This window comes from Ornithodoros turicata, chromosome 5, assembly GCF_037126465.1.
Source record: "Ornithodoros turicata isolate Travis chromosome 5, ASM3712646v1, whole genome shotgun sequence".
Taxonomy (NCBI): Eukaryota; Metazoa; Arthropoda; class Arachnida; order Ixodida; family Argasidae; genus Ornithodoros; species Ornithodoros turicata.
This window is the reverse complement of record NC_088205.1, coordinates 4,411,836-5,565,268: the sequence shown is the minus strand read 5'-3', so window position 1 is coordinate 5,565,268 and position 1,153,433 is coordinate 4,411,836. Positions and strand designations below refer to the sequence as shown.

The window sequence follows — 1,153,433 nt, the reverse complement described above, 5'->3', positions numbered from 1 at the left end:
GTGGTGGTGGCGATAGGGCTTGCCGTTGTCGGCCTCATACAACACATCAACACAAAGGGATCGCGTTGCGTCGTTTATGACCAATGAGCGAAAGAAACCGCAATATTTGTTTTCCCTCTTCCTCCTCTCCTTTTTTTTCGGGGGGGGAGGGAGGGAGGGAATATATCAGGTGACATTTTGGTGTTCTATTTCTTGGTGAAATCTCTCTTTTTACCTCGTGCAGCCCTCTTGAACAACCTTTATCAACTCCTTACGCATTATGACCTTAAGAATGCATATAACGATTTTCATCCAAGTTCTCTGTATCGTTACGAGGTACTTACAGTCTTTGCATACGTAAGTATATGAAATGAAAAAAATAAGCACTAACCCCTGTAGATGGTATGAAGATCCTGTGCTCCATTTCCTGTCGCGTCCACTGGATTGCTCCAGACGCTTTAGTTCTTTCTTGTATTTTCATCCTTCCTTCATCATCTTCACATGCACCTTCACATCCACGTCCAGTGGGGTAGGGTACCGCACCACCGCGGTGAAACACGCCATCTCATCGTCATCAGTTATTGTTGTTGTTGTTGTTGTTGTCCAGACTTGTACAAAATACTGCGCAAAAGTATTTAAAATAAGATACTAAATACTCTACGGAAAAAAGTATTTAAAATAGAGTACAAAATACTCAAAACTGAAAGTAATTTGAGTAGAGTACTGAATACTCTAAGAAGTATTTAAGATACTATTTAAAGTACTTTAGTATTAGCAGTAAGTGAAACGCGTATTCTGAACGTGGCCTTACAAATGAAAGGAATAAACTTCATCCGCCATGCATATCTTTCATTTGCAACGCCTTGGTGTCAAGTAATGTTTGGTGAACTTTGGTGAACCCAAGTAAAGTTTGTTGATATGTTCTGACCCAAAACTTCGTAATCTCTCCTGTATGTCGGTTCGGGTCTTTCAACCTCTAATCCCTACCTAATACCTTGTACCTGGGTACCTAATCCCTTGGTGATTCACATGGCAATATGAATAGGAACGGTTTTCTGACGAAGCTGGCTATTGAGAAGCAAGGCCAGGCTTGGGACAAGCCTACTGTACAAGAGGATAAATGACAGATTCGCGAAGTCCCGAAAAAAGAAAAACAAAGAAAAAAGGGGTTAAATTCCAGTGAGCTGAAAATCTCGGTACGGCGGGAAGCGTGCTGGATATGGCTTGACGAGGAAGAAAAGTATTTTGAGTACTGAGTAGCAAATACCGAAAAACCTATTTTAAATACGTTAAAAATACTTGTCGCAAAAAGTATTGAGTAGAGTACCAAAATACCGGAAAAAAGTATTTAAAATACTGTATTTTGAGTACGTACTCAAGATACGTACAAGTCTGTTAAAATGTTGTCCCTGTAGATGGCGGCCTACAGCCAAGGGATGCTGAGAGTGTTCCATGAGTTCGAGTATATTTTGGGGCTCTGACGTTGCTGTTTCTGTGGTCCAGGTGGCGCGGGTGAGCAGCAACGTCAGCGCGCCAAAATATGCAACGCGCGGTGGTTTTACCAGACGACGTGGCACTTTCAATTGCTTGGTCTCGAAGTGTTCCCACTTGATAAGATGCACCGCTTTTTCTGTGGATTTCCTACAGGTTTTGAAGCTCACCTTGACGCACACCTGAATACGCTCGTCTTGACATACATGAATTACTTTTTCTGGTAATTTGTGATGTAATGCATTACTTTTGACGTTATGTAATCTGTAATGTAATTTAATTACGTTTGGACAGTAATTTTAATGACGTCACTCGTTACTTTTTGCAAAAGAATCGAGTGTGTGTTTTGTGCTGGCACTTGGCAGGAAGAGAGTTGCCGACTGGCGAGTTAAAAGAATTCCAACGCCCACTATGAACGGCGACGCACGCAATACGCACAGAATAAAATATATCTTGTTTTTACAACGTAGTGCCGTCTGACAATGTATTTCCACATCCTCAATATCATTAGGATAAAACTCGCAGTAATGACTTTGTAATGTCATTACTTTCTCGTAGTAATTGTAACGTAATTTCATTACTGTCTCGTAGTAATTGTAACGTAATTTCATTACATTTTAGAAGTCATTTACCCACGTATGCCTACTACTCACTCAATAAGGAGCATTGTTCTTGGTTACTTTTCGATCTGGGAACTACCTGAGAATGAATGCGAGGGTTGCAGGCCGTAACGGAACAGGGCAACAGTACCCTAATTTCACGCGTATAAGCCGCAGGACGCGTTTTTTTGGGACGTTTTGAAAATTTTCTGGCAGATAAGCCGCACCCGCAGATAAGCCGCGGGCAATACGAGACGACTGATTTGTGCGACAAAGGAGACCATAGAGAAGGCCATAAACCCTGTGGTCCATACTCCGGGATCGGCACAGTGTACAACAGAGGAGGTCAGTTCTGGAGTTCTACCAAGATCGGATTGTGCACTTGTCGGGTGTTTTTCGTGGGCTGATGGGTCAGTGATCTTCCAGAAGACGTGAATCACTGTCACCACTTTCCTTAAAGCTGCTTGGGGGAATGCACCAGGAAGATCAATCTACTCGAATGTGGACCCGTCCCTGTTACGCACTGTTCGTGCATCGGCAGGGCAGTGCTGTTCCAGAGACACTGTCGGCCCTTTCGTTAAAATCGGCGTATGGGGAAAATACCAGGAAAAAATAGTCATCAGATAAGCCGCACCGGTGGATAAGCCGCAGGGCGCCCGTGAGAAAAAAAAATCGCGCATAAGCCGCGGCTAATACGCGTGAAAATACGGTAATTAGTGGATACATTACCTCTCTTTTCTCTCCACTCAGAATTTCTTTCACGGCAGATGCAGCGACATAATGTGTTTCACTTATAACCGCAAGGGGGATACGCGGGCCCGGTTTGCCGTCACATTTGAGCCTCTCGTTTCGTGAGCATTCTAATGAATATTCTTCCATGCGCACACCAAATTGCCCAAGTTGCTTTTGTTCCGGCTTGCTTTCGTCTTGGGCTCGCTGGGAATACCACGCCATATATGCTAAGCTATGATTCTAGCTAGATTAGCTGCTCAAGCACACACCCGAATGCGCGGCAACTTCGCTGAATTAGCGAACTTTGCGGCAGTCGGCTAAGTCTGAAGCCGGAACTTGTTAACCGCACGCCGCAATTAATACGTAAAAAAAAATTCAATTTAATTTGTCGCGCGCGTTTTCCAGATTACAAATGTGGCGGAACGAACATGTTTGAAAAGTGCGGGGGAAACGGAAAATGGAGTTTTGTGCGCGCCGAATCTATAAAAGCAAAAAGCGTAATGTTAGTCTGACCTCTGAGTACAGCAAGAGTGGAGAAGGTGCAATGATGATAATAATGATGACGATGAGAGAGGAAAGAGAGAGGGGCACAGAGCAGCGATTGCTCTTTCCGTTAGAAGGCAGCCAAAGCAAAAGTGAGAAGACATCAAAACAATATAATAACAAGGAAAACAAACGACAGAGAAGGGTGTGAATTCTTTTAGGGGCGAATCGACCTATCGATTTTGAGTTTAACTGTGCAGCGAGGTTACGTCTTGTTTTTAAGGCTGCGATGGTGTTCGGGCCATCGCCTTTTGGTTCTTCGATTGCCCGCGCTTTAATTTTTTTATTTTTTCGATTTTGTGCTTCTTTCCTTTTTCTTTCTTTTTTTTTTAGCGCGCTCGGGCCGGTCGTCTAGAGGTTGCATGATATTTCTGTTGGAGAATTCTTCGAGGGGACTGTTATGCGTTATTTACATTTTCACTGGCGTGCAGAAGGCATAAGAAAAAAAAAAACAACGATAAAAAATCCCCGGCGGGCTCCGCGGAAGTGAACAGCGTGTGGGTAGAATGAGAATTGGTAGGAGTGGGAACCAGAAGGGTGGTTGTGCGTGTCTGTGTGTTGATTGTGCATTTGTTATGATCCTGTTTGTAGGAAAGAAAATGCACGCGATAAGGAAATGCAGACAATTGAAAGCTTGCTGTTTTTGAATAACGTCGCGGTCTTGATGTATTGATTTTTCCAGCGCGGTATGTAAAGGGCAGACGAGGAAGGCACCGAGGAGGTTTCGTGAAACGATGCATGTCTTTGCTCCCCGGATACCTTCTTCGCTATGGAAATGGTGCAGTGGTTGCATCCCCATTTATAAGCACCGCGGTGTTTTGTGGTCCGCTGCCTGATGTTTTGTTATCTGCAGCACCGATGGCATTTCGGAAGCGTAAAAAAAATCTTTCGTGGCTAATACACTATCTGTCATGCAACGTATGCGTACATTTTTTTTTTATATAGAAACGGCATTGTCTTCATTGTCTTATGCTCGTGTTTTGTACACTTTTAGTCGGGGCCATGGGGAAAGAGCATACATTGGCTCCTGTGAAGTGGCGTGGGCATTCTTCTACTCGTATGTCTCCTACTAAGAAAAACTTGAGTTTGAAAGTAACTTGACGGCAATTAGGTGAGGAAATCAGCACGCACAACCAGATATATAAGAAGTCGAGAAACAGAAGACGCAAAGGTTGTAGGAAGGCGAAAAGAGCAACAACAACAACGACGAGAATTATAACGGTATTAGCACCGCCAACAACACCTGTATTTAATGACGATGATTGGATGATCTCTCAAAGCTTGCATCACAAATGCCTTTTTGCACACGGCTACTGACGCACACAATAACAATGCTCTGTAATTACCCTCCCCTTTTCTCTCTCTCTCTCTCTCTCCCTGTGAATCCTCGTGTACTTTCTGGTGTACACAGTTCTCAGCACCGCGCATTTCTTATCGCTCTGCAATCTCCTGCCTACTGTAAAACTCTTTACAGGTACCTTTCTGACCGTATACTCTGTCCATAGCGTGGTAGGGTGTCTTTACACGTTTGTGTAGGACCTTTTATTACATCTTAGTTGTTACAACTATAGTTATATAGTAGCAGATATCGTTATTACGTAGCTGTTCATCATCACTGAGCAGTTCTATAGTTGGAGTCACAAAACGAGAAGCGCTAATCTATAGCCTATAGAAACCTCTCTGGATGCTTGCCAGTAAAGAAGTCGCTCACTTTTTTCTTTTTTTGCGTTTGTATTACGTGCGTTTCCGTTCATAATAAGTCACAACATCTAATCTTGGAAGTACCTACTCTTTTTGTATCAATCTACGTTATCGTATAGCTCCATTTCCAACACTCATATCCCGGTTCTCGATGGGGATGCGGAGGGGATACGCTCCAAATGAGGGAGGCACACCCACGGGGTATAAGAACCATCTTCTTCCATCTTGGAAGTGGCACGCGATACAGCGGAGGTCTTGGGGACGATGGCTGAAGCCAAAATATACGACACCCTGGTGAGGGGCCGCTACTGAAGATCGTTAATCGTGGCTTCTAACCCCCCGCGTATCCCATTAATAACGGAGTGACGAGCTGGATGCATTCATCATTGATGCCTCTTCGTGCTCCGAGCCGAGCGCAGAACGGAAGGTTCTTCTAGTTAGGTCCCACCGTTTTGCTTGGCTTGTCCCCCGGCCCACTCGGGGGATGCGCGTTGGGAGATTGCTGCTATTTGTTGTTCTTCCGCCGTTCGTCGTTGCATTCTCTGCGCTGCTTGCGGCTGCTGCGGGCTTTGCGAGTAATATGTACGTCGTCGGTAATATGTGTGTGGGGGGGGGGGGGGAGGGGGGGGGCTCTGCCGGATCGCGCTATTAGTAACCGGTTTGGATACTGTACGTCTCAGGGTTGGGCAAGTAGTGGAATACATTGTATTTAAAATGTAACTATTGAAATATGACAGTAGGTGTGAGACGTAGCAAGAGGTTCATCTATGGCAAAAGAACCGATAGTACAAAAGAAGCCGTTTGCTCGCGCTTCGAACATGATGATGGCGATCGCGTTACAGGTGAGTGCGGATTAGGTTGACAGTACCTCCATCTGCGCGGTATCCATATAAAACCCGCGACCGTACCCGGATCCGGACATTGAGTGTATCCGCGCATCTGGCGGTCATTAGATTTGTTGGCAAATATCTACACGACATAAATGTTGTGTTACAAACATTTTTTAGTTTTCCCAGCGTACAAGCTCTCTCGGGACTCCCGTTTAGACGTCGGCAGAGAGACTCATGCTTATTTGCGGATAAACTGCGGATATGCTCGATTTTATCCGCATTTTGTCCGCGGGGATTTCAAAACCTTATATTTCTATCTACAAACCAGAATGTCACGCGGACCCTCGGCATAACCGCACCCGCGCACGCCTGTAATGATCGTCATGAAAAATTAGGAAAAATCTTTCCAGGGACAGCACTGCAAGCAATGGTGAATGATGAAAAGGGTGCTGATTTCGTATCACCAGATATCGATATATCTTGTGTTTAAATACAATCTAGAAAACTCTATTGACTTTGAAATACTAACTTTGGGCATTCATTTTTCAAATAAATTTAAAAACTGCTATTGAAATCATCATGATGAAAAAAATACTGTCGTTGTGCCATTGCTCTGTAATGGGCTCTTTACACTCCGGTGTAACGTCGTCAACCGACCGCGGGTGAATGCCGTCGGAGTGTTTATAGTCGAGCGGCTCTGGCACGAGCACGCTCCACGACGCTGGGCGACGGTACACAAGCTACGGTGTCTGCCGTTGGAATATAAACTGCCTGCTTGGTTGCTCATAAAAGTAGTAATTCAGTTAATATTGATACTACTTATTTACTCATTCGAGGTATTTTTAAAAGTATTTAGCCTGCATTTACGTGTTCGAGGGGAAGATAAGCACGTGGGCAAACAGTCATCGACTCGTTCCATGGATCACAGTACACGTATATTTTATCACGAGGCCTAAAAGTTCTTTCTCTGCCAGTCCCTTGAGGTGTTATGTGGCCAGTTGAACATTAATTGCGCATCAAATGAGTCAGTTACGCGCTTTTCAAGTGCCCTGCCACGCGGTTTCTGGAGCTGGAGCGCCAGGGAATAAAACCGTAATGCGGAGAAGCATAGGAGAGGGTACCTTAAAGTTTTAATTACAAACGACAAATTACTGCGCTATGTGAGTGAAATTTTGTCAGGGCAATCGCCGAGCCGTACGCGCATGATGCTGCAAAAATTATATAATCGTCTTTTATTAATTTTTTTACAGTATGCGTTCGATATCATTAACCTGCAAGATGGAAAAGATCGAGGCTCGCAACGTGATTAAGTTCCTGAAGTTCCTAAGTTTGAAGGGTTACAGTGCCCGGCAAATCCATGATAAAATGATACTTGTTTATGGTAACGATTGCTCGTCATACGACACTGCTGTGATGTGGGAAAGGAAGGCTTTCAAACTGGCCACATGGCCCTCACAGAGTATCCAAGATATGGGCGGACCTCACTCACAGACGATGCAACCACAGTGAAGAAAGTGCAGGATTTTATCCTGGAAGTCCGACGAGCAACTATGCAAGTGATCATGAATGAAACTGGTCTTAGTTACGGCAGTGTGCTGCCTAGCTACTGTTAGGCACTGCTGAACAAGTTGCGAAATGCTCTGATCAAGAAACGACGCGATATGCTCACCAAAGGCGTCCGTCTCCTTGCCGACGGTTACATCCCATTTCGCCTATTCCCATTTTGCCTAACCCGGATTATCGGATTAAAGAGGCGGGAGGGGTAACAGCCGTTAGGCGAAATGGGACTGCCGTGCAATCTCATTAGGCAAAACGGAACTGTCGGCAAGTGGGCGTTACTTACACGCTCCGACCTGATGATGACGTGTGCAAGAAATGAATGTGCTCGTCGGACAACTACCTTACGTCGTCCGAAAGAAAGACCCTTTACATTTGCAAATATAAGGTGTAAATATAATGTACAAATATAACAAAAACATTTTACAAACATTTTACATAGTGACTCCTGATGGACAGCATGACGAATGAAACAAGGCTTCGAGCCATGTTCAGTGTCACCTGAGCGATGTTAAATATGGAAACTGGTGTCACTATAGTCGTGTTTAATTTAACTCTTTTTTTTTTCTTTCGTGTTAGCGCCGCGAAGCTATGAGCGACGGCGAGGTGGCTATGAGCGAGATGTGGCTATGTGGAGATGAGAGGTGGCTATGAGCGACGTACAGTTGAGAACAGATGGAGAGAGGACAGCAGGAAGGGGTGGGGGGATAGGGTGTTAATATGCGTCTTGGGCAGACTTCAGGGGGAACTGTGCCGGTATTCGTCTCGAAAGCCTTCGGAAAACCCAGGGAAAACCTCAGACAGCACAATCGGTGGTAGGATTCGAACCCACCGCCTCCCAGTTAGCACGACACCACCGAGCGAGACGCCTTAACCCACGTTCAACCTAACTACCGTATTTTCCGGTGTATAACGCGCGCGTTATTCGGTAAAAAGGTGCTCTGAAGAGGGCCTGCGCATTATCTAACGGTGGGAGTTATACACGGAAATATTTTCCGACAGGAATTCCTTTTCTGGTCGGTGTCGTACAAATTCTAGTCTCCTCCAGGGTGTGCTGTGAATTTCTCCCAAATCACTTAGGGTCAGTTGAAAAAGCCGGCGTAGCGTTGGAATTAATAAAAAGTTGTGATGCTACTTAAGAATGTCATTGAGCAGTCAATAATTCAGAATGGCGAACGGGACATGATGTCGTAGCTCGATGCCGTGGAACATCTAATGCATATTGAGTAGAGCTGCAAATTTGGAAGAATTTTGAAGCGCAGAAAACAAAGCTGCCCTTTTAATTTAAAAAAATGTAAATAAAAACTATGTTTTCACTCTTGCACAGTCTATATTTGTGAACCAACAGATGACGGAAGAAACCCTAGTGTAATATGAATTATAAATACAGACCTCATGCTTCAGTGAAACCAACAAGGTTGCATGTAAAGTTATATGAAGATCCGAAATTGACTTTTGGCAGCATGCCAGAGGACCGCCTTCTTTCTTACGTAACACGGATTAGTAGGCGAAGTGGGACTGTCTGCAGTATACATTAGGCCAAATGGGACCCCCTGCAGTTCGAGGTCGGTGAACCTGCTAAGGGATGGCGAGATAATCTGCTAAGAAGCATTAGGCAAAATGGGAAGACACGTTGCCGACAGTGCACCCGCTCACTCAGCTCAAGCTGCGGTTGAGGAAGCAAGGCGATGCGGCTACGAAATTTTGCTGCATCCGCCCTTTTCCCCCGATCATGCCCCAAGCGACTTTTTCTTGTTCCCAAAACTGAAAAACCCATGGCGGGGTCGGCAGTTTGGCAAACACAGAAGACGTCATTCAAGAGTTGGAACAGTGGTTTTCGATGCAATCTATAGATCGAGAAGTTACCCGTCAAAAAGAACTCGTTACAAGTTAAGTTACCGTGTGAAAAATGTAACTAAGTTAGTAACGAAGTTCTTCAGCCCGAAGTATAACTCGTAGTTACGGAGTTACTTATAAAATAGAACGAGTTACTTCACAGTTACTTTTCAACACAAAATCGTTCTATACAGGTGCAGCGCGTGAGCAGTGGAGTTCGACCTTCAGTTGCCTGCGGAGGAGTGCAACACGCTTAGATCGTTTTCGTTTATACCCAACAATTTGAACGCTTTGCATCGCAATTCCTGTGGAAGCACAATGGTTCACCTTCATTCCAATGGCACCCGTTCTTAGTTCCTGAATAGAATACTGTCACTGATTGAATATCACGCTTTATGACATAAAATACAATGAAAGAACTGGAGAGAAAGCATGAAAATAAGTGGACATGAGCGAAAAGCGAATAAAAAGTAACTTGGAACTTAGCTTACGTTACTTTGGCAAAGTCGTCTGAAAAAGAACCGAGTTCCTCTGGAAGTTACCACGGCGCGAAAGCACCGAGTTAAGTTATAAGTTACCAAAAAAAAAAAAAAAAAGGAACTTAGTTGCAGTAATGAGTTACCTCGAACTCTGATGCAATCTTCAGAGTTCTTCAGTGACGGCCTGCGGAAGGTCAAGTAACGCTGGGAGAAATGTGTGACTCTTGACGGTGACCATGTACAGAAACCTTAAGGTTCAGGAACAAAAATAAACTTTTCCTCATTTATTTCATAGTGATAATTACAACCTTACGATACCCCTTCGTATCTATCTCCCATGAAAGCAAGTTGTCTTTTCCTTTTTTTTTTCGCCAAGAGCTAGGGGGAAAAAAATTGATCTCCTTCGTGGGCGAAGAATAGGCTGAGATCGATGCGAGATGACGGTGTCTCTTGTTTCTCAACGAACGCGAAGAGGCTTTCGCAAATAGCCTTTATCAGGAAGCTTTCGCGGGGAAAGATCACGTGACTGATCGGTGTTTCATCCACTGGGTTACTGACGAGCGGACAGGAAAGAGGGGCGGAAACACTGTTGAATATAGGATCGTTCTCATATCTGCTTATCTGCGTGGGGGCTTACATTTTGTCTTGCCTCTGAGCACGGCAAGGGACCGATTGCATTAGTGGCTCTCTATTCTATCAGGGGCGTTGAAAAAAAAATTGCTACACGATCTCTTGTACAGGGTCTCCCGAAAGCCCATGCACCACATTATGATACGCCTGCAAATGGTACATCGTCTCAATACAAAGAGAATGAGCAGTGAAGCACGCTTTACAGGGTTACGTTCGTTCAGGATGTAATTGCTCTGCAGCAGGATAGACGTCAACGACGTCAAGTCAAGACAAAGTCAGACCGGCTACCCCAGACCACTTAGCCGCATTTTGTTGAAAAAAAAAAAACAGGTAGGCTTCGGGGGGGGGGGGGGGGGGGGGAGGAGACAAACATCCCGAACTAGTGGGAACAGTTGTCACAAACGGCTGCCCTACGGGGTCATCAGATACCTTCAGCCCACTCTATCATCTTGTCCAAAGGTGACCGTCGGGCCCTCGTCCGTGATGTCTCTATAGACAAGACGAGATCACAGTGGTTGCATGACATGACACCCTACTCTCTGCTCCACGCAGTGGATCCGTCTCTCTGTCGCTTCCTGATCGCCTTCAGTGACACTACGCATCTCTTCTTCACCGTATGCGGCTGAATGTTGCATTTACCCCAGTTATGAGGCAGCGCCTTGGCCGTGCGCCATCGGTTGCACCAGAAAACTCCAAACTCCGTGCGCCATCGGACTTTTGTGCATCATGCAATGTGCGCGCTGACCTGCACCACCTACTTATGGACTGCCCTGACTACCAGCGGGAGCGCGAGATCTTGCAGCACGGAATGCATGCAATCGACCGCCGCCCCTTTACCGTAAGCAAGGTGCTGGGCCCATGGTCCAGTAGCGTTCATATGCACCAAGGTCTCCGTCACCTTTGGGATTGCCTGTCATCAACAGGCCTCTCCACCCTGCTTTGATCACTTGAACCCTCATCTCCATCACCATCTCTCACTATGTACAAATGGCACTGGGGCAGCGGCCAGCCTGCTGGCCGGCATCAGTCCCATCTCATCATCGTCTCTCTCTCTCTCTCTCTCTCTGTGTGTGTCACAAACGAGGGACCAGAAAGTGTCACAAAATGTCAATCAGATGCGTTTCTTCAAGGAAACGTAGGAGCGCTCTCAATGCAGCCGCTTGATGATTGAATGGCTGAAGACCCAGGAGCTTTACAAGGACAAATGGCCGGGCGTCCAGGCGAGCCAGACCTGCTTCTAGTGTCCTGCGACTGTCGGCATACTTGGAGCACCTGAGGAGGATGTGCTCTGTGTCCTCGACAACATCGCACTCACTGCAGTTTGGAGATGGTGACTTGGCCAGTTTTTAGAGCAACCGACGGCTGTACGGGACATTCAGCCTGAGCCTATGCAGGAGACACACTGCTTGTCGAGGAAACGACGGAGGTACTTGGAAGCGTAGCTCGGGGTCGACCCTGTACAACAGCGAAGAGCGAGCAGATCCTGTCAGATATGAAGAGTTGCACATTTGTTGTCTCAGTTTACATCCTCAGTTCATCCTCTTTGCGTCCCCTATGGCGAAATAAATGGCCTTTATTTGTACGTGACCGTGTTGAAGTGCAGCAGCATCCACAGCCTCGTTACCGGCTATGCTGCTGTGACCAGGAATCCACTGTAAAATGATACCATGCCCCTGTGAGACTGCGGGGTCATATAGGTGCAGCACATCATGAACAACAATGACAAAAGACCATCTGATGAGCATAGAGGCCAATGACTCTACGCCACTTCTTGAGTCGCTGTACATAGACCACTGAGAGCACGTGGGTTGAGAAATGGGTTGAGAGCTTAGTGCCAGATGGATCCTGTGGAGCTCAGCTGCTGAAGCTGAGGTGATGTGTGACGGCCGTGCTGATCTTTCGACACCCATCTCATGAACCACGAACGCACATGATGAGCCAGATGTCGTCGTAGATGCATCGGTGAAAAGTTGAATTCTACACGCCGACCTCTCCGTTAGATCTAGTCTAAGCTGCCGGAGGACATGAGTCGGTACGTGATACATCTTTCCGGCGTGGTAGACCCGGGATATTGACCCTCACTCCAGGTGGTTGCAGGGGCGGCGTTGGAACAACTGGGTACACGTGCTGCTTGTGCTTAGGGAGAATCAACCGTTGTGCCTGGATAACATGAGTGAACGCAGAACTGGAGCGTCGCAATAAGGCTCGAAGCAAAGGATGGCGATGATGACGCGTTGCCAGTCGAGAGAAGTGGCGAAGCGACTCTTGCATCCTGAAAACAGGTACAGGTGGTTCCCGTGCCTTCGGCCATGGCTAACGTGTTGGAAGTTGCTCGAGGAACGCCAAGACATAGCTTACTACTCTTTGCAAGAATAGTTTGTAGGGCTTGCTCCGTCGTGGGTGGGAGGTTGTGAAGCACGGGTATGTGGTACGCTAACAACTGGCGTATGAGGGAGCAGTGAACACCAAGCATTGCTTTCGTCGAGCTACACCATCGAGAGCCGCATAGTTATCTGAGTACGTTGAGTCTGCTCTCCGCTCTTGCTTTTAGGCAATGTATCTCCGATCGAGAGTAACCCCCAGAAATGTGTAATGAGTAACCCCCTGTGATGCGGCGCTCGACATATCTGGAAGCCGCCAATATGCAGTTGAAATTTCTTTAGATGCCGGCGCGTAAAGGAAAGCATCACAGTCACAGGTTCCAGCACAGTCCAGGACGCTCTGAAGGAGACGCTGCGGGGCTGGTCACTGCTTACCGGACAACCATACGCAGATGTCGTCCGCATAAAGACTGATGTGTACACCACGAGGTAACAGAGCGGGCAGCGAAGCCAAAACGACATCAAAAAAGAGTGGACTAAGGACGCCTCTCTGGGGCACACCAGCTGTTAGGTTCTGAGAGCTTGTGTCACCTTCGGATGTCCTCAAGAAAACAGACCTTATTTTAAGATAATCATTAATCCAGCGAAGGACCCACGCCACGATGTGGCCTAGAATCCGTAGGTCATGAAGGACATGGCTGTGGCTTGTTGTATCATAAGCCCTTTTTACATCCAGAAAGCCTGCAACGGTGAGTTCACCATTTGCCCGAGCTTTTTCGATGTGAGAATGCAGTCCACTTAGCAGCGCGCCTTTCTGAAACTTGCCATTTCCCCAGGAAGTAGACGGCGAGATTCCAAGAACCAGTCCACACGATTCAGAATAAGTCTGTCCATGATCTTGCACAGGCAACTCGTGAGTCTGATGGGCCGAAATGATGCAAGCTCTCGAATCGTCTTCCCCAGTTTCAGTACTGGTACAACCTGCGACATCTTCCATGACTCAAGGACAATGCCTTTTCTCCAAGGATCGTTGATAAGGGCAATGGCAGGGGGATAGCTCTGGTTTTGGATAAACGACTGTGTTGTTGCAATGTAGGCTTGCGACAAATATGTAGCCGTACTTGTGGTGTTGGTTTGTGGCCGGATAGTTGTATACTAGCCAAATACTCCCATATCGTACTGCGTGTTCCTAAACCGGCCATTACCGGCCGATACAGGTTAAAGTTGATGGACGACTCGATCAAAGGCGCTCTGCGTATTCGTTCTCCGTGACGTAGCTAGGCAAGCAATGTCACTGAGCATAGCGGGCGAACATCTCCGTCCAGTATTGACTAAAGGTATTACAGCAATGCCACATCATCGACCTCGCCGTTGAAATTCTTGCAGAGTCGATAACGAATAGACCAGTTGTTCCTTCTCGTATCTCCATCTTGTGGTTACGCCCCCGTACCTGTATCTTCAGCATAACGATACTTAAGCTTAGCCTTTCATACAATCCACAATAATATGTACCCTGAATTAATACACCCCCGTATTTCATCAATAATGCATATTCAATTTTTCCTTGCGTGAATACCGTTGCTAGAATCAACGTGTTGAAATTGTCAGAATTGAGCTGGAACCGGAGCCTTATTATCCATTTTACTATGTCGAGCATCATTTATATATAGCCACGAAATCAGCTACAGCAGTAGTCATAGCAGCTTATTCGTAAACAGGTTGTTAGGAAGCGTACTACTATACAACGAGGACCGCCCTTTATTACCATAATGTTCTTATACAAGTTCTTAAACTGATTTAGGCCTGGAAGCGCAACTGCTTCAACTTGCTAATAGGCCTTGCACCGGGGCAGGCAACGCTGGTTATCTCTCCCACAATGTTTGCGGCCCGCGGTCCTGGAAAATTGATAAGGAGCTCGATAGGTAGCGCCTTCTTATCAGCCCTGCAGCACAGATTGAAGCCGTGCGCCAACAATAGGTTGGAGCTCGGTTGATAGGACACAAGAGCGCCCGCATTCTATTGGTTATTTGTCTAAAGCGATCGGACTTTTTTTCTGGGCTGGTGTGCAACCAACAGATAAGCTAATTCCATTTTCTTTCTACCCCCATTTCTTTGTAACCGCTGTGGCATGCTCTCCGTGATCAGGATCTCCGATACCCAAGTGGGACTTGGTCGGGCTTCTCAAGTCTCTTCTTCCTCGTCCCTATTTTAGGTACGGTATTACCCGGGGGATATCTGGCGGATTGTGGCGACAGCCGTAGTGGCGGAGGGCTGAAGATTGTAGAAAAGATAGGACTTTCGCAAAATCGAATCCGGCAGAGAAAAATGGTGCGAAGGGGACTTGAGAACGGTGAGCGTTCGAGCTGGTGTAGAAAGAGGTGTGAGTATAGGTATGGTCTGGCAGGGAAGTGCGTTGATTTTTTTTTTTCTTTTTCGGCTCTCTTCAGTATTAAAAAAGTGGTAAGTTTCGCGAGGACCCAATTTTCGGGAATTTCGCGATCGTCATGTTTGAGCGAATTTAAAGTCCGCGAAAATTTTTTTAACGATGACACGAAGGTACAGAAAACCTGCAGAAAAGGATGAGTAAATAAAATAAAATAATAAAATGCAGCGAGTGAAATTTCACTCAATCGAATTGACCACCCAGCGTATTATAAGCGAGTTTTAGCTAAAAGCTAAAACTATAGCGTATACGATATGTACTAAAGCTCACTATGATTTTAACGCTATATTTTAGTAGAGGTACAGAGGCACACTACAGGTACACACTTTGACAATCGTCTACACTGCTGGACTTCGACTCCAAGTTAATTTGAGCCTAATTTCGTCATTCTACCTTCGTCCTCAACTCGACAATGTGTACTTGATCATCAAAGTCCGTCAAAGTCCGTGATCATCAAAGTCCGTCGGGGAATGGTCTGATTCTACGTGAGTCGGGTGTCACCGAAGCACCGACAATATGTCACGACCCAATCTGAGGAGTGGAGGACCAATACGGTTACAATGCGTGTGTGCGACGCCAACTGTATGCGTGAAGACTGTTTATGGCCAGTCGCTTCAATGAAACTTGTGCTGTGCTGTGAATGACGTTGTTGTTGATGGTTTAAAGCTGGTCGAAACGAAACCTGGTCGAAATGTGGCTCGCCACCCCTGTGAGAGACAAGGTACGGTGCAGTTCTGTTTTTTGTTTCACAATACATGTGATGTGATGTAATATGATGACGGAAGAAAAAAAAAATGGAGACGTATGTCACGACGAAGTCAGACTGGCTACTCCAGACCACTTGGCCACAGTTCGTAAAAAAAAACAAAAAGTAGAAAACCAGTACTTTTTTTTTTTTTTTTTTTTGAGGCGGGGTGGAATCAAACTTCCCGAACCGGTGGGAACACTTGTCATAAACGAGGAACCACAAAGCGTGCATGTGATGTGGTGTGATAGAGAAAGAAAAAAAAAAAAAGGGGGACATGTAAGCTCTCTTCAATTGGCCGTTATCCACTTACTCGCAACAAGTTGATTAAGGCAGGGAGCTCCGCGTTTGAGAAAGGCTTTTCTAAACGCTATGCGTGACCCTCTCCTGTAATCCTCTGTGTGATAAACAACTCACGCTCTTTTTTTTAACCAACACGAAACACTCCTTAGTCAGGCGATACGCTGTCAACCCGACGTGCAGCGTAACTCACACGTCGCTTCCCCGACGACAATCTATCGCGTTGCAACATCCAACGCCAAAAAAATTTACAATCTCTCTTTTCGGCTCGCTAACAAAGATGCTTTTCTGTACAGCGAGGCCTTTCATCCCAAGGAGGATTTATAGACTTCCTTCTCTTTTTTTTTGCGCCAGCAGTCATAATAAACCTTTGTGAAGCACAGGGCCGAAAGAGGAAGATGTGTTGGGCAAATTTTCGACCCTCTGTGCAGCGACGGGAAGACATCGGCTGCCGATCACATAACACGGGCGGTCACGTGGTACCAATAGATGGAAGACGATGAAGTAGAGAAGAAAGAAAGAAAAAGAGCGTAGCGAGTTTTATTTTCAACGCCAGGAAGTTTGCGCGAGAAGATCGCGGAAGAAGAAGATGAAGAATAAAAAAAAAAGAGAGAGACGGGCTTAGAAAATCACCCCTAACAAATGGATATTTGGAGGGCGGGGAGGGGGGAGAGGGGGGGGGGGTCTAGAAGCCTGACGGATGGGACTGAATGAGGCTGCTGATTACGAAGTGATAGATGATTGAAGGGAGCGCTGATATCTTTTTTTTTATCCGCGTTTCTCTTCGTGGGAGTTTTCGCATTCGACCCAGTTCTGAAGAAAGAAAGTTTCCTTTGTTACACGGAGCATGAGGACTTGGGTGCACCTCAAAGAGAGAGAGAGACCTAAGATCAGTGGGATGTACGGCGGAGAGATATTGGCATGGTTGTACTTCGTCTTTGGTATATATATATAGCGGTTGATGTGGGAGGGTGCGTTATGATAGGTTGCGGAGCTCGATCTTGAGAAAGTTGGAATGAACGGAAGAAATTCTAGCGACGCAGTGTATGTGTGTGTGGCCTTGTGTCTGTTTCACACGCAGGGGAAGTCTCGCTTGTTTTTACGTGGGTTGAGCGTTCTGCCTTGAGAGCAGGGTGAAGGAACACGTATATGGGAATTTAACATGTGCGCTTGTTCTGTTATGGGGATGTCTGAAATGAACGAACGGCGAACGGAGGAGAGAAAGTGGTCGCCGGAAGATTGGTGCTTCCATTGTAAAGAAAGGATTCAAACACATTTACACGATCAAACGTGGATAACGACAGCTTGAGTCGCTTTGAGCACCTGTGAGACCTAGGAACTCAACATTTGGGCAGCTTTACAGGTGTAGAGCTGAGGGGATTATGGGAAAAGGGTAACAGTGACATAAACAACAACAACAACAGCTTTATTTTGGCATTTAACATCAGTGACGCGGTGCACTGAGTCCTATTGGCGCATGTCTACAACGCAAGCATCAGCGTGTTTGACAGTTCGGATCCCATAAGAGCGTGCAACGCGCTAATTGTTCAGGAATAGAGAGCGGCGTTTGTAAGAGAGAGAGAGAGAGAGTCTCAGTACAAAGGGCGACGTCAACGAACGCAACAGTATCAAGTTGTTTAACTCAATAGTGGCGCCACCTATGCTGGCGTCTCGGTAGATACATACAAATTGAGAAGGGCGAGCGACAACCTGATTTCCCAGCGAAGCGAAGGAGACAGTTCTACTAATTATGCCCTCACCCAACCTCCTCCACACACGGTCTCGCACACGTTAGGGACTTGAACGGCCCCTGTCGAGAGGAATAGCGCTGGTTTGTGGAAAGGGCAAACCACGAACCTCCACATTGAGGTGATGTGCATGTGCGACAACCAACAAATATAAAGCTGTCGAGGTCCACGGACAGGGAACAACGAATAATTGAACCTCTGTAAGCAATAAAGGGGTCAGTCAACTTATGCCCTGTTATCCCCTTTCTACTATTTTTGCTGCAATGACGTCTACATACCAGTATGTACCTGCCAAATAAAATTTAGGACTGTATTACAATTTATAGGCCCGCTACAGGAGGGTCAGAAACGGGAAATGCATGTGTGTCAATGGGGGATGCACAATCAGATTAGGCACCTTTTCTCGGTTTGGGATTTTTCGACTTATCCCCGAATTGCATACAGAGGTTCAATTATGGGGCCAGAGTGTGAAAATAATTGTTCCACACCTCTACCACCGTGCAACGAAGTAAACACAACATAACTATTACCATGGATTCTTCACGGAGTACTCGAAAGCAACAGCGCAAGTTCCATGTTGTCGAAAGAGATGAAAAAGTTCCAGTGGCTCTGCACGTGCAACTATACTCAGAGGCATGCAGATAGGATGCATGCATTGATGGATACACAGAAATAAAAAATGGTGCTGTAGGTCACGGGTGCAACCAGCTGCTCCATGTCGCTTGCTGTGTGTTAGCACTGATCACTTAGCACTCAGTGTCGAGCTGTGAGCTCGTCTTAGAAGATGGCTTCAACCCGTATGTCGTTGAGGCATCTTGCCAGGTGCACACAGCGTGGGTTGTCGGCGCTCCTCAGGCCAGCTCCCCTGTACCTTCTTGACGCTGAAAGGGCGATGGTCTAGTTTATCGGACTGAAGTCGAAGCGTTGACAGGTGACCAGCACTTACTCCGTGTCCTCCAGGGTCCCGCATGTTGAACAGTTAGGCGAGCGAAGGACACGGTATGCGGGACTGTTGCAGCTAATGGGTCATTGAGTCGTAGGCGATGAATTACGGACTCTAACGGCCGTGGTATCCTATAGATGGGAAGCAATAGGTGCAGTTTAGGTCAGTTCGTGCGAGGAACGCGTGTTGCATGTCGTCACGCAGCCACACGGTCATAGGTAGCCGATTTCGTCTGAGGTGGGCAAACATTTTGCGTCGGATTTGGCGAAGTACATTTTGTGTGTAGGTCTTCTATGGCGTGCATTTCGAGCAGTCTGGTCCGCCTGCTCTTTTCCATCGATACCGCTGTGCTCTGGTATCGTGATGCTGTGGCCCTTTGTTACTGCGGAGTTGTAAGCTGCGGTGGCGCTGGAGACGTCTGGTGCTAGAGGATTTCGTCGCACCTTGGAGTGCTTTGAGGCCAGATTTTGAGTGCAAGAAAACAGCTCATGAAGTCGGGGTTTCTATTGACGCTATGTGCAGGAGAGCATGCTTTCTCGAGCTCTGCAGCAGTTGAAGACGTCCTGCACAGACGGATTGTACGGCGCTCTCCCGAGGACGTTACAACGAATGCACATGTTGCAGGCTGTTGTGTAGTCATCTGTAAATATGTGCTGAAGTTCGGGATATTGTGCAACCATGTCCCGTGCTAGCTGCATTAGAACTGGCCCAGGAGTGACCATCTTTGACTTGAGGCCTGGAACCTCTGCTGATACAGCGGGATGTTTGAACGTCCAGTAGGAACTGGTAGCTGCAGGCAGTGGGCCGAACTGAGGGATTTCCTGGAAGTAGGGCGCAAGAGCTTGGAGAACGCTCGACCCTGACGAATCAAGCGAGCCAGCGCAACACCACTTAGATAGAGAAAGCCTGCATACTCGTCGACGTGACGTATAACTGAGAGTCAGCCAATCAGGATCATGCTTTCAGCAGCCGTAGCCAGTCAAGAACGTGCTTTCAGCGGTCGTAGCAATGGAGGAGACGAGACACCGTCAGCCAGCTGCATGGTGGGGTGGAGTGGGGAATTTATTGGCAGAAAAAGAGGGAAAGGTCAGCCATGTAGCACGCCGGCTTGCTATTTCCTAAACAAAACAAATAGGAAAACAATAAGAAAATAAAAATAAATGAAGAAACCCGGCTCACAGGAAGCCCAGGAGGCCCGTATCACGGAGAAAGCGGAGCATGGCCTTTGTGACACTCCACTGCATAGCTCGCTGCACGGCCAGAGTGTTGCTGAGTGTGCAGAGTGTTGCTGAGTGTGAGTGTGCAGAGTGCTGCACGGCCAAGGAGTGTTGCGAGGGAAACGTCCGTGCACCCTAGCTTTGAGAGGCGTTGCCAGAGCACGGCCCGACGATGAAGGTGACGCTGACAGTGGAGGAGCTGATAGGAGATGTCGCCTTCTACGGCGCAGCATGGGCAAGTGGGAGATTGGACGCGGCCCATTTTGAACAGGAGTGAGCGGGTGAGGGCAACGTTCAGCCGAAGACTATGTAGAAGGGACTCCTCTTCGCGGGTACAGCGGCGACCGATGACAAACTCCAGTGAGGGGTCGATGGACTGCAGGAATGCATGAGGTCGGATAGCGTCTACGAGAAACTGGCAGGTGCCGTCGCCGCAGAGACGCCGTACTATAGCAGGTGACACGCAGACACCGGGAGCGGCAGTAGGGGCACCGGCGTGGCTGCATCAAGCGCGGCACGTCTCGCAGCCGCGTCAGCACAGGTGTTTCCGTGTAGCCCTGTGTGCCCGGGTACCAACTGAAGGCAGATACGGTCGCCGACCGAGGAGAGGTGGGCGTACTCCTGAAGTACCATGGTACGCAGATCACTCACGACGCCCAGGTGCTATGCTGACAGGAGTGCCAAAGACGTCTTGCAGTCAGTGAGAACGACCCACGCATCCGGCACAGATCCTGCGATATGTCGCAGAGCGGCGAGCAGACCCAGCAGCTCCGCATCCGTGGAGGACAGTCTGTGTAGAGACTGTGACTGACTGTGTAGGGAACTGTGTAGGGACGAGGTCACGGTTTTCCTGCGAGACGTAGGAGGCCGCCGCTGATGATTCATTCGCTACCGACCCATCAGTATATATGGCGCGGCTCAGCGGATAGGCCCAACTGAGATGCTCGAGCGGTAGCTGGCGGACTATACTGCCACAGGCACAGCGTTCTTCCTCTGGAGACCAGGGACACTGGCACAGACCTCGGGTCTGACAAGCGTCGACATCGCTGGGGCGTGCAAGGGCAGGGAGAACTGTGCAGGGACGGACCCTCCAAGGCAAACTAATGCACGACCGAAGTCAGAGGCCGGGCAGTTTTCATCGACGTGGCGAAGGTAGTGAAGAGGGTGCCGAGTAAGGTACAGCGCGAGAACGCGGAGAGCTGAGCCGTCCCGCAGGACGTCGATCGGCGGTTCGCGTGCCTCGGCTAAGACAGAGTATGTCTCGGTGGTCGAAGGGACTCCCAGGCAGACGCGGAGGCTCCTGGCTTGGCTAAAGAGGAGATCTCGATTTCTGCTTCGGCTGCGGCCATGCAAGATGGGAAGGCTATACCGGGTAGGACCCAGCACGAGGGATTCGTGGACACGGCGGAGGTCGGAGAAGGACGGGCCCCATCGCGTGGGTAGCAACTGTCGTCTGCGAGTAATGAATGTCACCGCGTACTAGATGGGAAAACAAGAAGCGCGAAACGATACCGTATTTTTCTCAGGGCTCACTTTCTGGAAGGCGACGTTGCACTTTTAATATACAGGTTCAAATTTGCGAAGTTAGCTGGAGTCATTTGCGAGTTCTTGAATTCGCAGAACGCCGAATAGCGGTAACAGACAAATTCTGACTGTATGTGTTCAGGGAGTGAAGGAGGGAGAAAAGGCATTAAGCAGGTTTTCTGTATCTAGGACCAGCGGGGTGCTTGACGTGTGTAATGCCTGAGGGATGCGGTCACTCGCAAAACTGATACAGGTGCCTCTCTAGCTACAAGCAATAGTTTCAAGGGGTGTACTTCGAAATGAAGTTAACCGAAATCCCCGCGGCAAAATAAACTACTGGAAATATACGTTATTCGACTATTCCCGGAGCACAGTCGCAAAATGCACAGTCGCGCGCGGGAAACTGCCAACAGCGAACTTAGACTAGCCTGGACAGCAAAATGCAAACACCAAACTTGGGCTAACGTAATAATAAACTAATCAACGTGATGTTCCGTCGTGTCTGCCCCCGCTAAGCCTAACGCCCGCAAAAATTTGGTTTTTGTTCGCTAAAACGACATTGAAAACCCGTGAATTTGGGTGGTTAAATAGTGATACCGTGTTTGTAAGCACGGCATATATACCATCTTACGAAGCAATTGAGCATTCTCCTTTATTTTCATTGTTTGGAGTACGGCAATTTCCAGATCGGGGATTTCGCAACCGGGAATATCGAGGTTCACCCGTTTCAAGCATGCGGGCGAACTATACGTTGTGAGTCGGGGGCGTCGCGCGCCTTCCTAAGCCGTCCAGAGTCGATTTGTGGAGGGAGTTCCATCGAGGAGTAAACTTGTCCCGAAATATGAACACCTCTCACACTGGGTTCTTAAAGGTACTGTAAAGCAGCACCGATGAAATGCCATTTAGTGTGGCTATTTGATAGTCCAAGCCACCTGGACAAAAATTGCGCAAGTTTCATTCCAATCGACGGTGCGATTAATTAGAAAATTACAATTAAAGATTACGAGCAACACTGTACTAGGTATTCGAAATGAATCCGTACTGCTGCCACATACGGCGGCAACCACATTGCATGCGTATAACACTGGGGCCGCGATCCACATCTGAGGATAAACGGATAAGCGAACTGAAATGAAGTGCTGAGCCGTTGAAAAAAATGTGTCAGACGTTCAAGAAGCCAGACAGCGTCGGGACTTGTTTGTTCACAGAGGTTCACAGAGAGAGTTTGTTCGTTTGAAAGAGGCCGGGAACAGCAGGAGCGCGCAGGCGCAGCAGAGAAGTAGGGAGAGCCTTCATCGAACAGCGGCCAGCGCTGGGTTGCTTCGCAAAAAAACACTGTTAACAGGGGTTTCACAATGAATAGGTAAACAGGGAAACCAATAATATGGTTACTAAAATAACGAAGTTCCGATGTAGTAGTGTGTAATACCAATTTTCAGTGTTGCCCGCTGTACAGGGGGTTGTTTGACACCAGGCGTCGCACCGCTCCATTACGCCACATTTTTCATGGCAAATTAAAAATATTTATAGCGCGTTGTCGGTCGTATGGTTCCGCATATGGTATTTAGAAGCAACAAAGACTCTACAAACATCACCGGCATATCATGCTTGTCTACTGCTTTACAGTGCCTTTAACACTGTGCGCAGCTCGATACGTCCGCAGAGTACTGTAATGAGATGTACCGGTGATTTTTAACGCCCTTGAAGCACTCGAAGACATTCCCTTCTACTATTCACCCACATCGAGTCGTTCGCAGCACGCCACACCACCAGCGCAATATATCACATTTTCCCATTTCACCGGAACATTCAACCAAACTGCATTAAAGGGCAGGGAAACGAAAAACCTCCATTCAACGAGCGAGACGAGCAACTTTCCGAACCGACGCAAATCGCCTTCCAACTCCCAAATTGCGTTTCAAAACCCCAAAACTCCTTTCTCTCCCATATTACATTTTATTTCCGATCCTCCTGATTCCCTCGCAGCCCAATCTCTTACTCGCATCATTTCTCGCACCTGTTTCTTCGTCGCGAGCGCGTAGACTTCGCTGCAGAGTACCGGAGTTTTCCCCCTGCTCGAAAATTAGGCCGTATCCGACCGCAATGGTTCAGTCATCCGGGAGCATGCAACTGAAAGGGCACTAATATGCACGTCACATCGTGACCTTGTCGTCGATATATTATTCGGAGGTCTGTAGTGAAAGTAGATAGCACGAAATTAAATTGTAGATAGCAGTGATGGCCACTAACTACTTCTACAGTAGTTTAATTATAACTACTAACTACTTTGTGATTGAGTAGTTTAACTAGTAGTTCAACTACTTTCCAGGGGAGTAGTTAAAACTACTTTTTTTACTGCAATGTAGTTTAACTACATATATGACTACTTAACATTGTCCACCAACAGCAATCCCTTGTAGGGTTCTTGGACAGCTAAATATGAATCACAAGCAATAATAAACCTTGGCTCAAGCCATTGCTACGATCGTCAAATACAAAGCTTGCGGCGGGATTCTTTCTGTGCCTACGCGATAAACTAAGTTGCAGAATTATTTCGCAGCAAATGAGGCTTCACTAGACAAGCATTAAAAGTGAAGATTTAGTACACATGCACGACACAGTTGCTCTGCACCTCCGTTCTCATCAAACAAGTAGCTCAAGGTGAAAGTCGGAAGCACAATCGTGCCGTAAAGCTTGCGGCAAAATCGGAAGTAGTTGGCGCCTTCAGTAACTTAACTACTGTAGTTAACTACTTAAAGTAGTAGTTTAACTAGTAGTTGCCACTACATTTCTGCAAGTAGTTGATAACTACTTTTTAACTACAATCACGTAGTTTAACTACTGGCCATCACTGGTAGATAGTGGTATAGTAGTAGCAAGACTACTGCAGTGTACCCGCTACTATTTTCGAGGTTGTACCATGTCGGTAACCTTTACACTTCCATACAGGTCTTGGTTTCCCCTGTGTTATTCAGCCGCCACGAAACTACACACAAAATTTTCGTTTTGGCTCATTTAAGCAACAACAACAACAAATAAGTAATGATGATGTACTGTGATGTTTCGCCACTGAGGCCGCACCCTATCCCATTGCTTGATGGTGAGAAGATGGTGAATGATAATGATCGTTCAGAGTTCATTTAAGCAGCAAGAAACGGAGAAGCAGTAAACAGAATTGATAATCAAACTCAAACTCAAACTCAAGAATTGATAACATCCATTTATAACAGACTACCTGGACGCTCCTGCTACTGTTGTTTACAAAAGGCTTCGTAAACCCAGGTTTCTCAACATGACTCAGTCAGTGTCGCCCACCGCATCATCATCCAATGTATGTGTTTGTGTGTGTGTCTTCAAACAGCACCTTTCAACCGTAATGCGAGACTTCGAAACATTGTTTATTAACATAACTGTTTAATACCGATATACACGTAACCGAAATCGACGTCGAATTTAAGAAAGGGCTTAAGCTTAATAGGATAGAATCTATCGCGATTTCGGTAAAGCCATGATACGTTGACCAGGCCTGACTCCAAAAGCTGAACTAGCTCAGCCGTGTTATTTTAACTCTGAAATTCCCTACACGTCGGTTGAGTGACCCCAGTCAGCAAGCACATATCGGCGCCTAGATCAACAGCGGAGAGTCGGGGGTAATTGGCTTCGATGGCGGTCGCGCAGGTTCCATCCAAGCAAACATAAGCAGCAGCGTACACGCACGTTAGACACGTCTCCCTTTAGCCGTCTAGAGTGATTGTGTGTGAGAGTCTGGGGAGATCGCAACAGGTAAAGAAAGAAGCTACGACGTTTGCCTGTCGTTCCCTCAGAATGTGCCTCCGGAGTGCTTTTCAAGCGGTACCGCACGTGGCCTATTTGCGCGTTCCGGAAGTTTACGTTGGGTTTCTTTCTTCTGTCGTTAGTTCATGGGAACGGGTACATCGGGGAAGAATTTCTGCTTAATTCGCAGCCAGGAATTACCCCATGGTGGTGGAAGGATTTCGCGAAATAGGATGTTGTGCTTAGTTTCTGACTTTCTTGGTGGGCTGAAAGAGCAACACCGTGCCTTCATTGTTGAGTGGCAGCGTTAAATTTACTCGAGGGAAAACAAAGATGGCGCCTCTTTTTAGGGCACAACGAAAAAGGTGGCGATGGTCACGTTGCTGTTCCCCGAATTGTTTGAGCTCACAGAGTTTGGGAGCGGCGGGTCATAGTCCTTTTTATTCTTGTTTTTTTTTTTTCCTGCCTCGGGGTATTTGGCATAATCGATCCCTACAAGACACACACCGTTTGACTGACCTTTCCGCTTTTTCCCCCTTTCTTTTTCACTTGTTTCCTGCCATGTTGCTGTTATCCCGCGAATGACCATATACTTGCGCAATCCTCTGCGGCCTTTCCGCACAACTTGACCTGCGGAGAAAGGAGGAAGTCGGTGAAAAGCAGTGATGGCCACTAACTACTTCTGCAGTAGTTTAACTATAACTACTAACTACTTTGCAACTGAGTAGTTTAACTAGTAGTTCAACTACTTTTCAGGGGAGTAGTTAAAACTACTTCTTTAACTACTGCAATGTAGTTTAACTACATCTATAACTACTTAACGTTGTCCATCAACATCAATCCCTCGTAGTGCTCTTGGACACCCAAATATGAATCACAAGCAATGATAAACTTATGCTCAAGCAATTGCTAAGATTGTCAAATAGAAAGCTTGCGGCGGGATTCTTTCTGTGCGTACATGATAAACTAAGTTACAGAATTATTTCACAGCAAATGAGGCTTCACTAGACAAGCATTAAAAGTGAAGATTTAGTACACATGTACGACACAATTGCTCTGCAATCCGTTCTCATCCGTTCTCATCAAACAAGTAGCTCAAGGTAAAAGTCGGAAGCACAATCGTGCCGTAAAGCTTGCGGCAAATTCGGAAGTAGTTCGCGCCTTCAGTAACCTAACTACTCTAGTTAACTACTTAAAATTGTAGTTTAACTAGTAGTTGCCACTACATTTCTGCAAGTAGTTGATAACTACTTTTTAACTACAATCAGGTAGTTTAACTAGTAGTTTAACTACATGTAGTTAACTACTGGCCATCACTGGTGAAAAGGTTAGCCAGCTGCAGGAATCGAATCCACATCTTCGGGATTACGCGAGGACATAACTTTTGGAGAACATAAATTCCCACCTTGACCTGCGGACCGGTGAGGTGGTCTCGCACGCATGCACGCTCAGTCCTTGGTTCTCGAACGAGGCACGACAGGAGGATTCTTTTACGACCCTACTATGTGTTACTCAGACATGTACAAGATACCCCAAAAAGTATTTTAAAAATAAGTTAGCAAATACTGTCACGCAAAAATTGTATTTAAGATAGAGTATAAATAGTCCGAAATTAAAGTAATCAATTTAGAGTAGCAAATACTTACAAAAGTATTTCGGATACACTTAACTTCGGTAGGCGTCGAACGTCTTTCAAACTCACGTTTGAGAATGGAACACGTGAGTTTGATGTCTTCCCGGTCGAAAGCATCTTCTTCTTGAGTAAGCAAAGCTTGCGTTCGACTAAAATAATATTATCGGTTTCCGAAACATATCCCAAAAACGTCAGAAAGTATGGCCAGCGGAGTAAATGCGCCTCTTTCGTTGGCTCCATTCTGCGAACTGACAGCTCGTGCAGTATGACTTCTTTATGTCCTTACCTGCGGCGGTCACTGACCGATCTGTCATATATTACAGAGAGAAAGATTGTAGAAGCTTGCCAAGTAGGTGTGTCCTAGAGCTATAGAAGGAAGAAGCTAGAACAGAGCCAGGGGAGATATTTAGATCAGAACTCTGTTGCAGCTGCGGGGTACACATCATAAAACACTTGTTCTCCCTGGAATGGTACACCTAGCACAAAACTTTGAATTCGGATTTTCCAGAAAGGCCAACGTAGGGGTTCGAATGGACGCGCGAATGAAAAAAAAAAAAAAAAAAAAACTGACCAAATGGAAAACTGAGAGGCGATCCAAAAAGTAGTTGGAGTATCGAGTAGAAAATACCACAAAATGTATTTGAAATAGAGTACAAATACTCCCGCGAAAAAGTATTAAGTAAGATACCGAAATACCTGAAATGGTATTTAAAATACAGTACCTTAAACACAATACTCTAAATACAGCACAACTCTTATGTGCAACGTGTCACCATGTTACACCTTTGCACTTAGCTTGACTCTGAAATGTCAGACGAAGAAGAAATGTCAGAAGGTAGACGGCTCAACGCAGCATAAATATTCTCGGATCTATTGATTGGAGATTTCCTAGCGCTTATCGAGATCAGAATTCTCATGTTGGGCATCTTGATTTGGTGACTGATCATCCCATGCCATCATCACTTCTCCTTCATTTATTGTTGTTGTTGTTACTGATCACACGAAGCACTGAATGTGACTGTTGTCGTCGTCTTTACCCTTTAGGGAAGTTTCTAAGGCCCACGCCGAAAACGTGCGTCGTTAAACTTTAGATATCGTTGAAATGTATCAGACAGGACAAATTTCAGACAAACTAAGCAACAACAGCAGCTATGTGCGTCACGATGAGATGAGAGAGATGGAGCAATTCTTTGCCGTCCTGACGTTATACGCTTTATGAATGAACAAGCCAGCCTCTCCTTTTTTGTCGTCTAAACCCATCCCAGATTATTCGCTCACGAAAATATTATCTTTGCCATTTATTTATTATAATTTATTAAGCCATTTATATATTTTGCCATATTAGCTAAATACAGTGATGGCCACTAACTACTTCTACAGTAGTTTAACTATAACTACTAACTACTTTGCGATGGAGTAGTTTAACTAGTAGTTCAACTACTTTTTAGGGGAGGTACTTAAAACTACTTCTTTAACTACTGCAATGTAGTGTAACTACATCTATAACTACTTAACGTTGTCCACCAACAACAATCCCGTTCTATAGTTTTATTGGACACCTAAATATGAATCACAAGCAGTGATAAAAGTGAAGATTTAGTACACATGCACGGCACAATTGCTTTGGACCTTCGTTCTCATCAAACAACTAGCTCAAGGTAAAAGTCGGAAGCAAAATCGTGCCCTAAAGCTTGCGGCAAAATCGGAAGTAGTTGGCGCCTGCAGTAACCTAACTACTGTAGTTAACTACTCGAAATAGTAGTTTAACTAATAGTTACACACTACATTTCTGCAAGTAGTTCATAACTACTTATAAACTACAATCAGGTAGTTTAACTAGTAGTTTAACTACATGTAGTTAACTACTGGCCATCACTGGCTAAATAAGTGCCATTCCCTTCCCAGGTACCCCATAATTAAAGAAACACGACCTCATTACCGAGATATACCCTCCATCATATCCTTCCCACCTGGGGGAATGAAACGCTTCCCATTTTCTCCCCACCTAATTTCCGTCCCGCTCCCAACGACTTGTTCTTCCTCTTCCTTATTCTTAACGTCATCCTTTATCTTAGAGCACCAAAAAACCGGGTCGTCCATTTTCTTATCACTGCGAGAGACCGAGTTGAGCAGTCGCGGAGCAGGGGAGGTTATCGGCGACGAAATCACCGGCGCGTCTGTTACGAGGATTACATTAATGCCCATCGGAGAAGAACATCGGACTCTCATCACTCGTAGTTCTCGGTCGATGGGAGCCGAGGGCCCTCCTTCGCTTATCGGCCAGGCGGTCGGTCCGTCGGTCGCCCCAATCGCCTACTCTGGGTGGCCCTGCCTGGTCTCGCGCTGAGTAGCTCGGGTCTGGATAAGAGAGGGAGAACTCTCTTTCGATAACGGCAACCTCTGTTGTTTCGGTAATTGCTTTTTGTGCTCGAACTCGCATGCCTCGTTTTTTGCTGTTCTTTCGCTCCGCAAAATTTTGCAGATGTGATGGTTGAGATAAACACGGGCGGGGGGTGGCTGGTTCGTTATTTCTCTTTAGGATGAAGGCGGCGGTCTGCCTCGACAAAGATATGAAAAATGTGTAGATATGAGGCACACCTGAGTGATGTAAAGTAGAGAAGCGGGACCAGAGGGCAATGCATAACCCTTTGTCGTTGGTGCATTGAAGAAAATTCAGAGTAAACCTGGAACCCCGAGTGCTCAGGCAAGTAACAGCGGCTCCGTAAACACGTATTACATTAAACCGATGATATGTACAGTGTAAGCAGTGAATAACAGTGGTATATACAGTGAAACCAGTTAACATACAACGAATAACTGGTATATACAGAGAGACCAGTTGATAACATACAATGAATAACAGTGGTGTACGCAGAGAAACCAGTTAATAACATACAATGAATAACCTAGTAGTAACCTACCGTATAGTAGCCTTCATATGCTCTTCAAGTATAGTCTTGTTAAATAATTCTCACGGTTATCTGTAGCCCTTGATTACTGATTTGTGTTACTGCTAACCAGTTAATGTTAATAATATGTTACTGTGATTGTGTTACTGTAATACTCAATGTAGCATAGGCATCATTAACAGAATATTCGGCACGTATTCCCAGTTTAACGTGTATGCAATTCTTGCCATTTCTACATTTGCGTCACGCTTTCTTGCCAGCCTCTTTCTCCGCCACTCAGGCTCCTCGAGCATCTCCTCGAGCATCTCCTCACGCATTTTCTGAGTGCTCTTAATTGAACGCGGTTAAGAATGCGAAGCCATTCCTGGGTTTTCCACAGAAGGTTCGAGAGGAATGTCGCCATTGTTTCCTTCAGGTTTGAACGATATGACTCGTTTGTATTTGCAGCGCTTAACTTTAGAAGTCACGTTAGGGGTTCTTCACGCTGTTCTCGAGCATCTGGTCCTTTCTGGACGTCCTTCCTTGCCCGCTTCCGACACCTCGTGGCTGCTTGGAAGCCTTTGGATTTCTCCATTTTTGGCCGGTCCTACGTTGCGAACACGTTTTTTGCGTCGCGGGTAAGCTACTACCTGCAAGTGCTCCCGTGCGCTAGAGTCTATGTAAATCGCATTCAGAGGTGCCTGTGCACCTTTATATGGAATTCCGCGTATGAGCCGATGCGTCGTGGCAACCTTTTTAGGCCGATCAAACTGGGTGGCCTAAGTGTGTCTTGCCTGTTTGTCCGGCAACTTGTTTGGCGCTTTTGTTTTGTACGCGAGCAACTGAATCCCTTCCTACAGCATTGTATCGCTGCGATCCTTCGTGACGAAGTCCCTGAAGTCTTTGTGTCCACGGTTTATGACACACCAATGTCTGTCTGGGGCTTCTACAAGGAAGTAGCCGCCTCTTTCCGCTTTCTGTTAGCTCGTTTCTCGAGAGAATATCTGTGCGAGACCACTCGGAAGGGGTTGCATCACGCCATCTTGGACTCACTTTTTCCGCCACCAATGTATCGCACGATGTTTGAACCCCAGCCCGGGGGTGACATCCTTTTACGTGTGAGCCGCATGCCTATTAGCGCAAAAGTGAAAACATTCTTCTTCCGTCTTCACACGGGGACGTTGCCGCTCCGTGCATGGCTTCGTGACAGGGGCTTCTGGGTTCCCTGGAACAATTTCAACTGCCGGCTCTGCCCTGAGGAGGAAAGAATAGAACATGCTTTTCTCGGCTGTAGGGATGCCATCTTCTTCTGGGATGTCTTCCAGCGCACATTCAAGGAATATATTTTCTTGTCTCCCCAATTGTCTGTTCAATTCGCTATCTTCCTGTGCGGAGTGGTAGCGCACTGCCGTGGGATATTTTAATCCTATTCGGATTATATGTGTTGTGGGTCGCACGTAGGATATATGACGCCAATGAACCGCCTGTAGGATCGTGGCCAATATTTCGGCGAATGCTGTTTTCACTGGGAGATTTTTTAATCTGCACGTCTTGTGAGGAGACATCCCAGAAGTGGCTGCACGTGATTGACCTCCTTCGGGCGGGACCCGTTGACTACTGAGACATTTTTGTGTTCTTTTTCCCTTTGTATTGCTCTATCCCTCCCGCCCTTTTGGGTTGTGCTGTATGTTAGATGCCTGTTCGCAGAGTGTCACTGGAGACTATAGTGCTGTAATGTACATAGTGTACATATCTATTGTTCTACACCGCATCTTGTATATACCATTGACACATTAAAATCAGTTCGAAAAAAAAAAGTCAGGGGGATGGCCGAGCGGGTTAAGGCGTTGGTTGTAGCCAAGGTCGTTGTAACTGAAGACTTGGAGGTGGTGGGTTCGAATCCTACCACCGGCAATGCTGTCTGAGGTTTTCCCCGGTTTTTCTCGAAGACTTTCCAAACGAATGTCGGTACAGTTCCTCCTGAAGTCGGCCCAGGGCGCATGATATAACCCCCTGTCCGCCACTCCTTCCTGCTGTCCTCTCTCCATCTGTCCTCATCTGTACGCCGCTCATAGCCACAGTTGCTTCGCGGCGCTAATATAGAATAGAAGAAAAAAACGCGGCACCCCTCAGCTTCTATGGTATTCCGCCCTGGCAGCTTCAAAATCGTATAGCACCGTAAGAAGGTTTGTTTTGTGTGAAACCTCCCCCTCCCAGACGGAAATAAAAAGCCCACGGTTGTCCACACGATGTCCGGAGCCGGACATGCGGATGTCCGTGGGATATCAGCTATTTTCCACAAGACGTCCTAGGGACGTCCGAATGGCCACCTCTCGGACATTTCGAAATACGTCCGTTCCGGGACGAGCCACGGACGTGGCTACTCAGATCTGTCGTGTGTGGTTGGATCGACAAGGATGATGGGCGTATTACCGCCTCAACGTGTTCACTTTAAGGTTCTTGCAGGTGCACTGATTCTATAAGTGTTTTCAAAACTCGAAAAAGAAGAGAAAAAAAAAGATATACCTGAGCATCTAATCCTGTTTACCTTTCGTTTTCTGGTAATCCTCAACTACACCGAATGTCCTCTGGATGTACGAATAATGTCCTAACGAATTCGTACGTCCGATGGATATCCTCAGAATATCCGTCGGACGTACGAATGCGTTGGGACATAATTCGTACATCCCGAGGATATTCGGTGTTGTTGCGGATTTGTCCTTGGTCAGCGGCCTCTCACTGTCACATGTATTTCGAAACGTCGTGCACTGCCATCAGGGCTGACCTTGATCTGACCGCGGCACCATCAGTCAGTCGGGACTGGTCTTAATCTGCCAGATTGCGTAAGCTATTTCGAACGTCCGCAGGATTGCGCTTTGGTTATGTGGCAAAGCGATATCGCGTAGGCTGTTGAAATATACGTCGCGAGTCTTCAATATACATATTAATATATGAGAGAATGGCATACAGAAGCCAGACTTCATTCTTTTAATTTTCTCTCGCGGGTGGTATCGGTTTTCGCTTTGCAGGTTGCTTGGTCGTTTCGTTTGTCTCTTTTTAAGATTCCGCAACACGTACAGCACTTTCATTTCAGGGTTGGAAAGATACATGTTGCGGCTATAAACATTTCACGCTCGGGTATTGCATTCCAATGTGCGCAGACGCCGGGATCGATATGGAAAATTTGTAACCCGATCGTTATGCTTACTTCGAAGCGCGAGGACAAGGCAGATTTTTGTGAGCTGGAATTTTTCAGCGTCGTGTCATTACGTAGCAGACAACCGCGTCATTTACGCATGTTTAGTTCAATTACTGGTTAGGTACTTTAACCGTCGTGGGCCCCGCCCGACCCGTGGTGCTGGCACATCCCGTCGTCCCGGCCCGGGTCGAGGGCTCAGGTCCGTGCAGACCTCTAACACCAGCGTTACGGTTACTCGGTTTCATGCAGCGACCATATTTACTCTCCTCACAGGCGAGTGATCTTACATCATTCACGTATTGTATACAGCAATGATATAATATGATTGATCATCAAAAGCTGCAGTAGACTGCCGCGCAGTTCGTGAAACCAGCCGCTATGTTTGCGATGCAATGTAATTCTTCGCAAAATCCTCTGCTCTGTTACGCCCCCGGCAGAATGCAAATCCCTGTGGCTTGCGCGCTCCGGAAAGGGTTTTCGGTCAGCAGACTTCCCGGCAACCCACAACGTTTAAGGAAAACAAACTGGCAAAAAAATAGAAGCTTTCAAACCGGAACCAGTTACAGAGATTACGTTCGGTTGAGACTACCAGTGAGCTCGCTTCGCCAACGACCTTTCTTTCTCTTTTTTTTTTTTTCTTTTTTGTTGACTTCGTAAAACTTCAAGCTCTAAATCCAGAAGCTCGGACACGGCTTACCCTTGCCGTCATCTTCGGTGGTCATCTGTCCAAGTTTTTTTTCTCTCTCTTTTTTTCTTTTCTTTTTCCTTCATCTTCGGATAGGATTGTTTCTTGTGAGGTTTCTGATGGGGAAAGTTTGATGTGTGTTTGAAAATACGAATTTCAAATAGGAGCCGCAAAGAATGCTGGAAGCTGGTCGGATGACTAATGCCCTTTTGTCATTCTCCTTTATTTCTTCACTGTTTGCCGTTCCAATGCCTGTACGGATTCCTCTTCCATATTTTTTTTTTGCTTCGCTTTATTTCGTTTTGATGTCGGAAGAGCGGCCGAGAGGAGGCTGGAGGAGCATTTGGAGTTTTGATGTATAGCTGCTCCGTTATATAACGCCGGAGCAAAATGGGTCTGGGATCAAATACGAATCTCCCTTCGTTTTTCTTTATATACAGGTTTTGAATCTCCGCAATATGTTGGCCATATAATGGTGTTATCGTGGGGCTTCTGCTGTGCAAGCAGCAGGTTTTGCTTTGACGGAACGCATATGGATGTGCGCATGTGGGTGTGTTTGGAACAGCATTCGAGTTGCGTACTTTAGTTTTATTTCGCGTTAATGGAATCTTTAAAAAAGTTTTAATATTTGGTGTTTTCGCATCGCCTATATTGAACTGGTTTTATTGTCTCACGTGGATGTCGTCTTTCACATCGTACGTCATCAACATCGGCGGAGCTTATGCTCTTTCTGCAGCTCTTTATACTCTTTCTGCAGCAGATATCCCAGGTTCCTCCGCGTGTCATGGTCCGAGGTTGTTCCGTACTTGTCGTCGCCATGTAAATGTTCAGCCTGACACTCGAATACTCTTCTCTTCTCGAATCTTCTCCGCAGGTAATCTTCGCTACTTTTATAGTATCGCACTCTGATATTATCACTCTATAACAGCCGGAATTACCGAGTTCGGTGCTGCTCAAGCTGGTGTTCTTTCAACGGCGGGAGAAAAAGCTGGTGGGCTCCAAGCGTTTGCAGGAATAGTACGTTCGGAAATAATTTCGAAATACGTTCGGAAGTAATTGGGGCCGTGCCGATACGTTAAATAAGCGCGAAAGTTAATCGGCGTCAACTTTTAAAGAAGCAGTTGCTACTTATAGCGTCAGATCTATCTCTATGTGGCACCTGCCTCTCCATCTCTCTAACTGGGCTCTGAAGTCACATCTCCATTGCATGGTCTGCCTGTCGATAAAAATCCATCCTGTCATCATCAATCAATCAATCCTTGGCAAAATCAAATCAATCCTTGGCACTGTACTTGCTGGGCGATTTTTTCCCTATTTTTCGTTGCATACTAGTGCAACATGCATTTCATATGTTACAACCTGTCGATGCGAGTGATCAGAGTTTTATTTTGTTCCTGTTCCGCGTGCTACAGTAAGTTACTGATTGCTCTCCGCAACAGTTGGAACCGTGCATCCGTCGGGAGTGCGTAGCAGACGACAGCACGCCGCATAGCAGACGACATCATCGGCGCTGTCGTCTGCTACGTTGTCGTCTGCTATCTTGTGGCTCAGCCACAGGGTATCCCCTATGGTTAGGAGAGCAGGAGAAGGCATGACGTTTTCTGCATCTTCCGCTCCGGCAGTATTCTAGGGAATGTCGCTCGCGTGATTACGGGCCATGCACCACATTCTCCATGCCTTCCCACGTGTCGGCGACCGATATGAGGCTTGGCTCGCGAAATATCTACGTTCGTGCGTGGATGCGCTTTATGAAACGGCTAAGTTCACAATCCTGAGCGAAGGAAGAAACGCTTAATGCTCCTATCTATACGCGAAGTACTCCGCCGGCAAGGCGAGTATTTGTTGCCACCGTCTTCGCTGTTTATGAGAAACTCGGGATTATGCAGGAATCCTCACGACTCCAATGCTGGCTTTCACAATGAAGAACCAGACGAAAAGGGGATCAAATTCGGAGTCTATACTGCCGCTTTCCGTATATATATATAAAGGGCTTTTTTTATTATCTTCTTCTTTCGCCAAGCGTCTTTTACAGAAATTGGACTCTTTTTACACGAGTAAGAAAAGAGTCTGACGGAGGAGAAGCTTCTTTTAGAGGCGGCTCGACGAAGTGAACGAAGAGAATGCGTTAGGTCTCCTGGGCCCGCTCAGTGGTGTTGGGAGGATGGGAGCGAGGAGGACAGCGAGCGAACTTGATTACTTCTAAAGGACAAGGGAAAGGGAAAGTGTAGTAGGAGAAAATGGGATAAATTTTAGGGCAAAGGGAGTGGGTGTAAACGATGGATTGAGGCAATGTAAGAAAAATGCGGGACTCAGTGGGAAGGTATGATTGGAACGTGAATGTGCTCGAGGTAGCTGTCTTTCGAGGTCACCCGTGGAACTAAGAGATCACAGAAAAAGGGGGGGGGGACATATTTATTAGAACAAAAAAAAAAAAAAAAGAGGAAAGGAAAGGTCAGCAGAAAGGGATCAGTAACGCACGGCAAGTGTACTCGTAAAACGTCTGCAATAGCTAAGATATGTTGCCATTTTAGGCAAATCCAGCAGGCAACTCCATCATCATAATTGGCCTTAGCCGTTGCCCTCTGGCAGCGTGCTACAGAATAGGGCATTCACCTATAGGCAGATCCTTTCTTTTGCGGGAGTTCCGCGTTACGTCACATACTACTGTATGCCACAGGACCTGGCTGACATACCGTGGGGCAGGCCACCACACGGTTTAGCCTTTTGGCACACCGGACACGAGCATAACGCAGAACATCCATGGCATGCATGGCCATGTCGCGACACGACATAACTTGATCTCATAACTGTGGTGGCGCCACTGGTAGCTAACGAAGAAGCGCGAGAGCGCGTACTTCATGTTCTCGTTCTGGACTTGGCTGCGTACTGATCACAGCATGTTCATTCCCTGCATCTCATGTCACAATCATTAAACGGTCATTAAGTCTCGCTGTCGCTTCTATGACCTGCCAATGCACAGCTATGGAAGTAGTCGAGGGTATTCATTCGCGCTCGTGGTGTGCTGCGTGCTACTGCCCAGAAAACGTAGTGCGCGTATGATACCTAAATTAAACGCATTTCTTTTTCAGTTTGAGGCTGTAACTGTTTAGATTTTGAATAGAAGAGGATTCACGTTCATCTAGTCCAATTCCGCATTTGAAATATTTTTTTTTGTTTTTTAGCGTTGGTAATTGCAGGGAGTTTTCACTACCTAAGTTTCAATAATATAACACAAAGAAATGTGCACCTTTTGTACCTGTTTACGGCCCCTTTAACTTTAAATTCAAACATGAATGGTCAGGGAAGGTCGTCATCTTCAGTAGTATGACAATCATGACACGGAAAGTTATGCTGTGTTGCCTATACGGTATAATAAAGCTCACCATAGCTAGAACAGCCTATCGTTTCTTTATTTACTTATATATATATATATATATTTTTTTTTAAATAGAAACGGAATTCGAAACAGAAATAGCTGAGAAAAGAAAACAAACACGAAATATCTACTGCAGGAGCGGAAATGGAAACTGATACCACAATTCGATCGGAAGCGAAAAAGGAAACAATAAGCTGATATCTTCGGGTATCAGAAACAGAAACGAAAACATTATTTTCGGTAGAATCACTGAAATTGTTGTGGGTAGTCGGTACAGTTCCATGACTGCAGAGCTGCCACAATAGGGGAAAGACCAGCTGTTTGTGTTGTTCGTCTCGTTTTTCGTCTAGTGTTATTTTCGGTAACAATCCTTTCATAGTATTACACCTACTTATATTGTTGGGCCAAGTTTTTGATCTTCTTCTGTACTTGCTCTGCAATGTTTGCAACTCACCGGCAATCTGTTGGTATACAGAGGGCTATTGATAGCGCCCTTTGGCCCCCGAGATTCCCGATCTTTCATTCTGATATGTACAGGGTGTGTGCAGAAAAACATGACCCGCATTTTTACATGTAACTCGTTGTCTACTTAGCCGAGGAACTTCCGGTGACGCACGACGGCGTATTTATGCGTGCGAAAGCTACAAAAAAATCCTGGAAGCCATACTCAGTGTAAAAAAATAAACAGAGCGCGAAAACATGGGCTTCCATGCATTAGAATAGGGCGGTCATGACAGTGCATTGTAGTGCATTTCCGTCTCATGAGAGGTATGTGCAGGCACCGCTAGGGGAACTGCTGATGAGCATCCATGTGGGACATCGTTTCGATTTATGCACCGATAGCTCCCCTAGCGGTACTTGAACACAACTCTCCTACATGCACCATGTTGCCCTTTCACATGCACCCTGTTGTCCACCATGTTGCCCTATTCTGATGCACGGAAGCCGACGTTTTCGTTGTTCCGTTTATTTTTTAAGCTGGGTATGGCTTCCACAATTTTTCTACAGATTTCGCACGCATCAATGCGCCATCGTGCGCCACCGGAAGTTCGTTAGTTAGGTAGGCAACAAGCTATGTGCCTAAATGCGGGTCATGTTTTTCTGCACACACCCTGTACTTGCGAACGCTCTAGCCTCCGCTTCCATCGACCAAGCTTTTCCTTCCCACACGTTAAAATTTGGCACTGATCGCTAATAGTGTGCAGCGAAGTTCACACTCTAATTTAGTCTTGCTGCACACCGCTTCTTTGTTGTTTACTTATATTTGCATTTCATTAAAGTAGTTCAAATAATACCAAAGGATCATGCGAAATATTTCGCTAGAATTCCCCTTTTCATTCCTTTTGCTGCGCACGCTGCGTTCAAATTTAAGCTTTCACTAGCACTTTATAAATAGGCGAACAAAAGAAAACTGTTTCAACAGTTGCCGCGTGCGTCAATCCCGTCGTATGAACGTGTGTATGAGTGAGCAAAAATGTAAGAGTGAAAGGAGAATGAGTGAGAGAGAGTGGCTGGTTTGTCCCTTCAGATGACACACCCTGGAAGTCGCTGAGAAGGCGTGTGTTAGCTTAGCTCAATTGGTAGAGCCCTGGACCGGCAATCCAGAAGAGGTGGGTTCGAGTCCTGCAGCTGGCTAACCTTTTCGGTGACTTTCATCTTCCATCAAAAGAAAACTGGCCGCTATTTTTCTGTTCCTTGAGTAAGAAACAGGTGCTACGTAATTAGCAGCACCTGTTTCTTATACAAGTAGCGTAAAGTTATCATCCGGTTTCCTGTCATCGCTGTCTTTGCGTAGCGCTCGTGAAAGCTTAATTTTGAACACCCTGTATTTGTAAAGTGCGGTATGGTGACAGGATCATCTAAACTCTGCCAACTGGTGAGCATGTATGTGTCACCCACTTTCCTCAGCGACAGAATCCCATCGGTTATCCGGACTGGAAAGTGACCTTGGCACAAAAATAACCTTTATTTTTTCTTCTCTTTCAGTTCATGGCAATATAGCGGCAACCCTGACGGGAGCACCACTTGCGCCCTCATTCTTCATGGGCATGACGAGTGCAGTGGCGCCTCTGGCTGGGACACGATTCAGGTTGGCCATGTTCTCTATGTTGTACATGTTCTTCGCGGCAAGTATACGATGGGTGCGGGACGAATTGGATCGGTCAACCGACGGTGTATCGAGACCCACGCCGTAGATTCGGCGCTGCGTCGTCAGCCAGCGCGCGGTGCGCGGTCGAATAGAAGGATAGTGGCGGTTGCCGTCTTCGTCCAAGCCAAAGTACTGCGTGCGGTTGGGCCATAGCTGTATTCAGGAAGAGAGAGCAGTGTGAACAATGATTACAGATCCTGGCAGCGCTTTTAACTTATTTTCACCAACTGCAGAACGCATTGATACCACTGCGTTATTATTTCATTCATGAGATAAACTGATGTTCTGAGGCTGGAACAACATAGAAGGGACAGATACAAACAAAGCCTCAAATTGCCTAAGAAATCAACGATGAAAGATGAAAGAAGATGTGGGTTCGATCCCTACAGCTGGCTAACCTTTTCAGTGACTTTCATCTTTCATCATTTCATTCATGTCCGTTTCCGTTTACTAAGATGGAGCAGGCCCTGGATAAAAAGCTGCTAATCTGCAGCTTGTGTGTGTTCACTAGGTATAACAGTTTAAGAGACTAAAAGTAACCGAAAATAATGAAGTAATAAGTAACCAAAAGTAACGAATGCAATGCTCACCACTCCCAACTCCAGACCCAAAATAATCCGATCTGCATATTACACGGTGAGGCGATTGCACTGGGGTAAACGCGTTATGTCTCTAAAACGTTAATTTAGTTAAACGCCAAAAACCCCAGTGTTTGGGCAACACAGAAAGGACGTACGCGACAAGGCACTGACAGACACACGATGATTTTAATCAAGACGCACTTGCGCTTAAAATACCATCAATCAAACTCCACCCATCCCAAAGACCACCTCATGTACAACCGTTATCTCCTCCAATATCTTTTGTTACAACCGGCACAATAAAACATCCCCCTCGTTTTTTATGCCTCGCAAAAAATAACAAATTTTCGAAACGATTCCGCCTCGCTGTGTAATTTCACTATAACTTAAGGATTAAATCAATCATCGCTATTACATTAAACGATATATTAAAATAACGAGATTATAACCAGCCACGCAAGATCGCTGTCAACCGGCGCAAATAATACCACAGTAAGAAATGACGGAACGCATTCCGAAATGTATTTTATAGTAAGTCACCAATCGTCCTAACTGCCATTGTCCAAGCTTAATGTGCAGCGGGCAAGAAAGAATCGACTCACGCTGCAGTTTCTGAATACGAAAGATTATTGCCGTTACTTTTGCCCTGCCATTTGAAGCACATTTACATATTCGCCGCACAACAGTTTGGAAAGCGACATGCAAATTGCCGCATCTATCCTTTATACCGTACGGCTGCAGGAAAACGCATCTCCGCTGCGGGAGTAAAAGAAAAAGGAAAGAACAACGTCATTTTGTACAGCGTTCCTCCCATTGGAAAGCAGCGACTCGCAACGGGAAAGAGAAAAGCAGCGACGAGTTGTTTGGTTTGAGTGAAACGGGAATCTAGTTCATCTGTTGGTTGCACGGCTTCAGACGCGTGCTTGACGTATCGGCATTTCCTTGTAATACTTGCACGACGTGTTGGCCGTCGTGGCGAATGTTTTCTCTAGGACATAGTTGAGAGTTGCATACAAATAAGGCGCTATTGAACGGCGATGGTTTCCGGTGTTCCCGTTGCTCAGCTAGTTGCGTGGGTGGTGGTGGTGGTGATGGCGATAGGGCTTGCCGTTGTCGGCCTCACGTATGTTGGCAACGTCACGACTGACGCCCTGGGGGAATGTGCGTCCTGGGCCGACTTCTAAGGGAACTGTGCCGACATATGTCTGAAGGCGTCTGAGGAAAACCCAGGAAAAACCCCAGACAGCACAGCCGGCACCGGGATTCGAACCCGGGTACCTCCCAGTCTCTAGTTGCGTGGAAGCTTCTTCTGCACTGTCGCAGGTTTCACCCACTCTGCTCGCAGGAAACATTCATCGCGGGATTGCACCGAAATGTAAACGTGCACGAGGATCGGATAATTCGTGACAGAGTTGAAGCCACGGGATTTAGTCAAGTATTTTGAACACTTGAAAGTGTCCAGCCAGAGGGGGGTCCAGGGGTTCAGAACCCCCGTGAAATCGTGTACTTGGTATAGTACATTTCGGAGAGGGAAAACGTGAGTGGAACCCTCTCTCCGATGTAAAATTTCCATAGAACGCCTCCGGAAATACAAAAGATTTTTAGAATGCCGTAAGCGCCCTCCAATTCCGACTCTATATCGCTGTCAGCCAATCAGAGCGCGGCCTGCCGAGTCGGAGGCTGATACCTCTTACGGGCAAACGACTCCACGTGCATTTCACCTTCATATGCTGCCCTCTCCAAACAACTCCCTAAGCCTGACAGAGAGACCCTTTCCAAATCAGTCTCGTGAAATCAATATGGCTACCCGCCGAGGCTCGACCACTTTTTCTGGAATCTCACGATGCCAAGGGACCTCTGCCAAATTAAGGTGGCTTTTTTACCCCACCAATGTGAAGCGCGTGTCGAATTTACTCAAGTTCATGATAATTGACACGGATATCGACCAACTACTCCATCGGGGAAAAATAGCCGAAGATCATGTGTTTCGGAGCGCGCACGGCCTAGCTCTCGGTCACCTTTTTTTGCGGGTAACATCTCATTACGGCCGAAGTCTCATTACGGCCGAAAATCCTTTAATCCCCAAGTGTCTCGTTACGGCCAAAGTCTCAATACGGCCGAAGGTAGTCTCATTACGGCCGAAAATGTCTCATAACTGCCAAAAAAAAAGTCATAGTCCGACGAAAGAGGGTTGGTAAACCCACACAGGGATATTCGAAAAAGTGAGGGATCTTGAAATGGGGAGAGGGAAGGCATCATCCCCGCGGAAGCCGGATGCGATAAACCATGCCTGTCTAATCTGGTACCGAAGCAAGAAAATAAAAACACTTTTCCTACTAGTCCTGTGTTGTGCGAGTTTAGCAACCTCCTTTCGTCGGACTGAGAGCGACGGCGTACAAAAAGTGGTCGAGCGCTAGGTTGTGGGCGCTCCGAAACGCATGATGTTCTACTATTTTTTTTTTCAATGGGTTAGCTCATCAATATCCGTGTCAGTTATCATGAACTTGAGTAAATTCGGCACGCATTTCACATTGGTGGGATAAAACATCGAACTTTAGTTGGAAAATTTCCTAGTTCAGTTCGTAAAAACTGACATAATAAAACTTCAGTTAGATGACATTCACATCAGAATGTGACAAAAACCTAGTAAGAACAAATGCCGTTGACCGCGTGACTGTAGGTGACGTAGTTCTTTTTACTATAATGTAATGACGCGTTTCCTGAGGCACCCCGTAGATACGCAATACAGTTACATTCGTGACATAAGTCACATCCTGAAAACACAAAACACAATCAACATGCAACGAAAGTGCATGTAAAGCACGGTCAGAAATGGGCCAATAACAGAAACAACGCTTGTAACGGGGACGTACTATATAAGATGCGCTACCATTGCACGACAATCATTTTGCACGCCAGTCTGTCCCCATCCGGCATCGTCGCTCACTTCAATACGATTATGAGTAAAAGACTTTATCATTAATGTAATCCAATGAACACAAGCATCGTACTAACCCTTCCTCTTCCGGAGCGCATGACAATGAGAGAGTCATTTGGCAGAGGCCCATGCTTTGACTCCCACCGTTGAAGATCCCCGATAGAGAGCTGGTAGTCGGAATTATTAGCCGCCTTTGTTTTCACGTCGATAAGAGCGATGGGGATGCCCACTAGCCGCCACAGCGGGATCTGCGAAGCCGTCCAGCCGTTTTTGTCAAAGTGGACGGGGGCATCCAGGTGTGTGCCGCCGTGGGTTGCTGTCGTCAGCACATCCGCCTGGTACCTGCTCAGAGAAAACATGAGAGTTACGAGCACAGCTTCGTCGCGTACGTGATGTACAACCGCGTTTCGAGAAAATGGGCATGGATCGCGTTCAATAAAGTTATAGTTCTCTCCATAACCTTATTGAAAGAAATGTATGTGGTATAGGAGCGTTTGTCTCAACAAACTCTCCTGTAAGACGTTTCGCTCGAAGTCGTTGTATTCCCGGAGTTATCTGGAGGACGAAACTAGAGAGCCTGTCATGCGTTCGCGTCGACTTGTTCGCTTGCCCGAGTTTCACTCTGGGGTGGTCACGTGAGAACGAAGATGACAGCCAGCACGAGACAGAGAGGACGCTGCCTGGGGGCGCGTTCCTCGCCCTTTCGTAGCTTCGCAAGTTCGCCTTTGCTCCGCCTTCGCTTGCGCTGCGTGGGAGGCCGCAGAATGGTCAGGGTCGTGTCCACCGCTAGGTCGCAGATTGGCATGTTTGCGTCGACTCCGCCCATCACCGTAGCAACAGGGAGGCCACGTGATACGCTTTTCAGGGTGAGCGCTAAATAGCCGTTCCCTGCCATATCCCGTGCGCCTATAAACGTCAGCGCTGGGAGACGCGTTGGGAGGAGGTTAGGTGCAGGTAACGCTACGGACACTACCCAAGAACATCCATATAGAGATGAATATCCACATACGTCCATACGGCGTCCCGCTTATTGGTGGTAGCCAAGGTCGCGCTGAAGACTGCGAGGAAATGGGTTCGAATCCTACCACCTGCTGCGCTATATGAGGTTTTCCTTGATTTTTCTGAAGGCTTTCCAGACGAAAGTCAACACAGTTTCCCCTGAAGTCGGCCCACGACGCACACTAACCACCCTTGTCCCCCACTCCTTCCTGCAGTCCTCTCTCCATCTGTCCTCATCCGTACGCCGCTCATAGCCACAGTTGCTTCGCGGCGCTAACACGAAAGTAAAAATAAAAATAATAAATAATGAAATGTGATGAATTCGTGGCATGTGACTATGACGCGGATTTGGTCGATGTTCACAGGCTACACTGACTGGTAATTCCCCGGATTTCTAGGCCTATGCCTTCTTTTCCCGTATTTTTGCCTGTATTTTCTTTCGTGTAGTTCAACAGTGTATTCAATACAAGAGAACGCACCTGTAACTTTTCTACAGTAAGTATTGGCCAACCTCCTATAGAGCGGGTTTAGCTGTATTGGTTTCTTTTGTGCATGAATTTGCAGTTTTCTGTAATGACATTTTTTAACGCTTGAACGGATTTTCGGATCGACTCACAAACCGGTAAAAATCGAAACGTCAAAGCAAAAATATATTGCGTAAAATTTAAATTTTGCATATCTAACATAATGCCAGCTGTGTGTTTATTGTATATTTCGTGCGTTGCGCAGCAATATTTCGCAAGTGTGACGTCTTGTCCTTTCGAGTGTGACGTCTTGTCACAAGTATTGTCCTTCAAACGGTGTGGAGCAGCCGGTATCCACGTTGATGGACCCTTTATCCCTTCCCCCTTTTTTTTCGGAATAGCAAGCCGGCTCTTTGCCTGGCTAACCTTTCCTTTCTTTTTTTCTTAATAAACATATCCCCCCCCCCTTTATCCCATAATTACGTTGCAAACCTCTCCGGCCTCTCTCTTTTACCATTTGAACGGGTTTTTAACTTCTTTCAAGACATTGGCATTTTAACTGCATTGTAGTTTTAGTTATTTGATTTTTATGTCATTTGATACTCTAACTGTAAAGTCTTGTTTTAACTAAATCACTATACTTTTAATTTGTACTTTTCTTACCATTGTCTTGGCGCATTATGGCCTTCGTCGCTTATGCGCCAGGAAAACCTGAATCATCATCATCATCCTCTCCGGCCTCTACGCCACATTTATCTATTTCCGTCCCACACTAGTTCCACATAACGATCTCGTTAGTTGGCAACGAGCATTCTGACGTCAAGTGACGGAAAACCGCAAGCTAACTCCGTTTTCAGCTTACCGACTAATTAGAGAAATTCCTATACCCAGCTCAGCTCCAACGCATTCCGACGCGCAGCCTTTTTTTCTTTCCGCTTAAAGGGGCCTAATTTAATTGGCCCACTGCGACGCCTGAATAAGTAATTTGTTCCATTTATTTCATCCTAACGCAGAAGATCGAAAATACAAGCGCGACAGGTGAATAGCGCGTTCACTCCCGTAACAGGTATTATTAAACACACGTTTTATACTTCATGCATGAAAAGCGAAGTTCTTCCTGTTACATCTTGTTCTTTCTCTGGCTCTCTTTCTTTTTTTTTTTTTCTTTTTCCATCCTTCGTCCATCGCTAATCTTTACATGTGGCGAAGTACGAAACTATGCTTGGAACGCCGCGCCCATTAATTACGTATCGTAATTTCCGATAATGGCTGAGAGATACAGCGTCACGTGGTCTTGAGGGAAGGATAAAAAAGAGCGAGCGAATGAGAAAGAAATTCAAAAGCCGAACAAGCTCGAGTGCAGGAATTTTGACGGCGGAGGAAATTAAAGATCGAAAGAGAAAATAGCGCCGGCTAAAAATCGAAGTCGTTTTTTTCTTCCTCTTTGGCTTGGTTGTTTGTTTACGTGTTTTGTTTCTAAAAGTGGGTGAGTAATCTGAGTTTAATAAGTTTCCTCGTTCGGAATTGAAGTACCGGGTGTGTTTAGGAGTTGTTTTATAAATAACGCCCGGTCGATGATTGGGCTTGCTGCGCGATGGCGCGCCTAGCGATAAGGTTCGTGCGACCACTTGAACTTTGAGTGCAGGTGCTACAGAGACAGGAAATATTGATTCAGATAAATTCCCAAGCAGCACAATGTACTGAAAGTCGAGTGCAATAGGGGTGGACGGTACGTGTCTTATCAATGTTCTTTAGTTTCACGAGTCTGTTCAAGGTCTTTCACTTACCCATCCACCCCTGTTGCACTCGACTTTCAGTACATTGTGCTGCTTGAGTTTGCGCTTTCCAGGAGAGGTAAACATGTGAAAATGAAAGTGCCAGGTTTCATCCACAGAAATCTGTGATGGTCGCATACGACGGTGATAACGTTGTGAATGAGCGTCGTTAGACATTCGAAATCATTCAAAAACGCATGTCAAGTTTCCACAGACTCCTTCCTACCTTCTTCAGCAGTCGTTTGATAACATGAGAAACAGAGTTAACGTGTAATCTTAGAGCGAATTCAGCTGGTAAAAATCACACGACTGCTTCAATCCAATGTGCGTCGTCGCGTTTCACTGGTCCGATAAAATGGCGTAGATAGAGGCTGGCGGTGGACGAACTCCATAATGAAGGTGCCTGGGCAACGGGCAGGAGACAGAGAAAACACAACACGTTGTGTTTTCTCTGTCTTCTGCCCATTCCTCGGGCACCTTCATTATGGATTTCATTGGTCCTTCAGTTTGTTCTTCGTTCGTTTCTAGGCTGAACCCACACTGGCACACCACACAGGTAATCCAGAAGATGTGGGTTCGAGTCCTACAGCTGGCTAACCTTTTCAGTGACTTTCATCTATCATCGTTAATTTCTTAGGCAATTTGAGGCTTTGTATGTATTTGTCCCTTCTATGTTGTCCCAGCCTCAGGACATCAGTTCTTTCATGTTCAACACTACACAGCGCTGCACGAAAATGACCAGCGGAATTCGCTATTAGTTGTTGTTATTGATTTATTTAGAATACGTTAAACACCCAAACGGGTACAACATAACGGAGGAGTTGGGCGACAATAACACCGTCCACCGTGATATATCGAGTGATATAAAATCTTGCGCCATACATTGGGCACAACCTGCGAAGAAAGATGCCCTAACTGTTTCTTACTCTGTGTGGCTGGGAAATTGCTACGTTGGCTGAGTCATACAGCCTTATGCCGTTCAAGTTGACCAAGGGCACATATTTACGTAGACTGTTGCATTCAGGAGACCATTCGCGAAGTTCAGTGACAATTTGCAGTCCTGGGGAGTAAATGTCGGAACTAAATGTCGGGTTACGGGACTGAAACCGGGAGTAATTGCAGACTAGGGGAGTAGAAGCTGCAACTACTCCCCATTTTACTCCTTTAGAGTGTACATGATGAGTACACTCCTACCTCTTAGAGTGTACATGATGAGTACGGTAGGCCTGCCAAGAGGCAACCCGCGCTAAGGAAACCTACTCTGTCGTGCCCGCGCATAATGGCTGGCTAGTACGAGGATCAGGAAGAATTAAGCTCGATCTTTGTACGCCTCGTGAGAAATGAGATGGGCACAAGCGGTAATTACAGAACAGATACTCACCAACCGAAGGACGGATCATCAATCGTGGTGATGTTGAGGCGAAAGCGGTCGTCTTCATTCCAATACAGCGTCTCATTATTGAACGGGTAGGAAAGATCGACGATGCGTCGACTGCAAACGTTTGTCAGAGCACTCAGGTCTCTATCACAGGTGTCAGCAGGTCGCACAGATTGCAACAGCGCGTATCCCGACAGCACACGGAACAGCCACAACGCTCGCGCATGCATTCTTCAAACCTGAAATGAGAAATGTAGCATCCGTGCTCTCTGTAAGAGACTGCACTTCGCAAGACTAACCGTGGCGCTCTCTACTGACTCATTGAGGTGACATGGTACGCTCCTATTTTCCTCGAGGAGATTTTGGGCTTCTCAACAGATAACGTTCATTTATAGGATTACGTATAACAGATAGGCATTCACTGAGGTCGAAAGGGAACAGATGAAAGAAATAAGGATGTCACTGGTTGTGACTGTTGGTCTGCAAGGTCGGAAGCAAGAAGGAGAATAGGGTCAGTTGTCTTCAGAAAGATAAGAGCGAGATTGGGGAAGGTTTTGATTGATGGGAAACCTTGGTTGTGCATGCCGCAGTGTTGTACTCGTTACCGATACTCGTTACTTGAGAAAAAAAGTATCGAAATACCGATATCGATACCCCTTTTTTAAAGTAATGGAGTACTGCTGAAAAAAATCTGTTAGTGTAGGAAAAAAGTTATTGAAAAGAAAGTAACGCGATACTTTTCGCGATACTTTTGTTTGAAATTTGACGATGATGCAACATAGAAATATCGCTTTCGTCAAATGTTTTGCAGTAAAGCTAAAGCATAATTCATATGTAGCTCGGGCACGTTATGCTTTACTTTTATCATGGTTTTGCTAAACTTTTATCACGGTTAGTACGAACCGTGCTTTTATCAATAGCTGGTTCGCGAAGACGTCTTCAGTAATCCTTGCAGGCCGTGATCTCTCCGGCAGCTAACAGAGGCCAGTGTGGCAATATTACGTTAGTGTCAGGCCCACAGGTACCATGGAGTCTAATGCCCAAGGAATCCTATCCGAAGTTAACAATGCCACACTATATGTGGGACATGGTAGCTTATAGTTAGGGCCTGACTTTTTCGGGTTTTATTTTTGGCTAAATTCGGGGGGTAAATATCGGGTGATATTTTTCATTTGAAAATTCGGGTGTATTCGGGTTAAATCCCGTTACGGCATATTCTGTCGTCAGGAATTCGGGTGATTTTTTTTTTGTTTTATAAAAATTTGTCTTAACATGGAACTAATGTTTAGCAATGTTATCAAACTTTATTTTAATGCACGCTTATGAGTGTGCCACGCGACCCGGACGTTTTCGGGTAGATTCGGGTTAAACCCGAATTTTACAGATTTCGTTCGGGGGGTAAATATCGAGCGGATACGGGTTTAACCCTAAAATGTCAGGCCCTACTTATAGTTAGGGAGTGACTTTTTCGGGTTAAATGCTTTTCTCACATTCGGGGGATAAAAATCGGGCGCTATTTTTAAGTCTGTAATTCGAGGAAAAATCGGGCGATAATTGTGCCTTCGCGTGTTACCGGGTGTTTTTGTTTCCTAACCTCTCTTTTCGTTTTCTTTTTTTGGGGGGGATTGTGAGCTTCCAGCGGTAATCCCCGATGACATAGACAGTGTTGATACACATGGGTGTATTTGGGTGTATGCACATGAGTGGGTATTACTGGGAACGTAAGTAACCCATTCTTACATGAGTTACACGTGGCGACCTTTGTTCGTTCTCAGTGGAAACGTCACTTGAGGACTTCATAGTGAATGGAATTCCGGGAGAAATCGGGTTCAACTCGAATTGGTCGGAGGTCAATTCGGGGTGGGGAATAACCGGGCGGAATCGGGTTTAACCCGAAAAAGTCACTCGCTACTTAGAGTGGAATCCAGAGCGCACTGTCAAAGACTTGCCATCTGTTCGTTGATCTCAGTTCTTTTCTTTGACACTGCGTGGTTATTTCCTCCAGTTTCAAAGAAAAACAGTGAACATGGGTTAGGTATAATTCCGGTTGCGGAGGACGTAGGTGTGTCCGCAGGCTTCTTGTCGATGGTTAGGAGGACCATTGACAATGAATAAGAGTGAGAAATATGGTCGGTGAAGAAAGGGCAGGGCACCAAAAAGTTATCTGTATTGGTTAACGATGCAGATATCGCGTTACCATAAATTTGTAACGGAAATACTTTTCAGATACTGATTTTAAAAAAGTATCGCCGATACGCACCCTGATACCGAAAAAGTATCGATTACTGTAACGGGGTTACATGTAACGGCGATACATACAACACTGGCATGCCGTGCCGTATTTGTTCGACAACATGTTCGACACGACACGCTAACAGTGGCATTCTTTCTGACTGAAGTGTATGTTAGAAACGAGCACATGAAACTTCGCCCCCTCCCCCTCCTCCCTCAGTGTTTGTAGCGAATAAGCTACTATTCTTAAACACGTACGGAAATTCCACAGTTTATGGCAGGTATATCGCATCGTTTGCTAACCCGCAGTCGTGCAACAACAGCTAGGGACGGTCGATCTTCTGAGCACATAGGAAATGTCAAAGGCGAACAGGGTTATCTTAAAGTAGCACAGAAGTCATTTTTAACACTCAGTTTTCTTCCTATAAAGCTGTTAAGCAGGCCAGTAAGATGCACCATGCGAAGTAATTTACACCACAGAGTCATAATTATCGCAGAAATTGTATTTAAAATACGCCGCAAAAAGCGACCGTGCGCAACGGTGGTGAAGAGCAGTACCAGCCTGTGATCTGCCTGGAACCTCGCGCTGACGCTATAAGGAGAACGCTCGCTGATTGGCCTAGAGAAATGTTGTCTGCTACTCCGCTGTCGTCTGCTACTCGGCTGTTCGGGGTTCTGATAAAGCCTTTCTCCTTGCCTCGGTAATGCTTCGGCCGCTCCTTCTATCCCCAATTCTCCGGGAAAACTGGCAAAACAGGTTTACGGCGGCAGAGGGACAAGGCGCTGACCCCCACTGACCGGCGAACCAGAACGAGTCTCCTTATGCTTCATCGGTGACGTGTCATCATACCTACCTCCTCATCCTCGTTATAGCTGGAGTGGCGAGTTAAGGGTGAAGGCGCCGAGCTATGTTTATGTGAGTTTTTTTCGGGGAAACAAATTGCACACATCAGAACCTTTCGCGCTATTTGGTATAATGACACACACACTTTCATCAGATGTCTTAATCTGAAAGTTTTTTGGATGGCCCTCTGTACTCCTTTAAAAAGGTTTTGTGTCCACTACATTCTGGTGTAGACAGATGAGAACGTGAGTAACACGGGAAGACTGAACTACCGAGCTCCATCTTGTGAAGGAAAGAGCAAAACGTAAGAGTAAACGTGGTACGCAGTAATGGCACAAATTCATGATGAAATTGCCGTTGCAAGGAGAACGTAATGAGCCTCCCCGAGGTTTGACATAATTATATACAGTTTGTGCGGTGATTATTATGTACAGGTTGTTGATTGAGATGATCGATATGGCTGAGTATATTTAACGTGATCGCCTTGTGGGGAACGCTTAAAATGGAAATTTGGAACGGTGATGGATAGAATGGGTTGCATCTCCTCGTTGGTACCCGAAGAGCGGCAAATAACCTAGCGTTCACTATCATAGTTCAGCGTTCACCCTGTTTTGTATTTGGTGGCACCACTGTCGACTGTCCGCAGAAGTGATTTGTCAATTGAGGTGTCCGCCCATTTGATCGAACGCCGTTTGATCGAAGTTGTTTGATCGAAGGCGTTTGATCGAACGCCGCTTGGTCGAAAGCCGTTTGATCGACGCCGTTTATTCGAAAGACGTTTGTTCGAAGGGAGTTCAAAGCTCGCAGCGTGTCCTTAGTACCTCTTTTTCTGTAACTATTGACTCGAGCATACGGCGAAGGCAATCAGTGTCCTCTGCTTTGTTTTGTTTTTGCTTTTTTTTTTTCAGCTAAAGAGGAGAGACCACTGACTATTTGCACACCTTTGTCATTCAAGAGCAGCACAGCTGAGTAGAACAGTGCGGAAGAAGCCGGCCAACCAGCAGGACACATATTGAAGAAAATGGCCTCACATTGGGAGCAGTCGATAGTCTGTGGTTCTTCTGGGCACCTTTTTCATTGCTGGCGACAAATTTAAAGGGAATGATCTGGAATTGGATAGCCATATGTGCGCGAAAGCCACTCGAAGTCTATGGATGCTAAGAAGGAAATTTCGCCATGGTACAAAATAAAGATATAAAAATTAATAGCGATATAAAACCTTAGTTCAACATTGTTTAGAGTATGCATCTGCGGTCTGAGATCGCTACACATGCACGCTATCAAAAAAAAAAAAAAAAAAATACAAAGGTCTGCTTTATTGTCTAGGTTTCGAATGACTTCTTCGGTTACATGTATGCTGCAAGAACCAAATTTAGATTAGCTTGCACATAGGCGCAAAGTAAATAAACTAAAACTGTTCTTTCTCCAAACCAATGGTCAGTTAACTACAAACATTAATAATACTGTAAAATTTGACCACGTTGGACGCGAATAAATCATTCAAAAATATGATTTATTTATTTGTCAAAAATGTTTATTATTTGACAGTTGACATCAATTATAATTCGACAAAGTGTTGGGGGATTAGGAGTGAAAGGCATGTATGCATTGTTTAGTTACTATCTGTCAGAGCGGAAAAACCTATATCGAGTTGTCGAACGGGTTAGGGTGAACAACTCAGGCCCTTCTGGATGCGAAAAAGTGGGTTAGGGTGAAGAATATGTTTATGGGCAAGCGGATTACACACAGTTAAATATTCCATAGGATAACGGCATTGCATTTAGAACTGAAGCTTTCTTTTGTAGTTTTCTTTTTCTTTTTTTGTTTCATCAACGCTCCAAGCGTACCATTAAAAAATCGATCAAACGGCGTTCGATAAAATGGTTTTCGACCAAACGTCCTGCAGTAGTCGTGCGTTGATTCGTTGGAAGCTTGTCGCTCGATCGTTCCAGTCCTGGGAGGTACCCGGGTTCGAATCCCGGTGCCGACTGTGCTGTCTGGGGTTTTTCCTGGGTTTTCCTCAGACGCTTTCAGACATATGTCGGCACAGTTCCCTTAGAAGTCGGCCCAGGACGCACATTCCCCCAGGGCGTGAGTCGTGACGTTGCCCACATACGTGAGGCCGACAACGGCAAGCCCTATCACCACCACCACCACCACCAGTCCTTGAAAAATCGTATCATCCATTAGAAGAAGAAAAAGAGCTAAGGGAAGACGACAGCAGCTGCCCCAGAGATACATTCCGGGTGCCACACAGAGATATGCCAATATTTGCAGACACTGCCATTTTGGCATACTTTCGGAGAAAGGCTGGTAGGACTGCTGCCCCACACAACATAATCAGGTGACAAAGACATTTGTTCGGTTCCTACGGATCTGTGGCCTTCTGGGTGAACTGTGATCAATTTCGTGTTTGTTTTCCTTTTTGTTTGTTTGTTTTACTTGTTTTTTTTCTTTCTTTCCAGAGAATAGCAAGCCGCCGTAGCGCAGGCTAACCTTTCCCTCCTATTTTTTTTTAAATATAATAAACATAACCCCCCCCCCCCCCCCAGGGGTAGGGATATGACGACGCTGAGCAGGGCAGGTGTCGTATGACTGATGAGTATTTTATAACTGTGAAGGGTGGATAAGATCTCCCTATGTCTCAAGAGTCTGGATAAAGTACTGTGGAGCAAAGCTGCGCGAAGCTGTTCCACATACACGGGCATCCTCTTCCGAAACCTCTCATGGGGCCGACTTGGCCGATTTTTATCGCTACGCTGTGGTGGGTCATTTAGTCAGCAGATTTTCATACAACTCAGTGAAATTTTTACTTCTCGCACGTCCTGCGTTGTCGTCCGGAACAGATCGAATGTCGAACTTTGCATACCCGTTTTCTTTTCCTTGATAGTGTGCGTCGTACACATCGCCTTACCTGTACGAAGGGTATCAATTCAAAATATGCGATCGATATATCCCGTAGTCTCCTCACCCCATAGTAGGGAAGGAACACTTTTGTGACAGTGAGAATAGGTGCCGTCCCTTTACATCAACGTGGTCATGTAATTTTCGGTGCAGGCATCAATAGTACATGAGAGAACTGATGTTCTGAGGCTGGAACAACATAGAAGGACAAATACATACAAGGCCTCAAATTGCCTAAGAAATTAACGACGAAAGATGAAAGTGACTGAAGAGGTTAGCCAGCTATAGGACTCGAACCCACACCTTCTGGATTACCAGTGACTATTTGTGACAGTGTATTTCAGTGTCTTTCATCCATCATCGTTAATTTCTTAGGCTATTTGAGGCCTTGTATGTATTTGTCCTTCTATGTTGTTCCAGCCTCAGAACATCAGTTCTCTCATGTTCAACAGTTGCCGCTTGGGTCGATCCCGTCGTATGAATGTGTAAATGTAAGAGTGAAAGGAGGATAACAGAGAGAGTGGCTGGTTTGTCCCTTCACATGACGCACCCTTTGAAGTCGCTGGGGAGGTGTGTTAGCTTAGCTCAATTGGTAGAGGTCTGGACCGGTAACCCAGAAGATAAGGGTTCGAGTCCTACTGCTGGCTAACCCTTTCAGTGATTTTCATCTTTCTTCATCAATATACCTGCTGTACATATTGAACGGAAGCATTTCGTTGAAATTTTGAAGTGACCATATTCATCCTTACGCGCATTGTCCATTTTTCCTTAGCGCGTCCTCATGTTCTTCAAACTCAGGGAAACGCTGCCTTTGACGCATTTACGTATGTCGCCGTATGAGTCGTTAGTTTCGAACATGCCCCCCCAGTGGACAGATCTAGAAGTTTACACATTAAAGCGAAAGCCTTATGGGACCAACCCCTGTATAGTGTATAGGTCCTGCGTTGCATATAGGGCCACGTCACCTCTCACGCGCCACCAGAACGTGATCGTCAGACTGTCTTTGCGGTGTGCCGGAATTGTGTAACCGCCACAGTAACGCAGAAAAAAGAAAAAAAAAAGGAAAAAAGAACGCTTTTGCTAAACCGAAAAAGGCCTTCAATAAACATTTATTAGCATTTCAAGAAGAGCTTCGCAAAAACGTTTAAGCCATTTAAACGCGTTTGGCACAGTGCCCTAAGACGGAGCCAACCTTTTGTTTTTGGGCTAATCTCCGTACAGGGACTTCTTCAGAAAGCCTATGGAGAGTGTTTGTTCACGGTGGTTCTCGTAAACCTCGCAAAGTTCCTACACGAACAAGTTTCTAATGTTTCTAACAGAAACAGGTACAGGCGTGTTCCTCTCGAGCTTATCTATATAGGTAGGGAGTGACCGTTTCGGGTTAAACCCGATTTCGCCCGGTTATCCCCCCCCCCCCCAACTGACCTCTGACCAATTCGGGTTAAACCCGATTTCTCCCCGAATTCCTGTCACTATGAAATCCTCAAGTGACGTTTCCACTGAAGACGAACAAATGTCGCCACGTGTAACACATATAAGAATGGGTCACTTACTTTCCCAGCAATACACCCATGTGTGTCAACACTGTCTATGCCTTCGGGGATTAGCGCTGGAAGGTCCCGATCCCGCAAAAACAAAAACAAAAAAGAGAGAAAGAGATTAGGAAAGGTCTTAATAGACAAGAGGAGAAACGAAAACACCCGATAGCACCCGAAGGCACAATTATCGCCCGATTTCTCCCCGAATTACAGATTTAAAAATAGCGCCCGATTTTTACCCCCCGAATCTGGGAAAGGCATTTAACCCGAAAAAGTCACTCCCTATATCACACATTTTTGAAGGCCCGAAGCGATTCGCTCATTTTTTGGCGAATGAAAGTTCGTCAAATTTTCAATAGCGCAATTTTTCAATTTTCCCAGGGTGCCGCCATCCCTGGCCCGAAGCGAACGTAGCCAGATCGCATCACCCATATATAGTGCCCAAATTGAAAGCGCAATCGTTTGCGATAGCGCAATAGTTTGCGTCACCGATTGAAGTCGGGGGAAAATGCAAGGGTCATATGGCGCCGAACGGGACAGACGGTGCATGTCTTTTCAGTTCCGCAGTACAGTCAACCGTCAATTTATGAACAATTAAGGTTCTTGGAAAAATCGTCTGTAAATTGAACTACTACTACTACTACATGAATGACGACGGGATCAGGTGATTCACCGCAACAATTGCGTTACCATACCTCAGTACCTCAGTGCATGTGGGTTAATATATGAATGGGATGACGATGAAAAAGATGAGACATACACGCTCGCACGCACACATGACACACGCAAATGAGATATTACACACGCGGGTGCGTCGTAGCTGATGGAGATAGTAGGTCACCCGGTCGGTCACCGGAGAATGTAGTGCTGCGAAGATCACATCTCCGCATTCGTGGCGGAAGCTCCGAGGGCAGTGAAGGGTGGTGGGGTCCGAGGTCTGTGTAAATTTTGAAGTTTGTAGTAAGAAAGAGGATGCGTCTTGTCGCGCAGGGCACCATGATGTGATGATGAAAAGAAAAAGACTGGTATTTAAGTCACGACGACAAAGTCAACAGGGCACCGTTCATATAGCGAGGCAACTCGTAAATCGAGGTTTGCAAGACAAAATCTGATAAGACGGAGAAGTAAGTTAATGGACACCCGTAATCGCAAATAGTTTTGTTTAGTGGTGATCCGCAACGCATTAAAGGTAACATCCTGCATATTGCATCGACCATCGGAAAGACCATTATAGTATAGGTCACGTATGGCTTCTCCGACACACAAATCTACACGACGGGGTTACCTCCTCGATACGCAACCCACGTGATTATCGGTTTTTCGCTCGATGCATGCGTCGATTGTAGACCTTAGTTTTCTTTAATGACTCGTATCCCTTAATAGTTTCTGCCTGAACTTCTCCCCTGATTCCCGCACATACCCTCTCCCATTCCCCCTCTTCCACACCGCATATAGGGCGCTCGTCACCTTATATATCCTGGTGGCGATTTTTGCTTCTATATATATGAGCTGCACCATTTTAATTGAAGTCGTGTACAGCGCGTGTACGCAGACAAGATAACTTTTTTTTTTGTTTCTCCCCAACATCTTTTAACGGTGTTTGTCAATATGGGGTAGCGAGAGAGGGAGGGAGGGTTGGTTTCGAAATTTGCTTAAATTACAGAGCACTATAAGCTAAACGACCCTGTGCTCTCGCAGGATCCCTGTTTGTTTGAGAGCGAGCCTCCCCTGGCACAGACTGCGTATAATTAAACCCTCTGGCAACGGTTCCCGAACGAGAATTCATGTACACGCCCCCTTTAACGTTTAATCGTCTGGGTTCCGGATTATGCATGTTCCTGCAGTGGCAGCGAAGCAGAAGTTGACGTGCGGAACTCTGTGCGACAAGAGAGTGGATTGTGAGCGCCGTTGCGTGGGTAAGGGCTATGAACTAAGGGCTCGGTTGCCCCCCCCCCCCCCCGAGTTGCAATCTCGGCCAAATATGGAGGCCGTTGTGGTGGCAACTTGGCTGGAAGAAGGGCAGGGACAGTGAGCGTGGACTTGTTATATATATATATGCGTGGACAGCGAAGTTCATGACGCTGTCAAATTTGTTGGAGCGCGATATTTTCTGAGGACATGTCAATGCCGAGTATCGTTTAAATGCGTATACAGTCAAACTCCTTTATAGCGAACACCTTTTTAACGAAAATACCACTACAACGATTTTTTTTTGCGGTCCCGCTGGAGCCTATAGGTCCAATGATGGACATCCTTTTTAACGAAAATACCTTTACTGCGAATTTTTTTTGCTGTCCCCTGAGCTTCGTTGTAAAGGAGTTTGACTGTATAAATATATGATATGTAAACGTGTGGATAACGTTGCCATACTCTTCCGAACGTCACCACGATACTACCGACACTGATGCTATTCTTGAAATGTAGGATAGGAGTAGCTGCGGAAAAATATTCATCCCAAAACACTCTGCGGGCAGTCGTTGCCGTATAATTTACTGACTATTGTAAGTGACGTCGAATGCTCGTTTAAAGGTTTTACTTTGACTGTTCCGTGTTATTGCATTATATTGATTGTTCTCCTCGTTGTAAATGTAAGATAATTAACAGGCGAAATATGGGAGAAGTCTGGCACTCGCAAGTGAATAAGATAAGTATTGAAAGAGATTGAACATTTATTTTACTGAAAAGCAAGCTTTCGGACGGAGTCAGTCCTTCATCAGGTGCACCTGATGAAGGATGGACTCCGTCCGAAAGCTTATACTTATCTGAAATGTAAATAAATAACAAATAAATAGAATAAAATAAATAAAAAACAAATAAATACTTATCTTAAATGTAAGATATAATGTTGCGTATCATTAGTAGATCCATTCAGTACTTTGTGACACTGTGCATTGTACAGCTCCCGTCAACCTTAATAATAACACTCGGAAAAAAATTCAGTCTCGTTTCCGAGCGCGATATAGCAGCCACCCTGGTATCACTGGAGGAATATTAAGTGAACAAAATCCTCGCGTTAAACTAACTGATAAATTTTGTTCGATTAAGATTTCCTTATTGCCCCAAGGGCCGCTCTAATTGCGCTTGGAAACGAGATCATATTTTTCCAGTGTTATTATTAAGGTTGACGAGAGGTGTACATACCATAATCGTGTCGTTGACATTATGCGTAACACGTAAATAAATTAGAGATGGGACGAATCCAGAATTTTCCGAATCGGAATCCAAGGGAGGCAGGAAAAAAAATCTTATACTGAAAAGTGCTTTGAAGCAGAATATTATACCTTTGTGTAATGAAAAACAAATTAAATAATAGTTCAATCTCAGGAGAAAATATACCCATACATAGTTCTTCTTATAAACATAATTTATTTAACGTGTTGTTCATCGAATACAAGAAATACATAAATTCTCGAGTCTGAATTATTTTCATAAAACTAAGCAACAATCAAAAGCGAAACTATGTTACTTTTAAACTTGTAACAGTGTCTGCCTCTGTAACTCTTTCAGTCCAGAGCAATGTAAACAAACAAGAAAACACCCGTCGGCCAATGGGGCTTTCGGCGGACTTCGGAGGCGCCAATGTGAAAAAGAAACGAACAAACGTGGTCGGTGGATTCGAAAGATTCGATTCGCCTTGTTAAGGACAGTGGGATTCGGACTCCCGAATCTCGAATCCTTGCCTAGGATTCGCGGATTTGGTTGGCACATCCCTAAAATAAATTACCTCTATGTGATATGCTTTAACATTCGCGAAGCTGGTAATTCTAGCGATGCTTTGAGCATTTCGATGCTCCATATTTTTTCTTTTTTCAATCAATCGATCGATGCTTTGTCTTCAATGTGTATACGTGTGCAGCTGCAACGACCCTAGAAAATCGCACACTGTAGCTTAGAACGATAAGGTATAATGATGATGATACTGAATCGGAGGCCATGCGTCATAACATAGCTCATAACCTACACTCTTAAAAAAAGGGTGTACTTTAACTCCTTTTTTGCCACATATATACCACCCTTTTGGAGAGTACAATTACTCCCAAAACGGTGTTTCTTCACTCCATCAAGGGAGTAGCATATAACACCTTTGAGAGAATGATAAGACACCCTTTTGAGAGTAATTGTACTCTCCAAAAGGGTGTCATATATGTGTCAAGGAAAGGAGTTAAAGTACATCCTTTTTTTAAGAGTTTAGCCAAGCGCACTTAACCTAACCAAACGTAGCTCATCAACCTAACGTATCTAAGCGCGCATGCGAAAAACTTTATCGATGGCCGAAACTGCATCAGAACACATTTTTTTGAGTTGTGCGCGAGACTATACTATAGTGCGGTTTCCTGCGAAGCTTCGAGAACGGCCGAAATATAATCTGGTGGCGATATACTTTATTCACGCCCGAACGGGCGAACCCACGGATATTCGCTCCTCATAGCGACGCGTGAGCCTTCTTATTCAATGACATACGAAAAAAGAAAAGAAAGAAAAAGAAGAAAAGGAAAATCTGAGGAACATGCGGATAGCACTCGTTTTCCCGATACCCGTAGTTCCTTAAAACATGATACGTTCTCTCTCCTTCCTTGCTCGTCGACACGGAAGATGGATGCTATCTCGACGATGTCTTCACGTATAACGCATTATTAGCAACGCGAAGATGGAGCACGTGAATCCTGCCCGTGATGGATAGCGTGTTGAGATGCGGGCTGGGAAGTGGCTATAAGGCCAACCGTGTGCTCCGTATGAAGTGTCCTCCCTTCCCCCCTTTCCTTTCCGCCCGTTATTATGAGCTCAATGTTCCTGGACGGATGGGGCTGTAGTCGAGTATTTCACAGTTATGGATGTGGAGAATATTACGGGTAAAAGTGTTCTTCGAGAAACGAGGGCTTATCTTGGATTCGAGAGGAATTATCTGACAGCCCCGTTCGCTGCTCCTGGGTCGTTTTTACGGATTCCAGATCTGCGCTGCAGTGTGTGGCAACTATGGGACTTCACTGCTTCCTCAGTCCTGTTGTCATTGAAATTCTAGAAGTATACAAGAAAGCAAGCGCACAGGGCCACTCTATCGTCTTCCAGTGGATCCCGGATCATGTGGGCATCAGTGGAAACGAGGGCGCGCACCAGTACACCCGGCGTGTCCCTATCATCTTGTCCCGGGGGGACCGCCGTTACCTCGTCTCAAGCCTCACTGGCCCCATGATGCAGTCTCAATGGCAACGTGACATCGCCACCCACTCTCTGCTTTACTCCGTTGACCCTTACTATCCCCCGCCGAATGCCGCGTTCCGTTACCACAGTCTTCCACCGCATGAGACTTAATGTGGCTTTTACACTGGCTTTCAAACGCCTCCTCGGTGTCGGCGCGTCCGGCCTCTGTTCCACGTGTGGTGTGCGCGGTGACCTCCATCACGTCCTCCTGGTCTGCGGACAGTACGATCGCGAGCGCTCCCTCATGGAAACTGCTCCCCAACGCGTCGATCAACGCCACTTCGACTTAGACAAAATTCTCGGGCCATGGTCTGACCGCTCACATCTGATGCAGGGCCTACGAGCTGTTGCTGAGTTCCTCTCCAGCACTGGACTAATGGACGAACTCTAATAGGACACATTTCCATCATCATCACTTTCTCATCCCTTCCACAAGCGCAATGGGGCAGTGTACCACCATAACGGCGGAGAATGACCCACCACATCATCATCCCATTTATGTGTGTGTGCGTGTGTGAGATATTATGTTCGGTAATACACAGCTATGGTCGTGTTCAACTTACGAAGGAAAAGAAATCTAGTCCGTCATCTACATACGCTGTTGGAGATAAGGAGACACAACCGCGCGCCAGGAGAAATACTGCAGCGCCACCATGGGAAAGAGCTCGCGTAATGTCATGCGGCCAGTCGTAACAGCCAATACGGAAGCAGAGTGAGTGTGATGGGTTACATTATCTGGCGGAGGAGGGAGAGTGACTTCTCTGTGCCCAGCCATCCTATCTGCGGCGCAGTAATCTTTTGAGAGCTGACGGATTTCTTTTTCTTCTTGAGTTGAACACGGCTATAGTTATCCGCAGGTTGTGTAACCATTTCGGGGAAGAGACTAGAAAAGATGAAAAGGAAAGGAAAATTAGCTGCGTCTATCGGAATTGTGCCAAACGCTTGTGAAGTGCCACTACGGAATTAAAGGGGTTCACACTTCTTCTGCGAGTTATTATCCCACGCACAAGCTGTCGGCCCGCTGTGTGATCTACCTTCATGAAAGTATGTATTTATACGGTTATTTACGTAAATGCCATCCTACATAGGATGTCGGACAAGATCAAACAGAGAGCTTGGAAAGCTGATAGCGAGCAGGGAATCACCCTCCGTATCAGTTCATTGGCAGTAACCATACTAAGACAACCATATACGCGACTGGCCAAGCCGTAATGTGCGTTCCTACCTTTTATTGATCGCACTCATGCAGGAAAGTCCGTAGCCTAATCATGACCGAGCTGAAGCGTCCGGCCACAAAATGTTCGTATTGATTGCTCCTGATGAATGTGGGTCTTCTAGGCAGAATGCATGATTTCTGTCCCCGTACCTCCAGCATGGTGAAGTTTATTGAGTTCGGATACGCATTAGTTCCCTACGACGTGTAATGTTTTCCCTTATCACCTCAACGCGGGCAACGTCTACACAGTCGATAGGCCCGTAATAGAATGCAGCAAAGTCGTATAATGGTCTTAGATATAATTCACTAAGTTATTGATGTGGCAGCCGAATAAATAAATAATGCTCGGTGTAATTGATTGATTGACTATACTGAGCCGTATGGGTATTTTCTGGAGCATCTGATTGGCGGTGTACCGGCAGGAATAAACGAGATCGAAATCGCTTACGCGATTCTGTCAGTGTTTGGTGTGGTGTCGCCACCAGAGCGTCGAACCGAAACCGAAAACCGGAATTAACCGTAATTACTAGCGCCATCTTGGAGCTGAACCGGAACCGAACCGATCTAAAAACTTCGGTTACCGGTTCGGTTCGGGTTGGTGTGTGGTGAAGGAGGTGGTGGTGGTGGGGGTGTCCTGTTGGTCGAAAAACAGAAATAAATACATAAAAAACGTAAGTACGAGATCTTGTATAATTTTAGTGACTACCTCTAATTTTGTAGCATATTAGAACCTCGAACCGGTTCCGAACCGGTTTACAGCCGCTGAACCGGTTAATCGAACCGATATATGGGGACTGCGGAGCTGAACCTTTATGGTCGAACCTGACCCCCGAAAGAAACCGAAAAACGCTTCGGTTCGACGCTCTGGTCGCCGCTATGATGCAGGTGTACATGGCGACTGGCATCGTCACCCATAAAGTGTTCTAGAACCCGTTGCGGTCCGAGCAAGACACGACATTTGGGATCCACTTTCACAGGTTTTCAGTCGGAATCGCACGAATGGTATCTGTGCAGCACTATTGTGTCATGCACCCGCAAAATGCTTTTTTCCCTCTCTCTTTCTCTAATTCCAGTAGTTACTACCATTCCGCCTCGTGTAGCACTATTGAGTTTGAGTAACTAACGCTTTCATTACTCATCCGAGAGTCCTTATTAACACTTCTTACGCTACGTTATTATCCTAACAAATTTTCCATTACGGTAACCGCGCTAACTGCATTAATATCGTCCACCATCATTCGTCACGGTTAATGGCTCTCCTCACCGGCTTTCTCTCCTTGAATTACCGCTTCTTGTATTACACTCGAACCAGCCCGCAGGAAGAACCCAAAAACTCGCCCAGGCTATGCATGGAACAGAGTGAGAGAGTAGAGACATTTTACTGCTCCACGCAGTAAACATAGAAGAAGAAGAAAAAAAAAACGTCCCTGAAGTCGTTTAAAGGGTTGGCCCAGTTGGCAGAACCGCTATTGAGTCTGATTAATGGACAAGGTGCCCCGTTCATAAATACGCGCCAGCGAAGAACAGAAGCTTTCCCCTTCTCCAGGCTTAGAGGCAATTAACAACCAGTTCAGCCTGCAGGGTGTCCTAAGGCCCTCGCTGCCTGGTTTAGAACCCCCGCGTTCTTACAGGGGGGGATCGTAAATGAACGTTTACGCTTCCTAAAGAAATAGGCGTTGGACCTCAAGTGAAAGAAGGCTCCGTTAACGAAGCATGCGTCGGGGGCCCGTGCGAGTGTTACATGCAGCTTGCGCGGTTGCTGCTGAAGCGATTTTATTAGGCCACTATAAAACGTTGCTGTACGTTTTCCTCGCCGGTTTTATTGGCGGAAATAGTTGCCGTTTGCCTTTTACGTTTTCCTTTTGCGGTTTGGTGGGTTGCGCGATGGTTCAATAACGTTCCCAAAAGGCTTCTTGGGAGTCGTCATGGGAGATCGGCGATGAACCTCCCCATACGTCATCTTAAAAATAAAGTCGTTGTTATTTGTCATGTGAGATGTTATGTCTTTAAGATAACCTGTGAAACCGTTTTGTTAGGCTTCCTTGCACGTGGTTATATATTTTTTGTCTTTATTTATTTATTTGGACATACTGCAGTCTCACTCGATGCTACTGCAGGAGTGAATTAAAAAAACTGACTTGAAGACATCTCGCGAACAATGCCGTCCTTAGCATTCCACTCGGTAATGTGTAGGAAGCATGGGCATCCGCGGCTCTTTACCGCCCCGGAGCATATCCCGACGGCGCTCAAGGTTCTTGGGGAACAGGGACTCCGATTGACACTACAGTAGGTCCCCGGCCACATTGGCATTCAGCGCAACGAGGAGGCAGGTTTGGCGTCTGCTGTGGCCCACCGTATCTCCAGAGCCGTGCCCATTATCCTCTCCAACGGAGATAGACGCTTCTACTTGTCTGCGTTGGTGTCACGCTTGGCCCGCCAGCAATGGTGCCATGACATCACTCAGTGGTCACTCCTCCATGCAGTGGACCCGTCATTATATCATTTAGCATGCCAGGTGGCTTCCCTCGAAGCGTTACGTCACTTCTGTGTCGTCTGCGACTCGACGTCGCCTTCACCCCTTCGTTCCGGGTTAAGCTGGGTTACAGTAAAACGGCGCTGTGCCCAGCTTTCCACACCCCAGCTACGATCCTCCATATCACCGAGGACTGTGACCGACACATGTGTGAACGCCGGGTGTTTCGACGCCAACTTGAGCTCCTTGACCATTCAGCTTGTCCAAAGTACTTGGCCCGCACGGAGCTCCCGTGCGCATCTGGGCCGTGCTCTTCGCTCCCTCTTTGCTTTCATGGAAGCCACTGGACTCTTCGAAGAGCTCAAACAGAACTCCGACCTGTCGTCGCTTCACGTTCACCATAATTCATCTGTGAAGTGGGGTGGGTCCCTGTGGCTACCACAGGGAAACATCCCATGTCATCATCACTTCTCCCTCATTTGTTGTTGGTGTCGGTAATGCGACGTGGAAAAATTATACTTAAAACACATGCGCACTGTACAATGTTGAAGCTGTGTGCGCTTCTTAAAGAGAAAGCACCAGCAAACGTAAGATATTCATCAAACGGGGGGAGGGGGTGGGGGCTTCATCAAACGGAATCCATATTTGGCGATTCACCATCGAATGAAACATCCTCAACCGGAGAGCCCGCGTATAACACATAATGGAGTGAGTCCTAGCTGTAACAGAACGGTTCTTCGGGAACGGAACGCAGTCATCAACCAGATAAAACCCGTATGACCTTCGCTTTTCGGAGACTGGTCTGAATAGAATGAACAATACAGTATACCAATAATCATTTAAGAAACCAACCATTTTGAGTGTAAGCAAACGGTTTACTATATACGCGCCCTACGAAAAGCTCTCGGTGCGGACATATACTTTGACGGGCACTCCGGGGTTTCACGCGTTTCACTTCCCGGTTCCTGGCGCGAAATCACGAGTAAAGTTACTGTTTCATCGACCACGCGATAACTGCCAAGTAACGGAGAGGATACACACGGATGCATATGTATTTTTACTTTCACTGTCTTCGTGGTCCACGTTATTATTATTATTTATGTCCGTAATTAGTCGTTATCAGACATAGAAGTTGGAAAAGTGACTCGTCACGAAGCAATATTTAACCCAGGCAGCACAATGTGCTGAAAGTCGAGTGCAATAGGGGTGGACGGTATGTGTGTTATCAACGTTCTTTAGCGTCACGAGTCTGTTCAAGGCCTTCCACCTACCCGTCCACCCCTATTGCACTCGACTTTCAGTACATTGTGCTGCCTGGGAAGGCTCGCTGCTGATGTGCACCCAGATACGGAGTCCGATCCGATCGACTCAGTTGTATTTCTCTTCCACTCCTCTTCGCTGCAATTAAGCATTATTGTGAAACCTGAATGGACATTTTGAGGGACGCACTCAAAAAAAAGTTAATGTCACTCAAAACAGGAAAGAAAGAACTACCACAAAGAAGGAATCAATCCGAGACACGTTAGCTATTTGACCTTGCCCCACGCGCAGCGTGGCATTTCTGGTGAGGTCGCATAAAAAGGCCAAAGTCCTCGCGTATACGGATCCTATACAGTACCTCGTTCGGAATTCCACTTACTCCTCCAGGATTCTTCTCCGTCGGAATGCAAGTATGCGGTTCGACCACGAGCTTTCCCAACGAACCATACGGACGACGGCGGGCGTCCGTTTAACGAGGCTACTCATTTCCTTAGTGACTGTCACGTGTCGACCGTTTCGCAATTTTACGCGCCGGCTTTCGAAAAACACTCGTAAACCTGCTTCTAGGCGTTGGTTCCATGAAGGACGAACAAGGTTCGCTGGATTGCAATGTCTCTTTCTGTATGTCTGCATACCGCGCTGTGTGGAAGCCGACGGCGACGCGAAGCTCAAAGTGGAATTGTGCAGGCCGGCTGTTCACTATAGGTGGAACCTTTAACACGAGACTTTGGTTTGCCTCTCATGGCTACAGTTGCCTCGCGGCTCCAACACGGGATATCAAACAAATAAAGGACACGATACTTTGGTTTAGGGCAATGTTTCCCGAAGTGCACGAGAAAACGATAGAATGAAGCAGCAATTTTGCAGACGAACATGCTTACGAGAGAGAAATTGGTGGGGGGGGGGGGGGCGAGGGGGGAGGCTCGCTCCGTTTGAGAAGTCCGCGAGGTATTGGTCGCAGAAAATTTACTTATAATTTGGTTGATTTAATTTAATACATTTTGCCTGCAGGACAGGAGAGCCAGAAGTTCCGCAGTCATGGAGGATATCGGGTACGCGATGTTCTGCCTCGTCAGGCCACGTATTCACTGATGGGATGTGGAAGGCACAAGTAACACTTTTGGTACGGTCGTCAATAGAGCCATCAGTGAATACTAGAGTATGTGAGTGGTAGACGTCAGTTATAAGGTTCTCAGCCGCCGTTCTAGCGACCAGGGGGCTACAGACCCTCTTTTGTTATGAATGCCCGGAACGTAGACCGTTACACCCGGTACAAACTCCCGCCATGGCACCCAAGGTAACCCAGCAGGATGTTGAGGCGATCGCCCACTGTGGGCCAGGGCGCTATAGTGGCGTATTCGCTGGCCAAGCGGCCGAGGGACGTGTGTGACCTTCTTACGAGGGCAGCAAACAGAGAGTGCTTACTTCCAGACTTGTACAAAATACTGCGCAAAAGTATTTAAAATAAGATACTAAATACTCCACCGAAAAAGTATTTAAAATAGAGTACAAAATACTCAAAACTGAAAGTAATTTGAGTAGAGTACTAAATACTCTAAGAAGTATTTAAGATACTATTTAAAGTACTTTAGTATTAGCAGTAAGCGAAACGCGTATTCTGAACGTGGCCCTACAAATGAAAGGAATAAACTTCATCAGCCATGCATATCTTTCATTTGTAACGTCTTGGTGTCAAGTAATGTTTGGTGAACTTTGGTGAACCCAAGTAAACTTTGTTGATATGTTCTGACCCAAAACTTCGTAATCCCTCCTGTATGTCGGTTCGGGTCTTTCAACCTCTGGCACGTGTTTATTGCTTTGATGGCAAAGGAAATAAATGCCGGGATTATCTTGTACCTAATCCCCTGATGATTCATCTGGCAATATGAATGGGAACGGTTTTCTGACGAAGCTGGCTATTGAGAAGCAAGACCAGGCTTGGGACCAGCCTACTGTACAAGAGGATAAATGACAGATTCGCGAATTCCCGAAAATAAAAAAAGCGAAGAAAAAGGGGGTTAAATTCCAGTGAGCTGAAAATCTCGGCACGGCGGGAAGCGTGCTGGATATGGCTTGACGAGGAAGGAAAGTATTTTGAGTACTGAGTAGCAATAACCGAAAAAAGTATTTTAAATACATTAAAAATACTTGTCGCAAAAAAGTATTGAGTAGAGTACCAAAATACCGGAAAAAGTATTTAAAATACTGTATTTTGAGTACGTACTCAAGATACGTACAAGTCTGCTTACTTCGCGACGTGGCCAAGTTCAGGCCGTGTATTGGCCAATGTCTGTTAGTTGTATAGAGTGTACAAAGTTTATCCTGTGCCTGTGTGTTTTTTTTAATTTTTTTTTGCGTGTTCTATATAGTCATTCGAGTCTCTGAAGTTCCCTGTTGTCATCGGTTTAGTTTGTGTTGTGTACAAGTTTGTGTATTACGTACATAATAAATTTTCCCATAACAATTAAGTGAGGTGATAGGGCCAACGTTGGCAGTAAATTTTTGGAGAAACTTTTTTTTTTAAATGCTATTAAAGTTGTATTGAAAGTCGCGCAATTATCGTAAAATCGTATCGTCCTTCCCCCCCCCTTTTTTTTTCTTTATTGCTACTGTGGCGGTGACACAATTTCAGCGTACCGCAAACACAGTCTGGCGATCACGTACTGATGGCACTCATGTAGTGTCATGTAGTCCACTGAGTGACCGATACACGGTGATTTTCCCTGTAAAGATATCGCTTTAGCAGTGGGTAACTAAATCAGCATGGACACACAGATGGCCCCACAAAATTGAATGTCTGTTCTTTCTCGTCCTTCTTCTGTTTCTTCTCTTCCTTCTTCTGTTCTCTTTCTCTCTTCTTTTTCTTTGTGCTGTATGTGGTGACCCGCACCCGGAAATGATTAACGAGCCCTGCATATGTCAGTGCGAGATACGTTTAATCACGTGCCCGAAAAGTCGAGACGAAATCAGCAGATTTATGACTGTTATTATAGATCGCCACTATCGTTATTCCGTCACTAAACTCTCTGTACAATGCGTCACATTATTTCGAAGGCTTATCGTCCAAAGGCAATTTATAAACATGACCGTATGGGGACTAAAGTTTGCCTCCCAATCGGATATCGAGAGGCTGCGTGTTTGTTTGCGAAATTCGATTTCGAGTATACGTACGTTCCTTAGATTGGCATCTGGCTTTTAATGAGCCTCGGAAAGGTTTTCAAATTGCGATACCCTCGGATTCGCTTAATGAAGGCTGATACGATCAGCCTGACTGTGGATTTAGTACTTAGGGTAGCGAAGGACTGCCGATGCAAGTCAAACGGCGGTAAATGCAAAAAAAAAAAAAGAAAAGTGTGGAACGCCATAAGGCGTCTCATTAATCCTGGAAAATGGTGATGTGGTGACGCTGCAGGATGACAAGAGCCATCATACAAGATTGTTTGCTTCTAATAAAATGCATGTCTCGCTGCAAATCGGGAATGATTTTGCTGGGATACGTTACAAGAAAATATCATGGCGACGTTTTTCGGCGTCACTACACCGTTTTACACCGGAAACATAGCTGCCTATCATTACCAACCGATTTTGTTTTCTCTCACATTCGAGTTCGGGAAAAATTAATTGGGCTCGCAGTAAACAATCACAGCTCATACCGGCTCTAACCGGTTTAACTTCGTACATTCTGTGGTTGGTATAGTTCTGCGGGTCTTACCCGAATCCCAGAGCAAGAGGAATTGCACTGGCTTCCCATTCCTGTACCACCATCATCCTTCTTTCTCCCATTTCACCCCTCCCGATTCCCATCACTTTGTTATGCGTAGATCCCCTAGTTCTCAGCATCCTCACCACCTGATGCCCCTTCCCAGAGGACTATAGGGCTGTTGCAGTGAAGTTTTGCACAGAGCCATTTCGGGCCCAAACGGCCACAGATCCCAACAGTAGGTCGTTTCATCAGCGTGTTTTGCATGGTGTTTCAAACGGTATGGTGCCAAAGGAAGCTACAAAACCTGTAGGAAATCCACAGAAAAAGCGGTGCTTCTTGAAAAGTGCGAACAACTCGAGACTGTGTATTTGAAAGTGCCGCGTCGTCTGCTAAACGACTGCGTGTTGCACAATTTGGGGCGCTGACGTTGTTGCTCACTCGCGCCACCTGGCCCAGAGAAACAGGTCTATTGTTCGTTTTATAACCCTGGGATGAATCGTGACACAACGCTCGAACCTGTATTCCCGGGGAGCGTCATATTCAATGAAACATCGCGCGGCCGAAATTATTGAACAAACAGATTTAATTAAATTCAAATGAAGCAGAAGACTCCGGCTGGTTTTTCCACTTGTCGAGATAAAGTCAGCGTTTTTTATTTTTATTCGTACATAAACATGTTGCCGATCACCATAAAGTCCGCCTACATTACCAATTAATAAAAACGAAAAAAACAAAAATGGAGCACTGAGTATACCGTTCCCTCGAGAGAAAACGCGGGAAGAGTCCAAGGAAAAGTGCACTTCCTGCATCCCTTTTCGGACGTAAGCATCGCTCAACCCGGAGCTGAACTTGGTAATCGTATTCAACCCGACGTCGCTGAATAATGCCCCCCCCCCCCCCGCCTCCCCCCGAGTCAGAACTGCAAATGCGTGCTCGCGTTCTGAAATGGTAACGTTAATGAATCGCGAAATATAACAGTAAAAGACAATACGTCCCGTCTGACATTCACATGCCCTGCTCCCGAGGGTAATCAGTCGGCGCCCTAATGATTTTTCGGCCTGTTTCGAATGAACTGCGACGACGACGACGACGACACGGGTTCTCGGCCCGGAGTTTCGTTTTGGGGGAGGGGAAAAAAATGTGAACCCGGGCAATCGAAGGGGACCACTGAGGAAGTGTGTTCGAAACATGGTGGGGGGAGGGGGCTTTTGTAGAAAAACAAAAGAGCTCGTCGTGAAGCTGTCTTTCGGGGGCTGAGATGGGGGTTGCATCGATCGGAAGCTTGTCTAGAGAATAACGGCCGGCTCAAATGAGGTTATCTGCGTGAATTGCTTTCATTGTTAGCGTTATGGGTCTTTTGTCGTTAAGAGAGCGACGGGATTCATGCGATTCTTGTGAAATGGAGGAATTGTCTGTGCGCATATGGTGTTTGATTGCGTGTGTTTATACAGGGTGTTTCACGTAACGTGATAAAAAAATATTATTTAAAAAATCTACTTGACTGAACATAATCGGGTCAAAGTTATTTATCTCGAGGGAGATTTTGCCGTTACCTTTGAGCACTTTGATCAAGTTTAATTCGCGAGAAATTGAATTGTCCCAATTGATCTCCGAAATTTGCCAAGTCAACCTCACGTTTTCTTGACAGAAACGGAAAGCGTACGTTGGATTTACCTCATTGAATTGTAAAATACATTTCCTACCGCTTTTGCAATAACTGAAAAAAATACACACAAAAAGAACACGAAAAACGTCGCTTCGAGGTGCGCAAATTGTCGGCCGAGCTCACTTCTCCGTGAAATTAATGCACGATGCGGCGGAAAGAGGACAGTTGGTAACCCGCCCCTTCCTATATCCTTCTCGCTCTTTTTTCAGATAACTTTGACAGATAACAGGTACATACATGGCCTGCTCGCCTCGCTTCTTTTTGATATCAGGGCGCGGCCGTCAATTTGCCCACCTCGAAACAACGATTTTCGCATCCCCCCCCCCCCCGGCTATTACCACTGTAGTAGTGAATGTGTTCTGCAACAGAATGGGGTACATCCGGCATACCCTTTTTGCTGCCGTAAAAACTAAAAAGTAATAAAGTAAATAAATAAACGTGAGGATAATTTCGCAGATTTGTGAGTTCAATTGGAAAACTTCATATTCTCGCAAATTAAATTTTCTAAAAGTGCTCGAAGGTTAATGGAAAATCTCCTCCGAGATAGAGTGTTGACCCCATAGTGTTTGGACAAGTAGATTTTTTTAATGCGATATTTTTTCACGTTATTTGAAACACCCTGTATATCTATGTATATGTGGATATCAATAACTAAAAGATCAAATGTCGAAAAATTCGTCTCTAGAGCTGTGTGAGAAGTTGTCATAATTTGTTAAATAACTATATCACACATTGGTATGGTATTTCAGAGGACCTTTGAGCAATGGAATGATTAGTTCAACGCAGTGGATAATTCGTGAATGGTAGTACAGCGCAAAGTTAAGCATTTTTTCATAGTTGGAGATTTTATAGTAGGTTGCCATATTGGGCATAGTTTACTCTATACCACTAAGGTGTGGTAAGGTATATATCGGGCAGTCATCAAGGTGCGTTAACACTCGTTTAAAAGAAGATTCAGCTAATATACCTCTATTAGATATAGTACGTTGGGGGCCCACCTATTGACATGTGTAGGATGTGAGGCAGAATTCCACAAAACAAAAATTTTGTTCAGGTATAAAAAACAAGGTAGCCTTCGCTTTCAAGAGGCGTATGAGATAAAAAAAAAAAGCAGGTAGTAACTGCAGCAGTTATCCCTCGATTTATCTTTCCCCAAAAATATCAGCATTCATGTGGGCCACTTAATAGAGAGTTTTAGTACATCGTACGCTATCGCCTTTGCGTACGTAAAGGATAGCGTTGTTGGTTCTGCGCACTGCGCGAAGCTCTCTTTCTGTTGTGGGCGTGAACGCTCTCCCTTCCGTACGTAAAGGGGATAGCGTACGATGTCCTAAAACTCACTAATGATAACGGTTGGGAGTGCAAGATATAGTGATGTAAACACCAGAGCAGCACAATGTACTGAAAGTCGAGTGCAATAGGGGTGGACGGGTAGGTAGAAGGCCTTGAACAGACTCGTGAAACTAAAGAACTTTGATAAGACACATACCGTCCACCCCTATTGCACTCGACTTTTAGTACATTGTGCTGCTTGAAGTCCGGTACGAGAGGGAATAAAGGGGGAGAGGAGGGTTCCTACGTATTTAAGACCTCGTTTCGCGAAATAACAATTATTTGGTTGGCAGTACAGTGCACTGTCCTCGTCTTTTTTCGTGTTCCGTCCTCGCCTTTCGCTCCACTGAGGGTTTTACCCCCTTTCAACATTTATTTTTATTTTTATGTGCGTTCAACGTATGAAAGTTGAAGGGAAAGCGACCCAAGTAATACAGCAATGAAGTCGTGAAGAGCATTACAGTGTCGATGATAAGCAGCGACACACACTTACGCAGAGAACGGGTAGTACACATACTATATGCGTGCGTACAGATTAGCTTCGGAGGAGACACTCAGCTGACACGGGTGAGTCACCTCTCTGAGTTTTTGGTGGTTTCTCGTGCAATTACGAGCGGTCTGAGAGCCAAGCTTCTCGTGGGGTTTTCTTGTATTGCCAACTGGCTTTCTTCAGAGACCGACCGATATCCGCGTCTAAAAGAGTGGCTTTTTCGTGCAAGGATCCAGATAAAAGTGAAAGACAATATACAGGGTCCTTATTCTTAGCCTTTACAGATTTTTTATTTAAAAAAAGCTACGAGAGCAGCATAGATGTTGGTTTCGCAGTTGAGTTCTACACGGCCAGGCGCACATACTCTGGAAGAGAGTATATGAAACTACAAGATGACTAATTACCTGAAATTCATTAACTTTTTAATTAGGGAATTTAGGGAAATACCGATTTATAGCAGATTGAGAGACTATCCTCGTTGAACGCTATTCCACGTTTACAAAAACCTTGAAACACGCACGTGCGTTAAAATATCCATTCCCGGAATTTGATATGCGAATGAGCCGAAAGCGAAAAGAGCGCGGCTGAGGAGAGCAGCACTCTCGCCGACGCAGGCTTATGTGGGCCGGAAACACAGGGGTGACACAAACCCGCCATTGTTGTAACTACCCTCAAGCGGGTGCTTTTGGCAAAACTGCCATCTTCTCCTGGTCGCACGTCATAGAAAACGTCATTTGGAGGTCATGTGACTTTTGTAAATCAGTGTTGTACGTAGCGCCGTTACTAGTAGCGGCGCTACCGTATCCGTTACTTTTTTCGGTAACGGAGTAGAGATCGCGCTACTTTTTTAAACTGGTAACGAAAAAAGTACTTCCGCTACAAATTTGCGGTAGCGCAATCTTTGAGCGCTACCGCTACTTTTCGAGCTGGGGTCCGCGACAACTCGACTTCGACCTATCATCAAGCCTCCACTCTGCCTGCCTTCGATCAAGCTGCCCGATATCACAACTCATTCTGGCAAGACCGGGAAATAGCCGAAAGGAGGGCACAGAGGCCGTTATCTTACAAAGAGGATGTGTCCTCCACGTGTTCCCTATTTGGGATGAACCTTCTTGAAGATTTGGTGCATTGTCGGAGTTGTCTGCCAACTGACGTCACTCCATCTGGAGGCGTCCTGGCTAGCTATGAGTCATGACATTCCACGTGACATTGCACCACGTACGCTTAGGTGCTTGACAGTTGCCATTTCTTGTCCGCTGATATGGAGGGACCATGGCCTGCTACAGTACAAAACAGTAGCGTGGTGTTCAGATGTCTACTATGCGCCTCGGTGGGAAAGCTTTATCTGTGCGTCAAGGAAGTCAACGTCCAATTTGAAAAAGCACACCATGGTATGTTTACTAACTTCTCGTTCCGGGCAATCCGAGTTCTTTTTGTGACAAAGCTGTTGAGCCTTTTATCGGTAGACTTGCTTTGAGCTTTATTTGCTTCAGAGGAAGAGAAAAAGATATGCAGGATACAGAGTAGGCTTTAGTAAATCTGTAAAAAAACGGTTTTCCAAATTTTAGCCTTCAGGCAACCTACGTGTAACCTCCATTGGACGTCGATTTATTATTTTGAGATATTGTTTTATTTTATTATTTATTATTTTAAGACGTTTGAAGTGCGTCATCAACGATACTGTTTGTTTCTTTCCTAAAAAGTAGCGCATGACGTATCGCGTTACTTTTTACGGTTAACGGTAGCGGTATTCCGCTACTTTTAGGTACGTGTAACGATATCAGGATTTCGTTACTTTTTGCTCAGGTAGCGCGTATCGGTATTGCGCTACCTTTTTCGGGTAGCGGGTACAACACTGCAGTTTTGTTACATCTCGTTTTGCCGCTTACCGACATATTTTAGTCGTCATAACGCCAAGAGATGAACGTATTTTGCCGGCATAAAGCGGTACTTCTTCCGTAACATGGTAGCCCATTTCGCCTTGTACATCGCATCGAGCAGTGAGTCTTAAAGCGCGGTCGTCATCACATCTTTGGAAGCCGTCGACGGTACGAGGCTTTATGCGTAAAACTGCACGTTATGCTGCGAGATTATCGGATTAAAATAATTACCGTGACCGGAAGACATCATAAACGGCGTGCAGAAACAATAACCGCATTGTTTACAAAAGGTTTGGCCGCCGATCACGGGCGCCGCCATCATTAAGGTCACGTGTGCCTTGACGTTCGCTGTGACGCGCGACCAGGACCTGTCCAGGATGCATTGCGTTCGCTCAGCACGCTTTCGTCTACGGAGCAATACATCGGATGCCACCCCTGTGGCCGGAAAGCAGTTTATCTGTCCAGCTGAGCGGCACCTACTGCCATCGCCACCGCTCTAAATCACGTGACCCTCTGACGTGAAATGAGCACTATACTCCCCTCGTTCTTGGTCGCCGCGGTTTGGGTTTCAGTTTCGGTTTCAGTTTCGTCTCATTTACATATCAAAACTCGGTGATTGATATTTTATCCCACGTGCGCCTTTCAGGATTTGTTAAACGTGAAACGGCTTGCAACTATAGGATAGTCTCCCAATCTGCCATCTCACTTTTGCCCGAAACCTTTTAATTAAAAAGTTAATTAATGTATTTTAGGTAATTAGTCATCTTGTACGTGTACATACTCTCTTCCAGAGGATGTCCACCTGGCCGTGGAACTGAACTGCAAAAAAAATTATCTATGCTGCTCTCATAGCTTTGTTATAAAAATTATGTAAAGGCTAAAAATAAACAGCCTGTAAGTCGATGACATGTTTCGAATTCGGGTCACATCTCAATCCTGCATATGGAAACCACTTTCCAACGGGAGGCGCTTTTTTTTTTTCTCAGTCGTCTTTGTTACCGCAACTTTCTACTTTACGCAGTTATAAGATACGCAAATTGGAAATTTCCACAGCTACTGCCCTGATGCTGTTGTCGAACCGTCGGTGCTTGCTAGTGGTGAGTGGTCACATGACGCTGGGTGGCTAACGGAAAAGGCTGATCCAGGCGTTGGTAATGGGTGTATATGTTTATTTAGAGAGAGAGAAAAAAAGGAAAGCTGGCAACGTCACGACGAACGCAGGGGGGGGGGAGAATAGTGCGTCCTGGGCCGACTTCACGGGAACTTCTTTCTCATTCTCTTCTTCTTCTTGTTCTGATTCCCTATGTAGGATGACCAACACGAACCCCCATGCACTAAATACCCGACCCTACAGTACCCGTCGCCGAACATGCGGAAGCGAGACGATACGTTTCGTTTACTGTACTGCTCGATATCTTGTACGCATTGTTGATGTACGTTTTCTATTTATGCGTATATAACAAACATTAGTCCCTTTCGGAACTAAATGCAGTGTTCCCCTGCAGTTCTTGCAAAGTTTAGGGACATCTTGCATTGCTGGAGGGCAAATTATAGGGCCAGGCACTAAAATGGGGAGTAACTACAACATAAGGGACATGCTTACTCCCCAATTTACTCCTTTTTCATAGACTGCACGACACACGACAGCCCGCACTGCTTGCATTTCAGGTTGCACGTGTTTACTCGAAGCATGCGCTTACGTACATCATCAGTAACTTAGTATATCCCGCCATGAACAAGAGAGAAACTGATGTTCTGAGGCTGGAACAACATAGAAGGGACAGATACAAACAAAGCCTCAAATTGCCTAAGAAATCAACGATGAAAGATGAAAGTCGCTGAAAAGGTTAGCCAGCTGTAGGGATCGAACCCACATCTTCCGGTAATCCAGAAGATGTGGGTTCGATCCCTACAGCTGGCTAACCTTTTCAGCGACTTTCATATCCCGCCATATTTTCTGCCACGATCACGTCGTGCACTTCGCATATCCTACCTAATATAAATACTTCTTCGTCAAACCGTATACTGAGCAGTTACAAGCTTACTGCGCTACGGTGCTCCAACTGATATACTACTATACTCCTGATAACATATATACTCCTACTAATACATCTGTCCGCCGGGATGCGCAACATCTCCATCTCTCAGCGCAGTGTCGGTCACAAATCTGGGGGAGGCTCATTCGGGATGCACGCAGTGGCATCCATTATGCGGCCAAATGCAGTACAGGCCCCGCGCACTCGACATATATGCAGCGCGTGACACGTGTAATTAGTGCACCAACACAGATGGCTTCGTCGTGGGTGTCGACGGCACGTATCCCTTTCTCCCTCCCCTCCTCCTCCCCCCCCCTTGACGGACGGTCTGCGTAGGGTGGTGCCGTTTCTAATGGAAGCCTGGCGCTTCGAACGACAGGCAGCATTTCGAATCCAGTATGGCGCGACTTTCTTTTTCGAGACGTTTGTAGTATAGGCAGAGTTGTACGTAACGCGTTACTAGTACAGTCAAACTCCTTTATAGCGAACACCTTTTTAAAGAAAATACCACTACAGCGATTTTTTTTGCGGTCCCGCTGGAGCCCTATAGGTCCAATAATGGACATCCTTTTTAGCGAAAATACCTTTACTGCAAATTTTTTTTGCTGTCCCCTGAGTTTCGTTGTAAAGGAGTTTGACTGTAATTGCGTTACTAGTAATCAATTACCTTTTTCAGTAAATTTTAACGTAATCAATTAATTTTGTGAGCAAATAATTTTCCAAGTAATCTGATTACAATTTTCGGTAATCAATTACCGAGTAATCGATTACTTTTTTAACCTTCTGTCAACAATGGCAACACTTTTCAGCAAGCCCGATCTTCGACTGAAGCAATGACGCAGAGGTCACTGTGACGGCCGTCTCTAGTCCTCACGTGTTCCATGCAGACCACAGAAATACGATAATTCCTTACAACCGCGACCTACTGGAACAACAGTAACCATAGTAACAAAACGAAGCGGATGTTTCAACGCCTATACGGCCGTCCTCATCTGGGACAGGAGGTGAGACAATTTAAAAGTAACGGGAAAAGTAACGCGTTACATTTCTAATCGGTAACGTATTACATTTTTGATGAAGTAATTTGTAACGGTAAAGAATTACTTTTCGCGCAGTAGTAACAGTAATTGTCATCAATTACTTTTTTCGAGTAACGTGTACAACTCTGAGTATAGGTAGCGCTTTTTTATACGTAACACTTACGTATCGGCATATATTTCTGTATTTAGCGTTTGTTACACATATTGTTGTAAGTATACAAGCCTGTATTTCTCCATCGCTTCTATGCTTCGGACAGTTTCGAATACTGAGAGACTATCGCAAGATGCCTTAGTGTTAACTTTAGACGTGAACAAAATAAAAAATATATATATAAGAAATAGAAAACGTGGAGATGTGGATGCCGACTACCCGATAGCACTTATAGCTGTGTAGCACAGAAGGAACCCTGGAACATTTTCCTATAAATAGGTTGGAACACGTTGGCAATTTGGCCTTGTTCGTGACAGTTCATTTTAAAAGCGGTAAAACAGTGCTGAACAGTGTGTTATGGTGCCTCGGCTCTTTGTCGTTTTATGCAGTTTAAACACGGTTTTATCGCTTTTAAAATTTTCCTAAATGTAAACCTTTCAAAAATTCCGTCAGGACCAAACGGAAGAGTGCGAGCTGTCGCGTATAGCACACGACAAAGCCGCACGCGCATGTGTGTGACGTCAGACTTTCGTGCAGCGCAGTGTAAAGTACCAGACACGAACGGAAGAGGGAACGGAATGATCAATGCATGAAACGCGACGCACGTTGGATTGAAGCGGCCGCGTATGACATGCACACTCAAGTTAGCGCAACTTTTTCTGCACGAATTCGCTATAAATCAGAAGCAAGTAAACGAATTCCTACTCCGCGCGAGTAAGATGAAAAAGCGCTGTAGCGGTACAGCGAGGGAGAAAGCCGAGGCAATACGAAAACGAAAGGGATGAAGCGGGTGACACGGTTTGCAGTGACATCCTTACAGTTCCAAGTAGAAATGGGAAAAGACAAAGCATTTTCGGAAGGGTCTCGGCAAAGAGTACGTAAAATGGGTACCATTATCCTCGGGCGATGGGGCTCTCAATCAACAAATGGCCCGCAGCAGTGTCATAATGGGAAGCAGAAGGGTCCAATTACGCAGTGGACACGGTCAGCAGCGCAGCGCAGTGTTGCTGCGTTTGATGCAGTGCGCAACGTTGCGATGAAAGCGTCGGGGGTCATGGGACGTAGGCATATACTCGGGACGTGGTTGGTGGTGGTGGTGGTGGTGAAAGGGCTTGCCGTTGTCGGCCTCACGTATGTGGGCAACGTCACGACTGACGCCCTGGGGAAATGTGCGTCCTGGGCCGACTTCTAGGGGAACTGTGCCGACATATGTCTGAAAGCGTCTGAGGAAAACCCAGGAAAAACCCCAGACAGCACAGCCGGCACCGGGATTCGAACCCGGGTACCTCCCAGTCTCGGGACGTGGTTGATCTCGTTTTGCTGACAAAAGGCGCAACCAGTGACGCGAGGACGGGGTTACAATGTATAGTGGTCAACGAGACTGGTTATGGAAAATGGGGTAAATGCAGGTACGCTATATTTAGGGAGTGACTTTTTCGGATTAAACCCGATTCCGCCCGGTTGTTCCCCCCGAACTGACCTCCGACCAATTCAATTTGAACCAGATTTCTCCCCGAACTCCAGTCACTATGAAATCTCCAAGTGATTTTTCCACTGACGACGAACAAAGGTTGCCACGTGTAACACATGTAAGAATGGGTCACTTACGTTCCCAGCAATAAACCCATGTGTGTCAACACTGTCTATGCCTTCGGGGACTGCCGCTGGAAGGTCACGATCCCGCGGAAAAACAAAAAGGAGAGATTAGGAAAGGACTTAATAGACAAGAGAAGAAACAAACACACCCGATAACACCCGAAGGCACAGTTATCGCCCGATTTCTCCCCTAATTACAGATTTAAAAATAGCGCCGGATTTTTACCCCCGAATCTGTGAAAGGCACTTAACCCGAAAAAGTCACTCCCTAGATATATCGTGTTTCCCTCTCAGGTAGTCCACTATAGACTAGTGCCGTACACGGGAGCAGACGGAAGTAGCCTTGAGGTTGGCTTTTCGTTTCTGGGGTATCCTTAGGTATCAGTGCAATCGCACCAACAAAAAAAAAAAAAAAAGAAGAAAAAGGACGCACGAAAATGTGTATTATCGGCAAAAAAAAGTCACAAAAAAGAAAAGAAAAGACGTATATCATAATAAAAGGGATCCCGCAGAATTGAACACCCTTCATAGGGTGGAGTTGGTCCATTCGTCACCAACTTCGCCAGCCATACCCATATTATATGTCGTGACGTCGTTTGCTTTGTATCCCAGCATGGCTACACAGCCAACACCGAGCCAACACCAGCCAACACCAAGGCTCTTGCGGCCGTTCTTAGGCACAATAAACTCATTCATTCATTTATTCATTCATACGTATAAAAGATGACACTTGCTCACATTTCCAGGAACAATTACGGGACTCTTTCCTTTACTTTCTTTTCTTTTTTTTTTTTTTGTAACAACCTGTGTTTTACCTCGTTTGTGAGCTCACTTTAAACGTTATAGCGGCCGCTTTCTTTGGGGTAACCACACGCCACCGTCGTACTACGCCGCATGTGGTCGACTGGACGAACTACTAACCCGGACAGTTGCGACGCCCCCGCATGAGTAGTATCTCATTATGTGTTCTGTCATGTGTGCGTATATGTCTCATCTTTTTCATTGCCATCACACATGCACCGAGGTACGGTATCGCAAGTGTTGCGGTGAAACATCTCATCCCAGCGTCATTCATGTAGTAGTAGTAGTAGTATGTAGTTGTTGTTGTTGTTTGGGGTAACCCTGGGGGCCTTGCGTGTAGTTGTTCAGAAGAAAGTGGTGTGGCCGAAAGCGGAGAGTGTTGAGGATGGGCACCATTCAGCTGTCACATAGCTGCAGCATTTGCACATAGGCACCGTGCCGTACACAACCGAAGGTCGTACTCAACACTTAAAAACAACAACAACAACAACAAGATCGGGGAATGTCCTCTTTCGAACACGCTTGAAATATAAAGGAGAATGATATAAATAAATAAATATATATAAATGAAAAAATAAATATTAAATATTTCTTTCAAATATATATCCTCAGTTTGTGTTTCTAGAAATGTGAATTGCTTGCATGATGAACTAGCACTGGGAACGGGACAGAGAGAAGGGACGACAGTATACAGGTGCTAGACTTCCAATAAAATAATTTATTGGCAACATAATGCTATCTTTCAGTATCACACTCAGACGGCTAATACGTCATCCACGCACTCATCATCCTTCGCGTTGTCCCACATTTTTAGGAATTTTACTTCGTTATCAAACAAAGTGATAGAAGCATGACTTACACACTGTTGCTGCATGATGTAAAACCCCGAGACTAGGAAACACGAAGGGACAGACACAAACACGCACACATGCATCATCTTCACCAGCTCGCTTGCTTCCTAGCCATTTTTTCATTTACACACTGTTTTTTTCTTATTTTGAATGCCTCTATTATTTCTCTGGTACCCTGATCACAAGGAGCACCTTTTATCCTCGTCTCCGAGAATCTTGGAGAACAGCCACACGTGCTACAATGCACAGACAATCGACCAGACGTGGTAACCCTCAGGGTGGCAGTTCCCTTAGCCTAATGTTTAAACACCGCCCCGTCTAGCCAATGTACGATTTACCACAGGTCAGCGGTATTTCATAGACCATATTTACCTTACATAGAAGAAACTTCTTGAGATGCTTTATGTGACATTGACCAATGTTCTTTCTATGACAGGTCATATTGCACAATTTCCCTAATTTTTCAGGAGCGGAGAATGCCGCGGTAATATAATGCCTATTTGCAAGTTTCTTTCAATTATGGGACAACTTATGCACATAAGGCTAGTTCCCAGGTTCCCCCAGTGCTAGTCCATCATGCAAGATCAACACCAACATGCCCGGTTTTTTACTTTGATGTGAATCGCTGTCACATTACGTACATGTCGCCACGTTAGAATACGCAACAAATGGCATAAGAGCATAAAATATGCTTGGCGAGGTCGTATCGGTGAAAAATTATCCGGTGAGTAGTTTTTTTACGCGCCCCTACTAAAAGTAATCATAAATATAAATATTCTCGTGGAATCCTAGATGTAGCGCGGCAGCGAAACATTGCCTGAGCCGACACTCTTGAGCGGAACATATTGTAGGTAAACAAACGGAGTTCCCCCCCCCCCCCTTTGTATTTAATTTTCTCCACGCGGCGACATCTGTGTCCCCGAGGCGCCGACGTGACAAGAGGAAGGCAATGATAAAAAGCCTGAAACACAACTCTCGTTGCAAGAGCGGAGCAAAACCAGCGAGTTTGGCTTCTTCGTGCCTTGCGTATAACCGCCGGAGATTGTCACTCTTTCGGGCATGTTTTTCCTTTTTCCTCTTTTTTTGCGAGAGAGATCGAGTTGCGAAACTTTACGGCGATGTGACCTTTAATCTTGGTCACGCGTCTTTCCGTGAAACGAGTCTGTTGTAGTTTGATGCAGTAGTTTTGATGCAGTATCGCATATTCGGTACCACAGTGAACCCTCGTTAATATGACCCCCGATAATCTGACATACGCGCTTTACGACCATACTCCTGCGGAACAATGCAGTGAAACCTCTGCAAATCCCTCCCGTTAATATGACAATTCCGCGTTATGACCATAATTTTCGGGAACGACCATGGTCATAATAACGAGGGTTCACTGTACTACCCAGTGATGGCCACTAACTACTTCTACAGTAGTCTAACTATAACTACTAACTACTTCGCAATGGAGTAGTTTAACTAGTAGTTCAACTATTATTCAGGTGAGGTAGTTAAAACTACTTCTTTAACTATTGCAATGTAGTTTAACTATATCTCTAACTTACTCAACGTTGTCTATCAACACCAATCCCATTCTATAGTGTTCTCGAACACCTAAACATGAATCACAGGCAGTGATGAAAGTGAAGATTTCGTACGCATGCACGGCACAATTGCTCTGTACCTGTCTGCATCAAAAGTGTAGCTGAAGGTAAAAGGCGGAAGCACAATCGTGCCGTAAAGCTTGCGGCCAAATCGGAACTACGAGTAGTTGGCGCCTGCAGTAACCTAACTACTGTAGTTAACTACCCAAAATAGTAGTTTAACTAGTAGGTGCACACTACATTTCTGCAAGTAGTTGATAACTACTTTTTAACTACAATCAGGTAGTTTAACTAGTAGTTTAACTACATGTAGTTAACTACTGGCCATCACTGCTACTACCAATAATTATAATCGGTGGTTTTCATTATCGAAAGCTGACAATAGAACCCTTCCATCCGCACTTCGAATAGATGCATGAATAGAAATATAGTAGATAATAGATTACATCATAATGTATAAAATAACATGTACATAATATAAAATATAATATCTAGAAATAAAAGTAATGAAGTGAAAGATGAATGAACCAATGCGAAATCAAAATCAATAGTGTTCAAAAACGTATGTAGCTTATCATTCCCCAGTCGCTTGTTCGTGCGTATCGTGCACGCTTCGTGCTCAATGTTGTCTAATAAATCAAATCTAAACATTACATATCTAATACATCGAAGCTTATTTAGGGTAGTGTTTTATGAAGGGGTTGGCTCCCAGACAAGTCTCAAAGGTTGTTGCCTTTTTCTTTTTGTTCGTTTCCTTTCGGATAAATATTAGCGAAGAGAAAAAAGTAAAACAAACAACGAAACGTCCTCGTAAGAAAAGAACGCTGAATGCATCCACAAGGGCTTTTAACAATTACAAGTTATCCTTCTTGCATATGTGCGTAACAAGCTGCGAAGACGAGGTCGGTCTTGCTTTGTTCGGAGTGAACAATAGTCCGCCTTTTCTTTTCCGCATCCAGAAGTACAGATCGCGCCTTACTTTATGGCAGTCATAAAGAGCGCCACTAGTACATTTGCTTTGCCTTTTTTGAAAATCTCCCATTACTTTGGCCATTTTTCTCATGCCACCACAATGCGCTGCGCAATGATTACACCGTGGTTTCAAGAGAGAGAGAGAAAAAAAAAGGGGGGGGGGAGAAATAGAACACGAAAACTGCAAGGCCGTTATTTTAAACATACAGCGGGCGATGTTTCGTCTGACCAAGGGCGGTAAAGGAAATGGTCGTTTGGAAGAGGATTTGGAAGTTCATGGAATATACGTTGATTGTACAGGGGAGTCCAAATGGTCCTGACCGTTACCTGTTCCTGTTTAACAACGCCATGCACCTGTTTTTGAAGGTAAATGTAATGTCGATAATCCTTCGCGGATGTATAATGCAAATGTGGTCAGTTGATGGTCATCAACAAGAGCTGGGACGCTGAATGAAACATAAAGAGCTGAGGTAAGCTCTATCGAGGGACGACACATGGACACACAAATAGCCTCTGAACACTCAATGAAATACAAAATTCGTGTAATTTTATTTTATTCGGAAATTAAAAGGATTATTTCAATGAGGGCAGGAGCTATTGCACTGAAGACAACAACAGCTATATGCGTGTTCCACAGCAGGAATTTGCGATACCCTTCCTCAGTGCATGTTGGGTAATATATGGGTGGGATGGTGATGAAGGAGATGAGACATATATACACGCACACATGACAGAACACAGAGCGGGTCAGATACTGCACGTGCAGAGGCCCCGTAACTGTCGAGGTTAGCAGTTCATCCAGTCGACCACACGTGACGTAGCGCGATGAGGTCCCATAGATCACATTTCCCCACTCACGCAAAAGTCACTGTGGCTAAAGGAGCTCCAGCAGACCTGCGGACATCAAGAACTGGTGAAATGAGTGCAGTCATTGACGTTGCTGCGCAGGGAAAAAAGCGAGGACCTACGATTGAAGCAAGGATGAGCGACTCGCTATATTGATGCGAGTCAGCTGGGATTGCAATATTGCTTAGGTGGCACTTGATGAAGACGTATTGAAGGTTTGCCTCCATTCCGCAGTTGGAACAGGAGCTTGTAGAGCCTGTGCCCTACAAGTGTACTGGATATACGTGAATTGGATTTTTTTTTCGATGTTATGGACAGGAAACACATAGTGCTACACAGATTCTTCTGCACGCGCTGGGAATAAGATATCTCTATTGGATGATCGTGCGCACTATGTCGCTGACGTTAGTGAGTGGGTCACTAGATTCGTCTTGTCTGCTAAGATGTAGGTACGGTGGTGGTAATGGTGCGAACGCATGTATACGCACGTGTAGACTCTAAATGCAAACACTCCCCTGTTTTTAAAATCCAATCCAATCCGAATCCCCAAAAACAGAACCAGGGGCTAGAGCTTCCAGGAATGCTAAAATGTTGTGTTCAAATTTGCCAGTACCCCACGATAAAATTTTTCTACGTTGATTTCTCTAATATCACAAGAGTGACTATCGCGCGATTTCGAAACGGGACGTTTTGAGTTTACCAAGGGGATAGATGGGGGAGGGGGGGGGGATATGTTTAATGCAAAGTAAGAGAAAAAAACGGAAGGGAAAGGTTAGCCAGGGTGCTATTCCCAAAAATCTATCAAGCAAACGAAGGAGGATACAAGCAACTGAGACACAGAAAATTATGAAAAAAAAACACAGAATAAACAGCTCCTTCTCTAATCGTTGCGCATAGGACGTATCAGAGCATGTCCAGGAGTTCAGAATCCCGAAGGAATCGTGTCAGCGCAGACGTGACTTCAGCGTGCTGAGTAGGGCCAAGTATAGCACCGCGATGGAAAGCTCTCGGTAGCCTAGATGAGCAAGGCGGCGCCGGAGACTCGACCGGTGATCTTCGTACCGCTGGCAGTCAAGGAGTATGTGTTAGAGTCACTAAATAAGCTACGCTTCAGAGTATCGACACTGAGGTCCAAGGGAGAGCAGGAACGCCATCTTGTATCCGCACCACACCGGTACGGTTGACGATCAAAGACTGCTAACAAAATGCTCGCTGTGGGATAGAGATGCCTGTATGCTTGTTGTGAGATAATTCATATACTGTCAACCGGAGCGTCCCGGAGTAGTCATGGTGAGCTCAAGGCCGTCAGCCTTGATGAGCTGCTTGCAAATGAAAGGGAACATTTCACCCGCGCACGATAGGGGGCATCGCGCGCTAAAGTGCTCTGAAGTGCGCGTGCGCGTGGGTAGCGTGGCGCGGGAACAAGATGGCGCATCCTCGCTCTTGGAACTCAGTGTCGCTACTCTGAGGCGTAGCTTATTTAGTGACTCTAGTATGTGTGGCACGTCAGCTTCTACTTGGCACGTGGGGCAAAGAGGCGATGGATGCTGACTCATCTTAAAGAGGAGGAGGAGGAGTTTATCAAGCTTTCTCTATCTATCTATATATATCTTTATCGCGTCATCATATTCACAAAGGTATATAAGCGTTCGCAAAGCAAAATCCTTTACTTTTTTACCCGTCCGTGTGTAACTCAATAGTACCTACTTCTCGAATGCAACTTTTGTATAATCAGATAGTGTGCGCGGATCTTGATATTTTCTCTAATTATAGACAATTTAGGTCTGTATGTGTATCGATTATTTGTTAATTCCACAGTATTGTATAACTTGCGCGAATTTTGGCCTTTGCCTATGTATCTGTATTTTGTAATTTTGACTGGTGCACTGCCTAGAAGGCCTCTGGCTGTTGGCAGGTACCGAACAAAAAATAAACTCACTTAAACTTAAACACTTAAAATAGTTTCGCAGTGTCGTCTCGCAATGAGAAAAGGGAGCCATTTTATAAGCGCACTTTAGCCGACACATCCGCATCGCCACTTTGGGAACGGCTTCAATGCAGAGAAACATTCTGCGCTAGGGCACTTTTTGAAGCTTAAATCCCGCTGGGCGCCGTTTGCTTGCCGTACGAAAGATTGCGATACATTTTAATGAAACAAAAGTGAGTAATTACCGAAACGCTGCCGAGTGCAAGTACTGCAAATAAAAGTCACCATTTCGGGAACGCACGAAAAACACTTTTTCCGCATCTTGTTTTTAGCCTTCATTGCTTCGGGCTTTACCTAATTAACGACTGCTCGAAACGAAGAGTGGTTCTGCGTCCCTTTGTATTGTTGCGCGAATGTCTCCTCTGTTTGTAATTAATCGGAGTGTACGAAAGGCCGGCAAATACTCCGGAGAATATTTTCTCGGACGCCGCTATAGTGCTTTTGAGCTGCTCATAACAATGGCCTCGGAAACTGCCTGGTGCTCGTGCATATGCAGCGAGAGGAGTCTCTGCTCGGATATAGTCTGAGCGCTCATGAATATTCAAGCGCAGGAAATGTACTTAATGTTTGGCCGCGTTTAATACGCTTTAAGGCAGCTCAGAGAAAGCTAGCACGGTTCCGGTTTCCAATTCAGAGAAGGCGCTTGTCGCTACACTGCCTGGCGGCACTTCTGTTTCATTTTGGGTTGTGTTCACTGCGTAATTCTGGGCAAACGCGTAATTTAAGTGCTGAAATATGTATCGGGTTTGGAGCGGCGTCAGCTGAGTGAGCAGATATCCGTTTCTTCAAAACATCGGGGCATACATGGTATTTTCGCACTTGAGTCGATATTCTTGTCGAATATTATTCCTATATAAGTCGATATTCCTGTTGAGTCGAATCCTGAGTCGGTATTCCAAAACGCCAGTGTGACATTCCAGAAGATGTTGCAAAACACTTTCAGTAGGATGAGAAAAAGTAGCTCTAATGCGAAATTCGCGGGGGCCGCCACGTTGCCATGCCTATATATGATGGCTTTCGCCCAGCGGAAGCCAGAAGATATGGCCAGATCCGTCCATATCTTCTGACATAACCGGCTGGATGTAACGCTGGCGCGCCGCCTATAAAACGTTATCTGTTTATTTACCCCTGTAGTCGGTATTTGGTTACTTGATGTAAATGCCAGTGAACAAGCCAACGCCACCATGGGTCCTTCGCCAGTCACCGCGACGTACCTTCCCCCGCTGGTCAAATTGAGCACGCCATAGTCCACGAGCAGCAAAAAGTAACCTTGCGTTCAGACAGTAGGCGTTCGGCTGTGCTATGTTCCAGTTCCATTGCTACAGAACGCAAGTTTTACGTTCTTTACGTTAACAAAGCTTTAGTGTAAACACAACTTTCCGTTTCGGCACATCGAATCTGATGGCCTCGGATCTTACTGAGTGTAGCCATGGTTCCAGTCATGCATCATACGTGATTTCATAGCACAGTCGTTGTGTTTCCGAGCGCTACTGCCGAGGCAATTCAATGCTCAATTTCTCGGTAATTACAAGTTATATCTGGACTCTAACTACTCAGACTCCAACAGAAGAACAATTATGTGTTACAAACGAACGAGGTTATTTTGAATGTAATATGTATCAATGAAAGGTCGACGGAACTTCACTCGCTTTTTCTCGAGTGCCATATGCACGTTTCTACACTCGTTTCTTCCTCTTGCTTCATTACCTTCATTAGCATGCAACATGCAGCTACAAGTGCTATGGCGAAGCCTGCGGACATGTTGATGGAGCCTACACGCTTCCATGTTCTTCTTTTCGCCTGTACTGTGCAAGACAAGTTTGGACGACTGTCGCTGTCGGAGACGCCATTTTTGAGACAGTTGCTAAAAGACATTGAACAATAATCCAAACGAACGTCGTATTGGATCGAAGGGGTTCAGCGGGGTTTGTAAGCGGGTCGCAAATAGTAGTTGAAAGCGAGTAAAAAGTTCTGAGTAGATGGGATTTTCCTCGTTACAGTCGCCTTCTATTCGGAAGGCGTTCCAACGTGTCCAATTTGAATTATAATGAGATTCGCGCGAGGTATGATCAGACGCGGATGCTTATGAGCCAGAAAGATATAGGACACACAGAATCATTAAAGGAAAAATCTCGTCGCACTGGCCAACTTACAGACCCTACCGCATACCGGCGCATGAAAGCTTAAAGCAACGCCAGAACTGAGAAGACAGAAGAGAAGAAACGTCGCTGCGAATAAGATTAAAACTCCAAACGCCCAGACAAAATATGTCCTTTGCATCTCAGGTCGAACTAAATATACGTCGTGGAGTTTTTGCGACGCCCTGAAAGAATATTGAACGCATCCTGCTCCATTGTATAAAATACAAACGACAGAAAGACGCCTCTTGGAGAAATGAAGGACTTGGGCCGTCCAGCAGCCTCACTCGAATTTTACCGCACCGGACCAAAGTCGAGGCGACGGAAGGCGTATAGAACACTAGTGAACTTCATGCGGGTGAGAGGGAGAGTCCACTCACGGCGAGGGAGAAATTCCCCCCCCCCCACACACACAACAAAAAAGTAATACGGTGACCAACTGAATGAAAGCAACCAAGATCACAGCCAATCCCATGTGAACACTGTACGGTATACCGAACCCTTCCTTGGGGATTTCCCTTTCCGGTGTTTTAACCCTAATGTAATTACCATGACTGTGTGTAGAATAGAGATTGCTTGATTCCGTGTGTTGTGCGTGTTTAGTTTTCTTTTCATTTTCGTTTCCTGGTCAAACTCACGATTTGATATTTATCACCGCTGCAAACGATGCTAAATAATATCCACGAGGGTTGCGGAATGGGAAAACCCATTCCATTCCAATTCCATTCCGAGGAATGGAGATTTCTGATAATTCCATTCCTTTCAATCCCTCGGAATGAAAAGGTATGGCCAATTCCCACTCCTGGAATGGCTTGGCAACCCCATTCCATTCCTTCAATTCCACCAATAAAAGAAAAGGGACCGGTAACCGCGTACTAGCTAGCCCAGCAGTGTTATAGAGTAGATTGACATTACCCTTCACGGAAAAAGCAAAAAGATAAGCTTATTTAGCCCTTGACCGTGTGGCACCCAGACCAGTCCATCCCAATTCCATTCCGCCTGCGAAAAAAAAAAAGAAAGAAAAAAACTAATTCCATTCCATTCCATTCCAAGGACAGTTTCTGCCATTCCATTCCAATTCCATTCCGAGGAATGGAGATTTCTGATAATTCCATTCCTTTCAATCCCTCGGAATGAAAAGGTATGACCAATTCCCACTCCTGGAATGGCTTGGCAACCCCATTCCATTCCTTCAATTCCACCAATAAAAGAAAAGGGACCGGTAACCGTGCTGAGTAGCCCAGCAGTGCTAGTGGAGATTGACATTACCCTTCACGGAAAAAGCAAAAAGATAAGCTTATTTAGCCCTTGACCGTGTGGCACCCAGACCAGTCCATCCCAATTCCATTCCGCCTGCGAAAAAAAAAAAAGAAAGAAAAAAACTAATTCCATTCCATTCCATTCCAAGGACAGTTTCTGCCATTCCATTCCAATTCCATTCCGAGGAATGGAGATTTCTGATAATTCCATTCCTTTCAATCCCTCGGAATGAAAAGGTATGACCAATTCCCACTCCTGGAATGGCTTGGCAACCCCATTCCATTCCTTCAATTCCACCAATAAAAGAAAAGGGACCGGTAACCGTGCTGAGTAGCCCAGCAGTGCTAGTGGAGATTGACATTACCCATCACGGAAAAAGCAAAAAGACAAGGTTATTTCGCCCTTGACCGTGTGGCACCCAGACCAGTCCATCCCAATTCCATTCCGCCTGCGAAAAAAAAAAAAAAAAAGAAACTAATTCCATTCCATTCCATTCCATTCCAAGGACAGTTTCCGCCATTCCATTCCAATTCCATTCCGGGCTCTGATAAATCTGGAATGATTCCGGAATCATTCCACCCCCGGAGTGGCAACTCCGCAACCCTGGTATCCACAGATACCCCATCCCAAGTTAAACAACAACAACAACTTTATTTTCGGCCTTGGAGAGTGGGGAGTTTCATCGCAACAGGCGATACTCTACCCCAGTGCTTGGTGGAATGGGGGGAATAAAATAACGAGCCCCTTTACAATAACGATCGAAGTCCGATGGTGTCCAGAAATGTCAGAAGAGCTTTGAGCGCAGAGCGTTGCTGGGCTGGATTGAGCCAGGGACCAAGCAATTTCGGTAGGGAGAAAGGGCGAGAGTCCAGCTGACGAAGAGACTCGGAGAGTGTGATTCGGGAAGGTTCGTAGTGAGGGCAATGTACCCAAGTTAAGATAGGTATTTCGCTATAGAAAAATACGTCGCATTCCCCTTCGCACGCAAGGCCACGACAAATTTCCCTCTGTGGGTCAGTACCAAGAAGCTGGAACCTGTATACGTCTCCGTCGATATCCGGTCACGCTCGTTGACTCGGATCTTCGATGGACTCGGTACATTAAGTGCCGCGCAGCGATAGCGCAGCGATGGATTCGCGCTATTCAACACCGCTCTTGACCTGGACGGGGGTGTGGTCAGCGCTCCTTCCATGCGGTTCACAAGTTTTCTACGATTCAAACGGCGGCCTGTGTGCGAGCGACGGCGCTTTACAGCCCTCCAGGCCTCCGCGGAATTGTGACATGTTCGTCGAAGGCTCTGCGAAGCCATCTTTGTTCGTAGCCTTCGTCGTTGCTTGCCCTGGGGTTCCAAGAATGACTGAGACATGGCTGGTTCGGGCAAAAGCCGAATAACTTCCACTTGAGGGGCTACGTGAAAGGGAGACAGCTCGGGACTAACCTTCGCCTATACGTGCACACGATCGTCGTCAACCTCTCCTCATGGAAATCCGATACCGTCCTGAAAGTGGCCTTTAATGACTGGTGCAGATGACAGGCCCGAGTCTCAATGGTTTTGTAACGAAGCATCTTATCTATACATCCTTCGATACAGACCCGTGGTCTACAGCCCCTTCGGTATCTGCAAGTTCCTCCTATTTCCGTCTGTCTCCCGGAACTTGTGGTACGAAAAAAAAGAACCATTCGAGACCATTTTTATACTCAGAGAGAAATTTTCTACTTCTCTCACGGATGCATGGCGCTTCAAGAAAGCGACACGTCTACCTTGACATCTTTAATTCCATACGAGGGCCCATATAGTGCCAGGACGACGCGCTTGCTGTCAAACTTCATCAACGACTGTAGAACATTATGCTGTTCTCTTCTTTCTCCGACACACAGTCGTTCTTGGCCCCCGTGTATGGTCAGCCTCCACCAACTCAGTCTACGCTGCAAGCCATTGAGAACACGAGCGTACGAGGATCGTCCACCCCCTGGTGACGGATGTCCTAGTGGCTTACCGCGAAGTGTACGAAGCAGGCTACAGGCTAATTCACTAGTGTATTGCAGCCCGCTTTGGAGTCATGCCTCATCCTATCGTCACTCATGTAGTTGTTGTTGTTTGGAGTCGTGCGGGTAAGCAGGATTACCGCGCCTCAGAAGCAAGTCTCTTTTTCTAGCAGACGGGAGTATAGCTCTGCCTGAGAAGTGACAGTCGTTCCACTCCTAGACGCTTAATGGAACCCATGGCATTATCGCCTGTGGAACAGTTGATATTTTTTTCCATATCTACGCTTGCGAGATTTGATCCAAATCTCCTTCGCGGAGGCCACGCAAGATCTGTCATTCTGGTAGTCCGGTAGTCCGTCGGATTCGGTAGTCTACGGTAGTAGTACGGTAGTCCGGTAGTCATTCTACGGTAGTCCATCGGATTCGACTCCGTCTCGCTTCCACTGTCGTTTCAATGTCGCTTGTGGTGACTTTGCCAGAATTACCAACCCTCTAGAGGACTACACTTACATTGTCCTTGAATCAGCTTGGCTATCGCGCTCTCACTAAGACTAAATTGCTTGATGCATGGTCAAATCCAACCCACCAACGCTGTGCAATGCTTGCCATTCTGGGCATTGCAAGAATTCATGCTCTCGGCTTAATGTGGGATAGAAATCTGTGCCGTCATATTTATATTGGCCCTCTTCTATACGGTGACTTTTTGCTGCGTACAAGGTGTTCGTCAACATGACTGCAACATGCACCTTACGTCTTCTTGAGTCGAGATGAAACTAACAGGCAAAAAATGGGTGAAGTCTAGCACTCGCAAGTGAATAAAATTAGTATTAAAAGAGATTGAAACATTTATTTTACTGAAAAACAAGCATGAAGGACGGACTCCGTCCGAAAGTTTGTTTTTCATTAAAATAAATGTTACAACCTCTTTAAATACTTATTTGAGTCGAGATGGTGGAAAACACGTGTCGTCTGTAATGGAACGCGAACAATGTCTGCGATGTTTCTGTATAACTGAGAAATGTATAAATGTATATCCCCCCCCCCCCGAGAAGATTTTACTTTTCCTAATCGATTTACCAGCCAGTTTACGTGCTTCGTTTTATTACGTTCTTTTCGTTTTTTTTTTTTCTTTTTCTACAATGAGTTGCTTATACAGGCCACATCTATGGCTTTGAATCTTGAATCTTGGATCTTTAAATAGGAAATCCCTCGCGTGCGAGCTCGAGTATCGCGCAACATAAGCGGCGCACGATTTCTAAGTTAAGCAGTGCGTGCACACTAATCTGCGTTTCCGTTCTATAGGGAGCGGCCCTAAGTGCGTTCCTGCATCAGAGGACGTCGAATTTCTTTTTCTGCCTCATCACTGAGTAAGCGCAACATCAGCATATCTATCACAGATTCTGTTGGCGCATTTTTGTTCTGCGCCTTCTTTTGTGCTGACGCACGTAGGAGTATAGGAAATATTGTGAAGAGGAAAATGTTTGATACGTTTGAGGTGCTGCGCCCCTGGTCCAGTACCGTTCATATGCGCCAAGGTCTCCGACGCCTTTGAGATTTCCTGTCATCAAAAGGCCTCTCCACCCTGCTTTGATCACCTGAATCTTCATCTCCATCATCATCTCTCACTAGGAGTATCTACAAATGGCACTGGGGCAGCGTCCATCCTGCTGGCCGGCATCAGCTCCATCTTATCATCGTTACCTTTTATGTGTGCGTATTTTGATATATTTGTTCTCATAATAGCTGAAGTGGTGTACTTCGCTGCTTCTGACCTTGTGACCAGGAATAGAAACGAAAGCCACGGAAGAGTCGTGGGAACTGTAGTTTCTACTGCGAACGGACGAAACTTTGTCTTGAGTTCCGCATCTGCATAGGCAATGCAGATGTACTCATTGCCTTAAGCAAGTCGCACTATCCGTAGCACGAGAAAAATGGTAGAGGCATATACAGAGCATAGATTCAGTTAGTAACAACGCTGATTCTTTAACCCCCCCCCCCCTCCCCAGGTTCACACTCCCGGTACATACCGGGAGGAGGCTCTGGGAACACTAGTGGTCTAATGGACAGAATGGCATAGATGCAGGCTAGCTGGTGGATGCAAGCATGATAGGCAAGCCTGAGCGATGACCCAGAGTGTGGGCAATTGTATTAGTGTGCCGTCTGTATGTATCCACCCGGCCTTCAAGCGCCTCCTTTGACCTCCTTCAACTCATTTTGTCCTCAATTCCATATTCCCCTCTCTCTGTCTTCCCTCGCACCGTCGACATGTTCATGAAGTTCGTTGTTTCAATTAAACGTCTTGCGGGTTTTGAGCCTTCGTGTTTGTGTTTGTTTACGTGTCCTGCCCATCGCTCAGGCTTGCCTATCATGGTCTAATGGAGTTTCCGAGACTCCATTCCATTCCATTCTTGCCGCTCCACTCCACGTCAGAGACGGAATATGGCTTCGTTAACAGCAATTTTGTGGCGGGAGTTTAGAAAGGTAACTGTGCTTCTCTAGCGCGTCCATCAAAATCAGCGAAGAAAAAGTTGAAGCACAGCATAAAACAGTTCTGTCTCATTTGCATGGCATGACAGCCCACAAAATTCGAACTAGGCTTCCGTGCACCGGACAGAGAACAGGGTAGGTCAGAGCAAAGAATTTAAAACTTAATTTAAAAACAAGCGTGTTAGTTTGAACGATGGTCTGAAGGTGTGTGAAGATTACGGGGCGATATAGAGACATTATGATGGCAATTGATGTTCTGAGGCCGGAACACACATAGAAAGCACAAATACGCACAAAGCCTCAAGTCCTATACAGCTGGCTAACCTTTTCAGTGACTTCCTTTTTTCATCGATATAGATGGCATACGCCCGTGTTGAGCTCGGAAATGAGGAGGTATACTGTCGTAGAGCGTGAAAAAAAAAACAATGTACAAGTTTTCGGCGATGCAGAATCAAAAATAACAAAGACGGTTAAGAGCATCAAATATTTACAATATACATTAAAAAACGAGACTTTCGTGCAGTAGGCTGCACTTCTTCACGTTTGAGGACCTGTTACAAGTGGTGAAGCATACATCAAAAAAACAAATCACGTGGTACAAGAGAAAAGGGTAAGGGTGAAGAGAACTACGAACGCAATGCAAATATAAACAAAAATAAAAACATTGCGTTCGTAGTTTCCTTCACTCTTACCCTTTTCTCTTGTACCATGTGACATTTGTTTTTTTGATACATGCTTCACCACTTGTAACGGGTCCTCAAACCTGAAGAAAGTGCAGCCTACTGCACGAGAGTCTTGTTTTTTATTCTATATAGTAAATAGTTGATGCTCTTAACCGTCTCTGTTATTTTGTAGGTATATACTGTCACACACGTAACATGAAAAACGGTTAGGAGCAACTAATATTTATTCGAACAAGAACTTTCGTGCAAGAGACTGCACTTCTTCAGGTTACACAACTAAGTGCGACACGAGTATATATACCAAGTGAACAGATACAATAAAACAGGTTTCCAGAACTAAGTAAACACAAAACAACCAGACAGTAATACAATGCATCACGTGAGCAACCGTCACATAAGAATCAGGAAAGAGAACGTGTACGGGTAAATGAGACATTCGGAGAATTGGGGTTCAAAAGATTTGGTGGTGAAAGCATTTTCAATTAGATTGCTGGGATAGTTACGCTTCCTGAAATCAGCAGACATTTTTCAGGAAGCGTAACTATCCCAGCAATCTATTTGAAAAAATACGTGTGTGATTCCCTCCTCGCGGGCTCCTTGACAGTGTTTTATTTTTTTTCCCCTTTTCGACGTATATACTGTCCTAAGAAGCAAAAATGATGAATGCTGAAAGATGAAGGTCATCGTTGATTTCTTAGGCAATTTGAGGCTTATTTGTATCTGTCCCTTCTATGTTGTTCCAGCCTCAGAACATCAGTTTCTCTCAGGATAAATGCGGCTCGAAAGCCTTTCTTGCTATATAGTTCCGTGCGTTGTGTTCTTGTGTTTCGGGGCTGTTGGAATTTTTATCGCTTTTAAATTTAATTCCAAAATTCCAAAATGTACGTAGGACACGTACGAGTCACCCCTTGTCCTCACGTTCCCTCTATACTTGTCTTCCAGTCTCCATTCTCTGTGTATCTGTATGCTGGCCACAGACCACGCAGTTGCTTCGCTACCCGAAAATTGAGTTTTCCGCCACTAAACTTTCACGAAAGGGCTCCGCCAGAAGGAAGTAACCTTTACAGTTCTTGCATCAGGCTTCTGCGGTTTTATGACTTCATCCTCGTGCTAGAAATGACCCGTGGCACCGCTGCAGCCGCGGAGGTTTCATCGTTGCTACACTTTAAGAAAGAAAAAAAAAAAAAAGATGTAGAATTTCCTACTCCAGCTGGTAGAACGACAGTTTTTACTCTGTAGTTTGTTTCTACTCTGCAGTTATACTGAAAAGGTAAAATTAATTGGTTTGAATAGAAATGTGGTAGAAGTGTGGTTACAGCTCTATCGAGATGGGTATAGAGGATTCTACCTCTTTTTTTTTTCTTTTTTTTTTTTTGGAATGTGTATAGACGCGATGCTTTTGCGAAAAAAAAAAAAAGGCTGGTCTCGAACTGGGGTCAAGAAACACGTGGGGAACTGAGACACTAGAAGGACATCTATACCTGTTGGGAAAAGGACAATAGGTATTACGGAATCCTGTGGCATATTGTGGTTAGGATGATCGCTTTCCACGCCGAGACCGGGAGGTGACACGGGTTCGAATCCTGTCACCGCCTGTGCTGTCTGAGGTTTTCCCTGGGTTTTTCCGAAGACTTTCCGGACGAATGTCGGCACAGTTCCTCGTGAAGTCTGCCCACGACGCATACTAACCCCCCTGTCCCCCACTCCTTCCTGCTGTCCTCTCTCCCTCTGTCCACGTCTCTACGCCGTTCATAGCCACAGTTGCTTCGCGGAGCTAACACGGAATGAAAAAAAAACAAAAAAAAAACGAGCTATTAGGCTTACTCCTACGTGATCGATTACGTTTCGCCGCCGCCGCACAAAGCATGCTGCTGGTGGGCACCTATCAACCTTATCAGCCTATCAGCCGACACGTTTTTCCCGCTACAATTCAATTTTCAATTCAATTAAATTTTATTATTAGTTACGCCATACACGGTATGCAGTGGGGGCCCCGTAGCATAGCTAGATAGGTGGGGCTTCCTGGAAACAACCTGAATATCATACGTGGCGACAACATCAGAACAAGTCATGAAAAGGATGCACGTTATATGCAAGGTCAAGGGAGTATACCGTCACGGTAAGGGAGAAAGCCCAAGAGGGCAAAAGAAAGAAAAATAAATAGATAAATATAAGAAACAGCAACTGAGAATCAGTAAAAATGTGGCGCTTATGAAGATGAACAGCGTAAGCGCAGAAGCCCATGGGGGAAACAAGATAAATAGAAGAAAAAGCTAATGTGTATGAGCTATGTGTATATGAGAGCTATATGAGATATATAGATATATATATAATGTAATATATTTACTGATCGAGCGTGCCACAATCCCAGCTGTGGACGGCCGTTTCGAGCTTCTTGGCTCTCATCGGCACAGCGTAGGGATGTGACACGCTCTTGGGTCGGCACAAACACTGTGTCTCTGCAAGACATCAATGTTCCAGGGTGTTAGCAACACCTCTGGCGGCCGCAGTGCAAAGCCAGTAAGTACAGATACAAATATAAAAATGAGCAAATGCTCCATGGCTGCACGTGAGGCATATGCTTACTATATATATATATATATATAAGCTATATGTGAGCTATATGACACCTAATGTGTAAGCGTCTTGCACACCACAGCAAAATATAACTTCGAACCGGTCTTCTCGTGACGTCACATGTTTGCAACAACAACAACAGATTAATTAATGGTGATGAATGGGGAAATTCGGCTCATGGGGTGTGGCCCACTACCCCAAGGCACAATGGACAGAATGAGATGCGTCCTGATGATGAGATGATGAATGACGTTGAATATGGGTCGATAGTCAATAGAGTCAGTGAGACAACACCAACAAAAGGCTAGGCAAAAACACAACACACAAACACTGGCTTGAATAGAATATTTATTTCACTTGTCTACGAAATGTTCAAAATATGACAAAACCTGACTGCTGAAAAATGTTGAACTATAGCGTGCCACACGGCCGCCGTCCCTCAGAAACAAAACGATGTCATTGACCTTCTCCAGTCCCAGGGCCGTCCCATTGTCGGGGCACCCCGCATGACAGTGGGAAACGCGGCTTAACTCCAGGAGACGCCCGCTCAGCCGCGTCATGTCATCATCACTTCTCCATCATTTATTATTATTGTTGTTGTTGTTGTTGTTTGAATGCACGTTCACAGCGATGCAAATAACGTGTAATTTAACTTTTATTTGATGAACTGTCGCAAACCTTTTAACCTAACCCTGTAACGACACAAAATGTTCCCCATGTGTGTAGCATTTCAGTTTTTTTTTTCTTTCTTCTTCTTCTTCACCGTCTGCCTGCGTAAATTATAGCGTCTATGAACAAAAATTCCGCAACGGCTTTTAAAACTCACTTTCGTTTGCAGCGTTTGGGAGCGACGCAAAAGTAATTGCGCGCGCGTGCCGTTTATATCAAGCGCAGATAGAACTATATAAAATTATGTGCGAGTTCAAAGCTAGTTAATGGCAGTATCACCCCCTCCGCGTCCGCTCGTTGGTGGTAACCAAGGTCGTGCTAAAGACTGGGAGGTGGTGGGTTCGAATCCTACCGCCGGCTGTGCTGTCTGAGGTTTTCCCTGGGTTTTCCGAAGACTTTCCAGACGAATGTCGGCACAGTTCCCCCTGAAGTCGGCCCAGGACGCATACTAACCCCCCCTGTCCCCCACTCCTTCCTGCTATCCTCTCTCCGTCTGTCCACATCTGTACGTCGCTCATAGCCACAGTTGCTTCGCGGCGCTAACACCCAATAAAAAAAAAAAGTATCACCCCCTCCCCCTATCTCTCTCTCTCTCTCTCTTTCTCTTCATTCTGCAGTTTTATCAATTCCACTCCGTGCGAAGGTACAAAAAAAAAGGAAAATAAAAATAAAAAGCGGAGGGAGAGAGAGAGAGAGAGAACAAAATAAACATGTATTCGGAGGTAATTATCCGGATCTTTATTTCTTTTGAACGGGAATTGCATCTCACCACATCGCCCCGTTCAGCTAATGAACTTTCCACTCGTCGTCGCCATCTTGTTTTGCGTACGAGGGTTCCGCTCTGTTTTGTTCGTTTATTCCTCCTCGCACGCCCGATGACTATACCATTGTGCTTCGGTTGATGTTCCGTAAAAGATAACTGCATCATGCATGGAAATCGAAAGAGCAGTTGATCGCTGATCCTCGGTGTATGCGCAATTTATATGCATTTTTATGCTCCCCCCATCTAATCTATATGTACAGGTTGCGTGAGCTCCTGTGTTAGATAACCCCCGCGTGCTCAATTCTCCTTCTTTCTTTTCTCTTTTTTTTTTTTTTTTTTGTATTTTGCGTCTGGCTGCTGCATGAGGAATTCCACGAAGCCGGCGATTTCCCGTCGGTTATGAAGCTCATTTGTAACCTGGCGAAGTTACACGTCCATATACGCGTTGTTGTTTCTGTTGTAAGTTGCTGCCTGCTCGTCTGTGTTGAAAAGAGACAGAAGCTTGCTGGGTCTGGTTTTTTGATTTTCTTCTTCAACGTTTGGCGTATTACAGAGCGGCATTAATTGGGAAGTAATTAGTGACTGAATTAAGGCATAGTTGGACAAAGAGCGATTGCAAATGATATCGGAGAGAGGGCAATCGACCTTTGTACCTCGGCTCACTTTGCATGAGCGTGAGTTTGGTATGCTAAGCACTAAAAATTCCAGAAATGTGAGTGTATTCGACTGTGCTTTGAGCACTGTCGCCGCTGGAGCGAGGTTTAAATGGAAATTTTTGTGAACGTCCATGTTGTGAATGAGCACCAGTAAAAGGAAAAAATGTTACGCTTGCAAAACATGACAGGAACTCCTTTTTTAATTCTTTTGTTTGCGCCGCGAAACAAATGTGGTTATCAGCGCTGTACAGACGTAGACAGATGGAGAGAGGACAGCAGGAAAGAGTGGGGGGACAGGGGTGTGTGTGTGGGGGGGGGGGGTTAGTATGCGTGCTGGGTCAACTTCATGGGGTACTGTGCCGACAGACGCGAAATAAACATCGCGGTCGGAAACGTAATGAATTTATCTGAAGTCATTAGACTCGTGATATTAACAGAGTAAATGACTTTCAGAATGTGCACGAAGTAATTGCTGTTAAGGAAAACTAAACCTTTTTTTAATGGACTCTTGGGATTTACTGGGCATGTATTAATATTGCTTTCTTGATTTATATGGTTTATTTATGGTTAGATATGGTTTACACTCATATTGGGTCATTATGGTCATATGTTTATGGTTATATGGTTTATATATTATGGTTGGTATGACCTCCAAGAGACTATGCTGCCCAAGACATAACGGTGTCATAGCACGAGTGCTACGAAGCTCACTGCCCACACAACTCTTGTGCGTCCCATTTTAGATTATGATGATGTGATCTGGGACCCACACACAGCAGGCAGCAACGTAGGCAGAATAGAACGTGTCCAGAGAATGGCACTTAATTCCTGTCGCCGTTTGAACCCAGTTACTTCATTGTATGATTTGGCAAATCTTGAACAACTTGATGTCCGGAGAAAAAAATTCACCGTCCGAATTTTTCCTCCACCACCTTATTAAGGGCCACTTGGAGCTTCTGGCCGACCACCTTTTCTCATTCAGTGGTCACTCACAGTCAAGAACGCGCCATAGTCGACATTTATATGTGCCTGCCTCTCGAATCGATGCTCACAAGTATTCATTTATACCTAGGACAATATCTGACTGCAATTATCTCCCGAACTCCTTAGTCACTTCCAGTAATTTTCCATCAGAAATTGAGAAATACAGAGGTACGATGTAATGTCATAGAGTGGTTGATTGTATTGCATTACTATGCACAGTACCGTACAAGGGTACTTGTCTGTGTATCATGTTTTCTTCGTGCACTTTATTGTTGTCATATTGCTTGTATTGTTTGTTTTACATTTCTGTCATTTGCGTATTTTCACCCCCCTCATGTTTGGCTGCCAAAGGGCGGCCAGCATTATGGATAAATAAATAAATAAATAAATAAATATATCGGAAATACGAATGACAAATAGCCTAATTTGGTTGTTATTGATAAACATTTGACGCACTTGCAGCAAGTCGAACCTTTAGCTAACTCAAAGGGTGAGCGGTGAGGTTTTTATCTTCTACGCTATATCAGCGAAGTTTTCTTGCATGCTTACGAAGCTTCGGAAGTTTTCCCAATCGTTGCGATTGCTTCCTGCTTCTGTATGTCTCTGTCTGTCGTTCCAGTACTGTATGTCACCAGTGGTGGTGGTGGTGGTGGTGTTGATAGGGCTTGCCGTTGTCGGCCTCACGTATGTGGGCAACGTCACGACTCACGCCCTGGGGGAATGTGCGTCCTGGGCCGACTTCTAAGGTACTGTGCCGACATATGTCTGAAAGCGTCTGAGGAAAACCCAGGAAAAACCCCAGACAGCACAGCCGGCACCGGGATTCGAACCCGGGTACCTCCCAGTCTCGACGTGACATGGCCAGCACGCTAACCACTGAGCCACGGGAGCTGGTCCAGTAGTGTCTCATGCATCACTAGTTAGTATGCCAATCAGCGTCGACTTGAATGTGACGTCACTCATGATGGACGCAATAATCTGACCACGTGGTTTTTTTGCGGTGTCACAATGCACATGCAGAATCGTAAATTGTTGACATAGGTTGTACAAACATTTTGTTTGACATTTTAGAATTCTACTTTGCACTGCCAAGGCTATATTGAGCATGAGTCTGAGACTCGTACTCAACTTTTATGCAAACGGGGCCCACTGACGCAACCTCAGCTGGCTGCCGCACTACGTCAATGCACGTATAGTCCACCACACTAAAAACATGTCAGCCTTTGACAACAGCTACTTAGCGGTTAGCCACACCGTATTCGCGAATATGAGCTAACTCTGACTCTTTGCTATAGCAAAACTGACCCTGAAGCTGAAGGGACGACGTGGCACAATGGATCCAGGCCGATTCACAGGCATACACAACACATAGAAAAAATAAAAAAATGAAATAGAGCACTGCATTGTTCTGCACTGAATTAGAGCACTGCACTGTTCTCCACTGAAATCGAGCACCGAGTACTACAAATAACTTCGCATAAATTTCCATGCATTTATCCCGAGAAGGTCTATTGATTGTTGTATTGAATAGCTTTTTTTTTCTTTTTCCTTTTTGATAGAGTATATACCATACATACCTTTCGAAATCTGTAACACTGCCTACACTTCCTGTTCTGCAGATTCAACGTGAGCCTGCGTCTCAACGAAGCAAGTCCTCGCGAACACGACTTCAGTTCATGTAGGTAAGCACAGAGTACGCCATAAAGCGGCTTTATTGCTCGCCTATATACGAGCAACTTTAACCGTACTTCGCTGCTGTAGCGGATATTTATGACTCGCAGCCAAATTATGCGCGTGGTGCCATCATCGTAATACTAGATCCGAGACAGGAATACCATCGTACTTTATTGGTGCTTTGAAATCTTCAAAAGCTCGCTCTAGTACAGCGTTCTACGACATAATGAAGTCAACGCACATCAGCTCAACGTCATGGAAATCTGTCGCGGTGTTTTTAAAGCTGGGACTTGTGTTGTCGACAAATGGGCGAGCTTATAGGAGTAACCCTCCATTTCGAGCCTGATCTCGCTGTAAGGAAGCGACGGCTGGAAACTCCTCTCATTTTGTTGACGTCAGCCGGTACTATTTATGAGTACGAAGCGAGAATAAGTAAATCAAAGACAGCAGTTTCATCGCGTGTCCTTCTTTTAACGAGACAGGATCAGAAATATTGTGACGAATCGTGTACAGGAAGGAGTAATCTTTTTAGGAGGATTACAAGGTGGCCGGAGTAGAGGATGAATGTAAACTAGCTTGTAACTTTTCAAGTTAAAGTAACTAAAAGTCACTTGTAAACAGGTAAGATTGAAGAGTAACAACATGCACTTACGCGTTGAGTGGAGCAGAGCGCATACAGGACAAAGACGCTGACACCGCAAAACGCTTTCTTTGTCCCGTGTTCTCATTGCACCCTCTGGCTCAACCAGACTTGTGCCCGTTACTCGAAAAATGTAATTGACTACCGTTACCGTTACTTTTGTGGAAAACGTAATTGATTACCATTACCAATTACTTGACTTCAAATGTAATTGAGTAACGAGTAGAAAAGTAACGCGTTACTTCGATCGTTACTCTGCATTCACGCAAATTATAACCGTCTTTGTGTGCCTCAGAAAAACAAAGGTTCAACAGCGGAACAGCTGAAATAACGAGACAAACAAAAACACGTAGGACAACGAGATCTCACTGTACGCCCGGGAAGACGTTGACCCGATTGTGGAAGAGCATTGCGGGGAACTTCCCCATGACTCACTAAACCCCCAAAGCTTGAGGTACCATCACACTGGTGTAGGAAGAGATTAGGGAGAGAGACTCTGAAATTCCAGAGCGTTATTACAATGACCTCCGCTTGCCCAACAAAGGCTGATGGCACCAGGGGCTTGACTTGGGGCAGAACATCTGAAAGATAAGCTAATCTCTGCCGGAAAAGTAATCAATTACTGAGTAATCGATTACTCAGAAAAGTAATTGATTACTCGGAAAATTACTTCGACACTAAAGTAACTGATTACTCAAATTACTCAAAAAGGTAATTGATTACAAGTAACGCAATTACTAGTAACGCGTTACGCACAAGTCTGGGCTCAACACATTCATTGGCCAAATACCTTGGCCAATGCATAGTCACTTTCCACTGTACCACTGATCACTGAAGAGGATGTCATTTCGCTCAATCACGGTACTTGGTACAATTATATTGGTAGGCAAAGTGCCAAAACCAGTTGGCCAGAGACCCAACAATTTTGATAGAGAGAGAGGGGGGGGGGGCGAGAGTCCAGCTGATTAAGAGAACCGGAGAGTGCGGTTCGTGAACTCACCGTTTAAGAGGGGATACGAGTGAGTGAAGCGGTATCTCCAGTTCACGATTTTTTCGCGCGTAGATGGCGCCACACGAACATACGGGGTCTCAGCCTGGTGAAAGCTGTAACCATTACCCTTGGTACAAGTAACTCACTCCTCCGCGGGATTGTGTAGTCCTATAAACACGTGTGACCGCCTTGACTACTGAGATACAGGGATCTCCCGCCCTGTCATGTTTGGGTTGCCAATATCAACTCAGCAACAGAAACGGGAAGAAGGAGGTCCCGACGAAGGCGAATTCTTCCTTTTTGTCCCTTTGTGGACTGCATCTGGTGACTTTTCGGGTTATGTTAACTTAGCTTGTCTGACTTTCTCGACACCGCCAAAGTCCAAATGTTATACTGTCGACCCGCGTTTATCCGGACTTCATTTATCCTGATCCTGCGCTATCCGGACAAAAAAGCACGGGGACGGATTTCTCCCCATGTATTTCCCCCTCGTTTATCCGGACTTCAGCTTCCGGACTCGGACGAGAATTCCAGGGAACAGAAGTAACTAATACCCAACAATCAGCTTCAGTTATCCGGTCATTGTCCAGGAATGACACTTGGCCCGCACCCATGCGAGGTCGAGAACCCTGGTCGTGGCCTCCTTTTTACTGACACTAAGACGGTGTTGCTAGGAAGAATTTTCTCCCTTTCCGACTTTGGACGTTACACAAAAGTAATCCACTGAGCAGTCTGGTAATTTCAGACTAAAAAGGTCCCCAACGAGGAGCCCTGCGCTGCAATCACGGATGACGACATCGTCAGTGTCGTCGCTTCCGATAGTGTTCAATGAGAATCTGAAGATGAAAGCGTGGATGCATCAGCTGTGACGCTAGAAAATGCGCGGGTGGCACTTACAACATCGCTATTATTTTTTGTGCAACAGAACAATATTTCGCAAGTCAGTGCCATTAGCAAAGGTTTGCAAGAACTGGATGCGTGTATTAGAATGGAACAGATGACAATGGATAGTTTTCTGTGTAATGGTCAATAAAGACGTCCTTTTAGGATCACTCTGGATTTTCGTGTTTCACTTTTCCGGTTCCCCCGCTATCCGGACATCTTCACAGGAAACGAAGCAGTCCGGATAAACGCGGGCCGACTGTATTTTGTTCGTCCGCGCTTATTTATATTGACCTGCTGATTTTTCTTTGGCGTTGAGTTCTCACATTAGAACATTTTGCAAACGGAATGTTTCCATCAAGTGCCAGCATCAGTCCTTCGTCAAACGACATTGGACATGATGTTCAGCACATACGCTGAACATACTGCTATCTACACTGACGGATCCTCTACACTTAAGTTCATCGGCCGCCTTCGTTGTTCCGTCGGTCAAGGTGTTCCACCACGGATGTCGCCTGACACACTGAACATCCTCTACATCCGCGGAGCTCTACGCGGGGAACAGGACATTTCGGTGAACGGACGTTTCGGTGAACGGACACTTCGGTGCACGAGCAACTCGGTTCGCGTCCTTTTCGGCAGGGTACAGCGAAAAGAAAAATTACAGCAGAGACTATTTTTGCCGTTCCTTATTTACCATGCATTCAAAATTTAGCAAATTTTCACTGATGTCTTGCACTGATGCGTGCCTTTATTACAGAAATATCATGTCTTTGTGCCTATGTTACTGTGTTCTTCCGCGCACTTATCTCATTGAAAAACCGCTTCGAACGCAGGGGCGGACAAATGGCCGCCAAGTATTTTACGTGCCTGTTGTTTTCGCAAGTTATGTGTCGTGTCTGGTGACACAATACTATAGACAAATGTTTATCGCAGGTGAACGTACTGTGTTGTGGCTGGGAACATGACTGGTGGGAAACATCAAATTTTCTGCGTCATGTCTCCAACCACGCGCTTGACTGAAGCTCCATAATAGTAAAATGATTCATACACGTGCACAAGCATAGGAGCATGGTAGGACTCACGTGCTCATAGTGGGTTATGTCGCTAAAGGCGGAGCATGAGTGTAATAGTCGAGGGCATTTATTGGTCGTTCATTTACCTCTAAATATATCTTTACTAGTTGCGAAGCAGACTGATTTAACGGGTGAGAAGTTCGCGTGCCCGACAAGTGCAAAAGCATATAAAAATGATGCGTCTACATGCTGCTTTTGCGAAATGCTGTGAGGGTAATATCCGTCTTAGTGCTAGACTAATCCAGCCACAGATTTTAACCCTGACTTCGCGAAATGCAGTGGGCGTGCATATAAGCCCCGTGGTCGTTCCGTGAAAACGTTGGGCCGCGTTCGTACTTTCTATTCTTTTTTTTTTTTTTTTTGTAATAGTATGCTTCAACAGCTAGTATATGATGAGACGCTGGGAAGGTTATTCGTATATTCTGTCGGATGACTCCATAGCGTAGGAATGGAAATTGCCTCCCTTCCAATCCCCTTCCTGTAGGAATTGAAATTCCCTCTTGAACCTCGGAGAGGTATTTTTGTAAGTCATATCTCAGGGAGCAGTCCTGCTTTGTGTATGTGAGGTGGTGTTCTTCCTTCTAGTATTCCCTGTACAGATAACGAGCACTGGAAGGTCTTTGATCCGCCCCCCCCCCATATTTCCCCTTTTTCTGGAAAACCGCAGTAACACACAAACGCCGACTAAATACAACTAAAAAGCGAAAAGTGGACTGCCATTTTTGTAAAAAAACTGCGTTTACTCCGACGTGACAGCATAACTTAAAACAATAAATCATCACCTTCAGCACGTCCTCAGTGTACAATGATAGATAAGTAGGCCGATTTCTGCTCATTGTGTACTGATGATGCCGCGTGTATAGGTAGTGAAGCGCCTACGTCTTATTGCCAGGTGGTTGTTCTTAATATGTCGACCCGAGGTGACAGTAATGCATTTCTGTCGGCGATGATTCAATCGATGGCGGCGCAATGGCGCCAGGACATTACGGACAGGTCCTTGTTGTACTCCGTGGATCCAACTTTGTCGTTTTCACTCCCAGGCCATTTGCCCCGCGGTATCTCCTCCCTTATGCACAGACTTCGCCTCAATGTGGCTTTCACTCCGCAATTCAGACACCGATTACGGTGCACCTCTGCAAGCTCCTGTTCCAACTGCGGCATGGTGACAAACCTTCATCATGTCCTCATCGACTGCCACCTATACAATTAAGAGAGAGAGAGCAATATTGCAACTGACTCGCATCAATAGTAAGCCGCTCAGCTTTGCCGCAATGTTAGGCCCTTGCTCTAACACTGTCCGGCACCGTCAATGTCTGCACTCATGTCATCAGTTCTTGGTCAGTTACACAGGTCTGCTTGATCTCCTTTAGCCTCAGTTACCTTTGCATGAGCGGGGAAATGTCATCTATGGGACTTCATCTGTACTACATCAGGTGTGGTCGACTGGATGAACTGCTAACCCCGACAGTTAAGGCCGGACCGCATGGTGCGTATTTCACGCGTGAAAGCTGCGTTTCTACGCACAGCGCAAAATTTCGTACGCCGCAGCTGCTCGTAGCGCGTGATTCAGTGCGTCAGAGCAGCTTTGATATTTGACGCAGCAGTCAGTTCACGGGCGCCCATAGCAACCAATCAGAGTGCAGAAAGACATTTCTGCCGCTCAGGTCTACCGTCCTAGAAGAAGAAGAAGAAGAAATAGAAGAGGGGACCTACATCCTTTTCAGCAATGGCTGCGCTCACGAAGAAGCTGCAGAAGACGCAGGGAAACGAGAAAATAATTTGATGTGGAGAAGAGACCCATTTTGTCGGATATGCAGCGTTCTGACAACAAAAATGTACATTTGAAGGCCATGCTGTGGGAAGAGGTAGCGGCAGCGGTGGATTGTTCTGGTTACCGTGTATTCACACGGGCGGACATTCCCCAGAATACTACAGCGGAAGATGCGAAGAACGTCATGGCTTTCTGCTTGTCACGTGAGCGCGAGCGCTCAACGTAGCGTCTTCACGTGCACTGCTAACCGCGGGGAATATCCTGCGACACAGCCACAATGTATTCAGTAGCAGACGACAGGAAAAGACGCTGACGGTGTCGTCTGCTAGGTGTCGTCTGCTAAGTGTGCAGTACGCCACTCCCGATATTCCTGCACAGTGTGAATGCTCAACATAACACGGAACGGAACTTCGGCTCTGTGGGCAGAGTTTTCGCTTTTTGTTCCACTAGAATCTTCCATGAGGATGTCGTTCGTGTCAAGACACGGTCAAGTGGCGGAAGCACATAACGCCAAACCCGTTGTGTACGCAGCCGCGGTATCTGCGCCTCGTGCGGTTTGATACGCGTATTTCGGCACGCTGCGTCGTCGGGCAGCATTTTGCGTGCGTCACGTGTAGTACCTCACTTGCTATGTGTTCTGTCACGCGTGCGTGCGTGCGTGTATGTCTCATATCCTTCATCGCCATCCCACTTATATATTAACCCACATTCACCGAGGTAGGGTATCGCAATTTGACACACCTCATGCCATCGCACCAGCTCCGGTGGCGCAGCGGTAACGCGTGCGCTTGGAGACTGGGAGGTCCGCGGTTCGAATCCGCGGGCCGGCTGTGCCGTCTGGGGTTTTTCCTGGGTTTCCCTCAGATGTGTAATAGGCGTATGCCGGCACAGTTCCCTTGAAGTCGGCCCATGGACGCAGCTATCCTCCCCCCGAGCGGATTCCGCTCGGTCTTCCACTTCACCCTTTCCTCTCCTCCTCTCCACCACCTTTCCCTTCCCGAGAAACATGCCGCCTAATCAGGCAGGCAGACTTCTCGGGTTCCTCCCAACGACACTCCTCCTCCTCCATGCCATCGTCATGCAGGTAGCTGTTGTCGTGGATGTTATTATTAGCGACACATGTGTTAATGTCTATTCAAAACAGTATTCCGAATACAATGTGTTTAAGCGTTATCCACCCTTGCTCCAAAATAATGCTACCAAACGTTGTTTTGCTACGCGTCCCAAGAATGTTGTTGTTTCGCTTTGTTTGTCTAAACAAAAGGCAACCGCTTCGCCCTGTTGGAGCTTGTCGCTCCGATGTGGGAGGGAGTAATCTCCTGGTCTATGGAGCAGAAGTAATCCCATATAGCACCAGAGTTCCCACGGCTGTACAAAGAATGGAATTTCCACAACACCGGGTGCTTGTATTGCTGCATCAGTTACAATCGCTCTCCGGCTATAGAGATAACATAAATAGAGAATCCTTTTAGGTGGAATGTTTCCGAATACAGTCGCCGTACTTCCACCGGCTGCTTTCCCATTGTTCGAGCCATTGTCTGGGCTACAGCTGAGGAACGGGTCTCTGACCATAACGATCGAGATGAAGCTCCTTGTCAGTTTCGTCTTCCACGCTTTCTGAGATACTCGAACCTACCTCGACTCGTTCTTTTTTTTTCTTTTTTTTATCCAATACCTTCGATTTTTTTTCTTTTGCCTTTCTTTTTAATATATAGTTTTTGATAAGTCCGCAGTTCGCTTAAAACAACGGAGTGTCATATGAAGTGTTATGTAAGCACGGTCTAATGCGAGGAATCGGAATATAAGTCGAACTTTAAAAAAAAAAAGCAGGAAGTTCACTGAAACAAGTCTCGAATGAGTCTCGCAACAATGGTAATCGAACGTCGCCGTCTTTTTCCTTCTTGTACCGGTGTGGTGGGTCTGTTGCTGGCGCTCTCTTGCTGTGCTATCCTTTTTGCTGCGACAGTCAATCGCTGGCCTATATATTCCGATTTTTTTTTTCTTTTTGCATACCTGGTGTGTATGTCTTGTATGATGTTGCTCCGTGCTGACTATGTCGGCATCCACCGTGTTGGGAATCCCACAAACTCCACCTGTGTATTTTTACAGCGGCAGCTGTTGGTACCCCGTAGAAGTATCCCCACAAAACGTCCTTCGGGGGGGTACTAAGCTTCCAAAGGGGGAGTGGAGGTTATACGTTTATGAAAAGATGTTTTTTGTGTTGAAAAATGGAAGTCACTGAAAAGGTTAGCCAGCTGTAGGACTGGACAGCTGGACAGTTGTAGTCGCTGGGGAGGTGTGTTAGCTTAGCTTACTTGGTAGAGCCCTGGACAGGTAATCCAGAAGATGTGGGTTCGAGTCCTACAGCTGGCAATCCTTTCAGTCACTTCCATCGTTCATCATTAATTTCTTAGGCACTTTGAGGCTTTGTATGTATTTTTCCTTTCTATGTGTTCCAGCCTCAGAACATCAATTTCTCACGTTTTGTGTGTATCATGCATTGATAGCCGAGTTGTAATGGGCAATGTTAGAAAGTTCAGGGGGGTGTACCCCTGGGGGGGGGGGGGAGTAGGGAAATCCCTGGTGCGTCGTTTCTGGAGAACGCGGTGTCGTCCGGAGAAGGAAGGAGTGAGAGGAGGAGAGTGGTAAAGGAGGACAGACGTCGCACCGAGGGGAGACGACCACATCATCGCGCCCTGTTCCATCCTGTGCTTGTCAGAGACGTGGGTGGACCTTAGCGAACGGTAGCAGGTGAAGGGGTTTGAGTATAGCTGGGGCTGTCGATGCGACTGAAAGAACCGCGCGGCTTTAGTGGCTATCTACATGCGAGATGGGGTCAACGGTTCACCCCTAGACCTCTTTGATCTAAAAGCAGTCAGTGCTTCGTCTGTGTTGTCTCTTTGTGTCCCCTGCACCGGGGTTTTATCGCTTTTAGATGTACCACCAAACAGCCCGGTTTTTATCGCTTTTTAACCTCTTTGATCACTGCGAAAAGACGCGGGTGAGGTTGTGTGCGGTGAAATGTGAGAGTGGACTCATCGTCATGGCCGCCTACTTTGCCTCCACCGCAACAGTTCCGCGAGTTGTAACACACCTCACGTACTCCTTAGCAGTCCACATGCCATCGCCGGTACTGGGGGACGCTTGGAGACTTTAACATCCACGCGAAAACCGTTCTGTTAACCACGCATTCACATGGACAAGCTCCAATGTCATATACTTAAGGAGTGACTTTTTCGGGTTAAATGTCTTGCTCAGATTCGGGGGGGGGGGATGGGGGTAAAAATCGGGCGCTATTTTTAAACCTGTAATTCGGGGAGAAATCCGGCGATAATTGTGCCTTCGGGTGTTATCGGGTGTTTTTGTTTCTCCTCTTGTCTATTAAGTCATTTCCTAATCTCTCTCTTTTTTTTTGCGGGATCGTGACCTTCCAGCGGTAATCCCCGAAGGCATAGACAGTGTTGACACACATGGGTGTATTGCTGGGAACGTAAGTGACCCATTCTTACATGCAGTTACACGTGGCGACCGTTGTTCGTCTTCAGTGGAAACATCACTTCAGGATTTCATAGTGACTGGAATTTGGGGAGAAATCGGGTTTAACCCGAATTGGTCTGAGGTCAGTTCGGGAGGGGAATAACCGGGCGGGATCGGGTTTAACCCGAAAAAGTCACTCCCTACAGATATACCGCATTTAATGCGGCGACTGCTCTATGCAATACGTTGGTGAAACCGATCAACAAATGAACAACCGCCTTACCGGACACAGAACCGACGCCTCCAAAAAAAGAGCTCTACAAAGCAGTCGCCGAACAGTATAACGTTCCTGGTCACAATTTTGACAACAAACTATATTCTAGCAACCGGGTTCAAGTCCACACGTGATAGACCTGACATAGGGAGTCTTATCTCATATATAAGTTCAACGCACTTCACCTGTTCGGTACCAACAAATCACAAGGCACCCTCACTTCAAACATTTCACAAATAAAATCCGCCCAGACCTTTTCCCTCCTATTCTATCCCCTTTATCATCTATCGACACTGTCATGTTCTACACGGACCCTTTCTTTCCCCCGGGTTGTTGACCCACAGCTCGCATGAACGTTTAACACGTCATACCCAACCCTTTAAATACCATGTCAGTGATGAGGACGGTGTTGGCATGGACATGGCCAAGGACATCGTCACTCTCTGTTCGAAATGGCGGCGGCTCTCGTATTGAGGCAATTCCCTTGTTGTAATTATGTTGGACCTATACATAAGAGGGGCCGTAACAACCTCGAGGAAGACCTGCATTCATTTCAAAATCGTTTCAAGATAAATCTTTTCAAGAAAATTAGCTTTGGTATTGCTTTTAATACGAAATTTATTCGAGTGAAAACGCGTGTTCTCGCCACCCTCCTCCTCCTCTCACGATGCACACCTTTCTGCTCTGGTGTGCTCCTTGGGCTTAGGCTGAAGAAACGTGCAAGTTCTCCGATGGAGTTCTTTCGGAGGTTACATTATTGGAGTACCATTCCGGCACTATATAGATGCCTTGTTCGTATAGCTTTCGTCCTGCCTTCGATCGAGCTCATTTCTCTCTTACTTTGATCCGAAGTGTCTTCCTTCTAAGTTGAATTGTAGCCTTCAAGCTGCGCGACACAAAAAGGAAGAAGTTGCCCCGAGCAAGATTTCCATCTAAATACGCACGTAGCCTGTCGGCCTCCATTTGTGTGTGGGCCGCCCTCGCCTGTCCCCAATACCGATTCTGGCTGACGCGCACAAGAAAAGAATCTGTTGCTGCATTAAAAAGCTCCCCAGAAGCAACGAAGCCGCGCAATAATAAATACGAACGCAGTAAAAAAAAAAAAAAAATGTGAACAAAGGACGCGCTTCTAGAGGACGAAAAAAAAAAGAATTTTAAGAGAATGAAACAGACAAACAGTCAAAACAGCGACCTGCAGTTTCGATTGCACAGGCGATGTGGCGACGAAAGCAGAATCGACGTGGGAGAGGAGAACGGATGTCTTCTTCCCTTCCTTGTCGCCATTTCTTTCGGCTGGAGCGTGCGCAGTTTGGACCCGGATCGAAACCATGCGAGCCAGGCCTTACGAGTACGGTGTGAGTCGGCCAGTGGCAGCGGTCGCTTCGCCTGTCGCCCTGACACGTTTCTCGTTTCGAGCCTGTGGTTTCGTCGAAAGACGCTTTGCCGAACGTGCTCCGGTGTTCCTTAAGTGATTGGGAGCTTTCCTTCGCCGTATTGCGGTGTGCTTCGTCGTTCGTCGATACGATTGGGGAAGAATGTGAGACTTGAAGACGAGTGTCAGTGATGGTTTTCGCACGGGGAAGCACGCTGTCTGTCGGCAAGTTTGCGCCTCTTGATACGTCGTGCCCGGCCCGTTGTTAAGAGTCGCCTAAGTGCAGCAAAGTGTTGTAGGTCTGTTTGAATTTCGTGTAGGACAATTTTGCAAAAAAAAGTTTCTGATCGGCACGCGGGAGGTACAACAAGTTGCAAAGTGTCTCACTGTTCATTCAAACTTTTTGCTTCAGCACAGTTCGAAAGATGTATCAGGAATCTCTGCTACAGTATCTCCGGTGAATTCGTACGCCGGAGGAATTTTAAAAGAACACTCAAAAGGGAAAAGACTTGAGACATGAGCTCCGATACGTTCAAACAAAGGGCTGGAACGCAATCTTCGTCATCGTGGAGGACTGCCCTCTGAAAGAGCCGAATTCCGTGAAAGGTGGACAGAGAGAAGCGAAAAAACGCAATGTACTGCCCGTTTGTTTCGTCTTGGTCGAGGAGTGCCTTGTCTTGAGGAATGCGCTTGAGTTCGGGTGCTGAGCTTGTGCCACGCCGGCGGCACTTTAGGTCTTGCCTCTCCGTCATGCTGCTACGATTACCCCTCAACATTCTACTTCCTGTCATGTTTCAAGGCGCCCGAGGAATGTTTGGTGAGTTTCGGAATGCCTTTCATTTTCTTCGAGCGCGCGAGAACAAAGTTTGGAAAAGAACGATGAAGTATTTTTGTTCTGTGTTTTTTTTTTTCTTCTTCTCTCTCTCATCCGCGATGAGCAGTACGCGTATGAAAAAGATTGAAAATTTATGCGTTGGTACAGGTACGGATGCTGACGTTGGTTGGGAGTAAAACTTACTGAAATGATGAAAAAGAAAAGAAAAATGAAAGGGGGGTTCTAAGATCTTTGCATTTCTTAATAGCGACCGCGGTGCTGAAACAGGAAACTAGGAGCCATTATTAACTGCCTCGTATAATTGCCCATTTTGGGCACAACATTTAAATGAGGAAGCGACGAACTTGGTTTCTTTGTCGACTAAAAGGGCGAGGTACAGGCGAGGTAATTATAGTTTTACAAACAAGATTTCGAAAGACGACGTGGTTGAGATCTTCCCTATCCTCCAGTCTTCAGACGAAGTAGTAAGATATTAACACCGTTAAATTATTACGAAGAAAAATTTGCTCTCTTTCTTCGTGACTTATCTAATCAGTCAACGTACGATACCAATTTTTAGGTTCCCTGCTGGAAGTCACAATAGATGTCACATTCTTTAACGAAGAAAGGCACAAATGTGCAACTCTATAAGCAGTATGATATCACTGAACTCTCTTCTAGTCGGACGGTCATCACGCTCGTGCGTGTATGTTTTATCGTATATTGATTGTGTTCGCTGCACGCACCGTGCTCTTTGTCGCGCACGATCCAAAAATCAATAGATCAGGTAATCAGTATGAATTTCATGCTGCTAAACAAGATGACAGCACTTAAGAGTATGATGAACGACCTGTCGTCGCACACCTGCACGGCAAGAACGGCACGTAGGGGCACTCTTTACACCCAGCTGTGACCGAGGATATAGCGACGTATCAAGCGGGGTTGGTACTTGCGTTAGAATATGGTGAAATGTCAAGGCGCTATTCCCGCCAGTGACTCCAGTAAAATCTTCAACGATAATTAACCTGTTGAAAGATAGCACTAAGATGACCCCCACCCCCCTCTTTTTTTTCTTCTTCTTCTTTCGCTGAGGCCTGTTCTGCAAGGAATATAAAATGAGCTCCTGCGAAAAAAATAAAAATAAATAAATAAAACACGACGAGTGCAGGTGACCTACAGGGCACGTGCAAACCCTCTGCCCCTCAGACACTTTCAAATATCCTCCAGTCGTGAAAAAAAAACATGTCGTGGAACGAGGGAACCTCGTGACGCAACGTGGTCCCAGCAGAACGTGAAGACAGCAGAATTGCGGGCAATTTGGATCCACCCTCTTTCTTAAAAAGTCGTGTAACGTGCGTGTACTTTGAGTCATAACCCGCCAACACTCATAACCCTCGTATGAGAATGAGGCGAAGCCAGAACTACGCACTTCTCGAGCGCAGAAACGATATTCGCTTCGGCTTACCTGGGCCGGAAAGCGGTCTATCTAGCCAACAGATCAGCGTCTGTTCCAATCAGCTCGATCGCTACAAAACACGTGACCCTCCGACGCGAATGCCCTTTCCCTCTTGTTGCGCTCGAGAAGTCTATAGTTCTGGTTTCGGCTCATTTGCATGCCAAAGTTTGGGGATTTATATCTCGAAGTAAGTAACTCGATGCAGGATATTGAACAAAAAGGATGGATTTACATAACGTCTGACTTCAATTCTGCTATCTCGCATTTCTCTGAAATGATCTAATTAACGAGTTAATTAATGAATTTTAGTTAATTAGTCGTCTAGTAGTTACGTGTTCTTTCCCACAGGTTGTCCACCTGTGAAAACCGCATTTCGGTAGCTCTCATAAAAATTATGTTAAGGATAGAAAACATAACTCCTTGTATAACATACACATACTTACTTTACTTACACTTACACTTTACACTTACTTACACTTTATAACATACTTATGACGTAGCAATACGCATACTACTTCAGCACAGAGTCAGTCTCAGAGTCTGCCATATTGCATCTCCCAATATGCTCACAAGCAGCGCTTCCATTAAAATTACTAAAATCCAGGATTTCTTATTTACAAAGACATTTTTTTTTTGTAAGATAAGGAAGCCATCGTCGGAGTAATACCTAGGATCTAGGTAATCATGGTCTCGGAGAATAAACAAGCGACACCACAGATGATGGTGGTGATAATAGTAGTAGAGAAAAATCCATCCATTCTGATCTAACCGAAGATTGCGTGGAAAAGTTCCTCTTGCGTTCCTTTTTTTTTTTTTTTTTTTTTTGTGTGTGTCTTTCCGTCTGTTTTCTGTACTTTTTTTTTTTTTACTTCCGAACTTTTAGAGCCTTCCCAAGAAAGGCGCCGCCCCAGAGGCAAATAAAATTCATGCAATTGGCGTGCCATTCATATCTTCCGTTCCGCTCATTCTACCGAGCGCATGCATTAAGGGGAGACGCACAGAAATCCGCCTTTTGAAAACAGCTTTCAGTCATCCGTGGTGGAAACCGAAAGTGAGATCGAAGGCTGACGATAAATACGGGCGAGGAGGGCCCATCCCCTTTGCTAGAACGACGAACATTTGATGGACGTTAGCACCGCCACCACCCATTAGTGTCCGAAGCGAAAGCAAATACAAAGCCAACCGAGGGCCAAGACGTACAAAGGAAGCGGATCTGGGGCTCTGTTGAAACAAGGGAGGAAGAGGCACGGGGGGGGAAAGAGCAAAAGGGGAAGCAGCAGAGAAAGTTCGATAGCGGGGAAGCACCTGCAATTACATGAAACAACAAAGGCCCTGGGCTACAAGGGCGTCTTCTAGACGTTGCGTCCAAATGCGGGACAGTAGCTGGTGACCGGAAGTTGTACGGGAGAGGGAAAATGCTTCCGGAAAAAAAAAATAAAAAAAAAGTGGTGTACGACGTCATTTTGCCCTCCCAGAGGGAGGGTGGATGTTGGGAGAATGACCGTAGGTTTGGACTGTGTACTTCTAACGAAGGGAAGCGAATTGTCTTCCGGTATACTACGAAGATAGAGAGGATTTTCTGTAGTGTGTGTGTGTGGCGTTGGGCGTCGGCTACATGCTGCCTTGCGCGAGAATAAGGTTGGTGTTGAACAGCTCGTGACGTAAACAGTTGCGCAATTTTGAATCGACTTCTGGAGATTCAAATGCGAAGAAGTTAACATACCTGAAGTGAGGTATGTAAAGAGATTGAACAGAATGAATTGGCAGAGATATTTATACTAATGTACATCAGAGAAAGGGGACCAAGAAGGTGCCCCTTTCTCTGATGTACATTAGTATAAATATCTCTACCAAGTGTTCAATGTATGGCACCTGATGATGGACGGACTCCGTCCGAAAGCTTGTTTTTCAGTAAAATAAATGTTTCAGTCTCTTTAAATACTTATTTTATTCACTTGCGAGTGCTAGCCTTCTCCCATTTTTTTGCCGGTTAGTTTCCTCAAGTGAGGTACATATATCTAGTTGATTGACTGATTTATAAGCAGAGGAAATGGTACGAAGGGAACCTACGTTAAGTCATTACATTTAGCGGGCTGGTAGCAGTTGAACAAAACGTGCACGTTTTCCTGCGTTTTTATTGCAAATCTGGCATGCTGTAAGCTGAAGCTCCGTTGGGAACAAGAAGGGTCTAATTCAACGAAATGAGCAAACGAAACATTTACAACGAATGAAATCGTCATTGGGAGTGTTGTTCGGCTTCGCCTCATAAAGGGTGTTAGTGCGGCAAAGTACGCTTTGCAGGAGAACAGAGGAATGACCTTTTGCAGAAGAGGCAGTTTGTGTCCGCGTCCATCTGGCTGCAACTTCTAAGAATAGACAGCAGAACACTCTGTTCATTGCATAATACGTAAAACGCGATTTCATGTTGGAAGATTGCTATGGTCATGAGTGACGTCACAGCGGCTGGTCCGTGGCTTAATTTTGCCCACCGTGAGACTCTCTTGTGCGGCCTGGGCTGGACACCTCAGAAGGTCACCTTCGCGAAATAAGTTCCTTTTGGTGTTTCGTCCGAAAAATATACCCGAAAGTATAACAGTCAGTCAGGTAAATAACAGTGACAGTAAACATAACAATAAGACCCATGAATTCAAAATACATACTGCAAGATCTTCACGCAGACGTCGAGTACTTGAAAAATGAAAACACGGTCTAGCCTTAGTTCGAGAGTACTGTCTTCGTATCGCAATTCGTTCGAGGCTACACCACATACAACCTTTACAGATGAAAAGGAGATCGCCGATCTCAGCTTCGCAAAAGGACCGCTTCGTAAAAGGAGATTATCCTGTGCCGTGTGTCACGTCACGCAACGCCTTTCCGTTAGCTGTCCCTTATGTAAAGGAGTTCAAACGTGCCAGTGCGCCATGGGCAGAGTTGTGCCTAACTCGTTACAAGTAACTCGTTACTTGGTAATGGTTACTTTTGTTTTGGTAACGAAGTAACGATTCAGTTACTTTTTAAAAAATTGTAATAGTAACGGAATCAGTTACAAAAATTGGTAACTCGTTACTGACGTTACTCGTTCCTTTTCTTGAGCACGGTGAGCACATTTCGGCATTCCGTGTGGCGCAATGCCTGCAGATTTGACCTGCGTGACGTGTGACTCAAAGTATTATTGCAGTCCCTCACTGGATGTGTTGTTGTCATTTCTCTTGTTTCCGTAATCTCCGACCATCACTCCTTCCCAAGAATGGCCACCAATTGTGCTATGGCTAGAAAAAACGCGTTTCGACTTTTCTTATCTTTGCTAAGCTTCTGAGCGCTCTAAATTATGACGCAGCCCCTCGTCTGTTTTGGGAACCGTTGGTGATCAGTGGCACGAAAAACAGTATTTTTTTATTGTGTTTTCGTAATCCCCGATCACCCCCACTTCGGAAACAAGGGAGAAGGTCCAGGCAAACTGATATAAATTCATGGTAACGGGCCGAGAGGCACGGAACACGAAGGACGGATGACAAATTTCGAGTATCAGCTCCTCCTGAAGTGCAATTCCTCATTAATAAAGAGTTGAAGGCAAGTGACGGCGTGTTTGTTGGCTCTTTTAACTATGCTGCGGTAACGTAAAAGTAACTCGTTACCTGTGAGTAACGAGAACTAGTTACTTTTTTCTGAAGTAACGGGTAACGGTATTTAGTTACTTTTTTCTGAAGTAACGGGTAACGGTATTTAGTTACTTTTTTCTGAAGTAACGGGTAACGGTATTTAGTTCCTTTTTTTCGGTAACGGGCACAAGTCTGGCCATGGGTCATAATGGGTGTTGAGCAACCCAAGTAGCGGCTGTGTAAAAATAAGTGCTCGCGCGGAGTTCTTCTTGTTCAGTCTGTTCTATGAAGTTCTGTGCCTCGTAAGCCGTTGTGCTGTCCTGCAAACATGCCCAATATTGTGGGCCCGTTCGGTAACTGTATAGAGTTTCCTCACATGCATGGAAATGGTGATTTCCTCGTTCACGTTGGCTTATTGGCTCGCGTTGACGCATTCGGTCGTAATCCAAAACAATCCAGACTATCCAGCGAATTGCGCGTATAATAACGGCGTTGTCATGCACCGAGTACACTCCACGCGAATACACAGGTATATATCAAACTTCTGCAGGCTACTGTATGTTGCATCGCGCAAGTGCACTGCATAGTACTCTAGGATTGTGTCATCCTGTCAGTTTCAACGCCTAATTCGAGGGCTGTTGTGTTCTGCATTGCCACATTTCTTCCAGAAGCACTATACAATAGCGACTACAGCCTTGCCTAATGATTTATACGGGGTATTTATTGGACGTTGCTCTCACACGAGAGGCCGGCATTACTACCACTGCCCCTCTAGGCTAATCTACCTAATGACTCTTTATGCACGTCAAACTTAGTTTGCGCCAATGATTACATAATTAGCGATTGTGCAAGGACGCGCACGGTAATTATTTGCTCTTTCATCTGCTCTCCATATTGGAAACGATTCGACGATATCTATAACTCACCTCGTACTGGGTTGGGAAAAAATACGATGCATCCGTGTGATTTAATAATGACCCTCATCATACCGAACAGCAGCCCCAAACAGCGACAACGACGAACCGATCAGTCTACGCCCCCTATCCCACAAAACAACTTCGCGGTGTGCCTCCCATCCCTAACGTGCACGCGTCTTTATTATTAACAACCTGCTTCACCGAACCAGTAGTGGAAACACTGCATATTCATCCGGGCTGGCATACGGAAAGACGTGCCTTCTCATCGGAGCTCATTAAACGAGGTGATCCGTCTTCGATCTTCGTTCCCAGTAATGATGAGTCGATGACATCGCAACACCAACTTGCATATTCCCCATTTCTTCGCAGTGTCCTTTCGTTCTGCTAATGGATATGGATTCTTCCGCTTCGTTTTGCTCCTCCTCATTCTCCATCTGGCTATGGCCCTTTCGTTTGTATTCTTTACCTTCCTATCGTTTCGCTATTGATCACATCTTATGCATGGAGCACGCTATTTTTAGTCGCAATCAAGAAGGATGTGAGAAGGAAGAAAAGAACAAGGGTTGTTTCGCTGCCATACGCTACATAGCTGATCCTCCATCCTCTTACCTGCTGAGCGAAATTAATGAGTTATTATGCTCGCTTCAAAATAAATAAATAAATAAGTAACGCATGTCGCGTCGGAATCATTATTAGTGAGTGGGGCACATGTGTGCTTGAGATTAGTGAAACGAGGTAAGAAGGCAGGGCGAAGAAAAGAGACAAAAATTCAATGAGGATTGAGGTTGTACCGTCATGCACGACTTTATCGCCGTTTAACGCTGACGGGCAAACAGAATGCAAATTCGCGTCCGTTTCAAGAAAGCGTGGGCAATAATATTTGCTGCTTTTTTATATATCGTGGAAAAATCTTTCTTTCTTATTTATTTTTTATTTCTGCTTCATCCAGTGCAGCATTCGGTATCCGAAACGTGGACCGAATATATTCCTGGTGAATCTTTTGTGCGCTTGAAACCACGACCTACTAGATTATAACATCCATGTCATAATGGGCAACCCCCTATGAGGAGCCTGTCCGCACGATCCGCTAGGGGCGCTACTCATCTGCCCGCGAGATCTGCATCATGATTGGACAATGGAAATTTGAATTTTGAACGCGCAGAAGCGGAGCACGACTACCGGAGCAGACGACAGCAACAACTCACACAAAAACGCGTAGAATGATGATGACAATCAACTTTGGAAAGAAGCATCTCCCGTGGGACATGCACCGCTTGTACAAAAATACTAAGGTAAGCTGAAGTACAAAGTATTGCAGAAATTGGGGAAGCAACAGCCGGACCGATGAGTGGCGCCACCGCTAGCTTCCAAATGCGGCGCTGGGAAGGGGTTCGTTTGACATGGTCGTTATAATCTAGTAGGTCGTGCTTGAAACTATAGTAAAGCAATCTTTTCGGCATGTCGGTGAGACGTATGTGAGCGAGAACGACGGCAAACAAAGATAAGGACTTCGGAGACGATCGGCGTTCACTACCAGCTAACTTTAGTGTCAAAGAATTCAAAAGAAAAGAAAGATTGTGTTTGTTTGGACTCCTCCTCGCTCGAAATTAGCGGCACGAATCTCATTTCCATCATCTACTCTTAGCATATAGACAATCCGGTGCTACAAAAACTGCATGTACGTTGGCGGATAACAACAAATCGCGTTCGGAGCGCGTTTTGGGCACAAAGTCGTTTCGAATGACCATAAGCTATATTTTCTGACGGTATTACTTGATGTTAAGCGTACAGGTGTTGTATTGAGACAGCACGGACCTATACACTGCACTGTAACCTGCTTTGTAAGCAGGATACGCGCCGTGTATATAGCGCGAAATGGTACACACTAACTAAGCTACTGTAATTCAACAACACAGGACAGGATAGTGATAATATGACAACATGATAATATGCGGTTGGTTACAATGACAATCGCCATCCAGTCTGTCACTTCAGCAGTTTTAACCACTCGTGCATTTCCCTTCTTTTATTTGTTAATTTCGATTTCCCTTTACATATTTACAGACACAGCCACGACTTCTATATGCATTCACTCGCAGGCCCACAACGAAATAGTATTCTTTGAGTCTCGACGGAGTTACTGTTATATTTCATTTTTACTCATTTTTCATTTTCATTTTTCATTTTTTTTCATTTCATTTTTCATTTTACTTTCATTTCATTTCATTTTTACCGCACTGCGACGGGAACGTCGCTTCTTCTTCTTCTTTTTTTTTTTTATCCTGGCATTTTTGCGTTTTTCGTCTCTCTTACTGTCGTTTTCTAATTTTCCGACAAACTCTCTACAGTTAATAAGGACATCAACAAACGATTTTTTTCTTCTCACTCTTTATTCCACGCCATAATTCCCTCTGTAGCTTTCGCGCACTCCTGTAGTGTTGACAGCGTAACCAACTTTTGTCCATCCCCCTTCGTACATTTCTTTTTCTCTCTTTCTTATCCGCTCTTTTATCTTTATTTTTTATGACACACGAGAATAAAAAAGACGAAACCCTGAGGGGCTTAGGGTTACCGTTGAGCCTGGTGAGCGTACAAGACGCTTTATATATATATATATAAGGCAAAGTCGACAGCTGCAGATATTTTGAGTTGTGCTTTTCGCCACCGTCATTCTATCAGCGTGGTTGTTGAATGCAAACAGACGACCCGACCCCCGTGTTTGTGTTTGCACTTCGGTTTCGAAGAAATGCTTGTTTCCGATTTGCCAGCAACGTCGTGTTTTATATATGTCACTTTTATCCTCCGGCGTTGTGTAGCACATTTGCGGAAGAGCAGAGAAGTGAGAGAAGGTTCAAAGGCAAAAAAAGAGAACAACGACACAGTTCATATTTATTTATTGATTGATTGATTGATGATTGTCACCGTGATATGTATAGTATGCAGGAGAACATGTTGAAGAACTCTTAGAGAAGCTTTTTACGAGTGGTTAGGAGCGTAACGATGCGATCCAGACACTAAAACCTTGACACGACACTATAGTTTAGCATTCGAGTGATAGACATGGGACGTTTGGGAGTGCTTCTTGCGTGGCTTAAGCCATCTGTTCCCTGTTGCATATATTTTTGTTCCCGTTCCTTTTCGCTTCGCTTTCCCGACTGCATGCAATAAGCGACCCCGATTGCCTTCCCTTTCCACGCCCACACAGTAAAGTTTAGAGTCAAATCAAAGGTGGCACGCAATCGGGGAACGGTGGGACGACCCAACGTCCTGTGCATGACCGCGCACTATGATTTTATCACGATGAGTCGGTAGCAACCAGAGCGTTCGAGTAGCAGGCATCGGCTGCGATGTGTGCGGTCATTAGGGAGTTTTAGTTTGCCCTTTTTGGCACTTCCGATAAGTCTCCGGCTCAGTGCCGCCGCGAGTGCGCATGCTCCGGCTGAGTAGGAGAGGCTTTCGTGTACGAAAGGTTATCGCGCTCCCAATCATTCGGGATTAATCGGATGCATTTCGTGTGTGTCTCCGTCAGCCGAAAAGTGTGAAAGCAAGATGGCGGACGTGTGCACGTGCTGTTGTGGCTAAAACAAAAAAGCTCCACCTGTCACCCTTTCCAATGCTAACATTCAGAGCAAAAATGTATTTTTCCTCTAAATCCGTTAATGCCGAAAGAGTAGTCCATCTTGTGTAAAGCTTCACAACAAATTGCGCTCTAGGCCACGCTGGACTGTAATTGTAATCGGGTTTTTACGTCGCGCGACAACTGACATCATGAGCGACGCCACAGAGCTCTGTCTGTGGATTGCTTTTGCCCACCTGAGGGGTCTTTAACGTGCGATGAAAGTTCACCACACGGCATCCCGTGTTTAACGTCCCTCGCGGAAGACGCCGTGTCCAAGCAACTTGTACCCTGCCACCAAGTTGCTGACGTCCTCGGCCTGGTTCGAACCCGCGATCTCGGGATCAGAAGGGGCGAACACGCTATCGACTGAGCCACCGAGGCCGGTACGCTGGACTGAGTCGTGTGTGCTTCATGGGAGGGTTTTCGCGCCGCCAGCTAAACCGCGCAAATGAGGAGTCACCGAAATGCTTCCCGAATGCTCCCTTTTACGGAGCTGTTATAGGGTGGAAAACACGATTCGTTAGGCGCACTAAAGCTCCCTATCAACGGGCTCGTCGAAGACGATAGCGGCTAGCAGATAATGGCGGCATATGTGTGTCGTTCAGCATCGTGATAGTGCTTGGTTGCAAAACACTTCAACAGGAATTTCACACTTCCTGCTAGAGAGCTTCGCTACGAAGCAGAACAGCATACAATACCGACATACTCGTATGCGTTGCAGGTGGAGGTTAAATTTATTCGGGGCACTAAGCATATACTTCGAGCGTGCTGTGCCTAATAACGAGAGGCCGCCTTCTTCACATCTGAATACAATTTAATTTCTATTACTAGTTTATAGGTGCCGGGGATATGAAAGCTTATTAAATAAAAAAGGAAAAGTCAGCCAGACAACGGTAGGCTTGCTATTCAATAAAGAAATAAATAAAAACTAAAAAAGAAATAAATAAGAAACAGGTAATACACGGTGAAAGAGTGTACACAGGGCACTCAGGCAGTCACAGGGTGCTATTTAGGCTTACAAGGCAGGCGTAGTGTAGTCTGTCTTCCAAACGTAACAGATAACTTAAGTAACCATGAAGATACTAACGTTTCCTTTTCCTTTTACGATTCGAGTTTCCGGAACGTGACGACACAACAAGAGTTTTAGGAAAAGAACGTCGCTTTCACTCACTATAGGACTCCGTGTCATGAACGTTAGCACCATCTGATAGTACAAAGAAAATACTCGTTCGGATTTAGAGATTCCGCGAGCGACGAACGTTTTCCAACGTTTTCATGAGGATTTTCGCGCAGTATACTTCACGTAGCAGGTGCGTCGTCGACCGTGAATCTCCTGAGGGATATGCTGCTCATTCCGCGGTAACCTGCGGGATCTCGTTGCTGACGGCCGCGTTACACTCGAAGAAGGTACCCTGAGTCGTACCAAGTACCCAAGTACCCTGAGTCGTAAACGTTAACCCTCCCTGACTCACCCCCGCTACGCTTGGATTGACTCGTGATCATAAGAAGTTCGAGTCGGCGGGAAGTGTGTGGGCTTCCTGAAACTTCCCATAATGTCTTCATTTGATTCACAGTTTAACTCCACGCTGTTGCACGCGTTTATGCCTACCGTCACTCATCCAACAGAAATATTCGCTGCCCTCAGAGAAAGTCATCGCTGGGTGTTGGGAAATCTCAATTCAATGAAGTATGTGGATTACATCACCTCAGCGCAGGGTTGTACCTCACATCCCAAGTCATGTATTTTTGTGTGTGTGTTGTCGCGTGTGTAGGTGTCTTCTTTTCTGTATGTCTATTATTTTAGTCATGCGTAATTCAAGAAATGAAGCAGCCAGACCCCTGATGGGTGCCACCCAGCTCCAGTGTTTGTAAATAAACAGATATTTCCTCCTCCTCCTCCTCCTCAAGGACTAAATGTAAACGAGCTGTGACTCAAATGCAACTGAATGAAGCCCAAAACGTCGTGAACCTTTCGCTTTCAAAATTGCAATGCCGGTGGCCTTCGCACTCGCTTCCTGCGGGACACCAACGGCGACGTGGGTTGCCACCGTTAATTAATATATCGTGGAGCAACGAAGTGCGTTGGGCTGCGCGGAACAGCGCAACGTTCGACGTCGATTTTCTGCTGCAGACATGAGACCAACTTCGACTACGAGAACCACACCAAGCCTATATACCCATGTCATATGGTTATTCGTCTCACATCAGCCCAAATTTCACCGGCAGTGCTCATTATGAGGGGGCCTCGATATTTCCGGTTGCGAAATCCCCGATTTCGAAATTCACGTTCTTTATACAAGGTATGTTGAGGAGAATGAATCATTGCTTCGTAAGATGAGACGGGCCGTGTTTAAAAAAACACGACATCATTATTTAACCGCTCAAATTCGCCTGTTTTCGATGTCTGGCCAAGTCGTTTTAGCGAGTGCAAAACATTCTAACAGCCGTTAGGCTTTGCAGGGAAGACACGACGGAGGAGCACGTTGGTTAGTTTATTATTAGATCAGTCCAAGTCCGATGTTTTCTATATTTATGTCCAGGTTAGTCTAAGTTCGCTGTTGGCAGTTTCCCTCGCGCGACTGTGCGTTCTACAGTCAGAAAATATTTATTTAGAGTAGCTTATTTTGCAAACGAGGATTTCGATCACTTGATTTCTAGGTACGCTCCTCATTACCGTAAGAGCTTCTGCTGCTAGATAATCTCCACATATTTTTTTCTTTTTGTATGTGTGTGATTTTGAGTTAAATCCACTGCTAAATCTGGCGTATATTTTAATTTTAGCAATGAATGCTTCTCACGGGAACTAAACCATTAATTATTCCCGTGATCCAATCATCCTCTGGAAGGAGGGAAAAAGAAAAATAGTAGCAGGATAAAAATTCAGGAGGGGAGGATGATAAAAATCTTTGCGAGTATGACTGCAGAACAGATGTCTTTTAATAAGCTTCCTTCCTCTGGACCAAATTACAGTGGAACAGTTTGCGAAAGACTGCTGTCTCTGAATAGAATTCTAATTTGTTTAATGATAAGCTTTGCTGTAGTTATGGTTGAAATTAATTTCCTTACATTCTTCCATACATATCTGTGTGTACTGCTAGTACTACTAGTAGTATGTTTGTAAGATGTTTTCGTTTTCTTTTGTGTATGTATGACCTGCGGCGGTGTAAGTGTAAATAAATAAGCAAACTACAATTTAAAGACTGTACTAAGAACAATCCGTTAACAATCCAGGTTCCACGTTAGAACCAGCAACACATCGTGGATGTTGAACGTTACGGTCAATATATATATATGTATGTATATATATATATATATATATATATATATATATGCCTGCGTACTGCTGATGAGGTCCAAGAAGGCCGAAACAGCTGTCCAGTACTGGCATGGCGATGTTTGAGTTACAGACATATGCTATACGTGCAGCCAAAGAGCTCCGGGTATTTTTTTCCTATTATACTTCACTGGCTTTGCACTGGGCTTTCAGTGAGTGAGTTATCTCACCCTGACGGGAGGAATCACGTGTTACGTGACCTTCTGACGCCATCCACTCAAACGTTGCCTGCCTGCGTACTGCTGATGAGGTCCAAGAAGGCCGAAACAGCTGTCCAGTACTGGCATGGCGATGTTTGAGTTACAGACATATGCTATACGTGCAGCCAAAGAGCTCCGGGTATTTTTTTCCTATTATACTTCACTGGCTTTGCACTGGGCTTTCAGTGAGTGAGTTATCTCACCCTGACGGGAGGAATCACGTGTTACGTGACCTTCTGACGCCATCCACTCAAACGTTGCCTGCCTGCGTACTGCTGATGAGGTCCAAGAAGGCCGAAACAGCTGTCCAGTACTGGCATGGCGATGTTTGAGTTACAGACATATGCTATACGTGCAGCCAAAGAGCTCCGGGTATTTTTTTCCTATTATACTTCACTGGCTTTGCACTGGGCTTTCAGTGAGTGAGTTATCTCACCCTGACGGGAGGAATCACGTGTTACGTGACCTTCTGACGCCATCCACTCAAACGTTGCCTGCCTGCGTACTGCTGATGAGGTCCAAGAAGGCCGAAACAGCTGTCCAGTACTGGCATGGCGATGTTTGAGTTACAGACATATGCTATACGTGCAGCCAAAGAGCTCCGGGTATTTTTTTCCTATTATACTTCACTGGCTTTGCACTGGGCTTTCAGTGAGTGAGTTATCTCACCCTGACGGGAGGAATCACGTGTTACGTGACCTTCTGACGCCATCCACTCAAACGTTGCCTGCCTGCGTACTGCTGATGAGGTCCAAGAAGGCCGAAACAGCTGTCCAGTACTGGCATGGCGATGTTTGAGTTACAGACATATATATATATATATATATATAGCTGAAATGAAACACAGACTCCGAAGGTACGGGAAGTAAGAAGATAAGGGGATAATTTATTTACATTTAAGATACTTGGAATGCTAAAAGGGTTGTCTACGTTACTGCGGAAGCTCCGCCTTCGTCAGGACAAAAATATGTCAGAGATACACAGAGCTTATAAAGGCATATATATATATATTGTAACGGCTCTGGCGTTACAGTGTAGGAACGGAGCCTCTCATGAACTACGGTGGTGTATGTCGCGGAGTCTTTCAGCTCGGCGAGCTCCTGTCGCTTAAAGACAACATCGAGGGGCAGCACCGGATCAGGTATACATCGTAGATTCTAGTGTCACATCTTTTAAAGAAAAAAAAATAATGGTGCTGTGATCCTACACGTAAGGTTTTTCTGCCTATAGAGTTCTTTGCAGAATTCTTCAGGCTGTTTTTTTTTTTTTCACAGATAAGAAACTGCGTTCCTTCAACATCCGTTTTTTAATCTCCATTGCTTGGCCAGCGATAAGCACTAACCATTACTTCAGCATGCCGCACGGGAGCGTCGTTCTAAACGCAATAAAACCGGCAGCAACCTATGTGAGCTTCGCCAACATTCAGTCTGCTCACGTTCAGTGATTGCCGCAACTTCCCTTTCACGGTTGCCAGAAGTGCGAATTACGCGCAAAAAGGGAGAGAAGAAAACTAAAAGAAGGTAGGTCGACTTGAAAGAAATGCGATTAGGCGGGACAAACGCGGCGCGGACTGCCATTAGAAGCGTGCTTCCTAATCGCGTTAGACAGTCCTTTCCGGACCGATAATGCCGAGTGGCGATGTGTCAACGGACCGCTAAAAATATAAAGGGAAAGCGCCGTGTTCGGGAGCCAGCGACGAATAATCATAACCCCACGTGTTGACTTTCCGCAGATTGGTTTCTTTTGAACAGCTCGCGCGTACGGATAATTGGGAAGATTCAGTCGCCGGCTGCACACATGCTGCCCCTAGTTCGAAGGAAAACGAAAAGAAGAAGAAAGGAGGGGGTATTGCTCGATCACTCGGCGAGAGGAATAATATTTGTTAAACAGACGACTTTTTTTTTAGCTTTCTGTTAACTGGCTTCTTGGGTCGCGTAAAAAGACTCGAAGTGCCTACAGCAAATGGAATTGGTTGGATTGGATGGCTGTGTTGGGCTTTCCAGATAAAGTGTACGACGAAAATGGTCTGTGCGCTGGTGCTCATTGGTATAACGGTCGCGTAGCTACTGCTGTGTTTTTCTTTTAAAGTGTATTGCCTGTGCTTTTTTCCTCGTAGCCGTTGGAGCCAGTCTGTGTGCTTCGTGAAGATGTAATGGGGCGCGACGCCCTTCAGCCTCTGTAGATGCGTCATACATTTTGAAAATCGTATAGCGCATAGACGAATTGTTCATCATCATTCAAATAAAGTTGCGCTGGTGTTTGTCCAATTTGCCTCTACGTCTTCCTCCTATGTCTTGGATGGCAGGTGTCGGTGATTTCTACTGCCTAATGTCTGAAGCCTGGTCCTCACTATTGCGTTTAAATACGTCCGTCCGTCAGCGTTTCCGCGTGACGGACGCATGGGTTTTCGATTAATGTATGCACATTTGCGACGATACTGTACGAGAAACGGCTTACAGCCGACTACCTGAAGTGAAGTAAGAGCAGATAAGAGCACGCGGCGGCATGGTTACCGAGGCAACGACCGGGATTACTTGCGTCGCTCCGTCCAAAAATTGAACTTTGCGAACTCATGCGTCCGTCGCTTTCGAAAGGGCTTGCGTCGGTTCGCAGACGGAAGCAACGCTGACGGACGCATTGAAACGCAACAGTGCGCACCAGGCTTTAGCGAACCTATGCGTCTGTCGCTTTCAAAGGGGCTTGCGTCGGTCGCAGACGGACGCAACGCTGACGGACGCATTGAAACGCAACAGTGCGCACCAGGCTTTAGCGAACCTATGCGTCCGTCGCTTTCGAAGGGACTTGCGTCGGTCGCAGACGGACGCAACGCTGACGGACGCATTGAAACGCAACAGTGCGGACCAGGCTTTAGCGAACCTATGCGTCCGTCGCTTTCGAAGGGGCTTGCGTCGGTCGCAGACGGACGCAACGCTGACGGACGCATTGAAACGCAACAGTGCGCACCAGGCTTTAGCGAACCTATGCGTCTGTCGCTTTCAAAGGGGCTTGCGTCGGTCGCAGACGGACGCAACGCTGACGGACGCATTGAAACGCAACAGTGCGGACCAGGCTTTAGCGAACCTATGCGTCCGTTGCTTTCGAAGGGGCTTGCGTCGGTTCGCAGACGGACGCAACGCTGACGGACGCATTGAAACGCAACAGTGCGGACCAGGCTTTAGCGAACCTATGCGTCCGTTGCTTTCGAAGGGGCTTGCGTCGGTCGCAGACGGACGCAACGCTGACGGACGCATTGAAACGCAACAGTGCGGACCAGGCTTTAGCGAACCTATGCGTCTGTCGCTTTCAAAGGGGCTTGCGTCGGTCGCAGACGGACGCAACGCTGACGGACGCATTGAAACGCAACAGTGCGGACCGGGCTTTAGCGAACCTATGCGTCTGTCGCTTTCAAAGGGGCTTGCGTCGGTTGCAGACGGACGCAACGCTGACGGACGCATTGAAACGCAACAGTGCGGACCAGGCTTTAGCGAACCTATGCGTCCGTCGCTTTTGAAGGGACTTGCGTCGGTCGCAGACGGACGCAGCGCTGAAGGACGCATTGAAACGCAACAGTGCTAATCAGGCTTTAGCGAACCTATGCGACCATCGCTTTCGAAGGGGCTTGCGTCGGTTCGCAGACGGACGCAACGCTGACGGACGTATTGGAACGCAACAGTGCGGACGAGGCTTAATGAGGCTAGATCGTCGGTAGTGCATCTTGAAAATGTCCCACAGCGCAATCGCAGTGCAAACATCGCATTCATTTCGTGCTTATTTCGTGTTTGCGATCATTCACAAAATAAGGATGCCTCAAACGGTAATTCTAATCGCATTAAGCGCTAGAAAAAAAAAAAATGTCTGAACCCGAGAACATGTAAAATAATGGTGCCGTGATGTCACACGTAATGTTTGTCTGCCTGAAAACATGTTACAATATTTCATCTGCGTTGAGCCATCTACCACTTTCGCGATTTCTGTCAGCTACAGTTAGCCGAAAAGACTCGTTATTATTTAAATTCAAACTAGATGCAAGCTGTAACACAGTGACATAAGCGGTACAAGACACGCAATCGAGTCGTATGAGAATCCCCCTGGCATGCATAGACCGCGAAATGAGGTTGGATTTGTCGCCTCCACAATTAATATCGTGTTCGTTCGTGAGCGGCAACATGGTTTTTATTGATGTACTTCAACAATCGTGTCATGTTGTCTACTTTCGATTCGTCCTCTCATGGTAGATATCTTACTCCGACAAGTCTATTCGGTTAAGGTTGTTAACTCATTTCTTGACTCAAACGTCCCATACCAGCTGTTACGACCTTAATGGGCCATCGTCAGCAGTGCGCAGATACGCAGCGTTTGAGTTGGTAGTGTCTGAAGGTCTCATAGAACGTGACGGCGTAGCCCAGTGTTTGACCACCACGGCACTGATGAGCGCCTGCATGGCTCACGCAAAAGAGAGAGAGAGAGAAAAAGTGTCACTACGTCGTTTTCAGCAAACTAAGAAATTTTATGCTGTGCTCAGACGTTTGCTCTTGCCAAACAAAGTCGGCCTGTTTCTCCTCCCGCTTTAATCCCCTAACATTAAAAATAAAGAAGGAAGCCCCACATACGACAGGCTTTTTGTTGCATCGGCTAATAAATATGAAACATGTCGCGTTATCATAAAGAACTCTCTCTCTCTCTTTCTCTCTCACTTCTTGCCGTTCCCAATTAGTTTCCCTTTACCGAAACGATGGAAATTATGAGTTTGGCAGGCTTTTAACGCACAGGGCAGCTTTCTGCTGCTTTCCCCTTTTTCTAAGAAAGTGACGAAAGCCGCATTAACTTGAAAGAGCCGCGATGCCGAGGGGAGCATGCAGACGTCGCTGTTGCTTTTGCTTTTGCGTGATGGGGCCTCTCTTATTAATTTGGCTTTCAGCGACCTCTGGGGGTCATTCATCAAGCGTCCGCAGCGAGGCGCTGTTGTCCGCTGAGCAGCTGGCCCCTTCCTGCCCGCCTGTCAGTTTCGGTTCTTGTTTTCTGCGTTCCGCGTGAGCGACGGATTAGTAACGGATTTGCGGGGCTGACATCTCTGTCGTCCCTGCTTGTCTGTCGAAGATTTTGGCTGTTTATTAGATGTCCACTATAGCGATGAGGGCCTTCATGATGTAGCTTGACGTTGATCGAAATGACGGGTCTCGGACGAGGGCAGCGTAAAGTAATAAGGTGCTAAGTTGTGCTTTGAAAGGGATAATCTTGTTATGCAGAGGTCGGTGCTTTATAACAGTACCATTATTTTTCTGTGTTTGAAAGTTGAGTGGTAAAAACGAAAGTTTAACGCGTTATACATCACGACAGAGTGGTTGGATTCCTGATTTCCTGGTATATTTAGTCGTGGTCATGTCTCAGAAGCGGGTTACATGTAACCGTACGCTCCCATACGAAATAGACACCACAAGGCGTCTATTTGCCATGAGAGGCGTCTATTGCGTGTGGTAGTAGGTCACGATAAATTACATCCCGTGCGAATAGTAGAGCTGATAAAGAAATGCGAATATTTGTCATAAGTATGAATGAGATATAATGTGTAGTGTGACATCATTAACGTTGTCTCATATGTCTCCTCTATCGGATATCAGTCGTAGCTGTTGGCTAACAAGAGGTGTACTTGAAACTCAGAACTACCCCGCTTGTCTACGCCTCTGGAACTGAGAAGACCTATAGTCGTGTTCAACTTAAGAAAAAAAAAAAAGAGAAATCTATTCCGTCAGCTCTCAAAATATTACTGTGCCGCGGATAGGATAGTTGGACACACAGCGGCCGCTTTCCCTCCTTGCGGATTCGCTGCGGTCTGCGGCCGGTTTGCGGTCTGCTTCCGGATTGGCTGTTAAGACTGGCCGCATGACACTACGCTGCAGCAGAAAGCGCGCTCCTCTAGTGATGGCGCATGGTGGCGCTGAAGTATTTCTCCTGGCGCGCTATTGCTTCTCCTTATCGCCAACGGCGTAAGTAGTTGACGGACTAGATTTCTGTTCCTTCTTCAGTTGAACACGACTACAGTAAGGGAAACCGCCTAGTTAGCATATGACGCCTCTCTTTGTGTTTGTTTGTTTGCTTGCTTTATTTAGTTCCATTGCAACCCAACCACCATATGAGGATCACAAGTTCGTCCGTTCTTTCACTATCCCAGTGTTCTTCGTACATTCGCGTTCTTCTAATATCTATACAGGGTGTCCCACCGAAAGAGGGCCAGGGGCTAATGAAAAAACGGAGTGACCTGCACAAATGGAACCAACTGTACGTGCTTGGCAGTTGTGTGGTCTATCCAAAAGTATATTTTTCATCACCCCTTGTCAATTAATTAGCGGTAATTAATTTTCCAACTTTTTAATTATCGGTTTTAGCTCTCAGATGTCAATGAGGAAGTTGTAGTACATGTAGAAAAAGACGCAACTGAAGTTATTCGAGGTTGCTATGGCTTGTGGTTTAGTTTTTTCCCGGGTTTAAAAATTGGTTTCAGAAGCCGCGCGCACCACAGAGCGGCTCCCATAATTCGACGCCCGCGCGCGACGATTGCAGTGCACTCTGATAGGTGTGCCGTGAAACAGGTGAAATATCTTCCTCTTGTGTGACATGGCCCAAGGATGGTCTCCAAGCGCTAATATCAAGGTCAATGTACGCCGGAGGGCGCTGGAATCGTCACGCGCGGGTGCCGGATTGCCGGACTCTTAAACTCGGGAAAAAACGAAACCACAAGCCATAGCGACCTCGAACCACTTCAGTTGTGTCTCTTTCGACATGTACTACAACTTCCTCATTGAAATCTGAGAGCTAAAACCGATAATTAAAAAGTTGGAAAATGAATTACCGCTAATTAATTGACAAGGGGCGATGAAAAAAATATTTTTGGATAGACCACACAACTGCCAAGCACGTACAGTTGGTTCCATTTGTGTAAAGCACTCCGTTTTTTCTTTAGCCCCTGGCCCTTTTTCAGTGGGACACCCTGTATATACCCCGTCCTTCCGCACGTACAGGGTCTGCTGGCCACAGTCTAGGTTCTTCCATATTAAAACCTCCTCCCTTTCTTTGACATCCTCCTCCTCCTCTCATGCAAAAGAGGCAAGCCGCGCGCGAGAGGAAAAGAAAAAAGCGAGGCAATTTTGTTCGTCGTGCTTCTCCGCGTGTCACGTTTTTGCCCCGGCTATATTTGCACGTCGTGTTATCGAAACTTGGATACCAGAAAAGGTTTTGCCCCCCGGCACTCCTCCCGCGAAGTATCCAAGAAGAAATCACGTCTCTCTCTCTTCGTTGGGTACGCGAACAAGTGGCATCGATATGTAACCCGGAGCAAGGAAAGAGGGGAACACAAGGGAAAAATGGGAAGCAATCCCGGAATCGTTGGCTGCTCCGTTTACGCAGACTACACGACAATGAGGTATTGGGGCGAAGGCTCGATACCGTTTTACCTCGAGGGCTCTTCCCCCAGTAAACGTCTTTGAAGTACGACGGTGGCGGCCGCAGGAAATCGGCCACTTTTCTCGCCCCGGCAACGAGTGTTTGCGTTTGACAGGGCCGCGCGCGCGATCTTGACAACCGTTGTGGATGTGAACGATGCCGAACATTTCTGAAAAATTTCATTCCGGACGCGCCTATATCGTTATTGTGAGGAAATTGGGCGATTTTACGCGTAAAACATTTTAATATTCGGAATAATCTTCTGCAAAAAGGTTTCAGACTACACTTCCGTATGTCTGGCGCTTCTGTACTAAACAGCTCCAGGAGTATTCTCCAGTTATTACACTCTATGAAAGAACGTGGTTCACGCTATCCAATTATGAAATTCATTTACAGTGAACCCTCGTTAATATGACCCCCGATAATCTGACATACACGCTTTACGACCATACTCTTGGGGAACAATGCTGTGAAACCTCTGAAAATCCTCCCCGTTAATATGACAATTCCGCATTATGCCCAGAATTTTCGGGAACGACCATGGTCATAATAACGAGGGTTCGTACTTCTAGCGAGCGCCCTTACCACGAAACAATGCCATTCAAAGAGCATAATCCGCCTGAGTCTCTCCTTCCTACTTGGAGAGCACCTACGTCACACGTCTCGCACGTGTAGCAAAGTTGCATTCCAGTCACTGGAGGCGGGGGAAGATTTCGGACTCCTAGCCAATGACGGGCCTCGTTGACACAAACAGCAGCGTGCGGGGAGAACCGGTTGTGAGAACACCGCTGTGACCTCGCGGAGCAATACAGCGCTGAAAACATAGTGCGCCCATGAAATAGGAATATTGTGGGCTTTTGGTATACCTTTTGATCTGGCTACCTTGGGTTTGACAAGTGTAAATATGTTTAGAATTGACCTCACTACCCGATATTAAAACAAAATCAGTGTATAGGCGCCCCGCATTTTGAATGGTTGATGGTGCGCGACGTCAAAATAACGTGTGGCTATTGTCGCCAGGGCATCGCAGGTCGGGGCATGAGCGCGAAAGAGTGCAGTGAATATTCGGTTGATTTGGAGCCATTATTTACTTTTTTGCGACAAAAAATTTTGCTAAACGTCACTGTTGGAAACGAATCACACTGCATTACAAAAAAAGTACACCTTGCATACCTGTTTATTGCCCCTTTGTGACGGTGGAGTTTGTGAATTGAATTGAATTTGAGTTTTTAAAAAAATATTATGGAGGTTGTGGATCCACGAGTGTGGGAGCCTGCTCGCGCCGGCTAATTTGTACGAGTAAAGCGTGGTTAATAGCACGGACCACTTTGTCGTGCTTCTCTTCGGCGTTCGCTCAGTGCTGAGGCTTATTTACGTACCATGGAATTTGTCCACCAGCTTGCAGCATATATGCCGTTTCATCGACTACCAGGGATCGGTGGGACCACGGTGATGACAGCGTAAAGAAAGAAGGAACGAACGAAAAATGATTAAAGTAGTTTAAGGGTCCTTAAATGTAGCTTACTGCGGCTAATTCCCGTTGTTCACGTTGTACTCAAAACTTACTCGTTCGTTTCTGGCAGAATTCAGCTGATTTATCGGGGTCAAATCAAGTGCAGCAATGCACCCCAGGTTTAGGAGAAAGTCAAGGAATGAACACTTTATCTGTTCTAGAGGTGCATATAGCATAAGGATAGTATCACGAACAACAACTGCTACTACTACTACTACTACTACTACTACTACTACTACTACTACTACTACTACTACTACTACTACTACATGACAATGATGACATGAGCTGCTTGGCGAACATCACGTTACATCTGTGTCCTCCGTTTGACTTCCCTTTCGTACGGTGTATACTTCGAATATCGAAATGTTCGAGGTATAAAGCCATGTTCTAAGGTATAAAATGAAGAACGTACTATTCTAGTAACATGTGCTTAGTTTATCTAGTTCTTTTTTTTCTGTTTTTCCGTGTTAGCGCCACGTAGCAACTGTGGCTGTAGGAGCGGCGTAGAGACGTGGACAGATGGAGAGAGGACAGCAGGAAGGAGTGGGGAGGAGGGGGTTAGTGTGCGTCCTGGGCCGACTTCAGGGGGGAACTGTGCCGACATTCGTCTGGAAAGTCTGCGGAAAAGCCACGGAGAACCTCAGACTGCGCAAGCGATGGTAGGACTCGAACCCACCACCTTCCCAGCCTTCAGCACGACCTTGGCTAAATTTTTTTTATCTAGGTTTTATCTAGTTCGTACGGTGTAACCATACTTAGTTTACGTAGAGGGTATTGATAAGTATATGTGAATACGAAACTCTCTTCACAAGTACAGATTCTCCGATAGGTTTTCGCAATAATTATGCTTGTTCAGTCAATATATCGCGGTATGAAAACCGTGACATTGTGTAGCTTCTTTCTGCACCAATCCTCACAACTTCCAGGCAGCTGCCCGAGGCCTCAATCGACACCACCCTTAAAGGAAGATTTCTTCTGTGAATTGTTCCACTGGAGAAACCGTACAGCCGTACGCTCTATATTTGTCGGCACAAGAAAAGAGGACGCACTTGAAAGAGCCTTTCAGTTGGATTTCGTGCTAATGAACTTCCACGCAAGCTGTCTTACGGGGGCGCCGGCACGCTTCTTAATGGCCTACCTTGCTTTCAGTGAAATTCCGTAGTTATTTATCATTACTTTGTGTTACTGCCATGCTCATACTGCCGAGGACGATATGTCTCTCTTACTTCTTTGGCTTCTCTTACTCAAGACAGTCATCAAGAACAGCTAGGAGCGTCCGTTAGTTAATAACGCGACTTTGCTGCGCGAGACTGCACTTCTTCGAGTTACAACACGATTCGTATAGCAGTAATATGCACTAGGAGGAGATACAGGAGAGGAAAAACGAACTGGCATATGCGACAAGTCATACAAAAACAAAGAATAACATACAAGAACGAAAATGCGGACAAGTAACAAACTTGTGTAACCGACTAAGTACGTACGATTTGTCTTCCGTTATTGCGCGGAGCAGCCCAACAGAGTCTACGCAACGCAAACTATAGCCAGAAAACTCTTATAAACAAACGTACAATTCAGAAAATATTTCACATACGCATTATACTTCCGCCTTTCTTTTCTTTTCTTTTTTTTTTGCTTTCTTCTAGCTTTTTCTTTTTTAAAGAAAAAAAAAGAAAAAGCCCGGTACATTCGCGGCGAGGTCTCTCTGCTCCCTCATTTTTGTTCGGGGTTCTTCTCCGTCTTCCCAGCGGAGTACTTTGTGAAATTACAGCTTGATGCGATGGCTTCTGCCGAGGGACGCCAACTTTTCATCATTTGAGGCAGGGATGCGCTCCCTTGTTAGTGTGCCCCGGAAAAAAATCTGCGCTCGCGACTCTTGCGAGCCTCCCGACGATGCGATCGAGTGGAAGGGAACGTGTTCAAGTAGCCGCTTTCAACCGCTGTTCGAGTCCGTGAGAAATCACAGCTGATTGAACAGCGACAACGTTGCCGCTTGCTGTGTAAAGAGTACGAACGCAAACAGACTTTCAATTCCCATGCTACGTGTACTAGGAAGGTAGACTTTCCATTCGGATGCTGCTTGTTTTACTGTTTCGAGAGAGTTGTCGTAACCACGATGCTCTTCGCTCTTTCGAGAAGCGGTAACGTTGATTGGTTGTTGAAGGGTACGCGTTGTATGATGCGTTGGTTGCGAGACTTCGAAAAGCTTTCGTGAACTTCCACCAAGCAACGAAGAGAATGTGGTTTTGTATTTAAAAGGGTGATGAATAGATTCTCGAAAATTTTAAGCTCTCGATGAAGAATGGTTCTCCACGATGACTTTTATCCTAAACGTATGCGATTTTTGCTATTCCATCGCGGGCGTGGGTGCGTGCTGTCGTTGTTCATCTGTATATATGTGTACAGTAAAACCCGCGGATAGCGATATCGCGTATAACGATATCCCTCGTAGAACGATTGTTCATGATTTTACCGTCAAAATATACATTGTTTCTATGGGGAAACAACCCGCGTATAGCGATGGAGATCGCGGTTCCGAGTACTCGTATATGTATGTATATGTAGATATTATATGTATATCTGAGTACTCACGTGTGTGTGTGGCATGGGGGGTGTATGCTACCCGTGTTCATCTGTATATATGTGTTCATGTGTGTGCTCACGTGTGTGTGTGTGGCATGGGTGGTGTATGCGTGTGCGTTGCAGAGTTTATTGCGTCGGATAAATCTTCCCACCACAAAAAAAAAAAAAAAAAAAGTAGCGCCAACCGGCCGCTCAACACATACCAGCGGCCTGACGTCACTTACATTCATTTGCTCATTCCAAGCTAGTCCGCCAGTGGGGGAAGGTCACCTATTTCTGACGTCACGTTTAGTTTCTCCCTCGCGGCGGTCGGGTCGCAGCAGTCGCCTTTTTCGACCGTGGTTTTTACTTAATGAAGCACTCTGGTGACCCCCAAAGTTTTTCTTTTCTGTCTTGAAACTTTCCGCTACGGCGTGTTTTGAAACGAATAAAATGAGCTCCCGAGAAGGTGTGACGAGTGCAGGTGACATACAGAGCGCGCGCGAGGCCTCCGTCCCGCACACCTTTCAAAGCTCATCCACTCGTGAAAAGAGCGTATCGGAGAACGAGGGAGAACGTCGTGACGTAATGCAGCCCCCGGGCACGTGACTGGTGACGTAGACTAGCACAGTGAGCTGAGAAGGGAGAAACAAACAACTTCCCAACGTCACGCGAGGATCGTGTCGCCCATCCGCGGCTGTTTTCTCGGACTGTTTCTCTAAATGTTTCAATGCGCGTTTATAGAAAACCGCAGAACGAAAATATTTTGCATGGTGGCTCCTGATGGACAGCTTGACCAATAAGACAGTGTTTCGTGTCTCGTTAAATGCCACCTCACTGCTCCTTTAATATATCCGTCATTCTAAACCATGTTTGGTTCGTACTCCGCGTAGTGAATGCATTATAGCCGGTCCGGAATACTCGATCTAAAGGTTATGAGGGTCTTTTCATGGGCACTTTAATGTAGTTCGCCGTTTTGTTTTCTGTCCCTTTTTGTGTCTGAATATATCTTTCTTACACAAGGTGTTTTTTTGTTCCGAAGCGTCCGTTTCGCGGTCGAATGAGCACCTTCACTTTTCACGATTCGCCATCGTTCTATGATGTAACTCTTCACTGCCCCGTCCTTCCGCAGTCAACAATCCTTCTGTTGTATTGAAGACATAGGGCGCGTTAAGTAGCTGCTGTCTTACTCCTCCTCGTGCGCCCCGAATTTCGTGCTCCTGGAGCAGCTATTAAACGGCTCTTGGACGCTTGAACACCCTCGCTGTGCTGCTGTTATTCCCTCTCTCTTTTTTCTACGCTCACTGCTCTGCTGCGGCCTGACGTCCTGCATTCTCTTTCTTCGCGTTCGTGGAGAGGAGGGAAGAGGTCACGTGACGGAGCACGGTACTCCTTTTTCGTGCACCCTCCAAAAGGTGGGCCGCGAGAGCGCTCCGGAACAGCCACTTAACGCACCCATAGCCTATGAGCAAACTGTGTCCGAAGTGCAAAACCATGCGCAGAATGGGTGTATTCTTCTTTGGGCCTGACTTTGTCGGGTTAAATGCCTTTCCCGGATTCCGTGGCCGGGGTGGGGTGGGGTGGGGTGGGGAGGGTGGGGGGTGAATCGGGTGGAAATGAAACGTTCGGGTGTGATCGTGTTATTAGGCGTTATTTTTCTGTTCATCTGGTAGCGCATATTAAAATAGTGCATGTATAGTTCAAACGTGCATTCCTCGCGAATTATGGTCGCAAGCACCACACCTTGTTACATCAAATTTGTTCCGCAGAGTTTAGTGTTGCACTCGAATAATATTTTTGTCGTTCATGCACGCAGATTGCTACGCAATAGTGTATGTGATACATGATTGGAATTCACGAACAAAATGGGGTCGAATCCGAATTGGTCTGAAACTGATTCTCGGGAGGGGTTGGTCAGAAGAGTCGGACCCTAATTATACTGCGTCCCGTGCAGTTTGAAATGCCGCAGTCCAATCTGACTGTCTCTGTGCATTCACTTTGAAGTTTCACGCAGTGAATCCAGCTATGCTCCCCTGAATGATTTTTGTAGGCTGTAATCACCATTCAGCAATTGCAACGGCATCCGCGGGTACGATCGTATGGTCTCCTAATGTTGAAATATTCGAGACTCTGATTGGCAAATTTAATCTAAATTTACTTAAGGCAGATAACGACAACTAGGCGACGCGAGCTTCATCTAGGGACAACAATGACACAGAAGCTTAAAAAAAAAAACAATTCGAATAACTCAACCGATCACATCGGCATACCTCCCCCCCCCCCCCCCCACACAAACGAAATTATAATGTCCTTTGTTTGAATGGATGAGTGACTGAGAAATATGTAAAACAGAGTGGATAGACCATGTTTGTCTGACCGTCCTGCTTGTACTTGGGGCACCATAACTAGAATCCCCATGCCTTGTTAATAAAAGAAAAGAAAAAACACTGTAAATACATGCAAGTAAAGCTCCTTTAGCCAGCCCTCAGTGGCTCGAGACTAACATCTTCCTTTTTTTCTTTCTTTTAAAATCAATCAATCAAAGCTCCTTTAAGACTAAAAAGAAACAAACATCGGTGACATCCTTCACCGGAATTCAGAGAGTTGTAGGTTCCAGACCTGGCGACGGCACATTTGCTATTTCCTAATGTATTTCTGTTTATGGTCTCCGTTAAAAGCGCCTGTACGGTAGAGTAGAGACTATGGTATGGAGAGACTACTATAGTAGAGAGTAGGACTATGGCATGGAGGGAACGCAATAAGGCGTATTTTCGAAGCAACTGTAGCTAGGACATAGCAAGTGTGATACACCGCATGCAGCAAGGTGTAGGGATGCATAGCAAAGTAATTTTAAGATACCAGCTTAACATTTAGAAAGTTTACGTCACGCCAATATTCATATACGTATCCCTGCTATCTAGTGTTTCCCCCAAGATCCTTAAAGATAACGGCAAGAAGAAAGCTGCGAAAAAATAGAAAGAGGGACTTTATTTCGGATACCAATTACTCTTTACGTAACAGTCCTCATGCGGCAGCAAATTCCGCTTAACTTTCATAAGCGACCATTGCAGCGAGCGATATGACATTTTCTTATTCAACAGATCAGACTACCTATATAAGCTTCATTGATAATGCACTGTAAAGCAGTATAGAGCTGCAATCTCGGAAAGTTTTTCTACTGGTAGCCTGAGCCCTCAGAACTCTTCCGTCCCAATTTTCGTCCTAATTGCGCTCATGGTCTTTTCTTTTTTTTTTTTGGAACTGAAAATTGAAAATTACGGGCAACATTGCATCAAGTACGGCGGCAAAACCACATTGGATGCGCATAACACTGTGGCTAGACCAAAAGAAGTCTGCTACGTGTTGGCTACGTAGTCATCGTAAGCAACAAGCCATTCGGGGACAGAAATCACTGTTGCTTGACAAGTTGTGGGTTTATTTACCAACAGACGTCGCACCGAGCCACTTTAAGGCAGTTTTACTATCAAATTAAAAATATTTAGCGCTTCCTGTCACATGTCTAATTTGCTATGCTGGGTTTACAAGGCAGCAAGGTATTAAACTACGTCGCCAGCATTACCTGTCTGTATGTATGCTGCTTTACTGCTTTCTTCAATTTGCATGCAGAGCACATTTTTTAAACCCTTCGGCATGCAAAACGGGTGTTTTTGTAAATAAACACCGCTTTTTATTCCGTAGGCTTAATCGAAAGACGGAATAGCAATGTTGAAAAAAAGTTATTGCAAAACATCCATCTGAAAGGTGTCTCGTCCTGAGGCACTTGCCTTCATACAAGTACTCAGAAATGTACTTGATGTTGTACTTCCCATCAGTACCTCACAATGCCCAGTTGTTTCTTCAACTTCTCTCATTCAAGTGAAACTTAAACCACAAAGATGTGTACCATACACGCAGTTATGCAATTTTTGAAATCATGTGACTTTCTCTACACCCTCCGAAGTCGCCGTGTTTCTCAGTTACTGTCTCAAGGATAGAGTACATTGTGCAGTGTGATGAGTGCCATTGGTCTATTTAGTCTACGTTCATCTGAACCCCAATTTAATTTACTGGACTCATTCAACAGGCCCAGACCCTGCTTGTTTTGTTTTTCTTCTTTTTTGATGCACCTTGGTCAACTTGAGTTTGGTTTTGCCTATTTTCTTTTCTATTCACGAGTTCTTGAGTATTCTGACCCCTATCTCATATCTCCGTATTTTTTATATCTCAATCAACCAATCAATCAATCGAGATGTGTGCCATAGGACAAGACATTTACACCCGAAAGGTAACACAAGTGTAGCCAGACTTGCCTTGCGTGTAAATCTGTTCCCGATTTTAGTCATTACAGAGTTTTAGTACATCGTACGCTCGGTAGTCTTTGCGTACGTAAGGGATAGCGTTGGTGGTTCTGCGCACTGCGCCAACACCTCTCTTTGTGTTATGGGCGCGCGCAGAACCTTCAACGCTATCCCTTACGTACGCAAACGCGATAGCGTACGACTCACTAAAACTCTCTATTATACCTGAAGGGGTGTAAACAAAAACTGCATATTCACAAATTTCTTGCAGTCCAGTTCTCCATGAGCGTCGGCCATACAGCTCTCTCCCCCACCCCCCCCTCCCTTTCCACCTCGCATCGACCGTTGCGTTATTTTTTCCTTAAGCTCCTTTCCGCTCTCTTGTGCGGAACATGCTTGAAAATGTAACGATCTCACTTTATTCCCAACTGGGTCCAAAAGAGCGCATAATCCCGGCTGCTATACATACTTACCTCCCTTATAATACGTACATAAAATAGGAGGAGCGCGTGCTGCCTCGACGTTGTTCCTTTTACATCCCTTACAAATACTCTCTATCTGCATTCTGTGTATACACAGCCCCGTTCGGTTCTCTCTTCTAATGCATCCGGTAGATTAAACAACTAGGCGCGCATCTGTCAGTAGAAGCAAAATGTACACGCGAGCGAATAACGAAGTCTAACGGCCCGCAATATTAGAAGATCGCGTTTTAAAACGAGCTGTGCCTCGCAGTAAACGTTTATGGGAGAAGGGCGGTTGTTTTAAGGGTCGCCTTTATGGGCCCTTAAAAAAAATTTCTGGCCTCATCCTGGCACCATAATTTTATTGTATACCATTTATGTTCTGCTTTTTTTTTGTGTGTGTGTGTCTTTTTCTTCTTCTTTTTGTTGGCGTTCTCTTTTAATGGCTCTGGTGTTATATATGAAGTCGGGAAAGTTACTTGCACTCTCATAAGGCGCCCATGTGACTAAGCCGTTGCTTTGCTGTTGCCTGGTCCTACTCGCAGTACCTGATCCGTCATATGAGAATGTTTCTGGTAACCTCGTTCGCAGTGTCGGAGTTTATTTCGCTGAATGGTGGGCTGGGTTTAGGATTTCGTTTAAACTTTTAGCAGGTTAAACGTAACAGGGTGATAGAAAGCAGGCATCTGCTCCGAATGTGCGGTTGTGAGTGCCTAAAAACGGAACTTCACCGTATTACACGCTCAGAACCAACCACAATTCAGAGGGATAACGTTCTCTTTCCTGATTCGTTGAAAATCGGAGGTGTATACGCCTTTTTTGTATCAATTGTGAGGCCGTGCAACGGCGAGCCCTTTGACCATCATCACCACCACCACCACCACCACCACCACCTTTTGTATCAATTAACACAACTGCATGGTAGAAAAGCGCACAGAAGACACGGACAAAAGAAGACGACACCACTTGCGCTTTTGTCCGTGTCTTCTGTGCGCTTTTCTACCATGCAGTATCCTTACCAACTAGCCCAACGTTGTTTGTTGTTGCAATTAACACAAATTGATTGGTGAATAGGTGCTCCCTTCCCATTTTCAACGAATCAGGGAAGGAGTACATTATCATTGCAAATGATGGTTTCCTGCTCTGAGCTTAGGGTGCAGAGGTTGCGCTTGGCAGCCGCAGAAATGAGACATATGTGAAACATTCGGCGTAAAATATATCATTGTCCCTAAGCGTGTACAACTGCGCATTGGATCGACGTGGTCGTGTTTCTATTCATGTCGTACAAACGAGTTATCTTGACGTTAAATGGAGATAAATTTAGTGCGCTAGGCTTCGTCGACATGAAAGTGTAAGTTAATTGAAGTAAAGTTACGCCAAGGTATTGCTGATGTAAGGTAGTGTTACATAAAAGCGTGCCTTATATGTCGCGTCTAGAAAAGGACGTGACAGAGGACAGAATCCCAACATCGGCTGCGCTTTCCTAAGCACGCCCTGGAGCTAGCTGTTGGCTTCTATTCGCTTCGCATAAGCTTCTCATAAGTATTCGAAATGTTATCACTTCGCTCCTTTCTTTTGTGTTAGTGCTCGTTATACAGGGTGTTTTCTTTTATACAGATTTTTCATTAAAAAACTATAAGGGCTATAGACTTGCTGTTTTCACTTCCATCATCTCTGGGCCGGCGGACATTCTTGGCCATATGTTACTCAACCGTCAAATGAATAATTACCTAAAAATAGCTAATTAACTTTTTTAATTATAAAAGCTACGAAGCTGTCTCAGCGAGAACATCTGTTCCTTTCGGTCACCTGATATCGTAGCCGTTTTCAGAACAAAAATCCGTTCGGTAGATCGTCCGCAAAAAATTTGTGAAGGAGCACAGTTTTTTTCTCTTTATTTTGTTCATTGCGCATCTTCGGAGACGCGTCTTTCCTTCACCCCCAATGTGAGAGGGTGACGGAGCCTCATGCGTCAAAGATGAGCTTTAATTTACGGAAACAAAACAAAAACACGTGTATCGGGTGACGCTATCGGAACTGCCCTTATCTTGGGTTGCATTTTCTGTTTTCTTTTAATCTTTTTTCGAGTACGCAAGAGGCGACAGTGTGCTCTTTCACTCTCTCCAGAGATGATAGAAGTGAAAACAGCATGTCTATAGCCCTTACATTTTTTTTAAATAAAAAATCTGTTTCGAAAAAAAAAAAAAAAAACTTGCACACTGAGGGTGCTTTCTTATTGTTGAATTTCCTTTTTCTTTTCTTTTTTTTTTTTTTGTATAAAACTATGAGAGCAGCACAGATACCGTTTTCGCAGGTGGGTTATACGTCCATGAGGACATTCTCTCGAAGACAAAAGAGCCCCGGGTGGTCGAAATGATCCGCAGTTTTATACCCTGCTGCATGTCGCCACACAAACAGGCTGACACACGTTGCGTGTAAATCAACTCAAAATTACCTCCTTCGAAAAGAGCATCTAACTACTGTATGACTAATTACCTAAAATTCATTAATTGCCTCTTTAATTAGGGGCTTTCGGACAAAAGTCAGACAGCAGAATGGGGCAGGTGGTGATGTGATAGAGAAAAAAAAAAAAAAATGGGGACGTGAGTTTCGACGAAGTCGAACTCGCTACCTCAGCGCGCTTACACACAGAAAGTACCAACAGATGAGGGATGATGAACACAGATGATGATGATGGAGTTAACATGTAGTTCAAAAGTTTCGACCAAGCGAGTGCAAAATGTCGGAATCGCTAGGGGGCACACGCGGCACACATTCACCAGAATGGGGGACAGTCCTCGTTGAAAGCCATTCTATATTGTTTAAGTATCCTGAAATGAGCACGTGCGTTGAAATATCGATCGCCGAATGTTGCTACGCAAATCAGCCGAAACCGCTCGCGTCAAAAACACGGAGGACTGCATGCGCTCATTCATGTCAGACGGCCACGTACTTTTCGGAGCGATGAACGTGATCGCAGTGCAATGGATATGGTGCAAGATCAACTGCTTTGCGGCTCATCTCTCTTTGTGTAACGAATTCTCCCATTACATTCACAACGCCCTTCTTCGCGTGAGCGGCTCATCACGCTGAAAAACGCGCGAAAATAATTCTTAACGAGAGATTAATCGGTAAAAGTGTACAAGCCGTGAAGGGGACCAACAATGCCCGCTACTCCCCTGAGATGCTTCCTATACTATAAACTACCGCCGAGGAGATTTTCTTTGGTACCGTTTCCTTTGTAGGTAGGCAGGAGTGTACAGGGCTTTAGGTGCCTTAATTAAACGGAATTAATCAGCTCAAGGCCTCTGACACTTTCTAGGGAAAATTCGTTCAGGCGTGCTAATCTAGTGAAAGAAGGCCGTTGCGAGCGCTTTATTATCTTTTTTTTTTTTTTCCCTGTTCCCATGCTAGCTCGTGCTTTAATAATGGACGGAGCTGTTTTCAGTGTTACGGCTGAGTTGGAAGCGAAATGCGTTTGCAGAAAGTGCCAAATTGGAATTGTCCCCGAGCAAGTGTTTCAAACTGCATTTGAAAGAACTCTAAGCACTTCGGTTCTATTATTTAGTGCAAGCTTTTTCCCCATTCCACGCGTAGAACGAGAAGTAGAGAGAATAGGAAATTAACTGGAATGTTCGCTATGCCGCAATGTGTGTGTGCGTGCATTTGCAACGACGAATGTTCGTCCATTAAATGGACGTCCGTGGAAGAAATAGTCACTGATATAGCGGACCACAACCTTATACTGCCAAAGGATTTGAAAAATTTCTTCGGGCGGGAGCATGCCATCGCTCACCCTCTTGTTTCAGTGTATTATCCCGTGCTGCGCGCTGCATGGCTGACGTTTCAAACCTTACTTTGTTCCACGACTGAGGCTGGAACATACAAAAAATGGACAACACAACACACAATCCTCAAATGCCTAAGGATAAATGAAAGAAGGAAGTCACTGAAAAGGTTAGCGACCTGCAGGACTCGAACCCACATCTTCTGGATTGCCGTTTGTTTGCCGATTGCTGTTCGTCCCTTCAGAATGACGGACCCTTGGAAGTTCCACCCGAGGGTGGGTAACCACCCTCGGTATCACTTGAGAGAATTTTACCTTCTACTTCTGCACCCAGCGCCATTGCTTGGTGATGAGGCTATATCATCCCTTAGAGCAGAATCCTTAATTTCTTGAAGGACATCGGGACTGTCAGTCTTTTTTCCTCTTAGATGGGTAGAAATCCAGCGAACCGGTAGAGATGTAGGAAGGAAGTTGCCTCAGGACAGAAGCCGCCGATATTTCGAACAGAGACTGTTCTTCTTCTTTTTCTTCGACTTTTCCTCTTAGGGTGATGTGCGTGTGTGTGGGCGAGGAGGGGGGGGGGGGGTGCGGAGGACCGACGAAAACTCGCCTCGAACCATCTAGACGAAGAGGGAACCGAGCTCCTCACGACCCTGTCGTACGTCATACCTTTTACACAGCTAGTATCGACCTTCTCTTTTTCTTCTTTTGCGTGGAGTAAGAATTTCCGTGATTTCTGTTTGTTTGTTTGCTTTTTTTTCTTCTACAGCACCTTACCAAAAAACTTACAAAAATCGCTTGCAAAAATTTCTATAAAAATGCACACAAGTGGCTATCAGTCTGCAAAGTTTGGGGCGCAATAAACTCTTCTCGCTTTTACGATACAATCAAAATGTGTAGTAATTGTTGGACTATAACACCGTACGCGGTGCATTACATTATGCACGCATTCTACTGCACGCAATATAGTATGCAGGGAACAAGAATGATTGAATGAAATCAAACAACTCAGGAAAAATGTCTTGACGCCGGGATTCGAAGAGAATTCGACAAGAATTATTTCTTTACGTCTGGTACATGGCGAGATATAAACCGTCGAACACACGTACGCGTCAAGTTTTGACGTGAGAGGAGCGTGAGCCACGACCATTACCATTGGTAGTTGGAAGCACGTGACTTCTCTTGCGCTACCTCACTGGCGGAAACGCTTGCAGTGACGTAGGTTCAATAATGTTAATAGTAATGATAAGTAGTAGTTCTAATACTATTTTGCATAACCTGAGACGAAGTTTCGTAACCCCTTTAAGCATTTCATTAACTCGCAGCTGTGTTTCTACATGCTGTACTGTTGAAACAGAGCTTCATCACATAACACGCCATTGCAGATAATGGTACTGTTGTCGCTCCTGATTCGTGGAAAGGGCGAGACGTACGCCGCCTCGTGACAGCTAACACAACTGCGTAGGTGTCACAAAAGGCTGTACGTCTCCCGTTTTCAACAAATCAAGGAGAGAAAACGGTGTTATTCGGGATGATAGGAGCGTGTTATGCCGTGAAACTGTGGTGGACCCCAGGGTGGACCTCAAACACACAGCTGAAGTCGATTTCGACGCCGGCCTAAACTCGCAGATGCTCTCATGTTGAATTCCAATGGCAGAGTCGGAGCAAGTGGCACACTCCGCAGTGGAGCGGCTTGATCTGGCCTAGAGCATGTGATCCGAATCTGCGACTGGAACACTTGCGCCCAACTTGGAGTTGGCCAATCACTGGCCAATCTTTCTTGGTGGATGGCGGCCAGAGACGGAGGAAGAAGAAGAAGATTGTACTCATGTTCCGATACAACGCCATGTTTTGCAACATCAAGGTCCTCCTAATCTCCTAACGTTGCCCTGGTGATGTCTGGCTTATTGCTTTCTTCAAGAAACAAAATTGCTAACGTACGACGCGAAATACTAGTCACGGCGAAGACGCGTCTGGAAGCGGCCATGTTGCCGAAGCAGAGACAGGAAATAGGTAGCACGAGCGACAAGTGACACGTCACGTAGAGTTCCGGTTGAATCTGCCTATTTTGGCGGAGCAGTCTGGGTTAGAGCCCTGCACGGGCACGGGCCCCGACCCGGCTCGCGGGCCGAGCCGGGCTTGTTATTGGCTGTGTGCTGCGGGCAGGGCCGAGCCCGGGCCGACAAAATACGCCACCACCGCGGGCCGGGCCGGGCCCGGGCCGACAGATATGTTTCCGAGAGTCAGGCCCGGCCGGGCCACGCAGCTAATTCCACACAATGGAGATGCATTAGTTCATATCATCATGCGCTTGTGTCAATCCTGTGCATATTTTGCAAAGACAAGCAAAGGATACAGCATTAGGCATATGATTCGACCCTCTAGAACATTCTGAAAGCCACTTTACACTGCTCCTCACTCCTCACGTATTTCACAATCACTTGGCATAGCTTGGTGAGAGGGGTATGGACTGGGAGAAGGAGTTTGTCGACAGCATTCTAAATCTGCAAAATCTTGACAGTGTAACTGTAACGCCCATGCCTGCGTACGTTCTGGATTTAATTTGGTCTGGTGCGGTTATGGTGTTAAACCGCCATCACTTCTATGTTTGTCTTGTCTCCTTATAAATTTACTGATAAATTTGGTTGATAATCGCCAGACACGCGTACGTCGCGGCTGGAAATACTATGCCGGAATCTACTCGCCGGGTCACCGGGCCGAGCCGGGCTCTATTTGCTTAGATTCCGGGTCGGGCCGGGCTTTATCACCGGGCCGGGCCGGGTCGGGACGCATAAAAATATGAAGGTCCGGGCCCGGGTCGGGCCGGGCCATTTTTCGATGCGCCAAGGCCGGGTCGGGCCCGGAAAAGTCGGCCCGTGCAGGGCTCTAGTCTGGGTTGCTCCATGGAGCGACCTTGGCTCGAATGCCGCTCCGAAGCTCCCATTGGAAGACTCCAGAACTGTTCCGAATCTGCCAATCGAACAGACTTGCTCTCGGCGGAGCAACAAAACTTGCTCTGGAAACGCTCCGAATCTGCCATTGGAATTCAACATCAGGGTTACAGTCCAAGGCCGTGATCCATCCCTTTTCAAGTTTTGCTTCATTCTTCTCGATGCAACGGCTGAAATAAACTTCACGAAACTTCACTTGAAAATAAGGTTCACCCATCTTTGAATACTGAACACGCTTCCTTGCATCGTGAGTCACATCGGACATTCGCCGCCATCCTTGTTTGCGTCTCTAGGGCGAGGGAGAAGAAGTCCATCGCACATCATCGCTTTCGCGAACCAATACGCGGAGCTATAGAGAAGTCCCGGGTCGCTGTATTAAAGCGTCAGCACAAGCTGCGGCGCGTGTCGCGTTTGGTCGTGACATATCCTACCCGAATGAAAATAGCGTCTCTTCCTCGCTTCACCTACGCGGGCCGTACTTGTCATCGCTTATAAAAGTTGCACGCTCGTCATATTTCTTGGCGGTTTGATTCCTCAGACGTTGGCGAAAAAACAAAAAAAAAAAGATAGCCAAACGCCTTCTGGTTGAGACGCGAGTTTCCGCCCGCGTGCCTGCTCCGACTTGTGCGTAGGCGCCACACTGATCTCAGGGCGATGTTTTTTTTAATAGATATATGCTTTCTTTCATGGTCGGCAGGACGTAAATTTGGTGTAGGCGTTTGCTGGGTTTGCTGTTTATCTATGGGGGCTATGCGGTTCGATGCACTCGTTGAACTGGCGTTGCGGTGTATTCTTGGTTAAATTCACGCAGTTTTCTTTTACCATTACGCTATAGGCACGGTATTTTGTGGTAGATTTCGGTAAATCACAATTCGCATTTTGGTTCTGAAAAAAAAAAGAACGAAAAGTTTGCGTGAGTTAGTCCGCGTTCACACGCAGCAACTCGGTAGCTCCACCCACAAGCAACCTTATGGCGACCGGACAATGTGGGTTCGAATCGAACTGGTGGAATCTTTTCTTTAGCTGCTGTTTATCAAATTTCAGTCAGTTTTATTGCCCCAATAGATCATTATTACCTTCCAGAAGTGGCAACTGATATGTTTCCGTGAAATTCGTAAAAAAAGAAAAAGTTAGTTTTCAGCTGCACCTGCAGGATTTGAACCCATGAACCCACGAATGAAATCCACAACGCCATCGGGAGTCACGTGGCAATGCTTCCCTCTCTGATTGGCCGATGCACGAGCAACTTCTCAAGTTTTCGGTCGGGGAGCGATTCGCAGCAACTCTGAGCAACTCGAGTTGCTGGAGGTTGCCGGCTGACAGCAACTCCAAAGTTCTCATAGTTGCTGCAAAAAGTTGCCCCGTGTGAACGCTGCCTTAGCGTACACGTTGAGTTTGCAAAGGGTTCTAGTGAGAAAATTCCATTTATCGCGAGTGAAAACTTATCAAGGTGCTCGTAAGTCATGGCAAAAGTTCACCGAAGTACGGTTGACCCCGCAGTTTTTTGTCTTTTTTTTCAGAAAAGTCGGTTTTTAAAGGGTCTGTAAAGTGAAACCTAACCGCAATATTTTAAGATATCATCACGTTGAACTTGGCTGTGTGATGACGCGTACGAGTCATCGCCCCTCAGTTCTTCATACTTTTCGAACTAATTAATTTTGAACACCTCTAGAAACTGCACGGTGGCGACCTTCTACGTTCCCCCGAGAAAACACCCGCCTCAGAGTGGCGGGCATGTATCATGTGATATTGAAGTACTCCGTAACGCATTTGCGACAGGTTGCTATTTTTTTTTGTTTTTTACGCGTTCTGAAGTATAACAGCAACTTTTGAGAAGTTCGGTTTAAACTGTTGTAACGTGTAAGAAATATCTGCGCGATGTGTGCCATCTGTTGGCCTTTCTCTATCTCTCACCGTGTCGTCTGCTCCTCCTGCTCTGTGCCTTTTCGTCCGGGCGATTTTACGTTCTAGTATCACGGGAATCAACAACCGTTCACATTCGACGACGAAGCGCACATTGCAACGGGCCACAACCTGCCAGATGGCTAGCCTAGCCTATAGTTGCTCGCGTTTTCAATAGATGGCGCGCGAGTCGCCTCAGGGTTGCCGCGTGTTGGATTCCGCAGTTTTACATGGCGCAGCAATCTTTGAAATTAGATTGCTAAAAAATGTTGTAAAATGTAAGCAAATGTTGCAAAATGTAAAAAAGTACAGCAGGGCTGTTGTGCGTATCTGACGCGGCCAGGTTGCAAGCTTTCAGAAAAGCACACAGTTTCTATACCTTTACCATATTCACTTTACAGTCCCTTTCAATAGAATTTTATGATACGTTAGGCGAAGCGTCTTCCTCTCTATATTGATATCTGCACTCCGCAGTATCCATGCTTGTAAAGTGCTTGTACTGTACACCTGTAGTCCTCCCTGTATACCACCACAGGGGTGACACAAACCCGCCATTGTTGTAACAACCCTCAAGCGGGTGCTTTTTGGCAAAACTGCCATCTTATCCTGGTCGCAGCTCGTAAAAAACTTCATTTTGAGGTCATGTGACTTTGTTTACATGTCGTTTTGCCGCTTACCGACATATTTCCGTCGTCATAACGCCAAGAGATGAACGTATTTAGCCAGCGTAAACTACGCGGTGCTTCTTCCGCAACATGGTAGCCGCCATTTCTCCTTAGTTTGAGTACATCGCATCGGCTCAGAGAGTGTTAACGCGCGGTCGTCATCACATCTTCGGAAATCGTCAACAGTACGAGGACTCATGCGCAAAACTGCGCGTTTTACTGCGAGATTATCGGATAAAAATAACTACCGTGATCGAAAGACATCCAAAACGTTGCGCAGAAACAACAACCGCATTTGTTTACAAACGGTTTGGCCGCCGATCACGGGCGCCGCCATCTTTAAGGTCACGTGTGCCTTGACGTTTATCGTGACGTGCGACCAGGACCCGTCCATGATGCATTGCGTTCGCCCAGCACGCTTTCGTCTACGGAGCAATACATTGGATGCCACCTCTGTGTATGACACATTCGACGCACGTTTATTTTGGCGTATTGTACGTCTGAAGTTTTTTTAAAACAAATTAGAGATGAACCCGTGTCTTTTTTTTTGTGTATGTAATTTAAAGTGGCCTAATGAGATTCTTAATCACAGGGAGCAGTATACGAATTAGCTTCCGACAAGAGCTCGAAAGTACTACTCTAGTACATCTTAATTAGTATGTTTTTCGAGCAAACCACATACATTTCATTAAGGGTGGCGCAATAGACTGCCGCGCCACTGAAGACGCACGACTTTGTTTTCTTTCCCGTCTGTGTCAGGGCGAGGTTTTCTCGATTGCTCCCCAAGTCTGTCACATTTCTTGATCATCTGCCTCTGCAGTGTACTCGACGCGATGTGACGCCAAAAACAAAGAAAGGATAAATGAACGTTATGGGGGGGTTGTGAGGAGCTTCTTGGCCTATTCCAGGTCAATATTGACGTCGTAAACGGAGGGAGCGCTGTGTCAGGGAACCCACTGGAATGGATTTATGCCGCCCGCATGGGTGACGACTAGCCCGTAATATGTTTTGTTTTGCCTTCCCTCGTCTTTATTGCTCGATTTGTTTTCGTACTGGCTCACGAAAACGCTTCATTAGGAGTTCAACGATAACGTAACTGCGATATGTCAGGTAACCTCGTACCAGCCACAGCGCCATGATTTTGACCTAAAGGTCGCAGAACTTCGGGGAGGCGAGAAGGTCCGTGAGGTGCGACGACAGATGCACACTTGCAGGATTGACGGGGAGAAGCGATGAATGGACCGGTTCTTCACGGCGTTTTGCAGCAGGTTTGGGACCCGAGCGACGGAGGACTGACCAAAGAGAAGCGAATTCTTTTTCTTGACAACGTTGCCAGTGGGAGCCGCTTTTCGTATATTTCAGAACATCTTTCTGCGTTATTCGAAGGAAATATTGAAGTGTGAAAGCTGTGGAAAGTTTCCCCGAAGCACAGTGAACTATTAGAAAGCTCTTAATTTTGGAGCTGCTTCGAGAGTCTACCTTTATTTATGTGGTTGCGGTGGCATCTGAGTAGGGCCGATGGGGTGTTAGATAAAAACTTTCGAATTGGTTGAAATTTGGTGCTGGATTAAATAACGAAATTAAGTTTCGGTTAGGCTAATTGAGATTAATTAGATTTTTTTTCAAAAGTAACCTTGATACGCGGAAGTATTTTTTTGTTCTGACAATTTATGCTGCGCTGAGGTTTAAACCTCATTACACGTCTTCGGACACCGCGCTGAACGGTCGCTCTGTTCGCGAGCGTCAGCGAAGTATGGATCAGGCTCTGCCACACTGCGATAGCGCCCACTCGAGATTGGTGAAAGGAGGTATACCCAATTCTGTCCTTCGATCGGCAGTTCGTGTTTACTCCAGCCACAGGAAGCATTCTTGCCCGAAGTTGGGATATTAGCAGCACCAAGATCCAAGGGGAAAAGTAAAAGAGAGGTTGAAAAAAATAAGCGAGTGAAAGAGTTCAAAGACGGATGGGAAAGGAGAAGACGTGTGACAGTATATGTCACCTTTCAGAAGAGCAAGTGCTAGCATTTTTCGCCTACTAGCACAAGTTCGGGAAATGGGAAGTAACTCGAGCGAGCGATACATAGCAAGCCTTGAAGTGTTACGCGGTTGGGCAAATACCCCAACGAACGTTTCGATATCGGCAAAGTACTCGGTGACCACTCAGCCGCAGATTGGCAAGCTGCGTCCCGCTCTGTGAATTTCTTCCTCAGGACTCTCGCGGAACACACATGCTTCTAGAAATCTGATAGCGCCATCCTAATAGCGTGCCGGAGTCAGAGTATAGGGCCAACTTCTCCATCTTATTATTATTTCTGAAACCAAATCAAAGCTTGTGCCACTGCAACAAAACGAGCTTACCAGGTTTCAGACGAAATGTATTTACGAAACTGCCATCACCAGACACTGCTTGCGCATCAGCAGACACAGGGCGCCGAACGGCAGGCCCTGGTAGGCTGGTTGGACAGGACAAAGCGGGAACGAAGAAAATTTGAATTTACGATCTCGGCAGTGCAAATAAGCATTTTCATTTCTTTGTTTACAGGGCTTATGACGGCAGTGGGAGAGAGGGGGGCTCTTCAAATTCACTCTGCCCTGGGCGCAAACTTGCCTCGTTATGACTCTAGTCGAAGACACATCGACACATCGCGTGATATGTACTTGCTACCTTAGGAAATGCCACTCACCATATTTAGGGAGTGTAGTTTTTTCGGATTAAATGCCTTTCCGAGATTTTCCGGGAGGGGGGATCCTGTGCTTACTTTAAATCTGGAATTTCGGGAGAGATCACGCGATGATTGTGCCTTTGGGTGTTTTTGTTTCCCCTCTTGTCTATTAAGTCCTTTCGTAATCTTTTTTTTTTCTTTTTTGTGGGTGACCTACCAGCGCTAATCTCCGAAGGCATAGACAGTGCTGACACGCATGGGTGCATTTCTGGGGACGTATGTGACCCATTCTTACATGTGTTACATGTGTGTGCGACCTTTGTTCGTCTTCAGTGGAAACATCAAAAACCCGAAAAAGTTACTCCCTCCCTCCCTAAAAATACTTCCTTTTGGACGCGCACATTTCCTGAGAATATTAGTTACCAAGAGCGCGCCTCTCCCAGCTCCTTCTGGCGACTAGAGACGTCAGATCATCCGAGTACTTTTATTGGCCGGCGAGTCGTCTGCTACGGCACGGGACAAGGGCCACCGGTCGACTGCTCTGCTTCAGCCACGTGATGGGTAACGCCCAATATAACAGCGAAAGAAAAGAAAGTAAGGAGGCGCGCGCGCGTCACTATTGGGCGGATGACATGACGTCACAAACCAGCAGAGGCAATATCTTATTCTTATCTGCTTTTACATGAAATCCCTCTCACCTCTCTTCAAAATGGGTCGGCTAAATTCACCAAACTGCAATGTCTGTGGCGTGGAAGCTGACATCCCACACCAGCTCCTGCATTGTCAGTAGCACCTTCACCATAGGAACACCCTCCGTTGCCGTCTGCTCCAGATTGGCTGGAACGACTTTTCGTTGGTTGCTGTCCTTGGCCTCCGTCCCGCACCCCGACCAGTGGGCTGTCACTGCCGCTGTCCTCAGTTTTCTCAGTCTCAGGACTCGTGAACTGCATGTGACGTTGTTCTATAGTGTCTTTTCTTTCTTTCTTTCTTCCTTTCCTTCCTTCTTTTCCCCATTTTTTCTTCCCTTTTTCCTTTTTTTTTGGAATAGCAAGCCGGCTCTTTGCCTAGCTAACCTTTCCTTTCTGTCTTTCTTAATAAACATATATCAACCCTCTCGTAGGTACTGGGTTCATCACATTACCTTGATGTTTGGCGCATTATAGCCCTAGTAGCTTTTGCGCCAAAAAAACCCAAATCATCATCATCATCAACCTCTCGTAGGTCTTTCGAAAAGCTGATTATCGCCAACTCAAGAGCGGCATTCTAAGCTAAAAGTACCATGTGCATTTTTGTTAATTGAACTCGGACGTAAAGCCTCCAAGGAAAAAGAGCGCAGCGTATGTTACTTTTCGTTAGTCCGGTTGTCGTGGGAATATAATGGATGTTCACACTGGTATACATGTATATATTCGCGCTCTTTCAGCCGTGCCTTTTACAATGGAAGTCCATTTCACGCACAGACGCACGAAAATGTCTTCCGCACACAATAGGCAATCGATTGATGACTTCGAGTTTTTAATCGTTATTTATTTCGCTTTTCTTCTTCTTCTTCTTCTTCTTCTTCTTTTTCTTCGGTACCTCAATAGATCCTCATAGATACCCAAAGCTGCAGCTCGCGCAAAACTGCAGCACATTTTTTCTGGAATCGATTTTCTGCTCAGCAATGGTATGTGCACCTTAATTTCTTTCCATTATCTTCCATAAATTATACGATGCAGGAATATTTGCGAGAAAAACGAAAAAAAAAAAAAGAACAAGAAGAATCCAATTATATTGACGTTATCTTCATCTTTGATTACGCCGTATACACGCGGAACCCCCAACGAGAAAGGAATCTTTAAAGAAAATTTCAACCTTAAATTGTTACGACCGTTTAATTGGTCCGACGCAAAACAATTTGTGCTTTCCTGGAAAATGAAGATAATGACTTTCCGGGCTGCCTTTTTGCATTTTGCATGACGGTCGCCGCGTTCGCCCTTGCATCTTTTCTGAAGTACGCTTTTATGATGTCCGTTCGTGTACGCCTTAACTTGGGAGCCTCTGTCGTGCGATTAAGGATGTTGTACGTTACGTAGTTTTTTTTTTTTTTTTTTTTTTTGTCTTGTCGAGACGTTACAGCATAGAACACATAGAGAAAGATACGCAATATTAGAATAACGGTCAGTGACGTTTCTAGGATTTTTAATTTTTTTTTTCTAATTCTCTGTTGTGGCTATCGACTATGAAGTAGTTCTCACTGTTCTCTTCTGCACGTAGTGGGGATAATCATTTCTTCCGTAACTTGTGAGGAATTATCCGAGTGGGGGAGGGGATATGTTTATTGAGAAAAAAGAAGGGAAATGTCAGCCTGACGGAGGTCGGCTTGCTATTTCAAAAAATAGAAAATGGAAAAGAAAAGGGAAAGAAGAAAAGAAAAGGAAAAGACAAAGAAGAACAGCAAAGGAAGGACACAAAACTAAAACTGAAAAGTCACACTATCCGAATTATCCGAATTTTGTGTAGCATACTTCGCGATGTCTTCAGATGCTCAATCGAGCTCATTATAGCTGTACTTTCCTCATCAGGAAGTTTTAGTATGCTGGAAGTACTCTATTCTTGAGCGATTGTTTTTTGGGCGGGGATTTTTGCGCAGTTGATTCCTTGCCGGGGAATTTTACGCGGTTTATTATAAAACATTGTATTTCGAAAGAGTTTTTCTTAAAGGATTTGTTCTTAAAGATTTATTAGTGTAAGCCCCCCCGTCAAAACCAAGCAGAGCAGCAATGTGATGTCAGACATTTCAGAAGAACAACGTGAATTGACTTATCGCATTTTCGGAACCATTACACTGGACACCCTGCAATCCGCTAAAACTCCTTATTAACCCTTCCCCCGACACTGAGCGGTCGGTGCGAGCTGCGGATGCCATGGAGCCCGACATTTTTTTTTTTTCTTTCTATTTTTATCCGATCCAATCCTATCTAAGCAGCTTTTCTTCTTGCTTTCCGTCACGGTAAGTTTGTTGAATAAAGGTTTCATTCGATTCGATCAATAGGATTACTTGTATTCTACTCCCTGACACGATCGAAAAGGCTGAGGTTAGACAGGCTAAAAGATAAATTGTGGAGTACGTGTTGTAGCCATGATATGCGTGGGATCTGTTATTTTATCAACAGTACAGGGAAAAAACAAAACAAGGAAACATGCATTCTGTCATTCGGTTGTCGATCACCTTAGAAAATACAGTATGTGCCGTGTCTCTACTTGTAAACCTGAAATGGTACATGGATGAGAAATGCATGATCGATCTATCTATTTTTACCTTTTCGTCTTTACAGTTTTCTTTCTCCTTTCATTCATTTCATTTCCTTTGTGGGAGGAGCAGAATTGGTCAAGGGACGAATTCAATATCGTCCGTTTTTTTTTTCTATAATCAAACTCAAATAATCTATGTGAATATATAATATAATGAAAAAAAAAACAAGCTAAGTAATTAAGCATGTTCCCAAGCGCTGCAGGATCACTCTACAAAATAATGGAATGGGAAATAATTATCATAAACACGAAAGTTGTTGGCGACGTAAAACCCTTAGAAACTGACAAACTATTCTCTATTACAATTCGGAGCAACCTCCGAAACAAGTAACGCATAAAAACTTTCAGTAACTGATATTGCAGGTCAGTCGAGGTATGTTTTACCTACTTGTCTACTACAACCAGCAGTACGGTAGAGTATCGTCTCTGGCGATGAACTTCCCAATCATCATCATAAAATAAACTTGTTGTTGTTGTTTTTTTTTTTAAGGACGCTCAAGTTTATGCAACTGTTGTTCCGGGGGTCGCCGATATGTGGCGGTTTATTTGATTCACCACCGAACACACACATGCGCACATCGCGTACTGTTATTTTTTTTTTAATCATCGCTTGGATATTTGTTTCATTATTTTCTTTCTTTCTTTTTTTTTTTTTTTTTCATCGTACCTGCTAAAGTAGGCCGCTGAGGAGCCTTCTTGGAGGCACGAATGGACACGACTTATGTTTCTTTTTTTTTCTTTTTTTTCTGTTTTACGCAGTGTTTGTGTGGTTCGCAATATTGCGATGTGTTACAGTTCATAAGTGCAACGATTTAGTGGCAGTCCACTTTTTCGATTGATTGTTTTAACCTTTTACCGCAATCTAAGTCTTGGTAAACCAAGACTGTCATACTCAGTTACGCAGATTCAATCTCATTTGGAGCTACTTTCACAGCGACATACTGAGCTCAACTGAACTCACCTTCTCTTCATGTAAGTGCTCGGTAGAGTTCATGGTATAAAGCAGAACCACCAGGCAAGCCTATGAACCGGTCCCTCTCCCACAAACATGTCAAAATTTCATACAGCAGAATTTCTTTTGGTGCAAACGAGCAAGCGTACAGCTACGTCGATCTATTGTTAGCACATCATCCACTGCACTGCATCAAGCAAAATTTTTTTCATAAAGCAAAGTGGAACCGTTAGATTCACTGACCCAAAATCGAATAAACAAATTCGTACGACTTACAAGACGCAGGAAATTAGCTTGCGAATACGCGTACGTTTTTTGTCCTTTGTTTCTCGGAACCAAAAAGTTTAATCTCCGAAGCATCCGCGCAGTCTTGCTCACAAAAATGCCTAGAAGCAGCGCCCCAAGCAATAAGTCTTGCGAGACCAGCATCCACTAAAGGAAACAAACGGGGGGAAATGATAAACAAGACATTTTGAGCAAAATAAACGATTGACAAGCGGGGACAAGTAAAGAGAAGTAATCCTCGCTTGACGCAAGTGAGGGAGGGGGGGGGGAGGGGGCGCTACAGGAGTCAAAGTTGAAGAGCCAAAGATAGCGCTGTTGTCACTCCGTCGTTTATTTAAAGCGCGGAAGAAGTTAAACAAAAAAAAAAAAAGAAAAGAAAGGAAGAACGCTTGTGCTACCCAACGTATACAAAAAATGGATGCCTCCGAGTGAACAGCTCCCTGACACATTGTATGCGTTATTCGCCGGCTGTCCTTGCACGAAAGGATATGCGTGCAATTTAAATGAACGCATAAATGTAACTTTAAAGTTGGCTTAAAGTAGGCTTTGATACTCAGTCATTAGCTGAAAGCTGTGCTATGTCCTGTAGACCTAAAACATGTTCCCTGATTAATATTTAAGTGACCTCTGTTTCTCTCTCTCTCTCTCTCTCTTTCTTTCCCTCGTGGGAGGAGGCGCTGGAAGTTCTCGAGACGACATTGTGATTGCCTATGCTGTCTTAACCACGAAGTCCCGGTTTCACCAAACGCTGGTTGACTTTGAAGCGAGATCAAGCGTTGCTAAAACTGGAAGTTAACGCTCAATTCTTTTTTTTTTTTTTTTTTTTTTTTGCGAACGTCGGTGACGTGATGAACGTTTCAGTAACAATTCCCAAGGGGAAAAACAACATCGGCAAAATGCCGGGCCGAAGTGTGCTTCCGACCGAAAAGTCGTTGGGCCGTCCTTGCGAAAAAAAAGTTTGTGCCAAGCTTGGGGTTGACGTTGGCCTTACTCGGCACGACTTAATATTGCCAACCTTGGGCCAGTGTGGGAGACCGATCTATATGACATGGGGCCAACACCGGACTAGGGTAGAACCAAGTCCGGGCAGCAGCCGGCCCTTTGTCGGCTAGATGGCGACCCACCGATTAACGGCAACGATGGGTCAACTATGCCCAAGACACAAACAAAGGTCGGGCAAAGCTTGGCAAAAGCTAGGCTGGCCTACCTGACTTTGGTTGGTGCGTTATCGGCCAACAAGCTTGTTTCTTGATACGGATCTGTACCCTGGCCAATGACTTTGTGCCAATGAAGGAACGAATAACCGAGAGACACGGGACACGAAGACAAACTTGTCTTCCTGTCCCGTGTCTCTCGGTTATTCGTTCCTTCATCGTCACGCACCAGTTAGTCTGCGCCCTATCCCTTTCATCGATCTTTGTGCCAAGTTAGGCCAAAGCAGGCTTCACTCATATTCATACTCGATTATCTCGTGGCGTAGGGTAACGATTTATCATTCTTTGTTTGTTGCTCGTATTTCCTACAACAGACAGTGAGCACGGCATTTTAATGCGCAAAACTTTTTCCACAATAGACACGGCGTTAAAAGTGCAAACAATAGAGAGAAGGAGAATGATAAAAGCTCGCAATGTTCCCGAGACCACTAGGATAAAAATGCGCACAAAGAAAAGCAATTGCATTTCTTTCCTGAGGAACAGATGAGAGATTCCTGAGAACAGACACTATACATAGGTTGTCTCGCGACCTTCCACAAATTCGAGAGTCCTGTTCGCGTGGGAGTCAAAATGAAGAACGTACACAAACAACACTGAAATGAGGAATTTCTTGTAGTACTAGCTCACCATGAAGATAACGTCTCTGTTTCTTACTGCTTTCGGTTTGACACAATCACTCGGCCAATCGAAAATCGAAGTGATACAGTGCTACACCATTCCGCGTTTCGCTCTCCCCAAGGCAGCATACCGAGATTGGACCAAGCTTTGCAAGAGACCAACGTAGCCGTGCTTGGCCAACGAGCTCGTTACTTGGTACAGATCTGCCCCCCGGCCGATGGCTTTCCAAACTTCGCTTTATCTACCACTATGCAACATTGCACCGAATTTGCGTTGGTTATTGCGTTGGCTGACCGAAAGGGTCGTTGGCCCACTGTCATCCAACTTTTTGCCAACCGTCAAAGCGTCTTTTCTTTCTTTTTTGTTTGGAGTAGCAGCTGCATTGTTTTTGGGTTTGTTTGCAGTGCCGGGCCGATATTGGCCCGCCTTCATTCCGCAAAACTCTCAATAGCACGCCCGCAAATCGCCGCACAACGTTCTCGGCCCGTCGTCGTTCGCCAACCACAACTGTGAGCGACATCATACCAATGTCGATCCAAAGTGCAGTGGCCGACTAAGTCGCTTGCCGACCAAAAACCGACCACTGGCCGATCGTTGGCAGTCGGCAATTTCCACTTGCGAATAAATCCCTTTAGTAAAGCAGAGTTAGGCGTTAAATCCAAATTAAGGGACCGTTCATCTCGGTTCAAATGTTAGTCGGTGTTGGTGAAACCGGGCCGTTAAACTGCATTATTTTATCGGATGCGATTCAGCTTGGCTTGGCTTGGCTTGTTGTTGTTGGCTTTTTCAGCTCAGTGGCGTTGCTGCTTGCAGTCACGGGTAACTTATGTCATGGTTCAGCTCGCCTGCAAAAATAGTAACTGAATTACAGTTAGTCGTTATGTAATGCAACTAGTTACAGCTACAGTTGCCACATCGGAGTAACTGAGTTACTTTTTTACAGTTACATTCTAAAAAGCCCAATAGGTGTAACTAAAAAAATATTTTGGCGATTGTACTGTCCAAGCGTCGTTATACCGTGCTTTAAACAGAGGATTTCCCACGGACCAGTGTAAGGCCATGGCAGTTTGTCTTAAGGTCACCCTGAACCGCGTATGAGGTGACTAACTTCGTGGAACTCCTGGTTGTTCAAAAGGACAGGGCATTTTATTGAAACCGAGAAAAAATGACGCGTGCAAAGTATTCCGACACCTCGGTAACATTACTTACCAACTTTAACCAAAAGCGATAACTATGGTTACAGTTACGAGTTACTTTTGTAGTAAAGTAACTAGTTGCAGTTACTTGTATCTTACTTACTAGACAAGTTTCACTACTTCAGTCAAGTTGATTCTCCGAGATGTAGTAACTCCGGTGATTTGAGAAATCTGGAGAACACCGTTTTCCATTGCCCGCTTTCCATTACCAAGCTTCCAAGCCCAATGGGAAAATTCAATTTCTCGCGAATTAAATTTGACAAAAGTGCTCAGGAGTTATGGCAAAATCTCTCCCCGAGATAAATAGTGTTGTCTCCATCATGTTCAGACAAGTGGATCTTTTAAATACGATTTTTATTTTCACGTTAGGTAAAAACACCCTGTACCTGTATATAGAAGTACAATTCAAATTCATATTTTTCAACTGCTCTGTCCCTCGAACAGAAGGTAGTTTTAGTACAACAACGACAACAATAAATCAACGAGAAGTGATGATGACATGGGATGTTTCCCCGTGGTAGCCACAGGACCCTACCCCACTTCACAGAGGATAATATCAGAGCATGAATTATAGTGAACGCGAAGCGACAACAGGTCCGAGTTCTGTTTAGAACTCTTCGAGGAGTTCAATTGCTTGCATAAAAGCAAAAAGGGAGCGAAGAGCCCGGCACTGATGCGCAGGGGAGCTCCATGGACCAACTACTTTGGACAAGCTGAATGGTCCACGGTGAAGGAGCTCAAGTTGGCGTCGAAACGCACGGCGTTCACGCGTGTACAGGTTACGGTACCGGCAGTTTTGAGTGGGTCCGACGCAAACTGTACGAAAACTATACGACAAAGCAAGCTGTCAAATCCAAGCTCGGCATTCAAGCCACTTCAAAGGGTGTCTTGCTTTCGAAACTATTATCTCAAAGACCATACAAAAGCTCCCTATGGAGTAACTAGCTGATCCCGATTTCTATCCACTCCTTTCCCGCTCAACTCGCTCATGTACAGACCCTCGCCGTGCAACAACCGCGACGCATTCGAGCCATGTTTGAGTCTCGCTTCAGTAAACAAGTCTTGCACATTGAGGAAGCTCTGCAGGTGAACGCGGCTACGAGGGCGGTACAGTTCACTAGACTGCCTTATTCAGTAACGCCGCTAAGGTTAGCAGGGGATCGATCCGCTACACGGGCTTCATAATGAATATGCAATAGCACTAGCCGGCACTAACGCGCGATAGATCTGGTTAATGGAATTAGCGCCGCGAGAACCTGATTCATGTTTAACATTTTAAATTTCTGTACGCCGCAGTATTGAATCAGCGACGTGCTCGGGTTTTCACGAGCGCGGAGAGTTTCAGGTACGTGACGGCCTAACGTAATTGTACTTTCCCTGATATTAATCGAATCTGCTCTTACGGTGATGTAGGAGTCGGATGAAAGCCTCCTCGTTTCGAGATTTGTATTACTGACGAAGACTATGTGCGGCGCCGCACGCCTTTATTGCTGAACGTAGGAGGTCAACACCTTTGTGTTGTTCATTGTGATTAAAAAATGGCACATCTCTATCGTATTAACCAATTGGACGCGGGGATAACACAAAGGTACCGCTTGAAGCGAATATTTTAGCAATAACGCAGTGTCACCACCTGGAGCTGGCGCAAAACGAATCTAGTGGCGCTTGAGGAACTCTAACGGAGGAAATGTCTGGACTGCGCCATATGCGCGGGCTCGGCGTGCACCAACAACTTTCGCAAGCGCCGCTATAGAGGGTGGCAAGTATGCTTCGACCAGCTCCCGTAGCCTATAGTGGCTACGATGATGGCGTTCCCACGAACTACTACTATACTAGAGACCTGGACATCCGCCAAGCTCCCAGCACCGGGGTAGTAGTTCTGGCAATCGCCGCTGCGCTATAGGATTTGGCGCTAGTTAGCACTACTCGCTACCACGTGATTTGCCGAAACTGCGGCAATGTACGATGGGCTGCGTTGACAACGACGAAGAGGTACGGAAGAGGGTAGCGCGTGCTTAGCAACAGCCTATAGTAGCCCTGTGTAGCAGACGAACGACGGTGGTAATGATGATAGTACTGCACATGATGTCATTTCCTCTCCCCAATAATGCTATGCTATGTGGCGCTTGCAGCGGCCACTAGCGTAACTTAGCCCATGACCCGGCACTCCCGTTGGCGGTTGCCATTTGTCCAGGTCTCTAGTCCAGAGTAGGTCGTGGGCGCTCCACACCGAGACTGGGAGGTGACCCGGGTTCGAATCCGGCCGTCAGCAGTGCTGTCTTTGCTGTTTCCCCTAAGATTTCTCAGTTCCGCTTGAAGTCGGCCCAGGACGCTTCCCCGCTGCGATAGTCGTGACGTTGCCCGCCTGAGCGTGGCCGGCTGCGGAAAGCGGTTCCATCACTACCGTCCCCAAGAATGCTTCGGGCTGTGCGTGATAGTAGATTTGTTGCGCTGGGTTACGCCTATAAGGACCATCACAAAACACTCACCTAAATTTCGAAAAACGAAAAAAAAAAGGCCCTAGTGCGTCCGGAGAGAACAGGATAAAATAACACTACTCTCCAGCGTCACGAGTAAGCTGTACGGGCCCTAAGCGCATAGACGCACGGAGAATCGTAAGGCACACTTCACCGTAGATCTCAGTGCGGCACGTATCAAGAAGACTCGTGTCCCTCAATGGTGTGGTCAATCCGCGGCTGTCCCAAGTGCGCTTCCAACGATACACGGTCTCACGATTTCGTTGGTGGCCTGTGGCGAGTAAAAGTACGTCGGAAATCTCCACATATGACACTTGGAACACATACACTGTTGAACAACAAGTTTGTCGCCACGCAAGTGTTGGCGAACTTTCCTTACGTGTAATGTACTCCCAGGTTATTATTATTATCATTCCGTCGGTGGGTATGCACAGAGGGGTCTCAGCAAGCGCATAACAGTGCATCTGGCGGCCTTCTTGCCGCCATTTCAGAATTATTGTCAAAGGTGTGTTAAACACCTTGTGACCACATATGAAAACCGCTAAGGTCAAGTCATCGGGCACTTGAAGTTGCGGACTGGCTCAAAGAGACAAGCACGACCATCGCAAGCTGGGAAAACACAGAAACACGTACATCCCCTTCCCCATACTTTGAAGCAAGATCCCCAACTCTTGCAACTCCCAACAAGATCCCAACTCTGTGCACACGAGAGTAGAAAAGAGCAGTGATGTCACATCACAGGATATGGGTGGCAAACTGCGCCTGGAGGTGCATGTAGGACGGAACACGGTCTTCTAGCTTTGCCTCTCGAACATCCCACGAACTCTGCAGCAGGCCTCAACCCCCAAACTCGGCCCTCCTGGGACTACCTGTCTAATCTGTAGATCAACCTCGTTACCATTCAATGTACCCGTATACGTACCCGAAACTAAAAGCACAGAAACCGTTTGCATATTGAGCTGCTCAGTCCTCTTGTACTCTTGCGATATGCTAACGACCTGCGATACTGAGACCTCGCTCGGCACAACCAGATAGCGATGTCATCAACGTACGCCATTAGTGAAACGCACGGTGCAATGCAATGTACCGCCATGCACACTATGGCGATGTTGCTACAGATACTCTGCAGACTTCCTGCAACGTACAGTATACGAGAAACGGAACATTCCTGGCGAACTGCCCCCCCCCCCATTCAACGAGGACAGACGTTGATATGTTGCCGTTCACTATCAGGCGCGGGGCGCGCCTTACGCGTTATCATGCGCCCAAGACGTTGGGTGTTGGTACAAGGCGCTGGTTACACCACCCGACCTTCAATACGCGCGCCTTACTAGCACCCAGCAGGCTAGGTAGCTACTAGCATTCGACGTTTGAAGCGAGTCCCTCGTGTCGGGAGTCGTTGCTTCTGCTAGGTGCCGTCCCTATCACTGGTATTTAAAGTGTCGGGGGATTTCGTGTTGAAGAAGTGTAGCGAGCATTGCGAGTCGGTTCTTGTGCGTACTGGAAAATTCGACCAATGGCTCTATGATTAAGATGAACAACGTTCGTGCTTTACCTTCGTCTTTTGGTGCGTTTTGTTAGGGCGGAGAAGTGGATTAACAGATTGCACCTGAAGGGTTAAGGGTATATTGTGAGTTGCATTTGCGTTTGCGTGAATTTGTTATTTTTGAGTAGTAAGGGCTTGCGATGTAATTAGTAATGAAGTAGCGAGCATGCAGAAAAAAAGGAGGTTAGGAAGGGCTAGAGGAAAGTCTACTTCCATTTTTTATAGCTGTTAGTTACTGTTTTTGGCTGTGAAGTGCTTCTCAAGTTCCTTGCGATTGATTAATGCCAAATGGATGGATAGTATTGAAGTTATGTATAAGAAAGGATTTTCTATTTATTTTTTCGTAAAATCAATCAAGCAATCTACCGGGCCTGTCACGCGTGCACCTGAATTAATTCAATGCATGTCTAGTTTATTATGGTCATACTGCTGGCATGGGATGTTATAATGTCCAGAAACTGCTTTGTGGAGTTTGTTCATCGTGTCCACAGTATCTTGTCCTCTTCAACACACACAGCCGCCGTTGTGCCATGGCTTTGTGCCTTCACAGGAGACCCGGAATAAGAGGTGTTCCTTCAAGGAAAGTCCTAAACGGCTACACATTAGCACCAATCCGGCCATTAGTGTCGGGATGGTCTCAAGAGGTCGTGAATCACGGTGTGCACGTTTGTAGGCGATTATTACCCATTGCTCCCGGCTCCCCACAACAACAATAACCGCGGATCTTTTTCTGCGTCCCTGAGTTTGGATGCGTTCTCTCATTACATCACACGGAACGTTGTGACGTCATAAGTTTCCGGTCCTCCTCCGGGAAAGTGGGGAGACGTGACGGGAAGCGGAAATTAATCCCAAGGAAGAAATACGTAGCGAAAGTGATGTAGCAGCCTGTACGCGGCGCTGTCGCTTACCCTCGTGGCTCAAAATGGGCGTAGGCGATGTCCGACACTTTCTTCTTTCTTCTTTTTTTTCATGTCTAATTTTGTGATAAGAGCAGAAAGATAAGAGGAAGAAGGATGACGGCATTTGTTGGAGAGGGTATTGGTCAGAGATCAATCGATCCGGAGGTTGGTTTCTTTCTGGGCGCAGAGAAATTAATGGGAAACAGCCGGCCGAACAGATTGTACTTGTGGGCGGGACGGAGGAAAGGGTCAGCGGGATGGGAAAGAAAAAACGAGTTTATCGGTCTGGCGAGAGGTTCCAGGAGAGACGGAGAGATTGATAACAGCTAGGTCTCGACTTTATTTTTTCGTGTGTATACCGCTCGTCTTGGGGGTGCAGTGTGTCGCCCTATAATCTGCCGATAATGTTGTTTTGTTTCGTTTCCTCCTCCTCCTCCTTCTTCAGAAGGGATAAAGCCGGGAATGTTACATTTTTGTCTTTTCTGTCTCAAAGGGACAAGTCGTATTCAAGGTATTCTTCCTGTCGACTGCGCGGACAGAACGAAGTAAGCTAGAACTTCACCGCACCCCTGAGTAACATGAAGTTGTACGTGAAATGCTTCGTGGCGTTTGTTGTATAGTTCAAGCGTAATATAGTAATTTAAAGTTATTTGTGCTTCATAAATTATACCCCTGTCACACGGGCATTTCGATCCTTCTCGAATCCGATCTGTATCGAACTTCCCGAGCACGCTCGAGTTTTGACGCTGCTACACGGCCACTTTCAATGCGCATTGAATGGTTGACGGTGTCGAGAATATAGGCAAATGAATAAACGGAACTCATTAATTTCGCGTTTCCTATATAACAGCGATATTAGTGGTTTTATCGTATACCGATGTAAGCATCATTTGCAGCTTCGCGCGCATGTCCGTCTTAAGTTATGACAGTTCACCGGGGTCGGGGATGCAAATGGCGGCCGTCGAGCCGTCTTGAAATTCTCAATCCTGTTATGGGAACTGTCTTGAGTCAAGCAGGATCAAAGTTCGATCCTGCTTGGAAGCGGCCGTGTAGCACCATCCGATCTGCATTGGGTTCAAGCAGATTCGGTCGAGCAGGATCGAAAATGCCCGTGTGACAGGGGTATTACACTTCACTTAGGCGCGAGTATTTTCTTTGCGTGCGGAGAAAGAAGAGAAAGCGGAAAGGGAGGAGGGGGGATATATTTATTAGACGAAAAGGGAAAAAAAAACGGGGGAAAGGTCAACCAAACGGGACGTGGGCTTGCTATTCCGGAAATAAATAAATAAATAAATAAAATTAATAAATAAGAAATAAATAAGAAAAAAAGAAAAGGAATTAGGAAATAAAGGATAAACTAACAAAGGATGAAAGAAGGATGAGGCAGATTAAAGACAAGCGGAAGGGTTTTCGTAGATACTAGGTCGAACCGTATAAGAAAGCGGCGGGCCTACTTCTGTGCACTCATCGTGACCCGAGCGATTGGAGGTTTATTTAAAACGTAATATTTAATATGACCATTGCATAATTCTCTCGTTGCTGGGCATGGCACACCCGAACATGTCAGCTGAAGAGCTCACTGACCTGCCTCAGTGCCACACTTCGATCGTCGTCCCGAACTGTGAAGGTCCCAACGGGACATAGGGGCATCCTCGCGTTGAACACATCAGGGCGTGTAGGAGGAGGGCGGAACGCAAGGCCCGACGAACAGGTCTGCTTCAAGGCATTTCAGCAGCGTGCAGCGTGCAGCCCGGCTCGTCTAGAAGGAACTACAGACTGTTGATGGAGGGCACTGACGCCAGTTCTGCGCCGGTCGCTCGCCTTTCGCTAGTGCTTCCAAGATTTGGCGCGTCACCTGGTGTCTGAAACACTCCCCCCTCACCAAGAAATCCGTTGGATGCGTTCGCTTTGTCTCTCAAAAATCTGAGGCTGACGTGGGACACGGCTTTGGTAAGAGTATCTCTGCAAGGTCTCAGGCAGCACACTTCATGACCATACTTCTGGAATCCAAGAAGCCATTGCTTGTAGGGCCGGTGATAAACGGTGTGTGGGATATGGATTTTTCAGTAGCCGAATTCCGGGCTGTCGTACGTCTCTCACGCGCCAGCTCCTCTCCAGGCGCAGACGGCGTCACCTATCGGGTCCACTAGACCCACATTTCTTGTTGTCTTTCCCTGCCCCTTTACTACGCCATTTTACCTCCCTCCAGCGTTGACTCCGCCTCGATGTAGCTTTCACCCCTCAATACAAACGTATGATCAGGTGTTGTGACACAAGCCTCTGCTCCGGCCGCGGTGTGGTGGGGAACACTCAGCACATTCTTACGGAATGTGAACTCTACGGCCCGCAAAGGCTGGTACTGCGTGATGAACTGTCTCGTATCAGCAAGAGACCACTGACCTTAGCTGCACTCGTTGGCCCCTATGAAGCCCCTGTTCTCCATCGTCGGGTTCGTCACCTGTTCATCGACTTCCTGCCGTCCACTAGGTTGCTTCAGACGCTTTAGCGTGTTTTCGTCAGTCCCATATCATCTTCATATATAATATTCACCATGCAGTGGGGTAGGGTACTGCACCGCAGCGGTGAAACACCCTATCTCATCGTCAGTATCTAGTTGTAGTTCTCTCGTTGGTGGGAACTCCAAAGCCATGCCGAACAATGGGCGGTTGTGGGTTTTGAAATCGTTCCACCGGCTGTGTCGTATGAGGTTTTCGGGGCGCACTTTCGAGCGCGTATGTCAGCATAGTTCCTTCTGAAGTCGGCCCACGACTAACACTAAACCCCCTGTCTCCCACGCCTTCCTGCTGTCCTCTTTCTCCGTTAAAACATTTATCGTACCACGCTTCATTGACCAAACATTCCTTGAATCCTTCAGACTTTGCATTCCTTGCAACAGTTATTCGCTCCAACTTAGTCCTGCCTCTCCCACTTTCTTTTTTCTTCTTTTTCTGTGCGGTTTCTGAACACACACACACACAACGGAACACCACCAACAATCGAACGGTCAACACATCCGCCCTCCAACCCAAAGTTTCCGAACCACTCAACGTCCTGTCATCTGCAGACGACGATATAGTCAGTCGTCCGACAGCTTCGTACACGTCTCTGCCACCGTCTCTCTTCCAACTTCGTCACTCGCCTCTGCTATATACTGCCTATTGTTTGTTATGAGGAGTATATACCAGTTCGGAGAGACTACTTCACTCGTCTCCCTCCTAGTCGACCACACTTCCAACTCTTCCCCTCTACACGCGGCAGCGCAAAGCCCTCCTGGTACGCCCCCCCCCCCCCCCCCTCTCGCGCCTGCGTCTGGCACAAATTTTGTTGCCGCCACCATCCTCAGTTGCGAAGCGAAAGCACTTCCGGACCAGTGCGTTCTTTCTCTCCCCCCATCCAATAAAAGATTTATCGCCGCTATTGGCCCTATTTCGCAGGCTTCTGCTGCGAGCGACATGCCGATCTCGGTGTTGTTGTTGTTCTTGTTGTTGTTGTTGTTGTCGGTCTATTTTCCCCCCCATCCAGATACGTTATTGTGATTATTGCGCCTTTTCTATTCCCCCTTTTCCTATTTTTGTCGCACTCCGTCGCCGAAATCGATGTTTCGCGGTGAGTTCACAAAAGTGAAATGTGTGGGATTTGGCCGTGTGTCTTTTGTGTGTGCGAGGGCTGATGGATGTGGATTTTGTAGCGCATGCGAGTGTACTATGTGTTGAAGGTGGTTTTCGGTTGTCCGCGGAGTGTTCCACGGGAAGGTTGGGAGCGGTGCAATACGTTGAAGTCGGTGAAGCAACGGCTGGAACAGTCCGAGGTAATATCATGCGGCACAACTGGTTCCTGCCTGTTTACTTTCTGATGACGTCGATGGGGCAGTCTGGCCCAGTATTGCGAGTTCATATCGGCTCACTGCAGCAATAGACGCGAACAAAGACTTAGAACATAGAAGAGACAAACCACCTGCAGAAACCGCGGCAGGTGTGGTTTGTCTCTTCTATGTTCTAACTCTTTGTCCGCGTCTATTGCTGCAGTGAGCCGATATGAACTTGTACCAACTACTACCCCGCTTTGTCCCTCTTGTCCAGTATTGCGAGGTTGAGGCTTTGATTTCATCATGACAGACACAGCGGCAGGACGTGATTGTTCTTTATATGATCATTTGCTACATGGTTAGCGAAGATAAAGAACAGGGTATAGCCTAAAGATACAATTAATAGAAAGAGCGTTTGGGAGCTAAACTATCCACTGAAGGACGTACAATCCGCTAGACTTTTACATACAATGGCCACTTGGTCCAGTTTAACTTGGTAAAATTGTGAAACCAGCTCCCGTGATATAGTGGTTAGTATAATCGCTTTCCACGCTGAGACTGGGAGGTGACGCGGGTTCGAATTCCCGCACCGGCTGTGCTCTATGAGGTTTTCTCTGGGTTTTCCGGCAGACTTTCCAGACGAATGTCGGTACAGTTCCCCTCGAAGTCTGCCCTGGACGCATACTATCCTCCACTGTCCCCCACTCCTTCCTGATGTCCTCTCTCCATTTCTCCATATCTGTACCACAGTTGTGTCACGTCGCTAACACAGAATTAAAAAAAAGATGAAAAATGTAAATATTAATAGCCGCTGCTTTCCTCTAGGAGCACAAGGTGAGCCAGGTGATTTTTTTTTTTCGTTTTTTTCCCCCTTGGCTGCGGCGTATTCTGCAACAAATAGAACGGGCTCCTGCGAAAGCATCACGATAGATGACCTGCATCGGCCGCCGGTCGGCTCTTCCGCGCACCTTTCAGAAATCCTTCACTCGTGGAAAGACAGTTTCAGAAAATGAGGAAAGGGGGGAGCGTACCTCGTGACGTGATATACACCCGTGGCCAATGCCCTGGCAGAGCCGATCACGTGACTCGTGACGTAGACCGGCGCAGCTGAAGCGTGTATATATAAGCAGCGCGTGAGCTGAGAAGAAGACAAGGGAAGAAGGCAAGACGCGGGGACTTGCCGGCGTCATGCGAAGGGATCGTGCCGGCCGTTAGAGGGTGCTCTTTCCTAGTCCTTTTGTGAACGCGATTGCGCAGTGACAATACAGCGCACAGCGCAAATATTTTGCATGGCGGCTCCGGAGGGATAACTTGATGAAGAGCCATGTCTATAGTGTCACCTCGTTGCTCGTGTGCCATTTACATTGCCCTACACCGTCTGCTACGCAGATTGTGTATGCGCACTCGCGTAGCTCCGTTGCAGCGTAAACTTTGTCACGACATCTGCTTTGTGACAATCTCGAAGCATAATATGTACTTTTCTTGTACCGCTTATAGTAACGCATTGCAGAAGTAATCGCGAAGGCCCAACGATACTTCAAACGCTCCAGAAGATGCCGAAATGGATTGATGTCGCACTGTTAGTTGGAGTCTTCCTTTAAAGTGTTTGAGGGAAAACCCAAGGGGAAAACCGCAAATTCGATCCCGACATCTCGGAAGATGTCATCGCAACGTTCTCACCCTATCATTCTCTGTTGCGCCAGCGACGGCTCATAATGCTGAGTAACATTTCTCTCCACCGTCGTTTGACTACACATATACTCGTGTACAGTAGGCACGCTTCGCCATACTTACTAGAGTCACTCCTATTTAGTGACTCTAAAGGCCTGTTCCGACATATAGCTGCGCGCTAATATTGCGCTACAAAACAGCACACAAAAACAGCGCTCACTGTTATCGGACGGTTCACACTTGCAAAGCGGCGCAAGCGCTATAATTTAGTGGAAGTTATCGTTTCCGGTCTCTCCCAGCATGACGCCTCCAGAGTTCGACAGCGACGGAAAAATTCGATCAACTGACTGAACACCTTATCAAGAAGGACAATCAGAAAAATTATCAGACATTTGGGATGACACACTCGCCGGTTCCAATGCGGTCGCCATGCCGTGAAATGCGGAAGCAAAACAGCTCCACGACTTTCGCGACGTCACCACTGAAGGGCCTCCTCATTGGCCAACACGAATGTAGTGCTAATATTAGCGCTGAAAAAGTTGACTGAAGCTCAACTCCGGCAAGCACTAATTTTTAGCGTTATCGAGCACTATGAGGAGGAAAATGTCGTCCTATTTTGTAGCGCTATATATCAAATCGCTATATGTCGGAACAGGCCTTAATACTGACTAGGCAGAACTTGACGCTATTCTGCTGTTCGACAACACGGGCTTCAAACAACCGGGATAGGAATCAACATACTACCTTCTCTGCCTTCACTCATTCTGCGTCCAATCCTGTCGCGAACTTCGAAGCCGCCTCGTACAATCAGCTTAACTAATTGCGATAACGGCGTAAGCTTGTCCACATGAGAAGGCATCGGGTGGAATCTCGTTTCGTGCCCTCACCCCGTCGGGGCTGATGCTTTGAAGCAGCGCCGGGTGCTACGGTAATAAGTGTTATAAATAAGGTCGGCGAACTTCCGTCCGAAGAAGGGCGGGCCAATGAGTGGCTGCCGCTCTAATAATGGGCTCGGATCCGGTAAAGCGATTGTGAGAGACGCGTCCTGATTGACGCCTATCTGCAGAGGGCTTGATTAGCGCAGTTGGATGCGCGTTCCCAGAACGGAAGTTACGCGGGGCGTCTCGCCCCTTTGCCTTGAGTGACATGATGTTAGTCCTTGCGGAGACTGTTTTGGAGGGTAGCTTAGGGTTGTACGTGGGACGGGACGTGGCTTTTTCTTTTCTTTTTTCCTTTTTTTTTTCTTTTTCTGTGCCCGTGCTAACGGCCGTACTTCTCTGACCTGTCGCTGTAGCCCGATGTGTGTATCCGAGCAAGCCCGAAGCCACTATGATCACGCTTCATTACAACGGTGCAGCAACAACACGTTACGTCTACAGTTTGACTAGTCGGTACTACAGATTCGTAATTCAACAAAAACGCAAACCGGACATAGCGTTGTTGAGAGCTGAAAACTTTATTAGGCAATAACGTGAAACAACCTTTCGTTGAACCCCTGCACAAGGGAAAACAGGTCGCACATGCTCAAACACCTGCATAGCCACAACCGCGTGGAATTGATAAGAAGCGTTCGTGATGTATGTGTGTGTTTGAGCATCTGTGACCTGATTCCCTTTGTGCATGGGCTCAGCGAAAAGTCGTTTAAAGGACGACACAAGCGAAAATTATTATATTTTATTATATTTTTATTATTATTTTATTTATTTCATATATATATATATGTATTTATAATAAAAATATAATAAATGTAATATAAATACATTTTAACTCGAAAGAACTGAGGCTGCAGGCGCCCTTTGGGCAGCCACCTAGCTCTAATACACCACAACCCAGTTAAATTTATCTTACCTTATCTATGCTGCAAAGCTGTTTACCTCATGTTGCGGTGTGTACCAAAAAAAATGCGGAATTCGACTGATATTTACGTATATTCGGACAAATGCCGCCGTAATCGCGATATAAGATTCGGCCGCGGAGGGCGCTGAGCCCCTGGTGAGTGCCGCCGCGACGCTGTAGCAGACACCGGAAGTGACGCACACTGTTCCTCCTGTTGGGGTTCCTGCCGTTCATTTCGCTGTTGTTTTGCGATCGGAGGTTTATTTCCTCGACACAAAAATTTGTGCATGCTGGTGAAATGTCGCCTGACTGTGCTACAGCCTGTTGCCGACTTCCTTTCGGTAACGAGAGGTCAGGGTATTTCTTGGGCGAACCACATACGGACGGACAGCACAGACACAGCGTCCAACTTCAACTGACGTTTATTACAAAAGACAACCCTATCCGTACACCGTTTGGTCATTTTCATGTGATCGCCATATCTCATTTTTTGTTGTCCTTTATTAACGCTCTCAGTTGTGAGCGGCTCTGTGTCCTCTTCGTTGGTACTGGAGGACACATAACATGTTATCGAGGCCTGCCCCCGACACAGCCCGCCTCGACGATCGACATTGCGCGCTCTTTTCGACTTCCTCACAGCTTCGAACCTGCTTGATACTCTGTGACAACTTCTGTGACACTGTGTTCGCGCGGTCTCTGACATTATGAACCAGTGAGTGTTCCTCTGTGCCTAGCATTTCGCCCTTTTCCTTTCCTTTCCCCCCGTTTTCCTTTATACTTTCTTTTGCTTGACCCACTCTACCTCTCTCCTGTTTGTTTGTTTTTCTCTTTTTTTCTGGCTCTATTTTTCCGCCCACAAACGCGTTTTGGAGTAGGCAGTCCTGACTGGGTCGGGACTAACATCTCCATATTTTTCTCTCATTTCCAATTCCTCTTCAACTTCGTTCGTTTGTCCTTGGTCGGTTCACGCCTGTGTTCAGTTACGCCTGCCGGGAAGATAATCTGATAGGGACAGATTGCTTGGTGGCTTCTCCTGCGTACACTAGGCTAGTGCAGTGAAAACCGGCTGTGCACGGTACCGTCAGGGCCCGTACCCGCATGCGGAACCCGCAGGCGGTTTCCGCAGCTCTCAGGATATCGACGCTGACGACACTGGCAACGTGCTGCAGACTGCGTGGGACGCCCGAAGAAAACAAGAGCGTGACGCAATCTCCGTCGACCACCTGACTGACTGGCCGACGATGCGCGGCATTGTGCTAAAAATCGTACATTGCGCGGCCGAGGAAAAGCGGAACGCGGAGGCGGCATCCTCCCGCCCCACGGCAAGAATTTTCCGCCCCGCATACGCGTCAGGCAAGCTCTCACGCGCCGACGCGACGTCGTGAGCGGGCCCTTACCGGGCGATTTTGCCGCATGTGGGTACGCGGCCACACAGGCAGACGGATGAACGAAAGTCCGTCAGATTTTTTCATCTTTCACCAGGGATGCCTCGAACTGAAATAGTTCACTAAAAACGGGATAGGCCCATAAAGGCGATATATTCAACTAACTCAGGGAAAAGGTGTTGACACGAACATCTTGGCTCAATATTGGCCTAATATTGGACCAATATTGAGCCGGTATTGCCAATATCGGGCCAATATTCGGCCAAGATGTTGTGCTGCCTGGAGAGTAATAGAACCTGGGTCTTCTGATTCCGTCCGGATATGCTATCCGCTACACCACGACAGCTAGAGTGCCTCAAGTGCAAAGGAGACGGACAACCAGTCGCGCTATTCCCCATTGTCTCTTACATCTTTCTCACTCACTCATGTTTGAACCTGACTCATCTGATACACGTTTAAACTCCTTTACACAAAGGACACCTAACGGAAAGGCGTTGCGTGAGGTGACACACGGCACAGAAGGATCTCCTTTTACGAAGCGGTCCTCCGAAGCTGAGATCGGCGATCTCCTTCTCATGGGTAAAGGCACATGGCGTAGCCTCGAACCAAGGAAGATACGGCGACAATACTCTCGAACGAAGGCTAGACGTGTTTTCATTTTTCAAGTCCTCTAAGTCTGCGAGCAGATATTGCATTTGCAGTACGTATTTTAAATTCATTCGTCGTATTGTTATATTTACTGTTACTATATGGTACGCGTAGGCTGGTTGTAATGGAGATATCTAGCGCGACATCTTTTGGTATATTTTTGAAACGAAACACCAAAAGGAGTTCGCTCTTACCGTGTGTCACCGGCACGAACTCGTTTCGCGATGGTGTCCTATGCAGCCCTAATGGAGAAGAGTTCAAAAGTGCGTCACAGGTATTATTCTCGTTTTTTAAAGTAGCACAGAAGTAATTTTTAACACCTAGTTTTCTTCCTATAAAACTGTTAAGTAGCCAGAGGCGCCAGAGTCATAATTATCGCAGAAATTGAATTTAAAATACGCCGCAAAAAGCGACCGTGCGCAACGGTGGTGAAGAGCAGTACCAGCCCGTGATCTGCCTGGAACCTCGCGCTGACGCTATAAGGAGAACGCTCGCTGATTGGCCTAGAGAAATGTTGTCTGCAACTCGGCTGTTCGGGGTTCTGATAAAGCTTTTCTCCTTCCTCGGTAATGCTTCGGCCGCTCCTTCTATCCCCAATTCTCCGGGAAAACAGGCAAAACAGGTTTACGGCGGCAAAGGGACAAGGCGCTGACCCCCACTGACCGGCAAACCAGAACGAGTCTCCTTATGCAGTCATCGGTGACGTGCCATCATACCTCCTCATCCTCGGTATAGCTGGAGTGGCGAGTTAAGGGTGAAGGCGCGGAGCTATGTTTATGTGAGTTTTTTTCTGGGAAACAAATTGCACACATCAATACCTTTCGCGCTATTCGGTATAATGACACACACACTTTCATCAGATGTCTTAATCTGTTTTTTTTTTTTTTTTTTTTTTGATGGCCCCCTGTACTTCTTTAAGTGCGTTCATGCATGGTGTTTCTGCACCACGTTTTAAACGCTCATGTCGCTCGCCATTGCATGTATCATGTACCGCCCTTTTACAGGGCTGTTCCACTTCTACACAGACTTCAATTATTCACTGACGCGCATTGATCCGTATTACTGCAATTAATGCTCTTCTAGTCCATGAACTACAATCCTAGCGTATGAGTTCAACAAAGAAAGTGACGTGGGACTACGATTGCATATTTAGCGTCCGTGCTACGAGAGAGCTCATTTCATGCAAATATAGCGGACTTCTAACCCGATACCAACCCAAGTTGGACGAAAGTTGATAATTAAGTTGGAGGAAAAAAAGTGAGCTTCGCAGTCACAGCCGGTGGCACGCGCGAATAAACCAATCACCATTTTCGCAGCTTGAATCCCCCTTTCCCCGACCCACTCGTTTTTCCTCAACGACGGCGACGACAGGTGTTGCTGTCATTCTAAAATCGTCATCCGAAAAGGCCCTAATGGCTGTGCCCCTCATCATCGGGGTCCCCCAGAAGAACGCAAAACGACGGTAAACAACGAGAACTGGTAATTAGAACGCAGAGCGACTCTGTGTCCCATTGCCCAGTATGTATGTGCTTATCGTGTCCAAACTGCAACGCTGTATCGCTAATGGGGACCGTGACGTCAGCAAAACGCATAATTTTTCCTTCCAACATGAAAGATGCAGGGCGTAGGAGTGAGCTCGCTGGATGACTACTTATTACACCCTTGTGTGCGACTATACGGTTCTTTAGTCAAAGGGTGGCGTCATTAAGCCTAATTTGGCCGTTATGCCCGATGCGTGGCCCACCCTAAGTTTTGGGGGTGATTACGCAGCGCGAATCCTAAGTGGAATGGCTGTACATTTGGCGTGAGGGGGGTCGGCTTACTGATGCCGAGGCACGCCTTGGCAGCATGGAATTTGTAAGGCAGCTGTCGATTGACAGCGTGTAGTATATGTCACGCACAATCAAAGCAATACTTACGTGCAACGCGCGGGCTCTGGCCTCTGACGTGATTTGAGCACCCGATGACGAGACGTGACACCGGTAGGATAAATCAGTATCTGTCTGTAGGGCAGGACGTGCACGGGCGGGAAAGCGGTTCTGGTTCCTCTTCCAATGCAACCTCGTTTTCTTTTCGCACCCGTGTCTAGCTTTTGTCTGTTGTCCCGATTCCTGTTGTGGTGGCGGAGCTGAAAGAGATCGCCACCTGTCGATTCCTGTACATCTGTATACAGTGAACCCTCGTTAATATGACCCCCGATAATCTGACATACGCGCTTTACGACCATGCTCCTGGGGAACAATGCAGTGAAACCTCTGCAAATTCTCCCCCCCCCGTTAATATGACAATTCCGCATTATGACCAAAATTTTCGGGAACGGCCATGGTCATAATAACGAGGGTTCACTGTACGTCCTCCCCTACAAAAAAGAAAAAAAAAAGTGGTTTGTCCAACCCGATTCATATGTCGTCACCAGGTGCTCCTCACCGCGTCAGAGGGCAGGGATGGCGCGGTGCGCGACTTTGGTTGTAGCGTGGGCGTGTTGGGCGTAGCTCGCGTGTCGGCGCACGGCCCTGATAAGGGTCCTATAGCGTTATCGTCCCCGAAATTGCGCGCGGGATTTGATGTAAAGCGGGGTGCAAGTTGCCATGATATGTGGATAAAAGTGAATGGCCCACTACGTGAATAGGGTCATTTGCCTGAACGATTGAAAAAAAAAAAGAAAAAAAGAATCACTTGCTGAATGCGCGGTGGCGTTATAGTTTTGTTGCCGTTGTCATTTTTGTAAGGTGTCCGTATGTCTAGTGCATTCTGATGTTTATTGAATTCAATTCAATTCGAATCAATCGTTTATTGTTTGTTGATGAAAATGAATTCCTTCCTTCGTGATTGTTTATTGATGTTTATTGTATATTTATTGTATTTGGTGCTGTATCCCCTTCTGGCGAGCAAAAGCACTGACGCTGACAGTTCGAAATACTGCTGTCGTTGGAAAGGTCAAAGAGCCTCGGGAGTCGAACTCAAACCTCTTGATTGCAGGTTAAGTGCGCTACAGATAACGCTACATGGGCACAAACTCGCGAAGACTTGCAAAACGCGCCACCTTCTTCACATTGTTGCCTCCACGTAGGAAACATTTTCCTTGAGGATGAGCAGCAGCAGCAAGCAAAACGCACAGGCATTACTCAATGTTGTTAGACGTTATAGATTTTGCTTTTTTGTGTTTGCTTGTTTGTTAACTATAGCCTCGACTTGGGTGATTACCATCACGTTCGCGAGATATCACCCTCCTCGTTCTACGTACGTATGTCTGTGTTTCTTTGAGAAGAAAAAAAAAAAAAAACATGTCGGAGAGAATGAGGAAAAAGGGGTGAGAGCGTCTACTGCCCGTCCGAGAACGGTCCCTTGGCACGTTGTCGGCAAGCCGCGCCAATGTGTGGGGTAATCGGTAACGCATTTAGCCGACCTGCCGCTGCCTGGTCTTCTTGACGGCTTCCCTTTTCAATCAATATTCTTAGACGTTCGATAGTTGTGTTTATCTGTCTGTGTGCCCGCCTCAGCTTGGTAAATTAACCTCATGTTCTACGGACGTTTGCCGGAACAACACATTGCAATTCGACTTCCCTGAAGTGAGTGCATAATAAGAGTCGTTCTCGTTCGACTCCGGTCCCTTTCTCTTCTCTCTATATTGCTTCGTCTTTGAATGCATGTCCTGATTCTGAACTTGAGCTGAACCATCATTGGAACCATCACTGGAACCTTGAAGTATAATCTGGGAAGTTTTTTTACCTGCTCGTTGCTGCACTGTAAACTTTTTCACACCTTTAAAGGTGTGCGCTATGAACATCCAACCTGGTTGCGTAACATTGCATCGCCAGGATGATATTTTACAAAATTTGGAAAGCATCACTAAAGATCGAGTGTCAGTGCAAATCTTGCTTTCATTATGTCTTGGATATCGTAGGTACGAGCTAATGCATATATGCATCGGTATCGATAATCGAGCACGCGCAAGTGTCTACAATACTGTTGAACAATGTTAAGATGTTGCAAGACTGAATTTTTGGAGGACAGACAACACTCGAGTAAAGAAAATTTGTGCGAAACCGTGCTCCATTATGATGTTACCAAAATTACACATAAAAAGGTGTGCGCCATGCACGTTGTTACACCTTTAAAGGTGTGAAAAGATTTAGAGTGTACCCCAGATTAACGGAGCTCAAACCCACGCGGTGTATTTCTATTCACTTTACCATCACACCTGCTCATGATATTCTTACTTCATATACGTTCCCGCACTGCGCAGTTTTGTTTAGCTCTTGCAACAGTTCTGAGTGCTTTAAAAATAATGGATGGACTCGAGTGAATTTGTTCCTTTTTAGTGTTGCGTGTAAGAATCAAAGTTTTGATGTGCTTTTTCGCCTTTAACGTACGAATAGGACTTTAAAAAAAAACATTGAGCGAACGTTCGCGTAAACGCCTCCAAATTGCAGCTACAGGTCACGCAGCAATACTTCCTGAAGGCAAACGTTGCAATCAAACGAAAATTATAGCTGCCGACACGTTAATGCGGACATCGCTCAATATCACTTCTGCAAGATTCGACCGTGCATTGGCTAAGAACGCAAACGGAAGCCCGGAGACACGTCACGAAGTACCCTTATCGACCGTCATCCTACTCACGTATTTCTTTACAGCAGTGCTTTTCGATCGGAATGAGTTCGAAATCGACATTGTGTATTGCAGTTGTGGCTCTATTGCGATCAAGGCAAAACGGAAGCGCGGCTCAAGCTGGCGAAAACTTCTGCATTAATGGTTCTGCCTATGCCGCCAGTTTTAAGACACGTGTGAAGTGCCTCCAGCAGGACTATCTCTGCGTCTGCATTTTGTGATTGTGAAAGTATAGGTGCCGTTTAAAAGTATTTAAAACTAAGGACCGCGCGAATATTCTGATTTTTCGAGTACCGAAGGCAATAATAATACTACTACTACTACTAAATAATAATACTAATACTTTATTATGCGCTCATTTACTCGCACTTTACGTACTGTTTTCTGGTATGGGGAAGTGCAACTAGGTCGGACCTGGATAAGTTACTAGCTCTGCAAAAAAAGTTCATCCGAATCCTAGACAGCCTTCCTTACACCCACACAACAGTAGGACTGTTTAAAAAGCATGGCTTGATACAAATACATAACTTGTACAGATGCAGGCTGCTTTGTTTTTACCAGGGAGCATGTAAAAACTGTATAAGTACCATTTTAGCTTTCTTTAATCTGAATCCCAGCACATCCTACTATAACTGGAGGAACCAAAAAATGTGGGCTGTACCCCGTTGCAGAACACGCTACGGGGAGCAAAGTGTGAGCTACATCTTGCCACGTGTTCTAAACGAATGTTTTTTTTTATCCTGTCTATACATCGCGGAAGTGTATTCGCTATTCTTGTATGTAAATGCCAATGTCAATGCCAATTGTTTTCTTTTCACGGGAGCTGTGAGCTCGTCAAGTCACCAAGGTGACTTTTTTTCACAGTTCCCGCCACATGTTATGCTATGTGGAAATAAATAAATTATTATTATTATTATTATTATTATTATTATTATTATTGTGTATTCTATTTGAATTTCGAAATGAAGCGATCTCTCTTGCAGACCAAATATATTTGGAACAGTTCAGAAGCTGCGCACCTGTAAGCCCAAAAAGGGCCAGAAGAGAAAGGTATAAAACAGCGTGAGTGTTGCATCATACAAAGATCCGTTCTGTTTCCTTTGGATATTATACGTAACTATTCTCTTCTGTTTTATAACTACTATTCTCACGTCCCTATTTAAAACCATTTAAAGTAAGCTTCACCGCGTTGTGCAGAAACTCTGCAGGTCGTGCCGCACATCGACTGTTCAGTTTGGAGCCAGCGCTAAACCACCCTTGATATTTCGATAATTTAGTACTATATATAAGAGAAATAAGTATTTCATACCCACGGCAAAAAAAAAGGAAAAAGACAGAGAGAGAGAAAGAGAGAGAGAGAGAAGAAACAAAGAGGAAAAACTGAGCTTAGGAAAACTATGCGTGGTAAGTACACAGTGTCGAATATACAGGCACATCTCATGTTTCCCAGCCTTAGGGATGTTTTCTGAAGCAGGAAGTCACGCCTGAATAGATCCAGTTGACTACTTGCTTGATTTCCTCGGGGAATCGTAAAGCTCCTCCGGTGTTTCTGCCTGCAGTGCTGACATTCTTGGTTGGCGGACCATACGAAAGCACGGTCCCATGGCATCCCTTCGCTTGCTCGTCCTGGTTTTGAGGCATGCGCCTCTCTCTCTGTGCGATATCCAGGCACTGTACGAATTGTCTAGTCGGTTTTAAAGAGTATGCGGCTGTGCTCATTGTGTTAGTTCCATAATCTGCTTTAAAGGCACTCGGGTGTTTGTGGTGCAGGAAGCGGACAGGTAGATAGGAATAATGTGTGAATTGGAGAGACGAATTTGAGTTTGCCATACTTTGTTTGCGTTCAGGATACACAAAAGGTTATCTCTATAGAAGATCTGGGACTCCTTGAAAGAAACAGAGAAAAATAATTGTATCACAGTATTTCGAACGGACAGTGCACGATACTTTAGTTCAGTATTCACTGTTGCAAACGCGTACGAAGAGAGAAAGGGGGGTTATGTTTATTAAGAAGAAAGAAAGGAAAGGTCAGCCTGACGGAGGTCGGCTTGCTATTCAAAAAAAAAAAAAACGGGGAAGAAAAGAAAAGGAGAAGAAAAAAGGAGAAAAGGGGAAAGAAAAGAAAAGGGTTTATTTCATCTTTACGGTGCTGTTGCGAATTCCCATCGTTTATTATGTTACGTTACTCTTACTTCTGTTCACCAGTCACTGATGCCGCAAAGATTAATTTGCGCAGAAACGTGGCTAACTTCTGCAGAACAAAACTCAAATACATTTGTATAGTTTTCCCTTGCTTCTTTTTTCCCCACCCCCCTTTCCCTTCGTTTGTTTCACATATATAATGCGCCATAAATAACGCGTCCTGGAGTAGCCAGTCGAGAGTAGTTTGGGATTAACGTATCCATTTTTTTTTTCTTTTACCAATCAATCAATGACATCTCAGATCAAAGCCAATTCAATGATAGGAAAAGAGGTAGATGCAGCGAAAAGGAGGAGAGCGCAGTGACGTTGTGCATCTTCGACAGAAATCCACCTAAAACGTAGTCATAGAGAGAGGTCGCGCAAACACGGTGCTTGTCTTTTCACGGCTATAATGGCAGTACGGGAATAAGAGTATACATTTGTAACTGAACGCCCCTCTTTACCCTTTCCCTCTGCAACAAGTTCAGACATACATGAGCACATCCCGTCTAGACGTCCATGCTTTGCACGTTCTGCTCGCACATCACATTTGCTTATCTCGCTCCTCCAGTAATCGAGACCTCGAGTCTTCCCGACTTTTCCAGTCGCAATACAAGCAATGCAAGAGTCGGAGCAAGACGGTAGGCTACATTGTAACCCCCCGCAGTTATTTCAGCGCATTTCGCCTCCCAGTTATGGAGTTCCCGAATAGCGCGGAGAGGAGAATATATCCGGCCGACTCTATATTCCTCGGTCGACGGGGGAAGGGAAAGTGGGGGAAATTTTTATATCCCGTGATGTTTCTACATTCCAACGTTTCCTGGCCACATTTAGCATCAAATGTCCGCCGTCGCGCTCATGTTAGTGCTCTTATTGCAGCACGCTTCGTTGCGCACTGTGGGCTCCTATAACCCATCCTCGCTTCTCAGGTCATGGGAGTGGAAGGGAGAAATGCTGAGCTTTTCCCTCTTCGCTGTTTTTAATTAACGAAGTTGCAAGGGGGAGAATTTTTTTTGTCCGTTGTCTTTCGTGTGTTCCGTGGTACCGTTATTCTGCTGGAGAGATTTTACGAAAATATTACGTCTGAGAGGAGATGTAGATGTAAAAATGTAGAGGATGGTGAAAGAGCATGTGCAGCTTGCGACGTGCTTGTGTTGAATCGACGGCTTGCGGTTTATCCTGTCTGAAGTCTACAGGTTTTTTTGCAAGAATGTTTCTTCCGGATGATAGACACGTACGGCATGCTACCCAGTATGCGTTTATTAGTCGAAACAAACAAGCTTGCAACGTCTGGAGATTCTAGGCCGGATAGACTGCAAGCTGTCGATTCAAGACAAGTATGCCACAAGCTGTACGTCATAGCAAAATGTGGAACTGTGAAAATGTGAGCCGTGAAAAGCTGAGTGCTCACTCGCAAGCCGAAAACGTTGACGTCGCTCAGCGATACAGGTCTTATGCACCGCCTGTAAACTCGAGTCTTGCCATCTCATTCGTCACCCCTCATCCTCATGCACATTACCCTCATCTTTTTTTTAAAGTTATTTTTCTTTAATCTATGTGATCCTTCTTTCACCTTTTGTTCGTTTATCCTTTATTTCCTTATTATTTTCTTCTCTGTTGTTTTTATTTGTTTTCAGAATAGCAAGCCGACATACCGTTTGGCTGACATTTCGTCCTTTTCTTTCCTTTGTTCTAATAAATATATCCCCCCCCCCTGAAAAAAAAAGGAAACGTTTTGCCGTGACAGCAAATAAATTTTTGCTGTCGAATACATGCACTATTGTGCATGTATTCGACAGCAAAAATCATGATGAATGGTGCATGTATGCATAATAGTGCAATCTCAACAATAGTGAAGCGAACCTGGGATTAACACAAAACGATATTTACTACACCACAACTCGTTTGTTCTTTCGAGTGTCATGTGAACGCTACAGAGGACCCCACCTCTTTTTGCTGTCGGAGCTGGCAGCAGTGAATAGCCAGTCTTTTAATGTTCTTAGCTCGTGCTTAAAGGGATGTGCCACCGCAGTCAGGCACCGGCCGGTCGGGGCTGTGGTAAAGGTATTTCCGGGACATCGAAGCGGACAAAAGTTTTTTGAACGCATGGTGTCGGCACGAAACAGTGGACCGTAGCGGTAACCCTAGCTCGGCATTTCGTGCCGCGAAACTCACGATCACAACACCCGATAAGGCATGAGCTCAGCCGCGTGCTACGAACTCACGTGAAGGTCGACATGGCGCGCCATTGAGCTCGATCACCCCGCATATAAGTAGAGATTTCATTTGGTTTGGTTTGGTTTGGTTTGGTTTTATTGTGCCCATTAACAGCCCATTAAAGCGCCTTGTGATGGTACACATACAGGGAAAAAAGGGATCAGGAAAAAAAAAGGGACACATACAGGGAAAAAAGAACATTATTAGAAAAAAGCACTTCGAACAATATGATAAAAGTTCATGTTCATTAATTCGCTTAACATTAATTCATTAACATTAATTCACTCCTGATCACGGGTGAAGACAATAACACACGAGCAACGTAAAACAAATTAGCATTCCTCCGTTGGCGAGAGGGTACGCAAAAAGGTACAGATGAAAGTCTGGACAATCAATAGAACTCTTTAAAATTTTGTGTAAAAACAACACACCATGCATATCTCTGCGACCACTTAAAGAACACAAATCAAGCTTCTTCAGAATCCAGTAGTAATCAAAAATGTCTTCTGTCGAAAAATCTATCAAAAAACGTTCTGATAAATCGTTTCTGTACTGATTCAATCTTAGCTGATAATTTACTATTTAGAAAGTTCAACGCAGCGGACGCGAATTCTAATTTTGACCTTACCAAAGTCCTGTAAAGCGCTAGCACGCTTTGCTTGTTACGAAAATCCCGAATTATACGAAAAATTGCACCTAGCGAGTGTGTTGCCGATGTCACTATACTAGTGACGTGTTCCTCCATATTTAAAGCCGGATCCCAGACTACGCCAAGGTCACGTACAACCTTTACTCTTTTCATATCTGCGCCACCGACCTTATAAACATGCAAAAAATCATCCTTTTTTCGTGTCAAATATATTACTTTGGTTTTCTCTGTGTTCAAGCACAAACCATTGACCCGACACCAGCATTCTATGGCACCAACATCACGCTGCAATTTTATGGCGCCATCTGCGTCATTAACTCAGAGTGCGGGTATGAAAATTGGTACCCGCACCCGCATCCGCAGTAATGTCATTGGCTCAACCAGCATCTGCACCCGCACATCCCGACGCCTATCCGCACACCCGCTGATATACCCGCAGCCCAAAGCGTACGCATGTTTCAGTCATGCCACATTATCGTGACGGCACGAAATGATTTATTGATGCTGAGGACACTGACCGTTAGTGAGCCACTTTTCCAACGCGTACGCTGTGGCCACTGCTGACCTGGTTGCCAGCTTACTAATGCAAAGTGTTCCAGTTTTGGTGTCGAAAGATAGCCAAAGATAACCCTATGTGGTAAAACAACAACTTGGAAGGAAAGTATTTTGGGTCAAATGTTCGCCATGAATCGGGTCATACACCAAAATCCGACGGGTTGGTTTTGCGCCTTACCCGCAACCCGCGATGACACGGAAATGTGTACCCGCAAAGAACAAACTTGCGCGGGTACCCACGGGTATCCGCGGGTATACCCGCACAGCACTCATCTTTTCATATAAGCGCATTCACCGGATAACATCGCACTTGCGACCAGAGCACGGATTGTTTTGTCAATCTCTTGTCACTGGTGTGATGTTATCTGGTGAGTGCGCTGATATGCGGCATGGATCGAGCTCAATGATACGCCATGTCGACCTTCACGTGAGTTCGTAGCACGCGGCTGAGCTCATGCCTTATCAGGTGATTGTGATCGCGAGTTACGCGGTAATCCATCTTGCGCGCAACCATGACCCAAGCAGCACAATGTACTGAAAGTCGAGTGCAATAGGGGTGGGAGGTATGTGTCTTATCAATGTTCTTTAGTTTTACGCGTGTGTTCAAGGCCTTCCACCTACCCGTCCACCCCTATTGCACTCGACTTTCACCTTCTGTGGAGAAAACCGAATGGTGCATTATTTTCTTCCTGGCAAAAGGATCCGTGCAGGTGACAGTTACGCTTACTAGAAAGGAAATGGAAGAGGACAACAAGTCCTTTAAGCCGTGTAGTCGTAACTAGCTTAGGATCCAGTGGCGATTTTTAAAGAAAATCGAGGAAAGAATATTAGCGTTAAAACACTGAGGCAAACACTTCGTTTCCAAGCAAGGTAGTGTATTATCTCTTTTCTTTTCTTTTTGTAAGAGCACTGTAGTGTGCGGTTGAATGACCAATTAAATCATAAAAGTGAATTTAATGGAGCGTTAAATGAATTAAAGCAATCCTGGCGTTACCTCGCAAATTTATATTTGTCACCAGAATTGCGCACGCACGCTCGTTTCTGTCATCTTTCAACGTGTGTGACTCCGTGCTATTGTCACCGACCAAAGTTGTCACCATTAGGAAAATGAGGCACGTAATGGGCTTGTTTCTCCACGCCGTAGCTGACAAAAAAGAAAATATTTTGCGACAGCCATATTGATTGAGGTTCCTGTGCGCTAGTTTCTGCTTGTTCCTGCTTATAGACGTTCAACAACGTGTCACTCTTACTTTAAGACTCCTTAAGTGACATGAAAAGCCCCTCAGTACGCGACAACGAGGTTCTTTACGTGTGTGTGCCGTACGGATCATATTTGCGTCTTCCGCTCGTCGTTAGCGTGACTTGCTTCATAAGCAGCACTTGCTAGCATTTTACGTTGCTGCTAATCCGAACGTAATGGCCATTTCAGTCTACGAGTTTGCTCAACGATCACAGTAGTAGTAAAGATGCAAACACATTGGAATTCTGAATGTCGGTATTCGAGACAGGACATTGATAAACATCAACTGCAATATCGATGCAAAATGTTGATACCTTCTCGATACCTGCGACACTTATCGATATCGACGAGAAAAATGTTTTATCGTTACGTTCTACAAGGATATCAATGCCCGTGAGACAAATATCGATACATCGTCGCCATTCGGTAAAATATCGATGTGTTTAAAATATCGAAAGGTTCATTTGGAAAAATATCGGTCGTATCGATATAAACATCGATATATTTCCATCCTTACCTATATAGTACCCTCGCATTTTTTTTCTGCGTGGCGTACACCCTCCAGCGTAATGCTAAAACATAGGTGGTATTGGAATGGAGTCGTACCGCCGGCTATGCTTTCTGAGCTCTTCCCTGGGATATCGCGGAGACATTCCAGACGAATGTGGCTCAGTTCCCTCGGAAGTGTACCCAGGACGCCACTCTTTGTCTCACTCCTTCCTTGTGTCCTATCTCCGCCACCCGCTCTGTATGCCACTGAAAGCCATAGTTGTTCTGCGGTACTACCACCGAATTAGAAAAAAAAGAAAAAGAGAGACTTGTTTCGTTTGTGGCGTTTTTAGCACCCAGCGCTCACAAAACGCAGTTTCATCTCTCCCACTTACGCCTAAAATGTAAGTTTCGACGCGGTCACGAAGACAATTAGCGCTAAGAGCACTGTCGTAGAGTGTTGAACATGATACGAGCTATTGCTGTTATGTTATCGTTGCGAGTGACCCTTGGTTTCGGCGTATAGGATGCAGAAGATAAACACGCGCTTTAGGGTGACTGTATAAAGCGACGTCGTTAAAACGTCGGCTTTTATTGGTGTTACTTGCCTTAATATTGTCGCGAGCTCTCTTGATGTTCCCGAGTGTATTACTTGCAAGTTAGCTTATTAGCTTATGCGAGGCCTTAGTTCGTGAGTGCTGTCTGGACATCAAGAACAAAAAGTCGTTATCGTCGCCGTCATGGAAACCGCAGCGATATCGAGCTTCAAAGTAGTTCATGATAGTGTACTTTATGGTAGTGGCTTGAACTTTGTGTAGTGCACTCAAATTGACTTCGTGTTTGTACAAAGAAACAACACAGTCATGAAGAAGCGGTTGATAATGTGTCTTTTCTTTAGGGGTTGTTTCCTTTGTCTTTAATGTTTCTTCATGCGTGATCTTTCGATGACTAAAACATTGCAGTACGTGTTGTCGTTTTTGCGCCTTCGGAAAAACAAAACAGCAGCCAGTACAGCCTTGTTAGGAAAGTCTTGTCCTTGCAGGGTACTACAGGGTTTTCCTTTCTTTTTTTCTTACTTCGATGGTCCCACATTTGTTGTACCACATACCTTAAACTTGCGTAGAAAAGTTTTCGAGCAAGATTAAACAGTGTTCCGTTCGACCATGGATCTTCTACACAGACTCTAAGGCTGCCCTCCAGTGTCTGGCAACAATAGGCATTCGTGCGCCTCTAGAGTCAATTGTTGCTGCCGTGCTGGAAGCTTATAAGATGCTTTTTGACATGGGCCATGGCGTAGTGTAACAGTAGTGTAATACACTGTAAACTGGAAACCACCCTTATGGGTGTAAATGGCTTGTCCTATAACTGACACCTCTTTTTACACCGTACATGGTCTGGAACACCCTTTTTAGAGGGTGTATTCCGTGTAAATCACCCCTGGAAAGGGCGCTTTTCTTTGAAAATTCCCTCTTTTGCACCCTTTAAGCACCCTTTTAGGAGGGTGTAAGATCGTTAAACACCCTCCTAAAAGGGCGCTTAAAGGGTGCAAAAGAGGGAATTTTCAAAGAAAAGCACCCTTTCAAAGGGCGTTTTACACGGGATACACCCCCTAAAAAGGGTGTTCCAGACCATACGGTGTAAAAAGAGGAGTCAATTATAGGACAAGCGATTTACACCCATAAGGGTGTTTTTCAGTTTACAGTGTAGAAACTCAGAAACTCTTCGTTGTTCTCAACACTAAAACCGTTTCAGCGCATATTTTCTAAAGACAACCTCTATTCTCTGGCACAAAGTTGCTCTTATCAGTTCCCTTTAAAAGTCACACTTCACATATCATATCTCATTATTTTGGTCCCTTCCCGCCGACGCCGCCGTGCGTCAAAGGCGTCGAACTTCTCGAACGATCCTCATGCTTCGCTTCCTGATTCACTTCTCCGTCTTTCAGCGAGCATTTCATGTGTTTTTACTGCATCCGATCACGTTTCGTTCCAACATAATCTACAACGGCGCGTCTTTCATTGTCTTCCCTTCCAGTATGCGAGCTGTCCAGCCCTCCCTTATTTTCGCGACACATCGACCCTTGCTCGTGTAACTCTGTCGTCGCGTCTCAGAGAGAGAGAGAGGCCTCGCTAGGAGACAGGAAGTCGTTGTCTGGTTTGCGGACCGATTAACGTGACGGGAGCGTTGTGTTGATCCAGCGTGTGCTTGTCGGACGCGCATGCTTTTATAAAGTTTTACCTGAAACGGGGATAAAGCTCCATACAGTGTATGCGTTGTGAGGAAGCCAGCGTGACTTTAAGCTGCTTTCGCTTTCACTTATTGCTCGTTTACACAACGGCCATGAGAGTATATCAACAGGTGGCAACAGGACATCAGGTAGGCGTGCGAGATAGTGAAAGTTATACCCCCTGTCACACGGGCAGTTTTCAATGATCATTGAAACCAATTGCCATTGAACATGCACGTAGCGTCCCCAAGCGTGTAGCGTGTCAACCTGTCAGAGAGCAATGGATTCAATTCTGTTTAGGAAGTTGACAAGTTACACGCTTAGTGGCGCTACGCGCATGTTCAACGGTCATTGGTTTCAATGAACATTGAAAACTGCCCATGTGACAGGGGTATTAGTGGCAGTTTCACGGGGACTTTGACTTCGTCGGGACAGGAGGTAGCGACAAATATTTGTTTATTTTTTCTGTATTTATGTACGTTGGGCTGATACGCCTCTGACACACCCACGCTGAAAGGTCGATCGGCGAGGTGCGTCAACGGCGCGACTCCTAGGCGCGACGATGGTGATTGTAACTTAGAACACGCTTCTAGGATATGTTCCGCGTCCTGTACTACGGTACACTCATGAGCGTATAGGAATGACAAACGCGGTCCTTCGTGGTGGTACTTGTCGCATTCGAAGCCGGGGCTGGAAACGCTGGAGAGAGGCCCATACAATTCCTCTCATATCCAGTAGTCTCGGCGCGCCCGCTTCGGGAGCTCCGACTGTCCATTGAATCAATTGATTGATTCAAGGTATAGTCCTATATATTCCTATATTGAATCCTATATGTCCTATTGAATGTCCTAATTCACTGTCCATATGTCCTAATGTGAGTGTCCTAATTGAATGTCCTAAATGGCATGTCCTAATGTCCTAATTGAATGCCCTAATTGTCCACTTCTATGTCGTAATTGAATTGAAGTCCTATATTGAATATATTCTATTCGAAAAGGGGGAAAAAAAAGAAAAACACTGTCAAGGAGCCCGCGAAGAGGGAATCACACACGTATCATGAAAAACGGTTAGGAGCAACTAAGATTTATTTGAACAAGAACTTTCGTGCAAGAGACTGCACTTCTTCAGGTTACACAACTCAGGTTACACTTAGTTGTGTAACCCGAAGAAGTGCAGTCTCTTGCACGAAAGTTCTTGTTCAAATAAATCTTAGTTGCTCCTAACCGTTTTTCATGATACGTGTGCAATATATAGTCCATTGATTCAATGGTCAATTCGCTCCGACCGTCATTTTCGCGTTGCCTATAGTGAAATAAAAGCATCTTAATTCCATCCTGATGCTGAGCTCGTTGTGCAGCTGCGTCCCTGGGGCACGATCTTAAGCTTGTCGTTATCTCATAACGCGAGTTAAACGCGTCACTTCTGCGCGCGATTCGCGACGAGCTCTTGCGCGGGCCAACCAAAGCGGTTTGGAGCGCGCGAACTTTAAATATAATGATAACGATCGCTATGTGAAAGTTCAACATCGGCGCCCAAGCCTCGCGTTCATGCGTCTATACAGAGCGGAGAGGAACACAATTAAGCTGGAGGAGTCCCTCTGCGGCTGAAAGACTTCTAGTGAACCGGGTAGGTAATATTAAGGGAACAGCCTCAGGATGAGAACTGCCGATATTTCGAACAGAAACTGTCGACCCCTCCCCTGAAGAAGCAGAGTGCCTGTTCGAAATATCGGCGTCTCTCGTCCAGAGGCTTTTCCGTTAACATTAGACTTTAGTACGCTTAGAACGCCGGAGCCTGTTCCTTTGGTGCAACGCAGTGCTTCTAATGCGCCTTTGCAGTCGCTGTCGATGTCAGTTGTCAGTTGGTGCCGTACCTAGAGATACATTAAAATTTCCGGACATTTTGAATCGCTAAAAAAAAAAAAACGTTTTTCTTCGGGTTTTTTTTTTTTTCCGAAAAATTGGAGAAAATGGAAACAAACGCGGTTACTGCTCAGTCGAAGCATTGCCGGCCAAGTCACAGCACACAATGAGCTAGAAACTTTAGTAGTGTTCACCCTCCATGCATAAATGCAGAGCAGAGCATGCCATGAGACTGCTGTCTACTCAGCGATAGGTATAATTGGAACACCCTGTCCACTCCGACCAGAACTCCGACATTATGTGAACGCGATGACGATCGCTTGGAGCAGCTAGACGGAGCTCTAAGTGAGTGGTTGTTGGCGGATTAGAGGCACCTAAGGGGCACTGTTGGCGGGTTGGAACGCATCGAAGGCACGAAAATTTACATTTTTTGAATTTTGTCGCCTGGAAATTTTGAGCAATTTTTCCGGAGACGAGGAAAGAAAAAAACGAAAAAAACTTTTTTTTCGGTGCTTCGCATCTCTAGCCGTACCAGCTCCCGTGGCATAGTGGTTAGTATGACCGCTTTCCACTCCGAGACTGGGAGGTGACGAGGTGGGAGGCTCGAATCCCCCCCCCCCCGGCTTGTGTTGTCTGGGGGTTTCCCTCTCGCCATCTGTACGCCCCTCATGGCCACAGTTGGTTCGCGGCACTAACGTGAAAAATTTAAAGGTTGGCACCGTCTGCTATTAAATGAATTACGCAGCATCCGTAATATAAGAGAAGGCTATTTGCCAAGCGCGGCTGATACTGCTTGTTGCCCGTGCGACAGACATTACAAGCAAACTGCCCTTCCTTTTCGACTTCGTCTTTGTTCCTTCCATCCTTTGTCTCCTTCTCCCTCGACCCTCGCTCTCTCCATTCCCCTCATTCCCCCTCAGTCCTTTAAAAGTCGTCCCCTATAACAGTGGCTTTCCTTTTTCTTCCTCCCTCCCATCTTTCCTCAGTGAAGCAAACTTCAGCAGAATGTCGCCTCACGTGATCTCTGCCATTTGTCTCCATTACAGCGTGCGGGTAAAAACCTAAGCAAACATGGCTGTATCCTTTACATTGCCGGTAACGTGATCACGTTTACCTTTCACTGTCCTTTTTTTAAAATCGCATTTCGACTCCAATGAGCCTCACCAATTTGTTCTACGTCGTTTTGTAAATGCCGAACGTTTCGTAATCAGTATCACCTGTAAGCGCCTTGCGGCAGACATCTTGCGCAACGCTCATTAGCCAGTTATTGCGCAATATTGGAGAGTTTCGAAGACGTCTACGGTAGATTAGTGAAACTTCCAATTAAGAGGACGCAGGGATTTTCAAAGTGTGTTTAAAATATAACCGCTTTAAAACTGTATTTCAACGATACCTTACGTAATATTGCAGTAAATGGACGGGATTATTTCGAAAGAGCATTGCGCCAAGATATTGAGGATTTAGGTTAGCTGCATTGAAATCAGAAGCTACGTGTTATTTAAGTCGAGCATTACTTTATAATTGTGCACTAGCGGCATAGTACCAATTGTGAATAATGTAGTACAGTCAAACTCCTTTATAGCGAACACCTTTTTAACGAAAATACCACTACAGCAAATTTTTTTGCGGTCCCGCTGGAGCCCTATAGGTCCAATAATGGACATCCTTTTTAACGAAACTACCTTTACTGCGAATTTTTTTTTTGCTGTCCCCTGAGTTTCGTTGTAAAGGAGTTTGACTGTATATGCTTCTCAACTATTGCTCGCTGTTTGAGGACTCGATAAGAATCGTAAGGTTGTGGCCGTATCGTCGCCTCTACGCCACGTAACTTGAATCACCATCGTCATCATCATCATCATGAAGAATCGCAAGTGCAGAGGCTAGAAGAAAAGCTGAGGAAGAGAGAGAGAGTAATTGGTGAAGCAAAGGATTTGAAAGAAGCCTGATAGGTAACAGCAATGGCCCTTTAGCGGTTTCAGCTAACACCACCTAGAGACAAAACCCGATCGCTTGAGCGACGTGACGTAACAATTAGAAGTCCGCGAATCTCGGCGTTGCTTTCAGCAGCCGTAGCTGTGTGGTTAACGAGCCGCCGTGAGCCGCATGAGCAGCCAGTGGTAGCCAACAGAAAGCCTGTGTTTCAAAGCCGTCTGCGGCGATTGGCTGATAGCTTGGCTCTCTGCTGCGATTGGCGGGCTTTATGTGTCTACGTGCGAAGGAGTGAGAGGAGGCACTAAGCAGGCCTTCTGTATATCTAGGTGCGTTGCTTTAACGCTGCTCCGCCTCGACATTCCTGTTATCCAATCCAGTCCAAGTCGTATTTGTCTCTGGGCTTCATGTGTCAAAACGCTTTTATCTTGACCGCTATCCACGGGTACGTTGCTTCCTATAGAAACGCGTATTGTACTGTTTAAACCTTCTACTGTAACGTGTGAGAACGACACACAGACCTTGTAAGGGATACTGTTTGTAACACATTAGGGTTACCGTGTCGAGATGTCCCTATTCGCCACTCGCCACCTTGGGGGCTCTACGAGAGTTCCGTGATGGATACATTAAGAAACGAATTAAATAAATAACAATGGTGTGCTTTCGCGCGTTTTTTTTTTTTTTTTCGTTCTCTTATGAAAAGTTCAGGGTGATCTGTTTCGTGATATACGATTAACCGATACGCAAATAAACTCACGGGGAGCATTAAGGCCTGTTCCGACATATAGCAGCGCATTAATATAGCGCTACAAAGTAGCGCACAAAAACAGCGCTCGGTGTCATCGGATGGTTCTCACTTGTAAACCGGCGGTAGCACTATCATTTAGCGGAAGTTGGGTGGTCGTTTCCGTTCTCTCCCATCATGGCGCTTCAAGTATTCAACGGCATGCGGACGAACAAGTTCCATCACTTGACAAAACTGAAAATTGCCATACATTTTGGATGACAAACTCACCGGTTCCAATGCCGTCGCCGTGCCATGAAATGCGGAAGCAAAACAACCCCACGACTTCCGCGACGTCACCTCTGAAGGGCCTTCTCATTGGCCGCACGAATGTAGTGCTAATATTAGCGCTGAAAAAGTTGACAGGAGCTCAACTCCGCCACGCTCTAGTTTTTAACGGTTTGGAGCACTGCGAGGAGGAAAATATCGCGCTATTTTCGAGCGCTATATAGCAAATTGCTATATGTCGGAACAGGCCTTTAAGCGCAAAAAAAAAGAAGGTACATGAAGTGAATCGAACCGCAAGGATAAAGTGGTGCACATGACCGATCGTTACCGGCAGATTAGATTCCTGATTCGGAAGGACACGTCCAGTGGCTGGCTGATGCCTGCCGTCTATACTGATCAATATCCGTGACCCCCGCTTCGATTGGCGTTACTCCAGTTGTCTGAAGCTCCTGTTCGCCAATCTTGCTTAATTTACACCCTCTGCGAGCCTATAGTGCGGGACGGTCGAAAAGTCGGTGTCTGTTTCCTCTTTGTCGATTATCGTTGGCAAGAAATTCCAGTACGTCCGCGTTTGGGAAAAGTTCGCTCCCGAAGTTCTGATGGTATAGGGAAGCGCGTTGGCTTTCTGCATTGTAGGTTCCTGGTTTTTCGGGTTTGTTGTTCGATATTGTTACTTGCTCACTTAGTGTGAGCAAGTTTGTACAGGAAGATCCGGATGTTAACAGGACCGTCGTGCTCCGTTTCTGGATGAGAATGACAAGAGGGTGAAGTGTTGAGGCAATAAATATAAAATAGGATGTAAATGGCACGAAGTTGAAGAAGAAATGTGGAAACATGGCTTTTTGGCTTCGTTACATTGGATTGGCAGACGGCACATTGGCTTTGACCACATGCGCACAGCCGGCACCGGGATTCGAACCCGGGAGGTACCCGGGTTCGAATCCCGGTACCGGCTGTGCTGTCTGGGGTTTTTCCTGGGTTTTCCTCAGACGCTTTCAGACATATGTCGGCACAGTTCCCTTAGAAGTCGGCCCAGGACGCACATTCCCCCAGGGCGTCAGTCGTGACGTTGCCCACATACGTGAGGCCGACAACGGCAAGCCCTATCGCCATCACCACCACCACCACCACCACATGCGCACTCTTGCATTTTATTGTTCACCCTGTGTATTTGCGCTTGTTGTAAAGGCGCCATTTACGGATGTGGGAAAGGTGCCGCGCGAGTCTGAGCCGTTTGAGTTGCAATTAATCGATAGATTTTGTGTAAGATAGATGAAGCATTTTTATACGCGCTCCGAAAATCACGGGTCAACAAGACGTAATTTATTGGCGCTCTTCTGTGCGAGGTGTGTTGAGCCTTGAGTTTGATTCTTAAAAAAAGTTGTTAAAAGTCAATAGAAGTCCAATAAGCCACGTAAAGAATGATTTATTTGTGGTATGTGGTTTCACCATTCCTCAATCTTGCGGCGCAGTTTATATTGGATGAACGAGAAGACGTATTAATGGAGGATTGCGCGAACATTCCAACTGACTAAAAAAAAGTGGCCTTTGAGCAGTCCGATCATGTACAAACTTGAATAATTCCACATTATCAAGATACTCAGTACACCATGCTCCTGGAAGACGGAAGCAATCACCGCAGTTCCACATTGCGTTGGCCACCCTTCTATCACCCTCTCCCCCACCCTTTCCAACTTGTTAGGTATAAAGAACATTCTTCGTAATGCAGTTAATTAAATTTTTGCTTTCCTCGTGGAGGAGTTGTGTACGGTGTGCTTTATATGCGTCGTCCTTCGGTACTTTCTCAGGCTCAAGGTACATTTTTGAGTCGCAATGCAAGACCAGTTAGATTGCGTTATCCTTTTCGATTCAATGACATGTGGGTTTGCCATTGCACAGTAAAATGGCTGCTCAGATTTGAACCATGTTCGGATTCAAGTCCCAACAGTTGAGTTATCATCACCCGACATGTTTTAAGTTGATCATGCCTATTTGCAAGCTGACGTGGATCATGTTCTTGCATCCAGGTATTATTTGCCGTTTATCCCACACTTGCTTCCTCTTGCCTCGTAGACATGCTATTATGCACGTTTCCCGTACTGTTGGTCTTAGCCGTTAGTTAGGCATAGTTGGTCTTAGTTGGTCCCGTACTGTTAGTCTTAGCATGGGCGGAAAGCAGAAGTAAGAGCAATAATGGAAGCGGTAATAAAGGCTTCGACTGTAACTCGAGCCATTTTATTGTATTCCGGGAAACGCACGATTTTATTTAAACATTCCCCGGGTTGCCCATGCCGCTCTCACAACACGCTACGCAGACAAGGCAAAACATTAGACTTCAGCCTGGTCGTTTTCAGCAGACAGATAGCGCATTCAGCGCGAGCACTCTGGATTTGAACCGTCGCCGCCACCGTGTTTTCTTATCCAGACAGATGAGATGCGAGAACGCCGAAAGACTGGACGATAAAAACGTGACGGTCGGCCAGAAACTGGCTCTTGGATCAAAGAAGGCCTTTTCCTTCTTTGGCAGTCGATATACCGAAGGTGGGCGCATTTTTCTTCTTCTTTCTTCCCCGTTACTTTCATTCGATTCATTTTATTTTGTGTACGTGCGAGCCTGTAGATCTTCTTCAATCGAATCTTCACTGAAAGTATCGGCTGAATGTACGGTCCATAACGTTGGAGGTTTCCCAAGGCGAAGACGGGAATGACATTCTTCGCTTTGGACGAGCGGGCATTTCAATGCGTTGCCGTTATATATATACGTACTCTTTGTTTTGTTTTATTTTTGTTCTTCTTGCACTTTGTCTCACCGCTTGGCTTCGTGGGCAAATACAGTATTCGACGAAAAGGCATTCGATTTTGGCTGAAAAGAGAAGAGCCGATGTTGGCTAAAGTGAATGCGAAAAGCGGGGTATTTGCACTTCCGGTAGAAGCTCGCAAGTGACGTCCTGCTGACTTTGGGTATGGATTGACGTGAAGTCTGACTTCTAAGTATGAAGTCTAACGCTTCCGTCGAGACTAGAATTCGAAGGAATCGATCGTCTAGTGTTGCGACCTGTCTCGGCGTGCCGTCTGCAGTCGCTTCATCAGAAGAAATTTTGTGTGTGCCTTTTCCTTTTTTTTTTTTTTTTTTTTTAGAGTTTCGACTTAAATAGGGCCTTTCTTTCTTGCTGCTCTTGCGATGTGCTGTCTCTGGGAAGGTTAGTTGCGTCTAGTTAAAATTAAATTCGCGCTAGCGAGCTTTTGTAGTAAGGTGACCCTGGCGATGAAATTGCCCAGTCATCATCGTCAAATAAAGTTGTTGTTATCGTATACTAAGGTGATGAATGTAGCTGGCTGGTATCGATCACGTCGTTGTGAGTAGCGCTTGTCTCTCTCTCTCTATCTCTCACACACATATACACACTCTACCCACGCTCTCTCACGCGAATCAGAAAAGGAAAAGAAAAAAGGAGCACACTGGGTGTGCAAGAAAGAATCATGTCGCTGGTTAACACAAACATTCTGCACCAGGAACCCTCGTACACATCTCACGTACACAAAAGAAACAAACAAATTTGCCACCTTGTGGCAGCTAAAGTCCTGCACGAAACTTTTCTACGTGTCGTTCGCAGTAGCTTCCACGCATAAATTAGCGTCCAGACCATATATCCCTTTTCGCCAGTATACGCCCGGCAGGGAAAATGTTACTTCCCCGCTGGGCAGGTCATTTCCATAACATTTAAGCCCCTTCCTTATACCTAAGCCGGAGCCGCCTGCGCATCGAGCTGTGGTGCGTTCAACTACAACTTTGCTAAACAGGGATGTCGGTGAAAACGGATGGGGAAGAGGGGGTACACAGCTAATTACCATTTCACGGGATTCCAAACCCGTTCTAGCCTGTCATTACTCACTGTCATTGCAGCCACGGTGGAAAGGAAGCTTATGTTCGTCTCCTAAGATATGTACGTGTTTCTGCGAAGACTCGCGCTGAGCTGTGTTGCGCTTGTTTAGGAGATGGTGACACAGTTGGACGCTTCCTCCTTCGACTGTGATGAATATTCGCGGTCTGCATGAAATCATTGCGCGACACGGAACGAGTTCAGTGGGGAGGACTGAGTTGTCAAGGGATGAGGTGAAGGCCCGGATGGTTCCTGAAGCTATGATCGGTGCATTAAAGACTTACGGTATTACGGAATTACGTGTGGTGTGGCGGTGCAATCTTAGTTTATGCATCGAAATGGTAACACACATCAAAGCAAGCACACGGTTGTCTCCTCGCGAGCCACGAAGCCACGAATTGTTAATTCTTAATCAAAGCAAGGTTTCCAAGCACGCGAAACGGCCGCGGGCAGAGACGCGACGCGGTGTTTACTGATATTTTCGTTAAGTTGTTTTTCTTTTTTTTTTGCTTTTTTCAGATCTGTGGTCTGCACTTTGTCTCTCGAACGGTGCCTTCGTCTCTTATTTTTACTCAAAATAAACATCACGTTCTCTGCCCGACGTCAAACCTTTCGCGGTTTTGTATGGACAATGGTAGATACAAAATTGCTTTAAAGAGTCGTTTTCTGAGGCCTCGGTTGCAAAATCGTCAGAGATGCTATTTATGCGCCGAGGGACGATAACAATATTAGTAAAAAAAAATGATATGGCTAGGAAACACAAAAATCCAAAATAAAAAAGGAAGCAAATATATATAAGTATTTTTTTTTTCGCGGTGTTATTTCTTATCCTTCTTGCACCATATTTGTCCCTCGACATTCGCGACCCTTCTTCGCACATTCTTAGGCGAACAGACAGTATTTTCGCTTAATTACTTCGAAAATAAGTTTGGGAAACTGTGAGTAGCTCATATTAGAGCCGTACAAGCGACGCCTGATTGAGATTAGCGTTGACTTGCCAGAGCCTCGAGATTGAGCCTCGAACACTGTCAACATAAAGGCCCAGTTAAAGGGAAACCAGACATCTACAAGGCACAAGTAAAGTATATCCACGTTTCCGCACGTAATGCATTGCCTACATACCGGACAAACGCACGTATGACGCATATATGCGATCGAAGCCAACGAAAAAAATCGTGGTAAACACTGTGTACAAATTAAAAGCCACGCAAACTTTGCTGCCCGTGCATTTCGAATGGGCTATACCGATGTGAACATGGCGGCCTCCGGAGAATTGCGTGCGGGTACCGCTAGGGGCGTTAACGGCGTCGAAACTGAAATCACAGAAAGGAGCATCCATGTGGGGCTTCGTTTCGGTTTCTGCAAGGGCTGCACCTCTAGCGGCAGCTGGGTGCAACTGTGAAGATTCCGTCACCGCCCCATTCGAAATGCACGGAGAGCAGAGTTTCCGTGGCTATATTTTTGTTACCCAGAATAACCTAACCACGATTTTCTGTTGGTTTTGTTCGCACTAATGCGTCCTCGTGCGCTGGCGGAAGTTCGTCATGTAAGCAGGAAACGTGTTACATGAGCAAAGTCGGGTGTACTTTATGTGCGCACATCCTGTGTACTGCGGCCACTTTTCAGGACCAGTCACCGGAAACCGCCGTTGCAGCACCAACACATTATAGTTCAATAGTTTATTGAAAACATCAAAAACGTACATATAAGCAAATAAAGGACCGAGAGGGCAGGCCCTGTAAATCGGTCCTTATAAATAATCAGTGATGCATAAAATGAACGTGTGGGGAAACATTATTACACGTAAAAATTACATTCATCGTTACATAAGACAGCACTACATGCTACAACATATTATTATACATATTACAATGCTGCTATAAGAAGAAAAAAGGAAATAAAATAGAAAAAAGAAAACATATGTCAGTGTCAGCTAAGGATTAACACAAGGAAATGTGAACAGTAGACGGGACTAGTCTTGTTGTCAGGACCCGTGACGAATGTGCTATGTGTCGCGAAAATACATTTTACAATGGCGTTTTTTACATTTCTCTCTTCCACTGGTCAAAACGGAGCATTCTGATAACAGCTTTGGCAGTTGTTTCTTTCTTCCATCTTCTTTCTACCGCCAGCTCAGAGCGCTCTGTCATAGAGCATTGGCACCGCCGGTGGAATATACCGTAAGTGTGAATACCTGTGTGTTTAGCACTTCTGTGCTCTAACTTATTCGGCTGTACCAAGCACCACGCGTTTTTCATTTACGTGTGCGTACGGTCAGACACCATGTTCTGTAAAGCGTGCTCTACCTTCTTAACGCAGTTAACGTGGAGAAGCCACCTTTACGTATCAAGTCACGCTGCTGTTTTCTACGGATAACTACGCAACGGCTACTTCCCCTTGGGCGTTAATCAAGAAATTGGCTCTACTGAGCAAACGACTAGAGATATTTTCTTTCATTTAACGAAACGCTACGCCTCTTAATGAATGATTGCCTCATTACCAGAACCCGATTAAGACTTCCTCGCGCATGAATGTGTCATTATTGTACGTCACATGCACATGTGCAGAAAAGGTGTCCCACATCAACATTTTAGTATAGCCTTAACCACTAAGCACTTTATACGGTGTACTTTATTCTTCACAAATTTTCGGTACCCATACGGAGTCACTCTTCGGAAAGGACTTAGGCGAAGGTAGTTCATTGAGGCTGATATTTGATTCGTCGAATGGGTATAAAAGCGGAGACTGCGTGACTCTGTAAATGTACTGTTGGGAAAACGGTTAGCTAACATCGCCTGTCGGTATGTCTTGCCGTCCCACATTACCTCGGTTGCGCTTGAAAGAGTTGCGCCAGTATTGTATTTGAAGGTGAACCATGTGCAGCACGCGTTTATTACTCGAAAGAAATGGTCTTGTAACACCTGTAGATTTGATCCTTCCTGCTGCCCTCTCTCCATCTGTCCACGTCTGTACGCCGCTCATAACCACAGTTGCTTCGCGGCGCTAACACGGGATTTAAAAAAACAACAACTGGAGATTGGAGATGCGTTAAACCGCGACGTGCTGATCTTGGACAACCGTGCCCCCTGCAGTAATTACGGGGAGTTGCGTTGTGTTCTTATGGTGCTGAAATAGTCCTGAAACGTTTTGTAAACGTATAGCGGTACATGTCTGGTAATGTTACGTGTAATCGCCAGATTTTGCTTCTCTAATGCTAATCTAATCTAATCTAACCATAGGGTGGTCTCTGTTACTTTTCATTTGTCATTTTCGTGTCATATGTCATTCTTGTGTTTCACTGCGCGACACCTTTGCCTTTCAATTCAAAACGGTAGCATGTTTCTTGTTCACTCACGATATTTTTTCAGTGGTGGTTAGCTTGAAGTTATTTTTTTCTTTTGTGCGTGTTTGTGTTGGAGGCGTCTCCACCGTTGTCAAACCACCATCGCCACATTTTGCTCACAAGCATCCAATCCAATTTAATCTAACCCACCGCCGAAATGAAGTCACGAAAATGCAATAAAAGTATAAAACACAGCGAAGTACGCTTTTAACATGATCCTTCCCCCGTGAGGAAAAGTACACTTTTCAAGAACTGTACCACCTATTAGCACCGTAAACTCGTAAACCCATTGCCATTACTCTGCATCCGTCCTTCACGTGAGAACCGCGAACATTCACCGTCACGCCTTGTTTAGCCTCGAAAAAAAGCAAAGCAAGGCGAGTTCATCCGGGCGAACCGACCGCAGCCTCATAAACCCCATTCTGTGGCTGCGGGTATGAGCTAACTTACCCGATGCGTCGCGGAACGTGAGAATTGTTAATCCACCCGTAAAAGTAACACAAACAGACACCCGAACGTAAAAGCGAGGAACAACCCCTGTGGGGCTCTCAGAAGACGTGACCTAACCTCATTAGTCAAGATCGCATTTGTAAACGCGTTGCTATAGATACCCAACGAACGACCCCGTGTTTTGACGTGCCTCGCCGCTAGGTGCCGTATGAATTACGGATACCGATAATAACCGCTAGCGGCAAAAAAAGCTCACTACGGCGAAGGCTCTAACCTCTCATAGGCAACGCCAAGAGTTCATCATGAACTGCTCACGGTATCCCTAATGTGCTTAATGCCGTATCTGGGAAAATATATACGCTGCACTCAGGGTGCTTTTTTGGCTGTGTTGTTTGTTGTTGTTAGTTTTTGCTTTCGGTTTGAGTCACGTAAGGTGTGAGTCGCTCGTATCGAAGCGCTAAATAGCTTTTCTCTTTTGTGTCTCTGCGCGCGGGAGGAAGGTATATGTTTGGATGCTGTGTGTCACGCGACGTTTTAATTGCATCTGCGAGCTGGGGCGCTCTCTCATTGGAGGATGTAATACAGTGTGTGTCTGTTCCGCAGTCCTGCCTTTTATACTTTTTCTTCTGTGATGAATGAGTGACAGCAGCTGATAGCGTGCTTTCTGTTTCCTTTTTCTTTTATTATTTCTTTCTTTTTTTTTTATACGCGAGAGCGGACGTCTTCAGCAGGGTTTGATGAACAGTGATTGTGCTCATAATCATTGCCGTGTGATAGCCGTCTGATGGGTTTGAGACATCCGATAGATATGCTGCATCGTGCTGGGAGGAAAGAGGCTTGGCTTCGAAATACTAGTGCTGGGAAGTTGGGGGAGGGGGGTATATCACTTAGGTCATTAGTTGCAACTAACCAGGGTTTAGAGTTTTTAGTCGTCTCACGTCCTTACGTCTGAAACATTTTCGGGACCTTGCACGGCCCTCGAACTCGCAACATCGCTCAAGGACAAGGCGGTATATGTGAAACAAATTGTGAAATCTGTTCTGTTCCATAAGTCGGTTTAAAAGTCATCATATTATATCTCGATGAGAAAAAAATACAGTACAGCGCTACAGTCTTTCCAGGGTATTCTTGCATTCCTTTGCATGTCTTCTTAAAATAACTTCTATGCTCCATAGGTGTATGAAGTGTTTGACAAGGCACGGCTGACTTTATTGACACACGCGTGGGGAATTGGACAAGGAGGTGTATGCCATTTTTTACGGCTTCCATTTGTGTTCAGACGTCTCTGATCGCCACATCCGACGGTGAGTTGACGTTAGTTGAGTTTGTGCACGGACCTTGATATACCACACCCTGTAAACTAGTTCTGTTTCGTGTTTTTTCCTATTCGTCTCCTTCTTTGGAATGCCACATCCTGCATTTTTATACGTAAGTGTGGCATTCCAAAAAAAGGAGACAAATAGGAAAAAAAACACGAAACAGAAATGGTTTACAGGGTGTAGTATATCAAGGTCCGTGCACGCACTGAACTAACGTCAACTCACCGTCGTGTAATCTCTGTGCTCTCGCTGCAACACTTCCCTTTGCAACATACTTGACTACCCCACAACGCCATCCCTCCTCCTCCTCCCCGGTCTCCTTATGCAGTCCGAACTCATAACAAGCCACTCCACGCTCCGTATATCGTCGGACTCCTTTTATCTCGCATAGAGGAATCTATGTAGGACGCATTTCGCCATGCCAAATAATTCACTTAATGAGAATTAACGAGAGGCTGCACTCAGGGTGGACATGAAAGCACGTCATACCGGGAATACGAGCAGGACATCGTCGCCCTCTCTCCATCTAGGGCTATCACTGGGTCGGCACCAAGTTGGGTGGGCGACCGAAAAGCGGGGGAGGGGGGGAGGGGGCCTCTCCCAAGTGAGGCCACGAACAAAGGCCCTGATTTACGAGCGCTCATTCATTCTAGTGCAGGGCCCAAAAGGAAGTTTTTATCCCGTACAACCGCGAGGGAGGAGAAAGGGAAGGATGGGGGAGAGGGTTGGCTCCTTGTAATAATTCCGCCGTAGAGCTTTCTTGGCACTTAGGCGTTTCCGGTGGCGGCGGCTTTCGCTGACTGATGAGAACTTTGTATTGGAAACACGGAGGTGAATAATGTGGCCCGTGTTTTTTTTTTTTTTTTGTTCAGCGTGCTGGGGAATGGAATGAGCACGTTGGGGACGCTCACTATGGCTTGCGGGAGCACATCTCTTACAGTTCTTGTTGCAGGACTGTGGGTGGGACGTAGACGAAGAAAGATGCTGGGGATATTTTTCTCGACGGATTTGTTCGGGTTTTCGCTAGAGCGATATTTAAAAATTTGGGATTAAAAGTCAGACCTCAGATGTTCTCAAACGGACTAGATTGGGTTGGATTGAAAAGAAAAAAAACAAGCTGAGGGTCTTAAAGCTGAAACTTTGAGAGCGAAGTGGTTTTTACGTGTCTGGGTTTTTTGTAAAGGAAATTGAGACAAAAGGGCTGATCGACACGTAGAGACAGGAAACCCGATGTTCGCAAAACCATGCATGGATGCCACACTTTTCGTGCTTTTCATCATACTTTTGGTAATTTGCTTAGCACGTTATGTGCGTATATTTTACGAAGAAAATGCTAGCAGTAGATGTCGAGACTCTCCCCTTATTCACAGCACCTCTCTTACGCAATATCTACCGCTCTACGAATTAAAAATTGTGTCCCACATTTCTCCAATACTAATCTACAACCCTCGTTAAATACCCTCCACTGATTCCAGCTTCGAAAAAAACAGAAAGAAAGAAAAGAAAACATAACACTCGAAAGTTCACCAAACTTCCCCGCAGCTCTTTTTTTTTTTTGTGTGTGTGTGTGTCGCTTCCACTACCCACCTTATCGCTGGAAATCCAGTAAAGACCGCTGTCCATCATAAACCACCCCCTTCTTTCCCGGTAGAACATGGCGTGCCGCACCAGACGCAAACCGCAAAACGAGCGCGCGCGACACCTATAGCTGAACGGAATGGGTCCTGTCATTTGCAGGCCATTGCACGCGGCTATCTAACTACAGCGACTGGGCATCAGCAGCACACCTTGCTGCGGGCTTCATCGATCATACACCGCCTTTGTCCCCTTTTATCGTAGTTATGACGCATAGGGGGGGATCTTGTGCACGTTTCACTCCATCCATCATGGTACCACTCGTAATCCTGGAGCGAGTGCTGGGCGGCGACAACGGGTTGAAGATACAGAAAGCACGGGAGTTCTTACACCTGCACAGCGGTTGTTCATTGGCCGTGATGGGTAGATCTGGTTTCCACCTCTGCAGGTCTCTTTCTCTCTCACTCTCTTTTTCATGAGCGTTAATTATGAGGGGCGGAGGGTGTCATTGCAGTGAGTGTCAGACTCGGATAAACAAAAGGAAAAACGGAGCGTGAACATCAACGTAATAGTACGCGTATAAAACGTACATTAATGACTCACGCAAACGTAATATCACATATTCTTTGTACGATTTGATTAACTGACTGATAAATTAGCACTAAGGTCAAAGGCATAAAACTAGGTTAGACATAGGCAAACGAGAAAACACACACACACACACACACACACGCACGCACGCACGCACGCACGCACGCACGCACGCACGCACGCACGCACGCAAAGAATGCAAATGCAACTAAATTGCAGCTCGTTTAGGACAATAAACTATTTTAGAGTATGGACAGTAATATGGCAAGTTCCATACTCTTCTGATTGGTCGTTAATCGTGCAGACCCTTAGGCTGCGACTTGAACACACTCCACCAGACAAGCAGCCGCATATAAGGGCATTAGCGTTATGCCTACAGGAAACACTTCAATAAGCTTACAAGGTCACCTGCTGGAGGATGCGCATTTTTTTTTTTTTTCATTGCTTTATGTGTGTATATGCACGCTCATTTTTAAATGACCTGCGAGCTGAGAACGCTGCTTAGTAATTTTGACCAAGTGACCGTAACATCACTGAATGTAATGAGGATATAATGTATGAAGTGCCGTACATGTGTAATACGTAATGCAGCGCGTAGGTAATGTATATGTGAAGGGTACGGAGCTACAGAACGTTGACGTCACACCACGACGATTTCGAGAAGACCACGGTTTTGTCTCCTGGGAAGTCATCTTAATACGCCAAGTCTTTTTATATCAGTCTTCATCCTGATTGATTGACTATGGAAAAGAAAAGGTTTCATCCTAAGCTAAATGGTTTCGTGATAAACCCACGCTCTTTCCATGCGGAAGACATTGCTTAATGCACGTCTCAGAAGATTTCGCTCTGTTTTTGCCTCAGCGTTCCCTGGCTTCGAAACCTTACTTTAGTCTCTCAATACATCTCGGAACCAATAACATCTTCTTGTCTTCCTTATTCGTATTTCTTCGTCTACTTGTCGCAGAGGAACGCGAAGCCTAACAGCTACCGTGTCTAACCATTACTCCTCGTGCTCCCATTCTTTTTCGGAGGCTGTACTCCGTCGAAGCGAGCGTTCATCCTCTTCCGCTTCCCTGAAATGCCTCGCAGGGACAACACGCTCATGCAGCACGTTGTTTGCGTTTGGCTTCCTCTGCCTGCCCCGAGGGATGCTTTCCAACCATCGACCGACTGAACGCCGCTATCGACTTTGAAAACTGCGCCACACAATACCTCAATGGTGCGGCGTTGCCTATGTGTTTGAAACGCGATATTTAGCAGCATTTTTCCGCTCGCGTCGCGCGCGCGCGCGCTTAACGCACTCGCTGCTTGGCTTCGAAGTCACGCTATACGTATCACGATAAACAACCCGGGGTAAGACACGTACGTTCTCTTTAGGTATAATGTGCGAGCCTCGACCGCTTAATTAATAGTAAGCGTCGTAGTGACGGTAGCGGGGGGGGGGGGAGCTCAAAATTGCTCCACACATCGGCGCGTGCGCTCAAGACCCAAGTGGTACCTCACTGAATGGTTCAGTTGCTCGCCCGTGTTGAAAAGTTACGTAATTGGTGACTGCGCGCCTCAACGCTTGCCAACTTTCTAGAAGCTTCACTCCCATAATTGAAAGGTCACAGGAACTCCAGCGCCATTCACTTCCATACGTAGGAAACTGCAGCACGTGTTTCCAAAAAAAGGTGGCTCTCATTACGTGAGTTCAGTTAATTTTTAAGGTTTCGGGTTTTCTGAATTTTTCGCAAACTGCTGAAAATCACGCGCCGGACGTATTTGGCAAATCCCGATTGTTCCGAATATAAGTTGCGCACTGTATTCCGAGTACGTCGGTACCAGTAGAAACTGTCTTGTCTAAATTGGCAGGAGAGGGAAATACAAATTCGATTCTTCGATTCCGGTCTGTAAACATGGCTCCTGCCCTAATCATCTTATTCTTTTTCTCCGATAACAAACTATGATGACTTCTAGCTCACCTTAAGCAAACAGCGGTGGTTCACGGCCGACCCCGCGTTCTATTGCGGAGAAGATGCTGCTTTTCGCATGGGTCGCTGACCTGCACCTGTATTTTGCTGTTGAAATCATGGATGAAGGAAACAGTGCAGAGAACGACAAGCAAATTTAACCAAACTACGTTTGTTCTGTGCCGCAATGTTACTCTGCGCGCCGAAGGGACAGCCGGTTTGCCTTTCCGCGTTTTCTTCTTTCCGCACATGGAATTCCGCCTACTTTGACGCACCCTCGGAAGACATGGATTGAGCGACTCGAAATCAGCAAACCTGTTACATCAGGAATGGTTGTGTGTGTATGGCAGAGCTCTTGGAGCGGTACTGCCTACATATCTGATGAACGTTCTTATTTTTCTTTTTCTGAAGCACACTTCTATGCAACTCACGTCAGGAATGGAAGCAAAACCTTGTCTAGGCAAAACAGAACTTTTTTTTATATATTTATATATATTATATTTTATATATATTTATAAAGAAAATAAGAAAACAAAGAGAAGGAAAGAAAAGGAAAAGAAAAATGAAGAAAACAAAACCAAAGGTGGAGAATCACACACTCCGGCGGGATCCTATGATGTATGCAGAACTGGTATAGAAATAAGAGGAAAGAAGAACAGAAAAAACAAAAAAAGAGAAAAAACAGAGAGAACGTAAACAGTGAACATGTGCACAACTGAAGGCATTACGCCTTTGAAAACTGAGTGCAAAAAGAACAAAATGTATTGAATCCTCGGTGTTTGACACGAAATGCGCGCAATATCATGAATATGGTCAATGCAATGGAGCAGCGGGAGTTGAACCCGCTCCCAACGGGTATGCGCTCCGAAGACCCTACCGTTATACCTCACTGGCAGCTGCTTGTACCTTTTCGACTGCTTCGTTTCATTGATCTGATTGCTTTGGGCGAAATTCAGGCTATGTGTTGTGTCATCCTCTGTCTTTCTTCGCCTCACCTTCTATATTGATAATTACATAGTATACATACATATAGCGGATACATATTTTACAAATTGCAAGATGCATTCTTGGGTTGGTGCCTCTTCGCTCTTTTGACCCGGGCGCGCCGGGCCCGAAAGGTTGGTGTCAGCCTCTTAGCGGGACTTCCCGGGGGAGGCGGTGCCCCCCCCCCCTAGTTCATGTTCCGCGGGAGGGGGGGGGGGCAAAGGCCACGCTGTTCCGTTGGCAGAATAAGGTCAGGAGTTGAATGTTTCATTGGCGGAGCAGGGGCAGGGGTAGAACATTTGCTCCAGGGAACATTCCGTTTTTGACCCGGCGATTTTCTTGCGGTAAAGCCAGCGGAATACGGCAGATGAGAAGAGGCATGCGCGAGATAATTGGGCGCGTTAGGTTCGTGCTCCGGGAACGTTCCCGCTTTCAGGGGATCACTTAACACCTCAAAGTGACTTAGGGTACATGTTCCCGGGTGCACCATGCGCACCCCTTCTTCGGAGCCGGAGAACGCTGGGGAAGAGCGGGGCCAGTTCCGGAGTACTGACTTTCGAAATGGCGCAAGCGTTGCAACACGTTGCAACCGCCCATGCTCTTTGCGTTTCCGGAATCATCGGATGTCAGCGGTAAATAGTGATACGATGACAGAGGGCGGCTATGTTTACTTGAAAGCAAACGACAGAAGAAAGCTCGATAGGTGGCGCGCGCTCAGCGGCTGTGGCGCTCGGCTTCCGGATAGCCTCACAAACACCATTAAGTAGAGACACCAAGAGTACGTTCCCCTGAGAACCCGGGATATGGCGCTCGGGAGCCTGCCTAACGCGCCCATTGAGGCCGGTGGTGGCGGAGCTTTTACTTCTTCGTCTTCTTTCTCTTCTTCTTCTTCTCGTGTGTTGCGCCGGCTGTCGTGTCTCTCTCAAACAATGTAAACATGGCGTGACCCACTGTGTGTGTGCTTCAAATTATGTGGCGCGATTTCGATGCAGTTTGCTGAACCCCACGTGGCCAAAGTAAACCAGAGGACGCACGCGGGTCACGTACTATGCGCGGAGCGCCCGTCGCACCTTGCACGAGAGCTACCCTTTCGTTGACGAAGCAAGCCCGTACGGCCCCGTCTGGAGCATGCACTTAAACCCCACCCAGCGTGGGGTAAAATTTGTTCTCCCAATGGAATGCGCTCGTATATCTATGTATGTTCTATGTATCAGTCATGCTGTACAAGCATGCTGATAGTGCACTCTTAGAAATGAACTTCACCGCGTAGCATGCATGATATCGTTATCTGCCCTGATTTGTTGCAAACGGGAGGCGTACGCCCCTTTTTGTGAACTTACGCTTTGTGACACTTATAAACACCATAAGTATCACAAAGAGGCGTATATCTTCCGTACGAGCCTGCTCTGCGGTGAAGTTCATTTTTAAGACCTGTGCTATCTGGGGTTTTCCTCAGACGCTTTCAGAGATATGTCGGCACAGTTCCCTTAGAAGTCGGCCCAGGACGCACATTCCCCCAGGGCGGGCGTCAGTCGTGACGTTGCCCACCTCTGAGGCCGACGACGGCGTGCCCTTTGACCATCATCATCGCCATCATTTTTAAGAGTGTAGTACTTCGGTCATACTGCATCACCCAAGTACACTACTATCAGTATACTTCTTTACTAACGACGTAACGTGCCTGCAAGTACGCAACCACGCTCCTCGCTCGAAACATTTTAGCGCTATCCGACAGACACGTAACCTGCGTCTACCTTCCACGATCGTAAAACCTTCGCACAACGCAACAACTCCAGAAAAGCGCTTCCGTGACACGTCAATTTCCTTTTTTTACCACCACCACCTCCTGCTCCCCCCACTCCCATCACTCTCGCTGACATCTCATTACACCCTGCACTTAGCGCCCCCCCATAAAACCGCACCCTCACCTATCTTCCGCTATCAACCTCCTCTCTCGCGAGTCTTTTATCCGTTCCTCCCGAACCCTTCTTAACTTCCAAGTCCATCTCACTAAACAGCTGTCCACAGTCTCGCATTTTAGCCGTGTAACGGACTATCTATCCTTTATCTAACGAAACCACGCTCACCGAATAGCCCCGTTCTTCCTATACATCTTTTTCCTCTTTCGATTTTCTTCCTTCGTCACACATTGGCCTGGGTGTCCGATGCGACGCATTTTCAGTTAAGTGTGCCATATACCGGGCTTGAGGGTGATAAGGCGGGGGATCCCGGTAGAGGGCTCCGGTTATTACACGGAAGAAGATTGCGTAGGAAAATGAAGGTCCTTTGCTTGTTGGTCCTTTTAAGAGACGAAAGGAGAGAGAGAGAAAGAGAGAGAGAGAGGTGTATAGAAGAAAGGTGATGCTTTCGTTGAAATTGAGCGGTGTACTATACGGAGTCCACCTAGCGGAGCGTGAAAGAGGTTTTCGCGTTCTTCGAAGGCGATCACGCGTTTTACGTTGGTTGGAATGCTCGACCCGGTTTCTTGGTGCTGTCTCTCGAGCAAATTTCCTCTTGCTTCTTTTTTCACTCGTTGCTTTTGTGTCAGTGACTTTACTTCTAGTTTCTGTTTGTGAACGAGTAAAGATGGACAGTCACATAATGGACAAAGCTTGGAGAGAAGTAGTTTTACTCATCCTATATGAGAGGCTTAGAAAGTACCTAGTGGCGTTACACACCTCAAAGATAGAAAAGGAGTCGGGGAAGAAAAAAAAAAAAAAAAAGGGAACCGTACGCCTTTTTTGTGACATTTGTGCTGTTCGTAACTGTCACAAAAATGGCGTACGGCTTTGATTGTCCACAAATCATGGCAGATAACGATAGCATTCGTGATGAGGGTTGGCTGGGAGCGTGCTATGCGGTGAAGTTCATTCCTAAGAGAGTAGGCGAAGATAAGATTCCGGTTACCAACTTTCTCGCCCGGGAATCGTACGGCAGTTGTTACATCCCCTGAACAAAAAAAAAACAAAAAAAAAAGAAAGAAAAAAAATCTTGTTTCGTGCCTTCGAACTTTGTAATGATTTCGCGTTAGGATCACTTTTCCTTTCTACTTCGTGAAACGGAAGGCTCAGCATTGTGTGCGCTGAATTTTAAGTGTTAAGGTACATAATTCCTCAATACGACGTGACCTGCGTGTCTACAAAACGCGCCTGAATCGATATTCCGAAGAGCGCTACGAAGCATATAACGTGTAAAAAAAAAAACAAAAAAAAACGTCTTGGTTTTTGACGTCTTTGGTGTCGCGCTGAATTTTTATAGCTTTTCGCGGTGTGTCACGCCGCTGAGCAGTGAAACAATAGCCTTACGTAATGTTCCGTTTCTTTTCAGGAGCGCCGTCTACACTTCCTCTAGGCTTCACGGATGAGCCCCCGGACCATGTTTTCTTTATTAACACCATGGGGGGTTCTGTGCGATGCTCCGGGTACGGGTCTCCGCCACCGATTGTGTCCTGGGTAGAGGCCGACGGCAATGGATCGCGAGGCCTCGCCCCTTCCAGTGCGGGACTACTTCCTCTGGGCGACATGCCGGGCTTACGGCACACCAGCCCCGACGGCACGACCCTCATCTTCCCGCCGTTTAAGGCGGTCGACTTCAGAGCTCACGTCCACGCGGCCGGCTACAGGTGCATTCTCTCCAATCCTCTGGGCAAGATGGCCAGCCGGGTGTCATATGTTCGAGCAGGTTAGTGCACTCGCCGTTGTTTCGGTCACAATGAACGTAATACACTCTGTAAGAAGAAAAAGAGACGCAGAGTAGACGAAATGTAAAAACGCCGTCGAGTCAATCACGAATGAGGTAGTCACAGTAGAGCACAAACGGTTAGCAGCATCTAGTTTTAATGACAAGTTGTCGTGCAGAATCTGTGTGTGCGATGGTGTAGAGGAGAGGAGTACACATGCAAAAAAGCATAGCAACATACAGCAACAAAAAACAGCATACAGCAACAAAAAAGAAGTAAATAGGAAAGCAATTAGAGCTTGTTGTCCGCCAGATTGCAATTACAGCCCCATTTTAGTCCCCTTGCCCTGGAAACTCATGCCCAGCACTGCAAATAGTCCGTGCATTTGGTTCCGTACGGGACTACTGGTTGTGGCAGTGCATCTCGTAAAAAAAGAAGAAAGAAAAGATAGAAGAAGAAAACTAAAATTACTCACGTGAAGGTGAAGTGCAGATTCACCTTGAAACTGGACAGTCGTCTGTATATCTGGGGTTGCTGTATAGGGCTCCCATCAACATCAACATCAAGATGCCTGTTGTATTCTTGCGTTGTGCTCCTGAAGTCGTCGATACCGATCCTGGTAACGGCACCATGTTGATGAACAAGGAGACGTAGGGACAAGAACACTGACTTGTTTATTGTGCGTGAACACACTTAACGAGCGGTTCGAGGGGGGCGTGATCCTAGATCGCTGCCTCCTCTTCATCGTCATAACTAGGTTACAACAGTATGCGCAGCGACTTGTTTGTTTTCCCCGTGTTTGCTGTCTGTCTCGGCTAGGAGTCTTTGTTCTCCTTTCAACCGACCTCACTCTGGAAAGAGCTTATTCTTAGGAAATGTTTGCATATGGTGCGGGCTATAACAGTGGACTTCTCTTAGCCTTTTTCCTTGTTTCATTTGGCGTCTTTCTTTATTTTATTTTTTTTTCTTCTGTGAATTGCGCTTTCGTGATGTGAAACACACGTTGAGAATTAGTTTTAATATCACGTAATTCAGCTCAAATACTGTCAGCACGAGAAATGCCTGAGTCTTCCACTAACAGAGAGTAGTAGAGTGAGAGAGTAGTGGTGGTAGTGGGTTAAGGAATCTTACCCACCCGAAGGATAACGTCTGAACGGATCACACTGCGTTTAACGTCCTTCGCGGAAGACGGCTTCGTGTCCAAGCAGCTTCGACGTATTTTGTAGCGAACGTTGGTTTGTATCGTCGTTTTATTTCGACTGAACGCCCTTCATCTTGTCCTCTACCGGTACCCTCGGTACACAACCGGTGCAAACAGACCTAGCCGGTTATCACGGGTGTTATCTTGCCGAGGGATAGCCAAATGTGGACAGTGTTGTGGCAAAGAGGCTTATCTTGAGTACAGCGCTGTGGCCCGTGGATTAGAGGGATTTGTCCGAGTAAGTCTCCCCCCTACGAATCGGGACTGCTCCTCCGCTCGACTAATTAGAACGTGTCGCCAATTGGTGCAATCCGCTGGGATTTTCTCCGGGTTAGCAGAGCAAATCGAGAAAGAGACGGGCTTGCCCGTCTATTCATTGCAGGCAGGGGTTATAGCTAGGGTAATTGAAAGGTGGTTACGTCGTAAATGGCGCAGCTCATGATAAATCAGTACATGTATGTAGCAGTGGAATCTTCGTATATGCGGAGCTCGAGGCGTCACTATTGGTGAAATAAGAGCAAGTGACAATTAAGTTGATGATCTTTCTCTGTGTACGCAAACGCAGTCCTCCCGCACACACACTCATAAAGAGGCGGTGATGAGATGACCGGCCAGCAGGCTGGGCGCGCTGTCCCAGTGCCAATTGTAGATAATAAAAAAAATGATGAGCGAGATGGCGGTCAGGTCATGAAAACACGGCGGAGAGGCCGGTTGATGACAGAAACTCCCAAAAGTGTCGGAGTCGGCGTGGTAACCTACAAAATACAAAAAAAAGAGAAAAAATCATCACATTTGTCTTGGTATCACATGCATGCCACGTATGCTTCACTATTTTCAATACAACATCAGCATTTCTGAATAATATATTACATAGCACGCCAGAGCGTGAGCACTCCCAGTGAGTACCAGCTGTAGTTGCTTAGAGGGTAGCCTACTCATTAAGCGTTAATAGCGTAATAGACTGACCCTGTGCTTTCTCGCCAGTACTTCGGGGCCCCCGTCATGAAAATTATATATGGCGACTTACTTGCGTTAAACTGTTGTGTTTGATGATGGCCGGATTGGTAACAGAAACAACTTAACGATACAGGAATGGCGGAAAGTGAATCAAGAAATCGTAGTACTGAGTGAAAAGGGCAGCTAGTATTCTCGTTACTGTCTTCGTAGTGATTGCTCCTTGCTTCATTAAGCGTGACACATTGCAAATATTTTTGTCATAGAATGGGTGTGAGAATTTCGGTATCGTCCGGACTCTCCTCGAAATACCACTGTAACAGAGCTCATGCGCCATTTTGGTGTCATTAGGAAATGTAGTGTGATATTTATTGGATCGGATTGGATTGGACATGAAAGAAAAGTATGGAGAGGTTATTCCCGACCCAGTCAGGACTGGCTACTCCAAAACGCGTTTATGGGTGGAACAATAGAGCCAGAAAAAAAGAAAAAACAATAGGAAAGAGGCAGAGTGGATCAAGCAGAAGAAAGCATAAAGGAAAAAGGGGAAGGGGAAAGGGGGAGCCGTTATAGGCACCGTTTCTTCGTTGGGAAGGTTCTCGGCTGTTGGCCTGCCCATCACCAGGTGACGGCACTGCGCGCTCTTGTCGACTTCCTCACCGCTTCGAACCTGCATGACACTCTATGACAGCTTCTGTACAGTCTCTGACATTATGAACCAGTGAGTGTTTCTGATATTTATTCATCCGTCTATTTATCCAGACTTCTAGCGAACACGTAAGCTGCACAGCGTATTATCCGAATATAACCCCAGATATCATTTGGTGGGAAAATGCAAAACACGATCGTAACGCCCCTGTATGCTTACCGCACCTATCTTGCGAGGCCTCCTACCTTGCCTTGCAAACCTTCGTTCGGTGTAACTCAATTTCTGCCGGCTGTATTCCCGGGAGCTTACGTAAAAATGAAATCCGACAGCACGACAAAGTATCACACAATACCTACGTCACGTGCATGGAAAAAACGTTAACGCCGGCTATATTAGTGCGTCCATTCTGAATCACATTCGCAAGCGATTCACTTTGAGCGGCGGCAGTGAAGCGTCTGCCCCGTAGCCGTCAAGCAATCTCCCTTTGCTTTTGAGGCTCGTCGAGAATTTTAATGACTTTCCGACATCGCGCGTACAATGTCTTTGTGAATAGTCATTGCAACGGCATTCCAGAGAAATGTGCAGCTTCCCGTTACGGCAGCCCAGGGACTCGTCCGTATGTTCCCCCTCCCCTCTATCACTCTCTCTCTCTCTCTCTGTCTCTCTCTTTCAGCTTGTTGGTTATGCTATTTCTTTGCGCGAGATTGATTCGTTTCCGGGCAACGCATCTCTAATGGAGATCTGCGCGTCGTGCATGTAAATCGTGTCGTAGGATACCTTGCACATGAAGAGGAAAAGCGTTTGTCCGAAAGATTAATGTTGGCAAGAAGAAGGAGAAAGGAAAGTGTAAGAAAAGAAAGGGATGTTCTTTTGTTCGAAAGTTTCCGAAGGTCGTGCCGCGGACGTCGCTTGGAGCTTTCTTGCTGCGGTCGGAGTGCTGTTTTTGCGTCTGTAAACGGTAAAATCATGTGCGCTTTTTATTTCTCGCGGTTGGAAAGAATAACTGCCGTTATTGATGTAGAGATAGATCTGGTGTTGTGCGTTCGTCGAACAAGGAACTCATCGATTGTGTGACAGACCGTCATGCCACCTGTCGGGTGTCTGTGAGGTTCTGATTCTTGCGTTGTACTTTTGCCTTCGACGCGGCACGTCGGCACCCTTCCTCTGGACGTTGTGTTGTCAGTTCCAGTTGCTGTGACAGCGGAAGCCCGCATCCTATTAATGAACAAATCAGGAGGGTACAAGTGAGCTGCTGGAACGGTGAGAGCCGCAAACTTGAGTCCCGTGTCGTCCACTTTGTTCCTTGTTCCTTCCGTGTTTTGTTCTTGTTCCTTCTGTGGTTTGTCCTTGCTCCTTCTGTGTTCTGTCCTTGCTCATACTCAAGGAAATGTCGCCGTTCTCATCCTATTGATCATCCTCTTCTACGGCCTTGGAGCGCAAATATAAACTAAAACGATTGTATTTATAGGCGTAACACGAAAGCGTAATATGCTCGTTTATCGTTTGAGATTGGTTACTTGGGTACTTATTTGCTTTCCCACGTTCCCTTTCAGCAGATATACATCGCTCTGTCTAAATGTTCTTCACTATAGAAAGGATACACAAAGGTGAGATTGAAGGATTGGTTGAACAAGATTGGGGCTGTTTTACGCTGCAGGAAACTGCAGGTCAAATTTTGTGAACCGTGCGAGCGGCATTTTGTTACATAATTATCTTGTTACATATAAGCTTTGCTTACTTCGAGAGGTTATAGAGTGCGTTTGGCACTATCAGTACCGTACTTCTTCAGAAGTGCAGAAATGGAACGGGAAAGGCACAAAAGTTAGACACATCAACACAACGACAGCTAATATTTTTGGGGAAAATAAAGCGAATCAGTAAGTTAAGGATATAGGGAATAGGCTAAAACGCTAAGGATGATGCTAACTTTGTGACTCACTAATTTTGTGACTCATCTAATCATTCAACAATATATCGTATATTGTATATAGTCAACAATAATATATATAACAATATTACCGATCCCATCCTTCGTTCACACCCGCTTCATCTACCTTTAGGTCGGCGTCCAAATCCACCCCTCGTGTGCAACCAACCGTTAAATAACAACCACAGACTGCGTTTACGCCCCTCCCCTCCCCGCCCCTCTCCTTTTCTACTTCTTTCACCTTCTTCATACACTTAATGAGCGGAGACAATTTCTGCGTTGTTGTGCCTTTCAGAGAACGGCTTTCCTTACAAGCCATGACACGTCGCTGTTTTGTACTTTGTGAACCCCCTGCTTTGCCTAATTACTCCACCCGTCACATAGGCTGTGTCCTCCGGAGAGGCAAGCCCATTGACTCTGCTCCCAGCGCTTACTCAATTATTTACGCGAGTAATTGCACAATGGTGCCATCTTTGAAATCCCCCGTCGCAGTTTGTTAGGTGCCCATCCGACGTTGAATGCGCTCTTTGTTATCGAGCTATCTTTTATTTCTCTCTTTCAATCACTCTCTTTCACGCAATGTATCTCGAGAGGGAAGGTGTGTTTGTAAGCTTATTTAATCAGGAATCTGACGTGAAACAAAATAGTAAACAGAAGAAAGGAGCAGGCGTTAATATTGTGGCTTTCGCCTCTCTTCTTGCCCCCGGCATGTAAAAGTTTGGTTGGAAACTCACAAATAAGGTGCTGCGAAGAACCCTGGATGCCGTCATTGATGACGTAGAAGGAAGTGCACGTGATTGGTTAAAATTTTATCGCGCGGACTCTAACCCCTATGCAGTATGGTGTATCGTAACACTACACGATAGAAAAGAGATAGTCGGGTGTTTATTCTAGTGTAAAATAGTTGGGCATAACAATTACTAAAAAATACGTTGGATTAAAACACATTGACAAGCAATATGTGCAGCTGCTCAGCGGAAAATGAGCTATTTGAAAAAAACAAAAAACAATGGGATATAGCGTAGTGCCCCCTGTCGATGAAACTCCCCACTGATCATCATTGAAATAAAGTTGTTGTTGTTAAGGACACTCAATAATTAAAATGAAATTGACCGCATATGTATACCGGGTGTCTCAGTTAAATCCCCGGGCTAAATAATTCGTGAACCGGTGCACCAATTGAAGAACTTTCTTTTTTACAAGTATCTGTACTATACCGCCTACAACCTCCGCACTGTGTGAATGAGTGGGAGGCGCTCATTATTTAAATAAAAATTCAAATGGGTTTCGTGAAAACACATAACTTCTAAAGCAGGGCACCGTCGGCATTAAAATGGGTACTACCCCTTTTGGGACCTTCAGTGGACACCTTTTGGAGAAAAATCTGCCACCAAAGCGGGTCATCTGTTGCAGTAATTAATTGGTTTCGGTTTACATATTTTTGTCGCGGCTGGTCGCGGTGAAGCGCAATATAAATATAATATAAAATAGGTAATATAAAAAATAAATATAAAAAATAGGTAATAAATGCGGGTTTGACACTTCGACCTCATGACGCTCTTCGATGTGAATTAACCCCACTAGAGAGAGTGTGTGTTTCCATTATTCAGACAACGCGATATTCGTGTGGAACTTCCGACGGTCCACTCGTCTATAGGGTAAGGTAGAGAAGATATAAACGGGGGCTTGCTGACAGCGACGTCGTGTTCCTGCCAGTAAAATTCAATTATGAATAATTGATTTTGAACTGAATTGAAATATTTCGCACGGTGGCTCTCAGCATCGTAAGAATGGCTCGTGTAACGACGTCTGTTTTCGGTTCCGGATACTTTAAAAACTTAAATATCACCGCCGTCTGTACCTAAGCCGTTTTCTATTTCGTAATCTGCACATTGTCGATGCGCCATTAAAACTCCAATCATCATCATCATCATCATACTGTGGACATTACTTTGCGATGGTATCTTCCGTCCAACTTATACTGTCGATAAAGCAGTTGGGTTCCTCTTCTTTCCCCTTGTCATCAATGGCGCTGGGCGTCAAAGTGTATTCATTCGCCGAGGGAAGCCAAATTAATTTGCCGGGGGTTTCTTCTTCTCTTTAATTCGTGTGGGGGCGCGCGAATGTGCAGCTGAAGTGGAACGGCCCTGTCCCCATCGGCAACTAAGCCGTGCGGATGAAAGACTATGAGCTCCTAATGAGACATTGTTTTTGCTGATGAGCGCTTCAGTCATCGGCTCCCTCCCAGTCACTTTCCGGTCCTCTGATTATTTCCCCTTCCTTATATATTTATGTATGTATTCGTCCCCGACGTCATTGAAAGGGCACGACTAAATTGTCACTTTCATTTTACGTCGACAAAAAGATGGCCCTTGATCTGGCCTGATGTCGAGCAATTTGAAAGGCTTTGACATTATATAACGTCTGCCTGCTGAGAATGAAAGCGTACTGGTTTACATAAGCTCCAAAAATAATAATTCGAGGAGTAACGTCAGCAGAATGGTGCGTGCAACCACAACACGCATGGTGAGTTGGGTAGCAGGTAACGTTAATCGAAATATTTTATTATATACGAGGGTTGATCAAAAAGATATCCGACTTATACCCCTATAAAAATGCAACCAGATCATTAATTCAAATTTCTGCCTTATCCCCTTCAAAGTAGTCTCCTTGGGCACCTACACATCGCTCCCAGCGCCGCTCCCATTGTCGGAACGTTCAGCAGATGGCGTCAGAAGGTCACGTGACCTTCTGACGCCATCCGGTCAAACGCTGCCTGCCTGCGTACTGCTGATGAGGCCCAAGAAGGCCGAAACAGCTGTCCAGTACTGGCATGGCGACGTTTGACTTACAAATATGCTATACGTGCAGCCAAAGAGCTCCTGCTATTTTTTCCCATTTATACTAAATGGTGAGGGCATTCGTAAACACGTTTAGGTTTTTTTTAGTAACTACTACTTGATTGGTGCTTTTTCTGCTTCTTTCCAGAGCCTTTCTTTGACAGTTTCTTTTAAGTTACGTTGTTATATTATGCTGTCTTTCCTTATACTTCATTGGATTGTGTATCGCATTCCATTCCCTTAGCGTCGTTGTGCGTGCCTCATTTCATTTCATTCAGACATGTGTTGCCACAGTCCCCTTAGAAGTCTGCCCAGGATGCACGTTCCCCAGGGCGTCAGTCGTGACGTTGCCCACCCCTGTGAGGCCTTTCACCATCACCACCGTTCACCACCAACACCTCGGACCTCCGTTGCTAACGAGCTTGGTCTCTGAGCCGCATGTTTTGCGTTTGTATTTGTTTTTCTGCGGTGTAATGTTTGCTGTACAGAAGTTTTGACGCACTTGCTCTACTTTCATATCTTACTCCCTTCTCATCGCCTGAGCATATCCTCGACTAAATCCGGTAGCGTGGCTCGTCTGAACCGTAATCTCACAACCACATACCTAAAACACGCGGACATGCAGCTGTGCACATCTCTCGAGAGCGGAAATGAAAAAAAAAAAAATGAAGCACGACTCTCTACACGCTCTTACACATACCTCACACGTACACCTTTGCCCCGCTTTGCTTGCTTATACTTGGCGGGCTCCGAGCCGGAAGAAAAGCGTACATCCATCGCCAGGGGAAAAGCTAAGCCTTGCTAACCCTTCGCTTCGCAAATCTCCTGCCATCCATCCATCCATAATGCACAACTTCTTCAGCAAGGAGCCTAGCCTTTTCGCTGGAGGAAGAGAAGAAGAAGAAGAAGAGAATACAAACACAGACGCGCGTATACCCTTTCGAGCGAACCGTGCAACTCCTACGCCACACGTACAGGACGGGGAAGAAGAAGCCCGTGGCAAGTAAACCTCTCAACGAAAACAAGCAGACACCTACATGGACCGCATGCAAGAGCAGGGAAGCACCCGGCCTTCTTTTTTTTTTTTTTGCTCCTGCTTCTGGAACACTTCTTTTCGCGCTTCATCCTATGTGTGTGTCTCTTCGATCTCTTCCTAATCCTCGCAGCAGCCACCGTGTCTGTAATACATGGGCTGGCCACTTCGAACCCTTTTCCCTCTTTCCTCCCCCCCCTCCCCACCCCTTCCCCCGCCTGTCCGTACTCCTTTTCCGCACCTTATACTTCGCCGGATTACAGCCAAAATGAATATGCCTTCCAAACGCTCCACGGATATATTTTCTCCTTCCGCTTCCTGCTTCATCCTTATTTCCTCCCCAGCTTCTTCTTCTTCTATTTTCTTTTTCTTACTTGCTCACTCTCCATCTTTTATACTTCGAGGTTAGCAGCGAAATTTGTAACGCGAGATTCTCGTTGCACGACCCTTATATTTTATTTTATTTTATTTCTTTATTTTGCGTGCATGAAAGTCGGGATTCTTCTTGGAAGGATGCGAAGCGGCAGTCAAAATTGACGTCAATTCATTTCTTTTTTTTTTATTTGCGCTCCAGGGCCTCGTGCAAGATGAGAAGGCTAAAATAGCCAGTCTTTTTCTCTCCTTTGTTTTGTTCTGGGCAAACAGCAGACTCGAAGTAAAGGAGAGGAGGGTTCGAGATACGAGTAATCAAATCAGTCATTGCATGCATTGCTCTCAAAGTCGTTGCGTAGATAAAAGGTACACGACTAGATATATTATTCGAGTGTTTTGTCGGTGATGAATGTAGCCTAGAAATTTCTAGAATGATATCATATTGTTATTATATATAAATATTGTTTCCCGAACGCCTTTTCTCCTGTTTTACACGTGCCGCGGGCAGACCGCGGCTGCTTTTGTTACACAGTTTAAATAGGTTATACGAAGTTACGTTATGCACTGTTCCTTGTCCGTTAGTTGCCATTACGATTTCACGAGGATCTGTTTGGGGCTTCCTGACGGCTTCGACCTAGCCTTTAAGATTGACTCACTCGGTTCTCTAGAACTATCGTTTCTGATTGACTGACTGACTCAGTATCAAATTAAGCAGGTCAGCCATATTCAAGACGCGGCGGCTTGATAAAGCCAAAAAGCGTCAGAGTCATCTTGACAACTCTCTTGCCCCACGTTCCTAGAGCACCAAATATACAGCCAAAGTAAACAAATATCAATGAACATATAAGCCACCACACGCATGTAAATGCACAGAACAAGATTATACGAGTACGTCCATGTGGCTATGAAGCAAACTTCCTGAACAACCATTGTCAGTGTTCTGTACGTGATATAGAAAGGGGACAAAAAAAAAAAACGATAATGATAATTATCCTACCAGATCGCGAAGTTCCTTCTTAGCCATTGACTGTCATTGGTGCCTTTGGAATAGATATCGCCCAAGTGACTTCGATGTGTGTTGACCTCCCATAAAAGGACAAGGGGTGACGTTTCGACTCTAGCTGCAGAGTACAGCCGTAATTCGTGCGTGGCAGAAAGCTGTATCATAATTGGGAATGCTTAAGGTCTTGTAAAGCAACTGCCCTCTTTATTACACAACAACAACAAATGATAGAGAAATGATGATGACATGGGCTGTTTCCCCTTGGTAGCTAAAGGACCCTACCCCACTTTACAGAGGTTAATATGAGAGGAGGAATTAATGGTGAGCACGACGCGAAGACAGGCCGGAGGAAAGGACCGTGTACTATAGTAGTAGGCATAGCATGTTCCTACTTGTCAAGTTGTCCGCGCAACGCATTTCATGCATTTTCTCGCTTCAGATTTTCGCTCTGAATATGGATGCGAGGAGGCGTGGTGTCGTCTCCTTCATTCTGTTGTTCATTAGCGCCCCCCCCCCCTCCCCCGGGAGCATAATACAAGGATAGCATTGTTTCATCACGCTGCGTTGTCTTCCCGGAAGGGGTGTTGTTTCGAAGACATCCTACGTACAAGATGCAACTCAGATGTCAGTTAATGAGCTACTCTTAAGACACTGGATGTCCATTAGGCAGAACACACACACACAAAAAAAAAATGTGACTCCGAGCGGATCAGATTTCTCTATTCACGATTGCGGATGAACAATTCACGTCGAACGAAACAATCGTAAGAAATAATATATTACGGGTTTGAACGAGGCAGCTTGAGACAAAGAAAGCAAGAATGACACTCATGAGGCACGTCAAGAGAAAGTGCATCTAAAGCCCGCTCACAATGGCAGGTGCTCCTGCTAGCCCACCGACTAATCTTGTTGTTGCTTCTGAACTCATTGTGGGTGTTGGGTCTTGGGAGAGCTCTTAAGCGACGCTCAAATTGCCAGCCATCGACCGCAGGCTTGCTTGCGGAACGAGACACTAGCAAAGAAATTAGCCGCGCTCCTTGGGACCGAACTGCTGTCTCCAGGAGAATTAGCCTTGTGGAGCGGGACTTGATTGTTTTCTGATTCGATTTTGTCTGTGCGGTTGTCAGCGTTATGTCCCTCCGCGGTGCGCGAGCGCAGTAGCGATGGCAGCCGTCGCTACAGATTAGGCGGGTTACGTGTGGCAGGTGCTCCGGTGGGATACAAGGTATAGCCCAAGCAGCACAATGTACTGAAAGTCGAGTGCAATAGGGGGTGGACGGGTAGGTGGAAGACCTTGAACAGGCTCGTGAAACTAAAGAACATTGATAACACACATACCGTCCACCCCTATTGCACTCGACTTTTAGTACATTGTGCTGCTTGGGATGTTACTGAGCGTGTTGAACGACGCATGCAAAATCTGAGCGTTCGGGCGACGGTGATTGGCCTGTGTAAATATTGGAATAGTTGGGACACTCTGATACTGTTTTATACGATCTGCTATCATGGCGAGGTAAATTTGTAACGGCGAGTGAGCCCACGTTGGCTAAGATACAACGTGCACAAGACGGTTCTATACTATCTAACACCGTAAATACGGAACTCGCTGCCACTGGAAGTTGTATACATATCTCTTCATCGCCAGCACAGCGGCTTAAATACGTACGTCACGATTTAATTCTCGAAACAGTATCCCCATTTTTTTCTTTCAATCATCATCATCATCATCATCTCGAAACAGTTTTGATATGCACTACTTGGAGGTAATGTTATTTTCAGTTGTTTTTAATGCTGTTTAATGTACCTTAGAAATTGAACGTTATTTACGATATGTCGTAGCGTTACCGAATTCTGGGGAAAGAGAGAGAGAGAGAGAGCTTTTCACAAGAGAGCTCCTCCCTGCTTCTTCAGAAGATTACATCATTACTTTCTCGCACACGCTAACTTGTGAGAATACAAATACACAGCATCTCAGAGAGTTTGTATTTAAAATACAACTTATCAATCAAATTATTGTAATTTGTAAACTCATTATGAAGCATGCACATCGTAGAAGCGTATAATTACATCCAACGTTTCTCTATCTCTTTTATTTTATTTTATTTTCCTATGGGGGTTCACTATATGAAATGTTTATTCTTGTCGAATCACCAAGCAGCGTTTCGAAGCGTACATAGGCTTCCGCTCGCCTGTCGATAATCACTAACGACGAATTCAACTTTTTCTTTCTCATTATGGAACTTTTTTTAAATTTAAACGCAGGTTCCCGTGTGCAGCGTGAGCTCTCTCTGAATAGCCTCCGTGATCGATGAAGGGTGGTTTTAGCTTGTCCTCTTCTATGTTTTTCGTCTAATGACGATCCTGGTTATCTTTGACTGCACGATAATTTCGTGTTCCCGGGACGAACCGTTCCATCAATCTCTACAACGTTCCGGGCTAATCAATGCAAGGTTAGATGGTAAAGAGCAAACTTTTCGTTAGTCTACTTATACATGGTGCCATATATACGACGAAGGAACTTGGTTTATGCATGCATGTCAGGCCATCTTATAGTGACGAGGATGAATACGACTGGTGCAGTCGTGACAAATCATTATGCCCGTCTCTCTCCCTAGTTTGGTATCAGTGCACGAAAGGACATATACTGAGACAATAATTACGGAGCTCAACGCTGACAGCACCATCGTAGTTGGCATTCAACACAATACTATCCGTGACTGCAAAACCCTCTTTCCAGATTTAGTGAATATCAGCGACTTTGACCCACTTCGCGCCTTCGTGTAGTGTGTGTGTGTGCAAGCTTCTTAAAACTTGGATATGACTGTGGTGGCAATGACTGCAATGAAAATGAGGAATGCCCGAGTTTGCACGCACGCGTGCATAACGTACATTCCGACTGCCAATAAGGAATGTGAATATTCAGGTGCTAAACGTTTTTTTTTTTTTTCTGTTTTATCGTTCTTTTTTTTATAGAGTTGGTAGTTGGTGGTTGGTTTGCACTTCGGAGATATACAAACGCTTCCGAGGCAGCATTTCCTGAATCATAATATTTCTGAATATTTTGTGCATATTTAGGCGTTTCGGGCTGCATATTTACGGGCATATTTTGTAAGATTTTGTGCAGAAAGTCCCGGGCGGGCCCTAGTCATCATGGTACGGTCAGTGTGTTGTTACGTTGGCGTGTTGTTTAGCATTATGTATGAGGTCTTTTTTTTTTGCTGCTTATATTGTCTATCTTCTATATTGTATATCTTCTGGCATACCCTTCTGTATTGTACTGTTTGTAAACGGTACTAGAAACAACTAGTTCCCTCCGTTATGTAATACCCCCTATGGGAGGTCTTTAACGTGCAAATAAACGAAATGAAACAGATGGTCCGGGTTTATACGGAACTCTGGCAGCATTTGTCATTAACGGAAGCGGAGCTACGACTCACCGTATATGGAAGTTTGCCATAGCGGAACTTTCCATGCTCTACTGGAATGTCGACGTTCTCCTCTCCAAATTACGTTGCTGCTACTATATACAAGAAAGTCATAATTTGGCACGTTTGATAATAGAGTACCCAATCACTTCGGTGCCCTCTCCTCCAAATAAGAAGTCGTCACTGCTCCTGCCCAGGATGTTTGCACAATGCGCAGTGACAACTCCGATTTCTTTGGGGTCCCAAAGCGCTTGGCCTCCATATTCTGAAGCTGCCTCTTCTCGTACTGCGTCTGCTCCCCTGCGGTACGCAGCGTAGGCGTCTTGTTGTCCTACCACAATTGTTCATCTCCGATGGAATAGGGCGTTAACGAACGCTTCATTCATAACCCTTCAGGGAGGGCCTTTAGTACAGACTGTTTTCCATGGCAACGTGCTAGCATGATTGGGGGTTTGTTTAGTGATGCATTCGCTCACCAGTGACGTCGTTCCGTAGGGGACGGCATATAACTGTAACAACAACTACAGATACAGACGATGAGGTGGGATGTTTCACAGAGACGGTGCGGTACCCTAGCGCCATTGCAAGAGGGATTTTATATGAAGGTGATGGGAGAAGGATGAAAACACGCGAACACACTAAAGCGTCTGAAGCAACCTAGTGGATGACAGGAAGTCCACGAACAAGTGAAGAATCCGAGGATGGAGCACAGGGTCTTCGTAGGGGTCAATGAGTGCAGCTCAGTTGAGTGGTCTCTTGCTGGTACGACCCAGCTCATCACGCAGTATCAGTCTTTGCAGACCGTATAATTCGGATTCCATGGCGGATTCCATGGCGTACCGCAGTGCTCGATCGTGCCACATATTAGCGCACTCACCGGATAACATCACACTTGCAACAAGAGCATGGCTTGTTTCGCCTATATCTCTGGTCACATCAGGTGTCATGTTATCTGTTGGGTGCGCTATTATGCGGCATGGTCGAGCTCAACGATACGCCATGACCTCTTCACGTGAGTTCCGCGACCAGAAATGCTGAGCAATGGACTGTTCGCCACGACACCGCGATTGGTGCAGAGGCTTGTGTCACAGAATCAGATCATACATATCAATTCAGGGGTGAAAGCCGCATTGAGCCAGAGACTACGCATGAGGGAGGTAAAATGGCGTAATAAACGGGCAGGAAAAGAAAACGACGAACCTGGGTCTGCCGAACACATGGGAGATTGATCTGTGATGTCCCGGCGCCATTGCCGAGACCCAGAGGCTGAAACCGCGCAGTTAGTAGGGTCCTCCTGTCCAGGGATCGGAACCGGTATTTTTTTCGGTCCGATTCGGGTTCGGGTTCAGGCATATTGGTTCGGTTTGGGATTAGCTCCGATGAACCGAAATTATCAGCTTGAACCGGTTCAGTTATATCGGTTCGGTTCGGTTCGGGTTCGGCTCAGGGAGAACCCCACCCCCACCCCCGCACATACACAGACAAAAAAAAAATCTGTAAGCGGTCGGGGCATTTACAGGGATTGGAACAGTTACTTTTTTCGGCCTCGGTTTAACCGGTCCACGGGCAGTAATTTTGATGCAAGCAAGCAAGCTTACGGTCACCGTACACGATTGTAAGAGAAAGGTGTGAGATAACTGTTCAGGTGAGCAAAAAAAAAGGTCGGTCAGTAGTACAATTAATTCACCTCTGAACCGATTCCCGAACCGGTAACCGTATCAAATTTTTTTCGGTTCAGTTCCGGTTCGGCTCAGGACATGCAAAAAAATCGTTCGGGTTCGGTTCGGTTCGGGTTCGTCAGAAAATAACGGTTTTTTTCGGTTTTCGGTTCGGGTTCAGTTTCGGTTCTGATCCCTGCTCCTGTCACCCCTCGACAGCACAATGGGCACGGCTGTCGGAGACTCATGGGCAGCCGTTCCTTTTCTGTCGGCCTCCTCATTGCCTTTTAAACCGCGGTGACGGCGAATCGGCTGCAGGGATATACGATGACCTTCATCATGTAGACGTTAAACTTTGTGGAGAATGTTTACTACGACAGGGGCTAACGACCCGCGAAGCGTCATGTTTTCCACGCATTGCAGAGCAGCTGTCGAATTGGTGTGGGACCACACAGACAAGCGGAGAGTCCTGGAATATCTGCCGCAGAAAGAGCAGGATGGCATGCAGTGCCCCTGGCGACGATGACGTGCGATGTGAGAGACGATATCCACGTGAGACTGGGGTGAGAAATGGGGTACAAAAGCGCGGGATGAACACTGCCGTGCTGTCGCTGCGCCATTAAACTCCCAATCACAATTAACACTTCTGGCCCTTCCGTGTCGTCAGCTGACTAAGCAAGAATGGCTCTCCCGCGAGGACCTCCCGTCTCCACCAGGGTGACCCAGAGGTCACCGTTATTCCTGTTACCCTCCCGCCATCGTTTCCGCGGAAGTTTGCCATTTTGTTCTACGGTCTTCGCCTAAAATGTGCCCTATACATCGGACGATTACTACATATAGGCTTATAGAAATGTAGAACTCCCTAACGCCGCATGTGGTGGGTCTGCAGAGGGCGCTGCACATATCATAGAGTCCTGTCGACTATATTAGCAGTAGCGCCAGCATCTCCAGGCAATGTTAGCCTGACTCGACAGCCGACCTCTTGATGCAACGAAGGTCCTGCGGGTCCTCGGAACCTAAAGTAACCTAACCCAACCTAACCTAACCTAACCCAACCCAACCAAAAACATCCAAGCCCGTCAGGCGTTCGTGCAGCTTTTTACAGGCGCTATAAGATGGTGGATATATACTATGACTGTGACTTCATTCTGTTTAACAACGCGACTGCCATTTCATTTTCATTTTTATTCTTTAATTATCATTTGATTTGCCTCACAGCATTTTCAATTGAACTGGACTATAGCCGTCTCTCTTCATGATAGCCACATTATTTTTATTAATTTTATTTTTCCAAACACCAAACCTGGTCGAAACCGTGTAAGCGAACGTCTTCGGGTGCAAGTTAGTGCACGAGACCTATTGGCCAAGTTTGTTTGTTTGTTTGTAAGGGAAAAACAAAACAAAAACAGGAGAAATCGAAATCGTCTCCCGACTTGTTCTGCTGCTCCTAACATAAATAAAATTAGGGCGAGTTAATTAGTTTACTACGTATTCTACTATTGATACCTCCTTACGCGATGAATGACCAGAGATGATCCATTATTACTTTGCCATCGACTTTCTTTTTCTTTTTTGCCTTTTCCTAATGTCATTTTCTGCGAGTCTCTCACGCTTATCACATAATCCCAGCAGCAACGCTCTATTGCCCGCAAAGTAAAACGAAACGTAATAACGCGTGAAAGCCGGTGTAATAGTCACATTTCATCGTTTTTAAACCTGCACTTTAAAAAGAAATCCGAAAAATAACGCGTTGGAAGCGTTTGGATATTCCTAGATATTCCTAGCCCCCGTATCACGTTTCGCTTCTAGTTGTCCAATGAATAATTAATCGTATCGTGAGGCCTGAACTTTATTGAATTCCGAGGCCGTCGGGTTTTAAAGACCAATTACATGGCAGTGCATAGCCGTTAGGCGCTGCCCATGCGTTCCGCCGATTTTAATTGCTATGGCGCTCATTATCACGGCCGTATTTTATTACTCTTTGGCCCGTTTTGAGGGAGCATGTACCCATGTGACTTCTATATGGGCGAAAAAGAGATTGAAAGAGGAATTTCCATCAGCTTTTGTGTGACATTGTTTTTTTTTTCTCTCTCTCTCTCTCTCTTCCGGGCTGTCTCTTCTTTTTCTTTCTTTTTTTTTTGGTAGTGTTATTATTTTTAATTCAAAGTGTTATGTGCAGGTGAGAACTGATCATTCTGGGGACGATTGAATATCGAGCAATTCAGGAGCCCAAATGTGCGCGAAAATACCAAACTTGTTATCAAGAATTCTGTCCCCATTTCTCAGCCTTTCCTGTCTCTTGAACATCGTGAATCTTTGACGCAAGTGTGATTGGTTAATTGGGTCAAACTCAATGGGAACCTCAGTCTAAAAAAAATACAAAAAAGATCTATCATATGTTAGCTGTTGCTACTGACAGCTAAAGTCACCCGAAAAGAGCCGAGTCGGCTCCGAAACGTCGGGACACCCCTTCTGTTTCATTCGTCAGCAACTCGTGTTATCCACGCGTTCCCTCGTTCCTTGATTCACTCGTTCGTTCCTTGGCACTGTTCCTTTTTAGGTGTACTTTTTAGGTGTGTTCACACCATTGCCATCCCAATTGGAGTAGTGTGCGGGTCACCGCTCTGTATAATCAGACTAAACGATTGTCCAAGATGGAACCCAGGGACCAACTGTGCTCAATTCTGCTTTTTTCTTTCTTTCTTTCTTTTTCTCTTGCTTTTGTTTGTATGGTTTTGTTTTTGCAAGCTCTTTAAAAAGGCATCGACAATGCTTGCAATGCAGTCTGTCCACGACCAGACATTGACTTTTCATTTTATTCCCCATTATGTATTATTATTATTTCCCAATGCTATATTTTTTCTGTCTTCGTGATTGACATTTAAGCTTTGCATCGTTGGCATTGCAGTAAGGGGAATACGACTGTACGATGCTGTCGTGTCTTAAAAATGCATAGCTGTTGAAAACAGTAATCCTTTCAGAAACCAACACTAAATTACCGTACACCGTTTTGTTTTAGAACTGAAATGTTATTTGCCAATGTTGAGGCCCTATATATTCTAGTGAACTTTCTTGGCGCCAACTAACTACTAACGCGGAGCAAGAGGAAAATTCAGTACACCCAATATCTCTCTCACTAAAGTCAACGTGCTCGCTCCTTTTTCTCTCCCCCTTTTTCTCTCGCCGTCTGTTGCATATATACTACAAGCTTTCCTTTCGTCGCCATCACAGATAATTACTTCGAGTTCGCAGACGAGAAAATGAGAATTCTGAAGGCGAAGTCCTTCGGAGTGCATAAACGGCACACACACACATATATATCTCAAAGTAAAATCTGCACGAAATGTCTTTTAAGAAGAACCGCGTCTTTGATACGCGCTCTCTCTCTCTCTCTCCCCCTCTCTCCCCCTTCCTCCCTCTCTCACACACACACGCTCTCTCGAGGGGGTGAAGTTAATAACGAAAGAGAAGAGAGGACTGTCGTCAAAAGCGGAAAAGGTCCAGCTGCTAATGTGGGAGCCGTTTCGAAAAACGGTGTGTCCTTTGAAGAGTGTACGTGTGAGATGCTAATGAGGGAGAAGAGATAGTACTTGAGAAGCGCCTGGGTTCTGTCTTGCGCGTCCAGATAACTGGGGCTATACTTTCTCCAGGGGAAATGCCGGTGGGGTTTCATTGGGATAGCGCGGGGAAATATTCTTATTACAGAAATAAGGTGTGGGATGTAATGGGTATATGTATTTCTAAAGTGAAGTTTCGTGTTTGGAACAAGATTGTTTTACGTCATTCTGTACTTTCTTGCCGGAATGGTATAATATAGGTCTGGCGGTGCGGGAACCAAAAGTCAAATGGGCAAATCTGGAACATCTCCTGCTATCTATTCGAATAAGACACTTGCGAGTTGCTAAATGCCAAAAAATTTTCTTCGGTCCCCTTTAGTTGCGAGACTGAACACGATTGGCTTACATGGGCTTAAGGAACGCTGCAGCACAGTAATTTTTTTCTTCATTTCTCTACTTGTTTTTGTAGAGAAACGTTCTTTTTTTATTCCGCAAACATAACTGAAAGGTGTAATAACCTGAGGTGCTGCTCTGAATGTTCCTTTCATCTTCTTTGTGCTTCGAATTTTTGTTTTTTTCCGTCTTTTCTTGTTTCTTTTTGTTTTGGAATAGCAAGCCTACATCAGCCTAGCTGACCTTCCCCCTTTTCTTTTCTTTCTATTAAACATACCCCCCCCCCCCTCCCTGTAATATCAGTCTCGAAAACTGTGTTTGCAAAACACTCGTCTGAGACAGCGTTTTTAATGGAATGAATGATGTTTTCACGATATAATGTTTTAGAAGGGTGTTTTACAAAGCACTCTTCTGTGCACGTGCTTCTGTGTAGTGTGAAACTTACACCTGAAAGGTGGGTGCCATAGAAAAAGAATTTTGAACTCTAAAGGCCTAACAAAAATACTGTTTGTTTCTGGAGTGCCTCAAGAAGTAAAATGCAAAGATGCAATTGTGAGTGTTTCAGAAAGTGTAGCCGATCGGCCAGGGATATGCCGATATCGCCGGCTTAAGATCTACCTTAAAATGAAGAAGAAGAAAAAAAGAACGGAATAACAAATCTCCATCAACGCTGTTCTTCTTATACCCTCAGGAAGGACGATATCGGAAACAGTCAGCCATGCGCGTTTTGCAGCCAAACAATGGAAGTTTGAAGAAAATGGTAGGATATAATGCCCTGAGGACAGCGTCACACTTGTGGAGCGAAGTATGAGAGAAAGATAAACTCTCGCAGGCGCACATTGTGTCATTCTTCTGGGTAGCAGAGCCAACGTGAAATTAAGCCTATAAATGCGTTATGGCATTTTAGGAAAGTAACCTCGTTGCGCTTCAATGATGCCTTTTGAAAAATCTCAAAATTTGAACCTCAGCAGTGTCGGGACAGTGTGCCATAATATTGTCAAAATGGCGTAGGTGCAGCCTGTAGCAGTGTGTTCTGTGTCGTTCGTCTGTCTGCCCAGGCTCATGCTCTTACATTACAGAATCTTGTCGTTCACCCGACTCCAAGAATGAATAAAATAGAATATAGACACGGCTGCTGCAAGGTTTTGTGCACTTCAATAGGAGTACACTCCGGTATACAGTATGATAACGCAAGTGTCATGCCTTTGCGTGCGTTTTACCAGGCTAGTTCTGCGCAGTCGGGATTGAGTTGGCCGAAATTTAAAAGGGGTTGTAATTGATTACGAAACATCGTTTTCTCAATGAACTTTGACAGGTGACGGATGCTGAAGAAGCTTATAGCGAATTCAGCTGAAAAAGAAGCTCAAGAAGCTTTTTGTGCAGCGTGCTGAAGTGTGCCAGTGTGGGTGCAGCCTTGAAACGAACGAAGAGCGAACGCAAGGCGGCGCTATGAAACGCGACGCACGTTCAATACACCATTTTAGGACAGCAAGCGCCACCTGTGGCACGAAAGGGCTCATGGGAACTTTTAGCGCATGAAAGCATTACGAAATGACCAGAGGCGGAGGTAGAAGAAGAACAACATTCAGCAGCAGCAGCGTCAGCCGGGGTAAACCATAACCGAAGCAGACGACGGAGCAGTGTCCCTCAAAGTTCCCGTGCTGCTTTGCGCCACGCGCTAGGCGGCGCGCGCATCTTTTTAAAATCGTCTACTGAAGCGTTCGTGCGACATGCACACTCGAGCCGTTCTGCACTACAACGCGACCAGCTGAGCTCGCTATTCTGTTCTCTAGGATAAGCAGGGTTTTCGGTTTTTACTTTTTTGCGGATTCGGCGTATGTTTTTTTGTGTTTATTGATTTTCACGAAATCGGCGTTTTTGTCGGTGTTTTTCCTGGCGTGCACATGGTTAACACGACTGTCGGTGAATAGAAATCATAACGTGATTTCCGCACGACCTCATTCGACATGGCGTTGTTCGCTGCGGTGGCGTTTTACGGCTAAATGAAAACGTAAACGGACATTTTCCACAACCATCGTGTTTCTGTGTGGTTTTCTGATCTGAATCAACACCTTGCTGGGCATGTGCAGCAATTTATCTCTGTCATCGTTCCTGGAATGTCCCCCTGTATTCGGTGGTTTTCGATTAACGCCGAATGGCGGATAATTTACCCTGTGCATGTTTTTCAGTGTTTCTCTATTCAAACCGAAACCTAGGAACCCTAAGGGTAGGTTTCTTGTCTTTCATCTTCATCTTCATTCTTCTTCATCTTCATTCTTCTTCTTTTCGTTATATTTATTTTATTATTCTTGCTTCATCTTCATTAATTTTCTTTTTGTTGCGGAATAGCACGCCGACGTCCCGTTTGGCTGTCCTTTCCCCGTTTCTTTTCCCCTTTCGTCTAATATATATCCCCCCTCTCCCCCCACTACGGGTAGGTAGGCTTATCCCGTGCAACGTCCTTGACTTTTCGTCTTCATCTTTGCTGCTCGCGTTACCGTCTCCACCAAAACGTTGCCCCTGTGACACCCCGAGCGCCGACCGTGGGTGTTCTCCTTGGGTCTTCCTTAATATTTTAACGTCAGAGGCTTCGCTGCAGACGGAAACCTACCCCGCTTCAGTGCTGACGAACGACAACAGTCTGTCTACTTAACCCTTAACAGTCTGCTTCGTGTGCGCCTTCAGTACTTCTAGAATACGAGATACGAGTATTTTCTTTTCTTTCTTTTTTTTTCTTGCGACATGCCGCACAAAATACTGAGCACACAGCACTCCCCCTTTTTCTTCGCTACTAGACGAGTTGTTTGCATGACCAACATATAAGGCGAATTGGCGCGGACCAATCACAGTACCTAGATTTTTGCCCAATACAATGGGTACGGCTGTCGCGTGGGACAGCCGCAGGCGGGTTAGTGACTGTCTTCTTTTTGCTTCTCAATCTGTATGACCCTTTGACTTTCCCTGCGGCAAACGAAGTTCCATTGAGACGTCATGATTGCTCAAACGTAGCAAACAAGGTCTCGGCCGGCCCACGACGTATAAAGAGGAACAACAGACGCAGTCGAGAGCGATACGCGTTACTCTCTTTACATTCGCCGTCCAAACATGCTAGCGCCGTTTCTTTGAATGCAAAGTACACATGAACCTGCGCCGCTACACGTTTCTTTCCATTTCCCACTTCAGCCTTGTTGAGCGTAACATAGCAGCCCTCCCGCCGGACCTCTCATGTCAAACTTCTTCCAACTCTGGCCATTCTCTCCAGACTTCCCCTTTTATGTTAGCCTTCCTTTCCCGCGTTACTCTAGTATAGGAACCATGCCTACATAAAAAGGAGTTACGCACACAGGTCACAATTTTCTCCTCGGCAATCAGATGACAGTGGCGAGATTGGTCCGACTCGCCAACGTTTCCGTTTCTGCTTCTTCTTCTTCTTCTTCGTCGCAACGTCCTATACGTATAGGGGTCGCCCTCGTTCAAACCGCGGCCCGTAGGGTGCTATTCTCGCCACCTCGCTTCAATTCAATTTGTTCTTGGCCGTTCCTTCGATCTGTGAAACAATACCGCCTTCCTGAGAAAAGCTCGGACGTGACAGGAATCGCTCGAGGGGGGACGACTCGCAAAATCAAAGGGTCCATCCGTCTTTCTCTTCTTCTGATGATGTGTGTTGCTTCCCGTATAAGTTTCTTCCCTCCTTTGTCATTCCTAAAAATAAAAATAAAAAAGGAGGAGAGGCTCCCGTAAAACCAAGGTTTATTTGCGTTGCTTTCTTCCTTCTTGTGGCGGGAGAAGCCTTTTGACCCTCTGACGTTAGGTTCGTCGGTCGTATCCCGTTTCATTTCGACTGCTGCTCGTAAGGGCGACGTTTTACGACCACGGCGTTCTCCGATAGGGGGAGGTCTTTCTCGATGAGTGCGCGAGGGTGAGATCTTCCAAGTGTCCACGTCGTGTCGTAACTAGATATTCGAGACGGGCGTTGGTTTGCGCGTCGGAGAGGCGTGTGCTGAATGCGTTGTGGTGGAGAGGGTCCGCGAGTCGGTCTGCGTGGGGCGCAGGAAGCTGTTTTTGTCTGGGTGATGTTGAATATTGGGTGTCTGTTGCATTGCGGTAATGCAAGTGTGATAAGTACAAAGTACAGTAAGTAGGTAGTAAGTACACAGTAAGTACTTACTACTACTAAGTAGTACTTTGTACTACTAAGTAGTAGTAGTAGTAGTAGTAGTACTAGTAGTAGTAGTAGTACTAGTAAGTACTAGAAGTACTAGTAAGTACTAGTACTACTAAGTAGTAGTAGTAGTACTTAGTACTACTAAGTAGTAAGTAGTACTAAGTAGTACTTACTACTTACAGTAAGTAAGTAGTAAGTACATCGAAGTTACGGTCCTGTTTTCTCCGGCAGCGATGTTTGCTTTGTTTTTCTTCGTTTTGTTTTCTTTTATTTGTCGTTTCATGAACGGGTGGTAGTGTCCACGCTTCATAGAACCTTTACTAACACAGTTTGTCGCCAATGAAGTCGCCGCATTCATGTGCGGATGTGGCCGACCGTGGACAACGGCGAGGATGGATACGCGCCTGGAGCACCCGCTCCCCAGTGCCACCGGCGCGGCCATGGAGATAGGCCACCGATCCTTTACCTTTTGTGTCGAAACGTCTGGCCGTGATAAAGGCTGAGGTTACGCTCGAATGGTTTATGCCACCGCAGGCGCTCCTTATTATTCTGAGATGTCGCTCTATGCGTTGATTCCAGTTTCACGTCTTCTTGCGAAAGACCAGAAAATTAGAGTTATATACTACAGCGCAAGGTCGGAGCTTTGCGTGCGCGAAGAGACAGTGAGTTTTCGTGCACTGTACGCTACCGCCTTTGCGTACGCAAGGGATAGCGTTGGTGGTTCTGCGCGAGGGCGAGGGCAACATAACGAGAGCTTCGCGCAGTGCCCAGAACCACCATCGCTATCCTTAACGTACGCAAAGGCCATAGGGCACGATGCACTAAAACTCACTGGTGAGTGCACACCGCGCACACGTCGAGCGCAACGCCACCTTTACGCGTTGCGTTTGCAGCTACTTTGGAAAGTTTGCGTGCGACGCGCAAAACTCTTTGCGTGGCTTTCGCGGCATCTTTGCTTGCTTGTGCAAAGCAGTACCCGCCGCGTTGTCTCTTCCAGATGCCGCCTACATGGCAGTGTTTTTCGTTTTTCCAATACAATACGGATACCGCTGTAGCCATTTGCCTTTCGTTGAATCAGCTTTGTACGTTGCGTCTCATGGGGTTAACGTCTCTCACAGGTGGGATCAAATTGCGCGGTGTGCACGCTCTCTGCGTGCGGCGTACGCAAGAGGCTCAAACGCAATACTTTATTCTTATCATATCCCTCAAGCGACAACTGATAAACACGGCGAGGAGAAAGAGGTGGGCTAGTACAAGTGAGAACGCCAGTAAAGCAATACGGGAGAAATGCAAAACACCAAGCGTAACTTAGCACATAGCCGCGAAACCGAGAAGAAGCTGGAACAGTTTTCTATTTTTCTATCCGGCCGCTATTCCACAGCCAGCTGACAAAAACTGACAAAAAAAAAATTGAGCGCAACAAAAGTTGGGCCAACCGGAAGAGGTTGCAGCATATAACAAATGTTTCTAAGGAACAACGGTGGTAGGTGCCGGGATATAAGATTTTCCAGGAAAGCAGATGAGCGGATGGTATCCGCGGTGGAGAAATTGAATTGCCAGGTTTGTTCTGCCAGCAACCTCCCGTATAGCGAACGCTCTCTGTTGCCGGCGTTCGGCAACTGTATAGAGAGAGGGGAAGAAACGTCAGCGAATAAACGTCAGCGGTTCTTTGTTGGTCGAAATGAGTGTAGGCGTCTGATATGCGGATGAATTCTTAGCGGAAACAGCATGCAGCCTTACATTTCGTGTTGTATTTATCGAGTTGAGCGAAATTGAGCTCTCCTGCTTGTTTGCAATTTCGTGGCGTGCCTAGTAGAAAGCTGCGTGCAGAAAAGTGGGCCCGTTTTGGTAAAAATAGGTCATATACCGTAATTTCACGCGTATAAGCTGCACCGCAGATAAGCCGCAGGGCGCGTTTTTTGGGACGTTTTGAAAATTTTCTTGCAGATAAGCCGCACCCGCAGATAAGCCGCGTGCAATACGAGACGACTGATTTGTGCGACAAAGGAGACCATAGAGAAGGCCATAAACCCTGTGGTCCATACTCCGGGATCGGCACAGTGTACAACAGAGGAGATCAGTTCTGGAGTTCTACCAAGATCGGATTGCGCCCTTGTCGGGTGTTTTTCGTAAACTCATGAGTCAGTGATCTTCCAGAAGACGTGAATCACTGTCACCACTTTCCTTAAAGCTGCTTGGGGAAATGCACCAGGAGGATCAATCTACTCGAATGTGGACCCGTCCCTGTTACGCACTGTTCGTGCATCGGCAGGGCAGTGCTGTTCCAGAGACACTGCCGGCCCTTTCGTTAAAATCGGCGTATGGGGACAGTGATGGAACTGCTGCGCCATTTGCGCCAAAGTGCGCCATTTGGGATTGCCTGCGCCACCCTGCGCCGAAAAAGCAATTTTCCCTAATTCTGCGCCACAGCTGCGCCGAACAAAGATGCCCCGGTTCGGACGCATGAAAACGAAACAAAAACCGCGAACGATGCTCCCGCGCCCTGTCTATTCTCGTGATGCCTCTGGACAGCAAAGCCGAGTCAGGCCGTGTCGTTTCGGCCGAGCCCGCCAAGTCGACGAAGATTCTTAAACTGCCGGGATGTCACTGCTGAACCGAATATTACGTTGTTGTACTTCAAAGAGAAGTTGTGAACAATAAAGCGCACTGTTAGTGCATCAAGTGTTTGCGTCCTGGACGAAAGCTGGCTGTACAAATTTACCGAACATGTGGGCACGCCACGTGCCTGCGATGAAATATTGGCTCGTTTGCATGGGAGTTGTTTTTAAACAACCGCGTTTTAACTAATGGGAATAACTGACGACGCTGATTCCGGAGTTGCCAGCGCCTGTACTATGGATCGCTCCACGCTTTCCGCTACTACGTAACATCGCGCGTGCTCGCAGAGTGTAGGCGCGTAAGGAGAGCGCGAGAAATTGAGCTTTCAGGACTTAAACCGTACGTGCCGATAATTGTTCCCAGATGTCCTGAACCCCGATATTCGCCATAAAGTGGAGAGTATGCATTGCAAACACGACGTATTGCGGTGGGACGCAGTGGGATACATACGGCGGAGGTGCGCCATTCTGTGAAATTCTGCGCCAAATGCAGCTTTTTTGTGCGCCAGCGCCAGCGCCCGTGGGCTCTGAGGCAGTTCCATCACTGTGGGGAAAATACCAGGAAAAAATAGTCATCAGATAAGCCGCACCGGTGGATAAGCCGCAGGGCGCCCGTGAGAAAAAAAAATCGCACATAAGCCACGGCTAATACGCGTGAAAATACGGTACTCTCCATCAGGACTGTTTAGATGCATGTATCTTGTCTTTAACCTCTCGCACAAGACGGGTCACGTGGTTGCCGAGTTTCGCTTCGTTTATTACTATTCGTTAACGTGCAACTCATCGTTAGTAACGGGACGGCGAAATGCCCCTTCATACATTTTTTTCGCTTTTCGCTGCAGCATGTTGTGCAGCAAATGACTCTAGCTCTTGCGAAGGAATGACCTATGAGCAGCTGATCCGCGTCGCGCACGAGAGGTCTATGATATACACTCCCTTTCGAAACCCTCCTCTCTTTCAAAGAGCGTGCAAGTGAACGAGGGAAGGCGACGACCCTGCGTGATGTTCACAGTCCAGGTGGGAAGGTTGGTCAGGTGACGCGGCCTAAGCGCCGTAGCAGTGTGGCAGAAGAGTTTTCGGTGGGCAGTGAGAGCGTACAGCTGCTCCCCACGCAGGCACGATTCCATGCAGGGTCTGCTGACGTCACACGAGAAGATTGGGCCGGGCCGATGACTGCTTTTTCCGAGTGTTTCTCGTAAATTTCTTTGCGCAGTGACAATGGACCGCACCGCGAAAATACTGTGTAGGGTACGTGGCTCCTGACAGACTGCTTGATGCATGAAGCAGGGTTTCGAGCCACGGTAAATGTCACTTCCTTGCTTCCAATATCGTCAGTTGCCTAGTTATTTTGACTGAGTTCTGGTAGATATCTAACACTTAGCTGCAGCGTATTATACGTATTGTTGCACGCCGTGTCTCACATGATTCAGGATTAAGGATTTTTTATTTATACCCATATACATTACAAAATATAAGGTAGGACTGCTAGGCATAGCCTGAAGGCCTAGCATGCGTAAAGTGAAACTCTCTTCGCCGTTCAATACAATGGAAACAGTAGTTCGACACGTCTCATACTAAAATCCTTTGGTTTTCACAGCCTTCAAGACTAGGCTGTCGCACCGTCCGAAATTATTCAGGTACATTTTAGATTTTTGGCATTACCCGTTTCCGAATGAATTGTTTTGCTGCCGATCTGTGCTCGTCACATTAGGGGTACCTTTGGTGTTTCACATGTTCGCCTTCGTGTTCATGCCAGCTAGCCTCGTATAACGTTCGTCATTGCTGAACCTACGAGCATGATCTCACAGTCCAAAAGCAACTTCAACTCTGTGACAACTTCTGTGACACTGTGTTCGCTCGGTATGTGACATTATGAACCAGTGAGTGTTTCTCTCCCCCTCTCCTCCTCATGTCTCCCCCTTTCCTTCCCCCGTTTTCCATTATGCTTTCTTCTGCTGGACCCACTCTACCTCTTTCCTATTTGTTTGTTTGTCTGTTTCTTCTCTCTTTTTTTTCTGGCTCTGTTTTTCCTCCCACAAAGGCATGTTGGAGTAGCCAGTCCTGACTGGGTCGGGACTAACATCTCCATATTTTTCTTTTCATTTGGCCAATTCAAATTCCAAAAATTATTTTCATTTCCTTCGCTTTACACCGGATAAACATTGACCCGCTGCGTAGAAGGTAGCAAGTCCGCATAATGTAGTTGGCTAAATAGCGTATGACACAAAGGGTAAACATATTCCTCGTCATAGGACTCTGGTTGCAGAAGCAAATGTGTCTTTGCCTCTAAGTTTCTCATTATCTTTGACGAATTCAACCTCTTTCTAGTATCTTGCTTCGTCAACATCAACATCTCATTATCTTCCTCCCTCCTTTCTATAGATACAAATACACACAAGAAATAAGGTTAAAATTTGGGCGGGTTGGTATGACATCTTTTAAAATGGATAAAATACCCCAGTGGCGAAGGTAAAACAATGGGACGAGACGATCACAGAAGTTTTGTATAAAAACAAAAAACAAGGGGCGTTAGTATACTTGGAAGCTTTAACGGTAAAGAAATTGGGGAATTCGTGCATAAGTGTACCATCAGTAATAAATTCTTTTGGTTGCAGTCAGTGCTGTGCGTCGTCCCTTTGTCTGTGATCGTCTCGTCCCATTGTTTTACCTTCGCCACTGGGGTATTTTATCCATTAAAAAAAATACACACAAAAAAAAAAAACACATACTCCATATTTTGCCACAACACGTGAAATCCTGCGAGTTCCCTCCCATCGCAGGACAGCGCCGTGAACGCTACCTTGACCATCCCCACGAAGACAAACAGCTTCCTGCCTAGCTCCTTCTTCTCCGAGTTTCTCCATTTTTCTTACGCGTCTGGCTATCTCATCTGCAGCCTGTTACTCCTCCCTTCCTAATCTTATTTGAAGCTCATCCTTTTTACGTACGTCGGGACGTGCCGCATAACATGGAGCGCGCCACTAGCATCACCTCTATACAACACGTTTCTTCAAATGAACCTGGACGTTATTTACGAATAACCAGTCTTGCTTGTAACGGAAAAAAAAAAAGAAAAGAGGGACAGATCCCGTGTTCCGCGGCCCTATACCTAAGTGAAAGAAGCACACGCCGTAATTCGCGTGCCTTCTTTATGCGCTACGATACTTTGCGAGAAAGAGAGCGATGATCTCGGAGTGTGTGGCGGTGTGGAAATGGTACTTGACGCGTTATTTTCCTGAAGTGCCACTTCGCATTCCATATGCGGCTCTCAGTTGTTGAGCCTCGCTAGGGCTTTGGAGATTGTTGGAAATTGGTTACGAGTGGTTCGCGAGGTTTTTGCAAGTGTCCTGAGCAAAAGCTCGGTTGCTGTGCGAAGCATGGGCGTAATGTGTTGCATGCGGCGAAAGAACCTAGTTTTTTGGATCTCAATCCCTTAAAGGGAGACTCCGGGACAATCCGAAACTATTATAATGGCTGTGTAAATATGTCCGATACATTCTTCCAAAATGAGAAATACAGTTGGTTTGGCAATATGGGACTCATTAGTTGCCAAAAGAGCTGGGAAGCTCAAAACGAAACCGAAACTGCGTGACGTCACCGGTAGTCTCGTGTTGGCCACCGGCTGTTTTTCAGGCACGCGCTTTGTAACTTCTTCGTGTCGCATGGATGACCAGTCGTCTGCTTCTTCGATTTCGTTCTAAAATATTCGCCAGTAGTAAAAGCAAGACCTACAGAAAGCCGTACATCAGGAATACCGGTGAGGTGACGCACAGTGTTGCTTGACTGCTTTTCTGTGGAGGAGCGCCTGAGCACTCGAAGCAAAATATTCATTTTCTAATCATCTGGGCCACTTGGGAATGAGAAATTGTATTCACTGAAATATCATAGGGTACGGATTGATGTCGCACTGTTACTTCAACACGTTTTTGATGCGGAGTTTCCCTTTAAAAAGAAGGAAAATAAAAATAAAAAAAAGGTAGGTCGGGGGAGGAGTGGTTATGAATAGCCTCTACACCCTAAGAAAAAAAAAGAGTAAGTTTACTCCCTTTTGGGGTCTAAATGCATTGCCACAAAAAATAGTTCTTTTCTGGAGTAAATGCACGGGAGTAAATGAATGTCACAGAGTGGAGACTGCATTTCACGCTCTGTTTTAAGAGTCCCAGGTACACAATTGGTGTGCACGCATGAAAATACTTTGAATCAAACCGTCAACCGTGATATGTCGAGTGATATAAAACCTTGCGGAATACATAGGGCACAATTTGCGAAGAAAGACGCGCTAACTGTTTCTTACTCTGTGTGGCTCGAAAATTGCTACGTTGTCTGAGTTACGCAGCCTTGTGCCGTCAAATTGACCAAGAACACATATTTACGTAGAATGTTGCATTCGGAAGACCATTTGCCAAGTTGAGTGACAATTTGCAGTCCTGGGGAGTAAATGTCGGGGTTAGGGGACTAAAATAGGGAGTAATTGGGGGGGGGGCGGTCTACGGGACTAAAAGCTGAAATTACTTCCCGTTTTACTCCTTTTTTTTACTTCTTAGAGTGCATTAGGGACCACGTGTTTGGAGGAGAAGTCAATCAGGATACCTGACACTAAATTAGTTATAAAGTTCACCTTATACGCCTATAACTGATATCGACCCCTCAATCTCGAAGTACAGCAGCAAAACGTGGGATGTAGCAACCTCGGAAGGTGTTTTTTTTTTTTTCTTCGTTGCCTCTTGCTCCTGGAGGCTACACAAAGGCAAAAAAGGCCAACTCAGCAACATCATTGCACTCCCTCGCCATGCTCGCTCGCAGCTCTTGAGCACGAAATCCCAGTGGAGTACATTGCTGCACTTTGGAGTGAATTGGACAGCGTGAATGAAAGTAACAATTGCTCCGTTTTAGCCCCCGCATTCACGAGTAAAAACTGCACATAGTAGGCTCTCCAAGCTCTCCTTATTCTCTTTTCAGTACCATGCCCTTAAGGAAGTTTACATAGCCCTTACAGTATACTTGAGTTTTCTTGCCCTTTCGCTGTTCCCTCGTAAAATCGGGTTATTCTTTGGGGAGCTATTTCCCGCTGTTGCGCGAATATAAAACTAAACAGGTAGAGCTAACAATGTCGGGCATAAAACCCTTTTTTATTCCTCTCAAAACAAGGTCAGTCCTTGCGCGCACTGCAGCCACTCATAGCCAGGGGAGTTGTTTGCTCGAAGGGTATCGTAAATTTGGGAAACACGAGGCGCACGAATGATTCCTTGAACTCGGTGGTAAATAAAGCGGGGTTGTTATAACACCCCACTACCTGCGGCTACCGCGCGGCTGCATTGAAAGCGCTCCTATACGTTTCCTCGAAGAAACGCATCTGATTGACATTTTGTGACACTTTCTGGTCCCTCGTTTGTGACAAGTGTTCCTGCTAGTTCGGGTTGTTTGTCTCCTGCTTCTACTAAAACTACTAGGTTTTCTCTTTTCGTTTTCTTTTTTAGCTAACTGCGGCTAAATGGTCTGGGATAGCCAGTCTGACTTTGTCGTGACTTAAATCCCATTTTTTTTTCTTCTTCAATCACATCACATCACACCACCACTACCTCCTTACCGCTCATCACATTATCATTCTCCGCATGTGCTTCGTGCTTCAAATGAACATGGAAGACACCTCGAATACACATAATTTTACCGCGTCAGATGAACGTACTGACTTCAGGAACTGTCAGGCAAAACATTTCCTTTGAGAAGCGCGCAAGAATGCCATCAAGATGCAGCAGCGAACTCTTCCAGCTCCTTCTGCCGTGCTGTGACGTGATATGATCCGGACACTTTTATTGGCTCGCGAGAGTCGTCTGCTGTAGCGCGGGAGCAAGGCGACCGGTCTACTGCTCTGCGTCAGACGTGGGACGCGCACAGCGCCGAGTCAAACAATGAAGGAGGCCGCGCTTCACTATTCGGTGGATGACATGACGTCACAGACAGGCAGCCAACGGAAGGGAGGGGACATGTTTAATAGAAATAAAAGAAAAGAGGAAATGTCAGCCAGGCTGCTGCCGGCTTGCTGTTCCAAAAGAAGAGGCTTTTCTGCGCGAGCGAGCTTAAAACCTCTCTTGCGCACCAAGATTGCGTACTTTCTGCGCAGGTATGTGTCCTTGAGATTGTAATCCTAATTAGTACTCCCATTCGCATATTTTTGCTCCGGGCCCTCCCATGCTAATCTAAACAGCTCTCCCGAAAGCGGCAAACTTGCTTTTACACGAGCGCCGTAACAGGATATATATTTCATAACTTTATTATAATCGCGCTTCGTATGCGAAATTATCAGGCATGGTCGCGCGAATTATGGTCCCCCCTTCTCAAAACTGCGAACAACGCACGTTGCCTTCCAGTAAGTTACTATAATCGCGCGTCGGGGTTGTTACCAATTTATGCGCGGAGAACGACTCCAGCCTATCCAACAACACAGGCCGATCCATGTTTACACGTTCCGGCTCCCTCCTATAGTTTGCTGCTCTCAACGAATACTTGTTCGCGCGCAACAGGGGAGGTTTACTCGGGAGCAGCGAGCCAGCTAAATTGGTGCAGCGTATATTGCATGTTCGTAATCCTGATCGGCTCTACAAATACGTGGAAGTGAGTATAACTACTGCGAAGCAGCGTCTTTCTATTTTTCTTTTTTTCGTTTCAGGGTTAGGCTGCATGGGGTAAAGTGTAACGCTTTCGTATATAGGGGAAAGTGGAGTGTTAACAGATTGTGAGAAGGGAATAATGTGTGATGATCCTCAAACACATAGGATGGATCTACTTGTTTTCGTCATGTACGAATTTATCGCAATGTTTCCTGTTGGAGATGTGCCATTGGTACTGGTTGTAGTTTTCTTACTGCGGTGAAGACACGCCGGGATGTTGCTTTATGTCGTACGTTGGAGAATACATCTTAATTATACAAGCTTTCGGCACACACGGTAGTTGGCGAGTATGCGAGAATGTTGATTGATTGATTGATTGATTGATTGAAAAATAAAAAAATGTGGAGGTGGAATATGGATTACTCCTGTGTATTCATAGAGCTGGGAGATTGAGCACCAGAAGTGACATTAATGCAAATCACCGATTTCATTTTAGCGAGTAACCACAACGGTGTTCACAAGGCTGTGCTACCGTGGCGAAGCTAATCTATATAGTGATTTTCTTTGAGACGTAGTTGAACCTCTTCATTTTTTTCTTGGTTTTAAATTTCCCTCTTATTTTTGCTTTTGAACTGTTCATGATAACCAACCATACCCTCTGACGTATAGCTTCATAGAGAGTGGATTGCACTCTATCGTTTTGCGTATGCTACGATAAGACGCTACGAGGTCAACGTCCGACGAGCCAAAAAACGCTATGCCTGGAAGATCGTGTACGCTCGCAAGGTGTCCTTCCATACAGTGCCACTGCGCCACACTAGCGAGCTTTAGTGAATCGTACGGTATCACGTTACGTACGCTGTGAGATAGTATTGCCGCCATTGTGTATACGCAGTGGTAGCGTACGCAAGCATGGCTTGCGAGCGTACGCTATTTTTCATGAATAACTTGCGTACGCTAGCAGGTTTTCCGGCAGCATCTCGCAAGGTTCCGTCTAGTGTATCTGCTACTCCAGGCATTTCAGAGAAAAGTATATTCAACGTGCAAAATAGCACAAAATATTACAACCGCATCTCGTTTCGTAACGTTTTGTCACTACATTTCGGCTTTCGTAGTGGTGCGGCATTCAACCGCTTGGTGACTCTTACGTCGGAGCGACAGTGCGCGGAAAGAGCTTGCGGATGGAAGCCCGCTATATTAAAATGTGTGTTTTTGCTTCGTCCGACATCGAACGCATAGTGTCTTTTAGCTACGTACACGAAACAATAGCATACGATCCACTAAAACTTATAGCGTATGCGAAGCGGTTGCGTATACGATCCACTAAAAGTATCAATTCCCAGTATTCCCAGTATCGCACAGCCTCCGTCCTGATGATGCGATTATATCCCGCGATATACGACTTCGAATCCTTTCCTAGCTTTTTTTTCCCTTTTTTTTCCAAACACCGCAATGTCATCATCCCACAACACAGGACGTATTCGTAGAACACGCTCTATATAGGAAAAAGAAACTTGAGAAAAGCGAGACCGAAATCTAGGCCGTGTTGCCGCATTGTATGTCCCCATCTATGCCCCTTTTCTCTCACCATCTGTGATTCCTGCAGTCAATCGACCCGTTATACTGATCAGCAAATCAATGCAGATGCGAGCGTGTTCTGTAGCACGCTGCGTGCTGCTGAAACGAAAAACGAAAGAAAGACAGGAATAGGAGATCGAGGGTCGGATCCGTGTCGCTGCCACCACCCGCGTTGTCTTGTGTTGTTGCCTGCGCGTCACTCCAGCGCAAGTCTGAATCCCTTTCATGTTTAATGCATGCTTCGTGTGACGATATTGATAATGTCCTTCGGTTTCTTTCCCCCCCCCCCTTTCGTATCGTGCCTTCAGTCGGTTCAAGTTATGCAAATGGTCCCGTCTCCCATTGTGTCGGTGTTCGCACATGCGCCCTGCTTGTATACGTCAAGTGCGTCGCGACTGATGCAGGGGGACGGCTTGCGAGGTTGCGATTGGGTGCGTTCGAAGTTTGCTCGTTTTTAATTCGAGGGCCCATTGACGGTCTTTTTCTTTTTTTTGTGAGGCTGGTATTGAGTCCTTTTTTACGTATTTGGTTCAGTGCGGATGTTGTGGATGCGACGTGTTGTCCGGTGGTGGATGGATGCGGGAGAAGAGGGTATAGGGTTTATGCGAAAAGCTCCTTTTCTTTATTTCTCCGTCCTTACGTTTCGGAGTCGTAAAGCTAAAGACCACAAGCTGCAGTGCAAGACAAGCACCTGCTCTTGACGCTGTCGTGATTTGTGTGAGGGCGAAGCCAACTTTAGGGCAACACGGCGTGGCGCGAGGCATAGAAGATGCAAGGGAGCGTGAATTGATAGGTGAATGTGACGTCGGCTGTGTTTAGCGTGTTCTGCTTCGGAAGCGCGGCCGAGCGAACCGTCTATCGAGGTACAGTCGAGTTACAGCTTCTATACAGGAGCCGAGCTTTCTAGAATATGACCCGCTCTTTGTGTTGATGGGAAGTTACATTCCATGTGTTTCCTACTGCGTTCGATACTCGCTATACAGAAAGTGGGGTTAAGGCGTTAACGAAGTTTTACGACTTGTGTTGATGGTTTTAAAAGGGAAACGCGGCTCTCACGCCAAAATGTTCTCGAACTGGAAATTCTCTACAACTAGAAATAATAAGCATGGAGAGAACAGAGTCGTTCTCGGTGTCTTCTGCAGCGGCGTCACTTATGAGTAGAAGTGAGTGCGGGTAAGCAAGCTTGGACCCGCACCCTCACAGTACCCGCGCGTGTGTGACCCGCACCCGCAAGAATTTAATCTGGGCGACCCGCACCCGCAGTGATGTCTGTATACCCGCATTGGGACCCGCAGGGGGAAGTGTTCCTCGTCCACCTTACCGCTGTTTCTATTTTAAAACAATGGAAATTCTGAGTGTTGGCTACGTGTCTCGGACGGCTTCACTCGTACGCCAATAAAACTGCAAATTCAACAGAGAGCCATATATGTCTGCATTAATAATCGAACTCGCCCGCCAGCACTTGCCTGCTGCAGTCTGGCACATGGATTTATACGACCAACGACACAGGGCACTGCTGAGCTCGCGGGTGACAGAGAGGGATCACGGGGTTGGCCATGGGGTGAGGGCTTGCCTATCATGGAGTGAGGGTAATGCGGGTATACCCGCACCCGCGCTCAGCTCAACTTCTGGGTTATTGACTTGTGTCGTCACGATGCACGTATCATCACGCATCTGATTGCTTCGACACGTCGTTGTCGCCAACGCAACCTTTCTCGCTGAATTTTCGGTTTTGGACGTCTTGGTAGAATAACAAAGCTCTGCTCATGTCGCGATGTAAGCGCACGTTTTCGATGCTTTGGGTATCACTCACTCGTCAATCCTAACCTACAAATAGAAAGCCATGGTTGCTAGTCCCTCGCACACGCCTTTTTTTCCCTTATGGATTGCTAACATTGTGAACAAGTTAGCCAAGCTAGTTGTCCCAATGTAAGTTCAGCTCATCAATATTTCCAGGTTGTTACTTACATATAGCACAGGGTTACCCACGATAAACTGCGGTATTTGTAATGAAGATAAATTGAGTGAAATAGGCTTCGGGAGCTAAACGGTATGTTCGAGGATGTATTGTGCGCTCAAATTTCTTCAAAATATCGCAACTTCGTCTAGGTCTTCACCAATAATTCGCAAAAAAAAACTGAACGAAAAGAAAAAGAACGACTTGATTAACTTGACTCGTGACTAGTAACTTGATTAACATATCAAATGGCCTACCCGTCTGCTAAGCCAATTATGTGTGGCAAGTTTGCATAGTTTCGTAGCAGTGGACACTTTTTTACAATATTTATTTGGCCGCGTTTTTCTCCTTCTTTTTTTTTACAATATCTAAGCATAATACACACATCTGCTGCTACACGTCCACTAAATATGCCTTCTTTTATGAATTTTAAAGACTCGCAAAAAGTCCATAAAACTGAACAAAATGGCGGCATAGGGTGCTTTGTTGTTCCCATTTTTCATAATTTACTGAAACCAAATTCGGATGAAAAATTCCTGACACGATTTTTAAACACTCCATATATTGTTGGCTAAAGAACGGCTGTCCGCCTCAGTTTCTGCGATATTTTTCGACGGAGTCAAAGAAATGCCGTACTTTTTCCAGGGTAGCGCTACACATATATCGCGAAAATCCGTAACTATACGTTTCATAGTTTTTCTTGCTTAAAAGAAATACGCATTGGTGCTCACGCACACAGCTGAGTGTTCTTTCGTTCCTTCAATTTATTTATGAACCCTGTTCCCAGGCACGCAATGCGATACGTAGCGTTTATTGAACATGTCTGAGTCTCGCGGTTCCATTTTTATTCTTTCCAAGGTGAACCGAGCGTTCCCGCAGAATTATCCCCATATATCGTCATAAACTACCAGCATATTGTTTATGCTTTATGTTTGAGAAGCAGAGGAGACAGAATCATAATGTATAAGATGTGCCTTTCCACTATAGACTGCAGTATTGCGAAGCAAGATCAACATGCCCATAACGGCAGCCTTTTATCTGCATTTAGGCAGGATAAATTGTATATTACCCGTCGTCGATTTACCTACGCCTCTGCAATCACTTTTAATGAACTTGGTCTTTGTACTCACTATTAATCGTCTCTGATGTTGCTTGGAATAACGAAATAACACTGGACGTACGTAATGAATGCCGTACACACGCGGTGGATGTAGCAAATGATCTTCGTGGCATGCTGGAGCTAAAATGAACGGCAGGCTATTACAAAATGCTCTGAGCAGATTCATTTCGGTTTCTTTTCTCTTTCGGCAAGAATCGACGATTTTAAGTAATTCGTGCTGCGAGATTCTTGCGTGATCGTTTTTTCGCGTGCTCAGCGGATGAATTTGAATTTGTTTAAGAAATTAAAATTGTGATCTTCTAGATACTTATGCTCTAACGAGGCAAATTTCCTTTGCGTTGTTGTCGTCGTCGCTGTTTCTTAACGTCACTGCTCTTTTAAAAGTTCGAGACCAGATGCAAGATTACCGTCGTTATCACGAGAACTGGAATCACGCTCAGCACATGGTTGGAATTTAAAGGCAGCTGCACATCACGCGATATGATGAGAAATCAGAAGAAAAGAAGTTTCACCCGACAAGCTTCTTGAGTATATCTTTTTATTTTTCGTCTGCATTTTGTCTTTTTCTCTCTCTTTCTCTAGAGCGAGTATCGCACACGAAAAACAAATTAACTCCGCTAGGTTCACGTAAAATGTTTAGCAGACACGCCACAAATGTTATGACACAGAGGAAAGAATCTTCTCTTCCCTGCATTAAAACATGCGTGCATGAAACAAATACAGCAAGGGGGAACGGCGAATGTCTGGCACGAAACTCGCCGCAAGTCACGTAACGATCCTTAGTCATGCAGATTGTAGCGCTGTCTTTCACCTTTGTTTTAAAACTCAACTGCCATATCCCAGATATAAACTTTTGACCCTGTTTCATCTTACTGTTTTTTTGTTAAACATATAGCTCTTTCTTCCAACGTTGATTATTCGCGCACGACATCATTTCGTCAGAACAAACACACTGTTCATTTAGGTAGCCCACAATTATTCGCATTACTTTCACTTGTACGTCTTCATCACAAAACAGCCTTTGTCGTATTCGATTCTGGGGCGCGCACACGCAAGGACTACATTTTGTTCTACGCTCCTTTTCTTAGCGGTGCATTACAATGCGGAAAAATATACGCGGAGCGTTATCGTGCACGGAGTATACGAACAAAGGCCTAACGGTACACGCCGGAAGAGAAAGGAACGTCATTGTCTTTCGCAGTCTTTCGTTTCCGCCGCTCCCTAAGTCCTGGAGGTGTCATTATCATCTCTCATTCTCTAATTCTCTCTTGGCGACCCATGAGACGGGGATTTACGTCGTGTGTGTGTGTGTGTGTGCGTGTTGGTAAGTATCCCAGGACGAGGTCCCCTAACACGTGATGAGGTACCGCCTACGATGTGCGCGCAATCATTATCATATCTCAAGCCGGGAAGGATTGGAATTGGTGGCTCGTCGTTGATATAGGCATATACATCATGAGCATCTTGTGGACAACGTACGTCTTCATATTGCATGCGTGCTCTCCAGTAGTCTTGGAGTGAGACTTCGCTTTTGTAATGCATCGATGTCTCCACTGTGTTTCTTTTCATCGAGTGAATGATAGGGGGATAAAAAAAGCGAGAAAGAGAAAGTAGGCGACGTGGATACCGCCTGCTCCGTAGGGCTTAAATCTGCGTGCTCAGGTAAGGATGTAAAAGTAAAATAAAAGCAGTGGCAAGAATACTTGAAAGAAGGCGTATCTGACAAAGTCTGATCAGTCGCAGGGCCGGAAACAAAAGAAGTACTAAACGTAAAAGAACTGGAACGGAACCAAGTCAGAATGGTTTGTCCGTCCTCGGTGTCTGTAATAAATGATATCATAGTATCCAGTGCATGCCGCCCAAAAGAGAGGGGGCCAAGAGCCCAATGCCGCCCTAACATGAAATGGACGACTGCTCCCGGTGCCGTGAGAATGAGCGAATGACTAAGTTGCGTGTAATGGGATAGTTCTGGAAGACGTTTTAGTAATTAATAATCGCCGTTTTATGCATTCGTACCCCTGCGCAAGAAATTGCCGTGCGCTTCTCCGTCGGCGGGTGTAAGAACACCGACCTTAAGGGAAATACGCATGAATTACGTCCCACGACACGAAGACCATGTTTATAGGAGTAGATACTCTTCCACAAATTTACTTGACTAATTGATGCTGCACAGCTTAATTTCTGTGCTTTCAGTCTGTTTGCCGACGAACTGAAAGTCAAAGAACAGAGTTCGTTTCTGCGTTGCTCTTGGCAGCATCGCTATAACCGGGTTAGGAGGCTTCATCTTCTCCGAAAGAGGGGAAACTTATGTCTTCATTGATGGATTACACAGGGACAACGGAGCAGGACGTCGGTTGCTTTAAGTATTTATGTTATCCCCGTAGATTAAGTAGACTTGTAGTAGTAAGACTTGTAAGTAGTAGATATGTAGACTAAGTGCCCTTAGTGTACATTATCGATCTCGTCATTGAGATTTCTGCTGAATGTCGGGATGGACGTATTTCTGACGTATTCATTCTGATGGTTCTGATGGACGTATTGGTTGACTTGAAACGGAAGATGACGCAACCAGATCCTTGACGCACACCTTGAGGTAGACTTCGCCACGGTGCATGAAATATTGACAGTTTTTACCGCCTGGTGTCCTGCAACACCTCGCATAATCGAGCGTTATCCTCCTCACACTCTGTCATGTCGTGTTCAACCTCATCGCAACACTGATCGATCGACCCTGTTATAACTCCGCGCGTAACCGTATCTCAGGAGCGAGTCGTGACCACAGACAATTAGACTGACGTCGCAGTTGTGTCCCGTTACATTATCATTCCTTTTTCATCGTTTTTATATATATATTTTTTATTGCTGGCACTGAAAATATCGACAACAAAAGGGCAAGGAAAGAGACGAGAGTGATACGTTACTGAGGCAGCTCTGACATACGAGTCAATACGCGTTCTGTTCTGCTAGAGTTTCGTTCACATCTAGCTCGCTAGCACTCACCTCCACCTCTATAGGGTTCTTCGCTTTGTGCCACGGCTTCCGACTTGCTGGTGTATCGATGGGCCCACAATAAAACAACAACAATAACTTTGCCTTTATTGGGATGACGACTGGGTTGTTTCGTCGCTACAGGGGACACTCTACACCGTCGCTCGCTGTAATTTCGGGGAAGCCGGTCAAAGACCGTCACAGTAAGGGCCAAAGTCCTGTAAGTGCGAATGTCTTGCTGATTTCAAGACACCGTAAGTGTATAGCCGTTAAAGGCTTGTGGTACAGGCGGTGGAGAAGGATGCGTTCGAGATTTTCCAAGTAATCATAGTGGCGGCAACTTGGTGATTGAACCTGTCGTAAGCGATAACGCAACTCGGCAGTAAGATCAACAGTGAGTCTCATCCGTTGAATTAACGCAGCATCCTGACAAAGAATCTTTCGTGGCGTCCGGAATGTCAACGTTTCATCAACTCTTCCAAGCATGGTCGGTTGCCCACTTGCGCGAGGGCACGGCGTAAGCCATAACAAAGAAGTGCTGTACAATGTAAATACCCCTATCACACTGGCAGGCGTCTTCAGTATTACTGAAAGGGATGGCCGTTGAACCAGTGCCGTGTGAAAGGGAGTCTGGTCGTTAGGAGGAGCCTCGAGGCTCGACCTGTCAATCAAACTTGGGCGCATTTCATTGGTTGCCGTTTTCATGGGGACCGCCATGACCAGGGTGTCGGAGCGAACCGAAAACCGGAACCGAAAACCGAAAAAAACCGTTATTTTGGTGCGAACCGGAACGGAATCGAAACCGTATACATTTTTTTCGCTCAGGAGGGAAACCGAAAAATAATTTAACGGTTTTCGGTCCAAGAAAAAACTTCGCCGGTTTGGACTACGGATAGGCGAATGAGACGTCATGTGCTCTGAAGTCATGTCATGGATACTATACGAGGGTTACGGTTACGATGGAATGTATGTCGGTATAGTATGACCCTTAGGCTCCCTTTGTAATGGTTTATCGCTCGCGCACGCACACAGACTTCGAGGTACATGTGACTCTCTAGCAATGTGCCGTAGTGTTCGTTTTAATTTGATCCCCCCAAACTCTCCTCAACTAAACAACAAGGGGGCTGCATAACAGCTTCTTTATCGGTAATGTCGCGCAACGCGTCCCTTGTTTGAGAGCAGCTAAGTTGAATACATTTACGTATACGCGAGGGCAAGCCCGTGCAAAGTGGCAACTCTTTTGTGGACAGGACACCAAGAAAATAAAACGGAGCCGTCGAGGCGTTTGTGAGTGAAGGTGTTCCTCGATTTGCGTCGTACTCGTGCGGTGGTTCTTGCTGGCTAGACAGTAGCAACAGACATTCGGATGGGACGCAATCGCTCCAACCCAGCAAGAAAGTACTTTATGTATGACATCACGACAAACAAGTCAGTTTGTAGCATGCGCTTCAAGAAATGAGAAAGCCCATTTGAACAGACAGTAACCTACAGGAACCAGGAGCTACCAATTTCACAGCTGTCTATTAATGTTAAATACCATGTATGCTGAATAAACGGGTTTACATTTTGCAACATTGATTTCTTTTGTGGGGATGAGTATTCCCAGCAGAAGCGGAACCGGTTAAAAACCGGTATGAACCGTTATTTTTTTGCTCCAGAGCAGAACCGGTACCGGATCGTTTATGATGTAACCGGAACGAAAACCGGAACGAAAAACGTTTCGGTTCGACACCCTGGCCATGACACCAAAATTTCTCCAAAATGGAGGATGGTGCTTGGAACGGCGAAGCGGGATTTCGTGGCAAAAAAATTTCACGGACTGCATTAATTTCATACTGTGAGTATATATCCGTATGTACGCATCGGCAAAATCAGCAGCAGTGGCAGGATCGGTTCGCCGTTGTTTGCCACACAGATGTGGGCGTCGTCACGACTATAGCGAAAAAAAGAAACAAAAAGAAAACAAGGACGGATGAAGAGTGGAGATGCGTGGAGGGTGCGTGAGTTCGTCGGGTAGTGCAAAGTGTTAGTGTGCGAAGTGTCTGCTACGAAGAAGCGGTTCTACCCCTCTCCTGGCCAATCACTTCTCGCAGCAACTATTTCTGCAATTCTGAGTCTTCCCAACATGCCTCTCTCCATGCAGATGGCGTTGATCAAAGTGGACGCAAAATCCGTCGTTTTGGTGATATCCGTTTCAATCCAATCAATCCAGTTTCTGCAATATGGTGGCACCCAGTAAATAAGGGTGACGTATAAGTATTGGATGGCCTGCAATAACAGGGAAATGTATTTTGCCTCGTGATTGGCCAGAGAGCTCGAAAAAGTGGGTGGAGCTCCAGGTATAGTTAGGTCCCAGTAGTGGCCAGACTGTGGCATACACGGCGCTGCGTTAAACGTACGCGTAGCGCCACCCAGCATGCCACGTATCAACTTCTCAAAGAACATTGTATCCAATGCTCCCTGAGAGGCTGACACATTACACACTTGGTGGCGCCACGCTCATGTTCAATGGCCGTTGGTTCCAATGCTCATTGAAAACTGTCTGACAGGACAGGGGTATTATTGACTGTTCTAGGAGAGGGCTACTTCGAGCACTCTTTGTACTGGTTGACCATCCAAGCATGTACGCACCGAAAAATATCGGAAAACAAAGTAATCTGTGAACTTCTTCAAACGTTATTAAAAGACGAGAAGTACGGCCACGAGCTCGCTCCCAGCGCCCGGTCGATAAGTCCGATAAAGCAATTTGTAATAAGGTTATGCCCTGGAGCCCGCAAGACGACAGAGAATATCGCCTACGTTGCTCTTTTCGAGTGTTCATATCTGCGGCTGTGTGCACTGGCGTGCTTCCTGATTCAGATTTCATTAAATTGAATTCTGTGACACTGATACAAAAACCACAGTAAATGGATTTCTGGTACGAGCGCTTATTATTTCTTAAGGATAGTCCGTGATACTGGAGAGCGCTGCCGTCGTTTCTTTTGAATGTGCTCTTTCATGCACTGAAAGGAGGAAGATAATGAAGTTTTGTGGTTGCAATATGCCTACGAGATGGGGCTGCTCTCTGGGGAGCCACTCCACTGTAAGGGCTGATAGCGGACGTTTGCCGTCGCGTGATATCGTTGTCAATGACCCTAGCCCGTCGAGATAATTACGCTGCTGCTGTTAATGGTAATTACATGGCAGTGATAATTGCGTTTCAGAACCTGACAAATTAGTTATATACAATGTTTCTGCTACTAGTCAACGTATTTATGGTGTGATTCGTCAGGATCACCGTGCAAGAGCTGATTAGAATGATACTTCGCTGATTATTTAATAATTGGGACTACGTTTGCACCTCAGGTGAGTCAGCCTGTGTAGTTTTCACGCTGCCGTGGTACCCGTCTGCAAGTATAAAACACGTAACTGTGAGAAAGGAACGGGATACCTATATCTCGATAATGACAGTAGCAGTTAACTGTATTATGGAGGATACACAAGTAAATATTAAGTAATTAGTGGTAGCAATCCAGTAGCAATTGAACACGATGTTACTGTTGTACCGAACACTATGAACACTGTGCTGCCAAAGGAATCGTACAAGAAAACTTCAAAGTTATGTAATTTAATAAGTGAGATGAAGTGATTAATAAATTTAGTAAAATAAAATTTGTTACTTAGAATGTTTAGCAAAGCGTCCAAGCAAATTCTGGGTCCAAAACATCCCCAACGGAAACTAAATTAGGACTTTTAGACCTTTTCTCTTTTCTTTTTCCTTTTTTGCAGTGCGCGTATATTTCTTTGTTGTAGAAAATATTTACATATAATATAATAGGTGGTAGTGCGCTAAACGCTTCTTTATCTCTATCTAAGGTACAGCGGAGATAGTACTAATTAAACGATAGGCGTCCATTATGTGCTATACCGCGTCAAAACGAATGCAGGAGCTCTTACGTTGCCGCAGGACGATAATCCACCTTACAACGTTCTTACCTTTTGGTTTTCATGACTTTTTTAAACTTTAACTTACCCTGAGGAGCTTAAAATTCGTCGTTCTGTTAACGCTTCTTATTTATACTCGAAGCAACGATAATATGACTGTCCTTCATTTACAAGCAATGCGGCATTGTGACCTTTCTGCTGTTGTGGAACGCCATGTGTGTCTACAAGTGCGTTCTCCTAACGGGGCTGAGACATACCAGGTAACGTAAAAGACGGCTCTTTGCATCGATGCGAACCTGCATTGAAAGTTTCACAGCGAAGGGGTTAATAGGAGCTGAGAAAAGGAGCACCGTGTATACCGAAACTCATACGGCTCTGACGTCACAGCGCTCGCCACCGTCAGTGAGGTAGCGCACGAGGAAATCGCGTGCTTACGGCTGCCAATGGGAGTGGACTTAGCTTTGAGCTTGCTGACGTCTGCGCGTTGCTCTAGAGCAGACTTGTGCCCGTTACCCAAAAAAAGGAACTAAATACCGTTACCCGTTACTTCAGAAAAAAAGTAACTAAATACGTTACTCGTTACCGACATACAAAAGTAACGAGTTCTCGTTACTCACAGGTAACGAGTTACTTTTACGTTACCGCACATGTTAAAGGATCCAACAGACATGCCGCCACACGTGTCAACGTGATTAGTGACCCTTCGTTTTGTCTTGTTGCCCCTCTGCGTCGCGTCTTGGGTATGGGTCATTGTAATAAACCTTTTGCTGAGTCTGATAATGTGTCGTCCGTCCTTCGTGGTCCGTGTCTCTCGGCCCCTTACCATGAGTCTATATCAGCTTGCCTGGGCCCTTTCTTCTTTCTGAAGTGGGGGTGATCGGAGACTATGAAGACACAAGAAAAGACGCCGGTTTTCGTGCCACCGATTACCAACGGTTCCCGAAAACAGACGAGGGGCTGCCTCATAATTTAGGGCGCTCAGAAGCTTAGCAAAGACAAGAAAAGGCTAGAAGTCGAAGCGCGTTTTTTGTAGCCATAACACAATTGGTGCCCATTCTTGGGAAGGAGCGATGGTCGGAGATTACGGAAACAAGAGAAAAGACAACAACACATCCAACCAGGGATTGCAATAATACTTTGAGTCACACGTGGTCGTGGGTCACGCAGGTCAGAGGGTCAGATCCGCACGCATTGCGCCACACGGAGTGCCGAAATGTGCTGCCCCGCGCTGAAGAAAAGGAACGAGTAACGTCAGTAACGAGTTACCAATTTTTGTAACTGATTCCGTTACTATTACCGTATTTTAAAAAGTAACTGAATCGTTACTTCGTTACCGAAAAAAGTAACCGTTACCAAGTAACGAGTTACTTGTAACGAGTAAGGCACAACTATGCTCTAGAGTGTGTTCCAGGGCTTATATCTCGCTAAGTACGGCACGTAGAATAATAATTCGTTTTGCCTCAGTATTCTTGCGTGCAGTACAATGCGTTGAACCACATCTATGAAAGTGGCCCAACCCCATTTAATATTGTTCCTCTTGCACTGAAACAGCCTCTTAGGCCCTTTTTCACAATCGATATTTGTCCCTCGCTTTATTCCTGTGAACCACGCTTCACCGCATTACTTAAATTCACTTCAGGAAATCCTATCGTCTTCAAACTCTCTTGCGGTGGTTTCCCGAACGATTACACATCGTGGATTTCGTCCACCAGATAGCCTACGTTTATGCTATTTCATCACTCACATTCAGTAGCCGTCCAAGCAGCACAACATTTTCGTTGTATTGCCGAATATCGGCAATACAGGCCTGGTATTGGTCCAATATTGGACCAATATTAGGCCGCTATAGCCAATATTCGGCCAATATGGCCTAATATTGGCAATACAGGCATAATATTGGTCCAGTATTGAACCAATATTAAGCCGGTATTGCCAAGATTGGGCAAGATGTTGTGCTGCTTGGTCGTTGCTCCAATCATGCGCCTGAGATGGGAGATGGGACACATGCGACAGGAATATTCGCAAGATCGCGCTACTTACAGAAACAACCCCAGCAACGTCCTCGAATATCCTCTGGATGTACGAATAATGTCCTAACGAATTCGTACGTCCCATGGACGTCCTCAGAATATCCGTCGGACGTACGGATCCGTTAGGACATTATTCTTACATCCAGAGGATAGTCGGAGCTGCAGGGCAAATGTACAGTTTACAGAAAAAAAATGCGGGCAATCACAAGGCACATTTTGAACACTGACGCCCACAAAAAAAAGAAAAAGGAGAACGGTTGGTGGAAAACGGGTAAATGAAACTTCTCCAACCATATTCCCTTCCTCCTTCCCCTCCCCCCCCCCTCCTCAAATTGCGACTTTTACTACTCCATAGAAACCACCAAGAGCTGTTCCCCGCACGCCCGCTTCGCGCACATGCTATATAACATATTATACCATCCGCTCTGGCCATATAACGACAGCATTTTCAATATAATGACTTATAAGACGATCGCCTCCGGGGGACGACTCTCCTAATGCTGGTCATCTTTTTCCGTGAAACCACCCACACGACTTGGTCTGACATGTCATGACGTGATGCCCCGCTTTTTTTTTTTTTTTACGTTTTATTGCAGACTGCGCTTCATTGAGTTTCGGCCTCATTTGATTTGTCTTGCTTCCTGCGCATTAGAGCTGGTTCGTGATCCTCCGTGCAGATCGTTCTTCCGATCCGCTAAGGTCTCCTTTTCGCTGAAATGCCGACATCTTTCTTTCTCTCTCTTTTCAACATCATTTACAGATCGAAAACATGTCCGGTTGAATGGAAACTTAAAACTCTACTATTTGCTGGAAACATAAAAAAAAAAAAAACATGAACGATGTCAGAATGGAACTTTTTCAGATAATAACGGTAGACACCAAAAGAACGCGCCTCACTTTCGAAAATCTCCTAGACAGTGTCACACAGTTGGACGCACCCGACAACGTAGTAGATCAGGCATCGAGCCAATCGGGTGCGATTTCTTTTTTGTGACGTTTGCTTTCTTCGTTCACTGCCGTTACGAGGTCGGCCGGTGACGTTGGCTCTTAATGGAAGGCTGTGTTATCGCCAGGAAATGTTAGTTCCCGAGGTTTATTGTTCCGGCTTAGGCGTGGAGGGTTTTTGAGAGCAAGGGAAGATAACGCGCGGGTTCGGAGTGCAGCCGAGCGCATTGTACGGGCTCTTTTCCTTTTGCGGTAGCTTTTCTGGCCGCTCTTATTCTTTTTTTTTTTTTTCTGGTTTGAGAGTGGTTCAGGATACGAATGGCTCAGGAACATTACTTGAGTTCAAGGAGGTGGACACTAAAGTATGGCTGGTTCGGGTCGTTTCGCGGTGCATCTTCTCCCACTCCCCCTCGTCTTCATGTGCGAGACCAGTATTCTGAACACGATTGAAGATATACTTCAGCTATTTTAGAGAACGGATCATTCCCTTGTCTACATTTCGAAGTTGATATGAAATAATATCTGAAACGTCCTTTGACAAGGACGACGACTTCATCGACATTATGATTACGGAATAGAACCGTCTCTGATAGCTACTACATAGCCACATGTACAGAGCTGTGCACAGAAAGACACATATGGAGAAGCGGATTTTATTATATTTTTTGTTCCATTTACTTTGCTCAGCTGCATTTCAATACAAGAGTGTGTGGACCGTTTTGGTCCTGCTGCTTTTCCATGCAAAGCGCTGTATAGGAACGCAAGAAATAACACAGTTCTCGTATTTGAAACATGACAGAGCAACGCGAAGAGGATAAGGACGAACACGGGGAGCGTAACACTAGCAACTGGTTTCTTCAACACAAACCCCACAGCGACTAGCCAGGCAGGTGCTATAAAGGCAACCTCATGTTTGTACTAGTTTACACTCTAAAGGATAAAAATGAGTCATTTTATTTATTTTTGGGAAAACGTGCATTGGCACAACCGTTAGTTCCTTTCCGATCTAAATCCACGGGAACTTTTTTTTAAATCAAAATCAAATGAAATCATTTTATTTCATTCATACATACAATTAACACATAAACAATTAACGTAGAACTGTAGGAATCAGAGAGAAAATCCCGGGTAAAGGTTCCTTTTTGAAAAGTATCTAAATGTCAATGGAGCACAAGTCAGGAGTTAAGTAAGGCTATAAGGTAGGATAGGACAAAAACAAACAAAACCAGGACAGGTAAATCGAATTCAAGAGACAACAACTAATCGAACCAGATAAATTAAACTGTATTACGATTTAATACATGCCTCACTCGATTTCTAAAAAAAGAAAGAAAGAAAGAAACAACGGATGCTTATAAAAAATAACGGATGCGTATTATATCATGAGACATTTGGTTCCACTCACAGACTCCTCGAAACAAAAATGACAGCCTCCCATAGCTCGTTTTCACCAAAGGTAAGTTCCACCTACCACCCGCTCCAGCTCTCGTGCGTTGGTTCGAACTGACGTGACCAAAATTAATTTTTAGCAAGATAAGATTAAGGTTTAAGATGCGATGCGTCAAGTTGAGTACACTCTAAGAAATTATATCATGAAACCAAACGTGATCCTAACAGCACGGTTTTGTATTACCTGAAGAGCACGAAGCTGCGTTTTATAAGTTAAGCCCCAAACAGGAGCACAGTAAGATAAGTGGGAATGTAGTATAAGTCATAATATAAATCGAGTAAGATAGACGATGGAAAAAGACTTTCGGGTTCTCACAAGAACACTTATACCATATGAAATCCCGTGGATAATATGGCTAATGTGCAATGTAAAACGCAAATGTCTCTGAAACACGACTCCAGAAAATTTGGTTTCATGACGAAATTGTAATGAACTTCCCAGAAGGGGAAGTGGGCGTGACAACATTATGCTTATGAGAATGAAAAAAATCATGAACACTGTTTTATTTGCGTTCAACCGTAATTTATTAGTATGACACCAATAAACGAGATTACCAATGTCTTTATCTCATTTTAACGACTGATCATCCGTATCCTTGTCGGTTAATAGTAACGTAGGGTCGTCTTTTGTAGTTCCGTGTTTGCGCCGCGAAGCAACTGTGGCTATAAGCGGAGTACAGATGTGGACAGATGGAGAGAGGACTGCAGGAAGGAGTGGGGGACAGGGGAGTTAGTATGCGTCCTCCTGGGCCGACTTCAGGGGGAAGTGTGCCGACGTTCCTCTGGAAAGTGTTCGGAAAACCCAGGGGAAACGTCAGACAGCACAACCGGTGGTAGGGTTCGAACCCACCACCTCGCAGTCTTCGGCACGACCTTGGCTACCACGGATGAGCGGGACGCCTTAACCTGCTCGGCCATGCCGCCTGGTTACGGGAACTTACACACAGTTTAGAGTCTAGTTACAGCGTTTATTTCAATTTTATTGAAAATTCGATTCGTTTATTCAGTTTTATTTTTCAAGTTTATTTCATTTGCAGGATCCTCAAATGGGGAATATTTGCAATATACAGTGCTAAATTCTGTAATTCCTTCCCCACTCGTCCTTCTTTCCCCTCTTACACGCTAAGGAAAAAAGGAGTACTTTTACTCCTTTTGGGGACTAAATGCATTGCCACAAAAAAATAGTCCCTTTCGGGAGTAAATGCAGGGGAGTAAATGAATGTCACAGGGTGGAGACTGCATTTCACGCGCCGTTGTAAGAGTCCCAGGTATATAATTGGTGTGCACGCATGAAAATACTTCGAAGCAAACCGTCAACACTGATATATCGAGTGATATAAAATCTTGCGCCATACATAGGGCACAATTTGCGAAGAAAGATGCGCTAACTGTTTCTTACTCTGTGTGGCTGGAAAACTGCTACGTTGTCTGAGTTATACAGCCTTATGTCGTTCAAATTGACCAAGGGCACATATTTACCTAGACTGTTGCATTCAGGAGACCATTCGCGAAGTTTATCTAGTGACAATTTGCAGTCCTGGGGGGAGTAAATGTGGGGACTAAATGTCGGGTTAGGGGACTAAAATGGGGAGTAATTGCAGACTAGGGGAGAAGAAGCTGCAATTACTCCCCGTTTTACTCCTTTTTTTTTTCTTAGAGGGTAGAGTGCGTTGTTATCGCCGCATCTTAACACACGCCCCGCAGCGTGCCCCAAATACACGTTGCTTCTCTGCAGAGAGAAAAAAAAAACAGAACTGAAACAGCTGTCGCCTTAAACGAACCACAGTCGTAACTGCCGACTGAAATTGCTTCTCCCGCAACAATACTTCTCACCGAAGCGAATAAAGCGGAGGAAATACCCCTTATGCAGTCGCATTCATGCACAGCAGTTGAGTTTCGGCGCATCAAATATGGAATACGGTAATCTATTCTGCCGAATAGGATCAGGCTGATATAGGAAAGAGGATACGCCCTAGCGTGATGACGACCATGTTGTACGCAGGTACACTGCGGGAGTTTTGTAAGTCTGTCTGTGAACGCCCGAAAAAAGCTGAGTAGGGATCCTAGCCGGTGTTTAAGGTATCTCGTGCAGAAATAAAAAAAAATATACGTATATTTAAAAAGAAAACAAAAAAAAAACGAAGAGGTACGAAAAAAGCCGTAAGTCTCAATTTCTCTCTGAACACTGCTTTCAAGGAGATTGCGAGCCAGATGTCCCAAGGCGAATCTTTCCTTGTACGTGATTCTTCCGAATGCGGTGTATATAGGGTGGAAGAAAAAGTAAGAGGAGCGCAGTGCATTACGTTTAAGGTTGAATTATTGCTCTCGGGTCTTAGACGAAACACAAAATAATAAAAGGTTCGGTGTAGGGAAGAAAACTATATCGTTGGGAGTGTAGCGGAAGGTAGATGTTACCAATGTTAACTGCGCAGTACATTTGAGGCGTTTACGCGTTCGCGCACGTCTCATTATGATGGGTGCCATTTATAGTTTATTTGCTTTGTTCCACAGCGCTCCTGGTATCTGAATCAGATACGAGCAGTGTTGTGGAAAAAGCAAATAATGGAAATGGCACTCGTCATAATAAGACCTGCGCGAACACGTAAGCGCCATAAGTCTGCTGCGCAGTTAACACAGAAGTGGGTAAATAACATCTCAATCAATTAATCCATACGCCATACAGATATCACGCCAACGTGGAAAAGTAAATACGATGACCCTCGATTGCGATAGCGTGTCAATAAAAGCTGAAAGAGCACGTGCGGGCACTTTATCAAAGGGCAAACCGTTCCAGTCACGATTCACTCGAGGGAAAAAAGGAGGACTTAAAGCAATCGGCCTTACAATGAGGTTCTTTTAACATTATTACGGAGGGAACAGGGCTAGTGGGCAAAGAAATAGATGGTAAAGAAATAGAACCTTTCATATGCTGTACACAATGGTATGATTTGATTTGATTTTAAGAAAAAATAAAATTGAGATTTTTGGGGGGCGATATACGCGTACGTTTATTTCGGAAAGGTCAGCCTGGCCGAAGGTTGGCTTGCTATTCCTAAAACGAAAATATACTACAAAGATGAAGATTTTGGCCTCACTAGTATGAGGCTCGCAACTCCACATGACTTGCACCATGCAGTTACTTTGGTCACTCCTGGAATGATGACCTTTCCCCTTTCTTTCTTATTTTTCTTTTTTTTTCTCTGCCAATAAATTCCCCGTTCCCCCTCTGGAATGATGATGCCAATGAAGAGGATGAATCGAGGTTATTCACTGCTTTGTACAGATATTGGAGACGATGCCTTCCACATATAGTCCGTGGTTGTGGTAGTCCAAGATGGGCACTGAGAATAGTCAGTGAACCAAGACATGTGTTTCTTGACATGATGTCTAACTACAGTGGAAGTGGCTGCACATTTTGTTACGCGCAGGTCGCTCTCTGGGTTCATGGCTGATCTCTAATGACGGACCCGATTGAGATAATAAAGGGATTTAACAGATCTAGATGATTTAAAGATAATAAGGGACAACAAAGACAGCGTGTTACGTAATGTTGTGTCTCATTGCTTCACTTCCGTTACACATTGCGTTGTGTGGCGTGACCATACCCAAGCGAGCATTCGCTCGCTGCGCAATGTACCGAAAATTCAAGTACCCGGTACTCAGTGCGTTGTGCTCCTTGGGTTCCTCCACGCGCTCTCGGGTTTGGTTTCTGTTTAATCACTTTTACTCTTTCTCGCATTCCGCAAGTGACATTCCTCTAGTCGAATCCAATAGGTGTCCACAATGAAGCCACTTTGCGCCTCGTTAAAAGGCCAACACCTAATTTGGAACATTCTTAGCCGTGAGACGAGCCAAGCGGAGCCAAGTCAAATGAGTAGCGATACGTCTTTTACGACATAGCGATTTTCGCGATCCCTTCCTGGTAAGAAGAGAAGAGAACTGGCTTTCATGCAATCGCGGAGGACTTCAATTGAGACTGCCCCAAAATGGCGATACGACAGGGAGAAGCAGACGACTTCAAAAATGAAGACGGATGTCTCGCCTAGGGTCGAACATATTAGGACTAGCCGGGAGAGCCGGTTTTAGTTCGTCGACGAAATTAAGGTCGTTCGTTTCACTTTGGGTTCGTTTTCACGGACAGATCCTTCTTTCTCTCTTTTTTTTTTTTTTTGGCGAGTTGCAAAGAGTTGTGCAAAGACGCCACGGTTCGGTATCTCACTCACCCCCCAATGGCTGGTATTACTTTGTTGGTGGATTAAACTTTCTCGTGTAACCAGTGAAAACGGCTCTATTGAGTTCGGGTAGATTTTCTCTCGATAGAAGTTTTTGATTTTTTTTTTTTACGGTAAAAGCGCTAAAAGAGACAAACACAGACGACAAAACATAAAGCACTATTATGTAGAGTACGTGTTTGCTTTGTTGTCGGAGTGTCGTAACCCCGACTGAACTAGTCTGCGTTATCCTTCTTTTTTTCTTCTACTTGACTGCACGTAACGTGCCGTATCTCATTCTCGGACTTTTATTGATGCTATAATTTATTATTACTATTACCTTATTTATTAACTATTATTATAAAACAGCGACAATAAATGCATGTATAGTGACGACGAGAAAGGGAAGTTCGCCGCTCCATTTCTGGCTCTCTACCCCAGCGCGCACTAGCTAGGATGAGATGACATGATGAGATGATTTTGTGATATGGGAATATATGACACTACATCCTCCGAAGTACTTGGTACGACATGAAGCTCACATGGCCGGAAACGCTGTACACAAAGCTATGAAAGTCATGCCTCTCAAGGCTTGTCGTGGTTGTTCTTACAAAATCTATGTAAGAATCGAAGAAATTGTAAGAAACCCACAGAAGAACGCTCTGAGGATCCATTAAAAGCAACCATTTAGGGCAACACGGAGGATGGTGCCCACATTTTTATTTTATTTTATTTTTCAAAGAAGATTAATTTAAAATAAAAAGACGAGTAGCGATACAGAGGTGAAACTTTCAGGTGGGACGTGCCTGTAGAGCGTGTGGCAGTCGCTCAAATTATTTGTCCACTCATATCGTATAACTTTATTAGAACAAGAGATTGAAAAAGCAAACAAATAAAAAAAAGCGCGGAAAAGCAGCGTCCTACGAGCCCCGATTTAACCCGATCCTTGGTGGAAAGTGCCACTGGGGGGGATATGAATATATTTATACCGGATAAGCTTTCGGCAGCACCGAATACCGTCTCCGCTTCGTGCCGCATTCCACGCACATCCCTCAGTTCATTCCGATTGTGCGGGACCCCTGGTGAGTCAGAGCTTTTTGGGGAAGGGCTGCAGCCATTCATATCCAGCCTTTCTGTTCGTACGCGAAAACTCCTGGCACAATCCTTATGTGGAAAGCCAGCATTTTTCAGCTGCAGTTCGTTCTCCAGTTGCCCTGTCCACAAGATCGGCGTGCCAGAGGTTCAGACAGGACAACTAACAGGTAGGATCCGTCCACCCAGGCCAGCAATCAACTCAGGCCAGGACCACGTGTCCCTTTCTTCTTGCGGAGGCACAGCTCACTGTGGGGCGCCACTGTTGCCCGTTTTCAGTGTCTTACCAAGGATCCGCAACGGGACACTGAACTGTGCAGCAGAATGGAAACGCCATCAAGAAGATAATGTGATGGCTTCCTGCAAGCTCCAGCTGCAAATATCTGCTGCATATAGATGCTATCTGCCTGTACGTGTGAGGTCGTGTCTTTCTTTGAAATCAGGAATCAGCTGCGAGATCCCTCCAAGAAACGAACAACATGATGGAAGAGCACTCGCAACACCTTCAGGGCAGTTTCCCCTGTATCAGGTCCGTGGGCATTTTCCCCTGCAGATAACACGTCTTGTTTCTTTCCTCCGTTTCTCTCTCTTTTTAATAGCAAACCGACGGCCTCTCCTTTTTCTTTTATAAATCCCCCCACTTCAAACTCTTTTTTTTTTCTTCTTCTTTTCGTCAAAGTGCAACCTGAATCACCAACGTTCTCGCAGTTCGAATTGAACAGGCCCAAGTTTGTACAGCCGTGAGAAACAATACACCATCAATCGCGCAAAAAAACAAAGGCCAGACGAGGTTACTCTCAATGTTAATCTTGAGACACAGATACCCCGATTTATTAGTAATGTATTACCCGCTTCGGGTATACATGTTCCGATCTATATTTGCGTTACCTTGGTACGCCGACTTCCAATAATGCGCTCTGTCGTGATCATATATATATATATATCATGCCAGAGAAAACCGTCATGATAGTCCGATTTCATCATGCGTGGTTGGGCCTCGCAGCTTGAATATTTATTCGCCTTTGAGCAGCTCTACATATATTATTGCGTTCGTGGGTACGTGCAGAGGGGGTTGCCTTGAGAGTTGCATATATTCACTGCGTTGCCCTCTTCTGCCATTTACTATTTATTCTCCTGTCTGGGATGAGGACGGTGATGATGGAAGGATTAATATTTGAGTGTTCGGTTGTCCCGTTTCTTGTCCCTGGATGTATAGTGTCACCCCTCGTAAGGCTTTGTGTATATGGAGTGATAGCATATGCAACGCATTTTGCGACAAACGAGCATGTTTCTGCAAACGGAATGTTAAATAGGGTGTGGCATATGTGTCGCTCGATCGGAGAGGAACAGCGAGGTACTACAACAAATAAATCAATCATAAATAAATCAACAAATAAATCGTGACTATGATGATGATTCACCGCTGGAGAGCAGTACGCTATCCATTATACGCGTAACGTTAGATGTGAGATACAGTTACGAGATACAGTTAGCCAGTGATGGCCACTAACTACTTCTACAGTAGTTTAACTATAACTACTAACTACTTCACGATGGAGTAGTTTAACTGGTAGTTCAACTATTTTTCAGGGGAGGTAGTTAAAACCACTTCTTTAACTAGTGCAGTGTATTTTAGCTACATCTCTAACTACTTAACGTTGTCCATCAACACCAATCCCATTCTATAGTGTTCTCGGACACCTAAATATGAATCGCAAGCAGTGATAAAAGTGAAGAATTAGTACACATGGACGGTACAATTGCTCTGCACCTCCGTTCTCATCAAGCAAGTAGCTAAAGGTAAAAGTCGGAAGCACAACCGTGCCGTAAAGCTTGCGGCAAAATCGGAAGTGGTTGGCGCCTGCAGTAACCTAACTAACTACTGTAGTTAACTACTCGAAATAGTAGCTTAACTAGTAGTTGCCACTACATTTCTGCAAGTGGTTGATAACTACATGTAGTTAACTACTGGCAATCACTGCAGTCAACTTTAGCTGTCCCTTGTTTTCTTGTTATCCTGAATAAGATCTGACGCGCGAATTCTCACCACTTACCATTATACAGAACATTTGCTGGTGACCTGCCTTGGTCGCCGAATGTCGCACATATGGATAGAACCTAACCTAACCTAGCCTAACTCGTATCAAAATCTGAGATGGCAAAGAGCAGCGGTAAATTTCTGCTTTAAATTGCGATTTAATTTCACTGGAAGCCTTGTAAGTTAACCTTTAGTACTACCACACTACGCGAAGCCTGCATTAGGTAGTCCGTGAAGTAGAATGATGGGATGTGTCGTGTTTTTGCTTTTCCTTTTATTGTCGAATAAACTGTTTTCGTTTGATGTTTGCCATGAATAGAAAAGAACAGGGCAGGAGCGTAATGAAATGCAGACAACCATTAAAGGTCTAATCGTGAAAGAAAAACATAATGGAAATAAGACAGCGAATGAAGATTAATGAAACTTCAGCTCATGAATATACCGTTAATTATGAGTAGCCGCTTGAAAGTGACCTTACTCGCTTTATCAACTAAAAGCTTCGTCGACTAGTCGCGCAAAAATAAATCGAAGGTTTCGCCGGTGCATTAATGCGGCTCGATGAATATGTTGCTGATATCTCGTGTCCGACCGACAACGTAAGGACAAAGAGAGAGAGAGAGAGAGAGAGACCGAATGGGGGGCGGACACGAAGTGAGCGTAGGACAAAGTAAATGGATGTTGTCTACGAGAGGAAGTCTGATAGTTTAAAACGATTGCCATGTTTGACACAGCTGTTGCCGAATTATCGTAACTGCTGTGCATGCAAAATTAGTATCATGACTCTCCAGTACTATACAAGTCGGTGCTGCGCATTGAATGCTCATTGACAGCATTGCGCGTTCTTGTGGTCTTTCTTACCGCTTCGAACCTGCTTGACACTTTGTGACAACTTCTGTGACACTGCATGTGTTCGCGCGGTCTCTGACATTATGAACCAGTGAGTGTTTCTCGGTACCTAACGTCTCCCCATTTTTTCTTTCCCCCTTTTCCTTCCCCCTTTTCCTTTCCCCTTTTTCCTTTCCCCCTTTTTCCTTTATGCCTTATCCTGCTACACCCACTCTACCCCTCTCCTGTTTTGTTTGCTTGTTTTTGTTCTCTTTTTTTCTAGCTCTGTTTTTTTTTTCACCCACAAACGCGTTTTGGAGTAGCCAGTTCTGACTGGGTCGGGACTAACCTCTCCATATTTTTCTTTATTTTTTCAATCCAATCGAATCCAGACTTCCTGATCATCTCGATTATCATCACCTTATTCGAAAAACGTGAAGATGTAGGCTAAACGAACATCGATACCTGCTACTCCATACTGTTTAGAGCTCCATGCCGAAGTAAAGACTAGCAAGACATTGAACGTGATCTGTTTTAAATAGCGATACGTAGGCAGACTTAGACTCGCCTCTGCTGACACTACCGCGCGTATTCGATTCGCTGACATATCAGAGCTAGTTGTAGAGCATATAGCTCTTCCTCTACTGATCATGTACTCAGGTTGCAAACCACATTGTGCGCGCGCCTACGCAAGGGCAAAAGCATCTTTATCGGTAACCCGCCGTATTACGTTTCGTCTCGTCCGAAGTTTTATTTCATTTTGTCTCTTCCGTACATTTTTTTTCTCTCTCTCTCTTTATGGTACACCTATAACAATATTTGCCAGACGACGCTGCACGCGTGCTTGTGCATCCTCCTCTGACAGTGTATAGTCCACATGTGTGCTCGCGGAAACATGAACTAAAATAAGCGTACTGCCCATTATGGGACTTGGTGCACTGCAGAAAGATTTTTAACTTCTGTCTAATATTGGTCAACTGGAATATTTTCTATTCCCTCAAGAAGGAATTGGAATTTGGAAATGAAAGACACAGCGAAAAAAAAAAAGAAAATATGGAGATGCTAGTCCTGACCCAGTCAAGACTGGCTACTCCAAAACGCGTTCGTGGGTATAAAAATAGAGCCAGAAAAAAAGAGAAAAACAAGCGAATAAACAAACAGGAAAGAGGTAGGGTGGGTCAAGCAGGAGAAAGCAAAAGGAAAACGGGGGAAATGAAGGGGGAAGACGTTAGGCACAGAGCACCCACTGGTTCATAATGTCAGATACCGCGCGAACACACACAGAAGTCGTCACAGAGTGTCACAGAAGTTGTCACAGAGTGCCAAGCAGGTTCGAGGCGGTAAGGAAGCCCACAAGATCGCGCAATGCCATCACCTGGTGATGGGCCTGCCAGCAGCCGAGAACCTTCCCTGCAGGATAGGGCTGTCTGTCTCCAATGGTGCATGACGTCCCTGAAGTGTACTCCTCTGCCGTATCACGGGGACACCACATCCAGTTGCCAGTGGGTCTCTGGCCATTGCGGTGTTCCCGGAAATGAGGCTGTAGATGCAGCTGCAGGGCGAGCCCATCTTGCGCGTGGTGTTCACACGCACCCCGTCTACTTCACAAGAATGGCGTCGATGCGTCCCATCTTCCTCCTTCACGAACTGTAGGGATTTCCTTCCCTCGTCATCCTCTCATATGAACCTCTTTGGAAGGGGGTAGGGTCCTGCACTCAACGCAGGGAAACATCCCACATCATCATCATCCATTCATCTATGTTGTTGTTGTTGTTGTTGTTGTTCCTCACTACTGCACAAAGTGGATCCGGACCTGCAGTAGTTTTTAATGCCCCTAGCGCTGCCCCTGGCCGTTACCTCCATCATTTACCGGCTCCGTCTCAATGTGCTATATACCGGCCGCCTCCTCTTTAAACTTGGGAAGGTTTCCTCACCGAATTGTTCTGGTTGCGCGCTATTGGAGAACACAGAGCATGTTATCGAGGCCTGCCCTCGATACAGAGCGCCTCGTCGTTCCTTTGCGGCGGCACCATTCCGCCTCGACAATCGTTCTCATGAAGGACTTTATACTCGTAGCGAATCAAACCGTTCCTGTGCACCTAACGTAACGTGCAAGCAAATGGGCAGCCCTGTAACTGCTTTGATATTTTTGTTTTTCCGTGCATTCGTGGAATTCAAGTATTTTGCGAACATCCTTTTCGTATCTCTCACTGTTATCTCATCAAAAAGGCGAGACAGTTTCTAAACGAGGGCTGTTACACTCGCTGCGGGTACGCAACAGTAACAATTCTTCCACGGTTTCCCCGGGTGATTCTTTGTTACACCCTAGCCTGAAAGCGGGCTAATTGCAAATTCTCTGCATTCCCCATGCGCTCTAGAAGACTTGTTTCGCGGCTTCAAACGAACCCATATTAGGCGTCCCACTTTGGAGCGCTTATTATATCTTTCCGCCTATTGCCTTCCACGTCTCCTCCTCGTTGGCTCCGCTCCGTGCTCTCATGTGTAATGATGAAATAAGTTGGGAGGGTTTCCTAATGTGTGGTAGAATGTGAGCTGCTCGACTTTTGTGTAGCGCATCATTTCACGTCTGGCAGCTCAGAAATGTTAGCTAGCAAGTAAAAAAAAATGAAAAAAAATACGAAAGGTGGTGCTGATTGATATAGGAATGTGAGTGCGAGGTTTTTCTGTTATTTTTTTTATATCCTTGTTGCATAACTTAGAGGAGGACGATGGACGACCATGCAGGTGCATGGGATTGCGATGAGCGCGCGGCTCCTGGCTCGAGTTGAGATTCTGGGCACTTGTTGATTAAAGCTTGTTGGGGTTAGTCATCTGGAGCCTCGGTCCGTCTGTCTCATTTACGTAATACATTTTGGTGCCGAAACCCGGGATTCGGACCGCGCTCCGGATGTCAAGCGAAGCACTCGACGGCCTTCTGCGTACTCGGGCAGGAACCCGCGACGGGGTCACCCATGCCACCGAACATCTCGCCGTACTTCTGTCTCGACCGGTAAAAGCCAAGGCAGCAATTGAAGCACACCTCCGATGCCTGATTGCCGGGAAGGCAGCCCTTGCGAAGCTGGATGCCCAGGTCATGGGTTTGATAAGTGATGAGAGATTCGATGACGAACTGCAAGATATACTAGAGCAAGAATGGCAAATGGAACTGGCAATTTCGAAAGCGAGAAGCGCACTCCGCCTGGCTCTCTTGCCTACCTTGCCTACTGGGACGTTCACTGTGTGGACCAGCGGAACAGTTCATCTCACTCCAGCTGGTCAGCTCGGAAGTCAAGTCTCGGTCAGCCAGCCTCCTGCTTCTCCAGCTGGCGCAATTGTAGGTCAATCAAATTCGACAGAGAGTGACACAATTCAAGAACGCTCGATGTCACGCCATCCGCACCAGTCGGACCTCACAGCAAACATTGAGGCATCTTTCGAGGAATGGCGATGGCAGCGTACGGACAGCACGAACACAGAACACCAGGAAACCGCTGAGGGTCAGTGTGATGCAAAAGTATTGCCAGAGGACTGCAACCTCAGTAAGCGACCAGGGAAAGACTACACTGACTGTAAGGATTCGCTAGTTCAAACCAGGTTGTCGGAAGGCCTACCTCCCGTCTACAGGAGCAACATGTCACAAAAATCGTCAAAATCTGAATGTGATTCGCACGACGTTGTGCAAAGGCACCAACGATCTTCGCAGATCTTCGCTGAAAGAGAAACAATCCCTCCAGCTCATTTTGAAGCCAGCTCTAAGATAGGGAGAATGTCGGCGAACGTCGGCAGCAGAATCAACGCTCAACCGCAATCGGCGGAGGACCTTGGCAGCGCTTTAGAAGCCACACCTTTGCCCACAGTCGTCCACGTTTGCTCGAGTCAGCAGACAGCTGCATCGGTCTCCTTTATGACACTCAGCGACCCAGCGGCAGCTCCCACAGACCACAGACGCTTCGCCAAGGACGACTGTACAGCACACCACACCCTGTGCCGCGCCGCGACGATGTTTAGGATGTTTTGGGGTCTTCACGTCAGACGACGACGCGGACGATTGAAATATTGCAATTCTTCGTAAACCCAGACCGTGAGGACACCTGCCTTGATCGGCCACGTTCCCACCTGACGTCACTTGGGCACTGCACGGATATGATCGCCGCCAACGCGGTCACCCTGTCGGCGCGGGAGTGTGTTGCATAACTTAGAGGAGGACGATGGGCGACCATGCAGGTGCATGGGATTGCGATGAGCGCGCGGCTCCTGGCTCGAGTTGAGATTCTGGGCACTTGTTGATTAAAGCTTGTTGGGGTTAGTCATCTGGAGCCTCGGTCCGTCTGTCTCATTTACGTAATAATCCTATTTAGATTAGAGTGAGTGAGTGAAAAAGAAAACAATGGAGAAAATTGGCACCACCAACGTGGCAGCCGGCTACTGCATATCACGTAGACAACTCAGAAAACATGCCAATAGTCACACAAAGTCAGAACATTAAAAAAAATGCCCTGGTTGCGCTGCGTGCCTTGATCTCGTTCCTGTATGATATTCGTGCCGACGATAAGCTTTGACTTTTGTGCCTACATTTAGATTAGAAGAAATAAGATAAAGGTTTACTCGTATTACGATTCCGTAATATCGTCCGGTATTTCATCGAAATACGCTGACGTAGTATCGTAAGTCTGCGCAAATATGCGAAATTGTGAAACATGAAAGCAAACTTGATGACAGATCCCACGATGTGGAAAGCCTAAGTCTGGGCGACAACTAGAGGGACAGGACAAACACACGACTCAGCGTATGTGTTTGTCCTGTCCCTCTATAGTTGTTGCGCTGGCCCTATACTTGCAGTCTAGAGTGAGGCACCTGTGGCCATACTCTCATCGACGCTGCCGCCCAGCCCTAATAATCACTGTTAATGAGTCTGTAGCATTAAAGTTGTTGCTCAAGTCTGTTACACGAACTATTTCGCAGAGCGTACATTCTAAGAAACAAAAAGAGTAAATTTAGTCTTTTGGCGGACCATGTGCGTTGCGGTAGTCCTCTGTTTTCTCTGTCCGTGTTTGCGTTTCGCTGATGTGTTTCAAGTACGTACCGCTATAGCCACAGTTGTTCCGTGGTGCTGGCACCGAATCAATCAATCAAGTATGTACTACCCGAAATATCTGCCATCATTAGACGTATTGTCACAAGCATTAGTCTCTGTTAGGGTTGCCACACCAGGCCGGTATTATACCGGCATGGTCGGTTATTTGCTGGCTCTGCCGGTTGCCGGTAGGAAGGTGATACCGGCAGCCTTTTGCCGGTATTTGTGGCTCAATGCCGTTCATAGGGGCTCTTGTGGTAGTTTCTTTTCAACATTTCACTACAGCTTGAATAAATCTCGAGCACAGACCCAACTCCGAAGTCACCAGTCGTCTTCTTAGTTATTCATTATTATTATCATCATCATAATCATCATCATCATTGTTATTCATTAAGTCTTGTGTTCGGAGGGGACAAGATCAGTGGTCGTGCAAAGCTATTGGTGGTTGTGTCGAGCCAGATAGAACTTAGTCCGTACACAACCATCATGAGATCTCCTCCTGCAAAGAAGGGTTTGTGTGCGTCGCTGCGTTTTTCAAAGTAAATAATAGTCCAACCCAGTTGCTCCAATACGATTCAGTGGACCGTTCGTGCCTGTTTATAGCAATTTCTAACATCAATGATCCAGCCACACACAGGAAGTTATGTTTCGTCGTATTGTCTCTCTGTCTCTGTGTGTGCTCATCCACCCCTCAGCCACTTTCTCTTTTCCGCGAGCCTTTCCCCTTTCCCTCTATTCCACCTCCTCTTCCTCAGCCAGTATTTTTCACTAAGAAAGGTGGCAACCCTAGTCTCTGTAGGGAGTAAATGCACGTAGGGCGAAGTTTAAGGAGTACCTGTGGAGTAAATTTTAAAGTCACGGAACTAAAACGGGGAGTAATTATACAATCTAGGAGTTGTAATTGCTCCCCAACTTACGCGTTTTTCTTTTTCTTTCTCAGAGTGTACAATTGAGTTTCACGGTGAACCACTTTTATTTAACGCTTCTTTTGACCCACGTGCACAGTGTATCAGATACGGACTGTGATAACACTTGGTCGAGAGGGATTATCAAGACGCAAACGAAATTCCGGCACAATCCTCCCCCACCTAAAAGCAATTATTTCGGGGGATTAAAAGCGATGACCAAACCAACTTCTACCCCTCAATCCCTTCCTTGCCTCATGCTAACTTGCTTTTTATGCGCAGGCAGCAGAAAACGAGAGTTTCAAAAGAGTAATATCATTTTTACCTTCATCCATCAGAATGAAATTATTTGGACTGGCTCGTACCCACTCGACTGATCCGCAAAATCCCAGGGGGGAAGAGGGAAGGAAGGTTGGACGGTTCGAAATCGCTTCATCAAATTTTCCTATCGAATCTGCGTTCCCTGTGTAATCAACCCACGTAGCCGGGACAATTTATTTAGGAGATATTTCGCCGAGATCGTGCTGGGAGCAGCGGGTGCGCAGCGTCCAGGGTGATTTGATTGTGCACACAACGGGGATAACAGTGGCTGTTCTCTGTCCCTGTTATACTGGTGATTTCGTTCTTTCCTTATTCTCCTTTTTACTTTGTTCCTCATCGTGATCGAGACACGTAATATCATTCGACATCCAAAGCTGGTTACTCGCTTACACGCTTTTATGGTGAATTCCGCTGGTCGTTTTCGTGCAGCGCAGTCTAGTGTCGCTTTGTGTCTTTAATCACCCTGATGAACCCGTCCTTATCGTAAGGAAAAAGGGGGGAAATCCTATCCAAGCAGCCTTCACAATAACCTTAACCTTCACCTTCACCTTAACCTTCACAATAACATGAAGAGAAGAAAAGGTGCGCCTTACCTTCATTTTTCAGCTTTTTTTTTATTTATTTCATTCTTCTTTCTTCAATTTTGTTTTCTTCCGGAATAACAAGCCGATGTCCCGTTTGGCTGACCTTCCCCCCGTTTTTTTTTCTTTTCTTCTAATAAATATATTCCCCTTTTTTCACCGTTTGTTAGTCTATCCTTTATTTCCTAATTTTTTTCTTTCCATTTTATTTATTTTATTCTTCTATTTATTTATTTTTTTGCGGATTAGCGAGCCGACGTCCCGTTTGGCTGACCTTTCCTACAATTTCTTTCTCTTTTGTTCTAATAAATGTACCCCCCCACACACACACGCTTTATGGGTTCAGTGTAGAAACGAACGAAGAGCGAACGTACGACGACCAATCAAACGCAGTGCACGTTGCACTGAAGCGACCATGCAGTGTAACATGCGCACTCAAGCCTGTGTAAGATTTTCTGCGCCGCAACTGTGGATTTCACCGCTAGACATTCAATCAATCAATCAAATAGAGTTTATTGTTGACCAAAACAATATGCATACGTTTAATATACAGATGGAGGTCATATTGTTAAAAACTAGTTTCAGGACCTCCTATTATTATCACAGTTTGAACAGCAAGCAACAGAGGAGAATTTGATGAATGTACAAGAGTATTAAAGAAAATCGGTTTGAAGAAAACATAGTAACGCAGCCCTAAAGGCTGGAAAGTTCGTGATGCTCCTAATACGTAATGGTAATGAGTTCCATGTTTTAGCAGAGTAGTTAGTAATTAATTCATACTATTACAAGACATTATCATTATTAGACATTATCAAGACATTAATTCAAAATATGTTGTAAATTACTCTCTGTCTATTGTGTCCTCCTTTCCACCGTTCAGGTTCAGTGGCTAATGGCATATACAGCTCAGCTTATCACCAAAAGTGGCCATGCAAGAACGCTGCGCGAGGCGCAACGTAACAATTATCTAACACGTAACGTTCTTGACCTTACCAAGGAGGTGCCTACTAGCAGTTACTGACGAAGTAGCCTTACCTTTTCATTATTGAATTCGCCGATTCGATCCTTTACTAATCGAAGAATCAAACTTAGCTATGGGGACCTCATCACGATCAAATCTACGTGCGTCGTAGCACACTGGTGAAACCACAGCCAACGTGGCGGACGAAGATGATCTTCGTTGAGACAATTAATGTTCTGAGGCTGGAACACATATGGAGAGACAAATACATACAAAGCCTCAAATGCCTAAAAATTAACGATGACAGAAGGAAGTCACTGAAAAGGTTAGCCTTTTCAGTGACTTCCTTCTTTCATCGTTTCCTTCTTCTTGCACCGTTTCCGCCTCTGGTTTCAGGACGATATTTTGCGTGCCTGTGCAACAGTGACTATAGCAACCGCCGATATCGTACAGTTTTCTTCTTCTTTTTTTTTATGTGTGTGTGTGTGTGTCCTCCAGTCACTCGATTTCGATCCTGATTTTGATTCTGAATGTGACCTTGCTCATGCATAGATAATCTCTATTGATCATCTCTCTCTCATTAATTCGAAACTAGGGGTAAGTAAATAACATGCTTATCTAGGTGATCCCTAGTAATATGATAAACACATGAAGCGCTTAATGCACGTACTTTATATATGTTGCACAGTGAAGTGAACTCGCATGGACTACTAGGATGATGTAGTGCATAGTCTGTGCAACTCCACGTTGCGTAATGATTAAAAAGGTCCACCGTTCTGCGCGACTATTTTTCCATTGACTGTACCTCAGTGCTGGCTTATTTCTCCGATATTCTCTTCTCTGCGTTTGAGCTTTAATCCACTAGTACCAGAATGCAACGCGGCAGGATGCGAAGCCCTCGTTTTTCCGTTCACTTCGGGAATGCCTGATACGGTAAGCGAGATTAAATCTGCTCTATCCACATAAAATTGCAGTGCTATCTAGCATATATAGTAGCAAAAGCGAAGCTGAAAAGTAGCGAGAAGAAGTTCTGAGAGAATGAAAGAGGTATCCGGCTGAAGAAAGAAAGATGGCGGTAAAATAGAAACGGCTCTACCGTTGCTGACTTGAAGCACTTTTCGAATACCTGGCTGAATGCCATTTCTCCGCCGAAAGTTTGACTTCCTTTCTGTGACGTTTGCTGGGCGATGAAAAAAGAAGAAGAAGAAGAAGAAAAAAAAAGTGTATACCTTCTTCTTTGTTCCTTCAAACACGATGGAAAGCGATTTTCGGAGCGGGTAAAGAGTATAGAGAGAAAATGAAAAAAAAAAAAGAATAGAGAGCTCTTTTGTTTGTCTCCCTAGCCCTTATATTTGGTTTCCTATGTAATACACACGCACAAAAAGAAAGGAGACAGAGTGACGGAGAAAATGGTCGAGGTGGTGGTGGTGCTGCTGCTGCTGTCGAGGATTGGTATGGAAAGAAAAGAAAGGTAGAAAATCGGAAGTCGAATGAAATACTGACATAGCAGACGACGACTGAGATGTTGAGAGTGAGCGCGCGCGCGCGACGCGTTGGGGGAGGAGGAGGGAGGGAGGGGTCAACGAAGCAGACGATATTCTCGGTTCAGTAAATTTCGATTTTCTTTCCGGCAGAATGATGATGCCCCCCGCCGCTACACACACGCCCCGCGCTCCGATTTCTTGGCGTTTTAGTCGCGCCGCGTGTTTCTTTGTTTGACGCGCTCGAACGTGATAAAAGTGCCATGGTTCCTCTTTCTCAGTAAACCGTCGAATGCGAAATTGGTTTTATATAAAAAAAAAAAGCAAGAAGAGATAACTTGTGAATCGTCGTTGGCCTGCGACTGGGCCATCCTTCTGAACCGAAGTACGTATTTATTTCCTGTTACATTTCCCTTTAACTTTTTTTATTGTGAAATTATGTTCGCGTCCGATTGACATAGAGTTCGAAAAATTACTATGGAGATAAGCTGCTGCTGCTGCGAATGAACTTAGACGAAGCCTATACTGCTTACTAAACCTACGCAGAGCCGAAGTAAATCCCGAGTTAATTCTTCGAGAACCGCAACAAACTGATCCAGATTCTTTCTTGCGCATTTTATTTCGATTTATAAAAAAAACGGCTACATACATTCCAGACGCCAGAAGGGAGAGTTTTCCTTACTTCTCGTGTTCTCTGGTGCTAAAAGGAAGAACCTGGAACCGTATTTCCTCTTTTCATATCCCCCCCCCCTCCCCCCTGCAATCAGATGACGAGCCTTTGTCGTCTCTGGCAGGAAGAGTGAAGAGGAAGAGGTCAGGACGAGTAGTACTCGTCATTGCCGATGTTGATGTACGAGCGCTTTAGACGGTTACACCTCGGGAAAACCTTGGGTACGCGTTGGGTCGGCACAGTTCCCTTAGAAGACGGCCCAGGACGCACATTCCCCCAGGGCGTCAGTCGTGACGTTGCCCACATACGTGAGGCCGACAACGGCAAGCCCTATCGCCATCACCACCACCACCACGCGTTGGGTCAAGGGTTAAATGAGTACTGAAGCGCCAAAATTGCTGCTCGCGGAATAAAGGATGTCGTTACCTTGGCAGCAATACTAAAGGAACGGGCTTCATTGCTCGAATATGTCTCTGCACGTCAAAGGAATGGAACGCATAAAATATGTTTTGCGATGTCCGCTGATACAATAGCACTGGCTGTGCTGCAGTCATGGCTAGTTGATGTCACATTGAGCTGGATGGCACAAGGTTGATGCTACATTGAGCTTGTCCTCTTTAGGCGCCCTTGAAACCTGTATCTGCGTCACAGTTTAGGGGCAGACGCACAGCTAACATGCACAAACCTCGAAGTATACGAATACCGCTTATTCTCGCCGCTGCTTGTTTATGTATAGCCTATACATGATTGGCTAAGATGATGCTTGCAGGAACGCGGATGGTCATAGCCGAAAGCTCATGAAACCAATCATACCGATTGAAGTTCTCAGGACGAGGGAGACTGTATGTCACTATTTACGCCTGATCGCTTATCACCGCAGTCACCCATTGGTAGCAAAACTTCATTGGCGCAAGCAGAGCAACCTCTACAAAATCATTGCGGAAGCAAAGCCCGAATTTCCCTCGTTTGTAGTAAAGCCAACAGTGTCTTCGTTTCTCCCGTGATCTCTCTCACCGGGACTCAACCTTTAAAAAAAAAAAAAAAAAAAGAGAGCAACTGCCAACGTCAGTCCTTCGCCAGATGTTACTGGTCATGATGTTAAGCGTATACATTGAGCACACTGCCGTCTACAGCGACGGGTCCTCTGCACCTGTAAGTTCATCGGTCGCCTTTGTTATTCCTTCGGTCCAGGTGTCTCACGGATATCGCATGACACACTGCACTTTCTCTACGTCCGCAGAGGCCGACGGGCCCCTTGGAGCGCCAAAACCACTTAATAAAGCTCTGACATTACAACTTTAAAAGTAACATGGTTTTACGTTTGATTGTTTCTTAGTTTTATAGAAAGAATTCAGAGTCTAGAGTTTATGTATATCCTGTAGTCGAAGAACAACATGTTATACAAATTACATTTCAGAAGTAAGCATGGGTATTTAGGTATATGAGTCTGTTTTCTCCTGAAAGTTAATATATTATTTAATTTATGTTTTATTAATGAAATATATCAAATTCTGCTTCAAAACAATTTTCAGTATAAGTGTTGTTGTTGTGTGTTTTTTTTTTTGGGGGGGGGGTTAAAATCTCTTTTTAAGAAGGGATTCGAAAGATATGAGATTCGTAAGATTTGTGGATGCGCAGAACCTTCCCTGCATTCGGATTCCGATTCGTGAAATTCTGTAATCTTCCCATTGCTAGCATAAATGCTTGCAAACTGGTGGGTAAGCTCCATAGTAAACAAGCTTGAGCCTGGGCAAACGCGAAGAAACAACACACCACAACAGCTCAAATGGAATGGTTTGTGTCAGTCAATAAAGAGACCATTCCCATAGTGAAAAATTTTATTCGGTTCGGTTGTTGCCGTGAATCACCTCATCCCATCGTCGTTCATGTAGCTGTTGTTGTTTCTTCGGTTTCCTTGCCTTCTGATAGCGTCGAACAGCTGCTTCTCAGCTACTGTAGCCCCTCTCTTCATCATCTTACTCCGCGATGGTGGATGTCCTAAGTCCACACTCAGTTGTACCAGCAGCATGGCCGAGTGGGCAAAAGCACATTCTTGCTGGTAGCCAAGGTCTTGCTGAAGATTTGGAGGTGGTGGGTTCGAACCATACCACCTGCTGCGCTGTGAGATTTTCCCTGGGTTTTCCGACAGGCTTTTCAGACGAATATCGCCACAGTTCCCCCTGAAGTCAGCGCAGAGCGCATACTAACCCCTCTGTCCCCCACTCCTTCTTGCTGTCCACTCCTATCCACCGCTCATAGCCACAGTTGCTTCGGAATCACGGAATAAAAAATAAAAATAAAAACATTCAGTATAGGGCGGAGAATATAAAGGTAACGTTATCAGCAAAACTCTGTGCACATCGTTCTCTTTCACGACCTCTTCATCGTTTGGAACTATACCTTCTGAGACCCCTCTTTATTCTTTCGGGGCCGTATGTTTCATTGTATTCACCGCGAGCAATAAAGGATATTGCGGGGAGCGATGGGGCACTGGCCATGATGGATCTTCAGTGCGGGATGACAGGTTGGATGACAGCACAAAGAACGCGCGTTCCTGCAAGTGCAAAAACGGTAAAAACGGGACGCCGGTGACCTGCCTGTCTGTCCCCTTTTGTCCCCAATAGTCTTCGTGGATGATGAACACCAGCCCCCCCGTAGTGTGTCACACAGGATCCAGGCTGCTGTCACTTTTTTATATCTGTTTCCTTGGTCGCAGTCGATTACTTCCCCCGCCGTCTTAGAACGAGTTTCCGCGAACGGCAGTTTGGGGAGTTGAGTGTTGTGTCGTCGGGTTTCGTGACGTGATGATAGTGTGGTGTCTGGTGCCCATGCCTCTCTTTCTGTTTAATCATTCCTCCTGTTCTCCCCCTCAAGCAATGAGGCTCAAGCAACTATATATGTCATCATCACTTATTTGTTGTTGTTGTTGTTTCTAGTAGTTATACTAGCTATACTACCGTAATTTCACGCGTATAAGCCGCACCGGAGATAAGCCGCGGGCAGTACGAGACGACTGATTTGTGCGACAAAGGAGACCATAGAGAAGGCCATAAACCCTGTGGTCCATACTCCGGGATCGGCACAGTGTACAACAGAGGAGGTCAGTTCTGGAGTTCTACCAAGATCGGATTGTGTCCTTGTCGGGTGTTTTTCGTGGGCTGATGGGTCAATGATCTTCCAGAAGACGTAAATCACTGTCACCACTTGCCTTAAAGCTGCTTGGGGGAATGCAGCTGGAAGATCAATCTACTCGAATGTGGACCCGTCCCTGTTACGCACTGTTCGTGCATCGGCAGGGCAGTGCTGTTCCAGAGACACTGTCGGCCCTTTCGTTAAAATCGGCGTATGGGGAAAATACCAGGAAAAAAGTCATCAGATAAGACCCACCGGTGGATAAGCCGCAGGGCGCCCGTGAGAAAAAAAAATCGCGCATAAGCCGCGGCTAATACGCGTGAAAATACGGTACTTATGATAGGATAGAGCGATACTGTTGTTCTTATGTACATATTTATTCGGATATCTGTTGCATCCATAAGTATGCTTTACAGCTGCGAAGATGTATGTGCTCATTGGTAGACTTAAACAGTGACGTAAATGTTATTAACATAACCGGGGATATAGTCAGTGCCAGGCATCGTACCTGGACTTCTTTCTGATATGGTCTGTTGCCAGTTCCGACGTCATCTGTACGGCATTCTGTTCAGCAACTGTTTCTCAACAACAACAACAACAAATAAGTGATGATAATGTAGTGGGATGTTTCGCCGCTGACGCGGCGCCCTATCCCACTGCTTGAGGGGGAGAACATGGTGAATGATGATGAATGTTCAGAGTTTACGCAGGAGCCCTGTCGCTGTTGTTTCTCAAGCAAATTTAGGAAAACCCGCATGCTCTTTACTGGTTGCACCATTTATGTTTGTCGCCCACTCATGCACTACTCGGGACTACATAACAGGCTGCGGCCTCGTAGTCCCACATTTCATCAGTGTACGAGCAATGTGTCAGTAAATAAATAATAATAATAATAATAAAATAATAATGCATCAACGCACGTTAGGTGTCATGTAGTATGACTTTATCGGTCTCAATAAAAAGAATTTCCCGCGACGACAGCACATATGGCAGACACGAGACGCCCCCCGATTCCAGGCATCCGCATTAATTCCAGTTTTCATGAGCCACATTGATTTCATTGACTGCTGCTTGATGGACGCTCTAAGCGTTGCTTCTTCCAGCGTTTCGTTTTCAACGCCGACCATTTGTCTCGATGTAAATACCCATGACCGCACGGCTTGTACAAAATGCCGCTTTAACGTTACAGATTAACATTTGCAGAGTCGAAGTTAAGCCTCCCACATTAAAAATTCATAGTCCATCTGCATTGCGTTGAAGGAAGTTTGTTCTCTTCCTCCGAAGCTGATCGCGGTCTGCTTGAATCCTTGTGCAGGGTCTGCAGCGCCCCCCGCAGTGGCCCTCACCCTCCTAATCCAGCTTGCCTTGCCTATGGGTTGCCAGTTTTGAACACCCTCTTGAATCGTTTGCGATGTACTTTACCATAGAGATGTTCTGAGGAGAAACCCCGATAGAAATATTTCTTTCTTCACCTCCTTTATAAAGACATGATGAAATTTGAATAGAAATATGTTGCATTGAGCAGGATATGATGCGCGTTCCCCGTTGAAATTTCTAATGGGAGACGCTGAATGTAGCCAAAATATTGAACCCGTGGAACACGGAACAGCAAGCGGGCTCCTTTCCTTTTTAATGACCATGTCCTCCCGGTGGACGCTGCGGAACACTGTATTCCGCATCGCGAAGGCAGTAAATGTCCCTGCGTTGCTGACTCTGTATTATTGGGCATTGTACTTTCTCCGTTGTAACTTTTCGCAACCATTGTTCACGACCCCAACAGTCACGGCGCAATACAACACCGCCACCCTCGTCACCAACAGACTTTTTTTTCTCCTCAAAGCACATTGTAAAAGCAATGCACGGCCCACATATCTTCATCAGCCGTCGCGACATAGCAACGTTGACTCCACGAGCGAGAGAAAGGCAAAAAGAAAAATTCCGTTACAAAAATTGCGCCCCGCACCTTGCAATCCGGCACAGCTCCGCATTCCTGCATTTCCCTGCCATAGTTGCCTGGTTTTCTCTTCTTCCCACCAAAACTAGCGCGTTACACTTTCGGCGCACGCTTTCGAGGGGGATATCTCAAACGGCCAAGCTCTCGTCGAGGACACTGAGCGCCGGTCATCGCGCTTTTTCTTACACATACGGTCCATACACCCAACTGGGTCCCGACACTTTTCTTTTTTTTTTGTGTGTGTGTGATTCTACGAGCCGAGCACACTACAATGCTTTTCGAGCGTGTCCCAGGCCTGGATGTCCGGATGGAATACACGTCTTGGAGCTTTGTTTTAGTAAAAAGGTGCTGCAGTCTTTGTGCAAAAGGGGGATTGCAGCTGGTCGTCGGTGCGTGATCGGAGACCTTGATATGATATGTGCGCTCAACTTTCTCGTCGGGGTTCGTTTCGTTCTGTGGATGTCGGTGCGGAAACAGAAAGGCGTGAAGGATGGTGTATGTGTATATGCACGTAGCATAGAGTTTTCGAGAAGGAAAGTGCGCGGCAAGGGCTTTAGAGTTGTTGATCTTGAAGAGTGCATGTGAGAGTCAAGTTCTTTTTTTGTTTTTTCAAGGTTCAAGATTCCTTTATTAGTGCAATGTACGATTACAAAGTACAAGAGGACCGTGAGGGCGAACCCTGTAAAACGGTCCTTATAGCCACGTGCATAATTTTACACAAATGGCTTGCGGGAAGCAGAGAAAACAAAATGCATACATAACCTATTAGATAACATACCTCGAAGGAAAAGAAGAAAAAAGAAAAAAAAAGAGAAGAGACAGAAACTGCAAGAGGTAACGGACATGTACATAACCTATGCATGATTATACATTTTTAAACACAAGGATCAACATAACTGCCTCGAAAATAGGCTCGGCAAGAGTGCTTAAACGCTGCATACTTATCGATGGATTTTTTGTTTTGTTCTGAAGACGCTGAAGTTGCGTTTGCTATTTTCTGTTTTTTGCCCACTTATCACTCACTCACTGACAGAGTTTGGATTCAAGCGAGATTCGTCAGAGGGTCGAGCCCCTGAAAAGTCACGAGATATGCTCGCATATATATAGATATATATTACGTTCCCAAACTGTCTGTTGAATAACTTCTTTATTCCTATGCAGAGCAACATATTTATCATATTTTGCAGATGTCGTACGGCTTTTTTGCTATAGGACTATATATCTCGCAAAGTGATTTTCCGAAGTTCTTTCACGGTTTTCGTTCGCGTCATCGCTCGAATAGAACGTTCGAAAAGTCTGTGTTTGCACATTGGTTGTGCCGAATTGGTATTGGTCCGAAAGGGGTATACATTTGTACCAGCGTGAAAAGGGTGGCGCTTTTGACTGACGCCAATTCGAAATCGACGTACAATTGGAATGCAAATGGTCCCCGCGCGGCTCCCAGAACATTCACCGCAGGTGTGTTTGCGAAAAACTCGTCACGGCTATGCGTGTACGGTGGCTCCACTGCGGCGATAACTATATGATGAGACATCTTTGGGTATCATAAATGTCGAGGGACCAGCGGCATGGCCGAGTGGGCTAAGGCGTCCGCTCGTTGGTGGTAACCAAGGTCGTGCTGTAGACTGGGAGGTGGTGGGTTCGAATCCTACCGCCGGCTGTGCTGTCTGAGGTTTTCCCTGGGTTTTCCGAAGACTTTCCAGTCGAATGTCGGCACAGTTCCCCCTGAAGTCGGCCCAGGACGCATACTAACCCCCTGTCCCCCACTCCTTCCTGCTATCCTCTCTCCGTCTGTCCACATCTGTACGTCGCTCATAGCCACAGTTGCTTCGCGGCGCTAACTCCCAATTAAAAAAAAATCATTTGTTTCTGCGCATTTATTATAATTCTGTATTTACGTTCTGCACGACGAGCCGGCACCTATTCACTTCAAAATGGCTACACTGCAACATAAGTTGTTCACGTCTGACGGGGCTAGGACGTGCCGGGCTGAGAATAAAACGAGGACCACAAATCAGAATACGACACTGTATTTTCCTTTTCTTTTTCTCTTTCTTTTTTAGCGTTACTAGGTTAAATCAAGCTCTACACATAAAAGAACAGAAATGTCGTACTAAAAATATTTGTGCGATTAGGACGGTACGGGGACGGTAGCAATATGTGTGTGTGTGGGGGGGGGGGGGGGGGGTATACATTGCTTCCAGCACTGGAATTTCCGGCACACGTTGAAACGCCTCAGTTGGTCGAAATTACTTATCAACAGTCCTACTCTGCATCACGTGCAGCATGTCTTCGCACAAATGTTCGGCTGACTGACTTTACGCATGAGCCTACTTCTAATTATTATGTCCAGCAGCTGCAGCACAAACACTCGGGCGTTCCAAAAAACGACAGGACCGCGCCCTGTACTTCATACCGTCTATACTCTTTCGCATAGCGCGAGAAATATCTTTCTTTTTTTAATCATTCCTCTTTCTCTCTTCGCCACGTGTTCCACTCCTTCCGTCTGCGCATTTCATTACGACACTGCCGCCCTACGGCATTTTTTTCTTCCTTTTCTTCTTCTTCTTCTGCTTCTTCTACATTACACTCGAACCAGCGCTAGCAACGTTCTGAGTATCATAACAACTTCGGCATTTCGAATTTTCTCTCATAATAACACGCTCCACATGGCTGCATCCCATTTCCATTTGGTCATTATTCGGCCTTCCTTATGTACACGAGAAGTAAATTATACTTCAAAGGCAGACTTGCCGGCCCGCTGGGCGAGCAAATCGTACCCTGCTGCGATGCAATTGTACGCAGCAACTCAGCCGTTTCCCTTTTTCAATTATGCGCGCTACCATGGCTCTGCCGGTGTGCTCTGCGCGTCCGAAAATATTGCTCGTGTTTTGGCGTTTCATTTTCGTAAAGGGCGACCTCTTTTTCGTTAATCACGAAAGGAACATGGCCGCGCGCATATCCAGTAAAGCATTTCGCGGTATATCGTCTCGGAATGCACCATGAAATATTCAGAAAGCGGTCCCCCACTGCTCTGACGTCTTTTCCTCTTTTTCGTCCTAATTCCATTACAGTGTCGCCATGCAATTTCAAAACGGGAGTGTTTGTGTGGGGGATATTTCTTTAAGTTGTTGCGCAAAGGGTCATGTGTGATCCCGCAGTGGTACGCTGCTGTCGTCAAGCTGAATTCCCTATGCGCTGCTTCTGCATGTAAGAGAGGATTCGAGAATCCGAATGCCCATTTTGAATTCAGATGGATTCAAAGCAGCTTCCTGTCTGTCATTGTGGTTGTTGGTTGCAGATGCATTGAGAACGCCGCCCGTTCTTGTATTTTCTTTGTGCATGCTAGTGATACATTTCTTTCTTACGTTGTCGTTGTTCAGGCTCCCAAAATGTCAAAGATGAAGAATCTATGGGGACCTAAAGTAAGCGATACGTCCTCTAAGAAAGCCCATCCCGATGTCATAAAAACTATCGTAAGATGAGTTATTAGGATGATATTTCATAAGGGATGTCTCAGCATCCAATGCTTGACATTTGGGGTTCTAAAGTTAGCGTATTCGCATCGCGTACGCAATCGCTGTAGATGTTAGAAGTGGAAATGTTGTTACCAACAAGAATGGAGTGGGAAACTTCTGAATGAACCGTATTTGAGTAGTTCGTGTGTTATAGCGTCATACTGACTGGAGAGTCCGCTTTTCTTTGAGCCTCGTTGTCCTGTGTTTAGCTCCAAGCCGCAGAGCGCCTCTACTATGGTACTTAACGCTACGTATCCCTTGCATATTATGCAATAACGAGCTCTCCTTTGCATTTGAAAGGAAATATTATATTCGAAAAGCGGTAATACATTAAGCGGGGCTACCATTGAAATCACCAGCTCCCCTGGCATAGTGGTTAGGATGATCGCTTTCCACGCAGAGACTGGGAGGTGACACGGGTTCGAATCCTGTCACCGGCAGTGCTGTCTCAGGTTTTCCCTGGGTTTTCCGGAGATTTTCCAGACGAATGTCGGCACAGTTCCCCCTGAAGTCGGCCCAGGACGCATATCAACCCCTCTGTCCCCCACTCCTTCCTGCTGTCCTCTCTCCCTCTGTCCACGTCTGTACGCCGCTCATAGCCACAGTTGCTTCGCGGCGCCAACACGGAATTAAAAAAAAAAAAACATTGAAATCAATCGACCGAAATACCATCGCGTCCGCCACTGAAATTTACGTTCGCTTCTACGTGTTCTCTGGCAAATTTACGCGCAATAATAGAAAGTTTTACCATACCTCTACCGGAAGCCCGGTAGGCTACCGTGTCTACCGCACCCAATCAACAGATAAGATTCTGAGTCACGCACGCTGTCATTGGTTCCGGTAGGTAAGGTAACATGACGTGGCGTTACCAACAGAAAACTATAACTCGCTAATAGAAATACACTGTAGTTTAATGTAGTCACCTCCGTCCTCCTTTTCATTTTTTAATTTTTTTTACCTGATGGCCTTTACCGCATAGCGCGCTTGTCGTGCAGGCAAAGCACGCTTTACAGACACACTTTAAGTTTGGACTACCGGTTTGCGAGCTTTTCTTACATTTACATCGTATTTACATTTGCATCTACATTGCCCGCCTCGACGAATTAGACACGACTAAATACTGAAAAAAAAATCACTCAACCGCTCAGTTAACTGCATCGTTATTTCTCGCTATCGAATGTTCAGCGTTACAACATAAAGCTAGTGAATGCTTTCCTCGAACGCCAGCCATATTCCCTGTCATAATCTTCAAATCGCGTGTCGTGCGCGCATTATAAAATGTCGGCTTACCGTGCTTTTGCCCATATTACCCGCTTATTTGCCCATTTTGACCACGCTAAGTGCAGTACGATCGACGTCGCGCTGCACGTTTTAGCAACCAGTGATTACGTGCAGTTTCGCTTAGCAACCGTTGTCTTTGCGAAGGATTTGAAGTGCTATTACGCAAACCGTGACGGAGAATACGCGAATGAAGATAAGCACACATTGCTCTTACATGCGTTGAATTTGCAGTGACCTAAAATAAACAGCAACCGACAGGTTAGACCGACTGTCCCAACCGACATGCGTCAAGTTAAAGAGAGAGAGAGAAAGAGACAGAAGTCGGGGCAGTCTGCGCGATTAAATCAAGCTTAGTGTTGTTAGCAGTCATGCATAATTGTCGCCAGTATTTTTACTTGTGCCTCATTCATAAATTAGATAAGATTTATGAGCTATGTTTTAAAATATTGGTTTAAGGGCCCAGGTGGCAATTGGAAAGCCGTAGAGTGCCTCGGGAAACGCCCAATCGATGTATTTCCAACGAGATGCTTCCTCCATGGCTGTTTTACAGACCATAAAAAAGCCGAAAAAAGAAGAAAAAAATACTGACAACTCGGCTATCAACATTAAGTTGGTTTCTATCATTTAAAAAAATCTGGGTGGATCGTAATTGTGACACCTTGTATTAAAAAATTGCAAGACGCTACTCTTCGAGAAAGAGATAACGACTGTGCATATCTAATTGAAACCGGCGTTACCGATACTTTCCACAGCTTACTCACTGCACTCTCCTCTTTCTTGCAATATGAAGTTCTTGCGTAACAGCAGCCGGTTGCTAAGATGTTTGTCATCTTAGTACCACATTCGCTACGTTACGCGCTACCAAAACGCTAGACTCATAGGGTCAACAGCCGTGTAGGTCCGTCCGTAGCGTTCTATGACCACGTGACGGTGATGATCACGTGACCAGACATTTACCGCCAACGACGGCCCTACAAAGCTGCCGCATTCAACGCGTTTGGCGCAGTGCCAGCAAGCTGTGGCCACTTCTTCATGTTGGTCTCACCTTCTCGTTTCAGTTGTTCGCATTCTATACCTGGAGCATACTTACTACAACTACTATCAGTACAACTACTGCGACTTATCCCTGCACACGAATAGCACCTTCTACTCGATGTAGGGAAGTGCATGACGACGATAGCCGCCGATATTTCGAACAGAGACTCTTCTTCTTCTTCTTCTGCGCGAAGAAGTAACCGGATTATGTCTGAAGTCAAGTGAAGTCATCTGAAGTCAAGTGAAGTCATCTGAAGCAAAATGAAATCACCTGAAGTCACCTGAAGTCACCTGAGGTCATCTGAAGTCACATGAAGTCACTCTGAAGTCACTTGAAGTCTCCTGAAGACGTCTGGAGCCAAGTGAAGTAATCTGAAAACGTCTGGAGTCGTGTGAAGTCATATGAAGACGTTTTCAGAAAAAAATATTCTTCGCCCATGAGGAAGAACAGTCTCTGTTCGAAATATCGGCGGCTCTCGTCCTGACGTACTTCCCTTCATCCTTCCTTACCGGTTCGCTGGATTTCTACCCGTCTACCTTCTACTCTCGTGTGCGCTATATTTACACGCCGCAATTTCGATCTCCCTCCTTTGCCGCGTTGCTGTTGCTCTGTTGCCTCGAATACAAATGCGTTCCATCCAATGATCAATGTTGTGTACTTGTTTGGCGTCGATTCAGAATCAGCAGCTGCAGGTGACATCATTGTGTAATATTCCCCCGTGGGGTTTCCGCTTTGATTGATTACCTTACTTCCCCCACGAATGCCTGTCGTCCTGTCGACCCGCTATTTGCCTTCGGAGCACGCTCTGCCGATCAGGCTTTCTTTACTTTTCTTTGCACGTTGTTTTTTTATTATTATTATTTCCGTTCGAGCTCGAACTCAGTCTTGGAGTGTAATTCCAGAAGAAAGAAAATAAATAAAGCGCGAGTCTTGTCCCCATACAATTTGGCACAGCTTGCTGAGCTTCGAAAACGTACCGCAGCAACAAGGTAATCAATTCGGGGCGTTGTAAGTCTTGGGAAAATACCGCTGTTTTTCCCTTCTCTTTCGGACGAGCATCGTAAAATTTGCGCTCGATGACTTTCGGTACGCTTTTTCATCTTAAAAAAAAAGTTTTTCTGTCGTTACTGGTGTGAAGTTATGGTGGATGTACAGGACGAATTCAAGGTGTGCATTGGTATGTTCGTGCTCGTACGTGTGTGTGTGTGTGTTTCCCTCGTGAGATAAGGCGGTGTTTTCGTGTGGTGGGCTACAACGAATAATGTGGATGTTGTCAAATTAAAAGCGTTAATTTTAATTTGTTAGGTATAAGTGTATCTGATTGTGATTTTTGCCAGCGATGGCAACAGAAAATAACCTGGACGTCGCCAACATCTGAACTACATCTCTTCTTCAGTGCGTTCCAGACGTATAGGTTCAAAAACTACAGCAGAGAACAAACGTCACAGGCGGAATATGCATATACTCGATGAAATTTGCCGTCATTCCCGCACGACACGCTAACAAAAAGCACTACGATATGTATCGCGCAAACACGTCAGATATAAAATCTCTCCTGACAGGAATTTTTTCGTTTTTTTTTTTTCTTCCACACCCCGTAACAGGTATCGTTCTTCGACCGAAAAGAAAAAATTTGCTTTGTCTCAAAGTGGAATCGCATTCACATTGCGTCCTCTGTTTCTGACATTGACGGGTGTCTTTGTTATATCACTTAAAGAAAAGGATATTACAATTTCAGATCTTGAGTGCCGAAGCGCGAGCCTTAAAAAAAAAAAAAAAAAGAAACACTCGCTAGAATGAAAATATAACGTTCCCGTTCCGTTTCAAAGTCGCTGCTAAGAAACGAACGTTTGCCTTTCCAGCTTGAAGCCAATCTCCGTAGAAATGCAAGATGTCAGCCGCAGGCTGCATGGAAGCTACAAAACTGCTCACGTCCGACGTCCGGAAAATCTATCTTGCTTGCGCGACTGCATTTGTAACGTTGATGACGCTCCTTCTCTCCCACTTTCTAGTTAAAATAAACACGAGGCGAACGAACGTCGTTTGGCTTTAGCATGAGAAGGCACGGAAGAGGAAAGAAATGGCAGAACGCTTCCTTTCTTATTCTCCGGAAGATGCTATGGGAGGAGGAACGCGGGTTACTTCGCGTGATTTTCAGCTACGTTATTCTTCCTTTCTCGTATTTCTTGTTGACTAGAGAGGCGCGAGAAACGCTGACAAGGGTGCAATGGCGTCGCTGGTAGAGTGATTATGATAACTGATGTCGACAGAAGCGCATGGAGGCTCGCGGCTGGTGCTTTTCTCCGGTGAGGAGGATAATATTCTGGAGGATAATAGCAGGTTTTAGTAGATAGGAAGTTCTCTACGAAAAAGGTACGATAAAGGAGGTTGTCGGAGCGAAGCCAATGTGATGTTCGCCCACTTCGAAGGAATGACTCTATTGGCTTGTCTCGTTTTTGAAAACGCTTTCGTCAACATCAACACTTTTCGACTTACTTAAAACTCGCTAATAAGCTCGGCGTTTGTTTGTTCGTTTCTTTGTTCGTTCGTTCGTTCGTTTGTTCGTTCGTTCGTTGGTTTGTTTGTTTGTTTGTTTATTTGTTTTTCGATTTCATTGTGTTTGCTGACATTTTGAGGTTCCTTGATTGTGTTCTTCTTTAACGTCGTACTTCGAAATTTTGACCAGCGGCTTTGCCGAGCGGATTAAGGCGTCCCGCTCGTTAGGGTTAGCGAAGGTCGTGCTGCGATGCCTGGGAGGTGGCTGGTTCGAATCCTACCACCGGCTGTGCTGTCTGAGGTTTTCCGGAGACATTCCAGACGAATGTCGACTCGGTTCCCTCCGAAGTCGGCCCAGTACGCCTACTAACCCCGCTGTCCCCCACTCCTTCCTGCTGTCCTCTCTCCATCTGTCCACATGTGTACGCCGCTCATATAGCCACAGTCGCTTCCCGGCGCTAACACACGAAAAAAAAAAAAACTTCAAGATTTTGACTTTGACGGTTTCATCCATGACGCAATGCTGAGGGTGTCGGACAAGAAATTTTATCGCGTTTAAATTGCCTCAACTATTCTGAAGGATTACGAAGCAAAGTTAGACGCAATATCGCCCTGATGAGACTGGGGAACACTTTTGATTTCATGCAGATTTACAGCAGTCACACGAAGTGATAGAGGAGAAAGACACACATATCCGTCTACAGTCACCGAAATAAAGTATTGTTGAGCAGAAATAAAAACGAGCATTTGAATGTGAGCTAACGTCTAACCGGTACACTGTCTAACCGCTAATGTAATATTTTGTTCACTCAGCCCCATATGTAATGCGCACCTGTTTCTTGTCTCTGCAGTGATTCAACAGGAATACGAAGTAAGCGTCCACGACGGGTTCGCCACCAGGGGCAGCACAGCGGTGCTCACGTGTCAGATCCAGCCAGTCGCCGTGCGGGATTTCACCAGTGTTCTATCGTGGCTCAGGGACGACAAATACGTCATACGCCGCGGCCAATCGGATGGTAAGCTTCGCTTTTTTATGTTCCCCTGCGCTGGGTTTTAACGCTTTTATCATAGACTGCCAAACAGCTCGGTTCCCTACTCTTTTTAAGCTTGGCTTTTCCTGGTGATGTCTTAACTTACAAGTGAGAAGGCTGACGACTGATATGGTTAAAGCCCTTCCATTTTTTGACGATCGCGCAAGATGTTTGTGGGGAACGTCGGATGATGCGTATTCCTCCCTTCTCCAGCTTTTTCTAGCGTGTATTTACGGTATTTGCGATGTCGTATCTCCTTTTTTTTCTCATTACAGTTGTTCCTTATTACAGTTTCGTTACCTACATGTTTGCTCAGAGGCATGAAAGTCCGTTGCTTTCAAAGTACGTGCGGTGCTAAACTATTTTTCGTAGCCCTACGGCTACTTCTAGTATTTGAGGTGTACTAAGTTCCAGGAGCCCGTGATCACAACACTAAAGCTAAACAGTTTTCTCATTTGCGAGTACAGCGTTCAGTGTTCCTTTTTACAGTTCCATTACCTACACGTTACCTGCACGTTTGAAAGTCCGTTGCTTTGAAGGCTGGGCGAAGTACATGTGGTGCTAAATTATTTTACGTAGTCCTACGGCTACTTTTATGTACTATTTGATGTGTACTAAGTTCCAGGAGCCCGTGATCGCAACGCTAAAGCTAAACAGTTTTCACATTTGCGAGTGCAGCGTTCAGTCTTTCCAAAAAGGAAGAGAAAAGAAATGTTTGAGGTGTTAGGCGAGTTGTCAGACTCAGTCGTTACGCAATTAGCAACTGTGCCAATAAATAAATAAATAAACATAAAATGAAGTATCCCACGCGACGAACTTCTTCCCTGCGACGTTCTCGACAGGAACGTAACGCCGATTTTTGCTAAAGTATTACCCATCCATTGCGGTGCATTCAGTATATACTCGAAATGTATGGTAATCGCAGCGATCGATTAACCTATACGCAACTTGTCTTCCCGAAATATCTCTCAGGGCGCGCATACACGCAAAAAAAAACACAAAAAAAAATAAATAAATAATAGAACAGAATGGAAAGATTCTAACAGATTTGACAGCATGAGTTTGACACGGACAAAAGAAAGGAACAAGTGGGAAATGTCAGATAACAGCGGTATATAAAGAAGCAAAAAAAGGAGGTGCGAAATTGTATTTTATCAGCGCCGCTGTTGCTAATCGTAGCAACCAGTCTAAGCCGATTTGGAGCTCGCAGCTCCGACTGTGAGTCTGGGAAAGTTGAAAGTGAATAAAGCCTCTCCGCTGCCTGTGAGGGTTACTTCCTTTCCGATGTTGCCGTTCATAATTCCATAATCTCGCGATGGTGGCAGAAAGGACTTAAATTGCCCTTTTATTCGATTTCGAGGGCAGGAGAGAGACCGGTTCTCTCTCTCTCTCTCTCTTTCTCTCTGCCATGCTAGTGGTAGCATTCTCACTACTGCCTGTCGGTCCTATAGGAGATGCAAGCTTCTGCCTTGGCGCTCGCAAGAGAACTTCTCTATAGCGTAACGCAAGGCCATTTAGTGTAACTGTGTTCGTAACGGTGTTCGTAGCAATCAAAGACACCGGTGAAAATTCGCTAATAACAGAAAAATGTTACTCACTTGATGGCGTCCCTGACTGGGCGCAACCAACGTGGCAGTTACCTCTTATCGAACTGCAACGACGACAACAGATAAATGATGATTAAGACATGGGGTCTGTTCCACCATTCTGAAACAGTGTCCTGCCCGATTACATGTAGGTCATTAGGTGGGATGTACGAGGATGAAGCGAAACGAGCTAAATACAAGGCGCTTACGGAGCAATTGAGGTGTTCCAATACTAGAACCCTCGGATTGGGAAAGAAACGCAGTTATGGGTTACCGTAACCACCAGCTCGCCTGCTTGTTCGCCCTTTTATCATCGAGGTGTGCTCGGTTTGCAGCAGACTTGTGCGTAACGCGTTACTAGTAATTGCGTTACTTGTAATCAATTACTTTTTTGAGTAATTTTTCGAGTAATCAGTTACTTTAAAGTCAAAGTAATTTTTGGAGTAATCAACTACTTTTCTGAGTAATCGATTACTCAGTAATTGATTACTTTCCCGGTAGAGACTAACTCATCTTTTAGATGTTCTGCCCCAAGTCAAGATCTTCGTGCCGTCAGCCGTTGTTTTGGAATTTCAGGGTCTCTCCCCCTAATCTGTGCCTACACCAGTGTGGTGGTACCTTTGTGGTAGCTTTGGAGGTTTAGTGAGTCATGGGGGAAGTTCCACGCATGATCTTCCACAATCGGGTCAACGTCTTCCCGGGCGATAACTACAGTAGACGTACATATTTTTGGGTTATTTCAGCTGTTCCACTGTTGAACTTTCCTTTTTTCTTCGTTTTTTTTTTCCTGAGGCACACAAAGACGGGTATAATTTGCGTGAATGCAAAGTAACGACCGGAGTAACGCGTTACTTTTCTACTCGTTACTCAATTACATTTGAAGTCCTGTAATTGGTAACGGCAATCAATTACTTTTTCCGTACAAGTAACGGTAACGGTAATCAATTACTTTTTTCGAGTAACGGGCACAAGTCTGGTTTGCAGGGATATGTCGAACAAAAAAAAAAAAGGATGCAGTAAAAAAAAAAAAACATTTAATCGAAACGTTTCACACAGCTTCGATAAAGTAAGTTTTCTGTCTGCTCGTAGGGGTGGGGGAGGGAGGTTTACTACTTGTGTAGGGATGCCCATAGCCAAGTTCGTATCACTTACCGTACGTCCACATACTGAGATCTTAAACGTGGTTGCACCTTTCATAAACGACGTACCACTTAGGCCTCTTCGTACGCTTCGACACATCAGCAGTAAAGCCTGCAGTGCTGAGCAATTGTCACATGCGAAACAATATGAGCACACTGGTTTTATTAACGAAGCAATATGTCTGCGTCATCCTTGCTTTGAATATGTGCAGCACGGAAGACTCAGCCGGTTGCGTGTTAGTATAAGATGTAACACATTACAGTGGAGAGATGAATATAAACAGAAAAAGAGTTTTGTTGAATCTAAAGGAAACGAATACAACCAGGGCATGCATAGAATGTACGCGTGTTGCACGAACAGATAATGTCCATGTCACAATTATACTTAGAAGCGAGAACCTAGGTGAACGAGAGTTTTAGTAACTTTAGTTTCATTAAATAGTAGCATATTTCATCTTATCCGTTCCAAGTGCCGTTGCTCGTCCAAGCACGAGAAGTGCAGTGAAAATGAGAGAAGCAGACTTATATCATACGCGGTCTCAACTTTTGTCAAACAGTATATCCAAAAATAGTGTTCGTTTCGAGGATAAAGTTTGCAATAGCTCGTGGTGCTGGTGAGACGTGACATGGTTCCACGTTCAGAATAATATCAAATCAACATTTCGCAAATTACAAAAACAATACCTACTTATTCGACAGTATAGCACCTCCTTAAGTTTAAGGTATTTATTGAACAACAAATATATCCTGACTATGACTTGGGGTGATTCACCGCTGGAGGGCAGCACTCTACCCCATTACACGGGAAACATTATAGATGCGAGGTATGAGAATGATGTTAGCACAACAATTGGAGCTGTGCTTCGCCAATTAAAAAGATGATGAAAAAACAATAATAATAAACAGGAAAAAAAAATCACCAATGGGAGGTGGTTATTGAGGTGTTTCTGGAGTTGCGTGACATTACTGCGTTCTATATATTTCTCGTACTACTTTATTCGTAAAAGAAAAAAGAAAGAAACATTCAAAAAACCGAACAATACTTTATGGCCAGGCTACACGTGTGATACTGTTCCATGACCTCTTTTTTCCACCTCAACTAAATAACCCGAAAATCAACTCCTAACCCAGCATCCGCTCTCCTGTCTCGGCAACATCAGCGAAGCAACCTCACCAGCCAACCACGCCTAGCGCTCCCATTCAACGCAGCACCGCCATTATCAGGCCGCATCCGCATCGCTGCTCAACATTCTCAACTCTATCCATAACATCACGCTCGCCTACTTCCTTCAATAAGACTCTCACTTGCTTTCCCCCCCATTCACATTGATCCTCCATAACCTTCCATTTGTGGCGGTATACAACAAACTATGTGGTGGATAGAGAGAGAGAGAGAGAGAAAAAAAAACGGCTTCTAAAGAAATAAACAAAAAACAACTGAGAGAGAAGAAACGACGAAGGCATACATCTTTGTCATGATCGATGTAATGTTTATGTATCCTATCATATCTCGACTGTCTTCTACGTCTACACCGTTTTATTTGCTTTCGTCCTGGCTTTTTTTTTTTTTTTTCCCCTTTCGCCCAGTCGACTTTTTGGGACGCACACGACGTTTGTTCACGCACCTCCTCTCTCCTTGACGAATGAGATCTCACGTGAGCTGTCGTTCCGTTTCCCGTTTGACTGATGACGTAACGCTAACATGTTTGTTCGTGTGCTTGTCACGGAACCGCTGCATTTAGATGGAATGGACAACGTCGGAACGATATTGCCGCGTGTGAAATGGTTCACGTGTGAGATGTGCCGCGCTTCGAGATGGTTTGTAATTCCTGTTGGTCTTTCGTGTCTCGGATGAGAATGGCGGGTCTTTCTGTGGCGTGGGATGGGCACGCGTGGGCGTGGCGGGGAAATATTGGGTTTGGATCCGCACATGTAACAGCAGGTGGTGAAGAAGCGGGAGAGAGTTTCGTCGCTTGTTCTCGCTGATTGGTAGACAGTTTCGACGACGTGCGACCGCAGGCACTGCAACGGCTTTCGTGAGGAGTGAATATATTTGCGAAACGTTGAAAGGCTGATTTCTCGTTCAGAGAATGGAGTATAATTAGAGTTGAAGGTGGAACGACACTGAACTCGGAAAATATCATGGACTGTGCTGCTGCTTCTTAGGCAGAATCCCCTTAGATGATGCGTGTGTTAATTAAATTTAATTAAATTTGTAATGACTCCGTTTGATGATACCAATGCTGATGATGTTGATAGGAACAAGAAAGCAACGGGAACGCAATAGTGACATAAGTCGCGATGGGTTAGGACAGGCTACCCCAATTCCCCTACACTCCATTTGCTAATAGGAATTAAATTAGGATAAGACAAATTACAAGAAGTAAGAGGAAAGTAGTACAGAGGAGGTACGTGTAACTTCCCGAATTCGGTAAGGTTCCTTATCGAAAACGCCCACTCTCGCCGTAGCCCATTCATGATGCAGGAACCGAAATCAATCATCCTGACACGCGCACCTTCCATGCTTCTTTCGTACCTGTAATATCTATTAAAATACCTTGCATATTAATCAACGTTCCTCTTTTTTAGTTTTTTTTTTTCTTTTTCTGTTTCACACGCTTCACTAGTTTCAGACACTAGCACGGCATATTTATCTTACGTTCACGAAAAATAATGGATGTTTCATTATTAGGTCCACTGAGAAATAATTTCGAAACCAAGTAAATAAAAGAAAAAAAGGAACACGAGAATGTGCTCGTGAGAGCACAATTTATCGAACACGAGCAGCCTCCCATTTGGGGTGTCCTCATTCATTCCCGTCTTACACTTACGCACTTCTGTCTAATCTCGGCCCCTTTTATTCGAGCCTGCCGTACTAGCGGACGAATACTGAGAAGCAGCGTTCGAAATCACATCTCGCTGCGCACCACAATTAAAACTTGCCCATTTCCGCATACACACACACACACACACTCAGCGCCCCCCCCCCCCCTCCTCCCCCATTTCTCCGAAACGCCGATCCTAAATTAAATGGTCTCTAACAAATGATACTTGCCTAGCGCAGGAACCTCCGCAGTCTCGCATGTATATTAGACGTGAGCGATACACATAAGAGAGAAAAAAAAAAAAAAAAAAAGGCGCGAGAGAAATTTACTCGCGAGCGAAATTTTTAACGAAATAATGTTCCTAACGAAGGACAGCTGCGCTTTGAGACTCCTCCCCCTCCTCCTCCTCTCTTGCTTTGTTCGCTCGGATGAAAAGTCATACCGGAACATTAATCACGGATCTCGAACACTTAGCATTTTGAAACGCAAAATGAATGCAGAGTGCTTCGAGTGAGTTTTCGACTGTGTTGGAGCCTTCTTGACCGTGTGTATATGTTTGCACAAGTTGGAGTGAATTCGTTGCGAATGATCCGCCTGCCTCCAGGGGGTGCAGCTGTGGGTGGAACGCGTGCGTCGATGCTTTATTTATTTCGTTTAAGCTGGTTTTGACACGTGTGAGTCTATGTGCGGTTCGTTTGAAGTAACTAGATGCGAACGATGAGTGCCGCGGAGGATGGGATGGGGGTGTGATTTGATTTGGGGCGGAAGGGAGCTTCGTTAAGGCGCATAGGTTGATTGTAGCGTGTGAGAATGTGATTGTGTCGACTTGAGATCGTTGAGGCGTTCAAGTACCCTTGTAGAATTTGTGGCGAAGTATATGGTAGAAATGTGATGCGCGATAAAAAACGGAGTATGCGGAAGAGAAATGGTGTTGCGAGAATGATTGCGAGACGTTGTAAAGAAAGGCGGAGTAGCCAGTTCTGACTGGGTCGGGACTAACCTCTCCATATTTTTCTTTCTTTTCCAATCCAATCCAATCCAAAGGCGGATCACACGTGAACTGTCCTACAGTGTTGCCTTTGGTGTCAAGTTTTGTGGTGATGTTTTCATCTATTCAAAATTTCAAAGTGTTCTTTGATTTGTGTAGTTTCCCTTTCTTCTTTTCTGAATAACGCGTCCTGGAGTAGCCAGTCCCTAGAGGCTCGGGACTAACATCTCTTTTTTTTTTCTTTTACAAATCAAATCAAATCAAGGGCGGATCATCATTACATTGTCGTACACGTATTTTGACGACTATACTAGAACCATTCTTAGTTAGCGTAGAACAGCTAACCAATACAGGGTACCGGGAAAAATAGCCGAAGCTCTTTGGCTGCACGTAGTGTATGTGTTTGTGAGTGCTCAAACGTCGCCATACCAGCACTGGACAGCTGTTTAGGCCTTTTTAGGCCTCTTCAGCAGTGCGCAGGCAGGCGACGTTTGAGCGAGTGGCCTCAGAAGGACACGATCACTTACCACATTACAAGGGTGTCTTTGTTCGTTTTTGAAGATTCTTTTTCCTTCTCTTTTTCTTTTTTTTTCGAGAACTGTAAGCGACTAGCATAGATGCCGTTTTTGCAGTTGAGTTATGCGGCTAGGCGAAGAAATCGCGCATTTTGGGATCCCGTATCAGGATCTAAGACACGTCCTAACGAGGGCTTTCAACAACAGATCACAGAACTTCTGAGGTACACAAAACAATAACACGCTACATCTTATTCAACACCAGATGGGAAACCTGGCACATCGCCCATCAAGTAGGCTACCTCGTTGGGACATACCATTACTGAACCCACGGATTCTTACTCCGCGGGGAGGAACCACCCCATGCACAAAATGTGGAGAGCAACTTCTCCACCATGCATATTATCATTACATGTCCATGTCGTGAAGGTCATCGTCAACGTTATGTATCTGCGTTTTATGCTGTATTTTATAAGCAGTTTTTGCCTCTTTACCCAATCTTTTTTCTGGGCGATAAGCCCCTCGTGCCCTGTTCCACATGCAATGGGGTAGGGTACCGCACCACCGCGGTGAAACACCCCCATCTCATCGTCATCATCTATTGTTGTTGTTGTTGTTGTTGTGCCCTTCGAACGTGTCTCCAACTTTTTAAAAGACGCTGGCTATCTTAACGATTTGTGGCGTTCTAGCTTTTTTTAACGATTTTCACTATAACGGACTTTTAACTCAGTCCACACACCTTTAACAGATACAGGGTGTTCCACGAGATGATGTCTTCGTAAAAATAGGTTTTACTTCAGAAAAATTGTGAATCTACTTGGAATGCGCTTATACAGACATTTGCCACAGATTGAGGTCGTTTGCATTCGTGTAACGCATTAATTAAGCTAGTTTGCATAATTAAACTCGAAAAGTTGCCGCGCAAGGGCAGCATTTTTTTCATCCTGAGTTCGGAAGCTTATGGTCGTGACACATTACTCCAATCAAAATCACGTGTTTTTGCCACAACGAATTTCTACAAAAATTTGACAGCCCAAAATCAGTCGCTGGGCGAAGCATGCCCCGTAAAATTTGCGTTTGCGCAACTCTTGGCTCCGCATTTATCGAGGTCAAGGGGAGAGGAGCGAAGACAGCTTTATTCCGAAAGAGGGCCCTGTCGCACAGCCCGTCATTATCATTGGCTGGCGGGCGATAACAGACACGTTGATAGAGGCGAAAGGTGTGACTGTGGCGTGTTTTTTCTTTTTTTTTGCACAGCAGGGAAAGTATTTGGACGGGCCCAACAGTTCCGCAAACGTAATATCAGCGAGCGACTGATTTTCGGCTGTCAAGTTTTTGTCCAAACCTTCTGGGGAAAACCCCGTGATTTTGATTGGAATTGTGTGTTATGACCAGAGGCATCCGCATTCAGGAATAAAAATGCTGCCTTTGCTTGGCAATTTTTTTTAAGTTTTATTATGCAAATTAGCTTAATTAATGACACGAATGCAAACGACCTCGACCTGTGGCAAAAGACTGTATGAGTGTATTCCAAGTAGTTTTATAATTTTCGGAGTAAAACCTACTTTTTGTAATTTAATGACATCCTCTCGCGGAACACCCTATATGCGCCTTCGTTATTATTTCACTTTTTAGCTCCGTCAGTCACACATCAACCACAGTGTGGCGCATTATCGCCAGAGTTCCCCTTGCGCCAAAAAGTCCGAAACATCATCATCATCATCGAAGAGAGCATGTAGCTACTAGGTGACTAATTACCTAAAATTCATTTGTTAACTCTTTCATTAGGGGTTTTTGGGAAAAAATGAGGCAGCGAAATGGGAGACAATACTGGTTGAAAGCATTCTTTTTTATTTTTTTATTTTTTATTTATTTATTTATTTTTTTGCATCCTGAGACAAGTACGCGCGTTGAAATTTTAATCGCCGAATTTTGCTATGCAAATTAGCCAAAGACTCATCAGCGCTTGACCTTCGCTGACGGAGGCTTATGTGGGCCGCAAAGCGGTTGATCTGTCCAGCAGATCAGCACATACTCCAATCATGTTCATCCATCCCTCGAAAACACGTGGCCCTCTGGCGTGGAATGAGCGGTGTCCTCGCTGTGCTCCAGGTATGCGTGGTTTCGGCTTTTTTGCATAACAAAATTCGGCGATTTGGTTGAAAGCCCCTAATTATAGAGCTAATTAATGAATTTTAGGTAATTGGTCATACAATAGTTGCAAACTCTCAGAGAGAGTGTCCGCCTGCCGCATAACCCACCTGAAAAAAAAAAAAATAAAACAGTATATATGCTGCGGTCATAGCTTTTTTTATGAACTTAGGTGGTGAAAAACGGATTTCATGACTCGCAAACCGCCGCTGGTAGCCCCAGTTGCTTCGTGGCGTTAACACGGATTTTTTTTTTTTTTATGACTCGCAAACGTTGCTCTACTTTCATCTTGCTACTTACATTTACTTCAGTTTATTTAAAGCCAACAAGAACAGCTGCGCGCTACTCGGTTATTCCTATAACTTTCTAGATTCCAAGGCCCGCACAAAATGAAATGCACCTTCTGAGTCATACGCCATTCACCATGCAAAAGGCCAAACTTCATTTCTTTCACATCAATCGCGCAGTCCCTAAACTGCTCCGAGTTGCGTGCCAGTAAACCTTTCCATATTCCGCGCCGCCGCTCGTACATTACGACAGCCTTTTTTTCGAAAGCTGCGGAAGAAAGTATTTGCTAGAAAATTACGATATTCACGAAAAACAAATAGCGTCGCGCGCACTCATAGCGCTGGAGCGGAGAGCCCGACAGAAGGTTATAGATGGCATCAGGCCTATAGTATATTTCATAAACGTTGCTCATAGATGGCGAGCGACCTGCGATGGCAGTTTGTCTCCTGTGCCGAACTCGCTGTATGAATGCTGCAAAATATAAACGATATTTATACAGCCAAATGATGTTGTTCCGTGCACATTACTCTGATGTGGCGCGTACCGTTTGATGGATGTTTTGAGCCCACGCAACGAGACGGGTCGTCATCTTGCACACAGAGTGGAATTGGCGTAAAATATTCATAGTTTTCGGATGCTCCCGTAGTCCGTCGGGGAACGTTAGCAATATGCGGGATGCAGGGCGAGATGGTGGGCCGGAAAGCTTGACGGCGCCTAACCTGCTTTAGCTACGGGGCAAAGCAAACTGTCCACGTTCTTCATTTTCTTACGGGATAAAAATGTATGATGTCTGAAACGTTATGGTGGCTGAGTGTACGTAAATTACTCATGTCTTTGCTCATCGCCGTTTTTTTTTAGCGTCTTAGATGTCACGTATCATAAATCTGGTCTCCGTTATGACTCATATGACATGCATGTGCGCTTCAAATTTAGCACACTCGAGGCTTCGTTTTTTTTTTGTTTGTTTTTCCGCACGCACTACCTTGGCTAGAAGATCAATTTTTCACACACTCTACGGTGCTGCCATAAAATTCGTCCCAGTTGAAGAATGATTGTTGAACTTTCTGAGGGAAGTTTTCGAAACGAACAACAGTGATCTTGTCCCCGAGAGCCGAATAACGAAGGACAGACACCAAAAATAGCGTTTCCTTCCGGGACTTGCCTGACTTTCTGGTTGACGCTCGGAACGATGCGTGCTTTACATGTCGCCGCTCTCATCACGCAACCAGCTCCGATGCATGTTTCGGAATAAATTGTTGGTTTGGTTTCAAAAAGAATAAGAATATGGAGGGTTTGGCCCAATTCTAAGTTGGGCAGGCTACTCCAGTATACGCTTACCTGGAGCACATCGACGAACTATTTCGTAGCAGACGACAGGGCCGATCGTGTCGTCTGCTATGTTTGTAGATTTCGTAGCAGACGACAGGGGTCATGACAGGGGCGATCGTGTCGTCTGCTATGTTCGTAGATTTCGTAGCAGACGACATGGGCGATCGTGTCGTCTGCTATGTTCGTTGTACGCCACTCCCGATATTTTCCCCAGCTTCCAACCTATAGCTTGCAACTTGGTGCGTAATTCCCCCCAATTAATTACTCAGGAACTCAACGCAAGTACCGAAACGTTTCGGTTGTATTAAATATAACGTGTAGTATGTTCGTTTTGTTGTATTTGCTATGTAAACGGATGCGTTTGTCAGAAATTGCTCCGGGGTACTTCTGTGAAGTGGGGACGAGAGCTGTGTGAGACCCGCAGCCCTGATGTGAGAATCTGTGACCGGAAGTAGCCAGAATCCGTTTTGGTGTGCAGTTTTTTCCTTTTTGTGTGTGTGTGTACCGTAATCGGAGTCGACTCAGACGAGGCCGAAATAGGATGAGAAAATTACGGTAGGCGATCTTTCTTTCCACTCTTTCCCGATTCCGTGCATGTTCTCGTGCAGTATTTCTTGTTGGTTCAGATGCTGATATACAATTGCCTGGTATACAAACTTTTGTTGTGCACAGTAAATTTTTCTACACCTTTTGTCGTGCGAGAGGGACGTTGTTGTAGATAAGCAGCATTCTGATTCCGCAGGTTCAACTGAAAGGTGTGATAGCAGTTTTGAAAACGATGTTTGCAAATACACGTCTGAAACTGTGTCGTAAATGAGACACACCTCTCCGAAGTGGCTTTTTCTATAGAATCTGCTCTCTGAAATTATGTTTTTTGTAGAATACACGATTTAGAAGGACGTTTTACGAAACACCCTCCTGCGTGGCGTGAAACTTACACTGCTAAAGTTATTCAGACCAGAAAAGTGTAAAAAAAAAAAAAAAAAGAGTCTACTTGCTTATAGGCCTGGAAAAGAGGGCTCGAACGCCGTCAAGTAAAGTCTTTTTTTTTTTTTTTTCACTTTGTACACCCCCCAGTTCAGAAATCGAAAAATTACTTTTTTTACTAAGAAGGAAGAAAATTCTGTAACACCGCTTCGATGAGGAATAAATCAAAGAAAAATAGTTGCACTAATGTGGGACCCGCCATTTAATACGGCGACTTTTCCGGACGTCGGGAGTCATTCCTGCCGTGTTCTTCTTGCCACCCCTAACACCGCATGACAGAGTAATTCACGCAAGTGCTTCATCTTCCTTTCCCTCCGACGGTCGCCTCGGAGGGCTCTTCTGGAGCCATCATCGCAGCCTCCCGTAATGAACAGTCGTTTACTTAATGAGCCGGCCGCTTTTTCCCGGTCACAGTTTCGCAGCACCCCTGTCGCGAATCCTCTTCAAGATCGTTATGACGCAACTTATTTTCAGAAGCTCGGGCGAATGTTTCGCGGAGGCGACCGGCAGCCATGTCGTAGAAATAATATGGCACCGCGTCCACGGATAGCAATTTCCATTCGAGGTGTTTCCAGGCCCCGTTTTAATTGGGAGGCGAATAAAATAAGAGGCTAAGCACCTATTACCGTAAAACTGGCAAAGTTAGAGGTTGTTAGGTGTAGGTCTAGGGGAAATGAGCAGAGGGGGCGATTATTCTGTTTAATGAGGAAACGATGTCTTCGCGACAACGAGATTGGACTATCTTTCGACGCGTACTGTGAGCCCCATGCTCCCCATAAGCTATTACGGTGTCGAAAATGACAGCCAGCCCTACGGGCGAAAACTACTTGTCCTAATCACAGACGGATATGCCTCAATGATGAGCCGAGGAGATAACCGATAATGATGGGATAACCGAGAAACAGCTTAATAAGAAATCGCTTTAAACACTTCGGGAAGCACAGGCAAACACAAATGAGCGTTAGCGTTCATCGGCGTTCAAAATTATATTTCAGGGCACTAAGGCTCGCACTCTACCGCTCCCGTGTGTGGGTGGGAGGGTAAACACGCGTCCTTTCTATTGGGAGAGGGGTGTATTACTCCGTGCCCAATCACCAGAGCACCTTAATCTTAGTACCGCGTGTACTGTCCATCGCAAGTTTTCCGCGAACATCTTCACACAAGGAGCAGGAGGGAACGGCTCTTCAATCGAATCACCCTCCGAAAACCTGTTTCTGCATTTCGCTCTACGTTAAGAACGCAATAAGTTTGTTCACCAACACGCTAATATGAGTGACAGCGTGGAAGTATAACACGTCGTTCCACAACACGCCCGCATAATTCTGTGTTCCACTAATCGTCTCCAATTTCGTCCGCACCACGCAATATCCCAGCGCTATTGCAAACCTAATGCACCTGGCCTCCTTCGAACTCATCTCCTTAATCTCAGCCGTCAATTTCGGGTTGTGAATCCTGGCACTCCATAAACTGCTGCCCGTACAGTATTGCACCGTTCCTCCAATTGCGTCGCCTCAGCCCTTTCTCCCGGAATGAAGTTATGCAAATTGGCTTCGTTTCTCTCGAGTCAATGGCACATATAAGCCAGACGTTTTACGGATCTAACTGCTCCCTGGCTTTGCGGATGCGTGCCTAGCAGAGGACGCCTAATTTCCTCCCTTAATAGTCCCTGGGGGCGTGTTCGTGCTCGCGTTTCTGAAAGCAACATAATTCTACCGGCGAAATAGTTCGGTTCAGGGAGCGTGTTCTCGCTGGTTTCCTGTTTGTGTTGTGTGAGAATTTGCACGACAGGGAGCACGAAGGTTTTTTCAGAGAGTTCGCCCATCGTCCTTCACTATGCAATGTCGGGACCGTAACATTTGAAAGCGGTTGTAGCCTTGCATGAGCCATTTCGTCCTGGCATCCGCTGGACTTGTACAAATAGTTCAACTTTGTTCGTTGCGCTCCCTGCTCGTGTTTGTTCATCCCCTATACCGGTTGTTTCACCTAAAGTGAGAAAAAAAATTCTAACTGGCGACGTAAAGGCCGAAGGATTGTGGGACTTTCACCAACTATCACCAATTGTGGGTCTTTCACTTGTGCATCAACACCGAGGCCCTTGTGGCTGTTCTTTGGGCACGAATGAATCAACAAATCAAATAAATCAATTCTTCTTCTGGAAACTTTTGCCTCCATTGAGGAAGGCTTTGGACAATTTTTAATTCCGGAAAATTTATTTTTGTGAGTTGAACTTTGAGAATTGCCAAGCGAACCTCACTTGCTTTATTCTTTTTTTACAGAAATATGAAGTCCTCCACGGATAGCGGCAGACCCAACAACTATGCACAGTATCGCAACAGAAATAGTCGAAAAAAACAAAAAGTCAAAATTACGGTTTAGCCCAGCTTGCTTGATTTTCGCAATTAATTGCGCGTGCGAAATGTGCATCTAGAGGTGGAAGTGCCCCCGCCTTCGTTTGTTTTGCCTTCTTTGTGATAAGACGGTTGTTTTGTTTTCTTTGTGATAAGACGGTTTGTCACCAGCATCAAGGTCAAAGCGGGGGAAAGAAAGGTAAAACAAGAGGCGAGAACACTTCCTCCTCTCCCCGCATCTTCCGTGCGCTCTTCTTTGCGACAATCAAGCAAGCAGGGCTAAAGCGGAACTTTTACTAATTTTTTTCGACAATTTCTGTTGCGATACTGTGCATAGGTTTTGTTGGGTCTGTGGTTATCCGTGAATGACTTCATATTTCTGTAAAAAAAAAAAAAAAAAAGTGAGGTTCGCTTGGCAGTTTTCAAAGTTCAATTGACAAAAATAAATTTCCCGCAATTGAAAATTGCCCAAAGCCTTCCTAAATGGCGGCAAAAAGTTTCCAGAAGGTAATTGCCGGAAGTCCCACACTCCTCCGGCAACTATGTCGCCAGTTAGAAGTTTTTATCACTTCAGGTGAAACCTACCAGTTTGCATGTACTTGTATATGTTTAATCGGGCTAACGGTGCCTATACAGGAATAGCTACATGAATAGCTACTGTTATAGCAGCGCTACAAGATGCTAGTTATGTTACTGACTAGTTACTGCGTCACGTTGATTACGTCTTTGAATGGGATAGAGTGCAATTGAAGGAAACATAAAATGGAGATTATATATGACTCCACAAATGGAACCGGATACTCCAGTGCATTTGTACCGCCAGAATGCAGTTAATATCACATACCACCAGGGGTTGGTGGGGATGATCATGTGATTGCGGCGTAATGAGTGTAGAATTTAAGAAATTCTCAGTAAGATAAGTATGGCAGTCCGTCGGTGTGCTATACGGTCCAAAGATTTTAGCTGATACCACACATCAAAACCGTTTGTCCGTTTCGATGTCGCGGGAAATATTTAACTGATTACGTCTTCTCTGTATGATGCGCTGGTACAAAAGCAATTAATTCGCGTCATCAACCAACAAAGCTCGCGCTCGTATAAGGAGCATGTCTTGCACAGTTGTATGAGCTTCACACAATTCAAATATATGCAATTACAAGAAATTAAATTGTAATTCATTGCTATGCAATTCAAATTAGTCTGTCGACGAACTTTTATTCACAACTAAGAACCCAACACTACAGGGACGACTAGAAGAACGCGCACGTCCCTAGTCTCAGGTATTTTGTTATAGATGTTTGTCACCAGCTCGCTTGCCTTTCGACCATTCTTTCAGAAGTCTTGTCGTCGTTCGGCGTCTCTTCTGGTACGCTTAGGTTTATTGTGTATGTAACGTATCTCGAGCGCAAATGAAATGCATGTCTTTGTTCCTCATCACAATAGACCTCTACCTGTTTGGAAACAAATGACGTCATAATGTTCGACAGCGCCACGAGTTTGGTAGAGTTGAACTACGTTCAACGCTAGTGGCGAACAACGTCGTGCCCGAAAGCCACGGTCTTGAGGGGACTACGATGGTCTCTGAAAAGGACGCGACCTTCGGTCCTACTTTTCTTTCAATAGGAGGCAGCGAACAATTGCCCATTGGCGGAACCCAGCTCTCCCCTCCCGATCTGTTTTGGTTTCGGTGTGTCTGCCAACGTCATGATGACGTTTCTCGGGTAGAGGTTTATTGGTTTGAAAGCCCATGTACTTCCAGCCCATGTGCAGAAGTATTAGCTCCTAGGGTCAGAACAATGAAAGGCAAATGGCAAAGGCAATTTTTCTTCATCAACATCAGGACATCAGGCAAATGAGATAGCGCTCCGATCTCGTCGCACAAAATTACGTCTCTTTCATTCGCTTACAGATTGCGTCCTTTTGAAGCTTTTAATGTCAATTTCGAGTCAAGGAAGCGTGGGACGTAATGAAGGGAATTATGCAGCGATAGTGCTCTCGAGTTCGTCTTGTGTAATCACTGTGTGTTGCTTAACCACGTCTGCTCTTTTGTACCTATTTTTCAGAAAAATATACGGTCTACCCGAGCGGAGAACTGTACATTCATGAGGTGGACGACAGGGACGCGGAGAGATCATACCGGTGCCAAGTGTTGGACCACAGCACGAATTCGACGAGGTCCAGCAACAGAGCAGCCAAGATTATCCTTCAAGGTAAACACATATGCTGGATCATTGCGATGGTTCGGACGTACGTATACCACATGCACAGCGTTGTGGTGAATGGACCTTCATGGCGGTCTGTGCCATAGTCGCTTTCTTGGTTTCGACTGTCATGGTCGCAGCCCACTTTGTCGGGGACGATGCATCTTCGATGTCAAATGCGTACTTCTAGATAAACCGGGAAATTATGAAACGGCGTGAACATGACATTCAACTTCTGTTTTAGACACATACTTTGTGACACCCAATTACGGGTAAAATGTAACGCAAATGCGTTACCCATATTCTCAGGGGAAAAAAGAGTAATTGTAGCATTTTTTGGGGGGGACTAGATGCATTGTTACAGCCATTAGTCCTTTTCTGGACTAGATATATACAAGTGTTTATTTGAAGTTAAAAGACTATTTGCAGTACTGTAGAGTAGATTTCGGGACAGGGAATCAAAAATGGGGACTTATCGGTATCTAAGGAACTAGATGCATATGTAGTTACTCCCAATTTACTCATTTTTTATTTTTTCTCACAGTGAAGGTGTGATATTATATTAATTGATTAATATTGACGAGCGTACATGATGAGTGTGCAAGACCCCCGTTGAGTGCACAAGGTGCCTTCCTGTCGTTTTCTACGTACGCATTTTGTTATTACGACACCCCCTTTGCCACATCTGACGCCACGTTTTAAGTGTACGTCCATATTTTGACGTCACCGAACGCGGACGGTAAGCGCGCACCGCTTGAGGCTGAACGAAAATCACCGTCTGTGTGTTGTCCCCGGGTTTTCCCGAAGACTTTTTCAGACGAATGTCGGCACAGTTCCCCCGGAAGTCGGCCCAGGACGCATACTAACCCCCCCCCTGTCCCCCACTCCTTCCTGCTGTCCTCTCTCCATCTGTCCATGTCTGTACGCCGCTCATAGCCATAGTTGCTTCGCGGCGCAAACACGGAATAAAAGAAAAAAAAACGAAGAAAGAAGCTGAACGAAAACGACACTCTTTTTGCATTTGATATGTGCTTTCACGGCTAATTTACCGCTTCCGCCTTCAGCTCGTGCGTTCCCAAAATTAGCGGCACTCCCTCTCTCCGCGTGGCTAAATTACGATCACTAACTAGCACCTTAACTAATCACTAAGGGGAAAACTGTGGGCTCCTACCCTTCGCTTCCTTCCCGCGCTCTGTTCTACCTCTAATCGCCCACCGCTAATCAGCCACGCGCTTATGAGCCATAAGACTTGCGTAAACAGTCCACCGCCCGCGCCTTCACTGCAAACATCTCTAACTTCCATAATCGGCGGTGAGCCCACGGCACGCAACGTCGATAACACTTACCACACTATTAGCCACGCGCACGAGTACACGGAAACCGTATCGAACGCGCGTAGTACTGTTTCCGACGGCCGCTTCCCGACTCACAAAAGTTTCGCCCGCATTCCATACTTATCGGTATCCTCCTGACCGACCTGATCTCTCTGATGTCTGCATTCTGTATACTGGCGCATTATCGAATCATCGATCGAGATAAAATGGCTTTGTAACGAGGCTCGAATTTCAGCCTCTCACTAATTAATTTTGTGACCCCTCAGCCCTCTCTTATCTACGAGTTTTCAATCGTATTATCTTGCATGAGGCTGCACAGGCTTTGAACACATGGTAAATTAATGACGAGGGTTTTTTTTTTTTTTTATCAGACGCCGGTGGATCAAGGAGACGGATAATTACGAGCTTCCAAAGCGTAGTTTTGATCAGCCGGTGTCGGCTTCTAATAGTGATTATGGAATTATACTGAGTGCGGTATCGTGGGTGAGCGTGCTCCACGCAAATTGCTTTTGCTTGCTCTTCGTTAGAGCTCGGCTTTAATGAATTTGTGAAAGCATTTAATGTTTAACCAACAGGAAACATTTTTGCGAGGGAGTCTTTGGCTTTATTCGAGGAAGAGATTCAAGAGAGCAGCCTGGCAGGCTACGAACTTTCTCTTGATCCGATAACTCGAAAAACTTTGCGCCGTGTACTATGCAATGTCAAAACTTCAGCGACAGAAAAGAAAGAAAGAAAAGAAGTATGTGTGCTGGAACTTTTTGGATGATCATCAGGTGTTACTTTTCCTCATACAGCATATAATGAGCTCCAGTAAAGTTTGGAGACAGCCGAGAAGTAATTTAAAGACATGCGTGTATTCATAATGCGATAGTGTGCTTAAAGCCATTGCTGTGTTAACGCTTCAGATGCACAACGTCAAACAACTTTCCATACGCAGAAAATATTGCATTGGGCGCGTTAAGTGGAGACTCCAGAGTCAAAGGAGTCATGACTCTATCCGCTAAATGGCCAAGCACGCTTCCGGTGCGCATGACTCCGTCTCAGAAACGTTGTAATGGAGTGAAAAGGACGGGGACGAAAGTGTAGTGACGTAATTCCGCCAGCTCACATGTGCTTTGGCGTTTATGGCGTTTTGGCGCGTGGATGGCGTGAATCGTGGTGTGGATGCCTGCCCTGCGCTGTACTAAGACACCTCCACCTCGAATGGCTTGCACAAACGATGCATCGACTCAGCCTTGCGCAGAATCAATTTATTAAACGCTCCTCTTTTAAAAATCGCCCGCCTGCAGTGTCTGGTGTCTGCCAAGCCAAGTACCACGAAGCGGAAATAGACTGTGTGAGCGGAAGCCGATAGGGGGTGTGTGGCTAGCAGGCGAGGATTTGGAGCGTGAAGCAGGGACTCCGTGCGGGGTGAGACGGTCACCCCCTTTGGAGTGCACGAGTCGCTACTTAACGCGCCCATCGTTGCAAATATTTCACTGCATACTACGCATTAAACGTTAGCTGTACAAGCATCGGTATCATCATCGCCTTTGCCCGCGTGCATCGTTCTTCGTGTTTGCTATTCCAGCGACGAATCCCCGCTCCTTCAGTCTCAATCGTGTGAGTGCCCATGCCCAAGAAGACACGGAAATCGTCCAAGAAACGCGGAAGGCATGGCCCGCGTGTTGAGACTTCCGATCCGAGGGATCCACAAGAGTTGGGTGAAATGCCTATTGATGACAAGGAATCGCAAGATCCCGGAAGACAGGAGCAGTTATCCGACCAGAGCCCGCCGAGCCCAGATACTAACGCTGAAAAGAAGGCGCGCAAGAAGAAAAAGTCCCACAAGAAGGGAAGGAGCAAGAAGAAAAGTCGCAGAAGCAAAGCCGTTCCGAAACTCCAGCATCCTTCCGAAGGTGTTAAAGAACAGGACCCTGCTCCAGAAGCTGAGGTACGAGCTGAGATACGTGAACTCGATAATGATTTGCGAACTCTGCATGAACTTGAAGAACTAGCGTCGACAAAAGACTTACAGGCTGAAGCGCAAAACAAGAGAAGCCGGTTTATGGAGGAAGCTGCCTTCGAACGTTCAGCTGTCAACGCTGTCGACGAAAACGGTGGACTTACCAAGATGCCAGATAAGGGACAGCGGATTGTCTTGACATCTGGTACCAGTAGCGAACGTGGTCTCTCTTCTCGAGAAGATATGGGGCATATTTTCCCCCAGAATCCATGGGGGATGCCAGCTGGTAGCAGTTGGGATGCTGGCGAGGTAAAGATCTCTGTACAATACCAGCAGTCATCCACGGAGAACGCAGACTTCGCAGAGGAATACCAGAAACCATCGGACTTAACGCTCGTACGGAGTTCGAATTGTGACCTGTTAGGTCTAGCCGGGATTGCACAAATGTCACAGGCCAGTTCTTGGGAAGGCCGCACTGCAGATAAGAGTTCTGTTCAGCGGTACAAGACGTCCATGAGGAAGCACGAAAGTGTTGGCGTGGATAGCAGGGATCCGGAGAACACAGTTTCTATGACGCCAGAAGTGAGCAGCACTCGCGGGCTACCAACCTCAGCTGACATGAGCCACATATTTCCTAGCCCTCCATGGGTAGTGCAACCGGAAGAGAGTATTAAACCGCAACCCGTCTCATCAACACATTATCCATTCGAGATGGACAGTACCATAACCAAGTCTGAAGAACGGCCGGTACTACTGAGAGGAATGGGTAAGTCGTTTTCGCAAAATTTCCATTCTATTACCCTTTCTCTTTCCCTGAGAAAGACACGATTTACCGCAGCGCTGGAGGGGATTTCCTCTTTACGGAGCGATTCGTGGGAAAATCACCGTCAGGGAATAGCCGCGAGGTTCTTAGGAACTTGGTTTAAGCAGCGTCCTGAAGAACAATTAGTGAGGGAGTGCAGATTGCTCACCGCTCCTGTCATCGTTTTTATTTCTCATTTGCGTATGGTGTTTGACTCTTTGTTGTCCCAATCGCTCGTACATCCACTAATGGTCTTCTGAGTCTGGTAACATTTTAGGCCGCGGGATACGTCGTATCCATAGCAAATGCGTCATTATGTTAGCTGGGATCACTCCGAGGAAAGCTGTTGTGAATCCCACTTTCATAATTTCCGTGCATCAGCCTTCCATCAATAGAGTGTAAAAACAGCATTTCACGGCGTAACACTCCTCTAATTAACTATCATTCGGAATTATATCGTTTTTTCACCCGACTCGTTGGAAATGTGAGGCATTCCCCTTTTTTGTGAAACTCTGCCCTTGTGTTAATGACCCCACAAAATCATAGGGCCTCACTTACTCTTCGAAGAAGTGATAACCGTGTCAGTCCGTGCGGTGTACCTTACCGTACCTACACCTACACCTACACCTACCGTACCTTAACCGTGTACGTAGAAGTTCTGCGTTTAGAGTGTATACTGCAGGTACAAATCCGTATACAGAATCTTCGCTTAACGGCGTGCGTGCCTATTTTCGCAGACGACATCGCTATGGAACGCAAGCAACCTCTTCGTCCGCGTGTCCTTCGATACCTGGCTCTGGCGTCGGTCTCCTGCCTAGCACTCGTCCTTCTCCTCATCCCTGTCTTCTTCAAAATTAGTTCCAGACAACCCAAGGCTTTTCGCAGTATGTGCACCGATGACGAATGTCACAGGTCGACGTCACACATCACCAGCTTCGCCAACAAATCCATCGACGCATGCGACAACTTCTACGAGCGCGTCTGCTATCGATGGACCAGACTGAACGCTAGCGTCGGCTTTGTGGAAGGCGCGGTCACGTCATTTTACGATCGCCTGACGAAGAAGGTGTTGACGACCGCGACGGCAAATCCAGACCGCGAAGGAACGCACGTGTTTCAGCGTCTCTTCCAGAGCTGCTCCCATTTTATGAAGACAACACACTCTGTCAGGGAGCTGATATCAAAGGTGACCCGTCACTTCATTGGTAAGCTCCCGAAGCCGAGTTCTTCGTGGGAAGCAGCGATGGCGTTCGCTGTCAACCTGACCATGCTTCACGGAATCGGAACCGCCTTCGAGATCGGTTGGGAGAGTGGAACATCCCGTAATTATTTCGTGTTGTCTCGCGGCAAGTCCGTCCTGGAAAAGTTTGGTGCGCCGACTTATAAGGCTCTCTACGTAGATTACGTGTCTGAAGCCGTGCACCAGCTTCTAGACAGCAGTTCGAAGGACGTCGTCAATGCGGTATTAAGTTTAGACGAAACTGTGACCAAAATAATATCGTCTCGGCCACATATTCGAGAGATATATGCCTCATTCCGGGTGGTTGAACGAATTTCCAAAAATTTGACAGCCTCTTTTTGGCTTCACGCAATCAACCAACATCTACCGCTGGCTAGCAAGGTTGCTCCGTCGGATATGATACTTACGACGGGATTCGACGCTCTCAAACAAGTTATGTCCGTTATTGAATCGTCGCCAACTACCATAGCAAATGTCTACATAAATATGCTGGTCGTCGCGGAGGTGCTCCGATTTGATTATCACGGCAATATATCGACGCAATCGAATGATTTCATGAAAGTCTGTCTTCGAGCAACGCAGAGGGTTCTCACGCAGACTTGGCCGACCGTCATCTCCACCGTTTCTGGTTACGGGAACCACGTCGTGTCGGATCAACTCGACGACCTCTTTCGTCAAGCGAAAACGGGGTTCCTCGAGGAACTCCGTTTTTCCAAGTGGATGGACCCCGAATCTCACATCGCGGTTCACCACAAGCTGCTAAGGTCTAAAGCTTACACCTTCTCCGAAAAAGACACTTTTCCAGAAGCTGTGGAGTACCTCAGCTTGGACCTGCGAGGAAGAGACTTTGTGTCGGGTTACTTGGCCGCGTTGGCTCACGAAGCTCGCGTTCTGCGACGCGCTACTCCGAGGTTAGAAGAATGCGTTTTCTTCAACGCCGTTCAGCTTGAGGGAACCGTTTACTTTGACGACCGCGATTACATTCTCGTCCTTCCCACACCCTATCTTGCCGCTCCACTGTTCGACTCCTTCGACGGAGAGCAGTTCCACAACTTCGCCACCGTCGGTACGATAAGCGCTGCGTTTCTGGCACGGGCTGTGAGTTCGCCGAAATCGTCGCATCCCCCTTCGGCGGAGAGTCTTCGAGCCTTGAAAGCAGGGACGGAGTGCTTCAGGAACCAATTCGAAAGCAGGTTCGTTAATTCGAAAGTTCCAGAGGATCTCGGTAACAGCGTCTTCGTCTGGACAGCAGCAGTTCGTGCGGCTTACGAAAAGTTGAAGAAGTACAGTGAGGAACACTTGTCTGCGAATGAAATGCAGACTTACTGGACACGGATTCAGCAACAGTTCTTTGAGGGATATTGTCTTTTGAGTTGCACAACAAGGGCAGGAAGTGACGTCTTGTCCCCTCTTCAGCGTTGTGTGATACCATTGCAGAATATGCAGGAGTTCGCTGTGGCCCATTCTTGCGTGAACGGTTCGAGGATGAACCCATCATTCAAATGTCCGCAATTGTAGGCTGATGCTGATTAGGGCGTATTGAGTATATGCCAATTACCTGTACGGAAAATATAGAAAATATTCTTTCAACGTCCCTCCCGTGTTCGCTTTTATACTTCGACGTTCTGTTGCATTCTTGCGGATCTCTCGATGGAGTTATGCTAACAAATGCCAGTCAGTAGTGCGGGATATTCACGACAGTGCGAAAAGCGTCTGTTGGCGTTGGATTTCACGCTGCAACGATTTATTTTGTGGGTATGTTCATGACGCAGTATATCAGTCCTACTGCCCTGTTATCATTGCATTGCTCAAAAAAATTAAATGTGCAGCAAACCATTGGCACTGGGGCGTGTCGGTGAATTTTTGCATCAAAGCATGAGGTAAGATATCGACTCCGCGAACGAAGCCAACCAGTGCCAACCCATTTTCCGTGACAACGCGACACTGCGCGCTGCAACCGCAGCGCCTTCAAGAAAAAGGAAAAAACACGCGTGTTAGTTGGGAAACCCCGCAGAAAGTAAGTACGATGAACAGAATGATTTGAGTAGCTGTTTTGTAGAGTTGGCTGGGACAAGTGTTTGTCGCTAATGTCAGATAAGTACTGTGGCGGATATTTTGATTGTGGTCATTTGCAAAGAGCTTCCCCACCAAACTGATGTTCGATAATCAGATACCCCTTCACTGTCCCCCACTCCTTCCTGGTGTCCTCTCTCCATCTGTCCACGTCTGTACGCCGCTCATAGCCACAGTTGCATCGCGGCGCTAACACGAAATTTAAAAAAAAAGTATGGTAATGTATGGCATATTGTTGTAAATGAGCAGAAGTCGCTGCTAGTCAGCTTTTATTGCTTCAGCATCCATCGCCAAAATAAAGTGTCGTTCTTGTTGATGTTGTTTACACTTGACTGCATAGTTGTTGAAAAAAAAAATTACAGCAGTGCACCGTGTGCCTGTGCTGTGTAACATGAAAAAACTTTAAACGTCAGCCCTTGGAATGTTTAGTGTGGAATTTGCAGAGGATATTCGATTTGGCAAGTCATTAAGGCAAACGCGCTTATTTGTGCGTTTGTGTGCAGGTTAAGGATACCTACGCGACAACTTTAGTGTAATATATATTTTAGTGCAAGTAATATTCTTTGCCTTACTTTTTATCCATGGCTTATGTCCCGCGTGATAACATACATACCGCTGTTACATTTAAAATATTGCATTTTGACTTTCTTCCTATTCCTTCCTATTGCCTGTTTTGGGTTTTATACCATGTGTCTACAAAGTACTACACTATTGCGTGACAACCGGGATGTAATAAGTATTCGCGGATATGAAATATATATATATATATATATATATATATATATATATATATATACTCATTGAACGATGCGACAACACCAGAGGACACGTGTTTCGCCGTGTTTGCGGCTCGTCGGCCCTGGGTAGCTGCCCATCGTTCGGGATTGGCAAACCAGGGGTCACTCAGCGAGCGATATACACCTGGGAGGGTGACTGAGCACTCCTCAATGCCACAGTGCAAGCCAGTGAATTATAAAGAGGGGGAAAAGCCATTAAAAAAATAAGTAAATGATGCTAGACGTGTTTGAAATTCAAACTTACAGATTAAAATGGCTTCTATGGCTGCACGTAGAGAAACAGATACTCATTGAACGATGCGACAACACCAGAGGACACGTGTTTCGCCGTGTTTGCGGCTCGTCGGCCCTGGGTAGCTGCCCATCGTTCGGGATTGGCAAACCAGGGGTCACTCAGCGAGCGATATACACCTGGGAGGGTGACTGAGCACTCCTCAATGCCACAGTGCAAGCCAGTGAATTATAAAGAGGGGGAAAAGCCATTAAAAAAATAAGTAAATGATGCTAGACGTGTTTGAAATTCAAACTTACAGATTAAAATGGCTTCTATGGCTGCACGTAGAGAAACAGATACTCATTGAACGATGCGACAACACCAGAGGACACGTGTTTCGCCGTGTTTGCGGCTCGTCGGCCCTGGGTAGCTGCCCATCGTTCGGGATTGGCAAACCAACCAATGAGTATCTGTTTCTCTACGTGCAGCCATAGAAGCCATTTTAATCTGTAAGTTTGAATTTCAAACACGTCTAGCATCATTTACTTATTTTTTTAATGGCTTTTCCCCCTCTTTATAATTCACTGGCTTGCACTGTGGCATTGAGGAGTGCTCAGTCACCCTCCCAGGTGTATATCGCTCGCTGAGTGACCCCTGGTTTGCCAATCCCGAACGATGGGCAGCTACCCAGGGCCGACGAGCCGCAAACACGGCGAAACACGTGTCCTCTGGTGTTGTCGCATCGTTCAATGAGTATCTGTTTCTCTACGTGCAGCCATAGAAGCCATTTTAATCTGTAAGTTTGAATTTCAAACACGTCTAGCATCATTTACTTATTTTTTTAATGGCTTTTCCCCCTCTTTATAATTCACTGGCTTGCACTGTGGCATTGAGGAGTGCTCAGTCACCCTCCCAGGTGTATATCGCTCGCTGAGTGACCCCTGGTTTGCCAATCCCGAACGATGGGCAGCTACCCAGGGCCGACGAGCCGCAAACACGGCGAAACACGTGTCCTCTGGTGTTGTCGCATCGTTCAATGAGTATCTGTTTCTCTACGTGCAGCCATAGAAGCCATTTTAATCTGTAAGTTTGAATTTCAAACACGTCTAGCATCATTTACTTATTTTTTTAATGGCTTTTTCCCCTCTTTATATATATATATATATATATATATTCTTTTTTTTTTTACTGTAGAAGGCGCAGCGCTATTCTGGGACCCGTTTCATCGACGAGAAACAAAGAATTTTCTACCTACAGCAGCAAAGTCGGTTACAAAAAACAGCTCAACTGCATCCTAGACGACTTAGCAGATCGACGCCTGCTGGCACAAATTAATCGAACTGCGTCTTACGGACCTACTGTGGGGAATCCAGTCCGCATTCCAGGACCCGACAGCAGTTCGTGACGTCACACTTTATTTGTCCTTCTGCAGGTCCTCGTAAGGGCGGCGAGGCACCTAGGGTGACGTCGTGGGTGAAAGAGGTCATCGCCCAAGACGGGGAGATGGCTTCGCTCAGCTGCGCAGCCAGGGGTCAACCTTTGCCTTCGTACCATTGGTTTCGGCAATCTGGTCTCGAACTGCGGCCCGTGCCCGGGGCCATGCATTTTGGCCGAGGTACTCTCATGTTTCGTACCGTTCGCCCCGAAGACTCCGGTCGCTATGTGTGCCTTGTGAACAACACTTACGGCGAAGACCGCGTCTACGTCGTGCTCACAGTTAAAGGTATGGCTGTCCTCTTCTTTTTATTGCCATAGAGATAATGCCCAATGATGATGGTCTGGTCCCAAAGCCTAAGCTAAACGCACGTTGCCACGTATTTTATTATGAGTCTCACAGTCACCCTTTGAAAGTATTCGCAGCCAATTCAGATTGACGTAATTTTTTAACCGGAAGCTTGGCTGCAAGACGTCACCGTTTGTAACTTCCGGTGTCTGTTCTGCAGCGTCTCCCCATTAGATGCTCAGTAGACAAAAGATTCTGGTTTCATTGTTTAACCTAGCTCTGGAACCTGCCTTCCGGCGCCCCCTCCCGAGGGGGCGGCTGCCCCCACCCTCCATCGGAACGGCCCTGCGTTCAAGGTTCAAGGTCGTCATCGTGAAACCGAAACCGGACGTGTGCATGCCGCCGTTCGTTATTCTTGTTTATCTCACGAAGTGGTACACTCTACGGAACTACACTGCGCATACGACGTCTATGCGTATTTTACCGTCCAACCTCTAACGTCAAGCTCAGTACTCTCTAATCCCAACACTGTAATCTCAAAACCAGTCGACAGTTCCGCATTGCCCCTTTGGGAAAACCTTCACGACACAAACAGATAAAGAGGAGGATTTTGATAAGACCTTGTATAATCCCTACAGCACAGCACAGCACAGCACAGCACACCATGCGATGTAATATGCATAAATAATTGAAGGCTCCCCTCTTCCGACATGCAAGATGCCACGTACAAACTGAAAGGCCACGTTGAACCTGTACATGAAGCGTGCATTTAACGAGAGTAACTCAGCTTTAAATATCGCAGCTTATTTAGTCAGTACGTTGCGCAACGCAGTTCCCCTTACCGCTGATGGATCGACTCATCGTTAAAGAACGGCTTAATTGGAAAGCAAAGCCTCGCTTACTACTTAAAGGGACCTTGATGAGAGCCTTAAACCCTCTGCAAGCAACTTTAATGCATTCCTGCGGTATAATACGTTCACTATGTAGAGTATGAACCGAACATACGTTAGAATAACGAGATACTAAAAATGACCCTGTTGAAACAAAGCGACTGCTGCGACCTCATGATGCTTGAGATCCTCATTTGCGGACTGGCTTGCAACGCGCAAATTATTCGAATGACGTCAGCCCGCTTGTAACGGTGTGTCGAGTACACACTACACTGGCTCGGGCTTACCCGAAAGCCCAAGCCCGGCCCACGGGCCGGGCACGGTAATGCTCTCTTTTTACGGGCCTGGGCCGGCATCGGGTGTGACTTCATAGGCCCGGGTCGGCCCCGTGGACTGCCGTTCTTAGATCGGGGTCAAGCCTCTGTTACACCACTGTGAGATAGCCACGGTCAACTTTTACAGCCCGCAACAGTGGGCCGTGTGGTCTAGAAATTGCTCGGGCCGGGCCTGGGACGGGAAATCTGTAAATCGGTCGGGCTTGGGCCGGACCCGGGCCAGGCATGGAGCCGTCAGACTGGACGAGGGCGGGTGAAAAATGAAGGCGGGGCCTGGGCACAAGAATGCGGCCCTTGCAGTGCTCTAGTGTCTGGCGGCCGCTCGCCCTTATATTTGCGGGTGTACTGCGCACGCGCGGAACGCGATATGGCAAAAATTGCACGTGTATAACAATATATATATATATATATCAATATATCTATCTATCTATCTATGTATATCAATATATAAAAATTGTTCTTGACAAGCATTGTCCGCGGAGAACTGAAAATTTTCGAGAATCTCTGCCATGGCCCGCTTAAGGTGACACCTATGCAAGTTTGCCCGTTCATGAGCAAATCGCTGAAACTATTTCTCCTGGTCTCGTGTTGCGCAGGATCTCCAGTAGTGAGCGTCCAACCGACCTATCAGCGGGTTCCATTAGGTTCATCGGTGACTCTGACGTGTAACACGAGTAGCATTCTCGCCAGGGAACTTCGCTGGTATAAAGACCTCGCCCCTGTCCAGCCATCGAGCGCCGATAAGGTTCGCCTCATCAGCTCGTCCGTCCTGCAGTTGGGATCCGTCAAGGCTAACCAGGATGGCATTTATCAGTGTATGGCATTCGGAGCCAAGGAGTCGGCGCAAGCCGTGGCGTTCGTCATTCTTATGGGTGAGTGTTTTCTGCGCGGGGGACTCGGCAATTTCGTCCGCCTTTGTAGTATAAAGTGATCGTGCCCTCAAAGCTCTTTCGACCTTTTTGGACACCATAGGACTTCAGTCCTTATTTTGAAGTGACTCATTATTTCATTCCCCACATCACTACCAGCGATGGGGGTAGAGTATCGCCCCCTGGCGATGAAACTCCACATTCCTCATCCTAAAAAATAAAATTGTTGTTGATCGTTATTTTAAAACCAGCATCCACTTCCTGTTTGAACTGGTCATTGTGGGTGTGCTGTTAAATATCTTAAAACCGATAAGAAATCGTGTGCTTGCAGCGCTATGAGATATTAAGCTGTAATTTAGGTTATTTCGGCGTTGATGAATGAGGATTAACCGTTGGGTCACGCCAACGATCTGTGGCAAGATGAATAATTTGCCGTCGTGCAACAATAAGATCGGGACCAATATGAGGCTAGCTGACAGGTAGACAAACACGAGACAAAGCCGCCTACGCGTGAGGGCACGGAAACAAGGCAGTCTTCGAGAAGCCAGCCCTTGAACCCACACATCTTTATTGTCAGTCAAGTGTGCTAGCCATTACAGTAGGTTGGTAAGAAGACAGTGCAAGATTAGAACCGGTAAGTCTCGATAACACTCGCATTTAATGAAATTAGGAATAAAATTATCGCTGCTGGTTACCTAATAAAATGGAGGTCATTACCATCAACCACGACACTTGCGTTCTTATTTCTCATGCAATAGGTCAATGTACTATGACAAAGACACCTCGAACTGAGTTACACTAACATGATTGGCTTGCTCGCTACTCCAAGTGCTGACTTCCTCCACATAAGTCAGCCAGATAGGAACACCCATTGTCCGACAGCGTACAAAACAACTTCTTCTTCTTCTCCTCAGGAAGATGGTGGCGATCCGCAAGGGAGATTGGCCAGGGCTAACTCATTATGACATGAGTGTGATAGTGACACTAAGGGCTAGAACCGGTTGGAGCCGGCAACGAATGAAATGAGATTATCTGCGATGACGGGATTCCATTTTCCGGTATGGGACGCACCGAACGAGAGTAATGCCTGTAATGAGACGGGCACAGTGCTTTAATGTTTTTTTTTTTTTTTTGTCTTTCTTGCCGTTTATGTGTCGTTTTCGCGTGACAGGTTGTTGCAAGGTTAAACCAATTAATGTAATTCATCTTATATTTAGTACTGTCTTTGCTAATTATTATCAAACTTAATAAACGGAAATAAAATTAATCAGTTGAATTGAATTAAAGGTCAGTAACGTAAGTTACATAACGTAAATTCTACACGTAAAAGGCCTCGTGTAGGCCTCCCCTAATTTTTTCTGTTTAACTTCCAGTAACCAAGCCAGAACTGACGGTAACGTTCGGCGACCAGAACACCTATCCTGGCAGCTTCGTGTCCTTAAAGTGCGCCGCACGAGGCCACCCAATGCCTAGAGTGACCTGGAGGCTCGACGGAGGGCCCGTGCCTTCGTCCAGGCGCGTCCTCAGAGGCGATTTTGTTACGGAAGATCACGTCGTGCACAGTTTCGTCAACTTGACGTCGGCAAACGTCACTCATAGCGGCGAGTACTCGTGTCACGCCGATAACGACGCGGGGCACGTCAGTCATGCCGCATGGCTGAACGTCGTGGGCGCTCCAGTCGCCTTGCCTCCTAGAAACATCACCCTTCTAGCGGGCGAGACGTTCACGTTACCCTGTCCAGTGAAGGGATACCCGTTGGCCTCGTTTGCGTGGTACAAAGGCCTGTTAGGTAAGTGTATTTGGTGTAAATTTCTCCGCTGTACGTGTAATTTTTTACACCCTTCAGGGTGTATTAAGGGTGTAATTCAAAAGTGCGATAACTCGCTTCCTTTAGGGTGTAGTATAACACCCTAAAAGGAGTGAGTTATCGCACTTTTGGATTACACCCTTAATACACCCTAAAGGGTGTAAAAAAATTAAGAGTGTACTACGTGTCAGATAAAACGATTAAGGGGTGAGGGTGGGTAATCACTGGTTGCAAACTGACGTGCACTCTAAGAAAAAAAAGTACATTTACTCCTTTACTACTTTTAAATATACTTTACTTTTACTTTACTTTTAAATATAAAAAAGTACTTTTGGGGGCTAAATGCATCGCCACAAAAAATAGTCCCTTTCGGGAGTAAATGAATGTCACAGAGTGGAGACTGCTTTTCACGCGCTGTTGTAAGGGTCCCAAGGGCATAATGGGTGTGCATGCGTGAAAGTACTTTGAATGAAACCGTCAACCGTGATATATCGAGTGCTATAAAATCTTGCGCCATACATAGGGGACAATTTGCGAAGAAAGATGCGCTAACTGTTCCTTACTCTGTGTGGCTGGAAAATTGCTGCGTTGGCTGTGTTATACAGCCTTGTGCCGTTCAAATTGACCAAGGGCACATATTTACGTAGTCTGTTGCATTCGCGAAGTTCAGTGACAATTTGCCGTCCTGGGGAGTAAATGTCGGGTTATGGGGACTAAAATGGGGAGCAATTGCAGACTAGGGGAGTAGAAGCTGCAATTACACCCCGTTTTACTCTTCTTTTTCTTATTTTTCTTAGAGTGTGGTACTCACTAGGAACTGGAGAGAAATACCGTTCGAAAGGTAACCGTCCAGTGGTGCTTTGCCACATGCATGTCTCTTCGAAAATAATTGGGAAAATGGACATGATGAAAGCGGGGTAAATGAGAAGGATTGGCGTAGTGTCATGTATATGGACCGGCGACAAGGCCAAGTTTGGAGGCCTGGGATTCTCCGGCATTTCCATCTCCAGACACGTACACACACGCCACGTCCTCATTTGTAGTTTGCGTTTTCTCGAACGTCTTTCTGGTTCATTCCGGTGGGGGTCTCGATACGTTATGTATTTATGCGTCACTTGCAGCAGCGGGGCAGGACCACAGTTCGCCTCTATAGCAAATGCGGGTTTTAAAAGGATAGGCCATACATGTGTCTTCTTTAGCCGCCCCGGGCGCCCTCCCCAGTGAAGGCGCCGAATGGCGGGTCCTGGCAGGTTGTTTGTACCACGACCTACTCTATACTAGAGACCTGGACAGCTGGCGCTCCCCTATGGGAGAGACGGGTCATGGGTTAGTTACGTTAGTGACCGCTGCAAGCGCCACATAGCATTATTGGGGAGAGGGAATCACCCTTGCCACCGTCTTTAGTCTGCTAGGGATACACAGGCTGTTGCTAAGCCCGTTGCTAAGCACGCGCTATTCTCTCTCTTATGCTGCTTCGTCGTTGTCAACAGAGCCTACCCTATATCGCCGCGGTTTCGACAAGTCACGTGGTAACAAATAGTGCGAGCTAGCGCCAAATCCTATAGCCAAGCGGCGATTGCCAGAACTACTACCCCGGTGCTGGGAGCATTGCGGACGTCCAGGTCTCTAGTATAGTAGTAGGTCGTGGCTTGTACAATAGAAGGCGGGAATGAAGAGAATTTGAATTTACGATATCGGCAGTGCAAATGAGCATTTTCTTTGAGCACAACATGAATGTTAAAAATCACCGGGGTGGTTGGTTGGCTGAGCACTGTCGGGAATGTGGCTGCGAGCCATTTTTTGGCGAGTGTGCTGGCATTGGAAGGAATCTTGACAGAACTACCCAGGAGATAATTGAGGCGCACGAGATACAGAGACTAGGGCAGGCGTGCGTAAGCGTTCCATCCCATCTATGCCATTATCCGATAAGGAACTAGCGTATCTTGACACGTACTGTAGGAATAACCGGTGGGGTCGAGTTTGTATAAATGCGGGGGTGATTTCCTCAAATAAATAAACGTGTTGGAAGTTAGCGCCCGTGTTGTGTGTGTTCTTTCTCTGTGCCTCGTCTGTTAGCGCTAAGCATTGTTGTTTTCATTGCTTACAGAGCTTCTGACGGCAGCAGAGAGGGGGGGAGGGCTCACGTTTACCCTGGCCCGGGAGAAAACTCGCCTCGCGACGACTTTGTGTAGAGCCCTGGAGAGCTAACTGTCCCTTTAATGTTTGTCTTACTCCTCTTTATTTCTTTCTGGCAGGAAATCGGACATTAGTAGACGGTCAGCGGTACCGCATGGACAAGAAGGGGCGTCTGACCATCCACGACGTGGACAGGAAAGCAGACAATGGGCCCGTCGTATGCGCCGCAACCAGCCCCGAAGGCAGGTCTTCCGAAGGCGTCGTCAACCTGCACGTGGCAGTGCCTCCGTCCATCAACCCGTTCTCGTTTCCTCCTTCTGTTCGCGAAGGCGAGAGGTCGAGCGTCCACTGCTTTGTGTCCGCTGGCGATCGGCCAGTGTCCATCCATTGGCTCAAGGACGGCCACCCCTTGCAGTTGGGATACACGGACGTCAAGCCGCAGCTGATGAACGAATTTCTTTCTGTGCTATATTTCGAGAGTATAGCGGAGTCTCACAACGGAACGTACACCTGTGTGGCGAGCAACCCCTACGCGAGGGCTAATGCGTCTGCACAGATGATCGTTCAAGGTGAGCTTTCGGACGTTCGCGGGATGTCGTTATGGGACGGCCTTGAAGACATCACTATCTGGACGTAAAATTCTGCCACATATATGTTAATCCACGCACATGGGGTGAATAGGAAGGCCGTGACTTGGCATTGACGCATGCGTACCCCAACAGCACCGAATATCCTCTGGATGTACGAAGAATGTCCTAACGAATTCGTACGTCCGATGGATATCCTCAGAATATCCATCGGACATTGCATCGGATTCGTATGTCCGACGGATATCCTCAGAATATCCATCGGACATTGCATCGGATTTGTACGTCCGATGAATATCCTCAGAATATCCATCGGACATTGTATCGGATTCGTACACCCAGAGGATATTCGGTGTTGTCGGGGGACGCATGCGTGAACTGAAGCAGCCTAAAAGAAACACAGTCTCTGATGGACATATGTCGTTGTGTTTTGTGTTTTGTTTGTCGCCACTGCTCTTTTTACTTACTTGGAATAGACGCCAGTTAATTTGCGTTTTTCTTAAGTATTCATTTAAGTATTCATTGAACTTAATTTCATTTGTTCATGGACAAGCGTAAATATAAATAAGCTGTGATCTCTGATGTGGTCACATTTTCCAGTGGCCCCGCGTTGGATTCACGCTCCTGTTGACGCCACTGCCATCAAGGGCGAGACGTCTAGGTTCGATTGTCAAGCGGATGGATTTCCAACGCCCGTGATACGATGGAAGATGACGACAGGTGAGCGTTTCCAGACCAGTTCCTCACGTTTGGCGCATTCGCGCGATACGGCGTTGTGGTAACGCTAGTTGACGGTCTTGCAGGAGGTCTTTCGGAGAGCTTCACCACGATCAGAAGCAACGCGAAGCTCCAAGTACTAGAAAACGGTTCCTTAGTTGTGCAACACGTCGAAGCTTCGGACAGTGGAGTCTATTTGTGTCAAGCAACAAACGGTGTCGGACCAGAGCTAACACACGAAGCACGGCTAACAGTTTCAGGTCGGAAGTGTTTCTCTCATCTACCGCCTAGCCTTTTGACACAGTATGCACTAAAGAGGGGCGTTGAAAAGTGCGGTGAATGCAAAGGGTTATGGCAGACGTCGTCTTTTACCAGAACACGCGGTTTCGTTCTCTTTTTTAAATGCGAGGGTAAAATTTGAAGCACTGAAGGTATTTTCTCTAGTATTTATACTTCAGTCAACAAAGTCTTGTCCTGTGTTGTACATTTGTTTGTTCATCCCTAAGCCTTCAAACACAAACTTTGGGATATCTCGCCCACGTCAAGTTTACACCTGTTCGCTTGCATAGTATTTCGATGCTCAAGGTAGATATGTCATCCGCATTGCAGGAAAGTCCCTCAAACGCATTGAAAATTTGCGCGTTTCCAAAACTTTTACCGTTCTGGAATCGCACAGCATAATATCGATGAAAATCACGTGCCTTATATTTCCCTTCATCCTCTTACGCCATGTAGTGCCTGCGTCCTTTGTGAGCAGTTCCATGTCTGTAACGGCGCGAAGAGGCGAGAAAGTCCACCTACGTTGCGAAGCGATCGGCGACGTTCCACTGACGATAGCTTGGTACAAGAACAAATCTCTATTGGACATGGACCAACATTCTAGGTAATTCTTGCGATTGAGCTGCCACTTTGGCGTTGTCTCTGGATGCGACTTCTTTAGCGTTAAGCAGCACGCGGATTGAGCAAAAATCGAGTCTAAGAACTTTCCCGATTGGCATTTTTACAAAGCACAGATATTCAGTAATGGAGTACGAACGGGACGGTGGATTGGCGTCGCAGTTGCTCGTGCGTGACGTCAAGACCAACGACAGCGCCACCTATACGTGCAAGGTTGCCAACACTCATGGCAGCGACGAGATGTTCATCAAGCTTACGGTGCAAGGTGAGATACGGCTACATTGTCTGTAGTGTATGTAGTGTATGCAAACGTTGATGTTCATTCTCTTCTACGTCCACGCATGCATGCTTTGCGTATCAGTGCGTCCACAACAGGTCGGAACGCCGCTACGGACGAGATCTCATGTTGTCAGGATCCTGCATTATTTACCTCCATGTCTCGCATTGTATTCTCCCAAAATATTTTTCAAAATGACACACGCGGAAGTATTACGACATTAATTTTTAGTTTTTTTGAAGTGCGATGTCACAATATGCGCGATCTTCCACCCGTCTGGCAGTATTGCTCGTCGGACATTCCCTTTCAGTCTCCTTACCACAGCTGCTGAGCAGGCTCCAACGTGAGGAAGAGAGCGGAGATGGGAAGGTGCGGGCGCTGTTGCTAGGAAACAGCTGCCAGAGAACATCGTGACGTCACCTACTCTTGGCGAATTCGAAACTATAACGTTTTGCAGGTTCTTTCGAAAATTCGTATACGTGCGTAATGTTCACTGTCCGCATTTATATTTCGCGTTCTGATGTTTCGAGTGAAGTTAATTTATAATACGAAATAAAATGCAAATAATTTTTTTCCGTCTTGGATGGCACTTTAATGCAAAATGCATTCTAGCCAGCAGTGACTTTGGGGTTCGCGTGGTCTGGCGTGACGTGGCCTCCCTCCCCCCATCAAGCACAAACGGTTCCCTTTCCTACGGCGCTGCACGTTCCCACCCTCTCCACTTTATTTCCAAACTTTAGCTCCCCCTTGTGCCCTCTCGATTACGGGTGTTTATGCCATTGGGCAGACGATCGGTGACGACGTCACAGCACACAGGATGCACGTTTGCGGCGTTCATCTGCGCAGCTTCTTTCAGTCAATCGTCCAACATTCATACCGTGTGGAACTCGTCAGGTCCGTTCGCTTCGAAAAATTCGATTCGACTAAAGCTGGCGAATGGCCGAGGAGAGGGTCAGGTTCAGAGTTCGTCAGGGATGCAAAAAAAGGCTCCGGCTGCAGTAGTTTCTACTGCATATGACGACACGTTGCCCCTTGGTAGAAAAGGCCCTCGAGGGGTTTGGCAATTGTAGGAGTATGCCCCTACAATGCATTCTTCATAGGAGGGTTGTGGTCTTATAATACCGAAGTATAGTCGGTCAACAGTAGGTCGGTAGTTCTATATCTACCTCTACATTAAGACGGGAACGTAGAATTCCAGAGAAAATGTCGCAAGTGAACAGGACGTCCTCAAAAACAACTAGCGCGTTAGAATCAAAGTTTCAGTTTCAGGACAGGGGGACGCGTTGAAACCGGATCCTAGATATGATGCCGGTAGAAATTTACGTAGTCTCGTTATGGAGTATCAACGAGCTCAACCGTCCACTTTGCTAAAATACATTTCTTATTTCTAGTACAACGGGTATTTCAAAGTCGTCCCGCTTGAGTGCTTTAATTAACAGTCAACATAGTTATGGAGTGCCAAGAACCCTCAACGTCCACTTCGTTAAAATACATTTCTAGTACAACGGAACATTTCACAGTCGTGTTACCGCATGTCTTCGTCTCTTCTGTCCGTCGTCGAACACCGAGCATTGTCGGAACATGTCTGTTGCCAGAACACTATACTGGGCGACAACACTGAGAGGAAAGGGGACTCAGGCCACTTTGCTCTGATTCAACGTGTACCCGGATAGGCATAAGATACATACATGTGTGCCTAAGACAAAAAAAAATGATGCCAGCACGTCATGTATCCAGTTTACTTTTTTACAATCGCGCGGAGTGCTGCGAAGCAGATTGGAGATAAAGTCATAGAATCGAAGTAAAAAGCCCGCAGAAGCCTAACTACTGTAGTTAAACTACAGAAAAATGTAGTTTAACTACAGGTTATAATTGCATTCCCGGAGATAGTTTCTAACTACTTGTTAACTTGTAGTTTAACTACATGTAGTTAACTACTCTCCATCACTGGGAATCACATATGCTTTGCACCATCTACAAAATTATTACTTCTAGAAAGCGCGCGTACAGTTATACCACACATATATGAGATCCTCCCCTCCTCGTAATTGGCATCATCCCTCTAACAACTGCTACGAGGCGAATATCGACTGCCTACCAGCATCAAAGTCGTAGACAGCAACGTATACACAGAAATAAATAAAAGCGTGAAGAAGAAGAAGAAGAAGAAGAAGGGAGAAGAGCGAAGTAAGGGCAGTGGGGAGGATGGATGAAAATAAAGTCTGTAAATTTCCGAGCGGCTCCAGATATTGCTATACTCTTTGATATGCGCATGTATTATTGGCAAACACCTTCGCCGCCAAAAAAAAAAAAAAAGAGATGAAGGCGGCTCCTTCATCAGGATGCGCCGCACCATCACCGCTGGCGCCCCCCGCTAACTTTGTTTGGCTCGTTCAGGCGAACGAACACTCACCTCGCTGCAAAGCAGCAGCGGTTTCGACTATATTGAAACGCACGCTGAAGCCCTACTTTTCTGCTGTTTTCCAAGTTCTGCTTAACGTTGAATCTGAAAGTCATGGACTGCGTAAACCTGTATGGCAATCAGTTTGTTCGTGTATATTGGTTTTGTTTCTGTCTTTCTTTCTTCCTTTCGCGATTGTTGATGCCCCTATCGATCGCAGACGTTTCCAATCGACAAGCCGTACCCCGACGAGTGCGGCGATATAAGCAGGAGAATTCGCCCAGCGCGTATTGGGACCTGCCACGCGGCGTGCCTTCCAAAGTTTGCAGGATTATCCTGGTTGGCTCTATTAATTTTTCACTAAGAGTCGGTTCCGTGCTGTGCAGTTTATTGAAATTAAAAAGTTCATTACGACATCTAGTACGGCTCGTGATTTTCGTGGATCCATATTTCGTTTCATTTCGTTTATTTTTTCCACGTACATGGCTGGACAGCAGTGCACAAAGGTTGCCATGGCAACTTGACAAAGGCTCTGCCGCCCACAAAGGCTCGGCAGCAACAATACAACAACGTCATATGAATGAGAGTATCTTGGACAGTGAACAGAGCGATCGTGACCCCAACCATCTGCACATATATGCACAGTAATAAAGGAAACCAACAAAGGAAAATGCAACGATAATATTAAAATAAGATCGGTTATCGGTGGATACCTAATATCAGTTAATATCTAATCAGTAGTCACGCACGGAGAACCACTTCGTGGAAAAAGTGTTGGCTATGCGGCGTATGCCGAAAGAACAAGTATTTAAGGTAAAGTAAGTAAACAAGTACAGCAAAGGCGACGTCATTTTGAAGACAATGAGAAATAGAAGCGTACCTGTTTAAACGGACGCGCGGAAGATTAGTGTAGATGTAGAGGAAACATTTTCTAAGCACAGGTGTTGATATCCGCTATCAGATTGCTCGCGCAAGTACATTGCGATGGGACAACAGCCCTCCTCTGTAGATCAGTCGGTAACGTGTTGACCTGCCGAGCTCAAGTTCGCGGGTTCGATCCGGGCCGAGGGCGGTAGGGCAGTGTGGGGGGAGGTCAACATTGCTCCCACTACCGTGTGTCGGAGATTTCCGGGACAACACCGAAGGCCAGCCCACTGCGCCCGCTTAGCTAAGCGACGGCTACGCTATACAGCAGCCTGCGGTCACTATCGGAGATTTCGTGCCAGCTAACGTTGACTAAGGTCTTCGCCTTTCCAGAAACACCTTCTGCACCGAGTAATGTGCACGTGAGCCACTTGGGCAGTCGAAGCGTTTCAGTCCGATGGTCTCCACCCTTTGATGGAAACTCTCCCGTCACTCAGTACGATCTCAAGTTTCATTCAGCAAGAGGTAAAGTCGCGCACCCTGCCTAAACCTGTCGATTTCGTTGGAGGTATTTAACGTTCCCGCAACAAATCTTGTTTTCAGACGGAACGTCACGTGTTATCCCAATTCCGGGCAACCAGCTCGAAATGACCTTGGACGATCTCAGTCCGAACTCGGCCTACAGAGTGGAGATCGAAGCCGTGAATAACATCGGCACGGGGCCGCCCAGCGAGCCTCTGTTTTTCACTACTGATATCGAAGGTATGTTTGTTCCTACTCAAGCCCATCTGCTGAATAGATTCGTGGTAACGAATGGATGCACTGTGAATGCAGTGTCCGTGGATGGGTAAACACAATAATAACCAAGACTGTTTGCGTCCCCGGAAATTTAGATGCTAATGGTTCTGTAATGCCGAACGCGTTATCGAGGAACACACAGAATGGGCATACATAGTGCTTACCCCCCACTGTGTTTGCTCTACTCTCTGTTTTCGAGTTCCGTAGTTATTGTGAGAATATAACAACCGTAAAGGTCAGCGGTAAAGATAAGAAAAGTCAGTGATCATGGTAAAAAGGGGTAGAGTCGACTTGCTTGACGCAACCGCGTTTTTATGTTGTTTTGTTATTTGTGAATCGTGTGTTTAATATTGTATATGCTTGTGCTAAGTGGCCGATAAGACCTCTGTTGGGTTGAGCGTCTGAGTAGTCAGAGTCTGAGAGTCTGTCTCAGTTAACTACTCTTTTGTCTGTTTATTCCAAGCGCCGTATCTATCATTAGTTTCACGAGTTAATCATGTTAACGTTGCATATTTTCAGCTCCTGCTGCAAAACCTAGAGAGCTTAAAGTGATCCCCATCAACTCAACGAGTCTGAGGGTTACGTGGAAAGTAAGAATTTGTTTTACCATACATTGAGCGCAGAGCTGGATAAGTGCACCTGGTGCACCTATTTTGATATCATTCAATAGGGTATTCGCGTAGTTAATCAGCTTTCATCAGGCCTTGAATGCGCATACAAGTATCTGAATAACACAAGCTACCACGACCAAGGTGTGATCGAATAATTTTTTTTTGTATTTTAGTCTATTAATAGATCAATTTCCCATTGTTGTTGTTTCTCGCATTTTTTCTCCCTCTCATTGTTTAAGCCTATCGCATTCGTTCTCCTTCGCATAGTTCGTAAATTGGGCTATGTAGACGTACACTGACGCTATGCAGGCAAAGCACGCTTTACAGGAGCACAGCGTTTGGGTTATTTCCACATTTTAAGCGGAACTCTTTACGAAGTGATACTCTCTCATGCATCCTTTATTTTGTAGCCGCCTGTGGGAGAAACCAAGATAACAGGTTACTATGTCGGCTACAAGATGGACCCTGAAGACCAGACCGAGTCGTACGTGTACAAGACGGTCGAGGCCACATCGGGAGTCAGCCAAGAGTGTGACGTCAAAGATCTCAGGCCTGGAACAAAGTACGTCGTACTCGTGCAGGCTTACAACGGGAAAGGACCAGGTCCTAGTTCGGATGAGGTTACAGGAGAGACGCCTACTTCAGGTAACTTATTTGGTTTCACCTCTCCAGTTCATTGTCGACAAACACGGCACTCGCCCGTGAACTTTGCATCCGACCTAAAATACACTGCCGGGCCCATCTTGCATTGAGAATTGGGCGTACCTGCGTAGCTTCGTATATTATTGGGAGGCACGAGAGGGTGACAACGTATCTTTGCCCCCTTGTTTTCTGCCACCTTTACACACGAGCCCGAGCACGGCTCTTAGAAACGTCGTCCACTGCGAGGGACTTTATTCTGGGCGTGTTAAAAATAATTAGGTAGGGCAAAATCGCTCTACTGACCAGCATCTGAGGCGTTGTACATCGTCATAGTTGTTTGTGCGCAGTGGCACCGTGTTCAATGAACACGGCATGCGTGCTTGACGTAAGGTCGAACGACAGCTTTCACGACTCAAGTAATACCATTACTGCAATTGCAATATGATTCAATTACAACTGCATTCGTAGGCCCGACGTATTGCTGATTTTTAAAGCGATAGCTTTGTGGGGTCCGCCAAAGTCGACAGCCAAGGAACAGTTGTGGAGGAAGAAGAAAAGAAGAACGAGAAGACGGAATAAGGTACGATAGCACCGAAACGTGTGCGGCCCGATGACCGGGATCGGAAGACGACTCTAAGACGACTCTATGACGCTACGCGATTTAATGCCGTTTGGCAGAATCCAAAAATATGCAACGCATTTTCTTAATACCGCTTTTCCTAAATGTGCAGGAGTATTGGGCTAAAAATAAAATATCTGGCGCGGAACGAAGCTCATCAAAGCAATCCTTCAAGTCGTGGAGATGATTTGGAGAACATTTTCCTTTTATTGCTTTATGCGGCTTCAGGTACCATAACTAAGCAAAAAAAAAAAGGCAAATGAAAAACGCACTGAAATTTCCGACGTCATCCGTCGTCGTCCTTATATCTAACGGCTCGCTCATATTTCCCCTTTCCAGATTTAGCGTCGCTTTTTCGAGTGGCAGTCAACTACACGACATACACGGAAATCCGCATCACCTGGCAAGACGTCTTCGGTTCTAGACACGGTAAAACTTTCACTTGGTAACTTATATATATTGCAGCCTTTCGCCAATGCCCCGCGGTTCATGAATAGATTGCGCGATGGCGGTCGTCCGTGTTCATACGTTAACCATGTGAGTCTGACGTTCTGCGTATCGCACTTATCCCGTTGTAACCTCACGAGAGACACGAAGACAAACGTCATTTTGCTCAGTCTTTGAATTATCAATTCATACTGCCACGCAGACGAGATTTCGAAGACGTGAGAGTATCATTTCCCACGAGGTTGGGCTTAACCAGCGGGATTCTGCGGCATGTGTCGTCCTCCTGTGCCAGTTAAATTCAACGTGCGTAAAAGCGCGGCAGGTCACTGTAAAAGGCTGACGTGTATTCGAAGAGGGGAGTCAAGTCCTGTAGATCACATAAACAAAATACAGAAACTGACACTGAAGATTTTTGTTTAAGTTTAATTTGTACAAGCTTTCGCGTGGAGGTCCACGCTTCCTCAGGTAATGGTACTGGTACCTGAGGAAGCGTGGACCTCCACGCGAAAGCTTGTATAAATTAAACTTAAACAAAAATCTTGAGTGTCGGTTTCTTTATTTTGTTTATGTAAGTGGCTGACTGAAATATTGCATTGTAGCACTTGATATCTTACTATGTCACCTCATTCATGGCTTTCTTTACGTCGCGAGGCACACCAATAAAAGTCGCATCGTGTTCCTCGTTAGTTTCCAGTGTCACATTTGTCTCGTGCGCACGACTGGGTATGCTATGCGTACGACTGGTCCTGTCACTTTATATCGCGTGCCCCCCGACGCATGTGTGACCCGCTTTATCAGATTATGGCATGCCCGCTGCACGGGAGACGCTTTGCATAGTACAACACTTCACATTAGAGCCCTGCACGGGTCCGGGCTCGTGCCCGAGCCCCCGACCCGAGCCGGGCTTGTTATTGGCTGTTTGCTCCGGGCTTGGCCGAGACCGGGCCGACAAAATACGCCAGCACCACGGCCGGGTCGGGCCCGGGCCGACAAACATGTTTCTGAGAGGCAGGCTCGGCCGGGTTACGCAGCTAATTCATCACGTGCTTGCATCATTCCTGTGCATGTATTTGCAAAAAAAGGAAAGGACACTGCATTATGCGTGTGACTGAAAACTCCAGAAGATTCTCAAAGCCACTTCACATTGCTCCTCACGTATTTCGCAATCACGCTCGGAAAGCTTGGTGAGAGGGGTGGAGATTGGGAGAAGGGAGTTTGTCGACAACATCCTGGACCTCCGCAAAAACTTGATAGTGTAACGATAACGCGCTTCCACGCGTGCGTTCTGGATTTAATTTCGTCTCGTGCTGGTGCGGTGTTAAACCGCCAGCACTTGTATGTTTGCGGCCTTGACCTCTGTTCTTATAAACTTACTTATAAATTTGTTTGATAAGCGCTAGAAACGCGTACGTCACGGCTGGAAATACTAGGGCAGGCTTGTACTCGCTGAGTCACCGGCCCGGGCCGTTTTTGTAGGCGCCCGGGCCTGGTCGGACCGGGAAAAGTCGGCTCGTGCAGGGCTCTACTTCACATATTGCACCGACCAGCTACCGTGGCATAGTGGTTAGGGTGATCGCTTTCCACGCCGAGACTGGGAGGTGACACGGGTTCGAACCCTGTCACCGGCTGTGCTGTCTCAGGTTTTCCCTGCGTTTTCCCAAGACTTTCCAGACGAATGTCGGCACAGTTCCCCCTGAAGTCGGCCCAGGACGCATACTAACTCCCCTGACCCCTTCTTCTTCCTGCTGTCCTCTCTCCACCTGTCCACGTCTGTATGCTGCTCATAGCCACAGTAGCATCGCGGCGCTAACACGGACTTTTAAAAAAATGTCTCCTAACTAACACTTTATGTGACACATTATGTCCCCGGCTGCTCTTCAATGAAACTGTCGCGGTGCATCGTATTAGTGTCACATTACGTACGCTTTATATGACACAACATGTCACATTATACCACATACTGCGCTCCAACGAATGTGCACCGTGTTGCGTCATATTATGCCTCATGCACCGCATTATTATCTCTCTTCATAGCACATAATATACTATATAGCGTGTAACGTTCCCATGAATTGGTATCGGAATTTCTTCCCTCTGCTTTCTTGATTAGGATACAAGCTCTTCATACGAGCCAATGGGAGCGACTGGGAATCCTACAAGGTGACCAGCACATCGAACACGTATGCGTTCACGAATCTTCGATGCGGCACGAGATATGAAATCTACGTCGAAGCCTTGAGTGATACGCCAACACGACCACGCACAACTTCTATTGTGATGGCCAGCACTACGGGTTCAGGTACGACCAGCGAAACGACTCTCGGTGTATGTGAGCTTGAGCTGTACTGTCCTGAAACATTCACATTGAGCTATCCAGTCTTGGCGATGTGATAGGGGTCAGGGTCGTCAGGGTATCGATTCGCGTTCAAATGAATTCCTATTGTTTTCCTTTCTGTTTCTTTTCTTGTAGCGATAAAGCGATGCTTGCAGTACGCTGTCGAGGTAGTGCGAGGCACGGACCCAAGCAGCAAAATGTACTGAAAGTCGAGTGCAATAGGGGTGGACGGGTAGGTGGAAGGCCTTGAACAGACTCGTGAAACTAAAGAACATTGATAAGACACATACCGTCCACCCCTATTGCACTCGACTTTCAGTACATTGTGCTGCTTGGGGAAATACAAATGTGGTAAGCTGAGGTAGAGTGCTGCGTAGGTAAAGTCAAAATTACGGTGCAAGTTAGGTTGTATGGTCCCATCATTTGGGATACACATTTTCTGCTGTTCCTATCCCTATTGTGAACTGTATGTTAGTTTCAGTGCTTCAACGCTTCAACTAAACATTTTTTGCACAGTTCTATTAGCACAGTTTCCTACATGCTAGCCAAGTCTTTATACGTTTTAAGCGCCACCAAACAGCACCACAAGCAGCACCACAAACAACCCTCAATACTTCATACTTCACCAGTTCGATCCAGTGTACTTTGGTATCACGGCTTAGTTTTGCGTTTTTCAGTTACGCACCTCAGTACTGTTGCATTCCACATTATGCGTTGGAACCGATCGTAGTGTGCAATTTCTTTGGCATTGCAGCTCCAGTTGCTCCTACACACCAACAGCCTCTCCTTGTAGACAGCGAAAGCGTTCCTTTGGACCTTGAAGCATTCGGAGATGGAGGATGCCCCGTCACCTATTACGTCGTGAAGTACAAAGCGCTGGACGAAAAGGAATGGACGGTGCTTTCCAGAGAACCCCACCAGGCACTGAAGAATGGCAACCATGTGGTGTCTTTAACCAACTTAGAAAGAGGGCGGAGGTACAAGCTCTTGCTTGGAGCCGCGAATGCAGCCGGATATACTGAAGCACTCTACGATGTACATGTGGCTTCAGCGAGCAAAGGTAAACTGGTGCTAATGTTGGAAATGTTGGTTCATGGTTCATAGTACAGTCGACCCCCGTTTATCCGGACTTCATTTATCCGGATCCCGCGGTATCCGGACAAAAGGCACGGGAACGGATTTTCGTCCATGTATTTTGTTCTCGTTTATCCGGACTTCAGCTTCCGGACTCGGACAAGAATTCCACGGAACGAAAGCCGAAAATTCTTGTAATCCAGCTTCAGTTATCCGGACTACAGTGAGTAAGAGGAGACGCTGACCCCGCTTCGTCACCCTTTTCCCTGTGTTGGGGTTATTCCCGTCACACGTCAGGGACCTACATTCCTCCGTAGGGGAGACAACCGTGCACGATGACCCCCTTTTCTATTTGTGTGCGTTGGGTCATGTTGACCAGTCGAGCCATTTGGAAATATCTCGAGCAACTGTCCGGTTCTAGAGGGGAAAACTCCAACCCGAGGGCCTGCTGCTTACGGCCCGTTGGCCGATGAAGACATTCCCCTAGCTGAGCTTCGGTCCCTGATGCAGAGGCTCACTGCGACTGCCGTAGATGATGCTGCGGTTTCTGACTACGTTGACGTTGATGAGGATGATGACGCGTGTGCAGCTATGACTGATGACGATGTGATTGCTGCTGTTGCCTCCGATGATATGCAGCAAGACGGTGCAGATGATGCCAGTGAGAAACAAGGCTCCGACATTGACACTTTGCGTCCGCACTGACATTCTTCGAGCAGCGCAACAGCGTGCCTCAACTCTATGCAATTAGCAAAAGTTTGCAGGGATCGAGTGCCTACACTGTCATTGACGAGATTTCTGTGTTTTGATTAAACCGTGCTCTGTAGGACGTTTCTATTCGGTCGTTTCATTTATCCGGATGCCCCGGTATCCGGACGATTTCGCCGGGAACGGCACCGTCCGGATAAACGGGGGTCGACTGTATTGAATTTTTGAAGTGTTGCTTTCCTCTAAGCTGTTCGAAATCGTCGTAGTTTAAAGCAGCTTCACTTTGGAAATAATCAAATAGCATATCAAATATAGTATAGTAGCATGAACGCTATCGTGAGCACCTCGGAGTATGCGATGTTTCACTATGTACGAGGTCGCTATAAAGGCCTAAACTGCATAGAAATAGAGGAATAGAAAGTGTCTGAAGATAGCACACACAGTTGTCAGTAAGATGGTTTAAGAAGTGCTAACCACGCAGGAACGTCGGAAACGTCAATAGGGACTGCATCTCCTCAAGAAATGCATCGGAAGTTGGCAGTCGTCACATCCGTCGTCTGCTCTGTCGTTGTCCTTATTGTAATAGTTGTGGCTGCTTGTGTGGAGCTCAGCCGAAGGCGTAGGGGAAGGGCAGACGCCGCAGCTTCGGAAGTTTATTGTAAGTATCGGTAAAGTATGAGAAATTACATTTTTATGAATCTAAGTGATACTTTTAATGTCTGTCTCTCGTACTCCTTGTACCACGAACCGGGTAAACAGGGTGCGCAGGCTTTTGGGGCGGTACCTATGTTCACGTTCAACCTAAGAACGACAAGAAATGTAGTCCATCAACCCCAACAGAGTTACCGCGCCGTCAGGTGCCGCCAATAGGGTCATGTACTTTCGGTGTCGGTGCACTACTTGTCGCGGCGTAGAGTGATGCAGCCTAGCTATTGTAGCCAATAGGAACAAGCGTAGTGCGCTGCACCGCTGTGCACCAGCCGCAGGGCCGAGCAGGTAAAAGCGTCCGCTCGTTGGTGGTAGCTAACGTCGAGGTAGCGGGTTCGAATCCTACCACCGGCTGCGCTGTATCAGGTTTTCCCCCGGGGTTTTCCGGCAGACTTTCCAGACGAATGTCAGCACAGTTCCTCTTGAAGTCGGCCTACTAACATGCGTACTAGCCCCACCCCCCTGCCCCCCACTTCTTCATGCTGTCCTCTGTCCATTTGCCCACGTCTGTACGGCTCTCATAGCCACAGTTGCTTCGCGGCGCTAAGACGGAATAAGAAAAAGTTGTTCAACGCGATATTTCTAATGTTCGAATCAGTGAGATGCCTGTCAAAGACGTAAGTCTACGGTACGCTTCCACGCGGCTGCCTGCTCCAGGCTGCAATTCAAACTCTTACGCTAACCCTGTGATGGACATGTCAGAAGATACGCAAGCATCATATTTCATAAAGCTTGCAATATCGCGGAGGAGGTAATCAGCCATGTACCGGTGATATTCTTATCTTCATGGCATCGAGTAGCACCGTCACAACGAAGAACTGACCCAAGCAGCACAATGTACCGAAAGTCGAGTGCAATAGGGGTGGACGGTATGTGTCTTATCAATGTTCTTTAGTTTCACCAGTTCATTCAAGGTCTTCCACCTACCCGTCCACCCCTATTGCACTCGACTTTCAGTACATTGTGCTGCTTGGGGAGCTGGGATAGTTAGGTTGACATGCTTGACAGCCTTATGCTGTCATCCGTTATGCTGTTGGGCTACTCTGTTACCATTAACTTGTCAAAACGCCTGCAAGAGATTATTTTCTAGCCTGTTAAGTAGCACTGTTCCAGTGAAGCTGACGACATCTCTCTATTAACCATAGCCATACGCCCTTAACTGCCAAAAAGTTTCCGCGGCACTACTTTTCGCAGCTCAGGATAAAATAATTTCTCTACTCCCTGGCACTGTAACATAAACGCGTCTGGAGCGAATGCAAACCTCATAAATCCCATCCTGCTGTAAGCCACGTTTCTTAATGTGCGCAGTAAAGCACCTTCTTTCCATCATAGCCGAGCCACGATTAAAGCCTCCCGGGAAATGCGAAGAGATGGCCTTAACGACGTGGGAGAAGCGCAAGGAGTGCGTCGTGGAAAGCGCTACACGGAACGGTGACATTGCGCAGCAGCAACAAGCCCTGTATGCGCCCTGCCCCTATGGGTCTACGTCGGGCCGTATCACTCAGGACAACGCGCCTACGACGCTAGGACGCCGTTCAAGAACGAGGGCGGAGCTAGTCGAAGAATTTTACGATATGCCTCTTCCACCGGTAGGTTTAAAGTTCATCCTTTGGAATCAAGGCTCTGGCGCATTGAAAACACTTGACAGCAGTAAACTTTATGTAAGGCGGGGTGGGTATCAGAGTGATACGGCCGTATTCTTAAACGGTCCTCGACTCAACACCCCGCCTCTACTCCTATGAGTGGATGAAGGGAGCACTTGTCCAATGAAACGCCGATTCCTCCAGCCTGAAGGTCCTCGAGATGTACGCATCCGTGTGTGACACCACATATCCTTTTTCAAGGGCTGATCCAGGCCCTCGGTTGGGGGGTGGGGGGGGGGGGAGAAGGGAAATGCAATGTAAACTGACGTTTTGCGAGGGGGGGCGATCGCCCAACAGCCCCCTCCCCCTGGATCCGCCACTGTCGTTTTCTTATCTGGTGTGGTGACACGCGCATGCTATTATCAGCGGCAGCCGCTAGTGTGATGCTGAGAGGGAAACTTGAGGGTTGGGGTCCCTCCTCGACTGCGAAATGAGGGTGGTCGTCAATTTGTGCGTCTCAACACGACAATTTGATTACTGACGCAATAGGGAATACGTAGTTTAATGCGTTGGGGTATTTCCTACATGGGCTGTCTGTTTCTGCCATAAAAATGTTGCCTTGACTTGGGAAAATTTTGAGATGAATTCAGAAAATCCAACTTCCCGCGAAAGAAAGCTAATTAAAGCAGCCCTAAGTCGTGGCAAAAATTCCCCGAAGATGAATGGTTCTATCTTTTTCGGAGTAGATTTTTTTTACAGGAATTTATAACACGTTCAGTTATACACCCTGCATTATGGGGTAGAAAATGAGCGTAGTAGGTTCCTTTATTTTAGCAATGTACTCTGCACCGTCGTAGGGCAGTTGCTGAACTTGTCGAATAAAGCCGACAAACTCCGCAAGCGACCTCTCGGCCGCCATATCGTATCTGAACTCGAGAAACACTCACAGAAGCACCGGCTACTTCAGAGGTAGCCGGTACCTCACAGTATTCTAGGATAGAATGGAGGATATCCTCCGGTTCATAGGTTCATTCATGTCGAGGTCGACTCATGAAACTCAAAACTGGTCTCGAGGAACAACTCGAATGGAGGGTCGAGTCACCGGGGATCGTTGAAGAATACGACCGATAATTTCGAAGTGTCAGCGTGCCAATGTAAACGTGTGTACTCACATGCTGAAAGGCTGGACTCCAGATCTAGTTTTTAATGTGTGTGGAAGACACAGGGCGTCACTCGCATCGTTTTTACGCAATTACGCTTTGCGGATGCCAGTATACGGACCCATACCCGCTAGCGGACCGCCCTCATATGAGCCCGTATGTACGTATGCGCCCTCCTGTGACGCAGTGTTATGAGTAGGATTACGCGTTTTCGGCACTTAATCATATAGGGAGATTCGGTGGGTGCTTTTCGGCATCTATATGTTTTGTCAGATTCGAATATTTTCGGCATTTTAAAACATTGCGCCAAAAATAGATACCAAAATTCGGCAGCTATAATGACTAATACAAGGAGGCGGCCAGGTTAGTGAACATTGACATTGAGGACGTGAAGAATTTCCTTTCCTTCGTTGGAGGGTTCCACTTGTACTTGAAGCCCCTTCACGCGCCGATAAAAATGTTACAGAGGAAGGTTTTTTCCTGAACTAGAGGTCAGAGGCTCGACAGGGCGGTATTCCCTGCGTTCTGCCTGGAAACAAGGTGAAGGAAAAACCACAATGTGATGCCCCGGAGGACAAAACTGCAATCGGGTACCGGCATTGGAAGTTTTCTGAATATCCCGAATTTCAAAAAAAATATGTTCGTCGGGTGTTTTTCGGCATTTTTCGGCAACTTCCGAAAACGCGGAAGCCTACTTTTCAGCTAAAGCGACTTATTCTAGTATCTGGCGCTGTTATAAATATATTCATGTGTTACTCGCAGCTGTGTTATCGGAGGTGTCTATAGCTGTCATTAGTTATCAAAGTCATGTGGACCTCTCCTAAAGAGCCACTAAAGTGTCATATTTTCTCCTCACCAAATAAAGTAAGATTTTTCAGTATTGAACAAATGCACATTATCGTCATCTAAGTAATCATGATACGGTCGGGTCTAAAAAAGTTCGTACATAAACGCGACGGTGCAACGAATACTATCTTAACACCTGGACAAAACTTCTAGTCGTATGCGGCCTGTTGAATTACTACTTTGTTCCTTTTTGCCTTTAGCCATGAACCGCTAATGAGCTACGACTCTCTCTGTGGGTTAGTGCATTACAAAACCAAATTCACTACAAAATCAATGTGAACGGTTGTGCTTAATTGTATGATGATGTGACAGATAATCTTTTATTTTATTTTGAAATTATATTAAATGAACATTATATTTTTTCACTCTGTCTCTAAATAACGATATTGCGTTGCTTAATATTTTCAGTATGCAGTTCATCGACACTTCATTCGGGTGGACTCCCTACCGCTACCTAACCCTGACAAAGAGTCAGATCTTTAAAGGTTGTGATCGTAGAAAGAAAGGTATAGCCCAAATTTAAAAAGCCTGGCCACAAATCACTACTCGCACCTCGTAGATCACCTAGTCAGCACAGCAACGTCTTTTGCACCCAGTACTAATTGCTCTTATTAGACAGTCACTGTCGCACGCTCTTGTATATTCTCTGTTGACACGTCCATGGCACATATTCTATGCTTGACTACTTAGTTAACGGTGGATTGAATCAGCATACCTTCTGTGCTTGCACTTGTATGCAACCTTGTTGTGGTTTAATAGTGTTCACATCTAACCCAGCACCAAGAGAAAACACAAAAACTACTTTTTGACAATATGTTTCGAATTGCCATGCCATGTTTGCCTCGTGTCACTCATTTCTAGGCTGACGACTGACATCATCGTTAAAGCGCCGCTACGGTCTAAATATTGTCTAAATACGGTCTAAATAATTATGAGGCACTTTGTCTTCTGAATCCCACCATAGTTATGTTACTGAAATCTTGTCTCGCTTCACATTCCTGCAAAATGTTTTGGCTCTACGTGTCGTGAAAGCTAGAGAAAATTAATTTTTATTTTTGTTTTATTTTTGAGAACTGCGATGTCATGTTAGGCTCCGACGGAGCGCCCCGCTAGACTTCGCGTCTTCCCGGGGGCTCACTTTTTGAACTCCGTTAGCGGAGCCCCACGTGACGTATCATCCGACCACTGCGATCTTCGGGAAAACATAAAGGAGGGAGAAGACATCTCTCCCATTTTCCCCTCTTTCGATACGACATGACTTCCCTACCACGTGACCCTCCCTGGACGCTGGCGTCGCTGCTAGGAAGCGAGTGTCCTGTTCAGAACAATGCATCATTGGAGTTTGTGGGCTTATGATTACGTCACTCGCTCGTCGCGTCATCGAAACTTGTGGAGGGTCACAGAAATTCCCAGCGTTCGTAAACAGGATTGAAATTTCCCATATAGAATCCTTGAGGCACCTTCTTTACATGAACTAAATAATATAACGCTGTTTTCCTAGCGGTCCAAAGTATAATTCGCGACGACTTCTAAAATATACAACCACCTCCCTCATTCCGCGACGTCATAAAATGAGGTTCGATGATACTGTATAGCATGTCCGCTAGGTTCGCGGATGTCTGACCTCGTTGCTCGGCAGAGTGGAAATGTGTGCCATTGTCCCATCATTCTAACATTTACATTTCGTGGTGAGCTTTGGTCGTCCCGCGGACTTTTGTATGTTTCGCATATTTCCCTTCTAAATTCTTTTCCGGCGCATTTATCATGGTCAATTTATCATCGTCATCTAACCTTACAGTGCTAACAAAATTGGGCACTTTCCCACCCAGTCTGTGCTCATTTTTCTTGTTATATCCATCCAGTTGTAGATGTGTCATTCCTACAGATAAAAAGCACTCTGATAGAACGTCTATGCAGTGTGCCGTAACCTCTAATGTACGTGCTCCACAACGTAATTGTTGTTGGCTAGCATTTTTGTGTTTATGACTTTGTTATGTTTATGAGACACATATAGAGTTCTTATTTAAGCGGTCTCTAAGTTCACATCATAATCTCATTTAGCATGATTTCGCTTTCGCTGTGAGTTCGCGAATAATATGACTGGCACCTTACTCGAGGGAAAACGACGAGCTTTCCCGCAAGCGACCATCGCAGATGCAGTCGTCCTTCGCAGAAAAAAAAACAAAACAAAAAAACTTCGTTTAACTACACAGCTGCCTGCAACCCGTCTCCAGGGCTCTCCCGTCTCTCTTGCTGAGTACGGAGGGGATTCGGAAACGCCATCACCTCTACAACTTATTCCAGCTCACAACCAGCTCACAAACTGCATATCACGCAGCAACAAAGTGCTAGCCTTGCTCGTGCTAGCCTTGCTCGTGCTAGCCTTGCTCGTGCTAGCATTGCTCGTGCTAGCCTTGCTCGTGCTAGCCTTGCTCGTGCTAGCCTTGCTCGTGCTAGCCTTGCTCGTGCTAGCCTTGCTCACGAACCCTCGGACGTCGGACCGGGACGCAGTGTCACTCACTTACCATTCACTTACCATTCACTTCCCATTCCCGAGGCGGCGTCTCCGCGACCTGGCAGCAGAGCTCTGTACAGACTATAGCCAGAAGTGCAGAGGCCTTGTATTATTACGTGTGTGTGTGTGTGGTTCTTGCCGTGCAACTTGTCGAGATTATAATATTTATTTCCCCGTTGTAGCGTAAGGGAATGTCCTCCGTTATCGTAACTATTCTTGCGGGTGATGACCTGCGCCCACCAATGACAGTGCGCGACATGTACTGCTTGCGACACACTTGTCTGTAATCTCCAGCTCCTGGTGGAACGATCCCCCTTCCGGTTGAGTCGCACACAAGGAGCTATTCCAAGAGCAGACAGTAAAGGCAGTGCGAGCACTGGCGAGCAGACGATGCAAAAATGCCTGTTCCGCTCTGTTCAGGCAAAAACGCCTGCTGGCGCATCGGAAACGAGTTTGGTAGAGCCACTTAACGCGCTTCGCCACCGATAGGGGGACGAACTGAATATTACAAACAAGTGTGTCGCATGCAGAACCTCGGTGTGCCCTGAACTGCAATGCTGTAGTCATCATTGTGCCAGCCAATGTGAACAGCCACTTCAACTTCCACTGTGGTTATCTCTTCTGACAGGGGTTCCGGTGTTAAATCGGCGTTGAACAATCCAGCGCAGGTCCACAACTGGTCCAGAGCTTCGTCCGTACAAGGTCTGCCGCGGCATTGCCTCAGAACAATCGAAGACCGATCCAAACAGGCAAGAACCGCCATGGATTGTGTACTATGCGTACTGCTACCTGCGTACGAGTGCGTGTGTGTGTGTCTGTGTGTGTGTGTGCATGCGCGCGCGCGCCAAGTCTTACAATAACAAAGTACATCGAGGCTGCTATGTGGAGAGAATTTGTGACTCAATGGTGACTGACTGGTTTTGGTAAAGGCACTTTTTCCAACACAGTGGTCTGCCATACAGATCAATGCGGTATGTTCCAAAGTCTAAATGTGCTATCCCAGAATGTTTTACATGTACATAGCGTTATATGTTGCCGTTTTTACTGGTGTACATAAGAGAAATAAAAGGAAGGCTGTTGGGTATAGTTTCAATTCAGTGTTTTAACATTCGCCTACCTCCGTTGAGTGCGGTGAGCATGATTCAGAGCATGGCGGTTTTTCGCATTTCACGTCCGCGTTGCTGGTAACAGGCTGCATCGGTGCCTTTGCATTACAGAGCATGTCTAAATGAAATTCAGCCATGGAAGCACCACGAGAACACCTTCCCGGTCCAATGTATGAGCTCCTAGGCAGTGCTTGAAAAGTCGGTACTACGAACTGACGCTGCACAATGGCTTCACTCCAGACACATAGCGATCCTCGACTCGACGCTCCGGGATTAATATCCTCCGCATATTGGACTCGAGGGAAAAGGGAAAAAGTGAGGTAATGGTTCCTCCACATGAGGAACCATTGGGCGTCAACCAAAAGCCGGGGCTACTCGAAGAAAGCGCGAAGGATTTCCCCGCTTGGGTGCTGTCTCGAATCAAGGCTGATTTTTGAGGTTCAGAGGCTCGAAACCGCGGTCTCAAGGAACAGCTCGCGTGGAAGGTCGAGTCAAGGATCGTTTAAGAATGCGGCCTTAGGTTTGGTTCTCAAACGTGTCCTCCGCAGCATGCAAGAAAACCACCCGCCCCATTGTTTGTGGAATAACAGTCCAGGAGCTCCATTGGAGTTCCGTTCCACATCTCTGCGTTCGTGCGTTTGCGCGTAGCGTTTGGACTCCCGAGCCTTCTGCGAACATTGCGAAGCTGTTAGGTCCTCCGTCGTCCCACAAGGCGCTGAGGGCACTTGACGATTTCCTCCATGCAACGGGGCTTATGGATACTCTATGACTTGCTGTCAGTGTGCTGTCTGTGACCCAATCATTCCGACATTTTACACTCGCTTGGTTGAAACTTTTGAACTACATGTTGAACGCCATCATTTTAAATATCTCATCTGTTTGTACTTTCTGTGTGTAAGCGTACTGGGGTGCAGTAAAGCATACTGGAGTACAGTTCGACTTCGTCGTTAAAGCATACTGGGGTACAGTTCGACTTCGTCGTTAAAGCATACTGGGGTACAGTTCGACCTCGTCGTTAAAGCATACTGGGGTACAGTTCGACCTCGTCGTTAAAGCATACTGGGGTACAGTTCGACCTCGTCGTTAAAGCATACTGGGGTACAGTTCGACTTCGTCGTTAAAGCATACTGGGGTACAGTTCGACCTCGTCGTTAAAGCATACTGGGGTACAGTTCGACTTCGTCGTTAAAGCATACTGGGGTGCAGTTCGACTTCGTCGTTAAAGCATACTGGGGTACAGTTCGACTTCGTCGTTAAAGCATACTGGAGTACAGTTCGACTTCGTCGTGATTCACATGCCTATTTTTCCTTTATCATGTCACCGTCACCATTACCCAACCGAGCTCACCAACCAGATGGCGTTGTATGCAAAAAATCGAACGTCCTTCTTTTCTGCCACCAATTTTACGCTGGAATTAAAGCCCAGGTCTTGCCCAGTGTCCACGCACACTTTTAGCTCGATTGGAGCACTTTTATTTTTTGGGTCGAAAATGGCAAAAAGGGTAAGCCTAACCTCTTGGGGTTTTTTGGGGTCAAAAATCGCAGGTCCTTTTCTGGGACCCATTTTGCGCTGAAGTTAAAGCCCAGGTCTTGTCCGGTGTCCACGCACACTTTTAGCTCGATTGGAGCACTTTTATTTTTTGGGTCGAAAATGGCAAAAAGGGTAAGCCTAACCTCTTGGGGTTTTTTGGGGTCAAAAATCGAAGGTCCTTTTCTGGGACCCATTTTGCGCTGAAGTTAAAGCCCAGGTCTTGTCCGGTGTCCACGCACACTTTTAGCTCGATTGGAGCACTTTTATTTTTTGGGTCGAAAATGGCAAAAAGGGTAAGCCTAACCTCTTGGGGTTTTTTGGGGTCAAAAATCGAAGGTCCTTTTCTGGGACCCATTTTGCGCTGAAGTTAAAGCCCAGGTCTTGTCCGGTGTCCACGCACACTTTTAGCTCGATTGGAGCACTTTTATTTTTTGGGTCGAAAATGGCAAAAAGGGTAAGCCTAACCTCTTGGGGTTTTTTGGGGTCAAAAATCGCAGGTCCTTTTCTGGGACCCATTTTGCGCTGAAGTTAAAGCCCAGGTCTTGTCCGGTGTCCACGCACACTTTTAGCTCGATTGGAGCACTTTTATTTTTTGGGTCGAAAATGGCAAAAAGGGTAAGCCTAACCTCTTGGGGTTTTTTGGGGTCAAAAATCGAAGGTCCTTTTCTGGGACCCATTTTGCGCTGAAGTTAAAGCCCAGGTCTTGTCCGGTGTCCACGCACACTTTTAGCTCGATTGGAGCACTTTTATTTTTTGGGTCGAAAATGGCAAAAAGGGTAAGCCTAACCTCTTGGGGTTTTTTGGGGTCAAAAATCGAAGGTCCTTTTCTGGGACCCATTTTGCGCTGAAGTTAAAGCCCAGGTCTTGTCCGGTGTCCACGCACACTTTTAGCTCGATTGGAGCACTTTTATTTTTTGGGTCGAAAATGGCAAAAAGGGTAAGCCTAACCTCTTGGGGTTTTTTGGGGTCAAAAATCGCAGGTCCTTTTCTGGGACGTATTTTGCGCTGAAGTTAAAGCCCAGGTCTTGCCCAGTATCCACGCACACTTTTAGCTCGATTGGAGCACTTTTATTTTTTGGGTCGAAAATGGCAAAAAGGGTAAGCCTAACCTCTTGGGGTTTTTTGGGGTCAAAAATCGCAGGTCCTTTTCTGGGACGTATTTTGCGCTGAAGTTAAAGCCCAGGTCTTGCCCAGTATCCACGCACACTTTTAGCTCGATTGGAGCACTTTTATTTTTTAGGTCGAAAATGGCAAAAAGGGTAAGCCTAACCTCTTGGGGTTTTTTGGGGTCAAAAATCGCAGGTCCTTTTCTGGGACGTATTTTGCGCTGAATTTAAAGCCCAGGTCCTGTCCGGTGTCCACGCACACTTTTAGCTCGATTGGAGCACTTTTATTTTTTGGGTCGAAAATGGCAAAAAGGGTAAGCCTAACCTCTTGGGGTTTTTTGGGGTCAAAAATCGCAGGTCCTTTTCTGGGACGTATTTTGCGCTGAAGTTAAAGCCCAGGTCTTGCCCAGTATCCACGCACACTTTTAGCTCGATTGGAGCACTTTTATTTTTTGGGTCGAAAATGGCAAAAAGGGTAAGCCTAACCTCTGGGGTGTTTTTGGGGTCAAAAATTGCAGGTCCTTTTCTGGGACGTATTTTGCGCTGAAGTTAAAGCCCAGGTCCTGTCCAGTGTCCACGCACAATTTTAGCTCGATTGGAGCACTTTTATTTTTTGGGTCGAAAATGGGAAAAAGGGTAAGCCTAACCTCTTGGGGTTTTTTGGGGTCAAAAATCGCAGGTCCTTTTCTGGCACCCATTTTACGCTGAAGTTAAAGCCCAGGTCCTGTCCAGTGTCCACGCACAATTTTAGCTCGATTGGAGCACTTTTATTTTTTGGGTCGAAAATGGCAAAAAGGGTAAGCCTAACCTCTTGGGGTTTTTTGGGGTCAAAAATCGAAGGTCCTTTTCTGGGACCCATTTTGCGCTGAAGTTAAAGCCCAGGTCTTGTCCGGTGTCCACGCACACTTTTAGCTCGATTGGAGCACTTTTATTTTTTGGGTCGAAAATGGCAAAAAGGGTAAGCCTAACCTCTTGGGGTTTTTTGGGGTCAAAAATCGAAGGTCCTTTTCTGGGACCCATTTTGCGCTGAAGTTAAAGCCCAGGTCTTGTCCGGTGTCCACGCACACTTTTAGCTCGATTGGAGCACTTTTATTTTTTGGGTCGAAAATGGCAAAAAGGGTAAGCCTAACCTCTTGGGGTTTTTTGGGGTCAAAAATCGCAGGTCCTTTTCTGGGACGTATTTTGCGCTGAATTTAAAGCCCAGGTCCTGTCCGGTGTCCACGCACAATTTTAGCTCGATTGGAGCACTTTTATTTTTTGGGTCGAAAATGGCAAAAAGGGTAAGCCTAACCTCTTGGGGTTTTTTGGGGTCAAAAATCGCAGGTCCTTTTCTGGGACGTATTTTGCGCTGAAGTTAAAGCCCAGGTCTTGCCCAGTATCCACGCACACTTTTAGCTCGATTGGAGCACTTTTATTTTTTGGGTCGAAAATGGCAAAAAGGGTAAGCCTAACCTCTTGGGGTTTTTTGGGGTCAAAAATCGCAGGTCCTTTTCTGGGACGTATTTTGCGCTGAAGTTAAAGCCCAGGTCTTGCCCAGTATCCACGCACACTTTTAGCTCGATTGGAGCACTTTTATTTTTTGGGTCGAAAATGGCAAAAAGGGTAAGCCTAACCTCTTGGGGTTTTTTGGGGTCAAAAATCGCAGGTCCTTTTCTGGGACGTATTTTGCGCTGAATTTAAAGCCCAGGTCCTGTCCGGTGTCCACGCACACTTTTAGCTCGATTGGAGCACTTTTATTTTTTGGGTCGAAAATGGCAAAAAGGGTAAGCCTAACCTCTTGGGGTTTTTTGGGGTCAAAAATCGCAGGTCCTTTTCTGGGACGTATTTTGCGCTGAAGTTAAAGCCCAGGTCTTGCCCAGTATCCACGCACACTTTTAGCTCGATTGGAGCACTTTTATTTTTTGGGTCGAAAATGGCAAAAAGGGTAAGCCTAACCTCTTGGGGTTTTTTGGGGTCAAAAATCGCAGGTCCTTTTCTGGGACGTATTTTGCGCTGAATTTAAAGCCCAGGTCCTGTCCGGTGTCCACGCACACTTTTAGCTCGATTGGAGCACTTTTATTTTTTGGGTCGAAAATGGCAAAAAGGGTAAGCCTAACCTCTTGGGGTTTTTTGGGGTCAAAAATCGCAGGTCCTTTTCTGGGACGTATTTTGCGCTGAAGTTAAAGCCCAGGTCTTGCCCAGTATCCACGCACACTTTTAGCTCGATTGGAGCACTTTTATTTTTTGGGTCGAAAATGGCAAAAAGGGTAAGCCTAACCTCTGGGGTGTTTTTGGGGTCAAAAATTGCAGGTCCTTTTCTGGGACGTATTTTGCGCTGAAGTTAAAGCCCAGGTCCTGTCCAGTGTCCACGCACAATTTTAGCTCGATTGGAGCACTTTTATTTTTTGGGTCGAAAATGGGAAAAAGGGTAAGCCTAACCTCTTGGGGTTTTTTGGGGTCAAAAATCGCAGGTCCTTTTCTGGGACGTATTTTGCGCTGAATTTAAAGCCCAGGTCCTGTCCGGTGTCCACGCACAATTTTAGCTCGATTGGAGCACTTTTATTTTTTGGGTCGAAAATGGCAAAAAGGGTAAGCCTAACCTCTGGGGTGTTTTTGGGGTCAAAAATTGCAGGTCCTTTTCTGGGACGTATTTTGCGCTGAAGTTAAAGCCCAGGTCCTGTCCAGTGTCCACGCACAATTTTAGCTCGATTGGAGCACTTTTATTTTTTGGGTCGAAAATGGGAAAAAGGGTAAGCCTAACCTCTTGGGGTTTTTTGGGGTCAAAAATCGCAGGTCCTTTTCTGGCACCCATTTTACGCTGAAGTTAAAGCCCAGGTCCTGTCCAGTGTCCACGCACAATTTTAGCTCGATTGGAGCACTTTTATTTTTTGGGTCGAAAATGGCAAAAAGGGTAAGCCTAACCTCTTGGGGTTTTTTGGGGTCAAAAATCGCAGGTCCTTTTCTGGGACGTATTTTGCGCTGAATTTAAAGCCCAGGTCCTGTCCAGTGTCCACGCACAATTTTAGCTCGATTGGAGCACTTTTATTTTTTGGGTCGAAAATGGCAAAAAGGGTAAGGCTAACCTCTTGGGGTTTTTTGGGGTCAAAAATCGCAGGTCCTTTTCTGGGACGTATTTTGGGCTGAATTTAAAGCCCAGGTCCTGTCCAGTGTCCACGCACAATTTTAGCTCGATTGGAGCACTTTTATTTTTAGGGTCGAAAATGGCAAAAAGGGTAAGGCTAACCTCTTGGGGTTTTTTGGGGTCAAAAATCGCAGGTCCTTTTCTGGGACGTATTTTGGGCTGAATTTAAAGCCCAGGTCCTGTCCAGTGTCCACGCACAATTTTAGCTCGATTGGAGCACTTTTATTTTTAGGGTCGAAAATGGCAAAAAGGGTAAGCCTAACCTCTTGGGGTTTTTTGTGGTTAAAAAATTACAGGTCCTTTTCTGGGACGTATTTTGCGCTGAAGTTAAAGCCCAGGTCTTGCCCAGTATCCACGCACACTTTTAGCTCGATTGGAGCACTTTTATTTTTAGGGTCGAAAATGGCAAAAAGGGTAAGCCTAACCTCTTGGGGTTTTTTGTGGTCAAAAATTACAGGTCCTTTTCTGGGACGTATTTTGCGCTGAAGTTAAAGCCCAGGTCTTGCCCAGTATCCACGCACACTTTTAGCTCGATTGGAGCACTTTTATTTTTAGGGTCGAAAATGGCAAAAAGGGTAAGCCTAACCTCTTGGGGTTTTTTGTGGTCAAAAATTACAGGTCCTTTTCTGGGACGTATTTTGCGCTGAAGTTAAAGCCCAGGTCCTGTCCAGTATCCACGCACACTTTTAGCTCGATTGGAGCACTTTTATTTTTTGGGTCGAAAATGGGAAAAAGGGTAAGCCTAACCTCTTGGGGTTTTTTGGGGTCAAAAATCGCAGGTCCTTTTCTGGCACCCATTTTACGCTGAAGTTAAAGCCCAGGTCCTGTCCAGTGTCCACGCACAATTTTAGCTCGATTGGAGCACTTTTATTTTTTGGGTCGAAAATGGCAAAAAGGGTAAGCCTAACCTCTTGGGGTTTTTTGGGCTCAAAAATCGCAGGTCCTTTTCTGACACCCATTTTACGCTGAAGTTAAAGCCCAGGTCCTGTCCAGTGTCCACGCACAATTTTAGCTCGATTGGAGCACTTTTATTTTTTGGGTCGAAAATGGCAAAAAGGGTAAGCCTAACCTCTTGGGGTTTTTTGGGGTCAAAAATCGCAGGTCCTTTTCTGGGACGTATTTTGCGCTGAATTTAAAGCCCAGGTCCTGTCCAGTGTCCACGCACAATTTTAGCTCGATTGGAGCACTTTTATTTTTTGGGTCGAAAATGGCAAAAAGGGTAAGCCTAACCTCTTGGGGTTTTTTGGGGTCAAAAATCGCAGGTCCTTTTCTGGGACGTATTTTGCGCTGAATTTAAAGCCCAGGTCCTGTCCAGTGTCCACGCACAATTTTAGCTCGATTGGAGCACTTTTATTTTTAGGGTCGAAAATGGCAAAAAGGGTAAGCCTAACCTCTTGGGGTTTTTTGGGGTCAAAAATTACAGGTCCTTTTCTGGGACGTATTTTGCGCTGAAGTTAAAGCCCAGGTCTTGCCCAGTATCCACGCACACTTTTAGCTCGATTGGAGCACTTTTATTTTTTGGGTCGAAAATGGCAAAAAGGGTAAGCCTAACCTCTGGGGTGTTTTTGGGGTCAAAAATTGCAGGTCCTTTTCTGGGACGTATTTTGCGCTGAAGTTAAAGCCCAGGTCCTGTCCAGTGTCCACGCACAATTTTAGCTCGATTGGAGCACTTTTATTTTTTTGGTCGAAAATGGGAAAAAGGGTAAGCCTAACCTCTTGGGGTTTTTTGGGGTCAAAAATCGCAGGTCCTTTTCTGGCACCCATTTTACGCTGAAGTTAAAGCCCAGGTCCTGTCCAGTGTCCACGCACAATTTTAGCTCGATTGGAGCACTTTTATTTTTTGGGTCGAAAATGGCAAAAAGGGTAAGCCTAACCTCTTGGGGTTTTTTGGGGTCAAAAATCGCAGGTCCTTTTCTGGGACGTATTTTGCGCTGAATTTAAAGCCCAGGTCCTGTCCAGTGTCCACGCACAATTTTAGCTCGATTGGAGCACTTTTATTTTTTGGGTCGAAAATGGCAAAAAGGGTAAGGCTAACCTCTTGGGGTTTTTTGGGGTCAAAAATCGCAGGTCCTTTTCTGGGACGTATTTTGGGCTGAATTTAAAGCCCAGGTCCTGTCCAGTGTCCACGCACACTTTTAGCTCGATTGGAGCACTTTTATTTTTAGGGTCGAAAATGGCAAAAAGGGTAAGCCTAACCTCTTGGGGTTTTTTGTGGTCAAAAATTACAGGTCCTTTTCTGGGACGTATTTTGCGCTGAAGTTAAAGCCCAGGTCTTGCCCAGTATCCACGCACACTTTTAGCTCGATTGGAGCACTTTTATTTTTTGGGTTGAAAATGGCAAAAAGGGTAAGCCTAACCTCTGGGGTGTTTTTGTGGTCAAAAATTGCAGGTCCTTTTCTGGGACGTATTTTGCGCTGAAGTTAAAGCCCAGGTCCTGTCCAGTATCCACGCACACTTTTAGCTCGATTGGAGCACTTTTATTTTTTGGGTCGAAAATGGCAAAAAGGGTAAGCCTAACCTCTTGGGGTTTTTTGGGGTCAAAAATCGCAGGTCCTTTTCTGGGACGTATTTTGCGCTGAATTTAAAGCCCAGGTCCTGTCCAGTGTCCACGCACAATTTTAGCTCGATTGGAGCACTTTTATTTTTTGGGTCGAAAATGGCAAAAAGGGTAAGGCTAACCTCTTGGGGTTTTTTGGGGTCAAAAATCGCAGGTCCTTTTCTGGCACCCATTTTGCGCTGAAGTTAAAGCCCAGGTCCTGTCCAGTGTCCACGCACAATTTTAGCTCGATTGGAGCACTTTTATTTTTAGGGTCGAAAATGGCAAAAAGGGTAAGCCTAACCTCTTGGGGTTTTTTGGGGTCAAAAATCGCAGGTCCTTTTCTGGCACCCATTTTACGCTGAAGTTAAAGCCCAGGTCCTGTCCAGTGTCCACGCACAATTTTAGCTCGATTGGAGCACTTTTATTTTTTGGGTCGAAAATGGCAAAAAGGGTAAGCCTAACCTCTTGGGGTTTTTTGGGGTCAAAAATCGCAGGTCCTTTTCTGGCACCCATTTTACGCTGAAGTTAAAGCCCAGGTCCTGTCCAGTGTCCACGCACAATTTTAGCTCGATTGGAGCACTTTTATTTTTTGGGTCGAAAATGGCAAAAAGGGTAAGCCTAACCTCTTGGGGTTTTTTGGGGTCAAAAATCGCAGGTCCTTTTCTGGCACCCATTTTACGCTGAAGTTAAAGCCCAGGTCCTGTCCAGTATCCACGTACACTTTTAGCTCGATTGGAGCACTTTTATTTTTTGGGTCGAAAATGGCAAAAAGGGTAAGCCTAACCTCTTGGGGTTTTTTGGGGTCAAAAATCGCAGGTCCTTTTCTGGCACGTGTTTTACGCTGAAGTTAAAGCCCAGGTCCTGTCCAGTATCCACGTACACTTTTAGCTCGATTGGAGCACTTTTATTTTTTGGGTCGAAAATGGCAAAAAGGGTAAGCCTAACCTCTTGGGGTTTTTTGGGGTCAAAAATCGCAGGTCCTTTTCTGGCACGTGTTTTACGCTGAAGTTAAAGCCCAGGTCCTGTCCAGTATCCACGTACACTTTTAGCTCGATTGGAGCACTTTTATTTTTTGGGTCGAAAATGGCAAAAAGGGTAAGCCTAACCTCTTGGGGTTTTTTGGGGTCAAAAATCGCAGGTCCTTTTCTGGCACGTGTTTTACGCTGAAGTTAAAGCCCAGGTCCTGCCCAGTATCCACGTACACTTTTAGCTCGATTGGAGCACTTTTATTTTTTGGGTCGAAAATGGCAAAAAGGGTAAGCCTAACCTCTTGGGGTTTTTTGGGGTCAAAAATCGCACGTCCTTTTCTGGCACGTGTTTTACGCTGAAGTTAAAGCCCAGGTCCTGCCCAGTATCCACGTACACTTTTAGCTCGATTGGAGCACTTTTATTTTTTGGGTCGAAAATGGCAAAAAGGGTAAGCCTAACCTCTTGGGGTTTTTTGGGGTCAAAAATCGCACGTCCTTTTCTGGCACGTGTTTTACGCTGAAGTTAAAGCCCAGGTCCTGCCCAGTATCCACGTACACTTTTAGCTCGATTGGAGCACTTTTATTTTTTGGGTCGAAAATGGCAAAAAGGGTAAGCCTAACCTCTTGGGGTTTTTTGGGGTCAAAAATCGCAGGTCCTTTTCTGGCACCCGTTTTACGCTGAAGTTAAAGCCCAGGTCCTGCCCAGTATCCACGTACACTTTTAGCTCGATTGGAGCACTTTTATTTTTTGGGTCGAAAATGGCAAAAAGGGTAAGCCTAACCTCTTGGGGTTTTTTGGGGTCAAAAATCGCACGTCCTTTTCTGGCACGTATTTTACGCTGAAGTTAAAGCCCAGGTCCTGCCCAGTATCCACGTACACTTTTAGCTCGATTGGAGCACTTTTATTTTTTGGGTCGAAAATGGCAAAAAGGGTAAGCCTAACCTCTTGGGGTTTTTTGGGGTCAAAAATCGAAGGTCCCTTTCTGGCACCCATTTTACGCTGAAATTAAAGCCCAGGTCCTGCGCAGTATCCACGCACAATTTTAGCTCCATTTGAGCACTTTTATTTTTTTGGGTCGAAAATGGCAAAAAGGGTAAGCTTAACCTCTTGGGGTTTTTTGGGGTCAAAAATCGCAGGTCCTTTTCTGGCACCCATTTTACGCTGAAGTTAAAGCCCAGGTCCTGTCCAGTATCCACGCACACTTTTAGCTCGATTGGAGCACTTTTATTTTTTGGGTCGAAAATGGCAAAAAGGGTAAGCCTAACCTCTTGGGGTTTTTTGGGGTCAAAAATCGCAGGTCCTTTTCTGGCACCCATTTTACGCCGAAGTTAAAGCCCAGGTCCTGTCCAGTATCCACGCACACTTTTAGCTCGATTGGAGCACTTTTATTTTTTGGGTCGAAAATGGCAAAAAGGGTAAGCCTAACCTCTTGGGGTTTTTTGGGGTCAAAAATCGCAGGTCCTTTTCTGGCACCCATTTTACGCCGAAGTTAAAGCCCAGGTCCTGTCCAGTATCCACGCACACTTTTAGCTCGATTGGAGCACTTTTATTTTTTGCGTCGAAAAATGGCACAAAGGGTAAGCTTAACCTCTTGGGGTTTTTTGTGGTCAAAAATCGAAGGTCCCTTTCTGGCACCCATTTTGCGCCGAAATTAAAGCCCAGGTCCTGCCCAGTGTCCACGCACAATTTTAGCTCGATTTGAGTACTTTTATTTTTTGGGTCGAAAATGGCAAAAAAGGTAAGCCTAACCTCTTGGGGTTTTTTGTGGTCAAAAATCGAAGGTCCCTTTCTGGCACGAATTTTGCGCGGAAATTAAAGCCCAGGTCCTGCCCAGTGTCCACGCACAATTTTAGCTCCATTTGAGCACTTTTATTTTTTGGGTCGAAAATGGCAAAAAAGGTAAGCCTAACCTCTTGGGGTTTTTTGTGGTCAAAAATCGAAGGTCCCTTTCTGGCACCCATTTTGCGCCGAAATTAAAGCCCAGGTCCTGCCCAGTGTCCACGCACAATTTTAGCTCCATTTGAGCACTTTTATTTTTTGGGTCGAAAATGGCAAAAAAGGTAAGCCTAACCTCTTGGGGTTTTTTGTGGTCAAAAATCGAAGGTCCCTTTCTGGCACGAATTTTGCGCGGAAATTAAAGCCCAGGTCCTGCCCAGTGTCCACGCACAATTTTAGCTCCATTTGAGCACTTTTATTTTTTGGGTCGAAAATGGCAAAAAAGGTAAGCCTAACCTCTTGGGGTTTTTTGTGGTCAAAAATCGAAGGTCCCTTTCTGGCACCCATTTTGCGCCGAAATTAAAGCCCAGGTCCTGCCCAGTGTCCACGCACAATTTTAGCTCCATTTGAGCACTTTTATTTTTTGGGTCGAAAATGGCAAAAAAGGTAAGCCTAACCTCTTGGGGTTTTTTGTGGTCAAAAATCGAAGGTCCCTTTCGGGCACCCATTTTATGCGGAAATTAAAGCCCAGGTCCTGCCCAGTGTCCACGCACAATTTTAGCTCCATTTGAGTACTTTTATTTTTTGGGTCGAAAATGGCAAAAAAGGTAAGCCTAACCTCTTGGGGTTTTTTGTGGTCAAAAATCGAAGGTCCCTTTCTGGCACCCATTTTGCGCCGAAATTAAAGCCCAGGTCCTGCCCAGTGTCCACGCACAATTTTAGCTCCATTTGAGCACTTTTATTTTTTGGGTCGAAAATGGCAAAAAAGGTAAGCCTAACCTCTTGGGGTTTTTTGTGGTCAAAAATCGAAGGTCCCTTTCTGGCACGAATTTTGCGCGGAAATTAAAGCCCAGGTCCTGCCCAGTGTCCACGCACAATTTTAGCTCGATTTGAGTACTTTTATTTTTTGGGTCGAAAATGGCAAAAAAGGTAAGCCTAACCTCTTGGGGTTTTTTGTGGTCAAAAATCGAAGGTCCCTTTCTGGCACGAATTTTGCGCGGAAATTAAAGCCCAGGTCCTGCCCAGTGTCCACGCACAATTTTAGCTCCATTTGAGCACTTTTATTTTTTGGGTCGAAAATGGCAAAAAAGGTAAGCCTAACCTCTTGGGGTTTTTTGTGGTCAAAAATCGAAGGTCCCTTTCTGGCACGAATTTTGCGCGGAAATTAAAGCCCAGGTCCTGCCCAGTGTCCACGCACAATTTTAGCTCCATTTGAGCACTTTTATTTTTTGGGTCGAAAATGGCAAAAAAGGTAAGCCTAACCTCTTGGGGTTTTTTGTGGTCAAAAATCGAAGGTCCCTTTCGGGCACCCATTTTATGCGGAAATTAAAGCCCAGGTCCTGCCCAGTGTCCACGCACAATTTTAGCTCCATTTGAGTACTTTTATTTTTTGGGTCGAAAATGGCAAAAAAGGTAAGCCTAACCTCTTGGGGTTTTTTGTGGTCAAAAATCGAAGGTCCCTTTCTGGCACCCATTTTATGCGGAAATTAAAGCCCAGGTCCTGCCCAGTGTCCACGCACAATTTTAGCTCCATTTGAGTACTTTTATTTTTGGGTCGAAAATGGCAAAAAAGGTAAGCCTAACCTCTTGGGGTTTTTTGTGGTCAAAAATTGAAGGTCCCTTTCTGGCACGAATTTTGCGCGGAAATTAAAGCCCAGGTCCTGCCCAGTGTCCACGCACAATTTTAGCTCCATTTGAGTACTTTTATTTTTTGGGTCGAAAATGGCAAAAAAGGTAAGCCTAACCTCTTGGGGTTTTTTGTGGTCAAAAATCGAAGGTCCCTTTCTGGCACCCATTTTATGCGGAAATTAAAGCCCAGGTCCTGCCCAGTGTCCACGCACAATTTTAGCTCCATTTGAGTACTTTTATTTTATGGGTCGAAAATGGCAAAAAAGGTAAGCCTAACCTCTTGGGGGTTTTTTGTGGTCAAAAATCGCAGGTCCCTTTCTGGCACGTATTTTGCGCAGAAATTAAAGCCCAGGTCCTTCCCAGTGTCAATGCACAATTTTAGCTCAATTTGAGTACGTAGTGCTAGTAGTACAAGCAGATTTTTTTGTGTGTGTGGGTTTAAAAAAACAAGAAACATCATACACAGAAACATCATTAGGATCAAGTAATTATTTTATTAGCTCTATCTGTCCAATCTCAGATTTTTCTTTGTACCTGGGAGACAGTCAGTGTGGAAGAACATTGTTGCTAACCTGGTTGTAAAAGTACACTTACAATGTACAAAGTTCAGATAATGATCAAATTAATTTTGTGGTTTGTTCTTGATCATAAATACATGTTGGCCTTGACAATACTTTAGCACTCCCCTACTCTTGGCTCAACTAGGAAGTTTTTTGCAACTGAGTCCATACTTGTTCATGAACACTGCCTCGTTGATTAAATGAAACTGATGTTGTGCTGAGACCTACAGCGAAACATTGAGTTCCAATTGAGTCTGTCCTGTAGCATGAGCTTGTGAAAAAAAACATAGTGTATACACACAATATGTGCCATGATCATCCCAAAGAATATATTTTAGACCAAACATCTGAATTTACTTCCTACTACAAACTGAAACATGAGAATCACAGGACAATGAGAACCCAGTTGTGCTGACAATGCTCAGCAATGTGCTAACACTAAAGGAATTAGTGGAATGAACATGAATGTCATCTGCAGTAGGAAGAATAAAAGTGACAATTCAGTGATGCTGGCTTGCACTGCCGGTCTGGTAAATATTACATGTTGGGCAAAATGCACCACCAACCCTCGGAGCCAATCATTCATAAATATGCAACAACTTTTTTTAAAAAATTATGTTCATGCAACAGTCAACAATTAATAAAGATTTTCACTTCAATGTCCCTTTGTCAAGTTTTGTTCAGTGGTGCTGACCAGATGGCTGAGCATTATGGACTGCATTACTTCCTGCCTGTGGAACTGGAGGATGTGCATTCAGATTCTGAAGTTGAACAAGAAAAAATTATGAGAGATTAGCACATTTTTGAATAACATGGAAAGAGAGACTCGTAGCTGGATCGACGTATGAAAGGCGACTCATTACAGTATGCTAGGCCAAGGGTTTACCGTGGTTCTGAGAAAGTAGACTGATACTGTATCAGGATATATCGTGCAACCTGAAGTTTGGAAAACATGGATTGCAACTGCCGTGTGGTTTGCAGACACATCACTCATACGTCATGCAAGTCAACAGGGATTTTGTCCTCATATAGTATATCCATCTGTTTAGACATGCAATTACACTTGCTGCAGAAAACTGCAGAATTTCTGATTCCCTGCCGCATTCGCGATTTTTTTCAGCAGAAAGACCTTAAGTATGCCGACGAAACATAGTTTGCATTTGTTTATACTTTACACTAAACGGCAAGGAGAAGATCCAAAGCAAATGGAGTCCGTAATTTATGACGTTATGCTGTGACAGCCAGGTACTGATGGCTATATTACAGCAGATCCTGTCTTGATGCTCAGTAATAAGAATTTCCACAAGCACGCACTACATGCATTCCAGTACCTATATGTTCTTACATATACAAGGACCACACAGCAAGAAGATACCTTCACACAGGGCTGGACCCAGACTGAGACAGTGTGTGTGTGTGGGGGGGGGGGGGGGCATTGACCAATTAATATCGACCATAATAATCTTTTCTGGTTGAACTGAAAAATGACCACAGATGCTAAGCAATGAGGTTCATTTCATTGCCATGCACAGTACTACCCACCTGATCCTGTTGCTGCTGCTGTGGCTGCACTGGTGCTGCACTAGACTGTGCAGAACCCTGAGGCTGATGGCTCACTTGAGCACTTCCTTGTGAGGCTCCCTGATGGGGAACAGCTTGTGGTACGGCCTGGGCAGGTGGTACCCCTTGCTGACTACTCTGGGCTCCCTGATGCTGTACACCCTGAGGCACTCCTTGTGGAGCCTGAGGTTGTTGGTGATACTGCTGCTGCCCCTGAGAGGGTACACCTTGGTGCTGTTGGTACTGTGGTTGACCTTGAGGTGGAACACCCTGGTGCTGTTGTTGACCTTGAGGTTGCACCCCTTGATGTTGCTGGAACTGTGGCTGCTGCTGATGCTGAGGGACACCCTGATAAGCCACACCTTGTTGTGGGTGCACGCCTTGTTGAGGATGCCCGCCTTGCTGAGGGGGGTACATTCCCTGCTGAGGGGGGTACATTCCCTGTTGTGGGTGCATTCCCTGTTGAGGGTGCATTCCCTGTTGAGGGTGCATTCCCTGTTGAGGGTGCATTCCCTGTTGAGGGTGCATTCCCTGCTGTGGGTGCATTCCCTGCTGTGGGTGCATTCCCTGCTGTGGGTGCATTCCTTGCTGCGGTGGTACCCCTGCACAAAAGATTAACTGGTGAGCATCACTACGTTATGAAATATACTACATCCTCTTGTAGCGGAGATGATGTTCCTCAACATGAGTCCTGATCGGAGATGATGGAATGTCCCAGAGAGCCAGATGTCCTGCGGAGCTTCCCAACCCATGGCTTCACTCCAGGACATTGCAGATAAAACTCATGTAGAGGAACAACATCTCCACTACATTTGGTGACCTGGACATTGAACATCACAGTCCGGTAAACAACCCTTCAGGACCCTTCAGCTTCCCAAATTTTGTATCGACCTCTCACAACGGTACATTCCATCATTGCTGATGTAGAGGAACACCTCCACACTTATTCACTTTCTCAGTTATCATTCATCAGCTTCTGTGCGTATGGCCACACTGCAATTTGGACTATTGCACACTTATTGAGGTAGTGAGTACCTAGAAGATAGAAGAAACGCGTGGGGACAAATGATACGAAAAGTATTGAGCAAAATGGGGTAAAAATGCCAATAACCATCTCTACAGACGCTAATGCTCGGGGTTAAAACGGCTTCTCTAAAGACGCGTCTTCAACATAATGGAGTTATGTTGCTTCGTGGAGGACTGACGTTGTTTTGCCTCTGGGTCACTGACATATATTGCTCAGTTCACCACAGTCCCTGGCAGAGAAGGCGAACGCAACAATTGAGCAGGAAGTGCGCATAGTGGGAAGACACTGACACAGGTCGCTATATTCCAGCCCAGCTTGGACCCTTCAAAAAGGGCACAGGCCCACCACAGAAAGACCAGTCTACCTGTTGTTTTATATAGTTAGGGTCTGACTTTTTCGGGTTTTATTTTTGGCCAAATTCGGGAGGTAAATATCGTGTGATATTTTTCATTTGAAAATTCGGGTGTATTCGGGTTAAATCCCGTTACGGCATATTCTGTCGTCAGAAATTCGGGTGATTTTTTTTTGTTTAATAAAAATTTGTCTTAACATGGAACTAATGTTTAGCAATGCTATCAAACTTTATTTTAATGCACGCTTACGAGCGTGCCACGCGACCCGGATGTTTTCGGGTAGATTCGGGTTAAACCCCAATTTTACAGATTTCGTTCGGGGGGGGGGGGGGGGGGGTACATATCGGGCGGATACGGGTTTAACCCTAAAAAGTCAGGCCCTATATATAGTGCATTAGGAAGTGCCTTGCGGTGGAATGAGGTTAATACAACGCGGATTTCCATTACATGGCAGATAAATAATTTCCCCAACTTAGCAAACTTCAGGGTTTGCTTTGGGAAATTTCGCTTCTCCAAATTGAAAGATGTGAATCGGCTACTACCCAGTTTCTGCATGATAGATATGCTTTAACAACCAGGTCAACCACTGTCTGGATACTTATGTGCCAAGATATTGCGAACATGCCTGGACACATACAATATACTTGACACTCAGTGCACAAGAACCTAAGCGAGACACCGACCTTGATATTGTACACCTTGTTGGGGATGGTAGCCAGGAGGTACAGGAGCACCATACTGCTGTCCATACTGCTGCTGCATCTGGTGCATCTCAGCAAGACGCTGTCGCTCGTATTCACGGAATTCTTCGTCGGAGAAGGCAGGACGTTCATCCAGTCCCTAGAAATGGTTTCAGCGACTCAATTCCCCCATAAGTCCAGAAGTGGACGACTGTGCACCCCGTCCTTAAAGGTTTAGGCTTACCTGCCACCCGTCATCCTTTTCAAACTCTCGGCTCTGAGTCATGTCCAGGAACTCCTGCTTACTGATAAAGCCGTCCTTGTTCTTATCCCCCTAGGCGTCAAAGAGTGCGTAAGACTACAAATGACAGAAACTATTTGAATCTGTCAATGCCCCTGCGTACAAAGGGAGCTCAAGTGCCGTAGTAGAAGACTGAGCACGATTAGTGTGATCGCAGGATTAATAATAATAGTGGCAGAGTACCACAGAAAAGTGCAACTCTTACAATTTTTCTTTTTTCATCACATATTTAACAAGAAGCAGAAAAAAAAAAAAAAAATTGCACTGCGATGCTGTCATTCTACTCTACAACAGCACAAAATTGGACACGTTGAGCAAGCAGCATGCTTGACATGCTCAAAAGTACAAGGGCTTCCATTGAGGTAGTCTCATAAATACCAAAATTGAGCACTTAACATTTTAGTTAGCACCATGCCATACAACTGTGAGACAGTATGGTGCGACATGTTTTAGCACGCTCGTTTTCAAATGCTCTCACGGATAAGCCCTTAACGAATATAAGTGATGTAAGCAGGAGAAAGCAGGCTGACGTTACCACTACAGGGGAGGCCATGCCACTACATAGGCTTCACTGAAACAGGGGCACTGAAACTAAAAGTGCACGAACTAACCACCTGCATGACGTGTTGCCTCATCCGAGTGATCTCTTCCTGCATCTCCACTGGATCATCTTCCTCATTGTTTGGATCGTACATTTTCTTTACCTATAATGACGCACAATGCAAATGGAGTGAACTGAGCACGCGTGAAAGAGAAGTACAAAGCTGTACAGGTGCAGAGACAGGAGCGCTCGAGAAACTGAAATTTTGCAACTAGCGCATAATGGGGGACGTTATCTATAGTATTTTTTTCACTTCTGTAGTTCGCCATTATAGAATTATAGAATTCACGAAATTTTGTTAACTGGGATAAACCTGTACTCCTATAGATTAAAAATTTTCATACCAGACAAACTGTTTACAAAACATTTGGACATTACAGGTTGTTCATTGGTCTGCTCAACGCGGCAGCGTGGTTGGCTGAGTTTTTATTTTATCCTCACATGCCCGACAGAAGTCTTATAGTTTTATTATAGTAATTTTCTCATTACGCTGCACGGAGACATTATGGTTTGCCAAGGCACCACGTATGCTGGACTGCTTGTGTTGAATTACTAATTTTTGAATTGTGTTTTGAATTACTAGTTTGAACTACATGAATACAACAAAATAATACAACTTATTTGCAGGGATAATTGATCCAGTAGGAAATATATCAAAACAAAAAAGCAATTTTGAACTAATTCAAACTCTATATTATTAGCTACTGACATGACCAATTGCTAATCAAAATTATCTGGGGCATTGATGTTAGGCCTCTTAATTTCAAGAAGATCAACATCCACAAAATGTGAACCTGTACACAAAAAACATCTCATAAATGTACTGAACATTGACATGCATTTGAAGAACAGATTGAAGAACACATTCAACCCAAAACTTTAGTTAGCGACAGGTATCATCTGTTACATACAGAGCACTTTATAGTAGTGCAAAAGTATTTTGGTAAATAGAAATGCAACACAGATGTATCAATTCGAACAGATGTGTTCTTGAAATATGAATGTTTTTCCTCATATCAATACTAAAAAAAGAAAAAGAAAAATTGGACCCAAACCTAACCAAACTTGCTGGTGGACATCTCCCTAGCAAATGCCTCCTTACATTATATGACACTGATGAGATAGAATATGAAACTTTTACCTCATTGGTAACAACTGCAGCAACTTCCTGTTCATCCAAGAGGCCATCTCCGTTCAAATCTGACACGTACAAACAAGACATGTACAAATCTGATGCACATCCACTAGAGAATATACAGTAGCCCCTCGTTAGAACGAAATCGCTTTTTACGAATCATCGCTTATTTCGAAGTTTCACGGGGTCCCGATCGAAATGCATGTATTTCGAGCCGCTGTATTCAAAGTTTACCGCGAGCCAAGTCCGCTTAGTACGAAAACGCAAGACTCGAGAGCGCCTTCAAGCAGCGTCCCGTTGTTTCCAGTACGCTCGAGAACGGAGCAGCGCGAAGGAGAGTGAAAGCGGTACGCGCACGAGTGACCGCCCACCTTTCCGACCACGTAAATGCCGGTGATGCGCCCGTAGCGGTTGGAAGGGAAACTGTTGCTTTGCGTTCCGACGTCTCCACGTGACGCATGTTGCCACCGAAGTCTGTACGGAGGCGTTTTACTTTTGAGAAGAAATTCGGCGGCGGCGGAACCCGACATCGCCAAGGACTTCAATATTCCGGCGTCTATGCTTCGAGAAAAGTTTCTCGAGCAAGAGGATGCAAGTCCCAGACACCCCGATGTGGAGACCGCGCTTCCGGAATGCCCGACCACTGCACCGCGGATGAGAGCTTTGACGACTCGGACCTCTACGGGAGGATTCGTGAACTCGTTGGACAGGGAGCCGACGACGACCTCAGATTCTTCCGCACTCGCGGATGCGGACGTGCCCGTTGTCGGTGCCGCCAAGGATGAAGAAATCGTCGACGTTGCGTTAAGTGCGAAAAGTCAAAACGAAGGCTGAGAGGTCATGTACCACGATAAATTTCGTCGACGGCGGAAACACACAATACACTTCATCTTTTGCGCAACAAAGTTGAATGTGGTGGGGGTGATTACACCCTTATGCAGCGCCTCAAGAAATTGGAAAACGTGCTGTTGCTGCCCAGCAAGACCGCCCAGCAATCTGAGATGACGATCTTTTTCTTGCCACAATAAGGGTTTGTAAGACTGCTTTTCTCGTTGTCTTCCTGAAATTACTTGTTTCACGCGCTCCCACGCAACTTTGGTCAAATTACACCGTATTTACGGTGCTCCCGCTTTTATCGAAATGCCGCTTATATCAAATTTTTTCCGGTCCTGACGACATCGTTATAACGAGGGTCTACTGTACGGTAGAACCTCGTTAAAGCGTAAACACACCCAAGCCAGTCCAACAGCACTCTGAATGTTTCCATCTCTTCAAATACTCATCTTATTCAGCTCAACGCCATCAAAATTGCTATAATCATCCGGAATAGACCTCTACCGGAGAAACATCATGCTGATGACATAATCAAGCTGACGTTGGTAGACAATAGGGTTACCGAAAAGATAGGGCTACCAGTAGAATGGAGCAGAACAAGGCCATACGACAAATAAAATGCAAGGAATTGCACAAAAACCTATACAATATGAAAAACTATATTTAAACGTGGCTCTCTCGTGACTTATTGATTTTTACGCTATAGTAGTACCAGGTTGGCGGCGCTGTTGTACCATCTGACGTCATTTGTTTATAAACAGGGATATGTCTATTTAACTGGATGTTAGGCCTCACATGAATGTTCATAGTTCATTGGCAACCAAGCAACCAACCACTTGGCAATAAGCTGGTATGACATTTAAAAAAAAATTGAATATTCCAAGAAGTTCGAACATGAATTTTCCAATACGAATCGAATATCAGAAATATTCCATTCGTATCCGAAACTTTGAATATTTGCCACCTCAGCTTTTTCTTTACAAAAATAAATAAATAAATAAAAACTGTTGAATTTGTGTTCCAGCCTCTCTAGTACAAAGGTAGGTGCTTATCTTGTATGTTCCGATACACCGCAGTTTGGCTTTGTACATATTTTTGCTGCGTCACCGCCAGGTACGGTCTAATGCGTTTGTTACTGTACTTACATCAAGTTAGAATTGGGGGAAACAAAATAATTTTGACAGCACTTCATTCACAACAATTCATACTGGAAACCCAAATCAGATCCACATGCGCCAGACGTGATAGGAGTGTTATATATCCCGTGCTCAAGCCAATTAAAAAGCAACACTGTTTAAAGTTCTGTTAGTTCTTAAAGCTATCAAGCTATTTAGCTATAAACCTATCAAAAAGATATCAAGGGCATCCCCGAACAGGATGGCCCGAAAGGTTAGGGCTGGCCAGAAAGATTAGTGTGGTGCTTCTGAAGAGAGTTCTTAATTACACTCTGCCTTGAGTATTTTGTATTGTAATTTAAATATATATATACTTTTTTATAGTATCCTGTACACGTGTGAATTATGAGGTTCAGTGTGAGTAGAGCTTCAAGTTTTAGGGTTTAACCTGATTCTTCCCCCGAAATTGCACCCCGAATCGAAGGTTTCCTCTTTAGAGTGAAACCCAATTTTTACCAGGCAAACTGCCCTCACTGAGATGTCTGTAGGAATGCACTAACATACTTGTTTGGCAGCAAATGCAGTGACATCACAGTTTGTACCAAATCAGTACAGTTGGTTTGACTAACGGAGCCTGATTTCTCCCCATACTGGAAGTTTTTCCTCCCGAATTCGCATTAATTTAGAGCACATGTCTATTTACCAGACTTTTACCCCCCTGAAGTTAGAAAAAAAAATTTCCTGAAGACTTCAGGCTCTAATTGTGAGGTCACGCAGCAATACTCACCATGCATGGCAAAGAAAGTATGAGGATTGAAGTCCTCCTTTGCCATGTGGTCTTGTTCTTCCCATACTTGTTCCAGCTGTTGCTTGCTTCCCTAATTGAGGACAACATCTCAGTTACAGAAAACACCCTTTCACATCACTTAGCACTTTCTGTGTCGATTCCTCCACCATCATGTCTCCTGCACTACCATTCATCCTTCAAGGTCAATGTAATGCTCCATAAAGTCATCATGCGAAATAAATTGCCATTTGGCATTACCATGGTGCCATGTTTACCCAGCTTTCAGCAAGAGTTATGCTAAAGCTACTGTAGAAATCACACACAAAGCTGAATTGAAAGATTCCGAAGAAAAACAACGGCCACAAACTGAAGTCATGTTCAATTTATGCCTGTACTTCAGAAAGTCAAATTTTCTGCTACTGGAACAGCGGTTGCATAATGGTTGCATAAAACACAACGAACACTCGATACCTGACTCCAAAAGCTCAAATGAATTCAACATCACAGCTTCAAATATGGCAGCTGTGGAAAAGGCTAGCCAGTTACTTTCCATCATGTTCGCCATCATAGGATTTCCAGTAAGCCTGATCCCATAATATAAATGTTACAAAAAAAAATCCCAAAGAATTTCCAGTAAGCCCGATCCCATAACACAAATGTTACAAAAAAATCTCGTAAAGGATTTCCAGTAAGCCTGATCCCATAATATAAATGTTTAAAAAAAAAAATCTCAAAGAATTTCCAGTAAGCCTGATCCCATAACACAAATGTTAAAAAAAAAAATCTCGTGTGTCACAGAAATGTCAGTTTTGTGAACTCTTTATCACCGCCACTATATTGGATTCCATCGTCTGTATCCGAAACGACCGCTGACGAAGCCAGAACGGTAGCTCCCTCTGTTGGCAAGCATGCTAAAATAAGAACGTAGCGATACGACTACCGTAGCAGACGACAGCAACAGCTCAAATGAAAACACGTTGAATGATGACACGTATGTGGTGCATGGCAGCAGTACCTACTGACCGATTTATTGATATTTTAGTTTAGTGAACTTTTAGATAAGTGAACATTTAGAAACGAAACTAACTACGTAATTCCACCGGAACATAGTTCGAAGTGCCAAATAAACGATCATTCATTTCATTTCATTTCATTTATTTCTGTTTGTGTCAAACACGAAACCAGGTGGTACGCCAAAGAGCAGCAGAAGCCGACATGACATGACCTACTGACACACAACAATGACATACGGATCCTTGTCACTTCAGATCACTCAAATCAATCACCTCAGAAACACAATTGAAGATTAAAAGAGAAACAGTGCTTGGAATTGGAATTGTGCTTCTTCCTGCATTTCCGTAAGAGTGCATTCGAACTACAGGTTTTCCCGGCGCTTTTAATCCAAGTTCCAGCCAAATTAATCCAAGTTCCAGCCAAACTAATCCATGCCCCATAAAGTTTGCATGGCACAGGGATTAATTTAGCTGGCACTTGGATTAAAATCGTCGGGAAAACCTGCAGTAGCACTGAGTACCAGAACATACCTTCCCCCAGCACCCTATGAGGCCCACAAACACCAACTTCTTATTAAACAATCACTGTTTAAAGTAGCTCAAAGGTGACAGAGATTGATCCTCAATCTTAATCACATTATCTTATCATAGGCTTAAGCGAATAACACAGTATTTCTCAGACTTACCGGTTCATGTATCTTGGGGTGCTCCTTGTGCTTCTTGATCATCTCCTCGTGGTGCTTCTGTTCTTTCTGCCTCTCTTCTTCTGTCAGGTTTTTCAAGTGTTCCCTGTACTGTAACTCCTTTTCCATTTCGTAGGTCTTGAATTCCTCGTTCCGCTTTTCATCCAGCTTCTCCAGGTCTTTCGTTGCCTTTAATTCCAGTAGATTAAGGCATCAATCATCTTAGTTAGCCATCCCTTAGATTCTAACGTTAAAGAAACTCACATACAGCAACGAGGAACAACATGCACGTTAGTACCAGAGATGCGCGGCACAGACACTTACCTGGATGATGAGCTTCTTGAGATCGTCAATCTCAAACGTGTGCGGATTTCGGTAGTCTACGTGATTAGGAACCCTCACAGCTTCCCTATCCAGTCCTGATGAAGGCGGAGGGATGATAACAGCATTACATAGAATTCAAAATAAAGCTGGTGAACAAGATTCACAGCACGCATAATGAAAATGCAGTTTGACTATGTAGTATATTTGACTTCGTAATGGTTCATTACACTATGGCTACAGAGAGCTGGGCACCGATATAAGAACTAAAAGTAGCATGTCACACATGAATAAGGCAAAGATGCATAGAAGGACACAGTACAAATTAGTGTTACAAGACTCCTTGTGTGCAAGACAGTCAGAAAAGCCACTTCCTTCAGCTGCCTTCCAAAACAAGAATATTTTGTGCGATGTTTACTGAAGGTAGCATGTTCATATCTAACGGCAAAAAACAGATGTTCCACGCTCTTTTAAAGCTCAATCCTGCAGACCTGTGCAGCTATGGAGGAAGGAAGAACAAAGGAGGGCTCATTGGATAGTTTTGAGAGCAAGCATTACTTCCCATTCCTCCTGCAACTGCTGCTGCTTCTGTCCTTTTTTTTTTTGCATAATCAAGGAACACGGCACAATTTATTTAAATTTATTGGACAGCTTTAAATAAGTCAGTTTTTCATTGCTTCATCATACATTCCTTTGAGCGTAGGGCAGCAACACACCGTGTAAAAAAGGCTGCATATACTTCGAACGTCTCAAAATAAAGGCATGGCTGTCGGCATCCTAAGCTCAACAATGAGTAGCCGCAGATTACCGTTTGTTTACAGGTTATCTGCACAGGAAAGAAGACATTTACATGCTGTTCATTGGTTTTCAGTGGCCGTATCGGTTCCAACAAAAATAAGTGCATTTTCTAAGTTTTTTTCTACGTTTTCCTGAAGATTTAGGGTTTAACCCGATTGTTCCCACGAATTTTCACCCCTAATTGAAGGTTGCCTCTTTAGGGTGAAACCTGATTTTACCCGACAAACTGCCCTCAATGAGACATCTATGGGAATGCACATTAGGTAACTTGTTTGGCAGCAAATGCAGTAACATCCCCACTTGTACCGAACCAGTTCAGTTAGCTTGAGTAATTGAGCCTGATATCTCCCCAAATTTAGCGTACTGGAATTTTTTTTTACTCGAATGTACGGGAGTTTCGAGCGCATGTTCATTTACCCGAGTTTTACTCCGCGAATTTAGAAAAAAATATTTTTCAAAAAATTTCTGCGTAGACTACATGCCTAGAAATGACCTAAGTGACCCAGGGTCCTAAATAACCCACAGGGAGTGGTAGCCAAGTGGCCATAATGCATTTCATTATTTTGATACTCACACTGAAAAAGACAGGAGTAAGCACAGTATTGCCAAATGGCTATGATCAGATGTTGCTAGGCAGTGGGACAATAGTTCCCAAAATACAGTCAACTTTCGACTTATGAACCCTCGATTTATGAAATATGACTCCCGTGCAAAACGATACCGCCCCGATTGATCCCCGATATGCAAACCATGCACACGTTTCAGGGACTAACCTATAAGACCCACCCATTTTTTTACCACAATTTGTGAACGGGGTATGTAGAGACGTCCATCCAGGTCAATAACTGGTCATCAGACGCGAACAAAGCAAAAATGTAGAACATCCTGTATCACACATTCAAAGAGCAACGTGAGAAAATAATGCAATACGGGCACGGGGGTTCACGAAGAAATTGATTGCACACAGTACTAGACTATGTGCCAGGTTAGTACAAATGGTGTGCACTGTGCAACAATAGAGAAAGAGGAGAGAACTGTACAGTGAACCGTCCTAAAACTAAATTGTACCGATTTGTCCACTACAGTCATTTTCTGATTGTCACTACAAATGGTGATTGACTGTAAGCAAGAGCAGTTAGCTTCGGGAAAATGTTAGTGCAAGCAGGCTGGAGTAGAAGGCAGAGCATATGACACGCACTGAAATGGAATTTGCTACGCTTATCAGAGAGCATGGAGCTGAACCATATCTCTCTTCCCTTTCAGTGCAGTTCACAAAACAGGGAGTCACAGACACAGAGTGTATGGGGCCTTGCTGGTACATATCCTTGAGCAAGGCGACAAAAGAAAGGGACACAGACAATGACAACGCTGTCTGTCCTTGTTTCTTTTGTCGCCTTGCTCAAGGACAGGGAGTCAGTTTGTGCAATGAAGAAAGGAGGAAGCCAAGAGCATGGCATTGCTTCACCACCACCACCTGATTTATGGCGGCTTGATGGGGGGATGCTGCGCCAACGGCGGCCATCGCTGTACGCACCCAGCTCTTGTTTCTCCATGGCTTCACGCGTCGCTTTCCGCAGCCTCTCCAGCTCCCACCGCTTGAGCTCGTCCAACTTGCTGCGGACGTTGTGCTTCACAAATTGCAGTTCGTGGGCGACGTCCCCGCTCTGAAATGGCGTCACTCTTCACATCGGATCTTTTTTTAAAAGCGACAAAATAGTTCGGCGCAAACTTGAGGGGGAATCGCTTCTTCAGAAATCTACGGGCAATTTTTCGTTCGCACGAGACACGTGAACGCTCTAAACTATCATTAGAGCCTGAAGTTTTCGGGAAATACTTTTTTCTAAATTCGGGGGTGTAAAAATCGGGTAAATAAACATGCGCACTAAAAAACTTGCATTACGCTAAAATCAGGGAGAAATAGGGCTCAGTTATTCAAACTAACTGTAGCGGTTTGGAACAAACGGTGATGCAACTACATTTTTCTGCCGAACAAGTAAGATGGTGCACACCTACAGGCATCCCAGAGAGGGCAATTTGCTTGGTAAAAATCGGGTTTCACCCTAAAGAGGCAACCTTCAATTCGGAGTGCAAATTCGGGGAAGAATCGGGTAAAACCCTAAACCTTCAGGCTCTAACCATGACACAGCGCTGCACTTTCAAGAACTGATTTATTGGCACGATCGAAGTTTTTTAAACCCTAAACATTCCCGCCGATAAGAAACAGGTTGCACGAGCATCCCACACCTGTCTATCTTCTTCGCTTACCCTCTAAAAAGTGAACCCTGTATCTTATCTCGGTAAAACGTAGAAGCCACGGTTGTCCGTTTTTCACCCAGTCCTAGCCTAACTTACCCAACCTAACCTTGGGATGTGCGGATTTTTGCAAATATATGTGCACAAAATACGTGAGGGACATCAAACAAAAGTCAGCGACAGAATGATGCACTGGGTAGTGAAATTTGGCCGTTACACGAAGCAGCAGAACTCACCTTTATTTTGTCGACATTAACGTTTCGGAGTTTCTCGGCAAAGTCTTTGTCCTCTTCCAGCGTTCGTACTACCTCTTGCAGGTAGCGATCATACTCAAGGCCCTGTATACGTAAAAAAATTTTGGTACGGTAATGCAAAAATTCACTTCCTTCGACCCACCCACACCCTTGCGTTTCATGTAAACCGGCCAATAAGATTCATACGAAAGCTGTTTTGGTGTGAATAGCCTCGAAATAGGGTTTTTCCAGAATACAGTTTACGACGGAATACAGCAACGACGGAATCCAGCAATAACATCTTTTAACGGATTTTGCAATTTTGGACCGTTGCTACTTATCCGAATCGGATTATTCCGTGGGCAGGTTGTGCCGATTCATATTGGGCACAACATAGAAACACAAGGAAACAAACGAAATGTAATGTAACATACTCCAGAAGAGAAAAATACGAGGAGTATTTAGGACTGTGAGCTGTGACTTGAAGGCCGAAGTAGGATTTTTCGAAAGCAATCGGTGCAAACAAGGTCGTGAAGTCTAACACCATGGAAATTTGGTCCCACTCACGTAACAACATCTTACTTACAAAGTCAGCTGGCACATCTTCTTTATGATCGTCATCTTCTTTCTTTTTCTTCTTGTCCACTGGTGGTGCAACTACACCTTGCAGCACAATCAGTATCAGCAAATAACATCCGAATCTCTTCATTTTCTAAAAAAAATAAAGAAATCGGAGTAAACGTGAATACCAATATCAAGATGTCCCTCGAAGGCAAGCGATAACGCGCGGCGATATTGCGAGGAACTGTGTCACGTTCTTTGAGGCTACGCAGGATCGTTTCTAACAATCAGGAACGAAAAGCCCATCCAATCGGTGTTCAATTATGAATCCAAGACAACTCTCTTTACGCATACTCACTTTTCATTCACACCGGCATAACAATGGAGAGGAAGATTAACGCTGTCTGCTGCTATCCAGCATGATTCATGTCTGCCATATGTTTGCAAGCACCGGCCACATGCAAAGCACTACCTGCTCTGTGTGCATTACAATGGAAAGACTACGATGCAGGTGGTATATGACAGCATGTCAATGTTCCGACGAGACGCACATTTCTCCATTCTCTCTCGAAAATTTCGTCTGCAGGGGTCGAAATGAAATTTTCCCTGTGGGAAAACCCAAACGAAATACACAGCAAACACAAGCATGAAGAAGCCATACAGGACCTCGCAATCCTGCTGACAAAAAATGTGTCCGCCTTGCGGGAACTGCAATGGACAGTACACATACAAGATTTCCTAAAGACTCGAATGAGGTGAAATATGACACTGCACGATCACGATTATGAGGTGCTGAAGGTACTGTATTGAGCGAAGTGTGCGAAAGAACAAGAATAATACCTGCACTGTTTTGCTGTTACTGGGGCGAACAGGAGCGATGTAAAGGATCCCAACATGTGATCATATGAAACACTGCCACTAATCTACGTGGAACAAGCAGGTTCTCGGTGGAAAACACAGTCCATGACGTCGCTCCATTCGTTTCGTTTCGGAAGCACAGCGCCATCGATAGGTCAAAGTGTATCACTACAGTTCTCAGAAAATTTTCAAGAAACATCGGGACAATCATTGCCACTATCGTGCAATGCAAAAAATGCGGTCCTGCATTAAAACACAATAAGGCAAGAACACTTTTACCGAAGATTTTTTTTCGAATGGTAGGTGGGTAGATGATATCTATCATTTTAGTCGGCGGCAGCACTCGGATCGGAACGGCGGCGGCCAACGAAAAATGTTTAGCAAAAGCAGGTGACGCGGGTGGCTTTTTTACGTTAGATCTATTTCCCCATTTCACACTACCGTTCTTTTTTTTTTTTTTTCACACATCCGTATGCTTCAAAAATAGAACCGAGAGGCAATCGAGTACCGTAGATTCCAATGGGTCTGATTATGCCTCCGTGAAAAACACGGACCAGAAGTCTGAAATCGGCCTTACTCAAATGCTAGAAAACGATCGACGTAAGGAAGGGAAAACAAACTAGCTGGTGCACAACGAGTAAATAAAGTGTTTGTACGCGCGCTTATGGCTCTAAGCAACTATCGATCATAAGAGTTACTCGTTCAAGTGATCACACTCACATACTGAATCGAAAGATATAAAACAATACGAAAAAGTGTGGCCCATTTCTTATCGTATGCAGAACTAGAGTTGTGCGCCGCCCGTCCCAATGGCAGAAAGTTGGAAGGGCGGCTCCTATGTTTCCTTCCTCCATGCCGCCAATGCCGTTTTTGTCGGCGGCGGCGTTGGGTCCATTTGGGTCCGGCGGCGTCGGCGTCCTCTACTGCCGCGCTTTCCGAAAGTTACATTTTTTGCGAAATACCCGAAATATCGGTAGGCCTCTTTAGGTGCTAAACTATACTTATAAGTGATAGAATGCTTAGAAAGCACTGACTAGTACCATACATCCAGAAAGAACAATCCGAGACTTGTGCCCGTCGTTCTTACGTTGACGTGCGTTCTCACGATTGGAGGCACGCAGCTTCAACGTGAACACCGTCAACACTGCACAGCACGTTTGAAGAGACCGGGAGTCGGATTTAGACTAATTGGAAGTAACGTTAGGACGGAGGTCGACAACCGTAAGTCGAGCTGGACAGGAAGTGGATACTGGAAGCCAAGTATAGACGGGAAGTGGGCAACCGGAACTCAGGTTAGACCTTAAGTGGACAGGACCGGAAGTCAAGTATAGACGGGAAGTGTGGACAAAATGAAGTCAAGTTAGACCTGACGTGGACAACGGGAAGTCGGGCATAGACCGTCAGTGAACACCCAGAAGTCGGGCTTAGACCTGAAAGGGTTCTTAATGCTAACGCATTTCTCTCGTATTTACTGCTAAATCGCCACTGAATTTTTTGTGCTTTTCTCTCTTTTTCTTTTTTGTCTGAAAGGAGGACAAGGCTGCCTTCCTGCCGTCTGGACGAAAGTGCCGCCATATGTCCCTCCAGATCGCGGACATGGACTGACTGATATATAGAGAGAAGGGAGAGGGTGCAGGGAAAGCTGGTATAGACTCATGGTAGGGGATCGAGAGACACGGAACAAGAAGGACGGACAACGAGAATTTGTCGTCCGCCCTTCTTGTTGCGTGTCTCTCGGTTCCCTACCCTGTGAAATATGGCAGCTACCGAGAAAGTGAGACAAGGGTGGGAATCGAACCGCGCACCTCTTCATTTCCAGTCGAATATGCTAACAGCTACCCTACACTGACGCAGGAGAAATTCTTTCCGACATCTTTTTCTCATGTTTCCCCGTTGGAGCGCGCCCTGGAACCAGAACGAGGCAACGGCTTGGGAAGTAACAGTTCTGGTACTGGAACACACAAGGAGACGAAGACGACAGAAGAAGGTGCCCTAAGAACACGAAAGGTTAAAACATATATCATAGTGATCGGAAAAGCCTGAAACAGCAGCAGGAATCAAACCAATCATAAACTCATAAACAATAAACCATAAATAATAAAATCATAAACCAATCAAGCCAGGAAAGGAGCTATGCGGGAAGCCATAAGCGCAAAAAAAAAGAGAGAAAGATGAAAAAGGCAGAACGTTTGGGGTGGTGGTGCGTCAACTGCGCCCGCAACTACATTGTATTGGCTCAGAAACCCTACGTTTAGGAAGCCACGGGGGTGGGGGTGGGAAACTGCCCTCCCCCCCCCGTGACGGTTCCTACGCGTCTAGCTAAATCGTGGAAGGCGCGGTGGCCATCGAGCGACAAATAGCTAGACTAGCGCCCAGCGCCCACAGAAGGTTCCCACTTTCGTTCGTAGGTGGCCTTAGTGCCCGGGAGGTGAATTCGCTTGCAGGACTATGGACTTGCTCAACATCATTTTGGCGGTGTTGCGGGAAACTTGAACCTTATGCAACGTATAGAGACAGATATTTTTCTTGACCTTCTCACGGAGAACAAAGGTAGCAGGTATCTTGCATTGCTCCTTCAACTTTGCGTCCTGTATTTACGTTTCCACTATTCGCCTGAGTGGCCATCTCTATATGTGTGCATGTTTTTCCTTTGGCACGCGTGTGTTTCATAACAAGGATCGGTAGCAGTGAGCCGAGGAGGTGGGGGAGGGTGGGATCATTGCCATAAACAGAAGCGTGTTGTGTGAGGAATGTATTTTCACTACTCTTCGGCTCACTTGTTCAATAAACCTCTACCCGAGAAACGTCATCATGACGTTGGTTGACAGACCGAAACCGAAACAGACCAGACGGGGAGGGCTGGGTTCTACAGATCGGCACTTTGTTCGCTGCCTCCGACTGAAAGAAAAGTAGGACCGAAGGTCGCGTCCCTCTCAGGGATCATCGTTATCCCCTCAAGATCGTGGCTTTCGGGCGCGACCTTGTTCGCCTCTAGCGTCTAGCGTAGTTCAAGTCTACCAAATTGGTGGCGCTGTCGAACACTATGACGTCATTTGTTTACAAACAGGGAGAGGTCTATTGCATAACGTAGCTAAAGAATTTGGTACCAAAGCACTTCCTAGCCCAGCTCATTGAACCAGCATTGTAATTGAGGTATGCTCGTTATACAATATACAATCCCTGTTATATTTCGTGTTAGCGCCGCGAAGCAGCTGTGGCTATGAGTCGCGTACAGACATATGAACGGAAAGAAAGAGAACAGCAGGAAGCAATGGGGAACGGAGGTTAGTATATGGTCAGCCGACTTCAGCGGGAACTGTGCGGTCTGGAAAGACCAGGGAAAATCTCAGACAGCATAGCAGGTGGTAGGATTCAAACCTACTACCTCCCAGTCTTGAGCACGACCTTGAAGGTACCACCAATGAGCAGCCATGCCGGTGGCACAGTTTTCTTTTCCTTTTATCCAGGGTGCATGTTCTGACAGGAACTAGGGTGGGACCTGATTGATTGATTTGTAACAGAAAAAAAAAATGGAGATGTTAGTCCCGAGCCACTCGGGAGTGACTACTCCAGGCCGCGTTCTTCAGAAAAGGAAGAGAAACTACACAAATCTATACACGAATGAAACGGAATGAATGAAAGCATCACCACAAAACTTGGCACCAAAGCCACTGTGCAGGAGCGTCCACGTGCGAAATCTCAATGCACAAAAAACAAAGAGAGTCACAAAGTGTCAAAGTGCATGGTCCGTCGAGACGAGGAATTGCACAAGGGCGCGCATGGCAGGTATGAGCTGACTTCCGGGCCAGCAACCAAGAACCTTTTCGGTGTAGTGTGGCCGATTATGCAGGCGGGCCAACGATGACACAAGGGTACAACGGTGTGCATTGTACCACGGACAGTCTTGGAGTATATGATCCACGTCCTCAACTACATCACACAGGCCGCAGTCGGGGGACGAAACCTTGCCGAGCTTAAACAAAAGACGGCCACTGTATGGCACGTTGATGCGAAGCCCGTAGATGAGCAACGTGATGGGTCGAGGAAGCTCTGACGGCATATAAAAACGGAGATCTGGGTCTACCTTGCGCAGGAACGACGTAGAAGGGACACTTCTCCGCCGGTGTTCACTGCACAGACGCCTCATAAGGGTACCAATTGCTTGCTTCGCGTCCGCTTGGGTGAAATACATAGGGTGCGTCGGTACACCACGTGCCACATGAGCCCGTCTCGCAAGTAGGTCGGCATCCTCATTCCTAGGAACGCCACAGTGGCCTGGGCTCCACTGCAAGGCGATGTTATGTCGCTGTGTGATATAGCAGACGAATACTCCATGAGGACGTCACACACCAGGCCGGTACCTAATTGAGCTGCTTCCGCATGTTTCTTTTGGCCGCAGTGAGGCAGTTGACAGTGAAGTCACTGAGGATGAAGTGAGTGCTGCCATGCCCTCTTGTCTGAGCTGTGGCAAATCTCCAGTGCCTGACGGTCTAGCTGCGGAGTTTTATAAGCTTTTCCGCCCTTCGCCAGTGCCGGTGTTGACGTACGATTCTAGCGAAAGTGCTTGCTAATCGCCTGCAAGAAGTTGTGCAGTCCATCTCTGGGCAGCACAAAACATATGGCCTCCGCCGTAGGTTCATCTTTACTAACGTGCACTGGCTCGTTCCATTGCTGAATACTATTGATTGCTTCATGCTTTACTGCCATGGCTTCAGGCTTTACTGCCTTGAGAATGTCTTTGCTTTGTCTTTGAGAATGACTTTGTTTCTGATTTTGAAGCATGTCAATATCTATCTTTTGTTCAAGTCGAGGGGCAGTATGTCGTGCTATTGCGCACATTAGAAAGCTCTGTGCTGCAGTCGGCGGCGCCACAGTGTCAGCTCGACAAAGTGTTCCGTCGCCTGGATTGGACAGTGGCGGGAAAAGCCCGATAGCCTTGCGGGACTTGCATGGAGAGCAGGGTCCCCCTCTCTACCCATGGGCGTTCCCAGAATGTTTTCCAAGTGGGGGGGGGGGGTGCAAAAAAATAAGGGGCAAGCCTGCAACCCCACTCTCCTACTACCTCTTTTTCTGGAGGTGGACCTTGCGGACTCTGTGGGTATTCAGAGGTTCCTGTTGACATCCGAGTATAATACTTACGACCTATGACTAAAGAGTGCATTATTTTCACAAGCGACCTTCGGGCTCCTGGGGGGGCTCTTGACCCCAACTCGGTACGCCCATGTCTCATACCTTAGTGTTCCCCTTAGCCCTGCTCGTTGTGCAGCTCCCTTCTGGTTGCAGCCTATCTCCAAACTGCGCGTACGTGCGGATCCTGGAAAGCACTGGATCTTTTGGGCTCTTGCCCGAGCTCGAGTTTAAAATATTCATCTGACTGCACGTGTGAGATACTTCTACAAACCCTTCCATATGGTCGGACACAAGCTAAGAATATGCACCGTGTTTTTGCTACCTTCCTTCGGAATTCCTCCGCGATCGACGCAGCAGTCTTTTTCACTGTCATGGAAGTGTAGTGGTCTACACTTTGCCCCTATGTTTGCGAGGCAATTAATGTGGCGCGTCGGTTACCACAACCATGTTGATGACCCGTTTCTCGCTCATTGCATCGTCAACAACAACAACAACAACAACTTTATTTTCGGTCTTGGAGAGTGGGGAGTTTCATCGCAACAGGTGATACTCTACCCCAGTGCTTGGTGGAATGGGGGGAATAAAATAACGAGCCCCTTTACAATAACGATCGAAGTCCGATGGTGTCCAGAAATGTCAGAAGAGCTTTGAGCGCAGAGCGTTGCTGGGCTGGATTGGGCCAGGGACCAAGCAATTTCGGTAGGGAGAAAGGGCGAGAGTCCAGCTGACGAAGAGACTCGGAGAGTGTGGGTCGGGAAGGTACGTAGTGAGGGCAATGAAGAAGAATGTGCTCCAGATCCTCAAGAGCACCACAGTGGCAGCAGGTGGGAGAATCAATTTGTCTCAAGCGGTTTGTTGTTGTTGTTTCTGTAGGACGAGCTTCGTATCACTGTGGCCTCTACAGTGTGCGACACTCCGGTGTTCTCTTGGGGGTTCTACAAAGAAGTAGCTACTGCCTATCATATGTTTTGCTATCCAATTTCCCCCTTGACTCTTTTATACTTCCCGTCGTCGTTTGTACTGGACCATTGCGGACATGGTGTGCCCATATAGCTGGTGTACCGAAGCCTGTTCTCTGCGCTTCCAGGGACGTTCTGGTCCGTGTCTTCCCAATCTGCTGAATGCTTTGGAGGCTGAGGGCGAGCCTAAAGGCTTGTTTAGAGTCCGACGTAGTCTTCGCCCATGGCCGGCGTTCGCTGCGCCACGCTTTCTCATGATGCCAGGATCATAGTCCGACGCGATTCGGCGCAGCCCAACGAAAACAGCACCGGAGATTTTCACATTTCGTGGTGGGAAAGCAGTCATATCTGTACCCGCGTGCTGGAATCCCACTAAAGACAATCCGTGTTCCCATCGTCTGTACTGTTATATGTTTGTACTACTCTAATACGGTTGGTTGGTACCCACAAACATGAACACTGAATTGTATAAGAAAGGTCGGGTATCACGATGAAGTACCAGCTTGTCTGTACCCCAACTCCATAATCTCGCTTGGGTCTTGGCCCTTCTTTCGACGCTACACAGGATCAGTGTCTATAAGTTCCTCTCGTCGCATACCGGTATGATCCGCAATCCCAGTGGTTTACATTTCTCTATATTTGGTAGACAAAACTCCACCAGTTATAAGGTCGCAGCAGCTGCTTTTCCCGCGTGTGGCTAAATTGTTATTTCCCCCTGTCCTTGGTTGGTAAGAGACATATATACAGATGCGACGCACATGCTTAGCGCGCTTAGGTGTTTTACACAATGCACAAATCTTCTCTGTCACGGTCTGTCATAACATTTCCATAGTGTTATGCCTGAAAGCCATTGTTCGCTTGCACGCCCACGAACTTGTTCGCTTGCACACGCGCACACTCGAGGGAAAAATGGCGGAAGTGCTTCTCTTCCAGGAAAAATTACAGAAACGGCTACTCGCGCACTACACACCAAAATGCGTCGAGCAAACGTTGGGTTAAGTATTTCGTCAGGAACACAACGAAAGGAATACGGTACCAAGAAAGGGGATAACAACTTGAGGAAACACACACACACACACACACAAAAACAGGTGGTCAAAAATAACGTTAGCGTTTCGAGCACTTGCTCTTCACCGAAACCGGGGAAAAAATGATGACCCTTGATGAAATGGTGACCCTTTTTTTTTTTCAACGTTTACCTTATTTGTAACCACTTTTCCGTTTCTTTATTATTATTATTATTTTTTTGTCCTCAAGTAGTTCTCTCGTTCCTTGGTACCTTAGTCCTTTCGTTGCGTTCCTTTCGCTTCGTGAGCAAGGCAGCTCGTCAACTTATTCCGTCTGCCCAAGCCCGCACCGTTTTATCGCATCATATCTCACACCATCGTGGAGGCGTCATGATATGCTTTGCCATACATATTGTCGGCGATGGTGCGTTGAGACAGCCTGAACACGAGTAGCAAGGTATATAATTATGGTTAAGTTATCGTAACGCGTTAGGAGGAGGAGGAGGAAAAAAAAAGATTCGCAATCAGGAGAACGAGACCGTGACAAGTTTGCAAGCTATTGAAAAAAAGAACAGACATAGAAATATAGGATTTGAGGGGAAAATTACTAGAGGGAAAAAAAGATCCACTGGTGGGTCTTCTTTCTCTATGGATTTTTATGCTGCATGGATCCCCTTTCCATATGGATGTTTCTTCCGTGTGGATCATCATTCTTGTTTGGATCCTCTTCCCGTTGGATCTTTTTTTCCCTTCCGTCACGGGACCCCGTTAGGATGTTCTTTCCCGATGGATCTTTTTTTCCCGCTGGAACTTACTTCCATAAGCGGCCTCGTAACGAGCACGCTAGCTTCAAAGAAAAGGCTTAACGAGGAGCGTATCCTTTTTTGTGGACCGACATATTTGAAAACCGCGTGTGGAAAAAAACAGTGTGGATAAAAACGTGCACTTAAATAAACGCGTATATCCGAGAACTGATGTTCTGAGGCTGGAACAATATAGAAAGGACAAAAACATACAAAGCCTCAAAATCAAGAAGATGTGGGTTCGAGTCCTACAGCTGGCTAACCTTTTCAGTGACTTCCATCTTTCAGCGTATATCAGTTTTTTTTATTCAGAAGCAAGCATTAGTGTCCCAGTCGACGTCCTCCGGGTAGACAGACATGTACAAGATACTCAAAAATGTATTTAAGATAAGATAATAAATACTAACGTTAGAATGTATAATTAAGATAGAGTACAAATACATGAAAGTTAAAGTAATTAAGATAGAGTACAAAATACTCCAAAAAGTATTTGAAATACAATTAAGATACTATTTATCGTTGAACGCAAAAAGTCACCGGTCACTGGTCAATGCGGCAAGTCGCCGCTATGTCACATGAATCACCGAAACCCCGCGCACTACGCTAGCAGCCGCTGTGTGATAGTAGTCGTCTAAACACAAGTCCCAAAAAGATGGCAAAGAGATACCACATAACTCCACTAAGTATATGTGACCCAGAACACAGCAAACTTCTAGCAGGTCCCTGCTCGGCGAGGTCAGAATTCGGCGTCATCGCGTCAGGGCACACATAATAGAACCCTCACTGGCCAAGGATTAGTACACAGTGGGCAAGATCGCTAAATGGAGACTTCCAAGAAGGGCAAATGTTCGGATCAAGTCCGAGGGACTCAGGAAATTTCTAGAGTTTCCACTGAACAAGCAAGATAATGGAAAGATGAGACACAGAAAATTTGAGAAGGAGATCCAAAATATGTAATTAGAGTATTGAGTAGAAAATACCATAAAATGTATTTTAAATAAAGTACAAATACACAAAACAAAAAGTATTGAGTAGAGTACCAAAATACCGTAAATTGTATTTAAAATACAGTATTTTAAATACAATACTCCAAATACGTACAAGTCTGCGGGTAGATCCTGAATTAGGCGTAGAGCACGCAATTAATCTCAAATGATGGCGACGTGTGCCATCCTTTGCACTGCTGTGCCTTTAACTGCGTTTCATTGGAAACTCTGGATGATATAATGTTTCTGAGTGGATTGCATATGCTGAAAAGCGTTTGTAACACAACAATTTCGTCAAGTGGACTTTTCTCCACAATTACAATGACCGCGGATGTTGGGACAATGTGGCGAGTGTGGATATTATATACCTATGTCTGCTAGCGCGGTTGCGGTTCCGGATCTTACACGCGGATACTGTCAATGTTATCTTCTGCGCTAATTTCTATTGATAAGGTCGCTTGAAACGAGCCAACGATTCGTGAAGCCGACTCATTTCGATTAGTGCCACTAAAGCTTATTTAGTGACTCTAATAGTTTCCATAAGCCTGTCGTGCAAAGCGATTAAGCCCCATGCACGCTAACTGCAATTAACGTAGGAATCTCGTCATGTTGGTGACGACCCAAATACACGTTAATCTCGTACACTGTTAGAACCAGAGAGACAAATGAGTCCGATTTTTGCCTTGTCTTGTTCTTCTTCGCTCCGTGCTTTTAGTGCGTTATTGAATCGTGAAAACATCTTTTTTTTTTTGTTCGAAAATAAGGCAGGATTCGGTCCTCGAGTCTGCAGTGGCAACAAAATGCATTCGAGGAACACATAAACTTCTTTATAAAGACTTTTGCACACATCCTTCCTTTGTACGCTCAGCGATTTCTGCTCTCAAAAACCTCATTTCGCGATTCGTCGCGCTCTCCACCATTTTTCTGTGTCTCTTCCTTACTAATGACCACCACATTCGACGAGATACAAAGAGAGAGAGAGAGAGAGAAAGAGAATGAGGGGAATGTGTTACAACGTGATCTGCAGCAAGGAACGACAAACAGCGTCTTGCGAATTCAGAACACGCAGGAACTGTGGAAAAGAACACTACGCGGCGTGATAGCAACTTAACGATTGCTATTTGTGTAAATCCGGTTCCATAAATTATTCCGTACGACGAAGGCTTATCTCGTATTCTGTTCTGGAGAAAGGAAGAGCGCAAGACGTAAGGTGTACTTCGAAACGCACACTCAAATCTAGAAGACGATAACAAGATAACAAGGCACACGCCTTACTATTTAGTTTATAAACAAATACAACAAATTAAAATCATCGGGAAGACCAAACCAGAAAGTGTTCACCGGGTGTTGGTAAGGCGCCTTGAATCGTTGTTGTAGTAAATGACAATAGTAGCGAGACAGGTGATGACGGTTGGAAGGAGGAGAGTTCTTCTTTAAAGGGACGGTCTCGTACCCCGTACCCCTCTCATAAAGTGTACCATTCGATTGCCCTTTTTTGAAAATGGAATACTGCGAATTTACCCGACAAAACACGCCACAGTTATTAAATAACCGAATTAAATTGATAAAGATTGCGGAGCATGCCGCCATCTGTGTTGGCAACAATAAAAACGGCCACGTCACCCTGCGGGAAAGTCCGTGATAGGATATAGAAATCGTCTGCTTTTGCGCGCGCTAGTGCATCGGCGTGAGCAGACGACTTTCAGAAGTTACTAGGCATCGCGGCAACTCTCGTACATTTTTCTCAGGCGAGAAACGCACACTCTAAGAAGTGGCAATCGTGGTGGTTTAGAACAACTATGTTAATCCTCACAGACAAGTTAAAAGTCGCAGGACCAACCTCACCCACAATCACAAATCTGAAGTCGCTAGCCATCGGCCGTCCCTCTAACCTCAAAGGAACTTCCCAGAAGCAGTCTTGAGTAGTAACTCAGTTACTTTTAACTTGTAACTGTAGCTAGTTACTTTTGGGGGTAACTAGTTACAGCAACTAGTTACATTTCCAGAGAAGTAACTTTTAACTGTAACTAGTTACTCTCTCTGTGAATGTAACTGCAAAATGTAACTAGTTACTCGAATAAATGTCGTTCTTTTTTTTTTCTTTACCCTACCTTCCCCTACTTCCCCTTTACCTCCCCCTTCCATTGGGCTCTCGACCGAGCAGGGTATTCCAGCTTTGCGAACAGAAATTAGTGAAGTTAGTGACCCTCTTTGGTTACTGGAAGCAGTTAGTGGAAGACAATTTTTATCGCACTTCAGTAAACGTAGATAAATGTACGTTTTTAACTATTTTATCACCCTCTCATGGTCATTTTCATAAAAAGTAGCTGTAATGTAACTAAGTTACTTTCTCTCAGTAACTGTAACTGCAACTAGTTACTCGACCGAGAAAGTAACTATAACTGTAACTTAGTTACTATTTTCGGCAGATAAACTGTAACTGTAACTCAGTTACTTTTTAGAAGAAACTTACCCAAGACTGCCCAGAAGTATTCCCAAAACCAAAACGCATCTAAGCCTTGAGCGCAACACCTTATCCTCCCCGGAGGACGTACCCAACGCCGTTGTCTTTCTATCGAAAGCCCACGAGGCGGCGGCGGATTCGAGAGCGAAGATCCTCCTTCTGCAACCTCCTTGGGGGCTCCTGGGAGATCCTCTGTGCTGGACTGCGACCGCAGATCAACATGGGCAAAGGTCAAGAAGGCTTCCTTCGCTAAAGCTCTCTGTAACTATAGATAGAAACGAAAGTCACGGCAAATAGGGCCGCACATTAAGCCTTATTCTTTTTTGCCTGGTCCAAGGAGTCGAGTTGACAAAGCCTCCTTCACCTTGGGAAATATCCGTTTGTATAGTGGAATCGATCCGTATAATGACTCGCTCCAGTCAGCGCTGCGCAACCGTCTGACTGGCCAGTGCTCGTCCCTATGGGAATGTTTCGAATTGGAGTGCATTTGTTCAGCGCTCGAAGTTGTCCAATTAACCTGGAATGTGGCCAGGCACGCGAATTCCGAGCACGCTCAGGTTGTAAGATATTCAATTTTTTTCGTAGACGAGGACGCTAATGAGACGAGATATTTGTGCGGTAATGATTTGTTTACGACGCACGAGGGCGAGTTTATCGGATGAAAAGCGAGAGAATTTCGTAATACACCATAGGCTATTGCAATGGGTTCCCCATATAGGTTATATGGGTTCCTATATATATAATGATGGTTTTTGAACGCTTGGCTCTCACTTATTAGGCGGTGAGCCCCCGGATGCCCTGATATATTGTCTTACACATACTGTCTTACACATACGTAACCTAGTAGTCATACAGTCGGTACGTTCATTTCATCGCTTTCAGATAGTCTTAAAAAACCACCCCATAAATTAGTTCATTTTGATACGCATTAGCTTTTTCACCTATTTGTCTTGTTTCTCCCATGGGCTTTCTTCGATTATCCTACTGGTACTCTTCTATTATTTTTACTTGGAGATGGAGTGGGACAGAACGCTCTGACACATCACGAAAAGGTCACGCGAGCTGACGACGAAGTTATCCGGTTGCTCCTCCCCGTAGTTACTGTGTATTCACACAAGCGATATTTCCCCAGAAGCGGAAGATGCGGAAAACGTCATAGCTTTCTGCTGTCACGTGAGCACGAGCGCTCAGCGTCGTGTCTTCACGTACACTGCTAACCGTGGGGAATATCCTGAGCCACAGCTACAATATATTCCTTAGCAGACGACAGGAAAAGACGCTGACGGCATCGTCTGCTAAGTGTCGTCTGCTAAATGCGCAGTACGCCAATCCCGGTATTCCGCACCGTGTGAATGCTCAACATAACACGGGACAGAACTTCGGCTATGTAATCAGTGTTTTCGCTGTTTCTTCCGCTAGAATCTTCCGTGAGCATATGTCGCCCGTGTGAATATACGGTTACAGTAGTTTACGAAAATACGAAGAAAACTTGAAGTTATATGTCGATTTCGAGCGGAGGGGGCCGCAGGGGTTCGGAGTCAGCTGTTTCCGCCAAACGTATTTATTTGAACGGTGTCAGAGAGTGAAGTTTCCCTTTAAGCAAATCTGGATCACACGTCCCGCTGGTAGACATCCTGCCCAGTCAGAAGCCTCTTACCTCATGACATCAAAACGGCAGCTCAAGTCTTTCTACTGAAGCTGAAGCGTAATTTTCGAGATAGTTCTGTCGAAGGCTCGCGTTTGGTAAAGCGTAGGACGTACGGATTTTCCGCGCGATGTCAGTAAGAGCGACGGTGAAAAGACTACGAGGCGCACACGAACCAATTTGCAAAAAGGAACGACGTAAGAACCTACGTAAGCGTATATAAAACTCGCTCGCAGCTTTCTATCTATTCCTCAGTGTTCATTTCCCTTCCCACCCACCCTCCCTCTGTTTGATGTCGCAAGCGTAAGGGAGGAAATTGAACGTTCGTCCCCTCCCATCGTTTTCACGCTAGCCTTGTGACTTCCGCTTCCGGTTCAGGCCAATTTGCCTGTTACGTTATTCTGCTCTGACTGTCGGCCATCTTTCTTGCTATTTTCGTCAAAGTGCCACTATCTTTCTTTATCTTTTTGGGTGTTTCATTTTAGAATCTTGTCTCCTTCAATCGTGCTAGTGGACCATTCTTTTAGTTGCCCCTTTTTTCTTCTTCTTTTTTTTAAAGCGAATTATAGACCATTTTGGTAGCACGAGAAAAAGAGTAAGAGAGTTATCAGTTGACCTCCCCTAGAATGGTCGTTTTCTATGTCACGGACCGACACCCATGCGGCAAAATAGCTTCTCTCGCTGTCCTGGCTCGTGTCCAAACGCAACATTTTGAAGCGATTGGCATTTCGGGGACCTACAATTTGTCGTCGAATCGTCTAAAAAAAGAACCGAGGAAAGAGAAAAAAGAACATCCCGTCTGGAGAAGTTTGCTTTGCAAGAAGCAATCTCGGCGAATCAGTCCAGTTTTTGTGCCTGTGTATATATGTTCCAACTTGGAAGATGCGATTTGGGGAAAAATGATTTTGCTGATTCGTCTAGTGTATAGGAGATGTTTGGAATGGCGCACAGGGCACAGTCGAAGCGATCAGTGTGGTCTGTATGCCGATATTGGTTTGTCGCGCGTCCTCAAATACCCTGTCCAGTATAATGGGGTATGCAGGGCACAAGGTTTACTCTCCCGCAGATAAATATTTAATCTATTGCCCTTGCGGGGTCATCGCCAATGGGAAGGAGAAGGACGATATGCTTACAAGCACTTGCAATGCCTGATCATTTGAAAATACGTACAATTCAAAGTAATTCCTTGTAATTGCGAGGGCTACACTCTTTGAGTACGGAACGCTTCAGTTTGTACGGGGTACACAAGATTATGATACGAAACAAAGCAAGGACTTGGGCAGGTTGGCGCATTCTTTAAAATCGAGTAATAGAGAATAACTTCCTTGGAAACAGACAAAGGGGCTGAGGGAAGATTTGGTGCACGTGACTTCTGGAATGAACCCGCCACGGGAGAGGGAATACGCTAGAGGGGTATGTAAGGAATACATGTTCGAATAAACTGTCTTGGCTGAAGGTGAGCGCGTTTGTTGTGTCTATTCTGTCACGTCACCTTTGTTGTCTCCGTTTGTATATTCTATCTTTCAGAATTGGGTGGGTGAGTGGGTGGGTGGGTGGGGTGGGGGGTTCACCGCTAAAAAATAACGTACAGCTTCGCTTATAAAGAGGATCAATCATTATTCCGTATCATCGCATCTCAGAACGTCGCCTGACCGTCATACGTGCAAACTCAACACTGAAACTTCTCACCCGCATACACCCACACTTCGCACCCTTCTCTCCAGCATACAAACAACCAGGATGTCTACGAGCACTATACTTTTCTATATATCACGTCGGAAATGGTCTCCGTAGATACCCATGCCTTCGGCCACGTAAATAACAACGTAACGCCACAAATACATATGTTTCGCGAAAAGGCGAATACAGAATAGGCACACCCGAAGGACACGATGACCTCAAAAAAAAAAAAAAAAAAAAAAAAACGATAGAGGAAAGTCTTTTTTTTTTTTTTTTAATTCCGGGATTCTCGTGAAACTTTCTGGTCGAAGCTAGGCTTTCCCGCTGCTGAATGAAATCCGTCTAGCTCTCACGGCGAAAGGCATTCGATTTTTGCGAGTGAAAGGAGAGGAAATACTTTGGTCGCTTCTCCCAAGCCAGAAAATGCGCGAAGCCCAGGCAAAAAGGAATAGTACAACTTTTCCGTCTCGTGACGGTTATAAATTGCTGTCGGCATGAATGAACAATAAATATTGATCAGCGTGGAAGCGGAATCGATTAGTATGACAGGGACAGAAGCGGCGTCTCCAGGAGTGGCATGCGATTTCACTAGCCCAGTGTCCGAGTGAAGGCCATAAATAATAGTGTCGCCCGTGACAGTCAAAGTGAAATAATCGCGGGACATGTTCCAGCGAAGGAAGACATTTTTTTTTTTAGGTATTGGAACGTCAAGAGTATTCAATTATTGAGGTGTCGCTACAGCTCGGCGTGAATGAGGAGACGTCTATGGTATTCCCTTACTATTCTGCAGATGCCCGCAGCACCAGCGGCATGGCTCGTTGGTGGTAGCCAAGGTCGCACTGAACACTGAGAGGTAGTGGGTTCGAGTCCTACCCGCAGCGGTGCTGTCTGAGGTTTTCCCTGGGTTTTCCGAAGACTTTCTAGAAGAATGTCGGCACAGTTCCCTCTGAAGTCGGCCCAGGACGCATACTAACCTCCCCCCCTGTCCCCCACTCCTTCCTGCTATCCTTTCTCCTCCTACGTAGTAGTAAATGCTAAATATAAGTCACGCGGTATAAATTGGAGTCACACTACTATAACATTACAGCTCATGAATGGTTTCCAAAATCATTTTCTTACACGAATGTGGCAAATTACAAAAAAAAAAAAAAAAAGAAAAGGAAAGAAAAGAGAGAAGTATTTCTGCAGTACGTACCACAGAGAAGTGTACTAGCCTCAGCTCGTTCCTAGTGCTTCCAGGGTTAAGGTAAGACTGGGATGTGCACTCGAAAAGGTGAACTTCACCGCATAGCACGCTGTGCGCCAACCATTGCCAGGAATGACAGGGACATAGCAAGGGTCTGTGTTAAGTCTACATCTTCATGTTCTTTTTCTGTTAAATACAATGCAATAGGTACGATAGCAGCTTGTTGAATTCACGGTTTTGAACCTTGCTACTTTCGCATTGCTCGGGTTCCAAAGTGACCGTTATATCGAGACGGCTGGGATCGAGCAGAACTACTGGCAAATTAAAGAATCGGTTTGCCTGCAAGTCGGCTCAACCACATAACTGCTCGATTTGCTGTAGAGCACCCTTTACAGGAAGCTGCCAAAAGATCAATCTAATTCGCAAGCAAGGCGCATCGATGTACATAATGATACTACTTGCTGTTATCTTCTAGTACGACGTTGCTTTCTTTACAAGATATGTAATTTTACTGTAATCGCATTACGGGTATAAAGCTATCCACGCTATATTATTGTTAATTTGAACGTCAACTATGTACATGTCAGAGAAATTCAAATAGCAAGCGGCTATTTTGTGGTAACGAGAGGACCTCTCTAGTATGCAACAGTGCAAGTTACAGTAATCAGTGTAAAAGACGTTAGAACATCTCATCTTGCTTGTATACACAGATGCAACGTTTGAAGGCACACAAAACCCGACATAAAGGAACTCGCAACAACATGAAGATGATCCGCAAGTTTTTTTTTTCTTCTAAATTTAATATCGCTTTCTATTTACATTCAAATTCTGTCTGAAATTTGAAGTTTCGAGACAAATGCTTTTAGGCCAGTTCGTTGCTAAGCCGTGATCTTTACAACAAGTTTACCAGGTCGTGCTTAACCTTCAAGACACAAAGATAATTTTTGCAATATTAAAATTGCAACTCCGAACAAGTATCTATTTCAGTTTCAGTATATATTTAGTTTTTAGCGTACCTCTGAACAGTTCATGGTTGAAACAGTCTAACAGCTACAGCGTTTTCTGCCAAAAATGGTTGTGGGTTCACTACAAATAAAGAATATTTTTCGTTCACATATGATGGGCAAACAGTTATACCTAAATAAATAAATAAATAAATAAACGCATGGGATCAACGTTGCCAGAAAAGCGTCCGCTTTTCTTGTAGGCCAATCGAACGTTCGGTATTGAACGCTTGAACGATCGAAGGTTCGCGACTGACGCCATCTTTTCCGACTTTTTAAACTTCACATAGCCCATATACAGACGCTCGCATGTTATGACCTGCTTATAAACAAAATATTAGACAGGAAAAAAAAATTTTTTAGAACGATGCGAGTTAAAAACTGATTTCCATGATTACGAGCGATGGCGACAACATGCGATGTGGTCACTTCCCTAACACCACCGAGGTAAAGAAAGCCTGCGTAAAGGATCATGGAGAGACTCGAACAAGAATATGTCAGGAAGGGTTGAAATTAGAATTACAAGCCCTGGAACAGACACCCGCAAAAAAAAAACACACGAAAAAACAGACACCTAAAATACAAAAATAAATATAATAAACACAACATAAATAAATAAAAAGAATCAAAATAAATAAATATACAAATAAATAAATATGTACAATAAATACAAAAAATACAAAAATACGAGTGCAGCAAAGTAAACCTGTTGCGCAAGAGAGCTTTCTACTTCGCGGGTCAGGATCAGGAAAGCTCCTTCCCTCCCTCAGCTGCCACTCCATGACGTAACGCCCTATAGAGCGAGGAGCGCGCCTTCTTTTTAATCGTCTTTCTTTTCGCGGTTCTGCTTGGCGCCGCCCGCCACGCGTCTCTGGTCTGAAGCCGAGCAGTCGACCGGTCGCCTTGCTTCCCCGCCGTCGCAGAAGGTCTCTCGGCAGCCAATAAGAGCGCTCGGAGGTTCTGACGTCACAACACACCAGAAGAAGGTGGGAGAGATTTCCGACGCTGCGCTTGGGAGCTAATTTTCTTAGAAAACGCGCGGATACCAAAAGGAAATATTTTGTGTGACAGTTCCTGAAAGTAGTATGTTCATATTACGCTGAAACAAACACGCGTTGCGGGTGCTTTTCATGCTGCTTTAGAGGATCAGTGACGAGACATCCAACATGGCTCGAAACTCATGTCTGTGAGGCCGTCCATCAGGACTCATCTCGCAAAACCTTTTCGCTGTGCGTATTGTCACTGTATTGTCGCTGTATTGTCACTGCGCAATCGAATTTAAAAAAAATAATAGTAGGAGAAAGCAGTCGCGGACGGCCGGCACGATCCTCGCGCGACGTTGATAAATCCCCGTGCCCTTTCTTATTTATTTCTTCTTTCTCACCTCACGCGCTGCTTATACCCGCTTTAGCCGCGCCGGTCTACGTCACAAGCCACGTGTCAGGGGACCGCGTTTCGTCACAACGTTCCCTCATTCTCCTATGCGATCTTTTCACGGGGAGAGAATGTTTGAAAGGTGTGCGCAACAGAGGCCTCCCTCTGTAGATCACCTGTCCACGTCGTTCTTTCGCGGGAGCTCGTTTTTGTTCGTCGTAGAACAACGGTGCTGTCGAGTGCTCCTTTAATGCTTTCTGTTCCTCCGTCGCCACGCAGACATATAAAGTCACGATGTCGTCTGCTTCAATCTACCGCAGCAGACGAATGGGAACACAGGCTTTCTGTGGCTACCAATGACTATCCATGCGGCAGATGACGGCTCCTCCCGATAGTTTCGGCCGCCGTAAGCACGGTTATGATTGGTGGACTCTTAATGACAACGTCACGCAGATCAGACTTTATTTACTCTAGGCGGCGTTGACACAGCACGCGTGCCGCGAGCGCTGAGAGTGTAGTGCTGCAATACACAGCTATACTAGCGACTCGCAAGATCACGTAATCATAGCAGGGACTTTTCCAACCACGAAGAAAAAAAGAAAAAGAAACAAAAAAAAAAGAGGAGAAAGGCACAAAAAAAAAAAAGAAAAAAGATGACGCCCATTCCGCTTAACGGCGTCACGTCAAAGCCATTTTCATTACATATTTACACGATGGATCACGCACAAAAAGCCCGCAACGCAGCCGCTACAATATACGTCTCTTCTAATTCGGGGAAATTTTGATGAGTGTATCTTGCTCGGCCATAAAACGGTACTCTCATCGCCTGTACGCTGCTATATACACTATCTATGTTTGTTCGCAATTTATGGCCAGAATAGCGCGGGGCACGTGCGTTGATCGCCATCGAGTACAAAGTGTAAACACTGTTCAGTGCAGCCGCTGCATATGGGGCTCTCTTTTAAGTAATAACTTTGATGAGGTGATCAGAATCACGGGGCTATACGCTGGAGGAACAAGGTTGCTGCGCTTTTGCAGTAAAATTAAGCGAGGAGTTTCGGAATGAAATAAAAACCGTAAAATGTTCCGCTAATTGATGACATCCACGCAACATATTTCGTTTTATTGATTACGAGGGCTTTATGCAACGTTATCGCGTGGAACCTGTCTAACTCAGGCTAATTAACAATCATGCTGTTATTTTTGAATTAAAATTAGCGATCGATGCCCAAGAACAGCCAAAGCCTTGGTATTGGCGCACGTAGGCAATGCAGTACTTACACATATGTACACATATACATACATACACAGATTAGGCAGAACATAACATATTCAGGACATATTCAGGAACAGGGACATATCGGGAAGATATTCACATTGATACATACAGTACAGACATACAGTACATGGCACTAAAAGGAAAGGAAAAAAAATCTGTACAACTTCACATGTTACTGAGTGAACGCCAGAGGAGAGTTTTGAAAACGTTTGTATGGGAGTTAAAGATATCAAGAGAGGGTTGAACTGCGTCTGTCATTTGTTGAATACGTGCAATCGGGTTTGCAGGCATATGATGGGATAGGTACAATATATTAGTGTGTCTGGTTACATTGACAGGTACGACGATATGAAGCTGATGTAATAAAGATGGTGTATCGAGAAAACTGTTTAAGACCTTATAACAGAGCATAGTATCATGAAAACGGCGTCGCGTTGAGAGTGGTTCCAGGTTAAGAAATGACATTAACTCTCTATAGACGTACATTCTAAAGTGAGGGCTCTTTCTCAAAAATACGCCATGTACAACGTGTAGAAGCTTTTTCTAGACAGATTCAATCCGTGACGAGCCAGTGTAGAAAAGAGAGTTCCACACTGGAGACGCGTATTCCAGTCGCGGTAAAATTAAGGAACGATACAGGTGAAGAAATACAGAGTGCGTGGAAAAGATTTTGCATGTATATATGTGAGCAAGCCAGGAATTTTGAGAGCTGAAGAGCGTACGTAGGAGATATGGTCACGAAAACGTATAGCTGGGAGTCCAAAATGACCCCCAGATCCTTCATCGACACGCTTGCGGCACCGGAACACATGTATGTATTGCATATCATGTTAGTTTTTCTTGAGTAAGTCACATGTTTCGTCTTCATTGGATTAATAGCCATCCCATTTTTAGAGCACCATTCAACCATAGAAGAAACGTCAGTTTGTAGCTTATGAACGTCATTTGGGTCGTGGATAACGTTAAATATCTTCACGTCATCGGCGTACTGAAGAACATGAGAATGACGAATATACCCAGCTAAGTGATTAATAAAGACATTGAAAAGGAGCAGTTCCAAAATTGAGCCTTGAGGAACACCTGAAGGGGGAAAATAAGGAGAAGATAAGGCACCGTGCACCTTTACGACATATGTTACTCAGAAACGAAAGGAAGAAAGCAGTGAGGGCGTTTTCGAGACCAGTCATATGAAGTTTGTGAAGCAAAATAGTATGGTCCATCATGTCAAATGCTTTAGAAATGTCGAAATAAATTGAATCTACTTGTCCTCGTGCTGCCACAGCGGACATAAACGATACAAGATTGGTGACAGTGGACCTGCCTCGCATGAAACCATGTTGTTGCTCACATATCTGCGACTTGAGAAAAGAAAACGTGCGGTCATAGATGATCTGCTCAAACACCTTTGAAAACGCGCACAGTAGACTGACAGGACGATAGTTTGACACATTCAAAGGATCGCCAAACTTGTGGACTGGTACGACAACAGAAGTTTTCCAACAGCTGGGGAACACAGAGTCACGTAGAGACAGGTTGAATTCATAAAGGAAGGCGGGGGCAAGGAGGACAGCGTAGGCTTTAACGAATACTGCAGGAATTTTGTCGACCCCTGGAGTCAAAGTAGGTTTTAGCCTCCGAATAGCCGCGATGACCTCCGCGTAATAATAATTATAATAAAAATAATGGTGCCGTGATGTTACACTACTATTTGCAGTAGAAAGATAAACTACAGTGACCGGTCCTCATTGTTTATTTATTTTTGTCCACCTTAACGTTTTCTAATGTGCGCCAAAAGCTCACGCGCTTGGCACACAGAGCCATTTATAGGGAGAGTTTGGCCATTCTTTGATCTTTTGCCGCCTTATGGGAGGAGCTTATTTTGACGTCAGAGTCGTCGTTGCGCCGCCCAAAAAGCCTGAATCCGAGCGGAATCCCCTTATCAGCCATCTAGTCCGTGCCATATTGATGCTGTCCGTCAGCTGGTCGACAGCTTCGTGGTCGCGTTGAATGTAATCTACAGGAATAACCGGCTTATGACCCACTCGCGCCAGTGATAAGGGGGGCTTTGTGTCCGAACTGAGAGAGTTCAAGGACGAAACGCTTTCCAAGCAAAAGGTACGCACGTGTATTCTCTCTTTGGAATGTAAACAATGATCAGCATCAATATCGCGTCGGCGACCGATTGACGACTGGATAACAATGGAGCACGACGAGGGAGGTCGTTTAGCCGTGACGTCGCATGACGCGCTTTAAGTCAGGCTCCTCCTAATGGCCAAACTCTCTCTATAAACGGCTCTGGGCACACAGTACTGAACGCCCCCTTGTGGGGACGATAGGCCAGCGCAACTTATATACCGTGCCACGAAGTTCCACATCCACGTTTGATCGACCCAAACCCTTGGGATCAGAAGTATGACTTTTTATACCAAGTGATACCAAGTTGAAAGGACAAATACATACAAAGCCTCAAGTGCCCGAGAAATTAATGATGAAAGATATGGAAGCCACTGAAAAGGTTATTCAGCTGTATAGGGCTTGAACATACATCTTCTGGATTCTCGTAGAGCCCTGGACCGGTAATCCACAAGACGTGGGTTCAAGCCCTACAGCTGAATAACCTTTTCAGTGACTTCCATCTTTCATCATTAATTTCTTAGGCACTTGAGGCTTTGTATGTATTTGTCCTTTCTGTGTGTTCCGGCCTCAGAACATCAATTGTCTTACCCTTTCGAGTACCACCTTCCTTCACACGACAAACGACGACTGTCGACTACCGGCTTTCCTAAAGTATCGTATTTTCACGCGTATTAGCCGCGGCTTATGCGCGATTTTTTTTTCTCACGGGCGCCCTGCGGCTTATCCACCGGTGCGGCTTATCTGATGACTATTTTTTCCTGGTATTTTCCCCATACGCCGATTTTAACGAAAGGGCCGACAGTGTCTCTGGAACAGCACTGCCCTGCCGATGCACGAACAGTGCGTAACAGGGACGGGTCCACATTCGAGTAGATTGATCTTCCTGGTGCATTCCCCCAAGCAGCTTTAAGGAAAGTGGTGACAGTGATTCACGTCTTCTGGAAGATCACTGACCCATCAGTCAACGAAAAACACCCGACAAGGGCACAATCCGATCTTGGTAGAACTCCAGAACTGACCTCCTCTGTTGTACACTATGCCGACCCCGGAGTATGGACTAGAGCCCTGCGCGGATGATGTTTTTTGCATCCGCATCCGACCCGCATCCGCGCATACGTTATCCGTATCCGATCCGCATCCGCACCATACACAACAGTTTACATCCGCATCCGATCCGCTGAGCAAAACGCACCATCCGCATCCGATCCGCAAAAATCCGCACGTTTCGAAAGACGCGTAAAGACCGCCGGAAGCATGTTGGTATAATTTCGGATGCCTCCATGCTGTCACGGAAGGACTCAGTCATGACGACAAGCAAAGGTAAACCTTTCAACAAACGCGATATGGAGAGACTTCTGGAACGCGTGGAACGCTACCTCGTCGGCGCTCGCGCGGTTCGAGACGCCTGAATGCCTCCTCTCCCGTCTTGGCGCCGTGCATGGTCAAAGGTGAACCAGAGCATGCGCTCGCTGTCGGCTGTCGGCGCACAATACAAATAAATTGCGGGTGGAAAAATGACAGCACGCGGTATATCCGCATCCGATCCGCTACCGATCCGCTGCCTTCGTATCCGCATCCGATCCGCATCCGACCTCGAGCCATCCGCATCCGATCCGCACACCGCAGAAAGTGCTAAATTTTCATCCGAATCCGCAAGTATATTGTGGATATCCGCGGATATCCGCTTCCATCCGCGGATGGTGCAGGGCTCTAGTATGGACCACAGGGTTTATGGCCTTCTCTATAGTCTCCTTTGTCGCACAAATCAGTCGTCTCGTATTGCCCGCGGCTTATCTGCGGGTGCGGCTTATCTGCCAGAAAATTTTCAAAACGTCCCAAAAAACGCGTCCTGCGGCTTATCTGCGGTGCGGCTTATACGCGTGAAATTACGGTATCCTAAAGGTCTCGCACAGCGCACGAATTCTCTTCAAGGTGGGATAACGAGACTCTCCGAGTTGTAGTTGTAGAGGACGTAGAACATATCCTTTTCAGGTGTCGGAAATACGTTGATGCTCGAAGGGTATTAGAGGCGAGCCTCTCTCGCGTGGACTGCCGAGCCTTCGACATCGCGTAACTATTAAGTCCTCCGTCGTCCGACAAGGCGCAGAAGGCACTACTTACAACCGGGCTTATGGACATTCTATGACTTGCGGAATGTGTGCTGTGCGTGGGCCCCAGAGATTCCGACATTTTAAACCTCACTTGGTTGAAACTTTAGAACTACACGTTGAACTCCATCATTTTAATCCGTTCACATGTTTGTACTTTCTGTGTGTGTAAGCGTACTGGGATAGTCAGTTCGACCTCGTCGTAACTCACATCCCCATTTTTTTTTCTTTATCACATCAACATCACCATCACCATGCCGCGAGGGACATATTCTCTTAACGCGTTTCGTCCGTTATGTATGCTCGAACGAAAACACCAATAACCCACTGGAGCACACTCGGGCTTCGAATATAAATTTACCTGTCGCGCAGAACCACTTCACTTGAAAGACGTGCATCTGTTTTCTTTTTCTCCACTCCCTCTCGTTTTTTTTTCTTTTTTTTTTTGCTGCCTCAAGAGCACTTAAAAAAGAAATTCAAAACGCCCTACTGGAATAACCGCAAGCCGTTCATGCATGATAATAATGTCGTAACCTTTTTTTACCTCAATTTTCGCTCGAGAAAATGTGTCCTTTCGCTCACGGGGGACGTGGTGCGGAGAGAGCTGCGGAGTACTTTGCATTGTCGTTGCGTGGCTTAGTGGGGTCGTTGGTTGTAAAATATTCAACCGTTAAAAGAGGGGATTACTTCGGTTACGACTTTTTATTATTACTGGAGCACTTCAAGAAAGCGCTCTTTGCATTTTTAAAGGGAAGTTGTTGTTTGAGGCAATCGCAGGCTGTCGCCAGGGAACGAGGCCCTTCTTCTGTTCGCCGGCGAAAAGTGAAATGCCTTTGTGCCATCGGAAATTCTTAGTCCAGAATATCCTGTAATACATATGTATATGTTTGAAGCAGTGCGGGCTTGGACAAATAGCTAAAAAAAATGAAAGCGACTGCATAGTTTTAAATAATTTGCTGTCTGTAGAATTCGCCCTCACCTTATCACCTCAATTTTGTTTCGGTTAAAGAGGTGCAACAACAACAACAAATAGGTGATGACGATCACGTGGGGTGTCTCATCACTGGGACGGAGTACATTCAAGGCTAGGTAGCAAATTATGACATATTAAACCACTGAAATTCACACACATAACAAAATAAACACTGCCTTGTGGTTTGCTGCTGTTTTCTATGTCGTCCTTTGAGTAAACGGCAAGCTACACGACACGCTACGTTTTGGAGAGGAAGAAAATGTGTACTTGACTAGGTATATGTTTCCGGGGAACACTCCTTGTGAACTGCTTCGTTGTATAAACAATACGAGAACCCACCGCTCCCGCGCAGGTCTCTGCCACAAAACACTCAGGCATTAGTGTGTGTATCACTCCCAACAGCTTCCGATCGGAAATTGCCGACAGCAGCCGTCGCGAAGCTTTCCAGTATTATAATTCAGGTGGCTTCACACCGCTGCCACCGTCTATGGTATATGGCATTGTCCCGCTAATTCGAGACCGCCATTTTGACTGCAACATCCCTAAGTCATATAACAGTATAGTATTTCTCTAATAGCTGATTTCCTGAATCTTTTATTGTCTCTCTCTCTTAATCTTCTTTCAGTTTGCTGTCGACTTTCCCAAGAACGCATCGGTTAATACCTCACCTCTAGCCGGGAAATGACCTAAAAATAAAGCAAAGAAAAAGAAGAAAGAAAGAAATAGAAATCGCGCCTTAGTTCTATCCGAAAAAGAAAATTCAGTTGCACACTGTGATTTCTATAGCTGTCCTATCTTTTTCCCGAGTTTCGATAACGTCTGCCAAAAATTGGCGTGCAAATTCACGATTATAGAGCTACAGTCAAACTCCTTTACAACAAAACTCAGGGGACAGCAAAAAAAAAAAAAAAAAAAATCGCAGTAAAGGTATTTTTGTTAAAAAGGATGTCCATTATTGGACCTATAGGGCTCCAGCGGGACCGCAAAAAAATTTGCTGTAGTGGTATTTTCGTTAAAAAGGTGTTCGCTATAAAGGAGTTTGACTGTCCTGTAAAACTATGCGTGAATGGCGAAAAACGATGCTCAACGATGCTCATATGGATACACTTCAAATGCCCAGCGTTTCTGGTAATGTAGGACGGATCTCTAAATCAAGAACGGCGGAGCAGCATTATAAATGAGATGTGGCATGTATGACTATGCAAGTCCCGACAGAATATTGTTCGTCATCGCAAACATCTCACCATTGAAAGATAACAAAAATTCCACGATAAAAATCCTAGTGTTGGGGACATAAAAGGGATGAACACAATTCAAGCACTGTTTGCTTCCCTAATTACTCGTACACGTTATTACACCCTCCCCCTCTTCCCAATTCTCTCGTGGCGAATGAGTCCTCCCTTCTCTTCCCTCTTCTGTTTACTTGTTTGTATTCCCGACTCACCGAAGAGTCACCAAAAGATGAGCGTACCTTCTCAACGTTTAGCCCAGTCGGTCACCGAGGTCCCTCATTACGTCGAGGTCAACAGGTGTGCCCAGTTCTATAATATATATATATATATATATATATTTTTTTTTCTGTTGAAGACTACTGGACAGGACGGGTATATTTATTTTTCTTTTTTCTTCTGTTCAGGACTGTACTTATTTTTTTATGCCTTATATATAACGGGATAATATGAATACGCCTATTTTAAACAACATATGGAGGTTGTTATGTACGAGGGGTGTTCAAGTCAAACCGGGACTTTCTGCCTCCTGCGTGTACAAATGGCTCGCGCTACTTCGTTTTCGTCATTTTCACACGCGACAGGCCTCCGCGTTCACCACGTGGTGGTCCAAAGTTTGTGCAAAACAGAAGACACCTGCTGGACAAGATGGCCGACAACAAGGTGAGCGCGCACGTCGAACAGCCAATTGTCATGAAGTTTATCGTGAATGAAGGCGTAAAGTCATCTGAAATTCAGACAAGACTTCAGGCTCAGTATGGCAACGATACACTTAGCCGCAGCGAAGCGTTGTTTCAGTGGTGCAAACGTTTCCTAGACGGCCGTACATCAGTGCAGGACGATCCCGGCCGGGGCGGCTCAGAGCCCAGTGTCAGAGTTCCTGAGAACATCCAACGTTTTTCCACGGTTTTCTGGGACAAGGCTGGCGTTGTTCATGTTGATTTTCTGCCCATTGGTACCACCATCAATAGTGCATATTACTGCCAGGTTCTCAGGGGTGTGCATAAGGCGCTGAAGCAAAAGGGCCTCATCACCAAAGGAGTCCTCCTCCTACAGGGCATTGCACGCCCGCATACCGCGCATCTCACGAGACGCACGTTACAGGAACTTGGCTGGGAGGTTCTGCCACATCCCCCTTACAGTCCAGACCTCGCCCCCAGCGGTTTCCATCTCTTCGGGCCACTGAAGGCGTTTCTTGGGGGCCGCCACTTGATCTGCGACGACGAGGTCAAGAATGTGGTCCGATCATGGCTGCTGGCATCCAAGCCCTCGTGAAACGCTGGGACAAGTGCATTAGTGCAGCTGGAGATTATGTTGAAAATAAAACTAATTTCTCGCCTGTAAGTTCATTTCACTTTTGCGAAAAATGACAAGTCCCGGTTTGACTTGAACGCCCCTCGTATGTACCGTCGTCGTCGTTTGCCTGTGCCAAGGAGACAACGAGGACAGTGAAGAAAGGGCACGAGGGTGGAGTGCCACCCCGGGCAGCACAGCCGACGGGACCGATATCGGTGCGCCAACGGGGAACAGTCTCTTTCGACCGGGGCTCTGCTGGCTTACGGTACTGGCGCGCCGCCGATTTTGCAACACCGTTATCGGGCCGGGCCAGTATTGGCAGTCGGTACCCGTGTCCCATGCCTTCCCGATGCGAATTTGATGCACTTCGGACGTTGGTACTGGCACTACCCACTGTCATTGAGTTGTTTACTTATGTTTATTATATTATGCTCCAATTTTAGCATCCAGTTCTGATAAGCAAGGGATCACTTACAAAAACACATGCTGCATGTTCTACACACTTTATTGATTACAAGTTATCACAGGATGAAAGTCTATTCGCTGCTGGTTTGGCTTGTGTCTTTCTTTTGCGGGCTTCTCGTCCTCCCTCCCGGTCAGGTGCGCCGGCTAAGTACCTCCCAATCCTTTCCACGATGTTGTGTCGTTTCAGTAGTACCTCTACAGGAAACACGTTAAGCAACAGTATCTGACCACATTGTTGTAAAAGTAGAGATAAAGGTGTTTGAAAAGTAAGTGACATACTCCAATGTTAGCATACAGTTCGGATAAGCAAGGAATCAGTTGCAAAAACATTCAGATAAATACAGAAGCAATCAAAGAGAGAAAATTCTCGGCAAGCATCATCGAGGCACAAGGATGTCTGTATGAGAAACAACAATAGAGTAGAAACACTATTGCATAACCTGAACCACAATAGTAAGCAAGCATGTTGAATGCGATATGATACTCACCAGTAATGCAGGAGTAGACTCGCAATGCGGGAAAGTCTTTTTTTTTTTTTCTGTTGTGCCCCCCTTAAGCTGTATTGAAACGCAACGCTGCTCTGTATAAGATTTTTCACCAGGACTCGGGCACTTTCAGTCAGCGAGTTTCCGCCCAGACGAGAGAGCTTTCCAATCTGCAAAAGTTGAACTGTTAAAAAAGGCAATTAGCAGAAGATAGCAACACGATTTCTTTCTAAAACACATATTACCCAGCGCTATCGTGCTTTTTCATCAAATGCAGCATTAAGAGAAATACAAGAGTTAAGTTACACCAGACTAATCATGACTGTACAAGAGTATTATACTACTTACTTGGCAGGAAACTTACCAGGTATACTTTGGCTTGCTCATCTGACAGTGACGTTTCAAGATCAAGTAGCTCACTGCATGTCTGAATTGGGAGTTCGGGAAAGTTTGGCTTTGCAATTCCTTTCTCCTGGGAAATTCTTTCGATGAAACGTTCCACTACTTGCAGTCGTTGATCAAGAGATTTCACTGCCCTCTTTATGTCAACCAGTAGCAATAATATATTGCGGTCACCTCCTAGAGAATGATCAAAAGTGAGGGATCTAATTATCATTTCTCGCAGCTGTTCCCATATTGCACCTCGAACGCAGATGTTCCGAAAGCTACAAAATTTCAATAACTGTGACCAAGAATCACGCATCAACTGTCTGTATCAGCAGTGGCATTAGCACCTCGCATGATTAGCAATTGCAGCAGGCTCTGTTTTTTATAGATATATATATAGACAGAGAGGGTACCATCGCGTGCGTGTTCGCAACGCAATGAAGCAACATAGTGACGTTAAATGACCATGGAACCTTCGCCCCATGTCCCGAATCCTACGGCCTCGACAGCAACCAATATCACATACAGGTTCGTTCCACAATAATGCCACAGATAATAGGAAAATGCAAACGTACCTTTCAGATACTTGCAGACGCACACCGCCGAGGGTCAACCGTCAAACCTACATGGAGGAGTGACGCTGCGCATGCGCGGCACAGCGCACGAGCGGAGCCCTGGCACTGGCACGATGTCGCAGTTCGGCGTAACCCCAACGCTGTCGGTGATGTGTTGGAGAAGCATCGGGGATGGATGCGAACTTTGTCGGCGTTTGGCGTAACCCCAACGCCGTCGGTGATGCGTAGGAAAAGCATCGGGGACGGGTGCGAGCTTTGTCGGCTGCAAGGCGGGGACGGGCTGGTGCGCGACATCCAGTGGGCACCCGCAGATAACCAGTAGCCCCGGGGGGCTCCCGATCGTTTCCCAACCCGCTGTGCTGCCCGGGACGTGATGTCGCCACTGCACTCATTGTTGCAACTTCTTTCAAAGCGAATTACGCTGTTTTTTTGTTTTTTTTAATGTTTAAACTGGCTTGGTCACCACTTGGCACTTGGCCATTGGGCCCTGGAACACAGGCGCGTCACTGTGCAACAAGGCGAGCCTTTTCGCGCAGACAAGAAGATACATATACAGAAAACTTATTTAATTTAGAGGCGATGCACTGTGTGAACAAACGTATGCTGGTATGTGCAATGCTCAGTGGGATGCACGGGCAGTAACGCTCCCGCATTTCGATTGTGTGTCCGGTGCACAGCACTACATGCTGGGTATGCATTTGCGACCTCAGACAATAAGAAGTCCCATCACAATATTAACACCGTTACACTGTTTGGTAAGTATGATCACATTAATCAGCCCTTGGAGGCAATCCTCCGACGCTAGTCGCCTGGGAGACTTGGTGTTTAGGGCTGGGACAATATTCTGTTCTCTGAATTTCACAGAAAAAATAAATTCCCTAAAATCGAATGAAAACGGGTGTCATTCTCTAGATTTTGGTTAAGTAATTTATCTCAATATCTACAGATCATGCAGATTGCCGCTGCCATTTCAGATCACATATGTGCATTTACGTCAAAGTGGGAGCACAACCACGCGGACTGGACAACGCACGACTCCTGACTCCAACTCCTTTTCTTTTTTTATTCCGTGTTATCGCCGCGAAGCAACTGTGGCTATGAGCGGCGTACAGGCGTGGACAGATGGAGAGAGGACAGCAGGAAGGAGTGGGGGACAGGGGGGGGGACTCCAACTCCTGATTACAAGAAGTCACGGCATGTCAAGGATTTATGCACGTACAAGTCGTCGCTATGGAACAGTCCAGAGCTGCGGCAGGATGCAAACAGGGTAACGGCACAACTTCCGGACACACTGGACACACAGTGGACACACAGTGGACATATACGTACCTCGCACATCTTCGAAGAACACCGATGATGTTCGCTAGCTACTTTCGAAATGGACAGCCCCAAGTTCTGATCTTCTCCCTGTGAAGTACTCGGCGAATCCCAGTCCCAATCAGGGTTACGGGAGCTGTCGCTCCGGAGTTGGAATGATTCCGGAATCATTCCAGATTTAGCAGGAATGGAATTGGAGTGGAATGGCGGAAACTGTCCTAGGAATGGGAATGGAATGGAATGGTCTGGGTGCCCCGGTCGCAGTTTTGGTTTCAACGTGCTGGTTTCTGCCCTCGCACCCTTTGTACAGCACCTGCACACGGTCAAGAGCGAAATAACCTCGTCTTTGCGCTTTTTCCGTGCTTGGTAATGTCAATCTCCTCTATAGCACTGCTGGACTTGCCAGTATGGTTACCGGTCCTTTTCTTTTATTGATGGAATTACCGGAATGGGAATTGGGTTGCCAAGCCATTCCAGGAGTGCGAACTGACCATACCTTTTCATTCCGAGGAATTGAAAGCAATGAAATTATCGCAAATCTGCATTCCTTGGAATGGAATTGGAACGGAATGGGAGACTCCATTCCGCAACTCTGATCCCAATTAAATATAACATACTTCTACCACACTTCGCTTGCTGCCACCACGTACTGCTACAAAGCGAGCTATCCATACACCTTTTGATGACTGGAGGATTTATACCTGATAGTTAAAGTATAACGCCAAAAGACAGATAGGGACCGAGTTCGTCCTGTGAAGCAACATAGTTACGGGTAATCACTTACTTACCAATTAACCAGCAACCGTAATTAATAATTTTATCTCAAAGAGCAACTTTCGTGGTGAATACCAATCGGCGACACGTATAGTGAACAAAGATACGAATAGTTTCTGGAACGACAGGGATCTACAGGAAATTCGATACTAACTGTAACAGGACAGCAACTAGTTACAGTTGCTTTAGAATTTCGTGTTTGTCTCTCTAATCTCCGAAACTTGTCGCATCTTTGTTCATTACCTGTCGCCGACTGGTAATCACCATGAAAGCTGCTGTCTCAGAAAGAGTTATTAATTACCGTTACTGATTAATTGCTAACAAGTGATTACTTGTAAACGTGTTAGTTCCCAAGGTGTGTGTTGTGCTGCCAACTGCAGGATGGGACAAGAGCAAGCTTCCGCAATCCGCATATCACATTTCAAAAATAGTACAGCCCTGGCCCTAAAAACGAAGAGCCAGGTTTGTGTGTGTTATCATCAAGACAAATGTGTGTATTGTCATCAAGTATGAGATCTACCTATGGAGGAAGGCCCGTTTACACTGACTCCATCTTACATACCAGCTAACAGCTAACAACGCTCTCAAGGGCGGATTGCTTTTTGTACGTGCCATACCGTGCGAACAACCCTGAAACTCCGGAAAAGTCGCTACGGGGGGGGGGGGGGGGGGCAGGGGTGGGGGCCGTACAGTGCTAGTGTGCCTACTAGAACTTGATATGCCACTCATCTTGATCGTGATCAAAGAGTCGGGCCGAGGTAAGCCAGTGACAGGTCACACAGAATGTTTCCTTACTCATTTACATCCTAATCTTATTAGTTCTTTCGGCTCCTGCTATTGTTGCCACCCCACCACGCAACTTCACTGGTGTGGTGAATTGGTGACCATTGAACACGATCCGGCCAGCGTATTACCTCACGTCGTATTACCGCAAGGTCCCATCCGAACAAGCCATAAAATCGTATTCCTTTTTACGTGTATGTACGTGTGTGGGAAATAGTGCGGGGTAAGCGTAATAATCCCCCAAAACAGTTCTATAAATTTTCCAATCACCCCACGATGCCTCGCGAGTACAACAGTTCTAGAGGTCGTTACGCTGCATCTGCCCCTCAAAAAAGAAATAAAAGCGAAAAAAAAAAAGTCGGAGGGTCGTTTTAAATTACGGTTATTGCTTCGTAATAACAATGACCGTTAGAGGCAGCGAATGACCGCTTTCAGTTTGGAAAAGTCTGAACACGTCCTCTGGGCACTTTGAAGGAATCTTAGGACAAGAGCTCTTGGTTGCTATCTTGAACTTTGCGCCAGCTAACGATACTATGTGGAGAAGTCGTTGCGCGTCTACTCGCTGGTAATGACCACGGGCGGTGCGAACCCGTGACGCGTGTACGTGCGGTGTAACGCGAGCTAAAAGTCATGTTTTGAAGACAAAAAAGTTTGCTTTGGTTCGAAAAAGAAGAGAAGTATGAAGAGTTTAGCAGCTCACGATATACTCCAGCATAGGGTAACTACCTGGACATACGCATATCTCCTCAGCACCGAGGTAGTATAATTCCATTGTTAGCCGCTTCGCGGTGCGATTTGGCGCTAGTTGGCGCTACTGACCATCATTCAATTCTGCGAAGCCGCGGCGACGTTAACGACAACGAAGAGGACTGCGCGTGCATAGTAAGCACCAAATGAGAGCGAATGATGATGATAATGTACATTTCATTTCCTCGCCCTGGCAATATGAAAGCGCACCTGGTGGCTACAATCGTAACTAACCTGTGAACCGGGGTGAAGATAAATTTGTTAAATTCCTTGGTCACCGTTCTGCCGAGTTCCAGACGTTCCAAAGGTTGGCATATTCCATTTTGAAATACCGATCGAGTATCCACACGAGTGACATTCCCCAAAGTATTCTAGCAGAAGGTGCGAAAAACGTCTCAACTTTCTTCTGTCGCGTGAGCGCGAGCGCTCGACGTCATGACTTTTCGTGCTCTTCTGACCGGCGCAGCGCCCCAGCAGTTTTTGCCTCTTTCCCGAATTGCCCGTGGAGCGACCTCATTGGTCCCTCTTCCAAATAAGAGGGCAGCATATCAAGGTGAAGTGAACGTGGTTTCCTCCGTGGACCCATGCCGGTCTACGAATACCTCCTGCTTGCTGCCATGTGAGTGGACAGACACTTCGTCACGTGGCTTCTCCAAATTTTACCCTTTCCCCTGCGCAGCCATAGCAGACGACAGAGCCGATGGTGTCGTCTGCTATGTGCGCAGTGCACCACTCCCGCCCGACATTCTAGCGCCATGACAATGCTCAACGTAAGACGCGGCGGAACTTTCGCCCGGTGAGCACTTAAGGTTGGTTCACACTGCTGCGTTTTACGCTTGCGTCTAAAGCTTGCGTTTACGCGCTTTTCATCGCGGAACGGGTTCATGTTGCCGCGTTCGTAGTCCCCGTTCACATCATTGCGTTAAAGCGTTACGTTCCTCCAATGAACGAACGCTGTTCACAGCGCACCACCTAGGGAGAAAAAGGAAACGCCGCAGCTCCCGTGTGCTCCCCGCGCATACAGTGCGCATGCGCTATATCCTCTCCTCTTATTGGGCACTTGGCTTGCGTCGACAAAGTTGAAGTTGGCTCAACTCCTTGCGTTCCGCTAACGTCCTGCGTTTGCGGAGAGCGGGGCCCTGTTGTCATGGCGGCGATTCACCGCCAGCGCAACCGTAAACGCGACAGTGTAAGCCAGCCTCTACTTGCTTCACCTTCCACGAGAACATTACGGGAAGATGTGGCGTGTTTGAATACACAGATACTGGAAGTGCATGCATGTATTCTTCGTGGCAGCCACAACTTCTACTTTATTCGAAGATCGGAAGAGCTTAAAAATATAGAATCGTTCCGTATGACTAAAGGGCCCGCCAAGTACGTGCTGTTAATATTGACGCGAGCCTGGTTCCGTACTTTTGCTTCCCATACTGTAAGGAACGATAGCGAAAAGTTTTGGCAGATGAGTTCTTTAATCGTACGAGTCTCGTTCGAATGACTGCACAAGCTGCGCTCGACTGATGATGATCACGAGAGGTCTGCGTATTTCTGATTTCTTCCTTTGAGTGAAGGAGGAACATGATGGAGGAACTGGAAAATTCCGATTTTAAAATAGGTTTGTTGCGAGCATTACTAAAAGCTCTTTGCACAGCGACCCTGAGCATCACAATAAAGAGTGTGACAACATTTTTTAAGCTTTTGGGTTGGACTGGAATTGTCCCCTTATTTGACAGATTTATTTTGAGAAATATCCGCAATATATTATGGAAAAATTCGAGTCAAATCATGCGTGGATGAGTTATCCATAAAAGCGCGTAGGGCTTGAGTAATAACTCACGAATACTCTAATAAGACTAATAAATAAGTCTAATAACTGGTTTTTCAGAAGAATTTTCACGTAAAAGGTAAGTATTCGTCCTACATTCACGCAATCAATAGGTCCCATTAATTTTCTTCGTGTTGTCGAACCGGTATCGCCCTCCTCGTTCTATACTCATCACTCCCAAAATACTGTACGTTTACTCCGCTAATTAATAACTTTTCAAACGCGAACGTGACGTTCGCTTCGAAACAGTTCATCCGCGGAATCCTGCGCGCACTCCTTTTACGTCTGGAACCCTTCAAAGAGGGAATCTTCTGAAATCACCATATTGTTTCGAGATGCCGAAACACTTGTTCCGTGCATTTTTAGTGCTGCTCGCTTCCTTAAATACGGAATTAAAGTGGGAGCTCGACTCTAGTCTCGACCTTTTAATGAGCAGGTACGTGCTCCTCTAATGACCCTCATTCCGAGCTCGAAGACAAAATTCGCAAAACACACCAGTGTGTGTGCGTGTGTGTGTTTGTGTGTGTGTGTGCTTTTCATCCCCTGTCGCCCCTTTGAAGACACGCGCTGAGACTGCATAAAGAAATAACAAAGAAGAAAAAGTGTTCGGTCCTATGAAACTTGATGTTGTCGGTTCTTATTATACTGGTTTGTTTATGCGCAGCAATTTCTTTGTTGTCGCGCTAATAAGGTTGTCTTGTCCTCTTCTGACGTGAATGGGAAGACGCGATGAATAGCTTGAAGGAGGTTTTTGTTCGAAACAGGAAAAATACATTCGATGCAGAACGCTAATTCTGTACTGCTGTCTACAGCTCCGTTGCCTGTGCTGGTGTGAGTTTTCGTACCAACAGCACCGATGGGGCCAAATGGCAATGGTGGCGTAAGTGATGTTTTTTTTCTTTTTTTTTTTCCGTTGAACTTACGCATTTCCGATCGCCTATGCGGGCGACACGTTTTTTTTTGTAATTAGTCATCTTGTAGCTACATGCTCCCTTCCAGAGGATGTCCGCCCTGCAGTATAACTCAATTGCAAAAACAACGTCTATGCTGCTTCCATAGCTTTTTAGAAATATTCTGTAAAGGAGAAAAATAAACACCCTGTATACTCTCAAGACGATATGAACTGCGAACATATTTGTTTGATATTAATTGATTGACTATATCGATTGAATGATTTTTTTAACCGCACGCTGCTGCCCCAAAATGTAACCGAAAGCAGCTAGTTCTCCAACACGAGTGAATAAAATGCGGCTCTTAATTCTGCGACCGTGCCCGGTAATAACTTCAGTACAACATTTTTCCTCGTTGTTCTGCATTAGCGCGCACGCAGCATACTGAGTCCAACCTTTTCAACTCAAGTCGTGCCATCTCATTCTGTAGTGCCCCACTCTCATCCTCAACGCATTAACCTCATCTTTTTTTTAGTCACATTCTTCACTGTTTGTTATTCATGTTTTTTTGAAAGTCATCTTTGTCTTTAATGTATCTCATCCTTCATTCACCGTTGGTTAGTTTATCCTTTATTTCCTAATTCTTTTCTTTTTATTTATTTTATTCTTTCATTTATTTTACTTTCTTTTTGTGCGGAATAGCAAGCCGACGACCCGTTTGGCTAACATTTCCTGCTTTTTTTTTCTTTGTTCTAATAAATATATCCCCCCCAAGTTTTTCTGTCATTAATTGTTGCTGGCTAGATGTGGTAACAGTCGAAGCCGATTTGAACGAAAGATCCAAATCTGAACATCCAAACGCAGACGCTCTGTTGGGACTCGAATGCGCTACCTTTATTGTCGAAACCGGATATATGAAGCGCAAGAATTATTACACAGCGCACCCACACAAGCACACATATATAAGACAGAAATAAATTGGAAAAGCGTAACTATACAGCGGGTAAGCAAGAACATGACGACGGTTGGTCATCTCGTTTAATTGTTAGCGAGCTTTGTAATTACCTAAATGCAAATGGATCCGGCTTTTGGTAGCCCGTAACCAGTGAAGCACAAAATAAAAAAAGTCTCATTATACGTGCGTTTTTCTTCTTTTGGGCCAGACGACTGCGCGGAATAACATATATAATGCTGCGTGGCTACCACAGACACTGAACCACAAACAGAAAAAATAAAAATAAAATAAAAATAACGGCAGCAACGGTTGCAGCGCGCAAGGCTGGTCCTACTTCAATTTTTCCTGGGCATGCAACGATGAACGACAACTTCCTCAAAGGAAAAAAGCTCGCTATACGCACTATGGACACGAGTATGCTTTTGGTACGCGACCGTAATCTTTCTTCATAAAAATTGTGCAACAGTATCAAAGGACATCCGAAGTGAACAGAAATAAGACACGGACGGAAGACATTCATTCGCGGCTTTCACACTTTTAACGGGGCAGGCCTCGCCTCATTTGCATGTTTCATTATGCATCAACCAGCAGACAAAAGCGCCAAAGGCGGAACGGGGGCTGATTAATGAAGACGACAACTCGATTCCGGAAACTGAATGTCGTCCCGTTTTAATCTTCCTGCCAGATTCAAATTGTGGCCATTGCAGGCACAGTGCGCGGAGAGCTATACGCGCAATTGGTCTGACCTTGTCTGCAATACGACAGATTTTTTCCCCCCCTCTTCCTATGTCGAGAACGTTGCGAATTTTGAATATGTATCGGAGCGAGGAGCAAAGGTTAGATCATGTCGGCCGCGTTATTCGTTCTTTGAGTCGATGTCGCCGACGTCTAGAACGATGTTTGCGCGTAGTGTGGAGTAAGGAGTGCAATGATTGCTGAGGAGGGCGTTGCATTGTTTTCTTCTTTATTCCAGACGTACCCTACATAGCCCGAAGGCGTATAGTAGGGGCGTTACAAACTTGCAACAAACAAATCAACATTTGCAGAGCACACTTGCGACTGCGACAACCGATTCCACTGCGCAATGGTTTTAACGAAAAAAGAATTTGCATACATGTTGGTTCTTGCATGGATATTCCTAATTTTAAAGTTATGGCCTAGTCGCCGCGATAGATAATGTGGTCTCTCTAAATAAGTATTCCTTGGTATTGGTATGGTGAATTCCTTGGTATCAATTTTGGAACGAGCCACATATTTGCGAAGCCTTTTCGTTTATCTCTGTCGAACGTATTGACGTAGAAAGTGGCAAAGTAACAGCGAAAATCAATAGCTCAGATGCAAAAATAAATACACCAGCTCCCGTGGCATAGCGGTTAGGATGATCGCTTTCCACGGCGAGACTGAGAGGTGGCACGGGTTCGAATCCTGTCGAATCCGGCTGTGCTTTCCGAGGTTTTCCCTGGGTTTTCCGAAGACTTTCCTGACAAATGTTCCCCCTGAAGTCGGCCCAGGACGCATATTTAACCCCCCCTGTCCCCCACTCCTTCCTGCTGTCGTCTCTCCATCTGTCTACGTCTGTACGCCGTTCATAGCCACAGTTGCTTCGCGGCGCTAACGCGGAATTAAATAAATGAAATAAAAATAAATACGCCACGTAAGCTCTAGCCGGCCTCTGTAGCTCACTCAGTAGCGTGATGGTTTGCTGAGCTCAAGATCACGTCTTCGAAGCCGTCCGAGGACGGTGGCCAATGGCCAACGAGGACGGTGGGGCAGGTAAATTGCTTCCAGTACAGTGTGTTGGAGATTTCCGGCTCACGTGACATAATTCCAGGTGGTCGACATTACCCGCAGTCCTACCCTGAGAAACGCGCAGCATGTATCCCCACAAGTGTGGGCGGGCTCACGTTACTTGTAAATCTAGCCCCCTCTCCCAAGCATTATTACACATCTCATTCATTTTACGGAGCTTCATCGTCCATAATGATAAACGGAACGCAGCCAGGGACACGGACGAGGAAGTGCACAAACGAACTGCTAACTCTCAACTAACAGAAGTTTACTTGCAACACACATTTAAATGCAAAAAAACAAGACACAAAGAATGACAACACCTTATCACAACGCAAACACACACACATCACATTTCTACGCTCGTTCTTCTTCGTCCGCCATTATAAAGACACTGTGCAACGTAAAAGTGTCGCGTGTAGCTCTTTTTGCGAAGCTTATGTATATTCGTTCGACGTAGCGCTCTCACCGTAGTGCGACGATGCGGAACGCCGTCCCATTGGTCTGCTGAAAATATTTTGCCCAACCACCGCGAGAGATCGTTAGAGGAGACCAATGGGACGCTGCTCCGCATTGTCACTCTTCTTGAGACTGAGAGGATGATGGAAGGCGTAAATCGGCGGTTTCCTTCGGGCGTATATGATGAATGACACAACCGATAATAACGTGCCTTTCGAATTGGTGACAAGGGAATAGCCTCTGCCATTCTACGAGGATGTCTAGAGTAGCTTGATGGGCTTGTTGGTACATGACTCGGAGAACAAGGAGCAGTCTAAACAAGGACAACGACACAAGAAGACACACAAACAGAGGCTCCACTATCAACAAGTTTTTACTGAACAACACAAGCACATTTATAACCAATGGTAAGGACGGGAAAAGGGGGCAAAACGGAAGACACGTGGGGCCATATACACGAGGAACAATCAGATCTAACTACTCACTTCCAGCCTACAGTCTGCATTCCAAGAACCCAAACTCTTCCCTAGTTAGCGATATTGACGGCTCACTGACACATTTATCAGACCCGTACTTCATTATCAAAAAGGCCTCGAAAATTTCTCTTTCATTCTTGGAGTTAAATCGTCCTCTAATCTTTGTTCTCGGAAACTCCGGAACGCAACCGCAGACCCTGACATGTTCATGCAAGGTACCCCCACCCGTCTTATTTACACAATTCTTATGCTCCATTAAGCGTTCATTTAGGCACCGACCAGATTGGCCCACATAAACCTTATCACACGAAAGTGGGATTTCATAAACAATAGACCTTTTACATTCCACAAGAGGACACCTATGCTTCTTCTCGCACTCTAGTGATACCTGTTCTTGATTCGTTAACCTAACGAGTGAAGATAGCTTCGAAAAAGACTTAAAAACTACAGGTACACCGAACCTTCCTGCCAATTTTTTTAAATGGTGCGACGTTTTATGAATATATGGAATCACACCCGGTCTTCCTTCCATTCTTATATGGGAACTCTTTAGACCATTAACCTCTGTAAGCAACCTGCGGAGGATCATCAGCAGTACCTGCCGAGGAAACCCAGCTTCTTCAAGGCGGTTCAACTGTAGCACTACGCTTTCAGACATGGTACGCACACAAGATTTCTGGAGGGCCTTCCTAACACAGGTCAATCCTATCCCATTTTTTACTACTTTTGAATGGTTCGACCCAAAGGGTACCACAGGTTTTCTGGACCTTTGTTTGTACTGCCAACATATATGTTCCGAACCTTCAGAAATACATAGGTCAAGAAACTGGAGCTTGCCACCTACAGGTTTCTCATGTGTAAATTCCAAACCCTGTCCAAAAGAGTAAAACACATTCAGAACTGCATTCTCTTCCAACTCACTATCAAAAAACAGAAGAAAATCATCTACAAATCTAAAAACCTTCTTTACGCCTAAATTCTGCAAAGATTCATTAATGCTAACATCAAACTGCCCCAAAAAAATATCTGACAGAAGCGGAGCAATGCTGGAACCAATACACACCCCAGATTTCTGAGTATAAATCTGCTCGCCAAAAGAGACCCTTAACGACTTTAGATACAGCATGATTAACTCTACAAAGTCATCAACACTAACGCCACACTCATTTTGAAAGCCGACAACACCACTCTGTTCAATGCAAAGCTTTACACAGTGCTTCAAACCTTCAGTAGGAAGGGAGTAATATAAGTCCTTTACATCAACCGACATAAATTTGAAAGCGACCCCTTCATTTGCCTTCAAAAATTCCACAACTTCCATGGAGTCACGTACTTTAAATGGATCCACAATCTGTAAACTACGTAGGCCTTTCTGAATGTACGCACCTAGCTCTTTCTGCCAGGTTCCTCTTTCAGAGACTATAGGTCTGAACGGAACAAGAGGCTTATGAATCTTAGCAGTGAAAAACACCTCCAAAACATCCTTCTTTACATTTCCAATTCTTTTTGCTAGAGAAAACAACGTTAGGTCCTTGCATCTTTGTATAACGGTTTTTCTAACCCCTTCTTCCTTGGATACTTTAAAGTTTGCTACTAAGGCCTGACCTGCTTTTTCCTGATACATCCCTTTAGTCAATAAGACAAAGCAACCATCCTTATCCGCTTCCAACAATCTCAAGTCGTCTTGCCTCAGCTTATCCGAAATACTTCTGAAGTCCACTTTCATTCCAGTCCTCCTTTTGTCCTCAGTCTTCACTAGGCACGCAACACCCTCTTTAACGAACCTGGTCCTCTCAAGGTCTGGTACCGAGAGGCATAACTCCCTGATCATAGAAACTTTCTTAACAGCCGGCACACTCCGCTGGGGACAAAACTTTGGCCCTAAGTCCAACTGTTCCGCGATGTCAACTGAAACAGACGCTCCTTCCATACATCTAACGCCTACATGCGCAGTTTCCCGCTTCCTTCCGCCTTTTGGAAGATATGGGACCACTTGACCCCACATGATCTCAGTGACACATTTTGTCAACTTGCTTAACTGGGACAGTCTTTTCCGCTTACCATCCTCTGATTCGTTGCTGAGCTGAACCGAAGCCTTTAACCAGTCCTTGAATAGGTTTATTTGGCACCACACCTCACTTCTTAAAATCCTTGTGATCCTGCTAACGTGGCTGGGGGAGGCCACCCCGAGGCCCATTGTGGATCCATTTAAAGTACGTGACTCCATGGAAGTTGTGGAATTTTTGAAGGCAAATGAAGGGGTCGCTTTCAAATTTATGTCGGTTGATGTAAAGGACTTATATTACTCCCTTCCTACTGAAGGTTTGAAGCACTGTGTAAAGCTTTGCATTGAACAGAGTGGTGTTGTCGGCTTTCAAAATGAGTGTGGCGTTAGTGTTGATGACTTTGTAGAGTTAATCATGCTGTATCTAAAGTCGTTAAGGGTCTCTTTTGGCGAGCAGATTTATACTCAGAAATCTGGGGTGTGTATTGGTTCCAGCATTGCTCCGCTTCTGTCAGATATTTTTTGGGGCAGTTTGATGTTAGCATTAATGAATCTTTGCAGAATTTAGGCGTAAAGAAGGTTTTTAGATTTGTAGATGATTTTCTTCTGTTTTTTGATAGTGAGTTGGAAGAGAATGCAGTTCTGAATGTGTTTTACTCTTTTGGACAGGGTTTGGAATTTACACATGAGAAACCTGTAGGTGGCAAGCTCCAGTTTCTTGACCTATGTATTTCTGAAGGTTCAGAACATATATGTTGGCAGTACAAACAAAGGTCCAGAAAACCTGTGGTACCCTTTGGGTCGAACCATTCAAAAGTAGTAAAAAATGGGATAGGATTGACCTGTGTTAGGAAGGCCCTCCAGAAATCTTGTGTGCATACCATGTCTGAAAGCGTAGTGCTACAGTTGAACCGCCTTGAAGAAGCTGGGTTTCCTCGGCAGGTACTGCTGATGATCCTCCGCAGGTTGCTTACAGAGGTTAATGGTCTAAAGAGTTCCCATATAAGAATGGAAGGAAGACCGGGTGTGATTCCATATATTCATAAAACGTCGCACCATTTAAAAAAATTGGCAGGAAGGTTCGGTGTACCTGTAGTTTTTAAGTCTTTTTCGAAGCTATCTTCACTCGTTAGGTTAACGAATCAAGAACAGGTATCACTAGAGTGCGAGAAGAAGCATAGGTGTCCTCTTGTGGAATGTAAAAGGTCTATTGTTTATGAAATCCCACTTTCGTGTGATAAGGTTTATGTGGGCCAATCTGGTCGGTGCCTAAATGAACGCTTAATGGAGCATAAGAATTGTGTAAATAAGACGGGTGGGGGTACCTTGCATGAACATGTCAGGGTCTGCGGTTGCGTTCCGGAGTTTCCGAGAACAAAGATTAGAGGACGATTTAACTCCAAGAATGAAAGAGAAATTTTCGAGGCCTTTTTGATAATGAAGTACGGGTCTGATAAATGTGTCAGTGAGCCGTCAATATCGCTAACTAGGGAAGAGTTTGGGTTCTTGGAATGCAGACTGTAGGCTGGAAGTGAGTAGTTAGATCTGATTGTTCCTCGTGTATATGGCCCCACGTGTCTTCCGTTTTGCCCCCTTTTCCCGTCCTTACCATTGGTTATAAATGTGCTTGTGTTGTTCAGTAAAAACTTGTTGATAGTGGAGCCTCTGTTTGTGTGTCTTCTTGTGTCGTTGTCCTTGTTTAGACTGCTCCTTGTTCTCCGAGAGACTACGAGGATGTATTTTTACTCTAGGTACTACGGGGGTAGTCCACCAACACACGGCCCTGGACAGTAGCACTACTTAAGACGTGCGCACACGCGAACGAACTGGCTCGCTTACTGACAGACGAAAGAAATACGAAAAGGAAACAAGCACAACAACAAAAAAAGTATGATCTATTGGTGGATCCGACAGAAATGCGTCAGCATTAACACTTGAATACCCTTTGGGAACTCCCCTTCAGAACGGTACCCAAGCCTTTAACGACCCTTCACGCGACCCTACACAACGCTAACGCATTCAGCTTGGTGGCGCCGTCTCGCAGTCAGCCATCTTTCGCCGCCGCTCCTCCGCACAGCTCGTGGCGCGCCCACGCAAACACGTCCGAACCTGTCGACCACCACAGCTGTACCTGTACCGCCGGTTGCCCGCGCCTAGCGTCCTCTCCACTCACCGCGCGTGCGCGCCGCGCCGTGGCTACAGACAGACCACGCCGCGATTCTTGCGTACCGAGAGCTCTAACGCTAACGCATTAAAAGAAAACTCAGTGTAGAGCAGAGTAGCAGACCCGTGTAAATGGATTCTGCGTTTTACTTCCACTAATGCGGGAAAATCGCGGAAGCCTAGAACACATTTAAATGCAACAAAAGTGCTGTTGCGGACATACATGAAATATCCCATTACGCTATTAGATTTTATAAAAAGAAGAAGAAAAGAAAACAAAAACCTTGTAACGCTCCGTGAATAGCCGCGTATTAGCTCAGAAAAACAAAGCTTCGCCTCGCGTTGATCAATATTTGTCGCTGTGAGATGAGCCTTTTTTTTATCTCACATCCGTTAATAATGGTGTGTGTTAAGAGTATTAATGCAAATATTTTTTTCTTTTTCTTTCGTAGACAGCTGCTGATGCGCGACAGAGAACGACGACGACGACGAAGAAGAAGAGCACGTCAATAATGGACGATGATGTATTCGAACGGCGGTGCACTAATTAGTATTTGAGATCACCAGAGAATCTCGTGTCACCGCCTGGATGATTTTCGTCCGTGCCATAATGAATCTCTCCTTTCGGAGACGTTGAATTATAATGAAAGAACTACGATTAGTGCTGTTGAATAATTCACTTCGCACGACAGCTTTTAAGCCACTAACGTCGCAATACATTAAGTACGGTATTATACTACGCTATGTCGAAGAGAGGGTATTTATATTATCTTCCGCCTAACGATATTTTCGCAAGAGAAGAAGATTTAATGAAAATGAATGCACGCGTGTCTCTTGCCATTAGTGTGTATATAACCTTGCACGGCTAATGTCAAGTAGCATAATGTGTTACTTTTACGGGAACCTGCTCTGGTTGCTCGAACGAAAAATTATTGTCCGACGTTGCAAGTGTGTACCGAGCCTTTCGTTCAGGGCGTACACATTTCTACTAACGATAAGATGAGTATAGATCGTGTAGGAAAGGAATAGGTAGAAACCGATAAGGAACATAATGAATGATGAAGAAACGCGAAAAAGACACGACAGTAGAGAGGTATAAGATTGTGTCTTATCGTGTACCTACGCTACAAAAGTCTTTATATTTCCATTCAGTTGTGTCATTGTCTTTTCCCACATGTAGTCGTCATGCAGGAACGAAAACAAGAAGCTGTGAAGAAATAGAAGGACTCCGGGTCCACATAGTCTGTGTATTCCGGTGGACTTTCCCCAGCGCTTGTGCCGTGAGAGACGGACCCTCAGAGAAGCTGACAGCATACTTCAATTAACAAGACGTATTCCAGTACATACTTACAAAATACAGCTTAAAGCAGAGCTAACTTGAACTCTCCTCCGACCTGCAGAGCGGGAGGAGAGCCACCCTAGCGGCGCTTAGGAGAAATAGTGCTTCGACGGTCCCACTTGTGCAGCGGGGGTGTCCGCCTTGCCACGAGCTGTTGACTCGGCATTCTGCTCAGGTGTGGTTATCATATCGCCATCTTTGTTTGGGTTTGCGGCGATTTTGTGAAGGTGTATGGCAGTCGATATCGCGCGGATGCGATGCCATTTATCTCAATGATATACGTAACGGCAGCACGCCATCATACACCTTTACATAATCGCCGCATACTCAAAGAAACGTCGCAATGATAACCACAGCTCAGCGGAATGCCAAATGAAACAGCTCGTGGCAAGGCGGACACCCCCGCAGCAAAAGTGGGACCGTCGAAGCACTATTTTCCTTTATTTCTCCTACGCGCCGCTAGGGTGGCTCTCCTCCCGCTCCGCAGATCGGAGGGGCGCTCAAGTTAACTCTGCTGCAAGCTGTACAAGTACAAAGCCTCGTTTCGGCGGCCTAGTACAAGGGATACACAGGAATTTTCAGCAACGCGCTTATACAGGGTGGATTTTTTAAAATTTTTATCCGCAACAGATAAAAATTAAAAAAAAAACATGAGAGCAGCACGGATGCCGTTTTCGCAGTTAAGTTTTACTGCCAGGCAGAAAGGCAGGAAGAAAGTAGGCAACTGCAGTATGTCTAATTATCGAAAATTCTTGAGCTAACTCTAATTAGGGGATCTCTGGCAAAAGTGAGACGGGCGACACTCTTCGTTGAAAGACTTACTATTCTTTAAAAATCCTGAAGAGAGCAGGTGTACGTTGAAATATCTGCAGGCCGAATTTCGCTATGTAAATCAGCCGAAACCGAAACAGTAGAGAGGTATAAAACATAGTGAGTGCTACTTTATTCCACTATCGGTATGGTATGTACATGCACCACATATACGTACGTATGATACATAAACATATACACGTCTTAGGTTCGGTTACATAACTATCCACTTCGCGCTTGGTTCGGGTATCTAGCTATTCGCTTCGTAGTCGCATAACTGTTCGCTTCGTATCCTATTCGTTATGCTTTGTAACGTGTAAAGAAAGTGCGTAAGAAAAAGAAAGAATAGTAGCAGAATTAATTCTCGATAAAAAACAACAACAACAACAATAACTTTATTTTGACTTTGGAGAGTGGGGAGGTTCATCGCCAGAATCGCATCTCGATCAAAGCCACCCATTCGCCCCTATTTTTGTGTTTGCAACCGTCCTATTTTCGCTTCCACCAAAGCGAATATTTCTTCCCAAACAATATATCGCATACCTTACCCTCCGAGAACACGGCGAGACGAAAAGAAATTAAATGCGGTTAAGCGGCAGCCGACCCCAAAGACACAATGTTCCCTTTCAATAAACGAAGTCTGTCTTACTTTATTAACCTTTTATTAACTCTTGGGTCCCCTGCGCGCTGAGGCGTTTCCGGCCTTCCCTGTGAGGGCCTTAAACGCAGCCTTTCGCAACTACCTTCGATCGTAAAATTCGTACGAACACAATTTTACGACTTTGTCTCGGCCAGCAGTAGCAGCAGATTGTGACGCTTAAAGGCGACGCCACCCTAAGTCGCTTAGGGATCGCGCAGTCGTAAAGCGTTTACGGCGAACAATTGTTAGCACGCCGAGTTTTAGGCTGCGTAGCCAACCTTTTTTTTTTCTTTGGCAACTTTCGCAGTAAGGCTGTGGCAAGGTGGAGAAATGGCAGGATAGAGGCGGAGAATAATGGAAGAAGATGCACGTGTTTGACGGTTTCGTGTTCACGTGAGGGTTCTATATACCGTGTATTCACACGAGCGACATCCTCATGGAATATTCTAGTGGAAGAAAAAGCGAAAACACTGCACACAGAGCCGAAGTTTCGTTCCGTGTTATGTTGAGCTTTCACACGGTGCACTATCGGTAGTGGCGTAATGTACACTTGGCAGACGGGGGTTAGCAGACGACATCGTCAGCGTCTTTTCCTGTCGTCTGCTACGGAATATCTTATGGCTGTGTCACATGATATTCACCACGGTTAGCAGTATACGCGAAGACACGGCGTTGAGCGCTCGCATGACAACAGAAAGCGTATTTTTTCGTGTCTTCCGCTGGAATATTCAGGGGAATGTCGCAAGTGTGTGAATACACGGTTAATGACCGGCTGGTTGTGTCTTGGCGAGTGATTGCCGGGCGATCTTACTGCCCTCTAGCTCACGGCGCTGGCTAAGCTCTGACTAGGGCAAGCACTGCAAATGCCATCACGACCACCAGCTGGGCGCTCGAGGGCACACTCATGCGTCTCAAGGATAACGTCGCTCTGGAACGCACGATATCCTTCAGGGTTGGGGTGCCTAGTATTCAGGCGTCCTACTCACGGTATACCATCCATGAGAGAACTGATGTTCTGAGGCTGGAACAACATATAAGGGACAATCACATACAAGGCCTCAAGTTGCCTAAGAAATTAACGATGGAAGATGAAAGTCACTGAAAAGGTTAGCCAGCTGTAGGACTCCAACCCACATCTTCTGGATTACCGGTCCAGGGCTCTACCAATTGAGCTAAGCTAACACACCTTCTCAGCGACTTCCAGGGTGCGTCATCTGAAGGGACAAACCAATCACTCTCTCTCACTAATACTCCTTTCACTCTTACATTTTTTTGCAAACTCATGCACACATTCATACGACAGGGATCGACGCAAGCGGCAAATGTTGAACATGAGAGAACCGGAGTTCTGAGGCTGACACAGCATAGAAGGGACAATCACATACAAGGCCTCAAGTTGCCTATGAAATTAACGAAGATCCCTGCGTCGATTCCTCTCGTATACCATCCATGCACTGCGCGAGGTGGCTTTCCTGCGCGGTGAGCGCAATCACACGCACAGAAGTCCCTTAGAATGTGCTTAATGGTCTCGGGCTGACGACAGTGCTTGCAATTTGCGTCATCCACGAAACCCATTTTAAGGAGCAGTGAGTTGGGGCGCGCTGATAAGATTCGCAAGCTATGGAAGGCTGTCTGGATATTTCTGGAGACACCTGTCACAGTTCAAATGCAAATGACGATTCAACATATTATCCAGGATTCTGAGGTGTCCTGTTTGAAGTAGTTATCTCAGCGGTGGGCGGTAATACAATTTTCACCCTCCTTTTATTATGATAATAGTACATAATACTGGATGAAAATGCGTGTTTAACACTAATACAGTAATACTTTTGAAACTGGGTATTATAATAAATAATACTGTATTCTAATGCACCGGTAATACGGGAAATACATTTAACATGACGAGAACGCTAACAAGAAACAGCGGAGAAACTAGACGGAGCGTGGACATTACTATGCGCCTTGATGTGAACGGCGCGCTCGGTCCTGCGTTGTCGCGGTCGAGACGCTCACCCCGGTGAACTTTTGCGGTGCGCTCGCACATTCTGTGGTGCAATCGTACCGTTTCCTTTCTTTTTTCTTTTCTGCTTTGGGGTGTACCGTCTTTCTTTTTTGGGGGGTAGCAGAATTCGCTTGCGCGAATTCAACCTCCCCTTGTTATTTTACCAACCACCACCACCACCACCCGCTAACAAGAAACACGGAAACAGACAAGAGACTGTTAAACTATAACTATTAAAAGATAAAAGTGATAACTATTATAAATAATAGTTAAATACATGTTATTTTCGAACTTGGCCCACGTGTCCAGTACGCCCCATACTGTGGACGTACCCGTCAATGCTCTGAAGCCGGCCGTAACTGACCACGTAGCGCGAGTCCTTGATGTCGAGTCCACGGGCTACTGCTGCAGCTGCCACTACGGAATGGCACCATCGGGACAAACAATGTACTGTCTTGCGGATGGAGTCGTAGCCGTACTCGTTGGCCACATTCGCAAACTGAATTGCCGGCTCATGTGTCGAAGGCAGGACAACAGCCAAGGGTGCTCGAACTTCGCGGTTCGATGGGTCTTCAAGGTTAGGGTATCTTCCTTTCCGTAACATATATCATGGCATAGCTCTCGTCGGTATCATATATTTGGCACAGCTCTCGTCCGGCATTAGTTAGATGATATAATTATTTTAGCCTCTCCTTTCCATTCCCTAACCGAACTCATGGTGTGTGCTCAAGGGCGTGTCCTGAAGTGGTCTTTAATTCAGAAGACCCCCTCGAAAGGCGAGTCTACGATTCCTACACGCAACCTTCATCACTAGTCAGTCTTTGTGCTGAGAGTATGACCGTACTGACCCGAAACCGCTGCTCTCAAGGTGGTGTTGTCATCCTAAAGCCCTAAAGTCAGATATAATGAAGTCCGGCTTGTGTTCTGCTGTTAAAAACGTCCTGTCCCGACAAATCGGCCGCCTCAAAGAAGCTGGCTTCCAGATGGAAACAATATACAGGGTGTATTTTTTTAGCCGACGCTTCATTCATAAAAAAAGCTATGACAGCAGCATAGATGTCACTTTTGAGTTATTCGGCCAGGCGGACGCCCTCTCGATTTTTACCATAGTTTTTCGCATGTCTTTGGGAAATCAAGTACTTCTGAACCTTTTAAACATCTGAACTGGAGGCCCGTTCAGGTTGTTCTGCAGACCTACGCGGAACCACTTACCAGGTGTATAATCTCCCGCAAAGGCACACTGATAGCAACCACAAAACGTTGTGTGAACCAACCTAGCATTGTCTTCCCAGGAGGTTTGGTCACTCTCCTTAACCCCCTTACCCCCGGATAACATCTCTACTCTCGGCTAATTCGACAGGACAGACTCAAACACCTTTTTTGCTCCATTACCCGGAAAATATTTTCTGAGCTTTATTGTATATTTTTTATTCTTATCTACTGTTATTCGTATTTTTACTGTTTATTATAATTTTTGCATGTAGTTTGTTGCTTCAGAATACCTTTCCGTTCTTTGCACACCACACACTCCCCCTCGTGCAGTTATCTACGCGCATCATATTCACTTACGCCGAGACGCCGAAGTGTACGCTTTCTTTATACATTACCTCTCTACTACTAGTGTAGTACCACGACATAGCCTGTACAAAATAAATGCAGAAAGCTTCAGTGTTCTTATGTTTCGAGCGCTTTTGCGATCACGGACGCGGCTCTCCTTTTGCGCCACTTATACGCGCAACGTTGAACGCCATTTTCTCGATAGAGCTAGCAGTCTCGCGATGTAAAGCCAATAATCGTCACTATTATCATTTTCTCGATAGCAGTTTGGTCTAGACCGGCACAGAAAATATAAAAGGATAAGAACGACCTGGAGAATACACGAGGGAATATATGACGTAATCTCTCCTCACCATTTAGATTACGCAAGCGTTCTTGGTTTCGCACGCGGCCATTTTCTTATATCGTGTTAAGCAACGCTGTGGTGCGTAGCCGTACTCTAATGCGTCTAGAGATATGGCCGCGTGCTATCACCACAATTGTCGTAGGTATTGCTTCGCTGCTTCTCTAAATATAAATTATTGCGTTCGCCTCACTGTTTCCGGGAAATTGGATGATGTCGCACAGCTATTGCGTAACGCATAGTGCACTATCCCGTGGGGGTCCTTTATGGCGTGGCTGCACGCCGGGTATGAAATTCAGTTAATATAACGAAGGAAGGTAGAGGACGTCGTCGACGTAAGGGGGCTCTTGGTCCACGTTTCTGGGATTACGCAAGTATTGTCATGGGTACGGAGACTATGACCATTAGCATGACCGTTGCGCGTATGAGTTGCATAAGCGTCTGAGCAATAACAACTAGAAACATATTATACCCGTATTAGTGCAGGGTGATTCATTCCAGTGATACACACGCTTTGGAAAAATGTAAGATTAACCGAACCAGTCATTGTTTGCTGCTACCAACACTACCACCACCAACAACAACAACAACTTTTTCTGGAGGCGGACGTTGCGGACTATACGGGTGTTTAGAGGTTCCTCTTATGACAACTGAGAATGATCATGACGATCTATGACTAAAAAGCGCACTTTTTCACAAGCGACCTTAGAGCTCCGGGGAGGGGGGCACGGTCCCTCTTGCCCCCTCTCGGTACGCCCATGCTGGGTTGCTCTCGCGTATTTTTTCCTTCAGGCGGCATCCCCACGCGTAAAAAGAGGGGGAAAAAATAAGCAAGAACCGTCATCAGCAGACCCCATATGGCCTGAATCGGGAGAATCCGGCCGCGTGTACATATGTACTCCCATGTCTTAATCGGGTTATGTTTCAGGTAAAGAGAGTAACACAAGAATCCTTCGTACTTAGAACGGGAAGATTGCGCAGCAGAGACAAAGACGCACGGGTAGCGATCAAGGACAAGCACTCGGTATCAACACTTCATTAGGGAAAATTGCTGGAGGTTCCAATGCAATCATAAGATGACTTAAGCCTCCAGCAATTTTCTGTAATAAAGTGTTGATATAGTGAGCGTTTGTCCTTGTTCGTTACCCTTGTGTCCCTGTCTCTGCTGCGCACTCTTCCCGTTCTAAGTAGGTAACGCACCAACAATCCGAAAGACCTGCACTTTATAGCTGTTGGTTGGTTGGTTGGTTTTAAGGAAATATTAAAATGGAAATTTTGGCAACTCCACATCACTTGCACCAGTTACTTTGGTGAAAAACTCCTTGAATGCTGATGCCAATGAAGGTGAGCAGGATGTTGGCGATGATGCTGATGCTGTTGATGATTAGTGGTAGTGGTGGTGGTGGTGATTCCGACAGAAAGCAAGTACACACACTGAGATGTCACAGAACGCGCAAACACGCAACGCGCAAACAGTCGAACAGTAAAACCCACAAAACACACATAGGCTCAAAACTTGTTGTATGCATCAATGTCCCGGAAAAATTTCACTATGGCGGAGAACGCCCGGTGTCTGACACTGTGATTCCAGGGCTCAAGTAATCCCTGCAGTCCATTCGTGTATGAACCATGTCTGCGATTCGGAAAAATATTGGCGAACAAAAACACCTACGCCAAATCATGCGATCCAGAAACCGTTGCACACACACTTTGTTCGCCGACTGCTGCGTTTCATAGAACATTAGTCACATGGATGCGGAAACATGTCACTGGAACAGGTTGCTGAAAACAACAATGCAAGTCGTCATCAGATTTTCCTGTTTAATTTGCGTATGGCGGTAGTTTTCGCAAAAGTACAGAATAAAACTGCGTAAATATGACTTACTATGAAAGATGGAAGTCACTGAAAAGGCTAGCCAGCTGTAGGACTCGAATCCACATCTTCTGGATTACCGGTCCAGGGCTCTACCAATTGAGCTAAGCTAACACGCCTTCTCAGTGACTTCCAGGGTGCGTCATCTGAACGGACAAACCAGTCACTCTCTCTCACTCATCCTCCTTTCACTCTTACATTTTTGCACACACATACACACATTCATACGACAGGGATCGACGCAAGCGGCAATTGTTGAACAAGAGAGGACTGATGTTCTGAAGCTGGAACAACATAGAAGAAACTTGCTGTTTTTTGCAATATTTGAATCCAGCAATAGGCCATTTGCAAAAGTTCCAGGGAGCAGCGCGCGCCCTGGGAGGGCATGCCGGGAAGTGCTGTGCAAAACGACAGCGACGGTGCATGCACCAGTGCGACGACGACGATGACTATCGGAGATGGTGGTGGTGGTGATGATGAAAGGGCTCGCCGTTGTCGGCCTCACAGAGGTGGGCAACGTCACGACTGACGCCCTGGGGAATGTGCGTCCTGGGCCGACTTCTAAGGGAACTGTGCCGACATATGTCTGAAAGCGTCTGAGGAAAACGCAGGAAAAACCCGTAAAATACGTAACTCTTTCCTTTCATTTCCTTCTCTTTCATAATAATCGTCCGATCTACAATACATAATCTACAATCTTGCCTCATCCTCTACGAACGCGGATAGATCAGTTAACAGCAGGCTGCACTCTACCCTTAGTGATGTTAATGATGGCAAGGAAGGTCACTCGATACTAGCCATCATTAACATCACTAAGGGTAGAGTGCAGCCTTCTGTTAACGGATCTATATGCAGGAACGCGAAACTCAACGCTATATATATCATGAACATATAATACAAAAGCAACGTTCGTGCGCATTATCGCGACGAGGAGAATGATCACGAATTAAGTCACGGCATCCCAGAAATTTCGAAACTCAGGAGAGTGCACGCTCCCAGTTTTATATTTCATGGAGCCTTAAATTTTCATCCACGCTCAGCCAACACATGGTATTGCGGGCGTAAGTCAGGAAGCCGGTTTCACAACCGCTCATAATGCCGCGTCCTAGAGGACTCGCAGGAGAGACACTTTCAGTTAGTGGCGCTGTCGCAAAGAGTAAGGACGGAACAGGTAAACAAGTAAAGAAAAGTGGTCCAGTAGGAAGAAGAGACGTCAGGAATCTAGGAATCGATCGAGGGAATCAGATGGACGAACCTTGCTCCTTGGAATCTGCAATCCATGGCGGGCAAATGAGGCAAGGTCTTACCGGCAGCGCAAATCCGCAGTTAATCACGTCTAATGACACGTCGAGTCCGCAATGGAAGGAAGCAATACGAGAACCAAGGTTGCTCAGAGACTTTTTTTTCTTGTAGGGCCATTACTAAACTACTGTGTCCTTTTTCTTTCCTGTGTTTTCAGAATAGCAACTAAATCAATGCGTGCTAGTACACGCGGAGCTATGTACAGCCGTTATCAGACTTGAGAGTATCGCGCCAGCGCAGGGGAGCGTTGGTCGCTGGGTTTGAGACTATGGGTCGCAGCTCGCAAGCAGCCAGCGCCATAGAGATTTGATACAGAAGGCGTGCTTAGAGCCTGCTCTCATTACTTCGCAACGTGTGCATATAAAGTTGGGGATGTCGACTGCTTTGACCAACCGCCGCAGACGATTTCAAATACAGGCTGCCTCCAGCTCCCAGTGGCTGGCTCATGCGGTTGGTCTCCATACCTATGCTCACCGAAAAAGCACGGCCGTGGTTAGTGGACTTCCAATGACTACGCCACGTCCTTTAAGCGGTCACGTTTTGTTTAACTAACTGGCGAGCGTGCGTGACTCAGAATCCTATTCGTTGGGGGCCCGGTAGCCACAGTACTTCAAAGCACGACCTACTAGATTATAGCGAACATGTCATACGGATCCCTTCCCAGAGCCGCATTTCGAGGTTAGCGGTGGCGCTAGTCATCAGCCCGGTTATTGCTTCCTCAATTTCTACAGTACTTTGTACTTTAGCTTACCTTAGTATTTTTGCGCAAGCGGTGGATGTCCCACGAAAGATGCTTCCTTCTAAAGTTGATTATCATCATCATTCTACACGTTTTCATAGGAACTGTTGCTGTCGTCTGCTACGGCAATCGTGCGTCCGCTTCTGCGCGTTCAAAATTCAAATTTCCATCGTCCAATCATGATGCAGGTCTTGCGGGCCGATGAGTAGCGCCCCTAGCGGATCGCGTGGACGGGCTCCTCAATGGGTTTGCCGATTATGACGTGGTCGCTATAATCTAGTAGGTCGGGCTTCAAAGTCACCCACGTTATCAACGCGGTCTGCTAAGACTCTCTGGTGATTGTACAGGAGCAATAAGCGTCCAACCATGCATAACGAGCAGCTGTGGTATAAAGGCTTGTATTTCGTAGCGAAGTTTCTGACCTATACGTGTTTTGCGCAGTCTCAAACCCAACAACGCTCCGTGACGCTGACGTCTCCGTCTAGGCAACGAGCTCGCGTGTTACGATTAAGTGTGACGGTGGCTGTACACGTAGAGGTACGCCGTATATCGTTGCTAATACTATACAATATTTCGTACTGTTTCATACAACGTCCACAGAGTAGTATCATGCTCAAGCTACGTGACACAATTTACAAAATGAAATCCCGTACTTCAAAGAAATGCCACGATCCGGCAATTACTTATCTCAATTCATTGAGCAAACCAGAATTAATGCGTGCCAAAAGAACAAGGGTACCCAGGGTGTTTGAGCACAAGACTGGAAGCCTAAGGGGCCCAGCCACAGACTGCTCCGCAGACACACACGGAAACATACCTCCGAAAAATACAGCCATCTCTAGAAGGAATAATGCCATGTTCCACAGTCTCCTCGGAACATATCTCGATACTGATGTTGACCAGCAACAGGACTCGAAAGGATAAAGTATCATTATCTATCTCAAAGAAGGAACACTTTCCTCTAACTTCTACAGGCGCACGCTTCGTGCATTCTCAGCCGGCCGTTGTCTTTATAGTGGAAGCACGACCAGACAGTGCAAGATTGCCTGCCAACTTTCACCACGACGACTGGACTATAAAGCGAACCGAGAAGCGCTTAGACACTTGCAGCACTTGGTGTACGTAGTCTACTATGCAAGGGGGAAGCGAAGTCTTATTTTATGGGCAGAGAAATCTTACATTCGCAAAAGTTCGCTCCGGCTTTCTTATCATTACAGTTGCGAGAACTTTACGCGTACGCGTCCTTTTCTCGTATGTGGAGGCCGTTTGCAGACGTTGTTCTAAGCGGGAAGCAGAGCTTTGACACTGAGCAGACTACCGGATGTTTTTCGCTACTTATCTTACACATGAGGCACCTCCTACTTTCCGGAGTCCGCGAAGACACAGCTTCTGGTACGCAAAACTTTCGGTGGCATGCGCATAGATTCACTATGCCAACTTTTCTACGCTAAACGTACCTATACCAACCGGTAGATTTGGTCGTGCGAGATTTGTACAAACCAAGCCTGAGAGAATTTCTCCTGACGAGGATATGCCGCGCGATCGTTTAACTGGACGTTAATCCGAACTGCACATGTAATTCTCTTTACATTTATCACTGGTGGGTCGTGGGAGACGAGCAGGCTGGCTGCGCCGCAGAAGGAGTTCTCTGATCTTGTATAGCGTTGCTGAGGAGGCCGTCATTCCAACTTTCGACGCTTAATGACACCCCTTGCTTGCCTCTGGTGGGCAACTGGCACCGTGTGTATGCTTGTAGAAGTTGATCAGATTCCAGCTTGCTCTTCGGATGCCACCAAATATGTCTCGTCAGGACGCCGCATTGATACGTGGGATGCGACTTTATATCGCTTTTGCTGCTCAGTGTCGTTACCCCTCGCGCTTTCCAAGATGTCGTCACTGTGGTGACTTACACGCCTTTCTACATTGCCCGCAATACCAACCTTTCAGGACCACACTTAAGGCCAACATGCATGGGACGTTTTCCAAGTGCCAAAACGTCGCGCGCACGCCGTGGCCTTGTACGCGCGGCGAAGAAACGTCCGCGATTTCGACCGCCCGAAACGCATGGGACGCGTACATGAGACGCGCACGAATGACGCGCACCAATGTTGCCATTTTCGTCGACAACAAGCGTTTGTCGGAATGTGTGTCGATGTTGTTGTCTTCAAGGGTTTCTGCGTTCATTCGTTCCAAGAACTAAGGCATTGTTTAACAGGGAATAGCAAACCGTCCTTTCTGGCTGGCTTTTCCTGTCAAAATAAATAGACCCTGCTGTCCTCTCTCCATCTGTCCATGTCTGTACGCCGCTCATAGCCCCAGTTGCTTCGCGGCGCTAGCACGGAATTAAAAAAAAAGTTGAAAGGAAGAAGTAAATTTAGTGTGGTGGAGACTGTCTAAAGATTGTGTTCATTTTTCACACGCAACTTTGCCTGCCGCACGGTAGGCGACGGCTCTGTCCACTCCTTGGAAAACGCGTCCGGGACGCGCGCGAATATCTGTAGTTGGCAGATATGGGCGCACACCCTCCGCGCGCGTTCGGAAACCGGCTTTTCCGAGATCACACGCACGCCGAGCGCGCGCGCGCGTCGTGAAATCGTCGGGAAAAACGCCCCACGCGTTTCGGCCTTTGCAGTGTCTCCGAATCAGCTAGGTCGCGTTGGTCTTTTGTCCTCTTCCGCAGCTATTTTCCAAACCTTCGAAGCCGAACTCTCGCAACGACGCTGAACTCTCATGTTTCATGTTGTACACGTCTCACGTATAGTGCTGCGATTTAAGTAGTAGAGATGCGTGTTGCTTCAGAGAACGTTCGAACTTCCTAAATAAAGCTCCGTTTTCGTTAACGATATACGCATGCGCGAACGATATCACGTTTTTGCTGAGGAACAAGGGGAGACTCGACGAAGCCCTTAACGTGCGCGGGTCGTATTCGGTCCATTCAGACGCAAAGAGAAACTCGTCGTAAAGTAAAGCTCTTGCGATGTGGCGTTTTAATGAGTCCCTCTGGAGAGGCATCAGGTTATTTCGCGGTAATAAACTTGTAGGCGTCCCCTTCCACGGTGCAGGACATGCTATGTATTCCAGAGAGCTTAAATTGTCAAAACGGCCGTTACTCAGATGTCGTACCTGCCATTATGAGCGCTACAGCTTCTGAGTGACTTGCAGTTTCATGTCCAGGATACAGTTTGACCCTTGACCGGTCTGTGTAGACTTCGACGACTTCGCTTACTTTATAGCCGCTTTGTAGTGGATGCGTGCAGCATACACCCTTGTAGATCGCAGGGCGTTTGAAGACTGCTGCACATTGTTACTCATCTGTGGGTACGGTTCTGGACGCATTACCTGCGCTCTTTTGTCAAATAAGCAGCTCTGCTCGTAACTTGACCTTATATTTACCCTCCAAGAAGTGTCCTCGTCCCCTTGCATCCTGAAGAAGCGCACGCTGCGGTGAACATCATTACCCCGTTCCATAAAGTAGTACCTCACCAATACGGCACCTTCCTCGACAACATGTAGCGGTGAAACCTGAGGCAGCACAGCTGAATGTCATCGCGTCTCCGCGTTGCGCAAGCGCGGACTGTTCGTCGCCACGAACAACAACCCGGCTGAAGGACTTACAAAGCGCCACCTCGAGATACCTCACCTCTGAAACCTTTATGTATACAGTGTGTAGGTTAAGTTAGGTTAGGTTGGGTTGGGTTGGGTTAGGTTAGAGGGTATACACCCTCAAAACAAAACAGCCGGTCAGTACAGTTTAGAACCATAACCGGTACTGTTATCGCTTCCGCCCTAGTGCTACGCCCTTTTGTGGCAATTAATATGTATCCAAATTGCCACAAAAAGGCGGAAGCTTCCCGTTTTCAGCAAATTAGGAAAGAGGACGTGTCGACCTGAACGACAGTTCGTTCGGAGCGGTTATGCGGTGAGGTGCTGTTTTTAAACTGAAGGTGGTTTTTGTGTCGCCTAAGATGTGGCGTGCTGCCACCAGGAACTGCACACACCATCGCAAGACGACAAACATCCCCTCAGTGGCGCCACAATCTGTTCGCTCACAGAAACGACCATCTACTAAACGAGCGACGGTGTCATTACTAGAACTCCGTGAACCTGCGTTGCTTGCGTGATTTCTCGTGATCATGCCGCGCTTGTAATCACGGTTGCTTCCTTTTGTGTTATGGAAGGCGTAATGTCCATCAGCGGTACAGAGATAACTTCTCCGTCTCCCATACTATACTTCCACGAACACTCAAGTTCCTTCGCTTGATATTTGTGGGCCATGCACCTAAAGAACAGCTCGTTCTGTCAGAGGAGGCCGAGTTCTTGATTAGGTGTTCGACAGACATGCGCGGCCACACGCAACATCAGTGCAGTCTTCTTGGAAGGGTGTTTTAGTAACCACTCTGGTTGGTGCTTGTGCATAGGACTATTTTTGTACCAAGTGCGAATCAATTGTACCGAGCTGCTCTTGCAAAACCACCCACACGCGTGCATGTACACAAAGAAAAGGCTCCTGGTCAATGAAATATCATCACTCTATCAAAGAGCATACTACGAACATAGCGTTCCCTAGTGTTTCAGCTTCAGAGTGAAACATGACCCTCGAACCACAGATTTCACCTGCTGCCCCATACATGGTCACATAACGTAAGCATAATACGTAGAGCTTGGGGCAAAAGCTCACGGAACATGGTACTGGCGTATTTCTTTATTGGAGCAGCCTCCTACTAGATATAAGGAAGAGATCGAATAAGAAACAGGTGACTGGCTATTCTATCCATGTCTCAGTATGTGTGTCCGCTCCTGGTTTCTGCCAGGGTGTCGCTCCAGTGAAGAAAGGTGACACCCCGGTGTTCCGTAAACTTTTGTCCCAAGCCGTACCCCTGTTGAGGCCTAACTGTGTCCAACAGCGAACGACTACGACATAGGCTTAGGAAGGCAGATTTCCTTATCTGCCGAACGTATGGGTCCGTAGATGAGAAATAACTTATACAGTCGAGTCCACGATATCACCCGCATCAACATCCCCTGCTCCAGACAACCTGAGCAAGAATGCACAATCGACCATCTTACGCGACGAAGGTTCTTGGTATACGACCTAATACTTCCAAAGCGTGCAGGCGTTTGTGTAGCTTTTTTTTTACAGACACCAATTTGATGGACATAATGGGACGGTACTGCGATCACGGTCATTCAGAGTCTGTGCTGTGCCCGAGCATGTGACATGTGTGACACACGACCGAGTGTACGTTTTCGTTCCTTTATTCATTAATTACCACTTTACTTACTCTCTTTTATCTCTGATTGAACCGGAGTACGAACAAAACAATCTCCATTTTATTTTTCCATGCACCAAACCAACGAATTGCGACTGAATACGAAGGCATAAATCTGGATGGCCAAAACGGAAAGAGAACAATACACAAAAGGATTTGCAGACCATCACATAAGGTGCTGCAATTTGTTTGATTGATTAAAAGTGATAAAACCCCAGTGCCGGGGAGTTTGTTCGTTTGCTTGTGTGCGCGAGTGTGTGCGCGTGTGTTTGTGTGCGTGTGCGTGCGTGTGTGTGAGAGCGTGTACGTGTGTTTGTGCGCGTGTTTGTGTATGTGAACGCGTGTGTATGTGAGCGCGTGTTTGTGCGTGTGTGTGTGTGTGTGTGCGTGTGTTTGCGTGCGTGTGTGACCATGTGTGCGTGTGTGTTTTTGTGTCACAGTTCGTTTTATGCCACGGACACGGCGATCTCCTCATATCTTCCCGTTAACAGATGACGCTGTAAAACGCACTTAACAGTGCAGTAATAGCAAAATTCGTGCGAGACGCAAGTTATTGCTTATAGGGTTTATTCACATGACGTCATCCGCAGGAGCGCGCCACTGTCGCTAGCAGATTTGCCGCCATAATGTACATGCCTCAGGTTTTGACTGCCCTGCAGCTTCACGCACATCGCATTCACCGCACATTTGGTGTTTTGAAGTTACAGTACTGCGTGAATAAGTAATATTTGTACGATATTCAAGTAATTTCCACGATTTCAACGTTGGGAAACCTCTAAATAGCATATGGCAGCGACAGAAAACCGGAACAGAACTTCGAGGGACCCGCATCATGGAAGCGATTTCACTTTTTCGAAGCTGGCGCCCTCTGGAGGGATAGGGTCAGTGAATAAACTCAATCCACGCTGCGAGACACACGAGCAGACAGTGTTGCACCCGGCGACAATGTATGGGAGAGAGAGTGAAAGAGAGAGAGAGAGAGAAATGTTATTCCAGAAGGTAGCGGTGACAGTAACGAAAAAGAGGTCACGCTACACAATGTTCGTAACAGCTTATTCAGTTTGACATGATTGATGACAGCTTTACACGTCAACGTATGTTCAACTTTCGTTGTGCGTGTCGCAGAAACGTGCGATTAGATATGCCCTGCCATCTGATTGAGACGAACGATCCTTATCTTTTTCCAAACACGAGGGGAAGAAAAGTTGCCGCCCCCTAGTCGATGACGATGCCTCGGTCATCCTTTGTTATTTATAGAGCAGGACGCTTATTACTTGTCCATCAGGCCGCGCTATCAAATATTCAATCTGGCGGTCTGCCCTAGCTCTGCTTCATACACAAGGGCTGCTGAATACGCTGTCCTCTGCACAATACACAACCGAAGGCTCGGTCTGGAAGAAATAATAAATTATTCTGCAACGCGCGGTTCTCATAGTCTTCCGCCGTCGCGGTGATCATTATTTATTCACTCACCACACGGTCAGATGCGACACCATATCCCATTTGATGATATGAGAGGAGCACTGATGGTACCGTGCTCTCTGGAAGTAGCAGTGACAGTTAATAAGACCGTACTTGGGACAGTACGTGTACCACGTTATTGCAACATGGGTTTTGGGTATCCGCCACGTTAGAGAACGAACAACTGTACCCAGCCTTACCGGAAAGACGGACGAAAGGCCGGCACAATATCGGACCTAGTCGTACGCACGTAGTAGGACGCTAGTATAAAGCTACACGTATATTTACTTATTAGTTTGTACAGATCATTTGATAACGGTAGATGAGTCTGCCTGAATTGGGAACTGTAGAGTACACCATTGATATTTGATCCTGATGGCTCTCAACTACAAACATGGGTGACTTCTTCAACCGCAGCTGACTTGCTTAACGGGGCTCATCACCGTTCAGCCTCTAAAGAGATTCACAATCGTCGTATAGCGTCACGTGGAATTGTTCAATTTGCGTAAAACTGATCATGAACGTCTTTTGACTCGCAGATTTCCGTGATTTCTGGTGCATAATGTGGTTAGACCTTCGGTATAGGTCTTAGAAGCTTTTTTCTGGTGCTCGTGACAAACAGTAACACTTAATGCTGTCTCTATTTGGTTGGTGAAAGTAAAGATACCTCAAATTGAAATTCTAATCTTTCATTAAGAATGAAAAAATAAAAATAAAAAAATTTCGTCCACGTTGAGCTGTTTACGCGCTATACAATTTTTCTCAGCTATGGTTAGCTGACCGTTGCTCGCTAGCATTTCGGTTTAGAGCTACGTGCAAAATGCAGCATAGTCACGTAACAGGTAACTAGCACACAATACACAAGAGTGTCGTAACATAATGTTCCTGTCGAGCGTGGAACAAGGACGGAGGTTGCACAATTTCCTTATGCTGGCATTTAAATACCAACATAATAATGTACAGCGTAAAGTAATACTAATAGCGAGACCCGCGAGACATGCCACGACGTAACTAAATTTTCAGCCACCGTTCTACGGTTTCTAGGAGATGTGTCGTATGTCCTTGTCACGTTCTGAAATAAAATGAATTAGACGTGCCAAGAAGGGCGCTCTGTTATATGAGTCACGACTATTTGCCTTTCTATTTTTTTTATTTTTTTTTCTGTCGTGTAGCGTAGAGTGAAATGAAGAAGAAGAAACACTGGAGGAGGTAATTCTATCATCATAATGTACAAGTTATACTTAGGGCCTGACTTTTTAGGGTTAAACCCGTATCCGCCCGATATTTACCCCCCGAACGAAATCTGTAAAATTCGGGTTTAACCCGAATCTACCCGAAAACATACGGGTCGCGTGGCACACTCATAAACGTGCATTAAAATAAAGTTTGATAACGTTGCAAAACATTAGTTCCATGTTAAGTCAAATTTTTATTAAACAAAAAAAAATCACCCGAATTTCTGACGACAGAATATGCCATAACGGGATTTAACCCGAATTTTCAAATGAAAAATATCACCCGATATTTACCCCCCGAATTTGGCCAAAAATAAAACCCGAAAAAGTCAGGCCCTATAGTTATACTCCCTATAGAGCTGGTGGCGTTGGGGTTAATTTAATGGTTATACTGTAGGCGGGGGAAATGAAATATATAGTGCACAGATGTTTCAGAGTATAAGGTGTCTCGTCACGTTTCATGAAGTAGACACACAGGTTCCAAGAGCATCGCAAAAGAGTACCAAGACGATAATACTCAATTCGAATCCGTTACTCAACCGTTATGCAACTGCTTTTGATCAAACGCTTTTGTGGTAATCAAGCTACGCGATTACAGCTTTCATTTCAGTTTGTGTTTTGAGTTTTATTTATTTGCAAAAAAAAATTACTATACTCAGGAAGGGAGGCCGAGTAGCAGAGATGGAAAAGGTGCCTCCCAGCATTAGACGCAGTAAACAATGGCCAATACAAATACAATGTGAGGATAGGAAACATAGGAACACGTGAAATGATGGCAGGTGACAACGTACGTTGCAGGCAATAAAAGAAAAAGAACATCACAAAACGCAATGACAGAGTAAGGAATTGTGGGTCTATGTCACGGCAGGATGTGAAATGTCCGAGAACAAATACTTTTTCAGGGAGGAACGAAAATGATGGAATGTCCTTGACGTTTTTTTTTTTTTTTTTCGATGAGGTTATGATGTTTCAAAGCCGTGAAAACGAATGTTTGTTTACCGTAATTAGTGGTCACAGGCGGCAAAATAAGATTACAAAAGTGACAAAACCTAGTCGATGTTGATAGAGAACGTGTAAAAGTGACTTGACTTGAGCTGACGTTACCATGTAAATATTGGAGAGGGAGCAGTAGGACACGGAACTTATATTTTACCCTATTTTTCTGATGTAGGTGTATTACCGCCTGTACTGTTGCAAATAGATGACTAAGCATTGAATGCATATACAGGGTGTTACACCTGACGGGTTAAAAAAATTGTATTACAAATCGACTTGTCTGAAAATTATGGGGTCATCGCTGTTTAGCTCAGGGAAGCTACTATCATGATTTCCAAGCGCTTGTAGCATTCAATTAAGAACATTCAATTACTCGAGACTTAATATTGATAAGTTCTCGGAGGTCATGTCGAAAGCTCCCTCGAGATAAACAGTGTTGACGGCATTATTTTCAAGCAAGAAATTTTTTAATACGATTTTTTAACAAGTTAAGTGAAAGATCTTGTATGTATAGCTACTTAGAGACTGCATCTCTAGTTGTGCCTCGCAATCCCTCTCGTACTCCAGTGTTTGCAATGCATGTATACATAACAAAATTATTTTCCTCTTTTTTATTATTCCCAAAGGAAATGAGGGCCAGGTACAAAAGGGATTACGATCCCTGTCGAGGAACCTGGTCCTAATAGGAAAATTGCTAATTGATTATTTATTTATTATTTATTATCTATTTGTTTGTACATACTGTCAGTCCCTTATGGGATCTAAACAGGAGGGGAAGTAATGACAAAGAAAAGTGATATATACAAGTACATACAGTATATCACACTGTGACAAAGCACTGAAAAATTCAGTGACAGTGTTACATTCAACTACAACAGAAGGTAGTGAATTCCATTTATCCATGGTTTCTGAAAAAAAAACGAGTATTTAAAACAGTCTACTCGTGCTGTTATGGGTCTTACCATTTGGGAGTGTGCATGTCTTAAAGATCGAGACGCAAACCTAGTAATAAATTTGTCCACCTCTCTGTTTAATGACCTATTATACAACAAAAAGAATAATTTTAGTTTGTTTGCTGTTCTACGAGCACGCAGGGGATCTAATTCTAAACCTTGGAGCATCTACGTGACTGAGCTTGTCCTGGAATAGCGTGACAAAATGAAACGAGCGGCAAACCTTTGTACCTTTTTCTATTTTTTCCGTCAGCGTAATTGTGTGCGGGTCCCGTACCTCCGCTGCATACTCTAGGCATGGCCTAACGAGAGACTTACAGGCAGCAAATTTGATATCCCTTGTTGCGAGCTTTAATTTTTGTTAATTATTTGTTCGGCAGTATCGGTACATCCGTTTATACTTTTAGGCCTGCCAGAACGTCGCGAAGAAATGTGAGAGTAGAAAAAAAAAATTGTCGTCTGTGCCACCTTTCTGAGCGAAATACACTCGTGCAACATTAGGCTTATTGGGCTTCAGCATGCAATTCCTATTTTCGAAGCATTTTTTTTTTAACATCTGCAGTTTCCTAATTCCCCTTCCCTTTCTGCTAACGAAGGTGAGGATGTGGAGATTTTTTTTTTCATCGGATTTTTTCCACGGCAGTACTTTCCAACAGTGCACTGATGGGAGGGAGTTTAATCCCTGAGATGCGTGGCGCGATGAGGATAGCGTTGTACGTGCAGTTCCTCTTCCCTTCTTCCCCATTCGCGTCATGAATATCGCGGCAGCACTTTGTCCTTGTCTGGCCGTTATGGGATTAATGCGTGTCAGGAGCGTAAATGTTAGTTCGTCACCGCAGCCGCTGGTAGCCGCTACACCAGTACGGGCACTCTTTGCTGCGACGGCCCTTCAGAAGCGCGCATGCGTTTACACAGAAGACGCTAGCCTTTTCTGCGCGCGTTAGAAGGAATCGTTTTACGGCTGTAGGAATGCCGTAAGGAAGTTGAAACAGTGGCGGCGAGATGAACGAGAAATTGCCCTGGGTCGTATTCTGAGGTTTGCTGCTCCCGTAGTAAAGTAGCGGGTCGGGAATACACCGTCTTCTGCGTGAACGTCGGCGCCACCACGCGGGGTGTTACAACCGCCGTCGTAAGTGCGCCTTATTACTGAGGCGGGCTTTTTATGGGCCTCGAAGTTCAGCGACAAACCGACTCAGTTTGCATCATGCGATGAAATTGTGATGACGCTGCACAACATTCGTTTTATTGCGGTATTTATTGCGCGTCTGTTCCAGCTTTACAGCGTGCGGTATACATGTGGTCATTATCATGATGTTTTGTCCTATCGTTTGACGAGAAGATGTTTTGGCGCGACGCTTGTTGCACTGGGATGTTCCCTAGGAATGCTCCTCTATTGGGAAGAGGTTATAATCAGTTTGAAATAGCGGCGTGCAATATGTTTCATTATTTCAAATAAATGTTTCGAAATACAAAGACGAAAAAAAGTGCAGCTTTCTAACGTGATGAATCCGTTGTCAACTCCCACTCGTTATGGACTTCTCTGTCGTGCATGGGATGGACTAGTAGAACTAGGGAAACGTAGGGAGGAGAGCGTCCTGTAAAGCGTGCTTCACTGCTATAAGAGGCTGTACGAGGCAGAGCAGCCTTGCCGAAAGCTCCGTGACCACGTCATGTTTCCGATTTTATCTTTTCTGTGCTGAATACAAGCTTGATAGGTAGCATACTATTGTCTTGCACCAATATCAAAAAAAAAAAAAAAAAAGGAAAAGAAAGAAATGCATTCAATGTCCTGTATTTGTTTGTTCTGGGGCAAGCATTCACTAGCGTTACTGGGTGTGGTATTTCGTGTCAGTGCTAGACGTCCGGAGATGAGTTTTTTTTTCTGAAGAAAATTCCTCAATTGAATTGTGAGCTTACGACGAGGGCCACGTTAATAAACAATTGTAAAAAATCAGAGCAATTATGCTCATTATGCAACCAACACATTACAAGAAGTAGCTCAAGGGGGTGGACAGCGGGAATGTATCGCATCGAAAAGGCCTGAAAATGAAAGCTTCACGCCTGAAGGCGTAAACGTGTCGCCTGCAAAAGGCCGAAAACACTGGCAACAACAAAGAAATGGTTTGTTTTGCGCTACCAATTATTTTTACCACTAACGATGCAATACGTTTACAAAAAGCCGTTTTTTATTGATACGTTACTTTTTAGCATGCCTGAGTGGTTAGACGCAGCCGCGCTAGAAGTGAGGAACACAAGCGCAACCATCTGCATTATGAAAGCCCTATATTCTATAAGCTGTCTGCGAGGAGAGGCCGCTACATGTACCATAGCGCTTACGTTTTGGGTCTCCCATACTCACGCACCGTGTTTTACAAACTCTCCAATGAACAAGCGAACCAGCAGTCTTCTTACGAGGACATGTTTTCACGTTGGTAAATGATCGAACAGAGAGAGTTCATAGCTAACGCTGATACATTCAAAATACCCCAACGAGCTCAACGGCGTAACTGGCGACACGTGATACTGAACGTCATCGTGCGGTTGTCACTGAAAGCGCAACAATAATTACTCTTCGATACGATTACTGACAGCACTACGCTGGTACATCTTAGTGCATATAGGCGCCAATACGACAGTAGAGAGGGCCACAGTACTACTCTTAAAATATAGACTCGTTACATTTCGCATTCTTCACAAACAACCACAAGAAAGCGTCTGATCATCAACGCGAGCAGCTTCACGTAGGGGTCATAAATTCTCGCGAAGCCTCCGTTGACAGTGTCAACAAGAAGGGTTTCGGAAATGAAAACGGGAACCGTTGCACGTCTGCGTAGCGACGATAAGACGTTCACACACAAGACGCATAATCGTTTTCTCCGCCGCATCTACTATAATGGCCGGCACCGCGATAGGTGCTCCGTCTTTTTATACAAGAATTCCACGGCAGCGTCGGGAGGTGAGGATCTTGACGAAGAATTGCTACGCGAAATAACACATTAACGGGAAGCGAGGCGAAATGAAATGCGGAATGAACGAGGAATGTGGTACAACGTCGGAGATGGTGTTTCTAATCGGTTAAGAAAAAAAAAAAAAAAACGCGGCTGTTCACTTGCAGGAAATGAAAGCACTCGAAGAAGGACGGCGAAGGCGCTGCTTCCATTTATGCAAATATGGTCTCCCATCGTTTTTAACTCTCGCCAGAGGGTGCTCTAATTTCTCCACGTACGAAGGCGTGATTGCAGTCGGCGACGTCGATGGTAAGTAGAAAAGGCTCGGTTTTTCTCTCGTGCATGCCGTTACCATGGAGATATATATATAGTGTGCTAACATTGTTAAATGTCGGTTACGCATTTTTTTTTTTTTTTAAATGACCGTGTTCAAGTTCCACGCGAGTGTTCAGCTCTATAATACGTTGGATCGGCTTCGTTTCGAATATTTTTATGTCATAGCGTAAATATAGCTAGAAATGGGCTGGGCAGTTGCCAGACGCGTAAAAAAAAAGCTGTAGCATTTTTATACTGACATCGCTGTCAGTAAATGCTTGGCGAAGCTCATCGAATTCTATAAGTTTTTGTTGAAAGCCTTTTAATAATTCGCGAAATCGTTTTCTTCTTTTTTTTTTTTGCGTTGTAACTGCGGTTACAGCCGCCGTAACTGCGGTAACAGCCTGGCGATAACACACCGGTGGCACGTCACAGTACCACGTGACAGGTCACGCGATCCTATAAAGCCACGTATGCACGTACACGGTAGTTGACCCTATAAAGACAGAGCCCCATTTTTCATTTCATTTTTATGTTATTTTATCGATTTCCACAAAGTGGTTATGTCAAGGGCAAGACGCTGTTGTCAATACGTGAGATGTGGACAACACATTGTAAACTTCGCCCAAAAAGCCTGCCAAGCAATTTCTGCCGTCAAAAGCAAACGATCCCATTTTTTCCCGTAATTATCTTCAAAAATTATCTTTTTGTTAAGCACCCTACATGTGTTGTTCACATCTCATTAATTTTGTACTTTCATCACTCAGTGGCCGCCCGACCTGTACTCGTTAAGAGATTAGGGAATCTCTTAACGAGTACAGCGGTTTGTATGTTGCGCATCGAGCATCCGATTTATTTCCGTGATTTGAGCGAGTTTGAAGTGAACGACAGGTCGGAACTGGGGTAGTTCGTGCATACTAATGGCGTATTCGACTGGTAGTCCCGATAAACCGAGCTGGGGCGGGTCAGAGCGCATCTCAGTCCAGCTCCGAGCCGGAGCAATTGTGCAGAAGCCGAACGTGGCAGGATTGAGCAGGGGAGCGGAGAGGGAATGTTAACACACGTGACTTCCGGTGTTTCCCTCGTTGTCAAAACGACGACGTCGCAAAACGCAGAACACGGCAGGCATGACGGAACAAATGCACTAGTCAGCGGAAGCTGGCGCAGTCACGTGGCCGGAACCCAAACAGATTGCGCAACCTCTCCGACGGCGTTGGTGAGAGCACTCTAGACCGCTCCGTGTTGGAGGAAAGAGCTCCAAATGAACCAATCGAATGCAATGAGAGTGCTCTGTTTTGACCAATCGAAGATGCAACGTCGCTCCAGAGCGCTCTCGAGCGATCGGAAGCAACCAGTCGAAGACACCGCAAGATTGAGAATAATACGCAGCGCACGCAGCAAAGCACGACACAGAGAACGAAGACGAAATGCTTCGCTGCACTCGCAACTAGAGAAAGCTTTCTCTCACACACACAGGAATGACACAAACCAGCCATTGTTGTAACTACCCTCAAGCGGGTGCTTTTGGCAAAACTGCCATGTTGTCCTGGCAGTACGTCATAGAAAACGTCATTTTGAGGTCATGTGACTTCTGACATGTCGTTCTGCCGCTTACCGACATCTTTCTTTCATTATACATCCAAGTGATGAACGCATTTTGCGAGCGTAAACTATGCGGTGTTTGTTTCGCAACATGGTAGCCCACTTCTCCTTACATTGCATCGGCTCAGTGAATCGTAACGCGCGGTTGTCACCACATCTTTGAAAGGCGTCAACAGTGTGATGCCCCATGTGCAAAACTGCGCGTTTTACTGCGAGATTATTGGATAAAAATAATTACCGTGGTCCAAAGACATCCGCAGAGACAACAACCACATTGTTTACAAACGGTTTGGCCTCCGATCACGGACGCCGCCATCTTTAAGGTCACGTGTGCCTTGACGTTTGCTGTGACGCGCGACCACGACCTGTCCAGGATGCATTGCGTTCGCCCAGCACGCTTTCGTCTACGGAGCAATACAATGGATGCCGCCCCTGTGGACACACATAAGGCATGAGGTTTGTCACGTGCAACGCTATTATTCTCGGTCTATGAAGTGCACGGCTTAGAGTAAAGAAAACCCACGGGTTTGTTGAGAATTGTTGGGCTCATGTGCAAGACGGGTACTGAGTAACAAGAGGGCACATGGTGTCCAGCGACCGAATCATTCTTCAAAGTCTGAAAGGTTTGTGATCACTGTACGATAATTGCGGCACAATGAACCGAGGCTGTTTTGTTAATTAATGGTGCTTCGAGTTGATCCGTTTCTCTTTATTTTTGTATTTTGTACAGCGTATGCTGTGGACGTCCACTGTTTGGTCACTGACCGCTGAATATTTTAAGAAAAGATTAATCCATTAGTACATGAGCGTGATGGATACACGTGATGCTGTGTTCTAAACATCCCTCCAACAGCAAAGTGGCAGCAAGGTGATGTTATGTCTAGTATTTCGATATCGAAAACTAGTATTTGAGCTGTTATATATTATTGTTATTATTATTATCAATCTGATAGCTTTATAGATCAAATAAGGTTAAAAGTTGGCCTGCTCGCTTGTTCATCTTTGAAAGATGTTTTGTGTGCGTGTCATTTATGTGTTGTAGCCATGAAACTGAATTTTTATAGCGGTTTTAAACCTTCATAGAGTCACCCTTGTGTAAGTCCGTCCACAGATTCATATAGGGCCACGTGACAGCAACGGTGTGACCAAAAACATTGCCACCAATGTTGACCCTCTAAAGCTACAGCGTTTGCACGATACTGAAATATTATTCTTGTAATTAAATGAGCATGACGATAAGTGACCCGCATGGCTGCAGTTGCGCACGGTCCATTCCTCCTCGCTTTCTCCTTCTACCGATTTCTCAGGTGCGCCAACAACTACATGTTTGCAGGGAACATCCATCACACAAAGTCTCTTTCTTTCTTTCGCCGCCACATGGAGATCTTGAAAATCCTCAAACCACAACCCCCGAGCCATCATTCTGACTTACGCCCTTTCTACCACTTCATCTTTCCCGCCTCTCCTTCTTATCCTCCTCATCTTTAATGTTTTCTTGCTTGGCCTCGGACGGATCCACGCTGCAGCTTTTATTTTCCGCATTGGCCGCGTAGCCCCTCCTTGTGCCATTGTTGTTTCCAGCCATCTAAGCGGGCGTCAAATATATTATCGTCTCCGGACAAAGCTATCGGCTCTGGCTGACATTTCTCGGACGTTATTTTTAAGCCCGGTCCGTTTTTCTTTTCCGTCTCCCGTTGTGAGGATCTTTGGAGGCACAATCGCTGCCCATCTCGTGATGAAAGACACAGACTGTACGGGATGCCCTTAAAAAGGCGACCCGTTGCTGCGATGCATTGAGCGAGAAAATGAGGTCTTCTGCCCAGCCTGGACCGGCATTGATAGAGCTCGCTCTAATGAGAATAAAGACACGGACATGTTTCATTTTAAGAGACGTCCATCTGTTTCCGTTAGGACAGGATATTTTTTTGGGAAGAGAGTACTCCTATATGAGCACTGCTCACGTACCAAGGTAAGTGGGAAGTGAATTACGTTAAGAGCTGTCGGGGCTGTATTGTGACGTACGTGCTGGAAAACGCTCGCTAGTTTGGGAAGGTTTTCGAAAACTCTGTACAATTTGATAAAGCTGAGTTCGTTTTTTTTTTCTGTTGGGCGTTGACCTTCATTTCTGTGTCATTTGTCATCTGGTGCGGATTTCTTTACATGGAAATTCGAAAGGTTCTTCCATTTTTTTTGGCAAAATACTCAGAGGAGCCATAAAGTTTCAAGTAAGATTTCTAATTTAATCTGACTTTAGGTTAACCACATAATAGGATACTGATTGCTAAGAGCGCAGTTCAACCCAAAGCCAATTGATTAGCCAGCTCTAGTGGACTAGCAATTTCCAGTTGCTAATCCACAATACACAAAAAAAAAATGCTAATCTCCTTATGAGCCCTAAAATATTACAAAAGTGTTGCAAAATGCTCTGTGTTATCTCTCTTATCGACCGACTTATATGAGACTTATCGACTTATATCGACTCTTGACTTGACTTATATGACTTATATATATATGACTTATATGGCGTATATTTGACTTATATGAGACTCTTATCGACTTATATGAGACAAATTTTGGCATAGAGTAACTCAACTTTTATTGCGTCGAAATCTGCTAACGAAAATCCTGCTAGCAACAGCTACAACTGGTCCCTATATAGAATTTCTATGGCAGTCGATGAAACCTTGAATTTTTGAGCAGGCGAAGGAAGCAAAGCTACTCCTTAATGGGCACTCGTTTGTGAGTGAATTCTGACGGATCGAAGAAGAAGATTATTCTTCTGTACGTCCGGGCTTTTATCCTCTCCAGAATAAGGGCTTGTTCGAAGAGAAAGGAAGGTGGGCAGACAACGCGGCAAGAAAAAAAAAAGAAAAGAAAAATAGATAAGTGCAGTGAACACATAGGGAGTTCTTATCCTAGAGCTCGTTACCCCAGATGTGTCGGTTAAATGCTGTCCGCGCAGGGCTTTGCCCGCGATGGTGATGTCGATGGATTACAGAAATGTAGAAAGAGTGACTTCGCAAAGCTGGAAATGTTGTCTTCAATGATTACGCTTATACAATCATTCACAGCGGTTAAGCTGCAAGGAAGTTCGATGAAAGAGAGATAAAGGACAAAGTATCGTCCATCGCATTACGAAATCATCGGCGAGTTATTTAGTTATTTACGATGACACTTGAAGGGTCCTAGTGGGGCGTTAGAAGAGGGGGAGCGAGATGCGCATAAATGATATTCAAACGATGAATACAAACAATATGGTTCGAAGCTAATGTAACATTACTATATACAGGGTGTTTCACCTAAGGTGATAAAAAATAATAACTGGCGACATACTCGCCGAAGGATTGTCGGACTTTCGGCATTTACCTTCTAGAAAGTTTTGTCACCATTGAGGAAGGCTTTGGACAATTTTTAATTGCGGAAAATTTGTTTTTTTTTTCAATTGAACTTCGAAAATTGCCAAGCGAACCTCATTTTTTTTTTTACAGAAATATAATGTCCTCCACAGATAACCGCAGACCGAACAAAAACTATGCACAGTATTGCAACAGAAATAGCCGAAAAAAATTAGTAAAAATTACGCTTAAGCTCCGCCTGCTTGCGCGCGAAATCTGCGTCTAGACGAGAAAGTCTCCCCGCCTTCATTTGTTTTGGCTTCTTTGTGATTAGTCGGTTGTCACCAGCATCAAGGTCAACGCGGCGCAAAGAAAGGTAAAACAGGAGGCGGGAACACTTCCTCTTCTCTCCGCATATACCGTGCGCTTTTCTTTGCGACATTTGTTGGACCTAGTTTGTGTGGTGATACGAATATGTTTTGTTCTATAAAAACGTCAAATGTGTTGCATGTAAACCTGGAACAAGGGCAAAAGCACAACAAGAAAAGCAGGGCGCAAAAGAGTTAGAATATGGAGAGCTGTAGGTTTTAAGTAGGTAACACTTGGCGCAAATTTTCTTCTTTCGCTGTGCCCATCCCAGCTCGTAGACAGGTACACCTAATATGTTAATTAATAAAACTTATAAAATAAATAATAGTGCACAAACTAATAATATTATAAATACGTAATTATATTTCTTAAGTATAAATGAAGATAAAGAAAACCAATTAATGTCTTATACTATAGCATTAACAAAGGTATACCTAATCTCATATATCGCAATACCTCATACAAACACAATAACATTACATTGACGGCACAGTAAAAGAACGCAAAGCTTCTGCCGCTGGCGTCCTGAGGTGTCGAATTTCTCCATTCATCATCATCACCAGCGTATTTGTTGTTGTTGCTGTCGTTGACGTTCCACGTAATTTCGCTTTTTTCTGTAGCTTTCAACATCGAATGTTCCAAAGGCTGGAACTGCTACTTGGACAGCATTCCTTTTCCGTACGATTTGATACAGGTCCCGCACGCAGCGTACATTGCGAGCGCGAGCGCACTCACGCACAAACATGAGGAGTACATGAGAAGCGTTGCGGAAGAAATACGAGTCCAGACAAACACGATTGAAATGGGTGCAGCTGCGATAGGACCGTGCTGGCGCTGCGGAAACGGAATCAGCGGAAAACGATTGTTTGCGCTCTAATGGTAGTATATATAGTGTAGGCGGCTGTAATGGAACGTGTGCTTTATGAAGGAATCGCATCGATATATCAACTAAGAGAACTGGGCTCTGCTTATCGATCGAACAGGAGATGTAAGGCGGTGCGATTACGTTTTCAAGGCATTCCACTCCACCGCAGCATACGAGGGTATCGGGAAAATAATCGTACCGTGGTCATGTTTGCTCGTAAACGCACCACTGCTGGTGGGTTTACCCCGCATTGACGATTGCAGTCTTAGTAACACTGGAATCAAGAGCATCAGAAAGGGGCTCAAGAAAACCGAACGTGTTTGGATAGCTTGTGATGAGTAACACAGCAGTTATTATGCGAAAGCGCGTATTGATGCCTATAAACAGGGTGTTTGTTTTTTTTATAGATGTACACTTTCTTTTTCAACCTGTAAAAACAGCACGGATGCCAAGTTTGTCTGTGGGTTATACGGTCAAGTGTATGACTACCAGATGGCCACTTAACTGAAATTCACAAATCACCTTTTCAATTTTTCATCCAGTCCTAGCGCCGCGTAGTAACTGTGGCTGAATCGCCTTTTTAATTACAAGTTTTAGGGTCAATGTGAAAATGAAACGAGCATGCACTTTGAGAAAAGCTATAAGGCTGAGGAACCGAAATAAGCAAGGACAGCGTCTAGCGGCGCTCCTAGCGTTACAGCGCTAGAGCGTTTGTCCTGGCGCCGCTAGGACATCGCTCATTCCACGTTTGAGTGCCAGGTACTGTGGGACGACTAATGTAACTGCAGTAGGCGTTTATCCGCTGATCCGATAAGCCGCTTAGCAGGCCCGATAAACCGCCGACGCGGATGAAGGTTGTTCATCCTGCGCGTGGATTTGGTATAGAGCACGTGGCTTGTGGTATCTGCTGAATTCCACAGCGAAAAATTGATATTTTCTGTATTTAAAAAGAAAAAATACGTTGGCCCAAAGCAATGATTGCCTCCAATACTGCCATTTCACATTTGCCCGAAAACCTGCAGTTAAAGACTTGAGAAATGAACTTTCTTTAATTAGTAGTCCGGCAGTCATAGCTTCCCTTTATAGAAAATAATGTCTCCACGGCCGTATCACCCAGTTGCAAAGAAAGCATTTATGCTGCCCTTATAGTTTTCGTGAAAAGTATATAGAATAAAAACATCATATGCAGGCGGGTTCCTCCCGTCGCAGAGTGATCAACAATGTTGATGTTGATGTTGAAAATACTAGGGAGAGGTTGAATTCGTCACATGACAAGTTCAGCTACTCCCATAAACAACCCCCCCCCCCCATGAAAATTAAATTAAATACGAAAGAGATCCGCCCCACCCCCACTTTCGCGATAACTATCGGTCAAAGGTCAAAATCCAAAATCACCGGTTCACGTAGTGAATTACCGCACAGTGAATTACATGGTCATCATAGACTGACTCCAACGCACACCTCTGAATAAATGTCACAAGCGCTGACAAGGCAGCATCCCTCTTGTCAGATGGCCAAGGACCAAGCACTTTTACGAGGTCAAAGGTGCGGTTGTCCAGTCGGTCGAGAGCAGATTTCATGGTAGCCCTTTGAGTTGCGTACCTAGAGCAGTGCACGAGAATGTGCTCAATGTCTTCCACGGTTGCACAAAGCGTACAGTTCGCTGAATCTGTCTTCCCAATTTTATGGAGGAATTGGCGCCCATATGGCACGTTCAGACGCAACCTATGCAAGAGCGTCTGGACAGACCGAGGTAACGTAGACGGAACTCTAAATTTCAGATCCGGGTCAACTTGATGGAGCAACGAGGAATTCGCGTCAACTTGTAGCAATTGCTGCCTAGTCATAGTCTGTGTAAGAGACCTCAATATATCTTGCACATCGGCTTTGGAGTACGGCGCCAGATGGTTTGATGAGGACAGATGTGCTAGATCCGCTACTTCATCCGCCGCTGCATTCCCCCGTATGCCTGCGTGTCCAGGAATCCACTGAAGCATGATGTCATGGCCAGCATCCCTGGGTTGCATGTACACTGTCAGAATATCGTGGACTACGGGTACCATACACTCATTACGCAGGAATAATATTACTATTTGTAGTCCAGCCTTTGAATCGCTATACATGATCCATTGCGCTGCAGACGGGTATGGAACCACATATTACCAACAAGAGTAGTCAAGGAGCAACAAGCAAGGAGGAGGAGCAACAAGAAATGTTGTAGGCGCATGCATTGGTGTAAGAGGAAGCCAGAGACCGTGACACAGGCATACACAATCTCTTTATCCCTGTGACACACACACACACACACACATTGGATAATGATGAGGTAGGGGATTCACAGCCGCTGAGGCGGTAAACTGCCCTATTGCACACTGGGAACGGATGAGGGGATGATGATGGGGGGGAGCACTTTCAGAGATCCATCACCAGACCGGTGGAGCGCAGGTACTCCGCAAGAAGACGAGGGCCTTGCATCTAGTGGGAAACGTTCAACCACGGTCCGCGAAGTCCACGGTCGTTCGCGAGGTTGAACGGCCGTTTGTCAGTACGTTGCATAGAAACTTCCATCAGTGCACGCTCGTGGTGATACTGGCCACAAGCCAGGTGACAGAGGTCGCCGTGCACTTTACAAGTGGGGGGCAGAGGGAAGACGAGGTGGAGCCGAGACTGTGTTTAAAGGCAGGTGTAAATACAACGTTGACCTCATGCGGTGGAAGAGTGCAGTAACGGGGAGCGGTATAGTGGCGGAGGAATTTCCAGAGAGGGAGGGTGGTGTGCATCCGAGAGAAGGGAGTGGGCTATGTCGTGTTGCCATTTGAGCCTGCATCTTGGGGGCCGGTGAATGGCCCGTCACAGAAGCTAACGTTAACATTCCATTTTGAATGAGTCGGACAAACTGCAGGTTTTCCTTCACCACCTCAGGCTGTTTGAGCAAATGTCACGGCCGTAAAGGTTTTTGCGATCAGGTGCTCGTTTGCTCGTTTAGAGAAGCTTTGGAACCCTAAAAGCGCTGAACTAAAAGCAAACGGAGAAAAAAAAAAGAAGAAAGAAGCTGTGCACAGACATTCGTTGTATTTTGCGGTAGAAATTCGATGTATCTACATCGTGACCACAGAGTCGCATACGATTTGCGATAAGGCGACTCTTTCGGGCTTATTGGGTCATCGTCAGCAGTGCGCGGATAGGCAACATTTGAGTGGGTTGCGTCTGATGGTCACGTTTTTTTTTTCTTTTTTTTTTAATTCAGTCTTAGCGCCGCGAAGCAACTGTGACTATAAGCGGCGTACACACGTGGACAGGTGGAGAGGAGACAGCAAGAAGGAGGGGGATACAGAGGGGTTGATATGCGTCCTGGGCTGACTTCAAGGGGAAGTGCGCCGACATTCGTCTGGAAAGTATGCCGGAAAACCCAGGGAAAACCTCAGATAGCACCAGGCGGTGACAGGATTCGAACCCACCACCTTAATCCCACCACTCTTAAAAAAAGGGTGTACTTTAACTCCTTTCGTTGCCACATATATAACACCCTTTTGGAGAGTACAATTACTCTCAAAAGCGCGTCTCCTCACTCCCTCAAGGGAGTAGCATAACACCTTTCTCCCTACTGGAGAGTAATATTACTCTCCGTCAGGCAGAAGGTGTTTTGGGAGTTTTCGTTTTGGGAGTAATCGTACTCTCCAAAAGGGTGTTATATATGTGGCAAGGAAAGGAGTTAAAGTACACCCCTTTTTTTTAAGAATGTAGCGTTAATCGCCAATCGCATGCCGTAAATATTCATTATAAAAGCGAGTGCGTCGGGGATATTTGTTTGTGTGCATCTACTTTTGTACCAGCGGCATGGCCGAGTGGGCTAAGGCGTCCGCTCGTTGGTGGTAACCAAGGTCGTGCTGAAGACTGGGAGGTGGTGGGTTCGAATCCTACCGCCGGCTGTGCTGTCTGAGGTTTTCCCTGGGTTTTCCGAAGACTTTCCAGACGAATGTCGGCACAGTTCCCCCTGAAGTCGGCCCAGGACGCATACTAACCCCCCTGTCCCCCACTCCTTCCTGCTATCCTCTCTCCGTCTGTCCACATCTGTACGTCGCTCATAGCCACAGTTGCTTCGCGGCGCTAACACCCAATCAAAAAAACAAAAAAAATCTACTTTTGTCTTTCTATGCTTTCCGAGTGGAATATTGTCAACAACTCCTCTGTGAGACCCCACGCCGTCGTTGTTTGAAAACCACTACTTCGCACTCAGTTCGCACCGCATCGAAAATATTCAAGCCTTCACATGAAAGCTTGATGATGTCAGTGATGACATGATGACAGTCACTCCACTATGATTTATAGACATTTAGAATGCATCCGGTACCGGACTCATAGCGGTAGGATGCATTGCACGATGCACGAGGATCAGGTTCATATATTCACCAGCAGCTCGTCTATTAACAGAAGCGCAGTTCACTTCAGTAGCTGCACGCTATTCGCGTGCTGTAACATAAAATACCGAGCCCGGAACATCACGTCAACTCACCACGACGCAAAGCCAAATCTGGGTCATGTTCCCCGTCCGACCTAACAACCCCGCCAGCTGCAGTCTTCAAGACTCATTAAACGCGGACACCGTATGTCCCTCCTTCACATCGTTTCACTCTAAACCAGTGAAGCAGCTCCAGATACCATTTTCACCGTGGCCAATGTCCTTCGACCTTCAAGTTATCGATCCACTCGTTATCCCAATCCCAAATTATCGAACTCGGCTTCTATGGACGTCCACTAATTCACAAACTAATTACCTCTGTATTATATTTCTCATTAACAAAAGGAAGACGATACTTTAATAACGAAGTTGCTCTCTCTCTCTCTCTCTCTCTTTTTTCTCTCTCCTGGCGTCGTTGCAGACTATGACGTTGTGCGCTCTCGTTGTAGAAATTCGTCGGGAAAAAGAAAGAAACGATCAATATGAGGTCATTATCTCTTTCATTATAAGCTCAGTGCCAGAGTAGGGCGGGTGCGAGCAGAAGGCGATTCCTGGGGGGCAATTTCAATGCGAGGGAAACGTTTGTGAGGAAGTAATTAATGCGAAGACGGCGTTGGGGCTTCGCCACTCGCGTGTCTTTCGCGGTTTGGATGTCAAGGCTAATTTCATTTGTAGTGGGGTTGATCGATGGCTTGTGGCTTAGACAGACAAAACAGGAAGAGAGAGAGACTTAAAAGAGCCCTCTCGCGCAGTTGTGGGTTGGTGTTTACGAAGTGATATTCTATAGCCTGTTCAAGTGCGAATTTAAGCATGACATACCTCATAGGCCGACCTGGCAGGTAGCTCGTGTCCCAGGGAAGAAGCTGTAAAAAACGTATGTCGCTTAGTAAGCTCTCGCTCCTCGAAACATTGCTCTTCCTGTAGGGATGGCCTCCAAAAGAAAAGAAAAAAAGCAAAGATATGGGGAGGGGGGGCAGCAACCAAGATACATAGACCAAAAAGCAGACATGGTGTGAACGTCATAGTAATGGTACATAGCCGCATTAGCGAGATTTAGTGCACCGTACGTGCTTTGCGCGTGCGCCAAGCCACTAACGCTGTGCCCTACGCACGCAAACTCGAGAGCGTACGATGCACTAAGACTCTCTATTGACGGACCCTAATCGGTTACAATAGCCTAGCGAGGCGGTGGATAAAGCCACGTTCCCACTGCCGGGCGTGCGCTCTCGGAGCTGGGAGCGGCGAACGGAGAACGGCGAGAGTGTCCCCATCGAGGTTCGCCGAACTCTCGAGATAGACCGACGAGGGAAGTGAGACTTCAACACGCACGTTACGAGGCAGTCGCTTGGTACGGACCCCAGTCTTGTTCTTCGCTTTGATTGGTTGGTCGCTGCCGTCCGCCGTCGTCAGTCGCGCACGGAGCACGTGCTTGGACGGCGCTAGAGAACGGGCCTCCGGCGACCTCCGAGTGAAGGTTCTGCCGTTGCGGGCGCCGTTCCGGGATCCCGCCCGGCAATGGGAACGCGCCTTAACAGATTCCTTTCTTATCGATATCGCAAGTTCCGCGTGACTGCGGGAAAAAGGCGTATCAATTGCAGACTGCTAAATAAAGTGCGCAATAAGTACTTATGGCCGCGATGCCGTGGTTCCATGTGTCTAATGTGACGTAAATGCAGGGCACTGTGGAGCTCCCTGCCCCCTTTGGCGATCTTACAGACCAACACTTACTTTGGCAACCTACAGAGAACAGGGTAGAGGGGAGGGAATATATATTTATTTGAACAGAGAAAAAAAGGAGGAGGAGGAGAACAGGGGGGGATATGTTTAATGATAAAAAATGTAAGGTAAAGGTTAGCCATGGTGGAGGCTCGCTACTCCCCAAAACAAAGAGAAACAAACAAAAAAAAAAGGAAGAAGAAACAGTTGAGTTGAAGTTGAGTTGCATACAGAGACACAGATAGTTATGGAAAAATTACGGGACGGTTACGATTGTGTGACGCGAATTTCAGCGGTAGCTGTTGTGTGTGGATGTTGACACTTTTATTGCTGATGCATGCACAACTACTTTAGAGTGACGAGAACTTCCTTATGATATGTGAGGTGAGTGGTGATGTGTAGAGCTGGGATTAGCGGGACAAAAATAACTGCTACCGCTCCAAAAACACGGCTCCTTCGCCAATCGTTGTGCATGCAGTCATGTAGGAAGTATCAGAGAGTGCCCAAGAGTTTTGCTTGCTGAAAGGAATCGTATCAGCGCAGACGTACGTGACTTCTTGCTGAAAGAGCTGCAGGCAGTTGGAAATAAAGCGACGGCAGAGACTTCTGCAGAGGCTTCTGTACACGGGCAATGGGCACAGCATATCTACAGCAGTCCAGTACAAACGAAGACAGGAAGAACCAAAGATGTAGTCAAGGGAGAACAAAGATAGAAGAAAATGAAAGGCAGCAATTGCTTTTTTTTTTTTGAAGAATTCCCAGATGAACACCGGAGTGCCGTACACTGTGGAGACCACAATGTTGAGAAGCTCGTCTTTCAGAAAAGTGTCGCTGCAATGCGCGAGAAACGGGTTATCAGCATGTTTGAGGAAACGGACCCGCGACACCAATTGCCTCGCAGACATATGGGTAACGTGTAGACCACCATTTCGACACCAGTGACTGGTGCGTCGAGTGCGCTCGTAGGAGGAATTCCAAACGGAAAGTAGCAAAAACACTGTGCACACTTTTGATTTGTGTCCGACTACATGGAAGAGTTTGCGGGAAGTACTCGTACCCACACGAGGAGCCAGATGAATATTACAAACTCTAGCTCTTGCAAAAGCCGAGAGATCCAGTGCTTTCCATGACCCAACGCACGTACGCTGCGACCAGAAAGTAGCTGCACAACGAACAGAGCTAACGGGAACACAAAGGTAGAGAGGAGGACCTACTGTCCAGGCCAGTCCCGCAAAGCTAACAGGCTTCTCCCGCTGCTGTCCAATCCAGGCGCCGGTGCTTTTAGTTCAGCTAGCACTGGCACTGGATGCGGCACATAACTTTCTAATGCGAGCAATAGCGCAATATATTTCCCCTCGACTTGAACAAAGGATCGAGACATCGTCAACATATACCAATGCATTGGTAGTGTGTTGGGGGGGGGGGAGTGTAATGGCACGGTCGGCTCGCCGTTGTTGGCCATGCAGAAAGTGGTCGTCGTCACGACTATAGAATTTTTTTCACGACTATATTTGTTCTGTAGACAGCACTGCAGATTGTCAAAGGATCCAAGATGATATCAATTCTCTTGTGAAATGGTGTCGCCATAACGGCCTCGTGTTGAACTCGCAGAAATCTCATGTTATGACTTACACAATGAAGCCATCGCCAATTACTTATGCTTACAGTATAGAAACTGTAAACATTCATCGTGAATCTACTGTACGCGATTTAGGTGTGACGTTTGACAGCAGACTTGCGTTTGGTGATCACACTGTTGCTGTTACCAACAAGGCTTACTCTATTTTTGGAGCAATTGCAAGAGTGACGAAAGCTTTTAGCAATCCCAACTGCATTATATCTTTATTCCGGTCACTTGTTCTGCCTATATTGGAGTTCGGGTCAGTGGCCTGGAATTCACTGTCAAAAACCAATGCAGAGAAAATTGAGAAGGTGCAAAAAAGACCCGTGCGCACAGTAGAGTACCGCTTTCCGTGGTTAAGTGACAGCATTTCACTGCCATCCCTTTTGAGCAGACGGGTTTACCGTGATCAGATATTTTTGTATAAGTGTCTACAAAATCGTGTAGATTGTACTAGTGTAATTACGAGTCTAGCTCTCTCCGTCCCAAAGCGCAACACCAGGGCGCTGCGAATGTTCCATGTTTTTGGTAGCTCTACAGAAAAATGTTCCTCATTACGAATACAGATTTCAAGTAACATTAATTCTGCTTGCGTTTACTTGTTTAATAGTAATATGAGAAGTGTCCAATCAGCTCTTCGCCGCGCATGTGAACTCTGATGTTTGTATAAGTATGGCCAATGCGAGCTGCTCTTTCATTGTGCTGTGAACGTTTAATTTTATTGTATTAATACATTCCTGTGTTGTGTGTTTTTATTGTGTACTGCTGGTAAGGCTTTAGGCTGTTAGTAGACACATATAAATAAATAAATAAATAAACAGTAAAAATAATGGATGGAGGATAGAGGATGAAGGGTGGAGATGCATAGAGGGTGCATGAGTTCGTCGGGGAGAGCATAGTGTTAGAGGGGTCGTTGAGAAAGACCCGCCTTCTGCATCAAGAGAACAAGGTTTTATTGCTTTAGCGGAACGTTCGACGCAAGAACCACCGGGTTAGAGGATGTCCGCTAGCGTGCCTGATCTGGAGTGCATAGTATGCGGCCCTCGGACGAAACCTGGCATGAGCCTATCAGCTATGACATACCTAACAAAGCGGTTCGAGATATGCAGAGAAAAGAATGGGTGACATTGGGCAGCCCTGTCGAACCGAGCAAGTGACTGAAAAGGGCCTTGTATGCGTACCGTTCACGAGCAGACGCGACCGGACGCAACATCAGCGTAACACATTTTAATCCATGTCTAGAGCGTGTCGCCTATATTGACACGCTGCGAAATCAGAAAGAGAAAGTCATGGTTATCCTCGTCAAAGGCCTTCTGAAGGTCTACGGCGGGGTGGGGGAGAGGGTGCCTAAATAGCTCGTCGTTGCTGGCCACACACGAGTGGGCATCGTGCACAGTGCACGTTAGTAAAGATGGACCTACGGGGGAGGCCATATGTTTGGCGGTGTCCAACAATGAACAATGGGATGAGGGGATTGCCAACGATGAAAGACACAACCTCTTGTAGGCGACTTGCAAGCACTTTTGCTAGATTCTTATAATCCAAGTTGGCTTAAAATAATAGGCGCGTAGTTTACCAGAGCTACCAGTTTGCTTTTTAAAAGACACCTTTAATAAACAGTATTAGTGCATGTAGACATACACTAGGAACGCGTTATGACAGAGTGTGAAATATATTAACGTAATCAGAGGCGTCGAGAAAGGAAGTGGGTAATAAAAGAGTGACATGATGATGAGTAATGTACAAGTGCATCATGTACAACCCTAAACACGCTAAGCAGGTGCATCGCATCTGTATACACATTTGCGTTTTTCGCTGAAGGTTTCAATCGGTAGAACAGGAGTCCAGAAAGCGCCCGAAGTAAAATTTAAAAGTTAGGAGTTTTATTTAATTAATGAACTTATATGCAAATGCGCCGCTCACTGCTCAGTTCTTGGCCCATGTCTCGGGGATGCTCACTGAAAATAAAACTTTTCGATAGCGCCACCTGTTTACGAATTAATTCGGCCAGGGGAGTTTCGTGAAGCACCCGGTACATGACTGTTACTAAGGGCGGAGCGAAAGAAACAAAAGCGAAAACTATCCACGCACTGGAGAAGTAGTAGACGTGTATACGTCTCTTGTCAACCAAGGATATAGAGAAAAAAGAGAGAGGTGGAGAGAAACCGTAAAACCACATGCGGGTTAAGCAGAACCTACGACGTAATAGTCAGAAGGACCTTTGTGCATCAAACTGAGAAACTGTAAAAACCACTGGGAACTGTAAAAAAATCACACCCGGTCTGTAGAGCTTCGAGAAAAAAATAAGTATCTAAATAAATAAATAAACGGGCCAGGGCCCAATCGGGGGATCGTTGCAAACTCGCATTCGACGCGCTGCACCCACAGGAAATACCGCCCAATCAAGATAAAAGAATCCCATGGAAGGTCTCCCAGCTACCAAAGCTTTGTCAAGCGGTGGTGGTGATGATGATGATAGAACTGACTGCCGTAGTAGGCGACGCTTAGGCGGGCAACGTCACGACTTCCGCAGGGGGGGGGGGACAGTGCCTCCTTGGCCGACTTCATAGGCAACTGTGCTGCATCAACAAGTGCGTTATCATTAACAACTACGTTTACCACAAGCGCGTCTATCAGACGCACACCGACTAATGGCAGTGTACCTGGGCACACAGTACAGGTACACGCGTTAATTCGCATCCCAAATATTTGCAGACTTGGCTCTCTGAAGGGCGCGCGTCAAACACGCGACGCAACAGAAACTGCGTGACAAAAGTTTTATGGCATAAGCTCCATCCCAAAGCCTTTCAGTGTTCGCTTGACAAAGCTGACGAGACACGCATGGCCGGTGGAGGATAGATACCAGATAATGGTGCCCTTAAAAGCAGTCAGCAATCACTGTCAACCGCTTCGAAAACCCGAAAGCAAATATCTCGAGCCCCGCAGGATATAAAGAGCATCCCAAAACCCCCAGATGTAATACATAAAGAAACGATTTCCCAGCATAAAAAAAAAAAAAAAAAAAAAAACAGCCTCGAAACTGGCCTTCGCTAGATTCTTTGCTCTCATAGTGTAAGCGTTAGAATTCATTTTGTACCCAGGAAAGAAGGAAGAGAAACAACATCGCGGACGACACTTTTGCGTCGGCTGTCATACGGCTTAGATAGACGAGCTTTCGAAGTTTCGGTTATGATGTTATGGGCAGAGGAAACAAGAAAAAGAAGAGAAAAGACGTCAGCTTTGATGGTGTTCTAATTACACTCGCCGCGGCAGGCTGCCATCCTTTGTCCAGGGCCATCTGAACGATGGCAAAATTATGCAGCAACCTCGTTCGACATACGATAAGCAATATGTCGCGTAATGAAACCCTGTCCGCGCTAAACAAACGTGAGGTGGCGGTAATGAAAAAGGAGAACAATGCACGTGAGTAATGCGAGCAGCAATTTGGTCCTTCCTTTCTTTTTTGCGGCCTTCTCCTTTCGTTTTTGCGTGGCACAGTGCTGGACAACGGACCACAAAGATTGCCACCGCTGTCTGGCTTTTTCAACGACTAATGATTTCAACAATTATTTCAACTAATTTCAACGACGTGTCGTAAGTAATAGTGCCGTGAAATGTACTTGCACGTGTTATGATCACGTTTAATAAGTTTCCAGGTAACAAGACAAACGAGGCACAGTAAGTACGAGCATATATGTCTGTAGATTCATGGCTCCCAGTTCCGCTACAATTCAAGTACGCAGGGCCCCTAGTGTCTATAGTGGGAATCGAACCTAAAACCGTCCGAATACCCCTCAGAGCTGCTGACCCCATGAAGGCTGACTACTAATTAGAGGACGAACATGTTCAGAAGGTGGTATTCGTGCCTGTTTACGGGTCAACGCAGTCATTTTCCACCTGCTGGAGCTGCTGCCTTTCCAGCTCCACTTGTATGTTGTCAGTGTGATGTGATGTGTACAGCGAGCGTGTGGCCGCGTTCAAATGTCTTTTAACTTAGTGCTGTATCCGAGCAAAAACACAATGATTTCTTTGCTTTGAACGGCTCCTTAAATTATTCTTAGACGTTTAAATATTTAGTACTTACATTCTCTGCGGAGGCCATCGCGGAACTGTGCAATTTATGAGTTTTATATTCCTCGGTGCCCAGCTTGATAAAAATCTGTACCGGAATGGTTCCAGTTAATGCTTTACGTTACACGACAAAAATGACAGTGATGCTACAAATCATTCAGGAGTTTTCCATCCTTCATGCAGACGCTTTACTTACGCGTATCCCTCAATATACGTCGAGCACGTTTCATCTCCCATTAAATATTCACAAAGGAGCTTACCTGCACATATCTTTTGAAATATCCCCGGGGTATGAAGTCGTATGTTGCGTTATATATGACGAATATTGGAAATTTATAGTGAGCAACAGGCGTAACATTTATTCGAGTTTGTTCAAGTTTTGCTGTATACGTTATTCGTGTCTTCACATGATGAAGAGTAGGTTCTGCAGGAAAGCTTGCCAATATTAAAGTTTTATTCCAAAAGAGTGCTTCACTCCCTGGACTTATTGTGTTCTCCCTACTACCAGACTGGACTGTGTATTTTTTTTTCCCTCATTGCCCAAGTGTCGTACTATACACTACGAAGTAAAAGGAAAAGTGCCACACTACCTTTCTCACCGCACAGTTTTATTCACAGCTACGTATGAATATCACGCGCTCAGCTATTTGTGTCCATGATGGAGGAGCCACAACCACGAGAGTACCACCCTATAGCTACGCATACATTATACAATTTTCTACCTGCGTAAATTTATGATAAAAATATAAGTAACACAATATAGAGCACTACTCATGTGGGTTCTAAACTACAAACCTTGCTTTTGTTGCGTAAGAGAACAAGATTTCACTGTAGATTTAACCGTGCATTCGTAAACACATCATTGTTCTGTATGGAAGTGTACATATAGGCTAAACTGTACGAATAATTATTCGTTCAATCTGTACGTTTTGCCACCTTTAGTTGCGCGTTTTGTGCGCGTGTAGTGTCTAGTGTGGAGCAATGTGAAATAATACATTTCCCCAAACCACCATATAATGATGAACAAAGCATTAAAACGCAAGTATCATTTCCTTGAGCTTGAGGCTGTGGTGGGGACACAGACACAAAACACAAGTAGACCGGACAAGACTGAAACCAGCAATGAGTTTGAGTCCTGTCCTGTCTAGTTGTGTTTTGTGTCTGTGTCCCCCCTTCACCTCCTCCAGCTCAGGCAAGTCATACCATCCACCAACAATCAGTGATGGCCACTATAACTACTTCTACAGTAGTTTAACTATAACTACTTCGCGATGGAGTAGTTTAACTAGTAGTTCAACTATTTTTCAGGGGAGGTAGTAAAAACTACTTCCTTAACCACTGCAATGTATTTTAGCTACATCTATAACTACCTTACGTTGTCCATAAACATCAATCCCATTCTATAGTGTTCTTGGACACCTAAATTTGAATCACGAGCAGGGATAAAAGTGAAGACTTAGTACACATGCACGGCACAATTGTTTCGCACTTCCGTTCTCATCAAAGAAGTGGCTCAAGGTAAAACTCGGAAGCACAATCGTGCCGTAAAGGTTGCGGCAAAATCGGAAGTAATTGGCGCCTGCAGTAACCTAACTACTGTAGTTCACTACTAAATTGTAGCTTAACTAGTAGTTGCCACTACATTTCTGCAATTAGTTCATAACTACTTTTTAACTACGATCGGGTAGTTTAACTACATGCAGTGAACTATACTGGCCCCCCCATCACTGTCAACAATATAATCTTCTCCCAAAGTGTCATTATCATTCAAAGTATATAAATAAATAGAGAGAAAACGAGCCCAGTATCAATACAGGCTAACGGTATCGAAGTAAAAAAAAAGTCCCGACAAATTCCGAGAGAACAAATGGCGGAATTGTTTCGATGGAGAGAATGTATTCGTCTCTTCGTCGAATTACGAGAATCGCAGTGACAAACGGAGAGACAAACTGCGCTGATGGGAAGCGCATCGTAAATTCCAGAGGCGTAATGTTCCAATGGGGAGTCGTGAGCCCTAAAGTTTCTCGCTTAACTCAAGAACCTCGTATCAGTTACTGCTCCGTTAAGTTCGGAGCGTTTAAAATTGGAAATGATCTCGCTCCGCCCCCTTGGAGTTGGATACGGCAGTACTTTTTTTGAGTTATTACCGCTATACGCGTTATTGCGATGTCGTTTTTGAATATCTGCGGTAAAAGTGGCGCGCGTGAAGTTGGTGCAGTCCGTGAATATATGAAATGGATGCGTAATTTCGACAGGTTACGACTCGTTGCATATATGATGGTGTGAAAGAAGCAGTGGGTTACGATGTGGAACCTTTATTGTTTAACTAAAGGTTGATTTGGATGCAACATTAAAGGGGCACAAAATAAGTAAGTAAGTAAGATAAGTTAGACGGAACGTCTGGAACGTTAAGACGTGTCCCCGACTTTCTTCGCGCCGGATTAGATCAACGCGGATAATTAACGAGCGTAATCACTTGTACTGGGAATAGGTAGTGATCAGCTAATGCTGATGATGATTGGGACAAGATTAGTAACGAGCTTAACGTTCGTTGCGACGTGGTCTGGACTGGTTACCGTGGTGCACGTGCTATACAGCAAGTACGAGACACACAAAAGAAATACATGGAAAATAAGCTGATGAGAGTTGAAATAGAGCTAACCAACGATGAAGGACATGCTCGTCAAGAGTCCGCATACGCTTAATGAAAAGACAGCCACAAACATCCATTCAATCAAACAACTCTGAAAAAAAGGCGCTGATGCCAGGATTCTAACATGGCTTATATATGTATATATGGCATATATAGTATAAACATACACTCGTCGGCTTTCTTTGAGGATCTAGCAATCCACAGACCGACCGCTGTGGCGTCGCTCATGATCTCAGTTGTCTCGCGACGTAAACACCCAATTATTAATTATCTTTGACGATCTCACAACAGGCGAGGAATGTGCATGAACAAGAGAGAAAATGATGTTCTGAGGCTGGAACAATGTTCATCAATGTGCATGAACAATTCATCAATGCGCATGAAAATGGTCATAAGTTTGCTCACTCACTACACATTCCATTCTTTCGTCTAGGTCGTTTATGGGCACCTGAACAATAAAAGGCTGAGTTCAATTGGGAATTGAGTTCGTATAGGGCGCCTTTTTTTAAAATTCGTTACATATTTTCTATAAATATAAGGCGTGAGAGCAGCAAAGATGCCATTTGTGCAGACGGGTTATGCGGCAGGGCAGACGTCCTGTCGAAAAGCGTTTGTAACTACTGGACGACTAATTAGCTACAATTCATTAACTGATTAATGAGAGGTTTTCTGGGAACTGCGAGACAGCAGAATTAGCAGAATGAGATAGAAATTGCCAAATTTTCCTATACAAGTCAGTCGAGACCGGAACTACGCACTACTAGAGTGCCGAAAAAGCGAGAGGCATATTTCTCTTGAGAGGGTCACGTGCTTTGGGCCGAGGGAGCTGATTGGAGTAGGCGATAATAAGTCCGCCAACCGCAGCACCCAGCGAAGACGTCAACCAATCCCCGCAGTCGATTTTGACACACAGGCTTTCTGTGGGTGGCTTCCACTTGCTGTCCGTGCGGTTGATGTCGGCTCATTCCCATAGGTACGGCCGCTGAAAGTAACGTCGTGATTGGCGGACCTCAATTGCTACGTCACGTCGCTCAAGCAACCAGACTTTTGTTTGTAGGTCGTGTTGGCGAAGGTCGCGTCGTTTATGCGCTCGAGCAGTGCGTGTAGATATATAGCGGTTACTACACACTTGGAAAGCAAATCATCTTATCACAGGATGCGAGTCAGTTTGGACTGTGTGCAGTTCTTATGCAGGAAGCTCAACCTGTGGCCTATTCGTCGCGGACCCTGACAGTGTTCCAGCAGAACTAGGCACAAACTGAAGAAGAAATGTTCGCCATTGTACGCGGTCGCAATAAGTACCATCACTATACATATATGGGCAACCGACAGTAGTAGTGAAAACACTCCACAGGCAGCTACAGAACATCATTGCAAAACCACTTCATCAGTGTCCGTTGCGACTTCAGAGAATGAGATTGATGCTGCAAGCATACCCGCCCGAAGTCAAATACAAACCTGGTGAAGAGCAAGTCTTGTCGGACACGCTCTCAAGACTTCCAAGTGACAAAGTGTTCCTAGAACAAAAAAGAAATATCTGTACGAATGAATTGCAGCTCATTCCAATTTCAGAGGGGAGATTGAATGCAATAAGAGATGCAAGAAGAACGAATGAACAACTGCAAGTGCTACAAAAAATACGCAGAAACCCTCGTGGGCAAAACAGAAAAACGACGTTCATCGAATGGTAAAGGCATTCTTGTCGTACCAGGAGGAGATACACATGGAAGATGACATATGTAGTCCTGCGTTCAAACGGAATCACTGTGCCGCTCAAGTTAAGAAGTACCATCCTAAACCTGCTCCACGCAGCACATGTGGGCAAAGACAGGATGAAAAACAAAACATGGCAAGAGACACGGTATTTTGGCCAGGTATGTCAACAGACAGAGCAAGTTTGTGACACAATGTCAAAAGCATAATCCGAAAAACGCTTCTGAGTGAAGACATCCCACATTTGCCATGGGAATTAGTTGGCATTGACCTATTTGCCCATGGCGGCAAAGAGCATGGTGATGTTATTGTATAAGGTGGTCGGTCAAAGCGATCATCACTGAAAGTTGGGACGAGGTACCAGCGTGACACTATCAGGAACAGGGACAGAGAAACAATCATGAAACGGTTTAATACCAGTGAGTGGAGGAACGCATTAGATGCAGATGAACCCAGGTGATAATCAAGCGAAATCCTGCATTCGGGAGATGATGTATAGAATGCAAACTTGAAATCGGAATACCAAGGCTTGAAACGTTGGGGCTTAGCGGTTGAAAGGATGCCTGGATGTATGTTGAAGTGGTCAAAATGGTGTGAAGCGGGTGACGTTAAAGATGTCCGCGGTGGTGGCAGCCTGTCCAAGAGCCAAGATCCCTCACGTCTGCAGCCGAATATATTCTCGAGGATCTATCACGTTCTCTGCCGCCTTGATGCACCATCGATGCCGCTGACCCACGAACCCGCACTCTCTCCTGGCAACAACAACAACAAATAAATAGTGATGATGTGGTGGGATGTTTCGCCGCTGAGGGCTGTGGGATGTTTCGCCCTATCCCATTGCTTGAGGGGGAGAAGATGGCGAATGATGATGAATGTTCAGGGTTCACCCAGGAGCCCTGTTGGTCTCCTGGCACTCACTCATGACAAGTATGCAATCATTCTCGACTTCGACTCATTCTATTTTGAAGACCAAGAAAAGACGACCGCGTCAAAAGTAAAGCAGTTCTGCGCGAAAGTCTTTGCAACACATGGGTTACCCACACGCCTGATGAGTGACAACGCCCCCCGCCCCGGTTGAATAACGTAGAATTCAACGAATCCTTGCGAAACAGTGGAATCGAACATGTTACATCTAGTCCATACCATCCTAGATCAAGTGGAATGGGGGAAAGAACAGTACGCCAAGCCAAACAGCTGCTACGGAAAAGTTCCACGAAAGAAGAGTTCTACAACGCACTTCTGGAATGGCACTCCGAGAGACACTGTCCTGAAATCTCCAGCACAAGGACTGATGAGCCGACAAACAAAAATTCTCCTACCGGTTCACACAAGGCACTACCGACCTGCAGTCATCAATCCTGAAGCCGTAACTCAAAGGCTCCAGCATATTAGAAAGCGACAAAAAGCACACTGTACGACCGAGGTGCCAAGAAACTGCGCGACATAGAAAACGGTTCGAACACAAGAAGTAAAACAAGGTCTCCAGCTGTCGTAGCCGGCCCAGGTTTGGCACCACGCTCTCATGCGGTGTTTACACCAGGAGAACAACAGCTCAGGAGAACAGCGGAGAGTCTGAGAGCAGCCGCAAACACGACACAAGCGACAGCACAAGATGCACCTGAAGCTCACATCAGGAAAAGCACCCGGCAAACAAAGAGGCCGACACGGTTTCCGAATTTCGGTGGCGGCACAATACAGCTAAACTTTTGTTTCTCTGTGTGTGTGTGTGGAAGGGGGATGTAGATAAAGCAGTAGCGTGTGAGCAAGATGTAGGAGACGAAGGCGAGAATCAAGACACTGTGCACGCCCATGTCATCCAGGGCGTACTTCTGGTTTCGGCTCATTTGCATAGCGAAATTTGGCAACTTATATCTCAAGGTACGTTTGCTTCTCAGAGTGATTAATAAGGACGATCGGTTCGAATAATGACTGGCTCCAATTTTGCCATCTCGCATTTCCCAGGAAACATCTGGTTTAATAAGTTAATTAATTATTTTTTATTCTACCTAATTAGTCGTACAGTAGTTGCATACGCTGTCCGCATGGCCACACAACCCTTCTGCCAAATTGGCACTATAGCGCTACAACAACAACACACAAAAAAACTGTATAATAGACCACGAACGCAAAATTCCGCTTGCCTCCGTTTAGAATCCGTTTAGAAAACACGTTTGCCTCCGTTTAGAATCGGTATTTATACACCAGACAAAAAAAAAAAAAAAGGCGCACATCTAGACGAGCTAATGTTGCTTCACAGACGCGATAAGTGTCGGGCTATTAATCACAAATGAGTAGAATATGCTCAGCGTCCTTGTGGTAATAGCAGGGGGCTAAATAGACACAGCCAAGCTTGGCTCAAATGAACTAAGTGCATCTCCAAGAATACGCGACAAAATGTAAGACATTCTTGATCCTATGAGGCGTGAGGTGAACCTCCCTGTTTTCGCAGACGGTATGTATACGCAACTATTCTCGCATAAAACTGGTACACTGCACGAGTGATAGGCCTAATAATGTTATCTGGATTTGTATGACAGACTATGTACGATAAATACAGAAAAAAGAAAAACAAGTATACTAACGCGTGTGGAAAAACCAATTTTAACTTTTTTTTGAACGTACCGAAATTATGTGTAAGGTTTCATGTTGAAGATTAGAAATATAATGCGCACGCTCTATGGGAAAATCCACGAAATGACGCTGGCACGGAGAGCTTAGAGATAGGCACGTGAAGAAAGATAACTTAGAAGGGTAAGATCTCTACATGTGTAGCATTGGGGAGGAAAAAAATCCCGGAAACCACTTTCATACGGCAAAGCGATAGAGAGTTAACGGATCGAAAAGTACCCAGAATTTCCCACGATGTTATTAAAATCGCGGTTCGAGCGTTTTCGTACGAGAAAAATAAAGTTGTAGTCGCCATGCCTTTTCTCGCATTGCATCACGGGAACTAATGTAGAGACATCGGCGAGGGGGTCTCAAGTAAGTGCGGCCGGATCGCACAGAAGTGTGCTCAATACTGCCCTACAACGCAATGCGCCTTTGCAAATGTGCAGCATTGGTTTTAGAACGTGCTGATGGGAGTTGAGAAAGAATCCTTTGAGAGGTTCGACCTTTACGGATTAAAGGACACTGTGGTGCGCACGAGCGAGACGTCCGTAGACGACAGTTTCGTAACGGTCATTGCTCGCAATGGAAATTAATGTTCTGAGGCTGGAACACAGAATAAAGGACAAGCACACAAATCCTCAAGTGCCAAGAACGATTGGTCATTAGTCGTTCATTTTTCGACGAACGACGATGATGATAATAATGACTTAAAAAATGAGAGAGAGAGAGAGAGAGAGAGAAAGAAAGGAAAACCGAATAGCGACGTAAGTCTGGGCAAAGTTCGTGCTGGCTACCCCAATACACCTACGAAGAGTTGGTTAAATACGGGACAAAAATGCACACATACAAAGAAGAAAAGAGGATTTTTTTTTTTTTTTTGCAGTTTAACGTGTAACAGCACGTCGCGTGCATATTGTGTATATATCTTGAGGCTACTAGGCGTGTCTGTTTCGTATCACACATACGTACACATTCGTACACAACGTGTCTGTTTCGTATCGTGTCTGTGACGTGTTGTGTCTGTCCCTTCGTGTTCCCTAGTCTCGGGGTTTTTACATTATGCATCATCTTCACCAGCTCGCTTGCTTCCTAGCCATTTTTTTCATTAGTTTTGGCGTTGTGTAGCATAACATGGAACGGAAGTATCCTTCGTTGACCTTTCAGCTACACGGACACCGCTATGCCGACGAAGAAAGGCGATCACTTGCATGTGCTGGTTCTACGCTGCGACCTGCTGGCTAGCCGACTCACTAAAGCACACAGCATAAGTTTCTTTTTTAGGCTGTACTCATTACGGGATGATGGGCAAGAAATTTCCATTAAGTAGCAAGTAACAATCAAAATCATGTCGGACTCTTTCTTGTCTCGGCGGCACCGTGCAACACAATGTCAACATCCGAGAGTTTCACTGCCGGATGTGCGTACCCCACTGCGCGTTCGCCTTATGGGCACAATAGACAAAATTTTTCAAATTGTATTTGTATTATAAATCAAACTGACTCAAAGATACAGAATGAAAACTACATATGTCGTCAGTGGACATCACGCTCTTTCACGAATCAAAAGTTAATTGTTTCGGACTCTCCAAGAGTAGGTGACGTCACCTTGAACCGTAACGTCTGTCTCCTAGCAACAGCTCGCGAATCTGCCTTCCTCCCGTGTTGGCAGATTGAGCACACTGGAACATATAAGATTTCCGCGTCGCATAGGGAAAACAATATTTGCGGAATAATACAGTGTGAGACACGCACATTGCAATGGCATGAATTCGGTAGCATTCTGAAGACAGGTTTAATCCGTTGTGGCGCAAGAAATAGTGCGAACTTATGCGAATAATTCGCTGCATCATAACATTTCTCATTAATATTTCAAATAACAGTCAAGAAGGTCGTCTTTAAAAATGCGCATGGGTACGGGGTACTTTTACAGGTCCACGGACCGACTATCCATTCGAAACGCACGGATACGGGCTTGAGAGCGCACGTTCTGTTGCCTGATTGGCTGCCGTCTTGGAGGATCCCATTGGCTGCAGCGAATGATGGCGTTTCGGTGGAGCTTTTGATAGTGTTTTCGCGACAAAAAGTAAAATAATTTTCGTCGCATAGTGCCCATTAAAGTCCAGCTTTCATCTGAGAACATGCTGGTTTTGCGTTTCAATGCTACAATTAATAACTACAGAGACATCACAAAACTATGGACATAGGACGCTTTCGCACATTTAATTGACTGTCCTAATGTGGAGGGCATCGGTAGAATCGGAACTGAAACGAGGACATTAGCCTGTGTTGACGTAAGTTCTCGAGATACATTTCAAGCGCTGAAACCACTTTCTTACACAATATCCAGTATGGGTACCGCGTTGTCATTTCTGTACGACGCACACCATTCCTTCGGAACTGTGCACCACAGCGAAAACGAGTTCACTTCAAACTATGACCAGAAAATATAGGAAGAAGGCTATGTTACAACCAATACAACCAACGAGTTCTATCTATAGGGCGGGAAAAACAAGGGAATATCAGTGGTGAAACGTCCGGTAACGATGCGGTCAAATGTTACAGCCTATTATACAATATTCTTGCGTCGTTAAGATACTATAGAGAAGTTAATATACTTCGTTCCTACAGCGCTGGCTTTCTGTAATACTTACTGCCGCGTCGTGCATCAACGAAACCAACCTAATTGAACTCGCCCATCCGGCATTGTAACTTTTCCAGTATGAGCCAATTTGTATACAGTGAGCCCTCGTTACTATGACCATGGTCGTTCCCGAAAATTTTGGTCATAATGCGGAATTGTCATATTAACGGGAGGGATTTGCAGAGGTTTCACAGCATTGTTCCCCAAGAGTATGGTCGTAAAGCGCGTATGTCAGATTATCGGGGGTCATATTAACGAGGGTTCACTGTATGCGCAAATCATGCACTCCAGCTCTACAATGCCGTCATTGTAACCTATACAACAGCTCGTTTCCGCTCTTGACTAATGCTACGTTCCGCACAGCAGCAGGGAGCACCCCCAAGTACTCTGCACCTTGTTCTAAACCTTTGGACAATCCCCTCTGACCAACCACACTTAACCGCAGAAGAATTAACGTCAGGTGGCGCAGCCAGCTGCAGTGGCGGCGCTGCGCTCGTATAGGGCTAAATCGATGGCGGTGCCTTGAATGCCGTATCTCGCTCCATTCCACCGGGGCTTCGCGCGCAGAGTTTGGCCAGATCTCGCAGCCTGAGGGCCGGCATGCCGGCTAGTTAAGTGCACGTGCGCGTGCTTTCCAAAGCTGCACGCGTCCTCATCCTTATTTAGTGACTTCTGTGAATGCTCCGCTAGTAATGGCGCAAGAGTAACAGTCATCGTACTGCGTGGGACCTGAACAATACTTGAGATCGTGTGTGCTGCATTGGTTTGAGTGCGTGCTGTGCTGTGTTTGTGTGTTGTATTGGACAAGTAGGATTTCGTCGCCGTTAAAACCGGTAAAAACCAGAGTATTTCGCTTTTGAACATATCTGCATAAAAATAAGCTGCGGCTTTATATAAAAATACCTTTAAGTGAAGCGGGGCATATGAATGTGTGCCGGTATGAAGAAGCTATCGTGACAATATCGTGAGCGACACAATCTGGGAAAGATAGGAAACTGAGGAATGTTTTTCATCAAGATAACGGCGTAGTATCGCAGTCCATAGACTTCACAGTACCGAATGTTGAACGTTACAACGTACTATTTTTGCTATCGGATAGCATGAACTGAACTAACCAAATCTACTAAACTGAACTCTTAAAAAAGGGGGGTTTTGTACGATACCTGTGTATGGCGAATGCTTTATATCTTAATTTCATCAGGTAGCGGTAAAGTTAGTACTGCCCCCTGAAATAGCCAGTTATTGCACGAGTCACTCTTGATAACATCAAGTATTGATACTTGAACAATCTTAATGAAGAGTCGAGGCAGTAAGACTTGAAAGACTATCACGTCTTCAGTGCAGCGTCGCAAGCTAAACTTCGACTGCAGAAAAGATTGACAAAGTGCTCAGATAGCCGCACGTGTTCTCCATCAATTCTATTCGATTTCTAAATGAGCGGTACCTGTGACGAAGAAGGGTGTAGGGAGAAAGAGCCGTGTTTCTTGTCAGATTGACGCTCGTATATTTTACATGGTTCGTACTTCATTAAGGACGACGGGTTTGTCGATATCGAACGCATTCGAGCAGAACGAGAGAATTCCGGGTGAGAAACGGAAGGCAACGGGTGTGACCCTCTGGGTTTGCCAATACAAACTCAGAAGCACGGTTCCGATATTTCTGCGGCGCGGTCAATACTCAGGATGACGCTATCGTGGTAAGACACACGGTGCTTTACGTTGATCGAGCGCTAGAAGTGATTTTCCATTTTTCACACAGAAAGCTATCCCGAACAACCTCACCAGGGAGACCTAGTGGAACTGGCAGTCTGCAGGGGTGTCGGTGAAATTGTGTAACATAGGAATCGGGATACGAGAGTGCCATCAGAGAATAGGCTAACGTTCATAAGCTGCGTTTTGTGAACTACTTCACAAGTTACTCGTGGATGCCGAGGACATTGTTAAGGTAATTTTTGTTGTTGTCGTTTCCGCTGTGCGGTTAGTAGTCAGGAAGGAGTGCAGCAATTTTCATCCAACGATAAAAATATTGCGAGCGCGATCGAACAAAAGGGGCATGATCTATCTTAGTGCATTTCAAAGCTGACGACGTCTGAGGCGCTATTTTTAGGCACAGATTTGAGATATCACCGATCGAAGTATAAAAGCTATCTCAGCATTCTTTCAAGAGCGACGAAAGGGATCTCGGGAAAAAGAGCGCGCTACCCGTGAATTGGAGTGCTTCCTCCTTTGGAGAAATATCTTCGTCGGATGCCGCGGTTGGAGAGGTATCCCATTCATTTCTCCAACGTTGTTCTGCTCTTCTCTGAGTATTCCTTGTCGTGAATCCGACTGCCTGCTTCATTTCATTCCACGTCAGCTCCGTATCATTTATTCACAACTCATTCGACGGAAGGAAAATAGAACACTTTTCACGCTGTCTCAAACGGAATATTTGCGAAGCATTCCAAACGTGTCCTAAAACGATACCATCACTGCAACTTCCAATAAAGACGCTCACAGTCAAACAAAGCATTTTTCCTCACTTCTAAAGCGATCAGACCTTACGCAAAATCTTCACAAAGCAAGTACGTCTCGCAGGAGGCGCGATAGAGGCGAGGCTAAATATTTCCGGCTTTCAAATCACGTCTTTCGGGAAGGAAATCAAAGCCCTCCCCGAACAAACCATTACAAAGCCGCGCCAAAACTCTTCCTCCCATGTAGACTCCTTCTTTCGTTTACTTTGCCAACCACAAAAGGCGTATATATATCGACAACACAGACCGGCATTGTCCACATTCCAAGGGAGCGAAAACATCTCCGTCGACCAGCAGAATCCTAATGGTCAACACCAAGCACATCCCGGCTTGGCAGACAATTGTAGAAAGTGCGCAAAGAAAAGCCTGATACCAAAAAAGAAAAGAAAAAACCACACATTTTGTCCTGGGGCTTCTGTGAAGGGATTTATTTTCGTTGGACGCGCGCATTTACGTCGGCGAAATAAAAGTGGGGTCGAACTTGATGTCGGGTTCGAGAAGGACGACATGCGGTGTGCCATAAGGTGCGGACCGTGCATTCGGATCCAGGAGAGGGACATAGGTTGACATCAAACAACATTGTGACGTACGTGTGCGAGTGCGCAATTTGGGAATTGTCAGTCCCGTGCACAAAGGGAGAAACAGTGAATGTGTTTCACGAAGTGATGCGATCCTGAAAGTTTCCGTGATTCTGGAACTAGAACGCGTCAAGATTGAACGATGAAGCAAGGAGGAGCGATGTGGTTCCTGTTCCGGATCGAGACTGCGGTACTCCTGTGCGGTGAGTGAATGTTTCATTCATTATTAAACTAGCTTCATGGAAAAAAATGGACGTGATATGTCGAAATAATTGTTCCTTATTAGATAAAATCGTACATTATTTTTGTCATCACATTCAAACGATTCCTGTTTTACCCAATACAAACTTTCCCTTGAAACCTGCTGTGAACAATCTGCGTTATCATCACGAGCGCTTGAACTAATGGTTTCCACGCTATATATGTATTCATTTGCACCGTCCTCATTCATATTTATTCGGTCCAAATTTCTGACGTCGTCCGACAGGGCGTAGCTTATACTGTTAAGTTATTACAAAACATGTCACATGTTCTCCCATATGTGGAAAATAATGGGGTTGTGCGAATATTCGGGCTTTTTCGAATACCGAAGCGAAGCGGTTCTATGCGTAACTATTTGCTTCGTAGTCGCTTCGGCTTTAAACTTGTTATTCGCACAGCTTCACGTTACGCGTTACAAAATACACGTTACTCGCTGCATTCGGCGGCAAAGCCTTTGCTCCTTTTCTATACCTTTAGAGATGTTATTTATAGTGCAAAGAAATAGGTTTTCACACATTATTCACCCAGATTTTCGGAGGGTCCTTGCCTTGCATCTTTTGTAAGAGCTCAGCGCCATATTGTCATTCTATATTCCACTTCCCGTGTATTCACACGGGCGACATTTCCCGCGGAAGCGGAAGACGCGAAAAACGTCATAGCTTTCTGAGCGCGAGCGCTCAGCGTCCAGTGTTCACGTACAACACTGCTAACCGTGGGGAATATCCTGCGACACAGCCACAAGATGTAGCAGACGACAGGAAAGACGCTGACGGCGTCGTCTGCTAAGTGTCGTCTGCTATGTACGCAGTACGCCACTAGAATCTTGCACTAGAATCTTCCGTGAAGCTGTCGCTCGTGTGAATACATAGTTCTTTTCATCTTCTATGCCTTCTTTTAAGCTTCCGAAGCTCGACAAACTGTCTTTTTTTTCGCTCTCTCTCGAAACCGTACTAGTCGTGCCGTCCCTACAATTATGAACGGAGATTTTTTCCCAATCGGCGACGCTCTAATGAACGACATAATCCTACCAGCGTGTAGCCTTGCGTGATAGTCTACAGGATCAAGAGCTTTCATCCATCAGACTGGAATGAAGGCAGCGCGCGGCGTCTTAAAGCGGGATAAGGTCACCGTGTTTGGATAAGCATTAACATTCTGCGACGTAATTTAAATGTATCCAAGTAAAGTAGAATGTATCGCACGTATAGTCTTTCTCAGTCTTTAATGTTGAGTTTCGGGAGGTGAAGAAAGAGGCAACACTGCGTTAGTGGACATTAAACGCGTTCTGTCCTCTCAGTGGGACTTAGCTACGTACGATTTCTCGTTGCGTGATCGCACATCGATGCGGAAGTAAACAACATCCGTAGCTTAAACTGTTTGCAAGTTCTTTGAAAAGATAACGGCACCGTGCTATGTTAAGTTAAAGTTACTCTGAAAAGTATCTAGTTATAGTTACAATTACCCGAACCAAAAGTAGTTAAGTTATAGCTACAGTTACATCGCGAAAATAGTTACAGTTACAAATTAGTTACTTTTTGAAAATTTAGTAATGAAGATGACGTATGAACTTTTATCGCAGAATTACTTTTATTACACAGCTGCTGCTCGAAGTTCGCATCACTGAGTTTGCCTCTCTTAATTGCGAAAATATCCCGGCCCACGCTGAAACGCCGCTCAACTGGGGCGCTGGAGGGAATGCCGGCATTATATTTAACGAATATTCTTCATATAATTGGGAAATCATTCAGGGCAGCTAGGGTGCTGCGGATGCCTTCTTTCCACCTCTCGAATACCTCGGTCCCTTGTAAAGCTCTTCTTTGTCCCGTCCTGATTTTCGTTGTTTCTTTCGCGTGTAGAAACTCAAGGCCGTCATATATGACACATGCTTCTTTTGAGTGGCAGCCTAGGCTTTGCCACGTTTATATTCTTCAAAGATGGCAGTCCTTATTGTTTTGAGAAGTAAGGAACTACAGGATAACTGCAGAGGCGGTCAAAAGCTCGTTAAATAGTGAAAGAAAAGAAAGGAGAAGACAAATGAAGTGTGATACGAGGTGGCTCCGAAATGGAAAATCTGCGATTTCGAAAAGCAGTAACTAGTTACCCATAAAAGTACCTAGTTACAGTTAAAAGTTAGATTTCCCGTACCAGTAACTAGTTAGTCAATAGTTACATTTTTTGTAAGTAGTTGCTTGTAACTAAGTTACTTCCCAAGACTGCTTTTTACACACCTATTACGTCGGGTATGCATGGCGGGTGGGTAAGTACGTTGTTATCAAAACCGCTGTCGTGAATTGTGACTATATAGTGAGGTGAACTATTAAAAGACACTCACTGATGGCATATCATATCATCTAAAAGTGACGCCATTCGATATCACGATCTCATCATAGCGTGTCCGTGAACGAGATGGTAATTAAAAGCAAAAAAGGAAAAGAAAAAAGCGCTATCGCCTTTGCGTACGTAAGGAATAGCGTGCGCATAACCACCAAAGCTATCCCTCACTTACGCAAAGGCAATAGCGCACGATGCACTAAAAATCACTATTGTAGAGACGATCCCATCGGGTTAGCCGTGTCGGTCCCTGACATTCACGTAAATCCCTGTTGGTGTTGATGCTGACGAAAAAAAAAAAATAATAATAATAGGGACAGATTGAATTCGTCACAATCCCCGTAAATCCCTGCGCTGTCCGCACAAAGGTTCATTTCTCGAAACAATGAGCAGTAATAAAACCTTTTAAGCAACAGACGAGTCACAAACCAAAGGGGAACAAAAGAAAAAAAACGAAAAGGGAAAGGAAACGTTGTCAACAACAGCAACAACTACATGAATGAAGATGGGATGAGGTTATTCAACTGTCATCTATCTTGCTGCTCAGGGAAACGGTACGAAATACCTCGATCAAATTCGTATCCTATTATTTATAATTGAACTTTATAACGAACAGTTTCACTATCGCGATGTGACTGACAGTAACTCCCGTTTTCTGTTCTGCCGAACAAGCTACCAATTCGAGAAAGAAAAATACATCTTGTTCATTTCGTTTGATGGCTTAGCTTACGATCGAAAAGAACTGTTCTCGAAATCGGTCGACAATTTCAGACTGTAACATTTAGAGAGACGTTCTTGAGCCGTCGACTATTTTTGAGATGGATGTTGGGATTTGACTCTAGTTTCGTGCTGATACCACACGCACCATTTCATAGCGTATAGGTTGGGACAGAGAAGAAAAACGAACGGGTGTCAACACCTGGCTTCGGTTGTATGTTGACGTTAGCATGAACTAGTGCCCCTTGGAGGTCCCAGGAAGGCTGTACCACCGAGATAAAGGTGACTAAAGGCTGTTTTGAGACAGTCAGCATGTTTTCATATTCAGCAATTCAAATATTTTGATCGCGCGGCGGAACAAGAACGGAATGCTACTTTAGGTGACGTCACGTGAAAACTTTGGGCATTATAAATCATTGGGTTGAGAACATTTTGCACGATGAGTTTGAGTATCATAATGAAGCATGCCACAGCGTGATTTAAGCTTTGATTTGTAAACGAAAATGATTTACATGAATTTACATTTTTTCTGACTTAGTGACCTTAAAATATATTCTCAGGGCTTCTTTTTTTATTTTTTTTTTTGCGGAGTTTGTTCGTCACAGTGGTACCACTCCACAGAGAAAAGTTTCTACAACCAACTTTTTCTCTTCCACAAAAGCCAAGGACAGAAAGATGACGGATTATGAAGGGACTGTCATCCTTAAGGACACCGTTCCACAAAAGCATAGTCATACATGAGGCTAATCAGGCATCGTCATACATCAGGCTCTCCAGACTAATATATTCATCAGGGCACACGTAGGCACGACTGAATAAGATGTTTCAAGAAAGAGTATATAGAACCGTGAGCCAAACCGAAGACGTTATTCCCTATTTGTAAGCCCGCAATGGCACTTCGCGATCGCATCTCATTTCCAGCTAACATAAATCATCCAGGATCCTTGATTAATGGCACCGTTTGCGACTGGGAGCCTGATTCGAAGAAAGTTTCCGAAACGAAAAAAACAAAAAAAAATCAAAAGAAACAAAGATATTATTCATCGTAGCCTTCGATTCTTCCCTTTTTAGCGAAGCACAAATAAAATATTTAATCTCGCTGCTTGCGGCAAACCTGCTCACCGGCGAGAGAAAAAAAAAAACAAAAAATTGCTGGAAAAATAAATCATATTATCTCTATGGCAGCAAGAGCAGTATGTTCATGAAGATTCGTGCCATTAACGCAGTAAATGTTCTCTCACTAACGATAATCGTGGCAGCTGCTTTGAAGAGCGTAAAAATTTTCGGGGCAAAATTAGGGAGCGCTCAGTGGCAATGGAAGAAAAGGACGAAAAAAAGCCAAGGTGAGTGAAGAGTTAGACAGAAAACAAAAAAAACAAAAGAAACGGGTCTTGCATTAAGCTAGTAACCAAATGTTAAAGACGCGTGATTATTGCATCCTGTTCGTGATAATGGAAATGTGACGCTTTCGTCAGCCAAAGGGAATTAGATTTGTGAGAAAAATAGGTGAGACTGATAGGGTTGCCACGTCGGCTGACCGAAAGCAGAAGGTTGTCAGTATATTGTAACAACAACAATAGATTACGGCGACGACAACAACAACAACAATAAATGAAGAAGTGATGATGACATGGGGTGTTTCCCCGTGGTAGCCACAGGACACTACCCCATTTCACAGTGGTTCACGGCGACGAGATGTGGTGTCAGTATATTGTAAACTGCTGAAAAGCACAACACCCCAATCAGCACAATGTGCCTAAGTCGCAAGGCGTTTGATAATGCGAACTTGTTGTAAAAAAGAAAAAGAGCGAACGATATCATATTTGGAAGAAAGGGAAGCTTTTGTAAGTTTCTCTCGTTTCATTCCGATGCTACCTGTTTACGTTTCAGAACAAAAAAAAAAATATTCAACAAGTAAAGTGGGCTGGTCGGGCTATAACTCACCATGGTTACGTCGGATGCCCTGAAGATAAGCTTCATGGTAGTTTCCCTCTGGGTTGAGTCGCATGGTTGTTACTAGCAGCTGTTTCATCGTGCAAAAGCACCGAATAACTCTCGTCACAGCATTTCCTATCGAACAGCTTGGTCCCACAACACATCCTAGACCTTGAACCTTGGCACCTTGAACTCGCTCATAACGAGAGTTATCGTTATTTTTGATGCGCCCGAAACGTCACACAACGGCGTGTATTAGGCATGCGTCATGCATTCGCCAGAGATTCGCTGCTATAGCTCTCTCGTGAAGGCCAATCACAACGTTTATTTAAAATTCCGGCATTCCAAAAGGTACCGTTGCGCAACGGTTGGAGTGCATACCCAGGACGCTCGTTATGCGCGAGTTCAAGATGGAGACTCACGTGCTACGCCTATAAGAAATTTAAAGGCGTCGAGAAAAGGGCATGCTGCAAGACACCTTCCCCACTTGGGATGCACGAGCGGCGCTGAGGCATATACGTCGAAACACCTTGTATATTTACTAACGCTCGCGTCAGTGCTCTGACGCGCTCAGACCAACTGCGTGAATTAATTTCGCGCCAGTTTCCGCTGAAACTTGAAGGTTTTGAAGTTATTTCGTTATTTCGAGAAAGATTGAGTTTGGAGACGTTCCTAACACACCTACGCGCTAAAAGTTCGACAAACAACGTACGCAAAAAAAAAAAGAAAGTCCTACACTCTTCACCGCATAGCACGCTCCTGGCCAAACGTCATCCCGAATGACAGTGTTCCGTCCCCTGATTTGCTGAAAACGAGAGGCGTACGCCTTTGCGAGTCACTTAGGCGGTTACGATAATTGTCACAAAAAAAGGCGTACGCCCCTTGCTTTCCGCAAATCACTGCGGTATCATTCTGTGTAATGGTTGGCCTGCAGCGGGCTATGTGGGAAAGTTATGTTTTAGAGTGTAGATTAAACGAAAGAACAATTGGGCTATGGCCTGGGAGTTGGTACATATTCATCATGGATGTATGCAGCATAGAGACGAAGACAGAATTGTTAGAAGGCACACACCTGGCACACTCTCAACTGGTGAAATTTTATGAGAAGAAACATATTTATACACTTCGTGAGATAAGCATGAGCAGCACGTGACAAATAAATCAAAGCAAACGGGATATTAAGCGAGGAGAATGCGCGGGGAATCCATCGTGGTGGTTAGAGCAAGTTATCATGTATTCATGACAGTTACGCAGCTTATCGTAAATTATGCAAGTTCATGATGCAAATCATCATGAATTCCCCACGCATTTGGCTTTATAAATACCCATTTGAGTTGCTTTAGTTGTCATGTGCTGCTCGTGCTTATCATCTTACGAAGTGTATAAATATGTTGTTGTTGTTTTTTTTCATAAAATTTCACCAGTTGAGAGTGGGCAGGCGTACAGTCTCCTTTACACTCTAACAATTCTGTCGTCGTCCTCATGCTGTAAAACATCCATGGTAAACAAAAGATAGATGAAACATACACAATGCAACGGGGAAAAAAATTAGAGAGAGAGAGAGAGAGAAAAGTAGAAGTGGAAGAAGGCTTCACAACCAGGCGGATGGCATGCAGACACGCAGCGTAAAGTCAATACATCTCGGCAGCCGCCACGTTCGATCACCATTTCCGGACAGCCATCTCGCAAAACTACGCCCGGAATTTCTCCCGCGTCCACCGGCTCCATTCGTATACGTGCACCCGTGAGGAACGCCAAAGCATAAACCATCGCAGTCGCCCTCCTCCTCCTCTGGCACTGGCATGAAGCTTCTTCCGAAATTACCTACTTTGAAACCTTCGCAAAACACGGCCGCTATGACTTTCTCTCACGTCCTTGCTGTTATAAGCTCCGTGACTGGGGAAGTTTACGGTCTGTTATTATTGCGTTCCGTTATTGCACCATATAGCGGCGGAGCAATGTCGGTATCGCCGCGATGCTGGGTTTCGGTTCCCAATAAATATATTCGGCTTTGCTGGACGCTATACGTGGGGGGGTTTATGTTGACCATATGCTAGACTTTTTTGCATTTGTCGCGCGACCATGCCGTCTCGCCTTTTTGTTATTGTTACTGGTGCAGTATAACGTGCTGAGTTCGGAGTAGAGTGACAGAAACCTGGAAGAATGCTCGAAAGGAAGCGAGCTGGTGTCGGGGCTTTACGGCGCAAAGAAAACAGCGGCTATAAGATTTGGGATGACGACTTGGAGGCGTTGTTTGTGGGTATCTTTCCTGTTCCTACACTCTAGAAATAGAGGTTCATCCCATAGCAGGCTCGCAGCCAACCATCATCCCGAATGACAACGTTCTCTCTTTTGATTTCATGTAGCTTACACCACTTTGCCGCTTTACGGCAATTATGAACTACATAAGGCCACAAAAATGGCGTACGCCCCCAGTTTTCAGCAAATCAGGGGGAAGAACGATGAGAGTCGGGATGATGGTTGGCTATAGGAGCGTGCTATGTGGTGAAGTTCATTTCTTATGGGTTCGAATCCTGGTGCAGGCTGTGCTGTCAAGGGTTTTTCCTGGGTTTTCCTGAGATGCTTTCAGACATATGTCGGCACAGTTCCCTTAGAAGTCTGCCTAGGACGCACATACCCCCAGGGCGTCAGTGGTGACGTTGCCCACCTCTGTGAGGCCGACAACAGCGATATTCACCATAACCTACATCTAACCTTCTCTAACCTACCCTTACCTTCATCTAAGCTAACCTTCACCATAACCAACATCATTTCTTATGCTGTGGTGCGCGAAATATACCTTGGACACTGCAGCAGTTGTACGCTGGATGACATCCTCCATCCTAGAGGCTCTTTCACTGAAAGACACTCAAAAACTCGCAGCCTCGTCTGCTTTCTGCCAGGAGTCTGGACTCCCCCAAAGACTACGAGACGCAAGTTTCTTTGCTCGGACTTCTCACCAATTCTGGGAGTAACTGCCCTAGATCTTAACTTTCGGCCGTCATCATTCCCCCCCTTCATCTGTTATCATCTCATCAAATTTCATCCCTGCTACGGTCGTGACGCTGCCCACATAAGTGAGGCCAACAACGGCAAGCCGCTTTCGTCGTCGTCGTCGTCGTCATCGCCACCACCATTATTTTTTAAGAGTGTACGCGCAGTCATTTTTCTTCTATGTACACGTGCAATATATTTTTTACCAATTTATACGCGTTACCAATTTATTTACAAGTTAGCAATTTATACGCGATTTATGTAAGGCCTTCAGTTGGGGTATATTTTTATGGAAAGGTACAAGGTCAGACAGACTTCAATTTATTTCTTTGCTCAATATGTTGAATCTTGTTGCCGCCTTGGAGTTTGCGTTTCTCCTTTCTCTACTCGCTAAGTTATCTTCCAAACCCATAAGTTATTGTGACGGCTGTCTACTCTTGGGAAAAGCCTTTAGCTGTATCTGTTAGTTATAGCACAGTGTCATGTACCTATGCTAGTGCTATAAACCTAATACAGAAAAAATAAATGTTTTTAAACAAAGGTGAAAGCCGGCAATAAGTTTCAGACGTCTAGCCTCGTGCAAACGTTTTTACGCAGCCAGATCGGGCACGGTATATCCTGTCATCAAAAATCCGGGAGAATGACGTGATATTTCGTGTGTTCCAAGGAATGCGGCAACCTCCATTCCAACTGGTGGTCCCCGCTACAATGAGAGCTCAAGGAATGCTACGCACACAGCGCAAAGAATGGCAAAAAAACTAGGGGTGTGTGTCAGTCGAATCGACGAATCCTTGAATCCTAGGCAAGGATTCGAGATTCCGAATCCCAGTGCCCAAAACGGCGAATCGAATCTTTGGAATCCACAAACTACGTTTTGTTCGTTTCTTTTTCAAATTGGCGCCTCCAGAGTTCGAGGTTTCTCATTGGCCGACGGGTGTTTTCTTGTTTGTTTACATTGCTCTAGACTGAAAGAGTTCAGGCAAGAACTGTTACGTTACAAGTTTAAAAGTAACATGGTTTTGTTTTTTGATAGTTGCTCAGTTTTACAGAAATAATTCAGACTCGAGAATTTATGTATTTTTTTTTGTGTAGTCGTTGAACAACATGTTAAATAAATTACGTTTAAGTATAACTTTTCGGGTATATTTTCCCCCTGAAACTGCACCGTTGTTTAATTTGTTTTTCACTCAACAAATGTATCATATTCCGCTTCAAAACACTTCTCAGTAGAGTTTTTTTTCTGGCTGTTTAAACTCGTTTTTAAAGAAAGGATTCGAAAGATTCGAGATTGGTAAGATTCGTGGATTCGCAGAACCTTCCTTGGATCCGGATCCGGATTCGGATTCGTAAAAATCTGGATTCGTCCCATCTCTGCAAAAAAAAAAACAAAAAAAAACCGAATAGCTCTTTGAGGATAGGAATAGGTCCTGACCTGCAAAAGGGCCCCGGAAATTACACATTCAGTGAGACAGAGGAGGAGTTGGCGTTTTTTTTTCTTCTTTTTTTCTTGCTAGACGTCCATTAAGACGGACCTGGCGAATACTCTCACGAAAATACCGAATCAGCTTTTCCAAGCCAAGCCAAGACAAAGCCGTGTTGATGTTTGGCAACGCTTTCTGTTGCACCAGGATGGCTACATCCTAACACGATTCGCATCTCTTTATTCTGTAATGCGCTGTTTTTAATGAGGTCCTCCGGCGGTGCACTCGGAGGCTTCGACCGTGCCCCGGCAGTCTCGCTTGGGAGAAGACCTCGTAATTTTGTGTTTACGACGCCTGTCTCGGATGCAGTATATAAATAAGCTCATTATTCAAATTGGCTAAGCCCCCGTATATAGCGACTTTACTACACGCGCGTCCGCATGCGATGCCGAAGAGGTGATCCATACAAAGGGAACAAAACGCGGGAAAGAAAAGAAAAAAAAAAATAAGAAAGGAAACTTTATCACGAGGTGATCTGGTGTTTGTCGATCTAGACAAAGCGCAGACCTTGTACGGATGGGGGAAATAAGGTCTGGGTTTCATAGAGTGTGTTTCCAAGTTAGTAAAAGGAACCGAGCTCGCTCGCTGTTGGTAAACAGACCGTTGTGATAAATAGCGCAGAAGCGATGCAGAACGACAACTAGTAACATCAAGGAGCCTTAGTTGATCGAGATGTGTTCACGATAAAGTTTCTGAAAACAGTTATGAGTCCTAGTGCATCGTACACTATCGCCTTTGCGTACGTAAGGGATAGCGTAGATGGTTCTGCGCACGCGCAAAACGACCAACGCTACACTGTAAACTGAAAAACACCCTTATGGGTGTAAATGGCTTGTCCTATAACTGACACCTCTTTTTACACCATATGGTCTTAGAACACCCTTTTCAGAGGGTGTATTCTGTGTAAGACACCCTTTGAAAGGGTGCTTTTCCTTGAAAATGCCTTCTTTTGCACCCTTTAAACACCCTTTTAGGAGGGTGCTTAACAACTTTACACCCTCCTAGAAGGGTGTTTAAAGGGTGCAAAAGAAAGCATTTTCAAGGAAAAGCACCCTTTCAAAGGGTGTCTTACACAGAATACACCCTCTGAAAAGGGTGTTCTAAGACCATATGGTGTAAAAAGAGGTGTCAGTTATAGGACAAGCCATTTACACCCATAAGGGTGTTTTTCAGTTTACAGTGTAGCTATCCCTTTCGTGCACACAGGCGACCAGCGTAGGATGTACTAGAACTCTCTTATCTCTAGTGAATGCGTCGTACGGTATAACATTTGCGCACGTACGTGATAGCGTGGTGATTCCGCGCACAGAGTAAGAATGGACGAACTGCCGGGCACACGATACAAAAGGAGCATAGCGAATGAAGGGACGTGGATGCCAATGGGGGAGAGAACAGCTTCGGGGCAAGAAGAAATGACAAAAGCATAAAAGTAGCGGTTAACGCGACACGACTACTAATTGGGCTAGTTGGTGCGAATGCATGATGAGGTAAACACGACGCAAAAGACAAAAGGGACGGAGGAGCAGACAGGATGAGCGTCACTTCCAACTTTACTGACGTGCCCTGCCTTTTGTGTCAGTAAAGTTGGAAATGACGCTCGTCCCTTTGTCTTTTGCGTCGTGTTTGCCTCATCATAGCGGTTAACGTTTCGGGCACTTGTGTTCATCGGAACCGAAGAAAACCGGAACCGCAACCGGATGAAGATGAAGTGCTCGAAACGTTAACCGCTACTTTTATTTAATTTCCCCTTTTTTCTGGGTGAACTGTGACCAGTTTCATGTTTGTTTTCCTCTTTGTTCTTTTGTTTTTCCTTTCCTTTTTCTTTGTTTTTCTTTTTGTTTGCCTTTATTTTTCCATTTTTTTCCTGGGAATAGCAAGCCGCCATACCGGTGGCTAACCTTTCTCTCTTATTTTTTTATATATAATAAACATATTCCCCCCTTTTTTCCCTAGCAAGTCGGCCTCTGCCTGACTAACCTTTCCTTGCTTTTTTTCTCAATAAACATATCCCCTCCCCCCTTTTTCTTGCCCCTAAGTTGTTCTCTCCCCCTTTGGTACCCAATACCCTTCGTTGTGCTCATTTCGTTCTGCGCACATCCCGAAGCTCTCTTTATGGTTTGCGAGTGTGCAACACCACCACGCTGACCCTTACGTACACCAAGGCGTTAGAGTACGATTAGGTAGTGACTTTTTCGTTTTAAACCTATGAAATTCTTAAGTGACATTCCCACTGAAGACGAACAAAGGTCGCCACGTGTAACGCATGTAAGAGTGGGTCACTTACGTTTCCAGCAATACACCCATGTGTGTCAACACTGTCTGTGCCTTCCGGGATAACCGCTGGAAAATCACAATACCACAAAAAACAACAACAAAAGAGATTAGGAAAGGACTTAATAGACAAGAGGAGAAAGAAAAACACCAGAAAAACACCGGAGAGCACAAGTACCACTCGATTTCTACGAGAATTACAGATCTTAAAATAGCGCCCGATTTTTACCCCCCCCCCCCCCCCCCCGATTCTGAGAAAGACATTTAACCCGAAAAAGTCACTCCCAACGTACGATGCAGAAAAGCTCACGAATTATTAGGGAATTAGGGGGAACTGCCTTATTCCTCTGAACTGGTTGCATGATCGCGTTACTGATTTTTAGTTCGAGAGCGCCGTCTTTTGCATGATTTTCGTACAGCGCTTCTGATTTACTAAAACAACGTACTGCCACGAAGTTTTCTCGTACTTGGCTGTACGTTCCGCAAATAAGCCTTGCAACGCTTCTTTTGCCAGTTTCTTTTGTCACTCCTTTTTCAGACTTCTTTTGCCAGTAAAAGCAAAAAGCACAATATAAAATGAAAGTCGTATTACACTTAAAGCTATAGTAACTTGAAGTGAAAATGTCTGAAATTATATGACGCGAAATTCATTACGTGTTGTTTAATGTTTTCTGTGTGGTTCTCTTTTCGAAATCAAGCTAAGTATGTTGCACACGTAAAGTGTACCATCTGAGAGAGAGAGAAAAAAAAGAAAGAAAGAAAAGAAAAACAGTGAAGCACTTCAAAAGCGTGTGCACTTTCTCCTTTCTTTCTGCACTTTCTTTGTGTTCCTGTGGAGCAACTTGCCGCGTCTTCATACAACACAACCAGCATCCCTTACCGACTTCAGCAACCTTCATCGTCTTATAAAGTTTAAAACCAATATCAGACGTCGAGCCCCGTCACAGTTACTGGAGCTGTATCACGTAGAGTCAGATGCAGAGCCCTCTTCAAAACATGCGACTTCAGGCTTGTGTCTTTCCAACGAATCAATAACGGGACTGTCAGAATGTCATTTCAAGAAAAACTCTTTGAATGTACCGACTTCATCTTTCCATACAAATAAGAGAGGGGGGCTGGAGGGGGGCCTAGGGCTAAAGGGGGAAGCTCCTGTCGGTCAACGTCACGGCCGATATCGGTACGTGCGAGCATAACAGAAATATGACGGGAGGGATGCGCTTGTCAGGGCTTCCGCCCTCACAAAGGAAGAGACAACCAGCTTTCTTGGGTAAACAACACTTGTCAGATGAGAAGGGAGGTTGCTTTGAAGCGATTTTTTTTTTTTTTTCCATCGCGGTCCCAGCGGCTTGAAGGGCGGCCTCGGAGCCCTGCCAGATGCCGCGTACGCTTTGTGCTCGCAAAAATTGCGTGCTTACGAAAAGGGGCTTTGGCGCAAGAAAAGCTCACTGCCGGGCTTACGCAACGGCAAGGAAGCTGAAGAACACCGTGATCATTCAAAACGCGAAGAACAAGTGGCGTTCTTCCTCACACGATGTGGCTGCAGCGCGGAACAGAAAGGTGACGATAGGATTAAGGTCGAGAACTATGTATAGCAGAAGGGCAGAAGTAATCATAGCAGGTGTGGCTACGTGTTGAACTGACTCCACGAAGACGTCATGAATGAATTTTGCAGTAATTACACCTGTTTCTTCGCGCGGGGGGAGGGGGCGGGGGGCGCTCATCGACCTGTCCGTTCTCCCGCAATGTGAAAAACCATAGCGCATCCGAGCTGGAGGAAGAAGGAAGATGGAAGAAAGAAAGAACTTCCGAAGTTCTTGTCGGGAGGGCTCTACTTTGACCAGTCGAAGATTGAGCTCGCGCTGCAGAGCGCTTCACAGCGATCGGTAGCCGCACACTCTTAAGAAAAAAAAAAAAAGGTGTACCTTAACTACTTTTTTTTGCCACATATATCACTCCCTCTTGGAGAGTACAGTTACTCTCAAAAAGGAGTCTCCTCACTCCCACAAGGGAGTAACATTACTCCCTTACCCCCTACCGGAGAGTAGTATTACTCTCCAGTAGGGAGTTAGAGCGTCAGAGAGTTAGAGACTCCTTTTTGGGAGTAATTGTACTCTACAAAAGGGAGTGATATATGTGGCAATAAAAAGGAGTTGAAGTACACCCCCCCTTTTTTTAAGAGTAAAGATGTCATAAATGTATGGGCATCCTGAACGCACCTTGACTACCCACTAAGGAATTATTTAACAAGGAATAGCAAGCAGTCCTTTCTGGCGGACTTTTCCCCTCCCCCTGAACGCACAACCCGTCACGCCAACACGCCAAAAAGTTTGGGATACACATGATGATTGAAGGTACGTTACAAACGAAAAGGTGGTTGTGTGAACGAAACGTGTTAGCTGGACACGGTCGTCTAAAATCTCCAGCCCGCGGCCGAGCAGTCCCCTATCGGCGATGTCGCCCACGAAGGAACTATACCATTGCAGTCTCCGAGGTAAGGCCACGTAGCGCCACCTGTCGGGAGAGAGTACCATCGCATTCTCAGCGTCGTCTGCTAGGGAGAGCAGTCCAGCGCGGCCTCCCCTCGGGGAGGGTATTGGTATAGTTCCTTCGTGCGCGACATCGCCGATAGGGGATCGTTCCGCCGCGGGCTGGAGATTTTAGACAACCGTGGTGTCCCCAACAGTACAACATAACGCACAACAATGTCAAGACTCTTCTGATTTAGATCCCGAAAAGAATAGAAAAAGAAGAAGCAGAAAGCTATTTACGTGATTCGCTCACTCAGTCGACAGCGATGCCTTGGCGTTCTGAATCGGTAACCTGAAGTATGCCCGCAGCATCCACTTGCACTGTAAGAAAAAAAGGAGTAAAACGGGGAGTAATTGCAGCTTCTACTCCCCTAGTCTGCAATGACTTCCCATTTTAGTCCCCTAACCCAACATTTGGTCCCGACATTTACTCCCCAGGACTGCAAATTGTCACTAAACTTCGCGAATGGTCTCCTGAATGCAAAAGTCTACGTAAATATGTGCTCTTGGTCAATTTGAACGACATAAGGCTGTATAACTCAGACAACGTAGCAATTTTCCAGCCACACAGAGTAAGAAACAGTTAGCGCATCTTTCTTCGCAAATTGTGCCCTAGTATGGCGCAAGATTTTATATCACTCGATATATCACGGTTGACGGTTTGCTTCAAAGTGTTTTCATGCATGCGCACCAATTATGTACCTGGGACTCTTACAACAGCGCGTGAAATGCGGTCTTCACTCTGTGACATTCATTTACTCCCGCGCATTTACTCCCGAAAGGGACTATTTTTTTGTGGCAATGCAATTACTCCCCAAAAGGAGTAAAAGTACTCCTTTTTTTTTTTCTTAGAGTGTGGATGGTAATCTTTGAACGCGTTTGCCATATCGCCGTTCGTCACAGCCGATACTCTACTCCATTGCTCGCGGTAATTTTGTGGAAATACCGGAAAACCCACTTATTTCGCGAGCCCTTAATCTTTCTTAATTTTCGCGAATTTCGCAAACAGAGAAAATTCAGGAAGTTCGAAGGCACGCGAAAATTTCAAAACAGAAGACGAAGGAGATCGGTGAGCTTGAGGAGCTCGCGAAATTTGGCGGTCTCGAATATATCCCTGTTACTCGATTCGCGAAGATTTAGGGTCGCGAAACTAAAGGGTTTTACGGTATAATTCTGTTCATCACAGTAAGGACCGGTGTGTTACTGTATCCAAAAGGATGAATAGGATAGGGCATTAGTTAGCTGGATTTGACCGTGGACCAAGCGATTACGTCATATTGAGAGAGCAAGAAGTACATGGCTGATTTAAAAACACCGTAAATGTACAGCCCTGAAAAGAAAAAGACACATATGGAAAGTGCTTAAAAAAAACGAAAAGAAAAGAAAGAAAGCGCGAACGAGTTTTGAACTCACCAGCCTGCTGAATAAAAACCCACGCACAGAAAGCTTCGCTCGATCACTCCCAACCACTCCGCGTCGTGGCGTACCAAGCCTTGAGGTCATAATGTTCTGAGCTTCTTGCATCATTCGGAATAGAGTTATCATAAACGTGCTCTCGCAAAATTTTGTGTCACTCCCGAGAGGTCGTGGAAAAGACCGCTGGCCAAATGTGCTTGAGAGTCCCCGGGGGCCAGTTTGGGAGGCTAAATGACGCCGGATAGAGTGCACATGTGCACTCTGTTATAATGGCTACGAGGCGGCGACGGCGGCGCAGCGACTTTTCAGACTCCTGTTGTGAACGAATGCCATAAGTTGAAATAAAGTGCGCCGTGCGTGAACTAGCCTCCCTCGAAGATGACAAGTGATAGGGAGTTCTGTGGATCGGAAGATATACTCAAGTTCATGATTCTGAAAGCACGATAAGCCGATCGCCCTCTTCGGTTGGAGTGACTGATATCACGTTTCTGAGCTTAATTTATGACATACTGTAAAACCTTTACTGCTCCGACTTGCACAACAATTAAAACAACACAACAGTAGACGTTTCGCCGCCTATCCAGGCAGCATCCTCAGTACAAATACTGCAGTTTACATGCAGTAAAGGTTGCAGCCCCCAATAGACGGATTATCTCCGATGAATAGAAGGATTAGCCATTGTGTAGGGTACACCACTAGAGGGCGCTACGAGCGACGCCTCACCACTAGGGGCCGCTGCTGTCGCATTCCGCGGATGACGTCATTGCTCCTTCGGGGAGCATGGTGAGAGATAGCGGGAGGCATTGGATGGCGATGCGAAATAGAGCGCCCCCTTGTGCAAGGCTGTGGTGGCGCTGCGGGCGACATGACATACGCTCTCGGTGGCGGCTCTCCACGGCGGTGTCATGGTCTCGTGACCGCGATACGCGGCGTCGGCGGCAAAAGGGTTTTGGGTCCAGCGTTGTGTACGAGTCTTTGAGCGAGTTTATATTAATCTCACTCCGTTTATTGTTCAACTGATGGTTGTTGTTTGAGAGCTCAATTGCTATGCTGTGAGATTGGGGTGTACGGCACGCATACGGCATACGACAATATAAATAAATAAATATAAACAAAAGGACGTGCACGATAAATTACGCCACATTATTATGGCTTCCCGTGTTGCTACACTTTGCATTATAAAGGCGCTTTCGCTAACCAGTCCGTTCACAAACAGCCGTGTGCATCCCTTGGTGTATTTATTAGACTTGGATACTTTCCTTTTAATTGCCTAATAACGCTTTTGTGACTCGAGCGCCTATATTAGAAGGCTCCAGACTCGCGCAATATTATTTTGGTGATGGCGCATATGTTCAGACAAGAGCGGAGGAAAGTTGTTCCCCCCCATTTGCTTTATGTATTTATTCACCTCAGTATGTCATTCTCACATACTAGTTTAAATTTAATTAGCGATTAGTAATACTGCAGTATATGCAATTTAGCACACTACAGTGCTGTAAGATATATTGTACAAGCGCCTTGGCTGCAGAATCACTGGGTGGATATCTGTAAAATTTTAGTGCCTTCTTTTCTGTGGTGGTCACTGTCACTAATAGGGATTCAGTTAAGTGTTGTGGCAATTCCAATGTAAACAGTCATCTGCTATATTGGAAAGTGAGTGATTATGGTCAAACAAGTCAATTAACATGATACCTTCTACAATACCATCTGTGATTCCTAAATGTCAGTATACAACAAGTCAGTATATGACAAGGTATGAAGAAATGTTAACGTAGTGCATGCTATTCAAAGCAAGTTCTTCCACCCCCCCCCCCATCTACAAACACCCAGAAAACAAAAAACAAAAAAACTGGTCTTGGGTTTGCCTCTGGAAACATAATTTAACTACACAAATGCAGAGATGTGCAGCCAAACACATTTGCCATAAGGAAAGCGTGAAGATTATTGCAGTTGCAACGGTCATGTCAGTAGGTCATGTACATCTTGGTATTTTCGAAATTTCCCAAACATTTCCATGTCTTTTATATTCAACATGCTGGGGGGGGGGGGGGGGTGTCGAGGTAGCTTGCCGTTGTTGGCCGCACACAAGTGGGCATCGTCACGACTATAGCCAAAAAAAAAAGGAAAAGAAAGTGGGAGAAAGGGGAGTTGAGGACTTCAACATGCTGGACATCTAGTGTGCAACACTTGATATCGAATCAAAATCTGAGCCAGTATTGGGTCATGAACACACCAGTGTAACATGAGCAACAAAAAGGCAGACCACATGTCAACAAGTTGCAAACCGTTGTTTCATCTTGCACATTTGTCATGCTCATCTAGGTATTTTTGAAATTTCTCAAACATTTCCATATCTTTTATATTCAACGTGCTGGACATCTAGTGTGCAACACCTGATATCGAATCAAAATCTGAGCCAGTATTGGGTCATGAACACACCGGTGTAACATGAGCAACAAAAAGGCAGACCACATGTCAACAAGTTGCAAACCGTTGTTTCATCTTGCACATTTGTCATGCTCATCTAGGTATTTTTGAAATTTCTCAAACATTTCCATATCTTTTATATTCAACGTGCTGGACATCTAGTGTGCAACACCTGATATCGAATCAAAATCTGAGCCAGTATTGGGTCATGAACACACCGGTGTAACATGAGCAACAAAAAGGCAGACCACATGTCAACAAGTTGCAAACCGTTGTTTCATCTTGCACATTTGTCATGCTCATCTAGGTATTTTTGAAATTTCTCAAACATTTCCATATCTTTTATATTCAACGTGCTGGACATCTAGTGTGCAACACCTGATATCGAATCAAAATCTGAGCCAGTATTGGGTCATGAACACACCGGTGTAACATGAGCAACAAAAAGGCAGACCACATGTCAACAAGTTGCAAACCGTTGTTTCATCTTGCACATTTGTCATGCTCATCTAGGTATAAAAAATATGGAAATGTTTGAGAAATTTCAAAAATACCTAGATGAGCATGACAAATGTGCAAGATGAAACAACGGTTTGCAACTTGTTGACATGTGGTCTGCCTTTTTGTTGCTCATGTTACACCGGTGTGTTCATGACCCAATACTGGCTCAGATTTTGATTCGATATCAAGTGTTGCACACTAGATGTCCAGTATGTTGAATATAAAAGACATGGAAATGTTTGGGAAATTTCGAAAATACCAAGATGTACATGACCTACTGACATGACCGTTGCAACTGCAATAATCTTCATGCTTTCCTTATGGCAAATGTGTTTGGCTGCACATATCTGCATTTGTGTAGTTAAATTATGTTTCCAGAGGCAAACCCAAGACCAGTTTTTTTGTTTTTGTTTTCTGGGTGTTTGTAGATGGGGGGGGGGGGTGGAAGAACTTGCTTTGAATAGCATGCACTACGTTAACATTTCTTCATACCTTGTCATATACTGACTTGTTGTATACTGACATTTAGGAATCACAGATGGTATTGTAGAAGGTATCATGCTAATTGACTTGTTTGACCATAATCACTCACTTTCCAATATAGCAGATGACTGTTTACATTGGAATTGCCACAACACTTAACTGAATCCCTATTAGTGACAGTGACCACCACAGAAAAGAAGGTACTAAAATTTTACAGATATCCACCCAGTGATTCTGCAGCCAAGGCGCTTGTACAATATATCTTACAGCACTGTAGTGTGCTAAATTGCATATACTGCAGTATTACTAATCGCTAATTAAATTTAAACTAGTATGTGAGAATGACATACTGAGGTGAATAAATACATAAAGCAAATGGGGGGGAACAACTTTCCTCCGCTCTTGTCTGAACATATGCGCCATCACCAAAATAATATTGCGCGAGTCTGGAGCCTTCTAATATACGCGCTCGAGTCACAAAAGCGTTATTAGGCAATTAAAAGGAAAGTATCCAAGTCTAATAAATACACCAAGGGATGCACACGGCTGTTTGTGAACGGACTGGTTAGCGAAAGCGCCTTTATAATGCAAAGTGTAGCAACACGGGAAGCCATAATAATGTGGCGTAATTTATCGTGCACGTCCTTTTGTTTATATTTATTTATTTATATTGTCGTATGCCGTATGCGTGCCGTACACCCCAATCTCACAGCATAGCAATTGAGCTCTCAAACAACAACCATCAGTTGAACAATAAACGGAGTGAGATTAATATAAACTCGCTCAAAGACTCGTACACAACGCTGGACCCAAAACCCTTTTGCCGCCGACGCCGCGTATCGCGGTCACGAGACCATGACACCGCCGTGGGGAGCCGCCACCGAGAGCGTCTGTCACATGGAGGAAGGAAAATAAGGAGCTGTCATGTCGCCCGCAGCGCCACCACAGCCTTGCACAAGGGGGCGCTCTATTTCGCATCGCCATCCAATGCCTCCCGCTATCTCTCACCATGCTCCCCGAAGGAGCAATGACGTCATCCGCGGAATGCGACAGCAGCGGCCCCTAGTGGTGAGGCGTCGCTCGTAGCGCCCTCTAGTGGTGTACCCTACACAATGGCTAATCCTTCTATTCATCGGAGATAATCCGTCTATTGGGGGCTGCATTGGAAACAACACCCTCTTTCTCTATCTCTAAACACTAACACTAACACACTCTAAACACTAACGCACTCTAAAGAGAGAGTCGTTGAAGATTTTGAGGAATTCGCTCCGAGATCGAACAGTGTCGGCGCTCTGCGGAGAAACGATGAACTACCATTGTGTGGACGTGTCGTCTGCTTTTACGTTTATTCAGCGTTTACTGCAGAAGGTGCAGCATTGGGGAACCGAACAGTATCGTACCAGTGATCTTCCGGTGAATACTGATTGACTGATTGATTGATTGAATATATGCTAGAATTACGGAAAAGAACCATCAATACCGAACACCGGCCCACGTATCATCCACACTAGAAAGGGGACAGTTTCGCCCCCAATATGTCGATCTCGTAGCGAATAGAAGGCGTGTAAATAGCGTACTGTCTTCACCCGACGTTGTCCGAGCTTACTTTTGACGACCTCTACTCGTTTTGTGTATTCCCGTCACTCTTGCCGTCAACCTCCATCGTCTTTTATCCTCATCAAGTTTCAATATTCATCCCATTTCACATAATCTCGGTTGTAGTCGTATGCCCCCGCGGGTGAGGCTAACAAAGGCAATCCGCGTGCCTCCTTGCACCGATACCGCGATATACCTTGCCGACGTGTACGCCGTTGCAGCCTGAATATGTGTAAGCGAGTACGGTTAAGAGGAAATAAAAAAAATAGAAATCTTGACGGCGATGAAATTATAAAAAAAACGAAACGGATAAAAAGATATAAAAGGAGAATAACGCGCATTGAACAAAATCGCAAATTTCCATTAGTGACACTGCAGTGGCACCAAACCCGGTGTAATGTTCACGTAAAAATAAAAGAACAGAAATGCAAAATATCAGCAAACATGTGTGCAAACGTAATTTTATTATTCACTTCAAGCGCCAGCATTTCCCCCAGTTCCTCTTTGTCCCGCACGAGCAGGGAAAAGCAGGAACAAGGGAATATCGTTCGTTGAAAACACTCCCTATCCATCCTTTTTTTTTCTACGAACCTTCTTGCATGGGGACGATGATTTTCCTCTGGTATCTCTTAGCTTTATTCTCACACACTGATCTATTAAAAGTCTGTATATGGGCTTACAAACTTTTAGGCATTAATACCAGTAAGGACCATATACTCTATTCGCAGGAAGTGTAACCACGGTTGTAGGTTGAAGGGTTTCGTAAATTAGAGCTAATCTTGATAAGCGCGTGATAAGGTTGCGTCTTAAAGCAATTTTCTACACGTTGGAAAAGAGATCTTGTATAGGGAGAGATTCGCGCGCAGAAGTATAACATTATAGTAGCCAGTCTAATTTTCTTAAAATTACGAGTACATGTAACTAAGTCTTTAATTGACAAGTTGGCATCATAATAGCAAGAACATATTGACGTTGTCTCCTCAAAATGTTATCGGACATGGTTTAGGGATTGGGTAGCCTGCACAGGTCTTATGCACATTTACGTCTCAGGCACCGTGACGGTGTGTTGATATAATTGGATAATTCTAGTAAATTGGACGAAAACTGAGTAAATGATCTTGGGAACGGAAAAGGCAGCTTATCCTGGCTTTTCCCTTTTTTAAAGAACGTTGTGCGAAAGGGTAAGAGCGTGAAGTCATTTAGACGGAACTATTACAGGTCAGTCAAAGCCATTACCGGAAAAATCCTACATAAGCATAATAGAACCTAGTCTGTATGGTTAATCCCTTCTGTTTGTTTATTTATTTATGTCTTTTTGTTGCTTTTCTTTCTTGTTTATATTTTTTTCCTTTTTTCTTTAGGGAATAGCAAGCCGGCGTGCTGCATGTCTGACCCTTTCCCCTTTCTTCTTCTTCCCTTTTCTTTTTTTTTTCTGCCGATAAATTCCTCCATCTTCTGTTTTGTAGTGGTTCCTTTTTATTTTCATTTTATAAAATCCTTCTCTCTGAGGTATTATGAGTGGGTGTTCCCTGGAACTCGAAGATCACCGCATTGAAAAGGCACTCACCGTTGTGGACAGCTACATTAGTGTACATTTTTAACACTTCACTATACCCTAGCGAGGAGTACACGGCAATAAACTTCCGTATCCTATACCAACAGCGTATAAAAGCTGCATGCGTACACGCAAAAGCAAGCGGTTTGTCGGAATGCGTTGCATTTATTTTACGGGTCTACGGCGGCGCAAAGAGGCCCGAACGGGGTCGTAAATCGTGATTTAAGTGAGGCAGGTTCGCCAAGAAGGCAAACTAATCTCGAAAAGAAGGTTCGTGATGTAGCTTTTATATCGGCCATACGTCCACGGTTATCTCCCATAATTTGTCCGATATATCACCTTTGGATGTCCCGTTTTGTTTTTTAGTAGTTACGATTACTTTAAGGGTCAAGCGTGCGGAAAGCGCCTAACGGAACGGTTCTGTACGATCAGGTTTGCTTACTGATCATGGCCGCGAGAAATAAGCAGACTGACGAAGGGGGAGCCCCAAGAAGGGAGCTCCCGACAGAACAGAATATTATTCTTGGTACGCAATAAATAAAAAGGAGATTGACAGAATTGCGTAAATGCAGGCTAGCTGGTGGATAAATTCCATGATAGGCAAGTCTGAGCGATGGGCAAGACACGTAAACAAACACAAACACGAAGGCTCAAAAACCAGCAAGACGTTTAATTGATAACAACGAACTTCATGAACATGTACAGTGAACCCTCGTTAATATGACCCCCGATAATCTGACATACGCGCTTTACGACCATATTCTTGGGGAACAATGCTGTGAAACCTCTGCAAATCTCCCCCGTTAATATGACAATTCCGCAGTATGACCAAAATTTTCGGGAACGACCATGGTCATAATAACGAGGGTTCACTGTAGACGGTGCGAGGGAAGACAGAGAGAGGGGAATAGGGAATTGAGGACAAAATCCCTATTCCCTCTCTCTCTCTGTCTTCCCTCGCAGCGTCTACATGTTAATGAAGTTCGTTGTTATCAATTAAACGTCTTGCTGGTTTGAACCTTCGTGTTTGTGTGTTTGTTTACGTGTCTTGCCCATCGCTCAGGCTTGCCTATCATGAAATAAAAAGGAGGGAGGTTTGAAAGGGCAGGACAATGCTCTAAAAGCAGAAGGTCTCCGCAGATGACGCTCAGAAATAACCGTCATTCTCAACAGTATCGCTCTCTTTCCAGATTTCTGGTACGTCCAGACCAGAGCCGCTGGCACACCCGTTTGCAGGACGTGTGGTACGCCCGAGGACGTGGACCACCTCCTGGCGTCCCTGTACCGTCCCTGTACAGTCACTGAATGCAGCACTGGATAGGCTAGATAGTAATGTAGTGATAGGTTCGGTGTATAGGGACGGTTCTATGAAACTGGCGAAATTGACAAAGGACATCGCGGTTTGCGTCCTGATGGGCCGCCTGAAAGACACACGCGTGGCGCCTGTCTCTGTCAGGTCATTCTCTATAAGGCATGGAAAGTTTGTAAGCAGCCAAACTCACTAGAAGTTGATCAGTGACTCGTTTAAAAACGAAGAGATCTGGAGGACATATGCCATTGAAGCAGCAAGAACAAGAGACACACAAGGAACTTGCGAGTAAGTAGCCGTGTGGTGCAGTTCCTTTTGTGTTTTTCTCCCTTGTTCTTACTTGGGCGATGAAGGAAAAAATACACAGTCCAGTCTGGTAGTAGTGGGAACACAGTAAGTCCAAGGAATGAAGCACTCTTGGAAATAAAACTTTAATATACACAAGCTTTCGTGCAGAACCTGCACTTCATCAGGTGAAGACACTTCTTACAGCTTGAATGGGATACGTATGTCTGGATACCAGCTACTCCGTCTTCACACGCTTTTACAGGTCTGAATCTTAGAAATGAACTTCACCACATAGCACGCTCCTAGCCAACCATCATCTCGAATGATATAATTATCTGAGCTGATTTGTTGAAAACGGGAGGCGTACGCCAATTTTGTGACAATTATGAACAGCATAAGTGTCACAAAAAAGATAACGATATCATTCGAGTTGATGGTTGGCTAGGAGCGTGCTATGCGGTGAAGTTGGTTTTTAAGAGCGTGGAGGAGCTCGCCTCAGCCATGCAGTCTTATACATGAAAGCAGCACCGCTCATAAATCGTGCGACAAGCAGTTTAATCCTTAATTACGTAACTGCGAAACATAATTAAACTATTTCAACGTCACAAAAGATATCTTCACACCGAAAACCCTTCTTCGAAACACCCTCACAAAATGCTTCCGCACATTAATAATGTTCCGAAGGACTGGCACCACTCGTAACAAAAAAAAAAAAAAAAAAGAAAAGAAAAGGAAAAAAAACAAGGTCTTGACTTGCGAATTGAACGGCACGCCGCCACCGAGCAAGGTGCGAATGAATCATCATTTAAACCCATCACAAGCCTAGCACACCATATTTCTTCCGGCTAGAAAGTTCTAGCACCCAGCGTCAGCATAACCCCAAAAGGAACGCTGTTAAAGGACTTACGTCATTCACATATTTCTTCTTTCTCCCCCCCCAGCTTTTGAAAAGAGCGGAAAAGTTTAACCTGGATTAATGCGTGTCTGGAGCGGCCTCCCAGAGTGAATCTTCTTTATGTGCCGCGAAAGAATGAAAGAAGGATTAACCTCAACAGCGTTGTATACAATGCAGTGCGTGCGCCGTTTTGATCACGGTGCGTGTCCTTTTGGGGGAGGGGAGAGAACGGCGTGACTTGTAGAGGCACTTGTTTCCTCGGTCGCGGTGAGCATCGTTTCTGCCGCTGACAGGCGGGGAATCGATGAGGTTGTGATAGAGCTGCTCTCTCAGGAATATACGGTGCAGTTTTAAAAGCTCTCGCTGCGGTGTGTGTGTGTGTGCGCGCGCGTGTTCAGGGGTTGGGGGCGAAACTTTCCGTGCTTTAGTTTGCAAATGGGCCTTTTGTTGCGGGGGATGCACGTGGTCGTTTCAATTTGCTGGGGGAAAAAAAAGGACATGTTTTTAGAAGACCTATTACCCGGCTTTTTGATATAGAGTAAGAATCACTTACACTTTGTGCTCAAACTTTACTGGGAGAACGTTTTTGCTCACTGTAAATCAAAGCCAACATGGGAGAAATGATGCACGCAGCTAACGGTTGCATGTTTGTGCAAAATATACGAATTTGTTGGCTTCCGGAATTTGAATTGTTTAGACAATGCAAGAGACTATCGTATTTGCTGCGTTCACTTGCGCTGTTCGATTGTTTTTGCTTCATCGCGCTTGAGTTTAGTCGTTTTGGGAGTCAGATGCGTTGGCACAACCAGAGAGCGTTGCCCCCTCCCTTGTCAGTGCTGATTATCTGCAGTGCTGGGAAGCAGATTTCAGGGAGAAGGAACTAAAATGGAGAGTGGTAGCAATCCGAAGGTCGAGAAATTGTACTAGTTCATAAATTTAATTATTTCATTTAGTTTGTTTATTTCGTTCATACGTAACATGAATGCCGCGTGTCCGGCAAAAGCAGCATGTTTCCTTAGATCGCATAAAAAAGCACTAGAAAAGCTAAAGCAAATACCTTCAGGAGAAGAAGAGGTTACGAAATACCCGCGTATGCACGAAGGTGCGGATTCGCAAACCTTTTTTTTTTTTTTTTTTTTGTCACGAGTGGTGCCAATCCTTTGGAACAATTTTAATGTGCGGAAGCATTTTTTGAGAGTGTTTCCAAGAAGGGTTTTGGGTGTGAAGATATCTTTCGTGGCGTATTGTAATCGTTTAATTATGTTTCGGAGTTACGTAGTTAAGGACTAACGTCATTCAGGACGTCATTCAGGATCAAGGATAACTCAAAATCAAAACGCCCGTTCCATCGAACACGTTTGCTTTCACCACGTCCGTCCAGCGAGCTCTACACAACATCATTACATCTTTCTCCCCGTCTTTTTTCTTTTCTTTTTTTTTCTCTCTCTCTCTCTCTCTTAACCATAGCTGCAGCCATCCCGATCTTTCACTCTTGGCCGGCGCAACCCAAGGGATGGATGCGCTGCAGTCTCGTAGCGGCAACTATCAATTTAGTCCGTCCTTCAGATGATCGTGTACGTATACACCAAGACAGACAGCACCGCTCGTCGAAGCGAGAAGGAACCAAACGGGATCTGCAGCCCCCCGAAAACAACGCCAAACCCTCTTTCTTTCTTTCTTTCTTTTTTTTTTCTTCACGCACAGAGGAAAGAGAGATCGAATTTCATGAGCGAGCCTCGATTTTTCTTTCTGCGGGCAAAAATAACCGTGTGGGCGTAAAACCCAAACAGAAAAGACGTGGGTTTGGTAAAACAAGAATGTGGAAGGAAAAAAAAGAAAGATGATAGTACCGTATTGGGTGACGAAAGGTCGTTGCCAGCTTATCTCGCTTCCTATGAGCGTGGATGTTCGTATCCTCTTTTTTATTCTTGTCGTACAGCGCATCCAGGGGGAGGGGGGGGGGGGTTTCCAGTGACCACAGCAATCATGGGGAGTCGTTAGGGCGAGTTTCTAATATTGACCGACAGGGTCAGGTTGCCAGCGCGCTCTCTCTCTCTCTCTATTTTTTTTTTTCGTCCTCTTGCTTGTGTATGCTAACGAAGTACAGAGATAGCGAATTTTTTCCCCCTTTCTAGCCGAGGGCAGGCAGATATTAGAAGTGAAGGTGATTGGCCCATCTATCCTATCATTACCTTTTCGCTCTCTCTTCTTGCTCTAGCATGTGGAAGAGTAAGGTTGGAGTTGGAGTTAGGAAAAAAAAAATATGGAGATGGTGACTCCTACAAAACGCAGGAGCCAGCTACTCCATAACACTCGAAAATAAAAATCAGCAAGTCTAAAACATTAGAGGCGTTGCAATTATCACAAGAAATGTCATTAAAAAAGCGGCTGTCGCAAGCTGTCTAAGATCCCTCGGCCATTTTCCGAGGAGCTTCACGAAGTCGAGAGGACGGTGGTTCAGTCTTTCCAAGCCGGCTCTGAGGTCGTTACGTTGGATACTGTATCTCGAGCAATTAATTAATGTGCGTTCAGTGTTATCCACTTCATAACACGTGAGGCAGTTGGGGGGGGGTATGTTTATTGAAGAAGAAGAAAAAAGGAAAGGAGGAGGAGGAGGAGGAGGAGGAGGCAGTTGGGCGAGTTTACCTTTCCCATCTTGAACAACAGGGCACGGCTTAAAGGGACGTCTAGTCGAAGGCGGTGCACCAATGATTCGATTGCACGCGGCGCGCGACTCGGACAACGGAAGCGTAAATTCGGGTCGACTCCGGCTAGCAAGCTGGACTCCGCGTCAACCAAGCACGTACGTCTGCAGGCGTCGTGACGTATGTTACGAAGTGTATTCATTCGATCGGATATGTAACCCTGTGATCTCAAGGACACAAAGAGCCATCGAGACTGTGCCGCAAAATTGTCTCTTATGAAAGCTCCTTATAAAGTGCACCAGCTAGCCATGTTACGCAAGCTCCGCTAAGAGCGCAATAAAGCGTAAGAACGAATTGTTTTAACATTATGAAATAGCTTCCTTTGAAGGGTACTTGGGCGAAGCAGTTTATTGTATAGGGCTTTTGTATAGAAAATGGTGCATGTTTCTATTGCGATGTGCTCCTTGCGGGTTGCGGGATTTGTGAAACAGTAGAAACACCTCATCTCATCGTCATTCATGTAGTTGTTGTTGTTGTTTGCGGGTTTTATCGATACGATGTATCAGGAAGGATGAGGCTGTAGAAGGAGCGATGAGTCTGCCGCTGAGCGATCTGCGGTGTCTGGGGCCGACTTCATAGGGCGTTTCGCCGACATTGTTGAAAGCGCGTGAGGAAAACCAAGAGAAAGCATACAGACAACACAACCGGTATTCCTGCACAGCTATGTACTATGAACTAAGGTCACTAAGGTCAACTACGAAACTCTATATATAATGAATACTATGTACAAAGGTCGTTCAGGGTTGACCGAGACTTTTGCTCGAGAAAAATCAGTAAGTAAATGTAATTGAATAAAACTTTCAATGAATTTAAAAAGTGCAATCCTTCCCGGGTCACCGGCACGTGCAGTGGAGGCAGGTATGGTGGCGGCAAGCAGCGTCTGTAGCTGTGGAACAGCGATGCACGTTCAAGTTCCTCGTGAAGGAGAACGTCAAACCAACCGAGATTTTGCGAAGATTACAGGCACAGTGTGGGGAACAAACGGTGTCAAGGGGAAGAGCGTACGAATGGAGCAGACAGTTTGGCGAAGAACTGGATATGGTAACTAATGAACCACGTCGACAAGTTCGTCTGAACTCTGACTGCAGTCACGCCAGTGTACATCGCAGGCGTTGAGCAAGCCATCCTCGAGGAGATTAGAGTCCAGCGTAATATTAGTCTCGGCAACTTGGAGACAATCATTCACAAGCGCTTACTGTTCCACGAAGTCTGTGCACGATGGGTTCCTCAACATCTCACTCGTGACCAGGTGGGAGCGCGCATGGCAGTCTCTGAGCAGCTGCTGCACCGGTTTCAATGCGAGGGCAACGAATCATCACATGTGACGATACCCGGATGCATAATTGCAACACAGAGACAAAAAAAGAGGCAGCATGTGGTGACATTTGGGCTTCTGCGCCGCCAAAGGAAAACAAGAAGATGCAGCCGTCTTCGGGGACATGCGGGGTGTCATCCGTGCGGAATTATTGGAGCAAGGAGTCACGATTAATGCCGTGTACTACAAAAGGGTGCCGTGCGAAACGTAATTTGCAAGAAAACGCGTGAGATGTTGTCCGGAAGGGCCATACTTTTTCATGACAATGCCCGGCCTCACACGGCGAATTTGACGGTAGTAACCATGACCGAAATGTGCTGGGAGGGGTTGCCACATACCTTTTACAGCCTAGATTTTTTTCTCAAGCGATTACCGTTTGTTTGGGCCCTTAAAGAGCAACTTGGAGGAAACACGTTCCCCACAGATGAAGCCCTCCAGAAAGATGTCCTGCAGTGGCTACGACGGCAGCCCATTTCTTTCTACGCCAAAGGCGCATCAAAGAGTTGCCACAGCGATGGCAGCGCTTTCTAGATGCGCACGGTGAATATTTTTGAAGACCTGATGAAGTTTGGTGCTTCCTTTGTATAATATAATATATTATAATTATATTATTATACAGTTTTACGTAACCATTGAAAATGGCAGCCTCAGAGAGACTTTCTTTCCTTTCTTTTACTGTAAAACGCATTATCTTACCTGCCCACTCTATATTGATCACATACGTTATATAAAATGTATTTCCATGTTGGAGGGGGATATATGTTTATTTCCGAAAGGATTGAAGTATTTCGTGTTGGATTGAAAAGGAAAAGATATCTCACTGTCATACGGCATTACAGCCGATTCTTATTTGCGGATCTCGAGAAGACAGGTTCGCGTGGATATGCACAGCTGCTGGTGCAAAAGGAAGAATAAGAATCTCTCTACCAGAGCACGAAACCAGGTAGCAGTAAATGTGCAATCAAGTTGGACCCCCGCAGGCAATACGTGGATTTACATCGAAACGAGATAGATCGGAGCAACAGCTGCCATTGAACGCACGTCCAGCAGCGGAAATTGCGGTGGGATAGAGACGAGGGAAAAGATGGCTTCGCTGAATATTGCAAAACCCGCGTACAGCGTCCCGGATGAGAATGAGCTCGCGTCATTATCGCGTGCGTGCGCAGAATGAGTCGATCTGCGGCGTTGCTGAAGGAACGATATCAAAGGAACTGCTCAGGGTTGCCCTTATTATACATGACAGTAACTATAAGGTGTCCGTTCTTTTCTCGCGGGGTGTCTTATACTCCATTGTCAGTCGGGAAGTCTTTAATTACCAGCGAAACAATTGAACACGCGCGTGGCGCCATCTAGTGGATGACTTCTCAACCTGTCAGAGAGCATTGGATCTCACGTCGTTTGAGAAGTTGACACGTTACGCGATCGGTGGCGCTACGCGCATGTTCAATGTAGGTTGCCTGAATACTGCCTCCCTCTGTGTAGGGTGGAGTCACCCTTTGTAGAAGGGGAATGCCGCAAAGCCGCCATGTTTTCGACCACGCCTACCTCGCATGAATGTTGTATACCGATTTCACCGAACTTTTTCAAACCTCCTCTGCTATGTATTTACGAGGGATGGGACGAATCCAGAATTTCCCGAATCCGGATCCAAGGAAGGTTCTGCGAATCCACGAATCTTACCAATCTTGAATCTTTCGAATCCTTTCTTTAAAAAAAAGGAAAAAGAAAGAGTTTAAAGAGCCAGGAAAAAAAAGCACTTCTACTGAAAAGTGTTTTGGAGCAGAATTTGATATCTTTATTTATTGAAAATGAAATTAAATAGTTCAAGAGAAAACATATACCCATATTACTTCTTCCTAAGTGTAATTTGCTTAACACGTTGTTCAACAACTACAGGAAATACATAACCCTCGAGTTTGAATTCTTTCCATAAAACTAAGAAACAATCAAAAGCAAAACCGTCTTACTTTGAAACACCTGTAATGTCGGAGGCTTTATTCTGTGCTTTTGGCGCACCCCGGGGCTCGCTCCGGCCAATCAGGCTTTCGGCGGACTCCAGATGGCACTCTGGATGGCTGTTTTGGGCATTGGGATTCGGTTGGTCATCCCTAGTATTTACTCCACTCCAAAATGTAGTGAGGCGCTAAGCGTATATAGCTACACTTTCGTGAGCGCATCGCGAGGTGTGCTCGGGCGTAAACATGGCGGAAATTCGTAGCAGACGACGCGTTTGTCTTCACTCTATATACAGAGGGAGCTAGTATTGATGCACCCTAGTTCAATGCTGCTTGAATGGCCATCGTGTTTCAATGATCACTGAAGGCTTCCCGGGTAACAGGGGTATTAACCACGGTGAAGCTAATGAGGTTAGAACGGCATTCTTAGATAAGGAGCCGCTCATATTTCGAACTCAGTTTGTTCTACTGCAGTGTTCCTCAACCGGGGTTCCGCGAGCCTTGTCATGAGGTTCCGCGAACAGGATACAGTTCAGCGCGACGCGATTATAACTTGACCGCCTTCCTACGCAGGCTCTCGGACAGCCTTGGACCACGCTGGACATTTGATGGTTGGTATTGACATCAAGAATGCAGGACCATGTTGTCGCGGCTGACGGTCATGGCAGAGGGTAGAGCCGGCAGCTGTCGTCATACGGGTGGGGCAACGCGCAACTCAACAAGACGGCTTCCCCCCGCCGCGCTTTTGCTTTTCTCCTGTGTTTCGAAAGCATTACAAGCGCTTCGAAAGTGTGAGCTACTTCGGAGAAACTTCGGAGAAACTTCTGAGCTACTCCTCTGCTTACATGGAATTAGAATTTACAAGCATCAGTGACAACCCACAACGCGGGGAAGCATTGTGAAACTGTTGAATGAATCCTGCAAACCTCAAGGGACATCCTGCGATGAAAGAATAAACAATTAAATAAATTATAATTGCACTTTTGATTGATTGATTTTAAAAGAAAAAAATGGGGATGGTAGTCTCGAGCCACTCGGGACTGGCTACTCCAGGACGCGTTATTAATAAAAGAAAGGGAAACTACACTAACCTCGACGCTTTGAAACGCTTTGAAAGAATAAATGAGAACATCATCACCGAGCTTGTCACCAAAAGCGAAGTCTCAAGGCACTAAAAACAAAGAGTGTCACAATGTGTCAATTGCACTTTTAAATTGCTACTTCTACGACATCTAATTCGCCTCACCCACTTCTACAGAGCTACTCCATCGAAGCAGGGGCCAGAGGTAATTGAGGTTGACGTTAGCCGAAGTTTAGGCTAAACTGAGGCTTGCCGCGTAGTGGTTTTGATAACCTTGTCGCAATCATTGATCATAATTTATAATCAATGGTTGCCATATCGTTAGTATATATTCTATACCACTCATATTAGTTATATAATTTATTCCATATATTTTACGCTACTATGATTTACAGGGTGTTCAAAATTAAGCTTTCACTAGCACTTTATAAATAGGCGAACAAAAGAAAACAGGTGCTATTTTTCTGTTCCTTGAGTAAGAAACAGGTGCTACATAATTAGCAGCACCTGTTTCTTACACAAGCAGCGTAAACTTATCATCCGGTTTCCTGTCATCGCTGTGTTTGCGTAGCGCTCGTGAAAGCTTAATTTTGAACACCTTGTATAAACGATATGTAACGATCTACTACGATGCGACGGTGGAAAAGCTGCGAAAATTTAGGATAGTAAAGTTAATGAGGAAAAAAAAAGAAAAGAATAAAAGAAAGAAAGACAGCGTGTAAAGTACTTTCGAAAGCGCTATCCGAGAACCAGTGATGTCACGTTAAAACGAATGCTATGCATTACGATATGAACTCTGCCTGTAGAAAGTATCGAATTTGTATGGGACGCTGAGAAGCATGCAAGGGACGTTAGCGAAGGAAGTTTTAGTGATCCGACACATTACGCGTGAAGCCACACGTCCATCTTAGACCTAAAAGCCACCCCCCCCCACACACACACACTCTAAGAAAAAAAGGAGTACTTTTACTCCTTTTGGGGACTAAATGCATTGCCACAAAAAATAGTCCCTTTCGGGAGTAAATGCACGGGAGTAAATGAATGTCACAGGGTGGAAACTGCATTTCACGTGCTGTTGTAAGAGTCCCATGTACATAACTGGTGTGCATGCATGAAAATACTTTGAAGCAAATCGTCAACCGTGATATATCGAGTGATATAAAATCTTGCGCTATACTAGGGCACAATTTGCGAAGAAAGATGCACTAACTGTTTCTTACTCTGTGTGGCTGGAAAATTGCTACGTTGGCTGAGTTATACAGCCTTATGTCGTTCAAATTGACCAAGGGCACATATTTACCTAGATTGTTGCATTCAGGGGACCATTCGCGAAGTTTAGTGACAATTTGCAGTCCTGGGGAGTAAATGTCGGGACTAAATGTCGGGTTAGGGGACTAAAATGGGGAGTAATTGGCAGACTATGGGAGTAGACGCTGCAATTACTCCCCGTTTTACTCCTTTTTTTCTTAGAGTGCATGCCAAGGAATACCTTCTACCCATAACGCATGTCACTGATACAGGGATGACTAGTAGAGCCGCTGAGTAGAAAAACCAACGTTTATTGGGAGTTCGAGCCGCGGATGGAATGCAGCGCGGACCGCGGCAAGCGCGAGCGTCAGAAAATCAACCAACGAACGACCAAATCAACATTAACTTCGTCACCCGAAGTTCTACAACAGATACGTGTGTGCTCCCGCGTAATATGCTCGCTACACTTTTCCAACCTTATCTCCGAGAGAGGAGCGCACACGCAAATGCACATCACCAAGGGATAACACATCCACCAATAAATACAGTCCAGCTTCTCTATCAGACATATCCCGCGGAACAACCCCGCACTTCCGAAAGCAACTCTCATTCGCACCCTGGCGTATCTGTCCACAACCCCCTTTACGCGCTCGTCGTGATGTTTCCCATCCTCCGCTTGAACCAACCAACGCTAATCTACCTTTACCTGTTTGACGCAAATGCGAATCTTCTATCGTATCAAGCTCATTTCCTGTCGCCTCCACTAAAGCCGCAGATGCACGAATGCATTGCCGCAGACACAAACACAAAAGGTAACGGATACAATATATTACCCAGCTGCATGTAAACACATCTCGTTCTCTTCTATATAACGGTGATAGGATATCGCATTCTCCACCACATGACGCCAGGGGGACAAGTGACGCTGTGGCCAAGATATAGAGAGCTCATCATCATAAAGACGCTACGCTTCAGCCTTGTATTGATCCCTGCTCAATATTCTATATGCCCGCACGAGGCTATATATGATTTCCCAATCCTGTCTCCTTTGCATCGGAGTTCTGCTGCCGTTGTGTTTGCTGTGTTTCTCGCGATGTCTGTAGTTAGAGGACACTCTCTTTGCTGTGTTCGTGGAAATAATAACATCCCGCCTCATATCTGGATGCGTAAGGATGATCATGTTTAGGTTACGGGTGAGCCGCATGGGAATTATGGCGGCGGCGGTCGTTCATATTGAGCAAGGTGAGCAAACGAGGCGGCAAAGTTTGTGGAAGTATGAGTGAAAGACGAGGTTACAACAACAACAACAACAACAAGAAATAGGTCATGACTATGGCCTGGGGTGATTCACCGCTGGAGAACAGTACACTACTCCATTACACGCGAAACATGAGATGTGATATATGAAATTGAGGTTATGTGCAAGCACAACACTTGAACTCTCCTCCACTGGCTGCGCAGCGCTACGTCACACAAAAGGAAGAAAGAAACACATGAAAGAAGCGCCAACGGAGTTACAAGTTTCCAGATGAGGTGCCGTAAACGCTTTGGTAACGAAACGTATCGCAAACGATTATTATGTACAGTGAACCCTCGTTAATATGACCCCCCGATAATCTGACATACACGCTTTACGGCCATACTCCTGGGGAACAATGCAGTGAAACCTCTGCAAACAACAACAATAACAAATAAATCATGACTATGGCCTTGGGTGGTTCACCGCTTGAGAGCAGTACACTACCCCACCTCTGCAAATGTCCCCCGTTAATATGACAATTCCGCATTATGACCATAATATTCGAGAACGAACATGGTCATAATAACGAGGGTTCACTGTATGCTCTAAAGTAGGTTGTAGAACTGCGTGTGTCATTGACTCCCGTAAATTAAAACGTGCGAGACGGAAACCAAAGGCAACTAACCATGCCAGTCATTATTCATTATAGCAGTCATAAAGGAAGTCGCAACTCGCATTATTTTTTACATAGGACGACGACCTGCCAAGGCCTACTCCTTCATTACGGCGAACCCTCGTTATTCCGACCATGGTCGTTCCCGGATATTTTGGTCACAATGCGGAATTGTCATATTAACGGGGGGATTTGCAGAGGTTTCACTGCAGTGTTCCCCAGGAGTATGATCGTAGAGCGCGTATGTCAGATTATCGGGGGTCATATTAACGGGGGTTCTATTTTATGCTCATTTACAAGTACATATACAGTGAACCCTTGTTATTCCGACCATGGTCGTTCCCGAATATTTTGGTCACAATGCGGAATTGTCATATTAACGGGGGGATTTGCAGAGGTTTCACTGCAGTGTTCCCCAGGAGTATGATCGTAAAGCGCGTATGTCAGATTATCGGGGGCCATATTAACGGGGGTTCACTGTAGCTAATTCTGTAGGTTCAATCTCGCACCGCAGTGAAAATAGCGGCACATTTTATAACCGGCTTCTGCGGAGAGACTGAGGTGAGTCGGGGTTGAATCCCGGCACTGGCTGTTCCGTGGATATTATAAAGCAAACTGCGTTCCCTGTGACAGGGACACAGGGCAACATGAACTGGGTTGGTTCGGATTAAAAAGAAAGACGATAAGGAGATTGTGGTTCGAGGAACATGGATCCATATGCTCCGGAACGCTATCAGTTGACTGCGCAACGACCACTAGGGGTTGATTCGGTTTATGGTGATGTGACAGGAAAGGAAATATGTCAAACTTCCAAAGAAAGAACAAAATGTTGTTCGATAATAATAATGCCAGCACCACCACCGTCACGAACATACGATGTGCGTTTAAAAAACAATGTGATTGGTGTTACGATTTTTTAAAGTGTTTATCCAGACGCAACGCGGCAGCAAGTAATTAGGAAAAGAAATATTACAGATCAAACTGGTAAGAGGAACCATGCAACCAGGTTCGTTAAATGTGACAAGGTCACGTACCTGGCGCTTGATTATTATTATCTCGAAATATGGTGAACAAATGTACGTAGTTCATTTTAAAAATAAAGTTGTTGAACGTGAGAGAACTGATGTTCTGAGGCAGGAGCAACATTAAAAGGACAAACACATACAACACCTCAGATTGCCCAAGAAGCTTGCCTTGAAACTTGCCTTTCCTTGAAGCTCAAGCTTGCCTAAGAGGCTTTGTATGTGTTTGTCCTTTCTATGTTGTTCCAGCCTCAGAACATCAGTTCTCTCATGTTCAACAGTTGCCGCTTGCGTCGATCCGGTCACATGATTGTGTACGCATGATTGTGTGATTGCGCACAGCTTCCTGTTGTACTGCTTCGAGTTTATTCGAGTACTGCTTCGAGTATATCAACTTTAGTATGCGATAAAACTTCGATGCTTATAAGAGTGGATGGAAGGATCGGAATGCCATGGAATGACTGCCGTCAGGATGCTGCGTTAATGCATCGGATGCGACGCGATGACTGTGGACTCAGGACCAGTGGACTCCCCAAGCTGCCGTCGCGGTGATGAAATGGAAAGTCATGAACGCACCTTTCTCAATTGCCCATACTATCATACTATCTGCCTTTCCGGACTACCGCTTATAGTGCCCTTATGTCAGCCAGACTCCCATCATTTCGAAATTGCTTGGTCCATGGTCACAGCCAGTTCAACAACTCCACGCTTTAAAATCACTACACACCCTTCGGATGGATACTGTACACTCTAGGAAAGAAAAAAGTGTGTGCGTGAGAGAGAGAGAAATTTTAGACCTTTTCTGGACTAGACTGCATTGAGTTGAATTGAATTGAATTGAATTTATTCAAGAGATGGGAATGTAACTTACACTGGCTATGTACAAGGGATGGCCTAAAAGCAACAATTGCTGGCACAACCTGCTGGCACAACCTGTGCTGGCACAACATTGGCACAACCATTCGTACTTTACGGGACTAAATGTACGACAGTTGCGAAGTGTGAGAACTACCTGAACTGCTCGGGAGTGAACGTCGGAAGGAGGACGTACTTGGAGTCTAGGGGACTAGAAGCTGCAATTACACGTACCCAAATTTGCTCGTTTTTTTGTTTGTTGTTCTTGTTGTTGTAAGACTTCGGTCCTCAGTGTACGGCCCATCATTAAAATTTCACCAAATTACCGGGTGCGATGTGGCAGAACATCGCGTGTCTCGATCAAGCACCCCGCACGCGTCATCAAGAAAATAAAGTGTTTCCTGTTGTTCTCGTTGAGGTTTACTTCCTCTCCTTAATCACACGCAAACCAGCAAAGATCGTCGCACACAATCCAATTCTCTCGAGCAATTTTCTTTTGTCTTCTATTTTTTTTTTACGTATTAACCATGCTTATTTAACTTCTGTTTTCTTTGTACCATACTAAACTCTCACAGAATCGAAAGCAGGACCAACCTATAGACGTGCACCCGTACGAAACGACGAATACCGCACGCAAGATATCGCTCCTTAAAATCTCTATCGTCTCGAGAAACGTTCGTAATTGGATTCCATTCTATGCTCCCTCGAGCTGTTCTAAAAATGCCTTCAGAGTTTGAATGAGCACAGAAGCGGAACTTAAAAGGAATGTTCCACGAATAAAATCAGTGTAAAGGGGGGAAGCAAGGCGAATAAAAAACCCGCGTAAGACAAGCAACGGAGGAAGGAACGGTACCGGCAAAATGTGCACCAAATAGTAAGCGGTACAGAAATTGCGCTGTTACGCATAAATTAGCCGTCGACACTGCGCCCGCTGTTGCGTCGAGCTTTATACGGGAGGTGCAGTATAGCGTATGGCAGCGTGGCGTTGCCCGCAAAATGGCGCGCGGTTTTGTAATTAAATTAAGACAAATCTCGTTACGGCTTAATTGAAAATTTAAGGGCATTAATGGCATCGAGAGAGAGAGAGAGAGAGAGAACAGAAAAAGAAAGCAAGGAAGGAGCAGGAGAGTTTCTATAGCTGTGCGGAGCAAGTTATTAGCACAATTGCATCCTTTCTCGGGGTTCCCTCGTAAATGCTGATTAGGAAACTGTAGCCACATGTACATGCGATTCCGTTGGTGTGCATACGGGGCTGTATACTCAATCGTTAATACGTTCTGTACTCTGGTATGATCATTCAATATTTCTTCTTTTCATTTAAAGCTAATCTAACGTCTTCCTGAGTTGAGTTGATAAGAAAAGAAGAAAAAAAAAATAGAGAAATAGGCACTCATTACGAGAGCCGGCTTCTCCAGATCACTTAGGAAAACACAAATGGCTTTCTGCAATAAAACCAATGAGTGACAAAGACACTCAGTCAGACACTCACACACTGTCCACACACACTGTCAGTCACACTGTGTCCACCAACTTGGAGTCTGCGCAAAATCGCACAAACGCACAAACGTCTTCCTCTTCGTAGGCTTTGTTGCCGTTTTAATGTGCAGGACTTTCATTCGTTCTTCATGTGATCATCATTGTCCAGTTCTTATTGTTCTTCATTTTATCCGCCATAATCACACAATAAATTTTGTGTTCATTTGGTTTTGCTATCAGTCGGTTCCTGGTGTGTCCGCATTGAGTCCTAGAGCAAAGGCGTTTGATAGTTTTGTGTCTAGCGATTCCATTCTTACGAATACTATTTACTGGGTCTGTTTGCTGTATGATGGGACGCCAATGAGGCTACACTAGTAAAGTCCGGATGGGCACGCGCCTAAGTGCACTGCGAGGGATGTACTCTGTAGGAATCATGCAAATAAATTCATTCCAGTGCAATAGTTCTGCAGGCTCTCGTGTAAAGCGTCGTTGCATTTGGTGGCATAAGACCACTTGGGTTGTACTGCTTCTGTACGAGGTCGGTGCATCTAAATAACGTCGTGGGATGGATTATATTTGAAGGGATCCAAAGCAAAGGCGGAGATCTAGTTGTGATCCTGCACTGATCAGGGTCACGTCCGAAATAGACGCGAAATTAGACAAATCCAGATTAACATTTCTGGGCCGCAATCCGGAGTGTATTCTGGTTCGAACCCAACTTTGAAGAAAATCTGGTCAAATGACAGTCCATCAATTCAGTCGGTCTTACCAATTGTGATCAGTCTTTGATGAAGTTCTTAAATAAAACCCGATCGAAACCGGATCCGTATTTTATTCAATGCGGGGTATTTTCAGTCTAGGATTCAAACCGGATCAGACATCTGGGATCGGGACTTGATTCTAATTTGATTCCGGGATTTTCGTACGGGAATCGAAGATACACCCCGGGAACACAAGTGGGTATATTGTGGAACAATTGCAGCTTCTGCATCCCTATATTGGAAGTTCTACTCGGAAGTCATCCCCATACCATCGTCATCATGTATTGCTCTCTCTCTACTCGTTTAAGTCCCCTGGCCCTGCAGTTTACTCCCTAACCCTGCAAACAGTTCCTGAACTTCGTATGAACTTTTACGCGTTTAGTCTGGAAGGGGACAATGCGTGTAATCCCACAAAACGACGAAGTTTACTCCTTTTTATCCTAGAGGGCGCACCTTAGTTTCAGTTTGTCTGTTTAAGAAAACGAAAAAAAAAAAAAATACAGCTGCTCATGTTAGATAAGGTTTTTCCTTCTCGTGCTCAGAGAGACACCTGCTTCACATTTACCAGTGCCAACAAAATACGTTAAGACTCAGTAGGAAACACAGTTCCAGCAAATAAGCAAAAACAAAAGAAGAAAATGATGATAAGACGACTAAGAAGAAATCTCCCCATGCTTGAAGAAGCAAACGATAGGAACCTATTGCAGAGACGTCCTCTCTTTTGGATGCTGCGTTTTGTCACTTTTTTTCTCTTTTTTTTTTGTTTCCTGGGTACAAATACGCATTGCGTTGTTTTTAGAGTGATGACCACTCGTCCAGGAGACACACGCTTCCGCGATCAAGCACTCTCATTTCTGCATATCGTGCGCCTCAGTGTTTCTTAGGTATTCGCCACCTCTTGTTTCCCTGCCTTTTTTTTTTTTTTTCGTCCCGGAAATAGCAGCGAATGTGAGAAAACCAATAGCGACTCTGAACGCTCCGTCTCAGAGCGTGGGCCGATGCCGATGGAATGGAACAGATGTTCTAAAATAGATACTCTATTTTTTTTTCGATTCTATAATCTGCGGGTGCCTGAGCATTTCTCTTTTCTCTTTTTGGTCCGCAAAGCGGAACACATACACAGCACTAAGAAGAAAGCAAGCAAGCAAGAAAGAAAGAAAAAAAAAGATGCACGGTTATAAAAAAAAAAACGAAAATGGTTCGAACTGGGATGGCTTTTATCAACTCGAACTGTGAAATAATGCACTTGTATTCTTGTTGTCGTTTCCGATAGTAAGGCGCGTTTTGGTAATTTCTCAATCACGTTTTAGCGATTTTTTCACCCCGAGGTTTCACAGCCGAAGGTACAGGTATGTAATGCCAAGCTTGTTGAAGGTTGTTATAGCTCGTGTCCACGATATTTGCATATATTTCATCCATTTAATCGTGCATCAAAAGAAATGGAGGAGAGGGTGTCCTTGCCCGCTCGAAACTAGCCCGCGCATAAATTATGACGTTATATGTTCTTCAGAAATTTCTCGGTGTTCGTGCGGCTGCCATGCCCGTCTGTAACTTTTGGCGGTCTCCATGGTGGGTACCCGTATCACCGATGCCCTAAAGTCGAGTCAACACTATGCGAAATTCATCGCACAGACAGACGTCTCGAGTCACTTTCAGAGGAGATACCACTGCTTTGCAAAACAGGACATGGCCTGCTCTTCCTTTCCTTCATGCGACGTTTAATTAACGTGCGAATAATATTTAACCCCATAATCCTGCAGGTTTTACGGAACGCGACACGTTGTAGGAAAGATGAGGCCCAGTGTACACCGCCGAACTTCTAAAACGCAAGATTACTCCCAAATTCGCAACCACTTCTGGCGAAGGAGAAGGCGAACGAAAGACTACCATCTCTTACGTTAGGCTTTGCCTCAGTGAGGCTCTTTATGGTGTGAAGTACCCTTTACAGGTGCACGGCGGGAGTTGAGAAAAATGTGCGCGGTCGTCCTTGCGGGCTCCTATGCACACATTAAGACGCTCGTGTGGACGGTATTTTATACAATTTCCAACGCAGAACAAGTTGATTGACAGATTGTAAGAAAAAAAGAAGAGCAAGTTATTGGGCTAGCACTTCTAGTTTTGGCCAATAAAATGGCAATGGGAACATCCCTTCGTCAGGAATTTGGGGGTCCATGACTGTAACATTACTTCACGATGATAACCAGATAGATTTCGAAAGTTTAAATAATTTAGGTACATGTTCCGTACACCGCAGTTTGTCACGTCTTGAAGTATACTTGCTAGACTGGGAGGCGAAATGGCGTTTCCGAAGCAGCTATTCTGCCCCAGTGAAAGGGAAAACGACAGAGCACTGTTTCCTACAGACATAGGTACTTATTCCGCTAGAGGGCCTCACCGCGCGATCCGTCATTATCACTCTTTGCTGGCTGACAAAGAACACGTGGATGGGGGCAACAGAAGGTGGGGCAAAAGGTGGGGCTACGCTGTGGATCGCTTCTCGTCTTGTACAGAAGTGATGGCCTTTGGGAGGAGCAAACTCTCATTTCAGCACGCGTACATCAAACGAGCGACGGGCTCTGTGATTCTTTATTAAACGGATATGTGTTGCCCAAGTGAGAGGTAAGAGCATCTTTCAGCGCCACCCAGGAGTTCTCGATTTTTATGTCAGGAACCCTACTTTTGAAAATGAAATAACATTCTTGGGAAGTATCTTGTATAAGGCATACCAATGAGAAATTTGGATTTCAGATTTTATGTGTCGTTATTTTTCTCCTCATGCGTTTCTCGTACGATTGCAATATTTCGTTTTGGCCCAAACGCTGATATCTATTATAGAAATTTTTTTGTACTCGCTGATTACCTAGTAAAACGGCCCGAGTGCAGTAAAGCGAAGTCTTTTTAAGTTCTTTCTTCGAGCCTCAGGGTTATTCATTCAGAAATGAGGAATAAACTTTGAAACCCTGCAATGCAAAATACAAACCTAATATAATTTTTTTGTATTGTTAACTGATTAGATGAGACACAGAATTTCATTTCATTTCACTTTATTTTTCCATACACAAGATATGGTATTATTACTAGTAATTAATTAGTAATTAGTAATTAATTGGTAATTAGTGAGCCCATCTTTCTTAACGTTTTGGCCTACTAATCCCTATATCCTTAATTTACTGATTCACTTTTTATTTTCACCAACAAAGTCAACAACTGAGGCCATTTCTAAAGCTCTGCCCCATTGCTTTTGCACCTTGAGCGTAACACTGCATAATTTAATGATGATTTAATGAGTAGCAGAAACAGTCAGGAGATAAGTTCAATTTCTCCCTCGTTTTCTATTAAATAATCAATCAATCAATGATGATTTTTAATTATCTTCGACGCACATTACGTAGGCACTCGTGAAACCGCGCGCATTACCACCGTACTGAATGAATCGCTACCCGCCGAGGTGTTCGGGCTCCTGAAGCGACGGAACAAGGACATGCGCAGACGCTTCCAAGGCAGGACACGTGTGCGATATCATAAACAGCACTCGCAAATTGTGCTATAGGTCTATAAACGAAGTCAAGGCAAACCATTTCCGGTACCTGATGCAACGACTTCTTTCGGATATGACTGCGCCCATTCACTTATAGTATATTGAGATATTATGTCCTGCCCGTACGATCAGTTATGCATAGAGAGACGTTAAGTAGTCCATAAAGCTATTCTGGTACGTGATTGATCATCTTGGGTTCGTGAGGTTGCACTCTTTCATAAGCTCATTTTTCCTGTTTTCTGCTATTCACACTCGAACTCCCGGGTGTGAAAGATTTACAATTCTTGGACCATTTATTTACCGGAATACAAATAGCGTAGCTAAGCTTATCCAAATGTCTTGGAAATCTAATCTCCATTCGTCACATTATTCAAGCAGCGCCGTTCACTTCGCCGGCCTGTCATGCAACAAACAGTGTCCCTTCGAAACGATGGTCGCGTAAGTGAATACGCTCTGCAAGTAACCGAGCATTCTGCGCATATCTCCTCTCCCGGTTACTCCACTCGGGAAGCCCCATTGGCTAAGGCGGCGCCCTCCCTCTTCCCTCTCACTGCTTCCTCTCATGCGCAGAGACGCACTTTCACAGCGTATAGAAAGTGAAGGATTGCAGCATGAGAGGTTCGGAGACACAGTTTTCCCGAAAGGGGGGGTTAGTATATGCTTTAGTAAGAGCAATGTATATATAGTATCTGTTTTCTGTTAGAAAGGAATGATGATCTTGAAGTGTTTTCTTGTAACACTGTTTAAACTAGTCAATTAAATATTGCGAGTAAGTGCTTCTGCCACGAAGTCTTAAAAAAAATCAGAAGTAAGCGGCAACATTACGGTTGTAGCGCTCTATTTTTTCGGTACCGTTTTTGTACCGTTTCTACGTGAGTTTCATGAAAAAATAAATAGAAAAGACTAACAAGAAAAAAAAAAGATATAAATAACAGAAATTCTACTAAGAAATCCTACTCCGCGAATATTAGTGGCCGCGAATATATTGACTGTAGCCAAATCGCGAAATTTTGGGGGCGCGAAAATGATAGGTTTCTATACAGAGTCCGTATTTCGGAGCGCTGTGCTTTTTCAATCTTTTTTTTTTTTGTTGTTGTTGTTGCAAATGAGTATTGCGTTTTTTGATCTCGATTACGTTTTGACTCGGTGATTTCGACGTTTTTCTTTAACTGCTATTCAACAGAAAGTGGCACACAGTGACATACTCACAAAACGATGAACCACGCTTCTCGTGAAATGGTTATTTATTTATTTCCATTTTTTAGCGACGAGAAATAGGGACACTCGGTTAGGCACAGAATAGGTCATAGGCACCATGCGACCTGGTCTTTCCTATTCTGTGCCTAACCGAGTGTCCTTATTTCTCGTCGCTAAAAAATGGAGTTGTACCAACCGGCCCTACTCTTTCTGCTATTTATTTCTTCACATGCGGGGAGAAAGGCGATCTCGCGCGCCGCACGTATTTCTATGTGGAAGCATGTAAGAACTGCACTCACAGACACAGTACGAGAAAGTCCCGCACATATATCGAAAAAGAAAAAGAAAAAAAAGAACAAAGGTAATCCGCTGTTAGCTGCACAGCGTACTGGCGTTAATTTTGCAGTGCTGTATTCTTGTATTGTACAATTTTAATATTTTTTTTATAGATGTATTAATCGAAATTTGAACACGTATACACTTGTTGCCGTTGCGCAGAGGCCAACTTCATTCAGAACGCACTCCACCTCTCCAACTCATTTATCGGGACGAATTTTCGCCGTTCGGCGTCTCCGTTAAAGGAAACCAACCCTGTGGAACAGACTTCTCTGGGTTCCAAGGCCGAACGAACCCCCAAAGTTCGAATTACCAATTATTTTCCCGGAACACAGTTTTCATATTTTTTATTTTATTCATTACAAGACTGGGAGCCCTAAAGGCTAACAGACGACGACGACGACAATGATGATGATGATGATAATGACGGGGGACGAGAAATATGATGTGCCCCAGAATTCACCATTATCAGCAACTGCGAAAAGAGTTGCTTGTGGCGCTGTCCAGTTTGGAAACACAGCTCGACGTTGTGCGTAGAACAAACGTTCTTAATAGCGAGGGACCTCCACCTAATGTAATGGGACAGCGGTCGTCTGCTTTGGTGGCGGAGAATAATTTCACTTTATCATAACAGATTATACGTTCTGTATGATAGTGGAGCAACTATGGTGTCCATCCTACGTTTGTCTGTGCCCGCAGCCCCAGGAATTAAAGCGTGAAGGAGCGTGGAGGCTAGTTGCAGAGCTGCCAACAAGGCGTTCATAACTCAGTAAACGTTCGCCGTCTGTGATTTAGAACTGACTTACGTAAAGAGAAAATGCTACATTGCCTACGAAGGAGCGGTCCTGTGGAAGCCGTATTGAGCACTGGCAAGGGTGGCGATGTGGACGGGTGACCAGTTGTAGAAGACGGCGGGTGTTTTATTTGCTGTGACATGGAACGATACGTGTACAAATTACATTTGAAGCAGAAAACGCATCAAAACAATGTGCGCAATATTTTGCGGGTTTGCTTTGCTCGAAGCGTAACCAATGCATGTCACACACACAATACGCCAACGTGAAAAAGATTTGTACCCTTCGTATAGGGTTATACTTTGCATTATGATATGCGCAGGTAACGCTTGCCGGTGAAGTTCTTGACGACAACCAATAACTTCTAGACGCTTTAGTCGCACCTCGCTGTTACTGCTATTATCCTCTTCGTTATTTTGTCAGCGCTGCGCATATGATTAATGTGTTTTCTTGTGACTCCCGCATCATCTTCTTGTTTTCCTTACTTCTCTCGATTTTTTTTTTTAGCTGCACAGTCACAAAGCGACGCTTAAATCGCACTGTGATCTACGCTCTAAATACACAACTTCACCGCATAGCACCCTGTGCGCCAACCATTGTCACGCATGATAGGATTATCGCTTCCGATTCGAAGAGAGAGTGGGGCGAACGCCTTTTTGTGGCAATTTGGATATATGAAAATTGCCACAAAAAGGCGTACGCCCTCCTCTATCTTTGAATCAAAATCGATAACCCTACCATTCGTGGAAAGGGTTGGCGCACAGTGTGCTATGCGGTGAAGTTCTGTTTTTAGAGTGTACTTCAATAATTTCAACTTTATTCCCACGTCGCTCATGTGACGTCTCAATCATAGCTCGGCGTTTCGGGCCTTCGAAACTCACGATCACAATTATCTGATAAGGCGTGACTTCGGCCGAGGCTACGAACTCACGTGAAGGCCGACATGGCGTATCGGTGAGCTCGATCATGCCGCATATTGACGCACTCACCGGCTAACATCACCCTTGTAAACAGAGCAGGTGTGATGTTACCTGGTGAGTGCGTTAGTATACGGCATGATCGATCTCACCCATACGTCATGTCGACCTTCACGTGAGTTCGTAGCCTCGGCCGAACTCACGCCTTGTCGGATGATTGTGATCTTGAGTTTCGAATGCCCGAAACGCCGAGCTATATGCCTCTCACATGCAATGGAGTTGTGTGGATTGTACACCGTGAACAGATCAATGAAGATAGACAGCGTACGATACTTAATACGTGTGTCACCAAACTGTGACAATACAAACGTCATAAGTGTGAGAAACAAACACGACAGGACGTTCTGCTCGATCGTTAGAAGCCAAACTTCTCCGCGCTTATTATACAGCTGGCATAAAAACGTCCAGGGAGACTGATGTTACCCATCGAAGCAATGGCACCCTCGCTAGACCAACCGGAATGGAAAACTGTCGCGAGTTCAGCAGGAAGAATAAAAAGAGTAAATTTCGAACGCATATTATTTGCGCGTCCGCCGAATTGACTTCATTCGGATGAGGTCGGGCACGCATCCAAGTTTCACTTCGTCTGCACGGCGGAGTGGACGCCTCTTAAATCTCGGGACCAAATTACACGGTTTGGAACGGCAGACGAGCTACGTCCAAAACAGTGTCTTGTCAAGTCATGGAACCAATAGCACGTGAAATGAATGCGGGGAGTAAAAAAGAAACGAGAGGAAAGATAATTTAAAACGTCGGGTAAGGTTGACGTCGAAGTCATTAAAAACCAGCAGAAGCAGTATGAAAGAACGACGGCAACTGAAACAAAAAGGAAAAGAGCTTGTAGCTGATAACTTTTGTGATGTGAAGAGCTTGTAGCTGATAACTTTGATTGATTATCCCCACGCTTTTCTAACCTTCGATAATTTAACAATCACACGAACGTACGTCTGTTATGCAAAAAATAATTGGCAGTAAACTGATACAGATAAAATGGTTAAAAAGCAAGCGAGCTGGTGGCTAAGATCCATGACGAAAACCCGATACTGGGAAAAAGACGAAAAACAGACGACACAACACAAAGTCTTGAGACTTTGTGTTGTGTCGTCTGTTTTTCGTCTTTTTCCCAGTCTTGGGTTTTCGTCAGTAAACTGGTTTGCTCTTAGTAGTTCAGTAAAGTGATCGATAAAGTGATCGAGAAAGAAGAAAAAACTAATGAATCTTCAAATTCATAGTATATTCGTCGTCCACTGTTGAACGACACACCTCGTGCGACGTGGAATTTCGTACCATTGCATGTGGGCAACAACGACAGAACGGTCTGTTAGTCTCACCATTGAATGAAGTGTTTCCGTGGTGTCTACCCTCTATAGCTGCCTGGGCAGCCTTCTTTGTTATGGCATTTCTTCTCCGGTCTAGGAGTAGCTCCAGAAAACGCAACAAAGGAACACAGAGAAATTGCGATTGAAATTTCACTGTTTGCTTTGCCAACGTAGGAAAGACACATCCAGTAACCATCCATGGAATAGACGCCATGGAATAGAACCATGGGAATAGACGCGCCTAATCAGGAAGAAGAGCTGTTGTGCTTGGCCAACGACGGATTGCGGGCGCGAAAGTGCGAATGGATGTACGGGTACATGGGAAGGAAGCAGCAAAGGAGGTCTCAGCGGGAGCAGGCATCGGAAAGTATATTTGTTGTCGTTTATCGAAGGGGGGGTATCGCGTAGATTAACCGAATTGCACCTCGCCCGCGATGACGTTTAAGAAATAGAGCGAGCGTTTAAAAAATCAACATAACCCGCAAGTGAAAGCGGGTCTCATACAGAACCTAGAAATGCAAGATTTATATAATTATGTGGTGTAAAACTTTTTATATGCATTCGTACCACACCATACGAAGCACTTTGTATTGCCAACTGTAGGATGGGACAAGCGTCAGCTTGCCCACATCACGGTTCAAAAATAGTACTGCCCTCGCCCTAAAAACGAAGAGCAGGCATGCACCATACGAAGCACTTCCGCAGCAGTAGAGACACGGCACTGTAAGATTAATGGATGCAGACGTCGCCACCTTGTGAAAGGCAGAAAAGCCTTGGACTATAATATACAGGGTGTTCAAAATTAAGCTTTCACTAGCACTTTATAAATAGGCGAACAAAAGAAAACTGGTGCTACTTTTTCTGTTCCTTGAGTAAGAAACAGGTGCTACATAATTAGCAGCACCTGTTTCTTACACAAGTGGCGTAAAGTTATCATCCGGTTTCCTGTCATCGCTGTGTTTGCGTAGCGCTCGTGAAAGCTTAATTTTGAACACCCTGTATAAAGCTGGGTTAGGCTGCGTTTACACGCCCAACTTTACCAACTTTCTCCACCAACTATGACCAACTTTGGAGTTGATCCGAGTCTGCTGACACCGCCAACCACGACCAACTCGAGATGCTCCCAATCGGTGGCTGACCGAAAACTTGGGAGGGTTTGTGGTGTTCTAGCCAATCAACGTGAGGAGCAATGCCACGTGACCCCCGTGGGCGTGAAGCGATTTCGTTCGTGCCGTACACCTGGCATGGGTACAAATCCTACAGGGGTACGTGAGGAATGTATTTTTTTTTTACTAACGCCACATAAACGTATCATATGCATTTTTTGGAGATACCCGTGATCTTCTGACGAAACAAACTGACTTAGGTTTGAATAGTGGGAGTTTAAAAGAACGGCACCGTCAGTTCGATTTGAACTCATGCACTCAGATTGCCGTAAGGTTTTTTGTTTGTTTGCGTGTTTTCCCAAACTTTTATTATGGTTCATGGTGCTACGTACAAGAATGACATGAGTGAATGTTGTGAATGTTGTTTGTGGGTGGAGTTACCGAGTTGGTACGTGCAAACGCGGAGACGGCAACGCCTTGAAGTTGCTCATAAGATGTTGGTTCGAGTTGGTGCAGAAAGTCGGCCCGTGCGAACGAAGCCTTAGGTTAGGTTCGTCTACTACCTTGAGAGGGGAGGGGAGGTGACTTTGAATTCAATTTAAATTAATCACATCAGCCTAAATATTTAATAATTAAGATTAATTACAATAACAGAGACAGTTTAACCCGACATCAAACCGTGACGTCATAAGATGACGTGAAATTTCTGAAGTGTCAGTTACGTACGTCCTACGTCAAAACACCTCCTCCTCTCCCTCCTCTTTTTTTCCCTACAATAAACAAACAAAGAGCCAACCACGCTGTGCAATCGCAGCGCGTGGATCGGAAAAGACAAGTACGCAGGAAAACGAGAGCAGATAATAATAGGACATTACTCACTCTCAATGTGCTGCTCAAAGGATGCACTTGTAAGGTTCCAGAAACATTGTTGACATTAGTGTCGACGCGGATACGTTCAAATCGTGATTACCCGCATTAAGCTGGATGTAAGGTGCGCAATAAAACTCAAATATGTTACTGAGGAATAGTATGGTACCGTCCTTCGAAGAACGCTAGCAATTATGAAAGCACTAGCCAAAGCAGTCTTCACCTATAAATAAAGACTTCAATACCTAACTCTTCCGCCCGACGAAATAGAACAAGGAACAAGGAAATAGAACGAAATAGAACAAGGATAAGGACAGCAGCAACTTTCGTAACTTCGCTTCCGGAACTTTCCCGTATTTCACGACACGTCTGGTTGCCTCACCTATAGCGTAACGCTAAAGCGCTCTTACTTTGAACCCCACCATAGGATTGATGTACACCGGCTTGAAGCGGATTTGAAGGTCTGATTTATTCGGCCTTCAGCTTCCTTTTAGTTCTTCCTCTCAGGAAGCGCTCTCTAGCGATTGTCCTGGTGGGTCTAAAAATAAATGGAAAAGAAACGCGGCATCAAAAAGAAGGATGAAGCCCGGTCCCGGAAATTGAAGAGACGTAGGTGGGAAGCATATATTTTCTTAATCTGACACCAAAGTACGGGAGAGCCCCGCTCTTACAATCTATTACTGCTACGACATCGTTTCTCTTGCGACATTTATTCCATTTATGTCTTTTCGGAATTTTTCGACAGAAACGAGGCTTACGCTAGGATCAATTCACATCCGGCTCAAAGAGGTTCACGTTGGATTCACGATTCAGTAGCGCAGAAATAAGTACATTGTACTTAACGAGACGGTGTAACAGTTCGGTGTGAAGGCTTCCGTGCTCGCTCGTTCCTGATGTTTTCGCGCGTGAAGACCAATCAATAAGAAGAAATATGAAGCTGTAATAATCTGTTTTACATCCATCACGCTCAATGTTGTATATATCTGACCCGACAGGGACCCGTTAGTGGTATCCCTCTCACTCAATGTTGCTTGAACTAATCGTATTTTCCTCGTACACTCTAACCAAACAACAACAACAACAACAAACAAACAAAAAAGGAAGGGAAGCAGGAATACTTTTAGTCAAGGATGGTTTGCCGAATAAATAAAATCAATGAGAAAATCTGCCACATTGCTAAAACCACATTGTCATATTGCCACAAAAATATATTATTGCAACTATTAGACCCCTTCGGAACTAAAAAGGAGGGGGTCTAACTAAATGCTACAGAGCGATGACTGCATTTCACGATTTCGCCTCACAGTACTACGTACTGTTGGGGACACGGATAGCTAAAATCGCCTGTCAGTACTTCACAGTCCCATATTACCTCTATTGAGCTTGAAAGTGTTGTGCCAATAATGTATTTAAAGGTGGACCATGCGCTGCGCACGTTTATTACTCGAAAGAAATAGTCTTGCAGCACTTGAAGGTTTGAGATGAGATTAACCACAGAGTGCTCATTTTAGACAACCGTGGTCCCTTACAGTACATAGTCAATGTAGGTAAATGAAAGTACATGGACTTTGAATTAAGTTTATATGTCAAGCAATAAAAACTTGACATGCATAGGGCACAATGTGTCAAGAAATAGCCACAAACTAGTTGTTACTCTGTAGACAGAAAATCGCTTAATTTGATTGCTCTGTTTCACGATGGAATGGAGTAGTCAAATTAAGCAATCGAAAAGATTTCCCACACAGCACATTTTGACATAAACTGTCGCATTAAGGAGACAATTTGCGATGTTCTGGGATTGAGCAGTAAATGCTGAGGACCAGTACCGCTGAGGAGTAAATATAATGATGAGGGGACTAGAATGAGGGACCTGAAAAGAAGCGAATCGAGGTGTAATTACAGCTTCTCGTCACCTAGGAGGCAATTAATTACTATTAACTGCAATCTACGGGACTAGAAGCTGTAATTGCTCCTCAATTTACAATTTTTTTTTCTTACAGTCGGTAAATAAATAAAAAAAATCTCTCGAAAATCTCTGATGTCAGCGGAAACGCTATAATCAATACTTGGTTGACTCCCATGCGAGTCTATTCTGGGCTACCAGTTTATATTCTCCATCTTGAAATTATAAACCCAATTTGTAGAGCGTATTTCTAAGAGCTTCATGTCAGTCTAATGAGAAATTGCGAACACATCATTTCTTTTTTTGTCACGCTTAGAGATGGGACGAAACCAAAATATTTCGAATCCAAGGAACGTTCTACGAATCCACGTGGCCTACGTTTTTTACTATGAATTTCTATCATGGTTGGTGGACCACCCTGTAGAAGGTTATCAGACAATAGAGTGTTTTAAGTAGACCGTACGCAAAGGCGATAGCGTACGTAACGGATAGCGTTGGTGGTTCTGCGTACTGTGCGAAGCTCTCTATCTGCTATGGGCATGCGCAGAACCGTCAAAGCTATGCCTTTAGTAACACAAAGGCGATAGCGTACGGTACTGCCGTTCATGAATACCAAGATGAGGTTGGTCTTTCCGCACACAGCGTTTGTAATCGCGGCGAAAATCGTTCTCGCACTGATTAGATGGGCAGAAAGAGTCCGGGGACTGATATCACTGTGCGCGGAGGGAGTCCGCGGAATATATTGAAGCTCGAGTGAGGTTTTGTGATGACGGTCATGGCGAAAATGAATGAAAGAGGAAAACGAACGTGTGTACGTATGGCTTATGCGAAATCTACTGACACCTAGCGTGCGTTGAATACTAACGCAATGTACGGGGGCGTGGTGATTAGAACGGCCGTAACTTCACTTCTGAATCTTGCATAGTCTGGTTTTCTCTGGCTAGGATTCCGTTTGTTGTTCAAGCTGATTCTTTTCGGTTTTGCTGTCAATATACGCATCTTGTCACGGTACAGGCATTGGTGTAGTCAGTCCTTATCCTAGTCCGGACCAACATCTCCAGTTCTTTTTTTTTTCTCCAGCTCTCCGCTCGTGCAATGAGCGGCGTTACGATGCTGCGTTCTTCAGGCGATGCCAGCAACGCGCCCCTGGATTACACTCTGCGGGGGGTCACGTGACACGCGTTTTCTGCGGACGCCAACCATCGCCAATTTCGGGTATTTCTGCCCTTAACAGCTGACGCTGTAAAATGAAGGTCGATACGGGAAATCGGTTATTGAAATATCCTCCGCGCCGTGCGGCTTTTCATCACACATACGGATATCTCGTATCGCGAAGCAAAGTTAAAAAAAAAGAAAAAAAAAAAGAAGCAGGGAAGGAAGGAGAAAAGAAGGAAAAAGCAGAGCAAAATGAAACGCGCACGAAAACCAACAAACGTTAGCTTCAGTGTCCGATAGATATGCGACTTCTTTGGAGCGTTAAGCCAAACAGTGCTGCAGTCCGTTTTGATTATATATTTCAGCGGCGTTCTGACAACGCGCTTCCGCTACGCGGCGTACGCGCTTTGAAGGAAAAGGAAAAAAAATGTCTGCCGTCCCTATCGCGTATCACTGGGGATGAATGCATTCTCCGCGGCGCATCGCATGCAAAACGGAGATGGTATTCGTAAGAATCAAAAGATGCGTATATATATTGGCCAGATTCACTGAATACGTTACGACTGGTTGTTTGGATATGGTGTACGCTCCAAGAGGTTTGGGGTTTCATGCAAAATGCGTTTCGTTATTTTTTATTTATTTTTTTTTAAGAAGAAGAATAAGATGGTCTGGAATTGTGGTTTTCTGCGTGTATAACGATACTGACGAAACTGGCGGTTGTAATGACGCGCTGTATGAATTGGACTACTAAAGGAAACTTACTAGAGCATTGGTTATTAAACCTGCTTTTGTCGTGAGACACATCAAAGACCACATTGGGGAAACGCGTTACTAGTCTACACCAAGGTAATTTCGCCGTGATCGCATGTACCAACTAGAGCACTGCACGGACCAGGGCCTGCCCGAAAGCCCGAGCCCGGGTCGGGCCGGGCTTTGCGTTTTTTATGCGAGCCTGGGCCGGGCTCGGGTTTCAGCCACCGGGCACGGGCAGGGTAAGGGCTTGACAACGCCGACCATGGTCGGGCATGTACGCGAACATATTTGGCGAGGCTGGACAGCTGAACTTTAATGCCACTTTTTTTTTTTCATTGGGTATGGTGTGTCATGGTATTCTCATCTGAGAACTATCACTTTCTTTATATTTCATCATGCTTATTTCGTGTAATGGGTCTGGGTTTCACACGTGCATTCACACACATCTGGGGACTTTTGGTGTGGCGGGCGCGCTAAGCAAGTCCGGCACGAGGGTCAGTTAGGTTCGGTGGTGGGACATATTTCGTTCCCGTGAGAGTCCTGTACCAGGGTCAGCTAGGTTAGGTGTTCTGACATATTTCGTTCGCGTGAGGGCCCGGCGCAAGGGTCCGTTAGGTTGGGTGTTCTGAGATATTTCGTTCGCGTGAGAGGTCGAGAAGGGGGAATAACACCGGTGCATGCGCAATAGAGCGGAAATGAGTCTCTCTTGATCCGCAAAGTACATACACCTGTTACAAATGGTAAAGGATATATCGAAGTCATGTCACATGGCACAAGAGAAAAGGGTGAGGGCTGAGAGAAATACAAACAAATGTTTGTATTTGGAATGTGTTGGAGTCACGAAAATCACCTCAAACTTATTTTCTTCAATTGTTGACTGACTTAGATGAGTCACAAAAATAGTGAGCCAGAAATTCTATCGTTGACTGAGTAGATGAGACACAGTCACAAATTTACATTTTTGTATTGTTGACTCTATGAGATACGCCACAGAGGATTGTGTGCAAATTTTTGTATTGTCGACTGATTAGATGAGCCACAAAATCAGTGAGCCCATCTTCCTTATCGCAAATTTACCTTTCATGTATTGTTGACTGATTAGATGAGTCACAAAATTAGTGAGCCCATCTTCCTTATCTTTTAGCCTACCACTCCCTATATCCTTAATTTACTGATTTGCTTTATTTGCTATCGTCAAATTTACCTTTAAAGAACACGAGCATCCATTGCATAAACCGCGTACAACACGTTGAGGCTGCAGCCGTCTGATCCACATCTAAATGTGTCCTCTACTTTTGATGGTGTCTAAATGTATCCCGGAAAGGTAACGAATACACGTAGGTAGGAAAACACGCACGGAAAAAGAAATCAGACACGGCCTACTGACAACATCCACGCTGTTAAAAACAACAACAACAACATCTTTATTTTATCATGAAGATTGGGGAGTTTCATCGCCAGAGGCGAAACTCTACTCCACGTTGTTGTATATCCAACGCATACTCTACGTTGTTTTTGAGAGCTATGATTGCTGGTAACCGCGTAGCACGTTCGAAGATGATCACGAACATGCTCCTATTCAGGTTCACTGATTGGTTTGAGCGTTAGCGTCACAAACAATGAATTGTTGATACGAAGGAGATTAATAGCGAATTCGGGTGGTCGTTTCGGTGGCAACACGGCCTAGCGCTCGGAAATTGCTAGGTCGGCGCCAGCGCTGGATAGCGTGACTGTTGCCACCCGAACACGAGTGCCAGGAATCTAGCGGTTTCAGTCGCTTGGATCACGCTAGGGGGCAGCGCGGTCGCGTTCCGTCGTCTGCTAACACTTGTGAATTTCGACGTACGTGCCAATGAGGGCCCTTGCCACCCTAGCGATGCGGATATGACGACACCGGATATAGTTGGGGGAGTTCGCTGCGGGTGGAAAAAGTTCTAGGTGGCAAATTCTTGGAACTCGGAAAGTGCCACGCGAACGTGCGAGATCTGGCAAAATCGGAGAGAACGGGTGGGATCACGCAAAAACTAAGCTACTAACTACTACAAACCATAAGCTACTAACTACTACAAACCATAAGCTAATCGTCAATCTTAGGTTTGAATTTCGTGACGAGAACTTCGCTTAAGGAAACAGCTGAATGTGTAAGTACAGCGCTCCTGTTGAGCGAGCGATGACGGTATACAGGGTCTTGCGGTGACAAGGTGCCCAGCACGTTAGTGAGCTATCTAATGACACTAATCCGATATGGCGGCGGAGGGATATCCCTCGGGCGCATCGAGATGGAATAGCGGATCCAATGCGGGCAATTTGACCTTCCACCTTTAGATCGAAGATCAAATTTTACCATCGGCTGTGCTATCCGGAGCTGTCCGTGGCTTTTCCGAACAGACCTTTCCAGACGTATATCACCACATGTGCTTCCGAAGTCCGCCCCCGGACGCGCATTATCCTTGCACCCTTTCCTAATCTCCTCTCTTCACCTCACAAGGCCAAAGTTCATTCGCAGTGCCGGCGCAGATGTGATAAAAATAATTAAGGAATGTAATGGTCCACGTGCATGACATTTCGCATGACATCGATTTTGCAACATATCGCATTCTCGTGACAGTGAATGCCACACTGGGTTGCCGTGGTGATAAATTACATTCGCAATTGGTCAGTAGATCCATTTTGAGGCTGGAAACTCAATCGCGCGGCGCAGCTTAATTGCCCTGCCCCGCAGGGCATTTTGTAGCACTGCGGGAAAGTGAACGCGCACAATAGTGCGCCCAGAAATGTAATGATGCCCCGAAATTTAATCCCGAAAGGGCTAAAGGTTCCTCTAACTTGAAATTGCGCTATTTCAAGCTTGACTCTCGGAACCGCTGCATTTGCTTCGTACAGGTGATCATTAATAAGCGAGGGACCGATTTGAAACGAACAACAGGGGGCTTTTTGCGACATTATGTTACAGTTTTGTTCTTTGTATGTATTTATTTATTAATTATTCTTTAATAGCAAGCCGACCTTTGACTGACTGAGCTTTCCTTTTTTTTTTATTTAATAAACTTTCATATCACCCCCGCCCCCCTTCTTTGTTCTGAATGCTGTGATTGTAGGCGTAGAATAACCTCAGCTGGATTGACCTTTGCGTGCTAAACTCTACCATCGTCGTGGTTCGTTTCGTTGCCGCGATAATTGTAGTATCTTTGGGCTAATATTCCAGCACTTTGCCCATCACATTCGCATTGCATGTTCGCACATTGACCGCCACGAAGTATAGGCACTTTCTAAACGAAGCATTTGAGATGAAAGACATAATAGAAAGAAAATAATGGGGGTCAGTTTTCGTAGATGTCGTCGAAGCAGTGCACTACAAACCGCTCTTACTCACTACTATAACGTTTATTAAATTTAGCCCGCATCAAAATCGTGTTGTGCAATGGTTCGAATCTCAAACTTACATCTTTCCTGCTTGAACTGCTTCAAACGGAGAACATTATTTGCACAATTTATGACTTCTTTCTACGTCGGTGCATAACCGTCCTCCTCTTCGATTTCTTAATAACAACAATAAAGAACAAAATCTAATGGCCTTCGTGCATGTACCGAAAGTGAAACGGTCTGTGAACAATCAAAGAGACAATTTTGCTCCGAGTGAAGCCGCAAGAAATCATGCTCAGATATGTACATTAAAACGTCCTCCCTAGCCTCATAAACAAAAACTCCAAAGGACACTCCCCAACCAAAAGAGAGAGAAAGAGAGAAAGAGAGAGGCAGAGAGGATGATGAACCGCATAAAATGTCCTCCGACTGTATTCCTTTAGGCTCCGACAATAACGTCCCATGCTACCAATTTGGTGTTTACCATTTCCATGTTGTTTTTTTTCTTTTGCTGAAAAAAAAAAAAAATTCGTTCCCGAAAGAATTTATATTGTCCTACTGGGTAAATGTCATCTGTCCACGAAATAAACTGCAGACCAGTTTTCCTATAGAGCGAAAAAAAAAACAAAACAAAAAAAAAAACAAAAAAAAACGTCAATGACACAATAAAAACGTGATGGTTTCGAAACAAAAGCCACGATCCTGCCCCTTTTATACGTCTCAGCGGGCATTCCCTCCTTTGAGCTGGCAACTGCGGCGGGCGAGCCTCTGCCCATTGTGGCCAGATCACCGCCGCGCCTTCTACTTGAGAGAGGGAGAGAGAAAAAAGAGAGTTTGTGACGAGAAGGGGCCTGAAAAAAAAAATGTAATAATAATAATAAAGCGGAAAACAGAAACGAAACTCGGAAACGCCACATCCCCTTTAGGAGTGAATGATGAGCGCTGCATAAACACTTGGTGAAGACCCAGAACTAACTGCCTTTGTTGGATAATTTCCAGCTTTATGGCGGCTGACACAATATGTTGCGTTCTTTTGTTCCTAAAATGCCGTAGCTTTAACGAAGAATCGTTTAAAATTCAGAGGAAGAATAAATTTGGTAGCTGCGAAGTTATTATCTGCACGAACCAAGTGTGAAGAGTTTTCTTCGGAAAGTTTTTTTTTTGTTTTTTTTGTGTGTGTGTGTGTGTGCGTGTGTGTGTGTGCGTGCGTGCGTGCGTGCGTGTGCGCGCGTTAATAGGAGTACTTCAGGATGTGTTTGTTGGGTGAGCCACGTATGACTAACCTGCTTTAAAAGCTGGTTGTCGACAGGGACGTTCTATTTTTTTGGCGATGATGTAGAACACTCTGTCCGCGAAATTTTGGAAAAGGGATATCGAAGAAAACATGAAGGTGTAGTCTTCATCAACATGGATGCTGGCTACTTCGCAGCGCTTAAATCTGCACGCAAAGGTCAAGATGTACAAATAATAGAAAAGTAGTAGATATGTCCCAAAGGGTCTGTCGCAGGTACTGAAAACAAGAAAAAAGTCGAAGTATTTAACGAAAAGCAACCTAAACACACAGAGTAAACATATTTCGACCTCCCTGATATCTCTAGGAAATGATATCAGAGCATTCAGTGCACACAGTCCTAGGAATGAAGGCCAATCCGGGCTGTTCCCGGGACGTTTTTGGCCTAGTAGTCAACATTTTGATTGGTGTCAATGTTTCAAATTAGCTACTATATAAGTAGAACGAAGGATATATATATATCTCATAAAACCTTCGAAACGTGCACTTGCGGTCTATCCTGAAAGAAAGTAACTTTAGAATCGATACAACATTCTGCGTTAAGAACAGAGATCAAGAATTCGTTCCTGTAGAACGGGACGAGTGCAATGCAAGTAAGTTGGAGCAAGAGAACGCGTCCGCTTCACTAAAATCACCTTCATCTTCGAAGTATTCCCCATGCCGTCCACAGCTTCGAGTCCAATTGATTGCAATTACTCCACATTTTAGTTTCCTCACACTAAACCCTATAAATAAAAATAAAAAAACACCTAAACTTCGCATGAACATCCGTGTATTTGGTCCAGAGATGAACTAATTGTTTGGCAATGCATGTAGTGCCCAAAATGACTACAATTACTGATTTTTGCTTATAGTGTACATGTACGTTTATCGATTCCTTCACTTCAGCATTTTTGCACAAAACGCATTAAGAAGTGCTTCTGCATTGGTACTAAATCGGACACCATAAAGTGACCAGAAAGCCAATTTGAGCCTGCTGGTGCAGTCTGATGCGAAGAGTATAGGAGCAAGAACTGGGGCAAGAAATCACTCATGAGGAACCAAAGCTCCACGAGCTTGGTTTTGGAGGAAAAAAAAAAGAAAAAGAAAGGAGAAGCAAAGGTGGAATGGAGGTAAGATGACGTTTCGATCGTAACGCTCTTCCTCGCTTGAGGAATGCACTACGCTTATCGGGAGCAGTGCATATAGTTCCTAAATTTGATTTGATTTGATTTGTAAAAGTAAAAAATTGAGATGTTAGTGCACACATCTATAGACTTTGAAATGGAATAGATGAAAACATCACCACAAAACTTGGCACCAAAGGCAGCAGTGTAGGAGAGTTCACGTGTGAAAATCTCAATGCACAAAAAACTAAGAGCGTCACAGAGTGTCACAGGGGTCCGTCGAGACGAGGATTATCCAGGCGGGCCAGCGATGACACAAGGGTACAACGGTGTGCACTGTAGCTCGGGCAGACTAGCAGTATATGATCCACGTCTTCACCAACATTACACAGACCGCAGTTGGGGGACGACAGCTTGCCGAGCTTAAACAAAAGTCGGCCACTGTATGGCACGTTGAGGCGGAGCCTGTAGATGAGCGACGTGATGGTTCGAGGAAGCGCTGACGGCATATAAAATCGGGAACCTGGGTCCACCTTGCGAAGAAACGACGTAGAAGGGACACTTCTTCGCCAGTGTTCACTGCAGAGACGTCTCGTAAAAGTACCAATAGCTTGCTTCACGTCCGCTTGGGTGAAATACGTAGGGTGCGTCGGTACACCACGTGCCACATGAGCCCGTCTCGCAAATAGGGCGGCAGCTTCATTCCCAGGGATCCACTGCAAGGTGATGCTATGTCCCTGTGTGATAGCAGACAAATACTCCCTGAGGACGTCACACAAAAGTGGCGCAAGGGAGCTCGCGCCCATGGTGCATTGCAGAGTTTCGAGGGCGGTTTTGGAGTCACTGTATATGGTCCAGTGAATCGGGGGTTGACGGGACACAATGAAGGAAAGCGCCGTAAGAATGAATGTAGCTCGGCCACGGCCGCCGACGTCGCGGCGACGCGTCACGAAATTTGCCACTTCCTTTGTGGATATGAAATCATGAGGTGATAGGATGATGGACGTACAGGAATATCGCATCCTCGTCCTTGATGTGACATCAGGCCCTCATGACCAGATAAAGAGAGTGCACAAAAGATTAGAAGTCACAATATCAGTCCAGCTCTACCAGAACTGTGACCGCAACTGACTTATGAACTGTGACGTTATTCATGTGGTCTCGTAGCGCCTCTTTTGGGTAACTATACACATTACATCAACTCAATTCAGCAGTTTCCTGACTTCTGTCATGCCTGTTCGGTCTGAACCTCATTGTGAAGCCAGTATTTAGTTCGTCCGTTTAAGAGTGCGAGAGTAACCCAGCATAACAGATTCCAGTACGATAAAAAAGGATCAAACTGGAAGTTGCGATGTCGGGCTGTAGCTCAGAATCGCCGTATTCGAGCAATGCATTCGAGACTTACTCTTGTTATGTGTTTGTTCCGTGACTACCTTGAGCACAGTCTCTTTTCGCTACGTGAGCAGGAATTCCTGCGTCCGTGGTCTAATCGGTACATATGCGTGAAGTATTGGCGCGTTGCCCCGAGGAACTTTGTTTTCTAACAAGGGATTCAGACTATGTAAACAGCGTAAATGATAACAACCAATTTTTCAGTCGAATTTTGCCGGATATGTGTACATACGAATGGTAGATTGTACATATTTCTGGCAGTTTGACATACTTGTAAGGATAGTTTGCACGTAGAACATTTACGTTGTTACAGTGTTAGTGAAAAGCAAAGTGTAATCTGGGCAGATACTTGCGTAATTAGATAATTATGTTAATAAAATATTCCGAACATCTCGGACGGAGATCCGCTCCGCGCTAATTTCTGGACTCAAGGACGCGCTCGGACCAAACGGTATAGCAGAAAGAAAATATGGCGACAGAGCTTCGACGCCTGAAACAGTCACGATAATACTGATCCTCCAAAGGCAAATACACTGACTATACTTTACGCAAACATTGGCGACGCCGGATTCAGAATGTGGAGACGTGAGGCTTTGATAAAAGGAGCTTTCAAAATGCAACGAATGTGATAAGCTGGGTGTACGTGCTTTCGTAGCGTACGCTGGCCACGTCGCTATTCATCGCGCGTCAAACGAAAACATCAAACGTGGGTCCCGTTCCCACCCCTCTATTTGCGTCGGTTGCCGAAAATCAATGGAAGCTGCAGTTTTCCTTCAGTCAACTTTAGGAAACGAAAGACAAGTCCCTGTTTTGTGTGTGAAGCTATGGTAGTGAAGCCTAGAAAATACGACATGTTTTTTTTCCGCTTTCTTCTTCTTTGTTGTGCGTGAACGTGCGCTCTGCTTTTGGTCTGATTAAGTAAACTGAGGACGCTGTGCATGCCTGCGTCTTTTATTTCTCGGTCTTATTGATCTTAGGAGCAGCGGATGTTTTCCTACAACTGGACCGGCGTGTTCTATCCTCCTCCTTTTAGCAGACCTCCGTTTTAGATTCCGAGTTTGCTATATTTTCAGCTATACGTAAGAGATACATTATTATTATTACTACTATTATTCTAAATAATATGCGATCAGTGCAAATCCCGTAGTTTGGCGAATAAAAGCAACATGAAACGCGTGTGAAACGACAATGTGACTCGAACATAAATATGCAGCCTGTGGGGTCGGAACTGCAAACACGTTACCATCACAAATGATCAAGCTCGGTCATCCTTCCATAACTCAAGAACTTCAACGTCACATGACGTTGCCCTCTGGCCTGTCACACAAGCGTGGCAAGCTTTAAAGGAGCAGTGAAATGACGTTGAAAGCAGTGAAAGCAGTGAAAACAGTGACGCGAAAGCAGTGAAATTGCTTAAAATTATGTTGCATGAAATTTCTCAGGTCCAGCTACGTAAACGATCGGAAAGACTAAAATTCTACGTTAAAAAATTAGGGCCCGCTACACGGCAAAGGGTCCTTAGCCCTTTGCAAATCAGCCAGGTGATACCAGAATGAAAGCAAGGGTGTCCATGTGGTGTGATACACCCAAATGCTCCGCACCAGCGTTGAAATGTTATGTTACGACACTGCTAACGACAAGAAGCCAACCTTGTACCAATATCCAATATCGAAAAGTTTCGATGCTCAAAAGCTGTAGAGGTGAGTGGGCCCAAGGGTCAAGTAGAACTCTCAAGCCGAAAGGATTTGCTGTGTCCTTGCTTATATTACCACGTATCATCTTTGAAGCGATCACACGAAGCAGCGGCAGCGGGCAGGGAGGCGTCGAGCGACGGGCTGAGTTCCACGACATGCCGCGCTGATTAGCGAGCGATGCTTCCAGAAGCAATCTCATGGACGGATCGACGACCTTGGAGAAGCTTGTCTACTTCCTCTTCTTCACCGACGCGCGCTTTCTACAACGTTCGCCGCTGTGTATAAAAGCTTGTGAGCGCCCAGCCGGAGCATTCTTTACCTTAGTTCTGTTCTAAGAGCTACTTCTCTTGTGTTAGCCAGCTAAGCAGCTAGAATAAAGCGTTCGCCGATTATTCGCCGTCTCGCTCGTCTGTTTTCATCCGTGACATTTTTGGTGGAGGTGAGGGAATCCCTGCTCAATGGCCTTGAAGAACAGTAACGACTGAGTCGAAGACAGCGTGGTCTACCTGCAGAATTCGGCCCATTGGGACCCCCAACCCTCAAGAAGATGACTACGGACAGCACCACCCAAAACGGCGCAGCCGGTCACCGCGCCTGTCGGCCCTGCACGATCGCCGAAAACATTTACCGGAGAACTTTACGACGACGTTGACGACTGGCTCGACCATTTCGGGCGGATCGCTGGGTTTAACAGGTGGAACGACGACCAGAAGCTCGTCAACATCTACTTCTTTCTTGACGGGACGGCGCAGACCTGGTTCGAGAACAGGGAGGACTCCTTTAGGCCCTGGAAGGTATTTAAAGACAAGCTCATCCAAGGTCGGCGATCCGTCCATGAGATTGATGCGAGCGAAGGAACAGATGCTTCCGGAAGCATCGCTCGGTAATCAGCGCGGCATGTCGTGGATCTCAGCTCGTCGCTCGACGCCTCCCCGCCCGCTGCCGCTGCTCCGTGTGATCGCTTCAATGATGATACGTGCCAATATGAACAAAAGCAAGTGGAGGAGGGCATGCACGAAGTGCTGCTCAATTTATGCAGGAGTCTACGGGGAATGACCATGCGAGATATTTCCGCTGAACAGTGTCGCATCATTGCGCAATTCGATCGACCAAAGCGTCCTAAAAAATCAGCCACGTGCGGAGTGGTACTACCATGGAGGAGCAGCTCGATCCGCTGCAGCGACGTATAAGGAGCCCAGGACGGCGTAGAAGCAGCGTGGCGAGTAGCCAGTGAAGTCACATTTAATTCCCACTGAGTAGTAGTCAGTTGCGACCAGGCGCAGTGTCACCATGCACTTCCATCGAGTCCAGGGGGCTTAATCGCTTCATCGTCGTTACGGTCGTTACAAGCTAACCAGTGGCGGGAAATTTAAAAAGGTGGGCACGTGACAAAACGCGTGCACGCCGCTCTTCGTGCGATACGTGAAGGCCGTGGTACACGTCACGCGCAATGTGTCACGTGCCCACCCTTTTGAATTTCCCGCCATTCGTTAGCTTGTAACGACCGTAACGACGATGAAGCGATTAAGCCCCCTGATGCGTCACAGAGTGACGCGGACCTCTTTTTTTTTTACGGGATCCCGGATCCTTGTGACGTAGTATGTTTGTCGATCTTGGAAAATTCCTAACCTCAGCTTCCTAACCTCAGAGTCAACCTTATAGGGGAGCTTCTTCAAATACCCCCACCACCGCTTACTTAACGACATCCATTACATCTCGTATATCACAGTTTTCCAAAACGAGCTCTCTCTCTCTCTCTCTCACTCACTCATTCAGTCACACATACAGAAAGAAGGCTCATTTTTTTCTGGTTCGTCCTTCTTTGTATATTTTGTTATCAGCACTATACTATGGAATATTTTGCACCAAGGGGGGGGGGGGCGGGAGGGTAACGTTGGGTAGACGAGCGGTCTGCCCGCCTAGGTGGCGGTATGTTGCTCGGGGGGGGGGGGGGAAGGGGAGGTCAGCTGCATCAGTTGCTGCTATGCATCACGTGTTCCTACAGTCGCTCTTGTGGGTCGACGACCTTGAAAAAAATTTAGTAGAGCTCTTTGCTGGATGAGCTTCCGACGATGAAGGTTGCCTCGAGGATAGAAAATCTCCTCGAGTTCAGGCATGCCGCTAGGCTGCACGGCTTGCTGCAAGCCTGCGTCTTGCGTCCGATGTGGCTGGGCAATCCATAATAACGTGCTCCTCCGTGTCTGTTTCCCCACAGTGTGGGCATCCAGATTTCGGGGTAAGGCCGAGCTTGAAGACGTGTGGGCCCGAGTGTAGGCACTGCGAGAACGGATGCGAGGAAGGAGGGAAGCCTCGGCCCTGGAGAGGCCACCAGTAGTACAGAGTGGTGGTGCAGATCCGTCTCTCGTGCGCTTGTCAGGGGTGCAGCATCCACACATACCCCTTAATTGCAACAGTTAATAATAAAAAAAAGCTATCGTCTATACAGAAACATTTCTGCTGATTAATTTCATGTGTTTTACCACTAAACGTATTGCCCCGTTCAATTACAGCACGCGAGAAAGGAACCCTACAGGGAAGTCGCACTCGTGTAGTGCTTCTTTTTATCGAGAGCGGCAGGGACTGTTAGGGTGTTTGGATAACATAATCTGGTCTCGTTCGCACTCGCTCGTATGGAATATTCCATTAAGCATCCTTAGAGACCACAAGTTGCTGCCAGCTCCAGGGCGAGTACTCCTTTAACCTCAATATGCAATGGTGTTTTTTTTTATTATTATTATTATTTCGGGACAATGCAGTGACTAATTTGCAATGGCGGTAAGTTCTGTTTCCCGCAACATCACTATTTATTCGCCCGAGGCTGTGTAAGAAAGGCAAATGCGAGCATTCTTACGATATGACGACAGCGACAATGATTGTGTACATCGTGGATAACGCAATAAGGTTACAGCGTTATAATGTAACACCGTTATAATGTCAGATGCGTAAACCATTACATTTTTTAAAAATAAGCAATGCACGAGAACACTGTTTCTAAATGATAAGAAAATGAAACTGCTTTTGACTGTTTGGTACTTGATTGACCACCACGGGCGATTTTCATATTTTACGCTCCTGTCGAAAAAGAGAGACAAGTACAGGATGGTCATGCGTGAGAGACGGCTGCAGTTAGGCCCACATGCTCAGTGTTGCCAGTTGCATGTTCAAAAAACATAAGAATGACACGAAGCGAATTATGTGCACATACATATTAATTGAATTTGGTTCATGTCATCCCCCATGTTAAATTAACATGCAACTACCGACCCTGCGTGAATGCGCTCCACTGCCTGCTGAGTTGTGCTTATGAATTACGTACATACATAGATTAGTCAAAACCAGCGTCAGTGGGGATAGTGGTTAGGATGACCGCTTTTTCGCCGAAATTGGGGGGGGGGGTGACACGGGTTCTAATCCACGCACTGGCTGTGCTGTCCGAGGTTTTCCCTGGGTTTTCCCGCCAGACTTTCCACACGAATGTCGGCACAGTTCCCCATGAAGTCGACCCGGGGCGCATACTAACCCCCTCTCCAAGCCGCGGCTGCTTCGCGACGCTATCTGAATCGAAGCATGCAACTGGGTGTGGTGAAGCTTGAGTGGTGTTCGAAATATTGAAGCGCTGTGTTGGTTGCTCTACATTTCATTGTCTCAGCTATTATTACGTTACCTACGTAAACACATATTACACAGGACAATATTATGCATGTCGAATACATGCGTATAGGCACGGATTCCTCTACTGATGAAGACACATTCATCAGAAGATATGTTTCAAGGACGATTACCGCGACAAGACATTCGATCTTCCCACAATCATTGTTGCTTGCATGTGAGTGCGATCCTCGTCTATTTATGACGCGCATTTGTATCTCTGGCACGTCTCCTGCTGTTGGTTAGTAAAGATTATACTTTGAGCACCATATCCGAAATGTACCGATACGACACAATACGACCACGCGTTACAGATGGTCCTTGCTTGGAACATTTCACGTGTAACGACAATAATTATAAAGGAGAAGGGAGGGCAGCTGCATTAAAAGCAACCCGCACAAGTACCGAAACATGAGACTCCTCGTATTACTGAACAAACAATTTCTTCGAAGCTCTATAGATACGACACAGATGGCAATCAAATTCAAAATCGCGATCAACGAGAACAATGCTATACGACATAACCGCTCGTATCGGAATCGTTGGGAAGCCACAGAGTCTAAACGCTCACAACGAAATTTAAGGTAATCTTAAGAAGACGGCAACTGAGAACCAAATTGGAAATTAAGTCAGGACGGAGGCCAAAATTAAAACGGATTTTCATTAACGCGTAGTCAAACAACAAACGTAAAAGTGAACGAGTCAAATTGTTTTCTTCCGAAATGGCGCTCCATGTATACTCCATTTTCTTTTACTTCAAGCTGAGAATTCGCTTTCTTTGTGTACGATCTTTGTGTTTCATTTCATTGTTGCCAGGCAAGCGAGAGCGCAGAAAGCTCCTTTTTTTTTGTTGTTGTTGGATCTCAGCGTAATGTGCCTATAGGAACGAAAGAGCTCATCAGGGCTTCGCTCACGTTTCTACAATGCCTGGCTGCCGCTTAACAAGCCTTTAATTGAAGACAGAATAGGGGAAAGAAACTCTTAAGAACTAGAGACAAAGGAGAGGCAGGCAGAAAGAAGAAGTCTTGCAACGGCTGCAGCTGCACATCTGAAGCCACGCATGGCTTGATGATAATGGTGCTTACTGGAACTGAGTTCCACACCAAGCCTGCTCATCGGAAATGATACGGAATGCATTTTGTGAGCTGGTGTTGAGTCTCAATGAGCAGGAGGTGCGAAATTCAAAGGCGCCCTTCACGTATTGCACTCGGTGCGGTCGTGTACAGGAATTAATGGCGACGATTCCTTGAAGACAACCGGGTAAAATAACAACGTCGAGAAAATCCGGTGGTGCACTGACGGTTAAGCGAAATGAATTTGTGATTTGGGAGGCTTCGCAACGCATTTCAATTCGAGTGCCATTTCTAATACTTCAACTCGTACCTTGCAAGCTTTTGACGTCGATTAGACGCGTTTGTGCCATCACATTTTGGCAAGCACTTCGGGGAATCCAAGGAGACGAGAAACAACCAAGACTATATCCGCTCTTTTGCTCATTCTCTCTCAGAAGGCGTCTCGTAAGAGTCATCATTAGTACGTGTGTAGTATTTATGAATTGGAGAATGCTTAGAGTATGACTTGGGTTTCGCGTTTTCGGTATTTATTCCTTGGGAGATTCAGAGGGTGCTTTTCGGCATTTATATGTTGCGTCAAATTCGGCTTTTTTTCGAGAAAAAACAGATGCCGAAAAATCGGCCGCTAGTATAATTACTATAGGGATATAGCTGTACAAGGACGACGCATGGCATGAGTGCGGCTTACGGCGCAATGAATTTCTTTTCAGGACTCTCTCAGGACACTCTCTTTCTATCAGGACACTGAGGACGCAAAGAATTTCTTTTCCCCATTGTTGAGGGGCTGAACCCCCTCAACTCCTGGCCACTCTCTGATACGTCCTCTATGGCTGTCTGCACACCGATTAGTGAAGGAGCTGTTTTTTTCTGTATTTTTCCATAATTTCCTGTGTCCCTGCTGCTTCTATCTTCTTTTGTTTGTTTGTTAGCTTTCGGGAATAGCAAGCCTACATCATGGCTAACCTTTCCCTTCTCTTTTCTTCTTCTTTGCATTAAACATACCCCCCCCCCCTTTAACCAACTGATGAAAGTGTTACGGGGGAAGGCTTTTCCCGTGAACTATAGAGGCTAGCGGCTTCGAAGGGTGCATTCCCTGCATTCCACCTGGAAACGAGGTGAAGGGAAAACGAAAATGTGATGCCCGGTGGAAAAGAAATGAAATCGGGTACACGCATTCTCAGCGTGTAGCACCATACGCAAGGGTATAATTCGGACTCTTTCGCAATACGCCGAATTTAAAAAAAGAAAATATTCGGCGGGTGTTTTTTTCTACGCTCTTCTCAAAGGGCATTTCTTTACGGCGACATGCCGTGTTTTCGGCATTTGCTGAAAAAACGGAACTGCAAAGTATAGTTTATAAAGCCACGCCCGTTCGAAGTACACGTTAGTGACATTTTTGATTCAGCGAGTCACTACGATAGTGTATACCATTTGTCTCCATCCTGTTACATTGCACGTACACGCGTGTAAGTTTTCCCTCGACACACAAAATATCAGTACGTAGTAAAATATCTCGGTACGTGTCTTCACGTTGCACTAAAAATATTCCGCCCCATTCGTTTCGTGCTCGGCGCAGAAGACAGACAACGGTCACAAACTTGACGGATGATACGAATGCCCGCTGACAGGCCCCCCAGCATAACCGTCCAGAAATAATAACCTTCACAACTCCCTCCTCCTCGGAGCCCCTCCCACCAAAAGCGACGGTATACGGACATTCGTAATTTATATGGATGACCCAAAGCCGGCGAGACACAAAACAAAAGGGAACTCAGGCCCAAGACATCCCCATATTTCACATTTCAAATTCATGTCAGAAAGGAGCGCTCTCTCACTTCGACGAGCATCTTTCGAGTCACTGGAGCAAGCCTGAAAGCTTTCATCCAATCAGAGACAGAGACGGCCGCTGTAACCGAAACCGAAATTTTTGCGTAAGGCCCGGCATCGGAGCGTTGCTTGACGTGGGGTCAGGAAGCCGTACCTAAGATGTATCGATTCTGCTACAGGGCTTGGTTTCCCAGCGCTGTTCGGGCGGAATCCGTCATCCCTCTTTATCTATATGTAGCTGGGAACTCCGGATAATGTATATGGCATCGCGTAATATGACATTAGGCGATATGGTAGGTTGCGGTTGGCTGGCTTCGTGGAGCGCAGGTTCGTGGCTTGTAGACAACCGCGCGTATAGGATAAAAAGAGGGGAAAGGGTACTGTCAAGGCTGGCAACATGGAGCATCAGAATTGTCGTGCGCTTATCTTTAGAATGAAGAACAGACAGATTCGCCTTATTTGCGGTCGGTGTGTTATCAAGAACTGGTTATCGGCCAGAGGTTAGCTCTTAGGTGATTTTAACTGCAGAGTTGTGTAAAAGCGCAGAAATCGGTTGTAAGCAGCCATCAGCTTGTCGCGTGCGTATAGACATATCGTAATTATGTTTCATGTTTCCTACAATAAATCAATCTCAGCTGAAATTTGTTGTATTTTCTCAGAGTTCAGAGCAAACGCAACAAAACCAGAAAATGGAATCCGTGTCAAGTACCATCGGCAAAAGACAAAACAACAACAACAACAACAAAACGACAACAAACGAAAAAAACAACAACTGGCTAACCTTTTCAGTGACTTCCTTCTTTCATAATATCTTCAGTGCTGTTTTCTTTTTTTCGTTTGCCGACGGTACTTGACACGAATACAATTTTTTCATGCTCCCGCTTTGAGATCAGTGAAGATATGAATATGTGATTTTCGAATTTTTAATGCGCGATAGCATGCGAATAAAATAACCTGTAAGGAAACAAGAGTATTATCTTCCTTATACCTCTATACTGTATTCACTCTTTGGAATAATCAAATCGGAGGCGAAACACTTGTAATGCTATCTGTATTTTTCTCTCAGGAACTAAGCAATCAACCATCTGTAAGTTAAGGTACAAAAAGCACGCCGTCGCTGGTTCTTTGATTTCAAACAACGATGCTTCAGAACTTCGTTTCTATTACGCAGTTCAAAAATTTTACTGGAACCCCGAAGATGTGCTATTACTTCACGTAGCAGGTAATTTTTGTTTCAACGTACGCGAGCAAGCAACCTGTGTTTCTAGTAAACTTTCAATTTTATATGAGTCAGTAATGTGGGTGAGTTTCAATGCAGAACATTAAGATAATGCCGTTTTATGACTCCGCTTAACGCGACGTAAGTTACCAGTGGAGCGCGAGTCACCACGTGCAAATTTGTTTTTTTTTTGTTTTTTTATTGAGTGTTAGCGCAACGAAGCAACTGTGGCTATGAGCGGCGTACAGACGTGGACAGATGGAGAGAGGACAGCAGGAAGGTGTGGGGGACAGGGGGGTTAGTATGTGTCCTGGGCCGACTACAGGGGGGAACTGTGCCGACATTCGTCTGGAAAGCCTTCGGAAAACCCAGGGAAAACCTCAGACAGCCACAGCCGGTGGTAGGGTTCGAACCCACCACCTTCCATGCAGTCTTCAGCACGACCTCGGCTTCCACCAACGAGCGGACGCGCCTTAGGCCACTCCGCTGGTGCGTGCAAATTTGCTTTGCATATTTCACGTCGTACGATAATGGTAGCGATGCATCATCAAGTTTTAGGGAGGTCACGTGATTCACGGACGCTGGTGCGAAGTATAACAAAGCTCCCTGCATGCATAGTTTCACATTAGTACAATCCATGTTGACTTTCAATGGCGGTATATAGCGTGCCACATCCAGCAAGTCCATTGGAACCATCCGTCATCGCTAGCCCGAAACACATTCTTTGGTTTGTTCAGTACGAGAACGAACGGGGGCTATTCACTCGTTGTATTGCAAACATTGTATTCTATGGCAGAGTGTGTTCCATCAGGCACTACTATTCTTTGTTGGATATGACAGAGTGGCGTATTGACAAACAATAAATTTCAAGGTGTGAAGCGGGTGGTTTTGTTTGCTCAGATCAATATGACATTCACAAACACATACGGCTTCGCGCAGCTGCTGATAACGATAGAAAAGCGTCTATGGCGATGAAACACATATGGTTCCGTGAGTGCGTGCTCTGCGTTGTGTGATTAGTAGAACGAGAATTTTCGTGCAAATGCATGTTTTTTTTTTTTTTTTTGCTTTTTCTTGGTATTTTTTCGTATCTGGACGATGAAAAAACACTTTCTGTTGTGAATTGGGGTCGATTCGAAGGGTTCTGTGAAGCGTATAAATGCACGTCACACGTATTGCATACCATACCATACCATATTGCATTGTATACCATAACGTGCAAAACGTTCGCACGTTATGGTATACGATGCATGATTTATTTATTTATTTATTTATTTTGAAAAGAAAAAATGGAGATGTTAGTCCCGAATGGTGCATGAAAATGAACGCATGGATATTTTGCCATATTTTGCAGTTGACCAAGCGCAAGAGCTTTCTTCTACTCTTTAACTCAAACGAGAAATAGCGCCCCGTGAGTCCCTGATGATGATGACAATGTTGGTTAATACTAATGATTGGTAGTATATTTACGCGTAAGGTGAGTCCGCCAACAATTGCGTGGCTACATGTCGCACGTGCATGCACGCGTATGCGTTGTGCTTAAGTTCGCGTCTTCAGCAGCCTCGAGCGCTTTTGTTATTGCCAGCAATTCCGCGTCTGTCGATGTTAGCTCCCCGAGAAGACTTTCTGCCCATTCGAGCTTGAGCGAGGGCGTGAAGCATGCGGTGGCACTTAATCCCTGCGTGTTTGTCTACACTGGCATGTGCGTAAATGTGCGTGGCTTGCTTATAGTTTGTTGTGGAGGCACTCCGCAGCGAGGCGCTGAAGACCGTGTGAGAGATTGCGCTCTTCTTCTTGGCATCAACCTTGAAGAGTTCGCTGCGGATTTCAGTATAGATCCAGGGAGGTTCATTGCGAGGTAAAGCAGGGGGTGTGGGCTAGAGCCCTGCACGGGCAGACTTTTCCGGGCCTGGCCCGACGCAAGCGTTCCTGTTTCTCTGTGCTCCCCGGCACGGTGGCCCAGTGAGTAGAGCTCGGCTCGGCCGGGTGACTCGGCGACTGGAGCCCTACCTGGTATGTCCAGCCGTGACTTACGCGTTCCTAGCGCTTATCAAACAAATTTATCAGTTAATGTATAAGAAGGGGGCCCGGGACCGTGCAGGGTATCTAGTGTGGGCACCACCTCTGTATAGACTGTGGGCCGTACTTCACCTACACCGCTTTCTTCACCGTCACGGAAACGGGCGACATTCCTTTCAGTGTGCATGCACTGTGGTGCAGTATCGTAAGCAAAGCCATCAGTTGCATGGTTTATATCGGTGGCACAGACCTTCTTTGCCGTGTGCTCCTGAACGAAGGCAGCTTTATTTTACGGTGTGATCCCCAAAAAATGCTCCAATTTTTTTTCAAACATGCATTACACGCATTGCCTTCATACCAGGAACGATTAACGATATTGTATATATTCACACTTTTTGCTGGATATTTCGAAGATTTTTGGCGCATAGTTGCATGCATATTTCGGGAGTTTTTAGTGCGTACTTACCTGCGCTCTAGTGATTACGTTTCTTGTTCATTATATTCTTTCGTAGCAAAGCCGTGTAGTGCGCTTGTTGCGTGTCTGTTCATTTTCGTCCGTGCCCTCATATTGGCGCTTCGTTATGATATTGCACAATCAGTATCAAATAGTCTTTTTCTTAAATCCTTAGTATTTGATTAGTGAAGATACCCCGCTCATTATCATCAAAATGAAGTTATGAAAATGCTGTGATATAGTTTAGTAACGATCCAGAGGGTTCCAGGAAAGAGATATTGAACGAGAAACCACAAAAACACCATGCATGAAGAAGGGTGTACTAATTTACATGGCGGAATTATTGTTTAAAAAGGTCAGATTTCTTCATTTATACCAAGAAATTAACCTTTCATGTAGCAGATCATGCAGAGGTAATGCAAGTGCCTATAACTCACCCCCTTCCTTGCTACCTCAGCGCCACTACCGGATGAAAAAAGAAAAAAAAAGAAGAAGAAGAAGGAGAAGGAAGTTGAAAAATATGAACTGAAACTTTCGTATTATGAGGCCTATTTTGCCGAGTAAGTCATAACGAAATGTTTATCACTAAAATAACAGAAAATCTTTCGAGAATATGAAAGTTAAGTTGTATAGGATTTCTTTGAAGCATAAAGAAATCGAAACGAGAGTAAATCAGACGACGTATCTTGTTCCGGAAATGCCAGTCATGAATTTGTTCACGGCCGCATGCAACAACGCTCTATCTCTAACTCATTCTTACCGCAGACATGTTCCTGCCTGCATCAGTCGGCCGCATGCAACAACGAATCTAACCATAACGTATTCCAACTGCAGGCTACTTGTTTCCGCTTGCTATAGAGTTCATTGCGTGCCGTAGTAGTGATATCATCTGGCAACAACGGCAACATTGTATCGACGCTATGCCTACAGCCTACACCCATCTTCCGAAATGCCCGTCTGTAGCGGGAACGTTACTAAACCACAGTCAAATGTTGGGCAAAACTCCCATTCCAACCATAGTCATAAACTTGTACCTTCAGCTTCACACTTCTCTGGAGAGACAGTCATCAATGAGAATGTAGCAATAAACGGCGATGTAGATATTAAGCGATGCAGTTGAGACCTGCGTTCTTAGTCATAGATCCCGGATCGTTTCACGGCTCTGCGAACCCGCAGGCCGTTCGTGGGCACCGCTGTTTGCCGAGCCAAGTTTTCCCCTTGACCTCCACCGGGCGCCTCAAACTTTCTTCTTCTCTGCTCCGATAGAAGCAGATTAGAGGGAAGCCAATGGGAATCTGTTGGCGTGCCTTGGGGAAACTGCTCATGCTGCTCCTCCAATGATGAAAATGTGCACTTGCGTGCATCGAAGCTGTCGGGGCGTATTGCACAGTGAAACAGCAACTTCTTGCAGTCGCAGACAACCATACCGTGCTTTATGCTGCATATCATCATCGCATATTATGTACAAGGGGAGTATAAGTATGTCGGAATCTTCTACTCTTTTTTTCTTCTCTCTCTCTTCCTTTAAATAGAGTATATTTGAGTAGTTTTAGATCTTTTTTGAGATAAAAATTGTTGAGAGCCTAGTGCTCCAATATCGGGAGATCATTTTATGAGACTCCTAGTTTGTAGCTGTACCATAAAATATCTTACGCGGTATCATAATGGGGAGCTTCAGTGGTTCGTAAGCACTCAACGAAAGCCACGCGACAAAGGAAGCTGTCAAATCGGAGATCAGCAACGTGATGTCACGCACTTCAGAGGAATGAGGCCATTAGGCTTATCACTGTTATCGTGACCACGTAACGATTCACTAAAATTCGCGTAATGTAGACAGTAACAGCGTTGCATATCGTTCGCGCGCTCTCCTTCGCATGTTGCAGACCGCTGATGTTGCCTCCAGCGTGAAAGGCCGGCAGTCGCAGGCACTGGCACGGAAATAATGTAGTTCGTGATACGGGTACGGACAAAGCTTCGAGTAGGAAAGACAAAATTTTTTGGCATTTAGGAACGCGTATATCATATATTATATTTTATGCTATATTTCATCATATTAATGTAGAGGAAGAAGAAGGGAACAGGGGAAGGAAAAGAGGAGGTTGAAATAAACAGTGTTTGAGGCACGTTCTCCAGGAGAAGGGTGTCTGATCTCGGTCCTCCTTTACCGAACCTGTTGTACATTAAAATTAGTATTAATTAATATTAACATTATATAGTATATTTAATACACACACACACACACATATATATATATATATATATAGCAGATGAGAAAAGAGTCAGATGGCTACGAAATAATATAATGGGACGATTGAGCGAGTCTGAGATGGAGATGAAGGGGAAATTAACTATATTGTTAATAAAGTAAGAATGTATGTTCAAAGTATGTTCAGACAATGTTCTTAGTGTATTAACCTTAACAATATAGTTAATTTCCCTTTCATCTCAGTCTCAGACTCGCTCATTCGTTATACATTATATACAAGGCTTATATTAAAAGAACGCTGTAACAACGCGTTTGAGCAGTCTTCGCGTGATTGCGAGCCTTTCAGGAAAACACCTTACATTCAAGCTTTCAGTGCAAGAGCTCTGCCACTGGGTTTGGTCCCGTCGATACATGGTTTGACCTTGAAAGAGAGAGAGAGAGAAAGAGAAAGAGAGAGAGAGAGAGAAAGGGGGAAGGAGAATACACTCGGGAGGTGATGTCTTCCGTAATTCGAGATAAATATCTAATAACTGTGGAAAATATACGCCTTAACGTCAAAATAACGCGCGCGTTAGCTGTACACAGGGTGGAACATGACGGTGGAAGGCTTAAAATGCCTTTCAAAATAATATCTATTTCTGTAAGACCCAGGATGTGAATAGCCGAAGAGACTAAGTGTATAGGGTATATATTTATTCACACGAACGGAGATGTCAGCCATGCAAGTGCCGGCTTGCTACTCCTTAAAAAAAAACGAAAGAAAAACACGACACGACACGACTTATCTGAGTAGGGGCTGTAAGGCGCAATAGGGCAAAAATCAAAACCTGCAATGCAGGGCATTTCACTCTTACACGAGTTGATTTGGATATAATTCATTTTCTAGTGCAAGTTAATTGGCTGCTAGAAAGGAACGAAAAATGCAAATTAAACGGAAAAACATACGCTCTGTCATGATCACCCTCATTCATTTAGCAACCAGAGCGTTCGAAGATGCGCCGAAATTTTGAACTGGATTGCAAATCACATGTAAACATACACTTGATATACCGTTATATATTATTCTATTATACCGCATATTTATGTGTTTATGCAAGGAATGATCACACAATTAATGAGGAGGGGAACGTGAAACTACACGAGAGGTAGTTAATCACGGCGTAAGTAAGTTCTCCGCTGCACAGGTTAGCAAACAGCCCATACGCTTTCAAAATGCACGGAAACCTCCGTGCGGAATAATGAATAACCTTCCTGGCTAGTGCGGCATTATATCAAGTAGAGCAAGAGTCCCGTGCGAGGTTGCAATCTATCACAGCCCCTTTGAACACGCCCCCAAACAAACCAGGGAGAAGGGGAACGTTTACTAACAGAGATAGCACTTAATTTCGTCAAAATACGAGAACGGTAGATGGAGGGTTCATATTCGTGATCTCCGATTAAGAGCCCGTGCTCCCGCGTGCCTATATAGATTAATTGGCTTCACTGCAGGGGAGGTACAGCTTGATTGAAAACTTAGGGAAATTGAGTTTTGCATAGTATACGTGTTGCTCTCGCGCTGCATACGGTTGATCATGCTTCTAGTTTGGGTTTGTCTAGTTTGCATGGTGATCGAGGGTGACACTACGTCCGAATTTTTATAACACACACTTGTGGCGTGGGGTTTTACTCAATGGTTTTCGTGGGGTATAATAAACCTATTTGAATGATCAGTGTAGTGGCGCGTGACTTTCGGACATTTGTAGGGGGATTTAAATTGTACGTCGTGCTTCTGCGTGACGTTTCGTTCTAATTCCGATGCTTAAAAGCAACAGGTCACGTCTTATTAGAAAAGTACGCCGTATTACACATCCCAAAAAGTTACAACTAACGACGCTGGAATCTCCGTGGATCTGTCGTGAACGCTTTCCTTCTCTCTCTCCCTTCTTGCTTCTTTCTTTCCCTCTCTACCTTACTAATTTTCCCTTTCTTTTAATCTCTGACCCTCCCTATCCTCCTTCTTTTACACCCCCGTCTCCCCTTCTGCTTTCACGAAGGAGTGAGACTTGCCGCCTTGTCTGAGCATGCAGACCTCACCCCTCTTCCTTTTACCATCATACCACCACCACTACCACCACAGTGTGAATGTCAGCAGATATTGGTCAATGACTCTGCACAGTTCGGAACGGCCGGAGAGCTCCAGCGAATAGCGTCGCGTCCTACCATAGGCGACGAATTTGCCGAGCGAAGTGGAAAGCGCTCCCCGTTCGACGTCATGGTAGCCTGCCTCTTCAGAGACCCCTGAGAAATCTTCAACATGCTGCGTATTTATAGCCCTCATGTAAATCAAATTGCGCTGCGATAATAGGTAGCTATTAATAACTGAGTTGAGTTGATTGATAAGAAAAGAAAAAAAAATGGAGAAATAGGCACTCATTACGAAAGCCGGCTACTCCAGGTCACTTAGGAAAACACAAGTGGCTATCTACAAGTTATGGCTATAAATAACTTATTCAAACATATCTCGACTAGTTATTCCTAATACGCTGCCCGCCAGATTACGCACATTTCTGATCACCTAAATTTTCGTTCCTAACTCTTAAAAATTAACTTAAATTAAATTAACTAGGGGCAGCCCAAGAGGAGAACGCCACCTTTACTACGTAGCTCGATAACAAGCCTGTAGCGTATAGTGCACCTTTACACGTACCAGGGTTGTTGACCACAATAGCGAATGTACGTCAAACAATACGTGAGGTAAGAAACCCAAAGACACCAAGCGTGCATTGTAAGGAGGAGTGGCGATACCTTATCAGGTACTGATAGTTGTTCAAGCGGGCGCCCAACAGGGGCTTCGTTGTCGGAAACCATTCATGCGAGAACAATGGCACAAACACTCACTCTGCCGGCCTATTAACTGATTCTTGGCTGGGGATCGATAGCGTGATAAATAGCGACTGACCACGGAGCCTATGTCGACGTGTCTGTATACGGAAGCACATTCCCGCATGTGGCCTAACCCCTGTTGACTTCGCGATGCATAACAAGGATGGTGGAATAATTCGTGTGCTCGCTTTGGTCCGTGTGTATTCGATCTATATATCTGTGCGCTTATTTGTGTGTGTTCGAACAGATCTATAGGTTTGCTGGATGATTCGTGTCACCGATGATGCTGGATGATGGATTTTTGCGGCTGTCCTTGACGGCACACGGCTTGATCTCAATTCGCCGTCCATGTCACCACTTTATGAATTGAACCAGCAAACTGTTTGATTCAGGCCCTGACAACAACAATAACAATAAATGAAGAAGTGATGATGACATGGGATGTTTCCCCGTGGTAGCCACAGGACACTACCCCATTTCACAGTGGTTAATGTGAGAGGATGAATTATGGTGAGAATGAGGCAACGACAGGTCGGAGTTCTGTTTAGAGCTCTTCAAGGACTCCAGTGGCCTGCATGAAAACAAAAAGGGAGCGAAGAGCCCGGCACTGATGTTCAGGGGAGCTCCATGGGCCAAGTACTTTGGACAAGCTGAATGGTCTATGGTCGAGGAGTTCAAGTTGGCGTCGAAGTACCCGGCGTTCACACGTGTACCGCTCACAGTCCTCGATGATATGGGGGATCGTAGCTGGGGTGCGGCAAGCTAGGCACAGCGAACGATGAACGATGTATGGTTTTTAGGGAAACAAGGTATTAACATAAGGAAGCGAGAAGATCGATACACGGCTGATTAGAACGATGAAACAAGAACGTGTTTGTGTTTTAGACATGCATCTTCTACAAACGCGAAACAGAGCAAAAGGGACGGGCAACTCCACGAGAGCAGCTCAAATAAACGTTAGTTGCAGTTGAACGCCATCCTCGTGTAGTTCGTTCGCGCAGGGTGCATGCCTAATATTGCTTCCGAACTGCGAAAACTAGGGATGTGCAATCGAATCCGGGAATCCTAAATTCTAGGCAGGGATTCGATATACGCGAATCCTCAAATCCCATTGGCCAAAACGGCGAATCGAATCTTTCGAATGCACCAACCACGTTTGTTTGTTTCTTTTTCAAATTGGCGCCTCAGGACGAGGGTGTTTTTCTTGTTTGTTTGCTTGCATTGCTCCAGACAGAAAGACTTCAGGCAGGAACTGTTCCATTAAAAGTTTGAAAGTATAGCATACTTTTGTTTTAGATAGATACTTAGTTTTATGGAAATAATTCAGACTCGAAAACTTGTGTATTTCTTGTAGTCGACGAACAAAATGTTAAATAAATTACGTTTTAGAAGAATTAGACGGGTATTTTCCCCCATGAAACTGCACTATTATTTAATTTGTTTTTCATTAAACAAATGTATCATATCATGCTTCAAATCATATCATGCTTCTTTCTTTTTTTTTTTTTTGCTTTTTAAACTCTTTTTAGAGAAAATATTCGAAAGATTCGTGGATTCGCGGAACCTTCCTTGGATTCGGATCCGGATTCGGATCCGGATACGCAGAATTCTGGATTCGTGCCAATTCTAGTGAAAACCGTCACCTGCCAAGCACTCTGCGTACGTTTCAAGCGAATACATTTTCGATCGCGCTAACAGACTTCCCCGGATAGGTAGACCGCTCCGAAACAGCAGACAAGTACCAAATGGTGGTAAAATATTACCTGACCTGACTCGGTCATTTGAAACATTCGAAACAATAGCCTGCTTTTTGCAATGACGAAGAACCGTGTGCGTGAACAGGCGCCTGATGATACCACGAAACCCGATGATAGGAAACGTGGAACTAGACAGCTAGCTCAACTCGCTGAGTATTTCCTTGCGCGATTGCTGCAATGATGAGGATCACCGAAGTCGGCAGCACGGTTCGAATCATTCATGGAACTATCCCGTTGACTAAGAACACTCCACACGAATAATTATGACCAGAGTTCTACCCTATTAACAATATTAGAATGGCAGTCCATTGAACAATATGGTGTGCTGTTCAATACACAATGTAGTATACAGTAACAATCGTTGTATTGTGTCTACGCATGTGCACATCAGTGAGGACAATACATTCCAATGCCTTCACTTCCTCGAGGTGGTGATGGGTGGTGGTGAACGACAAATTACAGCACTTGGCAGACCAGTCATGAGGCTAGACCACTATACCAACTTTTATTTGAAAATATTTCAGCCGCTAATGTTCTTTCGAGCGTTTGGCGGATTTCTTCTTTTATCGATGTATTTTTCACTGTATTTAATTGATTTTTGACAACCTCACGTGTTCCTCTATGTCTGTTCGTTTAAACTCCAGTTTGGGAGCTCTCCATCACGTCTGGCACTCGTGCGTGACAATGCAGCCAATGAAATTTTTATTTATTCGCGCTGTGATGTTCCTTTCCTTTCTTTGTTATTCGTGATTGCGACAAAAAAAAAAGCGCAATATACATAAATGTAGCCGGATTGAAAATGAAACTTAAAAAATGTGAAACCAAGAACATGCCCACTAGTCTCCGCCGTTGTCGTAAACACCGTCTCTTGCGTGGTTATATGCTTGTATCAAGAAAGGCTTCCGCGTTACCCTTAGTTTCCAGAGGAGCACGTTGTGCACAACATGTTTCCAACTATCGTATTCTCTCGTAATTCCCAGGACGACAACAGCGCTAAAGTATCAAAACGCTGAATGCTTTGCGCTTTCACTGCAGGGAATGCTCGTTTGATCTTCCATTTTGACGCTGTCAACAGGCATTCAGGGAAGTCCCGCCTACGACCTAATGAACGTTTTCATTATTAAAGAAAGAGAAGTTTGCGTTCTGTGTGTGAGGCATTGGTGAAAGAGCATCCCGGGCTTCGAAACGCCAGAGGACCTCTCATGGTCCCTTCGTGAAATTGAAGAACGGATCTTCTGGGTATAGCACAGGAAAAGTATTTTCTTTCTTTCGTGCTGCGATGTGTTGGCGAAAATGCCCAGTTAGTCCTGACAGCGTACTGTGCAGTGAAGTTCACCGCGCGCATGGAGGTGGCAGCTGGAATTTGTTCATTAACAATGTGATAGGATTGGCAGTGCAACAAAATGCCGCTAATACAGTACAGTCACTGGAGCTATGATGTAACATTCGAGAGTTTTAGCTGAAGCTTACGCTGCCGTCTTGCTCGTGCAACTGAATAGGGTCTTCACTCTGCCCACGCTCTAAACGCAAAGCCCTATTTGGCGCATGCGGAGCGCGCAGGCGCTGTTTCCTTGCTTTCGCAGTACTAAATCTTTTTGTTGTACTTAGGGTACAAAGAAGTGGTATCAAAAAGTTTCGCGACTGGTTCTTTAGCGCAAAAACAATGGGTAGGTGGCACAGGAATGCATGTGCAGTGGTTGATGTCAGTGACCCTAACTATAGGTATTATGCCGAAGGACGTCGTTCCGGGAACATTGGTAGATGCGCTCGGCACGCCTTAGATGACACATTTTTCATGTCAAGGGTCATCACTGGGTTTGAGACTTGGTCCGACTGTTACGACCAGAGGCCAAACAACGGACTTTGCTGTGGAAGCGCCCAGCCTCCTAGAGAGCGCGACCTAGAGCCACGCTCATCGTTATTCTCCGACCATTCGCGGTTCTGTGCATCGTGAACCATGCACCGTTTTACTGCAATGTTCTATGGCGTGTCTCAGGGGGATCATTCCGCGCAACAACAGAACCGAACTATGAACCGAACTGGGGCGCGGTGACAACTAGATGCTCCATCATGACAATGCACCCGCGCACAGAGCGCTCGATACAAGTCAGTTTATCGGCCCCAACATGATCGCTATCCCTCACCAGCCCTGCCCGCTGGAGACGACCTGCGACTTCTTCATCATCCTGATGACAATTTCTCCATATTTTTTACATTTACTTATCAATTTATCAACCGGCTTAGCTGTCACACTCAACTGAAGAAGAGAAACGCTCACCTTTCCAAATAAACGATTACGACTGCTTCTGGCATCACCACATCACATTTGAAATGCCACGCTTCCCTCCACATTGCAGGAATGAACAACAGCGCAGATCCAACGTCTTTTGTTAACATCACTAAAGCAGGCACGCATCTGAAATAGAACACAAACACATTGATAATGCTTCTACATACAAAGCTTTGCTGAAGAGCACATAAACTTATTTTATGAACAAAGCAAAAACAAGAACGGACACCGTGATTTGTCAGTGCATGCTGTGCGAAAACACGGGAGAGCCTCCTCCTTCTGCAGCGAGGTATTTTCTAGAAGCAGCGTAGAAGGAAACGAATTGTTTGCGTATACTGTTTCACCCCATTGTGGCTCGTCTTGTATTGGCTAACAGCGACCTGCGCTTCCTTGTCCGCAGTCACATCCTGAACCGATTGAAGATTTACGTTACGTGAGATCACCATTTTGGCGACAATACAAACAGTCTGCAAGATTAACTGTCCTGTGCCTCATTCTGCTTGATGCCTCCTCTCACTCGTTCACCATACGGGCACACAGAATCTGGGTGTCATCTGCTTCGGCCAATCGATGCTGACAATTTCAAACATAGGCTTTCTGTGACTAACATTGGCGGCCCATATGGCTAATAACGGTTCGTATCCATAGCTACGGCCTCCGAAAGCACGATCATGACTGGCGGATTCTTAATGACTACGTCACGTCGCTTAAGCGATAAGGCTTTATCTACGTGGCGTTGGTCTTTTACCCCCATGCATCACTGCAGGGCGACCTCTATCGGACGTTACATCCTGCACCCTATGCATTTCATATAAACACAAACTGCATATCTTAACTAAATTGAGCCTGTACGCTAAAGCCATTAATTTCCACATGTAGAATGATGATTAATGATTAATGATTGTGCGCATCGATTGAACACGACACTATCTGACCTGACGTCAGAATACCTCATTCGTAGCTTCACTAGTACATATCCACGTACGGGAAGTCGACGGATCAACATACCTACTGGCATGACCGAACTGCACATTTTACTAGCTTGTTGGATTAGTATTACTTTACTTGGTAGTTCTACTTTCCTGCAGATCGCAATTACAGTCCATTTAATTTGGCAAACATGGCTCGCATTCCGCAAAAGATCCCGTCGTGTGCATGAAGGCCTCAGCCTTCTCCGTCAGCCGCGCAGCGGAGCTGAAATTGCCGATAGCGTAATTGGACCTTTCATTAGTGGGCGAGGGGACCAGCTAAATATTTTGCACAACCCCCCTCACGCTTAAAGACCAAAGAGAGGATCGTAAAACTCAAGAATTGATCAGAGCAGCTGTTGTTACCGTATACGAACTCAATAGCCTTAAGCGTCTGTCTGTCTCGAAGTACATGGTCTCCTTCCCAGATTGTGACCCATTAAATACGAAGCACTTAGAGGAGAGAAACTGCAATTCTTGTTCGAAATTATGCGAAAGACGAATGTAGGTTAATCGATTAGTAACAGAATATGTCAGATACATATTTGTCATTATGTGGACTTCATATATTACGTACTTTATCACACATTGAGTTAAGAAATCTATGCGTCGTAAATACATAACACACTATATGTCACATTGCTCTGAGGACTTCATTTTTCAATACAACAACAGCATATTGGTTTAATAAACACAAGTATCAAAATCAGAGGACGAGACCAAATACAAATACAGATGAGCAACGATGAGCCGCAATGTATTTCATGTGCGGATATGCACACAAGGATTTAAATAAATTCAATGCTTAAAATTAGATGTGCGCAAACGCATGTAGTGTGTAGTGCTATGTGCCACGCTTGGGATCACCACGCTCATAATATGTGCTATTAACGAGACGTACTAATTAGTAACACACAACGCCAGTACACACAACACAGTCTAACAGTACTCAGTTGTGCTGACAATTAGAATCTCAAGGACTCGCTACCACGAGGAGTCCGATGCAGAGCCTATGCAAAAGAGGAGAAATCTACAAAGGACATGGTATAAGATATGATAAGTGTTATACATAAAATACGAGTGCTTCAAGTCACTTCTAGCACAAATAATTTCCCAAGAGGTCGCAATACGGGGAAAGCGTCATGTAGGGTAAATACTAAGAACACGACGATAGTAACGATATATATATTTCTAGACCATTACAATGCAGCATTTTTGTACGAGGCATGCAGTCAGCCTAACCGGGCACCGTCTGGCCAAAACATGCGGCTGACGATTTTTGTCTCGAGGTTATCGCGACTACTCTTAACTCGCCACAATTGCTCTTCAGCCTCCAGTGTACGTCTTCAGTGTCAAATATTTTCTATGCCAAACGAATGCGTCTCCACTGCGCGGGAATTTCAGTCCGTTTGGATTCCAATGGCTTCTAATACTATTAATAAACTATAGCGCTGAAGTCGTCAAAAAGTAAGGCATCTATAGGGATTTCGTAAATTATAGTCCGTTACCCGTGGAAACCGTACGAAGTGTCCCTTGAGGAAGAAGTAATTATATTGATATGTGTTTTCAAGTCGAGTCTATACTTCACAGGTTCCATGTCCTGTTAGCATAACTATAAAATCACTGAGCATGAAACAATTTTAACATCGCACAAGCTTTCGTGCAGAAACTTCTTCAGGTAGCTGCCTGAAGCCTACCTGAATACGTGCAGGTTCTGGCCAAAACTTGTGATTGTGGCATATTCAAGTTATCGAGATGTTTCATGCTCAGTGAGTTCATGCTTTTGTACACATTCTACTAGTTAGACTACGCCCTTTTTTGCGTGTTAGTACAAGGTTAGTATAAGGTGTGATCCATCATCGTCCATATTTTTTCATAATTTTCTGCGCCTCAGCTGCTTGCATCTTCTTTTGTTTGCTTGATAGCTTTTGGGAGTAGCAAGCCCACACCGTGGCTAACCTTTCCCCTCTTTTTTTTTTTACTTTGCATTAAACATATCCCCCCCTTCAATCAGATGGCATCCTATATTGATGCCTGGAATAACAGGGGAGATGTTATACAGAAATATATTCTGCAATTTAGATCGCAGCATTATTTTCTGTCTAACTTCGCAACCAAAGACAGGTACACTGGGCCTCCCTGTAGGAATGCCCGCGTGTAGAGAAGTAGGTGCGGATAAAAGTGCCATTGAAGATTCGACGCCATGCTGTTTCATTTCCATGATATTGAAACGCGTTTGGTTTCGCGTGTACCGATCCTCAGGAATCGAAATCCTCAATATTGGCGTACAAATCTTTTCAGCTTGCACACCTGGCTTTCTCCGTGAGAACTTTTTTGAGGTTGAAGGTATTAGACATTGCGCAACTTGCATTGCAAAATCGTGGCATGGAAGGCGCAAGCTTTCATTCTTCGCTTTCAGGTAATCTTTCGAAGGTAAACCCTTGCACCGAACATGAACAATGTTGCGATTATTTTCATATTTGGAAACCTTGTTTATACTGAAGCAGAAATAATATTGTATTTTCGCGTCTTATGGATTCTTTACGTGCTGAACAACGACAATGCAATGTGGTCGAGCGGCCCTTGAAGAATGTCGACGACCAGCTCGACGTTATAAGTCCCAACAATAATACGAACATTATTAAAATCGACAGATGCACACTTGCGAAAAATGACGTGTGTTTGATTTGATGGGAATAAAGCTGCGAATTATTAAGCCAACGTACGACGAAAACTGAAGTGCACCTGGAGAAATATCGCGGTGAACCATTTGTGATTTCGCGATAACATACCACAACAACACCGAATATCCACTGGATGTACGATTAATGTCCCAACGTCCGTGGTCGCATTCGTCTGTCTTGTAGATACCCCTCTGATATCCAGCGTGGATGAAGAGAATTAGGCGCAAAAATGATAGCCTCAGGATATCCAGAAACGGACATACGCGATGATCCATGCCCCAACAACACATGGGGGTCCTAAGGATACCCGATGTACGTCTGTAGCTGAATGTTTGAATATCCTGGGGATAACGAGTTTCGTCCGGTATACATATCCGTTCACAGGTCCAAGTGGAGGAAAGAGTCCTCTGGGACGTCCGACAGAGATCCAGTGTTCTGCACTGCTTGCGTCTGACATCGTTTTTCGTTTTTTTTTTGTCTGTTTGATTCAAGCACTTGATGTGATATATTTTGCGAAACTATCATTTTTCGAACCGTTCATGTGGATCGACAGTTAGGAATTAAGAGACAACGTGCAGTTCTTGAAACCAGAATCAGATACGATTATTCACATTAATAATATAGCATGTGTGCTTTAAAATTAAGAATATATTATGCCTGCTTTATTATGAACATTAGCTGGAAGAAATGTCAGTAAAATGTCCCTCACTCGTTCGCTTTACGTCCCTATCGATATGTTTGGGATGACTAGGAGGACTCCTTTCTTTCCCCTGAACATGTGCTCTTAGATATATTGGACGAAACTCGTTATCTCCAGGATATCCCAATATCCAGCTTCAGACGTACGTCGGAGGTCTCTAGGACATCCGTGTGTTGTTAGTTTGGATGTCTGTCGCACGTCAAAGAGGACTGCTCCTTTCTATCACTTGGACCTGTGAACGTACATATATCGGACAAACCTCGTTATCCCCAGGGTATCCCAACATCCCACTTCTGACGTACATCAGATATCCATAGGACAGCCTTGTATTGTTGGCGTATGGATGCTGTAGATTGTAATTCTCGTTTAGCAGCGTATTTCACACAGGCCTCTATGGGCAACTTGAGACGCATATAGTTCTGTCATACGACACTGAATTCGTCCATTCTCTCACCATGTGCTCATGTTCCGTCATCAACTGCGCAAAATGGCACCTAGGAAATGGCGCATACAAATGGTAGATTGCACATATTTTTGGCAGTTTGACATACTTGTAACGATAGTGTGGTGGGGTGGAAAATCTCCCCACTTCATCGTCACAATATAATTCTTGTTGTTGTACGTAGAACACTTATGTTGTTATTGTGTTAGTTAAAAGCAAAGTGTAATCTGTGCAGTTATTGTGTAATTAGATAATTATGTTAATAAAATATTCTGAACAGGAAAAAGCTAAACAAATACAAAGACACAAGAAGATGAATGAGAGGCAGTTGATGTTGCATAGGTCATGCTCATGCATTAACATGTCTCTGTGCCAAGGCGTTCGCGTTAACAGGCTGCGTGCATTAATATGCTGCGGGCCGGGCTTAAACAGTCAGACCGAAAAGCGACCACAGGTGGCACGCAAAGTTAGTGTACATCCACGACGGCAGAGACGCCTCATGAATCTGCTCGCCGACACCTTCGACGTGCCCTGACACAGCCTTCGAGACACGCGTGATACTGGATCCTTCGATGTGAGGAGGGTGTTAGAGGACCGTCCGCCTTCATCTACGCGCCCTGCGTTTGGCGCAGTCATCAATCCTCCTCGACGATAGGGCGCGCAGAGCTACATGGCTGAATCACATTACTGAAAGCGGCCATGATTAGCAGCCCTGTAGATCAAAGAGCCAATATATGCATGTTTTTCTTCCTGCCCACGTGCCTTTCTCTCTTCCTATTATTTTTTCTTCAACATCAACATCCCGTCACGTGCTACGCGAACACAAAAGAGCTTTGCTCAGAAAGCGCGAACGTACAACAACGTACCGTTCTCGGTAGCTCAGTCGATAACGTGCTGGCTTGCTGAGCTAAGATCGCGGGTTCGATCCCGGCCCTGGGCGGTAGCAGTGCGGTGGAGGCAAACACTGCTTCCAGCACCGTGTGCCGGAGATATCCGGCGCACGTCAAAAGATCCCCAGGTGGTCCAAATTAAGTCCTACCAGGCGGCACGTGCAACATGACGTCCCGCTGCGCACACAGAACTTAGACACGTAGTGGACATACAATGGACATACATTTAACGACTAAGCGGCGCTTGCATCCACTAAAACAAACTGCAGTTAGCCACACTTATCAATGCGCTGACCATCTTTACTTCTTTTTCTTCCCACAGCACTTCGTTGGTGTTGGCCAGCATCCGCAGCCGAAGGTCCACGACTCACAACAGAACCCCAAGGGCATGTGCTCTTCTCGAACTCATCCGGCAGCAGCATATCTTGCACGGCCACTGGTGATCCACTACCCACTGTCCGATGGCTGACGCAAGATGGAGACCCAGCGGGCGACGTACCCAGACTTCGGCACGTGCGCTCAGACGGAACTCTCGTTTTTCTCCCCTTCCGCCCGGATCAGTTCCGCCGGGACGTCCACGAAGCACGTTACCGTTGTGCAGCAACAAACGTCATCGGGACTGTGCTCAGCGGAGAACTGCATGTGACGGCTGGTAAGTGGAGTTTTTTTTAAGCGTCTACCGGGGACCCTTTGGTGCTTTGTGTGAAGGAGGATTTCGGTTCTCCAGTAAGTGTCACTGGATACGCCCTGTATAATCTTTCCTCAGCATCGTCATGCGACTTCAACATGGTACATAGCCTTATGCTCTCTGGGTCCCGTATAACGGTCTCACAATTCACATGTGGCCCATACACTCATGTGGATATATGGGCCACATGGGAATTGTATGGGACACGTTTATACAGGAATATTCGAAATCGAGACTCCCGTTTGGGTCATACGGGCCATATGAGCACCCCATGTTGTCTATATATGTCCATATGACACAAGTCCCATGTTCAATAATCCTGTATATATGGGTCCCATATATTTTCATGTTTTTTTTTTTTTTCAGTAGGGAAATCGCATAACAACAGAGTTTTCTGCCATATGAGCGTAAGAGACACCGAACGCTTTCGCCAGTTCAGAACGCGCAGGGACGCAGTTCAAAGTGCGAAACAATGGTTAACGCTGGATAATATGCCTACATGAGTCGGCGCTACATGATGTTTATTCCTTCACAATCAGAGAACGTACCGGCCAGATGCACGCTCGCATATATCTATGCGTATTTGGCAGACGGTTCCCCGCCAGCTTGGCGTTATATTCGTCCTTAGAAGCATCACACCGTTGCATAGAGAGTGCTGTTGAAACGACAAAGAAGATTTGTCGCACCATCGACAGTGGCGTCACTAGGGACGCTCTTAGCGTCACCCCCCCCCCTCACCTCCCTCCATTAACGGATTCCTTTTCGTACCCTGTGATACATGATAAATAGCATATATTTATTTATTTATATAATATAGTAGCTTACATACTGCACTGGTGAATAATTAGTGAAGTAAGTCGAATTGAGCTGAATAGTATAGTGCTTGAAGAGGCTCTGGAGTATTTACTAGAGTTATTGTGTTGTATGAGCGACCAGGCAAAACTTCACTCATGGCTAACCTGAATGAACCGGTACCAGTTCATCGATTGAAGGATCATCCGGAGTTTATCAAAAACATATGTGTTTAAAAATATATATATATTTAAAGCCACACGAGATATTGTACACAGAACAGAACACGTTATGAAAAAAAAAAACATTTCAGTAAAACACTCAGTTGTATACAGCAAGCACTACAAAATCGATCCACGTCACAGGGTTTTCTAATGTCTGGGATACCGTAATGATCTTAATAATAATAATTTTATTTCATTTATTGATTGAGCTCTCGCTAAATACATAACATTATATAAGCGAGCCGCCCAAGCCTGAGGGACTTGTGACACAGGGCCCTGCGTGAGCAGCAGTTACCTCCTACAGCATGAAAATTATGATACATGGCATTGTTGTATATTACATAAAGGACACGAAACCGACACGATTAACCTCAGAACAATCCAGATCAGCATGAGCGAGACATATTAAATTAAAGCATCCGCGACACTGTCTTCAAGCATAGGAAATAAATTTCACTAAGGCTACCTGAAATAGGTATTTCTTAAATGTGCTTTCGAGACTCGCCTGCATTGGGTGGCGAAAATTTCGTTGGGCATAATAAAAGGAGCATAATAAGGACTACAATAGTTACCATAACGGTTGAATGTTAACGTGAATAAATAATAATAATGATGATAGAGGGCGTTAGTAGATCGTTGATTACGCGGCATAATAAAAGGCATAAACGTTGGGCATAATAAAAGGAGCATAATAAGGACTACAAGAGTTACCATAACGGTTGAATGTTAATGTGAATAAATAATAATGATAGAGGGCGTTAGTAGATCGTTGATTACGTGGCATAATAAAAGGAGCATAATAACTACTACAATAGTTACCATAACGGTTGAATGTTAACGTGAATAAATAATAATAATGATAGAGGGCGTTAGTAGATCGTTGATTACGTGGCATAATAAAGGGAGCATAATAAGGACTACAATAGTTACCATAACGGTTGAATGTTAACGTGAATAAATAATAATAATGATAGAGGGCGTTAGTAGATCGTTGATTACGTGGCTTCCGAAGTACCGCATCCAATCAACGGGTACCACTCCAAGTCATGCGCGCTGCTATTGGTTTCGGTATGTACAAAACTTCACGGTGACGCTATCAACGTTCCACCAACACTTTCTAATGAGAACCACGGCAGCTGCCGCGAGGCGCATCGTACACAGCTCAAATTGCCCGTGAACGAGTCAACGATTTCGAGCGCAGAAAACAGTCCGTTCCAAAGTAAGCCTTCTAGGAAACCTCCAAATTTTCAATTCCACATAATTGCTAGGAAGACCCACCAAGAGCACTGCCAACGACGCTTTAAACAAACTGCACGACGTCCTTGAGCCGAGCGGAAAGGCGCGGTCTTATGAACAAACGCATTTGCGGAGCATCTTCATCTAAAAGATTTCCGGCGTCACCTGGTTCCAACATCCATTAGAGGGTCAAAAGTAAGCCTAGATCGTCAGCGCGTTTTGAAAAGGCCTCATTGCGGGCTGCTAATTAAGTGCCATGCTCCGTTGCGGGTTTGCAATCACCAAGGGACAACTTTAGCGAACGAAATAAAGCGATAAATTGAGCCGGCATTCAAGAACAGCCCGATGAAGTTGCTGGAACAGACAGTTCTTCGCACGCTTAATTTAATATGGAATAAAATGAAGAAAACATCGTTTCATTTCCCCCATCGGTGCTCGGGTCCGACTCAGGCTCCAAACGCCGCGAAATATGTCGGTGTTTTTTTTTTTTTTTTGCTATCGCATTTGATTCCATAATAAGTAGCGATAAATACTTGGGCATCTGCTCCAGCTCGTTTTTGCTTGCTCTTGCCGTGTCGATAAGACCTTGGAATTCCTTTGTGTCCGGAACAATTAATATTAAGTAGTGGGGGTCGGGATTAGATTGCAACTCGCGCTGACCGGAAAGCTAAGATTATTTAGTATATCTCGATAACGCGGTGCAAAAATAATACCATAGACACACGGTGAGCGCTAGGATGTTGTGACGACGTTACCCCGTACACTCTAAACTTGCGTAACAATTGTCGCTTCCAGTTCCTTAGATTGCAGTTACTCCCCATTTTACACCTGACCTTGAAATTTACTCCCTAGTACTGCACATGGTCCCTACACTTGGCAGAAGGCTCCGTGTATTTAGTCCCGAGAGGGACTAATGGTTATTTATTTATGTATTTATTTATTTATTCATAATGCTAACTGCCATCTGGCAGTCAAAGCATGACACAGCAGCAAGACACTACAACATAATGCTCTAAACAACACTGCCACTGCTGCTGTGAACACACCGGCACGGTGCACCAGAGTCATCGAGCAGTTTCACAAACTGTAGGACGTTTTCGGAGCAAACAATCTAGTTAGGAAGCCTGTTCCATTCTAGAGCGGTCCAGTTATAGCAATTGTCCATTGTCCATTATAGCAATGCATCTGTGCCTAAGAGGGATAACCCCCTCTCTCTCTCTTTTCTGTCTCTCTCTCTCTCAGACCGTAGAGAATTCAAAACCCAGCGATAATTATATCGTAACAAGCCTGACGAAACGCCAGATGAAGATTTTTATGACTCTAATCCTTCCAACTAATGTCGTGTGAGAGAGACTTTTTTACCCTCCCTCTCTCTCTCTTTCTTTCTCCGAAAGAGCGGCATGCACAACCGATCTAGCGAAAACTGACACGTGACAACTGACTCGCAAGGCCCCATCCAATCCAGTGTTTCAACACATACTCCATCAAAATGCAGTAACGACCAAGTTAATTTTCCACACCTCCATTAATTTGCCGCACTCTAACAAGCAATAGCACTTCTCGTTCCCCACCTTTGCCACCTCGATGAGGCTAAAAAAAAAACGGTGTCACACGATATGGAGCTCTCACACCAAAATATACTTTCGCATCTACCTTCGGTTATAGCGGCGTGGCAGCATTATATCGTGCTAGGTGATTAACGACGCAGATCACTCGAGCCGTGCCTAAATGCTCAGTCAAAAAACAGGACGCCATATATTTTCGGGAGTCACACCACATCCCTGTCTACATCAAATGTGCGTGTTACAAAAGTATGGATTGGTGCCTCACGTACTCTTAAAGCTGGGCTTGGACGTGATCCCATATGCCGCGCTGCCCGGAAGCAAAACCTCTTACTTTCATACGCATTTTCTTTTTAATGCCGCGTGTAGTGTATTGCTTTTTCTTTTCTCGACGTTCTCGCTCGTCGAATATCTTGCTGGTCCAGCCGCCAGGAGCGGCAACATCTTCGGACCCAAATACGAAATATGAAACGTGCAGCCTCTAGTGAGAGAAGCGGAAATAAAATATGTGCTGACGGTCGCTGCTGCTTTCTGTTCGTGGCCGCGTATTCACGTCGCTGATTGTGTTATCTGATGCTGAGCGATGTTTGCGTAACGATTGGAAAGGGAAAACGTATTCGAAATGACTGTTGGGAAAATCAAATTTCCGCATGTGTGTGCATCTGCATTAGGTGTGTGGAATCGAGTAAACATTGGAATTGTAGCTCGTTTCTATGTGGTTTCGAAACCAGTACAAGGATGGCGATATGAAGGAGGTCGACGGAACTAGTAAAATGGACGGGCACCCACGTATACATTTCTAAAAAACGGTGCGGTATGTGCAGTCGGTTGGTCGCGTTTGACGGCAAGGAAGCTCATTTTATTCCCAATCCGTGCATCGAATTCACCTCTGCTGCATAAGGCGTAAGGATCTATCGACTTACGGTGGTTGACAATACGATGTGAGAAAAATTTGATACGTTGTGAAGTTGCAAACTTGAGTAAGATGACAAGATGAAAAATTATCAGAGAACAATCGGGTACTTCTTGACCAAGTGGGAAGTTGACAGAAAAGATGTCCAACACAAGTCAGTCGCTGGGGACATCTCCGTGCAATGGATCCCCTCCCACGTCTGCATCAGTGGCAACGAAAACGCGGACCAACTAGCATCTGCGACTCAACATTGCACTAGCCCCAGTTTTTTTAATCCCGGGAGACAGCGACAGAGACATTGTTGTCAATGAGATAGTACTTACACAGCAACACCCTGGGATCCGGGACATCCTGCAAAATTATCGACTAGATCTGCCGCCTTTGAAAGGACTTTCCTGCAGAACACAAAAACGTGGTACTTCAGGTTGCGAACAGGAAGCGCTTGCACTAGATCACAATTATACAAGATTGGCTCTCTGGACACCTCAAATTGCAGACACTGTCAGCAAACCGATGTCGAACACATCCTGCTTCATTGCAGTGCACATGCTGCGGTGCGGGAAAATACCTCGGACGCTGCAGGAATTGCACACAGGATGATGTCCTACATCGCAGAGGCTCCTTCACGGAAATATACCAAAAGACTCGCAGACTGGTCTGCTTTGTCCAGGAGTCTGGACTCGCCGAAGACTGTGAGAAAGTTCCTTTGATCGGACTTGTGATCAATCCTGGCAGTGATCGGCCTACATCTTAAGTTTTGGCCCTCATCATCCCAACATATGTTATCCTATCTCATCTCATTCTGGCTACAGGTGTGACGCTGCCCACATAAGCAAGGCCAACAACGGCAAGCCGGTCTTGTCACCACCACCACAACCATCACCGCCAACAGCAAGGATGCTGTCATCGTCGGTCAGCGCTTTTCTGCAGCCACATCATATCTTTTTGTGCAGCGTACAGGACAAGAGAGAAAGTGATGTTCTGAGGCTGGAACAAACATAGAAGGGACAGATACAAACAAAGCCTCAAATTGCCTAAGAAATCAACGATGAAAGATGAAAGTCACTGAAAAGGTTAGCCAGCTGTAGGGATCGAACCCACATCTTCTGGATTACCGGTAATCCCTGGACCGGTAATCCAGAACATGTGGGTTCGATCCCTGCAGCTGGCTAACCTTTTCAGTGACTTTCATCTTTCAGCGTACAGGACATACTAAGATAATAATAATAATTGGGTGTTTACGTCGGCGAGACAACTGAGACATACTAAGAGTACGCAACAAAACTCTTTTTAGGCCAGCTGCGTGGTTACTAACATTATGGTACATCCGTGTAACCTCCAAACTCACTGCAGCTCAATACACATGCTAACCGTACAGGAAGAGGCTGTAAGAAATATTCTGAGTCATTCCACGCCAAACGTCTCGGGGACGTCGCTCGATCCCCTCAGATCTTCACACACACAAAAAAAGAAAAAAGTGCGGACTCTCTATTACGTATATAATATCGTCCAGAAATTCTGAAGTCAAATTGTTATGAAATCGAGTTTACAGCCCTCTGAAGTTCCGCTAAATGCAGCAAACCCTATTTTGCATACGATTTTTTTCTTAAGCATCCACGACGATTATGACGACCATGTCATTATCGGCAACCCCCTATGAGGAGCCCACAATTCTATTTATTCATTTAGTTTTCTTTTTTTTGTTCAGGGAATAGCTAGTCGGCGTGCTGCATGACTGGCCTTTCCCCTTTTATCTTTCTTTCTCCTTTTTTCTGTCAATAAATCCTCCTCCCCCCCCCCCCCCCAACCTGCACGATCCGCTAGGAGCGCTACACAACGGACCGCGAGATCTGCATTACGAATGGACAATGGAAACTTGAATTTTGAACTACCAGAAGCCGACGTACGACTAACGTATAGCAGACGGCAGCAACAACTCCATATAAAATCAACCTCAGAGAGAAGCACCTCTCGTGGGACATCCACCGCTTGTACAAAAATACAGGGTGTGTGCAGAAAAACATGACCCGCATTTTTACATGTAACTCGTTGTCTACTTAGCCGAGGAACTTCCGGTGGCGCACGACGGCGTATTTATGCGTGCGAAAGCTACAAAAAAATCCTGGAAGCCATACTCAGTGAAAAAAATAAATAAACAGACCGCGAAAACATGGGCTTCCGTGCATTAGAATAGGGTGGTCATGACAGTGCATGGTAGTGCATTTCGGTCTCATGAGAGTTATGTGCAGGCACCGCTAGGGGTACTGCCGATGAGCATCCATGTGGGACATCGTTTCGATTTATGCACGGATAGCTCCCCTAGCGGTACTTGAACACAACTGTCCTACGTGCACCATGTTGCCCTTTCACATACACCCTGTTGTCCACCATGTTGCCCTATTCTGATGCACGGAAGCCGACGTTTTCGTTGTTCCGTTTATTTTTTAAGCTGGGTATGGCTTCCACAATTTTTCTACAGATTTCGCACGCATAAATGCGCCATCGTGCGCCACCGGAAGTTCGTTAGTTAGGTAGGCAACAAGCTATGTGCCTAAATGCGGGTCACGTTTTTCTGCACACACCCTGTACCAAGCTTAGTTGAAGTACAAGGTATTGTAGACATTGAGGAAGCAATAACCGGGCCGATGAAGAGCGCCACCGCTAACTTCCAAATGCGGCGCTGGGAAGGGGTTCGTATGACATGGTCGTTATAATCTGGTAGGTCGTGGCCGTGACACAGACATAATCGTCCGTTTACGATTCCCGGAAGAAATGCGCGCCTCTCCCGCTAGGGAATTCGCTCGTGGCGCCCCTACAGGCGCTTCACGGGGCGTACAGCACATTCACTAATCTAAAACACATTCTCATAACGTTACACTTTCTTTTTAACGACTTAAATCTTTTCTTTTGTCCCCGATGTGTTATTTGAGAATGACTTTGACAACCGCTTCATTCATTACAATCGTTGCACGCGGAAAAGGTTTACTATAAACCTCCCTATAAGACGTTCTCCTATCGTTTCATCACGATTACGGTGACATCGTAATAAACGCGAGGGGTGGGCATCTCGGGCAAGGAGATCCACGCAGGTACAGGCTCTCCCTATCATCATAAAAATCGTTCAACGTAGCGTGAAACAACGCTTCTCCGCTTTCCGCCCACAACATACGCGTAGGAGCTGGGGGGGGGGGGGGGGGGGAAGAAGTCATTGTTTAAGGTATTCCTTCCCAGCAGATCCACGAGCTGTGCATGGGGCATATGATACACGCTGTTGCATCGAATAACGCCAACGTGAAAAAATTTTTTCGATCGATAGGTTCAGAGCAACATCAATTACGATGTTGCTGCGGTTATGAAATATGCATGTTCACGTTCAACGCGTAAGTGGTTGGTAAAAACTTTAGCGGACCGACCACAGAGCCAGAAGTGTGTGTGTGGGGGGGGGGGGGGGCGAGCTTACGACCGGGACGCACTGCGGGGTACGCGAGGTAGCGGTAAATATATTCAGGAAATTCAATATATTTACTGATTTATTTACAGAATGGTTTTCGGAAGATGGGGCACGTGTGTAAACTCGCATAAGTTTGGCATTGCTTATGCAGGTGAGGTAATATGTCTTCCGCGCGATGTGTGCTTTAACATTTCAGCGTTACCCGCGCTTTCATACTTAAATATTGGAGGCCACGTGCATATTCAGGGGAGCATGCATCTGCGCAAAGCGCACTGGTTGTGTGGCTTTGCTACCCAAGTGAATAAATATAGGGGACGTAATGAATTTGTGCAAAATACACGTAGTGTTTATTTATTTTATTTATTTATTTCAAATATACTGTTAGCGCAAGGTGGGGCTGTAACAAGAGTAGGTGGCGGAAATACCAGGTAATAAAGTGCACAATTCCACAAGACAAATGAGCAAATGTTAGATAACAACCCCGACAGACAATAAAATGAGTTACTCGAGTATTTGAGCACAATCGTGGTATCTTTAACACCACTACGAAACAACAACAACAACAACAAATAAGTCGTGAGTATGACCTGGGGTGGTTCACCACTGGAGAGCAGTTCACTACCCCATTACACGCGAAATATTAAATGTGAGATATGAGAATGAAGTTAAAGTTATGCGCACCACTACGGAATTTGTAGTGGACACAAACTAGGTTATTTAGGCCCGATTTCACCAACGCGAGTTTAACATTTGGACCAACATCAGACTCTCGCAAAAGCTAGTGTCAATCGATTTCACCAATGCGGGGTAGCGATGTTGACGTTGGCGAAGAAAAATAATAAGGAGAGCGGTAGAGCAAGATTTCAAAGGGCCACAGAGTAGTTGGTAACACCGGTTTGGCAATCAGCACCAACTTTAGGGAGGTCTAATCTGGTTTCAACTGTTGACTGGCGTTAGGGGAACCGGACCTCAATCTTTTTAGGTAATAAACTTAATTTCCGACGTCCTAAGGTACGTAACAAAACAAATCGGTAAGGTGACGTCGTAAGATGAAAACCGCAACATGGGAAACAAAATTCTGAAGTACAACCCAATATAAGAATAATAATGCCCAATTGAGGCATAGAATAGAAAATTAAGCATATACTTGATGGCATCAGTAAGCCCGAGGGCCACATAACCTGCCGCTAAGGAATTAAACACATTGTGAACGTTATAATTGTGGAGCTCAATCCCGTATAATGTAAATATTCTGGGTGCACAGTGCTCCTATAATTCCCGTAAATGCACGGGACAAGAACTCGGACAATTATTCCACATCGCTCAACATCGACATCGGATAATTTTGCAGAGACTCACTGCTCCCGCATATTCATTAGTATAGCCTGATCTTCTGAAACATCTCAAGTTGGAATTTAAGGACTCGAAGACAGCTGCTCTGAAGAGCCTTTAGTATACCTCCGGTCAACCTTAATAATAACACACACACACAAAAAAAAGATGTGGTCTGGCTCTCGAGCGCGATTACGCTAACCCTTGGGGCCATAAGGAAATTCTTAATTGAATATAATTATTCTGTTAGTTTAACGCAAAGATTTTGTTCACTTCATATTCCCTCAATGCCTCAAGGGTGGCTGTTATCGCGCTTGAAAATGAGAATGAATTTTTTTTTTTTTCAGTGTTATTATTAAGGTTGACAGAAGCTGTACAACTATGCTGCGCGCGCATTCGGCAGGTACCGCAATAATGACAGTCAAGGAGAACGTAAAGCGTGCTTTACCGCATTATTATGTTTAACGAGGCAAAGCAAACTTTACAGGCAAACGACAACCACTTGCATCGGTGCGCCGTTTTCCAGATTTGGTTCGCAACTCAGTTTCCGAAAGTTCAATTTTAATGTGTAGTGTGACGTTCACAAACCACAAAACTATACTCATACCAATATTCTATACTCTCTTTACGTGTGCTTAAAGATAGTGTATTATTGCAGCAGAAAAACATCTTCATCGTAACTATAAGGGCTATCGTAAGTGCTGTGCACCCCGCACTCGGTATATTCTTGTTAAACGGAATGGGATTTCTTTGGACGGGCCATCACGCTGTTCCGACCGGAATGTATGCGTTTCGAACGGCACTGTTCCACAAACCGATTCCTCTTAGTGCAAACTTCGATAGGATGCAAGCCCGTACGCAAACCCAGCTCACAGTTTTTGTTACAAGACTGAAAGGCTGCCAATGTGCTGATCACCAAGACTTTTTGCTTCCTTGAATACTTGTCCCAACGTCTCCGCGATGTTCCGTCAAGATGGCAATGGCTACTGTCACGGCTCTTGTGACATTTCACTTTCTAGCGCATTACTGGTTATATCGAATAGCATAGAATAGACGTAGAAAAAAAAAAAAAAAAATTGAATCATAGATAGCACTGGTGCGACCAGCTGTTCCATGACGCTTGATTTGTGAAAGCATTGAATGATTTAAAAGATTATTTCAGCACGTATGTCCTTGAGGTAGCTCGCAAGAGCACACAGCGCAGGTTGTTGGGGCTGCTTTGGCCAGCTCCTCAGTACCTTCTCAACACTAAAACGTCGGTTATATCCAATTATTTCCCGGTCCCGTTGACTTCGTTTAGTTGAACTGGAGACTCTGTATAAGCGCCGGAATCTTCAACTCGCGCCCGGACCCCGTCACTGGTCCTCAAAGAGCGGCAACAGAATAACGCGACTCGAACATAAAAATGAGCGGCAGTTCAACAGAACACACACACTGAATGCAACGCACACTCTATTATCGCAAACTTCATCGCACATTTGCTTCCCCTTTTTATGCGCCCGTTCCCTGCGCTTCGTGTTGCATAAAGAGCAGGAAGCAAGCAACACAGCGTAAACTGGGGCGGCCCCTTAGGAGCAATTAATCGCATTCGTCCCTTGACAGCAGCTATGACTGCCACCAATTACCCTTTCCGGGTGCCAAAATGCAATCAGGCTGGCCGTCAGTAAATTATGCGCATACAGAAATGTATACGTTCGCCCTCCCTCCTTATTTATATACACGGCTGCAAACTTCATTAGATGGCGTGGTTCCAAGAACAGATTACACACCAGCGTGCGGCTCCTCCAAACTTTGACACAGAGCGAAGCGAAAGCCTATGGCGTTTTGTGTGTGAACTTTGCGGTGTGAGGAAGATACGAAAAAAAGAAAAAAAAAGAACGAATGAGAGAGGGTGGATGTGAGAGGGAAAACACAGTAGCATATAGTTTAGGGGTGGTCACGCTGTGCCTGGCTGCCAAAGGCTCATTTGCATGTGACCATTTGAGGGCGTACGTACTGTCAAAACTTGGGCTTCGTCGTCGCTGGAAGCGAATCTCGGTAAACATTATCTTCGCTTTAAAGTTGTTCACTTTATTAATTTTCTTAAACTGCATCCTAGAGTGCAGTGGAATGTTTTCAGAGGCGGCGTCGCGTGCGGTGAGCCGTGCGAAGAGGAGGGTGGGTCCATGGAAATGAGCATATATTGGCTGCGTCAAAAAAAAAAGCTGCGTCATTGTGCGAAATGCCATTATATCAGGTAGCTTTACTGGGCGACTGTTGGCGGTAAATTTTTTGGTCACATGGTCACTTTCACGGGATCCTATAAAGCTACAGACGTACCTACGCCGTGGTTGGACCTGTGCAGCTATCGCTTTAAAAAACGGCGTAAGCACGCGCGTGCTGAAGGGAGGTACAACACTCTGCTTTGGCAACCGTGTTTAATAAAAGGAGGAGACAATTTTAATGCCTCATTTTATTCCTTCTCGCGGACAGAGTTTCGATCAATCCTCATGAGCAACAGTAGCATTGTTGATTTCTGTACAAATAACGGTTGCGTCGAAAAAAGTAGTACAAGATGACGCTATTCGTCTTGATTGCAGGCTGAAAATTCTTTTGCTTTGGGGGGGGGGGGGATTTAATACGCTTGTACATGCACGTTTCTGCTCGCTTGTACATGCATATTTCTGCTGGCTCGACACATGCATGAGGCACGCGGCCAAAGGTGACGAAATGTACAATCCGAACGAATAAATATATGTATAATTCAACCTAATGCACACTTGGATGAACAGCAATGCTGTGTTTTATCAATGCAAAAATGTGTACAGTAAAATCCACAATAAAATCAATGTGCTCTCTATGTACGCAATTTAGGAAAAAAATATTGAGTTCCATATACGTCTACATTGACATAAGGCGAGGCAGACAGGGAATTATGCGCAATATGTTTAGCTAGGGTGGTACTGCGCTAGACTGTGACTCGCCGCACCACACTACACTGCCACTAGTGCTGCAAAGAAATAGCCTCGCTAATACAGCGGTGTCTATGACAATACAGAAAACCAATATATAACTCGTATACTTCAAAGTATGCAATATCCAGGGGACACTCGATCTGAAAACTGTAACGCCCCCCCCCCCCCCTTCAAGAGCGTTAACACTTTCTCATTACAATTATACCAGTAAACACAAGTGAAAAACAGGCGACCACTGGGGCCGTACTTCCCACATTCATACGATGAATTTCTGAGCGTGAATTACTCCGCCTCACCCTTAGCTGTTAGTCAGTAAAATCACTAGTTTCACTGTACATCACATCATCAGGTCATTGTAATAAATATCTGTACATAGTAAAATCAGAAGATAATTTGTTCTCATCATTCACTCAGTGGGTATGAGAAACAGGCATTGGAATTTGCACGAATGCATAGGACGGAATACGTACATATTTACATAACTATGAATGCGAGATGAAGAAATGTGCTCGATTCTGCGAACTTTAACATTCATTATGAGAAGGAATGAATTCAGAAGACGGTGCAATTTTTCTCATGAGCAGTTATTATTTAAATAAATCGAACGCTTTCTTTTCAGATAGCGAAGCAAGCAAAAAAAAGTACAAATTACAATGCATGCTAAACTAGCGAGCCGGCGAGCGTAACATATCTGGTGTGAAACTAATCAGTATTCCGGTGCGTCGGGATTACGATATCTCAATCTTGTACAGCGCAGAGTTCCTCAGGGATATTCATTTCCTGCACGGTGAATGCATTAGCATTCTAATGTGGAAACGCAATACCTTATTTAGCAAACACAGCAACACATGCTTTGTTGTGGTCTGCGAAGTTTAAGCTGCAGTACAGTCCACCTAATGAAACCTGTCTTTGGACACACGCTATTAATGATCAGAATGGAGTATCTAATGAATATAGCGTATTTCATAGCCGCAATCAGTTCTTAGAAATAAAGAGAGCAGTTAAGATAAAAAACAACAACCACCTACCAGATAAGTTTCGAAGGTTAATACCACTAAAAATATAAACACAAACAAACGTGACGTAAAACTACTGTGTGAGTAATGAAAGCTATGAATAAGCGTACAAATCTATGAACCGAATGGTGACAACAGAGTCACCTCATAACAAGTTTAACAATGCTTATCTAAGAACGCGGTAGTAACGCGTTATTAGAATTTTCACTAGTAGCCTTTATCATTTTCACTCGTATTCGATGTGTTGAAACTGATGAGAGAAAAAGTATGCCCAGGCTCAATACTTCGAAAGCCATTTTAACACAGCACAGTTTATTATTTCTTTCGTACTTTCCCCCTCTTGGCCGTGTGTTCCCTTCCTAGCTTGCAAAGTGTGAACGGAAGCCGAAGTGAGCAAAACTGAACAGGGGAAAAGAAATGCTCGGAGCAGTACTGTCACAAACAAATTCGTTACTTAGAGAGGCACAGCATCTGTCAGATCACATATTTGATTACTCCTATTCTAACAGTGACAAACGGAGACATAGACGTACGGAAGCGCTGAACCCCACCGAACCCAAACAGGCGGAACTTTGATTAAGTGATTCCATTAGCAAACACGAACCTTCCTTTTTTTTTTTCTTTTAACTTTAACACAAACAAACTTACTACGGCACGTTACCTTTGCACACAAACTTTTTCAAAGAACTGTTTACATCGGCCTGTCTTTGTTTCACGACCGCTTCTCTCCCCCCTCCCCCCACCCCTCACACATCCCTTTGTGTTGTTAGAAGCCCTGTTTACATGGAGAACGCTGAGCTGTCTCATTCACGCTTCTCACTGCCAAAGAGCCAACAATGGCCATGTTCAGTCCACGAGACAGCGATTCCGATCACGCGCGTATACTCTCGATCTCCTCAGCATTCTCCCATTTCCTCTTTAACCCCCCCCCCTTTTTTTTTTATTCCCGTGTCGGGCAAAGCTTCAGCAGCGACGTTGGGTACGCCTCACGTACGAGCGCCCAAATTAGATTCGAAAACGTGAATAGAAAAAAAAAAAAAAAAGAAAGGCAGGGCTGCAATTAGAAGTGCACTGGCGTTGGAAAGCGCTGGGAGAGAGTAGGGTAAAAAAAATTCCAAGCGAGTGTAATGACAACCTTTGGAGCCAGACAAGGGGACATCGAAAGAAATAACAGAAAAGAAAAAAAGACAGAAAGGACGATAAAACAAAGAATAAGCGTGGTATTGATTGTCGGGGTGGATGCTTAGCTCTGGTACAAGCAGGCAGGTCTAATGGAACAGGAAAAACGCTGTAATTATTCTGAAGAGGAATGCAAGTCCGTGACGTTTTTTGTTCGACGTAGTGCAGTTTAAGCGAGGTTGTCAACCGTGGATCGAGGGTGGGTACGACATGGCTTTATAGCTCGCACATCGTCGAAGAAAGTCCGCAGCAAATCTATAATTACGCTTAATGCATCGTCTGCCTTTTAGCTTTTGTTGCCGCGGTGCGTTACTGAGAGCATGTTCTTCGATGTAGGGCTTCCTGGAACATTGCCGTTTTTGTGTTCGGGCTTTACCTTATCAACTGGCGTTGCCTGGTAACTCGTGTGCGCTATATGCATTTAATTAATTTAATTAATGAATTCTGCAAATATCGTTTGACCTCTACAAATATAAGAGCTGCGAGTCCTGCCAGGTTGTCAGACGCTTCACTCTCAACCATTTAAAGTGCCGCTACGTACTGAAAAAAAAAAATTTGTTTATTATGAAATTAGTTTATTTCGTATTAGAAACCTACCTCGCTCGAAGACTAAGTATGCAAAATAAAAACGCCCTTCCACAAATTTTCGAAAAAAGAAAGAAAGGAAATGCCGCAAAACTTCATAGTTTCGGATTCTCCAACAGTAGGTGACGTCATCGACAGTTGACACCTCTCTCCAGCGCGAGCGTCTTTGTTCTTCACTCAACGTTGGAAGTCCGTCAGCAGCTGTGGCGAAGAGCCGGGAAACGACCCTTCGAGGGATAATGTTGCCAGACTCAGTTGGAGGTTTCGCTCCTGATGACGTCGTACTCCTCAAAACAAGAAATTAACCATGAAAGACTTTTCAGTGACTTTCATCTTTCATCGTTAAGTTCTTAGGCAATCTGAGGCTTTGTATGTATTTGTCCTTTCTATGTTGTTCCAAGCCCAGAACATCAGTTCTCTTCATGTTCAAGAAATTAAATTTATGTTTTCGCCTCAGAGAAAAAGAATTTTGTTTTTGAAAATACAGTGCGACACACGAGTGCTGTAATTACATAAATTCGGTAGGATTCTCCTGGTGCGAGACTCAGTCCGTAGTTTAACGCGCTAGGACATGTAGTAATTTTGCCATCCTAATGGCCATAGTAGTAGTTAATAGGTCACGCAAGAAATGCACACAGTTTGAAGCCACATATATGACAGTTATTCATCAGCCTTTACCTGCTTCCTATGGCGTGTTTAGGGGAAATTCGTTCGTTCATGTATCTTTATCAGTTCCGCTTGCATCTTCCATACATTTCTTTTTATTTCATGTAAGAAAAATAAATGAGAGACCAAGGCCCCGATCTTGAACTTTCACTTAGCCATCGTTATCGTTACATTTAAAGTTCGCGCGCTCCAAAGCTTTTGTTTTGGTTGGCTCGCGCAAGTGCTCGTGACGAATCAGGGGCCGAAGTGATGCATTTAACCCGCTTACCAGCTCGCGTGGCTCAGTGGTTAGCGTGCTGGCCATGTCACGTCGAGACTGGGAGGAACCCGGGTTGAAATCCCGGTGCCGGCTGTGCTGTCTGGTTTATTATTTTTTTTTTTGGGGGGGGGGGTTTCTTCGGACACTTTCAGCCATATGTCGGCACAGTTCCCTTAGAAGTCGGCCCTGGACGCACATTCCCCCAGAGCGTTAGGCGTGACATTGCACACCTCTGTGAGGCCGACGAAGGCGAGCTAGAGATAAACTGATGTTCTGAGGCTGGAACAACATAGAAGGGACAGATACAAACAAAGCCTCAAATTGCCTAAGAAATCAACGATGAAAGATGAAAGTCACTGAAAAGGTTAGCCAGCTGTAGGGATCGAACCCACATCTTCTGGATTGCCGGTCCAGGGCTCTACCAATTGAGCTAAGCTAACACGCCTCTCCAGCGACTTTCGGGGTGCGTCATCTGAAGGGACGACAAACCAGCCACTCACTCTCACTCACCCTCCTTTCACTCTTACATTTTTGCTCACTCATACACACATTCATACTACGGAAATCGACGCAAGCGGCACCTGTTGAACAAGAGATAAACTGATGTTCTGAGGCTGGAACAACATAGAAGGGACAGATACAAACAAAGCCTCAAATTGCCTAAGAAATCAACGATGAAAGATGAAAGTCACTGAAAAGGTTAGCCAGCTGTAGGGATCGAACCCACATCTTCTGGATTGCCGGTCCAGGGCTCTACCAATTGAGCTAAGCTAACACGCCTCTCCAGCGACTTTCGGGGTGCGTCATCTGAAGGGACGACAAACCAGCCACTCACTCTCACTCACCCTCCTTTCACTCTTACATTTTTGCTCACTCATACACACATTCATACTACGGAAATCGACGCAAGCGGCACCTGTTGAACAAGAGATAAACTGATGTTCTGAGGCTGGAACAACATAGAAGGGACAGATACAAACAAAGCCTCAAATTGCCTAAGAAATCAACGATGAAAGATGAAAGTCACTGAAAAGGTTAGCCAGCTGTAGGGATCGAACCCACATCTTCTGGATTGCCGCCCTGGACCGGCAATCCAGAAGATGTGGGTTCGATCCCTACAGCTGGCTAACCTTTTCAGTGACTTTCATCTTTCATCGAAGGCGAGCTCTTTCAGGAGCACTATCACCATTTAACGCTTGTTTTCGGATCACGACAAGTTGAAAATCGGGCCCCCGGGAACGGCTTTTTCGTCACGCGCCTAGTGAAAATGTGGAAGCAACGTATTTACACAACCTATTGCCTTACCAAAAAACACAATCGTTTTCAGGCAGAGACACTGATAGATGCCGCTATAGCAACTGTTTATTGACCGATAAGAGGTAACGAAGCTAATTATTTTCGTTGTAGAACCATTTTCTGCGTGGAAGAATATAGCTCGTGTTTCGTAGTGTTCTCATTATATTAATTAATCTGCTCAGCAAATTAATGAGCTATTTACGTGAGAAGCGGCGCCAGTTTGTGCCGCATCCGAGAGAGCTAGGAAAACAAGCGCTCGTCAGATGAAACGGGCGGAGTATGCTTGTGTCACACAGAATTTCATTCTGCCTTAAACCTCATCCCTACCACTATTTGCCGTAGGGGATTGAATTAACGTGACGGAACCCGGAAATTCATTCACGTAATATTCGAAGCACTGTAACGTAGCCCATGAGCGGGCATGGCTCCACCGCCGCAGCCAAGGCGGAATGGTGGGTTTATGTTGAGCCAGACAGTGTGTGTGTGTGTGTGTGTGTGTGTGTGTGTGTGTGTGTGTGTGTGTGTGTGTGTGTGTGTGTGTGTGTGTGTGTGTGTGTGTGTGTGTGTGTGTGTGTGTGTGTGTGTGTGTGTGTGTGTGTGTGTGTGTGTGTGTGTGTGTGTGTGTGTGTGTGTGTGTGTGTGTGTGTGTGTGTGTGCGGGGGGGGGGGGAGAAGACCTCCAAGTACAGCGCGCACGTGCAGTGCGGTGCCGTGAAAGAAGCCTATAACACCTTTAAGTAACATTAGCATTGCACGCGTATAATACACACATTTTTAAAATTGTTTGCAGCACTACACTCTTAAACAAAGGGTGTACTGTAACTCCTTTTTTGCCACATATATAACACCCTTTTGGAGAGTACAATTACGCTCAAAAGGGTGTCTCATCACTCCCCCAAGGGAGTAGCATAGCACCCTTCTCCCTACTGGAGAGTAATGTTACTCCCCGGCAGGGAGAAGGTGTTACGCTACTCCCTTGAGGGAGTGAGGAGACACCCTTTTGAGCGTAATTGTACTCTCCAAAAGGGTGTTATATATGTGGCAAGGAAAGGAGTTAAAGTACACCCTTTTTTTAAGAGTGTAAGGCCCGGCTTCACCAACGACGATTAACGATTGAGGCGAGATCAAGGATACCTTAACTTGAATTTAAGGCACTTCTTAAGAACGTCTCTGGGGAATTTTTGTTCGCAGGGTTCTCGTAAACCTCGCTAAATTTCTACACAAAACAGGTACAGGCGTGTTCTCCTCAAGTTTATCTAGGGAATCACATATTTTCTATGGCCTGATGCGATACACTGGTTTTTGGCGAATTAAAGTTTGTCAAATTTTCAATACATGGGAGTCTATGGGAGATGCAACAAAAGCGCTTCCCTGGGCGCGCCCACCCGCGATATTTGGGTCAGAATCATGTCATACCCTACTGTGACAGCGTAGGAATTGGTTGCTATCAACAAATTCGACAAGCTTACTGCAGTTTTCCAGATCCCTGCGAATGAAAATAATGGCTTTGTCGTTTTCGAGCATGTTCTGCACGCTGGCGCTGATTACATTACTCCCTTAAAGCGCGTGAGGAAAGCAAAGCGAAGAAAACAATATGGCGACGGCGCAGCCAACTCTCTTCGGAAGCGTACGCTAACTATATCGCATGAGTCCGCCTTGACGCTTAACTGAAATATTCATCGCGTCGCCAACTGACGTTTGCGCAAATGAATTCAGTGTTCACTTCAAGTTTTAGCAAACCTTGATCTCGGTTCAAAGTTAGCCAAATTCGATGAAACTGGGCCTAAGTTGGTGTTTCATCGAAAGAAACACCACCTTAGGCCCAGTTTCACCGGGTGACGATGAATTACGTGGCTGGCACTTCCGTTTTGTCACCTCAATACAATGAATGCAAAGGGAAAAGAAACAGTGACGACTACAAAGAGTGACGACTTTGGGGCCTCATTCTGCATCGGTGTTATCACATACGTAAATATCACGTCCGACTTTGTGTTGGCAAGTATTCAAAAGTCGTATTCATGGCGTATTTCTGTAATCCAGAAAACATCAGAACGTGTTGTCTTACTAGCCAATACTTGCAGGTCAGCGCGCGAGGGCGCAATCCAAATGTGACCCACTTCGAAACTCATGCGGGCACCAAACAAGCGTTATACCGAGCTCAAAGCATATTTCTTATTTATACGAAACGCCCAAATATTTGAAGAAAAAAAAAGTTTCCTCTGACTAACATTGTTTCAATAATTCCTCACAGAATGCTTGAGCGTTTCTATCCCTCTAAAATATTGGCGCGCTTGTTTCTTGTAAAAGCATCCGTGACAGGGCATAAAATAGCGAAAGAGCTTTTCGTTCTCGCTCCCATATTTCTATCATCTCTCGGAGAACGCGAATATGAACCACATAAAAAGGCTGCTGTAGTCTACCGTGACGATAAATCATTAAAATGCATAAACAAACTCTTGAAATGAGGAAAAGCATCATAGGAAGCGCGCACGTTGTCAGCGAACACCAGTAAAAAGATCTACGGTACATTTGTTGATTTTGTTTTCTTTCCATGTTACGTCATAACATGCAGTTGTCGGTTGCAACGCCACCCTGTTTTATGAAGTTTTGGGGGACACACGTGAGTCAAGTCGAGATGGTTGTATAACACTCAAAAAAGATGACACTGAAAGGCTGTAGAAAAAAGAAAAAAAGGAAAAATACGTTGAAGCTTTCTAAAGATTCGATATGTATTTAAGCTTTCGCGTGGTCCTCCAGGTGTAAGCTTGCACATATAAAATCTTTAGAAAGCGTCAGTGTCACTTTTTTAATGTGACAGTGGGGACGTTCTGAACGCAGTTTATTACAGTGCCATTTTCCTTGCTGCTCACGGCATTAATCTCACTTCCGCTCAGGATCACGGTTTCATGGTTGTCTCAAGACGTCAAGCCATGAATTGTTATTATTCAATGTCATTTTCACGCGCCTAGATGAGTTAATTGCACGTTATTCTGGTACGGGCTCGACAATTTCGCGGCCTGCACCATGTGATGCAGAAAACTATGGACAGTAGCGATTTCAATTGCTCTGGCTTGGTTTGGTGTATGGCAACATAAAATGGAGAAGGGGGCGCTTATGAAGAGAGCTGGCTACTCCAGTTCAATTAAGTATCCAGTGAAGTTTTTCTTTCATCCCGCGTTAGCACCGCGAAGCAGCTGTGGCTATGAGCGGCGTACAGATGTGGACCGATGGAGAGAGGACACGCAGGAAGGAGTGCGGGTTAGCGGGGGTTACGATGTGTCCTGGGCCGACTTCAGGGTGAACTGTGCCGACATTCGTCTGGAAAGTCTTTGGAAAAACCAGGGGAAAACCTCAGACAGCACAGCCGACGGTAGGATTCGAACCCACCACCTCAAAGCCTTCAGCATGACCTTGGCTGCACCCAACGTGCGTGGGACGCCGTAGTCCGTTCGACCATATGCCGCTGGTATCCACTGAAGTAAAGAAAAATGAATGTTGAGCAGTGAAAATGAAAAGACAGTAGACAGTCACGTGTCACATACGTCACATGATTGTCGCAATCACAGTACGTCCATCAGCTTAGTGTCTGAAAAAACTCCACGAACGCCTACAGGGCTTGGAATTGTTTGGTCGGGAACCAAGGACCCAGGACCTTCATTGCTCTATTCGGCATGGCTTCGCACCTTTTAGCTTGAACACGTCGATTCTGATTGGAGATTATTATACGATGGCTTCTTTCTGTCGACATCCGTCGCGTACACACGAGATGGCTCACAAGCCTTAAATCATTGCAATAAAAGTAGCATCTTCTTGTTGTTGATGTTGTTTCCGACGAAGTGAGCAGCTCCCACCCTACAGTTAGCTCAAAATATTTCCTCAAACTAAACCGTACACTCAAAACGAGGATGGCAAAGTCTGGCATCAGCCAGTATGTGTCGTCCAGGGGTGAGGATCACTTGGAATGAACATTCAACACGTAGAGACGACGAGTAGTGGAAAATTATACAACAACGTTATGTGAAAAAAAAATGGAAAAAAAATGAAAAAAAAGGAGGGGGAACCGTTTCACGCACCATGACAATCAACATCAACAAACACACCGTTCCATCCACACTGCCATCGCTATGATCCTTGTGTACTTCCTTCCATCAGCTGACAAAGCACCTGATCTGTGATGTTACTGTGCTCAAGCAACGATTCAAGCAATATCCGACACAGCTAAGATGAAATCTTCCACGGAGATCCATTATTTTTCGTGCACAAGCCTCGACACCTGACCACCATGGTTTTATTCAGCACAGGATACGTGAGGAGTCCCAGCGGGCTACTCAAGATGCTGCAAATCCTCGTCGGCCTTGTCCTCGTTCTAGTCCTGGTTGTTGGACATTACGACGGAAGTACGGGGCTCTACAGGCAGCGGTTGGACACCTTCTTCATGTCACTAGCCGTCTTCACATTCGTGATATCGTCCGGACTCTTTCTATTATGCACCGTCATGGGGGAGATAAACCTACCCGTCTCGGTGCTTTACCGCATCAACTACGTCGTTGCCGCTACGACGTACTTCCCCTTCGCCGTGGGATTCATCTTTGAAGAGTACGCTCACGGTGACATGAAGCAGACGGTGGCCGGTGGAGTGCTCAGTCTGACGAACGCCTTTCTGTACCTGGTTGACATGTGCGTCACGTACAGATCGAGCATCCATGACAGTTATTCGCAGCACCCGACAGGTTTAATGAAAGGAGACGGGAAGAAAGCAGCTGGAAAAAAAGGAGGCAAAGCAGCGAAAGAGGGAAAAGGAGAGAAGGCGGGCAGCGGAGGGAAAGGTGGGAAAGGAGGTAAGGCAGGAAAAGCTGGAGGCGGAGCGAAAGGTGGCAGTAAGGCCGGCAAGGGCAGCCCGGGTAGCAAAGCTGGAAAGGGAACCAAGGGTGGTAAAGGAGGATCCAAAGGAAGCAAGGGTGGTAAAGGAGGCTCCAAAGGAAGCAAGAAAGGTGGAAAGAAAGGCGGAAAGAAAGGTGGAAAGAAAGGAAGCGGCAAGGACACTGTTCTGAGTATCAAGTCGTCGGAGACATCGAAGTGAGACGTACGTTTTCATCCTTATATAGCCTTCAACCGTAGCTATTGTGTTCGTTATGTTTTGGTGCTGGGAGAAGACACGCGTATTAGTCTACATTATAAGTGACTCACCTGCTGTGTCTCCAATAATGGTACTTTATATCGCTACTGGAAGGACAGGCCGTCTTTCCGAGTTCATTAAATGTAACTTGTGGTCTCTAGCACTCCCTTGCATATACATTGAGAGCCATTTCGCTCGAAAGCACCCCTGTGTGGTGCGCTGTATTCTTTTATCCATGAGGGACTGGTATCATTTCTGCTTTTTGATACAGCTGTAGCACAATATGACGTCTATATATTAGAAACCGGAGACATGGCCGAGCGGGTTAAGGAGTCCCGCTCATCCGTGATAGCCAAGGTCGTACTGAAGACTGGGAGGCGGTGGGTTCGAACCCTACCACCGGCTGTGGCTGTCTTGAGGTTTTCCCTGGGTTTTCCGAAGACTTTCCAGACGAATGTCGGCATAGTTCCTCCTGAAGCCGGCCCAGGACGCATACTAACCCCCCTGCCCCCCCACTCCTTCCTGCTGTCCTCTCTCCATCTGTCTACACCTGTACGCCGCTGATAGCCACAGTTGCTTCGCGGTGGTAACGCTGAGTAAAAAAAAACATTTATTGGATAATGCAGCTCACTAATTTCCCACAGAGACTTTCCAAGTTGCGTTATATGTTTAGGGCTAGTCAAGCTAACAGTAGAACACGGTTGTAAAGTGCAAGAACATACAAACACCACCGACAGTGCCTAATAGAGATAATATAACCTTTTACTGTCATGTATTCCAACAAGTCACCACCACCAACAAAAAAAGAAAAAAAAAACGCAGCAAAAAGACGGGGATAAGTTCTTGGGCACCGGACCTGCCTGGTTCCAAACGCAGAATCCAGGGATTGTCGTAATCCATTAATCCGCCTGAACTAATCCCCGCCAGGCGTTGCTGGCCGTAAGTAATAACGACGGTTCTGTTGACAGCCTGGATTAACGCAGCCGGCCTGGCTGATCCTTTTCCTGATAATACGATCCGGCAGCTTAGGAATAGTCATCACGAGAACTTCTTTGTACGAGCGCTATTCAGCTCCTCCGTACCGTGACGAGGAACTCGTGCGGACTGACTCGGCAACGCTTCGCCTCCCGCGTTGTCGTCTACTTCTTTTTCTTTTCTCTGTCTCTCTTTCACTATTTTCGCTGAGTAAAACAAAGTTACACGTACCTTCATTGTTTACCAGTGATAAGCAGGTGTTTTAGGAGCCCTGAAAGTTTCTCGCAGTTCTTATCTGTTCTGACTGCTGGCGCTCGCTGGATGATATGTTACGGATTTATATTACGATGATAGAAGCGATTATAGTAACTTATGTAGAGGCAGACTTATGTTGAGACTTTCTGGTGCACTTGGACACCATCGCAAAGCCAAGAGAAAGAAATCCTCTGAACGGGGATTCGAATTTGATTCGAGTACTTCTTTCGTTTTAATTTATTCAACTTGTAGTCTTTAGGATCGAAGTAAAAGCCGCGGGCGGGTTCCCACGATGTTTCGAACAGAGACGATGGGCACCATCCTCATCACTGACACACTGAACCGTGGGGAACTATAATGAGGACGGTGCCGAGTGGCAGAAACGTCTCTCTCCGAAACATCGGTAAGTCCTGAACTGAGCATCTTGGTTCATTACTTCAATCCAACAATACTTCAACAACTTCAATATGTTGTAACACCGCTGCCTTGCTGAGGAACCAGGGACGCGAACTCGTCAAGCCACAACAAGTGGCTTTTCTCCCCACCCCCTCAGTTTACAGCTGCGAACGAAATGAAATAAATGAAATGCAAATGACATCCAACTTTTGCTGGGTCGCGGAATTTTTCCACTTTTGCACTATTTTGGTTCGGTAGCAGAATAATTCTGCAAGATGAAATAAGGCAACACTGACAGATACATTTTAGACAGGCTACTGACAATTCGCAGCTTTACGTCGCGAGACAGTTGTTCAAACGCACATTTTGAGAACAGAGCGTTTCTAAAAGGCAGAGGGAAGGCTGCTGTAAGATATAGAATAGATGTGAGGAGAAAAACAAATTCTGGCTTTCCACCCGTGATTTCTACTCCCAGAACGCCCTTTCGCTGCCTCGTCAACGCTCTTCCACTACCTCGTTCGCACTTTGGTTAAAGGAAGACGGAAGAATACAGGGGCGAAAAAAAAAAAAAGCAGCCTTTAAATTTCTCACTCCTACACCTCATCAGGACGCAATCTGGTCACATCTCACACGAGCCCAGCGGACGCCGGCCGCCCTCACCCTGCTCCGTCACGGACAGCCGATACGACCGCGTAAGTCCCAGGAGAAATTGGATTCGACTAACGTGGAAAGCACGCAAAGCACGCGAGACAACCTTTTTCTCCAAATCCTAGCATCTGTTCCGGCATCCACGCTAGGCAGAAGACGAAGAAAGAAGAAGAAGAAGAAGCGTGTCCAGAACACAATCCCACCTGCTTGCCGAGAAGAAGAGGAAGGAAAAAAAAAAAAGAATAAGAAAAAGAGAAAACAGTGGGAGACGCAGCAGATTGCGTCTTGAAGATCGGGCGGAGATATATTCCTGTGTTTGCTCTTCATCTTTCTCACCAAAGCCAAAGAAGGAGGGAGGGAGTGAGGGAGGGAGACAAGCTTGTGTGCGCGCACGCCAGTCTGTCACGGAAGAGCGTTTTGGCTTTCGGTATGCGGCTTTGTGGCGTGCATATCGTTGTTGCGACTGTTGTGCCTCGTGCGAAAGTTCTATCCACAGAGACGGGTGTTGTGAGCGTGCCTATTTTTGTAACGACAAACAAGAACAGCAAAATGCGGAGGAATATCCATTACAATCAGCAACCATATCCATAAGAATGCTGCAGCTACAACACGAGAGGTGGCACGGTGTCAATTTAAATGCGTCGGGCCAGCTATGAAAGCGAAGCTGTATTCGCTGTGTAGGTCCTGACGCGTGAATGGGAAGTGTCATGAAATGTTTTTTTTTTTAAACGCTGCGGGGTGCAACCTGGGAACATTTCATGTGTGTGTGTGTGCAGTCCGCGGGCGGTTAGCTTTCAAAGGGTTGGCTTTCGATAATGACTGCCCTCAACTGTGCTGTCTCGTACTGTCTCGAAAACCTTCGAAAATTTATACTTCACCTGCTATGCACCGGGCTTTCAGATTGTGAGGCTCTCGCCCTGACAGGAGGACATCACGGCGTACGTGCCCTTCTGACGTCACCAACTTAAACGTATGTTGCCTACCTGCGCACTGCTGACGATGGCCCAATAAGGCCGAAACAGCTGTCCACTGCTGGTATGGCGACGTTTGAGTTAGAAACTCTTCATTCGTGTAATTTATGTAATTAGCCATCTTGGAGTTACATACTCTCTTGCATGGAATGTTCGACTGGCCTTATCACCCACTAGTAAAAACGACATCTCTGATGGTATAAAAATATCCGTCATTTAATAATCTGCACATATTTTAGTGTAACCTGATCTTATTATCTCCTGTAATGAACGCACAGAATGCAAACTAACGAAAAAACCAAAATACATGCGGTGTGGTTAGTTTGTGTTGTTTGCCGCGTAGTGCGATTTGCGTCGAATTCCTCCTGAATTGTTCAAGGTTAAAAATTACATAAAAGACGCTTCGCATAACTCCCGTTGTACACTGGTTGTCCCCCCCCATTTCTATATTTCCAACTACAAACACCAATATTTCGTAGCGCCGAACGCGGCGCTTTAATTTTCCAAAGTGCACCCCGTCTTTATAACATCCTCACGGAACCCAAAGGCTGAAATCTTCACTCTTTCTAACGCGTCAATCCCGAAGCAGGTCGACTGTTTCTCTACCGGCTTGCGAACCGTGTCCTTTATGTTGTACCCCCCATACCATGTGAATGAGTCCGTGCGTTGGCCTTCGGAGAAGAAGAAGGGGAAGAAAAACTGTTCCCCAAAACTGTTTTCTGAGAGACACAGAGCACAATCAATAGAATGCCAGCGCTGGACAAACGACACGTCCATTTAGAGCAAATGGAAAGAATCGGGTTACAAGTCGGACGAAAGAGAGAGGGAGAGAGAGAGAGAGAGAGAGAGAGAGAGAGAGAGAGAGAGAGAGAGAGAGAAAAGCAAGAAGGTCCTGACATTTTGCGAGTGGAAGATTCCGAAAAAGAAGGAAGCATTCGCGTTTACTCACTCTAGTATAGGAGAGCGGCTGCTCGTTTACGAATTACTCGGGGTACAGGAGGAGACCACAACGCCTGATATTCCGTTTTGTCCAAAGTACAGAGAATTCTGTTTCCACAGCGTTACTGCGTGGTAGCAGCTACTGTTGTATACAGGGTTATACATATTGAGACGCTATCATCGAAGGAGGGTTTGTGAAATTAGAGTCGCTGAGTGAGAGCCGGGCTACCGTTTGCGGTTACAGTTACAGGAAAAGCGTGAATGATTGAGAAAGGTCATTACGATATTTCGAAGAATGGACATCAACGGAGCTATACGCAAGAATGGTTGGCGCTGGTGGTGATGATAGGGCTTGCCATTGTCGGCCTCACGTATGTGGGCAACGTCACGACTCACGCCCTGGGGGAATGTGCGTCCTGGGCCGACTTCTAAGGGAACTGTGCCGACATATGTCTGAAAGCGTCTGAGGAAAACCCAGGAAAAACCCCAGACAGCACAGCCGGCACCGGGATTCGAACCCGGGTACCTCCCAGTCTTGACGTGACATGGCCAGCACGCTAACCACTGAGCCACGGGAGCTGGTGCCCAAGAATGGATTTTCGGTATAACGGAAAAGCATGATACCAATAAGGTGTCTTGCAGAAAAACCAGCGATATATTAATGCGGATGTGACACTCTAATTCATTTAATCGTGCATCAATTGCACTACGCGGTGGAGTACTGACGACAAAAAAGATCCTACTTCTCTACGTGTCGCATTTCGCGAGGTGGAAACACCTGAAGATTCCTATTGGTTCTCCTAAGCACGTGACCTCTCCCGCGGTGTCTCACTGGCCGATATGCTTTCCGTGGTGTCGGAGCAGGGTGAGTTTGGGTATCCGCGGCGCCAATTTTCTGAGCGCCTGCTGTCGCCTTTGCCGTAAAAGTTGAGAATGCAGGTTCACATCCATACAAACGATCGCGTTTCGCATTTACCCGTCATAACTTGAGGGTGAGCTGTCACAACCTCTCTAAGCGGCGCAGCTCTAGAATATTCGTCAGAATCCGCTTACTCGCGCGCGCAAGTTCGTCTGGTTCATTCTTCACTCAGGCGTAGATTCACTTAAAAAAGGGTACATTCGACAGATCAACGCAATTTGTCACGCCTAATGGGTACGAAGCAAGCATAGAAATTCGGTACCCCTTCGAAACCAATCTCTCTCCGTCTTGCAACGGTTTGCAGGGCATATGCTTATCTTACCTCGTTGTTGGTTACCTTAAAAGGGCACCGTACGTCTCGCAGTGTATAACGCGCACCCAGAAAATTTGCGGAATTAAGAAAAAAATGTCCGGTGTATAACGCACATCGATGCATAACGCGCAGTATCTTTGTCAAATTTTTGTCTCACATTTCCTTCTGCGCGCTAGCCTTCATGATCCAGGGTCACTGACACCTTGAAGTTGTAACCTTCTGTGACCCACTTCACTGCCATGACAAACGTGGCCGTCGCCTCATTCCGCCTATCGCGTACTCGTTCTCGCCATCTATAAATAATTTGTTCCAAAATGTTTCCCGGTATGTCTATATTAACCGAACGAGGAACGCCTGTATCAAGCGGGTAAACCGATGGTCGAGGCTAGAAGTTGTAAAGCATCTCCTTATCATAGGCTCTTCCACCGGTACATGACGAACGCAGTCTCTTCGGGTCAATTTATACAATGTGTAACGCGCGTGTTATAGACCGGAAAGTACGCCGTACGTTCGTACATTTCGTCCGCAGCTCCTTTAGTGAGCTTCCTCTGTCTTCTCTTCCACACGCGGAACTTTATATTGATATTATTCTTTCAATCCCCCGACGTTCCTTTCAGGACACAAGAGCGCAGAGACAACCGCAAAACCCACATGAGGGCCAAAACCGACCTCCGACATTCCATTTACTTTCTAACTCTTTACTTACATCGGGGCCAACAGACGTAAACGAGGAGTGCTGGTCGGCAAATTTACAGTGCCAATTTGGCCGACCCAGCATGCCGGTCCCGTCTACACAAACAATGTCCCTCGAAATTGGAACGGTTCCCAGCGCACAAAAAGGAACCAGAAGTTTGTCTCTCCCCTCTCCTCTCTTAGCTCAGCCTGCAGACCTCGTTATTGGCTGTGCTAGTAGAGTTGAAATATGCGCGCACAGTGAGGTGGAGAGAATATCCAGTTCTTTCCGAACGGTTCTCCTTCTTCGAAGATAAATGAAAAGAGGTGGAACGTCAAAGCGGGCCGGAATCTAATTTTGTAGTGCGATTCCTTCTTGAGTTCGGGAAAAATTACCTATGCATTGCTTTGTGTGCATTTTTAAAATAGCCGTTTCGGGCCTCGTGATTCGTCTGCAAATATATTTGATTTTTTTGTTTGCGACGGTTTGAGTGATGGGAGGAGGAGAAGGACTAAGGGGGGGGGATATATTTATTAGACGAAAAGGAAAAAAACCGTGGAAAGGTCAGCCAAACGGGACGTCGGCTTGCTATTCCAGAAATAAGAAATAATAATAAATAAATAAAAAGAAAAGGTAAGAATTAAAGAAAGAAAGAAATAATAATAAATAAAGAAAATTAAGAAATAAAGAAACAGAAAAAGAATTAGGAAATACCGAAAAACTAACAAATGATGAAAGAGGGATGAAGTAGATTAAAGACAAAGATGACAAATAAAAAGATGACTAACAAATGGTGAAAGAATGATGAGATGAATCACAGAAGATGACTTTAAAAGGAAAGCATGAGGTTAATGCGTTGAGGGTGAGAGTGGGGCACAGAAGAATGAGATTGCACGTCTGAGTTCACAGGCTGTTCATCAGGTATAAGGTATAAAAGCGAACGACCCATTCTTGCAACGTGATTAAGTACGTTACAATAAGTAAGCTTTCTCGTTTTGATTTTGTGAAGCTTATAGCAGAAATTGATGACTTGTTAACGCGAGCGTTGGTCCGAGTGAACTTGTTCACGTCTGTGTGCACCACTCCCAGCCGCTGACGCTTCAAAAATAAGCAGTCCTTTACTTTAACGAAACAACGTTGTCCTTCACCAAGCAGATACGCTTTCACCAACGAACGACGCACTCCAAGATCTATTCTATTGGGTACACCCAAGCGTATAATAACGTACACGGAACCATACTCTTCCCAACTTTCAGATAAGTCTCCCTCCAGCAGTGCACGCCGCAACCCAGGCCCACGTTAAGCGAAGCCCGACGTTATAATTAACGTTGCTCCAGGTTTTGCGCAATCTTGATACCCATTAGACGCGAGTACTGTATAGAGATATCACAAGAAGGCGACTGAACTGAGATACGTTGGGAGGAAAGATGGGGAAGGGGGGGGGGGGGGGTAAAGAAACCGGGCGCTCTCTAAATAGCGGTAATTAATCTTGAAGAGGCACTAAAACGTTCCCATTCTTCAATAGCTTCTCGCAGTCCGACCTACTTTCTTAAAAGCTGGGCCCGCGGCGGCACGTGCAAATGACGATCATTTGAGCCAGCGATAAGGGTGTCCGCGGTAAAAACGTTCATAGTGCGCTGTGTGTTGAAGATTTTTCTAAGACGTATGTCTGGCCTCATTTATCCTAACACTCTTAACGAGAACGATGCATGCTCTTTAGCAAATAGTAAAACGGGTGCTGCCATCAGATTTGCGTGATCAGTGAGTCGCGTGCAAGAACGCCCATTGACTTTTGTTTGCGAATTTCATATTCTAAAAATTTATTTTTGCATTTGCTGTCGAGGACGAACTCCTAATAGGACCCCCATTTCCGTCATCATCACTTTCTCATCCCTTCCACAAGCGCAATGGGGAATAGACGATTTCAGAAAATCCCAGTGCTCCTTGCGCACGCGTTGCATCCTGGGTGCTTACTGAGTGGGGGAACGAAGAATATTCCTTCACGTTTCGCTTTCGCTGACCTTGACACGTCGTGGACAATGGACCGGTAGGAGAGATATCGAAACAGTTTGGAGGTCACCTGCTTCTTTCGTATTAGTAAACTCCCACAGTTCAAAGGGGCGCTAAGCACTCTGGGATTTTCTGAAATCGTCCCTTGTACCGCCATAACGGCGACGAATGACCCACCACATCATCCCATTTATGTGTGTGTGTGTGTGTTGTCGAGGGCTTTATAGGTCAGTCATTTTCGCTTTCCGAGTCTTCCAAAATTTATTGAAGGCTTTCCTTTGTAAGCATTTCTCATATTTGTGCCTCTGCAGCTTTCGATGCAAAAATATTCCAAAAGCCAGGAGAGCACATGACTAAGAACGGGAACAAATCTAAACACTGCCTCGACACAACAAAAAGTAACAATTTACTACAGACGGTTCGTCTCTCATTAGGGAGACATCCTCAGCGAAAAAAAAACAGAATCAGAGGCGAACACAACCAACGGATTATTTAAGCAGGGCAGCGAACACCTCGGGGAGGGGGCCGGGGTTTGCGATGCACGATGAGGGGTTGCTTCGGATGTGCCACGATTCGAGCACGTGCAGGCACGTGCACGATTCGGAGGCTAGATTCGAGCAGTGCTCGAATCGCGGCATATCCGAGGCAGCCCCTCATGTTTTTTTCACAAAGGATGTTACCGGTATCGGAGACGAAACGTCTGCAGTAAATTGTTATTATTTGTTGCGTCAAGCCAGTGTTTAGATTTTTTTTTTCGTTCTTAGTCATCTGCAGCTTTCGCAATCAAATTGCTTCGCCTTATATCGGTCCGACATAAAGAGAGCTTTGCAAAGTTATACGGCGTGCGGACAGCACCGGTTTCTTGATACGACGAGATGATAAAAACGCTGATGTAAAATGACCAACCACAAAAAGTATACTGCGGATGACAACGGGTACCAAATACGTATTTGATTCTTCGCACGAGAGCAGGTAACTGCTCTGAAGCTGACACAAGCAAACAGAATATCACAACACAATCCTCAAGGGGCCTAAGTGCGTGAACGATTGATTGATTGTATGATCAATTGTTCATGATACTGGGCACCTTGACCGCTGCCTGACTTGTTTTGAAGAGTGTCATATTTCAATTGCTTGTTAACGATACGTTTTCGAACTTTGGCCTTGCTTTGATGCGTTGTTGTACCGAAGGCCGAGATTGAGAGAGAGACCACGGTACCCCCTTCCCCTTGGAGTAAGGTACGCGCACTTCGTTTATACAATTCAAACATAAACCGTCAATATCTCGGCAGATTTCTCTAGAAAAGAGAAAAGCTGAAAAGAGAAAAGCTGAAAAGAGAAAAGCTAAAAAGGAGAGAGACCCCCTGTTCGCCTAATCGGCTAAGACAAGCGGGGTTCGGATCTGCAGCTGTCTTCGCGCGTATATTGAGAATGACACATAATCTTGCACGGGAAAAGATGTAGTGAGAATTATTAGGACATCATCGTGAACACTGCTTCGGAGAGAGTACGTCTTCTTGAACATGAGACAATCGATGTTCTGAGGCCGGAACACATAGAAAGGACAAACACATACAAAGCCTCAAGTGCCTAAGAGGAGCCCTGGACCGGTAATCCAGAAGATGTCGGTTCGAATCCTACAGCTGGCTAACCTTTTCAATGACTTCCTTCTTTCATCATTTATGTCGTCTTAATTTCCCTTTGCTTTTTGCTTCTATGGTTAGTTAGTCTATTAACTTCTATAGTTACCACCTAAGTCAACATAGCGCCTGACGAAAGGATGTAAAAGGGTGGTAACTTTGCCTGTAACCACCTCTTTGCAGGTACAGCACAAAATGTGTGTAAAAGCTGTTACAGTCACAGAAGCTGTGCACTTTCAGTGAGTGTTGCTTTTACAGTATTGACAGAGCAGTAGACACTGAGCACATTGTGTACAACCAAGATAGCTGCAACTAAAATTTGTTTTGGGATTTGCGCTAATCTGTTGCGCCGACTTCAACCAGGTATCAGGTAGAACTTCGCAAACTTTTAGGCACAAGATATGCGACAATTGTTACCTCCTAAAAGGCGTAACTGCTCAACCCTTTTTTTCTTTGAGTGCAACGAGTTATCAGAAAAGCGAACACAACGCACTCCGAAAAGAATTTTCGTTTTCTATTTCACCTGATTCATTAAACCGGCAGGCAGCCTCTCTCGCCCGCACGGTAATAATTAACCACCAAAATTCATTATTTATTTATGTCCTCCAAGACGCATTACAATCGAATTAAAGGCCAGAATATTTTATATTTCAATGAGATGACTCATTCAAACGTGAACACAGGCATTAATGAAAGTCGTACGATTAAGGCACCAAAAACGACTTAAAGCCGGTTATCGTTGACGGTAAGCATTTTAGAACGAAGCCACTTCGTGTGAGAATTCAGTGAGTATGCCAACTGTGTTTCGCCGAAAGAGTTTTTGCTTCTTGCCAGATATTATAGCACGTCAGGAACCAAACGATAACTGCTCACTCGACAAATATCAATCGCAACGCGCAAAAATTTATCGTATCCACGAATGCTCGCCCACCGGCCTAATCTATACTTGAAAGCAAAAGTCTACACGTGCGCATTATGTTCCTCGAAGCGCTAGTCCTTAAGCGCAACTCCATATCTGTAAAGCCCCGCAAGACGGGAACCGCCGCGAAAGCGCCTTAAACCTTAATGGCTCCCATTTTGTACTAATTGCGGGAGCCTAATTAAAAACAGAATTCATTCTTGGCGCAACATCAAGCGAGGTCTGCTTCGGGCCCGAAACACCTAATGCTCTCTCGCAGAGCGCAGACCACTTACATCGGCGCCAGTCGTGTTTCGACTGAAGACAAAAAGAAAGCCCAACATTAAGCCACTTAACGAGGGGAGTACTTTTTATGGAGCTTATTAGTCCGAAAGGAGGGATCAGATTTTTAATTCCTCTCTCTCTGACCTTTCCGAAGGCTTGCACATCGTGTATTTGTCGACGCTTTTGGGGGCAGTACAAACGAGATAAAGATTTCGCCCTAAAGCTTTCCGGGATTAATCCGGTTCTGACCTACACATCGAACTGCCAATCTGTTGTAGCTTCCACTAAGCCATACGTTTTAGACGACAAGAGAAGCAGAGAGAGAGAGAGAGAGAGAATGAGATTTCACATCGGGAAGATCTTGCGCAGTTACGTTTTCATTATAGATAATGGCCGAGTCTCTTGTCGTCCTGGACTCTGCTCGACGTTATATCTCTCCCCGGTAATAAGAGCGACCGGAGTGAATATTTCAATGTCCCCGTTTCTCATTAGAGAAATCTTTTACGCGGTTTATATATGCGCTTTATTCAACTCTAAAGGAAGAGCTATCGTGAGGTATACAGCAGAAGGTTGAACGTAGAAATTACGTAGAAAAACGTAGAAATTTCGTAGAACACCTGGTGATAGGGGGTGTGGGCGATAGGGAACGGCCCGGCGGATCTTGCCTTATAATAGTAAAAAGGGGAAGAATACCTGAGGGGGGAGCATTATCTGGATTGGTTGTTTGGTTGCTCGAAGGTGAACGTTTTGTTGCCGTGCAACTCACCTGCACTGTTTTGATATATTCAGTCCAATGAACTCTTGGTGTACTACGCCTTTGCTACCGTAGGAAAATGAGAGGGAGGGTGGGGGGGGGGGGGAGGGACTGTTCCATGCAATGTGTCGTATCTGTTTCCTAATCGACGGCGTCTTTGTCCCCATGTGCCGCATTAGATGCCACGAACAACAATAACAAGAAATGTCGTCGATTAGCCTAGCTCCAATCCAATCCAATCCAATCCAGAATTTGTTTATAAAGAAGGCGTCTACTGTAGTTTCACATACGCATTAACGTGCTCTTGACTTTATTCCTATAAATACTTTCCTTCACCCAAAATTCATTGCCACGTTTAGGAAGGTCTCCCGCGCTCGTCTTCACATCGGGGATACGTTTAATACTGATTTAAAATAAAAAAATAAAAAAGGGACGTTTACTGATAATTAATAATGATTAATACTGATTTAAATATAATGATAATATATATAATGATAATAATGATTAATACTGATTTAAAAAAAAAAAGAAAGAAGGGAAGTTTTCACACGATGCACACATAATACATCTTGCTTCTTGCGGAAACCTCTCTACACGCAGTGAAGCGCAGCAGAGAGAAAGCTGAGGTAATCTTACAAGGGAACTTTCCCACTTATGCCACCTGTCGCACACCTGCGCGGCTTATCATTCAATGCAGCCGCGCTCTCTCTAACCGGGGCGTCGAATCATTCCGCCATCTATTCCAGCCTCGCTCGACACAAATAAATTGTCAGAAAGCAGAAGCCCGCTTATCCAGAACAGCGCACGTCTCCGAAGAAAGTCGCCACCAAAAACGGCGTCATCTTGTCAACCGCGTAACACCAGCCGTGTCAGGCAACCTAAGCAGAAAACTTGCGCAGCGATAGCGCCTGCGTCACCCATAGCAGCGAGTATCGGGCACATTTCCATTTCCAATTTCTGCAGCCAAGACGCAACCTCTTAGCATACGTGAGGAAGAATCTTGTTTGTTTCTTGGCGTCTGCACTTTCATTTGCAGACGCCACTCGCCCCCCTTCGGTTTCCCGCACACTTATCGCCCAGAAGCTTTCAAGACGATCCTATCACGGGTCCATACAAGGCGCAATAAAGGAGCAGATGAAGAAATGCAGACTACAGCTCAAGGTGGGCCTGGGAGCCCGCGTGAGGTGCTTCAGGCTAAAGCAGAGTGACAGGCAGGAACACTGACAGCGCGCATAAATGTGCAAGAGCGCAGAAGAAACCCGCACATTGGAAGGCTGATTACGGTTGCGAAGGAACCTTGCGAGACTCGAAGTGAATGTTTCGTCCCACTCTTAGGTTTTGTTTGTTATGCCTGGCTCGTAAAACGCCCCTGTGAAGATGCAAATGCAGTAACTAATTTGGGAAGACGAGTTGGATGCTGTCAGGGCGAGCGACAGTTCCTGTTGCAATGATGGGGCTGTTGTCGTACAATTCGAAACACAACCGATGATGCCTTTGACGCTGCACATTGCTGCACTGATTTGTTACCATTCTATGACTTATTAGCTATTGTTCCGTATGAAGGCGCGGAGTTTGGGCAAGTAAAATATGTTCTAAGCTGGACGTGTTAATCAATGGCGTGAAGCGTGTCTGCTGGAGGGAGGCATAAGGACACTTTTCCAAACGAGGTATCATGCTCTCCCGTTGCTGTAACCCCAAAATACGTTTAATACGTGCAAAGCTCGTGGAGTCGTTTTCTTCCTTTTCTTTTCTTTCTATTAAACATCTCACCCCCCCCCCCCCCTGCCCTCGTGGACTTGCTAGGATGACTCATTGATTGGATGACGGGAAGTTCTTATCAATACGTCCCAAGCTAAATGCTATCAAATTATGTTGATGTTTAAAAGAATGCACTCAAAAGACATAGGTGCCGGTGATGTTATTCACCTTCATCTTCTTGTATTATCATGAACTCATATAAGCAGCCAACAACGAATAGTTGCTTGCAACAGCACCACCACCCTTTGTCGAAGTTTCCCTCACGCGGGTGGACAGCGCCATGACTTCCGTTAAGAGGATGATGTTTATGATAAATGGTAATGAGTAGGATCAGTAGTCTTCATGGCAAGGAGAGCAGGATCAGCTGTCCGTGTTTCCTTTTACGTTTGTCGATTATGCTCGCTGTATTTTCTTGAACTCTGGTGGTGATGCAGGTGGTTGTGGAGGTGGTGATAGCGGTGAGGAACAACCTGCCGTTGTTGACATCCCTCACGTTGGCAGCGCCACGACTGTAGCCGAGATGAGAATGGAACATCACCCACCACTACCACCGCGAGGAAGGCACAAAGGTTGAAAGTTGATGAGTAGATGGGTCGATATTCAGATTGGTAGTGTGCAATCCTACGCTATGTCCTACAGCTGGCTAACATTTTCAGTGACTTTCATCTTTCAATCCTATGCATTGTGCATATACTCAGGATATGTGCATTCTAAGGGAGGGGTCAGCAACTTTGAAGACAGAGTCGGAATAATCTTCGCACAAGGCCCGTTTCCCGAAGGAAATGCTTTCAGTTTTCCAGTATCTCTCGGCGAAAGAGCCACTAGTGTGTAGGACAGCATCCAGCGTACCATTTGTGCAGTGCCTAAGGTATTTTTCCCGCACCGCATTGTATGCACGACATGCTTCTAGGCTACGTTCAATAGTTTCAGTTCGCAGTTTTGGTGGTGCTGGTGATGGTAACAGATTGCCGTTGTGGACCTCAAAGCTGTGGCCATTGTCACGACTGTAGCTGTAGCTGACGATGAGATGATGTTAACATGAAGATGAGTGCGTGAAGTAGGTAGGCTCGATGGTTTTTCCGTCTTCCGAGTAGAAGCCCGAGTTAGGCCTCCGTTACACAAAGAAAGCGTCTTAAACTCTGGGCCCTAATTAGTCTTCATGGGCCCTCATGTTCTTGAAGTCCGCAAGAAAGCTTTTGCGCGCCTCTTCGTACGCGTAGCAGTCGTTTAGGACGATGTTTTTTGTAGTTTTTCCGTGTTAGCGCCGCGAAGCAACTGTGGCTATGAGCGGCCTACAGACGTGAACAGATGGAGAGAGGACAGCAGGGATGAGTGGAGGACATGGGGGTTACTATGCATCCTGGGCCGACTTCAGGGGGAACTGTGCCGACATTCGTCTGGAAAGTCTTCGGAAAACCTAGGGGGAACCTCAGACAGCATATTCGATGGTAGGATTCGAACCCGCTACCTCCCCAGTGTTCAGCACGACCTTGGCTACCACCAACGAGCAGGACGCCTTACCCCGCTAGGCCATGGCGCTGGTCCTTTAGGATGAGCGCTCGACGGTTTCAGGCATGTGGCAGTGCATGCAATTCGCATCATCCACGGCAACAAGTCGAACGATGCCGTCAAATTTAATCACGTCAGTTTTTACGTAACTGAATTCGCGTGGTTTCTAAACCACGAGGCAGATTTTCCCCGTCTCTGACTGTTTTCTGTATTCGCGTTCGAGACCCCTTTGGCAGACCAGCAAGTCTGTGAAAGGCTGACGCGAAACAAAAGTTGTCCCACCGAGTTGAAGCCTCCGGTGAATGCCACACTCCTTACATCGAAGACACTCTCAAGCTGTGCAATCGCGCTGACCCATCTATTGGAATGACGGCAGAAATCGACCACATTTTGAAAGGGATAATTTAAGATTTCTTCCATAACTGCTTCTGGTAAGATATCTATCCACAGTAGACGACGTCGCAAGTGCCTGTCAGACTATTCAGGACTCATGCAATGTCAGAGTATAGTTTCAGGTCAGTAGTCAGTTTCAAGTCAGTGCATGGCTCGCTGCTAGCCGAACATAATCCTGAAAGACATCGTTCTCTCTTCGCATTTGCTGAACATGTAAGGCGTACGCACCTTTTGATGCGTTTCGCGTTTACATTAAGATCACACCAAGGCGTATACGCGCCGAGTTTCCTCGAGTCAAGAGTGATATTGCCACGATTCTTGAGCATGTTACATGGTGAAGTTCTCTTTTTAGAGTGTACTACGTGGAAGTGAAGAATGGAACCACAAGATGTCTCGCCGACGTAAATAACGAGAGTTAACCGAGGCAGGCCCCAGATATGGACGACACGAACATGTCAGCGTCTAACACCCAGAAATCAACGAATGAACGAATCAACGCTGTCGTGGTGGAACAGTAGCACATCAGAAGACCCCCTGGTGTCAGCAATTTTTCCCTGAGTTACTTGAACAAGTCCATCTCGGTGCAAGCAATATTGGGGTCAAGTCCTACGTATAGTCTGAAAGGCTATTGCATCGAAATATTCTTAACTGAGTCGACGAACCGCGTTTGGAAAAAAAAAAAAAATCCGGGTATTTTTAAAAACATCCTCTCCAGTGAGCTTTTTTTCGAATAAAACTCGGATGTTTTTGGTTATTTTTGGAGAATATAGACAGGCCGCGAAATGGTGACACAGAGTAAAAATAAATGAGTTTTGCTGTTCTTCTTGATTTCGGTTGACCTCTCGCAGTTTCGGTTTAAGGAACTGCCTATGTCCCAGTAACATCGAATGAGTTTCCATTGCTTGCCGAAAGGGGGGTCCCATGCACATGTGGGTGAATGGTGTACATGCTACACGTCTCGATTAGCTGTCGTACTTCGTTCACAATGCCTCCAGGAAGTACACTCTTAAAAATGAACTTCACCGCATAGCACGCTCCTAGCCAACCATCATCTCGAATGATATCGTTATCTGACCTGATTTGTCGAAAACGGGAGGCGTACGCCTTTTTTGTGACAATTATGAACAGCATAAGTGCCACAAAAAAGGCGTACGCCTCCCGTTTTCGACAAATCAGGGGGCTTAATCGCTTCATCGTCGTTACGCTCGTTATGAGCTAACGAGCTGCGGGAAATTCAAAAAGATGGGCACGTGACACATTGCTCGTGACGTATCCCACGCCCTCCACGTATCGCGCGAAGAGCGCCGTGCACGTGTTTTATGACGTGCACTTCTCGACGAGTGCCCCGCCTCTCGTTAGCTGCTAATGCGTGCAAGTGATTAAGCCCCCAGGGCAGATAACGACATCATTCGAGATGATGGTTAGCTTGATGGATGGCTAGGAGCGTGCTATGCGGTGAAGTTTATTTTTAAGAGTGTAGAAGAAAACCTTTCTCTGAATGGGCAGAAGTAGAAGAAAACGAGAAAAAAGTTCAATTCGAAAACCTAAAACTTAAGTTAAAAGGTTACAAAGTTAAAAAAAGTTAGAAGTCAAAGTACCTGGGCTTTCGTAAACAACTAACACTACAATAAAATAAGGCGGGAGTTTTCTGTGTGACGTCGAATTAAGATTGTCATTCACATCGCATCTGGACAAAATCTCGAGAAAAAACGGATTAAATTGTGTGGATAAAATCCCCAAAAATCCACCGGATAAAATCCACGCGGATTAAATCCAAACAACCCTGACCTACAGCCTCTGGCTTCGATACACTGTTTCTCGCGCTAGATCCCCCACCAACAGAGCTGCATGATAGGAACTTGCCGTGACCACAGTAAATGCACGAAGAGGGCAGCTGCGGAAGAAAATATTGCGAGAAAGGCGCATTTTCCGTGAAATCGATAGAACGTCAAAAAAGCTTCTTTTCAAACGATCTGGGCCAGGACTTGGCAGGAGAAGAGGAAAGGGAGAACGCCTCATTTGCATAATCACTCTCCGATAACGGCTGAAAGAAATTTTATTACTCCGCCAGACAGATAAAACGAGGAACGGATGATGGGGACCCCCCACTGGAGCGAAGGGAAAGGGGGCATCACCCCTTTTTCCCAAGTTCGCTTTTGTTTCGATAGATTTCCTCCGCTCTCCCTCTATATTGCTTGAGTCCCGACCCTCTCAAAATCATTCCTAGACAAAGAGGAGGCGCCGAAGGTTCTTCTTTTTTGGATGAATACCTCTTTCCTTGGCCATCCGTAACTCTTAATTGGAAGGAAACTATATGTATATATATATATATATATATGGGAGAGCGGTTTGCAATCTGTGCACGTAGCTGATCTCGTCGGAGACTGATCGAGAGGAGGAAGTGATGGGGCAAGAAGGGTGGAGTTGAAAGTGACACAGTACGGGCAGGAAATACACTCTATAGATAGGACGGACCGGCAGTCGTGACTGAATGAATAAATGGAAAGAGGGGGATATGGGACGGATCAAACTGTGTCCAGTCTAATAAGAATCTGATGGATGATTCGAAACTAGTGGTGGGTGGTCTTTTCCCCTAACACTTTTTTTTTTAGCTGTCTGGTTCTTTATACTGTAGTCTCGACGTGGTATGCAACGCGTGGGTGCACTACCTTATGACTCGGAGGCACTATGCACCTGCCTAATCCAATCGTTGACGTATATAGGTTTGTGGGCGTAGTCGACCTGTAGGACCTGTGCACTCTAAAACCTGAACTTCACCGCATAGCACGCTCTGCGCCAACCATTGCCAGGAATGATGGGGCTATCGCTTCTCATTCGAGGAGAAAGGGAGGGCGCGTACGCCTTTTTGTGTTAATTATCATTTATCCAAATTGACCGAAAAAGGCGTACGTCCCCTCGCTCTTCGAATCAGAAGCGATAACCCTATCAATTCGTGGCAATGAGTTGGCGCAGCGCGTGCTATGCGGTGAAGTTCAGTTTTTAGAGTGTAGGGCGACTATCTCATGACGGATCGTTTTTCCTGGGCCGACTTCATAGGCAACTGTGCCGACATTTGACTGGAGGCGCCTGAGGAAAACTCAGGAAGATCACCCTGACAGCACAGCGGGTGCCCGGATTCAAATCTGGGCCACTTCACACGCTCTAAAAATAGAAGTTCGCCGCACAGCAAGCTCCTAGCCAACCATAATCCCCAATGGCAACGTTCTCTCCCTTGATTTGATGAAAACGTGGGGGGAGGGGGGGGGGGGGCGTAAGTCATTTTTGTGGCAATTATGAACCGCATAATGTCACAAAAATGCTGGTGGTGGTGGTGGTGATGGTGAAAGGGCTTGCCGCTGTCGGCCTCACGTATGTGGGCAACGTCACGACTGACGCCCTGGGGAAATGTGCGTCCTGGGCCGACTTCTAGGGGAACTGTGCCGGCATATGTCTGAAAGCGTCTGCGGAAAACCCAGGAAAAACCCAAGACAGCGCAGCCGGCACCGGTGTGTCACAAAAATGACACACACACACACACACAGTTCTCAGCAAATCAGGGGAAAAAACGATGTCATTCGGGATGATGGTTGACTATATGAGAGCGTGCTATGTGGTGAAGTTCATTTTTAAGGGTGTGGTGGCTTGAAGTATAACGAAACACAGACGTGGGGCGCCTGAGCGGCTGACTATTGTGGTGGGGAAGATTGGAGTATGATCCCAGACAAGTCACCGCATCGTTCGCGTTTATTCAAATCCGTCTCAGCGGATAGCTCTGACGTGAAACAGAAGTATGTTTCGTTTCAAACAAATGACGTCATAATGTCCGACAGCGCCACGTGTCACGCCCGAAAGCCACGGTCTTGAGGGGATTACGATGGTCTCTGAAAAGGACGCGACCTTCGGTCCTATACTTTTCATTCAATAGGAGGCAGGGAACAATTGCCCATTCGTGGAACCCAGCTCTCCCTTTCCGATCTGTTTTGGTTTCGGTTTGTCTACCAACGTCATGATGACGTTTAGGGGTTTATTGAAGAAATACAGAGCGGCACAATGGCCACTGAGAGTGTCCTTAGCCTCACTACACCGTCACTTGGCAAGACGTCTCCACTGAACAGTTCAATTTTTAATGAATGTGAAACGGATTACATTTTGACAACAGCTTTATTTTGAAGATATAGGTTGATATAGATAGATAACGCGTTTTATCGCTAAAAAAAGAATATTCTACTCAAGTGCTCGAAGTAATTTGGTGAAGATACTATGGCGAGCCTCAATTGTTTTTTTTTTTAATTCCGCGTTAGCGCCACGAAACAACTGCGGCTACGTGCGACGTACAGACGTGGACAGATGGAGAGAGGACAACAGGAAAGAGTGGGGGGAGAGGTGGTGGGGAGCCTCAATGTGACGACTGAAATCGTATTACATTTTATTCTTGTCCTTCAAAAACGGTTTTTGTGTTGTGTTATATTTCTTGCATTCACAACTATATAGATACTCATAGTCAAATTTTCAAACCCCTTCACACAGGTGAAGGTCGCTTTGCAGACCAAGAAATTTCGGAACAACTCGTACAAACTCTCAAAAGAGATTTATTCGGGGACGAAGCGCGTGCTAAAAATAGATTACGCGCCCAATCGTACGAGGCAATAGCTTAACGATATCCCGTCTCGGCAACGTCTACCGCTTTCTCCTATACAAATTCTTACTCGAAACCGTTTCTCTGCGATAATGCCGTTTCGTTCAGAGCAACGCAGCAGAAGGGGTCCCATAAAAAGGACGGGGGTGACACATTCGGCGCAATAACTGCGAGAAGTCAATGCCATTGAACGCCATCGAGCGACTATACCCCCTTATTGGTTCCAGACTATAGCGTGAATGTAATACCTAACGCGAATAGATAACGGTAAATTACAAACGAAATGAACATCCGTAAAAGAAAATAAGGACAGTTTCCGCGCGTGCCCTTCGCACAAATCTTAGATTACGGTGTAATTACCGCTGCGAATTTTCTCAGTGTTTCGCTCTTGACGAAGATATAAATAAATAAAAAAAAAATAAAAAGAGAGAGAAGCCGAGAGAAAGGACTTCGGAGAGAGATCAAGCGAGATTTCCCTCCTTAATTACGCCCCACACTGCCCGGAAGGAAAGACTAACGAAATCCTCTCAGGAGAGTTGCTAACGAACGTTCCGTTTATCTTGTCCCGTTTTATATACGCCTCATCTTTCTCTTAAAAAAAAAAAAAAAAGAAGAGTACTCCTACTTTTATGTTTCAGCTGTCGCAATGTACGCTGTAAATTCTCCTCATGACCACAAATAAATCGAGGCACTTTTTTTTTTTTTTTGCTCGGAAGCGTGCAGCGATATGTAATTGAATCCGGAATTGTTTTTAGGGTGAGTCGACTTCGAAGTGTTCGCCGTGCACTGACGTCGTGTCACTTTTCAATGTGTAGTCCCTTATAGTACACATGTACAACGTTACGGATACTGCCGAAACTCTGCACATAACACATAACTAAGAGTACTGACTTCCCTGGGGAGAAAAGGCTGGATTTTGGCTACTTTCACTCCCGTAATTGAAATATAGATTCTTCCTCGTAATATACAACGGAGCGCTAAAAAGTTTTCGTCCCGGCCCACTTCCAGATGTAGGAACTCGATCTCGTTACAGTAGCCGCAAACAGCGAGAAGAAGAAGGATACGGGTTTGAGTGTGAATGTAAAAAGGAAGCAAAAAAAGCAAAAAAAAAGAAGGAATAAATCGAATTCGTCACCTGACGAATTCTTCTACTCCCATAAAGAACCCCTAAATGGACGGACCCCACAGAAAGAAAAAAAAGAAAAGAAAAATGAAGACATGAAAAGATAAAAAGAAAAAGAGAAAAACATCACCCCTCCGGGTGAGAATATAAATTGTACGTTTGTAACGAGAAGCGTTCAGTTTTGCTCAGACTATCAACAGAACCATGTCATCTACAAGCGTGAAATTTTGTAGTGAACGAGAAAAATGCAAAAAAAAAGAGAAAAAAAAAGGAAAAGGAAAAACTCGAGTAAACTGCGGCAACGGCACCTCTACCAGCGGTAGTAGCTGGGTGGGGCGGCGACAATGTTGTGCAACGCCCAACATAGGAAGAGGGTGGGTGGGTGGGATTTTGACACCGAAGACGCCGGAAGATCGGGGAGACCGCCAATGGTGTCAACACCCGGAATTGTTGATTGTGTACATGACCTCATCTTGGCAGATCAGCGAATCTCGACTAAAAGAGTTGCGGCGACCTGAGGCATATCGAGAGAACGTAGTGGGGCACTATTCTTGAGCGATTTGTTACAGTTGATGAAACATGGCAAAAGTAGGGCATGCATACTCTTCATTTTTAGGGCGGGCGCAGTACTATTCTTTAAGTGTGACGTGTTGCAAGCATTGCGCTTGTCCCACCATATTGATGGCAATACGATGAAACATGCTTGCATTACTTATGATTCTGAGACGACTCAACTCAAGACTTAATGGTCAGCGGGAAAGGTCATGGGTGCGGTTTTCTAGGGCTAGGAAGGATGTTTTGATGACTCAGTAAGTGGCTATGTCCAGAGGTATGAAACCGGCATTCTACTGTAGCTTGGACAACCGGTCAAGTCTTGGCCGGTGCCTCCAGGATGTGTTTCAAAAAGCGTCAGCCATTCCTAAACTATTCGGCTGGTGGATTTTCGTAAAACACCCTGTAGATGATGGATGCAAGGGCCGAGGCCCTCAAGTCCTCAGTTCTGCCAGCATTCGAAACTGAAGCGGTTAACGTCTACGTAGGTTGTTTCTCTCTCCCTCTTTTTTTTTTTTTAACATTGTTGGTTTTTCCTTTTTTCTTTTTTTTCGGCAGGCTTTCGAGCCATATGTATAGCAGCCACGGTTGCGGAGTTGCCACTCCGGAGTTGGAATGATTCCGGAATCATTCGAGATTTAGCAGAGCCCGGAATGGAATTGGAATGGAATGGAATTGGAATGGAATGGAATGGAATGAAATGGAATGGAATGAAATGGAATGGAATGAAATGGAATGGAATGAAATGAAATGGAATGAAATGGAATTGGAATGGAATTGGAATGGAATTGGAATGGAATGGAATGAAATGGAATTGGAAAGGAATTGGAAAGGAATTGGAAAGGAATTGGAAAGGAATGGAATGAAATGGAATTGGAATGAAATGAAATGAAATGGAATGGAATGGAATGGAATAGAATGGAATAGAATGGAATGAAATGGCGGAAACTGTCCTAGGAATGGAATGGAATGGTCTGGGTGCCCCGGTGGCAGTTTTGGTTTCAACGTGCCGGTATCTGCCCTCGCACCCTTTGCAACACACCTGCACACGGTCAAGAGTGAAATAACCTTGTCTTTGTGCTTTTTCCGTGCTTGGTAATGTCAATCTCCTCTATAGCACTGCTGGACTTGCCAGTATGGTTACCGGTCCTTTTCTTTTATTGAGGAAATTAACGGAATGGGATTGGGTTGCCAAGTCATTCTAGGAGTGCAGGGAACTGACCATACCTTTTCATTCCGAGGAATTGAAAGGAATGGAATTACCGCAAATCTCCATTCCTCGTAATGGAATTGGAACGGAATTGGAGACCCCATTCCGCAACCCTGATAGCAGCAGCCTTCCCCGAAGACGGCCCGGAACAATTCCTATGACTCCTTTCTCGCACTCCTTTCCGCTGTCCTCCTTCCACCTGTTCACGTCTGTACACCGTTCATATAGTCACAGCTGCTACGCGGTGTTAGTCAAAATATAGAATAACGCGTCGCATTTCATTCGAATAGAAGGCATCCATCAACGTGTACCATTATTAATGGTGCTCACTGTATAACGGGACTAATAACGGGTCCTCCGTTCTTGGTACACGTTGCTAGAACGTTATTACCGTTCACTTTCTGGGTAAACTAGAACGTATTCCACATTGCGCCATTATCGAGCATACATTGTGCAAATTTTTCATGTCATATAACATCTGGTAAAGACAAAGAAATTGTTAGCTACGTAATCTTGAACGGAAAACGCGGCTGTGAATAATGGACTGTCAGTTTAGGACGAGAGGAGCAGAAACTAGCGTCGTGAGAGATTAAACAGAATGTCGTTTTTTTTCTTCCGTATTTAGGTGTTGAGAGCTGCATGTTCCATACGCAAAAAGAAACAACTCTTGCGAGTTCACAATCGCTTCGCTGTTAAATAACCCACCGACAGTATATGATCAACAAGTACAGTAGAAAAATTTATGACTCCGCGGTATAGTATTGCTTCTGTTCCTTGTCCCTTACATAAAGAGCATGTTCCGCTTTCATTCAAAGAGTAGGAAACGAAACTTGTTATCCAATCACTATGGGTAACTCCATCCAAATGACGGTAGTAAGCTCCAGAATCACTAAATAAGCGTAGCTTATTAGCTTATATTTAGTGACTCTAGTAAGCTCTAGCGGATGCGCCATTTGTTACGGAGGGACAACTGAACAATGTTACAGAAGAACACTGTCACGTTTTGTACACTTATGGTTGCTGTAACCTGCTACTTAGTGTGCTCAGTACAGTGGAGGTAACGCCAGGTTATATTTATAGGCGGCGCATATATGCAACGGCCAGCATTAAAGTGGCGGTACACCCTCGATTCAGGTTACGTGATTATGTTACACCTAGCTTTAATCTGAACCATTAGCGGATCTTCTCGGCTAATATCACAGGTGACAAAAGACGCGCATTAGATAGAAGGCTCAACGTAGATGAAGTATGGTTCGATGTGTGTTTGTTTGTTTGTACGGAAAAAGTGAGAGGAGAAATTGAACTCCTCTCCCCAACTTGTTCTGCTACTCCTAACATAAATTCTCACCCACCCCCCAACCCCAAAAACTACTTCTCAGGGGCTATACTCGCAAGTTCGCTATTCACTGTTCACATGTTCGCTATTCAGAAGTCCACTATCCACATGTTCAGTAGGAGTCCACAATTATCCACTATTCACAATTATCCCAATATCATGCACAGTGAATCCCTGAAGGTTGTATCCATCCCCCCACAGCTCTAAACAAATTTCACAAGTGCCGCTAAGGCACCATCCCCCGTGTTTTTTTGTTTTTTTTTAGCTATACAGGGTGTTCAAAATTAAGCTTTCACGAGCGCTACGCAAACACAACGATGACAGGAAACCGGATAACTTTAGCTACTTGTGTAAGAAACAGGTGCTGCTAGTTATGTAGCACCTGTTTCGTACTCAAGGAACAGAAAAATAGCACCAGTTTTCTTTTGTTCGCCTATTTATAAAGCGCTAGTGAAAGCTTAATTTTGAACACCCTGTATTTGTTTCTAGTGCTTCACCAGGTTAGAATTCTCGTGTGAGGCATAATTATTTGCTGAGTGATCACAAAAGTGAACAAAGCATGAAATCGTTCCTTTTTTTTTTTTTTTTTTCTTGCCACCCTCTAATCATAGAGGATGAATGGTGACGCGCCCCCACCTCAACGGCAGATTAGGCTCAACTACACCTTTTCTCCATGCTGAGCTTGGAGGGAGCTGGGCTCGTGGTATCACTTTGCCTGAAATTTCCACGTTTCTTTGCAGGAAGCAGAAATGGCTAAAACAAGAGTTGCCACACGTATTTAAGCAACGTTTATCTTTACTAAAAAATTGCAAATAATAATGTAAAAGCTCTAATCGACAAGGAAATGTACTACGCTGGGCCGCGATGTGTCAATGTAGCAGGGTGAGCAGTTTTCCCCCTTTGGAGTGCTCTGTCCCTAGCAGCGTTCCTTTCGTCGCATCCTATATGTAGAGAACATGTACTTTGGGTTTAAGTATCACTTACGACCTCGTTTCACGGCAAGAAGCCATTACCATGCCGCAACGAAAACTTCTCCCATCTTCAGCAAGACCGCTTGCACTCTTTCTCGTTGACTGAAATAGCTGAGTACCATACGAAACTCTAAAAACGGACCTGCGCCACCCGGCGCCACCCAGAGCCAAGGCCACTCAGAAGGATACCGTTCTGCCTCCTGACTCGTTCAAAGCAGGACGTGCACTACTGTTTTTCGTCGGCCCACGACGCAAACTAATGCCCCCTTTCCCCCCACTCCTTCCTGCTGTCCTCTCTCCATCTGCCCACATCTGTACGCCGCGCTCATAGCCACAGTTGCTTCGCGGCGCTAACAGGGAACACAAAAAACCTACTGTTTTCGATACATTATGCAAACTGTCCAAAATAGGCGGATCCGTCATATCTTCAACGAATCAGGTGAAAGCACGATGTTATTCGGGATGACGGTTGGCTCGAAGCGTGCTAGAAGAGTGCGCTCACACCAAACGAACGTCCACAAGCGCAGAAACAATTCGCACTTCCTGCTCCACCACACAGTCCCCCGCCTGGCAACACCGCAACAGACAATTGCTAAGTACAATCCGCAACATCATCTAATCAGTCTGACGCAGGCCGGCTTTGCGAAGTGTGGTTCGTGGAGAAGATAACACTTTTTTTTTTCCTTCTTTCCCTCCGCGGGATGCGACTAAATCCTCGCTCTCGTCTTCCATCGCTCCGTCTCGTGAGCCCTTCTGACGGGATTAACGTTCGGGGCCTGCTTGCCGAGTGAGTTCTGATAAGGAAGGAGGGAAAAAGCGGCCGAGCGATTCCCAACGCGCCACCGGCATTGCTGCTGCTACTACTACTATATACCACCATTCCGAGGCTGCCTTTTTCGTCTCACTTAAAGTTCGCTCGGGGGACCGACTGTCTCCTAGCAATCTGTTAATTTCCAGTTGGCAACTTTGAAAGAACCTGGGAAGTGGCGCTAACTCCTAGAAAGGAAGAGAACTTGCGCGAGCTGGCTTAAATGGCGTAGCATCCATTACGGCGTCATGTGCAGTGAATGCCGATTGCGGTCCTCTCATTGCAAAGATTAAGCGGCTGTTTTGTTGTTTAAGAGATTCGTTGGGGACACTCTCTAGGGAGAGAGAGAGAGAGAGAGAGAGAGAGCTTCACCGCATAAAAGGCTCAGGATATACTGTCACTGAGAATGATATCGTTCTCTTTCCTGATTTGTTCAAAGTACGAAGTGAACGCCTTTTTAATCGGTTTTAATAATATATGCTTATCGATATACAAAGGCGAACGCTGCCTAAGCGAGAACGGTATCGTTTTGAATGACGGTTACTTTCTAACGTTCTGTTTTTACGAAAACATGGAAGGCTCTTCGAACATATACTTTTTGTTTTTCACCTGAGTGATATGCACATATAACCACCTTCAGGGAACTGTCAGGCAAGTTATTTATTTCGGGAAGCGTGAATTTCTAGAGAAAATTACGTTACAAGAATGCGCGCAGTGACGGCGGTCTCCCTCAGCTACTCCTCGCGTATTGTGACGTCAGGTCAGTCGGCCACGCCCATTGGCTGCCAATAGAATCGCTTGGCTGCTGCTACAACGGACGTTAAACATGGCGGACGAAATAAAAAATAAAAAGAAGGCGCGCGCCTCACTATTGGCCGGCTTACGTGACGTCATAGACAGTCAACCCAGGGAAGCAGCTTTTTCCTGTCCAGCGAGATTGCAAGCTCTCTTGTGTACCAAGATTGCGAAATGTACTCGTGCATTTTGTGCGAATATGTATCCCAGGGCTGGTAATCTTATACCCCTGTCACACGGACCGTCTTCAATGACGATTGAAACCAACGAGTGTTGAACATGCGCATAGCGCCATCTAGCGTGTGATGTGTCAACTTCTTAAAGAGCATTAGATCCAGTGTTTCCTGAGAGGTTGACACGTTACACGCTAGATGGCGCTAAGCGCATGTTCTGCAGTGGCTGGGATACTCCTCGTGACATATTTTTCTCGAGCCATTCCGTCGCTCCTTTAAGGTGTAATGCACGCAGGGCTCAGGATATTTGCTATATCTCCGCGGCACGTTTTGTTCGGGCTAAATTAAAAATGAATCATGTCGAACTATCTCTTGTTACGGGTGGAACATGAAAAACCCGACACGTTTATTAAGTTTAGCATCACACGCGATTTCGCTCTGTTTTGTTATTGCCCTACTATTACTATTATCGCCCTATGCTGTACTCAACACCTTGGTGTGACATTGCGGGTATCGTACACTGCCCCCTAACAAATAAAACATACTAGCAAACATATTAACACAGGCACAATCACGATAAATCTCTTTCCAATCATTTGTGTGGCCAGCCTTTGGCCGGCCAGTACGGTATGATTAGTTGATGAATTTGCACTGTTACCCTCCACGTCTCCGTATTAAAACTCCGCATGCGAAGATAACGCAAAAGGAAAAGTACTTAACAAGAGCATAGGTTTAGCAATCTTATGAACATTAAGAGACTGAATATAGTTACTACTCAGTCTTGCAGTACAGACGAAAAACCCGTTTGACACCGGACTTCATCGTTATCAATAGAAATAGCTCAATGTGTGTGTGTTTTTTGTTTTGTTTTTTCGAGTAAGTGAAACTCGCTTATCGAGCCTACTGACCCATAGCGACGTTCCTATAGCCGATAACATTCCTGGATGCTTCAACAAATCCCATCAATGCCGCCAATCAATCACAGTTAGTCTACTCTTCCATCATGGTATATCAGCGGAGAGCCTGCGCTCCAGGCAAACCAATTATTCGTCTGCAATCCAACCTACAGATATCTACAACGGTACTAAGGCTCACGCCTACCTCGAGTAACAAGAACCTGAACGAATTGGGTTGCGGGAAACGCCTAGAAAGCGAGATAAATTCATATTAAAAGACCCAGCTCTTGCTGTACATTGCCGGCTAGGAGAATTTTACTTCAACTGTGGGCAATATAAATGGCGACGCCCCGAACTAGCATTCCAGCCTGCGGTGACACCATACTGAAGGCTCCAAGGCCAATTTTTCCAATTTTTCGACGTTGGTTGGCACTTGGCAGTGCGTTCTGCGTGTTGCCGTTGTGAGCGGTTTGGAAACTGACATTCAAATCGTCTTGTTCATGACAATAACCCAGTGCTTTCGCAAATATGGAACATGTTTACGAGTTTATTGTTCACGCTCAACATTGCAGTAACGTTGGAATAGCAGCTCTGCATGATAGCAAAGAGGAGGAGGATGTGTTTGTAATTTAGTCGGTGGCGTCCTGACCTACTGAGCTAACGATCGAGGGTTCACTCCCGGTGGAGCACCATAGCAATGTGAGTGAGGTTGTCGCTGATGCCGCGAAACGGCCTTTCGGCACAGATTCAGATGGCTTCCAGAGTGCGTCTGGTCCCATCCTTCAGTCTTCGATAGAAGCATCCGAGGGCAACAGGTTTAGCGTTGAAGAGGCTGATTCTAAGAGTAGATCACACGGCGGATTGGTCCACGGGATCGATACGCGGACTGCGTAAACGTCACAGCTTACGTCATTGAAATGCGCGCACTCCTGTCCGTGAGGGACCAAATCAGGGAGCACGGACCGTTCGCCTCCGCCATACAAACGGTCCGCGTGACGTCACCCGCGTCACGAGGATTTCTCCCTGCTCCGGTCCCTCGTATGAACGCACCTTAGGGGAGGGAGGGGACAGCACCGGGCCCCGTCCAAGCAGGTTCCGCCTTATCATTGTCCAGTTTCTTGGTTCTAAATCCCGCTTTCGAATGTGCTCCTTGTCTTGCCTCCGGGCTCGACTCCTGTCTCCTCACGTGTCAAGACTACACCACTGCCACGGGGCTGCGCTGAGGCTGCATTCGCCTGTGAACTTTACAGCCACCACATGAACAGCAGACTTTTCTCGCAAGCCCTTACTGTCTCTCAGTCTCACGGTATCCACGTGGCCGTTCAATCCCTTGAGCGCCCCGTAGCCCTCGTCTAGTGGACCGATTCGGGCCCATGTAAGCCATACAACAAACCGTGGCACCACAGACGAAAACGTTGCTTTTCATACCGTGAATAGAACATATTTCGTCTAGGACAAACAACGTAGGTGGTGGAAATTATCCGCCCTGCAGCACGGGCAGTCTAGAGAAGACTACTTCAGAGGGGAAGCGATACATATGTTTCTAACGTTACAGTACAGTATTCAACAGAGAAAAGAAGACAAGATAGCATATGAGAGGTTATCCGAAGAAACATTAGTGCGCTAAAACATGCTCGTTGTAGAAGCATTAAAGCAAGACGAGAAGAAAACGCGCACGTGGGCTATTAGACTTTACACAAGCTCTATTTATGCAACCTTACGCAAACTGAGATAATCCGACTGTCGCTCAATAAAAGTTAATGGCATGTTTGATGTCTGCCGCCTCATGAATTAGTAATATTTCCATATTTCCATCGAGCCCCGGAGATAAGCCGTTGACCCGGCCGCTTCAAACCGCATTGCGTCTGTTAAATGCGACTATTTTTCGGGACTTGGGTACATTCTGAAAACGAAACTTCACCATATTGCACGATCATAGCGAAGCACCACTTGGAATTGATGTGACATGACGTCAAAAAAATAATAAAAAAATAAATAAGTGACGATTTGCTTGACAGAAAGGCGGCAAGGTGCCCTACAAAGATTTGCTGAAAATGGGAGGAATACGATGTTTGTGTTTTGTTTTTTAGGCATTTTATATTTATGTTAATGAGCAACAAAGTCGTACGCACAGCTCTGTCCTCATACGAGGAGCGAAAACGGTATCATTCTGTGCCTTGAGCTGCGTGAAGCAGTTCAGCTTTTTCTTTTTTTCGTTTTCTGAGAACGATAATATAAAAATAAACGAGATGCTGTGTACTTTCTGCCATATTGAAGGAAATAAATAGGCCGAGCGAAATAAATGATAACACAAAAGCATCCGAGACGAAACCGTCGGAGACGATATGCACGACGCCCATCTGCGACGGAGTCCTACTTCGCAAGCGAACCGTGAACAATCTCTCGAGCGAGAGTTATTTTTGACATAGCCACATGGAACTTCGAATTTTACACGCCTTCAAACGGGTGTTTTCGCCTCGTTTGTCGCACGACCGACGAATTTGTAGCGCGTATAGAGCTACACACAGCATCGGCGCATGCTTCTTGCGCTGGCTTCGCACGTATAACGTGCCGAAATGGCACGGCACTAGGCGGCGTTTGAAAGGATTAACTGGGAGGTAGTCTAAATGTGACGTCGCTTCTAATCCGACTTCATTGTCTATCTCGTTCTACAGCTGCGACGCAAAGCTTCCAGACTAAGCCTGCGTTTTAAGGGTGGTACGCCTAGATAAGCTCCCATTCATTTGCATACGAAGAACATTTCCTGCGAAAATGTTGCCGTTATTTAGTTTGCGAAGCATCGACTTGTCGATGTGTACGTTTCTTCTTTTCTTTCTTTCTTCTTTTTTGTATTCGGCAACTGCGCAGTCTTCTACGAAACATCGTACAGCATAAAAATACGCGTAAGTAAAGTACAGCCGCAGCTCAGACATAACCATAATGCGCAGACGTCAGCGCCGCGGAGTGTCAGCGGCACTGTAGAGCATCCAAAAAACTGCTGCGTATTCGACACGTTTGAAAGCGTTAAAGTGCAAAAATTTCTCTTGGCGGTTTAAGAGGCTAGCAATGCAGTAGATATTATTTTCTCTACCACAGTATGAACTATAGTGTGTGGCTGGTAATATCTTTCACGATCTCACAAGACACAATTCTTCTGGTTGACTGCAATGCCTAACTTGTTTAATAATCTCTTCGTATGCATATATACGCAGATTACTAGTTTAAGATGATCGCCTCTGGCGATGAAACTCTCCAAGTGTCACCATCAAATAAAGCTGTTTGTTTGTTTAGTTTAAGATGGGTGATTATATGTAGGAGCATATTATCTTCGTTTTTATTATTCCATGCGAACTGGCGCTGTTTAGTGGACACTGACATATAGTTGCCGCAAAGAGGTAACGGCTTATCGAACCTCACTGCACTACAGCGTTTACCATATAGCAAGGGCAGTTCACTTCCTCCACCAGGGGGGGGGGGGGTACGTTTATTAAGAAAAAAGAAAGGAAAGGTCAGCCAGACGGAGGTCGGCTTGCTATTCCAATCCACTTCATCCACCACTTCCGCGTGCTGTGGCCAGTCATAGCTTGCAGACATTTGGCGTCATCAAGTATCTGCTACAGCTACAGTCAGCAAATGTCACTATAAAGCCAGGTAAGACATTCCATCCTGCGCACGTTATTTCGAACAACGAGAGTCGACTCTGACGTCCACGTCCACACTGAGGCACAGAAAAGTTTCGTAGTTCCTGTTACCTTTATAACGAACCTCAATGATTTTCGAGAAGCCTCGCTTATTACGGCACAAAATGAACACATTTGAATATATATATATTGCGATCTGCAAACCGGCCTCTCTTTCAATGCATCATCGGCATTCATTATAGCTCTATACGAGTCGCAGGAATTTCTCAATTCCTAGCAATGTTCTCGAGAAAAGAAAATCGCTACTCTTTCTTCGAAGGAGAAAAATGGAAACAGGGACGTAAAGCTTACCGAGAGCGCTCTTATGCGTAAAGTAAAGTGTACGAGAAAAGTAAACGGAAGCGTGACTTTTTCTTTTCCTTCTCATTCTTGGTCACATTCTTGTGGGTTTGCGGCGACGTAATGGCTCGTGAACGATCACGCGTGGGTGGCTGATAAGGCAGAACAGCAGCGCCGCTTGCGGCGGAAGGAGGCCTCAGGAGAAGCGGCCGTGATGGATGTCTGCTCCTTCTCCTTTGCTTTGCCGGCGACCACGGAGTCCCCAAGTGCCGACAATCTCGCTATATACCTTCGCACTCCAAGATTCCCAGCAAGAGCAGGGCAATAAGACGTTCTGTTGTCGCTGGCGACGAGGAGTTTGGCGCCAATGTTTTGGGGACGTAATGATGATGATGATGCGAGAATGGACTTTAAATGCTCGCGTGTGTGACCGTGAAGTGAAAGTGGGCAGTGTGAGTATTTCCGTTAGCCGTGGATGCATGTGCATTATCCTGACACTGTGGACCTACTCGTACACGAAAACACTTTTTTTTTCTGTTTTTTTTTTATATTCGGAGGCAGTTGCCAAGCGTCACACCATGCAGATATACGTTGTCGTCGAGTAAAATTTGGTCACTAACGGAATTAACACCGGTGTACATTATACAATCGTCTGCAAACATTGGAATAAAAACTGGTATTTTTCACGCTAGGTCATTCACGAAAATAAGGAATAAGAGAGGTGCGCCAGTACTGAGCCCATGGTGAACACCTGACGTCACTGGGAGTACAGCAGATCTAGTGACGTAGTGCTTTCTGCACGTCAGATAATCCTCCAGCCACGAATATTACTGTACGTTCCAACAGAGGTTTTAGTTTCAGTTTTCTTTTTCTCTTCTATCTTTTTTTTATGTTTGCTCGCGTCTGGGCCTGTGTGACTCACAAAGTGTATGGATTTGTGATCTTCTCTCCCCCACACACTCCTTTATCTTCATTTGTTTAATATATAGTGAGTCCTAATTAAGGCGTCCTGGAGTAGTCAGTCCCGAGTATTTGGGACTAACATCTCCACTTTTTTTTCTTTTTTCAATCAATCAAGTCAAGCTTCAAACATGAAGCAGAACACGACAATGTTGCTCGAACGTTTACTCACGAAGGATTTACTTCATCTAGAGTTTACCCACGGATTTTAGGCAGTATTTTCTCATCGCGGCGTACTGATGTCAACCGAGGGCTTCGAAATTAAATTGAAATAAAATTCACATTGCGGGAGAAAGTTAGTTTTGAATATTGTCCATACTCACTTTCAAGAACTGCACACTGAAGTAGCTGTATTCTGTCAATGTTATCGTCCTATCAACGGATGCTTCCTTGATATAATCATAAACATCATCACTACCTTGGACCCACCATGCCATTCTTGATAACATCACGTTATTCACCTCAATCAAGTTTGTGACAACAAACAAAGCCGTAAGCGTATTCATATTTTGTACATATTTTTTCCCCATCCCTATTTTTGCCCCATCCATGATCATTCATTGTCTGTCATTTGTTAATACCCGCATTTTGCATCGTCCTGTATCGTTGATCTTGTGTGTGTGTTGTGCTTGTTCTTGTGTGTTGCTGTATAGTACCCACGTGAAATTCGTTCAGTAAATCTCTCCCACACAAACAAAGTGTAAGCACTCAGACTACCTGCACAAGATTTTCTATACCATAGTCTACCCTAGACATAGCCCGTTTGAAATACAGCGTCAGTGCGTCACCGAGATCTTCCATTGCTTTTCTCCTCAAGCATCCTTCGAAACACTTCCGCAGTTTGCGATGTGATCCGAACAACGTTGCCGCTCGTGTTACGGTTGAATGACATCCATTGTGAAGGACCCCCCATTGTTCTGTGAAGGAACTCACGGCTGTCTATTGTGTGCATGTGTAGGCTTTCATTAAGCCGTGTTCTTCCTTTTGTGACGTGCACATTTATAATTGGCGCTTTGTCCCGCGAGCGGTGTTAGGACAGAGAGTTTCCAGCGTCACCGTTGTGTGTATTGTTAACTGTATCACTTGCCGTAAACGGTGTTCAAAAGAATGCTTTTAAGAATGTGCTATTCATGAAGAACTTGGACCAAAAGCCTAAATGGTCATCACGGAGCGGGAGCTATAATACATGACAGAAATTATGCAAAATAGCATAGCGGGCTACAAATAAAACGAGCACACAGCAGTGCATGTTTCGCGTTTCTCATCTATGTAAGTAATTATTTATTTTTATTTCTTAAATACTTATTTTTATTCATTCAGACTGCAGACCCAGTTGTGGGTCCTAGCGAGTGTGGAGATTCTTATTAAGCCACGAACAAAAAACATTATAATGTTGAATGAGGACAGCTTCCTCAGGCATCCCGTTCCAGTCCCCCGCTGTGCGTTGCAAAAATGAAGACTTGTGAGCGTCAATTTTTGATGACTGTACTTCTAGAGACATCGCATGATTCAGCCTCCTCGATCCTGTAACTCGCAGAGTTAAAAAGTTTACAATGTCGCATTCAAGTTTGTGATGAAGAAGCAAATACAAATATCTAAGCCCTGACCTTCCACGACGCACAGCGAGGATCTCGCAAGCTCACACTTATACAACAAATCATTAACAGAAATAGTCCTTGTGTAATCAGAAGAGATAAAGCGAACAGCCATTCGCTGTATCTTCTCTAACGCTGCAATATCATTTTTGTTATACGGATCCGAAATCTTTGAGGCGTATTCCAATATCAGCCTAACATATGTTTTATACGCAGCCAGCTTAACCTCATCACTATTATTAAGCTACGTAATTAATACATCGAGCAATTTACGAAGGATATTAATCTACATAAAAATCACATACTCGCTGTGAGAAGCGCAGCTTGCGCAGGGACTTAGGGTCGAGGCAGGAAATTGACCCAGTTTTGAATTTCGGCACCTTGTTGTCTCCATCGGCACTCTTTCAGAGTGATAGCCACTCCGATTATTTATCGAGACGTAAGTACCGATAAATTAACAATGGCGAACACCCGACTGTGCTGCAAGTGCGCTGCTTTCGATCCTACATGTATTAGGAGCTCACGTGGGTGGTTTGTGAAGGCTGCCACCGCAAACCAACTGTGAGCAACAACGTATATTCTGCTACCATGGATCTGACTGCAGCCTCGCAGATCTTTCCTTCAAAGTGACTATAATATAAAACATTATAATCCAGGCACAGGGAACAAAAAAAAATATGAGCAAAAACGTTCAAATATAATAGGTATACCACGCGCAGTGCTTCACGCATAATATTTACTTTTCCTATTACGCTGAAACAGCGGGCATGGTAGCGTGCAGACTGCGCAAAAGTAATTAAAATAAGATACTAAATACTCTACGGAAAAAGTATTTAACATAGAGTACAAAATACTCAACGGAAAAAGTATTTAAAATAGAGTACAAAATACTCAAAACTGAAAGTAATTTGAATAGAGTACTAAATACTCTAAGAAGTATTTAAGATACTCTTTGAAGTACTTTAGTATTAGCAGTAAGTGAAACGCGTATTCTGAACGTGGCCTTACAAATGAAAGGAATAAACGTCATCAGCCATGCATATCTTTCATTTGCAACGTCTTGGTGTCAAGTAATGCTTGGTGAACTTTGGTGAACCCAAGTAAACTTTGTTCATATGTTCTGACCCAAAACTTCGTAATCCCTCCTGTATGTCGGTTCGGGTCTTTCAACCTCTAGCACGTGTTTATTGCTTTGATGACCAGGGAAATAAATGCCGGGATTATCTTGTACCTAATCCCCTGGTGATTCACCTGGCAATATGAATAGGAACGGTTTTCGGACGAAGTTGGCCATTGACAAGCAAAGCCAGGCTTGGGACCAGCCTATTGTACAAGAGGATAAATGAAAGATTTGCGAATTTCCGAAAAAAAGAAAAAGAAGGAAAAGGGGGTTTAATTCCAGTGAGCGGAAAATCTCGGCACGGCGGGAAGCGTGCTGGATATGGCTTGACGAGGAAGGAAAGTATTTTGAGTACTGAGTAGCAAATACCGAAAAAAGTATTTTAAATACATTAAAAATACTTGTCGCAAAAAGTATTGAGTAGAGTACCAAAATACCGGAAAAAGTACTTAAAATACTGTATTTTGAGTACGTGCTCAAGATACGTACAAGTCTTGTAGCGTGTTCGCCTTCTGATCCCGAGATCGCGGGTTCGAACCAGGCCGAGGACAAGTTGCTTAGACACGCCGTTTTCCGCGAGGGACGTTCAATACGGGGTGCCGTGTAGTGAGCTAGCTTTCATCGCGCGTTAAAGAACCCTCGGGTGGGTAAAAGCAATCCACAGACGGACCACGATGGCGTCGCTCATGATCTGATTTTGTCTCGCGACGTAAACCCTCAAATATTATTATTACGCTGAAACAAAAACACCTGTCTATAACACAGCCGCAACTAAAAATATCCGCAATGAATACACTGCGTTAGAGCTATCGACCTCATAACGCAGGCATCGCAGGATGTTATGATTTGATGATCCCACTTTTCTTTGTTATTTTTACAACCAGTTCATTTGCATAGATTATTCAGTCAGTACGAAGTAAGCAGTCTTGCCTGGTTCAATTGTTAAGCTTCACCGTCTTCGCTGCTCGTGATTTATTTTCTTCCTGTCTCGCCGCGGGAAGTTTAATGAAATAAAGCTGAGTTTGTTATCCGAATTCCAGTAAGGGTATACGCTCGCAAAATGAGCTCAAGAAAAGAGACTACCGTCTGTTCGTGAATACTAAGCAGCGTCGATCCACCAATGAGATCTCATTGCACTTTGAGATAGCTAGCACGAAGGAAGTCGAAAGGTCACCTCAAATGAACTCTACGCATTTATTATTATTATTTGTACTGTCACTCCAGCAATGTCACTCTTTCTGTGTTCCTTCCTTATTTCTCTGTGCTAAGAGGAGCGCATACTCTCTACAGTTGTTGAAGTCGTTGTTACTCTCTACCAGTCATGGGCAGTATCGAAGATGCATGTATCTTCGATACTATCTTTCGATACATTTTGTGTATCGGTATTAGGTACCGCGTGCAAAAAAATGGGAGTATCGGAGTATGAGTATCGAAAATACATTTTTAGTGTATCGTGTATTTTAACGATACCCGTTAATAAAAAGACTCAAATATTGAGGCTGTTGTGAGACTTAGGGTCGGCGGCGCTCGCTCAGGCGGTAGCACAAGCCAGGCCGCAGCGACGTAGGCATGTCGACCACAAATTAGCTCAAAGCTTACGTCCGCGCGCGCTCCATCGCCGGGAGAGGAGGCCCTGGGCCGTGCTCTGAGACGCAGGCGCGCGCGGCTTCCTAGTTGGTTCCAGAAAAATCTCTTTCGTCTCGTTCTACAGCAGGGTGCGCCGAAAACGTTCGGCGTCATCCATAGCGGACTTACAGGGGACCAACCTCACGGCTTCTGGAACTGCGCTGCCCGATGTCCCCCTGCTCAGTGCGCAAGAGCACGTCCACGTCTGTCATGCCGAAAGAATAGCCGCCCGATTAGCCTGAGCACTGTAACCTGTTCTACAGCTCACAGTTCACAACGGCCATATAAGAAAATCAAGTATCAGCTATGGCTGACGAACACCGGTGTGCCATCTGTATAGTCAAGTGCTCACAGACCGGTACGCATGAAGAACATTATCTTAAAGAATTGTTTTTTGCTGGGTTGCTTGTGGAAGCGATCGTTTCAACGTACCCACGACTTCGGTCCAATCTAAAGTTCTAACAAGGCTAGCTGCTCAGGCAGTAGCTTCATTAAATCCGTGCGGTCGGATACATTTAAGCCCTTTCAGAAAGAGTGCGCTATAAAAATACACTAAAGGTTCCAGAAATAACGGAGAATTTTTTTTTTACTTCCCTAATCATATTACCAGTTTTATTATATTATGGATTTGAGTGATGTATCGAAGTATCGACGATATAGTATCGAGTATCCGTATCGAAAATCAATTTCGGTTCTGTATCTTGTATCGATAACGAATACTTTTTTGAAGTATCATTACGTATCGTATCAGTATCGAAGTATGACCAGCGCCATTAACCACTGAGCCACACGAGCTGGTATCGTACAGACTGAAGGTTGTGGCGTCCCCTTAACTTAGTAGGAGGTGGGAGGACAACCATCAGGGATCTGTTGCCAATTGCTCTACATCCTCGAATTAGCAGCCTCGAATTAGCAGCCTCGAATTACCAGCCTCGACTTACCAGCCTCGACTTACCAGCCTCGACTTACCAGCCTCGAATTACCAGCCTCGAATTACCAGCCTCAAATTACCAGCCTCGAATTACCAGCCTCAAATTACCAGCCTCGAATTACCAGCCTCGAATTACCAGCCTCGAATTACCAGCCTCGAATTACCAGCCTCGAATTACCAGCCTCGAAGCCTCGAATTACCAGCCTCGAAGCCTCGAATTACCAGCCTCGAAGCCTCGAATTACCAGCCTCGAAGCCTCGAATTACCAGCCTCGAAGCCTCGAATTACCAGCTCGCGTGGCGCAGTAATTAGGATGACCGCCTTTTCAGAAGAATGTCGGCATGTCCCTCCTGAAGTCGGCCGAGGACGCATTCTAACCTTCCTGTCCCCCGCACCTTCTTTCTGTCCTCTCTCCATCTGTACGCATCTCAGAGCCACAATTGCTTCGCGGTGTTAAGACGGAATTTAAAAAAAAAGAGAAGTAAACGCAAAAAGGCGGAATTCATTCCCATTCTATTGCATAGGTCCGAAACCTTTCTCGCCTTTAGCACGAAGAATACTAAACGTTTTCTTTCTTACGAGAATAAAACCAAGAAACTGGTACTAACCCTTCTTAAAAAAAAAAAAAAAAGGCGAGCGCTTAAGCGAAAACCGGGTTACAAACAACGTTGTCCGACATCTAGCACATGAACGTGAGAGGCATATACAAAGCCCAGCTGCGTCAGAGTTGAGCAAATTCTCCGATAGACCAGGCAATTGGGGCTTAAGTTCGGTAGGGATACCACACAAGGCGTCCAAAGATGCCACGGAAACGCCAGAAAGGCAAAAGTGTTCCCGAAAGAAACATCCCTCCTCGTGTAGGGCAGGAGGCAGCCGCTCGCTTGAAAGTATAATGTAATCAGGCTGCACAATGGTGCGGCTTCCACGGTCTCAACAGGGACGCCGTTCACTGCGGCTCATAAATCATCGTTTGGAATAAATCTCGCAGGTGCTTTTTTTGTTTTTGTTTTGTTGTTGTTGTTTTTATTGTTTGCTGGGCGATTATTCTTGGAGACTATTTAGAAGTAGAGCAGAATGGTCATTTTGACCGTTCTAGTCATTGTGCAAGGAATAGTCGTAAAAAATGGATGACAAGCAGATAAAGCATTTCTCGACTATATATCGAGACTTTTTATGCGAAGACTTTTGTTAAGCTCCAGAGAGAACCACATAGATTCGATAGGTGAATCTCAGCTGTGTGTTTCTGAAAATAAGTTTTGGAAACAAAAATTCAGTAACATTTGGCGCTATGGTTTCTATTTTATCGGCACTCTTTCTAGTTGTGACTTTTACTGAGGACTTCACACAACATTACAGGCGTCAGTAGACAGAAGCAAAGTAGTGCATGAAGTAAAACATATAACAAGTAAAAATACCTCCAGCTCACACTGTAGTTTTCTAGTATTTTAGTGTCCCCATTGTGCCTTGGGGTAGTGGGCCGCACCTTACGTGGCAAATTTCCCCATTCATTATCATTAATTTATTTGTTGTTGTTGTTGTTTGTAACTAAATTATTACAGAAGACAGAAACAGCGTAGTCAGTAACGTAAACCACGTAAAGGAACATATAAAAAAACTTTAGCTTACACTTTAGATTTTAGTATTTTAATAGGTTGTTGTATCTAAAATTATATTTTAGTTTCAGTAACCACAAGGCCTTCCAGTAGAGAAATACAGGAGTACAAATTAAATGAGCTAATAATTCAAATCATTTGATTTGATAGGCACGGAATTGAACGCTATTGGTTTGCATTGACGGCCTGTCCGCTGTAGAACATAATTCATCCCAAAGAGTGGACGTATGCGAACGGGTTCTAGCAAAAATGATTTTACTAACCCTTCTTGAAAACGCATTCACCTCAGGTTACTCTGAACAGCAAAATATAGGCCTGCGAATGGGATGGGTATTACCCAGATGATGCCCCATTGTGCCTTGGGGTAGTGGGCCGCACCTTAAGTGGCGAATTTCCCCATTCATTATCATTAACTTATTTGTTGTTGTTTGGGTATTACCCAGTGGGAACACAAATGCTTCTTTTAGTATGGACTTTACTGGACAACGTAGCTCTGCCGGAAAATTATAAGCGTTAGTTGGGAATCAGCGGCGACTAAACGTGACAAAAATTCCACTTATGCGTCTTTTTTCACGCTGAATTTTGCGTTGCTTCATTTCTGAGGGGAATATTCTGTCTGTTGATTGATTGATTGATTGAAAGAAAAAAAAATGGGCCGCTTCGCGACATCTCCAGTGGGTGATGGTGGATGTGTCTGGAATAGTCTGTTGCTTATGTTCCCTCCTATTCCCTTATGTCCATCAGTGCGCTTCTCCACATTCTGTGTCTCCCATGTCTTCCTTCGTTTCGCAGGGGCCTTACTTCGCAGATGCTGATATACAGCCTTACTATACCGTCTCTCACCCATCGTCACATCATTGTAATTTTATGTCTCATGCAGTCCTGTCGGCATAGGGGTAGTGGGCGACAACTCAGGTGGAAAATTTGCCCGTTCATCATCATCAGTTTATTTGCTGTTACTGATGTTGCTGTTCCCTGTTCTATTGTTCGCTGTGGAGGGGGACAATTAAACTTAGCCCGCTCCTGCTGAAGCCCGCGAGCCGCCCGTTCTCCTGTTCTGCATGCGGGATGCTGATACCCTTCGAGTATATATACTCGCTGCCTCACACGTCACACCCACCAGTATTTCTGCCATAGTGACGACGACTGCCCTGATTCTGCCTTTGGGAAGGCCATCGCCCGCATGAAGGGCCATCTTCCTTCCTCCTCATACACCCTTTCTCATTGCCTGCCCTCATATCTGCCCGTCCTTCCCCGGTCTTCAGTGCAAGCGTGACATTCCCACACCTGTAGCCTTCCAACTTGCCCTCGACTTTCTGCATTCCACGTAGCATAACCATCGCCACGTCTACACGGACAGCTCAGTCACGGCAGACAGCTCGAGCGCTGCCTTTTATATCCCTGACAGTGACCTTCACGGCAAGCCTTTGCCCTCACTTAAGTGCCATCTATGGAAGCTGAACTCCTCGGCATCCTGTCGGCTCTAAAGCACTTGCTGGGCTAGCCGGCTGCACAGTGGGTTCTTCTCACTGATAGCAAGGTTTCTCTGGCTTTCCCGCTCTGTTTTCGCCCTAGCACCCTATGCACTCTCCACGCACTTATACTTCAAACTCTCACCCAATTCGCTGCCAATGGCCATTTTGTAACGCTTAAATGGCTCCCGGGACACGTTTGCCTCCTTGGTAACACCCGCACAGACACAATGGCGACACACAATGGCAGACACAATCTACCGGGGCTCACCCTGCTACCCCTCTACCCCTAACCGCATCTACCTGTTCCCTTCACACCCGCCGCCTGCACTATGTGCGTGCCCGACAGTTCCGAGTGGCACTACCTAACGTGACTATTTCTTGCGACATCGACCCCATGCGCGACTTTACTATTGCCTGTCGTTGCAATAGAGCAGAAGAATCACTCCTCCATTGCCTTCGAATGAAAGTTGCACGCGCACCCGTCGAACTTCCCGAACTGCGCAACTTGCTGCATGGAAACCAACACTCAGCACTGTATCTGTAACCCTGCAACCAATATTTCCCTCAACGACTCGTCCTCCAACGCCACTTACGGCAATTTGGTTATCACAACTTCTCTTTGACCACTCTGCTCAGCCCAGTGTTGCCCAACCAGGGAGCGCACACGACTACGCTCTTGCGCTTCCTTCCTTCCTTCCTTCATTCATTCATTCATTCATTCATTCATACCTACCTCCGTCCTCTCGAACAGCCTCTAACGTTTTTTTTTTTTTTAATGTATAGCAAGTCGACCTGAGTAACCTTTCCTTTCTGTCTTCTCTTGCTCAAAAAACATATCCCCTCACCCCTCTCTTCGTTTTAGGGCGAGAGCAGTAGCATATTTTTGAAACTCGATGCGATCCAACATTGCGCTTTTTTCCTATCCTCTAGTCTGCAATAAAAGAGAGTTTGTTAGATTCGAGCGGGACGACTTCACCCTCTGCACGGTGCGCCTTGTGAGAATGGACCGCACGGCTCGGGTCAAACAAACTCGCAGTGTAGCTATGAAGGCCAGTTTTTCATGCAGAGCTATTGGTGCGACTTTCGCCACCAATGAAGGCTAAATCGTGCAAAACATATTAGACAAATCGTATATGAGTGTAGTAGTTGACTAAACCGCGTCAACCTATCCGCTAACTATTATTACTTTGTTGCATCGCAACTATTATTACAACCTCCTGGTACTCCACGAGTGATTTGTCAAAAAAAGAAATGCTACTCTAGACGACGAGACCCAGCTAATATCCCTGTTGTTTAGTAACGTGTGCTGGACTTTTCATCATGAGCAGAGTATAAAATAAAACAAGGACACACGTACGGCGAACCTGAATATCCTCCAAATGCACATGAAAGTGAAAATGTAAGCGGAGTGAGCCCTCCCTGAAGTTGTACGGGGCGTCAGTGCATTTTTCTGTCTACACACCTGTGTATAGGTTATGCATGGCTTCCGTTGCTCCGCAGTGCTAATGAAAAGAACAAGAAGCGAACAAATTCTGACAGGATCGATCGCTACGATTGAAATATGCACGAAGCACGCAGCTAATATCACGTTCCCTCGTACTTAATCCCTCGTGAGGGCTGCGGGATGCCTTCTAGGATTCTCTGTGCATGATCTTGGCATAATTGTGGATAGTGGACTTCTAGTGAGCATGTGAATAGCAAACATGTGAATAGTGAATAGCGAACTTGCGAGTAGAGCACCTGAGATTTTTTTTTAGGTGTGTGTGCCGAGGAGGGGGGCGGGCGGATAATCTAGTACGCACTTTGAGAGTGGTGCATATACGAGAAGATGGCGGATGTCAGGCAGACGGGCAAGCCGATTCGCACGTTTTGTTAACGCGAATATTTTACGCGTCATGCAAATGCACGTCGAGTACGTCCCTGAGTACGTCGTCTCCGACGAGTATTTTCTGAACAGGATCGGGGTACAAGCCACAGTTTGAAGCGTGTAGGCGCACTACGTTATGACTCGGAGGCATTGTGCGCCTGCCTAAGCCAATCACAGACGTATTTAAATTTGTGGGCGGGGTTTACCTGTAGGGGTTAACATGTCCCGAAGAGGTACTATGTTGACGACTGTGCGGTGACGATGGTGGTGGGTGGTGATGAAAAGGGCGGCAGACAAATTTCCGTTACTGACATCACACGTGTAGGTAGAGTTAGATCTGTGAAGGTATGAGATAATATGGAGTAAGGGCTCAAAAGAAAGATAGTATATGAGGAACAACGAGGGTTTCTTGGCGGCTGGTTTGATAAGAAGTCTGGTGCACTTTATAAGCAGCAGTCGGCTACAGAGATAACAGCGTCGAATGAGTTTTCGCACGAGACCGATTTCCTGTATAGAAAGCGCGATACGCTATCAGTTCTCGGGTGTCTTTTGGCGAAAGAACCTCTGGGATGTAGGGACATTGTAACCAGGCGGGGGAGTTGGTAATCATCCGTTATACGTTTCAACCAACATACGCTTCATGCAACATACGCTCCTTAAATTATGAGCATTGGGTTGTGCCGTTCCTGTTGTCCTGCGTCTTATTTTCGCTAAAAAGCGCTGATGCTTTAAAGACGTTTGTACTTTACGTATTTACAGAGGGCGTAGGGCATTGCCCAGGAGTGCGCAAGATACTTCTCTTAACCACACTTTATGCACGATAGCCTCTTAGGATTGTGTTCGATTGGTCCAGCTTGCTCACAATGCAATTTGCGTCATCCACAGAGCCAACCTCGTACAGATTCAAGTTGGACATTGTAGAATCTGTTCGCAGCCTATAAATTCAGCAGGGCTTGCATGTTCCGGGGGAGCCTTTCACGACGACATCTAATCGGTGATTCTACATAGTTTACCTGATCACAGAGTGGTGAGCTTGAACTACGCGCACACTGCCAATGCCAATAGATCGGTCACTAAATCACTTTTAAACGCGGCGAGACCACACGAAACCTACATATATGCTTGTTTGTCGAAGAGTCGTTTGAATATAACGAAGAGGTCGGCGGCATAAGCTCATTAGGGGAGAATGTCAAGCTCCTTCTGCTCGCAATTCCGCCACAGTGTGTCACTCAGTCTGCTCCACTGTCCGTATCGAGGGGACATATATGTGGACACAGTGGAATAAATCAAATTTGAATTGCTAATCTCGTGCGCCGCTGTGGCGAGTCGTATGTTTTACTTTTATTTTTCATTGTTTCAGGCGTAACCTTCTCCACAGCGGCCATTGGAATAAATCGCATATTTATGAATCCAAGGGAGAGCCTTCGTTCCATCAGAGGGTCTGGCCTCTGAAAAGAAGTTAATTTTGGCGCGCGCAAAAAGTGTGATAGCCTTTTTTTTTCTTTTTTGTCGTTCGGTGTGTATGGCTATGTTCGCTCTTCTCTCTTTTTTTGTGACACTTCTTTTTCTTATTACGTGATATATGCATGACTGCGATGTCCTGCACCAACCCTCTATAGTTCGCCACTTTATATAACACTCTTATGTTTACGTTTAATGTATTGAGTAGAGGAACCGGGTTTCGAGCACTTCGCAAGAATCTGTTTTGATTACCATGTGCTACATTGTTACCGCTTAGCGTAATAGGTGTCAACGGAAGGTTAGCGTGGAATGTGGTTTGTTGCTTAACGACGATGTGCAGTATTATAAAATAATTGCGATATAAAATATATAATATGAAATTATATAAAATATAAAATATAATATATAAAATATAAAATATAATATATAAAATATAAAATATAATATATAAAATATATAATAAATAAAATATAAAATAAAACGACTCACGTGATGAACGCGAATCAGCGTGTTACAGTACGGTATGTATTCCACGTTGCTCACTATGGGCGCGTGACCTAGCGGCTCTATTCAACCTGCTCGGTGTACTCTATCTCTCGTACTCCGGTGCCTCTACTAAACGGTCTTTCACCAGAGCCACGAGTGCGATACGCGCCCCGGCGAAGTTTCCGAGGCGTCTCATTGGTTTTCCGGCGTCCCCCTTCCTCCGTACGTCATGGCGCCAGAGCAGCGCTTATACCAGACCTATACACGTTACTCAAAAAAAAAAAAAAGAAAAAAATAACTAAATACGTTACTCGTTCCTTCAAAAACATAGTAACTAAGTACGTTACCCGTTACTAAAAAGTAAAAGGAACGCGTTCTCGTTACTGGGAAGTAACGAGTTACTTCTATCGTTACATTTGCATACGCGACAGCAGAAATACGAAAGCATCGCGTACTTTATTTATTTAATTTTTCTCCAGCTCATCCATGATGATTTGCACTTCAGTAGAAACTGGTACTCAAAGCTGGCTGACATGAGTTCCCGAGTAGGGGGCAGAGAGACAAAGCACTAAACGCCCTGAGCACAGTGAATCCTTGAAAGGAGGAACACAAAGAACACTGAGTTTTCTGAAACACTGTGGACACTAGAGCAACGAGAAAGGCGTTGCTCTCCGGTGTCCTTTTCTCTTCGCTGTGGATTTTTCCACGTGCTTGAGCCTCGTCGAATGCCGCCATGTGCGCGGGAACAACCTCAACTGGCGGTCGTGGTAGGTGATAGTGAGAAAAAAGAAAGAAAAAGGGAGTAACGAGAGAGTAAAACGAGTAACTTGCAATAACGCGTTATCAACTTTTGTAACTAAGACGTTTTGTAACTAAGTACGTTATTAGTTAAACTTTTTTTAGAAAGTAACTAAGTCGTTACATCGTTACCAAAAATAGTAACGAGTTCCTTGTAACGCGTTACGTACAACTCTTGCGCTTACGCGCTCCGATCTGCAAGCTACACTTTAAAAAAAAGGGTGTACCTTAGCTCCTTTTTTTGCACACATATATAACACCCGTTTGGAGAGTACAATTACGCTAAATAGGGTGTCTCCTCACTCCCTCAAGGGAGTAGCATAACACCTTTCTCCCTACTAGAGTGTAACATTACTCCCCGGCAGGGAGAAGGTGTTATGCTACTCCCTTGAGGGAGTGAGGAGACACCCTTTTGAGCGTAATTGTACTCTCCAAAAGGGTGTTATATATGTGGCAAGGAAAGGAGTTAAAGTACACCCTTTTTTGTAAGAGCGTAGAGCGTGAGCGCGCTTGAGGAGTGATACTGTTTAGTAAAAAAAATAAGAGCGGGCTTCCTGCGCTCGAGAGCCGCTACTTAACGAGTCATTTGAAGGGACCAGAGACTCCGCCATTCTTATTGGTTATTCTTATTCGTAAGCACGTCACCCGAAGCCCCTCAATGGCTAAGCTGCTCGCCGCGATGCCAGCGTCGGATGGCTTTCAGCAGTGGCTTATCCATGATCGCAAGCGCGGGAGTTTGAAAACATTGGAGGGGGCGTGTCATTATTACGAATCGTTGTAACCATGTGGCATTGCCGACTGTTGACATAACCCCTCTTTAGGCCTAAACGCCCCCGGTAGGTGATGCACAGGAAATAAGGGCAGTGGGGGTGTTGCCAAGCGTTTGGGGGAGTGATGAGAGGCTGTAGGAGAGGTCTGTATAAATCACTGGATTTTTTTACGCAAATATCCGTTTGTTAGATTTAACGTAACGTTAGACGTTTACCGTAACTCGTGGTGTTTAACGTAACGTAACGTTAGCTGTTTAGCGTAACTTGTGGTGCAATGTCGCAACTCCTTTAATCATATGTCGTATGACAGCAGTAACAAGGAAACACACTGAAGAATTTGGCATAGTTCGTGAAAATTTTACGGGAACAGAGAATATTCTTTCATTAAGAAACGAGGCAAAGAAAGAAAAATAAGAGCAATTTAGAAATCGAAATGTTGAGAAAGCAAAACGAGCTCGAACTTGGGCGCGACTCGGGGTTATCATTATCGGTATCAAAGTGGCAGGAGAAAATTTCTTCTAGAAGTCGTTAAAAACCTATCAGCCCCTTTTTCCGCCTTCGCGGGTTTATGAGGGCACGGCATGGGTTGTTACCTTTTCAGTCCATGTTTCCTGGTAGTTTGCGAACAAGGATGTCGCTGATTTAAGCTTCTGCAGGTGCGAAAGCCATCACACGTTGGAGCAAAGCGTCTTTGCGGAGCGAAAAACGGGGACTTTCAGAATCTGTTCTGTTCGACGTAGTATAAAACAAACTTGGTCGCACATACGCGACGTAACACTCCATTAGTGAGCACATTAGTACTAGGCATAGAATACGCGAGAGCAGATTGAAAAATGGTTTATAGGAGAAGAAAGAGAAATATGAACGCGCCGAAACAGACAACGAAACACAGCTAATGAAAGAGAGAACGTCGCTTTCTTCTCTTCTTATGATTACAAACGATAAGTTGTTTGGGAACATGAAGCTTCACGTAGATGGAACGCCATCATCGTGCAGCGCAACGCACTCCACGAATCACAGTCGATTGATTATCGCTACCGTAAGGAGCGCTGGAGCTGCCTAACGAATGTTGGCACATTTCCTCACCTTCCACAGTCAGCAGAACCATTTTTAGTATTATTAATACACCCCCCCCCCCCCCGCTAGTGCATTTATCAGACGCATCGAACGGCCGGAACTTGCATGTGAGCGGATATAAAAGTTGTAACGCGCTGCCGAGTTATTATATTAAGGATGGCGCCGTTGAAAAAGAAAGAAAAAAATATATTGATGGAGCAAGGTGAGACAGCACTCTGCGTCGCACCACCACGAAAATGAGAAAAACTCGAGAGAGAGAGGAGAGAGAAAAAAAGAAGAGAAGGAAAGAAAGGCTGGAGGATATCTGGTAAAGAAACACGGAGGAAATAAATTTCAGAAGACTGAAAGGGGAGATGGGATGAGAGAGGGAGGGGGGGGGAGGCTGTATTCGGGACAGGCGATTCTGGTAAGTGGATTTTGACGTCGGTATAGCAAGAAAGAGGGATAAAAAGATGTTAGTGCCCCAGCTGGTTGAAAAAGGTTGAAAGGCTGACGGTGGATTCGGGAACTATGTTTGCATTGATCCAAGCAGGTACCACCTTCTCTCCCAACTGATGCTGCTACGTCAAATCGTTCCCCCGAGAAGATAGCTACATCAGAATGTGTTTGAGGTTAGCCATTCGCGAGACAGATCCAAGAGAATGCGTAATTCTCGAACGAACTAACTCACGTTTTATGTCACACGTGTTGCGATAATGGGGGTGGGGGGATATATTTATTAGACGAAAGGACAAAAAAAAACGGGGGAAAAGTCATTTAAACGGGACGTCGGCTTGCTATTCCGCAACAAAACGAAAATTAATGAAGATGAAGAAAGAAGAATAAAATAAATAAAAGAAGAATGAAGAAGAGAGTATTTTATGGCGCCCCCAAGGGTGATGCCGTAGCGTATTCCGCTATAGTCCGAGAAGAAATGACACGGTAGCAACAAGCGACAGGTAGCTTGACTTTTAGAAGCGAAGAAGAGTGAGCGAGAGAGGGATTGAGGAAGGAAGAGAGAGAGAGAGAGATAGCAAAGCAGATAAAACTGGAGAATTGAACTAGGCCTTATTTTGATGCACAATACCACTAATCAAAACACGTTTTCTCTTCCGCTGTTCACGCACTGCATGTCTTCATCATCAGCAGCAGAAACCATCAAGACACGTGTGACGTAACATTCTTGAACTAAGCACCCTGAAATGTGACACGTGATATCGGAACACAACATGTCACATCATCATCATCAGCAGCAGCATCAGCATCATTCACCAGCAGCGTGGCTGAGCGGGTTAAGTCGCCCCTTTTTCCCCACTCCTTCCTGCTGTCCTCTCTCCATCTGTCCACGTCTGTACGCCGCTCATAGCCACAGTTGCTACGCGGCGTTAACGCGGAATAAAAAATGCATCATCATCATCATCAGATAATCACGCCATCACGATCACATCGTCGTCCCTGAGAGGAACCGCTCGCACGTGGCACATTTAAGGTGTGACAGCCTGCACGGCGTATGTGCATCCTTAAGGCGATTTTCAATTCCTCACATATCCTTTTAGACGCTTGTTCGACGCAGAGACCTTTGATCCATTCGTATACTGTACGTATATCGATACAGAGACGACGGTCCTAACAACGTCTGCACGCTGACGTCTTCTAGGTAGAAGTACATCTGAGCTTGTTTGTCGGGCGGAAAGTAACAGGCTTAAGGCGGCGCATAACGAGAAGCTAGAGGGAAATATTGCCAGCGTACACGCCATTGGTGAAAACGGCTTCCACAGTGAAGTAGGGCATCCTCACGACGAAATCTTCTGTGTCCGTTTTTTTTTTTTTTCTTTTGTCATGTTCCTGTCTTTCAGTCATCTGCTACGTCCGTTTCTAATGGTGTATGAAGACCTCACTTAATTGGTCATTTTAAAGGGTACGCCTTTGCAGAACGTAATACTGATGTTGTGTTCGCGTCTCGATGTTTAGTTACCTCATCAACTACTACGTAATGTTACATGTGTGCATTTCGTAACATGCAGTCATTCGAAATGTGGAAGTTCCCGGTCCTTGAGTGAGCTACACTTTATGGTGCTGTACGGTAAAACTTGCCAGAGTGCATTACAATTTGTGCCGGTAGTTCTCTCTCACTACCTCAGTTAAAACCGACAAGCAACAAAATGAAGATGAACTTTAACTACCACATTATGTTTGCTCTTCGTGGATACGTGTGTAGAGCACAATAACGAGACAACAACAACAACGAATAAGTTAATGATAATGAATGGGGAAATTCGCCACGTAAGGTGCGGCCCACTACCCCAAGGCACAATGGGGCAGCAATGAGACAACAAACACAAAGTATAACTCTGCATTTGTTGCATTTGTTTTCAAGAACTACAATGAATTCAATCCTTCATAGCACGAGATTCCGCGTTTCATCTGCCCACTTCCGCGTGAGTGTTCTGTCTGGGCAGCTTTCCCCGGCACACCTAAGTACCGGGCAGCTTAATCTTTTAACCCTATCTTTCTCTCGTTCATACGCTCCGTACCGATTTTTTTTTTCTCTCTCTCTCATTTTCTAGCGGACTTCGTGACACGGTTATCAAAACTCGGCACATTTCCTTTTTCCACATTCGGCCCAACCTCTCTTCGCCCAATAGAAACACCAAGAGCTAAGCCCCGCGGCGAAAGTTTAGAAGTAAAAATAAATTTGGAAAAGAACTCGATCTGCTCTAGTAAATAACTTGCCGACTAGACAGAAACTTCTAACTTGGTTATGGCGCGGCGCAAGTCAATCACACCACTGGCGACGTCGTTGACGCTGGCCCATCGCTTTTCGAGAGAGCGCCGGAGCGAAAATACCTGGAGGCGATTCGGGAATGCTTCACCTTCCCAGATTGACAACGCAGGCTTCCCTCCGGCGGAGTAAATGTGTGGCCGGGCACTTCATACCTCACTATATGACATCCTCGGTGTTTCTCTGTGTGGACGCTTGCGAAGGAGGAGGTTTTTGTTGTTTATGATCGCGTACGTACATAATTTGATGGGGCGTTGCGCGTAAGGCTATATCGGCGTCGAGGAAAATCCACTGACCACCTCGGATGCCAGGGAATTTCTGGATTGATTCGGCGTTGTTTACGTTTTCAACCAGGGGTGGATAGTGGCAGTAATGCTTTGTGTTATAATACCCGCCCTCTGAATGTATTTATATTGTAATAAACACAACTGAAGTCTTCTGGAAGACGAAGTACTTAGACGGACTGCCCGTGTCCCACAAATGTTTCGTCACAAACAAGGCACCTACCATTCACTAAAAATAAAACACGGTAGGGGAATGAGTGACTCAAGCAATACATAAATCCGGTATATTTCTTCTTCTTTTTTCTTTTTTATATCTCTGTTTCGTTCATCCACTTAGGCGTTCTTTATGGCAGTAGCAGAACTCGTCAGGTGACGAATTCAATTCCTTCCTTTTCTTCTTGCTATCATGTATTATAGTGCCTCAAAGTATTACTCAGTGGCATTATAATACTGGCTTCTGGCGAGTATTATGTACGCGTATTATATGTAATATGTGCATTTAAAAGCATATAAAATACGAGCATTATTGACCATCCCTGGTTTCAAACTTTCAACGAATCAACTTATCAACGAATCACCTTATTGGGCGCACCGAAACTTGCGGGGAGGGGTAATGGCAGGGGGGTAATGAAACGAGCTGGCGGTGGCTGGTGAAAAATGCGCAATGAACAAAATAAAGAAAAAAAAAGGCGTTCCTTCACGAATTTTTTTGCGGACGATCTATCGAACGGATTTTTGTTCTGAAAACGGCTTTGGTATCTGGTGACCGAAGAGATCAGATGTTCTCATTGGAGCGACTTCGTAGCTTTCATAATTAAAAAAAGTTAATTATTCAAAGTTAATTAAGACACTGCCTTAGGAGTCTGCTAATGCCCTCCTAAGGAGTGCCCCTCAGCATATGCTATATTGCAATTGATTTCATCTCGGCAAAAGTGATATACATGTATTTTTTGAAGTATGTTCACACTTAGCTGGGACACCCTGTATATCCTTGCTTGACTGCTTATAAGCTTGTCTTACTAAACCAGTGCTGTCATAATGAATGTACGCGTATACTTTCTCCAAGACGATGTCAACATCTGGAGACTCTTGATGTGGCGTTCCTCTCGATGACTTACTTCATCATCACCACTGAAAAGAGCTTCCACCACCAACATCGACACCGTGATAATCTCGCCAGCCATTCAAACGCTTTCTATCGCCACCATATCGACTAACCATGATCCAGTACCGGAAATACATGCCCGCATTTCATCAGAGTGCAAGCCTTGTAGACGCGTCCTCAATGGGTAGGTCTCCGTTGGAAAGGCCGCCTCATATTTTAGCGTGCTACTTAATGCCTCCAGGCCCAAACTATACATACATCTTATCCGAGATTCGTTCTTCTAACCCCTAACGCTATGTGTGTTTAGCCGTGTATGTTTTGAAAAGGCCCTCGGCACAAGGGCAACAAGAAGTGCAGCAGCGACAGCCTGAGGGCAATGAGCCGTGAGTGCCTTGCTATTCGACAAGAAGAATGTTCCCTGCCGTCTTCCCATGAAGGCAGATCCATATCGCTGGGCTCTTGTTGATACCACGACCACTAGGCCTTTGTGTGTGTGTGTGTCGCTCTCTCTGTGAGTGAAAGCGTTTGGGACCGTGCGGACAATACTGTACGGATCAAGGAGTGATTCGTGCACGGTGGTTCCGAGATCTGTTTCGATGTGATAGGCGATAACCGTATGGGATTCTTCTTTGGTTCCGAAGTTCTCGGTAGCGATAGCTAGGGACGACTGTTCTGATGATGTCGGGTTGCAGTAGGGCCGGTAATGTAATTAAATAAGCGGATGGATTCGTGCATTTGTGTCGAGGAAGGACGGATTGCATTGCAGTGACTGGTGTCTGATGCTCCTGTGTCGTAAAACGCGCGCGCGTGCAGGATATCATGATAATGTCCGCAAAGCAACACAGTTAAACAATAATGATACTTATCTCTGCGCACCTCAATGTCATAGTGGCGGACGCCCGCACATCCCACATCTGGTCATATTCAATCGGTTAGTTCCGGCTATAGGACCAGTCTAAACTTCAAGCAGGACGCAAAAGAAATCAAAACAAATCGGGGCCTGAGGGGGTATATTTCTCATTGCTCTTTCTCTAATCTCATCACTACATAGATATTATGCTAAGTATCCGACCGTTCTCACACGGCACGCTCAAGTCTCGCCTGACCAGCCTCGGATACTCCATCTCTCTCGCTACGACTACCTGGCACACCGAGCGGTGGTGTAACCGTGGCGCTTCTTCTCTACCTGCGTGATCCCGGTCTCCTCAGCAGCCTGTGTGACATCGTGTGTGGGACACCCACAATTCAAGTGCATGATCAGATGCTATGACACGGGCCTCTGTTCCACCTGCGGTGCCGTGGCGACCGCCCAGCACATTCTTATGGAATGTGCTGGGCACTCTAGTGCCTGCACAGGCGGATATTGCATGATGAACTTGCCCGCATCAGCGAGAGGCCGCTCACCTTAACTGCACTCATTGGCCCCTATGAAGATCCTGTGCTCCATCTCCGGGTTCTTGACCTGTTCATGAACTTCCTGTCTTCCACTAGATTGCTCTCCAGACGCTTTAGTTCTTTCTTGTGTTTTCTTTCTTCCTTCATCATCTTCACATAATGGGGTAGGGTATGGTGGGGTAGGGTTGTGTTGATGTCAATGTAACGATGGTCAGGTCTTTCATTCCGCGATGGGAAATCTTTGCATCTTATTACCCTTTTAAGCCAAATAAATCTATGAAATCTACCAGTCAAGACATACGTATTCCACGCGGGCTAACCAATCCATCGCGACGCTGTAAAACGTCTGAGGAATCCCACTGAAGACTGAAGGGTGTCGCGACACCTCTCAGCATGCTCACCTTGCATTTCTCACTGAAATATGGATTAGAACACGTGGCAGGAAATTTGAGCAACAAGAAATGCTCCTTTGGTAATCAGAATATACGGTTACATTCCAGCGTTTTTCTTTTTCTTTTATCGACGTTAGCGTACGCGCAGTGTGTGTTGCGCGCAGCAATAACTGGATATATGTGACTTCGGGAGAATATCACCGGGACGCAGTAATATACTTCCGCCTCCAGGCAATACCAGGAAGATCCGTCTCCGGCCTTTTATATCGAGCGCTTCAACTTCTATATTAGTTATTGGATACGACACGCTTGTTTGCCGCGTGTCACGGGGTGTTATAAATAAGGACCTGTGTAAAGACCACCCCGAGGTTATGAAAAACAATCCTGGTAAGGCGCAGCTGCTGTTTGTTGAGGTTTCCCTTCGCAGCACTTTCTCGTGCAAGTTGATCATTTGCAACACATTGTTTAAGAAAAACATAGAATAGACAATATCTGAATTCGCCCAGTTGTTGACACAGAATACGTCTTCCTTTGCATCTCTCGATATATTTCGCATCGACGTCTGTCTTCGTGCTGTTCTGGACAAACCAGACCCTCGTCAGTCGGACTTGAAGCTGCTGGGGGACCGAACGGTTGCTCTGAGGTCGAGTCTAAGACGAGTCAACGAAGCGCTGGTGAAATTTCTTGTGGACATCGAGGGCCCCTTCTACATATTAATAGCTATCATTCTCATCTTTTCTCTCTCAGATTATTATATATACAGGGTACGTCATGTAAGACTGACCAGAATTCTTGTAACAAAGCTATGAGAGCAGCATACGTGTTGTTTTTGCAGTTGAGTTCTACGGCCAGGCGGACGTACTCTGGAAAAGAATATGCAACTTCCAGATGACTAATTACCAGAAATTCATTAATTACATATTTAATTTCGGACAAGAGCGAGATAGCAGACAGACTATCCTCCTTTGAACACCATTCCACGTTCAGAAAAACCTGAAACACGCACGTGCGCTGAAATATCCATCCGCGAATTTTGAGATGCAAATGAGCCGAAACCGAACAAGCGTGCCTGAGGAGCGCGTCGGCCCTCGCCGACGGAGGCTTATCTGGACCAGAAAGCGGTTTATCTGGTCAGCTGAGCGGCGCCTACTCCAATCAGCTCAAGCGCTCTAAATCACGTGACCCTCTGACGTAAAATGAGCGCTGTACTCCCCGCGTTCCCGGTGGCCGCAGTTTCGGTTCCGCCTCATTTGCATATCCAAATTGGGAGATGGATATTTTAACGCTCGTGCGTGCTTCAGGATTTGTTAAACGTTATATGGCTTGCAACAACAACAACAGTTATATTCTGATGATGAAGTGGGGATGTTTTCCACTCTAGGAGTGGAACGCTACCCCATAGCTAGGGGGTCTAATATGAGTGGTGACAATGATGAGTGATGACGATGATGACGGGAATGATCGGAGCGGCGATGGCGATGCTGAACGCGATCGTGATGGTGGGAATGTCCGAGAGCGCAGTTGGGGTCACAATGAGTCCTTTAGACCGTTCGCCTCAAAAACGCCAACTACATGACGTAAGGGCGCCCTGGAGTGGGCCGCGGTGTCGCAAGGGCCGAGGATGCTCGACAAGTTGAAGGGGCGGCAGCCAAGGGTGGCAAGCTGTGACTGCAGTGTACGCCCCTCGTTGATATAGGTCCGACAGCGGAGGAGTATGTGTTCTACGTTGGCAAGTACACCACACTCGTTGCACATAGGGCTAGCCTCACAGCCTAGCTGTTATCGATAGGACGGAGTGAAGGCCACATTCAGACGTAGCCTGTGGGTGAGCGACTTCAGGGGACGAGGAAGCTTTGCAGACAGCCGGTATGACAGCGTTGGGTCTACACTTCCCAAAGATGACCCAGTTGGAATGTCGTGCTGCCACTGTAGGGTAGACCAGGAATCGGACAAATGCCTGAGGAGGGATCTTCTGTCTCCTCTCCAGAGAGTAAGGGGCATAGAAGGCCGTTGGAAATGGCTTGCAACTATGACAGTCTCATTAATATTCGGTAATTAATCATCTTGTATTTGCATACTTTCTTCGAGAGGACATCTGCCTGGCCAACTGCGTAACAACTCAACTGCAAAAACAACATCTACGCTGCTCTCATAGTTTTTTTAAATAAAAATTCTGGTCGGTCTTACGTGACGCATACTGTATACAGGGTGTGTGCAGAAAAACATGACCTGCATTTAGGCACATAGGTTGTTGCCTACCTAACTAACGAACTTCCGGTGGCGCACGATGGCGCATTTATGCGTGCGAAATCTGCAGAAAAATTGTGGAAGCCATACTCAGCTTAAAAAATAAACGGAACCACGAAAACGTCGGCTTCCGTGCATCAGAATAGGGCAACATGGTGGACAACAGGGTGTATGTGAAAGGGCAACACGGTGGACGTAGGAGAGTTGTGTTCAAGTACCGCTAGGGTAGCTATCGGTGCATAAATCGAAACGATGTCCCACATGGATGCTCATCAGCAGTACCCCTAGCGGTGCCTGCACATAACTCTCCTGAGACGGAAATGCACTACCATGCACTGTCATGACCGCCCTATTCTAATGCATGGAAGCCCATGTTTTCGCGCTCTGTTTATTGTTTAACACTGAGTATGGCTTCCAGGATTTTTTGTAGCTTTCGCACGCATAAATACGCCGTCGTGCGCCACCAGAAGTTCCTCGGCTAAGTAGACAACGAGTTACATGTAAAAATGCCGGTCATGTTTTTCTGCACACACCCTGTATATAGTGACGCCCTAGGGGAACGTAGGAAGCTCAGCTCTTAATATCCATTTTGTGAGACGGGAGTCGGGAGATACCTTCGGTCGCCAAGCCTGGAAGGAAGGTGGTCAGGCCTTGGCTAACGCCAGGATATCATCTTCCGCCAGACTGCCATAAAAGTACGTTATCCGGAGTACCAGGCAACTCAAAACGTTCAATAACGTTGAGGGGTATTTACAAAGCTACATATAATTTGGCATGGTAAAAGGCCGAAAAAGGTCGTCGTACATGGAAGCACGTCAAGAACCTTCTGCAAAAACGGGTGACAAACAACAGACGAGATACACCATTACTTGCGGCGCGGAGCCGTTGATACTACGGTGGTGCCACTTCCACGTATTCACAAGGGTAAATATGTGCGCTTACTTTGCATTGACGATACAAGGTAATGGCAGCCGGCATACCATCTGAGAACCTCCACATATCGAAGCTTACCTACCCTATACAGTGCGCCAGACGAACTCCCCCGATTGCACAACTTGTTATGTGGAAGCCGACATCGAGCACTACCTCCTATCCTGTAACCGGTACCTCCCAGAAAGACTCGTCCTCCAACGCCACTTGCGACAACTTGGCTACCCTAACGTCTCTTTGGCCACCCTGCTCGGCCCGGTCCTGCACAACCAGGGGGCAGTTACGACTGCCCTCTTGAGCTTTCTCCGTGCAACCGGTCTCTCAACCAGCCTCTAAGGCCCTTTTGTGTATCTGTCTGTGTGTATGTGTGTGTGTATTCCGTTTTCTTTCCTTCTTTTTCGTTTCTTTCTTTTTTTTTTCGTTTCTTTCCTTTTTTTCCTTTTTCGTTTTCTTTCCTCTTTTTCGTTTCTTTCCCCTTTCTTTTCGTTTCTTTCCTTTTTTTCGTTTTCTTTCTTTTTTTTTTCGTTTTCTCTCTATTTTTTCGTTTTCTCTCTATTTTTTCGTTTTCTTTCCTCTATTTCGTTTTCTCCCTTTTTTTTCGCTTTCTTTCTTTCGTTTTTTTTTCGTTTTCTTTCTTCCCGCCTTCTTTCCCTTTTTCGTTTCCTTCCTATCTTTTCGTCCCCTTTCCTTTTCCGCTCCTCTTTACGAAAGGAATAGCAAGTCGGCCTTTGCCTGACTAACCTTTCCTTGTTTTTTTTTTCTCAATAAACATATCCCCCCCCCCCCCCTATACAGTGAGCGTCTTTGCGGTGGCGGATGTGCTTTTACAGAAAAAAAGAAAAAAAAAAGAAACGTATTGCATACTGCCTGTCGTATATACGGACACAGCCACATGATATTCTCGTGCGCAGTCCTGATCCTCAGTCCCCTCGATATCCCATCAAAGCGCGCGAACAAAATGGAGAAAAGAAAAATTCAAGAACCAAATCTAGTGATACATCTTTCTGCGTGCGTGGCGAGATGGAGAAATGTCCTCAGATCCATCCTCAAAATTGAACCCCGCCGACTGTAGAAAACAGTGTTCCGCACAACAGGACGCGAATCTGGTAGATTTCCGAAGGGATCAGAATGTTTTTCTTTTTCTTTTTTTTTTTTTTGCTTTGCGGCGTGTCTCAGAGGATACTGTTCAGGAAAAAACGGAAACAGTGCACTACAGCAGCGAAACGTAAAGAAAGGACAAAGGATGAAAGTCCGCAAAAACAGTTTCAATTATGCTTCCAACATATCGGTTATCTGCGATGGGAACCTTTCCAGAAGTACTGGCAGAGTAATCTGAGCAGAAACACGGGCGCGCGGACTCGAGATTTATTGTGGTGTGTGTGTGTGTGTGTCTGGTTGCTTATGCGTCCCGGATACGTAGATTACGAAAGGAAAGGTAAAGCTGATATTAGAGAGAGAGAGAGAGAGAGAGAGAGAGAGAGAGAGAGAGAGAAAGAGGTCATCTAGTAAGAAACTAAAAGAGAATAATTTAACAGCCGCACAGACCCGTACTCGTGGCCAGTAAATAAATAAATATATATAATGCAAGCCGCTTTCTAAAAGTAACAATGGGATTGTATGAATTGATGACACAATCTGATATTCTAAGTGGTTCCCGCTGCAGATTACAGCCTGCAGGAACTTTTGAGTGGGAGGTAAGACAGAGGACACATTAAAATGCAGAAACGTGTCTTGTAACGAGTTTTAGTAAATTACAAGTATTTTTTTAGGGCGGTGCCCCTTTTTGAAAAAAAAAAAAAACTATATGGCCGGATGTGTTTGGTTACGGATGACGAGAAAATTTAATTATACGCAACGATACTTTTTCGCGAGCGTTTTAGAATGCGTTTATGCTTTAAATTGTAATTCCGTACACCCGCTTCATATGTGTCTCCACGATTACATTACCCCTTTATATTACAACCCTTTAATTATGACCGACCCATTAATTATGTTACCGACTTACCTCGTGACATATGCAGAATGAAATGCTCTCCCACCATCATTACTCACCACAGACGATCACGTTTTCTTTTTTTTAATTCGTGTTAGCGCCGCGAAGCAACTGTGGCTATGAGCTGCGTACAGACGTGGATAGATGGAGAGAGGACAGCAGGAAGAAGTGGGGGTTAGTAGGCGTCATGGGCCTACTTCAGGGGGCGAACTCTGCCGACATTCGTCTGGAAAGTCATGCGGAAAACCCAGGGAAAACCTCAGACAGCACAGCAGGTAGGATTCGAACCCATAACCTCCCAATTCTTCAGCATGACTTCGGCCACCATCACCACCTCACTAAACTCATTAATCGTCATTACAACAACAAGAGCGACGACACTGTTGTTGCCGCTGCTGCTGCTGTTGTTGTTCAGGGCTACAAGAATGTTGTGGCCCTGAGGTTATGAATGGGGCGTTACATCCCGTCGTTACATTTCCTCGTTTATTATGCATAACATGAGACGTTCATTCGTATTATTGCATCACATTTGTTCGTGCACTGATTACGATTAAGGGGGGGATATGTTTATTGAAAAAAAAAAAACGAGGAAAGATTGGTTAGATTACGATTAACTTTGTCTATCACGTGTAGGAGATATCGTGCTTGTGTTCAATCATATCGCTTGCGGTCATATCATTGTTGAATATTATTTACGCGTGTGATAATGTGCCATAAATAATAGTGCGTAAACTGCCCCTCACACGTTCCACTGGGGCCCTGCAGGTATTGTCACAACGAAAAATTGAATTAAGAAATACTGTTGCGCGGTACCAGTTAGCATCACGTTGTGACACAGTACCCCTGACTACATTTTCAACAACGCCACGCGGCGAGGATTTCCTCCTCTGTTTAGGTCTAACCGCGGTAGCTTGACACCACATAATCTCGCAACGGTGCCCATAGTGGAGTGAGGAAGGAGTTCTGTTGCATCAGGGAAGTAATTACGGAGCACAAAAGACCGTCAACTGAAGTAAAGAGGGATTAAGGGACGAGAGTATATACAGACTGCTTGAAACGATGTGGGATCGAATTTTGGACTCACGCACATTTCGGCGAAAGCTTGCATGCGTTTGAAGAGGCTTTGACGAGCGCATTGTGGAGTCTGTTAAACGAAGCTACTTGACTTTTTTTTCCCCTTTTTTTCTGCGACGCATTGCGTACGACTATTCCACGAAGCTTGCAGCGCAACGGTGGTCTCCCATTACTTGCGCTGAAATTGTGCACCGGAGTTGTGCTGTCATCAATGTGCAGTGCTTCCGTTCTGTTCGTCGTTGCGTTGCGTTATGCAGAGCCTTTTCGCGCTGAACACAGCTAGGAATCTCAGGTGGGCTGGCGAAGGAGATGTGATAAGGAATAGTGTGATATGAGCGCGATTTTCGAACCATTAAATTTGTGAGATCACTACGTGAACGCTCCGAGTACAACATTTTGCGAATCCAGTTTGCAATAATGAATTCCGGACGAGGCTTTCGGAACGACGTTCCGAATTTCCTATCAGTCATGAAGTTTCCGCGAAAGTTACAGCTTGGAACAAGGCCGTGGCGTAATTTCGGAGCGACCCCTTGCTAGATATCAAAAAGAGACCGAATAAGAAACGGGTGACCAGCTATTCTATCCATTTCCCAGTGTGTCCGCTCCTGTTTGCCGCTAGGGCGTCGCTCCAATGGAGAAATGCGACACCCCGGTGTTCCGTAACTTTTGTCCCAAGCTGTACAACTTGTTGCTCATGATTGTTCTTTCATGAAGCTTCCGTAGTGCTTCCCACATTTCTTTCGCCGTGGTTGCCTTGCAGATATGAAGCTTGCGAAATTGACTGATTCCGTCGACGAGGTAACTTGAGCAGCTAGTCTGAGCCCATAATATTAGCAGAGCGTGGTTTATTCGAAGAATAGGGCGTGCCCGAATACAAAAATGAAGAAGAAGAGTGAAACCACCGGGTTGGGGGGGGGGGGGATTTATTGGCAGAAAAAAAAAGAAAAAATGAAAGGGGAAAGGTTAGCCATGCAGCACGCGGGCTTGCTATTCCCTAAACAAAGAAAGAAAAAGAACATAAGAAAGAAGAAGAAATAACAAAAAGACACACACACTTGTCGTTCATACTGTCCAGCATCTTTTCAGTTTGTATTGTTCCTTCTAAACTAATCACCACCTTTGCCCCTTTTCAATCAAATACGATCTATTGGATTGGACATGCGAGAAAAATATGAAAAAATACAAGCTATTCTCTGTACTTATCCATATCATTACAACTTGTCAATATATTAGTGTTATTCTGATTATACCGCATGCAACTTTCCGAAAAATTATGTGCGAAAAACATTTTTCTTGCAGCTGCAGTTGAATGTACAATGAAGTAAACGACGTGAAATTCAGAAGTAACGTTACTTTGAAACCGGGTCTGTTTGAACCCCGCAAATGGAACACGAGAGGCTCACTCATGGTAAACTGTTTGCAGATTTCCAGTGGCGCTTTAGGGCTTTCCTCCATCCCAGAGGAGATATCCTGTCGAGCCCTGTTTCACCCGGGCTCTTATAATCTCGTGTTAGAGAGGACTTAAATACACGAGGCACCCGTAACGGAACGCTCAAGGTTGGAAGCGCGGCGTTGGATTTAAACTAATTAGAAGAGATCGAGCTTCGACTTGACCGGGTCTCTTTTGTATCTCCGTCTCCTGAAGTGCAATCAAAGCTAAACTGCCTTAAGGCGATTTGAACCCTCTCTAGTTGAGTTTCAGAGTGCGAATTTCTGAAGTCGACTCAACCCCAAAGTTTTACCTTGGAGAACATACAATGGCGGACTTCCACTTAGTTTTAAATTTAACCTACTTCCTCCTCTTATCCAACACGTCCCGTTATTTATTGATTGATTGATTGGTTTTAGCTTATCCATATTTTCAGGTGCCCATGAACGGCAGAATGGCCTCCCAATGGTGCACCTCACAAACAATACAACAGTAAAGAAATAATAGACAATAAATTTAAAACACGCCATAGGACTTCTCTACAGCGTGGCACGCGCGGCATGGAATAACAACGCCGATCCACGAGCTGAGACTACGTTCACTGCTTATAGCGCAGAAACAAGGAGTGTAGCTTGGTAACAAAATCGAAGTTTTGAATTATGATAACAAGTACGAAACTAACATAACGTGGAACGTGATTTTGAAGTTTTTGCATTTTAGGGCCCCTTTAACTTTTCACATGTATGTAAATAACATTCCCCACTTTTTCTTACTTCCCGTACCTTCGTTGTCTGCCTCTCGTTTTTTCTAGTACCTATTTCATCGCCCGGTCGCCCGAATCCATTTCTTTCAGCACATATATTATATAAACTAAAGTTAATTATTAACGGCAATTCCCAACGTAAGCAGGAGGGCATCAGAAAGCCACCTTCAGTTTCTTGTAGAAACAAAAACGGCGCTCGCCGTAGCAGGCAAGAGAATGTCACATGGCATTCCCCCCATCCATGGATAGATAAAATAATGCCGAATTACCAGCCAACAAATGCTCCGAGGCTGGCATGCAGCTAAATAGTGTACTTCTGCACGAGCACGGAAAAACACGTCAGGAATGTGGGAAGAACTTTCTCTGCGAGGAATGAACCAGCGAAGCGAAAAGACGGACCCGGTGGAGCAGACATTCTCTGGGGCACGTGGGACATGCCGTCATTGGCTGCGTGCAAAGGAACCTGGTAGTTTGTGACACTGCTTTCACTGGGTGCACGTGTGACGTGCGCTTAACGTGCTGAAAGAAGTGAGACCTAACATCACAATGTGGGCACAAAGGACTACTCAACGAATGTTATGGTGTAGAGCCACATTTCGATAGTTTTTTTTTTTCCACCCTACTATGTTCTTTTCACCTGGCTTCGAGCCAGAGGTGCTCATTTCTTCATTCTGCCCACTCTATACCGAGTGAAGTACAGTGAAACGTTGCCCCATAGCGGGAGCCTGCTACCCAGGTTTATAGGAAGGTTGACTCTCCCAATTGCCGCAGGTGTGGACACTGTGCATGTTTTAGAGTCCTGTCGGCGTTCCTCAATAGCAGCGACAGCAACTCCACGCCATCCCTACCAGCTCCAGCGGAAGTCATCCCCATAGTATCGTCATCATGTATCTCTCTCCCTCCACGCCACCTGTGCCAGGCCACCGCAGACTGAACAGACGTCCTCTTGATGCAGAGAAGGGCCGGGGCCCTCGAGCAATCCATTCGAAGCCTTGCAGGCGTTCGTGCAGTTTCTTTTTTTTTTTTTTACATACACTAAGTTGGTGGATGTGCTGTGACTGTGCTTTCGCTGTGACAAACATGCGACACGCGACTGTTGTGATATTGTCTGATGGGCCTGCCCGTATCAGCGAGAGGCCGCTCGATTTAGCTGCACTCATTGGCGCCCCATGAAGATCATGTGCTCCATCGTCGGGTTCTTCACCTGTCCATGGATTTCCTGTCGTCCACTGGATTGCTCCAGACGCCTTTAATTCTTTCTCGTATTTTCATCATTCCTTCATCATCTTCACATAATGATTACGTGCAATGGAGTAGGGTACCGCAGCACCGCGATGAAACACCCCATCTCATCGTCATCATTTATTGTTGTTGTTGCCGACCGTTGTTTCCTTTTTTATCTTCACTTCTCAACTATCATTTTATTTACTTTACTGGGTATTTAACTGAACTGGAGTAGCCGGCTCTCTTCATGACCACCGCATTATCCTTTTTACACCAAACCAAACCAATACAATGGTATCATCAGTATGGTGTCTTTCCGTGTATCTGTACCTTGGACACTGATCGTGTCTTCGACTGGCTGCTTCCGATCGCCCTAGAGCGTTCTGGAGCGATGTTTCGTCTGCGACTGGTCGAAACAGAGCACTCTTACTGCATTCGACTCAGGGCCGGCGTCTACTGGGGGAGGGCGGCAATTGCTCCCCAGACGTCCGCCGAGGGGGCTCAAAGATGACTGACGGATGGCTGGGATTTCACGGTGTTTGGCGTCCAACACACCAATGACAGTCGTCTCTCGTCTGTAAAGCTCTGTTACCTTGTTAGCCGGTCACAAGTGTGGTCTTTGCGAGGCATTTATTAACACGTTGTGTACGAGCCTATCTTTTCAAGAGAATATAATATATCAAAGGTTCCATGGATGCCTACTGTACGCTTGTTTCATTCCGTTGTGCCGTGTTTCGTTTCGGGGCGTCATGTGGTTAAGGATCACCCATGGATCGCACGGCCAAAGAAGTTGTGTGGTACGGGCAGGGCGGGGGGGGGGATTTTGGAATGTGCCCCCCCCCCCCCCGAGGACCAAAAAGTAGACGCCGGCCCTGATTCGACTGGTTCATTTGGAGCTCTTTCCTCCAGCCCGGAGTGCTCTAGAGTGCTCTGACCAACGCCGTAGGAGCGGTTGCGAAATCTTGTTGGGTTCCGGTCATGCGACTGCGGCAGCTTCCGCTGAGGAGTGTTTTTGTGTTTCTGTTCCGCCACGCATGCCGTGTTCCGCATTTTGCGTCGTCGTTGTTCTGACTACGAGGGAAACACCGGAAGAGCCGTGAGTTAACATTCCCTCTCCAATACTTTGCTCGAACCTGCCGCGCTCGGCTTCTGCACGAGACCTCCGGCTCGGAGCCGGAGTGAGATGCGGTCTGCCCCGCTCCAGCTCGGAGTCTAGGACACCACATATCTAGGACACCATGAGATTGTATTGGACTTGGGAGTAGGGTTGTAGAAGAATGCGAACCGCGCCATTGACTTACAAAGGACATATATTGCGAGGATGAAACGTGTAAGGTACAGGTAGCAACATTGCTTCAAATTGGTTCGTTACTTTAAAGAAAGAAATGTATGTGTCTTAATAACGACGTAAGATTACGCACGATATGGACTAAAGTGCGTTGCATGCTTGTGTATAACACTCAAGGATCCCTTGATCCAATCACAGGATTACAGAAACAATAAGGTTAATTTCTTCCTGTGGTTATGCAAAACGTTCTGAAGTTCGAAAGAATATAACCGAAACTCAGAAATTATTTCCGAACGAATGAATGCACTTTGCTAATGTTGTTGTGTCATGTTACTTTTCAGAGTTGCCGTCGTTATGCTCAGTTATGCTATGTCATGCTCAGCAGCACTGGCTAAGTTAAATATTGGAAGCACCGCAGCTGGGGGAAGAATCAGGTAGCAAAGCGCGGTCAGCCATATTGTGTACCACTTTGAATGTCTGTAGCGTTAAGTCCCTCACTTCCGCCACACTTTCCATCGTATTTTTTCTGTCACCAAACCAAATCGACCAGGCTTCACTTGACACGAAATCGGGTCAGACGGAATACACCATCCGAATCGTACATATTAGTGGTACACTTGACCACGTAGAATGAAAAAGTGAGTAAGATGTAGCCGTGTAACGGTATATGCGGTACGCTGTAGTAATTGTGAGTCATTGTGTTGACTCTTTTTTTTTTTTCGGAATAGCAAGTTGACACACCGTTTGGCTGACCTCTCCTTCTCGTCCTTCTCTCTCTGTTCTACTAAAGATATACCCCCTGTGCGTCATGCTTTGGAAACCTTGGATACATGCGTGGTGTTTTAGGGATTTTTAAGCTTTGCTGTACCGAATTGCCAGTCCTCCAGTCGGTCGAAGATTTCATACTCACGCGGAAACACTATATAACATAAAGCAGCTGAGAAGCAGAAAAAAGAAAACGCAATGCCCCAGAAACAGCGGCGAGGGAAGAAATTTGCCACTTAATTGGTGACTAGATAGCATGCAAAAGTCTAATATTTCCGATAAAGTGGTTGAAGTTTCCATCGTCAGGGAGCAAACAATGTCACGTTTTTTTCGATAAACAAATTACATATTTTTCTTTATAAAAATTATATCTCAATCGAGCTACATACTACGCATTTCTAAATAAGGAAAACGATAGAGGAGAACTGCAAAAAAATGAAACGAAAGTGGAAGGCCCGCTGGGCAACGACGTTATTTATTTAAATATACACCTCAGCTCTAGGCTGTATGGATGCACTGGGACCAGCCTTGGGAAATGAAAATCCATCGCTTCCAGACCTCTAAACGGGTGTCAACAAGCGTACGGTATTCTAGAATATTCATTGCGCCCCAGTCATGTTTATTGAACGTAAACTTAGCGATTGTTTTCTTGTATACCTGCACGTTCCTTTTAGGAGCTTACCGACGTTGAGAGATGGAGAGGCATATATGCATTATGTAAGCAGGCTACGTGATAAACCTTTATGGGTCGCAAGAGACTTCCAGGTTACGATGCAAATGGCGATGGAAAAAGCGCCAGTCAATAGAAAAAGTATCAAAGTGCAAAGATAAAGAACCTGCCTTTCCAAGTTGAAGCACTTACGATGATGCATATAGGCATCTTGGAGATCTCCACCCACATACTCCACGCTGAATATTATAATATTCACTTTCAGACGTGCGGCGCGTGTCAGACGCGCTGGTGTAACGTATTACCATGCTCTGGTTTCGTTCTACTTTTGTCGTTTTTGCTCTATAGATTGCAAGAAGGAGAACATAAAATGTTAATACCTGCTAGAAGATGTTGAGATAGTGGTGGTGGTGTACACCGGTCTTATAGAGGGAGAACGCACGTGAATACGTGAAGGCGTCGACGAACTGCATTGCCCACAAATTGCACTAAGACGACGAACGCAAGCAATGTGAAAGCGAAGTCAGTTGGTTGGCTCTAACAATCCGCATTTTGCCTTTCTCATCTATACTCTAGCTTAATCTAATCTAGATGCATTATAAAGGATAACCGCTGGGAACGACACGCCGAAAGAAACAACAAACGGGGCGCTGAATGGTTCCTTAAGAGCTCGGAAGCTCAAAACGAAAACAAAACCTCTGAGGGTTCCCTCTCCTATCTCCTGTACCATGCATGACGTCACCGGTAGTCTCGTGGGGGCCACGGCTGTTTTTCGGGCACGCGCTTTGTAACTTCTTCGTGCCACACGAATGACCAGCCATCTGCTTTCCTCGATTTCGTTCTAAAAAAAAAAAAATCGCCAGCGGTAAAAGCAAAACCTACAGAAAGCCGTACGCGAGGAATACCGGGTGAGGTGAAGCCCAGTGTTGCTGGACTGCTTTTCCGTGGAGGAGCACCTAATCACTCAGAGGAAAGTATTCCTTTGCTAATGATCTGTGCTACACTTGGGGATGAGAAATTGTATTCACTGAAGTATCATACGGTATACGGATCGATGTCGCACTGTTACCTTAACACGTTTTTTTGGTGCGGAGTGTGGGTGGGTGGTGGTGGTGGTGATGGCGACAGTTTGCCATTGTTGGCCTCACAGAAAAATTACACCAATGTCGAGGCAGACACTACACAGCACTAAAAGCTGCCAGCTCTGTGACTGCTTCGAATTACGATTTTGTTGACGGGGTATTTTGTCTCAAGCAGCGGGCTCCCAACCATTACCGCTTACTTGAAGTATCCCCGTGGTTTGCTTTGATGCCAGGTCTGTGGATGCCCTCATCTATTGACGGCTACGAAACTCGTTCCGAAACACATACAGTCCCCCTTATTAAGTGAAGTGGCCAAACGCTCCGCCATACTTCCAGAACCGCCGCAAGATTAACCGAAGTTTAATTTCAAGAATGGAGATTAAAATTGGAAGCAGGTGTGTGCGTGTGTATTTATTGGCGGTGTATTTTTTGTATCAGTCTGCATACCAAGGTGTAAAAAAGTCGACGGCAAACAACAAATCTCTGGGAGGAGAGAGAAGGGAGAAGGGGATTCGTGTGAGCTCCACGGATAGCGAAATGAAATTAGATTACAAATCAGCGGAACAAATCCCAAACAGAACAACCTACCGAAAAACGAGCCAAATTGAAATAATCACTCACATCGAACGAATAGAAGCTGTTATCTTTTGCTGCCTCATTTATACTCAAGGAGACCATGACCTTCTGTCGAGTTAGTCCCCAAGCAGCGCAATGTACCGAAACTCAAGTGCAATAGGGGTGGACGGTACGTGTCTTATCGATGTTCCTTAGTTTCACGAGTCTGTTCAAGGCCATTTACCTACCCATCCACCCCCATCGCACTCGACCTTCAGTACATTGTGCTGCTTGGGTCAATACTAAAATATTGATGTCACGAGAATAGGACTAAACTTTCAGCTTGCAACATAATTTGAGGTTATTAACTCTAGATGCAGCATAGTTAATGTCGTCCGACGTTTTCCTCGCAAAGGGCTACCACAAGGAACGTGCCGTTATGGATTGCATCCTGACGATCAAGCACGAAACGGCATACACTTTATATGAAACATTCATGGCCAGCTCAGTGTTTACGTCCAGGGGCGGATCCAGAACTTTTCTGAGGGGAGGAGGCCTGCCTTGAACAACATCCAACCACACTACTTAAGTCCAATTGAAACGCCATGTAACGATGAAAATTGAGTGTGTGTGTGTGTGTGTGGGGGGGGTTAGGATATCCCGACCCACGCACCCTATATACGCGCCTCTGTACGTCTCCTGCTTCTGTAGGATCGACGTAAGGTTCGGATGCCATGTTCAATACCCAGTTTCGAGTTTACGCCTGTCGTTTTCGACGTGAAATAGATGACAAAATCCATATTATTCGACGTATTTGGTGCGTGCCGTGGAGGTTATACGAGACAGGAACTGCACGATCACATTTGACTGGCTATCCCAGTACACCTACATTTCCTTAGTCACTCTAATGTAGGCGTGTTGCGGTAACCAGTCCGACCTCGTCCCCTTTTGTCCCGGCTTCTCTTTTCTAATTTCTTCTAATTCTTATCACCATCTTGTTTACGATTATTTTCCGTACTACTGAATCGGATTTGAAGTTTCGTAGCGCTTAACATTATGCTGTAATGACGTGTCAGAAAACCATATCGACATTTATAGTACTTTTATACGGAAATTCCGGGCAATTCCTACCTGTGTCACACCTGCGGCTTTTGAAGGATTGTTGAAACCAATGACCATCGAACATGCCCGAAGTGCCGCCAAGCGGGTCCTATGTTATTTCGTCGTCGCGAATAATGCGCACGGTCAAAGACACAAAGCTGCCCTAGAAATCCAAGTTTGCCCTTTGTAAATTTTGAATACAAAACTCGACCACGGTATTATTGACCCCGTCGACCGGATAAACGGGTTGGTACGAAATATCTTCCACTCCGTATTGAACAGAAGTTTTTTTTTTAAATTCAGCGTTAGCGCCGCGAAGCAACTGTGGCTATGAGCGGTGTACAGATGTGGACAGATGGAGAGAGGACAGCAGGAAGGAGTGGGGGACAGGGGGTTAGTATGCGTCCTGGGCCGACTTCAGGGGAAACTGTGCCGACATTCGTCTGGAAAGTCTTCGGAAAACCCAGGGAAAACCTGAGACAGCACAGCCGGTGACAGGATTCGAACCCGTGTCACCTCCCAGTGCCGGCATCTTATCCACTATGCAACGGGAGCTGGTAGATGGGGGTTCGAAGATCCTTACAACCTCCCTCGTCAGACAGAGCGGTGTCCGTTGCCCTGTTGCTGGTGCTCTCCGAGGAGATGACACGTTACACGTTTGGTGGCGCTGGGCGCACGTTCAACGGCCATTGAGCATGCGTGTAACTTGTCAGTCTCCTACGGACATGTTCAACGGCCGTTGGCTTCCATTATCCAATGCTGTCTGCCAAGTTGACACACACTGGTCTCCTCTCTTTACCCTATGGTGTGCCCGCTTACCTGTGTGCGTGTCTCTGTGTGTTCTGTTTTTGCCCAGCGCTCTTTCGATGTTCTCTCACTGACTATCGCCCCTATTCAGCGTATTCATAATCTCGTCATCAGGACACATCTCATCCTGTCCATTGTACCTTGGAGTAGTGGCCTGCTCCTCATGTAGCGAAGTTCCCCAGTCATCACCATTAAGTTGTCTGTGGTTGTTGTTGTTGTTGAAACATTACACGTTTGCTGGTGGCGCGGCGTGCATATTCAATTATAGTTGGTTTCAATGATGATTGAAACCAATGACCACTGCGCATGTGCGTGGCACTACCAAGCGTGTAACGTGTCAACTTCTCAAAGAACATTGGATCCAATGCTCCCTGCCAAGTTGACACATAACACGCTTGGTCGCGCTACGCGCATATCGAAGGGCCGTCGGTTCCAATGATCATTGGAGATTGCCCATGTAACAGGGGTATAATAGAGAGCATTGCCGGTGGCGGTACTCGAACCCGCACGTCCCTGATTGCCGGTGAAGTCTGCTATACCGATACTCGCCTTTGAAGTAGTGCTTCACATAGAACACACCATATAAAAGGGTAGAAAGGTAGAACATACAGCGAAACGGCAAGGAAATGTGAAGGAAGTACCTCAGGACGACCGCCGCCGATATTTCGAACAGAGGGACAGTCTCCGTTCGAAATAAAGGGGCCTGAGGCACTTCCCTTCACATATAAAAGGGCGTTTTACGAAATATCCTTTCGTCTAAAGCGAAACTTACACCACATGGACGGTGTGCCATAGGACAACGCATCGTCATCGAGAGCTGTAAGAGTGACTATATACGCCGAAAGCGCACCGCTGATATGTATACACAGGTTCCGGAAAGTACCCTCATGACACTTATAGGGTTGGCTGTGTTCCGGCAGGAACGATAGACAATATCGTCACACACTTAAGCTCAAGCCACGCGTCACTGAAAGACAAGCGAGGAGCAACCCTGCAACAACCCGAAGTAACCATGACGACGCAAGAGAAGAACTCGGCTTCCCTATTACGAGACTGCGAACATTTTCGTCATCATCCTATACCGTCTCTTATTTATCATCCTTTTGTACGAGTTCTCTCCAGCAAACACGGAGGAAGACAAATGGGCTGAACACGGTTGCTAGAGTGTTTTCACCTAACGAGGCGCAGCAAGCCACCCCTCAGTTCTTCCAATTTTTTTTCTTTTTTCTCGCGATATAATTGCTCTGGTCACAGAAGATAATATTCTTTCGTTGTACGTGCGAACGTTCCCTGTGTGCGATGTACAGTTCCCTATCGTTTCCATGTCGGAGAGGTTTGTAGTAGCCGGGAGAAAGCAGCTTCCGCTGGTTTGCAACAGAGTGCGTGAATAGCTAGAAAGCGTGCGTCGTAAAGCACGGGGCATCGTTGCAGCTATTATTAACCATGGGCCGAAGGTTCAGAAAATGTGCCCTTTTCAATAGTATATAGGTCTCGTGTTTTCGTTAGATCAAAATAGAGGAATCAGAAAAGCTCAATAGAGAACATTAAATAAAGTTTACCGGCATCTTCATTTTCGCGGTGGTTTCAAAGATCAATACGCAAAAGTAAAGCATTCCAAAGAACTATCACGAAAGCAAAGATACCCCGAACGCATGCCATGCCGTAGTACGGTCAACGAAATTAACAGGCTGCACGTTAGTAAGGGATGTCAGTATCCGAATTGTATGCTTTTCCAATTGGGTGTCTGAAATTTACCTCACTCTCCCTACCCTCTGAAAGCAGCTTTTGTGCGTGCTCATTATCACTGATTGATTGACTGATTGATTATTCACTGTTCACTTGTGACTATATACAGTTGCCGTACCTATAGATGTGCTTGTCAGCCGCCAATATTCCGAAAAGAGAACGTTCTCATTCGACGCGGTACTTATATTATTTTCTAGTACTTATACTCTCTAGCCTTCTGGAAAGGTACTTACAATCTTTCACGAGTCATTATTTAGTCAACAACAACAATAAATGAAGAGGTGATGATAACATGGGATGTTTCCCCGTGGTAGCCACATGACACTACCCCACAGTGGTTAATATGAGAGGATGAATTATGGTGAGATTGAAGCGACGACAGGTCGGAGTTCTGTTTAGAGCTCTTCATTATTCAGTCATTCATTTCATTGCTTATTGATAACTGAGTGTGTGCAATGACTTAAAAACAGCTCTACTGTACGGCTCGACATCAGTAGTGACTTTAGATACACATAAGCGCTACAGATGTGTACGTGGTTGGCTTCGCATTGGATGCATTAGCACAGCGCATATACGCGTACTGCACAGGAAGAAACAACAAAGCTAAGCGTTTTGTGCATTTGTTCGCCACAGTGTCCATCGTATTAGTGTAGTTGTCTTTTAAAAAGCCCTAGCGTTTTGTTGATATTCTATTACACTCATACACATTGTATCACATTCATGCGTACACCATATTAGTCCGCACCCTGTTACTGAGGGAAATATGGGTATTATATTTTCGTGTGCGGACGCAACAGCACAAACATGCATGCCATAGCACCACGCTAACCCTATGAACTTTGTATTATAAACCTCGGAAGGAAAACAACATTTGTGCGCTATTTTGTTCACGTAGACTGGTAAACGCTTCCTCAGCATCATTCATCATGCTATTTGCGACGGCAGCAAACAGCTAATGAAAAGCACTGTATAGCGCACAAAACTTGCAATGCGTGTAACTTCTCGCCATCTGCAACAAATATTTTTACTTTCAATGTTAGCTTATCAGCAGTTGTCTAACGACGGCTGAAAGAACAACAGCAAAAAGAAGGCTTATCTTGCAGCAATTTTTCCCAGATTTCTTTATGCAAACCTTCTGCATCGAGCTCGCCCAAAGTTTGCCCTTAATTACGCCTGCTCTTTCCTTTCCTTTTTCATTCGTTTGTTTCCTTCTCTCTATCTTTTCCGTCCAGACAAAATGACCGCTTCTATTAACAACATAGTCGTTTTATTTTGCTTTCGTTAGGTTTTTTTTCCCTTCGAGAGAAAATATACAATGTAATGGGTAATTTTTAATCGGTGGCTATGCCCAAAATACCGCTAAAAGCTTCTGCTTAAAAAGCATGATTACTAATGAAGCAAAAACGCATTTATATCTTTCTGTCTAACGCAATCTTTCATATGTGCATCATTCCTAAGGCAATTGTTATGAGGGAATTCTTGCTCATGGTTCATACCTACAGTCTCAGCACTTCGACCAGATGACAAAAAGGTTTCTCGCACAAACGGGTTTTACGACGACAAGTGCAACGCCGCATGATAGTGAGATATTAGGGAGAATTCTAGGAAAACAATACGATAGAAGAACTTATCGAATCCAAGCTTATTGTTGTGATGTTAATCTTCATTTTATTATTCCTTAAAACCAAACCAAACCAACCAATGTGATGTCACTCGTTCCAAAGAAAGGGAGTGATTATGGCTTATCATGTTTGCGGAGCAGTTATCATGAACACTTTCTGATAACTAAACTGATAACTAACTGATTTCTGATAACTAAACCTCGCTACTGACATAAAAGACGACGGCACTGCTACGAACAGAACGCATAAACAGCAACATGTCAAACTTAAAACGTAAGTAATTCTAAAAGATTTTACAGTACGACGAAAACCGGTAGCTGCGAGTTCTGGTGCTTTCCTAACACATACGCATCAGTGTAATTTTGGTACGTAGTTTGGAGCGGAGTCAATCACGAAATCAAATATGACGCTCACGAAAAAGCAACGATAAGGAATATAGCAAATTCACCGCATTACCGGCCTACAACTTTTCATTTAAATCGAATTCCAACTCCGCATTGACACACACGACAACAAACGAGTTAGGAATGCTAATCAACTTCGCAGAAGACATCAGAAGATGGAAGAAAGCTTGGCCGAGTGCAAGAGCGCGCAGAATAGCAACAGAGAAACCACATTCTTCGTTGTTCGCCCTCCGTCAGACGAACGAAGAAAGGTGTACAAATGCCATTACGGCACCTTAATCTCCCCAGACGTGCAAGGACTTCGTCGAAAAGACCACCCTTTTCTGTATTTGCACATTAACGCCGCATGTAAACACCTCACGTCCGCGGTACGGCGACTCTAGTCTCGAAGGCAACGTCATCTAGCCCCAATTTCTCGTAGTTCGGCCGCCGAAAATGCCGCTTACAACTCTCCTACTCGAGAGGAAGATAGTGAAAAGAGAGAACAAAAGCCCCTTTCAGGAGGTCCGTCAAATCTCCCCTTCTAGCTTTCTTTCTCACATTTTGCCTTCGCTGTTTCTTGCAAGACGGCCTGTCCCCGTCCGTGTGTAGTTGCTGATTTGCACAGCTCTTTCAATTACTATTTGTGTTCAGGCTTGATGCACTTTTAAACCGTCATGACGTCTGAGAAAGCGTACATCTTGTTCTAGAGGCGTTTGTCGATTTCCTAGTTTAGTCTTCATATGCAAGTTGTGTATAGGGAGAGGAAATGGCGCACAACTGGAAGGTCGGTCGACGAGCACAGGGGTGGCATCCAATGTATTGCTCCGTAGACGGAAGCGTGCTGGGAGAACGCAATGTATCCTGGACTGGTCCTGGTCGTACGTCACGGCAAACGTCAAGGCACACGTGACCTTAAAGATGGCGCCGCCCGTGATCGGCGGCCAAACGTTTGTAAACAATGCGGTTGTTGTTTCTGCGCAACGTTTTGGATGTCTTTCGATCGCGGTAATTATTTTTATCCGATAAACACGCAGTAAAACGCTGAGTTTTGCATATAAGGCCACGTATTGTTGAGGACTTCCAAAGACGCGATGACGGCTGCGGCGTTAAGACTCACTGATCCGATGCGATGTACTTAAACTAAGGAGAAATGGGCTACCATGTTGTGGAAGAAGCACCGCATACTTTACGCTGGCAAAATACGTTCATTTTTTTTTGTTAGCGCCGCGAAGCAACTGTGGCTATGAGCGGCGTATAGACGTGGACAGATGAAGAGAGGACAGCAGGAAGGAGTGGGGGACAGGGGGGTTAGTATGCGTCCTGGGCCGACTTCAAGGGGAACTGTGCCGACATTCGTCTAGAAAGTCTTCGGAAAACCCAGGGAAAACCTCAGACAGCACAGCCGGTGACAGGATTCGAACCCGTGCCACCTCCCAGTCTCGGCGTGGAAAGCGATCACTCTAACCACTATGCCACGGGAGCTGGTAAAAAATATACGTTCATCTATTGGCGTTATGACGACGGAAATATGTCGGTACTCGGCAAAACGACATGTAAACAAAGTCACATGACCTCAAAATGACGTTTTCTATGACGTGCGACCAGGACAAGATGGCAGTCTTGCCAAAAGCACCCGCTTGAGGGTAGTTACAACAATGGCGGGTTTCTGTCACCCCTGTGATGACGAGCAACAGGGTTTGTTACGGGATACGGTAACAGGAGCGAGATTTTTGTTTTTATTTCGATTTGTTTCCATTGCCAAAAATTGAAACCGAAACGAAACATAAGGCTCGTAACGAAGACGAAAACCGGACTCATGAATTCGTACTTCACCGGGGGGCGGCGGAGGGAGGGGGGGGGGGGGGGGTTATGTTTAATAAAATGAAGAAAAAAAAGGAAATGTCAGCCTGGCTAATGCCGAATCCGTGCTGGTGGTCGTCGTCACACTTTTCGCGGCTAGTATACTTGTCGCACGGTTAACTTATCCACTATTAGCATAGGGAACTTGCGCAATCGACAAGGAATTGTTGTGTGTGTGTGCGGGGGGGGGTACAAATTGCGCGATGGAGGCTTGTGCAGTGACGTCATACGTGGTCACGTGACATGGGGAACCATATTTCCGCACCGGAGTCACACAGTCGGAGGGCATGCCGTGAGTTGTTGCGGTACGCGCGCAATTACGAGAGGAAATTGTAAAAACACAAGCTGCTGCCTCATTCGGTGAGCAGTATGAGGTCTGTGACGCATTCCCATGTTTTCCCACGTCACGTGGATCAAAGGCGCTCAAAGGCTGTCTGTGACGTCATGTGCACTAGCCCCTTTAAATAACTAAATGATCAAAGCGGCTACGACTGCGAAAAATACACGCAGGATGTATCCAATTGCTCGGCTATTCCGTTAATTTGTTTAGCGAGTTATGCAACGGCTTATAGCTAGCGCTGTATCGATCGATAATTTGCCACACGGTGACCAGAGAGCATAGCTATGCATGCCTATGACTTTCCTATGTCTGGTTCTGAGCTTTGGAAACAAACTGGTTAACACCGATATTTTTATATAGTTACATTTTTATTAGTTTTGCGCAGAATATGTGTATGTATTAAACATTCGGGTAGACCAAAGTACGTCATTTTATACAGTTTTATATAGTTGTAGAGGCTCGCGAGCCTTGAGCGCAACTTAACCAGACCACTCAGCAATCCAATCTAATATAATCCGCATGAATTCAGAAAAGCTGTACAGACACCAACCGCAGTTTGGCAACTAGAGCAGACACGAAAACAGAAAGGATATGCTTCTTCGGAAAGTCGCATTGAAAGTTGCTTTTAAACGCAAAAATAAAATAGAATAACAACGAACAGATGAACAAATTTTTCGTGTACCATAGCAGGAACAGATACTGAGACTTTTTTTTTTTCGATATCAAGCCCCGTTTTATTTTTGTTTTCCATAAAGTTCGATCCGTATTAGAGCGGTTGAAAAGAAGAGAGGAATTAAAAAAGAAGGAGAGACGGCGACACCAACTCAACGAGACTACAGTTTCTCAAGTGCACCAATCGTCGTAGTCTTTCTTTTTTCTTTTTTTTTTCCATTTTTGTATTGCGTTCACCGATTTCCAGTTTCATCCCTTGAAATACCCCTGCAAAACGATTATATACTAACCGTTCACTTACTGGGTTTGGTTGAATGGCAGTACCATTTGAGTGTCGTTTTCTGCCTTCCCGAACTCAGCGTTGGCCCCGCGGAGACCTGGTAGAGAATGAGAAACAACCGTTATGGCAAGTTACACAGTGCTAGTGTTTCTAGTAACAGTTACGTAGAAAACCCTACGGGAAAGGCTAACAAAAGTAAAGGGCGAAGAAGCGAACTGAGAAGCTCGCGTCGTCAGTGCTGTGTATAGTGAAAATGGAGGATTGCACTGGAGGAGGGTATTCGCGATGGTCAAAAGGTAGCATTGTTGCACATGATGCGGGCACGCAAACGCCCTGACTGTTACGCACTAAAACGAGGACTTTGAATGGTTGGTATTGACGTGCCATGTGATGAATTGTACCCCGTAATCAGCCGCAGAAAGTATATGCATCATGATGATCAGTCGAACACATAAAAAACGGTAACAAATTCTAATCTTACGGGCAATTACATCCCATGTCATCGTCACTTCTCATTCATTTATCGTTATTGTTGTTGTTGTTGTTACAAGCAACTCAGACACCTAAAGTTGACGGTAATCTAAATGTTCGCCCTCTTAATATTCTTGCACGCCTTTCTTAGCACCCTTGTTGGAGCACAAAACAGGATCACGACACACCCCATCCAACGGGACGATAACAACAGATAAATTGTGACAATGAGATGGGGTGATTCACCGCTTGAGAGCAGTACACTACCCCATTACACGTGAAACATTACATGAGAGTGAAGTTAAATTAGCTATGTACTGTTGGGGCATGGTTGTCTAAAATCTCCAGCCCGCGGCGGAACGATCCCCTATCGGCGATGTCGCGCACGAAGGAACTATACCAATACCCTCCCCAAGGGGAGGCCGCGCTGGACTGCTCCCCCCTAGCAGACGACGCTCAGAATGCGATGGCACTCCCTCCCGACAGGTGACGCTGCGTGGCCTTACCTCGGAGACTGTAATGGTATAGTCCCTTCGTGCGCGACATCGCCGATAGGGGACTGCTCTGCCACGGGCTGGAGATTTTAGACAACTGTGTCCCCAACAGTACAAGTCAACAAGTTAGAAACAACTGAGATGTCCTCTGCTGACTGTGCTAACACCGAACAAAAGGAATATGAAAGGGAAAAAAAAAAAACGAACGAAGAACCGATGGTCATTGGGATACAGAATATGATACTACAGAGTGTCTGGAGCAAATCGGTAGACACCAGAGACGCCATGAAACATTAAAGGACCTGGACGGTGCTCTACAAAGATCTGACATAGGCCAATAGTGGCAGCCAGGTTGAATGTCTGTCTGCTAGCAGTATTCAACTGAGCACAGAGTAGCCGTCTCTCCGTTTCGTAGAGGCTGCTGTCACAGTATCTGATCCAGTGCTAGAATTGTGGAGTAAAGGCTACGCGACGCATCCAATGCATGCCGTACCGATGTCATGTAAAATAACTTATGTTCTGTGTTGAAAACATGCTGAATGATGCATCATTTCATTCGGCTTGTTCAGTTCACACACAAACTATCTCAAAACCTATAACAAGAACCCAGTCTACTAGATGACCTTCATGATGAATGTGCAAATTCCAAGGGTATTCCCACCTGTAGTCTCAGTTTATTTATTATTTATTTATTTATTTATTTATCTACCCTCAGGGCTACAGCTTGGCAAATTAGAAGTAAGTAGTAAGCAAAGTTAGAAGTAATTTGAAAGCAAACAGTATTGTGAGCAGAAGGCATGACAAGTATCAAGTCCACGAAACTAGTTTCGCGGGAATAATGTTAAGTTAATAATTTGCACTAACAATATTTGCTCCGGTCTATAGTCCGATAGTCACCAATACCTATACGCTGTGGCACACAAATGCAAAAGCAGCACACAGGAGAGCATACATTGTGAAAAGCGGCGACGAACAGGGAGAACACTCTACGTTGTGTAACCTGCAGTCTGGTTGTCATAGCAACTAAGCAATCTTCTCCGTCTCTCTGTTGCGTGCACTATATGCTACCACCAGCTGCTTTCAACGTCGTTCATACAAGGCAAGAGAATTTACGTAACGTTATAGGGGCTGACAATGTTGCATGTTACTTTCAATGAAGGAAACGTTGCCATTTTGCCTATGATACCAGAACACACTAATGTTTTAGGGAGAAGATACATTACTAGAAAAAGCAACAGCAACAACAACAACAAAGTTAGACGAGAGCAGCGTCTTCCTGAAGGATTACCAAGCACGTCATGCTGATCCTCATCTGGCTGGCTCATTTGTCACGGACAATGCAATAACTTTGCGAGTTTCTCCCGCAAAGGGAAAGAGACAACCCTACACACCCACAAAAAAAAAAGAAAAAAAAAACAGGCTGCCAGAAACATGTGAAGTCCCAGATCGCCTGAAACTGGCGTATTTCTCTCATGCATGCAAGAAACATTGCGTTGGGAGGTTCCTGTTTTAGCCTTCACTCAGACGAGCAATGTTAAGCCGCGTAAAAGACGGAGAGGAACAAACCAAACACCTGCCAGGATCACCTGGGAAATAAGGAAGTCTGCGACATAGGCAACGAAAAAAAAAAAAAAATCCTTGTTCAGAACAACGTTTTTTTCCTATTCGTTTTTTTTTACGCAAGGTCGCCTTACTGTGGCGAATCGCGATTTCAACTGAACATCTCTATGAAGGAGACGACCCCAAAGATTTTGCTGCACATTTAATAGTACAGGTGTTCACGTGGTTCAAGTTCTTCGTATACATGTGGCCGGTTCTGTCATAATGACTTTGTTTACGTAGAAGAGTTCGTAATTGGCGTCAATATCATAGGACTAAAAACACTAGATACAGATGGCCACCGGTCTTTATGTCAGTTGCCATCCAGCATTATCAGTCTCCGTAACTACGTTCATTGCCTCCGTTTCCATTGCTCATACGATCATTAAAAAAAGCTAGCCCTATACGAGGCACCACTCTATTCCTATGTACACTCATTTGTGTTCCTATGAACCTTCTGCCCGTGTGACACATCATTTAATCATCGCATCATTTACACATCGAAAATCAACGAAGGCTGACTCTTTTTATCTTGCCATTTTTCTTTTTTTCTTTCATTTCATTTCATTTCCTTTGTGGGAGTAGCAGAATTCGTGAGGTGGCGAATTCAATATCTGTCGTTTTTTTCGTTTTGTTTTTTCTATAATCAAACTCAAACTCTCACTAACTCTTTTCCATCGACATATTACAGTTTCCGTACAGGATAATTTTGCAGCCTTACTTTCAAAGAAGCTTTTGGACATACTCGATATTTTTTTTATTAACGATCCGCTGTCACATCATGTGGTAATCTGTTCATCAGGTCCCATCATCACCCCGTCGCCCACACATTCTCTGTCATACGAGCAGTAATCCCAGCTTAAAAGTACGGTGTATACACATCCCTACAGGTTCAATGGGCCCATAGATTTACAGCAAAACTGAAGACAAAATTGCGTTTTTCGATATATTTTTCTCGCACACTTCGGTGCGTGATAGAAATTTTCAAATAGCGCAATCTGGAATAATATATCAACAATAATTTCATGATAACTATAGTTGTGCGTGTAAGTCTAACAGAAACATTATGCGCACAACGAAAATTAAATAGAAAATTGTCGCTTCCGAATTGAATTTGTAATATGCGCAATATTGAGATATCTAAAATTTCTGAGAATTACCGTCATGCACACAGCACACTTTTTGAAACACGTCCGCTTGTTTGACCTCTGCTACGATGTTTTCTGCAGAGACACCGAAACGGAACCTCCGTTTGTTTCACCACAATGCGCAATGGCCATTAGTTGAGCCTCGGATGCAATTAGCCTAAACTTCCGTGTACATCTACGATAATCAACCATGAAAGGGGAAATGCGCCCCGCTTTTTCTGGGTTACATATAATGAAGTGAATGCGCGTGGGAGAATCATCATTTAGCCCGCCAGAATTACAAGAAGAACAAAAACATTCAGGCTAGGCAAGTATATACCGACACTTTCGGACAAGGAGCAGGAGCTTATTACTACACGGTGTAAGCTTCATTTCAATACATGTTTTCTCACTGCGTGGCAATGCTGTTTTGGGTTACGTCCATGCAGGTTTGCAGGGCGCTGAAACTGTTGCAGCTATATGTTGTGGGTACGTGCCTCTTTTGACCGGGTTCAGAAACCCAGTGTTGTATCAGCTGTATCCCGCTGTATCCCCTGCTGTATCCCCGCAGGCTGTATCCGATGGAATCAAGACTAAGAGATGCGAATCGCAGGATGCAGAGACGCGATGCAACCAGACGACAACAACAACAACAAACAAAAAGAAAGAAAGAAAGAAAGAAAGAAAGAAAGAAAGAAAGAAAGAAAGGAAACGTTTGCTTTCGTTTTTCTTCCTGGGCGTTGGGAAAACTGCCCGAAATTCCATCTCCATGAAATAAGAAATCACAAAATATGATGCATAAGCGAGTGCAAGGTTCCCTCTTTCCTCGTGATTGATTAATTGAAAAATAAAAATATTGAGATATTCTAGTTAACTATTGCACTAGTGTTTATGACACCGCGACCGGTCTAATATAACCTAGAAATTGCATTTTTGAGTTGGAACAGCTAAAAGCTATTCCACTGTTTATTCATATGGTGAACGCTCGTAACTCTTGGTCACCAAACAACGAAAGGTTATTTTCTCTCCAGTCATTTTTCTTTCTCTTTTGAATTCCCTGAAAGAAAATCTTAGATAGCTGTTCTTCTATTTCAGCTAGTCAAAATTACCTGGAATTTTGCATCTCCGCAAAACAACTTTATGCGTTTGCTAATTCCAGTCAAGCGTTGCGCTAATGACTATACCGAACTAAACATGTTATATTCGTATCTGTGTGCTAAACAAATAAAATCTATATTTATAGTTTACATTATACCATGATTTCTTCAATGAAGCTCGCTAAAAAATGCAAGTCGTGCAAGAATGTAAATTTTGACTGATCTTCTCGAATTATTCCCGAAAAACATTTTTCAGCGGTTCGAAATTTCCGGAAATTTTGCATCTCTAATCACGACCTTCTTGATACAAGCTGAAATAGTAGTGTTTCGTTATGGAACCAGGTACAGGCCAGGCCCTTCGTTCTACATAGAACAAATATTACAAGAGCAAACCAAACCAAGTTCTTCAACAGTCCTTCTAACTAGCGTATATCACCACGTGATAGATAGAACCCCGCATGAAATAATCGAAGCAGCTAAGATTTCACAATTGGGGCACGCGTGCATTAGTAACCCCTCCATCACGTTGTCTGATATAGAACTAGCGTATCTAAGCACGCTTATGCAAGAGTGCCGGGATATGGCAGGGCAGGTCAATCGGAAGGGTGGTTCCAGTTAGCATTTAAGCAGTCGGTGTACTTTTCAGTAAACCAGTGTTGGAAGCAGCTCCTATGTGTTGTGTATCTCTCTCCATCCTTGTCTCTATAGCGCTTTAAATTGATGACAGCGCATATCACTAGAGGCACACTAAGGCCCGATTTAACCAACACTGGATAACTTTGAACCGAGATCAAGGATCGCTAAAACTCGAATTTAACACTCAATTCTTTTTTTTACAAACGTTAGTTGGTAACGTAATGAACGTTTCAGTGGCAATAACTGCCTTTAGTAAAGCAGAGTTGAGCATTAAATTCAAGTTAAGGAACCGTTGATCTCGGTTTAAATGTGCATCGGCGTCCGTGAAACTGGGCCTAAGTCTCTGGGAAGTTCGTAGAGCGTGAAGAAAAACAATGTACAAGTTTCCGGAGATGCAGAATCAAAAATAACAAAGACGGTTAAGAGCATCAACTATTTACTATATAAATTAAAAAGCAAGACTTTCGTGACAAAATTGATTGAAAAAACAAGACGTGATTAAAAAACAAGACTGGGAAGAAGAAGATATATAATTAAAGTTGGCTGCACCCTTTGTGTATTCTGCCAAACGGGTTCAAATGTTCCGATCCCGATCTTCAGTCGCCCACACTGGTTCAGGTGGCATTGCGGTTTCTGCGAATAAGCGCCCGGGGGGTAGCCACTTCGACTTTCCTTAATTTCTTTCATTTCTTTTTTCTTTAATAAACCTTCGTATCCCCAAACACCCAAGTTCGCCTTCGCCGTGACTCACATATTTTTTTTTTCTTTATGACATCTCTATCACCATCACCACGTGGACTCCCATTGTAACTCCTTTCTCTTCTGCTCTCTCCACAACTTTTACGGACATAATAGCCCACCATAGACGTACCTACACAACAACCGACGTAACAGTACATGTTACGTTACGCATTAACGCATTAACAGTTACGTTACGCATTAACAGTTCGTGCCTTTTACTGGCATATCACAAACTCGCTATATCGATTCAATTCGTGATCTTTTTTTAGAGAAGTCGCACTTCAGAAACACCGACGTTAGAGATTAACCGGAAAAAAATGAACCCTTGACCAACGGAAGCTAAAATGAGCGAAATTCAGAAGTGAAGGCGCTGATGTTCTGTCGACTTGGAGAGAGTTACTAACGATTACAAGAGATGAGGAAGAACAAAGCGGTTGCTTGCTTCTAAACCAACTGAGATAATGCAGTATGTAAGTTGGTGGAGCGCCTTCAATCGGGGGCACTCGAGACAGTTTGTTTTGTTTCCAAGTCCCCTCGTTCCCCTTAATTTAAACTTAACCGTGAAGTTTACTGTGCTGAGAAAGAGATAAGGACGGCAAAGGAAACAACAAAAGGCAGAGCAGACGTGACAGCGTGAAGTATATTTTGCACACATAAAAAAATAAAAATAAAAAAATAGAAAACCCGCTTATCGCTGTAGCTCCCGCACGCCAACCAAGAAGTTTGTGATGATTCTCGAAAAAGAGTTGAACCGTTCGCAATCCATTCTGCTACGCGGAATGATCAGGCTTGAACGCAAAGACCGGCAGCAAGTAGACGGGGAGCAGGCGCAGCCCATCTTCCCTCACATCCAGACATCTGAGAAAGCAACACCTTTGACCAATCACAGGAAACGAAGTTAGGAGTACGTGACTCGATTTCCCATTGCGTCATCCGAACCGGTATAACAGACACACACGCAATCCATGGCGTCCAAAAGAATGAGAGAAAAAGTTTTTTTTTTTTTTTTTTTTTTTCGCGCAGCCGAGGACACCGAAAATCGAACCTTCCCTACCGGCACCCGAACGAACATAGGATGAGCAGAAGAAGCAATCTTTGTAGAGTTTTCGAACAAGAAAAAAAAAAAAAGTTCTCGTTTCATGAGGAAGTTTTTTTTTTTTTTTTTCACGTTAGAGGTGTTGGCCTCCATGTTTATACCCTAGAGATCAGAGTATAGCATTGGTCGACGGGTCGGAATACGAAACTCCTGAAGAAGGTGACGCCTTCCTCCTCGCCTCCCCTCATCTTTCCTGCCGGTGTCCAGTGGTTTCGCGCATTAACGGCACAAGGATGAGAGAAAGGAGGAGGTTAATGCTAGGACACTTCGTGTCCCGTCTTGGTTCGCTTCGATGAACAGACCCCGAGTGTTGCTGTCAACGCAAATCCTACTTTCTTTTAGCCTGTTCTTTTCTCCTGGGACGCTGTGTCGAATGAGAGCAATATCTTAGCGCTTTGATGTGCGTAAGACATTGTTCTTTGTAGACGACTTATTTCCCTGATCTCTTTCACACTTGGGTCTTACGTGTCAAATTTCTCTTTAGGCTCCCGATAGAGGTGACAGGGATTACGTCCGTAATTAGGTATGTTCGTCAGACATGCCCTTAATGAAAAGGATGAACTTGTGACAAAGGGAGATACCGTGTATTCGCACGAACGACATTCTCACGGAATATTCTAGTGGAATAAAAAAAAAGTAAACCACTGCTCACAAAGCCCATGGTCCGTCCCGTGTTATGTGGAGCATTCACACGGTGCAGCCAGAGTGTTGGAAGTGGCGTACTGCGCACTTAGCAGACGACACTTCGCAGACGACACCGTCTTTTCCTGTCGTCTGCTACGTTATATCTTGCGGCTGTGACGCAGGATATTCTCGCACGGTTTTCAGTGTACGTGAAGATACGTGAAGATACGTGACGACACTACGTGACAGCAGAAAGCTATGACGTTTTCGCATCTTCCGCCGGAGTATTCTGGGGAATGTCGCTCCTGTGAATATGCGGATAGGTACCGTTAACTAGAGTCACCAAATAGGGGTACAGAGTATCGTATTCCTTTTCCTTTTACAAGTACTGTGGAGGTGTCGTGTATGTTGATAAAAATACCAAATATTTGATGACGTCAATATAAATGCCACCGCTCGGGAAGAGCTTGCTTGAGCGGCAGGATCGTTCATTGTCACTATACGAGCTCCTTATCTGCACTACTTATAGGCTTATTTTATTGTGTGCTTATTTATTCTATCAACATCATCATCATCGTGATCATCATTCATAAAACGCCATTCCTAATGGGCCGTCCGAAGTAGATAATCTTGCATACACTTTGAACATGTGGCGCCGCAAAACTATAGAAAAAAAACCCAACAAGAAGAGCAGTGACTGTGCTTGCAAAACAGACTACAAGTATATCTGCGAAACCGGATCTGAAATGCGGCGTAATAGCACCTCCTCCTTGTCTCTTCGCTTCAGCTTCCTTTATATGAAGAATCCAAACGAATATTGATATCGCTAACAGCAGAGGTCTACGAGCCTTCCTCAAAAGGAAGAATCATCCATCAGAAGAAGCGCATTTCATAACCAGATTAGAGAAACCACTTACGCCGCAAGAGTTTTCGCGAAGAACAAACTCACATCTAATATTGACGCGCGGTAGAAAAGCTCTGGACGGTTTTGACAGTTCATTAATCTATGCGAAGGCGGTTGTCTTTATAAAAGCCAAGAACGCGAGAGAGAAATAAAGACAAAAGGAAGAGCCATTTCCAGAACGAAGACGACGTCCGTATTGCGAGCGGTAATTAAACTAAGCAGACAGTTTGAGCTTTGAAACGAGGAAGACATTTTACGCCCGGAGGTCAGGGATGCTGTCAGGGAGCAGGCATTGGAAAGCCTGGCGTCAGGACTAGTAACGTAACGCTGTAACACCGTCAGCTTTATATACCCAGGAGGAATCGATGCAAAGAAAAATGTCCTGTGTTTTTTTGTTTTTGTTTTTAATTTTTCATATTTCAAAATCTCCGAGATGAGATGAATCTGTTGTGCCGAGGCCTTCCAGCTGTCGATATGAGGTACTGGCGCACTTATTTCGGCAGCGAAACAGAGCTGCAATGCAAAAGACTTTTTTTTTTTTAGTTCGATATTAGCGCCACGAAGCAACTGTGGCTATGAGAGGCGTACAGATGTGGACAGGTGGAGAGGGGACAGCAGGGAGGAGTGAAGAACAGGTGGGAGAGGTTAGTTTGCGTCCTGGGCAGACTTCAGAGGGAACTGTGCCAACATTCGTCTGGAAAGTCTTTCGGTAAACCCAGGGAAAACGTCAGAAAACACAGCCGGTGGAAGGGTTTGAGCCCACCACCTCAGAGTCTTCAGCACGACCTTGGGTACCACCACCAAGCAGGGCGCCTTAACCAGTTCGGCCATGCCGCTGGTGCAAAAGACATGCCAGGGCTGATGTCCTCTCCTGAAAATCGGTATTGAATATCATGAATGTTTTGACAACGTCCTCATGATGTCTTGAAAATCAGTATTCAATGCCCTGGCCGTCCTGACAACGTCCTCACAATGTCTTGAAAATCAGTATCCAATGTCCTGGCCGTCCTGACAACGTCCTCATAATGTCTTGAAAATCAGTATTCAATGTCCTGGCCGTCCTGACAATGTCTTGACAATCAGTGCTCACTATTCTGAATGTCATGATGACAATGAAAGATGGAAAAGGTTAGGCAGCTGTAGGACTCGAACCCACATCTTCTGGATTACCGGTCCAGGGTTCTACCATCTTCCATCGTTAATTTCTCAGGCAACTCGAGGCCTTGTATGTGATTGTGCCTTCTAATGTGTTCAGAACATGTGTTCAGGACATTAGTTTTCTCTTGTTCAACAATTGCCGCTTGCGTCGATCCCTGTCGTATGAATGTGTGTATGAGTGTGCAAAAATGTAAGAGTGAAAGAAGGATGAGTGAGAGAGAGAGTGGCTGGTTTGTCCCTTCAGATGACTCACCCTGGAAGGCGCTGGGAAGGCGTGTTAGCTTAGCACAATTGGTAGAGCCCTGGACCGGTAATCCAGAAGATGTGGGTTAGAGTCCTACAGCTGGCTAACCTTTTCAGTGACTTCCGTCTTTCATCGTTAATTTCTTAGGCAACTTGAGGCCTTGTATGTGATGGTCCCTTCTATGTGTTCCAGCCTCAGAACATCAGTTCTGTCATGATGACAATGTCCTCGATTTGTCCCGAAAATTAAGGCTGTTAGTCAGTCATCGCCAGTAGACCACGAGAACAGTACGCCCGTTAATCTCACGCGACGGAGTTATCCCCGCTCTACACCAAAAAGGTCACTGCAAGCGAATTCTAGAAATGTGTCGGTGACTTTAATCTGCGAGCGTATATTAAACGCACGACAGGTATGCGAAATTAAAGTCCTGACGCCCTGTTTTTTTTGTGTGTGCTATAGTTTCAGTTCTTAATACCAGGCTCGAGTATGGGTAGATCTCGAAACGTGACACTTTAATTAAGCGGACGACATGTCTTTCGGAAATGGAACTGAGACAAGAGACTGCCGTATAGGTGTTCGTTATTTAATTCCTTTGCTCGAAACGAAGAAATAGAAAGCAGTAGAAACGAGGCGAATTTTGTGAAATGACATTTAATGCGAAAGACGACCTCTTTGCTGTATGTTCACTGAAGAAAGAATCATCGTCGCTTCTGACGGTGCTGAACGGAATCAGGTATCACAGTAAGGTTACTTGAACGGGAATGACGCAAAATATGGTACAACTGGGGTACATACGGAGAAAAAGGTTATGCAGAGAGTTTCGTCACAAAAAGGTACTACCTGCTACTCTGCATTCCGGGTTTGTTACTAATAATATTTCGTGGCTTTCCGTCGCGAGACAAGTGGGATAATGGGCGATGCCACAGCGATCGGTCAGTTGCTTTTGCCCACCTACGGCCGTAAAAGTTAGCTGTTGTCGCAAAAGCATTGGGGGGGGGGGGAATATATATTTATTGAATGGAAAGGTCTGCCAGACCAAGGTCGGCGTGCTATTCCATTAAAAAAAAAAGGAAGGGAAAAAGAAAAGTATAGCAAAGAAGAAAGAAGAAAGAATAAAGAGAAAAAAAAAGAAGAAAGAAAACGAAGGTGAGACTCCTGGAGCGCGCAGTTCAGAGCTTAGAGGCCAGGCCAGTGCACTTCAAAAAGTGCAGTACAGCAGTTGTGACGGCCCACTGTTGGTGCTGAGGCACAGGGCCAAGAAGTGCGGCCAGCGTGAGCTGGTTGTGCCCGAAACGTTCGAGAGCATTGGTATTATGTTAAGGACGTGAGATCATGTGTCCGTAAGAAAATGTACAAGAGCTTCGATGGCCAAATGCTGTAACGATGAGTTCGTCCACTGACCAAGTAGGAATCACAAATTCAAATGACATGCCATAACCTTGCCGCAATAACTGGCTCGAGATGCGATTGAGCTTGCGTACTCAATTTGCTGGATTTCTTATCCCTTGACACGGCATTACGAAGTTTACAGGGCCTCTGAGGTCATCTAGCAGTGCCATATATGAGCAGGTTCCCCGTGTTGAGGTGCCGGGGAACGTAGATACGAATGCTAAGCGTATTGTCGCGCAGAGTGGAATCGGGGACACGTCTGGTGGAGTTTACAGGATTCGGCAATACAGCAAATAACAATACAAATAACAATACAGCAATTAACGTTGTAGTATCAGGGGTCAATGGAACGGAGAACGAGGTCCGCAACATCTAAAGGGTTTACGACACGATTTTTTTTCTTGTTTTCATCAGAAAGAAAACACTCTTCTGAACGCTCTTCGTTTACTTGGTGCCTTGTTTGCGTGATAGCGTTTTTGATAAGTTTGTGATTACAGCATGACGGCCTTGGCTGCCACTAGGGGTCGGGTGTGCAGTTGGTATATTTAAGATGTGTCCCTGCCATTAAAGTTGTTTGTCAGTCAGTGCTGGGGGGGGGAGGTGGGGGGGAGGTGGGGGGAGGGAATTTAAACCAAGCGGCAGAGGGAGTACACCTCTCCTAAACACCGTGGCTCCGCGCCATGGCCAGCTACCGAGTGGGGAAACAGCGAGCAGTTTGAAGGAACCGCGGCTAGGTACGAGGCCTGCCGTAGGGTCGGCAGGCACCACACTCCTGTCGGCGGGCATTGCTTGACATTGCGCAACACCGGTGACGTAACGAGTGACATCTGGCTGCCGCGTATAATTGGCCACTGCATGGGAGAATCGACGTGAGAGAGGAGGAATACGGAGGAGAAATTTCGACCGAGCGCTTTTTATAGAATAGAGCGATTTCGCCCGGAAAAATTGCTAGTTGATTTCTAAATTAGTGCCTCGTCAGGGAAAACACTTTACAGAAAAAAAAACGGGGGGGAGGGGCGGGGAAGAGTGTTCAGGAAATTTCATAGACCCTATAAGTGTCACATCGTCTAACTGCAAATTACGATTAGGAAACCGCAGACGGTGATGAAAATGCACGACAGTGGGACTCGAACCCATTGAAGGGTTCGGAGAAATCGGAGAATTCATGGACAGCAGTTGACGAAAACTCAGCGAGCCCCGCTGGCAGGAATCGAGTCGAAACCTTTCTGATTGTAGGGGAGGGGGGGGGGGGGACCTATTTATTTTGACAGGAAAAGCAAGCCAGAAAGGACGGCTTGCTATTCCTTGTTAAATAATTCCTTAGTGCGTATTCTTGGTGTAGTTAAGAGTAAGGCTATGTGGTGTGGGATCAGAGGTCTTCCAGATTTTATCCACAATTTATCAGATAATATAACGTAAAATGCAGAGACTGAATAATCCTAATTGTCGATTCAGCCTCTGCAATGTACGTTACAACCAGGGAATGTCTTTCTCATAGCTCTTCTATAAATTTGCGTTACTTCAACAGTTACGTGGCCACAAGCCCTCGAGCATACGCGTAGTTGCAGCGAATGGAAACTGATCAACGAGGAAACTCACGAGGAACACACTTAGCGCATTGCTCATGGCAACAAAGAGCCCAATTCGCCAAAACAAAATAAGCGCACGATGTAAAGTTTTTTTTTCTGTCGAGGTTCGCGATATCCCTCTTTTTTTTATGTCGCTGAGTAGAATTCCCCCGACTCTGGAAACTATATGTATCAGAAAACTCAACGCAAGTAAAACGATTATGCGGGATACTGGCATAAACGATAACTGCCGCCAGCTCTATACGCGCAACGTTAATACGTGTATGTATATCGCGCGAACGGTCATCCTTTCCAACAATTAAGGTTCTCATGGGGTTATCCTGCTCTTGGCAGTCTATACCACAACAGAAACCATGTAATGCGCTAGAATTACTTTTGATTAACGAGCCGGCTGAGCGCACGAGTGCTCCCAAGGCGACGCTTCAAAGGGGCGTAAAGGAAGAGCTTGCCATTACAGACGAGGTAATAAAGTCACGATAACAACGCGACCCAAGAAATTGACCGCACTCGCGCGATATATGTATGGGCGAATTTACGCGCGCTCTGGGGGTGTCAAAACACGACGCATTCAGCGGCAAAAAAAAAAAGAAAAAAGTAGAGAGAGAAAACGCCTCATCCGCGTTTGGGAGTCGATCTGCTGCTTTAATGTTTTATTTGTTTTCTTTTTAAAGAACGCAGCGCTAGTTTATTAGCTGAATTTATTCCTCCTGTAGGGGCTACAGTCTAAAAACCGTACTTTACCACGTAGCACGCTCAAGGTCAACCACTGCAGAGACTGATACCTTTATGACTCCTGATTTGAGTTGAGAACGACGCATGCATCTTTTGTGACCGTTGACATAATTGCAATGTGTCCAACAAGAGCGATTTGTGCGGAGTTGTTCTGTTTCTAGAGTTTAGTGCGAGAGTTTAGTATTAAGAACGTATTGTGTCGTCTTCCTTTACTCCCTGTCTCGGGTTTTACTCTGCATTTGCACTGTACCAGCCCGCCGGCACCTTATAGCACATTTGCCGTTTAGTACGCGCTGTGGGTCGGTCGCTCGAAGTACACCCGATTCGAATGATCCGCACTGGGTAACATGGCAAATGTTATTCTGCCACGTGGCCCTTTCTTTAGAGCCCTTTCTAGCTTCCACGTCACCCTTACGCACTTAAACATACGCCCTTAAAAGAGGACTTCCCCGCACAACGCGCTCCTGGACATCCAGCCATCATTCCGGATGATACTACATAGACAACTGACATATACTGACATACATATATTACTGACATATACTGACATACATATATTACTGACATATACTGACATACATATATTACTGACATATACTGACATACATATATTACTGACATATACTGAACCGACATACTGCTATTTAGACAAGCTCAAAGAAAAGATAAGGCGTATAGACAAGCGCAGACATGCCAATCTGTGGAATCAGATATGTGGATGACAAAATATAATCGACGGCCTCTGCGTATGTTCATGAGACACGTTTCATATTCGCTTACGTGAATGTATTCGACCCCAATGTTTGCAGACTTCCTAGAAACATTACTGCTTGCAGGTACGCAGGAAATTGTCTACAGACGACCTGCGCCGCTACGTCATTGATTACGTAACGCCACCTCGCAAACCATGCTGGCGGGCACTATCAGCTCTATCAGTCGACGCGTTTTCCACGCTTCTTGCCCACCACAGCAAAATATAACATCGAACCGGTCTTCTCGTGACGTCACATGTTTGTAAAGAGAAAGTCGTCTATACAACGTTTCCCAGCCAGCCTCAAACCCAGCGCTTTAGCAGCTAGCACAAGCCATTCATTAGCACAACCGGCCAATCGGTGATGTTAATAAATTTTCACAGCACAGCACAAGCCAGAGAGGAGGAAAGCGATACCAGGGTGGAAGCACACGACATGTATGCTTTCCTTCTCTCTGGCTTGTGCGGTAAACATTTTTCAACGTGCTCCACCCGCTAGACGGCGCTGCGCTTTCCATATGGCGGCGTCCACGAGAAAACGGTGCGTGGAAGTAAGCATAAGCACCGCTCCTTTGAAGCAAGAACGAAGGATAGTCTGCTTTTAGGAGAGATCGGAGTGTAATTAACGTTGCTGGTGACTCAAATCTGCTTTGACATTCTAGCTAGCACAACACTACTTCTAATATCAAACACCGCACGCAGGAAGAAACGTTGAAAGGAGCTCTAACTCGTACTAAATATGTCGAAATGTTTGCAGACACGGAATCAGATCACGGCCTCAGCTGGATTTCCGTTCGTGTTTAACATTGTTTACACGTGTCGTTTTTTTTTCTTTTCGCGTACATGCTCTCAGAGCGAGAATGTCGAGGTCGAGCAAAGCGCTCTGATGGCGTGCGGAAAACGCGAGGTAATAAAGCTGAAGTCACGATAAGAACGTGCCAGCCGAAATTGACCGATACAGGCTCGAATTTGGGCGTACTTTGAGATGGCCATTAGACGGGACATTCGTGGTGTGTATCGAGGGACACGATTTGCAAAGCGCCAGCTTGCACGCGAGAGGGAGAGAGTAGATTGTTGCGAGGGGGAAAGTGAGAGGAGGAAGTCGCCCGTTCCATTAGTGGTCCGCCGGGCGACGGCAATTCCAGTAATGTCTGATTGAGAAAAGGCGACCCACACGGGCTTGAGGGAAACCAACTGCGCATGCGTGCAAGGCGATTGAGGTTTCGCGATGGGAAGTGATAAGGAGGAACGACTGCTCTAGGAGTGAATGTGAAATGTCATCTGGCACGGAAAATGTGTTCTCGCGAACACGATGGGAAAGTAGCCAAGCTGACACGAGAGCACGTACGGAGTGTTTCAGTTCAACGTGTCAGAAAAATCTATTTAAAAAAAATCTGTTTGCCTGAAAATTTATGTATTTATGTTTTGCGAAATGCTTGCATTTACTTGCGAGCACTTTGATTAATTTCAGACGTGAGGAATTGTATTTTCTGAATTGAACTGTGAATTTCGCCGAATGAACGTAACGTCCTTTTGTCAAAAGCAGAATGCGCATTGCGGATTTACTCACATCGTCCATGAAATGCGTTACCTAGTACACGAGCAGTGGTATTAGTTGAGAAAAGAAAAAAGTCTGAGAAAAAAATTAAAACCTCAATTGGATGAGCCGCATTGAGTTCCCTGTCAAAAAGCCACGCAAGAAGGGCATCTTTCAGTTCCCTTTTCGGTGGGTCTGCTAATAATGGCAGCAGGGCTACCTATATCAGCAGTGAGAAGAAAACAGGCAGTTTTTGTTTTTTTTTATTCCGTGTTGGCGACGCGAAGCAACTGTAGCTATGAGCGGCGTACAGATGTAGACAGGTGTAGAGAGGACAGCAGGAAGGAGTGGGAGACCAGGGGAGTTAGTGTGCGTCCTGGGACGACTTCAGGGGGAACTGTGCCGACATTCGTCTGGAAAGTCTTCGGAAAACCCAGGGAAAACCTCAGACAGCACAGCCGGTGGTAGGCTTCGAACCCACCACCTACAAATCTTCAGCACGACCTTGGCTACCGCCAACGAACGGGACGCAGTAACCCGCTCCGCCAGGCGTGCTATCATCATCTTCCATAACATTCTAGTACTTGCATTACTTTGACGGAGACTGGACTTCCTGCGGACAATTTGCACTCCTCGGAACGACCATTTTCACGGTTTTTCTTTTTCTCTTTTTTATAGCTATTACCATTGTACTGCAGAATATATTTGATGATGAAATGATGTAAATTTAACATACACTTTCTATTTCTGGAACAGAGAGAAAGCGTTAGATTGACGTGCCAACATTTAACTTCTCACGACAGGAAATTGATGAAAGCGCTCGTAAGTCGTGGCAACAGTACGCCGAACGCAACTACCGTTCACCTCATATATTTCGGGCAAGTATATTATTCAATGGTCTTCCGTAACACGCGACACGCTGAGCGACACACTCTCTACAGGAAAACACAGAACACAGCCTCAAGAAGTGTTTGTTGGACTCCCTGCGCTGCCCTGCTTCTGATGTCTGTCCTATTTCCATGTTCTTGGGTGTCATATGGTACATGTTGTGTTTGTCCGTGTTCGTTCATGTGGTGGTCTTGACTTGCTTGATAGCCAACAGCGTAGCTTTATTATTGTCTATCATGTTCAGCAGATGCTGCCTGCCTCATGTGTTTGCATGTGCGCGTGTCTGAGAAAACCAGAACATGCATTGAGAACGGGCCTCCGGCGTCCTCCAAGTGACGTTTCTGCCGTTGCGGGCGCCGTTACGGGCGCCGTTGCAGGTTGCCTCTGGGCTGGAGAACGCGCCTTAATACATCGTGGTGCACGGAAAGTTCTCCGTGGTTTCACAAGTTTAGTGGCGTCGAGCACAACTTCTTCTCGCTTGATGAACTAACACTGGGGACAAGGACAAAGCGAAGACGACGACAGGACAGGTGTGTCGTCTTAGTCTCTCTGTCCCCGTTCTCAGTGCTAGTTAATCATGCAAGATCAGCACCAACATGCCCGGTATTTTACCTTGATGTCAACCTCTTCTTCTTGTTATGTTTCGGAGAACTCATAATGATACGACATTCTATTCGGATAGAAAGAAAAAAAAAGTGTCGGCAGTGCATATAGGATTATTCGCAACTCTGTTCACCCAGCACGCCGATCTTACAAATAACACTGCTTTTCAGAATCTGCTTTTGCTCTACGAACAAACTCACACACAGAACCGATGAGGACGTGGGACCGCTGTCAGCCGTCAAGCCTCTGTCCTATTGCCGTACGTAAGGAGTGGCGCGATGATTACGATTGAACTATACAAAACCGATGCTCTGCCTCCCCATTTTTCACAAACAACGTGCAAGGTAGCGACACGAAACCGAAAGAAATCGATTTAAATCTTCCGCAATAAATCGAAAGCAGATACAAAGAGCGCTTCACGGGGACGAGAAGAATTTATCGATTTACCTTTTCCAAAAATCGATCAACCCGCGTTTCTTTTTTTATGTCCCTTCCACGTTTCCCAGGAGGCGGAAAGATTCGTACAATCCCTTTGCACGGGAACACGCGGTTTGCATGTGTAATACTGAATTTGCATCCTCACTGCGAAAATTTCCGAATGCAAGAAGGTTTCACGTTCAACGGCAAGCAAGCACCACGTTAGCTTTACGCCCGTAGAAAAAAAAGAAGAAAAGAAAGAAGAGCAAAAAGAGGAAACACAATACCCCGCTTTCCTTTTCGTACCAAGCTATACATAACCAACATCAATATGACACCGTACACAGAGTCGAACAAATCGATTATGCAATTCACTTCATCAGATTGACCGCTATAATTGTTTGTCCGAGCAGCGCTAATCTTTATTTCTTCAATGAGGGCCGGCAAAACAATCCCTGCATAAGCAAGTCGATTTGCCAGTCAACCAGACTGCGACAAAACAATCGTACTGCACATCACGGCGAAATTGGACTCTGCGCATGATCTCGTACTGCAGATAAGCGCGTAACGCATTCATATACAGAAAGAATGGTTAAAAAGCAAGCAAACTGGTGGCATAGATTCTTGACGCCAGTTTGTTTGTGTGCGTTATTCTTGTTGTCCCTATCTGACGTTTTTTTTTTCCGTTATGGACATTAATGTACGTAGCTACATCACTCGTAAGTCCAAGTTGTCGGTTTCGCTCAATGACGTTTCTGATCACGTTGCGGAGTAATTGACAAGGCTGGCGCTTATCGCCAGAGCGAAATTATATTGCTCTTGGTGAGTATTCGATCGTATGTAGAGCAGTGTTTCGTGCACGGTTAGTCGAAGGCGAGAGGATGCAAAAAAAAAAAAAAAGAGAGACTGCATGACAAAAAATGCATGTGAGAAGGCGGTTTCTGTTGTTCTGGCAACGGCGTTCTGGATTTGGGTCATCATCGTGTCTTTATGTTTGTGAGCGTGAGAGTGTGTGATAGAGTGTGTGAGAGTGTGTGAGTGTGTGTATGTATATATATATATATATAATTGTATATATAATTGGGTGTTTACGTCGCGAGACAACTGAGATCATGAGCGACGCCACAGCGGTTGGTCTGTGGATTGCTTTTGCCCACCTGAGGGTTCTTTAACGTGCGATGAAAGCTCATCACATGGCACCCCGTATTTAACGTCCCTCGCGGAAGACGGGAGAGAGTGTGTTAGAGAGTGTGTGTGTGTGAGTGTGTGTCTTGGGGGGGGGGTACAGGTGAAATGACCTTATGAGTCACGGACACCCGAACAGAGGTACTTCGAGCAGGGACACTTAGTGTCCTAACTGTTTTGTCATTGAACTCACGGATTAACTCAATGAGGTAATAAGAAACAGTAGCACCGCTTAGGAGACTGTCTTGATGCTTCCCTTGCGATGCGAAGCTCGTCTCCCGTTTGACGACTCGATATACCATTTACAATACAATTATTCGATATGTTATATTTTTGTCACAACTAGATGCCTGAATCTATCCTTGGCCGCCAGGTCTGCCAGTATTAAATAAACTGGTGGTGGTGACGAAAACCGGCTCGCATTAAATAAACTGCACTAGGCGATGACGTAAATCGAGCAAATGACAACGTCGCTAGTCGACAATCCCCGTTTTTCTGACTATAACACACTCCCTGCCACCTCTCCCCGCGATGTAAAGTTCAAATACCATTGCATTACCAAAGGAAGAGCAATGAACCAACAAGAGAAGCAGTTACTAATAAGCACACGCTCACGCTGTAAAAGACCACAGCAAGTTTCCAACGTCCGTTTTCGAAAATATGTCACCACATGCATCACTAACCACAAATGTTCTACGTCCGGCACCTCTTGCACAACTTTCTTCTCTGCTACGACTGGATACAGTAAATTATTGCGCACACTGCAATTTGCGTGAAGCGGGCCGTAATGCAACGGGTGACAGTGCACCTAAATATTAACTACCATGCCTCACTTATTACAGTCAGCATTTATATGTTACCGATGCTCGAAAGGAGATGTAGGGTGCCAACGAGCTGGTGCGTAAATACAAATGTTTTCTGTTCAAAATTTCTGTGTGTTTGCTCTCTCCTCGTCTCGGGAACCGTCCTTTTGTGCTCACCGGTGCTGCAGCGAAGTTGCGCTGGCAAGCACACAACTAAATTGAGCAGTCGTCGGCGCCTAGCGCTCTACAAAGTCGTCGGTGTAGACACTGGTTTCAACGTGCTGTAGATTGGGTTTCACAAGCACCAGTATCGTCGCAGCACCCAATCTGTTGAAAAAACCCTATTAATACTCATACAGCGCATTGCGTTTTTTGAGGAACTACCAAATACTCTTGTACAGTGAATACTGCGTTAACAAACACAAGTGAGCGAAACTGACCAGTACTTTGTTTCATCTTTGAAGCCACCTGAGCAGGAAAGCCAGCCATTCAGTAATTCATTTGTTTCGAATGATTCGCTAAATATGGACTGAACAGATAGCATACCTTACTTCACCCTTGTTGGGGAAGAATGTTTTAAGGTGGTTATATCCAGGGGCGGCGCAACGTCCTGAATTCAGGGGGACACCAGATCCAAACCGGTGCCCCCTTCAATCCCCCACCGCCAATTCATGCCTGGGTCCCAAAAATTCGAGGCAGTCTGAACGACAAAAAGTGGCAAATACAGCTCATGGCACACATGAGACTGAGAGCTGTGTAAAACATCCTGGAACCCGTGAACACTTTCAGGTCATGTCGTCGTGAATTCTACCGCATGAATCGACAAGGCCTTGACTATGCTGGCAATTTGATCGATTCAGGAAAAGGGTTTATGGCATTTTATTCGCATGCGGCACCTGAGATAACACTTTGGCGCCTCACCTCCATGCGAATTTTCCGACTCCTTTCACAAATTCAGGGGACCTACAGTAACCCCTGTAACCCCCCCTTCCGCCGCTCCTATTTATATGTATCGTAGTGAAAACACATTTACTCCCTCGTCAGGTTCACAACGTCAAGAAGTCGCTTCAAATTTTATTCTTTTACCACCAGATGGCATAACCAGAATGCAAATTTGCACATTCAACCATTGACGTAACTACACTGCGAATATACAAATCCAGCCGTTTATAACTCGCGCGACGACTAAGTGAACAAAATCTCAGTTTTCATTCCGTTATGGTGGGGCATGCCGCAAATCTGCTTGGAACACGTCTATTAAGCGAAACTTTTGCGCAACTATAGTGTAACCATAAGCTGTACATACCTCAGACATGCTGTTTGACGTGTTGTTGTCAAACTTGTTTCCATACGACATACAGGCACCAAAATAGAGGCGTTAAGAACAAATATTTCGTCACCTTCCTACGCGAACAAATTACGGAACACGGAAGACGCGCTCATAAAGAGTTTGACACACAGCACTTTAGGAGACAGTCGCGGCTCTTAACGCTTTCTGTACGACATTTGTACAGCAGAGTTTCTCGACGTTCGCGTAATGTGTGTGTCTACGCGGTAATACCCACCTTTCGTCGTTGCAACGCACAAGATCTTTGTCAACGCCAGGTACCGTTCGCGCGCTGGGCACGAAAGTGCAATAATAAACCGCTACCCATGGAACTGTACACGTTAAAGAAGGGTGGTCTATATTATCCGGGTGGTATAAATTATCCAGGTGGTCTAAATTATCCAGGTGGTCTAAATTATCCAGGTGGTCTAAATTATCCAGGTGGTCTAAATTATCCAGGTGGTCTAAATTATCCAAGTGGTCTAAATTATCCAGGTGGTCTAAATTATCCAGGTGGTCTAAATTATCCGCTGCCCTACCCCGCGGTGCGGGCAGCACGTCGACTCGCATTGCGCGTAATTGTATCAGATGCTAGCCCTCCACTGCATTCGAACTTTCAGTCGCCGCGATTGTGACATATTAACTCGCACATTGAATTGGGTGAGGCCCGGTCGCTTCGTTTTTAGGAAGGCAGTTCACCGCCCTGTAGACGAGACAAACGTTGCCCTTACTTCAAACAGACCAGCCCCCGTGGCTTTCCATGCCGAGACTGGAAGGTGAGACGGGTTTGAATCCCTTCGTCTGGAGAGTATGCCGGAAAACCTCAGACCCTCCATGCGAAGGTCGGCACAGTTCGCCCTCAAGTCGGCCCCTGCTCCTGTCCTCTCTCCATCTGCACACATCTGTACGCAGCTCATAGCCACAGTTGCTTCGCGGCGCTAACACGGAATTAAAGAGAAAAAAAACTTCAAAGAGATAAACAATATTTATTTCCACCGTAGAAATCGGTTGACGCCCTCACTTGAGCGACGCAGCAAGTTGGCTCTACCTCTTTATAGGTCATACTGCGAGAAAGTACCCTTTACAGGTGCGTCACTGCGACGGCGTACACTCTTAAAAATGAACTTCACCGCATTGCACGTTGCTAGCCAACCAACATCTCGAATGATATCGTTACCTGCCCTGATTTGTTGAAAACGAGGGGGCGTACGCCTTTTTTGTGACAATTACGAACAGCGTAAGTGTCACAAAAAAGGCGCACGCCCCCGTTTTCAAGAGTGTAGAGTTTAATAAAAGAGGATCTGGTCGCGCTCGTATGTGGAGATGAGACGCCACGTTGTGCGCTTCATTCGTAGCAGATATGTAGTTGTATAGATATTCCTTCAGTCACCATAGCCGTCCCGTCATATCGGCTCGGAACAAACTTAGCCAGCAGAGGTAGAGGTGGAGGAATATGTTTAAGGCGGTAGTCAAGGCGAGTTGTTACATACTGCTGAGAAGCCCCGTGAGCAAAAAAACTCCGAGTCATAGTCTTTGGGCGTGTCCAGTGTCCTGGAGGAAGCAGACTAGGGCACTATCTTTCAGTAAATAAGCCTATGGTAGCCTATGTAGGACATCATCAGAACATAACTCAAAACAGAAATTTATCACACACCACGCTGAAGGTCAACCACTGAGTAGAATCAAGCCGTTGGAAAAACGCAAGTCGTACGGCTTTTCGTGACAATTAACAGAACCGCATAAGTGTCAGAAAAAGACGTGCGCCTCTCGTTCTCAATAAATAACGGGGGAGAACGATGCCATTCTGTGCGATGGTGTACGCAAGTTGTCTGCTGCTTTAGTCGGCTCGGCTCCCACGACGCGCAATCCCCCCCCCTCCCCGGAGCAAGATGTCGCCACACCGGCAGGCAGATCGCTCAGAAATAGCACACACCACCATCACTGTCTACACCAGCTACAAACTCGACAATCTCCAGCCTTTAAGGAGTTATCTGAGACCTGCCGACCGGGATGACGTGACGAACCTGACCGGACTCCAGAAAGAGAGACCGGACACAGGGAGGGACTAGAATAAACACACGACACAGAAGAACGGTGATCGCATTAAACCGATCGGCATTCTCCAGACGTAGATATCTGGTCACCGTATTTTCTCTTTTTAAATTTCTCGGAAAGATGTTAAGCTATTTTCGTCGTACCGCCGGCAACGGGCGAACGCCGAAAGGGATAGGTCATCGAAATTCGCGAAATGCGCTCCGAAACAGCGTCGGGTAGAAGGCAACCGGCTGTCACGCTCCACGGCGCTAACAGCTGCCAACTTTTCGGCACTGCCGGGGTAAAGCGGGCACGAGGCAAGAAAAAGTAATAGAAGGTAGCATCCCAGAATGCCATGCGCGTCACGGCCGTTTCCGCTTCCTATTCCAACGTGGTAGGTGGAAACAAAAGAGCGAGAAGCAGATGGGAGGAATGGAAGAGGAAGAACAGCAGCGCTGCAGGAAGCGGGGGAGGATAAAAGGAAAGAAGGAGCGGGGGGAAGAGTTAGATTGAAATTTTGGAAGGGGATGATAAAGGAAGAGGTTGGATCTGCAATAGAGGGCGTCGCTACCTGACAAAATATCGGAAATGAAGAGCAGAATCGCGAATGAGAAAAATCAGGCAGACAGTTGGGAGTTGACGAAACAAAAGAGAGTTCGCGGGTCTTCATTGGGCTCTGTTTCATTTCGTTCACCTTTGAAATTTCAAATGAAGATAATGAAATGGGTTGAACTTATGTGGTCCGTTATACATTTCACGTAGGACGGAACGGGAACGTAACAAGGACTTAATAATCACGCTGTGAAGCTCTCCGCAGAACGGTTGATACTATATGCAGGTCGTGTAAGTGAAAGGACGAACTGTACCGGAAGTACCGACAGCCTGCCGGGCACAGCGCGCAGAAAGTGTCCAGGAGTGCTACAAGGAAGCTATGAGTGTCGCTATGGTTCTAAACTACATGGGTTCCACCGTGTAAACAGCGCAAACCGATTCCGCTGAGCACATCATTCCTTCGTCGGCCCAGGACGCATACTAAAACCCCCTGTCCACCACTCCTTCCCGCAGTCCTCTCTCCATCTGTCCACATCTATACGCCGCTCATAGCCACAGTTGCTTCGCGGCGCTAACGCGGAATAAAGAAGAAAAAAAAATCATTCGTTGCCCAGAGTCATTGCGTTCTACGGTTTCAGTCTATATATTCCTGACTTCATGCGTGGGAAGCCTTGTTTGCCCCAGGAAGCTGTGAATGTGTGCCCAACGAACTTCATTACCGTCATTGTTACGGCACATTCACTTAATCATCGTTTCATGACACACGGGAACCCAAACATGTCAGATAAACTTTGCTGAGACCCAACAAAACAGCAACCGGAACACTGTTATCTAATAAAAGGATAACAACGAACAACGTTAAGAAAGATGGGCTCACTAATTTTGTGACTCATCTAATCAGTCAACACTACAAGGACAACATGAACCAGAACGCAGGCGAACAATGAGCGTGTCAATCAACATGTCTTCCCACGTAGCCCTCGCATAAGACGGTGCTCTTCACAAAAATATTGCTGTACTGCAATATGTTTCTACAATTTGTTGTTAAGGGAAAATTTATTATGAACGCAATATACAAGCGTCCTCAACACACACTAATTTGATGGCTACACTAAAGGAAACACAGACAATATATATACGAACTATGCAACTATGTAACTACTATATAACTATACAGAATATATACATCTAAATTTCATCAGTTATATAGTCTGTAGGCTACAGCATGTCAAAGTGTGAAAGTACAAAGAGAAATAATTCTAAGACGTACAGTATGTACTACAATTAACTGCGAAACTTAGTAACACAGGAGTGGCGCAGCGTTCCTCCAACGAAACTACTTCAACTCGTGCCAAGTCAAAAATTCATTCTTCAATGATTGCCCCGACTTCTACCTTTGAGTATGATTGGTACGACGGATGCGATCAACTTGGGCCATAAAACCAGTGCGCTAGACGGAGCGAAACTTCTCGAAGTAGGCCGTAACGAATGGAAGGAGAAACCACAACCTTGGAGGTCACGTAGTGCAATCATGGTTTCCCATAGCCATCCTGGGATGCCGTCCACAACTCCGCATTAAGATTTTATTATCAACTGTGGCTCTGCGCTTTTTTCTCTTGTGATGCTGAGGACCGTGGAATGTAGAGCTGCAGGAGCTCCTGTTCTTCGTGCACGTCGTATAACTATGCTGTATAATTATCGAAGACCACTGTCGCAAAAATATTAAAAAGCCTGTGCCGCGTTTGTGGTGGATGCATTTGAAGGACGAGCACGAAGTAAGCCTCTAACATTTCTGGGATATTACGCCGCTGTTGAATGGTTTAATATGTAACCTAAAGGCTTCCTTCTGAGACTATATACAACCGTTCGATTCTATTACGTAATCATGTTACTACAGCGTTACCCTTCCAGTTACCCACAGTGAACGAACGTAATTGGATGTCGTGCGTGATGTTGATGGATAGAAGAAAAAAATGGAGAGGACAGTCACGACTCAATCGGATTGGCTACGGATGTGCAGCGGAGTTACATGGCTTTCATGGTTTCTCTGATGTATTAGTCATACTCGAGGGAGTTGCACTTAAACCTTATCTGCTTACATTACGTGTAGGAAAAGAAAAGAATAATAGAATGCGCATTACGTTTTAGCGCTAGCGATCACAACGTAAAAGACGTCATGGCGCTAGCACCGACTCAGTGGTACATTAGCATTAAGCTTTGTACGCATTATGCATTAACAGGAATATCATAGACCTCTTGGAATGATTTAAACCTGCGGCGAAGACGCCTGCAGCTGTTAAAACAGATCATCATGATGGTGATCATCTTATAAAATTCCTTCAATAGCACGGTTAAAAAACGTCAATGTTGCCAAATACACTACTGATGCATAAAAGCACGGGGAACGAAGGAATAGAATCACTGCCTGACACACCACTTTTATTTATAGCGCCAGAAAGAGACCTCGCACAAGAGTTCTACTCACTGCAAGTCCAACCTAAAGAGGACTTAGATGGAGACTGTCTGTATACAAAACGCATCCTAGTGTGCCAAGGAAGAGCAGAACTCGTTATTTTAATGGAACACTCGTCGCCAGTCTTACCGAGGAACTGTAAAGGAAATACAACGCGGACAAAACAAAAAGTGAAGAAAAGGGACCAGGAAAAGACTTTCCACTGCGAGTGAAAGGTCCACTGTAGGAAACGGGGAAAAAAAAAAGCCCTGAAAACAGAGCAGCGAGTACCAGCATGAGGAAGAAGATACACATTGAGGCATCCAGCAGCGTTTAAGGAGCCCTTGTGCTCGAGGACAGCAGTTGTAGATTGTTCTAGATTGTCCTCGTAGAACATTAGTGGACGAGCACGGGTCGTTTTTCTTCCAAAGTGTTTCTGTTGACGGATTGTTACGCGCACTTGAGGTTTATTTCTTTTTCTTCCTGTTGTGAATTGGTTTGAATTGCATGGACAATGTCCGCAAAGGAGTCGGCCTTCCTACTTCCGAGATGGTTTAGACTTTGAATGTCTTCTGCTCTCTTCGCGTACTCTCTATATGTGCAAATGACGAACATTCCGTTGGAAGCTAATAAGAATGTTTCATACCTGCCCGTGTTGCCAGTGTTAAGTGAAACGGCAGTAAAACCCCGAAAATTAGGCCAGATTTTAGCCATTGGTGTGATTTTAGTGAAGACACTTCCCTACTGACTAAGGCTGAAGCCTTAAGAGAAAGACAAGATACCAGATGCAATCCTATGCCTCTTAAGATATATTGTTTGTATACGCTCTGCAGAAAATAAAAGAACGAATATAGAGAAATAGCTCAGTCATGCGGCACAACTTAAGGCCTTAAACGGCCGCGACGAAAGGCCACATCAGGTGAAAGCCCTATTCTGTAACACGCCAAGGCGGCGCCGTGAGGCGGCAATGGCCAATTTTGATTATGGAGTCACTTGCTGGGTTTGGTTACGATGACAATATGTGTTACTTGTACGTTTGGGTCATGTTTTCGACCTTATCCTGTGCTTGCTGCGTCGTTTTCCGTATTACAATGTTTGAAGCTCATTCGGGATCTGCTGTTACACATGATCTTCTGGCGCCCGAGATTGCTGACATTTCCTTATCATACAAGGTGTTTATTTTTATTCGTTACAGAATTTTTATACAGTCGACCCCCGTTTATCCGGACTTCATTTATCCGGATTCCGCGGTATCCGGACAAAAGGCACGGGAACGGTTTTTCCTCCATGTATTTTGTTCTCGTTTATCCGGACTTCAGCTTCCGGACTCGGACAAGAATTCCAGGGAACGAAAGTAGAAAATTATTGTAATCCAGCTTCAGATATCCGGACTACCGTGAGTAAGAGGCGACGCTGACCCCACTTCGTCACCCTTTTCGATGTGTTGGGGTTATTCCCGTCACACGTCAGGGACCTACATTCCTCCGTAGGGGAGACAACGGTGCACGATGACCCCCTTTTCTATTTGTGTGCGTTGTGTCACGTTGACAAGTCGAGTCATTGGGAAATATCTCGAGCAACTGTCCGGTTCTAGAGGGGAAAACTCCAACCCAAGGGCCTGCTGCTTACGGCCCGTTGGCCGATGAAGACATTCCCCTAGCTGAGCTGCGATCCCTGATATAGAGGCTCACTGTGACTGCTGTAGATCACCCCTTGGGTGATGCTGCGGTTTCTGACTACGTTGACGTTGATAAGGATGATGACGCCTGTGCAGCTATGACTGATGACGGTGTGATTGCTGCTGTTGCCTCCGATGCTGTGCAGCAAGACGGTGCCGATGACGCCAGTGAGAAACAAGGCTCCGACATTGACACTTTGCGTCCGCACTGACATTCTTCGAGCAGCGCAACAGCATGGCTCAACTCAATGCAATTAGCAAAGGTTTGCAGGAATCGAGTGCCTACACTACTATGTAACAGCTGTCATTGACGAGATTTCTGTGTTTTAATTAAACCTTGCTCTGTAGGACGTTTCTATTCGGTCGTTTCATTTATCCGGATGCCCCGGTATCCGGACGATTTCGCAAGGAACGGCACCGTCCGGATAAACGGGGGTCGACTGTATAAAAAAGTAGCAGAGCAAAATAGATGGTTTTTTTTTTTCTGTTGAGTTCTACGGCCAGGCTGACATCCCATCGAAGAAACTACGCAACTACAAGATGACTAATTACCTAAAATTCATTAATTAACTCTTTAATTAGGGGATTTCGGGCAAAGGTGGGAGATCAGAATGAGAGACCATCTTAGTTGAAAGACATTCCACGTTTGAAGAATCCTGAAATACGCACGTGCGTTAAGATATCCATCCCGGGTAAATGGTCATGAAGTTTTACTCCTCTTCTACAGTTCCACTCTAGCGTTACAGTTGCTGTCCCCGACTTACTATTACGATATTCCTTTTCCTACTCCGCGTTTGAGTACATGAGTTGGGCATAGTCCGTTGTCGCTACGAGTCTAGTCTGCAACAACACGTTCTTAGCTATGGTACAGAGAATACAGAATAACACTGCAGCAAAAAAAAAAAAAAAAAACTAAATTTCTACATACTGCCTATCGTTATTAGAACCGTAAGGAATATTAGGCAGTTTCAGCAAACCAAGTTCTTCCGCACGGTAGGTTACCGTCGGCACGGTCACGCAACTGCGCATGCTCAAAAGACATCAACCACACTGCATCTCTCCGAAGCTACACTCGCTAGTCGCCATTACCGGACACACTTGCGATTGGAAAATCTCATCCTGGCTGCGTCGTTTGCTAGTATGACACGCGCACGAAAGCGGTTTACGATCACCGATGATCTTTATATTTTCCGCGAGGTGCTCCCAGAGACTCCCTAGAGTCTCCTGCGAATTGGACTATAGGGAGTGACTTTTTCGGGTTAAATGCGTTTCTCAGATTCTGGGGGTAAAAATCGGGCGCTATTTTTAAATCTAATTCGGGGAGAAATCGGGCGATAATTGTGCCTTCTGGTGTTATCGGGTGTTTTTGTTTCTCCTCTTGTCTATTAAGTCATTTTCTAATCTCTCTTTTTTTTTTTGCGGGATCGTGACCTTCAAGCGGTAATCCCCGAAGGCAGAGACAGGGTTGGCACACATGGGTGTATTGCTGGGAACGTAAGTGACCCATTCTTACATGCAGTTACACGTGGCGACCTTTGTTCGTCTTCAGTGGAAATGTCACGTGAGAATTTCATTGTGACTGGAATCAGGGGAGAAATCGGGTTTATCCCGAATTGGTCGGAGGTCAGTTCGCGGGGGGGGGGGGGGAATAACTGGGCCGAATCGGGTTTCACCCGAAAAATCATTCCCTATAGTATACATTGCTTCAGGCGTGCAAGGACGAAAGAGCGACTCAACCGCAACTGTCTGATCTCCCGGCAGCTCAGATTCAGAGAATACACTTTAGGTGTACACGTTTGTAAAGCAGCACCCGTTCACGGTCAGGAAAAAAACAGTTCTGTGAAAACCATTTTTATGGTGAAAATGTGGGCAGCCGTAGAAATTCTTCGTCCGTCCGTCCTTTGTGTTCTTTTTCTTTTTTGTTTTTGCTATAGTCGTGACGACGCCCACTTCTGTGTGGCAAACAACGGCGAGCCTATCCTGATATTACCCCCCCCTCCCCCCCCCCCACCCTCTTCTGAATGGCTAGCTACTCCTTCCTCTAAAGAAATGGCCGTGATGGCCGTGGACGACGGCGGGCATAGTCGGGTAGCGAGCGCATCTCCGGTTCACACCGGTTCGCTGAAAGTGTTCGTGCTGGCGATCTCTTCGGATACGATCGGTTCGAATTCACCGTGTTTGTTAACGATCGGGATCTGCCAGATCCGATTTGCTAAAACTCTGTATTGTGCGGAACCTTATTCGCAACCAAGCTCGTTCGGGGAAAATACTGCCGCGCGGGCTGTTGCTCACTTTGGCTATGCGCCACTGGCGAGGCGCTCATCGTCGGCGCTCGTTTCATTCAGAGTTGTATAGAGGATAGGAAAATATGCATCGTATCACGGAAGACTGATTGGTTACCGAAATAATACGTTCGAAATATAGATTTTTTTTTGATTGGGTGTTAGCGCCGCGAAGCAACTGTGGCTATGAGCGACGTACAGATGTGGACAGACGGAGAGAGGATAGCAGGAAGGAGTGGGGGACAGGGGGGTTAGTATGCGTCCTGGACCGACTTCAGGGGGAACTGTGCCGACATTCGTCTGGAAAGTCTTCGGAAAACCCAGGGAAAACCTCAGACAGCACAGTCGGCGGTAGGATTCGAACCCACCACCTCCCAGTCTTCAGCACGACCTTGGTTACCACCAACGAGCGGACGCCTTAGCCCACTCGGCCATGCCGCTGGTTAAATATAGATTATGTAAAGTTGGTTTGCTTACAACACGAAGTTCTACTAAAATCACCATCTTCGAGTGCGTCACGAACACGCCAAACTTGCGTTAGGCGCACTTCCAAAAATGACCGCACTAACGCCTACCGCCAAAACATGGCCCCTTGTAACGTATATCTCCGCTCACACACATAGAGAAGGAGAGAAATAAGCATCATAATGATACTAAAAAAAAAAAAAAGGCGGGGGAACCGTAACCACTGCATCCTCCCTCTTCAACAGCCGTGGACGTCCGAGTTCCATTTACTCTCGGGTAGTTTCTATTTTTAGTCTTCAAGGCTATAGGAAGTCGGAAACACTCATACATCATCAGCCATCCCTGGCAGGGCACAGAGAAAAGCGGAGTAGACTAGCAAAAAGAGCGGGGGAAAAAAAAGTACACAAGAAAGACGTCTACTCTTGGTATTCTTGATTACTTCTTAAAGACAACGGCCGACGACACACCACATGTCCCCCCTAGTGGTCTGACGACATACTAAAGGCCACATTGATGGTGATGGCCATGCAGCTGATGCTCACTTCGTGTCTTCTGTAACAGTCTTCATTCTTTCTCCTTTTTTTTTTTTTGTACATATACACATTTTCACACTTGTGCCGTTAGATCTGTAAATGTTTGTTGCTTCGAATGTTTGCACCAGACGCGGCACACTTCGTCAGATCACAGTTTGAGTGGAAACCTCTTTTTGTCATTGCACGAACAAGTTCCCCCTTATGTCCTCCGTTGTGTTTCGTGTGTGTTTGTGTTCTCAAAGTCAAGAAGGGCTGCAAATGCAGAAGGGGAAACAGACGGTCACAACCGTGTTTCCAATGGAAGTTTGAGAGTCGGACTTTTCTTTCTCGCATCTTCCAGCGAGAGGTTGGGAGTAGAAACGATTTGTGCCGGAGGTGACAAAGGAGAACGTTCTTTCGCTCTTTCCCCCCTAAAACAGGAATAAAAAAAAAAGCATTGTAGTTCGGAACTCTTTGTTAGACTAGCTCTCGCCATTTATGTTTTGGTGAGCGATGGTCTGCGATTTCAAAGAGGTTATGAGATACATGGTAGCGAATAGAGCGATTGTGGCACTGTAAGCAGAGTTTTCTTTCAGAGCCTACGGGTTCATGAGGGCTCTTCCGCGACACCATTTATAACGTCCTCATAAGATATCCTTGAAGGAGCTATCGTGAGTACAGCGTTCCTTTTATAACTGCTTCGGTGGTACAAGTTATGCTGCGTTGTCTGTCGCGTTTGAAGGTAATCACATTGAGCGTACTGCAATATTGAGCGAGAAGGTGTAGAGCGGTTGGTGCATGGAAACACGATGAGACAACGCAACGGGGACACGGACAAAAAAAAGAAAAAAAGAAAACGTAGGAGACTGCAAAGGACGTGTTTCCGTCGCTTTGCCTCATCACGTTTCAATAACATGTAAATTTAAATTAAATAGCATTTCAATGCAAAACTAGTCCGTTCGGTCAAATATCTGGGAACTACGTTAAATTCAAAGCTGACGTGGTCCGACCACATTGAGTCAATTCCTTCAAAAGCCTTAAAGTAGTATGGATATTTAAAGCGATTCTTAAAAAGCTTCTACAATGGAAACCAAACTACTAACGTATAAAACCTTAGTACGACCGATTTTGGAATATACTTGTGAAGTTTGCTATCCTTATCATATAACAAATATATATAAACTCGAGGGTGTTCAAAGCAAGGCCATTCGCTTCATACTACCTATAGGTACGATCATTTTTTTCCTCCTCGTTCGGCTCTTCCACTTCTGGAACATACACCGTTATGTACCAGAGGCGTCGGGCACTTCGTCTGAGCACTTTTCACTCCATAGTTAATCGTGTGTTAAAAATGCCATTCGAGAACTATCTGTCCTTTGCTGCTGTTTCATCCCTGAGAAGTGCTCACAGTTGGAATCTTGTACAGTATACATGTCGTGTTGACTGTTTCAAGTTTAGTTTTTTTTTCCACGGTGCGTTAATGAGTGGAATGCCATGGGTGGTAATGTTCGTCAGTTGTGTTCTATACAGTTCTGTGATTCACTCCTGCTGTAGCCTCGACTGAGGCTGCAGTATATTCAAACAAATAAATAAATAAATAGAGAGATATCTTCTCGAAAAGTGTTCGGTCACTTGACACCTCCATCGCTCGCCCACAGCTAGTATTCTGAATTCAGAACACCAAGTACGGCGTGAATCGCATGATGTGCTTTGTCATTTCATGTCTCAAAACTGTTCCTCTCTCCAAGCACTGCGTCATACTAGACGTGCAATCCTTACAGACTGGGTCCCCTCCTCAGGCTTCTCAGCGCGCAAATTTCTGCAAGCTCCCCCCCCCCTGGGCGAGAACCAGTGAAACTTAACAAATCAAATTAAAATAAACGTAACCGAGACAAATCCAATTGTTTCGCACAACAAGGTCACCTAACATTATCGCATTAGGGAATCCCCTCTGCGAGGGTCGCGCTGTGGGGTCGTGTTGGGGGCGTACCAGTCTGCCAGCTCCGATTGCGGGTAGGTTGCTGTGAAACGGATAAGGGATTGTACAAGTTATTAACTGATTTTCTTACACACATTCTTTATATGTTGTAACTAGGGCCGTGCGCTCGTCAACATTATTGGGTTCAAGGTTAATATTTGGCCCGTGGTTAATGTGGCCATACCAAGATGTGGCCAAGACGCACTAGAGAAACAACGGCGAGATTTTTATCGAGAAAGAATGGACCTCCCAAACTACATTCAGAATGGCCCGTTCGATTCAGTCGGAAGACGGCATGGTTCCCACAATTCCTTGTCTCCTCCAGACACTCGACTGGGTTCCTCGTAGCGCGGTGCCCGTCGCTGCTTCCTACTTCGCTACCTTTGTTTGTTTTGTATTTCTTTTCAGAATAAGCGGATGGAGTGAGAGTAAAGAGAGAGAGAAAAAAAGTTAGATTAGCCCGTCTGATTAAACAACAGCAGCGGCAAATATATGTAGTGATGATCAGTGAGGAAATCTGAGCAAAGCCATGGCAAGAAAATTGTCTATTATGTTTGCGCCTACTATTGCTAAAGCCTATAAATATGGTTGCATGTCTCTGTTCAGTGTGTGCATCTGTGCAAAACACGGAACACATCCTCATGCACTGCACAAGATATGCATCCCAAAGGGCTACATTGAAGTCTGCGTTATAGACCGCTTGGACAATAAAACCTTCGATATAGTCAAGATGCTGGGTGTATGGGGACCCAAGAGGAGAGATGCAGCGTTATCAGCACTTGTCAACTTCATATAGTGAGCAGTGATATCGAATCTGTATTTAGGACTGCGTTCGAGTTCCTCTCATAGGTTCTCGCAATTCCTTTCGCAGGGGATGCAACAACCACTTTATTTTCAGAAGGAGAGTGGGGAGGTTAATCGCAAGAGCGTATTTATATTGCGCGCATTTCGGGTGAAACACCGAGGATACAATGCATTTTGTTCCTTTTGCACTCAGTTTTCAAAGGCGTAATGCCTTGAGTTGTGCACATGTTCACTGTTTACGTTCTGTTTTTTCTGTTTTTTTTCTGTTCTTTCTTCCTCTTATTTCTATACCAGTTCTGCAGGGGATGCAGCGACGCATGTGCACATACAGTTCAGTGACCGGAAGGGGTGATGTTTTTCTCTTTTTATCTTCATTTTTCTTTTTCCTTTGTGTGGGGTTCGTTTTCCGTTTATGGGAGCAGCAGAATTCGTCAGGAGACGAATTCAATTTCTGCCTTTTTTTTTTTGCATTCAAACTCTCTGTGGTCAACAGGAACTGATAGATCCACGAGGTGACATGCGCCAGCGCGTAACACGGCTGAATCCAGTGGGAAAGAAAGAGGAAGTTGTACTTTGCATTTTCCGTGTAATCTAATCTAAAAGGGACGTTTTGGGAGCCTGTAGCCAAACGACAGTGGAGGACTTGCTGTGTACTAGAGGGGAACCTAAAGTGTGCGCCTCATACCCATTGCTAGAGGACATACAAAGAACAGAAAGGCTTCAAAGAAACGTTAGACTTTGCTACAGGAGCTGCACCTCTTTCAGGGCCAAACTAAAGGAAGGATTGGCGCATCTACACAATAACACATACATCCCAACCCACAACTAAACTGAATAATTATAGCAACGCACGCCAGCGCTTTTAGACTTCCTTTTGTGCGCCACAGCAGCGACGCGGTTCTCAGGTTCAAAAGAAGGTGACTGTAAGCCTCCGAGCTGATTAAATAGTTACCTTCGCAGACTTTCCCCTCGCTTAGAGCTTCATGAATAGTAATGCGAGAGCAGACCTCACTTTGTAACAGTGGGATGACATTCAACCTCGTCGTTGAAGAAGAAATGCATATTTCACTGCTTAGTGAAATATTTAAGGAGCAACACGGTCTTCCAGCGTCTTGGGGCTTGTTTTTCGAATTTGAAAGTGGCTACGTTGTAACAAGAATTCTCAATTGCCTACCGCAGCCGCTGTTCTATTAAACTGAAAATTGCACGAGGCATTAGAAATGCATGCTGTGCTCGCATTAGGCCGCTCAACTTAGCTATGCATGTTGTGTCCGCAATAAATGAAGGAACGTGAGTACGGCGAAGTCGGTAACGAGCGACGCGTAGGAACAGAGGACTGTACAAAGATAGTGGGATACTGTACATGTCTACGTGGTTACTCTTCTATAAACTTTAAAATAGCATGCTTGCGAGCGGAACCTTGCTCTGTGTTTCATTAGAGAGTTTTAGTAATTCGTGCGCTATCGCTTTAGCGTACGCAAGACATTAGCGTTGATGGTCATGTGCACGCCCATGATAGAAAGAAGCCTTCGCGCAGTGCGCAGAACCACCAACGCTATCTGTTGCGTACGCTACCGCCTTTGGGTGCGATGTACTAAAACTATTATTCGGTGTGGAAGTTACGCGTTGCTTGTGCAGGACGCCGGCGACGAACGCGCTGCTGTGTCATTCCAAGAGCGCTAACTACGGTTCCCTCCGAGCGAAGAGGCGGACCCGCCCAAGCAGCACAATGTACTGAATGTCGAATGCAATAGGGGTGGACGGGTAGATGGAAGGCCTTGTGAAACTAAGGAACATTGATAAAACACATATGGCCACGCCTATTGCACTCGACTTTCAGTACATTGTGCTGCTTGGGCCTTATAGCGCTCTCCCATTTTCTTTTTATTTTGATCTTGTCCCACTGACCCTCTCTCACACCGCAGCCAACCAAAATCTTCCGTAACGTACGGAAAGGAAAATTAGACTTGGGGCTTTAAGGGTCAGTAGTTCGAGAAAGGTTTGGTGCTTACTTAAGTATAGTGCTAATAGACTTCTCCCTGTTTGTAAACAAATGATGTCAATGTGTTCGACAGCGCCACCAATTTGGTAGAGATGAACTACGCTCCAAGTTAGGGGGCGAACAAGGTCGCGCACGAAAGCCACGGTCTTGAGGGGATTTACGGTGACCCCTGACAGAGGCGCGACTTTAGGTCCTACTTTTCTTTCAATAGGAGGAGCGAACAAGTGCCCATTCGTGGAACCCAGCCCTCCCCTTCCAATTTGTTTCGGTTTCAGTTTGTCTACCAGAGAAACATCATCAGGACGTTGGTTGGTAGAGGTCTATTGTACACAAACAGGTTGGTACTGTTAAAGGGTAGCATTTTCGAAATATTTTTGGAATTTCTCGTATTATTTCTACTTCATCACATAGCCAGACGTAAGAGGGACTAAAAATGATAAACGGCATAACTGGTAATAATTTGACGTAACTTCTATTCTTCACGGCAGACTGGGCAGCATTGCGAACTCACCGCATTTGACAGTCCCACTCCATCATATTGTCCAGAGCGAATCGCCGATCTCTCTCACTTCGGATAAACCCGCTAGGAAGGTTAGTGCTGAGTGACAGCGCGACATCACATAAGGTCACGACACATTTAATTAGCCCCGCAATTGAGCAATACAGCCACAGCTTCGTGACAAAAGCTTAGAATGCGATTCTCTTCTTTCCTGTACTTAGAAAACACAACTGAAGTCAATTCCTGCTGTTTGAACAGTGTGGAGCTCAACTTGTGCACCCGCACACACGCAATGTAGGACTGGTGGCAGAGTTCCAAACAGATGTTTGTCGGCATGCAATGACGCATGAAACGTTCCCATTCAACAGCATGTTACTTTAAGAGTAAAGCAGATGGGTAGGTTTGACGTTTTCCCGCAAAACACGTGAAATATTGGATCTAGTCCAAGTCGGTGCCAGGTTGTCACGACTCTGTGTCGCGACCGTCGGCCCCGGGTTACTTAGAGTCACTAAATAAGCTACGCTTCAGAGTAGCGACACTGAGCCGCCATGTTGTTTCGGATGACCTCCAGCGCCATCCATTTAGCGCTCTTCGAAGTGTCGTCTTCTTCCACTGCTGAACTTCACCTTCATCTATTTCTACTGCCAAAATAGAGGTGGGGCTGGAGGTCATCCGAAACAACATGGCGGCTCAGTGTCGCTACTCTGAAGCGTAGCTTATTTAGTGACTCTAGGGTTACTTGCTCATTGCCATTGTCGGTCACGGGCGAACGTCATCCGGCTCGTGCACGAAATCCAACAAAACTGAGAAGCACGAGAGCTTGCGGTTCCCTTTTCTGTTTTGGTTCCTCCTCCTGTCGGCCGGAGTTTTATTAAAGCCCTTTTATTAAAATCCAGTTCTGAACCTCGCTGACTCGTCAATTTGGGGAAAAGAATGCATCAAGGTGCATAGAGCCGTCACTCTCCTCTTAAAGAGCTTCTCCGTGCACGTCACTAAACTTGCAACCCTCTTTGTCAGGGAAAGAATAAAGCCTCGCGCTTAATAACAATTTAGAGCTTACCTTCGTATAGGAATGTGCGCACCGTTCGAGTCACGGCGACAGTGGCTCTATCTCTGTCTTTCCCCGCCGCATATGCGTCCTGTAAGAAAAGAACAGTTTAAAATGCGTCACGCAGGCACTGATGCACCGTAGTCACAGCGGCGAAGCGCGTAACGACGTGCAGAAAATATTCAGTGATCCATGGTGTTTTCCGCAAAATGTACAGAAAAATATTTGACAGGTTCCTTCCCCGGCATATAAGTATACATACTTTTGATATACGTCAGGAAAACGTACAACTGTTTTAGCGAGGTCATGGTGTGGAATATCTCCTTTCCCGCAGAAATGAAAGCGTAATTAACGGAGCTTATCGTGAAGAACACGCATCACTTATTATCAGAAATGCGCATTTCTAACAACGCGATAAAGGTACGTAAGATGATGATGAGTTGGGCGATTCATCGCCGAACAAGGTGCTTGTATCAACGCCGCTTTCTTGAACTCTGGTACAAATTTCGGTCAGAACTTGCGTCCCACCGATTCTGTACCCGAGGCAATAGGCGGGGCAGCAAATCAACGTCTTTGCTTGGCCATTCACCTTGCGCTGGTAGGTTGGTAGGCGCTGGTAGGCGCGACGCGAGGTTAGTTGCGAGACGTGTTGGCACTGCTTCCCTTTGTTGGTCCACCGTAGGCGACATCCGTTACTGCTCAAGCCTTCCCGTGGCACGCACAGCAATGTAACAGCCTTCATACAACACCTGGAACCCAATCTGCCGAAGGTCAGGATTGAATCGACATTCCGTACTACACCGTGTCACACGGACTCTTCCTCTACCTCCTATCTCGCCTTCCGTCACTGAGGTGAAGATTGATTGATTTTAAAAGAAAAAAATGGAGATGGTAGTCTCGAGCCACTCGGGACTGGCTACTCCAGGACGCGTTATTAATAAAAGAAAGGGAAACTACACTAACCTCGACGCTTTGAAACGCTTTGAAAGAATAAATGAGAACATCATCACCGAGCTTGTCACCAAAAGTGAAGTCTCAAGGCACTAAAAACAAAGTGTCACAATGTGTCAAACAGGTCCGTCGAGACGAGAAATTGCACAAGGGCGCGCATGGCAGGTATGAGCTGATTTGCTGGCCAGCACCCAAGAACCTTTTCGGTGGAGTATGGCCGATTATCCAGGCGAGACAGGGACGACACAAGGGTACATCGGTGTGCACTGTACCTCGGGCAGTCTTGGAGTATATGATCCACGTCCTCAACTACATCACACAGACTGCAGTTGGGGGACGGGACCATGCCGAGCTTAAACAAAAGTCGTCCACTGTATGGCACGTTGAGGCGAAGCCTGTAGATGAGCGACTGAGGTGAAGATAAAATTGTTGACACGGCAGCTTGCGTCCCTAAAACATGTTCACCCTGGCTATGATGAGTAACTTCAGTGCGGGCTTCACGGCTGCATATTTGCAAAGAGCGCGTCCACCAGAAACTGTTCACGTGCCTTCTGACACGCTAATGTGCAGTGCCTACTGATCACATCAGGCGTCCACAGCACGAAGGTGATGGATAGCACGAAATGGTCCTAGGCTTCCTACACGGGGGGGGGGGGGGGTATATTCATTAGAACAAAGAAAAAAAGAAGGAAAGGTCAGCCAAACGGCTTGCAATGGCTTGCTATGCTTGCTAACGTGGTGGTGGTGAAAGAGCTCGTTGTTACCGGCCTCACAGAGGTGGTCAGCGTCACGACTGGCCCTGGGGAAATGTGCGTCCTGGGCCGACTTCTAAGGGAACTGTGCCGACATATGTATGAAAGCGTCTGAGGAAAACCCAGGAAAAACCCCAGACAGCACAGCCGGTAACGGGATTCGAACCCGGGTACCTCCCAGGCTCGACGCTACAAAAGGTCAAAGAAGCATAAGATAGATTAAAGACAAATAGGATATGTTAAGCATAAAAAATGAAATAGAAAAAAATATTGTGAGGGTGATGTGTATGAGGGTGAGGCTGTGTATGAGGTGACGGTTGGGCACTGACGAATGAGATGACAAGACTTCGAGTTCACAGGCTCTGGATGAGACCTGCGTCACTGAGGAACGCCAAAATCCTACAGGGGCTCTCAGTGTGCGCTGTAGCGTTTGGCAACTATGGCAACCCAGTAGCTGTTGACGTCATTGAAGCCAGCCGAAACTTGTGCAACAAGAGACACTGCACTGCGTTTCAATGGGTGCCAGGGCATGTAGGCATTCCTGGCAATGAAGAGGGACAGCATTGCGAGCTCACTACATTTGATCGTCCCACTCCATCATATTGTCCAGAGCGTATCGCCGACCTCTCACTTCGGCTATACCCGCATTCAGATTATAGTGCTGAGCGACAGCACGACATCACATGAGGTCCAAGCACATTTAATTATGTTAAATAAAATATTCTGATCAGCACATTTAATTAACCCCCGCAATTCAGCAATACAGCCACAGATTCGGGACAAGAGCTTAGAGCGCGATTCTCTTCTTTTCTCTACTTAGAAAAGACAACCAAAGCCAATTCCTGCTGTTTCAACACAGTAGAGCTCAACCTAGAGTGCGACCGCATAAATGCAACGCGGGACTGGTGGCAAGACAATATTTACCGAGGTCTCCAAGTGTTGGAAGCTAGAAAGAATGCTTCTATCCGCGTGCACCTTAGCTCCCCTTCTCCTTCTGACAGTTCCTTCCATTTGTTGACGCTTCGCTTCGAGTGGTGCGTCTGTGGCTGACAGGCGATATGGCAATGGCTTTTTCTTCGCAAACACGCGCGCGTCCAGGTTGCTGCAGGAGAGCAGGAAAGTTGCCACAGAGACGCTAGTGAGGAGCAGTAATGCGCGTCTGAGAGGGTTTATATGTGCGTGAGATGGGAATGACGAGATGATGGAGGGAAGGAGAGAGAGACAGACGGGGAGGGGACATAAGTGAGCAAACGGCTGGTAAAGGACAGTTAAAGGAGTACAGAGGGCCATCAAAAAAAAAAAATTCAGATTAAGACATCTGATGAAAGTGTGTGTGTCATTATACCGAATAGCGCGAAAGGTTTTCATGTGTGCAATTTGTTTCCCAGAAAAAAAAACTCACATAAACATAGCTCCGCGCCTTCACCCTTAACTCGCCACTCCAGCTATAACGAGGATGAGGAGGTATGATGGCACGTCACCGATGACGGCATAAGGAGACTCGTTCTGGTTTGCTGGTCAGTGGGGGTCAGCGCCCTTTGTCCCTTTGCCGCCGTAAACCTGTTTTTGCCAGTTTTCCCGGAGAATTGGGGATAGAAGGAGCGGCCGAAGCATTACCGAGCAAGGAGAAAGGCTTTATCAGAACCCCGAACAGCCGAGTAGCAGACGACAGCGGAGTAGCAGACAACATTTCTCTAGGCCACTCAGCGACCGTTCTCCTTATAGCGTCAGCGCGAGGTTCCAGGCAGATCACAGGCTGGCACTGCTCTTCACCACAGTTGCGCACAGTCGCTTTTTGCGGCATATTTTAAATTCAATTTCTGCGATAATTATGACTCTGTGGTGTAAATTACTTCGCATGGTGCATCTTACTGGCCTACTTAACAGTTTGATAGGAAGAAAACTGGGTGTTAAAAATGACTTCTGTGCTACTTTAAGCAACGATGCGCTCATTCATTCTTTTTTTTTTTGCGGGTTAACGCCGCGAAGCAACTGTAAGCTTTTCGCAGCGTACATACGTGGGCAGGTGTAGAGAGGAAAGCAGGATGGAGTGAGGAAAAGGGGTGTTAGGGGTGCGTCCTGGGTTCGGCTTCAGGAGAAACTGTGCAGACATCCATTGTGAAAGTCCGCCGGAAGACCTCAGACAGCACAGTCTGTGGTAGGATTCGAACCCACTGACCTTCTAGTCTTCTGCACGCCCTTGGAGTGACCACCATCGAGTGGATGGTTGTATTCGCTCGGCCATGCCACTGGTTACGCGTTTATCGCTCACGCCACTGTTTTTTTTTTTTTTTTTTTGTGGCGGCCGTGATAAGATGCGATAGTCGAACGTTTAATCACCGGAAACTTGCATAAGTATATGTACATGATCACACGAAGAGAGAGACGATTAGTCAACAAGTCACAATTTTGCTGCATTCTCTCCCAGCCTGTTTCAACGCTGCCATGGTGAATTTCTTAAAACAGCTGACTGGGCTTGTTGGTACATGCTGCAGATTAAGAAGCACTCAAACCGTGCTGTGTTTGTGCTAAAGCGCGCTAACGGCGCGTGTTTGTCCTTGCCTGTTGAGCGCTACTTAATTTCGTGAATTTCCTCACTCATGTTTCAACTTTCGTCCCTTCATGTATTTCTTGTTGCTTTTCTTGTTGTTGTTGTTGTAGGGTGCAACAACATAGTTACTTTTCCCAGCCCGGCTAGAAATCTCATCATCTTGCTTTCCTTTACTCTTTTGTTTGAGCTTGCATGTTCTTAAGCAAGTTATCTTTAGAGTTAGGAGTGGCAGTCGCCGTGTACATTGTTTCCAATTGTCTGGCTTGTTTCTCTCGCTGCTGTGTTGCTCATCATGTCGATTAGGAATCAGAATCTATATTTTCTTAATTGTTCTCATCAACAACAGTGTAGGTTACAAAGTGGGACTTCTAGTTTGAAGCCTGTAATACAATCCCTAATTGAGAAATTTCAAAATGATTTCAAATGGCTTCAAGGAAACGGGCCCTGGAGTTCGGAAGCGTCTTTCTAGATGACTTCTATAAGCCATTCGCGTCGATAAAAATATCCCCGTGTATTATCCTGTAGGCTTTCTGATCCAGCATCAACGATGCTGGATCTTAACGTTTACTCTAACTTTAACTTAACTTTAACTTAACTTTAACTTAACTTTAACTTAACTTTAACTTAACTTTAACTTAACTTTAACTTAACTTTAACTTAACTTTAAATTAACTTTAACTTAACTTTAACTTAACTTTAACTTAACTTTAACTTAACTTTAACTTAACTTTAACTTAACTTTAACTTTACTCTTAATCCGGAAACGCCGAAACAATTCCACCGATGTCACAAACATCCAGCTTCTCACAACATGTGTCTGACGACTAACCGGTCTGCCTAAGCGTAAACGCGAACTCCGCATAGCGACTTCCGACTTGAATGAGAGATAAGCGGGCAACGCTGCAAATCCGGAAGACGACAGCCCGAAATCGAACATTTCATTAATGACCAGTAATTGCGTCGCAGCTGGGGCGATTGCGGACAGCACAGACTTCAATTAAGGCTTCCCGCGTCCACCAAATCGCACCTGCGTTCCAGGATAAGGCGCCTGGGGGAAACATACCGGTGCTGTAACGAACTGGTTTTCTGATGCTGCTCTTGCCGCATGTGTCCATCTCAATTCACTGGAGATGGTTTGGCGGACTGGTATGCGGTAGCAGCGGAGAGCGCGTGGAGTGGTAGTCCAGGACGACCGAGGGAAGGAAAATGGGGCGATTTTGTTCGAGAGTTTTAATGACGTTCATGTCAGGGATTCAGACGCTGGGGATGGATATTAGTGTCACTGTGGTTGAAGAGATGGCTCGGTACGGAGACATAGAAAGCGGTTGTTGAACATGGAGGAGGATGCAAACTAGCTGGTGTGAACTTGAACTTGTAGACCAACGTGTATTTCTTCTTATCTTTCGCTATACTTGCCAATTCTTGCCTGTTGTCCCGTTTCGTCCACGTGTTCGTGAACCTTCCATTTTTCTGTAACCGGTCTGTAGCCTAGATCACAACGTTCACATAATCCCCTCCACACTCTAACAAAGCAGCCATTCACTCCGGCCGTAGAAGCCCGTACGGAACCTTTCTTCCCTCCGGGCTGTTGACCCACAATTCGCATGGACCTTTAAACACGTCACACCTATCCCTTTAAATACCATGCCAATGATGAGGACGGTGCCCAGAAGAAGAACAGTCTCTATTCGAAATATCGGCGGCTTCCGTCCTGAGGCAACTCCCTTCCTACATCTCTACCGGTTCGCTGGATTTCTACCCATCAACGTGTATTTCAGTCTGAGGAAGGTGAAACAAGGAAAAACACGGGAGTACGAAAGAAACAGGACGGAGTCAAACGGCCTGTCTGACTGCTTCGTACTCCAGTGTCTTCCTTTCTTTCACTTTACTCGGACTCGAGGATATGTTGCCCCTTTCAAGCTGTTGTTCTTTCAGGCACATTGAGCGCGGTGAAAGAAACGTTCTGTATCGTTGCCCTCGTGCTGCGACCGCTGCACTAGTCGTCGACGCATCGAGAACCATGCCGTGGTACGACAAAAGGTGCAAGACAAAACTTTATAACTTCCCTATTGCAGTATGAACGCAGGAGGAGAAAACACGCCAGCTGCTTCATACCTGGCGAGGGTAATACTTTCTGAGTGTGAGAAGGAACGGGAAAGGAAAAGATGGAACGAAATGGACAGTGTCTGGTTGATGTGCTTAGACCAGAACGATCAGCACAGCCTCATGCACATTGTGTACTGGTTTTCCATGCACCTTACCATGCACTTGTTTTCCACGCTTGCTTCATGTTTTCACGCTTCTGTCCACTTTCGTCTTCGTCTCATGTACCCAAAAGCCGGAGTACGGATTTCGAAAGAAGAACTGATGTTTATTTCTGGATGCTCGTGGACAAAAAGTTTAATGGCAGATATTGAGTAACGTTTAAGGAACAACAGGGTGGGGAAATAAAGCAAATCAGTAAATTAAGGATATAGGGAGTGGTAGGCTAAAAGATAAGGAAGACGGGCTCACTAATTTTGTGACTCATCTAATCAGTCAACAATACAAAATAGGAACAAGAGGGTGTAAAAATCTGCATTAGGAGTAATTCACAAGTAATCACTTTCTCAGCAATTAACCCTTGTGTCTTCGTGTTGTGTCTGTCCTTTCGTGTTCCCTAGTCTCGGGGTTTTACATTATGAATTAATTCGTAACTGTAATAATAAATCTTTCTCAGAAAGGAACACAGTCCGCGAAAGGTAGTGAAAACAAACAAACAAATGGAGACACAAACAGGGAATTCTAATATAGTTGTAACTAGATGCTGTCTAGTTAATTTTCTTTAGAATTACACGTTTTTCTCTATAATTTCAGAAACGAGTCGCATCTTCTTCCGCTACCTATCGTCGAATACTATTCACCATGAAAGTTGCTCTCCGAAAGAGGGTTTTTAATTATAGTTGATGTTTAATTGTCCAGAAGCTATTATAACTAAATTACTTCGCAAGACTAGCATCAAACTTATCAGCGCATAAAATGAAAGTAACTTGAAAAGGAGAACACGTGGAATGTAACATTTTGTTGTTTCTTTTCTCGCATAATGCAACCAAACAACGAGGCGTTCTAAATACAGCGCTGTGTCGCTGCTCTTTACTGTACAGTATTCCATCTCGGCATATTGGCTTCATCACTTGTCGTAGCAACCAGTCCGCCGTTCAAACGATGGACAAAGAAGCATGGGCACAGAATGGTCAACCATCCCGAATTGCTATTCACTTGGTAGAGTGTCTTCCTCATGCGCTTTCTAGACTTTTCGCGCCAAAGTGGTTAGGCGGACCGTCGAGCGTGAATAATTAATGAGCGCCTCGCACCAATGGAGACTCAACTGGACGGGGGAAATGGAACAGTCTGCGAGCGACTCTGCAGAGGGAACGAAAGTAAAGAACGGGCCAACTAGAGACGGACGCGTGGAAGAGACACCTTCATATTTATACGACCCGTGCTACTGACATGGTCAATTTTTCACAGCGTTTTACGGAAGACGAATTTGCGCAGGCCTACGCCTAAATTTAATGTTCGCAAATTGCTCATTGTTAGCATAGCAACAGAATGGAGAATTAACGGATTAAAAAAAAGAATGTTTAAACAATTGCGTGCTTCTTTCAATTTGAAGTGTTGACGTGTTGAAGACAATTAATTTTCAATGGGTATTTGTTCTAAGTGCGGAATTACGGAACTAGTGTCTTATGCTCTATTATTTTATGTTTCAACTAGTAAATTCAATAGTTTTTTATGCCTGACGTTTTCACAGAGTGTTACCTAACGTTGTCAGTGCATTCCTAAGTTTAAGACATGGCGACGAACAAACAAATCTACAACACAGAACAAGATTCATGCTGTCTTGACACGTGATGTGCGGTTCTTCGTTCTTCTCCTTGTGCCCACACTGAAGGATATGCTTCCAACCTCACGTTTACGTCATCAATAGTCATTTGCATAATACTTTTATGCGCGTGTTACATATACTACACTATATTACACTAAAACTCTATTAGCAAAAACACTGTAGCGGAATCAATAAGGCTGCGAGACAAAAATAACCATGGCTACTGGGCCTTATATTGCATGGTACAGCACATATATCGGCCTAGTAAACAAAAGAGGAATATTTATACCGTTTTGTAAGAGAGAGAGAAAGAGAGAGAGAGAGAGAGAGAAAAGCATCAAGCAGCTGCTCTCTAATGCTTGTCGTGCGGACGCAAAAATAACGCGTACGGGCGACATGATTGGAAATCATCGATCAGAACCGTGAAGCAAAAACGACTAATCAGTTTGCTTCGGCCTACACGCAAGAACCATTACTACAGCCCTTCTGATTCCTGCTTTCCGTGTTGTATAACAAACGGGTTATTAAGCGCCAATGTATTCGGCACGGCGTCCGAAATTCGGGCTCCAGATTTATAGACGTGATTGCAAACGTATACGAAACTTATGCTTCGTGGAACAGCGGGCGGAAAGAGGAAAGTCAGGTCAGAGCTATCAATGGGAGATATATTTTCTACATTAGAGCGCGTGTGACGGGGTAAGCGTCAACTATACGGCTGCATGCACATACGTAAGCGGCGTACATGCATTCACCGTTGCTCTGGTGGTTAATCACTGGACAGGAGGCTTCACTGCGAGAATTTGTGCCCATCTCGTTACTTTTGTGTATAGTTGACGCTTTGATGCGATTGAACGTCGAAAAGCGGAAAATTCAGTGATACGGCGAAGGATTCATTAATATTATTCATTATTATATTTCATCGTGTATTGTTTATTTAATCTGATCGATAAGATAGCGGCAAAAGCGTCTCGGCTCCCGACGTAAGGGCTTCGCTTCAAATGCAACTGAGGTACTTTTACACGTAGCGAAAGGCGGGATATATTTTTAGCGATGTATATTGAAACTGCATGGAGTACAGATATGATGGGCCATCTTCAAACATACTCGTATAGTTGATCAGCGAAGCCCAAACAAAGACGGGGAGCACATAGGACCACTGCTTAACCTTTCCCTCTGACTTCGACTGCGCTTCGCTGCTTAACCATTCAAGTGATGCACAAGCTACCCAATATCGCTACTATACCCAGGTATCTCCAAATATAGAACCCACCAAATTTCGTCGCATTTAGCAAAGTAGAAGGCTTGGGATAGAAAATGCAATGTTGGATAGGGTATCGCCCCTGGTGATGAAACACCCCTACCAACAACAAATAGTTGTTGTTGTTGCAGTGTTTTCAAAATATGCACGAAGAACAAACAGTCACTAGGCCCTCTAACGCTTTTCTTTGGAACGTAACGGTTGATGATGCTATACTTGCTCGGAAGTGCGCGTAAATGAATGTAATCACGTCGCAGCCTGGAGGCTCTTCGGCGAACCAATCTTGCCGCGTACGAAACTGTATATGGTACACGATCTCGTTCTTACAGCTGCCTCAGAGAGGCTGTCGGGATATCGTGTCTCCTGAGCATGTGTGATATACTTGGAGAGATATGTGCCGCTTATCGTAAAACGCCATCTGTCCAGTGCAGAGAGAATGTTCCGTGGCGCCTTCAAAAGTAACATGTACCACGAGCATGCGCGTAGAGTAAATATGAAAGTGGTCCATTCCGCCTTGGTTACTTTGAAGAGCCCCTTTTGAAAGTCTTCTATGAACATAAAGTATGTATCTTTCGAACGAAGAGAGACACCCTAGAAAACACCAGAAAGACCAGATATGGAACTTCTGAATAGCTGTAACGGCAGATCAAGCACACATATACCCTCTACCGCATTATAACTTCTGCACCGCTCGATAACACTACACACCGACGTTAATTCCGCGCCGGGGACATAGCGATGCTCCGTTATGTCACTATACGCATTGATGATGCATAGAATTTATGATACCGTACGTTAATGCGCGATTTCTTCTTCTCTTTTCAGTTGTGGATGTGGACTACGATATGAGGTTCCCCGACAGGCAGGTGATTGCCGGAAACTCCGTCCTGCTTCAATGTCCCATCCCCAGTCACGTCGCTGATTACGTTCAAGTCACTTCGTGGCAGCGAGTGGACGGCTACGTGATTACACGGAACACGCACGGCGGTGAGTCATTCAAAATGACAGACATACGGCGTAATTTAGTGAAACATATTGCTAAACAGAGTATCATCATCGCTATGCTGTTAATGAAGTGACGAATCGGTCGCATTTTGTGGAACTGGAGCAGAACCGAAATGAAGTCGTTACCGCATGAATACTGTATCAAGGTGACTTTGTAGCGCGTGTTAGACGAATGTACCCGGGGTGGGGTCCTTAAAGTGGGACTCCGCAACAAAATCAACACAAAGGCTGTGGTATATCCGTAACCCTTGGGATGTCAGGAACACGTGTACGAAGTATCTCGTTACAAAGCTGCGCAGGTTTGATTCAAACGAATTTGTTACGAAGCCAGCGCTTCGCCTCTGTGAAGAGAGAGTCCACTGAAAGCAACACACTGCAGATATCATCCGGCATCTTTTCCCGGGGCTGCTTCATTTGACCAGATCGTGTTTTGAAAGGATACAACCTTTCTCCAAAGCGTACTCGCTTCTATCCCCTTGCAATCGACGCCATAATGGTCGGTTCAATATGTTGCATGAGTGGTTGAGGTAAATAATACGCTACACTACGGAAACGACAAATACATGGGATGTCCTTTTTGTTTCCTTCAACACGCAAGGGAGAATGCAGGTTTCAAAGCAGACGACAACGCTGGGTGACGTCACGATATCCTCCTCCGGACGAACCGCCGTAGTGTGGAGCTCTGTTTCCTGCTCTTCGCGTTTCGGTTTCGGTTTCGGTTTGCTATTGTCATCATTTGCGAATTAATTCCTCGCGCATAATGAATGTGAATGTTGCATTCGGTATCAAGGTGCTAAAGATGGTCGTGCAACTTTCATCCTTGTTTTTCCAACCACGTACGACTTTGTGATTCAGTTTTGACTCTGTTATGCACCGGTTATGTCACTATGTTACGCCCTTGAATCTAGCTAGCTTCAACAGCTAGGAATATTAGCGAGTTCTGAAGGCTAACCATAGCTGACAACAAAAAGAAAACGAAGAAGAAGCAAAAACGAAACCTGTACGAGGTAGACCGTCGAACGTAATATTGTTGGATGCATTGTTCATGTATTGTTCATCTAGTGTTCAATGTGAGTAGAATTCTTTCATCGTAGAATTCCCGTTTGAGGCACCTTTTATTTTTTCAGTAACCACGCCAGTGAACGAAGCAGGAAATGCGATTTACTTTTCATGTTCTCATCACTCTGGGAAACTTTCTGATGTCCACACCGAAACTCTAGTCTCATTAAGGAGTGGGACTCACTGAAGTCTACCAGCCAAGACATACCTCACGCAAACAGAGGTACCCCTCGCGGCGCTACGTGGCATTAAAAATGTATGAGTAATCCCATAGAAGCTGAAGGGCGCCGATTGAGAAGCAACAAAAGAAAAATTGAGAGGATAACATGCACTATAATTAGATCATTAACCAATTACATAACTCATGTTCGATGAGGCGGCGGCATAACCCGAAGCGCGAAAGTGTACATATAACAGTTTACAAAAACCTTTCGTTACACAAACTTACACGCCACCTTTCACTCCGCATACTGCTGGTACATCCGTGTTCTATAGTACGTAGTTCGAAATGTTCAGCTTTTCACGGGAATGCACACCACACCTGTCGTCCATAACCGCTCGCATAGCGAAGTGTATAATAGTACTTCTAAGCAGTTGAAAACTATCCCGGCCGAGGGGGGGTAGCAATGTGAGGTAGGTAAGCATTGCTTACAAGCAAGACTTTGGAAATACACCTCTTGCTTTTCATTCAATACAGTCTTCTCCTTCATATAATCACCTTTATGTAACGGGGTACGGTACCACAATTCCTGTGGCAGAACAGCTCATGTCATAGTCGTCACATATCCGTTATAGTTTTTTTTTTTTTTATCAATTTGCCTGTACCACAACTAGGGCTCCGAACTTTCGAGGTTTTCATTTGGCAGAAATCGGCGGTTGTTTACCGGAGTTTTCCCCATTTCAGGAAAATTTGGAGTTTTTCGTAGGTGATCCGAAAGGTATCTCCAAAAAAAGCTCCAAATTTTGCGAAAATTTGAAAACTCTGGTAAACACCTCCAATTTTTGCAAAATTAAAACTCCGAAAAGTCGGAACCCTGACCATTACGTAGCGCCCGAGCATTGATTATTGCGTTATAACAAGATAACTATAAATGTTGTAAAGTCTATGTAACACCTGCTAGGTTTGTTTTTCCTTTTTTTACATTCAAACTCAAACTCAACAGCTAAACCGAATGAATGTTTTGCGGTTTTGAATAAACTTTCGTGTAACAAAAGCTTGCTTCATCTTGAGTTACAATTTGGCAATTACAAATATTGGGATCACAAATATTGGGCTGATGATGATGATGATGATGATGGTGGGGATGATGATGGAAATTATGATGATCACAACTGAAAATGTGGACATGAGTCGCAACAAACAAACAAACAAACAACTTTCTTCTTAAGATGAGGAATGGGGAGTTTCATTGCCAGGGGCGATACTCTACCCCATCGCTGGTGGTGATGTGGGAATTGAAATAATGAGCCCCTTCACATGAGTCGCAAATATAAGTCTGTCACTGTAAATATTGGAAATTTACTCTGTAGCTTCATGGCTGTGGCATAGCGTATGTCGCAACGTAATGTAGCGTATGTCGTGCATGAGTGCGTTACGGCCTATACGTGCTGAGACGAGCTGAGACTTTTGCTTTACCAACGTAGTGACCGGAACGCATGATCATGGGTTATTGCAGGCACTACATAGTATATACTTAAAGTACGTATAGACGTAAACGAAATACGCAGATGTACACGTATGCCTATAAAAGCCACACCTAAAGTACACCTGTCTCTTAAAGTAGATACATTTTGCGTGACGCACCTAAATAAACGGGACAACGTCAATTTTTGCGTTGCCAGACGATTATTATCAAGAGCTGCTTTAAACTACCATGATGTATGTTGTCCTCTTGAGTTTCTTTGTTGTTTTGTTTGTTTGCTTGCTAGTTTTTTAAGTGCACAGGGTTCTTACTGTAGCGCAATCAAATTTAGTGACGCAAGGAACCCGAAAAGATTGCATCATAGAGCAAATTTCTGTTCTGCCCACCTCATCATCGTCCAATGTGTGTGTGTTGTACACGGAGTACGCTCGAGCTAGTGTAGCTGTATAGGGATGTAAGGCCGGAAACGTCTTTGTTACAGCAAAATTAATTCAACACGTACAAAGCAACCCATCGATCAACCAACAATGCCGAACGTTATATAGTACACTCTATGGTGCATATATATATATATAGGGACTCTATGATGCACATGCATTCCGGCCATCGTGCCTTGAGGTAGTGGCGCACCTCATGTGGCGAATTTCCACATTCATCATCATCAATTGATCTGTTGATGTTGTTGTTGTTAATACACGTAACACGTCTTCGTGAAAGCATTTCGCACAGATCGAACGAGAATTGTCACCAGTCTTGCGCTCTGTAGTGGGTGGTTTGTATCAAAAAAAAAAAAAAATCCTTATTATCTCATCGAACGACTCTAAAGAGAACATCAGCTTTAGAAAATGCCGTATGTCGGACAGATGGAGAAATATTTTTATGATATACGCGGAACTAGACTGGCTGAAGGGAATGCCAGCTTTTGCATGATACGCAAAATGTAAACTAAGTGATAAAGAAGAAAAAAAAATCATAGTCGCGGCGCAAAAACAAGAAAAAAAAAGTGCAGCGGCGCTTCTACGAAATCAAAGCGGTTCGTGAATAGCCCGTTATCTTTTGAACACCAGCCTTTGTTTATTTCGGCGCCTTAATTTCCGGGCATAATGGTTTCAAAGTGCGGCGACGAGAAAAGGGATCATACACAAAGCCTAGCTGATATCAGAAGAATCGCCTTCACCGAGAACGGACTAATCGCGCAAAAGAGAACCGTATATTATGCCATGATTTTCGTTTCCGCCTTTTATGAACACAGGCGAAGAACGTGGTTTGCCCGAGAAAATATCATGCATAATAAGCCTTTGTCTCGGTCTTTAACAAAGCACCTTGAACACAGCCAGAAGCGAAATGGGACCGCCAAATGGGCGCGAACAATATGAAAAATGTATTGTGTCTTCTTGGGCGTATTTGTGCGGTGGATTCCAGCCATTGAAATATTAATTAAAACCCTCCCAGTTAGCACGGTACAGTAGGATACTAATTATCAGCAAAAAAAGAAAAAAAAGAAACAAGAAAGAAAGAAAAACAATAGCGTTTATGAAGGAAAATGATGGAAAGGAAGACCGAAGTGTACAACACAATGAAGTCTTAAAGGGGCACTAAAATGCAAGAACAAATTGCTCTCAAATGAAAGCCCGTGTTTCAATTAGTATGATGCAAGCAAAAGTAGTTCACACAGCGCTACCGTTTACAAGAAAAACGCAATGAAAACAGAGCCGTATTTGGTGGCAACCAATGGGATACCCAGGAGGCAAAGATTGGTGGTATCCAATGAGACAACAGGAGAAGGGCGCGCATACTTATCGTGGGCATGTGGATTTGGAACGGGTGCGATCGTAGTGTTCCGTACATGTGCGGTATGATGCGCACTGCTGAATTTTTCAATACCGATTCACTGAATCGCACCCCCACAACAGTTCTTGCGAATGTTCCACTGACAACATTTATCTTCACGTCCTTTCGACGGCGACGCCAGTCAGCTTCGCAACGCGCACTATGTTTTTCTCCGGGACTGCTCCATGACGCGGCACGCGCAGTATGAACCACGACCTACAAGATTAAAAGGGCCATGTCATAGGCACCCCTTCCCAGCGCCGTATTTTTGGAAGCTAGCGGTGGCGCTTCTCATCGTCCCAGTTATTGCTTCCTCAACTTCTACGATACTTTGTATACTTCAGCTTACCTTAGCATTTCTGTACAAGCGGTGGATGTTCCACAGATGTTTTATTCTGAGGTTGATTATCATCATCATTCTACGCGTTTTCATAGGAGCTATCGCTGTCGTCTGCTACGGTAGTCGTACATAAGCTTGTGCGCGTTCAGAATTCAAACTTCCATCGTCCAATCGTGGCGTGCCAATGAGTAGCGCCCCTGGCGGATCGTGCGGACGGGCTCCTCATAGGGGTTGCTGATTGTGACATGGTCGTTATAATCTTGTAGGTCTTGGTATGGACTAAAAACACCGATGCACGAGCTGAAACGACGTTCACTGCTTAGCTCCGAAGCAAGAAAGAGTCCGGTATAATTTCGATTGTAGCTCCGTAACGGTATCGAAGTTTTGAATTATGATAAGTACGAAATTAACGTAGCGTGTAACGTAATTTGAAGTGAACTTGTTTTTTGCATTTTAGCGTCCCTTTAAATTATTCGAGGAATGATTTCAAGATCTAGAATAATTTTTAAAATTCTGTGTACGCACCGGAGCAACTGTGGCTATGAGCGACGTACAGACACGGACAGACGGAGAGACCACAGCAGGGGGGGGGGGGGGATTAGTATGCGTCCTGGGACGACTTGAAGGGAAACTGTGCCGACATAAGCCTGGAAAGTCCGCCGGAAAACCCAGGGAAAACCTCACACATATAGCCGGTGCTGGTATTCGAACACGCGTCAGCTCAAAGTCCCGGCGTGGAAAGCGATAATCCTAACTACTAAGCCACGGGAGCTGACAATTGGAATAAAAATAAATAAAAACAAGAATTGGAGTTAGTGTGCTGCAATAATTTTCCTGAAACACTTCGAAGTATATAGAAGGTCCAGGGAACGCAGAATATCACAGCTATACATGCAGTTTTCACTGCTTCCAGCTTGGTGCCAAAATGGCGTACGGTTTCACTGCAAACACGCTCCGCGCTAACCACTGCGCCGATTGATACGCTTCTGATATGAGAAGAGAGAGGGGGTCGTCTCTCCTTTTTGTGGCAATTCAAGTGGCCACAAAAAGGAGTACGCCTCCCGTCTTCGGCAAATCAGGTAAGCGAAGGATATAATTCAGCATGGCGGATGGTTCCGAGCGTCCTTAGTCGCGGAAGGACCGGAAGTTTTCGTGGCACCGGAAGTTGTGACGGGGACTTGTTTATATTTACCGGAGAATGTCATGTATACACTCGAAGGGAAGAAAGGAGTAAATTGGGGACCAATTTCAGCTTGTAGCACCCTTGACTTTAATTACTGCCCATTTTGGTCCCCTAACGCAGAAATTTACTCGTCGGCGCCGCAAATACTTCCTATACTCCTCATAAACTTCCGTTGATATTGTCGTGAATGGTACTAATCGTTGTGGCAATACAGCTAGTCCTCAAACGGAGCTAATATTACTCTTTTTTTTTAGAGAGTACTCTTATTTTATTCTAACAATGCGACAAGCTTCCTGTGTGTTTTTACGGTGTTAATTACGTTTTGTGAGGAAATTATCCTTACAAAAGTAGTCGTTCATCAATCCTTCATCCTTCCCGATTTTCATTCCTTTCATAACAACATCAACGTATCAAGTAAGCGTCGGAGACCCGGCGCGCCCCGACGCGACATGGGGAACACCTTGTTGTCCACATCTTGCCGTTTAAGAGCGGCGATGAAGAAGGCTGGCTGCCTCCTTCGTAAACAAGGCTCGGATGAATAATGACACGTACTCAGGCAGCACGAACATCTATTTTCCTCGCTGTGTCTCTTTTTTAATGTCGGACATAATAAGCACAATCACGTACCTTGGTATGATGAACCGGTGCAATTTATGTTTTCGTAAAAAGCACACAAAACAGAGGGAAACGTTATTGATTGCGTCCTCCAGAAATACGTGGAATTTTACCGTGCCCCCTTCCAAGCCTCGCTGCGGGCAGGAACAAACAGAACAACTGGAGAGGGGATATTGATTATGGTTATCTTTTGTGAAATCTTCGCTCTTCGCTCGAATGCCCCAGATATCTGTTTTAAAAGGGCGCACCGTTTTTCTCTTCCTTTCTAAATATGGTAGTTTGCGCAAGTAAGTTTTAACGTTACGATGGGGAACTCTTTATTTTATAAATACCGCTTATCGCTGCGATTCGTGATATTATTAGTGCTTGAAAGGAACCCGGTGTTAATATCGTAGCTCAGGTTTTTGTAGATTGGTTGGTATGCATATTTATTCTTTCAATATAATTGAGGTGGTGGGGCTGCGGCTAGAGCTACGTAAAGTATCTGCGCTGCACGTATATGCGATGTTTGTAAACGACACCTGATTTACTAGATTTTCTAAGTAATTTCATACGTGTGCATATGGGTGCACTGTTCGTCGACACTCGATATAAAAGACGTAACTTCTTCCGCTTTCATTTTGCAACCTGTTTTATCATTTATTGTTGTTCCCAACCTTTCGTGATCCTACCGGGATAACGTTATGAAATTTTACTTTTACAACTCTTCACTGTTACCTGGTTTCAACGAGTCCTGTTGAGGGCACTAACAAATTGAGAAACTTCTCTGACTCCTGCATGAGCTGAATATCAGTGTTCAAACAGATAAACAAAATGCGTTCCTCGGACATGAATTCCAATTAATGTCGAAGACATCCGGTGCCGCAATTTTTCCTGTTTAGCTATTTCTATTACGAACAGATGTCTTCCGGGGCCCATTTCATAGTTTGGCTGCTATGATACATTGTGATTCTCTATCATTACTAGAAAAATGCATTGTAAATATAATAGTATGTCCTGACTTATAAGTAACCCGTGATAAAAATAAGCATTGTAAAATTACGATACAAAATAGTGGTTTTCCTTCCATTCATTAACGTGTTCATACGACTGCTTATTGTTTCGCCGTTATTATTTGAGCGGTGACAGATGTAGATGATGCATTTATATATCTAGATGCTTGTAAGTATCTCTAAGGATACCAAATATACCCTAAACCAAATATTCGACTCGGGATTAGAAAAAAAAAGGAACTGATGTTGATGCTGACGAAAAAACTAATAGGGAGAGATTGAATGTTTTGAAAGAGCATGACAGATTTACTGTTGAAGAAAATAAATAACAACAAGTCGCTAAAAATAACCTTTCTAGATGACTACGAGCTTCTGCATAAAAGACAGAAGACGCCACTCAAATGACAGACTTCGTCCAGGCGCTCACAAATGGTAATCGACACGTTAAAGGGCAGGCGGTCAGCGATTTCATAATAGCAGTACCAGATTCGCAAGGCTACACAGAAAAAAAAAAAAAAGTGCGGTTGCAAAGGGACAGTGCAACGAAAATTATTCAAACTGAAAATTCAAACAAACCGCGATCATGCTAGTCCACGCGTTGTCTGGATGATCTGCTTGTAATCTGCCCTTCCTAAACGGCTTATGAACGGCACGCATTCAGAATCGTCCTGGGCGTAGCTTCCGATTGCACATCTGCAATTCAAAGCACAACGAAGGCAGAAAACGCAGAAAGAGGACTGCATTTAGGCAGCAAGGAAAAGAAGCAGAAGCGGAGCAAGTAAAGCAAGCAGCAGAAGCAAGTAAAGCTCCTTGCAACTTGCTTGGTCTTTCAGAATTGCTTCCCTAAGCTAAGCGACACAAATTGAACGAGGGCGACAATTCCGTTTCGCAGCGCGAAAGATTAGAAAATCTCTTGGGCTAAGAAAGGACACGTGCGGAGCTCAGAGCACGCATGGAAGAGCATGTTTACAAAGAGTATGCTTACATTGGATGTGCAGAAAAGAAAGAAAGAAAAAAAAAAACATCGTGCAAGCAAATGAGAAAAAGAAAGAGGTACACACACGGCAGTCGCGTTTTTTTTTCCCCCTTTGAAACTCAGTTAAACACGCAGGAAGATTTGTCTGGGGGATTTAGAGTTTGGCTTTACAATATCATTAGGAACGACGTGGAATTTAGATGCGCTATATTGGAGCGGTCACGTTGAATAGGAAACGGATGTGAGTGAAGAAACTAAAGTAACCGAACAGCTGTAACTGTGGTGGGGAGCGTTTTACGCGGCCTTTCTAATTGAGTTACGTTGAGCTCTTGGCTTGATCATTTTCGTCGGAGAATCGCAGATCGTGTGGGGGGGAACCCTATGTCCCGCGCTGCGCTGCTGCATACAACGCAGCATTTGCAATCTTTACTTCCTTTCTTTTGCAGCGGTAGCGGTTAACGGAAAGTTGTCGGGAAATCGCTGTGGTTGTATCACAAAACCCTCCGCTTCTTCTGTGACCCATCTCATCATTCTTTCACTGTTTGTTAGTCACTTTTTTTGTTGTTGTCATCTTTGTGTACCTCATCCTTCTTTCATCCTTTGTTAGTTTATCCTTTATTTCCTGATTCTTTTTCTTTTTATTTATTTCTTATTTCTTAATTTTCTTTATTTATTTCGTAATCCTTCTAATTTATTTATTTCGTATTCCTCTAATTTATTTATTTCGTATTCCTTCTTATTTCTTTCTTTCTTTAATTCTTCTCTTTTCTTTTTATTTCTTTCTTATTTCTTTCTTTCCGGAATAGCAAGCCGACGTCCCGTTTGGCTGACCTTCCCCCGTTTTTTTTCCTTTTCGTCTAATAAATATATCCCCCCCTCCTCCGCTTCTTCTATTCTCCTTCTCTGTCTCCTTCTTTCTTCTTCTGTTTGTTGACTGTCGGTTTCGGTGATGTAAAACAAGTTAAAATAATTTAGAGCTAATAAAAGCAGTTTTGACATACTCAGAGATGGGTACGTTGTCCCGGAAAATGTCGCGATTTTTCAAAGTTTCCTGTCCCGCATTTTAATAATATTTTTTAGTAATATTTTTGTCCCGCTAACCCCAGCTCTACACATCACCGCTCAATTCACAGATCACGAGGCAGTACTCGTCACTCTAAAGTAGCTGTGCCCACATATCAGTGTCATATATAAAAGTGTGAACATGCACACACAACAGCTGCCGCTGAAATTCGCGTTACGCAATCGTAACCGTCCCGTATTTTTTTTTTATCACGCGTTATCACGGCGTTGCAACTGTGGCTATGAGTAAAGGAACAGACGCGAACAGGTTGTGAGGGTTCAACAAGAAGGAGTAGGGTATACAGAACCACACTCACATCCGTTTGTAAAGTTTAACTGAAAGCCAAGTGCTCAGACAACAAATCAGTACCAATAAACAAATATGCGAAGAAGGAGATGGGGTATAAAGACATAGTGGTATGAACCCATAGATTTTGCTGGCGTGATGAAACAGGTATAAGCCTTGTTTGCGAAAGTTAGTGAAGCAAATCGTTATGCTTGCCTCTCGCACAAAGGAAACAAAAAAAAGATGAACGACACACCGATAGAAAAGAGAATACAGACAATATTAACATACTGTAAATAAAATAATCCGAAAGTAATCGAAGACTGATTATAATTACACAACATAGCACCAAAATCAACAGTCCCGACTGTTACACATTCCCAGTCACATTAATTGTTAGGAAGGGTACACAAGAATCCCATTGAATGGGGGCAGTTGAAGAAAAGGCACTTACAGACGACATACAGACTCAATGCTTCAAAGCATGTCACTTACGCATTCATTTAATAGAGATTCGCTCAATCATGAAAGGCGAACAACGTCTTCCACACCTAGGTGTCATTTCAAGTGACGCGTAAGGTATTTAAGGTGACACCCGCGTAAATACCACTGGCACTTTGACTTATTTAGCGGGAACTAAAATATGTAAAATAAATCCCGGCCCGCTCTATAACGTTCCAATGCATCCGTCAGCGTGCGAACCGACGCAAGCCCCTTCGGAAGCGACGGAGGCATAGGTTTCACCAAGTTCCATTTTTGGACGGAGCGACACAACAAAAATGCCGGGTATTGCTGTAGGTGGTGGGTTCGAATCCCATCGCCGTCTGTGCTGTTTGAGGTTTTCTATAGGTTTTCCGGCTGACTTTCCAGACGGATGTCGGCCCAGTTCCCTCTGAAGTCGGCCCAGGACGCACACTAACTCCCCTTGTCTCCCACTCCTTCCTGCACTCCTCTCTCCATCTGTTCACGTCTGTACGCCGCTCATAGTTTCGCGGCGTAACGCGAAATCAAACAAAAACTGTAAAGCATACTTTGCCTCTCTAAGGCTCTTTATGCGGTGGAGTACCCTTTACAGGCGCGTCGAGCTCTTGACGATTGCAGACAAACGGGGCCTGGACTCTCTCTCTCAAAACAGTGTAAGCACAGCTGCCTTTATTTTTGCAATACAACTTTGCGTACAACCTTGCGACGTCCACGAAGGTGCGCCTGTTATTTGTCATGTTACTTTTAAAGTTGAAACAGGATGCGCGTATGAGGCTTGTTTTTCTCGTTGATCTGCGGAACGTCGCAGCTGGCCTCCTGCTTCTGTCACTCACGTCAAAGTGTAGACGTGTCGTGTAATGCAAAGGAAGGGGAATAAAAATCGTGATCTCGATCTTGATATCAAGCCAGCAAAAAGAAACAAAAAGAATAAAACCAACCTAAAATATACGGTTCATACAACGGTCGACCGATATTTTACATCGCGCTAGAAAAAATAATTTCGCGTCGATGTTTTCTACTTACACACTGCTAACAATCCCCACGTCCATTAAATGCATATCCATTTACGTTCCCCTTCCCAGATGTCGACGAAGAAGAGCGAAGAGGAAGCCACGCGCAATCAAGTGGTTCACACGTGCATTGCGTCAAGTCACTTGACGCAGTGCACGTGTGAACCTTTGAAATAAAAAAAGAAAAAAAAAGAAAACGAAATTTTTGTAAGACTTGTAAAGGCGACGGGGAATTGCTATTTGGAGAAGCCAGACAGCAAATAAGTTGGGTGATAATAAACATCAACCCGACAAACGTCATCATGACGTTGGTAGACAGACCGAAACTGAAACAGATCGGAACTGGAGAGCTGGGTTCCACGAATTGGCAGTTGTTCGCTGCCTCCTATTGAAAGAAAAGTAGGACCGAAGGTCGCGTGCCTTTGAGAGACCATCGTAATCCCCTCAAGACCGTGGCTTTCGGGCGCGTTCTTGTTCGCCACTAGCTTGGAACATAGTTCAACTCTACCAAATTCGTGGCGCTGTCGAACACCATGACGTCATTTGTTTACAAACAGGTAGAGGTCTATTGTGTAAGTAGGGCTTCCATCTATTATTGAGAAAGTTCACAACTTTTCGGAGGGTACCGGTCATACACGTCGTGACGCAGCTTGATATTCCCCACGCTTATCAAAACTATTGTGCTGGTATGTAAAGACAAAGGCCGTTGAAAATAAATATTTGTTGAAAGTGCAGTGGTTCATCGTCTATCATTCCGTCTTCATTCTGAGTTCGTCTGTGATCCCTCACTGCTATTCCTCTCTTAAGAACCTCAAACGTTTTTTCCTGTGAACTCCTGTTACAATATAACTGTAATAAAGACCTACCCCCACCCCCACCGTGCTTGCGGTTCTGGATGAACTACTGGTAGACCGTTTGTGTGTCTACCTGACTATCTTCGTACGCGTTTCGTGGATCCAGTTCATTTTCATAGTTCATCCAGTTCATTTTCCAGTTCATTTCATTCATTGATAAATTTCGATACGCCTAGTATACGTTTGTGTCAGCTACATTTGACCGGTGCTCCTTCTGCATTTCGTCGTTTCTCTTTAAGCTGGGTCTCGATCCTCATTAAACTTTAAGAATGCCCTCATGCCTGACTTAAAGTTACGGCCTTTTTGACTGAAGGTTATTCATATCCTTTCCCTCTATAAAGAAGATACAGACGAAAGGTGGTTGTGCAGCGAGCCCTGGCTTTATGAACGGTTTTTCTAGGGACGTTAACTGCTCATATAAATCGAGGTCAGACTGCATTCAGGGAAATATCAGACTAGCTTTAGCATGTCCTTTCGCTATGCACGTGCTATTTTCTGTTTCTGTTTCTGTTGCATTGCAAATATAACACGTGGAACGTTCTATAGGAAACGATCATCCCGCATACAGTACACACCGAGCACTTCCCGATGGTAAGGATTTTTATTGCCAACGAGACATTCCAGCTGTTCGTTCGTGTGACCCACAAAGATTCAAATACTTCTAGAGGATATGGTCGCATCGAAGTACAGTGCTATAACGTCCTATTCATGGTGGCGGTGGTAATATCCGAAGCAGCTAGTATAACCTCCTCTTGATGATTACTCCAATGGGGAAATCAAGTCTTATGGGGAACGCGTTCGAAATTTCGTAATTGCTGTGTGCTCAGTTGAGTTGTTGGTAGTGTACTGCTCTTTAGCGATAAATGACCCCATGTTATAGTCACGATTTATTTGTTGTTGTTGATGATGATGATTCCTAGAAGGATGTCATTTTTTGCCCGTAGCAGCCTTCGTCAGTTTCAACTTTGTGCATTTACCACTTCGGAGCAGAATTTGTGCAGGCGCTCAGAGTTGAAGCTCTTAAAATCGATCTTGACATATTCTTCCAACAGTTTCATTCATCTGACATTTCATTATGTGTACCGCAGCAGAGGAAACACCAGAGCAGATTCTAACCAGAATCAGTTCATTTCGCAGTGCTGCCCAAATACACAAAGTTGTGTAACAGGGAACGCGTGAGAACAAAATTTGTTAGAAGACATGACACCGCACTGGAGGCAAACTGTTGCCACTGCGTTTTTTTTAACTCTGCGCGTGCGCGTTGAATTACGCTCCCCAGTCGCACACTAGCCAACCAGATGATTTTTGCGAGGAAAACATCGAAATTGTTTTGCAGCTTTGTTTTGAGTTTCTAAAACTCCGTTCCAACCGCCAACCGTTCCAACAAGTTCAGTCTACGAAATAACAAAGTACGACGTTGGAGCAACCTTTGTTCAAAGCATATACGCGTGGAATGTTCAGGTGCATTGCATAACGTGCCATGTGTATGCAGGAAAGAAAATACGTACGAATGAACTGAAAAGGAAGGTAGCTCTTTGGCTATGAACGTCTGCGAGCATTTCATTTTTGTACAGCCGCATTCTCGCAATCTACGCTTGTTTGATACTGCACAGAGAAACAACACAAATCATAAATCGACGTCCAGTTCCTTTCGGCACAAAACACATATTGAGATCGAGCGACATTACTCGAAACCCAAGTTTCCGGAAAGTTTCAACAACCTCCACACACGGCAAGCACGTGGGCTCCCTTCCCTTTCTTTTCCTCACGGAAAGATGGATTCGGGACCTCCACATATTCATAAATCACGGCGACCCCCGCACGCCTGTCTTCCATCCATAAATCTTGCATCTACGACGGAAGCATTTTTCCATTCTTTCGTGCCTCCCCATGCATACCTAGCCGACTGGAGACAAATGACAAAAAGTGCGCGAGGTACCAGAGCCTGAGAACAAAAGTATTAAAACTGGATTAATCCGGCTCCACCATAAGTCACGCCGCTTCAATTATTAAAACGTCCAGAGGAAATAACATGATATAAAAGGCGCTACGCTTGCAGAGAAGACTTATAAATTAGAGTCCGTCAATTATTCGGGCCGTTCCACCACTTGGCTCTTTAGTGATAGAAGAACGGATCCAGGTAGAAGACGATTAACGTACACAATGGTGGGCATCCACAAAAGTCAACGTTTTACGTGTCCTCACTGGTTCTTTATTTTCGCAATACTGAGATGTCCGCAAGGTGTCCCTACGTCTTTACGCGAAGCCTCGGTGTAGTAGCTGAACAGCATGTCTAAACGAAACGTTTTAACGTGCAAGATCCTTTTCCGCTGCAGTAGATGAAAAATCAAGGAATATGAAGCTGTGGCAACAGTTTGTACACATCTCTTCTCTTGCAAAGTGAAATGCAACATCTGAGAGCTCTGTTTCTAACTGCTGATGAACCGTGTGGCAGTTTCGATCGATGCCTCGATAGTGCGAAGTAAGAAGACGGACAACGAATAAAGGACTAAGAAAAAGTATAACGTGGAGAGTAATTCTACACGTCCAGGGAAAGTGTCAGTCGAGCGGAAAATTTAACTCTGTAATGATAGCCCTGCGCCCTTAATACCAGGTACGCAGTGGCAAGGCCGAAAAGTTTTCGGTGACACTTCCATCTGTGGATTCCTTACCCGTCTCGCGTGGCAAGCGCCCACGGGATTAAATAGAGTACGGTACCGTTGAGTACCGTAGAGTACCGTAGAGTACCGTAGAGTACCGTAGAGTACCGTAGAGTACGGAACGTGGCGAGATAAACGACTTGTACATAGCTTTCATTCTCATTATCTCACATCTAATGTTTCGCACTCTGTCCTCCTTCTCAGGCTTTGCACACCATAGGATTTCGATCCTTATTGTGAAGGGGCTCATTATTTCATTCCCCACATCACCACCAGCAATGGGGTAAAGTATCGCCCCTGGGGATGAAACTCCCCAATCAGCATGTGATAAAGTCGTTACAAAATCGTCAACACTGCGTGCAGGGGAAGACAATAAGAGACAAATACGAGACAACACACGCACTCACAGCCAACCAAGGAAAAAAAATGTTTTTTTGGTTGGCAGACAGAGCGTGTGTTGTCTAGTGTTTGTATTTTATTGTCTTCCTCTGCTCTCAGGTCTTAAGGATTTTAGAATGCATCACCAACCCGCACGGATTCTAACCTTGTTAGGTTAGGTTAGGTTAGGTTAGGTTGGGTTGGGTTAGGTTAGGTCAAGTTGTTGTTGCTGTTTTAGTGTTTCGCATGTAACGAAGTCGGGCACTGCTCCCCAGCGATGATTCGCCCCGCATCATAGTCACTATTTATCTGTTGTTGTTGTTGTGGAGAAGTAGCTTTCATGGTAGCTTGTTCGTACATGTGCCTTGACTCGTCGTCCTGGTACGTTTCTTTGCGAGAACAGAATGTACTCGTATGAAAACTGCTCCAGAATGCGTCACAATAAGAGTGCGTAATATCGACAATACACTCAGGTGTACGCATCAGTCGCGTAGTGCACTTAGAATAAGTGGTTATATCAGCGCTCATCATCACCACTAGGGAATATTTCCACTGGGTCATCCATCTCATATTCACCAAGCGTGCCAAACTTTCATGTGAAATAATAATAATAATAAACATCTACGCGTTATCTTGAAATATATCGTGCAGTGGTTAATGATTGATCGCTAGGAGAAAACCAACTGCACAACAAGCATTAGCATAATGCACGTAGTGCATTTGTGTTCTGGTCTCGCATATCTCTAGCTACAACAATAACATATTGAACAAATACAATACGACGATGCTATGAGGTGCCATCTGTGTAAGCCCTAAGATCTGCGTAGAGTTTCTGAGTTTAGCCCAACGCAAAAGCTCGACGCGAGCGCAATAATCTCTGTTTCAGTGTAGGTGATTCTAATGATTTCGCTTGTGGAAACATTTTCTTTTGCTTTTAAAATTAAATTTAGTTCACCACTGAGTTGTGGAGGCACAGACAAAAATGTATCACCACAGCTTCACAGTGGTCCGGAACCCATACAGCAGATAACGCCCTCTGTGTGGAACACATGCGGACGCCTGCAAGGACACAAGAAAAAACAAACCCACCTTTCCCCGAATATTTCACACCCTACTGTACTTTCATGCCAAAGCAGATTGATTCGCCTAAACAATTAGCTGCCGCGCACTCTGACTAAGCACGAACCGCCCAGCGCGACACCCATCACGTCAATGACTTCGAGAACGCCAGGCTTTCGAAGCCACAGATTCTATTCGTTTATTCCTTTTCTTCTCTACAATGTTTTACGGCGTAACTTGCATCGATGTAAGCAATACAAAACACTTTTACTCACATGAACAATGTCCCCCCCCCCCAAAAAAAAAAAAAAAACTGTCACTGCAGCACGCCCGATGAAGTCTCCTTTCCCAACCACACTTTTCATTCCTGCCTCTGTCAGTTTACGACATCGAATTCTTGAGGCGACATGTTCTGACCGCAGCGCTATACCACGCTTTGAATAAATCGCCGCCCTTCCTTCCTTCCTTCCTTCACTCTTTCCCCATTTCCTTTCCCTTCCCGACACACACATGAGCCCTCGGGGACGCACATACGCACACCCACGGCCACATTCCACGACTCTATTACATCAACAACCCCCATAGCGACCAGCGGACCCCAGACGGCGAGCTTCCTGCACATAAAACCTGCTATAACCTTATAAATCTGGCCCAGAACACATCCGGCCAGCGGACGCGCGCTCATAACGCCTTATAACGGCCAGCGGGGAAAAAAAGGAAGGAAGGCAAGACGCATAAGTCGTGGGACACCGAGAATGTACACTGCATGCATGATGTATATATACTATCTGACTCGGCTGAAAGGAAGCTCCAATGTAGGAATGGGGAGAAAGAGCTCGTTTCTTCACGAGATGTTCTTTTACGAATGAGTGGCAAGGGTGGCAAGGTGCTCGGGTGTCGAGAAGGATGATTACAGTTTCCACTTACGTCTGTCTGGTGACATGTCGCGTTGAATGGACGTCAGAGCGGAAAGTTTCTCGTCATTGGTGCAGCTCGTAAAGTGGTTATTGAGTGATGGAGTACACGAATGGAGGTGGAGTATATTAGCAGGGGCATGACGGGCAGCTTGAGGGGAAAATTGCATGACAGATCCACAGAATTGCTAACTGACCTGCGCACTGCAAGACAACTGAGTGCAAAAATTCTCACCACTCGCATTTATTCTCGTTTCGTTGTTAACTAGTGAGGAAATCCTCGTGCGAGAGAATGAGCTATCAAGGAGGAACTTTGGAATTTACAGATGAACTAGAGTATGATTTGACAGTGATGGCAGAACGCTATGATATGCTAGAGTTTCTAATTCCCCGAGTATATGCGCTGCGCGCACTCTGGCTCGCCGGCTCTGTATTCTTCACGTCGTTCTCTGGCTACCGAGGCACTACGCGTTTCTTGCATAACATGACCGGAAGACTATGGCTCTATTAGATATAGGTACAAAAAGGGTGTTCTGATTGCACAACTAACTCGTGGTGTAAGACCGAAGGCAAGGAAGAAGGAATAAGGCGCTCAGTTAAGATTAAATCCATGCGCCGCCGTGCAGAGCCTTCGACTGATGAAACACAAAATCAGAGCGCTTTACCGAAACTTGTATCCGACTGGTAAATAGACCTATGTTTTTTTTTTTCTTCTACGTTACGAATTGGAACACATTTGAGAGTATGCTACCACGCGTGGTAATACGGCAGGGAAAAAAGAAAAACGTCCTCCGAACAAGGGCACCATATGACTGAAGCAAAATGGCTACAATGAGCCAAGCCAAGCTGATGAGCCAAGGTTTGACGGCTAGGCCAAGCCAAGCCTTGAGTGGTCCCGGCCACTTCAGCTGGATGATAGCCGGGAGGCAAACAAGAGCTATTGAAAGCCCTGGGGTGGGGGTGGGGTGGATATATTTATTAGAACAAAAACAAAAAAGATAGGAACGGTAACAGTCCTGGATCAGCTGAATTGTTGTGGTATACTTAAAAAATTTGTGCCTACCAATACCTTGCAATAAAAACAAACCGCATTGTATTTGGACGTTAGTTTGCAACACCATACAGAGCACATGTGTGCCCTCGACGGAGCCTCCCGCTCCGATTACTACGATGAACAGTGTCCATTATTCAGGCACGCGCTATTTGTCGTAAGAGTCTCTGCTTACACAATGCACAGTAACGCTCTTAAGTGTGTCTTATCCACGCTTTGCTTATGCAGATAGTTACGTCATGACGACGGACGGTCTGCTGTACATCCGGGAAGCCCGTGACGCTGACGAACTCCGTCGCTACCGCTGTCACACTGAAAATACGCTCACACGAAGGAAGAAGACGAGCTTAAACTTCGTGCGGCTCCTGCTAAGAGGTAAGACACGCTGTTTATTTGTTTTTACCAATTTAGAATCACAAAAAAATGACAAAACAAGAAAGAACAAATGAAGGAAGAGCAATTGGATAAGAAAAGGGTGACTAATAATCTGTCTTGTATCTTATTCGTGCTTCCGATCGAACTTGGAAAATAAAATAACAGTCTAAGGAAGTCAGTACTGGTATAAAAAGCAGAGACGTAACAGCACGCATTTGTGGAGATGCACAGTGTCTTATTGCACAGAATTACGAATGCATAACGAGTGCAGTGTTAACTCATTTGAGTTTAACCCTTTCACTATTTGTGAACAGTGAAAGGGCTTAACTGAAATGAGTGACACGGTGTGGCGCCACATGTAACCGCTGACGCTGGGAACCTTAGACAACTTCCGGTTGTGGCTTGTGCTTGTGAACAGTGCATCTCGCGTCAGCTATCTGCCTGAGCATCATTTGGATTGTTTAGACAATTCTAATCACGTTTCGAACTAGAAACCGAGATCTGCATGCTGTTTCAGAATCTTAGTCTTTCAGCGCCATCTTTGTGGACGTCACGGGACATGGTACCCGTAATAATATAGTACAGAAAGTGAATTCTGGGAACCATTATTAAGGTGCTGGACGTAACAACCCTTCGTGCGTTTCGATACTTTTTTAAAGTTATCTTCGTGATAGCGACGGCTACACCATACATAAAACCTCTGTAGTACATTGAGATGCAACGACTGAGACACATTTGATATGAAAGAATGAAAGAAGGAAGGAAGTAACTGAAAAAGTTCGTCACACCAACATCTTCCGATCTAGCGGTTGAGCTAAGCTAACACACCTCCCCAACGAATTCCAAGGGTGCGTCATTTGAAGGGACAGATCACATACACTCACTGTTTGTCTCATTCCAGTTTCACTCTTACATGTTTTCTCACTCACACACACACATTCACACAACGGGGGCGACGCAAGCGGCATCTGCTGAACACTATGGAAATTGATATTCTGAGGCTGGAGCACAGAAGAAATGACAAGACACACAAATCATCAAGTGCCTAAGAACAACGAACGACGAAAGAAGGAAGTCATTTAAAATGTTAGTCAGTGCATTTGGGAGGAGAAAACAGCTCCTCCCCCATGTAAAGTCGCCATAGAACCCCCCCTCCCCTCCCCGCCCCCGAATTATTTTTCTGGCTAGAGCCCTGGACCGGCAATCCAGAAGATGTGGGTTCGAGTCCTACAGCTGGCTCACCTATTCAGTGACTTTCATCTTTCGTCGTTAATTTCCTAGGCAAATTGAGACTTTGTATGTATTTGTCCCTTCTATGTTGTTCCAGCCTCAGAACATCAGTTCTTTCATGTTCTGGCTACCACTTGGTCGCGTAGATGGTAGCGCTCGCTGGCTCGAGTTGTGGGAACGTGTCAGAGGCACGCACTAGCTAATAATTCTTGTCGTACAGCGCAGATAATTATTCACAACCCAGTAAGTAAACACGTCTCTGGCGCTTGGTGCGAAGACGACGTTCCTACGCGTTTTCTGCGCGCACAGCAAATGAAAACGCTCGACCGGGTTCGAGCACATATAGAGTGTAAAGATTACACTGAACCCAGAAATGTCGGTAACGTTCATTCCTTGATCGCCCTGTATTGTCAATGTGTTTACTGTTACCGTGATTTCTCTTCTTCTACGTCTGTTGCCCGCGCGCGCGGTACTATGTCAGCGAGAGCAGCAACGATGTACACGGGCATCACAGTAGGTGTTGCCAAGATAATGGCACCGTTTCCAGGGCTTCGTTATTTACGTTTATGACTTCGCATCGTCATTGCACCTGTCTTTTTCCCCACAGTTAATCCTACGCCTGCTACCTTGTTTTCTTTCCTGTGCGCAATCATGAGCGTCAAACATATCATACTCAGAAGCACCTTATCGATCGGTCTTGTCAATATAAGGATAGTTTATTTATGGATTAAGCAGCACCAGACGCAGAAAACAACACAGCAAATCTCAAGGCGAACTTGGCGCTGCAGTTTGGAAACGTCGTCCTGCATTAAAAGTCTTTACTATTTCACGGACTTAGCAGAAGTAACAAACTAACCACTCGGAGCAGCAAGTTTCGTGTAGCTCGCACTAGCAGCGCTGCCAGAAGGCAAATTCTGCCGAACTGCTCCGGCATAAATTAGCATAAACCGTCTCTATGCAAGTTGCTTCCTTTGGTTTCTTAATCGGAAAGAATGATACGGAAGAGATAATAAGTTGCGAAGGCTCTACATCGGCCATCTTGCCAGCAGCGCTGCGAGAGACGCAATAAAGAAAAAGGGACTCGCGCAGACGAAATACTGAAAAGCGATACGAAACAGACAAAAACCGTACCTTGGGTGCTTTTCGGGTTCTTAGTATAGCAATTCCGTTTCCCTCCATTCCAGAGCAGCAAATGTGGCAGTGCTAAGAAGTTACGCTTTTTCGTATGACGTTTCCTTTTTCTATCCTTTTTGAAGGCGAGCGTAATATATTCTTGTCCATTTAGAAGGACTGCAAGAATGCCTTAATGGTTGGAGGTATAAAAGGAATGGTTGAAGAGGCTCGAGTACCGCCTCAGGCATAAATATTCCGAACGGTAAAAAATAAAAAAAAAGGAAAGAGCCGGAGAAGACTTAGATAAGAGCTGACGACAGGAAATGCGATGAAGTCAAGGATGGGACGTCAAGAAATAATTGCCTACTCGAATTTGATGAGATACTTTTTGTATTTTTAAATGACGATCGAAATCAGATGGATCGTGTGGTTCGGGGGGCCTCGTTTGAGTGTCTTGTGCTCGCGAGCGTACGACTGTTAAGTTATGAGAGTGAAGTACTGGCTGGAACTTTTCTACCCATTGCTGTTGTAAAAAAAAAAAAAAGAAGAAGAAAAGGAAAATACAAATGTTCAGTTACACATACATATAATTGATCTGTTTCTGAGAGACCGCGTTATTTGACCTTGAGACTTATCTGCATTAATTTCAGGACAAGCGGTTGCAAAGAACACGAAATACTCTGTAATTAACACAAAATGAACACTCGAAAAAAAAAAAAAAAGCTTGAGGAAACACTAAGCACATACAGGAACGCGAGCCTCGCATTCCGCCCGCTAGCTGAGCAATTAGTGGACGCCATGTAATGACGACGTCTATCTGGAGGCAAACGAGGGAAAAACATTAGACAGCACCGCGCCTGGTAAGGTTCGAACCAGCCACCTCACAGCCTTCAGCATAATATCGGAGGTGGTGGTGATGGTGATGGTGGTGGTGACGAAGAACCGGCTTGCCGTTGTTGGCCTCACGTATGTGGGCTGCGTCACGACTATAGCCAGAATGAGATGAGATGGTGTGATAATGAAGATGATAATGAATGCAGATGAAGGAATGATGACGGCCGAAAGTTAAGATCTAGGGCAGTCACTGCAGAGTTGGCGAGAAGTCCGAGCAGTACTCATAGCCTTTGAGCGAGGCCAGATTCCTGGAGAAAGTAGACGAGGCTGCGAATTTTGGAGTGTCTTTCCGTGAGAGAGCCTCAGGGATGTAGGACATCATCCACCGTACAGTTCCTGCAACGGCCAAGATATCGGAGCTGCCACTAATGAGCCCCAACCTGGGCCTCAATCTTCAACTTTCATTTCGCGATCGTTATCGTTATATTTAAAGTTCGCGCGCTCCACCGCCGCTTTGATAGGCTCGCGCGCGAGCTCGTTGCGAACCACAGGCCGAAGTGGTTAGCGTGCTGGTCATGTCACGTCGAGACTGGGAGGTACCCGGGTTCGAATCCCGGTGCCGGCTGTGCTGTCTGGGTTTTTTTCGGGGTTTTCCCTCAGACGCTTTAAGACATATGTGGGCACAGTTCCCTTAGAAGTCGGCCCAGGACGCACATTGCCCCAGGGCGTCAGTCGCGACGTTGCCCACCTCTGTGAGGCCGACAACGGCAAGCCCTTTCACCTCCACCATCACCATCACCACAGGCCGAAGTGATGCATTTAACGCCACGTTATGAGATAACGACAAGTTTAAGATGGGGGCCCGCTGATAAGTGATATCCAGCATATTTACCGATACTTAGTCTACTGCTGACCATCTACCCCAGCCTTCGATAAAAATCACACATATCGCTGTTTCGTTTTTTTGTTTTCTCCTCAAATTTTTCTTCATGAAGAAAATAATTTTGAAGACAATGCATCAACAACATAAACAATTTTAGTTTCCGCACACACGCTTATGAGATATGTACCGTGAACATTCGGATGTATGCACAGACGATTCCGACTGGTGAGCCGACAAACACGACGATGGTTTACGCTTCGTATAAAATTTAATACGTTTATATGCACGGAGAAACACAACAAAAAAATCTTCATTTCAATTTGCCATCAGTTTGGAAGGTACGGACGTGTGAACAAATGTTTCGCTTTGTTTCTAGAGCCAACACCGCCGTTGTTAACACCATTCGTGTCGTATGCCCTCTTTCAGAACCGCTTACTACTCAAATGCCCTCCATTCTTCATCGCACCAATCGCGTATTCACAGAACCTGGAAAGCCCGCCGACTTGTTGTGCATCGCCGAGGGTTTTCCCGTTCCTACTTACAGGTAAGTGGCTGCAATGAAGCGCACCTGGCTTGGTTAGAATGAAATTCCGCTTCGAGCTATACCTCCAATCACTCGACTTCACTCTCCGCCGATGGTTTGCAAATTGCATTTACTCCTTTCGAATCCAGACTTGAATAGAAAAGCAAAGGTACAATTTAGGAATCTAGCGCGTCGGTTCTAGTTGGAACAAATGTGCTTTCAGTGTCATTTCGGCAGCTAGCGTTTCTCTCCAACCAAATCGGATTCATCGCTCTCGATTTTCCGTAGCACCACTCTTGCGTTTTTCTTCTTTTTTTTTTATACGTTTCTATACATGCCATTTGAATGCATCCATTGCTACAAGGAGTATTTCCTGTAAACCTTATTGCTACACACCGCTCCGAGTGAGTTATAAAATACTATAGAAAAATGTAGGACGAAAAAGAAGTTGTACCAGAAGGCACGATTTCACTTTCACGGTACGAGTTTTGACAGAGAGAGATCGCAGTCATAAGACACAGCTGCATGATGTCATGTGTCACGTGTTCATCATTTCAGCTTCGCTATTCTGTCCGCAGGTATATAATAGTAGAAAGAGGTTTTACGGCGTCATAAGTCTGCTCCTGCTAAGCTTTTCACGGTTAGTTGCAAGTAGCTCGTTGAGTCGGCAACACCGCATTTAATTATTAGTAGTGATATTTAGTGCATCGTACGATATCGCCTTTGCATACGTAAAGGGTAGTGTTGGTGGTTTCGGTTACGTGTTACGTCCGCTAATAGCGAATCGTTACAACGGAACATCCTTCCGGATACAACGAAGGTATATACGTAAGACGCTGTACGTAGCAGTAAACGCAGTAATGTGAATCAGTCTTCAACCTCTCTAACTCACAGTAGCGTTAATTGAGTGAAAATACACCTGCCACGTGACACTTCCATGTGCCACGAAGTGCTGCTTTCTACCACATAAGCTGTTCCCATCTGAAATGCCCTGCGATATGCCACATAACAAATTTAAAACAAAAAATTATCAAGTGCGTGAACATACTTTACGATGATCTCCGAAAGACGCGGTTGTATTAGAACTGAAAGGGGTTGTAACACTAACACACAACGTTTGAAATTATGCTAGATAAATCTAAACAAAGGCCATTCGCATCGTTGCGAACCTGCAATCTAGGCTTTACAGCAAAAAGACAGATAGCATAGACAGTGCAGCATAGACAGCATAGACGTACCACGAATGTTGCAAAATTAATGCGCCTGGTATATATCGCGGGCTTTCGAGGACCAATACGCTAGGTTTGTTCAAGAGCTCGTATCTCTTCAAGGGCGACAGGCACAAGAATAATTCAAGTGTCTCGTGTCAATAATTTAAGTGTCACAACCCGTATAAAAGAACGACAGAGCAGGTCCGATCTAGAGTCACTAAATAAGCTAATAAGCGTATAATAAGCTAATAAGCGTATAATAAGCTAATAAGCGCTAATAAGCGTAAATAAGCGTAGCTTATTTAGTGACTCTAGTCCGATCAGCCTAGCAGACATCGTCGTTCGTTGACCATCTAGTCAAATGTAGTGCGAATTGTGTGCAACACCATTAATCCTGCTCGGCAGCGCACTGGTCTGGACGTGGTCACGAGTGGCGAAGCTCCACAGCACATGCGGCCTTCAGGGCAATCGTTCATTGCTAAGGCTGGTCTCATATGAGCTAGCGTAACGTCAACCACAGATGTAAAACAAGTCGCGGACCCAAATTAGGAAATGGAGACGTTATGTGCGCTTAAATAGTTTGGGTTAGCTACTAGTAGCTCCCAGGGGCGGCGCAACTTCCTGAATTCAGGGGGACCCCAGATCTCAACCGGTGCCCTCTTCCACCCCCCACCGCTGCCGCTAAAAGCTTTATTGTTTTCGTCGTCTTTGGTCAATTCAGGAAACGGGTTTGAGATAGCACTTTGGCGCCTCACCTCCATGGGTTATTTTGCGCCCCCTTCACAAATTCAGGGGGTCTACAGTAACCCCTGTAACGCCCTTTCCGCCGCCCCTGGTAGCTTCCGAGTGCTGCCCTTGTGTCGTGTGCTCGTAATATCATAACAATGGAATAGTTATTATGGGCTTGGAATGGGGTATGTAAGTGAACTATAGATCCGGTCCTTCGCTGTTTTTTTATATCCTACACTGGAGCTGCGTTTCTGTTCATCTATTCCAGGTGGTTCAAACGTGATGGCCAGCGTCTCGCAACCTTAGAACCAAGTATGCGTCTCAGGGAAAGCGGAGGAGTTTTGCAGTTTCGAAACCCAAGGGCGGACGACGGGGGAACCTACGTCTGCGTCGTTTCCAATGAGCTTGGCGAGGCACAGGTTGACCTCAGGCTCATCGTCGGCCGTAAGTTCTTTCAACTTTTCTTCAACTATGAGGCAATGCGTTCTTTACGTATGCAGCCGGTAATGAAACACTCGATTTCGTGTGCGGTATCACCCGTAATATAGAGCAAAGTGAACCTTTCCACCCGCGAGTACAATCTCTTCATTAAGGAACGACGCAGTGTCGATGTACTGCTTGGGACGTGCGTCACCCGCGTCCTCCTTCATCGGGGCGGCCCCCTGCTGGCTGGCGGGAAGACATCGAATAAGAAAGGCGTGACTGGCTGTTCTGTGCACCTCGCAGTGTGGTGTGTCCGGTCCTGTTCGCTGCTAGGGTGTCAAACCAATGAAGAAATGAGACACCCGTGTTCCGTAAACTTTTGTCCTTAGCTGTACGCAATATGTAACCACAATGAATGGCACATCTATGTCACAGCCATCACGCACGGGGATAAAATCGCATTCTTCCGCAAACGAAAGGAAAAGGAGCGGTACGTACTGGAGTACATAGAGGAGTACATAGAGGGGTACATACGGGAGTACGGGAGAGGTTCAAATTTTCCGAAAATGTTGAACTACTGCTGCTACTGAAAAAAAGAAAAAGAAAAAGTTGCTTTCGCGTTTTTTATTTCCTATTTTTACACTAATTGGAAAAGTTTGAACATTACAGAAAAAATATAGTGTAATATAAATAATAAATATATGGGCATTATTAGTTTAGGAGCAAGGCAGCGATATTCCCACGTTATAAAGCGAGAGAGTCAGCGGCGAACGACGATACTTTAGAGGAAGTTCACTCCAGCTCAACTATTCCATGCACGATGAGAGTCAACATTGGGTGTCATCTCCATTTCTTTTTTCTTTTCTTCTGTTTTTTTTTCTATAATCAAACTCACTTTTTTTTCTCTCTTCATCACATCACTGTCAACGTTAGGTGATCACGATGACGATCAGTTAAGTTTGGCTCAACGAGGCATATGTGTTCCTGATATTTCGGTCTCATCTCTCCGTTATATTTTGCCAGAAATTCATTTTTATTTCGGGGATTGGAAATTTTTTGAAATTTTTCTGACCCTGAGTCAGTCTGTCGATGTTTCATTTTTGCGCGACCTCGCGTCTCTAACCTCAACTAATGCGCAGCAAGGTTTTTTTTTTTAAAGGCGGAGCTCTGTACATGAATAAACCAAGAGCAATGTTGTTAGCAGTCGTGTCCTTCCAGTCGCAGGTAGTTATTTATACTCCCTTATTACTTAGTTACATAAGTCTAGTCAGCTAACTAGACTAATGGATTGGCCAGAGAAAATGAATTTGAGAAGACTAATTAGCTAACTAGAGCCGAGGTGTCAATGAGGAAATTGCAGATGACGTCATGCGCAGCCTTTGCCGGCCTTGGAGCCACGTGACATTTGAGAACGTAGGAGAACATGGGTATGCGTCACATGCGTCGTGTATTTTCTCTTGTAGTCTCTTCCTCTGACTCCGGTGCGGCAATATGTTTTCCAATGTCACGTGACCAACCATGACGTCACTGCATAAGTGCACACAAGAGCGAGGTGTTTAAAACATGTTACGCCTTGTGTGGGCGTTTCTTTTTTTCCTGACTATATAGAAGGGCATCCAAATACAAACTAATCCCACGTGACAAGGTGCCCGCACGAAGCGAATGTAGGGCACGTCATCGCGTGCTTTTCTTTCTTTATTCTCTTTTTGTCTTTCACGGGCTTTCGTTTCGGGCTGGAAAACGAAGAAAAGAAGCTACGCAAAGTGTGGCTTCGCCAATATATTCTAAGCTAATTACCTGATTAGTCTCACCTAATTAAACAGCACAACGGAAAAGGTACCATCGACTGCGAACAACATTCGGTTTGTTTCACCTGCAAAGAGTGTTCCGTTTTCGTTCAGATCTTGCTGTATTTAGTTGGGACATCATGCATGTATCCCGTATATACAGGGTGCTTGCTCTAACGTGTCCAGAAATTACATTTAAAGCGAGCGATAAAAGAGAAACGAGCGCTACTTTTATCGCTCGCTTTAAATATAATTTCTGGACACGTTAGAGCAAACACCCTGTAGAATGGTTTGAATGTAAATTGGTACCAGACGCACCAATAGAATATTATTGGTACATCTGCTGTAGCCTTTGTGACTAACGTAAATAGTGTCCTTTGCATTTTTTTCTTTTGATTATTTCTTTCTCATCTACTTCTCATTGACTTGTTAAATTTTGTCGCTATTTCCGTTTGAATTGTTTGTCTATATTTCATAAATGGGGGTGAGTCGTAGTCAAGCCTTTCCCCGCTTTTTGCCTCATGCTTCACTCCACCTTCAGTGGAGAATAAATTGCATTACATTAAACGCAAGGAGTATTTTACATTTCGACTTCATCACCGACCACAAGTTGCTTACGTTACCTACCGTAGACCGCTCACAAAGTGTCGGTAAGACCGAAACGGTCGTCCAGTGATGTTATGGAGATGTTTTCAAGCCATATGCCGCTGCGGATTGAAAATACCACTGACGCGACGCAGAAATCGTCGCCGGCACACAAATACGCGTGAATTGTTCTTTATATGGAATAACTCATGTTCTGAGGCTGGAACAACATAGAAGGGACAGATACATACAAGGCCTCAAATTGCCCAAGGAATTAACGATGAAAGATGGAAGTCACTGAAAAGATTAGCCAGCTCCCTGGAAGTCGCTGGTGAAGTGTGTTAGCTTAGCTTAATTGGTAGAGCCCTAGACCGGCAATCCAGAAGATGTAGGTTCGAGTCCTACAGCTGGCTAACCTTTTCAGTGACTTTCATCTTTCATTGTTCTTTATGTCATGCAAGAAGTTCTTGATGGACGACAGACCCACCTCAATGTCATATTCATAAAAAAAAACAAAAAAAAAACTGGCAATACAAATTTCTCGCTACATTAATATCGAACGCATTTTTTTTTTCTTTCAGAGAAGCCATGGGCAGAGGTATCTCCGTCCCACGTACGCGCGGAGGTAGGACACTCGGCTGCGTTCCGATGCAACAGTTCTATCTTCGACGAAGACTTCGACAGCGACTCCATGGACCCTTCGTCGACGGCTAGCATGGAATGGCGACGAAACGGCATCAGACTACCAGGTCGCGGTCGTGTCCTGCACCTGTCCTCCATACGGCGGCAGGACCAAGGAATGTACCAGTGCTTCATCCGCAGTTCTGTTTCGTCCACGAGGACGGTACAGGCAGCGGCGGAGCTTATTGTTGGGGGTAATTACAAACTCACTGCTGATATTTGAGAAGGCGTTCATGCTGTATTTACTTTCTAACACAACTTAAAACGAGGGAATCGAAATTCGAAAGACCCTCCCAGAGGGTATCGTTAAAGGTGTCCTAAAAATGTCCTAAAGTTGTAATCGCTATGCAAGCCAGCGTGTTTTCTTCGTTCTATAAAGTAACATATTCCCTGGCTTCTGGTCTATTTTCAAACATCTAAGGCAAGAAAGTAAAAAGGCGATACGTATTTCTGTCTGAAATATTGCCGCCTTCGAGCCTCAAGCATCACCTGCTCTTACCGGATTGGTCGATGATTTTCGATGCTTAAAATACATCGTTTACTGCTCCTAAATGGCAGACGTGTGCGTTTTCAAGCGTTCCTAAATTTCCTATTACGAGAAACAATACAGACGGCGAAATAATACCATCAACATTAACATCGTCACCAATGTGAACCAAAAACAACGGGAATGTTTCTTGTAGGAGGAGATATCGTGTTCTCAACTCTTTTGAACGGCTCGACAGAAAAACGATTCCTGTCTTGCTTGCTTGCTTGAGCCTCACAATGACTAAAAAATTGCTCTAGGTGGCCGGTAGGTTATATCAATTAAACGTTTTCTTCTTTTTAACAACGAACAGTTCTAAAAACAGATAGGTTCTCTAAATTGTTTGAATTTCAACCGTTCTGCCTGTCCAATCCAAGATGTCTGATATTGTTTTATTTTATTTGCATTCACTAACGGGTTTACAGTCACTATACATTTATACATTTTACGCACCCGATGCGGTTAAAATTGCGACGTACTTCGTAAAGAGGTCCCATTCCTGAACTATGAATACAAAAGGGCGATTTTTGCACGCATTAGATCGACAAAGGGTCATGCAACATTCCTGGGACTGCAGTGTCTTGGAATCTTCAAATGCGACACGGCCTCGGTGGCTCAGTCGGTAGCGTGTTCGCCTTCTGATCCCGAGATCGCGGGTTCGAACCCGGCCGAGGACGCCAGCAACTTGGTGGCAGGGTACAAGTTGCTCAGACACGCCGTCTTCCGCGAGGGACGTTAAATACGGGGTGCCGTGTGATGAGCTTTCATCGCACGTTAAAGAACCCTCAGGTGGGCAAAAGCAATCCACAGACCGACCGCTGTGGCGTCGCTCATGATCTCAGTTGTCTCGCGACGTAAACACCCAATTATTATTATTATTCAAATGCGACAGTTCGACATGTGTATTCGTGTCAGTGCGCTTCATTATTTTAACTATGTTATAACATTATCAAAGTTTAAATTTGTGTATTTAAATCTTTCGTCAAGTCTTTAAATATACACTACCGTTTTTATGCATATGAGTGTGTAAATGTATAGAGTATTTCGTTAATGTTTGTGTATCCCACTTTTATAAAAAAAAATCGAGTAGAATGAAGGGGATATCTCGACTATGCAGGGCATTTTTAGTGCGACATTGTTTATAAAAAGCTGTGAGCTGCTATAAAAAAAGATTTTATTTACAAAAGCTTGGCAGGCGGGTGATGAGGCCAGTTGGACGTCCTGACACTGAGAAGCGAGAAGAACACACTGAGAAGCGACCGTACCTTGAGATATAAGTTGCCAAATTTCGCTATGCAACTGATCCGAAACCAGAACTACGCACTTCTCGAGCGCCGAAAGAAAGGCAGGCAATCCACGTGAGGGTCACGTGCTTTTGAGCCATGGAGCTGATTGGAGCAGGCGCTAATCTGTTGGCCAGACAGACCGCTCTTTGACAACGGCAAGCCCTATCACCACCACCGCTCTTTGACCCAGATGAGGTCGAAGGTGGCGTGCTCTTTGCGCTCGAAAAGTGCGTAGTTCTGGTTTCGGCTCACATGCATAGCGAAATTTGACAATTTAAATCTCAAGGTACGTTGCTTGTCATGGGTGTTTAATAAGGACGACGGGTTTGAATATTCACTGGCTTCGATTCTGCTATCTCGCATTTCCCAGAAAATATGTAATTAATAAGTAAATAAATGAATTTTAGCTAATTAGTCGTCCGGTTGTCGCATACACTGCTGTACAGGATATTCGCCTGACCGCATAACGCGCCTTCCAAGATGGCGTCCGTGTTGCTCTAACAGGTTTGTAAATAAAAAATATGTGTCGAATAAAAAAAAAGGGCACTTAGTGTAATTCCGTACTCTGGGCAAAACTTTCCTTACTCCTGTAGCCTGACTTTTGTCAGGAGTAATTTCGCATAACTAGAATATATTGTAACAAACGGCTTTCGACTACAAACAAACCAAGGCGTTAACTACGCAAGAACCGACCGGAAGTACTCCTAGGATTATTTCCCGGTTTAGGAGGAACTGTCCCCTACACTGAAACCTGCCATGGAGCGCTCCCCGTAAATCACAGGCCCACCTGTCACATCCACATGCTAGCCGGTGCCGTGAGAGCGGCCAGTGTGTGCGGCCAGTGCTAACAAAAGCGTGAGATAATTACAACTGGGACGGGACAGGCCTCCCACCGGTCTCTCGGAAAGGTATTTCTCGCAATTAGCGCAGGCGTGGAACACATAGGATTCAAAGAGGATCCCAGGCCGGCAATCCGAGCTTCTAATTATCCAAGAGCGAAATCGAAAACATCGCCGGGGAGATAAGATAGAAAAGAGAAGGGTGGAAGGCCACAGGGCAACCAGAGCTGGACCCCCGCGAGACCGATTCCAATCAGGCAGCGAGAACAATAGAGCAGGGTCCCCTCGTTCAGTGCCTAATCATGCGGTCGACTTGGCCAATATCGGTGAACAACACGAGGTACCGTTGCCTGCAGAGCCTGTAATGAGAGCGGCCTCGGATGGGGTTCTCTTTTGTGTAACGACAGTGGGGGTGATAGGAAGGCTTTGATATTGTGACATTTGTAGGAAGTGATGAAGTCAGTGTTGCGAAACAATTCAACGCGAACGGACATCTTACGGAACTGGAACAGAATCGGTCGCGGCATTTCTAGTTTTGTCAAAATTCTAACTGAAGATGCCAATCGCTAATTCGTAATGCAACTCTGAAAGCAGGTGTGCTTTCAGAAAGCATACATAGCGTGCGAATTCGTTGAAACAGTTTGAGATGCATGAGAAACATGCATGTGTTATTTAAAGGTATCGTGAGTAAAGGTATGCTCCGACATATAGCGATTCGCTATATAGCGCTACAAAATAGCGCAATATCTTCCTCCTCGCGGTGCTCCAAGACGCTAAAAATTAGCGCTTGCCGCAGTTGAGCTCGTGTCAACTTTTTCAGCGCTAATGTTAGCCCTACAATTCGTGTTGACCAATGAGGAGCTGCTTCAGCGATGACGTCGCGGAAGTCCTGGAGTTCTTTTGCTTCCGCACTTCAAGGCACGGCGACCGCATCCGAACCGGCGAGTCTCCCATCCGATATGCCTGCTAATTTTTCGTTTAGTAAGTCGATCAAACTGGTTCGTCGGCATGCTGTCTAACTCCGGTGGCTCTATGATGGGAGCGACCAGAAACGACCACCGAACCTCCGCTAAAGTTTAGTACTGTAGCGCCGCTTTGCAAGTGTGAACCGTCCGATAACAGGGAGCGCTGTTTTTGCGTGATGTTTTGTAGCGCTATATTATCGCGCTGCTATATGTGGGAACTGGCCTTAAGAGGCTATCTGCATTCTGCGATCCGCTCAGCCTGAGCTAGCCAGTGCTTTATTTGTCAGCCATAAGTTTCAGTTTTGGTGAAATATAGTGCCTGCTCGACTTGACGGTTACCTACAGGGACACTCATGAAAGCCATCTGTTACTACGCACCAAATGTCTTGACGCATTTCGCAGCACCGGCGCGACTTACGACACCCCCATTTTGGTTTCTCATCTCTCTCTTTCTCTCAGTTATTTTTCATGTACCTTGTACAGGTAACCTCGTAAGGTACTTAGACTAGCGGCACAAAAGTCTAACCATGAACAGCACTTCTAATTTGATGACGACGATTCGGGCTGTCATCATCATCATCAGAATAGGTATACCAAAATCAATATAAACGTTTTGTCGATTTTATTACTGTTAAAGATTGTTCCATGTAACTGAAGCCATGAAACTCATCACGCGCTTTTCTATTACGTTGTTCTTTTGCGTGTCGTATCACGACATGACTTCTTTTACTGTTGTTGACCATCTCACTGTGTTCCGTACTCTACCGCTGATTGGGCATTTTTCAAGTATTCATCCGCCCTACATGATCCCCCCCGAGTGTATTTTTCATTATTAGGTTTCAACGATTTAATATTGGTTTATATTCAAAGTTTGCCTTCATCGGTTTTGACGCTAACATGCGCTACAAATTCGTTTTTCCTTCCTTTTTAACTTTTACAACTAGACCAAGCACCGCGACTACGGACCACCTTCGACGACGTGACCATACGGCCTGGAAAAAGCGTGGTCCTTCGGTGTTCCGTCGTGGGCGACCCAGCTCCTCACGTCACCTGGCATCTAGACGGCTCGTGGTCTCTAGAACCTCACCACGGAGGTAGAGCTCGGGTTCGAACCTCCTCCAGCACGGAGACGGGCTCTGGCGGGACGCCGGAAGTGGTCAGCACCATGACGCTCGCTTCCGCTGACGTCCAAGATGGCGGTTCTTACAGTTGCGAGGCTTCCAATTATGCAGGAAGGGTTGTGCACGAAGCGCGAGTGAACGTTTATGGCCCCGTGTTTGTGCGTGCGCTGGGAAATGTGTCTGCCCTGGCTGGTAACAACTTCAGAGTGCAGTGTCCCTTTGGTGGATATCCCTACGGGCACGTTTACTGGGAGAAAGGTGAGGTTTCCGTAGAGTCTCGTAAAGAACGTGGACCAAAGGTGTCATGGTTGATACCAATTTATGTCCTATTTATGTCCTATGTAGGATATATCGCATGCGTGCATGGATATGAAAAACGAATGATACGAAAAAGTTAGCGGAGAGTTAGCAGATAGCTTTTTTTTAAGTAGGGGACCGAAATGCTATGTTGCCCCAAAGAAATGGCGTCGTCCATGAGCCCATAGAGGGACTTGGGTTTTTTGGTGCGCGCCCCATTTTTCAAAAATAACTCGGGGCCACAAAGCTGGCTCGCGCGACTTGCGAGAATCTGCGTGAGAGTACTGTTTGTAACGGTCGAAAATACCGAAAAATGATAAAAAGCGTAAGAACAATTAACGGTTTTGTTTCACAAAACCAACTATTTCTGCTACAATGACGCAATATGCTTTTAAAAGGTGAGCAGTTCATCTCTTACTTCCTTTTTCGAAGTCTTGATTCTTAGCCTCCGCAACTGCAAGTGCACCGCTTTCCGGTATGGAAATTCTGTTCTATAAGCCGTGCGCGGGGAGAGGTCGCTGCATGCATTATAGCGCTTACGTTTTGGGTCCCCTGTTCTCATGCACCTTACGTTAAAACTCCAGCACCTTTGCACCCAGCACCTAAAAATATCCAGCACCTTTGAACGACCACTACCAACCGACCATATCCTTCAAATAGCTTGACTAGCACATGCGTGTTCAAATGGCAGGATTTAGATACGGAGGCATATTTCAGTTCTAGGCTAGGGCAAGACATGCTTTCTGGTGTTTTGAAATCAGCAGCATCGACAACTACAAATTTGGAAGAATAATACACTGCTCTTTTTCGTTTCGCTTCTTTTGTGTCACCTCCTGTGTGCTTGCAACGGAGGCATGATATATTGCACCATTGTGTAGATGGTCGACGGTTGCCCCTGAATCAGAGACAAGTGGCCTTCTCGAATGGGACGCTGATGATTCAAGCGACGGACAAAGAGCACGACGAAGGACAATACACCTGCACTGTCCACGGGCCAGACTCCCAGTTGGTGCAACGGACTATCGCTCTGCACGTGAGGAGTAAGTCAACATAACTGTCAATTGCCTCCGTTGGTGCAGTTGAGTTGAGGCGATATCTGAAATTTGATACTTTAAGTTTGACAAACGCAAATCTTTTTATGTGTGCAAATGGGGGAAGCACCCCAAAAATGACCAGTTCAAAGCCATTGATGATTGTATTGAAGTAGTTGCAACGTATCGTACACTAGCCGACACTAGAGAGTTTTAGTATACCGCTACCGGTGCCCGGTAGGCTACCGCGGCTACCGGTGGACTTGCTTACCGCAGTCCCCGGCTCCGGTATAACAGGCTCGTTTAGTATAGCGCGACTCTACCGCGACATTTCACCGGTAGCGATCACAACAGCAGCGCATCGTAGCGGCGGCGCTGCTGTCGATCTCGCCGGGGAAGCGAGCGGTACGCTGGCGGTAGACTGCGCGGTATTTCGCCCCTCCGACCGGCGGCCGGTAGGACCGGGAGGCCGGTATTCCGCTCGCGCTTGCGCAGAGAAGGCATGACGTCAATACCGGCCCCACCGGTAGCCTATGGCCGGTATACTAAAACTCTCTACTTACTCCATTGTAAAGGATGGGAGTGAGTGTGGCGACAGAAGCTTTGGAGTATAGTGTACCGGCGAGAAAGCTTCTGCATTTTAAATTGTTAAGTGTATGGTGAGCTTCAACAATTTCTTCTTCACTAGTTGCATACAGTCAGTAGTCAAGTCATGCGTTGCTCTTCAATCTGTTACTGTCTATGCGCTCAAACGTTTACAACGCAGTCTAGCTCATTACGCCGGTATAAAAGCTGAAGTTTCTGTCTTCGACCCCGAACCCGTGTACTGTAGACGTGCCTTATCCTAATTCACTCAACACTTCTACCCACGTGAGTTTAAATATCCGCCATGCTTGATAACCAAGGCAGCCTTTGCGCCTGTAAAGGATACTTTGCCACATTAAGCCTCGCTTAAAGGCGAAGTCGCCTCAGCAGGTCTTCGTGACGCGGCCGTGATGGTTAGGGATCGAGACAGGAGCCCAACCGGAACGGAAAACCGCTACAACCCGTTTTCATTCCTTTTTTTTTTTTTGTCTGAACCGGAGTTGAACCGGACCGAAATTACATTTCCTGCTGCTGAACCGAACCGGGTACAAAATCAGTCTGAAGCGATTGCTGGTTCGCGAAATGGTTTATGAAGAATGGAGTTGAATAGAAGTGGAAAGAAGTAGAGAAGTAGAAGTAGTAGTAGAAGTAGTAGTAGAATAGAAGTAGTAGTAGAATAGAAGTAGTATGTAGAATAGAAGTAGTATGTAGAGTAGGAGTAGAAGTAGAAACGATGTTCAACAGGAACGTTTGAAAACAAGTAATTTCTTTAGGAGTTATATTACGAGCCCAGCAAGAGCCAATTGTTCCACTACGTATTTAAAATGTCATTTCCAACCAAAACCAACGTTTTTACAAGACAAGCCACAAACTGAATCTCACATGGATGTGTTTCAGTTTCGTTTCTGTACTGCGGCGACACCTCAGAAGCCGGACCAAACTTTATAAGACAGACTAAATCTGGGGGTTGTGTGAGCGGAATTCAAATTTTTCGTAGGAGGCCTTAAAGCCCCAGTGCTCGAGAACACAAGAAGGACGTACGACAAGGCATTGTGGCTTGGGTCTTAGACTGGGGTTAACATTTTCTATAAATCGCCAAATAGCCCGATTTCTCACATTGTTCAAATTTTCAGTTCCGAAAACGTTTCAAATATGTTCGCCAATAGTTCGGCATTACTTCTTTGTTTTCAATCCAATCCAATCAAAATTCCTGTGTCATTAGTCATTACGCTCGCACCATGAATGGTTTTAGAGCACAGTAACTGCACGTTGAGCAAAGACCCTCGTCAGGACCTAATGCAGTAGAGAGGAATGCCAGCTCATACGGACGCGTATAGCAAGCAGACCTTGCGTTCGATTGGCGTTTCTTCTCTGAATAAACTATGTCCCTCATCACTCTTAGTAGAGTCGTTCCACGTATAAGGTACCTCCTTCGTAGTGATCACCAGGAAGGAAAAAAGAGCCACTCAAAACATACAGGATGCACCCCTCCAAGTTTACCAAGCCGTACCTTTCGTCTGCCCAAAAACGCACTGATGAATTTTCTGGCACACCAATTTCATTACGGCAAGCTAAACTCATTTGCTGGCAGCCTGCTGCTGCTGTGTACATGAGAGAAAAACCGGTTCTGTAAGCAGAAACACGCTGAGGGGGGCCTCGATTCATCCCTTCCTCATTCCAGCCTGTTATCGATGGGTTTGCTAATTGAGTTCATGGTGCGCGAGCTCCCAGATACTAATATGTTCTGTACGCGTATTTATTTAGTTATTTATGTAGTTTCCTTACTGGCATTGCTTAGTGCTCATGATCGCGTTTTAATTATCGGTGCGCTCTGCTGGGCTGATTATGAAGATCAAGCGATTTCGATTACCATCATCCTAAAGCCGTTTGAAAGAATGTGGTAATTTTTGAACTGCGATTAGCGAAGGCTGTCAGCTGAGAGTTTGTTTTGTTGTACGCACAAGCAGGGCGCACTTTGCAGTTTGTTCCGAGTCACTGGTGTTATGAGTGGATAAACTTTCTATCGTGCTTCTTTTAATTTTTTTTATTTTTGTTTTTCGGGAATGACACGATTAGTATTATCTCAAGGCGGAGGAGCACAAAGAGAAATAAAACATAGTATCGAAAACAAAATTAAATACAAGGTTTTCTTCTACTGGATACATCTTTGTTACGCTTTAATGGGAAGATTGATTTTAATATTAAGTAAATTATGAGTTAACATATTTATTATATTACTTTTTCTTTCTCGTTTGCGTTGTACATGTTTTAGTGATATGTAGAAATGCAATGTGCCTGTAGGAAGGGTACAGGAAACAAGGAAGCATTTACTTTTTTGTATTGTTGACTGTTTAGATGAGCCAGAAAAAAAAAAGCGAGCCCGTCACCCTTAACGATTCAGCCCAGTATTTCCTATCTTTTATTTCTGCTATTTATTTACCATTTTATTAGTTACCATTTTAGCTTTTATTATTCCGTGTCGGCGCCGCAAAACCACTGTTGCTATGAGCGGCTAAAAAGGAAGTCATGAATGGGAAAATGAGGAGAAGGTTGATGGATTGATTGAACGATTGATTTGAAGGAAAAATAAAAAGAGGTGCACGAGAATCAGTGATGTTGGTTGGTGGCGAAGGAATGAAGAAGGATACTGGGAAAACACTTGAGCCATACCTATACAGCGAACAGGTACACCGTCACTACATGTATTGTACTTTTTTTTCCTTTGCCCTTTTCCATAGGCACACTGAAATTACCTTTTTTTTTTACCATACCTATACAGGTGAAATATAAAAATAGGGCTATGAAGAATATGAATACAATATACAATGGCACACATGTACAATAAGCGAGAGAAACATCGTCAATATCCTAGTTTCAGTCTGGTTACCCTTTCCCCATTCAGACACAGAAGGGGCTGTCCCATAAGGATGACAATCCATTTTCCTCTTCACGATTTAGTTCCTTCATTATCGCGGTCTCTCTGAATTAACCAACCGAACTTGGAGTTTGACCCTTATGACGTGTATAGGTACATTTGGAAAAGCACTTCATACAAGTTCCGAAAAACATACGAAAGAGTCACCGATTCATAAATTCAGACAATACTTGCGGGAAAACAAGCTCCCACTCGAGAGTTCGGGCTGTCGTCTGGCATAAGGCGATTTCTCAAACAAGTCGTTTCCAGACTTGAGGAAGACATAGCGGACGCTGATCGAAGGCAGTTGGCACGTATTAAGCTCAGGTGACAAAAAAAAAAGAAGAAGAAAATATAGACGTTGACGATAAACAGCTAAAACTAGAACGAACAGCGACAATCAGATGACTACATAAGATAGATTTATACGGAAGCGTAACAGCTAGCGGAACAAGGGGACAAAAAAAAAAAAAAATGTGGGGGGAAATCTTCAAAGGATCCGGGCCAGGCCTCTTCGTGCTTCGTTGGATCCGCTCTTTTTTCTTTTTCTTTTTTTTTCTTTTTCTACTCCCTCCTTCTGTGTCCTGTCTGTTCACTGACATCTACCTACGCTTCCGCTTGGGAAAGGAAAAGTGGGTGTCACGGTTTCGCGAAGCAGCATTAATTCTGATATTGCGCCGGGTATTATACGGTGTGAGCCGCTTACATTATCGCTTTCAAAGAGGAAACAGAAGAACAGAAGGTTCTCCCGAATCGTAAAGAGATAAGAATATAAGATAAACAGAGAGAGAGAGAGAAAAAAAAAAGGAGAAGGAGGCGCTGCAGGATGGCACGATAGACTCTTAATCTGAGGTGGAAGAGACGATGGAATGGAAATGCCGATATAGCGGCAGCTTGTTTACAACGAGGATAAGATAAATGTGTTTGTGCTCTGGCTAAGTTCGTGAGTGGTTTTCAACGCCTTAGCTACTTTCGAGTTCTAAAGAGCCCGTTCACTGCTTTGTTGTTTGCTTATCAGTGATGTTCTATATTACTTGGCTGCAGCGAAATTTATTTTTGCCGAGCCGGAACCAAGAAACAAAGTTTTGTTCCGTGAATGTAAACCCAGGCAGCACAATGTACTGAAAGTCGAGTGCAATAGGGGTGGACGTGTAGGTGGAATGCCTTGAACGCACTCATGAAGCTAAATAACATTGATAAGACACATACCGTCCACCCCTATTGCACTCGACTTTCAGTACATTGTGCTGCTTGGGAAGGTAGTTAACAGCAGTATTCTTTCCGTCTCCCTGTAATCAAGGATTGGAGTAAAGTTACGTAAAAATAAATAATAAAAAAAGGTCTAATTGCCCGAAGCATTGTTCTTCCCTAATGAGTTACCTGACACGGCGAAATCACAATTCCGATTGTGAGACAGAAAAAGATTATGTTTGAGCCAATAATGTCGGAGCCCACATGAAAGCAAGGCCTCATGGCACTTTCTGTATATCCAAGATTATTGGACCTTGGCGCAATCCCGCACACAATAAGCGCCGGGTTCTTCGATCACTTATTACTTTTCTAACAGCTACGAAACTACTGGTCAAACTCGAGCCATTTGCCCTATACTATTCGCTCCGAGATCGAACGGTGTCGGCGCGCTGCGGAGAAACGACGAACTACGGCAGTGTGGACGCTTCGTCTGCTGTTACACGTTTATTCCCCGTTCAGTGCAATAGGTGGCGTATTTAACCGTTCGCCTCTTGTCAGGTGGCCCCCAAATCACCCCATTCAGTTTCCAAGCCAATCTACACGAGGGCGTGCGCGCTGGAGTCACGTGCCTCGTCCATGCCGGGGATCCTCCAATCCGCATCGAGTGGCTCTGGAATGGGCAAGTCCTTCGGCGAGGCCCCGACGTCTCCGTCATGAGTCCAGAAGGTGGCTTTGTTTCTACGCTTACGCTACAGCGACTGTCATCGAAGCACAACGGAAATTATACGTGCCGAGCAACGAACCAATATGCTTCAGCGTCATACTCAGCTCAGTTGCTCGTTAAAGGTAATTATATTAATTGCATCACGTCATTTGAATGAGAATGTATTCGATGGTCTCTCACTTGAAGACAACATGGTTGGTACCATACCGATACAATTAGACTTAAAATGTTATCATTTCTAGCTTACTTCTAAGTTCTTTGGACGAGAGACTTGTACTTTACGAAAAAAGAAAAAAAAAAGGAGGAGCAAACAAAATCACCGTTGATCAAGATACGTCTCATACAGAAAATTTACAATTAAAGATCACTTTCTTCTTTCATCGGAGCCGATTAAATGAAATATCTTGAGAGCACTAGGCTGAAAGCACAGCTGTGGGGAGAGTCCTGCATTTTTCAGCATCTCCTCAGTACTAGATGTATAGTCGGTGACAACTTAAGTCCTACCATTGGGACCGCCCACTCATCCGTGGAAGGCTCCTGCGATTGGCTACCAGCCTTTGCACGACGCCCCCGCTTCGCGATGTAGTGCCGGCTCTCTCTCTCCCCCCTGTCCCCACTTGGCCGCGGCGCATTACATTCGCGCGCGCGGAGCGATTCTTGTGTGAGGGCGGGGTCAAGTGTATGACTTATGTAGGGTAGGAAGTGACTATAGGTAGGAAGTGACTATAGGTAGGAAGTGACTATAGGTAGGAAGTGACTATAGGTAGGAAGTGACTATAGGTAGGAAGTGACTATAGGTAGGAAGTGACTATAGGTAGGAAGTGACTATAGGTAGGAAGTGACTATAGGTAGGAAGTGACTTTTTCGGGTTAAATTCGATTCCGCCCGGTTAGTTCCCCCCGAAGTGACCTCCGACCAATTCGGGTGAAACCCGATTTCTCCCCGAATTCCAGTCACTATGAAATCCTCAAGTGACGTTTCCACTGAAGAAGAAGAACAAAGGTCGCCACGTGTAACACATATAAGAATGGGTCATTGACGTTCCTTGCAATACACCCATGTGTGTGAACACTGTCTATGCCTTTGGGGATTACTGCTGGAAGGTCACGATCCCAAAAAAAAAGAAAAAAGAGAAAGAGAGAGAGAGAGTGATTAGGAGAGGACTTAATAGACAAGAGGAGAAACAAAAACCCCCGATAACACCCGAAGGCACAATTATCGCCCGATTTCTTCCTGAATTACAGATTTAAAAACAGCGCCCGATTTTTACCCCCGAATCTGAGAAAGGCATTTACCCCGAAAAAGTCGCCCCCTAACTATAGGGTGTCACTGGAGAGAATAAAAAAAAGCTACCGAAGAGGACACGAGCCTTCTTCGCTAGCTTCTTTACTGTCGCACGAGAGTAGCAATACGAGGTAGTTGGTACATGATCTACATACATAGGTACATAGTTGGTACATGATCTACAAGGTGCAAAAGCAGTCAAACACAAAAGACAGACAGAGTGACGAGACGACTGTCAACATTCAACTGGAATCTTATTACGAAAGTATCGTATACGATACCTTGTACCATGCACCTTTGCACCTTGTAAACCTTTATTGTCTCCCATGGCACCCTACACTAGGCACATGCCATCGTCGCTTAGGTGGCATACTATATAGAAATATAATATACCTATCACAATATCCCACCAACCGATGCCATGTGGAGCTCCTTCATGGCAGATCTAAGCAACAATCGCATTCGTTTTGAATCATTACCGCTTTAAATTTATTCCAGTGCCTCCTTCTTGGACATTGGAGCCAAACGACACGACAGCGGTAACTGGTCGATCGGTCTTCATCGATTGCCAAGCACACGGGGTACCTCAACCGCATATCCGCTGGAAAAGTGCAGCAGGTATATTTCGGTATTTTGCATGAAGGGGATTACCAAACAGGTGCGCGATAAGCTTTTCGCCTCCATATCGAGCAATTCAAAGGCACGCTCCCTTCTCAGAAATTTTTGGCATTTCGGAGTGTATGTGTTCGAGCTTCCTCCTGCGTTAAATACCGATATGCATGAATATTCGAGTACACAGCAAGAGTCAAGTTGAAGACAAAGATCGAATGGTGGTCGACTAAGATAGGAGTGAAATATAATGCAGCGAAAGGCCATTCTCGACGATTATTTACGGCGGTTACGAACTAAATGCACGGTACCATTTCTGCATGATTGCTGTCGTCGAGTATGTAGTGTAATTACTGCAGAGGAAAATATCGACTGCTTTAAAATAGCGAGCCTTGTAGGCGGTGGCGAAGCCCTAGTGTGGGTATTGTTAAAGGGGCAGTAAAGAGAGAATATTTCCCCTCGCGGAAAAAGAGAAGGCGTTACCTTGGCAACAGCATAAAAGGAACGGGTGTTCGTTCGCTGCGTCGTTCGTGAGAAATCGCGAATTCGACATTCCCTTTCCTTCTCAAGAAGCGCGACAATGCGGATTGGTTTCCTCAAACGATCGTCCGCGATGATTGGACCAATCGTTTGAGGAGACCAATAACAGCAGACCAACAGGAGACCACTGCAGCTAGAATATGAGACGAGGTGATGGAGAGGGGGGCGGGAGACGACCAGGACCAATGGAAGACTGGTACTCCCAACCCCAGCTTTCTTTTCTCTTTTCTTGTAGGGGATAGCAAGCCTCTTGCATGACTAATATTTCCCTTCCTTTATTCTTTTTTGCCATTAAGCATATCCCGTCCCCCTGCACATCCTATACGCGCACCATATAACCACAGGACCTCGACAAGTGCTGACTTCGCCAGTTGAAGATGGATTAACCACCAATCGAATACAGAGTGGCCAAATGAGGAAATCAAATATCAATATTAGCTCCTTTCCATCTTTAGTCCGCGCATCTTACTTTTGCTGATGACATAAAGGAGCAATAGTTAGCAATAGAGCAGCCGTTTGTGAGAAGGCTGTTTTTATTCTATCAACCGGAGTCTAACCTGATCCTGCACCAGGGATTAACATTATATTACGAATCTAAATGAATTCTCTGTTTATTGATGTAAAATCGCGTGTATTGACCGAACCTGTGCAGACCCATAGCAATCTACTAATAGTGGGTCTGCTGCTATTTAGGCGTCTTAATTTGAAACAGCATAGAAAGAGGAAAAAAAAAACTCTCAAAACAACGAAGCAACAACGCACAAAACGGCACTTGATTTAAAGCACGTATTTTACTGTGGGGTGGTGGTGGTGGTGGTGGTGGTGATAGGGCTTGCCGTTGTCGGCCTCACGTATGTGGGCAACGTCACGACTCACGCCCTGGGGGAATGTGCGTCCTGGGCCGACTTCTAAGGGAACTGTGGGGAGAAAGTGTCACCTGACTTGTGCAGGCCTAACAGAGCCATTCAAAGCAAAGCCTGGTCGAGGCCGGTTTAAATATGCGGGGCCATTTCCTTTCTTCTTCTTTTCTTATGTGGTCACCTTTGCCTCGGTGTCATTACTATTTCAACAGATTCTGATCCGAGCTTGGTGAACACGGGAGAATCGGCTGCGTTTCGCACCATCATCAGCAACTCACACATTCACATCCTCGTGAATGGCACGCTAAGCATCCGGAGCGTCGAGCCCAAGGACGCTGGACTCTACCTGTGCGAAGCGAGCAACGGTGTTGGATCTGCGATCAGCCGCGTGCTGCAGCTCACAGTGCGGAGTAAGCAGTAGGACTTATCTATAGACGACCCTCTGTTTACAAACATGTGACGTCCCGAGAAGACCGGTTCGAGGTTATGTTTTGCTGTGGTGGGCAAGAAGCGTGACAAACGCGGCGGCGAAACGTAAGCAATGACGTAGGGGCGCAGGTCGCCTGTATGGTCAGAGGTGTGCGCGGGTGCGGTTATACCCGCGTTACATCCGGAATTACGGATAAAAAATAGAGCGTTTTCAAATCCGCGAAATTGCTTAGTCCATTGCCAAATCCAGCCCCACCAACGTTCAGCTGTTCGGTCCTCACCATTAGGCGACTAATTATTCCATTTCACCACAAAACCCCAGGCGGAAAAACTCATCATCAGACAAATAAAGTTGTTGTTGTTCAAATCTGCACTGTCCAAATGCGGATACCACCGCACGCCCTTCTTCAGCGCTCGCGGTATCCGTGTTACTATCCGCAAGAAAGCTTTATTGGTAGTGAGTGCTCGGTGGCTCACTCGGTATAGCGTGTACCACCTGCTGATCCCAAGATCGCGGGTTCAAACCCGGCTGAGGACGGTGGCAACTTCGTGGACGGGTACAAGTTGCTCAGTCTTCGGCGAGGGGGTTATATGCGGTGTGCCGTGTGTCGAGATTTCGGCGCACATTAAAAGAAACCTCCGGTGGGCAAAATTAATCCAGAGACCCGACCACTGTGGCGTCGCTCACGATTACACTTGTCACGTGACGTAAGGCCCCGAATTATTAATATTAATGCGAGAGCGTTGATAACGTGGCTCCCAACGTAACCGCGTCTACCGCACTCAATTAACGGATAATATACTAACTCATGCTTAGAATACTGAGCTGCGTATACTGTGCCAGTGGTTCCGGTAGGTACGGTAGCTTCACGTTGACGTTATCAGCGTTATCAGCGGCCTACTAAACTATCTATTGTCTCTGCTAACGTTAGCTAGATGCAGCCGTAATTGAGAGTACTTATAGCGAATGCAAAGCGGCGTGGCGAAGCATGTCATCCGTTGCGTGGGCTGCGCAATTAACTGATTAGAGAACTGTGGATGACAATGTTCCTAAACAGTTTGTGTACCCCGAAGTAAAACCGCTTGTCACGTTACGTTTTCATCAAGCAGATTTTTTTTTCAACGAATGTAACGATCCCGGATGTGCGTATACGTACGCTCAATGTCCTGGTGGATGCGGAAGCGGATACACCTGTTTCAAGTAGCGCGAATTCGGATGCAGTTGCGGATCCTAGAAGCGTGCGTGAAATGCGGGTGTAGATACTGTCAAAGCTATCCGCGTTCATCTATGCTAATAGTTGCCACACCTTTTCGTATCTTTTCCACGCTGTCTTTTTTTGAAATATAGTATGATGTTTTCGAGGTATAATCTGAACTGAAACGCTTCTTCCTATTTTTCAAGGTGCGCCACAATTCGCCAGAAAGTTCTCGACAGTGTCCGTGAAACGAGGTGCCAGGGCTGAAGTGGCATGCCGTGCTCGTGGTGATCTTCCTATGCGCTTTCACTGGCTGAAGAACAACCTCGCCTTCAATGTTCTCAAGGAACATAGGTACCGCGTCAAATATCTATATAATAAAAAGGGGAGGGGCCCACTCTGCGATCGAAACACTTTTCTGGGCACTAAGAAGGCAACAATCGAGAAACTGGAGGGTATGTATTATACATGGGCGTCATCCGGCTATGTCAGGACATCTTAGCACTTCCCTACTTAAAACTAATCTAGAAAGTTAGACAGGACAGAAATAAATAGTTCAATACAGTATATTGGAGAACGTGCGCTGAACATCTGAGATGCAGTATTATGTTCTATATTACACCTTCTAGTTCAGTTACCTTCCACTCTTTTTTTATAATAAACATATCCTCCCCCTCAGTTCAGGAGTTGTTAAAACAACAGTTTTCAACGTTGGCGCTTTCTACTGCAGAAAAATGTAAGGTGGTGGTGTGATAAAAGAAAAATAATGGGGATAAAAATGTAAGACACGCAACGTATCCTGAAAACATGTGTTTGCCTAAACGTTCTTATGTCACGTACTGAGAATTGCTAATGCCAATGGGCTTTGCTTTATTTTATGAACAGCAACGTGAGCATTGATGGTACTGGAGGATCACATGGAAAATCCTTGTACCAACCAGAGAATTCTGTGTCGTGTCACATACGATCGTGACTTCCAGAAACGTGCTGCCGTCCATACGGTACTGAACAAAGTTTGTTGGTTGGTTTTAGGAAAAAAATAAAATGGAGATTTTAAGAAAGTTATCTGCGTTATTGTTTGCATTTTTACTGCTCATTTATCACGTTAATCTGCATAATTACTAAAAGTTCCGAGTCAAGGCGTCTCCTTTCGGCAAATTGCAGGTAGCCGATGTTCAATTAAGCTTCACTTCACACGCGATAAGTTAAAAAAGTAACTTTACAATGGGTTAATACAAAATGTGAAAGCTCGCGCCTGGGTTAGTGAACATTTATTCTAGTAGGAAAGGTATAGGAAAGCGAAAAGGTACAGCAGGGTTCAATGAAATACAAGGTCGACGTCCTGTTGATATTCCACAAAAGAATAATAGAATAAATGAAATAATGACTGACAGAAAGAACAATACTATAGAATAACTAAACTAACAGAATAACAGGATACCGATGGATGGATGAATTGATTGATCGACTGGGAAAGGAAAATATGGAAATGGGAGTGAAGTGGACTGTGAAAAGAACCGTACACATTTGCAATGGAAGCAAGGCTAAGTAATTAATTAACAGCGCGCTCCCACAGCGGAGGCAGTGTTCATACCTTACCCGGTATTAAGGGACCTCCCTTTGAACCACACCGAAGGAGGTCGTTAGGACAACATCTGCAGGTGCTGGCCTGACCCCCCCCCCCCCCCCTTGGTGGTGTTGGTACAGCTACTGCAAAGGGTGTCACGGTTACACCCCACAAATGGAGTAGCATGTTACTCCCCTTACGGGGTGTAACTTTTACTCCAAAAGGGAGTGTTCCTTGGGACAAGCCATTTACTCCCTTAAGGAAGTCGTGACGCCACCCTTTTTTTTTTCACAGTGTCTGTTACCAGAGTACCGCGAGCATCAGTTGCGCAAAATTAACATTCGCGACTACTCGATACGTGTCTTAACCTTGGACACCCATCCATTAGACAAAATGACGCTGAAAGCCTGACTAATTGACTAAGGTGAACCGCCCCTAATGCCTTTCTTGGTCCCTATCTTACAGGTATTCTCGAATGGAGGACAGGGTGGGCGATGTGACCACCTCAAAGATAACGGTGCAGAACGTCGACCGATCCGACAACGCCGTTTTCACTTGCCAGGCGTCCAACGAATTTGGAGAAGATTCAACCAACATACAACTCACGGTGCAAGGTAAGAGTACCCCACCACCCTTCGCTCTACCCCACCACCCGCTCTTTGGTGGCAGAGTTTCGCTCCGACACCGCGAGATGGCGCTGAAACAGGTCGCACATGTACGTGCTCGGGCCGTCAGAAAGAACGCGAGGCGACATTCAACAGTTCACGGTCCTATCCAGTGTTTCATAGAACTTGTAGTGGAACCTGAAGACAACCGCGGTCGACTTTTCCACGACAACAACAATATATGATGACGATGACATGGGGTGTTTCACCGCGGTGGTGCGGTACCCTACACCATTGCACGTGGAACATTATATAAAGATGATGAAGGAAGGATGAAAATACGAGACAGAAGTAAAGCGTCTGAAGCAATCCAGTGGACTACAGGAAGTCCATGAACAGGTGAAGAACCCCACGATAGAGCACAGGACCATCATAGGGGCCAATGAGTGCAGCTAATTGAGCGGCCTCTTGCTGATACGGGCAAGCTTATCACACGGTATCTGCCTTTGCGGACAGTACAGTGCACGTTCCATAAGAATGTGCTGGGTTTTCGCCACAAGACACCGCAGGTGGAACAGAGGCTTGTGTCGCAGCATCTGATCATGCGCTTGAATTGTGGGGTGAAAGCCACACTGAGGCAGAGTCTAACGCAGGAGGGAGGTAAAATGGCGTAATAACCGGGCAGGGAAAGAAAACGACAAATTTGGGTCTACCAAATACATGAGAGATTGAGCCGTGGTGTCCAGGCGCCATTGCTGCAGAGCCAATGATTGAAACAACGCATTTAGTAGGGTCCTTCTGTCACCTATCGACAGCACAATGGGCACGGTTGTCGGGGACTCGTGGGCAGCCATTGCTACTCTCTCAGCCTCCTCGTTGCCTCTTGAACCGCAATGACCAGTAATCCAATGCAGGGATATATGATGACCATAATTTAGACGCTGGACTTGGTTGAGAATGTCTACTACGATGGAGGCTAGCGACCCACGAAGCCCCATGGTTGCCACACATTCAAGAGCAGCCCGTGAATCGGTGTAGACCACCCGGACACGCGGAGGAACTTGGGATATCTGCTGCAGAAAGAGTAGAATGGCATCGACTTTGCCAAGAACGTTCATCAACTGCAACCTTTCGGACCACAAAGAAAATGTCGCCTTAGCATGGTGTTTTGAAGAAAGATTTTTTGCAGCTTTGCTCTAGCAACTGGGCAAGCAGCAAATATTTTGCGCTACTTATTGAACGAACCGCACGGAAGCACAGCATGCAGTTGAGGATCTGCTTCCAGAAACACTCCGACTGAAACACAATTTAATTATCATATTATTGTCGACTTCTAGAAGCATGATCATTTACAGCGAAATAATTTATGGTCTCATGGAGCTCACGGCGAACAGTATTATGATTGATTGGTAAAAAAAAAAAAAAAGTTAGCCCCAAAAGGAGTACGCTTCACCCGGGCAAAGGTATGGCGAAAACACGCGGCGAAGGAGTAATTAGTCTTGTCTTAGAAGCCGCAACGAGAGCAGCGGAAGCGAAATAAGGAGAGAAGATATTAGCGCTGTTTCTGCTCAATACCATAAATCGTTGAGAAGTGCGAACGAAGACAGTCTGGAAACCGTTCGAGGCAGGCTTTGCTAATTGTTTTAATTTGTAGAGTGCGAGAACCGTTCGTGTCGTTAATCTCGAGATACCTACCACCAGTTCCTTTCTTCCACCTTCTACTCCCGCATTGCTGAATTTCATCCGTGGGTTTTCTGCTCAACGAGGAGACAACGAGCTTAAGATTCAGCATTGGAGACGCAACGCCTTGCTGTAAGAACTGCTACTATGTATATGCTCTCCTTTTGTTCTTAATTTATTTTCATGAACCACACAGCTTATGTAGTTTGTTTACTTGTTTCATTTTATTCTTAAGCAGGGTGAGTATCCTGCTGTGTCGCTCGCGGTTGCCAAATTTGATGGCATTGAGATGAAACGAAAAATATTAATATAAAATTGAAAATAATATGAATATGACTACACCAGAACGCGTAACTACTAGATGTTGGTGGGGTTAATGATGAAGCGAGAGGACAGAAAGTGAACTAATAAAAGAAAAAGAAGAGAAAATAATAGGGCAGCTGATGGGCGTGCGGGCTTAACAACAAGAAAAAGAACTTTATACTGCAGAGGTAATTACTATAAAGTACTTACTATTGGGTACTGACTATCAGGTAGGTAGGCTTACTATTGTAGGTTTTCTACATTCATCGCTATACCCCTATGAGTCAGAATTTAATGTCTGCATGGATGTCCCCGAAATTCGTATTTTACAACTGCGCAGAGGACCTGGATTGCGAAGACGAAAGAATGCCTGGGTTGTGAGTGCCACGGTGCACTTTTTGTTCACGGTTTGTTCGGTGGTGCCACTCTGAGCGCGGAAGACGGCCTAACAGAAGCTACAAATTGCTTCCGCTCGAGCACGTACACCAGAGTTCACAACATTGCTCCTAATCGTGCGTAATCAACGCCGACTGTGACGCACATTTGATCATGGAGTTCTTGGATCGTGAGAAAACGGACAGAAACAGGGAGCAGAATGTAGCAAGTGCAAGCGACCTGTTTGGGATGCAGGCTTGAGCGCACTCCTGCGATTGAAAGCTTTTCTAATATTATGTTGTTCGTATCTCGAGTTCCCGCGCCACCGGCGACTGCCACAGCCACGCGAACGTACGCGCTCGCATCCGCGAGGCTTAGGAATTACTACAGTTCTGAGTGATATGATTCAGCGCATGCTAAAACACAATTTGGCAAGATGGTGACGACGTAGAAACTTATGTCAGAGATGTAGCGGCATCGCTATCGCTCGCCTTCGTCGCCATCTTCATCTACGGGCATCTTCTCACGCGCCATAATAAACCATTAATTCCTTTACCGTCTTCACTGCTGGCCGGTCCTTCCTTACTTAGCGCTCCACGAACTGGTGAACCAAACCGGACATTCCCTGCCCGCCAATGCTTCCGACTCCCGGCGGCTCCTGGGGTACCGACGTTTGGGGCCCTACCATCACTCCACCATCGCTCGGGTTGGCATCTGATATCCATTTTTCGCCGCCCATCCGGGCCTATGGCTCCAGATGACCGACAGCCAATTAACTTTAGCCGGCGTCACTCAACAGACCCCCCAATTCCATCACATCGTCAGCAACCTGCCGCCAGAAGTCGCGATCGAGGTCATGGATATTTCGACTGCTCCGCCCATCGAATGTTTACGAATGTTTACGAGCACGTGTTGCCTTTTGAATTTACGTGCACATGGTCGTACGAGTGCAGCTTTCCTTTTGCAGATGTTCCCGATGCTCCAGCAAATGTTGAAGTTCGAGAAGTTTCCAGTCGTACCGTTCGTGTGTCTTGGTCACCACCATTTACGGGGAATTCACCAATCACGCAGTACACAATTCACTGGAAGACACCCGACGGTATGCATTGCATCCCCCAACTTACTCTGTCGTGCACTGTCTGTGTCAACGTAGATGAAAAAAAAAATCACTATTTGGACTTTAGCAATACTGTCTATCTAGACTAGCGGATCAGCCGGACATTATCAGTTATCTCAAGCTATCCTAGCGGATGATACATGCGGTATACCAGGTCATTACATGCTAGTGTTAATATGCAAATACTAGATCCAAGAAGGAAGCGTTGACACTAAGTTCCATGCACGCTATTGTCGTCCTCTGCGACAGTATTGTCGCTGCTTTCACTTCATTAAAATTAACATTTGCGTAATGATATAGCACGTCACATATTCATAGTATAGCTGAACATCCGTAATAATAAGTTGGTGGCGTTCCATGATAAGTGAGGCTTTGAACACGCAATCAAAAATCGGCTACTTTAACCTAAACCTAGTCCCCAAGCTCTCAAGGCCTGTTCGGACATATAGCAGCGCATTAATATAGCGCTACAAAGTAGCGCACAAAAACAGCGCTCGGTGTGATCGGATGGTTCTCACTTGCAAACCGGCGGTAGCACTATAATTTAGCGGAAGTTGGGTGGTTGTTTCCGGTCTCTCCCATCATGGCGCTTCAGGTATTCAACGGCATGCGGACGAACAAGTTCCATCACTTGAGAAAACTGAAAATTGTCATACATTTTGGATGACAAACTCACCGGTTCCAATGCCGTCGCTGTGCCATGAAATGCGGAAGCAAAACAACCCCACGACTTCCGCGACGTCACCTCTGAAGGGCCTTCTCATTGGCCGCACGAATGTAGTGCTAATATTAGCGCTGAAAAAGTTGACAGGAGCTCAACTCCACCACGCTCTAATTTTTAGCGGTTTGGAGCACTGCGAGGAGGAAAATACCGCGCTATTTTCGAGCGCTACATAGCAAATCGCTATATGTCGGAACAGGCCTTCACGCGTACACACGTACCCTAGAAAACCGAAAAGATGCATTTAACGCAACCAATAGCGTTGCGGATACAACTGTTTGCTCTGTCGTGGGCAAGTCGCATTAAAGTCGTTAGCAGCAGATGAAGTGTGGGACAATTAGCGGGGTTCCGGCAACGAAGCTTCATTATAAGAGTGCGACGTCTGCGCGTGGCATCGTTGGACCTTCAGCCTCCCGAAGCGGATCCATTTCGTAATAGCGGGCTCAACAGCATCAACACAAACTGCGAGGCGAACTCTTGCGATGCGGGGCACAAAAGTATAGCTGCGCTATCAGGATGCTGACTTCTGGACAACGTTTGGTCGGGAAAGTTTCAAATCGGTCAAAAGTTCAGCCTCAATTAGGACGACAATAGAAAGGACACGCCATTCTGCAAGGACCGTACCATCTAGAGCACATGCTGATGTAGTTTCAAGGATTAGGCTGGATAATGTCTTGGATGTCTCGTTAACATCTTCTGTCAGCCCGAAGGCTACACGCAGGGTACGGTCGCTGTGTGCGTGCGTGCGTGCGTGCGCTTACTCAACTTCGCGATACTTCCTCACGTTATATCATGACAACGGTCTCGTTGCCACATATTTGCTGTAAGCTCTTACGTGTTAGTATGCATCGTAGAGCGCCTTTCCGGGTACGAGGCATGCTATACGCAACACGTAGGCGAAAGCATACACGCGAGGCAACACGAAAGTTTGGTACACGTGTAGTATTCTGTTCGTCAGAAGTTCCACAGAGGACTTCGCAGAATGCTGTAAAAATTATGCAATATACAAAAATAAAACGGCGGCAAGCTGGGCAGCATTCACACTTGAGTAAGAACAATGATCTTGAAGGAGACGAAGACAAAGAAAAAGACGAATGCTCATGTCCTATCATGTCGTCCTTGTTTATGCTTTGTGCTCCTCAAGCCTCAGGCTTTTTCTAGCATGAGAATTTAGAGAATGCTGACACGTTTGGAGACCATATAGTGTCGCCAACACATTCTATAGCACATCACTGACTTTATTTTGAACTATTGCTGTTGTGCAGGATGTACTTTGTGTACAACGTTGAAATTTATCTGGTAAAAACGTCACACAAGAGGGTGTGAAGTCAAGTTGAAGAAAACAAAATTTTATATTTCAGTACTGATATGTCTTCAACGTGAAGGTGATGGCTTTTGGAGCCTGATCTTCTGGCTCCCTCTGTGGAGTATTTCAGGCAACGCGTACACTGCGCGCCTCAAAATAGTGCATCGGAAACCGAAGTTCCACCATCGTTTTGCTTCGTTTTTTTTTTTTTTTTTCAAATTCCTTTTTTTCTCTTCCCTTTTCAAGTCTTCAGTGCTTGTGATTCCGACAGGAAGCTGCCCCGTCTCAAAGGGGATTAAGCACGACCTGAACCTGAACCTGAACCACCGTGGCAGTAGGCCACAAAAGGGAAAGGACCAGTCTACTACCACTAGTGCTTCTACTATATGTCGGCCTCGCACAGTTTTGTCAACGTATAGCGTAATTTACGTGCGGGCTGTGTGTCTACAACTCCCTACCTCTTTTTCTGTGTGCGTCCAATGAGAACACATCTTTCTGTGTACGTTTCTCGTATTGACTGCGAAAATGTTCCGATTTTGAACGGGTCTGCGACAGATCTTTGGCAAGATACGACGACGATATCAGGTCTGGAATCCAAAGCGACGGTTCGAGGTCTGATGCCGACGACCACATACCAGCTGCGTGTCCGGGCGGACAACGTTTTCGGCAGCGGACCTTACAGCGAGTCCATCGACTTCACCACAGTGGAAGAACGTAAGTCAGGAACAAAAATAAAAGTAAAAATATAAAATGACCCAGCACAAGCGTATCGTGAGTGACGGCGATACCTTCTGTGGGGGATCGTTGCGCATTCGCTGCTGCTATCTCCGTCTATCGACTATGTTGTTTTTTTAATTTGGTTTTTATTTTTATTTTAAAAATTTGCGCAGCGATTCCTCTGTCATTTACGTTTCCTATAGCAGCATCTTGTTCGCGAACTGCTGCTAAATTCTCCTGTCGCCGTTCCTGAGCTTTTTCCTCTTCATCCTTCTGTGCATCTTGCCTCTTGCGTTGCTTTCGCGCACATGATACAGGCGACGTCTGAGCTTGCGGTGCTCCGAGGGCTTTGTGCCTGTGCAAGCATTTCCCATGGCACCCGATGCTTCCGTCCGCCCACTGTCAAGAAGCGTAGCGTAGCCTTTTATGCACAGTTTCGTAGTCGCATGATCGAAAGTCACTGGATTGAGTGAAGTAACGCCATCCTCTCCCTTTCCCGCGTCGATCTTGGAGCAACAATGGCGGCTTGTGTTGGCATGCTACGGCCGCCATTGTTGTTCCAAGGTCGTGGCGGCAAAGATCAGAGGATTGCGATACTTTAGCGTGATCGAGCTTGCAACGCCAGCTTCTGTGACTCAGCGCCGTGCCAAACCGAGGACGCTGGATGCCGAGTTTACTTCGGAAAGTGAAACTAACAGCTATCGATGTAAAATTAGAGCGGCGCAAACGTAAAAATTGTCAAATGGATATCGAATAACGGGTTTATAAACGTGATAATGACCACCTCATATCGACTGGACGTAAATGTTACTGGTGAGATCTTCGTAAAAAGTGAAGCGCGCTCTAGCTATACTAGACAAGCACTCAATACATCGCTGCAGATAACGGCTGCACAAAAATCGAATTTGATACTTTTCCCAATTAACCCTGTTAAGGCCGACCCACATGGTGCGTATTCCAGCGCGCGACACGTTGCGTGTCACGCAGAGCGGAAAATTTAATGCACATAATCCCTGCCCCATAATCGCCCCAAGAACGCAATGCCATATCCCATTACGACTTTATAGGAACGGAGCATCATTTTCGTCCTGGATGTACATGATGCATTTAAATATATTCTTACCAAGAACGGAAATTGTATTATAAAAACCTGTAGTGCATGCAACATCTTAGTGAGTCTTGTTGTCCTTGTAATGAGCTAAAGTTTAAATAGTCTCTTGCATGGTAGTGTGTCACCGGCAGTGTGATAGTCACACAGTTCCACGCTAGCGGGAAGCGATGGGCTGATGCAACTTGTAAGATGCTTTTTTGTCGTCTCGTCGGCATTTCTGTAGTATAGGCAAAGCCTTTATTACGTGTTGGTATCATATTTAGGTTGTCTGGTTGGTCGGTGGTTGGTTGTTAGGTTTTGTTGGTTGGTCCGTTTCAAAACGATAAATACAGAAAAATATTAAAATTCACTTTACCACCTTAGAAGCCCCAATAGATTATCACACAGGCTTTATTTTGCTTTGGATTGCTCGTTAGGACCAGCTTAAAACATTTAAAAAAATGTGAGCATATCGATAATAGATTAAAGTACGTTGTATTTTCAAAGCACATGGCTAGATATTATACCCCAAATGACGTATTATCGCCGAATCACTCGAAATATTATGCTGTGATAAATTAAAACGATATTGGGAGGTGGCTGCTTCGTTACACCTAACCTCTCGTGACCTTCTACTATCTCCTGTAAACACCCTCCATATTCTGTTTATCGTTTCCTCACACAACCACCATCTAACACACTACCGAAGGCCTTTTGGTCATGCTATGATTCACTGACATCCCTGCATAGTATTAGCATGTTCATTATTCGAATGTCCTAACCCCTGGATGTTCAACGAACAAAACCCTGTGGCTGATTGGGCTGATTGGGCACTGCAACTTCAAAGCACCATTGAAGATCCTTCATAATAACAATATATAATGCTTTAATGAGATCACATACCCACCAATAGCTTTCCTCTGAGCCATCAGCCGTTCCCTGCTCGGAATAAAGCGATCGGCTATAGAGCTGACATCATAGTCTCAACTTCGTCTGGTCATGATGCTATACCATGTAATGACCCTGCGCTATCTGCATGATGTCTAACACGCAGCCATTTGGCGTAGCACCAGCCCTAAAGCATAAAACCCATCCGCATATACAAGGAACTATCCAGGAAGTGATCCGACGAAGAAAACCTCGTTAAACGCACGGCGCCCATAGCTCCTATTAGCGAACTCAAAGAAGCCGTCTAGTTGAGAGCTTACTGCCCCGACGTGAGCGGCATATCGGCTTAAATTGCGACTCAGAACTCACCTTCGCCCAGGCGCCCCTCCTACAGAAAGTGCTGTAAAACATCTTGGCGGAACGAAGACCCCATTATGGGACACTGCAGGGTTATCTGGTTAGCCGGAAATTATTTGCTCGTGCGACGTACGCTTCGGGAACACGGTGGAGAGAAGTGTTATTTCTCCTAAGACCTCCAGCCGTGAAAGTTCGCTTAGTGTTTCGTTGGAAGTTCCGTCCTGTCTCTTGGAAGTTGGCAATGAGAGTTCGTTAGAAAGTTTGGCTATATAAGCGAAGAGGGACCAGAAGTAATCGGATGATTCTGTGAGCGTAGAATAGAAGCGTAGAGAAATCTAAATAAAAAAAAGGAACGAAACCATTACATATTGTACGCATTGCGAATTTTCGTGGAACCAGATTGTACGAAACGTCATAAAGAGAGCACCTTCAATGGGTGCGACTGGCTACTCCCTCCCTCATATGTAAAAAAGGGGAAAATGCAGATAAGATGCAATGCAAATAAAGGACGCATGCTGTTGTGCGCTGGGGCTAATGAATGGGGCTAGTGCAGGAAATGAACGAGGTAACACAAGGTAAAATGCAAGTCGGTCGCTCACCGCTTGAATGCATAGTGCCAACACCTTATCAAACCGTTCAAGAACGTTCTGCTTTCTTTCGTTGTCTTGTGTGGTTAGCTCGTGTTACTGTGCAGCCTTGTGAAGTGCTCTACTGAAACATCGCATGAGCAACATGGGCATCAAGTAAAAGTGCGTTGGATATAAAGCGAATTACCGTATTCTATCGCATAATCAGCGCACGTTTTTATCCAGAAACGTGCCATAAATGGGTTGCGTTAAGTAAGCGAGCAAAATGTAGAACTCAACGCTAACGGTATACTAAACTACAGCTTTCTCCCTGACGCACTCGAAAAGTACAAATATTTGGGGACCCAAGATAAGCAGCGTTACTTACGTTACTGAACACGATAAGAAATCTTCTGCCTGTCCATATTTAGACGAAAATGCGTGTACTACAGGCAGGTCAACGATAGCGAAAAGTAGACCGTACCAACGACGCCTAGATACAGAAAGTTTGCTTAATTCCTCCTTTCCTACTGCAGCTAACTTCGCAAATTTGAACCTGTAGACTAAAAGTGCAACACGCTTTAATCAGTCTTTAGAAAAATATGGGACCATGCTGAGCTTTATTTTGTTTTTTTCCCATTTAGTACCGGGAACGTGTACTATTCGCAGACGACAGTTGCTGCCCATTAAGCCGACGGTGGCTCCTCTTCATGGTTACGACCACTGAAAGCATGTTCGCGATTGGCTAAGGCCGTTGAAAACACGATCCTAATTGGCTGACTTAGTTGCTACGTCACGTCGACGAGGAAGCAGGCTTTCTGCGTCTAGAGGGTGTTGACAGAACTGTTTGTAGATTGTTCGCAGTGTCCTTAAGGATGACAATAACGTCCTATTCCAGCACCGAGGTTTCCACCGAAGAACGTGCAAGTCAAGGCAAGCAATTCGAGGACACTTTCCATTTCCTTTGATGTAAGTACACGGCTTGTGTTCGCATAAACGGAGTGACCCATAGAGGCCGCTTGTATCGCTTCTCTGATAACATTACGATTTCAAAAAGCACCGTCTACGTCTGCTTTTGTATAGTCCTCGCGTCAATGACCTTATGGCGGTAAAACATTCTGTGTTGACAACTCGCCTACGGTCGTTACAACAAAGTGCACCATTTCCAGTCTCCAAATCACAGGCCGTACATTTGTTTGCTAGCTCTGCAAGTTCCAAACGGCGAATTTCAACCCTGGGAAAATGTCCTGGAACGATCGAGACATTATTTTTTACGTTCGCCCTGCCCGGACCTACCCCATTTCTATCTCTCTCTTGTTTCGTGATTCTCTATAGCTTTCCAAGTCGCCTATCGAACATCACACAGTGGAGCTCTCGGCGGAACGGCAATTTATTGAGCGTTCCTTTTCGGTGATACAGCTGAAACGCTCACATCGACACGTGGTCGTCGTACCGTCAATGTGGAATTAATTAATTAATCCACAGACCCATCACTGTGGCGTCGCTCCTGAAGACAGCTGTCTTGTGTCGTAAATCCACCAATTAACAGACATTACTGACCTTTCAATATTTTATGAAAGTGGATAAAATAAATGGAATGGCTTCTAAGAATCAAGCCGCAATGGTTCTTCGAGGCTAGCGAAGGCCCAGGTAGTTCGCAAAATTATCACACGCTGTAATCAGTTGAAACCCCTTTCCTAATGTCGGGACACTGGTAGGGATTCCCACGTGGAACATTAACGTAAGCATCGCGTGATACAGGCTCAGCGCGTTTATTTGGACCTTGCCTCGACTTGAAGGTTATAAACAACGAGAATTACAGCCGAGGCAAGCTACAGAATGACAAGAATTATTTAACAAGGAATAGCAAGCCGTCCTTTCTGGCTGACTTTTCCTCTCAAAATAAGTAGATCCCCCCCCCCCCCCCCGCATGCTACAGGCAGGGATGCTACAAACACATAGGAAACAATGAAATTCAAATAACTCAAAGTGTAATGGAATTCGAATAACTGAGGGATTTTGAATTGCTTTGAAGAATATGTTGCCAGTTACTCCTGGTATGCTGGAGATATGCACAACGTTGCGTTTAGAGTAAATTACAATAATCATCCAGCGAGGAATGTCGTCTTGTTGTGACACAAATTTACGAAGAGGTGGGCATCAACACTGTACTTAAGTGGACTGTACACAGTGGACTTAAGTAACCCCCAAATTCTGCAACAACCTTTCTTCACAGGCAGACAGACAGACACAGATAATTTTGGCCAAGTCGAACTGGCGTTGATAGACGCGTTGCAGAGCAGTTTCCATGACGGCGCGCTCGCGCTCGTACTGTCCGCAGACCAGAAGGACGAGATGGAGGTCACCGCGCACACCACACAAAACAACAAACATATTTTCTCTTGAGCTCCGCAATACGTGTACTTTACGAAGTCTCGCATTTTTCTTTCCCCGTAGAACCCTCACCTAGAAGATACTGGCGACAAGATTGAGGGATATTACGTTGGCTACAGAGAACTGGGAAGCCTGGAAGCGTTCACCTTCAAAACCTTCGAAGTGGTTCGAGAAGCGTTTCAACAGAGCACGCTTACGTACGAAGTCGCCTCACTTCGGCGATCCACAGAATATGCAGTCACGGTGCAAGCCTTCAACGGCAAAGGCGCCGGACCACAATCGGAAGTGGTCAGAGTACGCACGTTAGACTTCGGTAAGGACGTTACTTTTGTGTGTGTGTGCGTGTGTGTACGAGAGAGGCAACAAGGCACGAACTTGTTGCGATATGTCCTGTTTATACAGACACAGTTGAGTGAGCATAACCGGAATATACCTGTTACCTGTATACGAAGTAGAAGCCTCAGGTCGGGATCCACCAATATATCGCATTGATACTGTTCTTCTACTGCGAACAGTGTCTGTTTGAAATATCGGAGACCCTCGACATAAAGCGTCTCAGCAAACGAGGGTCTCTCCTTTACCTCTGTAAACAAAAACAGACAAATACTAAAAGTACAAATAAGATAAGAAAAGGGTGAATAATAAAAGCAGAGAAAAAGCAGAAATGTGATAAGAAAATGATGACCGTGTGAGAAAAAATAGCTTGATTGCTGATTGCACTCTTTAAAGCGATAGCCAGCCGCCACGCCACGTGGTCATGTGACATGGCCACGTGACAGCCCTTTAATAAAGGTACCGCACTTTAAAGACGTTTTGCACATGCCCCAAAGATGCAATGTTTTCGTTGTGTGTGTGTGTTTTAAAATGTTCGTACTGAAGTGGCCCAGGGACTCGTGGTTTCCGTGAATTAAAGTTATCTATATATTGATACTGAATAACACCCCTATCTTACGGCCGTTATCAAAGCGCATCGGGGGGTGGATGAGACCAGTACAGATTGCGCCTTCCACGAGACCCAACGAAATACAAAGCAGAGACCCCCCGCCCCCACCCTCCATTGTCCCCGAGCAGTGTCTGCTTCCAAATCACATAGAGGTCTTGAGACAAACTGTCACTGTTATTCCTATCCTCACAATTATCAATCTCAACTTCATCGTCCAGAAGAGCCCCGCCCCTTCCATTGAACTTTCTTTCGAAATTACCCAGTAGACGCACATCCTTCACCAACCATAGCGTTATGAAACAAGTAAAAAAAAAAAAGTACCGTCCATTAGTTCCACATTGGCACCATTAATTTGTGGTCAGTGTGCTGGTGTCACGTTCAACGATCACCGAAAGATAGGGGAGTTTGATGAAAGGAAGAACATATATTTTGTCTTTTTTTTTTAGCCTTCATACCCTTCCTCTTTCAATGGACCAAACTGGAATTCCCGTTCTATAGAATTTCCGCAAAATAGCAGAGATTTCATCCGAATGCGAGTCGGGCATTTCAAACAAAGGAACCGCTGCGTCTGACTGATGGTGAAAGGGCCTTTGTACGTACTTCCAACCTGACAGACCAAAGCGGTAAAGTTCGAACTAGTCCATGGGAAAAATGAGCCTCCGTGCAGCTCTGTGAGCTGTAGCATGCACGAGTGTATCACAGGTGTGGCTGACGGTTAGGCGGTACCCGCTGGTAACTGACTGTCAACTAATCTGGATCTGCGTTTCATGCTCGAGCAAGCGTATGTAGACATGTTGATATGTGTGTGTGTGTGATGGAAATTATCGGAGCAAAAGGTCTACAACAGACGTCACACACTACTCCGGCCCGAACTAGCGAAACACTTCATGGGAAGATAATTTAATTATTCATTAGGTTTGTAATTAATATAATTTCAGTTAAAGAGGTGATGGCTGGTTCGCGAGAGCTATATTACATTGATGTACGGTGCGATGAAAACCAGGTTCTTAGGGTAAACTAGCGTGGAAAGTAGGATTCGCGAATGTACTGCTGCAACATCACGGATGGTGTCACCAGTGAAGCTGGCTGCTGTCGAGTGCGGCAGTCTTTGCTGCAGTCACGTGATCACTCGTGGAACCACAGTCGCCAGATTATTCTTTTCCTTTTTGCAATCTAGTCACACCCAATGTACTTTACTTTTTTGTTCATCTTTGCGGCCAAACATCACCTGGAGATATAACGCTTTCTTATCTCTTCCACTGCACCCCACAGATCCCCCGAACGCCCCACATCTTCGAATTGCTGGGACAACCTCCCGTTCCATTTCCGTCAACTGGGAAAACGAACACATTCAGGAAGCTCCTGTCACAGGTAACGCACTCGTAGATCCTGCTGCACGCAAGTTGTACCCAGAATATTCTTATCCGTAAATTATCCCATTATCTTTAAAGGGTACTACCTATACTACAAATACGACAACGGAGAATGGCAAGAAGTATCCGTGCCTCACGACAGGAGGGCTTTCACCTTGACTGACCTACGATGCGGTACCGAGTACCTGCTCCACATGCGAGCGTCCAATAGAGCAGGGAAAGGAGCGCAAGGAGAGACTGTCAGCGTCAAGACTAATGGAGGACGTAAGTCGATTACACGCATTGCGTACATGGTAGTTCCAGAAGTAGTCCAGTAGTGTGTTCAGCTGTAGAATTCCTTCATCAAGGGCTCTGGCAGAACACTCATAACTCGAAACATGAGGCAGCAGCATGTCGCCACTCGAGGCACCTGGAGCAGCCAGCCCGAAGTACAGGGTGTTACCCTATAAAAGTCTACCCGTGCCGCCATGCCGCATTCGCCAATTACTCAATGCAGGTGGCACGTTGTGCGATTTTTATATAAAGCTCATAAGGACATTTAATCTTGGTAAATTTCAAAGTGATTGACTGCCGCAGGACGAAGTTATAACTCAAAACGTGCAATTCCCATAGTCAAAACAAACAAGATGGCGGCGTTGAGAAGAGCACTTGACAGGCTGCTCCCCACACGACAACGTGTCGCATATCCTGCCAGCCGGATGGAACTGCAGTTTTCATTTCGCTTTCGTGTAACTGTCGCATTTTGCTCAGAAGTAAGCAACGTGAGGAACGAAAAATGCCGACGCATACTCAGCAGACGACACCCAAAAGGGATGTCGTCTGCTAACTGAGAGGCGCCATCTTGGCTGTTTTGACTACGGGAACCTCACGTTTTGCGCTATAACTTTGCGTTACGGTGCTCAATCACATCGATATTTACCATGATGGAATGTCCTTATGAGTTTTATACGTGGGCAACACATTGTACCGCCTGCGTTGAGTAATTGGCGAGCACGGCATGCCGGCGCGGGTACACTTTTATAGGGTAACACCCTGTACAGTTGGGCCAACAGTTCCATGTTTCTCTTTCACAACCAATAAATCAATCTAGGCCAGTAGCCTAATAGTCTATACTCAAGCTATATTCGCATGACCCAATTAAGGCCACTTCTCTACGCTTTATGGAAGTAAATCACGAAGTAGGGATTAATTCTGCTATTCAGTTGCCGATTGTGGGATACAATGGTAGTAATCTATATTCTCTTGTCTTAGTTGGTATGTGACAAACGTGACCGCTACGCAGGGTGAAGAATCCTGCCTCACTCTATTCAAGCATGTAAATTTCATTGTGCACATCGAGTCACGCAACGAAACTAGATATGCTTTTTTTATCCCTAATATTTTTTCGTCAACATCAACATGAACTAGATATGCTTCACATGAACAAATTTGGGGCGTCTCTCCCGCGTTGCATAGTTCCGAAAATTTTTATAGATTTTTCTAAATTCGAAATGCTTTTTGTCTGTTTTATTATGGTTCGAAATCTTTGACTTATTTGTATTATCGATTCTTTAGAATTCTTTCGAGAACCACAACCTTTTTTTTTCTCGCGGAATTTAAGGAATGGAATGGGTTTGGCAAGCCATTCCAGGAGTGGGAATTAATCATATCTCTCGATTCCTTGGAATTGAAAGGAATGGAATTAGACATCTCCATTCCGCATCCTTTCCTGCAGCTCTTCATTTGTCTCGCAGCATAGTGGGTAGAGTTTTCTTTCTTCTTTCGTTGCGCTAAATTAATTCATGAATTCATGAAGTTTACAAGCTAACTTAGCGCTAATTAGCGCAACAAATGATACTATATTTCCTAGGATGTCGCATTATTTGAATGTAATTTGCATCAGTTATGGCCAGCACAACGCTTGTTCAACAACTGTCAGCACAACCAACACAAATGCTAAGCCATGAGAGTGAGACAAGAAGAGAGCAGACAGAGAAGAGCAACACTTCTCTCAAAAGCTGCAGAGGAATGTCACAAAATATTTCACGTTCGCAGTATAGACCAGTTTGCGCGCCTGACGTCACAATCTAGCGGTGGCGCTGCAGTCAACAGATCGTCTGCTTGGTGTGGGCAAAACAGCAATCAATTGGAGTGATCGTTTTCATGCGAAGTGGGCATGTCACATAGCCGTGTACCCTTTGGGTACACCACCCGATGGGGAAAGGGTGATGAAATCATTTTTCATCAGTTTCTGCGCAACGCAGAACGACGAAATCATTTGATCGCTGTAGCTAACCGAAAATATTCCCTTTCGGTTTTCGGAAAGATTAAACAAAATATCGACTTTGTGAGATTCCCGAACGATGCCTGTGTACAAATAAACAACGCAGACGTGAATCAGTACACGGTAGCAAATTAGCGCTGTTTTCAGAAACGCCCCGATCACACAGCTCGCCTAAGGTGAAGTAATTGTATGCTTCCAGAGACTTGAACGTTTGCACAATATCAGTCAGTGAAGTGGCTCGGCGAAAATATTAGATAAACTACAATGCGATTGTGATCGGCGGCATGTTTTGTGGCTGGGCTGTCCGGTTGTCGATGCGCAGTGCAAAGGGATCGTACCCAAGCAGCACAATGTACTGAAAGTCGAGCGCAATAGGGGTGGACGGTATGTGTCTTATCAATGTTCTTTAGCTTCACGAGTCTGTTCAAGGCCTTCCACCTACCCGTCCACCCCTAATGCACTCGACTTTCAGTACATTGTGCTGCTTGGGTACTGTTGTATATCGTTCATAAACAACTTGGTCTTGTAGCGTCACTTGTCTGGTTCCTTGAGAGCTCTAAATATTCGGGTGTTGTGGAACGCGACAGTCGAGAGCGGTGTAGCAGTGCAACACGGCCGATGGCGCCTCTTGTTTGTAAACAGTAAAGTGGTCTATAAAACGCACCGAGTTAATGACATAACTAACGGTGCAAGTGTCAACACTGCGATTATAGTGCGATTATTTACGACGCTTCCACTCTTATTATAATAAGGCGTGCACTAATCATGTTCAGGACCATTGGAACCAGACTCCAACAAGCTATTCGAAGTGAACTCGACGTTCGTCGTTCTACACTTGGAAGCTTGGGACGATGGTGGCTGTCCTATAGCCTACTTCGTGGTCCAGTACAGGGCGGACGGTGGAGCCTCCGACTGGACTTTGCACTCAAACAACGTGGTCCCTCAGCAACAACTAGTTCACCTCGGCGACCTTGTGCCGGGTTCCTGGTACACGCTGCTCATGTCGGCACACAATGACGCAGGCTCAACGGAAGTGGAACTGAGCTTCGCCACGCTTACTCTCTCTGGAGGTAGATTCAGTATTTCACAAACTCACGTGTTCGTCTGCAGTAATTTCTGATAGTGATACCACTGTTCTAAACAGATTATGTTCCTTAGATGCTGTAATTTCATCCACTGGTTGGTCTGAAATTAGTGGGGGCGAATATTCGGGGCACATATTGTCTTGTAGGAAAGACTTTTTACCCTTTTAAGGACCATTTACCCTGCAGGACTCGCCCGCCTCGCTCGATTTACCCGCCTGGGTACTCTCTCTCTCTTTTTTGGGGGGTGGGGGAATAGCAAGCCGACACCCTGTCTGGTTGACCTTTCCCTCGTTCCTCTTCTTTGTTATCATTAAACATATCCCCCCTGCAGGAAAGACCGTTTTAAGGACTGCACTGTAAGGTTTTTACCGCTTTTATCGTGAATTTCCTGTAGACCTCGTGCAAAATTTGCGAATGTAAACTCTCGTGAAAAAGGCATCGTGTAGAGCATGATACATCAACAACAAATACACGATAAGGATAGCATGGCATGTTTCACCGCTGGGGTGCAGTACATACGCCATCTATATAGAGATGACCCCTCTCATTTCACACCTTCGCCAGCTGTACACATAAAGTGGGTATGTCGTCTCCTACAACCGATCGCTTCGGGGCTGATGATGTCGCTTAAACGTTCTAGTCGTTCGGGAGTGAGCCGCTGTGCTGTCTTCCTGTATGCAATTACCTTCGAATAATTTCATTAATTTGTCCTGAATGTGAAATGCGTTTACGCCTGTGGAAGCAAGCTAGCTGATGTATTTCACTCTTGTGCTTCGTGCAGACATGCCTTCTCGACGGTCAGACGTGCTTGACCCACAAGTCGCCTTCTACCGTCACCTCACTGTAACACTCCCCATCGTCAGCTCAGCTTTGGTCCTCGTTGTCGTGCTGGGCGTCGTCTGCCTGGTGCTCAGAAAGCGGACGTACGACACAAGGCAGCGCTCTGTGGACGGTAAGCTGCACACTGCTCTTCCATAGAGGTAATGTCTCATTGATTTAAGCGGAATAAATAAAAATATTGGAATCTTTCGATGTTACCGTCTCAATGAGGGCACGTACTGTACGCATATGCACTGTCGTCCTCACTTCTAGTCAAGTCTCCCGGTTCAATGCCCTGGCTCCCATAAGCACCTGACGGGCGGGTAAGCAGGGAAGTAGCACTGTACTTGCCGAGGGGTGTGCCCGGATGGTGCTGCATGTATGAGTGCGGACACAGAAAACAAAAACGCTATGGCAAGGAAGATTACACTGTTTATCTGTGGCATTCGTCCAGAATCGCCTTGTGCGGGTCCGAGGGCTCATCATAAAGACAGCCATGTAACCAAGCATGTTGCTATTCATTCGGTCTAGTTTAGCAACGTGCGCGTATGCGACTGCCTAGCGCAAGTGGAAGGAGCATTGTTTGAGCAAAATATTACACAAACATATTGAACTGTATTTTGTTAAACTTAAAGGTTAAACCTTGAGGCTCGGAAAAGTTCCCCATCAACAAATGTCACATGTATCGTATCGTTCGAGGAAAGGTGGTTTTGTCTGCCACAGAGGTGCTTTAGACAAGGTGCCACAGAAAAAAAAAAAAAGAAGAAAACGAACGTCGTGGAAGCAATTTCGTGTGTTTATATTTTGCTGTGTAACGTACAGCTCACGAGATATGTCAGCAACTCCACCGTGTGGCGTTAAGTGCTGATTGCAATAGAACGACTGACTGCAGGCGACGTCGCCTCCTCTCGGCCACACTTTGTGTACCTTACTGCACACCTGCACGAATATTTCGCAGATTTAAACTGTACAATCACAGCATCAGACCTCGAGCTGCAATGTCACTCTTTATAGATTCCTCTAGTTATGGCGTCTTAGTCATACTATTCTGTATTTATATATTCATCGCTCTTTCTAGCACAAATTTGAGCGCGTACGTGCACAAATTGTTGTGCGCCGACGCCCAGGCTTCCAATAATGTCACACGTACTGCTATAACCCCTGTCTCACTGTTCTCCATGAGCAACTCTAACGCTACCGCAGTCATTTAGATGTCCATGCCCGTGCTCCCCTAATGGTTTGCGTACCCCGTTCGCAGGGATCGTGGTGTCGGAGTGCTGCGACGCCGGGAAGGGCGACATGATGCTGGCAGTTTCGCACGAGTCTCAGGGCCGCAATCAAGAGGCCGTCTACTACCCGGCGCCCTATTCCACGCACCGCGGTCATCCGCCACGTTGTAACGGTGGAGGTGGAGGGCCTCGTTTTGAGGACACCAAGGCACGCACCTACGACGTTCCGTACCCCGTCAAGAGAGTAGGTCAATAGCACGAGGTCTTTCTACCATCACTTTCATTCTGCGTACATTCCCATGTTTCATTGCTTATTCTCTTCAACGAGTTGTAGAGGGCGGTACATTTTGAAAAAACACGCATGTGTACCCATAGAGTACTTAAGCAGCCTCTTTTACGTGCCTGTACTGCACTGTACTGCGTGCCTGTTTTTCTTTCATTTTTTTTCCTTTTCCTTCTTTCTTTTTGTTTATTTCTCTTTTTCGGAATAGCAAGCTGGCAATAGCCTTGCTGACGTTTCCTTTTTTTCTTTTCTTACCTTTGTTCTTTCAAGATTAAACATATCCCACCCCCCCTCTTTTACATCGGTCATTCATTAAATAGCTGTCTGCTTCGTATCCACGGTGTACACCGTGTTCGTATCTAACCTCCGGGTAGATACGGCCTGGTATTGAAACATAATTCTCCTCCCAAGTGGTACCGTGGAGTAGAAAAAGAAAAGATCAATATCTCTTGTCAGATTACGATACAAAATTGAAAAGGGAAACAGACCACAGCAATCGTCGCTGAATTCCAGATGGAAGAAGACAGACTACCGGCAAAAAAAATGAAAATTTCGACACCTCTAAAAAGGCAATGAGGCGAATTGAAATTCACAAAGAACAGCATGAGCTATTTCACGACACGAACAATAATAATGAAGGGTATCAACAAGATTAGCTTACTTCAAACACTGCAGGAGCGCGTTGTTGTTGCTATTAGTGTACTCTTCCTCGACTAACAGTTCTGATGCAGTGATAAGCTAATGCATGTAATGGGGGGAAATATACATTTCACCGTTCACCTGCATACAGTTATCTCACTGGCCCAACAGGCGGACGCGGTCCACCTGAATGTTGAGATATGTTACATATCAAATCATATGAACCAATTCTGTACAACGACACCCAATTCTGTGTACATTTCAGTACCGCAAACTTATTACGCTGCTGAAGAACCATTCGACAAAATGCATTTGGTGCAATACAATGCGTTTGGTGATCAAATGTAATACCACTGGCACACAGGCAGCCTTCAACGGCCATTGAGGTCAATGACCATTGAAAACGGAGGTAGCACCACCTGGCGGGCAATGCGTCAACCTATCAGGATTCATTGTATCCAATGCTCGTTGAGAAGTTGACGCGTTACAAGACGTGACGCGTGGTGGCGCTACGCGCATTTTCAATGATCGTTGGATTCAAAGGTCAATGAAGACAGCCTGTGTGACACGGTTATTAAACTCACTCATTATTCGTATGCGGCCTTGTTTCAGCTAGAAATGTGGGATCCAAGTCCCGAGGCATCAATGACGTGCATGCAGGTGTACGAACGAGCAGGTAAGTGGCGTGTCATGTCTCCTGAAGAAGACACAGGTTTCGGAAAAGCTGTGCTACCATTGTCGTGTGTTCTTGCGTGGTCTATGTAGCTTGCTGTTCTACATAATAGGTCAGGAAGCGATGTACAGAACGTCCCCTTATCACATATCGAAGCAAAAGGACACGATGACGACAGCGTGGAGGGAAGATGGTGACAGGTAAAACATCATTCATTATGTGTGCCCTGTGCGTGTCTCTGCTTCGCTTTGTAGTGACTTGGTTGACATTATAGGTTGGTTCGTACGGACTGCTTCCATTCATTATCAGATTCACATAGCATTGATGCGCACATGAGGCAGTAATGCGACTCCGACAGTAACGTGACTCAGTAATGTGAAACCTGACAAACAGTTGGCCAGTGCGCACAAGAAACGTGCTGGAATGAACATTCTGAATGGAATCTTTCTGCAAGCACGTCCTTTTTTGCTCTCCCTGTCTTCCGGTGACCGGAACGTAGACGTGTAAATCCTCACGTGCCTTTGCTGTCCACTGTGCTAAGCGTGCTACTCATCGCAAAGTGTCGGGGGTTCTAGACTGGTCGACGTCAGCAACTTGGCTGATGGGACGATTTGATTAACCGCATTGCTAACGTTAACTAATGAGAGACAACTGAATTCTTTTCTCGCGAACGGAGCTTTGTTCCTCTCAGGATTTTTGTCGCGAACGCGTTTGTCCTTGTTAACGTCTAGACAGGCCATGCGAGAGTTTTGCCTAGACTTGCAGAACTGCAACTTGTTCTAAGTTTCAAATGTAGAGCAAAATGAAGCTGGGGTAGACTAACTGAAACCTCAGGTTGTTTTGTTCAGAGAAAGGCGTGGCAATGAACACTTTCATCTTTGTCGTGCAGGAGCTCCTGCAGCGAGAACGACACTGACGAGCTTCTCGAAGAGGCGAGTACACCCGTTGAGCCACAGCCACTTATTGTGCCTTTAGACAGAACGACCTTGGATTATAGGATGCACAACGGCACCACGCGATCATGTACGTTTTCTGTCCCATCATTCTCACTGCTGGGGAACGAAGCCGATGCAGATGTTTCATTCAACTAACGTAGAGGTCGTTGATGTATTATTGAGATACCGTGCGATTTTGCCGCAGAAGCTCAGCTGCATATACTATTTGGGAGTAGATTTACAGCTACATCCAATAACATGGTTTCCATAAATTCATGGCATACGCAAGCTTTCAAACGCTCTTCTGCCCTCATTATCACAGTTAGTGGTTGAAAAGTAAAATCAACAGACTAATGACAGTCCTGGAAACCACTTACGCCTTCCATGAAACGGCACTGGGCTAGAGTTTCTAAATTAGAAAATAGTACAGCTACGCAACAACGGACTGTATAGGACAGAGGCACTGACGGCCGGAGTCGGACGAAGCAAACAGGATACCAGTCTACTTCGTGACAGGTATCGTTATGTGACAGATGCCCTGTCCACTTCGTCTTAACCCTTTGTCGTCGTCCATTGCTGCATTTTAATCATCAGCAGCTACACTACCCAGAGTGTACGGAAAACGAACAGCCTACTAAACATGGTGGGGGTGACGGTAAATTAGACATGGTGGAGAGGTATTTGCTTGCCTACATTGGCTTCGCAATAGTGGGCTGAGGCCTCGAGCGAGTGAGGTGATAGGTGGAGTGGACACGATGAATCTGAGGTTAGGTGAATGGGTGACCGATGTATAATACGAGTCTCAATCTACGCTATGTGGAAGCCAAACGTGGTAGAGGGGTCTCCGCGCGAACGAAGCGTAGCACGCGTACACCACTGGTGAGTATTTGGATGAATATTATGTCAATCAAATGAATTTTCCCAAGTGTGCAATGTGACCGCTAGCAATTCTGCATGTATACAAACTTTATTACTTCAAGCCGCGTTAACTGTTGATGATATCATTTCCTTGAGGCAGTGGTAGGGCACAAGTAGAGAGGACTAGACTCCACCACTAGACACCAGCTTGCTTGCGTTTTAATCCTTTGTTCCGCGTTGACTGACTGACTGATTGATTCAATAAAGAAAAATATGGACAAGTAAATAGAAGAGAGACTAGAAGAACAACGCAAAAACTCAACGGAACCGCGTTTAACTTTCCTCGAGGACCAGTACTTCTCCTGTACCAGTTGTACTAGGAGGTACTAGATCATTCAGTACAGAGTCTTACTAAGGTATATTCTTAGGTGTTGATGCATTTCCAGTGCGAAACTGATTTCTTTGTCACACTCGCAGGGAAAAAATACCCGAGCTCCTACCAGACGACAAGCCTGCGTTGTGCCGGAGAGTACACCTCCATCACATAGCCTCCAATCGACTCTCAAAAGACTTTTGCCTTAGTGTGAACGGTTAATGTTCCTCAACCAAGAACTATTTTCTACGTGTGATGAACACAGCGCCTCCCTACAGAAGGAACTTGTGGCATCGACGATCCTCCGTGCATTGTAATGGGAGTTTGACGGAACACAAAGTCGGTGTCTGTGACGGACGTGCCAGCATGGCAATGTTTTCAAAGAAAAGTGCTACATGCTTTAACGTCGTGAGCTTATTGAAATAAATAATGGTTATGTTTGTAATATTGTGTTAATATGGTTTCAACAGGCGAGCGAAAAGTGGTCAACTAGAGATCTACAACGGGTGAGGGTAAAAGGTATCATGGTAAGGTTTGGTAGGTAGGTATACGCCACAATCTCACACTGACCCGCTGAAAAGCGCGAACAGACAATGTTGCCGAGATTATAACGGTGATGGTTTAAGTGATTCTAGAGCCGTCTAAATCACTTCGGGGAGCATTCAGTAGGATCGAGAGAGTAATTGAGGAGCCGGTGGAAGGGAATAATAGAGGAAGTTTCCTATTCTCGTATGTGCTAAACATAAACGGCCCTGGTGCTGCTTATACTAAAGTCCCGTTACTGACACTATACTGTATTGAAATTCTAACAGTATTTCTTCTTCTTTGTACCAATTCTGAGGTCAAATTTAAAAATGACAAAAAACACGTTCAAATTAGTTGTCTGCCAAACCGGTATCCCGCCACGTTGACCGTTCAACGGTTGAGCTCTTGGGGTCACCACAAGATGTGTCCCGGAACAAAGAATATGTACCAGGTGAACGCCGCTTTGCCTTTCATCTGTTGAATTCCAAAGGGAGCGAAAACTTTGCGAAACTTTTGACGCTCGTGCTCGAAGTATTACTCGTTTGTCAGCGCAGTACTAATTTTTGTGCAAGATACAACAGAAACCATAGAAAGTCTCCAACCACACTTTTACGCGCGCCAAACCTGTTCTCCCTTCTTCCCCGTTCCGCTTAAATTCGTGGATCAACAAGTTTTGCCTCTCCCACCCAATGGAACATTCCACAGCTGATCAGGCTCTATCAATTGAACTTTTTTTTGCACTATCCCGGCGCAAAGCTTTGATTTACCTCTGCCAATGCAAACAGGCAGTATTCTGCGTCAGGCGTAGGGTGTATCGGCTATCATGCAACAAAAATCTGGACGGAAAATGTAAAACTGTTTCGTTACAGGGAGAAACCAATTCCTGGTTCAATGTAAACCAACATGTAGTCGCTGTCCCCGTCCCATCTTGAGACAATTGGTTCCTCCGAATGACAATTCGGAAGACTTATTGTCTAAACTTGGGAACGGTCAGTGTGTATCAGTGCTACTCATTACTACAGAAGAGTACAGCTACGCTAGCGTTGCCTCAAACCAGGAAGACCAAAGCCCGAGTCCCCTAACAAGCGACACGCGGCAGATAACACGCGAGAAGCGACAAAATCGACGTCACCGCCGCCACGCGAGCGTCAAAAAAGCTTTGCTGCGGCTCAATATTTCAGCATCTACTCCCAGTTGTCGGACAAAACCAGCTAGATTTGGCGGCGTGAAACAAGAACCGAATGCGTGGGCAAGGGTGGAGAGGGCAACCAACAAAAGTAGCAGACGAAGAAGTGAGCGGGGCGTTGGGAACTTCAACCGCAGCGCCACTGCTGCGTTACGGCGAATATTACATAGCACCTTCATTACAAGTTCTCCTCGTTTTGACGAATGAAATACTATTTTTGGTATATTTATGGCAATTTACAACTTAGCGAATGAACTTGTACTTTAAGTAGTACAGGTTGGGACAAAAGTTTACGGAACACGCGAGCGGCGAATTTTTTCTATGGCTCGACACCCTAGCGGCCGCCGGAAGCGAGTGAGTTAACTGTTTCGGAGGGATGGAAGGGTGCGCGGTTAGCGACACACAGCGGTAGCTTCCACTTCCCAGGCACACCCAAGCGCCACCGGAACTATCACTGTGTGTCGCTAATAACCCACCCCTCCGAAACAGTGAACTCACCCACTTCCGGCAGCCGCTAGGGTGTCGCACCGAAGAAAAAGTACGTCGCTCGCGTGTTCCGTAAACGTTTGTCCCAACCTGTACTTGTAGCACGTTGTGCTACCAATCAAGCGCTGTTTTGTGGAGCACGTGGCAACAGCAATAGCGAAGCGTTCGGCCCACGCTGCACGTCGAGAAACAACTCTAATCAAAAGCAAACTTATGTACTCACCCATATGGCGTCTAGTGGAACGACAGCGTTCTTTCAGTTTCATCAGAACAACACTCCCCCTAATGCGCGCACTCTTTCACAAAACACGTCATAAAATGCACACCACGACACGTTTCCAACTGGGAAGGCATAAGTCACCGGAAACTCCCTTCTGCTTCACTGCAACAGTATCCGCAAAACAGCCTGAAGAAGACGCACACCTCTGACAAAAAATATAACTGCTGCCATTTGTCGTCTGCGACCCTGTCTCACCGGCTGCTCGAAGCATGTGTAACGATTGAGCGTACGTACTTATCAGCCAGGACACGTGTGGCAAAGGCACGTGATGCGTCATAACCAGGGTGAAGGGAGATAAGAGCGGCTGCCGCCGATCAATCCCTTATCAGACATCGCGGACACATATCGTCAACGTGACAGTGTCAGCAAGAAGCGGTGTCCAGACAGAATGCGCGGAAACAGGTTCTTCATACTTCTTCTCTTTTTTTTTTCTCGGGTGTCGGGGAAACGTGAGATACAAGTGATTTGGCAGCCATGCGAAACAGCGTCTAGACCCAACAGGCTCTTGCTAGTGTGCGAATGGGATTGTGTCGTGGTCGATGTGCTGCCATGTTATTCGTTTTCTCTCACCGAGTGATGAACATGAACACATACGCTTGTGGTGACACGGCATGGTGACGACTTGTGATTGGACTGCCTCGAGAAGGTAGGTAACGCTCCATCTCGTTATGTTTTCAACGTGGACACATTCCACCATGGATAGTTCTGTGCTAATAATAATTCGTCGCGAGACAACCGTGATCATGAGAGACGCCACAGCGGTCGGGTGTCTGGAATAGTTTTGCCCACCTGAGGGTTCTGAAAACGTGCGCCGAAATCTCGACACGCGGCACACCACGCATTTAACGTCGCTCGGATAGTGCTGTGCGGGGCTTGAATGAGCATGAAAGTCACCCCATTTTTTTTTGTTGTTTTTCGCTGCGGCGTATTTTGCAACAAATAAAATGAGCTCCTGCGAAAGAACGATGAACGCAAGTGTAGAGATGCGAAGCCCCGAAAAAAAAAAAACGGATTTTTTTTTTTTGAAAAAAAAACTTTTCTTTTTCGTTTTTTTTCCCCGTTTCCGGAAAAATACCCAAAATTTCCATGCGACAAAATTGAAAAATGTAAATTTTCGTGCCTTCGATGCGTTCCAACCCGTCAACAGTGCCTTAGGTGCCTCTAATCCGCCGACAGGCACCAACTTAGAGCTCCGTCTGGTTGGTGCTTGGTCTTGGTTGGAGCTTGGTCCTTGAAGCTCCGTCTAGAGCTCTGACGGGTTGTTCCAATTAGCTATCGCTGAGTAGACAGCAGTCTCATGGGATGCTCTGCTCTTCATTTATCCCTAGAGGGTGAACACTACTAAAGTGTCTGGCCCATTGTATGCTGTGGCTTGGCTGGGAATGCTTCGACTCAGCAGTAACCACGTCTGTTTCCATTTTTTCCCGAAAGAAAGTTTTTTTTTTCGTAGGTCACCTGCATCTGTACGCAGGTGACCTACAGAGCATGCGCAAGCCGCTGTTCCGCGCACGTTTAAAAAAACACTCTCCAAAGACGCGTCGGAGAACGAGAAGACGTCGTGACGTAACACGGGTTCCGGCACGTGCCCAGCGACGTCCAACGGCAAAAAAGGCACCGAGCAGTTTCTACGTCACGCGAGGCTCGTGTCTCTCGTAAGCCGAAGTCGCGTTTCAGTTAGTTAACTTTGCTTCAGGTTGTACCATGCCACCGGTTTGCTCACATCCTTGGCCGGGTAAGAATGGGCAGCCTCCCACGCAACTATTTCACGCAAAACGTAGCAAGTCGCCATTAAAGGCCACCGGCTTAACCTTATAATCTCTGCGATGTCACAGACGAAGCATTTTGCAGACAACAGGAATTATCAACTCTTTAATTGTCGCTATATACAGACGATACGATAGCTTATAATATTGTTGAGTAGCGGTGACTACAAACTTTGTGATCAGGCAGAAACAATCGTCACTCGAGGCATTCATTCGAAACAACACGGTGAGATGGACGGACAAAGTGTGACCATTTTGATTACAAACAACAGCGCGAGCGTTGCACATTGGCCTGCAGTGTAGACCAGAAAGCTCTCTCATGTGTCGTGCGGAAATGGGGATTGAGACAGCTGAAATTCAAGTTAACTGCAATAGAACTGTATGTAATGGCGGTTCAATTTCATATTGAAGTACTTGAGCCACGTCAGGAACAGAGATTTTTTTTTTTTTTAGAACACAAGCTTTGCCGTTGTAATACCCTCTACAACAAGAAAGAAACAAAAAACAGACGGACTGTGCTTTGCAGATGCGGTGTATTGTGCGAACTTAGAGAATAAAGGATCATCTATTCGTTTTTTTTTTCTACAGTCATATAGGGATCTGTGTGGCTAATGACGGCGAGCCGCTTCAGACATTACCCCCCCCCCCCCCCCCACCCCGAGAAAGAAGAAATCAGGGATTAATGCAACCTCGAACGTTCCGAACTAGATGGGGAAAACATTAACTAACCAAAATAATAATTAGCTTACGTCTGTGATGTGACCACCTGTGATGTTAGTATGTAGTCCATGCGCTTGTGAAGTAGTGCTGCTGCTAAATAATGGTATTGAGTAAGTGCTTGTTGTTTTAGAAACACCCTAATGAAGGGAACTCTTTCCCAGGGCTTTGTCGAAGCTTAAATGAAGAAATCATATGTCTCAGTCAGCGCTATGTTCTTAGCGATGCTCGGGGAGTGACACTCACCCTAAATACCTTTATCGTATTTCACGAAAAAATGATAAAAAAATATATGGCTACCATGTTAACATTTGCGCCCCGTTAACTCTATTTATAGTAAAGTTATGTTCATGTTTGTCCAGTCAAAAGATAGAGTTTGTGGCCATGATTTTTAAAATTTTGAAGAGTTAACTGTGTCAGGATATTCACTTTTAAGGGAACATATTCGTTTTGCTGCCGTGAAAACGGGCCATAGTTCTTTACAGGCACGCGAATACAAAGCGCTCGCATGAAAACCGGTACTTTTCTATGTTCCATGCACTTCACATAGCATCAAATGCGTTTTTGGTTCGAAATTATTAGCAATTTCCTCAGGCTGTCACACCTTGAAGATAATCGCTACAAGGAAGCCCTTGAACCTTCCATTCCTGGCAGGGTTCCTATCGATAAGAACACGAGAGGCAGATACCCTGAAGGATACATCGGTAGATAGATATGGATGACCGCTTTCCTTGAAGGCTTGAAGCATCAGATGATAAATTACACAGATGGGGTAAATGGGAACAAGTTACTGACGCAGTATCTACAAGCTTTTCATTTGCTTCATGTATGTTTCAGCCGATTTTGGAACGCTTAAGCAAAATGTTAGTTTTTGGTTTCATGTTGAATCACAGCAGTGAACGACGTACAGTAAGTGTTCCGTACATGTTAGAGACAATACGAAATTTATATCATGGGATCAACAACCTTTGCATTACAACCATATGATGTTTTGTTCTCATTTTAATATCAAAACACCAACATCATTCTGAATAGCATAGTTTTGCTATACAACCACGTTAGAATCTGCCAAAGGAGAAACAACAAATCACCCGTGTGCATTGTTATCTTTTATCTTAATAAGGGTTATACCTAAAGCCCCTCGCTTTCTGCGGTGGAAAATTCATTTTTCCGCGAAGATACATAAATATAAAGAGCAACGCGAGACTCAAGTACCGTTTGTCCCTAACGACGATGTGGTGTTTTTACTTTAATCTCGCATTGGCTCTTTCCATATACGCATATGTATATTTTGTATTTCTTTCGTCTCTCTCCCTTTGTTTTTTCCTTCCAATAGGGACTTTGCACCTCCTCGCCGGAGGTAAGTTATATATTCAGTGTTCACGATGTTTGTGTTACCTGATGAAGTGTAGTTTCTACACGAAAGCTCGTCTATTAAATATCAATTTCACGATGTTTCATTCTTAATCTGTACAGTGCTATTCGTCATAAGCTAGACAGTTAATTTATTTTTATCAGTGAACTACGGTGGTTGGTGTCTCTAAATTTTCTTTCGTTGCGCTACACTCAGTCGTGAAAATACCAACATTATCAGTGGCGTCATGTATTGCAGTTGTGACTCATCGGGTTTAACCCGCGAAAATACATCGATTTAAATCGTCACGTGGTTCCGCAATATATCGAATATTACGCGTAAATGATTCTGAGAGAAACAGCAGGCTCCGCGAGACATAACCAATTTCGCTACATTTCGCGGAGCCGAAGATTCGCGAAAAGCCAGGGGCTCTAGTTATATCCTCTATAACAATAGGATATCATTGAATCCGAGCTATGTGTCAAATGTGTACCCATTCGCATCAGTTCGTTGCTGGACAGAAGGTTGCGCCTTAAAACACTGAAAAGAGCTTTGAACAGCGCCACTGCCAGGAGAGAACAATTTCTAATCGACTCCTCAGTCAGGTCTTAACACGATGATCTTTCGTAGAAAACGATGGAATTCGGAAATATCACTCCATTCACACAGTCAAGGTTCTGATGAAAATGCCGCACAGTTTCCACAACATTATGCTTACAAACTCTCCATACTTACTTTACAAAACACTTCGAATACCTCCAAACTTGTTCAGTTCGTTGTTCTTTCAGCACTGGTGAACACTAAATTATTTCGCTAAATAGTTAATGCCCTCACTGAGAAGAGTTCATGAGGAGCACCCACTTAGTTTCTTTGAGGCACTGTCTTGATAGAGAATGGTCGTAGCAGTACTTGCATGGCACTTGAGGGGCAGAAAGTCCAGACGACTTGAAACATCGCACGTGGACACTAGACACACGTCTCCCTAGCTTCGTGCAGCTCTCCTTGGTTCAGTATGTTTCAGGTTATGCTATATCCTGGAGTAATATGAATTCCGAGGGCGTCCAGGCGTTTCACTGTGGAGAGAATCTGTCAGTCAAGTCTCTCTCTCAGAGTCCGTAAGGGATGGCATTCTATCGGTAAAAGCGGTAAAAAAAAGACGAAACGCAGGACGGAACAAACAGGACACGATCGCACACAAGATCGGCACTTTTATTTCGCCGGCACAACCTTCCATATTTGCGTACGTGCCACCCGGGTGCGACCAATGGTATTCAGTGCTGTGTGCGTTAGATTCGATGTGATTGGTGCACCACACGGACAATTTTAATGGAACCTGTCTTAATGGCGTCTTCTCTCTAATGGGTTTCCCATTAACTCATTCGCGCATGTGAAACTCCCACTCTCGCACCAACAGTTAGCTTGCAGTAACAATTATAGTTTACATAAGACCGCTATCTGTTATGGATGTACTATCTGCTGTTTAGCACAAGCTGGTTTCTTAAATTTTAGAGTCCACAAGTATCTTTTCACGGAAGAGACATTTGAGTTAGGGATTTTCACTGACAAAACCAAAAGGTACGCCAGAAGCAGACGCTTTGCGATTTGACCAGTACTTTAATTGAGCACTTTACTAAAGCATGATAGACCGCATCCGCACGAAAACTAGCCTAATATTAAATTTACTTTCAACAGGTAATCTACGTTTAATTTTTTTTATAGTAGTATCACACATTATAGTTTATGTTGTGGACTGCCTAAAGTGGCAGTGGTAATGCCATCGTCAATGCATTACAAAAGGATGTCGGGCAGTAATTTGGTGAAAAATGGAATTCGAGATCCGGACGATACTAGACGATAATGTAATTTTTCACGCCCGCATTGTACGGGTATTACAAGATAATGCTATCAAAGTGGAAATAACCCAAGCAGCACAATGTACTGAAAGTCGAGTGCAATAGGGATGGACGGTATGTGTCTTATCAATGCTCTTTAGTTTCTCGAGTCTGTTCAAGGCCTTTCACCTACCCGTCCACCCCTATTGCACTCGACTTTCAGTACATTTTGCTGCTTGGGAAGACACCCTTTGCTGGTATCTTCTATCGGAAACGTCTTCCCGGATTTCTTTCTGTTTGTGTTAGCGGAAGGTCGCCTAGGTATTTGTCTCTCTCTACGATAGCAGTCCTTGAAGTACACTGCCCTATTTATCTGCTCTCGTGCTGTCCTATTGTTATATTAAGCCTTCCGCTTTCGCTCTGCCGCACCCCCTCCCCCCCAACGCCACCCGTGTATCTCGAATTACAATCTAAAAAAAAAATAAAAAAAATTCTTTGTCGTCTATGCGTATCAGAGCACTGTGGTAGCACAACGGAAAGTGCCAAAAGCAGCGCCGCAGATGGAATGAACTCTGCCGCGTCGCAGGTTTACGTGTGCTAGATAATGTGTGATATTACTGCACGATTACTGGTATATCAGCACGCGAAAACGTACAAAAATGGGCCTACGAACGCGTAGAAGGATCACCCAATGACACAGGCAACTAGGCAGCACCGAAAAAACCTACAAGAAGCCTACCTCTGCAATGCTGATCTCGGTCGCATTCCGCTTCGGACATCTCCTGATGCTCCATACAGTTCCTCGTCGTCCAATTCCTTTGGAACGCGTCACCGCCTTCGCTGTCACTATCATCTGCGGAGTGCCTGGTGGGGAAGAAAGGGGCACACGGCCTGGTTCGCCGTAAGAAACACGACAGCCATTGCATAGTGCATTGCATGCAGGCCATCACTCATTAGCCACTGCAGCCAATTTGTACTTTCAAATGACCTGCACTTCCTTGTCTTCCAAAGCGAAACATTACGTTGATGCAAAGAGGCGCAAGCATTAGCGTGGGACAAGGGTGGTTGGTAATGGTGGTTAGATGTTGCTAAGGTTCTGGGGCCTTGGACACCCTACCATCAGATCCCCGCCATGCAAGTGTTTGTGCGATTTTGCGCAGACTCCAAGTTGCTGGACACAGTGTGACTGACAGTGTGTGAGGACAGTGTGTGTTAGTGACTGACTGTCTTTGTCGCTCATTGGGTTTATTGTAGATAGCCATTTGTGTTTTCCTAAGTGATCTGGAGTAGCCGGCCTTCGTAATGAGTGCCTATTTCTCCATTTTTTTTCTTTCTTTTCTTATCAACTCAACTCAATTCAACTCAAGGGTGGTTGCGACACAACGGCGCTTCCACATTTGGATGACTTCGGGTGTTTGTGGTACCATTGTTTGTTGGGACCGCCTTTAGTGAGAAAAACGTGTTTGTAGATTGTATTTGAGATACAGAATACTCGTTGTCTACGAATGCAAAATAATTTTTGTTGTCGTTCCGGTAAAGACTGGTTTCACATCCTTTAGAAGTGGTCTATCGTCCTATTACATCGCGTCTATCACTGACATAAAATAAACCATTCCTAACTTGCCAAAATTAATCCGCAGGGATAGCACAGCAGAGCCCACATCGGAATAACATCTATTCGGCTATCCAAGTATGTGAAATGAATAGCTGGCCGGAAAGGTGCGAGATAGGGCAAAATGATGCGATATATGAAGCATAACAATCTTCCGTTACCGATGAACAAACCATTTCGAAACTTGGTAATATATTCGAGAAAAAAAAAAAAACTGTATCGGATAGGGAGCAAATCTAGTAGATTGCAACTGACATTATAGCAAGTCAAATGACGTCGCAGAACAGACATTATGGCTGGCGAATGGTTGTTCCTGATGTCCTGTTTGGTTGACGCATCAATATACTCTTTCTGTATCGGTGACCTAGAAAAATGCGATAATGCTTGTTCATTGTTGGATTCCAGCTCCTCAAACGGGTTTCTCCCTAAACATAACAGGAGCAGGCAAGCTAGCTGGTGTTGACTTGATGTTAAGATTGCCTTGAGTTCGAGCGAAAACATAGGACGAGAATAATGTTCTTCTCGTCCTGTGTTTTCCCTCAAACTCAAGGCAACGTTAGCATCAAGGATTTTTCCCATTCACCCTTTTCCTATAATCGGTCTATAATCCCCTAACTGAAGTCGTCAACTGCGATAAGTTCCAACTCTATGCATTTGGTGTTTTGTACTTTTCTTTGTGTCTCTGTTTTCCGTCATGAAGTCTACACACACATACACATCAAGCAATGCGCACATACGTATAAAGCCACTCAGATTGCAAGGATGTCTTACCCATCTGATGCTAGACTAGATGACTTGTATCCTGTCCTATGATTTCCCCTGCCTTCCCTCGAAAGACGTCTACCGTCTGGGGGCGTTGGTGCAAGGGGCTTTTTGTGAGTCTGGTTCATAGTGCCTGCGTGGAAAGATAATCGTAAGAACAACAATAGCCTTTCAATACATGTGAAGTGGTCGTGGGAGTTATTCCGGAAATTAACTTGTGTCTTCAAGCAGTGGATCAGGAGGAAAATAGACAGTGTCTTGTAGTCTGACCATATCAATAATCAGTTATGGCTGACTTAACCACGTTCATTTGCAGCATAATATTGATATTTCTTGTAGGTCATGGGCCCTTGTCATCGGCCGTTAGGGCCATATACACAATCGTAGTTTTGTTGTGGCAATTGGGAAGTGTAGGTACATTATGTTTTTTGTTTTTGTTTTGTGTGCATTTGGTGTGGCGCACCATCAATGAGGCCATCCTGGTTGTTCATGGGCGCCATAAAAATTATCATTATTATTATTACGTTATCAAATTATTATTATTAAAAATTAAAAATAAATATTATTAATGGCGAATTCGGGTGGTCATTTCGGAGCAACTTTTTTTGCCAGATCTCGAGCAGTCATGTTCGCTTGGTCAAAATGAAGCAAGTCTCGCATGTTCGCGTGGCGCTTTCCGAGCACTCGGAATTTGCTAGCTAGCACTTTTTTTGCCCGGTCTCAAAACGATCAAGCAGCAGATTGCTCAACTGTATCCGGTGTCGTCACATCCGCACTGCAACGGTGGCGAGTGGCCTCATTGGTCCGCATGTTGAAATCACGTGGTTTAGCAGACGACAGAACTCGAAGACTTACGACCGCGACGCCCCTAACGTGATCCAAGTGCCTAAAACTGCTAGATTCTTAGCAATCATGTTCGGATGGCAACGGTCACGTGATCCAGCTCGGTCGCCGACCTAGCAATTTCCGAGCGCTCGGCCGTTTTGCTACGAAATGACCACCCGAATTCGCTATAAGTTGAACTGAATCATTACCTTGCTTTCGTGGCGTCTGGTATATGTTTGATGTTGATGTGACTGAGTTATCCATTATATGAGAGTATGTCTCCTCTTCTTCACTCTGAAAATGGAAAAATGGTACCTTTATTCTAATTTAGCCTTCTTTTTCTAAATGTGACGCGTCTCATTTTGCTCGAGCAAACCTGTCTGTCGTAACCTCCCCTATTATACTAACGCTACAAGTGCGTCACCGGGTTATGAAGGCGCATTCTTAAGGCCTTAATTAACAACCGACGTTCCAAAGCTATATTTCACGGACGGAGACGCAACTGTTTCCGCGTGACTTTCGCCTTTATGGAAGACGAGCTCCACTTCGCGAGAGGTTCTCAAAATGCAATATCGATTTCCACGAAGCACATTCGCTGCTCACTGCCAGGTGGCAGGATGTGTCCATTCTCTATCCTATCTTGCGTGTTGCGGTTTTAAGTGTTTACGGAACATATTTTGTACTGTTTGAGTAGGCTATTCTATAATTACTGTAAGAATACAACCACCCACTGTCAGTCACAAAATCGACGTGCGTCGCGTGCGAACGAACGCCTGCGCGTGCCTGAAAGAGGCGACAAAGTCGACGGCAAGCGGCCATCACCACCACCGACAAATACAAACCACCGACAAAGCTTTGCCCTTTCGCCCCGTGCACGTAGAACAGTCTCAATGGATCGCTCTCAAATAAGGCACCACAACAACTGCACGTGAGGTTCACGTTGCTTACGGGTTCGAATCCCGTGGCAAGCTGTGCTGTCTGGTGGTTGTCCTGGGTTTTCCTCGGACAACTGTCAGGCATATGGTGGCAGAGTTCCCCTAGAAGTCTGCCCAAGACGCACATTTCTCCCAGGGCGTTAGTCGTGATGTTGCCGACCTATGTGAGGCCGACAACGACGAGCTCTTTCACCACCACCACCACCACCAACCATGAACCATGGCGGGAGTTTGTACCTGCTACAACGCTCTACGTTCCAAGCATTCATAAGAAGTGAGAGTGTAGCCCCCTGGACGGCTAACGTGGCGGCTGAGAAACTGATAAGTGATGTCTACCACTCACATACTCTAGTTATTCAGAGACGGCTCTATTGACGACCGCACCAGAAGTACTACTTGCGCGTTCTACATCCTATCAGTGAACGTGGCCTGGCAAAGGAGAAAATCGCGTTACCCGATATCCTCTACGACTGCTGAACTCCTGGCTCTCCTAAACGCAGCTGCTGCGGTCCAGGTGCGAGGGTTCGCCAGGGCAGTCCTACTTACAGACTCGAGAAGCGCCCTATGGGACATGATGAACCCCCATGTGTGACAACATCTTAGCGCTCAGCATCAGAAGCTCGTGCGCTCATCATAAACAAACCGGAGGAGATATCGCCTCCCAATGGCTTCCGTCCCACGTCGGTATCGCCGGCAAAGAAAGGGCGGATCAGCTAGCGTCCTCGGCACACCTGAGCTGCAGCCCTTATTTCCCAATTCCGGACGACGCCTACAGGCAAATGGCCGTTCAGTAGGTCGTTGAACTTCGCCACCATGGGATACGGGACATCATGCACCACCATCGCATCCTTCTTCCCATGAAAAACCTCCCTCGAGGCATACAGATCATGCTCCATGGGCTACGCACTTGATCTGCGTTCATCAATTCTTAACTATTCAAGATCGGCCCTAGGGGTGGCGCCGGCTGTGACCACTGTCAACAACTTGAAACAATCGAGCACATCCTGCGAGAATGCCGAGCATACCATCCTGCTCGCGAAGTCCACCTCCCTCCCTCCAGCTCTGACACGCTAGCGGACATCCTCTACCCCGGTGGTTCTTCTGCCGAACGTTCCGCTAAAGAAAGAAACCTTGTTCTCTTTCTGCAGGAGGCGGATCTTTCCCAACGACCCCTCTAGCCCTTTGCACTCCCCGACGGACTCACGCACCCTCTACGCATCTCCACCCTTCAACCTCCATGCGTTTTTTTCTTCGTTTTTTGCTATAGTCGTCACGGTGCCCAGTTCAGTGTGGCCAACAACGGCGAGCCGATTCTCTCACTACCCCCCCCCCCCCACCGGTTTCTTTCTCTCATGCGCAGAGACGTACTGTCGTAGCGTAACCAGTCCTCCTACAGTGCGATGACCTTTCCTGTAATAATGAAGGAGGGGATGAGGTTCAATTAAAAAAAAGAAAAAGAGTGCAAATAGAGTGAAGTCTGCCTGGTCAGCCAAGGCGGCAAGTTTCACCCTTGAAAATAAAAAAAGAAAACCGAGAAAGAAGAAACAGAGAGAAGTTAAGACAGTCCTACGGACGAAACGAAGGCCGGCGACGCATCGCGTGCTTTCCGAAGAATGTGTGTAGGACCTTGCGGGTACAGGGTGTCTTCCGATGTGACACAGGTTATTGAAGAGCTTCCAACTGCGCCATCATTACTTCCCGTACGACCTGGTGCTCAGGGCAGTCCATAACGATGTGCGACAGATCGCCGTGGGGGAAACAAGGCTCGCAGCGGGGGGGATAGAGCGAGGCCAATCTTGTAAGCGTTCATAGTTATGCTGCATCGTACTAAAGCGTGCGCTCGGGTAGCACAGCTTTGACAAAAAATGCACGCGTCATGCATTGGCTACTGACATACTGCCCCATGCAGTTGAGAGACACGCTGTGTTCGAAATAGCGACCGCTCTAGACAGGAGGCTTCTATTTCAAGCTGTCTCCACCAGATTACGTGACTTTCTCGTCTTCGATGCGTACTGCGTATATCTTCGCGCACCCATTCAGAAAATTTTGGGCGAAAGATGTTGTAGAAGGACTTCAGTTTAGTAACAACTCAGTGCTCAGAAGTACTGTGCACAATAGTCATAGTCATACGCACTCCAAACGCAACCACGTACAAGTACATCATCCATGATAGTGAAAGTAATTCTTTCGAAAGGCAAATGCTTCGCAACTTCTTTGTAAAAAGAAAAGAAAAAAAAACCTGTAACAACCCTACACGCAACATTACACGTTGTCCTCGAGACCGTATTCACATGTAGTGATTGGAACATTTAGCTTACCCATCGTGGATAGGGCACTTCGTAGATGTGCTCCCTCCGTGGCGCAGACAACCTCTTGAGACTGTGTGTGCTCTCGGATTCGGAGGAGCTGTGCTTGGCCAAGACGCGGCCCATCCCATAGGGCGACGGGAAATATAGGCTCTGTTCCTTGTTTGGGCTGCATTCCGGAAGAATACCGCCGCCGGTGCTGCCCGTGTGTTTCAAAATGGAAAGGCTCATCGCCTCCAAGTTCTTGTCCTCGGGGTTCTGATCTAAGAGAAAACATCCCGCATCACTTCCTGAACGCGCTGCTTTGCTCTTCATCACATAGGACAATAACGTAGCTCATTCCAGTCTCAGTAGTCAAAAGGCTGGCTGCAGTAATATAAGGCAATGTGAGAGAGAAAGTATTGGTGTCCGGTGCGTGTCCCTGAGGCGGCAGATAGAATGGTGTAGCTGGTAGCATGACTGACCAGAAACTGGAAGGTGTGGGTTCGAATGCCACTGCTGATGCCACTTCACCTAATGCCATTCCTTAATCGACATATGCAAATGAGTGTTACGAAGCCCTACACTATTGTATTCGTCCTTTTTATAGTTCATTGCCTCAATTACTACTGCGTAACAAGAGCAAGTGCACCGTCTTCATGCCCGTAATTTCGATGCTTCATCGTACAAAGTAATATGACAAATATATCATATAAAGTAGCCAGCAGCACAATCCAGCGCGCGAACTCATGACAGCGCGAGCTCGGCTCATGCCATCGGCTGAGTGCAATCCTAATAAAACACGTTCCGCACATGGTGTCTAGGTCTCAAGCTACAAAGTAACGCAGATAGTGTGGGGATATGATTGCTAGCACTTCTGTCGCCTTCAACGACTTTGTAGTGACATTACGACGGTACGGAGGCGAAGATAAAGGAACGCCTAGCGTGAGAATATTCCAAGAGAAGCCTAGCTTGGGCGTACCTTGCATGTTGCCGTCATTCATCTGTCGTCGTCTTCTTGATACTACGACGCATCCGACCACTATGACGGCGATGAAAACTGCTACGATACACATGATGGGCACCATAATGCTGACACTCCTGTAGAACGCGGGCTTCCGGCCTTCCAGGCTGTTCAACGGCGGGATGGCAGCTGAAACAGCAAGCCATGCAAGTAAGGCCCGTGGACGTACAGGGACTCCTTGAACTCTGCACACGTGACTAGCTTCCTACTCCGGCCAGTACACTTAAAGGGTGCAACGCCCCAGCTATGTGTAGAGAGTACGTCGTCGGGATTGTCATCGTCATCCCGTTCGAGGTTCCAACACCTCTTCTGTCCCAATTCTATCGCCATTCGTCACGAGCTCTGGTAATCTCATTACAGTGGGGGGTAAATGGGAAGAATGTCCACTTCCCCAAATCCCCGGTACAGCCAATGTGTATAGGATCAGGGCATCAGAAATACAACATGAGTACATTGCCTTGTTATATCGACCTGGTGCCTGCTGACACCGGACTGAAAGAAAATCCGCATGTATGGAACGTCACTTAAAGTGTCAATAGGAACTAGATGTCGTCTCTTCAGTATCTTACTCAATTTGTCTCATTTCTACCCACATATCTCACTGCGTCCTCCGGACATATTGTTTCTTCATGTGACGCAGCAGCATAATAAAATTAGCTTCTGTAGTTTTGAGAACTATGACGTCACAGTGCACACAATCTGTCACGCGTCTGGCAACACTACTCCTCGAAGGTTGGTTTCTGTCTCCTCAGCACAGCTGTTGGCAGTCTTCCAAAGTGAAGTGGAGGGCGGAGACGCGCGCTGGTGCAAGGAGACCGACGCCGCAGCTCCTAGTGACGTCATCTACTCTTCGAGAATCCGAAACTATTAGGTATTGCGGGTTCTCTCAAAACTCCGTGGAAACGCGTAATGTTTCACTCACGGTTATATTTAGCGTACTGAGTCATATTTTTTTATGCCGCGAAGCAACCGTGGCTATGAGCGACGTACAGACCTGGGGAGAGGACAGCAGGAAGGAGTGGGAGACTGGGAGGGGACTGAGTCATTGAGCACAGTGGATTTATAATACGAAATTAAATACGTAACGAAATTATTACGAAAATTTATCAAGAAATTTATTGTAGTACGGAATGGGACTTTAAAACAAGAATTTCGATAAGAGTCAACCTCACAAACCTCCATTGCGCGTTAAAGTGCTGAATGTGAATTCCTGTTCCGTTGAGCCGGCCTCGCTGTGAGCTACGACGTTGAGGATGTACCACTTTCCGGAAGCCAAGTTCGTCACTTCTACCACCTTCTGGTCCGGGAGCACTTGCTCCGAGACCACATCCCAGTCGGACTCTTCGTGAATTCGATACCGGATGGCGAAGGATTTGATGGGACATCCCCCGGAATTCCAACTGCTTAGATGTATGACAAGCGTTGTGGCATTGACGGTAATTAGAGCATCTCGCTTTGGGGCAACCGGCGCTGAAAGATTAAGAAACAGAAGTCAAATAATGAGCGGGGATAACCGGCCATAATCTTAGTAGAGAACATGATGAAAAGCGACTGTTCTGCGGCTGGAACACACGGACTGGCGAGCACAACAAAGCCCCGAGGTACGTAAGAACACGAAGAAAAGTTGTTAGCACGCATGCCCAACAATCAAGAGGTGCGTGGTTCGATCCCATCTGCTGTCTGGCTTTGTCGACGACTGCCAGAATGTTAATTTCAGAATGTTAACAGAGAGTTTTACTGGACCGTACGCTATGACTTTGCGTACGCTATAAGAAAGCGTTGCCGCCATTGCACATGCACGGTACAGAACGACAAGGAAGGCTTCCGAGCGTACGCTATTCACGAATAACGTGCGTAGGTTAGAAGCTTTTGCGGCAGCATGTCGCAAGATTAGGCCTTTGTATCGAGTATTCCTTGGGCTTCAGCGTTTCACGCGTTAAAGAACAAAATAACGTCAAGTCTGACAAAAATAAATACGTGCATCTCCTTTAATAGCGTCTTGTCAGTTGTTATTACATTTTGTCTGTCTATGTCGCGCGACTGAGTTGCAAACGGCCACTTGGGGACGCTTGTGGCGACAGAGTTCGTGGGGAAGAGCGAACACCACCTAGATAGTGAGAGCCTGCTTACTCGTCGAGGTGACGTAACAATTAAGAGTCAGCAAATCAGGACAGTGTTTTCAACGGCGGCAGCCAATCACGAACGTGACTTCAGCGGTCGTGTCCATGGAGACGAAGCACCGTCGTCTGCGAGTTGTGATTGAACGACCTCGCGTACTAAATGGGAAAACTTAGAAATAAAGCGCAAAACGGTCTCAATCTTTATCGAAACCGATTTTCTGGAACGCGTCTTGCACTAAATATTCAGGTCTGCCGGTTCCAGGTGAGCTGAAGTCATTTTCGAGTTCTTGAATTCGCAGAACGGTGAATCGCAGTAGCAGACGAATTCTGACTCTTTATGTCCACATCTAGGTGGCGTTGGAAGAGCTTACGGGCGGGAGCGCGGTGTACTAAAACGTCATTTTGCTCTGTCGGACGTTGAACGCGTCCAGTGTTATCGCAAAAAACGATAGCGTACGATCCTTACTGAAGAAATCTATATCTGCGTGTCGTAAACATAATCCGGTTACGTATGAATAAACAGATACACATGAAAGTTATAATTTTTATGCCCTTACACAGAAAATTGCTATCACAGCACATCCTTCTCCGTTCCCCGCACTACCATTCTTCCCGAACCACACTTTCAGGGTCTCTTAATTGGCTGGACCCTCGCCCCGTCACATTGTCAAAATTGCTTGGTGTATGGCCAAATCCAGCCCACCGACGCGCTGCCCTCAAAGCACTTCTGACCTTTTTGGACACCGTTGAACTTAGGTCCTCACCCTGAGGCAAAGCATTATTCCCTTTCACCACATTACCACCACCAATGGGGTAGAGTAACGCCCCTGGCGATTAAGTCCCCCTATCGTAATCACAAAATAAAGTTGGTGTTGGTGTGCTACCACAACACGGTAAAATAGAATCAATATTTTGTCGCGTTGACTCGAGAAAACAAGAAATAAATAAAGGGGGGGGGGGTATACACGCGGCATCCAGCATGTCTCACGGCTCATGAACCTCGGTGCATGAAGCAGTGTTCAACCCATTGAAACCTATTAAATAGATGAAATTTCATATTGCCTCAAGTGAACGCGCGTCTAGTAGACAATACGCAGCGGCGAGAGCCTTAGTTGAGTGCCGTTATATTAGTGGTTACCTGAGCCTTGAGTCTTTGCTGAGAGCACTTCGCTCGGCTCTCCTTTCCCCATCTTGTTATACGATACTAAATAGAACTGGTAGCTGGTTCCACAGTAGAGGTCTTGAAATATGTGGCTCGACTGATGTGCTGAAAGCTGAAGTTCCTCCCAGGTCCCAAACTGTTCCTTAATGTAAAGATAATATCCTGGATAGGAAGATATATTTTGCGATGGAAATGTGTAGGTTAGTGTAAAGGCAGGAGAGGCTCTTGCACAGAGAAGTAATTCGTACCTAAAGCTGGGCTATCCTCGCTGGCATGAGAATCCCACTGAAGCTGGATAGACGAGGCACTTGTGGTAAGCACACTCAGGGTTGGAGAGGGTGGAGGATCTGCAGGAAATGAGGAAACGTTATTTGACGGGTTATTAAATACTCAAGTATAGAAAGACATACATTTCTCAGATGTGATGCGATTATACAAGGAATCAAAGCTGACAACGACGGATTGTTACTTTAAAACATGAAAGCCTTCCGAGAAATATATTCGCCGCCTACACATTGTAGAATATAACGTTGTCTCCGAGTAGAAGCCTGCTCCTTCCTTGAGACGTCAAAAAACGATGGAAGCCCAATTGATGTAATATGATGAAGTATGTTGGATTGACTTCGTCAACCTGCATCAGCAACACAGATCACCTTTAGAAAATCGACCAGACCTTCACCTGGTCTGCTTTTTGTTTCTTTTAAATCACGTGTGGTGACGTACTGTACTGCTTGCGTTGTACACATGTACGTACACAAGTACGAGTAGCTAAAGGATATCCCCTAATACACCTTGGTATCCCCTTCATTTCGTAGAGACCAACGTCCTCGTTCTGTTTAAGACGATTTACCTTTGATAGCAAAGGTCGCATGTAACGCCACGTATGAGATGTAGTCAGTACAATACAGAAAGACGCAGCTTGCAGATTTGAAACACGCTGGCATTTCGAAGGACGCAGACAGTCGATTGCCCCACATCTGGGATAAAGCATGAATTGCGTGTCGCATAATTACTTCGCACAGCATGTTAACCAAGCGGAGCTTGAAATTAAATCTTACCTTCTACAATGTGTCATGATTGCCACATTTTGAATGCATTCAGACGGGCGATGTTCTGAATCGATTCTCCCTCGTCTACTCGAAGCGTGCGTAGGAGACTGTTTCAAAGGCTGCTGCGTCATTATCTCTCACGCATTTGTTATACAGCACGGGTGAGTGTAATCAGCACACATCAAAAACTAAGCTGGGGACTAATAAACCGCCTGAACGTCGTGCAGATATTCTGTTCCAACAGCGGCATCTCACCGATAGCCACATACGGGCACTTGTGGGATTTACGGTGACATATGCGAGTGCCGTTAACGCAGATGACATATTCGACGCCGACGTTAGAGGAATTAAACAAACAAATAATATCGTAAACTATGTTTCAACATTGCCACGGATGGCAGTAATAATATATAGGGAGTTCTTTTTTATATTTTTTTATTCCACACATTTTCCGATTCTACTAACTCGGATTTCCCAGCAAACACCTAATTATAACCCACCTAGAAAAACAAAATTTATACAGCTCTAATAATTTTTTAATACAAAACATGTGCCGAATTAAAAAAAAAAAAAAGCACGGTGTTGGTTTGCCTGATGTGCGCTTCTGCCGTGTACACTGCGCTAGTGCAGGCAAAGCACGCTTTACAGGAGACTGCCTCGAACGAGCGGGTGATCTGTCTGTGGATTAACTTTGCCCACCCGATGGTTCTCGAACGTGCGCTTCAAACGTCTCTACGAGGCCCATCACAGGTATACCTACATCGTTCAAATGCTAACCCAACTTAACCTAACCTAACCCAACGCCAGCTTCGTGCGTGGAAGGCTTTAACGGGGCTGTCACGCTTTTACAGACGTAGTTCATTGCATCATGAACCCATTGCATTACACTAGAGTACTATACTCCAGTGTGCGCTGTATGACCTCTCTCACGGCAACTTCAGTGGCAGTTAGGATTGGCGTGATGTCTAAGTGGGACGAGTTTCGGTATTCGCTGTGGGGGTTTTCTATTACCCCCTTTGTGGTCAAACGTGGCAACTTGACGTCAATTCCAACAACATACTTTTACCTTGGACCTAACTTTAACTTGGCCGCGAGCTGTCCATCCTTAAAAGAACCTTCGACGTGTACCCGTGTCTCTTACTCCAGTACTGTCGTCTGTTCTGTAAGACGTGCGAACCAATGCGATGGCTTACAACACGTTCAGTTGACAAGTTCATTTTAGAAAACTTGAGGAGTTTGCGGAACCCCAATATTTGTCCCAGTGATACAAACCTGTAACTGTCCATATTTGAGAACACCTAAGAATCTTGCATAATCCGGCCTCGTATTAAATTCAGATATCAAATATTTACATTCACTTCGTCTTGCACATACCGCTGTCAAACGTCTCCACGGTGATCTCTTCAGACGGTGGACCTGACCCTTTTGAGTTGAAAGCTTGAACGAGAACGGAATACTTTGTAGACCTTCTCAGGGAGCTGAGCACAGTTTCTTCCCGAAAATCGCTGTGGATTTCCAGCGTCTTATACGTGTAGGAGTCAGACGAAGAGTGCTGTCTGTACCCAACGTAGTATCCCTTCAGCAGACCATTCTGAAGATCTTTTTTCGGTGCCTAAATAAATGCTGTATCTTAGAAGCAACATATTTTATTACTAATCAAGAACATACATACTTTCCACGTTACTTTAATAGTCGACGACGAGAGTGGAGTTGCTTGAACGCTGAGGGGTGGTGACTCAGGTGCTGTTGGACAAAGTAAAGGCGTTATTGAAATTCGAAGGAACAGACAAACAAACCTGGGATACGGGCGAAGTGGACAATACATCCTTCAGTTTTAGGACGGAGAACGACAAGTAGCAGACAGACGAGGCTCATGGTAAAATATTGCTCTGTTACGAAGGCCTGAACGTTGCTACATAAGACTCAAGGCAATATCCTTGTGAGGAGAAAGTTTATAATGAAAGTAAACAAAGAGAACAAAAAATACGAGATGAGATATAATTATGTGCACCAATTTTCCTTTCCTTTGTTCAAAATGTTTCAAATTAGAGCGTCTGCTAATATGCGCCGTTCTTCGTTAAGAGGTATATAAGAGATCAGCATCGCTCTGAGTATGATGACAATGATTAAACCCCGAGATAAGGAACACAGTCACCAGCTTGACTGCGCTTTGACTCTTATTGTCGCCCTGAGTGTTATCTAGAAGCAACGTAGCCAGTGCTTAGCCATTATAGCCCAGCCATAGTCAGTGCATGGCCATAATCAGTGGCAGCCTCTGTAGCCACTATAACCAGGCAGATTTTAATTGACCCTCGATATGCTTCTTCCGATTCCATTCGGAATAGATCATTTCTGTGTTGGATAAGAATGATTTTTAATTATTTCCTTCTCCTTCTTTTTTGAACAGTCAACAATTTGTATGCATGACGCTAAAACTCAGAGACTAGGGACGACGACACAAACGAAGTGTTACCGACGAAGTTTAGTGTTCTACCGTCATGTATTCGAATCAACAGCTCACTCGCAGCATTCATGGTTATTCTAAAATGGGCGAATTTTGCCAAGTGCGAAAACTTTGCGTGCATGACGACTTCTGGAGTTTCAATACATGTCATGATACTAAAGTATTGTCACCTTCTTCATCTGTCGTCACTTGAATCTCTTGACTGAACTGTCCTGGTCCCAAGGAGTTCTCAGCTCGAATGCGAACGATGTAAGTACCGACAGGGCGGAGTCCCCTCAATGCCAAGGTGGTTGTTGATCCTTGAACTGTCGTTTCCTGAGTGTCCGTGCCCCATTTGGCTATAAATGAAAGATTATGAAGTCTGGCACCGGAACAGACAGTACGATAAGTATTTCTTGAAAGAAAAGCAGTCCAGCTTACTTCCCCCTTCTTTGTATTGAACCTTGTAGCTGGAAATGGGGCTATTGCCTGTGTAAGGTTGGTCCCACGAAACGGTGAACGCTCTGCTTACGATGTTCGATGAGTGAACGTTGAATGGAGCTCCAGGTGGCTCTACAAAAGATGGCAGAGCTTAAGTCGAATCTCGTCTGCTTAAGCAGCCGAATAATCCACTGCGGAACTCGATTAATATTCGCAAGCGCTTGGTCTTGCCTGTCACATGTGCTCGATAAGTGGCAGCAGAAAACGAAGGTGGGGGTAATCAGTTCGCCATTTCGACAAGCTAGCTAGCTGTGTCTACAACCGTTAGCTGTGCCCTGGTAGAGCGTCTTCTTGAGGGAAGAGCACTATCGCCTCCACTCTTAAAAAAAAAGGGTGTACGGTAGCTCCTTTTTGGGGCGTACACCCCTTACCACACGTATCACTCCTTTTGGAGTGTACAATTAATATCCAGTAGGGAGTTAAAGAAGTCTCCTCACTCCCTGAGAGAGGAGACTCCTGAGGTGAGGAGACTCCTTTTTGAGAGCAATTATACTCTCCAAAGGGGGTGATATATGTGACAAGGGGGAGATATGTTTAGTAGACGAAAAGAAAAGCAAAAAAAAGGATGAAAGGTCAGCGAAACGGGACCTCGGCTTGCTATTCCATAAATAAATAAATAAATAAAATTAAGAAATAAGAAGTAAATAAAAAGAAAAGGAATTAGGACATAAAGGATAAACTAACAAATGATGGAAGAAGGATGAGGTAGATTAAAGACGAAGATGACAAAAAAAAAGATGACTAACAAACGGTGAAAGAATGATGAGATGGATCACAGAAGATGACTTTAAAAGGAAAGCATGAGGGCAAGGGCAAGGAGTGAAAGTGCACCTTTTTTTTTTAAATAGTCAATAGAAGAGGCAAGCACTGTAGTTGCTGGTAGCAGTAAGTGCCGTCGAAAACGTGCGGTGGACATTGCGTTCTGGCGAGGTCATACACAGCATACACAGCAGGTACAGCGCTAACTGATATGGCATTCTACCGAACGTGACGAGAGTACGTATAGATGGAATGACTGTGGCCACAAGTGTATGGGAGACGAAAATGAATCAAGAGAACGACGGCGATATGTTTTGCGGTCAGCAAATTACCAGGTCTGGCTCGCAGCAATTACGGACTAATAATGACACACCAAATGACGGGCGTGTAGCTTATTTTCGCATCGCGGTCAGCGTAGCGATTCACTACACGGTTAGGCGCTCACCGAACGAAAGAAAACGGTACAGTGATGCTTTCGTACCTTGGACAATGAGCTGAATCCTTGTTTCATCCTGTCCGTACTCGTTTGTTCCGAGACAGGAGAATAAGGCAGAGTCTCTTCTGTCGGCGGCGTGAATTTTCATTTCGGACACAGCGCTTGCGTCCATGTCAGTAGTCTTCACGTCGTACCTGGAAGCATGGACAGAAAAAGAGGCAGTACTGAAAACGGGTGGTGGTGGTGGTGACAAGATCGGCTTCACCACATCACACGCCTCTTCATCACCCCTCCTACCGAATGACTACATTCGGTCTCCTGATAATCTTATTTTATTTTCTCGAGACGGAAAGTGTAGACCCCTTTTTACTGGCTTTGTACTTATTAAGCTATCACTGTTACCATTTTGTTGACCTTCGGCATGTTATGCGGTTAACCCAGCTTTAGAACGCAGCACGCTATTTGGATTTCGTTTGTTTTTTATCCCGTATTAACGGCGCGAAGCACCTGTGGCTATGGGAGGCGTACAGATGTGTACTAGATGTTCAACAACTTTTCAGGGGAGTAGTTAAAACTACTTCTTTAACTACTGCAATGTATTTTATCTACATCTATAGCTGCTTAACGTTGTCCATCAACACCAATCCCTTGTAGTGTTCTTGGACACCTAAATATAAATCACAAGCAACGATAAATTGTGGCTCAAGCCATTGCTACGACCGTCAAATACAAAGCTTGCGGCGGGATTCCTTCTGTGCCTACGCGATAAACTAAGTTGCAGAATTATCTTACAGCAAATGAGGCTTCACTAGAGAAGCATTAAAAGTAAAGATTTAGTACACATGCACGACACAATTGATCTGCACCTCCGTTCTCATCAAACAAGTATGGCTGGAGCTAAAGGTCGGAAGCACAATGGTGCCGTGAAGCTTGGGGCAAAATCAGAAGTAGTGGGTGCCTTCAGTAACCTAACTACTGTAGTTAACTACTGAAAATAGTAGTTTAACTAGCAGTTGCCATTTTCTAGCAGTTGCCAGTTTCTTTCTACATTTCTGCGCCGAGCCTATAGAAATCATAAGGAGAGAGGCTAGAAGAACAGCTGGAAGGACAGAGTGATGAGGGAGAGCGAAGGAGTTGTACGGAGGCAAGACTCTCCCCCAATGTCCAAGTCCGGGAGGCGCCATGATCGATATTCTGGATTCGGCCACAGCCTTTCCACGTGTGAAGACCAGGTGCGTTCGGCGCAGTGGTATCCAATCCAATGCAAGTCACTTCCGCTTCCGCTGGGCTCCGTGTACCGTGCCCTGTGCGAAGTGTGTTTGTTTTGTCTGCCATCACCTGTGCGCTTGGACTCTTTACGGAATGAGTATCGTACGGTTTAAACCTCGTGCTGCGACATGATAGAACGGTGCACGGAACTGGTAAGAGGCACCGTTCGTAACACACTAGGCCTACCGTATCGATCATGGCGGCTCACATGTTGAGATGCTCCCCTTCGCTGGCTTGGTTTCTAGTTATTACGAGAGCTGCGTGGTCGTAGCAGACTTGGACGCTGCAGCGCGTATAATGAAACTCCATACGTGGAAGAATTAGTTCTTAAAAACATCGCGCTTATTGCACACTTTTAGACACCGAATGTGTCAGGTAAGTGGCGCGATCACTAGATATTTCGCCACACGCAGCTTTATCATTCCAGTTACTATCAGAAAAGATGGGGTAAATACAGGCCAGCTACGGACGAACTCCGTCATGGACGAAGTCAGAGTCTGGACAACACGGATACACGCGAGACCCCGTGTGTTTGTATCTCAGTCGCCAAGACTGAGTCTTCGTCCATGATGGGGATCAGCGCCATGTTCTCCATCGAGCGTTGCTAGCAGTATCGCACTAAGGGCTTTGTGGCTCCGAACAGAGAAAGCAGAGAGCAGTGACAGGGGAAAAGAGGTCAATTTCAAAATTACCTTTGATCCATGGTCGGCGTAAAAGGTTGTCCATTTTTATTCCACGCTATTGTGAGTGGCTTCTCTCCAAACACCTCACATTTTAAATTGGCAGTAGCTCCTTTTCGCAGTGTTTTAGAGCTGAAGGCAGATTTGAAGTTCGCAGGCACTAATAAAAAAAGTCACATATGACAACATATTAACGAAATACGGGAAACAGAAACCGATTGCAACGCTAGCGTCATATGTTCGCTAAGACTATGTACTTACGCTGCCCCTACTTCGGAGGGAAACAAAGTTTCACACTAACAAAGGCTCGAAAAGCAGTGGAACTCTATGTTCGTCCATTTCTGTGTATTCTTACCTTGCGTTGTACATGTCAATTGATGAGCTGCTTTCACACTACGACCGTCTTTAATCATATTTAAGCATACGCTGCGAAGATAGCATTTCAACATACCCTTTTGTGGGACGTTTTTGCGGGCAACGAAATTTTCGAATATTTTGGAGCATACTTCCTGTTTTTCTTGCGGAGTCAAATCATTGTTTGTTTGTTTTTTCGCTTTCATATCCAGTTATTTTTATTTTTATTTTTTGTCGTACTGTGCGAAACTTCAACAACAACAATAGATGATGACGATGAGATGGGGTGTTTCACCACGGTGGTGCGGTATCCTACCCCATTCTACGTCGAACATTATAACTTCAAGCGCGGACTGAAAAAGGCATATGCTTACCATGCACTTTAAGTTCAATAACCTTGCTGATCCCTGACCCCACACCGTTGTTCGCTTGGCAGAGATAGGAACCCGTATCATTTTGCTCTGCTTCTCGAACCATCAGGGATCCATTCTCCAGGGTATGAATGTGCGAATTGCTTATGATTATCTTGTACTCCGAAGGACGTGATCCTGAAATTGTACACATACAAGCTGTGCATTAATGCATCTTAGTGATGAGCGCACGTGATTGTGACATCGGGACAAGATACGTCTCCGGCACACACAAAATCATGTACGGATTGTCTATTTCTACAATCACAACACAGTGCGCACAACAGCTTTATCGATGTAGCCATGTCGCTTAGTAAGATAGCATTGCCTTTTCTCGTTAATGGTTGTGGTAATAGTGTGTATGCATTCTGAAAATCGATGTGCAATGACTACGAAGATCACTAGACAGCGCGACCTTCCAAGGTGCGCGTTTAGTATCTTGCTTCCAGCCACACTAGGTACTACGGAGAGTATGCAATGTGAGCAACATTGCACAATTACTATAGTTTTCATCATGGTCGATTGACCTTGTTTCGCTCGTTATCGATGCCACGCAGTTCTCAATCCTATCACCCTCTCTCACTTGAAAAGTGTATGAAGGGTAGTGTCCAATCACATTATTGGCAGGACAGGGTTGCTGCAGTTCGTGGCTGCCCCAGAGGCAGCTGGAGTTCTCTGCTCGAACTCCGGCGTTCATTTTGCTATCTACGTGTAACAATGCCCCTGCAAAAATATTGTCAATACGGGTCGACCAGCGTATAGGGACGTACCAGAACATTGCCCACATTGACTTGTACGACTATTATTATATTTAACAATAATAATAACATGACTATTATTGCATTTCCTATTTCTGGGCGCAGAGTATATTCATATGTTGTTTGTTGCTGAGCATATAAATTATAAAATAGCTACATTGTAGCTATTTTATTACGGCGTTTAGTGCAGTTTCGAAGACCGTGCGCCAATCCGGCATTGTTGTATCCGACGCATCTAGGCCAAATAGAACGCAGTGCTCCATAAGCAAACAACAAGGTCCTGCGTCTGGTTATTTGCGGGTTATCTGGATATCTACATTACAAATAACGTCTCCTTCCCATCAGCGACCCCATTGCTGTAATGCAAGTCGAACGCACAAGCAAGACGTTGCTGGAAACCAACCGAAACAGTCCTGTTTGAACATACCTGACGACCCTGAAGACTTTTCCCACCATATCCTAGGATGCGGAGAACCTTCGGCCTGGCAGTCGACGACAACATTCTCCCCGACCACTGCTGACTTGTCCTTGGGCATCATTTTCCAACGCGGGGCCACTGCGTCGCAACATCAGATAATACTGTTGTCGGGCTCAACTGCGCCTAACGTGTTATGCAAGCAGTCACTCCGCCTCTCAAACCCCAGCTCAAACACACTCAACAGCACGCATTTTCCCTAGGCTCTGCTTCTAACAAACTTTTAAACCCTCGCAACGAGGACACTTACTAAGCAGCACCAGGAGTCCTCAAAGACATCTTTTCCAGGCGTGCGACACCGCTGTTCAAACACGGTGCTATCCCCACATTTTGTAACCCAGACCATCCCTCGAAAATCTCCGCTGCTTAAGAGGGCTTGGTGCACTTCAGCGTCTCAGAAGCGGGGGGAACGAAATTACACGACACACTCGCAGTATTAGCCGTGCCACTTGAACCTCGTTTCCCAGAACCCAACTTTTTGATATTCTTTCCATTGCAACACCTCCATTCTCTTAAACAAAATTTGCGAAGCACTTGAGACGCGCAAGCCGCAGTCTCTTGTTCTTTCTCTTTTTTGAATCACGACTACATTTTCCAATGTCTCATCTCTGAAAAAGTTTCACGATGCTCTAATCACGTTAATCGCGAGACGGGAGTTGCGTAACAAGCTCCATGGAATGTGCAAAGGCTTTCTCGCCAGCAGGAAGACAGTTCGCCACAGGCGCCCAGTAATTTACTTACATTTCGTACTAGGCCAAACCTATTTATGCTAATGTTGCAGAACGAGGTTGGGGCGGTTCACAAGTGAAACGTGCCGCTCCGTCCATTTCGGGAGAGGGAAAAAGCGCGCGCGCGCGAAAGAGAGCAACGGAAATTGTTAACACGATTTCGGGACCGCTTGAATTTGCACGCGGATGTACATGCGCGCGCCTGTACCGAGATGGGGGATTGGATAATGAGTTTGGGAGCCGCGGCATTTTTGGGTGCCTAGAGGGGGCCCCAGGTAAGTTTTACGGCGCAGCGTCATGAGCCGTGATGTGATGGCCGGGCTGCCACGGTGCTGCTCACCTGAAGACGTGCTCAGAGAGGGGTCTAATCGGTGCGTTTCGTGATAGGAACGTCTTTAAGGTGTTCTGACGCACTCGCGTGCTACTGACACACACATTTACTCTTCTCCTAGCACAAGATCGCCATATCAATTCCCAAGCAGCACAACATATTTACCCAAGATTGACTAGATATTGGCAAAACTGTTGGTCCAACATACTGGCCCAAGATCTGATGATCTAACTTAAATCACTACTTACAGCGTCGTTAAACTGCGGTAATTATACCAGTTTATAGTACATATACCAGTACTATACGCATTCCAGCGCATACCTGTACATACAAACATGGTACATACCATTCACCACCATGTTAGCTGTTTGATTGGCCGACGCTGCATTATTTGTGGCGACGCATGTGTATTCGCCTCTGTGCTTGTAATTAACCTGTAAGTTTCGAAAAAACATGAATGTCCCCTCTGAAATACACAAATGTTTACCATTGCACTTGAAACGTTCGCCTATATTCCAAAAAGTTTGCTATTTATTTATTTTATAATGTATCAGCATCAGAGTGTAAAGAGAATGAAACCTTTACTTTGGGCAAACATGTTCTACTAAGGAAGATGAAAGTCACTGTCACATCAGTTCTTTCATGTTCTACTAACCATGAGGCTTGTGGGACAAAATACCATTAGGTTTTCGGTGCTAAATTCATCTCCCTGTTATATTTTTGCCATATCTGTTCGTTCACCAGAGTTAAACTTTAGTTATAGCAAAGAAATCGTGCAAGAATAACAAGTATTTGTCTTACATTTTTAATAAACAATGTTGAAGAGAACTCGTTGCTTGACTCCACTTTGATGTTAGCACCATTGGGAGCCAGGGGTCCCTTGTCTTTCAGCCACCGAATGCGGACTGGACTGTCGCCCTCGATGACGGAGCAGGTGACAATGACACGCATGCCTTCCTTTAGGGTTGACGGAAATGATATTGGGGCAACCACAGGCGCCACTGTGTGGAGCAATTTATTTGATTGGTTAATTTATTTTAGAGGTATCCCAGTTTAATAATCAAGAAAGATACGGTCAAAGAGTTGCAAGGATAAAAGATCTGGGTTCGTTGAGCGTGTGAAACACAGAGGCAACGTCCGTTAGCGTGTCTATAGACAGGGTGCTAAAGATGGTGCAATAGATGGTGGTATAGACAGGGTGCTAAAGGCTTCGTCCTAGAAAGAGACCTCGATCCAGTAGTATGCAAGTACATACGGGTACGAAACTGCATTGGAAGCGGAATTTTTGCTGGTGTAACTGCATGCATGCCCGTATCATGGCGGGTACTTAATAGCTTGTAAATGAGAAATATCCTGGTAAGATTATTTTGGAGAAGAATAATTTTTTTAAATATAGAACATTCAGAAGCGTGTTCCGCATGATATCCGATGCAAATGGGTGTTCGTGTAACCTAGGCACAAACTACCTCGAGTGACCTGTGCTCACAATAAAATGGCATAAAGGAATCACTATGTTTTCTATCTCTATTAATTACGTTTGACAACCGTGCAGCAACCGTGTCACGCGATTCGCAGTTCAGTTCAGTTCAGTTCAGTTCAGTTCAGTTCAGTTCAGTTCAGTTCAGTTCAGTTCAGTTCAGTTCAGTTCAGTTCAGTTCAGTTCAGTTCAGTTCAGTTCAGTTCAGTTCAGTTCAAACTAATTCGAGATACATGTGCGACGTGCGACAACCTTTCGACTCTATACCGATGTCATGCTCGCATCTGTACTAAAGCCGCTTCCACGTAATTTGCTTATAGCCTCATCAATAAATCCCCCTTGCAGAATGAAACGAAAAATGATTTGTGCGCGAAAGAAACCGCAATTTACGTTTCCAGTTTTCTCTCCTTCTCGAGAGGCGCGACAATGCGTGGCGTGCTCCCATTGGTCTCCGCAAACGACTTCTCACGATGATTGGACACCCTCTGCACCGCCGTGTCGCGCCTCTTATAAAAGAGGAAAGGAGGAAAACCACAAATTGCGGTTCTTTCAAGCATGAATCACGAACGACGAAGCGAATGTAACGACACCCTTCGTTCCGCGACAAGAATTTTTTCGTACTTCAGTGTCTCTCTCAGGACGTAAATAGGCTGCTTTAAGATGAAAGAAGGAAGTCACTGAAAAAGTTTGTCCTTTCTATGTGTTCCAGCCTCAGAACACCAATCGCCATCAGGCTGCTTTAGTTCCATTACAGAGTCTCGTTACTGTGCTACGTGTGATATGTTATTCCTACACTTTCGACATTGTCACAGTGTAGTGTCCTGTGCGAATTTGAAATTTGCAATGCATTTGCATGCTCATGCATTACACTTTCCTCTTTGAAAGTATTTTATCGTGTCACGGGTCTACACCGCGTTTCTTTTTTTCACATTTCGCGCCGGATCTTACTGAGACTTTTTATGCATGTCCCTTGCCCGTGCGTTGCACTCCAGGTACGTCCTACCATCTCTACGAGTAGCTAACGTAGGGAGAAGACATAAAACCATATTTGCATCGGCATTGTACATGATTGTCACGAATACATGACGATAAGCATCGACACGCCTGTGCACCCGTTTATGTGCGCTCGAAACGAAGTATTCATCAAGCTTGCGTCACTGATTTAGGAGTACGACACAGTTCTGAATTATCCCAACGAATACGAACAGGCATTCTCACCTAAAACAGTGACGAACATCTCCATCGACGCAGTGTCTCCCTTTGCGTTGCTGACGACGCATTTGTAGGAGCCTTCGTCGCTGCTCCTTTCCACTTTCTGCACGGTGAGGGTGCCGTTGGGGTAGACGCTCTGACGCTTGCTCTGTGGCAGTTTGGATCCTCCTGCATCATGTATAGGTGACATGCCGTGTGTGAATATTTTCTGTGTCGATTGCTCGGAGACCCCGTACGATGAAAAATTCCTACACTAGTTGTTAATGCATTTATATTTCGTGGGTTTTGTAGGTCCGACCAGCGCAGACCTGAGTGTATCGGGCCCCGTGACGGCCTCTTCAAATGTGAGCATGTGTTCAGAGTTATTCTGCGATTCAAAACTAAATTACGCTCATCTGAGAAACATCATTGGTTGATACGTAGCATGCATTATCTATTGTGTGCAACAGTGACACTCGCAATAATGGTCAGATTTTTGGTGATGACAGATTGATCGACGATTAATGGATAATGATAATGATGCTACACAAAAAATCACATGACGGTTACGTTTCTGTAACGCGAATTTCACCGACGACAGCACTGTCGGCATTGGGTCATCATTTCAACAATACAATTCTAGCTGAAGCAGTGCATGGCAAGTCAACGGCAGCGCTGTGAGATCATTCTTGAACCACAAGCGATACCTGCACCGAGCAACAGTGCCCAAATGAGTTCCGCCTGAATTGTCTAGTCCACGTGACATATGATACTACTTGCCGCTGAGCACACACACTACAGGATCTTCGCGTCTGTGTTGTTTTGCATCAGCTCCGGCAGCACGCACGTTGGAATTCTAACGTCGCACTCTATTACTCGCGCCCTCATCTTTACGACGAGCTGGATCTTTGCGAACTCTGCGTATTCCGTTCGCGTCCTCGTGCCCACCGCAAACCTTTGTGCATCAGCACGACCCAGTATATCCGTGGTATCTGAAGCAGAATCACTAAAGGGCCATGCTAATATTGTCCTTCTCGTCTCGTCAGTGATACTGCGTTCGCCTCTTCCTTCTGCGGACGACGTCGACGCCGTGACCTCGGCGAAACGAAGCACTAAGGGGCTGTTTACACGTCAACAGCAGACAACGTAGCCCTGCGCTATCGCACGCATACGGCACGCTGCGGTGCCTTTGATGTTGCTGCTTATACTTCGTCGTCAACCAGCGCCACGTACGCTCCCTGTCCTTAGAAAAAGAACCTTGCTAAGAGAAAAGTCTTAGAACGAGAGCCGCCGATATTCCGCCGATATTCCGCCGATATTCCGCCGATATTCCGCCAATATTCCGCCGATATTCCGCCGATATTCCGCCGATATTCCGCCGATATTCCGCCGATATTCGCCTATTTCGAACACAGACAGTTCTTCTAGACGCCCGCTCGAAGTATACCTCGTCCTGAACCTCTTCGTTCAACATTTACTCACAGGTTGGCCCGATTTTCAACCTCTCTAAATTAGCTAATCGCTCTATGTAACACATTCTTCAGATTATGTGACACAGCCAGCTTGCGCGATATTGGGTATCTGGTATGTTACTCCTATTGTTTTTCCCATCCATAGTCACGCATTTCTCAGTTTCTGTTTTTTCTTTTCTTTTTTTACATGTTCGGATGTCTAACGATGTTGCGTCTAATGCTTGTGGTTGTTACTTTCCTAAATGGGGCATCCATTTATATCATACTTTCCCGAATTTATAACCCTTATTTGGAAGTAAAAAAAAAACGCTGCAGAGGTCGCCACTTACGCATTCGGTAGCTGTGCAACTAAATAAGGTAATTTTATTCACAGAAACTTCATACAAGTTGTATTAAGAGGGGCCGTGTAATTCGCTCCGAGTTAATCTTCCAGAGTGTTTATGAAGGACCGAACGAAAAGTGCTCTCAGTGTTCTCGTTTTCCTTTTTTTTTTTTTTTTTTTTTTTGCGTCGTCGTGCCTCGCTCTCGTGGAAATTAATTATATATTTCCAGCGTGCGCGCCCGCGTCGCAGTTTGAAAGTGTGAGCAGAAGGCCTGGAAATGAGCTCTTGAGAAATCCAATCTACGCTTCGTTTTCGAAATTGAGCCTGCTCTCAATCAGTCTTGCTTAGGTACTCGTTTCGAGCGCTGCCTCAGATGATTCTGTTCGGAATAGATCTTTACAACGTGCGGTGTCCCCGCATGCATAAATGCATAAATACATACCCGGCGACTGTTTTCGCAAAATACGACGCGCAATATTCGCGGATAACCGGTTGGATTCACGGATATGTTTATGCACGGTTCTCCATCTTATTTAACGCTGATAAATGGGACCCGTGTAATTTGCATCGATTTAATGGAAAAAGCGGACGGTGGGGACAAAGAAAAGAAGGAAAAGAAAATATTAAACACGCCGTTGGCGCAAACAAAACGACAGATGCGCTCATGACAACAACAACAACAACAAATACACTGATGATGACGAATGGGGGAATTCGCCACCTGAGGTTGTGGCTCACTACCGCAATGCCGACGGGACTGCATGAGATGGAAATTGATAATCGAGCTCATGAACTCAGTATTTGACAGCTGAAACAACGAAAAGAAAAAAGAGAGATACAAACGAACAATATAATAAAAAATGAGGAAGAGAAAAGGCAATAACAAAACACCGCTTCAAATGGCTCATGTATGCCATGAATCGGTGTAAAGGATCTAAGTGTGTGTATAGGAACGAACGTCACGTCTGTTGCGGTGGTGGTGGTGGTGATGTTGAAAGGGCTTGCCGTTGTCGGCCTCACTTATGTGGGCAACGTCACGACTGACGCCCTGGGGAAATGTGCGTCCTGGGCCGACTTCTAGGGGAACTGTGCCGACATATGTCTGAAAGCGTCTGAGGAAAACCCAGGAAAAACCCCAGACAGCACAGCCGGCACCGGGTTTCGAACCCGGGTACCTCCCAGTCTCGACGTGGGAGGTACCACGTCTGTTGCCAATCACGGGTTGCAACGTGATAATCCAACCATATATAGCCAACCATACGCTAAACGGAAATTTCAATACCGTTGTCTGAAAGTAGTTTTTTAAAAAAATTGACGCATCCTGTGTATTCGCCGAAAATTCACCCATGACGCGCTAGTTAACGGCTTACACGCTTGCATTCACAGAAAAAAATCACTCATATGTCACTTTAACTTTACATTTATTTCGCACAAAGTGTGGGCAAAATATGGAAAAGAGACGAAGGCTTGATAAGGCCTTTGGTCCCCTACATTTTAATGGTAACTATATGGATTGCAAAAAAAAGAGAAACTGAAATGCAGTCCACTACAGATGTCAACAATGCCGAATAAGGAAGTCTGCAAACTCATCATGCTGGACCGATAGCACCAAACAGAGAAGAACTCTTTTCCTTCATTTGTTTTTGTTTTACACTAGGCCCAGCATCTGTCACTTCAGATGCTGGGCTTATACCGTTGTTTCTCGTATGGCAGGCAATGAGCGCGGCGTTACAAAAGGCAAGAAGGAAAAAGTTTAAAAGCTCCTGGGACCACGAAGTGCAAGAAGCTTGAGAGGGGGACTTAAGAAAAAAAAAACTTCCCCGGAACAGCTCCGCAGAGTGTACTGCACCGACGACCGTTTTACCGGCCGCGCGTTCAGAGACACGTCCCACACATGGGCGGACCGCGTTATCAAAGGGCTCTTTTCCAAATTATGAAGGACCGTCTCCCCCTTGCCTCGCTCCACCGCATACGCAGATTTGAAGGGAGAGCAGAGCAGAGGGAGAAAGGGACTGGTACATGCCGGCATTCCTTTCGAAGTGGAAACAGATACTATATGTTTCATGTTTTAGGAGCTTCCACAAATTCGAGAGCCCTGCTGGTCTCGGAATCAAAATGGTACTTCCTGAGAATATTAACTCGACATCAACGTAACGAATGTGTTTCCTACTGCTCTTGGCGCGGGACACCAAGTAGGTCGATCGAAAACCATTGTCAGCGTCATGTCGCTGGTTTCGGTCAACATCGAGCCGACATTGCCAACTACAATGGGATGTTGGTCACAAGTTGGTATTGTCGGCGTCATGTCGCTGGTTTCTGTGATCATCAAACCGACATTGTCAATCTCTGTGGGATGTCAGTCACAGGTTGACATTGTCAGCGTTATCTCGCTGGTGTCGGTCAACGTCAAGCGGACACTGCCAACTTCGGCTGGGTGTCGGTCGGAAGTTGTCATTGTCGGCTACATGTCGCTTGTTTCGGTCAATACCAAGCCGACATTGACGACTTCAACATGATATCGCTCACAAGTTGTCATTGTCGGCTACATGTCACTTGTTTCGGTCAATACCGAGCCGACTTTGCCAACTTCAACGTGATATCGGTTGCAAGTTGGCAGTGTCGGATAAATGTCGCGTTTTCCCGTCAACATCGAGCCCACATTGTCAACTTCTGTCGTATATCGGTCACAAGTTGGCAGTGTCGGGGATACGTTTCGTCAACATGCCCGACTTGCTGCCGACATCGGCCCGATGTCCTGTGCTGCCTGGAAAGGAACCTTGAACACATGTAATATGTAAGCTGATGCTGATACGTATGTAGGATGTATTATGCATGTCGGAATATCAAGTCACGAAAAAATTCGTGTTATGGCGTAGTCTTAATAACAATCATACTAACAGATTATACGAAAGCTTTGCGCGCGTTGTATTGTATATTGGGTGCGCTGGACGTATGTTTCGATTGTCGTCACGGCAATATTCCTTTACGTTTAGCTGTCACTGAATAATTCCCAGGCCTATAAGGCAGAGAACGACTTACCTTTGTACCACACAATCTCGCTGATCGGATGACCAGCCGCAGGGCAGCTCACGGTTAACGTGGTTCCCGCCAAAACAGACATATTCTTCATGGGTCGGACGAAAGGCGGGCCCCGAACCCGAAGCCTAGCTCCATGGCTCACGGTCTCGACGTCGTTGCTGGCACGACACTCGTAGTATCCACCGTCTTCAGTTCTGGCGGCTGTGACGTTCACAAAGCTGTTAACGAAGCCGTCGTTCGTGACGAAGTCTCCGATACGCAGTCGCATGTTTTCGTTCACGGGCCCACCGTCCAAGGACCACACTATCTGCGGTAACGGGGTCCCAGTGGCGGCGCATTTCAGGGATACAGCCGATCCCGGTTCCATTGTCTGCTCATGAAACTTGTAGGTCAGCACAGGGGGGTCATCTACGATGAGAGAGAAATAACGAAAACCTTCACTAGTGACCATAGCTGGCGTCATCAGGTCGTCGGGTTGATTGTGACAATATATCTAGTCCCCTTAAGGACTAAAATTACACATTCACTCGTTAGAGTGTACACTAATACCCCCAGCCACACAGGCATCCTTGATGCCTTTCACGTATCCGAACTACATCTGTGTCCTCTGACACAGGACGATGGACGATCTCCTTTTTGGTGCCGGACCTTTTTCGCAAGAGATCAGCATTCTGCTTTGCGATTGAGGAGTACCGATGTGATGTGATGTGATAAAGAAAAAAAATGGGGATGTGACCAGTATCGAACGCAGGGCCAACTATTTGCGTCTCACGAACATGCGAGACCAGAGCGTAAGGTTTTCGTGAAACGTTAAAGCAGTTTCATAAACTTTAACAAGTTTCCTCACGCCTAATATACGAGCGACTTCTAATTCAAAACGCTGGCACGAAGCTTCTCAGCCTTTCCAACACGACACTAGAGTCTAATTATGAACTTAGTAATTATAAATTTACTACTTCAAGATAGGTTGATAAGTATGTTTTTAAAAATATGACGAAATTGAATGAGGCACCCGACCAATTCTGCAACTAAAAAAAAAACTACAATAAGAAAAAAAAAAAGAAATAAAAAAAGCAGAAAGGTGTCGTAACACACGTATCCACCAAAGCGTAGTCGCGGGGTCACAGTTGTATACAAGATATGACGTGTTGCATTGCCCCATCATTTCCTGTCTGAACAGATAGTGACGCATTCCGTGCGCTGTGGAAAACGGTTAAGGGAGATTGACAATGCCGCGTGTCAGCGGCGCAAAGTCCTTTCAATAAGAAGGCCCTTTCAAATTCGGAAAGCGCCCCTACTTCAAAAAGAGTTCTAGTCTGTTCGTGTGTCAGTGCCAAATGCAGTGCATCACGCGATAATACGCTGAAGGCATTGCGTGTGTGGGAGAGATTTACTAGACGGATTTCACATGGTACTATACAACAAGCACAACACACACATAACATACACAACACAAGATCAACGATACAGGGCGACGCAAATTGCGGATATTAACAAATGAGAGGCAATGAGTGATAAATGATCATGGATGGGAAAAAATATGGATGGTGAAAAAAAAATATGGCATTGCTGCGCAACCGCAAGCCAAACACAGCAAATAATGATGCTGTCATCAATCATTATATTAAGACGGAGCGGGATGTATTACTTTCTGTGTCCAAGTAATCTAAATGCAAAGTGACACACAAAAGGGCACACACGCATCTCATTTTCATTTGAGCATTCTTTGATTGGCTAAAAGAGGGAGATTAATCAACAATATGGACAGTGTTAAAAAAAAGAGCAGAGCGGTAATACGAATGCAAGTACAAAGCGTCATTAAACATTCTGTGATTCCAAATTTTGCGTACGAAAACTTTTTAATCTCTTTTTCCACGAGACTGCGCCAATTGGGCAAAGTTCGCACAGTGAAGCTAGCGAGCGAAAGACTCTGTTACAACTCTATTTGTACGAACTAGTTCGGAGCCGACCTCGCATCAGCAGGTAAAAAATCGAAGCAAACGACAAAAAAAAAAAAAAAAGAGGACGACATTCAGGAAGCGACTCGTTTTACGAATAACTTTATTTTATCATCCGCTCTCGCAAACCCAGCTCATTATCTTCTCACAATACCGTTACATCGTTCACCCCATCCTTCCCGCACCAACGTCCTTTAATACGAAACCCACAAAGCACCGGTACAACACACACACACACACAGATAATTCGCGATTCTTCCACAAAGTAATTCATTTACGATTGAGCCACGGAGAACAAATGCAGAACCGCTAAGACTTGTTCTCCTCCGGGAGGAGCGCGCGTATACCCACTACATTTAAGGCAGTAATGGAATTAGGAACTCGACTGTGCGATACGCCCTCACAGGGCGATCGCTCCGACAAACCTCGTACAGTAATCAGCTGTCAAGGATATAGCGAACTGGTTTTTGAGTGTTCTCCCATACCCTTCTTTTAGATTCCCAAGCGAGTCGTGTTATCTAGCCGCGCAGCAGTGCGCCAGAGTCGGAGTTACTGGTGCATTTCGCTGCACTCGTGAGGATGGTAGGTTCTGCGTCAGACAGCTGAAGCTGCTTGGGCCAATGGAGCTGTATCTGTTTTCTTATCATCCGCGGCTGTACGGGCCGGCCGCTGTACGAAAAGGGCGATCCGAGTGTGTCGATTTTTACGTAGTGACAAGCAGTGATGTTACCAGTTGTTAAGTACACGTAGTTAAACTAACTAGTTTAGCTATGAAAGATGAAAGTCACTGAAAAGGTTAGCCAGCTGTAGGACTCGAACCCACATCTTCTGGATTACCGGTCCAGGGCTCTACCAATTGAGCTAAGCTAACACGCCTTCTCAGCGACTTCCAGGGTGCGTCATCTGAAGGGACAAACCAGTCACTCTCTCACTCATCCTCCTTTCACTCTTACATTTTTGCACACTCATACACACATTCATACGACAGGGATCGACGCAAGCGGCAAATGTTGAACATGAGAGAACTGATGTTCTGAGGCTGGAACAACATTGAAGGGACAATCACATACAAGGCCTCAAGTTGCCTAAGATATTAACGATGAAAGATAAAAGTCAGTGACTTTTCAGTGACTTTCATCTTTAATCGTTAATTTCTTCGGCAACTTGAGGCAACTTTTCGTGTCTTCCCGAGGGCCACGTGATTGTGATTGGATTGTGATTGGATGTGATTGTCCCTTCTATGTTGTTCCAGCCTCAGAACATCAGTTCTCTCATAGTTTAACTAGTTAAGGATGTTGTTAAAAAGTAGTTATCAACTACTTGCAGAAGTGTAGTGGCAACTGCTAGTTAAACTATTATTTCGAGTAGTTAGCTACGGTAGTTAGGTTACTGCAGGCGCCAACTACTTCCGATTTTGCCGCAAGCTTTAGGGCACGATTGTGCTTCCGGCTTTTACCTTGAACTACTTGTTTGATGAGAATGGAGGTGCAGAGCAATTGTGCCGTGCATGTGTACTAAATCTTCACTTTTATCACTGCTTGCGATTCATATTTAGGTGTCCAAGAGCACTGTAGAATGGGATTGGTGTTGATGGACAACGTTAAGTAGTTATAGATGTAGTTAAAATACATTGCAGTAGTTAAAGAAGTAGTTTTAGTTGCCTCCCCTGGAAAGTAGTTGAACTACTAGTTAAACTACTCCATCACGAAGTAGTTAGTAGTTATAGTAAAACTACTGTAGAAGTAGTTAGTGGCCATCACTGGTGACAAGGCTTGCACTGCGTGTATTTTCGACGATCGTATGGCGTTTCAAGTATATGAATAAAAATTCTGCCGTTTCGTTACGGTGATTTTTGTATGACTTTGCATGCTCGCTATTTCAAGAATCGGTAAAGAAAAGGTCCCCATCTGAAATGGCTAATATGGCGAATGTTTTTAATGTCCCTGTTTACGAGGAAATTGTGAGCGGCTCAGAGAACCGTTTATACACGAGGCGAATGCAATACTTTTTTAAGAGCAGCATCAGGTTTTACGACGCCCCTTAACATTTTCTCACCGGTTCTCTGCATTTTCTACTTTTCTAGGTTGTATCGTCAGTTGTTTATGCGCACCTAAAAAATAAAAGGTTGTATCGAATTCAGTTATTACTCAGGGTATACATCGCTCGTCAGTCAACCTAATACTACCTGTCCTCCCTTTCCTTTTTTTTTTTCAATAAACATGTCCCCCCCCCCCCCCCCCCAGGGTCCTTCCAACAGACTGCGTTAAGGATGGAATGTATATTCCACCCTTACCTTCGACAAACGCTGAGGTAAAAGAGCGAGGGAGAGAGAAAGAGAGAGGGAGAGAAAAAAAGAGATATTGGCCGCTCCGTTGTAGCCAGCTGCTCCAGAACACTTGGTGGATTTTAAATAAAGGCGCCAGTCACGCTCTTGAGATATTGTGAGCCTTTAGTCTGCAAATGGGGGCCCCTAGCACACCTGAGCCTTTTAGAAAGCACACCAGAGGGCAAAGTGAGGATTGTCCTTGCTGATCTGGCCACCAGCACCTTCTCCAGAATGAGTCATCGACCGGCCAGCCTATCCAGGCACTCTTTGTAAAACTACGCGCTAGACGTGGAGCGTATATACAACAGGATACATATCTACAAGTATATCTACAGTATACATATATACAACAGGATGTGCCCCCCTTTTATCTGGTGTCCCGCACGTTGGACAATTCGGCGTTCCAGCTTCTCACTATCTTGTACACAGATGCAGCTATCTGGCGAAACACTCAGCCGCGAACGACGAATTGCGGGCTCCAGCGGCCGTGGCGGCGTCTTGGGAGTCGAGACGACAGGTGCAGCTGGGATCGATTCGTGAAAGGAGGGAGCGTTGTATTTGTCATCACTCAGCCACATGGTCAGAGCGGGCTGGTCTCCGACTGACCTTACCATTTACTGTGCATCGGATTTCGTGAAGGTCACAGAACCAAACTACCGCCGCAGTTGTGGAAATGACGTTTCGTATGCTCCATCGAACGTAGGAAGACATTGACTTGGGGGGTAAGTGGCGGGGGAGGGGGGGGTGATGGCAGGATCGGCTCGTCGTTGTTGGCCACACCGAAGTGGGCGCAGGACTATAGTAAAAAAAAAGAAAAGAAAATGGAGAAGAAGGACGTAGAGGGTGCATGAGCTCGTCGGGGAGGAATAGGTGCCGTATCAGCAATGACGGTCACATTCGCCATTGATTGGCACGTTGATTGGCATTGATTGGCGCGCCACCTGCAATGGGGTAGTGTATCGCCTCTGGCGATGAACCTCCCCGCTCTCCAAAGTCAAAATAAAGTTGTTGTTGTTGATTGGCACGTTTGCTTGCTTTTGCGGCACAATTCTGGATCGGTACCAATGTTAAATTACCAACGGTAAACCAATGTTATAACGGAAACGAGGAGCAAAACCCAAAACAAAGAATTATTATTACCGATGAAACACACCGGATCTCCAACATAACAGGCCCTTTAGTGGAGCAAATGCGTACTTTCCGATAAGTGTTATTCTCAAGAGGGCGACTGACCCTATTGCACTGATTTTGGCTGAATTTAGAAATACCCTCACGAGTGTGAATTGTGTCAGCATTCCCTCAGTTTCCCCCTTTCCACCTGTCTGGAAACTGTTGGGAAGGAAGGTATTTGCTTCATTGAAGCGCTTGCGGCGTTTGAGGCCGTGTGTGTTTTCGTCGATGATCCTCCTTGTTTCGAGTTTTTATCATCTTTGTCATGACGCACGTACCAGCTCATCCGCGGTCTTGCCCTTCTGCCGCCAATGTCACGAGTCTTTCGAATAAGTTTATACGTCCTCCATTACTGCACATCCCCAATCCGCCTCTCCGTTTTTCATTCAATAATATGAAGTTCGCGATGTAACTAGGGGTCCCCCCCCCCCCCTCCATGAAGAACTCTTGAATGCTGGCGTAATTTGTCGGCCGTCTCTTTCCCCGTGTAACAATAAGAAACAAAAGCGACACCTTTGATCTTCCTCGGGCGGAAAGCAATATTGATCCCGAAGAGAAACGAGCGCCTTCGAGAAAATCCCTGGAGATACGCATCAAATCAGTGTTGCTGGTGCATGCTCTCCTGTTTTGTCCCCCCTTTCCTTTGTGTTGCCGCTGCTACGATCCGCGATGGTACGAGACAATAGCAGTATGTCTCAACTCTTTCGCTTCATGTTTGTCATTGTGCAAGCTTCTTTCAAAGACGGGCTCGCATAAATTCTGTTTCTTAATAATCGAGAAGCTTCCTTCAAAAATATGCGGGTATCATTCGTCTCGATTGGATCCACAGATACAAACGTCGCCGAAGTCTCGTCATATTGCGAAATGCCTCTCGTGAGCCTCTTGACAAACAGGGCTGGGTGTGGTCCTGGAATTGTAATCCGTGCGACCCTCGAGGGGGACACAGGGGCTGTATAATAAAGAGGTCGCCACACTTCGTTGCGGGTTATCCCGGGTAAACGCTAAGGACGGTTCTTTCTATCCGAACTGCAGTGAGTGTCGCGTTGTAGAGGACGTAGAACACATCCTTCTCAGGTGTCAGAAATACGTTGATGCTCGAAGGGCATTAGAGACGAGCCTCTCTCGTGTGGACTACCGAGCCTTGGACATCACGAAACTGTTAGGTCCTCCGTCGTCCGACAAGGCGCTTAGGGCACTTGAAGACTTTCTGCATACAACCGGGCTTATAGACATTCTCTATGACACGCTGAATGTGTGATGTGTCCTGTGTGCGCCCCCAGCGATTCCGACATTTTACTCTCAATTGGTCGAAACTTTCGAACTACATGTTGAACTCCATTATGATCTCCGTTCTTCTCTGGGCACCATGTCTTTGTTTTTTCATAATCTCATCATCTGTTCGTACTTTCTGTGTGTAAGTGTACTACGGTAGCCAGTTCGACTTCGTCATAACTCACTTCCCATTTTTTTTCTTTATCACATCACATCACATCTCACATGGTTCTTTTTCTATCGATGCGTACCTGCATTTTGAGTTTTACATCAACGGGGCTAATAGACGCCTAGAGGACAGGCACCGCGGCTGTGACGTCACAGCAGGTGTCTCCGTCAGTGAAGCGGCGTGAGAGAGGTCACGTGTCTATAACTACTAATAGCAATGACCGTAGAACTTAGACGTAGAACGTAGACGTAGATCTTGGTTCTCTGATGACAGAGCTTGTTCAGTAGTTATGTTCAAGGGCTTGCATTTCGCCAAGTACGACACGTAGAAATATAGTTCTTTTCTCCTCAATACCCTGCGTGCAGTACAGTACATGCATCATGTATCGAACCAAATTTACGAAAGTGTCACAACCATCAGATATCATGTTGGGGGCAATAAACTAAGGCGACACAATTCTCGTTTGAATGATCTGACCGCAAGAACAGTCACGTCTACAAATCGTTCTCTGAGGCATGCCCTCCACAAAAAGAGAAAAAAAAAAAAAAAGAAGAAAAGTCCTTTGGTCAGCAAAATCAGCGCATGCAGAATGGATCTACAGTCCTGCGTACTCGATTCCGTTGTAAAAGACAAAATCAATGTCCATGGAATTAAACAGCTTTGCATTTTGCGCGCTCGTGGAATAATATCTCTGCGCTGTAGGAATAGCGAAGGGCATGCAATCGACAGGAGTTACCGGACTGCAACGTGTTGGAACACGAATTGTGTTCTGTGTCTCTGTGTTCGCTTCCGGAGAGTTTGAATTGAAGATGCCGCAAACAGGGTTGACATGCCTGAAGTACACTGTATACAGGCTCTGGCCTCTGCTTCTTCATTTAGTCGCTGCCGTCTTGCTCGCTCTGCTTCGGCCTACTGTTCTTTCTTCTTTTTCTTTTTTTACGGTGAGTATATTATTTAAGTATCTAGCTCTATATTAGTAAGTATAGCATAGCAGTGAACACAAGGGCCCTCCTTACTATAATCAACATTCGAAGCAACATTACATCTGCTCGTTAAGAAAGCTGGTGAGAGACATTTTGTATCGTTGCTTCTTCTACGTGCACCCGACCAATGCAGTAAAAGCACGCTTTACAGGAGACCATTACCGGATGTGCCGTCAACTCGATAAATCTCCACCGTCAAGGCATCAAACGTTGCTTACATTGGATAGCCGATTGCAAGCAGCGTTTCATATGCGCCATAAGGAGTCTGGACACGTTTCGGAACTTCTTTGAAAAGCAACATATCGCTACACACAATGCCGCATTCTTAAACGCTCCTGGACTACCTCGACTCCAGAGACTTGCGGACAGAAGAGCTCCACCACTTGAGTATCCATTGAACTTCAAGGAAACAACCGAAGCTACCGTGTAATACTCAAAGAAAAGCTCGAAGGATTTCCTTCGCTTTCTGCGGGGTTTCGGGTCAAGGAGGATTTCAGAAGCTCAAAACTCGTCTCGAAGAGCAGCTCGAGTTGAACGTAGAGTCGAGAAGCGTTTAAGAATACTGCAAATACTGATCGAGTGTGAGTGAACATATATCTTGCCTCCGAGTGTGATCTCCGCTGTGCCTTGCGCTGAGTCGTAGTCATTGATGGCAAAGCACTGGTACATTCCTTTGTCGTCTCGCAAAACGCTCGGGATGTGCAGGGTTTCGCGGGTCAGCATCTTGACACGGCTGCTGACAGCATGGCCGTTCCGCAACCACATTACGGCCTGAACGGGATGCCCCGACACGGAACAGTTGAGCGTCGCTGAAGAACCTTCGATGGCGACGGTCCTCTTTGGTCTCACGGTTGCCGACAGCGGGGCTAGAAAAGAGAACAAAGACGCTGTGCATCAGTCTTACAAAGGTCAAACTTACTGGGGGTACTTAGAAAAAGTATGTACCCTCTTCATTTTATTTTATTTTATTTTTTTCAATCAGACTAGACCAGACACGTCTTCTCGAAGGATGAAGGAGAGAGTAGGGAATACTGAAACTGGGTTAAACTACTACACAGACAAAGTATACGTGCGAGTGTTCACTGGAAGTGATCGTCTAGCTTTCTGATTGTAAAAGTGCTTGTCTGTCTGTATACGCTGCGCATATTACTGAACCGCATGCTCTTCAGAGTAAGTCGTCCAAACGAAGACATTGAACAGCAGTCTTCTTGACGCTAAGAGAGTTCTTCCATTCTGGCTGGCTGTCCATCAAGAAGCTGAGTTTAACTCTCTGACATCGTTTCTCAGAACACTCTTTCTGTGTATGAAGTATTGGTTCTGTCTTCATTTCAAAGGTCTCATGTAGCCACCCCAACGTTACTTTTTCCATACTTTTCGTTCTTTAAACCAGACAACCCGCATCCAACGCTCATCTTAACACTTAATAGTAGTAGTAGTATAATAAATGTCGTCGCATGGGGAAACCTGTCAACGTGGAGACGGGGTCACGAGCATGTTATTCACGAGAGTCGGATAACACAGACAGTTAGTACGAGTAAGGCCAGACTGACTAAAAGTACAAGTAAAAGGAGGCTGACCACAAATCTCCAGGGCCTCATATGACATAGATGGTGTCCCACCTCGCGTGTCATAAAATTATATTTAAAAATCTACTTGTCTAAACATTATGGGATCAATGCTGTTTATCTCAGGGGAGATTTTGCCATTACTTCTGAGCACTTTCATCAAATTTATTCGCGAGAAATTCAATTTTCCCAATTGAACAACGAAATTTGCCAAGTCACCCTGGCGTTTTGTTTGACAGAAACAGAAAGCGCATTCGGGATTTTCCCCATTCTAGAGCAAAATGCATTAACTCCTATAAAGGTAATAACTATACTAGGTACTATTAAGGTAATAGCGGGAGGAAAAAATGCGAAAACCGTCCTTAAACAACTCGCAAATTGGCGGCCGCACGGATCTCCCAAAGAAGCGATGCGAGGAGGCCTGTGTACAGCTCCCATCAATCTTAATGATAACACCGGAAGAAATATGGTCTCGTTCTCGAGCACGATTACAGCAACCTTTGGGGCTATGAGGAAATCTTAGTTGAACAGAGGCATTCTGTTGGTTTAACGCAATGATCTTGTTCATATAAGATTCCCTGAGTGCCCCCCAGGGCGGCTGTTATCGCGCTCGGAAACGTGACCAAATTTTTCCATTGTTCTTATTAAGGTTGACGGGAGCTGTACGTGGACTAGTTACTTTTCCTTTACAAACCTCCTTCTGATAATGGCAATACATTGGCAACGCGGAGTTACTTGTCTTAAAGGAGAGAGAGAAGGAAACAGGAAGGGGCGGGTGACCGTTTTCCTTCCGCCGCATCTTGGATTATCTTATCTTATTATCGCACCATATTATCTTGACGCAGAACTGAGCTTTGCCGCCAATTTGCGCTCTTCGAAAGGACGGCGTTACGCAATATTTTTTCGGCTTTTACTTCTGTAGTAGTGAATGCGTTTTGTGCTCGAACGGGGTTAATCTTGCATGCGCTTTCTGTTTTTGCAATGATATTAATATTAAAAAAAACGCGAGGTTAGGACTTGGCAAATTTCGGAGTTCAATTGCGAAAATTCAATTTCTCGCAAATTACATTTGATAAAAGAGCTCAGACGTAACGGGAAAATCTCCCCTGAGACAAGTAGCGTTGATCCCATAATGTTCATATAAGTAGATTTCTGAATCGGATTTTATGACGTGTTTAGGTGGAACACCCCGTAGAATCAATAGAACATATCAATAAGAGGTCACTCACCGTCGGCGGCAATGACGCCGTCCCGTTATTTTATTATACTAACGCGTCGGAAAATAGGCCTTTACTAGCCATGAAGGGTATACGTAGAATTCTATATGCTTTTCGTTTATTTCGAAACCATTCTACAAGCAATTCCAACGTCATTTCTTCTTCTTCTTCTTCTTTTTTTTTTTTTTTTTGCGTTTGCTCGCAAGAGTGATCACTCGCTGCAAACGAGCAGTACCTGAGCTAGTACTAGATGAACAACGAGCAGTAAATGTCTACTATCCACATTTAAGAGGAGAAGAAGAAGTAAAGAAGCACAAGGCAAAAGCACGACACAAACCGGTTTGTGCATGCGGACATGCTCGGGTTATGTTGGTTTTTATCGCTTTTAGATACAAAATTGGCTTTACCGAAAACACGTCAAAGACGCTTCAGTGTATTGGACGTACTGGACGACTGCTAGGACTATAGGTGCATCAGGAACAGGCCACTAACCCTATCGCCGACAACAATCTACGTTGCTCCACACTTACTTTCTTCACTTGTAAGTTGTTTGCAAAGGCGCCACTACCACAGCGACGAACGAAATGCGATAAATCTGAGTCATAAACTGCGGAAGTTCGTGCTCGCGCCGGAAATTGCTCCTATTTTGGGCGCCAAGCCCGCAAAACATCAACAGCAAAAGACGTCGAGTTTGCGTCCGCTCTTTGCAGACGGTAAACCAACTCACATCAATGCGGCAGTATCGAAACGAAGGGCTTTCTAGAAGAACAAGAAAGTTCCTACACTTGAATAGAACCAGTGTTCGAGATAATAAATCATCTTCCGCAAATTCAAAACCACGTTCGGAAAGAATGAGATCGACATTAAAGATTGCAACAAAAAAAAAAGGCAGTTGTCGAGAAAGCCACACACCGGCGGGAGCCGAACGGTGCAACTTAGTCCTTGGGCATCTGTGTTGTTTTCGTCCGCTTGTACGTACCAGGACAGTTGCTTTCTATCAAAATTGACATATTGGCTATATTGATGACGACCAGTTGACTTGTTGATTTATTTCTTAATTTGTTTAAAAGTGCCCGCCAACGGAAAATCCTACTAGTGCTTATATTATCTACATGTCATATGGATCATGTGGATTATAAAACTTCAAGTCAAAAAGATCTCCGTCAAAGCAAATAGAGAAAAAGAAACCGTTAGTGTAAAGCACAAAAAAACCATATATCTAAGAGCAAATTCAGAGTATCGTCTCACCCTCAGTTCAATTTATTTCGTTGACGGCAGCTTGAATATAACAGCGGCACGGATATTCCCAAGGATATTCCAAACGCGAGACACGTGGACCGTTCGCGATATTCGGCGACGTTTTTCAAAGTTTTCTTGGGTTGCTTATGAGAAGTACATCGAAATAATGCACCTCCCGTACGCACACATCAGCAGTATCAAAACAACAAAAAAATTGAAGGAACACTGATCTCGTGGATACCTGTGCTAACCACCCAGATTCGAGCTCAGCACCTCACAACATTCAGCGTGACCTTGGAGCTGTCACCACTGAGGGGCGTAGTGTATTCACCTAGCCCCGTTGCTGGTCAACAACTTGTTGGAAATTTAAACGCGTCTATCTTAGATACAACAACGACAACAACAACAACTAAATCATGACTATGGCCTGGGGTGATTCACCGCTTGAGAGCAGTACCCTACCCCATTACACGAGAAGCATGAGATGTGAAATATGAAAATGAAGTTATGTGCAAGTCCAACTCGAACTCCCGTCGTCTGGTTGCGCAACGCTATACGCCGCACAAAAGGAAGAAGCACATGAAAGAAGCGCCAATGGTCCTTGAGATGCAGGGGTGGACCCTACAGCGTCTGGAGCAAGCCGGTAGCCAAGAGGAACTCCAAGAACATCAGAAGATAACCTGCTACATGGCTTACCGTTTCTGTTGAACATAAAAAAAAAAAACAGCCCAAAATCACGACACAAAAACGCTACGCGACGTTCACAAATCGCGAAAAGTTACAGTCGATCGCTACATCCACTGTTTCAAACTACACGCCAGCTCAAGTTACCCCATGTCCAGGTTTGACGTGAAAAATGTCTCGTATTAGATGGTCACTTTCGTGCCCGTAACTTGTGCAAGCGTAAAGGTGACTAATGTTGCGCATTCGGGATATAGGGACACTGAAACGAGCCTCGGTGCTCGGGACGGTGTTCATTTAACGGTACATATTTTATGCCGCACTAACAGAAAGGGCCTCCCGAAACGGGCGTTGGTGAAACTGCGTTCCATGAACACTGGCAGTCTCTAATATTTATGAAGCTCTGCCGAATTTGCATCGGATAATCTATCACATACGATGGATCGAGCGCCGCGTTAGGGCGGGCGTGCTTTATAATTCAAAGACGCGTCGGAAACGTCCTCTTTGCCATTGTTGTATGTCCTCTGCAAGGGAAACCCTGTCCTGATGCGCGAACAACGAAGCTAAAACTGTAAGCGCAATTTGCCTCGAATGCAAAAAAAAAAGAAAAAAAAAGACATAAGAACAATAGTTAACGAAGAAAGAAATATATCTGAGATAAGCTTTGAGAGAAAGAGGTTACGAGGTTAGCGCGTGAGGCGATGGGGAAACAGTCATAAAGCTTTATTACAGCTCGACGTATTCTTGAAATTCAACGCACTTGTAGATCGTTCCTGAAGCTCTTTTAACCCTTGAAAAAAAAAAAAAAAAAAAATAAGAAGAAGATGAAGAAAAAAACAAAAGAAAGAAATCTGACGTCTGCTCTCCGAAATATGCTTCGGCTGCTCCTATCCCCTCAGAGTCCTCCGAGAATCTCTTTCCTCAAACCTTTTTTTTCTTTTTTTTTTTCAGGTTTGGGAACAGAAAATAGTCTGAAGAGACAAGATCCGGCGATCCGCACTAAGATTATTTCCCCCGTTTTCCTTTATGGTTTCTCCTGCTTGACCCACTCCACCTCTTCCCTGTTTGTTTGTTTCTTTGTTTTTTCTCGTTTTTTATGGTTCTATATTACCACCCACAAAACGCGTTTTGGAGTAGCCAGTCCTGACTGGGTCGGGACTAACATCTCTATATTTTTCTTTAATTTCCAATTCCCAGTCCAATTCAATGTATTCAAATCGCAAGTCCTTCAGAACCTGCATTGCCTTGCCTGCTTTGTGAGCCCTTACATTGTCCTGCAAAAGAAGAATAGCTTCTCGAGCCTTTCTTCGTTCAAAGACTCTTCTAAGCGGCGGAGCGAGCTACACGAGCCTGTTTCACACGCACGATTCTCTCTTCCATGTTTTTAACGGTGGCAAAACGGACCCAGTAGAACCTACAGGGCTCGATTGCCCCGACGTTTGAAAGAGCACTAACTGTTTCAGCCACCTGGAGATAGTCAGTCATCAAAACGAGTTCCTTGCCCCAGAAACCCGTGGCCATTACCTTTCCAGCTGATCGTTGAGACTTACATATCTTCGGCTTCTGAGAACCAGAGTGCCGCCATTCCAGGATCATAGTGAAGCAACCATGATTCAACTGTGTAAGAGGCCGCTCAAGAAAAGTGTCACTAGAACGCTCAAAATGCTGCAAAATGAACTTTGAGGCATCCATTCCGCGTTGTTTCTCATCGTCAATCAAACATTTCGGCACCCACTTGGCTGACAGCTTCCGCATACCCAACTCTTCATGAATTGCAAGCCCATAGTACCTTTTTCTAGATACGCCTAAGATATGCACAATTGTTTTAACCGAGATTCGCCGATATGTTAATATGGGGTCATGGACACAATTAACAATTTCGGGTGTTGACACCGTTGGAGGTCTCCCTGATCTTCCAGCGATTGCTGTGCCAAAATCCCCACGCTGAAAGTTGGCACACCACTTCTTCACGGTTGAGTATGATGGACACTCGTCACTTGTTTCCCTTGGAGTTTCTTCTGCATGAACAGGAACCTTTGAAAATTTCATGATTGTAGTAGACACGGTTTTGTTGATGCCCTCCCATAGGGGAATTTCCGGGAATGACCGAGATGATGAGCTGGCCAAAGCAGCTACAAAAATCGAACCGAAGGTTCAGACGCATATCAAGTAGTTTCGCCTGCTCCAGAGCTATCAAAAGACATGTATGGGGGGCTACATCCTGATACGCGAACGCGAGACCGGTACAACCCCACCCTGTGCAGCGAGTGGCCTCTCCAAGGCCGAGGGTTTCCCTCCTGCTTCGCAACCGATCCCGTAGTGCCTTCACGTTTGCCCACACTTTCAAACTCGGCCCCACTTCTAGTCCACATTGTCACCAATGCGGCGAACCAGAGACGGAGGAACAACACATTATAAGGGTCTGTCCGGCTACGACAGACGTCAGACGGGAACTCCAGAAAACAGCTAGTGCAGCACCCTGGAACATCAGAGCTCCAGACTGAGGAGATCGTCCATCCGCGCGGCAACCTCTGCGCCGCAAATTCGTACAGAAAGCCCTGATGAACTTTCTGAAGGCAGTGGACCCTTCATGATCGGCTTGTAGTGCAGGGAACTGTAGAACCAGACGCGTGAATCTTCCCCTATCCCCTTTTATCCCTTCCCCAAGCAACGTGCCGCCAATCTAGGCAGGCAGACCGCTCGAATCCCTAAATCAGCTCGAATCCCTAAATCAGCTCGATTCTCGCCCTGCTACTATGACAAAATTTTTTTTTTGTCCATCGTCTAATCCAGTAAGCCACAGCCTAAAGGAACTGCTTGCCTTTCTGGACACTGTAGAACGCCGGTGTTCACTGTAAACCTGGTCGTTACATTTATTCGCCAAATTACAGCGACGATAGAGAAGAGTATCGCCTGTGATGAAAATACGACACCTACATTGTATTTGTTGTTATTCAGCACGTTGCGCGTCAAAGTAGCGGCTTCATAACATCGCGATTACGCGAGGAATATAAACAGTGTCATCAGTGTTTGTCTTGCAGCGCTCTCCTCTCGCAATCTCTGGCCGTACTCTTGTACGCCTACGTTGTTCACATAAAACACTCGAAACACATTTCATATAAAATGATTTTGCTTACTTCGTTATTAATTTTGGTTTAAACAACCTCATCAGACTTGGTCCTCCACTTACATTTACTTTTTGCCCGTATTTCATAAACTGTCAGCGAATCTGCGACAGCGGTTAGATGAACTCTCGAGCTGACGGCGGAGCAAGCAGAGGTTGTTGAGCTTAAGAATGAGCGAACTATATACCCGCATAATCACACTTGCGCACTTCGTCAACTTGGCCGCGATTCACGACGCAAATTTAAGTTTAAAAAAGTAAAAGGAGATATAATAAATTTTTGTATAAACTTTCTCGGTTTCCTACTTCTCTTTTTCGTTATTACTTTTCTGCCCACTTTGGCCGACGTGGCTTAATATCATCCGCTCTCGCGTGTGGAGTTTTACAGCAAAGTGCCCGCAAAAAGTAAGCTGCGTTTTTGGCCTGTCCCTCCGAATATACTTTACTTGTGCTAGCACTATTTACGGTGGCGCGGAATCAGTTCTTCATTTTAATACGCGCGTGTTTTATGAGGAGAGAGGCAAAAAAGAGAGGAATTTACATTAGCCGGCAGGCAAATTCCTCAGTCCGGGACATGCCTCTCTCTCTCTCTCTCTCTCTCTCTCTCTCTCTCCAAGAAAAACTGGAGCAGTCGCGTGAAAGGCCTCGTCATCAGTCAATGTCGCTCTCGCCTTGTTATTAAAGCCCAGTCTTTAAGCATGCCTCCCCGTTCCTCCTTTGATCCTCCTTGTTGTTTTTTTGTTTTTTCAGTTTTATCTAGGACGGAAAAGAAGAAACAGGAACGTAATAAGCGAGTGAGCGAGATGATGTTGAACTGCACCAGAACAAGATTAGTTCAAGATGTCCAGCTATGTAAAATAGAGTACGAGAAATAGACGATTTTCAAAAGATGCCAGCGCCACCAAGCGCGCGGTGCAAAGCAGCATGGGAACTTTGAGGAACACTGCTCCGTCGTTTGCTTCGGTTAAGGTTCGGTTCGGCCGTTTGACGCCGCTGTTCCGCACACCGGGAATGTTGTTGTTGTTCTGCTTCTACCTCCGCCTCTGGCCGTCTCATAAAACTGTATTGTCGCTCAGCCTTTTTTTTTTTTTTTTACTTTTGCACGCTGTAAGTGTTATGATTTTGGAAACTCTTCTTTGGAAACTATTTGGCTTCAGGAAACTCTTCCTGTAGCCGTTTTTGTCGTGGTACGATGCACTTCGATAACGAAGCCACAAAGACAGTCGAATGAGGAACGACTGAAAAGTCCTCTTGATCAGAAGCATACAGATGCTGCATTCATACAGAAGCCTACGAGTCATATCAACTTTTTCGCTCTTTCTCTTTTTTTTTTAAGGAGAGAGCTTACTTTGTTCTTTCGTTGGATGTATGACGTGTTTCTCGGCTTATGACATCCCGCTTTCAAGAATGCCGTCAAATCGCCCGCTGCGGCACGTCTGAGCATCAAGCCGCAGCCAAATCACGCTAGAGACACCTACCGACGACTTCGTCTATAGTGAAGGCCACCTCGTCTGGCTCTGCATTCCACTCCGAAAACCTGAACTCTCTGAGAAGGTCATTTGCCGGCACACTGGCCCTTACCGCGTTCTTCGCCGGACTGGGAGGTACCCGGGTTCGAATCCCGGTGCCGGCTGTGCTGTGCTGGAGTTCTTCCTGGGTGTTCCCCAGACGCTTTCAGACATATGTCGGCACAGTCTCCTTAGAGGACGCACATACCCCCAGGGCGTCAGTCGTGACGTTGCCCACTTCTCTGAGGCCGACAACGGCGACAACCTTTCACCACCAACACCTTCGCAGGACGTCTTATGTCAATTACACAGTTGAACCTGTCGACTCCCCGCCTGACCGCCAACATCAAGGGGGACGGAGACCGCACATTTTCACGCCTAAAGCGTTACATTTCTGTCGTCAGGGTGGGGTGGGGGGGATATGTTTATTAAGAAAAAAAGAAAGGAAAGTCAGCCAGACGGAGTTCGGCTTGCTATTAAAAAAAATGGTAAATGGGTGAGAAAAAGAGGAAAAGAGAAGAAAAGGAAAAGAAGAGAAGAAAAAGAAAAGGAAAAGACAAAGAAGAAAAGAAAATGAAAAGACAAAGCAGACAAGAAATGGAAAGGAAAACTAAAACTGAGAAGTCACACACACGGTCACGCAATCACAAGGCGTTGACAAGGTTCGAAGCGTGGAGCACGCGAAGGAGCGCAGTGGTGACTGCCCACTGGGACGACTGACGAACGGGACCCAGTAAGGTAGTCAGTGTCATAGTGCCGTAGCCAATTTGGGACAGACGACGACACAGGGCCTCACGGTGCAGAAGGTCATGATGGCTCCACCTGCAGCCGGGCGAAGATGTGAGGAAGACGTAGTGGCAACAAAGTTGCATCATCATCGTCGTCGCTTCTCCCGCGCCTCTTCGAACGAGTGCAGTATGCCTCCTGCTTCACTGTTGTATTGGCTCCTCGCTTGCTTACAATACTATTATTATCTCTCCATTTGGGACATGTAAAGTTTGTGGGACAACATTTCCGCCCTAAACTCTCGCGGCTGACAAGCGCGCTGCGTGCAGAAAGTTAAATGCCAATGCTGAAAGTGGGGCTTCCGTGACAATAATCCAGAACGCATTCTAGGTCGGCGACAGGAAAGACTCAACCAATGAACACAGAGAGAGCACTCGTTTCTAAAGCTATTTCTAATACGTGCAAATCTCGAAAGTGCGGCCTTTTACGCAGTACTGGAAACGTTCTGCACCCTATTCATCAGCAACAGGTCGGAAGCACTTTCTGCATATAAGAAGGAATACCTAACAAGATAGAGTGGACAAAAAATTAATGTCACCGTTGGAACGTGGTGTTTTGTTGACTTTGGATGACATTCAGGGTATAGCAGTAAATATGTAAGGACTTGTAGGGGCGCATCGACTACCCCAAAAAATAAGATGCTTTTAGGGAAATGTTTTGTGGGGTTTATGATGTTACTCTATTTTCGCATACCTTATGTGCATGTAAGTGCTCTTGCAACATTCTGCATAACTGCATACTGACTGCAGGAAATGGGGAACGAAGAGCAATACAGCGTGAATATGGAGAATCTTGGGGGAGGAGGGGGGCTGCACTGCGTGCCTAGCTTACACCGGTGACAGAGGGCCTGGCTTAACCTCCTTTGATGTAGGAATATTTTATAACTTTGGAAACGCGCCACCGACACAAGGCACTGTCAACTCCCTCAACTGTATTTGCCGGCGCACGTCATGAATATGGCTCTAGCTGTTCAGACAAGAAATGACAGCTCAATACGACGTACCGCCAAACAGGGAATTTTAAATCGCTGAATGCAAGCTGCATGCACGCCTTCGTGCCGTCACATTGAATTAAAAATTTCTCGTGTTAAGCATGAAGAGGCTGTAATAAATTTACGAAACCGTTTTGACGATCCATAAAAATTTCATCGAATAAGTTTTGGTCTCGTATTCTCGCGAGATGTAAATCATCGGCTGGCCCTGCGTTCGAGGGTACTCGTTTTCAATTGCAAAGGAGATGGCACATCTCCTCTGGCAACAAGGAGTAACACCCAAAAAGGAGATTCTACGTTGTCGTATGTCAGTGGCAGGGATGGACAGTATTTAAATGAATTGTAATTAATAGTATTTAACTTATAAAGGAAGTCGGGACTACCCGACTACCTCGTTGTACGAATCATCTTCGTCAAATTTAATACGAGCCTTTCTTCATCGGTATCTGTGGAGAGGTGTTCTCCTTCGCAAATCTGATTCTACGCGCCGAACAGAAGATACCTAGAAGATGCAGTCCTCGAGTAACTTCTAATATTCAAATCGCCGTGATAATCTAACAAATAAATGCATGCTATTGTTCCTCGCTGATTTGTTGTTACGATCATCATTTTCCCCCCCTAATTCGAGATAACATCTTTCTCACAGTATTTGTGGTTGTAGTTATGGTATTTAAATACTGTATTGATAATTTGCATTTAATAGTCATATTAAAAAAATATTTATGCAGAGTATTTAAAATACCTATTTGAACAAAGTATATTGTATTTATATTTAAATACTCAAAAAAATATTTATGCTTATCGATGTGCAATCTCGTAAATTGAGTTCATTAAATAGCGTAACCCCTCACAACTATAACGTCACAATTTTCATTTCAATCAAAACAAGTTTTCTACGTCGTCTTCTTTTTTTGTAGAAAATCGCAATGGCAAATTCCGGGACCAACATCCCATTTCCCGCCCATCAAGTGCGGCGGCAAAACTACATTGCGTGCGCGTAACCCTCTCTAGGGTGCCTGAATAGTAGCTTTCTCTGTGCAGGGTGGAGCCACCCTTTGCAGAAGCGAATACCGCCAAGCCGCCATATTGACTCCCACGCTTACCATGCATGAATGCTGGTTACCGATTTCACCAACTTTTTCAAACCTACTTTCCTACGAATTTACTCAACTCTAAAATGCAGTGTGTCGCTAAGCGTATCGCTACACTTTTGTGAGCGTTTTGTGAGCGTATTGCAAGCTGTACGTGGGAGTCAAGATGGCGGAAATTCGTAGCAGACGACGCGGTTGTCTTCACCCTATGCAGAGGAGGGAGCTAGTATTGAGGCAGCCTAACCCTCTCTCTTTCGCAGCGACATCTACGGCGCACCTCGTGAAGACCAAAATTCCAAACAAAAATTCGGGATACATGTGCCAGTGTTGTCCGCTAAAACGATATGTGTCTCACATGAGGCGTGGGACCGGTTTTGTGGCAAATGCAAAAAGAGTTAAGCGACATACCACGTGCGTGCTATCTGCGAGGTATTTATAAGGAACAAGCTGTTAAGCAGCTTGTTTGTTGCTTGACGGCACCTGTAAGGCTTTTACAGTGCCCGCTTGTATAAGGCTTTTAGAGTGTCAGGGGTATTAAAGAGAGTCTCTAGTAAAGAAACCTGAAGTGGCAGCATGTTGCCCGTTTCGGGCGGATCGAGCGTATTCGCTGCTCCAACTGGCTTCTCGCCACTTAGCCGACCCCAGTAGAAACACTAAATGAATGATGGTAACAGCAGCCGGCCGATATGTTTTGCGGTATCCCGGAACTATGCCCCAAAGTCCCTTCGTGTGGGATGGAGTTTTCCGGCTCACAGAGGTCAAACAGGAACAAACTCTGCTCAGTTCCGCAGTGCAAAAATACTGCGGAGAAGAGAATTCAATGCCGAGAACGAGAAGAGAAAAATGATACTGTCCCAGGAGCGGCGTAAACGAAGACAGCGGGAAACGACATGCGAGTTACGTTGTGTGTACAATGATTGAAGTATGGCCCGCCATAATTGAATCGTGTCTCGTGGAAGAAGGAACGAAGCAGGCTGATTCATTCGTCGACAAACCTTCTTTTCTCCGCCATCTTGAAAACGACGAGAGCGCCTCTACAGGTAGTTGGAGATGCGAATAGACGACCTGCCCCCCTACGTCATTGCGTGCTGGTTAGCTTAGAGTGGTTAGCGTGCTGGCCATGTCACGTCGAGACTGGGAGGTACCCGGGTTCGAATCCCGGTGCCGGCTGCGCTGTCTGGGGTTTTTTCCTGGGTTTTCCTCAGACGCTTTCAGACATATGTCGGCACAGTTCTCTTAGAAGTCGGCCCAGGACGCACATTCCCCCAGGGCATTAGTCGTGACGTTGCCCACCTCTGTGAGGCCAACAACGGCGAGTGCTTTCACGAGCACCACCACCACCGGATATGTTTATTGAAAAAAGAAAGAGGGAAAAGGCCGACTTGCTATTCCTTTAAAAACAACAAAAATAACAAAGAAACACACACACACATAGACACACACACAAGGGGGCCTTAGTGGCTGGTCGAGAGGCCGGAGGCATGAAGAAAGCTCAAGAGAGGTAAGGGGGAAAGCTCAAGAGGGCAGTCGTAACCGCCCCCTGGTGGTTGTGCAGGACTGGGCCGAACTGAGTAGCCAAAGAACTGGGGGAAAGGACATGTTGCCAACGTCAAGTTGCCAGCTCGCTTGCATTTTACTTGTCCGTTCAACTATGTTTGTCTGATTTTGTACCAAGAAAATAACAGAGCGCCAGAACACCTCAGACTGCCAGACACCACCAGAGAACTGTATACGACAAAACGCAGGATGAAAACGCAACAGTAGTTAATTAAGGTAGTCATGCCACATCTACCAGTCTGACTACCTATACTTCCTTGCATAATGACTCTTTCGGCGGCGCGAACATTTACGCTTCACACACTGCCATAAAAGGGGAGAATTTAGTCCTATTAGACCGACTCTCCTAAAGCACGCGTTTAGAGCTCCGCCAGGTTCCAAAACGACAATAAAAACTTGAGCACAGTTCTAAAACAACGCTTAACTGCCGACATTTCTCTTACTCAATTTACGTTTCTCTTACACACCGTATATGTGGCACCGGGCCTAACGGACCTGTCTTTGCCTCGTCCACATAACGTCCTCTTTTTACAACTCCTGCGCGTTGTCGCTACCCAATCAACCTTTACGATGATGGCCTTTCCCAAAACATGCTTTTACAGCTGGCCCGGCCATTTGTCTCATTTGCAGGGCCTCTGAAACCACGTTTCCGTGCAGGTCCCGCAAAAATGAGCTCCGGGATTTGGGATCAACCTCTTCCAGAATGCCCGCGACGTGCTCGGTGTGCGTTCCACGTCTTCCCGGGGACGCACGGCCTTCACGTAAATTACGGTAGCCGTTCTGAACTGTAGCGTTGCTCAGAGAGCTTCGATACATGGCGCAATTTAGCTCACCCTCGTGTTTTCTTCCTTTATTCGTCGGCTCTATATTACCGCTTTCTACCGCTTATAACGGTGACTGTTCGTTGTGTTGTAATTCGTTTATTATGCTCAATACGAACCCCTTTTTGACGAGGTGAATACGGTATTTAGTCTAACAACGGAATGTTAACAACGAGATTTGGCCGAGGCAGACCAACACTTAGGGACGACACAGACAAGTAAGCCTCAAACGCCCAGAAATTAACGAATGCAAACAACTCAGGGAAAAGAGGTGCTGACGCCAGGAATCGAACCTGGGTCTTCTGATTTCTGGTCAGATATGCTAACCGCTACACCACACCAGCATGGCTTAAGGGAAACGGCGTGCTGGTGTGGTGTAGCGGTTAGCATATCTGACCGGAAATCAGAAGACCCAGGTTCGATTCCTGGCGTCAGCACCTCTTTTCGCTGAGTTGTTTGCATTCAACGGAATGTTGACTGCGCAAGAACAAGAACCGCGCCGAATAATCGTGCAGGTGATATACCGAGTCGACATGGCTAGCGATGACGGTACTGCATATGGAAAAAAGCCGCCAAAATATCGCTTTAGAGGAGATACTTTATCTGTGTGCATGGCAATAAAAAAGTAAAAGCAAATATTATATAAAAAAAAGGAAAGAAAACAGTGTTGGAGCAGAGCAGCTGCCACTACAGGCGCCTTCAGCTCTATGTCACTTGGTTTGGATTCTGTCTTAGAGACGCAGCGAAGGTGTTCAAAGCGGCAGTGTACGTCGATATCTTTTATATCAAGGTGCAGAGTGCCTTCAGAGCCTTAACTTCTTGGTGCTACGTCTCCCCATCTTCCCATCACTTTACAAAAGAAGAAAGGCCTTCGGTCGAGGGCTTGGAGGGATTTCTTCATTGTTGCTCTTGCTGGCTTGTAGTCTGGGCACTGCATGACAACGTGAAGTGTGTCCTCTGGCACCTTGCGTCCGCTGCAGAGGTTCCAGTTCACGATGCCTAATGTGTGCTTCGTCGTCGCGGTGTATAAAGTACCCAGACGGATCCGATGAATACCTGCCTCGAGGCTTCGGCCGACGTCGCGTGAGATGACTGTTTGTGAGTCGGAGTCTTTGCGGGTCATATAATCGGACTCCCGCTGGACTTGTTTCCATGCCCTGTTTGATCTTTTGCTTGTGGATTTTCTGAGTGATCTCTTCGCAATCTTGGAAAAAGGGATTGCAGACAACTTGGTTTCGCTGAGTGTGGCCATAGTTCAGCCTGTCCGTTCACTCGTACTGATATTTTCAGCGCTCTTCAACGTAAGAACGGAGATCTAGCAGAAGTACATTATATTGGACGTTTACGAATTCAATCACAATAGTCAAAGCTAATAATCACTAACCCTAACCACTAATGCAAGCATAATTGTGCGTCGCCCTCATACACGCAAAACATTACACAGGCAGGAGTCAGGAATCATTTGAATTCATTCAGCATTCAGGCCCTAACTCTAAAATACAAAAAGGATGCAGTGATAGCGAAGTGGATGGTGGGTGTAGTTGATTGTCCGAGAGCTGATGATGGAACCAAAGTGAATGCTGCGAGGGACGCGCGAGGGACGGCCTTGAATGTCATCTTTATGTAATCTTTATGTATATATTCACGAGGCATGATTCAGTACGAAGATGTATTCGATAACATGAAATAAAATAATGGCACCAAATATATGAAATACTGACAAAAGCAGTAGTATGGATAAAGTAACAAAAAATCTTTATAGAAAATTCAGCTACTTCAAACTGGGAAAGGAGGGTTAACGAGAATAACCAGGTTACGGAGAAAAACACGACCTTCTTCGCAGGAAAGATGTGAAATTAGTATTTACCAATTAAGCCACAGGACAAACACCGTGTCGCCTCTCGTGATCGTAGCGGTGCAAAACCAACTATTATCATCGGTTTAATTCGCGTAATTTTTCATGTGCTATGCAAAAGTGCGTCGTGAACGCCGACCGCTCCTCCTCCCTGAACTCACAGCCTTATGCGATGTGAGTAGAAGACATTATGTTACTAGAAAGTAACGTTGTAATGAGTGAGCCAAGTCAACAATAGAAGGAAAAACACAACACACGGCCCACAACGCCCAGTTGCATAGTTCAGCTTCCATCATTCAATTGAAGTATTCAACTAGGCGTTGTGAAGCTTTCGTTGTGTTTGTCCTTCTTTGTTTGGCTGCATCATACACTACAACATTACACGAGAAAGATGCCGCCCACTACGAATGTGTTGGTCTGTGTGAATGTGCGACTGACGGGCAACCATGTAAGAGAGAATGTGTTGAGGGTAAGTGTCGTGTTTCCTAGCGTGACTTGGTAGGTTGAAGAGAAGAGTAGGTTTCCCACTGCTGATGCCGTTTCTTCAACTGCTACCATTCAACTGCTAGAAAGTCTGACAACGTTGCTGCATGAACCGGCGGTAACCACGTTAACGAACAGTTACTAAAATTTGAAGATAATCTTTATACTAAATTTAAGAAAGAGCACCAAAGCCTTCACATCCACATCAGTGTCAAAAGCGATAAAAACACTACTCGACATCAATACAGAAAGAATACAAAGCAACGCTGTCTTTTCGTCGAACCGCAACACTATATACCGCGGATCAATTCCGAATAAAATCTTACACGTCCGAGCTAGAATTATACTTCGTGCTCCCGAAGTTTGACCATCGGTGCAACATCTTTCGTTCTGCCCACGTGTACCTTTGCACAAAACAAGAGAAGAACAAGGAGTGAGCAAAGAAGAAGAAGAAGAAAAAAAAAAGGAATGTAGCTTAAGCTATAAGCAGAAAAGACCATTAAGACCATCACTTACGGCTTAGTGTTTCTTGAATTCCAAATATTTTATTGAAAAAGTGATAGCAAAAGCCGACTGCAAATTGAAAGAACATTAGGACGCGTTTAAAACATTCTGATACATTAATTATACGACAGCGCAAAGAAAGAGCCGTTTAATAGCTGCGGCAGAGCTGTGACGCCTGAGAATTCATTCATATTTAAGAAGAACGAAAATAAATGATGTACAGTACAATGCCATGGAACAGGATTCAGAACGCGGGCCAGTCCTGCTGAGGAGTCAGGAGATCAAACACTCCGCGCACGTTAAAATTGGGAATCGAGTCACGCAGCACAGAAGGGCCGCACGGAATGCTTCGTGTTGCACGTTTTGACTTTGAGGCACCTTTCTTCCGAGTTTCTATTAAATTTCAACTTTTCTTCAATTGGTACACTCCGGGGTGCTAAGTAGAAGTCAGCCAGACACTTTACTGAAGAAGGGCTCCTGGCGATTTGTACTCAGAATGGCCACAAGGCGACTTTTCTGTGTTATTTCTTAAACAGACTCGCAGAATTTAGTGGTCGCAGTGGAATGTAGCATTTACTGTTGTAAACTCTAAAAACAGGACTTCGCTGTATAACGGTTGTGGTCCACCAAGCACTTACGATGATACCGATCAGTTAAACAGCATAGCTACAAATAATAATAATAATAATAAGTAAATAAAAAAGGATGTTGTCAAGGAGACGACACATAACATGTAGGAGCACGCGTCATGCTTCATCTGAATATTCTGAATCCCGACGCATGCACGTCAAAAAGTTACTGCTGAAAGTCGATAGTAATTTCCTTCCCTCCTTCACACAGCTGCCTGCATGTCTGCATAAAGGCGTGGAGTTCCCGTCATACTTGCAACTGATAGTACTGAGGACAAATAATTCAATTATGGGGATGATTTAATTTCCTATGTGAGAGCTACACCACGCAGCAAGGTGGCAACAAGCCAGGAAACGCAGAAACTCCGCGCAAGTGCACGTGCAAGACGCGGACATTCGATCTATGGTGGGCCACCATGTTCGATCTGTGTAAACTTCGCAGTGAACTTGTTGTGCTACCCCTTCTTTTTTTTATATCGGCATTAAATATACCCCCCCCCCTTTCCGTTGATATATTAGAATGGGTCAGAAAACCGTTCTCAAAAAAGACAGACGCTGTCTCATCTTCCATGAAGTACAGACTCTGTTCGCGAGATCGGACCCCGACCTGCGAGTTTACTCTTAACGGTCTCATAAAGTGCGAAGTCGTCAAAGTTTAACTCACTCTTTCGTTATGTCTTATTCGCTGAGCTCGACAAAATTTAATAGCTTATATATTAACGGGAGAAAATATAAAAATATGTTCCCACCCGTTTTTGTATAACCTGCCGCCCACAGTGCCCCATGTTGCCGCACGCTCCACCTCGCTTGAATAGACCAATTTTTCTAACCTTGGACGAAATACAAAAGTGCACTTTGGGTCCATCCAGGAAGTACTCTATCTGGAAATCTTTACGTTTCTTTGCTTCTTCTTCTTCACAGGCTGCGTTCTGGGTACTTCTTATTTTCGCTCGAGTTTTACGTCGTGCACTTTTTGTTCGTGTCATTTCTCGATGCTACCAAACGTTCCTCCGAGAGGCACGGAACTAAAGTAACAAAAAGGAGAAACATAATATTTACAGCAACAATGGCTTTTACGCGTACGCACGACCTATAGCCAGCCGAGATATAAAACACGATAAACGAAAAACAGACCAAGATGTCACGGCAAACAACCATCCAATCACACAGAACCCGATTTCTGCATTAACGTCCGACAGAATCTCGTCTTTTTCTGCATACGTCCACAATAATAAAGAGGGAAACACACAGAGAACAGAACAAGAGCACTTTGGTCAGTCTTATTTCGTGTAAAAAAAAAAAGCAGCGCTTTGGGAGAGCACACTGCGGTCGCCGCGTTTTTATTATTAATGCAAAGCAGACGTCGCTGCAGATTGCAAACTGCGTTTTACTCTCCCCTTTCCAAACTCATCTTCCGATGCAGCCACTCAAAAAAGTTTGGGAAATGCTAAGCGCATGTTTGCTCTTCGCCAAAGTGAAGCACGAACACATGGAAACAATATATGAGGTCAATCTTTGAGGTCCACAGGAAAGTGGCCGCAACGGATATTGCTTTGAAACGGACGGTTGCCGCAGTAAATCGATCAGTAGCTTTGGAGGAGCGCCGTCTCTTTGATATGCAAAGTGCATCAAGAGTCAGTTGCAGCCTCAGTTTTCCCACTACGCCTCTACTTTAAACTTTGCGGCAGTTGTCATTTGTTCGATGTACGAGTATTCAAGCGATGGCTTCATAGGGCTATCACCGGGTAGGTTCGACAATCAGTTTTAGGGCCACCTGGTCACTGAAATTGTGTGACCACAATAGTACGTAACAATGTAAGAAAAGAACGATTTCACGATACATGTACTATGGTGGTTACGCATTAAAATGCTTCTCGCTATCTCCATATTTTACTCCAAAATGCTTCTAATCTGTTTGTTTATTTTTTACAATGAATATATGACATGAAATGCAGTGACTGCGTGATTACGCGAAAATTAACACATAAAGAGGAATGAAGAAAAAGTGCAATTATTTCGTGATTTTCTAATATGCAACATAGAAGACAAGGACACGATTGGTTATAAACAAGGACGAGACGTAAACCTGCATACTCTCAACTAAGCGAAAATCTGCAGTGATAAACTGTAGTTCATTTGAGAGCAAGTTGTCTTTGCATTTTAGTTCCCCTTTAAACCTGGGAGAAGAGGTACTAACAGCAACTTGTTTTCAACCATTCAACCATTCAAACATTGAAATCATTTTCAATCATTGACATTGAATTGAATCATTCAGAATGAATGATTCTGAATGATACACTGAAGTAATGATTTTACTTCCTGTACCAACTACCCCGGTTACCCCAGATTCTGCCTGGCTGACCTCTCCTTTTTACCTGCCTCTTTTCTTTCGTAATAAACATATCCCCCCCCCCCTCCCGCTTTGTCTCGCTAATCTGCAACGATTTCGCGCTATTTCAACTTTCTTCATTTAACAAGGGCGGCATAAGGGCTTATTCGCAATGACAACATGATTTTTAACCACAGACCCACGCAAAATTATGCGCCACACTTGCTAAGTACTTTTGCTTGAGATCAATACTCACCCGTGACATGTAGTTGCGTCTCCATACGATCTTCTCCAACCGAGTTGTTTACGACGCAGACGTATTTTCCTGTATCAGCGATGGCGGCGTGGCGAAGGATTAGCGTTCCGTCAGCCTGAAGGAACCTGCCCCTGTCCAGGGCGACCTGCCAACCGCCCTCGATTCGGTACCAGGCATAAGAAGGCACCGGGTATCCTTGCGCAGCACAGGGTACTTTTACCGTATCTCCTTGCCGAGCTCTCACCACTGGACGTCGATCAGTCAATCTTGGTGACGTGTTTACATGTGTATCTGGAAAGAGCCACGGGGATAATCCATTATTATCAGTGAGGTTATAGGAGCCCAAGCAGCACAATGTACTGAAAGTCGAGTGCAATAGGGGTGGACGGTATGTGTCTTATCAATGTTCTTTAGTTTTACGAGTGTGTTCAAGGCCTTCCACCTACCCGTCCACTACTATTGCACTCGACTTTCAGTACATTTTGCTGCTTGGGAGTGGACTGTTGAACTCTGCAGCGATGGTGTTGATATCGTAGGCTTCAAAATTGCGAGCACCTTACCTCTTTGTTTTCGCCACGAAAGGGAAGATATGTGGCATTAAGGCCGAAGTTTAACGTAGAGTACCGAAGCTTACTATTAAATACTTTAAGGTAGCCTGCTGAAACTTTCAATTACATTTTTTTTTCTGAAGCTGCAAATCTATCTTATCATATCGTACAACTTGCTGCCGTGCCTTACTACTATACTCTTTAAAAAAAAAAGGGGTATACAGTAACTCCTTTTTTGGGGAGCACACTCTTGCCACATATATCACTCCCTTCGGAGTGTACAATTACTCTGCAGTAGTGAGTTAAAGGGTCTCCTCCCTCCCTTCAGGGAGTGAGGAGACCCTTCTACTTGACTCCTTGTGAGACTCCTAGTCTAGAGACTCCTGGACCTAGTCTCTTTGTGAGACTCCTAGTCTAGAGACTCCTAGACCTAGTCTCTTTGTGAGACTCCTAGTCTAGAGACTCCTAGACCTAGTCTCTTTGTGAGACTCCGTCTTGAGAGTAATTGTACTCTCCAAAAGGGGGTGATATAAGTGGCAAGAAAAAGGAGTTAAAGTGCACCCTTTTTTAAGAGTGTATAACATACCGCCTCCTGGATGTTGTTACGTAGAAAATGATTCTAAAAGCACTGTCGTTACGTGACAACATACAGGGGTAGATACATCTATACACAGTGATGGGCAGTACTTGAAGTACTCGGTACTTAAGTAGCACTTAAAGTACTTTTGGGGGTGATTTCACTTTACTTCAAGCATTCCTGCTGAATAATACTTTCTACTTTACTTCAAGTACTTATCGCTGTACTTCCTGTTGAAGTACTTCAAGTATCCTTGTGAACCTTGCCGGCATCACATCTGCCTCCACCCCCCCCCCCCCCCCCCCCCCCCGACGCAACCGCTGTGTTCATTGTGGTGTTCACAGCCTTGCACCTCTGCCTATTTTAATCAGTTGACAATCCTGTCGGAGCCGATAAATGGGCACGTCTCAGCATGCTCTTCCGCGTTGTTTGCTCATGCACAGCTAGGGCCGTCAAGAGATGGGGGGGGGGGGGGGGGGCTGCCTGGGGTGACGCCCTGGGGCCCGTGCATCTTCAGGGGCCCGCAGCACCCAATGGCCATCGTAATCAAATAAAGAGAAAATATTTAGACTATATGTTAGCGAGACGCGAGGATGGAACCCGGGCATGACCCGTCACCGGGGCCCGTAATTTCACTCGCCGGCCCTGCTCATGCATGTCCTGTCTCTGTGTGCCTTGTATGAGAAGCTTCATTTGAACGTACGTATGTGCATATTGGCCGTCGTTAAGAAGTAAAAGGCGTGGCATGAGAACAGCATGTTGTATTTGAGGGTACTTGATGAGTACTATACAAGTACGTACATTTCTCACTGCTTGATACTTTGAGTTGATAAGAAAAAAAATGGAGAAATGGCTTGATACTTTACTTAAAGTACTTGGCATCGGGAGGACTTTTTACTGTATTTAAAGTGCATATTTTTGCAAGTACTTAACACTTTACTTGAAGGGCTTTTCCTGGTACCTTGAAACTTCACTATGTCTATGCCGGTGACTGAAAGTGCAACGCTGCGATTGCTTCACAAAGATGTGGCCATTGAGCTGTATGGACACCGTATCTCATATACAACTATACACATTTCGTTTCTTGAACCCCAGTACGAGGGTCGTGCTATGCATTGTCTAGTCGGCATAAGACGTAACCCCTTAATGTTAACCCTGTATCCTATGGTGTTCCTACAAGACCACTTTCTATAGCGTTAAAAGGTGGTGTATCCATTTCCTTTTCCTGGGATACCGCAGTGATGTGCTCATGTAAAACCGTCTTCTGCTTTCAGCACTTATATTAGTGCGCTTCTTCATCGAGTGGGGACTCTAGTAGCGACAAGTACAAAGTGTTGTCTTTGACGTGCTCACATGCTTTGCAGGTAGAGTAACGTAATTGACGTAAGTAAGTAGGTTTGTATCAACCGTTTTTGGAAAATTACAAGTAAACATGCGCAAGAACAACACATGAACACAAAACATGTGCTCGCATTTAAGTGCGTTGCCGATAGAAGGGTGAAAAGGCGCTACAATTGCTCTGGAGCAACGGAGAAGACACTTCAGACATTCGACACAAAGTGGCCACCATAATCAGCATCTGCGTTAAATTCCAAACCGATTTAGTTCTTACGGAGTTTTATTAGTGAATACACTGAAGCAAATTCTGATGAACGCAAACACCTTTTTCCGTCTAATTCTATTTCCGAATGAAAGACAGAAAAGAAAAGAAAAGCGATAAAAGCGAATGCTCAAGTATTTCTCTATGGCGTAGCGTACGGCAAGAAGAGTACGGCGCGAGCGACCTAATTTAGTTTCAACTTTGGAGCCAATCGAAATTTCAGAGTGGGGCGCTTTTATTCGTCTCGAAGAATAAAGAGAAGAAGAAAAAAAAGAAGACAAAAACGTAATAAACGTGGCAAGACAAGAAAAATAAGCAAATATTGGAGTGCGAAGACCCAGCCTGTATAAGTAGCAAGGAGGATGCGAAAGAGGACGGACTGAGCGAAGGAATGCAAATTCGCGGGGAAAAGAAATAATCAATGAAAAGCGTAAAAGTGAAAACTCTGTTACGAAAGGAGCCTCGAAAGTCATGCAGCATAAATGATAAGCCGTCAATATTGGAGGCGACAAGATGATGATTCGAAACGGGCTCGCTTCGATGCGCTCTTCCAATGCTATAGCACCCTTATTCCTTTGCTTGGTAATCAATGGGACGTTGCATTCGAAATACGAGAGCAAGACTGATGTATGATCGTAATGTACGTGAAAAACGATATTCTCTTTCGATGTGATTCATAGGACTGGTTATAGCGTTCGCGCGTGCCTTGGAAACGTGCCTGGAGTAGTGATATTTCACTAGTGTTGGATCCGGCTACCATCGACGCTTCGTACATTAATAACAATCATTCGAGAATTAAGTCACGAGACAAGCTTTATCTTGCATGACCCACGTAAAACAGCCGTCGGTTCAATTTTGAAAATATTAGTGTTATTCGCATGCATTGAAATCAGCGTGTGATATGTGTAAGGTTTCCGGTTTTCGGAATTTGCGGATGTCGATAGCGAACATATCCATAGTTATCCCGTTTATTATACCGTTTCATTTAGTCGTCTAGAGGGCAGAAAAGAGAAATTCCAGTTTTGCATGAGGAAATGTTGAGGAAATGCAAAATGTGCCCGAGCCTGTTTCCAGCGTAAATCTAGGGCGTATATTCTCGAAAAGGAGCGTGCTGCTACGTCGTATGGGACGATGATGATGTCGTGCACAGGTGTGTAAGTTCTACAAGTTTGTCATATCAGATATGACATTTACCGCGGTGTAAATGAATTTCGTGTTCTTGTTTTTTTTTTCTTTTTTTTGTGTGTTATGCTGCTCACCTAGGAATGCCAACTCGCGACTTTATCTCTGTAATATACAGTGTGTCCCAGGTAACTGCGAACATATTTCTTTAAGAAATAATATATATATATATATATATAATCACTTTTTTGGAGATGATGTCAATTGCAATATAGCATATGCTGAAAGGCACTCCTTAGGAGGGCACAAGCAAACTCCTAAGGCAATGTCCTAATTAACTTTTAATAATTAACTTTTTACTTATAAAAGTTACGAACTTGTCCCAATGAGAACATCTGGTCCCTTCGGTCACCTGACACTGTAGCCGTTTTTAGAACAAAATCCGTTCTATAGATCGTCCGCAAAATATTCGTGAAGGAACACCACATAACTGAGCCCCTGGTGAGCGTCGCCGCGCAGCTGTAGCAGACCACGGAAGTGACGCACATTGTGCCTCGTGTTGGAATTCCTGCCTTTCACCTCGCTGTCATTTTGGGATCCGAGGTTTATTTCCGCCACAAAAAATGTGTGCATGCCGGTAAAATGTCTCCTGACTGTGCTACAGAGTGCTGTCGACTTCCTTTTGGCAACGGGGGGCAAGGGTATTTCTTGGCGAACGACACACGGACGGGCAGCACAGACACTGCGTCAAACTTTTATTACAGAGACTACCCCACCGAGGCTGGCCCCCAAATCATTCCCATGAATGGTGACCTCATTCTCTCCAAGGGCTAGAGACTCACTGCTCACATTGCTGGTTGTCCCCTCTTGCGTTCGCCCAGCGTATGTTTCACCAAATCGAACACGCTCTACTAGTCTGTCGTTGCTTCTGAAACGCGGGAAACTTATCCTGGCCGTGAATCCGTCTAGGCCTACTTGGAGACTGGCGAAAGAGGACGAATAGTGCGCGGCACATTTTGTTGACGAAGACTTCAAAACAAATCCCGAGGTGAGCCTTCTCTATTCTCACGGAAACGGAAGGCAGAAATCTTCATTCACTTGGCGTTTCAGCGTCCGGTCCGTCTGATTCCCGCTGCGGATGATAATAAAAAAAAGAAGAAAAAAAAAGAGGAAATAGCTACGAACGCCTGAATCATCGGAGAAGTCGCCTTCAGACTTCCGCGAGGTCTCTGAATCTGACATTTTGATGCGTTGATGCGTTCATCTGGCAGCCGCCTACTGGAGCTCAAGTAATATCCGACGTCACGCGCTCCTCAGCTGCTCCCGAAATGCTTTGCGGCAGCGGGCGCGCTCCACGAGCTATCGTGTCGGGCGGGCAGCCAAGCGGACTCGTCATCCTCAAAAATACGTCCATCCTTACACCGTACTCACAAAATACTGGTGACACTTTAATTCTACGTGAAGTTTACACCTCGTTTAGTCCTGTTCTTGCAATCGCCAAATTTCATTTCTGTTCTCCTTTAAAGTAAGTGATTGTAGTCGTAACATGCGGCGATGCCAATGTGCCTGTGATTCAATAAAACGCTGCTTAACATTTTCGATCATGTCCTGATGTGTGGCGTCGACCGTATTCTAACAAGTAGAATTTCAAATAAGGTACAGGTAGAGAATGGTATAAGCGAAGCAAACATAAAGTGTGGGGGGGGGGTCGAAAAGTGTTTAGTAAAACGCGCAATGACACCGAACTTTATCATGGCAGTGGACGTTACCCCGTCGGCATGTAGATTGAAGGGCAGAACATAGTACCTGTTGACAAGAAGAGTGTTGACGTATGTCCAAAATTTTATCCTTGATTTTTTAGCTCATTATTCCACGATCAGAATGAAGGTTTTAGTGTGTTTGGAGCAAAACCCACTAAGACTGTGTCAATATGTGGTGTTATATGATCTGAGAAATAACTGCCCACTTTCTGTATCCACTCTTATTCCGTTATTGTACTATTCCACCCGCATACGTTGTTCTATTTCTTCTTCTTTTTTACGTCCCCGCTGTAGAGGGGAAGAAAAAAAAACGACAATGAAGGAAGAAAATAATTGAGAACATGAAGGAATATATTTAAAAAATAGCGAATATCTCTAATACATTACACATATTGAAGCTAACACAATATCTACAAAAGTGACAGATTAGATATGTTGGTAGATGAGGGATGCGTCAGAAAAGAAAATCAATTTCTTCGTTCTATTGTGTTATCCACGACTATTTATTAGGTAAATTTTTCATTAATAAGAGTGCTCGTGCATTATCCTGATTGGCCAGCGGCCTTTTCTCTCTCTCCTCAATTTTCCTGGAACGAAATGTTTAACCTATTAAGAAATAACAAATGTAACGTTATGCGTGCACGTCCGCTGGGCCCTAGGTTCGAGCGCAAGGGGCACGCAATGAGAAAAGTGCTCCGCTCGTACGCATCACCTTAAACCCTCATCACCTTTTTATAACAAACGGGGCTTCTGCGTGAACTCTGAGCATGCATCATCATTCACAATCTTCTCCCCCTCAAGCAATGGGATAGGGCGCCGCCTTAGCGGCGAAACATCCCACTACATTATCATTACTTATCTGTTGTTGTTGTTGTTGTCATGCGCATTCTTGTATGCCGAAGCACATTGCTTTGTAAATCTCAATCGCAATGCAATTAAAGCTATGCCGCCAAAGTGATCCACATGACCCGAACTTTGTAACTTCCTTACATGTTTGTACATTACTCGCGTAATTCCCCTGCAGGCACATGATACAAAACCTGGTATATACTGCTAACCAGGGCCGAATGAGTCCTACCCGGGCCCCCATCCTCACGTCTTCTACGGTGCAAGCAACTGTGGGGCCTTAGGTCGGGCGGGCCCCTGAAGAGGCCCGGGCGCGGGGCTCCATCGCCGGCTGCCCCCCCCCCCCTCTCGCCGGTCATGCAGTTAACCATACCGCATTCTCAAGAACCTCTGCCACACGTGGTTCCTCGGAGATAATGCAAAATTAAGACTGCTTGCAAAAAAAAAAGAAAAAGAAAGTCGCTAATTTCCTATCACTTCCCAGACGTATACAGGGTGGGCGCTCTAAAAGGTCAGTCACAGTTTCGTGCAAGACGTGATACTTCCTTGGCCGGTACCTGGTTGGCGCAGCACAGACTTCCGCTGCCTCAGAGTAAAGAATTTATGCCAGAGAAACCTACGAAAAAATTGTGGTTACCAAGCACTGTGCATCAAGACTAATACGACCACGCAACCTTTCGTCTCAATCCATCGGTTTTTGTGGTCGTATTTACTTCTTACGCGGTGCATGGCAACCACGATTTTTTTTGTGCGTTTCTCTGGCACAAATTATTTACTGTGTGGTAACGGAAGCCTGTCTCTCAAGTATATATAGCGTCACGCGCGAAAATGTGACTGACCTTTGATAGCACGCACCCTGTATAACGATCGTGACAAAGGAGAGCATAAAATAAACAGCTGTACGAGTTGTACGATCCGTTTAACACGGGGGGGGGGGGGATATATTTATTAGACGAAAAGGAAAAAAAAAAAACGGGGAAAGGTCAGCCAAACGGGACGTCGGCTTGCTATTCCAGAAATAAGAAATAATAATAAATAAATAAAAAGGAAAGATAAGAATTAAAGAGAGAAAGAAATAGGAAGGAATAAGAAAGAATTAAAGGAAGAAAATTAAGAAATAAGAAATAAAGAAAAAGAATTTCGAAATAACGAAAAACTAACAGATGATCAAAGAAGGATGAGGTAGATTAATGACAAAGATGACAAAAAAAAAGATGTTAAACGAGTCAAAAGAGTTTAACACGGGTGGTTCGTTAAAATTGCCAACTCTGAAATAAATACCGCCGCGGTTATAAACAATTACGAACACATTCGCGTTGACAGGAGACACGAATCCAGCGCCGTCGCGTTCAAAAATATTTATCCGCAGGTCGAATAGCGTACAAGAGCACTGGTTGTTTGTGTACCCCAGACTGCGTGCCCGTACTTTCCAGAATGAGAACGATGGAATATGTTCAACCCACACGCGGTCACCATTACTATAGGTAGCAACCTCAAGTATTCCCACCATCAATTACTTTTGAAAGACATGAAAGGGAGGATGTCGACCAATGAGCCTTCTACGATGAAGGTAATATTCAGATGACACGTCCTTTCAACGCTTTAATCAATATACATATATTCATGCACCAGTAGAACCGGGTGTAAAGAGAAAGGAACAGTAAGATAAAAAGCAGCGCGAGGCAGTAATGTTCTCTTCGCAGTAATGGATTTTCCCGTCTTCCTGGAGGGACGTCGCTTCCATCTGCATATTCTGCGGATTGGGATTTGCATCTGTTTGGGAACAAACCTCTTACCCTGATGGTCGTTATCCCGCAACGCTTATTTCATTCAAACGAGCTGCGCCATCGACATAAATTTTTGCGTCCAGATGGAAACGGCCATCTCGAATCCTTCGCGAACGAATAGGGATGAATGGAGATCGTTAACGCGCACCGCTGCACTGCGCGTACTTTGGAAACTTCTAGACTTCCAGTGTGACAGTGTTAGTGTCCTACATAGAGTAAAAGGGGAAAGAGGCTATCACTTTTTTTTACTAACAATTTTGCACGATGCCAGTGCATAAGATGTGCTTCAGAATGCCGGTTAGCAAATCATTCGTAAGAATCTAAATACATATGGAGTAAACTTGAGTGACATTGGGATAAATTGGACTAAGAAAATTAGAGGACTAACAAATTATTAACTCCGTACCATTGCGGAGTTAATTTGAGGCTACACTAATCCTAGCAAGCGTCATGTCAGCATTCTATGTCAGTCACACCTTCGCTTTCTCCTGTTAAAGCTATGTTGGGTTTAATGCCGTCTTGTGAGCAAATGTCATAGTTTCTGCATCAGCTATGGCATTGAGGGTTGTTTATTATTATGTTCTGTTCTCTGTTCCCTGTTGTCTGTTTTCACTGCCGTTCCTGACCCACAGACACTTTCAGCTTCGGCGGTCCAAGTGCATTTGTCAGGACGATTGTTATTAATCATTACGTATTCATTTATTTATTTGTTATTATTACTCCAAACCGAACCAAATTTGTGTCAATCAAGGGCGGACCAAAATAATTTATTTTATAATTCCTTCAAACGTAAGCCCTACTTCTCGCCTGTAGTCTTATACCCATCACTATGGGAGAACTCCAGCTGTAGCCCACTTGAATACAGTACTGCGGTCAAATACTGGAAAATAATTTTTAATTGCACTATGCCCTGGAACGGTCATTTGTGCCATGCTTGTTCTAAACTTCGGCTATCTACGCTATATTTCTCCAACGCACATATGAGAAGGAGTTTCCTAGAAAGCTTAGGGTTACAGTGTTCTTCGCAGCAAAGGCATCACTGTATATTTAGTCGCTGCAGCGAAGGACGGAATCTAAGGAGGCAGGCCCTATAGACGCTGCCTAAAGAATGTCAGTTTCGGCCCCATAACTTATTACCCCCGTCGCACGGGCTAATTTAGTGTCATTTTCTTGAAGCGCACTCCTCCCAAGCGAATGCTACTTTCACTACGTGCTTGCTGCATGCCTTGTCACTCAACTGTGACGACAGAACAGAGAGATAAGAATGGACGGTGGCCAAATTTTTAAGCGTGCGCCACAATACGTCGTAAGAATGTTCTTCTTCGGTTTAGAAGTTTGATTCCAAGCTTTTGGATTCTGACATGACACAAATGCGTGTTGCGTATCAACGTTGCTCTGTTTCGGGCACTGCGTATGACAACAACAAATATGCACGCGGCAGTATCGGCAGACTGCTTGAAGTTTTCCCAGGCGGTTAACGAGAATAATTACATGTTCCTTCGGAAAACCCATTGAAAACCTCAGACAGCAGAGCCGATTATAGGATTCGAACATCCCAGTCTTCAGCACGACCTTGCACTGTAAACTGGAAAACACCCTTATGGGCGTTAATGGCTTGTCCTATAACTCGCACCACTTTTTTACACCGTATGGTCTGGAACACAGTTTTTAGAGGGTGCATTCTGTGTAAAACACCGTTTTTAGAGGGTGCATTCTGTGTAAAACACCGTTTGAAAGGGTGCTTTTCCTTGAAAACGCCGTTTTTTGCACCCTTTGTACACCGTTTTAGGAGGGTGTTTAACAATCTTACACCCTCCTAAAAGGGCGTTTAAAGGGTGAAAAAAGAAGGCATTTTCAAGGAAAAGCATCTTTTCAAAGGGTGTTTTACACAGAATACACCCTCTAAAAAGTGTGCTCCAGACCATATGATGTAAAAAGTGGTGTGAGTCGTAGGACAAGCCATTTACACCCATAAGGGTGTTTTTCAGGTCAGTTTACAGTGTGGCTACCCCCAACGAGCGGGGCGCCTTATCGCCGCTTGGCCATGCCGCTGGTGTCGTGAGATAAAAGGTCCGTGCATTGAAAAGTGCGCTTCTAGAAATCCAATTGATGCGTTAGAACAGACTACAAATTTATATGCGCACCAATTTTAAAGGTGTGTTTCGTAAACTTGGGAGGGGGATATATTTATTAGACGAAAAGGAAAAAAAAAAACGGGGGAAAGGTCAGCGAAACGAGACGTCGGCTTGCTGTTTCAGAAATAAATAAATAAATAAATTAAGAAAATTAAGAAATAATAAATAAATAAAAAGAAAGAATTAGGAGATAAAGGATAAACTAACAAATGATGAAAGAAGGATGAGGTAGATTAAAGACAAAGATGACAAAAAAGATGACTAACAAACGGTGAAAGAATGATGAGATGGATCACAGAAGATGACTTTAAAAGGAAAGCATGAGGTTAATGCGTTGAGGGTGAGAGTGGGGCACAGAAGAATGAGATTGCACGACTGAGTTCACAGGCTGTTCATAAGACCTGAATCTCTAAAAAAAAAGTCAGAACAGCTTTGGTCACAGACCGCTGTGTGTGATCTCGTACTGGGCCGAGCAGAGTGGCCATAGCAACTTGGGCTAGCAAACGTTACACCTTACCAATAATAATAAGCCGCGCCACGGAAGCACTGCGACGAACTTCCCCAGTGATGCGATGTTTGGCCTGGCAGTAGTACTTCCGATGGTTGTCCACTGCACTGTCCACTTGCCTCACGTGAAGTTCGCCGGATTTGAATACCGTGTATCGTCCCCCTGTGTTGCGCGCCAGGAACGGAGCACACGCGCCATGAAAAGAGAAAAAAGAGGCGACGTCATGCAAAGTACTCTACATGAAGCCATTAGTGTGAACCCTTCCTTCCTTTATTTTCTTTTTTTTTTCTTAATAAACATATCCCTCCCCCCCCCATTAGTGTGCGCAGTGATCCGATATGCGGGTTATAGGAGAAGAGGCTTTCAAGTTCATGTTTTCCAACTGGTACCTATTTTAAAGACCAGCTAGGATGCTGCCTTTTTTTTTTACGTTATAGCTTTTAGTTTAGCGTATATCTCTGGAGCTCAAGCAAGACGTGATGCTGCAACATCGCTGAATAGGATTAACTCATAGCTACCTTTTCAGGAGCTCTCAAAATGTACAAATTCTTTTTTAATTGTTCATCTTGCGCTCAATACTGCGGGGGAAACAAAGTTCCTGTATAGACGTAAAAAGTCATCAGGTTGTAGGCGATACCTTATTTTTTCTTCTTTTCTTCTTTCTTTTGGTTCTTTTGGTGATACTAGCTCGATATTATATTGCCCAGAACAAGAACAGTCCCTTGGGATATATCGACAGTCTCTCATCCTGAAGCTTTACCCTGAACACGTTCACAAAATTTTCTATCTTGATTGATTAATTGATTAATTTTAAAATAAAAAAAATTGAGATGTTAGTCTCGAGCCACTCGGGACTGGCTACTCCAGGACGCGTTATTAAGAAAAGAAAGGGAAACTACACAAAACTCGACGCTTTGAAACGGTATGGAAACAGAATAAATCAGAACATCACCACCTAGCTTGGCACCAAAAGCGAAGTCTCAATGCACAAAAACAAAGAGCGTCACAATGTGTCAGAGAGGTCGGTCGAGACGAGAAATTACACAAGGGCGCGCATGGCAGGTATGAGCTGATTTGTTGGCCAGCACCAAGAGCCGAATTTACTCCACCGAAAATTTTCTATCTTTTTAGCTCGACGTTTTATTGGTTGCGTTATTAGTAAAACCTGGTCTGGCCTTTTTATGTCCACTTCAATGTAGAGGATTAAAACAGAACATATTACTCTGTCATTGATGAAAAATGTGTTTTTTTTTCCTTCTTGCGTTTTTTTTTCTTTTTCGTGGAAGCCATTGAACCTAAAGCAACAAAAATATATCGCGAAAGATTCGAACGAAATGTATAGACATCGCAAGTTACCATGCCGACAGGAAACTGCAACAAATCATGTATCGTCAACTGAACTGCGATTGGAGGAAAGCCTCGTACACGGAGGTGACCTGCGGTTGTTTGTTGCAAACAAAAAGGAGAGAGAGAGAGAGAGACAACGAGAAAGATAAAGAAATCGAAATGCGGTTCCTGTAGGTAGAAGTAATATCAGCAATCTGTGGCGAAAATGGTAGCGACCTTTTTGTTGCCTTTCTTGCAATCGATGCAACAGAAGCAATAATGGTGTGTCGGTCGACCTTTTAGGTTTTCCGCTCACGGAGTCGAAAACTTTACAGTACATGCGGAAGCCTCGTAATGTCACACGGCTGTAGCATGAAACGCGGCCTATTGAACACGCAGCTGAACAGTAAACCGTTTTCAACCGTTTGACCTAGTGTTTTGGATTAGTAGTGGGTGAAAGCCACAAACAATCGCGGAGAAACGAACTGGATTGGGTCGCGGTAGACTAGAAGGAAGAAATTAATATTGTAAGAAGGAAGTCGCTGAAAAGGTTAGCCAGCTGCAGGACTCGAACTCACATCTTCTGGATTGTCGGTCCAGGGATCTACCAATTGTGATTCTACCTCGGGATCTACCTTTACTCTACCTTTTCGGTGACTTCCTTCTTGCATTGTTCTTAGGCACTTCAGGCTCTGTGTGTTGTCCTCTCTTTTGTGTTCCAGCCTCAGAACATCAATTTCCATCATAATATTGTAACGCGTGAACGAAAAAAAAAGAAATGAAAAAGGCGAGGAAAACATAGATCAAAGTAATTGCTCAATTAAGGCGAGAATGGAACTGACACGAAGCAAAAGACCTGACAGCAGATCAGAGCACGCTGTCACTAAGTGATCGATAGTTGGTCGTGTGAAGGTTACAAACTTTCTAGAAGTCGAATTAGGACACGATCCCCTTTCGGAAGCGTGTTGGGTATCGTCTCAAGTCACAGTTAAGAAAGTCAGTTACCTGCTTATCCTTATTGTTTCTATGAGTTTGAACAGTGCATGAGCGTCTGAAGCATTGGGTTTGCTCACCAGTATCAGCATCGGCGTGTATGACTAGCCCATCGTCACGTATCCATGACGTCACAGTGACGTACTCTTTCACGAAGCTGGGAATCTGACAGCGAAGGACCCCCGTGTTGCCCTTGATGACGAATTCGTCGTACACCTGCGCTTCGAAGTGTTGCATCACAGCTGTAACAGAAAGCACAATGCTTAAATTACCAACACTATACCTTTTTCTCTGCAGATCTTGTAGAACAGAAGACAGATTACACACGTACAAACACAGTTATATTGCGATTCAAAGGCCGGTCCGAGAGCTATAACACCATCCTTGGGATGTGGATATGTATGGCGACAACGGTACGGGACATCCTCGTAGCATGCAAGATATCAATAGATGTAGGCCGTGACACATTAATTCGGTGGATTCCTATTGGACAAAGAGGCGTAAGGCAGCGAGGCTGGTGATGAGGGAACAGAAACGGTGCATCTATCAAGTCAGATGTGAAAAGCCTGTTGAAATCTAGCGCAACTTGTGGCGTGGAAGCCGACATTGAGCACTATCTACAGTACTGCAACCGGTATCTCTCTCAACGACTCGTCTTCCGATGCCGCTTGCGTTAACTTGGTTACCCCAACGTCTCTTTGGCCACTCTGCTCGGCCCAGTCCTGCACAACAAGGGGGCGGTTACGACTGCCATCTTGAGCTTTCTTGATGCCTCCGGTCTCTCGACTAGCCTCTCAGGCCCCCCTTCGTGTGTGTGTGTGTGTGTGTGTGTGGTTCTTCTGTTTTTTTTTAAGGAACAGCAAGTTGGCCTACGCCTGAATCACCTTTCCTCTCTTTCTTTTTTCAATCAATATATTCCCCCCCTCCCGTTGAACTTGGTCACAGAAGACATATGCAGAAGGCAATGGTTACAAAGCAGACAGTTGCTCATCCTTGATGTTCCGGATAGACCAAGGGCTCAACTATTCAGGCACTTTTGCATCTGTTTCGCCTGAACGTCCCGTATGGTCGATATACAGTCGGAATAGCTAGTGCTTCAGCAAACTGTTCAGTGTGTGCAACGGCTGAAAACACGGAGCACATCCTCATACCACTGCAGAGGATATGCGTTCCGGAGGGCTGTATTGAGATTTGCTCTCGATGGCTTGGACAATACAGCCCTCGATAATAGTTCAGGCGTTGGGTGTCTGGAAACCCAAGAAGAGGGATGTAGCGTTGTCGGCACTGGTAAACTGTATAGTGCGTTGGGTTATCGACACAGCCCAATAGTCGCGCGTGCTAGGCATGTGGTGTAGAGCATGATGAAAGCCTCAAGTGCCTAAGAACACCAAAAGAAGTCCTACGGCTTGCTAACCTTTTCAGTGACTTCCTTCTTCCAATGTGGTGTCGAGTGCCTTGTTTTCGATGTCCTGATATTATGCGCTCCTTTAGGATGCATATAGGCATGTGCGGTTCGCAATGGCGTGTTTTCCCCCCCTTTTTGTGATGGGCTCATTATGGACGTAGAAGAATTCGTTATGCGATGAATATTCTCCCCTTTGTTTGTGTAACCCTCAATTTCAAACTAAACAGTTATTAGCGTCGTTTAGTTTCACACGCATAAGTAGTTCAGAGCTCTCTGAGTGAGAGTACAACCTGTGACAACTTAAAGCTCCAGGCACCAGACGTGTCCCATCTGAGGCGCATACGACATCCTTTAATGAATGCAAACAACTTGTTTGCATTCGTTAATTTCTGGGCGTTTGAGGCTTACTTGTCTGTGTCGTCCCTAATTGTTGGCTTGCCTCGGCCAAATCTCGTTGTTTACATCCTTTAATGTGCATTGACTAAAGATATAGTAACCTGCGAAAGCTTTGAAACGGTAACTGTACACGAACCGAAGTTAACGGTCACGCTACTACACTGCTGACCTAGCCCTAGCCCTCGTCCTTTTGAAGCGGTGCAGATGAAAACAGATCAGCCGCTAGATACACAATGAAGCGGATCATTCACTCTGCAATTAAAGTCTTCTGGGGACCACCTACGCCATTTTAATAGAATGAATGAAGGAACGAATAGCGTGATGTCCCCAGACTTATAGGTCGTACACCGGCAGAAGCACACAGGGAAAAACAGGTATTATTAGGTAGGTGTATTATCATCTTCCTTTTCGACGACAAAACGTCCTTTATATTTAATGATGCTGAGTTGGTTGTCTGATCGCAACAGGTGCTACGTCTTCCGTTATTGCTCCTTGCAATTTGGTGCAATATAATGATCCGCTTTTAATAACGCAGTTATGCGCGCACATTTCAAAGCTTTCTCGAACGTCGTTTTTTACAAGTTACTTACGCAATGTGTTCCATTACGCAGCGTCGCACTGGGTTGTAGCGGTCACCGGAAACGTACGAATTGAAGAAGGTACTGGCGCGGACCAGTTTTAGCGCCTCCATTATTGAAACTGTATCACTAGCTCGCAAGATAGAATGACGTTAACTCTATTATACGCAAAGGAAATGCGAGGCAGCCGACTTTTGTGTTCCCCTCCTCGGTGTTCCTTTCCATAAACGTCCAGTAGCTATTCCTACTAGCTTTTGGAATTAATTTGTGCATTGCGTCTCTCTCCATGCGTATTGATCTAGGAGTAAACTAATCCATAATATTATTGGGATAACCACATCACGCAAGAGATAACGTGTGCGCTGGCTCAATAAATGGTGAAGCTTCAGAACGCCCGAAACTCAGATCCCCATTTTTTTTCTCTATCACATCACCACTACCATCCGGTGCAGGGAAAACTGCGCCATTGAAAAGAATTGTTCTATGAGTTCTCGAATATACGAATTGTTCTCGTATATCTATGAAAATCGGCTCACGTATAAGACCGTCTCTTTCGAACATCTCTTTTAAACCGAGCATGGAAAGAGCGCAGAGAATGGTAAATAGTTTATTACCTCAAGTTACAACTTCGCAGTGACGCGTAAGAGCAATTCTTTGCTTGCTAACAACGTGAAACGATCCAAACCATATTGAAAGTATACTCTTACAGCTCGTATGTATCCCTCCTGTAACAAAACGCGATGGAGGAGCATTCCCTCGTGTTGCTGCCCAGACGGTAAAAGCTCACATGATTCGTTTTTCTCCCCACCTCGAGATAAAGAAGAAATAAATAAAAAATGGCCGTTAAAGTATGCAGAAGTAACCATACAAACCCCATCTCCGAAAGCATTTTATCGTAGAAACAGCTTCGGCAGCGGATGGCCGCATTGGCAACGCCATTAAAACTTGAAAAGGAAGTGGCCGTGAAGATAGCGCGCATGGCAGAAGCGATAAAATAAACTGAAAAGGTGCCGGTCAAAAAAAAATATCGGAAACTTTCGCAGACGCGCGATACAGTAAATCAATAATAATGGCGATAATTCGAAAGGGGGCGATAAAAGCATAGCGGCAACAAACTCTCTCGAGTCAGAGCGATGACAGATTGAGGCAGTCAATCACTTACCGGTGACTAGTGTTCAATGAAGCTCACTATCTCGGGCTGACAGGATGTGTGAGGAACATCTCCCCGACCAGCATACGAAGGCAAATCGTGAATAAAATCGAAACCACCCTAGAGGTTTTTATTTGGGCCCATTTACTTGCTCTATATGGCATGCCCTTGTGCACGCATTTGTGCTTTCGCTTTTCTTTTTGTGCGCTGCAGGTGTACATCGGAGAAGATATAATAACACGGGATACCAATATGCTTTTATGTCGTGCAGTTCCTAATGTAACGTGCGAACAGAGAAATGCTCCTGCAATCTGGTACGTTTCCTATGAAAATGAGAAATAAGTGAAAGCGTCTGGTGCCCCCCTTTTGTGTGTGTGTGTTGGAGGGTGGGGGGGACATGTTTATTGAAAAAAGAAAGGGAGGAAAGGTTAGTCAAGCGTAGGCCGACGTTCTATTCCTTTAAGAAAAAAAAAAGAAAAGAAAGAAAAAGGAGAAAAAAGACAAAACAAAAATCACACACACACACACACACACACACACACACACACACACACACACACACACACACACACACACACACACACACACACACAAAGGAGGCCTTAGAGGCTGGTCGAGAGGCCGGTGGCACGATGAAAGCTCAAGAGGGTAGTCGTAACTGCCCCCTGGTTGCGTAGGGCAGGGCCAAGCAGGGTGTCTAAAGAGACGTTAGGGTAGCCAAGTTGTCGCAAGTGGCGTTGGGTCTTTCAGAGAGATACCGGTTGCAGGATAATAGGTAGTGCTCAATGTCGGCAATGTGGGATCCCTAGGATTCTTCTTAAGTTCACCTAAAGCGCGTGCAGGGACGATATAGTACCTGTTGCTGAAACATTGCCGTCGTATCTCGAATGTCGCAAGCCTGCAAGTGGTGGCGGAAACTTTTCGTTTTCCTTTCAGTAAGAGGACTTGGAAGGCAGTTCCTGTATTTAGAGGCGATTTCGAAAACTTTCTACCATGGGCTCGTCTTTTATCTCTCCTGTTACGTGGTTCCGCACTTGAACATGATGAATGGTGCCCAACTATCACTACGGTTGAACTCATAATACATCCAGTTTGTAGCATATAAAGTAAAATACGAGGACACATAAGCATGCCTGTGCAATTCAATGCCGTCAAATAATCGAAATCACGCAACGGAGTTCACAGATACCCGCGAATTTAATATTCCGCTTATATAATGTAATTATGTATGTATTACGTCGATGCGCTAGTTATATTTCTATATACGAGTACAGTTACTCCAAGCAGCACCTATAGTGCGAGAATAAAAAAAGAGATTTCTTTCTTACGAGATTTCATGATATGTCAACAATTTCTATTATAAACATTCTGATATCGAAGTGCAATAATCGGATACATTTTCCATCGAAGAAAGATCAATAAATAGAAAGCGAAAGCAGCACAAGCAGCAAACTGCCCAGATGAAATTTCCATGCGGGAAATGAATGCTGACGCATTCTTTTATTTTATTCTCCGCCGCCTTTACATACCTTCGTTTTTAAACCGAGACGTGCATACCTCCCTGTGTGCAGTCTTTGTACGATTCCTGGAGTAAACAGAGGCAGTCGGACCAAGCAATTCGTTTTACTGTCTCGGAATTCAGAAAATTTCTCTGCAGCCCGATATGCGAGCCATCCGGCGTGCGCGAGCTTCCTTATTGTGATTAGAATTCGGGATCGACAAACAAAACAAACCTAGTATTCCGACAGAATGGATGTTATCTGCAGGCATACGGTATGATTAATGGATTCTGTTTGGAGCGCCGCGGAGTAAACAGTGTGTCGTCAGTGAGTGCACGCAGGTAGCTTTGATTGAGGCCGACGCAAGCAATTGTATTATGTGTCGATGGCAAGTCGTCTGTGAATCTTTTTCACTGGTTCGTTTTATTTCCAGTCCCTTCATCGTTAACCCCATCCGCCCCTATATGCTCGCTGAGCAAGTGAACCGTAAGCGTTCTAGTGTAGCCGGCACTTGCCTGGCTGACATCTCCTTTTTTGTGTGAATAAACATAGACCCCCACCCCCACCCCACCCCCCGGCATCATATTCGTACAGCCACAATGCAGAGCAAAATGCAGAGCGTGAAGGGCCGCCGTTTGCCGTGACTTTTCTGTGTCAACGCGTCAAAATTTATATAAGAAACTGATCACATAAAAGTAAGTTTGAGGGTAAGTTGCATTTTTTTACAATCAATCAATCAATCAAGTTTGAGGGTGAGAACGTTTGTTACTAAACGTGTGCAATCATTGCACGCAGATCTAGTTGTGTTACGTGTTGATTGAATACACTAGCTTTATTACGCATGAGATTATTCACCCCGCATGTTCTGTTCTTAAGGGGAATAGCAAGCCGAGTTGCGTGTGGTTAAACGTTCCCTCGTCATTCATTTGCAATAACCATATCCTCCTTTTTTTTAGTGTTCGCGTCACCAATAACCAGTGCACGGGACAATAAATAAATAAATCAACCAATCAATCAATAACCAATAAATCAGCGGGGCGCTAGCATCGATTATACCAACCGCAGTAATTCATTCGTGAACCGGTCCATCGAACATTGGACAACCTATCGAATAATATTCTAATCATCCTATAGGCATCCAATTTTCTTCAACAAGCTCTTGCTATAGCTGCTTTCGATGACAGAATATCCACTGACGAATTCTATTTCTTGTTGCCCTTTACTATGAGGCAACGAACTGTTTTATTTGCATAATTGATGCATGAGCATGCAGTGGGCCTATAGCTCAATCATGCTTGGACTCGGGCGTGACAGCAATTGTATTTCATAGTATTTCATAGTTACAGAAATACCGTTCTGTCTTTTGACAAGGCAGCTATTTAGGCTAAAATATAACATTTCCCCCATTTTGAGCATTCCGCCAGTCATTTCATGTTCGACTCGCGCGCAACTGGGATGTTGCGCAAATCAACTACAACGGCTCTGCGACAACAAGCACGGCCTCTATCTCATGTAACGAAATGTCATTCTTGGCAGAGTAAAGCGCATGTATTCAACTGAAAATCCTATATCGCCAAGGATGTCGCTAGGCAGCCATTTAGTATTTGTTCTTTTCAACCTTTGCACAAGTAAACAAACACGTTTCTCTTTCGGAAGCCTTCTGAATGCACACTTACTCGAAGGAACGAATGGAACGGGTAAGGCGGCGCTCTAAAACATCGAAATATTTCCGTCTTCCCGGGGTCAGGAACAAGAATATTGCAACTGTACCGAGCAGAAACATAATCTTAGCTCGGATACGAGATGTCAGGAACGTCTACACGATGTATGTGTTTTGTTCCACTTTGGTTTCTTCAACGGCAGGAGTCTGTGCGTTAGGATAACGGAGAAAGCTGTCGTTCCATGCACCGGTGTCTCTTTATAGATAAGAGAAGATCCCAGAGGCTTCACCCGCGAAGCGCAAGAAGAGAGAGAGAGAGACAGAGAGGAGGAAAACGAAGGGAACATTGCCGTTTTACTAAACTGATCCCAAAGTCCCCTTGGAGTTAGTGTGTTTTCCCAAAGGTGGATTCCAGTTTGCAGAATCGCAGACCGTTTCTCTGGCCGATACGTTAATTGGAGTCTCGGAGTCCACAGCAAGTTATTGAAAGTGGGACGATATTGCAAGTCGAGGCGCCTCAAATGGCATGAAATTGAGTACCGGGAAACTGGTCGCAGAGGAATAGGACAGGCAGGGAGCCCAATAACGTCCTGTATTTTAAAACAACTTCACGGAATATAATAGACGGGACGCTAGACGCGATTGGTTCAGCGTTCTTTGACTCTACCTAGTACACATGCAGGTATATCAACTTCGCGTCGCGTAGTGCTTGCGCTTTTCACGTATTGCAAAGCCGGTGATCTTCTTTAATAGTGATCACTAGTGGCGTGAGCTCATTGGTCGAGCAGCGAAGTCAGTAAAACGTTGTGTTAAAAAATCGTAGAGTGACATGCTTTAACAAAAACAACATAAGGTAAAAATAAACATAAGGTCATCATCAGGGTTATCATCTGTCCGTTACGGCTGTATCGTTACGGTTGTGTATCGTTAGTGATACTAAATTTTTTGTAGTAATTGTAGATCATCGCAGAGCGATTCTCGCAGCGACTGCAGTGTACATCACAAGTTCATTTTACTTGATAGGGCTTGAGGGCTGGCAATTGATGTTCTGAGGCTGGAACACATAGAAAGGACAAATACATACAAAGCCTCAGGACTTCAGGACTGCTGTGCCCACTTCTTCGTAGGGACGGACAAAAACCGCAGCACTTGATGTCCAAAGGAATACCATACAAAGGGCATACGATAAAAAGTCCATCTCATATGTCTCCGCCAGCAATTGCAACACGGCTGTAGATTACCATTCTTGTACATTAACCTATGTGAACGCAATAGCTCCCTCTCGTGCCATGCGTGTCATTCAGAGACCTACGAGATCCGACACACCCACACTTTCAAATTTTAAGAGTATATCAATAGCCCGCAAAGTCATACGCTCTAGCCAATGCAGCCACGCAAGAAAAAAAATTCACGTATTATATTTGTTTCGTTTGACGACTCACAGAATGTTAAGGCGATCCCAAGAATCACCCAACACTAGAATTACCTTCCGTCTACGGATTATTCCAAACAGCCCTATACCAGCGACGTAAACAACAGCTCCACTGAAGCCCTTCCTACAAAATTCTGCCTCATTTCGCAATGGCGTTTATACCAGCTCCCATCCAAAACACGCCTCAGAAAGAGCGCAAAGTTAAATGGCCATAAAGGAGTGGCATGATCTCGCATAAGCACCGGCCTCGCATAACTCGGCCATGTTCGAAAGGAAGCCCCCCCCCCCCCCCCCCCGTTAAGGCTTCTCGAACACGTATTTCATGCTTCACGTGGCTAAAACTCTGTCGCGTTAAAGATAGGATCAGTGGCCCATATGCAGTTGTGCTAAAGACAAGAAAAAGAAGAAAAAAAAATTCTGCTTCCTTCAGCCGGGCAATTATTTTCGCACTCCCCTTTCTTCATTTTGATGGATGCGTATCGATCGACAGCGAGTGATGAAGCGTTATTAGAATTGTTAAAGCGCGCTAATGGATACTGGAAGGCCTTTCGCGATGTCTCTTTTGTCTTCTGACGTTATCTTGACTGGTTAGTGGTTGAGTTCAGTTTATTTTCCATCCAGTACATACATAAGCACATCCATACAGCGTTAGCCAGCCTCTCTTTGGATCAAGTTGTGAGATTTGCAACAAGATCATATATGAGACCAAGAGGGCACTGTCCAGCTTGTTGAAATGTCGTCAAGAAAAAATAATAACGAAAGAATGAAGCACGAAGTCAGAGTAACTATTTAATACGTGAGCTTTCGGGCAGAGCCTGCCCTTCTTGAGACCAAGAAGTCTGAGGGAGAGCAGGCTCTGCGTGAAAGCCCACGTATTAAATAGCTACTCTGACTTCGTGCTTCATTCTTTCGTTATTATTTTTCTTGACCACAAGATCATATATCGAAGCACTTTCCGTCTTGCACGATGCCGCTACAGCTGCGGTAGAATCGAGCGTAGTCACGAGCCAAGTTGAAAGCTGGAACCAATCCTATCGCTTTCTGTAATCACCAATCAGACCAGATGACAGAGCATCAATATGAAATCCTTGAATAAACTAGCAACACGGCGTGAAAGACGAAATTCTATGCTGTTTTCCTCTGGCCAATGAACACTGTTACATATTATTTCCCTTTACTCTGTGAACACTGCAAACATGCAAGAAGGGAAAACCGCAACACAATACCAACAACACCCGTACATTTTTTTTCCCCCGGAAACGTCATAGCCGCGCAACAAATGACAGTTATAATTGATACGTGCGCATAAATCGTAGCCTAAGGCTTCGAAAACCGAACGCTAATGTTGGGCTTCCTTTATAACACGCTTGTCGCGTTTCCCTTCTTGTAACTTTGAAAAGTTGGTGGAGTTTCAGAAACTAGATCCCCCATTCTTCCCTTGTTCCGGCGACAAACAAAGCCTTAATCGATATTCGATAATATTCAAAACAGCCCTCGGGCCGCCCTCTCTTCTCTATTGTTCCAAATAAGAAGTTTCGAATGCCATCGATTCGAAGGAATGCAGAATGCCGAAGAAAAGAGGCTTTGACAAGCGCTCCGAAATCAATACGGCCGCGTGATCCCGTTAGAAAAAAACAAAAAAACAAAAATAAAGCATTTCTCCCTCCGACATAATACGCTTCCAGCTACACGAAGTCTGTGCGCACTGCCGAAAAGTTGGGCCTTCGAAAATGCCAGGCCTCCGACGCACAGGAGGCCTGGCAACGAGTTACAGCTTTCGTACGATATATGCAGTTGTGCGCGAATAAAAGAGGAACAAAAAAAAATATATAAAATATGTAGGAGGCACTTCGAGGGTAAAGCAAATGGGAAGAAAAGGAAAGTTTAAAAAAAATCTCGGGTCCTTCCCGAGAGCGATTTCTTCATGCGCCAGCGCCTTTTTCAAAAAGTGCTTGAACTCATTCATGTGTTCTTGTGACGGGCTTTCTTTTTACGCTGAAATATGTCTGCAGGGATATGAAACTGTAACAGCGGGCTCAATTCGATGTGGTGTTTGAAATGGAGGGCGCAACGTGTTTTAAGAAGCTGCATGTTTTGCAACGCGCTGCCACAGTCTAGATGGAGCAAGACGGAAGCTGAATTAGAGCATATACGGGGATTATGCCTGTTGGGTGATTCCAGGGACCTGTCTAAGCGAGAAAAGAGTACGTTACGCCTCAGGAAGAGCGGGGTTACGTTTGGGAAGCACAAAACTAAATTGTGCTTGAAAGGAGCATGCCTGGTTCACACTGTTTTTTTTTTTTTTCACGCGGTACGGTTGTCATGGCAACGAAGTACGGCGAACCAAAAAGCAGACGCACAGCAAGAGTTAGTTTCGACCGAACTTCATGGGGTACGTACGGGACGGGAGGTGTGTGTGTGTGTGTGGGGGGGGTAATGACAGCATTGGCTCGGTGTTATTGGCCACACAGAAGTGGGCAGCGTCACGACTATGGCACCCTCCCACCCAGCCCAAAACAAGAAAATAAACGAATCGAGGGTGGAGATGCCAAGAGGGTGCGTGAGTCGGTTGGGGAGTGCAAAGGGCTAGAGGAGTCGTTGGAAAAATAAGTCGTCGGAAGTAATAATAAAAAAGTCGTCGGATACTCTGCCAAATTGGAGTCTGGGCTGCCCCCTCATGGATATCGATACTACCACCTTGCCTGGGCGCGTGGCGTTTTATCTGTCATTTCGAAACCCACTGCTGTTTCGGGGTGGTTACACCCACACACCAATTCCGACAGTTGAACTGCATAATGAGTGTTGAGTTTGCGTGCAAAAAAAATTGACCCCCATTAAATTTGACACGTACCTTCCATTCAAAATCCCCCGTAATTTTACACAGAGTTGATTTGGCAACGATTTCTGCAGTAGCCTATACAATTTTTTACGTACAATGCCTTCCATTACCTAGACATGAGCTGTAGTGCCTGCGTTTCTGTTGTTGTTCTTTTTTCTAATGTTTTTTTTTTTCAACTATATCAACATAATAGAGCGGGACATGTGCAAAAAAAAATGAAAGAAATCGACGCTGAAATATTTGTGCGCCATTTAGCCGATCCCGTCGTTTGCAAAATCTACTGCTTCGTTTGTTATTATATATTTATAATTGGGGGTTTACGTCGCGAGACAACTGAGATCATAAAGCGACGCCACAGCGGTCGGTTTGTGGATTGCTTTTGAGCACCTGAGGGCCCTTTAACGTGCGATGAAAGCTCACCGCACGGCACCCCGTATTTTTTAACGTCCCTCACGGAAGACGGCGTGTCTAAGCAACTTGTACCCTGCCAACAAGTTGCTGACGTCTTCGGCCTGGTTCGAACCCGCGATCTCGGGATCAGAAGGCGAACACGCTACCGACTGAGCCACCGAGGCCGGTTGCTCAGTTCGTGGTACTCGTACCAGCACCAACTACTACGTTTAGCAGAACATGCTAGCGAATGCCGTACTTGCAACTCAACTGGCAATGTTCTACAACAGGACAGTATAGGCCTATCCACGTTTTTCATTTTCCAATACCAATAATGTACCGAAGCACTTACGCTTTTTTATGTAGCTGTCTCTGACGGCGATATTAATCTCGTTTACTAGAGTGCCTATCGTTGACGCGAAACTACTTCCTTCATCGCTAGGTTGGCAGCACCACAATGCTTAAACACCGCGACTACTCCGTTCCCCCTAAATGAACATTTAGGAAACGTACACCGCCCTCGGTATACATGGACGTCCTTCCATCGCAGGTAATGCTTCGGTGCTCAAGTTGGCTGGGCTCAAGGTAGACCGAATTTCTCCATTAGTACGTGATAGCGCTATGTACATAGTACGTAGCGGTGCGTGTACGCTCTGGAGCTTCTAAGTGAATTAAGTTTCGATTACGCAGGAAACGAGGTCTCCCAACTTACAAAGGCATCGAAAACGTAAGGCAGGTGGTGGAGCTTTCTGAAACAGCTCGTCGTTCTCGGCCTCAGAGAGTTGGAGACGGACAGGACGCGGACGGACAAGGAACGCGTTCAAGCAACACAGTTTATGAGTCACCGTTATGAAGTTTTACAACTAAAAAAGTAAGCACTTTCCTGGCCTAGTTACTTCGGTCGGGATCCAATCTTGGCGTGAGAAAGCGTCTGCGCGAACAATAACAAGAACCTGAGACAGTGGAAGCGACGTTATGAAGTTTCGCATCTAAAAAAAGGGGGAAAAAGCATTTTCCTGGAGTAGTTACATACTTTGATAGGGATGGAATCAGGGCATGCGAACCACACCTACGGAAAATATCAGAAAAGCAAGAGACAGCGCACTACTGACGGCTGCGTTAAGGGTCCGATTACGTCCTTGTCTCTGCACCCAGGCTATCATTCTTACAATTTCGTGGAATTTTATGAGGTGATGATGATGAGTTACACCAAGACCACGTCATTCAGGAAGTTGAAAAAGTTCACGCAATATATCATATATCGCATCCACTACTATTCCTCCATCGTGATAAGCTTTTCGGAGCCATCAAACCAACAGATGATTTCGGTTACTCTGCGGGGTCATACCAGGCCCAGTCAAAAAGTAACCTTAAAATCACGATAAAAAATCGCAATTACGCAGTGCGCGAATTTGCTTCACACACGCTCTTTCCCACGGCGAGACGAAGCAGTGAAAGGCGGAAAGTTGGCATGACGGGAAGCGGTAACGTCATCAGGCCATATCAAAGATGGCTGCCCCCTTGCACGTGTGCGCCAGCGAGGAGCAGCGTTCAGTAGTCAGTCTTTTAACGAGTGAAGGTGAAAATTGAAGAAATATTCATCGGACGATGGTGGCCCAGTATGGAGATACTTGTTTGGCGCTGCAGCAAGTGTACGAGCGGCGCGGGAAGTTTAAATCTGGCGTGACATCTGTGGCTGATGCACCCCGCTCGCAACGCCTAAACATTATCGCTGCAGTAGAAGCTGTCGTACGGGACAACCGCAGGGTAACAATCGACGACGTGGATGGAAACTTGAACATCAGTCATGGCTCGGCGCACCACACTGTTCACGTCGTTTTACAGTACCACAAGGTATCAGCCTGATGGGGACCAAAGCACTTGACTCCGGAACTCAAGGAACGTCGCACGGACGCCTGTCAGAGGCTGTTAGCCACGAAGCTGAGAGCGACGATTTCTTGCAACGTGTTGTCACTGGCGACGAATGTTGTGTGCACTGTTTCCAGCCGGAAACCAAGATTGGCGGCATTCCACTTCACCGAAACCAAAGAAGCTTCCGTCGGCCGGCAAGGTAATGCTGACTGTTTTCTGGTATGCAAAAGGCCCAATCGTGGAGCACTACATGCCCAAGGGAGACACTGTCAACAGCCATTCATACAGTGAACTTCTCCAGAAACAGTTGAAGCCCGCGATAAAATCTAAAGACCGTGGCTTACTCAGTTCTGGCACGCTGCTACAGCATGACAATGCGCGACCGCACACAGCTCGTGCGACGGTGGAAAAAATTAAGGACCTTCGTCTGGAGTGTCTTCCCCATCCCCTATATTCTCCGGACCTTGCGCCCAGCGACTATCACCTATTTGACCCACTCAAAGAAGCGCTAGATGGGAAAAAATATTAAGGTTACTTTTTGAGTGAGCTTCGTACTTCCCTTTGTAAAGCGGGTAAACATCTCTAGAACATTTTTAGCGCGTGCAGCGCTAGCAACGCGATAAACATCCATTCTGGCACAAAATAGCCCGCATCTTGCATTCCTCAGGCAACATACGAGTCAAACTCTCAGCGGCAGCAGGGCGTTTTACGATCGACTGACTCGTACCACGTTTCCATTTCTAGCGACAGCTCTGCTCGTTGTCATTCACAAACGCATCGCACTGTTTTCTCAAGCACAGTAATCCCCAGGCGTCTTCACTGAAGCATGTTTTCTTTCATCCGCGTTGACAAATGCGATCGCTCCGTGTCTCCCTCTGTCGGCGTTGGCACAAACGGCCCCTGTAGGACAGAGCCGTCTTCGCGTATCTCTGCAGAAACACACGCCTCTTGTTGATCGTATACGTTCGCCACGAGGAGATGAATTAGTTTAGGAAATAAATCATTCTTTGTGTTGGCGCTCTCCATCAACGTGGCGGAAGACGTGTGGACATCAAACGGGTGGGAGGAAGAACGAAAGACATTATGTGTAACCCTTCCGGTTTCAATACAACCGCTTTTACAAATTGCTGGCGGCTTTGCGACTTTCACTGTTCAGTGTTAGTTAAAGATCCATCCCTGTTTCTCCAACCACACACGACTGGGCAATCCTGGTACGACCAGAAGTGTGCGTAGATGCAGGGCAGCAGTACACCGGAGTGCAGGGGTGAATGCAACGGTAAGTCGTAAACGACGCACAAGTGACGTAAAGAGGCGAGGGAAACCGCATGGCATTTCAAATAATAAAGTTGGGTCAACAGCCTACAGAAGCGACCACCGGATGATGTCATGACGCCATACCTGATGGGCCCAGGGCGACGTCAACGCGGACAAGAGGGAGCGTCTATCGCCGTTTGAAAGTGTGATGGAGAATACTGAGCGGTCATGGTGGGCCGCAGCAGCTGCCCGATCCGCTACCTCAATCCCTCTTAATCCAATGTGGCTAGGGACCCATTGGAGGGTCAGCCGGTGGCCCCTGTCTTCTAAAACCTTGGGCGTCGTCAAGATGTTCACTACCAGCGGAGCCAAGGAGCCGCGGATGCCCATGTTGTCTATGCACTGCAGCACTGCCCGCGAATCTGTGTAAACCACCCAGAGGCGGGGACTGGTCTTTCGAGCAGTTGGGACAGTTACTGTCTAAAAGTAATCAAGTTACAGTTAGTTCTTTTTCGTAAAAGTAACTTAGGTACAGCTAGTTACTGCTTTCAGAATGTAATTAGTTACAGTTAAGGTTAAGTAACTCAGTGAGTTCGCTATACAGTTACTTTGCGTACAAGCCAGAACGGACAACCGTATGCGCACAGGCAAACAAAATGCTATACTCGTAAAGATGACTTAAGACTCTGAAGTACCATCTGAACGAGTTGTCTTTCAACAATCGTTTTTCGAATTTTTTATCACTAATCTTCCCACGCTTGAGTTCAAAGATGTCTCTGCCAACACTGAAGCGCCTTTCGGCCGGAGCACCTCGTGGAATTTGGGGTGTTGAACAGCACGAAGAGCTTCCTTAAACCCGGAAAGTCACTCAGAGAGAACATGGAGCTGCGGTTGCTCTGTCTCCACCTCTCCAGTTCCTCCTCGTTGAAGGAATGCTGGAGCTGAAAGATGTCGTTGTCGTCACCTTCTTTGGTTGACAGCACCACAGTCGGCAGATCGGTTCTTCTCCATCGTCTTGTATTCTCTTGTATTCCTCCGAACGCCAGCTCCCTTTGCATCCCATCCAGCCACGAAGACATCAATTGCGTTGAAGAACACTCTCACGTAGTAACTGAGTCACAGTAAATAGTTACCGAACATCGGTAACTAGTTACAGTTAACAGTTACCTTTTCAAGAAAACTAACTAGTTACAAAACCTAATAAAATGAGTTGGTCCCCAGGTCTGCTTTCGAGAATGGTAGCCATTTGCTGAGGTAAGCGTCGATTTCTAGCATCCAGTGTTGGGTATTATGGGCTCACGTTCGGCATTCCGCACGTGGTCAAAAGGATTACCCTGCGGTAAAAAAAAAGAGCATGTCGCTATAAAATACGGGGTAACAAGAGTTACCTGTGTAACTATGGTTGTTAGAATGAAAAAGCGAAGCTTAGACAACGACGGAGAATGTTTTCACAAACCCGACCCGAGGTCGAAGCTGGCTCGGGTTCGTTTGAAGCTCGCGCCACGTCAGCATGTTGCTTAGAGCGGCGTTACCTGATGATTCCTTCTCACACCTGTATTTAATTTAATATTTATCCCGGCTCCTTTCTAACGAGTAACGCCGCCGGCTCATTAACTCTTGAAGCACAGTAAACCTCCGATAAAGTCGACAGAGCAGAAAAAAAAATTCCATGTAAGCAGCAATTCTAGGTACAAGGTGAAGCGGAAGTGCTACAAAAACAGTGACAGTATACCTTCGGAAACACCGCAGGAGGATATATATGCATCAGAGCCGTGCCGATGGGTTAGGAAGGGGGAGGGGAGCGTTCGCCCAGAGGGGGCGCCGGGGGGCAGGTTCTGGGAGCTAGGTTGGGCAATAAACCGAGAACTAAGGGAATTTTGAGCTCGGAACGGCATAGGAGCTTTTTGGTTGTTTACGTTTTTTTTTTTCATTGACCACATAAAAATATTAATGCAAACAAACCTTAAAGGTAAGGATTTTGACTTGATCTCAATTTCTATGACAAACAGAGAGAGCGAGAGAGAAAATATGTAAGCTGCGTTTGCCGTACGTGATTCCGCAAGGTCACTATCGACACCAAGAGGTGTCGGTTGGCAGGAGCCTTCAAATAATCGGGTTCCAACGGCATGCATTTCGGTCGGGAATGCGTGTGACCTCGAATGAAGCGATAACTGGGGAAAAGCGATTTCGTTTTAACCGTATTTTACTGTATCTAGCCAAACCTCTCGTCGAACAAAATTTCCTACAGCGCCAGCGGACACCGTCTTATCACTGCATACGAAGACGGTCTTGCAACATACGCGACAGAGGGCTGGCGAATAATGTTTCGCACGCTGCCTCCCGGAAAAGACAAACCGTCTTAAAAACACAGATAGTGATACGTCAACACACCGCTGAGCTTACGATGGAAAGAGAAGGCAATCAAACAGAAGGTAAAAAACGACGTGAAAGACGACGAAGGAGGCGCAACAGTGAAATCGGTCACGAGGCAATCTTCTTGCCACTGTCGCCCGTTGAAATTGCATCATGTACTGGGGCAGTTGACTCGTCAAGAATTCAGCTGCGGGCGAGACGCTTCTGGTAATATAAACCCACGCACGCACACGAAGCGAGGCATACGGTGCCACGCCCTTCCTTTTTTTTTTTTTTTTCTTCCTCTCCTTTTTCTGCGGATGCCAAAAGAGCGCAGCTGCCGAAAAGAAATGGTCCAGTTTGAAATTCTAGGCGCGTTCTTTAACGACGGCAAACTGAAGGAAAACTATTTTGGACGTGCGAAAAATTCGAAACGCTCGCGAAAGCCTCGCTGTTTTGTGCTCCTCGCGCCACTGCAGTTTGTTGAATCGAAATGGATGTACATTGTTTAAGCTTTCTCGCGTCGATGTCACGAATATCACGGAACGTGTTTATTTTCTTCTTATATCTTTTATTACTCCTCGTAACCTCCCAAAACGAAAGCGAGCCATATATGTGTGGAAGGGTTGAAAAAAAGAAGAAAAAAACGGTGACGAGAATTTTTTGTTGGCGGGACAGCTGGGGTTCTACGCAGCGTACAGTCATGTCCAGGTGGAGAGAAGGCCGCAGGAAAGCGGGGGAGGCAGGCGGAAAAAACTCCTCTCCCACCGGCTGTACCGTCTGAGGTTTTCCCTGGGTTTTTCTGTAGATTTTGCAGACTTGGGTAATGAGTGACCCTAAATATGAGTCATCATAATGACCCTAAAGCGTGTAAGATCCCTACGCTGTTCCGATGAGAGCCAACAAGCTCGAAACGGTCGACCGCAGCAAGGACTGTGGCACGCTTGACTTGTAAACATATACCTCACGTGCAGCCTAATTGAAATTATGATATAATTTATAATATATATTTATATAGAAGTTATTCATAGTTAGGCGGTTGGAGGTAACGACCGGCAATCTGACGAACTCGTTGTTTTTAATTGCGATATTAGAAATAAAAACGTAATGCTCCTTTGCATCAACCATCACGACGCTTTTCTCTTTTTTCAAGTAACACATTTTTGCGAATATTGGTGAGACACAGTATTGTCACATGATGCTCACTGGCCTCAGAACCCCTACTTCTTACGCAAGCCTTTTTCCTACATATTCGCGTGGAGAGAGGAGCAGGAAAACGGAGATGTTCAATGATGAGTTCTAGAGTTTCCCCTTTCGTTCAATCAAAATTCAGTAAAAAAAAAAAAAATGAAAAGAAAAACGTTACAAAAGGTCCAACAGAATCGACGGAGCCGCCATACAACGCTTCACTTTCCTTTCCTTTCCTTTTTAGAGCTGAGCAAGGAAAGAGGTCTTTTGAAAGCATTTCCAAACGAAATATCGGATAACGTTTCAAACGTATGCCAGAGTTTTAAGCTGCTTCCAATTTCACCAGCCATCAGCCTTTATCCAACTTCCACTGGAGCCGAGTGTCCTTTTTCACTTTCTCCAATCTCTGACAATAGAGTAGTGGTGAAAAACGATCTCCTCTTCGTCTATTGTTCCTGCCAAACAGCAAGTTTTACGTTGCAGCTACTTACAATTCCCGCCTGGACGGTTTCGGACCCTTATCGGCGCTTTGCACTCTGATCTGTCGTGGGCGGATAGCGGGAAGGCGAGCAGAGTCGGGCCGGCAACTCTTCAGGGATGCAACGCAAATGTCTGTTTCACGTTGCAGAAAGGCAATTTACAATCTTATCGGCCTGTGTCGTTTTTACAGGCAACTCGGGTTGCGAGGGCGTCTTCCCAGCGCTCCGACGCGGCGTTGCGAAAACATGGTTTGAAGCACGGCGATAGCAGCCCCATTCTCGGTCCTTGGTGTGTTGTACGTTGAAGAAAAGGGGACCATTAAAAATGGGCAATGAAAATAAACGAGCTGAGGGAAGTTGATAGGACGCCTGTGTTCAGGGATGATAAGGCACGAGTCAGATTTTGATATTCCCGCAATCATTATAAATGTGGAATCTTGTTTCAAACATGCATATAACATTTACCGATACCGTATCACTGTTTGGTGTGGCTGAGAAATATTGGCTTTTGCGAGTTGAGCTTTGCGGAGAATTTGGTTCCACTACTTGTATGTTTCGACGCTTTAAGTTCTCACTTAGCTAATCGGTTAATTAATTAATCATCTAATTAGTTTACTCAAGTAAAGACATCCTCGGGGTGTTTTTTTTTTTTTTTTTTTTTCAAGCCATGGCGGAGGTTGAACGACGTCAGATCTAACTTCTTTCTTGACTTCCTCGACGTGAACCAATCGTGAAATCTACGTTCGCGAGGAGTATGTCCGATTTAAGTGGACGTGCTGTCGTTGTTTCAGAAGGTAGTTTACTCGACTATTTCTAGCATCTACTTGAACTATACGATATTCGAAAATTTTCCTCCTATCAAGCACGGTGAACGAAAACGAAGTTGGCTTCTCCGCATAATGACGTGAACCGTGGCAGAGTACCCTTTCAAGGAGAACAACAGGGGAGCGCCTTGAAACGGTCGCGGTAGTTTTTTCATGTCGTCAGAAGGCGCAAACCTCTCAAACAAAATGACACCCGACAAGAATGTAACATTTTTCATGGGCTACGAATACCAAACACAGCTATGTTAAATTCATACCGCAAAGACAGATGTTTTGCACTAAGGTCTTTGTGGAGCACAGAAACAAAGGTAGTTCAACATTCTGTCAATTGCAACAAGGTATTATAATAATCAGTAGTACGACACGGCTTCACTTGGATGTCTGTAACAGATTGTTACACAACTATGCAGGTTCGCAAAAAGGTGGTGAACAGAACAACTGAGCAATTTACCATGCTTTTTCAAGTAGCTCAAACATGTTAGGTGCCCTCTTAGATGTATTGATGTATTTTAAGTTGTGCTCAATCTATGGTGTGTACTATACGCTCTAACTCTATATTACATGCTAGCTTAGGACACGAATTATTATCATGTGTACACCTGAACTGACTTGGTCGCGAGTTGTGAACACCCCACCCAAACCCCCACCCACCCCCACTCACACGACATCTTTCAACTTTCTCAAATTACCCCCCCCCCCCCACGAGTTTCGGGGCTCGTCACGACGACGGCTGGTTTCCTAAGCTACCCAGTCACATGCATATTTACTCGAATCCCTCACTCTATATTGCCCCCTCAGAGAGTTTCACAACCGAAAGTCAGGAGATTTACCCGATTCACGCGAAAACAACGGAAGAAACAAATATTACGCACAATCCGATCACACTGTGCCCAGAAAGCCTGAAACTGAGAGGTCTACAAACAAATACACGTATGCTATAGCAATACATACATCAGTATATCTTCTGCTCGCAACGAGACAGGTTTGAAATGCAGACCTCTAGTTTCTCGTGTGTGTCTTTTTTCTTGTTATTCTCTTGTTATCTTTTCCGCGGCTCTTTCGTATCGCATGCTACAACACCTCTTGTTGGGGCAAGATCATAAATCACGTCGAAATTATGAAAAAAAAGGGGGGGGTCTGAGAAAAACAAATATCTTACCCATGGAAAAGACGGCACATTTCTCCATGCGCCGCAGCTCTGCGTTGCCTCGCGGATAGAGAACGATGAGAAGCCCAACGGATTGAAGTGTGCATGAGAACTTTCCAGCTTTTGGTTTTCCAAAGCCCGTTCCAGACTAACGGATGTCTGTGTTTCTGCTGGGCGCTCGAGGGTTTCTTTCAACTTCCAGGGCATGTATTTGTTTTACCGCGAGCAATATAAACGTCGACGTTGGCCTTTTCCAACAACCGGATATCTCGGGGGTTTTTCAAATCGATAAGGAATGTACAGGAAAAGAAACAGTCGAACTCTGACGAAGTCGAAGGTTAGTGTTCTACCTTTTGCGGTTGCATGAAGCGGCAAACTGTTTGGGACACGCTACCGTGCAGTGTGGTACTGAGGGTTAGGTTTGCCGTCGCAGCTTTGTGAACGTGCGACGGTAAGATTTTTATCTATTTCTGTCTGCAAGAGCGGCGCCGAGATTAAAGCGCCAAGACAATTCGATGCATAATGCAAACGTCGACTCTTTTAATGACTAAATAGTTAGACTAAATCTTATACCGCTCTTGCAGGCTAATGTTCCTGACCATCAGGTAAGTCAGTCAGTATTCAAAGATAATCATTGCTGTACAAATCCAATACAAAATAAATCAATTATTCTTTGACGTGATCCATTTTGACCTTGAGGATCGCGCCCAGGGTGAAGAGATATCTAATAAGAATATGTCTGTTTTCAAAAAAAGCGTGCACGGCAAGTTAATTTTTGGCAAAAGGGCAAGGGTGCAGGCCAGCTGGTACATGGTGAAAAATTGGAACCCGAGAAAGGGACATTTAATTTTTGTCAATTTCAGGTCCCTGCGTTTTCTTTCAGTACGCGAACCCAGTACAGCCTCTTGCGAACAGTAACGTATGGTCTACCAATAAAACTTTATTTCCAGATGGCGAATTTTATGAGAACTAAAATCGTGCTTCCCTCCAAGCTCCATTACCTATCACACGGCGCTACTGCTGCTGCTTTCCGGTGTCGTCAAAGAAGAGCGCGAATTCAACCGTAACCGCTCGGATGCGTGAATTCTTACATAACTATAGCATAAAACCAACCCAGATGATGATCCCGCTCCTTCTACGGCGTGATTCTTTCTCCTTTTCGTTTATTTATTTATTTATTTTTGTTTGATGCATTGTTGCTCGTAATTACTTTACCATCAAATTTTCGCTTCCATAGAACGTGTACTGGACCCTCTTTTTATTTCTTTTAAACACGATTATCATCATCATTTCTTCAAGAAGCCAACACTGTACTTTATGGCGCGCTCGCGCATCAAATAGAGCACATAAATGAGGTTTTTCCTCCGCGCCTACAGTTTTACGGTAGTATCCTAGCGTTTTGTCTACGACTACCCCGTGAGACGGTCGTAAAAACTACGACCAATTTCTTCACAAGCGTAACGGCACTTTGCACTTCATAACGTGGAATCGGAACCATAAATATATTGTTGCGAAAAACCGGAAAGTATGCTCGGCTGTGTTGCAGGCAGCAGCTGTTGGAACAGGTCGTGAAGATGGACGTGCTGTGAAGCCCATTTTTCTTGTGGTGGGAAAATGTTACTATAAAAATACTGAACGTGCGTCAGGTGCGCAGCTGTTTATATCCATACAGCACGTATTCGGTAAGAGATGTTGTGTGGAGAAGCAATTTTTCAGGCCTTCAAGTTACGGCACCCGTGACTTGTGTGCAACGCGGTATGAATTGGAAAAAATTGTGTTGGCAACGTGCAAGCGACAGTGCGTGGTTGCCACATGTCGCTGTCACGGATGCGTTGGATGAGGGAGGCACAGTGCGGATAAGTAGAGTCGAGGGGAGGGCGTCGAGTTACTGCGAAAGCTGATGAATTCGTAATAGTAGTAACTTCTTACTGCTCAACCAGTTATTATTAAGCAAAGCTGATAACAAAGGTAAATCGTGGTTTTATGTCGCGAGGGAGGATGGTCTGTCCGGTGGGTACTGCGCCTGAGAGTAGAGGACCCGAAACGCTAGGACTACCGTGTGTCCAGTCGTCCATCATCAACGTGTCGTCCTCATTCTCTTCATGGTGTCAATGCGGACGTAAAACGCATGCACCGCTCCGCGATTGAAAGGGGGGGGGGTGATGTGGCGGCACGTGGACGACGACGACGCGCCTCTGCTGCCGCGCGCTACTGCGCCTGACAGCCAGTTCTACCGGCACCGTCCTTGCGTGAGGCAACGCATATCTGCCATCTGGGACATTCCATCATCGCCTGTCAGGACTCATGTACAGGAACACCACCTCCTCTACAAATGCATGCAGCGGTCCCTCTCCGCACACGGCTTATGTAATAGGTCTATCGTAACAACGAACGAACATCGTTCTTTCGCAGCAACTCATTTATTGGGTGGAGAACATTGTGCAGCGAAAAACGAAAAGAAAAAAAAATCGGGGGTCACCTCAGTGCTCCTTTAAGCAATTGCGTGCTTAGTAGTAAAAAAAGAAAAAAAGAAATGCTGTTGTGAAAAGGGAACTCACGTTCTCTTTCCTTCTCAATTGTATTCGGGCGTTTGCAGACGACACGCAAACGCAGATTCTCGCCGGCTGCGAAAGCGACGCTAGCCAGCGTGGGCGGCCCTCGGAATTTTCAAGAAATAGTGTGCGCACCCAAAACTCAAAAGCGTAGTTACCTCCCCCTATTATTTTTTTTTCGCCAACATCAAACAACATCTAAAGCGTAGTTCGCGTTTTGGCCTTTCACAGTGGCAAAGACGTTTCTTCTTTGAGGCTCCAAAACGCGGCCTCCCATGCAAAGGCTATCTAACTCTCACCAGTTCCAACGGTAGCATTCTAAAGGTTAGCACCATCTTGTTGTAGTGACGGAAGCTTGACAAACAACCCTCCCTAGGCCCTCCTAACTGTGTGGACTCTATTTTGAGTACCTGCATCGTGGACTTGATGGCGTTTTTTTTTTTAATATTTTAACTATTATCTTCTCCCTTCGAGAAAACTGAGCCACGCGTGTAAAGACAACGTAAATTATCGTCATCATCGTGTTTTACGCGTGCGGCTCGCTCTTTTAAAGACGCGAGGCAGTAGTATAACATATATAACAAGAAACGAACAAAAGCAGATCATCGCACTTCAAAAAAGAAGCTTCATCATCGCGATACTCATCGGGGGCCCCAAAATAACGGGGAGCCAAAAGCATTCTTCACGTTCCGAACGGGGACAGTGGCTAGAAGGAGCCAGAAGGCCATCATCTGTCAGATGGCGTCGAGAGCAGTTATCCATCGACGATATTCTCCGCCGTTTATCATACCACCGAGATATAGCTTCTCTTCCAATGTCCATCTCTCCAGTTTTTTTTTGTTTTTTTTTCTCGTGTATATATATAGCCGTATATATCTGAACGCGTACCAACCTATATATTTCCCGCCAAGCGCTCGGGGCCTTGCAGTGGGTGATTTGATATGATTTAGAGATACTTCTCCGAACAAAGATTCTCTCGGTAACAGAGAGATGTAATCTTTGATGTCAGAAAGTTATTCTTTCTGTGTTTGGATAGCCGGTGCGCCGGTCAAGAAGGAGGTGAGTTATATCGGTGTTGTTAATGTTAGTAGTTCTTCTTTGTAGGACGTATTGGACCAGAGTGTGACGGGGGGGTTCTCTGGGCCCTATTTATATCGTTGATCAGCACAATGAAGTTCTCGGGTTCAGTGATTTGGGATTTAATAGGTAACCCTAACATCGTAGTAATGGAGGCATGTAACGGTAGAACAATTTGCTCGAAGTGGCGAAACCGTGGTCATTCAGAACGTGGTCACGTGAGACGAGCGCGTATAAGATTTACACGCATCCGCGTGGTATCCGCAAATGCAATATACGCGACTGCATCTGCAACCGCGGTAGTTGGAATTGGTGTACCCGCATTGAGTATATAGAACAACAAATAAATCGTGACGATGACCTGGGGTGATTCCCCACTGGAGAGCTGTACACTACCCCATTACACGCGAAACATTAGACTGAGATACGAGAATGAACAGTATGATTATATTTTGCGCCAGAGAGTCTCAAATCAAACTCAAACTCAAGAATGAATAGTATAGAATAGAATAGAATAGCAATAGAAAGAACAAGATGGAAACGTAGGTTGCACTGGTGCGACGAGAATGAAGTTAAAGTTATGTGCAAGTACAACAATTGAGTGTATACGCACATCCGCCGTCATTGGATGCGTAGGGTACAAACTACACGACGAAAATTTTACATTGCAATCGCAAATTCTTCCAGCAATATTATGTCATCCACAGTTGCAACGGATGGCACACTTCGAAAACCACTTTGGATTCGCTGCGTCCCCTTAATAATGGTTCTCCATGGAGGGCGTCGACGGAGACACTATAAAGGTCATTTTCCGATACGCGTGGATATGGGCGCGTACTGCAGAGGCGTGCGGTATTATCCGCATTTTATCCGCCCGCGCGGATTTTGAAGCGTTTTATTTCTACGTGGGAACTAGGATATTTGCGCTGAAGATTTTTTTCTTCTTAGGAGAACGGCCATACACCAAACAAACAAGCCACACATACAAACTAACAATAAACAAATCCTTCGATATCATTCTGTCAACATGTTTCTTATGCAGTATACCCTGTATTATCTTTGTATATGCAAAATCCCATTGTACAATATTATCATAATCTGAATACACCTTTCAGGTGGAAACCCCTTTCGCTTTCTATTCTTTTGTGTAAAAATGCAAAGGTGTGATTGTGATGCAGTAGAAAAAAAAAAAACTTTATCCCATATTGACATGAGTTTGGGAAAGTACCTTGACAAATGTTTACATGTTTACGATAGTGTTCACCCCCCCCCCCCACACACACACACACACTACACTGGGAATTGTTTCATTTCAATTGTTTTTTCTAACTGGGAGTTGTTTCATTGAATGACAGCGCGACTCGCTCCTCTGGTCTACGACATTCTTCGGAGCGTCGGATTTTTCATTTTTCGACAACGCAATCTGCTACAATTCATTTTATTTTTCGAGAAAGTGGGTCGCGATCAGTGTACACCACCAGAGCAGAAATCAAACGGGCAAATAAAGGCACAGCAGAAGAAGAAATCAAATGAAAAAGAAAACGAACCTCCGCTGCATAAAGAGCTACTTTGCATTGCCAATAAACGAACTCCTCCTTTTAGTTTCTTATACACCTACCCCTTTCGAGAACGCGTACGTTGAAATCATCGAAATGTATTCAGCATTATGCGTTTCGATGGGACTGCCGCGGACGAAACTCCCGTCTTCTGCCACGCACACAATCAAAAATGTAATCAAGAAAGAAAAGTAACAAAATAACATAATTGACATACCGTAGTATTTGGACTGACGGAACACACAAGTGATGGTCTGTTTCTGGGACAGTTATTACTGTCAAAGATAGAGCACACGCTTTATTTACATCTGCTTATAGAATGCAGTTTTCAAAAATACCTACAACGTTCATGTCATGCTGCGCACATTTGCGTAAGCTCTACGTTTGCTTACTCTCCTATCGAGACATCGTTCCATTGGATATAATTTGGGTTTAGATATAATTTTGATATAGTTTGTTGGTCAGCTTCAATAGAATAAACACAGGTGTGTTGCTAAAGCACACTGTTTGTTTACTCCCATGTTGATCAACGGATGTGGCAATATAATAGGAAACCAAAGTAGTAGTTCAAGATTTGTTTGTCGGCAAATTTCCTCATTCATCATCATTAATTTATCTGTTGTGGTGGTTTCTCGGAAGGCGCTGAACATATTCAACACATCCGAAATACATGTCACGCATGTTCACTAAATACGTGGAATATATTTCAGCCAAGTAGTACATTTAGCCATATAGTTACAGAATACATTTTAGCCATATAGTTTATTGCCAAGCATCCTCATCAGTCGCAGACTCAACGGGCGCCTTCCGCCTGCACCGGCGGGGTCGTTCGCACCCCCTATGTGGACCTTCGACCGACCCACAACGATAACACGCATCCCCGGCCTCCCTCGCAAGCATGACACAACTACGGTGGTCGCGCGGCAGCTCGCGTTGGAGCACGTTTACTCGCTTCATGACCAGTGAGTACCCATTTACACCGATGGCTCGGTGATACCAGGCGGGTCGGCAGCAGCCTTCTACGTGCCTCACGCCCACTGCAGCCGCGGGTTCAAACTCCCGTACGAGACTTCATCCACCGAAACCGAAATGATCGCCATTCATGAAGCCCTGAAGTTCATCTCAACATCCGTTACCGCACCATGGACCATCTTTACAGACAGCAAGGCGGCGCTAGAGGTGCTGTCATCATTATCGATCCCCCTTGTTCAGGACATTGGCGCGCTCATCGTTCAGTGCCTCAGCTGTCTCGCCCGCGCGGGCCACAGCGTTTGGCTTCAGTGGGTCCCCGGTCACACATCCGCCGACGCCGCTGCGAAGCAGGCCCACACTTCTGCAACATTGTTATCGGTCCCGCTATCACCCTCGTCATGCCGACTCCACATACGCCGCATGTGCGCCCAGCACACTCGCCTCTTCACTGAGAGCGCCGTCCCAGCCCGCACTTTCCTTCATTCCACCGATCCCAAGATGGAGCTCACCATCCCACTGAGCCTCTCTCGAAGGGAGAGCTCACTCCTTCACCGCCTACGACTCAACGTCGCCAAGACCCCATCGCGCCAGTTCCTCATGGGCAACATAGGTTCCCCACTATGCACGAAATGTGGTGTGGTGGCCGACACTACCCACCTCCTCCTGCACTGCCGGCTTTACTCCTCAGCCAGAGCCGCACTTGAGCAACAGCTCACACACCTTGGCCTGCACCTCACGCCGCGGACCTTACTCGGCCCCGTGCAGCGCGCCCGACAGTGCGTAGTCACCAGACTGCTCCTCCGTTACCTCGCTGAAACCGACCTACTGGTCGCCCTGTGAACCGGACTGTGCCCGCCTGGGTACTCTCTCTCTCTTTTTGGGGGGAATAGCAAGCCGACACCCTGTCAGGCTGACCTTTCCCTCGTTCCTCTTCTTTGTTATCATTAAACATATCCCCCCCCCTCATCAGTGTATTTGTTGTTGCTAAGCAACAGCGTTCACCGCTGGAGGCAAAGGCATAAGTGTCGAACGTTGTGACATGCTGTGATCTTGATGACTGTAATACTTACGACGAGTAACTGATGGCTAATGTGGGAGTGTTCCTGTCCAGTATGCGCTAACCAGACATGTACAAGATACCTCAAAAGTATTTGCGGTTGCTAGTACGAATTTTTATACCCGCTCTCATCTCTAATGAGCAGGGCGATGAAATGATTGAGGAAATGAGATGAAATCTGTTTCTAGAAGGTTTTAGAGCGTGTATAGAATCAAATCAAATCAACTGAAAATAAGATAGCAAATACTGCCGCGAAATTGTAATTAAGGTAGAGTATAAATACTTCAAAATTAAACTCATTAAGTTAGAGTACCAAATACTTCCAAAAGTATTTAGGACACACTTAAGATACTTCGGTAGTCGTCGTAGAAAACCTCGTCAACGTGGACGGGTAGAAATCCAGCGAACCGGTAAGATAGTATGAAGCGAACTGCCCCAGGACGAGAGACACCGATATTTTGAATAGATATAGATATATATATATATAGATATATAGAATAGATATTCGAAATATCGGCTGCTCTCGCCCTGAGTCAATTCCCTTCATCCCGTGAACGTATGTTTGACACAAGTTTGAATTTGAGAACACGTGAGAATGATGTCTTCCCGGTCGAAAGCATCTTTTTCTCGGGTAAGCAACGCTTGTATTTGACTGAAATATTATTATCGGTTTCCGAAATATGTTCGAAAAACGACCGAAGGTACGGCGTATGGTATACCATGGTACAGGAGTGAGCGCTCTTCTATATCGTTGGCCGTTCCAGCACCACCACCACCGACAGATAAATTAATGATGATGAATGGGGAAATTCGCCACATAAAGTGCGGCACACTACCCCAAGGCACAATGGGAACCAACACACAAACACATAAACCAAGTTCCTGTAAACTTGGCATTCATGTCAGCTGTACTATTCCACAAAAAACGCCTTCATTCTGCATGTTCACATATTCTTGTGTGTGTTTTGTATAAAGCTGCGCAGCGCATGCAAATGAAGGGTACATTGATACGAATATTCAGTCCATGTTCTGTACCATATCTATACGCTTCAAAAGCTGTAGTTTGTATATATCAATTGTGCAAATATGGTTTTATGGCGAGCAAACACCTCACTAATAACTACATCAAAATCGAGTTTACATTATAATTGCTCACTGACAAAAAAAAAAAAAAAAAAACACTAAGTCGCACAATAGAATTTTTTGCGAAGCGAAAGCACAGGTTCAAAAGTACGTTTGAACTTCAACGTGCACCAACTCGGCTGGCGTTTCACTTCATTTCACGAATTTTATTTTACGTACTTTTGCACGAAACAAATAACTCCCAGATCTGCATGAATGCGTTTGCGCTTTTCAAGATAATTTCCCTAAAAGAGTATAAACAACGAAGACTGTTAAGAGCATCAACTGTTTACTATATACAAATTAAAAACAAGACTTTCGTGCAGTAGGCTACACTTCTTCAGGTTTCAAAAATTATTCTAAGAACTTATATAACTTTATAACTGATATAACTTATAACTTTGGTTAACGGTGGCAACGCGTGCGAATTTAATACAATAGGTAGATCGTGTCGTTTGCGATTGCTGAGACTATGCTGTCGATGGAGTACAGCTATCGTTCGAGTGGAATTATATATGGTTTGATGAAGTGATTTTGGAGGCTCAATTATTGACATTTATTAATACATATGTCCAACTAGATAATGCAATTGCGAAATAAAAGGCTGATTGGAAATCTTTCCAGATGATGGTGATGATAAAGATAAGAACAAACACCTATACAGGAGGAAAAATGCACAAACAGAAAATGGGAAAGGAAAAATAAACAAGGAAATGATGTAGCGACTACCAATGGTAAGTAACAGTCCAGCAGATGGGGAAAACTTCTCATGTGTCGAAAAGTCACAAAATATGTAGTTGCTGGGAAACGTTGGATCGCTCTCAAGGCAGAAGATTGATCGTGTCCAGACAAGCAGTCTTTCGAGAATTACTGCTTCATGCCATTAGTTATTGTCGTCTTAATTTAACCACGCAAACGCTTAGCTCACGACAAGCTCTACAGTCGATATTCTTACGCTATACACAACGCTTATACACGCTATAAACGTCTTTTGAGACCTCCCGTAGAATGCAACTGTCACAGCCAACTGAATACGCAGGTTCTTATTTAGGGTTACCTGCAGCGCGAACCCCTACTTCCAGGACTTGTACATTCTTCTCCAGTTGCACTACTCTCCTTACAGGACGAATGGAACCGAACCAGAAAGAGGTCATTCCGTATCACTTCTCGCCGGCATGCAGCGTCGGACCGATTCATTAACGTTCGCTCCCTGTAAGGTGTCTAATGACCACCTTGCACGCATCCTCAACGCTAGGACCTGGTCGCACGTACGAAACAATATTCCGCTAGACCACACACAAGGACGTCTCCAACTAAAGGGCTCGCGACAGCTGTGAACTGGAACGCCAAACTTTTAAATTGGAAGGTCAGATGAAATCAATGGACCCTGCAGGCACGGCGATGGAATCTCACCCTCAACAAGTCCCGCTCACCGAACTAACGAATTGCAGTAATTCCTATAGACGAGAGGGTATCCCTGACGCTTGGGGAGAGGACGGTGAATATTTAATCGTTACCTTCTCTTAGGGTGCGCGTTTACGAACACCATTAGATCGCCAAGCGGCCAACCAATCACCAATGGAAATTCGTATTCAAATGAGTCTCACTCCGACCTGCTGGAGTACGTCGGTCAAGTTGACGAGATTTACAAGTTTGAGGGGGGGCGAAGAGTACGGTGTGGTAGGAACGTTGAGGAGCATGGAGCGATATTTGGAGCGGGTGGTGTATGCTCAACACGATCCGGTGAAGTAGTATATACCTAGGTGTACTACCGGTCTGATGCGGTAGGATAAGTGCGGGGCAAACTGAAGCGCGCGAATAGGGCGAGGTACAGCTGGTGCATGGTTGAAGGGAAACGCGCGAAACATCGTGCGGTCGGTCTTGCGCTTGCCTCACCCAACCGACACAGATCGTCTCCGTTCGTGGGACTCTACCTCAACTAAAATGTGTCCGCACTGCAGCCTACGGAGAACCAACATGTTTGTTTGTTTGTAAGAAGAAAAAAAAAAGGATGAGAAATTGAACACGTCTCCTGACGTGTTCTGCTACTCCTAACATAAACCTCCCCCAACCAAAAAGAAAAAAGAAAAGACCTTATACTTCTCCAGTCCCCTACTCGCAAGTTCACTATTCACAAATTCGATATTCACAAGTTCACTATTCAGAGATTCCCTACGCGCAAGTCCACTGTTCACAGCCTCACCGATCCCAAGATCACTAGTTTAGAAGAGCTTGCACAGGGAATCCTAGAAGGGTGTATCCATCTCACAGCTCTGAACAAATTTCACAGATGCCGCCAAGACAGCATCCCTCCTGTTCGGTGCCCAAAGTCCCAACACCTTCACTATATCGACCCTGCTGCCTGCCTGGACCCTGCTGTCCAGTCTATCAAGTGTAGCTTTCAGGGTAGCTTTTTGTGATGCATGCCTAGTGTAGGGCATTAGAATATGCTTACTATCCTCCACCGTTGAACAAACCGAACAATACGATTAGTCGGCCCTTCCAACTAAATGGAGAAAGCAACCACCATTGTTTTGTTTGAATGCAGCATTGCTGGCATATTCGCTAACTATAGACTGTACACTGAGCTAGTGGCTATAGTGCAGTTCGGTCAGCGCCATCTACACCGTCTCAGTGTCCTAATTACAGAATGTGGCGCGGTAGTGCTCTTGGCGCCGCGTTGTGGAGCTGTTCGCCAACGTCGACATAGCGCTCCTACATTTCTGCTAGTAAGGAAAACATGCGTTCTCCTTAAGAAATGAGTTGCAACGCTGTTCGGCCGTAAGCTCTTCGGCCTCGGTGAAGACGAGCTGCTGCGTCGGTGATAATTTCGAGCTTCCGGCTTAATCGCTTACTTACACGTCTAAAGAGCTAACTAGTGGCGGGAAACTCAAAAAGACGGGCACGTGACACATTGCGCGTGACTTATGCTACACCCTTCACGTATCGCGCGAAGAGCGCCAGTGCACGTGTTTTATTACGTTCCCTTCTCGACGAGTGCCCCGTCCCTCATTAGCTAGCTACGCGTGCAAGCGATTAAGCCCCGGATGGAACGCACTCACAGACTCGCGTCTTTCAAAGTTAAATTAATTATGTATTCTGAATTACCATGCACGCAAAGACGGGTTTCGCCCCTCATGCAATAGCAAGGCAGCTTAGAACTGACGAAGGAGCTCGAGATTGAACGCAGTGGCCCTTCGGAGTTGCAGATGACAAACTCCAAAGCTTAGCATTTTCGCTAGCTATACTCGCCTAGGAAAATATATGGGTTTGCGTGATAATATAGCGTAGACGCAAGCGAGTTAGTGGATGAAATCGAAAATGAATTTGAACGGTTGTGCCGCGTCTGTCTTTGTGACTTCGCCTATATAGCTCGGGCCTTCTTCATGATGGTTTTGCGTATCAGCATCTATAGGGACAATGACTACTACTTTTAAGACTAGACTTACTGGGTGTTGTATACTTTCTGCAGAACAAATTGGAGCTATCAGTGTAAGCGAAGAACAAAGCTTACCAGAAACGGCAAAGCGGAAAGAGTTGCTTACTCTATATTTACACTTCCTTTTCCCTTTTCTATAGAGCGCGGAAGGAAACTTCAGTTGTGCTGAGCCTCCGTAGAAGCAATCACGCAACAATGATCGGCTATAAACTTGAGGACAGTAATTCGGAAACGCAAATGGCACTTGCTGCCGCACAATACTTCCTGACAAATTCTCCGCGATGATTTTGCAAAAGTTACAACCTTTCTGAAGTCATGAGATGGATCTAGATTAAAAAAAAAAAAAAATGGACGTAATAATTCCAACCCGTACCCGGAGAAGAACACTAATGGGAAGCAAGGAACAAGGAAGCAAGAGCAACACAACGACCTTGCACAGAGCAGTTCCGGCCCATGTTTCTCGAGCGACTCGCTCGAACGAAATTCATTTCGCCCTCGCCGTTGCCCGTCTCGGTGCAATGGAGCGTACGCAGCTCAGCCCAGGAAGAAAGGGATCTCCCTTCGCTTTCTTTCAGGCAGCGATCGGCCAACTCCGCGGCTTCCCGGTTCGCCGCGGCTGAAAGCGTGCGCCGGGGAACGCGGGCGCGGGCGCGCGCGCGCTTCCATCGCGGTCCAGTTCCTCCCACGACGCTTTATCGTGGTGTCCCACTTCCGATGCTGAATTGGCCTTCATCATATCGCGGGGTAGTCACTGCCAAGAATATTGGCTTCAAGGCCGATAGATGGATATTTAGGATGGTAATGTCAGGGCGTGACCCGCGCGCGGGGAAATTATAATAGGTAAAGATGGGCGTTGGGGGGGGGGGGGGGGGGGGGCGTTGAACGATTGGGTTGTGGGAATTTTCGAATTAGTGTTGACATGAACTAAACTCTGCAGTACGTTATATATAGGTCCTGACTTTTTCGGGTTTTATTTTTGGCCAAATTCGGGGGGTAAAAATCGGGTGATATTTTTCATTTGAAAATTCGGGTTACATCCCGTTACGGCATATTCTGTCGTCAGGAATTCGGGTGCATTCGGATGATTTTTATTTGTTTAATAAAAATTTGTCTTAACATGGAGCTAATGTTTAGCAATGTTATCAAACTTTATTTTAATGCACGCTTATGAGTGTGCCACGCGACCCGGATGTTTTCGGGTAGATTCGGGTTAAACCCGAATTTTACAGATTTCGTTCGGGGGGTAAATATCGGGCGGATACGGGTTTAACCCTAAAAAGTCAGGCCCTAGTTATATACCGCCGAGCATTGTGACTGAAATGAATATTGTGAGAAAGGAAATCGCCCCCATCTGCGCAATAATTGTCATCATGAAAGATGGAAGTCTCCCCAGCGACTTCCAGGGGGCGCCATCTGAAGGGATAAACCAGTCACAAACCAGTGCTGGAAGTCGCTGGGGAGGCGTGCTAGCTTATAGCTCAATTGGTAGAGCCCTGGACAGGCAATCCAGAAGATGTGGGTTCGAGTCCTACAACTGGCTAACCTTTTTAGTGACTTCCATTTTTCATCGTTAATTTCTTAGGCAAATTGAGGCTTTGTATGTATTTGTCCCTTCTATGTTGCTCCAGCCTCAGAACATCAGTTCTCTCATGCTCAATTGTCATCATATTGGTCACCTTGATCGTCACCAGCATCCTTCGGTGATTAATTCCTCGATGAAAAACTTTCAACGCATCAAATGCCAGTCTTAACCTAACACCAGCTCCCGTGGCTCAGTGGTTAGCGTGCTGGCCATGTCACGTCGAGACTGGGAGGTACCCGGGTTCGAATCCCGGTGCCGGCTGTGCTGTCTGGGGTTTTTCCTGGGTTTTCCTCAGACGCTTTCAGACATATGTCGGCACAGTTCCCTTAGAAGTCGGCCCAGGACGCACATTCCCCCAGGGCGTGAGTCGTGACGTTGCCCACATACGTGAGGCCGACAACGGCAAGCCCTACCACCACCACCACCACCATCTTAACCTAACAATATAAAGCTCTCCCAACTGGGCTCTATGTAACAGAGCTGTTCAATACAACGCGACATCACAGGGTGGTGCATTTACACTTTGTTGTATTCGTCACTTGACCTTTACCCAGTTAGCAGTGGCAACCCCAAAGATAACTTGACCGTTGATCCACTTGATCTATGACCATAACAGCAGGAAGTGTTATGTTGTTTTGTGCTTGACACATCTTTGTGAAGCTTGAACGCGCCTCTCGAAAAGATATCCTGCATAATGAGCAATACGTGGAGTCTCAAAGTTACGAAGACATTACTCAAGCACATGAACATGATATAATGTGATGACGATTAGCATTAGGAAAGAAAGCTAGCAGTAGCCAGCCAAAGCCGGATGTTCCCCCACCCCCCACCCCCTCTGGCTCCTCGAACTCTATTATTCCCAGTCTTGGGTACAATAAAATAAAAATGAATGAATGAATGAATGAATGAAACCTTGGCGAAACCCACGTCCCTATATTCCATTTCTTGTACCTATCATCATCGTAATCAAAGAAAAGTTCGAAGTCGTTGTCAAGACTACAGCGAAAATAACAATGCTGAAAAAAGAAAGGTCGGTAGACCTTATCTTTTTATGACCTCCCTCCCGGCGTTAACCTCTTGGAAGAGATACTGGTAAAAGAGCGAGCGAAAAGAAACAGGGAATATATCGCGGAACCTCCATTCAATACCGTTACGAGTTCGCCTAACCCTTGCTATCTTGAAGCTGTCAGTTGACATAATTGAGGTTGTGATCACATATTCGGATGCGACGATTGGTGGCCTTTCGATCAGTGGCAGCGCAGCGAGATGGATGCCGCGATTAGTGGCAACAGGAGAGGGGAACCCCTGGAACACTCTCCTACCTATTCGCCACTTGTTAAGACTCAGCCATGTAAAGTGGAAGCGGAGGAAAACGCATATTCCGCGAACTCCGAGTCATCACCGCTGCGATCAATACAAGTATTGAATAATGGCTGCCAGCTTAACGTTTCAGGCAACAGCTTGTGCCTAAGTGAGGTCGACTGCGCCCGCCTTTGTGTAATGAACGGAGGAGTAACATTTGCAAGCGCTTTCGTAGATTGAAATATTATATTTCTAGCGCTGTTGAATTATCGATTCCACGTTATGATGATTCGTAAACGTGAAGCTTCAAAATAGAATTTTGCTGCCTGTTTTAGCCGTTACTAAAACTAAAAATCCTTAATCTATCCTTAATTCTCAGCTATGTTCTGGAATTCTATGGAACTGGTCTCAGCTGTGTTTCGTACGACCGTATTCGCACAACTTCTTTTAAAGCGAGAGCTTTACAGGGCCAACCACGGTGTAGGTTTGTCCGTAGCTTCATAGGGTCACGTCACACCACAACAAACGCCACGTAACACAGAGTTTCGATAGAATTTACCGTGAACGATGCAAAGCTACCGCATTTAAAAATGTTTAGCACAGTGCCCACACGTGCAACCAATATTTATTCACTTCGCATCCAGTTTTTAATCTCGTGCTGAAGATCCAATATCGTTAGATTCGTGGCTTCTCGGAACGTAATGGGAAGATAATGTTTGGCGAACACACGATATACAGTCGAAGGGGGCAGCGGCACTTCGTCGCAAGCTGCGTCAAACAAATGTGGAAGGTAATTATTTGCGTCAATGTGAACCTGCACTCGAAGTTTTACAGCGAAGGAGGGAATAGACGCGGGGAAAATTGGCACCCCGAATATCGAGTCTGCTCCGGTTCTGACGTCACTGCAGGCGTCTTCGCTAATGAGGCAGCGCGGGAGAGGTCACGTGCTTACGGGTACCAATAGGAATGGCCCTCTCTCCTCTGACGTCAGAGATTGCCGCGTACGTGTGCTCCGGGGTTTAAATCTTGCCGAGCATGAGGAGTGGAACGATGATTCTTTTTCTCTCAACACTTCGGTGCGCAGTACCAAGTGTGCATGATGTAATGAAGCGCGTTTATCAACACATATAAAAAACGTGAAAATATTGAAGACTATAAAATGCAAATAAAACACAAAGATATTGAAGAATATAAAAATACAAACAAGTTAAACGATAAAAAATGAAGCGTCGCAACCCGTCGAATGTTTGGTGCCATTGAGACCTACAAATGTCGTCTTCGATTACATGTTTGTCCTACCACCACCACGAAGGAAATTGAAGTTTCTGAATTTCGCCATGTCGCAAACGTGCTCCAAAGGCATCCAGCAGAATCGGCGCAGCCATAGAGGAATCTCGACATAACGTCCAGCGCACGCTACAATCTTTCCCCATGGAATTTTTCCTTCTCGTTCAGTGTGGCCATAAATACGAGAACAGTTAGATTCCAAGCCTATTTTACCTTCACGCACAGCTAGAGGGAACGAAAAAAGCTTGGGGGAAATATTTAAATCCCTCTAAACATTTCTACGCTACTTATGTTGTGCGAGGAATTCGAACCAAGAAACATGATAAGCGGCCAGAAACAGAGAGTCTCGTTATATATTTTTGCTTTAGATTCCTTTCATGCGTATCGTACACGTAGAGAGACATACGAAACGCTGTTGTATCATGAATTATTTCTGTTTGTCGGATATTATCTGCTTGGTAACTCCAGTTGACCGTTCTTGTGCTCGCTTGAGGGAAACCTCTCCCCTGCGATGCTGCCGATGCAATAAGAAAGTAAAGACAAACTAATTATCCACGTCCTGCTGAACTCTGTCATCATACCTGTAGTAATCAAAAGCTGCACAGTTCTACGCGTTGCACTGCAATACGTGTTAGCAATGCATCCAGAAGCGTTAAAGGTCGTTGGTTGCGAATGGCAAATAAAGGGCTAAACGCATGGAGCGTTTTTCCGTCGTTTTCAGGACGCGGGCGCGCTCGGCGTGCGTGTGACCTCGTAAAAACCAGTTTTTCAACGCGCGCGGAGGGCGTACGCCGGAATCTGTCGACTACAGATATTCGCTCTCGTCTGGGCGCGTTTTCCGAGAAGTAGACAGAACCATGGCCGTCGTGCGGCAGACAAGGTGGCGTATGAGCAGCTCGCATAAATTTTTGGGACAATATCCATCACACTAAATTTACGTGAACATTTTAATGGTATCTGGAATGAAGGAACGCAGGAACTACAGGAAAGAAGAGCATCGGCACGTTCTAACAGATATTTGTGGTCGACGAATATAGCAACAGTGGCGCGCGTCACTCGTTCCGTACACGTCCCATGCGTTTCAGGTGGTCGCCTCGCTGGCGTTTCTCCGCCGCGTATGCAAGGCCATGGCGTACGCGCGACGTTTTGACGCTGAGAAAACGTCCAATGCGTTTCGCCCTTAAACTTCAAAAAGACTTTGCGAGCATTTTTTTAATTCTTAGTTCAGCTCCGTTTCCTTTATAGTCATATCTAATAAAATATACAATGCATAATAAAACACATCAAATAAAGTGCATAATAAGAATAAAAAGAATCGCGCAGCCAAGGAACGCTTTAGGAAGACGAGCTCATTTTCCAGGCGTCTTCAGTCGTGTTTATTATTTTCGTCACAACCGTTATCTCGAACTGGCAGTTGTCTGGTGTTATGGGAACATTTATTAAACATTACGAGCACACAAACACACACAAATTCCACGGCACTGTTGGATGTATGAGTATTGATTTTTGACTTTTGATTGATTGATTTGATTGATTGACTTTTTTATTTTGGACTTTCTGTGCCCCTCCTACTGGGACCCTTTCAGGGTTTGTAGTATTTTATAAATAAAAAAATAAAAAAATAAAAAAATAAATAAATGATGATAATGACTCTGTCTTCAGCGGCTCTCAAAGTGCTATCATTTCACGTGAAACTGCCGTTCACGTCACAGTTGCGTCACAAATACGAGAGAAAACAGCAGGAAGGAGTGGTAGATAGGGGGGTTAGTATGCGTCCTGGGCCGACTTCAGGGGGAACTAAAAAGTCTGCCGGTATACCCTGGAAAAACCTGAGACAACACAGCCGGGGCGGGGATTTGAAACCGCTTCACCTCCCAGTCTCGGCGTGGAAAGCAATAATCCTAACTACTATTTTTTCTTCTTTTTTAAAAATGGTTTTAATTCTTTAGTTGTATATACAAGAGGTGGTGTAGAACAATAGGTATGTACAAGATGTACATTACAGCGCTAGTTTCCAGCGACACTCCGAAAACGAACATCTAACATACAACACCACCCAAGAGGGAGGGAGGGAACAATACAAAGGCCAACACAACACAAAACTGCCTCAGTAATCAACGGGATTCAGCCCGAAGAAGGTCAATCACATACAGCCACTTGTGAGATGTCTCCTCATAAGACGTGCAGATTTTTAAAAAAAATCACCCAGCGGAAACAGCATTCGTCGAAATATGGGCCGCGGTCCTGCATACAGGCAGCTCATTGGCGTCATATCTATATTGGTGCTAACCATTATGCCACGTGAGCTGGTACTCGAGGGATAACAGGATGTTGCATAATCGAAACGTCCTCGTGCCAAGTTCACGACGTCGTATAATCAATGCCTGTCTTCCACGATGAGCACCGATTTCCATGAAAGAACTGATGTTCTGAGGCTGGAACAACATAGAAGGGAGAAATACATACAAAGCCTCGATTTGCCTAAGAAATTAACGATGAAAGATGAGTGTGTGAATGTGTGTGTGAGTGAGCAAAAATGTAAGAGTGAAACAAGGATGAGTGAGAGAGAGCGGCTGGTTTGTCCCTTCAGATGGACGCACCCTGGAAGTCGCTGAGAAGGCGTGTTAGCTTAGCTCAATTGGTAGAGCCCTGGACCGGCAATCCAGAAGATGTGGGTTCGAGTCCTACAGCTGGCTAACCTTTTCAGTGACTTTCATCTTTCATCGTTAATTTCTTAGGCAAATTGAGGCTTTGTATGTATTTGTCCCTTCTAGGTTGTTCCAGCCTCAGAACATCAGTTCTTTCAGGTTCATCAGTTGCCGTCTGCGTCGATTCCGTCGTATGAATGTGTGTGCGAGTGAACAAAAATGTAAGAGTGAAAGGAGGATGAGTGAGAGAGAGCGGCTGGTTTGTCCCTTCAGATGACGCACCCTGGAAGTCGCGTAGAAGGCGTGTTAGCTTAGCTCAATTGGTAGAGCCCTGGACCGGCAATCCAGAAGATGTGGGTTCGAGTCCTACAGCTGGCTAACCTTTTCAGTGACTTTCATCTTTCATCGATTTCCATGTCGTTCACCCTTAAGGGCCGGCAGGCGCTCTAGGCGCACCAGAGCTCATACGCGAGCCTTTTTATATTTCAGACATGATCTACAAGCTTTCAATACTTTCGAAGTGGTTACTTACAGTGGATAGTTCAATACATTTTTCGTTTCAATTTCTTGTTTTCTTTCTTTTTTTTTTTTTTTGAGAAACGGCCGTTCAACCTCGCGAAGACCATCGGACCGTTGTCGAACGCTGCCCACCAGATGCAAGGCCTTCGTCTTCTTGCGGAGTACTTGTGCTCTACCGGTCTGGTGACGGCTCTCTGAAAGCGCTCTACCCATCATCATCCTTTCCCAACGCGCAATAGGGCTGTGTACCGCCTCAGCGGCGGTGAATCGCCCACCCCATCATTATCGAATGTATGTGTGTGTGTGTGTCGTTTCATTTTCGTGATCTAGAAAATTTTATTTTTAACAAGACATTCGCTCCAGATCGCGTAGTGGGCCAACGTAATTTTTTTTTTCGGTTACAATACCTATATGCATGACATCCTGGTGCCATACCCTACGCAAGCGTCCACATTATCCAGTAGATGTACATTTCTTGTCTGCAAAGTTCTCGGCCCATGGAGTAACCCTGGACATCAGTGCCGCGCACCTGGCGCTTTTCTTTCCTCTTTGAGGGCCAGCGGTCTCCTTCACGAACTGTAGGGATTTCCTTCCCTCGTCATCCTTTCATGTGAATCTTTTTGGAATGGGGAAGGGGGAGATATGTTTATTAAGAAAAAAAGAAAGGAAATGTTAGGAGTGGGGAAGGATTCTGCACTCAACGCACGGAATCATCCCACATCATCATCATCATCCATTCATCTATGTTCTTGTTGTTGTCTGCAAATGATTTACTCTGGAGACGCATAATTACAATAATGGGCTGTGCAACTTAGTAGTCAGACGTGGCAAACTCCGATTTCCTTTTTGGAAAAAGAAACATCACGCAAAGAGCAGATAACAACCTAAGTAAATAAGCGCACTTCACATGCTCGCGCACATCTTGAAGAACCGCTGTTGTAAGCTATGTCACGATGACTAAAAAAAAATTAGATATCGAATACTGATATGATGAACCTATAATTAAAGGTTCGAGTCGTCACACGAAGCCCGGCTATCGTTTGCGATGGCTTTCGTGCGCATTTCTTAGGTTTTTGCTTCCTGTTTCTAAAATTGTTACAACAACAACAACAATCGAAATCATCAATCGCAGAAAATAAAAATCACATAACTAAGTGAACAGAAGAGATAAACGAACCTAACACCGTCGCGTTAACAGCGTTGACGTCACAAGAAAGTAGCACCAACTTTATTTTGCGATCATGAATGGGGAGTTTCATCGTCAGGGGGCGATACTCTACCCCATTGCTGGTGGTGATGACATAATGAGCCCCTTCACAATCGACCACTTTCTGTTTACAAACATGTGGCGTCCCGAGAAGACCGGTTCGAGGTTATATTTTGCTCTGGTTGGCAAGAAGCGGGAAAAACGCGTCTGCTGATAGGCCGAAAAGGCCGATAAGGTTGATAGGTGCCCACCAGCATGCTTTGCGCGGCGGCGAAACGTAATCGATGACGTAGGAGTGCAAGTGGTCTATAACGGTCGAAGTACGATAGTGTCCAAAAAGGTCAAAAGAGCTTTGAGGGCAGAGCATTGGTGGTCTGGATTTGGCCAGGGACGAAACAATTTTGATAGAGAGAGGGGACGAGAAAGTAACGATATATCTTTCGTGGTTATCTTTCGAGACGAGAGGCTTTACAGATAAATGTGAATGCATATTGAAGCATACAAGAAAACATTGATGTCGACGAAGCTGATTTCGCAAATGTAATGAGACCGCCTCCCACGTAATTATTTTTAATTGATATCGCGACGAATATTTGGAACAGATAGTCAACAACAACAAATACATGAATGAGGAAACATTCCACTTCATTTGCGACTCATTACCCCGAGGCACACTAGTTAGTGTACTTAAGATATGAAATGATGAGATGACGCAATTACATCCTTGTCCTTCGTATGAACAAAATGGAAGAGACAACATGTTCGAGGTGATTTACGAACCCCTGTCAGGGCAACAATTACAGAGTTGTACCCGGCTCCTTGTTCAAGAGCCTCTGGCCGTTCCTTGCTTGATTGGCTGTGCTCTAACTCTGCTCATTCGTTGTGCTTTATTGCGCCCCTGTCTCGATCCGCGTTTCTCGTATTTGCCTTCTGCAAGGATGCCCCGAGGTATTAGTACGAGTAGTTGATGAGTCGAAATGCATCTTGCTGCATAGTCGCCTTCCGGGCGCGAAAATGGATGGGAGGAGGGAAGAAGGCAGCGACTGAGACACTGCAGAGCACTGTTTTTATACTTGAACTTGAAAAAAGAAAAAAGAAACATCAAGGGGAGCGAATTAAACACGTAAGACTTCAGGGGAGCAGACAAGGAAACAATACAGACGTTATAATGTGATTAAAGACGCCACTGTCAGTAGCGAAATTACTTGGATTGCTCGTAGTATCATGTAAATTTTGCGCACTCGTTGGTCTGTGGCGCCCATGCCATTGCTTTTTTCACAAATCCGTCCGTTCACAATTTCAATGCTCACCGAGTAGGACACATTCTCGTTTTACCTTACGTTACTTTTATTTCGATGTCGTGTTACGTTTATTTTGGCCGCTCACTATCAACGTCACTCCACTTCTATTTTAGAAACTGACTTGCACCAGCAAACAGAGAAAACGGTAGCTTTTTACCTTAGCAGTAGCTTATCAATTCGTGGTATCATTCCTATTATTTCATTCCACATTGATCCGTCTTTAGTTCTATAGGTATCAATGTAGGTGAACTGGGTGCAACTTGACTTACGTCTATACATTTTTCTATCGTTGATATGGCACACGTTTCAATCTATCAAAGTGCATTCTCTACTCCTAATTCCTCTTTTTCGCGTATGCAAAAGATAGAACAAGAACGCGAGACCACGAACGATATGTGCGCAGAACGTCGTACCCTGTTGTGCCGCTGCTATCGACAACGGGCGGTGCCCACAGTAGCCCTCCTAACCGAACAGCAACTCACCCGCAAAGAGAGACGACAGAAAGCAGATGCGATACGAACGCAATGCTCGTATTGAGCGTCGTATCGAAAGCTCCTGCGAGGTTAAGGAAACGATGACGCCGCCAGTGGCGACAGCGTACGGTGCGGTGGAGTGGCAGTATGATGTTGCCATTGTGGAGAGACTGCCATCATAGACAATAGAAGCTTCGCCGGCTGTCCTATAAATTTCATATTCGCGCTATCTGCTACAGCTGCCGCACTATAAATGGCAGCGTCGATTCCTGGCGCATATATAGCTTATGCGCATCTTCTTAAACGGATCCGGGACAACGCTGTTTCCACTTTCACGCATTTCTTTTTTAATACTTGGAGAATGGCCCGGTTGGCGACCAATTGAAGCTTCTCTAAAACGGTCGGAAGTGGGGTGGGAGGGAGTATGTGGTGCGGGGAAAAAAATAAAAAGATGTATGCGGCTAGGGCTTGCGCCCGAAAGTTCGTGTTGTGACGAGGAGAAAACGTAAGGTGCAGCTAGTGATGTGCAGTAGCCGTGTGGCAAGTGTATTTGCTAATATCCAAGCAGCACACTCTGAGAAAAAAAAAAGAAGGGAAATGGGGAGTAATTGCAGCTTTTAGACCCCTAGACTGCAATTACTTCCCATTTTATTCCCCGACCCTAAAATTTACTCTCCAGGTCTACAAATTGTCACTGAACTTCCCAAACAGTCTTCTATTTGCCAAGACTAGTCTTCTAGCACACACACACGCACACACACGCACACGCACACGCACGCGCACGCACGCGCACGCACACGCACGCACACGCACACGCACACGCACACGCACACACACACACACACACATATATAAATAAATGGGATGATGATGTGATGGGTCATTCACCGCCGCTATGCAACAACAACAACAGATAAATTAACGATAATGAATGGGGAAATTCGCCACAACAACATGCCGCTATGCAACCGTCTACGCAAATGTGTGCTCTTCGTGAATTTGATGGAATAAGGCTATGTAACTAAGCTAACTTAGCAACTAACTTTCCACCCTCACAGCGGAAACATACTTAGAGGTTCTTTCTCGCGAAATTGTGTCCTATGTATGTCGCAAGATTTTATATCACTCGACATATCACGGTTGACGGTTTAATTCAAAGTATTTTCATTCACGCACACGAATTATGTACCTGGGACTCTCATAGAACAGAGCGTGAATGCAATCCCCAGTCTGTGACGTCCATTTAGTCTCATGTATTTACTCCGGAAAGGGACTAATATTTGTGGCAATGCGTTTAGTTCACAAAAAGGAGTAAGCCACTCTTTTCTTCTTCTTCTTAGAGTGTGCACAGTGCACTGGCGGGTTCACGTGCATGGGGTGGTGCAGCCAGCCTGTTGGATTACGGCAATAGCTTCAAGCTACCACAGTGGTTCGTCGATGTACTGCTTACGTGAGGATTCCGTATCGTGCGCTATAGAATTTAATTGCACCTTCTAGCCCCCTAGACTGCAATTACTCCCTATTTTAGTCCCCTAACCCCGGCATTTACTCCACGGGACTGCACAACGTCACTGAACTTCACAAATGGTATTCCGAATGCAACAGTCTACGTAAATATGAGCTCTTAGTCAATTTGATCGGATAAGGCTGGTATAACTCAGCCAACTTAGCAATTTTTCACCCACACAGAGTAAGAAACAGTTAGCGCTTCTTTGTTCGCAAATTGCGCCCTATGTATGTCGCAAGATTTTATATCTCTCGATATATCACAGTTGACGGTTTGATTCAAAATATTTTCATGCATGCACACAAATTATGTACCTGGGACTGTTGGAACAGTCCGTGAAATGCAGTCTCCACTCTGTGACATTCAATTAGTCCCGTGCATTTACTCTTGAAAGGGACTATTTTTGTGGCAATGCATTTTCTCCCCAAAAAAAGGAGTAAAACGACTCTTTTTTTTTCTTAGAGTGTGGAGCGCTCTATTTAGCCCAGTAACGTGTTTCAGTACAATGTGCTGTGCAACGACTTTGCGCGCTCTAGGTTCTTATAGGTTCTTAGGTTCTTTATAAGTTCGTTATCATTTCGCTGTTATACAAATAGACCAATACGTTATGAGCCACTAACAGCGATTTATTAGAAGCTACGTTTATATCTGTGTCGCTACTCGGCCTCACATCATGCGTATCGCATTACCCTAAAGCGCAAAAAAAGAAAAAATGCAACGCAACTTTTCTTATAGCACTAATCTCCCACATCTGAAACCTCATTGCGGGCGTCCCGCTTTTTCGTTTTTCCTTCTTTTCTTATTCTTTCACGTTGGTATTCATTACAGACCATCGTAATGCATGGGAAGCCTCGTCTTTATATCTGTATAGCAGTCTGGGCGATGCGTAGGGAACGGCGAAAACATGCTGGAGTCATAAAAACCACGCAACTACGGAACTAACACACACATAACTTCATGGCGCGCAATGGCGTCGATAACGATAGCCTCGTCCCCAGTGCCCTTCTTCGAAAAGGGATGAGTTATGATGGCAGAATAGCAGCGTAGCCATTCATCATTTAAGTGGAACACAGTTGCTCCATGCCTTATTTGGCGCGTTTTGTTATGCCGCCGTTGTTTCGAAGCTGGAGGTTATTCTTCATGATGTTATCACAGTTCGCAGTTTCGCTGCTTTCAACACACAACATGGCAGAAATCCGGATCCATTCGTTAGTTACAGAAAAAAAGAAAAATGGAAAAGAAGAAGAGGAAAAACACAGAAAGTTGTTACTTTGGACTTATTACCAGACATGCGTGTTCTGGGAGTTAGACTGAGTTGTGCAGTAATCCCGTGGTGTTACACAGTATATCTGTGCGTGTGCGATTAATGCATGTGTTTTTTCGTTCCCTTTTTTTTCTGTTGGCTGTGCTTTGGGAAAGCTTCCGATTCGTGGACGTGCTTAATTCATTTTCATTAGCGTGCACAGGCTGAAAGTATAGCAGCTGTTTTTTTTTTTTTTTTTGTAGGGAGCTGCGGAATAATCATGCTGCAAAGGGCAGCTTAGCCACTCTGCCTCGCTAGCACGCATGCTCTGTATATACTTGGTGGGACGCTGCAACGTGTGTACTTCAGTTATATTTTATGCTCGGGGATACAGTATATTAAATGGGCGTTCTCAACGTATGCAGTAAGTGCTCTAAGTATGGATTAAGGAGTCTTTTCCTGATGTACAGCCAATTAATGCCAAATGCTAAGACAGCTGCCACCTAAGTTCCATTACAGAAACTGTAGCCACTTTAACTCCTGTAACTTATAGCAACCATTATGTATACAGTGAACCCTCGTTAATATGACCCCCGATAATCTGACATACGCGCATTACGACCATATTCTTCAGGAACAATCCTGTGAAACCTCTGCAAATCCCCCCCCGTTAATGTGACAATTCCGCATTATGACCGAAATTTCTGGGGACGACCATGGTCATAATAACGAGGGTTCACTGTATAACTGTTAGAGAAACAGGAATGCAGGAACACACCTATAGTGCACAAAGTCACATAAAAACTTTGTGACAAAAAAAAAAAAAGAAGAAAAAGTAAGAAACGCGACGGTAGTGAAACAAGTATGCATAATACCGTCAAATATAGAACAATATTTAACACTATTAGACACCTTGGACATCCATATGATGAAGTGCATTTCACAATTAGCTTCCATTTCTTAGCAGACGAACACGCACACGATAATTGATTTCGTTTCAGGTTACACGCTCATTAATCCCACCTTTGCTTTCTCCGAAATCCCAGCTGTGAAGTTGCCGACAGTTCCTTGGCAGCTTACACTCCGGTGCCTCGCGCCAAAGCGGATAAGCCGCTTATACGTCGTGGCCCACCATGTCTCCAAAGGGAGCGCCGAGTCCGCTCATGCCCGCATTAGTTAGCAAACTCGCCAACGAGTTAAATATGTCATTAGTCTAAAAAAAGTAAAAACAAAAATACGGGCTAGGCGCAGCTTGATTAATGAATGTCGGCCTTTCCGCGTGGCGGTTTTACTGCCCGGATTTCGGCGAAGGTGATTTATTTCGTCACACACGCCTTCGTTAATAACGCATCGGCTAATCGGGGAGCAGCGAACCTCTGCTACGCCATGTCTCCGTGGAATTTTCAAACTATAGGTTGACGTCAGGCGTTACGGCGAACAGCTGTGAAATAATTATGGCGGAAACACACTTCAAAGTGGATCAAATGCTGGGGATATTCTTAAGTTATGGATGTCCTCATTATCCCTGCTTGCACGTATACAATCAATATCGATGACGTTCCCCATGCTGCTTTCGGAATGCCCTCAATTATTACTACTCCTAAATTATTAAAGTCGTTTTCGCTTATTTTTTTTCCGAAGAAGGAGCAAAAGTTCAACATCGTGACGCGAAATAAAGTACATTCGCTCCTCGCTCATCTAAAGCTCCTGTATTGCTTTGTGTGTGTGTGTGTGTACCTACTGACGTTAAAGGGAAAGTAAATATTGATTCAACGTTCAAGTTTTTTATTTATTTGAACAACAACAACAACAAATAAGGAATTATGATGTAGTGGGATGTTTCGCCGCTGAGGCAGCACCCTTAATTTCAAGCCTGTGCGCGAAATCCGGACTTCTGCAGGTTAAACGTATTAAGTTGCAAGTTTCTAGACAGACAGCATTTTCAGGATACACTACGTCACAGCCTATATGGTATCTGCACAAACAGATGTCATTTGTCTATTTTGTCTGAATGCTGCCGCCATGAATTCCCAGGCGGCAGCCAGTGGCAGCGAATGTGTTAACACCTCAGCCCGTGAAAAGCCCTCACTCTGCAACCGTGCAGTGGTACACCGTGCAATGTACCAATGGCCGTTGTAAGCAATCACTGAGCCACTGATCATTTGAACCAATGCCAATTGAACATGCACGAGGCGCCACCTAGCGTGTCACGTGTCAACTGCTCAAAGAGCATTGGATACAACGTTACCCCACAGGTGCACACGATACACGCTTGATGGCGCTACGGGCACGTCCAACGGCCATTGGTATCAATGATCATCGAAGAATGCCCGTGTGACACGCGCGCAGACGCGGCTGCAAGATGAGCTGCCACAGCTGCTACTCCTGCCACTGCACGTCTGCCCCTTACACCTTCGGCTTGCCATTCATCTATTCGCTGCCGGTGTGCCGCCCGTGCCAAGCATTTAGACCTGAGGTCGCCGGCTACAACAGTCGCATGCAGTCCTTCGACCCCTCGGTTGCCTTCTTCACTGCGTGTCGCTGCGGTTGTCAGGAGGAACCACTGTCTCCATCTCCGTCTCAACGTTGCCCGCACCCCTGTGCTTCTTTACAAAATGGGCCAATCCAGCTCCCCCTTGTGTTCCAGCTGTGGCGAGGTGGCCGACATTCCTCATTGTCTTCTGTACTGCCAGCAGCACATTCCCCAACGGCAAGCCCTCCGTCGCAGTCTAATGCAACTTGGCTGCAACGCAATGTTCATGGCCACCCTCCTTGGTCCCGTCCTTGGCCCCGTCCTTGGTCTCGTCCTTGGCCCTACCGAGTGGGCCGGTCACCACAGCCCTGCTCCGCTTGCTGAAAGACTCGGGCCTTGCGTCTGTCATTGGACTGGGCTTTCTTGTGCCATGTCGTGTCTGTGCTGCATTAACTGTTCTCCTTTCTTTTTTTCTTCTTACTTTTCCTTTTCTTTCTTTCTTCTTTTTTTGTGTTTATTTTGAGTTTCTTTCTTTTATGGAACAGCAAGCCGGCATTAGCCTGGCTGACATTTCCTTTTTTTTTTCGGTCTTTTCATTATATTAAGCATATGTGGGACCCATTATATTAAGCCAGTGGGCACGGCGAGTTCATGGGAACTGAACCGTTCACTATGCGTTTTGTCTGCATTATACAGGTCCTGATTCTATCGACTGATGGAGCAGTTTCGTGTGGTGTCGACTCGCCGTTATCAGCGTCAACAAGTATTTCGATAATGGGAATCGGAGACAACGCCGTAATCACCAATTCACTGTTCACATCATTGGATCAGCGTTTTGTGACGTCATCCACCGCTCTATTCATAAAGACAAGTCTTCACCCGGGCACCTTCAGTGGGCACGGCGAGTTCATGGGAACTGAACCGTTCACTATGCGTTTTGTCTGCATTATACAGGTCAGTTACAGTTCTTGCTTGCGCAGTGACAATAGGTTCTTGATAGTTGTGCCGTGCCCACGTACTTGCTTGAGTATTGCCTATGACTGTTTTCATTCATGCCAATTGCTTATGTGCGGCGACGTTGAATTGAACCCAGGTCCTTCCGTAGAGGAGATGTTTCAAACTTTAGTAGAGGGGCAGCAGGCTATCAGAGATGACATTGCAGGCCTGAAGTCGCGCTTAGACATCACCGAAAAGACTATTTCTAGTTTTGGTGGCCGATTAGCCGACTTGGAGACAAATTTGAGACAGGTTCAGCTTAAATCTATGTCGCTAGACAAGTTGTCTTCCACTGTCCACTCACATCACATCACATCACATCGTCTTCCACTGTAACCAGAATTGATGACGCGGTCAAATTACAGCAGGACAAACTGGTTGATTTGGAGAATCGAAGCAGGAGGTCGAATTTGATAGTTTTTGGTATTGAAGGTAGCGAAAACGAAACAGAAGAAGACTTGCGTACAAAAGTTGTTAAAGAAGTCTTCGACGATAAGCTTGGTGTGACATGTACTTCTGTTGCACGCATTCACAGACTTGGGAAACCCTCTCTATCTAGACCAGTAATAATTTTTTTTCAAGATTATAGGGAAAAAGAAGCTATTTTAAGGAATGCCAATAAATTGAAAGGATCACGTATCTATGTTCAAAACGATTATTGCACTGACACGCTACGTAAACGCAAGCTCTTGTGGAACACTGCCAAGGCTGATAAAGATAATGGTAAGAGGGTCTCCCTGGTGCGTGATAGACTGCGTATTGATAATGATATGTACATGTGGGACGATGCGGCGGGTTGTAGGCGACTGATCACTAGAGGTGATTCGTCGCTTATGCAGTGCTAGCGATTAAAGACTCACCAGCTCCGGTTATTATCACTGAACGCAAGAAGCATTGTTAATAAAATAAATGAACTTGAGTATCTTTTGTTGTCGTATGACCCACATATTTGTGTTATCACGGAAACGTGGCTGCATGAGGGTGTCGGTGATGACGAAATTGTACCCCCGGGTTATCGGATGTATAGACGTGATAGGAGGTCCCGTGGTGGAGGAGTAGCCGTTATAACAAAACATATAGTTGATTCTGTTATTGTGGATCAGATTACCTCCCATGAAAGTTTGTTCCTGAAAGTATCTGTCTGGGGAGTTTCGTTTTACCTTGGTGCCATTTATCGTGCTCCTGATGTGAACGATGCTTTTATGTGTAGATTGTACGATTACATGTTGCCGTTGTCCGGTAAAAATATAATAATTACGGGAGATTTTAATTTACCTTCTATTGACTGGAGTAATTTAAGTTATGGAATATCCTCGTCTAGCGATGTCCTCTTGGATATGATGCTGTCCCTAAACCTGACACAGTTAGTTAATTGTAATACTCGTGGGAATTCCATTCTGGATCTTTTGTTGGTGAGCGAAAAATTCACTTCTGGACCCGTGGCTGTGGAGCGTGGTATTTCTGACCATCAGTTGATAGTTTATACCCCTATTCTTAGAGAACGTGTGGATTTATGTTCCCAAGGAGTAACTGTGGTGAAGGACTTTGCGAAAGCGAATGATATTGCTATAATAGACTTTCTAAACGAGCGACTTGATTTAGTACACACCAGTGTAGAGGCCTCTTGGAGGCACTTTTGTGACACTGTAAAGTGTTGTATTGATGATTTTGTGCCGGCTAGAAAGGTGCACAAGAATAAACCGTACCCTTGGATGAGTCGAGAAATTATCCACATTAAGCGAAAAATTAAAAAATTAAGAAAACAACGTAAAACGTCATTGCCGGAGTTCGGTATGCTCAAATATAGTTTAAATACAAAGATAAAAAAAGCGAGAGAGAACTTCTTTGGTCATAGATTGCAGGAGTTTGTAAAGAAAGACCCGCAAAAGTTTTGGCGTTATTTGAATCGAACGAAACAAGATGTTCAAAAAATAAAAGTTGATAACGAGATGGTTACTGACCCACGTTCCATTGCTGAAAATTTTAACGATTATTTTCATAGTGTTTTCGCCGATCGTGAGGGTTACTTCCAAATATCGGTAGCAGATCCTCGAATGGAATTCTCAGTGTCTAGGGAAGGTGTATTGAACATGCTGCTTAATATCAATACAAAAAAATCCACGGGACCAGATGGTATCCCGAATGAATTTTTAAAAAGGTATTCTGTGCAAATTGTTGATTTTCTGACGGAACTTTTTAATACGTCAATTAAGACGGGTGAGATCCCAGAGGATTGGCGTGTAGGTCGTGTTGTCCCAATTTATAAGAAAGGGGACGCATTGTTAGTCAGCAATTATCGCCCGGTGTCCATTACTAATACTTGTTGTAAAATGTTAGAGCATGCAATATCAAGCCATGTGCGAAATATTTTAAATGATAAGGGGTTCATTACTGTTCACCAACACGGTTTCAGGGGATCTCTGTCTACTGTAACCCAATTGGTGTCTGTTGCACATGACTTATTTAATGTTCTGGACAGTACCGGACAAACTGATGTTTTATTTTTTGACCTTTGTAAAGCCTTTGACAAAGTCCCCCATATAAAATTATTGCGTAAGCTGGAAAGTATAGGGCTCCCATACTGTATTGTTCGCTGGATTGCCGCCTACTTGAATGACCGACGGCAGTTTGTGGAAGTCAAAAACGGTCGTTCAGATGTTTGTGATGTGACATCTGGTGTCCCGCAGGGTAGTGTACTGGGGCCCATATTATTTTTAATTTACATAAACGATCTAGTTAGTATAATTCCGGAAGGTGTTTCTGTAAAATTATTTGCAGATGATTGCATAATATACAAAGAAATTACGACCACGGCCGATCATATTTTATTACAGAACACTATTGAAGCAATTTCTCTCTGGTGCCGAGATTGGGGAATGGTAATTAATAACAACAAGACGGTTGTCTTACGGGTAACAAGGAAGAGGTCACCCAGTATATTTTCATATTTTTTAAATAACTGTACAGTATCATGCGTTGAAAAATATAAATATTTGGGGGTTACATTTACTAGTGATCTTAGTTGGTCATCTCACATAGCAGATATTTGTTCTTCAGCGTTAAGGAAATTATGGACTATGAGAAGGAAGCTTAAAAACGCACCAGCGAGTACCAAAATTTTAGTTTACAATACTTGTGTCAGGTCTAAGTTAGAGTACGCGGCAATTGTTTGGGACCCCGGAACCAAGAAAGATATTAACCGTCTCGAGCAAGTTCAAAGGAAGGCAGTGAGGTATATTTTTGGCAAATATCGAAGAACTGACTCACCAACTCTCTTAATGAAACTGAATAACATCCCCTCCCTACAAGCACGAAGAAAAATAGCACGATTAACGTTCCTACATAATTGTTTGTCTGGAAAATTCAAATTGAAATTACCAGACTGTATAAAACCGCTGACGGCAAGGCGGACCCGACATAGACAGAGCGATCGTTTACTGTCCCCAATATTTGCTAAAACGAATTGCTTTAAACGGAGTTTCTTCCCCAGAACAGTTGAGGACTGGAATTCTCTCCCACCCGATGCTTTCCAGTCTCCAAACTTTGTCAAAGAGCTGGAAAGAATTATTTCTTGATGTTATGTGTTGTTACGGTTTTGTTTCCGTGTTCTCTATAGTAGTTGTGCGCTCTTGTAGATCACACATATTGTTGAAAGAGCCCCTCCTGCTAGGGCTTCTATGCTCGCAGTATGTTAAAATAAATAAAATAAATATCCCCCCTCCCCCCCCCGTGTATTTGCTCCCCGGGTGTTTGCTCTGACGTGTCCAGAAATTATATTTAAAGCGAGCGATAAAAGAAAAGCAAGTGGTACTTTTCTGCTACCTGAGTAAGAAACAGGTACTGCTTCACTAGTAGCACCTGTTTCTAAGTCAAGTATAGCTGAAAAGTAGCGCTCGTTTCTCTTTTATCGCTCGCTTTAACTAAAATTTATGGACACGTTAGAACAAACACCCTGTATAGGAGTGACGGCGGAGAGAACAAACAACAATAGCGGTCGCGAGATTCGCGAAAATTGATACATCGTGAATAAAAAGTACAGTATGTGTTCTAAATATCTTTTAGACATGCATTGTTCAAAACTCGGGAAAGCGTCAACTTATCCCGGCATAGAAGACGTTATGTAGATCAGATTGAAATAGCTGTTCGTACACACACAGCAGATGGCACATTACTGTTATTGTTGCTTGTCACCCGACGGTCGTCCGCCACAGGACTGGTTTCCGAAGCCTACATGCACGAAATCAAATCTCTGCAGCCGTGACATAAAACAGACCTCGCGCCGCACCTGTCACCTCTAACGAGTTCCTCGCGTTCCTACAGAAATGACGTTACATCCCAACTTTCGCAAGCGAAGTGCCACACTAATGAGGCGACGCTTGCAGGTGTCCCAGAAGCAAAGTACGCGCCGGTGATGTCGTCTACCCGATGCCACGGCGCTTGGACGACTTTGATGTCTAGGAACGCGTCGGTCGAAGCGCTTCCCGAGGCAGGAGATCCTCTATTCCGCGAATCGCCTATCGGGCGGAGCTTCGGCAGCAAGCTTCCTACTCGCGTATGCAGCTCAGGTCAAATAGATGATCCCCGCATGCTGTATAATGCAGGCGAGCACGCCATGTTTACACACCACAAGAGCGCTTGTGTCGTGCAGATTGGAAGCAGTAAATGACTCTGAAGTGAGGGAAAAAAGTGATGACATGAGTGGGGAACGACCGCGAGAAAGAATTTGCTAGGTCGACCTATTAAGAGGGGGAGAAAAAAAAAGTTAGGTGGAAGAAATGTCTCAAATGTATTATGTGAAAAAAAAAACAAAAAAAAAACAAAAAAAAACGCCATCTCCTATTATAATACATATCTCCCACTACACTCTTTTAAAAAAAGGGTGTACATTAACTCATTTTCCTTGCCACATATATCACTCCCTTTTGGAGGGTACAATTACTCTCAAAAAGGAGGAGGAGGCCCTTTAACTCCCAAATGGAGAGTAATTGTACACCCCAAAGGGAATTATATACGTGGAAAGGGTGTACTCCCCAAAAAGGAGTTACTGTACACCATTTTTTAAGAGTGTATATTATGAGTAAAAATACTTCGGAATCGATGAAATTGACAATGAAAAAATGGCTAGAAAGCAAGCGAGCTGGTGAAGATGACCTTTCCTTTTAATAAATGTATGTTCCCCCCCCACCCCCCTTTGGTGAAGATGACGCATAATGTAAAACCCCGAGATCTTGTTTTAAGATTCTATGCGAGCTCTTTTAATTGCTGCGGAGTAGACGGTCCCACGTTCATTCATTCATCATTAAAATCGTCACTGTAGCTGTTACGACGTCAAATGTTGTATTGCAGAATAGGTTTGTCACTTTTGTGCGAGTATTGATCTAATGTCTTGCTTTTTTTTTCCTCTGGCTTGTTTGATCTGTTGACTGATACAAAACCCTGCCCTGTTACAGGCGCCAACATGCAATGCGGTTAAAGAAAAACACATCTTCAATTTCTTCTCTCTTTTTTTTTCGTTACAAACAAACAAACCTATCTTCTCAGCCTGCAAGATAAATTCAGATAGAAGTAATTTCACTGGTACGAGTATTACGTCACGCAACGTTACGTCACGCAACGTAGGGTTCTGATGAGAGCGAACCTTCTTAAACCCGGTCTGTATTTCAGTTTTGTTTTCCAGAGTACCAAGAGGGCCACTTACTCGCCGGAGGATTGTGGGACTTTCGCCAATTTCCTTCTGGAAACTTTTGCCACCATTCAGGAAGGCGTTGGAAAATTTTAAATTGCGGGAAAGTAATTTTTTTCAATTGAACTCTGAAAATTGCCAAGCGAACCTCTTATTATTATTTTTTTTTTTACAGAAATATGAAGTCCTCCATGGATAACCACAGACCCAACAAAAACTATGTACAGTATCGGAACAGAAATAGCTGGAAAAAAAAAAGCTAAATTTCCGCTTTGTCCTTGATTGATTGATCCTTAAAAGAAAACAAATGGAGATGTTAGTCTCGAGTCACTCGGGACTGGCTACTCCACGACGCGTTATTAAGAAAGGGAAAGAAAGGGAAATTACGCAAAACTCGACGCTTTGCAACGGAATGGAAACAGAATAAATGAGAACATCACCACCTAGCTTGGCACCAAAAGGGAAATCTCAATGCACAAAAACAAAAAGCGCTTTGTCCTTCCTTTGCCCCTCCTGCTCGAATTGTCGCAAAGAAGAGCGCACGGAAGATGCGGGGAGAGGAGGAAGTGTTCCCGCCTCTTGTTTTTTACCTTTCTCTCATCCGCTTTGACCTCGATGCTTGTGACAACCGTCTTATCACAAAGAAGGCCAAATAAATGAAGGCGGGAAAACTTCCTCCTCTAAACGCACCTTTCTAAACGCCCGCTTCTTTGCGAAAATCAGGCAGGCGGGGCTAACGCGTAATTTTTGCAAATTTTTTTCGACTATGTCTGTAGCAATACTGTGCATAGTTTTTGTTGGGTCTGCTGTTATCCGTGATGGACTTCATATTTGTGTAAAAAAAAAGTGAGGTTCGCTTGGCAATTTTCAAACTTCAATTGAGAAAAATAAATTTCCCCCAATTAAAAATTGTCCAAAGCCTTCCTAAATGGCGGCAAAAGTTCCCAGGTGGTAATTGCCGAAAGTCCCACAATCCTCCGGCGAGTTCGTCGCCAGTTAGAATTTGTTATCACTTTAGGTGAAACACCCAGTATACGGAAACTAACTACTAAGGAGTACTCAATACTGCACTTTACTTCACACAGAGAAAAGCATTAAGAATATTTGATCCATTTGCACAGCAGCCCCGTCCAAAATGGTGTGAAACCAATGTCTCTGGATTGTAGTATGTATATATTAGGGCCCGTACCCACATGCGGTACACATGTGCGGAAACCGCCTGCGGGCTGCTGCCAGGAGGCAAGAAAGGGGGCTTGCTGCACAGCAGCCGCTACCGCCTGCGGTTTCCGCGACTCTCAAGATATCGACGCTGACGACGCTAACGTGCTGCATGCTGCGTGGGTGGCCGGAAGAAAACAAGAGCGTGGCGCAATCTCAGTTGGCAATCTCAGTTAGCAATCTCAGTGGGCAACCTGATTGGACGAACAACAACAATTACATTCTGATGATGAAGTGGGGAGATTTTCCACTCTAGGAGTGGAACGCTACCCCATAGCTAGGGGGTCTAATATGAGTGATGACGATGATGAGAGATGACGATGATGAGCTATGACGATGATGAGAGATGACGATGAGAGATGACGATGATAAGAGATGATGATGATGAGAGATGACGGTGATGTTCGGAGCGGCGATGGCGATCCTGATCGTGAAGGTGGGAATGTCTGAGGGAGCTGTCGGGGTCACAATGAGTCCTTTAGAACAGTCGCCTAAAAAAAACAACTACGTGACGTAAGGCCGCCCAGGAGTGAGCCGCGGTGTCCCAAGGGCCCAAGATGCATGACAAGTGGAAGAGGCGGCAACCAAGGGTGGCAAGCCGTGATTGCAGTTTACACCTCTCGTTGATATAAGTCAGACAGTGGAGGAGTATGTGTTCTACGTTGGCAAGTGCACCACACTAGTTGCAAAAAGGGCTAGCCTCACAGCATAGCTCGTAGCGATCGAACGGATTGAAGGCCACGCTCAGACGTAGCCTGTGGATGAGGGACTTCAGGAGATTAGGAAGCTTTGCAGGCAGCCGGTATGCCAGCGTTGGGCCTACACTTCGCAAAGAGGACCTGGATGGAAAGTCGTGTAGCCGCTGTATAGGGTAGACCAGGAATCAGAAAAATGCCTGAGGAGGGATCTTCTGTCTCCTCTCGAAAGTATAATGGGCGTAGAAGGCCGTTGTTGATGTGCAGCGGCAGCGTCTGCCTCGTGGTTCCCAGTTATTCCTCAATGCCCTGGAACCCACCGGAAGGCAACGGAGTGAGAGCGTTCTTGTAGAGACTTCAGGGCGCACACGTTAGCTATCACCACTGAGCTGATTGGACGAGGATGCGCGGCATGCCGCTAAGAATCGTGCAGTGCGCGGTCGAGGAAAGGCGGAACGCGGAGGCGGCTTCTCCCGCGCCGCAGCAAGAATTTTCTGCTCTGCATACGCGTTACCGCGCGCTTTTGCCTCATTTGGGTACGCGGCCTCAAGGCCCGTTCCGACATACAGCGCTTTGCTCCAGAGCACTGGAAAACAGCGCTGTTTTTCCCTCCTCTCCCGGCTGCGACTCGATGGAAAACAGCGCTAGGCGAAGTTGAGCTTCGGTGAACTTTCCCATCGCTGTCTCCCAGCGATAGGCTCCCTGAACCAATGAGAACGCGGCGCCGCGTTCACGTGACGGTACGGTCACGTACGATCACGTGAGATCACCAAGTACAGCGCTGGGACAAGCGCTGCAAGTGCGAATCCCACAGTGGAAATACAGCGCTGTCTTGCAGAGCTGTGGTGCAGCACTGTGGAGCAAGGCGCTGTATGTCGGAACGGGCCTTAAGAGTCGTTCGCTGCATTAAGGCCTGCAGAACGACGTAGAATGCGAAGCACATAAAACATGAAAAATATTGCAATATTGCGCCTAGGTTGAACAGAGGGCGGGAGGGTTCAAAGGCTCTTTCTGCATGCTACACGTCCCGCGCTGGAGAAAATGCAGTGAGCTGTTTTTTCTCATGAAACACACACACACACACGCAGTCACTATAAAATCCCCTGAAATATTTCTGAAGGATTTGCTAGGACGGTCGTAGAACCTGTAGAGCTCCTGTTCCCAACCTGTGGTTTGGCGTACAGCGCACTTCGCATGTGCACGTCTTCTCTGGACAGAGTATTAGAAGCATATAGAGCTCGCAGATAATCAAATGGACGGAGTGATTCCGTCCCACTTGTACGGTGCTAGAAACGGGTACAACAGGCTTGGAAGGAACAGGTACTTGGAAGACCTGCTTAAGAAAGGCACAGAGAGAGATGCAAAACTCTTTTTGTTTTTTACTGAAGAGTCCGGTGCGGTGCATTGCACATGTAGCTGGCGATGCTGTTACGTTGAGGCCAGTATGTATCGAGAAAGATATCTTATTAGTGATGCCGTAGCTGGACATGAATACGAAGAAAAATGAAGGAAATGGGTAGAGGGATAGAAAGCGAGCAATGTTTCCAAACACTGCGTGCCACCGAGTGCGAGCCGTTATTATTATTATTTTACATCTTGTTTACTTAGGTTACACTGCACGCGAGCATTATAAGCGAGGTGGCTGCTCGTCAACGTGGCGGCGTTCCATGTTTAATTAACATACCCTGAGGCACAGGACGGGGAAGAGAGGAAAAGCGGGTCGAAGCGCCTCCTAATTGCTTCAAGATTAACCCTGTCTTTTGTTATTAATACGTCCTCGCCGTGAATGAATGGTCAGAGCAACATCGCTGCATATCGATGCTCTCATGACAACGCTATGTTAGGACAGCATTACATCCTTGGTTAGCGTTCACACTGGTGTGAGAGTAAACTCTAATACAATCTGTCTCATTCATGTCAAGAGACTGGAAAATTTTTACTAGTTCGTAGCACCCTCTGTCCGGAACTTATCCGTCGCACCTCACAGGACGACATATAATCAGCCTTTAAGACTGATTCACGTCACTGCGTTTACGGCTGCGTCTTACGTGTACCTTCCTTCCATCCTGAAGGATGCTCCGGTGCAATGATTCGCTGTCAGCGGGCGTAACACGCAAGCGAAACCGTAAAAGCTCATCCTGGTCGTGACGCTCATCCTGCCCACATAAGTGAGGCCAACAACGGCAAGCCGGTTTTCGTCACCGCCCTCACAACCACCCCCGCAACCGTAACATCAACGGTAACCGTAAAGGCTTTCAGACATATGTCGGCACAGTTCTCTTAGAAGTCGACCCAGGACGCACATTCCCTAGGGCGTCAGTCGTAACGTTGTCCATCTCTGTGAGGTCGACAACGGCGAACCCTATCACCATCACCACCACCAATACCACCACAACCACCGCAACCGTAAACGCAGCAGTGTGAATCAGCGTTAAGTTTCACAGAGAGATGGAAGACGTAAGGTATAAGAAGGTTACGTTTCATTTTCTATTTCGAGGCAACCGACGCGGAAGTGATGTTTCATTTCCACTCACTGATCCCTAGAAATGCGCTAGTTCCAACAGTGGCTCACAACAGCATATGTAGGATTCCATGTTGGAAGCCGTGAATAAAGGAGTGACTCCAGAAGCTACTGTGCTCACAGAATTCAAGGGTCTTCGCTGCCGTGCACATGTAGGTTGGCAGTTAGTGGGGTACACAGTTGGGAAACATTCGAACCTCAGTGAGCCCTGCATCGTCATAAGAGGTTGAATTTTTAATTCATAAAGGGGGAACAGACGTGAGAAGTGCTTCAAACGCGTGGATATGTGCAGACGTCTCCGTCTCGCCTCAGAAAATAACGCCTTGCTCGCACCACTGGTGGACATTGCCATGACAATGAACTCTAAACTTTAAGATCTCCACACGCAGTGATCTATTTTAGGTTGACCTATACTTTCATTAGGATAGAGCACAGTATTTATCCGTCTCACGATATTGATCACAATGATCGATGGAGTTGTTAGATATGGCGTTGAAGGACCGGAATAGCAACTCACAGGACGACAGCAGTCGTCCTGTTGTCGTTCTTCACGTCCTTGTGTCCTCTTGCTGCTGCTTCTATATTACCACGTCACAATACCGACTACCCGACAACAACAGCAACAACTATATTTTCGCGAAGAAGTGGAGAGGTTTTCCACTCTAAGAATGGAACGCTACCCTATAACTAGGGGGTCTAATATGAGTGATGACGATGGTGGTGGCGGTGATGAGTGATGTTTTTTTTTAGGGGACTGGCCTAATAGACTCATTGTGATACCGACTACCCAACTTTCCACGTTAGTGGAGCGATATCGCAATATTTAACGTATATTTTACGTGTTTGCAACCTGGTGCGTGGCTGACACCTCAGAAATTTCATGCAACGTTTCGGCGTTGTGGTTTGATGTACAGGGTTATATTTATGTAATTAATATAACTATTAGTTATTAGGTCCATTAATAAAATAAGTATAATTTGGTTAATCTAATATCTAATAAAATAATTGTAGTCTAAGTAGTTTACTTATTTATGACGTAAGGCTAATTAAATTTAATTAACAGCCGCCAAAGTAAATGCTATACGCCTCAAAATCTCCAACGGCGAGATTTTCCCGGATTGATTGAGATCCACGGATTGAATGGACACATTCATCCTCCCCGTCGTCATGGGAAGGTGATGCTATACGTATCTCCTGAGCCCCTTTCTCGATCTCGCTGGCCTGAACCCTCCAGTATGCGCCCGCTGAAAGGAGCTCTTTTGTGAACTCCTTTGCAGGTGAAATGCGCTGCGAAGCAATTCCACCGAGTTCGCAGAATGCTTTAAAGGGCTGTCATTTAATTCTGTACACAAAGGAGTTCTTACGTACTTTCTCCACGAGTGAGAGGCCTTGCTGGCATTGAATAGCCAGAAAAATGTCTTTCAGTCGCAACGCTTCTAAATGCCATGCGTTTTTCTGACGTCCTATTTGCATGATTAAAAACTATGAACCTTATAAAATGCGTAGCAGTGTTGCTAGTGTTTTAAATAGTTTAAATATTTCATAATTATCGATACCGCTGACACACGGATACCCAAAGGCCTCTCAAAAGAAAGACACTTATCGGAACGGTGTCTGAGTCCACAAATAAACAACAACGCATGATCTCCATTTGGGTACCGCTGCTTTTCCGAAGAGGGGATCAGCCATCTCCTTTTGGGGATGGAAAGAGATTAACCCCGAACGCAGGACCAGCCGTGAATTTGCATCTCAGGAATACGCCAAATGCTAGCAGTTTTTTCAGTTCGACATATTCGCACGAAGGCCATCATGTGTCCATCGCGTTTGTAACCCAATGCTGAACACTACTGCTACTAATTATAAACCCGGCAATCACATACACATACGCTGAACACTTAACAAAATACGAATGCATATGTATTAATGTAAATTTTACTGCTTGAATATTCGTATATCGCTTCGCTCTGTCGTTTCTTGTCTCAACAGCTATAGATCCACATTTGTCGCGCCTTGGGGAGATCGATTAAGGGAGTTTGACAGTGTCGAGTGTCTCCGGCGCAAACTCCTTTCAGTAAGGATCCCTTCAAAGTTATAAGGTACCAGTGGTGGCGCGACTAGAGTCACTAAATAAGCTACGCTTCAGAGTAGCGACACTGAGCCGCCATGTTGTTTCGGATGACCTCCAGCGCCATCCATTTAGCGCTCTTCGAAGTGTTGTCTTCTTCCACTGCTGAACTTCACCTTCATCTATTTCTACTGCAAAAATAGAGGTGGGGCTGGAGTCATCCGAAACAACATGGCGGCTCTTTTTGCCTCAGTGTCGATACTCTGAAGCGTAGCTTATTTAGTGACTCTAGGCGCGACTACCGAGAAGAAGATGCGCGAGAGCACCATTCTACTCTGTGGCGTGTGCCAGTTGTTCTTTGAGTTCTTGGGCTGTTGAAGCCATGTCTGTTTCCTGGTCAGTCTTCTATTAAAGAGGTTTGTTGTACCCACCCTACGGTCATCTCAGTACCCATACTTCAAAGGATGATGACGATGATTTGGGGTTTAGTGGCACGCAACTGTAACACAGAGGTCATAATGCGCGAGGGCTATGATAGTCTTCTAGAAGGGTAATTTTTCAGCTGCGTATTTTTCTTTTCCTTGGTGACCCTTCTAGTGTAACAACAAATATGCAAGAACGCGAAATCATCAATTGAGCAGAGCTCAAGTACCAAACTGTTGCATTTCTCGGTTTTCTTCTGTGCACCAAAACATTTTTTCAGTTATGTTGATAAGAGTTACAATAAGAATTATCAGATTATTACAATAACAATCATATATTTATATTAATTATTAAAATAAGAATAAGCGCTAAGAAAAGACCTCGAGACAGCCCCAGGCGGCGGGGGGGGGGGGGGTCGCCATACTTCAAAGGAGATCAAGCCTGCTCTCGTGTCAGGTGTATTAGACGTACGAGGACTCCTTAGTGACGTCACTATTTTAGAACCTCAAGCGAGACTGTCACCATCATGTAATAGGTATTCCCCAGCGTCATCTGTCTGTAATCCTCCTTACACAACGAAGCGATACGTCATACCGCCTGCATGAAGACACGCGCTCCTTTTCTCAAACGTCACTTCCTTCTCAGATTCTCTGTCAAGGAAGACATTGAACAATATCTCCCAGAACTGTTGTTCTCTTCCACGCTTCTGAATATACATCATGAACACTGCGAAGAAAGAAAAAAAAAACAAAAAAACAAAGCTTTGCGAAACGACAAAAGTGTGCAGGGCAATCATGCAAAGCACGGAGCGAGCGCTGTGCATGGATCCCGGGGGAGACGGTGTGTGTAGCGCGGCTGTATCGGACCTCGAGGGATAAAGAAGACGCAGACATGCTAAGCGATCCTGCGCAACACACGGAGTCCATGTCTCGACGGGGGCATCTGAATTGCTAATTCACCACATCAAAAGCTTGCGCGCGAACACGGGTGCCAAGAACAAAGGGGGACTGAGCATCGTTCGCAAAGAGTCAACAATGGCGGCATAAAAAGGCCCACGCGAGGCTTCCGCGCAGAGAGCCCTGCGGAGAGCCAGCTGCATATCGTATATACGCGGGGAGAAGCACTTGTACGCAGCCTGATTTCGAATGAGGTGCCACGAGAGCGCGAGATAAGAAAGTTGCTACGACCAGGACAGAGCAAAGCTGCTTCTATAGAAGCTACTTTAGGCAGGGACGTGCGCTTTTCGTGTGCTCTGACGTACCGAGGAAAAGCACAGTCCTTGCGCTATCTTACAACCCCTTAAATATTTATTTGTTCGTTATTCAATCAAGGGGCCTTCAGGCCATTACATGAGGGAGTAGACACACAACAGCTTGGGGAACGTAGTATACGCAATGAGAAACCTTCTTGCTTCTTGGGCCATTGTGTCATACGAGTTTAAATGTATATAAGCTTTCTAGGGGCAATCGCTGCCGGTAATTTTCAGAGAAGGGCGATGGGTGTGTTTTCGTTTCCGTTATCCGTTTCCGATACCAGCCTTCCGATTCCGTTTCCGTTACGTTTCCGTTACTGTTTCCGGTGATGGAACGGCTCCGCCGGAACAGATCAGCGAGAGGACGAGCCCGTTCACCTATGTCAGCACCCCGACTTGCTCAAATGCTGCTTCCGTGTCACGTGTAATCTCTACACCAGTATGTTCGCATCGGTAGGGTACGCACATTTTGCGGGATTAAAAGAAAAACACGGGACGGCTACGATTGTGTCACGCGAATTTCAGCTATACAGTCGTTGTGTCTGAATGTTGACGCTTTTATTGCTCATGTATGCGCAACCACTTTGGAGTGACGAGTAATGACTTGTGATCTGTGACGTGAGAGGGGATGTGGTCGATATTCTTGACGAGCTCTCCGTATTGGAAAGGCAAATCAATGCATGTTGCTACGGCCCCTAGTTCTGGTGTGTAGTTTCTTCTTGTAGACAGGGGTGGATCCAGACCCGCGCTTTGAAAGGGGGGGGGGGCGCATTTTCGAAGCGCGGAATTGGGGACGGGAGAGGAGGGAAACAGATGTGTCACCTAGCGTTTTTTTTTTGGGGGGGGCGCACGCCCCCCTCCCTCGCTCTCGGTCACGACAGAAACAGCGTGTTTATGTCGTGTCTCTATTCCCTCTGTCATTCTTTCCTCAAGCTCAAGGACGTTCCCTCGTGGAACCAGTGCTGAACCAGTTACCAAATTATTCAAAATATGGTATCGCGGTACCGATAGTCGTTACTCGTTAGAGTATTAGAGTACTCGATAGTCGTTAGAGTAAAAAGTAGTGACATACCTATATCCATACTTCCTTTTTAAGTAACGAAGTATCGCTACGCACTTTACCCAACACTTTGCTCTAAATATGAAAAAAGTTGCATGAAATCTGCAATATCGAAATCGTGTTGTATGTGTCCCTTCGTTATCCCTAGTCTCGGGGTTTTACATTATGCATCAACTACACCAGATCGCTTGCTTCTTTGCCATTTTTTCATCGAAATCTTGTTTTCGTGAATATCCCATTTGGATAATAGCCAATTGGAAGAAGAGATTTTTGCAACAAAAAAGCGGAACATTTATCATATGGGGTAGATTACACTTTCGTTTACGTTTAGCAATAACTATCGCTCAAAGTTTTCATATCTGTCATCTTAGTGCGCTTTGTTGTAAGCGTGTCTGCACAGACACTGAGCCGACAAGCCGCTGCAGCATTAAAGGGAAATGCTGTCTTCGCTTTTTGGAGGACACGGTGACCCTTGGGAATGTTACCCTTGTAATTGACCGTGCTTAGCGTGCCAGTGACAATCGATAAAGGTAAGAAATATGATCAGTGAAGCAAGAATGGGGTGGGGGGGGGGGCACTATAAAAGTATCGGTAACGATACGGAGATCGGGTTACCATAAGTTCGTAACGGAAATACTTTTCCGATACCGATTTAAAAAGTATCACGAACAGCACTTTGATACCAAATAAAAGTATCAATTCTTCTTCTATGTGTGTGTTGTTTGTGTGTCTGTGTTGTTGTTGTTGTTGTGTGTGTGTGTGTGTGTGTGTTGGTGAATGCTCCCCATGCTACTACCAGTAGCACCTCTGGCAAGCAATCGAGGTGTGCGGGTTCAACTCCCACTGCGTCTTCGGCATCATGTGTAACTTTTTTTTTTTTTAAAGTCAAGTGTTTTCGAATTTCACACATACAACACCCATGGCATGCTCGAAACCTGAATAGAATGAACGGAACACTGGACAACTAAATGTTTCCGTTGGTTTGCCAAATAATTTTTTTACTTTCTGCCACTCGCACGGACGTTATAATCTCACCCAACTGCACGTAGAGAAGCCATATAATTCCCACGCCGTTTAGCAAAGTCACACGAGCATTTTCCGCGAATGCCGTATCTGCTCGACCCAGGCCGCCTCCACTGTTCCAGCACGGAAGAAAGGGAAAGGAGGCCACGGAAAGCGGGCGTTTTACAAACGAGATGTTAAATCGTCCGTATGCAAATTTTTAAAGGCCGCCGGAGACCCCTTTATGCGAACGCCTCGATGGATTTAATTAAAACAACAATATGGCCGACGCGAACAAGGTTTGCTTCAGGGCAGCCATGCGGAGCAGCGGCCGGATGAAAACAGTACTGGCTGTAGGATCGCTTTCTCAAACCTACCCCGATTAATTTTATTAACGCTCGAATTATCTGAGTGCATGTGTTCGCATGTTTTCAGGGAACCCTTTTATGTATGCAGTCGCTATGTGTTGGAAATTGGGCTTCCTAGTATGTTAAGTGCCAAGTTGTTTAACGGCACTTTTGAAGTTTTAACGTTAGAACATTTACCAGAGCATACTTTTGAAGTGCTGTTTTCTAATGAGGGTCTGCAGAGAGTTTAAACTAGAGGACTGGGTGTCGTTACCTCGATATGCCTCCATGAGTTTGGATGTTGCGAAAATAATAACAAATTTTTGTCAACACTAGAGAACATTCAGTTGATCAGAAAATGTTCAATACTTAAGCAATTCAGTCAATCAATTCAATACATTTCGGAGGCGGTTCTGTAGTAGAATCGAGGTTTAGTACGCGGAAGTCGAAGTAATTCGTCTATACTGCAGCAAGCGAAAGAATGCTGCTGAGAATGTAAAAAGGCCTACTGCGGAAACCGAAGACGTGCAAGATAACCCACTTAAGGCCTGGAGCCTTTTGATGCGCAAAGGAGGTGTACGAGAAAGCAGTTGGGAGAGCGTCAGGAAGACAACAACAAATAAAGTGTCACAATGACGTGGGGTGATTCGCCGCTGGAGAGCAGTACAAAGACACAAAGACAGGGGACCGGAATCGTACCAGTGTTGGGATACGCTTTGTATTAATGGTTGTTATTGGTAAAAGAAGCGTCGCAATACGTTACTTATCGCACAGCAAGAGCGCGAAGTTCGAGGTAAGAAATTAAAACAGTTTCACTTCCTCGTGAAAAGGCAGTTTTACTGCGGCGGGCGAATAACAACAACAAATAAGTAATGATGATGCAGTGGTCAGCAGGCGAAGTTTTCGTGAAGATTGTATATTTTATATTTCATGCAGTTTTTTTTCTGCTGGACTGCTTAAGTCGACGACAAAAGAACGCATGAGAAACGGGGACATGGATAATGGTCAATGCTCTGATCCAGAGCGCTCCGAGCTCGAGGCAGGCGCTTGGAAACAACTACCGAAGCCGTCGTCAGAGCGGGCTCTTTTGACCAGTCGAAGATTGCCCCAGCGTGCTCTACAGAGCGATCGGAGACTGCCAGTACTCCTTAGCAGGATGCCATTACTCCATGTCCGTGGCATTTGCGGAGGATCGCTTTGCGTTACGCCAATTCCTGCGCTTATCTTGCGCGCAAGGCAAAAGTTGGATTTGTAGCTGTATAGCCGTTTGTTTCTAAATATTGGCTCTAATTTAGGAGTGTACTCGTACGGTGTTGTTGATTGGAGCCCAAAGGTACATATGGGAGCACACAGCCTTCCATTTTTCGCGCAATTTGGGGATCACCACTGTTGTATCCCGCCTATAAAATTAATTGTCGATAAAGCGACTTCTTAAGCGTCTGCGGTAGCCTCAACTCATTCCCGAACATGAGACTTCACGACGCAGATATTGATTTCTCTAAAGCGTTTAACTGGACGGTTCACGGAGGTTTACTGCACAAACATACGCACTACACTTCCAGTCTTCCAAATCATTTTGTTTCCTTTCCTGTTTTTACTTATGCAACAAAAGCTGTTTGGTGAATATCAGCAGTCTTTCTCCAGCGCCTCCGCTTGCTCCTTGAGTCACATGGCTAGTTATGTTAAAAACAGGAGCACAGTGTAATCTAGTAAAGTTATGGAATATGATATCGTCACGTACACAGTCAATGAAGGTGGAAAGAAACACGGCAGTGGCGAGAAAGAGAGCCGGCAGATTCAATCTCAATAAACGATATGCAGTACGCGACTGGTCTGGTTAACCTGGCGATACTTAAGATAACATGGCGCGTGGCCAGACACGATAATAACTTCCAGACTGATTTCGTTAACCTAAAGAGTCTTCAGGCCCTGAGGGTACTTGAAATAACTGAAGAAACATGCAACGAAGGTTCCATGGCGATAACACTGCACCTGCCGATGTATAAAATATACGCAATGAGATAATGAAAGATGGAAGTCAACTTCTTAGGCACTTGAGGCTTTGTATGTATTCGGCCCCTCGATGTGTTCCAGCCTCAGAACATCAATTGTCTCACGCAATGAGATAATTTCGTTAAACATGCAGAGTCACTGGTTTCCTACGGGACGCTTCGAGTTAGAAAACACTTTATTCAGTGTTGTTTAGTTCTTTCTAATCAAAGTGAAAGAATGGGGGGCGGGGGGGGCTATGTCTATTGAAAAAAGAAAAAAAAAAGAATGGGTGTATTGTTTTTGAGCTAACTTGTGCATTTTAGCACACTTCCTCTTCATCGTCCCTTGTCGCCCGTAATTCTGTCCTAACGACCATTGAAATTCTCATAGATTGATAGTGTTATCCTGAAAGTCACGTTCGGTATGTGGGTGAGATGTGTTATGCAGAAAAAATGAATACGACATGAAAATCCGCGTTTCCGGCATTCCGAAGTAAATGTAACAAACACGGAGCCGATTTTGTTGCGAACCTGACGCAACAAAATTTTCTTAGTCGATCAAACAAAGCTTAGTCGTTTTTTAGTCATACCAGCGCAGCTTGATATATGAAAAAGAATGTTATGATGTCAACAAAACAACATTTGGTGTGAGCACTTCATGAAGTATTTAAAAATGTATTGAAAAATTGAATGTATTGCTTAGATCTTGTGTGCTACAGCGTGTACTACGTATTCCGTGCCACCTCCGTCGTGTAACGCCCTCTCTGGTCCTTTGACGTATGCCCAAATATATAAAAGTACAGGCGCCTAAAACCGAAAAAAAAAAAAAGAAGAAAACCTGCACTTTTTCTTACTGTTCCCGCCTTTTCTGAAAAACGTGTTTGTTCATTCGTTAGAAGTACCAGTTGTCAATTATCTGCCATTGTTCTATTTTGCTATTCCAGAGTTGTATTTCAGATTTATACATAATCAGTGCAGGAAGGAGTACATACGTAACCGTGATACGTAAGCAAGTGGCTGGGTATCTCCTTATGTCGCCATCACTCAGCAGCTTACACAAAATAATAATTTCCGAACATCACAATGTGTTTGGCATTGAAAACAGCCAATTAGACGGTCAAAAGCTCGAACGTATACATGAACCCTGAACGTACCCTGTTGTACCTATATTTGAATCAATGTCACCTTCCTCAATGTCTCTCCTTGTCCCTCGTCTTGGGGTTTCGTTGAAATGAATACTTATTGCTATCACTTCACTGTTTTCTCATGAATGTCGTTACATGACGTTGAGATATGATATGCCCTCTTGTAAAGTATTCTGTATCTATAGATGAATCAATGGCATCCTCCTGAATCACGTTACGTGATATCACAGATTAAGCTTTCTCCACACGGTACGGTCACATTAAACTGGTAAGACTACACGATTTTCAAACTTTCGGGCATAACCACTAACATATTATCAAACACATAACTAATTCTCCTGCGCAAGGTCCCTAATCACCGGAATCCCGAAAACACTTTGTTAACTCTACACTTTCGAGCGGTTCGTCGAAATTGGACGCAGGACAACGCAGGCGTTACAGGAGAAGAAGGTAGTTGGCAACAGCAGGCAATGGCATGCCACGAAATAGTGTTTGCGACGGCGGTATCTTTGTTCATTCGCGATGAGACGAAGAACAGCAACAGACAGTCGGGGCAGCAGGAACGGCGGAAGCCGAGCCAAGACAAGCCGGGCTTCCGCAGGGAAAACGCATTACCGGGAAGGATGGTGCTATTACATAAATAAATCAATAAGAGGTACGTCCGCAGCTGGAGATAAGCATACAAATTCGCACCGAGAGAGCATACTATACCGCTGATGCGTTGGTGAAAGTGCTGAGAGTGGTTCCTCGTCACTGCTGGGGTTGGATGGCACGTCGAATGGGGCTCCAACTTTCAATTAGCGAAAGTCGATGCTGATGGAAAGGGAGAGATTCGGAGCGGTACGAATTTACGCCACAAAGGGACGCTAAATCCGAAATGCTTGGCCAAAGCATTGCCGAGGGAGATATATCGGAGCAAGGTATTATATACGGCGATATTTCTTCGCGTTGTTTTGTCAAGCCGAAATGACCTCTGATTTAAGTTAAAGCGCTACCCACATTCACTTTCGTTGGGTAACGCCAAAGGAACAAAAATGAAATGGAAGCGGGGAAGGGAACCGCAGGCGGATCTTGCAGAGCAACGCGAAGCACAAGAAACGTAGGTCTAATGCCCGTACCATGCAGGCAGAAAAAGTGATATTAAGTGCCTAATGCAGTAAGTTTCAATGTCATTTGTTAGGCGACACGCAGACAGTTTTAATGGCATTTTCTGCGTAATAGGCTCCACAAAAGTCATTCGAACATGAAATGTCTACTCTAGCGCCCATCGTTTGCGTAAAGTAAAAGTTTTGGTACGTACAATACCACTTTTTGCAGTTCAACATATGCTGCACAATATGTTTTCTTAAAAGACGAGAGACTTTTCACGAAAGGAACATTCAAGGCATTAGGAACCTTCACTGACGAAACTAAAGATGCACGACGATGCCAGAAGACCCTCCCCCCTTTTTTTTGTTTGTTTGTTTGAGCTGGCAAGCACGTTAATTGACGTTGTTAAAACACATGAATACTGTTCCGCACGAAAATCAACCTAATGTTATTGCATTCTACAATATTAAACTGATTTTCAACCTATAAACTATGCTAATTTTTTGAAGTTGTATCGCGTATATGTTACTTTAGTGAATCGGTCGCATTATCACCATTATATTTAATGTCATTATAAAAATAACAGGATGCCGATCTTCGTAAATATTGGCATTCGAGATCCGAATTACATTAGACGATAATGCCATTTCTCGTCAATATGTCTGTCACCACCGGCATTTCCAACCAAATCTGTGAACGTGTAACTGTCGACGGATTGACTAATCCGTAATTGATGTGGGCTGCGATTAATTAGCGAAGCACGGTAAAATATGAAAGACAGCGCATCACCCGCGTGACAGGGACCCAAAAAAAAAAAGAAAAAGAGTATCAGTTTAAAGGAATCGAGCAGTTGAATTGTTCAACAGTTATAACAGAACAACAGAAAACTAATAAAATTTCACATGCGTCAACTACACTGTTAAAGCTCCACCGCATGACACGCTCGTAACCGACCATCACCGGGTGTAACACGGTTCTTTCCCCTGATTTCTTGAAAACGGGAGAGTTTCGATCTCTTAGTGACACTTATGACGTTATGCTAACTGTCACAAAAAGATGTGCGCCCTGCGCTCTCCACAAATCAAGGGCGATGAGTGCCATCTTGTGCAATGCATCTTGCATCTTGTGCAACGCCTTCGGCGTGTTCCATTGCGACGTTCCTGTCTTTAGGAATAGATAGAAATAATCACAAGAACTAGAAGAATTACAGCTTCAATCAAAAAGAACTCGAGCTTCTCCAAAGGGGCTCACAACTACAGCTAGAGTAACGTTTGTTGTAAAAATAACCCAACGCCGTGTACCTATATCACCGCTACACTTAGTTTCACTGTGCTGGATATGTTCACAACAGCTCCCAATGAATAACCCACCAGGGAAGTGACGACCGACACTCGCAACAACAAAGAATAAACCAACACCGTACAGCCGCGGAGAAACTCATCCAAAACACGTACACTCCACTGAACACACCGCAGTCCTCCCTCAAACACACGGGGGGGCGTGTACACAATGAACTTCGACTACCGGGAAGCAAACCTTCAATCTTTAACGACTCATCCTTTCAAAACCACCGGCACCGGCGACGTTCCTAGCGCATCCTGGTTTGAAGGAGAGGAGGCCATTAACGTCAAAACTTCGCAAGGCGTACCGCACGCTGAATATTTTACAAAGTGTCAACGAGGCCCCGGAGATGCCGCACAGCGTGGAAGGAAAAAGGCCCCCCCGTGGACGAGAGTGGACCGAGACGTTACGGTAGCGCCGTCATTAATCTTGCACCAAGGTGTGGGGGCCTTTATTGCGAACGATATGTTCCAGGCAAGTGGGCTCGGCTTGGCTCGGCTGACCGGTGTCTGATAAAAGTGCGCGGCAAACAAACGCGTGCACACCGAGGAATAGACGGGTTGTGCCCAGTATCGGTACGGGAATTATGATGATGGGGGACGAAGTGATGATGATGACGATGACGATGACGATAAACTGCAACGTCATGACGATTTAAACGTCATACTTCCTGGAATCTTTCTTCCCCCGCAGCAGCAAAGATTGGAATGACCTTCCCAAAGCCTTGGCCGTCATCGATAATGCAGACACATTTCGAAATCATCTACGTACATTTATGTTCTCCTGATGTTTGCTGTGCATTACTTCATTTTTTCAGTATGCCAACTATGTACCCTCATGTAATGCCCGCAAGGGCCCTTGAGGTATCATTAATAAATAAATAAATAAAGCGATAGCTTTATAAGTCTCACTAACGTCGACTGCCTGTACGTCCGTCCGTGACGGTTGTGGGAAGAGTGAACGAAGAAGTAGAAGGGGCGGGGGAGGAATGTCACAGGTCAAAACGGGGTTCAAACTTGGACTGGTTTTGTGATGAATACTAAAATCGATAAAAACCCTCAGTGCAGGGAAGAAAAAGGACGAGAGACACACATTAACATGTTGACAGTTCAGTACGGTGTTGTGTCATCTTTTTAATGTGTGTCTGCCGTCCTTTTTGTGTCCGGTACTGAGGGTTTCATCGATTTACATTTTACAATGTAAGTTACAATGGCGCCGAAACGAATGCGGGGCCCGCAGGTCAGAATCAGAGCTTGGCCCTGTAAAGTTACCGTATTTAAACACGTCTGGCAGAATGCCCAAAGATGGGTGCGTGCGTGCGTGCGTGCGTGCGCGTGCATGTGGTCACGTAAGTGCGTGTTGTATTGAACAGTACGCGTCCTGAGGTCGTTATGATGGAGGATGCGAATGAAATTTAAATAGACGAAGAAGTGAGTTCCAACGGACAGATTGAAGCTGTATTTATCGACTTCAAAAAAGCATTCGCTATATTTTCGCACCATTGGCTCCTGGTAAGAGCTGCCGCAACTTTAATTTACTTCATATCATAAATTGTCTACGCGCCATTAGACTGTACGCGTATGACTGTGTCGTCTACAACGACAGCAATAGAGCAACTGATTGTGAAAGTTCTACAGACCGACCTAAACAAAGTACATGAAAACCATTCACGGAAATCATTAACGATTAATCTGTGTGCGTGACCTTTATATCACCTTTACATCTCATCATGATAATTGATAATTCGTGTCTTTACGCCGCGAGGCAACTATGATCACATCACGTCACCACTATAACAGTCCGTATCCATCTCCGGAAAGGATAAGTCACTACAAATACTTAGTTGTTACATTAACAAGTGATCTTTCCTGGAACACACATTCTAATTCACATAGATGTAAAAAATCCAGCGAAACTGTGAGGAAATGTGAAGAGAAGTGATTCAGGACGAAATATCGTCGGCTCTCTTAACGAGGATCATTCCTTAGCATATTAGTAATTCCATAGTAATCCAAGCCGAATAGGTCCCTTGGATCCACTCTACCTCGTCTTGCAAGAAACAAAGGGATTCAGCAAGCTACACTGCACTGAGCGAAAACGAGCAGCGGAATTCCCTATAAGGAATGTCGGTACAGTACTTTCCGTCTCGCGGTTCATCTAAGTGCCGCTGCTAAGGCCCGAATTTTTAAATCCTAATTTCCTTTTCCATCCCTATTTCCTATCCAAAACAGAACTTTTCGCTCAATTTCAAACAATCCTTCCATTCCGGACTCCATCGCGCAGGCACGAAATCCCTTTGGAAATCCCTTTGGAAACTTTGGATGGGTTGGCAATTGGCCAACCTACTGCTGCAATTTTCACTTTCGTCAGTACATGATCTTTGTTCTTGTTCTCTAACAAGCTCTTGTAGCCACTTATCAGCTCGAGCAGGGTCGCTGTCTTATCTGCTGTAACAGATGCTGTTCAGGTTGCCATATATGGCAGCATACGAAATGACCATAACGCTAATGCGTCAACGTTAGCACACCAAACAGTGAAAACGAAATCTTATCGGCAATCATGTCTCTCTGAAGCCATTAAGCGCCCAGCCAGCAAGCGGCAACCAAGGCTCGGATTTCTTGAAGCACTTGTATTCAACCTTCCGTTCCCGCATGTGGTACAAGATTAAACACTTCAACACTTCATGTTCAAAATCAATGGCAGTCGCTTGTCTTTTAGGGTATGGATTTGCAGTTAGACTTTGCACTCTCGCGCTGAGACGAGCTTCGGGAAGCACCCAGTTTTCCTGTGCGTTAGGAGAGATTATGCCGCGTTAAAAATAGAGGGCGGCTTTCTGAAGAAAGAAGCTTTGTCGGTTCCTGGGTAAAGGAACGACACGAAATCGGAAAATCGCATTAAAAAATTGGTCAGTGAATTGAAATGACCAGTTAAGGAGCATGCGGTTCCGTGGTGTACCCGTAACGGTGTCTTTCCCTCAAACTGCTTCCTATTGCAACGAAGCACGCTTTACAAGTACGCATTATCACGACAGTGTAGTGTAACGATGAACATACTCGTAGCAGGAGCAGGCAAGCTAGCTGGTGTTTAATTGATATTAACGTTGCCTTGAGTTTGAGGGGAAACTCAAGGCGATGTTAATATCAGTGTAGTGTAAATTATTTGCACGGGGGGTACCGATGGTTACATCTCCATACAGTATTCCATACAGTATACCAATGAATAGCTGTATGTTGTTTACAGCTCAGGCATCAGATATGAGAGATAAATTCATCGAGAGTAAAGTAAATGCAACCACAATTCTATTTCATTAGCTCACCGAGAACACGCCAGTACCGCAATCCAAAACTTGCGTAACATGAATGCGGAGGGAATTGATTGAAAGATGAGAACGGTTGTTAAGCGTAAGTGTCATGTCACTTCTCCTTGCGCGGTCCCTTTTTATCTCCCGCTTCGTCACACATCCCCCGTACAGTGAAAAACAAGCCATCATGGTGGTGTTAGTGGCAAACGGGTGGGGAGCCGTCGGAACCATTTCTGCCGTATTGTGTCCGTTGGAACAAGCGCTGAAAAATGCGCATCAGTGAAACGTGTCAACAGAACACATCTATCTTTACCGCTTTTAAACGTTACGTATTTTCGAGCGTTCTTATTTATCGTGACATGATGCCACTATGTAACGTGATTAACACTTTTAAGTGTTGTGTGGTTCATTGAACGCGTCAATGCTCACTAAAGAATAATGGATATATTCGTGTGTTTGCAGTATTTCTGCCACCTTATGAGATGTTTTTTTTATCCTTTTCAGTATCAATTTAATGATTCTTAAGAAGTCAACAACTTGCAGCCTATGTGCAGCTTGGTCGACTAGAGGCCTGTGCTGTTGGAGGCCACGGTATAGTTGTGCAAGTTGAGACGAGTTCAGTCTCTTGAGCTTTCAATAAGTAACGTGAGATTCAAATAATTTTAGAAGCCGTCCAGCTCAGAGAGAAGACAGCGGCGGAAAGCAATTTTAGAGCATGTTGATATCTGTCTTTCATCCTTTTCCTGAAAAAAAAAAAAGTTTTATCGTTCTGGTACCGCAGTGGTGAAAGGTGAGATGAGAGCAATAATGTCTCGAAGCAAGAACATGGCAGGTCCCCTAGAGTTCTTTCCCCATCCGTATACGCAAAGGCTAGGACTACCGTGTATGCCGGGGGGGGGGGGGGATATAGGTTTATTGCAAAAAAACAAAGAAAGAGACCGGTTAGACAGCCCAAATGAGGCAAAAAAAGAAGAACGAAGGAAATGCGTTCATGGTTGTCGGGTGACATATCTGTAGCACATCTATAACATATCATATGACACAGCTGTGACATATCTGTGGTGAATATATCTTTGTACCAATCTGTGACACTTTTTGAGCACGTCTATTTCAGCTTTCAGAATATCCGTCAGTCACAGGGAAGAGTTTCACACACTAAATCGTGAACGGCATAATACGATTTTTCGACGGCAAACCGGCCACCGTCACCGGTCTTCAGCTGAGCCTTTTGCGAACAATGGAAATGTCACCGATTTCCCGGCTACAGCGGTGGACAGAAATATCCGGCGAAAGGAGAAAGCGGCCGCTCGACTGCAGCCAATGGGACAGCAAATGGAAATGACGTCACGAGGCCGCTCCACGTGCGGACGCGGCGGACATTTCGGATGCCAGTATGACCAACCTGGGGAGCTGTTGTAACGCTTGCTTTGCGAATATGCCTTGACCGCAATAACTTCTGTGTGCCACTACAACGTTTCTATGTGTAGCAAAATATTTATCAGTTAATCTGAAGTCAATATTTAACACAGACTAACGAAACGCCCGCTAGGGCGCCACCTTACGCCGCAGTGGATATCTGTGCGTTTGCCCCGACGTTTCTCCGCCGAGTTGTCGTGCTCGTGCTAGAAAGTTCGCCGGTTTCCCGTCGAGCGATCGGACCTGAAGATAGTGTTATCATAAAGAATTTAAGACGACGGAAACGAAGAATAGCATGCCTTTTCGGCATTCTGCCACACCCATCTTCTATCTTCCGAACGTGATCTTCGGACGCCGGTACTAGTCTTTTCAGTGGCATTGTAACTTCATCCTTTCCTTCTTCATCATCGTCTTCTTCTTCAACTTCTGCGACATCTCTCTCTACAAGTTACGGACATTTTACGGACGTTTTACGGACGTCTTACGGACATTTTACGGACATTTTGCGTTACGGACTAACCTATACATGGCTGTCCGCGTCTGTGGAGGCTTAAAACAAGCGCTTCGATAACACACAGGATCTAATGAAAACGGAATGCTTTCCGCCTCATTCACCATCCAACGACAGGAGTTTCAAAATGAAAATAAAAAATACGGGCTTTGCTTCCAGTATGTTCGCAGAATAGGTTCCGAAGACGAAATACAGACGCAGGTGGAATTTCATTCTGTGCGTGCGTGTGTTTGTTCTTTCGCCGACATGATATATTTAAATTCGCTACACGTGCCTTCTAAGTGTGCCCTAGGAGCTTACTGCTGCTAATTTGGTTGCCTGATGGAGAAAAACATAGCTTATCCAGCATAATCCCCTCTTCAATTAAACACAGCGTGTACTAATTGGGCTGCGCTCTGATATCCATGATTCACGAGCAGTGTAAGAACGAGCGACCCCGTATTTACGGTCTTCATGAATTCTCGAGGAGTGTACCAGAGCAGCTCCTTAATTCATTCCGCTGTGTTGATTCTCCCACTGAATCGCGATGCCTGTTTAGTTAGCGTATCTTTTACTCATGCAGAGAGTTCCAATGCAACGAGATGAAAAAAAAAAGAAAAAGAATGACTGAGCGCTCCGTTGATAATAATGATGTGATAATGATAATACGAGTAAACAAAATAATAAAAAGGGGGGTGAGTAAGTCGCGACAAAGTCGTGCTGGCTTACACCTACGCAAATTTATTTAAAAACGAAAAAAATGCACACGCACACAAACGGGAGAAACGGGGAAAGAGAAAGTAAACAGAACGAAACAAATGTTGTTAGCAATCGTGTCTCGTAGTCGCCAGCATCGTTTTCGTGGCGCAACGTTAATTGATTAGATGACATTAGCTAACCTTTAAAATATTAGTTTCGGAATACTTTTAAGAACTGTACCTTCCCGCAAACACTTCCTTCGGGTGTCCCTCGAGGCACTTTACAACTTTCCATATTTTGAAGTTTAACGAGATATACTTACCTAATTAATTAATTAGACACAACAAAAAATACTGATGATTACGACACAAGACTGCAACAAAATTCAGCTGGTTTCATTGACAGCTTCGGGGGTGATATTGTAATCGATGAAGTCCTTCTGACAATCGAGAAACTAAAGTCAAAGATTAGATGTGGGACTAGTTTTATTGTATATGGTTGTGGATAAATTTTCGCCCCACTTTTGTAACATTTATTTAATTTATCGCTACGCACTAATATTTTGCCTTCGACTTGGAAAAAATCACTTATTGTACCGGTGCATAAACCTGGTGATGCTGCGGTTATTGATAATTATAGACCGGTGTCTTTTCCGCGTAACTTTTCCGAAACATTTGAAATAGTCATGTGCGAACGATTATATTATTATTTTCGTATACGTCGAAAAGGGGGAAAAAATAAAACACTGTCAAGGAGCCCGCTAAGAGGGAATCACACACGTAACATGAAAAACGGTTAGGAGCAACTAATATTTATTCGAACAAGAACTTTCGTGCAAGAGACTGCACTTCTTCAGGACTTCTTCAGGCACTTCCTGAAGAAGTGCAGTCTCTTGCACGAAAGTTCTTGTTCGAATAAATATTAGTTGCTCCTAACCGTTTTTCATGTTACGTGTATTATTTTCGTACTAAAATAGATTATGTGCAGCATGGATTTATGCGAGGGAGGTCAGTCGAGACAAATTTGCGCTCCTTCCGGAATTACTGTGCACCCGTGCTTGGCAATCGTGGTCAAGTCGATACAGTCTATTGTGACATCTCTAAGGCTTTTAGGGTCCTTATCGTGGTGTTCTCGAGAAATTGCCTGAATACGGTGTTATGAATATATATTGTGAATTGTTTAATGATTATTTAACAAACCGAACGAATGTTGTGCGACCGCTGAATTATGTGTCCTCTGAGCACCGATCACTGTCGGGAGTATACCACAGGGCTCTAATTTGTGTCCGCTCTTTTTAGTGTTTGTCAACGATTTGTCTTCTGTCATACAGCACTCTCAAGTGACGCAGTTTGCAGATGATTTTAAACTCTATCGCGCAATATCTTCGGAGGAAGATTGTATTGTGTTGCCGCGTGATATTGGATCTGTCTGGAGCTGTTGCAGGAACAACTGTTTGACACTTGATGTGAGCAAGACCAAGATTTGGACTTTGAGTAGTAGGCGGCCACTAATATGCTTTGAATATTAGGTAGGCAGTCATGTAATTGAGCAGGTAACGTCTGCCCGTGACCTGGGTGTTGTCATCGATGGCGCATTGACTTTTCGAGAACATGTGGATGCCGTCGTTTGTTCGGCGTTGAGATTTTTGTGTATAATAAGTCGCATTACCCGTGTGTTTACTTGTTTCGTACAAGAGTCATGTTCGTAGTAGATTGGGGGGGGGGCATGTTTATTAAGGAAAAGAAAGGAAAGGTCAGCCGACGAAGGTCGGCTTACTATTCCAAAATATCACAAATATCGCAAAATATCCTTAATATCACAAAAAAGGGAAGCAGGAAAGAAAAGGGGACAAAAAGAAAAGGAAAAGAAGAAAATGAAAAGGGAGAAAAGGGGAAGAAAAGACAAATAAGAAAAGGAAAAGAAGAAAAGGAAAGTAAAAGAAGAGTAGATTGGGGGATTATCTAGTGTCGCTTGGAACAGTCTAACTCAATTTCAATGTAATCGAATTGAACGTGTCCAACGTAAAGCTGTGGCCACAATTTACGACAGGTACGTCGGGAGGGCAATGTATTTGTGTGGCGACAAGCTGCACGCTGCCGCACGGTAGGACTGCGGATTGTTTCGTCAGAAGAACCCCACCTAGGGTTCTTCTGACGTGCGCCGGAAATCTCCGACACACGGTGCTGGAACCAATGTTTACCAGCACCCCCAATTTCCAAACATGGCTACATGCTAACATTGGTTCATGCTATAGGGTACATCCTGTTGTATCGCGGCTTCTGTCCATTTTCCTTTCCCTCCTTTCCTTTTCTTCCTGTTTCTTTTTGAATTACTACTTTCCGAGGAATAGAGGGAACTCCAAAAGAAGACAAATCGGGGAACATTTCCTTTAGACGCGCTTACTCAGTGACTCATAGTCCTCGAAAGCGATAGGGCAAGAGGCAGCATGAGGCTGTGAGAATTGCCATCGTAAGGACTTCCGCGCGAAGATGTGTCGGAGTGGGTTAGAGGAATACTCCGCAATCGGCAGGGTGTCTCCATTTAACGCGGTGTCGGATAGCCGGTAAGGGGCAGGAAGTGTTCGACGGCCCTATCACCGCTGGATGGTCTTCTTCTTCTTCTTCATTAACGGTTAGGGAATGTTAGCCATCCTGGGGGAGGAAAGCGCTACTTGGCGAGCATACGTGGATCCGCTAAGACAGCGGAGTCCGGTGAACCGAACCTGCGATGGACAGGGTGACGATGACCTGTCTTGGACGTGTGATGTTTGAAAGACGCGCTTCACGAAGAATAGTTGCTGATGAGCATGTCTGAAGCGGAAGGTGTGGATGAATACGGGAGCTTCTGCTTTCTGTCGAGAGAGATGTACCGAAGAAAACAATGGACACGTCGGACAAGCCGCTGCAGCCATCTGCTTCAGAACACTAATCACGCTCTCGAAATATTGTGGACCTTGAGCCTTCATAGATTGACGTGGCACCTATGTCTTTTAGAAAGCGCACCACTGCGCAAAGTGCAGGCTTTGTTGATTTGGCCGGTCCCCCAGCACCGTCTGCATGTTGAGTGGTCGATGTTCAATCGCGGAAGGTTAACCGTGGTCGGACTTCATCGCTTCATCGTCGTTACGGTCGTTACGAGCTAACGAGTGGCGGGAAATTCAAAAAGGGGGGCACGTGACACATTGCGCGTGACGTATACCGCACCGTTCTCATATCGCGCAAAGATCGCCGTGCACGTCTTTTGTCACGTGCCCAACTCGACGAGTGCCCCACCCCTCGTTAGCTCGTAACGCGTGCAAGCGATGAAGCCCCCTGGACCCCGATGTTGAACTCTTACTTAGCTAGCGTTATCGTTGTTTTTAAAGTTGGTGAGACCCTCAAGGACATGAGGCAGCACGTGAACACAAGAACGTAAGCCAGTAATAACTAAATCGACTGGATACGACGTCTTGCTTACAGATTACAGGAGTGAGCCAAGAAGTATTCGAAGGTGATAGAAGAGTTTGGTCGAAGGACGCAGGGCATTGTCGTAATGATCAGTACAGCTTTTATGTATTCCACACACCTTGGAAGGATGGAATGTACGTATTACCAGTTGGTTGGGATATATCTGTATAACTCGGAGGGCAGAGGAAATCCAGGATATGCCATCTTAAAGAGCGAAATGCCTCCGAAGACACAAGCGCCGCCTGCGAGGAGGGGACCTTTGCAAGGGGGGATCGGGCCCCCTCCAGGAAGTCTACCCAGCTGACACTCAAGATGTAGGTTTCGAGGGATATCCTAAGAGGATCGCGCCTTTCATGCGGGCGATCATGAAAACACTTCAAAAATTCGGCTCACAACACGGAATTCCCAACCCCTTTCCTGACCCCTGTGTATGAAGTGGGGTGTGTGTGGGGGGGGGGGGAAGTGCCCCCCCCCGGCAGACTGAAAGCTCCCAGCCTAAATCCGAGGAGGCGGCAAATAGAGGACAACCGAGGAAACACTCATAGAAATACCTCTATAGGAAATCTCCACTGAGGTTAGCCCCTCGTCAATAGGAAAAAGTTTAGTCTGCACTGGGTCTCTTCTATCGCAATCTCAGATACACGTACTCATGATAGTAAAACACTAATACCAGCCAAGCCCCTATTTTTCTCTGACGCGAAGGCCTTTTTTTTTTCTTCTACACTTTATCTCTTTCTGTCTTCTTCCATTCGACAACAACGCAACAACAACAACAAAAAATCATACTAGGAGGCTACTCCTTTTCATGCAAATTCTCACTCCGCCTTTCGGTACATTTCCCCCCGGGGCTGGTTATACAGATCCGTACTCGAAGCAGATCAATCTGGGCCAAGTGTAACAATGGAGGGAAACAGAAAAGTTGCCAAGTCTCCCGTACTGAGCGTCACGCTCACTCGCGTCTCTTCCATTGTGATGGAACGGGGTGTGTTTCTCGTTCGCAGTAACTGAGATTGATTTTTCCGCAAGAGTCGGGATAAAGACTTTCTAGACGACCTCCATGACCGTTCTCGTGTTCTGCACGGATAATCTGCACTGTATTGTTGCGGTGAGAATTCCGTCGAACGTTCACTAGAATTTACGTAATCACAATTAACATTTCATAGCACACGTTGGGGGCATTTATGTGCTACTTTCGATCATAAAAAAAGACTTTATCTGATGTGATTGGCGGAGAATGAAAAGGCAAGCTTAGACGGGCATTTTTCAACAAGTTATAGTTTTGTACGAGACAACAGTAGAGTGCTGTAGAGTAGTAGAAACTGCGGCAGATGTCTCAACAGCTTGTTTTTTTTTTTTTTTGTATCACTTTTTTTACTTGAAAAAGGAAGTATACTAAAAGAAATGTTTGGAAGTAATAAAGCCGAAGGGGTTTTCTTGAAAGCCGTATTTTAACATTTGATACTGCACGTGGTAGCTACATATAGCTGAGAACATGTGCGTATTGCGTATACCATAGGTATAATATTACGAGCTTTGCTTTGCGTTGTTACCTGAGAGCGAGGCCTGCAGATACTTTCTATTCAAACCCCCAGCGAAGTCATTCATGTTTCTTGTGAAACAAAACATTACTGAATGTGAATGTCCGAGTGTTATATTATTCTCACATTATGGCCATGTAACCGCATGTTCGTGGTAGAAGAAAGCGAAGTACGCAAGGGAAGCTTGTGTTCCGCCTGGTGAGTTGCTCAACAGCACATTTCAGCTCGGCTAAAGTATCGCCCGTACGGATCTTCTCGATTAGCGTACCGAGCTCGACCTACTATATTGGAAATGTCACGCCGGTTGTGGGGTCCCGCAAGAAGTGGAAGAAGACTAGGCCAAATACGCGAGAAGCAAGATGGCGATGTAGACTTCCGTAGCATTTTTATGCTGCTCAGAACAGAACTCCTCAACAGCGTAACATCGAAAGGCTTCATGGTTCAGGGTTCCGGGTTTGCCGTGTGGGAGCGCAACGACGTTAATTAACCGTACCGTCTCCTTCCACGGCGTACTAAAACCCCAACAGCATCAGTCTCGCGTATTGAGATATCGTTACAAGCTATCGTACCGTGTACCGTAGCGGTATGTTGCAAACTGGTTTACAAAACCTCACTAATGTCTCGAGGGAAACCTGAAAGAATTTCTAAAAAAGCCCGTCCCGTCCTGTGTGTGCGGTACATTCAATCAGAGTTAATTTAACTCCTGTACAACAGCAGAGCTCTTCATCGCCGAGGAAGCAAGCACTACGAACTGAATACGGTGGGAACGGTGTCAGCGACCATACCATGTTCCGTTACCGTCTTTTCGCTACATTACAGCAGCTGCTCTATTCACACATGCATCGCAGCGTCCTGAATGTTTCTTCTGGCCCCGTTTCACCGGTGTCGGATCAACAATGCCTCGTACAAGGGCCCTGTCTCTGGAAATAGAGATAGCCAAGGTACCTTGCCCCATGAGCCGGTTATCTGCATTGACTCATCCTCCAATCAGCACCCGAAGAACACCGAAACAACGATGACGTCAATGCACCCGTTTTTCGCTAAAGACTGCCTTCACGTCTTCTTCGCCAGTGGGAACGGTGTCAGCTGGCATACCATGTTTCCTTGCCGCCTTCTCGCTATGTTACAAGTGAGCGTTACCTGCTTCCGCAGTAATGATGTATGTCTTGTGCTGCTGCCCTTCCCCCACACCGGGCACAATTGTCGACGTGCTTAGAATGTATAGCCTGTCTAGCACGTTTACTCATGCAGTGTGGTGACGTGGAATTAAACCTAGGTGCTGTGACCAAAGCGCAGGAAGAACACCTGTCACGCACGCTTGACATGTTAACAAATCTTAGCAAAAACGCAGATACACTGATGACTGAGATGAAGTCATTGCAGTCCAATACAAAAAAGAGCACCGATTAAGCTATCTCAGCACTTTCCTGTAAACTAACAACCGTTGAGAGCGAGATCGCGGCCATGAAATCCACGCAGTCAACTCTCGTTGACACCCAGGCGACCTTTCCTTTCATTCGCTCTTCCTGTTCGAATACTGTTGCCCGGGTTGAGACACTTAGTGCCCGCGTTAACGACCTAGAGGATAGATCTCGCCTATCGAATGTTGTATTTTATGGCATACCCGACACCCTCAACGAGCCATGGGCAGAAAGTGAGTCAAAGGCGATAGAAACCTGTCGTGATAAACTCGGCATCACGCGCAGCCCTGTAGACTTCGAGCGTGTTCATCGCGTAGGAAAATTCAACGACACAAGCCCTCGCCCTATTATTGCAAAGTCTTTCTCTTTTAAACTGAAAGATCAAGTCGTCTCTTCTGCCTCAAAGCTTAAAGGCTCACCAATAAAAATTGCAAATTACTTTTCGGCAAGCACTCGCTGAGCTCGCCGCCGCCGCCGCCTCGTTCAATATAGAAAGTCACAGTCATGCATGTTTAAACTGCGTCATGATAGGTTACTGATTGGGAGCAGGACATTCGTCTTCGACCCTCAGCCTAACACTGTGAAAGAACTCGTATAGCTACCACGGCAAAGTTCACCTGCAACTGCGCTCTTACCGCCCCATCCAATCTTACCGTCCCAACCAGGTCCATCTCGTCCTTCCATGTCCTCTACACAGACATAATAACTATTGCACCAAAGCTAGACCACCTACGTACCTCTAACGTACCCATTACAGTATATCACGTGATCCATTTTCATCGTAGCTGATGATGCACCACATTGCTGATTCACCATGCATAAAGTTCGTTGTATGATACCTTACTACCTCACATTATCATGGCTTTGCATTTTTCTGTACTAAAAGTTATGTACATTCGCGATGCATTACACTATTGCTGTAACCCACGCCCTCATGTATATTCTCCCTCAATTTGGAGATATAGTGAAATAAATAAATAAATAAATAAACAGCAATGTCAAACTCACAGGCTCTGACGTGGACGTCCCTGCTGACGATGGTCCCTATGGAATTTGAGGCACTGCATCGGTACACGGCGGCGTGGATGTCCTGCCGGAAATCCTCGGCTCTGAAGGAGGAAAAGACGAGTGCTCCATCGGGCCGGACGTGGCGCAGGCCGGCGATGTCAGGCAGTGGACCCGATGCCCCCACACGACTCCATGTTATGACTGCGTCTGGGCGGGCATCCGCCTCGCACCGAAGGATCGACTCCGTCGAGTTGAGGAACTCCACCCGAGACGGAGGTTCGATACTGAACACGGGACCACGCCGTTCTTGTCTACCCCCTGTAATAGCATACAAAAAGAAGACAATGTTAGGACTACTGAGAAGGCCAGACACCACGATTTTTTTTTCTCATTTATGGAGAACACAACCAGGCATTGAAATGTACCTGTCGACTACGTTACTGTTCTACTTGCTACCTAACTACTGGCTACTACCACCTACATCGAGCACTTCTGTTTGAATAGAAACCCTGTAGTTAGGGCTGGGAATTCATCATACTTGTACAAACTTAACGGTACATGTACTTGCGAGTGTACATGTACTTGTACGTCCGGTTTATCCGCACGGTATGCTTCTACTGTTCCGTGTAGCTAACGTCGCTAGAAATATGATCTTACCCAGACATCCGAAGCAGAGAACCACGCAAAGAAATTCATTCTACTTTTTCACGATTGAATCCATGGAGCGTCACGCCTTTCAGTCCACCTCGTTAAAATGTTTTCGCGCTGTGTATGTAGAGCAACAGTTTCGTATTGACATCTACCTGCCATTTTCTTCAGTCTATGCCAACAACAGAAGGCGGAACAAAAAAAGCCACAAAACCTAATTCGATTTGGCATTGAGAGAAACATCAACCTCGCATTCTTTTCTACATCTTTCTTTCACAGCGTGGGCTTAGAAAAGAGCGCAGCAGAGAAACATTCGATACGTGCCAATTCTGTTTCTTTGCTGGACTTTGCCTGACTCCCTCCAGCCAGTTCTTTTCCGTCGACGTATCCTTGTGCGAGTGCCAAGCGAGGTCTCCCAATAATGCCTCGGACAAGCGAAGGCTTTTTTCGTGCCAGAGATCGATTGCGCTCCAATATATCTGTATCCTCACCGACCGATTCCCCTATGCATTAGGGGGATGCCTCGCTTCGCCGAGTCTGTGGTTCCACACTGCGAATCTCCAAAGAAGATGCCGAAAGTAAAAGAAGAACAACAAGGCAAAGGTAGAGACAGATAAGAACAAAGGCTCGAAGGAAAGCTACAAAAGGAATGCTGCGTTATTTATGTTATTTGTCACTTTTAGAAAGTGTACAGAGGTTGCCGTGCTGCATATCAGCCGCTCCGGTCGTTGAAAAGATAAGGACAACCACGAGCGGAGTGGTGGTGTTGGTGGTGATGGCGATAGGGCTTGCCGTTGTCGGCCTCACTGGATGAATGAAAGAAAAATTAACCAAATATGTGGAGAGCGTGCCACGAAGGACAAGCCAGTATCTCCACAACAGGCGCGACACTATTCATCCTTCACGGTATTCCCCACGCATTGCGCCACCAGGAGTTGCTCCATTTACGTCAAATATATCTTGGCTGGTAGATTTAAGCGATTGCCAGCGTCGAATGAGGATTGAGTTTCGACGTGAGTCTTAGGAACTTTGCTACGGCGCCCAGAATACGACAAAAATACTATTTGTACTTCTGTGGTCACGCACAAAATAACGATGCGTCAAATGAATAGTATATATCTGAAGTGCATCTGTACAGGTGATTGTGTTCCTATACGTGAGTCCTAATCGGCGACCATGAAATGCGGTTGTTGGATGTGTTCGGGAGCTTCTTAGCCAATGGCCTAACTCCAGGACTGCGCCGGTGGAGCTGATTGCGCTGTGCCCTTGCGCGTTGTAGCCTTGTGCCCTTGGCGCGTCGTCGTCGTCCACCGGCCGCCACATCACGCCCCCTCCCCCAGCCCCGATGCGGAGCGGTGTTTAGAGTTGAGGCCCGCGTCGATACCACGAAAATGAGAACGGGACCGACACGTCGGTTAGGGACGGCTGGGCACACGGCTTGTAACTGTAGTAGTGGATGCAACACCAGAATGGCGTGGGCAAGTGCGCTGTGGGCCAGACGGATCCCAGTGAAGAACGGAGTAAGGTGACAACGGCACCGCTGTACGTGAGCGTAGTTGCTGAATGAGCGTTGTCGCCACAGAAGTGCCGGGAAGGACCATCGCGAAGCTGGTGGAAGCCGGGAACGGAGCTCACTGCGGCCTCTCTGCTGCTCCCTGATAGAACAGCGATTCCGGTGCCCATTGTCTGCCAGTGGGTGGTCGGCTGCTGGCTTGCCCAAACTGAGGACCTAAGGAAAGCCCAGGTGGGAACGTTGCGCGGCCTGAGTTCCTTGACCGTTTGCGTAGGAGATGCGTGTGGAGCCGTGCGCTCGACAGAGGCGTATCGCGACCGGTAACCGGTAGTGGAGGGTGTGGCTCTGAAAGGTGCCGTTGGTGAATGCACGAGAAGGACCCTCGTGGAGCACGAGGCGGTGTGACATAGTGAATGTGACCGTGACGTGTAGAGTCTTGCACGAGGCGGGAGCGGCACGGTGAAGTCGTTCAATGAGAGAGGCGCGTCACCAATTAGCGAGTCCAACCAGCCACCAAAAGGGCAACAACAGCAGACTTCAATATTCAGAATCGCAGATGAAGACTCACTTCGATGTGTACCAGGAATTGGGACATTTGATGTATTCTATAATCTCACAGAACTGTACCCGGAGACACCAACTCCAGTCTGCCAGCAGCGTCTGCATAAAGCTGGATTCCCACATGCGTTTTCTGAACGCGTTTCGCGTTCGCGGCGCCGCGAAACGCGAGCCGCGGAGCGTTTCCAGTCGCTTTTCGAGAACCGCACCGTGCTGCAGCCTCGGAGGGCAGAAACGCGAACGCTTTTCATCCAGCCAATCGAAGCGCTCCGAGGTGTGGAGGTGTCTTCCTTTTGGCGCCGGCGGGCAACGGCGGGCCTCCCGATACCGCGCTGGGATCTTTTGTCATTTGGGCGTGTGTGTGTGTGTGTGTGTGTGTGTTTGGTGTTACCGCACGAGTAAATTCCTTGTCACCAATAGTTGTTTGGTGCCTGAGGTATCAAAGATGGGCTGGGAATTTGCGCAAACCACGGATTCGACGAAAATAAATACGACTTGTGTCTGACCGTGTGTTCGTCGTCGGTCGGTAAACATGCGTCTCGCTTCTTCTGCCGTTCTTTCTCTGCTATTGTGTCACGTCCGCCGTTCCAACGATTGATGATTCCAGCAGATATGCTTCACGATAATCATAAAATGGATTACATGCTTCACAATGTAAAGTTTGAGGAAGTGAGCTGTAAGTGTCGGTACGATCTTGACGTAGCAACAACAACGAAGCGCGTTTTCAGGATGGCGGCTCGACTATGTGTGACAGGCCCCTCACTGCGGCGCCGCGAACGCTCAGGCGGCGCCGCTTTTTGAAACGCATGTGTGAATGAGCCTTAAGTGATGAGGATACACTTGCGATGACGTTTATGAAACTGTATCATATTATATCTTTTTCACTGCTTGGTGTACTGTTTGGAGTGCACAGAACTACAGCTTCAAGCATTTTTAAAGATTCTGCTCCGATACTGGCAGCAATCTTAAAGCGTGCTCTATATATTTCTATACCAACAAAAGAAGTTGTACCTGGTTGCCTGACTAAGGTGGTGACTGGTGGTGACTGGTAACACGAATTCCAACAACTCAGGGAAAAGAGATGCCGACGCCAGGCATCGAACCTGAGTCTTCTGATTCCTGGCGTCAGCATCTCTTTTCCCCCGAGTTGTTTGAATTCGTTAATTTCTGGGCGTTTGGGAACCCATTGGGAACCCCCTTGGCTTATGTGATAAAGACATCTCAAATAGTTTTTTTCCTGGCTGGTGTATCCGATAATTTCTGTAGTAGCATCGCAGGCCGTTATGTGCTGGACAAGCAATACTACATTTCCTTTGCTCTTGATCGTGTGTTTTCCATTTACTAAATCTTGCGTGAGTGCCAAGACAGATCTCTGTCACAGCCGTGGGATGAAAGCTTCTTACGCAGGCAGATCGATTCCAGACTATGCTCGTCAAACAATTCCTTTATTCATTTCCAAATGTTACGCGCCGTTTATTCCTCGAACCTCATCCCTCTAAGATCTCTATATAGCCCCACACGGCAGATGAAAGAAGAACTCCCATAATCGAAAAAAAAAAAAAATCTCTTTCCGAAGGACTCTGTCGTTTTGTCTTCCTTTTCTTGGCGCTTCATGGAATTGATTTTGCACATCCTTGTGCCGACAGCACATATTCGACATATTGATCTGTGAAGTTTATGTGCAAAGTATATTGTGTTCGGGATATCCAATATACGAGAACAGGAACACTAAGGTCGTGTAGGGCTTGGGAGATTTTACGGGGCACCACATTTGAAACCTCGAACATATAAAGTGTCATATTTTTCATTGATTGATTGACTGATTGAGTGGGCGAGTAGGTTGGTGGGTGGGTGAGTGAGTGAGTGAAGCTGATTTATTCAACTGGGTTTCCTTAACGTGCAAACTCAACGGACCTAGTAGGAGGATCCATCTGTTTTGGCAGTTAAAGTGAGCCAGAAAGGACGGCTAGCTATTCCTTAGTAAATAAGTAGGACTCATTTTAGTACCACTGAATAACGGAGTAGTGGGTCCATCACCTGCAGTTGGTTTGTACCGTTCACTGTTTTACTTATTTCATAATTGGGGTATTTAGAAGATTGCGTTTGTTTTTCGCAGTGAGTGCCACCCTAATCAGCTCATCCTTCACCACTCGTATCAAGAAGGTGTAGATACAGAAGCTTCAAACAAACATGATGTACCCAATGATATGAAAGTGTCTGAGATTCGGTGGGGTATGCTCGATTGAACAAACCGCAGGGAGTAAAAAGAAATCTACAAGAAATACAAGAAACGACGTTTATGCGTGTGATGCAATCAGTCTGACAAATTTTCAAAGTGCTACTGAAAAGGCCGTCACACACACACACAAAAAAAAGGAAGAAGAAAGATATGGTAAAAATGCTAAATACACGGCGACAAACACGGCTCAGTCTATAAATTACTACGTGGGTACTTTTCGTTACGGGAACAGCCTCGGGACGAGATCCGCCGGATATTTCGAACAGAGACTGTTCTTCTTCTGAGCACGAGAGAGAGAGAAATACATGATGACGATGATATGGGGATGACTTCCGCTCATTGAGCAGAATGTTCTGAGCACGACACTCATCATTGGCACGGTATCTAAAGGGAGAGGGATGACGTCTTAAAGCGTTAATGGGTATTATAGGCCAACAGCATCAGGTGATGGGGAAGATCAAACTGGGCTCTTGCGAGTGAGGGTGAACAACCCGCTTTCTTTTTTTTTTTTTACTCCGTGTTAGCGCCGCGAAGCAACTGTGGCTATGAGCACCGTACGGATGTGGACAGATGGAGAGAGGACAGGAAGAAGGAGTGGGGGACAGGGGGGGTTAGTATGAGTCCTGGGCCGACTTCAGGGGTGGGAAGGAAATATATTTATATTAGACGAAAAGGGAAAACAAAAACTGGGGAAAGGTCAGCCAAACGGGATGTCGGCTTGCTATTCCGCAACACAAACAAATTTAATGAAGATTAAGCAAGAATAATGTAAATAAAAAGAAACGATGAAGATGAAGAGAGAGGAATAAAATAAATGAAAAAGACAAGAATGAAGAATAAAGAACAGAAGAAGAATGAAGATGAAGAAAGAGGAATAAAATAAATAAAAAAGACAAGAATGAAGAAGAAAGAAAAGAAGAATGGAGATGAAGAAAGAGGAATAAAATAAATAAAAAAGACAAGAATAGGGGAAGAAGAAAGAAAAGAAGAAGAATGGAGATGAAGAAAAGGAGAATAAAAAAAGAATTGGGAAGTAAAGGATAGACCAAGATGACAAAAGAAAAGATGACTAACAAACAGAGAAAGAATGGCGAGATGGACTACAGAAGATGAGTTTAAAAGAAAAAAAGCATGAGGTGAATGCGTTGAGGGTGAGAGTGAGGCACTGAAGAGTGAGGTGGGGGGTAAGAGGGGGGGGGAGTGAATGGGGGGATAGGTGAATGAACGCATATTTACAACAAAGCTGGTCAGAAACAGTTTTACTCAGGTTCAAAGGACAATCTCCCCCGAACGTTCCTGATAAACACCGGTGCAGCCACATCCAATTTGGATCTAATACATGCTACTGCAGCTGGCAAGAGACAAACAAGCTTCTTCATAGTCTAACAAAGTATGCGCTCTTCAGCTACTTCCCCCCATTACCCACTACGGTTTATACACAACGAGTGCATTAGCGAGATGAAATTTATCTGCAGCAGCGCGGTTTCGCTACGACACCCGCTTTCACTTCTTCGCTTCATTAATATCGCCCGGACGCGTGGCACTGCAAAGGAGCCTGCTTCTGCTAATGTTTTTTTTTTGTTGTTGTTGTTGTTGTCTCCGCCGATTAAATTTATTCGAAATGCAGTGATCTCGAAAGTGGGTTTCGTTCTGTTTAGTAATAACGCCATAAGGGATAGCAGTTGAGTTTACATTCGTAGGTACTTAGTTTCCCCATTCCATTTCTATATTTTCTTTTCCTGTGTGTGTGTGTGTGTGTGTGTGTGTAAAGCTGTTGTTGTTTCTGATCCTTTGCGAACCAGATCTACATGTTTAATAAAAGCGTGATAGAATTTATAGGCCGTACGAAAGTTTGTCTTAGGAAGAACACCCACTTCACCCATCTCCTCATCATGTCATATCGAGATGTTTTCTAGAAAATCCTGGGATTTCAGGGAACGAAAAGCAACATGGGCCCAGGGGCGTCTGAATTTGGAACAGCCTGGATCCCGACACTGATCGTCACTTCATGCATTCGCTGTTTCTGTTTCCTGTTCTTTGAATATGTGTGTGCGTGAGTAAGTTTTAAGAAAGAGCGATCTCTCGTTATAAAAAGATGTGATGTTTGAAATCGGGGTACAATGTGTGTAACAGCCACGACTGCAGAAACAGATTGGAAACTCCAACAATAAACAACAGTGAGCATATTAAGTATAATGCACTGCACTAGGTATGCGTTTCAAAGAGCTACTCTGAAAGCTACACTTGCTCGACTAGACAGCAGGGCCTTCAAAAATAGTGAAAGTGTTGGGACTATGAACACCGAAAACGAGGTATGCTCTACCGTAGCGGCACCTGTGAAATTTGTTCAGAGCTGTGGGGTGGACACAAACTTTTAGGGTTCTCTGTGCACGATCTTGGGAAAATTGTGAATAGTGGATCATTATTGATTTCTAGTGAACATGTGGATAGTGGACTTCTGAATAGTGAACATGTGAATAGTGAATAGCGAACTTGCGACTATAGCACCTGAGAAGTAGTTTTTGGGATTGGGGTGGGGTGCGAATTTATGTTAGGAGTAACACAACAAGTCTGGAGACGAGTTCCATTTCTCCTCTTTTTTTTCCTTACAAACAAACAAACAGACACATCTCGCGACGGTGTCTGAGGAAATTTGTCACTTAATTTCACAGTGACTCAATACCCCCGAAGGAAGAGCTAGGCAATGTATTTACTATATAAATTCTGCGCGGTACAGCTTTCGTAAATGATGCTCAGGAAATTCAAGGCCACTATTGGTAGAAGAAATACTTTTAACTGTAAAAATTCCAACCTTCGCAGGTGACCGCACGAAAGTCGCACAACCAGTTTTCCTTTCCTTAACGGCCTTCGTAAACTCCCTACGTCTTCTACCCTGCTGCATTACTAAGCGACTAAAACTACACGGAACTTCTATAAAGTCTACAGCTATAGAACTCCACCCAGAAACTACTGCAAACCATCGATTACAGAGAAGCGCATTATTTTCTACTCTTCCCCAGCGTGCCTCCGCCGGGGAAAAATCCGGTGCTTTTACTCTACAACACGATATTGTCGACGTGAACGCCAAGAACATCGAAAGGAGCCCCGTCCAAGAACGCTTCCCAGCATAGAGCACACTGGTCGAGAAGAAGAAGAAGAAGAAAAAAAAAAAAAGAGAAGCAGAGTAATGTAAACCCCCCCCCCCAAAAAAAAGCCATGCTCTTGCGGAAGCCATTGCAGTAATGTCATCGATTATTTCACGTTGCTCAGTTTCATTTTTATTTTTATTTTTTTCGAACAGGCATATAACGTAACGGGCCGGAAGTGAAACCCATTTTTACGAAGCTCTGTGTCATTGGAAATTTGGAATACCTTTCATAGACTTGCGGCCACGACAAAACAAGTCTCCAAGGTTGATGAATGGCGTTTTATATAATATATATATATATATATATATACAATTCTTTTTTTTCAACGTGGATATTTTTCAGAAAGAGCGCCTGTCCGAGGCTCGCAAGAATGTAACCATGTCTTGTAATAAGTAAGCCTAAGGCGTTTTTGGCAGGGTTATACCGTTCAACCACGTGCTTAGGATAAGCCGTGGGCTGACAAGGTGAATAAATGATGTAGCTCCTTAAGTTATAATGTGTCTTTTCTCTTTTTTTTTACACCCCCCTGCCTCCCATACACTTATCCTTGCTGTCCCCTTTCCATCTGTTCACGTCTGTTACTCCGCCCATAGCTACGGTTGCTTTTTGTTTTTGTTAATGATTTTTTTATGTTTTTTTTTTTTTTGTTTGTTTCGCACGCCTTTGATGTGGTATCGCACTGCAGGTATACAGCTGGGGACAAATTTCTCCATTTGAGTGAAATCCCAGCAGCAAACGGGAGTTTGCGGGAGCCACCATCATCTCTCCCCTCCCTCTTTCACCCTTCCCTCCCCTCTTTCACCCTTCCCTCTCCTCCTTCACCCTTCCCTCTCCTCCTTCCCCTCGGTCCCGCCACTTCAGAGCAGGCTGTCCGCACCTTCCCCCTACATCCCCCCAGAGGGCGGTATCAATGTGGTAACGTATGCATTGCTTCCAATACCGTGTGTCGAAGATTTTCAGCGCACGCTAAAGGACCGCGGACGGTAGAAACCATATCGTCAGTCGGACCCTCAGGCGTGTGCAGCACGACGCTACAAACATATATGCCGACTCGCATCCACTCTATATTTGTCGGAAATTCACTCAATATTATTATTATTATTATTATTAGAAGTCATATTGAAACATAAAGATGCAACCTTCTGAAATAATTTTTATTTACTTAAATAGAGTGTGACAAGTACGGCCTTGTGCAACCCAGAGTGGAAAAACTCACTTCATCGTCACAATATAATTGTTGTTGTTGTCCAACAGGGAAATGACAGAGAACTGCATGCAATTTCGACGAAGCCCGAGATAGAACAGCCATCGGATATAGCATGGAACAAAAAGTACGTTCTATAGCATATAAAGCGAATCAGTATTACGATTTTCATAAGTTGATTAGTAAATTTTAAAAATTACTAATTTCGATTCGTATTTTGTCATGTATGTCATGTAATGTTCCTTCATGGATACAAAGAACAACTTTGCGTCAGAGCCCGGTGCTGCTCTGTTCTATGAGAGATAATCGAAACAGATTCCAACGATTCCCGTTGTGTGTTACTGCAACCTATAGCCCCAGGTGCGACTTTCGAAATGAATGATGCCGACATTTTGGGAATACAACGGTGCTTTGCAGAGAGAGACTCGATAGCCATGAGGGCTTGAGGTGTATTGGCCGTTCCATATTCATTTGAGACTCTATGTAGGAAGGATATTTTATGGCGAGCTTTTCAGCGTGACGTTGGCAACATCTCGCTGAGCTTGCGCAAAAGACAAATAGACCGAACACGAAATGAACGGCACACGAAAGGTGCTGTTGTCTTATGCCGTTTGTTTTGCGCTCTGTCCATTTGTGTCTTTCTCAGGCTCTGGGACAGGTTAAAACTAATTTTTGACTAACTAACTTCCGAAGTTCACACGTTACACACGCTGTGGCGCTACGTTGTTGAATGGACATTGGTTTCAATGGTCATTGAAGACTGCCTGTGTGACGGGGTAAGGCAATTGGAGTAGATTTACACGCATGGTGCGTCAGCCTATTGGTGTAATAAGGGTATTAACTTGAGTTTGAGTGTGAGCAAAGCCCATTTAGTTGCATCTATACCTTTGATACATCCGTATTGCATGCGTACAACCGTGCGAGTCAGTTGACTGCAGTACGGTCCGCACTTATTTGCGCGCCGTAAGATCTTGTAGGTATCAGCCAAAAGCGTGGTGGTACACATCAGATGACATATGCATCGAAGCAAAGAAAAGCGCAAAGCACCAGCTGAATAGCGGATGCTACGCAGCTAATGGCGTCACTTGACGTCACCAAAGATGCCGACCACTGAGTGGGCGACGAGAAAAATAACTTTAGCTTTATAATGGAGCCGGTGGAGCTGGACAGATAATATAATCCTGATATAGGGAGTAAAATAACTAGAGCGGGACATGTCAGGCTTTCGCTTCTCGGTCGCAGTGCTTTGAATGGGCAGTCGGTTCAAAAATATATTCAGTCATGGGCAGTCATAAGCGTGCTGTGTAAGTGAGGTAACTGATAATAGATTGGGTGAAAAAGTCAGAGGGGCAGTTCTTGTGACGGTTTTCGAAGTAATGAGATACAGGGGGAATTTCACGGACGTTATTAACGCGTGACGGGTGTAAATACTAGTTATGAATCGAGTAGCACAATTAGATTTTGCGTATTCTCCAAATCTAGGGATATATACTGTTGAGAAGCGTTTGATACGGCGGGCTTTTATTTTCGGGGGTATGAATACCAGGTCAACTTTTTTTTCTTACCAGAAATAAGGGCACGACAATATCACGCTTGGAGTGTTCCAAACGACGACACCGAACAATTTGCATATTTTGACGAAAGTATTCATAAATAGGAGATACCTCAACATCCTACTACTACTGCACTCATGCACGGGATGCGGTGACTTAATTCCTGTAGTTCCTGCAGTTCGAATTCTTCGCGCCTTCATGACGAACGTGTGTCATATCCTCCATAACTATGTACTTACTAAACGTATACTCTCTACACATGCATAACTACGCCAGCGTGCACCAATAATTAGAACACACCACCTCGTCGCATTTCAAAATTCAAAACAGCACCTCATTGCAATTCATAGCGCAGTGCTCATGCAATCCTCATGCATAGCGCAATTTGCATCTTACAGTGCAGCTGGCGATGAAACACCCCAATCATCATCATCATCATCATCAACAACAACAACAACAAAATAAAGTTGTTGTAGTTATCGCAGCACATCTTCGAGGCCCGTTCTTCCTTAAAGAAGTCGCTACTTTACCTAAACTACGGGATAGCCGCTGTACGAGGCATTCCCAACGTTAACGTCCGCCCTGCTCGGTCACTCCTCGACTGCTAACGACCGCTGCACGTTAGGAAAATCGGCCCAGTCAAATCCAGACGACCCAAACTCTCCCGCAGAACACTCTTCACCCTCCACCACGCACGCAAGTCGTGCCGAGGCCAGTGGAGCCAAAGTTTTCGTTGTAGACTGATGTTCGTAGCCTTGACCATTCGCCGCCGCCGCCGCCGCCGCCCGCTCGAAGAAACAACAGTGTATCGCCGCAACACCACATTGGATCGAAGTTCACGCTCTGCTTTCCTTAACGGTTTCAGTCGCGCAGAAGTTTTCTTCTTGCCGTGATGGCAGAAGCAATTTGCGCCTCTCTGCATATCGCTGAAAGAGTGTACTAACTGCCAACTTGATTCTGTCTAGGTCGGAGCGATATTTTTCGAAGTATGCGGGGAAACGAATATAAACAATGGCGGAAACATGGCGGAAAATGTTACAGCGGCGAACGAAGTTATGGTAATGGCTTTGAGGGGAGAGAAGCTGTTTTCTGGAGGAATGGAAGTAGAGAGATAGTGGAGTTGTATTCGAGGTTCACTTCTTTTGGAGAGGAATGTTGAGGCAAACTTCTGCAATCTGAAAGTGGAAAGGGTGCAGCAATGTGTTCCGAACGGAGGGTGTTCAAGGTATAGGCCCGAGCTCTCGACTGATTTTAATATTACAGATGTATTCGACTCTAAGACCAGCGTGTAGATGCGGAATGTAATATGAGCATCGCATCGTATAGCGGCAAGAAGTGCCCGACAGACTTCTTTTTGTTTTTTGTTTTGTTTTTAGTTGTGGTAAAACGTAACGTGCTAATGAAAAAATGGAGAGAGAGAGAGAAAATTTGAGGAGACACTTTTCATAACTTCTTGTGGGAACTGTGTCAGCAAACCTTCCGTAATCCTCGGTCCGGCCTTGAACAGACTGCTCGTTCCCCCGAAATGACCTTCCATTTTGTTCTCAACTGGTGTTCCTTTCCCTTCCGCTTGTATATATTTCTGTTTTGTGAAGTAAAATTTTCAGCTGTGTTTGAGACTTCGTGTTTGTGTCTGTCCCTTCGTGTTCCCTAGTCTCGGGGTTTTTTACATTATACATTATGTAACGTGCTAGTTTTGTCTCGAATAGGCAGTTGCTGACATTGACATGAAGGGCAGCGAAAGCGCTGGCGTTAAAATTGAGTTACAAATAACTTGGCTGCGAATTTAATTGCATACATTTCGCACGACGACTTTGAGCACCATAGGGAATAAGCTGGTGACAGCATTTCTTCAGCTTCGGTTCTAGGTCTGGACTGTCGGTTTAAGTGCGGGACAGGTGAGCATTCCTTTTCTGCGCGAACGCTCGCGCGTAACGTGTGAATCTTAAAGGCTGTTGACAGCGTGGTTGTCGGTTTATGTCATGCTGGCAATTGGAGACAGTTGAGGCACAAATGTGTTGTCTATATCGTGCGTGCTTTACGGTGGAGTACACTCTCAAAAATGAACCTCACCGCATAGCACGCTCCTAGCCAACCATCATTTCGAATGATATCGTTATCTGCCCTGATTTGATGAAAACGGGAGGCGTACGCCTTTTTTTGTGACGTCTCAAAAAAGGCGTACGCCTCCCGTTTTCATCAAAACAGGGCAGATAACGATATCATTCATTCATCATTATCAAGTTCATTTTTAAGAGTGTAGGTGTTAAGTAAATTGTGAAATGAGAGATTCATGCAGCTGTTCTTTGAAGGATTATAGCGAATTCTCCGGCGTTTCTCGACTCCAAAACACTGTCATTTAATTCGGTTCTGGATACCGAAAAACAAGACTTTTTCTGTTGTGTTAAGCACTCAGTTTAGCTCTTCAACTTGGATCACACTACTTAGCACGTGAATAAAGACAACGTTTCAGCAGGGCTAACATATGTTGATTCGAACTCCGCGCTTTCAAGCAAGGAAACGTTATAGGAATGTTTATACGAACCGCTAGAAGGCATGCAGACGTTGAGAATTCAGTTTCCTCACTGCTTTCCTGCAGAACATAGAACGTGAAACTGAATTTCCCCGCAAGAAACGTACGTTGCTTTCCCCTATAAGACGGAACCACATTTCAAAGCGTTCCGTTTCCTTTGCAAGCCGGATAATTCGATGGCACACGTCAGAAGCACGCCATCCCATGCAAGCTAATGTGTCGCTGGTATTTCAGGCATTTCTCGAGCACGCATTAACAAACAGAAAAAAAAAGTCCTCTACTAAACTGAGTTCCACCACAAACGACCACGCGTGAGACACCTTTAAAAAGTCATCGATCCTCGCCAGACGAACCACGCACAAATTTCGCTGCCGTCGTCCTCATGCCTCGCTATCTCGTTCACTATACATCGCGGCGCCCCATCCGCAGAAACACTCACGCACAGAGACAAACCTGCAGTGAAAGTGCGAAGGAATATTTCCTCCGCTGTCGGAGTAAAATAAATCAGGGCGAGCTGCGCGCGCGAAACGTCCACAAACAACAGGGACATTTGCGCGCGCGCCAGCCATTTCACCAGCCGCATATGTACACGGGCGGTATATCGCCAGTACGGCGCGCGCGCACTTTCTTTCGCATGCAGACCGAAAATACGACTAGTAGTAAAAATGCGACGGCAACAAAACCCGAGCGCGCAGGCCCTCTGGTAGTTTGGCGTCGTATCTGCAGAAGTGGCCAAATACTAACGGAACATAACTCGCATTTTTGCCGGCGACGAAGCTCGGCAGCAGGAACCGTTCCTGCCTCGGTAGTATTTTCGTTGTATTTTTTAGGCGTTTATAATTTCTACGACTGCCTGTGCCGACACTTTATCGCGTACATAAATATGGGTGCAGCGCTGAGTTGCGCGCGCAAAAATATGGCGATGGGGAACGGATGGAAGAAAGAAAGAAAGAAAAGAAGAAAAAAAAAAGGCAGACGAAGAAAAAATTGAAAAGTATGAAGAGAGAATCTCGGGTGGCGTCGCGGGAGAGTGAAGAAGAGAAAAGTCGGGGAGAGAAATGTGTTTTGATATCGCAGGGAAAATATTATGACGATTTTTTGTGCGCTTGGACTATTGCATGCTCGCGCGTAATAGTCGGATGAAATGCACGCGCGCGATTAAAAATATGGGGGTCCTAGTAGGAATACCAGTAAATGGCCGGGTGTAAACTATGGGAATCGTGAAAAACATGCTTATTTACCACAAAACGAAGGTTTAACACAGAAATTAATGTGTGTCTGCTATAATTTCCACTCAGCCATACTCGTGCAAAGGTTTTCCTTAATGACACGCAGGAAATATATTAAGCGATGTGATTATTTTCCCTTTTTTTCTCTCATAATGTCCTTCATTCCCATGTTGCTTTTTCCTGGCGTTGCTCCGTTATTTATATCACTATGTACACAATTACATTACACGATAATGATTGAGTGCATTATTCTATTTACTATCGTACACACCTGTTATACAGTAACGTTGCTTGTATTACTTAATAATAATTTGGAGTGCCTAATTCTAATTTGCTACTGGTGCCAAACAACCAATATAACATGTGCACTAAGTGAAATAAAAATCACCTTAGAAAAAAAGAATACTACGTTCCTTATTATTACACAGGGGACCTTCCGTATTACGCTGTGAAAAAAGGTTCTTCTTTGAAGATGAAATGTTAGGTAAGGAAAGAAAGAAACAAAAGACCGCGTTGTTTGAACGTTAAATTGTTTTCCATTATTGAGAGCGTTTATTTTTATCGCCGACGTTCGCTTGTCATTTTCGCGGGACACCTGATGACTAATAGTAACCTAAAGGCTGCGATTGCGCTTCCGAGAAGCATACGTCCTTCATTACGGCTTTCACAACACAATACCAGCAGTGTCAACACAATACTATAAGCTCTGCATGCACCAATTCAACGGACTGAAAGATAGCCAGTCACGCAACCGTGCCGTTTGTATACCACAAAACGACTGCCGTTATTTTCTCACACCACACGAACCCTAACGGTCAGCAACGACCATAAAACATTATGGCGAGAAAAACACCTCTCTTGCTCGTGGCCCGACTGCCACGACCATGTTTGTTCACGCCATGTTTGTTCACGCCATGTTTGTTCACGCCATGTTTACACGCACAGCTTTATCCCCTATCCTAATTCGGTCTGTCGATCTCAAACTGATCATGTCATTTGAGCGACGCAGCTAACGAAAGGAACTCGCAGCTTGCGTTGACAAGTCCACGCTAGAAGGGATTTCCACGAACTATGTGTCAGCACCAGTGGGCCGCAGCGAAGAGGACTTCCTCGAAGTTAATCGTAGACCACAATCCGCTTTGGGGTCCGACTTGGCGGCTTCCTTGAGGGCGGTTCGCGTCTAGCGAAATATCACTTTGGAAAATCTGAAGCGAGGCGAGTAGCGGAATTAATGGAAGTAGTTTCGCTCCAAGTTTCTATCCGTATCAACCAGTCAGTCATCGTTAGTGGAACAGCCCGAAGGGATTGAAACTTGTGCGAGCGTCTCTTAGAATGTGTGGATGATGCCTGAGGAATGAGGCATGGGGACTGTGGAAATATCCGAGTGACTTTTCGGAAACGTTTACAACGTCCTTCTTTATTAAGCGGAGCAATCTGGTGCAACTGGTGATGGAAGTGTACTATGCTTTAATGTAGATAATGTATCGATGTATCGATCATGTATCGATAAAAAGATAATGTAGATAGGAACCGTGCGTCTGGGAACATTATCTTCTTTAGTACAGAACGGTATTCAGGGTAAATAGATGTAACTTATAACTGCGGGTTAATATCCCTGAATCGTTCCTTCGATGTTAATTCTTTTTAAATCCGAATGTAACAGCCCCAATAAGGCCGAATATCCTCTGGATGTAGGAATGATGTCCTAACGGATTCGTACGACCGATGGACATCCTGAGGATATCCACCGGACGTTCGAATTCCTTAGGACATTATTCGTACATATAGAGAGGACATTCGGTGTCGGTGTCGGTGTCGGACACGTAAAAAATGAATAAATAAAAATAAAAATGGTCAATTCGCGCCCTTCATTATCTGCGAAAGAATTACGGATTAGCTAATTAAGGAAAACCTTTTATGCGGTGATTGCCATTAGTACGCTTGCATGAAAATACGCATAGCGACTGTTCATCTTCGTTCGTTTTTTTTTAAATTCCGTGGTAGCGCCGCGAAGCAACTGTGGCTGTGAGCGGCGTACAGACGTGCACAGATCGAGAGAGGACAGCAGGAAGGAGTGGGGGACAGGGAGGTTAGTACGCGTCCTGGGCCGACTTCAGGGGGAACACTGTCGACATTCGTCTGGAAAGTGTTCGGAAAACCCAGGGAAAACCTCAGACAGCACAGCCGGTGACAGGATTCGAACCCGTGTCACCGCCCAGTCTCGGCGTGGATAGCGATCATCCTAACCACTATACCACGGGAGCAGTTTCTGTTTTCAACTTTTATTATGGTTTATGGTGCGGGAGCTGCTCCCTCCGTTTACCAGTGTAGTCTACCTCATGCTTAATTATTCCTTACTTTATGCACGTGTACCCTACACTCTAAGAAGAAAAAAAAGGAGTTAAACGGGGAGTAATTGCAGCTTCTACCCCCTCTGGTCTGCAATTACTCCCCATTTTAGTCCCGTAACCTGACATTTAGTCCCGACATTTACCCCCCCAGGACTGCAAATCGTCACTAAACTTCGCGCATGGTCTCCTGAATGCAACAGTCTACGTAAATATGTGCCCTTGGTCAATTTGAGCGGCATAAAAGGCTGTATAACTCAGACAACGTAGCAATATTCCAACCACACAGAGTAAGAAACAGTTAGCGCATCTTTCTCCGCAAATTGTGCCCTATGTATGGCGCAAGGTTTTTGTATCACGCGATATATCACGGTTGACGGTTTGCTTCAAAGTATTCTCATGCATGTACACGAATTATGTACTTGGGACTCTTACAGCTGCGCGGGAAATGCAGTTTACACTCTGTGACATTCATTTACTCCCGTGCATTTACTCCCGAAAGGGACTAATTTTTGTGGCAAGGCATTTAGTCCCCAAAAGGAGTAGAAGTGCTCCTTTTTTTTTCCCTAGAGAGTACACGTTACTGTCACAATCTTTAAGATCGTCCTTCCAACGAATCGTAAATCGTACATGCGCGCATTTTGCCTTCTTCTGAAGACACTTGTAGTTGCAGAAGAGAAACGAATTTCGATCCACTTTCAACCCGTTCATCTATGCAATCTCAGCAGGAGGACCCGTCAGCAAAGTCAGAATGGGAAGTAATGTTTACAGAGTCTCAAAGGGGGATCTGCATTCTATCGTGTTTGCTCAGAGGCTTTCCAGAGGCGGACCAGAAATGGGCCTGCTGCAAACAGGGAAGGGCTTTTAACCAATACCTTGGTTTGGCTTGGTACGGTGGAAATAAATAAAATGGAGAATGTGACGTTCATGAAGAGGGCTTCAATCAGTACACTGTTTCCGGTGTGAGGAAGTACGTTCATTAAAAAGTAACAAATTACCGAGGAGCGAATAGAGACAACGATGCCAATAGGTATACTGTGACTTGAAAATATTTTCAGCATGCATTAAGCGAGTGAATTGTTGCTTCATAACAACAAAAAGTGTGCGCGGATACCAGCATTTTGTTATTTTCGATTGACTCACACCCACGCACTTCGGCGTGCAAACGCAACCGATCTGTAATGGGTGTCCACGGATCGATGCCAAACGCTACTTGCCCTAATCAGCATTCATTGCGCCTGTGTCGGTCCAATGCCCTGTTGGCCTCAGAGAAGGAGCAAACCCACATAATTTCTTCTGCCGCCGCAAATGATAATGATAATATATGGGTTCATGCCTCGAGGTAACTCTGATCATCAGCGACGACACAGTGACCAGTTTGTGGAGTGCCCTGAGCAATTTCCACCGTGCCACCACATTTGCTGGCGATCAGCACCATCCTGGCTGGCGATCACCCTTGGAATCAGTGGGCGAACAAGTTAAAACTCTCCCGACCAGGCTCACAGCTTAAACAAAAGCAGAATACTCATTCAACAAGCAAGACCATTTAATGAGCCTACGTCTAAATGTTTTCCGTTTTTTTGAAACCTTTTCTTGACGTTCAATTCCGGTCTAACAGATAGATCCTTCTCTTCTTGAGGCAACAGGACATACTAGCGGTAGTAAGTGGCTATTTTAGAATTCGTGCATTGCTCAACAAAGGCTTCACTTGCCTGTTGGCGGGTGTCGCGACCTCCACCCACCCAGCGAGTGTTACACGTGTGCGGTGAGTGTACGAGTGTTACAAGAAGAAATATAGGAAGGGAGAGGGTAGAAATTGAAGTCGCCGCCCGACGAATTCTGTCACCCTCATAATGAGCTGCTTCCCGTAAAAAAATAAAATAATAATAATAAAATGCACCACCCGTCCTGTTGAAGCTTTCGACATGCTTGTACGGTTAATCCGACGCATCTCATTACTGGCACTTCTCCTTCTCCCAGACAGCTAAAGGACAAATTCACCCATCGTGCTCGTTCATACAAATCGATTAGGATTAAAATCCTTTCCTTCGAAGAGCCCCTGAAAACTCTCCGTGGCTGAAAGCCAACTCTTAGCGAAAACGGCCCTCGTCATCGCACGCTGCATTTGCCTTGGCAGTCTACAGTAAAAGCTTTATGGTGGCAGTATTATTTCATCTGAAACTCCTCTTCGAGATGTACGTCCGGTACGCAGCAAAAAAAAAAAAAAATGCTAATTGTAATTAATGCATCGTTAACTGTAGGGCGGGGCAAGACCTAATGCTTGCCTACATCGCATTTCACAAATGCTAATTTGCAGCACCCCTGGTAAAACTGGAGGTGAAATAAGTTAGGCTACGTAGAAGCTGACATGGGAGGAAGTTCCTATCGAACGACGTTTCGAATGTCAGGTGTCGTATATATGCATCACGGAAGATACGTTTTTGAAGCATTAATTTTCGCTTGTTGGAGGGGGGGCGGGGGCGATATGTTTAATGTAAAGCAACAAAAAAGAGAAGGGAAAGGTTAGCCACAGTGTAGGATTGCTATTCCCAAAAGCTATCAAGCACACAAAAGAAGGTACAAGCAGCTGAGGCACAGAAAATTATGAAAAAATGCACAATAAACAGCTCCTTTTACAAATCATTGCACATGGGACGTATCAGAGAATGCCCAGGAGTTTAGATACCCGAAGGAATCGTGTCAGCGCAGATGTGACTTCAGCGTGCTGAGTATGCACAAGTAGCAAGTTGTAGTAGCTGGAGGGGCCAGCAGAAAAGTTAATCTTCCTAATAAGCGGAAAAGTTGATTTCCCTTCAGTCATTGACTAGCGAGTCAGGTAAAGGTCGACGTATTCTTTTTTTTTTTTCCTGTTTCTTTTTTTTCTTTTTTCTTTTCTGATGGGCACTCATTCGTAAATTAATGGTGCCACGCAACCCCCTTTCAGCACAATTTTTGCAGGTCCACTTCTTCGTAAAACGCGCTCTAGATTTTGAAAACAAGAAAGGAGAGTTCTATTTTCAGTTTTTTTCGGCGTTGCAACCTATGTGTTTATTGTGAATGGGAAGAGAGAATGGCTTTCACGTTTCGTTTCCGTTGACAAGGAACCGAGAAAGGAGATATCGAAGCAGTTTGGAGAGTTTCACCTCGTTTACGATACACACTGTTTCCGCAGTTCAAAGCGACGCCGTGTTCTCATACATTCTCTGAATTCGTCTATTGGATGCTGAAATACCTAGAATCCGTGTGTATTTTAGTTGAGCATCAAACTAGATGTTTTAAAAACAAAGCGAACATTTCTGTGATTTATGAGTAGTATTTCCGACACCAGCAACTGGTTCCGACAGCATGTTAATGGTTTTAGAAGACGACAATAATTGCCGATAATCATGACTGCATCAGTTTTAGCGAACAGTCATCATCATAGTTTCCGATACCGCGGTACAAAAGTTTCACTGACTGGTGCGTTACACAGTGCAGAAAAAAGAGGAAGAAATCACTGGGCATTCGGTTATTTTATTTTACTTGCTCGGGGTGAAAATTCATAACTTACTTTCATAGGTCACGGAGAAGCAGAGAATCATTCGAAATGAAAGAAGAAGAAGAAAAAAAGCTTTCCTATAGACCACTGATGAAACGCAAATACAAGAGTCTGCGCTGAAATTCCTCAGAATTAAGACCGGGTACCTTTCAGTGAGAGGAGCCTAATAATAGAAACCGGCATAGACATGCACCGACGCAGTTTGCAGCAGATGTTCGCTCTAACGAGATATATTTCTTTACTTTTTATAAGAACCTGCTGCAGTTTCGAATAGACTAGCATGAACAGAAGAACCTTGCGCTTTAAATGATACGACGGTATACGTCTAGGCGCGGCAGCGAAGAAAATCGGCAAGGCCATCACCCCTCAGTCATGCCTTGCTTGCGGTTAATAACATTTTCAACGGGATTATGTGTAAGGCGGAGTCGCCGTTGCAAGTTCGATTGCAGGGCGCAGGAGCTACATTCTGCACTGACTCAATCCTAGACTAGATGCAAGGCCTCGAAAACACAAACAAACGGAAGCTCTTGGAGAAAAAAAAAATTAATCTGCGTCTTTCCCGTTTCTGTTTTCTTCGGCGTCGGAAAAATTGACACAAATGCTCATTTCAGACAATTAAAAATATAAAGTTCTGGCAAAATATAATACATAAACAAGGCCAGAATATCAACGAAGCGTGTGCTTTATTGAGGTCAAGAAAATAAAAGCAATTGTAAATCTAAACCACAAGTTTACAGATTTGTTTTCTTTTTTACAAATCTTCCTGAAAAGAAAATCCGAGAGAGCCGTTCTTGTATTTCAGCAAGTCAAAACCACGGGGAATTTTGCACCTCCACATAACATCTTGATACGTTTACTAATCAAGTCAGGTCTCCCGCCAGCGGTTACGTTGATTTAGTCTTGCATTTTGTATTTGCGTGCTCACCTTTTCGTGTGTTTTGTGTGCTATACCACTGGATCTCAACTGGGATTCGGGGCTGGTAGGACGACGACTTGCACAACGACATTCAACTTCTGACCTCCCTTCACCTGTTACGGCCTCGTGCTGCATTCTGGTAGAACACACTTCAGATACTAACTGACCGTCTGAAGTGTGCACCTACTGGATATCGTTTCTTACATATCATTTTTCTTTTCTTTATTGTTACATTTGCTTTCTAATTGTTATTTTATCCCATTTTACACTCGCAAGCTGGACTACTTAGCTCACACCTACCCAGTCCTCACTATTCCACCTCGACCAATATATAGTCAGACCTACTTATTTGATCCTGCTGCGACAACGGAACACGGAACTGGATTTATGATTGATACTCAAACGCGAGTAAGTGATAAAAAGTATGGCCTCCTTTACTGCGTGGGGCGGAATAGTGGACTTGACTGAGTCAACTAGTTGGGTTACGTTAGGTTAGGTTGGGTAGCAGAATAAAGCGCGCTGTAAAACCTTGGCTCTTATCTCTTGCTTCTTCGACTGGAATGGAAGAGCGAACATCACTTAACCCCAGCACGTTGCCCACCAAAATCTGACACCGGACATCGATATCTAACTTTCCACCGCCTTTCAGCCATTAATAGAAGGCTAACAATCAATTCCGCACGTAATTTCAGCCACACTTTAGCTTATTTCGCTTCAGAAGCGCTCACATACCAATCTGAACATACATAAATGCAATAAAGCCCGAGGAAAAAGATCGCTAAGCCGCTCCTGGACGAACGCCGTACAAAAGTGTATCCAGAGATTACGTCAGCATCCTCTCTATCGCTTTCTCCCCTGATATGTCACGGCGACGCAGAATGACAGGGAAGCAAAGAGACAGTCCAGTCCATAGAGCCTTACTACATCACGGGCAAACCTTCCGAGGAAGCGCCAGAGGGGAAGCTGCCCGTTAGTTTCATCGCGCACTAATCCATGATGTAGGACGGCGGAACAGTGGGGGACAAAATGACCAGAGAGAAACTTCTTTAACGGCACAAAAGGCAGGAGCCTTAAGTGGAGGCCCTCAACGGCTTCTTATCCATAGGATGAGGACACTTGACCACCTCGCTGCCTGTCTCTTTCTTCTTAGTGCCTTTCTGACTGTATAGGCTTGCTCGGCACAGCGCGCCGCTCCACTCAGTAATTGGCCGCGCAAGACCCAATTGGGGATTACCGGAGCTTCCTGTTTTGGATTGGAGGGGGGATGCTGCGATTGCGTGGCTGTTTGTTTCGATTCTCGGTAGCTTCGTGAGCTTAGCCCTAGCTTCTTGAAAAGTGCGTGATCAAAGTGTGGCATTGTTTGTCCATTGTGTCAGAATGCAGCTAGGGCTGATGTTGTGTACGGCTTTTTATTGAGGGTAAGAGACAGACGTCCTAATCGTGTATGGTGCGCGCTTGCCAATGTCTGTTTGTTTGTTTGCTTGTTTGTAAGGAAAAAAAAAGAGAAGAGAAATTGAACTCGTCTCCCGGCACCTACAGTGGAATTTCATGGTTTAGACTCTTACACGAGCCAGAGCGGAAGTGAAAAAATAAATTAAAAAACGTGGAGATCTAGGCTCCATAATACCACGAGCAACATTAAGGCCAAGTGTTGCTGCCTCTTAAGATATGCCCACAGGCGGCATTAATTGCAACGCGACACAGTTACCTAAAAATCCGAAGAATATCAACCTACAATTTAACTAACAATGAAATAGCAATTAGAAACGAATAAATAGGAGAACGAACAGTAACAATAGTACAACAGCATAACAACGTAACAAAATATAGGCTGATTCACCTTATGCTTAAATGTATCCCCAATTATTATTATTATTATTATTATTATTATTATTATTATTATAACAAAATGTTTAACGAAGAAATATATTACTAAAACTGGAAGGAATGAAAAGACATAGGCAAGCAATGATACTCGTATGCCTTTGCACCTGATGAGAGAAGTGACCATGTCACTTCAACCACTTTTTGATCATCAACAGCATACAAGTCCGCATACGACACAGCTTTTAATAGTTAATCGCGCGCAATAGTTGATTACGTGTAACAGTCTATTTTAGCGTTTTCTTCTTCCTTTCACATGTCCTACATCATACGAAAGGAAAAAAAAAGGACATGTTTACTGTCCTACAATCACTTATATTCGTATGTGACTAAACCACGAAGTTATCTGTAAAAAAGGAACACATTCGGCAGCAATTACGACATGTGTAGTCCACAGAGAAGGACTAAAATTACCCCTTTCTTTTCTCCGTGTGCAGTGACATTTCGATCACTGGATTTCTTTTAATTTTTGCTTCCTTTTACAGGTCCACCATCATAGGAAAGGTAGGAAGGACTTCTGCACTGCCCCGCAATCAGTTAAATTCCTGGCCAGTCCGCCAAGTAAACGTGAAACCCAACCCTCGCACATCGAACGTCGATACCGTGCTCACGTCAAAAGAAGCACTCGATCAAGCCCCATCCTGACGCAGGATAGATGGTAAGGTGAATCCCTCGAAATCGATTGGACCACTGTGAACCTGAAATAGACTAATCGAACACGCTTTTCTCGGGCTTATAGAGATAGTTGTGCACCGGCAGAGCGAATCCAGCACGCAACGGATCGGGGTCATTAAAGCGTACGTGACTTCATGAACGCGATCAAAATTACCCGCAAAGATAAACTGTGTGTTCAGTGGTGAATGAACGCTCTATTACTAAAACTTAGACGAGGAGTAAGAACCGCCAGAAATTGCGAACCTGCATAATAGAACTAAACGTCTTCGTTTTACGAAAATGAGCGTCGCCTTTTATGTAGCTCTCAAATTCAAATTAACTTACTCGGGAAATAGAGAAATACGTACGGTTCGGAATACGAAATTCCGATTTCGTTTGAAAGCGAAATACGGAGCGGCCGAGGCGTTTGGATTGGATTGGATTGGATCGGATTTTAACAAAGTATAATACGGATAATGTAGTTCAACAAGTGTAGATCCGGCTACCCCGGCTCACTTGTACCTGGAAAGAGTTAATGGTAACGTGACGGCAGGCTAGAAAATGAACAAGTGAAAAATGATTAGGTACTTCATGGGAGTTCAATGCTTCGTTACGTAACTTGGAATACACATCACCCGGCAGAGTTCTACGAATCTACATATCAACCCATCAGGATATTGTGTCCTTCGCCGACATAGCTGCTAAATGTTACGCACATATAAAGCTCGACCTATGATGGCACCGTTCTAAAGCTGAGCAAGTCTGCACAACCCACGAGGTAATGAGAATTGGAACCGATAAATAACCGGATAAATAACCGAAATAACCGGACGAAAAGGAGGCGACCGTATAAAAGCTGATATTGGAAAGTTTTAGGAAAACGTAAGCGGTCTCCGATTCCGTATCGCTGTCAGTAAATAAGATATCAGCAAGGTGATGCGCGTTTGGCTCATCATGTTTTCAGAAACGTTACCGTCAAACTTCCGCTTTTTCCTAAACCTCTCTATTGTATGCCAACGCTTTTAACCCCGCTGCCTGCTGTCCTTTCATTTAATTTCATTTCCATTTCATTTCGAGATTGCGATTTCTGTTTCATTCGAGCTTAATTTCGAGATTAGCGTAATAGCTGTATTTAAGTACGCAGCGCCGCTTTCCGTAGTGCATCGCACCGTCGAAAGCCTCCTTACGTTCTCGGCTCACACATCGTGCAACCGGCGCTGTTTTTCCGGAAAAGGCTCAGCAACTAATATTGCGTTGTCGAGTGAGAACAAGATATGATGGCGGTATCCCACGGGGTGGTGAAGCTCCCGCAATTCTGGAATTATAACTGATCATACGACTCGCTGGACAAATCTATCGCCGCACGTATCATACACAGCATCAATGAAATATCCCTCTAAACACATTTATTCATTGTCTCCACGAAGCAACCGCCATACGACGGGATCAGCACCCATCGTCGCACCCCATAACTCAAGCCCGCCCTTATTAAGACTGATAGAAAGCTTCTTCTCCCATCTCTTCATAGCTGTGCCAACAGCCAATCTTCATCTGAACTACCCCTCTAACCCCCCCCCCCCCCCCCCCCTCCATAAGTGGGATGTCGGTATGGAGATAGTAGCTGATTAATGGCCAGGGACTGCTGCCGTACGGTGTCTAATTCCCAATTCCTGATTGGTAGAGCTGCTGATGTGTAGTGCGTATCGAAGGAAATCGCCTGTCTGCCCTCCGACATCGTGAATCTAGATTGATAGAGCAGGGGGTGCAGATAAACAGCTAGCGAGTATCACGGCATTTCATGATGCTGTAAGCAACAGTCTGGATTGAAAGAACGCGCACCTCATAGTCGATGGTAAGCAAACTTCAAGGGGGAGAGATGACATCATATGTTGGGAAGAGATAATGGATCAGTATGAATAAGGGTCCTTCTTGCGCGTACAGCTCGCTGCGGGTAAAGTTAGACGCTACGAAGTTGAAACAGTTTTTGAACGCGCTTAAAAGTGATGTGATGTGATGTGACAGAAAAAAAAAAGAAAAAAAAAGGGGGGATTTAAAAGTACTTCCCGTATTACCGCAAATAGATGGTCTCGCACGAAAATTCAGGTCTTATCGTTTCGGTGCCGTGTCTTACTTCTGTTCTAGATTGTTATGCCGCACTATGAAGCTGAGAATAGCGGTTGAAAAAAGAAAAAAGAAAGAAATGGAGGTGAGCTGGCGGACATTCATGTTCGACTAGGAACCTTGTGCTTGAGTGACAACCAGTCGTGTCATCCATTTCTGTTCATCAAGCTAAAGGTTCCTCTTGCAGTTTCGTTTCACACTTTCTTCTTTTTCTTTTTTTTTTACTTTACTTTTCTTTTTCTTTTTCACACTTTTTTAGTTTGCAAGTGGAAAGCGATTCTCGTTTGTGTATGTGTGTGTTTGGAGTTCGGAGTTTTCTGGTGCAAGGATATCGGAGATGAAGCTGCGCCGTACGATGGTATGCAGATGTATCTTCGTCACCGTAATTAATGTCTTGCGGTTTACTCAATTTAATGTCGTGGGTCCTGTGTGTGTGTGTGTATTAGCGCCGCGAAGCAACTGTGGCTATCAGCGGCGTACAGATGTAGACAGATGGAGAGAGGATAGCAGGAAGGTGGTGGGGGGACATGGGGGTTAGTATGCGTCCGGGGCCGACTTCAAGGGGAACTGTGCCGACACTCGTCTGGAAAGTCTGCCGGGAAACCCAGAGAAAACCTCACACAGCACAGCCACTGGTATAGGGTTCGAACCCAGCACCTCCCAGTGTTCAGCACGGCATCGTCTACCACCAACGGGCTGACGGTTCTACCTACACTCTTAAACAGAGGGTGTACTTTAACTCCTTTCTTTGCCACATATATCACTCCCTTTTTGGAGAGTACGTTTACTCTCAAGAAAGAGTCTCCTCACTCCCTTCAGACCCTTTAACTCCCCACTGGAGGGTAACATTACTCTTCAGTGGGGAACTGCAACGAGAGCCTATATAGCCAGCTACAGTCAGTGGCTATAAGACGAGCGGGAAGCTGTTCTCCCCTTTGTTCTACCCTAATAATAATAATAATAATAGGGATTGCATTTACACGTAAGGTGGGTCAGTGTATTTGTGTGGCGGCATGCTGCACGTTCCACAGGGTAGGACTGCGGATAATCTCGATCATCCGGGGTTCTTTTGACGTGCACCAGAAATATCTGTTACACGCGGTGCTGGAAGTGATGTTTACCCGCCCACCCGCACCCCATATTGCTACTGTCCTCCGCCCGGATTGCACCCGGGATCTTGAGCTCAGCAAGACAACACGCTACGAGGAACGACGCCGGTACTGTTAAATTTCGCACGCCTCAAATTTATGGCGTACTTTCCGAGGTGCCTGTTTGCGTGCGCTAAATCGATAGTCTTCGCTCACATTGTAAGAAAGAGAGTGATTTCAAACGGACTTTAACAGCGGAGGTTCATAACCCGCGCAGCTACATTCTGGAGGCAATTTCCTGGGGAAAACTGAAGAGTCCTTTCTTATTCGCTCCAAATTTATCCCGAAGGAAATAAGTAGGGCAGAATACAAAAGGGCTTAGAAGATAAGGCTCCTATGCAGTAGTTGCATTATAAATGGAAAATATTTTGATAAAGAGAGAGGGAGGGAGAAGTAAAGAAAGGCGTTAGAAAAAAAAAATTAGAGAAGGAAAGAACCGATAAGACGCCGACGCACACAATGGGATAGAAAAGGGGCGATATCGATAAAAACGAGTAGCTGTAGGCGATATGGCTTTTCAAAGAAAGGAAACCAGAGTCATGCTAAGTTGCAGATAAGAAGCCAAGGTTGTGCTTCTTTTATTTTTTTTTAGTGAAAGATGCGGGGACTTTCTTTTTCTTTTTTTACTCTTTGCGGATTTTCGGCACTTTGCCGCACGCTGATAGATGCATCCGAGGGAGGGGGCGATTGACGAAAAACTGGCTCCACTTTGCCCATCCACTGGTTCCACACCGTCGGTTGCTGGATGTTGCCCTCAAGACAAGCAACGGACGTTGCAGAATTTATCAAATGATAAATCGGAGGGCTTCTGTAAACAGCTTTCTCGTCGCGTCTGCGCTTGTATCTTGTATTAGAGATCAGTGGTATAGGGAAGGGACACAAAGGAGATTTCTCGGGAACATAGGGACAGCATTGACTAAACATCGATTAGGCATCGGCTAATTTAAGTTACCATGCGTCTTCACTGACATCGCAAATACTTTGTACTCGTGCATTATAATATACTCGACATATGGTGTAAAAGAGGAGTGAAATTAAGGTTACACCCATTTAACACCCAAGATCTGAAAGATTTTCTTCGTGCTGGTGTAATTAGGGAGTAAAAATACGGTTACACCCTAATTACACCCTCTTTACACCCAAAAAGGAGTAAAAAAATTAAGAGTGCAGAGTCAACCATAATGCCCACAGGGTGCGACCAGAATCCTTCACTTCGTTGTAGTGGTCCGATCCCTGTTCCCTTCCACTTCCTTACCTTTATAGCGTCTCTAACCGATGTACTTCGAAGTCACCATTCGCGACGCGACTTCATGTCGGACGTCAACAAGTCGGAACTATAGGTATTGGAGAGCTCCCACCCGACGCTGACCAAACCACTTTTTGCATTTGCTCGATGTGTCTACGTTCACTGCGCGCCGGCAGGGTTCCAGCAATCGCAACGGGCCCAGGCTATGTCTATCCGCCCATGCGGACGTCCGCGAATGCCGTTTATGCAGATGCGACGCCTCGATCATGCCCTCATGCAAGGTGGAGGTCGATACAGCATTAAGGGATCAGCTTTAAAGGGCTTAAGAGCTTTCATCGCACGTGAAAGAACCTTCAGGTGGGCAAAAGCAATCCACAGACCGACCGCTGTGGCGTCGCTCATGACCTCAGTTGTCTCGCGACGTAAACACCCAATTATATATATATTTAAAGGGCTTGGGGCATTTGCATAAATGTCGTTCATTACATCGTGCACGCATTGTAGTGCAAACCAGAATACTGAGGGAAAAAAAGAATTATTGTTCTACGTGTCGTACTTCACGAGATACAAGCACTCGAACACACTCCCGAGCAAAGCACAGGCGTCACAGAGTTCGTCCATCCAGTCTCAGGGTTGCGTCCATTCCCATTGGCAGCCGTAAGCACGGGACTTCTCGTGCGCTGCTTCATTGGCGGCGGCGAGGGCTGTGATGTCAGAGCCCCGCCCATTAACGGTGCCCATTTCCTCCGTTTCTATAACACTCTTCGCTGTGAAACTTTCAATGTAGGTTCATATCGATGCAAAGAACCGTCTTTTACGTTTATCTGGTATAATGTGGGATGAACTATCGGAACCCCTTTAATGACCTTGAAGGAGAGATAAGATGCAGGTTAGCTGACTGTACGCGGTGGAAAGAAACTCCGAGACAAGGAAAAGATGTACGAAGAGACGTTGTTGTCCTGTCTCCGAGTTCCCTTCCAGCGATTAATAATCTTTCTGCAAACATATCACAAACATATCACAAACATTTTACAAAGAAATTTGCAGACCGCCACGGAAAGCGTAGCGACATTTAGCGTCAATGCCAAACGTTTCGTCAGAGTCAGCAAAAGTCACTAACAGCTGCCGCTGAAAATCGCAGCACCTTCAGCGATCGTCTGCAGTTTCGTCCTACTTGGGACTCGTCAGCCCGGCGTAGGGAAGTGACACGGTCTTGGGTCGGCACTAACAGTGCATCTCTGCGAGACATCAATGTTCCACGGTGACGGCGCCACCTGTGGAGGCCGTAGTGCAAGCTAGCAAGTACATATACAAAGGGCAGCAGTACATACAAAGGACAGCAGCACATATACATAGACAGGGCTCGGAGGCAGCTTCGGCTATTTTCCCTTTGTATATATATATATATATATTTCCTAGCGATATTTTTGTATCGCACGTACCGCAGGGTAAGACGGCGGATATTTTCAACCACCAATCTGCGGTACGCGGTGCAGAAACCAATGTTTACCGACAGCCCAGAGCATTATATTAACGTTAACATTACAAAAACACATTGAACATCATATTAACGCACAAATGGAACACTAAAATGGAATACAAATCTGGCGGTCAGTGACAACACTTCTGAAACGTGAAACGTTTTGAATGTCTACGACGGTCACCGGGAAGTCGTTATCATCCCTGATGGGCAGTACCACTCGTGAGGCTTCAGCGCCGTTCTCCAATTAGCTGTACTATGGCTACTTATGAACAGTGCGTCACCATTTAAATTCCTCTTTCATCATCATCATCAGCAGCAGCATCATCGCCATCATCCGGCTCACCTTCATTGGCGTAATCATTCCAGGATTTTTCCACCAAAGCAACTAGTGCAAGTGATGTGGAGTTTCGGGCCTCACATTAGTGAAACCAAACTCTCCATTTTACTTTTTTTCCTTAAAACCACACCATCCCCTTGCAGTAGCCAGCGTATCGTTTTGCTTCGCATAAACTTTTAGGGGACTTTTTCCGTTTAACCGTTACCTTTGCCCTTTGAAAGCTAACGCAAAATTGTAGGGAGGAAAAGACTTCGGTCGAATATATGAAGCATTATAATTATTATTATTTATTTTTTTTTTTTTTTTTGTACAGTGCCCGCGAGAAATTAAGGCAGGCGGCACTGCCACACACCATGAAGGCTTCGGCGTAGCAGAACCTTAATGAAGCCCATTCGCAAGCTCGACACGAAAGCGAAATAAAAAGAAGGAACGAAAAAGGAGTGAATTACTACGGCGTCTATATCAATTTCAGCGAGCCGGCACCACCTGTCTCTCGGACATAATTTAGTAGGATAGCAGAGAACACACGTACGCTCAAAAACGACCGAGAACAGAAGAAAATGTGCGCGCGTGCGAGAATCGAAATTAATAGCCTCGGAGGCAGAGTGAACATACGCCACTCATTCGTCACCCGAGATGGTAATGTTGAGGGGTGTGGTGCGCGTAATGGGCCCGAGGTTCTTGGGGGGAATTCACACGTGAAGACGCACGGTTAAGAGTGAAGAAAGGGAGGAAAGGGGTTCAGGTACGAAGACAGGAGGTCATTAAGATACGTGGTCTCTGGACGGCCGCCCTATTTCACGTTGCCCCATTTCCCCGAGCCCGTCGATATTTTATAAACCAAACGCACCTGCGGTGTTCAGCGTGGCCTCCGTTTATTCTATGTGTTATGGGAGTACGTTGGTTTGGTTTGAAGGAAGATAAAATAAGAGTGAGAGTTTTGCAGCGAACGGCGCCATTTAATGTGAAATTGCGTTCCTGGAATCTTCTTTTACATATTGAACACTTGGTGGCACGTTTGATTTGTTGTACAACCTTGCAATAATGTTAACGCAACAACTACAATAAATGATCGAGTAGTCGTGGTGACATGGAATCTTAACACAGTAGACATGAAACTAGAGGGTTTTGTCTCTAAGGAGGTAACGTCCTTTGTGTGACCAAAATAGATAATGCTCTCAACACTTAAAAAGTAGAAGAGATTATGCTTAGAATTCCACTATGCATGAAACTTGCAGTTAATGAGCCATACATCTGAGTAATATTTTATTATAGTTCTGTGCTTTGTGGAAAATTTCAACGTTCCAGCGCAACTTCCCTGGAGGCGTGAATGACATTACGCGTGATTGAGTTCTCGCCGAGAAAAAAAAAAGGAAAAGAAAAAAAAGAGCACATCCTACCTGATGGGTCAATCATGAGAGTAGCGACAATGCAATCAGGAGACCACATCAGGATGCGAAGATCTGCTTCATATTTGCATAATCTCCCTCGAAAATCCAATTTAAAGAAGGACATCGAGGGAGAGTATCTCAAGTCAGGCACGGCTCAGAATCCTATTCGTTATCCTTCACACGTCCATCTGAAATCGACGACACAAGACGCCATCAAGGATGACGCTTTTTTTTTCTCTCTTTCTCTCTCAAAGAGTAAAAAAAGAAGAAGAAAAAAAAAGAATAGCGATGAAAAGAAAAGGGGCAGTTTGACGTAAACAAATCACAAAAGGAACGGAGCAAAATTGAAAGAATGTGAAAAGTAAAGAAGGAGGCCATCGATTTCTGGGAAAATCACTCGGCGAAACTTCAAAGTGAAACTTGGAGCAGACGACACGTCCGGTGACAGACGCCGAAACGAGCATTTTCTCTCTCTCTCTTCCTCCTCCTTTCCTTTCACGTTCGTTTTAGCCGTCTTCTTTTTTTTTCTCCCCTTTTACACTTTGTAGAAGGGGGGAGACAAGATCAGGAAACCGCACAGTTTCACCGCTGACACCCGGAACTCGATCAAAAACATCCCAGCAAATCTTGAAAGAGAGAGAGGGGGGTCTCAGGACGAGAAGTGATAAAAATACAGAGAGAAGCAGAAGTAAAAAAAAAAAAGGGGTGAGCGCCACTAGAGAATGGATTCTTCTGCCCCAGGTTGCCCGGTAATGATTTCGGGAGCTGCTGTCAGCAAAAGATCCCGCAGTTTGTCTTTCTACTTGACTGTCTGTAACAAAGGAGTCGTGCGTTGCAATTTGCGACACGGTAAGTGCAGAGCGTATAGCCCGGCTCACTCTTGCTGCTGTTCTTTACGCTTTCTGACTCGCGCATGATGCGACAAAAGACCACCCAAGTGACACACGAAAACAGTATAGGCTGGCATCACCGCCGGTGCCTCGCGTGTTTGCTCTCCTGGTGGTGGTGGTGGTGGTGATAGGGCTTGCCGTTGTCAGCCTCACGTATGTGGGCAACGTCACGACTCACGCCCTGGGGAAATGTGCGTCCTGGGCCGACTTCTAAGGGAACTGTGCCGACATATGTGTTTGCTCTCCTGCCGCTGGGGTCCTGCCATATAAAATGTCCAATAATGAAACGTGCGTCGAAATTTCGTGAACACAAGGGACAACTGCACTCTTGGAACCGAACTCTACCACGTACAGCTCCCATCAGATTCAACTTGAACGCCATTCCGGCCTGCGGACCCTGGAGGTGCTTGGTACACTCTTAACAAAAAGGGTGTACTTTAACTCCTTTCCTTGACACATATATAACACCCCTTTGGAGAGTACAATTACGCTCAAAAGGGTGTATCCTCACTCCCTCAAGGGGGTAGCATAACACCTTCTCCCTGCCGAGGAGTAATATTGCTCTCCAGTAGGGAGAAAGGTGTTATGCTACTCCTTTGAGGGTGTTAAGCGTGAACCGCATGGCCCGAAAAGCGTCCGAATTCTTTCCGAACCGAATTCGGGACCGAACTTTTTTCGGAGAACAGAATTCCGTGCCGAATTCGGCCCGATCTGGCCAAGCCAGATTTCTCCTCCGAAATGGGAAGTGACGCCAACCGAAAAAGTAGAAGCATCCAATAGCTATCCAGCCGGAAGGAGAACCATAGCAACGATGACGTAGCAATGGGGTAGACTGTTGCTGTGTGTGCGGCTTCTACCCCTATGAATACAGGGATTATCTCTGGAGAATGAAAAAAATTGTCACCGACTTAACGCAACGGGAAATAACAATTTATTTAGACGTTTCGTCTCCTATCTCATTGACCTGGATGGTTGAAAGGCGATGTTCCCCAAGGCCAAAAGTCTTCGGCCGAAATTCGGGGTGCATTTCGGTAGCATGCGGTGATGCACAGAAAAAAGTTCGGTCCCGATTTCGGTTCGGTCAGTTTTCGGACAGTTTTTCGTGCCATGCGGTTCACCCTTTATATATGTGGCAAAAAAATGAGTTAAAGTACACCTTTTTTTAAAGAGTGTAGATATAACGGCGGAGGGTGTTTTGGTCATCTCATTCCAGTCAGAGGGGTGACCCTCGTTATGAAGGCGTTGTTCTCTGCTGGGCTCTCTCCCAGCTTAGCAGGCTGGAGTGCATGGTGTTCAAGTTAACTTTGACGAGAGCCGTACCAACCAACCGTTGCGCAGAACGATATCGTTATATGGTTCACAGTAAAACGGAGAACGACTTGGTTTGGGCTCGGAGAGGGTTACGCAGGCTTGTACAGGTTACTCAGAAAGCTATTTAAGTTAAGCTACTCAGTACCAAACACAATTGTAGCTGAGTAAAGAACGAAATACCCAATCTTGAAAAATACTCTTAAAAGTGACTCGTTACTTTTAAGATACTTTGACGTCACAGCTGATATTCGCTATCAAAGAAATACGAAGCTTTATTAGCTCGCAGGAACGACTGTTTTTTAAAATTACTATTCGATAGCCTGCCCCGGCTTTTTGAAAAGCACATCACCCCCCAAAATAAACAGGGGTTCTACGGAAACGACAGAATCCCCCGAACCCCCACATAAGGGCAAAGTCACTCACAAGGCAGGTTACTCTCCTCCTCGTTGTTCTTTTCATTTATTTATTTATTTTTTTTCATTTTGTGTTCATGTGTCATCCTGTGACTATATACTGCACACCATGTGCCCTGTGTCTTTGACACCTGAAGAAATGTCGTCTGCTTCATGAAAGCTTCTGTCATTAAATAAGTTGAAAACTTCAGTGTCGGATTTTTGTACCGTTTGTCCTTTTTCTCCTTAGCATTGCTAAGACTTCATTACGAGTTTAATATTTTACGTGCCCTTTCTCGCTACGGATTTCGGCATGGGTCTTCTGTCCTGCCAGATAGGGAGAGAGAGAGAAATACATGATGACAATGATATGAGGATCACTTCCGCTCATTGAGCAGAATGCTACCCCATTGCTATTGGGGGAAAAATGAGAGGATGGTGATGAGGATGATGCTGACGACGCTGACAGGGTTTTAGAGAGAGTCGATCAGGCCGGTAGTTTGCAGACATGTGATGAAGGGTCGCAAGACGGACATCTGCTTTCGTGTGTCCCATGGTCCCAAAATGAGTCTGAGGTCAAGGGGTCGGCTGTCAATCCGCGCAAAGTCGTTTGCCAACAAGTGACGCTCCCTCCGATAAGTGGGACATGCGATGGTCACATGGCCCGCGGTCGCTGGCACACCACACAGATAGGGGTCTGAATGGTTTACCCACATACCTGGAAAGCAGGCAGAGCCTCAGCAACTGCACGTGAATTTGTCACGTCCTTATTTTGTCTTCTTCTTTTGCGTTGTTATAATGTTTCGTTTTTGCTTCCTTTCTTCTTTTCCGTTTTTTTATTTTTGTCTTTTTCTCTGGAATAGCAAGCAGACTCTTTGCCTGCCCGACCTTTCCTGTTGTTCTTCAAAGCATGTCTCTCCCCGCATGCCCTTCAGTACAACAATTCGTCTCATTCGTGCCCGCAAACCCGAGGCACTGCACGCTACTCCTTCCCAAGAGGGACGTGGATGTCCTGAAGGATTGATAGATTTGTAAAAACAGAAAAAAAATGAAGATGTTAGTCCTGAGCCACTCGGGACTGGATACTCCAGGACGCGTTATTCTTGAATGCCTCAGGCGCTAGAGCATTGCCGAGACAATAGAGAACCTGTCGCTCGAGCTCCGTGTCACGCATAAAGAAGTATCTTCCAAGTAACTTGGAAAATGAGTAGATGTTGTTGCAAAAGTATTTAAGTGAGATTGCTAAATAATGATCTCCGAAAGTATTTACAAGATACCAAGTTACCCGCAAAAGTATTTAACGTACGTTACTTAAGTACTCTACTCAAGTTACTGTAGTATAGTCTGCTGTCATGTGATGCAGTTCTGCTTTAACAGACTATCGGGGCTAATTTTAACCAATTAATAAAGCTGGCGACCTTGAGCGGGTCAAATGCTCAGGCGTGACACGCTAAGACTTGCCGAAGCATAGCCCTTTCACCATTTGTGTTCACCAAGGCTAGTGTATATTAGACGAGAAACTAAAGTTAAGGCTTTGGCTCTGGTCGCTATAGAGATGCAGTACTCATTATTTTTCTTTAACTACGTGTTAGCGCCGCGTAGCAACCGTGGCTATAAGCGGCGTACAGATGTGGATAGATGGAGAGAGGACAGCAGGTAGAAGTGAGGGACAGGGGGGTTAGTATGCGTTCTGGGCAGACTTCAGGGGGAACTGTGGCGACATTCGTCTGGAAAGTCTTGCAGCAAAGTCAGCACGACCTTGACCACAACGACCTTGACTACCACCAACCAGCGGGTCGCCTTAAGACGCTCGGCCATGCCGATGATAGTTCACATAATTACTGCGATTAATTAACGAAAGAAGAATAGTTAAGCTGACAGCATTTACGCGGTGAACCGCAATATCCAGTTCCACCCCGTACAGCGATGGGCTCGGAAAAAGTAACAAGACGTACCGCAAATGTCATTCATTAACGAACCGTATAGAAACATATCGATGGAGTGCCAGCTTGAGCTTGTGTATCAAAGGGAAAAATCTTCGACAGTGTTGTTGTTATCGAACGTATATAGAACCATGGCACCACCACCACCACCACCACAACAACAACAACAACAACAACAACATGAATTACTATGGGATGAGGTGATTCACCGCAACAATTGCGGTACCATATACCTCATGGCATCACACCGTGTGCACAACTGCGCAGACAAACCTAACGTGTAACATCACTGTACCGTTATTATTTTCTTATGTACAACAAGCGACAAGAGCCTGCACACGCCGATACATCCATACACACATATCGTGCTTTAACGGGTTCATTCCTGTCCTCCATTACGAAACTTCAGTTGGCTGTGCAGTAGTCGTGCACGTTATTTTCTGTCCTTCGTTTTTTGCCAAAGCCTAGTCATCCCCATAGCACATGTAGAGCTTTAAGAGAAGTCTTACACAGAATCCCAGAAAACGTTCATACAACTTCGGACAGACGACGTCGTACTCATTTTATTTTTTTACGTCTCTAGGCGTGACTTCGCGCGATTTACCTACGAAAGATTCAGTAGCGAAAAAAAAAAAAAGTTCAGACGGGACAAACAGAAGCCATTTCGCGGGAAAAGGTACACCGAAAAAGTCCGACGACTGAAAAACGTATAGGTTGAAAGAAACGTTACTCATGCCTCGGACCACTGAAGATGGCGTATAAGAGAGAAAATATCTGTCGCGCGACGCTCATTCGTTCTTTTTTACGAGTAGTGATTTGCTTCATCCTAAGGTACCATCTTCCACGTTTAGCGTTCCTGGGTCCTTTTAAGAAGACCCGAGCTTTTTTTCTGGCTCTCTCTTCTTAAAAGTTCGCAGAACTAGGCAGAAGCAGCCTTGGAACTTCTCAAATTTTAAGAGCAAGTATATGTGAAGCATATATGCTTTTTGGTTGTTGGACTACACATAAAAAGATGTCGGAACGGCGCCAGCGATGAGAAGAACACTCGGAAGGGCCGTTTCTTTCCCCCCCCCCCTCCTTTTTTTCATTTCCAGTTTTCTCGCGTCATCATATAAAGTTCTTTTATCAACATGTCACTTCATAATATTCCTTCCCTGCTGAAGTGACGTGGAGGGGGGGGGGGAGGTATTTAACGAGTCACTCCGTTCATTCTGCTACTTCAAGACTGAACCGCCCAAAAAGGAAAGCTACAAAGCTATACCCTTACACTGCTCCTCCCCTGTCACGCGCACGGCTCTCCGAGCTGCCGCAAGTGCAACTAAGTAGACGTTGCAAGTGACCCGAAAGGAGGCGGTTGACGAAAAGTCAGCGGATCAATTTACGTTGCAGGTTATGACGTCCCACACTCTAAGAAAAAAAAAAGGTAGAATTTTCTACCCAGAGTTGCAGCGGGACGGTACTTCTACCATTTCGTGCCAATTCACACGCGTCTTCTCCCCCGCGGGTATGAGCGGCGGCGTTCCTTTCCCTTGCTCCTCTATGGTAGAAATGGTAGAATAGTCGAAATGGTAGAATGGTAGAAATGGTAGAATTTCCTACCCAAGCTGGTAGAACGACAGATTCTTCTCTGTAGTGTTTGTTTCTACTCTGCAGTTATGCCCAAAAGGTAAAACTGGTTGGAGTAGAAATGTGGTTGCAATGCAGCTTTATCGAAATGGGTATAGAAAATCATACGTTTTTTTTTTCTTAGAGTGCACCTTTGCTACAACACTGTTAGAGCTCGCCGTAGTTCTACCGCAATCGTTTCCGACGAAGTTTACCACGTTGTTCCACTGGTTTCGCCTATATGTGCCCTACAGCGTACGACTACTACATAAACTTAGGAAGCCAGAACCTCCTAACTGGGGCCGCATGTGTAGGGGGTAGTAGAGGACACTGCACAATAGAGTCCTGTCAACGGTAGAAGCAGCTGCGGCGGCGAACAACCTTAGTTCGGCTGGACATGCAACGATATTGATGCAACGAGGGTCCTTCCAAACTCTGCAGGCGTTCTTGCAGTTCTTTACCGACACTCAGCTGGTGGATGCACTGTGACTGTGACTTCGCTGTGACCAACTATTTGACGTATTTGACACGCGGCTGCCATTTACTTTTCATTCCCACCATTGAACTGAAGTAGCATTTAATTGAACTGAAGTAGCCGGCTCTCTTCATGAGGGCCCCGTTCCCCGTATTATTTTTAATATTTTTTATTTATATATATATATATTATTATTTATATTTACGACTCAAATTTGAGTCGTCGTCGTCGTCGGTTCTTGTCCCGTCCTGTGTTCGTCGTATTTTCGTCCCCATGTTGCTCCGCAGACTCAAGGAGATGTTTCCCTTCAAGATGTAAACTATCTCATCTGCATTTGTTACGGCAATATACACCATAGGACTTCGATCCTTATGGTGAAGGGGACTCATTATTTCATTCCCCACATCACCACCAGCAATGGCGTAGAGTATCGCCCTTGGCGATGAAATTCTCCGTTCCTCATCTTAAAAATAAAGTTGTTGTTTTATGGCAATACAAAGCAAGTATAAGAAAGCAATGCAAAAATATGTCGATAACTAAGGCAAGAAAGAGGACGAACTGTGTTCCAGATGGCGAAGCAGAAAACTAAGATTACGTCATTAAAGCGATACTTAAAGAGACACAGTACGGTGCATAAACGTAGCGACACCTCTGTACATAACTCACGGTATCACATCCCGATCGCAGTTTCCGGATTTCAAACCTGTTTCATCAGATTCAGAGTTGTTAAAAACCATAAAAGGTGCACATGTTGTTGTTTTTTTATACAAATATGTTTCATATAGTTCTTTCATCCGCTTGAACAGTTTGATGTGCGGTGCAAAAATGTAGGGGACACCTACCCGAAACGGCCCCATGCACGAAGATTTCAAGCCAAATAGGAGCATACAGGAGACAAGAGCGTGACTTAATCAAACGCATTCGCGCGGGAATCCCCGTGGACGCAGTCTCAGCGATGCCCTTCGTGAAATCGAACTCAGTATTCGGTGCATCTCTGCCCAACTGGACTCTTCTGTGAATTGCATCAACCACTTCCCCAAAAACTGTCACAACAATGGGCAGTTTAGTCCCTGACTGCACGTAATGCGACCCGGACAGGACAGCCCCATATCTGAGAACCAGGTCACGGTAGAAAATGACCTCTCCAGCCTCCAACCATTGAACCATTCGGATTTCCATTGATCTGAAGAAAAACATCGACCGGGAAGCTATGCAGACCACCCCCAAGCCCACAGGCGCACTCAAGCGGAGTTCGCCGGCCAGCAGGTCAGCGTAGACTGGACATGCATAAGGTCTACTCCCGGGCGTATTTTCATGTCTCAGGTCGTCTTCAGTGTTGAGAAGAAGTTCGACCTGGACGCTCCTGACGGCGTGTGTCACAACTGGGGGATCTCCGCAAGGACCAACCCCAAGCGGCACGTCGGTGGTACATGTGCGGTGGTCCGGGCTACATTCCGTAGATCATGCGTGCTCAGGACCTCCCACATCAGCTGTCGAATGGATTGAGCAGGTTATCGGCCAACACTTCATCGGCTCCAAGGCCCACTTTCCTGTCGTTCCTACGTCGTCGGTGTCGTCATAGCCGCATCTTCCAGCAAGACAACGCTGCGATCCATGTCAGCTAGTTAGCCTGGCATGGTTGGCGGCTAGTAAAGTTACCGTTAATTATGCCTTTGCCGGCCTGAAGTTCTGCCATTAATTTATAAATATTTGTTTCCACGGGCACCACATACGCGATCTACCGAATCTCTGCTTTGCTTCATTTTGCGTCGACTTGAGCCGTATAATTTATTATTGGCACCATAGATCATTGGAATTGACACGGTTTGAAATTCCCGCCCAAACAGACGTACGTGCAACCTCAGTGCGACGTCATTGTGACCACTAGAGGGCATCTCCTAGGCGCCAGGCTTCGGTGGCTTCTGCTGTGGAATTCGTTACCTCTCTCTGCAAAGAGTACGTGAGGAGGGGAAGGTGTGGGAGGGGTTGCTGACACGTGACTATCCTGGAGTAACGTCACGAAAACGTCACGCGAAATGGTGAGGAGAATCCCCTGATTGCTCCTCCTCGTGCGTGAGGGACCGCTACTGGATCTTATAGTCGCATAGTTCCCTGGGAAGTCGGCCCAGGACACAAGATCCCCCAACGGCGATAGTAGACGTTGCCCGCGTGAGCGTGGTCGACTACGGCAAGTAGTTCCATCATCACCACCACCACACCATCACTGGCTCTCACGACAAAATACTCTGAAAATACATCGGTTTCGAACGAAACGACTCCCAGGAGAGTTGCTTGTGGTCAAATGGTTCTGCCAGACATATTTCTTCCGTTTACGTTAGGGAGCAAACTTCCTTTTGATTATGATTACGCGGTTCTGGAGCAAAACGATCAAAACGACCGAGGCAATGCTCGCAGCAGTATGTCAACATAAGAGGACAACACCCATTTCTTTAAAGCATCTAGATAGGAGAAATTCCTGCAAGAACGTAGCCGACACTGAAGGAAATTAGGCCATGAGCCGTGAACTTCCGATCATTTATATCCCTCCCTCTCCTTGCTGGCGAGCAGCGAAGCGGAACCAAGATTCCAACAGGATTAAAATGCACTTTGACGGCGGGGGAAAAAAAAAAAAAAAAGACGGCCACTTCTCTCGGACTTTCCTCCGTCGTTAATTAGAACCTCGAATATCCACGGTCTAAGAGAACGTCTAAATTGGAGCAGAGCTTAAGCTCACTTTCTTTGTTTCCCATCGCTGGAAGACTATCGCGGGGAGGAAGTGCAGGAAAGTTGTACTGAGTGGAGAAATTCAAAAATGTGAGCATTCTTTCCCTAATTATGGACGGACCGCTGATTTCGTTACCGGGCTCGGGGGTTGGAATGTCGATCACACCGTATAGTGTTCCCCTCCCCTTCCGCGCTCTCTCTCTCTTTTTATGTGCTGAATTCGGCAAAAAAAGAGAGAGAGCTGGCATAGAATCGAAAGGGTTTTCGGTCGAGTCTCTTCTCTGACATCACCGCTTTTGGGAGAGAATGCCGTTAAAAAGACATTAGGAGGCGAGGCGGGCGCGAGTGTGATAAAACTTTCGGAGATACGTTCGGGCCGTTATACGTGTTCGGTAGAAGTAAACGGAATAAAACGCTTTTATTCAGACGGCTCCCCAGTCTTTCCGGCTCATTAGTGATTTTGAAAGTATGCGCGCGAGAGGAAAAAGGGAAAGACACATTTCGTGCCGTACGTTCATAAATCTGATAACTTTTCCCGTTTTCGATTTCTTCGTTCTCTTTTTCCAATGAGGCTGGCGCAGTGACGTCACGTTTGGTCACGTGACATGGGAAAACATATTGCCGCACCGGAGTCACAGTAGGAGGGCATGCCGTTAGTTGTTGGTTAGTGCTACCCAGGTCCCCCAAGGTCGCCATTTTCCCATGTATTTGTTCCTATCCCGATGCGTGCAATGCCGGAGACCGCCCTTAGATACCCCATTGTTACCAGACGTTGGCTTGCGTTTGATTGTAGCGCGCTAAAGATCCAGTTGAAGCACAATTCAAGCCAGGCCAAGTCACCGAAGGAGAAATGGACGACTGCGCCTGCGGCGCCCACTGGCGGCGCCTGGTACGACAGGTACGCCATGTGATGCACGCAGCCGTGCACTAGATCCTTCCGATCGCTCAACACGTTTAAAAACGGGACCAAAAAGTGAAACACGACACAGAAAGTTGTTATACGCGTTTTATTTGGACATATAAAGACTAGATTCATTCGCAGAAACAACAAAAACATTTTACCGCTAAACTTAGCGCGCTGAAGTGATCCGGAACGGCAACAGTGGGGTATCTAGTGGCGGCCTTCTTCGTTGCACGCTTTTCCGAGGTGAGTTTGGGGGACCTGGTGCTACCACTGCTGATAGTGACGCATCCCCATACCCATGCTTTCCCATGTCACGTGGCTCAAAGGCTGCGCGTGACGTCATGCGCACGAGCCTCATTCTCGTGGAACATATTCCTTCGTGTTGCGAGACAGAGCCAGCACGAGTATATGTATCGAAACAAATGCGCATGTTTTACAAGCGTATAGCGGAGGTAGCGACATTGCGGATTTTAGTACGCCGTCGCTTCACTGTATAGGCCGTAAAGTTGCCGTGAGCGCCGGAAGTAATCTTGACAATCTAATTATAATAATTGTGTCGTACGTACTCTGGAAATTCCGATGTCGGGCATAGCTCAGATTCTCCGTATTCAAGGAACGCATTCGAGTCTCACACTTGTTATGTGTTTACTCCGTGGCTATACATCGAACACAGTCTCTTTTCGCTAGGTGAGCAACAGCGCCTGTGTCAATTGTCCATGACCATGTAAGTAGTGTAAATAATTAGAATCAAGGTACGGAGAGTTAAGTTTTACTGCGAGAAGCACAGATGAATATTGTCTAATATGTGTACACACGATTGATAGATTGTACATACCTTTAGTAGCTGGTATACACCTGACGTGTCATAAAATTCTATTTAAAAATCGACTTGTCTAACACTGCTACAGCGGACAGTACACTTGTCTACAACACACACTTGCCAACAACAACACCTCCCCTCAATTCCAGACTTAAACATAGGGTTCAATGGACCAGTAACATCATGCACCTGGCACTTGTCCATAGCGGACAGCCCCCTCGGAAGAATCCTAGATCTGCTCCTGATCGTGACTATGACATGGGGTGATTCACCGCTGGAGAGCATGCCGTTAAAAAACGGCACTGCAGTGCACTACCCCATTACACGCGAAACATTAGATGTGAGATATGAGAACGAAGCCAAGACAAGACAAGCCAAGACAAACCATTGCGAGTGTCATGCCTTCGTAACTTGCAGGTCCTCTTCTGTATCGCGTTTTCGTTTGCTTTATTTATTTTCATTTTTTGCGTTGTGTTTTAATTCTGTGAGAGCGCCGCGAAGCAACCGTGGCCATGAGCGGCGTACAGACGTGGACTTATGGAATGAGGACAGTAGGAAGGAGTGGAGGGACATGGGGATCAATGTGAGTCTTGGGCCGACTTGAGGGAGAACTCTGCCGATATTCGTCTGGAACATCCGCTAGAAGACTCAGGGAAAACCTCAGACAGCATATAGCCGGAGACGGGATTCGAACCCACTACCTCCCAATCTCCAGCACGACATTGGCTTCCAGCAACGAGTGGAAGCTGTTGCCTACTCGGCTATATACCCCTGGTGGGGGGTGGGGGGATATATTTATTAGACGAAAAGGAAAAGAAAAAAAACGGGGGAAAGGTCAGCCAAACGAGACGTCGGCTTGCTACTCCATAAATAAATAAATAAATAAATAAACAAAATTAAGAAATATGAATAAAATAAATAATAAACACAAAAAGAATTAGGAAATAAAGGATAAACTAAGAAATGATGAAAGAAGGATGAGGTAGACTAAAGACAAAGATGACAACAACAAAAAAAGATGACTAACAAACGGTGAAAGAATGATGAGATGGATCACAGAAGATGACTTTAAAAAGAAAGCATGAGGTTAATACCGCAGGTGGTTTTATATTTTGCCCTATATATATTTAAGCACGTTGGGTTGCTCGAAAGATGCGCTAAAGCATGCGTGGAAAATATCGGACCTGTCGCTTTCGTGTGTTCTGTATTGGATACGTATATTCGTTCTAACATTTCAACGCTTCTTCTTAGAACATCTTGAATTTGAATTTATTTCCTTTTTTTTTTTCGGTGGAAGAGAGAGAGCAAAAAGCCGATCATGCTTCTCAGCAACATCATTCCCATTCGCGGGTATCTGCACGAGCGACTTTATCGGGCAAGAAGACGGCAGACGAGAGAGAGGAGGAAAGTGCGCGCCAAAAAGATACTGCGGAAGCAATGCCAGAGAGTATCCGAACGATACTCGAAGAAATGATGGAAGGTTTGTCAGAGAACGCGAAGGAGGGCGCTCAATGCGATGCTCCTAGCAGACGACACATGCAGACCAGCAGCGGAAGAAAGAATATTCTGTGGAGAGCGGACAGTATATTCCCGAGGCGCAGGGGATACGCGAGAAGACATGATGTAATGTTCAACGGGAGGGTACGTACTCAACTAACTCTGACGTTGCTCTACGTTGCTTTACGTGCGGTCGTATCTCAGCCAACGTCCTGCCCGATATATTAATTGTCATGAAATCTAGCAGACCTGACACCCTTTACCAGAAAAAAGTGGTAGGCAACGCGCGTTACGTAATCGTGTATCATGTAACTGGAAGCGCCCAAAGAAACAACGAGGAACAGAAAAAAAAAAAAAAGTCAGGCTAAAGCTGTTCAGAATATTTTATTAACATAATTAACTAATTACACAAGTAACTGGCCAGATTGCACTTTGCTTTTAACTAGCACAATAACAACGTAAATGTTCTACGCGCAACAACAACAACAACATAGATGAATGGATGGTGATGATGATGTGGGATGTTTCCCTGCGGTGAGTGCAGGACTTTACCCTACCCTACCCTACCCTACCCTACCCTACCCTACCCTACCCTACCCTATCATTACAAGTAAGTCAAACTGCTAAGAATATGTGCAATCTACCATTCGTATGCACACATATCATGCAAAATCTCGACTGAAAAATTGGTTGCGATTATTCACACTCTTTACATACTCTGAATCCCTTGTTAGAAAACGAGGTTCCTCAGAGCACACGCGCCCATACTTCACGCATATGTACCGATTAGACCACTAGACGCAGGAATTCCTGCTCCCCCTAGCGAAAAGAGACGGTGCTCAAGGTCCTAAAGCTATGCAGTCAATATCTGAACTCGTGCACAGAACGCTCAACGAGAAACGTCACGGCCGGCAGTCAATGACATTTCCTGTCCTTGGAAGGAGAGAAAGAAATAAAGCGTAAAAATGGCCTCCTCCGGGTAAGTGGGTTATTTCTCGATAACATGCAGGATGCTTGTCTCACTCCGCTGGGATTGTGTCTTGTCAGCGACGCTCCCCAAATGGGCAAACGCATAATCGACGACACGCATGAGACATTTCGGCCACGCTCGCCTTGAATATGTATTCGCAGCGCCTCCAGACATTAGCTATTCTCGAGTGTATACTCCCCGCATGATCTTCGTTATATGCGTGTGTCGAAAGGGACGTGTGTGTGTGCAAATGTGTTTGCGACGGATGACGAGCGCGAAACTGTGAGTGACTAATAAATGTGATATAGATGTGACATATGAAACAAGAAATCGAAGCCAGAAGAAATTATGAGTTAGAATTTGTAAAACACGGAATATGAGTTGTAACGGAATGTGTTAGACGGCACGGTAGTTGTTCTGCTTCGTTTTGGTTGCGTGAGAAAAATAGAGATAACGTTTTACGAGACTTGAGCCGCGCGGTCCGACAGATATTCTCATAAAGTTGTTGATCGGTGTTTTTACTAAGATCATTAAATAGCATAATGTTCACGAGAGTGACCAATCAGAGGTACACTTAGTAACGCCGCTGCATGTAATCTTCACATAGCGCATACCAATAGATTGAACATAGAGTCAGTTGGGTCGGGACTAACCTCTCTCTTTCTTTTTCCAATTCAATCCAATCAGTTGAAAAGCCTGCCTCTAGTCAGTTTGCTCTGACGTGCCTGGATGGAGAGTGCAGATTACACGGCTGATGTCGCTGATCATACAGTCAATCAAAAAGTGACATTGTAGAAAACTGACCAGGGGTGGTTTGTACACAAAGGCAGAAATACGGGAAGGGGAGGGGCGATGTGTTTAATGCCAATAGAAAAAAAGAGAAAAAGAACGGAAAGGTTAGTCATGATGTAGGCTTGCTATTGCCAAAAGCAACGAACAAACAAAATGTAAGATGCAGAAACAGCGACACAGAGAATTAAGAAATACAGAAAAAGACAGCTCCTTCACTAATCGTTGTGCAGACAGCCATTTAGGAGGTAACAGAGAGTACCCAAGGGTCTACCCAAATACGGACTTATCTGGGTACAAACGCATGATTAGCGATGAGATGTACCCTATATGGCAGTGCGCACTGAACGTTATGCTACCACACTTCGTTAAAATTTACGTTGACAACACCCGCGACCTCCCTTACAGAACTACGACGAAGAAAGAACACGACTCTACCAGACAGACGATGAGCACTCCTTGAAAGTACGTCTCTGTTCTGCATGTTTAAGATATTGCATGATATATGCGACATGCTTGAGAACAGCCTGTAGCCCGTACTTCCTGAGCCGTTCCATTACAGAAGTGAAACAAAAAAAAAGCGCTTCAAGGTTCCTGTTATCGATCCCAGAGGTAAAGACGCGTACAAAAATAGCCATAAGAGAAATTCCTCATTACCCAGGTCGCATTAAGTACAAGCTTGCCTGGGGTATGTACTGTGGATCGCTCGATCCGAGACTTTTCTCTGTGCTCAGCACTCTTGTCCGCCATAGAGGATCGGTTGTGACGTTTCGCGGGCGGTGTATTAAGCGCATGTAACACTTCATGTGGTACCTATTGGGGCCCTAAGGGAACGAAGCAACATACGAAGCGCAGCCCTGATACGTACCGAATGCCAATTTCTAATGGCATTAATGAACAAAACGAAGAGCACAATGCAATTATTGATTAAATGACAAACAGCCATCGTATGACTGAATGGTTTTGTTCCTTCTGAAAGCGGAAGTTGGTTTAATGGAATTGCTCTAGTTATATATTTGGCATTGCGATCAAAAGAAGTTCTCTCTCTTTCTCTCTCTCTCCGGCATCGTTACCTGTTGTGATCGGGTGGTGGTGGGTTCGAACCCTGCCACCGGCTGAGTGGTAGGATCCATGTTGCTTTCAAAATACAGTTGCAGCCACGGTATAAGTTACCATCTTGGGTCCTCAAAAGAAAATGTGGAGAATAATGAGAAATGGCAAATAAGCCGTATCGTAGAAGCGCCATTCCTATAGTCATTTATACACAACAGTAACGACAGGAAGCAGTATTTTCGCAGTCCCCTTTAGAAGAACAAAAAAAAGAAGAAAAAAAAAGGAAACGAATAAGAACAGGCTAAACAGTATACTACAGGGTTATTCGAGCAAACGTTACACATTTCGATCGCACTGTAAAAATAGAAGACTAGGTTTGACCCATGCGAAACTCTGCAGACTGATAGCCATTTATCTGAAGTTTCATTCTAATTTTTTGCAAATGCCATTGTCATGTAGGCAGAAAATTAAAAATAAATCAAAATCTCGCTCCATGCGTTTTCAATGGCCTATCCCCCACAAACACCGCCATTTTTTCTTGTGTCTGCTTCACATTCACATCACTTCACACAGGTAGCGCTGCCTACAACGATGTGACATGCTGATTCTGGCGTTATGCACCAATCCTCTTGTTTCAGTCTTGTTCTCTATGCTGATGCCACCTGTGTGTGGTGAAATGAAAATGAAGCGCACACAGCCGAAAATGGCGGCTTTTCAGTGAGATAGGCCATAGAAAATGCATAGAGTGCAATCTTGCTCAATTTTTAATTTTTCTTCTATAGCACCATAATGCTCAGAAAAAATTCCAACAAAACTTCAGACAAATGGCTACCAGTCTGCAAAGTTTGGTGTTGGATAAACCCCGTCTTCTATTTTTACAATGCAATCAAAATGTGTAACGTTTGCGAGACTAACCCTGTAGATCCAAAATTGATCGCGCAGGAAGCGTAGCAAATCGAACTTTTGTGAATCGTCGATTACAAAATAGGAGGAACAAAAAATAAAAAGGACAACGATAGGGAATATATCGAGCCGCTCTCAGCCTTAATCTCGACGACTGACTCGGGTTCGAAGGTGCGTGATCAAACTACGTACTCGATCCGCTCTGCCAACTATCGACCACCTGCCCCAAAATGAAACAAACGCCTATTACATTTTCGTGCTAAGAAGATTAGAGAACACACAAAAGTATGACGATCGAAGCGGAGAAGATGAGGAAAAAATGAGGTTTCCGTGCCTGGACCTCAAAATTTGTGCACCGTGCTCTTCGAAACAGGGGGGAATTACCCGGCTCGGTAACGCTAATAGAGACGTCAAATTAAGCTCTGATCAAAAAGAGGAATGAAAATTCGATCCATGAACGTGCTTTATGTGCGTAATGTATACGATATACGGTAAGGAAAGTGTGCGCGGCCGTCTGTTAGTTCTCTGCTAGTACGACGTAATGCTGTTCAATAGCACTGCTCGGGTTTTAGACGAGGAAATCCAGGGGTATGCCACTGTTACGAGGCATGTACAACAACACGAGATATATCAGTGTATTAGTGTGCTATATAGTGTGAGTCGTTCAATGAATTTTCCGAAACAACAACACGAGATACAGAAGCAGAAGTAACAAAACCCAAAAGGTACGTCAACCCGTGTAGATACATAGCTTGACGCGTAGAAAGATGAGCAAGTTGGTGGGAGTCCATAGTTGAATATAAAGAACACATAAAACGTATGTGTTGTGTTGCCCTCGTGTTGTGTTGTCCGTTTTTGTTTTCTGTGCTCTTTATATTCAACCATAGTTTGACGCTGACCCATAAACCGCTTTACATCAGGTGGCATTAGCTAGTATGGCGTCATATTTAGACACGCAAAGAAAATCCTAATGTGTAATATTCTACGGATGGCAAATAGATACAAAGCTTTCGTGCAGTTAACACAAAATGCTGATTCGAAACACTTGAACGGATCGCCCCATGTAGCCCAATTAATAGACTTTCTGCTACACTCTAGTCCTATTTACTAAACGTTCCGCTGAAATTCAAAGCAAGAAAAATCTAAATCTACAGCAGAGTTAATGCGCCGACATGATGTGCGAAGCAAAGACCCAGCTCGTCACAAATGGGCTTAATGATCCTAACGATGGTCCAGAGTCCTCCCTCGTAATTGAGACATTCCGAATTCCGACCGGGATTCTGTGATCCCGTGTGTGTGCCTCTTCTCGCCACAGTCGTTGATGGCTTCGCGAGACAATGCGACGCATGCTGAGCACGCAACAGAGGAGGATCCATTCCCGCAGACGCTATCATAACACGCAACAGATAACCACCGGGAGACATTTTAGCGGCGCATTGGGACCGTGTCACAATGAACAACAATCTGTGTGACCAGTTGGTTAAACGGGTACTCGCGCTTCGACAGTGTTCGCATATTCTTTCGAGCGGACGCGTTTATAGGGTGATCTCGTTGCATCTGCAATGTCGTGCATTAATGGAAGTCTCTATGCAACGCATTGACAAGCGGCCGTTCAACCTAGCGAAGATCCTTGCTCCGTGGTCGAACGCTGCCCACCAGACGCAGGGCCTTGGTCTTCTGGCGGAGTACTTGTGCTCCACCGGTCTGGCGACGGCTCTTTGAAAGCCCCCATCACCACCCCTTCATCCTCACCCAACGCGAAATAGGGCAGTGTACCGCCTCAGCGGCGGTGAATCGCCCACCCCATCACCATCCAATGTATGTGTGTGTGTGTGTGTGCAATGTCGTCATTTCAATATGCGACACAAACATACGCTTCTTCTCGTGTTCCCAGCATCCCCCACACCAGCCTAAGAACCACTGAAAACCTTGTAACACTCCCTGTAATACCTAAAAAAAAACTGGTTTAGCTTGCATGGTCTTGCTGGTTCCAAAAACTGATAGCTGATAGTTTGTAAACACAGTCTAATGGCGAATGGCGAATTTTGGACCAAATCTTAGCATACCCAATGAACGAGGCGTATTGTTGACGCTAGCGAATTTAACGCGGTATAGGGTGTGCGTGTAGGGCTTCTTTGCTTCAGTACGAAACGCAGGCACTTTGCGGGTGTAGGACGGTCACGTGGTACCCACAGCATTATTCTTATGTACAAAGTCTCAGTTAACTTAAAAAAAAAAAGAAAAACATTATATGCTAAACCTGCAGTTGTCGCTCTATCTCTTTGGGGATAGCTATTTCCTCCGCTATTTCAGCTCGTATTCTGAAACTGGGGAGGGATATGTTTATTAAGAGACAAAGAAAAGGAAAAGTCAGCCAGGCGGAGGTCGGACCGGTTACTTTTCATACAATATGTTAAGCTCATGCAATATTGCTGACTCCTGCGCGAGTACTTACCCACTTATGAATGCCCTTGAAACGTTATTTGCGTTCATCAACGATGAAAAATACACTCTCCTACTAGGGGGAGATTTCAATTAATAATTAACAATCAATATGTTAGTAACTTCACGTCTAAAAAAAGGAATTTACCGGCGTGCTTCAGTTGTATGACATGCGCAATGTAGTCAATGCTCCTACTAGAGTAACGGGTTCGATTTCGACACTTCTATGCTTGCTCATTACGAACTGCCCCGAAGATTTAATCACCTTTAGTGGCGTAACTGACGTTGGCATCAGTGATCACATGCCAATCTTTATATCTGTGAGATCTCAGCTGAGGACAAATAAGCATCCAGACGTATGGCATAGAACCATCTCGGAAGAAAACCTTGTGGTATTTCGAGAGTCGATTCGTTCAGTGAATTGGGACTCAATAGCGAATATCATTGATGTGGAACAGGCCTATAACTTCTTTCTGTCCATGCTACTCGAATGCTACACACACACACACACAGATACGATGATGAGATGGGGCGAATGCTACAATGCTGCCTTTCCCCTGCAAAACCAATCCGCAAACAAAAAAGCAAGACGTCCCTGGATGACCAGAGAACTTTTAAAAATTATTGCGAAAACGGAATCATAAATATAACCAATTTGTAAAGACCAGGACACAAGAACATCTAACAGAATTTAAAAAAAAAAAAAAACTGCGAAACACTGTAAACGCTAAGATTCGGCATGCTAAAGCTGGCTATTATAGCCATTATCATTCATTCATTATCATCATTATCATTATTATTATTCATTATCATTAACTTATTTGTTGTTGTTGTTGTTATAGCAAAATATTTTCTGTCACAAATCAACGAATTGCGTGGTCCAAGTTAAACGGCCTACTGAGTACTAGCAAGGCTTCAGGGCCGCCGAGTGCCATGCTGATTAGTGGTCAGGAATTGCATAGTGATGAGCTAGTTCATTGTTTTAATACTTACTTTACCTCGGTTGCAGCAACGTCACTATGTCCAAATACAAGCACACCAGGCAGCGCTTGCGCCGCGTCCGTGTTCTTTGCCCCGACTGATCCTTCCGAATTGATCGAAATAACGTTAGGGCTAAAAAAATGGCAAAAGGACCGACATAGATGGCCTGCAGATTGGCCCAGTCAAGTATGTAATCGATCTCCTGGCACCGCATCTAGCGCATATGTACTCTTGTTTGAGCAGTGGCGTCTTTCCTGGCAGGATGAAGATGGCTAGAGTTACCGTATTATATATCCGAACTTCCGATCCGAACTTGCTTTCAAATTATAGGCCAATATCGATCCTGCCTGTTTTTTTTTTTTTTTCAAAAGCATTTGAAAAAATAATTCAGAATAGACTAATGCCATTCTTGAATAAGCATGAGTGCATTGCGAAAGAACAATTTGGGTTTAGGGCAGGACGATCCACTGAGCTAGCCCTGTTACATGCCAAAGAGAAAATCGTAAAGAATATCGAAAATACGACTCATTACACTGGCTATTTTTCTAGATTATTCCGAGGCGTTTGACCTTATTAATCATAAAATTATGCTACTTAAGCTTCAGAGCTATGGTGTACGTGGGCTTCCACTTAAGCTGCTAGAATCATACCTGCAAAATAGGATGCAGCAAGTTATGATAAGGGAAAGTGTTTCCACGCCATTAAACATCGCGTCCGGTGTTCCTCAGTGAAGCATATTGGGCCCACTTCTTTTTAATTTGTATATCAACGGCATTGTTACGCTCTCCGCAAATGTGGACTTGATTCTTTATGCTGATGACACCACTATACTTATCACTGGGCGTAAATTGGACAGCATCATAAATGATGGAAACGAGATTCTGTCAAAAATAAATCAATGGGCAAGAGCAAATGCATTAGTAATAAATCCATCGAAAACAAAGGCCACTATTTTTAGGGCATGAAATAAAGCTGTGAGTATGGTTTCAGACCTGCGACTGGGCACGTCTGAACCGAAATCGTCGATAGAGTTAATTTTTTTAGGTGTACATTTCCAAGAAACACTATCATGGAATGTACATGATGACCTCCTCTGTTCCAAACTTGCTAACATTAGTGGCAAGATTTACAGGTTTAGAAACATACTCCCCTGTCATGTTAAAATAGCGTTGTATAATACACTATTCTTTGGCTTATTAAATTACTGCCATTTAGTATGGGGTAGCTCCACCCAGCAAAATTTCATTTCAATTGAGAGAATCCAGAAGCGATTTATGCGTGCCATTGCGAATGTCGACACACACCATTCGAGCAAGGCTCTTTTTAAGGAGTATCAAGTAATAAGAGCAACCGACTTCCTTAAGTATAGATGCCTAAGTACTTACAGGTCATCCCCTAGGAATAAAAATCTTGAATTTTTATCCCTGTTCAACCTCATTTTGAATAATAAGAGTTATCCTACCAGGAGGGACGCTATGTGGACTTCACTCTTTAAAAAAAGGGTGTACTTTAACTATTTTTGTTTTGCCACATATATAACACCCTTTTGGAGAGTACAATTAGTAGGATAACACCTTTCTCCCTACTGGAGAGTTATATTACTCCCCGGCAGGGAGAAGGTGTTATGCTATTCCCTTGAGGAAGTGAGGAGACACCCTTTTGAGCGTAATTGCACTCTCCAAAAGGGTGTTATATATGTGGCAAGGAAAGGAGTTAAAGTACACCCCCCCCTTTTTTTTAAGAGTGTTGCCCTGGGGTGCGGACGTCATGTGGTGAGTAAAGCTTGAGTGTGTTGCTACCCCGAATATTAAAAGTTAAAAATTATTATAAAATATATATAAAATATTATATTAAAATATAAAAAGTTTGGTTTTGATACAAATACTACCATGCCTACAAATCAAGAACTAAAAAAGCTATTTTTATGAAACGTAAATTTAGCGTGTTGCAAGTATGCACTCTTCTTTGTATAACGTTGTGTTCAAGTGTACAATTTGCGTTATGCAAACATTTGTAAATATCTTTTTTTTTTCCTCCTACGTATGTATATACATTTGATGGATTGTGAAGGTTGGCGCTGTACTGCTTTGGAGTCGGGGCCTTGCCAAGCTATATGATAGCTTTTTGTCCCGCCTCCTCGACATTGTGGAAATAAATAAATAAATAAGTAAAATAAATACTCTTCGAGTAGAGCAGACTTCAATGTAGCTTTTTGAACAGTAGAGCCTTCGACGCCGTCAAGATGATCGGTGTATCGGAACCAAGGAGACAGATTCGGCGGTGTCGGCACTTGTCAACTTTATTTATTTATTTATAACTTCATTTATAACATTATAGTGAGCAGTGATATCGAATTTGCATTTCAGGACCGCGTTCTATGCATGTGTCATCGAGTTCCTCGTTCCTGTTGTACTTTCTCGCAATTCATTTCACTTCTGGGGGGGGGGGGGGATATGTTTATTACGGAAAAAAAAAAAGAGAGGCAGGCAAAATGGAAAGGTCAGCCAGGCAGAAGCACTTATAGGGGATGCAGCTACGCATGTGCACATACAGTTCGGTGACCGGGACAGGTGATGTTTTTTTTTTTTCTTTATCTTCTTTATTTTGTTATTTTTCCTTTCTCTGTGGTTCTTCCACTTAGGGCTTCTCTGTGGGAATAGCAGAATTCGTCAAGTGACGAATTCAATTTCTCCCCCTTTTTTATATATATATATTCAAAATTCAAACTCAACTTTTCGAGTATTACGAGTATTTTTCGTCACATGTCCGTTCCCCTTCTACCGGCGTACAAGCAGCAAAAGGCAGCTCTCACTTGTTACTAGGGATAACTCCTAAGCAATATCGCAAAACATTGTAGAAGAACGCAAGCTAGCTGGTGTATGTTACTTGTTGAAGACATTACCCTGAGTTTGGGGTAAACACGCAGACGACACACGAAGTGGACAGGACGAGGTTCAATATAAGCAATAGCTAGCTCCACGCCGGGATGATTCAATTGTGTTGTGAGATTATGTAACGTCATTCTTATCTAAGGACGTCTATTTGCTGTCCTCACTCGCTTGATATACGCAATGACTGCGTTCCAGAGGATTTTGACAATAATCTCTCGGCGATACACGTAACCAGGTGAATATCCTGAGAAGGGTCTGGCTGGAATACAAACGTTAGTACCTCCTCAAAGGGAGCTGTTCTCCTCACGCGGATGCTCATTTTTGTAGTTATGCATTAAAAAGCTTGCCAGAAATTTACATGTTTTGTGCGAATACTTCTCAGCGTTCCCCTGACCTACGCAGATTGTGCCATACTTCAGTAGACCACGCTTGGTTTGTATATGGGTGGGTGGGTGGGTGGGGGTGTGGGGGGGGGTTGTATGTGGGCACCAACGCAAAAATAAAGAAATAATGCAGAGCAAAAAAAAAAGAAAAGAACGAATACGTGAAATAACTGGCTGCAGTTTGAAATAGCCAGGAGCTTTTACGACCTGTATGCCCCCCTGGTCAAGCTGTCTGCCTGACGTACAGAAAGGCTTATGTTCCTATGTCGTTTTTTTAAATTTCATTTTAGCGCCGCGAAGCAACTGTGGCTATGACCAGCTTACAGACTTTCACAGATGGAAGGAGTTGGGGATAGGGGGTTACTATGCGTCCTGGGCCGACTTCAGTGTGAACTGCGCCGACATTCGTCTGGAAATTATGAGGAAAACCCAGGGAAAACCTCAGACACCACAGCCGGTGACACAGGTTTCAAACCCGTGTCACCTCCCAGCCTCTGCATGGAAAGCGATCATCCTAACCACTATACCACTGGAGCTGGTCCTCCTACGTAGTTATGCACCGAAGGTACGACTTCATGCCGGTGCGAAAGGAGTACCGCGAGCTATAGGAGGCAATGGAATGGGAAAGGCACAACCACGTTGCTTCTCCGCCTACCAGCTTAAACGAAGATTTCGCAAGGATTCGAAAAAAAATAAAAAATTAGAGGAGCATGATACCGAACACGAACCACCCCCTGGATACCGAACACAACGTTCGCATTCATTTAGCGCGGGTAATTAATTCGTAAATGATCCCAATAACAAACCGAAACTGAAATGCGAAGAGCAGAAAACAGCTCCATACTACGGTGGTTCGTCCGGAGGAGGATTCCGTGACGTCACCCTGCATTGTCGTCTGCTTCCAAGCCCGCACTCTTTCTCCATTGCCGGATGCCGGATGATGTCAGCAGTGTGTTGATTTCAGCGCCCTCTCGCTTCAGAGAGGCGAAGCACTTGCTTCGTAATAATTCGTTTGAGTAAAGTCTGTGCAGTTTTGGACAGAGATATTTAGTACACATGTTCCTGACGTCCAAAAGATTACGGATCCTTCACCTATGTGGTGATTGTGTTGCGGAGTCCCACTTTAACTACCAGGCAGTCTAACCAGGTAAACTATAAGAGCCTCCTGTTTTGAGTTCGCAGTGTTACTCGAGAGGACACTCGTTTGGAGTGACAGCCAGACGCCACATATCAAAAGAACGAGATAAAAGTCACGGATGCAAGCGGAACGTGGGAGTTACAGCTCGCCAAGGTAACAGGCTCCCCTCAGGCTCTCTCACGGCTTTCCGGCAGGTTACTAAGTGCAGGTTACTAAGTTACTAAGGCAGGTTCGCTTCAGTCAGACTTGTCCCCGTTACTCGAAGAAAGTAATTGATTACCGTTACCGTTACTTCTGCGGGAAAAGTAATTGATTACCGTTACCAATTACTTCACTCCAAATGTAATTGAGTAACGAGTAAAAAAGTAACGCGTTACTCCAGTCGTTACTCTGCATCCACGCAAATTATAACCGTCTTTGTGCGCCTCAGGAAAAAAAAAAGAACAAAGAAAGAAAGGTCCAACAGCGGAACAGCTAAGATAACAACAAAAACAAAAACGCCTAGGATAAGAAGATCTGTATGTCTACTGTATTTATCGCAAGGGAAGACGTTGACCAGATTGTGGAAGAGCATTGCGTGGAACTTCCCCATGACTCAATAACCCTCCAAATCTTCAGGTACCATCACACTGGTGTAGGAAGGGATTAGAGAGAGAGACCCTGAAATTCGAGAACGTCATTACAATGACCTCCGCTTGCTATAGTAGAACAGCAACAGCCCAACAAAGGCAGACGGCCCCAGGGGCTTGACTTGGGGCAGAACATCTAAAAGATAAGCTAATACTTCCCGGAAAAGTAATCAATTACTGAGTAATCGATTACTCAGAAAAGTAACTGATTACTCGAAAAATTACTTTGACAGTAAAGTAACAGATTACTCAAAAATTACTCAGAAAACTAATTGATTACAAGTAACGCAATTACTAGTAACGCGTTACGCACAAGTCTGGCTTCAGTTCAGGCTTGAGCTACACGGATAGTCGAAGGGGCTGAAGCTACACGGAGAATCGCGGAACAGACGGTTGACATTTTCTATTAAGGTTTGACACCCTGAACTGTTTGTCGAAAACTTGTTTCCGGTAATAAATAACTCAATACGCTCGAGCACACCGTGGCGCTCCCTCTGTCAAGTCCACAGCGAAAGGCGTGGCATAGTCTTTCAAAAATTTCATCTGGGGAATATGCAGCTTTTCGTTGAACGCACATCGATCGAAGCCACAGATGTACAAGATGCGTATATTCGTTAACTACAGAGAGTAGTAGCCTATGTGACAACGAGTAATAGACCATTTTGTATTGTTGACTCTATGAGATGAGCCACAGAAGCTTGTGTACTCATCTTCCTAAGCTTTCCCTAACCATTTATCCCGCTTGTTACCCCACTTGTTATTCCTATCTCGCCTATTTCTATCCTTGAGTCAACAACTGAGACAAGTTCTAAAACATTGCCACATTGCTATCGCACTGAACCATAGACCATTTTAGAAAAGCAAGCGCCACCTGTGGTACGCAAGGGCTCATGGGAACTTAGAGCGCCTTCAAGCATTGCGATACGGCCAGAGGTGGAGGTAGAAGCAGAACAACAACATTCCCGGTGTGCGCAGCATCAGCGTCAGACGATATAAACCATATCCGAAGCAGACGACGGAGCAGTGTCCCTCAAAGTTCCCATGCTGCCTTGCGCCACGCGCTTGATGGCGCGCGCATCTTTTTAAAATCGTCTATTGGTTTTAACTGAAGAATATATCAAAAACTGGGAAATAACCAGACGACAATATTACCAGACAAAGTAAAGAAAGAAGAAAGCAAGGCGTGCAGAGCAGTCGAGCAGAGAACAGTGGAATTACATTCTAAATATGTCTAACGAACTAACTCTCTTTCGGCTTGCTCCTTCTTCCGCAACGACACTAGTACCGCTCAGCCAAAATGTATTTAAGCCTGACAGCTATAATCCGTAGCTTCGTTCTTGATCCTGGGAGCGCGCAGAATTTAGGATCTCTTGGTCTCGATCCAGGAAAGATGAAGGCATTACCGTGGAAATTACTCCCGGTAACGAAGTGACTTTCTGTCTCTTTCGTTTTCTTCGACTGTACGCTATAGCTCGAAATTACATGTACCACGGGGATTTGGGGATGAAGGGAGCACATTAATTAGGCTGGAAATGGTACAAGGCGAGGCAGCAACGTGAGCAAAACGAAATGTCACGAGGCAAATCCCAAAGCAATTAGAGTGGTGTCTCATATGTGTTGACAGAGCAAACTACAACACATGTCAACGGATATCTTTATAGGTACGTGCGGTTCCTCGTAAGGTTATGTAGGGATGCACACAGGCTGCCGCGATATCATCGTACCAGCGGTGCCCCATGGGGAGCAGGACAATATTTTGTGTCCGGGAGAGCACTAGACCCGGGTAAGTTTGTTACTAGAAGTGGTTCAGAGGTATGTGCTTGGCGTCACAAAATTAAAGGTATAGAAACAGAAACGTTCATGTTAGGTTTATGCTTAAGCTGTCCAGCAGATAAAACTCTCCAAGTGCAATTTGAAAGGAAAAATAAATAATATGACCTTGCATAGTAGCAAAAAAGCTGCCAGACTAAATTTTTATTTGTTGATTAAATCCAATGATCCGCAAAAGCCTCAACTCAAAGCCAAGCAGAGGCTTTTGCTTCGAATGAAATTTTTATTCGAAATGTTCGATATAAATGATGTTCATTTTGGGGGGGAACAGAAAAAAAAAAAAACAGATTAGACGTAGAATTCCATTACGGTCGGACTCATTGCTTCAACATTGCAAAGTTGCGAACATCAACTTTGCGCCGTCTCCCAAGAGGGGGGGGGGGGGGGGACGTTGGGCTTCTGTTCTGCTGGCCTCCACACGCTTGTTCTATGACAGGCAACAGTCGCATCATCATCAACATCTCTGTATATGTGTGGACGTGTGTCATTAAAATGAATGTGCGCTTGACAGAACATGTTTGAATGCTCGTTATTTTCGTCGAACTCTGAGTGGAGTTCTTCATATCCGTAACACAGTCAAGCTGGAAACTAAGTTTAGGTACGTGTCAAAAGAATGCTTAGCTTAGTTACGGTTTTGACAGGAGTGTTTTCGAATTCTGTTTTTTTTTTTTGTTTCTTCGTTTTTGTTGTGGTTGTATTGAATAAATTTCATTGGTTTCTATAGATTTCTTTCTCTATTCAGGTAACGCCTTGCGCTTGGGGCCTTGCGCTTGGGGCCATGCCTTGCAGTACCCTTAAAAACAAATAGATAATGGAGTCACAGACGATATTCTTCTGGACATACTTTGTAGTACAGTGTTACAAAGATGGAAAAACAAAACAAAAAACACTTAATACGCTACTGGATCAACGTTTAATACGGCAGATTTACTGATGTCCTCACCAGCTGGCCTACGCATGTGCCCGAGAACTACATCCTGGCAGACGGGCGATGACATATTAACGTGTGCAGAAATTATGGGCTTACAGGTACATACGTGACATTATTGGTTAAGTATGATGGATTACCATCAACCATTTGTGTAGCGGTAGCACACTACAACGACACACTATAGATCTTGATCATATGCATACACTCTGCTTCAAAAAAAAAAAAAAAAAGAAAGAGAGAAAGTTATCGTTGAACCTGGTTGTGGGTCGTAGTTTACGTTATGAACGACTTAGACTCATTGGTCGTCGACATCTACTTTCCTGCTTTCCGTTACTGAAGCCTTGCAACACAGCAAGAGGTGTTGGAATCGTGCTTGTACAAAATTTGAATTCTCCATTTCCGATGCCATTGCCCCATATAAAGCGGGAACCTTTTTTTTTCCCTTTCCTTTAGAAGAAAGACAGAAAGAAACACTAAGTTAATCACACATCGCCGGCTGACCTAACGCAGAATGACTTTTTTACAACGGTTACCACAGTGCAATCTGACAAGCAAGTTAATGTGTGTGCAACACAAGCTTTCACAAATAGAGAACGGCAGTGGCTTAACTTCAGTATAAATTACTGGAAAAGGAAGCGTGATATCGGGTTTCGCGGTAAGCAACCCTGCCGACACAGTAAGCGAAACCCGAGCTCTGAGCACGGGTTTTGTTCGCTGTTCCACCGCCGTCTACGTAATGGTTTTCGCCGTTAACAACGCTGGTGTATTATCGCGGTAGTGCAAAAGTTCTCGATTAAGAAGAACAGATAACGGTATGACAAGGACATGTCAAATTTAATAGAGATCATTAGTAGACCTTATATAATGGGGCCTTCCAAGTAGTGTATCTACCGCACCCAATTAATTAAGGCCGGCCCGCATGGGGCGTGTTTCTGTGATTATCGCGCTGCTTAAAACTCTGCTTAAAACTCTGCGTAAAACTCTGCGTAAAACTCTGCATGGCCACGCACCCTGAAAAAATACGACTGTCAAGCCGCATGGAGCGCGTAACCCGCTGCGGCGTGCACAGCGGGTTAGGCATATGTACTTTACGAAGTGTTGGGAACATTCTCATCTCCTTCCCGTTCCGTCCAGAATGGTTCTTTTCGTTCCTTTGTAATTGATTTGCACTTGGTAAAATGGACCCTCACGAGCGAAAGTTGTCGTACCTGGAGATGTACTTCTGCAGCTTTTTCGTAAGAGCGGTTCCTCAAACGGTTCGCGAAGCTGAAGTCTATGATTCCGCTCGTCAACACACACACACATACATTGGATGGTGATGGGGTGGGCTGGTCAACAGAGATAAAGAACGTCCTGTTTTGCGACTTCAAACACAAAAACAATCTATACTACACCAGCTAGCCTGCGCCCTCACTCCTATTCATGTGACAAAAACAATTTCGTTCCCTGCAACACCTACACTCTAAGAAAAAAAAAAAGGTAGAATTTTCTACCCACCTCGGTAGAGCTGCATTGCAACCACATTTGTACTCACACAAATTTTACCTTTTGGGTATAACTGCAGAGTAGAAACAAACTACAGAGTAGAAACCGCCGTTCTCCCATTTGTTGTAGAAAATTCTACCCTTTTTTGCTTAGAGCAAACTTGAGAGAGAGGAGCAAGGGAAAGGGACGCCGCCGCTTATCACCCGAGGAGGAGAAGACGCACGCGGATTGGTCAGAAATGGTAGAAGTACTGTCGTTCTACCAGTTTGGGTAGAAAATTCTATTCTTTTTTTTTTCTTATAGTGCAGGTTTTACACAAGATTACTTTGGCCTGTGGCAGGTCGCCCAAACTCACCTCGGAAAAACGTGCAACGAAGAAGGCAGCCACTAGATACCCCACTGTTGCCGTTCCGGATCACTTCAGCGCGCTAAGTTTAGCGGCAAAATGTTTTTGTTGTTTCTGCGAAATGTTGTTTCCGCGATGAATCTAGTCTTTATATGTCCAAATAAAACGCGTATAACAACTTTCTGTGTCGTGTTTAACTTTTTGGTCCCGTTTTTAAACGTGTTGAGCGATCGGAAGGATCTAGTGCACGGCTGCGTGCATCACATAGCATACCTGTCGTACCAGGCGCCGCAGGCGCAGTCGTCCATTTCTCCTTCGGTGACTTGGCCTGGCTTGGATTGTGCTTCAACTGGATCTTTAGCGCGCTACAATCAAACGCAAGCCCACGTCTGGTAACAATGGGGTATCTAAGGGCGGCCTCCGGCATTGCACGCATCGGGATAGGAACAAATACATGGGAAAATGGCGACCTTGGGGGACCTGGCCTGTGGAAAACACGTTCTTCAAAGTTGGGCCTGTGTTGTTGTGTCCTTCGTCTTGGTTTCTGTGGCACTTTAAAGTATGGTCAAGTACACATGTCTGGGACATCTCATGGCCACGGCGTCGTGCTCGCGTACTTGTTCGTTCACCCGCCTTCGTGTCTTGCCCTTGGATACACATTCCCTAACTCTCGGATCGTCTCGGCTTCGTCTCGTCGCAACCGCTTTCTGTTCCCTCACTGTTGGGTCATGTTGCCTTCGTACAGCCAATGCCCGTTACGCTGCTTGTCCCCCGATGTGCTGCGCCGTTCGCGGGCTGCATCGGCGCGCCGTGCCCTGAACTCCGTATCTACGGGCTGCGTACGCACACTCCGTGGTCGCCCCATAGCGGATATTGATAATGGTATACTGATTATGCCCGCACGACTGCCGCCTTTTCTTTTTTCTTTTTCTTATCTAGTGGTGGTGGTGGTGGTGATGGTGATGAAAACTGGCCTGCCGTTGTTGGCCGCACTGATGTGGGCAGAGTCACGACTGTAGCCAGGATGAGGGGAGATGATGTGATGTGATAACAAATGAAGGAATGCTGACGGCCGAAGGTTAAGGTCTAGGGCAGTCACTGCCAAAATTGGTGAAGTCGGAGCAGTACTCATAGTATTTGAGTGACTCCAGATTCCTGACGATTCGAGACGAAAGGGAATGAAGAATAAACCGTTAGCTACATCAATATGGAAGCATTTTCTTCAGAAAATGACAGAAGACGAGCACTTTCGACATCTGCTTCGGAAAGTGCTTTAGAAGAGTCGTAAGTGAAAGTGGTTGGCGGTGTATCATGTTCGAAGAATGCAGCGTGGAATCTATGGCTGGAAGGTGACGGATGGTGATGCTCACAAAGGCAGGTGTTGTGCAAGGGTGAGATGAATGAAGTGAAGTGATGTGAGGTGAGTTGAGGTGATGAAACTGCACTCGCACTAGTCACTTCATGAGAAAATCAAATCATTCCGTGTTCCTATATCACGTACACGAAAGCAGTCAACGCAAAAAAATAGACTGGTATTTTTGGCCACATTTCTCATCATAAACCGAGAGTGAAGAGGTGTAAAGCTTATCTCAAGGGTGCCCTGCAGTTCGGACAGATATTTTTGATCGTAATACACATGACTATATACCCAAGATAAAGACCGTATTTCTTGCGCTCTGTATATAAGAAGTGGCGTTGACACTAATACATTTTGTCAATTTCTTTCGGTAAATTAGAAAAGCAAAACGCAAAGCCGCTCGTTCCTGTACATTGTCAAAACCTTATTTCGTCATTTTCTTCAGCCGTGGGGAAATCATTGGGGCGTTGCAATAGGCGATTTGAAGAAATCGCAGTGCTTCTTGCACACGCATTGCATCCTGGGAGATTACTGTAATGAGGAAGGGAGAACAGTCCTGCACGCTTCATTTTCTATGACCTTGACACCTCATGGACAATCGGCCAAGAGATGAGCAACCGAAACAGTTAGAGACCTTCTCCTCCTTTGATGGTGATGTGATGGTCCTTTTGTTCTGAGCAAGTTCCCGTAATTCAAAGCAGCGGTAAGCTCTCTGGGGTTTTCTGGAGTCGTCTATTCATTCTAGAAGGCTAACTTACTAACAGTGGTGATACAACCAACATACATACAAGTGCCATATTCTGCTTCAAAATTCTTAAAACCAGCATTGTAAGCATCATAACAAACCATAGGCTGCTATGAAACTACGCAAACCGGCATGCACGTCAGTCTTGCGGACGGTACAGGCTACTGGAAATGTTAAGAGTTCATCAGTGTTTTTAATATTGCACAATTTATGGAGAAGGTATTTCTAAATGGTATTTTTAAATGGAAATTTCAACGTGTAATTCGTCCTCCATCGTATGGTCTAGCTCCTCAACGGTCTTTTATTGATTTTATCCTCATTACAAAACAACGTACTCCATCTAGCGTACTTCGAACAAAGAGAACCTCCTGGAAACAAGCATAGAACATTCACCACCTATAGCTGTTCTTACACCAGGATATTGTTATGCGAGGCATGAGAATGCAAATACAGAACACGCCACACGACTGTCGAAGCGCGTTGTTATTCCTCTCACGTTCCACTGATTAACCTGCTCAGCGGCTGCCAAAAACAGGAGAACAATCGTTTAAAGGCAAGTGAATTGGATCACAATGTAAGCGACCGTTCACCCACCCGCTGCGCAGAAATCCTCTTAGTCGACAGCGGATCAGGGTAGCTTCACGAGGGATTAATAGCACACCGTGTAGTCCTTTACATGAAGAAGGCTAAGACAACGCTCCATAATCGCCGCGCAACGCTACGCTGCTCCCTGGTGTCTAGACGGAACGCATAAAGACTAAGGACCAGGCAGCGAGAAGACGTTGTCAAGAAAGGATATAGTGTTCGATAATTCTGCCGACTGAGAGTTTGTTACACGTCTTGGTTCATTCTAAGCGATACGCGTTTCGACGTGGAATGTGTTTTCGTGCGACGGGTTGTTAGAATGATGACGACCTCGTTTCCTTCTAACAGTTCCGGCGAGAGACAGAACTTGCATGGTTGATACGGTTGACGTGCAACTGCGCAACATCGCGTGTTAGAGATTCCTTGTGATTGTGATTTATTTGACCCTGACAACAGCTAGAGACTGTTTACGCACAAGAGACGCACCGCAACAGATAGGTACGTGAGAGAACTGATGTTCTGAGGCTGGAACAACATAGAAGGGACAATCACGTACAAGGCCTCAGGTTGCCCAAGATGTGCCCAGAAGATGCGGGTTCGAGTCCTACAGCTGGCTAACCTTTTCAGTGACTTTCATAGGTACGGTTTACGTACAAGGAAGTGAGTACTCAGATGGACCATTCAAATTGCTGGCTCATAAGTTCTGATCAAGTAAAAAAATATGGAAAGGTTCACAATTGATCTATCACGCATCATTTCTGCATGCATTTGTTATTTCCAAACTTTTTTTAAAGGGAAGGGACTTTTTTAAATATTTTTTTTATTATTCCCTAGCACTTGGCTTGCGTTGGACTCGTATACGCCATCTAACGGAAACGTCAGATTGTTACCATGCTGTCATTTTCTCACGAAGTTTCACAGTAAAGTACAAAGTGCAGTACAGAACAGTGCTGGATGCCTGCTCTGAGCTGCGTGACCTCCATCTACCTTAACAGAAGCGAGTCACCATGTCAAACAACAACATATTTTGTGTGTTCTCATTTTCCTCTTTCAGACCAACTACTCTGTCAGTACTGGGCACTGATGTCAGATCATTTTCCAGACTGTACACGCCACTGAGCTTTAACATATTGCAAGCGCGGTCGCGTAATCAACTATGCGGAAGTGCGACCTTACGTAGACCACGTCCTTACCTACAACTGTCGATGCAGAGACAATGAACGTCGTCAGGAAGAACAAGCCACTTCGAAGCGACGACATGCTCACCAACATCCTTTAACCTAATCCAACACGTCTGGACGACACAATCGCTTGCTCAAAGTTTCATGTTTTCCCCTCGCTTCCCAGAAATCCTCCGCGGCACTTTTGCCTAAAACACACACACACGCACACACACTCCTCGCGCTAGTTCTTCGCCACAACTTAACACCTCACCCAACACATTTCGGTGTCCGATCATTCAAGGTGCAATTATCACGAGTACTTTTTCAGCGCACGTCAGCAGGTTCTTGCACCGCAACGGGAGGACGCGTGCAACATTCCCAAGTAACTCCCTGTCAATGCAAAGAATCACATGGAGATTCGATCGACGCAGTGTCCTGTGAAGAGCGTCTTCGTCGACTGTCAGAGCCCTACTGAGCTGAGCGAATCCGGGGTTTCGATCATGAGACCTTTTTTTTCTGCGTTACTCCTGTCCTTCCCGATAGGAGGAGATGGACTCGTCCTTTCGCGGGTGCAACGCGGCAGAGCGCGATCAGAGAGTCGAGAGAGCAGCGGGAAGGTGGCGGCGGCGTCGTGGTTGGCATGGCAACGCGTTCATCTGCGTGTTGCAGCGAAGGAGCGTTTTCAGGGATGGTCAGGAAGGGGGGGGTGGAGGGGCAGTGGCAGGAAGGATGGGGGAATGCGAGAGGTTATCTCTGAGAGTTGTGGAAGCAGGAAGTGGCAGAAGGTGGTAATGCTTGCGTGTGAGGTGGTGGGGGAGAACGGTGGAGGGCGGGTAGGACGAGAGTGATGGCGATTAGAAGGTCAATGAGTTTAGGTCGGAGAATTGTGAGGTGGGAAAGAGAGGGTACACGAGAGGGTGCGAGACATTGCGGTGGAAATAAAAAGATACGTGTATGCTTTGTATTATCAGGCATGTTTTATATGAAGAAGGGGAATAAAAACATCAGGTCGACAAGCAGAGGGAGCTGTCAATGCAGGTTGCATTTATCGCGTACATTCGCGTATTTTAAATGATTAAAAAATAACTATTGTCTTCCACCAGTTGAAAAGAGAAAAGTTTCCACCTTCACGCCTGCATTTCAGCAGTTTAATCAGCATTTGAAAACAAACGTCAATTTTGCTCCATGTACCTGGACAGTTGTTGGCTTAGTACATGTAAGTGCATGAAAGATTCAGAAGCCGTATACAACATATAACTTTTTTTAATGTCCTGCGCATGGCAACAACAGGGAAACGATGGCCATGGGGCGTACACATGGCGAACAAGTATCGAACATATTGAAATTCGGTCCGAAGTAAGCTATAGCGGTATGCGTGCAAATGCTCCACGTGCACCACGTCATGCAAAGGTTAACTGCTTACTCGCACTAATACTTGTCTCAAACATTAAAGATGTAGAACAGCGAATAAAAGCTTAAAATCGATACTAAGTGTGTATCACGCGAGCTGTGTCGACTATAGGTCGACCAGCATGAACCGCGGAAATAGCCCCCTTCCAACCGGAAGTAAATCCATCACGGCACTTTTACTCTCGCCGTCGACATCGTGCGGGAATTTAGCGAAACTCTTTTACGAGACACGCAATAAATAACCCGGAGCTGGTTACCGCGATAAAATGTCGGATCTTTGCATGGCCCACGTGACGACAAAGCGTTGTGAAGACTTGTACAACGCTGAGGTGCAGACTTTTTATGGCTATTCTGCATTACGACACGCAGTTGTGGGCTTAAAAGCGCAGGAGGAACGCTTCTTCATCAGCCAGTTAATAGACGATTTTAAAAAGATGCGCGCGCCTCCAAGCGCGCGGCGCAGAGCAGCATGGGAACTTTGAGGGACACTGCTCTGTCGTCTGCTTCGGTTATGGTTTATCTCGGCTGACGCTGCTGCTGCGCACACTGGGAATGTTGTTGTTCTTCTTCTACTACCTCCACCTCTGGCCGTCTCGTAATGCTTCGAGGCGCCCTAGTTCCCATGAGCCCTTGCGTGCCAGGTGGCGCTTGCTTTTCTAAAAAAATATCTATTGGTGCACCGCGGACCGAACCGTACACGACGCGATAATATGCGATGTAAATGTTTCGCAATGTTACTGATTGATTGGTTGATTTGTGAAAGAGAAAAAAATGGTTACTTTTTACCATAACTTCAATCGTTCCAGTACAGTCTTGCTAAGGCCTACATTGAGTACAATCAAACCATGGGTGGAGTATAATGAATTGAGATTGAGTACAATCAAATCAGAGCGAATGGGGAACACATATTATTCTGAAGCTGCAGATCAATGCACGTACATCTGCTCGGCGTCCAGCTCAATAATTTCGATCGGCTGGTTATGAAAAGGACATGTGGAGATGTAATCAGTTTGGGCGAGGTATTCAGTGTGTTTCTCGCAGCTGAAATACACGTGCGCAAACATTTTAAGCACGACACACATTAAGCTGCCCTAACTGAATGCTTATTCCTATAATTCTTATTTCCCGAAATATTTATAATTATGCAGGAGCTAGTCAAGCATAATATCTGGTTGATTGATTGATTCAGAAATAAAAATATGGAGATGTGAACTCCAGAACTCCCGAAATATCTGAACTGCGTAGTGTTCTACTTCAGCATGTTTATGTTTTCTCGAAGACACGGTGAAAAAGACGCAGAGTGTTTGTAATCCATCAACAACATGGTCAGAACAGAACTATCTGTATGATTTCGAGAAAACTAGGATGGCTGGAATTCGCGTGTTTAGGTCAGCATGTTTCATACACGCACTGTTCTAGTGTGGCAAAAAATTTACTCGGTGCCTGTCAAGTATTCGAATACGGCTGAACGGTTGGATCAGAAACAGCGCGCGCGCACACGCACGCACACACGCACGCACGCACACATCGTCATCATCATCCCAGGGACGCCATATCCGAGGTATCGACTGGCAGAGGAACTTATCCGACATCGTGTACATGAAACATTTTATTTTTTCGCCAAACGATAATGGGCTGCTATAGCAGAAAACCACGTCGAGTTCCGCTTGCGACAACGCAAAAAAAAAAAAAAAAAAAAAAGGCACTGCAATGACGACGATTGAACGTACATCGAACGATCGCAGTGCGTCGGAGGAAGTGCTGGCTAGCCCCGAGAACACCAAGTCGCACCGCATGTCGGGCAGGAACGAAACTGCGTCAGTTGACGCATTCAGCCTGATGTCAACGTCAACATCGCCGTTTGGTGTCGGTAGCTTTGTAGTGTGGCACACATGAGGTATCCACATATCCCAACAAGACGAATGTCGGCACATTTCCCCCTGAAGTCAACCCAGGACGCATACTAACCCCCCCTGTCCCCACTTCTTCCTGCTGACCTCTCTCGACGCATCGAATAAGGAGTAAAACTGGGAGTAATTGCAGCTTCTACTCCCCTATATTGCCCCCCCCCCAATTACTCTCCATTTTAGTCCCCTAACGCGACATTTCGACCCGACACTTACTCCCCAGGACTGCAAATTGTCACTGAACTTCGCAAATAGTCTTCCGAATGTAACAATCTACTGAGATATCTGCTCTTGGTCAATTTGGGGGCATAAGGCTGTATAACTGAGCTAACTAAGCTAAGATTTTTCATCCGCACAGAGTAAGAAACAGTTAGCTCTTCTTTCTTCGCAAATTGTGCCCTATGCATGGCGCGAGATTTTATATCACGCGATATATCACGGTTGACGGTTTGACTCGAAGTATTTTCATGCATGCACAAGAATTATGTACCTGGTACTCTTAGAACAGAGCGTGAAATGCAGTCTCCACTCTGTGACATTCATTTACTCCCGTGCTTTTACTTCCGAAAAGGACTATATTTGTGGCAATGCACTTAGTCCCAAAAAGGAATAAAATCACTCTGTTTTTTTTTTCTTAGAGTGCATGGGCGAATTCTATGCGTTTCAGGTCGCTCCACAGCTCTTAAAAGGTTGTCCCAACGTGCACAGTTTGGTCGATGTAGAACTTGCATTTAGCGCTGGAACCCATCAACTTTCGGGGCCTGCAGGGAGCCGTAACGATTATCTCTTTAGCGTGTTAACGCGTCCGAGATATTCTGGAAGAAAGAAGGCGTGTCGTGTTCCATGATTGGCCGCTTAGTGCACATTACAACGTATAGGTCGCAGAGGACGTCGAAGGTCGTACTGCTATACGCGCTTTTTGTAGCACACGTGCGTGTTGCTTCACTTTTACTGCACATCGCGTTATGCATATCAACAAGTCCCTGATTGAACTGGACGTTTCAGCGTAATTTTCAACGATCAAAGTCATGAGCGCATGCAACCTGCGAAGGAAAGTCCAGTTTCCTGAGCTACAACTTGTCCATTCGGGGTTACGTCAATTACCGTGAAGTTACCGTGCCTACACTCTAAGAACTGATGGGGGGGGGGGGTAATGGCAGGACCGGCTTGCCGTTGTTGGCCACACAGAAGTGGGCGTCGTCACGACTATAGCGAAAAAAGAAAAAGGAAGACTGATGGAGGATAAAGGATGAAGGGTGGAGATGCGTAGAGGATGTGGAAGCCGGTGGACAACGACGAGAATGGACACGCGCCTAGAGCACCCGCTTCAGTTCCACCGGCGGGGCCATGGAGATAGGCCACCGTCATCGCCTGTCCGTGGCATACCATCATCGCCGGTCAGACTCATGTAGAGGAAGACCATCGTCCTCTACAGGTGCATGAGTTCGTTGGGGAGAGCAAAGTGTTAGCTGGGCGCTAAAAACTGAACTTCACCGCATAGCACGCTCTGCGCCAACCATTGCCTCGAATGATATGGTTATGATTCCGATTCGAAGAAGGAGGGGGGCGTACGCCCTTTTCTATCAATTTGAAGGCGTACGCCTCCCTCTCTCCTCGAATTAGAAGCGATAACCGTATCATTTGTAGCAATGGAATTGCCGCAGAACGCGCTATGCGGGGAAATTATGTTTTTAGAGTGTACTGGGAACCAATGACAGCGTGCCGGACTCAGAATCTTATCTGTTGATTGGGTGCGGCAGACGCGTTGGCCTACCGGGTTCCCGGTAGCGGTGTACTAAAACTTGCAAGTGAGCGCAAACTTGAGGAAGTATGCAAACTGCGCAATTTTCGTCTGGAAGCTCAATCGTTATTGCATGTTCGCATTATCGAAGCGTTGCCACGCATGGTCAGTTGGTTGAATTGTGACCTTTGTACTGCCACGAGGGTCAAGAAATAAGATCATAAGTGCGAGGTCTCTGCTCATCTCATGTTTCTCGTGTAATGGGGTAGTGTACTGCTCTCAAGCGGTGAGTCACCCCAGGCCATAGTCATGGTTTATTTGTTGTTGTTGTTGTTGATACTCTGCTACTCATAACATGTTCAGAAACCAATAAAGAAGCTAATTTGGCCAGTTGGCATATAATTGAAAGATGTAACCAGCGAAGGGACGCGAACACAAGAAAACGAAGCTGACATGTGGACTCACAACTGACGTTTAATCGCAGAGCCCTTTCCAGCAGAGCTCGGTGCACGCGTGCTGCTATGTCAGAACAAAAGTACAAACACAGTGAAGACACGTGCTTAGCTGGACCTGTTCAAAAACCTGAACTCCTTATCAGTAAAGAGCAGCTAGGGCTCGCTGAAACATTTCTCTGTGCCAAGTTTCACGATGTGAAATGCCTCAGAGAGCTCCCCTTTCATGCCTCGTTTTCCCTTTGTCAAGTACCAAGGCATCACCAAAGCTCCGAGTGCATCCCCATTCCTTACAGTGCAAAGGCATGTTTCCGTTCGGAGCCCGTACATGGGGACTAACGCTCGATGGTCACGCATCCTGCCGTTAATGCAGCGTCCAGTCTGCCCAACATAAAATTTGCCACTCGATAGGGGAATCTTGTACGCAACCCCCGCAGATCCCCTAGCGAATGAGAGCAGCCGGGTGAATGGGAAGTGGGATTCCCTAATCATCATTTCATCACCGTTGCGGAGCCTTTGGCCGCAAGTATGAATAAGGCAGGCAGCCAGGACTACGATCGAGAGGAGCCAAAGAGCGAGAATAACGTACAGTCCAAAGTTGATGCTGTTGAGTGGGGCAGACTGGACGTTGCATTAACGATCGCTAGCGTAGATTGCATATACTGAATGGTCAATTAAGACGAACACTACACATATAAGCCTCAAAAGCCCGTCAATGAAATTCGCACGAACAGGAGCACGAAAGTAACCTCAAGGACTTTTCGTCCGCTGCCGTCCTTGAGGTTACTTTTAATTGTATACGTGTTTCCCCGCTTTTAACCCGCAGGTTGGAAATATTTAAAGCATAAGTGCATGCCGCTGCAGTTGACGTGTACTTTTAGAGCCTTCTTATTGCGCCTCGTTTTATGAATTCCCTGCACACTGATATGCAGATACATTCAGGCCCGCACTTTGAATACCCGGATCTTCCCTCCCCCTCTCCACCTTCCCTCTCCCATAAGGTACATGTCGCAAGTCTAAGCAGGCAGACTGCTCGTTTCCCAAACGTCACTCTCCCCCATTCCCTCAAGAAACATTTAACTTGCGGCTTTGTATTCACATAGACAAACTGTTACGAAACACGAAGGGTAAGAAATATATCCTTCGTGAAACATGAAACGTAAACACGAAATAGCTTCTCGTTGCCAAATAAAACCCGAAAGGGATCTGGCGAAACCAAATAGCGCGGCAAGACGAGGACACAAGAGAGTGCAAACAGGACGAGAGCTAACTTGTGACTGAAAGTTTATTGAAACACAAGACACATCATAAAACATGAACTCTTTCCTTGTGTCTTCGTATTGTCGCCCTATTGCGTTTTGCCGTTTGTCTTCACCAACTAACCGAACATTCTACCCCACGAAAGGCATCGTCGATGAAAGTGAATCCAGAAAGGAATAACTTTCTGACTCGGTCGTCGAGCGATTCCTCTATCAGCGGCGCTGATACAGATGTAACGAGCGCCACGGGGGCGTGAGCGCAGAGCCCCAAGTAATCGGCCAGCCACCATCGGTAGCGCCATCAATCATGAGCCACTCGCGTTATGGTGGTCAACGCTGCCTGCAGAGTTTTCCGTACACCCGACATTTTCGCGTTCCCACCGTTTTTTTAAACGTCTATGGGGGTGTTCACGGCAGAAAGAACGTTTTGTGTATCAATGGTGGCAGTAAAATGTGATCTTGCAGGTTTTTGAAACTCGATGGTACAGCTATAATAACGCAGAAGGGAGTGCTCTGCTACAGTGTAAGTTTGCAGTCATTTCTCCGCTATCGTAATATATTTCACGGCATCATTAGTGATACGCGTCTTTTACGTTTTTCGAGATAGCTTTTCGCCGTATTAAAAACGGCGGTATTTCTAGTTATTTGCCAGAATTTCGCTATACGAGAAATTAGCGTGCTCTATCATAGAGCAGGAAAAACTGTACCTGGGTTGTGGATCTTTCCGTGCTAAATTCTATCGCATAAAGTGCTCGTGAAATGACTGAAAGGGACCATTAGAAGTTTCCCCAAAATCAAGAGTTATCTGTGAGGAATGGCTCTCAAGCAGACCTTTTAACCAAAATATATCTAATTTTTACCACATTGCATTCAACACGGGCGCGGTTCACCCGCAGACAAAACGTCGAACGGCCACCCGGCACACCCATACAAGAGGCCTGACGTCGCTTGCATCAGTTGCTATCTCCAAGGTTGCACCGAGTCAGACCACCAATGAGGAAGGTCGCCTGCTTCTGACGTCACATCTAGTTTCTCCGCCTCGCCGGCACCGGTCGGGTCGCAGCTGTCGCCGTCTTCTGCCGTGGTTTTTATTTTATATCTCCGTTATGTTAACAAATGCTCGGTTCAATCCCCGCATCGTGAATGTATTAGCAGTCAGGAATGCATTACATAGGCTAACAAAGGTTTTGAGGATATTTTCACAGTCCCTTTAAGCAAGATACTGAGACACAGGCACAGACAGCAACGAGCAGAAGAGGCAGAGAGAAAGCAAATTCCCTATCCCATAATACTGGACACTTTAAATGTACTTCCAATCATGAAGACTGTACATAGTAGAAGAACAGACTCTCGGATCTCGACCTGCGGATCAGCGGCGGATCTCGACCTGGGGCTCCAGAATCGGATAGCTGGATCTTTCACTTTCCTGGGTTAACCCCTACGACTCGAAATGATCCGACGGCATGCAGATACGCATGACGCCTAATGACCAAATTCATTTGTGTGCAGTCGTACTAAGTTACGCTGTGATCAGCGACACATGGATGCCATTCTTTCACAACAATGTCACGTCACATTGTACCACGAACTCTTTGTTTGCTTAACCCACGCCACGTGGCGTGATATGAACAGCAACTTACGTGAGATCTGTTGCACATCACAATTGTATTACGTTAGCGAAGGTTTTGCGCCGTACAACCCGACCCAAAGCATTGTGTTCCAATGCGTGCGAATGCGAGCGCGTTGCCGTGGTAACCAACTTGTGCGTCACCCCGCGTATTATTATAGGCAATCATAAGCCGCGCTCTAGGCAGAAGAAGAATGTCAACGCATACGCACGGAGCCGCACGCGCGCACTGGAACGCAAACGTGGGAATTCTGAGAAGTGGTGGCTTTGTGGCTTTACGCCGCGGGACAGCTAGGATTACGAGCGATGCCGCACTGATAATCGGTCCGCGGACTAGTTCCGGCCGTCTGAGGGTTCTTCAACGAGCGCTTAAACGTCTGAAGGTCGCGTTTAACGCTCCTCGCAGAAGACAACGTGCCTAATACCCCTGTCACACGCCAAATTGAATGCCATTCCCAGCGACTGACATTCGTTTCGCATCACACGGTGAAATGACAATATACAAATGACAATACACGCGAATGATATTCGCCCAGCGAATGAGTTCGGGGAACTCATTCGTTTTTCTCTCTCGCACCGACAGCATACCCTCGCAGTAGTGAGGTATCAAGAACAACAACGATCAGCTTTTCGAAGAAATGAAAGACGAATGATAAGTTGTACTTCAATATTTTATCATGAATTTGATAACCTCTGACACCTGTTTTTCGGAGAACTATCCTCGTTCGCGCGGTGCAGATAGGCTTCTTAGTTGTCTTTGCTTGTGGTAATTAGCCAATTAAGTGCCTTTGAAAAGGCAACGATTCTGTTAGAAAATGTAATGTTTCGCTAGTTCGGAGCAAAAAAAAAAAAAAAACTTATGTACCTGTATAATGCTTCAGATGTTCGGCCTTGGTGTCTTAATTATCGACATTGACATCATTTGCGAATGACATTTTTGTTTACTCGTGTAGTTCGATGTAAGAGAAACGAATGACATTCGGTGCGATTGTCATTCGCTGAGAATGGCATTCGGTTATCCGTGCAGGGGTATAAGGCAACGTATATCTTGGAGGCTGAATGAACAGTTAGGACAACGCGTGCCTTCCTTGGCATCTAGGCAACTTGTACCGTTTCTGGCGTCCCCGCCTGCTGAACCCTTGTGATCAGAAGTGCATCTAGAAGTGATCTTGGAATAGAAAGTCCATGTGGGCTACAAAAAGTCCATGTAAGGAATGTAACTGAGTATCGAATCATCCGGGATTGCCATCGTACTCAATTATTCTCATCTTAAGGAAGCACTTAAATGACATTTAAGATTGGTCGAAACACTCCTTCATTAGTTGAGCTCTCCATTAGGAGTCACCGTGGAAAATATTTCCGGTGTAATGTCGTCACTGCGCGATCAAATTTACAAAAACAGTTGGAGAAAACAGCCTCGGATGGACGGCCCGATCTCCTCTTGTGACGTCGGCAGCTCCCCGTACCTTTCTTCTTTCTTCATTCGCAGTTCACGCCCTGCTTACGTCCACTCAGATGTGCCAATCAACGAACCGCCCCATCTAAGGAGATGGCTGACGTCATGACGTACCCTCCTCATTCCCTCGCTCTCTTACACGCTCTTTCAAAGAGCGGATGATGTTTTGGAAAGACATATCGCATGCCGCCGAGACGCCTCCACCGTCATGCCCTATATGCCCTCGTGCTATACGACGCGAGACCAGCGTTTCAGACGTGCTTACACGGACACATCAGGCGGATTCACGGAAGTCCTCGTAATGTAGAGGCGTACGTACCGTGTACAGATCAGCGCGTTTGGAACGCAGGCGGCAACGTAATCACTTCCTATGTGCAGTCATTTTTTCGTTAGTATGGGGGAATGTTAATGCGTGCACAAATAACGGAGTCGTCAACGTCATTACGTTCCCTTTACTGCTTTATTAGCCATTGGACTCATCTGCCGGGGATTAACTGATGTGGATCTCTCATTCCCTCTCTTCCGGCAATGCTCATCTACAAACGAGTTTCATCATTAGCCGTTTTAGACGGACCACGAAAAACCAGCAATTACGAGTAGCTTCAGAGCGACACAGAGCACTAAGTGATAATAAAGCTGAGGATCCGAGAAAACAAGACCACCTGTTGTATAATAGATGGCTAACTCTTTCCGCGTCAGCGCTGGGGTGTAAATTATAATATGTTTGACGCATTATGTTTCACAAAAGAAAGCTAAAGATGAAAGGGATAGGCGTAACCGTAACATTTTGCGCAACTCCGGGAGAGCCCCTATACAGGCTTCGCGTTCTAGGTTCGAAGGAGATGTTGCGGAAACTGCAAGTTTAGAAGAACATTCGGATTTAATTTGTTATGTTGACAACATTGTTCATGGAAGCTGGGATCAGTGTCAGAAGGAGATCAGTACAGATCGTGGAGAACATTAACCAGAACAACAACAACAACAACATAGATGAATGGATGATGATGATGATGTCCTGCACATTAACCAGAAGAATGGGGCCTAGTGCATGAAGACAACATTCCTTCATACTTCGACCTGGGTCTATCCGATTAAACCTTTTAACTATCACGACAGCTTTCTAATGCAACTTGTACTAACGTAAACATCAATGCACCCGCGTTCGCAATGATATAAACCCGCTTGACGCTAAAAGAGCTGAAGTACATAGAACAAAAGCCTTATAAAAAAAACCCGTAAGTTCAGAATCACAATCGACAACAACGCACTTGGGTATGCTGAAAGAAAGGTAACCAAGTCGTTTCAGTGAATAAAAGCTCTAAGGAAAACATTCAGGAATCAAAGGACAGAAGTTAAGGCGAAGGATGTAGTAAAGTGAGAGCAACGTTATCAATTTATGTGTTGTCAGCGTGTGAGTCGACGGAAGAGTGCGGAGCCCCGCGCGCGGCCCCCGGGCGTCTCGTGGTGCTAACATCAGCGTTGCCGACTCAGCAGCACCCGTAGTGTGGCATACACATGAAGGGAATTTGTCATTAGAGACGGTGGTTACTGCTATGGCATGGTGTTTAATGATCACTCAGGAATCTTGCGAACTTCAAGACAGGATCGCGAATGGCGAGCCCATCTTATTTTACAACACGTGACGTCAACCTGTGTACTTTGTGTTCGAAGGTTAAGTAAAATGCAACCACTGTCTTCTTAGTTAAGCAGAACGCAATAAACAAGCGCATTTTTGTTATCAGCATTCAAGCATAGGAGAAGTGGGGAGAAACGCGACGCCTTCGTTTGAATACTCAGGAGCTTAATCGGGTTCAAAACTAAAGTCGTGAAACACGGTATTGAAAAGAGATGCGGGAGTTTCTTATACTAAATTCTACGCTTTAGTCTATCGGAATGGTTCCGAGAATGGGACAATCCAATTTCCTTATTCCTTTGGAATGACTTATCATTACGTCGGTGATGGGGGGGGGGGGGGGGGGGCTCTATTGGCGAGGTAAACGGTACAGAGAACGAAAGGGAAAAGTTAGCCATACAAGAGGCTTGCTTGCGTCGGTGATCTTTGATTTTAAAGTTTCCTTTCTCGCGTCGTTTTCTCGCAGTGCTCCCCATCTACTCCAATGCCTTACTGCCGAGTTCATTCCATTTATATTTCATTTCATTGAAACCTTAAGGGCCCTTTGTGGGCGCATACTGGAAGGAACTGCCAGAAGCTTGGAAAATCACGGACCAGCGCGGTCGCAAGAAAGGGCCCATGCATCCCTGTAAAGGTTGCTTTTCCTTTCAGACACTCTTCTCGAGGCAGAGCTGCCTCTTCAGGGTACTCCTTTCAACCTATCTGTGAACGTTATAAAATGAATGATTTTTTTTTAAATTCTTCGTTAGCGCCGCGAAGCATTTGTGGCTAGGAGCGGCATACAGACTCGGACAGATGGAGAGAGGACATCATGAAGGAGTGGGGAACAAGGGGTGGGGGTTAGTATGCGTCCTGGGCTGACTTCAAGGGGAAAGTCCGCCGGAAAACCCAAGGAAAACATCAGACAGCACAGCCGGTTGGGAGGATTCGAACCGACCACCTCTCAGTCTTCAGCATGACCTTGGCTGCCATGAAGGAGCGTATGTTATTACACTCTGGGTCGCGCAAAATGGAATTCGCGGGCGACAGTTAGAAATGCACGCCGCGCTGTTTGCCATATTTCACTCAATCTACCGCGCGGCTGTGACTAACGTAAGGCTGCGTTCACACGGGGCAACTTTTTCCAGCAACTCGAAGCAACTCGAGCCAACGCCTTATGAGCCAATTTCGAGAACACGTTCACACGTAGCAACTCGGTAGCTCCACCCACAAGCAACCTGACGGTAACCGGAGAATTCTTGAGCTGCTGTTTATCAAATCTCAGTCTGGTTTTCGCGCCAAAAGAGTGTCATTATCTTCCAAAAATGGCTATTGATATGTTTGTGTGGCGTTAGCAAGAAGAAGAAGAAAAATGATTTCTCAGCTGTACCTGCAGGATTTGAACCCATGAAGGAAATCACATCACGCCAGCGGAAGTCACGTGGCAGTGCTGCCCTCGCTGATTGGCCGGTGCACGAGCAACTGTTTTTCGGTCGGGGACCGATTCCGAGCAACTCGAGTTGCTGCACAAAGTTGCCCCGTTTGAACGCTGCCGGAGCGGTCAGAGTGGCCTAAGTGTCTTGCTTGTTCTTTATGCACAAGAAACCGCGATGAAAAATTCAGCGGAGCTCGCTCCATTGGAGAGGTCCTCAAGGTCCGTTGAATCTACGTTGGCGACTCAATTAAATTAAATTAAGGTATTTCATTTTATTATTACATTAATTAACTAATAATCTAATCTAATGTTTCTAAAATATTAAATGTGAATTTTACGCATGACTTAAAATTAATCACCAAAAATGATATTAACTACGTTAATTTAATTAATTTAATCCTATACACAAATTCGTAACGCAAAAACTGTACATGACATTTTCTGACTTTCAGGCACATAAACGATGGGAAAGGCATAAGTACAACGTCAAAAGCCAAAATGGATGAAGGAATGTTTCCAGTGTTGGTCCCCAGTTTTTCGTTCTCTTCCCCTCAAACGCTTTTTTATGCCGACTTGGCACTGGTGCCACTCCCATCATTTTCTAACGTTCCGAAGCAATTCATTCTGCCACGGAGTCCCGATTTTTTGTTCACCGTCATAGTTCGTCAATGTAAAAGAATAGAAGTTTGCAGCCGTAAAGAAATACAGTGCGACTATATACAGCTTTCCGATGTTTGATTTCGAAGTCTGATGTGACAGCGATTCATTCATTTTCTGCGAGCGTTTTTTGCGTAAATGAAAAAAAAAAAAAGGGAAAGGCAGATAGTGGATAAAAGGATTGCACGCACAACGCTTAAGGATCAAAGGAAAAGGAAAGGGAGCAGAGTGAAAGAACGAACGTTAGACGAAGGAGAAAAAGATGAATGCCTCAGATTTACCAGGATTTCTTCAAGAGTTGCTGGCGCCACCAATGATGACAAAAAAAAAAGAAAAGAAAAAAAAGAGCAGTAAGAAAAAGTAAATCACGGCTAAGCTACGGCGTTGCATTTCTGGATGACAAATTGTTGCACGGCGTTTATGTGTGCTCGAACTATATTAAGAAGCTAAAATTATGTTTGTACTTTGTAACCAACATACTTTAAGCAGTTTTCAAAGTATTCTTGTAGTTTTCTTGTTTTCTTCTAACAACCGTCGTGAACACCGTACACGGAGTAGTGGGTAAGCTTCGTGTTCCCTAGTCTCGGGGTTTTACATCATGCATCAAAATATGATTTTTTGTTGTTCTTTGTTTGTTTTTGTATTTTCTCTGTAAGCTCTGAAGAGATTGTCATATTTACCTTGTTCCTCAGAGGGAGGTTCAATCAAAACGAGGTTCAATGCCGTTGGTTCTATTCAAGTTGGCCTAGTGAACGTTATTTAGTGGGTACAGGGCCTGCCATCCACAAACGCCCTCCGTCGTCTATGAATAATTGCTTCATATTCTCTTCTCTTCTGTCCGTTTTTTGTTTCTCTTTTTTGTTTTTTTCAATGGGGTTTGATTCAATACTGTACAAACAAAGGTTCAACTTTGGACTCTTCTAAACTACACGGGCAATCTTGCTGCCGATTGGGTCTTGAAAACGGTACCTTGAACCACGGTGGGGTGGGGGTGGGTGGGTGGGGTGGGGTGGGGTGATGACCAACCAAGAGACCTACACGAGAACGCTTGTCACACAAGGAAAGAATGAAGGGCATTTCCTTACGTCGTTCTCTTCCTTTTATTTTTCCTAGACATGCAACCAGCAATGAAGAGCAAATTCGAGTCATCTGTTAAGTATAATGTTTTTTAAAGGAACGCGAAAGTGAGATTTAACATGGCTTGAAGCCCTGTTTCATTCATCAAGCAGGGGGCACCACGCATACTATTCTCGCTGTGCGCGCAACCAACTTTACAAAAGCCGCAAGCAGCCGTCAGAATCACCAAGACCAGTCACCAAGAGAATGGCATAGAATAAAGCATATTTATTTACGTTATAATTTTTGGTGTCCTCCTGATGCCCTAATTAATCCCCCTGGCTGAAGTGAACCCCCCCACCCACCCCCGACTTCAACGCTTCACGCATGAATCCTTGGCGCCATTTCGCTCAGATGAACATCGACAGATGGTGTGACTCTGGAGAAATAAGTTTTCAGCGAGCGAGGGTGGGGGCATCCGAAGACTTCCAGCGAAGATGAGTTAATTTTACGCCTCAACGAGGAAGACCTTTTGTCCTTAGCGGCGTCGCTGTTTCTTCCACAGGCACAAGTGCGTTTTGCATTAAAAGTGCATGCTAATGACTTCACTTATCTCGACGGGAAATATATTTGCAGTTTAAAAATACATAAGTTGATCCCGATGCTGAGTCGAAGGAAGAATCTGAGAAGAATATGGCTGTGAAACTCATTCTCGTAAATTTTGTAAACTATATATATGTATATTTAAGAGGGAATATTCGCTCCCTGTCGTCGTTGAAATAAATATGCCTCTCAGGTGCATTTGATTCGAGAGAACTTTTCGCTCGAAAGAGACATAGTGCCGGGGTTTTTCGAGCTTTGTCGTCGCAGCCGCCAGCAGGAGGAGCACTATTGGGGGGGGGGGGGGGGGATATGTTTAATACAAAGTAAAAAAGAGAAGGGGAAGGGAGGGGAGGGAGGAGCACCTCTCCGGCTCACGTGACCTATCCGTGAACAGTCACTGTTCTCTTGCTACACATCCTCCTCGCGTACGAATTAATACAGGAGTATACAATGAATACCCGGGAACAGTAACGGCAGTACTTTCGTTTCCTTTTTCGTTTCTGGAACATTTTCGTTTCTTTTATTCGTTTCCGGTATAGGTCACTCAATGTCGTTTCCGTTACGTTTTCGTTACTGTTTCCGGTAATGAGACGCTTGATCGGGAGTTAATTTATTAACTTATCTGTTGTTGTTGTTCTTGGTTGTATAGATTTGCCCGAAACACGAAAGCATGGCGGCCCGAGCACTGGGCACATGAGCGTCAATGTCTCATTTTTTTCCCTGTTCTTTTTTTTTTTTTTTTTTGCTTTTAATATCTTGCAGTGCACACGGTATGTTTGTTTATTTTCACACATAGGAGATCTGCTCCCTGGGTCATAGGCTATGACCCAGAGAGCAAATCACTCATGTGTGCAAATAAATTGAAGGCCTAAGGCCCAGAGGTACTGCGCAGGAAAGTACTGGTGTGAACAGCTCGATAAGAAGAGCTGCCCTGAGGAGACCTGCAGGACTACAGCATGACGTTCAGAAGGCCTTGGTCACCACTATATGCCAGGACCATCAGAACCCGTTTTGGTGGTACCTACCGAACGCCCATCTCCACTTCCATCTGGAAGATGCACGAATGATCTGACCGGTAATGCGCATGCGCCGGTGAACTCGGGAGACGTGCGCAACGTAAGGTCACAGAATAGGATGATCGTAATAAAGAAAAGAAAACGACATCGCACGGAGCACGAGACCTGTCCTGGCCTGGGGCCTGCTTGGGTCCTTCTAGTCATCATGGGCATGGGCACCGGACCGAAGGGGGAGGGTCTTTCATAACTATACATAAACATCGACATCCTTTCGTCGTGGGTGATGCCGCACGAAGTTGACCTCTGCCACCACCTATCTGAACGAGTCCCTCGTGGAGCAACAATGAGAGGCAAGATGTTGACAAAGAAACACATGAAAGCAAACAGAAGTGGCCATGTGCCGAAAATGCACCTGTGTGACACCTTGTACTTGTGTAAAGTGTCACTTCTCCTTTTATATGTACACCCATTGCCCGAATTCAATACCGAATATCAGTTTGGTTTCCGTATCCGTTTCCGGTAATAGTGGTGCATAATATGCGTTTCTGTTACAGATACCGTTAGCGGCCCCAATAGGGAGTATTAATAAATCGTTGATAACGTTATGGTGAAGCTACCGTGCCTACCCGACATCAATGACAGCGTGCAGGACTCAGAATCTTATGAGCTGATTGTGTGTGGCAGACACGGTACTCCGGAAGCCACGTTGTCAACGGCCTACTAATACGCACTAATCCCATTAATACACCGTTTCTGTTTCCGTACTCATTACCGTTACTGTTCCCTGAATGCTGCAGCAGGAGCGAAGGAAGTCACGCGTCGAGGCCGCACCCACAGCTCCGCAGCCTGACGTCACGCGTGCATCTTTCTGCGCGCGAATTTTGAACCGTGTGGATTCCTATAGAGCTCGAGTATGCGAGAAGAGAAGGAGGCATTCGTTAAATTAGGGAATGCAGCAGCCCGTGTGTAAACAAATATCTACGAACTGATGCTTGAAGAACGAACATGCGAGTGGAGCATACAGATAGCTTGTTCTCTGTATGACATTATTTGATAATCATTGGCACATATTCTTTTTTGTTGCAAGTTATCACCGCGTAGCACCTGTGGCCGTGAGTTGTGTACAGACATGGACAATCGGAAAGAGCACAAGTCACACTAAAAGAAGGCGTGGAATAAACAATTACTACCGGGGTGGCTACTCTGCGTCTGCGGCCGACTTCAGGAGGAACTGTGCCGGAAAACCCAGGAAAAACCTCAGGCAGCACATATTATCGCGGAATTCGACACCGACGCCTTCTAGTCGTTAAAATGACCTCGTATGCTACCGTTAACGAGCGGATATGTTATCCCTTTCGCTGTGTCCAGCGCTGTGTACACCGCGCTACTAGTAGAATCGCTACCGTATTCGCTACTCCTTTCAGTAGCCGAATAGCGATCGCGCTACATTTTAATGAGATCGGTGAAAGAGTATTCACCTTTTATTTCATATTTATTACAGGTACACTTTAATTATACGACATTTCTTATGACATTACTCGGAGCAGCCGCGGCGCAAGGCGCATCATATGAAAAGGTTTTCGTGAAGGAATATCCTTCTCTTCAAAGAACATCACGGCACTTCACACAATAACGCGATATTTTGCTTCACACGCCCGCCGATTCAATCTCCCGCGTTTATCCGGGGCTCCTTCCCATTGAGTGTCGCTGCACCTTCTCAATAAGAAACAATATGCTAGCGATGTCGTTCTTTCACTCGGAGCCGTGCTGCTGCTGTGTTCACACGTGTCGTCGTATCCTCAATAAAGTGATCGACACGAGGGCCAAAAGGCGAGCAGAGAGCGATAGAGAACATTATTCCCTGGAATATCGGGTGTGCATCAACGTTGAGGCTTTTACGCAGCTCTGCAATGCAGTAAGAGGAAATTATCTAAGTGATCTGCCGTACTGTTTATGCCGACGATCTAAAAAAAAGGGACAAAAGTGAACGGAGCGGGAAAGGCTTTTAGGTATTTCGTAAACGTGGTTTCAGGAAAATCAGCTTTGCTGAATGTGTACGTATATGGTCCCGGAATTATTCATGAGAATGGCACGCGCTTACAGAGACAGAAAAAAAAAGGCTGATGGGATGGTTTAGGGTTTTTTGACGCACTTTAGAGTAAGTGGCAGGAACGGCAGGGAGTATTTTAGGACGGAGCGGGTTCGCGGCATGATCCGTGAAAAATGAGGCCCACTTCTCAGCCTCTAGGTGGCACGGAGAGAAATGTGGTGGCGCGAATTCTCATTCCCGCAACTGATTTGATGTACTAAAATCATACGTCAGTGTGTCCCCTCACTGTTCACTGCTGACATGACGGTTCATGGCACGACGAGAAGTTTCATGTTTCTGAGAAAGCTAAATAGTGCCGCTGCCGATTGTTCTGGCGACAATCATTTGCCAGAACCTCAAGTGCCGCCTTACTGTGCGTGAACGCAGTCCACGCTCCAGGCGCTGATCTCGCCATGTGGTTCAACGCGGTCAGTCGGTGGATACTCGGTAGATCAAGAAAAGATCTTCTCGGAGCAGCACCGCAAGCGGTACTGCCCCGACGACCTTGTTATCGGTAGATGACGTTTCGTAGGGACGTTTCTGTGCCACTTCAAGGTTTTCCTGTGGGATGTAAAAGGCTGGTGTTGACCTGCCTCGAGACACACATCATCCGGTGAACACAGGGAGTCTTTGAGAGTAGGCTGAGCCGAGGTGCTCCTGCGTAGGTTGATGAGCAACAACGGGAGGAACAGAGCTTTTCTACAGAAGACCAGGAATGTGGTCACATACAGGAGGCCTGCGAAGATTCCACACTGGCGGGGCATAGGAACGCACTGATGCTGTGGTGGGGAGGCACACCTTCAGGAGATTAACGGCGCTGTCAAAGGTTGAGTCCGGACGGTCGGTATCGTTGAGCCGAAGATAATGGTAGGGGTGCAGCGTGAGGTACTGCCCATAAATCAGTTATTTCAACGTCCCGCACGACGCCTGCTGGCGTGTCGCGCGCCTTTTCCAGTACAGACTAGATCTCCGTCGTTCTGGAAACTCCCAAACAGACGCGGAGGTTTCTGGCCTGAATATTGAGAAGCTCACCCTCTCCGGATACGCCGAGTCCGTGTAGAATAGGCAGACTGTACCGCAATGTGCCCAGAATCGTCGCCGTGTGCACGTGACGGTGGCCAGCACATGAAGTGCCCCACGACGATCCAGCAATACAACGTAGAGCATTTACAAAACCGCTTGTCTTGGTGGCTATTGTTACGTGCCGGGACCACGTCATGTCTCTGTCGAATGTCACGCAAAGGTGCTTGTAATGATGCACAAAGTCCAGCGGTGCCCCACTAACGATCAAGTGATACTTTTTGAATGACCGTCGGGTAAATGCCATGGCAACGGTCTTAATAGGCAAGGTACCCTACAATAGAATCCAAGGCACATTGTAACCGGCGTTGGACAGTGTCTCGACGGGTGACAGCGGTCGATATGCAGATGTCGTCCGTGTACAGAGTGATGCGGGTATGATCACAAAGCTGTGCGGGAAGCGAAGCCATTATAACGTTAAAGAGGAGAGGGCTCAATACACTTCCCTGTGGAACACCACGGCGGGCGGGATAGGAAGCGGTGTCATTTCCGTTGTGCGCACGAAGATGCGTCGGTCAGATAGATAGTCTTGTATCCATGAGACTGCGCATCCTCCCACTTCCGCTTCTTCTAGCGGCACGACGATGGCACTGTGCAACACGATGTCATACGCTTTCTCTACGTCGAGAAAAACTGCACCGGTGAGTTTCCCATCAGCCTTCGCTTGTTGCACTTCAGCGACGAGATCGAGTACGTTGTCAATTTCTGAACGTCCCTGACGAAAGTCTGTCATGGCGTCAGGAAAAAAGCCCACGCTTTCCGGGTACCAGTTCAAGCGGCAGAAAAACCATGCGTCCTGTTGTTTCCGCGACGGAGCTTGTGAGGGCGATCGGGCGAAAGGCATCATTATTGTGCGGCGACCTGCCAGGTTTGAGAAGGGGAGCAACCACTGCAGTTTTCCGTCCACGTGGAACTTCACCTGTACGCCAGGTTCCGTTAAAGAGCCTCAAGAGGGGCTGACGCTCACATAAGGGATGATTCCGGAGGTCTTTGTACGTCACCTGGTCTGCTCCGGTCGAAGTGTGCTGGGTGGAATTCCTCGGGGCAGATTCAAGCTCAACAAGCGAGAAAGGTACGTCCAAGGCAGGGTCTGAAGATGAGTACAGCACGATAAGGACATCACGTGCCAGAAGACAGTGCAGAGGCCTGGAGCGTGGTAAGGCGAGCCCAATGCTCCTCGGCGGTCTGCAGAACTGAGCGCCCGGAAGCTAGTGAAAAGGATAAGAATGGGTGCCGCTGAGCAACTGGGGCAGAAAGCACCCTGAGCACGGTCCAAATACGGAGCATTGGTGTACGGGGTGACAAACTGCCTCGTGCCACACGCATTTAAATGCGGCAGCTCTTTTGAGCCATCATGCGATCATATCACGTGACAGTGCTCATAAGGTGTCACGTGATGGTTGGCCCTACAAAGCGACGCACGAACCTAGGCGATTGTTGTATCTATGAAGCTACCTCTTTAATACGTAACACTAAGGACAACAACAACAACAGCAAATAAATAATGGTAATGTAGTGGGATGTTTCGCCGCTGAGGCGGCACCCTATCCCACTGCATGAGGGGGGGAGAAGATGGTGAATGATGATGAATGTTCAGAGTTCACGCAGGAGCCCTGTTGCTGCTAAGAAGGTCATGAGGACTTGAGGAGCTCGCAGCTGATGCGCAGGATTGACACTGAGGACAGTAGCGTAACATCATGATTAACTCAAAGTAGGAAACTATACTGGAAATAATGAGTAGTAGCGCTACTGTAATGTGAAATCCGTTTAGTAAATCTCTCCCACACACACTAGCACTACTTGTTGAAGCTTGAGCAGAAGTCCTGCGAGTGCCATTATGCATCCATTGTTCCGTTTCCACGCGGCAAGGTGACGATAATTTCCATGTCTCGAACGTTACAAACTTCCATTACCACTGCATAGTACAGAAAAAAAAAAGAAAAAAGCAAAGAGTGCCCGAACGTCACCCTTACAGCAACACGGGGTTTCGACAGACCATATGGAGCCTCAAATAGAGCCACTTATGGAAGAACCGCCCGAAACGAATGCCCGGCACGTCCTAATGTGTCCCTTTCCCCTTTTCCCCTATTCCCTTCCCCTTTTCCCCTATTCCCTTCCACACACTTCTACCGCCTCCACGTCGCGTGTGTGGGACACTGCATGCAAGTGAAGATATATGGGACGCAAAAGGAAACAAGAAAGAAAGAAAATGTGTCTGCCAATGAAAAGGTCTGTCTTGAATTCCTCAAAGACGCCGTTTATTTTGTTCGCGTATCTTTTTTTTTTTCTTCTTCTTAGTTCAGTGTTAGCGCCGCGAAGCAACTGTGGCTGTGAGCGGCGTACAGACGTGGACAGATGGAGAGAGGACAGTACTGCGTGGCACCACTTGGCAGTACCGTGTGGTGTAATAGACATCGTGACAAAGAACAAGAGGTAAACTGGTGCCGCTGCAGGTGGCTTGCACCTCGCCCAGCTCAGCACTATAGCCAGGTGGCCTATAATTTTGGTTTCAACGTAGACAAGGGGGTTCGTAGATAAGATTCCACACACTAAGCAATTCTAATGCATCTTCGCCGGGAATCGATTCTTATTCTAGGATCTAGATTCTAACCAAGACCATAGTGCCGTTTCCCAAGCAGCACAATGTACTGAAAGTCGAGTGCAATAGGGGTGGACCGGTGGTGGAAGGCCTTGAACAGGCTCGTGAAGCTGAAGAACATTGATAAGTTACTACCGTCCACCCCTATTGCACTCGATTTTGAGTACCCCAAGCAGCAAAATGCACTGAAAGTCGGGTGCAATAGGGGTGGACGGGTAGGTGGAAGGCCTTGAACAGACTCGTGAAACTAAAGAACATTGATAAGACACATACCGTCCACCCCTATTGCACTCGACTTTCAGTACATTGTGCTGCTTGGAACATTGTGCTGCTTGGGTTCTTTCTCGTCCTCTAGTGATTATCTGTCTCAGACTTGATTAGATTAAACGAGAAAACCAAAACGTCGAGTCTCCCCGTCTATTCCGTTCCAGGCAGTTGCACCTGTCCATAGGCAATGAGATTCCCACATCGTTCTTGGTGTTGCCCCGTCGAGATCATACGACCACTGACCGTCGACCAAAGTGTAAAGCAGGGAAACGAAAAAAAGAAAAAAGACGTACACATGATATTGCAGGGTAAATGAGCGATACTAGATTGACTTCTCCACTCTTGCGGATTTACTTAACGTCGACTAGATTTGGAGTACGCTTTCGAAATGTTGAGAGCGGAAAACCTCTCCGCTTCATCGTCAAAACATAGTTGTTGATGAAAAGATGGCTAAGAAGCAAGCGAGCTAGTGAACGAGAGGATGGAGAGGTAGCAAGCGAGCTGGTGGACAAAAAAAAACAAAAACAAAAAAAGAACGACATCACACACGAGGTCTCAATTGAGGTCTCAAGGTATCTTTTTGAGACATTGTGTGTGTTGTCGTTTTTTTGTCCCCTAGTCTCAAGTTTTGGAGCTAGTGAAGTTGATGCATAATGTAAAACCCCAAGACCAGGGAAAACCAAGTTCTGTCTGTCCCTTCGTGTTCCCTAATCTCGAGGGGGTGGGGGTGCAGGATACGTTTATTAATCTCGCGGGTTTTACATTATGCATATAGTTGTTGTTGTTATTGTTGAGACGACTGTGTTATCGATCCACTACTACAATGTCGCATATTTTAGACAATGTTGCTCGGAACAGAAAACCAATATTTCGAGAACACGCTATATGTTACGAGCATCCCTGTAGGCATGTAACTTATTTTATTCAAAATTTTCACACACGAAATATTACAGAGTGCAGGATGACAAACGGTCCATTCCGTGAGGGAAACTTGACGAGAAACGCGAAGCGTAACTTTCATAAAGTCTTTCTCTGAAATCCGAAGAAGATTTTTTTTTTTGTTCTTTTTCCTCGGCGTATTTACGCGGAGCAAATAAGGACAACAACGGCTGCCAGATTCCCGTCCACACAAGCAGCCTCCCCTTCGTAAGCGTTCCAGCAAAACACAATGGATGTTTATTCTTCGGACTTCCCCGACTTTTTGTGGTCTTTCTGAAGACGCAAATACAGCAACTCGGCCCTTCACTTTTGCCTCTGCTGTGTCTCTTCTAATACCTTTCGCTGCGGAATAAGCAAACAGACCCCGGGGAATTTTTATTTCTTATCATATGCTTTTATGTATATATACACGCTTTATCTGCACTTTGTAATTCTGTTTCCTGTTCACCCAGCCGTTCTTCCTTATATAACGACAAAGAAATATATACAGATAGACTGTAAAACGTAAAAAAGAGAGAAAGCGAAAAGATATCTTGGAATGCAGCGTCAGCAGAGTTGAAAAGGCATTGAGGAAGCCCTTCGGTATCTAGAAACAAATTGAGGACTGCCAGCGGACCATGGAACTTTTTCTTCGTAATATTTTAGCTATATTTGGATAGGTATTACGATAGAAAAATTCCTTGCGGAGGCTGCGAGGTATTTGTTGCACGCAGGGAACGCGAGCGATATTGAAAGATTTGAAGTTATGTACTGAGTGTCTCATCTGACGTCTTAAAAGCCGTGTTAAAATAGTATCTGCTTTACCGAAAATTATGGGGTCAACGCTATTTATCTCGGGGACCTTTTGCCACGGCTTCCGGGCCCTTTTATAAATTTTAATGCGCGAGAAGTATAATTTTTTCAATTGAACCCCGAAATTTGCCAACTTAACCTCATTGCATAATAATAATAATAATGATAATAATAATAATAATAATAATAATAATAATAATAATAATAAAACATTCAAAAGCAAAGGTATGCGAAAACCGAAGTTTCGCGCCGGACAAATAAGTCGGCAGCGCCCACATCTCCGTCAAGAAGCGACGTGACGAGAAGATGACCATTCCACTTTACTTCTGCTTTTCCTTTGCCATGCTTCTGCGGATGACGGCAGCAAGGTTAAGACGCAAAGTTATCTGAAACAAGAGTGAGAAGGAAACAGGAAGAGGCGGGTCACCGTTGTCTTCTGCGGTATCATGCACTAACTCGGGCTCCAATACCACGGTTAGTCGACTTCCTAGCGGTCTAACCGGAAGTGCCGCCTTGTTAAGACTCGTTCCAAATCTCGCCAAGCCCGCTACTCAGTCGGCTACCGCCTAGTGTGCATCAATGCAGTCTAGTTATACGCCTGACCATATCTGACAGCCGGGATGGAGACGCGCGTTGACGGTACCAGCGTGCCCGCTGTTTCTGCTGGCTTTAAATGTAAAGTTGCACATAGTGGTATGTTTTTTTTTAAAACTGCGTAGAGAGTTGCAACACATGTTTAGTTGTGACGGTGACAGTTTATGCACGATGTCCTACAAACTTAGCGCATTAGAGTCCCGCTGCGCTTGCGCCGTACGCATTTCTTGCGTGAGCAACGAGATGGCGCCACACGCGCCTCGGCTAGGCAAGCCTGTTCCAATAGTGACAAGCAAAGGGGTCTACCCAGCTGCCTAGTCAAGCAGCTTCGCGGGCGCGAGGTATTGGAACGCAGCCTAGAGCAAATTTTTTGGGCCTGTTGGTTTGAACTCAAAATAAAATCGCTGAAAACAGAGAAAGGGAGGGACGGACAGTAGACGTAGCGCACTTTCAACAAAATTTTCAAAGCATTGTCGGAAGTGCGCTACGTCTGTCTGCTCTCTGTCCGTCCCTTTCTCTGTTTTTAGCGCTTTTATTAGGAGCTTGCGCTAACTTGACGGTGAGCCGAGCTCGGCTGACAATGTGCGCGCCTCGAGACCAGCCTTGAAACAGAAAATTTTTAACGTACTGCCATTGTGGCAAGGAATGTATTTTGCAGTGGGATGGAGTACGTCCAACATGCGGTTTCTGTAGAAAAACACACACAAAACAACAACAACAACAACAAAATATTCGTGGGGTTGACTTAGCAAATTACTTAACGCGATCTCTTAACGCGTTCAGTAAAACACACTGTATAAATGCCGTTGTTTTCGTCATATCTATACGACAACCACTACAAATGCACTGATAATGAATGGGGAAATTCGTCAGCCGGGTTTTGGCCCACTGCCCCGATGCCAATGGGATCGCATACCTATGCAATCTATGCCGTGATTATGGGTTTCCGCAAATTAGTATTCATCCGTATTGGCGAGTGTATCTGCTGGATAATCATGACATATTTGATAAGCCTGTTACTCTTGAGTCAGAAAAAAAAAGCAAAATTTTATGTATGTAGAGAAAAGTGGTACTGATTCAACGCATAATTGTTTCATGAAGTATCGAAAGTGCTGAATTGGAATATGCCATCGCGTCAAAACATTACACTATCGTACGATATATTGCGCTTTGCTTTATATATATGCTGTATATATTGCGCTTGCTTTTCCAGATCGAATAATCTAGCTCGAGAGTGAAGATATGTTTATTAAAAGGAAGAAGAGTAAAAAGGAAGGGTAAGCCAGGCTGGTGCCAGCTTGCTACTCAAAGAAGGCAAAAAGAAAACGCCTTACGCTCGTCCGACGCAAAATATGCCAGAGAGCATGAGGACTGAAATGCGTCGTGTTTTGATTGATTGATTGATTGATTGATTGAAAGAAAGAAAGAAAAAAAGGGGGATTTGTCGTCGTGTTTTGTCAGTGCTTCACCGATGCGTTTCAGAGGAACAATACAAACAAAAAAAGTCTCAGCCACTAAAAAGTAAAACGATGAGACATGCGGGCATGAAAATTAGGGCCAATTTCATCATGACGGACATAATTTTCGCGTAATGCGCGCATTAGTCCTGCTCTATAAAACAAATATCGCGTAATATGGATATGGAGCCATCAGAGCTTCAGTCCTAGCATAGAAAATGAGATATTTGCATGCGGGTGTAATTATGCCCCTCCTCCTTGCACTATATCAAACGTTCGGGCTCTTAAACCACAATGACGAAATCACTGGGCTGACTCGGAAGTACCCTAGGCCTTTTCTCACAAGACCGGAATCACGGGCCATGATAGATTAATCTCCTCACATACAGAGTACTGCATTGAATTTGATTGGGTACGGTTGGACTAGATTGGATTGTAACAGAAAGCACTTCCTTGAGGACGTCTACGCACGGCACTATAATGTAAGAAAATTGTCCCGCAAATACATAATCTTGGGAGACATTATTTCCCATAATTTCCCCTCATCATTTCTCTTCTCCGTTTCTTTTTCTTTCTTTTTTTAACCACGATTTTTTTTTGTGCGTGTGTTTTCTGAGGCTGAAGCCTCTTCAAATTCGTGTTGTAATGATTGCAGTGCAACTAGAGTATACGGGAAGATCTATGGAATTCCCATTTAATTTTATCACGACCATTGTCCAGACAACTACAGAAGCACTGCTTTACGTGCTAAGACGCAATGAGTCCCGTTCGAGAGCGCCTTGCTACATAGGATTGGTATTGCAACATCACGGACGAACTCAAGGCGTGGAGTGACAGATAGTTCCCGTCACATTCAGGCGGAGTGCGATGTGTTTGCACACGAGGCGGCAGACGTTGCGAAGAGCCCTGGAGAGATTAGACATCAGAACGCTTGACGTGGTGAAGCTGTTGGGAGACTGGACTGGCCAGCCGTCTACTGACAAATTGCGTAACGTTAACTGCGTATCCTACAGAAGGAGACATTTTTCATTTTCAACATATTCACTTATTTATTTATGTACTACACGTTAGGAACATCTTACTAGAGGTGTTACATAATGGAGTTCTTACATAATTCTTCATTACATTACATAATTACGTTTACATTACAATTACATAATTCTTCCATTTGCCTCCGTGGAACCGATGAATGGAATACTCCATTTTGCCGCACAAATTACGGCAAACAGGCCATTTCTTTTACTCTCCCGGAGCTCTTAAATAGGTATTCCAAATGTGGGAACATTGTAACCGGACATGGTAAAAAGAAGCTTCGTACATTTTTTGTTAACCAGCGATTTGTACTGGTATTCTTATCATGTACCAGAGTATTCTAATTTGCATGTACGATCTTTGTAGCATACTTCATTAAGTGACATTCTAGCTATTGTTTTAGACATTTGTTGAACTTTTTCCACTGATTGTTCACATTGTCTGAAATACTGCTTCCGAACCGTGGGCAGCGGAGCCTTGTCAAGTTGCCAGCTGGCAACTTTTTGCTCCTTTGCCCAACCATGTATATGGTAAATTGAATATATTGAATTGAATTGAATTGAATTGAGTGGCAGGTAGAGCACACAATGCAACATGAAAAAGCAATCACTTCAAAAAAGAAAATAAATAAATAAAAAGCTGCTATTGCCATTGATTTTAGGTGGACACGAAATAATTACTCACGAAAAACAACATTTTCATGAGGCTTCCATGAATTTGGCATCATCAGCCGGAGAGACTATGGTTTCAGGAAGGTCAGTTCATTCTTTAATGGTACAGCTCCCGTCAAGGTTAACTTTAACACCTCTCCAGCCTGCGAAGCCACCGTCGCAGCGCCTAGCAGAAAAAACAATGCCTTCATAACGATGGTTAGCCCTCGAACTGGAATGAGATGACCCAGACACCCTCCGCCGTTATTTCTTCTACGCACCAGCAGGAACCGAAAGGCCGTGATGGCGTTCAAGTTAAGTCTCATGCAAGCTGTGCACGAAAAAAAAAAAAAAGAGAGAGAGAGAGAGAGAAAATAAACAGGAAGAGGAAAGGACCATAGGGCGCTTCACCTTAAAAGCATGAGGGCAACCCAGAGTAACGTAATCAGGAGTAGGTCAGTTGACCACGGAGAGCTGTGCCATGGGGTCAAATTTTATAGGGCTGTTGCAGTGAAGTTTGCACAGCGCCATTTCGGGCCCAAACGGCCACAGATCCAAACAGTAGGTCGTTTCATCAGCGTGTTTTGCGTGGTGTTTCAAACGGTATGGTGCCACGGAAGCTACAAAACCTGTAGGAAATCCACAGAAAAAGCGGTGCTTCTTGAAAAGTGCGAACAACTCGAGACTGTGTATTTGAAAGTGCCGCGTCATCTGCTAAACGACCGAGTGTTGCACAATTTGGGGCGCTGACGTTGCTGCTCACTCGCGCCACCTGGCCCAGAGAAACAGGTCTATGGAGAAGGCCTAACCGGGAAACACATGTCGGTCCACGGCACACTACGCTGTGGTCTAGTGTCAGTAAAGTGACGAACCCAACCTAACCTAACCCAAGAAACTTGTACGGTTCCACAGGAGCATGACCAAGCTACCGCACAATCAAACAGTCCTTCAACAATACGGCTGTTTGCTGACCGTCCTTGTAGGAAGCTAGCGCTCCAAAGGCAGTACTTGTGGAGTTCATTTTCATTTACGAACTGTAAAACAACGCCCAAGCAAGGAGGTGTGATGATAAGTCCTGCAAAATAATCGCACTGTTATTCCACGAGTACGCACTGCGGCCCGTGCAAGCGCACGAACGTCGCCGCTTTCAGAGAGCGTTAACCACATTCCTATGCAAAATAGATGTGGTACAATGCATATAATCTTCAGAGAAGGAAGAAGGAAAATGTGGAGCGCGTATTACTTATGGAAATTATCCAGGCTCAAAGAAATTTCCAGTTTGCACGTAGGATATAATTAAATCCTACAGCAAACTGTGCAGCGTTTCTCAGTGATTATCTCGTTCTTGATCTTTTTGTAGTTCACTAATTCTAATCCTTGCGTGCAAGCTGCAATATTTAACGCTTAATCTTTCAAGTTATAATAATTATTAATTTCGACGGATTATATTATTGCGCAGTGTAGTTTTGTTGCACCCCTGCATTCGTCCTTTTATGCCCATAGATATGCAAACAAAAGTTAGCTGCCTGTTAACATCACGAGAACGCACGGGAACGGGTGGAAAACCTTCCCACTTCATCATCAGAATATACCTGTTGTTGTTGTCACGAGAACGAGAGATTACATTAGACAAGAAGTTAAATGAAACGGAGAGCGATTTCCCGATTACTTCGCCAATTATACAGAATTATTTATCTTTCCCTTTTATCCGTTTGCTTTTATCCGCGTTTGGGTGGTGCTATGCATTACTATACAATCTTCGCACACTGTAAAAACCCACCTCTGCCGCAAGACACGCTCTGTGGAAACCATTGCGGACAATGGCAGGGTTATCGCTTCTAATTTCAGGAGGGAGCGTCACGTACGCCTTTTTGCGACAGTTAATCGGCACGTGGAAATATTTTTTTATTCTGTGTTAGCACCGCGAAGCAAATGTGTGTCTGTGCCGACTCCGAGGGGACATACGTCTCGAAAATCTGCCAAAAAAAAAAAAAGCCCTCAAACAGCATAGCGGGTGATTGGGTTCGAACCCACGACCTCCCAGTCTACAGCACGACCTTAGAGTGATCACCAACGAGTAGATGATTTTATCCGCTCAGCCATGCCGCTGGTAACGCACATCCAAACTGCCACAGGAACGGGTGCGTCTCTGACGTTCAACGAATCGTAAAAGAGAACCATAAGATTCAGAATTACGTTCGGTTTCGAACGCGGTGCGCAGTGAAGTTTTATTTTTTAAAGTGTTCAAAGGAGAGAGAGAGAGAGAAATACACGATGACGATGATATGGGGATGACTTCCGCTCATTGAGCAGAATGCTACCCCATTGCTATTGGGGGAAAATGAGAGGATGGTGATGAGGATGATGCTGACGACGCTGACAGGGTTTTAGAGAAAGTCGATCAGGCCGGTAGTTTGCAGGAATTTGATGAAGGGTCGTAAGACGGACATCTGCTTTCGTGTGTCCCATGGTCCCAAAATGAGTCTGAGGTCAAGGGGTCGGCTGTCAATCCACGCAAGGTCGTTTGCCAACAAGTGACGCTCCCTCCTATAAGTGGCACATGCGATGATCACATGGTCCGTGGTCGCTGGCACACCGCACTCCGGGCACAAGGGACTACTGGCACACCCTATCTGGTAACAGTAGTACGGCGAAAAGGCAACATTCAGCCGTAAGCGATGTAGGAGGGACTTAATGACGCGCGGTAGAGATGTCGGTAAGCGACACGAGAATGTTGGGTCTACCATTCCCAGTATGGTACTGGCTGGGACATCCCGACGCCATTGTTCGACGGATGAGTGACGGTTCACGACGGTGACGACGGCTCAAAGGAAGCGAACATGTCGCAGTACATTACTAGTGCAGCTCATAAAGACACGTGTCGTCATTCTTAGATCGATGAACGGTACGTTCTTTCGAACCTGTTTCCAGGGGTCGCGGAACCGGCACTTTTTTCGGTCCGGTTGGGGTTCTGGTTCAGGCATATTGGTTCGGTTCGCGTTTAGCTCCGCTGAGCCGAAATTATACGCTTGAACCGGTTCAGGTATGTCGGTTCGGTGCGTGTTCGGCTCAGGGAGAACCCCCCCCCCCCCTCGCACACACACAGACAAACAAAAATCGGTCAGCGGTCGGGACATTTACAGGAATCGGAACCGTTACATTTTTCGGTCCCGGTTTAACCGGTTCATGGGCAGTAATTTTGCTACATGAAAGCGAGCTTACGCTCACTGTACACGGTTGTAAGAGAAAGGTGTGAGATAACCATTCCAGGTGAGTCAAAAAAAAAGGTCTGTCAGTAGTACAATTATTTTACCTCTGAACCGATTCCCGAACCTGTAACCGTATGAATCTTTTTTTCGGTTCAGTTCCGGTTCGGTTCGGTTCGGGTGCGTCAGAAAATAACTTTTTTTTTTCTTTCGGTTTTCGGTCCGGGTTCACTTCCAGTTACGATCCCTGCCTGTTTCTTCCCGTCCTGTCCTCGCACATATTTCTCGCACACTCTCTTACCGCTGTCCTTTTCTATGCTCCCTCTTCTTTGCAAGGACGTATCGGTTTTGGCCTGACGAAAAAGGTTTTGGCTTCCCCGCGTCGCCCATTTCTTCCGGTGAAATGGGATCTTACTTGGACAATAGCAGAAGGCTACAAATCTCGAAGCATCGACGTAAGGGACACACTGCGAAGGCGAAAGACGCATGGGGCGGTGACAGCTCCGAATGAACGGTTCCTGCAACGTTTCAAGAATTCGCCGATCTTTTTAGAGCGTGTTTTTGCGTTCGTTCAGAGTGATACGCCAATCCTGTGTGAGTACATATATCACACCAGCTCCCGTGGCTCAGTGGTTAGCGTGCTGGCCATGTCACGTCGAGACTGGGAGGTACCCGGGTTCGAATCCCGGTGCCAGCTGTGCTGTCTGGGGTTTTTCCTGGGTTTTCCTCAGACGCTTTCAGACATATGTCGGCACAGTTCCCTTAGAAGTCGGCCCAGGACGCACATTCCCCCAGGGCGGGAGTCGTGACGTTGCCCACATACGTGAGGCCGACAACGGCAAGCCCTATCACCACCACCACCACCACCACACGTGCTTCTGTATCACATGACGTGTGCAAAGAGACCTGAAGGTGTACGGATCAAAACATGTTGTCGAAATAAGTTGGTAGGTATATATGGCAACCGAAGACAAGCTGAGAGATGAGCTTATCCGTGTAACGGACAGGTGTGGTTGGTTGCCTAATAGTAGTTACCTAAACCTAACACGACTAATCTAATCAATATACAACGAACAAAGACACGTCTGCGCCATAGTAGTGCCTAACGCTGGCGTCTACACAGCGAAGCGCAAAAGCCACCTTAACTTCAATTAATTTTTCTATTTTTATATAAAGTAATATTTGTTATATTAAGTGCGCACCTCGCAGTGACATGTTGTAACTAATGAAGTTGCATACACTTTACCAGTTCTTCGTTCACACAATATATCACACATATATCACAATATATATGTTGTTGTTGTTAGCAGTCAACTGGAATGCGGTATCATGTGAGATGACGCTGAATTCTCAGAGAGGAAATGTTTGCCTTGCCGACGTGCTTTGCAACATTCCTTTCTTTGTGTCGTGTCCCACTAGTCTTCGTGAGCAATGAGTCACGTGGTATGAAACGACGCATAGTATGTCCACCGCGGCGTACTACTCTAAAATGTCTTCAAAAGGAACACTAAGATATTCAGCCATGAAACCTCGTTGGCAAGGTACAGCCCTCGTCAGAGTTATTGGGGCTGGCGTCGTGAAGTGGAGCCTGTATATGTATTTTTTTCTTTTTTTTTCTCATATTTATTTACTTACACACAGTCTTGTGCATAGATAAAAAGGTTCGACATGGCTGCACTATCCTTAGACACAAGTAAAAAATTGTGCAACATAGTGCAAAAAAAAAGCTTGATCTTGAGGAACGTAAAAGACGAGACACACACGAAGGCTCCTTCGTGTGTGTGTCGTCTTTTACGTTTCTCCAGCTCAAGGTTTTCTTGAGCTTGTGGTTTTCCTTGTGGTTTTTCTTCGGGTTTTGCAAGCTCAAGGTTTTCTTGAGCTGCCTACGGGCGGAAACAACAGACAAACTATCAACTAACGCAAACTATCGTGTGTATCGGCTGCATGTCAAACAAATTTTAACATTGAGGTTCATTAATTAATTAAAGTATTTCACGCTGCAACTGGTATTATTATTCACGTTTTACGCGTCCACTAGCACGTACTACAGTATCGGTGCTGACATCGGCAACGCAAGCCTACATTTGGAAATTCGGCGAAGCTTACTTTGCCACAAATATAGGCTTTATGAGGCAGAGTACCATTTAGAGGCTCGATCGAACGCATGGGCATATGAACCAAGAGTATATCAAGTTTTCTGCGATGTTGAGCAGTACCTACCCCAGGCTTCGGTATATCGCCCCTGATTTATACCACTAATATGCTACAGAAACTAAATTTGATCGCATTCAATGTTTCTTACGTTCCAAGTGTAATTTCACATTACCCTTTAGATTGATAATAGTGAAAGGGCGCAGACTAGCTGGTTCATACTGACGACGTGAAGACCCGAGACAGGGAGGAAATAACAGACAACAATTTCCCTCTAGATTGTTAATGCGTTAGCATTAGAGTCCTCGCTAGGCAAGAATCGCGGCGTGATGTGTCTATAGCCACGAAAGTGGAGAGAGGCGCTTAGAGGTGAGAGGAGGAGAGGGCACGTGGATCTCACGACGCGGCGCCGGCATGGCGGCAGAGGCAGGTGCAGCTGTGGTGGTTGACAGTTTCCCATGTATCTGCGTGGGCTCGCCATGGCCTATGAAAGCTGTGGGGAGGACTGTCGAGATAAGAAGGCTAAGACTGTGAGACGGCGCCGCCAAGCTGAATAGGAGCAAGCCCTAAAGGCTCGTTTGCCTGGGGATGCTGTCTTGCGTTAGCGTTGTGTAGGGTCGTGTGAAGGGTTGTTGAAGTGTTGTGTAGCATTGAGCAGGGGAGTTCCAAAAGGGTTTTCAAGTTTTAACGCGGCGCCGGCAGTGCAGGTGCAGCTGTGTGTGTGCAGGAGCGTTATAAGTAAAACTAGTACTTCTTTTTCACAATGTCGAGACAAACAGACTTACATAGGCTGCATCTTTTCTGAATAACAGAATTAGCTCTTCATTGTCGGAGGTACTGCAAAGAACGAAACGCGCACATGAATTAACAGGCGAGTACTAAAAACGTTAACTTGCTAAGACTTCTAAAATCCTAGATTAGATCTGGCCTGTTGTATAGGAGAAGCACTTTTTTTAACGAAGAGTGCATCCTGTTTCAACGTGGCAACTACCTGAGATGAGCACTTTTTCTTTTTTTTTTTTCACATATAAGGTAAAAATACATATGATAGGCAAGTTTCTTTTTGCAAACACTCACATTTGCAACTGTATGTATTAAGAAGCTAAGAAGCGTATCGCTGATATTTAGCTCTGTTACGCGCCCGAATAAATTGTGGATGACGGACAAAACCTAAAAAAAAAAAAAGTGTATAACAAGTGGACAGATAATCTTTTGACTCCTCACCACACAGAGAAAAACAAGTGAAAAACCAAAACAAAACATGTTGAGTCCTCATTCTAGATGATGCCGCATGCACTTGAGAAAGAGCGCCCGCAAGAGATGGCGCAGAGGGCATCAAGTATAGTGAGGCACTCCATGTGCCTTGATAAGTATACGGCTGGCCCCGTACTACATCCGAATGGCTTTTTCCGATGAAGGAGGTCAAAAGGATCATCTATCTCCTGCACCCTTCTCTTCGGAAGACAATCCATCTGAGGGCAATCTCTGGTTGCCTTTCTGCCGTCTTTTCTCATCACACATGGGACACGAGGTCCCATCTCGGCTTCGTTTTCTCGTACCGCACTTGGCTCCTATACAGTGTCCGTGAGATTGTAGGGGAAGCGCGGCAACTCTCAGGAGAAGCGCATTGATATGCGAGACGATATGCGTTATAATGCGCAAAAGCTGCTTAAAACTTTGCGCGGGGTGAAAAGCACGGTTTACAAGGAGAATTAGCCGAGGCAGGCTACAAACATGTTAGCCTCTAACGCCGAAGTATCAGTGAACTCCGATAACACTTCGTGGAAAGCAAAATGCAGAACGCCACCATAATTTGTCGCTATAAATTTCATCTATTTTTCGACAGCTACAATGCAATGGTGCAAAAAAGAAAGAAAAAAGGTTAATGAGCATGTTGGCATAACCTGAGTATTGCTCACCTGAAGAGCATCATTCGTGCATTTGGTTCAGCTCACATACCCACAGCTTTAGGTACTTCGTATGAAACAGTTCGATGGTATTCGACAACCAATGTAAAAAAAAATTAGACCCCACAGAAATGCTTAACGGAGCCAGCGGTATAGCTATGGCACGGAATGTCTATGCAGATATCGATGTGTCTCCGATATATTTTCGTGCCCCTGTTCGACACGACACTACGTTTTGTTTGCCACAAACAATAAATTTGCGAACGTCAGTGTGAAATGTGTCGCTCTCGGACATTCAGCGCTCTCGGACATTCCCACCATCACGATCACGTTCAGCATCGAAATCGCCGCTCCGATCATTCCCGTCATCTCTCATCATTGTCACCACTCATATTAGACCCCTAGCTATGGGGTAGCGTCCCACTCCTAGAGTGGAAACCTCCCCACTTCATCATCAGAATATATATGATGATGTTGTTGTTGTGTCGTGAACAACAGCAACAACAACAAACAAATCGTGACTCTGACATGGAGTGATTCACCACTGGAGAGCAGTACACTACCCCATTAGACGCGAAACACTATATGTGAGATATGAGAGTTATGTACAAGCACAACAGTTGAGCTGTGTCTTCCACTGGCTGCGCACTACGCCGCAAAAAGGAAGACGAATACTAAAAGAAACATACATGAAAGAAGCACCAATGATCGTAAAGATGCACAAGTGTAGCGTTGCAATTCCTTGTACTAAAACAAAGCTTGATACCGGACTATGTTTTTATACCGTCACGTGACTTGCAAATGTGATGCATGAAAAAAAAAAAGCCAAAACAGATGCAGACACGCGCGAGCAAAACACAACCACATTACTAAAAGATGGAGTTGGAGTTGGACGGACTAAAAATAAAAACGCGTTAAAAAATGCGTTAGCATTGGTTGTATTCGATATGAACTGAACTACATGCCTGAATCAGAAGTAAATGAACACTGGTCACTGGCCAATGGCGCTAAGGCAGGCGAGTGTTTGGTTCGCCGGTGCAGTTTCTTATGGACCCATCCCGGTCCTTTTTTTACATATTGATCGATATATTTTCCCTTCCTCTTATACGCATACAAAAACACGCATGCTTATTTACTTTCGCATATAACTGATTTTGGGGGGAAGGGGACATGTTTAATGCTTATAAAAAAAGAAGAGAAAGGTTAGCCATGATGTAGGCTTGCTATTCCCAGTTGCTACAAGGCTTGCTATTGCTTCAAGGTGGTAGAAAGATCAAACGAATCGCATAATGTTTGCTCATGCTTACGCCCGGGCCAACGCCTCTAAGAAGAATAGAACAGCCTTCTGGGTGCTGTTGGCATACTGCACCAAAGCTGAGGTCTCACATGAATTAGGAGCTACTGTTGTTGGCTTTTCCCCCGCCTCCATTTTCCAGCCGCACGGTGGCTTCTCTTACAGAGCATCTGACTATACGAAAAACTACGTTTAATACGCTTTTTCCGAGAGTTTGAGTTCCTCAGTAATAGTCTACCCGTGTGAGATTATCTCCGTGATGAAGCATTTACAGAGAAAAAAAAAAGAAAACGCGTGTAACTTTTCCCTAACCATGTTAGCCGCCTGTGTACCGCGCCGCAAATCAAGTACGCAAACAGCATTAATAAGCATGTTTGCATACGCTGACTGCCGAGTACTATGATTTTTTTTTTCATTTTGTGCGGCTCACATGCCTACAGTGTATGCAGTTCGCCTGTTTGGTCTGTCCGTCCTGCCTTGAGGCTGCGTTATTTATCAAGTGTCAAGTCACATACCTACAGTGAATCGTATTTAGTGTATGTTTAATGAAATGGCAGCCATGATGGAGCTTGCTATTCCCAAAACCGCGTTCGGCAGACTGTGTAATGTAAAGTCAGGTAATTCTGTCTTGCCGGAAAAGCTTCACCTGCGGCGCATATCGACGGTAAGTTTGGAGTGCAATGAATATAGCGATATTCCGTTGTCTTTCCGACTTATTTTCGTATTCCTGTTCCGAAACACACAGCACTTCGTTTATCTTCTCCGAACAATAAAGTTGCAAAACAAACTTTAAACTGTGCCATCAAAACGCTCACATTGGTTTTCCAACTTATTCTTTATCGCGGAAGCAACCTTCGTAACCCATTTTACGCGGTGTTTATGTTTCGTAAATGTGAGCTAAAAAGTTTCAGAAATGCACAGAATAACACAAATTATATTTCTAATATGCGACTGCACTTAGATTGAGTCCCATACTATCATCGTTTCTTTATACTATATCAATCTCTCCCTATTATTATTATTATTATTTCTTTGCCAATATCAACATTAACGACTTTATAGGTATGTGTGTGCGTGCGCTCAGTTTATGAGAGTTAGTGAAATTGAGGAAAATCGTCTCGTCAGTCTGCCTTATTAGCAAGTCACTAAAAGGAGTAACAACAAGAAGAAATCTGCTTCGCCGTTATCTCGCTTTTAATGCATCAGCATTAGAAGCGGCGTCTCGAAAAAAAAAAAGTCTGTGTCGATCCGTGGTCAAAATGCGGAGTGCAAAGTACCGTGTGTGAGAGAGGAGGAGGGCAGTGGAGAGTTGAGAATAAGGGGAAGTATGGCATGGAGCGGCAGCGGTCTTGGCGGCGCGCCAGATACACGGGCGAGTCTGAACTTATGAGTGTGCAAGGCGCTTTGGGCTGAATTCGAGTATACAGTGAAGTGTGAACCAAGTACGAGTGCCGCTCCAAGCAGGCGGCAAAAGAAGACGGATTTTGAGCGAAGGCGACGTGCTGCCGAACCCGAGGAACAACGCAAGCAACCTCAAGCAGCGGATGCCGCTGCTTGGTGCTGAAAGCGGGCGAACGAGACGGAGGAAGAGCGAAAGCAGCGTTTCAAAATACGCCGCCGGCGGGGAAGAAGGCGCGTTCATGTGGCTGTGTAGTTAGTAACTGTTAGTGATAGTTAGGGGCGGATAGAGGTCGATAGGTATCGGTGGATAGTGGTAGTGGATAGCAGATAGTGGTAGTGGACGGATCGGCTGAATGCTAACGCATTTCCTCCGCATTGATTACATTAATCATCCTTCTTTTTTTTTTTCTCGCTGTGATCCACATCTTCCGTCCTTGTAGCGAAGCGGCAGCGGTAGCTGAGAAACAATCCGCCGCTACCCATATTTGGAGCTGAAATACTTTTTCCGTTGCCGATTTCAAATTAAGCGGGATCTCTGCTACTCCGCTACTGAAAAAAGCAGCGAATACGGTAGCGGCGCTACTAGAAGCGCGGCTGTGCACAACACCCCCCATTCTGCACTGTAACTTTTTATATTTCCTATACATTTCTTTGAAAAGAGGTCACGTGCGCAGTGGAGAGGGAACAATAACATCATCATCTTCATACAAAGCGGTATGAAGCAGTTCGTTCGTTTTGATTGCAACCACCCGCACAACGAAACCCTCTCGTGTCATTTCACGAAGAATACATCGCCCGAGGGACCATCCAGACGAAACTGATATATCACGGTGAGAGAGCAATGACTCGAAAATCATTGCTGCGAATAATAGTACCAGAGAGTTATTTGAAGCCGCAGAGAAGCCACTACAACACTGTTTCCGTGTAATTGAATCCCTAGTGGAAAACCATAGACGCAGCCTTTGCTCGAAGGAAGGAAATATATAAGGTTGATAGCCACTTGTCGAGGTTCACTGATGGCTTCTATTTCGAAAAGAAAGCCTTTAACGACAATGACGTGGATAACGCGGACGGGGGATACGGCGGCTTCGTTTTATGCCTGTGGTAGCAGTTATTTCGGCTTGGATTGCCGTCAAGGCTGAAATGGAGTTTCGTAAGCCAGCGAAAGTGAGCAGCCTCGAGCTGGCAATCGCACTACAAAGAACACGCAGTGATTGCCATTTGTTGTAATTCATGGTGCAGCAAGCGAAGCACGAGTTTCATTGCTGAGCAATGTACTAAATTTAATGACTGTCAAGGTAATGAAAAAAATTCCCTACCATCGTTTGTCTTCATTCCTTCAAAGAGGGTTCTTGAGCAGCCATCGAACTACACGTGAAAAAAAAAAATGTCGCCATTATGTTACGCCTAGTGAAAGTTGTTGACGAACTGAATACCTTTTTTTTTTTTTTTTTTTTTACGCGAACGCGTTATGCTTGGTTCCTGCTCGTTTCTACTTTGAATGTGAATAAATAATGTTTCTTTTTTAAACATTAATAATGTTGTTTGGAATAATGTCAAATTCTGCGTGAGCGCCGCGAAGCGACACTGACGCTATGGGCGGTGTACAGACGTGGACAAATGAACAGAGCACAGCAGGTGTGAGGGATAGGGGGCAGTCTCCGTCCTGGGCCGACTTCAACGGGTACCGACATTCGTCTGGAAAATACTGCCTGAAAATCCAGGAAAAACAACTCAGACAGCACAGCGGTCGGTAAGATTCGAACCTATCACTACAACCACCACCGTCTTCAGTCTGTCTACCGTCACCGTCTACCACCGACTACCACACTGTAAACTGAAAAACACCCCTATGGGTGTAAATGGCTTGTCCTATAACTCACACCACTTTTTACGCCGTATGGTCTGGAACACCCCTTTCAGAGGGTGTATTCTGTGTAAAACACCCTTTGAAAGGGTGTTTTTCCTTGGAAATGCCTTCTTTTGCACCCTTTAAACACCCTTTTAGGAGGGTGAAATATTGTTGAACACCCTCCTAAAAGGGCGTATAAAGGAAGAAAGGGTGCAAAAGACGGCATTTCCAAGGAAAAGCACCCTTTCAAAGGGTGTTTTACACAGAATACACCCTCTAAAAGGAGGTGTTCCAGACCATACGGTGTAAAAAGTGGTGTGACTTATAGGACAATCCATTTACACCCATAACGGTGTTTTTTCAGTTTACAGTGACAGTCTTCAGCGCGAACTTGGCTTCCACCAACGAGCCCGTCCTTTTACCCGCCCGACCCGTGACCTGAAGGTGAACAGCGACCTGAAGTTAGTTAACACAACCCGTTGTAATGCTAAAATACATGATCGAATTAGATTTCTCGGTCAAATTACTGCAAGAGAGGCTATTTATAGCATGGCTCTAATCGATGAGCGTGCTCATTCTGCGTGGCAAGATCAAAACAGAAGTGTGCAGACGTGGTTCAAATAACGAAGTAATGGAGGAGAGATGAATTCCGACAATTCAGCTTCCTATACGTAGCTGCAAGATGACATTGACGGATCACCCTCCATCAATACCAGTCGTGCTGAATGCAGACGAGGTTTCAGGTTCTCTGCTGCGGGCTTTCATTATAATGTGAGGTGAGTTGTATTGTTCGTTAACGTTTCGAATGGACCGCAAGGCGAAGGCTCTTTTTGCGTTACAGTTACATTATCTGTAGTTTATGCACTATGTAACAGAAAAGTGAGTACATATTCAATGTTGTCTGAATTTCAACATTGTCAGGATTGCAGGTACGAAGGGCTGTATGAATTTAGAACATGGTGTGCGCACTGTAGTCTTTATTTATTATAGTTCCCAACTAAAGAGAAAACATGGAGCGAATAAAACCTGTGTAAGTAAGCAAACGTGAGAGTTATCTATTCTAACGTATTGAGAGAGAGAGAGAGAAAAAAAAGATTTTCACTGTTAACAGTTCTAAGAGGCAAAGACAGAAAGAAAATCAGACAAAAAAAAATGCCAGCATCTGTGAGCATTGTGCCCAGTGCGTCGCAGCGCAGTAAGGCCATCATTCGCGATAAATATTTGGTCGCGTAGTTACCGTCACGTGGTCCCATAAAGCTACGGACGGACGTACACGGTGCTTGGTGGTAAAGCTATTGCTTTAATAAAGCCAAACCAGTTAGGACCGTCGAAAAAGGTATTAGACTCCATTACCAAATCTTTCCGTTGTATTTTTATGACAAATCTTGGCGGTTTCATCAGCACTTTTTCAGCCTAAAATGCACGTTACTGCATATAATAAGAATAATAATAATAATATTGCTATGTTCCCGCTGTCTTAAAGGGGTTGCGACACTTTCATTGATGTGGTTCATTACGCATTGTACCGCTCACCAGAATACTGTGGAAAAAAAGAATTATTCTCGTATTGCGAACTGAATAGAAAGAGAATAATTATTCTTCTACGCTTCGTACTTCGCGAGGCCCTTGAAGACACTCCCGAGGAAAGCGTCGACGCCACAGATCTCAGAGTGGCGTCCATCTCTTCTTGGCAGCCGGAAGCACGTGACTACTGGTGCGCTGCCTCACTGGCGGCGGCGATGGCTGTGATATCAGAGCGGCGTGAGGCACCCTCATCAGGAGCGGCACCCTCTACGCATCTCCACCCTTCATCCTGTATCCTTCATCCGTACGCCCATTTTTTTTTTTTTTTTTGCTATAGTCGTGACGACGCCCACTTCTGTATGGCCAACAACGGCGAGCCGATCCTGCCATTACCCTCCCCCCCCCCCCCCCCCGCCCCATGAGTTTCGGTGTGAAACTTCAATTGCTGTGAAACTTTCAGTGCAGGTTCACATACGTGCAAAGGAACGTGCTTTACGTTTAGTTTTTAAAGCCTGAAGCTGTTTACCTCATATCGCGGTGTGTATACAAAAAAAAAAAAAAAAGAAATGCGGAATTCGACTGAGATTTACGTATATTCGGTGAGATGCCACCATAATCGCGATATCAAATTCGGTCGCGCAGGGCTCTGAGCAGTAGAAATCGTCGTGAGATGAGTTTAATTTCTCCTCATTTTTTTTCCTTACAAACAAACAAACACGCACTGAGCGCAGCATTTAGCATGAAGCCACTTGCCCCGACATTACGCACACCAGTTAAAACTCTTCGGAGCAGACACGCTTTTACGGCTTTCTATTTCGCAGCAGTGGCGCAAACACCCAAATGCGCACCCAGAAAAAGCCAGTGCAGGGGAAGTAACCCGAGCTGGGCAACATAATTATAGAGTTCGCGGTCGAGGAGGGGAACAGATTGAACTCGAGTCATTTCTGCACTCAAGATTGCGGAGAAACCGGAAACGTATCTTTTCACACCACTGGGTGTTGGCCTGGCATCGGCGAAAAAGCCATTACCAACTTCCACTGGGGAATAATAAGGGCGGTGGCAGTGAGAACGCCAAGATGGAACGCTGGCTTTAAGATATCCCAAGCCTATCATCAGGATGAGTCCTGTCTCGCGAAATGTTTTATCGTTGGAACGGAATGATAACTGCTAACCCCTAATTAACTGCGTGTTTCTCGCGACGTTATTGTTTCGATCTCGGTGGGCACCAAATTCCGCACTGCGTATCTCCGTGCACACAGTGTTGATGCTGTTGTTGATGAAAAAAAAAAAAATAATAATAGGGAAAGATTGAATTCGTCGCACGACAAATGCACACAGCTTCCTACTTCAGCTTACCTTAGTATTTTTGTACAAGCGGTGGATGTCCCACGGGAGAGATGCTTCTTTCTAAAGTTGGTTATCATCATCATTCTACGCGTTTTCATAAGAGCTGTTGCTGTCGTCTGCTATGGTAGTCGTACGTCCGCTTCTGCGCGTTCAAAATTCAAATTTCCATTGTCCAATCGTGATGCAGATCTCGCGGGTCGATGAGTAGCGCCCCTAGCGGATCGTGTGGATGTACACCTGATTGGGGTTACCAATTATGACATGGTCGTTATAACCTAGTAGGTCGTGAAACAGACGCATCCTGGTGTGGTATAATGTCACGGAGAAACGGAATGCACAATATTGTGGAACTATAACCTCTATACTTTGCTTGATAGGATGTTATCTTTTTCATTCATTTCGCAGTTGCTTTCTCGTACATCCATAAATGCATACATCACATTTTGAAGACACGCAATACAGTGTTTTCTTTTTCTTTTTCCCCTTATTTTCCCCATTCCCTCATACGTATTGTTTTCATTTGAATCTGGGTGTAGTAAGCAAAACGTAAAAGCAAAAAAAATCGTCAATGAACCACGCTCTAACACCCTCAGTAACCAAGCGGTTACGACCGCTAGTTTCTCCATATATTCACCGTCTCCAAGCCTTTTGCATCGGGTACGTGTTCCTTGTTACGAAATCTTGAAATATGAGCGTATTATATTAACGGCACATCGAAGAACGGCTTGAACCTGCATTCTTCGTTGATTGACAGAAAAAAAGAAGAATGAAGAAAAGGAGATGTGAAAGGAGATGTGAAGTCCGACAAAATTCAACAGGCTGCTCCAGTACATGTACATAGAAGAGAAAGTACAAGAAAGTATGCAATCGAGACATAGGTAAAAAAAAAGGGGGGGGGGGAGAACAGAGGCCAAACATTAAATGAGAGCAGTTAATGAGTGTGCTCCGTGCGTGTCTTTTTCCCGAGGCTCACGGCAACGTTACCACTCCACTTTGATGTTGTAATGCATTGCAGCTACTCATCGCAGTTTTATAAAGTAATGCATTACATTACTTTTTATGTTTAATAACGCACTGCTGACTTTCACTGCCTGTACCAGGCGCAATTCATAAGTGCTGCCTTTAGACAATGCATGGACTTTCATTCCAAGTAATGCGTAAAGACATTACGCATTACTTGGCCAAAATATAATGGCACTACAGTATTCATTATACACCTCTACAAAATGTAATGCATTACCGGTAATGCATGCTACTTCGCCGCCGCTAATGCTACAGTAATCAATGCCGATAACGCTACTTTGTATAACGCATTACTCCCCAAATCTGATGTGCGTGTTCGGTTTATTTGGTTGTTCTTATCGCTTTGCAAGATTATCCAAACAATCTTTACCCCAGCCTGGCTTACCGAAAACAACCCAATAAAGCAGGGGGACACAAAACATCATCGCAGCAAACACTCTAGAAATGCTGACAATTTGACCTCGAAACTCTTCTAAACGTGCCGTGTTTTTTCAGCGTTCTGGGACACCTCGGAGCGGGAGGGAAAATCACTTTCGGCGTGACCCACCAGCTCTGGGCAATGGAGCGTATATTCTTTCGCCCAAGAAAGCGAACTTCGCTTGAAAGAGGGCAAGATAAGCCAGCTGCTGTTGCGAAGAACAGCTCCAACATGTCACGTTTTCGCCTCACCTAAAGGAAACTTAGCGGTACAATGAAACGGAATGGGGGAAGAGGGAGAGAGAGAAAGAGAGGAAGTGTGCTTCAGGCACGAGAAGCGACAGCCGATGTATTTGCTATAGGAGGAATGTACAGAGAGCACGTCAGTTGACGTGAGTATTACGACTCGCGAAGGAAGTTCAGACGAGAAAATCGTAGAAGAAATTTCGGGTGTATTCTGCGTATTGTTGGAATTTTGGATCTATTAGTTAATCTATGTAACGACATTGGCGATGAGTTTAGGTCTTATGTCGCCCAAAACGACTATGGCAGGCTGTAGGTAGCAGCTTAATTTACTGACGCTAATTCAACTGTGGTGGTGGTTCACGAAAATTTGATATGTCAGTATCAGTACGTCGATATGTCAAGTTGACGGGACAGTTGACACACAGGCGATCACCAAAGACAAAACGAGATACTATATCATGACGACGATATGAGGTATGTCGCGACGCACGCACGCCGGGGTATATAGAGGTAGAATGGTGTAATGACTAATACGTATGACCTTGATCGGTGTCATGTGTCGTGTTTTCCTGATTGACTTGCAACTATGCACATAGCTGCTATGCAATCTGCTCATTGCACACTTAGTTGTATGTCCCAGCAGAATAAACAATCCCGGTCTTGACCCGATCTTTTAGGTTGTAGTTCTGTGTTCTTCCTTTTCTTTTCTTTCCTTCTCTGTCTTTCGCTTTTCTTTTCTTGTCTTCTTTTCGTTTTCTTTTTTGCTTCCCCTTTCTCCTTTTTTTCTTTTCCTTTCCTTTTCTTCCTTTTTATCCCGTTTTCTTTTCTTTCCCCGTTTTCCATTTTTTTTGGAATAGCAAGTCGACCTCCGTCTGGCTGACCTTTCCTTTTTTTGTAATAATTAATAAACATATCCCCCCCCCCCCCGCGGTCTTGACAGCTGAGTCTTACTTCAAGGTTTGGGATTCCACCGGTCAACCCTCTCCCGTACCTATCCCTTCTGAAGTTAACTTCGGCAAGCCGGCACTAGATCACCACGATCATCATCGCTACCCACCCCCCATCACAACATCAAAAGGCAGTCAACCTACTCTTCATCAGCCTCATGTTTTCTTAAAGAACTTTTACGCGTCATCTGATCATCCTCTGCACGCAGCTGTATTACAAAGACACTTCGTGCGCTGCGTAAGAAAGCGTTCCTGGATTGAGCACGTACTACTAACAAGTGCTCCAAAATATAAGAGGTCCGCCCCACTCCTGTCAAGGGGACCAGGAATCCAGGCACGCCTAATTGGAAAGAAGATACCAAGGAAGGACTATAGCTTGCCTTTTAATATACTGAATAAGGCCACTTTTGAAGTGTCACAAGAACGTTCCATGGTTCGCTCCGTGCTGACAAAGGCTAGGTTGCCACCACCCTGCTTTAGAAAGTTTGTCGTCTCGTTGACCTTTCTATCATCGCTGCTCCGAGAACCAACGTCGTACTTGAAATACGCGAACTAAGTGTATCTAAACTCATACGTATGTGACATACGACCACGAAAAATAACATCAGTTTATAGTGACATTGCAACAGTGTGTTTAATGCGCTAACTTTTAATGTCATTCGTGCTGTGCCACACGGACAGTAGAAATGGTCTATGCCTTAAAGGCACTGTACCAAGCGACTGTGTCGGCTCCAAACGGCGATTTCAACGTGTTGTCTGTGACACTTTTTGTATAGGTGAATTTGACAGGTGCGTATCTTCAGCACATAGCACGCTCCTAGCCAACCATCTTCCCGAATGACAACGCTCTCGCCCATGCTATGTTGATAACGAGAGGCGGAGCTTATTATGTGTCTATTATGCACGGCTACAAAATGGGCTACGCCTCCCGTTCTCAACAAATCAGAGACGAGAAACTTTGTCATTCGGGATGATGGTTGGGTAGGAGCGTGCCATGTAGTGAAGTGAAGCAAGCCGGTTAGTCACCACCACCACCACCGCCAATCTTGAAGAGGGTAAAGCAGAACGTTATGTTTACCTCCGCGCTGGCGTCTGATGGGGTGCTACAATTCTTCAGATGACGTAACGATGGATAGAGGTATCTGGACGGCGGTGCATCTACTCGCCCGAATACGAAAGAGAGTGCGTTTTTGTATTAACGCTGCATAAGCTATGAAGAATTGACAAATAAGTTGTAAATATAATTACGAAGCGTAGAAGAACAATATTACATCTATTAAACGTGTAACTAAATACATGCAGATAGGAGTTCTTACCTCCTTCAATACCATTTGCTGTCCAATGGGTTGACCACATCCCATGAAATGCCTATTTTCGCACCTATCGTTTGCGTGCAGTAAACATTTTAGTAATCATCAAATCATTTCCTGCTGTACAACACTAGATGGTTTCTAAATTTATGCATTTTCACAAAAGAAGCATCCGAGTTGAAGTCTTTCGCTGACAAAACCAGAAGAGACAGGACGGCGCTAACAGCGGACACTTTGCGAGTTGGCATTTAAGTTAAGTTACCATGTTAGTAAAACATAATAAAAATGATCCGCAAACCAACTTAATACAATTACATTTCGACACGTGAAATCAGTTTTCGACGCGTGTATGCTACATTCAAGTTTTGAAAATCGTATCGCATACATTTGGGTCTCTGCGTTTTCGGATAAATCCGATAAAATCCGGATAACATTTGCCGGCAAAAACATTACGGATCAAAATTTATTCGGAAAAATCCGAATTTGGGGACCTCAGTTACGGGGAGCATGACGGGTCTTCACCTTTTCCAGAGACCGTCGAACAACTTTTGCGATTATCTTTTCTAGTTTTCGTTCACACTTTTGGCCGTATATAACTGAACGCATTTTGGCCCCGGATCAGAAATGAGATAACATCGCAAGAAATGTTCTTACATATTGATAATAAGTAACTTATTTATAAGTTATAACTTATTGAATAACGTTTACTACGTACATGAACCACAACATCCGGGCGCACAACATAAGGTTCTCCTACGGCACCGTGGTCCCCGCTGGCGCGCACACTGTCTTGGTCGTCGGCGTCGACAGGGCGTTCTCGACGTTTCGTGTTATCAACCGCAATGAGCGTGCTACAGGGACCGATTCCAGTGTGATAAAATAAGTCTGTATATATGACAATATGTTGTGACCATCGAAAAGCTCCCTTGGTGTAGCAAATATTAGCTATGTAATAAAAACGTTGCTCTGGTTACATTATCTCCTTATTTCTTCAGTCTCAAATTATTTTTAATACTCAAACCACAATGATGCCAAAACCCCGAAAAACTCCGAAATTGCTGTAGCATTGAATTGAATTGAATTGAAATTTATTTACCATGAGCTATTATGTACATGGAAGGCGGCAGGGCAAAAAGTTGCTTAAGCAACTTTTAGCAACAGTATCGCATAAACGAAAGGTTCGAAAAACTCAGAGTTTGTTGTAAGGTAATAAGCTCTGACAAAACACTCTTCAATTTCCTGAAAAATAAATTTTAAAACACAGCACCTTACACATAATTTTGGCCGTCCCGCTCTTTGGTGGTAGCCAAGGTCGTGCTGTAGACTGGGAGGTAGTGGGTTCGAATCCTACCAACGGCTGTGCTGTCTGAGGCTTTCCCTGTGTTTTCCGAAGACTTTCCTGATGAATGCCGGCACAGTTTCCCCTGAAGTCGGTCCAGGACGCACACTAATCCCTAAGTAGGCGGCATCATCATCATCATTATCATGGCAGTTAATGCCAGTACAGAAGGACGTGTGGGACGAGCTTCTTTCAGCTTTCCGGATGCCCCGAAACACATCTCGTCAAGACTTGCATTCATTCATCGGATGCGACTCAATGTGGTTTTTACAGCTCAGTAGAGACAAGTTGGCTCTCCAAGATTTCAACTGTGCAATACTCGTTCGTCTCCTAGGTTGGGAGCGCTGCTTCGGTGGCGCTGCCAGTCTATTCATCACCCACGACACCACAGTAGTCTAGAACCCACTGGAGAACTACCTTGTGTCCTGCTTCGGAAGCATGCTGGTAAGTCATTAATACATCCATCACTCGCGTTGCGGACGAGCCTCGTAGGATGAAAGATGAAAGTCACTGAAAATGTTAGCCAGCTGTAGGCTTTGTATATGTTTGTCCTGTCTGTGTTGTTCCAGCCTCAGAACGTCAGTTCTCTCGTGAGCCTCGTACGCGTGTGTTCTCAACATCTTGCAGTGCAGATTTTGAGTCGGCGAACACAGTCCTCTGTGCTATGCACTGTGGAAAGAATAGAACGACACAGAGTTCTGAAGTCGTTGGTGACGTTGATGAGGTGTGACTGAATGCAGGCATTTAGAGCTCGGTGACGTCACCGCTTGCGGCAAGTTGACTCTCCCCGATGCATTCACTGCGATGATCTGGAACCTCAAGAGCACATCCTTCTTCACTGCCCGCGGCACTACCAACCTTCACGATCGTCACTTCAGGACTTTACTCCTCACTATGAGGCAGCTCATTAGTTCATTTCATCGAATTACCGTCAGCAATGGGGTTGAGTATCGGCCCCGGCGACCAAACTCCCCACTCATCGTCATTCAAATAAGGTCGTTGTTGTTTTAAAGAGATTGGAGATCCGAATGACATTAGACGATAATGTCTTTTGTTTTTGACCGCCTAGCACCGATATACATTAACATATCGTTGCGATTTGCTGACGGCATGTTTCTTCCAGTTGATCTATACCGCAGGTGAAAATGATAACAGTCGTGCTTGTTCTGGATACAATATTTCTCAGAGTACGGAAACAGAACAGGAACAGAGGTCACTATAAGACTCGTCAGGCAACATAAAGTGATGAATATTGAGCTGAATCGCTGCACCGACAAAGAACAACCTCTCTCGCCAGCAGGCCCCAATATACCAGTAGTCTTACACGTTACGCGAGTATTCAGTCCTCGTTAGAGGTGAACGTGGACAGCTTTGACCGTATGGCGATCCGCACGGTACATGCGTTTGAAAGATCCAGAACCGCATTTACAATCGCGCTACTTACGTAAAATGGATGGTTCCGCATCCTCATTCGCGCAGATAATGAATGAATGCATCCGCATATCCGCAATCGTTGCATCCGCAAGGTCAAAATCTACGTGACGCAAATGTTACGTGAGAAACGTTTTTACTTCGGAGCATCCATTCGTGGTCTTCTATTAATAACACTTAAAAGCACAGCACTGCAATGGATGACAAAACTGGACACATCATTTTGGATCAGTTCAGTACCCTCAATTATGGCCACGTCGGAGAGAGACGGTAATGTTTACTTGCGGATAGGGACTCTGTTATCCGCGTGCTCCGCGGAGGCGCACGGTTGTATCCGCATTTTATCCGTGCGTATTGCATGCCGTTCGATTCATAACCGAAAATGAGGATGTCGCTGATATCCGCGAAGATACGTGGATAAAGCCGCACCCGTATCAGGCACACCTCTCGTCATATTGATTATTGTCCCAAAGTCATCCATGTTTTTTTTTTTTCTTGTTCTTAGTGAAGCAGGCAACGCCGTTCAATGGGACTGCAAACAAAAGCTAAGCAAAAACACTCGCATGGAGGTCTGCACGTCACTTGCGAATCACTTTTCTAACGATCCGTGCCGCCTGGTGTTGAGTGGAGCTCCTTTTTCACTCTCCCCCACATTTGTACCCTGCGTTGATTGAATGGGACGCAATGTGGTAGTATCCTTTGGCTTGCCATTGTATTCAAACGAGCAGAGTGCCCGAACCGATTAGTGAAAACTGCGCCGCCTGCTACGCTACATTTCCCTTTCTTTTTTCTTTATTTTTCTTCTTTTTTTTCAATGGGTTCGGAGGGGAAGCAAAGCGACTGAGCGAGTGGCCGTATCGACATTTGAAATTACCTTGGGAAACTGTGAATTCTGTGCGGCCAAACGATTGAGATCGATCGAGTGTACATGTTGCTGGTCTTCTAAATGGCAAACGGGGCTATATTTACATATATTTCTGCGCCGGTAATGAAAAACGATGAAGGATGCATTCGTGACTGAGTGCATCAACGTGAATGACTTAAAATTTTCAGACTTATCACAAATATGCACAATTCCGTTCGTCTACAAAAAAACAAAAACAAAAAAAGGAAAAGGTCCGACATAATACAAAAGGTTTTGCAAAGATTTGCACATGAGAGGATACCGTCAGAGATCGTATTTTTGGGCACTTAAAACTGCTTTATGCGCAGAAGAAGGCAGCAAAAAAGGCTGAAAAATGCGCCCATTTTCTAGAAAAGGTACTAACAGTATCGCGATATCACTTCCGTATCGTTCTGAAAGTATGACGCGCAAGATCGTTTCTCCCTAGTCGTATCCACATCTTCTCTGATAACAGAGAGGTTTAGTGCATCGTAAGCTATCGCCTTTGCGCACGTGAGGGATAGCGCTGATGGTTCTGCGCAATGCGCGAAGCTCCGTTTATGCTTTGCGCATGCGCTGAACCACCTCGCTCTCCCAAATAAGGTGCTCAGCCTTTGGTAAACCAAAGCCTTGACGTTAGCTTGCACGAGGGAAATTTCTCCTTGGATATCCCCGCTCCCGTCAGCGGCAGGCTGATCGCTCGCAAAGAGACCACCACAAAAATAAAAATAAATAAATAAATAAAATAATAGTGGTGCCGTGACGTTCCACGTAAGTTTTGTCTGCCTAATGTGGCGACGTGCTGCATGTGCCGCAGGGTAGGAATGCGGATGATATTGACCACCACAAGCACCTCCTACCACCGGTGAGTTATATAGTGCGGAGGTGGTGACGTCAAGTACCAAGCAGTCAATTATGCTGCCAATGATGTGTTGGGTCCGAGAAAAACATGGTCGACAGTGGACACTCGGAACACAACGATCGAGTGGCTGATCTCGTCGTGTTACGTGCTGAAAGACGCAAAATAAGGAACGCATGATTCTATAGTTTGCTGTATTTTACGATGTGAGCAAATTTCGTTAGGTTAAATGAATTTTAAGCGAAGTATAGCTCTGACCACGCTGTCCTATAGTAACACGGCGGTCTTTAGTGATATGTTGTATAGCATAGAGTTAATATGGGAAGACTCTATATATCGTACTTGGCGCGCCGTCAAACGGGATTCTCCTATCCCCGAGCGGGACCGCCCGGGCGCAAATATCCGTTGGTCATGAACAGTGTTGGTGGGCGAATTTCTGCCATCTAACTACAGCGGAGCATTCTCCGTTCGTTGCCAACCCTGCGCAGTAACGGGCCGATGGAGGGAACGACGTCCAGCGAAGGAAGCTCGAGGCAAGCCGTGCGTTGAGTACGTACAACCCTTTTGAATGCGCGCAGAGTTGAGTAGTGCTATCGGTATCACAAGATAAACGTTGTCATATCAAACGTGAATCATATGGGAGATTACCTACGACACCGCAAACCCTTTGCTCTCCACCGACACGGATGAACATGTTTACCGCCTTTGACTTGTTGAAGTGACGTTTGTATGCTTTGCGAGAGAAATGAATAAATCGTTTCCCATCGTAACGAATGCAGGCATGTATTTCCGAAGACAACAGTAATCGAAAGATGAATACGCAGAGTTAACCGTCATCTTCATGCTGCTCTACAAACCAACGGGAACCGGAAATGGCGAAAACGAAACTACCGGCCATTCGCCATTCCATGCTGTGGTCTGTCGAGTTTCGCGATAATAAAGTGACGAACGAAGGACAGCACACCAGCAAGTGATGTAGTGGGAAAATATTTACTTATTTGTTTAACAAATACGTATGAGGTTCGCATATAGTACACCGAATTTAGATATCAAGTGATTAATTTAGGAAAACGAGCGAATCAAGTTTAGCGGAATGAAGCAGCCAACGGAATGCAACGCCTTCCGTGACCAACGGATGGCATCTCCCTTGTGGTCACGCTTCTCCGAGTGAGTCCGACCCCCCTGTTGTATAGGGACGTCATCGTGCATGTCTCTGCGAATGCAGCATGCGACAAGTCGTGACGCGAAACTGTGCGGCTAGTTCCCTCCAGTCTCATATTTCAGGTAGTCACCTTTCAGAGAATACAGACTGCTCCAATTAGATTTAGACTTTTAGGTATTTAGGCTGCAATGCGTTTTTGATGCAGGTTTGCATTTCTATTTGGATGTGTATTTCATAAATTTGACTGTTTCTACTCAGCGAGAGCTCCGAGGGATCGCCAAACTTGGTTTCGCCGAAGCCAATACTGTTGACCTAAAGAATCGCAGCTACTATTGCAATTCGCATTTATTTCGTTTTAGACTCTTAACCGACATCGGATTATCGAAACGGAAAGGACATAGGTCCAGTCGATCATTTCCTCCACCTGCGACGTTTGCCCCTAATTGGGTTAGTCTCGAGCTCCAGCAATCTCATCCTTTCCATCTGCTTCTCCAGTTCGCCGACACTGTTAACGACCTGCAACTTTCGAGTTTCCGTGAGCCTCATCGCAAACGCACCGCTGATCACGTTCAGGATTCCAGGCACAAGATACGACACGCTCCTATGCGTAGACCCAGCAACGTCGGTTAGTGGGACAACCAGAACACCTCCTATTCTGCCGAACAGAAAACACGCAGATATCCCTGCACTCCGCAGTGTAGTAGGATAGAGTTCTAGAGTGTAAACATAAATTATTGACATCACGGCGTTGGCGACTAGGTTCGTCGCTACGATGACGACGTCGAAGAGTAATCCCTTCATTTGCGAAAGCAGAAGCAATAGTAGAACGACCATGAGCAATCCACCGGCCATCAATGAGACATAAAATGGCTGACGTCGTCCCACTTTCTCCATTAGTAGGAAAGAAATCGCTGGAGCAGGAGCTTGTGCCAGGACGCTTAGGAATTGTCCCGTTAGTGACGCTTCTTGGTTTATGTAGAGCAGCAATTGGTAGAAAGTGAGGACGCTGGATGCCCAGCAGGCGAAAAGAATTAGTGTGCGTTCCCTGAGCGTCTCTGATCTCACCAGCTGTAGAATACCGCTGGGTAGCGTCATTGTGGAAGTTTCTTCCGAGTTCCGGATGTTCTGGATCAAACGCTTCCAGCGAACTTGGGCTTCTTCACACCTGACACCGTTTAACGCTGCGGCCCTCATCAGCGTGACCTCTGCCGCCTTGTAGTCGTTCGTGGCAAGCAGCCAGCGGGGAGATTCTTGCAGCATACAACCAGTGCAGATAAGGCACGCTGCTGGAATAAGCAGAATGATTTCGACCCAGTTCATGCTGAGATGCAACCTTCTCAGTGTATGTATAAATATCACGGCAGCCACCAATCCGGCTTGAACTAGGACGCAGTTGAACAAACGGAGCTCTGGTGTTGTGATTTCGAATAATAGGATGAACGTCATGATGCGAATGGACGCCGTTGCTCCAGACAAGAGGAAACGGGCGGCAACATAGACGGTGAAGCTCTTTGCAAAACAAGTAGTAAATCCAGCAAAAAGCGTGATGAAAACGGCCATGTAGATGACTGGCCTCCTGCCGATTCGATCAGACACCATCCCAGCTACAGGAACGGCGGCCATGGCTCCACTCATGTAGATCGTTTGTTGGACGACGACCAGGTTGCTCCATTCGCATACCAGACCCCAGCGGCTCTGCAGTGTTTCGTGATTGTCGGCTTTGTCAAACACCCATTGAGAGCAGCGTCGAGTAGTCCTGTTGAAACAGAACGAAAAGAGCGACCAGAGTGAGGTTACTTGTAGTTTCGCAATATTTTGTACTGGACCCATAAATATCAGCTAATCATGCGGGAAAACGAGTGCAGCTAAGATAAAAATATATAAAGGTAACACTGTGGGTACCGTATGGGCATCTAAGTAGAAAGTCGAATGCCAGGCTGAAACACGTTACGACAAGCTAGACCCACCGTGTAGGTGGGAACCTGTAGCACCTGAGTCGGATTTTCGAGGGCACGTTCAAGCTTCATTAGGCCCCGGCGGATATAGTTTAGGGACCTATTCCTACCAGAGGCTATTTCCCTTCCGCCTGCATTAAGTTGGCCGCATTTAGAATAACGATGTAACCCTAACGTATTCCCACCGCAGACTACTTCCTTCCGCTTGTATCAGTCAGCCGCATGCCGTAGTATAGTGACATCGTCTGGCAACAATGTATCACGCTATCAGCGCTGTCTAGAGACTCACCCTTCAAAACGCCGCCTGCATGTGGCATCGTTACTAAACTAAAGCCACCTCCTCGCCTTTCGGATGACCCTGATATCGCAGTAATGAGTAACCATTACCTATTCACAGATGGGGATGGTAAAGGAGGGTCATACACCAAGCAATGGCTGAGGGCCCCATCAGGACCTCGGGGGATACTCCTGTTCTTCCACTCATCCAGGCTGACGTCTGCGAACTCCGGAGGGGGCTTGCACCAGTGGTCCGTGTAAGCTGTCGTTAAAATTACAGCCATATGCTGGGTGAGGAAGACGAATCCAGCAAGCTGACTGCAGAACAAGGCCATTCTCTGGTAGCAGCCATGCCCGAGTACGATGGTGGGGTCCGATAAATTGTTATCCTCGACGTTGCTATTACCCCGCTGTTGTGGGCTTTCCCTGGCCTCATATGGAACAGGAACAGGAGCCGTGCGAATGGGTGCGGGACAAAGAAAATTACTTTCAGGTGACTGCAGGCTAAACAGTGGCTTTCGATGTGGCGTTGCTACTGAATCTTTTGCTCCGGTATTTTGGATCCCCGACGCCTGCTTCTTCATGGAAGATCGTGCAGCAAAAAGCGTCCCTTTGCGAGGAAGGACTTGCAAGTCTTCCACAACAGCTTGCACTACGGGCTCTTCAACGACGTGTTGCTGTACGGGTGCTTCCACGCCGGATTGCGCTACGGGTTGTGCCATGATGTCTTGCAGTACCGGTTCTTCCACGGCGGCTTGCACTTCCACAGTGGCTTGCTGGGCGGGGTCTTCCACAACGGTGTGCGCCACAGTTTTTTCCTGAGTTGGCCCAAAATCGGTGCCATGGCCAGGGAGCGGTTCTTGTGTCATTTTTTCTGTCATGGCAGTTTGCTCGTCTGGTGAGATATTGATACTCATGTGCTTCTTGAATGGTTCTTTCTCCAATGAATTGGCAGTTGCTGTTTCTGCAACAGGCATGGTGGATGAACGTTCTTCTGGTTGCTTGCTAGCTGCAACTGGGCTGTCAGTTGAAGGTACAGGAAGCTTCTCGAGTATCACAGGACTGGTGCAATTGTCCTGTAGGGAACTCTTTGCAGATGGGATTGGCTTGGGATGGGATTTTGAAGCTTTACCTGGGCTGACTGCTTTTTCTCGCGGTGATCTCCTTCTCTTCTTGGGTTTGTCTGGTGACAGCGCTCGTGGGCGGTTCGTAGAAGCAGCAGGAGATGTTGATGCCCCTGGTGTACCACCCGGAAACCCAGTATCGAGCGTCAGGGCCGGTGATACTGAATCGGAAGGCTTGTCCTTTCGCTTATCACCATGAGATGCCGGGCTGATTGGCTTGCTCATTGTAAGAAATGGTTCGGGATGGTTGTACTTCTTCGTCACACTAAACTGCTCGAGCAGATCGCGTGCAGAGGGCGTACCAATGGCACTTCCTCTTTTTTTTTGTTTTTTTTTACTGGCGTAGGCGGTGGTGATGATGGTGAAAGGGCTCGCCGTTGTCGGCCTCACAAAGGTGGGCAGCGTCACGACTGGCGCCCCGAGGGAATGTGCGTCCTGGGCCGACTTCAAAGGGAACTAGCGTAACCTCTAAGGCAGACGAGAAGGTGACCTATGAACGGAGAGTGAACATCAGATCCGATCGTACAAAATTCAAGCAATGAACGTTACGAGCTGTAATCCAACATTTCCTATTTTCGTTTTCTGTTGCCTATTACTCCCTCAGCAATTAAATTAGCATCCTATCGCTTTCGGACCAGTAGGTGGCTTGCAAACACATTATAAAAACGTAGGACACGTAAACCATCTTGTTTGGCGAGTACCATAGCTCTTCCCCCATTATGAACACACCGTTGCTCGGCAAGGTCTCGTCCCCCAGCTGCGGTCTGTGTGATGTAGTAGAGGACGTGGATCATATACTCCAAGACTGCCCGATGTAGAGTGCACACTGTTGTACCCTTGTGTCATCGCTGTCCTGCCTGGATAATCGGCCATACTCCACCGAAAATGTTATTGGGTGCTCGCCCGCAAAAGAGCTCATACCTGCCATGCGCGACCTAGTGCAATTTCTTGTCTCGGCGGATCTCTTTGACGCTTTGTGACGCTCTTTGTTTTTTGTGCATTGAGATTTCGCACGTCGCCTCTCCTATACTGTTGCTTTTGGTGCCAAGTTTTGTGGTGATGTTTTCATCCATTCCGTTTCGAAGTGTATAGATTTGTGTAGTTTCCCTTCCTTTTCTGAGTAACGCGTCCTGGAGTAGCCAGTCCCTAGTGGCTCGAGACTAACATTTCCTTTTTTTTTTTCTTTAACGCATCAATCAATCAACAAACCGATGTTGTTGCGCCATGAAATCCCAAGTTACCATCATCATTACCTAAGTGGCATTGTCGAGGCCACACACCGTTGCAGTAGCAGACGCCATGGCAGACGCTTTATCAGTCCAGTGAGGGCCCGCGGGTGCTGACTCCGCACCCTGCTACTCCACGCTGAGCTTCCTAAAGGGTGCGACACGTGCACGACCATAGCCTCCTATATACTGTATATATAGTATAGTATACTATAGTATAGTGTAGTATAGTATATATAGTATAGTATACTGTATACTCAGTATATAGGAGGCTATGGCACGACAAAAAGCGCGATGCGTCGTCCGATGCGTCGCAATGCAAAGCATCCTGGGGCGGATTCGTGCGAAACAAGATCATCGCAACAGCTCTCTACGATACATCGCAGATATGCAGTGGCGTCACTACGGGTGTGCGGGTGGTGCGGCCCGTACGCGTGACCAGAGATGCAAAATTTCGGGAAATTTTGAATCGCTCGAAACGACCGTTTCTTTCCTTCGTTTTTCATCCGAAATAATTGAAAAAAGAAAAAAAAGAAAAGGGGACAAATGTGGTTATTGCTGAGCCGAAGCATTGCCGGCCAAACCAGAGCATACAATGAGATAGAAGCTTTAGTAGTGTTCATCCTCTAAGCATAAATGCGGAGCAGAGCATCCCACGAGACTGCTGTCTACTCAGCGATCGGTAATTAGAACTACCTGTCCACTCCGACCAGAACTCCGACATTATGTGAATGCGATGGCGATTGCTTGGAGCGGCCAGACGGAGCACTAAGTTGGTGGTTGGTGGCGGATTAGAGGCACCTAAGGCACTGTTGGCGGGTTGGAACGCATCGAAGGCACGAAAATTTACATTTTTACATTTTGTCGCCTGGCAATTTTGGGCTACTTTTGCTGAGACGAAGAAGAAAAAAAAAACATTTTTTCCCCAAATTTCCGTTTTTTTTTTTCGGAGCAGTAGCGCCGCTGCCGCCCTTTCTCTGCGGTACTGAAAGAGATTCGTTAATGGGGGACTGGGGGTGACGCAAAGTTCCCCCGCTCTAGCTGACGCGTACCCTATAGTGACGTACACCACTGATTCCAAGAAACATCGAAAGCTTGTACGTTCCAATATAACTGAAAGCATGGTAATCCATTTTCAAACTTCAATTACGACATCAAACATGGAAGAGGATAAGAGCCACAGCCACAGCTCGCACAGGACGTGAGGTCTTAGAAACTGTCAGCTGACTCCTTGTCGAATGCATAAGAGCAGAAGCGACCAGAATCATTTTTAAGTGTTCCGACGTAAAGTTCTGCTTCCTGTCGCTCAGAACCGTTTTGTACGCAGGGGGTGATCTCTAGGCGATCGAAGCAACCGGTGTCTGCTTGTACGAAAAGACGTATTTACGGGGCATATCGTCTGCGACAGTCGAGTCGAAGCGTCACCGGTAAACAAATGTAAGGATGGCCGTGGTCTGGAAACCAGGATCTCTTTCCAAGACGCTGTTGGCATGCTGCACACTTTCTGCGCCACATAAAGTTTGTGGGACGGCCTCAAATGCTCGACGTATACGCTTTTCACCACTTTGAAAGCGCCGTTGACAAAACGTGCCATAGCCGTTCCATAGCATGGACATCGTCAGTCATGGTCGTTTTTTCTAAATTGAATTTTGATTTTGAAAACAATACAAATACCCATTAATGCATTTATTAATGACAAGGGCACGAACAATGCACGTTTAAAACGTCCTTTTCGGCCTGATTCGTGCTCAGAACATCGCTCTCCGATCTCGACGGACGAATATGACCGACATCGTTTCTACAGCCATAATAGCCTTATGTTTCAACTTATTTACTCATATCACATCCTTACGTAAGTCCCATGACCCTGGTATTATGTTCTACGGGGTAACTCGCATTAATTCTTGTTATTATATCATTATTATGCATCAGGTGCAATCACACTTAGATTCTCTGTCCGTCGAGAGCATGGTGCTAATCTTCAGAACCATCCTCGCCATTTCTCTTCCGGCACGCCCTGCCCTACAGAATGATATGCTTAATTCAAGGTGTTACGTCACAATGATCTGTTGCACGTATTTCCTGTGTCCCTGCGCGAGGCCAGGTACGTACCGAGCAGCATTAATTAATTGTGCAGCTCGGCTCATAGTTCCCTTCCGTACTTGTTGTTAAAGCGGGGAGAGTAATCAGTTGCCATGACGACGCAACACACTGTGATGGAAAGATCCGGTCACTGGTAATTATGGAAGAGTTCAGTCATATGGAAACAGGGCTATTCGTTGCTGAGCGAATTGCGAGTATATACCTATTCGTCGATATAGTTATTATTAGTGCTTGCGTTGTTGTTACGAATATAGAAACCTGTTAGGAAGCTCTAGAACCACGTGGAGGCAGTGCATGCTGAAAGGGGGGGGGGTATATTTAATATATAAAAAAGGAGGGAAATGTTAGCTTGCGCTACGGTGGCTTGCCATTCCCAGCAAAGAAAGAAAGATAAAATAAGATGAACAAACAAACGCAACAGAAAACAACCACGAAATTGATCACAGTTCATCCAGGAGGCCACAGATCCACAGGAACTGAACAAGTGCCTTTGTCACCTGACTATGTTGTGTGGGGCCTAGCAGCGTAGCTAGCGAAAAGAATGCCGAAAGGAATGTTTTGTAAAATAGGAACATCCATGTTGAAGTATAGATTTTACGATAGAACGCGTAGATTCTCCTGAAAGCAAAGTATAATTTGGTACTACTTTGCGCCATGAATGACACTGTTGCCTTTACTTATTATTGTTATAGTAACTTGTGTTTTGATTATAGGTAGATAAAGAGATCGTTGTCGAAAGAAAACAAACGGAGACGTAGTTCATAAGTATCCACACCCGGGTTTGTTGGTAATGCAGCATAAAAGGGATCAAAACGGTTCAGTAGTGCAAACTTAAAACCACACAGGGACACAGTCAGAAACACACCTGCACACAGCACCGTGGTCGTAGGTGGCGCCGGTGCAAACTGATTAGAATGCAGCAACGATATCCGAAATCCGGAGACTCCTCTTTTGCCAACAGGCTTACTTCGGAAAGTGACTGCCATGCGTGCAAGGCCGTTAAGGTCCGTTATCATGTCAATACTGCCAATACACATGTAAATGTTGCCACATAACAAAATTCGGCGATGCAAACTTCAACCTACATGCGTGTTTCAGGATTTTTAAAAGATAGAAAGACTCTCAGGATTGTCTTCCATTCTGTTATCTCACTTTTGGCCGAAAGCCCCCATTTAAGAGTTAATTAATTAGTTTTTTTTAATTAACCGCCTATTAGTTACAGTTTCCTTTTGAGAAAACGTCCACCTAGGCGTATAACCTAGCTGCACGACCCTTCACACGACCCTACACAACGCTAACTCAAGACGGCATCCGCAGGCAAACGAGTCTTTCGGGCTCGTACTTATTCAGCTTAGCGGCGCCGTCCCTCAGCCACAGCCTTCTTTCGTCGTTGGTCTTCCCCACAGCTTTCATAGTCCATGGCTGCTCACGCAGACACATTTGAAACTGTCGACCACCACAGATGCGCCTGCTACTGCCGGAACGCTGGCGCGTCGGGATATCTACGTGTCCTCTCCTCCTCTCCCATCGGAACGCCACTCTCTACTTCCGTGGCTACAGACACGACACGCCGCGATTCTTGCGTAGCGAGAACTCTAATGCTTACGCATTAAAAACTAGCCGGAGCTCTTTGGCTGCGCGTAGTGTGCATATTTGGAAGTGCTCAAACATGCAGACAAATAGGGTTGCTCAAGTTCTTAATGGTCCTACACTGTGCTGTTTACGCGTTTGGTTCGGCTGTAATATAACTATTTTACGATGAAAGATGAAAGTCACTGAAAAGTCGTTAATTTCTTAGGCAAATTGAGACTTTGTATGTATTTGTCCCTTCTATGTTGTTCCAGCCTCAGTACATCAGTTCTTTCATAAATATTCTGTTCGTATTTTCTTCGGTTACGTGACTATTCGCGTTCTATGCGCTTCGGTTTCGAAATGACTATTTGCACATACCTAAATATTATACATCACTGAGAGTTCCCCGGACAGAGTGTCCAAAGTTTTTGTGACAAATACACACTCGGACAAAAAAAGAAAAACGAGTAAATTAGAAATCGCTTGCAGCTTCTACTTCCCCAGGTTACGGTTACTACCTACAGTCCCGGACGCTGAAGTTTACTCCCCAGCACTGCAGAAAAGCAAAGAAGAAAGAGAAAGAAAGACAGACCTGGGCCACCCAGCACCCTTGTTGAAATACATAATCTACCCGCACGGACTATAGTAGTACGAAGGATTACTGGACTTCATGAAGGACAAAGAGTAACAAGACAAGACAAGATTAACACAGAACAAGTCAACATGTGAACCCTTCACTGCCCTGTACGGGGCTTTCCCCAGTGTGTGCTGTGTGTATTTGTTTCTTTTATTCCCACCTATCTGTCGTATTCCGATCCAGCGCTGCAAAAACTGACACGCATTCTGTCCTGAAAGGGACAACGCATCTAGTCCCAAAAAATGACTAAAATCACTCACGTTTTCTCATCCGCAGACCAAGAAAATACGCCCGACGTCTCAAAGAATTACGGCGGGGCCGTCCTTAATGTTAAAATTAGCATTGCCTGGAGAGAAGAGATAAAGGACAGAAAGAAAGAAGCAGAACAAGAAAACTTCTTCTGACAAGTGCAAATAAGGCATCATCAAATTCCAGCAGCGACAAACCTTACTTCGGGGGGGGGGGGGGGTCTGGCGCCATTGTTCACAAATATTGTCGCCTGTCTCATTAACAGGATTCTGATTCTCGAGCTACAGCGACGTACCCTCAGGGATGGTTTGGTAGACAAAAGGCTTTCATGGGCCGATGGGCAGCACGATACTATAACATGGACAGAAGAGGAGGCAAGAAGAAAAATGGGTGATATGCACTTAATCATCCGCGAGGTCCCGGTGAACGCAATGCGATGCGGAAAAGCAGCGTTTCTTGCTTGAGGTTTCTACTGCGTGTTAACTTGATTCCCAAGTTAAGTTTTCAGCTAGCTTCTTTCGTTTGCTTGCGCTGCGTTTTTTTTTTGTTTGTTTTTTTTTCGAACAGGATAACTTGTGGGACATGGCTACAAGGTGTGCGGTTAAATTTGGGCGAGTTGATTGTGCATCGCGAAATGTAAAGCTGAAAGCTCTGCTAAGGGAACACGGTAGACAGTAACTGAGGCTGGGACACACAAAGAGACAAACACAACACAAGCCTCAGTGCCTTAGCATATGGACAGTAGAATCGTAGCTTTCGTCGAAATGGTCGATTCTCTGGCTTTTTCGACGGCGGTAGCTGTGTAGTTCAATAGCACTCGTAAAATGTTGGAGATTAGTGGAAATGGCAGAGATAGTACATATCTTCCTAAATGAGTAGAACAAACATGATTCTGTGATCCTTATTTCGCCATTTCTCCACTACAAAAGTGTAAGTTGTTTGCCGTAAAATGCTGTATAGTCGCTTTTCTATCCCCACTGTGGTACGTTGACGCACATTCGACACACTCTAACCGGCCACCTTTGCATCATCATCACTTTCTCATCCCTTCCACAAGCGCAATGGGGCAGCGTACCGCCATAACGGCGGAGAATGACCCACGACATCATCATCCCATTTATGTGTGTGTGTGTGTGTATGTGCGTGTGACGTACATTCAGGTAGCACAACGCAGCAGGCAGATGTGGAGTCAAGTATCTTGAGCAGATATCTTGGAAAAGCAACGTGAAATATGTATGCAAGGAAAATAACTAGAAGAAAACAAAATTTATGTCGCCTTGCTATTACGACGACGTGGAACGCCGAAGATGCAGTTGCTTTTCGAGAACATTTTTATCCCTGGCCGCTGGCGGCGCACCTTAGTGCAATGCGATGCACGAAATTGACTTTGGTGCATTTCGCAACTCTTTTTCGCTTAAATGTATCGAAAGTCACAGGAAAAAGATAATGTAACGAAAGGACGACGCGTATATATATGGCGAAAGAAAAACGCGTGGTCGCGTGCTCCGAGCATTTTACGGCAGCCAAGCCTACCTCACTCAGCAAAAAGCAGACGACGATGGGTGTTTGGGGATGCCTTCTGCATTGTCGTGTGCCCTGTTGCAGTGAAGTGAAGCTCGATCCTTTACGGGATGCGTGCCAATCTGTGCCACGCTACATACACACTCACTAAATGCAAACATAATTATTAAACGCCTTAATAGCGAGCGCTGTTTTTGCCCGCTGTTTTGTAGCGCTATATTATAACGCCGCTATATGTCGGAACAGGCCTTTGCGCACCACGAAATTTAGGGCAGGAAAAAGAAAACACATCATACTCCAATTCGTCCCGTCAGGGGATCACGCAATCAGACGGCGCGACGAGGAAGCAAGGCGTATCCATTCCTGAATGAGATAGCGGAGAAAGTCAGATAGCGCAGGTTTCGCGGCTGCAGGAATTCAGCGGTTAGCCACCTCATTTCCGGCAATGCGAAATTGGAATCGGTGTCTGGCGTACATACATAAAGGGTACAGCTGATAGGAGCCCCGAGGAACAGCATTTGCATTGCACCTGGTTAGACCACGGGGATGTCGGGACGCTCAACTCAGTGGAGGAATCGTTGGAAAATTCCGTTCGAGGGAGCCTGTAAGCTATTCAGCACATTTTGAATAAGCGGCAGGGCGCTCGTTTTCAAAGAGGTTCACTAAGACTGTAGAGAATTTGCGTCATCTACTAGCTTCCAAGTGCGAAGGACGTAAGTACCTTGAAAGCACGTAACTTGAAACTTGAAAGGCAGGATGTCATTGTATATCGGCGTAGCGGGTGTTTGTTGAGATGATGTATAGAAAGGAGCTTGGTACCCAGCACGTCTTTCATGAGTGTATTCCGGTGGCTTTATAAAGATGTGCAGTATAGATTTGCAATGAGTATTTATTAGTGCGACGATGATAAAGGATGATACCGGACACTATGAAAAAAAAAAGGAATAGGTGTAGCCCTTTTGGACGCCACATACATTGACAACAATTAGTACGATTCGGGACTAATTGCATCAAGTTTTTGCGAAGGTTAGAGAGTATTTACGGTGCTAGTGAATAAATTTCAGGATCAGGGCACTAGGATTGGGAGTAATTGCAATCTAAAGGACTATAAACTGTAATTTCTTCCGAATTTTCACCTTTCCTTTTTAGACTGCAGCAAAAAGGGAAAGTGAAAACACTGCAGTAAAATAGCGGTGCCAACCCTTATCAACATCTAAACAGAATGGAGATTACGATTTTAAAATAGCTACAGACACACTCACGCACACATTATATGATGATGTGAGGTGGGCGATTCACCGCTGTTGTGGCAGTACCCTGTTCTATTGCACACTGGAAACGGATGGGGGGATGATGATGGGGAAGCACTTTCAGAGATCCGTCACCAGACCGATGGAGCGCAAGTACTCCGCAAGAAGACGAAGGCCTTGCACCTGGGGGGAATATAGGTTTACTGCAAAAAAAAAAGAAAAAAAAAGTAAGAGGGGAACGGTTAGTCTGGCTCCAGAAGCCGACTTGCTATTCCCGCTTACAAAAAAGGAAAAATAAAAAGAAGAACCTTGCACCTGGTGGGCAGCGTTCGACCACGGTACGAGGATCTACGCGAGATTGAACGGTAGTTTGTGAATACGATGCATGGAGACTTCCATCAGTGCACGCTCGTGGTGATATTGCCCACAAGCCAGGATGACGTCGCAGAGAGGTCGCCGTGCACTCCACAAGTGGGGGCAGAAGGAAGACGAGGTGGAGCCGAGACGGCGTTGAAAGGCACGTGTAAATGCAACGTTGAGCCTCAAGCGGTGGAAGACTGCAGTAAAGGGGCGCGGTAGGCGAGGAGGAATTTCGAGAGAGAGAGAGAGAGAGAGCGTAGGGTCTACATCGGAGAGAAGGGAGTAGGCTATGTTGTGTTGCCATTGAGCCTGCATCTTCGGACCGGTGAGAGTCGAAATGAGGTGTCTCCGGTCTCTTCGGAAAAAGCTGCGTGCTGATGGGCGCTCAAGGCGCTCCCAATAACCTTCCCACAATAACCTTAAACATTCGTCTTCTCTGAACCTTAAACCTGTGGCCCCTTCCTTCACGGAGCTCTTAAGAAGTGTACCCGTAGCATCTGCTCATGATAAAGCTTGAGGGCGCAGCGAAGCGAGTCCGGCGACTCTTACGATGCCAAATTGGTGCGTCCCATGCTGCAGCGTCGACATGGCCCGACGTGCTGTCTTCATTCAGATAATCTTTATAACCTTATGCATTTCCACTACGACAAGATGGATGTTTAATTGTGAAAAAAAAAGGGGGGAAGATTAGCCATTCTGGAGGCTTGCTATACTATGAAAATATAAAGACGAACGAAAAACACGGAGAAGAAAAACAAACGGAAACACAGAAAACTAAAGAAAAATGCACAGAAAAAAAGACAGCTCCCTCGCTAGTGGCTGTGCTGGCAGTCATCAGAGCGACATTACAGCGTGCAGAAGAGTCAAGCTTCCCGAAGCAATCGTAGCAGCGCAGACGAACACGACTATACCAGAGAGGATATGTACGTTGGACCAACTTCCGCAAAAACACATCAGAAGGTACGCGTGTTCTAAGCAGAATTGCATTCTGAGGGAACAAGCCGTCTCCACCTCCTGCTTAATGCCTCTTCTCAACCCTTCACAATTATTGGACATGGAAAGTCATGAGGTCAGCCAATCGACGCAGATGATTGCAAGCACAGGCTTTCTGTGGCTGCAAGTGGCTGCCCATGTGGCTCATGATGGCTCGCCTCTATATAACTACGGCCGCGGAAGTACGGTCATGACTTGCGGAGTTGTCACGTCACATCGTTACAGCGGTCAGCCTCTGTTTCTAGGTGGCGTTGAAAAAGCGCAGGGGAGCGACTTGATTTTTGCACAAAATGTGCATTGACTGTTTCGCGGGTGGCCTTTAAGATGGAGCACTACAATGCAGTAATGATGCAGAATGCCTGTGCACGCGCACCTGAAAAATCACTAGATACAATTCAGGTTGGAGGCCAAGATGATTCAGCAGGATAACTGATGCGCTACTTTAAATTTGACTAGGTCCCCAAGGCCAAGAGTATATGTTACGAGACAACGTGCCGATATAGTTGTCTGCCGTCGTTCGATAATTATGGCGATTGAAATTTTAATCGAGTAAATCTCACTTATAGCGTGGTGGGATTTGTAAAACGCGCTGGTTTCTTTTGCCCCTTGCACTGAGAAGTACTGCGGAAATTGGCACACGGCTGGGACATAAAATCAAGTTATTTATATAATAATCGACAACGACAAGTCTTTACTCGTTCGATCACACACTCTTTCGGAAATAACTTTTAATGTTGTAATGCTATTCCCTTCCCACACACACACGAAATGGTATCTGCCACTAGCTGGTCGTCACGAATGCGCATGGCACATCTGTGTGGCTCCAAGCTACAATATTCCAGAATAACCGAGCGTGACACAATGCTGGACAAACAAATAAAGAAATAAAAAATCACGATCAGAAAATACAGATTTGCATCAAAGGAGACGGGGACGCGTTTCATTGTTATTGAAATGTCACCCTCTATGATGACGGCTACAAAGACCATTGTATTTTCACGTGAGATGTCATAAGAGGAAATAACTTGGGTATAAGAACCCCCGAAAAGGAAGGAGGACAATGGGCAGTGAAACCCAGAGTTTCCATGCAGAAAATGCGGACTGCATAGCTCCCATTGAGAAAAATTTTTAAAAGACGACCCTCGAAGAATGGAACAAAATTGTAGCGCATAACGTCGAATACCATGCGAGCGAGAAGTGGAGGGATGAAGAATTCGAACGTAAAAAAAAGAAGAAAACAAAAGAAAAGAAAAGAAAAAAAGTCCGTCGTGGAGTTCTTCTGCTGAGGGCCAGTAGTCTGAGACACATTTGATTAAAATAGTTTCTAGGAAAGACTAATGGCTTCTCTCATACTATACACGTTCACCCACAGCCACAGAGACACGCACAGCGGGCAACATGAAAAACTTAGCAAAATGTTTCACTTATCCCAATTCCTGAAGGCCACTCTGCACCGCACCGCATTGCACAAGTTTAGAGTAAACTTGGCCGACGATCACTTAGCAGGAAACGCAAGTAATAATTATCGTAATGCCATTACCATGTCTTCCTTCTAACTTGACTAGACGTCGTTGCTTAGTTTTGTTCAGGGGCCGTTCTTCAGATCCCCGGTTTCTCACAGGTTCACAGATCGACGACCAGAATTTACTCAGTGGAGTTGCATTCTCTATCTTTTAACATCCGACTAGTTCATTCTTGCACACAGAGTCGCTATATCACTAATATACGTAAGAGTAGAGATGACTAACGGAGAGGCGCTCAATCGCACAGATAGACGCATATGTGTTGCTGACGTTACCGCGCTTGGTACCTCGTTGGCAATAGATGGAAGGCGCCGTTTGATGGCTGACTGCATGTTTTTCTGTGCCGTGGAACGTAAGTTCGGTTATCGTACATTCTGGATGACAACGCCTTCGTAAAACTCTATGAGCGCAATATAGATGTCATTGTAGCCGAGAAGAAAGAGCTCGAAGGGACATCTCCAGCGAAAGTCTGGAGTAGTTGTGTCGGGAGCTCTTGAAAATACCGCCGTGCGCAGTAAGGGAGGGTCCTCACGTCAGTGCACAGCAGTCTCTGGGAGTTGACAAGAACTGGGCTGTGCACCGCAAAGGACGAGCATGTGCTGCAGTGAATGCCCACACTGACATCACGTTAGCCAGCGAGGGGGGAAAAATGGTGCAGCGGGCTAGGGATAACGACAGCATGGTCATAGGGGCAATTAACGTGCAGAGACTCAATGCGCATACCACCTACATAGCAATTGACACGATACTGGCCAAGTGTAAGGTATTCGCCCTCTCGGAGACCTAGACAAACTTAACGCGAGGTATGGAAGGCTTCCCACGCGATTCCCATGCCAAGAGAGAAGACAACCGAAGAGCCGGTGTAGCCATCTACACGAGCAATGACGAAACTATCTCAGCGATCAAGACAGCCGCTCTCAAAGTCGACAAGGTAGAACATGCCCCGGCCGCTGCAGACGAAGTTGGTGACGTATGCGTCGTGTAAGTGGACTACAAGGATGACCCCACCCTCATCTTGCGGGTGGACCGGGGTCCTCCAAAGACAAGATAAAGAGATTCCTTCCAGCGAAACTCTTCAATTACTCTACAGGCGACACCCTGGTAGAAAACGTGAAGGTACGCTATATACCCATGATTGTCATCGCAGGCTTCAATACGGACGTTGTAATGACTTGGCGACTAGCGCCATGCCGGAGGACACCAGACCGGCTGCATACGCGAGAACACGCTGCAGCGAGACCGGAGATCCAGTTGTATGCGCGAACGTACCTTCGCCGTGCAATATCAATTGTCTGCATAATGTAAAAATCCCGAGACTAGGGAACACGAAGGGACAGACACAACACGAAGTCTTCGTGTTGTGTCTGTCCCTCCGTGTTCCCTAGTCTCGGGGATTTTACATTATGCATCATCTTCACCAGCTCGCTTGCTTCCTAGCCATTTTTTCATTATCAATTGTCTGCCGGTGGCTGAAGATGAAACAAACCGAACTATGCAGCGCGAGCGAACCTCGTAGGCCATGCACGCCAGACTTTATATAGCATTGGGCACCACGGCCCGTGTCTCTCATTCCTACTCTGAAGTACGTCAGCTACTTCAGTCTGCACATGCCTCTACTGTCCATCGTCGGAGAATGGCAGCGACGTGCTCATAAATGCTATCGCATTTCAATGACAATCTGCTCAGCGATTTCTGTCTGAATGTTTTCCCCACGTGATCTATTGTGAGCCATTATCAATAACTGCAAGCCACAACGAGCCACTCACTGACATCTCTATGTGTCATCTCTAATTCGAATACACATATCTAATTCTAGGTATTCCGTTCTAGTTCTAGTGCTTTGTTCTAGTGAACATCTCTCGTTTCTTGTGTTCAACAAGAGGAGTGGCCCCAAGAACACGGTAAATGTAAGAACACGAGTGAAACTTTGAAATAGCGGCTATAGCAAATACGATATCGGCGTACGGGGTACTTGGCGCGTGGCTTTTGCTTATCTACCCGCCTGCCCATTTCTGTTACATTGCACATCAGGCAACCTTGTTAATATTTCGCGTATTATTAACTTCATAGGAACAACCATCGTGTGGGTCCTAACGTGGCTTTATAGGGCTAAACAACACGTGACACCCTGCGAAAATGTGACGCGATTGTGGTCACGTGACCATATAGAGCTGTAGCTGTCCCACGTAAACGCGCCTGGCATAAATACCCACAGATACAGCCACATTCTAATTACATGCGTTTTGCCATCGAACATTAGTACCTGGAAGCCTTATCCTCCCATTAGAACCGCGTTCCAGTTACAGCAGTACTTCACGTTCGATTAAAACGAGAAAAGGCAACAACAGCCATTTCGTTCCCTCTGCATCGATCTGTGCATCCTTTACAGGTTGATCCACTAACTGCCCGGTATATCGCCATAAATATGTAATCTACTCTTACTCTATAAAGTAAGGACTCGTAAAGTCGTTGCAACAGCTGGGGGTTCGCGTAATGCTCTACCGATAAACATCCACACACGAACCCACTGCCTCCAAGGTGTAATTCGCCTCCTCGAGGAAAGAAAAAAAGTCAAATGAATAAGGAAGTGGCAGCACAACGGTTCTTCTATCTCCTTGCCAAAAGGGCTACGAGTGCAGGACGCAAAATCAAAATGAATGGGGCGGGGATGGGCCAATGGAAGGACGTGGTTGCTGAGGGAATAAGAGCACCGGGAAGAGGAAAGGAAAAAAGGGGTCATTAGGATGATGACTTTTATGGGCATTGAAATTCCCTGTTTCATTCCGCAGGCCATTTAGCTCTTCACCTGCGTATGTTTTCCTTTTGGCCTGATGTGGTGGCTTCACTGCATCTTCTTTCTTTCTTTTCTTTTTGTTTTCTAGTCGTTGTTGTGTGGTTTTTTGTTCTGCTGCCCATCTTGGCCACATACGTCATATTTTTGAGATCGCCGTGTGGTTTGTGATATTCGTTCTTCCAACTCACGTTTCAATCGCATGTTAGTGAATTTTAGGGCGTGCTGCGAGGTAAGAGTGCTGATTAACATTGGTAGATAAGATAGATGTGGAAATATGAGCAATGAGCGCTTGCAAATTGGAATTGTAGCGCATCGAAATGAAAGAAATTTTGTACGCGTATTATGTCTTCATATTAACGCGACATTTTTCCGATTGGATCATTTTGGTTAACCCACACTCCTGACCTATATAGAATAATCACCTATGCTGCGAGCAAATAACTGAAACTACTGCAGATATAACACAGAGAACTGCTCATCCGTCAGTATTGCCGGTCTGGCATGACGTATAGTTATTTACAACTGACTTCGCCGTTTCAAGAACCGGTTTCATTTCTTGTCACGGCAAAAATTTATTACAGGTTGAGAAGCGCACACACATTGCACGGCACTCTTTACAACTCCTCACAAGCAACCGTCCTTTCTGCACATCCATGTTCAATAAATTGCAAGACAAATAATATTGACGCTCTCATATTAGCTTTTACGAAAATTCTATTAACTGCTCTAGAGTACCCGGTTATTTGGGAGCTACAACTCCATATATTTTCCGATGACCACCACCAGCAACACAATCAGCATCAGTATCATCACGGTTTTATTTGTGTCTTCTTCTAATAAGGACAATAATACAAGATCAACAGGTTGTCTCTCGGCCTCTAAACGTTGAAACCGTACAACCTGAGGAGAACCTGACGAAACGCACACGCATGGGGAACTGGAATTTACAGCAACTATCACAATCCCACTTTCACCTTATGCTCAAGACATCTCGCTGACCCACCGAACTGAATACTTTATTCACGGATTGGAAATCGATTCAGCACATAGAACAGGTAGAAAAAAAAAATGTTGCCAACGCAACATATAGCACACTAACACACGTCTAAGGCTGTTCGAAGACTCGTACGAGATAGGAGAATCATCTCTAATCTGCAAGTAGGTGAGATGAGAACAGGGATGAAACAAGAACGAAAAATAAAAAGAAAACGCGGAATAAAATGGGGAAAATGAGAGGAGGGGAAGAGAGCAAAAATCGATGAAGCGGGAAAAAATCGAAAGTGCTGACGCCAACAGGGGGTTCAATAATGAGGTCTGTTCGCCATCAGCTAGCACCGCTCGTTTCCGTAAATGTTCACCGCAATTGCTGTGGAGGCTGAATACTGCATCCCTCTCTCGGTTCCGCTTCCTCCGTCCCCCAACTCCATAAACATTTACCGGGATTCTAAGGGCATAGAGCAGACGCTCTTTCCCTAACCATATGCGTGGAAAATGTCAGTAATAGTGCGTTATATCCCTATCAATCCATCCAAGTGAAGGTTGGCAAGTCGCTCAATAAGTACTGAATAATCACGCTACACGGTAGCATAGCACTAGCGTAGCAGGGCGTGGTAGTTGGTAGATGTTCATATTAACAGTTATTTTAAGTTAATAGCTGACTGCATATTTTTCTGTGCCGTGGAACGTAAGTTCTGTTATCGTAATTGTCTTCCTTGCTTTCTTTACTGCAGTGCTCCTTCATCTTTTCCTTTCTATTGAGGTCGTTGTAATCGAGTTAATATTTACATACAATTAATAATAATTAATATATATATATATATAAAGTAAAAAAATAGCCGAAGCTCTGTAGCTGCACGTTGAGCATATGTTTACCATTTGACCGTGCACTCCCAGCCAAGGACAGCTGTTTCGCTCTACTTGGAGCTCGTCAGCCTGGCGTAGGGAAGTGACACGATCTTGGGTCGGCACAACAGTGCGTCTCGGCGAGACGTCAATGTTCCACGGTGACGACGAGCAACACCAGCAATCTAAGTACGGACGACAGAAACACGTACGCAGTACAGCAGCTGACCCTCGCCGGCTGAAAATGTTTTTCCTTCTCTTTCAAGTAAAAAATACCTTGGTACGAATTCCCTGAGGTAATCTGTGTGTATTGAAACCCGTTTTGAGTAAAAGTATGCCAGTTGAGAGTCAGCTGCTGCCCTGTGTGTTTCTGTTATGTGTGTTTCTGTCGTCGGTACTTCGATTGCTGCTGTTATATAATATGTAACAGGTAGTTGTTCAGGGGTGGCGAAACGCCTCGCACAGCATAGTCGCCAGTACGAACCACTGGGAATTAAACTTTTCTGAAACACTAACGTACATTTACACCCATATATTTACCCCCATTTACACATATTTATTAATTTTTTATTTATTTATCAATACTGCCAGCTGCTTGATAGCAGCCAAAGCAGGGGTGGGACATACATTGTAAAGTTTACAGCAACTAAAACAAGCACTGCAGTAAAAAAAAAAAAAACAATAACCACCACCAACAAGAAGATACACTCAAAACATCAAAACAAGAATCTTTTGTGGAAAGTAATTGCAGCTGATCACCAACGACAGCTAAAAATGCATTCACGGATGTTGCATGTACTGCGTCTGCAGGAAGACAGTTCCAGTCAGTTGTGGTCCGTGAAAAGAAACTAATATTTAAAGGAGTCTGTCCTAGGAATTTCTGTTCTAAACTGCGAATGGTGTGATCGAGTTCGGCAATGTGAAGCCCTTTTAACGTAATGGTCAATATTAATCTTGTATGTCCCTCGGACAAGCTCATAAAAAAATTTTAATCTATTAATCTTTCGTCTTCTAACCAATGAGTCGAGTCCAGCTAATTCGTACATACAGGTAATGGATGAGCTAGGGCTATATCGATTGTAAATGAATCGTAAGGCTCTCTTCTGGATGGCTTCGAGTTTATCAATATTAGTGGTAGTAAAAGGGTCCCATAACATAATCGAAGCGCGATCATATACACATGAAGGATATGAATGTACACGGAACCTGCTGCACTCCGTACACCAACCGTGCCCCGTCCACTTGATTTTCCAAGCTTTAGTGGTTATATTAGTCGGTGAATGACACACACCATATCATCATCCCATTTATGTGCGTGTGTGTATGTATATTAAGCCGAAGTCATCTCATCCCTCGCTGTTGGGAAGGAACTCGTGCACCGCCCGAGAGGACGGGGCTCCATATTCCGAGGAGGGGACATTTTGACTTTATGTCGGAACAGATCAAGAAGTCACAGTTGGAACAGAACAAGTTCACCAACTTAGTTGGTGTTTCTACGACTACTTTCATTAGAAATAAAAGAGGTCGTGATTCAGCAAGACTTCTTCACCTTTACGAGTTTGAATTAGTGGTTTGTAATCCAGATAGGACCGATTACCTCGGAAGCGTTTCTAGTAGTTTTTTTTTTCCCTTCTGAACGTTACAAAGCAAGGGTGGAAACAACAGAACCATATTATCATATATTATTGTGTTTTTAATTACGTGATTCGAAATTGTGAAATGACGATGTTTAGAATATGCAGAAAAAAGACTGCCTTGTCTATTTATTTATTTGTTTCCCATTACATGTGCTCTGTATTCTCCCCAGCTCCCCATGTGTCCGAAACACGTGATGTTTCTCATCGAAAATGTTCAAAACGGGCTTTGTGATCTGTTTCAACAACAACAACTTTATTCGAATGATGATGAGTGGGGAGCTTCATCGCTATGGTACTCTATCGCCAATGTACTCTACCCCATTGCTGGCGGTAATGTTGTGAAATGAAAAATCTGTTTCAGCAGTACTAATGCAATATAGAAACACAGACCCTGAGCTGATTTTAGGCCATTGAGAAATGAACTCTACCTGACGGTTTGCAGCACAGCAGGTAACTTGAACAGCGAGTAAGGTACTTTTAATTGCGAGTCTTATATTACGCCTATCAAGCTCCTTCATTTCGACATTTCTTCGAAGAGTCAACGGAACCATCGTGGCAAACAACTGATGGTCTTTGAACCATTCTCAATAGTTTTAGGCTCTGTGAAATTAATAGCAATCGCATCTTACACTGACGTGAGCAAACATTGTCCTCTATCTGTTCCATCCATCACACCCTCCAACTGTATTGGCTTTTCGATTGCGAGCTAGCAGTATTAAAGAATAGAGTGCTAGACTGAAAGTATAGAATAGACCGTTAAACTAGAGAGAGAGAGAGACATGATGACGATGATATGGGGATGACTAGGAATAAAGTGGAACAAAGGAAACTTTGGCGGCAGTGAAGGTGTACTCACCACTATCACGTGAACGAAACTCAGCGTGCAACGCGTTCGCGGCTAGGCACCTCAGCAAATCATCGACTCGATCTCCCGCTGAAAGGACTTTCCCGCAGTACACAAACTCTGCTCTTCAGGTTTCGAACAAGAAGCACTTTCACTAAATCACAATCATTCAAGATTGGCTCTCTAGACAACGGAAACTGCGTACATTGTCAGCAAGTTGAAACGATCGAGCACATCCTACTGCCTTGCTGTGCATATGCTGCGGTGCGGGAAAAATACTTTGGCCATTGCAGGAACTGTACGGTGGATGATGTCCTACATCCCAGAGGCTCTTTCACGGAAAGATACTCCAAAATTCGTAGACTCGTCTACTTTCTCCAGGAATCTGGACTCGCTCAAAGGCTATGAGTACTGCTCGGACTTATCGCCAACTCTGCAGTGACTGCCCCACATCTTAATTTTCATCCGTCATCATTCCTTCATTTGTTATCACACCATCTCATCTCAGTCGTACGTGACGCAGCCAACATACGTGAGGCCAACAACGGCAAGCCGGTTTTCCGTCACCGCTACCACCACTAGGCTTCATATGCGCTTCGGCTTTAGAATTACTATTCGTATGGTCCTCGATTTATTAGCACGCATGTGTTGATTCCTCACATTTTCCACCAGATTCGAATTGCTCTTACTCCCTTCCTAGGTTACGAAAAATTTACCACATACCTATCAAACAGGAGACATCACGCACGCTATGAGCGTGCATGACGTCTTCTAGCTCGTTTAGCATCGCCGCGAAAAAAAAAAAAAAAAAGAAGGCGTGATTCCCAGCTCTCGACAGCATCCCTGGGGATGGCGACATCCGTGTGTGCGACATTTTCGTCCCACGTGACTTCTTCCGGCACGTAGATCGGCTTAGCAGTGAGCGGAAGAAAAACGACAGAAATATTGCGCTGACTGCGCTACAAGGCAGCCGTCTTCTCGGGCCTCTGGGGTCCTTTACTTCATGTGTCCTGTCAGCAGCTCTTTGCACTTAGTCTCGTCATCTTCTTCACTCGTTAATGCTCACGTCGACAATCCCCAACGAAAGAAGAGACGCGGAGAGCACGTTGCACACGAGAAGAGCAAGTGCGACGTGGGAAAATTGGTGGCAATGCCACTACCATTTGCCCTGAGCTCTTCGGTATGCAAAGGTTGAGAGATAGAGTGAGGCGGTACGGCGCCAAAAATGCGTATGTGCAAGTGCGATTCCGTGGTTGATGCATTAGAGGAAAAGGTCAGGGGCACTTCAAGATCAAGACGTAATACGTTAATCATCAAGCCCCTCCCCCCCCCCCCCCTTGCTTTGGTTTCTCCACACTTTGTGGGAAATTATGTATGGAGTGGTAACCTATATTAATAGTGCGCGTAATGACATTTCTCCTTAATTATCACGATCATCAACTGTTTTCACATTACAAGCCCTCATTCTAATATGCATTGATTGAATAATTCAGTTGTAGTTTAATGGCGCAACAAGAACAGTGGTCGTACTGCGCCAAATCGATGATAAAATACGGACATGGTGATTTTTCTTTCTTTTTGTAATGTAAATCCGATACTGAAGATGTGAAGTACGCACAACAGAAAGCAGGGCAAACATTGCGTCGTTGTATTTATTTTGTGAAGCCCAAGTGCTGGTACGATAGATTGGCGCACGACCCCAGAAGGTCTATCAGGGTTAGCGACATAAACAGTACTTCTGCCGTTCGTGTGCAACACAGTGAAGGATACGCGCTCAGTGCCCGCTATTGTGCCACAGGGGAAACAGTTCAGAGAGTTGCGTTTCCTCCTTCTGCACATCGGGTAGAAAGTTTGCTTCCCTATGTCTAGCTTCTGCAAAATCCACGCCAGCCTCTGCCGGTCTCAGACGTACAAGAAGGTACGCGCCAAGACACACCGACGTTCGGGCTCTGATGAAGACCCAACGGAGACCCAACAATTAAAAGAGGCGTCACACTGTAAACTGGAAAACACCCTTATGGGTGTAAATGGCTTGTCCTACAACTGACACCTCTTTTTACACCGTACATGGCCCGGAACATCCTTTTTCGAGGGTGTATTCCGTGTAAATCACTCCTGGAAAGGGCGCTTTTCTTTGAAAATGCCCTCTTTTGCACCCTTTAAACACCCTTTTAGGAGGGTGTAAGATCGTTAAATACCCTCCTAAAAAGGTGTATAAAGGGTGCAAAAGACGGCATTTTCAAGGAAAAGCACCCTTTCAAAGGGCGTTTTACACGTGATGCATCCTCTAAAAAGGGTGTTCCAGACCATACGGTGTAAAAAGAGGAGTCAATTATAGGACAAGCGATTTACACCCATAAGGGTGTTTTTGAGTTTACAGTGCAGGCATCGTATGTTTCTCTAGCGCAACGAAGCCGTTGAACCAATTGCCCTATGTGGTGTGAACAATAGTATACTCCGCTATGGAGTAGCAGACATCCGTAATGATGGAGCCAACATTTCCGCGTCTGTTTTTAATGCAATGCAGTAGTATATACTGGGCAAAGACAACAATGTGAGATTACAAGTTTTGAGGAAGTATACAGAGCATGCGTGGAGTGGACTCAACACCGTCGATGTCTTCGGATGTTCTTGGAGTTCCTCACGTTTACCGGTTTGCTCCAGACGCTGTAGAGTCCTCATCTGTATCTCAATTACCATTGGTGCTTCTTTCGTGTGTTTTCTTTTTCTTCACCTTCCTTTTTGTGGCGTAGCGCAGCGCAGCCAGTGGAGGAGAGCTCAATTATTGTACTTGCACTTAACTTTAACTTCATTCTCATATCTCACATCTAATGGGGTAGCGTACTGCTCTCCAGTGGTGAATTACCTCAGGTCATAGTGACAATTTATTTGTTGTTGTTGTTGTTGTTGTGGAGTGGACGTCATTAGGAATGTTATATACATGCTTAACCTGTCAAAAATCTATAATGAAAACCCGAGACTAGAGGATAATATATATATAAAAGAGGAACGCACACAAACACAAGTCTCAACACGAGATACTTTTGAGACCTTTGTTTGAGTGCGTCTCTTATTTATTTATTTTCCCCTGGTCTCGGGTTTGCGTTATGAATATCTGCCACAAGCTCACAGCTTTCTCAAGCAAGCAGCTCGCTTGCTTTCTATCTTTTCTATCGTTGTCAATAAAATTCGCGTCTTCAAGAATTGTAGTCGTGATGCGTGCTCTAGTGCTTCGTTTTATCAGTCGCCCGTTGCTATAGCGTTGTCTGTCTTTGCTCGTGGGTGATGCTGATGATGATTGAAATTTATTGGCGCAGAAGCAACGCAGGCTATAATGCGCCAAAAACAATGGTAAAATCGTGACTTGTTAAACATCAGATGACTATACTAAAACATATATATTCTTGGTAAATTCAGAGTAAAACAAAGACATGATATGATAAAAATAAGCGTAATAAAACTACACCGCAGGTAGATAGCCAACGTCTTTTAGAAAGTTATAGATTCTTAGAAATGGTAGCAGTGGCTCATCACCCAGTAGTAGAGCTGGGTTTGCTCGTAGGAGTGAATGTGTTTTTTCCTGAAATAACCCTTGCGCAAATGGTTGGTCGTTACATAGCGCAGATTAGAGTAGTAAACGGAAACATATTAAAGCATAGCTGACAACTTCAGATGAACCATGTCGTTTCCAATGAAGAGGGTAACGAGGTTCAACGTTGCGAATGACAAACTGTATCCGAAATACAATCTTCTCTCTCTTCCTTCGTTTTCTTTTTCTTTTTCGCAGTTTCTCCTATCTTCCTAGATTCTTGCGTTCTATCACGCCGCCCAAAAAACATTCAGCCAAATGTCAAAACTTCCGGAGGCCTTGAACGACCCTCGACGCATTCCACTTTCATGCCTCCATCACGAAAGATGATCCTCGCAACATAATATCTCCCTTTAAACCGAAAATGACACGAGCATCAAAAGTTTCGAGAACAAAAAACCACAGCCGCAATAGCGGAAGTTTCTCGCTCAAAACATGAGGTCTGGGTTCCATCTCAAAAACGTATAAGAACGATGACATATTGCGGGCAGTCGATCATACCAATGCGACTTCCGCCGCGACTTTTACGCTATCAGCCGCTGACACAGTAGCCCCGATTTTGGAAAGCAGGGACGCGGCAACAACAACAACAACAAAAAAAGAGACAAGGCAGGGCCGGTCATTTGTCGTCCTCGATGCGGTATATGTCGGAGCTGTGACAATGATAAGCGAACTAGCCGAGTCCGACATGAGTCCCGGATATACGCGAGGCATATGATGGGGCATGGTATGTACTACTATATGTAGCCGGTGATAAATGAACTTCCAAACTTTCGCGATTGCTGAAAACGGTGCTTTGTCTTCCGCTACAGCTGCATTATGTGATACAGCTAGAACGGAGAGAGAGCAAAACGCGCTGTAGATAATGTTGACTATATATGTGGGCTGAGATTTGTGTAATTAGCGCCGTACTCCCCCGTGGGCTTGCGCTTTGCCGAAAGGTCATTTGTTAGACCTTCCTGTCGTTACCCTGGTGCGGGGTCGTTTGCCATGACGGGTCACGCGCTTTTGGCACGAGCGACAACCGCCATGTTGAGGACCGAACAGCTTTTGCGCATTAATTCACACCAAAATTCTGCAACGCCAAGCTAGCGTGGCATTTGAACGTTGCAAACTGGGCACTTCCGCGGTTGGTAGATGTAAATGAGAAGGTGTTCATCAACATGCACGTTAGATTAAAAAAAGACTAATTGGATAACAGGTTGATTATGGGTGCTAGATTATATGCAGCCAAATATAATAACGAACAACTGTGCAGCATCATGGCTCACGCTCGCGTTGGTCACATTGTAAGACTGTAATTGTATTGGAAAAGGTTTTGGCATCAACCATAGAAAATGTACAACGCCTATTTGTTAGAATTTAGTTTGATGTATACGTCGGGAGACGCTATTTTTATGAATATAACAGAATACTTAGCCGTTGCAATTTAGACACGTTGGTTGCGAGACGCAGAAGTCGAGACCTTATATTTTTGTGCAAATACACGTTTACACCTTTACACCAGAAAGGTGTAAGAAGAAATCATGCGCACTGTGAAGTCGTACGTGTGCGTTGTATACGCAAAACAAGCTGTACCTGTGCTGGAACAGTTTCATAAAGCACGCACCTGAACTCTATACTGCAAAAGTACATGTTCTCTTTTTTCTTCCTGCTGGAGCACTGGCACAGTTACAAAACAAGAACAAAAAAAAAATCAATAACTCGCCTATACGTTTATATCTCCGACGTTGTGCACGCTCTACTTCGATCTCATTTCAGTGAGTTTTCCTAGGATGGTGGACGTCAGCATCTGTTAACAAACTCGTACGACACGTAATTTACATTCTAGGAGAGCGTCTACAAACTGCGAAGAAAGACGCTTGCGAAGTTGAGACTCGTGGACATGGGATTCGTACGATGCGTAGATGTCGTGTCCATGTTCGTGTCTGGGACGCATAGCGGGTGCCTATAATGAAGCCTCTTCCACCCTCGCCGATCGCCAATCTGCATTGCTAATGCGCCGCTCATGGCTAGAATGAGAAGCGCCTCGATATGATAAAGCAATAAATCCTCCGCTGGGACAGAATTCATCACAAATTGCTTTATTGCTTTAAAGAAGGCGATGGCTGGCATGTTAAGTACATATTAACAACGTGACTAGATTTTACAGAGTCATTACGGTACTTTCCTTGACATGAGAGGAGTCTGATCTGGTTTGAAGCTCCAAGAACTTATTAAAGTAATTTGTGTGCGCAGGCAGACTGTGATGACAGAGATCATCTGTTTGGACAGCGGGGGATGATAGATCCTGCGGTGCGCCCCCACAGTGTCGTTGATTCGATGGTCTTCAGCCGTAATGGCAATAAAGGCACGGAACAGTAAATCTTAAAAAAAATAAAAAAAAACTATCGTTCGGTGATTGCGACGAGTTGTGCGGCGACTACTAATATGCAGTTTCCTCGCTTCTTCTTTCGCGGCCTCCGTCTTGCTAGCCCAACGTAGACCACGGGCTCCGGTGTTAGATGTGACGGTAGAGCGGGAGCACTGTGCCTGAAAATCCAAGAGAACAAGAAAGAAAATCGGACCTGCGTGGGCGGATGCATAAAGACGATTAAGTGAAGTGCAGCCAAACCTGTTTGACTTACTTTTCGCAATCATTTCTCGAGTCTTCACAACGCTTCATTATTTCTCAGTCCTTTCTGACCATGGGGTTACAACGACGTAGCCCGCGACACGAGCGTCTTGTAAGGATGTTTCTTAATTGCTCTCCTTGTATCAAGGAATATTCCTTCTTGTTAAAGACCTTTTGACGCACACACCAGAACCGCGCTACTCTCATTGTGTAACCTTGACGAGATACAGCCAAACATCAACAACATATCTATATTATGGTCATCACATGAGGTGTTTCACCGAAGCAGTTGCGGTACCCCACCTCATTAGATGCAACTTATTCCGTGAGCGAGATGGAAATCAAATGCGTGGAGCACACGCGCATATGACACACGTGGCATGTGAGGTACACCATTCAGTGGACATCAACGCGCTACACGCATATAAGCCATAATGGCTGTCGACAAGTACAATTCGGTTTAGCTGACGAGCTCATTATCCCATATCACGACATGAACATCTTACCGCGAGCAAATTTCATTTGACGCCTATAGGGCTCCGAAACGACGCTCGGCATTCAACAGCTCTATACATTGACACAGTAGGAGCCCCCGGAACGGATCGCCGTACCACCCGCAAATAAAAGACACATTGGCAACGGCCAGCATTTCTGTTCTGAAAAGAGATTCCTTCGGGAGAAAGAAACCCCCTTATAAATTGGAGCCAGGAGCAGATGCACTACGCCCGGGTAAAAGACACCGACAGGAGAAAACCTGCGGTAACGGATGGCAGGCCGCGAACAACACAGAGCTGTCCCGAGCAACGCCTTCCCCGTTGTTCACTGCAAGCATGAAGCAATAAAAGGTGCGAGTCCGGGAGGCAGTTTGTCTCACTCTACACAGCGGATACTGAAACACAGTATACTCGTAAAGGAACCGCGTTACTGGCCGTCAGGGCACCATAAAAGAAAGGTGCTTTCGGACAGAATGTATACGCGAGGCATATTGGGATACGTTGACTACATCGGCGAGTTACACGACTTTTATTGTCTTCAAAAAGTTTTCACAGACATCGGTGCCTTTGGGAAGTATAATCGTGTGGGTTCTCTAGAGTTTTGACCGCGTTTGACAGTGCAGTTGATATGGACGTTGTTATCGAACAAAATTCACAAATGAGCAAGGTCACTCATTCTGACTCATGTTGAATGTGGCGAATGAGGGAAGCCCGATCGAGCAAACGGGGAGCTGAGCGGGGAGTGAGCTGAGCACGAGCGAGTAAAGGGAGGGCTAAGCTGACCGGATATAAAAAGACATCGGATTATCCCGGGTGCTTTGTAGGCAAGCCGGATGAAGAAAACTAAGTGGACCCGCACCACACTACCATCCTGACTATCACACTAAGTCTAGATCACTAAGGCCTTCTCTATATGCTCCTGAACTGTTACAATTGCAGCCTAAGACTGTAAGGGCAGTCTCATGGCCAAGGCGTCTAGAGCTGCTACATGGAAAGACGACTCTCTCGAGGAATATACCTCAACTGCTTACTTGAAAACAAAAAAAAACTCACTCATGAGCATGCTCAGTCATGCTCAATGTGACGAATGAGTGAGCAAAGGGGGAGCTCAGCGGGAGATAGGGAGCATGAGCGAGTGGGAGTCACATGTGACGACACATGCTTATTTCTCGTCTTCTACGCTATCCCGCTAAAACATGTGGTATCAGTCACTGCTATCTTTGTGTGCTGCAGCACGATAAGCGGAACACAATGAGACTTGCGCTGGCGCAATGGGAGGGGGGGGGGGGGTAATGGCAGGATCGGCTCACCGTTGTTGGCCGCACTGAAGTGGGCGTCGTCACGTCTATAGCAAAAAAAAAAGAAAGAAAGACTGATGAGATGCGTAGAGGGTGCATGAGTTCGTCGGGGAGAGCAAAGCGTTAGATGGGTCGTTGAGCAAGACCTGCCTTCTGCAGACAGAGAATCAGGTTTCCTGCTTTAGCGGAACGTTCGGCAGAAGAACCACCGGGGTAAAGGATGTCCGCTAGCGCGCCCGAGCTAGAGCGAGGGAGATGGGCCTCGCGCGTAGAATGCGCGCTTGCGCAATATCTAACCTCTGAACAGCTGCCTGCCCAGTCAGCTGCAAGTACTTGCGTTTCTTCTCCTATATGTCACATCGTGGAGAGCTCTCAATCTCTCAATCTCTCTCTCTCTCGATTGCACATACTTAATTGTGTGCTCCGCAGGTGACCCTTTGCTGATTACGGCTGGTGGAGATCCCGACAAAACTTTACGGAACATGCGAGCGATGTATTTTCTCCTCGGTGCGACGCCATAGCGGTAAGCGGAAGCGCACTTGATCACTAGTTCAGAGGGGTGGAAGAGTGCGCCGGCAGCGACACCAATGAAAACCACCTTTCGAGCACATTCAAGCCATACCGAAACTACCGCGGTGTGTCGCTATCAGCGCACTCGCTCGCCCCTCTGAGCGAGTAAGCAAGCCCATTTCCGCTCGAGGAGAAAATGCACCACTCGCGCGTTCCGTAAACTTTTGTCGGGACCTGCACAATGCGGGAAGTGTATTCACCAAACGGTGCGTGCCTTCGAGTGTAACACCTGTAAAAGGCACACAGCAACTGAAGAATTTGGCATCTCTTCGGATTTTCTTCATGTAAGCTTGCAGCAACCATGTTGAAGAACTCTAGAAGACGGTTTCACCTAAAGCATACTGCGCAACGAGCTCCTACGAGGGTACGTCGCTTAGCAATTCGTAGAGGATGATTTATCGGAGCAACGCAAGGAGGCAAAGAATTGAAGCGGACAAAGAGAAGGCGCAAGTGAGCAGGGACAACCGAACAAATATCGAGGTAAAGCCCGCAAAGAAAAAAAAAAGAGAAAAGAAAGAAGAAGACAATGCTGTTCTACAAGGTACAAAAGCTCTGCAAGATGAACCGCGAGCACAGTGTTAGCGAGACTAAGGCGCAGCCATGGAAAAATCAAAGTAAGCGGAGAAGAAAGTTATCAACGTCTCTCCGAAAGTGCTTCTACAAGAAGGATCACAAAGGAACAAATTCCCCTGAGTGGGATCGATGAAGAAAATTTTACCTGATGTAAAGGTGAATCACCCCTATTGCATATATACTGACGGAGATAATTCTAATTGGACACTGGGCACGACGATCCCGAGTACCATGATGAGTCTCGTCGTATCAGCCGCGAAACGAAGATAGCCATTTTGTAAAACACTGTATCGCCTGTGGAAGAGTGAGGCTGACTTGCGTTTAAGCGAAAGGAAACAACCGAAACAAGTTCGGGTGTGAGCGAGAGAAGAAAGCCGATAATAAATAATAATAAAGCGAGTTTTAGTACATCGGAAGAATTCTACGAAAAGATACGATAAAGTTAGTTATCGAATACAAGCTTAACAATATGATGTCACTCGCTCCAAAGAAAGAGGGTGATTGACTTACCATGTTTTCGGAATTGTTATCGTGAACACCTTTCGGTGCACTAAAGCTTCCCAATGTAGGAATGTCAGAGCGATATATTTTATGCGATTAATCTGGCATTTCAATAATGTTTGAAACGGCAAATGATTATGAGAAAGAGAGAGGGTGGGACAGAGAGAATGAGGAGGGCAGGAAAACTTCAGCTATACCTCACCCCTGATTCGGAATTAATGCCGAGACTACATCGTTCACCATCACGAACCCTGAGGCTGGGTGTGGGGGCCTGAAATGTTATGAAGCTCAATTATCACCAGCTCGCCCGCTTTGTTGCCGCTCTTTACGATTAAAGCGTTGTTTAGCAACGTTGTTAAAAACTCGCTCGTACGGCAGAGCTAGCTTTCCCATATAACGTTTTAAGGAACGAGATAATCACACTTGGAAACTAATACGTGAAAATTATGCACCCACTGAATTCCAGTTACATTTTACAGCTGCTATCACCGAAAGTATTAACTGATTAGTACTGGTAGTACCGATAACTGATTATACGCTAGTACGGTTGGAAGAAACCTGTAACTTACAGTTACAGCCTGGGACTGATTTTGCAAACCTAAATTTACTGGAACTATACATACAGAATACACCGGCCTCGGTGGCTCAGTCGGTAGCGTGTTCGCCTTCTGATCCCGAGATCGCGGGTTCGAACCCGGCCGAGGACGTCAGCAACTTGGTGGCAGGGTACAAGTTGCTTAGACACGCCGTCTTCCGCGAGGGACGTTAAATACGGGGTGCCGTGTGATGAGCTTTCATCGCACGTTAAAGAACCCTCAGGTGGGCAAAAGCAATCCACAGACCGACCGCTGTGGCGTCGCTCATGATCTCAGTTGTCTCGCGACGTAAACACCCAATTATTATTATTATTAAAATTACATACAGAATACAGGAATTTAAAATAACGTATTAAAAAAATTATCTGGAAAAAGTCGTGCCTCGTGTTACATACCTGACATTGACAGAGTAAACATGGAGTCTAGGGACAACGTGTGGCGAAATCCACCATCTCGTCTTTCTCCTTGCCCTCCATTGCGCTCGTCCCTTGCACCGTGTGTTTTGCTGTCCTTTCGGTACATTCTCTATCGTGTTTATTATCGAGATTATGTTGCACCTTTTTGTTCCTTTCCGCGTTTGTTCTTCGCTTCTTCTTTCTTTTGTTTGTTTGTTTGTTGGTTGGTTGGTAATTCGCAAATTCTGTGGACGGTCTATGCTACTGTTACGCTGCATAATGCATAAACCGCGAGGAAACGAAATCGGAAGATTTTCAGGTACAGTATATATACACCGAACCATTTATTTTCTGCACAGACCTACGGCGCTTTGCTTTCTACGGACCTAAGCCGACAGACAAATCGCATCTATTTTTACCACTTACTGAAGGTAAGTGGACGACTGATGGTCGTGATGGCGCAGGCAGCAGAGCGGCGAACACAATTCACCTTTCACGGGGTACGAATCGTGGCGATAAGAATATACGGAATAAACGGACCAACCACATCAATGCGAATGCCTCTTCCCTCCCCCCCCTCCTTTATTTTTTTGTCCGAATGGTACCGCGTGCAAGAGAGTGAAGTGGTCTCTTGTCGTGCGAGAACGATGATGTAGTTGTGTATGACGAATGAACACCGTTGGTAATGGACTATTCTTGTCGCTGTTCGGACGATAAGCGAAATCGCATATTTCTTTGTTACTCACGATGCATGGCTTGAGCTGCCTTTGTTTCTTCTGCATCATGGCTGCTATGCTTCGCTTCTAAGTACGGTCGAACGTTCTCTTCTTGTGGTTATATTTAAAGCGATATCGTGAAACTTCATCGTTCGCGGTTTATTACATCGCACACGCACCGTACTGCGCTCCCAAAGTATTGAGAAAAATATTACGTTTCTCCGTGTCGTGGTTGGCGAGGTACAAGTTCCTGAATACGCTGTTTTACCTCTGATGTCGGAGATACGAGAGGGAGGAGGATGGAAAGAAGGTCTACATTACTGCATCGCATTGCACTTTTTGCAATTGCACAACAGCGCCTAGGTAGTTTGACTTCGATACAGTGGAACATTTACACGAATGTGCGTAACTGCATTATGCTGCTCTATTTATTTATTAGAACACGAACAGTTCCGAAGGCATTACAGTACCAGGGAGCTAAAGGTAACGGAAGGAAAAAAATGGCACAACACACGGCATGAATAAGCATAATTACCGAAAGGAGGACATAAACTGCAAGCGATACTAACAATGGAACTTAGAATAAACGAAATTATTAAGAAGAATTATACTGTACGAAGGATACCGTAGTTTACACGGAGTACCCTTATGTACTCGTACGGTCCTTTAGAGAGTGCCAAGTGATGCGCCGTTTCGACTTTCACATACCGTGTATTCACATAGCGACATTCCCAGAATGCTCCAGCGGAACATGCGAAAAACGTCACAGCTTTCTGCTGTCACGTGCTCAACGCCATGCCTTTTCGTGCTCTTCTAACCATGGGGAATATGCCCAGGTATTCCGTAGCAGACATCAGGACCAAGAGCGTCGTCTGCTATGAGAGCAGTAACCCACTCACTCACTCACTCACTGCAGAACACACTCTCAGCAAACACACAAACACACACTCTCACTCACTCACACACAAAAAGGCTGCGTCATCAGACATTGTGCCAAACGCGTTTAAATGCGGTAGGTTGATAAGGCCATACTGGCAGTATATTATTGGTGAAATTCTTCTGGAGATGTTATGTTTTTATTTAAACCCTTATAATGATCTCTGAGATGAGATCGTCTGTACTTTTTTTCGCATTATTACTGTCAATACTGTGGTGGTTGCACATCTTCAGCGTACCGCAAACACAGTCTGCCGATCACGTGGCGTCACGTGCGCCAATAAGACTACGGACGGACCTACGCGGTGGTTGACCCCATAGGGCTATATAGCAAACAGGTGTAACGTAGCATGTTACTTTAGCACGGCACGATTGCATAAACTCAGTCCATCTGGTGGACGAACTTCATCATGGAATATAGCCTGTGTCTGGGCAACTCAGTAAAGACACGCAGGTACAAGACTCAATTTGAGTTCAGTCCTTGAGGCAAGTAGAGGTTCACGTTTTGCATAGTCAATTGAAGAAACACGACCAGAACGAACGCAAAGAATAAAAGCTGATCACAAGCGAAGCAACTAACACAAGAGGAGGTGCTCGACTGGAAAAGGGTTATAAAAAATCGTGTTCTAAGCCAACCGCTCTGAATAACTCTTTTTTGTGTTATAACGGAACGAAAGCGCGGGAAATAGAATAGAAACGCGGGAAATAGGAACGAAAGCGCGGGAATAAGCACGGGAAAAGAAAGCAAAATCGGGGGGGGGGGGATATATTTATTAGACGAAAAGGAAAAAAAAAAAAACGGGGAAAGGTCAGCCAAACGGGACGTCGGCTTGCTATTCCAGAAATAAGAAATAATAATAAATAAATAAAAAGAAAAGATAAGAGTTAAAGAAAGAAAGAAATAGGAAGGAATAAGAAAGAATTAAATGAAGAAAATTAAGAAATAAGAAATAAAGAAAAAGAATTTGGGGAAATAACGAAAAACTAACAGATGATCAAAGAAGGATGAGGTAGATTAATGACAAAGATGACAAAAAAAAAGATGACTAACAAACGGTGAAGGAATGATGAGATGAATCACAGAAGAAGAATGAGATTTCACGACTGAGTTCACAGCAAAATCGTATTTGTACATAGTGTACCTTCTGCAGTAACCAATGATCTAGCAGCGTTTAAGGCGCCCATTTCGGGTGGATTAGGGGAAAAAAAGGGTTGCTGCGGCAACCCATTCCAATTAAGCCTAAACTAGGTGGAACGGCGGACCATGGCCAAGATTACTCACTGGGGACTTGTTGAAAGAATAGGCGTCATTGCTCGCTCCTCTTTCTTCAACTCTTCCCTAGGGATTGCTATAGACTGTGGAAGTGTATTATCGTGTGTGTGTGGCCGTTGCATAAAACCGCTCCCATTGCGAGCCATAGAACGACTTCGCCAATGCGATTCTTCCCTGGGTCGGAAGGAGTGCGTTTGCGTGGAATACAACGTTATAATTGAGGTTTCCCGTCTCGTCCTATTCCATGAAATTTTCTTTGCAATATTTCTGCTTGAGCTAAGGTAAGCATAGAAACAACGCAGAGCAGGTCGCTTCTATCACCGTGTCATCCTATGACACGGTGAATGTGTGATGTGTCCTGTGTGTGCCCCCGATGATTCCGCCACTTTACTCTAACTTGGGCGCAGCTCTTGAACTTTTGAACTCAATTATCATCTCTGTTCGTCTCTGGACATCATCCTTTTGCGTTTTCATCATCTCATCATCGGATTGAACTTTCTGTATTAAGTGTACTGGGGTAGCCAGTTTGACTTCGTCGAAACTCACGTCCCCATTTTTTTTCTTTATTCACATCACATCACATCACATCTATCACGTGGAATTCTCCTACCAGTTTGTGGTGTTGCGTGTGGTGTGTATGGTACCTAAGTTTTGTGGTGATGTTTTCATCCATTCCGTTTCAAAGTGTATAGATTTGTGTAGTTGCCCTTTCTTTTCTGAATAACGCGTCCTGGAGTAGCCAGTCCCTTTATATTTCTTTTTTTTTTCATTTTTTTAGGGAATAGCAAGCCGGCGTGCTGCATGGCAGACCTTTCGCCTTTCCATTTTTCTTATTTTTTTTTCTGTCAATAAATTACCCCCCCCCCCGCGAGTGGCTCAAGACTAACATCTCCATTTTATTCTTTTACAAATCAATCAATCAATCAATCTATCAAGCGTACTTTTAGAATCCTTGGTAGCGAGACCTCGCCACCCTAAGCGTACTGGAGTAGCCGCTTAGAGCCCTGGGGGGCCAACATCTCTTATTTTCTTGTTTTTTACATCAACCAACTAACCTATCGGGCAGTCATGCAACAACACCTGATTGATTGATTTATTGAAACAGATAAGCTATGGAAGGAAAATGACTCCTAACAGTTCGGCATCAGCTCCGAATCAATCGTCCCATACAATGAATTGTATTCATGCATCAGGCACGATGGTGGTGCATGTCTACTATGTGCTTAATCAGTTTAGTAAGCCACTATCAAATGTACACAAAAACATATGCGCTAACCACTTTATGTAGGTGAATTTATCTGTTTTTTTTTTTACCGCTCGAGATAACTCACGGAACACAACTCTCCTAACCACGACACCGAGTAACTGAAGTTAAATACCAACACGGCCGCCCGTCTGACCGTATATTTCTATTCTAACGGAAACCTGCCCGAAACGATGTCCAATTTACTACTTCTTCCCGCTATATGGGAAGCGGCAGGGAAGGCAGAGCAAATATTCTCCCTGTCAATCAAAGAGACAAGACCCAGGGGCGACAAACGCCGACGTCAGGGCGAACGATAGGGCACAGCCAGGGCTGTCACCCGTCTGGAAGGCTGCTTGGGATTGCCTGGCACGCAACGTGCCCCCCTGTGGCCTGCCTTGTTTTCATGTCCCGAGGCACATCTTTATTATGCGGGAAATTTCATCGCTTCCGAATTCGTCTACCCAGGCAGCACAATGTACTAAAAGTCGCGTGCAGTGGGGGTGGAAGGCCTTCAACAGACCCGTGAGACTAAGCAGCATTGATAAGACACATACCGTCCACCCCCATTGCACTCTATGTGATGTGATGTGATGTCATAAAGAAAAAATGGCCCATTGCACTAGAGTTTCAGTACATTGCACTGTTTGGGCAGATACATATCTGCTCCAGGTCCACGATACGTGACCTTGTACATGGGGGCAGACGTCAAGGTGTGCTGATCAGAATATTTTATTTAACATAATTATCTAAGTACACAAGTTACTTCTCAAGTTACACTTTGCTTGTAAGTAACACCATAACAACGTAGATGTTCTGCGTGTGAACTATCGTTACAAGAATGTCACACTGCTAAAAGTATGTACAATCTACCGTTCGTATGTACACATATCAGGCAAAATTCGACTGAAAAATTGGTTGTGATTATTTACACTATTTACATAATCTGAATCCCTTGTTAGAAAACCAGGTTCCTCAGAGCAACGCGCCCATACTTTACGCATATATACCGATTGGACCACTGACGCAGGAATTCCTGCTCCCCTAGCGAAAAGAGGCGGTGCTCAAGGTAATCACGGAGCAAACACATAACAAGGGTAAGTCTCGGATGCATTGCTCGAATACGGCGATTCTGAGCTACAGCCCGACATCGGAACTTCCAGAGTACGAATGACACAATTATTATGATTAGGTGGTCAAAATTACTGCGAGCGCTCACTGCAACGTTACGCCTTACCGCGAAGCGCCGGCGCACTAAAGTCCACAATGTCGACACTACAACACACTCATGTAGAACATGTGTATTTGTTTCATTTGCACCACAATTAGGGCAAGTAGAATTCCTTGTAGTTCCCCATTTGACCAGCCGATCTTTTGTTGGAAGTATACCCCAGCAGGCTTTCCAGTGAAAGTCCGCAATCTCCTGCGGCAGTGCAATCGGGTCCCGTCTACCGCTGTGCGAGAACGTGACAGTGGTGGTCCCTTCTTGAGAGCATAGAGCCTCGCAAATTCGGGATACTTGAACTTTTTCTACATCTGTATCCGGAAGGTGATCTTGTACAAGCTTATATTGCCTGATAGCCCCTTTATAAAACTCTGGTGGATTTTCTGCTGTAGGATACATATTGCCAAGACCCCTGGGTACAAGTGTCCTGCGTCCTGGTCCCAGCCAGTACATGACCAGAGGGCGCGCCGGTGAATCCACTTGGTTTAATATACCTAAAGTGTTCCTCAATGCAAACAGAGAGCTGTATGTCTTCACACATGGAAGGCTCCACCCACCCTCTGCTTTTGGCCTCCTCAACACATCGCGCGATAATAGGTGTTTCTGGTTCTTCCAGAAGAAGTTAAAGACTAACGTGTTCACCTTCGCAACGATCTTCGCAGGAGGAGTTATTATCCTTGCAGCATACCACAGTTTACTGCAAAATACGCATTTAATTAGATACGCACGGTCATGATAAGAGAGCTCAAAATTACTAGCAGTTTCCATCTGGCGTTCCAGTGTTTCCACAGCAGTTGTCCAGTTCCCCAGGGCAGCACCTGCCTGAGTGAACTTTATTCCGAGTATATTGACTACGTCTGTGTAGCCAATATCTTGTGGGAGTTGCTCTGAGAAACCGTTCACTGGCAAAGCTTTGGATTTGTTCATATTCAAAGCCGCTCCAGAAAGTTCACCATAAGTTTTGAAAGTGTCTAATGCTGCTGCTACACTTTCTGCACCGCGTAAAAAGAGAACAATGTCATCAGCATACGCTGAAACCTTAACATCACCTGGACCAGGAACAGGAAAACCAACAATATTTACATTATGTACAACTTGCCGGATAAAGGGCTCAAGTGCTATCACAAACAACATTGGGGAAAGAGGACACCCTTGCCTTACCCCTCTTGAAACTGGGAAAGTGCGTGTAATCTCGCCATTGATGCGGAGTTCCGATTCTAAGTTACAATAAAGGCATTTGAACCAATCAACAAATTGTAGCGGAAATCCAAAGCACTCCATGACAAAAAACAGGTAATCATGTTCTATCCTGTCGAATGCTTTGGATTGGTCCAGTGACAAAACTGCCCCCGATAAGCCCCGTGTGCGGGCGTACGCCAGCAAATCCTTAAATAACGTTAGGGAGTGGAAGATGCTGCGACCGGGGACAGAGCACGTCTGCAATGGACTGATAATATATGGCAACACATTGCGTAGACGACGAGACAAAACGGTGCTTAAAATCTTCCCGTCCGCATTTAAGAGCGTTATCGGTCTCCAGCTACTCGGGTCTGCCTTATCACTAGATTTCTCCTTAGGTAGTAATATGATACGACCTTTTTTAAACGAGGCAGGGGTGCTCTCTGTCATTAGTATTTCATTAAACAACGACACTAGTTCATGGCCAAGCACTGGCCAGAACACCTTGAAAAACTCTACTGGGAGCCCGTCAGGGCCAGGAGCAGAGCCCACCTTCATAGCGTTTATAGCCTCATGGACCTCAACTAACGTTACTCTGCTAGTAAGAGCCTCTTTCAAATCTTCTGGCACTTGTGGAAGGCCAGTACAGAATTTTCTTGCCTCACTCAGAGGCCACTGTCCTCTGCGTTCGGATGTCAACAGGATCTCGTAGAACTTCCGAAACTGCTCTACTACCTCGGCTGGATCGTCAGTTGCAGAGCCATCACTCAATCGAGCCGCTTCAATTCGCTGTCCCGGGCTCCTCTGTATATCATTATTTCGTACATATCGCAGTACTTCTGCATCTTGCACAGGACTGTTCTTGTTCCGCACAATACCGGCTGTCTGCGTAAAAAATTTAAGCACTCTGCCATACTGTTGACGAAGATCATTGAGATTATCCTGTGCAAGAAGCGTAGCAGCTCCACCACGTCGTATAATTGCTATGTACTTCTTAATCCTTTGAAGTTGTCTTATGTATTTATCTTTCTTTTCTTGACCCGCTGTGACGCAGGCTTTTGCCCACTTTGTTTTCAGGTCATCCCATTGAGCCACGGTTGGCCCGAGAACACTTATCGATTCCTGTATTGCATGAGATACTGACTCGACTGCTTCAGGTTCTCGCAGCAACGTCACATCTAGGCGCCATAATTTGCTCCGAGTGTTGCCTGTTCGGAATCCCTGTAGTTCAAACACTAGAGGTAGATGGTCCGACACGTGGCCCATATACCGAGGGAAGCTCAGCACGTTGCAGTCGGCGACTTTTCCAACCATCCCTTCGGATACATATGCTCTATCGAGCCTCGAGAAGGAGGAGCCCCGAGACCATGTATAGCCAAACGAATTGGGGTGTCTAACATCCCATACGTCTACCATGCGAAACTGCCTTACTAATTTTCGCAATTCCTTAGCATGCCATGCAGGCCGCGGAGCTCCTGGCCCACGTGCGTCTTTGTGGGAGTCAAGCACACAGTTAAAGTCCCCCGCCAGAATAATAGGCGAAGAATCAAGCATAAACACATCTAAGTCACGAAAGAAACTGTTCGCTCCGCCATGCCTAGCTGGCCCATAGATATTAATAACACGGATCTTTTCCCCACCATAAAGAAAATCAAGGCAAATAACACGACCCTCGGTATCGCTACGGAAAGAGCATGTGCCTAATACGGCCTGACTAAGTACAACCGCACCGACACCTTGCGATCGCTTACTCGCTAGAGAAAAAAAACCTTTCACATTATTACGCCTTTCAAAGTCGCGTATATCAGCCGTCTTAGAAAAGTTAGTCTCTTGCAGCAGTACAATGTCACAATTTTCAGAACGCGCCATTTGCAATACCGAGTGCTGCTTCGCCGGGTTTTTAAAACCCTGCACATTCAGTGTTAGGATCCTCAAAGCCATGAAAAGGCAGAAAATGAAACCTGTACTTTTAAGCTGAATGTTCATCACTGCTTGTGGAGAGGCTCACCATTTTTGTCTTTTTACTGGCCGCCGGTCCAGTACTAGTGAAAGATGACTCGCTGTCACTTAACAGAGTTGTTGATAGAAGTCGTTTTATGTCAGTAGTGTCACCACTTCGCTGCACCGCTGGACGTTTTGGCGCGGACCGTGCTAATTGCTGCACCATAGGGTGACTCGTCGTGTCTTCATCAGGTCTGGGGGTCTTTGAATTGTCAAGAGCTCTACCCCCTCGTTCGCTCGTCAATGTTGTAGTTTCTTCCTTTTGGGCATCTTCAAGGTGCTCCACTGCATCCGCAGGAGATACAGTACTGACGTCATTACCCTCTGCCTCGAACCGAATGCTCTCGCAACTCAGGTCCGTATATTGGTACTCCGAACCATCCTCGGTCATTGCCTGAGTCTCGGTTAGCTCGGTTTCAATATCAGTCTCATCAGAGTGGTTCAATGCTGGAGGATCTTGTTGGCTAGCATGTTCCACGTCTTCAGGAGTGACTACCCTTGTTGCCTCGTTGCCTGCGTCTCCCGTTTTCGATACGCCATTCTTTTCAAACTCATCACCAATATCAATATCAGTCTCATCAGACGAGTCCAACGCCAGAGGATCTTGCTGGCTAGCATGTTCCACGTTTTTAGGACTGGCTGCGTCTTCGTGACTCTTGGAGGAAGTTCCCCGCATCACGACGGCTTCTGCGAACGTTTTTCGACGAGTGCAGTCCGCCGTAGCGTGATTCTTCTTGCACTTCTTACACCGAGACTCGCACTCAGACGTCTCATGTCCAAATGACGAGCATCTACCACAGAAAGGCTCTCTGCAGTCAGACCGGAAATGCCCTGATTTCTTGCACCTGCTGCATACCCGCTGAACACCAGGGTAGTCGCACATAACGCGATGACCCAGGACCCGCAGGAAATTGGGGACGGGATTCTCTTCTTTCATATGAATTTGTACGATGCGGTTACCGTTTCTCACAGTGGGTCTGTCTACCGTGAATGCACGTTCCAATTTGACAACTTCACCATACGGAGCAAGGGCGCGCAGCAGGTACTCATCCGGGACGAACCCTGGTAAGTGCATGCAAACTACCCGAACGAGACGGGGACCTAGCGACTCCAGAGGTGACTCTTTGCCGCAAATAACAATGCCACCCCGAGCAAAAAGCTGGCTCAGGGCAGCTGGCTTGAAGACGGTTACCTGGAAGAGGTTTCCGCCTTGATGCTGACACATGTAGACCTCATCTAAGCCGACTACTTCAGCAGCTGCATCGGTGACGTCGATCAGGGACGCTTCTACAGGTGCCCTGACGTTGAACGCCAAACCTTTCGTTGGGCAAAAGTTTGACGCTGCCATAATTGTAGATCCTTGACCAAGGCTCCGGCGGCCTGCCAGAACCCGGGCTTCGAGAGGAATATCACAACAGTACCACAGTAATCGAATGTTGAAATTTCGTAGGCGCTGGAGCACACAGAACACACGTCTTCTTTCAAGGTGTGCTGTGAGCAGATTAAGGGAGAACTCCACGTGCGGCGGTGAACAATGACACTAACTCCGAAATTGTAAAGCATGTCGCAAGCTGTGTAGGTTGCCGGCATCTTCCAGAGAAGACAGAATAACAACTTCATTTGGAGATCATGAACGGAGAGTTTCGAGAGAAGACGGAATGCATGAACTATGTCAGTGATACGAAACAAATAGTCCTCCAGGAAGCAATGAAAATAGGAACAACCCCACGCGTCGTATCAGCATTCCACCCGTAGACCTCCTGCTTTCCATTATCAGCTTTCTTTTACATTGAGACATTGCATTAAACTTATTTGCTGGCTTGAATTCCGTGTACGCGCGTGTGTGTGTGTGGTGTCTCGTCTTATTTCGCTGCCCAAACTCAGGGATATGTATCCACAGTTTTACGCGCCTGCCACGCAGAACCAGTGTTGTATACAGCTTGGGACAAATGCTTACGGAACACGGCACTGGCGTATTCCTTCATCGCAGCGACTTCACGCTACCTGCGAGGAAGAGATCGAATAAGAAACGGGTGACCGGCAGTTCGCTCCATCTCTTAGTATGTGTGGCTTCGAGGGCATTGCTCCAATGAAGAAATGCGACACCCCGTTGTTCCGTGAACTTTTGTCCCAAACTGTGCCACCTTACATGCTGCATTTTTTCAGTAGCGGAATAGCGATCGCGCTACATTTTAAATTGGTAACGGAAAAAGTGTTTCCGCTACAGATATGGGAAGCGGCGGATGATGATGATGATGATGATTGAAAGAAAGAAAAAAATGGGGATTGTAGCCGAAGCGGCGGACTCTTTCTCCGCTACCGCTACTTTTCGCAAGATAGAAGACGTGGAAGACGGACAAAAAAAAGCAAGATAACACGAAGCACAATTTTTTTTTTTCCGCTATTCGTTTTAGTTACTTGTTAATGAGGCAGACTGATGTGACGATCTTTCTCAATTTCATTAACTCTCATAAATTAAGCGCAATCGAATCTTCAGCGTACCGCTCCACTACCAAGTACTACCAGGCGGTGGCACGAGATGATGCTATCATGTTATAAAATCACGATACCATGGTATAAGTAATTTAGTTTCATAAGCAACAGTCATTGGGCCATCATCTCGTCGCTCATCACCTCATCATCATGGTACATCTCATCCTGTCCACTCCTTGGTGTATAATTTTCCCAATCATCATCATTAATCTATCTGTTATTGCCGTTGTCATTGAAAACATATAGATGAGCGTAGGGCGTCATTGATCACCTTATTAACGCGGGGTAAGGAAGTATAGTATGTGCGTGCGTTTACACTATTTCAAATGCTGCTCACGAGGAGGCAGCAGTGGGGCAGGCAACGAGCAGGCAATGCTACTTTGCTCCACATTGCCTAACGTGCGCGTACACCTATGTAGTACGTGCAGACATTGCTCACTGGCAAATGTAGGTACGGAATTGAAACGTAGCACAGCTCCACTAATAACTTAATAACGCTTGCGTCTGTGTGATACTTCACATCTCCAGTCAACCTCGAACAACCCACGTATTCACTGGTGAATATCTGCGCGAATTCAAAGCCTCATCGCGATCTCGTCACCCTATTCTTTGGCGCAGAGTTTGTTAGCTTCCCACACAAACACGCCCGCAATGACATTCTGTATATCAGAAGGTTATTGCACTTCCTTTCTTTCACTTTTATCAGACGCAAAGAGAAACATCTACTATTCGTGACTTAATCTTCCGAAGGAGCCGCATCGTACATAAAACAAGCGCGAAGTCAACGAATGGTACAGTCAGAAGGGAATTTAATACAAAGTATAACAACGGTGCAACTCGCAGAGTTCGCGAAACTTCGAAGTCATTATCAATTCATGCTTTCAACATCGGCACTCACCTGAAACAGCATTTGAAATACACGTATACTTTTTTTTTATTGTTTCCTGTACACGTTCCTATGCAACATCCGACGTCGAGCAACCTTTTCCCTGCACAAGTTACGCTATGTATCCCCCCCGGCTGTGCTTTCAAGAGTCTTACCTGTCGCTTTCAACGAAATTGCACCGAGTTTTCAACGCCATCACGCCACGGCGCATTTTACGCATGGAAGCTGCATCGGAAATGCACGCCATGGAGAGCACATGGCTGGGTGAAAGTGACATGGCCGCGAGCGTGAGTTCAACTCACGTCACTCATTTATGGTTTCCAGAAACGGAGAAGGAAATATACATTTCAGAGAGATCTGAAATTGGGATGGTTTGACGCTCAAGCACTACATACAGAGAATGCCCCGTAGGGTTCTCCGTTTTCGCGTTTTTGTTGTTTTTCAAATTGGGGGTAAAAATGAGGTGATATTTTTTTTTCCTTAAAAAAATTCGGGGAAGAACCGGGCCTTTTCTGTCACATGCCTTACGCTATCGGGCGTTTCCGGGTGAGACTAAAATCGTGCGAATCAAGCTGCCAAGATGATTTCACTACAGAGACAAACTTTTTCATTGTATCTTGACGTTCACCGTGACTGTCCTTGTTGTTTATCCGCCGTCACTTCTTCAGTTGTTGTATCTCGATTGCAACGCACTCACCCGGACACAGTACAAACTAAGGCTGTACATATATACGAGTGTTTCACCCTGACTTGTTGAAGCAAATCATAATTCACTCGACACCTCTCCGGCCTCTGAACGCAGCGCGCGCAGCTGAGGGAATGTTCATTCGGTGTCACAGCTGCCGGGAGGCAAGCACAACAAAGTATATGCTCAACAAGTGCTAACGCCGGAAAGCGATCCATAGCATTATTCCAAAATGCGCAGATGCGCTCTTGGGCGCTTAAACATCGCGGTGGAAATCCTGCCTCATCTGTCAAGCTGTCCACCATAACTCACCACGCAAAATACTTTCGCTATGCGCTGCGTTATAGCTGTGAAATGGAGTTTACAAAAAAAAAAATAATAATAATAATAAAACAGACTGAGAAGGGAGCCGCGGACGGCCGACACGATGCTCTCGTGACATGGTGAAGGCTCCGTGCCTTGTTTCTGTACGTCACTGGTCCGTGCCTCTGTACGTCACTGGTCACGTGAGGAGAGTAGCATTTACGTCACGACGTTCTCTCGTTCTGCGTTGCGCTCTTTTAAGGAGGAGGAGATTTTTTTCAAAGGTGTGCGGAATAGAGCCCTCGCGCTCGCTCTGTAGGTCATTTATTTATTTATTTGTTGTTAGCAACCCAAAGGCCAAAAGGCAGTTTACGCCGATTTTTTTCTTTTTTTTTACGCCAAGGCAATTTTATTTGACGTCATTGACGGTCATCGTTCTTTCGCAGGAACTCATTTTATTCGTTGGAGAACACTGAAACGAAAAAAAAAAAAAGAAACTGGGGGTCACCTCAATGCTGGTTGATGACGTCATTTTCGCGCCTTTCGCGCCTTGCTGCGGCGGTATCTGAAGTTGAAAGACGAGAAGAGAATAACGGGGAGAAAACGGGTTGTGCCCGAATTTCGGAAAGTTGGTTCCGGGATGAAAAATAGGGTTTAATCCGAAAAGGAAGCACACTAATGAATGCGATAGATGGGGCGAACGGTAACCCAAATTTCCACGCAGCGCTTTACAGTTGCCTCTCACAGAAGAAAGACATGACCGGTACTATTCTGCTACTATGTGTATAGGTCTGTGCAGGCTCTTTTCGTGAGTACAACTCTGCAAATATTTGCGCAAGGTGCAGCAAATATCATTTTTCATTACCCACTGGTGATGGACTATTGGTAATGTAATGTGATGTATTGGTAATGTAATGCATGGTAATGTTCCCAAGGCGAAACTGTGAGAATGTTTGCTGCATGCACTGTTACGAGAAACTAGCAGGATACACGGATGCATCTGTCAAATGCGGCGTGGTGGCGAATATACAAAAAGTCCTCCATAGATTTCGACATAACAAATCGGCACAGACACAAATGTTTCTGGGCTCAAGTGAATATCATCTATAGGAAGCAGTTTAGCTTGCCTAAAATTCTACGCGCTACAGTCACCTTATGCAACACCTCAGGGTGTTCAAACATTTGCGAAGTTTTCGATAACCACCCGCCTGTTCCATATGCTTTAGAGATCTAGTGATATTGTGATGATGGTGATGATTAGGATTTTTTGGTTCAGCGACAACGAAGGTCATAATGCGCCAAGCTTGGAGTGATATTGTGATTATTCGGACATTGGGGACTCCATTTTATTTTACTGCATAGACATCTGGGAACATTGCATTAAACAGTCTGGGGAGTAAGTTAAAATGAGTAAAAAACCGAGCTGTTTGGTTCCAGGAGACTCACAGTTATAGCTGCCGTATTTATCATGGTGACAACAGAACCGCGCAGGAAGGGACCGTGCCAAAAAGCAGCAAGATCAGCCGCTTTTACAAGGGCATAATCCCAATATCACCTGTGTCGGCAGAGCAAGGATAGAATGTCGGATAATTTACGATTATAACAAATGACGTGACAAGTAAGCAGTGCATAGCATAACCAACTAGCACACGAAGCACTAACGCACAACGCAAACACTAACGATGCAAAATGCAATGATGCACAATGCAAGAACTAACATACTATGCACTGAGTTCCTGAGTAAGTAATACAAATCAGGGATGGAGCTCTGACTGCGCATGCGAACTTTATTGCAAAGTGTTCTTTGGAATCCATTTATTAGGTTCTGTTCAAAATTTTCGCAAATTTTGCATCTCTAGTTCTGACTAACTTCTTCTTCGCTTCTTCTTACGACCCGTCAGCACCCTATATCCTATACCCTATATACCCTATATCTTAGCAATTTTTTGCTCTCTTCCATTTTCAAGTTTGTACCCTTGCCTGGCATAGTGCGGCCCTGTCCATATTAGGCGGCACGCCCTTCTTTTTCCTTATGCACCCCAAAAGCAAGTGACGGCCACAGCAATGTGGTCTTCGAGCGCCACTGCGAATGGCCGCATTGGGAAACAGTCAGTTTAAAGCTTATAGAAGAAGTAGTTCCCTTAGAAGTCGGCCCAGGACGCACATTGCCCCAGAGCGGAAGGCGAGCCCCCAACGGCGAGCTCTTTCAGAAGCACCACCACCACCAGCTTCTCCAATCATCCTTGTCATCCGTGCGTAGCCAGAATATAAGAAAGGAACAGCTATGTGCAAGTGCTAATGTATTTTTTTAATGACTTATACTAATGTAAGAAGCCTGGAACCATGTGCTGTCAATAAAGCAGCTTACTTTTCACTCGTTCATTTTGCCATATCTTTTTCAAGATGAAGCTGGAAGGAATAGCGACCAGTGATGGCCAGTAGTTAACTACATGTAGTTAAACTACTAGTTAAACTATCTGATTGTAGTTAAAAAGTAGTTATCAACTACTTGCAGAAATGTAGTGGCAACTACTAGTTAAACTACTATTTTAAGTAGTTAACTACAGTAGTTAGGTTACTGAAGGCGCCAACTACTTCCAATTTTGCCGCAAGCTTTAGGGCACGATTGTGCCTCCGAATTTTGCCTTGAGCTACTTGTTTGATGAGAACGGGGGCGCAGAGCAATTGTGTCGTGCATGAACCTTCACTTTTAATTAGAGGTGTGCGAATATTGAAATTTTCGAATACGAATCGAATATCGAATATCACACATAGGATAACGGCTTCTAAGAGTTAATTAAGTTAATTAAGTCGCGAAAGCAAGCATCGTCACAGTTGTGTTCTTCTGATCCTTAGAAAAATGTCCCAAGTGCTAATGAGGAATATGTATTAATGTTTTGGCTTAGCATAGGGCATACATGCTTATATGCACATGTACAGTAAAATTATTTTTACAATGAAACAGTGTGCTGTTCTCATGAGGAAGCTGAAAACCGCAAGAAAAAACTTTCATTTCAAAAATCTTTCATGAACAGTGAACACCTGTGTTGGCATTGTAAAGTGCTGGTGAAACAGACAGAATGGAAGTGAAGAGCAATGACATGTTCAGAGTGTGGGATGATTTAGTGATGAGCATCTAAGAAGGAAAATGATGGTGGCAAGTGGTCTCTTCTTGCATTGACAATGCCTTCCGCATTTGTCGTGAAGGCGAGAAACTGCACGGTTTCACTGCTCTCACGCGTGACATCACGCGTGAGACCATCGTTACTTACGGTAATGCATAGTTTGGAACGGCCTCATGCATTATAGCGCAGTAAAACTGCGATCCTCGACGATGTTGTATGGCTGTATAACGCGTGATTGTTTCCGCGACGTTCGTATTCAGCGCTCCTTTCATTTCACGGCGGAAATCTGCGCGCGGGCCTCAAACTTTGTCGCGCCGACGGCGACGCGCGTGAGTCGCGAGCAAAATCGCTCCGTGAAGGTCCGGCTTAAAGCTATATATGCGTCTTGCTATCATCTGTAACAACAGCTAGCGCAGTTTCAAATGACTGCAGCGTTACTGTCGCCCTAGTTGGCGCTTTCATACGGTCGCGGAGCGCCGGAGTTGGAGAAACTATGTCGAAATATCAACACGTCCCACTCCTCGATTATCGCCGTCATCGCGCGCGACCATGATTCTATCATATATCGCTGACAACCACAAAATGAAACCGAAAAAGACGCATTCGAAATGCAGGTTTTGGCTGTGCATGCAATTGGACGCTGAACAGCGGTGTTCAGCTCAACGTCAACAAAATTTCGATATTTAACCGTAATTTCACCGAACTGTAGGCCTCATACGAATGTTCAGCGTTCGCTAGCAATCCACTAAAGGCGCGGCAGTGCTGACGATGTATGAAACGTACCGCGGTCTCGGGTTTCGCTGGGGCGGACTCTAAAATGGCGACCGCACACAACTCCGTACTAGTTTCGGTTACCGAACGTATAGCGACGCATTCGCAAACGAGCGTACCTGGGAAGCTCCGCGCGTCGCTTTGCAGCTGTTCTACTATTCATGTTCGTCGCCACAACGTACAAATTCCAGTGCGCAGCCCGAAACAGCTTCGGAATAAGTTGCTGTGATATGCGAAAAAAAAATCGAATACATATTCGAACTTTTACGAATATTCGAAAACTTCGAATATCAAATTTTCGAATACGAATATGACTCGAATATCGCAAATATTCGAAATTTCGAATATTTGCATACCTCTACGTTTCATGCTTGTCTAGTGAAGCCTCATATGCTGTGAAATAATTCTGCAACTTAGTTTATCGCGTAGGCATAGAAAGAATCCCGCCGCAAGCTTTGTATTTGACGATCGTAGCAATGGCTTGAGCCAAAGCTTATTATTGCTTGTGATTAATATTTAGGTGTCTAAGAACACTACAAGGGATTGGTGTTGGTGGACAACGTTAAGTAGTTATAGATGTAGTTAAACTACATTGCAGTAGTTAAAAAAGTAGTTTTAACTACTCCCCTGAAAAGTAGTTGAACTACTAGTTAAACTACTCAATCACAAAGTAGTTAGTAGTTATAGTTAAACTACTGTAGAAGTAGTTAGTGGCCATCACTGATAGCGACAATACAATTCGTAAATAGGAGAGATACTTGCAGTGCTCCTGAACAGTTACAATCGTTCGTGCAAAACCATGTACTCTTCTCTCTGTATTTTTTTCAGTGCCCTATTTCGAAAGGCAGCTTACTTATAAACACCGCCCTGTTTGTAAACAAATGACGTCATAGTGTTCGACAGCGCCACAAAATTTGGTAGAGTTGAGGTACGCTCGAAGCTAGGGGAGAACAAGGCGCGCTCGAAAGCTACGGTCTTGAGGGGATTACGGTGGTCCCTGAAAGGGACTCGACCTTCGGTCCCACTTTTCTTTCAATAGGAGGCGGCGAACAATTGCTCATTCGTGCAACCCAGTCCTCCCCTTCCGATTTGTTTCAGTTTCAGTCTGTCTACGAACGTCATGATGACGTTTCTCGGCTAGAGGTCTATTCCTCTTGGCGTGCCAAGTGGAGTTTCTAGGTAATTAATCCCGTACACACCGTGTGGTGTGACAGTAAATAGACCGCTCCAGCTTTTGGCATATATATGTTCATTTTATGGTATATTAGGGTGTTCTGTGTAATCACGGTCTCTCTCTCTCTCTCTCTCTCTGCAGTCCTCCATGATGGCGTCTAAGGTGAATGCGGTCCGGAACTCGATTTGAGTTTGAGGCCTCCGCCCTATAGGTTGTCATAAGCAAAAACAGAGACTGCCAACAACCACTGTGGCATGGCACACCAATCAAGAGGACTGCTTGTTCGACCTTTATTTGTCGTATGTCGCCGGAATGTGGTTTTGCCGCTCACAGAAAGAAATGCAATTATCACAATAAGAGAGCAAGCGCACTACCGAAGAAGAAGGGAGAAATAGTTTCGTGTTCCTGCAGGAAACCATGCAGATAAAAATGCTTCGCGAAAGCACGAACCCCCAACGTGTGAAAATACATAACTTGGGCTGGGCTCTGTGCGAGTGCTTTTGACAGTGTTGTGACATCCGCATATTCTTGCTTGCTCTTCTGGTGCGTGCTTGCGCTTTGCTTTCTTTCATATTGGACGTGGAGGCTGCACAAATGGCGAGGCGTAACGAAGTAATGGTGCATACAAACAGAGAAATTCTTCAGAGAAGCCAGGGCTACTGCACGCCCTGTTGGACTGGTGCAAACACGGGATTAATTATTGCGTTCTTAGATTTAGCTATTTCGAGACCTCTTCCCTGGATGTGCCTCGTAGGATGTCTTGTACTCCAATGTCTGAAATACACGTGTTTTACTTGTGACTTGATTTACTTATTGATTGATCAATCGATATTAAACGGGTTGAGACACTTTCATCGATGTGGTTCTTTACATCATGGACGGATTGTATTGAAAGCCAGAATACAGAGGAAAAAAAAATTATTCTTCTACGTGTCGTATTCAGCGAGATTTTGTTACTAGGTTTTGTTATTAGGTTTACTAGGTTTGCTAGATTTTGTTATTTTGTTACTAGGTCACAAAAAATGACAATTATGAACAGCATAAGTGGCACAAAAATGGCGTACGCCTCCCGTTTTCAACAAATCAGGGCAGATAACGATATCATTCGAGATGATGGATGGCTAGGAGCGTGCTATGCGGTGAAATTCATTTTTAAGAGTGTACACTGCTGCTTTTGTACCGCTACCAACCATGTACCCGGCAGAAGTGTGAGGACGGGCACGCACACAGACACACACACACACACAAAAGGAAAATAAAGAAAAACGCTATAACACAGACAACTCAAAAGCTGGGTACCTAGTCCGAGTACCCGAAAAAAGAAAGAAAGAAAAGAAACTGCGTAGTTTCTTTCTCTTTTTCGTTTACCCACGACTTTTTCGTGACAATTATGAACAGCATAAGTGGCACAAAAATGGCGTACGCTTCCCGTTTTCAACAAATCAGGGCAGATAACGATATCATTCGAGATGATGGTTGGCTAGGAGCGTGCTATGCGGTGAAGTTCATTTTTAAGAGTGTACACTGCTGCTTTTGTACCGCTACCAACCAAGTACCCGGCAGAAGTGTGAGGACGGGCACGCACACAGACACACACACACACACAAAAGGAAAATAAAGAAAAACGCTATAACACAGACAACTCAAAAGCTGGGTACCTAGTCCGAGTACCCGAAAAAAGAAAGAAAGAAACGAAACTGCGTAGTTTCTTTCTCTTTTTCGTTTACCCACACTGAGACCCGCCTTTGGAGCAATACTACAAAGAAAGCGGCAATGCATGTAGTTGAACACGTGTTTATGTTCAACTATAGATCATCCTACGCGCGGTACTCTGCAGGAGGCGTCCAATGACGTTCTCGCAAAGGAACGGGAGAAGAAAGTTTCAATATCGCCGCGGATATTGTGGAACGAAGACGAAAGGACGGGTACACACATGCGCCACAAAAGGAAAAGTAATATGGGTCGTACTCTTTCTCGAGAAACTTCCTATACTCCACGTTTTGTTCACTTCATCTCCTCACGTCAATCATGTCTTCGTCCTGCGGACAGAGGCAATATAGCCAGTATATTGAGCCCCGTTACAAAATATTGCAGCACCGTTGTCGCGCCCAGAGCAATAAGAGCGCCTTTTAAATTGCTTCGGAAGGTCCGAAGCGCCGCTAGAGTACTGTTGTACAGTGCGACGTGGGAGTCTGCTATATGTGCTGCGTCCAACAAGTTACAATGCATGACGGAGGGCCAGTGTTCGATTGTTTTCAAGGTTCTGTAACAGTTTTATGATTGCTTACATACGGGTCAGATAGCCCCGTTTATTTGGTGCGCTCAGGTTGCGCCCCCTATGAAGTACGTTACCGCGAGAAAGAAAAACTCGAGTCTAAGTCTTAGTCCCGGCTCGACTTGGACGGGCTGGAAACGTTGACGCGTTAAAATGTATAACTTGAGTACATTGTACGCAGGTACGGTTGACACCGCTGTGACATGCGTGTCATTTTGTCTGCTCTTTCTTTTTTCTTTTTCTCTCTTTCTTGATGGAAGGGCAACGTTCAGGAGACAAATGACGACGAAAACACGGACGGAGCTTTGAAACTCTAAGCGAGGCCACGATGCGGCCGGATATCGTAGATCGTGATATGGATAGCCGGATATGGATATCGTGTTTCGTAGCGTAGTTGTCATTATAGTCTAGTTGGTTTGCTTTCGCCGACCGATTGTCGATTATTTTCGATAATGATGTCCATGAAAACACAGAAACAAAGAAGAGCTTTTTGTAATGTGAGTGAGCTACCGCAGCATATGCCGCTGCCCAAGATTTTAACGCAGCACCACAATCATGTTAAATGCACATGACAACCAGTTTGCAGGTGGAATTAGTCATTAATGTTCTTTCCACGGCTGCCATTGCGTTCGCATTTGCCTTGCTGTTCGTTGCAACTTTTCTCGCGCAAATCCTACCCTTCTGTCACACCCGAGTGTGAACAGAGGGACGGATGAGAAGGAGAATCCCACACCCTGACGATGCTGGGATAGAGATATTGCTTTTTATCGCCGATCAGTGAATGACCACACCACTCCGCTCGTATTCAATATCAAACAAAACATTTATACACATAAACTAGTAACGATGTACAGCTAACACAGACAATCGCGTGGAATAGATGACTGTAGTTCGGGAAGAATGAATCAAACTTATATTACGGTAAGTCCGGTGGTTCCTGGTGGTGGTCGGCGGATGTTCAGATGCTTGCTGAGGTGCGACGGAGGGAGTTGCTGCGACGGAAGGAGACTTGCAGGCACGGCACAAAAACTCACAGAAGAGTCTGATACACAAATAATACGGACGAACGAGATGCACTTGCTCACATCAACCCAATGCTGATGCCGACTTTGTCGCTGCGCCCGATACGCGGCTCAAAGCTGACCGTTCAAGGAGGTGGCCCAATACCAACTACCACTCTGGCTAAAATTCCGTCGCCTTGTCTCTTTCGTCCCCCTTTCTCTAACTAGTCGCACACAATGCGTCGGTCGGGGTGCACATATGCCCCTTTGAGGGATCCATGCCGACGAATGCCATAAACTTACAACCTGGGTGTCCTTTAAGAGAAAACACATGTTCCATATAGCCGTGGGGCTGCAAAGGCGTCGGGGAAGGTATGGACGGGATACATGTGTTTTCACTTTACCTCCCAAATAGAAAATACGGTCCCTGGTACGCGAACTAAGTGCCGTTCAAGGACCGTGACACTTTCCCCCCGCTTAAGACGTGTTTACGGAACGAAACACTCAATGAACGGTCTCGAGTCCGCAGAACGTAAGCGTGTCTATACCAAGAGTCTTCATAGCAATAAAGCATGTATGAAATACAACATTTGTGTCATGAGCATAATGAGATAACGACAGATACCTACACATTTCTACCACTCAATAACTCAATACCATAACCACTTGCGGGACAACATAAACATGTACATGCACGTTCCGATGGGTCCGACGAAACAAATGCTCGCGGCCATTGGACTACAAAGAGAAAAAATACTAACAATTCTCATAGTGGGTCACAGACGAGAATATACTTATAGCAGCAAACAGTACACTGATTTTAAGACGATATATACTCAGGAATATACACATGAATGCAGTTATTACACAGCTGCATAATGTTGCGCCCTAATACGATTACAAAAAGTTCTAACAAATCAGACACGACTGAGGTAGTCGGCGCCTACATTGTCGCTTCCACGGATATATTCCACCTTAAAGTCATACTCTTGAAGCATGAGACTCCATCTAAGTACTCTCTGGTTAACGTGTTTACACTTATTGAGGTACTGTAGTGGCCGGTGGTCCGTCTGTACGGTGAAAGGGACTCCGATTAGGTACGGCTTAAATCGGTTAATTCCCCACACAAGGGCCAACCCTTCCTTTTCCACAGTGGCATACGCAGTTTCAGCCCCTGTCAATTTGCGGCTCGCGCAAGAAACGGGGTGTAGCACACCCTCGTACTCCTGGAGAAGCATGGCCCCGAGGCATGTGTCGGAGGCGTCTGTCCGTAACGTGAATGGACGCTGCAAGTCGGGCAAGCGCAAGACAGGGGGGCTGGAAAGTGCTTTCTTCAGTGCCTCGAAGGCACGCTCGATGTCTTCAGTCCAGGATACATTGTTGGACGCCCCCTTTTTGGTTGCGTCTGTGAGAGGCTTCGCGATGGCCGCATATCCAGGGATAAATTCCCGATAGTATCCAGCGAGTCCAAGGAATGACCGTATCTGCCGTTTTGTCGCTGGTCTTCTTGCTTGCTGGATCTTCTCCAAGGTCTTCGTGAGCGGTGCCTTTGTACCTCCTCCGATTTCATGGCCCAGGAAGGTTATTCGGCTGAATGCGAGCTCGCACTTCGTTGGCCGCGCCGTCAACCCTGCTTGCTGTAAGCGGTGGAATACCTCTCCAAGCGACATGATGTGTCCTTCCCACGTAGCTGAGGCTACCAGCACGTCGTCGTAATAATGCACTACATCGGCCACGCCCGCGAGAACTTCCCTCATCAGCCTGGTGAATACAGCTGGGGCTGTTTTTATGCCAAACGGCATATAGCAAAAATGATATAGACCCGTTGAAGTGGAAAAGGCCGTCTTGGGCTTCGATGCCTCGTACAAGGGCACTTGCCAATATCCCTTCGATAAGTCTAACTTTGAGAAGACCCGTTTATTTGCGATGGTTGTGAAGATTTCTTCTGCATTTGGGATAGGCTCTGAGTTCGAGACCAGTGCGTCATTTATCCTTCGAAAATCGATACAGAGACGGTTGGTTCTGTCAGGCTTCTTGACAATTACAACGGGGGAGTTGTACGCAGACTCCGAGGGCTCAATTACACCCATCTGTAACATCCATTCCACTTCTTCCTGCACGGATTCCCGTAATGCGTAGGGAAGCGGGTACTGTTTCACGTATATAGGACGGTCTGTGGTCATCTGTAACCGGCATTGAACCAGATCAGTTTTTCCCGGCACGTCTGAAAACACGGTGCCGTATTGGTCCAACAGCAGCTCGATTTCACGCCTCTCCTCGGCGCAAATTTCGGATGAGATTACGACGTCCTTAGCGTCCTCTGTCGGCTCCATTTGCATCAACGGCAGCTCTTCTTCTGCTGGCCCTGGGTCTGATACTGCTGCACACGTCTGCCGTGACAATCTGTCGTCACCTTCGCGTCCCTTGCTTTCTGCCCTTAGGCTAGTTTCGTCTGGCGAGCAGCGCTGTTCGTACTTTTTTAACATGTTAATGTGAAATACCCTTCTTGCTGTCCCCACGTCGACTTCATAGTCGACCGGTCCTTTTTTCTGTGTGACGGGGAATGGACCCTTCCAATGCATAAGTAATTTGTTATTGTCGGTTGGAAGCAGTACTAGTACCTTGTCCCCGGTTGTGAGACTTCGGTCCCTCGCCTTCTTGTTGTAATACTGCCGGTACCTTGCTCCTGCCTTCTCCAGTGACTCATGCGCTAACTTGCAGGTCGACTCAAGCCGGTTCCTTAATTCTAGAACGTATTCGTACGTTGTCTTCGTCTCTTCTGGAAGATCAGCTCGGGTCCATAGTTCCTTCAAAACCGTCAGGGGCCCTCGGACGTGTCTTCCGTATAACATCTCAAATGGAGAGAACGCAAGGCTCTCTTGCGGGACTTCACGATACGCGAAGAGCAACGCTGCCAGGTACCTGTCCCAGTCGATAGGCCTTTCTTCGCACATCCTGCGCAGCATACTCTTCAAGGTCCCATTAAAACGCTCGACCAAACCATTTCCCATCGGATGATATGGGGTGGTTTGAATTTGTTTAATCGAAAGGAGCCTCCCGACTTCTTGCATTAGTTTGGACACGAAGTTGCTCCCTCTATCACTGAGAACCTCCCGGGGAATACCCACTCTTGAAAAGATTTCCACCAATCCCTCCGCAACGCTTTCGGTGTCAGTGGATTTAAGTGCAACGGCATCGGGGTAGCGCGTCGCAAAATCGACGAGAGTCAAGATATAACGGCTGCCCACCCGTGATGGAGGCGAAATGGGCCCGATGATGTCGACAGCTACTCTTTGGAACGGGGCGTCGATCTTGGGCATGCACTGGAGTGGAGCTTTCGCGATTTTTCCTTTTGGGGTTGTCCTCTGGCAGCGATCACACGATCGGACGAAACGACCAACATCAGCCTGTAGCCCAGGCCAGAAAAAATCCGTCAAAATTCGGTCAGTTGTCTTCTTCACCCCTAGATGCCCTGCCAGGATTCCTTCATGAGCGAGTCGTAGAACCGCGTTCCGATACTGCTTTGGTACCACTAGCTGCTGCTGCATGTGTCCGGGTTCGTCGTAGTACTTCCGGTATAAGATGCCGCTTTCCTCCACGAATTCGAAAGTTCTATTGGTGTTGTGGCATCGCTGTTCCTGCCCCATTTTGTCGTAACAGGTTCGCAGTGTGGGGTCCTCCTCTTGTGCTTTTATAAGGCGGTCTCTTAGTAGCCACGTTTTGACGTCTAGTGACGACAGCTGCTGCTGCTCCTGAGTCCTCGTTGTCGGGTTCCAAGGCCCGATGCTGTGACAAGTCGACCATCTCGCACTGTGTGGTTTCTGGTATGTTCCCTAGGGTTTCCATGGATCCTGAAGTCGCCGCGACCCTGTCGTCAGCTGTTGACTGTTCTGTGGGGGCTCCCAATTCTTGATCCCAGCTTTCATCTGGCTCGCCGACTGGCCGTACTCCCGCTGCGTTTCCAATGATGAGGTCGTACAACGGTGCCTCCATTACCTTGGCCGTAACGTTGCCAGAGAAATATGGCGTCTTCACCTGTATTCTTGCCTCGGGCAGTCGCTTCATGGTGCCGTCCACGAGGTAATCAAGGCCAAATTGCCCGGTGTATTGAGAAGGTAGTACAAGACACTTCCTAACGACAACTGTGTTACTTCCGGTATCCCTTAAAACTGATACCATCTTCTCTCCTACCCTGCCTTCGACGACTGGCAAGTCCGTGGCGAGGACTTTTACTTTATTTGACAGGAATGCGTTCACAACCGGGACTTTCTCACCACTTCGGAGTTCGACGTAGCCGTCTTCTATGTTTTTGTTTAAATCCCTTGGTTCAGTAGCCACGAAACACGAGCTTTGCATTCTCGAATTGTTCACTTGTCCATCAGTCTTGCCCCTGCAGGCGTCTGCCTTATGTCCTAATAGGCCACACTTAATGCACCGGCTATCATCGCCCCTCCTATGCCAAACGCTCCTGCATTGATTTGCAACATGTCCTATCCTCCCACAAAGGTAGCATTTAGGCGGAGGCTTTCCCTCCCGTGTAGGTTTACCGCTGCTGGGTCTGTCGGATGGTTCCCCTCCAATGGCTTTTCCCTGCCTTGCCAAATCTTGGCCTCTCGATATATCAGTATTGGACTTCCAACCTCTCTGGAGCTCTCCGCGCTTCGGAGCCAAACTACGAATACAGTGCGCTTCCATGAAATCGTCTGCGGCTTCGGAAACCTCTTTCAGAGTGTTTAATTTCTTTTCCTTGAGAAAAAGTGCGACGGTACTTGAGCAGTCCAACAGGAATTGCTCTCTTATGAGGAGGTTGCGAAGAGCTTGAAAATCGCCTTCTTTAACTTGGGAGAATTCAATCCATCGGTCAAAATAACTACATAGCCGTGTGGCAAACTGAGATCCGGATTCTCCCTCTTCTGGCTGTATTGTACGAAACTTCTCTCTGAAACCTTCGGCAGTTAGCCGGAATCTCTTCAACAGTGCGGCTTTCACCTTTTCATAATCACCACAATCTTCGGGTGCGATTCGTGAATACACCCCCAGTGCCTCCCCTGTCAGGCACATGCTTAGGGACGCTGCCCAATAGCTCTGGGGCCATTTTTGACTTCTCGCTACGCGCTCGAACCTTAGCAAATACGCGTGAAGGTCATCTTTACGCTCGTCGAAGGGGGCCATTCCCTTCTGTAACCCTAGAACGGTGGCATTCAAAGCTGCCGGCCCGGTGGCGGGCGTCGGACGTGCATTTTCGAGCTCGAGCAATTTCAACTTTTTATCTACTAACTCGGCTTCTGCCTTACGAAGTTCTGCTGCTTCTTTCGCGGCCTCTCTATCGGCTGCGCGCTTTTCTCTCTCTGCCGCCTGCCATTTAGCCTCTTGAACCTCAAGCCACTGTTTTAGCTCAGCACCCTCAAGGCCTAACTCTTTGCCAGCTGCCACTAGTGCCACAACATCCATCGTCGGCGCGAGTGCGTGGCCACCCAAAGATCAGACGATCACTGCAATCTCTCTCAGGGTCTCCGTCCGAGTCTCATCATCGTCCTGGCGCGGACGCCAGTAAATTGTCACACCCGAGTGTGAACAGAGGGACGGATGAGAAGGAGAATCCCACACCCTGACGATGCTGGGATAGAGATATTGCTTTTTATCGCCGATCAGTGAATGACCACACCACTCCGCTCGTATTCAATATCAAACAAAACATTTATGCACATAAACTAGTAACGATGTACAGCTAACACAGACAATCGCGTGGAATAGATGACTGTAGTTCGGGAAGAATGAATCAAACTTATATTACGGTAAGTCCGGTGGTTCCTGGTGGTGGTCGGCGGATGTTCAGATGCTTGCTGAGGTGCGACGGAGGGAGTTGCTGCGACGGAAGGAGACTTGCAGGCACGGCACAAAAACTCACAGAAGAGTCTGATACACAAATAATACGGACGAACGAGATGCACTTGCTCACATCAACCCAATGCTGATGCCGACTTTGTCGCTGCGCCCGATACGCGGCTCAAAGCTGACCGTTCAAGGAGGTGGCCCAATACCAACTACCACTCTGGCTAAAATTCCGTCGCCTTGTCTCTTTCGTCCCCCTTTCTCTAACTAGTCGCACACAATGCGTCGGTCGGGGTGCACATATGCCCCTTTGAGGGATCCATGCCGACGAATGCCATAAACTTACAACCTGGGTGTCCTTTAAGAGAAAACACATGTTCCATATAGCCGTGGGGCTGCAAAGGCGTCGGGGAAGGTATGGACGGGATACATGTGTTTTCACTTTACCTCCCAAATAGAAAATACGGTCCCTGGTACGCGAACTAAGTGCCGTTCAAGGACCGTGACACCTTCAAATAATCACCCAAGTGCGCCTTTTTTTTTGTAACTGTTTGTATGTTTGCTCCATTTATGTATTCAAGCCCCTCCCCTCTTTTGTGCCCTTGTGGCACAAAAGAGGGTATTGAGTGTATTGAAACGCAATTGAGGGTATTGAATATAAATAAAGATAAGACGAAGGAAAAAAAAAAGAGCACGCTGGAGGACAACGGTCGTGGTCAAGAGCTGAACGCAATGTGATAGAATGTGGGGAATATCTTTAATGCTCAGAGGAAACAAAAAAGGAAAGGTTAGCCATGATGTAGGCTCGCTATTCCCAAAAACAAACATAACCAAACAAAAGGAAAATGAAGCAGCAGAGACACAGAAAATGAGGGTAACCACTAGGATTTCTGTGAACTTCGACTTTTTCTTTCTACCACCTTGAAGCACAGAATCCGTGTTTACACATGTATGCCGCAAATGCGTCGTGTGAATATTTTGCGGTTCCCGGATAATTACAGCCGTACGCAAGAGATTTCGGTTACTGTGTCCGTTTGTATATTCGTTAAACATTTTCGGCTGTCTGTAGCGTTGGCCCGGAACTGAGAGTTCTCTCCTTCCTTCTTGGTTTCCCTGTCTAGTGACAGAACAAATTTATCTTGGGCTTCTGCCCAATTACTTCAGCCTCTTATATCTCGGCAAAGCTCTATCTATCTCAGCTTGTATTTGAGACGTAATTTAACAATGGATACATTCCTTAACAGATGTGCCTGAGGACCAATTCCTTCTTTTCTATGAAACATTTAGTATATACAAGGTGGGTTTATTAGATTATTACACGCGAAGGGATCTGTACCGAATATTTTCGGCGTTGGACCGCAATGGTGCCCCAGTGAAGTTTCGTTTTCCGATTTGCGGCTGATGCGATAAAAACGATGCCCAACCTTGGCGTTCCTTGCGTGTGAGACAACACTATGAAGAGGACGAGGTCTCAGGACATCATATCGCTTTGCACGAAAAAAAGCTATCGCAAGTTAGCAGTTACCTCAGTGACCGTGTGTTCACACGAGCGACATCCTCACAGAATATTTTAGTAGAAGAAAAAGCGAAAACACTGCTCATGGAGACGAACTTCCGTCCCGCGTTATGTTGAGCATTCACACGGTGTGGAATATCGGGACCTGCGTACTGCGCACTTAGCAGACGACACTTTGCAGACGACACCGTCAGCGTGTTTTCCTGTCGTCTGCTACGGAATATCTTGTGGCTGTGTAGCAGGATATTCCCCACGGGTAGCAATGGGTGCGTTAAGCAGGCTCCCGAGCGCCATATCCCGGGTTCTTAGGGGAATGTACCCTTGGGGGTCTCCACTTAATGGTGTTTGTGAGGCTATCCGGAAGCCGAGCGCCAGAGCCGCAGAGCGCGCGCCCCCTATCGAGCTTTCTTCTGTCGTCTGCTTTTAAGTAAACATATCAGTAAACCATAGCAGTCCTCTGGAATCGTATAAGTATTCACCGCCGACATGCGATGATTCCGGAAACACAAAAAGCATGGGCGGTTGCAACGTGTTGGAACGGTTGCGCCATTTCCAAAGACAGTACACCGGAACATGCGCCACGCTCCGGAACTGGCCCCGCTCTTCCCCAGCGTTCTCCGACTACGAAGAAGACGTGCGCAGGGTGCACCCGGAAACGTGCACCGGAAGTCACTCTGGAGGTGTTAAGTGATCCCCTGAAAGAGGGAACGTTCCCGGAGCACGAACCTAACGCGCCCAATGTACGTGAAGACACAACGCTGAGCGCTCGTGCTCACGTGACAGCCAGAAAGGTATGATGCTTTTCGCATCTTCTGTATGCTTCTGGGGGAATGTCCCTCGTGTGAACACACGGTGAATGGCCTGTCTTCTGCTATTTGATGCTGTAGTGCCGGTGTGCGGCTGTCACGTGCTGCTATTTCAGACAAACACACAAACGGAAAGAACGTATTTGTTCCGTGGCGGGAAGGAAGTCATGTCATCAAAAGGCTGTAATGTCACAACAAAGCTTAAGGGGGCGAAGTCGCTGTTTCAGTTGTAGCTTACCCGCGTTAAGGTGGTAAGCTCTCGCGGAACAGAGATCCTTCGGTGAGGTTCACAGTCCCTCCCATTCTTTCAATGACTGGAGGCTGTGCTCGAGATCAGGACGCGGGGCTAGAAAAACAGACATAGAACGTAGGGCAAGCGTATGTCGCAAGCATGTCGCACGTTGTTTGTTTCGTGTATGTTTTGTTCATTCACATAAAACACAATTCCACTTCAATTTTGGAAGTATTTCCGAAACATACAGTTATACTGTATGTCAAGTCTTCTGCGCCCAGCTTCATTAGGCAGCGTGACATGATATAGTAGTTACCGTAAATTAAAAAGGTAAGTCTTGGCCTTGTACCCGGACGTAACCACAGCACCTTAGAGCTATATGCCAGGGAAACATAGACTGGCACTTTACAACACAGAGAATACGACTCATTTCAAAGCGCTTGAAGCACACCAGCTAAGCTACGAGCTCTTCAAGCCCTCATCACCTTGTTAGCAGCAAAAGAGCTCCTGCGTGAACTCTGAGCATTCAGTATCATCCACCATCTTCTCTTCCTCAAGCAATGCGACAGCGTGTAGCCTCAGCGGCGAAATATCCCACTACGTCATCATATTACTTATTTGTTGTTGTTGCCGTTGAAGCGCACTTACCCATAAAATTTCCATAACAACAGGGCCAGGGGCATATGTTTATTAAGAAAAAAAAAGGAAGGAAAGGTTAGCCAGGCAAAGAGCCGGCTTGCTACTCCGAAAAAGAAAGGAAGAAAAAGGGGTAAGGGGGAAAACGAAAAAGAAAAGGAAGAAAAAAAGAGAAAAAGGGGGAATCGAAACAAAGGAAGGAAAAAACAAAACAAAAAGAAACAAAAAGAAAGGAAAACGAAAGAAAGAAACACTTGAATGAACACTAGCACAACCGATATGGGACTCCAGAGCAAATATATATAGTTGTCATATTCGTCTGAACTTTTAATGCTAATTTACTAACAAGAACTACGTAATGGAGCCCGCATATTATGTACTTGACCGTCGTGCGAGTCAAAACAGACGAAAGAAACAATGACCGACGAAAAATCGTTGCGCGGCGCTCATAAAAAAAAAAGAAGAAAAAAAAACGACCTAGGTTAAGAGCACAGAAACGGAACTAGATGCGAGGACGTAATTAAAAGCAAACACCGTATCTCTGTCGCAGGGGCAATGACTTTGTGGAGGGGGTTTCCGAAACTGAATTTGGGTCAATAACAGAGCATGAGATAATAATCACAGTCGTATAGTACTGCAGCAAATATTTACATAGTGTTCCAAGCACGGCATGGGAAAACGTAAGAAGGAAAGAAGAGGAGGTGACGGGGGGGATATAGGTTTATTGCTGATTGTTGGATATAGGTTGATTGATTTGATTTTGATTTAAAATGAAATCAAATCAAAATCAAATCATATAGGTTTATTGCAAAAAAAAAAAAGAAAGAGGGGAAAGGTTAGCCTGGCTCCAGAAGCCGACTTGCTATTCCCACTTACAAAAAAGTAAAAATAAAAAGAAGAAAAAGAAAGAAAAAAACGAAAACGGAGTGGGAGATATGGGGGAGGTTAGTATGCGTCCTGGGCCGACTTCAGGGATAACTGTGCCGACATTCGCCTGGAAAGTCTTCGGAAAACCCAGGGAAAACTTCAGACAGCACAGCCGGTGACAGGATTCGAACCCGTGTCACCTCCCGGTCTCGCCGTGGAAAGCGATCATCCTAGCCACTATGCCACGGGAGCTGGTTATACCACGTAGACAACTCAGAAAACATATAAATAGTCATACAAAGTCAAAACAGTGAAAATAAAATACAATAAAAAAAAAAAAACCGAACAGTACTGGGAAACAAAGGCACAAAAGTCAAAACTTTTCAAGCTAGTCATGCCATCTCGTCGTGCAGCTTCTCGGGAGCGCGAAGCTCGAAGACCTAACGAGGAACTCTGTTATTTTAGCGTCTAAATTATGGAGCGCAGAAGCGTTCAGAGATCGTTCATGTTACCCATGATTCATTAAAGAAGGAAGTCACCTTCTAGTAATTCACCTCGCAGCGTTCGAGAATGCGCACACATTGTTAAGGAGGTTGTGACAGGGTTTAATGCACGAATTAGTAAGGCGCTGTAACGGGCTGGCCGAACTTTTCTTTCCAGTGACATCGGCAGACCGGCCATTTGCCGATGCAGCTCTTGCGTAATACCGAATCATATTCCTCTGTCAGGTAAACTGAAACGGTGTTTACGTTGCTCTCTGCAGAGAACAAAGCATGACTGAAACGGGACGCAATCGACGAACCTATATATATAGTTCCAGGTGCTCGTATTTACTTTCCTTCTATACATTTTTATTTACTTTTCCTTTCTCCCTCTCCTTACTCGATAGGGACGCGATGAAAAAGTATTTTGAGATTACGTTGCCCTTTACAATATTCGTTTCTTCTCGTATATCTTTTCATCCAACTTCTTTTCAGCGCGTTCAAGGTAAATAAAGCTGCAGAAAACGTATTCTGATTATTGACTCTTCATGCAATATGCAATTTTATTTTGCTAAACTTTCCCCGTGAATGTATTTTTATTTTTATTTTTTTTTTTTTCGTTCGGGAAGGAGTATTGAAACGACCGTCCGTCCCACGATGTGTAGCAAGAATGACAGGAAATGTGGTGAAGCCGTAAAGACTTATACACCGTTTTCTCGTGGACGCCGCGCCATATTGAAAGCGCAGCGCCGTCTAGCCCCGCGGAGCATGTTTAAAACTGTTTACAGCACGCACACAGACAGTGTTCTTCCTCATCGAAGATCACCGGTCGAGTCTTCGGCGCCGCCTTGCTCATCTAGGCTACCGAGAGCTTTCCCCCCTCGCGGTGCTACTTGGCCCTACTCAGCACGCTGAAGTCACGTCTGCGCTGACACGATTCCTTCGGGAATCTAAACTCCTGGGCATGCTCTGATACGTCCTATGCGCAACGATTAGAGAAGGAGCTGTTTATTCTGTATTTTTTTCATAATTTTTTGTGTCTCGGTTGCTTGTACCCTCCTTTGTTTGCTTGATAGCTTTTTGGGAATAGCAAGCCTACACCGTGGCTAACCTTTCCCTCCTCTTTTTTTCTTTTACTTCGCATTAAACATATCCCCCCCCCCTCCTCATCGCTTTCCTCACCAACACTCTTAAAAATGAACTTCACCTCATAGCACGCTCCTAGCCAACCATTATCTCGAATGATATCGTTATCTGCCCTGATTTGTTGAAAACGGGGGGCGTACGCCATTTCTGTGACACTTATGCTGTTCATAATTGTCACAGAAAAGGCGTACGCCCCGTGTTTTCAACAAATCAGGGCAGATAACGATATCATTCCAGATAATGGCTGGCTAGCAGCGTGCTATGCGGTGAAGTTCATTTTTAAGAGTGAATGGCTTATGCTGGCTGCAAAAGCGCTGGGTGTGAGGACGGTTGAAACTTTTCCTCCAGTGACTGTGTGATGGTCAAGTCCTCGCGATATCGAACATAGCTGTCTGTTTTTTTTTTATGCCTCCTGGGTGCGGTGACGGCCATCATCAGGAAGACCGGGACATAGAGGAATATGAGATACATCACAGCACAGGGCGTTCCACGGCGAACAACTAAGATGAACAATACCAGCGAGGATATACCGTCCATCACAGTCGCCCACAACAAGAACGGACCTGGTTGTATTCCCCACATTACTCCGGTCAGTGCCTAATGAATATTCATTCGCGAAGGTGAATCATAATGAGGTGGCCTGCTTGCTCAACAATAAGTTGTATATCAGAATTAATCAGGCAGCATATAGGGGCTAGGTGAACATTTATTTGAACGTTGTTTTCCGCAGTGATGGCCAGTAACTACTTCTACAGTAGTTTAACTATAACTACCAACTACTTCACGATGGAGTAGTTTAACTAGTAGTTCAACTACTTTTCAGGGGAGGTAGTTAAAACTACTTCCTTAACTACTGCAATGTATTTTAACTACTTGCGACTTTTCATTTCATTTATTTACCTGAAGAGTTATTTACCTACATCGTTTGTCGAAAGAAAAACAAAAGAAGTAAGAAAGGGGCAGTCTGCCTGCCGAGAAGGGCGGCAAGTTGTCACAACGAAAGAGAGGGGAAGAATGAAAATTGAAAGTTGAAAAACAGAACACACCAACAAGACACACGACACATAGCGTCTGTCCTTTCTATGTTGTTCCAGCCTCAGAACATCAGTTTCTCTCTTGTTCAACAGGTGCCGCTTGCGTCGATTTCCGTCGTATGAATGTGTGTGTGAGTGAGCAAAAATGTAAGAGTGAAAGGAGGATGAGTGAGAGAGAGGGGCTGGTTTGTCCCTTCAGGTGACGCACCCCGAAAGTCGCTGGAGAGGCGTGTTAGCTTAGCTCAATTGGTAGAGCCCTGGACCGGTAATCCAGAAGATGTGGGTTCGATCCCTAGAGCTGGCTAACCTTTTCAGTGACTTTCATCTTACATAGCGATGATCCGTTCAGTGCAAAGTGCGGTGACCGTGTCATCTGGTGGTCATTCTTGGTTCACCATACCGTTCGCTATAATAACTTTCAGTTGGTCACATCTATTGTAGCAGGTCACGTATTTGTTGGCCGCATTAGTTGGGCACAGGTTTGGTATTCGCAGTTGGTCCAGTTCACGGCTGATTACAAGTTGTCGGTCACTCAGTTCACAGCGTTGTGAATTTCTTCTTTGCTGTCGGAGAAAACCTAGGAGGTTATCCTCCTTCACGAAATCTAGGACTATGCTTTGTGTTGCCCGCCGTTGTGTTGTGTGCTCCACTGGGATAACAAAAAAAACTGAATAAGGCATCTTCTTGGACGCATCTTCTTTTACTGTAGTAGACTTCACTGTATTGCAATGACGCTAAAAATTTTGTACAAATTATAAAACATAACGATCTTAAAAAAAATTAGTAGGTACACGAGTAAATCGTAAAACCTTGTCAGACCACGCAACACTGATTGATCGACGTGTAAAAGAAAAAAAATGGAGCACTGTTTCGGAATCATTCTACTACTTTACAGAACTTTATATACTGGACATGAAATAGGTGGTTAGCCACAAAATCGAGCCTCATTTTCGCTCATTAATATGCACGGTATACGCAACACAAACAGAGACAATGTCACCGACTGATGCATAAGAACGATATAGCTAGCGGCATAATTTTACGAATCCATATCACAGCAGCATCCGGGTGGAATGGCGTGTTTGTGTTTCGCATTAATTATGCATACGATTCTAGTGGAAGACAAACAGTGCGGCAGATGAAAGTCGCAGGGAAAATGAAAGGTCCTTCGCTGAATTGCGAAAGCATGCAGGAGCTTACTGCGGAATTCGTTAAGCTGCGTTGAATGGCGACTATGGAGGCACAAGTATGTTCCCTACCTTCCTCTTCAGCGTTGCTCACTTATGGCTGAGTAACTCGCAATATACGCGTTTACTTGCACTGTGTGCGACGCGTAACACTGTCTGCGTTGTGTTCTTAGCATTATATACTGAAGAAGACTAACATAGAGGATGTAACGTGTCTTTGTATACGGTAGAGAGGCGGATTGTCTCGCGGTGCTCGGCTGCTATGTTTGTGGAGCATGGTTACATTTACTGGGTAGAGATACACTATCTTGACTAGCTCGTAGTCAGCTGGGACCAGAAGGGAAGTTTGTGAAGTGGGGAGCAGGTGCATGTTTACTTTGAGGTTGAAGGGAGGGATATGAAAAAAATATTATACATGTATATATATATTTTTTTTTCATATCCCTCCCTTCATCCTCAAAGTAAATATGCACCTGCTCCCCCACTTCACAAACTGTCCCTCATTCATTTGTTTCAACTTGAAATTGAACTTGAAATTCAACTTGAACTTTCAAATTGAAATAAATGAATGCGGTTGGCCACGGAAAATAATGACATTCCGTAAGAATCAGAAGTGGAGACAGTGCTTCTACAGGACAAGGTATAAAAGGGGAACTTTATTAAAAACTAAGAGGGGGTATTCGAGGTTTCGACAACAGCGCTGTCTTCAACAAGAATGGGATGGATATTATGGTGACGCAAGACAATTCCAAAGAATGAGAGGGATATGTGTACAAGGAGAGAGGGCAGCACACGTGCCTTGTGAAACAAAGGTAAAAGGGTACAGTGAATCACAGGCAGTCATGTTCTTCACCGGAGGACAATGATTTCCTGGGGTGGCCAACCGGGGAGTCTGAAAGAGATACCTCTCCACAGATCCACACACACACACACACACACACACACACACACACACACACACACACACACACACACACATATATATATATATATATATATATATATATATATATATATATATAAAGATTATGCAGAGAGACTGGTCAGAAAATAAGGAGCAAAACGGGCAAAGACGACCATCCAGCCTTCTGTCCTTAAGGAAATATCCAAGAGTTTCGTCGGTCAATCACTGCAACGATGAACTGGCTCAAGGGCCAAGTAGCACTCCCAAACTCAGAGTACCGTTACCGTTCGTGGGCAGCATATTAGAGGTTGTGTTCCGCGTGCACAACTGTGCCATAGGTGGAACAACTTAGGGTGGTGCGACCATGTGGACCTAATCCATGCGTGAAGTTGGCAGGTAGAATTGTACATGTTGAAGAGGTAGCTCATTAAACGAGTTTCTCTTTTCATAGGGTCACACGAGACCCATATCTCGCTTCCAGTGGTTGCATTGAAGATTCAGCACAGCCTTTTTCTGTACCTTCGACGTACATGATGATGAAGTGGTCTTATCCTGGTTCTTTGGAACAGATAGCCTTCTCGTAGTTCAACTTGTGTTCTTCGACGGAGTTTTTCTTCTTTTTTCTAGACTATGCATTGCGTGGAATGCCGACATAATGCAGATGAGGGCTACTGACTAAAACAGAAAGCTTCGTTAAATATCCTGTACGAATGACCAGCCAAATACACGCCAGTCACCCCTACATGTACACAGATAATATTCCGTGTAACATCGGATGACATCGTAAAAGACTGTTTTGCTTATGGTGAATCATTTGGAATCTACGTACGAAGATTGATAATCGGTGTTTTATGTAAGGATATCGCGAGCGTCGCTTACAGTCTGCCTTGCGAAGATAAATCTCGTCCACCTGAAGGTTCATTAATGTCCGCTTCAATCTCGCAACCTACACAAAGCGTATGTTTCGACGTATGAACGTGATATTGCATTCGCAAACATCGTCGCATACGCAATGAACACATCGATGTACGGGGCCGCATCGATTAGCCGCAATGCTATACCGCAACCATCAAGCCATAAAATGCATCGCTTGGAGCAACAGCCTCCGCTTTTACTGGCACGACTAATTTCACTTTTACGGAAGCTCTCTCGACGAGCCGCCCCAACAGTGTTCTCCATTAGAGCCACTCGCTCAGGCGCACTATTGATAATAGATGCATTATCTCTCGGCAATCGGTAATGGACTTACGAACATAACGAGCCAAATGCCTTACCCCTTTAACAAGCAGGTTATCGATCCTTGGCTCGTGAGAGCGTAACATCTACTTCATCATGTATTTCTCTCTCGCTGAGCGCGGTAGGTAATAGCTGGTCCAGTGAAACAATAACAATGTCAATTTAGGAGGCAAAAAAAGGGGCTAAGATCACCGGAAAAAAAAAAGAAAGAAAGAAAGAAAGGCAAGAATGAAAGGCAATTCATCCGTTTCGGCTGCGGGCGACAACTTGACTTTGAGAAATGGCTCTGATGGATAGGTTCCTACATGAAAAGGAAGCAACCTGGCTCTATACTGTCGCATCAAATATCCCACTCTCTTCTCCTTCACTCGGCGCTTCTAGTTGGCAAGGGACGATATTTTATGCCCGTTTCGCGACAGACTTTGTTGGCACTGTAGCCATTTTAGGAGAAATATGACGCAGTTCTTTGTGATGTTAACATCGCCTTATGACGTACGATATACAGAGGAGTTCATAAATCACACAAATAAAATTGTTTACACGGTGTGGTTGTCATTTTTATCTGTATCGTAACGTCACCTAGTGTAGATTAGACGCACTGTAGTGAACGGTTGACCATATAGAAACGGCATTAGGGAGTTTTAGCGAGCCCTTTGTGCCCGAAACAACCGACCGGACCTGCCGATTCGAAAAGCTTATGGAAAGCGAACTACGGATACTTTTAGCAAATCGGAAGAATCGTTCATCCCCAAGTATATTCCAGACAGATTTGAGAAGCAACTGGATCGTGGTGGATCATTCACATGTTTGCTTGTAGTAAATATGACATATCACGGTGCACTTTCAGACTTTCCATTTGCGGAAGGCCGTAGTTGAGACGAAGTACTTCGGTCACCGTGTTGTGAACGTGCCCGTCAAGCAGACGCCGGCACAGTTGGGAGACTCGATCTCACGTGGATGAATCAGGAGGATGTAGGAGCCAGTTTCGCTTTGAAAAGAGCTATTCACCCGCGTGCGAGCCTCTCTCGATAGTTAGTACACCAAACGGGGAACGACACGGGGATGAGCGCCTTGCATGCTATACACACAAGCTTTCTCACACGGAGCACATGTTTTTTTGTTTTGTTTCATGTTAGCGCCGCGAAGCAACTGTTGCTATGAGACGTGGACAGATGGAGCACAGGAAGAAGGAGTGGGGGGGGGCAGGGGGGGTTAGTATGTGTCCTGGGGCAACCGGAGTACATGTTCTGGCGCCACAACTGGTCGCTGATGCGTGTGAAATGCTCTACTGAATGCGCCGTTACATCCAACAACTTACCGCAGAATGGGGGGGGGGGGGGGTTATTAACATAACGAAAAGGAAAGGTTAGCCAGGCAAGGAGCCGTCTTGCTATTCCAAAGAAACAGAGGAAAATAAAACAAAAAAACGGAAAAGAAGCAAGGAAGAAAAAAGGTAAAGAGGATATACATCTTTGGCAATATAGTAAACATCTGGCAGACCCCACTGCAATTCCCCTACAATTCTTTTTCTTAATAAACAAATTCCCCCCCCCCCTACAGCAAACAGCCGCCATCTTGCTTCGCGGTGTGAATCGGTCGCGCCCGCCGAATACAACGAAACGGCTCAGCGCGAGTGGGTCGTTCGCACTAAACCGCGCTCTCCTCGACTCGCTCAACGATTCGTAATGCGCACGCGCGACTCGCGAATCGGTCGTTTCGTTCAAGCGAACACGACTCGCTAGGACTCACTATTAACCTCCAAGCTTCAACCGTTCGCGTCGTGTCCGTATGAGAGACTGCAAAAATGGAGCCTGTAAAGAGAGCTTCCTCGCGCTTATCGTGGGTAAAGGCTGCGATGTGATGATGCGTAGAAACAGAAATAAAATACGCAAACTCTATGTCAAGAAGTGTTGGTCGCATGAGCTCCACATTATCCGCCAAGCCCTGTGACAACGTACCGAAGAATCCGTAGACGGAGAGAAATCCAACAAACCGGTAAGGTTGTATGAAAGGGAATTGCCTCAGGACGAGAGCCGCCAATATTTCGAACAGAAACTATTCATCTTATGGGCCCAGAAGAAGAACAGTCTCTGTTCGAAATATCGGCAGCTCTCGTCCTGAGGCAACTCCCTTCATAGCAAAGAATCCGCTAGATTATGAACTGGTCCTGGTTTTCGGCGTTACGAAACAAAGCAGCGTGTCATTTTCCTTCAGTACTTTCGAAGAAAAGAGAAACGTTGGATAAAAATAAAAAAAATAAAGAAATGAGAGCCACGAAGAAAAGCTTTTTTAGTGTATGTGTGTCTGGGTTCTTACCAAAATACTGTCAGACGTAAATCGCGATCATGTTAGATTTAAATTAGATTCACTTTCCCTAATAAAATGGAGTCTGTCAAGATGTTCCGCATGTTTTTTTTTTTTTTCATCTCCACATCTGTCGTAGATGGAATAAAGGATATGATATGATATGTTACTAAAATGAATAATAACGCTAGTTTTGTTTAGTTACTTTGTACAAACGTATTTTTGGAAGCCATTTGCTGTAAATTTGCGAGGTGCACATTAGGTTCAGATGAGGGACGTTTGACATTCTGTACGTGCACGCTGGAGTATCATTTATGGTTTTGGACTAACCATTATATTTCGGCAAAGGTTAAGTAATTGTGGTGTCGGAATGAACTAGTACAGCGAATTTCTTGATGACACACTTTGCCGCCAAACGTACGTTGATGAACCATTGTTGGCGAAATGTGGTTGCGTTAAACGCCCATTTAAAACAACTGTCTGTTATCTAAAGGAAAACATAAAAGCTTGCTGTTGTACGACCCACTACAATGGCCCTCACCCCGTGACAAATTGCGGCTACTGAGTTCTTTTTCCAGGCTGTTTTTTTACGCTGTGTCACGTCATACTGACTGGCCCGTTTGTCTCCTGTTCTTATAAAGACGTGTACAGGGTTGCCGAACTCCCGATACACTCTGTTGTCAGAATCCATCTTCAAGATGACACATCGACGCCTTTGCAATAAACACCTCAGCCTGGGACCATGAAACAACGGCGGTTTGAGGCGACCACACCCTCAGTGCGCCGCCAAAACAAAGAGTGAAGCTCGAGACAAATACATACAAGCTCGGGAGACTGTTCATTATGATTACAGGGTGGAGTTGCCAGTGTTGGGAACAGAGATGGCGCACCTCAAAATTCAGTGGCGTGTCACTGCCTCAAATATTAATATAAGTGGACTCGAGGCACAAAAGAGCACGTATTCACTTTATTACTGGGAACCGGAAGAATGTTTGAACAGGGCAGCTACTCGGGAAACGCCATGGTTAGTGTTCTCCACATAACAAAGTCAGTCCTTTTTTTTCTTTTTTTTTCTACATAGATGATGTTGTTACTGACGTTCGGCGGCAGACTGAAAATCAGGTTGGGAGATTGCGACGTATTCATCGATTGTGGCGTACGGCTTGCACGGAAGCATGTGTAGAAATTCTGATATGTTCATTTGAACTCATTTATTATTTATTTATTTATTTATTTATAATACTTCTGGCGATTGCCATAAAAGGAGGGGCAAATACACAAATACACACGCCCAATATTAGTGCAATTATAATGGAAATGGAAAAGAAATGTAAAAGGAGAAGAAAGCACAAAAAAGCGAAACCAGTCACACATCCTGACCTGTCAAGTAATCAAAAAAAGGCTGCATTAAATGAAGACAAAGTGTCACATGCTATGACCGCCGTTGGCAGAGAATTCCAATCACGGATACAAAGAGAAGAAAAAAAAAGAGTACTTAAAACAGTTTGTTCGAAATCTGGACTGTTCTCTCTCTCTCTGTCTCTCTCTCTCTCTCTCTCTCTCTCTATATATATATATATATATATATATATATATATATATCCTGTTCTATATACGCTTTGCGCTGAGAAAATGTGATGCAATCATGCTGACGGATACATGTTTGGTTGTGAAGAATTGACCAGAATAACTTTAGGCGGCAAATGCTATTCCTGACTGCAAGTGTGGGAAGGCCAGACTTATGCAGAAGCCCCGAGACAGACACTCCACTAGAGTATTTGTTAAATACGAAGCGAATGGCCCTCCTCTGAATTTGCTCAAGCTTCTTTATAGTTGAAGTGACTGAGTAGGTTTTATGTCTTAGAGGAACATGGAAAGGGTATTCTAGCTGCCTAAAAGCCGCTCGTATTTCGTTCGTGATATGGCCCATGAAAAGCATACGCGAAAAATATTTCGGCTCGACAAGGTCCCACTAGAACGCAATTTAACTGTCAAAAATGCTACCGTTGCGGGGCGAGACGTTTCCGGACTCCATACGCATCCGGGACCCTCCTCGAATCCTGTGACGTCGCACCGGCAATACGCCTCATTCGCTGCGAAAAATCCATCTGCTCCCGATTCTCTCTCTCTCTCTGTGGCAACTTGCCGCCCGTCTCGTCAGGCAGACCGCTCTCTCTTTCTTATTTTATTTTTTATTTCTTTCGATATACGATTCCCCCCGATAGAGTGAAGTGCCACTTGTTCGCCGCTATTCATTCTATAGGGTATCAAACAGAAAAATTCAAGTTTTGAAAGCGGTATCTGTTTACCGATGGCACAAATGCACCACAAAAGCTATGATTTCGTGTGTGTGTGGGGGGGGGGGGGGGGGGCGAAGGTTGAACCCTCGAAAGCCCCCGCTCTGGTTACGCCAATGTCTTGTACTGACTACTAAGTTAGTAATGCTGTCCTTTTTGGTGCACTCTTGGGATGATTTGTTATGGAGGTTTGTTTGTCTCTTTCGGGTTTTTCAGGTGCATATATATTTCCTGCCTTCTTCTTCTTTTTTTTTTTTTACAATTTATGGATTGGGTAGACCGACGTCCCGAATTGTCCGGCATTGTCCCGCTGTGCCGTTTAACAGCCAGTTAGGGGATCCAACACTTAATTAGTTATCAGGAACACAGAAGACAGGAGAACACACAAGCCTCAAGTGCCTAAGAACAATGAAAGAAGAAAGTAACTGAAAAGGTGAGCCAGCTGTAGGACTCGAACCCAAATCTTCTGGACTGCCGGTCCAGAGCTCTATCAAATGAGCAAAGCTAACACAGTTCCCCAACGACCTCCGGACAGCGACAGCTTTCGTGAACGCTGTTTGTTTGTCTCGTGTTTGCTTGAGTTCCCGTCATGCCCAGTCTTAACCAACACGACCTCTTCTTCTTGCATTCATGTTTCAAGAGACACCATAATTGTTAAGTTGATGGAGGAAATTACAACAAAGGCATCGTTTAAAAGTACCTGACATGAGATAGTGTATGACTTCTTTATTTTGACATACTACAAAAAGAGAACAACAATTCAGGTGAAAGTTCCAAAACATTATAAACTGATTATTGTGATATCTCGTTGCCGACAAGAAGAGCTTTCATTCAGTTGAAGAATTTGCAAGCGTGTAGCGTAACTTCAAAAGTAATTATATCGTCTAGTGGCTCGTGAACCTTGCTCTAAATTTAACGGAACATGATGCTCGTTGCCACAACACATATTACAACGCTTGAGATGCGGAAGAAGGCCGTGTCACGTGTAATTACAGGTTAGAAAAAGCCTCACATACGAGCGGAGATCAAACTATATATATACGTCTAAAGCTGGTTTCCACCGACACAGACACTGATCAATAATTCGGAGCGAATATTGGCCGTGTAGCCAATCGACTTGTGTTTTGCTCTTTTCAGACTTTCAGCAGAAAAAAAGCGGGCTTTGTTCGATCGAGAAATCGAAAATCCACGAAAACGGGAATCAAAATGCTATATGTTCTCAATAAACCTGCAGCACGATTCAGCACACGAGAGGGCCCCCGGAACACAGGGAAAGATGATCGTGCGAATAGCACGAAAAAGGAACGGAATCACAAAAAGTAACAGCGAAAATTCTAGTTTTTTATTTTATTTTTTTGCTGTAAAAGGAGCAGACGACGGAAACGCAGCCGCATGACATGACCTATAACGATGCGAAGAGGCCTGGGAGTCCGCTGAGCGCCGCTGACAAGAGAACGCAAACCGCAATTTGTAGGCTCTGGGAGAACACGGAAGCTGACTATTCCACCTCTTTTCTACTGTGGCTTCTCTTGTGGATGCCTTTTTTTCCCTCCTTCTTTCTCTTTTTGGGGGGATGCGATGTCCTTTATTCTTCTTCGTTTTGCGGTAGTAGAAGTGGCTTCAGGGCTTGTTAACGTGCTGCTTTCGTTGAGCTTTACCGTTTGTAATGCATGTAAGACGTTGTTATAGAACTTACTGTAGCGGCCGTCATTTCTGTGCTCGAAATTAAAATTTCCACCTCACGGACGTGAAACAGACAAAAAAAAATGCTCTGTTCTACTATAACAAGAATAGAGGGAATGAACCAGTCTTGGGTAAGTTACTCCTAAAAAGTAACCGAGTTACCTTTACAGTTTATCTACCAAAAAAAAGTAACTAAGTTACATAGTTACGTTTTGGAGTTACATTCGCAGACATAGTAACCAGTTACAGCTGCTTGTCTGCAAATAGCTACTGTATATAGTTACCCCCAAAAGTAACTAGTTACTACCCGAGACTGGAATCAACCTCCTCTGACAGTGCTTACTCCAATTAGCACGGCCGGTGTTAGGGTTTGAGGCCTTCTTTCCTTCTTTAAGGATTATTTAGGCTGACGGAAGGATTCTGTAGCGTCACCTTAAAGCAACCCCACAAACGAGCACGAGCTGTATCCATCGGCCAGCCAGCTCAGTTGTCCCGTTCCATTTCGTTCGTCAACGGAACGAGAAAGAAGCGCAATTGTAATAACAGCTCGCGGAGTTAGTGATTATTCCCGTATAGTGTGTTGATGCCAGACTTCTACGTATCTCGAGTACGTACTCAAAATACTTTTTCCGGTATTTTGGCACTCTACCCGATACTTTTTGCGAAAAGTATTTGAAAAGTATTTAAAATACACGTTTGCAATACTCATACTCATGCATCAATAAAATACGCAGTACTCAAAATAGTCTCCTTCTTCGTCAACCCGTATCCAGCAGAATTCCCCGCCGTGTCCAGATTTTCAGCTCGCTGGAACTTAATCACTGTTTCTTTTTCTTTCCTTTCTTTGTTTGGGGGGGGGGGGGGGGGGGGGGGATTCGCACATCTTTTTTACCTTCATTTATTTATGTTTTGTTTATTTTATTAGTGTTTCTATTTCTTCTTCTTATTTTTATTTTATTAGTATTTCTATTTATTTTTACAATTCTTATTTTTATTTTTTATATTTTATATTTATTTACCGTCATTTACCCTCCTGTACAATAGGCTGGTCCCACGCCTTGCCTTGCTTGTCAATAGCCCTACCCTTCTTCAGAAAACTGATTCTATTCATATTGCCAGGCGAAACACCAGGGGCCTAGGTACAAGAGAATCCCAGCATTTATTTCCTTGGTCACAAAAGCAATAAACACGCGCCAGAGGTTGAAAGACCCGAGCAGGAGGGATTACGAAGTTTTGGGTCAGAACATATCGCCAATGTTCACCAAACATTACTTGACACCGAGACCTTGCAAATAAAAGACATGGCGGATGAAGTTTATTCCTGTCACTTCTATGGCCACGCTCAGAATACGCGCTTCATTTACTGTTAATACTATAGTACTTTAAAGAGTATCTTAAATACTGAGTATTTAGTATTCTACTCAAATTACTTTCAGTTTTGAGTGTTTTGTACTCTACTTTAAATACTTTTTACGTGGAGTATTTAGTATCTTATTTTAAATACTTTTGCGCAGTATTTTGTACATGTCTCGTTGCTGCACGTCCTCTATTGCAACGGTATAACCATAAATGGGTAGTAATGCCAGTAATTCATTACTAGTAATGAATAAAGTAATTCATTACTGTAATTTCATTACAGTAGTGAATTACTTTTTCTGGTAATTTGTAATGTAATGCATTACTTTTGACATTATGTAATTTGTAATGTAATTTAATTACATTTGGGCAGTAATTTTAATGACATTACTCATTACTTTTTACAAAAGAATCGAGTCTGTGTTCTGTGTTGGCACTTGGTAGAAAGAGATTTGGCAACTGGCGAGTTAAAAAGAATCACAACGCCTCACAACGATTTTCCACATCCTCAACATTGTTACGATTAAGCTGACTTTGTAATGTCATTACTTTTCCTAGTAATTGTAATGTAATTTAATTACATTTCAGTTGCAGTAATGAGTAATGTAACTTAATTACTGTAAACGTATTTTTATTCGCGAGGTATTAATTTTCGCGCATTTCGCGGCCGCTCAAAAGTCGCGAAAAATTGTGCTCGCGAACAGAGCTTGACGTTTATCCCGCGAAAGGAAACAGCCCTGGAATCGCGAATTCAAGATGACTGAATGTGCGATACGCGAAATTAATAAATTAATACACCGTGAATGAAAATACGTATACAGTAAATTCTAGCCGGAGTAATGAGTAACGTAATTTAATTAGATTTTAGAAGTAATTTACCCAGGTATGGGTATAAAGTACTCATTTCGGAGTAAGGTGTCGTAATTAGGCTAGCTGTTGCGCGCCGCGAACCAAGACCGCTCACGAGGCGCTTGCACGCGCAACACAAACGCAGCTAGAACGCGCTTCTTCTGGTCTAAGCAAGCAGAACACAGATGCACGTGACACAAGAGAAGATGGGCCTCCAAGGGACTCTGCGCACTGTCATAACAACACCGCCAGGACAAGAAAGAGAATATGTGTCGCGAAAAACATTTCCCTCCGTTCTGCACACTGGGTCGTTTTCGCTCTCGCCCTTTCAAGAGGAAACGAGGAAAGGCGCGACATTGATCATCCCTGGGGCGTGAGTAACATAAGCAAATTTTTCGTCTGTTAGTAGGTAATCATGCGTGCGAAAAAGTTGTGTCACCGTTGGTGTATATCGCGATTCTTCGGGTAGTTTTGGGTAAATGATCGATGTCGAATAGTCGCTGCTTCCAACCTAAGTTGTAGGATATATTCTGCTGTTCAACGAGTCGTTCGGGGTTCACCGTGGTTTAGTGAACGCAGTATCCAAAAGAAGAAATCGGGAACTCGACCGGAGTTGCTCTGTAGCAGGATAACTATAGACTGCTAGCTACGGGAATCGGAAGAAACATATCTTCCGAAGCTTCCCTTGTATGTGTAGCGTCAAGCTGGACTTGCTGTAGGCGTGTAGCTTTGGCAGGACCATTTATACATCGTTGCTACCTTTTGTTTGGATTGTCCTTATTTGCACACTATTTCTATATGAAACGCATACGTCGAAGTGCTAAGCAAGAATTAGCGCACCCTATGCTGTTGGTCAATATCTGCTAGCAACTGATTGGATTATAAGTTCCGCGAGTTATAACTTATAAATAATCTTTGTAGGGGGGATATGTTTATTGTAGAAAGAAAGAGAGGAAGGGTTAGTCAGGCGTAGGCCGACTTGCTATTCCTTTAAAAAAACAAGCAGAAAAAGCCACACAAGCGCGCGCGCACACACACACACACACACACACACACACAAAAGGGGGGCATTAGAGGCTGGTCGAGAGGCAGGAGGCATCAAGAAAGATCAAGAGGGCAGTCGTAACCGCCCCCGCTTGTGCAGGACAGGGCCGAGCAGAGTGGCCAGAGAGACGTTGGGGGTAACCAAGTCGTCGCAAGTGGCGTTGGAGGACCAGTTGTTGAGAGAGATACCGGTTGCGGTATAATAGATAGTGCTCAACGTCGGCTTCCACGCAACAAGTTGTGAAATTGGAGGAATTCGTCTGGCACATTTTATACAGGAGTGAGGGTGTGCGTGCAACGTTCATTCGAGGACGATGGAGGAGTAACTTTTCAGCTCTATTGCAACGTCAGGCAATAGTAAAGTCCTGCAGGGGGTCAATGAGACGTAAGAAATGATCATATGTGGTAGAGTCCGCACAGAACTGCCGGGTACGGACAGAGCGCCACCGGCGAATGTGCAGGAAACAGGCAGAGGTCGTTAGGGGTAGAGGGGTAGCAGGGAGAGTTCTGGTAGATGTTGCGAGTCTCACCATTGTGTCTGCGCGGGTGTTACCAAGAAGGCTGAAGCGTCACAAAATGGCCAGTAGCCGCGAACTGTGCGAGAGCTTGTACTATGAGCGCGTGGAAAGTGCATATTGTGCTGGGGCGAAAAGAGAGCAGCAGATCCAGTGAAGCCTTGCCGTCAGTCAGAAAAACCCACTGTGCAGCCGGTAGGCCGAGCAAGTGCTGTAGAGCCGACAGGATGCCGAGGAGTTCTGCTTCCATGGAAGACATTGCAAGGCTTGCTGAAAGTCACTATCAAGGATACAAGATGCAGCGCCCGAGCTGTCTGCCATGACTGAGCCGTCCGCGTATAGCTGGCGATGGTTCTGATAGTCGGAGTGCAGAAAGTCGAGAGAGAGTTGGAGCCCTGCAGGTGCGCGAGTGTCACGCTTGCGCTGAAGACCTGGGATGGAGGGGTAGACATCAGGACGGCCAAAGGGTGTTTTGTTGCACCTCGGTATAATGGATAATCTTATCCTTTCATTAACTTTGTGGTGTTGAGGTGCCACATAACAGGTTACAAAGCATTCTTTTCAGTAGGCATAAGATAAAATGAATTCGATGAGGCGGAGAGTACCATCTATGATGGTGTCAAGATACTCCATCAATGACCCTCATTAGAGATATGGACCCGATTTATCTTTCAACCTGCCCAATTGGCTGCCTCGCAACGTTTCGCCCGTTATACACATGCTTCGTGTCGGTGTGGCCTTCGCCCCGCTTTTTAAACCTCCGACACCATAGATGCTATGCTCCAGGTGTGCCGTGCTGGCAGATATCAAGCACGTGATCCTGTATTGTATCCTGTTCAGGAACCAACGAGCAACGTTACGTAGTGACAAGAGGCCCATCACTGCCGCTCCCGTTCACACTGGCAACGGTCCTCGGACACTGACATCCTGCCATCCCACCGGACCAATATGCTACAACACCGCCGCGTCCTGTAGACTTTCCTGGTCTACACTCTAAGAAAAAAAGGAGTAAAACGGGGAGTAATTGCAGCTTCTACTCCCCTAATCTGCAATTACTCCCCAATTTACTCCTCTAACCCAACATTTAGTCCCGACATTTACTCACCAGGACTGCAAATTGTCACCAAACTTCACGAATGATCTCCTGAATGCAACAGTCACCGTAAATATGTGTCCTTGGTCAATTTGAAGGGCATAAGGCTGTATAACTCAGACAACGTAGCAATTTTCCAGCCACACAGAGTAAGAAACAGTTAGCGCATCTTTCTTCGCAAATTGTGCCCTAGTATGGCGCACGATTTTATATCACTCGATATATCACGGTTGACGGTTTGCTTCAAAGTATTTTCATGCATGCGCACCAATTATGTACCTGGGACTCTTACGACAGCGCGTGAAATACGGTCTTCACTCTGTGACATTCATTTACTCCCGTGCATTTACTCCCGAAAGGGACTATTTTTTGTGGCAATGCAATTACTCCCCAAAAGGAGTAAAAGTACTCCTTTTTTTCTTAGACTGTACCTGCAAGACAACGGACTCTTTTATGTCGTTCAGTGCGGCTTCTCCACATTTTGTGCCTCTCGTGTCACCCTGCATTTAGGAGGGGAGAGGGGAGGTCTTTACGTACCACTAAAGACGATGATGCAGCTGCACTACCATCTCTCATTCTTCGTCACCTCATTGTGGTGTTGTATATGATACAGTCTCGTCGGGGTAGTGGGCCACAACTCAGGGGGCGAATTTCCCCAATTGTAAGACTTCGCTGTCTCACACTGTTTATTCCTATTCTATTCTATCTCAACCTCGCTTCCTCTTCTTCTTCTTCCTCCTCCCGGCCCCGCTTCCTTACAACGATCAGGAAGAGATGTGTGGAAATATGCGATTGTATGACACACAAAACATTGTATATTTGTGTCGTTGTGATTGGTAATGTGCGGACAAACGTTACAGCACAAATACGCATTTTGCATGGGCTCTCGGGCCCCAATCGTCATCATTATATTTGTTGTTGTTCGACTTGAAGGAGACAAGACAACCTTCATGGTGCGAGAGCTAACGAGAAGTGATTTAATGACATATGATCTGGTGGAAGACTCTGCAGCTCGCGCCAGGTGAATATGATCGTGGTGACGATGGTCCTACAGACTAAAATAACAGAACTACGTGGGCAGCAAATGTTGCTTGAAGGTGGTATGTTGTTGTTGGTGGTGGTGATGCTGAAAGGGCTCGCCGTTGTCGGCCTCACATGGGTGAGGAATGGGGGATTGGAATGTGCGTCCTGGGCCGACTTGTAAGGGAACTGCGCCGACATACGTCTGAAAGCGTCTGAGGAAACCCCAGGAAAACCCAAGACAGCACAGCCTGCACCGGGATTCGAACCCGGGTACCTCCCAGTCTCGACGTGACATGGCCAGCACGCTAACTACTGAGCCACGGGAGCTGGTAAATGTTGCTTGAAAGACATCTCAATTCCGCGGCACCAGGTAATAGAAAGTGGAGAATGAAATGCCGTTTTTTTTTTTAACTTCAAATCGAGCTCGCATTTTCCAGCAGGTCGAGCCGTTTATACACGGGCGTATTAGAGCGTATACGGTCCCCGAAAACGCAGACCACCTAAGCGCTAGGCCAAGTTTTCGAGTGATTAATGACAACTTTGCCGAACTGAGCCAACTCTGCCCGCGGTCGCGACGGTTACAGTAGTCTGTATAGCTGTAGTGATTTATTGACTTCGCCTCTACTGGTGAATGAGTATTGACTCGCTCTGGTAAAAGTTCTGACTTGCCAGGAAAGCCCCGGGGTTTAAACGAATGAAAAGTTATACGGGAAGCCTCTATACGGCTTCCAGGGTTTACACACTGGCCCCTATATTCTACTTCGCCTGTCAATTGTGTGCACGCTATGTTTTTTTTTTCTTTTTTTAGGAAAGTTCTGAACCGCTTATAACGTTCATCTGTCGTTACTTGTTGCGGTCCATCAGAAACATATGTGGACCAGCGGCTTTCGTCAAAAACTGCACCGCTGTTCCAGGAGATGGTAAAGTAAGCGCTGAAGTATAGACAGGAGCTCCCCAAAGGGAATATCTCTACTGCTACTAAGTTTCAGCAGTGTATATTGCTGTGTAAAGTCTACTTGTGGTTGACTGACAGCTCTTGATGTACGATGGCAAGTTCGAACGCTTTATTTCGGTGACGATGAGTTGTGTGCCGAGGGGGGAGGTGAGGGCAGCCGACAATTGCAAAACTTTTTTTTTCCCTGCTATTATTATTGTAGTCGGCAAAAGTTATTTTGTGACGGAAGATGATAAATCCGACATGCACTCTGTTTCTGGCAAAAAAAGAAAAGAAGAAAAACATTCGACGCTAATGTTAATGTTACGGTAGCTTGGCAAATTTTGGAGATCAGCGAATAGAATTCCTCGCGTCTGAAATATGTGCTCGTTGGTAAGTAGTCGCAAAAGTTAGCGGGATATAAGTACCAGTCTACCTACTTTTTTTAGACAGGCGGATGTTTTAACTTTATTAAACTGTAACTATATTTAACTATACGAAAGCCTAAAAATTCCTTACTGATATAAATATCGCCAGTTGCAGTTTTACAAGAAAATGGTCAAAGTAGAATATCCACACACCTCCCTTTTTTCCTTTGGAGAAGAATACAAACACGCACATATACCTTCAGGTCGCTGTCCCCTTTTTCTAATCAACTCAACTCAACTCGCTGTATCCCTGGTACATTCCTTTCTCTCGGACGTGTTATGGACTTCAATCTATTGCCCATCAGGCACCCAGCTTACTAAATTATTTGCTCTCGAGAAACCTAAATAAGTTTGTCTCACAACTAGAGATATAAAGAAGTTCTTTTTGTTTTAATGGTTCTGTTTATAGCGTTTTCTTGTCGTTTCTCCTTCTTGTGATGTAGTTGTGATGTATGACGTATGCTATTATGCTATTTTATGCGTATTATGTAAAACGCATGACTTCAACTTACTTGTATTGTTACTTCAACTGCAGGGTGTTTCAGGGCCTTGTCAAGCCTTTGCCGTTTTTGTCCTGGCCTCGTCCCACATCCTGAGTGTGAAATAAATATTATATTTTCGTGACGCGTTAGTTTAAACACTATCTACATTCCTTTTGGCAAAGACCTGCCTCGGAGAAACAAAACACTCGCGGCTTGTGTTATGTTCGTCTGTTTTTGCATTTCAGCCACGGAACAGGTACCTTCCATCACGATCACCAGATGGCGCTTTCTCGTCTTGTCTTGAAATATGTGTATGCGTATGAGAAAACGCGTGGAAGAAAATGTGAAGAGATTGAAAGGGCATGTCGAGCGCGTTGAATGAGACCCCCCCTGGCAAGTCACCAGTAAGCCGTGTCAGTCTAGTGTAATGGAACTGTTAAGCTTGCCGGAGCGAAAATATTGGAGAAGGAAATATAAACAGCATTTACCTGGATAGTCCGCAATATTCCCTGGTGCCCTCGCAAAGTGTGTCATTGTATTTATTTCAGTTCCTTTTCAGCGCATCCGAGACATCGCTTGGATTGAACACTTGAAAGCAGCAAGTGAAAAACACTTCGCCCGCACGAATTCGTCGTAAGTACATACGCATTTTTTTCGTCCGACAATATACTGGACGGAGTATCAGTTCTTTAGTGCTCACATTGAAAATACAAAGGCACAGAGTACTTCACTAGAATTCGTTTCACCTGTTGTGTATACAGGATCGTTCACGAAAATTCTAATCTGAAGACTTCCTTTACGGATGTGCTGTTTTGATAGAAGATGATAGACTCTCTTTTTGCTTCGACTTCGAGAAATGTAATCTGAAAAGCGGGAGAGATTCGCAGTTTGACCACCGACCATTCCTCGATGAAAACTCAGACCCTTATGTTGTTTTCACACTACCGCGTTTTTCGTCCGCTTGCTTCAAAATTAGAACCTAAGGGCAATCAAGTCCCGTATGTTCCACTAGGTCCGTTTTGCCTCCGCGAAAAAGGTGGACGAAAAATACGTTACTGCGAAACCACCCTTAGCCTGCGCTTTCGCTGGCTCCCCCATATCAGAATGTAAATGCAAGTGGATAAAGAACAAGACGTGGGAACAGCTCGAGAGATTAAAATGCCAACGCGTAATGGAATATTTTTGTGCTGCACCCACAGTCTTCTGTCAGCTATCGCGTGTGGAGCCGCTTCCCTTATAAAACGCACAGGAACAGCACAGCAGTAATCCAGTGAACCATTTGTCCTCTAAAAAATAACGCATCCTATGGTACCGTATCGCTAGAGAGCATTTTAATGCGAGAACACAAGCTTAGACGCCCTGCACGAAAGCTGCAATTCGAAAAATATTAAACAACGCAATACACGTTACAAAACTTCGTAACTGACCCGCTCCTATGTGAACCCAATATCAGTTTATTAGCGTCAGGCTATTTCAGCCTCGAATATACGATACGTCATAACATGCAAAGCGTTTAATGAGGCACGATTATGTAAAACGCTTTAAGATCGCAGTTCACACTTATGCCGAGCGCGTTCCTGCGGCCCCCGCCGAAACAAGGGAAAAAGTATCGCTCATTTATTATATGGAGGCTTTTACGGTGTTTATTGTTTATGACTATACAGGAAACGCGGCTGGTAAACTGGGAACGAGGGCAGCTGCGAAACATGAGTGATTAATAGCAGAGAGAAACGCTTTCGGATTTGATAATGTTTACCAGCGTATTTGCTAGGCTCTGTTTTGTTTTTGTTTTTTTTTTCGTCTATGTGTGTTGTTGTAAGCTTAGGCAATAAAGGGTCCCCATGATCGATGCGAGAGCCGACGTGACTTGCATCCGTAGCAAGCGTGATTGCAGGTAGAAAGAAATACGCCGGACTTGAACGAGACAAATAAAATTTGTTTTGAGGGCACTTGGTCAGAGCCAAATTGCTGTTAAAATGTGCACAGTTGGAATAGCTTGGCTTTTATGCGTTTCTTCATTAAATGTACAATGCAATTATCCGTTTTCATTTCTCTTTTTCCTTCTGCACCTGAGTGACTGCAATAAGATCAAACGCCCTAAATAATTAATTTAATGTGTCCTCCAAACTGGTGCTGCTGCGTGACTACGTTAACGAGAAATGAACTGGAAAGTCTCATAGCTTGGCACAGTATTATAAAGCGAATACTTTGGAGATATCACTTAATAATTACATTATTTTAATATGTAATGTATCAATTATATCAACCAAATTACTCTATGATGCAGCTGTAGTTGCAGTTATTAAGAGGTAAACACGACATGCATCATTACGTGTATAGGCACACGTTAGAACAAAGTTGATTATATTCTCCATCATGTATCAATTATTTTAAGGTCAACTTGCTTGTTGCGATGAAACACCTCATCTCGTCGTCATTCACGTAGTTGTTGTTGTTTAAAGGAAGTAAGAACTCCTATCTGCATGTATTTAGTTACGGGTTTATTAGATGTAACTAGATGTAATATTGTTCTTCTACGCTTCGTAATTCTATTTACAATTTATTGGTCAATTCTTCTCCTTCATAACTTGTGCAGCGTCAATACAAAAACGCACTCTCTTTCGTATTTGGGCGAGTTGACGCACCGCCGTCCAGATAACTCTATCCATCGTTACGTCATCTGAAGAATTGTAGCACCCAATCAGACGCCAATGCGGAGGTACACATAACGTTCGGTGTTACGCTCTTCAAGGTTTACTTCGCTACATGGCATGCTCCTAGCCAACAATCATCCCGAATGACACCGTTCTCGTCTCCGATTTGTTGAAAACGGGAGGCGTAGCCCATTTTGTAGCCGTGCATAATAGATACATAATAAGCTCCGCCTCTGGTTATCAACAAATCATGGGCGAGAATGTTGTCATTCGGGAAGATGGTTGGCTATAGGAGCGTGCTATGTGCTGAAGATACGCACCTATCAAATTCACCTATACAAAGTGTGTCACAGACAACACGTTGAAATCGCCGCTTGGAGCCGACACAGTCGGCGGGCTCGCTTGGTACAGTTCATAGATCCTTTAAGCTCCATTCTATATCATATGTCACCAATTTTTGGCCACTAAGACATACACGAAGTGCAGTGAGTTACACTTATCGTTACACGCATCAAGAAGCTTGGCTGCGCGTAATCTCTCCTATAATTTCTCCCAATTTGCGATGATGAAAAAAAAGTCATCTAGGAAAAATATTTTATATCTTTCGGGACGCCCAGTCCTTTATTAAAAACCGCAACTCCTAAATACGTTTGGAAATTAAAAGTTCAAAAAGTCTAAGAGGACGTGTGTTTGTTGTCTTCGGAAGCTCTTTGCGTTTAATTCATACGGTGCACCGCAGACTAGGGGGAAGATATTCGAGACGACATTTTCGTTAATTTTATTTTCGCCGTTCCTCCTTTCATTTATGGCTGGGCTCGGAGCATTATGTAGCGTAATTAATCTCAATCCCTCGGCCAGAGCACAAAGGAATGCGACGCGACAAAGAAGCGAGCAACAGCTTCAAAGCAACAGCAGGCGCTGGCACATCAGTCCAACCACAGGGAAGAGAATAAAGAGAGAAGCAACGGGAGGCTCCATCCTTGGGCCGCTCACAGGAAGGACGCAATGTGTAAGAGATGGAATGATAATTAATGCACTGTTTAGCATTTCGGTGCGCGGAACTCATGACGGCCACAGAGAAAAAAAAAGCTAACAAGAAAAATCATCGGAGCGTAACTGCCTTGTACAGAAAGGATCTTCGATGGTTGCATGAACTATGACGTCATCGATTAAAGTTTTCTGACGACATTTCCTTTTTGTTCCTCGTGCTTTAATAATTTTGTAAAAGTAGTGTAGTTGTTCGTGTTAAAGCACAACACGTCTGATGGACTTAAGATTTTTTTTAGGCCTTGGGGGCGTTAAAGTGTATTATGCTTAAGTGACCCAGTTGACTTGGTGACTGTCAACTTGACTCAGTGCTTAAGTGAATTAAGCTTAATAAGTTTTGTTTAAATTCCGTATGCATCTTGTCTAGCAGCATTTTTTTATCTTTCATTCGGTGTTTTTTTTTATGCCGTATTTTACATTGATGTCGTTTCACCGCCGCTTAGGCCAATGGTTGTTGGTGGGCAGAATAAATAAAGAATAAAGAAGGTGTACATGTATACATGTACGAGTGTACATGTATAAATACGCATGTACATGTATTTATCTGCTTTAATGCGACTAGACACACGTCTGCATCTCAATGGTGATGGCGAAAGGGCACCTTTCAATGTCTACGTGCAGTTGTCTACAAAAGAAAAAGAAAAAAAATATGAATGCATTTCAGGGAGGTCAGTAAGAGACAATCAACTTAAAAGCTTCCAAGTGAGGGACAGCAATGGAAGATAACTAGGTTTTCCGTTTTCAGCTCTCGTTATATCTTGTTCTCGTCTTATTCCTGCAACCTATATTGACAGCTTTAAACCCGCTCATTTGTGCAGGACTGCGCTCAAAGACTCTTGCCAAAGACTCTAGACTCTTGCCCTTTCGCTATGGCAAAACTGCTTGGTCCATGGTGAAATCCGGCTTACTATAGCGCCATGCCCAAAACGCGCTTCTTGCCTTTATGGCAGTGTTGTACCCGTTACCGAAATATGGTATCGCGATACCGATACTCGTTACTTGAGTAAAAAGTATCGAAATACCGATAACGATACTTGTTTTTTAAAGTAACGAATACCGCTACCGTTACTAAAAAAAAAAGTAACGCGATACTTTGCCCGATACTTTTGTTTGAAACACGAAGATGATGCAACATAGAAATACTGTATCGCTTACGTAAACAGTTTTGCAGTAAAAAGACAGCAGACTTTTATCAATAGCTCGTTCTGGTCTTCTGCCATCCTTTCAGGCCGTGGTCTCTCCGGCAGTTGGCAGAGACCAGTATGACAATTACGTTAGTGTCAGGCCCACACACCCTGGAGTCCGATTACCAAGGAATCCTATCCGGAGTTAACAATACCACAGTATATGTGAGCGTGACTCAGTGCGACACGGCAGCTAAGCAGTGGAATCCAGAGCGTACTGTCACTGACTTGACCTCTGTTCGTTGACCTCAACTCTTTTGTTGTGGTTATTTTCTCCAGTTTCTAAGAAAAGCAGTGAACATGTGTTTGGTATAGTAATTCTATAATTCTGGTTACGGAGCACTTGGACATGTCCACAGGCTTCTTGTCGAGGGCTAGGCGAACCATTGACAATGAACAAGAGCGAGAAATGTCGTCGGTGAAAAAAGGGTGGGGCACTAAAAAGTATCGGTATCGGCAACGATACGGAGATCGCGTTACCATAAATTTGTAACGGAAATACTCTTCCGATACCAATTTTAAAAAGTATCGCGATACGCACTCCGATACCGAAAAAGTATCGATTACAGTAACGGCGTTACTTGTAACGGCGATATGTACAACACTGCTTTATGGACATTGTTGAACTTCGGTCGTCACTGTGGAAGCTCATCATTATATCTTCACCAAATTACAGCGACAATGAGGTAGAGTGTCCCCTTTGACGATGAAGCGCCCACTCTTTCTCAGCAAAATGAAGTCGTTGCTGCTATTGTTGTTGCATATTCGTGAGTGACAGCATTGCACTTAAACGTAGCATAACGATCTGTCGTGGCCTTCGGCGCATATAATTGCATTGCTTGTGGATTTCACGTACCAGCATTAAAGGAATACCGAGCACAATTCAGTCCAATGGGCTTTAACCCTATAGCTCCGTGACACAATCCAAGTACCCAGTTTATTGCCAAGTTCCTGTGTTTCCTCTCTCACGCAGGAAGACGAAAGAAAACGACTGAAAACGTGTGGTTGGTTTATGCACACTCGAGGCTTCTTTCAGATACATCCGGCAGGGTCATTCATTAGGATAAGTGTGGGACAATACCTGACGGACTTTGTGGCCACAATATTGCCCTCCCGCGGAGAAACACAAGATATAGACTGGGAATTCGGACCGCATATAAAACATGCAGTCGGGGGGTCCTTTATCGTTCCGTTGCCTCTTTGTTTCTATTTTTAAGGAACGCCGACATTTATATTGAGTAAAATCCGGTACAGACATGACTCCTGTGTACAGAAAACAAAAACAAAAAAACTGGTAACGTTTGAGATATTGGCGGGTTCTATTGCCCCAGCCTTCCTCTTGCTTCTTTGAGCATCAATATGGACAAAAGTTTAAAGAACGATCGAGCGCTGTATTTTCTCATCGGTGCGGACAGCCTAGCGGAAGCGGGCGAGTGCATTCATTCAGAGGGGTGGGCAAGTGCGCTGATTGCGACACACGGCAGTAGTTTCGGTATCGCTTGAATGTCCGCGCGACGTGGTTTGGATTGGTGTCGCTAGCAGCGCACTCCTCTCCTCCACCCCCGTCTGAACGAATGAGCGAGCCTACTTCCATCTGCCGCCAGGGTGTCGCGCGTTCCGTTAACTTTTGTACAGCACTGTACACATACTGGTAAGTGTAGAGCTTGTCGAAGTGTAAGCATCACCCAATTAGGCTCCGCAGACGTGTTGGCACAATTTCTTGTTCAAGCATGAAACAATGGCGCTTCCCTCTGTACGGCCGGCAAATTTGTCTTGTACGCCATCTTATCCATCCCCTATTGCGGATCACCAGAAACTCCCTTCATTCTGTACCTGATAGTTTCTTGAATACTGTATGTGCACAATACGTAGCTATGTAAGTCCGTAAGTAAGTAGGTAAGTTAAGTAAGTATATCCTTTTGTAGTTCTTCACTCGAAAGTTGTGGAGAACTGCATATGAGGAAATGTGAACACTTCCTGGAGGCGCAGCTTGTTTTCACACTCAAACACCTGTTCCGCTAAAATGTGGTACTGCAATTCTGCTAACTGGTGGTACTTGCCAAACCGATCACCTAGGCTGTCCGTCTGAAACTTTCCCAGCAGTACATAACGAAGACCCAGTTCCTCAGAGCAGAGACTGAACGAGGTGAGCATAAAAGCCGAATGTGTCTCTGCATGGGGTCAGTGCGCCTATGTCCACGGGTACCGCCTTCCAGATTTCAAGCTACGACGTGACACAGTCCATGAACCGCAGTACCAGCTACCCTGGCCCAGGTTAAGATGATCGCTTTCCACGCCGAGACTGGGAGGTGACACGGGTTCGAATCCTGTCACCGGCTGTTCTATCTCACGTTTTCCCAGAATTTTCCGAAGACTTTCCAGACGAATGTTTCCAGCACAGTTCCTCCTGAAGTCGGCCGAGGACGCATACTAACCGCCCTGTCCCCCACCCCTTCCTGCTGTCCTCTCTCCATCTGTCCACGTCTGTACGCCGCTCATAGCCACAGTTACTTCGCGGCGCTAACAGGGAATATAAAAAAAAAATAAAAAACGAACAGAAGTTGTGGGTAAGAAAGTGAGGTCGCTGCTGTGCTTGTGAATGGCACCTAAGTGCATTACCCTGTTGTGGGACCTTCAACGCATTAACCTCATGCTTTCTTTTTAAAGTCATCTTCTGTGATTCATCTCATCATTCTTTCACCGTTTGTTAGTCATCTTTTTTTGTCATCTTTTTAATCTACCTCATCATTCTTTCATCATCTGGTAGTTTTTCGTTTTTTCCTACTTCTTTTTCTTTTTCGTTATTTCTTATTTCTTAATTTTCTTTCTTTATTTATTTATTTCTTATTCCTTCCTATTTCTTTCTTTCTTTAATTCTTATCTTTTCTTTTTATTTATTTATTATTATTTCTTATTTCTGGAATAGCAAGCCGACGTCCCGTTTGGCTGACCTTTCCCTTTTTTCCTTTTTTCCCTTTTCGTCTAATAAACATATCCCCCCCCCCCTGTTGTGGGGCCGTGCGTCCTTAAATCGGTTTTTTTTTCCTACTTTTTTTTTTGTCCAGTTATGTCCTTAAATTTACTATGCACCGTCACTTACAGATAATGCTAGTGAATAATGCTGCGCTTCCTTCGCATGGTTCCTTTCTTTTCTGAGGGCCACCGGCCTCCTTCAAGAACTGTAGGGGTTTCTTTTGTTTTCCTTCCCTCTTCATTATTTCATGTGAACCTTTTGGAATGGGGTAGGGCCCTGCACTCAACGCAGGGAACCATCCCACATCATCATCCATTTATCTATGTTGTCGTTATTGTTGTTGTTGTTCCTGCATAGTTGAGTTGAAGAGCTTTCGCCAGAGTATTTAATGCGTCGGCTACAAAGGAGCTGAAAATCTTAAATTAAACGCAAGCGTCACATTCTGTCGCACAATGTTTGTCGGGTAGAGGGCCTTCAATGTCAGTCCAAGAGCATGTGTTTGTTAGGCTGTTTTTTTCATGGGCAGAGTGAAGAAACAGTACACTAAGTGGTGCTCCCTCAACCTTGATTCTTTGCCACTGTCATTGAAGCTTGATTAGAAGAACCACCTCCCAGCGTTCTTTTGGTTGAAGCAGTTGTTGCGGGATACATTTTAGGAGTGAACTGGGTCAACAATATAAAAAAGGAGCTGGATTTCTATTTTGTCTAATAGATTAGAGGGGGGTTCTGATATAATTCAGTTTCTCAGGGATGATGTCACCGTCACGCAGCTGGCATGTCCTGATAGTCTTCACGTAACAACCAATCAGTAGGTCATTCTGACACAGCACCGTATCTGCGGGGAATCATCACCTAGAACATGTATGAATATTATACTTTCATATAATTGCATATAATCACGTCCAACCTAAGAGAGACACGTTTGAGCCCCTACTTATACGCTTGTTCCTACTGGCTGCAGTAACTAGCCACGTCACTCTACATCGAGACAAGCAGTAATCCGCCACAGTAGAGCATTAGAAAAACAAGTTTCGAAGCTTGTTTTTCTAGTGCTCTACGCCACGGACACTGCGGACGCCCTCTAGGGGCATTTGGTGGCGATTTCTCCGACGGAGTGACCCTGTTGGGGTTGACGGACTTCATTTCGTGCCATTCTTAGGTTGAGCACGGGAACACATGTTAAGCATGAGGCATGCATTATAGGTATAACATGACACGGAGAACAGCGCACAGTGGTAGATGTAAGATGGACATCTAGCGCATGGTGTATTTAACAGTACCTTCACGGGACGGTTTCACACTAGTGCGTTCTGCTGCGTGCGGTAAGCTGCTGTGTGCTGTGTACGCTGTAAGCAATCCGTTCCGCTGTTCACATACCTGCGTCCGAATGCGTGCGTCACCAAACCGTAAGCCAATGAGCGCCGAGTGGGATTTCCACTCCGGTCGCCGCCATATTGAAAACAGTCTCGCAGAGAGAAAGCTACTGCGCACGTTCGGAAGGCGGCCTCGCGATTCGTTCTCCGCTTGCGGGCTGCTGCGTGCGTCGAAAAAAGTTGAGCTCGGGCGAACTCCTTGCGTTCTGCTGCGAGAGGTCGCGCACGTATCTGTTGCCACGGTAACCAGCGCCCGCACGCATCCGCACGCGGCAGAACGCACTAGTGTGAACCATGATTTACCGCGAGACTTTCATCATCGTTTCATTCAATCCCATTTGGTGTAGTACAACGATATGATTCATTCCTGCAACAGCAGACGCGTTTACTGCTGTGTAAGCCATTTTATGGTGGTCTAGTTTGCGGATTAAATCTGTAATAACTACAGATTGCCGCCCTCGATGCGCGGGAGCTGTCGTGAATGAGAACAGGGTGTTTTCACACGACGTCAAACGGACCCGTTTGGCCACCATGGTGGTGGTCACTTTTTCGGCGCAGCTGCCGAGATTATCTAGCATTTGCTCGAAAACGAAGCCTTGAATGGTGTTTTGAAATCCGCTCCCATCCGTACCCTTCTTTTATCCGGAAGACACATCGTCATTGTCGTTCTCACATTTTTTTTTTATGAAGGCTGTGGTTGTCGCATCGAAAAATAGCGCAATTTGTCATCTTTCAATGCCGCTGGCACGAAAAGTGACCGCCAGTGGGAGGAGCTTACCAGCATGCCACGTCACTGCCACGTCACCATGTGACGTAGGTCAAAACTCCCTATAACAAAGCAGCAAAAGTTACAGCCACCCTCTTCTCAGTGTCTCTTTCCGAAATTCAAGTAGGTTGTCTTTAAAAAAAAAAAAAAAAAACTACTTACTATTTCAGCCATGCGCGAAGGAATATGTGACGACAGAAACGCGCGTAAAATTTTCAAATGGTGATTGCTGCTCGTCTTAGCGTGAAGTATAGGCATCTTCAATACGCGAAAAGAGCGTGGTGAGCGCTGTCACCTGCAATAAAATTGCCGTTATTGACGACGCGTTTCTGCTTCGGCAACCGAAGAAACCGTATTAAAACTTTATGCACACAGATTCTGAGGGTGGCAGCACTCCGCGATCGGAAGCTCGAGGGAGCGTTACATAAGAGTGCACTCAGTAATAATACACTTAGTAGTGCTCAATAATAATTCAATAACACACTCAGAGTGCACCTCCGTGTAGGCTCCGGCTGTTGCTGGGCACTGACAATAAATAAATAAAAACAATTTCATCTCCTGGAGTCCTGGAGGAGTTCGAAATCTATTCGTGGAAGATAAAGAGAAACTGAGCTACGGAAACTGATATTGAAAAAAAAAAAAAAAAGAAGTGAAGGGAAGAAAAAACTTAAAATAAAAACAAAACATTATTCGAAATTATTGTGTAGAACTACACTGTCCTGAAACAGGAGCTAAATAAATGCGTGAAGTCGCGTAGCGGTTGCTAACCTTCCCCTCCTAGATTTTCTTTTAAATATTTAATACACATATCCCCCTCTCCCCCTGTTTGAAAAAGGAACTCATGATCACAGCTGTCTCGATACGTAAAGTTATTATTATTATTATTATTATCTTGCCTAATAAGTTCACCTCTTGAAACATAACTGTCTGGAAGGGCACAACAATGTCCTGTGATCTAGATCAGATAAACCCTACTGGGGTCGTACTAAAAGTTATTAGTCTTACGTACGTTATGACAAGTCAAATGTGTAATGTTGTACAGTATAAGTGTACCTGCAACTCTATGGCGGTGTGCGTTCTTTTCACATTGCTTCCACACCAGAGGAATAGCGTTTCACATTTTCACGATATTACTATTGCCTTAGTATTAGAAGTGTCAAAGCGGAAAACGCTAGCTCTTTCTGCCCGTCCGTGCGTGTGTGTGTGCGTGCCTCATGGTGATGTAACATCACTTTTGATGGACATCATTTTTGAAGCGTGATGTGGGCAGGCTTCCGCTTGTCCCATCCTACAGTTTGGAACACAAGGGGAAATAAAGGTAAATGAAGGTAAATTATATGAAATTGAAGTAGTTGAAGGCAATTAAGAGTAAGAGGTAATAGTAACTAAAGGTAATTCGAGGTAATTAAAGGTAATTAAAGCAAGAAAGT

The 1,153,433-nt window shown here is 45.4% G+C and overlaps 7 protein-coding genes, 2 long non-coding RNA genes and 2 other non-coding genes across 17 annotated transcripts; 5 read left to right on the top strand and 6 right to left on the bottom strand.

Moving 5' to 3' along the window:
• Positions 1-39,119: 39,119 nt before the first annotated feature.
• LOC135393820 (isatin hydrolase-like) lies at positions 39,120-151,353 on the bottom strand. Of its 2 annotated transcripts, none has more exons than XM_064624104.1 (4): positions 151,292-151,353; positions 47,461-47,696; positions 42,919-43,183; positions 39,120-39,475 (listed from the first exon to the last, which is right to left on the bottom strand). In XM_064624104.1, exons 2-4 carry the CDS (start codon positions 47,685-47,687, stop codon positions 39,161-39,163), a joined length of 807 nt encoding a protein of 268 aa, XP_064480174.1. In that variant the 5' UTR covers positions 47,688-47,696; positions 151,292-151,353; the 3' UTR covers positions 39,120-39,160. The 2 variants fall into 2 exon arrangements, with proteins under 2 accessions (XP_064480174.1, XP_064480173.1); XM_064624103.1 differs by lacking the exon at positions 151,292-151,353 and adding an exon at positions 65,482-65,605.
• On the top strand, positions 112,420-347,585 carry LOC135393818 (cell adhesion molecule Dscam1-like). 3 transcript variants are annotated; one of them, XM_064624100.1, is made up of 22 exons: positions 112,420-113,243; positions 212,828-213,181; positions 294,001-294,165; positions 310,400-310,546; positions 320,375-320,665; positions 322,487-322,762; positions 324,133-324,549; positions 326,823-327,272; positions 327,891-328,010; positions 328,094-328,267; positions 328,743-328,890; positions 329,021-329,169; positions 332,840-332,971; positions 333,050-333,208; positions 333,764-333,834; positions 334,266-334,500; positions 335,456-335,545; positions 337,674-337,862; positions 338,653-338,958; positions 340,183-340,338; positions 341,721-341,977; positions 347,121-347,585. In XM_064624100.1, the coding sequence occupies exons 1-22, from the start codon at positions 113,111-113,113 to the stop codon at positions 347,133-347,135; spliced, it is 4,434 nt and encodes a 1,477-aa protein (XP_064480170.1). In that variant the 5' UTR covers positions 112,420-113,110; the 3' UTR covers positions 347,136-347,585. The 3 variants fall into 3 exon arrangements, with proteins under 3 accessions (XP_064480170.1, XP_064480169.1, XP_064480171.1); XM_064624099.1 differs by having other exon boundaries at positions 340,162-340,338; XM_064624101.1 differs by lacking the exon at positions 112,420-113,243 and adding an exon at positions 187,363-187,516 and having other exon boundaries at positions 340,162-340,338.
• LOC135393819 (neprilysin-1-like) lies at positions 313,025-317,446 on the top strand. The gene is made up of 2 exons (XM_064624102.1): positions 313,025-314,582; positions 315,356-317,446. Exons 1-2 carry the CDS (start codon positions 313,484-313,486, stop codon positions 317,374-317,376), a joined length of 3,120 nt encoding a protein of 1,039 aa, XP_064480172.1. The 5' UTR covers positions 313,025-313,483; the 3' UTR covers positions 317,377-317,446.
• A 13,317-nt stretch (positions 347,586-360,902) lies between the features above and the next one.
• LOC135393817 (nucleobindin-2-like) lies at positions 360,903-781,835 on the bottom strand. 3 transcript variants are annotated; one of them, XM_064624096.1, is made up of 19 exons: positions 781,607-781,834; positions 698,489-698,567; positions 660,780-660,855; positions 566,863-566,934; positions 555,429-555,566; positions 488,747-488,814; positions 454,684-454,727; positions 375,269-375,394; positions 374,686-374,787; positions 373,731-373,860; positions 371,402-371,496; positions 371,081-371,266; positions 369,382-369,472; positions 366,652-366,710; positions 365,521-365,613; positions 364,853-364,942; positions 364,612-364,768; positions 362,531-363,150; positions 360,903-361,749 (listed from the first exon to the last, which is right to left on the bottom strand). In XM_064624096.1, the coding sequence occupies exons 3-19, from the start codon at positions 660,803-660,805 to the stop codon at positions 361,669-361,671; spliced, it is 2,178 nt and encodes a 725-aa protein (XP_064480166.1). In that variant the 5' UTR covers positions 660,806-660,855; positions 698,489-698,567; positions 781,607-781,834; the 3' UTR covers positions 360,903-361,668. The 3 variants fall into 3 exon arrangements, with proteins under 3 accessions (XP_064480166.1, XP_064480167.1, XP_064480168.1); XM_064624097.1 differs by lacking the exon at positions 566,863-566,934 and having other exon boundaries at positions 373,668-373,860; positions 781,607-781,835; XM_064624098.1 differs by lacking the exons at positions 454,684-454,727; positions 488,747-488,814; positions 555,429-555,566; ... (2 more) ...; positions 698,489-698,567; positions 781,607-781,834 and adding an exon at positions 376,084-376,243 and having other exon boundaries at positions 373,668-373,860.
• LOC135395273 (uncharacterized) lies at positions 403,847-405,406 on the bottom strand. Its single transcript, XR_010423005.1, has 4 exons — positions 405,273-405,406; positions 404,675-404,889; positions 404,314-404,480; positions 403,847-404,020 (listed from the first exon to the last, which is right to left on the bottom strand). It is a non-coding gene; the product is annotated as an uncharacterized LOC135395273 (long non-coding RNA).
• Positions 471,457-779,625, top strand: LOC135393816 (cell adhesion molecule Dscam1-like). Of its 2 annotated transcripts, XM_064624094.1 has the most exons (27): positions 471,457-474,181; positions 561,447-561,776; positions 708,682-708,843; positions 727,485-727,631; positions 732,118-732,235; positions 734,423-734,598; positions 737,531-737,824; positions 742,191-742,625; positions 743,543-743,704; positions 748,944-749,231; positions 750,892-751,011; positions 752,615-752,812; positions 754,234-754,381; positions 756,060-756,208; positions 759,525-759,656; positions 762,257-762,415; positions 766,218-766,288; positions 767,777-768,026; positions 769,929-770,027; positions 770,108-770,293; positions 773,066-773,362; positions 774,159-774,329; positions 775,455-775,669; positions 776,960-777,023; positions 777,133-777,220; positions 777,910-778,043; positions 779,291-779,625. In XM_064624094.1, exons 1-27 carry the CDS (start codon positions 474,121-474,123, stop codon positions 779,359-779,361), a joined length of 4,725 nt encoding a protein of 1,574 aa, XP_064480164.1. In that variant the 5' UTR covers positions 471,457-474,120; the 3' UTR covers positions 779,362-779,625. The 2 variants fall into 2 exon arrangements, with proteins under 2 accessions (XP_064480164.1, XP_064480165.1); XM_064624095.1 differs by lacking the exon at positions 779,291-779,625 and having other exon boundaries at positions 775,455-775,673; positions 777,910-778,044.
• Positions 781,836-782,145: 310 nt separating the features above from the next.
• Positions 782,146-1,109,643, top strand: LOC135393815 (uncharacterized). Its single transcript, XR_010422724.1, has 4 exons — positions 782,146-782,309; positions 886,891-887,000; positions 965,192-965,364; positions 1,108,985-1,109,643. It is a non-coding gene; the product is annotated as an uncharacterized LOC135393815 (long non-coding RNA).
• Positions 785,128-1,006,715, bottom strand: LOC135393814 (cell adhesion molecule Dscam1-like). The gene is made up of 27 exons (XM_064624093.1): positions 1,006,299-1,006,715; positions 941,395-941,712; positions 857,546-857,707; positions 855,156-855,308; positions 844,264-844,554; positions 824,230-824,493; positions 815,750-816,157; positions 810,943-811,104; positions 809,049-809,248; positions 808,594-808,681; positions 807,141-807,269; positions 805,920-806,093; positions 805,204-805,351; positions 803,288-803,436; positions 801,988-802,119; positions 801,738-801,905; positions 800,776-800,846; positions 800,478-800,715; positions 798,303-798,401; positions 798,031-798,216; positions 795,949-796,242; positions 794,731-794,901; positions 793,782-794,032; positions 790,738-790,822; positions 789,713-789,836; positions 788,069-788,193; positions 785,128-786,570 (listed from the first exon to the last, which is right to left on the bottom strand). The coding sequence occupies exons 1-27, from the start codon at positions 1,006,375-1,006,377 to the stop codon at positions 786,515-786,517; spliced, it is 4,725 nt and encodes a 1,574-aa protein (XP_064480163.1). The 5' UTR covers positions 1,006,378-1,006,715; the 3' UTR covers positions 785,128-786,514.
• Trnas-aga (transfer RNA serine (anticodon AGA)) lies at positions 838,480-838,551 on the bottom strand. Its single transcript has one exon. It is a non-coding gene; the product is annotated as a tRNA-Ser (tRNA).
• Trnas-gga (transfer RNA serine (anticodon GGA)) lies at positions 838,573-838,644 on the top strand. The gene has a single exon. It is a non-coding gene; the product is annotated as a tRNA-Ser (tRNA).
• On the bottom strand, positions 1,058,628-1,061,955 carry LOC135395272 (solute carrier family 22 member 13-like). The gene is made up of 2 exons (XM_064626509.1): positions 1,060,640-1,061,955; positions 1,058,628-1,060,053 (listed from the first exon to the last, which is right to left on the bottom strand). The coding sequence occupies exons 1-2, from the start codon at positions 1,061,875-1,061,877 to the stop codon at positions 1,058,709-1,058,711; spliced, it is 2,583 nt and encodes an 860-aa protein (XP_064482579.1). The 5' UTR covers positions 1,061,878-1,061,955; the 3' UTR covers positions 1,058,628-1,058,708.
• Positions 1,109,644-1,153,433: the final 43,790 nt, after the last annotated feature.

Coding starts and splice junctions, on each gene's coding strand:
- LOC135393820 (XM_064624104.1), bottom strand. CDS start 47,687: ATGCATGCGCGAGCGTTGTGGCTGTTCCGTGTGCTGTCGGGATACGCG. Junction 43,184..47,460: donor GATGATCCGTCCTTCGGTTG/GTGAGTATCTGT, acceptor TTCTCTGAGCAG/GTACCAGGCGGATGTGCTGA. Junction 39,476..42,918: donor TGCGCTCCGGAAGAGGAAGG/GTTAGTACGATG, acceptor TCCTGAATACAG/CTATGGCCCAACCGCACGCA.
- LOC135393818 (XM_064624099.1), top strand. CDS start 113,111: ATGCGCTTGAGTTCGGGTGCTGAGCTTGTGCCACGCCGGCGGCACTTT. Junction 324,550..326,822: donor GTGGTACAAAGGCCTGTTAG/GTAAGTGTATTT, acceptor TCTTTCTGGCAG/GAAATCGGACATTAGTAGAC. Junction 334,501..335,455: donor AGGAGAGACGCCTACTTCAG/GTAACTTATTTG, acceptor TCCCCTTTCCAG/ATTTAGCGTCGCTTTTTCGA.
- LOC135393819 (XM_064624102.1), top strand. CDS start 313,484: ATGCCCAAGAAGACACGGAAATCGTCCAAGAAACGCGGAAGGCATGGC. Junction 314,583..315,355: donor GGTACTACTGAGAGGAATGG/GTAAGTCGTTTT, acceptor CTATTTTCGCAG/ACGACATCGCTATGGAACGC.
- LOC135393816 (XM_064624094.1), top strand. CDS start 474,121: ATGAAGCAAGGAGGAGCGATGTGGTTCCTGTTCCGGATCGAGACTGCG. Junction 727,632..732,117: donor CGTGCGGCTCCTGCTAAGAG/GTAAGACACGCT, acceptor GCCCTCTTTCAG/AACCGCTTACTACTCAAATG. Junction 743,705..748,943: donor TATCGCTCTGCACGTGAGGA/GTAAGTCAACAT, acceptor GCCTCTTGTCAG/GTGGCCCCCAAATCACCCCA.
- LOC135393817 (XM_064624096.1), bottom strand. CDS start 660,805: ATGGTACTGCCATTCAACCAAACCCA. Junction 369,473..371,080: donor ACCCCAAGATACATGAACCG/GTAAGTCTGAGA, acceptor GTCCTCAATTAG/GGAAGCAAGCAACAGCTGGA. Junction 363,151..364,611: donor ACAAGGTGTACAATATCAAG/GTCGGTGTCTCG, acceptor TCTTTTGTGCAG/GGGTACCACCGCAGCAAGGA.
- LOC135393814 (XM_064624093.1), bottom strand. CDS start 1,006,377: ATGTTGGTGAGCATGTCGTCGCTTCGAAGTGGCTTGTTCTTCCTGACG. Junction 809,249..810,942: donor GATGTTCGTCACTGTTTTAG/GTGAGAATGCCT, acceptor TGCTCCACACAG/TGGCGCCTGTGGTTGCCCCA. Junction 801,906..801,987: donor TCAATACAAAGAAGGGGGAA/GTAAGCTGGACT, acceptor TTTCATTTATAG/CCAAATGGGGCACGGACACT.
- LOC135395272 (XM_064626509.1), bottom strand. CDS start 1,061,877: ATGAGCAAGCCAATCAGCCCGGCATCTCATGGTGATAAGCGAAAGGAC. Junction 1,060,054..1,060,639: donor CCATCCCCATCTGTGAATAG/GTAATGGTTACT, acceptor CTGTTTCAACAG/GACTACTCGACGCTGCTCTC.